The sequence below is a fragment of the Eumetopias jubatus genome, unplaced genomic scaffold (assembly GCF_037043125.1).
Source record: "Eumetopias jubatus isolate StellerSeaLion01/CBP00866 unplaced genomic scaffold, mEumJub1_p1.0 scaffold_7, whole genome shotgun sequence".
Taxonomy (NCBI): domain Eukaryota; kingdom Metazoa; phylum Chordata; class Mammalia; order Carnivora; family Otariidae; genus Eumetopias; species Eumetopias jubatus.
The window spans coordinates 21,322,362-22,475,794 of NW_028274813.1; the positions used below are offsets into that span (position 1 = coordinate 21,322,362).

Here is a 1,153,433-nt window from a genome sequence, read left to right on the forward strand (position 1 = left end):
TTGTTAGTTGTCATTTTGATCTCTGGAGGAAAATAACTGGTTGTACATTTGACAACTAGAAGGCTCCCATTCCTTTGATCCTTATGAGAACTTGTTCAAATTTCCAAATGGAAGCAGAATTAAATGGAAATGTAATACATTATATTTTAGATTTATTCTGGAAATAATGAAAAGGGAATTTTTCATTAGGCTGGGGGTGGGGGAGGAAGGTCTCAGAATCATACTAGAAAAAGCTGAAACATTAGAGAGACTAAAGGTCTAGCTAATTGAAATTGTTAGCCCAGCTGTTGAAGATGAAGCATTAGCCCTGTCACTCTATAAAGAGCCAAATCTCTAGGCCCACCCCTCAGCCCGAAGCAGGGTACTGACTGACAGCCTCACTAGGGCTGTGTGGTTTGAGGGGGAAAGAAAAGGATTTAGGGCGGGCAGAATCAATAGATTCCATTACAAACGCCATATTTATTTTGTGCTCTTAACCCATTTTTTTCCCCAGGCAATCAATAATATTCATTCAAGTGCCCAGAATGTCCAGAGCCTTAAATTAAGGGTTCCAAGTCTTTCTCCCTTGAGGAGTTGACACCCTAGCCAGAGAATAGACACACTAACACACCCACTAGTAAACTTAGAAACTGAGATATGACCAAGTACAATCATATACACTTTAAAAATTTTTTAAAAAAGAAGATATCCAAAACAGAACCTGAAACTATTCAGTTTGTGACCGTCCCTCTGACAGTCTGAGACAAAAAATCTACATCAATGATTCCCATCTTTTCCCAGTAGAAGGAATCCATTTTTTTATTCCAATAACCTTTAAGTAATAGTTGTCATATTTTTGTATATTCAGTTCGTGAACTAGGAAGGCCCACAGACGCCAATTTACCAGTGCCTTGCAGTAACTCTGACTTCCACCAGGAGGCGTCAGCACACGTTTTTAACTACGAGTCTACAGAACGGCACAGTATTTAGATTGATGAGGTGACTTCTCGTAATTCTCTTAATTTGTTGCTAGGTCTCTCTTCACCATTAATGTAAGAATGGATTTTGAACAACTGTCGTGGAGATATCTGTGGGATTAAAAAAAAAAGCATAGGCTCTGAAATCTAAAGATATGATTCTGGTTCCTCCTCTGTGTTTGTGGCTCTGTGATCTACACAAATTATCAACCTCGAGTTGAAACAATGGACATCCTAATAACCCATGCCCTGTCTTCTTCATAGGGTTGTTTTGAAGAGACAACGTATTTAACCTGAACTATTATTCAGCTTAATCCTCTGCAAAAATCTCACCCCTCAGTTAACAATAATGAATGTTAAGTGCTCCTTCAGGGACAAGTACATTGTAGATGCTACACAATTGTTCATTTCCTGCCCCCTTAATATTTCCCCAGTCAAATAAAAGATCTAGATCTGCACTGTCCAGTACAGTAGTCATTTGCCCCATGAGACTGCTGAACACTTGAAATGTGGCTAGTTTCAGGTGAGGTGTGCTGTCAAGGGTAAAACTCACACCAATTTTCAAAGATTTAGCATGAAAAATGTAAAATATTTTATTAATAATTCTCACTCGATTATATGTTGGGATAATACTTTTGATATATCAGATTAAATAAAATATATTACTAAAATGAATGTGGTTACTGAAAATCTTAAATGATGTCTGTGACTCACATTATATTTTCTGTGGTCTTGACCATGCAGGTTTTCAACTTTGTCCTGCTATGAGGTTCCATGTTTCAAACATAAACACTCTGAGATGGGAAAAGAAGTTTCAGGGGAAGCTTGAGATTTAGCTATTCTGCTCCTTGGAAACTATCCTTCAGAAACACACTCATGAGTACCTGTACAGTGCAGCACTATAGTACAGTTTATAGTATTGTGTATAGTTTGAAGAAAATACTGGAAACAGCTTAAATGTTCAACAATTGGGGACTGATAACTAAACAATGGTACATTCTTATATTGGACATATACAACTATTAAAAAGGCAAGACATTTTCCATAAGAACCACCTGAAATGTACCTAAAATTAATACAATGTTATATGTCAATTACATCTCAACTTCTAAAAATTAAAAAAAAATAAGTAATCTTTATACCCGACATGGGGCTCAAACTCATGACCCTGAGATCAAGAGTTCTATGCTCTTCCAACTGAGCCCGCCAGGTGCCCCTAAAAATTAAAAAAAAAAAGAACTACCTAAGACACTTATTAAAAATACAAATCCCTAAAAACTTCTCAGGCCTCCCTCTGAGAAATTCTGACTCAGCGCGTCTGGGGTGAGACTGTATGTTTAAAAAGTGCCCCCAGGAGATTCTGATTCCCAGACAAGTTTGAGACACACTAAAATAATGTGTGTGTGTGTGTGTGTGTGTGTGTGTGTGTGTGTGTGTGTGTGTGTGTGTGTGTATGGAAAAGATATCAAAGATAGTGTTTGGGAAAATGTTACATGGTGACTTTTGTTTATAACACAGTAATTACGTGTCTGTGTACATATACATATTTATGCATAGCAAAAGGTTTGGATGGCTATGAGCCCCACCGAAACTTGTGGTTGCCTCTGGGAAGCGTGAGGGGAAAAGGAGACATCCTTTCCGTTTTCTCTTGGGTACTCCAACGTTTGTTTGTTTATACGTCATTGAAAGGGAGGAGAAGGTGTGATTTCATCAGTTCCCCAGTGCTGGGGAGGGAGGCGCGGGCGAGGCTGCCCCGCCGCGCTCACAGTCTGGCCACCTTGGGTCCCCTGGTGCGGGTGCGGCCAGGTCCTCCGCCGCAGCTCCAGCCTCGCCAGGGGCTCCTCTCCCTCCCCTGCCCGGCCGCGCGGGGGAGCCCGAAGCCGCCCTGAATTCAGGACTGGGGAAGAGGGCTTTCGGGATCGCAGCTTGGCCAGAGGCAGAGCCAGGGCGGTGAGGTCACCAGCACAGCTGCGAACTATTTCAAGGAAACAGGTGGCCGTTCTGGCCTCGTCCTAGGCTGGGAGTTTGCTGAGACAGGCCATTGCAAGGGCGACCTCAGAGCCCAGCCTTAGAGCCTCCGTGTCTGGGAAAGGGGAGCGCAGGGTGATCCCCGAGCCTCAGGAGCCTGCAGAAAGTACTCCCTGCCCCTCAGCGAAGGGCGGTCTGGTGGGCCCCGGAGGCCACCAGCCGTTGAGCAGTCACCGGGGAGTTTCGGCAGTCCTACGCAGAGCTGTACCCTATCATATTGGAATGTCTAGGATGGGGCCTAGACATCAGCATTTTGAAAGCTCCCAGGTGATCCCAATGTGCGGCCAAGGTGGGAGACCACTGGGGTAAGACCAGTGGGTACTTCAGTTAAAGCCCCTGGATCTGTAGCATCCCCTGGAAGCCTGTTAGAGATGCAGAGTCTCATGCCCTATCCTGGACCTAGTAATTCAGAACTTGCATTTCCACCGGCCCCCAGGTCCCAGGAGATCCTGGGCTCTTTAGGATTTGGTGGGGCCAGGAGATAACACACAGGCTCTGGGGGCTTGTAAAATGTGTGGAATTCTAGCAAAGCTTTTGACTCCTGTGTGCTCCTCAGGGGTCCCTCTCAGAGCCTCATTTTCCTCGCTGATAGAATGAAGATAATGAACACTCCTTTCAGAGTGTTGTGATGATTAAATTTGACAACACCTGTAAAGTGCCTGGTCCTCCGCACTCAGGAAATATGAGCTCCTCTTTAGAATTGTTTTTGAGGGGCACCTGGGTGGCTCAGTCGTTAAGCGTCTGCCTTCGGCTCAGGTCATGATCCTCCTGGGATCGAGCCCCGCATCGGACTCCCCGCTCTGCGGGAAGCCTGCTTCTCCCTCTCCTACTCCCCCTGCTTGTGTTCCCTCTCTCACTCTCTGTCAAATAAATAAATAAAATCTTAAAAAAAAAAAAAGAATTGCTTTTGATCCTGAGACAGAACCTGTTCAGTTGGCCAGTCTGGTATGAGCATGTGCCGGCCAGGCTTGTCGTCCAGCCGTCCCCCATCCCACCAGCACTGGGAATGTCTTTTCTCTCCAGGGACTGAGACCAGAAAGTCTGTGGCTCAATCCAAACAGTCGGAGTCCAGAGTTGTTTTTCCTGTTGAAATCATGTGATTGCTCCATCATTGGGAAAAGAAAAACAATAAAAGGGAGTAGGTTCTTGTCATTGCCATGGAAGCTTTTCTGAGCCAGCTGGAGAGGAGAAGGGCTTGGGGAAGGGGTTTGCCAAATCTCCGCCTGCCTGGGCTTCTTGATTGCAGATTAGCCCCAGATTGAGTGTCTGAGAAGCCGCCCCGCCCCGGACGATGTGCGGAACGATATGCTGAGAAGGACAAGTTGTGTACAAGATTAAGCAATGCTGTGCTTTTAAGGGTCATGTAGCTTCAGCCAATAACGGTGCTCTTTTGTTTTGTTTTAAAGCACCATTCATTCACTTAACAGTTCATTAAGCATTTTCTATGTGCCAGGCACTGCACTAACTCATTTCATCATTGAAGTTCCCCCTTGAGGCTGGTATTGCCCTTATTCTATTGGTAAGAAAATAGGCTCAGACGTTTGGTTCGAAGGCCCACCAGCCACTGAATGACAGAATTGGGATTCAGATGAAAACTCTCCTGGACCTACCGCCCACTCTGGTTCACATTACTTGACTGTTGCAGCCATGCAAGCTGGAGCTCTTTCTCGTTAAAGATGGGATGGTTTGTTATTCTTCGCGTGTTTTCCCCCTGGGGTTTAGAGGCACCATCTCCTGAAGGCCTCCGCCTGTCCCTTCATCCTCTGACAGGAAGCGTGTCAGTTCCACGATGAATCACAATTCTGCATTCGCCTGCAAAATACAAGAGTTTAAAATGATGCACCTTACTCTCTTTCAGCTTTCCATTTAAGAAATATTTATCAGGAATGTCAGGAAATACATAGATGACTAAAAAGGAGACATCAGTCCCGTTTGAGAGATGGGAGCAGGAGAGAATGAGCTCTGGCCCCGGGGGGAGTGGAGAATATGTAGTGGTTTTATGGGCCAAAAGGAGGGATTTCAGGCAAAGGGACAGCATAGGCAATGGCACGTAGACATGGGATGTATCTCTGTGCTATTCTTTTTTTCCGGTTGCTAAAATCCAGGCCCCTTGAAATAAAAGCCAATTGGGATTTTTAAGAACAAACTTTATTTTGAATTTTAAATGAATTCAAAATTATAATATTAATAGTACTGAATAATTTCTGGGGTTTTTTTTAGAGAAGGGGCAAGTCAGGGGAGATGCGGAGGGGGAAGGAGACAGAGAACCTTAAGCAGGCTCCTCACCCAGCGTGAGCCCCATATGGGGCTCCATCTCATGACCCTGAGATCATGACGTGAGCTGAAATCAAGAGTCAGATGCGCCACCCAGGCACCCCAGTATTGAATAATTTCTAATACCATGTGCCACCCACCATCCTAAACACTTAATGTACCTTAACTTACCCCTCTCAAGGACCCATTTTACAGGTGAAGAAATTGAGACACAGAGAGGCTAAGCAATTTGCCAAGGGTCTTACAACTATTACATGACTGAGCCAGGATTCAAACCCAAGCCTCTTGGCTCTCAATCTGCTCCCACCCATCTCTCAAATGCCAGATACCCTAACATATCGGTGCAGCCTCTGTCAAACTCATTTTTTTTAAAGATTTTATTTTAGAGAGAGAGAGAGAGTATGCACTTGCAAGTGGGGGGAAGGGCAGGGGGCGAGAATCTCAAGCAGGCTTCATGCTGAGCACGGAGACGACCCTAAGATCATGACCTGAGTCAAATCCAAGAGGTGGACATTTAACTGAGAGTCACCCAGGCGCCCCTCTGTCAATCTCATTTTGAAAATTCTTTCTTGTAATTTACTTCTAGTGCAGAGCAGGGCTGTATCCCAGGAGATGTGTAGCTCTGCTACAAATATCTGTGTAGTAAAATAAGAATAATAGCTAATATTTATCAAGTATCTACTATATGTCAGAAACAGTGCTAAGTTCTTTACAAGCATCTCCTCATTCAACGCTCACCCAAATCCTCCAACGTAGGTATATTGTTATCCCCACTTTATAAAATGGAACCAGGGCTCAGAAACCAAACTAGCATCCCACAGCTGGGAGGAGGCAGAGCTGGGGGTCAATCCCAGGTTGTCTAAAATTACAGGTTTCCCTCCCAAAAATATTCCCATGGTGCCTCTTTATCTTGGGGGGTCATTTCGTTTCCTCCTTCTTAGTTTTCTTATATTTCAAGTAAAACTAATAAAAATAATATCTGTGTGCAGTTGTATATACCACAAAGGATTCTCAGGGGTTCAATCTCATCTGACTCTCACAGCAACCTTATCAAGGTAGAAAACACCTCTTCCAGCCAGGTCTTCTCTTGAACGCCACTTATCTAATCACTGCATTCCTAGAATGCTATCTCTCTCAGTGTTGACCACACCCCTGCTGCACACACTACCCCTAGTGGGGAGGAGAGGATGGATGAGAAGAGCACAAGGAACATCCACCCCTCATCTACATGGCTGAAGACTGACCAGGGAGGGCAAGATGTCACTGCATCGGTCAGAGGCAAGAGAGGACCCCAATCAGAAGGGCCTGCTGGCATTGTGGAGCTGGAAATCCCTGGGACGGATTCACCACCCCTGAAAACCTGGTGGGGAACCCATGGAAAGGATGGGGTAACTGTCCTGGGTGACAGCACAGAGTGAAGACTGCCTGCCCCCACCCCAGCTGCCCTCAGGTAGACCAGAAGCAGCACTGCAGTTGGAATATGGCCAGTCAAGACCAATGCATGGGCCTACACATGAAGTTTAAGCCAACATTTGGCAGAGAACTGTCAGTAACCCAGAGCCCTAAATTCATCCTGTGTATGATGTGAGAGTCACCCCAAATCAGCATGCCAGCACCATTCTGGCAGCCCAATCTTGGGCAGTCCTGCAAAGGAAGAAACATAGAGGCCAGTGAGGCAATCTGTGCTCCAGGTCACTCTCCTAGACGGAGGAGCCAGCCATGGGCTACTAAAGAGATCCCATAGGTATGAATCTAAGAGCTTTTCAGGGCCTCTCATCAATTCCATGTGCAGAATAGAGGGTCCAAGAGTGCCCAAAGCAAGAAATGTAATGAGGGAAGAGGTACATTTGGATATTTGCCTAGGCTCAAGATACCCCACCTAGATAGCACGTTAGCCCTAGCCAGTCTCCAGAACAAATAGGAAAATTGTGGAGAAAGCCAGTGCCCCATTTACCTGTCTAAGGGCGATACTGCGAGCAATACAAGTACTTTTCACAGTTATGGAAAAGTCCTAGACTGCACTAGTTTTGCGAGCCTCTCTTGTAGCTAGGGATGGCCATGCGGCTCAGTTCTAGCCAATGGGATATAAAGGGAAGTTTACCAGATGGAGAGGAAGGGGTGTTTGAGAAAGATTTTCCTCCCTGATAAAGGAAAACTTCTCTCCCAGCTCAGTCCACTTTCTTCCTTTCTTGTATATGCTTTTCTGAAGATGAGCTACCTGGAGTTGTGGCAACCATCTTGCATTCACAAGACAAGCAGCCTAAGATAAAGCCAAAAAGCCAAGGGTGGAACAACAGAAAGAGCCTAGGTCCTTTAGATGTCATGGAACATTGTACCTCGGGGCTTCCAGCATTCAGACTGTTCATGTCAGATAATTACATGTCTTTACTGCTTGAACCATTATAACTGGTTATTCTGATACTTGCAGCTGGAAAGCATTCCTAACTTAAATATAGGCTATAAGCATCCAACTCAAGAGTGGGCTAGACGCTAATGCCCAACATGCCAAGATTGAAAGAGTCTCTTTTGAAAAGGAGCTTCCAGCCTAGAAATGAGATAAATATGCAAACAGATATGACCCCATGATGCCTAGTAACATTCGAAAGGGTGCATAGGTCCAATCAATTACCTAAGAGAATTCAATCTTATTTGGCCAAGTATGATCGCAGATGGACATTCATGGATGGTGGAAAACATTCCTTTATGGACCTGCCTCTCATTCACAGAGATTCAATGACAGATAGGATCCTACAGTTCCTTCTCTCCCAGACCTCCCTTCTTTCTCTGAATCTCCCCTCCGTGTGTTCCTCAGTCTTTTCTGCTGCATATCTAGGTACCATCTCCCCCTTGGTGGTTGCTGTTTATGGGGTGCATTTCTAGTTCCATCCTGGTTGGGCAGCAGAAGAGAGTTCTTGCAGTTGGCAGTTTTTTAAAGTTCTTCTTAGGATTCAACGTGGTTAAAAAAAATTCTTCATAGTGGAACAGCTGAAACTTAAAAGCCCTTTTTTCACTCAATATCGACTTTACTTAGGGCATAGTGTCAATAGGTTGTTATGTTCTAAGTTTCCCTTCCCATCAGGTGGTAAATGGAATAATCAAAACAGGCAAAGAACACCATTTCTCACACAAAAATGTCTAGATGACAAAGATACCTGTTGGAAATTGGGTCCAGTGTTACAAGATGCAGGAAGGCATAAAAGAAGGGGCATCTTTGTTGGCTTGGAAGAGACAGGGAAGGCTTCACAAAAGAGTAGCATTTGTGTTGGGACTTCAAGGATGATTAGGAATGTATTAGGATACTTGGTTATAAATAACAAACTCAACTAAAAATAGTTTAGGAAAAAGACTGAATTGTAAAGATATTGGGTCTCTTTCACAACATAAAAGGAAAAGGTGAATGACCTGAAAGAAGGAGGGGCAAGGAAATAGCTGGTCTGCGGCACAAATGGAGTGGAGAATCCCTTTCTGCTTTGTTTGCCTGTTTCTCTCTGCATCTTAGAGAAAGAGTGATGCCAATTTTTTGCTCTTTATAGGAAATTCTCAGGAACTCTGGCTGGCTCACCTTCGTTCAGTGGACTACCTGTAGACCAACCAGCTGTGATAAGAGGTGTGGAGTCATGTGAGAACTTGTCGGTGCCTGCCAGAGACACATGGGTGAGGCAGTGGATGAAGATCCCCCAGAAAAAAAAGAGGCAGGTGTTTTGGAAGGAATCCTGTTGTGGTTTGGAGCTGATATGTCTTGCTGTGTGCACGTGTGTGTATGTCTGTGTATCTGTAGGGTACTAGGCAGATAAATAGAAATGAGCACAGAAGGGAAATGAAAGATGATAAGATGGGTGTAGCTGGGGAACAGCATGCCATTTTAAAAATTTTAAAAAAAAAGAAGAACTACCTGACACTTATTAAAAATACAAATCCCTAAAAACTTCTCAGGCCTCCCTCTGAGAAATTCTGACTCAGCGGGTCTGGGGTGAGACTGTATGTCTCATGTAGAAAGCATGCCATGTAGAGGGAATAGCACAGAGACATGAGAGTCTATGGTGCACTCTGAGAACTACAAATAGTTCTGTATTGGTGGAATAAAGTTAAAGAGGATAAGAGTTGAAGGTGGAGAAGTAAGCTAAGCCTGATCCAGGAGGATCTTGTAGCCCATGGTAAGGAACTAAGATTTCTTCCCTTAGGTAATGAAGAGCTATTGAAGGATTTTGAATAGGGGAGAGAAATAATCACATTGAGTTGGATCATTCTGATACCTATGAGAGGGATGGATCAGAGCAGTGTTTACAAATATGTGGTACCCAGCGTGAGCAGACTTTATTTGGTGCAGAAGCTGGTTGTAAGTGGAATGGAAAAGGGATATTAAATTTCATTAGCTCATGTAGTGAGAGAGTTATTCTTTTTGCAATTCTTTCAGTCTGTTTGATTTAGCCAAGGAGAAATGATCACTTTGGTGCTGATGTCTTTAATACCTCTGTAAGTCTTGATAATCTTTCTCTTTATGAAAGAAAGAGCAGGGCCTCAAACTCAGAACTTTGGCAGCCAACTAAGCTAAGATTAGATAATGTGGTTTTACTTTCATTGTACTATTTTTGTGGTTAACATTCTATTTATGGCAAGTGATACTTGTTTTTCACGGATGATAATGAGATAAAAATTCCTTTTCAATGAAGCTGAGCTAGAGGAGAGCCAATGTAAAGAAACAAGTACATGATAGTGCAGATGATACATGGATATGGAAAGACTGGTGACAGTGAGACACAAATGACTGAGATTTGGGATACACTGGAAAAGAAGAAAATAAGATTAAACACAAGAGACCAGCAAGAAGGATATTGCAATAGTAGAGGAAGAGAGATTTTGAATTCCTTGAGATCAGAGAGCCTTATATTTATTTTGTTTTGCACTCAGGAATCAGCCTTGAGGGCAGCAAGAATGACCGTCCAGTTAGTACCCTTGTCAGCAATGCAAAACACTGTCACAGATGTTGAGCTGGATCTTGATGTTAATTCATTCTTTCAAACATTGGTCCTCAAAACTTCCAATATACTACCTCAAATGCAATTTTGGAAGGTGGGCAGTATAAATGAATTACATTTTTAAAAATGTTTTAAAAAAACTTACCCATCCTTCAAGTTCCTTTAGTTTAAATGTCAGCTCCTCTGAGAAACCTTCCCTGATTTCTCTGTGTACACCCAGCTGCTCCTTGCCCTCTGCTTTCAGTGAAACTTCCTACACATTTAGGCCAAACTTTGCAGAATAATTTCTTTGTGTGCCTCCTCATTAGGCTCTAAACTTCCCAGTGACCCTATCTTTCTTTTTATCCACAGCTCCTAGGACTGTTCTGGCATAAAAATAAGCAGAGCTCAATAAACATTTGTGCAACAAATGAATCTTGCTGTGGGGACACCACATTAAGGAAGAACACTTAGAAAGTCATTACATTCTATTGATTTCAAATTCAGTGAAAGTTCAAAGAAGAGAAAGATCAACATGAACTCGAAGGTGTATTGAAGGAGTTAAGGATGTTACAAGGCTTGGCTTGGAAACAGGAAATCTAAATATTCTTCAACATCACTTCAGCATCCTAATAGCAATATTTCCCACTCAATAGTGTGTGTGTGTGTGTGTGTGTGTGTGTGTGTGTGTGTGTGTGTGTGTGTGTATGGGGGATACTGGAGGAAAGGGAGTAAGGAGCCAGGTCCTTGTGAGGGATTTCTCTTGTCTCTTCTCCCTGCCTGCCTTCTTGAGACCAGCCCTTTGGAATTTGGCTGACGTTGTCTACAATCCCTCTTCCCAGAATTCCACAGAGTGCGTGGTCCATAAATATTTGTGGAATGGAAGCACCTTGCCATAAAAACAAAACCAAATGCTGTATTATTGACTGAAGTTCATTAAGAGTTCATAGAAGGGAGAAGGGTGGGAGCAGTGAGATCTTACTGAAGGATTTCTAGTGGATACAGGTTGGAGTCAGGCTATGGAACATAAAGACATTGACTCTCCCACTCCGATACCCTCCAGTATTTTTCCGTATGGTCAGTTAAGATGACTTCAGTCCTCTAAACCAGCAAAAGCTATACTTAGAGGAGAGTAGCCAATAGCCAGATGTGGCTATTTAAATTTAAATGCAATTAAAATTCAGTTCTTCAGTGGTACTAACCACATTTCACGTGTCCAATAGCCACATATGCTAGTGGCTTCCAAATTGGAGAGCTCAGCTAAAGAACATTTCCATTAGCATAGAATGTCTGATTGGACAATGTGGATCTATGGAGTAAATCCCCTCTCGGTTGCTGAAGGTGGGAGCACGGAGGTGAAACAAGCCAACTTTTAACTGTGTTTTATAGGCCTTTCTGTTCTTCTACACTTCACACTGTTGGTTACTAACACTTCAGGATTTAACTAACATTTTCTTCATTGATGGTTTCCAAACTCTCTGAATGCCTGCTGTGTACACGTTTTGTTTTGCTTTTTACAACTCAGTGGTTTTCAGTATATTCACAAAGTTTTGCACCCATAACCACTATTTAATTCCAGAACATTTTCATCAACCCAAAAGGAAACCCCATATCCACTCAGCAGTCACTCTCCATTTCTCCTTCCCCTGACCCCTTGGCAACCACAAATCTGCTTTCAGTCTATATAGATTTTGCTTATTCTGGATATTTCATGTAAATGGAAACATACAACATGTGGCCTTTTGTTTCTGGCTTCTTTCACTTAGCATATTTCCCAGGTTCATCCATTTTGTAGCATATATCAGTCTCCATTCCTTTTTATGGTTGAATAATATTCCATTGTATGGATGTACCACATTTTGTTCACCTATTCATCAGCTAGTGGATATTTGGGTTGTTTCAATTTTATAGCTATTATAAATAATGTTGCTAAGAATATTCACGTACAAGTTTGTGCATGGGCATATGTTTTAAATTCTCTTGAGTATGTACCAAGGAGTAGAATTACTGGGCCTCTGTTAAACTCTTTGAGAACCACCAAACCATTTTCTAAATTAGCTGCATCATTTCATCTTGTGTAGATTTCAGACCTTATTCTTCTCTTTACCTGACAGTGCCTAACATATAGAAACTACCTATTCACTATTAGACTGGGCAGATGATCACTTTGACTCACATCAAATATCCAGCCAGCCTGGCACTGGAGGATGCCCTGTTGAATGGCATAGGGGTGTGGCCCCAGTCTCCTTAATGCCACTCTATTACCTGTAAGGAATTTAGGCAATCAGTTCAAGTTTGTTGAATACTCACTCCTGAGTTCCATGTACTAGGCCGGGCATTGGAAATGAGTTGGAATATTGTTGCTTTGTACTGGAATGAGAATATGACAGGGACAAGGGGATCACTACCTTTGCCTGGGAGAGTTAGTGAAAGCCTCACCGAGGACAGGACATTTTCATGGATTCTTGAGTGCTAAATAGGAGTCACCACAGAAATGTGATGCAGGAGGAACAACTAAGCAAACATTTTGTGAGATGAGATAGGGGACAGACAGAGTCATAAACAGTTCCTGCCCACAAGAAGATTCCAGGGTAGACATAGTGGAATCCAGATTCTTCTTTCACTTCTCATCCTTCAGAAGGCTGAGTTTAGTGTGATGCAACCAGGGCTATTGATTTAAGAAATTATCTTGGGTCAACATAGTTCTCCACCTAAAGTAGCCTTTCTTCTTTGGAGTGATAGTGTGACCAATCCAAATGGAACTTCTGCTTTGGCAAAAGCCACAGCTATGAAAAGTGAGCAACTGGAATGATGGGCTGATGTCTCCATGTGCTTCTGAAGCTTGGAGAGGGATGCTGGTATAAGAACCTTCCTCACACAGTCTATTTTGCTCTGGTGTTCCTATCAGGTGAGGCTCCACCCAGGCCAGTCCATCTTTTCAATATAGAGTGAACTGATCGCTCATCCATTGAAATAAACTGGGAAAACTGAGCTAATTTAATTCTAGGGTCCTGGGCTCCTCAAAGTAAATGACGTTAAGCTTACTCTAGGGTAAAAATCAAGCTGTGCAGAGTCAGTCAAGCTGGTTTTCACTCCGGTCTTTCTCTACCAACCCAAATTTCTCCCTCTAGAGTTCTGTCAACATAGGAGAATAGAACTAGAGGAAATACTTGTAGGAAAATGGTTACATATTTGTTTTCAAGGTATTAGTGCAACCAAAGTCAAAGATGCTAAAATATAAACTGTGCTACTTTTTTCTACTCACTGTTACCTGGATGCTTAGAGGGGGCTCCTTTTATGAGTGGTAAAACAAAGTTCTGGCAGAACCCTGAATTTATGTGGTTCTTCTTATTCTTTAGAAAGGCCCAGTTCAGGTGAGACAAAATGTTGGGAGGGCTAAAGAACTATGGGAGAAGAAATGGAAGATAGGAACAATTTTAATTCGCTATGCTCTTTCTCCGTTCTAACTTGTGCCTCTTACCTGCAGTGTGGAATGACTGCTGGTGTGTCTTCCAGATGAAAATCTCTTACACTCCAGGCTGATGTCATTTGGTCACACGTTTCACAGGACATGTGGACATCTTTAGGTCAGCTGTTTATTGTGCTTATGTATTAATATATGCAAAGCACTTAGAAAAGTGCCCGGCAAACAATATGTGCCATAGAAAAGTTAGGGTTATTATTATTATAATTATTATTATTATTACCATTACCATTATCATTTAACCTTATCTCCCTAGCTAAGTATTAAGGTCCTTGTAAATGAAGACCTATCTCACCATCTTTCTCGCTCTTACTAAATTGTTAACGCGATTAGGACCTCGCACAAGTCGCTTCCCTTTTGCGAACTCTGGTTGGACCACACAGAAATAGATTGTGCGTCAAGTCCAACCTAAGTCCACAAACACAATTTGGCGCCCACTGTTTACAAGCCACTGTCCTGTGTCCTACGCCTTTTTTTTTTTTTCAGTAAAAAGTATAAAAATGAACACGAAGTCAAAACCCCATGTAGGAGTGAGGCCGGAGAAGCAAGGATCTCCACCGTCCAGCCTTGGTGTGGGGTGTGGGACAGACTCCAAGGCGATCCCCACTCCCCGCCACCCCCACGCTACTTGCGCTACTTTCCGCTCCAGCCCGTGCCTCCACAACCGGCCTCACTCGGCGCAGAGGGGCAGGATCCCGGTTTCGTGTCTGGATCTCGGTCCGGAGGTGCAGCGGAGACGCGAGGCAGCTGCGCCGGGGGCACCGGGAGCAGATCCAGGCTGCGCCCCGCCCGTCCCACCGCCCCGGCTCCCGGCCACCCAATCAGGGCGCGGCTCGGGCGCGCGCCGCGGCCAATCAGGAGCGGCGGGAGCGGCGCCAGGAGCCGGCGGGCGCGGAGCTAGCCTGGAGAGTCGGGAGCAGGCGGCGGCGCTGCGGCCGCAAGGGAGGGCAGCGAGAGCGGCGGGGCCGGGCGACGATTCCCCGGCCAGCCCTGCTGGCTCTACCGCGGCGGCGTTCCGGCCGACACTTGAGAGCCTGCAGGAGGCGTCGCAGGTAACAGCGCCCGCGTCCCGCGGTGGAGGGCGAGCGTGCCTCGCCGGTGGGGCTCCGCAGGTGGAGCGAGCGAGGGGTGGGGGCGGGGGCGGGCCGCCCGCGAGGTCCTAGCGCCGCGGGTGCTGCCCCTCGCCCCGCGGGCCCCCACACCTCCGCGCGTTCCTCGGTCGGAGCCCCGGGGAGGCGCGACATTTCCACCAGCCGGCGGCGTCGAGGGGTGGGAGGGGGTGAGGTGAGCCCGCCCAAAGTGGGCGAGGTGGGGGGGTTGTCGGGGAAGACACCTGCGAACCCCTCATCCCTACGCGGACACTATTTGCGGACGGGTGTCTTCCCTGAAATGTGAGTCCCCCCGACATCTTTATTGGCCCGAGTGGGGAGGCGACAACAGGTGTCCCTGGGGACGGTGCCTTCCCCCCCCCACCCCCGCGTGAAATCCCGGCCTTGGCGTTCCGCCCCACCTTCGGGGTGTCCGGAGACAGGACCCCTGCCTGGCCTCTCAGGCGCGCTGCCCGCTGGACAGCGCCCAGAGGCGGCCTGGACCCGGCAGACCCGGGCTTTGGATGGAGTTTCGTACGCGCGTTGCCAAGCAATTTGCTGGACACCCGCCTCTTGCTGGGTGAAGAAGAGTTGAAGATGAAAGAGAGAGAGACCGAGAAAGAGGGAAGGAGAGAGAGAGAGAAAGAGAATGTGTTAAGTGCATGTGTTGGCCCTACTGAAAGGAGCTCCCCAAGGGCTGTGGGTGAATCATTAACTGTCGTCTTGTGCAGCTACTTACTGGCCTCTGAAAGGGAGAGACACCCTTTCTCTCAGGCAGATCCTTCATGCTCTATGTGCCTCACTCTCCTCATCTGTAAGATGGTGATAAGTGATTTCACCTGCTCGATAGCTTCCTTTCGAGGATTAAATAAAGCAATGCCCGAAAAACACAGAGGGCGATGCTAAGTACCCAGGAAATGCTGGCTCTTATTTGTTATAGGAAGTGGATGGTCTTTTAAAGAGTAAATCAGATGTGTCCTAACTGGCCCAGTGACCATTTGGAGCTCTGAACAGCTTTCTAAACTCAAAGGGGAAAATGCTATTATTAATGTTTCTGATGGTATCATTTAAAGGTATTCATCCTTTGAGGGATTAAAAAAAAACCTCCATTGGAATGGTGAAAGAGATAAATGGATTCCAATTAGTAACTGAGAAAAGCTTTGTAACCTTGAAAAAATTGTTGTGAGTGTCGTGTGAGAAGAATATCTTGGTACTTTGTTGACTGCTCATCTTTGATTGGTATGGCTGATGGGGGAGGACTTGAAGGTTCTTATACTTTCCAGTCCTCCCTTAGACAAGTTTAAAGAGCGGGAAAGGAGGAGAAAAATAAAAAGCCCAACCGCACAACAAAGAGCCAGCAGCTCATGGAAACCTAAAATTGCCCTTCCCACTTTAGGCAGTTATTCCGGTGTCTGACCGGGGTGGGTTAGTGCATTGCCACTGTGTCACTTTTCTATCCTTGTTCTTTTCCTTGTTCATTCACCGAAAAATATCAATATGTAGCTGACTTACTTGGAATTCTGAACCCTCTGCTCCTTAACATCCTGTCCTGTGACAAACCCAAAAGGACCTTTCCTAAGGTTCCCGAAGGCAATGTCAGTGGAAGTCTGCCTGGCTTAGCACACCACACTACCTGGGAAAGGTACAGACAAAATGCTTCAGTTCTGCAAGCACCCCAGTGCTTTCCCCAGGAGCCTTCGAATACATCCATCCACTTAGAGGAAGTGATTATCTCTCAGGGGTAAGAAGCCCACTTCCAGATGCAAGTCTTTCAAGTGTCAAATTAATTCCACAACCTTTTAAGTTGTTGATAAGTAGACTTTTACTCTCTCCACCAGAATGGGATGATCTGAAAGCTTGCTGATGGAGGAGGGAGGGAGGTATGTGGGGCACGAGAAAGATTGCTGAGCTCAGAGCCAGCCCCACACTCGGTGAAAACTCTGTTTCTGTGGCTGGGAAATGTAGACAAGTTGCCTTGCTTTTCTGAGCCAAAGTCTCCCACTCTGTAAAATGAGGGCTCTTTTTTTTTTTTTTTTTTTTAAGAGGAGTTGTTCTAAAGATGGCGCTAATGAATGCAAAGTTCCAAGGACATCATTACAGGTCTGTAGCATCCAAAGGGGATCCTACAGGTGGGAGTCGATCAGTTATACTTAGGAACGAAAAAAGACTTGATTGAGGGGATAACACCTGAGCTGAGTGTAGAATGATGAGCAAATCTCTTATGTAGATAGGATTGAGGTGGGATTGGAAGGAAAGGTAGAGCAGAGGAGAAAGACATTCTAGACAGAAGGGATATGGGGGATCAAATGTGCTGTAATGGTCAGCTTAAGCAAAATAACAAATAACCCCCAAATCTCAATGAGTTAGGGGGCTTATTTCACACTTATGCTGCAAGTCCAGTGCAGGTCAGTTATGGTTCTGCTCCTTATCTGTTTTCATTCTGAGACACTCCCCCCCCCCGGAGGCTTAAGAAACAGCCTCTTTTTGGGACAATACTGATCTCATTTATGGGAATGGGAAAAAAGAGAACATGATAAAACAAAAGTATGGCACTTAATATCTGCTCAGAAGTAGCAGCAGACATCACTTCAACTCTTGTGCTCTTGGCCAAGATAAGTCACATAGCCAAACCCCATGTCAGTGGGATGGGGAAATATGAGCCTCCTGCAGACAGTGAGGTATGGCTGAGTAGGAGGGAAAGTGCAGAAGGAAACAGCCAGGGAGGTGGCCCAGAGGCAGATGATGAAGGGCCCTGGGTCCTGTGCCAGGGGTTTGGAACTTTATCTTATGGGCAAGGAGCGGCCACTGAAGGGTTTTTAAGTTGGGGTTTGACATGGTCAGATTTTTCAGGCCAAGCACATGTCTCTAGTGGCAATGTGGGGAGAAGACTGAAATAGGTGAGATTAAAAGTGAGAGATGGTAAGGGCCCAAACAAATTCAGCAGCCTTAAATCTCCCTCACTATCTGTCACATGACTTGAGATTCCACTGCTAGAAAATTACTCCCTTCTTTGTAAGTCCTCTCCTAAAATGCACATGCTCTCTCATCCTTTTTTTTTTTAAGGTTTTATTTATTTATTTAACAGAGAGAGAGCGCGCACAAGTAGGGGAGCGGCAGGCAGAGGGAGAGGGAGAAGCAGGCTCCTGATGTGGGGCTCGATCCCAGGACTCTGGGATCATGACCTGAGCCGAAGGCAGACGCTTAACCTACTGAGCCACCCAGGTGCCCCCATGCTCTCTCAATGTCATATAAAGCTGCGGTTCTCAAACTTTAGTGTGCCTCAGAATCACCCGGAGCCCTTGAGAAAACACAGATTTGTGGGTCCCACCCCTAGAGTTTCTTAATCAGTAGGTCTGGGATGGCACCTGGGAATTAGCATTTCTGACAAGCACTCAGGTGATGCTGATGTTGCCAGTCCAAAGGCCACACTTGGAAAACCACAGTGCTAAAGGGAGACATTAAGATGTGGTTGAGGGAAAGGCCTAAATAGCAGGGCCTAATGGAAGGAGGAAGAGCCTCCTTTTGGCAGATTTGCTGAAGGCTGGCAGTGACAGTGGGGTCTGTAATACTGACTTGAGTCTCTAGGTTTATATTACATTGCAGATGTAATTCTCACCCAGAGGAAATGAGAGAAGCTTGGATTCACAGAAGAAGCATATAAGTGCTACTTTATCCCCTCCCTTTGTAATTCTGCCCTGATTACTCCCTGCCCCCCCCACCCGCCATCATTGAGCACACACCCTTTTGTCTGTCTTGAGACCTCTCACTCAAGTCTGTCAGCCTACATCAGTCCTGATCCATCACACTTCTGTTCATCTCAGCTTTAATTTCTTCTGGAACTGGGGTTTGCCCACTGGGTGGACATTTGGCTGAATTTTTAAATAGTCAGACCAAGAAATTTCTTGCTTCACTTGAGGTCATCTTCATGAATAAACATCTGTGCCATATGATCATGCAAAGTGTGATCAACCCTCCCAAGATAAATAACCCCCTGAGAACTCAAGATGTCCATAGTTTAGCTTATACTCATGGGTGGAGCAGGTCGCAACAATTCCTTTAACGGTGACTCACCGCTCCTGTAATGAGAGAGTATTCCAAGAGTGGACGTGAAGAAGAAAATATGTTGGCATGTACAGCATGACACAAGAAATAAAACACAATGAGGGTTTGTTTTCTTTTTTACTCTATTTTTCTCAATTCTGGTTGTCGAAGAAGTCTTAACTCTGCCAGGGTCCTGATAATCAGTGACATGCCTGCCCACACTATGTGAATACATGACATACTTTCAGAGTCAGCCTTCTGAGTGCTGGCCAGCAGGTTACAGTGTTTGTTTCGAGGTGGTATGAGAGTAAAACGGTCCACTGGGGTGTGGATAGACTGTACTAGGAATTACATGAGCATGAAATTTGTATAAAATAAGAAATATCAGGGTGGCCCTGGACTATAAAATGAGATGTGAATAATATTTGAAAAGACCCTTTCCCTAATTGTGATTTGACAAACCACACTTACAAGGTATGCTTTCTGAAACATCAGAATGCCCGAGGATTCTGCATACCTCTAGAGGTGGATGAGAAAGTTTGGAGCCATGACCTGTAGCCAGGAGGCCTGAGGCCATCTCTGCTGGCCTGTTTCCTTGCCAGGTAATTTTGGAAAAGCCAGTTGTTCCACTTCCTCCTGCGGACTTGGCTTCCCCTTGGTCAGCTCTGCCTGAAACTCTGTAGCTCCCTCGATCTCAGGTCTCCAGGAAGCTTGGTCTAAAGTTGCAAAAGATGTAGCAGAGAGTCAGTGAGGGATGAGAGTCAGTGAGGGAAAGGGACACTTAAACTAGCCAGGAGGGATCTAAAATGCTGAACATATTCATTAGAAAGTGTTACTTTCCCCCATGGAATAGCATTTATCTGGCAATTTGATATTTAAGAAAAATACACATTAAACCACGACATAAGTAGTATCCTCTCTCTGTTTATGTTGAATAAATGTTAAATGTGTCATATATATTTTCTCACATCTCTAGCAGTGTCAAGAGGTAGATTTCTGTGCTATCACTGGTTTTCTGAAATGTGATTAATGAGAAACAGTTGGCCAAAAATCTATGGACAGATAATAGAAGGGCAGGATTGAAAACTCAAAGTCCCTTGAATTTTTTTGTTCATTGTGCACACCTCCACCATTGCAGCTGGCCTCAAACTAACCCCAACTTGTGCTCTGAGATAGCTTCGCTAACAGGTAAGGGAAGGATAATGTTCTTTGTGCAGTGTCCTCATAATGAGTGTGAAGCTACTTTGCAGATTGCTAATGGCCCAGTAAAATCTTTGGAAGGCAGCTTCACGGGAATGGCATTGGGCATCTTCTGGGTACGAGGCTCTGGGGAAGATGTTAGGAATTCAGAGAAGTGTAATGCTTATTCTTTCGACACAGCCTCTAATCTGAGGGAGAAAGGGCATAATGTTTATACAGAATTAATAGTAGTCAGATAACAGTGGGATCAGTAGTATCAAAGGGGGTACCACATGCTGTGAACTTAGAGACGAGGAATCTTTCTGAGGTTGTGCTGGGCTGGGGAAGTTCATAGAGGAGCAGTCATGCTGGATTGAAGGTAGAAATAGGGTTTAGGTGGGCACAGTGGGTTTTAGGGAATGGGCCCCAGCGAACTGTGGCTCTGATAGTCTCCACAAGCTTGTCCAGGTCTGTGGCTAGACTTCTGTGTCTGAAGTGAAAGAGTAAAGTAGGAGAGGACAGGGAAGTCTGAGGTAGACCACTTCTTAAAGTCTTCCTTTCTTGACTACCATGTGATCGTCTAATTCTAATGTTCTGATGGCTCGTATTACATCCTGAAAAATGAAGCGATTTGGTGATTTGTGAGCAGATGAGTAACTCTGGACTCTACTTTGAGCTCTTAACATGTTCATTTTATTAATAGGAAAGCACTATGGAGCTAAGGATGTCAAACCTCTTTATAAATAAAATCTAATCCCATCATAAACTCTGTCAGACTGGCACGTGGTTGGTTGCTCTCATTCTGCTTGCAAAATGACCTGGGAAGGTCAAACAACTTGTTTCAAGTCATGCAGGAATCCCCTGGCACGTCTGTGTGCACTGGTCCCACCTCCCCGCATTTTTGGTGGTGTCTCGCTTAAGTTGCTTCACAGATAATCATAAGAATGGGGGCACTAAGCACTCGGAGCCCCTTCCATCTAATTAGGACTTTCTCCATCTTCTCTTATGTCCCATGGAAGCTCTCGGCTGGAACCCCAAAAGACCCTCATTGATTTTAATTTGGGGATGGGATAATTACACACCCTTCTCTTTCAGGCTGAACCCCGGCTCTCACCGAAAGAGGTGCCATTTTCGTGCTGTGGGTCTGCGCACACACACCATCTGAACAAACTGGCATTCTCAGCACTTTCTGGGCCAAATGCCAACCAATATAGCAGGACTATCAGTGGCTTTCAATCTGCCTGAACTTTGAAGTGAGACACCAGACCCTTGCCAGCCTGATAAAACATCACTCCATTGGTTGCCCTTTGAAGTCAGCTAATTGCTTAAAAAAAATAAAGTGAGATGCTTTAAATGAAAACAGATTTTATTCCTCTGTTTGCTTTAGAAACCAAATATATTTGTCTTTCTTGACTTGAGTTTTTAAAGGAGAAAGATTGTAATGTCATAGTTAAGTGGATAAGGCTAGGGTGATCCACAGCCGGTGAGCTTTTTCGTTTGTACATTATTTAAACGTGTGAACCAGAGCTGTCAGAAATACAGTTTTATTTGTGTATTTTCCCACCCTTGGCCAAACATAAAGTATTGATGTTTTTCTACATCACTCCTTGTCCTTACAACTCCCTCCACTTAAGACTCTAAATAGTCAAAGGGTATGAACAACTTTTATTAGTTAAATTATCAAAATCACTCTCAGTAGCCACCATTCATCGAGTTTTGCTATGTTCCAGGTCTTCTGCTAGCATTTTACTCCACATTATCTCACTTAATTTCCACCTCAACTCTGTGAGGTCAGGAATCAGTAGTACCTGGGGTTAAGTAATCGGTCAGAGGTTGTCGTGAAGATAGGGCTTTGACCCCACCGCAACCTCCTAATTCTAGAAGCTGTGCCCTTCGTCACTACTGTATCTGGAAACTAAAGGAAAAGTGCTCTACAGAGTTAACAGGGGCAGTCCATGCACTCTGGGCACACCCACAGAGATCCTGCTAGAAGGAAAACCGTCTTTGTTTTTGCTCTGTCAGTTCACATTGTCAGCAGGGCTGTTGACGCACACTTGCTTCTCTTCTACCTATTTCTTTCTCCTTAATATATTTGGTATTAGAGTCACATCTAAAAGGGGGGTGTTTTAGGAGGATCCATCTGGGTAAATTCAGCACATCCCAGGCACTCACCAGCAGCCTAATTGGCCCAGTAGCCTCCACAGCAGCCCCCCTGCCTCAGCTGCACCATCCATCACACTCAGGGGCCCTGGAGCCCTTGTGCTCCGCTGTTGGTTGGTGTTCAGTTCCTGACCCCTGAGCAGGCCTTGGAGAGGCAGTTCCAAGGAGGCAGAGTCATTTGCTGTCACATGCTAGACTCCGCTGGGTGACCTGGCTGGTCACAGCACAGTGCTGTGGGGAGGGAGGGTGGGCTTTGGTCCCTTGTCATTTGGTTACCACTTTCTAGTGAAGAGGACAGAGAATGCCAGAAACCTGGCAGAGGTAGGCCCCAGCCCTAAGAAAGCAAAGTAGGTTCATTTCTGCACTTCCAGGGGGACAAGTCTATTTCATGGATGGAGCATGGTGAGTGGCTAAGGGCACAGACTCCAGAGCCAGAACTGTGTGGTCTTGGGCAAGCTGTTTAACTTCCCAGTGTCTTAGTTTCCTTATCTATGGAAAGCAGATAATAATGGTGCTTGCTTCAGAGAGTTCTTAGGAGGATTAGATGAATTCATTAATTGTAAAGCACTTTGAGAGCAATGTCTGGGAGATAGGAAGTGTTACATAAGTGTTTTATCAAGTAGTCTATAAAAAGTGGTAGGTGAACATCATTGTACATTGGTAGCCAGTGCTGTGAAGGTTGAAGCTCACCTAACTGCTTTAGGAGAGAGGCTCCTGGCAGGTTGTCCGCAAACGATGTCTTATCCCGTGTATTAGGAGAGCTTGCCGTCTTAAGCATGGGAGAAATCTGTTTGCACAGTGTCTTTTTGTAAAATGAACATGAGAGAAGCCATGTAGGAGGAAGAGGGAGGTCCAGGATGACTTGATGTTTTTGTCCAGGGCCATGGCAAAGATGGAGCTGCCGTCGTGTTGGATGGGGAAGGCTTCTAGAAGAGCAGCTTTGGAGGGAAAGTAGCTATTCAGTTATGGATACATGACTTTTGAGAGGCCTATTGCACATGGAAGTGAAGGTGCTCAGTGGGCTTCAGAGTCAGGGGAGAAGTCAGGGCTGGAAACATCTGTGTGGGGGTCCCTGGCTGGAAATGGGAGCTAAAGCCACAAAAGGATTAAAGCAGACCTAAGAAGAGATGGGGCCATGGGGCTGAACGCAGGGGCATTCTAGCTCCAGTGGAAAAGTCAAGCCAGCTCTCCTTTTCCGGTTTGTTCTTTTCTTCATTCTCTAGTGTGAAATGAACTCTGATTCTGGCGTTTTCCTTTGGAGAGTTCATTGCTTGAGTTCTGTCATGCTTGGACTTCAGAGTCAATAGACCAGGGTCAGATACAACTTGACCTCTTCCTCCCATGTGCCCTTGGGCAAGCACCTTATCATCTGAGTCTCAGTTTCTTTATCTGGAGATGGGAAATGGTAGTAAAAATGCCCATTTCAGAGGTTTGGGGGCTCAGTGAGTGCAGCTGTATCAATGCGATGAAGCTGTTAATCGTTTTATCATAGTAAAATTCTCAGTTCATGCCGGCGTTTTGGAAGTGAGGAGTGGTGACAGCTCACGCATTTTTAAAGCCCTTTGCATTTCCCCTGAACTGAAAACCACATTTCAATTTAACCCATACTGCTATTTTTTTTTTGTTCTTATTAAAAGTAAAAGAGGTCAAGAAGATACTGCGATAAATTCTGCACACATATGTCAGCCATGTATGCTTTCTCTGTAATTGAAACACCGCATCCAGAAATCAAGTCTGGCCTGTGGATGTGGCAGTTGGTATGTGAATCACAGATACACAAGCATTCAGAGACCCGAAAACTGAAACACAGAAAAAATGGATATCCTGGCAATGACTGCTTTTCAGTATTGTATACGCTAACTTCACGTATGCTCTTTGCCACTGCGAGCCAGGTAGGAAGGCTCTCGCTTTTCTCTACTAAACTGACCCTTCCTTACTGTTTTAAATCCCAGTTTTATACTTGGTTGGAAAATGCATCCAAGACCTCGATTTCACTCAGCAAATAATATGATTCTGGATCTGCTTTTTAAAAAGTCTCCCTCTCAGAGCTAAATAAGAATCCAGAGGCAGGGAGAATCAAATTCTGAAGTCTTTCCCTGGATTCTCTAATTAGCATGTCTGCTGTGTTTGCATTTATGGGTTTATATACTTTGAACTTGTGGCTTTTCTGTTTTGCAAGAGTTACCGTCAGTGAGACATCCACCAGAAGACATACAACTATTAGTGGCGACAGGACCAAGTACAAATAACGGTGTGGTTGGTTTCTAAATCCCTGCTAGAATTTTTGAGAAAACTCCTCCAGATGGAGGTGGGTGGTATGAGGACCGAAGCAGAAAAAATAATAGGAAAGAGCTTCCAGTGATTAAATTTTTCTTTCTGGTCTTTCAGGTTGAGGAAGTGAAGAGAATAGGTATAAACGGTGGGAAATTTCCATCAACTTGGAAAAAAAACAATAGAATAAATAATTCTTGGCCACGAGGTGAGAGCCCAGAGAGTCACGAGGTCAAAAGGTCCTGTTCCATTGGTCTGTGGTGACAATGGTGACAACCACCCCCTCCAAAAAAAGGAATGCCTCACCCTTAAACAAGGAAGTGTCCCTGGGAAGCTGAAAAAGGTACATGCAAAGGGAATTTTTATAAATCACATCATTTCAGAAGTTCAGCAGTGGTTATACTTTTTTATATTTCCCAAGTTTTCTTTAGTGAGAGTGTATTCCTTTCATAATAAAATATACATTAGAAAAATAGATGCAAAAAAGGGAAATTCACCAGGAGCGTGGGTGGGTGAGTTGTCACCATTTAAAGGTGCCGAGTTGGTTGCATTTTTATAATGAGGATTATTTTGTCCTAGAAGTTGTAACACGTCCTAACTTATCTGCTCTCTAAATTTACAATCTTCAAACAAGTACGGGGTGTCGACAGTACCTGTCACCCATCGAAACCCAAGACCCTCACTACAAAAGCAGAGCCAGCCCTCAGTCAGCAGAGTTACTCGCCTCTTGCACCGTGCCAAGCCCACCCAGGGTGGCCACCTTCCTGTCCCCTGCCTCCGTCAGCAGTCATGCACTAGGGATGTTTCTCGTTTGTAAGGGGGCCCGCTGCGTGAGGATAATGTCACAGTCAGCCTGGGGCCCTGCAGTAGCTGCTCCCTGAGATGCCTTTTAGCGTTGGGCTGGGTTGTTTTGGTTTATATGCCTGTGGTCTGTTTTGTTGGGGGGAAGCTGGAGGGGAGGGATTCTTAGAAAAGGGAAGGAGATATCCTCTGCATTACCGAAAACGGAAATAAGGAATTATCAGTTCAGGGTCAGTGGAAGCCACAGCGCCTGGCTTCCTTCTGCTGTGCTCTTCTGGAATGATTTGGTTTTGTTTTGAACAGTCTGAAAGTGACAGGAGCTGATAAATTTTTCTAGGGTGGAGCTTTCCACAGTGAGTCCACGGACCCCCTAGGGGATTTGTGGAGGGAACTTGGGCAAAGGTGTCTGTGAAGCACCCGAAATTGTAAATATGTTGCATGTATGTGTATTTACTTGGACATGACGGTCTCTGGCTTAAATGATACTTCAAACAGATCCAGAGATCCATACTCTTTTTTTTTTTTTTTTTTAATTAAGAGCAGTTCTAGGGGGAGACTTTCAAGTTTGAATTGTACATCTTGGCCTTGACCTGAACTAGAGAACTGTTTCTAACAGATGACATGTGTATGTAGTGGGGGTATTGGTGAAAACAACTTAGGCACACCCACAGAAGCCCACACTATGGCAAGGTGAGGAAGGTTTCACTTCTTCAAGTGCTGGAGAGCTGGAAGTCCAGAAATGCATGCTCCCCGCATTTCTATCTAATGCCTCCCTTTCTCCTTTTTCAGCTGTCCTTGAGCTCACGTACAGCTGCCCTAACTCTGTGTCACCTGAAGACTTTGCTTGTTGAAGTGAACACAGTATCTCTTTTACCTGGTCTTCCTCTGGTTCTAAGAAAACCAGGTTGATGTTGCAATGGAAGGTTGGATTTGATGCAGGCCTTCGTGATGGTGACAGGAAGGAGGCATGCTCAGTGACCTCCCCAGTGGTTGTTTATCTCATGCCCTGCGCATGAATGTTGACCTTCACACCCTTGCTTCTTTTTTCTCCTCCCTTTGTACATTCTCTCTAGGTGACCTACTCCAAACCCATGGCTACCAGTGACCTTTCAGTCTGTGTTATTAATACTTATTTTTCTTCTGAGTTCTTGATCTATTTAACAGACCCTAAGACATCTCAGTGTGGTTGTCACACAGGCCCATCAAACTCACTGGGCTTAAAACTGAACTCCTCATATCCACCCCTCAATCATTCCTCCCTATGAAGTCCTTCTGAAGGATGGTGAATGGCCAGAAAAGTATCCAGTTTTCTAAAGATCTTTTTCTTTTCTATTTTGTTTTAAAGATTTTATTTATTTGAGAGAGAGAGAGAGCACAAGCAGGGTGAAGGGCAGAGGGAAAAGCAGACTCCCCACTGAGCAGGGAGCCCAATGCAGGACGCGATCCAGGGTCGCGGGGATCATGACTTGAGCCAAAGCCAGATGCTTAACTGACTGAGCCACCCAGGCGCCCCACTAATCTTTTTCATCCACCTACTACCTCACTACTCCCTCAACCTAGATGAGCTTCAAATAGACTTTATCCCCATGTCTTGATGATCTTTCATTTCAAATGGCTCATAAAAAACATCTTTCCTTTTTATCTCTCATCTTGCCATGCCTCATCACTGTGATTACAAGCTGGTCTTCCCACCCTCCTGTCTGTCTTCCTCATTTTTCCAGAATGATCTTTCTAAAATACGATTGAATCATATCATTTCCTCGTTTAAAATTGTTTAATTGATCTCCATTACCCTATGACAAAACCCAGCCTTCTTGGCATGGCTCACAAGGCCCTGTCTGACCTGACTCCTCATCTTTCCAGCCTTTTGCCTTACTGTTCTCCAGGCTCATTTCTTCAGTCAGACTGAGCTGCTTGTAGTTCAGAAAATACAACATGCTTTCATTCATCTCGTAGACTTTGTATGAACATATCACATTTTATTATAGCCATCTTAAGTGGGGGAACTTATTAAAAACTTATTAAAAAGGTTCTAAGTCATGTACGAAACACTCTAGCTCTGCATCACCCCCATCCTTGCTTCCTGCCCCATTCCTGATACCGCTCCTGAATCTCAGGCAATCCCTGAACATAAAATTCATTTCTTAGACTCATCTTCGCCTCATGCCATGTCTTATTCTTATCTCCAGATCCTACCCCATCTCTGATACATACATACTCCAGGGGTTGGGGTAAGTAATGAGTGACGTTCAAGAATGGAGCTGAGGGGGAAGGTCTCCGGATGAACATAAGAGACAAAGATGTCTGTTGCACATATACTTTTTGGTACCAAACTGGTTTTGTATGGTAACGCCACTGTTTAAACATGACTAAGTCGAACGGCACCCTCTAATTAACCATGATGCATTGTCTTGTTCTGTTGTTATCGATGCCATACTGCTTGGAATCTCCTTTTTCGCTGCCTCCAACTGATTTCTGTTCATCTTTCAAGCCCCTGCCCAGGTACCACCTTCCCTCAGTTTTTCTTCACTGACCCCAAGACTGGGCTAGGTGCCTCTCCTCTGTGTGCTCATGGCACTGTTGGATTCTCCTGGGGGTACCCTGATCACACAGTACTGTGATTATCTGTTTAATTTGCCTATCTCCCTCTTCAAGGCAAGGTCTGAGTCTTACTCCTCTATCTCTAGAATTTCAGTAGAACATGCCTAGCGATAGGAGATGCTGAAGAAATCTTACTAATGAATGAAAAATGTATGAACGGATAATGTCCTGTGGCAGTGAGAATTCTGAGGACCTGCTGAAGCTCCATGAGCACAAATAACCCACAGACCGAGATTTATTAGGTCATCTCTTCCATTTTCTGTGTATGTGGGATTGCATACCAGTACTGGTTCCTAGCGAGGTTTAACCTTCCTTTGTTGGTCACCTCTTGGGCACCACCTCAAATCCTCTTAGCCCCACTTGCCTCTGGGTTTCCTTGGTGACAAGCTCTGCTGGACTATACCATCCTACCATCCAAGGCCATGTTGGGCTTACTCCCACCACTTTTGGACTCAGACGAAGCATCACCCTCTAGGGTATGGGATCTGGCTTTCCCATCTGCTGCTGAAGGAGCCAGACAATACACCCCAAAAGTATGGGGGAAGTTGGGTCACCATGGAATGAACTTTGGCCCAGTGGGGAACAAGAAACAGGCAGGACGTGGCAGATACTTTCCCTCAGAGCACTGCTCCCTTTGATGGAAACTTTTGGGAGGCTGCAGTCTCTACCAGCCTCTCTGGGGGTGTCTAATATGACCAAGTGAGAAGTTTTGTTTCTTGTGAAGGCATGACTGGTCCTGTGCCATTTTAATTTGATTTCATTGTCTCATTTCTTTTTCTAATTCTAGCTTCCCTGGGATTGCCATAAAGCACTGGCCTAGAAGCTTGGTCTCGGACTATGATGTCTAAGGAACCCAGCCTAAGACACATTCAAACTTACCATATTTCCTTAGAGAAACAGGGGCCAGTAGAGGTGGAAGAAGAGGAAGGAGCACTATAGGACAGGTGGTCTGTAGTGTATGGATCTGACAGGGCTTAGCTGGGAGTCTGAGCCTTCAGCCATGCACCCCCTGCCCTCTCTTCCCATGCAGCATTGACTGCCCTCATTTAGGGGAACTGGGCAGATGGGTCCATTAGTAGTAAAAGATCCATCATTTGGAACCTGTGGATCTGGTCCCTCTGTAGGCTGGCCATCTGTTTCATGATTTCCTATTTTTAAAAATCTTTCTATTTAAAAAAAAAAATCATATGTCTTTGTATGTCATTTATATAGCAGAATATTATACAGCTGAGAAAATTGATCCTGTGAGGATGTGTGATATATTCTGGGTTTAAAGCCGAGCTTTACCATTTACTGCTTGTGTAGCTTTGACAAAGTTAGCTGATCCAAGCTTCAGTTTCTTCCTCTGGAAGTGGACGTTAACAATAGCACTCTCATGCAGCGGTTGCAAAGATCAGCTGAGATAATGCACATAAGGCCCTCAGCACAGGGCCATACAGAGTAAGCTGGCAGAAGCTATTTGCTGGAGTTACTACTATTCTGTCTTTAAAGTACAACTTGAGAGTGATAGAGCGTTAATCTCTGTATGGGAAACAAATGTAAGGTGATAATTTTTAGCCCTTGAAAGGTTTGATTGGGTTTCTAAGAGGTACTTTTTTGGTAAATGTCAGACCATTTTTAGTCTTGCTAAAACAGGTGGGAAGGCATGCTGAATAAACCCTTCCACAGAAGCAGTGTTTACCTGCTAGGTATTTAATTTTGTTGAACATGTGAGAGTCACATACGGTTTGAGACTAGTTAAATCTATTTCCTGTCTTTCAAGTATTTTCAAGGTTGCAAATAAATTTGTATCAATTCCAAATTAATAAATATGTGGAAACCAAAGTGGAAAGGTTTTACAACTTTGCTGTGGTCATTCAGAGAATTTGTGGCAGGGGAGATCCCAGGAAATAGCCTCTTGTTCCTTCTCTGAGGTGAGTTTCAGTTTGTGGCAGGTGAAAAGAAAAGTGCTTCCTCCATAGAAACTTGTAATGGGGATTAACAATGTGTGCACTGGTAATTTTTTGCCTTCCTGTACAAAGTTGTATTAAGAGTCATTAAACTTTAAACTGTAATCACAGTATATTAACTCTTTACAATGGGACTTCAAGTCTAGCTGCTTTACTCTGTTCCACAAATGCTTGTTGCTTTCCTTCTGTGTCATTGGCCCTGAGCATTGGGAATATGGTGACAAAGGGCATAGACCGTCCCTCAGGGAGCTAACACTCCAGTTAATTTTCTTAAGGGTCAGCAGTGACCATGCAAGCCCCGTAATGTCTCTCCACAACATGGGACACTAGAGAAACCTACCTTCTTGAGAGTTCTCTTGCTTTCTTGACCCCAGAGGCCTCTGGTTTTCCTCTTAATTCTCTTGCCATCTAGCTCTCTCCCTTTGGGCGTCCCCATTTTTCCTTCTCATTTCCCTGTTTCCCCATAGGTAGGCATGCTACAGGACTCAGCCATCTTCTTTTGTCTTTTTCTTCCTCTGTTGATAACCTGTTCCTTCCCTTGGCTTCATGTATCATCTTTGGGTGTGTGTGTGTGTGTGTGTGTGTGTGTGTGTGTGTCTCAAATCTAACTTTCTACCCCTGATTCTGTGTGTGTGTGTGTGTGTGTGTGTGTGTGTGTGTGTGTGTGTCTCAAATCTAACTTTCTACCCCTGATTCTAGGCCCCAGACCTCCATTTCCTATATCCACCCTTTTGTTTCACAGTCCTTGAATGTCAGGATATCCCCAATTAAAACTCACTCCCCACTTCCACTCCCAATTAACTCCACGTTCCTCCTTTCCTTAGGATATTTCCCGCCCGTCTCTGCCCTCAGTTCGGCTGCCATGCCCCTGATCACCCAGGCATCATTGTATTTCCTTTCCACTATGGTTTCTTTTGTTCTGTTGAATGAAATAAGCTCAAGGATTCTTATGGCTGTAAGCATTACTTCCATCTTCTTTCCCAGTCAGGGTTCTCTCCTGAGCATTTGATATTTCCCTGCTCTTTTTTTAAGTGTGGATGAGTGGCAGAAAGACGTGTCCGGGGCTCCAGGGGCAACATTCCCATAAAGAGGCACTGTTCCTGTTGCTTTGTACGTACGTGAATGGCGCCTCCCAGAGTTGTGCAGCGCGGTGCTTCAGGGGTGTTAGAGTGCCAGGGGATGGAGTGCTGGTGAGGGCTTCTGGGGGTGCGGGGGAGGGATGCTGAAGGGTGGAATGGCAGGGAAAGAGTTAAGGGGAGTTGGCAGTGCAGCCCAGGAGGAAAGTTATTTCTATGAAAGAGGGAAATATTGGGAAATAGTTTTTCTCTCTTCCTCTACCTGACAGAATAAAGCTCTGTGTTTTTCTAGGCAAATCTGCACTGAGCTGACTTTATTTAGAGCTACCCATCAAGCTTGAGATCGGTGGCCTAGACCTTGGCTTTCCTCTCATTCTAGTTCTTCTTGATACGGGGAGCATTGGCAGGAATTTCTAAAATGAAGGTTCCACGTTGCTGCCACTGCACCGATACATTGGGACAATCCCAGATTCTCTTGTGACAACTGGACTCTTTTAGATCTGATTTCCCTGTGACCCAAAGGGATTGGTCACAGTGCTGGTCCCACTGTTGCCCCGTTTGCTGAAACGGCCCAGATGACTGGGCCACACCAGCAGTGGGAGAGATATGGAGCCGTGGTGTCTACCATTTGGAACCTGTGGATCTGGTTCCAGAGGTTCCAAAGGACCCTTGCAGCACCTGTCCAGGCAAGTTGCTGTCTTCAGCTGCATTGGTTGTGCCATGCACCCTCCACGGACACTGCTCACGTAGATGATCATGCACATGGAGTCCCACACTTGTCCTGTGTGACGTCCCTGCCTCCTGTACCTTCTCTCGTTAGGCATTTCTAGGCCAACTCATGCCTCGCAGCCAGCTGGCCGGGCCATTTCCTGTGTCAGACTGAAGCTCACACCACTACTTCCTTTTTTCCCCAAATTTCTAAGGTTTCCCCCTTCCTTCCACTTTCACTTCCTGAATGCCATGACCACAGGCATGAAATCAGCAAGTTCTCGCCTTGACTCTCTGCCAGGCTAACTCCTACTCATCCTTAGTAGAAATAATAATGGTAATAGATAACATTAATGGGATGCTTATTTTTTCTTAAAGATTTATTTTAGAGAGAGTCCATGCATGTTTGCGAGCAAGGGGGGGGAGGGGCCGAGGGAGAGGGAGGGAGAGAATCTTCAGCAGACTCCCTGCTGAGTATGGAGCCCTACTTGGGGCTTGATCTCAAGACCCCAAGATCATGACCTGGGCTGAAATCAAAAGTCGGATGCCCAGTCAACGGGGCCACCCAGTCACCCCAATGGGATGCTTATTATTCCCTGTACTGAAAATCTCACATCCAGCATCTTTTTTCATCCTCATAGGACTCTCTGAAACTATTAGGTAAAATTCAGGTTTAGAGAGTTTGAAACATTCTCATGATTATAATTAACAATGAGGGGCTTGGTCTGCTTGACTACAAACAGAGCTTGTGCTCTGAATCAGTGTGCAATTTATCTTCCTAAAACCCACCTTGGATATAGCCTCTCCTAGGAAGCCTCCCTAGACTCCTCAACCCCTGTGACCTTTGGTCATCCTCCATAGTAACCCATGCTGTCATTCAAGTTCAGGGCCTCTTAGCGGTGGTGGAGGGAGACCTGTGTTCCTTCCTTTTTCTGTGGTTCCCAATATATTAAAGGCTGAGGAAGTTCCAAGACAGAGTCAGAAAATATTATGACTTTTCTTGTGTATTTGCCTTTAACGAAATTAAAGCCTTTAATGCATATTCATACACAGAAACCCACAATGAAATATAGTTTTGCTATACACAGGATAACTATAGGAGTTATAAATCAAGTTCATTGAACTCTTTAGGCAGAGTGGTTTGGTAATGAATTGAAGGCTGGAGGAGGCACCTCTTTCAATCGTTGCAGTATGTTCCCATGACGAAATGTGTGCTTCCATTTTTAATAATATTAAAGTCCTTGGGTCACCTGGGTGGCTCAGTCGGTTAAGCATCCAACTCTTGATTTCAGCTCAGGTCTTGATCTCAGGGTTGTGAATTCAAGCCCTGTATTAGGCTCCACTTAAAAAAAGGATAATATTAAAGTCCTTCACGAGTCTGGGGCTCTTGGCTGATTGGCCTCTCTGGCTTCTGTAATATCTGTTTCTCTATCCCTGAAACTAGCACAGAGTCGGGGCTGACACACTGTAAGCTCTCCATTCTTGTTAGTTGACTGAATGAATGAGCCAATGATCGTTAGAGAACAGTCTGAGAATTTAGAATGATTTGGGTTGGAATCCCAGCACTACCATTTACTAGCACTGTGACCTTGAGCAAGTTACTTAACCTCTCTGTTCTCAGCTTTTGTCCTCTCTAAAGTGTTGATATTACTAATAGCACCTACCTACCTAGGTCAGTTGGAGGAACAAAGGGGATGATGTGCCTCATCTATGGGATGACAGAAGTGAGCTTGTGCATGAAGAGTGCTTGGGGACGGGGTGGGGGAGGTAGGAGATGAGTCTGTGGGCATCATTGTTAATAAAGGGAGAGCCACTACAGCTGCTGCCCTGCGCTGTGCCTCTCCCTCCCCGACTGGCCATGCAGAAGAATGACTGGTGGCCCCAGGGGAGTTGCCAAAGCACCTGACTTTGTTTTCGGGGCCCTCACCCTTTCCCCATTCTGTTGCTTGATTGACAACAATGTGCAGACCTTACTTTTGGAATAATGCTGCAATCTCCTGACTACTCTCACCCACACTGTCTCACTTAATAATTATTCAGAATTGTAAAATTGCCTGTGGTTTCAGGAAATTCCTTCCTTTGTTATAACATGCCTGGTACCTGCCCCTCTCCTGCTGACAGAGTTAGCACTGAGGATATTTGCTCCTGGATTTATTGAGTTCTTTAGCAGCATTTTCATTTTTTTTTTTTTTTTTTTCTCTCCAAGCCTGGGATTCAGAGCATCTCTCATGGAGAACGCTCCGTTCCAAACTCTTTTTCTGTTTCCACGAGGCCAGGTAGAGAATGGCCTGGTTGGTCTGGGACCTCTGCCTCCCACATGTCCGCGTATTGAAGAGCAGAGCATGGCAGCGCTCCCTAACTTGGGCTCCCTCCTCTTTTCTGTCCAGTTGGAGTCACAGGGTCCTGGGCTCTGAGTGGAGCTTCATGGTGTGTCTCCACACTGCCCATGCATCCGAGAACATCAGCCACCCTCCTCTTTGGCTACAGTTTCTCTCTAGATGACCTTTTCCATTCTGTGTAATGATGACTTTCCAATTTCTTTCACTAGCCCTGAGCTCCAGATTTGCATGTTGAAGTACACAGTTGACCTCTCTCTTGGATGTCTAAGAAGCATCCCAGATGCATCGTATTTAAAAAGAAATATTTATTTTACCTGTAGATTCTGACTCCTTCCCTCAACCCAATCAATGGCAGTACCATCCAACCCAGTCCTCAACCAGAATCCAGGAGTTACTCTTCCACCCTTGCTCTCCCTACATATAGTGTCCATCAGAAACTTGGAGACCCTACCTCCAACATCTATCTCAGATATGCTTCGTTCTCTCCATCTTCATTGCCCCCATCCTGATTCTGGCCACTCTAATTTTTTTTTTTTTTTGATAAATGAAACTACTTTTGTTTTCAGTTACAGTGTACTAAGTCACATTCGTTTTATGATATCTTTATTACCCTGTACATTTATAATCAGTAGTAAGAGAGTTCTTAATGCTTTGACAAAAAGTTTTAAAGATCACAGAACAATCTTATTTTTCCCTTTGATTATGAAAATTGCTTTGCATACTTTCAACTTACATGGTCATTTTTTAAGAAAAATTTTTAAAAACTGTGTTCCAATACATAGAAAATTTACTATCTTAACCATTTTTAAGTGTTTTTTAAGTTCAGTGGCATTAAATACATTCACGTTGTTGGGCAACCATCCCTACCATCTATTTCCATAACTCTTTTCGTCTTTTGGAACTGAAATTCTTTACCCATGAAACACTACCTCCCCACTCTCCCCACCCCTACCCACTTCAGCCCCCAGCAGCCACCATTCTGCTGTTTCTGTGAATGTGACTACCCTAGAGACCTCATATAAGTGGAATCATATGGTATTTGTCCTTTTGTGACAGACTTATTTCACTTAGCATATGTCCTCAAGGTTCATCCACATTGTAGCAGAATTTCCTTCCTTTTGAAGGTTGAATAATATTCTTTTGTATGTAGATAGCACATTTGTTTATCCATAACCCCAGGGATAGGCACTTAATTGTTTCAGGCTGCCATACCTACCTACCTACCTACCTTCCTTCCTTCCTTCCTTCCTTCCTTCCTTCCTTCCTTTCTTTTTTAAAGATTTATTTATTTTAGAGAGACAGAGAGAGAGTGTGTGTGTGTGTGAGTGGGGAGAAGGGCAGAGGAAGAGAGAGAATCTCAAGCAGACTCCCCACCGAGTGTGGAGCACAACAACACGGGGCTTGATCTCATGACCCTGAGATCATGACCTGAGCTGAAACCAAGAGTTGGATGCTCAACTGACTGCGCCACCCAGGCGCCCCTTCAGGCTGCCATCATCTTGCATCTCAACTGTATGACAGCTTCCTAATTGTTCTCTCCGCTTCCACTCTCCTCTTCCCATCTGTTCTCCACTCAGCTTCTGAAAAGGCGCATTAAATTTTGTTGTTCTTTAAATCCTTCATTGATTTCTCATTGTGTTTAGCATAAAATCTGAACATCTCAGTTTGGCTTGCAAGATCCTATATTCCCAAAAATGAACTGCCTTTACAACCTTATCTTGGGCTCCTTGCTCACTCTACTCCCAGTTCAAGGTTTTTCTTGTGTGTTTGTTTCTATCTCAGACTCTGCCTTTGGTTCCCTCTACCTTGAATACTTTCTACTTCCCGTCCAGTCGTGGTTGGCTTCTTCTCATCCTTGAGGTAGTCATTACATGTCACCTCTTCAGAGAGATCTTCTTCTGTCACCCTAACAACTAAGATCCCTTGTTATTCATTGTCTTAACCCTGTACTGATTTGTAGGTATTTTCCCTGTTTATAGCTAACTTGTTTCATCCTTGTCTTCCCCTCTTGGATATAAGCCCCTTGAAGGCTTATCTATTTCATATTTATCTCATTTACTTTTTGTATCCTGAACATCTAGCAGGTGTTTGCTAACAATTTAGTGGATGAATTAATAAATATCCCGTTAAAAAGTTTTTGAGAGGTGATTCCACAATCTGTTCTACTTCTCCTTGCCTTCCTTTTTGCTCACTCTCCCCTCATCCAGCCTTTAATACATTCTAAAATGTTAACATCCCTTGTTCTTAGGAAGAGTCATTAGTATGATATCATCATTACTGCACCAGTAAACTGCTTGAATGTTCATTAGCCTCCTGATGTTCAAAGGAAAGGTACCCAAAATTGTTTTCTAATTTTTTACATTAAAATGATCACCCTTCCAGCCTTGCCCCATGTCTCTGGAAAGGCAAGCTAATTTTGTAGTGGTCTAAGTAACTAAGGAAGAAAAGGACATTAAACTTTTTGGAGAGAGAAATCCTATGTAGTATGTTCCAAAATGCTACATGTGTAATTTTGTGTTCTTTTGCTATTTGCATTATTTTTAATTTATTCCCTACTAGGGATGATAGTTGATGTCAGTTGAAGTTCAGTCCCTTACCCATACTGGGAAGTTATTTTTAAAAGACTTGTCCCTCAAGATTTTGAGCTCTAGAATGACTTCTCCCATTTTTAAACTATGAAGCTGGCATGGGATGGGTGGGTTCTCTATCCACAGTATCACAAAGTTGAAATTAAGGATTGGCCCACTGCGTGCTCACTTGGAACTCAGAGTCTTCTCCAAACTTATGCTTGTTGTTGGCAGGATTCACTTCCTTGTGGTTTTAGGATTGTAGTCACCCTGTGGTCATCTCTGTCTCAGTAATGGAGACCTTTCCTCTCACACTTTGAATTTCTCTGACTACTTTTGCTACCACTGAGAGAAAACTCTCTGCTTTTAGTCACCCCAGGATGTGGAGATCCTACGGGGGTCATCTTAAAATTCTTCACAGTTAATCTAGAATTGCATCCATCTTTATGTATCAGAAAAGCTTATTACAGTAGTTTAAAGAAAAATATCTTTTTCACATAATAAATATAGAGATGAATGATTATTGATACTGGCTCAGTGGCTCAGTGACTGTGATTCTCTTGTCCTTTCATTTGTGGTTGCACTGTGATTATCATAGCTCCAGCCATCACAAACATATTCAAGATAGGAAAAAAAGAGAAAGGGAGAAGGATCGGGGCTGCAGGAGCATTATCTGTCTACTTCATGGAGACATGCAATGCAAAGCAAGACAAAACAAAGACCAAAAACACTCTCAGAACTTTAGTTCTCATCATAACTCTATCTGTGTCTCATTGACCAGAAATTGATCAAGTGGCCACCCCTAGGTGCAAGGGAGTGGGAAAGCAGGAATAGAAATTTTTTGTGACTGGCTTAACCAGTAATGACCCATCCCCTGGTGCTGGATGAGGAGGAGAAATGGATATTGGGTATCTAGCTAACATAACTGTTATACCTATTTTCTGAAAGGCAGAATGTGGTGTAATGGAAAGAGTACAGAAGTTAAGAGTCAGGAGGCTTGTGATCCTGTCCCAACTCTGTCATGGTTCACTGTGTGACCTTAGGTTAGTCAAGCAACCTCCCTGAGTCAGTACATGTATCTATCAAATGAGAGAAATATCTGCTTTACTTATTTTAGGATTATTGTAAGAATGAATTGACATAATCCATGAAGTTCTGTGCATCCTGGAAATATATACTACTAGTAATTTTTGGTTTTTGGTATAAAAATAAGAGTATTTCTTTCATTTTAAGAAATGTGTGTGTGTGTGTGTGTATGTACACACACACACACAATATACATATTTAAAAATATTTTATATCTATAAAATGAGATGCATTTTACAATCTATGGCATCTTAGTTTCAGTGAAATATAATAATATTTTGTTTAGCTTCTTGGAAAGTCTTAGGTTTATGCCTAGGAATATGGCCACCATTGGGACCCGCAAGATTCCTATAGACTCCTAGGCAACTGAGAGTCTTATGATGGAACATCTAAAGTGATAGACCTATGGCTCTAAAATACAGATGGAAAGAAATTATCCGTACCAACTCCTTACTTTCATACAGGCAAAATATTAGTATTCCTATTCCAAATATGAAACTAAAGTAAGCTGAGTTTACCAAGATGGAGTAAGTCAGGACCTCCTAAGAGTTTGAGGTACTAGAAAGTCTTCTGCAAACTTTAAAGGGTGACTTCCTGCCAGGGTTATTCATTACATTCTGAATGTAACACACTGTTCAGGCACCTGGGAATGTCCTTCAGGGTCACTGCCTCAGGAATGCACCAAAGATCAGATGCATCCTGTTTTTTAGGCCAAGCATGACTTAGAGACTTGATTCTGAATGTGGAGCCATAGAGTTCTTTAATAACACAGCTATAAGGATTATTTATTTTGAAGAAAAATCACATAATAAAATATTTGTAATTATAACCTTGACATACACATATATGCATGCATGTAAATATATGTATATATATTTATATGTGTATATTTGTGTATGTGTGTATGTGTATATAATACACAAATAATGACTTTAGAGGGGACAAAAACAGACATGTAGGGATGGGGAATTATGGTGTATGTGATTAAAAGAAATAGTGGGGAGTTGGTTCACAGAGAATCATGGATACATACTGATGTTGGTTGAAATATGATATATATTTCTTTTGGAGTTCTTATATATGGTTGACTTGAGGCTAGGGTGTTAATTTGATTCACCAACTTCCAGTGGAAGAGGAGTGATCAGTTTTTTCTTTTTTAGTTTTTAAAGAATAATATATTTAAGTGAAAGAAAAAATGGTAAAAAGATAGTGGAAGCATACAACCAAAGCCACTTACCTTTTCCTTTTGGGAACATCAAAGCACCAGTTAATTAAAATATGTGTGTGTGTGTTTTCTCCAGTGTTCAGATTCTGTTAAAATGAACTCTGTTCTCTCCTAAAGGAAAAGACTTGAGAAGAAGGAAGAGAAGCAGTGTTCCAGGTCTTGAATCTGATAAAGGTCTTTGTCACAGGGCAATTGTGCCTTCCGGGCTTGTGAAACAAGTGGCATGGTTACTTTAACTTCATGATTAAATCTTTGTGATTTCTTTAGCCCACTGTGACAGAGGTCTCAGAGTACAAAACCATGCTGGATATTATTTTGTATCATACATTGCAAATTCTGAGTACATAGTAGATGTTCAGGAAGTTGGTTGAATGTCTTGCTTTAGAAGAAAGCTTTGCAGAAATACATACGATCTATGTGGTCTTAGTTTTTCATTCTTTCTTCCCAGTTTGCTTTTTGATCTTGAGATGCTTGTCTTTGATCAGAAAAAGGCTGAGGCCTCACTTTAGGGTTTGGAATTGGCAGTAGTACCTAGTTTGAGATGTTTCTGCATAAACCCCAAACAGATGGCTGGATAGCGTTTGCCAGTAGCCTCAAAACCCAACAAGTGGATGCAGACATGTCCAAAGTAACCGTCTAGTTGAATACATATGGCAAAGAGATAGAAGAGGGAGCTGGCTAAATCCTCAGGTTTAAATAACCTTTGTGGCTCACTAACCAAACAAGAATTATGTTACAGTATTATAACGCATAGTTAACCTAACAAAACAAAACATTTTCTCAGCTCTGAAGGGATGGAATTAATCCATATAGCTATATGAAACCCTCCTTTCCTTTCCATATGATTTATGAAAGTTTTCTTAAACTTCTAATTAACATTTCCAGGACATCACTATAAAATCACCCTAATTTAGATGATCTGAACTGGACCCTTTTTTTTCTTTTTAAAAATGATTACAACTCAGAAGGAAATATTTCAGGGGAAGACTTCCAATTTTGGCTGTAACTGGTAACAAACTAGTCTTTGTGCAGTGTACAGCCATGAAACTACTGGATAAAATGTACGAGGCAACTGTTTTTAGGTATTGGTCAACAGAAATCACAGTATTTCAATCCTGAGAGAAGGAAAGCTCATGAAGTGAGCCTGATGATTACCTTGGCTCTCTTCCAGGGGAGAGTTTCCTGATGCAGCATCATATGCTGGAGTCTACACTGAGCACAGCAGTCCTGCTGAGCTAATGAAACAGAGATCAGAGTCTGGGGCAGTTGAAGCAGCTGGAATCTGCTGGACAAGGCATTAGAGAAGAGAGAGTAGCATGGGGGAAGGGGGAGAAGAAATGTGTCTGGGTATATCCAGGAAATCCTTGGCCTGGCTGGAGTGCAAATGTACAGACTGAAACCATATGAGATTTACCAAAAGTGGTGGCTCCAAGGTTGAGAATGGGACCGAAATACTAGAGGTCAAGCAATATTGGGAGACGTTGGCAGTTCAGCCCAGCCACACTGGGAAGATCTCCTTAACACATTATTAACATTCTAATTATGCAGAAAAGACACAGAAAGTCTGTGTGTTAGGGGTAAGGAACAAGCTTTCAAGCAGTGTTGGTAAAACTCTTTTAAAGAGTTAGATGGTAATTGTTTCAGGTTCTGTGAACTATACAGCATCTGTTATAACTACTCAAATTTGCTGTTGTAGAGCAAAAGAAGCCATGGACAGTACGTAAATGAATGCACATGGTTTTGTCTCAGTATGACTTTATTTACAAAAAAAGGTAGAGGGCCAGCCTTGGGTCATGGCTATAGTTAGCCTGCTGCTGTTCTAGAGTAAGACCTACTTCAAACCCACCCTAACAAGGCCTAGAGCAAAGTGTTGCTGAAATCTGCCATGGAGATTGAGTTTGGAAGTTGAGGTCTGCAGTTGTTAGAGGAGCTTCAGAGACATCTTTGGCTTTTCACAAATCCATCCAACAAAGTGGAAGCAAGCATTTTGACTTCTGGCAAAAATGAGCTCTGCAGAGGAAGATCAAATCCAGAATGTCTTCCGTATATCATCAACAATTAGTAGGTGTGCAAAAAAAAAAAAAAAAAGTCAATAGAAACTAATCCCCAAATGGCCCAGATGTTGGATATGGCAGACAAAACCTCTAATGCAGCTATTACAAATATGTTCAAAGAACTAAAGGAAAACATTGTCATAATGAGTGAACATATAGGGCATCTCAGGTGAGAAATAGAAACTATAAAAGCATCTAATGAAAATTTTAGAATAGAAAAGTGGAATAACTGAGATGAAAAATTCACAGAATGAACTTAATGGGAAATAAAGATGATAGAAGAAAGAGTCAAGGAACTCGAAGACAGATCAGTAGAGAAGGAGAGAAAGCCAACTCCTCATCAGAAATAGAAACCAAAAGACAAAATACTGAAGGAAAAGAAAAGTCAACCTCTAATTCTAAGTCTACTGAAAAATATCCTTCAAAAAACAAAGATGGAATAAAGAATGGACTATTTTAGAGCCATGCTGTTCAATAGAAATAGAGTATAAACTGTATATGTATTATTTTAAATTTTCTAGTTGCCCCATTTAAAAAATGTTAAAAGAAACAGGTGAAGTTAATTTTAATTGAGCCCCAGCACAGAGAGCTCAGTATACATTCCTGATGATGCTGGTCCCTGACTTTGCCCAAGACACTGAGGTTCTGTTGTGACTGATAGCTTCCATCTCTAAGCTCCTTGTCAGTGCAGTCTGAGGAACGTTAATCTCCCGTAGGCATATTTCTTCAGTCACTCTCTCCTCTTAAACCTTAGGCAGCTTACCATTTCCCACTGAACTCTTCTCCTCAGCTGTTAAGTCTACCAATCCTCTCTCCCCACATTTCCTCAGTAGACACCTTAGCTTTTATCAGACTGACCTCTTCACTGGTCTAGAAACAAGCTCACAAAGTTCTCTTATTCTTCCCTTATGCTGATCCTCTGTCCCGAGGATGTCCTTGGATATCCTTACTCTTCCCTTCTGGTGGTCCAGAACCAGGGATATCCTTCCATTCCAAGAAATCTGCTCAGTTTTTTATGGTTGCAGCCCTTGCAGATCTCTCTCTGGCTAAACAGCATTTCTGGTATGTCCTATAGCAGGATTATTTCCAGATTTGTTGTGTTTGCTCTTCTGTGTCCCCAGCTAGATTGCAAGCTGCTTGAGGGTCACTGGCTCAAAGGGTGCTTAGTATATGTCCAAACACATAGGGCTCATGAATGTATATCAGAGGATTGGCACAAAACAGACCCATTTCTGTGACTCCCATCTTATCCGCCGACCGTGTTTTCCACCCCCAGATTTTAGTGTGTAAGTGATGCTGAGAAAGAAGCTGCTCTCCGAAGTGGCAACCCAGAGACTTCAGTGAAACTTGTAGTGTCTCTTGGTCAGTCCTGCTGCTGATACTGAGTCACTACCCATTTGTGGTGATTTTAAACCTCACTTTATGATTCACATTCTAAAAATGGGGTGAGGTTTTCATAGAGAACCCAAATTCCAGTGTGAACTTAGCCTCACAATTACTGGGTTCCTCTGTGGTTTTAGCTGCTGGTACAGCCACATCTCATGGCTCACTGGGTGTGGCTGTTTCATGGCAAATACCCAGAATCCATTTCACAGGATTATGATAGGTGGTTACCTGTAATAAACTTGTTCTACCAAGCTTTCTTGGGGCTGCTTATTATCCGTAACCAGCCCATGTCTGGATCTGGGATGGACAAGCTAAGGAAGTGTAGATAAACCTTTGGGGCTTCTCTTTCACTCATACTTTCTGAGTCGTGGTCTTGGTTCCTTAGCCAGACCGTGCCTGTATCTGTAAAGAGAAGGTGGAGTGCTTGACTCCAAGTAACATCTGGGAGAACTGGTCTAAAAACGATTGAAAAGAGAAATCCCTAATGCCAGATGTGGAAATGACAGAAACGGCGGGGAGAGGTTTCCATGAAATTTGCATTCTAGTCCCAAGACTTCACTAATGAGCTGTGTGACTTCTGGCAAGTAATTCAACAACAGCAGTGATGGCTATAGCTGACATTCATAAGGAGTTTGGCCTGGAGCCCGGCACGTAGTAAGCCCTCTGTGCAGTCACCTACTGTTACCATCATCATTGATACAGAGGGTTCATTACTCCCACTACTAAGCACTCCGTGTATATTATCTCTCTTAAGCCTTGAAATTATGAAGTGAGACTTGTTATTCCTGCTGTACAGGGGTGAAATGAGGCTTAAAGGCTGTACAGGATTCAAATCCCAGACCCATGCTCTCATTCTCTGTTGCTACATTTGATTTCCTTAGGCCTCAGTTTACTCATCTGTGAACTTGAGAGTTAGACTGTTGGTCTTTAAAACGTTTGAGCTCAAAAATTTCTTGGTATTTGTCCCATTGCCCTCACCCTTTCCCTTCTCCTCTTCCCTTGTCCCCTCTCCCCCCCCCCCCCCACACACACTCATCTGTGAATTTTGCTGGATTCATCATCACGGGGTCGGGAGGATGTTTTCCCCATTGAGCTATGATGCTGCATGTGTCAGCACATGGACTTGTATTGTGGCTTCTTTGTTGTTGTTGGACCTGGCTTACATGCTGCTGTTGGAGGGAGAGGAGGAGTCTTGACTCTTCTCTTTTGCTGTCTTATCTTGCCCTGCAGCCACAAACACACTGAGCGACACTCATGTTTGATAGGGCTTGAGGACAGCTTTTAGGGACAAGCTCGCCAGAGGCAGCTCTAGGGTTTTTGGGCTCTGCGTGGTTCTCTGGTGAGATCTGGTTTTGGAGCTCTGTACTCTCCAGGCTGTTTGCACACGTCTGGTCCCACGGTTGGTAAGAATCTTTGGAGAGGGACTCGGAAGAGAGATTTCCAGGCTTTTCATTCTGTGCACAGCTGGGGTATCCTGGCAGATTTCCACATGGGGAGTTTTCACAGATCGTTTCATTATGGTTCTGTTGTAATTGATGTTTGTAAAGTACTTTAGTTGGGTGATTTTTGCATATATTCTGGTACTTTTTTTTTTTTTTTTGGTGGCTGTAATCCAAAGATCAGAGTGTTTTGGCACCAGAAGACCTAGGTTTCAGGGTTGTATCGATCACTTCCTAGCTTGGTGCATCTAACACACCTGCTTATTATAGCCCTAGTTGATCATTCTGTGGATATCATGGAGAAAAAAGAGTCCATTTGTCACTGTTCTGGGATGTGTGAATTCTTCCAGTTAGAAGCCTGGGGGAAACATCTTAGGGCACCAAACAAGGGCCTGGAAACAATGAAAATGTTGGATAAGCCATTCCTCCCACCCCAAATTTCTTCATCTGTAAAGGAATTATAGTTATATCTGCCTTACTCAACTAAAATGGCTATAGAATCAAATGAAGTTATCATTTGGCTCAGGTCGTGATCTCACAGTTGTGGGGTCAAGCCCCGCATTGGGCTGTGCTCAGTGCAGAGTCTTCAGATTCTTTCTCCCTCTCCCTCTGTCTCTCAAATAAATAAATAAAATATTTCAAAAATATATAAAAAAATGTTTCTGAAAATTATAAATGTATGCGAGCAGTTATTTTTAGGCAGTATTGTACAGCAAAACTGTTTTAGCTACCAAAAAAGACAAAAACTATTACATATTTCTGTTCTGATTAACCCCAGCATAGATTATTTATAGCAGGTAATAATCTGTACTACAATTTCCTCAACATTTTTTTATTATGCACCCGTCAGAAGGCTATGAGTTAAATTTTTCTAGACTAAAATGAATATTGTAAGTATTCCATTAATAAGAACTGATATTGTTCAGGGCAAATAGTAGCTCTTTTGTGGAAACACATTAATTTTGCATTAATTCAGATTTTATTAATTTATCATAAGAGCAAGAGCTAGGTTCAAATTGTAAATGGACATTAATAGTTACAAACAGAATTACGAGTCTATTAAGTATCTTTCTGTATACATAGAACATAATTGTGATGTGAGTAAAGGCTAGACTTTTATGTACTAATTCAAAGTGGCCTAAATTGAAAATATGTTTCTTTAACTCACATTTTTTACTAAAGCAAATATTCCCTTCCCATTTACTCCAAATGAACAAGATGACTCCATTTCTATTTCTCTTGATTGGTAAACCATGCTTGGAGGTACCATCTGGAGGTGGTTGGGTTTCTGCCAAGGATTTAAATCAGGCTTGCAAAGAGCTACCTGCCTAAGGCAAGAAAGTGCTATGATTTAATAGGAAAGAACGTGCTTTTATTTTACAATCTAGTTAAAAGAAACTGAAAATACTTTGAAAAGTTTTAATTTTTGTTTTACAACAATGGCATTGTATTATAAATAAAAGTATTTCCAAAATATAATAAGTGGAGAAATTTAGGATCTGATTGCTAAAATTTGCATGATTATTTACAAGTCTGATATGAAGGCCTATACAGAGATCTTGATGCTAAAGGCAGATATTTCTGTACAAGACGTGGGGACAAGACAGGGCAGAGAGAAGTAATACAAGTTGGAAACCACCCAGACCTCTTCGTGGGCAGTGTTGAAAACCCTGGACCTGTGTGGGTTGGATATAATGTGATAGTTGTCCTTTTTAATTTTTATTATTTTTTTAAACAGATTTCTGCTTGGCAGATTAGCCAAAGGCAAGAGGGGCCAATCTCTCTGCGTTCTGAGTGCCGCCCTCTACAAGATCCTCACAACAGAGCCAAGGCCCAAGTCCACTGTGCTACCATACCCCCACCCCAGACATTACTCTGGGGTCTGTTTGAGGCCATCAGTGTGAAGATGATCAGTGCCTTCCTAGCATGACGACCTTGGACCATGTGATTGCCACCCACCAGTCAGAGTGGGTCTCCTTCAATGAGGAGTCACTGTTTCCTGTCCCTTCCGAGGGTAAGGAGCACTCTCATTTCTCAAGTGAAAAGATCAGCAAAGAACCACAACTGTTTATAATGACTTCTACTTGATCATTCTTCGGGTGGGATCTTAATATGTGAAAAAGAGCCGGTTTGTCACTTTCCTAAGGTGCAGATTCTTCCGCTTAGGAGCCTGGGGGAAGCATTTTTAGGAAACTTCCAGTCCCAAACAGAAGGGCCTGGAAACACCAAAAGTGTTGGGTGCTTTCTTCTAAGGAGCGTAAGCTTCATATTTACAAACTACTTTATACTCGGCCTTTTAGGGTGTTACTCCCAACAGCAGTTTGGATTTCCTCAGTTTTTAAAGCATAGCTGTGAAGAGTAAGAGGCTCTAGAGACAGATTGCTTGGGCTCAGATCCTGGCTCTGTCACAGCTAAGGGATATGCCCTTGGGTAGACAGTCTCTTTAACCTCTCTGTGTAGTCATTTATCTGTGCAGTAGGGGTAATCACAGTACCTTCCTCAGGAGGGCTGTGAGGATTAAATGAATTAATATATGTAAAGTGCTTAGAACAGTGCCTGGCATGTAGGAAGAGCTCAGTTAATTGTCATCCACGATCACGATGACAATGGCTAAATTGACTTCTAGGGACCTGGTGCTCAGGGATGAAGGTCAAGGTAGGGGACGGGAGATATTTGCAGAGCCTTGTCGGCTGGTTCTGTCCTACTGCAGCTACCACTGCCAACTGCTATCAGTCCAGCTTCATTGACAGCACCTGGAAAGTGTGAGTTGACAGGAGAGACGTCCAGGATGGTGGCCATGGGGCTATTGAGTCCTTGAAATGCAGCTAGTCGGAATTGAAATGTGTCTTAAGTATAAAATACCCACACTGAATTTCAAAGACCTAGTGAAAGTAAGATATTTCATTAATAACTTTTATATTAATTACATGTTAGAATTGTAAATTTTCAACATAGGGAGTTGAAATTTATATTAGTAAAAGTAGTTCAGCTCTTTTTACTTTTTTTTAAATGTGTCTACTAAAAAAATTAAAATTACATATGTGGTTCAGCTTTTATTTCTTTAGGCAGCGCTGGTCTAAAGGGTTTGGTTACATGCAGGTAGACTAGGTTGTGTGGCTAAGGATGGCAGAAAAAAATTTTATGTTAGTACTTTGATTTTTAAAAAGTTTTCGTACAGTAAAATTGACCACTTTTGGTATGCAGTTGAGAAACTTCAACAGATGTATAGATTTGTGTAACCACCACCACTATTAGGATATAGTTCTTTAAAAAAAAATACTTTTTGAAGGCTGTTATGTGTTTTAGGACCAATAAAGTGCTAGAAAGTTAGGGGCCTCATATAGCTGGGCCTCATTCAGCTGATTGTTGGTACAGAGTTTGCACCTGGCAGTCTGCAGACACGTGTAGTTTGGACTGCACGGAGTTTGAAGTGTGAATTTGAATGCGTTTAGTCCAGACAGAAGCTCTCCGGTTCAATCAAAGTCTCCGTCAGTCCCTGTTGCCTTTTGCTTTTCTTGTTCGACTCAGTTATATTTCTGTTTGGCTTCTGTAAGCATTGTTGTTTGTGACTGCTGAGGCCTGGAGTAGATGCTAGGATAAGAACAGTGAATAAGATTTCCATTCTCAGCCTGCCTGGATACTGAATGTGGGCATGCTGAGGTTATCCTTCGTACACGTTAGGAAAACACTCCTTTAGCATAGAGGCAGTTGGGCTTGGCTGTTTCTTCACCTGCACCCACCAGAATGGTGAGTCTTGTGATCACCCCTTACATATCCTTGGGATTTTCCTCCGTGAGAGTTTTGAAGGGTGGCCTTCCTCACGTGATTAATGGTGGTGTCTGGTATGTGTTTCAGGGGGCACCGAAGAGCACCTCCCAGCACTCTCGTCTTACTCGGACCAGTCTGAGAGCTCCTCCGGAGAGAACCACGTGGCGGAAAGAGGCTCTCAGGAGCTTTCCCACTCGGAGCAGGATGACTCCTCTGAAAAGCTGGGCCTCATCTCTGAAGCGACCTCCTCTCCTGGGAGCCCTGAGCAGCCCCCACCTGACCTGGCCTTCGCCATCAGCAACTGGGTTCAGTTTGAAGACGACAGCCCCTGGGCCAGCACATCACCATCTCAGAAGGAAACAGGTGAGACAGGTAGGTCCATGCTCACCAGGCGAGCTTTGCCATGAAGAGGTGTGTGAGGACTGCTGGGAATCTGCTTTACCAGAGCCCTCAGGCACCGGCCACACAGGATTGCTGGCAGAGATCTCTTCGGGCTTACTTCTACAACTAGGCTTTGTTATCAAAGCCTATGGAAGGATTTATGTGCTCTGGGCCATTTTTAGCCTTCTATACTTGTCCCTGGCTGTTGACCTGTCTTTGGAAGTATGCATATTTATTTATCTATTAGGTATTGGAATTATGTTTACTCAGCACCTAAATTATAAGCTCCTTACGGGCAGGAATGAATGTCTCTCAGAGCATGAACCACCATCAATTTCTTTTTTTTTTTTTTTAAGATTTTATTTATTTATTTGACAGCGAGAGAGGGAATACAAGCAGGGGGAGTGGGAGACGGAGAAGCAGGCTTCCCGCTGAGCAGGGAGCCCCACATGGGACTCGACCCCAGGACCCTGGGACCATCAATTTCTAATAGAGTCACTAGTTAAACATGGATCTTCTTGTGTCCCAGACCTGTTAGATCTAAATCTTCAGAGGTAGGGACTGTTGTTAATGATAATTCTCTTACTCTGTGGCATTTCAGTAGCCAGAAGCTGCACGGGGGAGCTTAGCGAAGCCAGAGTTGTTGTTAGTCCCCTCCCTGGTGACCTGGCTGCTTATTTTATTGTGCACTAAAGCGTGCCAACACTGACTGGATAGCCTTTGTGACTCTCTTAGTTCTATATTTGCTGTGTCACAAATGACCACAAACTTAGTGGTTTAGACATCATAACTTTATTTTCTTACAATTTCTGTAGTTCAGAAGTCCAAATGTTGGACGTGGTGTCACTGGGCTAATTCAAAGCATTGGCAAGGCTGCATTCCTTCCAGGAGACTCTAGGGAAGAATCTGTTTCCTTGTCCTTTTTAGCTTTTGGATGCTATCCACATTCCGTGGCACGTGGCCCCTTCTTCTGCCTCCAAGGCCAGCAATGCTGCATCTCTCTGTGTCTTTCTTCTGTAATCTCATCTCCCTCTGATTTCTGCCCACCTCTTCCGCTTTTATGGACCCTGTGGTTACATTGAGCCCACCGAGATAAGCCAGGATAATCACCCCATCCCAGGGTCCTTCACTTCATCACATCTGCAGAGTCCCTGCTGCCATGGAAGGTGACCTATTCCCAGGTTCTGGAGATTAGGACATGGGCATTTTTGGGGGGCATTATTTTGTCTACCACAGAGACCTACTAAAGGAAAGTAAGGTTGATAGGTTTTATTTTGTTGGTAGGTTAAATGTTTTGCTAGTTTTAATTTTTAAAAACAATTCTTGTTTTCAAACATGTTTTCAGCACCAATAAAACAATTGTTAAGAAAATATACAACATAATTCTATATAATGGACACTTCCATTTTTACATAATTTACATATTATGTATACTTTTTATATCTTTTTATTTTTTTTTAAGATTTTATTTAACTGAGAGAGAATGAGAGAGAGAGAGCACATGAGAGGGGGGAGGGTCAGAGGGAGAAGCAGACTCCCCGCTGAGCAGGGAGCCCGATGTGGTACTCGATCCCGGGACTCCAGGATCATGACCTGAGCCGAAGGCAGTCACTTAACCAACTGAGCCACCCAGGCGCCCTGTATTTTTTTAAAAAGATTTTATGCATTTATTTGAGAGAGCGAGGGAGACACAGCCTGTGCACGTGCATGAGCTGTGCAGAGGGGAGGGCAGAAGGAGAGGGACAAACAGACTCCCCACTGAGCAGGGAGCCCAACTACACAGGGCTTATCCCCAGGACCCTGAGATCATGACCCGAGCCAAAGTCAAATACGTAACTGACTGAGCCACCCAGGCACCCCTCTACTTGTTCATATTTAAACATCAGATTTGGGGACACCTGGGTGGCTCAGTCGTTAAGCGTCTGCCTTCGGCTCAGGTCATGATCCCAGGGTCCTGGGATAGAGCCCCGCATCGGGCTCCCTGCTTGGCGGGGGGCCTGCTTTTCCCTCTCCCGCTCCCCCTGCTTGTGTTCCCTCTCTCACTGTTTTTTCCTCTCTGTCAGAAAATAAATAAAAATCTTTAAAAAAAAATGTTTGATTCCTGAGATTTTTGATTCCCCAAATTTTGTACCCAAAGGGAGTGTGCCCCACTTGCTTTACCCTAGTCCCAGCGCTGCATTCTAATAAGGTTATGGAATGTATTGATATTACTAGAGAACAAGTAAGAAATGACAATTTTCAAATGTGTTGAAAGCGTTATCGTGGCTTCAAAACTGCTCAAACAGTAATCTATATTTTTCCATATGTGAGTTTAACTCATCCTTCTAGAGGTGGAACCTCTAGGCTGCCTCAGGAGGAGCCTGTAGGCTGGTTTTCTAGCAGACTTGAGGTTTGATGTGTGGGCAAGAAAGCAGGAATAAAGCATGTGTAGGGCCAGCCCCACTTCAGGTAGTGTTCCAGGGACCCAAGAACCGTGCTCAGAGCATCAGGGTGGTAAAGGAAATAGGTAATAAACCCAAGGCTCCAATTCCACCTTTCCTGCCAATACCCAGCCTGACGCATCAATTTCCCTGTTACCCAAACCAGCGCTACCCATGTAGGCTAATTCCCTCATGGGTTTCCTCACACAGATTGGGTTTGACAACAAGGAAGAGTGGTTGATAGAGCTAAGGCCATGTGATAAGGAGAAAGGAGGCTTCGACCCTGTCAACATGGGTAATGCAGACATCCCCCAAGATAGACAGTTCCGTTCTGATGGCTATTGGGCAGCCACAAATTAAATTAAATTTAAATTAAAATCTAAGGTTGGGGTACTGTGCATTGTCAATAATATCATGTATGTAACTGCGGGCACTGGGGTACTGTGCATTGTCAATAATATCATATATGTAACTGCGGGCATTACACCAAAATAACACAGATGTTTAACAGAAGTCTGTTGCAGCAAGTATCCTCATAGTGAGAGAGACAATCTGAGGCTTCTTGCATTCACTGCTGCCTGCTCTGTTCTTTTGGTAATACTGAGTTTTCCTGGTGTGATAGGCAAACTAATGGCCTCCAAAGATACCAGGTCCCACTCCCTGGAACCTGTAAAGGTTCACTTATTTGAAGATAGGGTCTTTGCAGATGTGATTAAGTTAAGGATTTTGATTTTGATTGTTTTTATTTTTTAAAGATTTTATTTATTTATTTGACAGAGAGAGACACAGTGAGAGAGGGAACACAAGCAGGGGGAGTGGGAGAGGGAGAAGCAGGCTTCCCACGGAGCAGGGAGTCCCATGCGGGACTCGATCCCAGGACCCTGGGATCATGACCTGAGCCGAAGGCAGACGCTTAACTGACTGAGCCACCCAGGCTCCCAAGTTATGGATTTTTAGATCGATATTCCTGGATTATCTTGTTTCCTCTACCTTTCATCCACATCCTTGGATTATCTAAGTGCAATCACCTATGTTCTTTTAAAAGGGAGGCAGAGGGAGATTTTGCCCACACAAAGAAGGCAATGCAAAGACAGAACAGAAAGGGATTTGAAGATGTGGCCTGGAAGATTGGAGTGATGAGTCCACAGCCGAGGAATGCTGGCAGCCCTGAGAAGCCCGGAGAGGCGGGGAATCTGTTCTCCCCCAGGGCCTCTGAAGGGAGGGCTGCCAGGCAGACATCTTGATTTCGGCCTAGTGATTCTGACTCCAGACTTCTGACTTCCAGAACTGGGAGGGAAAAAAGTTCTGTTGTTTTAAGCCACAAAGTTTGTGTTAATTTGTTATAGCAGTTCCAATAAACTAATGTACCAAATCTCCAAAATCCTAAAACGGAACCATTTGCATAAGACTGAAAATGAGTCAGTCTGGGCTAGGGGAGCATCTATAATAGTGCAGGTCATTATTAAGCATCTGTGTTATCCAGTATGTTTTATTTCCAAAGTTTATAGCCTTTTATAATTTATTCATTGAGTCACTGAATATTTATTAAGCACCTTCTCTCCGTAGCTGTCTTAGGTGCAGATATTCAAATACAAAACTGGGTAACAGAGTGTTCAGAATTTAACAGAAGTCCGTTGAGCTTCTTCCTGGGTCTTCTAGTAGGAATCCACAGCCAACCTATGCTCCCATGATTCCCCCATCTGCCTCCAGTTGACCATCTTTCAGTTACTGCATGTCTTAAAAAAAAATTTTTTTCCATCTCATGGTAGCTGAAAATTTGAAGGTACTTTGAGGAAGCAAAGGAAGAAGTGGATGTGGGGAGAATTGCTTGCCTAAAAGCTTCATTTTATAACCAGGCCCATCCCTATCATCTCTTCCTGGGAAGGATCAAAGTTTGAATTTAAAGCATTTTCCCTCATGATTTATCATTTGATTATGGGTGTTCCCCAGAGCTCTTGTTCAGTTTTGCCCTGGATCAATGGTTCCCAGTTGGAGAAAACGATGTGTTGGCTGCATGGCCAACTTCTACAAAATGAGTGGCCATCTGGTTCTTTTTAGTCTAATCTGACAATATAGAAATGATTTGTCCAAAAGTTTCTCATTTATCCATTCTAGAAAATGCTTCTCTTAGTGTATTAATTTTTAGCAAGCAGACCCTGGGCCTGTTTTTGGCTATAGCTTCACCCTGTGTATATCAAGTAAACTGTTTTTTAGTATGGACAGCCCATGATTGAAACAGAATCGGGGCAAGAGAGATCCTTGATGTGCTGTATTTAAACATGCAGGAATTGGGGATCTGTTGGTGAACTATGGAATGTATTGGTGTGTCTCAGTGCATGTAGGTGGTGAAGTTCAGCCAGAAATAAGGAAAATCTGTGGAAACTGTTTACAGCTTCAGCTGTCTTTCCAGCCGCATCAGTATCACCAGAGCAAACCAATTCTCGTCCCTATAATGTAGCTGCAGTGTCTTTGTTTCTTCCCACTTTATTCCCGTGTCCTGTTTGCTGCTGTTACGTGCCTAGCACTTTCTGGGCAGACGCCTCTGTGTCAGGAGAAAGGGAAAAATGTGCATTTTGGACTTGGGAGAAGGAAAGTTTCCTCTACCTTTCAAAATTTCTTCTGGCTGGTCTTGAGACTTTAAATTGACATGAGACAGATTCATAGGAGAAAATAAAATATAATTTTGTACTATGGGAACCCCACATAAACAGGAGGTTCATAGGCAGGTAAAATGAGGTACATATGCCATCCTGAGCTAAGGAATGGGAGAGGCCTGAGGCTTCAACGGGGTGGAGGCCTATTCACAGGACAGTAAGAAGAGCAGATGTTTGAGAATTAGGTATTTGCCCTGCCGTGCAGATGAGTCACTCAGATAAAATTTATCTCTACTGGTAATAACCCTTAGTCTGGGAAAGATACTCCGTTTAGATTCTTTAGGTAGTTAAAGGAGGGGCAAAATTTTCTCTCCAGCCCACAGGATCTCAGTTGCCTTCAGCTCAAAATAGTCCACATGCCAAACTGGCACATCTTGAGGAGACCTGTCTTGAACCCCCTCAGCCCCGTCCCATGCAGCCTCTTTGTGAATATTTTTTATGAGATGATCGTGATCTTGACCTAAAAGAAGGAGAATGAGAAAGGAGGATAAATGGAACGGATTAGTGCTATTCCTGGTCTGGATGTTGGGAAGCAAACAGTGGAGGCTTACTAAGCCAGCTGGTCCGTACCCTCACATCCAGGCTGGCAAGAAGTTGGGGAAGAAAGCACACGTGCGCACACATGGAGTCGCTAGGTGGAGAAATGTTACGTGGGACACTCCTTTTCCATTCCCTCCCCCAGTTCCCATTCCTGCACTGTTTACAGTTTTCCTGGCAGACGAAGAGCAAAAAACCAAAAGAATTTATCTTTTAAGCTGTGCCCCCTACAGATAAAACCAAGAGAGCATTGGATTTCAGCCTAGAATGGGATTGTACTACTTGCTCAAATTACAATGCAAGGAGGCTGAAGGCACAGTGGAGTAAGGGACAAAGAGACTGTCACTAGTGGTAAATCTCTTATTTTCGTGGCATATAATTGTCGGAAGCTGCCCTGGGGAACTTAAATAAGCCAGGGAGTTGCTCCTCCCCACCTTGGTGACCTGGCTCCTGATTTTATCTTGCACTGAAGCATACCAAGGTTGACTGGACAATGAGGAGCAACAGCTGATGGGGAAGACAACTCCAGAAATGCTTTAAGTCCATCAGGGGGACGCCTTTGTTTTGGATTTCAACTAGTGCAAGATTTGAAATGAGTAAGTGCCATCATGATTGGTCTGGGAAAACGGAGGCACATCATCTCTCTCAGAAAAAATATGAATAAAATCAGTCAATTGAGTGACAAGCCTTTTGGTAACTACATATGTCAGAAAGATTGCTGGCATCAGTTCTTGGACCTGAGGATGCTAGGACTGAGGAGCATATGAAGTTGTGCCTCCTTTGTAAATATGGGTTCCTCCATTAAAACCTCTGAAATTTGATGGAGGCCGAATGTGGAATTCATATCTCTTTGACTTAACAAGAACACTTTGGCTCAGGCTATGTTGATAAGTATTCTCTTAAAAAAAAAGATTTTTATTAGAACCTTAACTGCCAAACACTTAAACTTAAGACTTAAAGGAGCCACGAGAATACTGTTCACATCTTAGTCTGAAAATGCCATGTGATTGAACTGGGGGTTACCCACTGGAAAATGTCAAGAAATTTAACTGAACACTTATTTGCTGAACCCCGAATCCTAATGCACGGATGTTCTGCTAAACCTTAGAAGAGCAGCAGAACACAGCAGATCCAGTGTTAAACAAGAAGAAACAAAACAACCCACCAAACTTCTGGTGAATCTGTTCAAATCAAAATAGAATCTTTATATTGTTCTCTAAGGAAATATTTTTGAAAATGAACCTAACCGCAGGTGGTATTTTATTCGCATTGGATCCCTTAGCACTAGTGTTTCTGAGTTTCCCTGGTGGCAAATAGTTTTGCTAATTTAGTATTTTGTCTCCTACGTTTTAACACTCCTCCATGTACCAGGAAGAATGTAGCAGTCAGCTTACATATCACCTAAAGTCTTTATAAAGATCCTCTCAGAGCAAAGGCTGATTCCATATATATGCATTTTACAAGTGTATGTGTGTGCTTAGAATATGTTTGCAAATGCATGCAGATAAATGGACTTGAAAGAGCAAAGTTCATTCCCAAAATTAAAAGAAAAAAATTGTGGCACTATTTTCAGCATGAAGCTTCCTGTTCACTCATCGTGTTATGCGCTGACCTTCCTCCACAGACATGGCAATTTTGGGCAAGGCCAAGGCTGAATTGGACCCATTATGCAGATGCTGCAGGATATGCATAATTACAAGCATAAAAAAAATTTTCATTTCCGGAACATTTTTTGCACAGCCCAAGCAAAACACTAATATTCCCTTGTGCTTTGAATGTCTTCCCCAAAAACTTGGGCTAAGGCCTTCCCATTGTGTCTGGGGAAGCTAATTATCTGGGACCAGAGAAAGAACCGCTTGTTTGGGGGAAGACCAGGGATGATGTCAGCCTTTAAGAGGGAGGCAGGGGTGACAGCTGAGAGACTTAATCCTGAAGAAGACTAGCCCAGTGGTTAATTTCTTTTTTTTTTTAAAGATTTTATTTATTTATTCATTTGAGAGAGCGAGAATGAGAGAGAGAGAGAGAGCACATGAGAGGGGGGAGGGTCAGAGGGAGAAGCAGGCTCCCCGCTGAGCAGGGAGCCTGATGTGGGACTCGATCCTGGGACCCCAGGATCATGACCTGAACCAAAGGCAGTCGCTTAACCAACTGAGCCACCCAGGCACCCTAGCCTGGTGGTTAATATCTATTATACTTTTTATTCTGGCTACTGAGGGGGAATTGGTGGGTGGGAGTGGACTAAGATTCCAAACATTTGGTGAACATGTAGCCAAGGCCCATTGCATTTGGCATGCATATGTATTTCCCTCTTCAACAGAGGACGTTTTATTTTCATTTAATACCTTGAATTGTTCTCTGCTTTTAAGAGTAATTAATGACCTTTCCGGAATCCATCTTCGACAGTGATGTACTGAGGAATGGATTCTAACAAAGCCCTTCTTCCTTGGGGCCTGATGCCCCCTGCCTCTCTCCAGTAGGCTCCACTCTGCTCTAATCACTACCTCTCCTGTTGTTCCTGACAAGCTCATTTCTGCTCTTGCTGGTTCCTTGGCCCCCCAGAACTCTTCCCCTACATTTTCACTCAGAGCTCTGCTCAAGCATCATTTCCCCTCGCCCCCACCCCCTTTTTCCTGCATTAAATATCTTTACAGCCCATGTTTCTACCAGAAATTAGGTTATGTTTGTTTGTTTATTGTCTCTCTTCCCCACTAGAGGAGAGAGAGATTGTCTATCTCCTTTACTCTCTATCCCAGAATATGGAGCATGGAACTTAGTAGATACTCACTTAGTATTTGTTGGATTAATGAATGAAAGATGAAAGATGTATATGAAACATCCCGCAGAATGACTGACTCCCATTTATGGGGCAAATGAGCTGTTAGGCAGAACTTGATGCATGGCATCCTCAGTGAAGGTGTTATTATTTTTTTTTTAACAAAATAGGCAGAGAAACTAGGCTGGCCTCTTTCCCATCATGCCATGTGCTTATCAGCTGTGATCAGTTTTGATTGCCCGTTATTATACACAGAATGCACACACAAACATGCGTATACATAGCACACAGATACACATACATATGTATACACACATAGTATATGTGCATAACATGTGCTTACATATACACATGTATATATGGTATATGCATAACATAACTATGATACATATACAAACACATATTTTTCCCTCTGGGAGCTGCCTTAGAAAGCACATTTAAAACTGTCCATTATATTTTTGTCATATTTGAAGCTACCATCATGCCATTTGGGCAGGAGAGAGGATCTTTTGAAAATGACTTCTTCCAGTTATCTAAAAGGGACTTTATTTTACAAAAACGCCAATATTCTCCTCTTCCAGAATGTGCTAACTTCCCCAAGGGGTCCTTGTGGCCTGTCTCACCCTCAGCATGGGACACAAAACACAATAAACTGCCAAGCATGCGTTAATTAACTAATTCATTCATGCAAAAAATATTTAGGTGCTGGGAATGCAATTATGAGAAAATTGGCCATAGTCCCTGCTCTCCCTGTGCGGAGGTTACCTAACGGTTGGGCAATCTGTTACCAGTGAAGCCTTCTGGGTTAAGCAAGAGCTCCTCTGAACCAGTCCTGGGACAGCTGCTTGGTATTGCCAATGATGAGCTAGCAGGGGACCACAAATGAAGAATGGAATTAGATCTATTTTATATTAATGGGTGGGCATGTTTACAGCATTGGAGAAATCATATAGCCCTAGTGAGTAGACATCAAAGTATAAATAAAGAATATGACATCAAAATGTGTATAAGTATTTAAATTTTAGTCTAGGATCCCAAAGGATAAAAAGAAAATATTGTAGTTGCTGTATTGTTTTAGCTGACAGCTTGTCAGTTTATTATTCATTCAACCAATGGTGCTTTGAATTCTCACTATGTGCTAGTCACTGTTCAGGGCACTGGGGTTACAGTGGAATATTCTGGCCCCATGGAGCATACTTTCTGCTGGAAAAGCCGTACCAGAAACACAATAAAGATGTAGATACAGTGTAAGTGTGTTAGACAGTGTGGTTAGCAGGAAGAGAGAAACATGAGGGAAAGAAAGAGAATGGAGTGAGGGAGGATGTGAGGTTTTACATAAGATCAGGGAGTGAGTCTCTGAGCAGTAACTTTTGGGTGAAGACATGGGGGAAGCGAGGAGTGAGCCTTGCAGAAATTGGGGAAGGAGCTGTTCAGGTGAAAGGAACTGCAAATGATGAGCCTCTGAAGGGGTGCAGTGTCGTATTGGTGGTATGTGACTGGAGTGGAGTGACATGGGGAGAAGAGAAGAGTATGAGGTGGGGAGGTGCTTCAAGGGTACAGGGAGGACCTTGGCTTTCGCTGTGGATGGGGTGGGAAGCCATCAGAGTTTGAGCAGTGATGTGGTGAGGTCTGACTTTGATGTGAACAGGTAATTCTGTGAAAGCTGTGTGGCCGTTGCTCTGTGGAGAACAGACTGAGAGGGAGGACACTTGGGGAAGCAGGGTGACTTGGTGGGAGGTCCCTGTCACCATCCAGCAGGGATGGTTTTTCCATGAAAGAGGGATGTGCAAAAATGACCTCCAAAGGCCACAGGAGCCCTAAGGCCAGAGAGAAAGGCCAACAGGTCCACCTTGATAAAAAATGGTTTATTAAAGGGACTTAGGGACAGACGCATGTCTTGGGCAGCTGCAAGCTGAGTAGATCTCTGTGACCCCACCTCCCATAAGACCTGCTTTTGTAGTCCTAGAGGCTGGGGAGTAGTGCGGGTAGACCACCCCAGGGGGAATGTTTGAGAGCAGTTGTATGTCACAGTCATTTCTCCTGCACTGATCGAGGACGTTAAGCTCCAAGGGTGTACTTAAGGGTGAGGTTAGACAAGGAAGAATGTTGGGGGATGGGGCTGTGCTCAAGAAGATGTCAGGTCATCATGCAGATTTGTCCACAGATCTGTTCGGGATGGCCTTAGTCTGGGTCACACAGCAGTGTCTTGGGTCAGGGTGGTAGCTTGGAGATGGTGGGAAGTGATTGGATTCCAGATGTATTTTTAATGGAGGACTAGCAGAAGTTGTGATGGGCCAAATGTGAAAAGAATCAAGGTTGGCTCAGTGGGTTTGTTCTGAGCACCTAGAGGGATGAAGGAGCTGGTGTGGATAACAGAAACTTAGTTTCAGAGAGGTGAGGTTGGAGGCCTAAGTGGAGATTTATTTGGACAAAAGTTTAGGTCTGGAAGTAATAACCCACTTGACCCCTTTTCAGTGCTTCCTTTGTGCAGACACTTTAACAAGTGCTTTGTCAGTATTCACCTAATCCCCCTGTGAAGTGGGTACCGTTTTAAGTCCCATTTTTAAGGTGAAAACTTTACAGCAGAACAGATAAAGTAACTTGCCTCAGGATGCAAGACCAGATGTAGAATGAGACAGGCAGTCTGGATCCAGGGTCCTTATATCTAAGCTCTTAGGAAAGGAGGAGTCACAGATTTCTATCTTTTTTCACTTTATTCTTTGCTGGATGGATGTGGCTGTGAAGAGCCCTGGTGACAGCAGTCTGCTGTCCTCTGGCCCAAGTATCAAAGGCCTGGCCCCTGGGAGAAGAGTCAGCTCCAGGCTCCACACTTCCTCTCAATGGTTCAACTCATCTTGTGGCCTGAGGACATTTACTTCAGAACCTAAATAAAGTGATTCATCTGAGATTTCTTTTCTTTCTTTCTTTTTTTTTTTTTTTTTAAGATTTTAAAAAATTTTTATTTGTTAGAGAAAGCACAAGCAGGAGGAGTAGGCAGGCAGAGGGAAAAGCCAGCTCCCCGCTGAGCAGGGAGTCCAAGGCGGGACTTGATTCCAGGACTCTGAGATCGTGACCTGAGCCAAAGGCAGATGCTTACCCGACTGAGCCATATATCATATCATGTAGATATGATATATGGCAGTATCTCCTACACATGGACGTAGGACAAAGTAGATGGTTTTTCACTCTCTTTATGGTTCCTCTTGTAAAAAGAAGTTCTTAATTTTAATGATACGAAATTTGTTTGTTTTTATGCTTAGTGCTTTCTGTGTCTTGGTAAAGGAAATCTTTCCCTACCCTGAAGTCATGAGCATATTTGGGTATATGTCTTCTAAAATATTTCTTTTTTTTTTTTTTTTTAAAGATTTATGTATTTAAGGGCTCAGATTGTTAAGCATCTGCCTTCGGCTCAGGTCATGATCTCGAGGTCCTGGGATTGAGCCCCACATCGGGCTCCCAGCTCAGCAGGGGGTCTGCTTCTCCCTCTCCCTCTGCCTCTTCCTCTGCTTGTGCTCTCTCTGTTTCTCTTTCTCTCAAATGAATAAATAAAATCATTTTAAAAAAAGATTTATGTATTTATTTGAGAGAGAGAGAGAACACATGTGAGTATGGGGGAGAGGGGCAAAGGGAGAGAGAGAGAGAGTCTCAGGCAGACTCCATGCTGAGCTTGGAGGCTGATACAGAGCTTGATTTCACAACTCTGAGGTCATGACCTGAGCCAAAACCAAGAGTTGGACCTCAACCAGCTGTGCCAACCAGGCACTCCTAAAATATTTCTTGTGGAGCCTTTTGTGCTTTATATTCAATCCACCTAGAATTGATTTTTCCATTTGGTGTAAGTAGGAGTTTAATTTCATTTTTTTCTATATAGTATTTTACTATTATTTCTAATATTTTATTCATTTTTAACCTATGTTATTAAAATTCTACTTTGTTCATATCTAAGAAGTGTGATTCTGCTTATTAATATGAGGAAACATATGCAAGGATTTTGATTGAGAATGTAGTAAATCTATAAAGCAATCTAGGGAGAATTAACATCTTCACAACATTAACTTTCCTGAACCTAATTATATCTCTCCACTTATTTAGATCTTCTGTACAATCTGTTAATAGGCTTTAGGAGTATCTCCTCTGAGGACTTGTGCATCTTTTGTTAGATTTATTACAATATATGCTTGACATTTTTGTTGCTATTATAAATGCTACCTTGTTTTAAGTTTAATTTTCTATATCTTTCTTTAATTTTCAGAAATGCAATTATTTTTATATATTTTTAAAAACACAAGTACTGTGCTAAAATTATTTGATAATTTATTAGGGTTTCCTGGTTATTTTCTGTACACAAAAATATCATCTGCAAAGAATAGGTTTGGTTTTTGTCACTCTTTTTTTTTTTTTTTTTTTTTTTAACTGCCTTACTGTGTAGGTTCTGACCGCAAATAGGATGTTGAATAGAAGTAGGAGTAGCGGGTACCCATCATCTTGATCAGGATCTGCAAGGGAAAGCTCTCCAGCAGTGCATGGTGTTTGCAAAGGGTTTTGGGGTTAGCCTCTCCTGGTTTAGGGAGCTTCTTCTGTTTCTAGTCTGCCAAAAATTACTACCACGAATAAATACTAAAATTTACTCAGTGCTTTCTCTGTATGTATTATGATGATAATATGGTGTTTTACTCCTTTAATATATTATTATGGTGAGTTATATTAATTGATTTAGTAACGTTAACCCACACATTATCAACAGGGTGATATTACCTCTAATGGGGCTAAAAATAGTTCGGGGCGGGGCAAAGAAATCTTATTCTTTTTATGTGTACAGCATAGCTATATATACAATACATGAGAGATATACAGTATATCTGTCTTATTAAAATTTAAAAGGGAATTGATAAACTGGACCTCATCAAAATTAAAACTTTTGCTTTATAAAAGGCCCTGTTAAGAGGATAAAGAAAGAAGCTATAGACTGGGAGAAGATATTTGCAAACCACATATCCAACAAAGGACTGGTATCTAGAATATATAAAGAAAACTCAAAACTCACAGTAAAAAACACCAAGCAATCTAATTAGAAAATGGGCAACAGACATAAACATATGTTTCACTGGAAAGGATATACAGATGGCAAATAAGCACCTGGAAATATGTTCAATATCATTATCAATAGGGAAATGCGAATAAAATGAGTTATCACACACACATATTAGATGACTTAAAATAAAAATAGTGGTAATACTAAATGCTAGTGAGGATGCAGAGAAATTAATTGCATGTTTAGTTTTATAAGGAACTGTCAAACTATTTTCCAAAGTCATTGTTACAGTTTACATTCTCACCAGCAATACATGAATGACCCATTGTATGACCTAGCAGTTGTACTCTGGGGCATTTACCCCAGAGAAATGGAAACCTAGGTTCATATAAAAACCTACACAAAAACCATACATGAATATTCAAAGCACCTTTATTCATAATAGCTAAGAACCAGAAACAGCCCAGATGTTCTATGACAGGTGAATGGTTTAACTAACTGTGGTTAGTCCATACTGTGGAACACTACCCAGCAATCTAAAGGAATGAAGTATTGATACATTCAATACCTTGAATGAATCTCAGAGGCATTAGGATGAATAGTAACAGCCAATCCTAAAAGGTCACATACTGCATGATTCCATTTATATAGCATTCTTGAAATGACAAAATTATAGAAATGAATAACAAATTAGTGGTTGCCCTAGGTTAGGAACAGGGCATGAGGGGAAGAGGTAGAAATGAATATAAAAGTTCAGCATTCCTTGTGGTGATGGCACAGTTCTGCATCCTGACTGTGATGGTAGATACATAACCTACGCACTGATAACATGACATAGGACTAAATACATACCTAAGTACATGTAAAACTGGGGAAATATGAGTGAGATTGGTAGGTTGTATTACTATCCATTTCCTGGTCATGATATTCTCCTGGGGAGGGGGTACTTCAAGGGAGAGGATGATTGGGGAAAAAATTTGTCAGTGGAGCAGTAATGAAAAAAAATTGAGAAATACTGTGTTAAACCGACCTTGCATTCACTGGATAAATCCAATTTAGTCATGATGTAATTCTCCTTTTCATCAGTCTCTAGATTCTCTTTGATAATTTATTTGGGATTCTTGCATCTATGTCCATGATTGAGGCTGACCTGTATTTCTCATTTTGGAGTATATAAGTATAAATAAGATATACTTTGTCAGGTTTTGATGTCAGGAAATCCTTACCTCATAATGTGAGTTGATGAGTGGTCTCTCTTTTTTGTACTCTGCAGGACTGAAATATTTTTTTTTTCTTTAAAGTTTGCTCGTAATGTGAGTTGATGAGTGATCTCTATTTTTTTGTACTCTGAAAGACTGAAATATTTTTTTTTCTTTAAAATTTGATAGAACTTTTCAGTAAAACCACCTGGCCTGACATTTCCTTATGACAGTTTAAGGATTGATTCACTTTATTTGATGATTACTGGACAAGTCAGGTTTTTAACTTTCTTCTTGAATCAGTTTTGAAGTTATAATTTCCTGGAACTTCTACAGTGTTACCTTTTTTTCAAATGTATTGATGTAAAGACATTCATTATTTCTCCTCATTGCCTTCTGCATGTATATAGCATTTGTAATTATGTCTTTTTCATTCTTAAGGTTATTTGTGCCCTCTTTTTTCTAGATTTTTCTTGACAGTTTTTCAATTCTATTACATAGTTTTCTTAACCTTTTATCTATGTACTTTTTAAATTTCAGTAACTTATGCTTTTATGTTTATTATTTCCTTTCTAATATTCTTTATTTTATTTTGCAGCTCCTTTTGTAACTCAATAAGTTGGAAGCATATTGTATTAAATTTCAGTTCTTTTTTTTTTTTAAAGATTTTACTTATTTATTTGAGAGAGAGAGAGAATGAGAGACAGAGAGCACGAGAGGGAAGAGGGTCAGAGGGAGAAACAGATACCCCGCTGAGCAGGGTGCCCGATGTGGGATTCGATCCCGGGACTCCAGGATCATGACCTGAGCTGAAGGCAGTTGCTTAACCAACTGAGCCACCCAGGAGCCCAAATTTCAGTTCTTTTTTAATAGAAGCAATACAACTGTTCCTGATAGTACTGCTTACTTGCATTCTTAAAGTTTTCACATATATACCTATTTTCATTATTGTTTGGTTCTGAATATTTTCTAATCTTCATTAATATTTCTTCTTTGACCAATAAATCATTTAAAAGTATATTTCTTAGTTTCTAAATTTTTCAAATTGTCTTCTCTCTAGTTTAGATAAATAGATGCTAGTTATATCTAGATAAGTGGTTTGCATAACTAGAAACTTCATTGTACTGGACCAGTGTTCATGGTCTGTTTGATACCAGTTTTTGTTATTTGTTAAAATCTGCTTTATGTCATAGCATGTGGTCACTTGCTGTAAGAGTTCTAGGTGTGTGTTATGAAGAATATGTATTCTTCATCTGTTGGTCTGTGTATGACCATTAGATCAGCTTGTTCATTTTGTTGTTTATATCTTCTGTTTCCTTGCTGATTTTTCTGCCTGCTTGATCTACCAATTACTGAGAGAGGTGTGTTTAAAAATCTCCCATTATGATGATGGACATTTCTTGCTTTCTGCAGTTCTGTCGGTTTTTATATTAATAATTTTGAGACTAAGTTATTAAATATATACCAATTTAGGATTGTTATCATATATTTCTGATGAATTAAAACATAATTTTATTGTGACCCTTTCTAGTACTGCTTTTTACTTTAAAGTCTATAGGCTACAATGTATCAGGTTCTTTTCACTAATGTATTGTCTTGTATGACTTTCTCATCCCTTTACTTTCATCGTTGACAAATCTTTGTATTTTAGATGTGTCCTTTGTAAACAGCATATTGGATTTCATTTGTTTTTTCAGCTTGATAGTCTTTTTCTTTTAGCTGGAACTTTTAGTCCATATATGTTTATTATCAAGCACTGATATAGTTTATTTCTGTAATATCATGCTTCTTTTTCTCATCTTTCTTTCCTTCTTTTAAATTAATTGTAGTTTTTGTTTGTCTAAATTGTCTTTATTATTCCGTTGACCTCTGAAGATCTCCTCACTGTGCATATAAATCCTATTTGACAGTTATTTTCTGTCAGCTCATTGAAGTGTGCATTGGCTTCTCTTATTGAGAAGGTGGTAGTCAATCTAATCATCATTCCTTTGAAAGTAATCTTATTTAAGATCTTCTCTTTGTCTTTGGTCTTGTATGGTTTTGATGTCTACTTGCACAGTTATTTTTGGTTACCCTGCTTGAGATACCATGGAACCTCTAATCTGACAAATAAAATCTTTCATAAATTCCGGGAAATTCTCAGTCAGTGGTTTTGTTTTGTTTTGTTTTTTTAAATATTGCCTCTCATTCTCACACTCTTCTCCTTAGGAACTCAGGTTATATAGATACCTACAAGACCTTCCCGCTTTCTCTCCCATGTATTTTGAAGATTTTAATTTTAAGTAAGCTCTGTGCTCAAACATCGGATCTCAGACTCTGAGATCAAGAGTCGCACACTTTATGGACTGAGCCAGCCAGGCACGGTTCCCGTGTGTTTTAGTCTGTCTTTCATGTTTTCCTCTCTGTCTCTATGCCTTCTGGACAATTTTGTATTTATAGTGATATTTTCCTTCTCCAGAAGCTCATTTAGTTCTTTTTCAGTTCTGTGTGTTCTTTTCTAATATTTTCATTTTCTTTTCTTCTTTTCTTGTTTCCTTAAACATAGTGAACATACTTACATTTCCTGCTTAGTAATTCTAGTGTCTGAATTCTTTGCAGGTCTGATTCTGTTTGCTACACCCCTCCCGCCCCATGTGAAACTGAGGAACATTCTGTCTTGGAAGGCTGGCTTTGAGGTATCTTCCTCCAGAAAGGATTAGTATTTGCTTTTCCCAGGTGCCTGAGGCCACTACCAACCTGGAAATACTTCAGCTGTGTTCTCAGATTGGAAGGTTTTCAGACCACACAAGTAGTTTTAGCTGCAAGTCCCTATGTGCGACAGCTTATAGTTATAAATTCTCAGGAGATTTCTTTTCTCTACCCTGCACCCAGGCTTAAGGCCGACAATTTTCTTTGCTATCCTTAGCTTGGGGTGGGACTTATTCCTAATCTACCCTTGAACGGATCCATTTGGGAATTCAAGCTTCATGCATCAAATCTTCCGTTAGATTTCCCATCTTGAGTTAGTCCTAGGTTTTTCCTCCTTTTGCCTTCTTCACAAGACATTTAAAAAAACTCAAGCTCAAGAGTCTCCCTGGTTTGTTCAAAAGCCCCAGAGTATGAAAATCAGGTTGTGTGCTGTTTACCATTCTGGGTTCTGACTTAAACTTGGCCTCTGACAATTCTTTGCTTTCTTGCTCACGCTGTAATGTATTTTAAATAGTGTTACTACATTTTACCTAATATTTTAATTCTGTTTCCCTAATAGCTTAAAGTGTCTAATCCTTTATACTGTAGGAAATAGCTAACAGTCCTATAAAAAGCCATTACAAGTTCAGCTTCGCTTTTGGCTTTTTGGTTGTTTATTTTTTCTTCTTTAGCCTTTTGAGTTTTATAGGTACAAGTTTAAACAGTCTTTACTTAGCATAGACTGTTAGGATTGATTTCTGGTGTTTCTGTTGACATAACCAACAAATATTCATTGAGTACCTATTCACACCAGGCATTATTCTAGGAATGGGGGTGCAGCAGTAAACAAAATGGACCCAAATCCCGGCCTTCCCACCAAGGAGCTTAAATTCTAGTGGGGAAGATACTGGATATGTAGTACATTAGATGGTGATAATGCTAAGGAGAAATGAAGCAGAAAAGAGACTTTGCATCTTTGGAGAGAAGAATTCAGGAATACCTTACTGAGAGGGTAACATTTTTAAGAGAGAGCAGGGGTGAGCCATGAGTACTCCAGACAGAGAAGACCTACATGTCTTGTAACTGTCTAAGAGAATACAGAATGAAAATCCTCTATGGTTTCGTATTTGTCCCATGTCACATATATTGCTATTTATTCTTTTTTCCCAATTTTCTCTTAACCCAAATTTCTCTAAAGCCAACTCTGTAATTTTGATTCTCCAGCTAGGAGAACTGACCCTCCCTCCCCTTTTAAAGATTTCACTTACTTTATTTATTTTCGAGGGAAGGGGGAGGAGCGGAGGGAGAAGAACAAGCAGACTCTGCGCCAAGCACAGAGCCCAACACAGGGCTCGATCCCATGACCCTGAGATCATGACCTGAGCAGAAACTGGACACTCATCTGACTGAGCTCCCCAGATCCCCCAGAGAACTGACCCTTCTTGAACAAGCTATTTAACCTCTCTTGAGTCAGTTTTCCTTTGTGTCAAATAAGACCACTGCCTGTCTCTCAGGATTGGTGGTGAAATGAGGTAACATTTGTAAAAGTGCCTGACATTTCACGAGGACTCAAGAAATGCTAGATCTTTCTCTTTTGTTCTTCCTTCCCTGTCCACACTCCCTTTGGCACTTGTTTTTGGTACTTGTCAATACATTTGCAACAAGATCCTCGTGTAACACTGTGGAGAAACCATGTGGTAGGTTATTCACTGAAGACAAATGAGGAACTTTAGAAAATTTCGTTTAAAAAAAAGAAACTTTCCAGAGTGGTTTTGAAAGGCTGAATTTGGTGCTCAGGGTTCAGGAGAGAGTCAAGCCCTGTGCATTTCCCCCTGGAAGTTCTTGTTCATTGTATTATGAATCAGCAGCCCCAGGAATCTCAATTTGTATATGTAACAGTCTGCAGAATCTCCAGTTATAGTCAGGCTCAAGCAGAGGCATATCACATTCCTAGGCGAATACATACATATTTACCTATCTTCTCTTCTCCCTTAACCTAACCTAGCTCTGATTTTGCAGTGTAATTTGGTGAGTTTTCTTGAGATTGTTGGCATGTCACTAAGAATGGGTAAGGGTAAGGGTGAAAGTTTTGGTTTGAATGAAGCTGAAATCTCAGTTTAGAAAGAGAAGTAGAGCTGAAGATCACTACTTTTCTTTAGTGAGATTTTCTTCAATTTGAGGGTCATGAGACCCCCTTCTTTGTGGTACTGGTTTTGATACTGACTCACCGTGGGCTCTCAGTCCATCATTTCCCCCTGTCTATCATAAGTGATATTGCCATCATTTCCTTGCCTTATATGGCCGTTGTGATTTCATAGGCTCTGAGCACCATCAAGGTAAGACAAGCACTAAAGATAAACAGAGCACAACTATTTATATTGTATGCTTTTGGGTTTTGGTCTGTCCCCAGCCCTACCATTGACCATGCCCTGCTGGACGTGCCCTTCCTTCGGCTCCCTGAGGAGATGCCCTCTGACCTCCGAGAGCAGCTGGACCACACATTCTGAAGATACCAGTAGTCCTAGTTTTGATCCCTCATACACAGACGTGCAGCTCATCAGTGCTGAGGAGCAGAGGAGTGGCAAGGCTTCTCAGGCTGACTCAACTGGTAAGATGGAGCCCAGAAGGCTTTGCATATCAATTTTGGTGACCCTTTGCTGCTCCTAAAATCTCTGCAGCCAGCTTTGTTTGCAGAATGAGTTCAGTGTAGTAGTCACCCAGTCAAAAAGCTAGAATACAGAGTGGTTCAAAATTGCATTAGGAAAAAACACGTACACAGATTGGCGGATTGGTTGGCAGAGTGTTAATCCTGGGAAACCATTTGACATTATATCTTAATATGCTGTTTTCTCATATTCAGTACAAGTACTGTTCCTTGTCAGTTTATTTTCTCCTTGAATGACCAAACTATATATAATACGCACAGGGCTGAATCTTTCATCCACTCACCTGTGCACCTTCCCTTTTCAGCAAGAGGGAGGTAGATTTAAGCAGAGAAAAAGCACATGTTATGTGAAGCAGAATGAGAGTCAGGACTCAGCCACTGTGTCCAGACTACAAATCATTTTGCAGTTATGTTTATTCTCTTGTGCTTGACTCGAGCTATATTTCAGTCTGTAACATCCTGTGGTCTCATTTATTAAATTTCTAGGTGTAAGAAGGATGCTGCCTGGCTTTGCAGGTGGAAAAAGGGCCTGTTAACAAGCACTGTACTTGGATTAGATTTAAGATGGCATTGGATAGATGTAGTGTGTTCTTGGTGTTTTTTTTTATTTGGCCCAAGAGATTATTTTCCTTTGAAAGTGATAGAGTTACTGGTAATTTCTCTGTGGATGAATTTGCCAGGTGTATCCAACAATATTCATTTTTTTCTTCCTCAAAAACATTGGTTAGGTATTTTTTCAAATTTGGGTAACATTTGCCCTTATGCTGTGTGTTATTGGAGGGGCCTACACATGGAGTTCTTACAGACTAAAGGGTTCAGACAGGATTTGGGTTGGTATTTGCTAATACTGCAAAGATTCCTAGTTTATCACAGTCTGTCTTCGCAAGCCACGGTCCCTTAGAGCGTTTGTTTTCACACACTCTCCATTCTGGTTAATCTCTGTGGCTGATGATCATGGTCAGTGGCTGAAATGTGCCCCTACAACCCCGTCTCCACTGTGGGGAGCCTTTCATGGTGGGAAGGCACCATCAGAAGCCGAGGCAGTTAGGAAGAGGCTGTTCTCCACCCTCGGCCTTTGTGTCTCCTCGCTCTCAACCGCCTTTCCCAGCCTTCCCCTGGGGGGACGCAGACAACACACTGGTTAGGAGAGCGCAGACTCGGGTTAGACTGCTCAGCTCCTCCTCCTTCATTTCCCAGCTGTGTGACCTTGGGCAAGATCATTAGTATCTTTATGACTCCGTTTCCTTACCTGAAAAGTGGAGATAGTAGTCGTACTTACAAAGTTGTTGTCCATTCCAAGTGAGACGGTCTGTGTAGGACAACTTACATGATGCCAGACACAGAAGTGATCAGCACGGATGGGGTTTCTCCCCTCTCCTGCCCCGGGGTTCTTATTGCTTCAGAGAGGGGGAGGTGGGCTCCCCACTGTGGAAAAGTCAGGATCTCTAGGCTCAGGCTGTTTTTTTCCAGTAATCTCTCTACTTAGATGAAAATCCCTTCAATTCCTAGAGGTTCCAGGGATGAAAATCAGAGTCCTACTCTGAGCTGGGCATGATTAATCTGTCTCCAAAGCTTATTTTTCAGTGTCTCCCTTTTCTGAAGCCATGTTAACAGTATTACAGTTCCCACTGAGACAACCCCTTCCCTCATTGTTTTGGTCAGGGTCCTGGCAGTAGGCAGATGGCATCCTCGAAAAGTTTATCTGAAGAGGGTGTAATGAAAGGACTGCTTCCAGAGGCGGCATGAGCTAGAATCATGGAAGAGGGACTGCCTGACAGGTGCTGTGGCTGTAGGAAGGACAGAGCCACCTCCAGAGATTTGGCGCAGTGGGGAGTGAGGGGGTACTAAATGCCCAGATCTTGTGCTAGGGCTTCCCCCTAGCAGATCCCAGCTGGAAGTTAGAGGTCATTCCATAGGCTGTAGAGCTGCTGGAGAAGGGGGAGGAGAATGGATTCGGGGTGAGGGTGCGGGTGAAGCAAATGCAGAATAGCCAACACACTTTAGTCTCCACCAGGAGCTCAGTGGCCTGTGACTCTGGGTGACTCTGGAAAAGCAAAGGCAAAACTAGGACTGTAGAATGAGGAGTGATGAGCTTAGCTCTCTCCTTCAGCAGGAGACATTTTCTGTAGTTACAGGAGGCTAGAGGGGGCCTTTTGGCAACCGTCCCTTTTTACAGAAGTAATAATAAATCATAGCCAGCACTTCCTGAGTCTGTGCTATGTGCTAGTATATGATGTGTGTTGTCATCTCCAGCCTTGACAACAGTCCTGCAAGGCAGATATCTTTCTCCCCATTTCCTAGTTGATCCCGAGTCTGGAAGGTTAAGATGCTTGTCTGAGATAATACCACTAAGAAATGGATGAGCCTGGATTTCAGCCAACGGTCCAAAGCCTTTTACCACGATTCCCACACCTGGCAGTGACCCAGAGTCATCATGTTTATCATTTTGCTGTCTTACCTTCCAGGCCTTCTGTACAGATACACGTACTTTGCCATGGGGTTTATCTTTTTTTAAAAATTTTTAAGAGATTTATTTATTTGAGAGCGAGCACGTGCACACACAACTGGGGGAAGGGGCAGAGGTAGAGAATCTTCAAGCAGACTCCCTGCTGAGCGTGGAGCCCCACGCGGGGCTCGCTCTCACAACCCATGAGATCATGACCTGAGCCGAAACCAAGAGGCAGACGCTTAACTGACTGAGCCACGCAGGCGCCCAACTGTGGAGTTTATTTTTGACATAAATAGAATCAAAAGGTTTTTTAAATAAGATGTATAGTAGGTGGAGTCTGAGGAAGAAGTTCATGTTTCCTTAACAGATATGAGCACTTCTAGATAACTGCTGGGTGCCCACAGTATTGTGTTATGGAAACAAGTTTCTAGACACTCCACTTTGAAAAGAAATCTCCTCATTCGTTAGTAATCGGCCAAGGGCCCAGGTTGGCCCAGGGGCATGCCTCCATCTCCTTCCCACCTAACCTGCACCCAATCTTCCAGGCCCAGAAGTGGCAAGCAGCAAGCCTTGGGGGCCTGGAAAAATAAGAGGCAGTGAGGTGAGTGGCCCAGGCTGTGTGGACAGTGTCTGGATGCAACCCCAGATCGAGAAACCCCAGGAGCCTCTTTCTGAATACCCTGACCTGTATAGTCAAGGTGGACTTCGGCTTTGAAAAGCCTTTAACTCATCCTGGGTAAGGAAGAACAAGGTTTAGGAGAATGACCCGATATTTCTAAACCTGTGGCATTTATCTTTCTACTTCATTAGTGGGGAAATTATAAATGCTTTTATTTGAGCGCTTGAGAGCTTCAAAGAAATCCAGACACGTTGGAAAGCCCCCCAGTCAAGTGGCTACCTGTCCGCCACCTGGCACCAGGCCTGCAGCCAACCTCTCTACTAGGAGGCTGGGTGGTTCAGTCAGGGTACACTAAATCCTTGGGAGGGTAAGGAGCAGATTCTGGTCTGTCTCTGGGCACACCCTGTCCCCAGAGCTGCCGTTCCTCATCCGTGAAGTGGGACCGAGTGTCCCTGCCCAGGCTGGGCAACAGGGTGTGTGTGGAGGTGCTTGATGCAGCGCAGAGTACAGCAGGAATTTTTTAAAAATCCTAATTTCACAGCTCTGGGCCTCATTTTCTTTGCCATGGGAAAGAAGAAGAATTACCGTCCCAGAGGACGGTAAACCATACACGTGGTGGGATGAGACCTGAGGAGAGTTTTGCAGTCTTCAGAAGTGAGCTGTGGGGTCATGCAGAGAGGTGCTGCGGGAAGTTCAATGTGGTTGCTTTCTGGACCAAGGGCTTGAGGGTCCTGGGGAGCAGCTGCCTTGGGGGGACTTTTGGTCTTTGCCCCCTGCCCCATGCTTCTTAGCACTGCAGAGGGAGGTATAGAGGGGGAAGAATCGCAGCCTCCATCAGGAGTGCCCTCGGCCCAGCTGGCCCGGGCTTTTCCTGGCAGCTCACTGTGCGAGGCTGCAGCTGGGGCAGAAGCTCTGTGATTCATCTCCTGTGTGCAGAGGGTTACGGGGGCCCAGGCCCAGCCTGTTTTCCTTGGCCCCATTGCTCTGTGCTGGGCTGCAGCAAGCCGCAGACTCCTCCCCGTCATCTGCCGCAGGACTTCTGCATGGGGTTAGCAATCCCAATCCCCAGCCTACTTGTGGGAGGGCAAGACTCTGTGATCAACCTGCACTTTCTTCTCATTTTCTCACCAGGGGGGTAATTCGGAGGAGGAAGGCAAACAAATCCCCTCACCTTGGTTACATCACAGGGTGCGGGGCAGAGCTGGAGAGCATGTTGATATCTGCTCTGGGATTCAGCTCTCCAGAGCAAAAGGCAGGAGAACTGGGAACAGGCAGGATCCTTAATAACACTTGTTTTCTCTCTCACCCCCTGCCTCCCGGGGGCCCCCTTTCCCTGGATGACAGACAAACCCTATCATCTTCACCAGACAGCCTCCCTCTGTAACGCCGATAGTTTTCCATGGGATGATAAACAGGAAGAGTGTCGGGGGGAATAAAAATAAGCCTTTGGAAGCCCGTGGCAAGCAGGAAAGAGAAAACACAGAAATGTCTGCAGGAGCACATGCTGTTGTTAAGTGGCAGACTTCCATTTTGGTTTTCTTTTACATACAAGATAAGTGGAGAGTTCAAGTGTGGGATTAGAATGCTCCTTTTGCGTCAAGCCTGGATGAAGCACACATAGCAGGTGTTTAATAATTGTCCGTTGAATGGATCCTTGAATGAAAGGAGTGAGACTGCAGGTGGGGAGAGTCATCTGCATCCCAGACATCTGTGTCCCATTTGGGTTTAAGAGTCCAGCATTCCCCCCGAGTGTATCCCATGTGGCAGTTCAAGAAAAACCGAGATGCCAAGGGCCAGTATGTTAAGTCATGCTGGGACCCCTCTGTTGGAGATTCATAGCGAGTGTTAAATTATTAAAGACTTCCGAAAGTTCTGAAATTGTATGTAGGTGTGTATATGTGTAATTTCTATGTACACATATATGCACATAATTTCTATGTGTACCTATACACACATATATTTAGGTACATATGAAAATACACTTAGCCTTCCATTAGCTCATACTGCCTCCCTGGTCAGATCTCAGTGTTCAGAAACCCAAACATACATACACTGGCAAATTTGACTTGGATGTTCTTGCCATTGCTAAAGTGTTGGGAAACCAGAGAAACCAGAAAAAAATATTTTGATGCATTGGTCCAGATTTACAAAGTTAGCCCTGCTGTGTCTCAGGCTCTGCTACACCTCCTGGCCTTTCTTTTAAATTCTGGATTCAGCAGACCCAAGACTACATTTTACCAGACTTTCTTTGTACTTCAAACCTCGTGGGTTTTAAAACAAATATAGATCGTATGTTCTTGATTCATTTGCATTGACCTGATCACAGTGGAATTCTCTTAGAACAGTAGGATATCCCCAGGGATCTTGGACTTTTTTTTTTTCCCCCTCAGAAACAAGTATTTATACTAGGTGGAAAACTATGGACTTGAGACCTCAATTTTTGTGACAAGATCTTTTTAGATATTCAGAAAGTTTCTCTGGTCATTGTTAGTTAAGGATGGTGGGAGAGCATTATCAGGACTGTGTGACTCCTTATAAGATGGGACATTTTTCTCTGTTGTTGGTTTTCTCCTAGTCCTGCTGCAGTTGGTAGAGCACTAGACAGGAATCGGGGCTCAGATTCCCAGTAAACAGTAATTATCACTGTGCATGATGGGGTCATAGGGGGAGTTCTTGTTGTTCTCAAGACACATTCGTATTTCATGACTTTTTTTTTTTTTACCTTGACTATATTTCCTTGGAAGACAAAAATAATTTGTTTTTAAAATTCTTTTGCCCAGCTACAAATTTCAGCAATATTAATAGTCTTCCGGAACAGTAGTCTCCTCAAAATCAAAGAACAGTAGAACATTTTTTTAAGAAACAAATTACATCCTTTTTGTCTTTCAGTAATATATGTAAATTTGGCCTCATTTCTGTATTTAGGGTGGCCCAGGATCCTTGATATTCTTGTCTCCATTAAGTTGTGCAATTTGGATTTTAATCAGTGCTAAAAAACAAACAAACGGAAGAACCCCCTCTAATGACTGGTTTCTTTGAAAGTTTCTGCAGAGAGGTTCAAAAGTTTCTCAGAAACACAAATGTTTATTGAATAAAGCTGGTATTTTACCAGTTGTTACAGATACAGAAATGAGTAAGTTATGTGATATCCCAGGACTCCTACAAAGAAATGATAATCTGCAAACAGATTTTTTGCCATTAAAAGGATTTTCATACAGGGGCGCCCAGGTGGTTCAGTTGGTTAAGTGTCAGGCTCTTGGTTTCGGCTCAGGTTATGATCTCAGGGTCATGAGATCCAGTCCCGAATCAGGCTCCACACTCAGCCTGGGATCTGCTTGAGATTGTTTGCCTGTCCTTCTCTCTTTGTACCTGCCCCTGCTTATGCTCTGTCTCTCTCAAATAATTTTTTAAAAAAGGATTTTCATACATAATTTTAATTTTTTTAAAAGATTTTATTTATTTATTTTGAGAGAGAGAGAGCACGATCAGAGGGGACGGGCCAAGAGAGAGGGGGAGAACTCCCCGCTGAGCAGGAAGCCCGACTCAGGGCTCCATCCCAGGACTCCGGCATCATGACCTGAGCTGAAGGCAGATGCTTAAGTGACTGAGCCACCCAGGCATCCATCATACATAATTTTAAAAATAGTTTCTATTTATAGAAAAACTATTATGTGCCAGGAATATGCTACACACACACACACACACACACACACGCATTATCTCATGTAATCTTCACAGTCTTAAAAAAAGTAGATATTGCTACCCCACTTTATGGTTGCAGAAACAGTAGCTAAAGAGATTAAATGGTTTGGCTAAAGCCATACAACTTAAAGGGGTAGTGGAGGGGTTCAGCCCAGCTCTCTCTTCTGGGCTCACCTGCCCGGTGCCTGGTACCGTGAGAGGCGGTGTTTATGACCCAGTGAGCCGTGGGAAGCGGTCACGGAGAGCCTTCCGCACACCTGCTCCTGCCTCCTGTGCGTTCCCAGGGAGCTAAGTACAAACCTGCCTTATGTGCTCATCTCTGGACAGCAATGACTTGTTTAGGGGTCCCACTCGACCAAAGCCTTCTTAGAAGCAGGAACCCCATTATGTTCATTTCATATTTCCAGCATGCTGCCTGGCACATTGAAATTATACAGTGGATCTTTGTGGAAGAAATGAACTATTCTGATATAGGGCTGCAAGACCCTTCTTCCCAAACCTGTTCTCCAGTTACTGAGGCCTAAGGGTATTTGCCAATTGAAATGTGGCTTCATGATGGGACGGAATTAAAAGAGAACAAGTAGGAGCATCTAGTGTGGAAGGATACCTCTTTTCCCATGTTTTCAAATAGTCTCCATTAATTTTGTTTCTCCTGTTCTGTTTTGGGGGATTACTATAACCTTTTGAATGTTTTTTAAAAATTGATGTACATGGATGTGTGTGGGTATGGTGGGGGGAGCGCTCCCTAAGTTGGGAGTCTCAGATTCTCACCAACCTTGTACTTTCTGCATGTCCCTTCCCTACTGAGCCACCTCGGACACTGGAAAGATGGTGAGATGGGGAAGGCTTTTCTGTGGTAGCGAAATGGGGTCTTGTGGCTGTTGAACCAACTGTGTGGAGCAAAATCTGAAAAAGACAGGCAGAGTTTAAGATGTTGTGTCCCAGGGACGCCTGGGTGGCTCAGTCAGTTAAGCGTCTGCCGTCAGCTCAGGGCATGATCCCAGGGTCCTGGCTCTTGGCTCAGTAGGGAGTCTGCTTCTCACTGTCCCTTTGCTCCTCACCCCACTCGTGCATGCATGCTCTCTCTCATTCTCTCAAATAAATAAAATCTTAAGAAAAGATGCTGTGTTCCGATCAGAGAATCTGAACTAGATCTTGTGGGACCACTTAATTAAAAACCTGTGACCTCCAACCAGAGATTCTGCAAGTCCCTTGTAGAATTGCTAAAACACTAATCCTAAAGAGGAGGTGACAGCTGAAATGCCTTTTATTGATTACCTTCTGTGGCGTTCTTTTTGGTCTTATGATCCTCTTTTTATAGATGAGGACACCAATGCCCGGAACCACACATGAGTTAAGTGACAAAATTGGGATTGACTCCCAGACTTGCCAACACTCTGCAGCTCACCCAGTCCCATAGGGCGGGGTTTAAGATGTTGTGTCCTTTCAGTTCCAGACAGATGATCAAAACTGGGTATTTGCAACCATGTAGAATACAGAGGGCCCATGAATTTGGATGATAGGTCTTTATTGTCTCTCACCTGTGGGGGGTTAGTGAAATGAGCATATTCAATGATTATGGATGCAGGCAACAAACCCCAATTGATATTAGCAATACTGCCCACCTGATAATCGAGAGAAATCACAGGTGTTTCCATAGTAGGTTAGAGTTGGGACAGATATCACAAAGGATCACTTATTCCCTTGCTCCTTGGAAAGCATGGTAGTCATTGGTTGTATTACTGGGAGGGTTAACATGTTGCAGTAATCCAGGTAACGTATATGGTGGCCTGGATTAGGTTAGAGGAAACGGAACAGATTCAAAAGACATTTAGTATTTAGAACAGATGGAATCCCAATCATACTGTTTCTCTCATTAGGCTTCAAAATGTTCCACTTCTATGTCTCTACTTACTTTTGCTTTTTACCCTGAATAACTCCTTTTGTTCCCATGTAACAAAGTCCTACAGATTGTTTAAGATGAAATTCAAGTGAGCTTTTCTCATGCAAAGTCCTTACTTTGTGCCTTGTATGGTCCTTAAAGACTGGGCATTCCCGAGTGAGCTACCCAGAGGGAGTTCTTCCCTGGAGCTTTACTCGAGGTCCAGGTCCCTGTTCCACCTCTGTTTCTGGTTGCATGGTCCTTTCATCTCCGGACCAAAGTCAGGTCCTTGAGAGTGACAATGATATTTTCATTCTTGGATTGTCCCAGCAGTCTGGTCTCCAGCACAAATGCCTGGAACTAAGGAGGTGTCCAGTGGATGTTTTTAGTTCCGTCTCTCTTTGCCCCGTTGCATCTTCGGGATACCGTTGCCTCTGACCTCAGAAAAAAAGAAAAGCTTGCCTCCAGACACCTTGGTCCCAGGTACATCTGTCTAGAAAGAGAACTTAGAAAAATAGAAATGAGTTTATCAGGTCATAATTTTGAATTGTTTTACAGAATATTTTAAATGTCTGTCATCAAATTCCCCCCCCCCCGTTAAGGATGTTATCTCCCACTTTAAGTAGCTTTCCCGGTGAGTGATCAACATCACTGATTGAAAGGAGATTAGAAATTGCTCACTAAACCTCTTGTGCAAACCACTTGACACCCAGCGAAGTGGGGCTTCAAGAAGAATTATGAGCTGTGCTTTTTTCAGGTAATAAAATGCTAACTTGAGCACAACAAAATATCAGTGGACATAAAGTGCCCAGACCACAGAGGCCGGTATGCCGTGCCCTTTCAAGCATTCATTGTCATTGTTCCTGAAGCTTTCTGAAAATAGATGTCTTTGTATTTGGTCTAGGTTCATAATGATTGGTTTGGATTCCCTCACTATCACAGACCTTTACAGTTAGAAGAAATTTAAGAGATTACCTAGTAAAATGTCTTCATTTTATGGGGGAGAAAACCAAGACCTAAGTACTGGCAGCAGAGCCAGACCTTATAATTCCTTATCCCTCACCCACCATTTGAATTATTATTATTATTAAAGATATTTATTTATTTATTTATTTTAGAGAGCGAGCAAGTGGTTGGGGGTATTGCAGAGGGAGAGGGAGAGAGAACCTCAAGCAGACTGTGCTCTGAGTGCAGAGTCCGATGCAGGGCTCAATCTCACGACCCTGAGATCATGACCTGAGCCAAAACCAAGTCGGAGGCTTAATCAACTGAGCCACCCAGGTGCCCCCGCTTTGGATTATTTAAAAAGAGATTGGCCAGGCACAACTGGCTCTTTTTCATTTTATTCCTCTCTGAATGTTTCTTCTTTTCTTTTTTCTTTTTTCTGAATTAAGCAATAGATCCTCTTTCATGAGGGTTCAGTTCACTCATGAAAAGGTTTAGAGCTGTGGAGCCAGTGGAGATGCAAGCCCTCAGATCCAAGGAATCATTTTTTTGTTTTTTTTTTCCTTAATAATTTTGACATGAGATGTGACCATGGACTCCCAAGCTAATGTGTTTTAGATCACACAACTCTTTTCCTGGTCCTGAAGTCTGGGTGGGGCAAGGTCTAGGTCTTTGTAATTCTCTTTGGGGGCCCTTGTGCAGTGAGCTGCAGGCCATCTTACGACCCTGAAGAGCTTCTCTTTACAGATCTGTTCTCACCCACCTGACTTTACCGCAGGGGCATCTCTTCCTTCCATTTGCAAATTCCTCAGAGCCTGGAACAGCTCCTTATTAATGTTTTATAAACATAGACTTTCTTGAAAAATGGGAGTTAACTTTTCATGCTTGTTTCAAGGGAGAGAATGAATTCTCAGTTTAAATCATGAAACAGATGTCAAGTGAGGGAACAGATTGTACTATTTCCTATAAAAAGGCAGCTGTCTGTGGTAGAATTCACATCTGCCATGAGCCTCAAGAACAAATTCTTGTCACCACCTTGTGGTTCATCTAGAAACAGAGGGAAGTTACAAACATCAACAAGATGTCAGCCCTTCCCGAAAAATAAAATAAGATGAAAATTGAGAGGGAGGCGATCCATAAGAGATGCCGAACTCCTGGGAACAAACAAGGTTGTTGGACTGGAGGTGGGAAGGAGGGATGGGGTGACAGGGTGATGGACATTAAGGAGGGCACTTGATGTAATGAGCACTAGGTGTTGTATCCAACTGATGAATCACTAAATTCTACCTCTGAAACTAATTAAAGAAAAAAAAAGATGTCAGCTTTCCCCAGTGAGAGCACCAGGTGTTGCTCATTGGCTCTTTTGCTGTGAAATGGACAATTGATTTTTTTTTTTTTAGTTTTATGTAGAGTGTCATGTGTATTAGTTTACCAGGCCTGCCATAACAAAGTACTGTCGACCGGATGGCTTAAACAACAGAAATTTATTTCCTCATAATTCTGGAGGCCAAAATTCTAAGATTAAGGCATCAACAGAGTTGGTTCTTCTGAAGCCTCTGTCCTATTTCTTCATGTGGTACTGTCTCTGGGTGTGTCTGTGTCCTGATCTCTTCTTATAAGGATGGTCATACTGGACTAGGGCCTACTCTCAAGACCTCATGTTAATTTAACTACCTCTTTAAAGATCCTATCTCTAAATACAGTCACATACTGAGGAACTAGGGGTTAAGATTTCAACATATAAATTTGGGGACACACAGTTCAGCCCATAACACTATGCAAACAAAAGTTAGAAGTCTTCTCCCTTCCCTGCTCAAGATACATGGATTGATGCTATAAACCCATTCTCTGTAGTCTTTGTGGGGCCATCATTAACAGTGCCACTTGCTGTAGAAACTGGAGTTTGCATCTGATGCTCAACTACCTCCTTCAGCGGTAGTAAGGAGAAAGGAATTGGTTATGCCTCATAAATCCCTCACAGTTATGCCTCATAAATCCCTCACTGGTTGGCTCAGTTGTTTAAGCATCCAACTCTTGATTTTGGCTCAAGTCATGATCTTCGGGTCATGGGATCGAGCTCAGGGCAGAGTCTGCTTGAGACTTTCTCTCTCTCATAAGTAAATAAATAAAATCTTAAAAAAAAAAAATCCCTCAGTCTTTTCACCTGCTTATCTACAGAATGTCTTGGTGGGTCAGCAAGGAGCAATTTATCCTGCTCGACTGGTTGGCTTCCTTGCCAGTTCAAAAGTAAATATGTTAGTTCACAAAAGAAGAAATGCAAAGAAGTACTATGAAGAGATAATTAGTCTGCATTCAGTCACATGGATTAAACAAGACTGTCTTTCTTGGTAGAGTTTAAATGATTGAAAGCATCTCAATGCTTTGTGTGGGGAGTAGAGAGTTGGGACTTTGCACGCCAGGAGTGCGGAAAGACCTTCCTAGCCCTTGGTGTCAGTTTAAATGTCACACTCTGTAACTCTTAGTTTATCCCTAGGAAATAACTAGACATGTGCCTGGGTGTATCATGCAGCACTACTTACATTAGTAAAAGCAAACGAAACCAAATAGCCAATCAAATAATCAAATAAAATGGAATGCTGTGCAGTCAGAGAAGGTGTCTCAATTATATTTTTAATTGAAAAAGGTAGGTTAGAGAATAGAATGTATAATCATTTTGCTATATTGGCCTATATATAGTTTTGCTGTATTAGTGTGTGTGTACATACATATTTGTGTTTCTGAGTATATACAAAAAAGTTTGATAAGATGTATATCCCAAACTGCTAATATCGGTTATCTCAGGGACTGTAGATTTCTGTGGGATCTATATTATGTATAATATTCATAGATCACTCTAAAAAATCAGAAAAAATAAGAATGAAAATATTTCCATTTAGAAAATTAAATATGTTACTGGAGCTATTTTTAAATTTTATTTTGTGATGGCTTATTTGTCAGGGGTGGGCTGTTGAATGCTGGTCTCTTTGCTTTGGGGTAGGGGGTTAGTATTTCAGATATTGCTGTCATGTACTTGTGTTTCACTTTTCACCAACATAATGTTAGTTGTGTATTCTTGGCAGGAGGTAGATGTAGTGTAATGGAAAGCTACAGTGTTCTGGGTTGGGATAGAGTCAAACACCATCTCTCCTACTCTCCTGCTCTGTGATATTCAGTGAATTATTTAATCACATTGACTTTTAGTTTTCCAACTGCAGAATGGAAATAATAATGGTAATACTGAGCTTACAAGTTTATTCTGAGGGTTAAATGAGACCAGGTATGTAAAGTTCCTGGAATATAATAAGGAGTAGCCATTATGGTGATAGCTGTATAATGTTGTTTTCAGAATTCCCCATATTTAAGAGCTAGGATTCAGTCTGTGGGAAGAAAATGTCTTAAAGTTGTGGAAAAACAGCTAAATCAAACCCAAAATAAGTTCTGTTTTATGTTCATGGCTGTTTTTTATAAACCACCTTTACAGTAGGGCAGTTTCTTTTATTCTCTCAGATCCCATTGATTGAATGGTGGCTCACTCAACATGCTTTGTGAAACCACTTTTGTCTTTGGCTTTTTTTTTTTGTTTTTTTTTTTTGCATGGAAATCCAGAAGAAGAGCTTTCCTGAGAAGAGGTGGGAGGGAAGGTGGGGAGGGGGGCTAGGTTGCAACCACCAGGAGTTGCTCCCCCTGCCCCTTCAGGATTGGCTTGTTTGTACAAATTGGTTGCCTCAAGCAACACGTTATTAGTTTGAGCCAGAATGTATCCCAGGAGACTTACTGCTTTCCCTTTGCCAAGTAATTGTCCTTTTCCTGCAGAGGATGCTGGGATTGTGGGGGCATTTTCCAGTTTGGCATGTTTCAATCCAGTTTCCCCCCTCTTTCACTGAGTGCTATTTGCAAGGCACTGTGTCATTTCACTGCATTCAGAAAGCAACCAGTTGTGAGCTATTAATGTTTATTTTCAACTCCTGGATTTTTTGTCCTTCCTTAAACACCTCAGTACTAGTGTCTAAGGAAAGAAGATTCTATTACTGGTCACAATATTCACAGTCCGTCTCTAGGAGGGAGCCCCCCCGCCCCCAGCAGCATGTTCCTGCCCCACTGACATCAGGCTTGGCCAGTGAAGTGCAGGTGGAAGTGAGACTTCTGGCATCAAGTGCTAGATGCTTCCACCACCAGTCCTTTTCCTTCTGTCAGACTCACCACATGCCACCCTCAGACCCTGTCTTGGACCCTGTTTTGGTGCTCCTCTGGCTTCACTTGTCCCCAGTCCCCATCTTCTAGAACACAGTCTCTATACCCTGGACTCCAGAATCCCCTTCCTAAACAGCCCCGGGCCTGCGTCCCGGCTTCTTCCTGGACCCGTATACCCCCGTGCAGCCTGCACTGCTGGTATGTGCAGCCCCGGGCCCCCAGGGGCTGGGAAAACGCTTGAGAGTGTGGGTAGGCATAGGCTTCATGGTGCAGGCTGGGGGGCTGGACAGGAGGAGAGGGAAGGGAACAGGCTTCAGGCAGGGCCCCTTTCTCCTGCATGGTGATGTTTCTGTGTGGAGCCCCGAGGAGTCTAACAAGTTGCTGTTCTACCTTGGCCTTTCTGGAGTTGTTATGAACATATATTCATCAAGGAGGATAGGACATACTTTATTTAATAGGTTTTTTTTTTTTTAAAGATTTTATTTATTTGAGAGAGAGCACGAGCTGGGGTAGTGGGAGAGGGAGAAGCAGATTCTCCACTGAGTAGGGAGCCCGATGTGGGGCTCGATCCCATGACCTGAGCCAAAGGCAGACGCTTAACTGGCTGAGCCACCCAGGTGCCCCTATTTAACAGTTTTTAACTTGGTCTGTACTTTTAAATACTGAGACATATGTTAGCCAGCATCTGAATTCTTAGGGCAGTGCCCGCCAGTGCTGGGGATGAGTCTGATGTTCTAGACAGGGCCTGCTCTTTCGGCTCGGGCCTTGGAATGATGTGCAGCAGAGCTGCAGCTAATTCTTGATGGATGTAATTGGAGAGAGAAATCCTTGTAGTTGTAAGTCACTGAGATTCTGGGGTTATCTATTCACTGTGGCATAATTTAGATTAAGGTCACTAATTCCAGCATGAAGAGGTGATGTTCGTTGAAGGTGTCTGACTTGACCCACTTTAAATATGATATTGGCACAACTTTTTGTTATTATATGCATGGTAGCACTACCCAGGACAGTCTGGAAGAAATCCCAGGAGTTGACTGGAGTTCTCTGAGTGGGCACATATAGACCCTGTACTTGCCTGATTGCTCTCATTGCTGCTGCGGAATTACTAGCATTTAGTGAAATTCAAGGCCCTTTTTTCCAGTAGTGATGGTTTGTGTTATCAGTACATCTGTCTTGTGTCATTTCCCTTGTGACCCTCCAGATACCAAATTCAGGGCTAGACCTTGGGAAAAAACTTATAAAATGAGAAAATACAAATGAAGCCCCCAACATGAATAGTGGATAGTATTTTTATTTAAAAAAAAAAAGTATCCATTATCTATGAATTTACATTCGAATGTACCTACCTATTTGTCTCCCATCTTGTACCAAAAAGAATGATCCCAGTGAATGGTTTCTAGATGATATCTGCTCAGATCGTATCAAGTATGAGGCACTTTCTAGAGAAGAAGGTCTTTCTGACTCAGAACAAAGAAAAGTCACCTGGACCTCACTAGACAAGTAAAACCATGAACTTGGCCTTAGGAAATCAAATAGAGACATTCATAATAGCAGTTATGGTAATTTTATTGTAGGTGAAAACACTTGGTTTCAAAAAGCTTTCAAATACATAATTTTATTCATTCTTTATCACAGCCTGTGAGATAAGCAGAAAAATCTCCCCTTTTCACAGAGGAGGAAACTAAGGCCTATTAAGTTTTAGTGATTTGCCCTCTGTTCTGCTACCAATATTAATGTTGGTATTAGGAGTATTAAGACACCAATCAATTTATTAATATGTATTATATACACATTATATTAATGTTACACTTTATATTTTATATGTTTAATACACTGCATATTATATATTGATATGTATTAATAACAATTAATTAATTTACATAATTCCTTGTCCAGGAGACTAACTGCTCACACGAGCCCGATTTCAGTGGTTCTACACAGTTCCAAGTTGATTTCTCATTCACGGCACTGTGAACACAGGGTGGGGACAGGGGCTGTACTCCAGAGTTCAGGGACCCAAGCTACTCTGTGTCCTCAGAGTCTCCTGCAGTCGGCTGGAGGGTGGAGGTGCACATTTTGTTGGCAGAACTCAGGGCCTGGCCACACCTTACAGCCAGAGGCTAGAAAATGTGGCCTAACTCTGTGGCTGGAAAGCAGAGAACAGCAACATTCATGAATACAAGAAATCTCTGCCACAAAAGTTACAGAAATGCATATGATTATTGGGCCCTTGTTTAAGATCTATATACCATTCCATTTTTCCCCCGGCTTTACTGAGGAGTAATAGACGTAGACTGCACTAACCATATTTCTAGTGTACAGTGTGAGGAGGATAATGAGCATACCTGCCGTGCCCATTTGCTGCTGGTGTCCATTTGTGACTCTCCCTTCGCACTGTCCCCCCACCTCCCACCCCAGGCGCCCACTCTCTGCTTGTGCAGATTTGTTTGTGCTTTCAGGAATTTTGTAGAATTGGAATCGTACACCTAGGCCCTTTCATTTGGCTTCCTTCACTTAGCATAATTATTTTGGGATTCAGGCATGTTGGACGTATCAGTAATTCATTTTCTCTCGATGAGTAGTGTTCCATTATATTGGTATACGACAACCTGTTTTATTTCCAACAAACAAATGCAACTTTTCAGTGTTAAAGGACCTGTAAGTCATTCCTTCTTGATACTTTGCCTGACAGTCTGAAAAGGCTAAAATGCCCAGCCTTCTCTGGGCAGGTGAGAAGGAACAGCCCCGAGTGTCTCCGACATAACCCTAGTCACAAGAAAAGGAGGAGTAGATGGAACAGGTGTGGTGCTTTTCTTGTTTTTGAACCTTAGATTGGGTAGACTATTAATCAAGTACTGACCACCTAATGTAGACCTAGCACTGTGCCCTGTGGCTTCGGGAACACAAGAGAAACATGACGGCTGATCGGGGATTCGATAGTCTGAGATCGGCACTATCATCTATCTGCTTGTCCCCTGGTCCTGGAGCTGCCATCCACGCTGTGCGCCCGGTTCGTGCCAGCATGGCAGCCCCATGCCCTCCTGTGTCCACAAGCATTCTGTGATTTCCCCTGCCCAAACTTTGCCCTCTTTACCCCAACATCCGTGGCTCACACTGGGGTAGAACGTTTCCTAGCCTCAGTGTCTCACCGATAGCATGAGGCTGATGATGTATATCAGGAACTGTTTACCAAATGAACTGTTTCTTTCACTGAATGAAATAAATTACTATTATTGAAATAAAAATTAAATCTTACAAAGTACTTACCCCATGCCTAGTGGATAGTTCACGTTAAAAAGTTACGTTTCCTTTCCTCCTGCCCTTTCTCCCCGCAAGCCCCTGAACCCCACCTTCTGGCCTTATCTCACCTTACCAGTCTGATTTTTAACCGCTTCCTCTATCAAATGTGCTCTTCATCCAAACCAAACTCGTTTTTTGTTCCCCAGGCATATGCCCTTTGCTTTCCTCCCTTTGGACCTTGGTTTACGGGGTTCCTTTGCCATGGGCACAAATGGTGTTCCTCTGTCAAGGTCCAGCCCAAGCACCTGCACCTCTGGAAAGCCACCTTCAATTCCTCATCATGCTCCCCACACATCCACCAACACCCCAAGGTGGGAGTCACTTCTCCGTCACAGCAGCTCCGCTGTGTCCGTGACCACTTTTTGCTTTACCGTATATTTGCCCCGAACTGGCCCGATTGCTGTTCTGTGCCTTGGGGCTGTTTCTCTTGCTATTGCTTCTGTCTGCAAGAATGTTCAGCAAGACTTGCACACATCTTGCTCCCTTCCTCCATTCAGGTCTCTGCTCGTCTGCCACCTCCCACATCACCCCATCTAATGCAGGGCCTCCTGCTCCCAACTTATGCTCTCCTTACCCTGCTTGTATTTCTCCACAGCACTTAACCCCACCTAATGATAGTTGCTTGTTTCTGATGGTCGTGCCCACGTGAACTCTGTGTGCGCAGGGACTTTGTCATGTCACTGGTGTATCACTAGCACCTGGCACGTAGCAGATGCTTAATAATTACTTGCTGAACAAGTGAATATTCTCACCAGATTACACTGTAGTCTCTGTCAGATGGCCTTGGGGATAAGAGCTATGTCACTCTCTGATTCATTATTAGATCACCTCAAACACATTGCCTATAATAGTATCAGTAAATAAAGACAAAAGTCAACAGTGAGGAGAAAATTCCCCAAGGCCCACATGACTCAAGTTCAGGTTCATCCAAAGCTTATTGAGCATCTACTATTTACCAGGAACCAGATATTTTTATATACATTGTCTCCTCTGAAGCTCATAGCAATTCTAGTTAGAGCCTTGGAACGTTCCATGACTTCTTCAGCAGCTGCCTCCCTTCCTGTCACTGATGGAGCCGCAACCACCTCTTGGCTTGAGGTCTTGCTTAGCCCTGCTGTTGCTTATCATCCATCGGTGGTCAGAGCCCTCTGCCTTCCTCCTTTGGTTTTCATGCATTCACTCACTAATGCATTCACTCACCCTACCCTGAGCCATCTTGTAGCTTTTAGCCTTTGTTGCTGGTAAGGAAATACCTCCTGCCTTCTCTACCTGTCCGGTGTGTTCCTTATAATTCCTTGTCCTGGGGGATTCTGGCTTCCCTGCTCTCTCTGTAGCCCTAATTTCCTGAACCGTGGGAGGACTGACATAATCCCCATTCCCCTGCATTACTTTCATGCCACTGTTGAGCTGCCATCATTCCACACTTTTCGATGAACCTCCAGTGCCTACTTCTACCACTGTCTGTCCGGGTCATGCATGTCACACTCCTGACTTTGGCCCTTGACTTACGTCCTCTCCAAGCCTACTTTTCCCTTAAGGATATTTCCAGTACTCTGGAGTCATGGTGTAGTGAAATGAGCCCCAGACTAGGAGTCAGTAGAGCCCATCTGGAAGCCTTGCCCTGTAAACCTCCCTGTCTTCATCTGGAACATGGCGATAATGATACCCACTCTTTCTGACTACCTCACAGGTTTTATTGAGGAATAAAGTGAACTATGCAATGTCAATTTACCTTATAAGCTGTGAACATTATGGAGATGTCAGCTATTTTTGGCAATTGCCCCCTCTAGCTATTCTGCGGCATGCCAAACGTTGGATCTCATTTGCAGCTGGAACTTCTCTGGGTGACTTTTGGGCTTCACTTGCTTTCCAAACCAGGCTGGACCCCAAGGGCAGTTTTTTCTTCAGTAGTTACCAGTAGCCTTAGAATTCTTTGGCTCCTTGACCTTCCACCATACTCCTTGGACAGTTGTCAGTCCTGGGTAACCCCTACCAGATATTCAGAGTCCCTGTGCTGCTGAGCTCTGCTAAAAACCAAAGTCCTGGATTGATCCTTTTGCCTCATCAAGAACCTTGCTCCTTCAAGTACTACCCCCCTTGCACGTTGTGTATCTCTTTCTCTCCCCCATCCCTAAATTCTCTCTCCCCTAAATATGCTTCATTAATTCTTACTCTTAACAAAAGTTTTTTCAGTCTTGCCTTTGCTCATGTTGACATTTTTTGAAAGACCGTCCTCGATTAAGTGTCAAGTCCTAGTGTAAATTTTGGCAGGACTGACTCCCTAGTAAATCCAAGAATATTATTTCTGAAGCTTGTGGAACCCATAGGCATGGTCTGAAATCCTGGTCTTCCTCTAATTTAGATCTTTTTCCCTCCCTCTAGTCTGTCCTGTTATCTCCCTTTTAGATGCAGGATTTTTCACCCGGCAACGGGACTGACAGTCCAGCTATGTCCACAGAACCAAGAGGAAGAACAGCTCTTAAGAAGGTAAACAGGGTCTGTTCTTCACCCAGCATCTTCCTCCCGTGTCCTCTTTCTCTCTGGACCCTCCCTGCATATCTCGTTAGATGGAAACAACAGGAAGTGTTGGGGTGGGAAGGGGCAGGCATACTTCGTCAGTTTTTAGCGCTTGTACTGAGATCTCTTGCTCCCTAGCTTCTTTTTTCTTTCTTCCCGTTCATTCTCTCTTCTTTTTTTCCTTGCCTTTCTATTACCACAGAGAGTTGGTTTTTGGAGAGTGTCTTGGAGAGTGTCTCTGGTCAGTCTTCATACAGGGAAAGGATCACCATTTTTAGTGCCGACTCTTATAGTTAAAATTGGCAGCAAGTCTTTTTTTGGGGGGGGGAGTGGAGGAAGGCATTCTTTTTTTTCCAGTTTTGTTGAAAAACAGTTGACATACGTCACTATATAAGTTTAAGGTGTACTGCATAATGGTTTGAGATACCTAAATTGTGAAACCCTTACTACAGTTAGTTCAGCGAACATCCATCTTCTTGTATAAAAGAAAAGAAAGAAGAAAACTTTCTCTTTGTGATGAGAACTCATGGGATCTACTCTTAGTAACTTCCCTGTACGTCCTGCAGTGGTGTTAGCTTTCCTCATTGTGTTGTATATTACATCCCTGGTACTTACTTCTTTTAGAAGTGAGGTGGCTTGGCTCTTCCTTCAGAAGAGCAGCCTGGCTCCCCGTGGTGGCACACCCCTTGCTGTCTGTCAGGTGTTTCCAAACTCCTATTGTGTTTGTTCTTCCTCAGTGTTCGCTCGGCTCTCTCTCTGCCTTCTGCCTGTGGTGCTTCCTTGCACCAGCCTCACTTGGGGAACCAACAACAGCCCCTGTGCTTCGGATCCCTAAACGAAGACACGTCCCTCTTTCCTTCCAGATGCCCATGAAAGCCATTTTGGAGGCAGTTGGCAAAGAACTGGAAGCAGAAAGGGAGGAAGCTAGGAAGAGCTTGCTGAAGGCCTAGAGTTCTGGTTGTTGGCCCTCGGAACAATACACGGTGGTTGTTGTCACTATTGTAGAGGTTCTGGAAACTTGGTGAGGATTCTAATCTTAATTCAGAGCTGGGTGATGAACTTAATATGTTATCAAATTCCTTTGTTTTGAAAGCTCTGTATAGTGTGTGGTGGGACTTGAATGGTGTCCTAATATTTAAGTAAATGAAGAGAAGGAAAAAAGGGAGACAATGAGCAATCTTTCAACAGATCTAATACTTCACTTCTGCTTTATAGGTACTTCTTAGATTCAGCACTTCCAACAGAGAGGAAGTGGGCGTTGGTTTGGAGGTGGAGGCTGGAGGTGGCATGGTGGCTTATGGAAGGCTGGTTTAATGGAATCTTAGGCGACCTTTAATTATCAGGATTATCTTTAGCCTAATTGCCATGCTTGAACCTTGACATCCATTCTGACTGGAGCTTTCAGGGGCCATGTAGCGTCTTCCTCACTGCAGAGACTGGCTTTAGAACAGCAACTTGGACAAACACACATTTACCACCTGCTTCCAAGGTGAGGAAAGAGGCAGTTCTGGAACAGGTGTGCGAACCTAAATCTTTTCTTCGGATAGAAATCTGAATATTACCTGTGGTGACAGACTGCTTCTCTGCTTTTTAAGTGACGTACTCTCTGCCAGAGAGGAAAAATCTAAAGAATCTATCCAAAGCTAGAAAATAAAATCATGTGGCTACTACGTAGTGCGACACCGTGGAACATGAAGAACTGAGCCTCACCAGGGACCAGAGAGGGTCATTTGCCAGGGTCCCAAGTGAAGCTGAGGTTCTCACTATGGTGGTCACTGCCCGACACCTCTTGTTTTGAAGGATGCACTCACTCTCTAGAGAGAGAACCCATGCCGTGTTCCTGCAGTGAACAAGGCATCACTTTGCCATCTACCCACTAGTCCTTTGGCAGCTAACTGCCTAATTTGAACGCTACCTTCCCTACTTACTAGCAGTTTGGCCTTGTATAATACACTTCATTTTTCTGAGCTTCAGTTTCTTTGTAGACAAAATTAGAACCTAGTAACAGTTTCAGAGAGTTGTAAAGGTCAATGAAAACACTGTATTTAATACTCCTAGAAAAATGCTTGATAGAGTAGATGTGTTTCATAGATGTTAGCTCTTCCAATAAAATCATAATTATTATTATGGTTGCTATTATCCCCATGTCTTGGATCCATAAAGGACAAATGTATCTTTTTTCCCTATGACAACCTCTTCCCTTTTTGCAAAGAGCTAGACACGATCAGTCCCAGAAACAGTCTACTTGTCAGCCTAGTTCTACGAAGATGACAAAGAAGTTCAAAGCACTGAGGTTGGTTTGATATATTCAGACCCATTCAGAGACCTTAATAGTAAAATATTGTAATATATGAATAATGACGATGTTTTCCCTGGAATTTCTATCCCCAAAAGAGGGAGTTAAAGAGTATTAAAAAAAAAATAACAAGAAAATGATTGGGTTTTCTTTGCTGGATTCAAAGATAATACTTGCTTAATGCTGTATATAAAGTACTTATTCATTCATTCATTCATTCACTCAGTCTGTCATTTATGTGCTAGAATCTTGGACGTTTTAGAGTGTGAATGTGACTTTTTTCAGAATCATCCCAGATCTGCAAAGCAAGCTGGATATTCTCATTTGCTGGTAGGTGGCATTAGGCAGCTAAGCCTGTAGCTTCGAGCCCAAGGAGGTCCTGGCCTACAAAGTGCACCATCTGTATTAGTAGGTGTAGTAAGAGTCATGACCTCCACCAACCTTCCCCCTCGCCCCAGTGGTGACATTGAGAAACTTCCTCAGGAGTTTGGTTTTGACACGCCCAAGGGCTGGGAGAAATCCCGTCACCTCAAAGGGCTTATAACCTCACATGTTTATGACCCATTTTATTGCTGACTTTTGGTTTCAAAGGCGGATCTGCTGTGTTGTTTGAGAATAAAAATCAGTCTCTTTCAGATACCCATGGAGTTTGTTCCCTGGGAAGATGACAGGTCAAATCTTCATTAAGCTGTTGAGGAATGAAGGAGGGAGGAGCTCCTTTTTTCCCTTCCACAGTGGCTGGCAGCAGTTAGGCTAGGCTGTGTGGGCTCCTGGGAGCCTTTTGTTTGGTTTCTATGGCTCTAACCTCAATTAGCTGCTATGCATGCAGAGGGGGGAGGATGCAGCTTTTCAACTTACTTTGGTGGCTACAGCGGGGTTCTCTTTTTCTCCTCTGTCCAAGGCTGGAGATATGCATAGAGGCCAAGTCTGTGGGATCATTTGAGTCTCCAGTCAAAGTTCATTGCTTCACTGGTGAGTGATGGCTTCAGGTTTGGAAGAAAAATGGCTAGGGACTAACGGTTTTGCCTGCTCCTGGTTCTGTGAGCATACCCTGCCATAGTGTTGAACTGTGATCATGCAGAAAGTCTCTGCTGAACTCACCAAGGCATGAGATCCAATCCTGGGCAGTTTCCCAACCACTGAAACAGGTTTAGGGCGACCCAGTGTAGGGCCTCTGAATGGAATAAATAAGCACAGATGTAAAGAACTTAGCACAGTGTCTGGCACGTAATACTCCTACCCACATTTCCAAAAATGTGCAGGGCCGAATCCTCCTTGTTGCTTCCAGCAAGTATCCCAAGCATCCGTGGGCATCACAATGGAACAATAAAAGTCTAAATTCACCGAGAAGGCTTTCATTTGCTTCAGGCTTCAGGTGTGGTACACATGCGCGCACGTATACACACATGCTCACTTCTGTCTCCCCGGCACTGGTGCCTCGTAGGTGGATCCCTTAAGCCCCACTTGCATGTTTTGCTCTATGGTCCCCGGTGGTGCCATTTCAGGACAAACCAATAGGAAATGATTAAGCAGACCCTCACAGTGAGCAGGACGCTTAGTCACAGTCTCTTCTGCCTCTTTCCTTGCCCTAACATAACCACTGGGCAGCTTGTCATGGCTCATTTTCCAGAAAGGTAGCGAGAAGTCAGTTACATAGTTCCATCTGCAAGGCCAGCTAGTCCTGGGGCACGGTGGGCTTTCGAGTAGGTGCGAACAGATGGTGTGAAAAGAGATAATTACTGCCCTGGGGGAGCTAGTCTGGGAAAATAAAACGAGCACATCTGAAATAATTAGCTACCAATTAAGTGTGAAATCGTGTGTTACTGACGCCGTGTTAGTGTGCAGTGTGGGTGGGGGTAAATTGGAGGGCAGCACTGTCTCCCTAGGTCCCTAGGGCATTGCCTTGGCGGAGGATTGAGCAGTGTTGTAAATATATACGCATATATTTGTTAAATAAATAGTAACAAAACAGCTGCCTCTGACAGGTCTTCCCACATCTTTTCAAAAAAAATTAACTCTGAGTTTCAATTTTAAGCATTTTATTATAAAACAGTATTATAACATTAAAAGACATTTTAAGGAAAAAAAAAAGAAGCCATCCCTAATCCTGTATCCCTAATAAAATTAATTTATCAAAGACTTAGTTTCTTTGTTAGTTCTTAGTTTCATTCTTAGTTTCTCCAGTGTCCAGCCCAGTGCTTGGCATACAGAGGGGGCTCAGTGAATGTTTGTGAATGCCCCCCCCCCGCCCCCAGCACTATTTTGTATTACAAATATCCAGACAATGGTTTTGTAAAGGGTGCCAAGTCAGGTTCTCTACCACATCATTGCATTGACTTCTCACAGGGCAAGGGGTGATATACTGCAGCTCAGCATGGTTAGGCGACTAGGGGAGTGCTTGGGAGCATCACCATTAGGCCATAGAGCCTTCCTGAGTTACAGTAAGGAATGAAAGGTGGGTGCCTAGGCTAGCGTGCTCCCCCCACCATGCCTGCCCGGACAGCACTGTTTCCCCTTTCCCCCTGCCAGGCTCCACGGAGAGCGTGCTTATTCCCAAAGTATCCTTGCCAGCAAGTTCCATGACTTCTGCCTACCTGCTTTTCAGGTAAAGCAGGCTTGCCTGTTGGTACTTGCGTAACTTCAGTCATAGATCCAGCTGAAATAAGATGAATTAAAACAGGTCAGGTTCTCTTGTTTAGAATCTCTCCCCTCCTTTGCTCTCTTTCTCACTAGACAGTTGAAGCCAAAGCTAGGCTGATTGGTCCATACCTTTGGTCTCAGTTCACTGGACATATGAGTTTCCTAGGGATGCCACAGTTACTTACTACAAACTGGGTGGCCTAAAACAAGAGAAATTTATTCTCTCATAGTTCTGGGGGCTAGAAATCCTAAACAGTGTGTTAGTAGGGCCATGTTCCCTCAGACAGTCCCCATGAAGTAATGCCTAGACACTGATTCTCAATGGCTGCTAAGTGCACAGAACCGGAGTAATCAACTATTCTATCCAAAAATCAAATATGAGTTTGATCAAGCCCCCAGATCTAACTATGAAGTCACAGGAAATATAGGGGCAGAGGAATATATTATAAATCACACCATCAAATCAAAATGTGATTGTGGGAGAGTCTCTGTGACAAAAGAACCAGCTGCTTTGACAAATAAATTGCAAGGAAAAAATAAAGATGGGAAGAAGAAGCTTTAGATTAAAAAAGACAATACTTATCAATCGATTGCCTAATAGATTTGAACAAAGTACCAAAAAAAAAACACCTTTAATAGAGTTGCAGAAATTTAAATACTGATAAGATATTGGATGTTAAGTAGTTATAGTTCCCTTTTGGATGTAATAATATTTTGGTTATGTTTATACACAGAATCCTTATCTTTTAGAGATACATACAAAAATGTTTATGGATAAAATGATATGATACTGGGAATTTGCTTCAAAATAATCCAGAGTAGGTAGGGAAATAGGTGAAACAAGATTTGAGTGAATTGGTAATTGTTGAAGCTGCTGATGTATGCGTGAAGGTTTGTTATACCTTTGTCTCCACTTTTATATATGTTTGAAATTTTTTATAATAAAAAGTTTAAAAATAGTTTTATAATTATGCTGAAATTAAGTAGTTCAGAAGGTCTGATAAAGCAAGAAGAATGGAGGAAAAGGTCTGTGTTCACATGAAAATAAGCAGGTCCGTTTTCTACTAGAATTGTGCTCACCTTCTAGTTAGTATCCTGATGGACCTACCTTGGGAACTGCAGCTGAGCAGGCCACGAGCTGGGAGATCGTGAACAGCAGAAACAACTTGATTCCACTTTTAAAGTAATTATCACGCTCTCCCACCAACATATTTAGAGAGCCAGAAGCAGTGATGGTCACTACCTGATACTTGTGTTGTGCTGTGCCATTCACAAAATGTTTTACAGTTAATCTTCAGTCACAGCCTTATGAGGTGGATGATGATATTTGCCTCACTCCGGGAAGCTGGAACTCTGACCTGTAACTTGATCAGAACATAAGTAGAACTGGGACCCAAGCCCTGTCTTGGATGCAGTCGAGCACTGTGTTCCTTCCCAACTCCTGATTGCAGAACAGCCAAAGCAAGTGTTTATGTCTTGTAGACGTGTGCATACGTCAGAGCAGGGTTGTGCTATCTGTACCTGGTGCAGACTTCTTTCTGCAAGGGGGTCATTGCTGAGTGTAATTGAGAATAAGAAATAATGCATTGGACATGAAGATTATGCTAACAGGATGGGGGACAGATCCCCCCAAAATGAACAGGCTCCTACCATATTCTCGGCACTGCTGAGAGCTGTGGTCTGAGAGTCTAAGATGGGTATGAGAGTCAGAGCTGGAGGAGGGGAAGAGTTATGTCCCTTTTTTTTTTTTTAACCCTTAGAGTAAAATGCGTAGTATCCACTCAGCTGTAACCCCACCAAAGGAATGTGAGTCTCTCTTCCTCCTCCCTTCTCTCAGGTGGGTGGGGAGGAAAAAAAAAAGAGAGCGAGAGAGAGAGAGGCAGGAGGATCAGGTCAAAGCATGGGCATCCTGAACCAAAGCTAAGGCCTGGAGTGATGTCTCAAACTACAGAGATGCTTCTGCTACCATGTTAATGGGGGAAAGTACCCAGTGGACTAATTTTGAAGGCCTGTGGTTTTTACAGAAAAATAGATTGAGAGAATAAGGTGGTGTCGATTCACACCATTCCTCAAATGACCTCTTAAATTCTAAGGCAGGGAAAGCTATGTCTAATTAAATGTCCAATGCTTGGTCTAACTTGTATATTAATACTACCTCAGATTTGTGATACAATATATTTTGTATATATATATATAGAATATGTTGGAGTCCCTTAAGCGATCATATGGGGGTGAAATGTCTGTACATTTAAAAATTATTTCATGGCTGAGATAGTGTAACAAGGTGTATACCCTTAGAGAAGACCCACATGTTTTATGGATTTGATTTTATTGATCAGTAAAAACAGGGGTTTAAAGGAGCCAATCTCAAAATCTCTGAGCCATGGAACCTCATTTTGTTGTTTTGAATGATTATGAGATTTGTTGTAGCTCTGTTTTTACAGGACTTTATTATGTCTAGAATGTATAGAAAGGCAAGGTGAGGTTTAGGAACAGAACCCTTAATTACAACATTATTCTTTTTTTTTAATCCCCTATTCTTTTTTTGATTAATTTATTTTTTTTGATGTAGTGTTCCATGATTCATTGTTTGCGTATAACATACAGTGCTCCATTCAGTGCATGCCCTCTTTAATACCCATCACCAGGCTAACCCATACCCCCACCCTCCTCCCCTCTAGAACGCTCAGTTTGTTTCTCAGAGTCCATAGTCTCTCATGGTTCGTCTCCCCCTCCAATTCCCGCCCCCCCCGCTTCATTTTTCCCTTCCTACTATCTTCTTTTTTTTTTTTTTTAAGCATATAATGTATTATTTGTTTCAGAGGTACAGGTCTGTGATTTATCAGTCTTACACAATTGACAGTGCTCACCATAGCACATACCCTCCCCAGGACATTATTCTTAAGGGGAAAATGGGATCCACCTCATAGTGCCAACTTGAGAAGTATTGTGGCAAAGATCAGGGTTGCTGACATCACGTTTACTTAACTGATACAACTTGAAGCATTTGTTGTGGACTTGTGTGCTGGATACCACGGCAAGATGGCTCTTTCAGTCTGTAAATGGGCTAATAGTAACACCTACCTCACAGGGTTGTCAAGAGCAAGGTTTAGTCAAAGTAATACATAGAAGGCATTAAGAAAAGTGCCTGGCACAGAGTAACTGCTCAATGAATGGGGTTCTTCTGGGGTGTCATTGTCATCATTGTTATTGATCCTCACAAAAACCTGTGATATGAGGTAGGTTTTAGATCCTTCCTGTCGTAGACATGAGTATACAGTGTGCAGATTACTACACAGAGCTGGCAAGGGAGCATCTGGCTCTGAGTCATGAAGCATACTGTGACCCATACAGGCGTCCCTTTTATAAAGCAGTAATCCCATATTATAGATCGACCTTTTATTTTTCTTGGCTCCAGTTTATCAGTAGCAATTCTCTGTGGTGATACGGAAAATTTCAACTATAAGAAGATTTTTTTTTTAAGTGCCAGATAACACATCACGGGCCTGCTTTAATCCGAATTATCTTAAAAGTATTCATATATGCTTCATATGCATAAAAATTTCTAAAGCAGATTCCTAAGAAATTCCTGACAGTGGTTACCTCTGGGGGATGGGACTAGTGTTTACAAAGAACAGGTCGATTTTTACTTTTTATTTTATACCCTTATATACTGTTTGAAATTTTTTGTCATGAATTTTTTTTATAAATTAAAAAAAAAAAACTTAAAAGATAAGGAAAGTATCTTAGTCCATTTGGGCTGCTATAACAAAGTACCACAGACTGGGTGGCTTATAAACAACAGAAATGTATTTCTCATAGCTCTGGAGGCTGGAAGTCTGAGATGGGGTGAGAGCATGGTCGGGTAAGGGTCCTCTTTTGGGAGGAAAACTTGTTATATCCTCACACGGTGGAGGGGGCTAGGCAACTGTGTGGAATCCCCTTTAGAAGAGTGCCAATCCCATTCATGAGGGTTCCACCCTTGTTATGTAATCATAGGCCCCACCTCCTAACACCGCATTGGGCGTTAGGATTCCACCTGTGAGTTTTGGAAGGACACAAACATTCAGATTGTAGCAAAGGGGGAGAAAAGTACAACAATAACCCATCTCTAGAACAATGTTTCCCAAACCCAAAAGATCCCCTCCTCCCACTCCAAAAGGCTTTGGGAAAGGAAACAGGGCACCCTAGGTCCTGAGCTTGGAGACTCACAATATATGTTAGTAAACTAAAGATTGTGAAAAGCCACCATAAAAAAAAGCTATATAGAATATTCTTCTTAACCCTTGTTATACCTATTAACATCCTGCAGAATCATATTTCGTGGCATATCTGTTTTGGAACTGGTATAAAACTTAAGAAAAGGCAACCTAGCCTTAGGTCAACTGCAGGTGGAAAAAAGGTGACTGGTTCTTCAGGAATTGTGGGTGACATAGCTGGTGGTAGTATGGTGTGATGAGACTGGGTCTTCGATTCAGGCAAACCTGGGTCCAAATCCTGGGTCTTCCATTCCCTAGCTGGCCGAGCCCTCGCCAGGTTACCTAACGTCTGAGTCTCAGTGTGCTCACGGTGAGAGAGGAAGAAGGATACCTCCCTCCTAAAGGCATTTCAGGATTAAATGAGAAAAGTATCCAGTCCGTGGTTGGTACTCCTCACCCTTGGCTCCATCTCTCCATCTCCTTCTCCTGAAATACAGACAGATTGCTGAAGGATCCCTCCATTTTTGAAAGTCTTCACTTCAGGATTTAGCAGAGGCCAGGCTATCAGGTAACAAGTTCTTGCATCTTCAATGGGAATCCATTTCTAAAATCTTGATCTCTGGATACCTATTTCAAGAATGTGTCTCTTATCCAAGGGAAGGTTCACCGACTCTGGGAGACTGTTGAGAATCCTGTTTCTCTAAAAGTTAGAGCCTAAAAAAGAAATTCATTATCTAAATCACACACCCAGGTTTGCCTTGCTACAGGCCTTTCCAGGCCCTGCACCAAGGTTGCCCCTTGCTCTCATTTCCTGTGCTAGTGTTAATGCTCACACACAGTGGAAACCAGTTTGAGTTGAATTTAAAAGTATGTGCACTAAAGCATTGCCTTTTCAAAGTAACCTTTGTACAAAGCTCCTGGAATCTAATTACCCAAGTGTTATTTACCTCCCCTAAAATACTTGCGCCTGTGCAGATTGAGTTTAAAGTTCAGGAAGTATTAACAAAAGGAATCAGAAGCAAGATCTCAGGCACAGCCTCTGAAGAATCTCCCTGTCTGTGCCTGGCCTCTCCCTCCTCCTGGGTGTGCCCGCCTGGGAAGGCCAGTGAGTAACCTGCACATTTTTTTTTTTCCATCTTGGCCCTTCCCACCCAGACGAGAGGACGGAGTGGCAGACAGGCAGGCAGTCGGCGGTGAGCCCTGTTCAAGCATGCACGGAGCATACCTCTACCTGCACCCAGGGCCTGGACCCCTCGCCACCCCTGCCCCACCCCAGGAGGAGTCAGAGCCCCTGCGAGGGTCTGGAGGGGGCCTCTGCTCCCAATGGTAAGGGCTGCCAGCAGCAGGAACGCTTCATTCATTTCATTTGCTTTGGTGTTGCCTTTTCTTTTCAATTGTGTTTAGAGGGGAGAGTTTCTGATGGAGTTAAAGGTGTTTTGTTTGGTTGATTGGTTAGTTCTCAGTGGTCCCAAGACAAAGAAATGTCTTCCCCCAGCAGGGTTTATTAGAACTTGTAACCTGATAGCCTGGCCTTGAAACAAAACTTAACATACTAATTGCTTCTGGTTAGTACAGTTTACCCTTTGGCCCTCTTAAAAAAAAAAAAAAAAACTTAAAAAAAGACTATTTACCAGATAGGTTTTGAAGGAGGAAAAGTGCTAAGGATTGTGGCCATTTTAAGTATTGGGCACCTCTGACTAATTGAAAAGTAGCTTGTTACTACAGTTTTAAAATAGACCAAGATGACGTTTTGTCTCAAAACGAGCAAACAGAAAACCCTTTTAAAAAGATTTCAGTGTTGGATGGAAGATGCTAGCAGAGGGGCTTGAGTAACAGAGTTACAAGATAAGTTGGTCTAATTAAATATATATGAACATGGAAGTATTGAAGCAAATCTGCAGTGCTCTGGGAAGAAGGGAGTCAGATGTTCGATGTGGGATTCCTGTGGTATTTAAGGGAGAAAACTGAGATCTTTGTATAGTGTGCTGAGACTTCTTTGAGTGGAGCGTTGGAAGGCAAATGGAGCAGGCTAGGAAGCAGGTTTTCTGTGCGGGGCTGGTGCCAAGGACTTCTCCCTCAATTGCTGTGGGTGAGAGTAATTCAGAGTAATCAAGTGCTGCATTGTTAACGGGCTTCTGAGTTTCAAATATTTATTCTAAACACAGGCCGTTGATTGCACTGAATGTGAGGGAATAAAGCTGCTGCCCCTGGTTCCTGGCCTAGCCCAAACTTTAATACCTGGGGAGATTTCAGGAAAAAGGTTGTAGGAAAGATAAAGCTATGTGTAATGTGAATTTGATACTACACTATTAGAGTATATTTGAGATGGCCCTATTCCTTGAACAGCCACGAGGAATTATACTGTGGTTACATTAGAGTGTGAAGATGCTGAGCTAAGGGCTTTCATAGGAGAATGGTGCAGAAACTGCAATAGAAATTGTCCAAAGCCAAGACACTCCCCTGACACATGTGAAAGTTTGCCTTGTGCCTGGATGTTCCTGCAAATGCCGCATGGGTTCATCCTTGGCACCACTGTGCGGGCAACGTAGGGATTCTCTAGGAAGGAGCGTGGCTCAGATGGTTAAGCGTCTGTCCTCAGCGCAGGTCATGACCTCCAGGTCCTGGGATCGAGCCCCACATCAGGCTCCCAGCCCAGTGGGAAGTCTGCTTCTCCCTCTCCCTCTGCCTCTCCCCTTGCTTGTGCTCTGTCTCTCTCTCTCAAATGAATAAAGTCTTTAAAAAAAAAAAGAGGATTCTCTAGGAAGAGCAGCTGGTACTTCACATAGCTAGGTTTTTAGAGCAGCATTAAAAAGCACTACTAAAAAGGAGTGTGCCAAGAAGGGTATGAAGTTGTGGTTTGTGTGTGTGTGTGTGTGTGTGTTCAAGTGGGGAGGAGCACAAGGAGGGTAAAGATCCCCTTCTTAGGCTGCATACCCCTCTTCTGACATTCTGTCTTTTTCTGAAAAGAAATCAGTAATTCTTCATCGTTGTCACTGTCAATGTTCCTGTGGTGATAATACCAGTAGCTTACTTTCTTAGAGCTTTGGTTTCCCCTTAGCTAATTAATCAAAAGCATAGTCTGACTGCAGCCCAATCCTCCAGCTCATTAAAAGACCATCCAAGAATGCACTTACTTTTATGCCGAGTGAGCAGAAGATGGGGGGTGGGAACCCTTATGGTGATTTCACCTGGAGATGCACAGTTTCTGTTTTGTGACTCTATTCAGTTGTGATTGAAAAACAAACGGATGCCACTCTGAGCTGCCCATGGAGTGAACAGCACTGGTAGCAGTTCTAGCCTTTGTGAGCGTTTGCAGTTTGGTTACTACGTGCTCAGGTAGAAAACATCACTATCCCGTGGGGTGCCTGGGTGGCACAGTCGGTTAAGCGTCCGACTCTTGGTTTGGGCTCGGGGTCCTGAGATCGAACCCCATGTCGGGCTCCGCACCCAGTGGGGAGTCTGCTAGAGACTTTCCGTCTGCCTCTGCCAACTTGTGCTCTCTCTCAAATAAATAAATCTTTTAAAAACTAAACAAAAGGGGCGCCTGGGTGGCTCAGTCGGTTAAGTGGCTGCCTTTGGCTCACGTCATGATCCCAGGGTCCTGGGATCAAGCCCCACATCGGGCTCCCTGCTCTGTGAGAAGCCTGCTTCTCCCTCTCCCTCTGCCCCTGCTTGTGTTCCCTCTCTCGCTGTGTCTCTCTCTGTCAAATAAATAAATCTTTAAAAAACAAACAAACAAAAGCCTCACTAGTGCTACTGCACCTGCTTGTCTCCTGGATCCCGTGCTCAGTGCTTGGGAGTGGAAGACCGTCTAGGGGAGAATGGGCAGTGTTTCCTCCTATTGATGGCCTGTTTTCAGAACTTTGTAGTTTCTTCTCAAACTAAATTAAATGCAGTATCTTCTTGAATTTGGCTTTTCTGAGGCATCTTCATGGTGAATTTAGCATTTCTTTTCATTTCATTGTGTTTTTCACTCCTCTTGCTTAGCCTTTTGAACAGTGATACCAAGCAGAGTGAAAACCAAATGGGAACCAAATATGCACTTAAGACAACCTTGTGTGTGAGCAGCTCGTGCTTTCTCCTTCCATCCTCCGTGTCGCTTCCGAAGAGCCTCCAGACACTACCCAGCCCTGGCCACTTCTCTGCCATCCTGTGTTTTCTGGTTACTGGAATTCTTTTCCTTACCAAACCTCACAAGTAGTATTTAGAGAAGTTAAGTGAACTAACCCAAAGGTCATAGTAATTTTTCTAAAAAAAAAAAATAACAGAAAGCAACACCTTAGTTGTAGGGATACTGTAATAACTCCTGCTGCATTCCAGCCAGGCTATGTACATCTTCAGGCGTGGGTCAGGTACACAGTTGTGGATTCAGCCACCGTCCTTTTACTGCACTTCCTAAGTGGGCACAGTCAAGCACGGCTGAGTGAAGCAGCTGGTGGCTAGAATATAATTAGCCTCAGCCTGTAATCTTCAGTAAGCGCCAGTTTCCTACTCCTCGGGGTGCTTTGCAAGCCTAGTGTGTTATCTTTTTCCTGTAATGTTTCTTACACTTTGGTGCTCCTCGTGTGAAGGCTGTGGAGTCCTTTGCAGGATGTAGCCTTGGGGGTCCTTTGGTCACATTTATCTGTGGGCACATCCTATGCCAAAAAGAGACATCGCAGAGAGACTCGCCCTGAACAAGTCCTCATAAGGATGACATGTCATCCACATCATCTTTATTTTTTATTTTTTTTTAAGATTTTTATTTATTTGAGAGAGAGAGAATGAGAGAGAGAGAGAGAGAGAGCACATGAGAGGGGGGAGGGTCAGAGGGAGAAGCAGACTCCCCGTCAAGCAGGGAGCCCGATGCGGGACTCGATCCAGGGACTCCAGGACCATGACCTGAGCCAAAGGCAGTCGCCCAACCGACTGAGCCACCCAGGTGCCCTCCACATCATCTTTAAAAACCTCAAAGGATGATATGAAATAATGCTGAGAAGAAATAGATTTCTTTTGCTTTCATTTGAGACTGAGGTCTTGAGGAATAAGGTATGTGTATGCAGGTAGGAATAGAAATGAGGAATATCAGACAAAAGTTCACCTTGAGAAGTGTATAACTTCTTGAGATTAGGTGAAAACTTTGGCCTAGAAATCCTATTTGGCTTAAGGCAACCTTTTCTCCCTTTGGTTGTATAATCGACTTGGAAGCTAGTCTCTTGTGATAATGACTTTGTAGCTCCCCTTATCAAGAGGTAAAGTCTGTTTATCCAGCCCCTGAATCTGAACGAGGCCCTGTAACTTACTCAGGCCAATAGAATACGCAGGAGTGAAAGTGTGCATATATACCAGTCCCCAGTGTAGGTCTTAAGCAGCCTCACACACGTCTACTTGCTCACCTAGAATCTAGCCTGGTCACCCTATGGACGCTCCTGGACTCAGTTGCTGTGGCCCAGAGACCCTTGTCTCCCCGCTGATGGTGATCTTATACCAGATATGTGAATGAGGATATCCTAGACCAGCCAGCTGACCTGATACATGAGCGGGCCCAGCAGAGATCACACAAACTGATCCAGAGATTCAGGAGGAATAATGAGTGCCTATTGTTTTAAGCTACTGAGTTTTGGAATGGTTTGTTATGCTAACAACAACTAATGGATTCATGTAGTCACCTGGAGATGGTACATCTATGTTCACTTTTTGGTCTGTTAACATCATCACAAATGCTTAGCGCAGCTCAGCATAAGAAATTCAGTCAATGCTTGGAAGGGTTCTATTAGATGGGGGGGCATTTCCAGTTCTTGTGATCATTAGCATTACTTTGAGACTTTTTTAACACCACATGTCGGGGTGCCTGGGTGGCTCCATCAGTTAAGCATCTGCCTTCAGCTCAGGTCATGGTTCCAGGGTCCTGGGATCGAGCCCTGCATCGGACTCCCTGCTCAGCGGGGAGCCTGCTTCTCCCTCTCCCTCTGCTGCTCCCCCTGCTTGTGTTCCCTCTCTCTCTCTCTCTCTCAAATAAATAAATCTTTAAAACAAAAAAACCCAACACACGTTTGGGCCTTATATCAGATTATTCAACTAAATATCTGTACGTGGGGACTAGGAATCTGTAATTCCGAAAGCTCTAGTGATTGTCTAGGATTGAAAACCAATAAGCTAGTGATCTTGTTGGTCCCTTCTGTTACTGAAAGATGCCCTGATTGCAGTTCCTCTGTACTTAGGAAAACAACACTCCCGTGGTTCAGAGTTCCTTGATATACTTCAAGCCACATAAGTAAACTTTGTCATCAACTTTGACAATCACACTGACCTGATCTTATATGGGGGAAAATTCACAGGTGCAGACAGATGGCTGTAGTTATCTGTTGTTTACTATTGTATCCCCTGAGATTTACAACGTGGTATAGATTCCATGAATAAGTCTTTAGCATTGGGGATGTAATAGGACCCTGCTTTGAGGACCTTATAGTCCAATGGGGAGGAAATATCAGAAATCTTTTACTTGTTACATATTAAGAGAACAAAGCAAACAAGTTTTTTTTTTTTTTAAAGATTTTATTTATTTGACAGAAAGAGATACAGCAAGAGAGGGAACACAAGCAGGGGGACTGGGAGAGGGAGAAGCAGGCTTCCTGCCAAGCAGGGAGCCCCATGAGGGGCTCAGTCCCAAGACCCTGGGATCATGACCTGAGCCGAAGGCAGGCGCTTAACAGCTGAGCCACCCAGGTCCCCTGCAAACAAGGTTTTGACCCATAGGTGAATTTTTACTATGGTGGGTCTATCAGTTGTTGCAACAATGATGCTACATTGCAAACAACACAAAAATCTCTGTAGCACTTAACGACTGAGCCACCCAGGCGCCCCTAGGTCATGATCCCAGGGTCCTGGGTTCAAGCCCCATATCGGCTCCCTGCTCAGCAGGAAGCCTGCTTCTCACTCTCTCCCTCTCCGAGCTTGTGTTCCCTCTCTCGCTGTGTCTCTCTCTGTCAGATAAATAAAACCTTAAAAAAAAAAATCTCTGTATCATACAACGGTATGTTTTTATTAACCCCTTTTGTCTGCAGGTTAGGGTGGGGAGAATCCACTGATCTTGCCTTGGCTTAGTTGGGGGTGGCTTTATTCAACATGTCCCTCAACCTTTCCCTGGGATCAGCTATTAGCTTGGGCATATTCTTTTCATGGTGATGGCAGATATTAAAAAAAGGCATAAGCCACAATGAGCAAGCTCATTTCAAGCTTCTGGTTATGTCATTAATCTGTTAACATCTGTTGGTCAAAGCAGGTCACATGGCCAAATCCATTGTCAAAGGCCAGGGAAATATAGATTTGCAGAGAGAAACTGCAAAGTCAGGATGAAGTCATTTCTTTAGATCACACATTTGCTACCATCATTTCTTTCTCAGGCTAAAAGAAACCAGTTTTCATGTAGTCGGATCATTTGGGACCTTTTTCTGAATCTTAGCCCAGGGTTGCAGTGGTTAAAAGAGATTTGGGTGAATATCCCTTTCTGATGGCCCATCTCTCCCTGGATTGCTTGGTGAAAGACCTTTAGCCTGTGCCTCTGGTTAAGATAGGAAACTAGTGTTCTTAAATATGATTGAGCTGCTCAAGTGTTCTCCAGGGCAGAAACTATGTTTTACAGTGTTACTAAGAATAGCAACAGAGTACAGTTAGCATTGAACAATTCGGGTTTCAACTGAGCAAGTCCACATAGACATGGGTTTTTTACAGTACCGTAAATGTATTTTCTCTTCCTTATGATTTTTTTTTTTAAGATTTTATTTATTTATTTGAGAGTGAGAGACAGCCACAAGCAGGGGGAGAGGCAAAGGGAGAGGGAGAAGCAGACTCCCCACATGACCCTGGGATCAGGACCCAAGCCGAAGGCAGACACTCAACCTACTGAGCCACCCAGATGCCCCTCTTCCTTATGATTTTCTTAAGGAAAGATTTCTTACTTTTAATGTTATCAGTAAGGCTTCTAGGCAACAGTTGTCTATTAGTGGTCAGGTTTTGGGGAGTCAAAAGTTACATGTGGATTTTCAACTCTGTGGGGTGTTGGCTTCCCTAACTCCCAGGCTCTTCAAGGGTCAGCTGTATTTCAGCTGTATAGGCATTGCTATTGATCATTCTGTGCCTTTGGATCTACAGAGTGTATCAGATTTACCTCTGAGGAAACTGAGGTACAAAAGATTATGGAACTTCCACGAAACCACATCTCCTGGCCATCCGAGATTAGCAACCTGTCTCGTTGGTTTTTCCACTTTTGCTCGGCAGCCTGATCGATGCTGCCTTTTTTCACAAAAAGCGTATGAGGATATCGTTACCTAATGAGTTTAGCTTCCTAAGAAACCCCTCCCTCCTAGTGCTTATGCTCCATGGGAAAAAAAGAAGTCCAGCAGGAAGGTATTCAGTACTGTAAGATGTCTGCACTGCAGTGTTAGGGAAAGTAAGCTGGATTATAAGTCCTTTCTAAATTCTCTTTCCTAAGGTTTCTTTGTTACTGTCTTGACCACAGAAGTAAAATGGAGTGGGGGCTGTTGAGATAGAAGTCCTCGGTGTGGTGCTGCTTCCATGGGTTCTCTGAGCCCTCACCTGTCATTTCTGTTGCGGAGTGACTGACTGTTCAGCAATTGCCTGCAGTGGTTCTGACAAACAGGGCTATTTCTATTTTATGTGGAAAGCTGACTTGATTAAACAACTCATTCAAATTAATGCTTTGTAGAAGGCATGATATGGGAACCGGCATTTCTAGTTGTGTTCTTGTCAGATTAGCACACGCAAACAATCAAATAATGGCAGTGGCCCAGAATATGTAGAGACCGCTACAGTTAATGTGTGAGCTGGTTATCTTGGGTAGGTTGTCTCCATTCTGGCGATGGCTTTGCTGAGAACCTCATGTGTCTCCCATATAATGCTGCATAATATGTTGTTATCTGAGCAGTGATTTAATGTCCTATGTCTCCTCTTGCTCATTGCCAAGGGCCATATCTGCATTGTTTACTGCTAAAAACCTAGGGGTCAGCCCAAGAGAATCTAAATAAATAGATATTGGGTGAGTGCACAAGTGAGTGGATGCTAGGACTACAATATCCAATGCCTAAGACAAATTTAGGGTTCTTTCCAGGTAATTCTGCCCCCAACAAGGGGCAGTGAGGGGTTAATGTTCTCTTTGGGAGTTGGAGGGATTTGGATATGGATCTCAGCAGAGCTGCTTGAATCACATTCTTTCTGCTACTATAGCAACAGGTTGAAAATTCTGCAGGCTTTGTCGACTGCCTCCTGCCTCCTACGTTGGAAATAAGAAATGCCTGTGTGCAGGCGACTTCATTGTCTGGGGGACAACTTTTTTTTTCTATGATGTTTCAATGAAGCAGCTTCTTTGCAGAGACAAAGAGGCCAACACAAAGCAGGGGCTAAGAATCATGGAAAGGCAGAGAGAGATCTTGTTTTGATTGGAGGGACGTTTCTAATCTTTTTCTCTCCTGAAGAGGTATGAAGTGTGGGGAAGGATTTGAGGTTTAGTGGTGGTCGGTAGTATCTCTCCCTCCCTTCTTCATGAGACTTCTCTTCTGAGAGACACCCCCTGGCAGCTTTTGGAAACCTTTCTTACTATCTTTGCTTAACAGGGTGGTGGTGAAGCTCTTGGATTATTGCCCATGTTGTGTTCACTTCTAAGTTTGGAGAAGCCAGAGTGGACCAGAATGTAGGTTTTCCCCTCTGTATTCACTGTGTATCTTTGTTGTGTACTGAGAAGGAAGGGCAAACTAACTGAGACTGAGAAATGGAGGTGTTAGTCTTTACTTGATGTTGTAAAGAGAGGGACGAAGATGGGAAAGCTGCTGAGGAAAGTTGCTTGGGTGGTATTAGCTTGCCAGGAAGTGTCACAGGCCTTTAAAAACTGCCCTGTGAACTCAGGGCTGCTTCTCAGGTGTGGTTAAGCTTAGTGTTTAGGGCTAATTGTAGTTCCTGTTTGGCTAATGGGTGAAGTCAGTAGACCTTAAATACCACTTTGAATTGATTGGATCACATTGCCACAATACCGTTTTCACTTCTACATCTTGTTTTCACTTTGTACATAGACGGCAAAATCCGCCTGGTTCCCTCTTTGTTCCTGGTTCACAAAAACATTTTGGTCAGAAATACCTGAACGTGTCCAGCCGTTCTGCAGAAGCAGCACTGGGTTCTTTTATTAGAAGTTCAATTTTAGGGGCACCTGGGTGGCTCAGTTGGTTAAACACCTGACTCTTGGTTTCTGCTCAGATCAGATCTTGAGGTGGTCAGATCAAGGCATTGGGCTCTGGGCTGAGCTTGGATTCTCCCTCTCCCTCCCCCTCTGCACCTCCCCTTCTCTACCTGCCCACCTACCCCCATCACCCCCATGCTCTCTCTCTCTCTCTCTCTCTCTCAAATAAATAAATAAATCTTAAACAAAAATTTAAAAGTTCACTTTTAAAAATCTTTTATCCCCAACCCACTACATACCATTTGATTATGCGATAAGCCCTATGTCTGTATGTCTCAGAGTTCCCTCAGCTCTGCTTTTTAAGTCTGGTGTGGCCACCAAAACTGCATTCTTGTGGTGTAGTCCTAAGGGCTTTAGGCTGGGAGCCAGCAGCCCCGGGGGTCTAGTCCTAGCCCCAGTGGCCTCGGGCAGCTCATAGGGGGATCTTAATTCCTTTGCATGTGGAATGAAAGATGTGGATGACATTGCTAACATTTCATTCACGTCTCTCCTACGCACACAAAAATTGGTACTGCAGTTATTTGAAAAGTAAAAAAAAAGCCTTTGCTTTATTGAGGATCTTATAATTTGCAGCTCCCTTAACTCCTACTCATACTTCAGGTCTCCACTTCAGTGTCGCTTCCTCAGGGAAGCCTTTCCTGACCCCTACCCCCCGCAACGCCCCCCCCCCCCCCCGGGCTAGAGCAGGGCTCCAGGCTTATGCTCCCTGCTAAGTGTGTTCTTTTATTTCATCACACTTAGCACAGTTTGTAATGATCTATTTCTTGTGTGTGTGTGGGGGGGTGTTTTTTGTTTTTATCAATTTTTTCTCTCATTCTGAGACTGAGGACTCTGGGAGGCAAGCACCCAGTCTGTTTTATTCACCATTAACTCTGCATAGGAACCAATCAGTAAACATTTGTTGAAGGCTCAACAGTGCTGCATTAGGCTTTCTGGAGGGTACAAAGATGATTATATGACAGTCTCTGTCCTTAAGGATCTTCAGGTTTACTTCTCCTGTTTCTCTTCTCTACCATCCCACCCCACACCGAAAATATGCTGCAAGAAGTGAAAACAAAAAACCCTGGGCTCTTGTCATTGACCTGATCATGAGACAGGTTTTAATTTCCTTCATTGGACTGATTAGTGTTTTGTGACAGAATCCATGAACTGAATGAAGCAAGGTCCTGGAAGGAGGTTATAGGAGATAGTATACAGAATGAAAGTGGTGGACAAAAAAAAAGGGGGGGGGGAGAGAGAGGGAGGGAGAAATGAGGAGGACAAGACAGCAAGAACATTGAAATCATTAAATTCTGTCTTTTTAATTAATTTGTAAGTGTCCTTTTTTGACTGTTGGGCTTTATAAGCAAGGGCATGTTTCTTAAACAGACTTCTTACCTTAAGTTTTGAGTAATGGAAACACAAAAAATTTGCAACCACAAGGTGATTATAAGCACACAAAAACTTGACTTGGCTCCAGAAATCTCTTTGCTTTAAAAACCAGAAGGATACCAGTTTTCAAGAGGATTGGCAGGTTACTGGAAACCGGTGGATTTATGATCAATATAAGCATTTGCACTGGGAAACTAGAGCTAGCCATTGCACATCTAAGCAGCAAGCCTAGACTAGATGCTGCCCGGAGGGAAAAGCAAGAATTCCTTAGGTTGGAGGTGTGATGGGTATTCATCAACCAGGTACAGGAGGATTGGAGGGAAGTTGATTGAATTAGAAAGTACAACTCCTTCTAGTCTCACTGAGTTTGCAGTTTATAAGGGGAATGACTTAGGGGAGATTTACTGATTACGTTTCTGTAGAAAGCGTGAAATCTCTAGCTTCAAGAAGCCAAATAGCTTCAGTTTATCTTGAGAACAGGTAGAGGTAGAGAGTATGGACAGTTGAGATAAAGTAAGGTTTCTCTTCTGGCTCCTCTCCTTAGAAAGTTCAGCTTTCACGGCAAAGGACAGCTTTTGCCTGCATAGTTGCCCCAGCTTCCCTTTCTCACCAAAACCCACAGACACAGGGGGTCTCGGTAGCCTGCCTTTATGCTTGGTCCTCTTGGGAGCTTAAACCCCTGCCAGACTATATCCCTCCCAAAGCCATTCCAGGAAGAAAAGAATGACGAAAACAATCACATAATCGCTCTTCTTTATGAGGAGGAAGGAATTTTAGCCAAGAATGCAAGGTGTGCCTGTGGGCTTTGTGCCTGCACTGCACAAATCCTACACACACCCACACCCACACACACGTATGTCCATTCTGCTTTTCACTTAATTGGCAGGGACAGTATGGTATGTTATGTTGGCCAAAGACCAGGAAATATCTCTTTTGGGTTGACAAATAGCCAAGCCATCAGGCTCATGTGTCTCACGAGACAATGTTAATTGGCCCCTCCTTCATTTACAAAAATATACTCAACAAAGATAATATGTGGGAACGTGGTGCTTTCCTATCTGATATCCCCTTCCGAGTTAGTTCCAGAGAAGGTCTGCTCCAAGCTGTCTCTTGGTTTCGTAGGAATTTGCCCCTTTCCAGCACTTTCACACAATTCTTTACAAAGCAAATCCCTTTGTTTTCAGTGGCAAAGCTTCTCTTTAATCTCGGCTCTGCCACTTCCTACCTGTACAGCTTGGGCATGTTATTTAAGCTCTCTGTGCCTCACTTACTTTGTCTTTATATGGAGTCAATAAGAATGTCTCTCTCATAGGAGCCTTGTGGGAAGGAAATAAGATCATCTAAGAAAAATTTTTTTGCGCAGTGTCTGGCACATTGTTATTGTTTTTAGTCCGATAAAGAGATTTCAACCTTTTCTCTTCTTCTTTGCCCCTCCTGAGTTAGAAACACCCCTTGACATTTGGTACTTCTCAATATCAGGGTTCTGTTCCAGTGTGGGGAGAGGAGAGCAGAGCAGAGATGGCTGGGCAGGAATGGGGGTGATGGAGACCTGTGCCCTTGTTCTTTACTTCCTCCTTATCGCATTGCTCTTTCCACCATACGACAGGTTCTGTGCCTGTCGATGGCTGGGTACAAAACTAGGTGCAGTGCAAAAAGGAATGTGGATTCAGCTGTGTCTTCCAGAAGTGGTAATCTAAGTTCCAGGCTCCCTTTTACCTGTTCTCCAAGTCTGTAACACCTCTTGCTGTTTAGCTCAAATCCTGGCTCAAACTACCACGTGAACTAATGTGAACTAATGTCGAATACCCCCTCTGGGGATACCAGTGGTACCAGTATATTTGATCATGGAAGACAGGAGTAGTCATTGAAGCATTTGGCACTTAGAGGAAAACACTTGTAAAAAGTCAAAGAGCAGGTCAGCTAGCAAACTTTCTGAGCTATCCAATCTCTCGGGACTCATGGGCTTGAGAGGAAGGAGTGTGAATCACTGGAGCTGGAAAGAAGTCTCAGGAGAAAGGACACAAGAGCTCCCCTGTCCAGCTCCCCTGTGAAAGAGTGACCATTACAATGCCACTGAGTAGCGTGGCCAGGACCCTGAGGGGCCGTAGCCCTCGTCCCCGGACCCACCCAGTACAGGGGATGATCAAACCTTCCATAACGTATATAAAGCACGTGGCTTTAAGTGCTGGCATAAAGTCAATACTCAAGAAATGTTCGCCATGATTAGCTCATGAATAACACCTGGCTGTTCTGCAATTGTATGCAGAATTCTGCTTCCACATCACCACTTGTTGCTGATGCTGTCTGCAGCTCTGGTTAGTCTTGACAGTTTGTAAGGTGGAATTGAATGAGCCATTTTGAGGGTTCAGAGATACTGTTCTGCCATTACCATAGATGGTGAGAAAGAGCATATGACAAGCAGGCTCATCACACCATGAGCGGGCAGCTCTCTGGGGATGATGGCAGGACTGCACTGTATATATTTTTATCATTAACATGAATTCATATTTTATTGTTTCTTTCATGAGTCTCATCAAGGCAATGTCTTATTCTTAATTCATTCTGCTGAAAGTGGGGTGGTTTTCACTGCTATCTTTCACAATAAAAAAAGTGGAAGAGTGGGTATAAATTATAGAGTTTTAAACACTAGACAAATTCAGGGTTATCTGATCCAACCCCCTCACTTTCCAGATGGGGAAATTGAGGCCCAAGGGTGTTAAATGAATTCTGAGTGGGGCAGAGGAACAGGTCTTCCAGCTCTAATTCAGGGTCCTCTATGTGTGGTCTTTTGGTTTATTGCTCTTCCAAAGTGACCATGGGCATCAAACGATTTGAGAGCCATTGTTTTTGAAATGTAAAGGTGGTCATCTGTGTGGAGGATTCTCAAACAAGATAATGACACCTTTGACCCAGTCTCTTCCTGTCTTTGGCACATTATCCCTGACTTGACACAGGAAATACACATCTATTATGTGAAAGAGGCAGTGATGACAGAATGAACAGTTCCTGTTTTTCCCCTCTGAAGGAGAACTCCTCCACTAACTCTGTGCGCTTAATACACAGTCATGATCAAAACAGATTCAGATTATGGTGAGCGCTGTGAATTGTGCAAGACTGTTGAATCACAGATCTGTACCTCTGAAACAAATAATGCAATATATGTTAAGAAAAAAAAAGAAGATAGCAGGAGGGGAAGAATGAAGGGGGGGAAATCAGAGGCGGAGACGAACCATGAGAGATGATGGACTCTGAAAAACAAACTGAGGGTTCTAGAGGGGAGGGGGTGGGGGAATGGGTTAGCCTGGTGATGGGTATTAAAGAGGGCACGTTCTGTGTGGAGCACTGGGTATTATGCACAAACAATGAATCATGGAACACTACATTAAAAACTAATGATGTAATGTATGGTGATTAACATAACAAAAAATTTTTAAAAAATGGAAAGCAAAAAAAAAACCAAAAAACAAAAAACCAGATTCAGATCTCTGAACTCCATACCTGGTCCAGAGGACTGATTGAAGGACTATTTCATTGTCTATTGAATATCCATCTTCTATGGAACCTCATCTTCTAGCTCTGGTAATTCAAAGAAAAGGTCAGATCTACAGAGCACAAGACCTGGATATTTATGAATAGATTTTCCTCAAAGATGATTCGTTAAGTGATTTTTAATTCTTTTAACTAAGCAAAATTTCAAGATATATGTCGATAAAACAAGAAGGTACAGAGAAAATATTTGGAGAAAATAGCATTCAAGATATAATACCAGTTGTTCAAAACCAAGATTCAAACACTGTAGAATTATCCAGACTAGATTAAGTTTTTCTCTCAATCTATAGATTATCTTCTTAGCAGTTCAGATGCAACATTTGGCATTTCCTTCTTTGTTTAAAGCCAATAATTACTTATTTATCAAGCAACTGCTATGTGTCAGACACTATAATGATACTTTTCATGAGATCTCATTTAATTTGCATAGTACCCTGAGGTAGGTGTGGTTTTTCTCATTTTATTGATAAGGACAATAAGGGGTCAAGGTAACCAGATTTTTTGGGTGTTTGATGACCTATTTCTGTTCCCATGGAAGTAGGGCAGAGTAAGGTTTTAGGCAAATACCAAGGAAAGATTGTTAATCCAGTTGCTGAACCAAATAAAGCTTGACTATCAGAAGACCAGCCTATTCTACCTGGCAAGCACCATCCTAGAAACCCACGCTCTGAATTTTGAAGTTGCAGCCTATTAAAGGAGCCATTCTGCCCCTGATCTTCCCACAGTCCCTTAGCGTATATGTCAACGGGTAAAAGATGTTCTCTCAGTAAATCTGGTTTCTTTTGAGAACTTCTGTTTCATCCATCAGTTCTTTCAGTTTTCCCTGCACCAATAGCTAGATACCCTTTCTTCAGGGGCCCCTTCATGGGCATTGCAAGGGATGGATTCAGAATTAGAGCATGAGTGTCTAGGTCTCCTCTGACACCAAGAGGCACATCTGTGAATAAATACTCCAACTTCGGTACTTGGGACTCTTTGATTGTGTTTTGTTCTTAAAGTCCTTTTAAAAAATAATTTCTGGGTCTGAGCTGGATTGCATAAATCCAGAAACATTGCAGGTCTTGTCACTTACTAATGGTGTAGCCTAAAATCTGTAAACTTTTTTTTGTGAAGTCCTTTCAGAACCAATTTACATTTGACAGACAAAAGCCGTTCTCCTTCCTTAGTCACAATAATAAAAGCTAAAGATATAATAGCTTCAGATACAGTATCTCATTTACCACCCACACCCGTCAGAAAGACTGTTAGTCCATTCTTATGTATAAGGAAATTGAGACTCAAGTAGACGCTCCTGTGTTCAAGATCACATGCTGGGAAGTGTCAGAGTACAGATTTCTCTAACTCTGAAGCCCACACCATGGTGTATTATCCCTTTTTAAAAAAAAAAAAAGGAAATATAGAAATTTACTCACCAGCTTTGACTCTGAGTTTTGAATGTTTTTGAGAAATCAAACCCAGTCAACCTCAAGGAATGAAGATTTGCCACCACTAAGGTCATGTTGAAGAAAACACCATAGTTTCTAAAACACTTCCAGAAGATGTAATCCAGAAATGCCTAATGTTACAATTGCATCAATGCAATATGTGTATGATTTGCCAGCTCAGACTCATTTGGAGGTATAATATCTGTTTGTTTCTTAAAAATCTCTCTTGTTAATGTTGGCCTGTGCGCTTATTTTGTGAAACATGAAGGGCCTGAGCACGTGATTATTGAGATGATTTCCCAAACACCCTTCCAGTTACAACAGTGTTTCTATAGATTGTCACCCCCTTTCCCCCTGCTGCCTATTCAGGATAATTTAATTTTTAGAAGTGCTCCTTATTTAAATAATATTCTACACAACATATTATTTGCTCTTCCACTTAAATTATCAGTACTCATTATTATAGCCATCAGCAAAAAAAAAAAAAAGTAGAATTATCATGCTAAGGCATAGCTGCAGAGCTATCTTTGCTGGATACTTTGTTAAGGGGTTAGTGCTCTCTTGTACCTTTTTATTGTCTGCTTTACTGGAGAATGTGCAGTTTTAGCTAGATTTCCCCTTCTTCATTTCCCTAGGAGCCGATGAGTTGAAAATGCCATTGTTTTTCCTAATGTGAGTGTCTGGCAGAACCAGCCCTGGGATGTCAGAAAGCTCATAGTTTTTAAAAAAAATCGTACTTCAGTCATGAAAGGATGAGGCCTGAGTTTCAAGAACGTGAAATTTCTTGTTTGCAGAGCGTGACTAGTCAAGCTGTACTTTTGTGCTTAGCACCAAATATAAAAATAGGTGATGTCACTACAGAGAGAGTGAATGAAGGAATCGGTGGGATTCTTTGGTTGTAAGCAACAGAAATGGACTCTGGCTAATCTGAAATTTTCTTAGAAGGAGAATGTGTTGGAAGGATATGGAGGAGCAAAGGGAAGAGTGTGCTCACGGAACTGAAGGAAAAACAGAAATCAAGCTGAAAAGCCATACCCAGAAAGGGGGGGTAGAACAGAATTTGGGTCTCTGGCAAGGACTCTCAGATGGTTTCTTCTAGAGCCGTCAACCGTTTCCAGTTTCATTTGCGTTCCCTGTAGAGTAAAATTCCAGAGAAAGAGCTTTGTGGTGACTTACTTAGCGTATTAGCTCATGTGGCTTTGGGGAGGCTTGGGCCTTGTCTGGCAGCCCCACCAGTCAATCTCTAATAAGGCAGCCCCTAAAAAATGCATTTTAAACAAGAGTCAGAAAGTAATAACTATAAAGGAAAAAACTGGTAAATTAGACTACATTAAAATTAGGACTGTTTACCAGTAGATACTATAAACAGAGTTAAAAGCAAGCTACATCATGAGAGGAGATACTTGCAATAGATTTATCTGACTGGAAACTCATATCCAGAATATATAAGGAACTTCTACACATCAACTCCAAAACAGCAGACCACCCAATGGAGAAAAGCCTTGAAAAGGTACTCACAAAAGAGGATATCCAAATGACCAGCAGGTGTACGACTTCATAGCCATCAGGGAAAGCCCAAATAAAGCCACAATTTGACACCACTGTACACCTACCATCATAGCTAGAATGAAAAGGACATGGGGCGCCTGGGTGGCTCAGTTGTTTAAACGTCCAAAGAACCAACCCACTGGTAGCAGGAAGAAGCAAGAGTCTTCTAGGGTCGGGATGCCTGGGTGGCTTAGTCTGTAAGCGTCTGCCTTTGGCTCAGGCCATGATCCCAGGGTCCTAGGATTGAGCCCCGCATCAGGCTCCCTGCTAGGCAGGGAGCCTGCTTCTCCTGCTGCCTGCCACTCCTGCTTGTGCAATCTCTCTCTCTCTCTGACAAAAAAAAAAAAAAGTCTTCTAGGGTCTGGCATTTGATGAGATAGAAACTAAGTTACTGGGCATTTCCATTGTTTTTCCATGGCAGAACATAGAGCAGAGATGTGGGAACATGCATGCCTGAAGCCAGGTTACTCTTATGTGCCATAACTCTGTTGCTTGTAGGGCTGTCGTGGCCACAGTAGTTGGCTGTGCCCCAGACAAATGGGGTGCTGTTCTATTCCCACTGAGCTTTCTCCCAGTCTCCAGTGCAAGGGAGGGGTAAACTGCCTGTGCTCTTAACCAGAGTCTCTTGTCCAAGGTTCCTGGTTTGATTGACAACATCCTGCTCAATACAACTTGTGTCTTCACAGTTTGAGATATGATGACTGATTTTTGGCCCAAGGAAGCTGGTGGTGAGCATTGAAAGAACAAAGTAGCCAATTTGCTTGCAACATCAGGATGATTCTTTCTGCCTTTCATAAAACGATAAGACTGCAGACCCTGATCTGATGGTATTTATCATAGGGGCATTGTAATAGCTTTTCAGGGTCCAGGGAACTGATGTAAGTTTTTTCCATGTTGGAAAGGAAGGAGCTGAATCCAAGTGCTGGGTCGGGCACAGTCTCCCCACATCCAAAGCACATTGAACTTTAAATGTGTGATTTATGTTGTCTTTTTTCTATGTATGTTTTATACTTGAGTAAAAATTTTATAAAAAACAGAATAATGAAAGCCCTCCAATTCATGCATTCCCTGGAGTAACCATTCCTCCTGACTATCCCTCCCTAACTGTATGACTTTGGGCAAGTTACTTCTTTATGCCTCCATTTTGTCATTTATAGAAGGGAGAAAATAGCAGTACCTACCTCACTGGGTTGTTGGAAGGCTTAAATGAGATAATCCAGGTAAAGTGCTTATTACAGTGCCAGACACACAGAAAGCAGAAAGTAACTGTTAGGTTCATATATTGTGGAGTAAGTTCTCCATACTAGGTATGCTAGGGGATGTAAAGAGCACTGTGAATTGTGTAAGACTGTTGAATCACAGACCTATACCTCTGAAACAAGTAATACATTATGTGCTAAAAAAAAAAAAAAGAAGAAGAAGATAGGAGGGGAAGAATGAAGGGGGGGAAATCGGAGGGGGAGATGAACCATGAAAGACTATGGACTCTGAGAAACAAACTGAGGGTTCTAGAGGGGAGGGGGCTGGGGGGGATGGGTTAGCCTGGTGATGGGTATTAAGGAGGGCACGTTCTGCATGGAGCACTGGGTGTTATACACAAACAATGAATCATGGAACACTACATCAAAAACTAGTGATGTAATGTATGGTGATTAACATAACATAATAATAATTAAAAAAGTATAAAACCTGGGCCTCAAAGAGCTTATAACAATCGTAATTAGAAAGACAAGGTATGTAACAGAACAAATCATTGACACTCCAAGAGGGTATTGGGAAATTACAGAGAAGAAAATCCTAAGAATTCAGTGGAAGGAGAAATTACTGTAGGTTGGAGTGTCCCGGGCAAAACTCATAGAGTTGTGAGAAGTCAGAAAAGGGGCTGCCCTCGGAGGGGGCATGACAAGAAAGAAGTACAAGGGGATTTATTTCTTCTTCTGGTACTGGTTACATGAATGTACTCGGTGTGTGAAAACTTTTGATATGTACGCCCTTCTGTATGTGTGTGGTACTATATGATTTTGAAGCCCGGTTGATATCTGATCTGAGGCAAGTTACTTCACCTCTGTGAATTTCATTTTCTTCACCTATAAACTATACTTAATGTTGTCATGAGGATTAATGAACAAAGAGTATGTAGAACGCCTAGTCCAGGACGGGACGGTAAAATAGTTCATGTACCTGATGTGCTAACTGGGTTAGACGGTGACAGACTGGGATAGACCTTTCCCATGTTAAGATTTGGAGCCTTTATCTGGGGCTTATTGCTTTGTCGAGGGAACGACCTCATGCCGTTACTGGTGTTGTGAATGGAACCTGTCACAGTTTGTCAGTGTGATGGCTCAGTGACCCGCTGGGACAAAGGGCACTTCTGCTTATCAGAACCACTGCTCCACAATTGTCCCACACCACCACTGTCCATTTCCTTTTCCTGTTTAGTTAGAGCCACACCTGTGAGTGGGAGTCAGTGCCCGATCCAGGTGTGCATCAGTAAACATTTACCGAGTGTCTGCTGGGTGTCAGGTATTATGTTAGACGCTGATAGAGCTTGTAATAATGAACAAAAACAGGGTAAAATGTACATAAAATAAGACCTGGGCTCCTGGGCTTTGCCTTCCAATAGCTTATAGTCTAGTAACAAGGTATATGTGCTTCTTCTGAAAGCTATTTATTTTCCCCCTCCTCTCCCCTCTTTGTCTCTCCTGTTAGCCTCCGCTCACCCACCCCTTCTCCCTCACACACCAACCCTTCCCTGAACTACACTCCATGTAAGCAGGCTACGAGCCATTTAACATGGCCTCTATCCAACAAAAGCAATCAACTCGTAGCATATGTCTTCTTCTTGGCTCCCCCAAAACTCTAGATGGCCATGCCTTCCATTAATTATGATAACAGAAGCAGCCATTTATTATGTGTCTGGTACATGCAAGGCATTATGCCAGGCCCTTGCCTACATTATTTGTAACTCTCACAACATCCTGCAGGGCATCATTATCCCATTTTATAGGTGAGGGACCTGAGGCTCGGAGAACAGAAATCACTTGCCTGACGTTACCCACAGCCTGTTTGTGGTACAGTGCTCTCTCCCGTGTGCCGTGCTCCTTGTGGAGCTGTTTGCAGTGTTCGCTCTGATGATTAAACATTGTAAACACCCTTCTGCGTCAGTTCATCACTCAGCTGTGCACATATAAACCTGTGTGGTTAGGATAGGCTGGTGCCAGGACCACTCTTGCTGTAATTATTCTAGCTTGACTGGAAATGTCAATAAAGAGCCACTCAGCCTCACAAACAACTTCTGACCTCTTGTTTTCTAAATGCCTTAATATTCAGCAGCACTAACCTGCTGTGCCATCAGGAGGGATACTGAACCTATTTCGTTATCTATATTAAAATCTTGGATGTAGGCGCCTCAGGAAGAGCCTCTGTGTATTGAGAAAATTCTGCCACTTTGGCCCTGCCTTACTAGGCTGTCTCTCTGGGATTAATTTAATACTTGCCACTAGCCTCTGTTTTGGGAACCTGGAGACTAATAGGGCTATGTGATGCAGATTAGAGGGAGCATTGCCATGATCTGGACACAGAGGAGGTACCCGCGATCAGGTGCATGTTCTGGGTGGTTTTGTGTGAAAAGGCACAACGCAGAGTGGCTGTTTTCCCCCCTAGTCCAAGTGTTTTGGGGTCCTGGCCTCTAACCCCATGGAAGCCACTCAAAATGAGATAGCCAACTCTATGTAACACAGTCTCATGGCATATGTTGGGCACAAGTCATGTTCACACAAGGAGGGGGATCAAAAGCCAGCAAATCACTGTGGGTTGCAGGTCTAGTCTTAAGCTTTTCAAGCCTTAGAAAGGTAATCACATTCTTGTTTTGAGAGGTAAGCCTTTCTGGGGATTGACGCACCATCTACAGTAGGAGACATATATTGGCAGTATGACTAACACCAGTGATTTGCTCAAAAATAAAAGCTACTCTAATTTGAGTTTTTTCTGCATGTGCTTAGATTTTTAAGTATAATTTCCAGTTCCCACAACCACCTCTCAAGCTGTTGGATAGTTACTCACATTTCACAAATGTCAATACTGAGCCAGCGTCCCACCCAGGTAGACTTGGTTCCAAATCTTCAGCTCTTTCCACTCTTTCTCAGCACCTGAAAACACTCTGTCTGCTGTTAGATTTCCAGTGGAGATGTCAGCCGCTTTGTCAGTTTGGCTTCAACCAACTCAGACAGAATTATCAAGCATTTCCCTTTTTGGGTTCACACAGTACTTTGCATATACCTATAGGAGCACTTTGTATTGTATTGTAGTTGCACTGATAGCGTCTTACTCATTTTTTTTAATGTAGGGCCTGTTGCAGCACCTGGCAGTGTTGTGTAGTGGAAGGACTGGGTTGAAATGTTGTGTCTGGTTTCGCTAACATTTTATCCTCAGTATGTGACACACCACCTGGTAGCGAACGTATCTGCTCAGTAAATATTGAATGAACTAATGAATGAGTAAATACAATCTTGGCTATTATTTTTCCTCTGTGAATCTTTTTCATTATTAAAAATGAAGAATAATTGTGTCTACTTTATAGGGCTCATATGAGATTAAATGAATCAATGAAACCAGGGTAAGTGATGGTGTGATAGTGACTTTTGAGATTCAGGTAGTGGTTTTAAGATTTGTCATGTTGCTGTATGTCTAAACAGTTCACTTAGGTTTATTGCTACCGTAATACCCTATTATATGAATATGACACAGTTTGCGTAGCCATTCTCCTGTTGATGGATAGTTGGGGGTATTTCCAGTTTTTTACTATAATTAATAAAACTGCTATGAACATTCTTGAACAAATCTATTTGTGGACATATTTTTCACTTCTCTCACATATAAACATGGTAGTGGAATTGCTGGGTCATAAGTTAGGTGAATGTGCAAATTTATTAGAGGCTGCTAAACCATTTTTCAAAGTGATTTTACCGCTTTATACTCTTACCAACAATATAAGAGAGTTCTAGTTGTTTTCCATCCTGTAACATGATATTATCATGCTTTCCAACTTTAGCCTTTCTAGTGGATGTGTCATATCTCACCGTAGTTCAATTTGCACTTCCTTAGTGTCTAATGATGTTGAGCACCTTATCATGTGCTCTATGGCCATTCATATAGCTTCTTTTATGAAGGGCCTGTTTTTTTTTATTGGTTATTCTTCTTTTTATTATTGATTTGTGGGAATTCTTTATGTATTCTGGATATGTCTTTTTTCAGTAGCTTGCCTTTTAACTTTTTAAGTGATATCATGATAAATAAATTGATAAGATGCAATTTATTAAGTTTGTTTTCTTTCATGGTAGTGCTTTTTGTCCTGAGAAATCACTGCAGCCTGCAAGGTCATGAAATGTTTTTTTATGTTTTCCTACAGAAGTGTTACAGTTTTGGCTCTCATATAGATCTATGACATTTCTCACTTTAATTCCTGTGTATATAGAGAGAGAGAGAAGAAAAGGTTAAGGTCTATTTTTTCCCATGTGTGTGTCTAGTTGCTCCAGCACACTTTGTTGAAAAGAACTTCCCTCCCCCATTGAATTCTACGGCACCTTTGTCAAAACCCAAATGAGTATATATGTATGGGTCTACTTCTCGACTCTATTCTCTTCCATTAACTTATTTGTCTTTCCTATTATACTATCTTAGTTACTGAGTCTTTATAGTAAATCCTAAAATTTAGTAATATAAGCCCTCCAACATTTTTCTTCTTCAAGATTATCTTGGCTATTGACAGGCTTTGATAAAAACTGAGTTTATCAGTTTCTACCAAAGGGGAAAAAAAAAAAGTCCAGGGATTTTGTTTGGATTTGCATTGACTCCATAATTCAATTTCAGAAACTTTTTCATCTTAACATTTTGAGTCTTAAAATCCATTAACACGAAATCTCTCCATTGTTTAGGCCTTCTTTAATTTCTCTCATTAATGTTCTGTAGTTTTCAAGTATAGAGGTCTTACATGCTTAATCTGTGTATTTGAAATTTTTATGATGTTGTATTTTTTAAAATTTCATTTTCCAGTTATTTGTTACTAGTATTTATTTTTAAAGATTTTATGTATTTACTTGAGAGAGAGCATGAGAGAGCGAGTAAGAGAGCGCAAGCAGGGGGAGCTGCAAAGGGAGAGGGAGAAGCCAGCAGGGAGCCCAACATGGGGCTGGATCCTAGGACCGTGGGATCACGGCCTGAGCCGAAGGCAGACTCTTTTTTTTTTTTTTTTAATTTCAATTCTATTTTATTTAAATTTGATTGTTTTTCGAATCTCATCCTCTTTTGTATATATTTCAAGGTTATTTTTTATCTGTTTTAAAGAATTAAACATAGTAACTGTAAAGTCTGTGTCTAATAATTCCATTTCTCTGAAATTCTTAAAGGTCTGTTCCTTTTTTTTTTCTCATTCATGGTACCTTGTTTGTGTTATTTATTTTATTTTATTATGTTAATCACCATACATTACATCATTCATTTTTGATGTAGTGTTCCATGATTCATTTTTTGTGTATAACACCCTGTGCTCCTTGCAGTACGTGTGCCCTCTTTAACACCCATCACTGGGCTAACCCATCCCCCCACCCCCTCCCCTCTAGAACCCTCAGCTTCTCAGAGTCCATAGTCTCTCATGGTTCCTCTCCCCCTCTGATTTCCCCCCCTTCAATCTTTCACTTCCTGCTATCTTCTTTTCTTTTTTTTTTAACATATAATGTATTATTTGTTTCAGAGGTACAGGTCTGTGATTCATCAGTCTTACACAATTCACAGCGCTCACCATAGCACATACCCTCCCCAATGTCTTCCACCCAGTCACTCCATCCCTCCCACCCCCCACCGCTCCAGCAACCCTCAGTTTGTTAACTGACTGAGCCACCCAGGCGCCCCTGTTACTAGTGTTTAGATATATAATTAGTTTTTTTAAGTAATGACTTTGTATCCTGACACCTTGCTGCATTCGCTCATTGCTTCTATGATTTTGTTGATATTTTTGGATTTGCTGAGTATACAACATGCCATCTATGAAGAGAGTTTTCTCTCTTTCTTTTGCTTTTCATTCCCTTTCCTTACCTTGTTGCCATGCATATGGACTCCACTACAGTACTGAATAGATGCGATGAGATTGGGGGAAAACATTCACTATTTCACCATTATGATATTAGCTGAGGTGTGTGTGTGTGTGTGTGTACACACACACACACACACACACACGCCCTTTATCAGACTGAGGAAATTGTCCTCCATTTCTACTATGCTGAGAGTTTTTATTACTAATGGGTGTTAAATTTTACTTTTCATCTATTGTAATGGTCTCACAAGGTAGTCTTGTACAACACATTATTCTATGCATGTGTGAATAACTTCTCTAATATTCTGCGGAAGTTCAGAGGAGTTGCGTAAGAGGACACAAGTCCAGGCACTTTTCCAAAGTGACCACCAGATCCTAGTGCTGTGTGCAGTTTCATGTCCCATGAGTCCCTCCTGAGTCCTCCAGTTAATTTGGGAACACTTTTGACTGTTGTAATTTTCCGTTTCTCCTTCATCAGCCTTGATAATAGCACAGATGCCTCTTAATTGTGGCGGTAAACATGGGACTTTGGGTGCTCCCCCCACCTGCTTGCCTGTATCTTCTAAAATTTTTTCAGTGAACGTGGCTTGCTTGTGTTAAAAGAAAGTTTTTAACCTTCTGTGTAATTAATAATTAGACCCAGTCCTATCAGTTCTTTCTGAGAACTTTCTCTCTGTGCTCTAGGTTTTACGACATTCCATGTTCAGGTGGAGAAGAAGCTGTCCCCTTGCAGAACTGTACGATCACCATTTTTTCTTTTTAAAATATTATTATCATAGGACTGATTGTACACAGGGCTTGTAATAAAATGTTAACACTGTGCTGTGCAACCACAATGGTAAATCTCCTTTGAAGGCGACTTCAGAGGCACCCAAAAGTGGAGTGTTACATCTATGACTTTATTTCTTGCTTCCTCAGTACATTAAACCTAATTTTCGCCCTTTCCTTCTGTTTCAGCCTCCTGTATAAAAAGTATACCGTGTTTTCTGCCCATCATACTTTGTCATAAAACTTGAACATGCATAGATCGACTGGAAAAAGAATAATGGTAGATGTCTCAACTCTTCTTTGCTGACCCTTCTATCCCTTAATTTCTGGAGATGTTCCTTTTTTCCTCTTTCCCAACTTTGGGTTCCTAGATGAAGTTCCCAGCACAATTCAGTTCAAAAGGCTGTAATGTAGCGGCCAGAGTGGGAAAATAAACACAGAGATCATGCCTGTGTGTGCTGTGATGGAAGTGTAGATCAAAGACTTCAGCCCTGCTTGGGAGTTTAATGACTTCCAGCAGGTTAGTCTGAGTCCAAGGTGGTTTTGCTCAAAGGTAACTCTAACCTTGGCTTTAAATTCTGGCATTTTTGTCCATCCGATTAACAGTTGAGGATTTGGAGGCCTGGAGTTGGAGAAGCCTCTTTCAGACCAGACTGAGAATGAGAGCTCTAAGATGTGGAATAGGGACCAGAGATAGGCTCTTATTTCCAGCGGCTGTGCTTTGTTTTCGTGGAACAGGAAGTCATTATCTGGAGAGCCACAAATCCTTGAGAATTCATTTCCACTTCCAGAAAGGAAAGTATCCCTAGCCTGCCAGCACTTAGAGCAGGCTTTATCGCCTGGAGCTACAGAGCCCCTCCAGGGAGCCATTCTAAGTCACTGCCTTGTCAAAATAATCACGGGTTTTTTTTTTTTCTTTCTAATCACAGATTCCTGATAGAGGGAATGTTTTCTGCTTTTTCTCAATGCTTAATGTGAATATTGGTTACTTCTATTGCCTGATGTTGATTATTAAAATTAAAATGTTCATATGAAACAGAACAAACCTCAAAATGAAGAAATAAGTGCCCTCTTTCTTTCTCTTAGTTCATCAGTAATAATGAAAGTAATTTAAGATGGATAGCATGCCATATTGTGCAGGTGGCATTCCCATGCATTCCCATGTCTTCTCATTTGGTTGTCACAGCCATGTTGTGGTGGACAGACCAGGTTATTTTTATTATGCTTTTTAAAAGTGAAGGAGCTGAGACTTGAAAATGGAGTCACTTGCTCGAGATTAGGTAGTTACGCAGACACAGAGCGGCGGTCGGCCTTGCGGGAACCCAGAACGGTCAAGCTGAGGGTCGTGAACTCCCAGTTCCTGGGTTCAGACTCTAGCTCCACCACTTATTTGTTTGTGACTTTGGTCACTAATCTCCATGCCTCAGTGTCCCCGAGGTAGGACCTACCTTATGTCGGTGTTCCAGGATCAAATCGAGAGTTTCAGTGCAGTCTGGCGGAGCACCTGGCATCCAGCACATGACTGGTGAGTGTTAGCCCAAGCCACTGCTGTGGTCTTGAACGTGGAGGCAGGTGTGTGTGTGGGGGGGGTATTAACTTTCTCTCCTTCCAGCTCCCTCTCCTGCCCTAAAACCTCAAGTCTACTCCCCAAGTTACCAGAGAACTCCAGACACACTCCAGAAGTCACCAGGGGCTATGTGGGTTTAGACAATCCAATTCCAATTTAAATACTCTGAAGAAAAACTAACACCATAAAGATCTCTCTCCTTGGCTCAATGTTGCCCTGGTTCTGAAGACGGTTTGTGCTTCTCTCCAATGACACATGCCTTACCCCCCTTAATCTTAACCAGAAATCTTAAGGTTTTAGACAGAATAGTTACATTCCTCCTCTCTAAATATTTTTGGGACTCTTTATTCTTTATTTGCTATCAGCCTTTATCAAATGCTGACTGGTGTATTTGCCCCCGTCTGCTCTTGAGGATAGGATAGAAATTCCTATGCTATGTAGTGCGTGTTCTTGAAAAGTCTTTGAGGAAACAAACCTCTGTTTTATGTTGTGCAACTTGCCCTCTAATGTAACTGAGGTTCATGCTTTGAGGTGGGCAGATGATTCCACCTTTATGTCCTTCGCTTGACTTCTCTCACTTAGGCGAAGAAGGGGCAACAAGTAGGCAGACACACCAACCGGCCATGTGTCCAGCTGCAAGAGGAGGTTCTGTCTGACCTTAGGAAATGCCCTCAGTGTAGGAAACAAAGGTTACTATTTTTAAAGAGTGGAAGGCAGCATGTTTGTCAACATTTCAGCATGTCCCAGCCAGGCAAGCTTTCAGTTTGAAAATAGAAATCCTGATCCCATTACCTCATCTCTGTCTGCTGAAGTCCCTGACTTGAAAAGTCAGTGGGATCACATTTACTTCCTGAAACAAATGATCAACATTGATCATCCTTTATCCACGATCACAGTTTCTTACTACTTTTCACATATCCTGTACGTCCCCACTGAGGCAGCCAGACGTTGCATATATGTACTGAAATGAATACCAACTGCCCTCCAGACTCTCTTGGTGTACGTAATGCTCATCCTAACAGCTTGGTCGGATACCGCCAACAGCTGCTGGCCCTTACTGTCTTGCACACTGCTGGTTTGGAATATTGTCCCATGGAAACTCTCATCAATGAATATTAAGCAAATGAAAATGTGGGTTCTAAAACTGTACATGCAGAAGAATCCCTGCTCTGTAGATAGGTATGTGTTCATGAATGTGGATGTGCACAGTGAGACAGCTTGAAGGAAACATTGTCATAGTGACATCAGTAATCTCAGGTGGCAGCAAGATTCAGGTGCTTTGATTTCATCTTAAGAAACCTCCACACCCTGCATGGAGCCTGACCCAGGGCTTGATCTGAGATCATGACCAGAGCTGAAATCAAAAGAGTCAGACGCTTAACTGATGGAGCCACCCAGGCGCCCCAGGTGCTTTTAATTTTATGTGTTTCTGCACCATCCAAATTTTCTAAAATATAACTTGTTCCTTAAAATCATCAAAAAAGTTCATCTTTATATTACAGAAGCAAATAGTTACTTAGTTTAGAACTTGGTGACTGGAACAATTATAAAAAGCAGCGTGCTTTAAAATGAATTCACATTTTGAGTGCATTAGATTCAGTGGGCCTTAAATCCCGAGTTATCCCCAGCTGAGGCAAAGGACACCCAACCCTGGTCGTATGGACAGTTGGGGAACATGTCAGTTAAGTGGCACCTCTCAGCTCAGGATGTAGAAAGGTATGAGTGTGTTCTTGGCCTTCCACTTTCCCCTATTCTCTGGTTACTTGATTTCATTTACTTTCTCAGAAATACTAATGGTCTCTGGGAGACTTTTGAAAAGCCTATGACCTCTTTGATCTGACATGTAACCAAGCCTCTCAACACACAGGTTTTGGTTTAATATATCTGTAAATAAGTCTTTATTCCAAGATTGCTTTTTGCATTTCTCTCTCTCTCTTTCATGCAACAGCTGCCCAGCTAGGACCTACTCAAACAGCATGAGAAATTGTAGGATTTATTTGGAACCTAGAACTACCTCACTATCTGAATAATTACAGACCTTACCAAACAGCAGTAAGCACTTTTGAATGTTTAGAAACATTCCTACATATGTGTTATTTCATATTTGCTTCCAAACTAGAACAGAGGTTATGATTATCCCATGTTACAGGTGGGGAAATGGCACAAAGAGACTTGCCCAAGACCATAGCAAGTTTGTGGCAGAGCCCGGACTAGAAATAAAACCTTCTGTATCATGGGCTCCCACAGTGCCAAATGTCTCTTTACAAGTTGTTCCCCAAGGGTACCTAGACTCTAAGGAATAATCATTATAATAATAACACCAAATATTTATAAAATGTTTGCTATGTAAACTTTACATAAATTAACTCAGTCCTCATCACAACTTAAGAGGTTAATATTAGGGGTGACTTGGGTGGCTCAGTTGGTTAAGGGTCTTGCCTTTGGCTCAGGTCATGATCCCAGGGTCCTGGGATCGAGCCCCGCATCAGGCTCCTGGCTCAGTGGGGAGCCTGCTTCTCCCTCTGCCTCTGCCCCTCCCCCTGCTTGTGCTCTCTCTCTCTCTCTCTCTCTCTGTCAAATAAATAAAATAAAATAAAATAAAATAAAATAAAATAGGTAAGTACTGTTATCTCCATTTTACAGTTGAAGGAACTAAAGCCCTAGTACACTTAAGTAACTTGCCCAAGGTCACAGTGTTAATAAATGAAATAGCCAGGATATGAACCACCCTGGAGCCACAGCCCATTGACCACTTGGCAGTGCAGTCAGAACCTATCCACTTCCCACCTGTTTTTGCCTACGGTGACCCAGACCAACGATGACAACTCTTCAGAGAAGAGTCTTAAATTCCTCCCCTCCAACCTTACCAGAGTTTGAAGTATATGTCTTGTATTGTTTAAGCCAGAGGAATACTGTTCTATTTCCTTGTGAAAAGAATGAAGGAGAATGGAGAGGAGCAACAAAATAGTTTGGCTCAAAGCCGGACACGTTTGGAAGGTTCTAGAAATCTATATCTGCCCATGGTTCCTACAAAGATCTTGTCATCTGTCTCCTGCCTCGCTACTAAATAATTTGGATTGTAAGCAACAGAAGCCCCACTTTACTAACTTTAAGCAAAAGGAATTTATTCTAAGGATATACTAGTTTACAGAATCAGAAGAAAACCTTCATCATGGTCTCCAAGTACAGCAAAAGAGGGCAAGCCCCAGTGCACAAGCACCTTTCAAGTTTCTGCTTGTGATCTATTTGATCCTGACTAAAATAAACCACATGCTCCAGCTCAGAGTCAGTGTGGGAAGGGACTGCCCAAGAGCATGGATAGAAGAAGGAAGAATCTGAGGCCGTTTTGCTCTCTCCCACAGATGGTCATCAGGTACCTTGGCAACTTTAAGCCTCAAGTCAGCAAGAACTAATGTGCAGGCTCTTCAGCGTGCCTCTATCTGAATACCTCAGCTCCCGCTATTTTCCTGTGCTGGCGTCAGTCTATCCAAGACTTCCAAGTATCTGACTTTGCTTGGGTCATATGCATCAGGGGTGGGGCACCTTGATTGCTGAAGGCTTGAATGAGAGGGGGAAAAGGTTTGGTTGTGAAGTGGTTACCCAAAATCATGGGGGAGGGATGCAGGAGAGGCAATAGGCGGTTTCTTCCCTCTGTACTGTTCACTCTATTGAATTTGTCCTTTTGCTCTGAATTATGTGGGTTGAATTTTCCTCTAAAACTTTATTGAAAGCAAAAGTAACAGTTTCAACCTGTTACTTGAACAACAGGACATTTAAAACATTTAATTTAAAGATACTTGCTGAGGGGTGCCTGGGTCACGCAGTTGGTTAAGCTTCCAGCTCTCAGTTTTCACTTGGGTCCTGATCTCAGGGTTGTGAAATGAAGCTCCGCTTTGGGCTCCATGCTCAGCATGGAGTCTGCTTGAGCTTCTCTCTCTCTCTCTCCCTCTGTCCCTCCCACTCGTGCTCTCTCACTTTCTCTAAAATAAATAATAAATCTTTAAAAAATAAATAAAGACACTTACTGTGCTAGTGATGACCCTGGCATGGGTCAGGATCTCACAGGCTCACAGACATCCCTTCTTCCTGTCATTGCTGTGTCTTCACTGGGCACCAAGAGGATAAACCAGAAAGGGAGATGAGACTGGTGGTCTGATACTGAGGTCATACAGTTCTTGACCCTGGCAGCAACTCTGACATTTATTTAGGTTAATTTCATAATTTCTGCAGAATTGGAAGACTGTTCTTAAAACTCTCTAGAAAGCAAGGAGGAGTGGATGAAATCATATTTAGCTAGGTTCTAGCAACAGGGAAAGCCTGAGATAGGTCATTAGCATGATCACAGGGGAGCTGGGGCATTTAGGATTGAATTACTGCCCAAATAAAAGGAGAGTTTAAGGGAATAATAGATTCTTCTTATTTAGCAAGATACTTCTCCCTTTGGACTGATGACCAAGACCATTTTTCTGGTTACAATAGCCCACTTTTACAAAGAACAGGGAAGAGGTGATATCTTTTTGTATATGTGAAGTCATGCTAAGTATTTGAAACATGCCTAATGTACTATATCAGTTTTCTCCGAATGTTTGTTTGGTCATGTTTCTCCAAAGACTTGATCATGAGCCTCTAATATGTGTATGTGTGTATAATATTATTAATTTATTTACAAATTACAAATATACTAGGTATTTTAGTAAATGTTTTATAACATGTAGACAAACATTAGAAATGTTTAAAGGATGGGTTAAAAAGTAAACAGAATTAGAAGTTGTGATATTTTCTTCCCACACCCCAGTAGATCATTCCATGTACATCTTTGGGTGCATTCCCCCACTTTGGGGACTACTTATCTGGAATATGAAAACATCTTACACCTTCCCAACAATTACATAGGCAATTCTTAGTACCAGAGGGATAACAGAAAGTTGGATGTTCTGTCTTGAGCAGAGTGTACTCAAGCCTTAACACTTCTCTTACGTGATAGACTAGTGCTACTTTGTTGTAGTCACAATGACGTTGTGAATGCAGACCCTCCTATCTTGTCATCCCCAAGCCTTTGGGGATTTATCTATGCAATAATTGTGGAAAGATTTGGACACATGGAATCATAATCTGAGACAGTCCTCTCTCCTTCTCCATCGCTCTTTCCCTTCCTTCCATTTTTCTTCCTCCTTTCCCTCTTCAATATGTCCTTCAATCTCCATCAGATCATTAATACAACTTCAAAGGCATTCTCTCTGCTCTCTTCCCCCTCTCTTTTTTTGCTTCCTTGAGAACTCTGAAATAATGGTTACATATTTTTTATTGTGATAGCTAACATTTATTGAGCTGTGGGCCAGTTAAATTCAGTGTCTATTAATGATCTCATTTACCCTCACAACTTTATGTTATTTGCCTTGACAGCTGAGAAATCCTGAGGTTTAGAGAGGGTGAAGTAGTGTGCCCAAGAGCTCGTAGTTTTCTAATGGCAGAGCCAGGTTGATCAGACTCCAGGGCCCAAGCTTTACCCTCTATTGCCTACAGTGGCACAAAACAGGCAGTAGAGACCAGCACGAAGCCAGGAATTCAATCCGTCGTTAGCACAAACCACTTTTAAACTAGCCTTTCCTTTATGAGTCTTGTGTCCACCCAGGAGACACTGGTGTATATATGCCAGACAGTGTGGATGCTATAGCAAGTCAGGAAAAGTACCGAATGGGTGAACCATCTGGAAATAGCATTTCACTGTTTGCCTGCAGATTATCTACCTCATGAGGGCTTCTGAAAAATTTGAGATGTTCAGAAATACAAATCATCTCTACCTGCAAGAATAAATATATGGTCATGCTAGAAATTAGTTGCTGTCCTATTTTACTAAGAAATTATCTTAACTTGGTATGTTTACAGTTTATAAATTTCATCTACCATCAGTCTGTATAAGAGCGTCTCTTGGGCCACCTTGATGGTTCAGTAGGTTAAGTATCCGACTCTTGATTTTGACTCAGGTCATGATCTCAGATCTCATGATCTCCTGAGATCGAGCCCTGTGTCAGGCTCCACACTGAGCATGGAGCTGCTTAAAATTCTCTCCCCTCTCCCCTTGTCCCTCCTCCCACCCTGTGCGTGCATGTGCTCATGCTTTCTCTCTCAAAAAAATAAATAAATAAATATAGAATGTCTCCTTTATCTTGGTAACTAAACAGGAGCTGGATAAGTATTGAAATGAAAACAAATTACCAACTCCAAATTCAATTGAAAAGAAGTGGCTTATTTCATACAGGAGCTGTTGGTTATTTTGTTATTGTCATTGCTGGAAAGTCCATATAGAATAAAGTAATGAGCTTTGGGCAATATAGGTGAAAGGGAATCATTTATAGAGATCTTTTCAGCTAGTGGAAATTGTCCTTAGCCTTTGTATGGGTGATCTTAGACCAGCTGATGGTACCCCTGCCACCAACAGACCTTTTGAATTTCTCCTGGAAGCTATATTATAGCCTAGCAGTTCTCACATAGAAGACAGGCTTGATACAGACTCAGTCCGAATGCCCGCTCTTCTCCTTATCCCCAACAGACATGTACCCAAGCCTATGGAATACTTTGTGAGAGCCCCCAGCTCTATTTCTTTGCCCTTATCACAAGCCCCCTGCTGAATTTACAGAGTCAGCCTTGGAGAAGTAGCAGTTCCTGTTACTAAGGCTCAGACGGGTTGTTGCTGGGCTGTTTCCTCATGTCGTAGCCAGAAGAATAGTGAGTAAGGTTATGGGGGCACACATGGGTGAGACGTCCACTGTGGCAGAGGGACAGGCGGGCCTGATGGGTCACCTGTCCTGATCACAGGAAGGGCATGGACATTGTCCCAGTGCCCCTGCAGACGCTCCTTGTCCTGGTCCCCACCTCTGGCACTTCCTGGGTATAAAAACTCTGCTCAACTCAGAGTCAGAATGGAGACCCTCTTTGCCCCTTGCCCCTTCCATACATTCTCCCTTGCAGTAACTTCTGGATGCTTCTCCTTCTCTTTTAAGCTCCTGAACCAAAAGAACCTTTCCACTTCTCATCACACCAGAGATGAGTTGTTGTTTTTTTTAATTTCTATTTGAGTATAGTCGACACACAATGTTACATTAGTTTCAGGTGCAGAACATAGTGATTCAGCTTCCTCATGCCTTATGCTATGCACACTGCGAGTGTAGCTACCATCTGTCCCCATACAATGCTACTACAATACCATTGACTATGTATTCCCTATGCTGTGTTTTTTATTCTTGTGACATATTCATTCCATAACTGGAAGCCTGTGTCTCTCACTCCCCTTCATTCATTTTGCCCCTCCCCCCACCCCTTTCCCTCTAGCAACTATCAGTTTGTTCCCTGTATTTATAGGTCTCATTCTGCTTTTGTTTCTTCATGTTTTTTAATTCCACATATGAGTGAAATCATATGGTATTTGTCTTTCTCAACCTACTTACTTCACTTACAATAATACCCTCTAGGTCCATCCATGTTATTGCAAATGACATGACTTCATCTTTTTTTATGGCTGCATAATATTCCATTGTGCATATGTGTGTGGTGGTGTGTGTGTGTGGTGTGTGTGTGTGTGTGTGTGGTGTGTGTGTGTGTGTGTGTGGTGTGTGTGTGTGGTGTGTGTGGGGGGGTGTGTGTGTGGTGTGTGTGTGTATGTGGTGTGTGTGTGTGTGGTGTGTGTGTGTATGTGGTATGTGTGTGTGGTGTGTGTGTGTGTGTGTGTATGTGGTATGTGTGTGTGGTGTGTGTGGTGTGTGTGTGTCACATCTTCCTGATCCCTTCATCTATCTATAGACCCCTTAGGTTGCTTCCATATTCAGCTATTGTAAATAATGCTACAATAAACACAGCGGTGTATGTATCTTTTCAAATTAGTGTTTTCATTTTCTTTTGGTAAATACCTAGTAGTGAAATTAATGGATCATATGGTAGTTCTATTTTTAATTTTTTGAGGAACCTCCTTACTGTTTCCCACATTGGCTGTCCCACTTCACATTCCCACCAGCGGTGCACAAAAGGTTGCTTTTTCTCCACATCCTTGTCAACACTTATTACTTGTCTTTTTTATTTTAGCCATTCTGACTGGTGTAAGGTGATAGATATCTCATTGTGGTTTTTAGTTGCATTTTCCTGTTGATTAGTGATGTTGAATATCTTTTCATATGTCTGTTGGCCATTTTTTAAAAGATTTTATTTATTTGAGAGAGAGAGCACAAGTGGAGGGAGGGGCAGAGGGAGAGGGAGAATCTCAAGCAGATTCCCTGCTGAGTGGGCTGCCCCAGGCAGGGCTCGATCCCAGGACTCCGAGGTCATGACCTGAGCCAAAGTCAGATGCTTAACCAACTGAGCCACCCAGGCGCCCCTCTGTTGGCCATTTGTCTTGGGAAAATGTCTATTTAGGACATCAGAGAAGAATGTAATGGTCCATTAAGCAGAGCTTCATTGCCTATCCAAAAAGGCTTACACCCTAGAAAGCCCTTTTTGTTGAACCTTCTTTGGTGTGCTCAAATGGTCAAGGATGAGAGGGAAATACAGGAGCTTTTTGCTATGGCAATAACAAATAAAACACAGGTAAGGTTCTCAGCAGGCCTTATTACTAGTTAAGTCTTTGATACACCCTAATGTATAAAACGTTAAGAGATTAATTTATAAAATGGAATGTTGATTTTTCAATTTGTTATAGATATTGGAATCTGTCCCTGCTCCCTGCCTGTGACCTCTGCTGGGGAACTGGACTTGGTTCCCTCAGACAACAGCAAGGTGTTACAATAAGATCTCTGCCCTGGTGGGAGTTGAAGAATAGTGTCTTCATCTAAGACAACATGAAGAGGTGATATCGGAAAGGCATAGTAAGCCAGGGAACCAGTAAGCCAGTTGAGTGGAGGTTTAATTCTTAGAGGAAGAAGCCAAAAGCTGGGATCCAAAGACTGAGTACTGGCAAAGTGAGCAGGGGCAAAACAGAAGCAAAGGTTTAGAACCAGAGGGAACAGATTCATCAGGAACACACAAGTTCCCGAGACATTCATCAAACTTAAAGTCTGATGCTTGCTTTTCTCAGCAAAAAGGAGATAAAACGTGTTGGGTTAGCTCATCTTGATAAACAGGGAGGGAGTTGGCAGGGAAACTCAATACTGCTTCCTAGGTCCTCTTAGCAAATAGAAACTGAAATGTAGTGTCAAATGCTCCTGCTAGGGATTTGCTCAAATAGTTAAGTGGTAGTTCTATGAATCGGCTTCTTTACTTTGAGGATATCTCTGACCAGCGTCAGTGCATCCATCCTATCTCCTGGAGAATGCTAAGGAGAGATGAATAGACTCAAACCCTCTGGCTCTCTTTATCAGTGTATTGTGATGACTAAGCAGGTCTCAGTTTTGTTTTGTTTTTTTATCCCAGTTAGAAGCTCCCTTGGTAAAGTTCAGACTAATGACTCTTCTCTCACCCTTACACATTCACACATCAGGGGATGACATCACCTGACCTTACGCCCAAAGGCTTCTTTGTATAAATGGATGTAAATCCTTGTTTTAATTTCTTTTCCCCTACTGAACAATGCTCCTGAAAAGGTGTGGGTCAAGGTAACTCTTGCCAATCTCAAAGGCAATGGGATTTTAGCTTTTAACAAACAAGCATTAAGAAAATATCAGAGTTAGTGAACATTAAAAGTAGGACTTTTTTTTTTAAGATTTTATTTATTTGACAAAGAGAGAGAGAGATCACAAGCAGGGGGAGCTGCAGGCAGAGGGAGAGGGAGAAGCAGGCTCCCCACAGAGCAGGGGGTCTGATGTGGGGCTCTATCCCAGGATCATGACCTGAGCCGAAGGCAGTCGCTTAACCAGCTGAGCCACCCAGGCGCCCAAAAGTCAGACTTTTTAAATGTCACCTTGGGCAGTCCACTTAAACTTCCTGAGCCTTGGTCTTCTCAGCAAAATGAAGGGGTCAAGTTTCATTATTTCTAAAATCTCTTCAAGCCCGAAAATTCCATGTTCCTCTTTTCACTCTACAGATCAATCCACAAATATGTAAGGGCCTGCTGTGCATCTGAGGTTTTCAGTATATGCTCTTGTGTAACAGTGACTGTGGTCTCATCTTGAGAAAACTGCAATAATCTCAGAATATGTGTTCTTGCCACTGAAAATAACTTCCAGTGAATAGCTCTCAGTAAGTTTTTTGCATTTGTCATTGAATGCACACATTAGGTTAACAAATGGGGAAAGAAGATGACAGAGTATCTGCTGTATTCAAAATATAGAAACTTAATCTTCCCCCATAGTTCTGACTTCTTCTTCAGATTAGTGACTTTGACTACCATTGTAATCATTTAATTTAATCTTTGGGGAACTTAAAATAGATTGTGGTCTAACATTGAAAGGATCCTCCATTTCTTTTTTTTTTCTTTTCACTTTTTTAATTTAAATTCAATTAATTAACTTACAGTGTAATACAGAGGTAGAGGTTTCAAAGGTAGAAGTCAGTGATTCATCAATCTGATATAACACCCAGTGCTCATTGCATCACGTGCCCTCCTTAATGTCCATCACCCAGTTACCCCGTCCCCCCCGCTTCCCTCCCCTCCAGTAACCCTCAGTTTGTTTCCAGTGATTAAGAGTCTCTTATGGTTTGTCTCCCTCTCTGGTTTCGTCTTGTTTTATTTTTTCCTCCTTACCCTATGATCCTCTGTTTTGTTTCTTAAATTCCACATATGAGTGAGATCATATGTGGAATTATTTATTCCATTACCACATGATAATTGTCTTTCTCTGATTGACTTACTTCGCTTAGCATAATACCCTTTAGTTCCAGCCACACCATTGCAAATGGCAAGATTTCTTTTTTTTTTTTTTTTGATTTTGTGTGTGTGTGTGTGTGTGTATATATATATATTTCACATCTTCTTTATCCATTCATCTGTCGATGGACATCTGGGTTCTTTCCATAATTTGGCTATTGTGGACATTGCTGCTATGAACATTGGGGTGCAGGTGCCCATTCGGATCACTATGTTTGTATCTTTGGGGTAAATACCTAGTAGTGCAATTGTTGGGTAATAGGGTAGCTCTATTTTCTATTTTTTGAGGAACCTCCATACTGTTTTTCAGAGTGGCTGCACCAGCTTGCATGCCCACCAACAGTGTAAGAAGGTTCCCCTTTCTCCACATCCACGCCAACATCTGTCGTTTCCTGACTTGCTAATTTTAGCCGTTCTGACTGGTGTGAGGTGGTATCTCATTGAGGTTTTGATTTGGATTTCCCTGATGCCGAGCGATGTTGAGCACTTTTTCATGTGTCTGTTGGCCATTTGGATGTCTTCTTTGGAAAAATGTCTGTTCATGCCTTCTGCCCATTTCTTGATTGGATCATTTGTTCTTTGGGTGTTGAGTTTGATAAGTTCTTTATAGATTTTGGATACTAGCCCTTTATATGATATATCATTTGCAAATATCTTCTCCCATTCTGTCAGTTGTCTTTTGGTTTTGTTGACTGTTTCCTTTGCTGTGCAGAAGCTTTTTACTTGATGAAGTCCCAATAGTTGATTTTTGCCTTTGTTTCCCTTGCCTTTGGAGACGTGTCTAACAAGAAGTTGCTGTTGCTGAGGTCAGAGAGGTTGCTGACTGTGTTCTCCTCAGGGATTTTGATGGATTCCTTTCTCACATGTAGCCTTCATCCATTTTGAGTCTATTTTTGTGTGTGGTGTAAGGAAATGGTCCAGTTTCATTCTTTTGCATGTGGCTGTCCAATTTTCCCAGCACCATTTGTTGAAGAAACTGTCTTTTTTCCATTGGACATTCTTTCCTGCTTTGTCGAAGATTAGTTGACCATAGAGGTGAGGGTCCATTTCTGGGCTCTCTATTCTGTTCCATTGATCTATGTGTCTGTTTTTGTGCCAGTACCCTACTGTCTTGATGATTACAGCTTTGTAATAGAGCTTGAAATCCAGGATTGTGATGCCACCAACTTTGGTTTTCTTTTTCAACATTCCTTTGGCTATTCAGGGTCTTTCTGGTTCCGAGCAAATTTTAGAGTTGTTTGTTCCAGCTCTGTGAAAAAAGTTGATGGTATTTTGATAGGGATTGCCTTGAATGTATAGACTGTTCTAGGTAGCATAGACATTTTAACACTATTTGTTCTTCCAATCCATGAGCATGGAACGTTTTTCCATTTCTTTATGTCTTCCTCAATTTCTTTCATGAATGTTCTATAGTGTTCTGAGTACAGATCCTTTGCCTCTTTGGTTAGGTTTATTTCTAGGTATCTTATGGTTTTGGGTTACAATTGTAAATGGGATCAACTCCTTAATTTCTCTTTCTTCTGTCTCATTGTTAGTGTACAGAATTGCAACTGATTTCTGTGCATTGATTTTATATCCTGCCACTTTGCTGAATTCTGTATGAGTTCTACCCACCATTTCTTTTTTTGTTTGCACCAGTAAAGACATTAGGAAGCTCTTAGGTACTAGCAGTTCTCCCTGTAGTGTCGAATGAGAACCTGATTTTTATACATGGTTTTTGTTTGGCAGCAGCCCAACTCATAATAAAGTAATTTGGAGGTAGCAAGTGGAAGAGATAGTAATTAAAATTATGCTGGATTTTTGGCTTTGGTTTTATTTTACTAAGTCAATAAAATGGAATTCTGGATGATAGTTAATTTTGTTCTGAAGATAATTAGTTTTTGCCTATTTCTTACTGGAGAAATTTGCCGGCTTCCCCGCTCCCCACCTTCAGTGTTTCCAGTATCAGCCACATCAGTCATAAGTGTCATGGGAAAGATCGAACTACTGCTTTATCAACATGGATTACAGCTAAACTGTTTTCTTTCTCTGAGGTTAATTAGCAGGAGTGCTAAAGATGTGTTTTGACCTTCTGTTATTTCTTTATTTTTGTAAGCAAACAGTATTTTTAATACAGATTTAATATTTTTAAAACTCCTCTTACCTCATAGGAGACATCTGTTTTCACATCAAAATATTATGAACTATTATATTCCAAAGCTTTTTAATACATGTATGCTTTATATCATGAAAATGTACCATTCTAGTAGTAGTAGTAATAACAGCTGACGCCTACTGAACATTTATTACTTGCCAGGCACAATTCTAGCATCTGTATTTACCCAACAACCCCGCCAGGTAGGATTTAATATTTTCTCAGGGAAAACTGAGTTGCAGAGAAATGAAACAACTTGCCCAAAGTCACCTAGCTAACAAGCTGCAGGTACAGAATTGAAACCAAGGCAAGCTGACTCCAGTTTGTAGGTACCCGTTACTATTCACTCAACAATATATATCATGATCAGCTTCCACGTAAATAAACATGCATCAGTAGCATTGTCTTGATAGCTGCATGGGATTCTGTTTTCGGGCTATGAATACTTAATATGACCAGTCTCCCATTATTGGGCATTTAGGTTGTTTCCAATTTTTCTATGATACAAACGTTACTGTGGTAAACATACCACTATTCTTTGCATGCCTGTCTTGTTCTTTTCTTAGATTACACTCCTGTGAATTGGAGTTTTTGGATCACATTTTTTGAGACTTTTATACAAATTTTCAAATTGCCCCTCAGAAAGATTTTTTGAACACTTCCATCAGAGTGTAAATTTCCTTGTGTCACAAATAATGATTATTAGTCATACTAAATTTTTGTCTCTTTGACACAGAGATAATTGTATTTATTGTTTTATAAGGTTAAACTTCTTTCCCAAATAGTTATTAGACATTTATATTTCTTCATTAGCAAATTATCTGTTCTTACCCTATTTTATTTTATTTAATTTTTTGGTGAGGGTGTATCTTTTTTTTAAGAATTTTTTTTTTTTTTTAATTTAAGAGAGAGCAAAACATGAGTGCAGGGGTAGGACAGAGGCAGAGGGAGAAGTAGACTCCCCGCTGAGCAGAGAGCCCACCTTGGGGCTCCATCCCAGGACTTTGGGATCATGACCTGAGCCCAAGGCAGATGCTTAACTGACTGAGGCACCCAGGTGCCCCAGGTGTATCATTTTTATTAAGAATACACTGTCATATTACAAAAAGGATACCAAGTTTTTGTCATGTATGATACAAATATTTTCTTCCAGAAATTTTTACATACAGATAAGTTGTTTTTTTTACATATGAAAGTCTCGAATAATATAATAAGGAAGTTTTAATAAAAAGAGGCTCAGAACTATGGACTCAGAAACAAACTGAGGGTTCTAGAGGGGAGGGGGGTGAGGGGATGGGTTAGCCCAGTGATGGGTATTAATACAGGAGGGCACGTATTGAATGGAGCACTGGGTGTTACACACAAATAATCATGGAACACTACATCAAAAAAATTAATTTAAAAAAAAGAGGCTCAGAAAATATATGACCTAATCTTTGCAAAAACAACTGAAGATGTCTTTCATTCAATGATAAATGCTGGAAAATTAAGAGCTTACAAATAAGGAAGTCAGTGTTAATAAGGGATTATTTTTTAAAGTTGTATTTGTCAGTCCTTGGGTTCACCCCAAGAACTGCTTTATTTTCATGTGAACTAGAGACCACTTTTGCTTTTCATCTGTAAAAGTATCTTTATTAAGACATTTTTTCTTTATAAATGATTTTGTAGAAAGAAAATCTCATTTCCAGAAATTTGACGTATGCCCCACTACTGCCCCAAATGATGGATTTTTAAAATGGATTGTAATCATGGGAGATGAAACTGCCAACAGAGAGACTATTTTGTAACAAAGTCTTTTGATTCTTTTTAATGGCTGTCAAAGAGAATATAGAATCTCTAGAAATTAATTTAATTAAAAATTTTCCCTGCAGATTTAAAGAAACTTCATTTAAATTGTATTCGAAGTCTCATGCTTCAAAACTGTCTAGGACTTGGTGTGATTTTAAATAACTTCACTTAAAAAGGAATTTATTGTAAAAAAAAATTATGTTCACTGGAGACAAAGGCCTTTTTTTCCCCCCTCCTTTCTTTTTTGGCTTCATAGAGGAAAATGAGAAATGCTATTTTGGGGACAAGATTCCCAACAGAAGGGAATCCTTTGGCCGCAAGAATAAACAGCTTTGGCAGAAAAGCACCCTCCAAAGGAAAAGGACTTTGGCTTATTCAAACTAGGGAGTGGTGATGAGCCCCAAGGCAAAAAGGATCTCCCTGGTACAGGGGCTGGGTCGGTACCAAGCTGTTTGGGTGGGAACAGTACTGTTACAAAAGCGCCTTAGAGTGGCTTCATAAAGAATTGATGAGTTTTGAGATGCACTCCTTTTCCAGTTGTCTAGGGAGGATCAGTTACTGTTCCAAGGAAGTGATTATATTTTACTCAGGGCCACATTGTTCCCTTTAGCCTTTGGTACAATCATAATAGTAGTAGTAGCAGAAATGATGGTAATAAAATATAAATCCTAAAAACCTGGGTTGTTTACTGACCCTTTTCCCTTCATTTTCCAGAAAATAAATCACACATCTGCAAAAGTGGATTAATGATTAATTTGAAGGAAAGTCTCATTTTTAATTTTAAAAATGCTTTGAAATCCTTTTGTAGTTGCTGTGCCTACAGAAAACACTTTTTTACCCATTATATTTCTGGGAGGAGTGTGGATATGTGTGTATGCGCGCTCACATACTTAACCTACATTTTCAAAGTGACGTTTTCAGTAGAGGGAATTACTCTTTGTTTGAACAAATACATTCGGAAAGATGAGTAACAAGCGAGCCATCCCATCCACACGTAATTTCACCTGCAATTACGTGTGGCATTGCTAATTTCGTTTGGTTAGATATTCGTGAAGGTTTAGTGAGGTGGTCAGAAAACTCAGCTACTTGACTCAAGCACTGAGCATCGATTTCTCTTTGATGCCAGATTACTGGCAGCAGAAACAGTGGGTGGAATGGTAGCAGAGATCCCCATACACATTCCTCCAGGGACAGAGAAAATAGAGCTGCCCCCATGCAAAGTCTCTTTTCTCACTTCCTCAATTAACAAACCTTTTACCGAGTATCTACTATATGCCAGACACACACTTGTTTTCTGTGCCGTTCCTTCACACAATCCACTCCTTGCTAAAGGCTTCAATTTCTCCCTCCCTTTCCACAGTCCCAGCAGATAACACAGGGTCTTTATGCTACCTGAAAAGTTTGGCTCTTTCCCACATGGAAACTCAAGTCCTGTATCCCCTCCCTTGAAGGCCCTGCTAAGGTGGAGTTTTTATTTATAATAACCCCCCTTTTCCCCCATAAGATAAATAAGCCCCAAGTGGAAGTGGATGGAAAAGTATTTTAGAGAAAAAAGAAGAGATTATATTAGGAGTGTTTTCTCATGTTACTACGTACTTGTAAATGTTTTAATGGCTAGATCTTATTCTATTGTATACCCTAGTTTCTTAACATTTACCCAAAACTTGGTTCACAATTTGGATTTATTTCCCTAGGGCAAAATTACTAAGTTATTGTTTATGCACATTTGTAAAACCCTTAATACAAATTGCCAAATGACTTATAGAGAGTTTATGGCAACTTACAGTTCCATTAAAGGTCTGTTTACTGTTCATATCATGGTACCCTTACCCTCACTGAAGACTAAAAACTTTAAAAATGTTCACTGATTGTTTTTAATTTACATTTTTTTTATTACTAGTGAGATTGGACATTTTTTCACATGCTTATTAGACATTTTTAGTTTCTCTCTCCTGAGCTATCTGTGTATGTCCCTTGTCTATATTTCTGTTGGAGTTTTTATAGTCTTCTTGTTCACTTGTATGAACTTATTTCATCTTAAGGGTGTTGATAATTTGTTTTTAATATTTATTGATCACATTTGGGTGAAAATCCCTCCAATTACATTATTTGCAATCACTTAGAACAGATAATTTGTTTTGCTCAATGAGATGAGATCAGCTTTATATCATCTTATGTAGGAGGTGGTTTTCAATGTCTAAAAATTAATGTATACCTTAGAGCATAGTAAGGACAACATCTATTCTAGAAACTTCTATCAAAGGGAGAATGTATAAGAGTTAAACTACAAGGGACCTTGGTCCTATCGGTGCTCCTATATTGATAGACCCATTTGTATTCTTACTGCATTTGATGTGTGGCCCCTGTGCTGTGCTTATTACAAAATTATAAGATCTGTGCCTAGACTAGCGCTTGACACAGGTAATGAGCTGCTTTGGAATTTCCAGATAAAATTCTAGTCATCCTTCATTCCCATACCTCAGTTTCCCAAACTTCTAAGAGGCCCTGAGTAGCAACCCTCATATGTTCTCCTTTTTCTTTTAGACAGTTCTTCCTCAGTCCAGGAAGATGAAGAGGTAGAGATGGAGGCTATCAGCTGGCAGGCCAGTAGTCCAGCCATGAATGGACATCCTGCCACTCCACTGACCTCTGCTCGTTTCCCCAGCTGGGTCACTTTTGATGACAATGAGGTCAGCTGCCCTTTGCCACCAGTCACCTCTCCCCTGAAGCCAAACCCACCACCTGTTGCATCTGTGATCCCAAATGTGCCTCATCACTCAGCTGGGTCATTTAAGAAGAGGGAACGTCCCAAGAGCACTCTGATGAACTTTTCCAAAGTTCAGAAGCTGGACATCTCATCCTTAAGCCACCCACCTTCCATAACCGAGGCTCCACCTTGGAGGGCAACCAATCCTTTCCTGAATGAGACTCTGCAGGATGTCCAACCCTCTCCTATCAACCCTTTCATTGCTTTCTTTGAGGAGCAGGAGAGGCGCTCCCAAAACAGTTCCATTTCCAGTGCCACAGGCAAGAGCCAAAGAGATTCTCTCATTGTCATCTATCAGGATGCCATCAGTTTTGATGACTCAAGCAAAAACCAGTCCCACTCTGATGCTGTTGAAAAACTCAAACAACTCCAGATTGATGATCCTGATCATTTAGGCAGTGTGACACTACCAGATGATGACCCTATAGCCTGGGTTGAACTAGATGACCACCCACCTGGTTCAGCACTGTCCCAGCCCAGGGATGGGTGGCCAATGATGCTAAGGATCCCTGAGAAGAAAAACATCATGTCATCTAGGCACTGGGGACCCATCTACATCAAACTGACAGACAGTGGTTACCTGCAGCTGTATTATGAGCAGGGTCTAGAAAAACCATTCCGTGAGTTCAAGCTGGAGATCTGCCATGAAATTTCGGAACCCCGGCTCCAAAACTATGACGACAATGGCAGGATCCACAGCTTGCGAATAGACCGTGTCACCTACAAGGAGAAGAAGAAATACCAGCCCAAACCCGCTGTGGCCCACATAGCAGAGAGGGAACAAGTGATTAAGCTGGGCACCACCAATTATGATGACTTCCTGAGTTTCATCCGCGCTGTTCAGGACCGGCTCATGAATCTGCCAGTGTTGTCAATGGACTTGAGCACAGTTGGCTTGAACTACCTTGAAGAGGAGATTACTGTGGATGTCAAGGATGAATTCTCTGGCATTGTGAGCAAAGGAGACAACCAGATTCTCCAGCACCATGTCTTGACACGGATCCACATTCTGAGTTTCCTCTCTGGGCTGGCAGAGTGCCGCCTGGGCCTCAACGATGTCCTCATCAAAGGGAACGAAATAGTTTCCCGGCAAGACATCATGCCCACCACCACCACAAAGTGGATCAAGCTTCATCAGTGCCGTTTTCATGGGTGTGTGGATGAGGATGTATTCAACAACTCACGGGTTATTCTGTTCAACCCTTTGGATGCCTGCCGGTTTGAGCTCATGCGGTTCAGGACAGTATTTGCGGAGAAGACCTTGCCTTTCACACTCAGGACAGCAGCAAGCATCAGCGGGGCAGAGGTGGAGGTGCAGAGCTGGCTTAGGATGTCAGCCGGCTTCTCCTCTAACCGAGACCCACTCACTCAGGTTCCCTGTGAGAATGTGATGGTTCGTTACCCTGTGCCCAGTGAGTGGGTGAAAAACTTCCGCAGGGAAAGCGTCCTGGGGGAAAAGTCTTTAAAAGCCAAAGTGAACCGGGGGGCGAGTTTTGGCTCAGCTAGTATGTCTGGCTCTGAGCCTGTCATGAGAGTCACTCTGGGAACTGCCAAGTATGAACATGCCTTCAACTCCATTGTGTGGAGGATAAACCGACTGCCTGACAAAAATTCAGGTAGGTAGTGGTTTCTCTTCTGTGCAAATTGCCACATGGTCACACGAGAGCTGGGGTCCGAGTTCCGCATTCTGTTCCCCTATGAAGGGCTGGGTTTTGTTGTGTGACAGAAATAAGGTTAACGGAGAGGTGGGACCAGAGAAGCAAAAATACTTGAGCAAAAAGTAAGTAACAAACACGAATGACCTAGTTCACTCCGTTTTCTCACTCCCTTATTATCCTACTTCTAGAAAACTGCGTTATTTTTCTCAGCTGAGCTGCTAAGCAGATTTGCATAGCAATTTATGAATTTGTATTCTTTTTCTGACTCATGTAAGTATTACCTGTGGCGCCGGAAGCTGTGTATTTCTAGATCCTAGAAAGCCTCTGGGTTCTGAAGAGATATCTTTCTCACTGCCTTGAGTAGGTAAAGGGGCGAGTTTATGGCCAGTCATATATACAGTACAGGTGAGGAGTCAGTCTAATGATTCTAGTCCCCCTGTGCGAGACCTGTCGGTCATAACATCTCCAACTCAGAGTTGGGATTTGAGGAGAGGGAAGAGGAAAAAGGGCGTCTGATCAGATCAGACTGAAGATCCAGTCAGGACCAGAAAGTCCAAAAGGGCTGAAATTCTATCAGACAAAAAGTAAAGGAAGGTATGTTTGATTTAAACAAAGAAAGCAAGCTTACCAGCCCTAGCTCGGTTGCTCACAACTATCAGGGATGCTTTTGTGCTTGAGTGAGCGCAGAAGGCAATGACTTTCCTCAGGGGTCCAGTGAATTTAATGAAATGACAAAACTAGAGAGTAATCCAACCAGCTGTAATAGCCTTATTTCTTAGAGTAAGTTTGAGTGACCCCAATGACAGGCAGTAAGCCCATGATCCTATGATCCTTGAAACCACTTCTCTTCTTGTTTATTATAAACTTCGCCCATTTGTTAACGAAAGTGGATATCCTAGCCAAGCAGAAAGGGTAAGGTTTGGAAGGACCCTTGACGGAGATTTCCTTCTCTTATGCAAATACTCCTCTTCCATTCTCACTATTAAACCCTGATAGTATGTTTAGAGTCTTCATTTCCTGTGCTGAGTGTGGAGTGGCTTTGTCATCCCACCCAGCATGGGACATGATGTGACTGCAAGAGGCAGTACGATCTGGTCACCTCCCCAAGCCGTCGAAGCAGTGCACACACACACCGGGGCATTCTGTGCCAGACACTGGGTGTAGTGGTGCAAAATGAAGAGACAATTGGACCTCTGTGTTTGAGGCTGGATTTGCCAGACACCCCCATCCCCACCCCGGTTTCTAAACTGACAGGATTTTTAAAAACAAAGTCTTCCTCTCTGTGCTTGCTTATTCATTTCTCCTGAAATTGGCACTGTATTCGCCTGGTGATAGCACTGTGATTTCTACCTCAGCCACGGAACCCGTCTGAACTGATGGAGGAAAGGAAAAGCCCTGAACTCTCCTTTGGCACAGAAGCCCTTGAGAAGAGAAGTGAGGTGGAAGGGGGCAAGTTACTGTTGAACCTGCTGGAGACTTGACGTCCGAAAAGACAAGGCCTCAGGCTTATGTTTATTGGAATGTTTGGCCCTTCAGTTTGTTAAGCATGGATTCAGATCACTTCATTATGGAATTACTGAGCCTTCAAGGTAGAAGGGGCCTTGGGGATAACTCAGTCAAACCTCTTCCTTCTATAGATGAGAAAATTAAGGACCGGGAGCAACATGACTTGTCTGAAGTCACAAAGCCACATCCAGGGGTCTTTTCTCAATAACCAAGCTGCCTCTTAGTAGAGAACACCAGATAGACACAAACATGAAAGAATTTTCTCTAAGAGAAGAGAGATTTGCAGTTTTCTCAGTATGTATACATCTATCTCATTTGTTTCAAAGTTCTTTCAAATATTTAACAGTACTGTATGAGGGGGTTTTGGTTATAAACAGCAAAGACAACCAAGAAAAAAAAAAGATTGTTGGAGGGTAGCTCAGAGAACTGAAGGAAAGGTTGGAAAGGTTGAGCATGCAGGCTTACAAAGGATAGCTCTTGGAAGCAGAACTGAGATGTCTCCTCAGGCTGCAGCCACTGGGACAAATCATCACAAGCCATTTTCTGTCCTTGTGCCACCTGGCTCAGGAGTCAAGGGGAGGATAGCGCATTTTGACTGACATGACATGCAGTGCTGGGGAAGATTATTTCCCAAAGCAGGGTGGGGGGAAAGATTGTTACCAAAAGAAAGGGGAAAATGGGTGCAAGACAAGGGAAAATGTAGGTCTTCAGCAAACACTTGCCTTAATGCTTCCCAGCAGGTTAGTGTTCAGTAGGCTCAGGGCCAAGGAAATGCAGCTTATGTATTGCAAATGTATTCCCTGATTACTGGAACCTTTATTTGTGAAAGATTTTTTTTTTAAGATTTTTATTTATTTGTTTATTTGACAGAGAGATACACAGCGAGAGAGGGAACACAAGCAGGGGGAGTGGGAGAGAGAGAAACAGGCTTCCCGCAGAGCAGAGAGCCCGATGCGGGGCTCGATCCCAGGACTCCAGGATCATGACCCGAGCTGAAGGCAGATGCTCAACCACCTGAGCCACCCAGGCGCCCCTGTGAAAGATTTTTGAAATACAGGACAGCATAAGGATCTTTGGGAATGTTTCTCACTTAAGCTATCCCCCCCCCCCCACATCACTGCTTTTGCTGTTCATGGTTACACTTTTATTTTATTTTATTTTATTATTTATTTTATTTTATATTTTATTTTATTTTATTTTATTATTTTAATATTTTATTTATTTGTCAGAGAGAGAGAGAAAGAGCACAAGCAGGGAGAGTGGCAGGCAGAGGGAGAAGCAGGCTCCCCGCTGAGCAAGGAGCCCAATGCAGGGACTCGATCCCAGGACCCCGGGATCATTACCGTAGCCGAAGGCAGACATGTAACCGACTGAGCCACCCAGGCATCCTAGTTATACATTTTTAGTAACAACCCCACCCCACCCCACACACACACCCAAAAAGGGCTTCTTATACTCCTCCTGGCCAATGGTATATTTCTGGATAGGTCCCGGAAATTGGTAAGACCCTTTTCCGGAAACCTGAGATGTACAGGATCTGACTTGCAGTTAGATGGCAGGTTCTTAGCATTGCCAGTGCTCCCTGTGACCAGCTCCTATTCTCCCCACCCAGTGTGCCCTCCATTAGTTATCACCCCTTTTCTGAGCTCATCTTGGTCTTCAGACAGCTTTGGGAAGGTGCCTTTTACAGGTGATTTTTCATAATTCTCACACCTCCATTTACAGTAAAGGAGAGCAGGACCTCTGCGTGCTTACTCCTGCCTGCCGTGGCCCTGTACCTCTAGCCCCCAGCAGGCAGGGCAGTCAGACCGTAGGCAGCATGGGACCACTGGTCAGCACCCCGGACTCGCTGCAGCTACAGCAGGCTTGTCCCAGTCCTGCCGCCAAACGATTAACAAGCTGCCACTGGAGTCCAACATGGTTTAAACTGGCAGGTCCAGCCCAGCGGTGTTCATGTACAGCCACCCCTGCCTTCCCACCAGGCTATTCAAGGACCCCTTTCACCCTGACCCCTAGAGCTTTTCTTAATCCTAGAAGGTACCAGAACAAGTCCTACTGCTTGCTCAGATCATCTGCCAGGAAACAAAACATTTTGTCCTGCATAGGTAGCTTTCTTTGCTGGAACTCCAGTTCTCTAATATTAGACCAAGAGAAAACAATTTCAATATAGTTTGCCTTTTATGAAAAATGGAAATCTGAATTTTAATGTTAAATTTTCTCAACTTCATCAAGGAAGATGACAAAACGTGTAGGTTCACTTAGTTCATTACCATAAATTAAACTATACTAGCTCTCAGAATTGCACTTTCCTACCTGTCCACCAGCCCTACACATCCATTAGTTGATGCTGGGAATCACGAAAGAATGCCACATTCATAGAGTTTGCTGTGAATACACTTTGGAGGGGTGAGCAGAGAGGTCAGCTTTATGCAAAGTAATGATTTCTCATTATTCCAACAATGTGCAAATAAGGGTAATTAGGTAATACTGTTGTTCAAGTTGCTATCGAATTAAAGTAAGAAACTCCTCTATGTAATTTGTAGTGATCTAAATCTATAGCAATACACAGAGAGGAGTTTAGGACATAATTCGGTGTCAGATCTGAGTTTTATTCCTAGTGCTGCAATTTAGTAGCTGTGTGACCTCAGGCAATTTACTTAAACCTCTCAAACAAATCTTAATTGTCCTCATTTACAGAGGAGGGTTATTAATACCTAGCTCATTAAGAAAGAAATTAGATAAGCTTTTAAGTGTTCAGGATAGTCTCTGGCCTGTAATAAATGTAAGGGATAGCTATGTAATTACAAATGTAATGTTTTAAAAAAAATCACATGGATTCATTTTTAGATACATGTAATTTTTACTATTATGTGTATCCAATTCAAAATTTCTTTCCTAGAAGCCAGTGCAAATTTCTCAGTTTCCCAGAATATTACTCTTTGGAAATAACCACTGAAAAATGTTATTTGTGAAGTAGAGCAAAACAAATACTTCACTCCGTAATGTTTTCCTTGGAGAGCGGGTGTGTATGTCCTCACTCTCTGAGATTAAAAAGTCCTGCCCAGGCCAATAAAGAAAATTGGAATTGTTTATTTGGGGAAGCTCAGATAACTAAGGGCCGTTGCTATTATATAATGAAGTCAAAGCCACGTCACATTGTTTATCCATGGCAAGTTGCTGTGTGGGGGTTCCTACAGCTCACTTCTCCACTCATGTCACCCTGCAAACCTGGTCTTGAGGTTGGGGACCCTATGGGAGGCTGTGACTCAGAGTGATTAAAACACCTCGGAGTCAGAGTGCTTGGGTTCAGTCCTCAGTCTGCCACTTTCCAGCTTTGACCTTGGCTAGTTTGCTTTTCCTCCCAAAGCCTTTGTTGTGGCCTCATCTGTAGAATGCAATGACTATGACCTCAAGGGATTGTTACGAAGATGCAGGGAGAGGGTATGTGGTCAGCATTTGAGACAGTACAGAGTGTTCAGCAAACCATGCTTTCAGAGGTTATAGCCACAGAACTGATCTCTCTCTTCACTCAGACATCTAATAACAACCCTCAAATGGAAATCCTTAAGTTTTCCATCCAAGTACAGTAGAACTAGCCATAGATGTATAGAATTGAAGAGCAGGAAGGGACTACGCCTGGCACTGTCCTTTACTACCCATTCCCTGTTTCCCCACTTTCCAAATCGGGATTTGAGGCAAGGAGAGAACAAAGGACTTGGGTGCAGGATCTCCGCCACTTAGCAGGAGCGCTAGGAGCCACATGCAGTACCCTGTTAGTCTGTGTCCTACCCAGTGCACCATGCACACCCTTCATGCATCTACGCTGTTTATAAGGGCTTCGTTATTTACATATGCCGTCCACCCACAAAAACGTGCCAAAGCATTTTTGCAAAAACACAAAACGCTAGGTGCCTGGGTTCAGTTGGTTAAGCGACTGCCTTCGGCTCAGGTCATGATCCTGGAGTCCCAGGATCGAGTCCCGCATTGGGCTCCCTGCTCGGCAGGGAGTCTGCTTCTCCCTCTGACCTTCTTCCCTCTCATGCTCTCTCTCTACCATTCTTGCTTTCAATAAATAAATAAAAATCTTTATTAAAAAAAAAACACGAAATGCTGTTGAGAAAACTCATCTTTCAAAGGGAACCCATTCCTTTGCTCCATGTGGCTGTCATTGTTGTTTTATTCGGTGCTAAGTGCTGCTCCCTTTTACTCCTTTCTGCCAGTCTACAGATCTGTGCCTCTGTTTCTGGCATTGGTGCTGGGTTCCCATCTTGCCCTGACCTTAGCAGGCAGAGTGACCCATTTTTCAGGCTGTGGGTTTTATTGCTAGGATATAAGGCTACTGCAATCAGATAGTTCTCTCAAAGGGTCTGAGGGACAGGCAGTGTGATTTCTGTGGAAGTAAATCCTCTGCTCAGCACTGGATGCTCTGAAAGACTGCCTGGTGCTGAGCTGGCAGGCAGTCTTCAGGCCTTCTTGGTAACTGAGGTGGCTCTGTGGTCCTCTCCTTCCATGTCTCTCTGAAGAACCTAATGTCTAGATTCTTTTTCTTTCATAGCTTCTGGTCACCCACACTGTTTCTTCTGCCACCTTGAACTTGGCTCTGACCAGGAAGTGCCTTCCGGATTTGCCAATCACGTGAATGTTGAGTTCAGCATGCCCACAACTTCTGCCTCCAAAGCCACTGTAAGATCCATCTCCGTGGAAGACAAGACTGACGTCAGGAAGTGGGTCAATTATTCCGCACACTACAGCTACAAGGTAACCTCGGGAGGCATCTGGCTAATGTGTCCAAGATCATTTGCTTTCCCCTCTCCCCTCCTCCCGCCCCCCGCCATCTTGTTCCCTTTAGCAGCGCCTGCCATGAATGCAAGGTGTTCTCTTACTGCCTTAGAGAGAGGTATACCACACATGGCTGTGGATGAGTCTGCTCTGATTTGAATGACTAATCTCTTAGTGAGGAAGAGAAAGGTTGGAAAAAAATAAAGAGGTAGATGGAAGAGGAGAGTATAATGTCTTTCAGTCATCATGAACAACATCAAAAGAGTCATGGGGTAAAGGGATGATTATTATATAATATATATTAATTGTACATTATATAATATGAATATTATGAATGAGTATATCATAATATTTTCATTCATAATATATGTTACAGAAGTTGTGAACTTGGAAAGTGAGGGGAGTTCAGGAAAGTGCTAACCCAAAGCATATATTTCAGCCTCAGAGTTAATGAAGTAGATATGAGTAAAGTCAGGACACATATGACCTGGTCACAGGGCTATAACAGGACAAAATTCAAAAGCCAAGGAAGCTTCTGTAATAGTAACAGGATCGGCGCTGTGGAAGGAGGAAACAAAATTGGAGTGTTCTGACATAGTGATTCTATCTTGAGGTGTTAGAAATTCAATAGCAGATTAAATGTCAAAGATAGAAAGTGGGGGTTATTGAAGAACTATTTTGCAAAGTGGTTTAATAATATTTTTTATTCGTAATAATATCCTTAGATTTTTATGGTTATTTATTCTTTAAATGTTTCCTTAGTTGTGTTATCAGAAATCTTAAACTACCACAAAGAGCAAATACTCCATCTTGTGGCCAGGAAAAAAAAAATAGCACTTTCATCAAGCATGACCCTAGTCAACGGTTTTGTTTTCCTTCATCGTAAATATCCAAAGTGGTTAAGAGAGGAACAGCTTTAATTGTGAAACTCTCTTGCTTAATGTATTTCTTTTCTGACTTGTCAAAGGTTTCAGTGTCTCTTTCAAGGCAAGATGAATTTATTAATCCCTTTACAGTTACAGCTACAATATTTTACAGAAAACACAGGTAGAACTGTAAACACTACCGTACATACCAGTTTGGAGACTTTGTAAAGCAATAAAGTAATAGAGAGTATAAACAGCCAGCTGGAAAGGAATCCATTCATTTGGTAAACCTTTGTGCTTGCCTGCTGCCTGCCTGCATTATGGGGATACAGTAGTAAAGGAGGGCCTGCCCCCCTGTCCCGCGGAGCCTGTGGAATGCTGGAGCTGGGCACATGTACCAGGGACGTGGAAATATGCGTAGGAGGAGCGCCGAACTCCCTAATGAGTTGAGAACAGTTTCACAGAAGAGGTGACCTTTGAGCAGCTGTGCAAGGCAAAGAATAAAGATTTTCCAGGTGGACTGTGAGGAAGAGGGAATTCCAGATCAAGCGAAGAGCATGTGCAAAGAGAGAATCATGACGTCCTCAGGGCCAGTAGCTCCAATGCGGCTAAAGCCCAAAACAGTGAGAAAATTACAGGGAATCTCAGAGAACCTGGTGAGGTACTCTCTTTGAGATTATTTCTTATTGGGATGTTTTTCTCCTCTTTCTGATATTTCTTTCCAACTTCTGCTCTCAACAGGTGGAAATTGAGCAAAAGAAGAGTTTGAAGCCGGACTTTGAAGGAGATGAAATGGAGAATCCCAAGGAGTGTGGGGTCCAGTGATGAAGCCCTCTTGCAAGGGTGCCTGACCCAGGCGTCATGATAGGATGTCTTCCTGAGCAGCCAGAGCTCAAGGCAGTACCTACCATGGCTACTCTGTGCTGGGAACAGTATATTGGACCTTCCTGTATGTAGTTACCTGTAATCTAACAGGAAACCTTGAGGTGATTGCATTGGAGAGCCTCTGATGTGCCTGAAGCAGCTGGTTCCCCTGACTTTTGGAGCTTATTGTCTAATTAAGCCTCCTTCTCTTTGCTCTGTTTCTCTTGTAGTACTTGAGTGTGGCTTGTTGTGACTACTGGAGTCAGGAAGAGAACCTTCCACATCAGTGTTGGCAGGATTTCCTTCTGGTGTCCATCTGTCACTTCCATGATTTTCTAGAAAACACAGTCTTGAGAATCCCCCTCTGTTACGCCCTCTAGAAAAAGTTCAGAAGAGGTACAAAACACATTTCCTCTTTGGGTCTCCTAGGCTTGGGTATGTGTCTCCATTCTTTCAATGTTAACACTATGCAACAGAAGTTTTCAAGACATTTCCCTCCCGGTTTTGGATTGTTTTGATGAAAACACTTTCCATCTCTCTAGTCCCAGGGTTCACCACCCTGAGTCACAATACACAATGGAAAAAAGGCACAATAGGATACTTTTTTATTCTGTGATTAGCCCCACATTCTGCAAAGGGTGGCTATGGAAGGGAAAGCAAAATTGAGCTTATTTTTCTTCATTCTGGGGGAAAAGGGACATTAATTGTAAGATTATATTCAATTCAGGAGACATTTTCAATCTCAGTGAATTCTCAAATTCACACTGAAAAATATAGGCCACTTCCGATTCCTGAAACAAATATATACATATATATATATTATACCTCAGGCATTTGTCAGGAATATTTGGGAGCTTTTTTTATACCTCAAGCCTATAGACAGTTGCATGTCTCTTTAACTCAGACTTTACAGGAAATATAAGTGGAAAAGATCATTTTAAAAGCTAGTTTAAAACTGAGCTTATATGAGCTTTTCCCCAAAATTCAGAGTTTGATAATCACAGTATTGTAACAGATCTACAAGGCAGAAGTCTCTAGGGTAGAGATGGGGGAAAGCCATATTTTTCTAATGTTGGGAACATTAAGTTCCAATTCCAAGAGTCTGGGACACTCAGTCTTCTTTCCCTTCCTAGGTTCCCATTTACATTCTGTATCTCCACTTCTTACTTGTATCTTGGTGTTTTCTTACCATAACATGGACCTATATTGGCCATCCCAAGTGGGACACCTGCTCAACAATTTACAGGCACGTTCTTTCTGCCTGTTTCTCCTATGAAGAAGAGAGTAAGGGGACTGAAGGCATGCTTGTCAGATTTGTCAGATGACACAGAGAAATAAACGATATATCCAGTCTCAACTGGCAGATTTAGGATTAATTTATTCAATGAATATTCATTGAATTATAACTATGTACTGACACTAGAATATAGACATCATTACCATTTTTTTTTAACTACCTGAACATAAGACTGAAACTAAAAGGCTGAAATTCGGTAGACATTAATGAGAAACTATATTCTAGCTGCTTAAATGCAGCCCTCTAAATACAGAGAGGTATTACTTACATGTATGTTGATGGGAAGGGTATTGAAAAGTCCTGGCTTCATAGCAGTTCATGTCAAAATAGGAGTTCAGCATTGAATCAGGAGTGCATCATGACCATTCACAAAGTCAGTGCATTCAGCCTGTGGTAGCAGAAGCCCAGGGAGCCCTGCATGCTGCATTGGTCAGTCCACATCTGGATGGAGGGTTGAGTTCAATTCTGGGTACCATATTTTTAAGAGAGACATTAATAAATTGTGTCCAGAGGCAGGTGACCAGGGTTGTGAAGGGTCTGATGATATAAGGAACAGGGGAATGGAATAAGAGAGAATAAAATAATATAGCTGCCTTGAAATTTCTGTTGAGTTATAAAAAAAAAAAAAAGAGGATTTAGACTTACACTGTGTAACTTCAAAGGGCAAAAATAGGAACAAAGAGGAACTTTATAGATGACAGATGTTTGCTTCAACATAAGAAAGAATTTTCTAATAAGAGTGGTTCTAAAGAGGAATAGACTCGAGCAGCAAAATTTCCTGTTGTGGCAAATGCCCAAACGAAGGTTAAAATAACCATCCATCCCAGATGCTCTGAAAGGGACATTGGATTTGGGCTGGATGGCTATCAAGATCCCTTCTGCATATAGGTTCATCTCAGTAGTAATAGGACTCTCTAACTCTAGGTGTTTTTTTCTTTGATAAGTGGTTTTGTATGCTCTTTGAAATACAGTAGGGTTCCCTGGAGGTCTTTGTCAAGTGAGGCATAGCCCTTCCCCTGTTGTACGAAGAGGCACATGAGATTCCTCATAGAAACATCAAGATGGGCTGAAGAGCTGGCTAAGTGAAGGTCGTTCTGGCACCTTCCTTACCCAAGGTTAGCGCTCATGTACCCTCTCAAGATCTCTGCCTCACCTGCTAGGGTCACACGTGTATTGCTTATTGAACTTTTCCCCCCACCTTAGTTAATTCTCATTGCCTTTCTGCTTTTACCTGGACTTTTTTTTTTTTTTTAAAAGAAAGGTTAGGAAAATTCTTCCATGCTATCTACATTCAGCAAGCAAATTATTATTAATTTTTAAATATCTATCACCTTCATTTCATCAAATTTGCTTTCCCACTACTATTTTTGGGAAACTTAATTATGGGTAGCATTTAGGGGCTTGGGGAATATAATACTATATATTTTTAGACCTAGTGTTTTGTTAATAGGCTACATAGAAAACACAGGTAAATTACCTTTTGGGTGTGTAAATTCTAAGTTTGCCTCTCTGGACCTGGATTGTGTGTGTGTGGTCACAAAAAATCCTTGTCTGTGTTATCAATAATGTGAAAATATTAAAAGTAAGTTCATTTTACCAACACATAGTATTACTATTAGAACATAAATTAGATGTCACATGATATTAAGAGCTACGCTTTCGAGTCTGGTGGCTTGCTTTGTGACTATTGTGAAAGAGAATAAGAAATGTACTCATTACGATAGGTCAAACGAGAAGTTAAGATATTTGGGCGGGCATTAAACCCCCTTTGACACTCTTGTAAACATACTAGTTATTTCTTATCAAAATTTTGCATTTCACTTATACTAAATATTATCTGGACAGTTTTGTTTTTTTGTTTTTTTTTTTTTCTATTTGGTTCTTTCCCCACTCTCAGCATTCCTGCATAATTGGCAGGACTCAGAACTCTTGAGAATTTTTTTTTTATGTAATATACTTCTTATTTGAAATGGGAGTAATTTCTGTTCAAATCCAGTGGGTGAGAGCAAGAGTTTATTTCCCTGGAAATTAATACCCCCAAGAAATATGATCCATGATGGCAAAGAATGTATCTTATTCCTTGTTTTCAATACCTAGGACAAAGCTTGGGGGGTATAATACGTTTCAGCCACTTTAAATCCTTGCTGATAGGACAGACATACATTAATGAAATAAAAGGAAATTATTAGGGGGCTCCTGGCTGGTAAAGCATGTAACTCTTGATCTCGGGATTGTGAGTTCAAGCCCCACACTGGGTGTAGAGCTTACTTAAAAAGAAAAAAAAAAAGGAAAGAAATTTTAGGTATTCAGTAAGTGTTTGCTGAACGAACACTGACCCTGAAACTCTAAGATGCTTAACCCTTACTTCTCTATCATCAGATACTTACATTAAAGCAAGCAGTCATGCTTTATTTCCTGGAAGACTTAAATTTCTTTTTATTCCTGCTTCCCCTGTCCACTAATAATAACTGTCGTGCAGCTAAATTTAAACTACAGTTTACCTTACTCATATTGAAAAACAGTTTTGTGCCCAAAATACAATAGCACAGATGCTATCCATAGTGAAGATTATTGACTCAATTTTGTTCCTGCAAGCCCGACAGATCTTGCGCATTTGAATAGCCAGCAGGAGAAGAAAGCACGGCCAGTCTTCGCGTGCGAGGTCCTTGTTTTCCCCAACATTAACCACTGACCAATGTTACTGGGTACTTCTTTTGTCACCCTGAGAGGATGGAGGTTTGAGAGAGTGAGGATGAAACTCGTGAAATGAAATCACGATTTCACAGCTGCTTTCAGTTTCATTATAAGGTTAGTGGTGGGAAAGCACAGGATGATCTGAATTTTTTTTCTTAAAAGCCTTGGGAATATTAAATTAATTTGAGTAAGAAGCACTGCCACCTAGCCTACTTTTAGAGTTCTCCCACTTGGGGCTGGTTAACTTTAGCTCTTCTACAAATGGTGATCGTAGTTAATTCTAGCATTTCTAGAGTTTAGGTCAAGAATGCAATTTATCAGAAAATTTGAACAAAACTGATCCAAAAGATTATATCCACAAAAAAAATATATCACCTAGTATAAGCAAATCGTCTTTAACACCTTATACCAAGTCCCATCCAAACCATGACCACTCTTTATATAAAATTAATCATGGCATTCTTACCAAGTTTTAAAGATGTTTGCTAAACATTACCAATGTTTAAGTGCCAATTCCCTGCAAATCACCATTTCTTCATCATTTCTTAATTGAGGTGTTTGTAAATGAAACTCCTCTTTGGATATTGTGACTTGTATTTATGTATTTAAGGAATTAAAAGTGGACAAGATGTAGAAAATAAATGTATTAGTAATATTTTCCCATGTATTAACTAAAAGAAGGACTATGGAATTGTCACATTTCTTGTATTGTGCCTTAGCAAATCTGCTTGAGAGCCTAGTCTTTTGTTTTCATTTTAAGAATTGGGGGAAAAAAAATTTGGATCTCCCAATTTGCAATCCCAGGTCTGTAAAGACAGAAATTAGCCATGGTAATGTGTTTGGTGCCTGGACAGAGGCAAATAATAACTGTGTATAATGAAAAGCTATAAAGGAACAGACTTAAAAATTAGAATTTCAATATGAAAAGACAAAGTGTAGAGAGGTGACAAATACAGCACTAGCCACCAAACCTCAAAAGACTTGAACTAAAGGGCATCCCCTAAAAGTACGGAGCTCTAGGAAAAATAAAAGGTTATGTAGCAGGGATAATAGTAGAATGATTTCAGTTCAACAAATGTTTATCCAGTGTCTACTCTGGTCTAAGTTCCGTGCTGTCAGCCAGCTTCCCTAAAGGGGGGTAAAGTCAAAGCCAAGGACACTGAACATTGTTGATGTGAAGTCATTGGAGGGAGTGCCCTTTATCAAGGGAAAACCAGGGTTTCTATGAAGCTTTGAAGGACATAGTCTTGGAGACAATCACCATGTGAAGTAACTTGCTATTTTTGCAATTGGGCCTCAGTAACCTCAGCTAAAAAAAATGAGAAAGCTGAACTAATGGTCCCTGCCGGCTCCAGTTTTATGGATTATTTTATAAAAGATCCTTTGGTGCCATTGTCAGTGATACTTCATGTCAGTAGGATTCTTCATATAGTCCTAAGAACCAAGAACCAAGATCAGCTGGCCCATCTTTTTCCTTTTCATGTATCTATCCTTTACCGTCTGCCCAGACAACAAACAACACGGAAAACCCTGCAGTCCTCTGTTTTGTAGTTGGAGGATCAATTGGATGGTGACCATCAGTTAGAACACTGCTCTGTAAGTTACACTGGCGTCACCCAGCACGATAGTGCTGTGAGTGTGAGGAGGAACAGACCAGACAGGGCTCCAAAATGGGTGTTAGGATTTGGGGATCACTTTGAAGCAGAAGTAGGTCTAACCCTCCAAGGTACTGAGGGGCCACATTAGGATGATCTAGGATTTATAGTTACGTCCTTTGACACAAAACACTGCAGACATTGAGGGAGGAAAGAAATGCTCCGTAAACATTCTGGGACTATTTGTCAATCAGTTAAGGCAAAATGAGATGAGATGAGATGAGAGCAAGGGTCAGTTCTCTCTATCCCCAGTGTTTATTAGTAACATGAAAACGTAGATTAAAATTTTTTTTAAACATCCAGAAGCTACAAAATACCATCTCTTTTATGGTATGTGTTAGTATGATTTTAGTTTCTTAGAATGGGGTGAAATGTAATGGCTCGATTTTAACTGAGCAAGGAATTCTAACACCCTCTTCCTGATCAGTCCTCTGTGCCTCAGATCAAACCCTCGATGCTAGTCATGGACATCATCTAGCCACCCTCAGCTTGCCTCCATGTGCTTCAGGACCAGCAACCCCAGGTACTATCCAATGCAAGCAGATCTGGGAAAGCAGATGTGCTGCACAGATCCTGACAGCAACCTGTTGGACCAAAGGGTTTAAGGGTTTTGAAGTATGAGGTAAAAGAAGGGAAGATAATGAGCTCCTCCAACCCTAAGCCAGCATTCATTTGACCTTTGTGTCCACCTGCCAACAGAACCTGAAGAAAACTTTACCATATGCAAGAAAATAAACAGAATCAGTGTTTTAACCAGGGAGTGTGATAAAGGAGCTCTCCTCACCCTCCATTTTTGTAACGTCCATCATTGAATTTCAGTATGTCAGGATGGATTGATCCAAGATCCAATGAGTGATTCAGCTGATCCAAGGCCTTTATTTTCCTTCCTCATTTGATGTAACCTCTTGTACTAGTGTGATTAATTTTATGTAAAACCAGTTTACTTTTCTTAAAAAGAATATGTGCCTATGTAATAAAGTCTACACACTGGCTAACTTTATAAGAGGTGAGGTTTTGTTTGTTCTGCTGATTATCATCTGTAATACCCTTTTTTTGAGCTATGAAAATGAGCTATTAATAAAAATTTTTAAAGAAAATCTGTCACTGTGGAAGATTTAATGAGGTGAGGCATAAGGAAAAATGTTTATTATAAAGAAGACCCATCACCCAGTTAATATGGTTAATGATCATAAGATGACATGTTAACAAGTGACACATTAACAACTTTATCCTAGTTTATCCTATTATAATTTAGTCAATTAAAGAGGTATTTATTGCATTCTTATTTTCTGGCCAATTCTGTCAGAAAACAAAATTATATAATCCTTAAGGTTTTCTTGGCGATAAGTGCATACACATATAAGTAAGAAATATAAAAGTACATGATCAAATACCATATCTGCAATGTGTTCGTGGCATATTGTCAGTGCTCAACAAGTAACTGTTCAATCGATGAATCCAAATGACTAATGTCAACATAAACTCAGATGGGAAAAAAGAATCAATATGGACTAGAATACTTGGAAGGTTTTCACGGAAAAGATGACTTTTAAGTGAGACCTGGAGGTCTCAGTGGCAAGAGGAAGGGTTTAGAACTGGGAAGAGCCATGTCAAAGTGGCATGCTGGATGAGTGGAAGGTGAGCCTGACCTGAGTGAAGGGCTCATGCACATCAGAAGGTACGGTTTGGGGGCACCTGGGTGGCTCAGTGGTTAAGCGACTGCCTTCAGCTCAGGTCATGATCCCAAAGTCCCGGGATCAGTGCTCGCTTTGGCAGCACATATACCAAAGTCCCGGGATTGAGTCCCACATCGGGTTCCCTGCTCGTCAGGGAGTCTGCTTCTCCCTCTGACCCTCTCCCCTCTCATGCTCTCTCTCACTCTCTCTCTCTCTCTCAAATAAATAAATAAAATCTTAAAAAAAAAAAAAAAAAGGTTGGTAGCAAAGCCAAGCTGAGACAGGGCTTGCATTTGCCTGAGGTCGACTGAACCCAGTAAATGCTATGAAGCCATTTTAGAATCTTACTAATAAAGCACTATTCTAGAAAGACTCATCTGTCTACAATGTGCCGGGTATTTTTGGACTAGAGGAAAGCTTAAGGGCAAAGAAAATCCAGGGTTTTTTTGAGTAAACAAGGAAAGAAAGAAATCAAGCTTTGTGTTTTGTTTAGTTCAAATAGGCCATGGACATCTTACTGCAAAATAAAATGATCTATAATTGGCCCCCTGTCGTTGAGAGAACTGTGTCCTCAACAGAACACAGAATTCTATAGCCTAGCCAGTATGAAATTACCTGGTATTAGTAACTGATAGCAGGTGCACAGAAGGATTAATGGCCAAATAACAGCATAAAATTTTCTTAGCTGAAGAATAATATACTCCTTCCCCCTATTCTTCCATCCTTATCTGTCCAGAGTCCTCTTGAGCAAGTTTTGAGACCTGTCTAGGTCCCACATTGACATAAGGTTTCAGCCTGCTAAGGTTCCCCCTGTACTTTAATATTCAAGTGGAATAACTATGCAAGTGGTTCTCTGAAGCCAAGTGTGCTCCCTAGTGTTCTTCAGGATTTGTGGGAAGAGAAGTTGGGAATGAGAGGAAGTGAAGATGAGAATTTAAATGTCCTCTGTGTCATTTGTCAGCTCTTTTCCAAATTCCTCCCACCTTTTTCTTGATCACCTCTAACTATGTCCTCTTTATTTCTCCATGCTGGACAGCGCTTTCTCTATTCCCAAAACATAATATGAGTTAGCTTTTATGTAGTGTTTGTACTGTGGTGCAACCATGTGTACTAAGTATTTTAGATGCATTCATATTTAATGAAGGCAGCCCCTCTCTCCATTCTGCAAGGTACTAATAATTCAAGGCTGATGGTACAACTGACATTTATCAAAGGTTAGCAATTAATAGTGAGTACAGCACAAAACAGGAAAGAACTTAAAACTCAATACCAGACATCCCTGCTCTGAAAGTTCACTGCTCACACCCCACAGAGGGAATCCTTGTTAAACATCTTTCTCCCTCGCCTCTAGCCTGAGTAAATGCGGCCAACATCTCAAGTCCCCAAACGATGGTCTCCCTGACTGCCAAGGGAAAACTGAAAAATTCTTAAAATCTCATGTTAAGTGGGGATTAAGTTCTAAAGTCAACACTCTTGAAAATCAAAGTGCCCATAAAATAAAGTAGACTAAGGCATAAATCTTCTTTAATGAAAGTTGCCCTATGACCCTCAATTAATTTTTCAGCTTCTTCATTGAGAATACTGACAGAGTCATCACCGCCCCAAATCCCAGCCACCTGAACAATGTGTTCCAGTTCACGGTCAATGTGGGGAAGCCATTAAAATGAGTCACAATTATTTCCTGAGTTTTACCAACATGAATTGACTGTTTCAGGCTTGATGGCATCTTTTCTCTGCCTCACAGACCCACTGAGTGGAATGGCAGACTAAATAACTTGAATAGAAGTATAATGAGTCTCCATTATAGTTTACTTTCTTATGCAAAGCAAACTTTAGTTCCACTCCATTGCATCCTGTCATGGACCAATTACACATTGAAGTATCTTTCCAAACCAAAGAGAAGTCTATCCTAGATCTCCAAAAAGAACTTACATAAACTCACATTTTTTTTCTTTAGAGGTCTGAAAAAATTTACAGACACTATTTTTAGAAAAACTCAGCTGAGGGACGCCTGGGTGGCTCAGTCGGTTAAGCATCTGCCTTCGGCTCAGGTCATGATCCCAGGGTCCTGGGATCGAGTCCTGCATTGGGCTCCTTGAGCCTGCTTCTCCCTCTCCCTCTGCCACTCCCCCTGCTTGTGCGTGCTCTCTCGCGCTCGCTCTCTCCCTGACAAATAAATAAAATCTTTAAAAAAAAAACACACAAAAAAAACTCAGAGCTGAAATACATGTACTTTCCTTCCCCACACAGTCTAGGTCAACAGAAGGGAACGAGATAAAATCTCTTCTACACTTGTAGAAAGCAAACCCCAGGGGTTACATTTTTTTTTTATCTTCTTTCCCATCCCTCACCTCTTCCTCTTCTTCTCTTCCTCTCTGTTCTTTTCACTAAACGCTATAAAGCCCCGAGAGCCTGGACTATTGTGGTGGCACTGGCGGAAAAAGGAACATATCTCAGAGACTGAAATGGTCTCCAATTACTTCTTCCCACGTTGAACTCTTTTTGAACCAATTGCACATCTCATTTGCCGCCTGTTAACAGTTGTGTGCTGCCTTTTAGTATTTTTTATTTATTAGGTTTATCCTCCTCATTAGAAAGCAATCATTGAATAAAAGAATTGGTCTTCTGGGCATGCAGCAAAAATGCACCTAAAGCAATGTAGGAATCAGCAGACATAAATCGGCATATTCTGGTCTATGCTACTCTGCCACCTACAGGAAGGTTGTGAGCGGGGCACCCCACTTTCAGGTGACCGCAATGACTGACACATCTGCAAAGTACTCTTTCTTGGCATAATTGCTAATCAATACAGTAGTCATTCAAGAATGTTTTGAAACACCCATTCTGTGTTCTATTAGGTTCGAAGGACGCAGAGGTAAATGAGACATGGTCCACCCCCTCCAGAAATACCTCGTTCAGAAGATGGTTTTGATAGCAAATGCATCATTGGGAGCAAGGGCAGCACGATTGACAACTTCATTTGAGTTACAAAAGGGCATCCCACTTTCTGGGCTGGTAAAGCCCCACATCAGAACATACAGAATACTGTAAGTAGATCAAGCCTGGGGTTTCACCTCCGCCTTCTCAGAAGAGTCCTTCTGTGCAACGTAGAAACTACATAATAGTATGTGGCCTCCTCAGTTCTATAGCTGGTACCCAAATCATGAGCTTATGGATACCTATTTTTTTAAAAATAGACATGAAAGGGGAGCCTGGGTGGCTCAATCGGTTAAGCAGCCGACTCTTGATCTCAGCTCGGGTCTTGATCTTGGGGACATGAGTTCAAGTGCCTTGTGGGGCTCCCTGCTGGGTGTGGAGGCTACTTAAAAAAAAAAAAGTAAAAACAGACATGAAAATATCTGGAGCCTAGTATTTACGAAAACATAAATCCATACATAAGGAAATATAGAAATAGTAACAATGTTTTAATATTTCATTTTAATCCCTGTATCAGTGAACGTAGGAGAGGAGATGAGGCTACGAGAAACAACAAAGATGATGTATAAAGGGTTTGAAGGGAGGTCCGGCCGTGAAGGTGGCAAGAAGAAGCCCCTGAAGCAGTCCAAGAAGCAGGCCGAGGAGATGGACAAGAAAGAAGGCATTCAAGCAGAAACAGGAAGAAGAGCAGAAGAAACTCGAGGAGCTAAAAGCGAGGGCCTCGGGGAAGGGCCCCCTGGCCATAGGTGGAATTAAGAAATCTGGCAAAAAGTAAGCTGTTCCTTGTGCCCGAGGCAATGATGATCCTTAATTCCATTCCTGTTTAAACATCTGGATTCCCTGTCATAGCATCTGTTGCTACCTGTAGCTGGAATGAAGTGTTGTCTTAGATCCTGTTGTACATTTAAGAATAAACTTTTGTAAAAAAAAAAATAAAAAAATTAAGGGTTTGAAGGCAAAAAAGAGGAGCCACAAATGGAAAACCAAAACCAATGAAGAGGGGATGGTTGAAGGATGAATGAGCACACCCTTAATCTTGAAACTTTAGGAAAAGGTCATACGTATATTTTAAACAAGCACATGCAGAAATGTTCCTAAGAATGGCTTTGGGAGGCTGCGCCACATTGACACATGCTATGAAGCAATGAATTTGCGGCAAGTATGTCCCATGCACTTAGAAAGTTGCATTTGTCATGGGACTACAGACTATTCTTGTCCACTCCCTGATATTATCATCATCATCAACAAAAATAATAAACATTTGGGGAATTCTTAAGATTATCAAAATAATTGGTTTTAGGGGCGCCTGGGTGGCTCAGTCAGTTAACCATCTGCCTTCAGCTCAGTCATGATCCCAGGGTCCTAGGATCGAGTCCCGCATGGGACTCCCTGCTCTGCGGGAAGCCTGCTTCTCCCTCTCCCATTCCCCCTGCTTGTGTTCCCTCTCTCGCTGTGTCTCTCTCTGTCAAATAAATAAATAAAATCTTTTTAAAAAATTGGTTTTAGCCAAGTACATTAGAAAGCTTAAATATTGTCATTCTTGCCCTCATAAAGAATTATATATAGCAAGATAATGTATAATGCAAGGTATATACAAAGAGTGCTAAATGATGGATTTTAGAAATTTGGGGAGGAATTCAAATGAATTATCACAATCAGGGAAAAGTTTTGGAGAAGGGATATGTTTCGGGCCAACTCTTGAAGGAAAGGGTACCAGTTCAGAAGGCAAGGTAGGGCATGGCCAGGAGGGCAAGTGCACAAGTAGGGGGAACACCATTATGTAAGTAAAGTACGCAGAACTCAGTATAAATGGGGGATTTAGATATAATCAGTATATCTATTTGATGAGAATAGTAGAAATAAAAATGGCTAAATAGGACAGACTATATTTTCCTCCAAATAAATGCAATAAATAACAGTACTTCCAGTCCCAAATGCTCTTCCAGAACCTTCCTGCCCCATCAAATTGTGGAGTCTATTTCCCCACCCCTGGAATCTGGGCCTTGAATGGTGGGTCTAACGACTGCTCCAACCAATAGAGCACAGTGGATGTGAGGCTATGTGACTTCCAAGGTGAGGTCATAACAGGATGCAGTTTCTCTCTCCCTCTCTCTTATTTCACTCACCTTTCCACCCCGGCTCCATGTTTTGAGGGAGCCCAGACCACGTCCAGTGACCACATGTAGGTATCCCACTCAAAAGTCTTAGCTAAGGTCTCAGCTGACAGCTGGAATCAACCAAGACACATAAGTGCGTAGAGATTCAAATGATTCCAGCCCGCAGATTTTGAGGCTTCCAGCTGAGGCACCTGATGTCACAGAAAAGAGATAAGCCATTCCTGCTGTACTCTGTCCGAATTCCTGATCCTCATAATTCATGAGCATAATAAATAATTGTTTCAGGCCAATAAATTCTGGGGTAATTTGTTACATAGCCATAGTAACTAGAACACTAACATTACTTGAGTAATAACCGAATGCCATGTACTGTGTTTGATGCCTTATATTTTATATCGGTTACCTATTTCTGTATAACAAACCATTCCAAACCTCAGTGGCTTAAAACAATAGTTCTTGCTTATTAAAGCTCACATATCTGTGGTCTACTGTGGACTGACTGACCTAGGCTGGGCTTGCTTATGTGCTTAAGTGTTGCCTGGGTGCCCTGCCCTAGCCTGGGCTTGGCCGGGACATCTTAGTTAGGGCAGATCCACTGTATATGTCTCTTATCCTCCTCTTGGAATTGACAAGTTTGCCTGGGTAGGTCATTTTCATGCAGAGGCAGGAGCACAAGAACAAGAGTGGAAATACTTAGGCTTCTTAGGGCCTGACGTCAGAAATGGCATACCATCACTTCTACCAAATTCTGTTGGCCAAATGGACTCACGTGACCAGACCCAGATTGATAGGGAAAGAGAACAGACTCCATCTGTTTAATATACTGCAAAGTCACAGGCAAAGGGTGTACACATAGGGAGGGGTGAAGAATTGGAGCCATTAATTCAATCTATTGCATAATTACCAAGTAAGTACCATTATCATCCCCCATCTCATTCATGTCATTGAGAAACTGAAGCACAGAGACTTTAAATAATGTGAGTTAACAGAGTTCCTGGAGCTTCCAGTGAGACTGCTGTTCCTGTGGCTTCTCATCACTGCAACTGTCCAAGACACCAAACTCTCATATGTCTTTGATCTTTAGGTGCTAGATCTCAACTGGCTGCAAGACTGCTGGGTCGTCTGTGCTTCCCACCTTAAACCAATTCCTAACCTTCCTCTAACTGGACCTTAGCATCACTATGCCAATATGTGTTTCCATTAGCCTCAGGAACTGCTAGAAATCCCAACTCTTTTCACCCATCACCCCAATTCATCCATGACTACGTCTCCCTCTTACACTCGTCCCTAGCTCCCTCGACACTTGCTGTGCCTCTAAGACTCAAGACCTGTCATCAGTACTCTATCTATGATATCCTCTCAGGACAGCCCCTTCACTCGCAACTGCCTTCATTTCCAACCCAACTGAAACACTGCTATCCCCCTGTTCCAGGCCCATGCTCCCACTGCCCTGAAGTCCTCACAACAGGATGTGGTTTTTTTCTCTTACACCATGTACCTGTGGGCTTGAAGACGAGAGAGAAGAGAGGTATCCTCTTTGCTTCATAAATCATTCTCCTTCCTCTTCAAAACTTGGATCCTATGGAGTTCATGCTATCACACACTACAACCCCAAACATTGCTATCTCCTTGACCTTCATACAAAGCTTAATTTAGCTTATTTTGCAAGACTAACTTGACCTGGGTTATTTCTTGATTGTGTGTCTGGAAATCATAAGCAAAACTTGAACTGGTTCCCAAGGTTAATATGAGGTCACTACAGACCAATTCTCTATCATTTATGAAATTTCTAATATTCTAACAAATCACCATGAAGTATAAATAACCACTGCCTTCCCATTATATAAACTACCCCTTACAGAAGGGGCCTTGCCCTCTAACCATATACCCTGAGCCTCATTCCCTGTTTTGGTTTGAGGGCTCCTGGTTTGCAAACTGTGTTTTGGTGTGTGCACAATAAACTTTTATGAATTACTACTTGGTCATTCGCTGGTTTTCTGTTATTTATGAACTTCTGACAGTAGTTACTTGCTGAGGCCCAAGACACATGGCTTACTCTCTAGGAAGATGTTCCAGGAGTTGCCCACATCACCTCCTATATGCACTGGATCAAATGTAAGCACAGGGTGACAATCAGTTGCAAAGGAAGCTCAAAAATGTAATCTCTTGCTGGGCAAGACCTGCTGACACTCAGGGAATTCTATTCCTAAAGGAAAGGGAAAAATGGATATTTGGGAACAGTTAGTGATCTTTGTCACTTTAGTTATGCCTCTTACCGACCCACTCTATGCCCTCCCACAAGTAGCTGACTGACACCAGAGAAAAGCACCACAGCCATTATGATTCTTATCCTAAATCTGAAGAAAGCAATTGATTCTCCGTAACAACCTTATATACTTTTTAAGATGCCTTTGATGTTCTGCCTGCAAAAAATTACTAATTCATATTTTCTCCTCTTTTCTCAAACCTTCAATGATTCCTTCCCACTTTTTACACTGCATTCTCAGCTGATAACTTACCCTAAAAAAAATTTTTTTAAACAATTACAGGAAGTTCCTTTGCTTCCTACCACCAAATCTATCAACTTAGCTACACATTTCCACTGTCAGTTCTAACTTTCTTCTCATCCTCTCTCCTTTTACAGTATATGGAAGCTTTCTGTTCCCAGCAAAGATGAACACCTCCCTTTTTGCTCTGAAGCCTATCCTCACTGGCCTTTCTCAAAGAGTGATGACTGCAATAATATGCAATTTCTTTTGTATCATTATGATTTTTTTCCTGTTGACTATTCCCAGAAATAGTCTCTAACAAATCCCACCTTCAAAAAAATCGTTTGAGGAAAGGATTCTGGGAAGCTGGTGGAGTAGGAAGCACTAGGAATCCGTCTCCCCACCTAGACATCAATTGCATTGGCAGCATCTGACATAACCATGTTGGAACTCTGGAGTCTGTTGAAGGCTTGCAATGTCCAGGCAAAGGCTTGAATGGTAAATTGCAGTGTTAGGTTCAGTCAATGTCAGCTCTTAGCCACAGGAGCAGCTACCCATCCCCCATCTCCCAGTCCTGTGGCAGGCAGCCCTGCACATACTCCAGAAGCAGCTTGTGTGTGCTTGCAGGAGCCAGAGTAGACACAAAGGACCCTGTCCTCCCAACATGGGGAGTCTGTGCTCTGACTGCTGATTGCTACTTCTGATCAGGGAGATACAGAGAAGCTATATTTGCTCTCAGCCTTTTCTCACTTCATCTTTTCTTCTCAATTCACTCCAATTTGTCTTCCATCTCCATTACTACACTATAATGGCTTTTGTCAATGTCCTCTGACTTGACAAATCTAAGATCTTTCCTATCTTCTCTTATGTGCTTCTTAGCAGCATTTGACAGCTTTAACTACTCTCTTTTTGCAACATTCTCTAACCTTGGTGTCCACACCCACCTCCTACCTTCACTCCTCCCATTCTCCTGATTTTTATGCTACATCATTGCCAACTCCTTCCCAGTCTTGTTTTTTCAGCTCTCTCCTTGGTCCAGTCCCTAAATGTCAGAATGCCTCTACTCTCTCCCCTTACATTCTTCACACAATCTCACACATCCCCATGGCTCTAAGTACCTATATATGCTAAATGATTCCCCAGTATTTATTTCCAGCCCGATGTGGGGCTCGATCCCAGGATTCTGGGATCATGGCCCGAGCCGAAGGCAGACTCTTAGCGACTGAGCCATCCAGGTATCCTGCTCCTGGAAGTTTTAATTCTTGGATTTAATTCAAATTGCTGAATTCTAAACTTGTATTCAACAGTTTATTTGATGTCTTCACCTGAGTGCTCAACAGACATCTAAACCTAACCATAACAGAATTTTTCTCCCCTAAATGTGTCTTTCCCTCAATTTTCCCTAACCTAAATGGCACCAAAGCTTCCCAGTCACCTAAGAGAAGCCTATGTGGCATCTCTGATTGCTCATTTTTCTAAAACCCCATATTGTAGCCAAAGCAAACCTTACTGGGTCCCTTTTCAAAACATATGATGAATCTTTCTATCTCTACTCTTCTCACCTGAATTTCTACAAATGCCTAACATATAATATTCTACTTATTTATCTTGTCTGTTGTCTGTTTCACCAGCCTCCTGAGCTTCATGAATGAAGGGAATTCGGTTTGTTTTGTCTTATGCTGTACCCTCATGGCTTAGAATAGGGCTTGATGTTCAATAAGTATTTGTTGAATGATTGGCAGAAAAGTCTAGTGGGAATCAGACATGCAAAAATTGAATTATAATACATTCTTTTATTTTTTTAATAAACATTTTATTTATTTATTGATAGAGACAGATAGTTACAGAGCTATTAAGAGACAGTACAAGCAGGGAGAACAGCAGAGGGAGAGGAAGAAGCAGGCAGGGAGCCCGATGCGGGGCTTGATGCCAGAATCCTAGGATCACGACCTGAGCCAAAGGCAGACAATTAACCAACTGAGGGCGCCTGGGTGGCTCAGTCATTAAGCGTCTGCCTTCGGCTCAGGTCATGATCCCAGGGTCCTGGGATTGAGTCCCACATCGGGCTCCCTGCTCAGCGGGAAGCCTGCTTCTCCCTCTCACACTCCCCCTGCTTGTGTTCCTGCTCTCGCTGTCTCTCTCTCTGTCGAGTAAATAAATAAAATCTTTAAAAAAAAAATTAACCAACTGAGCCACCCAGGTGCCTTATAATACATTCTTTTAAATGGGAGTATGTACAAAACTTAGGAAGGAGAGTATTTCCAGATCTTGAGAATTAGAGACAGTGTTAGTCTTTCTTTTCGGATAAGAGAAAAATAAGCCAAGAACAAAGAAAATTGTGAAAATATTTGTCTTAATAGTCCCTTTAAAATGTACATTGAAGCCCAATACACAAGTAATTACATCAAATATTATCACTTTCCAAATAATTTACAAAAATAAATATAGAGAAACAATGATGGGGGAAATAATGGAAGGAATTAAAACTTCTAGGAGCAGGACACCTGGGTGGCTCAGTCGCTAAGAGTCTGCCTTTGGCTCAGGTCATGATCCCAGGGTCCTGGGATCGAGCCCCACATCGGGCTCCCTGCTCCATGGGAGGCCTGCTTCTCCCTCTCCTGCTCCCCCTGCTTGTGTTCCTTCTCTCGCTGTGTCTCTCTCTGTCAAATAAATAAAATCTTTAAAAAAAACAAAAAACTTCCAGGAGCTGGGTTTCTCTAGAAAGGAAAAAAGGTAAGTGGAGAAAGACATTGTTAAGTGTGTAATGTGAATAAAGTTACAGAAACAAATTTTTAAAAATTCCTTTTTCTGGAGGAATGAGAATGGAGATTCATCTCAACTTTACAGGACAGCTATGTGGGACCTGTATAAAGTCAGAGAGATAGTGGGGACAACCTATCAGGGGTAGCTTGTGACTATCAATTAGTATCTAAAATGTAGAAATCCTAAGACCCATCAACTCCATTTCTAAGAATCTATCCTACAAATATAATAGCAAAAGTGTATAAAGGTACATTCACAAGGACATTGTTGCAGCAATGTTTAAAGTAGCACAAAAGGAAACAGCCTAACTATTCCTTTGTGTACCTACAGAGGTGTCATCAAAGTCAGCTGAGAATGTGAAATTTACTAGTCTAGAAAGAGGTCTGTGATATACTGGGTCTGTGAAAAAGGCAAAATGGAGCGCCTGGGTGATGCAGCCGGTTAAGCAACCAACTCTTGGTTTTGCCTTGGGTCATAATCTCAGGGTTGTGAGATTGAGCCCCATGTGGGGCTCCAAGCTCAGCATAGAATCTGCTTGAGATTCTCTCTCCCACTCTCTGTCTCTCCGGCTTATTCTCTCTCTCTCTCTCTCTCTCTTTCAAATAAATAAATAAATCTTTATTTTTTTTAAAAAAATCAAGTTGTATATAAAATTTAAGGCGTGATTCCTTCTTTGTAAAAAACAAAGTGTACTCATATTTATCTACATATATATATCCAGAGATGCTTTGTGGGCATAAGAAAAAATACACGTGTGATTGAAAGGTATGACTGGAAAGACAGAAATACATGGGCTTCATCTTTTATTTTATGTAATTTTTTTATTCGATAGCTTTTGGTATTTAATTTTGCTTGTTTTGTTGTTGTTTTTCCTCCCCAATAAAATACTTTTTGAATGTCATGATTGGTTCAGGAAAAAAAAAATCAGAGGGCTAAATATGGAGACTAAGAACAAACTGAGATTTTGAAAATGGTCTGTATCTGATAATCATTATCCAATCACATTTTTATAAAGTCAGACAGAAATTCCAATTTGATTTTTTAAGCCAATATTGGAAGGGTGAAAATACCTTAAGGGCACTGAAAAGAGGCTATGTTTGGTATTCTGTAACTACAGTATTAAAAAGGAGAAAGAAAAGCAAAGGAACAGTAATGGAGACAATGAGAGGCAAGAGAGAGAGGGAAGGAGAAAGGAAGGTAAGTTCAGGGAAGAGGGGAGACAGGAAGAAGGGCTTTGGAATTGATTGTATTGTTCACTAAAATTAGAGAAAATTAAGAAGCGATTATGTAATGAATTCTATCCTTGGAAAATAAAACGATTGTTAGTGATAAATATCCCTAAGGAGGCTACAAAATATACGAAGAAATGAAACACCACCCAGGGACTGTGGTTTCCTAGTTCGGTGTTCTATCTGGGCTCAGGTGTATTTTGTCTTCTTGTGGCCAAATAACAGTATTGATTGCCTTTTATCACACACTACAATATATCTGAAGGCTGGAAAATCTATCATTTCAATTTAACATTTATTGAGGAATGGTAATGCATTCTACACTTGACAAGTGAGCAATTATATCTCTTGACTAGAGATTTATATAAGGCCTCTAGTTTTAAACAGTCTGAGTCATTTCAGGAAATAGATGATTTTCAACAAATTTAGAAACAGAAATCAGTTATTCAAATGATTTAACCTCAAGGAAACTGGTGAAAAATTTACTAATTCAGAGCATAGTATGTGTTTCATCTCACACTTGGAATTGCTTCCTTCTTTGATTCTAATTTTACAGATGGAAAAAAAAAAAAAAAAACCCTTACATGTCCAAAAGAGAGATGGCTTTGCTTAATTGGTGAATTCACTTCAGAAGTATGTTCTAATTCCCATTTGCTCCACTGTTCAACATGATCTAGACAAAGACAAAATGGAACCCATTTAATTTTCTGTACCATCAATATTACTATTGTTGTTGTTATTGTTGTTATGGTCTTCAGTATTTACTGAGGACCTACTTTGTGCCAATCACTGTGCTAAGGGGCTTTACATGGATTAAATCTTAATCGTCACACAACTCGCTAAAGTAGGTAATATTACTAAACTGCCACTTTACAGATGAGGTAACTTGCCCGTGGTCAGAGCGGGGACAAGCATCTTAGTCTACATGACTCAAAGTCCACACACTTGGCTACGTGCTATACCACTATACCTTTCAGTATATACTGCCTCTTCTGATTTATTATTGTGCAATGACATTAGCACATGCCCAATTTAATATATTTTTTAATCTACAGAATCAAAGTTATGCCACTGGTTTATTAGGTAAAATATAAAGAATTCCTCTTCCTAATGTTCTACCACTAAAAACAGTCATCTTTCATTTCTTGTTTTATGAAAGCATCTAAAATGTAATGATAAAGCTAGACATAAATGTTTTGATTATAAAGAATCTTGCTAGAAAATGACTGTTCTTGACAAATTCAGTAATTGAGTAGGTACTACTTAAAATGGGAAATGGATGATTTTCAACTGATGTAAAAACAGAGAAATTAGGTTATGATTTAATAAATGCTTCTTGATGTTGCTTTTATGAAGGCAATTATATTTAATCAGGGCAAAGTCTCGGTTTCAGGTCTCAGTTTTGCATAAGCTACGGAGTTTCTCTTCTCCCAAACGAAGTTTAACACATTATATAATTAACATACATTTGACAAACTTAAGGAGCAACATGATTTGACTCAAAACCTTTGCATTCTCCTGGATTGATAGTTTCTTAATTTCTAAGACAGGTGGAAAGAGCCTTGAACTTGTACCTCTAAAATTTCACAAGTAAACAGCAATATGACCTTGGGCAATCACTGCTGAAGGTGAGTCTCAGTTTCCCATCCACAATGAAGGGATTATATTACTTATCTCATTGGATTGCTACAAGCTTTAAAGGAAGTACCATGTGAAGTCAATCCATTATTATCGTTGCTTCTCATCTTGGCAGGAACACAAAATAGCAAATTCCTTTTTTTTTTAATCTCCATTTTTCCTGTTTAAGCATCTATTATGTTTTGCCTGCTGGCTATCTCATTACTTTGAAGAAGCATCCTACAAAAATAATCCAGAACCTAGTTCACAACAAGGTATTTGAACTGCAACCCCTTGATTTTCTCACAGAAAACTGTTAAACGGATCAGTCCTCCCATTCTGGTCTGGAATCTCTGACTTTCTGCTCCCTCCCTTGTTACAAGCTGTATTACTTCTACTACCAGAGGAAGGTAGATTCTGGGAACTGAAAATGGTCCATCTAGTTCCAGTTTACATAATAATTCTCTAAGATATGGTTTGTAAATAAACTACAGATTTATCTATGTTGTGTTTTATTAGAAAGTTATCTATGTAGAATTATCTGCCATATCAGAAGCCTCTATCAAATTGAAGATGTATGAATAAGAAGATAAAGGTGGCATGTAAATAAAAGATAATTTGGGGGAGCCTGGGTGGCTGAATTGGTTAAGCATCTGCCTTTGGCTCAGGTCATGATCTCAGGGTCTTGGAATTGAGCGAGGCTTCCCGCTCAGTGGAGAGTCTGCTTCTCCCTCTCCCTCTGCCCCTCCCCCTTGGTCATGCGGGTGGCTGAATTGGTTAAGCATCTGCCTTTGGCTCAGGTCATGATCTCAGGGTCTTGGAATTGAGCGAGGCTTCCCGCTCAGTGGAGAGTCTGCTTCTCCCTCTCCCTCTGCCCCTCCCCCTTGGTCATGCATTCATTCTCTCTTTCTCAAATAAACAAAGTCTTTAAATAAAGATAGTTTGTCTGCTAGAAGAATACTTTTATAAAAACATCAGAGTGAGCCCCTTATTTTTCACCATTTTTAACTATCCCAATTACAGCTGTTCAACTTGTGAATCAAGATAAGGTATATGTGGCTGTGAGATCCAAGAACCAGAGAAAGAGGAAACCTACGTAATTAAACAGTGTTTAATATTAATTACATTTAGGGGGCGCCTGGGTGGCTCAGTTGGTTGAGCGTCTGCCTTGGGCTCGGGTTGTGATCCCGGGGTCCTGGGATCGAGCCCCGCATCGGGCTCCCTGCTCAGTGGGGAGCCTGCTTCTCCTCCTTCTGCTCTTGTGCTTTCCCTAAGAAAGAAAGAAAAAAATATTAATTACATTTATAACACAATACCAGGCCTTCTTGGGGATATGAACTGTTTTTCGACTGGAAGACAAGCCGTCTGGAAGAAGAACCATCACTTGTTGTAAAACAAAGCTTCACCGGACCTATTTTTGACATTTTACATGAACAATTTAATGCAGTAATTCTTTAATTTCATCAAATATCCAGTAAGTGTGCAAATTTCCCATTGTGTCAAAATTGTCATTTCTTTTACAGCTATTTGAGTTAGGATCCAAATAAGTTCCACACATTGTGATTGATTGATATATCTCTTAAGTGTCCTTTAATCTATAGGATCCTCCCTCTCCCTGAATTTATTTGTTGAAGAAACTGGACCATTTGTCCTATAGCTTCCCAGCGTCTGGATTTTGCTGATTGCATTCTGGATGTGTAGTTTGCAATGTCCTTGCATCTTCTGTATTTTTTGAAAATTGTTAGTTGGAACTACAAGCCTAGTCAGACTCAGGGTTTATATTTTTGGGTGGTGTCCATGAAGATAAGACTACCTTATTGGTGGTAGCATGTTCTTTATCAGGAACCATATACATCTGGTTGTTTCCCTTTCTGTGATGTTAGCAGATGTCAGTGTTTAATGCCTCTATCTCAATTCATTAGAGGTTGCGAAACGGTGATGTTTTATTCTTTATTCACTTATTAGCTGGACGACTGCTTTAATAAGAAACTTCCTCTCATCTACTGTATTAGTTTCCTGAGGCTGTTGTAATAAATAACCATGAACTTCGTGGCTTAAACACAACAGAAATTTATTCTCTTGAAGTTCCGGAGGCCAGAAGTCTAAGATAAAGGTATTGGCAGGGCCACATTCATCCCAGACGCTCTAGGGGAGACTCTGTTCCTTGCCTCTTCCAATTTCTGGGGGTTGTGGCTGCAACTATCCAGTTTCTACCACTGTGGTTACATTACCTCTTCCTTCTCTTTTGCTCACCTCTATGTATCTCTTATAAGGACACCTGTCATCAGATTTAAGGCCTACCAGGGTAATCCAGGATGATCTCCTCACAAACTCCTTAACATAATTATATCTGAAAGACCCTTTTTCTGGGGTACCTGTGGCTCAGTCGGTTAAGCATCTGCCTTCAGCTCAGGTCATGAGCTCCGGGTCCTGGGATCGAGCCCCGTGTTAGGCTCCTGGCTCAGCAGGGAGTCTGCTTCTCCCTCTCCCTCTGCCTGCTGCTCCCCCTGCTTGTGCTCTCTCTATCTCTCTGTCAAATAAATAAATAAAATCTTAAGAAAAAGCAGACCTTTTTTTTTTTTTACAAGTAAGGTAACATTCACAGGTTCTGAGGATTAGGACATGGACATTTTCTTTTGGGGGTCACATTCAAGCCACGCCATCTACCATTTGGTACTCGGCGGTAGAATTCATGTAGGAAAGGCTAGATAAGTCCTAGGTAAGTCTTCATTCCCCGGCGTCCTCCCAGAGCGACCAATTAGCATTTTCATGTTTTTTTAACCGTATTATAAATAAATGGATTTAAATATTTGATGTACTTCAACTTGCTATTAAGTTCTATCCTACTGGTACTCTAAGTGTCTCACCTTTGGCCAGTAGGGGCCTCTTCATGTTGGCTCCTAAATTCTCTTGACACGATACTGGCAGTCTTCGGTATCTTCTGTTATGGGTTGAATTGTGTCCTCCAAAAAAGCGATGTTGAAATCTGAACCCTAGCATCTCAGAAAGTGACCTTATTTGGAAATAGGGTGGTCATTATGGTAAACCCTAATCCAGTATGACTGGCAACCTTAAGAAGAGGGGAATTTGGGACATAGAGACAGACACGCATAGAGGGAAAACAATGTAAAGACACAGGGAGAATGCCATGTACAGATGGAGGCAGAGATTGGAGTTATGCGACCATAAGCCAAAGAACACCAAGGACTGCAGGCCAACACCAGAAGCTGGGAAGAGGTGAGGAAGGATTCTACTCAGAGGGTCAGATAGAGCATGGTCTCGCTGACATCTTGATTTCAGACTTCCAGCTTCCAGGAGTGTGAGAAAATAAATTTCTATTATTTTAAGTCACCCAGTTTGTGGGACTTTGTTACAATAGCCCAGGGAAACTAATACATCTTCTTTGTGACCTGTATGAAAAGATATTCTAGACTCATTTTGTATTAGGTTGGGCAATAATTGGCAATTTCCTCTGGCTCAAACTGATATTTTTCTTGCTCTAATCCTGGAGTCAGCAATATCTGCAAGGAGCCTTGATTCCTTTTAGTGGAAAATGATATTTCAAGATAATAATCTGAGAGCTAGAGATGCTCACAGTTGCTACATTGGTCAATGCGTTTAGGCTTTTTCAGAGCTATGTATATTTTACAACTAAAACACTGGGTTTGGGTTTTGTTGTTTTTTAGAAAAAAGACATTTCTTGGTCCTGACCTGGACTCAGAATGAGACATTTCTCCAAGGAATACTGGTCTTGAAATGCCACAATTTAGGCATTAGGTGTACTCATCGCTACTGGATTGGTTATTTCTAGGCCTTTTCAGAGGCAGGGTAAAAAATAAGACAATGCATCATGATGCTTCTAGTTCAAATTCGGGATTACAGAATTTTACTTATCTACTTGTATCTTACATCTGCATTTCCTTTCCTCCATGTTGGGAATCCTGGTTTTTAAGAACAATTAAGATGATATAATTAGAACATCACATAATTACTCATTTTATTTATCTCACATTTCACATTTAAAAAACCAGAATACATATACAAACATTATCACATCAATACAGAGAAGAGTGAAAAAAAACTTATATTTCTTCGTTTTTAGAAAATATCTCCCTATAGATGTATAGTCAAATTACTGTTTTTTAAAAATATTTTATTTATTTATTTGAGAGAGCATGAGAGAGAGAGAGAGAGAGAGCACAAGCAGGGGGGAGGGGGAGAGGGAAAGGGAAAAGCAGGCTCCCCATTGAGCAGGGACCCATGACCTGAGCTGAAGGTGGATGCTTAACCTACTGAGCCACCCAGGCACCCCAAATTACTGTGTTTTAAGCTCACTTGAAAAGGTTCCCCTCTGTGTGTTATGAAATGTACTATTAGGTTTATTTGCTTCATTTTATTTCAGTTTTGAGACCAATTACAATTAATTTTATTTTATAAATAAGTTAATTTTATTTTATAATTAAGTGAATAGGTTTCCAGAGTCAAACATAAAAAATACATTTAAATAAGCCTAGTTTCTATTCCTGTCCTCATCATAATATTTTCTCCTTGTCCTTATAGGTAACCTTCCCTTAAAAAAAATTATGGTTTATCTTTCCTTTTTTTTAAATATAAGCAAGTGTATGTACACACAATGTTATAGTTCTTCTTTTCTTAGATGGTAGCATACAAAGAACACTTATCTCTACTTGCTTTTCTCACTTAGCACTGTATCCTGAAGATTAGTCCATAGTGGTATATAGAAATATTCCTCATTCCTTGTTATAGCTGTATAGTATTTCACTGTGTGCAAGGACCATAGTTTATTCAACCAATCCCCTTATCTGGACATATCAGAGTGTTTCCTTTCTTTTGGTGTTGCAAGCAGTCCTATAATTGAATAGTCCTGGGCATATACCTTTTCATATTTCTGCTACTATACCTGTGGGATAGAGTCCTAGAATTGGCATTGCTGGGTCAATGAACAAATTCGTATGTAGTTTTGCTAGGTATAATTGTACACATGTATAATCAAGCAACTTGATGAATTACAATGATAGATCAGCATTTAGCTTAAAGAATCTTTTTTTTTTTTTCAGAGTTATTTGAGAGAGAGAGAGAGAGAGAGGGCGAGCATGCATGAGTGGGGGTGGGGGCAGGGGTAGAGAGAGAAGAAGCAGACTCCTTGATGAATGTGGAGCCCAACACGGGGCTCAATCTCATGACCCTGAAATCATGACCAGAGTCGGAAATCAAGAGTCAGAGGCTTAATCGACTGACCCACCCAGGTGCCCCTTAGCTTAAGGAATCTTATCTCACAACAGCATATATTATATTTACATACAAAAATTACTCTGTATACTCTCACCACTTAAGTTATCAAAATTTAGCCAAACTTTTTGTGGATAAATTAATCATCAACCACTGGCAGCATTATTAAAATCTCATAGGAGTGTTCCTATAATGTGAGTTAAAAAGACCTTTCCCTTGCTTTGATGTTGTTGATGTAACTTACCATTAATAATACAAACATCCACCCAGTACTTACCAAAGCACTTTCTAGTACCTTTGATCTTCCCAACAATCCATAGGTGGTGGTTACTATTTCATCTTATCAAGCACAGAGAAGTTTAGTTACTACAGAAGGTCTCACAGTAAGGTAATGGCATTGTCAAACCTGACTGCACAGATTCTGCACTGTTATTTTTGCTAAGCCACCACTAACTGGCTTATATTTCCATATACAAAAAATAATTGCAAGTTGCTGTTTTAAGTTGCTGTTTTAAGACATGAAGTAGCAATTTTAAACTGTAAGTTAGAAGGAAGAGAACATTAAAAAAAGAGTTAAAAAAATCTCCTCATATGTATAAAAGTAATTGGTATGGCCAGTAATTTCTTTTTATACACTGCATCAAACATCAGCACATGTGGAAATCAACAGGTATTTTTTGTTTTGTTTTGTAAAGGCCTAAAAAATATGTGAATTCTGAATATAATTTTTTGGTAGTACTGAAATACAGTGCTTTTAAAATCTTGAATGAATGCTGTCATTATGCACCATACAATAGGGGCTTTCATTAGGATTGGTAAGCTTGAGTTACAAGAACTTCCCTCTTCACTTCTGTTTTCTCCAAAAGTGCCCAATACTATTGAGTATATAAGGGCTGCATGATTCCTAAATATGCCAGATAATTAGCTTTATTGATCTATCTATCTATCTATTATTTAAGAACATGGAAGCTGAAGGTAAGTTACATAATGAGATTTTAGTTCAAGCTAATTTCCATGAGCAGTCTTTTTAGATTTTTTTTCTTTCTTGGCATTGTTGCTGAAATAGTCATTTGGACAGTAAAACATTTTAATGTTTGGACATATAAAGTTTGGTGTCATTTTGTTTATGGTATATTAAAATTTATGCACTAAAATTTTCCACTGCCTCTTTTGTTTGGCAGTTATCCAGTGTTTAGGCAGAATATTAACATTAAAAGAAAGAAGTAACTTTTTATCATCCAGTACAAAACACTTTGAAGTAAAAAAAAAAAAAGATTCATTACAAAGAAAGAGAGCACTATATGTATCTGTTTAAGTATACGGCTGTTACAAAATATGAGTTCACAGACTGAAAATCCAGTATAAATGTTTCATACATGGTACAAGGAGCTGCTAAAATTGGAAAAGTTATTTAAGCTCCCCTCCCCCAAGAAAAAGTAAAGATAAAAACAATTTAAATATAATGCTAAATCTAGTCTTACATGGGAGGAGCTTTCTATTCACAGATTTCCAGTTTTGTGAATTAAACAGCTGTAGTCTCCAAATTATTCAGACCCAGTATTTTGGTGCAAGATCAGGAAATGTCTCTTTCTGAAACTAAACTGGCTGGCACACATATATAGTGATTGAAGGCATATTACAACTGAATGAGGAATGGAAAACAGTAAATTGGAATGGAATCCATGGTGGTTAGTTAGATGCCAGGCACACTGGAGAGAGAAGGAAAGAGATCTGGGTCAATATTAGTCAAGTGCTTCAGCATTGTTACAATTTAAAGTGTGTAAAAACAGAGGCCATCTCAGAGCCTCTGAGAAGTATGAAGGTCATAAGGCACCCAGAACTGGGTTTTCTTTTTAATCCAATAACTGTATTTTGTTACTTCACAGGTCAGTCTCAATCAGAGCAAAATGGTGACTAATCCCCTTGGGAATAAGTCCATGGCGAATAAGTCTCATAAATTCTAACCCATGTTTTGTATGCAGTGGTCTTTATCTTAACTGATGGCAAAACATTCTATCATTTAGTCAAGAATACCAAGGGGTTAGGGAAGAAAATGAGGTGGAAGGTGAGGGATTCCAAGTGCAAATACTTGGTAGTATGTATACATAAAAAGGTAAAAAGAAGTCCTAATAAGCCAGTATCAGTATTGGTACTGTTTAGTATAACTTTTAGGGCTAATGGTCACCTGAATATTAAATGAATTACAAAAGGTAATGGAACCCTATTTTTACTATCAAGAACACTGATTTCCTAGGACCGTTTTTTAAGTGCCTTCACGCAGGAAGCTGTGCAGGGAACTGAAATGCAAGTGGTAAGGCAAGAATGTAGGATCAGGTGTGTTAAAAGAAATATCAAAATTAATTGATATTCTCTTTGCCTATCACAAACATACCGACAATTTCCCATTTCTGAGTATTAATGGCCTCTGCTTTCTCCTGGCACGTTGCATCTTTTCCTCTCTCTGGTAGTTGTCTTTGATATTTTCCAAATATGCTTTCAGTTGCATACAACTTTGACATTTCTTTTTGGTTTATGAAAATAAACTCCCTCACTTGTCCAGACTACATTCCACGTCTCTCAAAATTCCTAGGGACAAAGAGAATTAGGTACTGTGAGTTCTGCCTTCTAAACAGAGAATTCTCTGTTCTGTGTGAAATGTTGCCATAAAGGCGGGATTTGCCTGAGCAGAGCAGGTCAATGCCTTTTGATTTATACTCCAAGACATGGACTTTTTTTGCCCGCTCTCTCGCAGCAGGAGGCCACGAGAGTTGGTGGGTCAAGGGGAAGTATTTCATATGTTAGTCATTACACGCAGGCCATGTGGTTACAGACTTTTGGCAGTGTTTTAAAAAGGGGGGGGAGGGGTAAACGTTATCGTGCTGTCATAATCCGGTGGCTCGTGTTTCGTTTATTTTTTTCCATTTCCACCACCGTTGTAAGTCACTTAAAGTACTAGTAGGCTAGTAGGTGACCGAACCTTGGGGAAATTTAAGCCCAGAGACTTCTAGCTGTACTGGTGGAGACAACTCAGCCAGTTCAGGGGTTACTAATTCTGAAATGTGTTAACAGTGGGCCCAAATCAGCTTTCTTCCCGTTTAGGAAGACGTACACAATTTTGCAGGCGAAAGGCCCACCCTTCAGGAGAGCACAGAAAACCTCAGAGCTTGAAGTCAAAGACTAGCTCAAGCCCCGAGATGACTCCGCATTTAAAACTCTACCCCGAGTCCAAGCGCTCCCGGGGCCGGAAGCGGGAACACGTGACCGGTCCTCCGCAGCCATTGCTAGCGAGGCAGCCGCCACCACCCCTTCCCTATTTTCTAGCTTCTCCAGCGCCGGGAGACGCAGAAACACTTGACAAGAGTCGGTCCCAGGTAACTTTGGACTGGAATGTCACCAGAACTCATGCCTTTTCTAGCAATGCTTTACAAGTCCCTCACCCTAAAAGAGCTGTAGGACACTTCCGCCTGGGTGGCAACCACGTGATCACGCGAGACTTGGGGAGCGGGCAAACCGACTTGACTACTCCAGTCCCCTGGCTCCGCCCGCCCAGCACCCTCCACGGCGCGTGACGACGCGGCCCACGGCGGCCTCCGCCCCGGCGCGCCTGCGCACGCGGCTCTCGCGGTGTCTCGCGCTCAGCCCCGCCCACTTCTGCCCCCGCCCTTTCCGCCCCTCCCTCCCCCTCCGCCCTGTCTCTCGGCGGCAGCGGCGGCGGCGGTGGCTCGCGCAGCTCGTTGGCTCACTATATAAAGGGGAGAAGCGGGCGGACCGGACGGCTGGAGCTGCAGCCGGTGGCGGCAGCGGCGGCGGCGCGGGGAGCGGCGACCGGTGGTGGTTTCCCTCCTTGGCGCGGGGTGGGGAGCCGGCAACGCCCCCCGGACCCCAGAAGGGTCGTGGCTTTTTTTTTTTTTAAGGGCGATTCTCGAGGTTTTTAGCTCTGGGAGGACTGCCCCCCTCCTCCTCCTCTCACCGCTCCCCTTTACTCTTTCAGGATTCGATTTTGTTTGAAATTTTTACCCCCAATCTTGCGGTGGCTTGGGCCACCCTCCGAGTGTTTTGGTTTTGTTTTCTTTTTTGGTTTTGTTTTTATCTTGTTTTCTTGGGCTTGTCCCCCTCTTGTTTGTGTTGTGTGTGGAAATGGCGAACTCGGCAAATACAAACACCGTGGTAAGGACGTGGTTTGGTGGCCGGCGGGGGCTTCGTCCAGGCGGCAGCAACGGCCGGACCGGGCGGGGGCGGGGACGACGGCGGCGACTCCCGGCCTCTACTCTCCTCAGCCGCCCGCGCGGCCGCCGCCGCCGCCGCTTCCCGCCTCGGGCGGAGCGGGCCGGGGCGGCGGGCGCGGGGGGGCGCCTCGGGCTCGCGGCGGCGGCGGCGGCGGTGGCGGCGGGAGGGCGGGGGCGCCGGCGGGGCCTGGGGCCGCCGCGGGGCGGTCCGGGCCGCGGAGGCCGTTGGGCCGGGGCGAGCGCGCGGCCCTGGCCCCAGACCCCGGCCGCCGGGAGGGTGGGCGGATGGGAAGCTACCGCTTCCTCCCCGAAGCGGGCCCGGCCGCGCTGTCTAGAGAAGGGCACCCCGAGCAGCCTCGAAACAAAAACCGCGTCTAGGGAATTGGGCGAGTCCCTAAGACCCACAGTGGTCCACTTCAATGCAGTGGAAGGTGAACGGCTACTTTAGGGGTTACTTGGGGTGTTTCTGGCGGTTGTGCTTAGGGAACCTTCACTGGGGCCATTTTATATTTCTTAAAAAAAAAAAAAAAAAAGACGAAGGTTGAAAAGCACTTATCTCGGTTCCTTCCGAATCGGTAAAATGGCGAAGGGGAAGCAAAACCCCCATCGTATCTTCCACTAGCAAAAGCACCAAAGCAAACAAAAAAAGCTTACAGTGGTCACAGTGCCCCTGCTTTCGCCTTGAAATTTGCCTACTTCTTCCCATTTGTCCCTTTTTGGTTACTTGCGATCACGTAGGTTTGCAAAAAGCAGTCACATAAATAACCTTGTCCGTCACCAACGCAATGTGATCACTAGTCCACCCCACTCTTATTTTTATTCTGACAATAAAACACGTTTTTGCCCGGTCCCAAACGCCGCAGACAAGCCCGCGGCCGCCCGACTCCGTACCGTTGGCGACTCGGGTCGATCCATCATGGCTGCGGCCGCTTACCCTGCTTTTCAGTCCCTGAGCCTTGTGGTCCTCCTCCCTTTGGCTGCCCTGTTTATATAGAGCCATTGCCGCTCTCTAATATAGACTCTGCCAGGATGGGAAGGTGCTTTTCAGGCCTACGTCACCGCCTCTCCATTTAAACACTAGATCCGGCTTTAAATAGTGAGAGCTGCTGAGAGCGGGGCTGGGAGGTGCGTGCTCCCGAGGCGAGAGGCAGGAGCGTGCAGAGCTCAGTTTATTTCTAGGTCCTTTCCTTACGCTGTAATTTCGCACCCAAAAGGGCAGCTTTCAGAGTCCCAAGTTTTTTGTTGTTTTGATGCAGCAGCTAGGGTTTCCTGTCTTTGTTAGGGGAAAATAGAATTGCTGTACCTTCTTTTTATTTTTATTTTTGCTTTTAAAGAGAATTGTAGCTCAGTTGTCTAATCGTTTTTGTATTGGAGAATGTGTTACTGTCGGGAATTAAAAAAAAAAATGCTTCCTACATTAACTGTTAGCTGCAGGGTACTTTGGTAGTGTTCTGTTCTTCAAGTATTCAGAATATATGTTAGAAATAAAGCTTCTAATATGCCGTTGTTTTTCTATATTAAGTGTTGGATACACGAAGCTTTTTGAAGAAACAGTAAAGTGCCTAAAAGCCTCAACTAGGACCTTATGTCCACAGTACATTTATGTATAGGCGAATTGTGAGTAATGAGAGTAAGGAGGGTTAGTGCAAACTGGATCTCAAAAAAATTATAAGTTGGCAGTGTTTTTATTTCATTGGATATTAATATTCTAGATGGAAGTTAACCTGATTTACTTTCCAGTGTTCCCCCAGGGAACTAACACTTTGGAAAGGAACCTTCTAAATAATCATTAGATAGTGATTGTCATGGCTCTTCAGTTTACCAGTTTGGAATATCTGTGTTTTGAAAACCAGGACAAACGTAAATTACTCTGTATTTTGTAAAAGGCAAAAACTTTGGCTTAAGTAAGGTTTAGTATTTTAAATAATAACTTGGAAATTGCTTATTTTAGGGAGTGCCTATGTACCCCCATGCTTTTAAAAACATGAGTATTACGGGGGCTTACCAATTTATGAACAGTTCTGCTAAATTATTCTTTGTGTATATGTCATGAAGAATACACATTTCCCTTTAGAGCTTTTATGAAATTAAATGGTCAACTTGTAGGTTAACTAAGGCGCATAAGCAAAATCCTAAAACAAGATAAATTCATTAAATAGGGAGCGCCAGAAGAAAGCAAGTTTTGTAGCTGTTAATGTCTGGATCTCCAAGCTGAAGATTTTTAGAGTGATTGACTTCAGAGAACACCAAACATCCAGTTTGCTGAAAAAATAATTTATATCATCAACTTAAGATTCATAGTAACAATTTAAAATTACACTTCCTCTTTATAGTGCATTAAGTAGTAGTATTGGCTTAAAGAAAACCACTTTTTAAATGTTATTTTTGTAATTCATTGGTTAAATCACCATAGATAAAATGATAATCTATAGTCAGTGACAATTTCCTTATATGTTCGATCAGAATGTTAAAATAAGGAGGCCCTATAGAGTTTCACATTTTGCACATGAATAACTTAAAAGTTTACAGAGGCAGATTTGGTAAAATAAAGCAGGTTAGTGAATGGAATAGCAAAGGTGAGAACCCAGATAAATGAATTGTTTTTCTGGTTATGATGAAAAGGAGCAAATTTTAATGGTTGAGGTAAGTTATACAGAGGAACTCATTATTTGTAGTTTTGGCAGTGCAAGAACACATTTTCTTAGAGGGTTCTCCTGTGATAACAATATTGCTGTTAGAGATGCTAGTGAAACATTTCTCTTTGAGGTTTGGTTATGAAAGCAAACCCTTGGTTTTATTGGCTAGTTCTTAAGGTAAGAACCAGTAGTTCTTACCTTAGCGGGCTATAAAACACAAATAATGACAAACATTAAAAGAAAAAGGCTGATAACCTTAACTGTGATAATGGATAGGATTTATAACAAGATAGCTCTAGTTTTATCACACTGACATGCAGACTTCTTGCTTAACATGTGAAAAATAGGTTGTAGGTTGGGCAAATTACTATTACCTTTTGATTTTTAAAAAATACTTTATACTTTTGAAAGTGCTTTCACATTTATTCTCCTTTTATTCTTCTGGCAACCTTCTAGAAACAATCTTCCCCTCCAACCCTTCCCAAGTAATACCAACAATGATAGTAATAATAATTAGAAAAATAAACATTGAGGATGTCCATGATTCTATTTCATGGCATCGTCTGGGCAGTAGTTGAAGGAAAGAAATTCTGAGAAAAGTCGGTGTGCCTTGTTCATCTGGGGCTTTAAGACCTGTTATTGTGGGTATATGAACAGTTTAATGGTGTAGCTTAAAGGCACAGACTGGTTGACAGAAAATAGAAATTACGTGATTTTTAAATTAGATTGCAGATGTTATCAGGCAAATGACTGAAGGACGTAAGTTAAGGCTTAGTGAGGAGGTTGTGAGATCTAACAGAAGTCAAAGGAAAGAATAATAGGAACCAGATATTAGCAACCCATAAGGCTATTTTTTGGGTCACATTAGGTGTTTTGATTATAACAGCATCATAGGAAATTATAACTGGAAATTGTGTGGACCTTGTATATGTAAGGACTTACTGTATATGAATTGCATTAGTCTTTAAGACTTCTTTTAAAATATGCAGTCATAAAATAATCCATTTTAATTGAAGCAAATGATGTTTGTTAGGATGGCCATATCTTTAAAGTTACATCTTCTAAAATAAATTTTGATTAGTTGGAAAAATGACTGTGGTATTATATTTAGTTTGTTTTGAATATGTGAAAAATGATCTTTTCCAAGTTCTTTATTTTTCCTTTAAAGCCTAAATTGTACAGATCTGTGATTGAAGATGTTATTAATGATGTGAGAGACATCTTTTTGGATGATGGAGTTGATGAACAAGTTCTTATGGAACTAAAAACTGTGAGTTTGCCTCTTGTTATTTTAATAGTCATACTTTTTTTTTTTTCTTAAAATACTCTCTTCAGCCAGAGACTGATCCATAATTTTTCCATGGGATGAGCATTCAACTTTGCTGCAGGAGGCAGTATGTGGGTAGGTGAAGGAGGCTAGCTTTAGATAGCTCTACCATCCATCCTTCCTCTGCTCTTAGGCACACTGTATTTCAGTTTCATTATGTGTGATATGGGAATTGGTCAGACTTACCTTACAGGTTTGTTTTGAGGATTAAATATAATAATCATATGAAGTGCTTAAGCACAGTGCCTGGCAATAGCATTCACTATTACTAATGGACTGTTAACATTGTATATTTATGGTCTTAATTATTTGACATACCTATAGTTTTGTTTTTTTCCCCTTTTTTTTTTATGGTCTTAACGTACCTGTATTCTAAAAAGTGTTTATGTTGTGGAGATGAAATAAGTGCTTGATAAAAGAATTTTATGTTCTTAAGTCTGATTTTTTTTATGTGGGCCAAATATTAGGTTTCTGATGTGTTTGACATTGGGACCTGGTTTTCTGTCTCTTGGATTTCTTTGGATTTAAGCAGAAATAATTAGATATTTTTATTTAGCATTTGTGTTTTCTTGGTGTTGTAATGACTCATGAAATTATGGAATATTTTTGCCTTATTGCTCAGAACAGTGGTTCTCAAAATAAGGTCTGTGGAGTCCTGAGGTTTCCCCACAGATTGTTTCAGTAGGTCCATGAGGTTGGCCAGATGCCCAAGTCTGAATAATCATAGTTTGTCATATTTTCAGTAAAAGTTGTATTCTATGAAAAGTGGCCAGTTAAACTTGCTACTCAAATGCATTGAGTATTTTCCCTTGAGATAACTGCTCCATATGCACAGTGCTTTATGTATGCTTCCCATTTTGATGCAGTGAATATTAAAAAGATGTGTACTGAAGAGTCAAGATGAGATCACTGTTAATATTAAGAAATGCTATTATTTGATATTCTTTAATGAAATGTGTTAATATTTGGAATATTGCATAATTCACTGAACTTATATTTTCCAAATGACCACTGCATGATGTTGCAAAATCCCTTCAAAGTGAAAGATAAATTAATGGATTTTAATATAAAAGTATGAAAGTTCATTGGTGTATGGTTTCAGATTCTACATTGTAGCTAACTTTAAAGAAACCATCACTTAAAACACTTCTTTTCCCAACTGTTTTAGGTGTGCGAAGACAGATTTTCTTCATGTATTCAACCAAAGCAATAAGATGGTTGTAGAAGCAGATAGGAGAATCCAGCTATTTTTCCTTTAAGCTATTTGTCATTAAATTTGATTTGGTTATTTTTGTTAAAAAATGTGTTGTTTATGTTAACATGATGGATACATTGCTGTTTTTAAATGAATTTGTAAACAAGAAACCCAACTTAGTTATAATTTCATAAAAGCTCGTAGAGGTTCTCAGTAATTTTTCGAAAGTGATAAAGGATCCTGAGACTCAAAAGTTTTAGAACTGCTGGCTTAGAAATTGGTTATTGAGCTCCTTGAGGACTATGTACAAATAAGTAATCACAGTTAATGTTAAGAACATTTGTTTTGTTATCATTTATCTATTCAGTGGAAGTGTGGAGGCTGTAGTTTAGGAACTTATTTTAAATAAAGTGAACCTCTCCTTTATGGTGATGAAATCTATCTTAAGAGTATTTACGCATCTGTGGGTAACTTCTGTGGAGTTTTTGATAAGAATCTGCTTGTGTGAGGACGGAAAAATACATACATTTAAGTGAAATGAAATTTGTATTTACCTTGAGAGAAATGTAATGGTTATTAAAAGTGACGAGTAGGCATCCAAAAATACAAGTGAAAGAATGCCAACTCTTGAGGCCTGAGTTGGAAGAATGGCAATGTAAACTGCTTAAATAGCATAAAGTATCTATCTCAGGATATGAATAAGAGAATAAGATTCCTTTGTGTTATGTACAGCAAATACTTTGCAGTTTATCTTACACTCATACAATGGTTGTCCTTGAAGTACTTTGACCTTATGTAGAAGATACAACATTTTTAAATGTAGAAAATCAGTTCCAAAGTCTTTAATCTACCCTAAATCAAACTAGTAGTCAATCCAGGTTGTTTGTTATCTACTCTTGTAGATAACAAGTGTGGGGAATTGATTTTTCCTACTGGTCCCAGTAGAATCGAGGGATTCTCTCCAAAGAGAAGGAGATGTCTTTGAGATTATAAATAGATCTACTTGTATTTTTATTACATTTGACAGTTCAAATATATATTAGTGTAATATATATATAATGTATATAATATATGAATATTATATTTATACATTGATTTGTTTGATGGCTAGTTTTTAATGATAAAAATGGCAAATTATTCTACTTTGAATCCCTAGCCTCTGTAGAGCACAGTGCCTCGCATATGTGGTTGGTATTCAGGAAATATTTAATTAAATTAGTGAATAACAAACATGGCTCCAGAATCTAACAGAACAAAGTAGTTTAATATTTTTGCTGTTTTTCAGATGGAGCATACTCTTCTATTGTGGGTTGTAACTGGATTTAAAAATAAACTGTTGGGGTGCCTAGGTGGCTTAGTTGGTAAAGCAGCTGCCTTCAGCTCAGGTTATGATCCCAGGGTTCTGGGATCAAGCCCCACATTGGGCTCCTTGCTCAGCAGGGAGCCTGCTTCTCCCCTCCCTCTAACTACTACTCCACCTGCTTGTGCTCTCTCTCTATGTCAAATAAATAAAAGATCTTTAAAAAAAAATAAACTGTTATACTAAATTGAGTTTATGTTATTTTAATTCTCTGTACTAAATTTCTTCAGGATCCCCTTAGAATTTCCAGAATGTGCCCTATCTGTGGTGATAAATGTTCCATATCTGTGCCCTCCAGTATGGTAACCACTAGTGACAGGTGGCTGTTAAGCACTTGAAATGTAGTTAATGGAACTGAAGAACTGAATTTTTAATTATAATTAATTGCAATTTAAATCACCATGTGTGGCTGGTAGATATTGTATTAGACTCTATAGGTTTAGACATTCTTGCTAACAAAAACTAACATTAATTTTGCGTTTTATGGTTTACAAAGGACTTTGTCATTAGTTCTAGTCCCTTCCTCCCCACTTTTTGGCTGTTTCACAGACTTTTATCAAAAATTTCACCACTGCTGCAAAGGATACAATGGTGAATTAGATGATGAATTAAGATGAGTAATGACTGTGCATGTAATTTGAAGTTTAACTAGATAATGCTGGAAGAGAGGCAATTAAAAAAAAGTCAACCCAATTCTCAGAGGTTATCTTGAAACACTTTGGACCTACTTTAATGTATAAACTATGGGAGATAGAAAAAAACACCTAAAACATAGTCTTGATAGTCTTTAATCTGTATTTGAATGTAAATTGTGTTTTGGATTAGTGAGTAATTATAGGTGGGGATGACAGTCTACAAATCCTGTTCAGGGCGCCTGGGTGGCTCAGTTGGTTAAGTGACTGCCTTCGGCTCAGGTCATGATCCTGGAGTCCTGGGATCGAGTCCCGCATCGGGCTCCCTGCTCAGCGGGGAGTCTGCTTCTCCCTCTGACCCTCTTCCCTCTCATGCTCTTCTGTCTCTCACTCTCTCTCTCTCTCTCAAAAAAAAAAAAAAAATACAAATCCTATTCAAAGTGAATGATAAAATCATCCTCATTTCTACACTTAGACCTATCCATATCTAAACAGCAAGTATATATAAAACATGATCTCTCTTCTGAATAAAATAAAGTGAGAATTTCCTCAATTGGAGACAAATCTGAAACTCAGTTTATTGCTCTCTAGATCAGGTTTGTCAGCTTTGGCACTACTGTCATTTGTTAATTCTTTGTTGCAGAGAGTTGTTCTGTTCATTGTAGAATGTTAACAGCATCCCTGGCCTCTGCCCACTAAATGCCAGTAGTACTGCTCATTTCTGACAATCAAAAATGTCTCCATGCATTGCCAAATGTCCCTGGGTGGCAAAACTACCCCTGATTGAGAACCATTATTCTAAATATACTCTAGTTATATATAAATACTTGGGTCATAACTTGAACAATAATCTATTGTTTTCTACTTCATTTATCCCCAACCCCATTTCAAGGGAGCCCAGAAGTGCAGTTTTCTTGTATTTATTCAGGAGCTAGATGTTTTGTGAAAGTAGAATTCTTCAAATTTCTAGCCTGGCAAACTGCCAGGAAATAGTAGATTTAATCACAAATTTATAGATCAAAAAATAGACTTGGAATATCCTTTGATAAGGTCATTTAGCAAATGGTAGAGACTTGAATGTAGGCCTTTTGTCTCCAGATGACATATACAATACTTACCAGTAAAAAGGAATTGTGACTAGACCTTTTGTGATAGCAGCAATGTAGTGTAGAGATTAAAACTTGGACCAGAGCTGGGATTAGGATGAGGCAAGCGAGGGGTCTAGGGTGTAGAATTTAAAGAACATTCAGTCTTCACTCTCAGCATCCAGGTTCCCTAACTGGGAACACTGGAGTCAGACTGCCTGGATTATTTCCCACTTTTGTCTGCTACTGGTTGGTGGTCTTGGATAAATTATCTAACTTAACTCTTCTTCAGGTTTTTCTCTGTAAAAAGGAGATAATAACAATGTGTTACAGGATTTTGTAAAAATGAGTCTGTACGTGTAAAGTTACTCGCAAAGTGCACAGTAAGAATACAATACAGGATTAATCTAGTTAATATGATCTATAGATGTACATTATAGCCATTTGGGGAACAGAAAATGAATTTTCTCCATGTCTAATTTCAGAGACCTGGCAAAGATTGATGAAACAGGATTGACAGAAATAATAGCTACTGTGTTGGAGGGAAAATAGTATTATAAAAATAGAGTTCTTCTATTTCCTAAGCAAAATAAATAAATATGTAACAATTCAGTATTCTTGATTGTTGTCAGTAGTATTAACATGATTACTGTTTCCAAAAACAGTATTGCATTGTTTATTTTAAATAGCTGATATTTAAAAAACAGCGTATTTTGATAAATACAATTAAAATAAATTGGATTAAAACAAAACAGCCGATTTGAACTTTATATTATTTGATATTATAAGTTTAATGCTAAGTATTTGTACAGTACTATATTTTTATTTTCACTGTTACCTAGGACAGTATTTGGTACTTAGTAAATGTGGCTTCTCAATAGACTACTCCAACACCCCTTTTTCCTCTGCTCCTTACCAAACCCCAGCAGTTGGAAATGTGTGGGGCCATGTTTGCTTGTCTTAATGACTAGTGGGCACCTTTGGCATTTAGTCGGCTACAGCCAGGAATGTTGTTTTTTCTGTACACTTCCTGTGGCACTACCCTATACAATGAAGAATTGTCCTGGCCAAAATGTCAGTAGCATCCTTACAGAGAAACATTATGCTAGAAAACAAGTTTGTTTTCCCTTTTCTTCTTTGAAATTACTAAATGTCTGATAAGTTCTTAGTCATTTTGTTAGCTCCTGAATAAGTCTCTGCCTTGAAGGAGTTCGTACTTCAGTAGAGAAGGTAGACTTAGTGTGAAAAGTATGATAGAAATATTTCTAGGGTTTGGAGGCAGTGAGTGATTTCTCTTGAGGCTGTGTGACAGACGTTACCATTGTTTAGGGAATCGTGAGGGAAGACTGCTAGTCAGGGAATAGTTTACTGAGATTTAGACATGAGCTATGTATGGTATATTCAGGGAACTGCAAGTACTTGGACACTGTTAGGAAAGTAGAATGCAAATTATAGTAGCAGAGAAGTAACATAATTCTGTATTAAGGAGCTTGATCTTTACGTGAGAAAGATTCTCTGGGGTGCTAGTTAAAATGCAGATTTTTGGACCTCTGCTCCAGAGAGTCTGACCTGATAGAGGCACAGTCTGACATTTTCTTTTTAATTCAATAACATATACCAAAAAATAAAAAAAAAATTAAATTGACTTTTAACAACCTACTAATGGGTTGCAATGTGCACTTTGAAAAGCATTGGTTTAGACTTTAATAGCGTGCATTAAAGTGACCTGGGTGGGTTATTAAAACAGATTTTTGGCTCCATCCCTAGAGTTGCTGAGTCAGTAGGTCTGGCGTGGGGCCTGAGAATTAGTATGCCTAACAAGTTCTCAGGTGATGCTGATGACCACATTTTGAGGACCACTGATTTAGAGAGGATAGATTGGAAGAGCAAGTTTTCATTAGAATGTAGACCCTGTGAGGAGGAGGATTTTTGTCAGGTTTGTTCACTGTCTGTTCTCAGTGCCTCTAGTAGTGTCTAGTACATAGATCTCAGGAATTATTTGCAGAATTTATGACTTGATGTGGGGAGCTCAGTGGGCTTAGTCATTACACTTTATGGTAGTACTGGTGGGAGGAAAGGACTTGAACCAGGGCCATACCAGTAAGGATAGATTGGAACAGTGCTTTGCCCTGCTCAGTGGGAAGCCTGCTTCTCCCTCTCCCTCTCCCCCTGTTTGTGTTCCCTCTCTCACTGTCTCTCTCTCTGTCAAATAAATAAATAAAATCTTAAAAAATTTTTTTAAAAATCATGGTTTAAACAGCTGTATCCAATGGTACCTTGATTTTTGGCTTACCAGAGGCTAGGTTTTGTTTTGTTTTAGAACAGACAAAAGAAGTGTAGAAGTTTTGGGTAAATGCAGACTGTTTGGGAGCCTTTGTATATAATATGTTAGTTGGAATGTATTTTATTCAGTGTGTAAGTTTCCGTTTTGTCCTGTGTGCTATGCTAGATGCCCACTCTACAGAGATGAACCAGATACAACTTGAGCTCTTGGAAAATAATTGTTACCTTAGGAGGAACTCTAGCTGTTTTTAATTTGAGATTTTTCAGAGACTTAGATTTCTTAGCTGGAAGTGATTTTAGAAGTAATTCAATTTGTCCTCTTTTTATTTTTTATTTTTTTAAAGATTTTATTTATTTATTTGACAGAGAGAGACACAGCGAGAGAGGGGACACAAGCAGGGGCAGAGGGAGAGGGAGAACTGGACTCCCCGCTGAGCAAGGAGCCCGATGTGGGACTCGATCCCAGGACCCTGGGATCATGACCTAAGCCGAAGGCAGACGCTTAATGACCGAGCCACCCAGGCACCCTGTCCTCTTTTTAGATAAAGAGGAAAATGCCCAAGAAAGATACATAATTTGTCCACAAAGCTGAATAGTGGCCAAACCAGGACTGTGTTTCTTACTTCTGGTGTAATGCTCTATTACACTATTAATAGCACCACAACCGTAATAATGAAAACTAACATTTATTGTTCCCTGAGTTTATGCTAGATTCTGATAAACGTTTTGCACAAATATGTTACTGAGTCCTTACAACAACCCGTGAGAGAGAGATTGTTACTATCTCTATAAGAACAGGCTTCAGGCAAATCTAAATACTGAGCTTGCTAAGGGGAATGGTTGCTTTGGGAGATTGACCTTTAGTTTACTTTTTTAGCAAGCCATTAGCGATATGCTGGAAATGTTATTAGCATGTAGCTACAAATATAGAATTTCTAGAACAGTTGGAAGTGTTGGAAGATGATAAAAATCATTGTGAGTATGGTAAAAGGACCTTTTTGAAGGATCTGATAGAAGTCTCAGGTGTGTTAGGCAGTATTCCATGAGCATATCCTAGGAGAAAAAACAGTGTGTGTAGGTGCTAGGTGCTTGTGTACAAAATGACTGAATTATTATTATTTTTAAAATATTTATTTGAGAGAGAGAGAGACAGTACATGTGTGCTCAAGAGTGGGGGCGGGGAGGGGGAGAGGAGGGGTAAACAGACTGCAGAGCCTAAAGCCAAAATCAAGAGTTGGACGCTTAACTGACTGAGCCACCCAGGTGCCCCCAAAATAACTGAATTACATTTCATTTGTATATTTTAAAAAATAGTTTGTTTCTTTCTTGGGCAATTTATTTTAAGGGTTGAGGTTCTCCAGATTGAACACTAAGTCTGGTAGAGAGGAAATGTGTTAGGGAAAAGTATGAAATAGTCATAAATATTTTATCTTCTGTCTTTTGCCTGTGTCTCATTTTTTTTCTCCATCGTAATAGCTGTCCTAGGGTGAGAGGAGAAACTAGAGAAGTGGCAGAGCAGAAAAGGATTGTTATTCCTTGTGATGATGGAAGATAGGGGAAATTTCAAAAGGTGTGGAGGGTTGAGAGTGCCTCTAAAAGCATTAGGTATTGCTGTTTCTTTTTTTTGTGTAGGATCAGACAGATTGAAAGTTAGGCTTTTCTAACCTGAGGATTGCCTCTGTAATGTTTCTCAATGTTCAGATCAAGAAAGGATGAATTTATGTTTTACATGTATAATTTAAAAATTAGATATTTCATTAAAGGGAGACTTCCATGAAAATAGTTAAGAATTGATTTGATGTTAAAAAAGGATAATCTTTGATTATTAAAAAATTGCTTATATGAAATTCTGCCTGGAATTACTAAGGAATTACTGAAGAAAGTTTGAAGATATAAAAAGAAACAAAATTCTTCATTACTCTAAAATAGCAAAAAATAAATTTGATACTTTAAAAGTTAATTTTCATTATTGTATATACTTGGGTAAGAATTAGAGGTTTATTTTATTAGAGATTGGTTTTATCAGTTTTGAAAATGAAAGAATTTTATAAACAGACTAGTAAAATATGGTTTGTCCATATGTTCAGAGTTATCTTCACTAACATTCACTTAGAATCTTCCTTACTTTTCTTTGCCTTAGTTGTGGGAGAATAAACTAATGCAGTCTAGGGCAGTAGATGGATTTCATTCGGAAGAACAGCAGCTTTTATTGCAAGTTCAGCAGCAGCATCAACCCCAGCAACAGCAACATCACCACCACCACCACCATCAGCAAACTCAGCCACAGCAGACGGTACCTCAGCAAGCGCAGACCCAGCAGGTCCTTATTCCTGCATCACAGCAAGGTGAGACTGGATATATTTTTCTGCTTACAACTTGGAAATGAAATTTGTCATTTTCCAAAGAAGAGAAATACTGTAGGTTTTCCCTTTCTATTGACTCTGTATTTACGTACAAATTTTGTATAAAACATGGATTCTATATTGTAGTAATGATAAACAAGTAGTTAACTAATTGAGAGCCTAAGATGATATAAGTGTATTACTATTTTCTTTTGAGAAGGCTACATAATGGTGGATTTCCTAAAATACATCAGACCTATAAAGATTTATTACTAAGGGTTTCGTTATTTTATATGGTAAAATCGTTGTCTACTTTCTTTATGAAATTGATTTATTTCTTCAGACATTTAAGTTTGGTTTTTATAAATATATCTTAAACACTGGGGGAGTTTTGTAAGTGTGGCAGTCTGAAATTTCAATTCCCTAATACTTTAAGTGTAAATCGACTGAATTAGATTTCTTTTAAGTGAAGAGTATGTATATATAGCATATCTTAATTTATTTACTTAGTTTAGAGGTAAGAAAAACCGAAGTATTTATAGAGTGTGTCCATAGTGCTTTGTACTGTGCAAGTAAATTTATAGATTTGTTTCACTGAAGCTTTATAAAAGGTTTTCATTTCTTCCAACATTTCAGTGCTAAGGAAAATTTGGGCCCTGAGAAGGCTTGGAAGTTTGGTCTGTTACATGTAATAAGTATTTTCTGTCTTGAGACATATGTATTCAGTTATGAAACTTCCCTAGCATTTGAGTTTTGTAAATCTTGTTACTGGAGAGGAGAATGAAGATAAATGAAAAGTTTTATTTTAAGGTAACGGTTTAGTTACCCATTTGCCTCATTTGAGAGTATCTTGAGAATATATAAGACTTAAAATTGACAGTGATATATAGTAAGTAATGCATGGTAGAAATGTCTGTTTGGATTTTTTTTACTGTTTATACCAAATAAGACTTTTAATATTTGGTTTTATTCTATACCTGCATCAAATAATTTTATCCTTTTGATCTGTTTTGATGACTGTTCCTCCTATTGCCTTCAGGCCTGGCACTAGGATTTTAGGTCATCATAAATTAAAATTTGATTTTCTTCACTCAGAGAATATTAGGATAATGGGATTATCTGTTTATTCTCTGAAATTTGCGGAATCAAACACTTAACTCCTTTTATACTTATGTAACATTGCCATTCTTTCTTTCTTTCATTTTTTTTAACATTGCTATTATTTCTGATTTATATTTTTTAAAAAGTTGGTGGAAGTAACTTAAGATTCTGGCAACTGTCAAATGGGAGAAGAGGGCTATGTAGATTAAAGACAACTAGTTAATAGTTTTTTGGGGCTCATTCTTAATGGGTTACTAACTCATTTAACGATAGTAGTGTATCAGCAAAACAATATTGAGTTAACAAGACAATTAAGTTGTGTTTGAAAATTTCCAGTTTAAGAATGCACAGAGCTGTGTGTATGTGTGTGTGTATACATATATATATGTGTATATATATATGTATATATATACACATATATATGTATGTATTAGGTATCTCACTACTTCATGTTACCAAATTCCTTTATATCCTTAGGTGTTGTTATTCAAATCTTTTTTTTTAATTGATGTTTTCCAGTATAAGATGGGTATATCACAGCTGTTATTTGCTGTAGAAATTGATAACAGTCTGAGGTATCAAACAGGTGAATGCATTTGAATGCAGAAAACAGGAAAAAAGTTTTCAGCATTGTATAGTATTCTTAGGATTATGAAACAGCCTCATGGTTCCTTGTTTGCACTTGTACTTTTTTTTTTTTTTAATAGCTGCTGCACCACAAGTTATAGTTCCTGATTCTAAGCTGATACAACATATGAATGCATCAAACATGGTAAGACTCAGAACATAGCATTTTGGCTCTACTTATTCTAACTCAAAATTGTGATTATGCCCAGGTATGTTGTGTGTTAACAACCTGAAGTTTATTCAAAACTTGAACAAAATGGCTGTTTTATTTGGTTTCCTAATTATTGGATTTAGCAGCAGATCTAAAGTTTAACTTGATATTTAGACAGAGAGATTCATAAAATTATGCAGTTTTCTGTTGAAAATACCAAAAGAAGGATGCTTTGTGAGAGCTATTTCATCCCAAGCTATTTTTGGAAAATGGGTTTAGGGGACCTACCAAACATAATGTGCCAATTATAGTTGTTTCAGAAGACCCATTAATTACTAGAGGTCAGGAATGCTAAGAATTATAAACTTTAAAAATGAAAATGAACTGTTTGGATAGTTCAGGGTAACTGTTCTTAAGACCAAACCTTTAAAAATTTTTGCTCTGATTTAACCATAGCATAGCTTAATAAGATTTATTACAATGTGTATATTATTACTTTAAAATACATTTTAACCAGTTGAGTTTATTATGCATTAGTCTTTTGGTATTTCTAAGGGATATTCACTGAACATTTAAGTCCTCAAATTTTCAAATTTCATTTAGGGCATGTAGTATTTCCCATCAAATACAGTACCATATAACTAAAATTAGAAAAATTACTTCAGATTCTTAGAGAATCTTTACCTATATACTTAAAGTTTTTTAAATTAGAATAATTATTTCAGCACTTTTTCATAAATGGCTTCTCTTTGTTTACAATAAATAGACTGTTAGTGGAGTCTCACCTCTGACATTCTTAAATACATCCAAATCTTTCATTTAAAGGCAAGAATCACTTTTTATAAAAATCTCTTACTGCTAGCAATGAGATTTTTTCCAGATCTTTTTTTTAATGAAAAAGCAAAAATATATATTTTTCAAAGATTTATTTATTTTAGAGAGAGAGGGGTGGGGGCGGCGTGGAGAGGGAAAGAGAATCTTTAGCAGACTCCACACAGAACGGCAGAGCCTGATTCAGGGCTTGCTCTCACAATTCTGAGATCATGACCTGAGCCAAAACCAAGAGTTGAACACTTAACCGACTGTGCCACCCAGGTGCCCTGAAAAAGCAGTATTTTAAAAAATCACTTCTGTTTGGTGAGTAATGAGTAGTTTAACCTCAAAGCTCATCTGTGATTGATAAGCCAGATAGGAAACAGGGCTTACGTACTAGACAAATGACTCCTTTTTTAAATATACCAGCCTTACAAATTTATAGCTTTACAGAATTACAAATTTCTACATGATAGTAGAAATTACAGTTTTTAAATTCACAAAAGAATCAAGGATATCTATTTGTCCTTGTAGTTCAGATTGCTGGAATCAGTTCTTCATAAAAATCACAAAATTCCAGCCTATCATGGAATCACAAGAATTCTTATCATTCAGAAAATTCCATTTCAAGTCTAAGGCCCCAAATTTCTTAACCTCCATTCTTAAAAATGAAAGTCTCACTGTAGGATCTATATTGCAGTTTATGCTATTGAGACTGTTTCCTAGGGAATAACTTGTGTCCTTTTGTTTTTTAAGATTTATTTATTCATCTAACAGAGAAGGAAAGAGAGCATGTGCACACACAACACAGGTGGAGGGACAGAGGGAGGGGGAGCAGGCTCCCTGCTGACTACAAAGGCAGACACAGGGCTTGATCCCAGGACCCTGAGATCATGACCTGAGCCGAAATCAAGAATCGGCCACTTAAACCACCAAGCCACCCAGGCGCTCTGACTTTTGTCCTTTTAAAACAGAAAATTTTGTAGAATGACTTGCAGTAGGCCCATATGATTTCTAAGAATTTTAAGTGTTTGAAAGAAAATTTTGAATTAAAATAGTGTTTAAAAGAGACTGGGGCAAAATTAGTGGTCCTTCTCTTACTTGTTATGTCTCCTTGATTTTGAAGAGCATGTATTTAAACAGATCATAGGTCAGAAACATCTATCAATAAAAGGTGTTGGCATTTATGTGTATTTTAGTATTTTAGTTGATGTTTTCAGTGTTTGCTCCATGTATTTTATATGTTCTGAAGTACAGTCACTGTAGGTTCTTTACAAATAAAAGTTTTTTGGTTTTGTTTGTTTTAATTATTATTCCCGAGTCGAAGATACCCATTTGATTGATTGATTGATTTCCATTTTCTTTTTTTTTAATTTAAATTTTAGGTAGTTAACATACAGTGCTATATTGGTTTCTGGAGTAGAATTCAGTGATTCATCATTTACATACAATACCCATTGCTCATCATAACAATTGCCCTCCTTAATACCCATTCCCCTTCAGCCCATTCCCTGTTCACCTTCCTCCATCAACCCTCAGTTTGTTCTCTTTTGTTAAGAGTCTCTTATGGCTTGTTTTTCCTCCCTCCTCTTTTTCTTTTCCCCCTTCCCATATGTTCATCCGTTTTCTTTTTTAAATTCCACATATGAGTGAGATCACACAGTATTTGTCTTTCTCTGACTGACTTATTTCACTTAATGTAATACACTTTAGCTCCATCCATGTCATTGCAGATGGCAAGATTTTATTCCAGTTTTGATTTTTTTAAAAGTTAGGCATGCAAAAAAAAAAAAAAAAGTTAGGCATGCTTTGGAAATGAACATTGAAAAGTTATGTACTTTAATAAGAATGTAGGATAGTGATAATATATTAGGGAGAAAGCTGTTTCAGGGAACCTACAAAAGAGGACCTTATATCAAACCAGTTTTGCAGGTTCTCTTTTGAAATAATTGCTCTAATGCATTATTCATTTTAAGGCTGTTTCATAAAATACAAGAAGAAATTTTCAGTAGGCATTGATAAAAGATGGTTTGTGTATGGTATGTCACTCAACAGATATTTATTGATAACATCTTGAATGTGAAGAGGTGTGCAGGTGATTATTTTGTCATGTATGCTGTGTAGAAACTACAGTTGTCATTTTGCCAGTAGAGGGAGATCTATTAATCTTATAAAATCTGAATATTAATATTTCTGAATAGAATTTCTCAGTAGTAAGTGGTTGTTAATGTGTTCCTTAGACTTAAATTACCTTTCATTTGTCTATACAGACAAGATTTATTTAAAAATGAGAAGAACCTGGTGGGGCTATAGCTGGATTCTGGGGACATAGTGGGAATTTGAGGCTTTAGATGTAGAAACTAGTTAGGTCTATCAAATGGCAACAAGAAGCACATTTTCTTAGAACACTGTATGTGGAGTCTAGACTAGATAGTAGTGTCATGAACCTACTTGCGTATAATTTTCCAAGAATTGTTGACTTCTCTGGCATTAGCATCTTCAGAGCACAGTTAAATTTATTTCTCAGAGCTTACCAAATAGAGGTGTTTCTAAAAACGTATGTGTTAGATTGGTATATGAAGACTTGGTACCTTTCAAAAGATTGAAGGATGAGGGAGAAAAATTACCTCTATATATAGTTACAGTGAGATGCATGGAACTACTTTGAGTATAGAATTAAAAAAACAGTAAAAATGTGGTGTAATTCTTTTGGAGGAAAGGGGGGAGAAATCTCCAGAAGCAGTAAATGAAAAATTTATCCTGGATTTAAAGAGATTCAGAGTACACCCATGTATTTTTTTTTTTTTTGACTTAAATGTCAGATACTATCTCCATTTTAAAATGTAGAAATTAAAGTTGGTGACTTTTAAGATTTTTAGATGTTTTTTGTGTTAATAAAACTATTATTAATGTATGTTTCACCTACATATAGTGCCAATATTGTCATCTTAGGGCATCGTAGAATTGCTAGCTCTACAAGCTCAGCCTTCTGATACAAGGTTTTCCTTAAAGCCCTGTTGATTCTGGTATAAATTAAAAATATTAAGAATTCTAAAATGAAGATACTTAAAGTATATGCTGTTAATATACTTAAAGTATATTACAGTTGACCTTGAACAATTTGGGTTTGAACTGTATGGGTCCATTTATATGCAGATTTTTTGATATAAATATGGTTATTTTCGATAAATAAGGTATATATTTTCTTTCCTCTAGCTTACTTTATTGTAGAATACAATAGATAATATATATATCATACAAAATAGGTGTTGGGCGCCTGGGTGGCTCAGTTGGTTAAGCAACTGCCTTCGGCTCAGGTCATGATCCTGGAGTCCTGGGATCGAGTCCCGCATCGGGCTCCCCGCTCAGTGGGGAGTCTGCTTCTCCCTCTGACCCTCTTCCCTCTCGTGCTATCTCTCATTCTCTCTCTCTCAAATAAATAAATAAAATCTTCAAAATAGGTGTTAATTGACCATTTATGTTATTGGTAAGGCTTCTTGTCAACAGTAGGCTATTTAGTTTTTGGGAAGTCAAAAGTTTATATGTGGATTTTCACTTGTGTGAAGAGTTGGTGCCCTTAGCCCCTGCTTTGCTTAAGGGTCAACTGTAATTGACAACAGGGAATTGGGAGTGAGGATATAGAGTAGGAAAAGAAATAATGGAATGGATATTTTATAATGGTATGGCAGTGTCAGTGTGTATGTGTGAGGTTTCCTTAGAGCGCATTCTCCAGGGGAAAAAACACCCCAATTATATTATTCTACTTCATTGAAGTACTTAAGGAAGGCATTTAGGCTAGATGATCTTCATTGTATCATTTTATAAAATGGGATTTAGTCTTGTTAAAACTTTTCATTTTGGTATATACTAAACGATAAACTTCAAATACTATGAAAATGTGCCAGAGATAAATTGAGGTACCGTTATGCACATATGTGGTTTTGATTGTTTTTCCTTTGTTTTTTTCAGAGTGCTGCTGCTACAGCTGCTACCTTGGCACTCCCTGCAGGTGTGACGCCTGTTCAGCAGATATTAACAAATTCAGGTAATGAGGAGTAACGGAACCATTATTTATATGTATAACTCAGAAAATTGTAACGTCTAGTCTTTGTTTTGGCCTCAGAGAAAGACAAAATCAGTATTTCTTTTATCATTTGACTTAGGTTATTAAAAAATATTGAGTACTGTAGCACATTAAATAATAATTACTGCTGAGGCTGTAGTAGAGAAGATGAAAATTGTGCTTGAGCTTTTGATCTGTGAATGAGAATCCTATTACTGAATAAGTATGATTATATAGAAATATTTACATAGATTTTTGTTAAACACATTTAACCTGCCATATAAGTTAAACTTATTTGAATGAATTTGTGATATCAAACTAAATCCTATAGTATTTTATTGCATTCTGTTTTACATAATATCTCTGCATAGAATGACAAACTTTACTTGTGATTTTTGGCATATTAATGGAAGAATTTATTTACATGGATGTTAAGTATTCTCTCTAATTTTAATTATAGAATTTCTTGTTATTTTGTTAATAAGATTCTAAATTTTTAAAGAACTAGAGGTTTATCTTGCTACATATTTTATTAATATATAATTGTTGCTTTTTAATTAATTGAAGATTCTGTATCATCTAAAACAATAAAGAGAGGGATTCACTTCTCTGTGTTTAAGCCAGGCATACACTCAGTATTATGTGGCAATGATAATTGGTTCAGCAAACTTTTGTTTTAAGCATTTTGAAGCTAAGTATCCTGGTGCTTTGGCTCAAGATATTAATGAACTGTTACACTTTCATGTCTTCAGAGCTTTCAAAAGAAACAGCCCTTGAAACATATGATCTTACTGCTCTTACATGACTCTTAACATGTTAGTAAAGATAATTTAAACTTCTAATCAACTTTCATAATCTGTTAAAACTTTATTGGAAAAGAGCTTTATAGGGATGATGAGTAAGGAAAAACATTTTAAGCAATGTATTTGAACATGGAGGGAACTGAGAGAAGGTGAGGATTATGTTTATTGTGTATGGCAGCCCTTAATTGTTAGACTTCTTGCTTGATCATTTCTAGGGGATTTTGGTGGCTTGACATTCATTATGAATTCATTTTTTTGAGATGGTCACTGCTAAAATGGTAACTTGTAATACATACTTTCTGCTTTAGGCCAGCTTCTTCAAGTAGTCAGAGCAGCCAATGGTGCCCAGTATATCTTTCAGCCTCAGCAATCAGTGGTTCTCCAACAACAAGTTATACCACAAATGCAGCCTGGTGGAGTACAAGCTCCTGTTATACAACAGGTACTAGAATAATAAGTTATGATCATGATGGGGGGTTCTTTTTTCTTCTGTATAAATTCTCTGTGTGGTTCTTGTCCCCTTTCCCATGGCTTTATCTCTACGAATTCTTAGACTATTTTCCAATGTTGTATCCTGTTGTAAATTCCTCCTGTATACCTTACAGCTTAACTTACATTTAATATATTTAAGACTAAATTGTTTCCCTGCTTATCTTTCATCATTCCTCTGAATATGCTTTTCTGCCAGTGGCTCCACCCTCCGTCCAGCCTTCTCAACCTCCGAGTTATCTGGCATTCATTCAACAAGCATTTACTATGTGGCTATGTATCAGAGTCTTTGCAAGGGACTGGAGATTTAGGAGTGAACAAGGCAGACATGAATCCAGTTTCATGAAGCTTATGCATTTTTAATATGCAAAGTATCATGAAATCCTACCAATTTTTAATAGTTCCTTTTTTCCAGACTGCAGTTTTAACATGTTTGCAGTTCCTTAATGTTTGAAACTAGTTTTCTTTTCTCGGACTTTCTCATCATTTCCTTACTTCATGCTTTCCTAATTTCCCACTTAAAATACTATAATTATTCTCTCAATAGTATATATACTATATATACTGTTTGTGTGTGTGTGTCTGTATAAATAAATACTATATATTATCCTCTTAATTAATTTCCCTGACTCTAATCTTAGGCTTCCTAACCCGTTACTCTGTATTTTATAGTTATTGTTCTAAAAATCTTAAAATCTTGGGCGCCTGGGTGGCTCAGTTGGTTAAGCGACTGCCTTCGGCTCAGGCCATGATCCTGGAGTCCCCGGATCGAGTCCCACATCAGGCTCCCTGCTCAGCGGGGAATCTGCTTCTCCCTCTGACCCTCTTCCCTCTTGTGCTATCTCTCATTCTCTCTCTCTCTCAAATAAATAAATAAAATCTTTAAAAAAAAATAAAAAAATAAAAATAAAAATCTTAAAATCTTTTAATGACTTCTCATTGCCTGTTGGAAAAAGTCTAAAACTCCTCATCATGGTTCATAGGATCTTTGTTTTTTTATGGATCTTATTTTTTTGATCTCTTCAGGTTTATTTCTTGCCATGCTTCCAACTATTTGCTTCAGCTGCTGTTTAGATCAAAGTTAGATCTTTGTACCTACTTCTGTGCTGGGTGTTAAAACTCTTGTACCGTGAGGACAAAGAGGAAAGAGAAATGGTTATTTTCTTAAAGAACTTAGGTACCTTAAAAATGAGACACATTACGTAATGTCCATATTATAGTATGATGATAGAGGTAAGGTCAGAGAAGCATTAATCTAGTCGATTTACAGCTGTCCAGATTTTAGGTTGATGCTATTCTTCTACTTAGAATGCCCTTTGACCTTCCTTCTAGCAACTCCCTTTATTGCCCCCAACAAAAAAAAGCAACCAAATGGAAAAGTCTAACTAATCTTCCAAGCACAAAAGAACTCAAGTTTTACCTATTAAGGCTTCCCTGACCATACCTTGTGCCTCAAGCTGAATTTAGTCCTCTCTCTGTGTTCTCTTAACGCCATATACTTCTGTTACACCTATCTTTTGAGTTGTGTTACTGCTTTGTCTATTGCACCATTAACGTAAACTTCTTAAGGGAAATACTGTCTTATTTTGCATTCCTTGAACCTAAAGGCAAGTAATTGCCATTCACTGTTTTTTATTTATCACTAGGTATTCTCTTTTTATTTATTAATACATATAATTATAAATATATTCTAAAAGATATAGTTAATATTTGTTAATATGTTCTTTTTGACTTATGGTTTACTTTAGAATTCTAGACGCAGAAGCAGAAAGGAACTTTAGAAATCATCTGATCTGGTGTGGATGCATGGTTAGAGTCAGCTGGAGAGCTTTTTTTTTTTTTTAAGATTTTATTTATTTATTTGACAGAGACACAGCGAGAGAGGGAACACAAGCAGGGGGAGTGGGAGAGGGAGAAGCAGGCTTCCCACTGAGCAGGGAGCCGGATACGGGGCTGGATCCCAGGACCCTGGGATCATGACCTGAGCCAAAGGCAGATGGTTAACTACTGAGCCACTCAGGCGCCCCAGCTGGAGAGCTTTAAATGATTAGATTTCATCTCACACCAATTAAATCAGAATACTAGGAGTGGGGCCCAAGTACCAGTATTTTTAAGCTACCAGGTGGTTGTAATTTGCAGCCAGGGTTGAGAACCATTGATCCTAGTTTCACAGTGAAGTGACGAAAGCCAAAGGAGGTTCAGTGACATGCCTTTGCTATATCTCAATCTGGGATCTTAAACAAAACTGGGGCCCAAGACTTCACATTTTCAGTGCAGTGTTCTCCACAGGGAGGCAGTGCAACATAATAATTAGGGCAGAATCAGAAAGCCTGGGTTAAAATTTTGCCTCTTAGTGACTACAAGCTTGGCAAGTTACTAAACTTGTCCATACATCAAGCAAATAAATTAATCATACATGTAACTCTTGGTTTGGAATTTGCCATGTACATAGCAGGTGCTCAGTAAATATTTTCAGAAAATCTTTTTTTCCTTCAGAACTTTGAATGGTAAAATGGAAGTGGGATCATTATACTAGTTAAACTCCTTTTATGCTTTGGTGGTTTTTAACCGTATGAGATATGGCCATTTTTGGTGATTCTTCAGCATTTATGCCTATTTCTCTGTACCACAAAATGAAACTGGGCTACTTGGTACTCTTACTGGTTTCTTTAATATGGTTTTCTTTTGGCTTAGGTACTGGCCCCTCTTCCTGGAGGGATTTCACCGCAGACGGGTGTCATCATTCAGCCACAACAAATCTTATTTACAGGAAATAAGACTCAAGTTATACCTACAACGGTGGCTGCACCTACACCCGCGCAAGCACAGATAACTGCAGCTGGCCAGCAGCAGCCACAGGCCCAGCCTGCTCAAGCACAAGCCCCACTGGTGTTACAGGTTGATGGAACTGGGGATACATCATCTGAAGAAGACGAAGATGAAGAAGAAGACTATGATGATGATGAGGAGGAAGACAAAGAGAAAGATGGAGCTGAGGATGGGCAGGTAGAAGAAGTAAGTTTGTAGTAAAAAAATTGAAATGAGAAACCACTCAATCATTTATTTTACTTGGTGCCAAACTGATGAATTATATTCTATTTTTTCAGAGGCTGTTAAGCTGTTACACAATATAGGATTTTAAATATAAAGTTAGATTGTTCTAATAAGGTGTTTAAATGGTTCTGGTTGTATTTATCATCATAAATTACTGTTTCTTATAGCTAGTAATAAAAAATAAATGTATATCATATTGAGTTGTATTTATAAAGGGGGTGGAGAGAGTGCAAGTAATTTTAATTTTCTGGCTTATGCATTCATGATGTGATTTAAGCATAAGACATTGGTAGAACAGATAGAATGAGGTTAATCTTTGCCTCAATAATTAAAAAGGTATGGCAACATCTGGGAAGAGAGGAGACTTGAGGAAAAAGCTAAATGTTACAGACTTATTCATTACTTCCTTTTGGTCTGTATTCTATACTAGGTCCTTACATCATTTTATCTACTCTTAGTGTCTTTCTTGAGTTAAACAAACCATTCTCATTCATCTTTAGTTATATATTTCTAGAAGCATATAAATATATCTTTGCTTTCCTCAGTGTTCCTGCATGGTTACTTGTGTTCAAAATGTCTTTAAAAATTTTTTTTATTTTTTAAGATTTTATTTTTATTTATTTGACAGAGAGAGCACAAGCAGGGGGAGCAGGCAGGCAGAGGGAGAGGAGAAGCAGGCTCCCCGCTGAGAAGGGAGCCCGATGCGGGGCTCGATCCCAGGACCCTGGGATCATGACCTGAGCCAAAGGCGGTTGCTTAACCAACTGTGCCACCTATGCGCCCCTCAAGATGTTTGTTTTCTGTTTTTAATTGCTTTCTTCAACTTAAGATGTAATTTTGTTTATTTTAGGACAAAATTCTTTAATGTTTTTAAAAAATATTGTTTCATTAAATATTGAATAGATACAAATGAATAAAAAATATTTTAACATAAAAACACCCTTATGTCCACATCTAGTTAAAAATAATCCCATTACGGGGTGCCTGGGTTGCTTAGTCAGCTAAGGTCCTCCTCTTGGTTTCCGCTCAGATCATGCATGATCTCAGGGTCATGGGATTGAGTCCAGCATCAAGCTCCACACTCAGCTCAGAGTCTGCTTGAGATTCTCTCTCTCCATCTCCCTCTGCCCCTCCCCCCTGCTCACCAGTGCGCTCTCTAAATAAATAAATCTTTAAAAAACATATAATCCATTATTTTATTAAATTCCCCTGAGTACCTCTCCCCAGCCCCCATCCTCTTCTGTCATCAAAGTAACCGTGCTCATGGATTGTGTGTTTATCATCAACTTGCCTTCATGTTTGCCATCTGTATTTATATTCCTAAAGAGCATAGTGTTTGGTGTTGAATGCCTATTTATAACATAAATGGAGTAATTCTCTACTCTTCTGCAAGTTGATTGCCCTTTTTTTTTCCCCCCCTCAAGGTGGTATTTCTGAGGTTCATCTAAGTTGTACATACTGGTTATTTTCACAATTGAATATACCATAGTTTATTTCTCCATTTCTTTTCTGATGTGATGGGCATTAGGGTTATTTTTATTTGTTTACTCTTAAAGTTATAAAATATTTTGGAATGTGTCTTCTGGGGACACATATGCATGACTTTTTTTAAAGTGTTATACCTAACCATTGAATTACTGGATTCTAAGGCAGGCACGTTTTAAACTTCACAATAAAATGCCAAATTGTACTAATATGTCTTCACCAATACTTAATATCGTCAGACTTCTTAATTTTTGCCAGTCTAATAGGTAGAAAATGGTGTTTCCTTTTGGTTTTAATTTGATTACTGTTGAGATTTAGCATCTTTGAGTCTTTCATGTTTTCTCTATAGACAAATATTAAACATGGAAGTTTTTCTTGCCTCATTGGCTTAGCCCTCTAGAACAATATTAATTAGAAATAGCAGGCAGCCTTATCTTGTTCTTAATTTTAAAAGGAAGCCTTTCTATGGTTCACTATTAAGTATAATGTTTACTATAGGCTTTTTTTTTTTTAAAGATTTTATTTGAGAGAAAGAATGAGAGAGAGAGCATGAGAAAGAGGGGAGGGTGAAAGGGAGAAGCAGACTACTCACTGAACAGGGATCCCCATGTGGGACTTGATCCTGGGACGATCCTGGGACTCCAGGATTATGACCTGAGCTGAAGGCAGTCACTTTTAACCACCTGAGCCTCCCAAATGCCCTACTATAGGCTTTTTATGGACATCTTTTATCAGGTTAAAGAAGTTCCTTTCTGTTCAAATTAACTAAGCTTTGCTTTGTTTTTTAAATTCTAAATGAATGTTGAATTTTGTTAGTTTTTCTGCAACTGTTAGATAATCATAAAATTTCTTATCCTTTAATCTGTTATTTAATAACTAATTGCACTAATCGGTTTTCTACTTATAACCAGTTTTGTATTCGTTGGATTGCACAACTTGATCATTCTGTATTACCCTTTTGATGAATTCCTGAATTCACTTTGTTCAGGACTTTTTCATGTACGTTCAGGTACTGTCTGTGATTTTCTGTTCTCATACTCTTGCTAGGTTTTCAGGTTTGTGATAGCATTATAAAATGAATTCTGGTGAGTGCTCTATCTTCCTTGGATGACTTTTTTTTTTTTTAAAGATATACTTAATTCTGTGAATACTGGAGCATGCTGCTAAAATTATGTGATTCCAGTAATGTCCCTATTCTGTTCAAGTATTTCTTTTTGAGACAGTTTGGATAAATTTTATTTTTGTAGGCTATATATGTAAATTTTTAAGTTAGCATAAAGTTAATGATAATCATCTTTTTGATTCCAGAATCCTTTGTAGTCATTTTCTTTTCTATATTCTCATTTCTGATTTTGTGCCTTCTTGCTCTTTTTTTCTTAGTCTAGCCAGAGGTATGTTGATTTCATTAATGTTTTTTAAGAATCAACTTTTAGCTTTATTCTCTCTAGTGTATTTTTTTCTATTTCATTAATTCTTGTTCTGACTTAACAGTTTTATTTGTAGAGTTATGATCTGTGTAATGTATGAGGGACTACCTTTGAAATTGATTGGGACTTGCTTTATGTGGTCAGTATTTGCATATGCTTCCTGTATATTTGAAAAGACTTTTTGCAGTTGTTGGTTGTCTTCTATATGTACAATTAGAATTAAATTCTTGGGATATTATATATCCTTACTCATATTTTTTGTGTGCTTACACCATCATCCATTAGTGAGTGAGATAGGTTCAAATCTCCTATTATGATGGTATATTTATTTGTTTTGTCATTATGCTTTTTATATTTTGAACCTAAAAATGGATGCACATAAGCTTAAACGTATACTTTCCAGTGAATTGAGCCATTTATGATTATGTAGTTTCCTGCTATTTATCTCTAGTAATTTTTTTTTTTACCCATATAGTCTGTTTTGTGTGATATTAATAGAACCGTACCAACTTTGTTTCAGTTCGAATAGCTCCTTTCATTCTTTTACTTTCACATTTTTTGGATCCCTAAGCTTTAGGTGTGTCTTTTTTTTTTTTTTTAAAGATTTTATTTATTTATTTGACAGAGAGAGACACAGCGAGGGAGGGAACACAAGCAGGGGGAGTGGGAGAGGGAGAAGCAGGCTTCCCATGGAGCAGGGAGTCCGTTACGGGGCTTGATCTCAGGACCCTGGGATCATGACCCAAGCCAAAGGCAGACGCTCAACGACTGAGCCACCCAGGCGCCCCTATGTGTGTCTTTTTTTATGTGGAATACTGTTTGTATGCTGTCATCTTACAAAATTTTTACATGGGCCAAGACCATTCAGTAGGAAAAGAATGGTCTTATTTAATAAACGTAGCTTGGACAACTAAATATCCACATGCAAAACAGTGAAATTAGACCCTTACCTCACACCTTATACAAAATTAACTCAAAATGGATCGAAGACCTAAAAGTAAGACCTAGGGGTGCCTGGGTGGCTCAGTCGTTAAGCGTCTGCCTTTGGCTCAGGTCATGATTCCAGGGTCCTGGGATCAAGCCCCACATCAGGCTCTCTGCCCAGCAGGGAGCCTGCTTCTCCCTCTCCCACTCCCCCTGCTTGTGTTCCCTCTATCGCGGTCTCTCTCTGTCAAATAAATAAATAAAAATCTTAAAAATAAATAAAAGTAAGACCTAAATCTGTAAAATTCTTAGAATAGGGCAGAAGCTTCATAACACTGGGTTTGGAAATAGTTTCTTAAATATGATACCAAAAGCACAAGCAATAAGAAAAATAACAACAGACTTAATAGATTAAAAGCTTTTGTATGTCCAAGGACAATATTCACAAAGTTAAAAGACAGCCTATAAAATAGAAAATATTTGCAAATCCTCTATCTGATAAGGGCTTAATATCCAGAATAGAAAACTTTTATTTATTTTTTTTAAAGATTTTATTTATTTATTTGAGAGCGAGAGAGAGAGAAACAGCATGAGAGGTGAGAGGGTCAGAGGGAGAAGCAGACTCCCTGCTGAGCTGTGAGCCCGATGCGGGACTTCATCCCAGGACTCCGGGTTCATGACCTGAGCCGAAGGCAGTCGCTTAACCAACTGAGCCACCCAGGCGCCCCAGAATAGAAAACTTTTAAATTCAACAGCAAACAACTCTATTCCAAAGTGGGTAAAGGACTTGAATAGGCATTTCTCCAAGGAGGATATACAAGTAGCCAACAAGCATGTGAAAAGATGTTCAACATCACTAGTTATTACAGTAATGTGTATATCAAAACCACAAAGAGATACCACTTCACATTTACGAGGATGACTGTAATCAAAAGAGAGAAAAAAGGAAACAGATGTTGGTGAGGATGTGGAGAAATTGGAACTCTTTTGCATTGCTGGTGGGAATGGAAAATGGTGTAGCTGCTGTGGAGAAGGGTTTGGTGGTTCCTCAAAATGTTAAGCATAAAATTATCATATGACCCAGTAACTCTCCTAAGTATAAGAGAATTGAAAACTGTTATTCAAATTAAAGCTTGTACATGAATGTTCAAAACTGTTTACAAAATCCAAAAGATGTAAATAACCCAAATGTCTATCAATTGATGGATGAATAAATTAAAATGTGATTTATCCATGCAAAGGAGTATTATTTAGCCATGAAAAGGAACAAAGTACTGGTTTATGCTACAACATGGATGAACCTCACACATTGTAAGTTAAAGAAACTATACCACGTTGTTGTATGTGTATATCGTATGTTTGCATTTATATGAACTATCCAGAGGTAAATACATAGTGACCAAAAACAGATTAATGGGGGGGCTGGGGAGAGGTGGGAATGGGGATTGAGTGACTGTTTAATGGTAGAGGTGATGAAATTGTTCTGGAATTAGATAGTGGTGATAATTGCATACATTATTTATGTACTAAGTATGACTGGTTGTACACTCTAAAATGGTTAAAATGGTGAATTTTATGTTACATGAATTTTACCTCAGTAAATTGTTTTTACATTTACATTGGTGATATCTATTTTAAATTAAAGAATACACACACACACACACGTGTGTGAGGTATAAGCCTAGACTTAATATGAAATTGATTATTTTACTTTCCACTTTTATTTTGTCCTATCTTCTCTTTCTCTGTTAACTAGAAATCTGAGTTATATCTTTTATCTTCTCAAATAACTGAGGTCAGATTTAACATAGTTGGTCATTTTATGCTTTAGTTAGATCTTGGTCTTTAATTCTCTTTGGGACTGAGACCCCCTTCCACTTCACCCTTCCCACATATATCCTTTTATTCTGAATGCCTTAGTTATACTACAAGCCTCGACCATTACCATCACAATGGTAGAAATGCTGATATTATAAATAGAGTCTTAGTCCTCCGCATAGAGACAAGTCAGATTCCTAGCCTGTTTTATAGCCTTTTTTTCCTCTTCCAACTTCACCACTGTTTTCCCTTTTACTTTTTACTCTGCTGCTGCTGGTGGTACATAGTACCATTATCTCATTAAACCTTCATATTTTCTTAGGTACCCTTCTAGGCGTCTTAAAGTTATTGGAGAGAGTAATCTTGTGCTGTTCTAAAAGAATGAAGGAAATAAACATCTTTTCAGACTTAAAAGTTATATAGCTTAACTATTTTTGATTTCTTACTGGAATTTGAGTAAAATTGGCAGTCCTAATAAGTTTGTGGTACATATATATGTGTGTGTGTATATGCTTCTGTCTGAACCTTCATTCTCAGAGAACATCAAGGTCATTGTATTTCTTTTCCTTGAATATTAGAAGGGCCTTTTTCTAATAATACATGAAGTATAAATAAGTACTCTTCTTTCTTATTTGTAGGAGCCCCTCAACAGTGAAGATGATGTGAGTGATGAGGAAGGACAGGAACTCTTTGATACAGAAAATGTTGTTGTATGCCAATATGATAAGGTAAGGATTTTATCAGGTTACTGACATTTTTTCTGTTGTAGTTTCTTCCCTAAATATCTTTTCTACCTTTTTCAAACATTTGGGCAGATGATGGATGCCTCTTATATTCAGTATAAACAGGGTGAATGTAGACAGTGTTATAATTTAGTAGATTATTTTAATAAAATGAGAAATTATTTGTGTAGCTTTACATTTGAAAAATGTTATGAATGAAATCATGAGGAGAAATAGGCTTCTTTCAATTTATACTGTCTCCTAACTCACAAAGTTAACAGTCCACTTTGGTATTGTCCTTTAACATTAATAATGCAGTAGAATAACCCTGTTTTCCCTTTAGTTTCAACTACCTCAAAACTAAAAGGCTTTAATTGAATTTTGTCACTTTTTTTATTACTAAGGAGATAACTAGGGCAATAAACAGGACTGCTAACTAACAAAAGATATGTTTTTACTGAAAATCATTTTTAAAATTATTTAGCTTTGCTATATTTTTGGTAGCCTTAGGTATTTTTAAACTAGGCCTGTGAGAATTAGCTATTAAATTCTTGTTTTCCTAATTCTTCAAAAGGAAGCTACTTGCCACATATTTTTGTTATTATTGGCATTGTTGAGATTTTGTTAATTATTGAAACATTTAATTTGGAATAAAATTGTTTTCTATAATCATTAAATTTATAATAAATCCACAAATTACATTGCATTTATAATTTAATTTCAACAGTGGTCTTTACCAAATGATGAAAACCCTAACAAGCAATTGGGCTTTTTGTTTGTGTAAGCATACTCATTCACTAAACAAACACTGAGTGTCTGCCTGTGCCAGGCACTGGAGCTGTAGTTATGATCATGCAAAATTGTGCCTTGCATGAATTTCCTTTACAAATGATGAAAATCTTACATTTGTGTTGCTTTTATAGAAATGCATCTTACAAGTAGTCGTGCTTATTGCATATAAATAGCCATACTTTTTTTTTTTTTAAATAGCCATACTTTTTGGAAACATATCTATAGGGAAATGTCAAAACAATTAATCTTACCATTTTGTAATGAAAAGGTAAAGTCAAGCCAGTTACTTGCAGTGAGATTACAGAATAAAGTCAGTGAAGTCATTCATAAACAGAATTATCAGAGGATCCACTTTTGTACTGTGTGACTTTTGGGTGAGCATTCTTAAAACCTTACACCAGGGACGTTATAATTAATTTTTTGTTACACTTGTGTAATGGAAAGAGTATTAATGTTAAAATAGATACCAATAAATCTTATATTGTCAGGAAATTTCAAAGAAACCTCATGCAACCAAATTAGCCAGAACACAGTTTCATGATGACAAGATGTCAGATTTATCAGGCAAGAGAGACCTTTACCTTAGCTAGATTGAAGAATATCCTAAGTATTTTCATATTGTAAGAATGTATTGTATTCTTGTTTGGTATTCTCCTTTGGCACAAATTGTACACGTAATATTTTAAATGTTAAAATTGGTTTGTTTTGCTCCTAGAGACATTTTAATGTTTTAGACAGAAATTTAAAATAGCTTTAAGTAGTGTGTTGAGTAATAAACAACTTTAAAGTTCACAGAGATCTAATTTTTAGAATCAAATGAGTTCTTGAGGGCTGGGCCTGATGTTTTACTCAATAATAAAGAATGCAGGTGTTCTATGAATGATTACAGTGGGGTTGGATATGGTTTGAGTCAACTTGAATTTAAGGATTTTATTTTTGAAGCCTAAACTTTAGAATTTCAACAATGAGTCAATTTTAGAAACCATTATGGAAAGAATAATGAAGTTTATGTTGCCAGTCAAATCAAAATTGTAGTTAAACCTAATAATGAAGCAGAGTTCTCCCTTATAGATAAGGACTGATGGCTCAGGTGTTGAGGCTTCAGCCTTATTTATTGGTAATTTTACTTAATATGTTTGTCATTAGGAAATTTAAGAGCCCTTTCTTCTGAAGTGCTGAGTATATGGACTATTTGATCCTGAAGTTTTTCTATACTTGCTTTTTGCAAGTTGTCAATACAGGAGAATGCAATCAGTTTCTTTAGTTGTCTGGGGAATTTCTTTTTCCTGGCTACTCATCACTTTCTTGCTTATATAATCCCATTGTCTTTCAAGTTGGAGTCACTTGGTTCATGCTGGAAATAAACTTATGTGTCCACTTTCGGATAGTTACTACTTTCTCTATAGGGAGTCAAAGAAAAAAGGAGACAGAGGTTTTTTCATTCAACAAATAGAGTGTCTGTGATGTACCAGGGTACTGCTCTAGGAGGTTGAGATACACTAGTAAACAAAGTAAAACAATCCCTGCCATTGGGAAGTTTAGTTAAGGGAGACAGATGCTAAAATGTAATAAATAAATAAATTATTATGGTATATTAGAAGCAGATAATTAGTATGGATAATTGGTAGGAAAGGGGACAGGTTACAGTTTTTAAAAGGTTAGTCTTGGGCGCCTGGGTGGCTCAGTTGGTTAAGCGACTGCCTTCAGCTCAGGTCGTGATCCTGGAGTCCCGGGATCGAGTCCCGCATCGGGCTCCCTGCTCAGCGGGGAGTCTGCTTCTCCCTCTGACCCTCTTCCCTCTTGTGCTCTCTATCTCTCATTCTCTCTCTCAAATAAATAAATAAAAAAATCTTAAAAAAAAAAATAAAAGGTTAGTCTTGTTAGATCTTTTGAGACGATGACATTTGAACAAAGCCTTGCCTTGTCATTATCTGGTAACAGAGCCTGCCTGTTTTGTGTGAGGGGTGGCGTGGAGGCTGGAGTGGTTGGACTGGGAATGTAGGGGGAAGGGATATAGTTAGTAGATCAAGTCAGAGGTAAGTGGGGCAGGTGGTATGGAAATTTATGAGGACATGGGCTCTTATGAGCAAATTGGAAAGTTATTGGAAGGTCTCAAATAGACAGTTGTAGTATCACTTACATTTTAATTCTAAAAAGATTACTTTGTCTTCTTTGTTGAGAGTGGGCTGTGTAGAAGAAGCAGAGTTGAAGCAAGGAGACTAACAGAGGGATATTAGAGTAATCCAAGTGAGAGAATGGTGACTTAGGCTAGGGGGATAGTATTGGAAGTGATGAGAAGCAGCTGAATGTTGGGTATGTTTTGAAGGAAGAGTCAGCAGGGTTTTCTGACTCTTCTTGACAAGTCGTAGAAAAGAAAAAGAGGAATCAAGAATGATTCAAGATTTTTTGATGAGGAACCAGAAGGAAGAATGGAGATGCCATCAACTCAGATAGGAAAGGCTGAAGATGGAGCACATTTGGGTGAGGAGAGTAATTAGTTTTGAACATGGTAAGTTTGGTATGTCTGTTGGACATTCAAATTATCTATCTTAAGATGTTATGTTTAACATCTTATCTCATAGTGTATTTTTAGGCCAGAAATATAAGACCACTTAACATAAGAGTTTCTGCCTGCCCTAACTGCTATTTTAACTTTATTTTGCTGTATCTTCTTATGATAAGAAGAAAAATTTGATAAATATTAAACGTGTATATAACTTAACTCAGTGATGTAGAGGAAAAGCACGAGAGTAGTTTTCAAATACATAAAGTGTTGTTTGATTTTTTTTTTTTTTTTTTTAGTTAAGTCCCAGAAGATAGAGCTAGGATCAGTAAGTAGAAGTTTGGAGGAAGAAGATTTCAGTAAGGGGTGAAGTATGAAAGACTTAGAACAGGCCCAGAGTGGAATAACTTAATTTGAATGGATTCTCAGAAAATATCTATACATAGTGAGCATTTCTGGATTATTATATGAAATGGCCTGATTTAGTAAAAAGTGTCTTGGATTTGAGAATCATCTCTGGCACAAAATGCTCCTGGTCAATTCATTGAACCTCTCCAAGCTATGATTATCTTTTTTGAAAATGAAAGCCTTAACTACTTGATTTTGAGGTCCCTTTAGATCAGAGAAGAGGGAGAACCATGGGTCCTTCTTTGAAGATATGGAGCTTAAGCTGAAAATTGAATGAAGCATGGGATTTATTGGGAAAGGGAAGAAAGGTCATTTCAGTTGATTAAGTTGATTAAGTTTTATAACTCCTGTTCTCCTTAAATCTATGAATTGCAAACAAATAAAAACTGTAAATGAAAGAAAAGAGGGTAGTGCCCAGGGTCTGGCCCAATTTGAACACTGCCCTTCCTCCTTTGGCTTAATTGCAGATGCACATAGGTTTTGAAATCTGTAAGTGACTGGATGATCAGCGTTCCCTCAGATGTATTTGTTAAATACTGCCATGTGTAAGCTTCCATGTTAGGTCTTGGAGAAAACTATAAGGGGTTTTACTTTGGTAGAAGAAATTCTTTGTAATTGTATATACTTAGAAATGATACTAGATATGTGTTTGGGAATGACACTGAGAATTATTAGGAGAGACTACTTTTAGCTCATGTGATTAGGGAACACTTTGAGAGAACACAGTATTTTTGAGGTGGGTCTTGAAATCGGAATTGAATTTGTGAAAATGGGAGCAAGGAATGATACTTCTTTTGATTGAAATACAGTTTTTGAGGAATGTGGAAGTAGGAAATAAGCTTGGAAGGTGAGTTAGTACCAGGTCATTTAGAAATAGAAATAGTCAAGCAGAGGGGATGGAAGGAAGGTGAGAGTGAAGACTGGAAATCAGTTGGAAAGTTATTGTAATAAATCAGGTAACAAGAGACTGTTGATGTGGTAAACTAGAGGATAATTGGTGGCCATTGAGAAAACAGTTGCCAGGTGTCCTGTAGATAACTAAAGTAGAATTAGAGATAAAGTAATTAGAGGTTAGAAATATTAATATTAGTATGGATATTAATAGTGTTGGACCATAGTATTAGAAGAGTTAGCAATATCGAAATTGTTACTGTATGTGAGGAAGAGGATGGTTGTAAACATGATCCCGATACTGGGGATGGATAGTGTCCCGGTGGTCTAGATAAGAATGAAAAAAAGCCTAAGGTTAAATAGTGTAGACATAAAAGGAGTTACGGAGAAAAGGCAAAACAGTGGTCTAGAAGCATCAGAGAAAACAAAGGGTATTCCTATTTTAAAAGTTTGCCAGTATAAAATTTCCTGTGAAAAAAGGGACACATGTATATATAAACTTGGCAAAAATAAGATACTTTGCAGAGAAATGTATTATTAATGAGCACAAGTATTAAGAGCTGTAAAATAGTACTAATTGCAGATACATTTATTTCTTTAAAAACTCACCTGAGTGAGGGGCGCCTGGGTGGCTCAGTTGGTTAAGCGACTGCCTTCGGCTCAGGTCATGATCCTGGAGTCCCGGGATCGAGTCCCACATCGGGCTCCCTGCTCAGCAGGGAGTCTGCTTCTCCCTCTGACCCTCTTCCCTCTCGTGCTCTCTATCTCTCATTCTCTCTCTCTCAAATAAATAAGTAAAATCTTTAAAAAAAATAAATAAATAAATAAAATAAAATAAAATTAAAAAAAAAAACTCACCTGAGTGAATAGGATGTTTTGTTTGTTTGTTTTTTTGTCAAATTTAATTTTATTAAGAAACCAGTTTGGGGGCGCCTGGGTGGCTTAATCGGTTAAGTGTCTGCCTTTGGCTCAGGTCATGATCCCAGGGTCCTGGGATGGAGCCCCACATCGGGCTCCCTGTTCTTTGGGGAGCCTACTTCTCCCTCTCCCTCTGCCTGCTGCTCTCCCTGCTTGTGCTCACTTGTGTGCCCTCTGTCTCTCTGTCAAATCAATCAGTCAATCTTGTAGAAAAAAAAGGAAACCAATTTGTCAAAAAAATAAAAAACACAAAAAAACAATTTGGCCAGCCACAATGGTATGAAACTAGAAATCAATTACAAGAAAAAAATTGGAAAATTCACAAATATTTGGACATTAAACAGCGTGCTACTGAACAATCATTGAGTGAAAGAAGAAATCAAAAGAGAAAACAAATCTTGAGACAAATGAAAATGGAAATATAGCATACCAAAACTCACAAGATGTAGTAAAAGCACTCTTAGGAAGGAAGTTAATAGAGATAAATAACTATGTCAAGAAACAAGAAACGTCTCAGCCTAACTTTGTATTTCAAAGAACTAGAAAAAGAACAAATGAAGTCCAAAGTTAGTAGCAAAAGAGGAAATAACAAAGATCAGAGTGGAAATAAATAGAGAGTAAAAAGACACTAGAAAAGATCAATGAAACTAAGAGCTGGTTCTTTGAAAAGATAAATTGATAAACCTTTAGTTAGAATCACCAAGAAAAAAAGGATAAGACTCAAAATCAGAAGTGAAAGGGGAGTTATTATAACAGATACCACAAAAATACAAAGAATCATAAGACTACTGTGAACAATTATATGCTAAGAAATTGGACAGCCTAGAAGAAATGGAAAATTCCTAATCAAAAACATTCCAGCAAACCATCATGAGACCAGATGGCTTTACTGGTGAACTCTACCAGAATAAAGAAGAAATTCTTCAAGAAGAATTAATACCAGTCCTTCTCAAACTTTTCCAAAAAATAGAAGAGAAGGGAACACTTCTAAATTCATTTTACAAGGTCAGTATTACCTGGACACCTAAACCAGACAAGGGCACCACAAGAAAAAAATTATAGGCCAATATTCCTGATGAACACAGATGCCAAAATCCTCAACAAAATATTAGCAAACTGAATTCAACAATATATTAAGATGATCATATACCATGACCATGTACCAAGTGGGATTTATTTCAGGGGATCCAAGGATGATTCAACATACACAAATCAATGTGGTAACTGACCATATTAACAAAATAAGGATAAAAATCTTATGGTCATCACAATAGATGCAGAAAAAGCATGTGGCAGAATTCAACATCTGTTTATGATAAGAATTCAAGAAAATGGGTATTTGAGGGGACGTAACTACCTCAACGTAAGAAAGGACATACATAACCTGCAGGTAACACACTCAAAGGAGAAAAGCTGAAAGCTTTTTCTCTTAAGATCAGGAACAAGACAAGAATGCTTATTCTTGCCATTTTCAACATAGTATTAGAAGCTCTAGCCAGAGCAGTTAGGCAAGAAAAATAAATAAGCACCAAATTAGAAAGGAAGAAGTAAAACTGTCACTATTTACAGAAGACCACGTATTATATATAGAAGACCCTGAAGACTCCACCAAAAAACTGTTAGAAGTAATAAACAAATTCAGTGATGTTGCAAGATACAAAATCAGTATACAAAATATGTTGCATTTCTGTATGCTAATAATAAACTATCAGAAGGGGAAGTTAATTCCATTTATTGCATCAAAAAGAATAAAATCCCTTGGAATAAATTTAACCAAGATGAAATTTGTGCAGTGAAAACTATAAGACGTTGATGAAGGAAATTGAAGAAGAAACATGGAAAAATATTTTGTGTTCATTGATTGAAAGAATTAATATTGTTAAAGTGTCCATACTACTCAAAGTGATGTACGGATTCAACAGTTTTAGTGCAATCCCTATCAAAATGTCAGTGGCATTTTTCACAGAAATGGAACAGATAATTCTAAAATTCAAAAGACCCCGAATAGCCAAAGCAGTCTTAAGAAAGAGAGGCGTTTTGCTTTCTGATTTTATAGTATATTACAAAGCTGTAAGAATCTAAACAGTATGGTATTGGCATAAAATCAGACAAGCAGATCTGTGGAACAGAAAAGAGCCCAGAAGTGAACCCAAACATAATGTATTCAATTGATTTACAACAAAGGAGCTAAAACTATACAATGGGGAAAGGACAATCACTTCAATAAATGGTATTGGGAAAACTGGACAGCCACATGCAAAGGATGAAACCAGACCACTGTGTTACAACATATACAAAAATCAACTCAAAATGGTTAAAATCTTGAATGTAAGATCTGAAACCATGAACCTAGAAGAAAACATAGGAAGTAAGCTCCTTGACGTGGGTCTTGGTTATAATTTTTTAGATTTGGCACCAAAAGCAAAGGCAACAAAAGCAAAAATAAACAGGACTACATTGAACTATAAAGCTTCTTCACAGCAAAGGGAAACCATCAACAAAATGAAAAGGCAACCTACAGAAAAAATATTTGCAAATCATATCTGATAAAGAGTTAATGTCCAAAATGTATGGAGAACTCATACAACTCAGTAGCAAAAAAGCAATTCAGTTTAAAAAATGGGCAGAACTGAATAGACGTTTTTCCAAAGAAGACATAAAATGGCCAACAGGTGCATGAAAAGGTGCTCAGCATCACTATTCATCAGGGAAATACAAATCAAAACCACAGTGAGATATCAGCTCATACTTGTTAGAATAACTGTTATCAAAAAGTTAAATAACAAGTGTTATGTGTGGTTGTGGAAAAATGGGAGCCCATACACACTTTTGGTAGGAATGTAAATTGGTATAGCCACTATGGAAAACTGTGTGGAGGTTCCTTGAAAGTCCAAAATAGAACTACCATATGATTTAGCAATTCTGAATCTAATAGTTATTCAAAGGAAATGAGAACACTAACTCTGAAAGGTTTATGCCCTCCCATGTTCATTGCAGCATTATTTACAATAGCCAAGACAGGGAAGCAACTTAAGTGTCCATCAGTGGATGAATGATAAAATGTGGTATATATTTATATACACATGATATAATATTATTCAGCCATAAGAAAGCAAGCTTGTCATTTATGATAACATGGGTGGACCTTGAGGCATTATGCCAAGTGAAATAAGAAAGAGAAAGACAAATATCATATGATCTCACTTTTGTATGTGGATTCTACAACAATCAAGCAAAAAAACCCAACAACAACAAAAACTGAACTCATAGATACAGAGAACAGATTGGTGGTTGCTAGAGGCCAGAGGGTGGAGATTGGGGCAAATGTATGAAGGGGGTCAAAAGTATAAACTTGAAGTTATAAGATAAATAAGTCATAGGGGTGTGATATACAGCATGATGACTGTAGTTAATGCCATATATACTTGAATATATACTTGAAAGTTGCTAAAAGAGTAGATCTTAAAAATTCTCATCACATGATGAGAGTGAAACCTTGTTAAATAATTGAGGAATTCTTATCAACAGTGACAAGCCTCTGGGTGCAAATCCAAGAATTTTGGAGACTTTGCAGCAGTGCTGCAGTATCATTGAAACAGCTTCATATCTACATTAGGGGAGAATGGCACTTCATTTGGATGCAAGTACATCATAGTCACTGCATGAGAGTCTACAGTGTGTTCGGAACTGCCTAACTGGTGCTATGTGCTCAGAAGATAGTCTTACACATTCCTGCAGAGAAAGATCAAGGAACCATAAATTGCTTTATTTTGTTGTATGTAGGAAAATAAGTGGTGGAATTGAAACATCTACAGTTTTAAGGGGGTCTCTGAAACTGGGCACTTGGAAGATGGCTAGATGTGGGTCTTTTTCTAAATGTGAAATTAGTGCCAATAAAGTACTCTTCTGTTCTCAAAAAAAAAAAAAATCACATGGAAAAAAATTGTAACTATATATGGTGGTGGGTGTTAACTAGACTTATTTATGATCATTTTGTAATATATACAAGTATCGAATCATTATGTTGTGCAGCTATAACTACTGTTACATGTCAATTATCTGTCAATTAAAAGAACAATTTATAAATGGAGTAATGTACAAGACAAAGATTTTTTGGTGTGTGAATGGGTTTTTTGTTTCCTCTGTCTTTTGATTGTATTTCTTACATTCTTTTTTTTGTTTATTAGATACACAGAAGTAAAAACAAATGGAAATTTCACCTCAAGGATGGCATTATGAATCTTAATGGAAGAGATTATATATTTTCCAAAGCCATTGGAGATGCAGAATGGTGAAGAATTGGTTCTTTTCTTTTATAAATAAAACAAACTTAAAAAAAATTTAAAGTGGACAGTTTGAAACTTGGGACATACACCAACCAAAACTTAATTTCTGCATGTCAGAAAAGTGCAGTAGAATCAAAGCTACTGGAACAAAGAGACCTTGACAACAGACACTACTAACTGGCAAGCCATGGAACTGTAGCACCTGGGGTTGTTGGGGTGGGGGAGGTTGGGGTTTTGGAAAACCATAATTGTTGATTTTAAATACAGGTACCTGCCACCAGTAATTAGCATGTAAAGCTTTGTCTATATTCCTTCCTCCAACTTGGGTTCAATCAGAAGATACTTGTTGGAACGAACTGAAGAAAATTCCCTTTTGATAGATTGAACTGAAACTGCTTATTGTATGTGGTTATATTTGGTAAAAATTGCGTGTGAGCTTTTTACAAAAGGGTAAGAATTATGGTGTTGAATTTTAATTCACTTGTATAAGGAAACAATTTAGAACTCTCATTATAGGTCTTAAATATTTTTACTAGCTATTCTCTCTCAGTAATATATACCTCTTCCTTCCCTGCTTTATGAAATATCTGTTTAAGAGTTAAAGGAAGTAATCAGTGAACACAGTTTGGAGGCAAAATTTGACCCAGGAATGATTATTTTAATTAGGTTTTCATACTCATTAAATATAACTTGGGCCTCATTGAGTTGAACAGAATTAAAATGGCAGCTTTTGTTTCCTTACAGAAAAATATTTGTTTCTTTTAGTCCCATACCTTATAAAGAAACCCCAGAGTGGCTCCTCAGGAATACAGTTTTATTTCACAGAGGTACCATCTAGCTGAAATTACATACATAAGAATAGATATAGATTTTTTCCTGGTGGGTTGAAGTATATGCTTATATATGTGTTTAATCTTTAAGCTAAACAGACATTTAGATAACATTCTGTGCATTGACTGAAGCATTGGGCAGGTAGTGAAGACCTGGATTTTTTTTAAACAGTTTAGTAATTATAAAAGTTTCTTGTGTTTACTAGTAAAGAATTTAAAAACTATTCTAATTGAACAAATTTTTTTAATTGCAACTTTGTAATTTGAGGGAGAAATTTGTGGGTTAGAGGGGGTTGGGCCACTAAGTACATATTTACCTCTCTTTCATTTGGTGGCCCTTCCAGGCCATTGATAATGTAGACATGGGCTCCAGTTTGCACATCGAGAAGAAAGCATAGGAAATTTGACTGTATATTAAGAATAATAGAAATGTAATATGTATATTAAGAATGCACAGCTCTGTATTCTATAAGGGGGTCTAAAGAACAATATGGCAGTGCTATGTTCTGTGTGAACTAGTTGCCTGGGAGAACTGTAGGAACATTTGTCTTCATCTATGTTTTCTTATAACTAATTCTTTTTCATGGTCTATCTTCACAAAATTCACATGTGTTTAAGTTACGTGTATATTGGTTTTTTTTTAAGTCTTCCATTTTTGTCTTCTTTTTATTTGCCTTTGTGTTTCCAGAAATAACATATTAACACTTTGCAAAGAAAAACTGTGAGCTATTATATGTTTTTTTAACACAAATCTATAAAAGGCTAATCAATTCTTTTTTTTTTTTTTTTTTGCCTACTTCCCACCCCACGTACCAACTTGGTCCCTTTAACTTATGTTCTCAACTTTGGTGTAAATGATGGTTTCTAGCATGTTAGTAGTTAGGTTTTATTCAGATACCATTAACTGGTAATACGGTTTTAATTTTTACTATATTTAGTTTTTTGGAGGGGAGGTTTATTTGTTTACCCCACTACTCTCAAAGCACACACAGGTTTGTTTTGTTTGTTTGTTTTTGTTAATGAATCTGGGAGAAGAGAAGGGAGAGAGTGAAATCAAAGAAGTCCTGTTGTTCAGTTGTCCTTCAGTATAGTTGCTAATAGGTCTATATTTACCCAGTGAAGAAGTCAGTGACCTGAACTACCTATAAAAGTTTAGCAGTACTGCAATGTTGATTGAAACCCTTTGGCTATATCGTAGTTCTTCTGCTACTGAACCTTGGATTACTATAGGATATACAGCTCATGTTTTGGGCCCTCTATGTAGACAAACATTTGTATTCATAGTAGAATTGTATACTGGCCTGTTTTAATAACATTATTTTCAAATATGAACAACCACTGCTTTCAGAGTGACTCACTAGGGTTATTTTGAAGCAGGAGATAACCATTTGTATTTGCACCTGTGTATTGCATATTAATTATGGCATACTTGGCAAATGCTTTTCTTTTACCTGTGAAAATTCTGAAAGCCAGTCCAAACAACACTGCATACCAAATTGGGCTCTTATGTATTACTGCATCGTGTTCCTTTTTAATCAAATAGAATGTTTTGGTTTTATTATAGTGGCTTGCTGTAAGAATGCCACTTGCTTATCTTTTACTGTACTTGAATTCTTAATCATGCTTTTACATTGTATTTAACAGATCATTTCGTTAGGTTCGTCATTCCTTTGAAAAGGCAAGGATTCCCACTTTCAAGAATTTTAAAATGAAAATAACATGTTTATTCAAAGAGGGAAAATAGTTCAGACTTGGTATTATGAAAATAAGTAAAGGTTTCAGAAGAGGATTTGTTTAGATTTGCACAGATGGTGATGGCACCTTTTACTACAAAAAAAAAAAAAGGAAAATTTACACAAAATTACTAGGTAAAGTGTGGAAATGTGTGCCTTTCAGTATATGTACTCTTTTTTGGTGGTCATTTGGATTATCAGACCATTTGAATTGCCTGAGAGCACATTTAATTTCTGTGGAGAGCCACATTTGGCTAAAACAACTTTAATGTGCAATTAGTTTCTAGAGTAAAATGTCTGTTATATGAGGGGGATCTTTATATTGGGCTTTTATATTTTTTTAAATGTTCACATTTTCTTTATGTTAATTAAATGCCATCATATCACATTTATATTGTTGCCTCTCTTAAAATCAAAGCCACCTTGATGTTATTCTTAGGAATACATCAGGATCTGAGCGGTGTGTATAGTGATTAAAATGTGTTCTTGAAGAGCATATTCTAATAGATTCTGGTTTTAGCAAGAACATAAAAATATAATAGCTTTTGTATAAAGATTTTCTTTTGCTGTATTGAAAGTCAAAGATTTGGTTTTCTCTTTTCTGGCTTTTATGGAGGAATAAAAAAGGGTTGTCTCCTTCTAAGAGTAATTTTTGGTTACCTTACAGCAATAATGTCACCATTCTTTTCAAAAGGTAAATATGCCTTGTACAGGAAAACAGACATAATTTCCTCTTGGGAGTTCCCTTTATAACTTAGCATTTTCTTCCACTTGAGAAAATTCCTATATTTTCAGATTATTTCATCTTGAACTTTTTTGAACTTTTGTGCAATGGAATATTTTATTGATCCATCTTTGTACATTTTCATTTTATTTCATGTCTGTTTCCCATCTATCTGTCTGAGTCAGCTATTTCGGATTTTGAATTCATTGGTTAAAACATAGTTGCTTTAAATAGTTCCTCATGAGTTTATATTAAATAGTTTTGCATTTTAATCTATTATGCTATGGAAATTATTCTGAAGTTTATAATTCCCTTTTTAAGCCTGCCTTAGCCTATCTTTTGTCATTTTTTATGATTTAAGGAAGAACACACCAAACTTAATATTTGTGCTTATTTTGAGGAACAAGAGAAACGTTTTTCTTCTCTTAAGGGAAGGAACTGCATTGAATTAGTAACTACTATTTTAGTCAAGCTTCCTTAAATCGTTCCAGTATGTGTCAGGGCTACAATTTTGGGGGAGGGGCTAATCCTTTTGCTGTTCTGAGCTACTATTGTCAACTGCTGTTGTACATACTGTTATGTGTAAGGGCGTAAATATATTTATTATGTTTGTAAAATTCATTCTGTACAATTGCAGATCAAGGTTGCTCTTCTGTGATATACAGGATATTATGTTTTAAAGACCATCTTGGAATACAATTAGAGAACTTAGTATTTTGATGTACTAAGACCTATTTTAAGTTTAATATTTTACCTTTGCAAAAACTTTAATTAAAGATGTTATTTAAAAAAGAGTAATGTTGCTTGCTTTGCTTACTAGTGTGTAAGATTTTTATGTAGATAACTGACAAACTATACAGTTTAGAAAGGAAAATGCTTACATTGTTATTAAGTTCCATTTATCAAAAGAAAAGGACATCATTAAATTCTATACCTTCAAAATAAGTAGGGTGGGATGTCAATCTGAAATATTAAGCTGTTACAAGTTCTTAGTAGCTTTTAAGAAGAATAGTTGTATTTTCCAGGCACACAGGAATTTATTTTTATTTTTTATTTATTTTTAAAATTTTATGTTATGTTAGTCACCATACAATACATCACCAGTTTTCAGTGCAGTGATCCACGATTCATTGTTTTCGTACAATCCCCAGTGCTCCATGCAGTATGTGCCCTCCTTAATACCCATCACCAGGCTGACCCATCCCCCTCCCTCCTCCCCTTTAACACCCTCAGTTTGTTTCTCAGAGTCCACAGTCTCTCATGGTTCATCTCTCCCTCCGAGCTCCCCCGCTTCATTTTTCCCTTCCTTCTCCTAATGTCCTCCGTGCTGTTCCTTATGTTCCACAAATAAGTGAAACGATATAATTAACTTTCTCTGCTTGATTTACTTCATTTAGCATAATCTCCAGTTCCATCCATGTTGATGTAGAAGTTGGGTATTCATCCTTTCTGATGGCTGAGTAATATCCCATTGTATATATGGACCACATCTTCCTTATCCATTCATCTGTTCAAGGGCATCTCGGCTCTTTCCACAGTTTGACCGTTGCAGACATTGCTCCTATGAACATTGGGGTGCATATGGCCCTTCTTTTCACTACATCTGCGTCTTTGGGGTAAATAACCAGTAGTGCAATTGCTGGGTCATAGGGTGTAGCTCTGTTTTTAACTTTGAGGAACCTCCACACTGTTTTCCAAAGTGGCTGTACCAGCTTGCATTCCCACCTACAATGTGAGAGGGTTTCCCTTTCTCCACAACCTCTCCAACGTTCGTTGTTTCTTGCCTTGTCAATTTATGACCAGGCACACAGGAATTTAAACTGGGCTAAATTCATACCAACAAAATATAACTAAAAATTGATATAATTAACATACTGTAATAAATGAGTAATTCTACTCCAAAGAATAGATTGCTTAGTATAAAATTTGAGGGCATATTTGTTTTTTAATTACTCTGTTAAGCTAAATCTTTTTCTTAGTTCAGAGTTTGTAAATAATTGCATAATAGGAGAACTGGGTTATTGAGGTTTGTATTATGTATATATTTTGTGTTATTTTAGAAGGTATTAAATAATTGGCAGGTATTTTATAGTTAATTCAAATGAATCATTAAGGTTGTGTTTTGTAATTTTTTAATCCTGTTACTAGTTTAGGAAACAAGCAATTTTAACCATTAAAACAATCATTAAGACATTTATTGCCAGCAAATCTTGTATTTTTGCACTTTAAGCTCCTTTGCTGATGACCTTAACCATTTTGGCCTCAGTTTCTTCATCTGTAAAATGATGACTGATTTTGAGGATTGAGGTATAATGCATGTAAAGCTCTTAGAATTGTGCTTGGTAGCAACAAGCACTCAGATGTCACAAATTACAGATTTTGTAATTACATAATTTCATTAGTGGAGCTGCAAAAAGCTTTTTTTTAATGGTGAAAAATAGCAAAAGAGAATGTGATCTGATTAAGCTGAGGCAATGAAAGATTTGGTTACAACTAAACAAATTAAGCCTGGGAGGTTGAGTTAGTGAAGGCAGTGGCTTAGCAGAAAGTGCCTGAGGGAAGAAAAGCAAAGGACAGGTATAGGGGAGGGTAATGAAACATGGTTAGAAGCCTTTAAGCTTTTCCTTTTTTCACCCTAAAGTAAACGTATTCTGAATTATACGTCTAAAATAGGTTGAATTTTCCCAAAGCTACAATTAGATTTGCAGCATTTTTAAAAATTACACAATTTTCCTAAATGTCAATGTGTTCTTCCCAATTCATTTATGGAGAACAACATTGATACTAAAATATTGTTATGGAAAGATTTTGAAGCTCTCATTACCTCACCCTGAGTCTGACCTGAATCCCTCTCCTAGTGACTGTTGTTGGAATTGAAATGATAACAGTTACCTCCTGAGCGCTTCTGGAATAGACCTCTTCCTCAAACACAATGTTACAGAAACAATTTATTCCCATTTCTGTTTCCCTATCCAAACCTCGTTTACCAGTAACTACTGTTTTCCCACTCACTGGGATTTGAAGCTTAGTGTCATCTGAACCTGTTTCTTCCCTAGTCTTATCCAATTTTAGTAAATAGCTCTACTGTCTACCAGGTGCTCAAAACAAAACCCAAGGAGTCATCCCTGAAGCCCCCGCTTCCACTTTGCCACATCCAATCTATCAGCAAGTTTTGCTGTATCTACTGTCAATATATACATTGACAACTTCTATTTTCCCTGGTACCTAGTCTAAGTCACCCCTAAATCAGACTGCCATCAACTAGTCTGACAAAGCTTCTTTGTTGTACTCGATCTTTCACATGAAGGGAGAAACGGTCAGTCTCCCTCAACTGGATCTCAAATGTGTCCATTGGAGGAGGGCCCCACCATGGCCTGTCTGTTATTCTCTTGCTGACCCTGACTTTAGTAGCTATGTCTCACTAAAGCCCATTAACTCATGTCCATGTGGAATTCATTCAAAGTCCTGATGCGTAAGTGGCAATCGCATGGGGACATTGACAACATCTGACAACACAAGCATAAAAAGTTCAATTCCTTTATTTTATTTTATTTATTTGACAGAGAGCGGGAAAGGGAACACAAGCAGGGGGAGTGAGGGAGGGAGAAGCAGGCTTCCTGCTGAGCAGGGAGGCTGATGCCGCGGGGCTCCATCCCAGGACCCCAGGATCATGACCTGAGCCGAAGGAAGACGCCCAACGACTGAGCCACCCAGGTGCCCCCAAAATTCCATTCCCAAACAAGGCATTTGCACCTGATTTTGCCCTTTGCCTGTAACACTCCTCCTTTATTTTTTTTTAATTTTATCATGTTAATCACCATACATTACATCACTAGTTTTTGCTGTAGTGTTCCATGATTCATTGCGCATAACACCCAGTGCTCCGTTCAGTACGTGCCCTCTTTAACACCCATCACCAGGCTACCCCATCCCCCCACCCCCCTCCCTTCTAGAACCCTCAGTTTGCTTCTCAGAGTCCACAGTCTCCCATGGTTTGTCTCCCCCTGTGATTTCCCCCCATTCATTTTACCCCTCCTACTATCTTCTCTCTCTCTCACTTTTTTTTTTAACATATACTGTATTTGTTTCAGAGGTACAGGTCTGTGATTCATCAGTCTTACACAATTCACAGTACTCACCATAGCACATACCCTCCCCAATGTCTATCACCCAGCCACCCCATCCCTCCCACCCCCCCACCACTCCAGCAACCCTCAGTTTGTTTCCGGAGATTAAGAATTCCTCTTATCAGTGAGAGCATATGATACGTGTCTTTCTCTGATTGACTTACTTCACTCAGCATAATACCCTCTAGCCTTGATTTTTTTTTTTAAGATTTTATTTATTTATGCACACAGAGCCCGGGGCCATGACCTGAGTCGGAGGCAGACACTCAACCATCTGAAGCACCCAGGCGCCCCAATGCTCTCCCTTTCGATCTTTATGGTTTCAGAGTCAAGAACATTCCTATTGCTTCTCCTATGCTTTATCTTACATTGAGACCTGATAATGATTTGTCTTTCCTTGTTCCAAATATGTTCTAACTCACTTTAAGACAAACAATTGATATTTTTGATATATAATGGACTCATACAAATTAAGAAGATATTCCACCAGGGAAGGTGGACACATGGAATAAAGAAATCAGTTCTTCAAAGAAGAAGGGCAAATGTCAATTAATTGACCTTTTTCATAATTGAAAGAACAGGAAATAAGACAATAAGAAACCATTTTCCACCTATCCAATGACTAGAAGAAAGAATAACCTGTCACGTCAGGGTGTGGGTAAATGGGCTTTATGATAGATTGCTTGAGGAAGCATAAATCGATATAAATGTTCTGGCAGGCAGAGGGAACAAGAAACACACAATGCTTTGAGTCAGGAAAGGGAGATGGTGTGTAAAGGTGCAGAAATTTACCCAAAGAGCCTTGATTGTGGTGAGCATGGGAGAGGACAGATGTTTGGGGGGAGGAAATAAAAAGATTCATTGAACACTACATCAAAAACTAATGATGTACTATATGGTGGCTAACTGAACATAATAAAAATAAAAATAAAAAATGAAAGAAAATAATAAAAAGATTCATATTTGATATATTTTTAAGTGTGTGGTGCCCATTAAGACATCCCGGTTGAGGTATCACTATGGCAAGTTGGATATAAGTAGATGAGCTCGGCAGGGATGTCTGAGCTAAACAGTATCTTTGGGAATGATTATCAGATGGAGGGCATTTAAAGCCACAGAAATGATTCATCTAAGCCAGAGCACAGAGAAATAATAGAGAAAGGAAGAGGTTCAAGACCAATCCCAAGGCAGAATTTGGGAAGAGGAGTAGTTAACAGGACTGGCTACATAATTTGCAGAACCTAATGCAAAATGACAATGTGGGGCCCATTGTTCGAACCTTCCTAAGAATTTCAAGACCGTGACAGCAGAGCATTAAACCAAGAGCGTGTGTGACTTTTACGTGTCACACACCCTTGAAGCCGTCCCTGAGAATCAGTAGTGTGAATGAGCAAGTAAGGCCCAGTAAAGTAGGAAGAAAGGGGAGAAGCTATCAGTAAGGACAGTATTTTAGGGGGGATTGGGTTCTGGGTGCTTCAGCCATCCTACCTCTCTGGCCGTGGTTACTGATTCAGGGGTGGAGTGTGACCCAAGAAGTCATGCCGTGAACTTCAGGACTCTTGCTTGCAATGCTCAGACAAAAATCTCTCTTTCTCTTGGCAGATTTGAATGAGGAAGCATGTCGCTCAGTTGCACCAGCAGCTATCCCATGACCTTGAGGAGAACCAAGCTTAATACACACATGACATAGGGAGGCAGAGCAGAAGATGGAAAGCAATAGGGTCCTTAATTACACAGTTAAGTAGGTAATTTATTCTATTTCTAGTTATCATAGATTCTGATTTTATAGTTTCTGTTTGCCATTCATTTTCTTTATTTCTATCCCCCCCCCCCCCCCCCCCGCCCCGCACCACGCCAAGCCCTTGCCTTCCTGGAGCTATATATAATTTTTTTGCATTTCCCCCTGTTGATTTGTTGGCTTGGTTTAGGCCTAGTTGATGAGACTGTGTCTTTGCTCTCTTGCTTCCCTAGAGTTGCAGGGGCCTGTAAGCATAGGGGCCTAGGCACATAGTGGAAAATTCTACAGGGTGGAATGGCACAGGCTTTGGAACCAGACTGATCTGAAGTCGAGTGCCAGCTATACCCATATTCTCTGAGCCCCGATTCCTCATCTGAGAAATGGGCACAATAATGGTTATCTTGCATCCTTGTTGTAAAGTACAGTGTGTATAAAGTGTAGGGCACATATTGGACTCTGAAAATATTTTGTTAACCAAAAGGGCTTTAGGGTTCTTCTGGTTTGAGCTTCATATTCTACAGTTGAGACTTTAAAGCCGCAAAAGGGGATGCAAATTGACCAATGTTGTACAACTAATAAAAGTTATGACCAGAAGGTTGGATACCTAGGTAGGTTCCCCTCTCATTTCTTAAGGCAAGCTACCTAAAGAGAGTGATGTTACATGGCCATGTTTTGTTGAATTTGTTTTAACGGTATATAATGGTGGTTATTTATGCTTAGTTGTAATGCAAGGATAGGACTTCTTTTCCTATACCCAGGCTACTTTAAGTATTTATACCAACTGCACCTATTCTTAGGCACTGAGTCTGTGGTCCCATGTGATAACTTGTCAGCTCCCCCTGCTAGTTTTAAGAATAGATGCAAAATGATTTATAAAAATATCCCATTTAAAATATATATGTATATATCCCATTTAATTCAAAGTCAAGTAGTTACCCTCCTAGACCTTTCTGATTTCTCCAGGGCCTATCAGTGAGAAGCTGCTGAAAGCTTTGTGGTCTTTTCAAAATTAAAATAAATTGTATTTTGCCACAGGGCAAGCTATGGGGGGGAAAAAGGGGGGTACCTGGGGACCACCAGAATGTCTGTGTTTGCTTAGCTTTGTACCTCCTTGTGTGAAATATGCCAAACGGTAATTAGGGAAACAGGGCACAGCAGGCTGCTCTGTTGTTTAAATCTCAGGGACCTCAGCTGAAGGGAGTCATTTCCATTCCTTAATAATCGTCTGTTTACATGAATTCTAAAATGTGACAAACCTCAACATCTGAACACTTTATACATCCCACAGGTTGAGGGAAAGTTGAGTGGTCATCGAGGTCATTTTTATTTTTTGAGGGATAGCGTCTTGGAGGCCAGGAAGTTGATCAGAATTTAGGCCATTATTAAAAGCCTCCAGAAAAGAACATCCTATAAGTTTCCTTAGGGGTGAATATTGGGTCACTGGACTATAAATCCCATCAGGGCTGTGACTGTCTTTCCATTTCATAACTGTATTTCTAGGACTGGACTCTGTGCCAGGCACACAGGAGGACACATCTGTTGAATGAATGAGTGATGATAAATAAAAGTGATGGGCTGGTTAATTGGAAGGAAGTCAGAGATCCATCTCCTTCATTTTGGAAAGAGCCCCCTGCCTTTCCTGCCCAGCACGTCCACACTGAGGATACCACAGGTTGGGGTGGCAATGCTGGGCAGGAAAACCAAGAATTCCATCCAGGTTAGTTTCGACAGATGATGAGAATAAAGGCTCCTTATGGTTGTTTAATTTCAATGAGATGGATGAGAGTTATTTGTTGTTTAGGCTTCCCAGAACACTCTGCCTGTTTTGCTTCATGCCGAGCAGGATGGAGGGCAGGGCCAGACCTCTTGTTAGGAAATTGGGTGGGGCAGGTCATCCCTTCCCTGCCTCTTCATCCAGAAACAGGGGCCAAAATCTCAAGGTACCCAGTCTGATGCTTGCCCTCAAGACTATGACCCCCCCTTTTTTTTCAGTTTTTTAAATTGTGGTAAAGGACAGAAAGTAAAAACTTACCATTTCAATCATTTTGAAGTGTGCGGTATTAAATACATTTATAAGGTGCTACCCTCACCACCATGCATCTTTGGAACTCTTTTCATCTTGTAGAACTGAAACTCTATACCCATTATACAGTAACTCCCCGTTCCTCCTTTTCCCCAGCCCCTGACAACCACCATTCTGCTTTCTGTGTGATTTTAACTAAGTACAGTACCTTGGTGGAATCATACAGTATTCGTATTTTTGTGATTGGCTTATATCACTCAGCACGATGTCCTCAGGTTTCACCATGCTGAATGTAGCATGTGTCAGAGTTTCCTTCCTTTTTAAGGCTGAATAATATTATATTGTACGTATACACCACAATTTTCTTATCTGTTTTTCTGTGGATGGACCCTTAGGTTGCTTCCACGTTTTAGTGATTGTGAATAATGCTGCTATGAACATGGGTGTACAAATATCTGTTTGAGACCCTGCTTCCGATATTTAGGGGTATATACCCAGAAGTGGCATTGCTGTATCATATGATAATTCTATGTTTAATTTTTTGAGGAACTGCCATACTGTTTCCAACAGCTGTACCATTTTATATTCCTACCAGCAGTGCACAGGGTTCCAATTTCTCCACATCCTCATCAACACTTGTTGTTCTCTGTTTTTGTTTGTTTGTTTGTTTCTTTGATTGTAGCCATCCTAAAGGGTATGAGATTGTATCTTGTGGTTTTGATTTGCAGTTCTTTAATGATTAATGATGTTGAACATCTTTTCATATACTTATTGATCATCTGTGTGTCTTCTTTGGATAAATGTCTACTCAAGTCCTTTGCCCATTTCTAAGTCAGATTGCTTGGTTTTTTGTTGTTGAGTTTTAGGGGTTCTCTATTCCGGATATAATTCCTTATCAGATAGATGATTTGCAAATATTTTCTCCCATTCTGTGGTTTGCCTTTTTATTTGTTGATCCTATCTTTTGATGTACAAAATTTTGCAATCTTCATGAAGTCCTGTTTGCCATTTTTTCTCTTTTGTTGCCTGTGCCTTTGGTATCATATCCAAGAACTCCCTGCCAAATCCAATGTCATGAAGGTTTTGTCCTGAGTTATCTTCTGTTATTTTATGGTTTTAGGTTAGGTCTTGCCTTTAGGTATGTGATTCACTTTGAGTTAATTTTTGTATATGGTATTAGGTAAAGGTCCAATTTCATTCTTTTGCATTTATAAGTTTTCTTGGCACCATTTGTTGACTAGACTGTCTTTTCCCCACCTAATTACCTTAGAACCCTTCTCAAAAATAATTTGAGCGTGTATGTAAGTGTTTCTTTCTGGGATCTCTATTCCAGGGTCTGTATTTTGCGTTTATACCAGTGCCATACTGTTTTAATTACTGTTGCTTTGTAGTAAGTTTTAAAATCGGAGGATTTTGAATCTCGAGAGCATGAAATGAAGTTTTAGGAGCAGTCAGCGGTCCTACATATGTCCAGGTCCAGTGGTGCGATAGTGACTATCTGGAGCAAGGGTGCCGGTGGCAGCCTTCTAAGCAAATTTTTGCAAGGGCAGGGCTGTGGTTTTGCTACCTCTTTCTTGATCCCTCCCTGAGGCTGATTTTCCAGGCTTCTTGTTAATTCTGCAGACTAGTCTATGCTTCAAATCAATTCCTTTTTCCGCTTCAGTTAATCAGAGTCTATTTCTCTTATTTGCAACCAAGAACCCTGATGGTATAGCTCAGTTCATCTGGAAATGAGCTACCTTATGCATTCAGTTGGCATGAAAAGCTTTATCATGCCAAAGCAGTATATGTTGCGTGGAACTGCCTCCTCAGTTACACATCTATACGGTATTCACATACTTCCACATTTATCTTTTGGTAAGCTAGGGTAAACAGAGTTTGATTCAGCAAAACTGTGCAAATAATGAAACATTCTTAAGAACCACCATCCTTCCCTTGCAGAGAGGCTTCTACCTTTGTATTAACCTTTTCTTTCCATTAAGCATTCAATATCCTATAATCTTCACAAGATACACAAAACAGCAATGTATGGACATTATTATTATTAATATTATTTATTGTTTATCAGTATCAGTTACAGTTGTGGTTGGCTGACTAATTATCCTTGAACATAAAAGAGTTTCAGTTACATTTTAGCCCTTTACTTATTGTTGTATTATTCATGTATTGAGTATCTACTATGTGCACAATGGGAGCTAGACCCCAAATCCAACCCGATGCAGTCTTGGTGGAATGACTGGTTGGGAGATTTGACAGGGTCCGGTCAAGATGCTTCATCCCTCACATAGCTGCTCTCTGGAGGTCAAGCTGGGGCTTGTCTGGATGAGGCCACTGGAGGCCCATTTGTAGGGGATGAAAGAGCACAGACTGTTCCACAGTTATAGACATCTCCTTAAACCTATTGTAGCCCAAGTCTGCCTGCACTGGGTCCCTTGCTCCCAAACTTTCTCTCTTTTCTTGGTGCAAACACGTATCAAGATGCCAGACCCTATCCTGAGATGCCATTTAGTTTATATGTCCTACATTATAAGGAATACGTGTATGACATGTACGTAATGTTATTTTCCTATTCTTAAAATCCTCTTTTTGACATGTTTCGCGTATTCTGGAGCTTTCCCATAGAATTCTACTTCCACAATCATGGAACCTTATATGAGGAGTTCTTGTTCTCAAATAAGGAGGGCATTAAAGATGGAAGGAGAAGGTCATGGAAAGATTTTATATATCTTCCTTCTACAGATGGTTGACTGAGCTTTAGGGAGGTTAAGTAATTTGCCCCAGATCACATGGCAAAACAATAGTGAGGCTGGAGCTGGGGGGTTGAGTGAGGTCAAGATTGTACTTAGGACTAGATAGGTCTCTCCATCCCTCAGTTGGTAGGAACAAATGGTGTTCACTTCAGCTAAACCTGCTGACAAGAGGCTGTGGCTCTTACAGCAGCCTGGTCTCCTGTTTCTGTTCAGAGGACACAGTTCTGTTCTGGGAGCACTGCTCCAGTCTTTATTGTCCCTACCATTCTGAAAAGACAGGGAAACAAATACAACAGCCTGGAACCATGGTGGTGAAGTCACTCTGGAGAGTGCTTCTGTACTGAGCTGGGGATCAGCAAAGTGGTGAGTTATGGCTTTTCCCCTCTACTAATAGTGTCAAGTTAAATGAGTTAAAGGAAAAGAATGTGTTTTTGGGGAAAAAAAACACCAATATTTTTGTTTGCTTGAGGGAGTGTCGTCTGCATTCAGCTCACACCACTTCTCTTCTGGAAGTTTATTTCCAAGAGAACTCCCTAATGCAATCAAAGTGGGCCCTGGCTTCTGAGCGTCTCATAGCAGGGGGCAGCAGGAATATAGAAACCCAGAGGCCGGTGGCCTAGTCATCGAAAAAAACCCACTTTCATTTTTTAATTTAGGCAGGTAAGCATGGTAGCCCTCGTTGTCTGGAGGCTCACACACCCTTACTTGGCATATTTTGCAGCAGCGGCATGCCCAAGGTGGGCAGCAGTCTGTCCCCAGAGCAGGCAAGAAGGGGGTGAACTGTTGGCACAGTTTAAACACGGTAACGGAGCTGATTAAATTCAGTATTTCATTATATTTCATTATAGTCCATGTAGCAGGAATCCTCAGCAGTGTTAATGATGAACACTCCCTATAAGAAACAGTTTTTTGGTATAAGTTTTTTGGTATTTTTGGCCTAAATACCACAGGTACTGATGAGTTTTATTAGTTTCCTTTGTATTATGTATTTTTTCAAAAACACTTTTACATTTTCTACATTTCACTTAAATGAAGTAAGGCAATCACAAAAATTACAAATATTGTATTATTCTACCGATAGGTAACCGAAGGTGTCAGGTACATAGAAACAGAAATTAGAAAGTGGTTGCTGCAGGTCAGAGGGAGGGGGAAATGAGTTGTTGGATGGGTAGTGGGTTTCATTTTTGCAAGATGAAAGCATTCTGGAGATTGATTGCACAACAATGTGAATATATTTAACACTACTAAGCTATATCCTTAAAGATAAGGTTAAGATGATAAATTTTTTAATGTGTTTTTACCACATTTAAAAAAGGTCTATGTATCTTTTAATAAATCTTATATTCAGTATAGAAATTAATTGGACAACTCTCAGTTATACAGTCAGACCCCGACACTCAGGGCACAGCCATGCTCATTTGTTTCAAGAGTAAATTCCCGTGGGTTCAGAATTGTTTGCATTTAGGGCTCAACTCATGCATCCAACTCTTGTGGCATTATATATATCTGTGTTTAGACAGTAGATTAGAAAGACAGTTGGTGTACAACAATTGTAAGAACAGAAATGGAATTTAATTATTTAATTATGTCCTTCAGTGTGACCACTGGGAGTTTTTATGTGTTTAAATGTGAAACAGTGCCAGCTGTGAAACGCAATCATTTTGTTTGGTAAATGCAAATTTTAGTCTATGAGCAAATATATTTGTTTCATTTCATGACTATTACCAAAAATAATTGTGTCCTATAAAGGAAGTGGAGGTGTCAAAAAAAGATGTTCTAGGTGTCAAATATGCTAGAAATTGGGCATCCAGATCAGACCCAATTCTTTAATGATTTGAAAAGAAACACCTGTAGTAACTACAGAAATAGTGGCATGGTGGAGGGAGTCTGGGCTTCAGATTTGGATTCGAATTTGAATTCAGATGCTACCTTTCCTCAGCAGACTTTGGGCAAGGTTTTTAAACTCTTTGTCTGCTTCAGGGGGCTAAATTCCCTCCCTTGTAAGGATGTTTTGCCATGAGTGAAAGAGAAAGTGACCGCAAAGCACCTGGCACAGGTATTGGACAGATGAAGCATGCTATGGGCTGGTGCATTACTCTCCCTGGGATGCCAAAATGATTTTCCACCATCCGGGTGGCTTAAAATAACAGAAATTTATTCTCACAGTTCTAGAGGTCAGAAGATTGAAGTCAAAGGGTCTGCAGGGCTGTGTCCCCTCTGAAAGCTCCAGAAGGGAAGTCCTTTCTTGCTTCCTCGGCTTCTGATGGCCCAGGTGTTTCTTGACTTACATCTTCCTAACTCCAATCTCTGCCTCATTCTTTTTTTTTTTAAATTAATTAATTAATTAATTTTAGAGAGAGTGCATGTACACGAGCAGGGGGAGGGGCCGAGGGAGAGGGAAAGAGGGAAAGAATCCTCAAGTAGACTCCCCACTGAGCACAGAGCCTGCTCGCAGGACCCTGAGATCATGACCTGAGCCAAAATCAAGAGCGGCCCTTTAACAGACTGAGCCACTGTGGCTCACTCTTATAAAGACATTCATCACTGAATTTAGAGCCTACTTGGGTAATTCAGGGTAATCTCATCTTGAGATCCTTAATTAAATTACATCTACAAAGATCTTTTTTCCAAATAAAGTTACCTTTACAAGTTCCAGGACATGGCCCTATCTTTTGGGGGCTGCCAATCAACCTGCTACAGCTAACCATTACTGTGAATATTAAGCACTGTACATACATTGGACTCTGTGCAGAGCATATCCAAGAAACAGTACCAGCCTCTCCCCCAAGTCACAGGCCAAGGCAAATCTGGTTCTTCATTGTCTCTTTTTACTGTGTGGTTCAGAGAATTTGGTAGACCTTAGAAGCTCCTTCATCTCAGTGTTTTCTTGCCCCTAGATCTTGGCGGGTGAAGGGAAGTTCTTGAATAGGAAGGTGAGGAGGTCTTTGTTTCTGATGCACTCATGTTTGTAGCACTCTATTTAGGGGACCAGATCCCTGCCAGGTTATAAATATATTCAAGAAAAGGGAGAATTTGATTGAAAAGTCAAGTGGCCCAGTCAGGTGCTAAGCATAGCAAGATCAGGGCCTTGTTCCTATTGTCTGCTTTTTGCTTTGTGTTTTCTGATGAGATTTCAAGCACCCAGTGTGAATTGCTCAGGCTCTGGTTTTGGCAGGAAAGGTGTTTTGCAACCACCCAGGCATAATCATCCCAACTGGTATCATTGCTTTTGTCTTTCACAGAGTAGAATAATAAGCCAGCCACACTCTGCTTAGGTGTAAGGTTTTGGTTTGCCTCTCATCTGGGCTCTGGCCCCTGGGAAAGGGGGTGGGGTTGGGGGGAAATAGAGATAGGAAAATAACCATGGCCAGTGCTATTGATGGCCAGGTCTGGGGCAAAGGATGCTCTTCGGAGCGGGTGTGGGGTGGGAGAAAAAAGTCACACTCCATTGACCTTAAACCTTGCTCCTTGTTGCTTACTGAGTAGTAAGAGGAAGGGAACATTGGGGCGACCCCTCAAGCAGCTTGCAGTTTTTCTGAATTGTAGGAGTAGACTTGTGACTGCCTTTCTCAAGCTCAGGTTTTAAACAGCACTCAAGGATGGCAGGGCCATATGCCAAGACTATTGCTTGGGGCTGCTGTGCTTGACTGTTTCGTTTGGAAAAGAGGAGTAGAGGGGTTTGGGAGTCAGCTGTTCAAGGTCAGGACTCTTTCAGTTACATGGTACAAAAGTCCAACTCATGCTGGCTTAAGCAAAAATAGAAATTTAATGACTTGGGATATACGGCTTTGAGCAAGACTGGAACACAGGCTCAACTAATGTTATTAAGGCTTTCTCTCTAGCTCTATCTCTTGGTCAGTGTCACCTTAAATTTTAATCTCATTCTGGTCTACGCTTGAAAGACTCTATGTCAGAGGAAGATGGTGGCCACCAGCAGCTTTACCAATATATCCTTAAAGCTCATATATCCCTCTTAACTTCCTATTTTGAAAAGTTTGGAAAAGTGTACCAGTTGGCCTGGCTTGGACTAATCACCAGATCCAAAAGAATGCAGGTCCATAACTGACCCAAGATGGGTCACGTGTCCACCTCTACCCAGGGATGGCAGGGCTGTACCACTATTGACAACTCAATAAGGACCACATGGAGCAGGAAGAATGTCCTCAAGCAAAAGTAGATACAGTTTCTTTCATTCTTTTCTTCCTTCATTCATTCACTCATTCGGTGTATACAATTTATTGAGTGCCTACAGTAGGGCTAGGGATACAACAGGGAGTGTAACGACCAAGTCCCTGCTCTCATTGGAGCTTACCTTCTAACTGGGAAAGACAGATGACTAATGATTAAAATTTAAAAATTAAATATGTAGATGAATAAGTGAACAAGATAATATTGGAAAATAATAAGTACAATTGAAACCAAAGAAGAATGATGAAATAACGCAGTGATCAGGGGAGGGGAAGGCACCACTCCAAAGTGTGGTTGGGGAAGTCTTCTTGGAGGAGGTAACATTTGAACTGAGACATGAAGGATGAGGAAGAGCTGGACCTTGCTAAGCTCTGGGGTAAACATGTTTTAGGAAGAGGAAATAGCAGCTACAATATCTTCTGGGTGAGAAAGCGTTTTCTGTTCTGTTCACTGATAGACCTCAAGTATCTAAAACATTACCTGGGACCCAGTAGATGCTCAATACACGTGTCTTGAATGAAAGCACTGAAGGAAGGCCCGTATACCTGGAGTGTTACAAATAAGAGGAAGAGTTTTTGGAGATGAGGTAGGAGAATAAGGAAGGGCTAGGAAGTAGGACTGTGATAAAGACACTGGATTATATTCTCAGTGCAGTGGGAGTCTATTGGGTAGTTGAAAGCAGAGGGTAATATGATTTATTTCCCTTTTTTTTTTTTAAGATCACTATGTATTTCCAAAAGGGGAGGGTTAGAAAAAATACCAGTCAAAAATCATAGCAACCACATTGCGCTTACACTCAGTACAGGCCTGGCAGTTTGTGTATGCTTGTCCACATGTGTCATCTTCATGCCCACTGGAGAACAGGTGTTACTCCCTGCAGTGGGAAGGGAAACATTGCTATTTAAAACAAAAAAGTGGACTGGCTGGTTCTTCACAGGAGATAACAGGAGGAAGTGGCATAATTCGTTTAAGAGGAAGGATGTGTCTTTATACTGCTCCCTTCTCCTTAAAGACATTGACGTACAAGTTTAGCCACTTCCAGGAATGTGTTTGGGGTTGGGGCTAGGGAATAGGGAAAAATAGATGGCCCTTTATTTTTAATTAATTACTTAACTAATTAATTTATTTTTGAAGCACCTAGATGAGTTTCCCATGTTAACAAGTAGGCTGCAGAAGCTTTACGGTAAGGAGTGAAGAACTGCTGTATGAAAAATGATAAGACATTGTGGGAACCCGAAGGCTGGTTACAGAAGGAAGAGAAGCAGAGAGGGCTAGTCCTGAGCTACATGGGGATCCCTGAGGAGAAAAACAGCCAGGGATAAGTTTCCATAATCGAGGATGGTTGAGGGACTTTTGAGAAGAGCAGTGTCTATAGTTCAAATTTAAGGCTTATGAGAGTATGATGCTGTGATGTGAGGCATTCCCCACCCTCATCACCACATCCCTTTTACTCTGAAGCCTTCAAAAATGGTTTGATACATTCAAAAGGCTTGTCATCATGGTGGCTTTGGGGAATCAAAGGAAAAAGGTGTTGCTTTATTTGTTGGGCTACTGAGAGTGAAGGGAAGATTAAACTGCAGGAGGCAAGTTGTGAGTGGAGTTGAAGATTTAGGGGCTCAGAGAAATCTGAGCAGAAGGTCACCTGGAGCAATGGATACTCTTGGGTGTCTCCAGAGCTATTCAGGGTGGGAGCCCACATGCTGCTTTCTTCTCTGTGTTCGAATGGGAGCTTACACCATTTTAATTTAAATATTAAAGAAATGGTGACCTCTAAGACTGGAGAGTTGGAGTATCATCAGGTGGCTGGCTAACACTTCGGTTGTCCCTCATTTTACAAACAAAGAGGTTTTGAGTGACCTGAATACAGCAGCTCCCAGGTTTGAGCCCTGAATCCAGTCACTGATTCTCAGTGGAGGGCCAACTGTGAGATTCAATCCCACCCCACTTCTGCTGCCACGAACTTCTGTCACCAGCATCTTGGGATGGGAGAATGGAGAGGCACCATGGACTAATTTCACAGGTGGTTCTACCCACTATTGTTTTGCAGCTGCCACAGAAATGGTTTAGAAAATCATAGCAGGTTTTGAGCAGTATTGAAATTTCACCAGTTTAAATTATAGATGGTTAAATTTTATGGATATTGTTTTTTCTTCCCGATAATCTTCTTTATTTCTTCCTACACACAATGGACAATAAAAAGCTGGTTCTATCAGAAAAAGTCTCTGGTTCAACTCATTTCTTTGAAATTTTAAGCAAAATATTTTTGACAAATGAATTGTATTTTTTTCTTCCATTATATGAAATGATTCTAGTGAATCTAGGAAGATTATTTTTGTTTAATGATTAAGATAGGTGATTTTGGGGAAGAGGCTAGGGATTTCAGAGGTGACTCTGGGTAGCCTTTGCACATGTCCTACAGATTAGAAGCACTTTCATTTCAGAGGGAGTGATGTGCTCTGGAAATGGCCATAGGTTGTCTGCGAGCTTTTAGAAAATTAAAGCACTCTCTCCAATGGCATTAGGGAAGAAATGACTTCAGAAGGAAATTTTGGTATTGGAAAATGAGCCCTTTCTAGCAATGGCTTTGAATGGAAAGAGTGTGAAGAATTTGATTGCAGACTTTGGATTCTGTCAGTGTTGCCGACCGTGCTAGTGTGAGCTGCATTCCCCACCACCCACTCCTCATCCCTTACCCCAACCACTCCACCAAGCCTTTTCTGGTACACAAGAAGAAAAAAGATTATATACAGAACTGAGTGTGAAACAATATGCCTGAGGTAGTTCATATGGTAAAACAAAATCTCCCTGTGACTTAGTTTTCCTATCCTAAAAATATAATATTTGTATGTATATAAATTTATATATAATTTATATACAATTAATAATATTGCCTACCTGGTAAGGTTGCTGTAAGGATTAAATGAGTCAATGTAGGTAAAACATTTAGAACAGTGCAGGGCACATGCTATGTGCTGTGCATTAGCTGTGATGGCCATTTTGCTGTGCTGATATGTGGAGTTTTTTGGGGGGGGCGGGTAGAGAGAGAGGGACAGAGAGAATCTTAAGCAGGCTCTATGCTCAGTGCAGAGTCCAACATGGGGCTCAACTTCACAATGCTGAGATCATGACCTGAGCCAAACTCAAGAGGTGGACACTTAACTGACTGAGCCACCCAGGCATCCCAGTATGTGGAGTTTTTCTAATTCCCTTTCATTGGAGGGTTCTAGACACGGAAATTGTCACAGGGTTTTTTGTCTTTTTTTTTTTTTTTTTAGAACATGTCAGAGGTTCAGTGCTAATTACAAAGTCAAGTGAAGATTAAAACCCTAAAGTATTTAGGGTTGGTGCTTTTAGTCTGTATCCTGTATTACCTTTCAAGGAAGCATGCATCATTCTGCCCAGGGCTCTGGTGAGACAAAAAGCTGCCCATGAAAACTCAAGGTTCTAAGCATATGAATAGAATCTAAATTTACCTTAGGCATTGACTCAAGAATCTTGAAGCCAAAAATATAATATAAAAATTGATCCCAGAAATATATGGAGTGCACAGCAGAAGCAATGCAAAATTTCTGTCCACAATGTTGCCACCCCTTGGAGTACATGGAGCTCTCATAGAAAAAGCCAAACCTGGCTAAAGAGTTGCACACAGGGAAGAATGAAAAATTACATGAGGAACTGGTTCACTATTGCGAGAGAATCAGATGATATTACAAACAAGAAGATTAAACTCTAAAATTCAAGATAGGGGCACCTGGGTGGCTCAGTCAGTTAAGTGTCTGCCTTCGGCTCATGTCATGATCCCAGGATCCTGGGATTGAGCCCCGCATCAGGCTCCTTGCTCAGCAGAGAGCCTGCTTCTCTCTCTCCCTCTGCCTGCCACTCTGCCTACTTGTGCTCTCTCTCTGTCAAATAAATAAATAAAATCTTTAAAAAAGTAAAATTCAAGATGAAAATAATATCAAAACTCTATAGTATGTGTAAAATGACTAAATAGATAAACAAAGTTCTATACTCACAAGAAAATACCTGAACACTATGAAAAAGAGCAGGCAAATCTGAAAATAAAACAACTAGAATTCATACACCTGAAAATTTATATCTTTAAAATTAACAAAAAAAGTTAAGCAGCAGATTAGTCATAACTGAAAAGAGTATTAGTGAACTGGGAAAGCAGTCATAAGGAAATCACCTAAAACATGGCACAGAGAAGTAAAGATATTAAAAGCAGGAGAGGGGCATCTGGGTGGCCCAGTTAAGTATCTGACTCTTGACTTTAGCTCAGGTCATGATCGGGCACCACACTGGGCATGGAGCCTGCTTAAGATTCTCTCTCTCCTTCTCCCTCTGCCCCTCCCTCCAAATAAATAAATAAATAAATAAATAAATAAATAAATAAATAAATAAAATAAAAGCAGGAGAGGTTACTAGACATGGAGATGTTAATGAGAAAAGCCAGAAAGCCTAGCATGCATTTATCAGGAGTTCTTATCGGAAAGGGTGGAGGAAAGGCAATATTTGAAGAGATATTGACCAAGACTTCACTAGAAATAATGTAAGGACAATTCACAGATTCAAGAAGACATCTATTGCTATTTGAACATAATAATAAAAAATTAAGTAAATTAATTAAAAAAAAAGAAGATGTCTAGTCCTAGGCAAGATAAGTAAAAATGATACCAGATGCTTTTTATGTTCTAGACACTGGTCATATATGAATCTTAAATAACTCAAAGCAGTATGCTTTAGATTCTACCCCCTGCCCCCCAGTTTACAGATAGGGAAGCTGGATCAGAAAGACTGTGAACCTTGCTCAAAGCCACACAAGTGAAGCCAAGCTTGAACCCAGGCTGACCTTAGAGACCGACTCCTTACCCATTAAGAGCAGATTCGTCCTCAAAAACAAGAGCAATGACCCAGTTAGTACTCAGTGTTCAGAGGGGACAATTCAACCTAGAAGCCTCTATCCAGCTGAAGATCTTATTGAATGTGGAAGAAATAAAGATAAGCTTAGATAAAAATGGAAAGTGATTATTATTTATTAAGGCCAGGGCTGGAAAAAAAAAACTATTAAATAATGAATTTCAGGAAAAAAAGATTGTGGAAGGATTATGGCGGGGTGGGGAGGTTAGGGGAAAAAGGGATGGAAAGCAAGAAAATTGGTGTGGATGGATGAATCTAAATATTAACTATGAGAAAAACACTCATGTGGGAACTTTTAAAAGGAAATGAAATAAGTATAATTAGACCAAAATTCAATTACTCTGTGAACTGTAGACAGTGGAGATCCTCTATATAGATGAGGACAAATTTTAGCTTTGATCTCAGTTTAGTTGTCTCTCCTCAGAGGTGATAGCCCAATAAACCTTTCTTATGTATAAATATGGAACAAAAATTCAAAGATAACAGAATAGTGGTGTCAAGAATATTTTTTTGTGGATGCCACTATCGTTAGCCTCCTAAGTTGATTCTACTGGGAAAATGCACATTTTGGTTATTCCAGTTTTGATATTTTACCTTGGACTGGTGGAGATGTACGGGTGATGAAGACTATGTTCCTCTCTCTTAAGCATTTTGACTTGTGTTCATTCCTGGACACATCCTTGATTTAGTCCAGGTACTTCACATGGTTTTATTGGTCATATAGCCTTACTCCATGTGTCAAAAAAATGCCAAAATTATTCCTTTTAGGAAAACACTTTTTGAAAGTTCCTTGTCGGGGCACCTGGGTGGCTCAGTCATTAAGCATCTGCCTTCGGCTCAGGTCATGATCCCGGGGTCCTGGGATCGAGTCCCGCATCGGGCTCCCTGCTCAGCGGGATGCCTGCTTCTCCCTCTCCCACTCCCCCTGCTTGTGTTCCCTCTCTCGCTGTGTCTCTCTGTCAAAACAAAACAAAAACAACAACAAAAAAGAAAGTTCCTTGTCCTAGATACTGGGACAATAGCAGTGACTTATTTCCTGTGTAATTTGCAGGTATTTGTTGATAGTAATGTATATTAAGGAAAAAAATTACTTTACCATGAAATGACCCTTATAGGATGATTAATAGAGGAATCTAACACTATTTAAAAGATTTTTTTTCCAACTCCTTATGTTTGGATTCTATGCATTTTTATTCTAAATTTAGCATTATGAGTCAACGTGATTGTCGAAAGGGCTGCATAAAAGATGATTGCACAATTCCACATTATTTATCTGCTGTCAAATCATTTTGACATGGAAGGAACTCTAGTAACATCGACAAGAGTTCAAATACATTCTGACTATGGAAAAACTAAACATGTTGTTCCCAGTTCCTGCTTTCTGAAGTAACAGGATAAGAATACAATGTAACAATGTGAATTAGTCAGGGAAGGTGAACTTACATAATGTTCCTTAAACTCCCAAGATTTCGGGGGCTTAACTCAGTAAAGGTTTATTTCTGCATGTCCAGTACGGTTGGCAGGGATGGCTCTGCTCACTGCAGTGATTCAGGAATGTAAGCTCCTCCCGTGGAGTGGTTTTGTCTTTCCCTGGGACTTACTCTCTCCTTCTTTCCAGGATCCTTTGCGTTGGTCTAACAGAGAAGGAAGGTAGAGAGCACAGGGGGATTGTGTGGGAGGTTTTATACACCTGAATGTGTCACCCCTTGCCCCTGCCTGTATTCCATTGGCCAGATTTTAGTCATTGTAAAGGAGGGCCGGGAGATGTGTATGTAAGTGTGCGCCCGGGATGAAGGGACAATGGTGAGCAGATGTCCTGGTGTTTGCTGTAAGATAGCTAATCATGTGTGCAAGTACGAAAAAGATAAGAGGGGGTGCCTGGGTGGCTCAGTTGGTTAGGCAACTGCCTTTGGCTCAGGTCATGATCCCAGGGTCCTGGGATCGAGCCCCACATTGGACTCCCTGCTCAGTGGGAAGCCTGCTTCTCCCTCTGCCTCTGCCTGCCACTCTCCCTGCTTGTGCTCTCTCTCTCTCGTCAAATAAATAAATAACATCTTAAAAAAAAGATAACAGGAATAATTAAAATAAGTAGCGATCATATTTTTCCAAGTTAATTATATTCTATTATTTCCTAATAGCCATCGGCATGAGACCTATAGCCTAAACACTATTTCATCTTCGTGTTTGAACAAATTGTTTCAATACACAGCTTGCTTATTTTATTTGATGAATAGAGTATAAATACTGCATTACTTTAGTTGAAGAAGTTTGTCAACATTTTGTCTTAGAAATTGAATTTACTTATAAATATGCATCATCATCAATTCTGTATTTAAAAACATCACATTCTTCGGGCGCCTGGGTGGCTCAGATGGTTAAGCGTCTGCCTTCGGCTCAGGTCATGATCCCAGGGTTCTGGGATTGAGGCCCGCATCGGGCTCCCTGCTGAGCGGGGAGCCTGCTTCTCCCTCTGCCTCTGCCTCTCTCTCTCTCTCTGACTCTCATGAATAAATAAATAAATAAAAAATAAAAAAAATAAAAAAATAAAAACATCACATTCTTCAACAGAAGCTTAATCATTGACCCTTTCTGGTATTTGCTGCCACAGGCCTCCCTGTGGCTTGGGGAGTGCGCTTTGATGTTGGGCAGCACTAAGCCCTTTTGCTTACAAACTTCATGATTTGTAGGAAATTTGCACCTATCCAGCAAAGCAGAGGTAGAGCGACTCTTCAAGTCTGCCCACTCTCCTTGATAGCACTTGCCGGAATAATATTGCTTTGGATTTGACGACACTTGGGCACAGGAGTTCAGCATACAGATAGGGGGAAAGAGGGGTACGTAAAAGTGTTTGGCTTCACCCAAGGAATATAGTCTGATTCTTGTGGGAAATTTGGTGAGAGGCAGTCCTGTGAGAGTCTAATGCCCAACATGCAAGATGTGAATAATTAGGTTGCAAGAAACATCCCTATCTCATGTGATTCTTTCCTTAGAACAGCTTGCCTCCTGTTCTAAGGTCACAAGGTAACTTGGGATCAGATTGCCTGGATTCCAGTGCCCCACCCTCTATAGAAGGGAAGTTGTTTTCAAACCACCTGAGTAGTTCGCTGCAGGAGGAGGAGGAGGGAGAAGGGAGAATGCTGCAATCTACCTTCATTAGCAAATGGGACAGGCAATCTTGGAGTTTTAACTAAAACAAGAAGGTGCTGAAAGGTCTCATGGAATGTGGGAAAGCTCCTTAATTTCGTGTTTTCTGGTACCAGTGGGGCCATGCTAACATATTTTGTATCTAACTCACGGCCAATATTACAGATGAAGGTGAACAGGTCAAGAAGCAGAGCCGAGTTTCAGGCCCACACACTGTCTGGTTTTGTCCCTGGTCTGTGAATCAGCAGCAGAGCAATTAGTTATTATCATAATATGCTGGTTGAGAGAATGACATCTAAGGGTAAGGGACACAGGAGACATGTCTGTTGGTCACGCCTGGGGACCGCTGAGGGGACATGCCTTCCTTGTGTTCTAGCTGTGCAGCCTTCAGAGGGAGAGAAGGCTCTCCAGGTGAGGATTTGGTGTGTGATACCAGTCAACTGTGAAGACCTGGACAGGCCTTGATTCTCTGGCAAGAGCAGAGGGGAAAAACATATTTCAAGTAGCTCTAAGTAGGAAAGTGTGCCTCATGTCTCAGCTCAAAGCTACTTAACTTTCTTCCTCCTTCTTCTCTTTTTGTTCCATTGGTTGATGATGGCCCTTCAGTGTGGCAAGTTCTTGACCTCACCACTGACCTGACAAACTAGCTGAGTGTCTGTAGAAAGCACACCTAGTGACGCAGGTATGTCTCATTAAGGTTTTCTTTTTTATTACTCACAAAAAGCTCATTCATATTTGGCAAGGAACAGAGGAGCTTTGGTATCAGGTCATGTTAACCTTACCCACATTTGGAAAAGAGTTCATCCCTTATCACATTTTGATGCTGAGGCTGGGTCTGCCAGATCCATTTTAGGATGCTATAAAAGGGTGCATCTATCCAGCAGCTGGATGTACCCAGGACACAGGTGAGAACGTAGATGTATACAAACAAGGCATGTAACTAGTCAAGAGGCCCATTAACCCCGGTGTGAGAGCATGTGCATTTGACTCACAGGAGAAAAACTAAAATTCTCTGTCAATTCCCTACTAAAATCAAGCCTAGATTTAAGATGGCCAAAGAGCAAGACCTTCCACAAAGAGAAGGTACCTGAACTTAAAAGCTTCAACTTCTATTCTTCCTCTCCTTGCCTTCATCTCTTGCCAACTTTGGAAGGCAAGGGATTGATTTTGATAAGCGTGCTGATACTCTGGATTATGTTGCTGGATTAATGGGATGAGCCTAGCTACCGGGTGGCCTAGATGCAGAAGTAGGAGTAGAACCTTAAGAAAGAAGACCTAGACAATGGCCCAACTTATAGAAATCTTGGATGTTATCAAGATAGATCCTAAAGCTCAGCATAAGATGGGAGGATGGAAATACAGTATTTGATATGCAGGTATAGCTTTCATAGAAGGTCAAGCTACCTACGGAAGAGCCATCCAATAGAACCAGACAGTCAACTTCCCAGCTACAAGGGTTGCAAGAACAGAGTGACTGGCAGGAAAGCTAGAAATGTGTCTAGCAAGGTAAGAAGGCAGCCAGCCTTCTTGCGGGCCCCAAGTTGAGTTAAGCATGAGTAAGCAGGTTGGTTATTGAGTCATGTTACTTCTTTATTTCTATAATCCCATGAGTTTTTAAGAAAACCTTAATCAAATATTCTTGATCTCAGCTGGCTGCTGTCACACCCCAGTGCTGGGCAATGTCCATCCAGAACAAGGGTGTCTTTTTCTAATTTGTAGACATGTCCAGTGTGGCCTAGCTGTGGCCCTAGGTGTGCTATGGAGGAAAAAGGGAAGAGTCATGTGACTATGACTGGATCAAATGCTACAGGAGGAGTAGGCCCTGCCTGAGGTCAGTGATGATTCATGAGAGTCCCAAGAGGAAGAGCATCTTCTGCAGACGGAGTTAGCAGTCCTGAGGCAGAGCTGCGTAACTAGAATGTCTGAAATGTGTTGCAAATGTGCCTCAATGTTGAACCACCTAATCCTTAGGGAAGCTACTCTAAACCTATGCTGTCCAATATAATAGCCATTAGCCACATGTGGCCATTGCACACTTGAAATGTGGCTAGTATGACTAAAAAATGGAATTTTAAGTTTTAATTAGAATAATCCCCCCTTATTCATAGAGGATACATTGCAAGACCCCTAGAGGATGCCTAAAACCATGGATAGTACCAAACCCTATGTGTACTATGTTTTTCCTATACACACATACATACATACATACTTATGATAAAGGTTGATTTTTAAATTAGGCACAGTAAGGGATTAACAACAATTACTAATAATGCAATAGAACAATTATAACAATGTACTGTAATAAAAGTTATGTGGATGTGGTCTCTCTCAAAATATCTTACTGTACTATACTTACCCTTCTTCTTGTGATAATGTGAGATGATTAAAGGCCTATGTGATGAGATGAAGGGAGGCAAATGATGTGTTGTGATGTAGCATTAGACTATTATTGACCTTCTGACAATATGTCAGAGGAAGGATTGTGTTTCTGGACTGCAGTTGTCTGTAGGTAACTGAACTTTGGTTAAAGTGGGGGCGGGGGCCGGCTACTGTAATTGAATTTCAAGTTAAAATACCAGTACTCAGTTTGGTTTTGAAGAAATGTTTAAGTCTATTTAGAGCTACTTGGGTATGCAAATCTATTTTTTTCAACTGTAAATTTCATGAACTTTTAAATATGGATCAAGTATTTCTGAAGAATACTTGGTTTTCAAATTGCAGTGTGCCATAAGGATATACTGGCTTTTTTTTTTTGAAGTATGATTAACATACAATGTTATACTAGTTTCAGGTATACAGTTCTATACATTACTCAATGCTCAATGTGATCAGTGTAGTCACCATCTGTCACCATACAATGTTATTGACTATATTCCCTATGCTATACTTTTCATCTCTATCACTTATTTATTTTATAACTGGAAGTTTGTACCTTTAATCTATTTCACCAATCTCCCCACCCACATCTCTTCTGGCAACCACCAGTTTATTCTCTGTATTTAAGAGTCTGTTTTTTGGGGGCACCTGGGTGGTCCAGTCTGTTAAGCATCTGCCTTAGGCCCAGGTCATGATCTCTGGGTCCTGGGATCAAGCCCCATGTCAGGCTCCCTGCTCAGCAGGGAGTCTGCGTCTCTCTCTTCCTCCCCACTGCTCGTGCTCTCTCTCTCTCTCTCTCTCACTCTCTCAAATAAATAAATTTAAAAATCTTTAAAAAAAAGTTTAAAAAGAAGAGTCTGGGTTTTTTGTTGTTGTTTTAGATTCTACATTTAAGTGAAATCATATAGTATTTGTCTTTCTCTGACCTATTTCATTTAGCATAATACCCTCTAGGTCCATCCATACTGTCACAAATGGCAAGATTTCTTTCTTTTTTATGGCTAATATTCCACATCTTCTTTATCAGTTCATTTATCGATTGACACTTGGATTGCTTCCATACCTTGGCTATTGTAAATAATGTAATAAACACAGGTGTGCACATATCTTTTCAAATTAATGTTTTCATTTTCTTTGGGAAAATACTCAATAGTGGAATTACTGGATCATATAGTGTTTCTATTTTTAATTTTTGGGGGATTCTCCGTACTCTTTTCCATAGTGTCGGCACGAATTTACATTCCCACCAATTGTATGCAAGGGTTCCCTTTTCTCCATATCCTTGTCCGTACTTACTAATTTTTCTCTTTTTTGATACTAGCCATTGTGACTGGTATAAGGTGATATGTCATTGTGGTTTTAATTTACGTTTCTCTGTGATTAGTGATGTTGAGCTTCTTTTTATGTGTCTGTTGGCCCTCTGTATGTCTTTGGAAAAAGAAGCTCTTCTGCCCTAAATTTTTAGTTTGTTCTCTGGAGTTAAGAGTCGTTTCTTGATTTGCCTCTTTTTCTTTTTTTCCCTTTGCTCATTTGTTTTGTTTCTTAAATTCCACATATGAGTGAAATCATATGGTATTTATCTTTCTCTGACTGACTTATTTCACTTAGCATAATACTCTCTAGCTCCAGGCATGTCATTGCAAATGGCAAGATTTCATTCTTTTATTTATGGCTGAATAATATTCCATTATATGTATCACTTCCTTACCCATTCATCAGTTGATGGACGTTTGGGCTGTGTCCATACTTTGACTATTGTAGATATTGCTGCTATAAACATTGGGGTGCATGTAATCCTTTGAATTAGTATTTTTGTATTCTTTGGGTAAATATATAGTAGTACAATTCCTGGATCATAGGGTAGTTCTATTTTTAACTTTTTGAGGAACCTCCGTACTGTTTTCCAGAGTGGCTGCACGAGTTTGCATTCCCACCAACAGTGCAAGAGGGTTCCCCTTTCTTCACATCCTCGCCAACACCTGTTATTTCTTGTGTTGTTGATTTTAACCATTCTGGCAGGTGTGAGGTGATATCTCATTGTAGTTTTTTTTTTAAGTTCCACACTCAATGTGAAGCCCAACATAGGGCTTGAACTCATGACCATGAGATCAAGACCTGAGCTGATTATCGAGAGTTGGATGCTTAACCAACTGAGCCACCCATGCCGCCCCACTCTCATTGTAGTTTTTATTTGCATTTCCCTGATGATAAGTGTTGTTGAGCATCTTTTCATGTGTTTGTTGGACATTTTATGTCTTCTTTGGAAAAACATCTATTTAGGTTTTTTGCCCATTTTTTAATTGGACTGTTTGTTTTTTTGGTGTTGAATTGTAAAATTCTTTATGTAGTTTGGATCCATCATTTGCAAATATCTTCTTTCATTCACTAGGTTGACTTTTTGTTTTGTTGATGGATTCCTTTGCTGTGCAAAAGCTTTTTATTTTGACATAGTCCCAATAGTTTATTTTTGCTTTTGTTTCCCTTGCCTGAGGAGACATATCCGTAAATATGTTGCTAAGGCCAATGTCTAAGAGATTACTGCCTATATTTTCTTTTGAAGACTTAGTAAGAAGAAATAGAATGTAAAATATCTCAATAATTTTTATATTGGTTACATGTCCAAATGATCTTATTATATATATATTGGATTAAAGCATATTATTAAAATTAATTTTTCCTGTTCCTTCCCCCTTACCTGTTCTGTTTTACCTTTAATGTGGCTATGAGAAAATTTGCAATGGTATAGTGGCTTGTGTTATATTTCTATTGGACAGCACTCTTCTATACTAACATTTAGAAACCCTTTGTAATCTTCTTTTATATTACAGTGAACACATCAGTCTTTTTCTCTGGATTATAAGTTTCTTAAAGACTGGGATATAGTTAAAAAAATCTTTGACTTACATGTGTTACATGTAATAAGTACTCAAAAGCATAATAAGTTAAGCCAAAAAATGTCCCATTGAAATGCTTTTTCTCGGGTGAGGATAGCTAGTTCTCTGGGTTTTTAAAAGGGAAGTTTTGAAATTCAGGAGTGTCTGGAGCTTTAGGTTAGTAATTGCAAGTACTTCCTTCTGTAAGATTGATGCCTCAATAAATGGGACTTCTTGCCACAGAAAAGGTGTATGGTAGAATCTTTTTCTCATGGTTTTTTAAGATTCATATAAGGCCATCTCTAATTTTTAACCCAGAGGATGCTTAACTATATCATAAAGTAGATAACTACCAAATAGTTGTGCTATACCAGAGATATGGCAATATATTGGGGAGGATATATATTTAAGGGCTCAGGATCAATTAAAAATGATATAGACATGAACAGTAACATATCAGAATTTCAACTCAAACCATCAAATATTTATTGAACATCTATGATGTGCTGAGTATTGGTCTAGGCTCTTGGGATATGCAGAAACCAACAAAAAACGTCTATCCTTGTGGAGCTTATGTCCTATTATGTTTATTATAACATGATAAGTAAAGTATATAGTCTGCTAGGAGCTAATAAGTGCAACAGAAAAAAAAAATAGAGCAGCATGGAACTATTTGCAATTCTAAGTAGAATAGTCACGACAGGACTCACTAAAAAGGTGCCATTTAGCAAAGGCTTGATGGAGGTGAGGGATTTATCCATAGAGTTATCTCAGGCAAAAGTGTTCCAGACAGGGATGAGTCAATGCCAAGGGTCTGGTTAGGGAGTCTCTTGGTGTGATCAAGGAATAGCAGGAAGGCAGAGCAGTTGGAACAAAGTCAACAAAGAGGATTGTAGGAAATGAAAGCAGTGAGATAATTGGGACCAAATCATATGGACTTTGGCTTTTGCTCTGAGAGAACTGGAGAGCCGTGTAAAAGACTGTGCAGAGGAATGACCTGATCTGACTGAAGTTTTAAAAGGACCACTCTATCCTGATCTGTTGAGAATATACCAGAGGTTGGCAAATTGTTCTGTAAAGAGCTGGAGAGTAAATATTTTAGGCTATGTGGGCTATATAGTTTCTCTCACAGCTATTCAACTCTGTTGCTGTAGCATATGTCTACCCCACATGAATGAGCATGGCTGTGTTCCATTAAATCTTTATTTACAGAGACCAAAATTTGAGTCGCATATAATTTTCATATTGCCTTAAAATATTCTTCTCCTTTTGATTTCTTTAAACAATTTTGCTCTCAGGATGTACAAAACCAGGAAGTTTGACCAATTTGGCCAGAAGGCAGTGGTTTGTCAATGTCTTAAATAGACTGTAAAGGGATTACAGGAGAACAATGGATACCATTTAGTAATCTAAGGAAGAGGGATGATAATTTAGACCAAGGCAACAGCAGTTAAGGTGTAAGAAGTGGTCCTATTCTAAATGCATTTTGGAGGTTAAGCCAAAAAGACTTGCTGATGATTTGGATGTGGGGTATGAGAGAATGGGAAGAATCAAGGAAGATCTCAGGATTTTCACCTGATCACCTTGAAGGATGTATTACCATCAAATGAGATAGGGAAGCCTGTAAGTGAAGTGGGTTTTAGGGAGAAGATCAGAAGTTTCATTTGAACATGTTGACTTTGAGATGCCTATTAGATATCAAAGTGGAGATGGCGAGGAGGCAGACCGGATGTACAAGTTTGGAGTTTGGAGAAAAATGTGGTGTGGAGGCATTCTTTGGGGAATCATCACAAATAGTTAGTGTTTAAAGCCTTGTGATTGTGTGAGGTCAGCCAGGGAATAAGCATTGATAGAGAAGACAAAAGAACCAAAACTGAACCCCAGGTTATCACAACATTAAGAGGTTGATGCAAAGAGAGAAAGGAGCAGTCAGTGAATTAAGTAGAAAACCAGAGTAGTATGGTCTCCTGGAAGCAAAGGGATGAAAGGGAATCAGTGAGGAGGAAGTGATCAATATACCAGACACTGCTATAACAATATACTGCTAATAGATCATAAAATTGACCATTGGATTTAGCAAATGGATTCATGGGATCTTAATGAGACCTTAATGAGATCGGTTTCCATGCAGCTGTGGGATTGAAAACCTAGTTAGAGTGGGTTTAACAAGCAATAGGAGGAAAGCAATTTGCAGCAGTGAATAAGGCAACTCTTTTTTTTTTTCTAGCTTTGTGACAGAGGAACCAAAGAAATGATGGGGGAGAAGTGGAGTCAAGAAGAGGTTTTTTTAACATAGGAAAAACAATGTCATGTTTACATGCTGATGGGGATAACAATGGAGGAGGAAAATCCAAAGTATGATAACTTTATTACTTTACAATACCTCAAAGAGGAAACTCTGTACTCCATTTACTAGAACATAGACATCCTTGTCCATAATTATACAAGGTAAATAATATACAGAGATAATAAAAATAATTTAATTTGAATAACTAGCTGTAAAAAGGTTTTGATTTTTAACTGACAATTTTGTTTGCCACCTTAGAATTTCGAAGGACTTTTTCTCTGGGGATAAACTGTGTGACCCAATTCTGTTGAAGAAGCTGAGCTGATACCTTAATTTTCCTCTTTATTAAATTTTCCTATAATAGAGGCATTTGATATCATTCCACTGACCTTAAAGCTATCATCATTAGCCTTATTTAGCAGTAATTTTATTATCAACAAGGTCGATGATGATTTTTCCCTTGAAAAATATTTCTGGGGCACCTGGGTGGCTCAGTCATTAAGCGTCTGCCTTCGGCTCAGGTCATGATCCCAGGGTCCTGGGATCAAGCCCCACATCGGGCTCCATGCTCAGCAGGGAGCCTGCTTCTCCCTCTCCCACTCCCCCTGCTTGTGTTCCCTCTCTTGCTGTGTCTCTCTCTGTCAAATAAATAAATAAATAAAAATCGTAAAAAAATATTTCTGTATGTTAAGGCTAATACCAACTTGTACACTTTGTCCTCCCTTTCTTAGTTAACTCAGAGCAAGCACAATCAGAGGAAATACAGGGAACTAGGAAATAAATCAGTTGTTGTCAACTTCCATGTTCCCATTTAACACTTAGTTGGCAATTCTCAGAAGGCTTTGTAATTGGAAAGCCAAAGTCATAGAAATAGTTATAAGGTTTTAGCAGAGATATTTCAAAGAAGTTTCCAAACCTGTCTGTGGAATTAAGACCAACATTAGATAATCTACTGGTTTTCCAGCATGCTGGTGTCTCTCTAAACTCAGACTTGGAATAAACAAGTTGAGTTTTGTCTTTTAATTAATTATCGTTTAATTTAGGATATCTTTTAATACATAAGACAAAACTGAGGATTGTCTTAGGAACGTTTGAGACGGTTTACTTAATAAAACCTTAAAGCAAATAGGTGGATTAGATGCTTCTGGACATTTTTTCCAAACATTGATTTTTTTGATGGTTGTTGTTAGTATATTAAAAAGTTAAAGAATCTTTCTCTGAAAATGGTGGACAATACTACACAATTTCTGAGGCAGCCATGAAAGTATGAAATCATTAGCCCCTGCATTTCCTTTTCAGCTAACTGGGACAGACAATAAGAAGCACCAGCCACAGGTTTTATTTTTGTTCTATATAATTACCATCTCTAATCCTGAACCATTCAACCATTCCTACTCCTATACTCTGTACTGTTGCTATTACCAGCTTATGATGATTCTTGAAAAGTTTCTGAGTATATCCCAGATGACACATCAACCATCAGGGGCCCCTTCCCCTATTTAATCATGGCATGAGGGGACTAGAAGTGGTATTTTTAGGTCTCAGGGATAGAATAGAATGAGTGGTTGGAGAGAGGGTATTGAGACCAGGATAGATGGAAGAGTTGGTGTAGGTTGAAGGTCTTCCAGATGGTAGATAGAGTGTGGCTGCAGGGTGAGTGGGTTTAGAGAGAACTCATGAGGACCATATAGCTTGGATGGTCAGTTAAAGAAGCAGAAGAAAATACTTCAACTTCCTTCAGTTATTGCTCCCACTAGTGGCTCAACTTGGATGTCTGGGAAGATCAGAGAGTGCCAGAGGTGTGTGCTCACTTTTTCCCTTTCTCCAAAGCCGGCCCACAGATGGTGAAAACAGGCATGATGTCAGGCAGCTCCTTTTTCATCTGGACCATGGCATCGATTGGGCAGGGTATTTCATTTCTCCAACATTTGGTGAAGCTATTAATACTTTCCCTAGTTCTTTTTCTGTCAGAATGCTTAAGGAACACTTGGAGAAATCAGAGAAATATCTGAGAGCAAATAGAGTGAAGTGGTCCTATTTGTTATTAATAACAAATCCTCGGAGTCCCATATTCCCACAGATCCACAAATCTAGTCTGACAATATCTAAATTTGTCCTATCTAATACCAGGAGCCTCTTTCACGTGATGTCCAGAGAACCGAGGTGTAATATAGTAAAATTTAAACCCGGGACTTGCTAAAAAGAAACAGGGACGATACAGTTTTGTTTTTCTCAAACTTTGAGAAAAGTTTAAGTTTCTACTTAATATGGCCCTTGCTGAGAAACTTGAAGAGCCTCCTAGAGAACTGAGGTTCTTTCAGACTTTTTTGAACTCTGGGGTTAGCCCTTCAGATTCAGATGTAGTAAAAGAAAATGGAGTCATGGGAATAAGTTATAAATAGGCTTTTGTCAAAATACCTCCTGCCTGAGGGGCAGATCTGTAGTGCTATTTTCGATTGTAAATTTCCTAATGATTAGAATCCTATGTTTAAATCCTATTATGGTGAATTATTAATACATTATTACGTGGTTTCCTTAATGCCTGACCTATTTCTATAGTGCGTTGTGATTCTCCTACCCCCAAGGAACCATGTTGTCATTTAAGACTGAGAGGCACACGACTGACATACAATTAGACTTTTTTATTGTGTGCTGTCAAACAGCAATTGCCATCAACTTCCCAATCCCCTCCATCTAAAATACATCAATAAATGAAATAAATTATTCCTAAATATTCCCCAAATAGATCCCCAAATTATACTAAATGGGTGATAGAATCCAAGTTGTTTACACAATCTTGATTACTCTACTTTGTTTAAAGCTTTACTTTTTACTTACTAAATTCATATGACAGATAATAAGTAGTTGCTTACTTTTCCTGCAGCAACTTAAACAGCAAGCATTTATAGGAAATGTAAATTCTGATTTAATGTGATTAGGCTGTCCAATAGAATAAATCATAAAGGGGTTTACTTTTCTTAGTTTTTAGCTTGCCAGATATAGCTACCAAATAGGCACTTTATGACTCACTGGCTTAGATTTATCACATCCTAAAAATCTAAATTTTGTAATGGCTAGATTATTGCTCAAGTCACTTTCAGTGTGATATCTGCCTCCCTCTCTGATAATTCTAAAGACATATTAACTCAACTATCTGATGAAATTTTCCATTATGTACCTTTTTTAAATGCCACATTTTTAATGTTAATTATCTCAAAGCATAATACTATTATAACAATTTCCATTCCACTGTCTTTTTAAAAAATATTTTATTTATTTCTTTGAGAGAGACAGAGATAGTGAGAGAGAGCATGAGCGGGAAGGAAGGGGAGAAGCCGTCTCCCTGCTGAGCAGGGAGCCCTGATGCGGGCTCGATCCCAGGGTACTGGGATCATGACCTGAGCGGGAGGCAGACGCTTAACTGACTGAGCCACCCAGGTGCCCCCCATATCACTGTCTTAAAAAAGTATGCACGTGATAAAAAAAAATCAGCAGTACAGAAGAGTTCCAATTGAAAATTTTCCATCTGTATTAGTCTGCTTGGGCTACTGTAACAAAATACCACATTGGTGGCCCAAATAACAGAAATTTACTTTCTCAAAGTTCTGAATCTAGAAGTCCAAGATTCAAGTGCCTACAGATTTAGTTTCTGGTGTGGGCTCTCTTCAGTGGCCACTCTCTGGCTGTGGACCTTTGTGAGTTTTTGTGGCCTTTTCTCTGTGAGTGCATGAGAATGAAAGAGATCTCTGGTGGCTTTTTCTCATAAGGACTCAGTCCCACCCTTATGACCTCATTTAATCTTAATTATCTCCATAAAGGCTGGGCATCCAAATACAGGCACACTGGGGGTTAGGACGGGAGACACAATTCGGTGTATAACACCACTCAAGCCCTAGTCTCAATCTCCAGAGAAAACCACTTTTGGTCAATTTTTTATTTTAATTCTTCTGGTGGTTATTTTCATAATTCTGTTACATACTGAAGTACATTTTTTAGGGTATAGATATTTAGACAATATAACTTTTAGCTGACTATAATAAAGAATAAGAAATCAGTTGACAGCGTTATCTGCTAACTCCCAGCTTTAAAAAAATTTTTGCTAATATTAATTTTAACTTTTTCAATTGGTTGACTTTATAACCTTAAAAAACAGACCTCTATTTCTTTTTTTAAAAAAAGATTTATTTATTTATTGTAGAGAAAGAGAGAGAGAGAGAGAGCACGCACAGAGGGAGGGGCAGAGGGAGAGGGAGAGAGAAATGTCCTATTTGTTCAATTTGGTCTTTTTTGGTGTGCTATTGATGTGCAGTTCATTTTCCTCAAATGTCTGGTAATTCTCCTGGTTCACTTATTTATTTATTTATTTATTTATTTATTTAAGATTTTATTTATTTATCTGACAGAGAGAGACACAGCGAGAGAGAGAACACAGTAGGGGGTGTGGGAGAGGGAGAAGCAGGCTTCCCGCCGAGCAGGGAGCCCGATGCGGGGCTGGATCCCAGGACCCTGGTATCATGACCTGAGCCGAAGGCAGACGTTTAACGACTGAGCCACCTAGGCTCAGTCGTTAAGCGTTTTTGAATGAAAAGATATTTTTGAATGAAAGATAAGGATGGTTAATGTCAGGTTAATAGTGTATATATATTTTCCCCAAGATGCCTTTCCCTGACTGGGAGGCTGATGGTGATGCCTGAGTCAATGTCCAGGCTTCGTTTTATGATGCGAAGGCAGAAGTAGGCAAGTGGGCTGGGTCTGCCCCTGCCCCAGACCAGCAGCTTGGCCCCATCTACACTGATCACTGATTTCCTTTAAGATCACTTTCTTGATTTCAGCCTGGGGCAAACACTGAACTTGTCAGTTGTTCTAACTGATGTAGTGAGAGGTGATGGGAGGGGGGCCGCCACGTGAGACAGATTTGCAATTCATTACTCTAGTTAGCCCCTCAGTCCTGTGACTTTCAGGCTCTGGGACCCTGCAGGGAAGAATACATCCCTCCACATCTGCGGCCTTATCCAGTCACTGTGTTCCAGTCACTGTGTTCCAGCCGCTGCCTTCTCCACTCTGTTATCCATCAGCTCCAGGCCACAGACTCTCCATCTTTCAGAAAGCCACCAGACTGCGGTCTGTTGTTGGTGTCACTCCTCCTGTTCACAGTATGGCTTTGGCTTGGTCCCATTTTATACTCTTTCATGGTCAATTTCAGTGGAATTTGAAAGAAGAAGGTTGGTGGGTGCCAGGACTCAGTTCATCCCTCTGAGCTGGAATTTTTCTATCTTTTAAAACAGAATGCATTACTACCTGGTTTTTCTTGTCCCCTTAGTATTCAGGGTAAAAATCACTATGTTGTGTTACCATACATTTCCCTCCAAAGGCTCCAAGCAGTTAAGAGTATTTCTTCTCAAACTGTTATTGTTTTGAATTCTTGTGATTATAGTTTTCATTTTTTGCCCTCACTTTTGCCTTATTGCCACTCTCACAGTGCTGCTCTGAATTACACTCTTTTCTTCTAATTGGCTACTTCTGATATAAAGTAGATTATCCATAAGGCAGGAATCAGTAAAGTTTGAGGGTGTTTTGAGAGACACTCCTTTGGGCAACCTGTATAAACTTTAGGGCATGAATTTTTGTGATATCTATTGTGATTGGCTTAAGGCCCTTTATCCTTAATGATTTGGGTCTGTCTTCAGATAATTGAAAGCTGCTAGATAAATTTAACTCTGACCAAGTATTATAGATTTATCATCTTCATTAGAGCACTATTTAAATTCCTAATGTCAATACTAATCATATTTTTTCTCTTAGCTATCACTGCCAGTCAATGGATCATAATTCAACTAATCATGAGTAAGTTTTTCACATAAAGACCATTTATAATCAAGATACAATTTTATACTTAAGTTATCGATAGTCAACAATTTATTTACTAATATGAATTCAGTAGCAAATTTGCCAATTGTTTTTTTCCTGTCTTGAGTTGTAACACAGATAAAGGTGACCCTAAAAGAAGCCCACAAATTAGAAAAGCATTACTATCAGACTCAGCACAATCATTTCATAGGAAGAAAATTTATTTCATGTTTGCAAATTTTAGTAATAAAATTGTGTTGAAGTTACTTTTCTAGGACTGCTTCCAAAGTGTTATTTCAACTACTCAAGATAAAACACATTATTTATCAGGATGTACTATTTCAAAAGGTCACAGGTGAGAAACACACGTCAAAAGGTAACACAACTGTTTAGTTTCATTAGTTACAAGTGAATGTAACTTGGTGGATAAGTCATGATTTCAACTGTGTATAATATTTCTATGAAGATGTCCAAGTCTCAGTGATAATCAGAAATGGGTATTGCTATGGGGAGATCCTAGGGGAGTCAGGGGGACCATCTCTGGGGGCCCATTGGGCCCACTAACCGTACTCCACAGACTTAACACAACAAAAGCTTCGAATTCCTTGGTGTGCTTCGTGAGCACTGAGAAGCAAATCCATCTCTGGTTGGGATGAAATTAAGGGACTGTTTTGACAGAAAATCTGGAGAGTTCGTCTATGGATAAAGATTGATCCTAACCATTTTAAGTAAGGGAGCACTGTTGGGGAATAGAAATTATGTCTGATGATCAACAGGTTGGAAAGAGCTAGCAGTGTCAGAGAGAAGAAACTTCTCTTGATAACTTTAGTATTGCTTTCCTTGAGTGTTTGATAGCTTTAGTACCTACTGTGGGTTGGAAACAAATAAGTAAAGAAACAAATCCCTGAAGACAAGTTAAATGTTTTCGAGTGAATCTTCATAGTGAAGTAGTAATTGTAGTAACTCTGAATAACCAGAATTTGCAAAACCACATTTTAATCTCTTATATGAATACCAATCTCTTTTTGGCCTGATAATTGTAGCTGTGTAGATCTAGTAATTCAATGAGTGATTCAGATCCAGCTCAATATGGTTGAGACATCATAACCAGAAAATAAGCAAAGAAGAAATTTCCTGGGTCATATGTCTAGGCTCCAAAGAGAAAAAGATGGCGGTCCTACAAGATAGGAAAAACAGATTCTTCTTTCTTAGTGCTTTACTTTTTGGTCATGGAAACATGTTTTAAGGGAAAGGGATATACATAGAGTTTTAAAACTGGAAGAGGCCATCAAGCTCTTTCATTTCTAGACTTAGAAGTGGCCCCGTGATTTGCCCAAGGGCCAACAGTTACCTTGTGTCCAGCCTGCTTTATTAATCAATGGGTGATTTAGTGTGCTCTGCTCATAATTCCCACTTGCTGCTACTTAGATATCGTTCTAGAGTTCATGTCTTTTCTGCTAAGAGACCAGCCAAGAAGAACAATTCTTAGTTCGCTCAGCCACATAAGCTGAAATCTTGCCAGTTTTTTTTTTCCAGGCAACACATAATAGTGGGGTCACATCAGGTAGATCCTTGTGAAGAGATGATTAATAGTTTCAGAGTCTGAAAAAAACAACTCAAAGCTAAGCCTTTCCCCTCCTTCACCTCATAATAGCTGCTCCATGCATGTATCCTGTTCGACTTTTCAGTTTTGAGGAATTCACATTGTCTTTGGTTGTATCCAGGAACATGAAGGGAGACCACGCCAACATGGGGCTAATTTTATATTGTGGTCACCAACTAAGTTAATAGCATTTGCCATTTGCTGAATCTTTATAGTATGAAACGCTATCTACAAGTGAGAAGCTCAGTGTTGATCTGGTTCAGTTGATCTCTGTTGAGCATCTTATACAATGTTGTCACTGTGGTTAGCGTCAAGCAAGTTTTCTTTAGAAAGTGTCAGTTATTTTGATATCACCTGGGATTCAGACGTGCTGGTAACCTCTCTTCCTTCTGGGAGGTAATGATTAGGTGGCAATGCTATCCCCTCTCCAAAGATGAACTTTTGCCCCATGAAACATCACCTGCACAAGGGTTAGGTCAGCTGTCTTGTGTATGTAATGGGTTTGGAATACATGTTCAAGAAACCAGCCTTTTAAAAGTCCCCCTACCACTGTGAGTAGTGTAGGGTCAGCTTACAAAACTGTTTGGTTATACTCTTTTGGGATTTGGCCCTGCTTATTTGGGGTTAGGTGGGAGTTTTCAAGCAGTTCATAGTCATCCTGCATGTTGGGGAGACTTTGCCTCATGTCCCGGGTAACCTTTTGGACCTGAATGCCAGTGCTGTTCTTTGGAGAAACCCTCTGGCCCCGGTATGCCTGGGCCTGGCGTTTACAGATGCCAAACTTGCTAAGCAGGATAAATACATCCCTCTGAAAGGCCTTCGTGAAAATAGCATAGAGAAATGGATTGGCACAGGAGTTAAGTGGATAGAAGAGAACCAGCAAGATTTTGGAGTTGGTAACGGTGATGAGAGGCTTGTTCATCAGTGCTGACAAAGCATAGAATGAGATTGGGGCCATGCACATGAAGTCAGTGAAGATCAACACAGCCATCCTTTTGGCAATTTTGGTGTCTTTGTCCCCTGGGTTGTACTGGGGATTTCGGACTGTGATGTAGATCTTCACGTAACAGGAGCAGACAATGATAAAGGCAACTATGTTGAGCAATAGAACAAGGATAATATATGCCAGGGCAAGAGGTGTCTCAGTGTCCATGGGCAGGCAGATGCTGACCTTGGCATAGCTGCTTATTCCCACCAAAGGGAGCAGGGCAAGCAGGAAGCAGCAAACCCAGCCCCCAAACATGATGGCATATGCATGCCTGAGGCGGATTTTCCGGTCCAGGCGCATGGCGAAGGTAATGGCATACCAGCGCTCCAGGGTGATGACTGTCAGTGTATACACTGACAATTCACTGGCAAAGACAGTGAAGAAACCAGCTGTGTTGCACCCAGGGCCTGTCTGCCAGTCAATGGCATGGTTGTAGTACTCAGAATGAGTGTAGAGGTCTACGGAGGCGATGAGGAGCAGATACATCCCCATGCAGAAATCTGCAAAGGCCAAGTTGCACATGAGAAAGCGTGGGACAGTGAGTTTGTAGTGGCTGGTGAGGAGGATGATCAGGACAAAGACATTGCCCAGGAGAGCCAGCAGACTAACAAACCACACCACGATTCTCAGGAACTTGTAGCCCATTATGTCTTCACAGGGATTGAACTCATCTGACTTGGGAGTACACACCATGTCTTCATTGCCCCCGCACACAGTGTAGTCATAATGGCTATCAAAGGCCTGTAGGGTCTCTTCCTGTGGGTTTTTTAGCTCCTGGCCAAAACCAAGGATCTCATCTTCTTGTTCTTCAAAGAAGACATAATAATGAGAGTTGCTGTGGGTATCCTGGAACTTGAAGTTGTCCTTGTACCCAGCATGGCTGTCACCCAGATACTCCTCGTACTCCTGGTCAAAGGGGCCATTCAAAACACTCACAGATTTTCTCTGACGTAGGCTCCGAATACTGCTCTCATTACACATTAAGGACTCAAGGATTCTGCAAGGCAACAGAAATAAGTCACTGCTTGCTGAAAACCCCTAACAGTTCCCATAACACTCAGCAAAGTGTATGGAATACTTACTATGATCTACATGATTTGACAAGATTTTACGTGATCTAGTCAGGCCTCTTCTCCTACATCATTTCCTGTACCCCCCCACCCCACTCAAGTGTCCTTTTCTCAGAAAGCCTTCCCTCATCTCCCTAAATAAATTGTCCTACCTTATGTTTATTTCTTTTGTAGTAATATCTGATATCTTCTTATTTGCTTGCTTATTTTCTGACTTCCCCTACTAGAATGTAAACAAAATGCAAGAGGGTTCTTGTCCGACCTAGTCATTGCTATGGGATAGGACAGTGCCAAGCACATAGTAGGTGCTCAGTAAATATTTATCGAACAAATAAATGGATGCTATCATGCAGGCATACTCATGGAAGTGAGATTTAGTTTTCACTAGCACACCGTACTGAAATCACAAAGGATTTTTTGTTGACTTATCTGTTGTGCTCTGATTAAAATGCCCAGTGGACTGCCTATTCCAACCTGTTTGGGGGTTAATGAGAAATCTGGGCCCTGCCCTTGAAGGCCACTCTACCCTCCCACCCATCCCTGGTCCTTTCCTAGCCAGGGCCACATGGCGTCAGTATCAAGCCTGCTATCGCCACCCCCATACCCGATGTCTGGCGTTAGGCCCATACTGGACTTTGCACAGCCATTCAGCTTTCCCTTTTGCTTCTGCCCCACAACTAGATTTCAGTTTATTTCTTCTTTTTTTTTATTTCAGTTTATTTCTGACTGCAAATATGAGTCAGCCAGTAGATATTGATTAGACACTGAGAAGAAGTGAATAAATGAGAAATGAAGGTGGTGTTAGGACAACGGGATTACACGAGACACAAGGGGGGAATAAAGCAGAGTAAAAGTGTAGGTGAAGACAAGATGCAGAGAAAGCATGGAGAGAATAAGTCTGTCCCTCCCTTGCAGCTTGCAAGGGTAATAAAATAATTCACAACACAGCTGATATTTATTGAGAATTTAAAATATTCCAGGTCATTGCAATAGGTATTTTCTATTCAGTTTCTCATTTAATCTTCTCAAAACCTCTGTGAATGATAGCATTACAATCTCCATTCACAGAGGCTCAGGGAAGTCAAGTAAGTAGGCTGGAATAACACAACTAGAAAATGGCAGACCTTGGGTACAAAGCCAGCTGAGTCCAAAGCCCACACACAGGTAACCAGTAAGCTGTGACCTTTGCAAAGTCTTAATTGCTTGTGTTGCTAAATTTGTCCTCATAGTTGTGTCATCTAATATGTGTTGCAGGACCTAATATGTGTTGAATCTGGAGACTAGGAATCACGTAGTATAATCTCTGCAAGATTCTACATGACCTCCACACCTCCCTGCTGTGATCCGGAGACATCAGTCTTCTCATCCGCAGTCACTTTGAGTCTGCAGGGGCATTGTGTCCTATGGAGTTCATGTTTCTTATGGATGCTTCAGCTCTTTCCACCTGGCTTTCAAACCACAAACCTTCCCCAAACCCAGAAATTACTTAAAATTCTACCAACACCTCTTGTCGCTTATTCCAGACATCTGCCATTTACCCTCTGATTTTCTTCTGATTCTTAAAAGCACAGCAGTGGCTCGGATAAGAAAGGTCAGCCCGTGTGAGGTGAAGGAAACTCAAGGAAAGTGGAAGCTTCTTTAGAGTCCACGTGTTTCTTGCTATCAATTCCTTCAGGTGCTCTAGGCCTTTGGATGGCAGGGCAGTGACGCTGGTGTAAGAGACGTCCCTGGAAAGGAGAGAACACAGAGCTGGTGAGCAGCCAGAGCCTTCTACTTCTTGACCAGAAGGTCAAGCGGACCTGAGATTAATAGGGGCTTGCTCCTTTCCACTCTTGAACATAGACTCAGTTCTTTAGATACTGCCACTGGTCTAAGGAGAGATATTTGGCTTCTCAGTTGATATGTTACCAGGGACTCCCCATTTTTATTACTTAGAATTCCAGTATACATCGATACAAATAACAGCAGACATTTTATTTTATTCATTGCAATAAATGCAAACTCTTGGAATCAGAGACAGATATCAATTTTACTCCAGACAATTACACCATATAACTACTAAAGGGTCTCCAGAGGCAAGAGAAATATATTTGAATAGGCTTAAAGGGGACTGAATTGCTCTCAGTCTCTTTGGGGACTAGGGATTTGGGATTAATAAGCTGTTCACTGATATGGACCAAAACTGGTATCATGGAACTCTTCTAATGATGCAGAATTTTGGAGTCATACCAGTTACATGGTGAATTCATGACTGAGAAGAAACTCCCAGAGTTTCTTTAGAAGGCTATATATGTATTTCATGGAAAGAAAACACCAGTATGTATATTAATAATTTAAGATTATTTAGATTAATAATCTGAGAAGTGAGATTCAAGATACTTCCAAAAACAATGAGGAGGGTGGTGAAGCTGGGGACATAGACATTAGTGTTAGTTACTAGGGTAGAATTAATTCACATTTGCAGCGTGACATTTCCTGTTCTTTTCTCAGTCCCAGGGAGTCCAGGTTATTATATGTCTTGCTCCATCATTTTTACTTGCATTGAATAATATAGCTTGAATAAAACCATGAATATTTAACCTAATATCTCTCATTTTATATTTTATAAATTAAAATATTCACTAAATATTCTTATATATTTTATAATGTTTTATAATTTTTTAAAAGATTTTATTTATTTTAGGGGGGAGGGGCAAAGGGAGAGAGAGAGAGAGAGAGAAGCAGACTCCTTGCTGAGCATGGAGCCCAGTGACAATGCAGGCCTCGGTCTCACCACCCTGAGATCATGACCTGAGCCGAAATCAAGAGTCCGATGCTTAACTGACTGTAAAAAATCACATTTTTAAAATAATTACATTTAAAAATGTTTAATATAATTAGTAGTATCTTATTAGCAAGAAAACACCAATATTTACAGCTTCTTCCTCCATATCATTGTAATTTGACTTAGCTGGGATTTACATTCTCAGGGTTCAAGGCTGCTAGAATTTGCTAGTCATTTTTTATAAACATGAAGCTCTCACAGTAACCCCATTCTTACTACAGTGATTCTCAGGGAAGGGTGTCACATTTGCTAGTCTGTTTTGTATGTACTTTAAAAATTCTATAATTTAGCATTTCCCCAACTTGCCTGGTGGGAAGAATTACCCTTGGTGCTTATTACTATGTGAACCCAGGTGATTTTTTAATATTAAGCAAGTATGTTTGGGAAACTGGCATAAATGAACAACTTTGCTGTATTTGCTGAGACCTGAGGGAGTTTGGAACCAGCCATAAATGCAGTTGGGAAGTAAATGAAGCTAAATGTTGCTCTCCTGCCTCCTCTGTCCTTTTGATGCAGCATTTTCTCTTTTAGCCATGCTGTTTTCGAGGGGTTGCCATCTTTCTGCCTTCAGCTTTCTGAAAGCAACTTATGTGTCTCTTTACCCAGTGATGCTTTCATGTCAGTGAAACAAGAGAGCATCTCTTGGCTCATTTTCCCTCCTTTGCTGTCTTTGGGATACGCTGATTGCGTGTGTTCATCCGAAAGAGTTTATCCTTCCAAGTACTGTGTTTGCATTTTAATAGATATTTCTTGAGAGAATACTGTAGGGACCATCCCACTTACTGAATGGCAAAACACCCCAAAACTAAGTGGCATCAAACAACAATCTTTTTATTATTAGCATAGCCTTTGTGGGTCAGGAATTTGAACATGGCATGGCAGGGATGGCTTGTCTCTGCTCTGTGGTGTCTGGGGCTCAGCTGGGGAGACTTGAAGGCTGGGACAAGTCAGTGACTGGGGCTGCTATTATCTGCAGACTCCTTCACTGGCATATCTGGGCCAGAGCTGAGATGACTCAAAGCTCAGCTCAGCTGGGACTATTAATGTGGCTTCCCATGGGGCTTGGGCTTCTCATTCATGGTGGTCAAGTTCTGAGAGGGGGTATTTTGAGAGGAAGCATCTGGGGTGCCCTAAGAGAACTTGTAGATTTAAAGGCAGGGAACATAGAACCTATCTCACAGTGGGAGGAGTGTCAAAGAATTTTGGGCCTTATTTTAAAGCTGCTACAAGTGGTGGGGATAGCATTGAGGCAGATATTTGGTGAAAACTGGGAATTTATCACTCTGCAAATCAGTGTTTCTTGTCCAGGAATTACTTGCAATACAGACTCCTGAGCCACACCCCAAACCAACTGGATTGGACTCTCTGATGGTGGGGCCCAGGAATCTGCATTACTTAAGATACTCTCTAGGTAATTTAGAATCTCACTTCAATTCTCAGAACACTTTTTATGAAGTAAGTGGATGTTAAGGCTAAGACAAAGAAAAGGAGGCATGTTATATCCAAAGGGATTCAGCAAACCAAGGGTGGAGCTATAACTGTAATTTGGATCTCTAGTTAGGTTCAGTACCCTAGGAGCTTTTCTCTACCCCTTATGGTCGGGTCTCTGGAGTCTTTTTTGAACACAGATCCAGGTGTGGCAATACTCTAGGGACTCATTAGGACTCTGGGAGGGAGGAACTGATTCCATGGTTTGTCCGAGTGTCTGTAACATGCATATCTCAGGGGGCCTCCAGTTGGGTCCCAGTGGGGCTGAATTGGGAGGGTGCTTAGACAGGCATGGAGAAAAGCAGGTGTTGGAAAATGTGTGTAAAACTTATGATAAGACATCTGTAACATAATGAGAACTTGGCATATAGTAGGTGTTCAACGAATGTCAATTCCTTTCTTGCCCAATTTGGGGTTTATCTCAGCACAAGTCAGAAGCAAGGAACCCGGAAAATACAGCTCCAGGCCAGATCTTGACTTGTGTATCCAATTGCTTATTTGACATCTCATCCTGGATGCCTCATAGGCAACTCCAACTTAACAGGTCCATCCCAAACTTAGCTTTTGATCTTCCATCCCCACCCAACCTATTCCATTTAATCTAGGGAAAAACAACAACAAAACTTATTTCCCCCCAAATCCCCAAATCCATGTAATTGCATCTCGAGGATAAGCTCTCTAGTCCAAGCTAACATCATCTCTTGGTGCAATAGCTTTCTTGTCTACCCTTCTTCCCTTCCAGTGCATCCTCCACACAGTAGCCAGAGTAGTCAGACGTAATATAGGGGTTGAGTAAGGTCACTCTCCTGCTTAAAACCTTTCAGTGACCTCCCAATGTACCATAAATAACATTTACTCTTCCCACCATGCCCTTTAATGTCCTGAAGATCTGGCCCTTGCCTATACCTCCAAGCTCATCTCAGGGGCCTCAGGCCACTTACAGCCCAAACTGGAATCTCTCTGGAGCCATCTCACTCCCTGTTGGCGCAAGCCACTTGATGTAGCTCTAACTATCCATTAGACCTGCTGTTAACCTAAAGTGCTCCTGAGCTGCTGCCCTTTCCTAATGCAGGCTGCTTCACTCATGCTACTTTGGTACTTTATAGAGTCAGGCAAGGGGAACAATTGCTTTTTGCCCTTTTTTGGGATTTAACCTCTCTTGCAGAGATCTACAATTTTAATCAGACAGTCTGGCTGCTATCAGAAAGGAAGGTAGGAGTTCCTTTACACTTGAAAATGGTTGTAGCACTGCCTCTCCACTCAGAAAATCCCTAATGGAATGATTCTTCCCTCCAAACCTACCGGTGTTTATGTCCTATTTTCTCTCCACCATCTTCTAGGACTTGTGTTCCCATGGAGTCTCTCTTGCTCTTGCCCTACATTTATGCCATGCATATCTATAGTAAGATGCAACTGAACTACACCCTCTAATCAGATGTTAGATTAGCTGTTTATATGTCAGTCTCATGGTTCTCATTGCTACCACCTTAGTTTAGGTCTGAATTACATTTCACCTGAGCTGTGCCAAAACTTCCTTATTGGTCTTAGAACCCACCTTCAGACTTAAGACAGAATGTTCTTTCTAAAACTTGGATCTCATTGTATTGCTTTCCAGCTTGAAGCCATGGTTCCTCCAATGTCTACACAATGTAGTTCAAGCTTCCTAGTGGAGTGTTCCTCGTCCCCAGTGGGGATTTCTTCCTGAATCCTGTGTAATGTTCTTGATTTTTTCCATTTCACTGGAGCACATTTTTGAGTAATTTCTTAGAAAGGCATATATGAGATATTTTCTACAACCTTGCATGTCTGAAAATGACTTTTTTCTACCCTTATATTCAGTTGATACTTTACCTGGCTATAAAATTGTGGGTTGCAAGAGTGTTTCTTCAGAATTCTAAAGGCTTTACTCTATTGAATTCTAGCACTCATTGTTGCTTTTGGTAGGACTGATATGATACAGCTTCTTGTTATTTGGTCATTGACTTGTTTTTACTCACTGGCAGCTTTTATGACACACACTCTCTCTCTCTTTAATTTTCAGCTTTACTGAGATATAATTGATGTATAACACATCTAAGTTTAAGGTGTACAACATGATGATTTGGTACATGTATATTTTGTGAAATGATTATATGGCACTCTCTTTGTTCCCGGTGTGAGATTTCATGAAGGTATGCCTTGGTATGGATCTTTTTGCACTTACTGTGCTGGCCCCTGGGGGTGGGGGTGAAGCCTTCAGTCTGGAGAGCTGTGCTCTTCAGCTTTAGGATAATTTTTGGTATTGTTTCCAGGATAACTTACTCCTCTTATTTTCTTTGTTCCCTTTCTGTAATTCCTAGTAAGTGAAAAAGGAACTTCCTATATTCATCAGACTTATCTTCATTTTCTGCTTGTAATTTTTTCCTGTTATTTTTTATGATTTTATTTTTAAGTAGTTTTTTAAAAACTATTTTATTTATTTGAGAGAGAGAGAGAATGAGAAAGAGAGAGAGAGCATGAGATGGGGGAGGGCCAGAGGGGGAAGCAGACTCCCCGCTGAGCAGGGAGCCCGATATGGGACTCGATCCTGGGACTCCAGGATCATGACCTGAGCCGAAGGCAGTTGCTTAACCAACTGAGCCACCCAAGTGCCCCTTTAAGTCATTTTTATACCCAATGTGGGGCTCAAACTCACAACCTGAGATCAAGAGTCACATGCTCTACTGAGTCAGCCAGGTGCCCCTTCCCTATTATTTGTATTGAGTCTAATGGTAGAATTCCTTGACTGTATCTTCCATCTCTTCTACTGAATTAAAAAAATTAATTAAAAATTTTTGTTTCCAGCTTTATCGAGGTATAACTGACAAATAAAAATTGTATAGATTTATGGTGTCCAATGTGGTGTTTTGATAGATGAGTACATTTTGAAATGATTCCCACAATGAACTTGTGAAACTAATGAACATACCTGTCACCTCACAGAGTTTTTTTTTTTTTTTCTTATGGTGAGAACATTGAAGATCTACTCTCTTAGCAAATTTCAAGTATACAAAATAGTATTTTAACTATAGTCACCATGCTGTACATTAGATCCTCAGACCTTATTCATCCTGCATAACTGAAACTTTGTACCCTTTGACCAATATCCCTCTATTTCCCCATCCCCTCAAGCCTGGCAACAATGAATCTACTCTCTTACAATGAGTTCAGCTGTTTTAGATTCTGCATATAAGTGAGACCATGCAGGATCTGTCTGTGCCTGGCTTTGAATTTTTTAGTTTTAGTTTGATGAAAGCTGGGACTCTGCCTATTCTGTTCACTGCCATATTTTTGGCACCTAGACTGGTGCTTGAAAGACAGAAGGTTCTGAATACATAATTGTCAAATGCATAGATATATTTTAAGAAGAGCTTTCATGTTTTCCTTTTTTTAAAGATTTATTTATTTATTTGAGATGGAGAGAGAGAGAGAGAGCACACACACATGCGCTTGTGGTGGGGGAAGAGGCAGAGGGAGAGAGAGAATCTCAGGCAGACTCTGTGCTGAGCTCAGAGTCCGACATGGGCCTCAATCTCATGACCCTGAGATCAGGACCTAAGCTGAAACCAAAAGTCAGACACTTCGCCGACTGCGCCACCCAAGCACCCCTTCTCTTCCTTTTTTATAGCGTATTTGAGGAAGCACACATAATGTTCGGAAATGCTTTTAAATTCTGACTATCTGGATTTGAATCCTGGCTTCTGCACTTCAGTCACTGAACCCTTTTGTGCATCAGTTTCTTCATCTTGGGCTTGTTGAACAATCGTTGACAGTATGTACTCAATAAATATCTATTGTCATTATTGTCATTATTGCTGTGAGAAATGTCTTCCCAGATTTATCTCGGGTCACTAATGGTGGCTTTGTTAAAAGTTCTCTTCTGTTCTCTGAAATGTGTTTGAGTCCTCCAGGCTTATTTCCATTCCCCTTGTTTATCTTGGTTTCAGTCTTTCATGTTATAAGCATTCTTTGGCTGGTGATCCTAGGTTCAGGCTTAAGAGCAAGACTGAAAATCTGATTGGGAGCTTGTCCACGGGCAGACTCTGCTTTAGGGCAATTGTGTGGGGGAGTTGGCCATTATGCTGTTGGACCCTAAAATGCCAGAATACGGAGCTCTCTTTTGTTTTAGAGTTTTTCAACTTCTTCAGAAAAGAGACTTTAAATCTCTAGCTTAGAGGGGAGGTAATCTTGGCTGCTGGCATTTTGCAGGAACAGGGCAGTGGAGTAACATTTCCAGATGTAGACCTTCAATAAATCCTTCTGTCTTTAGCCCCATGTCTCATTCTTTCCAAATGCCACACCCATCACATCCCTGTCCCATGCCCAGCAGATGTTCTGCAGGACAAGGCAGCTACCTCCAGATATATGCTTCTGGTGACTAGTACTCTTACTCTTACATTCACCTTCCTTCCCCTCTGTTTTGTTTCTTTCAGAATTCTGTAGCTCACCAGACCACCCATGTATCCTCATCTGCTCTCTCTGTCCTTATGGATTTATGTGTATTAAAAATTCCTTTCCCATCTTTTTAGGGGTCTCTTATGAGGGAGAGGAAATAAAACCTTAGGTTTAATGTATCACTCTTAATCATTACTCCATTTAGCATGTATATCTGTGCAAGAGCTTAGAACAAATACTCATTGAGTGCTGAGTCAGCCAGACAACTAGACAGTTTCCCATCTCCGGAGTTGATGGGGAGAAAGAGCCTCAGTCTGACGAAAGCCCCAAACTCAACCAGGCAGGGATCACTTTAAGTTCTTTGAAGCTGTATCTTTCCTCATTCACCCACTTTTTTTTTTGACCACTTTGAATCCAGGATTTATTAATAGTGTACCTTCCTTTCTAAAATAAAACTTTCAAAATATAGTAGAATTAAAAATTTTGTTTTCAGAGTGAGAGAATATGGAGAGTAGCCATAAGCAATAAAAGGATCTGAAATGATTTGTGAGTGCAGGCATACGGAGGGAAACCTACAAGCTGGAGGTCTGCCCTCTTAGTGACTTGAGCACTTTCCACAAAGGGCTCATCAAGTGATGGGCACTGAGCTTCCTGAGAATTTGTCTCTAACAAGTATTTACCTACAAAACAGAATGCAGCTGAGCTCAGCCTGGCAGACAGTTGGAAGCCTAATTGTCTAGGTAATGGGAACCATCTCAAGTTAAGTGTCTAATGAAAGTAACAGGACATGAATTTGGAGAGAGTGAGATCTGCAGGGTTATATACAGGGCAAGAAGATCACTGAGTTTGAATGATGCCAGGAAAACAAAAAAGAGCCAATTGATATTCGATGTCATAGGAAGAACAAATTGCTCCTCCAGCAATTATATACCCTAACATCCCCAAACACTGGAACAATTTCCATTTTTGTGAGATGTGTTGTCATTATTATTTAAGATGAACCTTTGATGAATTCAATTGCAATGAAATAAGCAGTACTTAGCTTGCCAGTGTTTTTCAGCAACAATTGCAGGTCTCTTTTGTGTTTGCTTGTGAATAAATGTGGGTTTTTTTTTTTCCCTAAAGGTCAATAGGCAGAAGCTGACCCATTAAAGATGTGTAGTCACATCTGCAAATTGGTAGATGAAATGCATCTAAAACAGAAAGATTAACTTACTGCTTAAAAAGCAGTTTAATTTATTAATACTGACTCAGAAATACCTTAAGGGCTTAAAAGTTATATGTTCAAGAGAGTGACCCTGATTTATTATAAGAATTTAAAAACATGATATGCATTTATTCAACAAATACTTATTGATTGCTTTCTATGTATCGATCTATGGTCCTAGGAGCTAAGTAAGGTCATAGCAGTAAACTAAACAGGCAGAAATTCCTGCTCTTCTCATGCTTATATTCTAGTGGGGAGAGAGGGACAATTAATAAAAATAAGTAAAACACAGAGTATATTTGATAATAATAATAAATACTATGGGGAAAAGGAATACTGGGGAGAGGAAAAGAAGAGCTCAAAAGTGGAGGTGCAATTGGGGAGGGTGTCAGGAAAGGCCTCATGGAGGAGAGAGTAAAGCAGAGGTCTAAAGGAGGTGAGGGAGAGAAACGTGTTGATATCTGAGGCAAGAACAGTGCAGGCAGAGAGACTGGCTAGTGCCGAGGCCCTGAGGTAAGAGTATAACCTGCTATGTTTGAAGAAGCAAAGAGGCCAGTGTGGCGGGGGTGAGGCAGTGGGGGAGTAGGAAATGTGGGAGAAGTCAGAGACATGATGGGGAGCCAGATCACGTGTGCCTTTTAGGCCATCAGAAGGACTTTGTCATTTTATCAGCGTGAGATCAAGAGTCTTCAGAGGAATGGTGTAATCTGACTTATTTTAAAAGGATCAATCGGGCTATTGCTTTGAAAGTAAATGAAAGAGAGCAAAGGGTGGAAACAAGGAGACCAACAATAGAGAGGATGGTGCCTTGGACCAGAGGGGGATCACCGGAGATGCTGAGAATGGTTGGAGTTTGTATAGATTTAAAAGGTAGAGCCAGTGGAACTTTTTTCATGGATTGGATATGGGTGGGAAAGAGGGGAGTCAAGAACAACTCTGGGATTTCTGGTCTGCAACTAAAAGAATGGAGTTGTTATTTCCCGAGATGGGGAAGACTGCAAGTGAGGCGGGTGTGGAGAGAAATATCAGTTTTGGACAGGTTGAGTTTGAGATGCCTATTAGACATCCAAATGGTGATAATAATAAGCATCATGGAGAAACGCAGAGCAGGGAAGCACGACGAAGAGTGGTGGGCAGCTAGCAAACTTAAATAGGGTGTTCAGGGAAGACCTCAATGAGAAGATAACTTTTAAGCAAAAACTTGAAGGAGGTGAAGGAGCAAACCCCGTGGATATCTGGGGAAAGAGCCTTCTATCTAGAGAAGACAGTGCACAACCCCTAAGTGGACCTGTTCAGTGTGGCTGGAGTGGAGGAAAGTGTGGCTCAGCAGGAGGAAAGAAGTAGGAGATGAAACCAGAGAACAGGTCATGGGTAGGAGGCTCTTACAGCAAGGTCTTTGAGTGCTATTTATGAGGACTTTGGCTTTTTTCTGAGGAAGATGCTAAAGACCTGGAGCAGAAATTTAAGAAAATGATCTAGCAAAGTTGTAGAACAACAGATGCAAAAATAATTGCACGTGAGAGGGCTTAACCTTGTGTGCTAGGAAGAGATGGTGTTTCTGGGTTAGTTACTACTGGGTTTGCTTTCTAGACCCATCACTTATGGCCAGGTGACCTCAGGAACTTACCTAACATCTCTGCACCTCAGTTTCTCATTGATTAAATAGGGATAATAACACTTGCCATTGAATAGTTAAAAAGGCTCAAGGTGATCTACTATCTGTAAAGAACCTAGATCACAGCTGAAGCTCAAAAATGGCTGTCCTTAATAAGAAAAATGCTAGTCCAAAGATTCAGATGATCTTAAATTACTAATCTTTCCTTGAAGTCTTTGTGCTTTGTAACTCAGGTATCATTGTTAGCCTCTTTTTCTCCCTCTCAAGTTTATATAACTACAGTTCTTTTAAGTCTGTAGCTTCCATGACCTACAAAATCTCATGGAGTTTACTATCTTAGTGTAATGGATTCTTCAAAGAAAAACTATCCATATACTGTAATTCAGTAAGGTCGGCTCTCCATCACACAATAAGAGGGAATGATGGCAATTTATTGCCAATAGCCAGATGCTAAACACAAACCTATCCTGGTCCTCAGTGTTGAATCCTCTCTCCCTCCGTAACACACTTACAAAATGACCACCACCATAGTGGCTAAAGGATTGACCTCAGTGCTACCTGCGAGAAATGAAAAGTCTAATTTCTTTTAAGGTGTTTATTTCCTCTAGACTCAGAAGCAGAACATAATTAACAAAATGGATTTCAGTGACTTGGCAGAAATAGTGTGTCAGAATGAAAACCCTTACCTACCTTATTTCCTTCCATCTGTCCCAAGAGTAAAAATCTCAGAAGAGTCAAAGAATTTAGCACTCATCCATACTTACTTGGGGAGAACTGGAGTGCCTCATTGTACACACCAAAAACTGCTTCTTGTGCTTATGTTTGTAGGTTATTTATTGAAAATTTTAATCCTAGGTTGATTCACCCCTCCAATCAGTAAGCCTATTGCCAGAATCTTCTAATTAATTGTAAAATCACAAGTAAAACTTTCTACATAACATTATATTTGCCTCAGCTGTTTGGCCCTATGCAATCTTATTTCTCTTCTTTCACCCCACAAGTAATTGAGACTTGATATGGGTGAAATCGCCAAAAAATATGAGAGAAGTAGTGTTGGAGAGGTCAGAACCCATAGCAACTGATATGAGAAAACAAGGCTAATACTTTAAGTCCCAGCAATCTGTCACAGGTATCCAGGACTAAGACAGTCAGGGCTGAGGGTGGGCAAAGGTGAAAGAAAGAAGGCATGGGGGTGTGTTGAAGAGGGCCACAAACTGTAATGGGTTACATAACTATTACTAATATTTGCATGGTAATTCTTCAGTGAGCCATCCTTAACTTCCCGAGTCAGGCCATGTTCCCTACAATAGGATTTCAACACAACACACTTTTCCAACACTATCCTTTGGTCCAAGTTATGTTTTGTTGTTGTTGTTACTATTCTTTGAACACATCCTATGTTTTTCTATAGACTTGCCTTTGTTCTTTCTCTCATAACTCCATCTCTGTCTGTTGCAATTCTACCCCTCATCTGAAACCCATGTCAAATATCACCTTCTTTAATGAGGCCTTTGCTGGTCACCCTACCTAGAAATGGTATCTTGATTCTCTAAATATCTCTTATGGCTCTTTTTACATTAAACTTATATTATACTTACACGCATTTCTCCTAAATTTGACTGTAACCTCTTTATTTATTTTTAAAGATTTTTATTTATTTATTTGAGAGAGAGAGAGAGCACAAGCAGGGGGAGCAGGAGGGGTAGAGGGAGAGGGAGAAGCAGACTCCACGCTGAGCAGGGAGCCAACATGGGGCCCGATCCCAGGACCCTGGGATTATGACCTGAGCTGAAGGCAGACGCTTAACCAACTGAGCCACCCAGGTGCCCTGACTGTAACTCCTTTAAAAGCATAAGTTGTGTCTTATACTTAACATTCATGGAGTTCAGTAGGTGCTCAGTAAAATGCCTACAGAATAAGTGAGCAAATGAACACTTTGACAAGTATGCTTCAGAGTAGCTATTTCTCCTTAGAAGGGAAAGAGAGGATAAACTATGGATGATGAAGGGCTGGGGGTTAGGACTAAAGCTGATTTCATTTAGGCCTAAAATTCACTCAGGATCACAACTCAATAATAAAAAGACAAGTAACCCAATTAAATAAGGTAAGATATTTGAACAGACACTTGACAAAAGAAAATATACAAATGGTTACTAGGTACATGAAAAGATGCTCAACATCATTAATGATCAGGGAAAAACAGAGTAAGCCACAACAAGATACCACTTTATAGCAACTAGAATGGCTAAATCAAAAAGATTGACAATACAATGGGTTAGTGAGTGTGAAACTTCCATACTCTCTGATTTGATTAGAAAATGGGATTTTTGGGGGGCGGTATTTCCTCCTGTGACCTGACAACTTTACTTCTAGATTTTTACAAAAAAAAAAAAAATAGATCTGTGGCTGTCTGTGGAAGCTGGGGCATGAGGGGAACTTTCTGGGTGATGAAAATGTTCTAAGCCTGGACTAGGATAGGATAACATAATTTTGCCCAAACTCATCAAACTGTGCACTGCATGCTATTGTATGTAAATTATACCTCAATAAAAAATAATTTTGTCCAAGATCAACCTAGAAAATCATGTATTCAGCACACCTGTGGACTTCAGACATGCCAAAAAGAACTCTGCCACCATTTTTCAGCCATCTAATGGTATGATTTTGTGAAGATCATAGGGTAAAAGAAAAGAACATAAAAAGCTTATTCTTCTGTAAACCAAGATGGCGGTGCCGTGACCTTTAGATTTTAAATGATTAATTTGATCAGCTAATAGCAACAAAAGTTTATTTTTGTTGAGGCATGTTCTACAAACTCAAGGATATTGTTACAGAGATGTCCTCTTCTTAGGAGATACTTATAATAGTAAGTGGGACTATTATAGTCATTGTCAATAGTAGGTTAAGTGCTTATTAATGTGGGTTACATAATTTAGACCTTAGAGAACTCTGGTTATTATGGAAGGCATTGCATTTCAGTGTGTTCTTTCCTTTGGGATTATAAACACCAAGAGCTTCTCTTTCAAAATAAGATTAAAAGAAAACAAGATAATCAAAAATGGAAAGCATAAAAATTGAAAATGAGATTGCATATCTTGATTGAAAAAAATCAGTAAATAAAAAATATTAAACTCCTGAACTAAATTTAAAAGGCTTTTTTTTTTTTAAAGAGCAATGATTGGAGAATAGATCTCACTTTAGATGTTGCACCTGTTTTGAATTAGACTCTTTTTTGAGAAGTGACCTTGAAAAAAGATGGTAATGTGAATAGGCAAGTTTGACTGTTTTTGTTGACTGTTAGAAATGACTGTGTTCTTTCTCAAATATCTTTATGAGGCCAGAAATATATATATCATCCATTTCTATTCTCTTTAGTTGGAGGATAAGATTTTCCAAGTTTGGCTTTTATACCAAATCACAGCCAAATCATGGCTATTTGATATGAGGTTACAATTTATCAAATATTTATTGAGTACTCGCCATCTTGTCTTAAGTGGGGGAATTACAAAAAGTGTAAGACATAATTGATTTCCTTAGGATCTTAAAATCTAGTTAATGGGGAGAAGGTTTGTGGGAAATACAGTAACAAAGATTTTGACAAAAGTTCAAGACAAGAATTAAGGTGATGTCATAAAGCCATCCATGGTTAGTTAATACATGCATTTTAAGACAACTGTGCTTGAAATTTGAAGATTGAGATTGAACTCTTTGTCCACTCCATACTTTTCTGCTACTGGCTTTTCCAAATACTGCCATCTCCATTGTCTTCGCTTCCTGTGCTTTGTGGTTTTCTTTTTAAATTAAATTCTAATTTTCATTAAAATAATGCGTGGACCTATTTTTAAAAAGCAAATTACACTGGAAGCTTGGTAATACAAACAACAGGCCCCTGTGCAGTCTGCTTTCTGATGCCCCAGAAACAACTACTTTTAACTTTTAATGGGTATTTCTTTCCACAATTGTAAATATTTCTTGATTTATTGGTTTTTGATTCACCCACTGACTTCCTGCTATGGAAGATGAGGAATTAGGTCTCTTCCATTACCCTATGCACATATTCTCCTGACACCCCCTCTAATCTCCCGAAATAGTTTTAGGACATATTTGGTTAAACCTATATTTAGTATTTTGCTTATTACAACTCTGTATATCTTGATTTCATTTCCTTTCTTGTGTAGCTTTCTTTATGAAATCTCTCTCTGTTTTATTTACACACCTTGGTTTGAGTGGATCTCTTGCTAAGTCTTCCATATGCTCTAAAGTTCTCTAAAACATCTACCAAAACAGTTTTTCCTACAGTCAATCCTGTATGACTATCATAGCCTAGCAATCTATTTTATTTCTAGAACTTTCTCCTGGAGCTCTCCTTCAGCTCTTGGGTAGACTTCTTCGTCTCAAGATTCCCAGGACCTCTGGTCATCCTGGGAATTCCATTTGTTTCTTTCCTGTGTTGATCACTGTTTCTGAATTCCTCATTTTTCTCTTTCTTTTCTTTCCAAGAAAAGGTGAATGGGAAATCAAGTTTTTGAGACTTTTCATGTCTGAAAATGTCTTTATTTTACCTTTTTTCTTGGCAGTTTGGAAATCACTTTCCCTCAGAATTTGGGGGATGTACTCTATCATTTTCTATCTTTCAAAGTTAACTGCTAAGAAGACTGATGGCATTCTGATTCTTCAATCTTCACAGGTAACATGATTTTTCTCCTTAGAAGCTTCTAGGATATTCTCCTTAGTACAGCATTTTCATAACTTATGAAGTACCTCCATGAGCTCTTTTTCATTCATGAGCATTCTTTATGGGTTTTTTTTTTTTATTCTGAAAACTCATTTCCTTCATTTATGAGAAAACATCTCCCGCAATTTCCTTTTTTTGTTTTTATTTCCCCTTCTAAAACATTTTGTTACTTGGGTGTTGGACTACCTAGTTTGAACTTACAATTTTCTTACCTTTTCTCTCTTCTATTCCATATCTTATTTTTGTGTGCTCTCTTTTCTGGGAGATGTTTGCCACTCTATCTTTGAAAACTTAATTTTGTGTGTGTGTTGGCTATCATATTTTCCCCCCACTATACACAAAATCAATTGACAAAAAACAAAATGGGAAAGGGTACTTAAAAATGGTATCATATATAAAGATATAATAACTATGGTCTATAAATAACTATAAACATTTTAGGGCAAGGAAGCATAAAACCTATTAGGAGAAATAAGAACAGATATACTTAACTAGACAAAAAGATAGCAAGATGTCCAACCGCACTCATAATTAGAGAAATGCAAAGTAAAACTATATGGAAATACCATTTCTTACCTATCACCCACAAGAATGTTTGACATTAGAGCATACACAGTACATTTTGGCAAGCCTGTAAAGAAGCAGACACTCTAATAGTTGGTTGGTGGAACTCAGACTGGTAAAACCCTTTGGGGGAATGGGCTGTCAAAATACCCTAAAATTGGGGGCACCTGAGAGGCTCAGTTGGTTGGGTGTCTGCCTTCAGCTTGGGTCAGGATCCTGGAGTTCTGGGATCAAGCCCCAAGCTACCTGCTCAGTGGGGAGTCTGCTTCTCTCTCTCTCTCTCAAATAAATAAATAAAATCTTAAAAAAATATATCCTAAAGTTATATATGCATTTACCTATGATCCTATCATATTTTTTTATTTACCTATGATCCTATCATATTTTTTTATTTCCAAGGACTCTTTCTTTTCCCCCCAGGTTTATTGAGATATAATTGACATATAGCATTGTGTAAGTTTAAAGTATACAATGTGATGATTTGCTATATGTATATATTGTGAAGTGATTAACACAATAAGGTTAGTTAACACATCCATTACCTCACATAGCCAGCATTTCTTTTTGTGAGTATGTGTAGGGAGAACTTTTAAGATCTCTTAGCAACTTTTAAGTGTACAATACAGTATTATTAAAGTATAGTCACCATGCTGTACATTAGATTCCCAGAACTTATTCAGTTTATAACTGGAAATTGTGTATGCTTTGACCAACATTTCCCCATTTCCCCCACCCTCTGCCCCTGGCAACCAATCTACTCTCTGTTTCTATGAGTTTGGCTTTTATAAATTCCACATGTAAGTGAGATCCTATAGTATTTGTTGTTCCCTGTCTGACTTATTTCACTTAGCATAATGGCCTTAAGGTTCGTCTAGTTGTCGCAAATGTCAGGATTTCTCACAACTGAGTCATGTTCCATTATATATATATATATATATAATCTTTTCTTCATTCATTGATGAACACTTAGCTTGTTTCCATGTTTTACTTATTGTAATAATGCTGCAATGAACATGGCAATGCTGATATCTCTTCAATGTAGTGATTTCATTTCCTTTGGATATACACCCAGAAATGGGATTGCTGGATCATATGAGAGTTCTAATTTTAATTTTTTGAGGAACTTCCATACTATTCTTCATAATGGCTATGCAGTTTATATTCCTACCAATAGCACGCAAGTGTTCCTTTTCTTCATTTCCTTGTCAACACTTGTTTTCGTTTCTCTCTTTGATAATAGCCATTCTAACATGTGTGGGGTGACATCTCATGGTTTTGATTTGCATTTTCCTAATGGTTAGTGATGTTGAACACATTTTCATGTACCTATTGGCCATTCTATGTCCCCAAAACTTATTCAACTTGTAACTGGAAATTGCCTTTTACTTGTAGCTTTGGGAAATATGCCTGTTCATGTTCTTTGCCCATTTTTCAATTGGATTATTTATTTATTTTTATTGATTTGTAAGAGTTCCTTATATAAGAGGTTTTAACCTCTTATTAGACATATGATTTGCAAATATTTTTTTCTGTTTTGTAGGTTGCCTTTTAATTTTGCTGAGTGTTTCTTTTGCTGTGCAGAAGCCTCTTGACTTAATGTAGTCCCACTAGATTATTTTTGCTTTTGTTGCTTATGCTTTTGGTGTCATATCTAAAAAATCATTGCTAAGGCCTATGTCAAGAAAGTTCTCCCTATGTTTTATTCTAGGAGTCATAAGCTTCTTGTTGTTTTCAGAATATTACTATATAAGAAGTTAAGTTATGGATGAAAAACTATCTCTCTGAGCATATTTGTTATAATTTTTTATTAAAGTTTTCTGTTTCTTGCTTTATCTCTATTCCTTTAAATTTCCCTTTTCTGTTCTAGTCTCTGTTTTTCATGTCAACAGCTTTCCCCTAAGGTTTGGGGATCCTTGGATACATGTTCATGTTTGTGGGGGAGGCTTATGGAAAGCTCTCTGTGTGTTGGTTTGTTACCTGATGGGCTTCACTTCAGTGTCTTTGGGGAAATATCAATGAGTATTTTTGTAGGTTTTTTCTTTCCTTGGGGTTGTCAGCCTCCTCAGAACTGTAATCTCCTATCTGGAAGGTATTAACTCTGATGACAGTATTGTGTGAGTTGAGTGGGTAAGAAATTTGTTGGTCTTGCATTTTAGTATGTAAACTTTCACATAATCCTGTTTGCAGACAGTGCTTCACTTCTACCCTCTAATGTGCCTATTATTTTCAACTGTGGTGATGACATTTTAACAGAAAGTAAACTCTGGTTTTCTTCTGGGGTCAATAAAATTAGTTGCTCACCCATGCAGGGTGGGAGAGGAGACCTAGGGGAACAGGTGAAGTTCTTTTTTTGTTTGTTTTGTTTTTACTTCCAACTTCAATGTCGCCTAGAACCCCACCTGCAGAATACTTAAGGTTTAACTGATGAAATATTTCCTAGATTTAGTGATTTTTGAATTAGCATAGTTAGCATGCAGTTCTCTCTTGGTTTTTCAAGATACTACTTACTCTCTTGGTTTTTCAAGACCACTTACTCATATGTGACTTATTCCACTCACTTTGTCATTGAGAATTTATGCTTTTTAATTTATGCTTTTTTTTCATAAAGTACTCCCATTTTAATGTTGTTTAAGGAAGGACCAGGGAAAATTACTTTGGTGCAGAGGTTTATCCCAAGTCTCCATTCTATCCATTTGTTAAGATTTCCTCCATACTCACATCTCCCATTACCACCTACATTCCAAAGCATCTCAAATACATCTCGAGCCCTGATCTCTCTTGTTACTTTCACATCTGTAGACATCATTGCTTGGAAGTGTCACAGGTGCCTCATCATGTGACTGCTATTTAAACACTATAGCATTTACAGAAGTGTGATTCAGATATTTATTGTATACGGTATTGATTTTGCAAACATTTATTAAGCTAGCACTGTGTTTCAGGCATTGTAAGATGAAGTAGAACTGTAGAAATAAAACAGAAATAATCCTGCCTTATAGGAGCTCCTGGAGAGATAGACAGAAACATGTTACTGGTGCTTTGAGATGCATACATAGAGGTAGTGGAGTATAGAAGAAGAAATGTTTATCTTTACCTAAGGAGAAGAAGGGTCAAGAATGACTTCAGAGAGGAGATTTTTGCTTGAATGTCAAAGTGGTAGTAAGTGCTCATCAGACAGATAAGGTTGTGATAGGATTTTTCAAGCAGTATGAAAAACAAGAGTTTAACATAGCCACATATGTAGGTTGGAGCGTTAGGGGAGCTAATATGGATGGATCATTGGTCAGGGGTGTATAGGATGTGAGAGACAAACCTGAAGATTATAAAAGAGCCCTGCATGCCACACCAAGGTGTTTATCCTGAAGTATATGGGAGACCAGCATTACATGTTAAGATCCTATGTAGTTTAACACACAGAGGTTTGGGGAGGATAGAATTGAGAAGGACCAACATAGAAGGCAAAGGGAAATTTGGGGGCTCTTGTCATCTAGACTAGTGCTACTCAAAGCATGGTGCCCATTGGCTAACTTATTCTTATGAGTCCTTGACAAAAGTAAGAAGCTTACAGTATAATGCAAGCCAACTACTTCATGAAGCACACTGTTTAGTTGGAGCAACTTTGCTCTCGTGGGAAGATTTTCTCCATAAAGGAAGCTGTAGTTTTTTTATAAAATCTGGGGCCAGCCATTCACCTTGTAGCAGATCCCCAATTTGAATGGTTGTGGTCTTCATCATTGGTCTTTAAATTCTTCCATTGTCACATATTCACAAGTAAAAAATGTTTGAGCATGTGCCTTTAACATATGTACATTTATGAGCTTTACACACATATTACTGTAATACATGTTATATACATTATAAAAAACACTAAACATACATTTTAAAAGGATGAGATAAAAATAAATAAACAATATTTTTAAAAAGTTTCACTAAAGTGAAAGCAGTGTAATTAAATATACTTCACTAATTTCGAAAATTGCTGCTTAACCCTTTCTGATATAGCTATTCCAGAGGTCTGCTTCTGGTTTAGATTATTTTGGCTTTGGTTTAAATGGCTGTCAATGAAAAAGTTGCCTCACAAAGATAGATGGTTCCACATGGAATAAGGCAGACTTGGCTGTACTTACTAAGTTAAGATTCTCATCTGTTAATCCAATTCGGGAATTAAATACATGTTTTTATTGAAATTCATATTCTCAGATGTCAATCAGTTGTCTTTGTACACTAACTTAAAGGTGTTTCATTTTCATATTTTATAAACATGGATTTTAAACTCACTTCAGTTATTAATTTGAAATATTTTTCAACAGGGCAAAATTCACTTACTGGTTTTAACAAAACAATTTTCGTAAGTGACATTCACCATTCTCATCAGGAAAATCATATAAGATGGAAATGTTTTTAAAGGCCCTTTCCAAGGCACAAATTTCTTCAGAAAAACAACATTCATTAGTGAAATATCACCTTTATCTTGAAGGAGCAGTTAAAGTTGCCTTTAAAAGTCTCTTTGAGGTTAAAAAAAAAATTACAGAAAAGGTCAACACATTTTTTTCACTTCTGTTTTTGTGGAAAGAAAAATGCATAATGCTTGTAAGAGTTTTGCCATGAGTTAACAAAGAATCCCCATGTGGTGCAGTAGGTTTTCAGGGTCACTCTGCCCTCTCACATGGAGTCTATCTGTTAAGAAAATAAGACCATGAATTCACTTAACTAGGTGCATTCAATCTGAAAAGGAGGTACAATTGTTAAAAGTGAAAGAGTTGCGGATGTTAAGTCTTTAAACTGTAGATCACCCCCTGTTCCCTGGGGATACCTCCATTCCCTACCGGACACCTGAGGGACTGCAGTCATCTGTGTATAAAATTGTAGCAAAATTTAATTTGTACTTATTTTTAAAAACTTAAGTATAAATAGAACCTCTAATATTTCTTCTTGCCTCTAATGGATTATCTTGTATTTCTCCTGGGGTGCTGTGTTCTGCTTTGGCAAGGACTTGACCAGATAGATGCTCAATGGTGAGATTCTAAACAAAGGTAAAACCAGGGGATGAGGAAGATGGCACTGATAAAGACACTTGAGAGAGACAGAATTGACAGAACTTGATTACCTATTAGCTGTGGGGATGCAAATCAGAGAAATGCACAAGTAGATATCTTTTCATGCTGTTTTAAAAAATAATTATGTCCCATCTTTTCCAGTGATGGTAAACTTTACCAGATAGGAATCAAACTATTTATACTCTTCCTTTTTCATGCCAGGCATTGTGCAATGCACATTCACACACATTTTTCCCTGCATAGAGTGCCTTCCACCTATTTGTAGATCTCGTGTCTCAGAATTCTGGACGTGGCAGCTGCTCAAAAATGTCTGGCTTTTTCCCACAAGAGGGCCTCCATGAATGTCCACACCAAGGTGACTTCCTGATGAAGCACCAGGATGGCATGGTAGAGACCTTCTGAGTCTCAAAGAGCAAGGCCTTTCTTCCAAGCAGTAGCCTTAGGAGGAGCTAAGTCTTTAGCCAAGTCTTTAGCCAAGACATCAACATTCCCTAGCCATGAACATCAGCTGCTCCTCTTAGTGACCTCCTTCATTCCAAATAAAATAAAACAAAGACTGACGTTCTTTTGTATGTCTTACTCACAGCAAGGTTGGTCCACTGTACACTCCTCCAAATGCATCTTTGTCAATAGCTGTCAAGTATTTATTCTTGTTCAGGTAACTAGAGAGAGAGAGAGAGAGAGAGAGAGAATGAATTAGGTGAGATTAAGCAAATTAATATAAATACCAAAATGAAATGTGAGCATAATCTCCCTAGCTATTAACTGCCTTTTTTTTTTAAAGATTTATTTATTTATTTTAGAGCGAGAGAGAGAGAGAGAGAGAGAGAGGGCAAGCAGGGGCAGGGGCAGAGGGGCAGGGAGAGGAGAGAGAGAATCTCAAGCAGACTCCCCACCAAGCATGGAGCCTGATGAGGGTCTCAATTCCATGACCATGAGATCATGATCTGAGCTGAAATCAAGAGTCAGAGGCTTGGGGCACCTGGGTGGCTCAGATGGTTGGGCATCTGCCTTCAGCTCAGGTCATGATCCCAGAGTCCTGGGATCAAGCCCTGCATCGGGCTCCCTGCTTGGCAGGAAGACTGCTTCTCCCTCTCCCACTCCCCCTGCTTGTGTTTCTGCTCTCGCTATCTCTCTCTATGTCAAATAAATAAATAAAATCTTTAAAAAAAAAAAGTCAGAGCCCCAACCCACTGAACAACCCAGGCGCCCCTATTAACTGGTTTTTAAGAATCTCGAAAACACCTTACCTTCTTCTGGCTTAAGCACTCAAAACATTCTAGGTTTTAGTTGTGCAAGGTTTATACATATTAATTATGGCAGATGTCTTTGGAAGTGAGCACGTTTATGATACAGTCTGCATATCTAGATTTTATAAAAGTTGCCTAGTTCCCTATTTACAGGGATACCTCAGAGATATGCAGGTTTGGTTCCAGACCGCCACAATTAAGTGAGTCAAATAAATTTTTTGGTTTCCCAGTGCATAGAAAAGTTATGTTTACACTATGTTGCAGTCTTTTAAGCATACAATAGCATTATGTCTAAAAAAAACCAATGTATATACCTTAATTTAAAAACACTTTATTGCTAAAAAGTGCTAACCATTTTCTGAACTTACAGCAAATCATTATCTCTTTGTTGGTGGAGGATTTTGCCTCAATGTTGACAGCTGCTGACTGATCAGGGTGGTGGCTGCTGAAGGTCAGGGTGGATATGGCAATTTCTTAAAATAAGACAGCAGTGAAGTTTGATACATTGATTGACTCTTCTTTTCAAGAACGATTTCTCTGTAGCATGTGATGCTGTTTGATACCATTTTACCCACAGAACTTTCAAAGTTGGGGTCAGTCCTCTCAAACCTCACCTCTGGTTTATCAACTAAATTTATGTCATATTCTAAATCCTTTGTTGTCATTTCATCAATCTTCACAGCATCTTCTCCAGGTATAGAGTCCATCTCAAGAAACCACTGCTCACCCATAAGAAACCACTCCTCATCCATTCAAGTTTTATGAGGAGATTGCAGGAATTTAAATGTAATAATAGTGAAAGAGTTTGCAATGTTGTGAGAATTACCAAAATGTGACACAGAAACATGAAGCAAGCAAATGCTGTTTGGGAAAATGGCACCAAGAGAGCTGCTTGATCCAGGGTCACCACAAATCTTCAAATTGTAAAATGCAGTATCTGTAATGAAGGCTGTCAGAGACTCAGATCTTTTCTTCAGGGCAGGGTTGCCAGATTTAGCAAGTAAAAAGACAAGATGCCCAGAAAAACAATGACTAATTTTTAGCATAAGTATTCCCCATGTAATTTTGAAACATTCTTGTACTAAAGAGTTATTTGTTGTTTATCTGAAATTCAAATGTAACGGAATGGCCTATATTTTCTCTGACAATCCTATTTTGGGGGGGCAGGTTACACAGATAAGATTACAGAGGATGAATGTGTAAATGAGTGAATAAAAAAATCAGTGTACCTCTCTTCCAAAATAGTGAGGTGGGTGACACATGCGATCGCTTTAAGGAAAAAGTAATAGAGAATGAAAGAAGAGAAGACTCAACATACGATGTGGTGGCCCGTTGACTTTCTTGATGGCAGTGACAAGGCAGCTGATTATGAATGCCACAGGGTATGGCCCAGACATGGCTTTTTCAGGCAGTGACTGGACATTAAGCTTCTGGGAAATTGGTAAGTCTGAAATCGTGGGGTTCCATTAATCCCATATATATACAAAGACCCAACTAAGATGCTACAGGAGCTCATCTGTGCCTTCGGGTTGAATGGCTATCATGTAAGGCTGTCGATCACAGGCTTCTTTGGTCACTATTTGACTGTCCCTCAACCCACAGTGTCCATGGAATTCCTTTGGTCAGTGATAGCTAGAGCGGGCAAAAACCACCTTGGAGAAACAACAGGAGAGAAGATCTTGTACAGCATGATTTTGTAAAAAGAAAACTAAGCTAAGCATAAGTGTGGCACTAGCTTGCATCTCTTTTTGTATTCTTTGGACCATGCAACTTGCAGATCACACTCTGTTCCCAGACTGCTGAAAATCAAGTGAGGATCGGTGAGCTCATCTCACTTTTTCCTCTTCATCTCAGACTGCTGCAAGTGAAAATCGGCTTGCTCTAATCATTAGAAATTATTGTAAAACTAAATAATTGCTTGTCCAATTCTGTAGTGTTTTCATCTGTTATTCAATATGCCCCCAAGGATAAGGAGAATGGTTGATAAGCATTGCAGTTTACCAGAAACACTGCAGAAGATTTCAAACTGAGAAAGCCAGCCAGAGTCCAGGGGGGAGAAAGGATGGAGAGAGGGCGCAGCCAGCTTGAACGGAGATGAACTGGATCCTGGGCGAGGCTGTGTTCTCTAAAACCAGCAGGGTTATTGGGCACTTTACCTCTTAGAGATAATTAGGTGCTCAAAAATGAAACTATCACTCCATGTGTAGCTGTTTGGAGGGCTTGCTTATTATCACAGATGGTGATAATTCCATGAAGCTTTTTACCTTGGGCTCAGATTGCTGATCCTACTTTCCATTTGAAGCTAAGAGGATGGGATGGGGCCATATATCCATAAAATCCTTAATATCCAAGAAGAAAGTGCTTCTGTCATCCCCATTTATCATAAAATGTTACCTGGAATTGTCAGTCTACTTAGACTGATTTCTTCACCATGACTTAAGCTGATTCCCCTAGAATCCACATTCTATAAACCAGCTTGGGTAAATCAATCACAAATCTTGGTAGGATCTATGGGTAAGCTACTCCAGACAATCCTTATTTTATAGGGGTGGGGTATGTGATCATTTAAACTATCTTTTGCAAGGACATGGCAGACATAAATGAACTTAATATACAGTATAAAGTCTTGGAGTCAGAGTTGAAAGGAAAGACTTCTAGAAAGCCAGGATTTCTAAATACAAATATTGTGAAGGGCTTATGAGAAAGAAATAGCATTTCCTTTAAAAATAATATAGACACTGGTACGTGTGTGTTCAGTGCCTTTACACTGTTTGTGCTGTATATCTCGTAGTTAAGGAAGAACCATGTGGTCAGAAAAATGAGGATGGTCAGAACTGAGTTGGGAAAGAATATCCAATGGATGAACTTAGTATGGTAGATACAATATTGTAGCTCACATCCTTCTTCATTGGACTTACTCTTGGCAAATAGCAGCCATTCAGTAAAAACTTGCTAGATGAATAAATGCAAGTCCGGTTGCTGGGTAACTACCTCCTAGCTAGAGGGGCCCTCTGCATTATGTTCAGGTGAGGAAGTGACCGATGTCAGAGGGAGGAGCAGGACATTATGGCAAAGGAAAGTTGTGATTGCTGCCGAGCTTTGCTCTCTGGGTAGTTTTGGGATATATTTCAGCTCCAAGCTGGAATTTCAGCCTGCATTTCCCTAGTCCCTTTGGGGTAAACCTGGGCTGGCACCTGTTTACATTGTGAGACTCATGGGAACACTTCTGTAAGGAACCATGTTTTGCCCTCATAGCATTGGTTATTTGCAAGAATTAAAGGGAACCCCTGCCTATCCCTCATGGCTCCATGGAAATCCCTTTGGTAGCAGAAATCAGGAGACCTGTCTGTAAACAGTAACAGGTGAGAAAATGCTCAAGGTTTCAACAGAGGTAAAAGTCAGCCTTGGAGCATATTCGATAAGCTGTTCAAAAACTCCATGAGGAGTAATAGCCTGCTTCATCCCATAATCTTCTCTCTCATCATCTTGTCCCGTGCTCCACGCTGTGGTGTTTTGCTTCTAATCAGCTAACTTGTGATGCTAATTAGCACATGAATTGTGTTGACTTCTCTGTTCATAATAATTAGGGTTTCGGTATGTTCTTAGCACATCAAAATGGTATTTTTTTCCTGCCCAAATGTTTACTGTCAGATAGTAGCTAGTTACCAGTGTTTGACAACAGAAAATACAATACAGGCAATCAAACATTCTGAGATAAGCAACATCTTCCCATGCCAGATTGTGGGGAAAGACAGGATGGAAAAGAGGTTCCAAGGAATGAAAGTGTGACTTCGCTTACGACTGGGAGCAGTTCAACTTCTGCTGAGCAGGAGGTGCTTGTATTATTATTAATTTCACATCTGAGTGATGACAGTGTGCTTGGTTCCATATGAAATCACAGGACCATGTGCTTTTACACATCTGCCATAATGTTCATGAACTTTTAACTAATTACCCAACTGCTGCTGAGGCATCAGTGCTTGTTCTCAATGTGGAATTTGTCCAACTTGGCTTCAGTTACACTAAAAAAATGTCTAAATGAGGTTACCTCTGCTAATTTCAGTAAATTGACAGGAGGTGGATGGTGGGGAATCATTGCTCTTTTGGAGGATAATACATTGTTTAAATTAGAACCTAAAGATATTTGAACATACTTCTAGAGAATTTACCAAGTTGCTAACATGCTATGTGTAATCTTTGTACACAAACAGAATCATTATAGGATATTGCTGTGTTACATTAGTTTAAGATCACAATTAGCTTTGAGACCAGAGACATTAGCCCTATGTTAAAATCACAAAGTGAATACTATTTCATTATTACTATGGAAACTTGACCTCTGTTTTCTCCATCTGCTACTCAACCCTGATCTTCCTGTGGTCTCAGTCATCCTTAGCACCATCATCATTTTATTTTACCTTGGATTTACATACTTTTTACTGAAGCGCTTAACTCTAAGAAAAAATAAGTTTCCACCAACCAGGAATCAGAAACTTAGGGCAGAATGACAGAACATTGCTTTAGAACAGAGTTTCAAGTTTGGATTCAAAATACTAATTGGAAAAACAAGATCCTTGTTTTCTATTATGATTGGATCTGAACTTTCAAACCCTAAAATATTTTTGTCCAGATACTTATCTTTATCCCATACTTGCCTTTGACCTTTACCAGGAATTGGGAGAAATAGACTACATATTTCATCACACAATGGTCATCCTCACCGAATACCCCCATCGAGAACAGAGGTCCACAAAATATGACCACCTGGTCAAATCTTGCCTGCCACCTGTTTTTGTAAATAAAGTTTTATTGGAACACAGTCACACTTATTTGTTTACCCATTGTCTGTGCCTGCTGTCACATTATAATGGCAGAGCTGAGTAGCTGCAATTGAGATCATATGGCCCACAAGGCCCCACATATTCATCTGGCCCTTTCCAAAAATGCCTGCTGATCTTCGATCTAGACTTCTAAAAGTCAAGAAACAAATGATTCTCACTTAAATATTTCCCGTTTTGTTAAATCCTTCCAAAAACTTTAATGTTTTACATAAAAAGTTCAAGAAAGTATGGAGACTATGGTGCACTAATTTCTTTTCTATGTTTAAAGGGATAGTTACGGTGACTACAAAAGGCTGTGATTCAGGGAACCCGTGAATTAAAATCCATTGTCTCCAGTGGAATAATTCTCTGTCATCTGCCAAGCCTCTCACAGAGCCCATGATATGGTCAGAGGAGAAAGATGGTGGGAAGGTAGAGAGAATCTTAAGTGTGGAAGTGTTCTTAGCTTAGTGGTCTTAGCCCATTCTCCTGGGTTAAGTAGTACGCAGCAGTAGCCAGAGGAATTGGATGTCCAAGCCTTGGTGGTGGCTGCTAAGTCAGCAATGATGAATCCCAGCAGAGCACAGCGAAGAGTCTTGAACGAGGGGATCCCGGTCCTGGCTTTGGCTTGGCCACTAGCTAGTTCTATCAAATTTTAAAAGTCATGTTAAGGAAAAAAAAAAAAAAAAGCCGTGTGTTCACTTTGGGCTTCCTTCCTTCATATGCAAAATGTGACTATTGGACAAGAGTCTTCTTGCTAACTTCTTGATAACTGATACTCCACAGCAGTGGTTCTTGACTTTTTATTTTGTTTGTGTTTTGTTTTTATTAGTTTCAGAGGTAGAATTTAGTGATTTATCAATTGCATATCACACCCAGGGCTCATTACATCAAGTGCCCTCCTTAATGTCCATCACCCAATTATCACTTTCCCCCACCCACCTCTCCTCCAGCAACCCTCAGCTTGTTTTCTAGAGTTCAGGGTCTCTTATGGTTTGCCTCCCTCTCAATTTTCATCTTAGTTTATTTTTCCCTTCCCCTATGGTCATCTGTTTTGTTTCTTAAATTCCACATATGAGTGAAATCATATGGTATTTGTCTTTCTTTGACTTATTTCATTTAGCATAATGCCCTCTAGCTCCATTCATGTCATTGCAAATGGCAAGATTTCATTCTTTTTGATGACTGAGTCATATTCCATTGTGTGTGTATGTGTGTGTATGTGTGTGTGTATGTATACCATATCTTCTTTATCAACTCATCTGTTGATGAACATCTGGGTGGGCTCTTTCCTATTTTGGCTATGGTGGACATTGCTGCTATAAACATTGGGGTGCAAGTGCCCCTTTGAATCACTATTTTTGTATCCTTTGGATAAATACCTAGTAGTGCAATTGCTGGGTTGTAGGTTGTAGGGGATGGTTGGTTTTTGACTTTTGCTTTACACTGACTGCATCGAGGGAGATTTTTTAATCCCCATGCCCTTGCTACACCCAAACCAATTACACCAGAATGTCTGGTGGTAAAACCTAGGCATCAGTGCTTTCAAATCTCTCCAGGTGATTTCAATTTTCAGTCAGTATTGAGAACTATGCTGTGTTGAGAACTATGCTGTGTAGACCTCAAAGATTGAATTATATATCCCATATCGCTGTCCTTAAAAAATGATAACTGAGAGTGATTGAGGGTGAGACCCTCCAATGCAGCATATGCAAATTGTCTTAATTATTTTAAGAAGTCTCAATTCTCTACTTTCTTCACAGAAAATTTGACTTGGGAAGATTATTGCCCTTAAGTCCATGGCTTTACAGGAATAGTTGAATCAAAGAGGAAAATATTTGGTTAGAATCATGTAATATTAAAGTTGAATGTTAGTAATTAAAAAAAAAACATGATAAATCTAGGGGAAATCATGCTTGTGTCTCCAAGTAAGGAGGCCAGTGTTATTGGATATTTAGTGTGTAGTTATTTTCAATCTTAAATGCATATTTTGGATTTGGTTCATTTCTCTCTAATGTACTTTGGCCCTTAATATTGCTGTCCTCAAGTTGACACCACTAGAATGCAAGCTCAGTGTAGGCAGGGAGCACATTGCTCCTGCTCATCTTTGTATCACCAGTGAATAGCACGGTACCTGGCTCATTATAGGTGTTCAATAAAAATGTGGAAAAATGGATGAAGGATTATGAGAGATTTGTATGATAAAGTTAAATAAAACTGATGTATAGGGTGCCTGGGTGGCTCAGTTGGTTAAGCGACTGCCTTCGGCTCAGGTCATGATCCTGGAGTCCCGGGATCAAGTCCCACATCAGGCTCCCTGCTCAGCAGGGAGTCTGCTTCTCCCTCTGACCCTATCCCCTCTCATGTGCTCTCTCTCTCTCAGTCTCTCTCTCAAATAAATAAAATCTTTAAAAAAAAAAACTGATGTATAAGTATTCATGTCATCATTCTGTTGAGTCTTTTCAGATTTCCCCTGTAATTATGCATTTAAAAAAATGACTAATAATCTGAGACAATTTAGAGAAAGGTACTCTAATCTCTATTTGATAAAGACTATGAGGAAACCCAAAAACCTGGCAAAGAATGAGACTGCATTTCAAACAGAACTTGGAAAGCCATGCCGAGGTCTAATGATTTCAAAACTTATTAGCATTTATTCTTTAAAAATGGAATCATACCAGAACCCACCACCTCATTCCCAAATCAGAACAAGACCACTTCATCTACATGTGTTTTGTTTGTTTGCATCCAAGGCCTCTGCATATGGTTGTGCAGGTCATTCACCTCACCCGGCTTTAGTGTGGTCCATGGATCAGCAGCAGCATCATTGCCTGGGATCCTGTTAGAAATGCAGACTCCTGGGGCCACTTCAGATCTACTTAATCAGATTCTGTATTTTTAATAAGATCCCAGATGGCTTTTATGTTCAGTAAATTTTGAGAAGCACTGTACAACACAACAGATCCAGAACCATAGGCCTTCAGATTTTGTGATGACCACTTCCGGAATATAAAATAACTATGTATGAAATGTTTAAAGGGAAAAAAAAAGATGGAATCACAAAAGTGAGTTAGCAATAAGACAGTCAAAAATGAGCATGCAAAGTTTTTGAAAAAGCAAATAGAAATTCTGGAATAAAAAATATAATTGTTAAAAAATATTCAGTGATGTGTTATAAAACAAACACAAAAATCTGTTGTTTGTTGGTCTAGTGGACTCTTACCATGGTGGTTTTTTTCTTCTCCTATGTGTGATTTTTGACTGTGAGCTCATATTTGATTGATCTAGATCTTTAAAAAAGCTAGGGGCCTGCATTGGTATTTTCCCCAAAGTTTTGCATTTATTTCTGCCAGGAATCAGGAGGTACTAGTAGGGTCATCCCACTCCAGCTGTCGTCCAGGTTCCCTGGCTTAATCCAGGAGTCTCAGGTGTATATCACTTCCCTGTCTTCTCACTGCACTAAAGCCTTGTCTTCTGGCATCACTGATGTTGGCAGCTGCCCTTAGCAAACTCAACCTTCTGGAAGTACCCACACTTTAGTTTCAGCTCCTGGTTTGTTAGTTTATTTCCCTCTCTTGGAGCTATGACATAAAATGTAATTTTTTAAAATGGATGATCTAGTTGTTTTATAGTAGGAAGGCCCTACAAATTAACTAGTCCACCACAGTGTGGAAAGCAGACTCTACTAAAGCTATTTTTTCACTTATTAGATATTAGGTTAAAACAAATATTAGTATGGCTGAACCAGTCCACAAGCTCTTAGACACAAAGTATGCCCTGGTGTAGATACTGGGGGCCACAAAGATCTGAGGAAAGTGCAACAAAGACAGGACCTCACATGAGTGACTATCTTTTTGCCAACATCCTATTCTAGGCATTATTTATTTTGGGGGCTGGCAAAAGTTGGATATGACTTTTCAGCTATTTCTGAGTGAATCAAATATAAACTAAATCTTTCTGAAAACATATCAGAAAAACTAAAAAGAAAAACCTTACTTTCTGAACAGCTTTGGATTTAATTAAAGACATGCTTTACTTCATGTACATATACAGTGTACTTCATGAACATTTACGTACACACACATACTCCTACAAGGAAACTGAAGGTGATACCAAGGTTCTCCATTTTATCAGGGATAAAAGCTTTGGGATTTAGAATTGGAGCCATTCTAAGTGTTCGCTAAAGCTGGCTCTTGCCAAGTTCCTTAATATCATCCCCACGTTTTGGGCATACTCATTCTGGGGTTGAGGAATGCTCTGGTAAACCTGTCTGGTAAACCAGAATTCTGGTAAACCAGAATTCTCTAACAGAATTCTGACCCATTGGATGTTCCCTCATTGGATGGGGGTGGGAGTGTGGAGGAAGACAGTGGTTTCCATGGCTACCCTTGACTTACACAGCATCCAGCTTTGTCCCATTGAATGCGTGTCCTTGGATTGAAGTAAAGCCATTGTTGTATAGTTTCCTACAATCAAGAGAGGGAGGAGAAATCAGTGACCCATAAGAGGTGATGGTTGGGCTTCATTTCTGCAGTGTCAGAAATGTGCATGAAGGTTCTCAGGTCCCACAAGAGAACTTTATGGTACTTCCTCCTTGGAACATAGAATATTTCCCAGTTTGAATCCCCTTTTTCCAGACAGCTCCTAGTAATTTCAAGCTGTTTCTCAGAAGCCATTCATTTTGAGAAGGGAAGATTTGCCACCATTAAGAATTTTTAAAAAAATATTCTACCTATACTTAAAAAAGAAGAGTTTCAGTTAATAGTTAACCCAATGTCAATAATGGAGGAATAACTTCAGTTTCTTAAGATGAACATATTTAAAGACATTGCTCATCTGAATGCATAGGTTTTATATTTTTCTGTTTAAAATATTATGTCACACTTGTATTTTATCCAAATTTTTATCCTCAGGGCTATCATAGATTAAATGCTTAATGGTTGTGGGCTGCATTAAGTTGAACTTCAAAGACAAATCTGAGAAAGTAGATAGACCATGGAAATTTTATGGAAATTTTGATGTTTTAAGTTGTTTCTGTGTTTCTGCAACTAATTAATTCATGCAGTGATTCCTGGGGCTGGACTGAAGTGTCATCTCCTCTGTTTCCTAGTCAAGCTCCTGAGAGGTGGTGGTGACTTGCCAAAGAAAGCCACATTGCTGCGGACCTGTCAGGAATCAGGATTTCTGACCTCAAAAGTGATTCTTCCCATCCACCCAAAGGAGAAGGAGCCCTGGTCGTGGGAGCTCTGGTCTCCATGAGGATGCACGGGGGGTACTGGCGTGCGGTAAGAGAAGGCAGCAATGACCACAGTCAAGTACAACTAGGGGCAATTGTAGGGGAACTCTGAAAATGACTGTAGTCCACCACCTGTCAACTCTGGTGACACATTAGGAAGTATACAAGAGATTCTAAATTTGGAATTAGACCTGTCTGTCACTTCATAGTATGTGGATCCTGAGAATTTCTCAACCTCTATTGTCCTCCGTTTTCTTATCTGTAAGAATATGATAATAATACCTAATCAAATAGCTATATATTTATCAGTGTGGGACACTTATAAGATGACCATGTTGAAAGGAATATCCCCAAAACTTGGATTTATTCTCTGTTGTTGTGGAAAACTGAGAGTAATCTTTGTTTGTTATTTTTTATTTTGTTTTAAATCACACAATGAGTTTAATTTCAGCTACTGATGTGTCCTGGGTGAGGACTGCAGTGCACAGGGGTGCTAGACACAGGGCTAAAGAAAGCTCTGAGAGATAAGTTAATTTTTCTGAACTAGAGTTCTTTTATGTATGTGTGAGAATTATACATTTGGGATTTCTGTTTTCCCAAACTTTGTTAAGAGTCCTAGACAATGAAAGTATTCTTTGTTGGAATTACATTTCAGAGATTAAGCAAAACTCTTAATAGACAAATAGGCTTTAGGAAGGGAAAAAAGGGAGGAAGAAAAAAGTAGTGAAGAAGAAGAAAAAAAAAAAGGATTGCAAACTTTGATTGAAACGCTATCCTGCCAGGAATACGTGTACAAATTCATTGTTGGACACATACCCTTTTTGAGCATGAGCTTCAAAGAAGCAAGGACTTTTGCAGGAATGTAAAAATAATCATCTAAAAAGATAATGCCATCCCCAACTCTCGATTTCAGGAAGCATAGGAATTCCCTCATTCAGATGTTTATTAAATACCTACTGTGCCCCGTGCTCAGTGGGACAGGAGCTGCTTTCACTTGAGAGGGCTCCTGGGGACATGGGGTCCTTAGAAAAAAATGCCAGAAGGTGAAAGTAAAGAAACTGAGAAAGGAGTTTACATGCAATGAGTGGTTAAATGGCACAATGGAAACCTTTACAGAGGAGGCAAATGGCTTTGAGGTTGGAGACTGGAGCAGGCTAAGACTCCAGGTTTTTGCTGTGTCGTCAAATGGAATGGTGGCCAAGAAGAGTCTCTCGTCTTTTCAAAAGACCTCTCCCCATGTTTCAAGGAGAGGGATGAACTGAAATGCTCCACTGTGGATAGAGACTCAGAGGTTGAGGCAGTTTCATAGGACCTAGATTGATGGACTTAGAATGGCTTGGAAGCAGCTCCTTGCAAGAGTTGTGGGGATGCTTGGATCAATTTTACTGGGGAATAATCCAATCAAGTTTGTATCTGATAAAGAAACCCTGGACTGTAGTGTGACCAGAGAAAGGGAGCTGGGTAACAATCCAGGCAAAAAAACCACAAGGCCTGAGCTTGGGCAGTGATACTGAAGCTAGAGAGAAGGGATCCTTTGGACAACTCTAGTTTGTGGCTAATTTGATGAGAGAGGGGAGTTCTCTACTGGTTTGGAGAATTAACTTATCTTTTATACCTCTACTAGACTTCTTTATTAGAACATTTTATGAATTTCTCTGATAAACGTCTCCTTTTGAACATCTAAAGAGCAGAACCCATTCGAACTCTGAAAAATAATGATGTAGAGCAACTCTGTTTTCTATTCAATATGGCTTTGTAGGAACTTCATAATAGTTGTGATGACTGAGTTGCTTGTGAGTGCAAAGAGCATGAGAAGCTCTTAGTTGCACCATTTTCTAATTCAGTGACCTTGGAAAAGTCACCGCTCTAACCCCAGGTTCCTCCTCTATACAATGGTGGTACTAGAATACCGTATATTACAAGGTCTGCAGGTCAAATCTGGCCCACTACTTGTTTTTGTAAATTAAATTTGATTGGAAAAACAGGCTCTCTAGTTTATGTATTGCATATGGCTGCCCTTTACCTACAGTGGCAGAGGTAAGCAGTTGCAACAAAGGCCACGTGGTCTGTAAGACTTAATGGTCTTCTCTAGATCAAGTGTGCTGACCATTTCTATAAGGGAATATTTATCTTGTTACTTAAACCATTTTGTCATCGATTAGAGTACCATCCCGTAAGGCAGTCCTCTTATTTAACCCTGTGAAACCTTTAGTAGGCCAGAGAGCACGTCCTGTAGGATGTTTCTTGGAGGGGCTGTGAAAATATGACAGTGGTCCAAATAACACTCCGGTTGTTGGCAGGAGTGCAAGTGGCAGTACTCACAGTGTCAGGGTTTCATTGCACAGCCCCTGGAAAGCGTTGGCAGGGATGGAAGTCATGTAAGGGTTGTCTGTGATTTCCCTGCAAGAGAGGGACAAAAACGCTTGGTGAAAATAAATGATTTCCTTCCGGGATTGGGCTCTTCTTGCTCCACCTCTGCACTCAAATAAATTACCTGACCCAGGGTGCCTGGGTGGCTCAGTCGGTTAAGCAGCTGCCTTTGGCTCGGGTCATGATCTCAGGGTCCTGGGATCGAGCCCTGCGTCAGGCTCCCTGCTCGGTGGGAGTCTGCTTTTCTCTCTCCCTCTGCCCGTCCCCACCACTCGTTCTCTCTCTCTTAAATAAATAAATAAGAATCTTAAAAAAAAAATAACCTGATGCAATTTAGTTTATTTTTTAGTTTATTTTTAAGTTTTGTTGACGCCTTCTTAGCTGCTGGTGGCTCAGAGGTTTGGTGAGGTGGAGAGCTGTCATAGGGGGACATGCACTCACAGCCTCTCAAATGTGCGTAAGCCAGTGAGCTTTGGGTGTGGGCTGAAGTCCCTGACTAAATCCTGATTTGCAAGGGGAGCAGGTGGGTCTTAGAGACTTCTGTAAATCTGTGACAAATACTTGGTCCATAGCAACTAGAGCTTTCTAAGTGTATGGAACCTCCAAAAAGGGCTGGTAGAATGAGATCAGTGGCTTTCTTCTTATGAGTATTACTGAAATGTCCTCTACTTGCAAACCACTGCCAGGCAGATGCTCCTGGAGAACTTTCTGTGCCAGTTACTAGAAAACTGCCTACATTTTGAACTGAGCTCTTCGGCAGCAAAGAAGCATGGTCATTTTTTTTTTTCTGGCAAAATCCTGAGAGTTCAGATCCGATCACTCCACATTCTGCTGACTCTGTGGTGCAAACTCCCCCTGTAATGCCGCCTGAGTCCGTTTACTTCTATACAACTAGGTAAGACACTTGACCGTGTCACAGGTTTTGGAAAAGGGCACATGGCCACTAATCAGAAGCCACAGGAAGTAGTTTGAACACCACTCGTTCCTGCTCCTTGGGACTCTGCTCAGACAAAATCATTTAGGTTTTCTATTCCTCTGTTTCTTCATTTATAGAATGGAAAAAAAATGTTAACTTTTATGCCTTCTAAGTTGGTCGAGAGTAACAAACATGATAATGTATGTGTTTGAAAAGCTATTAAAAATTATGTGGAAAATAAAGTATCATCATTATCATCAAATTTTCCTTCTACTTGATCACTCCCATCAGCAAACAAACATGCCATAATTTGTCCCATCAAACAACAACAAAGAAGAAAAAGAAACCTTTTCTCCTGACCCAGTATCCTCCAACTACTGAGACATTTTCTGCACTTTTTAAATAGTAAAACTTCTCCAATGAGTTTGTAATGGTCACTCTCTCTAAGTCTTCCCTTCTGATTCTTTCTTGAGCCAACTCCAACCAGACTTCACCCTAGAGCTCCATTGGAACTGCTCTTGTCAGAATCATGAAAGCCCCATATTACTAAACCCAATGGTCATTTCTCAGTCTCTGCCTTACTTCATCCACCAGTGCATCTGTCACAGCTGATCAGTGCTTCCCCTTGGGACAATTGCTTCACTTGGTTTCACCCAACCCCTATGGCCGCACCCTACTTCTTGTCAATGACAAAATACTGCCAAATATTGCATGTGTGCATACTTACAGTATAAAGAAGACATCAGTGGAATAAATTTTGGTCAGGTCAGGGAATACTCCAAGTCCAGTGTTGAAAATGCCACTACAGTGCATGAAAAAGAAGAAGAGAGAACAGATATAAGGTGAGAAATCCAACACATAGAAAGTAGAATAATGTACTAGCTGAATTTTTATGGGTTCTGAAGTCAGACTAGAGTCAAATCCTAACTCCTTCATTAAATATCTGAGTGACCAGGGGCAAGTCCTAACCCTTGGATGAGTGGTTGCTCCCTCAAGGTACACGAATCTAATTCAGTCCACCAGTGTCAATACATTTTTTTTTTCTGTTTAGAAGAGTATGAGGATTGTTTCAACCAAGTAGGCTTCCTAGAAATAGGAATTTAGGTTTCTTTCCATGTGTGCGTGTGTGTGTGTGATATTTCCCTGTTTTAATTGGAGGGCATTATGGGGGAGGGGCAGTGGAATAAGGGGAGGATGGGGCAGTAAGACAATATAATACCCAGCTCCAAGCCAGGCTTCCTCTTTCAACCTTCACATTATATTGTGCTCATTATTTTGCCAGGAATCATTTTCCCCTGGCAGTCTCCTAGGAGTAGGACAGCAGCAGTGCCATTTAGAAAATACGTCTAGACAAGGGATAAAGTCTATCAAAGACAATGTCTTCACTTTCCAAAGTTTGTGTCATCAGGGCAAAATGTCAAGACTAAAAGATGTACATCACACAACACAAATATAGCCACTCTCAGGCTCCTGGTTAATTTAACATTTGTTGCAGCTACTAGAAAGTAGGTAGTGGAAATGGGATTTTTTTTTTTTTTTTTTTTTTTTTTGAGAGGCATGGCATGGCATGGGGTGAGACTTAGACACTACCAGTAAAGCTGTAAAGAAAGTCTTCCCACAGAGAACACTCTGATTCCACTGATACACCTTTTTAGGCAAATTCTGACCTGGCTCTTTTTAGAGGGCAAAACGTAAGATTTGAAGAGAAAACGGGAGCCAGAGGTCTCACAAGAGCACATGGGATATCCCAGATAGCAAAGGAGAGCGCCAAATCCTAACCACTAGACCACCAGGGAGCAGATAGCAAAGGAGAGAGTGGAGATTCCATAAAGAATATTCGAAGAACAGGAAACAAACAGTGAACAAACTAGTCGATTGCAAGAGAGGTTCATGTGGAAGTGTGTGCGGTGGGGGGAGGCCCTGGAGTTAAGTGGGGACCATATAGTGGGGCTGGAAATGCCAGATTAAGGACCAGGACCTCTCTTTTCTTGAAAACCCCAAACAAGTCCATCTCCTTTTTGATGTGGCCCCTAATTAACTGTACCCCCAAATAATGTATGTACCTCTTATTTATCCCTTATCATTATTTTCTATTGGGAGAGGAACTTTTTAATTTTATATGTAGTATCTTCCCAACTAGATTTTAAGCTTCTTGAAGGTAAGGACAATGTTTTATTATCTTGCAGGTTCCCCACAGAGCCCCGCGCATACTAAGGGATCATCTTATCAAAGAATTACTGATTGACTGAAACTCAAGGTCCACACAGGAGTGACTGCCTTGTCCCATAAATTTTTATTACTTCCCAGATATCCCTCCAGCAACATTTCCCATCACTCTCCTCTTCTATTCTCTCTGCCATCTCCCACTCCCACCTCTTTAATACTGAACTATTTTTAGGGCCCCAAATGAGCCATATGGTCCCACACCTTTGTATCTTTATCATGCTAGTCCCTCCACCTGTATTTTTCTTCTACCTCTCCCTCTTCTTTTCCTGGATAACTTCTATTCATCCTTAAAAACTTCATTCATAAAATATATATGGATGTCCACTTTTATTTAAAAGCCCTAGGTGGAAACAAACTAATATGTTAATAATGATTATTTCTGGGTCTTGGGATGAAGGTTGATTTTAATTGTTTCCTCTCATAATGTTTTTGTGTTCTAATCTTTTACAATGCCTGTGGGCAGGAAAGAAGGGAAGAAGGGGCGGGTTCTTCCGCTGGTGTCTAGAGGACCTGAGGCCATACATACATATCCATTGACCACGTTTTTATTGAGCACCTACTCTGTACCAGGCTGTACAGATGGAATAGAGAGTCAAGTGCTGTGGTTCCTGCTGTCAGGGAGTTTATAGTTAGCTCATAATGTGTCACCAAAGCAAAGCAATAGTGTTGTCTTTCCCATTTTTGTCCCCCCAACCTCTAAGAGTTTGGATTTTGTCCTTTGTGGCTTTTTTCCTCTGTGTAACAGTCACTTTAATATTGTTGTGAAACCCATTTCCTAATAAAATTAACCAATGGACTGCCAGAGTTTTTTGTTTTGTTGTTACACTGCATTTAAAGACTATGTATACATCATGGTATTTTCTCCATCATGTCTCCCTCAAAGATCAGGTCTTTGGTCCCAGCTGACATTTAAATAGGTTTTTCAAACGTAAATCATTTCACCCGATACCTTTTCTGATGGGAAAGGGTGGGGAGTAAGTCACAGAATGTGATTTGTCTCAGACCATATACCACTAAAATGACCTTGGCCACCCACATCATCCTAGGGAGACTCCTGGCAGACAACAGCATTATAATTCTCTCATAAAAAAAAAAAAAGTGTAGGATGGGACAGGTGTTAATACTTACAGGAACTTCAAGAGGGGGAGCTCTTTTAGGGCATCAGGGTCTATGGAAGTTAAGCTTCTGGTATTCCGAATCTCTCTGTAAGCATTATAGGAAACACATTCACCACAATACCCATTTCTGTTCTTACCAAAGTTAAAATAGTGTGAATCAGGTTTAACAAATGTTCATGATGCGGGGCCCCAGGGACTGTTTCTGCTGGGAATCGGTCCCATCGGCAGGCAGCAAGCTCCTCCCAGGGACACACAGGCTATATTCAGCCCTCCCCATCACTGACTTAGTTCCAGTCCATTTGAAGGTATGGGTGACCTTTCTCTTAATTGTAGTCTCACAGCCTTTCCCACCACCCCCAACTTTTTATATTTAAATAGACAAGAAAAGCCCCTCCAATGGTTCGTTAAGAACAGATATCTCTATTACTAACAACAGCATGTATCCTGGCCCTGGAGTGGGAAGCTGAGCAGACTAAATGATGGATGATAGCAAGGCAGTAAGGGCAGTGAGTTTCCTCTGTCAATCGCTATTTCAGAGGTAGTGGCTGTAGTGAGTCTTAACAGTTCATTTGAGTTGATTTCTCTATACCAGTGGGATATCATGTATGTCGGCAACTTACATACTTAGGGTTATTTACAAGCTGATCAAAATGTACAGTTAGCATTAGTGAAGTTCATGACTGTGAGAAAGAGGTTCTCCTCAGTAAAATGGAAGGTATTCAACATATGTAGATTGGTTGAAAGAGTTTAAAGGCACTCTCTATGCTTATATGTAGAGGACAGAAGAACCCAGTAAGACCTGTATCCTTTCCCCTTAGGGATGGCACCAAGGGCTAAAGGAACCTGCATCCACTCGCTGATAGTAACAACGAGAAGACTTAGAATCTGGCCCTGGACTCTTAAAAATGGTTTTACTGAAGGAGAACGTTCATAAAATTCATGTACTCCTGGTATACAATGAGGTAATTTCTAGTAAATTTATAGAACTGTGCAACCATCATCACACCCCAGTTTTAGAACATTTCTATCAATGACAAAACCCCATTTGCCCATTTGCAGTTAATTCCCACCCCTCCCCCATGCCTAGGAACCATGGACCTGCTTTCTACCTCTGAATTTACCCTATCTAGACATTTCATATAACTGAAATTGCAAATACGTAATCTTCCTCATTTGGCTTCTTTCACTTAGCGTGATGTCTGTGAAGTTCATACACATTGTAGTACTTAGTAGTAGTTTGCTCCTTTTTATTGCTGAACGGTCAGATGGAACTGAGATCCAGTGTTGACTCTGCCTCTTCTTTCTGGCTACATAACCTTGGGCAAGTGTCTTGACCTCTCTGAGCCATCATTCCCTCATCTATAAAATAGGGATAATAATAGCACATCTTTCATAGGACTCTTGTGAAAATGAAATAATGTCTATAAAGGGTATGACATGTAGCCCAGCACACAGTGAAGGCTCTATGAACAATAGTTTTATTATTGTTATTCTCCTCAGTGGAATGAAAGCTAGAACAGACATCAGAGACTTGAGGCTAGGGGTGCTGCAGTGTTCATACAAAATAAAAAAACAAAACAAAACACTGGGAGTGGTGTTTGACTAAGGATGTGGAGTATGAAACAGATCTTGAGAAAGAGAGGATAGAATCAGAAACTATTGGGGCGCCTGGATGGTTCAGTTGGTTAAATGTTGGACTCCTGATTTTGGCTCAGGTCATGATCTCAGGGTTGTGAGATCAAGGCCTGTGTCAGACTCAGCCCTGGGCCTGGAGCCTGCTTAAGATTATCTCTCTCTCGCTCTGCCCCTGCACCCCACCCCCCACCCCCCTGCTCATGCACTTGCTTTCTCAAAAATAACATAATAATAATAATAATAATAATAATAATAAAGGAAACTATCTTGCCTCCACCTCAACTTACTGTCTTATTAATATAAACTTACTGGTCCATTGTCTTCATTAGCATAATTTTTGCCCAGACAGCTAACTTTATTATTCTTTACTGGAACCTCTTGAAAGACAGATCCATGCTTCAACAATTTATATCCCAAGACCCTTAGAATCCCTCACCTCAAAATCAAGCTCCTGCATGGAAAGAACCACTTTAAAGTAGATTTAAAATTTTGTCCTCGTTTGAAACTAAAAGCCCTGTATTTCTGGAGCTCTGTCTGTCCTGGGTAAACTGGGATGGTTGGCTACCTTACTGCACAATCCCATAGCTGTTCCCAACTTGCCCCTCTAAGATACTTTTAGACGCTGCCAAGTTAGGTGCCCTCTCTCTGCATGTTGAGCAATAAACTCCTCACCAGAGCTTTCCATGTGGGGAGAAGGGTTTGAACTGCTGTCCATCAAATATAAACTAGGAGAGTTTGGAAACTGAGTGTGGCTTGCGGTCTGGCAAACTGCTCCATGAACAAGCCGGACTTGAGAGAGTGGCCCAAGAGAATGTCACAGTGAAAGGCAGCCAGCCCAACCAGCTTTAGAGGTAGCGAATAAGAAATGAGAAACTGCTGTGGGTTCCAGCTGACTAACGTAGGCTGCAACCCACATGGTTGAAAGAGGTGGGCGAGGCTTCGGGGAGAAGGGAAACACAAAAGAGGTGGATTTCTTAGGGGAAATCTAAGCTAGGCAAGAGTTTACCACAAGAAAACATCAAGGAAAAGAAGCCGCTTTCTGAGGTAAGAAGATAGTCAGCTGCTCATGCTCACAAGTGACTTAAAAAAGAAATCCCCACTGAGAGAAAGAGAAATACTATATGACCTCACTTATATGTGGAATCTAAAAAAGCCAAGCTCAGAGAAATAGAAAGTAGAGTGGTGGTTTCTAGGGGCTGGGGAGGGATGGGGTCAAAGCATACATCCATTTATAAGATGAACAAATTCTAGGGGTCTGACGGACAGCATGGTGATTATAGCTAATAATATAGTAAAAATACTGCGTTACATCCTTGAAAGTTGCTAAGAAAGATCTTAAGTGTCTTCAACCCCAAAAAAGAAATGTGACAGGATGGAAGTGTTAGCTAATGTTATGGTAGTAATCATTTTGCAGTAATGTGTGTCAAATCAACACCTTGTACGCCTTAACCTTACACAGTGTTACATGTCAATTATATCTCAAACCCAGGAAAACAAAATCTCTGCTGAAGTACAGAAAGGGAGGGGGCATGAACCGCTACCTTAGCTAAATGGAGACAGATGTCAGAAGTGAATGCAGCTGGGATAACCTTTTCAATGACGGAAAGCAGAGAGGAGTAGCACTCACAAACCTCTGAAGGGAGGAAAAGGGTGAAAGAGGGGTCCAAATTTGAGTAAGTTCCAAGCCTGTGTGGGAGGGTGAATTTGAATCGCACAATTTTGAGTTAAGCCATTACAGCCCAAGAGTGCAGGAGGCCAGCTATGTTGCCAGGACACTGGGGACACCGAGAGAAAGAAAACATGTATATAATTCCAGCATGGCGGGTTAGCATAGAGCTGTCCCCCAGAGTGAGTATGAATAAGAGGTGAGGATGGCAGGGCCCCTGGATCCGCAGCCGGGGTCCCTGAGCGACTGCATGGATGAGCACCGACCTGCCCGCCCGCCTACCCCTCTACCCAGGACTGTCCCACGAGTGAGAAATAACCTTCAGTTCCCTTAGGGCTGTTACAGAGTTGTATTTTTGTGTATTTCTGACAGTTACTAGACTACCCAAGCATCGATAAAATTAAGCATCGATAAAATTCTTAAAATACAGAACATAGTGTTCATTGTGGTTGTCTCTGGTAGGTAGGTTTGGAAGCTAGGAATGTGTACTTTTCACTTTTTATTTTATCTTATTTTTTTTAAGATATATTTATTTATTTTAGAGAGAGCGCGCATGCACCCGTGAGCAAGGGAAGGGGCAGAAAAAAGAGGAAGAGAAGCAGACTCCTCTCTGAGCTGAGAAAGGAGCCCAACAGTCACCTGCCCACCTTGCCGGGGCTCAAACCCAGGACCCTGAAATCATTCCCCAAGCCGAAACCATGAGCCACCCAGGTGCCCCTATTTTATCTTGTTTAAAATTTTAAAAAAAATGAAATAAAAGGCATAAAAAATTCCAATTTAAAAAAAACACAAAGGAATATATATTCTATATAAAAATTTTAAAAAATATATAAAGTGCCAGATAGTCCCTTCTATCTTCAAGTATGCTCTTCTATGGAGTGGGGCTATTTAGCTGTGTCAGGGAAATACTTGAGGATCTTGAAGCTTATTGATTAGAAAAGCCCAGCCTTGGAGATTACAGGGTAATCAGGATCTGGTTATACTTATCACTCAGGATGGCTCTACCCATGAGGGGTTGGGAGAACTTACTTAAGTATAGCAGGTAATAATCCTCTTTATTTTGCAGACAAAACAACGAAGACACATTTAGCAAGAGTAAGTGACAATCTCCTGTTACACAGAGGCAACCCTGGGCCTTAACCTAGGACTTCTAACTCCAAATACTGTTTTACTTATTATTTTTTAATGGTGTTTAAAGGAGATCATCCACCAGAACTAAAAAGAAATTTAAATACTCCTTATTGCTTAATTTCCCTTCATTGGATTTCAAATAAAATGGACATTTCAATGACAAATGTAACAGTGATACCAAGTGTGCAGTGTTTTCACAAACCAGCAGATCAATAATTTAGCATACATTAGGTTCATTTAATCCTATGACGAGATTCTGGGCTTTTTCTTTTTCGGGGAAACATTTATCCATTCCTTTTTTTTTTTTTTAAGATCTGTTTACTTATTTGAGAGAGACAGAGAGCAAGCGAGTGTCGGTGGGAAGGGCAGAAGGAGAAGAGAATCTTAAGCAGACTCCACACTGAGCACAGATGACAACGGAGGTGGTAGTGGGGGGGTGGGGGCTTGATCTCATGACCCTGAGATCACAATCTGAGCTGAAACCAAGAGTCCAATGCTTAACCGACTGTGCCACCCAGGTGCCCCCATTTGTCCATTCTTAGTAAGAGCAAAGAACAGAGAAATTGGCTTGTTCAATTCAGCTGGTATTGTGGTGGGTACTTAGCATACCAGCCTGCACCCCACATAGTTTGGGAAATCAGCAAAGTGACAGGAGAGAGCCCCCAGGTCAGGGAGAGAGAGGCAAAGGGAAGAGAAACGAAGGCTTAGATCCTTCTACTATTAAGGAACTTTCCAACTTTTTTCCCCTTCCATTGTCCTGTGCCCCCTTTTCTCTCTTAACTATTCAACTGGCATTAGATCATGGCATTTGACTATGATCCTTAGCCTTAGAGATATTTACCTACACCCTCAATGCCTCCAGTTCATGAGGAGAAAGGATGCCAAGCTGGGTAACAAATTGAGGGCAAGAATGAAACTGACTTGGCTTTTTACCTGCAAAGTAAGATGGGGCCAAAGGACATGAGAAGGTTGGAGGCTTGCACAGGCAAGGATCCTGAACTGGAATAAGATATCTGAAGAGAAGAGAAGCTGCCCCAGTTGGCATAGTTGGAATTTTAAGAAATACAAATGCAATAATGTGTAAGACTACATTGTGTAAAATAAGAAACCGAATGTGAATAAGAGCCCAAAACCTAGATCTTGGCCATCCCCCAGCTTCTTTTCAACTTACTTCAATTTGATTTTTAATTTTTTCTAGTCTGCTTTTAAGTACCATTAGTTAAGAAAAAAAATAGGAGGCAGGCCACTCTGTCTTTGACTAGGTCGGCTCACTCTAGGGGGGAGAGCAGGGAGAGACTGGTTAAAACTAAAGGAATAATTATTGGACATTTATTATGTGCAACTTTACCGTGTGCTCTGGGAGGCAGAGAGAAGTAATGACTAATTAATTAACTACTTTAAAAAGAAGCTATGTTTGTATTGGCAAAGCCATAATTTTGTTACCTTAAATACCTTAAATGCTGCACAGTACTGAGGTGAAAACTGGGACTAAGAATTAAGTACATTAATTTTAAAGGTTTTTTATCACATAATAAGTCACCCATGTAGTATTAATTTACATCAAGTATTAATATTAAGATTGATGTATATTGAAGGAAGCCTTAATTTTTTAAAAAGTTTATTTCACCTGACTATAAAGATAATACCTATACATTGAAAAAGTTTTAAACACATTCACATCAAAAGATGTGAAACCTCTCATTATTCCATGATATAAAGAAAATCAGGTTTTTTTCTGTCTTTAAGTATGTTTTGTGTTTTTAAAACAGCATTATGTCAAAAGTATTTCCTCTGGGATTAAATGGTCTGTGACAACAGATTTCTAATGGTTGCTTAGTGTTTCATATTAGACCCTTCTAGCTGAGCATTTCAATAGTTTACCAGTTATTGCTATTATAAATTAATGATGAGACAAAGGGCTTTTAGGTGACCTCTCACTCCTCTATTTTCTTGGGGAAAATTTATTGAAGTGGAATTACTAGGTCAAAAAGTATAAAGTCTGGGGCGCCTGGGTGGCTCAGTTGGTTGAGCGTCTGCCTTCGGCTCAGGTCATGATCCCAGGGTCCTGGGATCGAGCCCCGCATCGGGCTCCCTGCTTGGCGGTGAGCCTGCTTCTCCTTCTCCCTCTCCTGTTCCCCCTGCTTGTGCCCTCTCGCTCTATCAAATAAATAAATAAAATCTTTAAAGAAAAAGTATAAAGTCTGACAAACCTCTTGGTATATACTAGGTTCTTAGCCTCTAAAGTCCTGATTTTTAGACTAGCAGTAACTTTTCTGCCATAATCTATAAATTCACAGAAGAAATTATTCCCAAATTATTAAGACTTTTCAATGAGAGAAATCTTAATTATTCTACTTTAGTCATTATCAATGAAGTATTTCACCACTAATGTTCCATAACTAAGGGAAAAATAATCTATAACTGAGTGGTGATATTCATGATGTTGATGCATCTTTTAATTTATTGAGGAATTAAAAAAATAATAGATGTTAATTCAAAAAAAGTTTTTATCTTCAGATTTTTAAAGCAGATTGATGAAAATGTAAGTTTACCAGTAGATTTTCCACTTGAAAAAGGACATTATAAAAATGATTTTCCAAATTGCCTGGAAGAGGCATACAGCTAATTGCATGATTATCTAATGATCATGACTAAAACTGGTACTCTTGAAACCCCCAATAAATCCACTTGAATCAATTTAATGAAGCGGTGAATATTAAATCTTATCACACTATCTGCCATAAATCACACTTTTTATCTACCCCGTTACAGAATTTTTATTTACTTGTGATTTTCAAAAAATCCACATAAAAGTAAAAACATCCTTTGAAGGTAGCACTTCCTTTATTTCTGTTTTTAATTGAAGAGATATTATGGTTTTGCATTAGTTTTGGAGGCATTCTTGGTTTCAAATTCTGACTCTGAAAATTCTTAGCTGAGTAAATTTGGGCAAGAGCCCTGTGAGGTATGTATTACCATCTTCATTTTATATAGTGGAAACTGAGGCTTAGTGAGATTAAGTGGGATAGGGTATGTGAAGCCCTTTTAGCAGAGTGCTTGCCCATAAAAGGGATTCAGTAATTGGTAGCTGCTATTAGTAAGAGTAACAATGGCAACAATCCATGTGCTATTGGCTTCTTTATAGAAAACATGAAATAGAAGATGGAAGTAGTCAGTGTTTCATCATTTTACAGGTGTAAGTCTTTAACAAATGTACATTTGGGGGGCACCTGGATGGCACAGTTAGTTGAGCGTCTGACTCTTGGTTTCAGCTCAGGTTGTGATCTCAGGGTTGTGAGATCAAGTCCTGCATCAGGCTTCGTGCTCAGCGCGGAGTCTGCTTGAGATTCTCTCTCCCTTTTTCTCTCTCTCAAATGAATAAATGAATCTTCAGGGGAAAAAAAGTATATTTGGGGGGGACAGACTGTATCCCAGCTGAAGTTTAAAACCCAGGAGAACTGATTTATTTCCACTTAGGACTCTCAATAACTTATAAAGAAACCTGCCATTCTTGTAATTTTCTCTTATAAATCCTCAATGTCTTTTAGCCATTGTTAACTGATATGTAATTGCTACCTCTTTTGGAGAGCTGTTGTTGTATAACAAATCACCCCAAACTAAGTGGCTAAAATAACAACCATTTTATTACAGAGCTCATGATTGTGTGGGTTAGGATTTCAGGCAGTGGTAAATGGGGCTTTTCTTCTGCTTCATGTGGCATCCACTGGGATCACCGGTTGTTTTTTAGTTGGTGTCTGGATCAATATAGAGGGTCTAAGGTAACCGTGCTTCTATGCCTGGCCCTTTGAAGGTGATTGTTAGAAAGCTAGGCTTAGGGGCGCCTGGGTGGCACAGCTGGTTAAGTAACCAACTCTTGTTTCAGCTCAGGTCTGATCTCAGGGTCGTGAGAGTGAGCCTCGCATCGGGCTCTATGCTCAGTGCAGAGTCTGCTTAAGTTTCTTTCTCCCTCTCCCTTTTCCCCTACCCCCTGCTCTCTCTCAAATAAAATAAATAAATAAATAAATCTTAAGACAAAAAAAAGCTCAGCTAAGCCCTTTTCCATTTCCATGTGATAATTCCCAGAAATTATGACAGCTTGTGTGTAGGTCATGGCAGTGAAGAAGAGGGTACATTCTTTGTATATTAGCATAGTAGAATCAACAGGACATGGTGAAGGATTAGAAGGGCGTGATAAGGAAAAAAGGTACAGTGATACCCCTCAGGTATCTGGAATATGCAGTATGATAAATGGATGTGCCATGTACCAGCTCAGCAAATAGTGGAGGAGTGGTAGATCAGAGGGAGAGGCTGATTTCAGTTTGGGGCATTTAAATAGTGAGATATATGTGAGACATCTCAGAAAAGACATCAAGGAGACCGACAGGTAAATGGCCCAATGCTAAAAAGAGAGACCTGGACTAGGTATGTAAACTTGAGAATAGTTAGATAAGGTCACAGGGGGGAGAACTGTAGAGTAAGAAGAAAAGACACAGGCCTGGGTCATATGGAACCCCAATGTTTAAAAGTGAGGAAGGAGCATGGACTAGCAAAGGAGAATGAGAAAGACCAACCAAGATGGTAGAGGATGACCAGGAGTGTGGAATCCCAGAGGTCAAGGGAAGAAGAATAGAATGATCTACTATTTTGAATCCTGTGTCTAGCTGTAAGATATAATGACCACAGTTTCAGCACCGTGTTAAATGTAACTGTATTAATTGACTGAATAGGTAGCTTTTTATCTTTGGAATGCCAGCTCTAGGTCACCAACAATTTTAGCGCATATTTTCTACCATCGCAATTCCTATCAGCACAATCTAAGCAAGAACTGGGAAGCCGGCTCATAGGAAACATATAGTGCATTAGCAGGAGAAGGTTGAAAAAGCAGTGAAGGGATGGTTAGAAGTGGGGGTGATGAGCCCAGAGTCCTTCCATATCCTTAACTCAGCCAATTTACCAATCACACCGATGAAAAAGGGACAGGGAGAGAGGGAAGGCCTCTGAGGAAGAACATCCATGCAACAGAGTAACATTATGTTCTTTAACCGCTAATGTTCTCACTGAGGCTTTTCAGTAAGTGCTAGCAATATACGATGACATTGGCCATCGGCACACCTTAGTTCAGTATCTATGCTTGTAGCAAATCCAACCTGGTGAGGGGCCCTGCTTCATAAATAAATCAGAGGGCGGGCGCCTGGGTGGCTCAGTCGTTAAGTGTCTGCCTTCCGCTCAGGTCATGATCCCGGGGTCCTGGGATCGAGTCCCATGTTGGGCTCCCTGCTGAGCGGGAAGCCTGTTTCTCTTTCTCCCACTCCCCCTGCCTGTGTTCCCTCTCTCGCTGTCTCTCTCTCTCTCTCTCTTTCAAGTGAATAAATAAAATAAAAACAAAAATCAGAGGGCTTAATTCTCTGCTGGGAGTGCCAGGGACGTTGGGCTGACAGTAGATGAGTAGATGAGATAAATCATTCTATATTGATATTTGGTCTCATGCTTTCCAACTATCTCAATTCTTTGAGGGAAGGAGAGGGATTTCTCAGCTCTGTTTCTCTCATGCGAGTAGCATAATGCTTTGTTTATAGTCATTGCTTAATAAGTGATTACAAAATAAAGGTATTAAGCATTTGTGTGGCAGGAGTCCAAAAGTCTTTACTTACCCTTTGTGCCAACTAAAACCATTTGCAGATAATAATGTAGGATATATATTAGGCAAATCTGGAGAATGCAAGATGTGTTATTCTCTTATTTTCTAAGATATTAGACTGAATACCTCATATACATAAGAGAAACATCCTTTTAAAAACCCACTTCCAAACTCATCCTCTTTTTGGTTTTTGTATTTAGTAGTTTTCTTTGCTCTATGAAATTAACTCCTTTGCTCAGAGGGAGAAAATTGATATTTCTAAGAGAAATGTTAACAACTAGAGACTTTATGAAGAAAAGGCCATAATAATAACAAAACAGTTGCTTTTAAGAGCTGCAGGGTGTATATAGAGTTTTGTTACAAATTAGTTTCTTTGATTTTTTTTTGGAGAAAGGGGCAGAGAAAAAAATCTCTGTCTTTTTAAAGCTATGCATTTTCTTCTGAGTGTGACTTTAACTGCATCTCATGGGTTTTGATTTGTCATATTTTTTATTGTCATTTAGCTAAAATTATTTTCTAGTGCCTATTGTGATTTCTTCTTTGACTCATGGTTATTTAGAAGTGCATTGTTTACTAGTCAGAGAACTTGATTTTAATTTTTTGTAAGCTATTGAGACTTGCTTTCATGGCCCTACATATGGTTAATTTTGATAAATGTTCCATGTGTCCTTGAAAAGAATATGTACTCTGCAATTGTTGGATACAATATTTTATATAAGTCAATAGGGTTAAGTTTGCAAATTATGTTGTTCAAACCTTATTAATTTCTTATCAGTATTTTTACTTCTCTTGTATGCATGTTCTATCGGATAAAGCTCTATTGAAACAAATCCCCACTATGATGGTGGGTATCTATTTTATTTTTTCAGTTCTGTCAATTTCTCCTTTACATGGTTTGAAGTTCTCCTACACATATTAAAATTTAGAATCATTGTATCTCTCTGTAGTAATCCTTTTTATCATAGTAAAATTTCCATTTTTATATACAGTAAGACTTCAGGGTTAATATACAGTGGTATATTTATATCTATTTTCTCTTGGTTATTGTTTGCATGTTAACATTTTTATCCTTACACTTTCAGTCTTTCTATATCATTGTGTTTAAAGTATGTCCCTTGTAAGAAGCATACAGCTGAATTTTTTTTATTATTATTAACCTACCTGGAAATCTTTGTATTGTAATTGGAATATTAAATCCTTTTACATTTAATGCAATTAATGTAAATACTGATTATGTGGTGTTAAATCTACTATTTGTTTTAGAAGTTCTTCTTTACTTCTAATTTCTTGCCCTTTTTGTAGTAATTTTTTTTAGATTTTATTTATTTGAGAGAAAGAGAGACAGAGACAGAGAGCAAAGCAGGGGGAGCAGCAGTGGGAAAGTAGATGCCCCACTGAGTGCAGAGCCCAAGACAGGGCTCGAGGCAGGGCTCGATCCCAGGACCCTGAGATCATGACTTGAGCCAAAGTCAGATATTTAACTGACTAACTGAGCCACCTGTGCGCCCTTTGTAGTGATTAATTTTTATTATTCTATTCCTCACTACTATTAGCTTGTTAGTTATCTATTCTTTTACAATTATTTTAGCTGTTGCCCTATGGATTAAAACATGTATTCATTAGGGTGTTGCTGCTGTGAGGAGGGCAGGTGGCAGCGGCAAAGAAAGAAGGAAGACGTGGCAGCAAGCAGGAGTTGGGGACAGTGTCAGCAGTTCAGACTGATGACACTGTCTTGAGGAACACCCCCTACACTCCCATAATTGGTGCGGATTCTTGGGGGAAGGCCCATGTTGTTGACATCTTGCAGGCCTTGATTCTGGATCTTGAGAAGGAGGCAGTGGGACTAGTGATAGCGATGCTTTTTAGGATTTGAGGATATCCCCTTCCCAAAAATTTCCTGGAAAGTTGACTCGTATTAAGTGTGAGTAAAAGGCGTAATAGATTGGAACTCAGGGAAGACACAGAGGTTCCTGTTGAGAGCAACCAGCTAAAGATTGCATTTTAAAGACGATTTCTGTGATTGAGTTGTCTTTTGGAAGAATTAAACCCATTTCAAGAGGACTTGGAGCTGGTCCTCGCCTTCAGGAAGCAGTGACTTGTTTACAAGAAGCCACTTCTGATCTGAGGATCTATCCAGCCTGCCTAATCAAGGAGAATACTGCTTTTTTTATTTTTATGTTTTTCCTATTCTACATGTACCAAAGGTGACAGCTGTCCCTTCTGTCACTGTGAGGTTGCACTAGGAAATGAAACTGTTTGCACAGTATGGCAAGAAGGGCACTGTTTTCAACAGGTGTGCAGGTTTCGGCACATGGAGATTGACCAAAAATGTAGTGAGATTCCTTGTTACTGGGAAAATCAGCCAGTGGGATGTCAGAAACTAAACTGTGCTCTCATTATGTTGATGGCCTTTTCCTACCTCCAAACAACACTGTGTTGTCCACTGTGCCTGAGTCACCAGAAGAGGAAGTGAAGGCTAACCAGCTCACAGTTCAACAGAACAAATTGTCTGTCCAGTCTAATCCCTCCCCTCAGCTGCGAAATGTTATGCAAGTAGACAGTTTAGAAAATGTTCCTAGCCCCACCCATCTACCAGTTGTAATCAATGCTGCAGATGATGATGAAGATGATGATGATCAGTTTTCTGAGGAAGGTGATGAAACCAAAACACCCATCCCGTAACCGCCTCCTGAAGTTCATAATGGATTACGGACAGCCTCTGTCCAAAAACCTGGGGTCAATTTGAAGCAAGGTGAATGTTTGAATTTTTGAATAAAAACTCTTGAGGAAATTAAGTCAAAGAAAATGAAGGAAAAATCCAAGAAGCAAGGTGAAGGTTCTTCTCGAGTTTCATCTTTTACTCCAACCTCAGCCCGTTCCAGGTCCTGAAAAAGAGAATGTCCGGACTGTAGTGAGGACAATAATTCCAGCAAACACGGAGAAGAACCCTTGGTAATACTGAGTCTCACTGAGAGACTGAGAAAATGAAAATTTTCAGTAGGTGAGGACAGCAATCCTCCATTAAAGTGTAGCCTTGCACAGAGGTTAGGGAAGAAAGTAGACGCTACAGAAACTACTAACGCTGATAAAGCACCAAAGAAAGCTCACGTTTCCAAGTCTCTGAAGGGGAGATTAGGCATGTCAGCTGCTCCAAACATTGAGGAGTCAGCAGAGAGTCACTAAAGTTGGTGAGATCCATGTGAAGACATTAGAAGAAATTCTTCTTGAAAAAGCTAGTCAGAAATGTGGAGAATTGCAACCTAAACTCAAGACAGAAGGACCTCCAAAAGTTGAGGATTCTACTTTAGGAACAAGAAGCCCCTCCACCATCTGAATCAAAACCTTCTCTGAGGTCCTGGCTGGAAAGAAATATCGGCAGCAGGAAGCAGAGAGACAAAAAACCAAAAAAGATGTAACTTGCATCAAGCTAAAGACCAATAGTGAAATTAAAAAAACAGTGGTTTTGCCTCCTATAGTTAGTTACCAGCAAAGGACAATCAGAGGAGCCCACAGGTGGAACAAAGTCTATGCAGGAGGTGCACATCAAGATGCTGGAGGAAATTAAACAGGAGGCGGCACCGTGAGCACAGCAGAGCTCTGAGAACAGCCCCAGCTCCCAGGCTCAGCTTGAGGCCACCCCCCCAGGGGCAAGGCAGCTCCTCTGAATCAAAACAAACAAACAAAACAAAACAAACAAACAAAAAACAGGTATAAAAGAAGAGAAGAAACTTAAAGAAGTAAGTGAAGTTGCTTCCCAGAGCAGTGTTCCTAGAACAGAGGCTAAAGAGGCTTCAGTAAAGACCACAGGAGTTGGCATCACTAAAATTCAAGTCAAGAGACGTGAGACCATGAGAGAGAAGCACATGCTGAAACAGCCGGAGAGGGAAACCTCACAGAAGGAAAAATCAATTTTGACACCCCTTTGGGGAGATGTAGACTCTTGGAATACTCAGATAGCAGAGAAGCCGGTGCTCACTACTGGGTGGGCATCACACGGCACCTGACAGAGCGGCTTCCCACAAAGTCGTCCCAAAAGGCAGAGGTAGAAACCTCAGGCACTGGGGACTCAATACTGAATATGAGATGTGCAACACAGACCTTGGAAAAAAGGGGTAAAGCTAAACCCAAAGTCAATGTGAAGCCATCTGTGGTTAAAGTTGTCTCATCCCCCAAACTGGCCTCCAAACGCCAAGGCAGTGGAGGTCCACCTTGCTGTCACTGCAGCTGTGAAGTCACTCAGCTCCAGCGGCATCTTACAGGGAAGTCCCACCAAAAAGTGGCTGTGGCGGTTATCCCACTCCTTTCTGAGGACAAGTCAGTCAATATGCCTGAGGTGGAAATAGCCAGAGACCATCTTGTGCTGCCTCCAACTCAGTGCTCTTCAGATTCCTCCCCACTGGAAGTATCTAGCCCTTCTTCATCCCAGATGGCTGTGAAAATTCACCGACTCAGCTCCACCTCAACAAGAAATCCCCTGCTTTCTGTGTAGGGTGATTTTGAGAAACTAATATGGGAGATTTCAGGAGGCAAATTAGAGGCTGAGATCGACTTGGATCCTGGGAAAGATGAAGATGACCTTCTGCTTGAGCTATCAGAGATGATTAGCTGAAGGCAGTAGAGCATTTAAAAAAATAAAACTGGACTTAGTTTCATCTATTATAACATTTACCCATGACAATCATTTTAGTCTAGAATTTGTCCCAAATCAGAAGTATATCTCTGAATTACCCTTATGTGTCCTGGATTCCTTGGGGTTAGATTTTTACAGTCCCTTGATAACCATTTTGTCCACTTGATGCCATGGTTTAGCATCTATGAGAAAAATGTTCTATCTTACACCGCTTCACAGAAAAACTGAGAGGGAGATCCAAGTCAAAGGCTGCAAGAGAACTTAGTCACTCCTTGAGGTATTTGTCAGTTTGGGCTTTTTTCCCCCTTTGCTGTATTATTTCTTTTATGTATTGTCTTAATGTACTTATTAATGTAACCCGAGTTTGAAAAGGATGAAGACCAGCTGCTGCCACTGCTTTCACACTACCTCTAAACAAAAGATCCACTCCGTCTGCATTACATTGTATGTCTTTTTAAAGATATTTGGAGATTCAACTAAGCTTTAGAGAAGGCTGAGCAGCTCCGGAAGCTTATAATCTGTACATAACTTTTTGAATCTGATTTCCATGCTTCTGCTGCTCTGTAAGCCTCTGGAGAGCAATGGCTAATTTATTATTACTGTAATTTTTTAAGGCTTTAAAGTACCTCAGAGGTCTTCTGAAACTAATTTTTTATTTCTGGGATTCCTTGGATTCTTAATAAGAGATGGTGACATAATGATTAGAGGAATTTTTGTTTTTTAGCATGAAAGTTGTTCTTTCTCGTCTTCAGTACTTGCCTTCTACTGGCATTGAATTATCACAGGGATGAAAATTGGTTAATTTTTTATTTCTAACTCTCTCAGCAAACTCCTCTTGCCCAGTATTTCTTTGGTGCCCTTTAACCACCAGAGGGGAAAAAAATGAACTCCTCTAAGCTGCCAATATTTATCTTTGGACTGTAGCAGTACAATGAATTATACTATAGCAGGGACTGTTGAGGTGCTCTGGGGTGTATTGCATACCTTCCAGTTTTCTTCATTTCTGAATTGAATTTTCTTTTCTTGATATCAGTCTCTTTCATATAACCTCAAGGTTTAGACTTGTGAAGGAATAAGTATGGTGGGGATAAGAGTCTTGAAAGGAGACATTGTACATAATCAGAAGGAAAAGGAAAGAAAGACTTGTCCATTTATGATATTTTGCTATGGGTGGCCAGTTTTGTTTCTCACAGGGAAATCTGATCCACCTGTCATGTTGGCTCCTAAGGAATTGCTTTTGTAAGTGGCTTATCAAGAGTTGAACTTCATGTAGCCTTCTTGGGAATATGGAAAAGGAAGAAAGCCACAGGACTGCCCATTCAGTCTTGGGAAGATCTAGATCATTCTGCACAAGCAAAAATGACTCGAAACTTACGTATAGACACCTCTCTGCCAATCCATCTTCAGCTGACCGCATGTTGTATAATAGCCCTTCTCCAAAGCAGGAGTGGAATGTTCTGGTTTCACCAGATTTTCTACCAGATGGACTTCACAGATATATTCAGAGCTTTCCATCCCAAAGCAATAGAATATACATTCTTCTCGAGTGCACATGGAACATTCTCCAAAATAGATCAGGTCAGGTCTCAACCAGTACCAAAAGACTGGGATCATTCTCTGCGTATTTTTGGATCACAATGCTTTGAAACTTGAACTTAATCACAAGAGGAAGTTTGGAAAGAGCTCAAATACATGGAGGCTAAAGAGCATTCTACTAAAGAATGAATGGATCAACCAGGAAATTAAAGAAGAATTAAAAAAAATTATGGAAACAAATGAAAATGAAAACACAACTGTTAAAACATCTTTGGGATGCATCAAAGGCGGTCCTAAGAGGGAAGTATATAGCAATTCAAGCCTTTCTCAAGAAACAAGAAAGGCCTCCATAAAAGCCATCTATGAAAAACCTACAGCGAATATCATTCTCAATGGGGAAAAACTGAGAGCTTTCCCCCTAAGGTCAGGAACGTGGCAGGGATGTCCACTATCACCACTGCTATTCAACAGAGTATTAGAAGTCCAGCCACAGCAATCAGACAACAAAAAGAAATAAAAGGCATCCAAATCGACAAAGAAGAAGTCAAACTCACTCTTTGCAGATGACATGATACTTTATATGGAAAACCCAAAAGACTCCACCCCAAAACTACTAGAACTCATACAGGAATTCAGTAAGGTGGCAGGATATAAAATCAGTGCACAGAAATCAGTGGCATTCCTATACACCAACAACAAGAAGGAAGAAAGAGAAATTAAGGAGTCGATCCCATTTACAATTGCACCCAAAACCATAAGATACCTAGGAATAAATCTAACCAAAGAGGCAAAGGATCTGTACTCAGAAAACTATAAAATACTCATGAAAGAAATTGAGGAAGACACAAAGAAATGGAAAAACGTTCCATACTCATGGATTGGAAGAACAAACATTGTGAAGATGTCAATGCTACCTACAGCAATCTACACATTCAAAGCAATCCCCATCAAAATACCATCCACTTTTTTCAAATAAATAGAACAAATAATCCTAAAATTTGTATGGAACCAGAAAAGACCCCGAATAGCCAGAGGAATATTGAAAAAGAAAAGCAAAGCTGGAGGCATCACAATTCTGGACTTCCAGTTCTATTATAAAGCTGTCATCATCAAGACAGTATGGTACTGGCACAAAAACAGACACATAGATCAATAGAGAAGAATAGAAAGCCCAGAAATAGACCCTCAACTCTACAGTGAACTAATCTCTGACAAAGCAGGAAGGATGTCCAATGGAAAAAAGACAGTCTCTTCAACAAATGGTGTTGGGAAAATTGGGCAGCCACATGCAGAAGAACGAAACGGGACCATTTCCTTACACCACACACAAAAATAGACTCAAAATGGTTGAAAGACCTAAATGTGAGACAGGAGTCCATCAAAATCCTAAAGGAGAACACAGGCAGCAACCTCTTCAACCTCAGCTGCAGCAACTTCTTCCTAGAAAGATCGCCAAAGGCAAAGGAAGCAAGGGCAAAAATGAACTATTGGGACTTCATCAAAATAAAAAGCTTTTGCATGGCAAAAGAAACAGTCCACAAAACCAAAAGACAACTGACAGAATGGGAGAAGATATTTGCAAATGACATATCAGATAAAGGGCTAGTATCCAAAATCTATACAGAACTTATCAAACTCAACACCCAAAGAACAAATAATCTAATCAAGAAATGGGCAGAAGACATGAACAGACATTTTGCCAAGGAAGACATCCAAATGGCCAACAGACACATGAAAAGGTGCTCAACATCACTCGGCATCAGGGAAAACCAAATCAAAACCTCAATGAGATACCACCTCACACCAGTCAGAATGGCTAAAATTTACAAGTCAGGAAACGACAGATGTTGGGAGGGGTGCGGATAAAGGGGAATCCTCCTACACTGTTGGTGGGAATGCAAGCTGGTGCAGCCACTCTGGAAAACAGTATGGAGGTTCCTCAAACAGTTGAAAATAGAGCTACCATGCGATCCAGCAATTGCGCTACTGGGTATTTACCCCAAAGATACAAATGTAGGTATCCGAAGGGGTACGTGCACCCCGATGTTTATAGCAGCAATGTCCACAATAGCCAAACTGTGGAAAGAGCCAAGATGTCCATCGACAGATGAATGGATAAAGAAGAAGTGGTATATATACACAATGGAATATTATGCGGCCATCAAAAGGAATGAGATCTTGCCATTTACAATGACGTGGATAGAACTGGAGGGTGTTATGCTGAGCGAAATAAGTCAATCAGAGAAAGACATGTATCATACAACCTCACTGATATGAGGAATTCTTAATCTCAGGAAACAAACTGAGGGTTGCTGGAGTGGGGGTGGGTGGAAGGGATGGGGTGGCTGGGTGATGGACATTGGAGAGGGTATGTGCTATGGTGAGCACTGTGAATTGTGCAAGACAGTTGAATCACAGATCTATACCTCTGAAACAAATAATGCAATATATGTTAAGAAAAAAAAAGAAGAAGAAGATAGCAGGAGGGGAAGAACAAAGGGCGGAAATCGGAGGGGGAGATGAACCATGAGAGACGATGGACTCTGAACAACAAACTGAGGATTCTAGAGGGAGGGGGGTGGGAGGATTGGTTAGCCTGGTGATGGGTATTAAAGAGGGCACGTCCTGCATGGAGCGCTGGGTTTTATGCACAAACAATGAATCATGGAACACTACATCAAAAACTAATGATGTAATGTATGGTGATTAACATAACAATAAAAAATTTTTTTTAAAAAGAAACAAGGACTCAAATACACAACCTAACCCTACACCTAAAGGAGCTGGAGGAAGAACAGCAAATAAAGCCTAAATCCAGCAAGAGAAGAGAAATAATAAGGATCAGAGCAGAAATCAATGAAATAGAAACCAAAAGAACAGTAGAACAGATCCACTAAAGTAGGAGCTTGTTCTCTGGAAGAATTAATAGGATTAATAAACCCCTGGCCAGACTTATCAAAAAGAAAAGAGAAAGAACCCAAATAAATAAAATCATGAATGAAAGAAGAGAGTTCATAACCAACACCAAAGAAATACAATTATAACATATTATGAGCAACTATATGCCAACAAATTAGGCAATCTGGAAGAAATGGATGCATTCCTAGAGATGTATAAACTACCAAAACTGAAACAGGAAGAAATTGAAACCCTGCACAGACCCATAACCAGCAACGGAATTGAAGCAGTAATCAAAAATCTCTCAACAAGAGTCCAGGGCTGGATGGCTTCCCAGGGGAATTCTATCAAATATTTAAAGAAGAATTAATACCTATTCTTCTGAAGCTGTTTCAAAAATAGAAATGGAAGGAAAAATTCCCAACTCTTCCTATGAGGCTAGCATTACCTTGATCCCAAACCCAGACAAGGACCCCACCAAAAAGGAGAATTACAGACCAATAACCCGGAGGAACATGGAAGCCAAAATTCTCACCAAGATACTAGCCAATATGATCCACAGTACATTAAAAGGATTTTTCACCACTACCAAGTGGGATTTATTCCTGAGCAGCAAGGGTGGTTCAACATCTGCAAATCAATGTGATACACTATGTTAATAATAATAAAAAAGGACAAGAACCATATGATCCTCTCAATAGATGCAGGAAAAGCATTTGACAAAGTACAGCATCTTTTCTTGATTAAAACTCTTCACAGTGTAGGAGTAGAGAGAACACACCTCAGTATCATAAAGGCCATGTATGAAAAGCCCACAGCAAATATCATTCTCAATGGGGAAAAACTGAGAGCTTTTCCCCGAAGGTCAGGAACATGGCAGGAATGTCCACTATCACCACCGTTGTTCAGCATCGTACTAGAAATCTTAGCCTCAGCAATCAGGCAACAAAAAGAAATAAAAATCATCCAAATCGACAAAGAAGAAGTCAAACTCACTCTTTGCAGATGACATGATACTTTTGGGAAAACCCAAGACTCCACCGCAAAATTGCTAGAACTTATACAGGACTTAAGCAAAATGACAGGATATAAAATCAGTGCACAGAAATCAGTGGCATTTCTATACACTAACAATGAGACAAAAGAAAGAGAAATTAAAAGTTGATCCCATTTACAATTGCACCGAAAACCATAAGATACCTGGCAATAAACCTAACCAAAGGTACTCAGAACACTATAGAACACTCATGAAAGAAATTGAGGAAGACACAAAGAAATGGAAAAACATTCCATGCTCATGGATTGGAAGAGCCAATATTGTTAAAATGTCTATGCTACCTAGAGCAATCTATACATTCAATGAAATCCCTATCAAAATACCACCAACTTTTTTCACAGAGCTGGAAAAAACAATTCTAAAATTTTCATGGAACCAGAAAGACCCCGAACAGCCAAAGGAATGTTGAAAAAGAAAACTAAAATTGGTGGCATCACAATCCCGGATTTCAAGCTCTATTACAAAGCTGTAATCATTAGGACAGTATGGTACTGGCACAAAAACAGACACATAGATCAGTGGAACAGAACAGAGAACCCAGAAATTGACCCTCAACTCTATGGTCAACTAATCTTTGACAAAGCAGGAAAGAATGTCCAATGGAAAAAAGACAGTCTCTTCAACAAATGGTGTTGGGAAAATTGGACAGCCACATGCAGAAGAATGAAACGGGACCATTTCCTTACACCACACACAAAAATAGACTCAAAATGGTTGAAAGACCTAAATGTGAGATAGGAATCCATCAAAATCCTAGAGGAGAACAGAGGCAGCAACCTCTTTGACCTCAGCTGCAGCAACTTCTTCCTAGACACATCTCCAAAGACAAGGGAAACAAAGGCAAAAATGAACTATTGGGACTTCATCCAGATAAAAAGCTTCTGCACAACAAAAGAAACAGTCAACAAAACCAAAAGACAACCTACAGAATAGGAGAAGATATTTGCAAATGTCTTATCAGATAAAGAGCTAGTATCTAAAATATATAAAGAACTTATCAACCTTAGCACCCAAAGGACAAATAATCCAATCAAGAAATGGGCAAAAGACATGAACAGACATTTCTGCGAAGAAGACATCCAAATGGCCAACAGACACATGAAAAAATGCTCAACATCACTTGGCATCAGGGAAAGACAAATCAAAACTGGCATGAGATACCACCTCACGCCAGTCAGCATGGCTAAAATTAAAAAGTCAGGAAACAACAGATGCTGGTGAGGATGCAGAGAAAGGGGAACCCACTTACACTGCTGGTGGGAATGCAAGTTGGTGCGGCCACTCTGGAAAACTGTATGGAAACTCCTCAAAAAGTTGAAAATAGAGTTACCCTATGACCCAGCAATTGCACTACTAGAGATTTACCCCAAAGATACAAATGTAGTAATCTGAAGGAGCACCTGTACCCCAATGTTTATAGCAGCAATGTCCACAACAGCCAAACTATGGGAAAGAGCCCAGATGTCAATTAACAGATGAGTGGATAAAGAAGATATGGTATATATATATATTTATACACACACACAATGGAATACTACTGAGTCATCAAAAAAATGAAATCTTGCCATTTGCAATGATGTGGTTAGAACTCGAGGATATTATGCTAAGCGAAATAAGTCAATCAGAGAAAGATAATTGTCATGTGATTTCATTCAAATGTGGAATTTAAGAAACAAAACAGGATCATAGGAAAAGGGAAGGAAAAATAAAACAAGACAAAATCAGAGAAGGAATGCCTGGATGGTTCAGTTGTTAAGCGTCTGCTTTCGGCTCAGGTCATGGTCCCAGGGTCCTGGGATTGAGCCCCACATTGGGCTCCCTGCTCAGCGGGAAGCCTGCTTCTCCCTCTCCCACTGTGTGTTCCCTCTCTCACTATGTTTCTCTCTGTCAATAAATAAATAAAATCTTTAAAAAAAAAGAAATCAGAGAGGGAGAACAAACTATAAGGGACTCTTAATCATAAGAAACAAACTGAAGGTTGCTGGGTTGGGGGATGGAGTTACTGGGTGATGGACATTAGGGAGGGTGCATGATGTAATGAGGAGTGGGTATTATATGGGACTGATGAATCAATGAACTCTACCTCTGAAACTAATAATACATTATACTTAATTAAATTTAAAAAATAAATACTAAAAAAAGTATTCATTATAAAAATCTAGTATAAGTTACTATGGTTAACATTTCTCAGACAACTCAAAGACTTTAGAACACTTTAGCACCATTTATAACCCTCCCATCCTTTGTTTATTTGTGTATTTTAATTTTGTGGATATAGGTAGTCCTTGCTTTGCATCGTTCCAATATGCATAATATTAAGTTACCATTATTTAGTTAAATTTAAATAATAGCTGGTCTTGGCAACATAGTTCAAGTTGTGGCTACCATAATATATTAACTGTGAATAACTGCACAGACTACAAACTTTGCTGTTAGCTCTTCAGTGTGTGCATCACTATGTAAATAACATGCATATCATGATAGGTGACCAATTATACCACTTCTTTCAAAGTCATTGGTGATTGGTCACTGAGCATCTGTTATTCAGTTCATGCACAAACAGTAAAGCTGTTTGTGCAGCTGTATTGCCTCCTTGTCTTCCAGTGATAAACCCATGTGACATTTTATAGAAGTGGATAATTGAAAGAGGGAACTGACCAGCTAAGATGAAGGAGCAGCAAAGAAACAAAATGTGATAATGCTGGAAGTGAAATTTGAATTATATGTAAATGGAGCCATAGGAGAAATAGCTGACCTCGTGAATGTTGATACTGCCACTGTTTGAGAGACTCTAGATATTCAATCAAAAGAACTTAGTGAAGGCAAATTATTGACATCAATGAGAAAAGTGGTTGCAAATAAAAGGATGAAGATGTCCCAAAAGAAATGATGCTGATAAAAAAAAAAATCACATTAAAAGAACTCTTAGAAATATCTTATGACATTGAAAGAACAGAGAATTAAATTTTGGAAGCTGATCCAGATCTAGAAAGAGGTACAACAATTTGCCAAGACATTGATATGATGCTCTAGCAAGTTACATAGCAAGGAGAAAAAAGGCATGCACTGTTCAAACTACGCTTGATATATTTTTTTTACAATGAAATAAAACATTTTAGTTTTAAAGTGTTTTTAAAGTTTAAAATTACAGTGTGTTGGGGTGCCTGGGTGGCTCAGTTGGTTAAGCGGCTGCCTTCGGCTCAGGTCATTATCCCAGGTCCTAGGATCAAGCCCCCCATCTGGCCCCTGGTCAGCAGAGAGCCTGCTTCTCCCTCTCCCTCTGCCTGCCACTCTGCCTACTTGTGCTCTCTCTCTATCTCTCTGTCAAATAAATAAATAAAATCTTTTCAAAAATAAAATAAATTTACAGTGTGTTAAATAAGTATCAGTTTACTATTTTTCCTTTCCTTATACATTTATAACCAATAGTAAGAGAGGTTTTACTGTTTTGATAAAAACTTTTAAAAGTCACAATCACAATTTTTTTCACTGATTATTAAGATCACTATGCATAGTTTCAGCACGCAGTTTCATGATCCTCCACCATCATGCTGTGCAAGGATCGCCTATATTTTAAGCCCAGTAAGATATTTTTTGTTTTGTTTTATGTAGCCAAGGTTCATTTTTATTTATCTTTTCTATTGTTTTTCATTTCCTTCTGTACTTCTGTGCTACCATTTCGCATTATTTTCCTTTAACCTTAAAATTCCCTTTAGTAGGTTCTTAATATGAACCTAATGGTAATGAATTCTCTTGATTTTTATTTGCTTGAAATGTCTTTCTTTTGCCTTTAATTTCAAAGAATACTTTTGGTGGGTTGGCAGGTATTTACTACTGTTATTTTTCTTGTTCTCATTGTAGGTATCTTTCTATTGATTTTATGGATCCTATCTTTTCTGTTGAATGAATAATCAGCTATCAATCTTGTTGCTACTTCTTTGAAAGTTTGTGTGTATTCCACCCCCCCCCCCCCGGGCTGCTTTTAATAATTTTCACTTTGTCTTTGGGTTGGTTTTTTTTTTTTAAGATTTATTTATTTATTTTAGAGAGCATGCACGGGTGGGGGGAGGGGCAGAGGGGGAGAGAGAGAGAGGAAGCAGACTCCCCGCTGAATAGGGAGCCCAATGTGGGGCTTGATCTCAGGACTCTGAGATCATGACCTGAGCCTAAACTAAGAGTTGGACCCTTAACTGACTGAGCCACCCAGGCACCCCTTGTCTTTAGTTTTTAATACCTTTACCATGATGTACCTTGATGTGGTTCTTTGTACTTATCCTATTGGGGTTTGTAGTACTTCTTATATCTGCAACTTAATTCCCTTATGAGTTTTAGAAACTTCTCTTCAAATATTGCTTCTCTCATTCTTTCTTTCTTCTTTTTTTGGTACCCAATGATAGGTATGCTAGACTTTTTACTATATCATATATTTTAAAGACTTATTTATTTGAGAGAGAGAGAGAGAGAGAGAAAGAGAGAGAGGGAGAGGGAGAGAGAGAGAGAATGCATGCATTCAAGCATGGCGGGAAGAGGGAGAGAGAGAGAATCTCAAGCACACTCCCTGCTGAATGTGGAGCCCAACACGGGGCTCGATCTCATGCCCCATGAGATCATGACCTGAGCTGAAACTAAGAGACACTCAACTGACTGAGCCACGCTGGCACCCCTACTGTGCCATATATTTTTAAATTTTCTTTTTTTTTCCATGCTCCACGCTGGATATATTCTTCTGACTTATCTTCCAGATTACTAATTCTCTTTTGAGCTGTGTTTAATCTGTTGTCAAACTCGTGTGTTTAGATTTTATTTCAGTTACTGAATTTTTAAGTTCTTGTTTCTATTTGATCCTTTTTATAGTTTCTAATTCTATTTTGAAATTCTCTATCTTGTCTTTAAAATTTTGAATATCTTAATTTTAGTTACTTTAAAGTCTGTGCCTGATAACTCCAATACTCCAATATTTGAATCTTTTGTGATCATTTTCTGTTGTTTGTTTTCTTCTCTTGATTTTTTCCCATATATTCTTGTTTTGTTTTGTTTTGTACGCCTGGTTATTTTTATTAATTTAAAGCTAGGCTTTAGCTTTCATGAGGGCTGTTCTATTTCCCATTATTCCATACTTCTGGGATGAAGCTTTTTAGGGATCCAAGTTAAAATCTTGTGATGTTTGTTTACTAAGGAGCCATCCTACTTTGTAAGCCCTGAACTCCAGTTTTTGGTTTGCTAGCCCTATGAGATTTCCTAAACTTCTGTTCAACATCAGTCTCTCAGTTGTCTCTTATAATTCACAGAATTTCCTCAAGAGGAAAACAATCAAATGTTGTTTTGGGGATTGGCTTCTCTCCCCTTAAATCCACTTAGAGATTTTTTTTCCCTATCCATCTTCTGTAGTTGCTTTCAGAGTAATGATTGATCTGATATAAGCTTGCCTACCATATCTGGAAGTAACATTCTGAGCCTCAGTGTTTTTGAAAGCAGTATAATATAGAGAATAGGGTAAGAATTTTTGAGTAAGACATTTAAGGTATAAAAATTCTGCTCTTACCTCCTCATAACTGTGTGACTAAGGAAAACATATATATCCTCTATGAATTTATGTTTTTCTTATATAAATAACAGAAAAAAAATAATCTCTACTTGATAGGTTTGTTTTTTGAGCCTTAAATGAAGGGGTTAAATACAGAAAAAAATGTTTAATATAACATCTAGAACATAGTAAATATTTCTTTTTAAAGATTTATTTGAGAGATAAGAAAGTAGAGGGAGGGGCAAAGGGAGAGAATCTTTCAAGCAGACTCCCCACTGAGTGCAGACCCTGATGAGGGGCTCGATCTCATGACCCATGAGATCAGGACCTGAGCTGAAACCAAGAGTCAGACACTTACCTGACAGCCATCCAGGCACCCCTAGAACATAGATAATATGTATTTTTGTTTCTTCAAGAAAATAATTAATATTTCATAGTATTTCATAAAACTAAATGGCTGCTTAGAAGAATATAATGTGATTATGTACAACTTTTAATTGTAATGTACTAGAGAAATAAAAACAATAATTACTTATGAAGTGCAGTGCTTGGTTTTAATGTGCTAGGCACAGGATCACATGCATTATATCATTCAATATTTATACTAAACATATGAAGTTGAAACTCTTATTACCCTTATTTTACAAATGAAGAATGTGAGGCTAGGAAAGATTACATGATTGTGCAAGGTTAGGTAGTGAATGGGCAGAGAAGCCAGGGTTCAAATCCGATTCTAACCAACTCCAAGGCCAGAGTTCCTAAACCCACTTTTTTTCTAATCCCATGAAACTACATTTCTCTTTCCTAATTGAGAAAAAAATGTTACATTTGCAGAATCTTGCACAGTCCTGGAATCAAGTCAGTAGTGAGTAAATATTTATTGACTCATTGACATCCACACCAATGAAATCTGCTGACAGAGTAGTAATAGAATGAAATGACAATTTAAGAAGAGAACTTCTAGTTTTGTCTTTACCTTTCAACCATGGAAGTGGAATTTTGGATGGATTAACAAACTGTGAGAACCAGTTAAGAATTTAATCATAAACAGAAGTTTTGACCCATGGTCAAAAAGACAGCTGTTACAACCATCTAGAGCCCTAGAATTATCAATCAAGACTGGCTATGGTGGAGTCTATGCTGCACTTTTCATTGTACTTACATGTGGGTCATTTTACTCAAATTGTAGAAGGAATGTGATTCCAGCCGCTGCAGAGTTGCATCTATTGACAAGTAGCTGAATGTCACAAAAATATAAAGCAAAGTAGAAAGTTAGTAGCGTTGTGAATGCCATAAATATCCCAAACATTAATCTTAATAAAACATCTTTGTCCAGGGCTTCCCAAATCAGGCAACATGATTTCTCCCTAATTATGTTAAAATTAGTTATACTTTTTTCAGATCCCGTGATACCTGAAAGCTTCCCAATTCTTTAGGTCCTATTCATCCCTAAGGTTTCACTCAACTGATACTTCCTTCAGAAGCTTTTCCTGAATTTCCTGATTAGGTCAAATTTCCCCTAAGTATACCTCATTACACTGAGAACTCCTTTCACTAATTATCACAGTGCAACTGTCTTATTGTTTGGATAATATTTGATTTATGCTGTCTGGTTAGGCTATATATTCTCTGAAATGGAGAACTGTGTCTGTTTTGGGTGGCCTTTGAATTTTGAGTGCCTTTCATAGTGCAAGGCATGTAGTAGACTCTCAATAAATATGTGTTAAGGTAATGAATGAATGGGTGAATAGATGAGTTACTCAAAATAGCAGAAAATGAAAGACATTAGAAAAGAACATAAGAATTAAAAAAGAGGCATTATTAATGCAGTATGTGATAGCATGGGATTAGAAATAGAGTTTCAGAGAAGATGAGAAATCTATAATTCTCTAGTGGAACATTCCATAGGGTGGTGACTACATATCCACTCAAGACTTCTCTTCTTTATTTTGATGAAGCAGAAAATTCAAGATTTGTCTTGAACTTTGTAAGCAAAAGGTAACTCAAATAAAAGTTTTAAGTATGAAAAGAGAAAAGAGAAATTTCTAAGTACGACTTGTCAAGAATACATAGGGAATATTGTTTCGAAGAGTCTCCACAAATTCTATTCCTGTAATGAGAATGACTAATGCAGCCAAATTCAATGATCGTTTTTTATTGAGAGGCATCTCTGATATTTGGGAAAATTAAGAATTAATAGATGACATCCACTTGTAGTCACAGCAGAGATTCTCAACCCTGGCCATAGAGTTGAACTACCCAGGAAGCTTCTAAAATTTACATATGTTCAAGACATAATCCAGGATAATTAAATCAGAGTTTATGAGGGATGAGGTGCAAATACTTTTATTTTTAAAATGCTTCTTCGATAATTCCAATGTGCAGGCAGGATTGAGGACCACTCATCTATAGTTTGAATTAAGTCTGTCAGTAAAATACTTTCATTAATACAATGTTTATGAGAGGAGTTCTGACTGTTCCATTTGAGTTTCTGCCATGGTCATTGTGAATTTTCTAATGGTCCTGTACTTTCTGTTTTGATTTATCTATTCTCCAAACAATTATCCTTTATCAGGTCTCCCAAGCCATGGCCACTTGTGGATAACATTATGTAAATTATTTTGATCCAAATATATCTTTAACATAGAGGAAACAATGGAAGACATTGAAAAGATTAATTTATTGTGTAGAAATCACAGAGATTTATAATGGATGAAGCTGAGCCATCTGAAGGACAAGATTAATTTTGAAGGCTGAAAACTTGTTTTCCTAACTTTACGTCATACCTATTGCTCTAAATTTTCTCCTGAATTTCTTAGTTTAGAGGTGAAGTTTTCTCAAGGGGTTACTGGGATGGTCATTCTGCCCGTCATAATAACTGAAGTTCCAGTTCTCCAAATGAATTATACATCCTCAAAGGGCTCCTATAGCTCAGTTGTGAAGACAACATTTAGGAACCATTTATTCAGTGGGATGAAAGAAGTGATTCCCTGCTTGCTTATCCCATTTTTATAAACAGGAAAAATCAGACCCATCTCTTTCTCAAATTTCTTCTTTAGCCTATAAGTCTTATGTAATCACTAGGGTGACCATATCATTTATCATCCAAACTAGGATATTTTTGTGAGTTACACAGGCTGCTATTAATAATTATACCTGAATAATAGGTGGAAATTTGTCCTGTCCCAGGCAAACCTACCTAGGATCACCCAAATGATTTCTCTCTTGCCCCCTAGACATACCAGATCTTTAACGATTACTTACGTATATCTGTGTGCTTTCATTCAACAAATATCTGTTGAATATTTACTCTATGTCAGTAAATGGGCATCGACAAAACAGATCTGTTCCCTAGCTTCAAGGAATTCACAGTAGTGGGTAATATAGGTAAGTAAATGGGATTAACATGTAGAGTGATAAGTGCACTAATGTGGTTCAGGGAACACTTAACCAGACTGGAGAATCCAGCATAGTTTCCATGGAGGAAGTCTCAACAGGGCCTTCAAATCTGCCTGGGTGTCCTGGCAGGAGCCAACCCTCCCTCTTTCATTGCCCATCACTTTTATTTCAAACCTCATATTTCTAACTCTTCACCCTCAATATTAGCAGATTATCTTTTAACAATTTGTAAAAAAGACTGAAACCTTGAGATAAGAATTCCTAGAATTCTCCACCACAAAGCCTATTAATTTACCCATACCTGCCTCCTCCCTTACTACTACTTTCTTGTGACAGTATAAAAGATGACAATCTTCCTGTAGCAAGTCAATTGCTCTATTTGGATACCATCCCTTCTTGCTTTCTTAGGGAACTCATGCCTTAAAGTTGTTTGTTCTTCACTCTCCTTAGCCTCTCCCTCTCTACTGAAGCCCTTCCCTGGTCTCAGTTACATCTGCCTGTTTATGACTCTCAGATCTCAAAAAACCCCTACGCGAGTCTTCCCTGAGCATCCCCCATACCCAGCACTTCCAGTCCTCCTTACTCTACATTGCTTTTTTCTTTTTACCATATCCATTATTCCCTTCTAAACTAGTATATAATTATTATGGTTTTGGTTTATTGCCTATTTCCTTCCATTCAAATGTAAACTTCATAGGAGCATCAATCTTTGTCTGTTTGTTCCCTGACGTATCTTCATCTCTTAGAACAGAATAAATAATTGTCAAATGAATGAATAAAAAATTATGTCTGTGTCCTGATGTCTGCTGGACATAGTTTGCTTGATGCCTCAAAGTCATCTCAAATGCCATGTGCCCCAAATTGAACTCCTAACTTGCTCCTTGACCCTCCACAGCAAATCCACAGAAAACTTCTCTAGTGCAGCGAATATGCTCATCAGCTACACACATGTCCTAGTTAGACACTTGGATGAAATTCTTCTCTATCTCCCTCCACCTCCAAATCAATCAACTTTCCAGTTTGTTGGTTCTCTCCTATTTGTTTCTCACACACAGCCACTTTGTTTTCCCTTAACCATCATCACTCAGTTCACAATCCCCTCTTCCCCAGGACACTGCATCAACCTCCTCGCTAGCTTCCCGTCTCCAGTCTTACTCCATCTGACTCCCTTTCCACAGCACAGGGGAATGTTTCTAAAACACCCAATCTGTCACTTCCCTGCTTATAACCACTCAGTGGCTTGGCCCCTAGGGAAGATTTCAAACTGCTTTACATGGTTCACAAGGCCCTGCACTTGTTTATTCCCTGGTTTCATTTTTCTCTACTGCCCTTCTCCCAGCTTAAGCTTCAGCCTCAACAAATTTATTTTAATTTAACGGACAGCCCAGCTTTTCCCTTCTGCTTGGAACTATCTTTCCACCTCCCCCCGCCCATCCCACCACCCAGATAATGCAGATCAAAAGTTAGGTGTCATTTTCTCCAGGAAGCCTTCCCTGACCACACTCTCCATCCAGGTAATATGATTCTTGTATAAGTTCTATAGCACTCTATGACTGACCCTATCATAGCACTATCACTTTCTTAGGAAGCTCTATGAGTATTGTCAGCTGTTGTATGTGAAGCATCTAGCAAAGTGCCAGACACAAAGTAGGGCTCAATAAATATTTGTTGAATGAATGAAGTAATGGTCAAGCTATTGGGACATCCAGGTAGAGGCACCAAGTAGGCAATTATATAGGAATTGAGGGAAAAAGAAGAGCAAAAGGGGAATTTGAGGTGTTTAGCTTATAGGTCACTAAATGGTTATGCCATTAAAGGGAGAAGGAAAAGGAACAGCTTAGCAGGAAGATGATGGGTTTATTTTGGATTTGCTGTTTGAAGTGACTGTGGGACATCAAGATGGTGATACTTGGAAGTAAGCTTTTAAAGCAGGCCTGACTTGTAGGAATAAATCAGAGCTGGAAATGTTCATTTAGGAATTAGTTGTGTTACATAATAGTGAACCCAAAGGAATGGGAGTGTTCCTTCAAGGAGAGGAGGGTATAAAGGAACTGAGACAAAATAAAGAATGAACTGATCTTTAAAGAACTGAATGAAATGAAATAGGAAGCTAGGAAAGGAGACTGAGGAAGAGTAGCTAAGGTAAGATGTTAAAAAGAAGGATGACAGCAATATCCAGGAAATCAGAGAAGACAAGAATTTGAAAAAGGAAAGGCTGGTCAGGAAAATCAAAAACTGCAGAGATGTTTAGCGGGATGGTTTCTCAGCTTCAGCATTGCTGACATTTGAGACTAGAAAATCCTTTGTTGCGGAAGGATATTCTGTGCCCAGTAGGGTGTTTAGCAGATCCTTTGCCTCTACCCAGGAGATGCCAGTAGTCCCCTCCTCTCGTAACAACTAAAAATGTCAAATCCCCCTGAAATGACACAATAGACAATAAATGGTCATGAAAGGAATGAATTTAGCCCAAATCAACACAGGTTGCTCCTGGTTGTACTGTCATTTAGTGTGCCTGAATTATCTTCATTTCTTGTCAGAATCCATTAAACAAAATAAGGCCCTGGTTCTTTTCATATACAGTTGTACTCTTGTCAACTCAATATGGAAGTCCTTTTTATCCTTGCTCTTGAGTGTATAGCAATTCAGTTTTCTAAGGTTTAGAATCATTTTTGTGTGTGTGTTTTTTTTAAGTGAGAGAAGTCTGAAATCATTACCTATGTTTCTGACAAAATGTAAACATTTTCATAGTGGTAAAAAGTAAATCAACTTTTTGGTAACTAGGAGAGATGGACTAGAGATCGATATATAAATCTGTTTATGGGGGAGATTCCTGGCTAAGGTTTTGCCACATCCCAAAATACATTAAAATACATTGAGAATTATTAAATTCTCAAGACCAAATTTGCATTAGAAAGAAAGCATTTAGGAATTTGGGATTAGAGATGTCGCAAAATCAAATAAACATCTTGTACATAAACTTTTCCCATACATTGCAGATGTAGATATTGACTTATACAAGTACAATATATATCAAGTATTTGTCTTGATAGAACACATTTAAAAAATAACATGGCACAGTTGCAAACTTTTATTTATATTTTAAAAAATGACTTACATCCTGGAAATATTGGGCAGATTTGAAAATGCACGACTGGGAATGGTTTTCATATGAGTCTCTGTAAACTTCCTGTGAAAATAACAGTTACACAATTAGAGTTTTAATCATTGGATTTTTATAATAAATCACCTTAATTACAAATAATACATTATTAAAAGCATGCTGGTCCTTATGATATATATTTTATCATACATAATCAAGGAAAAACAAACATACAGTTTTCCCCCAACAAAACAAGAATTGAGAGTGAGATTCAAATGCAGAAAATAAAACTTCAAACATCATTTTTGAATTTGCAATGAACTCGTATGCCTTGTTTGACATCATATTCAAATTATTAACTGGAGGGCAATATAACATATTCATAAGTTTATTAGGACTCCTGAATTCACATCATGCACATGTCAACGGAAATGTCTTAGAATGCCATTGGAATATATATGAAGAGCATATTAAGAGCATTAAAGGCATGTGATATATCTTAAAGATTAAAAATAGTGGTATGGTTACAATCTTTTTGTCCAACCAAAGATCTCTTCAGTCATTACCTTGAGCTTATCATCTACTTGCTACAGTTTTGAAATAACTGACTGACAAGGAGCTAATTCTCTCGTGGCATCTTTATTGCATATGCAACTTAAAGGTTGTAGCTTTTCTTCCAGTTTGCTTTTTTGGATACTTTTCAGAAGGCTGAGATTATTTTCCTTATAGGTAATAAGACATCTTCATGCATTTCAGGATGTCTGTCCACCAAGCTGTTCCTTTTTTTTTAAGATTTTATTTATTTATTTGTCAGAGAGAGAGAGAGAAAGGGAGAGCCCAAGCAGGGGGAGCGGCAGGCAGAGGGAGAAGCTCCCCACTAAGCAAGGAGCCCAATGCAGTACTCCATCCCAGGACCCTGGGATCATGACCTGAGCTGAAGGCAGATGCTTAACCGACTGAGCCACCCAGGCATCCTGAGGTGTTCCATTTTTGACTTCCTTTTGTTGATATTGCAACTGCTTGATAGAATCCTGTAGGGAAGAAGGTGTCCTAACTCACTTTGCAAAAAGACAATGCCTCACTACACTTACCATCTTCTTCATGGGTCTGTTTTTGCCATATAAATATGAGTAATCACATATCATCCATTTACTACCTTATTTAAAGACATTAGACTAAAATTGTGTGTTTCCCTTCTAGGCTGCAGGGTTTTTTTTTCTCAACAATCTATTTCCTTGATCTCTGAATTCTTTGAACTATTAATTTTTGCAGTCATTGAAATGCATTTGGAACTTCTGGTTTCTGGTTCTGGAAGCCTGTAAGTCACTTCTCCCTCTTAACAATAAGTGAAAAGCTGAACAGACTGAACAGACTGAAAACTCAACAACTCTTCTAGGAGAAGGGAAGACACAGGGCAAACTGCTGTTCCCAAGACAGCCAGGCAAATGAAGGTAGTCCCTGACTCCCAGAACAGAGACTGATGTGTGGAAAACACAGGGAGAACCAGGATCAGGGTAGGAAACCTATACTGGGATTGATGAATTGCTGGAGGCACAGTGCTGATAAATTTCCAGGGGGACCTGGTCATAGGGAGACCTCCACAATTTTGTAAGATTTATCTTCAGGAGCTCAAACAGGTTCTAATGGTAAGCATTAGAAAAAAAATATCCCCTTGTGTTTCTGGCAAAGGGAGGGGAAAAGGAAACATTTGGAAATATACCAGAGCACACAGTTCTTACCAAGGGCTGCCCTCAGAGGACACTATTAACCAGAGCCTGACCTGGGAACAGTCCTGTGCTACTAAGGGGAGAGAAAAAAAAAAACTGAGAAACACTGGCAAAGTTCAGAGTCTGGAGGCACAGGCTCACTAAAAGACTGAGACCTAATCACAAGACTATAGAACACTTCCCCTCCCCCAGCACCTCACCTTCACATTACTAACGACCTTATATTTATAGCAGTTCCTTTTACCCAGTACATCATGTCTGTCTATCAAGAAATATATCTGCCTAATCGATGCATCAGCAGGACCAAATTAGTTTATCAAAGGATCTATTAACTTGGGGGAGGGGAGGTGATGTGAACGACAAAAGGGTAAATTGTTGGCTCTAGGTGTTTCAGCATGAAGCCCAATGCTGCCTTAATATTTTCAAAAATTTAAGTCCCGTAAATTATCCACCCTTCCTCATAGGTCTCCCACTTACATTCCCTTAATTGGATTGATTAAAAGCTGTTGGTCCAGATCCAAGATTCTGAAGTTAAAAAAAAAATGAGAACAACAAATCATTCGATTAAAATCTCCCAGGAAAATTGGGCCATGCCAAAGGAAAACAAAGGATAAGATACACACCTGTCGGGTATCACCCAAGGAGATTGAGTTTCTCAAGCTCAAAGGTAGTCCTATGTATAGAGCATGTCCTAAGGCATGGATCTTGAGGGCATACTTATCATAAGGCGCACATACTAGATAATGTGGACCTAATTTGTAACTTTCATTGGCTAAAAATTGAGGGGCTTATTTGTGTTCAAAAGAAAATGGTATTTAGAAAATTAATGTAAGTTTACAATGGTATCTAAGAAGTCTGACTTGGAACAGAAATCCATCTAAATGCAATTTAATAGACTTTGAGTAAAAGATTCAAGATTCAAATAATGTTTATATCCTTTCCCAGTGTATGAATTTCTGAAATATATATTTCATGTTTCTTGAATTCTCTTTGTCACACACATATAAACACATATACACTTTAAGTTTGAACAAAGATCTTTTCCCTACTACTGATTAAGTTACAGTTAATGGAGTTCAGGGTACACTATCCCAAAACATGGTAACTTAGCATATTGAACATTTTAAGCTGGAGGAATTTGAGAAACAGCAGGTGTAGGAAGGATTTTCTGATCCCTCTTCTCCTCCGAAACAAGTCATAAGACCCTCTTGTGAGAGGTGCCCTGACTATAGCCTTATCTCTGAAAATATCAAAGGATAAACAAACCTTGCTAAGCTTCCTTCAGATCATTACCCTTAGTTCATACCCTTTGGTTCTATCACCATGACTTTCCATTCTTCCTCAAACCAGCATAAAAATGCTCAGGTTTAATCACTTCTTTGGGTCTTCATTTCTTTATGAAGGCTTCTGTGACACATGAAAAAATTATATTATGTAAATTTTTATGCTTTTCTCTTGTTAATCTGTCTTTTGTTACAAAGTCCCAGCTGAGGAACTAGAAGGGTAGAAGGAAAAACATATTATTTTCCTCCCCTACAGTTTCTGGTGATGGGGATTGGATAATAAAAGGCTGGGGATATGCCACTCACCTTGGACACTGCAGCAGAGGTCTGGGACAAACGACAGAAAGCCAGTAGAAGGTAAGAATTCTTAACGTGTCCGTTTCCTAGATCTCTGTCTTAGTGCTTAGTCGAGAGAGGAATGTAAATATTTCCCACTGCCCTTTCCTTTCCAAATTCAGGTTAGCAGGAAATAATATTTGTAAGAATTAGTTCTTTGGATTGTAACCTTTGTGAGTTTAGTTTTGAGTACCCATTGTATATTGATCCTTTCCCTCCAGGGACAGGTATTGCCTTCCTGTTTGTTTGGGTTTTTTGTTTTGTTTTGTTTTGTTTTGTGTCCTGAGAGCCTTGCTTGGCTTTTTACCTGCCAGGATATGCAGGTCATTGGTTACCTTTTAAGAAAGTTGCCTAGGAAACAAAGATTCTGTGTTTTATAAAAATAATTTCTTGTGCTTCATGTTGTCTTTATTAAGTCTTTTTATTACTTAAGAAAATCTAACCGTCTTAATATTAGAAGAGTGGAGGGTTTTGTTCACAACTGTGTAACCATCTGTATTTGCCTTTAAAATGCTTTATTGTCACTCTGGCTAAAGAGATGAGCAGGATCTTATTTAATTAAGTGTTCAAATCTTTCGACGTATTTGACAAATTTCCCAAAATCAAATTCTAAATAAAGTCTTTTCTGACTTTGAACTAACTTTGAGCTTTTCCAGATGATCCCTGCAAAGCAGACTTAAAAAGAGCCTATCTATATATCCAATAGTCTTTTCTTGTTGCACTTGCATAAATAATTAGGCCAAGTTTAATAAGACTAGATTTATTTTTGCAAATAAAAGTAGTCTTGGATTGTCTTTGGTAGAAATGGAGGTGACCGTAGAGAAAAATGTTGTTTCAGTGAAAAAGTATTACCCGCCGCTGTGAATGTTCATTATCTTTGAGCTATTTTTCATCTCCTCGTAAATTGGATCCTGCCATTTTTGCATTTTGTCAGTTGTTAACGTATCCAATGTTTTTCTCTGACTTGGCATCACCAGAAATAAAAACTACCTATTTCCCAAAGTCCTATAAGCTGAAACTGGATGATGATAAAAACTTTTAGGGAATCACAATAACAGATCATGTATGGGCACTCTTTGTACCTATGGCTGTTTAGGTCACCCCAAAATTTCACCAGAGTGTCCAATGCTATCACCAGAGATACTCAAACTACGAACCCAAAATTTTATCAATCGTTATTGCCTGTCCTTACTACCTTACCCAACATCTAAAAATCTTGACTAACTGCCCTCTGGATTCAAAAACTGAATTTATAGTTTGTTGGAACCATTAACTTTTGTTTTACTTTTATTTCCTCAGAAATGTCCCTCATTAAATGCCTGATTATTAATACCATTAGCCTAACTTGGGTGGGTACCCTTATTCCGACCCATATCACCACCTTCTGAAATGAAACAACTCTTTAGGACTGACCTATTCCTAGGATTGAGGGACTGGTTCACTGGGATATGGGATGATCTATCAGCTAAGTTTCTGGACTGTCAAACTTCTTGTGGAAAATTTCAGATGGGAGAATAATGGGGTTCAGGATATGCTACCCCAAAATATGACACCTTGGCCTATTTAATATTTTAAGCTGGAGGGATTTGAGAAACAGCAGGTTCAGGAAGAACTCTCTGACCCCCCTCTCCCTGCTGAAGCAGGTCATAAGACTCTCATATGAGAGGTGCCCTCCCTGTATCCAGAGAAAAGGAGCAACCTTATTTCTGAAGACAGAAGGATGCCAAGGGGGAATCTGAACACGTGGGCCTTGCTAAGTTTCCCCGTTTACTATCCTTAGCTCATACCCCTTTTTCCCATGACATTTTACCACCACTTTACATTCTTTATCCAACTTACCATACAAATACATAGGTTTTGTCATTTCTTCAAGTCTGCATTTCTTCATAAAGGCTCCCATGTCATGTAAAACTTACATTAAATAAGTTTGTATGCTTTTCTCTTGTTAATCTGCCTTTGGTTATTGAGCCATAGCTGAGAAGTTAGAAGGGTAGGAAAAGATGTTTTTTCATCCGCTACAAAGCACATCATGTTTTACAAGACAAAAATGTTTGAAATGCTAACATTTCACTCATTCTTTTCAGCTAGATTTCTCACCAAAGAAAGCCTACCAATACAAACAGACCAAGAAGGGTAATGGGTCTCAGAACCACTGTCTTACTAATGATACACTATGCACAATCAGTCCTAAATGAAAGTGAATGGGGAAATGCCAGCCATCCCAGCCTAAGATGAAAATGAATTATCAATTATTGGATGAACTTAGTTAATATCTTGATGATTATAATGTAGCCTGAGACAGAAGACTGATTTCAATAATGTTAAATGAATGAATGATCAGAAGAGTAATTGATCATATAAATTGCCAAATTCAGTTTAGCAGCTTGTACGTTTTGCCTGGATATATTATAGTAATGTATACACTATCTGAAAAAATAAACCCATTAGTGAGTTAAAAAATATAAACTGGTATAAATTATCTTAGTTGCAACTCTAAAATTCACCACATATTAGCTTAAGCTTTCCTTCACTTTCTTCCCTAACTTTTAAAATGTTATTGGTCTGTTAACATTATGAAAACAAGTAGGAAGAGTTTTCTTCTAAAGTACCTATTTCTCTTCAAATAAAGAGCAAAAATAATTGGCTGGAATGTGGCATCTAGCTAATTAAATTATAAAGATAGCATGTTTATTTACAGAGCCTCTCTTCCATTTTCCCCAGTAGTTTTACTATAAGCTGAGGATCCCGGAGAATAAATTATTGTGACAGGTAGATGCCTTGTTGATCCCTAGCTGACCCCAGATGCATGAGCCTTAAAACTTATGGAGGTTCATGGTTGTTTTGTTAGGCAGTAATTTTGTAGCTAGAGCTAACTGATAAGTGGTTATTATCAACCTGTTTCTCTGTCCCTTCCCATAGGAGCAAGCAGCTTGATGGTTCTTTCCATTGTCTGCATTTTCAAAAGCAAAACATTTATTCAAAGAATCTTGTAACATTGTGATTGCTGCTTTAAGAGCAGATGGGAGAGAAAGAAAGCAAATGATTGTGATTATTTGGCTAGAATATTTTATTTTACTTTCAGAATAAATTTTGAATATTTGTGGAAAAGGAAAAATACATATCTAAGTATATATTCTGTTGACAAAAACATCAGGAAAGCTTCAAGTTGTTACACTATTGTCCAAAGAATTAACATCAAAATAGTATTTATTTCATATGAAAATATACTAGGGACTGAAGGGACTCTGTTTTTTATTTGCTTTTGATGTTCAGAACAAGAAGGCAGTGATTATGTGCTCTAATATATAATGAAAAAACTCAGAAAATGAACCTCATACAAATAGTACCCATGTTTACTCTTAATGATGAAGGAATCACACACAACTCATTGGGGAAAAAAGTTTATGGTTTTATATCCTAAGTGAAGTATGTACATGTAGTAGTTAAACAAGTTGGCTTTAGCATATGGAAAGAATAACTATTTAATAATAAATATATACAATAATAAATGTATTTTATAATACATATTTAAGAGATAATCAATATTTAAGCTGTTGATGCAATTTAATTTATTTTTCTATGACTTATTTAACCAAGAATGATCAATGAGGGTATGACTTAGAATCAAATATTTACTTTGGGCCTTGCCAAATATCTGCATTTAGAAGATATAATGCAGAACTAGAAATGCAGGTGAAGTGCCATTGATTGACGAAGATTTGCAGAATAGGATCTAGCTTTAAGGACTGTCTTTTTTGTTCTTGCAGTACTAACGGTGGAGGGAAACCTGGTTAATGCTAGCAAAAAGAACAGATAGTTCTCTATGTTCCAACAAGAACAATTTGTGCTATTACATTTTTCACATGATTATAGCCTCACTTCACTGAAACTTTAGCAACATGTAAATCTAATCAACATTCCAACATTTTGTTTTGTACAAGTTCTCTGGAATCATAAATACATTGTATGTGTGCACATGTGGGTGTGAGTTTTAGTTGATCAATGCTTCATGTTTCCCACTACAGCCCCTATTTATTAAAGAATGTAAAGTATGAATGGATGAACATGACTGAATTCTACTGGGTTGAGAAGCAGGTTGATCTTCTTTGCCATGGCTAAGCTTGTGTGGGCCAGAAACACCAACTTCCCATTTGTGTGTCACGTTTTTGGTCTCTTGGCAATCAGGCTAAGAATATTTTGTGATTCTGCATCAAGCTTGTTTGTTTAATATTCTCATTTGCATTTCAAAGCCCTCCTTTTGTATTAAATACTTGTGTCAATCAACCAATATTTCACTGAGATGTGTCAAGTATGTAACACTGAACTAGTCAACATGACCATAGGATGTACTGGTAATAGAAAAAGAAATTGGCACAAGTAATCCATATACTTAAATATTGTGAAATTGTGGATTATAAAATGGACAATATTAATATGACATTTATCATTTGCCTACTGTTTTTACTTTGCTGAGAAGATTCTCATTGGTGAATTTGTGTAACTACTGTGCATTTTTTTTATATGCTGTGGTGAGTTATGAGGAATGTAGCAAGCACAGGAATTAAAGTCAGGGATGTAGATCCAGAAGGATCATGCAGTCAAACATTTGGGACTCTTTATGTAACATATAGACTGTATTTTTAAATATGAAAAAATTTTAATCTGTGCTACATGTTTTTTGTTTCAGTGGTAGAATGGCATTTTAGTCAGTGTTCCTGCTGAATTATTTACAAATAATACAAAAATACCAGGTGGTGCCCACAATACAAGGTACGATATTAGAATACAACACCAGATTCCAAAGGCAGCCGTGAATCATCATTTTGGGACAGTTAATTTCCATTTGGGCTTTAACTTTGGTGATTTTAAGACTTAGGAACTCAAGCAATGGCTTGACAGGTTTGGCTGTATGGAAATTATCCAGCTTAGGCCATCTGGGATAGAATTTCTATCCACGACACTTGGTTTAGTTCTCCAGATATATATATATATATATATGAAATGAAACCTGAAACATGAAACCAGGAGCTAGTTCTTTGAAAAAATTAATAAAATTGATAAACATCTAGCCAGACTTATCAAAAAGAAGAGAAAGGACTCAAATAAATAAAATCACAAATGAGAGAGGAGAAGTAGCAACCAACACCACAGGAAAAAAAAACAATTATAAGAGAATATTATGAAAAACTATATGCCTACAAATTGAACAACCTAGAAGAAATGGATAAATTCCTGGAAACACATAAACTGCCAAAACTGAAACAGGAAGAAATAGAAAACTTGAACGGACAGATAAGCAGCAAAGAAATTGAATCAGTAATCAAAACACTCCTAACAAACAAAAATCCAGGACCAGATGGTTTCACAGGCAAATTCTACCAAACATTTAAAGAAGAATTAATACCTATTCTTCTCAAACTATTCCAAAAAAAATTGAAAAGAAAAACTTCCAAATTCATTCTATAAGGCCAGTATTATCCTGATACCAAAACTAGATAAAGACACCACTAAAAAAGAGAATTACTGGCCAATATCCCTGATGAACATGAACATAGATACAAAAATCCTCAATAAAATGTTAGCAAACCAAATCCAACACTACATTAAAAAATCACTCACCACAATCAAGTGAGATTTATTCCTGGGTTGAAGGGTGGTTCAATATTTGCAAATTATTCATGATACCTGACATTAATAAAAGAAAGGATAAGAACCATATGATCATTTCAATAGATGCAGAAAAAGCATTTGACAAAGTACAACATCCATTCATGATAAAAACCCTCAACAAAGTAGGTTTAGAGGGAACATACCTCAACATAATAAAGGCCATCTATGAAAAACCCAGAGCTAATATCCTCAATGGGAAAAAACTGAGAGTTTTTACTCTACGGTCAGGAACAAGACAGGGATGTCACTCTCACCACTTTTATTCAACATAGAACTGCAAGTCCTACCCACAGCAATCAGACAACAAGAAGAAATAAAAAGCATCCAAATCAGTAAGTAAGAAGTAAAGCTTTCACTCTTTGCAGATGACATGATACTATATATAGGAAACCTGAAAGACTCCACCGAAAAACTGCTAGAACTGATAAACGAATTAAGTTGTACAAAATCAATATAGAGAAATCTGTTGTATTTCTATACACCAATAATGAAACAGCAGAAAGAGAAATTAAGGATTTTTACAATCCTTATTCAACACAATCCATTTACAATTGCATCAAAACCAATAAGATATCCAGGAATAAACCTAACCGAAGATGTGAAAGACCTGTACTCTGAAAACTACAAAACACTGATGAAAGAAATTGAAGATGAGACAAAGAAATGGAAAGACATTCCATGCTCGTGGATGGGAAGAGCCAATATTGTTAAACTATCTATACTACCCAAGCAATGTACACATTCAAAGCATCCCTTTTAAAATACTAATGGCATTTTTCACAGAGCTAGAACAAATAATCCTAACATTTGTATGTAACCACAAAAGACCCCAAATAGCCAAAGCAACATTTAAAAAGAAAAGCAGAGCTGGAGGCATCACAATTCTGGAATTCAAGTTATATTATAAAACCGTAGTAATCAAAACAGAATGGGACTGGCACAAAAATAGGCACATAGATCAGTGGAACAGAATAGAAAATCCAGAAATGAACCCACAAGAATATGGTCAATTAATCCTTGACAAGGTAGGAAAGACTATCCAATGAGAAAATAAATGTTTCTTCAACAAATTGTGTTGGGAAAACTGGACCACTTTCTTACACCATAAACAAAAATAAATTCAAAATATATTAAAGACCTAAATGTGAGAACTGAAACCATAGAAATCCTAGAAGAGAACACAGGCAGTAACTTCTTTGACATCATAGATAGCAACTTCTTACTAGATATGTCTCCTGAGGCAAGTGAAACAAAATAAAAAATAAACTATTGGTACTACATCAAAATCAAAAGCTTCGGTACAGTGAAGGAAACAATCAACAAAGCTAAAAGGCAACCCACTGAGTGGGAGAAGATATGTGCAAATGACATATCCAATAAAGGATTCATATTCAAAATATGTAAAGAACTCATAAAACTCAACACCCAAAAAATGAATAATCCAGTTAAAAAATGGGCAGAAGACATAAATAGATATTTTTCCAAAGAAGACATACAGATAATCAACATACACATGAAACAATATTCAACATCACTCATCATCAGGAAAATACAAATAAAAACTGCAATAAGATATTACCTCACACCTCTCAGAATGGCTAAAATCAACACAAGAAACAACAGGTGCTGGTGAAGATGTTGGAAAAAGGGGAATGCTCTTACTCTGTTAGTGGGAATGCAAACTGGTGCAACCACTGTGGAAAACAGTATGGGAGTTCCTCAAAAAATTAAAAATAGAACTACCCTAGGATCCAGCAATTGCACTACTTGGTATTTACCCAGAGAATACAAAAATACTAATTCAAAGGGATCCATACCCCCCGATGTTTATCAGCATTATCTATAATGGCCAGATTATGGAAGCAGCTCAAGTGTCCATCGCCTGATGAATGGATAAAGAAGATATACATACATATACATGCATTTACATATACACACATACATATACATCCACATACATTTACACACACACACTGGAATATTAGCCATTAAAGAATGAAATCTTGACCTTTGCAACAATGTGGATGGAGCCAGAGGGTATTATGCTAAACAAAATAAGTCAGTCAGAGAAAGACAAATAGCGTATGATTTCACTCATACGTGGAATTTAAGAAACAAAACAAATGAGCAAAGGGGATTAAAAAAAAAGGGAGAGAGAGAGGCAAACCAGGAAACAGACTCTTAGCTGTAGAGAACAAACTGATGGTTACCAGAGGGGAGGTGGGTGGTGGGGGATGGGTTAAATAGATGATTCGGATTAAGGAGTACACTTGTGATGAGCACTGGGTGGTATTTGGAAGTGTTGAATCACTATATTGTACACCAGAAACTAATAATGACACTGTAGGCTAACTAACTGAAATTTAAATAAAAAATAAAGTGTAACTGCTTTTTCAACAAACTTTTAAAAAATATATAGACTATCTCCATCATCCCAGAAAGTTCCCATGTGCCCCTTTCCAATCACTAACTTTACTCCTCTCAGAAAATAACCGCTGTTCTGAGTTCTGCCACCACAGATTGCTTCCTTATTACCTTCACATAAATGTAATCATACATTAGCCACCCTTTTCTGTCTGGCTTCTTTTGTTCAACGTAATGTTTTTGAGATTTGTCCATGTTGTTGTACCTATCAGTTATTCCTTTTATTGCTAATTATGAATATGTGCACTTTGTTTATTCATTCTCCAGTTGATATTTTTCCAGTTTGGGGCCATTAAGATTAAAGCTTCCATCCCCTCCAGCAACCCTCAATTTGTGTTTCCTATGATAAAGACTTTCTTATGGTTTGTCTCCCTCTCTGATTTCATCTTGTTTTATTTTTCCCTCCCTTCCCCTATGCTCCTCTGTTTTGTTTCTTAAATTCCACATATGAGTGAAATCACATGATAACTGTCTTTCTCCGATTGACTTATTTCGCTTAGCATAATATCCTTGAGTTCCATCCACGTTGTTGCAAATGCAAAATTTCTTTTTTTAATTTAATTTAATTTTATTATGTTATGTTAGTCACCATACAATACATCATTAGTTTTTGATGTGGTGATCCATGACTCATTGTTTTCGTGTAACACCCAGTGCTCCATGCAGCACGTGCCCTCCTTAATACCCATCACCAGGCTCACCCATCCTCCCACCCCCTCCCCTCTAGAACCCTCAGTTTGTTTCTCAGAGTCCATAGTCTCTCATGATTCATCTCTCCCTCCGATTCCCGCCCCCCTTCATTTTTCCCTTCCTTCTCCTAATGTCCTCCCTGCTATTCCTTATGTTCCACAAATAAGTGAAACCATAGGATAATTGACTTTCTCTGCTTGACTTATTTCACTGAGCATAATCTCCTCCAGCCCGTCCATCCATGTTGATGCAAAAGTTGGGTATTCATCCTTTCTGATGGCTGAGAAATATTCCATTGTATATATATGGACCACATCTTCTTTCTCCATTCATCTGTTGAAGGGCATCTCGGCTCTTTCCAGTTTGGCTATTGCAGACATTGCTGCTATGAACATTGGGGTGCATATGGCCCTTCTTTTCACTACATCTGTGTCTTTGGGGGTAAATACCCAGTAGTGCAATTGCTGGGTCATAGGGTACCTCTATTTTTAATTTTTTGAGGAACCTCCACACTGTTTTCCAAAGTGGCTATACCAACTTGCATTCCCACCAACAGTGTAAGAGGGTTCCCCTTTCTCCACAACCTCTCCAGGATTTGTTGTTTCTTGCCTTGTCAATTTTTGCCATTCTAACTGGTGTAAAGTGGTATCTCAATGTGGTTTTGATTTGAATTTCCCTGATGGCTAATGATGATGAACATTTTTTCATGTGTCTGTTAGCCATTTATATGTCTTCTTTTGAGAAGTGTCTGTTCATGTCTTCTGCCCATTTTTTGACTTTGTTTTTTGGGTGTTGAGTTTGCGAAGTTCTTTATAGATCTTGGAAATCAACACTTTGTCTATAGTGTCATTTGCAAATATTTTCTCCCATTCTGTGGGTTGCCTCTTTGTTTTGTTGACTGTTTCCTTTGATGTGCAGAAGCTTTTTATCTTTATGAAGTTCCAAAAGTTCATTTTTGCTTTTGTTTCACTCGCCTTTGGAGATGTATCTTGAAAGAAGTTGCTGTGGCCAATGTCGAAGAGGTTACTGCCTATGTTCTCCTCTAGGATTTTGATGGATTCCTGTCTCACATTGAGGTCTTTCATCCATTTTAAGTTTATCTTTGTGCATGGTGTTAGAGAATGGTCGAGTTTCATTCTTCTGTATATAGCTGTCCAACTTGTATGGAATCAGAGAAGACCCTGAATCACCAAGGAAACGTTGAAAAGGAAAAACAAAGCTGGTGGCATCACGTTGCCCGATTTCAAGCTATATTACAAGGCAGTGATCACCAAGACAGCATGGTACTGGCACAAAAACAAACATATAGACCAATGGAACGGAATAGAGAGCCCAGATATGGACCCTCAACTCTATGGTCAAATAATCTTCGACAAAGCAAGAAAAAATATGCAATGGAAAAAAGACAGTCTCTTTAATAAATGGTGCTGGGAAATTGGACAGCTATACACAAGATTTCTTTTTTTGATGGCTGAATAATATTCCATTGTATCTATATACCACATCTTCTTTATCCATTCATCTGTTGATAGTCATCTGGGCTCTTTCCATAGTTTGGCTTCTGTGGACATTGCTGCTATAAACATTGGGGTGCAGGTCCCCCTTTGGATCACTATGTTTGTATATTTGGGGTAAATACCTAGTAGTGCAATTCCTGGGTCATAGGGTAACTATATTTTTAACTTTTTGAGGAACCTCCATACTGTTTTTCAGAGTGGCTGCACCAGCTTGCATTCCCACCAGCAGAGTAAGAGGTTCCCCTATCTCCTCATCTCCTCAGTCTCAGGCCTTTGGACTCAGACTGGAATGATACCATCAACTCTTCTGTGTTTCCAGCTTTCTGACTGCAGATCTTAGACTTCTCAGCCTCCAGTATCACATGAGCCAATTCCTTATGGTAAAATCAATCTGTCTGTGTCTGTCTGTCTCTGGTCTCATTATATATGTATATATGCCTCTTGATTCTGTTTCTCTGGAGAGCCCAGACTAATAAAACAAGCATCTAAATTGAAAAAATAAACACCTACACAGCACTCACTATGCCAAGCACTATAAAAGTGCATTACATTACTATTCATAACAGCCCTGTGAGTTAGGTAATATTGTTAACCCATTTTACAGATGATCAGAGATAGAGAAAGTTTAAATAACTTGGTGAAAGCCTCACAGTGGTATGAGAGCAGGTTTCAATGACAGGGGAAAAAGACCTCAGATTCTTTAGTGTACTCTACTGCTATTCTGCAAAATATAAAATGTGGATAATAATACCTCCCACATAGGCTTGCTATGAAGATTTAACAAATTATTATTGGAAGCACTTAGAGAACAATGTTGGCCCATAGTGAACACCAGGTAAGTGTTTTTGTTAAAGAAACAAAAAACATACAAATCAGTTGGCCAATTATTAATTGATGATGAGAAATACGACTGTCATATGGACCAGAATATTCATGATGTCTACTTTTTCTTGTGGGCAGTCTACTGTGGGGAACCAAGACAGATTCAGAAGTTTGAAGGGCATGAAATCAATCAAAACAAGGAGATAAAACAGCTTTTTAATGTTCTCAGGCTAAGAGAGCCTAACATCTCCATTTCTTACAAGGAGTGACCTTGCCTGTGGAGTTTGACATCCACTAGTTTAAGCATCCACTGATTTAAATTTCCTTTGTCCTGGACATTGACTAGATGAGAATTTCCACAATTCTCATCTCTGACTCCACTTTTTCTTGCCTTCAGCTGACCAATCCTCTGCCTGATGGATGTTGTCTTCAACTACATTGCAGAGGGTTATTCTATTTTCTCTGTGAGATTTTCTATATCTCTAATATGATCCATTATGTGTCACTTAAGAAATTTACTCTATATGTTTCATTTGTTTCTAATTTTCTAGTGAGCATTACAGTGCAGCCCCAATATCATTGGGAATATTTTATTATAGACCTATCCTTGGACTGTTCTTTAATTTGTGTTGTGTTCCTTTTAAAAGAAAAAAATGGAAATGATTTCCTTTAATACGTTTCTTCAGACCTTGTGGAACCCTTTAGGCTTTGAAGAACACTGTTTAAAACCTATGTGTTTGTCCAAATCTCATTATTTTATGGATGAATAATCTGAAGAAAGTTTGAGTGACTTAAGTTCATACAATTAAGTAATAGCAGTCTGGTTTCCTATAAGCTTTTCAGTATAAAGTATAGATAGATATGGTATTCTGAAGCTACATAACTATAGACAGATTCTTTCCTTTGCTATGAAGTTGTGACCCAGACACATTTCAGAAATCAACATATATTTAGTACTACATATATGTTGAGGGCCCACCATGTTCTGGGCATCATGCATGGTGTGGGGAATGCTATAGTAAGCAAGTAAGAAGGTCCTGCCTTCATGAAGCTGATACCAGTGGGGGAACAAGACACTTGTAAAAACCCACTTAAATAACTATATTATTATCATTGTGTTAATGCTATGAAGGAAGAGTACAGATCTATGCAAGTGTATGACAAGTCTTTTCCAAGGAACTGATTTAAGCTGTGACCTAAGGCTGCAGCTGATAACAGAATCTGAAGGATTGGAAGTGTCAGTGAAGGAAATGGTGATGGATTGGGCTTTTGGAACTTCAACCAAAAAAGGGCAATTTTAAGGTGAGGTGGCTAGGAAAGTGAATTATATATTGCAAAATGCTGAATGAATGTCAGAAATTATAATGTTTGAGGTCTTATGTAAAATGATGCTGTAAATATAGCCGGCATTCAGTATGTACTTCTAGATAAAAGCAGTTTGGTGAACACTTGTCATCTGTCCAGTGTTCCAGAAGTAGTTTTTTGTTTTTGTTTTCTTGTTTTGTTTTACAAATGGCAAATGCAGGCTTTGGCAGAGGGTGACATTTTTTTTTCCTGGTTCTTACATGCCAGTTGGAAGTTCATAAGTTCACTGTCTTTCATTAAAATTTCAAAGTATTGTCCGTGAATTTTATCCAGGGAGAAAATAATTTTTTGGCTTAGGAAACTTTTAAATCAGTTCCCAGTTTCAGATTAGGACAATGAGCTAGACATTCAGGAGATAGTATGCATATATTCATCATCTACATATTCTATTCAGAAATGTTGAATAGTAAGGTCAAATATATATTTGGAGGAGGGGTGTTTGTATGTATATATGTGTTACATGTTGTTTTTGTTGTTGTTCCTGTTATGGAGAAGAAAAATAATTTTATTTGAAAAATGACCAAAATGCAAGTTCTTTCCATTTCTAATTTGCATTTCAGGTGTTAACATTTTTGTATGAGTTAATTCTCCTTTTTGTGTTTGTGTTTCAACTGTTCTACATTGATTTAAACCCGCCTTCTTCCTACCTACCATCTCTTTTGTTCTTCATTCATTTAAATAGATCCAGATTTCCATTTTGTATTGTTATCTTTCTGCCTAAAGAACTTCCTTTAATGTGGTGTGGTTGCTTTTAGTGCAGGTCTGCTGGCAATGACTTCACTCAACTTTTGTTTACCTGGAAAAGTCTTTATTTTGCCTTCAATATGGAAAGATACTTTCACGGGGCATAAAATTATAGGTTAACTGTTTTTTCCTTTCAGTAGTTAAAGATGTCATTCTGTTACATGAGAAACTGTGTAGTTTCTCTTTTTAAAATAGTCTCTATAGCTTATTTTCAGCAATTTGATTATAATGTGCCCTGATATAGTTTTCTTTATGTTTGTTCTTCTTGGGGTTAATTAGAGCTTCTTGGAATTGTAGGTTTAGAGTTTTTATCAAATTTGGAAAACTTTTGGTCATTACTGCTTCAAATATCTTTTTTTTCTGTTCCTTTTCTCTCTCATCTCCTTTTGGAATTCCAATTACATGTATGTTAAATGACTCAATGGTTTCATACAGTTGATTACTATAGTCTTCACTTCTTTATATCTTTTTTTCTCTCTGTGCTCAATTTTGGATAGTTTCTATTGCTAAGTCTTTGAGTTCTTGATTTTTTTCCTTCTGTAGTGTTTAATATTATTAAGCCCATCCAGTTAATTTTTCTTTTTATATGTTATATTTTTAGCCATAAAAGTCTCACTTGGGTCTTCTTTATATCTTCCATTTCTCTCTTCATTATGCTCATGTTTTCTTTTATTTTCTTGAGTTTATTTGGAAGACTTATAACAAATGTTTTAAAGTCATTGCCTGTTAATTCCATCATCTCTGTCACTCTGGGTCTGCTGCTATTAACTGATTTTACTCTTTATTATGGCTCATATTTTCTTTCCTTTTAAAATTTTCATTCCTGTTGCATAGAGAGATAAGAAAATGTAGAAACTGCTACTGCAAAGAAAAAAGATTTACTGAGGTCCACTGTGGTAGTAAAAGTTGGTCACAAATTTCCCTCTCTTTGAATTTGGGCTGGCCTTGGGTGCTTGACCAAAGAATGTGGTAGAAGTAACATTGCTGGATTTTGAGGTTATATTAGAAGTCCTAGAGCTTCTGCCTGGGTCTCCTGGAATAGTCTCCTTGAGAGCCCTGAATTTTCATAAAAGCAGTCTTGACTACCCTGAAATTATCACTTAGAGAAGCCACATGTAGCAGCTGGAGGCAAGTCTCACCTGAGACCAGCATTTAGCCATCTCCTTCAGGGCAGCAGAAATGTGCATGGAGCCAGCCATACCCATTTGTCATTTGAATACCATTGAGTAAACTCTTAGATGCCATAAGAATTATTCAGCTGTATCTTACCCCAATTCCTGACACACAATATTGTTAGATATAATAAAATGTTTTTTTTTAATTGAAGTATAGTTGACACACAATGTTACATTAGTTTCAGGTATACAACACAGTAATTCAACAACTCCATACTTATGCTCTGCTCACCACAGATGTAGCTACCGACTGTCACTATACAGCACTATTACAATACCATTGGCTATATTCCCTGTGCTGTACCTTTTATGCCCATGACTTATTCATTCCATAACTGGAAGCTTGCACTTCCCATTCCCTTTCATCCAGTTTGCCATAAAATGGTTGTTTTAAACCTCAATTTTTTATGCAACAATAAATAACCAAAACACCTACTATATGTTAGATATTGTGCTAGAATTTTTATATATATCACATACTGCTCAGAACAGCAGAGTAACTACATCTGAACATAGTAGCTGAGATAAAATGAGTGGAATTGATATAAGCACCTATAGAATGACGGAAATTAAGCTTTGAGTCCACCGTTCTCTTTTCCTCTATTATTTCTATTCTGGTTGTAATATTATTTGAAAACTTGGATAATAATAGGTTTTAAGAACTTGTAAGAGGCAATCTAGGAATAAGTCTTCTCCATATAGCATGTCAGTGTTTATTCTACCACCTGTGTTCCATCAGTACAATGGAGAAGAGACTCCAGCTGCCTTTTGACTAGACTGGTCTGTCTCAACTCTGCTAATAACTATCCCTGTGACTTTAGGTAAATTATAAACTCTCTGAGCCTCAATGTTTTGTTTGTGTGTGGAGAAGAACATGTTTTTTTTTTTTTTTCATTAATCCACAGGGTTGTAATGAGAATCAGGTAAAATGATCTAATTGAAATTAGATAGAAAATGTTATGATTGTGATTATAATAATCTTAACAATTATTATAATTAACAAGTATTTAACTACTTATCTCAAAATATTTGCCCCCACCCCATCATAGGAATAAAGAAATGGTTTAAAGAGAACAGAGGTCTCTCATTTTCAAATTGAACTTTGTTCTGATTTAGGAAATAGTGAAAGGTAGAAGTTGAAATTAGTTCAAAAAATAACTCAAGGCCCCATGTGATCTAGGCTCACTGTGATGTCATTAAAAAAAAATACTGTTAAGTCAATAAAAGGAATTCCATTAAAGGAGAACCATTTGTAATCCTCACAACACATCTTTAAAAGTTCCTGCCTTCACTTCTCCTTTCAAAGCCACTCTCTGATAAACCTCCAAGACTCTGTCAAATTTCTTCCTACCTTTCTCTTTCTACCTCATTCTTTCTTAAAAATGTTGCATTATGCAAACTGATCTAGACTTACTGGTTATTTCTGCCTATTTATTTATTTTTTAGAGAGGGGGAGGGGCAGAGAGAGAGTGGGGGAAAGACAGAATCTTAAGCAGACTCCATGCCCAGTGTGGAGCCTGATGCAGGGCTCAATCCCGGGACCCTGAGTTCATGACCTGAGCAGAAACCAAGAGACAGAAGCTTGACTACCCCTCTGCCTCTTTTTTAGATACTATCTTACTCTACCCATTTTCCTGATTTTGTATACAAATCATATAAGAAAGTGGCTTACAGAGAGCCTTCCTTGGGGGTAAGGAGGGAGGCAGGAGCCAATAAATATTGTCCCTGCAAACAATTTTGCTTAAAAAATAACATTAAGATGATAACGATGTTTTCTTACAACAGTTTAAAAAATGAACTACCTTTTATAAAGGGGCAAACACTCAGCTCTTGAGAGTTTCATGAGACCCTCTAAGGGGGAGGACAAAAATGAGTCACCTAAAAATGGCCAAAAACTCATTTATTCCCCCATGAGATGATTTATAAGGTTTTGTTGTTACTTCAACCTTACCCACAACTTTTGTTAGTATTATTACTGTAGCCGGTATCCAATTAAGCATACTTGAGTTTGTGTGTGCACAAAAGAAAGTGCTATTAACATTGTCAAGACATCACTACACCTTGGATGAGATCTTCCTCTTTGAAAACAGTCACCGGATTTCCCCATTTTAGTCCATGCTGCCCATAAGCAGGCCCTGAGGCAAGGATTTGTGTGCAAGTGATTTGCTAAGAAAGTGTTCCCCGGAGAAACTGGCCAAGTTGCAACCTCAGCAGGAATCTACAGAGGAGCTCTGGAGTATGGATCAAGCCTTAGAGTTTGTCCTAACTCAGAGTGGGGGCTTTCAGAGTCCTACTTCAGTCCTCTGTAAACTCCCCAAATGAGCTCCAGGTATTCCTCTAAGGGAGCAGGCATGATCTGCCAGAAGAAAAAGCATAATCAAGTTGGGAAGGGATTCATAGAAACAGTAAAAGGGACCTAGACTAATATGGATGGAGTACCACAGTGTCTGCTCTTCTCCTCTAGGTTAATGCGCAGGTAAGTAACATAGGAACGGATACTGGCAGTTCCCGAGGTGCCTGCTGCTAGGCTAAGTGCTTTACATTCATTATTTTATGTAAACCTCACAACACGCCTGTGACCTAGAGTATTCCCATTTCACAGCTAGGGAAACTGAGGTTCAGTAAGATTGAGTTTCTCAAATGAATTGACATAGATTTGAACCTAAGCCCACTGAAAATGTCTTGGAAAAAGGTAAGAGAAACCCTTTTGTGGACTGATGAAGCTCTCTATTCCATTACCTTTTTGCTCAAAGGGCTGATTACTGAAGAAGATGTGAAACAGTTTATACAAGGATCAAGGTCTCCTGAGAAAGAAAGCTTTCACCCTTTCCCTCCTGAGATGTTACTAGAACATTTCTAAAGGATGGAGATGGTTCTCTGTGAAATCTACTGAAAGGAAAGACACCTAGGGGCTCCCTTGATGGACTCAGCTGAATGACAAGGCAATGGAGACTTCTGACCTAGACTCTGCATGAGTTTAAACAATTATGGCACTAATAGGAGTTCTGTGCAGGGTGGATCTTTGGCCGGGTGATCCCTTTTAATCTGGTCATTATGGAAATAATTACTTGTCATGAGAATATGAGCTAAGACATTATAATTTGAGGCACCCAAACATGGACGTTGCTTGGCTGAGTGTAAGATTTTCTTTCTTTGAAGACCCACTTTATCCCATGGAGGCATCTAGAAGAGTAATGGCTTTGTTGCAGCAGTGAGCTATTTCTACCTGCTCTTAGGGAGCAAAACTGACTTTGTGAAGAAAGTCTCTGTGGATTTTCAATAATTTGGGGGCAAGATAGAGGACTAAACCAACTGTCTTCCCTCCTTCCAATACCCTAGAAATGAGACACTTGATGTTGATGTTTTGCATTCATGAAATTACCCTTTAGATTTCTAGCTTCCCGTGCTCGCTTCGGCAGCACATATACTAGATTTCTAGCTTCCCTAACTATTCAGAAAATGAAATGAGTTTGGATTGATGTTTTCATCGAAACAGTAGTGGTGATGAATCAAAAAATAAATTATAACATAAAAGAGATTGTGTTTACCTGTTTTATTTTCTTTCAGACTATCTACTTGGAGAAAAGGAAGAGATTATAATTGTTATACTGTTTTCTTTCATTAGCCTAAAAGCTTTTAAAAAGTATTCAATCTTTAAACACACATATGGTTTTTCTGATTGTTTCATGTGCTCCTTTATGTATGCTAAAGTGAATATTTCAAAGTATCTGGACAAATCAAAAAACTATTATTTAGTTGGCTACAATTTGTAACTAACTCCCAATTCTTTGGATTACCTATAAAACTGTTCCCTGCTGCCTCACTCCAAAAATGAGCAAAACAAACCTAAAGAATAGGCTCATTTGTGATAGCAAAAAAAGAGATAGATGATAGATAGATAGGTAGATAATTGCAATGTCCAAAGACAACAAATTGGTTAAATAAATTATGGTACATCTATGGTACTGTTCTGCCATTAAAATTTATTCAGAAGATGGGGCGCCTGGGTGGCTCAGTTGGTTAAGCATCTGCCTTCAGTTCAGGTCATGATCCCAGGGTCCTAGGATCAACCCCCGTGTCAGGCTCAGACTGCTCAGCAGTCTGCTTGTCCCTCTCTCTGCCCCGTCCCCTGCTTGTGCTCCCTCTTCCTCACTCTCTCTCAAATAATAAAATCTTAAAAAATTTTCACCAAGATGTTGCATGAAAAGAACATGAGAAGGTGTTTAAAAATTTAATATTATGTTAAAATGAACCAGTTACAAAAGAGCACATGCATTATTAAACTTGTTTTATATACGTTACACAAGAAAATTCTAAATAGATGTACAACAAAATCTTAGCAGAAGTTCTCAGGGAATGGGAACAGAGATACTTAAGATTTTCTTTTTGTAATCTATACTTTCTAATTTGTCTACAAAAACATCTATTTCATTTATAATGAAAGTTATTAACCATTTTAAAAAGTATGAACAGGTGGAACAGGGTTGGATCAATATTATTCACAACTATAAGCATGCTTTATAGTTCTAGAAGAGTCATTCCTTCATTAAAAGGTCAAAAGCATGGGGGTTGAAAATTGGGGGTTAAGGATAGTGGAAAGAGGGAAGTACTGATTCTTTCAACCCAATACAGTAGCCATAAGCTCCCTTCATAGTGTAGAACTGCACTGTCCAATACAATAATCATAGCCACATGTGGTTGCTTCTGAGCCCTTAAAATACAGCTAATCTGAATTGAGATGTGCTGTAAGTATAAAATACTGGATTTTGAAAACTTAAAAGTAAAATATCTCATTAATGATATTTTATTTTGATTACATGTTAGAATTACAATTTTGGGATATATCAATTTAATTAAGTACATTGTTAACATTAATTTCACCTGTTTCTTTTTAATTTGTTTAATGTGGCGACTAGAAAATTGTAACTTACATATGTGGCTTGCATGATATTTCTCTTGGACAGCACTGAAGAGTAAGCTCAGCCTTAATGTTCTATGTCTCTTTCTGAATCACAAAGGATTTTTTAGGAAGTTGTTCCAAATACACAAGATACTAAAACAGAATTGAAAGAGAATGAGGCAATTGCAGATTAAAAAAAAAAACCTTTTAGAATCTGAAACAAGATACTCTATTGGTGTTCTATAGTAGCAAAGTATAAATAAATGAGAAACAATGTAGGTAGAATTGTTCTTAAAATATATTTCTCAAGGGGTGCCTGAGTGACTCAGTTGGTTAAGCATCTGCTTTCAGCTCAGGTGGTGATCTTAGGGTCCTGGGATTGAGCTCCATGTCAGGCTCCCCGCTCAGCAGAGAGTCTGCTTCTCCCTCTCCCTCTGCCCCTCCCCACTGCTCATGCTCTCTCTCTCAAAAAAATAAATAAAATCTTTAAAATATAAATATATTTCTCAAAACTGAAGTTTAATGCTTTTCCTACACCACACACTTGATATTTTTACTATAATGCAAATTACTGTTTTATTAAAAAGGTTTTTTGATAAGCATATTCACCAAAATGTTAATGAAGATACTCAGAGCCCATGCCCACTTTGCCTCCTATATGTGGATTTCTGGATTTCCTCCAGAGGTTTGCCTATAACAATGGACACAAACTGGATGATTTGATGCCAAGAACAGAGTGGCAGGGTGGAGGGAACCCATGCTCTTCTGAGTATAAAACTGTGTATGTCACTGACAGGTCAGCTTTCTGCCCCAGTTGTAAGGGTGTGAACAGGTTTGTAAGATCCAGCCAGGGCTTAAGCAGGGCATATCTGGATACAAAAATCTATGGAAGGAAAACCTAGAGATTTCCTGTTTTTGTTTTGCTTTGTTTTGTTTGTTTGTTTGTTTTATCAAGGCAATGAGTCAGAACTTCCTGGTTCCCACTACAGCTTTCACAGACAAGTCTGAAGTTTTATGATGGTATAATTTTATATGAAAAGGGAAGCAAAACATGGTATGTACCCCTGAAAAACCTCCAGTGTTATGATGGAAAAATATTATGACTAAAAAGGCATGTTTGCTCCATGAGTATTGTATACAGAAATCATTTCCTTTTGACAATCCACTTGATTAAAACAAAAAAGATAATAAAACCACATAAGTATTTTTTTCCTGACGATCCTCTCCATTTAAAAAACAATAAAAATGAAACCACATGATTTTCCATCTCGAATGAAACAGCCTAAATGGATGGGAAATCCAAATGCATCTGTATCTGGGAGGTCATATTCAGATAATTCCAATTCTAACCAATGGTTAGAAACATTTTTTAGTGAAGTCCTTTCTTGAGTGATGCTATTGTATTTGCAAAGCTGGCTTCACAAAACAAAAGATCATTGGTGAAAAGGATTTAACATTTATCTTAGCATGATTTTTAAATAGTGCTTCTTATATATCTTAATTCATTGAGACAGAAAGGATTAGTACCAAAATATTTCATCCTGTATCATAATTAAAATAGAATTTACTTGCAGTAAAATTCAGCACAAAAATTTTAGATTTTTAAAGAAAATGTATTTTGATGTGATAACCTGGAGCTTAATGTTTGAGATGAAAAATGAATTTAACCACAAGCAATAGAGTTTTCTTTTTTCTGGAAATTTAGTGAAAGACCATTTTCTGTGGTCTTTTAGCCAAGATACAAAGAAAAAAAATGAATCCGGTCTATTTTGTTTAGACATCAGAGAGCAAGCAATTCAAAGTTCCCTGCGACAGTGATTTTTTTCTTCAAGGGCTCTTGAGGGTTCACGCTGGAACATTAGTATCCTTGTTTTTTCAGAGTTTGTACCGGCCATTCTCAACTGCCTTCTTTGCTGTGATAAATATGCTCCAGTAGTTGTAGGTACTAAGTTTCTAGAACCTATCAACACCATTCCTTAAACATCAAAGAGCCATTCTTTATGACAAAGCAGGCTTTCTGCAGGACTTCCAGTGAACCCAACATAATTCCCAGCACATCCACCCCATATTGTAGTCCGAAGGGCAGTGTTAAGTAATTACACAATATAAAATTATTTGGAGGGAGTTCTAGTGAATTATTTTTATAGTGCTGAGGCTTGGAAATTTCAGACAATGTTGGACAGTCTCAACAAACCATGTGACAGACAACTGGCAGGGATGCAGAGTCCCTGGTATATTTTTTTAAAGAGAGACTAAGTTATTATTTAACCATCTTTTCTTTAGAAAAATGTCAAATGTCGTGATCAACTTATAGGCTTCCAGGTATCCCAACTTAGAAAGTTCCCCAGAATTGCCTTACTCATTTCTACCATTCAGTACAGAAAATTTTTATTCCCATGAAGTAAAATTTTTCATTTATTCATTTTATTAATTTATTTGAGAGAGATTTTATTCATTTATTTGAGTTTTATTCATTTATTTGAGAGAGAGAGAGAGAACATGAATGCGGGTGAGTGGCAGAGGGAGAGGGAGAAGCAGACTCCCAGCTGAGCAGGGAGCTCCATGTGGGACTCGATCCCAGGACCCCGAGATCATGACCCGAGCCGAAGGCAGATGCTTAACTGACTGAGACACCCAGGTGCCCCTCATCAACACACTTTAAAATCTAAAATCAAATCACACATATTTTTATTTTCTTCCCATCATAATCATAAATAATAGCTACTATTCATAGAATTCTTCTGGGCTCCGTGCTAATACTGTTCCATGTATTTTCTCACTAAATCTTTACAATGATATGTGAGAGGTACCATGATGATTTTTATCTTATAGATTAGGAAACTGAAAATTAAAGTGGTTATTTGTCCAAGGACCTTGCTCAAGGGCTGCAAGACTACACACTCATATGCAAACACACACAAATCTTAATCATTTTGTCATATTGCTTCTCTGAATATGTTTTACATTTAATAATATCAGTGACTATTTATGACTATGATGTCAGAAGGCTATAACCAGGCTGCAGAGGATGTGGATGTAGAATTATAATTCAACTCAGAACAGTTGTCTCTTTCCTCCCTTCTTCCATGTCTTTCTCCCATTTTTTCTTCATTCTTATGCCTCACATTCTCCAGTCCTATAGTTTGCAATATAATTGAGAAGCTAATACATATAATCTGCAGAAGTAAATCATGGAAGAGTTTTGATAACATTGAGTAAAGTAAGATGGAAATAGGTATTCATAATGTTTAAATTCCTCAAACATTCCTACAGCCAAAATGAGGAATCCTTTCTCAAAAAGATGAAAATAAAATTTTAAGTAGAAACAAGTGAGTGTAATAACTCTGAGGATATCACAATGTGTATTTGTTATGGTTTTTTAATTCTTTTAAGTTTATCAGATGATTCAAATTTTTTATTTCTTCTTGTGTTAGTTTTGGGAAGTTGTATCTTTTTTTCTAGAAACTTGTCCATTTTATCTAAATTTTCAAATTAGAACCATAGTGTTGTTAATATTTATAAATGATATGATAATTTTAAAAATATCTGTAAGCTCTGTAATGATATATGCCTTTTCATTTCTGATTTTTTTTTTGATGAGCCTCATCAGGGGTTTATCAATTTTATTAGTCTCTTCAAAGAATCAATTTTGTTTTTTTTAAATTCTCTTAAAAATTTTAAAGTTGTACCTGATAATTCACTATCTGAACTCTTGTGCATCCTTTTCTATTGCTATTATTTCTCTTGATTTTTTAATTACATTCTCTTCTTTGGTTATTTTTTACTGTGTGCAAGACATTATGAAGTACATGAAAAAAAGTATTGACATAATCTGAGTCCTAGAATTTTTCTTCTTTCAAAGAGGATTTAGACTTGCCTTTGGCAGGTGGTTAGGAGCACCAGCAATCTTAGATCATCTTAATCCAATTATAGGGACTGGGATAATTTGAAACCACTTCAGTCCCAGGTTTTCCCGGTACTCCCTACTCTTTGGCGGAGCACTTTGAGGACCCAACTCAGTGAATGGGGGTCTAGCAGAGATCCCTTTTTGATAGAACTTGGATTTGAAACTATTTAGCCCTCTGGGGCTGCCAAAACCTCTGCTCAATTCTTCCCTTAACCTCTTCCAGAATCATCAGCCACTCCTAGGAGTCACTGCTCTAGGTTTCCTTTACCTCCTCTTTGTGTCATAATTCTTTGCTACCTTGATTTGCGAAATTAAAAAAAAAAAAGTTATTTTATCATTCTTTGTCAATTTTTCTCAATAGGAGTGGTTTATATTATGTGTACATTTTGTGCAAGTTATTTTGAATATTCTTGGAAACAGAAGTCCTTTATACTTTGTTTTTAATATTTTGCCATTGATTTGTGATTTCTTAGGTTCATCTGACATGTGTATATATTTCTTTTTCATAATGTAGAAGATTTATGGTCCAATTTTAGTTCTTCAAGTAATTTTCTTGTTGCTTAAAACATGACTTTGTATAATATAGTAAGTTCTCTCTCTCTTTAACCAATCTATTAATTCCCTACTCTGAATGATAATATTTTTAGAATCATTTGTTTCTTTCACCTCCTTGCTTTTCTATACTACTACACTTTTGTTTGGTTATGTACTTGATTTTAGATTAGCCTTAAACAATACACATTGAAGATGAGAAAACCAGTGCACTTAAACTACCTCCCATCTTCTTCTCCCTTGGATCCAGAGAGAAGCCCTGAGACAGTAGAAAGATTTTTCAGTTTACAAGGTCCCAAATAATACAAAGGTTTTTCTCTCACTCTGTATGCATATATAAGTATGTTAATGGGATTATTTAACCATAACCTCTCTTTACCCATCCATCTATCTTAAAAATATTGTTATGCACCTACTTGGTGTCAGGTGCAGCTTTAGGTTTTAGGAATATAGCAATAAATAAAATGAAGAAAAAAAACCCTGCCTCCATGGAGTTTACATTTTGTAGATGATAAAGACTGACAGCCTTAGGCTGCTTATTGTTTACAGTTTCTTATCCACTCTGTCAAGCAGAAAGATACCTTGTTGAAGAGTTAGCTTGTCTATAAATGCCCTCATGAATCATCACATCCCCTGCCTCTGCAGGCTATCTTGAGGGATTTCAGGAGCTCCTTGAGCTCAGCCATTTTGCTCTATGCCTGCCTTGCCCCTTGATATATGCCACCTACTTCAGAGAACTCTGCCCTCTCAGCCTATAATCTCCAACAGCCCCCTTATTTCAGTTTACTTCCTTCCTCTGGTCCAATTTTCATTGTATTTGACAGCTGTTCTGCATGTATATTATGGTTAAAGTTAATGAGGATTTTCAATAATTACAAATGAGAGGGCCTGCTGCTAAGTTTTCTTGTTAATTTTGGCTGATTTGCAGAGAGGAGTATAGGCTCTAGATGTCTTTTCTATCCTGAAACTAAATATCCCATTTTTTTCCTTTTAAAGTGAGGGAACTTGAGCCTAGAAAGGTTCAATGATTTGGTCAAGGCCTCACATATAACTTGTAGTTTGAATCCAGTCCTAGAACTCAAGCATCTGGACTCCCAGAGTTCAATGTCCTTTCCATTATACTTTATTTTATATGAAAGATAAATATTAAGTAAACAAATCAATATTCATAAAAACGGCTTCAGATTTGTCCAAACCTAACTTTATACCTCTTCTCACATTAAAAACACAAGTACATATTCCTATTGATTTATCTTATATTAGAGTTTTCCAGATAAACAGAACCAACAGGATGCATATATATATATTTATATTTATATATAGAGAGAGATTATAAGGAATTGCCTTGTGAAGAAATTGCAGAGGCTGGGAAGTCCCAAGATCTGCAGTGGGCAAGCTGGAGCCCTAGGAGATTTGAAGGCATAGTTCTAATTTGAGTCCAAAGGCCTGAGAACCAGGGAGGTGATACTACAAGTTCTAGTCCAAGATGTGGTTCAAGACCCAAAAAGAGCCAATGTTTTCATTCAAGTCTAAAGATAGGAAAAGACTAACATCTCAGCTCAGCAATCAGACAGTTGGAATTTTCTTTTACTGAAAGAGGGTCAGGTCAGCTTTTTTTTCTATTCAGACCCTCAGGTAATTGGATGAGGTGCACCCACACCAGAAAAAGCAATCTGCTTTACTCAGCCTACTTGTTCAAATGTTAATCTCATCTCAAAACCGCCAGAATAATGTTTGATCAAATATCTGGGCAGTCTGTGGTCCAGTCAAATTGACACATAAAATTAACCATTACACCATACTAGTAACTGCAATTTAAGAGTCCAGTTTTAGATCAATGAATGCAATGTACTAGCTTTTGAATAGCATCAGTCATTGAGATAGTGAGGTTGTAAACTTAGAAAAAATAAAAATAAGTCATAATTGAAAGTGCAGCCATATATTTACTGATACTGTTACCTAGAAAATTTCTTCTTTATCATGAGTCACATACCTAGAAGTGTGCTGAGTGGTTTCAATAATCTGCAAAAACATGATAAAAATAAAGACCTGATTCAAAGCATTTTAAAATTACAGATTTATTCTCAGAGTGGTAGAACAATTAATGTCATTCAACACTGTTTACTGAGTCTAAGGTAGAATTGAGGTTTTGATTATCTAACAACCAGGCTACCAGATCTCTCAGCCACCATAATTTCCTTAGATGCAGAGGAGCATGGTTTGTTTCACTGTTTTCCCTGCTTTCTCCCCCCTTACTGTCCTCTCTTCTGTTCCTTACTCCTTTTCTTCCTTTTCTTTTTTCCCCTACTATGATCAGTAGATTTGGAGGAAACAAAGATGGAAAAAACATAGCATATTTTTGCTCTTACCCTAGTGAGAAAGACATGCAGGTAGAATAACTAACCCGGGTTGATGGCATGAGCTGTTCAGTGCAACAGTGATTAATTATGCTGTTTGTAAACTTTTGTGGGGAGGAGACACTTCAGCTGGGCTTCAGGAATTCATCAGCAAAGAGATACATTCTAGGGAATTATTAAATGATATGAGTAACCTCATAGTCTTTTAGTACATTTTTTCGTAAGGCATCCAAACTTGCTTTCTGTGACTGCCAACCAAATTACTCAAATTATGACATCCACCATTTCCTGCTCTCCCAGTCTAGCTCTTTGTTTCCATGGATTCAGACTCCAGCTTCCAGTATCTTTCTCCACCCTTATTATTCTGACAACTTGTTTGGATAGTTCTTCTCAGGCTTCTTGTCCTCACTTCCCTTTATATTTACTTGATTCTCTGCTTGCATATTCTTTTTTTTTAATAATTTGTTGTTGTGATTGGACTATTTTTTAAAGATTTTTATTTATTAGAGAGAGAGAATGAACAGGGGAGAGGCAGAGGGAGAAGCAGACTCCCCGCTGAGCAGGGAGCCTGATGTGGAGCTTGACCCCAGGACACTGGGATGAGGACCTGAGCCAAAGGCAGATGCTTAACCAACTGAGCCACTAGGTGCCTTTGCATATTCTTGTTAACTAAAAAAGTAGCAACCAAACTGAACATTTGTCAATATTCAGATTAGTACTCACATAATTTCATGTTTAATATTTTATATTTTTTGTTTGGGAATTATTAGCAGTTGGATAATTTTAAGACTATGACTGATTGCAATTACTCTTTGTGGAGTTATAGGCAATAGAGAGATTATAGATATTACTAGAAAAATTCTTTCTTATTCATTACATCTGTTTCTGAATGCCAGCATGTCTCTCTCAGCTCTGGATCTATTGACATTATACCAGGTATGTGACAAGGGTAGACTTATATACCACAGGTACTACAGAAGTACTGCAGGTGGACTATAATGTGCAAATTAAATACTGTTCTGTGGAGCCAGACTGCCTGATTTTGCAACCTCAGCTTTGCCACATATTAGCTGTATGACCTTGGGCAAGTTACTTGCCTCATACCTGTCTGATGGGAATTAATATGCATAAGGTACCTAGAACAGTGCTTGGAACATAGTAAATTCTCGATGAGGGTTGGCAGTTAATTGCGTCCCATATTTTTTATTGAAGAAATATTAAACTTAGTAGGTTTTGTATAAACCTGTCATTTTTTTTAAAGATTTTATTTATTTATTTGAGACAGAGAGAATGAGAGAGAGAGAGAGAGAGCACATGAGAGGCGGGAGGGTCAGAGGGAGAAGCAGACTCCCTGCTGAGCAGGGAGCCTGATGCGGGACTCGATCCCGGGACTCCGGGATCATGACCTGAGCCGAAGGCAGTCGCTTAACCAACTGAGCCACCCAGGCGCCCTAAACCTGTCATTTTTAAAGTGTGGTCTCTGAACCAGAAGCATCAGCATTACCTGGGAACTTGAAAGAAATGCAAATTCTTGGGCTCTTACTCTGGGGTTGGGAGTCCAATATGTATTTTAACGAGCCCTTTAGGTGATTCTGATGCATGCTCAAGTTTGACAACCACTAGGGTAGACAAAGAACTACAGGTAGAAATCAGGGAATCTGGGTTCCCAACTAAGCCTTCTTACTTATAAGTTGTGTGACTTTGGGATTTCTGAGCATCACTCTGAGATCAAGGATGTTGGGTTGAGGCAAATTATGATCAACAGAGTAAAACAGTATAAATTCTTGATTCTGCTTATTACATAAACTCATTCAGTGGTTACTCACAGTCCTTTAGAAAGTTCCTGTTGTTCCCCATGTGTTTTGGTGATATCAGCTTCAGACTGTTACGGAATCTACTTCAAGAAGTTCTACACTTCCTGTTCTTTTATATTATAGAAGCTAAATCTCATGAGTGTACCTGTCTGATCTTGTCTTTGCAAATATAAGCAGGTTAATCACTTGTATATACTGATACAGGAATCTGGTTTCGTCTTGTGATCTCCAGGTAGGCCCATGCTTACCTTCAACTCCAATCTTTGTCTTCAGGAGATGGTACTCTGAGATAGATTTCTGGTAATTGAAACCAAAGGAGTCTGATTGATTGCTCTAATCCATAATGTTGTAGTTGATCTCTCCATATTAAATAATAAGGAATTGTGCAACATAGTGTAAAATGAAGGAATTTGAATGCAAATATGATACTTTTTTGAGAGCTCACTCATCATTCATTTTCTTCTTCAGGAGCTGCCCATTTTCATGGTTTCTAGTCCATTCAGATTTCATCTGAGTCATAATCACAGTTCACAACACATATGCACATGCACTTGCACACACACACACACACACACCACCACCACATCCACCACCACAACCACACATTTCTTTTTTTCCCCTTTGCCTCCCTAAAGTGAGCTGTGGTAGTTTTGGTTCTTATCTGCTTAGCCTGTCCTTCCTTCATCGTGTTTTCTAGTTATGGAAGCCCTCTTTTTCATAAATCCATTGCATGTGGTTCAAGTGGGGCTGACCCCTGTCCTCTGCTCACCACCCACCATTCTCTATGCAAAGAAGTGGTCTTCTTGCTGGGATCATTAGCAATGAGGACCATGTAAGCCTAGAGCTATGGGTGGCCATCTTTGCCACCATATTGGCAAGGCTGTCTGAGAATAAAACTTGTGCAGAGGTAACAGATGGGTGGGGCTGTGAGGAGAATGAAAAGACCTGGGTGATACTATTGTTTCAGCTTTAAAATGAGGGATTAGTCTACAGTACTGCCAATACATACCATATATTGAAATCTTACTATGTGTTAGACATTTTGATAAGCACTTTCTATGTATTAATTTCATTTAATATACCTGGCAACTCTATAATGTATATGTTTTTATCCTTTTTCGATCTCCATCACTGAGAAAACTGAGTCCCATAAGAAGAATCCCATGTAGGCTAGTGAGAAATTTTGCTTACTATTTTAAGTTGGCTTCTATTAATATCTGGCTTAATGGTGAAATCTGAAATATAACTTGTCAAATAAATAGATAAACCAAGATCGCTTTGACCTCAAAGTCCATGTCCATAATCACCATCAAAATTGAAACCTTTATTGACTTAACCAACTACCTAAACTCACTGAGTGAGTACCTGAAGTTGTTTCCAGGTCTATCAGTCTATGTTTCTAAGAAATTTGAAATGGCTAAAAATAGAAATAAATATATACTTCCTTCAGATTCAGCAGGAAAATACCTATCTATCCATCCATTCATCCGTCTATCTAGTGAGAATGAAGTTGTTCCATTAACATGAATATCAGAGATTCCTTTTATAGTAACTTTTTTAAAAGTTATCCCTACACCCAACGTGGGGCCTGAACTCATTCTGAGTTCAAGAGTTGCGTGCTCTACTGACAGCCAGCCAGGTACCCCTGAGGTCCCTTTTATTTATATCAGAGACCTCATGGTACTGTTGCAGAATTTTAGGTCAAACCATGTGAAACCCATATGAAACAGCTCATATTCAACCATTTTTGACTCAAAAATGGCAAATCCATATATTTTGGCCTGATAAAAAGATTGGGAAGATATGTATATGTGTGTACATCTGTAGAATAAAAGATATTGTTTTGATCCTAAGTAGATTTTCAAAAGAATTTTACATAGTTAGGGGCACCTGGGTAGCTCAGTCGTTAAGCGTCTGCCTTTGGCTCAGGTCATGATCCCAGGGTCCTGGGATCAAGCCCCGCATCGGGCTCCCTGCTCCGGGGGAAGCCTGCTTCTCCCTCTCCCACTCCCCTGCTTGTGTTCCCTCTCTTGCTGTTTCTCTCTCTGTCAAATAAATAAATAAAATCTTTAAAAAAAAAGAATTTTACATAGTTAAAATTAGCAGTTAAGAATACTCAGCTGAATTATACAAGCCTCTTATGAAACATAATGACTACCGACTTCAAGTAATATCCACACTCTTGAGTCCTTTTAGTTAGCATAAAGTTGACAGGAAGAAAAGAGCTCTGTTAGGCAATCAATTCCATTTCAAATAACAGATTTACTTTTATTTCATAAATGGCTTTTAAAAAAAATAAACATTGCCCTAAGACTTTCATGGCTAATGCTGCATATTTTTAGCAGAATTTTAGCTTCGGTTTAAAGTTTTAGACTACAGATGATGAAGTTTTCTGTGTTTCAATATAACGGATTGAGCTCACAGGTGAACTGATCTTAACTATATCTCAGTATGTTCCAAAGTCATGATATCATCTCCATCCACCCACCCCACTTGCACACTTGCTTTTTCCTCCAGTTTTTGTCATTTCAGTAAATACGCCCATGAGTTGTTCAAGCCAGAAACTTGGCAAAATGTAGGAGTATTTACAACTTTGTCAGCAAGAATTGACTTGCTGTCATTTGCTGTCTACATTCGTAATTGAAGGAAGTGCTGAATTATGGTTAGAAATCTGAAAATAAAGATGTTAATTTTTCCCATCCAAGTTCATGGACTCCAGTTATGAAACCCTAAAAATCTACTTACAGAGATCCAGTGCCCCAAAGGAGAAAGGTACAGAGTAGGTGCCTTTGGGTTCAGGGAGGGAAAAGAGGAGTCCCTCATGCAAAAGAAGGGTTGAAAGGTCTTGGTTCCTAGAGTAGAATCTCCACCTCCCCATCTGTTAGTGTCTTGAGTAGGGGCCAAGACTGGGGAAGGAATGGCTGCTTGGAAAATTTAGGAGGCTCCATCCTAAGCACTGGGGCTCCCAGTTTCAGTAAAGCAACTCTGTGGCCCATTTGCCATGGCTTGGACAACAGGTAGTTAGTGGTTTGGGTGTTTTGCTTTGGGTAGGTGCTGGATCCCTCCATTCATTCTCTAGTTATAAACTCATGGAAAGGGAATTCACAGAGGAGCAGAAGAGTGGCTCAGAGTTCAATTAAAAAAAAACTGTTTTTTTCCATTAAAAACTGTAATTTACTTTTTTAAAAAATTTTAATTCCAGTGTAGTTAACATATGGTGTTATATTAGTTTCAGGTGTACAACATAGTGATTCAACAATCCCATACATCATTATAGAGAACAAACTGATGGTTACCGTAGGGGAGGTGGGTGGAGGGATGAGTAAAAGCAGTGATAGGGATTAAGGAATACATTTGTGATAAGCACTGGGGGATGTAGATAATTTAAATTAATTTAAATAAAGAAATATTTTTTGTACACCTAGGGTTTTCTTTTATTTTAATTTCATACCCACTCACATACTTGACTCTTTTTTTAATCCCCAAACCCAACCAACTGGCCCATGTTTTGACCATAGCCCATATGCTGGACTGTCTCTCCCATCAACTGTGGCTTACCCTACTGCAGCACCCTGCTCAGAGTTCACTCTTGCCACTCTCCAAAACACTCTTCACCCTTCAACCAGGGGTGCTGGTTTTCTTTTCTGAACATAAATTTCAAAACTATAAGTGGTTTCCCTTTCTCTTAGAATAAAGTCCCAAATCCTTAACCTTTTTGGAATAGGCCACTGTCAACTTCTTCCAGCCTCATCCTACTTGACTTTTCCCTTGCCTCTCTACACTTCCTTGATTATATTTACTATACTTCTCCTATATTCCAGGCCATTGCATATACTGTTCCATCCTAGTCTTTCTTCCATGGCCAACTCGTATATGAATGGCACCTCCTAGAGTCGTGCAGTGCACTACCTATACAGCTCTACATTGCAACCCCGTCCCCTGCCTTCTCTCCTTTCCATTCTTCTATAGAGATATTTTATCTAACCCTCTAAATTAAACCCACTTCTATGTGCTCCAATAGAAATGGGTACTCCCTTTTCTGCACATGATACTTTAAGTCTATGTCATTCCACTAGACTGTAATGTCCATGCAAACAAATACCATTTAGGTATTAGGTATTACTCCACTTAGTACTATTCCTCAGTATTAGTACAGCACCTGACACAAAGCGAATGCTCATTCATTCACTCATTCATTCACTAATATTTATTAAACACCTCTTATGTGCCTTAGTGTAACACAAACACAAACAGACTTAATAAATATTTGTTAATGGGTTTTAGAATTTAGATTGGCATGTACTAAACCATCCGTATTTTTAGGGGGTCTGTTCAGTCTTGCTTATATTTTGGCACAGTTTGGATCACCCTCTTTATATATTGATCTTACCATTGGCTCTCTGGAATTTACCAACTCATGTTATATGACATAAAATCATGTGTCTGCTTTCGTGTTCAGAAACTATGGTCATGGAGCGCCTGGGTGGCTTAGTTGGTTAAATGTCTGACTTTGGCTCAGGTCATGATCCCAGGATCCTGAGGTTGAGTGGGGGGCCTGCTTCCCCCTCTCCTTCTGCCCCTCCCCCCGCTCATGTTCTCTCTCTCTCAAATAAATAAAATCTTTTAAAAAAAGAAAATATTGTCATTTTGTTACTATTTGTTTAAGGAGTATACATTTTTTTTTAATGTCTCCTGCTCCTCAGACTGCATCTAGTTTCCATCCCATAAAATGTCTCTTGTTGTGTCTCTAGAGTCCTGACCTTTGTCTTCACAAATATAAACATGCTTTTGTTGCTAAGTTGATTTGCAAGAGAAATGTAATCTAGGCCTTGTTCACGTTCTGAGTTGGTGAGATTCGAAAAGTTTGTTTGTAAATCTGTTTTCTGGGATTTTGAATGCATCTTTCCATAGGGTGGTCACATTCTGAGGCCGAGGCCCCCAAAGCCTATTTCACCTATTCATATAGTGGAACTAGGGCCAGCTCGAGCTTTGTGTTGAACTATGAGGAGGCCATGGCTATCACAGAAGGAGGGTTTTCTCTCTCACATTCTGAGTGCAGGGTTGTTTCTAGGTAAAATTTGGAAATAGGCAGCTTACTCCCCCCACCCCCAACATACATCCTTTCTCACCTCTCTGTGGCTCTCCCTACAACCCCTTCATCCTCAGGCCTTATTCATTGCAGGGCTATATGCAGAACCAACTTAACCCTAAAAATTCTGTGCCAAAATTCCCATGTCCTCTTTTCCCCATTCTCTATGTGTAGTTCCTCTCCCATCTTTGGAAAACCAAAGGTGGAATTAATTCACACTACTAGATAACGGACACATTTCATTAATTAAACCAAAATTCTCAGTTATCCCAAATGGAATCCTAGGTAATGAAAATATTCAGGCTGGCTAAGGGATATGTTTTGGGACATCAAGACATTTGTCATTTACTAATTTAAGGGACATTTATTGAACAGCTTTCATGAATAAGCTCTATGTTGAGTTAAATAAATTCATGAAATAAGCTCTATGTTCAATTTAAGAGATGATCCTGAAGAATATACAGGCCAATGGGAAGGACCAGTAATTCAGTAGAGTGTATTAAATACTATTATAGAAAACTGTAGGGCGCCTGGGTGGCTCAGTTGGTTAGCGACTGCCTTCGGCTCAGGTCATGATCCTGGAGTCCTGGTATCGAGCCCCGCATTGGGCTCCCTGCTCGGCGGGGAGTCTGCTTCTCCCTCGGACCCTCCCCCCGTCTCGTGCTCTCTATCTCTCATTCTCTCTCTCAAATAAATAAATAAAATCTTTAAAAAAAAGAAAACTGTAGAACATGAAATTTGGGGTGCTCAGGCTTCCCCGAGGAAATGACATTGAGGTAAGATGTAAATGACAAATAGAAATCTGCCCTCAGAGTTGGACATTCTAGCCAGAGGAACAACCAATGCAAAAGCATGGAGGCAAAGGAAAGCATGGCCCATTTGGGGAAAAGCAGTCAGCTCAGTATGGACAGACTATAAGGGTTAAAGAGGGGAAACAAAGAGACATGAAACTGGCTCTAGCCATTCTTTTCCAATAAGTGGCATTTATCTCCTTATTTGGCATTTTGCAATTTCTCTCTTCTTCTACTTCTATATGAGAGCTTCTCCAAAAATCTACATTTGAAATTTTCTCAATGACTCTGAAGGCAATTGCAGAGGGGATCTTGGACCTAAGGGCTGTGGAAGCCTGAACACAACCATTTTTATGCATGGTGTTTATAAGTTCCTTTCTTACTCTTGACTTACACTTTGGTGCAGAGATAAAACATGAATAACGTGCTTAAGAACTACCTAGGCTCTTTGTTTGAAACTCACATTCTGAGACCCCATTCCTAGTGTTTTGATTCCACTGATTTGAAGTGACATCTGGAAACAGATTGTTAACAGGCCCACAGTAATGTGGATCCAAGCTGTCCTGGGCTACCTTCTGAGAAATAACAGTGAGTCAGGCAGGGCTTTTAGCTTAAACTCTAAAGTGGGACAGGTGTCCCTTTGCACACTCCCTTCCCTCCGTATGTACTCCTGATGCCCTCAAGCTGCATTTGGATTAGTTAGAACTCTACCAGGGTTCAAGCAGTCATTACCCTGATGTCCAGTCCTGTTCCTCCACCATCCAAACTTACCATCCTATAAAATCACAGAATATTAGCAGAACATTAGATTTGGCTGACACTTGTAATGTGGGTAAAAGCGAGGCACTGCGCACATTCATTTCCCTTCTTAGTTTACCTTTGTAATCCCTAAGTGCCCTTGACATTCCACCAATTATGAGAGCCTATGCTTAATTCTTATTCCTTTGATGTTCCCATCTCTTTTGTTATTAAAATTTAAGGAGGTGACATTCACGCTGGGTTTCTAGTACAAGTCTAACAGTATAACTGTGGTGGGATAAAACAAACTGAAATTTTGCCAGTCTTGAAAACTGTACACTAGAAATTTAATATAAAATTTTAAATTGACTATAATGACTTTCCCCCCTCTTTTTTGTTCTCCTTTACCACAAAACAGAATTCTCTATCATTTTCCCATTCAACTATCCAACTTCTTTGCCAGCATCAGGTTTTCAGAGCTATTTTTTAAAGAAGCTTTTTAGATGCAGCACAGAACTTTATGGCAAGAAAACTCAATGCTTATTTAAAGTTTCTCAAAGGGATTTATGTTGTTTGCAAAGTCCAATTTCTGTGCTTCAAAAAATAACACGTGACTTAGAGAGATTTTGAGTTTATATCAAAACACAGATCATGATCCTAATACTCAGAACCAGACCATTTCTGTATTCATATCACATAAACAGATTTTAAGAACTCTATCTCCAATACTCAAATCACCAGTCTAGGAAACTGAAATGAAAATTAGGATCAGGTGAAGGTTTATTTTTAAGGAACATTTGATCCAAAACAAAGTTAAACTTAAAGCATAAATTCTGTTCTTCCTGACACTTTAGTTTCTCCCTGTCATTACAGTCAGCCAAAACTATCTGTATGAAGAACCAGGTCTTTGGAAGGCATTTAGGAAATAACTTTTTGAGATTGTGTTCCACTAACAGGCCATGACTAATTGCTGCAGGAACTATGACCAGGTATCCAAGTCATTTTATGTGTCCTACTTGGTGTGGGAATTCTATGACAAAGTTTGTTAGCCTTATTTTGATTGCCAAACAAAATGCTTCCATCCAATGAAATTGGGGCAATCAGAACATGTTAAAGAGTCCAGTAGCATTAACTGTATAGTGCCATTGTTCAATCAAACCTTTAGAGCTTGCATAGACAAGTCCAGGGAGTGCTAAGGATAAGATGAAGAGGAGAAGGAGGAAAGTGGAGAAGGAATCTATTAAAGACTATTTTTCAGGGACTCCTACCTGGCTTTTAATATACATTATCTCATTTGTTCTCTTTTATACCCCCAGACACAAAATTCCCACTTCCTAGACTCTGACACCCAACAGAAAGATATTTATTATTTGTCATCTGGCAAACCAGCCAGCGGACCTCTAAAGTCATGGATTGGCTGCTGATACCCAGCTACTTTCTCTGGTCTAACCCTTAAACTCAGCTCATCTGGTTTCCTCCCAGGGAGACAAATAATTGTATAAAGGCAGACCTTCTAAGGGCTCTGAGGACCATTGCTGATGTTGTTTTGACTCCTCTTCAAGGCTGCAAGCAAATGAAAAACAGCTCTTTCTCACAAAGGGGCTGAAAAACCTTGATATAGAACAGATCTCCAATTGGCTTTTGGGCTGAAATAACTGAGCCAACGGGATATTTTAGAAATGTTTATTTCAATTCTCAAATTAAGATGAATTTTATAGACCCATTTCTCATGGATATATCCATTTTAATCCTAAATTAAGGATTAGTACATATTTTTTTCCACAAATCACTCTATGAGTGGAAATAATCCCACCAATATCATGACCCAAAATGTTAATACATGAAAATCCTTTCATCAAGAACTAGGATTATACTCTATCCCAAATCAAGCCAAGTAAATATAGATGATGCCAGACCACTAAACAATGTTTTCTTGGACTCTAAAAGGGCAGAGTAAATATCACTCTTTGGGCCATATGTGTGGTCTTGTATGAAGATTAAGCTGTGAGGTCCAGGCCAGTCACTTAGTCTCCCAAAAAACCAGTGCCCAGTGTCATGAGAATTTGGTTAATAAAGGCCTTAACTTTAACATAACAGAGTATATCAGACAATAAAGAGTGGCTATAAATTTTCATTGGCTTGAAAACTCCTAGAGGGGAGGGTATGTATGTTTATCTTTGTAGCAATGGTGATTATTTAATAAATCCTATATAAACATACGTTCATCAAAAAAAAAATGCCCAAATGTCTCTACAGTCATGTACATCTGTTAAGATTTTCCTCGCAAGAACGACATAGGAAAAAAAACTTAAATCATATTTTCTGGGGACTTTTCAGTGTCATAGAAACGAAGAAATTAACTTCTTCCTAGAACTTTCTACTTATGACTAAAAATTCTAATTACTATTTCTTTTAGGCCATAAATATTATACTACAATTTTTAAAACTTGATAAAGTAATATAAAAGCTAGTTCTTTGAAAAAATCTAATGAAACAGACAAATATCTAACAAGATTGAGCAGGAGAAGGAGAAAGCATAATACATAATTATATTAGGAATGAAGAAGAAGTTATAACTTCAAATACTATATAAATTTATAAAAATAAAAAAGTAGCTTTATCTTTATAAATTTTAAAAATTCAATGAAATTGTTGTCTCTAGGAAAAAAAAAACAAAAATAAAAATAGAAAAACTGAATAGACAAATAAGGATTAAATTGTATCTATCCATCTATCCCCATCCACCCAAAAGGCACCAGCCTGAATGGATTTACAATTTACAAAACTTTCAAGAAACTGATAATCTCCTACTTGTACAAATCATTGCAGAAAAAAAGGAAGAAGGAATGGAAGGGAGGGAAGGAAGGAGAAAGGAAGAAAGAGAAGGAAAGAGAACAAGAGAAAGAGAAAGAAAGGAAGGTGTCTTGACTCACTTGACTCATCTTGACACTAAAAGTAGACCTGAGTACTACAAGAAGAAAAAGCTGAACCCAGTCATGTTTAGTTCCTACCGTTAGGTAACTGGATGCTCTCATTTGGGCCTTTGAATTTTGAGAGAGTGACCACAACATGTAAGAACAGTTGGGAAGTTTTGTTCTGGTAGCCGTGGTAGTGACCATGATGGAACCAGCACTCAGTGTCGAGAGGCAGCGATGGCTGTAATGGTGTCCTTGGCAGTGTCCTTGGAAATGGATGTGTCCAACTTCAGATGAAGTTAGTCAAGGTGAGCTTCTGTGACTTCTAACCCCAAATCCTGACTGATACACCTTATAACAAGGGTCTACCAAAAAGCATAGCAAATGTTATACTTAACAGGGAAATTTTAGTAGCACTGTCTTTAAGGTCAGGAAGAGAAAGTGCTGCTATTCGGCACTGGACTGGAGAGCCTAATCAATGCACTAAGACTAAGACAAAAATTTAGTAATTAATACTGGAAAAGAGAAACAGAATTACTGTATTTATATATCTTTCTGTAGGGAAGATCGAAGTTCAGCAAAATTGGTGCAAACAAGATTAATATAAACAGTCATTGCTAGCACTCTTATATACCCACAGAAATCATTTAAAAATATAACTTTTTAAAAGTCTCATAAAAAATAAAAACAAAAGTACAAGATAGTTAAAAATAAATGAAAGACATTTAAGACCTCAATGGAGGAAATTATTAGATTTGATAGAAAGGAAATTAGAGATATATTCAGCTATACCATAATTTAAATTTAAGCTAATTAAATCTCTAATAAAAGATTGCATAATTAAAGTTAAATAACCAGAATATAATTTCCTAGTGAATACATATATTTAAGTTAAAAGGCAAGTGATGGACTAGGACCAGGCTATATAAAGAACTTCTTGAAGCAATAAAAAGATAAGGCAATAAACAAACAATTCACAGGAGTTAAAATGATGAATAAACATGGAAAATGCTCAACCTTGTTAGTCATCAGGAAAATGAGAGTAAGAATACTATTTATCAGATTGGTAAATGTTTAATATCTGAGGATATGATTAGGATATATAAAAAGAGGAATTTTTACACACTTAGGAATGAATTCTACTACAATCATTCTAAAAAGTAATTTGGTGATGTTTGCTAAAAGTGAAGCTAACTATAACTTACAACCCAACAAATCCTCTTTTCTAGGTATATAGCCCAAAGAAACAGAACAAGGTGACACATACAAGAATGTACAAGGATGTTCACTTCAGCATTCTTTACCAGAGTCAGGAGCCACTTTGAAGTCCATCAATAGGGAAACGGATAAATTCTTGTACAGTTACATGATAAAGTACTATGCAGCAATTAAAATAAACTAGACTATATGCATCAACATTAATTTCTCTCAAACTCACATATAAAGTCAAGAAATAAGCTGCAGAATGATACACAACGTATGATACCATGTAAATAAAATCTTAAATTACAAAACCAGGGGGCGCCTGGGTGGCTATGAGTTAAGCATCTGACTTGATTTTGGCACAGGTCATTATTTCAGGGTTGGGAGATCGAGCCCCATATTGGCTCTGCACTCAGTGCAGAGTCTGCTTGGGATTCTTTCTCCCTCTCCCTCTGCCCCTCCTTCTGCTCTCTCTCTCTCTCTCTCAAATAAAAAAATAAAATCTTTTTAAAAAATTATCTATGGTATCTATGGATATGACACATATGATGAAACTACAAAACAAAGATGATGCACATCAACTGCAACAAAGAGAGACCTAAAGAAGGAAGGAAGGAATGGAAATGGAACCAAGAGGAACTCAACTGTACCATTTCCATTTCTTTTTTCTTTTAAGTAGGCTCCATGCCCAGCATGGAGCCCAATGCAGGGCTTGAACTCACAACCCTGAGATCAAGACTTGAGCTGAGATCAAGAGTTGGATGCTTAACCAACTGAGCCACCCTAACATTTTAATTTTTAACCACAATTGTTAATGGTGTTCCTTGGAGGTGGGTATTTGTTATAGGACACTGTGTATCTTTATGCATTTGAAATATTCCATAATAAAGAACCTATAATTAATATGTAGGGTGCAGCCAGTATATGAATAAATGTGATTTACAAGCCAAATGATGCTATTGGAAAACACTTGGCAACTCAGAAACTTCATCATTTAAAAAAATCTTCCCATATCCAAGACAAGATCCTTTTTTCTCTTTCCCATAAGTTATAAGGACATATGATTATGTTGACATCATTTTAAAATCTGAGAATGTGGAAGCTATTAGTTATAATCACTCTTCTAAATTAATATCATAGAACTCTTTAAAAATGTGGGTATTTTGACCATGTAATCAGGTTTAATGGGGCTTAAACTTGATTCTAATTCATTTGTAAACAACAAAATTATGTTTCCTCTGAGGACTATTTATGGGAAAATACAATCTCATATTGCATACTGCTGTATATCATGGACAGATGTAATTTTATTGTCATTAAAAAAGGAAATCCTCTTAAATAACTAATTAGTGTGCTGATTATTTAAAGAGAAAAATGCCCATTATTCTAGAATAATTTGAGTTTCTAAGAATCTCTTAATGCAAATACCGTTAAAGCTGATGAAAGAAATAGGAAGTTGATATGAAACAGCTGTTCTTCACCTTTTAAGAGTAATTCATGTACGATAAAGATTAAAGACTTTAATTTCCATTCAACATTCGTTTTACCTCATTTTACATATTCATTTAGTTTCAATGCATGCATCATACACTGGGATTAAAAGCATAAACTACATAGAGTTTCTGTTCAAGGTAAAATTTCTAGTAAGTTTCACCCTTCAGTTATAGAAAATGGTGCTAAGAGTTTATGTTTGTCAGATGCAACTATTTGGCAATCAACATAATTGTTGAGTGCCAATTACTAAGAACACTGAGTTGCATCCAATTCTCTGCATCACTGTGAAGAGCAGACGCCCCTGCAGTTTTCAGAGTGAGTCTGAACACCAGGATTAAGTGATCTGTCCAAGTCTGATCAATATTATTAGGGTCAACTTGCAGTGAAGTAGACCATTACATTGCCCTACTTTCACAATGGTTTTTTGTAGTCCCTCAGGTCAGAGAGCTAAGGATGTTGAAATTACAAGTTTGAACCTAAGTGATCCTGCTCTCACCGTGTTCTGTGACTATAGACTTCATATTTAATCACTGATTATAAGGAAAAATAAACCATTGATTTAGAAATCAACTAATCCAGCCCTACTGGTTTACAGATAAAAATGTAAAGTGCCATAACTCCTCACTCCTTAAGTGTGGGCTGCAAATAGTGACTTCCCTTCAAAAACTACAGTATTGAAGGGAGAAAAATAGTAACTTTACAATGGAGAAATCTGAAAAACCTTACCTTAGCCAGGTGATCAAGGTTAATATCAACACTGATAAATCATGTTGATAGTATGTACCCTTGATATGATTTGATAAGAAGGGCATTTACCTCTGTGGTCTTCCAAACACCCTAAACCCTAGTCTAATCATGAGAAAAATATCTGAGAAGTCCCAATTGAGGGACAATATACAAAATACCTGACCAGTACTCTTAAAACCATCAGAGTAATCAAAAACAAGGAAACTTTGAGAATGTCACGGTCAAGAGGAGCCTAAGGGGACATGATGATTATCTTTGTCTGCTCAGGCTGCCACAACAAAATACCATAGACAGAGTGGCTTATGCAGATATTTATTTCTCACAGTTCTGGAGGCTGGGAAGTCCCAGTTCAGGGTGTTGGCAGATTTGGTTCCTGGTGAGGACTCTTCTCCTATCTTGCAGATCGCAGCCTTCTCACTTTATCCTCTCACGGTGAAGAAAGAGAGGGAACACTCGGGTCTCTCTATCTCTTCTTATAAGGGCACTAATCCCACTATGGGGGCCCTACCTTTATGACCTCATCTAAACCTAATTATCTCACAAGGGCCTCTCCTCCAAATACCATCACATTGGGGGTTAGAGTTTTGATATAAGAATATTGGTATTTCATTTTTAGGAAGTGAAGCCCAAAAAGATTAGACAAGGCTGTATATGAGCCAAAAATGCCACAGTGAAGGCCAGTTGTTAAACCTCATCCAACATGGGCAGGTTACTTACCCTCTTTAAGCCTTTGCTCTTTTATCAAATGAAGGTTCCCTACTTATTTCACAAGGTTATTATGACGCCAGTGGGTTTACTACATGCAAACACAATGTCATTAAAGGACTTGTCATTAAGTGTTTTACCCAAGTCCCATGGTTATTTGAGGCAGAGGTCAAATGGCTTAGAGCTCTTGTCAGCTATTAATCCAACCCTCCTCCTATCACTCCAAACTGACCCTATACCCAAAAACTTCCGTAGCCCAGCAGTTCCAAGGGCACATTAGGTCATAATCTGTGGCACGTTATAATCCACTTTGCCATCTCAAGCTGCAAATACTTGTCTTTCACGGTGCCCTGGGGAATGTGACATATACACCAACACTACACCTTGACAAGCAACTCTGAACAAGTATTGACTTCAGATCTATATTATTTCCGTATATGAAGGAAAACATGTCTTTTATTAAGTATGATACGTTACAGGTGGTCTCTAAAGTGCAGTGTTGGGGCGCCTGGGTGGCTCAGTCATTAGGCATCTGCCTTCGGCTCAGGTCATGATCCCGGTCCTGGGATCGAGCCCCGCATCGGGCTCCCTGCTCGGCAGGAGGCCTGCTTCTCCCTCTCCCACTCCCCCTGCTTTTGTGTTCCTTCTCTCGCTGTCTCTCTCTGTCAAATAAATAAATAAAATCTTAAAAATAAATAAATAAATAAAGTGCAGTGTCTAAGGCAATACTTTGTGGTATGGAAAAAATATTAGAACTTTGACTTGTAATTTAAAAAATTCATACTCTGACTTTCGGTTTTTGTGTGTGTTTTACAATTTACATGGTATATTAATACAATAGCACATATCTGTAAGACAAATACACACATAATATTTTAGAGTGCTGATTGGGAACATGCACAAAAAAGGATTTGGAGACCACTTCTTTAGAAGATGGGACAAGTGGACAAGTGGAAAAGTCTTAGTCTTTATTTCCCTTAATACAAAAGCAGAGACAAGTAACATTTTCATCTCTAGGGATATTTTTAAACTATGGGCTCTGGTTTATATACCTTGCACAAATTACTCAATCTTTCTGTGCCCCAGCACCTCTTCCTTAAAGTGGGGATCATCCTAGTACCTCCCTTGTGTTGGAGAGGGATGAGGAGGAAACCCTGAGTTTACTAGGATGGAAACTCTTAATCAGAAAGCCATGTGGTTGTAAAACCTACAAGCCACACCGCTTAGTTTTATCTTTCTCCTTGTTCTTCAACAAACCTTGAGCCTGACTTCCAGTACCTCTGAGTCAGAACAAAATGAGGCTGTTGCATCCAAGCTTTATGGGTGAACTGGAAGGAATGGCAGGACCCAATGCTGGGACCACTCTCACCAGGAAACAGAGTAGCTGGAGAGGCACATAAACTGGGCTTTTACTGAGTTGACTTTGGTAAGCAATAGATTTTTTACATACATGACGAAAGGTAGACATTTGCCTGCTGAAAGGGAGTGTGAAGGGCATTCCAAGCAAGGAGAATAGTATGTGCAAAGCCATGGAAGTGAAAATGCTGGGAGTGTTCAGACCTGTGAGGACTCCAAGTAAATGTGAATATAAAAGGCAAATAAGTAAAGCATGCTTATTGGGGCCACTGCTATCTGCTTTCTGTATAAGCTTAATAAATATTCATTATTGTTTTGATAGCTGAGTAGAACATATGGGAGATATCAGAACCACCTGTGGGGGGCCATTTTCTTCTTCAGATTGCAACTTCTGCTCCTGGAGATTCTGATACACACACAGGAAGTGTTATGTACAGAGCCGCTGTTAGAGACCCAGGAGGGAGTGGGGGGGGTAAGGTGCCATTATTCTAGGTTAGTGCTTTTTAAACTGTAGGTTGTAAGCCATTGGCAGATCATAAAATCAATATATCACATGACTATCATTTTTGAAAAATGAAATAAAATAAAATGGAACACATACATAAATATGTCTGTATCCTGGGGTACAATGTAAAGTATATTTTTTACCATGGGTCATGGTCCAAAGTGTCAAGCCACTGGTTTGCATGGTAGTTGATGGAAGCCCTGATTAAAGCAGTAGATAGATTCTGGTGATGATAGTGACAAAGAATTTATGGGATTTAGTAACTAATTGAATGTGGAAAGAAAGGTGATGACTCAGTTTCAGAACTAGCTTAAGCTAGTACTCGAAGTGTAATGTCCTTAAAACTGAGATTAAGAATGAGGAAGTAAGGGGCGCCTGGGTGGCTCAGTCAATGAAGCCTCCAACTGGTGATCTTGGCTTAGATAAAGATCTCATGGGTCATGAGATCAGGTCCTGAGATTGAGCCCCACATATGGCTCCATGCTCAGTGGGGAGGGGAGTCTGCTTGAGATTCTCTCTCTGCGGGTGCTCTCTCTCTCTCACTCTCTCCGAAATACATAAATAACTCTTCTTACAAAAGGGAGAGAGGAAGTAAAATGTTGTGCGATTCTTTGGGGGTTGGGAGTGGAGACTGAGGGCAGGATGTCAGTGAAAAGATAATGAATTTGGGTGAGATAAGTTGAGTTTGAGATTCCCATAGGTCATCCAAGTGGACATGTCTATGAAGCAATAGGAAACATAGCCTGAAGCATAAGGAAGAGTTCAGTGTTAATGATAGGGTCTGCAGTCATCATTATCCAGGTCATAGCTGACACGTTAAATTGGATGAGATTTTCTTTTTCATTTTTCTTTTTGGTTTACCCGCCAAAAAGAATTTATATCACAAAACTCAACTTCATTTACATTTTAGTACTTAAAACACTTTCTTATGACTCTGTTAGGAAATATTAGTTTAGCACAGAACATTTTAAAATGTCTTTTAAATATGATTAATTGATGATACGATTAACCGTAAACAGAGCCTAAGTAAGTCAATCAGTATAGATACATTTTATGATAAGACTGAAATTTTATAGAATGCATATATGATTCACTGAAGAACACTAAAAGAACAATGTGAAATGAACAAGCAATTTGATAAAGTGGCAAGATAAATAACTGTCTATATTACTTTATTATGATTGTGCCAGAATTGACTTTAAGAGATTAACTCCACTATGTGCTCATTATGTTACTTAACTGCACCATAATTTGTTATATTGTTCAAGAGAACATAAATATCTTGCACAAAAACCATAATATGCTATTTTCATTTTTAAATATGAATATTAGGCATTTGTTTTCCAAAAACTGCTTTTTCTTATAGAAAATGCTAAGAAAAACTTACCCATCTAGTTGTCCATTATGGAAATGCTGGTTTTTATTCTTTCTTTTAAGTATTAGGAGTTATTTTATTTTTATATACTTATTTTTATTTTATTTATTTATTTATTAAATAATTTTTATTGTTATGTTAATCACCATACATTACATCATTAGTTTTTGATGTAGTGTTCCATGATTCATTGTTTGTACATAACACCCAGTGCTCCATGCAGAATGTGCCCCCTTTAATACCCATCACCAGGCCAACCCACCCCCCACCCCCTCCCCCCTAGAACCCTCAGTTTGTTTTTCAGAGTCCATCATCTCTAATGGTTCGTCTCCCCCTCCGACTTACTCCCCTTCATTCTTCCCCTCCTGCTCTCTTCTTCTTTTTTTTTCTTAACATATATTGCATTATTTGTTTCAGAAGTACAGATCCGTGATTCATCAGTCTTGTACAATTCACAGCGCTCACCATAACACATACCCTCCCCAATGCCTATCACCCAGCCACCCCATCCCTCCCACCCCCCACCACTCCAGCAACCCTCAGTTTGTTTCCTGAGATTAAGAATTCCTCATATCAGTGAGGTCATATGATACATGTCTTTCTCTGATTGACTTATTTCACTCAGCTACTTATTTTTATTTTAAAGATTTATTTATTTATTTTTAGAGACAGAGAGAGCAAGCAGGGAGGGGGAGGGGTAGAGAGAGAGGGACAGAATCCTCAAGCAAACTCCTCGCTGAGGGTGGAGGGGGATGCGGGGCTCGATCTCAGGACCCTGAGATCATGACCTGAGTTGAAATCAAGAGTCAGATGCTTCATTGACTGAGCCACCCAGTCACCCCTATTTTTATCTTTTAAATATTAGTTTGTTGTGGTAAGAACATTAGAGATCTACACTCTTAAATTTTTAAGTGTATGACACGTTAAGTGTACAACACAGTATTGTTGACTATAGGTAAAAAATGTGCAGCAGATCTCTAGAGCTTATTCACCTTGCTTCACTGAAACATTATGCCCATTGATTAGAATTCCCCATTTCCCTTCCTGCCAGCCCTTGCCAATCACCATTCCACCCTCTGATTCTATAAATTTGACAGTTTTAGATCTCTCACATAAGTGGAGTCATGCAGAATCTTGAGGACATTATGCTAACTAAAACAAGCCAGACACAGAAAGGCAAACACTGCATGAAATTGTTTAAGGAGCCTGGTAGTGTTCAAAAAGGACAAAGAACGAATCCTCAGGAAGGTCAACCTTTAATGAGCAAGTCTCAGGAGAGTTAGAACAGTGACAAGCTTGGAGAGTCTATTGGTTATAGAAATATCACAAGTTACACAAATACCAAGCAGAATAAAAACTGAACCACAACCTTTTAAATAGGTGGTGGAGTCATTAAGGATCTCTAGGAGAGTAAATAATGGGAAAACTAATGCGTGGTTAGCAGGTCAAAGAGTAAGTAGGAACTAGAAAGTATGATCCCTGAAGAGAAAGTAAGGTTTTTGCTTTATGATGGAGAATGGAAGGAAACTGATAGGGGGTTAACTATGAAGAGGCGGAGTAGAAAAGGAATTTTACGTGCAGAAAGCGGAGGTAGTGGTGAAAGACAAAGGATGATGGTAATAGTAAACATAAGGTGCTTACTGTGTGCCAGGAATTATTCTAAACACTTTACCCAGATCAGCTCATTTTAATCTTCACAACAACACTGAGGTAGGCACTATTATGATCCCTATTTAAATGAGGCAACAGGTACAAAGAGGTTAAGTTAAGCAAATTAAGCAAGTTCACACACAACTATTGGAGACAGGATTTGAATCCATCCTGGGGCACCAGAGTCTATACTCTTAACTTCTACACTTTGCTGGAGGGAGGAAGGTGCAGGAAAATAGGACATAAGGGGCCATAATCCCTTACTCAGAAACTTTTGGGGCCAGATGTATTTTAGAACTCAGAAATTGTCAGCTTTTAGAAAGGGAATATACACATGTTTTATTACAGCCAAGCAGGATCTGGGGCTGTAGCTTAAACACAGTCACATTGGTAATTGATATTTTTATAATAAATGTTATCAATAAGTAAAGACTGAATCATCTCGAATCCGTTTGGGCCAAGTTCTTCTGCCATGAGTTACCAGAAAAGCGTCAAGGGTCTGAGCAGTTTGAATTTTGGACTTTTGGATTAGCCACTGTGCTCCTGTAACACTCAAGCAGGTCTCCAAGGGGGAGGAAGTGGATAAGCTGGTAGTGGGGTCTCGGAAAAGGTTAGGAACACCTGCTCCTTTGTGAAAAGAGAAGCAGGGCAAAAGGAAGACCAACAAGATTAGGCCCCAGCTCCTCTTTCCCAACTCCCACAGAAGCTCTGTTCTACTTTCTTAGCGAAGGTCAAATGCCAGACAGATGTCACTTTTTCACCTTTAAGGTCTAGAATGGTCTGTCCTTGCTTTTCCTGTATTTTACCTGACCCACCAGAGGGGTCAAGGTGATTCTGCCTTCCAGGTACAGGTGAGACTGAGAAGGGGGAGAGAGACTGATGGACAGAGAATGCTGTAAGAGAGATTTTTTTTATATATATATAATTCCTGTTTTCCCTTTGTGACTAGCAATATTCATGCATTCATTCACTTAATTCATTTTGCTACCACCGAGGAAAAATCCTTAGAAAACTGCTAACATCTTGGAGAGTATTTCAGGGGCAAGGGAAGCAAAACTAAGAGATTTCACTTGATGCCCAAGAAGAGAGAAAAAGAGAGAGAGAGATTGAGAATGAATAAGCGACTGTATCAGGCTGACATGGATGAAAAGCATGGGAGTCCAGGTAGAACTGATTAAGACTGAGAAATATACCTGAACGGTATGAGCTTTTTCCAGAAGGTCTGGAGCATCTATCACTGTGGGTCACCTTTCTAGCCACCACCAGGCTCAGGTTGCCAGGAGCCCCAGGGTTACGTGTTCAGCTGGTTGGCGCAGGGAATCCTGAGCTCAACTGGATAGGAGAGGGGAAGCATGAAAACATTCCTGGTATTCCCAGTAGTCCCTTGGACATATTAATCCAGAAAAACATTGTGAAACATAGTGTTGGCTACGAAAGTATTTCTGGTGGTGCAGTGCTTAAAGCACATGTTAAACCAAAAACCTGAGTCTGTGCTCTGGTTTGCAGCTGGTTTCTGGTATGGTATTACAAGGTCAGGCATCTGAGGGGTTAAAAGGTCTTTGGTCGGCTAGCCAGAAAATTTAACATGCATGTAAAATACATTCCAAACAACTGACTTTTGGGAAACAACCCTATAAGTTGGGGACTGCTGTTTTTATATTCCTTTTGTCAAACTTACTAAAATTCAGAGCAAAATAGAAATTTAAAAAATAATATATTCTTGTGACTCAACAACATGGCAAACCCAGAGCATAATTTTAGAGCCAGTATTATTTTATTGGGCATTTTCTAGAACCAAAGAGAATGAAGTGGGAAGTCACCACATCTGACAATATTAATGGAGAATTTCTGCCTTTATTTTTACAATTAAAGTGGATCCTTGCAGTGTAAACAGTGCGAAGGGGGGCACAGGTTGTATGCTGATCAGACCTGTTGATGTTACAAAGCTGAGAGAAACAGTTAAGTATGTTCCATTAGAGACACAAACATTTCACTCCTCTCCCATCTCCTCAGTCCTACATCATCCAAAATGATAGCAGTTTGGAGGGTCACATACATTTAGAATGGAGAAAAAAAAACTGCTGTGTTTAGCCTAGAAAAGACTTGTGGGAGGGAGGAAAAGCATTAAATAGAAGTGAGATTCTTTCTGATTTATTTTATGGGGCTCTGGTAGACACAACTAAGACTAAAGGTGGTAGATTTTTTTTTCCAGTGTAGGAAGGAATAACAGACTTCTTCAGAAATGAAATAGTAAGTTCCCTTTCTCATGTGTATTCAACAGATAAATATGAATCAAGCTCAGGAGAGTCTTACATTGGGTAGAAGTTTAAAGTAGATGGTCTCCAAGTTCCTCTTCCAGTACTAAAACTCTATAAGTCGATAAAAATCATAAGTATTCCCCTTTTCTTCCCCAAGCAATATGATATCTTCAAAATTAGATGCCAGTGAGAAAATTCTAGTTGATGCTAAGAGCCCAGTTGGTCATACAATTGTGCAATCAAGTTTTAAGTGTTCTTGATGGAGCCAGCCAACCTGAGACTGCCCATTTCCTTAGTCATGGAGATGTAGTTTTGGAAACCAAAATCTATAGTAGGCAAAAATCAGTCCAAGCCATGTGGCTTTCCAACAGGGTATGATTATAAAAAAGGCCAAAATTATTATAACCCAGAAGAGGAGAAGTCAGCAGAATTCATTATCCTTATAAAATACATTCTTTGATCCTTCTTTCTACCATATTACCTGCATCGTTTCTTGGGCTATCTGGTGGTCAGCGAGGTCAAGATAGTGTTGTGTATCTCTTGTTTCCTTTACAAGAGGCTTTAGAGAGACTGAGAGCCAAGATTAGCCATTCTAGTTTCTTTTTAGAATAGTTATTATTTAAGAAGTTCAAGTTTTTCATTGTTGGAAGTCATTCGGAATTCTCTAGTATGTGGCAGTAGCTTCCACTTGATCTTTATAAGTAAGAACTTCAAGACTTTGCAGAGTGCTCCCAAATAAAGTTATAATGGAAGTCTGTTTTTCTCTTTTGTAATACCCACTGAACTTGTGATTGTTTGATCAATGTTGGCCGTCCATCTGGAATGTAAATTCCATGAGACTGTGGACAAGCTATCTGTCTTATTCAGCATTCCATTTCCATGACCTAGCACAGTGTCAGCACCCAAAAAATACCGAATAAATAAATCTAGCAATGAAATGAAAACCCCGCTCTCTCCAACAATGTTTATATCTTCCACATCACAACACACACACACACACACACACACACACACACACAATTTTTTTTGAACAATTTCTTAAAAGAATAGAAACAGTCTACCTTTTTGTTTCACAAATTGCAGAAAGAAAGCAGTACTTTCTTCTCCCCAATATCCTGGATCAGTGCAAAGATTCTACTTCTTCCTTTCAAACTGCTTCATTGATCTTTGTTATCAACTATATCAAATGGGCACTGGGACAGTTCGTAGCGGTGTAAGGACACGTCATCCAGCTTTCAAGGCTTCCCTCTAAAGTACAACAAAAGTGGGGCGCCTGGGTGGCTCAGTCATTAGGTTTCTGCCTTCAGCTCAGGTCATAATCCCAGGGTCCTCGGATCCAGCCTTGCATCGGGCTCCCCGCTCAGCGGGAAGCCTTCTTCTCCCTCTTCCACTCCCCCTGCTTGTGTTCCTTCTCTTGCTTTGTCTCTCTCTGTCAAATAAATAAATAAAATCTTAAAAAAAAATAAAGTACAACAAAATCACTTCCATGTCCCATACAGGGGAGAACAAGCTGTGGATGCCTTCCCAAGTAAGTACATAACACCTCACAGGACAGGGGAGAGAAGCAGCCTCATCATAAAATGTAGGCAAATATGGAAGATCTCCTGCTGCTTACATACCTCTGGATGTCTTTTCAGGCAAAATTCCTTTCTGAGAGGCAGAACAAAAGCAGCAGCAGAGTGTGTGCTACCTGGGAATTGGGAGGTGAGGAGATGGGTAGTTCTAAACACTTGCCCTGTCTTGCAATTTGGCAGAAGTTGGACAATCTAGTTTCTAACCTGGGATAGTCCTAATAATAAAATTATCCTGGTTTGGATATAATCTACTCATTCCATAAAAACCTATGTATATTATTTCATTCAATCTTTGTAATAACACTGTGAGATAATTAATGTACTGATTATTACTGTTGTTACTCCCATCTATTTTGCATTTGCAAAAACTGCAGGGTTTAGATGACCATTTTCGAAAGTGCTAGTGAGAAGCAAAGCTGGATCTCCTTACCTCTAGGTTACAAAGAAGTGTGGTGTAGCAGTCACAGGACTAAAGCTCCTTCAGTCTCAACTCCATTTACTATCTATGCGACCTTAGAAAAATCTTTTGCATTTTCTGAGCTTTGGTTTCCTTATTTTTTTTAAAATGGGGGCTAAAGAGTTATAGAGGGATAGGGAGGAGCAGATGTTAAATATTTGTCCTATTTACCTATGGAATTATTCTGGTGGGGATAATAAAGATCAAAGTGCTTTGTAAGGTGTAACTATGAGATGGATTGCTTTTTTTTTTGATGGTTTTAAATTATTTATTTAGTCCCCTGATAAATATTTTTTTTATTTTTCATTATGTTCAGTTGGCCAACATCATAAGTTTTTGTTGTAGTGTTCAATGACTCAGTTGCATATAACACCCAGTGCTCATGCCAACACGTACCCTCCTTAATGCCCATCAACTGGTCACCCCATCCCCCCACGCCCCTCCTTTCTGTAACCCTGTTTGTTTCCCGGAGTCTGGAGTCTCTCACGGTTTGTCTCCCTCTCTGATTTCTTCCCATTCGGTTTTCCTTCCCTTCCCTTGTGGTCCTCTGCTCTATTCCCTATGTTCCACATATGAGTGAAACCATATGATAATTGTCTTTCTCTGATTGACTTATTTCACTTAGCATAATCCCCTCCAGTTTTGCTTTTTATTTTTAAGTTTTAAATTTAATTCCAGTTAAATAACAGTTTTATATTAGTTTCAGGTATACAATATAGCAAATAATCCAATTTAAAAATGGGCAGAAGACATGAACAGACATTTCTCCAAAGAAGACATACAGATGACCAACAGACACATGAAAAGATGCTCATCATTACTTACCATCAGGGAAATGCAAATCAAAACTACAATGAGATATCACTTCACACCTGTCAGAATGGCTAAATCAACAACACAAGAAACAACAGGGGTTGGTAATGATGTAGAGAAAAAGGAACTTTTGTGCGGTGTCAGTGGAATGCAAACTGGTGTAGCCACTGGAGAAAACAGTATGCAGATTCTTCAAAAAGTTAAAAATAAAACTACACTACAATCCAGCAATCGCACTAGTGGGTATTAACCCAAAGAGATGGTATTACTCTTATTCCCAGTAGAGGTGCAGAGCATGGGGCTCTGCAAACAGACAGTTTTCACCCAAGGCCCAAGGCCACTCCTTTCTAGCGATATGATCTTGACTGCATTCATGAATCTCACTAAACCTCAGTTTCCTCATCTGTAAAATGGGAACAATAAAACCTGCCTCAGATTAAATGAGATTAAGTGCAGGAGACAGAATTACCAAATGGATAGTAATAGTAGCACCATAATCATAATATTGTGTCTTCTTTACAGTGGAAGAAACTGATGTTCAGTAACTTACTGATTCGCTATCAGGTCACCCAGAAAGCAGAGCAGGGAGAGACTTGGTGAACCAGTGTTTTGTCTTGTATTACCTCTGGGAAAAATACTTTTGGTGAGTGGAAACTAGACAAGAAGAAACTTTTTTCTTCTTCTTTCTATCCTACCACCCCACCCACCTCAGTCCATAGGGTCTATTTCTTTAGGATTTGAGAAAACAGGAGCCCCTGGAGGCCCAAGGAGGGACTAGTACAAAAGACCTTCCCTCCACTATTACTACGGGAATCCCAAGAAACCTTAGGTAAGAGACTGGATTCTTAGTGGTACCATTGCTTAACACCTGGGTTTTCCCAATTATGAGGACAACACTTCTTTCCAACAAAAACCAAGTCGGAATATGGAAGTTTTCTGGGCCCCTTAGGTAACTGGAAGTAAACTCCTCAGATGAAACCTACTTGTCTCTTGGCAATTCCTCTGCTGGTTCATGACAGAGGAACGTGATTTCACAAATTTCACAATAAACAAATTATAGTCACTCACTAGGTCATAGAAGAAAGTTTCCAAGAATAAAGAGGAATCATGGGAATGTGTAGCATTATATTGCATAACAATTCATTTAAAATAGTTCAAATCTTCCAGGAAAGGGAGAAGATATTGGCGAAGCAGAGAGCATCTAAAAATTCACACAAGGCTGCTGGGTTTATGTTGGGACTTTGGGATTCAATTGAAAGTTTAACAGAAGGAGGAAGAATTAGCAATTCAGTTCCTGCTGATGCAATTAATTTGAATTCCTCATCTCAACAGAACACCACGCAGTTACAATTTTGAAAAATGTATTATATTTATAAGGTAAAACACCTGTTTTTGAGACACAAGATAGAAAAACTGGATCAAAACCATGGATCAAAAACAGGAAACTGACTTTTAAAATTATTATTTTTAAGGCTTACAAAAAACATATACAGAAATTCCAGAAAAATCACTTAACCTTCTTCAAAAAACAAAAGCAAAAGAACCCCACCTAACTAGTTTTGTCTACATGAGAAAAGGGGAATGGAAAAGTTTCAGATTAATTTGTAGATAATTAACACCAGGAAGGGTCCAAAATATCCAAGTATTTGAGACAGAGGTAATTTAAGCTCCTTAATTGTCCACCAGTGCTCTGCAAAATGGGTTGGCTGAATGGAGCTATTTCATATAGAAAAGAAAAAAAACACATTAACGTTTCTTTTTCTTTATCTCACACCTTCACCTTTATATTATATGTGTCTTATAAACATGTATAAGATGTGCTGATTACTACAGTTGTATAGCATGAAATTTAGAAATGAATGTGTATATTAGGAGTACGTGTTCAAAAATTTTACTGATAGGAATACACAACGAATTAGATCTGGAGATCACTACTCTAAATAACTGGCCCAGTTCTAAACTCTACTGGGCAGAGTAGGCACATACTCATAGTTAAATATGATTATTTTCCTTGGCATCAATCTGTGAGAAATATTTGGGGACTATGGATTGTGTGCTCACCACTATGCTGGGCATGGATAGGAGTACAAGAAATATCTAAACCACAGGCGTTCAGCCACAGGCTGAATCCCTGACAGTCCCTCTACCTCATAGAAGAGTCCATTCCATTGTTGAAGAGCTGTTATCATTAGTACATTCCTTCTTACATTGCATCTAAATTTGACATGTGACAACTCGGTTTGGAATTACAATTTTTGGGGGCCTAAGTTTCGCCTACAGAGGCAACACTGGATAGCATTTAAATATCTGAAGACAGCTCAAGTCTATCTTTTATTTTTCTCTTTCCTTGGGCCCTACTTGGGCTCTTTCAACTCCATAATATATACCCTCTTAAATGGCAGTCACCTGAATGTATTCTAGTTTGTCAATTCCCTTTTAAAATGTGATTCAACTTGTACTGAATGCATGAGATTAACATTTTTCTTTATTTGGATGCCATGTATTGTTGACAAAATTAATAATATTATTGGAAATTTCATCTGTCTCTTGGCTCTCTTTATAGTTGACTACAGCTCCCAGAGGTTTTTACTGTGAACTCTGGGCTCAGACTTCACCAGTTGACTTCTACAGTTACCCCTGTAACTGTGCAAGTATTTTTTAGACCTAAACCTAGGGTTTACATTTATCTCAAATATCCTGTGCATTTTGACTTACAGCACAACGTACTGAGATTATTTTTTAATATTGCCTCATTCGACAAAAACTTACTAAGCCCCCATTAAATGCTAATCAGTGTTTTGGGTTGTGAGTTCATATAAAAAAAATAAGTCACAGTCTCTTTTCTTAGTATCTCACATTCCAGTTAGGAAACTGGACATAAACTTTTCCATCATGCAACATGTTAAACTGTGTAACAGAGGCATGTGTAAAGTGCAATACAAAGAGGGAAGATATTTCAATAATTGGTAATATTTTTATATTGATTTAAAATTTGTGATTAACTTGCATATCTTATTTTATTTAATTCTGAAAACAATTCTGGTGGATGATAGGGCTAGTAAATAGTCATCAATTTACAGAAGAACCAGAGGTTCAGAGCAGTTAAGTGACCCAGCAAATAAGAAGTTATCTTTTCCCCTTCTTTAGAAAAGCAGGACAAAGTGATCCTATTTCTCTGGTTCAATGCTTATATTCCAAGATTCCCCAGAAATTCTAGACAGTGCCCTCAGAGATTTATGACTACAGCACTTTAGCACCTAGGGATGTAATCCCTCCAGGTTTGTTGGTGTAAATTCATTTAAAGCAACTTCTCCACCTATAATGTCAGCTGATCTTGGTCTGTAATATCCTTCCCAAAGTTTGAAATCCATGGGAAGACCTTTAGGCTCCTGTTTGTCACTTGTTGCTATTCGCTAACTTTCCAGTGTCCCTGGCAGTCTGCTGAGTCCTTAATTACTCTTCCTCTACTCTCAACGTGGCTTTTATATGCCCCTTTCCACTGAATTTTCTCTTCAATCGCTAGACTCCTTTTCTTTCCTCTTCTCCAATATTTGACAATAAAATCTGGAAAGAGTGGTTGTGTTAATAATAAAATGAAGTAAAAGCCTTGGACCTGTCACCATTAATTGCTTTCAAATTTTGGCCCGTCTTTATGAAATTTGTTTCTTTATTCCCTCTTTGAAAACAAACCTGGGTTACTGAACATCTGGGCTGGAATTTCTGTTGAAGAAAAATATTCAGAGGCTCTTGGAGTGTGTCCAAGCTCTCAAGTCTTTTTTGTAAGTAGGTATAACCACTTGTTTGAAAAAAAGAATTCTTCTCCACACTTAGGTCTTTTTTGTCATGTGCACTGGTGAGCAACTTGCATTAAAAGTATGAAGCACATATGAGGATGGAGTGACAGGTTAAAAGGGTGGACTGTTTTGCACCATGCTGAGTAATTTAATGGGAAGAGGAGTTTATAGGTCTTTTAATTTTGAATCATAACATCATATGAGAAAATACTAATTTTTAGGAGCTATGAATGCATTTGCCAATTATTCTTGATTAAGAGAGAAAAAATCAGGACTTGTTCAATCTGTATGTCAATCTTCTTATTCACGAACATCACTGCTTACTTGTATAAAGCATTTAAAAATTATTCCTGTTTCAGGCCTCTGTCTAAAGAAAACAGCTACCAGGGCACCTGGATGGCTCAGATGGTTAAGCGTCTGCCTTCAGCTCAGGTCATGATCTCAGGGTCCTGGGATCGAGCCCCGCATCGGGTTCCCTGCTCAGTGGGGAGCCTGCTTCTCCCTCTCCCTCTGCCTCTCTCCCTGCTCATGCTCTCTCTTTGTATTTCTGTGTCTCAAATGAATAAATAAAATCTTTTAAAAAAAATAAAGAAAAGAGCCACCAATTTTGTGTTTGTAGCATCAGTGTACTTCAAAAACTAACAAAGTAACAGCTGTAACACGTTAAGGTTTAGGGATATTTGTCAGATTCATATCAGGGTGTCTTCTTCTAGTGTGACTCAAATGAGAAGCCTTTCAGTAGGGCATGGAATCCAGCTTTCCAAGGAGCCTTTGAAGGCCAGAGGTCACAACTAGAAATGTGGGGTAGGAATGGGGGTGGGGAGCAACTCTGATCAATGGGAAACAGGAAGTGGGAGGGAGTGGGTAAGCTCTTTCTTATGAACTGCCCTAAAGCATGGATTTTCCAAATAGCCTACCACAGCTCCCCCAAACGGCTGTGCAGATGCACTTGCCACATAACCTGCTGGGTTCCTTGTGGCTCATTGGGAACAAAGCAGCACCCAGTGCATTTCCAACCCTCCCTGCCTACTTCTCCTTTCCTCATTCTCACATGGGCAAGTAACCTCTGCTTTAGACTCTGTTATCTGGGGAACCCAGAATAGGATGGCTCTTGGTTAAAAATATCTATTAACCAGCACATTAAGGGTTCATTTCAATCCAGGATAATTTTGTGAGCCTCCTGTACGCAAAGCACTAGATTAGGAACTATAAGGGAAGCAAAGCTGAACAGAGTTCAATCTCTGATCTTAAGCATTAATAGTCTAGAAGAGAAGACAGAACATTTGCATAGACGGCATAGCTTTAGTGGATTCAGGAGAGTTACTTTCCAGGTCTGGCTCAGCTAGTCCCTGGCTGACATTTAATTCTGAGTGAGATATTAATTCTCTGTGGACCTCAGTTCTCTTAGATGTAAAACACAAGATTGTGTTAGATAACCTCAAAAGTCCCTTCCACATCTAAAATTCTGCGATTTGAGAAATTTAGTGTAAGAGAAGGAAGACTCTAACCAGTTCTGTATGACAGGTACATTCTCTGAATCCAAGTGCTGTGGTAACCGGGGCGTTAGAGACTTGGGAAGCTTTTATGAAGAAGGAGGTATATGAGCTTGAAGGATTTGTGGGATTTTGATGGGCAGGTAGGAGGTAGATGGGCATTTTAAGCATGAGGAAAAGCAGATACAAAGGAATACAAAAAGAAAAGTGTAATGCACATTCAGGAAGAGCAGTGAATAGTTCAGTCTGGTTGAAGTAAGGGGTAGGTAAGTACCTAAATTTAAGAGACTGGTAAAGTAGAAAATGGAAGATCCCAACTGCACATTAAGTTTGAGCTTTATCATGTTTTCTCTGACTCAACATATTTATAGAACACTTACTATGTTCCAGCCAGGGAGTGAGGTGCAGAAGACACAGAAATAAATAAGATACAGTGTCCCCAACAGGCCTGTGAACAGTGGGCAGAGGAGTGAGAAACACTTAGAAGTGAAGCTAGTGTGCAAAATTCTGTAACATAAATAAAACTGAAGTGCAGAGCACGAAAGTGTGGAATATGTCAGAGGTACAGTAACAGCGGAGAGGCAGAGGCGGAGTCAGTGATGATAGGAGGCTGTAAGGACAATAGGGAAGAGAGAAGGATGAGCAGTTTTGCTGATAAGAAAATAAATTTGTTTTGATGTTGAATGTGAGGCCCTTCCAGACAGCCAGACAGAAATGTCTAAATAGTAGAAGAAATATTGGACTGTGACTAGGTTGAAATGTTGGAGGAAAAGATTGAGGTATGAGTGTATCTTCTAAGTAACTTGTGGGCCTGCGACGGATTGTCAAGGAAGAAAATATAGAAAGAAAAGAAGACCAAAGGGAACACCTGAGGGAATGCCCATGTTTAAGAGTCAGAAAAAGTAAGAAGCATGAAGCAAGATAAGTTAAGACTATCAGAAATGTTGGACAACCAGCATAAAGGATATCAAGGGAAGAAAGAATTTCAAGAAAGATGGGAGGTTGGACAAGATCAAAGTCTCCCCAAACTTGATGTAACAGCTGCATTAAGATCAGTTGAAACATGTATTAAAAACATGGAGTTTGTGTTTTGATGGATCTTCCAGAAACTACTAACAGTAGTTGCCTTACAGGAGGGAACCAAAGAGAACTGTTAAGAGTGACTTATATTTTAGCATTTATCCACCAGTACATATGGTTTAAATTTCTACCAAGTGATGTTTTGCTAACTGAACAGATAAATTGAAATGCAGATTTCCAACCTCTACCTCTACCTCTTACCTCTAATATGTAAGGATTTTCAGGGATCGCTCAGGAGCCAATATTTTTAATAAGTTATTCTGGCAATCTTAATCTGCAGTCAAATTTGAAAACCCCTGAAGTAGCTAACTTCAGATGGAGTTTCCAATTCTTAGAATAAATATGTCATGGGTATATAGGAAAGGAAAGGGCACTATTTTTAAATATCAGAAATCATCCAGAAGATGAAGACTGATGAGACACCCTTGTATCCATGGTACAGCAAGTTTTGGCAGAAGGATGGGGGCAGAAGTCAATCTGAAGAGGGATAAGGAATGAACAAACAGTGGCAGTGAGGAATATGAGAGTGAAAGCAAGATACTAGAAGTTAAGGGGTAACTTCATCAAGCAAAAAGATTAGCATTGTTAATATAAGCTAATTGAAATGCCAGTCTGCCAGCTACCAGGAGGAGACAATAGAGAGCTTCCAGCTGAGTGACCTGGTGGAGGAATCCCAGGTGAGCTTTGCTGTCAATTAAAGAGTGTGGGAAGTTTTTAAAACAAAATGAATACACGAAGATTGAACCAGGGTTGAAGTACCCACACTTGGGTACTCAGAAACGAGCAAGCAAAGGCTTCAGGGGGTCACCAGAAAGTAAGGGAATCAGGCAGAAGTCATAAAATGCAGGCAGAGTACCAGAGTGTTACAGCATATTGCCTCATAGAGGACCAGTATGACTTTGGAAATGGCACATAGGAAGAACCAGGACTGCTTTGCCTGGCTTTTAAGAGAATTTGCAGATGCAAGAATGGCAAGTTGAGTAGTACTTAACTGAAGAAGACAGAAATACTATCTTGAGAGGGTGTAAAGTACTAGGGGAGGTATTACTGTTTTGCTTTGCTCTGTAAGAATAAAGGAGACTTGAGCAAATTTATTTGCAGAGCAGAAAGAACTTAAGATAAAGGAAAGGTTGATAATGTTAGAATTACCTGGAAAATGAAAGGCTGATAATGGAATATACATAAAGACACTGAAATTTTTCAAGTGCTTTCAGAAATAATTGTGTTCAACAATTACATTCTAATTCCTGCAATATGCTGGGCTTTCAAGGTGCTTTGGAATCATTAATTGAGAGGACATTCTTTACCATCTCAGAGCTTATAGTCTAATTTAGAAGATGATGCAAACACTGAAACATGCAATTGAAAGAGTCTGATAGAATGAGGAAATATGCAGTGCTAGATCAGGTCTATGTAATCTAGATTTGAGAAAGGTCCAGGAAATATTCCTGGAGAAACTGATGTCTAATTTATATCATGAAATTGATAACATAGGATCTATTTCTCCTTTTCTTAACATAATGTCTTCAATACCCAACATAGCCACTGAAAAAATAAATATCTGTAGAATCAATAATCTAGGGACTGAAAAGTGGAGACTTCCTAGAGTCTGTCCAGTCCAAAAGCCTCCCCACTGTGGCCACCCATAAACACTGGATAAGACATAATTCTTTCAGTGAATAGCTGAACTCCCTGGAAGGAAGACAACTCCCCAGGTATCCAGAGAGAACTGAAAACAGAATGGTAAACTTTGTGAGTGTTCTAAGAGCAGAAAGGTTGTAATGGGGAAGTTTTCCCCAAACTCAGTAGCCTGGGAGCTTGGCTTTTAATGCTGACATGAGGTCAGAAAAATAGACCTTGGCACATGTGAAAGGCAGAGGTGGAATTAAGATACCGCTATAAACTTGGTAATGTAAAAAGACTACATACTTAGTGAAAATATGAGACAGAAAAGAGCTACTCCCTGACCAAAGTTTGTATATCCCTTGTATATGTTCTGTATTGAAAAAATATTCTTGAGAATCTGGAATCATGCTCCTACCCATGGACTTGGGTGTTTGGGATTGCATTTAAACTACTCCCTGCTTGAGGCATCTCCCAAGCTGAGACAGTAACAGAAAATATGTTTCAACTGAGTGGTGAAATCTCTAATGTTGATATCCTTAATGTTGCTCCTGATGACTCCTGCTCTCAGCCCAGTCTGTACAAAATTCTCAGTGATATAGTCATGCTGAAGATGAGCTCATAATCCAAAATTATAAAATAAGAAGGTAACAATTCACCATGGAAGAGTCAGTAGACCCAAAAATTAACAAATTGAAGTCCCCAAGAATTTCAGAAAATAGAACAATTTCATAGTGACTATAAAGTTTGTTTAAATTAATCCAGAACATAAAAGACATAACTAAAACCACAAAAAAATAAAATATAAAAAACACAATGAAATATAACAGAAATAAACAATACATGCAGTAATACTGGATGGATTAAACAGAAGAGTAGTCTGCTGAAGAATAGTGAACTGGAAGGCAAAAGTATGGAAATTAGATGAAATGCAGCCTGTGGAATGATTCATGATCTAGGATAGGAAAGTATGCATGTCGGGTAGGTTGGGGTAAGAATGAGGGAATTGAAGAAAAGCAATGCATCCATGCAATCAGCTGACTTCAATTAAGTTGTACTGAAGCTACTACAGACAGATAATGAAAAGCTGAGACAACTAACAACTGAAAACCAAATGTGAAAGCCCTTATCTAGTCAGTGGGAAATTAGAAAAAGCTAAGACCAATCTCAGGACCCAGAATTATGCTCTTATTTATCCCTCAGTAGGAAAATAGTCAAATTATAGTTTATTAATTCAGTGGAATACTGTACAAGGATGGCTCTGACCATATTTCAGTTGACATGGAATTCTCCCAGCTTGGAGTAGGGGCTGAGCAGGACTCTGCACTCCACCTTGGGTCATATGATATGGTAAACTCTATTGTGTTGGAGATGTCAACAGAGGAAAAAGCGAGTGTGGTGTGGAGTTTAAGGTAAGCCTTCACAGGAGACTCATAATGCAGTTCCCCCAGAGTTCTGGAGCAAGTCCACACATCTGCAGTGCAGAAGAAAGCTCTTGGTATGCTACTGGGCCGTCAGTCAAATGAGACAGAACATTTGACTATGGAAGTCAAGTGACCATGCATCCTAAATTGCCCATCATGAGCTGAGTTCTCTAGAACCCACTAAGTCATAACATCGAGCAGACTCTGGAGCAATTTATTGGATGGAAAAGCACATCAGGGATCAAAGGTGAGCAGGACTACAAAGCATAAATAAACTGTATGAGCTGGTATCCTAGACCTCCACATCAACTACTAAGATTATATCACTGTCCTTTCCTTGGCTCAGAGCTATGGCTGTATGAAGCGTCCCATATGAGCAGCTACAGGAAAAAGACAAAAGCCAGAGCTTGGTTAGTGGATCATTTGGTTTGGTATATAGAAGTTGGTTAAGTATGTCCACCCAAAATGGACATGAGCTACACGTGGAGGGGGCCTTGAAAAACAGCAGCAAGGGAAAATCTTCCCAATGGGTGGATTTCATCAAAAAGTAGCCTAAGATAAAAATACATATGAACTCACAAGCAAATGGATTGGCGAGCTGGTCAGAGCCTGGGAAGAAAAAGGCTAGAAGATTGTAGAAAAAAGACTCTGGGCTAGATGCATGAGGATGAGTATATGGGAGTGGGCGTGAAATGTGAAGATCTTTGTATAAGATATTAATGACCACCAGAAAGCAGTCACCATAGGATAAGCATTGAATAACTAAGACAAAATGACTTGATAGTCAAGGGTACCTAGTCCTCGTCACTGGCCACCCCAGAACTAGCACAATTGGCACACTAACAGAGTGGAGACTACATGTCAATAGCAAGGACCCCCATTAACCAAGGCTTATCTGTCTACTACCACCAATGAAAGTCCAACCAGTTAGCGACAGAATTCCATGTGGCACTATTACTTGAGGGTACTATATTGTGGCAAATTGACCACATTGAGCCCTTTCTTCCTGGAAGGGCCAGTGGTTTGTTGTCATAGTAGTAGATACTTACTCTTGGTGACTGTTCACCTTTCTTGCCTCTATAACCTCAGGCAAGGACCCCTATCTGGGAGATTTCAAAGTATGTGATCCAGGTATATAATCTCATATAACACAGCATATAACCATGAGACCTATTTCACAGAGAAATCATCATGCAGGTTATATATTAAGTCACAAATCTCTGTTTGGATGTTGTGTCCCATTAGGAAGGATATGAAGGTCTTCATATCCAATGATCCAATTAATTCAGTGGAATACTGTACAAGGATCCCCATGAGGGATTTTGTGTTTCCAATCCCCAATGAGGGATTTTGTGTTTCCAATCCCTATAGTTCTAGGCTCTGCAGGGATCTAGAAGCTATGGCTGCCATCTGGGGATTTTGGAATTTTTATATCCAGGGACCAGTAGACTAAAGGAGGAGTTACTGTCTGGGTAGGAGTAACTGATCCTGGTCAGTGGGAAGAGATAGGTCTGCTGTGATCCAATGACAGTAGGGAGGCATATATGTGGAATTCATGTAATCCACTTGGGCATGCCATAGCACTTGCTCAATTATGACTAAAATGAACAATCCCAGCAATGCCCACCTGCAAAATGTATAGTTACCATGGGTTCAGACCCCTCAGAAATAAGAGCTTGGATCATACCAGATAACTCATCAAGACCAGCAGAGGTAAAAGCTGAGTATGAGGGGAATTTAGAGCGGACAGTGGAGAGAGACATAAGCACCAATTATGGCCCTGACATCAACTAGAGCAATAGGGGCTGGAGTTCATCCCCCTAACCTCTCTTCTGAATTCCTGCAGGAAGACAGACCCACTGGAATCCTGGATGCTCTGCTTTCCAAATGTGTATGGGCAAGTAGATCATAGCACACAGGGTGAGCCGCGGCAGCAATGGAGGTGAGCCCTCTATTCAAGAATGCACTTCCATTGAATTTGTAGGTTGCTTTGGGTAGTATGGACATTTTAGCAATATCGATTCTTTCAGTCCATGAGCATGGAATATCTTTCCATTTGTTTGTGTCATCTTCAATTTCATCAATGTTTTATTGTTTTCAGAGTACAGGTCCTTCATCTCCTCAGTTAAGTTTATTCCTAGGTATTTTATTCTTTTTAGTACAATTGTAAATGGAATTGTTTTCTTAATTTCTCTTTCTGCTACTTCTTTATTAGTGCATAGACATGCTACCAATTTCTAGGTATAACTTTGTATCCTGCAACTTTACTGAATTCAAGAACTATAGGGGCACCTGGGTGGCTTAATCGGTTAAGCCTCTGTCTTCGGCTCAGGTCATGATCCCAGGGTCCTGGGGAGCATGCTTCTCCCTCTCCCTCTGCCACTTCCCCTGCATGTGCTTTCTCTCTCTCTCTCAAATAAATAAAATCTATAAAAGAACTATACTCAACTTTAAAACAAATATTTTTAAAAAGAATGCATTTGATGCTAAATGCAAGGGGTCCAGCCAGCACTCCTAACTGGCTCAGATCTCAGTTATCTGCTCTCATTGTGAAAGAGCAGCCCTACCTCCCAGGCTGATCAGAGATGCACTTTGAGGCACCAGGCAATCAAGGAGTGCAATTGTGGGGGAATCAGATGGAAGTGGTCATCACTACAAAAGCTACCATTGGTTCAATCCAGGAAAGGATCTAAAAATGTCTGCTGAATTCTGCAACAAAGGTTGTTAGTGATTTTGGCAAGACTCTTTTAAATTGAGTAATGAGAGCAGAAGCCAGATTGCAGTAAGTTAAAGAGTGAATGGAAGTAAAAACATCGAGAGCAACTTGAGAAAAGTCTTTATGAACATTCAGCTGCAAAGGAAAGGAGACAGGTAGGGAAGCAGCAGTGGCAGATGGACCAAGATGTGGGAACCATGGAGGAATTTTGTTTTAGCAAGAAGAGACTTGAGTGTGTTTAGACAACAGTGGAAAGAATGTGGGAGAGGAGGGTGAGGGAAGAAGTCAAAGGGGGTGAGGAGAGCAGGGATGCAAGTGGAGGACAGTCCTCTTGCATTGTTGGAAGAGTAGAGGATGAAAGGATGGGTGGAGATGCTTTTAAATTGTTTAGTTTTTGTTGTTTTGTTTGTTTTACAATCGAATTCTCTCAAAATCACTGTGATAAATCTGTGTTCCCCCAAATATTTGATAAAGCATAACCCCCCATATTCTTACTCTGTTGAATGAAAAAGACTGTCCCTGAATAACCAATGTCACCTTGTACACTTGAACAATTACTTCTTTGGTCTTTGCAACAGTTCTCCAAAGTAGGACAGAGTGGTCCTACGGTTTCATTTCACAGATACAAAAGATGAGACACAGAAAGATTTAAGTGCCTTACTAAAATGTTCATCAACAATTTCCTTAAATGGGAAATTTCCATCTTCTACTTAAATTTTTTTTGGGAAAGGGGAGGGGTGGAGGGAGAAGGAGTGAGAGAATCTTAAGCAGGCTCCAAGCCCAACTCAATTTCACAACCCTGAGATCAGGACCTGAGCCGAAATCAAGAGTTGGATGCTTAACAGACTGAGCCACCCAGGTGCCCCCCATCTTCTACTTTTCACCATGACTTTAGCTGACTTAGCTTCATTCAAGATATTTCCCCTCCCTCTGTTGCTATTGGAGATGAAGATACTGGATATGATATGAAAAGGAAGCATAGCCCCTCCAAGCCACCCTGGGTCTTTTTGGTCATGAGATACATTCTTTCTATAAAGTGCCAAGTTTTTTATGAGTAAAAGGAATTCATCATAAGTACATTAGAACTTCTATTGTCACACAAAACTGAATCAGACAGAACCTTAATAGGTTCTTTCATGCTTCATAGCGTACATTTCAGAGCTTCTGGCTTTGTTGTTTTAGATTCCAGGGATTGAGGATGATTGTGAAATGGCAACTTCGTTATGCTACATAAGAAGGCCAGCCAAGCATTAAATAGGGGCATCTGGAGAGTTTGGAAATCCTAACAGGCTTTTCAGCCAAACTCTGACACAGAACAGATAGATCCTTACAGATTTATGGGCCCTATTGGGACAGAGACCGCCCCCCCATCCCCAGCTAGAATTTCAGTCACTTTACCCTACTGACAGTAACTCCCCAGGGATGAACATCTCTGGAAGAAGATAAGCAATCTTACAAATATTTAAAATGTACTTTTTGCACAGTGGACAAGTGTTTGGTCTTAATAAAGCTGCATAGTCCTCAAGCCAAACAGCTGCTGAATGGTCCCTGATAGAAACGTGCTCTCTCCAAATCAATATAATACACACACCGAGGGCTAAATCAGGCTAGGTTTCACAAGTTCTCAGATCTACTACTGCGTTTGTGATCCTAGTTAACTTTGATCAGGCTTTATTCTGGTTTACCAAGTATTTCATGTATACGCTAATAGCATCATCACCTCACATGATCCTCATGACTACTACATGATGTGGGCATAACAGATCTTACTAGTTTGTTCATCCTGTGAGTTGAGCAAACAGATTCTCCCACATAGTGAGTTGGTGGAAAGCTAGAATTTGGCCACTCATCTTCTATCTCCAAGTTCCGGAGTGGGTCGGGAAGAAATAGCTGAGAAGTAAGCTCCAGGAAGCCTCACAGGAAGAATAATCTATTTTTTTTTTCATTTAACCTTTTTTTCGTTATTAGCAAATTTTCTTTATTGGCATACTGGTTAAATTGACAATGGAGCTATAAGATATAGAAGCCAATGTTATTACAATGAACACCATTACAAATGGGATATTGTTTGAGTTCTGCAACTCACCTATAACAGAAAAGCTCTTTGTAAGTATTGGCTCTTAAAAGGGTAAAAGAGTTATAGATAATGGCTCATGCATTGTTATTAAGTCACCTCTTTCTAGAAGTGTTGACTAAGATTGCCATGGATGCAGAAGGGATAAGCACATGGTGTTGGTCAGCCGGCTGGCTAGAAAACACTCTCCTTCATAAGATGGGTACTCTCAAAACCTTTTGACGTGGGAAAGTAGTTTTGTAGCTCTAAGCCTCTGAGAATAACTCTGGGCATTTTTGGCATTCCAATGATTATATCTAAGGTATATGGCATTTAGACACGGAGTGGGACTGCTCTCTACACGAGGATGCTAGAAATGAACCTGTTTGAAAAGTCCTGAAAGTACATAAAGCTTGGCCTGTTTACATCTGTTTTCCCATCAGGCTGCTTGTCTGATGGGCCACCTTCTTTCTAGTCCTGCACTGTGGATGAAACATGAAAACATTATGCTAAGTGAAAGGAGCCAGGCACATAGGTCACATGTTGTATGATTCCATTTATGTAAAATGTCCAGAGAAGGTAAATCCATGAAGATAGAAAGCAGATTAGTTGTTCTCAGGGGGGATGGAGAGAGAGAGAATGGGGAGTGATTGGTTAATCAGTACAGATCTCCTTTAGAGATGATGAAATCTCTGGACCCTTTCTGCCTGTCGAAAGTAGTAATTCATTTTAAAAAGAACTGTTCCTTTGGATTTGGGTTTGCCTTCTCTGATGTCCTTGCCTCCACTGGAGCCACTATTCAAGGGCTTATAGATTGCCTGATCTACCAGTGTGAAATCCTACACAGCACTGCAAGAACCAACTTGTTCCACACACTGCAACAGCACAACACTTAACCAAGAGACCCATTTCTTGGGAGAGAAGGTGCAATAAGGGGCACATGACCATCGTATCCACTAATCTTACTGTGTTCCCAATCATGCAGAAACAGACTGCCTAATAGAATGGCAGAATGACCCATTAAAGGCTCAGGTAAGGTTCCAACTTGGAGAGAAAGCCTGCAGGGTTAGGGATCTGAGCCAGTGAAGTTTACATGCTGAATCAATAGCCAATATAGACTAGAATGCTCATGTAGCTAGAATAGAACCTAGGGGTGTTGGTAGGATTGACCATTCTCACCATCACCACAGTGACCTCTATTCAGGATCTAAACTTCTTGTTTCTATTCCTGCCATATTAGACGTCCTAGTTTCTGGGTGGAAAGATTACTTCCTCCACAGGGAGCCTGATTCTATAATGAGCACTTGGTCCTCTGGGCTCATGATACCATGGGTGAATGGGCAAATAAAGGAGTTTCTCTACTGATAAGAATAAAAGAATCACGAGAAACTAGGGTAGCTGCTGTACATCAGCAGTGAGGAGTATGTCCAGAACATACGTTTCATTGGGACATGTCTTGGTTTTTCTGTGGCCAGTGATAATGGTGAGTGGGAAAGAGGTCAACTATAGCTCATAAGGGTAAGGCAAACAAGGATTTAGAACCCTTGCAGCTGAAAGTCTGAGTCCTTCCACTAGGCAATCACTGGCCAAAGTCAAGCGAAGGGTAAGAGAAATCTAGAATTGGAGTTGAAGGGAGATATGACTATCAATTACAGTCTTGGGATCAGCCACAGCAGAGGACACTTTAGCTTACTTCCTTATGCAAATCCTCTTGCATTAATGTCTTTGCAAAGTTTGCATTTTGGAGGGAGCTCTGTGGCAGATTGGACTTGTGTCCCCCTCTATCTCAGAAAATACATAAGGGCATCTTATTTTTACAAAATATAAAGTCCCATATTTTAATATGAGAGCCAGACATAATGGAAAGCTTGGGAAGATCTGAGTGGTTCAAAGGGCAAACTACATTGGAGACCTCTTAATACATCACCTGAGATCCTCTCAGCCTTACCTGTCCTATTCTAGCCGTGCTGCAGCCACCAGATCTGTGTGAGTGCTGACTAGCTTCATCCAGGTGCAACCTAACAGAGCTGCACTTCAGCCCTGCCGCATGCTCTCCTTACCTTCCACCCTGGGGCATTACTTTAAATTTATTGTTATGTTAATCACCATACATTACATCATTAGTTTTTTTTTTTTAAGATTTATTTATTTATTTGAGAGAGAGAGAGAACGAGAGATAGCAAGCATGAGAGGGAAGAGGGGCAGAGGGAGAACAGACTCCCTGCTGAGCAGGGAGCCCGATGTGGGACTCGATCCCGGGACTCCAGGATCATGACCTGAGCTGAAGGCAGTCACTTAACCAACTGAGCCACCCAGGCGCCCCACATAATTAGTTTTTGATGTAGTGTTCCATGATTCATTGTTTGCATATAACACCCAGTGCTCCATTCAATATGTGCCCTCTTTAATACCCATCACCAGGCTAACCCATCCCCCCACCTCCCTCCCCTCTAAAACCCTGTTTGTTTTTCAGAGTCCATCGTCTCTCATGGTTCATCTCCCCCTCCGATTTCCCCCCTTCATTCTTCCCCTCCTGCTATCTTTTTTTTTTCTTAACATATATTGCATTATTTGTTTCAGAGGTACAGATCTGTGATTCAACTGTCTTGCACAATTCACAGTGCTCACCATAGCACATACCCTACCCAATGTCTATCACCCAGCCACCCCATCCCTCCCACCCCCCCACCACTGCAGCAACCCTCAGTTTGTTTCCTGAGATTAAGAATTCCTCATATCAGTGAGGTCATATGATACATGCCTTTCTCTGATTGACTTATTTCACTCAGCATAACACCCTCCAGTTCTATCCACGTCATTGCAAGTGGCAAGATCTCATTCTTTTTTGATGGCTGCATAATATTCCATTGTATATATATACCACTTCTTCTTTATCCATTCATCTGTCGATGGACATCTTGGCTTTTTCCACAGTTTGGCTATTGTGGACATTGCTGCTATAAACATCGGGGTGCACGTACCCCTTCGGATACCTACATTTGTATCTTTGGGGTAAATACCCAGTAGCGCAATTGCTGGATCCTATGGTAGCTCCATTTTCAACTTTTTGAGGAACCTCCATACTGTTTTCCAGAGTGGTTGCACCAGCTTGCATTCCCACCAACAGTGTAGGAGGATTCCCCTTTATCCGCATCCCTGCCAAACATCTGTTTCCTGACTTGTTAATTTTAGCCATTCTGACTGGTGTGAGGTGGTATCTCATTGAGGTTTTGATTTGGATTTCCCTGATGCCGAGTGATGTTGAGCACTTTTTCATGTGTCTGTTGGCCATTTGGATGTCTTCTTTGGAAAAATGTCTGTTCATGTCTTCCACCCATTTTGTGATTGGATCATTTGTTCTTTGGGTGTTGAGTTTGATAAGTTCTTTATAGATTTTGGATACTAGCCCTTTATCTGATATGTCATTTGCAAATATCTTCTCCCATTCTGTCGGTTGTCTTTTGGTTTTGTTGACTGTTTCTTTTGCCATGCAAAAGCTTTTTATCTTGATGAAATCCCAAAAGTTCATTTTTGCCCTTGCTTCCCTTGCCTTTGGCGATGTTTCTAGGAAGAAGTTGCTGCGGCTGAGGTCGAAGAGGTTGCCGCCTGCGTTCTCCATTAGGATTTTGATGGACTCCTGTCTCACATTTAGGCCTTTCAACCATTTTAAGTCTATTTTTGTGTGTGGTGTAAGGAAATGGTCCAGTTTCATTCTTCTGCATGTGGCTGTCCAATTTTCCCAACACCATTTGTTGAAGAGACTGTCTTTTTTCCATTGGACATTCTTTCCTGCTTTGTCGAAGATGAGTTGATCGTAGAGTTGAGGGTCCATTTGTGGGCTCTCTATTCTCTTCCATGGATCTATGTGTCTGTTTTTGTGCCAGTACCAGACTGTCTTGATGATGACAGCTTTGTAATAGAGCTGGAAGTCCGGAATTGTGATGCCGCCAGCTTTGCTTTTCTTTTTCAACATTCCTCTGGCTATTCGGGGTCTTTTCCGGTTCCATACAAATTTTAGGATTATTTGTTCCATTTGTTTGAAAAAAGTGGATGGTATTTTGATGGGGATTGCATTGAATGTGTAGATTGCTCTAGGTAGCATTGACATCTTCACAATATTTGTTCTTCCAATCCATGAGCATGGAACGTTTTTCCATTTCTTTGTGTCTTCCTCAATTTCTTTCATGAGTATTTTATAGTTTTCTGAGTACAGGTCCTTTGCCTCTTTGGTTAGATTTATTCCTAGGTATCTTATGGTTTTGGGTGCAATTGTAAATGGGATTGACTCCTTAATTTCTCTCTCTTCTGTCTTGTTGTTGGTGTATAGGAATGCCACTGATTTCTGTGCATTGATTTTATATCCTGCCACCTTACTGAATTCCTGTATGAGTTCTAGTAGTTTTGGGGTGGAATCTTTTGGGTTTTCCACATAAAGTATCATATCATCTGCAAACAGTGAGAGTTTGACTTCTTCTTTGCCGATTTGGATGCCTTTGATTTCTTTTTGTTGTCTGATTGCTGTGGCTAGGACTTCTAATACTCTGTTGAATAGCAGTGGTGATAGTGGACATCCCTGCCGCGTTCCTGACCTTAGGGGGAAAGCTCTCAGTTTTTCCCCATTGAGAATGATATTCGCTGTAGGTTTTTCATAGATCGTTTTTATGATATTGAGGTATGTACCCTCTATCCCTATACTCTGAAGAGTTTTGATCAAGAAAGGATGCTGTACTTTGTCAAATGCTTTTTCTGCATATGTTGAGAGGATCATATGATTCTTGTTCTTTCTTTTGTTAATATATTGTATCACGTTGATTGATTTGCAGATGTTGAACCAACCTTGCAGCCCAGGAATAAATCCCACTTGGTCATGGTGAATAATCCTTTTAATGTATTGTTGGATCTTATTTGCTAGTATTTTGGTGAGAATTTTTGCATCCATGTTCATCAAGAATATTGGTCTGTAACTCTCCTTTTTGATGGGGTCTTTGTCTGGCTTTGGGATCAAGGTAATGGTGGTCTCATAAAATGAGTTTGGAAGTTTTCCTTCCATTTCTATTTTTTGGAACAGTTTCAGGAGAATAGGTATTAATTCTTCTTTAAATGTTTGGTAGAATTCCCCTGGGAAGCCATCTGGCCCTGGGCTTTTGTTTGTTGGGAGATTTTTGAGGACTGCTTCAATTTCCTTAGTGGTTATAGGTCTGTTCAGGTTTTCTATTTCTTCCTGGCTCAATTTTGGTAGTTGATACATCTCTAGGAATGCATCCATTTCTTCCAGGTTATCCAATTTGCTGGCATAGAGTTGCTCATAATATGTTCTTATAATTGTTTGTATTTCTTTGGTGTTGGTTGTGATCTGTCCTCTTTCATTCATGATTTTATTGATTTGGGTCATTTCTCTCTCTCTCTCTTTTTTTTTTTTTGATAAGTCTGGCCAGGGGTTTATCAATCTTATTAATTCTTTCAAAGAACCAGCTCCTAGTTTCGTTGATCTGTTCTACTGTTCTTTTGGTTTCTATTTCATTGATTTCTGCTCTGATCTTTATTATTTCTCTTCTCCTGCTGGGTTTAGGCTTTATTTGCTGTTTTTTTCTCTAGCTCCGTTAGGTGTAGGGTTAGGTTGTGTATTTGAGACCTTTCTTGTTTCCTGGGAAAGGCTTGTATTGCTATATACTTTCTCTTAGGACTGTCTTTGCTGCATCCCAAAGATTTTGAACAGTTGTGTTTTCATTTTCATTTGTTTCCACGAATTTTTTTAATTCTTCTTTAATTTCCTGGTTGACCCATTCATTCTTTAGTAGGATGCTCTTTAGCCTCCATGTATTTGAGTTCTTTCCGACTTTCCTCTTGTGATTGAGTTCTAGTTTCAAAGCATTGTGGTCTGAAAATATGCAGGGAATGATCCCAATCTTTTGGTACCAGTTGAGACCTGATTTGTGACCTAGGATGTGATCTATTCTGGAGAATGTTCCATGGGCACTAGAGAAGAACGTGTATTCCGTTGCTTTGGGATGGAATGTTCTGAATATGACTCTGAAGTCCATTTGGTCCAGTGTGTCATTTAAAGTCTTTATTTCCTTGTTGATCTTTTGCTTAGATGACGTGTCCATTTCAGTCAGGGGGATGTTAAAGTCCCCCACTATTATTGTATGGTTGTCAATGTGTTTCTTTGCTTTCATTATTAATTGCCTTATATAATTGGCTGCTCCCATGTTAGGGGCATAGATATTTACAATTGTTAGATCTTCTTGTTGGATAGATCCTTTAAGTAGGATATAGTGTCCTTCCTCATCTCTTATTACAGTCTTTGGTTTAAAATCTAATTTGTCTGATATAAGGATTGCCACCCCAGCTTTCTTTTGGTGTCCATTAGCATGGTAAATGGTTTTCCACCCCCTCACTTTCAATCTCGGGGTGTCTTTGGGTCTAAAATAAGTCTCTTGCAGACAGCATATTGATGGGTCTTGTTTTTTAATCCAATCTGATAGCCTGTGTCTTTTGATTGGGGCATTTAGCCCATTTACAATCAGGGTAACTATTGAAAGATATGAATTTAGTGCCATTGTATTGCCTGTAAGGTGACTGTTACTGTATATTGTCTGTATTCCTTTCTGATCTATGCTGCTTTTAGGCTCTCTCTTTGCTTAGAGGACCCCTTTCAATATTTCTTGTAGGGCTGGTTTCATGTTTACAAATTCCTTTAGTTTCTGTTTGTCTTGGAAGCTTTTTATTTCTCCTTCTATTTTCAATGACAGCCTAGCTGGATATAGTATTCTTGGCTGCATATTTTTCTCGTTTAATGCTCTGAATATATCAGGCCAGTCCTTTCTGGCCTGCCAGGTCTCTGTGGATAGGTCGGTTGCCAATCTAATGTTTCTACCATTATAGGTTACATATCTCTTGTTCAGAGCTGCATTCAGGATTTTCTCTTTGTCTCTGAGACTTGTAAGTTTTACTATTAGATGTTGGGGTGTTGACATATTTTTATTGATTTTGAGAGGGGTTGTCTGTGCCTCCTGGATTTTGATGCCTGTTTCCTTCCCCATATTAGGGAAGTTCTGTGTTATAATTTGCTCCAATATACCTTCTGCCCCTCTCTCTCTTTCTTCTTCTTCTGGGATCCCAATTATTCTAATGTTTCATCTTATCATGTTGCTTATCTCTCGAATTTTGCCCTCATGATGCAGTAGTTGTTTATCTCTCTTTTTCTCAGCTTCTTTATTTTCCATCATTTGGTCTTCTATATTGCTGGTTCTCTCTTCTGCCTCATTTATCCTAGCAGTTAGTGCCATTTTTGATTGCACCTCATTAATAGCCTTTTTGATTTCGACTTGGTTAGATTTTAGACCTTTTATTTCTCCAGAAAGGTTTCTCTAATAAGTTCCATGCTTTTTTCAAGCCCAGCTAGTATCTTTAAAATCATGATTCTTAACTCTAGGTCCGACATCGTACTAAAGTCCATATTGAGTAGGTCCTGGCAGACAGTACTACTTCTTGTTCTTTTTGTTGAGGTGATTTTTTCCATCTTGACATTTTGTCCAGAGGAGAATAGATGAATGAGAGAACAAAATGCTAACAGGGTAACAATGTCCCCAGAAAATATACTCTAAACAAATCAGAAAAGACCTGAAACCAGGGGAAAAGAAAGGGAAAGAAAGAAAAAAGAAAGAGGAAAAAAAAGATAAAAACAAACAAAAACAGAACAAAACAAAAAAAACAGAATATGATCAAATATGATCAGGCTGGTGCATAGATTGGTGCCACACACTAGATTTTGGGTGTATTTTGGTCTGTTAGAAGGAAGTGCCTCCCAAAATTTTAAAGAAATAAAGACTTATATATGTACAAAATTAGGGTACGATGATAGGGTACGATGATACGATGAAGGGATGGAATATGACTGTAAAGATGAAAAATATAAAAAATTTTATGAAAGGAAGGGATGGAATATGACTGTAAAGATGAAAAATATAAAAAATTTTATGAAAGGAATTGATAAGTTGTTTGAAAAAAGAAAGAAGAGGATTTAAAAAAAAAGAACGAAAGAAAAAAGGGGGAGTGAATGTGATTAGGCAGGAGACTGGCACAAAGCATACACTAGAGATTTATGGTATATTTTGATCTGTTAGAAGAAACTGTATCTCAAAATTTTAAAGAGAGAACAACTTATATATATATATGCCAAAAATAAGGGTAACTACTATAAAGGGATAGAATATGACTCTAAAAATGAAAAATAAAAATGTTTTTTTTAAAAAAGGGATTGATAAGATGGTGGTTGAAAAAGGGAAAAAGAAAAATTAAAAAAAAAAGACAGTTAAAAAAATTAACTTTGAAAGACTAAAGAATCATGGGAAAAAAGCCATGAATTCTATGTGCAGTATTCCCCTAGCGCTGGAGTTCTCCCGTTCTCCTTGATCGGTAAACTTGATCTTGGCTTGCTGGCTGTTCGTGCTGATCTTCTGGGGGAGGGGCCTATTGCCGTGGTTCTCAAATGTCTTTGCCAGAGGCGGAGTTGCCCTGCCCTTGTCGGTCTGGGCTAAGTAATCTGCTTGGGGTTTGCTCTCGGGAGCTTTTGTTCCCTGCAAGCTTTCCGTTGGGCTTTGGAGGACGGGAGTCAAAATGGCGGCCTCCCAATCTCTGCCCCGGAGGAGCCGAGAACTCGGGGCCCTGCTCATCAGTGAGCCCCCAGAGAAAAGCAATCAGTCACTCCCGTGTCGCCGGTCTCCGGCCGCTCTCCGTGCTCACCCGGCCTGTGACCGAGTGTTTCTATCTCTGGCACCCGACTCGGTGTGGAGTCTCCAAACCCAGCAGATCCCTGCGGTGCGCTCCCGCGCCACTCCTCCCGGGGGAGGGAGGGGAGTCTCCCCGGCTCTGCCACTTGTTGGGTCCCTGCTGGAGGAGCAGTGGCCTGACTGTGCCGCGGATTACAGTTTATGGCAACCCCGAGCTGAGAGCCCGCGCCTCAGCTCCGTCTCTGCAGCCGGCTTCCCCGCTCCGATACCTGGGAGCTCTGCCGCACTCAGGCACCCCCGGTCTTTCTGTGACCCTGAGGGTCCTGAGACCACACTGTCCCACGAGGGTTCCACCCCCTGCTTAGCCACTGCAGCGACGACCCTCAGCGGAGCCGACTTCTAAAAGTTCTGATTTTGTGCTCCGCGGCTCTAGCACTTGCCAGAAGTGGCCGACGGAGGCCCCCTCCCCCGCCGTCTATCCTCCCGAATATCGCCTCAGATTCACTTCTGCGCACGTCCTACCTTCCAGAAAGTGGTTGCTTTTCTGTTCAGAGAGATGTTGCTATTCTTTTCTTTGATCTCCTGTTGAGTTCGTAGGTGTTCAGAATGGTTTGATCCCTATCCAGCTGAATTCCTGAGACCAGACGAAATCCAGGTCTCCTACTCCTCCGCCATCTTGCTCCCCCCTCCCCGGGGGCATTTCTGTTAATACCCAGGACTCCATCATCCATGCGCAAGAATCCTGGAATGGGAATGGAGTTACCACTCTGATCTATGGGGTGGGGGTGAGTGGACAAGAACTCATGGATAAAAGAGCAAGGGTCCAAGATGCATGTCATTCTCAGGTGGCCCCATGGGATCAGCAACCCTTTGCCTCTAGCAGCAGCAAACTCTCCTTCCCTTCCTGCTTCACTTCCCCAAACTCACCCTTCTGCTCCCTGGAATCACACTCCCCAGTAAGAATTCTCAAACCCACTCTGCTTTCTGGAGAATCCAGGCTGAGACATTACAGACTCCTTTCTTTGACTTGGACCCCACACACTCTGAGGAAATCTTGTTGGCTTTGCCTTCCTCATAAATCCAGGACTCAACCATTTCTCACCACCTTCTCTGGTAGTAAGCTGGCTGGAGCTCTTGTCATTTCTCACCTCATAACAAATTAGCCTGGGTGCTCCTAGTAAAATGTAGGTAGCTTCATGCAATTTTGGGGGCAGGGCTCAACATCCTTAATAGTTCTTCATTCAGAAAAAAAATACATATATAACATATCCTTTTACATTTATATATTTATATTATTTTATATTTATTATATTTATATTTTTTAATGCCTTATAATGATTTACAAAGTACAAATGCTCTGTCCCCCATAACTACTCTGATCTGATTTCCTACAACCCTCTCTTGCTTCAGGCACATTTTTCTCCTTGTCACTTAAACATCCTATGCATGCTCCTCCCATATCCCCCCTGACTCTGGGTCTTTGCATTTATTCAGAATTTTCTCCCCCAATCCCCAGATGTCAGCCCAGCTTAATGTTTTTGGGTCCTTTGGGTCTTTACTCAAATGTCACTTTCTCGGTAAGGCCTTCTCTGACCATCTAAAAGGCAACCCCCAGCCTTCCTTCTCCCTGCCCTTCCTTTGTTTTTCTCCATTATACTTATCACCATCTGACATTCTATGTTTTATTACTAATTTTGTTGGCTATTTCCCCCTGCTAGAATGTAAGATCAAGGTGGTCATTTATTATATCTCTCCAATACCTAGAATATTACTTGCATATATTAGGTGATCAATAAACATTGGTTAAAAAAAAGAAGAAGAAACAAAGGAGCAAATACTAACCACAATAAAATGTCACCTGTCTAGAGTAAGATTTCCTGTCATCGAAAAACCTTTGGATCATGGCCGCCTACTCAGAAATAATTGGAAAGGGTGTTGAGAGGGAAACTGAGCAGGCACAAAGCCCACTAAAGACTTTGTCACAGGAAAGCCCCTCATTTGTGCCCTCCCTCTAGATCCTTTATTTACTGTCATGTACATATCTTTTCCCTAAAGTTAGCCTCTAGTTTCCCAACTCATAGAAAGATGGAAGTAACAAAATATAAAGTGACAGTATCTGGCAATAAGAAAAGACAATTTCAATCCCTCTCTGGAGTTGAGTAATTACGATAATACTCGGGTGTGGGTAAAATTAAGCTAATGCCTGCAAAAATGTTAGCCAAAAGCTCCATGTATCATATAAATACAGAGATCGTGTTTTTGAAAGAAAAACTGGGACACAGGGAGCTCTTTCCAGGTGCAAAAGGGGTGTGGGAAGTTTAGTTAAAATGATGATAATAAAATATTTGAATTTCTGGAATGTTCTGATGGCAAAATATTTTAAATAGAGCTGTACCAGAAAAATCCAGGTTAGATTTACATGTCACTACATGTAAAGAACATTTATAAGATGCTTTAAAAATCACAAATGCCTGCTTTGTAATTCTAAGAAAAGGACTTGCTTTGAAATTTTTTGGAACACCCTACATATTCTTAAGGATTCATACAGAAATGAATCAGAGTAAGGAGAGTCTGACATCAAAATGGAATACTTCAAAATCTAACTTGTAGCTCTGAACAAATGGAACCATTTTTCCCACACTTAAAATTTCCTTCAATCATTTTTAATTGCAGTAATGAAAGGCAAAAGAATAATTAAGCATGCCAGACAGATTCAGTGAGAATAGAAATAGGGTTGGTAGAAAGAATTTAATGACAGCTATGAGGCATTAGACACTTGTAAAATCTGTTTTTATATTACTAACTTGAAGAATAGACACATTTAGTGAATTTCTGTGAGAAGAGCCTATTCATGGGACAGGCTCAGTGTGAGGCATAAAAAAGTAATCATAGTATTGTATTCAGGAGAAAAAAAAAATATCACACTCAAAGGTCAGGAAGTTTTGGGTTATTTTTTTAAATATATGTTTTAGTGTTCTTTGTAATAAAAAGATTAAATCATAATTAATACCAATGTATATTTCTCACACAAAAAAGTCAAATTATTCCAAAAGATAATTTCTTAATTTGGGGGGCAGTCAGGACACCTTTAATAATCTGAGGGAAGTTACAGATTCTCTCAGCAGTGCCCTGATGTACTTGTACACAAATTTTCATTTAATCACAGATTTCCAGGAGGACAACCATGGACCACCAAGGAAGGCCATGCACTTCCGGTTAATGAATCTTAATCTGAAGGGTTGTTTAATTACTAGTGTCTCAGGTAGCAAGAAAAATTATTAAACAAAGGTAGAATTTCATCTACTTTAACAGGGCAATAAAACTCAAGGACTTTGAAAAAGAATGAAAGGGTCTGAAGAACCCAATGGAATGACATAAAAGGACCTCTGGAGACCCTCATCCATGCATTCATTTATTGAACAAATATTTATTGATGACCAGTCATATGCCAGGCTCTTTCTGGGCACTTGGGATACATAATTGAACAAAGCAAACAACAAAACCAAACCAAAACAAAATCTTTGCCCTGTGGGGAAAGACATAAATACAAAACATAAAAACAAACAAATTATGTCATATATGAAAATGTGCCAAGCTCTATGGATTTGTTTTTTAAAGCAGAAGTGCTAAATTTTATTTTTTTTCATTTTATTTATTTATTTGAGAGAGAGAGAATGAGCGGGGGGGGGGGGCGGCGGTGAGAAGGTAACGTTTGAACAAAAACCTGAAGGAGGTGAGAGGATTAGCCATGGGGACAGCTGGGAAAATACGGTTTGAGGCACGGGGAAGAACCTAATATGGAAAGCCTGCCGAGCATGAGGAACAGCAAGGAGGCCAATGGAATAAAAGCTGAATTATGAATGAGAGTAATAAAAAAGAAAAAGAAAAGAAAAAGAAGGTCTGAATCATGTAGGGCCTTTGGGGACACTGAAGGACTCTGTTTATTTTTTCCTTGACATAACTAGGAAGACTGTTGGAAGGTTCTGCCCAAAGGAGGGACATGACCTGACATACATCTTAAAAGATCTGTCTGCTGTGTGAAGACTAGCCTGTGGAGGTCCAGCAAGGGTGGAAGCCGGAGACCTGCTATTCTAGGTGGCTCCTAGAATAAGCCAGAAGGGAAGACACAGGTATTTTAAGAGAGCCAAAGAAATGCGAAATTATCAGCTGACACTGTGAAGGAAGTTCACTACCATCTATGTGGGGGTTGCAGATTTTGAGGCGATACCAAGAGACCAACCCCTGTTTAAGTTATTGACTCCCAGTTATGATAACAATAAACAAAGCTCAGAATGTTCCAGCATGTCCCATGGGCCTCTGGACTCAATGGTCTATTAGTAAGACCTATTAGTAATTTATCCTCCAATTGGAGAAAGCTTTGAGAGTGAAAGGAATGCTATTAAATACAACTAGATAACAGGTGCAAGAGGAAGCTCCTTTTAGATAGGGCAACACTAACTCTAAGGAACCTAGGAAGCCAATGGATGGTACCATCAAGAACTAGAGTTCATAAGTGGTGGGGGAGAGCCCAGCTTGCTTAATGAATAAGCATCTTTTGGCTTGGGAAAATTTAGAATTAAAAACAAAAATGAAAATCTAAATCAGACCCATAATGTTAAATTGTGATGAGTTTAAGAAGAGTCAATAGGGGTGCCTGTGTGGCTCAGTTGGTTAAGCATCTGACTCTTTATTTGCACTCAGGTCATGATCTCAGGGTGGTGAGATCGAACCTTACACTGGGCTCCATGCTCAGCAGGGAGTCTGCTGGAGATTCTCTGTCTCCCTATCTCTGCCCCTCCCCTCCTCTCTAAAATAAATAAATCTTAAAAAAAAAAAACCAGAATAGTCAATATATATTTGGTATTTTGAGTATTTGTGTTATTTAAACTTGGCCTATTGGAATATCTAATAGATCGGCATTGCAATTTCAATTTAAAATGTGTAGTTAAGTAATTTATTTCAACCTGTGATTTAAGTTGAAAAGGAAATTATTTCTCAGTGAGTTTATTTGTAGTGTATTTACTGGCAGCCAGTAACTGTTCTAAGCATTCTGGGAATGTTTAGGGGGAAAAATTGTGCTTCACTGGAAAATTATGCATTGACTAGAGCATATTCTTCCAAGATTCTGAGTCTGATTCTATGGGAACTCTTCTACAATTCTGTAGATTGTAGACTGATAGCAATGCAAAATAATTTTGTCTATAGACATGGCAAATTCTGTCCTGTTTGGTAGAGAGCTTCAAGTGATTCCCTCCCACCCCCTGACCATGAAAGAAGTTACTTTTGCCTCCATTAGCACATTCACTTTAATATTCCTTATCTATAAATGTCCATTTTGTGGATTCTTTTTAAACATAATTGCAACATTTTACCAGTTTCTTCACTGTAGTGGGTTGCATAGTGTCCCCCACCCAAAGTCCATTCACCTGGACCTCAGAATGTGAACTTATTTGGAAATAGGGTCTTTGTAGGTGTAGTTAAGTAGAAATCATCCTCGATTAGGGTGTGCCCTACACCCAATGACTGGTATCCTTATAAGAAGAGGGGATGACACATGGAGACACAGACACACAGAGAAGACTGTGTAAATAAAGAGACAGAGACTGGAGTCATACCGCTACAAGCCAAGGAAAACCAAGGATGGCAGTCAGTCATCAGAAGCTAGGAAGTGACAAGGAAAGATTCTTTCCTTGAGTGTGCGAGGTTGGCATAGCTTTATCAGCACCTTGATTTCAGACTTTAAGCTTCCAGAACGGGGAGAGAATAAATTTCTGATGTTTTAAGCCATCTAGTTGTGGTACTCTGTTATGGCAGCCTTAGGAAACTAAAATGCTTAGAGTTAAATAAAATCTTTAATGTGTTCAATTTATTGCTGTAGGAAAATAATGATTTTACCTTTCTTTGAAAGTTATCCTTTAACACCATTAACTCATTTATACCTCCCGGCAATTGAACTAGGCAGGATAATATTATCCTTATTTTATAGATGAAGAAACTGAGGTTACAAAGCAAGTAGGTAATGTTCCTGATGGGGTCCAGAACATGCTCCCAAAACATGGCATCTTGGCATATTGAATATTTTAAGCTGGAAGAATCTGAGAACTAGCAGGTGCAGAGGACTATCTGACCTTCCCCTAGAGCAGATCATAAGACCTTCACATGCGAGGTGACTTCCCTATACCCAGAAGAAAGGAGCATCCTTATCTCAAAGACAAAAGGAAAACAAGAGGAATCTGAAGGGACAGAACTTGCTGTGTTCCCCAGTTTTCTACACTTAGCTCATCCCCTCTTTTTGCCCTATCACATTATTCCATGACTTCCCACTCTTTAACAAACCTGATGTAAAAACACTCAGGTTTAATCACTTCCTTGGGTCTTCATTTCCTTATAAGGACCTTTGGGTCCTCATTCCATGTCACACAAAACTGATATTAAATACATTTGTATGCTTTTCTCTTGTTAATCTTTTTTGTTGTTGTTGTTATGAGGGGTCCTAGCTAAAAATTTAGAAGAATAGAAGGAAAAATATTTTCCCCTTCTCTACATTCCCAAAAGCATGCCTAGGAAATGGTAGAACAAGGCATTCTACCAAGATGATCTCACTCCAGAAAGAGTACTCTTCACCACTTTACTCTCCTGCTCCTATCAATAGCACTGAGATAGCTAAAAAACTTAGGATTCCTGGTATTTATAAAGCCTAATTTAATAGATTTTCTAGAATTTTCTGAGTACTTGGAAAGCAATTCAAGGGCTTTAAAAAAATATACTAAATTTGTACATAAACTATGTATTATTTTATGAAATTGTTTATTAAAATATTATTACATTATAAAATCTTGAATTATTATCATTAACTAAATTTACAAATAAGATAATAAATATATGGAAAACTGAAAAAAGAACTAGTCTTTACATTCATTACTTTAATGAATCAAATATTTGGTTTTAAAGCCAGTTACCCCCAATAAGTCTTCTTCTTCTTCTTTTTTTTTTTTGGCACAAAAGCTGCCCTTACCGACATAAGAATTCACCTTGACCTGTATTGTGTTACAAAGAAAGTAGTAACATATTTTGTTGCCCATCAATACCTTTGTCCCAAGTGAAGAAATCCAACTCTCACTGTTCAGGTGAGAATTCTTCAAAGCTCTTCAAATGAGCAGTTCCATCCCCTGGAGCACCACTTTCTCACCCTCCACTCCACACCTGCAACTCCTTATGCCCAAATCCTACTGGTTCAGGATGTAGCTCAAAATCTCCCCTGAACCCGAGTTTAAGTCAGTCCCCACCCCTATCCCCACCAAGTATACTCTCAGCATATTTACATAATTCTAATTATATGTTTATGTGATTATTTGATTAATATTCAACTTCCACACTAGATTGCAAGATCCCTGAGGGCAGGGACATGTTGATGTTGATGTAGTTCTCCACCAAATCTAGAGCGTTAGCACAGTGTCTGGAACATAGCCAGTGCTCAATAAATATTTGCAGAATAAAGGAAGTGATGAGCAATGTTGAGGGCATATAGCCCCTCTTTGGTGGAAAATTCCTCATTGTGTGTGTGTACTCTTAGAAGGACCCAGTTCTTCACCTCCCATTACAGACACCAAAAGTCTGGGAAAAGGGACCTCCCCACCTCCTACCCCCTGCCCCCCAGCAGTTAGGACACAGCAGGTAACCTATGGCAGACAATCGGATGCTCCTATCTAGGAAATCACTTCCTGGCTGGTGATTCAAAGTGGCAGGAACAGTTAAGAAATCACTGAAGGCAGTGCACAGACAGTCCAGCGGCTACAGAACAAGGTGCCCAGCACCACAGATGTCCAGTGGCTGTGGTTGTGGTGTTGTCTATGGAGTTGTTCCAACCAGATGGTTGGCTATCGCTCCAACTCCCTGCCTGCCCTGGGCCCTGGCTTCTTTTTGAAAGCCTGGATCTACAATGATTCTGTAAATTACATGTTATTATTTCAGAACATTTATTCCCTCCTTACGCTAGACAGAGTGGGTTTTCTGTTACTTTCCATCAAAAACCTTGAGTTGCACACACAGAGGATAAAAAGAATAAATCATGGAGTCTACACAAGCCTGAAGTGATGCCGTCTTTGTAAGATGCAAAATATTGGGCTGTATTTGGCAAGCACGTGGATGCTAAAGCAGAGGACTTCTCTTTAGGCTGGAAATAAAATGCTATTCAGGTTATGACTACCGATTGTGACTAAAACAGTTGTGAAATAGGGAACAAATCCACATTTCCCTAAGTGAGGAAAACGGGTATGACATGCGATTGTTTTAGGTGGAATCCTCACATGGCATTAAACAATATTGAATCACACAGTGGAAAAGGGATTCCCTTTTCCATGGTTTTTCAATTTGTCTGATACTACCAAGGACAGCAAGTTGAATTGGTGTCTCTTTAATATTTCTCTAACACTTATCACTCTTCCCTTTTAACAACAAAAAAAAAGTCAGCTTCAGGCTTAGAGCATTCACAGGCAATAGTCTTGAGCTAGAATATAATTACATTTGTGTTTTCAACCGTATGTAGCTTTCTGGATTACCTCCTCTTTATAGCAAGTCATGCTGATTTCCCATTTATCGTCACTATAGAAGCTTTCTAAATAATTTTTTTTTCAGTTAAAGAAGTGAGTCACTTAAAGATAATGAGTGAATAATAGCACAGGTAGAACACAGGGAAAAAATCCTGAAGACGGTGAGTGAGTGTCTTCAGTTTAGAAAAAAAAACTGGGCTGATCCATCAATTAGAGCCACAGATGCAAAATGCAAACAATGGAAGCAAAATCCAGAACCTGAAAACAACAATAGCCACAACAGCTCCTTCAGAAACATTTCTGAAGGAACACAAGTGTGTGATGGACAAACCATCACTCCACTGGAGTTGGAGGGTGTTGGAGGGGATGGAGGGAGTGAATGTCACCATCATTAGCCTGAAAGCAGGTAGGTCAAAGGACAAGACAAGGCAAGGCAGCACTTTCTTGAGGAAGAATCCACATAAATCCAGAACGACTGTCTAACCCCATCCTCCTCATTCAGAGAAGGTCCTCTTGTGCACACAGGCAACAAATGGTAAATCTCTGAATGAGGGTCATAGGTCCATCTTGCTATCCTTGGTTATGAGGTAATATGATCTATAACTGTGTGCCAACATTTAAATTTTTAGTTTTATTCTGCTGGCTTAATTTAATTTCCCTTAAATCAGTAATTCTTAATTAGGAGGAGCATTTTTTTCTTCAAACTACCTGTATATCAAAGATTCTAGAATGTTCCCCTGGGAAGTAGGAATAGCAGTTTTCCCTTACTTCCTACCTAGTCAGAACCACTGTTAAAAGAGTGAATCATGCCCCCTTGGAGGGGAGGGTAAGTGGAGAAGAAGATTCAGAACCACTGTTTCGGTGAGAGCCACAAAGAGTGTAACTCTCTCCCATCCATCCACCAGATCACGTGGCAAGTGTATGGGTAATGCAGAAAGGGACAATCTGTTTACCTTTCAGCACCATAACACATGGATAGAAGATAAGGTTTAGGAAAAAATGCTCTCAGCACCATGATAATTTGTAAAACAGCTAGGCAGTGTTTACACAGCATCAGGTTTCAGAAAAGTGGTTACCACCCAGAACAGGTTTTTAATGACAAAGGTCTGGTTTGTTTCAGCAGGAAATGCCCTCTATAACCTAGATATAGTCTTTCTTTTCCTCCCTCCTTCCCCCCATCCTCTCTTTTCCCCTTCCCTCCTTCTTTTTGTTCTGTTTTCTTTCCTCCCCCTAACCTCGTACTCTTCTGAGTTCTTACATTTTTCTCTCCTTTCTCCTTCCTTCCTTCCTCCCTCCTTCCTCTCTCTCTCTCTCTCTCTCTCTCTCTCTCTCTCTCTCTCTCTCTCGACCATACTGGGGAAAAGCTGGGTGAGCCCTGCTTTCATCTGAGAGCAGGGGGTTTCAGAGGCAGCTCTGTGCTATTTCAAATCTTGGCACCACAACTTAAAACTGCATGACATTGAAGAAATTGCTTCACTTTTCATGCCTCGGTTTCCCTATCTATAAAATGAGAGTAGTAAAATTATCTACTCAGTGGGATTTTGTGGGTGAGTTTGTGCAAAGTGCTGAGGACAGGAATAATAAGCACAATATAATTGTTAGCTTTACATACTTGACCTCTCTCATAAGCTTTCCTTTGTCAAAAGAGTTCTACTGCCCCCCAAAGATTTGAAAGTCACTTTGCTACTGTTGCAGATGGCTGTGGCCATTGTCTAAATTGGCATGTCATTTCACCCATGCTTTTCATCAATTTCTCTTCTGTATCTCAGAATAACTTCATTCCGCAGAACACCGTCCCTGCCCTGCCCCCCACTCCCATTGTTTTCAATGTCTCCCCACGACTTCTTACTCTTTGTGATTCAGTGGATCCCCTCACTTGCATCAAAGACATCAGAATGCACCTAATTGAACCCCCTCTTTTACCCAGAAATAATCTTGGGTCTTCCGAAATACATGATCTCACCTAATTCCACAGTTGGTGAGAGAGGGATGAAGAGAATACATCCTGACTCCCAGTCCTTTGCTCTTCCTCCAACATTATCCTTTCTCCTCAACATTGGGTGGAACTATAAACAGGAACTATAAACAGGTGGAACTATAAACATGGTCAGAGCCATTCTGCCCCCTTTAAAGCAGTTTCTGAAGAAGTGATGATGTCTCTGACCTTTTATTCTCCCCATCACACAAAGGACAATCTGAGACTAGCATATGCATTTGTTCATTTATTCATTCAACAAGCTTTTGCTTGAGCACTAAATTAATTCCAGGCCCTGTGCTGGGTACAAGGAATTCAGGGTTGAAAGACAGGGTCCCTGTGTTAGAGGTCAATTCTTGAGTTGCTATCAGTGTTGAAAGTCAGAGTCAGTCAGGCCTAGGCAAATTGGGGAATAGCAGCTCTTTAGAAAGGACAACTCTCATTTTCATCCTGTACCAAAGTTTTGTTACCTTTTCCTGTGTTATGAGTAACTAGTGTGTCAGCAATCCCAGATTTGGGCCATTGAGTTTTTACTTTGCAGACACACACACACACACCTTTGACCTATTCTTAGGCTCTTTTTGTGCACTTCTGTCCACTTTTGCAGCTGCCCTTGGCCCCTTGATCCTACCCCCCTCCTCTCCCAGGTACTCACAGAGTCTGCGTGCTGGGCGGGAGACTGGGGATTCGGTGGATATCCTTGCAGGTGACTCTGAAGTCATCCTCCTGGTGGCACTCGCAGGGGGGAGACGGACACCCTTTCCCCCCCAGGGTCCTGGGCAGGGCGAGAAGCAGCGCCAGCTGCAGCAGGGGCGTCGGCCTCATTTTCCAAGGGTCCCAAGGCTATTTCTTCATTCTCCACGATCCTCTGGGCCCTCTGTGCTTTGGGTTCCCGCAGGCTGAAGGACAGAGGGAGCGTGGGAGGCGAGAGGGCTCGCCGGGGTTGTGACTTCAGCACCCAAGAGGAGGCTGGAGAGGGGAAAAGAAGTGGCTCTTAAGTGTTCTGTTTCCCTAGGCAACTCTCCACCCAAACAAACCTAATTGCTTCACTCTCCGTGCCCCAGCCACGCACCCCGCTCCGTCGGTTCCCGACACTCAGTACCAGTCCGGGCTGTCCCTTCTGCTTTCCAGCCTGCCCCGCGCGCTCCTCCCAGGAGTCCTCTCCAAAGCCTACTTTAGACGCTGCCTTGTCTCTAAACCTAGTGGTCCACCTTTTCCGGTGGGGAGCCGGGACCACCTGCACGCACTCCAACCAGAGTAAGTCCCCGCGGCTGGACTGTCCCAGGGCGGACGGGGTTCCTGCAGAACTTCAGCTTCTCCCGAACCTAAGAAGCCTCTGCCGGGAGTCGGAGGCGGGCGCACCTCGCTGGCCAGCCGGAGTGCGGCCGCAGCCGGGCGCAACACCACGGGCGGGTCCTCGCTGCCCACCAAGTTCAGCGCAAACCGGGATCGCTGGGCGCTAGCCGCCGCAACCACAGCAGTGGCTGCGCGGAGTCGCCTGGAGGCGCGGGACTCCTAAGACAGCGGAGGACTCGGCGAGGCGGGTCAGGAACTGCGCTCTGGGGCCATCTGCTGCGGAGAACAGGGAACTGCAGGAACACTTCCGAGCCCTGATCAGAACTCTGAATCCGGCTTTGCCATAGGATTTGAAGTTGACCAGTCAGTTCTGGTCTGCCCAGGAATTTTATTGAGCCATATTCTGCCACCCCCTCCCCTCCACCATCCCTCAAAGATGGGAAGAAAAAGAATGCGTAAGCGGCACACTATCACCTACTTACCAGTTTTCGCATAGTACCTAAAAAGATAATTTAACATATAAATCAGATTGTCCCAATTTCCCTCTTAGAAGCCTTCAGTTGCTTACTAATTCTTCTTGGAGTAAAGAGAATATCAACGCCTCACATACTGTGTGATTCCATTTATATCTTCTTCTGGGACAGGGACAGGCCATGGAAATCCGAACAATGATTAGAGAGATTGACCAGAAAAAAGACAGGAAAGAACTCACAGCGGTTATGGGAATGTTCTATATCTTAATTAGCCTGGAGGTTAAGTGGATGTATACATTTATTAAAATTCATTGCACTGTACACTTAAAATATTTCGAAGTTTATAAGCTTTTATTAATAATCACCGCAAAATAGAAACAACCCAAAATTCCATTGACAGGTAATGAACAGTGATACCTCCATACAATGGAAATACTCTTCTGCAAAAAAAAGGGGGGAGGGGAATAACAAAATTAAAAAAAAAATTATATATAAATTCTTTAGCCTAAGCACTAAGGCCCTACTTTAGGGGCTGGTAAACTTTTTCTGTAAAGAACTATATAGTAAATATTTTAGGGCTTTGTGGGCCACATACAATCTTTGTCACGTTTTCTCCTCCTCATTCTTTTTTTACACAACCCTCTACAAATATAAAAGCCATTCTTCGCCTGTAAGCTGTACCAAAACAACCCTGGGGCAGGATTTGACCTGAAAGCCAAAGTTTGCTGATCCGTGCCTTTCAAGGTCCAGCACCTGCCATCACTTTGCTGGACCTGGAACAAGACAAGTTTATTATCACCTCCGGGATTTGTTGTCGCTGGAACTCTATGCTGTGAAGGATCTGTCCCCAGATCTTAGCATTATTCAAATCTTGCTTTAAATATCACTGCCTCAGAAAGGTCTCCTCTGACGATCCTGTCTAGTAACGCCCCCATCATATTACCTCATTTCACTGTCACCAAACCTCTTATCATTGGTTATTGTTACTGATTAGTTTACTCATTTATTGCTTATCTCTTTCTGCCCTCCCATCCCCATCAAAATAGAACCTCTAGGTGTGCTAATCAGGAAAGAAAAAGACACAAAGTACCAGTCTCAGGTATGAGAGAGTTGACATTAGAACACAGTACACAGCTGTGAAGAGGCTGTCAAGAGGATATTACGGACACATTTATGCCAATAATTTAAAATTTATTAATGTTCTCAAAGAAGCAGCTTTTTGTGTCATAGATTCTATATTGTTATTCTATGTTCTCTTTCATTGATATATGCTCTGATCTTTATTGCCTTTTTTTTTTTGGCATACATTGGGTTGGATTTGTCCTTCTTAGTTTCTTTCCTCTTTTCTTTTCTTTTTTGTTTTTTAAGTAGGCTCTATGCCCAACATGGAGCCTAACGCAGGGCTTGAACTCAAAACCTGAGATCAAGAGTCAGATGATTAATGGACTGAACCACCTACGTACCCCTGTCCTTCTTAGTTTCTTAAGTTGAAGTCTGGAGGCATTGATTTGAGACATTTTCTCTTTGATAATATTATAGATATATTGAGGTATATATATTCCCTGTAAGTACTGCTTCAGAGACATCTCATAGTTTTGATATCTTGTATATTTATTTTCCTTCAGCTTAAAATACTTTCTAACTTTTAAAAATGTCTTCTTTGATTCATGGATTATTTAGAAGTGTATGAGTTTCCAAATATGTGGGGCTTTTCCTGATATTGTTCTGTTACTAATTTCTAAAAATATTCCATTTAGAGAAAGAATAGTTTTTATGACTTGAGAATGTTTAAATGTAGTGACATTTGTGACTCAGAATGTGGTCTATTTTGATAAATGATCAGTGTACATTTAGAAAAATATGTGCATTCTGCTGTTGTCAAGGCATGTATTCTGTAACTGTCAATAGGTCAAATTGTTGATAATGTTCAAGTCTTATATATTTTTTATGATTTATCTACTTATTATGTCAATTATGAGATGTAGGTACTGAAATTTTTTACTACATTGGGGATTTTTCTTTTTTTCCATTGCATTTCTGTCAGTTTTTGCTTCGTGTATTTTGACATTCTGTTTATTAGCTACATAAATGTTTGAGAACTCTATTATTTTCTTGGCGAATTGATGTCTTTATCATTATTAAATGGACTTCTTTATTTTTTGTGCTATCCTTTGTTCTTTAATCTACTTATTGATAGAGCCAATCCAGCTTTCTTTTGGTTAGCATTACCATGTTATTGTTTTTCTGTACTTTTTTTTCATCCTCTTTATGTCTTTATTTTAAAGTGCATTTCTTACACATACCATAGAGTGAGATTTACTTTCAACCTGACAATCTCTACCTTTTATTTTGGTTGTATAGATTATTTATATATGATGTCATTAGTGATAATAAGTTTAAGTCCATAATCTTGCTACTAGTTTTTTATTTTTCCTCTTGTTTTTTGATCTTTTTCTCCTTTTTTTTTAAACCTCCTTTTGCATCAATCCAGGAACTTGCATCATTTCATTTTATCTTCTTTGTTGTCTCACCTATAACTCTTTGTCCGGTTATTACAGAGTTTTTTTAGGGTTTATAGAATGCATCTTTAAGTTATTCAGTTGATATTATACCACTTTATGTATGCTTTAAGAACCTGACTTCCATTTTTTTCTCTCCTAGAGCCTTTTGCTTCTGTTGCCATGCATTTTACCTACACGTAAGTTATAAGCCCCATAATACATTGTTATTTGTTAAGATAGCCAATTTTCTTAAAGATGTTATTTACTTATTTGAGAGAAAAAGAGAGAGAGCGCACGTGTACTAAGGGGAGGGGGAGGGGCAGAGGGAGAAGCAGATTCCCCGCTGAGCAAGGAGCCCAACAAAGGGGCTCAATCCCTTGATGATGACCTGAACTGAAGGCAGACGCTTAACCACGTAAGGGACTGAGCCACCCACGTGCCCCAATAGCCAATTATCTTTTAAAGGAATTTAAATCATAAGAAAAGATTTTCATTAACATTTCTTATAGTACAGATCTTCTGGTGATGAATGATTTCAGCTTTTGTGTGTCTGAAAAAGTATTAATCTTGCCTTCATTTCTAAAGTATATCATTGCTAAACATAGAATTAAAGATTGACAGTATTTTTCTCTTTTAGTGTTTAAGAAATATTGTTCCATTGTTTTGTTACTTGCATTGTTTCCAATGATGAATATTCTGTTATAATTTTCTTTGTTCTTTTGTAACACACTTTTTTTTTTCCTCCCTCTATCTGCTTTTAAGACTTTCATTATCACCGGTCGATTACCGTGTACCTTGATGTATTTTTCTTCATATTTCTTGTGCAGCATTTTGAGGTCTTTGGATTTGTGTATTTATGGTTTTCATCAGATTTGGAAATTTTTTAGCCATTATTTCTCTGTATTTTTTTCTATCCCCTTGTCTCTCTCCACTCTTTTGAGGATTCTGGTATTATACTTATATTAGGTTGATTAAAGTTGTCTCACAAAGAGCTCATTGATATTTTTTCATTAGAAAATTTCTTTTTTCTCTGTTTTTCATTTTGGGTAGTTTCTTTTGCTGTGTCTTCAAATTCCTTTTTTTTTTTCCTCTCTCTCTGAAATAGTTGATCTGCCACTAATCCCATCAGTATAAATTTCATCTCAGGTGAAGTTTTCATATCTAGAATTTCAAATTAAGCCTTTTTCATATTTTCCCTGTCTCTATGTAACTTCTTGAACATATAAAACACAATAACTATCTTGATGTCTGCATTTGTTTAATGCTGCAACAAAGTATCACAAACTTGATGGCTTACAACAACAGAAAAATAATTCCCTCCTAGTTTTGGAGGGTAGAAGTCCAAAATCAAGGTGTTGTCAGGTACATGCTCTGTGTGAAAGTTCTAGGGGAGGACACTTCCTTACTGCTTCTAGCTTCTGTTGGCTGGCAACGTTCCTTGATGTCCCTTGGCTTCCGTCACTCCAGACTCTCCTCTGTCATTACAAGATGTTCTCTCTGCATGTCCCTATGACCAAAATTCCCTCTTCATATAAGGACAGGTGAGCCCCAATCCAGTATAATAACCTTCAATTTAACTTGAATATCTGCAAAGACGCTATTTCTAAATAAGGTCACATTCACAAGTACCAGGTATTAAAACTTCAAGATATCTTTCTGAGGGACACAATTCAATCCACAAAAATGTCCTTGTTTGGTAATTCTAACATTTTTATTAGTTATGGGTCAGTTTAGATGGGTTTATCTTTCTCCTTAAAAAAAGGTTGCATTTTCCTTCTTCTTGGCATGCCTGATAATCGTTCTTTGGATAGTAGATATTATAAATTTTACTTCTTTTGGTGCTGGATTCTTTGCCTTCATAGAAATATTCTTGATATTTGTTACCAGGTACGGTTAAATTACTTGGAAAACAGTTTGATATTTTGGATCTTGCTTTCAAGGTTTTGTTAGGTGGAAACAGAATAGCATTTGATCTTTCACTAGATATTCCCCATTCCTGACCCAAGACTTTTCTGAGTATTCTACCTAATGGTCCATGAATACTGAAGCGTTTCAGTCCAGCTGTTGGGAGTAGTTACTATTTCTGGTCCTATGTGACAAACAGGCACTTTTCCCTCCAATCTTGTTAGATGCTTCTTTCTCTAGCTTCAGTATCCTCACAAGCATGTGGAGATGCATTCTCTGCAGAATACTCCATGGAGACCCTTTTTGGTTCTCTGGAGTTTTCTCTCTATATAGCTCTCTTCTCTCCAGCTTTTGTCCTGAAGACTCCAGTTACATTGGGCTTTTCAGATTCTCAGCTCTGTTTCTTCAATTCAGAGCATGCAGTGGGCTCTGCCTGGCTTCCTTCTCCTGATACCATGGCCTGGAAATTCAAGGCAGTAACTTCTGTTATTCATAAGGCTAATCTTATTTGTTTCCTGTCTCTCAGGGATCATTGCCCTTTTTTGTCTAATGTTTACTGTCATAAAAAGCATTGCTTTGTATATCTTACCTGCTTTTGTTTGTTTGATTCTGGTGGGAGGGTAAATCCGGTCTCTGCTACTCCATCCCTGCTAGGAGCAGAAGTGGTATGCTGAGACCTGTAACATTTTAATCAGGGTTTTGACTGCGTGAAATTGGCTTGGTGGCAATTATAATGCAGGTAAAATCTCCTATGTCTACTGGTTTCAATTCAGTAAATTTGAACAAGCCTTCAGGATAACCATGTTCTAACAGCCTGCTCAACAAATTGCTATGATAATCAATAAAGCAATTTTCTTTCCTTAGCATAACTTTTAAACTAGGGCAAATGAACACATGAGATGAGAAGGTGAATCACTTTAAGAGAAAAGTGTTAGCATTCAGATCCATTAAAAACACACAAAAATCCTTTTAAATATAACAGATGAATGAGATTGGCTATAGAACATGACATATTTTTTTCTGGTAGAAGAACCATTAACATGGTCCAAATATCAGAAAAGAGTGTTTAGTGTGAATTCCTTTTTTCCAAAGGTGTCTATTAAAGTACAGCCAAGCCTGTATCACTTAGCTTTAATGAAAATGTTTTATAACTTTGGGTTTGTACATTAGTAGTTGTTCATTCATACAAACTGCTGTGCTTTTTATACATGATGCTCCTGACAGTAACTAATGCCTATAATTAGTAAGTGTGTGACTGAAAAGAACATTATGGGATCAACAGTGCTTCCACACAATGAATGGTTGATGATGATTCAGAAGTGGGCATTGCCATCTTTGGAATATCTTCTCTTATTTTGACTCTTCTCAGATTTGCAGTTATCTTAAAAACTTGATTGTAGAAAAGGTCAAGAACCATTTATGATCACTTTGTACTGGCATAAAGAGAGTGACTTTCATCACTGTCTTTGTTTAGAGAGAATTTTGAGTAGTTCCATTCAGTCCTAACAAATCAGGATGTTGGGGATTTCTCCTTTACCTTACCCTAGCATCCCATTTTGGTGTTTCATCTTCCTTCTTATGATTTATAATTGTCCTGTGATATTACAAGGGAGCTTGCCCATCTGTGGTGGCTAGATGGAACCAGGCAAAGTCGAATGGTACTGATGGTCATTACTTGTACTGGACAATCATTAGACAAAATGCAGGCTGTTTTTGAAGGGACATTCTCTCTTAATGCCAATGGGCAGGATGGCTAGGTTCAGGCTATGAATAGTACTTGCTTGAGTCTTGAATGGAGGCTGGGCACTCTATGGACATGAGCTTTCCTTCAACACATTCACATCTGTCCCCCAAGCCCCCATTCAAGGACTCTCTTTTCTGTTTCTTGTCACAGTTCCCCAAGAGGAATAAATTTTATTTTGGGGGACTGTTTTTGTTAGTTTCTGGTGTACAACATAGTGATTCAAGAAGTTTATATCTTATGCTATGTTCACAAGTATAGCTACCATTTGTCACCATATAACACTATTACAGTTTCATTGACTATATTCTTTATGCTGTGCCTTTTATTCTCATGACTTATTCATCCATAGCTGGAAGTCTGTATCTCTCACTCCCTTTCATCCATTTTGCTCATCCTCCCTCTCCCTCACTTCTGGCAATCATCAGTGAAATCATATGGCATTTTTCTTCCTCAATCTGACCTATTTCACTCAGCATAAAACCCTCTAGGTCCTTCCATGCTGTCATACATGACAGATCTTATTATATATATATATATATATATATATATATCTCACATCTTCCTTATCCATTCATCTATTGATGGATACCTAGGTTCCTTCTGTATCTTGGCTATTGTAAATAATGCTGCAATAAACATAGTATTGAATTAGTATTTTAATTTTCTTTGTGTAAAATATCCAGTAATAGAATTATTGGATCATATGGAATTTCTATTTTTAATTTTTGGAAGCAACTCCATATTGTTTTCATAGTGGCTGTACCAATTTACATTCCCACCAACAGTGCAAGAGGGATCCTTTTTTTCCACATCCTCACCCGCACTTGCTATTTCTTGTCTTTTTTTTATTTTAGCCATTCTGACAGGTAAAAGGTGATATCTCATTGCAGTTTTGATTTGCATTTCCCTGATGATTAGTGATGTTGAACATCTTCTCATGTGTCTGTTGGCCATCTGTATATCTTCTTTGGAGAAGTATCTATTCAGGTCTTCTACTCATTTTTTAATCAGATTGTTTTGGGTTTTTGTGGTGTTGAGTTGTATGTTTTTTAAAATATATTTTGTATATTAATCCCTTATCAGATATGTCATTTGCAAATATTTTCTCCCATTCAGTAGGTTGGTTTGTTTTGTTGATGGTTTCCTTCACAGTAAAAAAGCTTTTAATTTTGATGTATTCCCAATAGTTTATTTTTGCTTTTGTTTCCCTTGTCCTACCAGACATATCTAGAGAAATGTTGCAATGGCCAATACCAGAGAAATGCCTGTATTCTCTTCCAGGATGTGTATGGTTTCAGGTCTCACATTTAGGTCTTTAATCTATTTTGAGTTTGTTTTTGGTGTGGTGGTAGAAAGTGGTCCAGTTTCATTCTTTGGCATGTAGCTGTCCAGTTTTTCCAGCACCACTATTGAAAAGACTGTCTTTACCCCATTGTATGTTCTTGCCTCCTTTGGCATGGATTAATTGACCATAATCGTGGGTTTATTTCTGGGCCCTCTATTCTGTTCCATTGGTGATCTGTGCAATTTCACAGGGCCCTGTTCTTGGTTTAAGGCTCTGCTGATACCATTTTGACAAACTGAATCAGTTTTGAACAGGGCCTGACATTTTCATTTTGTGGCCAGTCTTATGTGAGAATCTAGATGCTTACTGCTCACAAGCCAGGGTAAGAATACTTTTTCTTCTTCCACCTTTCTCCTCTTCTTCTCCCTTTCTGCTTCCTGTGGTCACCTTCTCTGAGGCTATAAGCAGAGCAGCTTAGCTGGCTGAAATAGAGGTGAGAGAAGAACCACGTGGGAAAAGAGAATACTTGAGGAAATTTTTGGCTAGTATTCCAATTATATTTTTCTGTCACATGGGAATAACCAATTTGTTGCTGTTGTTTTACGGTAGTATGAGTTTGCAAGGTATTGGCGAAACAAAACTTCTGCTCCTTCTACTTGAAATAGCACTGCCTATGTCTACTGTCCAACAGCCTCTAATAGAGTAGCTGCTTTTCTTGTCTATGCTTATCCATTTTAGATGAGTTAGGGTATGATGATCGTGTCAATGCTTTCAGACTAGCCCCATCCCAGAACCTCCTATTGATTAGCCCAGTTAGATGTTTAATGTTTGGTATGGTTCAAAATCGTTTCTGATGAAACTGCTCAAAAAATTAATGTAATGTTAGGACCTCAGATCTCACAGGCTGGACAGTTAGGCTTCACCAATGTAATCTTAGTCAAGGGTCTTTGGATGTCAATCAACAGAATTTAAGCTTCAAAGGGAAATCTTCAGAAGGCAACAAGGTATATTCTTTGATCTAAGTACCTAGAACAAAACAATAAACTCTCAATGTTCATGGAGCTAACTTTCTGGGATATCATATTATATATCAGTCAACATATATATATATATTTTAATATCTTTTTTAAAATTTTATTTTATTATGTTATGTTAGTCCACCATACATTACATCATTAGTTTTTGGTGTAGTGTTCCATGATTCATTGTTTGCATATAACACCCAGTGCTCCATTCAATATGTGCCCTCTTTAATACCCATCACCAGGCTAACCCATCCCCCCATCCCCCTCCCCTCTAGAACCCTCAGTTTGTTTCTCAGAGTCCATAGTCTCTCATGGTTCATCTCCCCCTCCGATTGCCCCCCCTTTATTTTTCCCTTCCTACTATCTTCTTTCTTTTTAAACATGTAATATATTATTTGTTTCAGAGGTACAGGTCTGTGATTCGTCAGTCTTACACAATTCACAGTGCTCATCATAGCACATACCCTCCCCAATGTCTATCACCCAGCCACCCCATCCCTCCACCCCCTACCACTCCAGCAACCCTCAGTTTGTTTCCTGAGATTAAGAATTCCTCATATCAGTGAGATCATATGATACTTGTCTTCCTCTGATTGACTTATTTCGCTTAACATAATACCCTCTAGGTCCATCCACATCGTTGCAAGTTCAGCCAACATATATTGAGGGCTTACTATAGACTAGGCACTGGGTGAAATGCTTCATATACATTCATTTCTTTCACCCTCAAAACAACTTTACAAAATGTTAGGTACGATTCTTATCAACTCCATTTGGCAGGGGAAGAAATTAAGACACGGAGTGATTAGGTACTTGCTTGAGGTAAGACACCTGAGAGGTATTACAGCTAAGATTTGAACCCAAGTGGTCTGGGTCAAGAATCTGTGCATTTAATCACCTCTGGCTGCTTCTAATGCATCCCAGAACACAAGTATGTGAAATATAGTGGAAATAACAAGAGATTAAAGCCAGGAACTTGGAAATTGTCAGGAGCCAAGTTCTGTCCCCTTAGGCTTATTTCCTCTGGGACTGCACAGTTTACTTTTGCTGATTTACTCATTTCTCTCTTTCTCTGCAGATTAGATTTTTCCATTTCTCCTTGAAGGTTGATGAAGATGATCACCTCACCATGACAACCTCAGTTTGTACCTGTACATCAAGACTCTTCAGACAATCAATTGAATGCTGGAGTCCCAATTTTAAACCTTTAAAGGATAAAGATCCTGAATGGCTCAAATTGTTTCAGCCATTTGCCAATCAGCCATGGTCAGAGAAGGGGCTTTATATAATATAAACAAGACTTTGGGGCCCAACACTGTGGTAGAATCATTTCAAGTTAAGGGGTGATATGGGTGAGGTGTGTCAAAAATATCTGCTACATCTACCACTATCAAGGTATTGTGTTGTGGGAAGATCATTGATGACACTAGTAGTAAATGGGTACAATTTTGAGGATATCGTGTTATAGGCTGAATCAGGTCCGCCTTCCTCCCCAGCCTCATATGTTGAAGCCCTAAGCATTAATATTACCATATTTAAAGAAAGTGCCTTTAAGCAGGTGATTAAGGTTTAATGAGGTTTTTAAGTATGGGGGCCCTAACACAAAATAACTGGTGTCTTCATAAGAAGAGGGAGAGAATTAAGTACCTGCCTGCATGGGGAAAAGGCCATATGAGGACAAAGAGAGAAGGCAACTATCTGCAAGCCAAGGAAAGAGTCTTCAGGAGATCCTAAACCTGGTGATACCTTGCTCTTGGACTTGCAGCTTCCAGAACTGTGAAAAATAAATCTCTGTTTTTTAAAGCCACCCATTCTGTGGTATTTTATTATAACAGCACTAACAATGTAATCTCTCTGTTTCTATTTACTAACAATGTAATTGATGTTTCTATTTACATTGTTTGCAAAAGAAGGGTTCTACAGGTGATAACCTTTAGGGTTTTTCCAACTCTAAAATCAGGTATTTTATTATAACAGCACTAGCAATGTAATCTCTCTCTGTTTCTATTTACTAGCAATGTAATCTATGTTTCTATTTACATTGTTTGCAGCAGAAGGGTTCTGCAGGTGATAATCTTTGTGGGCTTTTCCAACTCTAAAATGAGGTGATTCAACTTGAGTGTGGCTTTGGGGTTGGATAATGTGGGTCTGTCACACTGATTAAAAGCAATAAATGTTTTTAGGAGTTATAAGACACATTTTGTGTAAAATATTTTTTGTTGGCTTTCTTATTTTGTCTATTTTGTTAAGGAGGAGAAAGATTCTCTGATCTGACTTAACTAGATTTTTTCCGGTGTCACATCTGTGGATGGAGAGCACACCATCTGACAAAAAGCTGCTTTAATTTGATAGTGTATTTTAAAATATCTTGGTTATAATGAACTCGAATCTGATTCTCCACCCATTATGTCCCTGTTTTGTCCTCTGATTTTGCTTTATTTTGTTAATATCACTTTAAAAATGGGGACTCCAGAATTTAATCTGTTCTCTAAATATGGTTGGACTAGTGAAGAGAGGTTGTGGACAATTTTTATTAATGCAGCCCAAGATGACATTAGCTTTTTTGTTAGATCCTGCATTTGATCAGATATCACTTCCTCAAAAAGTTTCTCTTTCATGTCTCTCCATGGAAACCTACACAGTTACTTTGTAGAAATTTGTTTAGTAGTACCTTTCTTCACTTGACTCTGAGCAAAATGAAGGCAAAGAAACTTGTTTATCTCTTCATGTTTACTGCATCTTTAGTGTCTAATACAAGTATCTGGATGCTAGAAAGATATTGCATACATTTTCTGAATTAAATGAATGAATATAATTGTTTTGAAAAATTAAAATGTTAACAGATAAATGGAGTTATGTTTCTCCATGCATATAGGAAAACTTTATGGCTGTTCTGAATTATCTTAATCTCTGTATCAGGTGGAGTATATTCTTTTTTTTTTAAAGATTTTATTTATTTATTTGACAGAGAGAGAGATAGCGAGAGCAGGAACACAAGCAGGGGGAGTGAGAGGGAGAAGCAGGCTTCCTGCCGAGCAGGAAGCCTGATGTGGGACTCCATCCCAGGACCCTGGGATCATGACCTGAGCCGAAGGCAGAGGCTTAACGACTGAGCCACCCAGGCGGAGTATAGTCTTGAATACAACTATGAGTAAGCAGCTTGAAGACGGATGAAAATACATAGGTAATTTTTAGAATTATTTTATGTTCAAACTGGTTATGAAATAAACTTTACCCCTCAATGTTGGCCAGAGGAAATAATTGACTTATTCGAATATATCAAATTTGTATGCTAATTATTTATGATTTTGTGCGTGTATGAGAGGGACGGGGGGGGGTGGAAAGAGAGAGAGAGAGAGAGAGAGAGATGAAGGGAGAGTGAGAAGTGAGGAAAGACTGAGAAGAGAGACACTGATTTTTAAAAGATTTGGCCCCTGCCCTTGAAGGGCTGAGTCTGATGGAAGAGACCAACTGGGAAATGGATAATTACAGCACAAAATTATTAGAATAGGGAAACTGTGCTTTTAATGTGATCTAGCTCTTCTTAAGGTAGCCAGGAAAGCTTTCACAGGGAAACTGTGCTTTTAATGTGATCTAGCTCTTCTTAAGGTAGCCAGGAAAGCTTTCACAGATAAAGTAAATTTTGATTTTAGCCTTGAAGAGGAAGCGATCAATGGTCTTTTTGGCAGAGCACGAGGAAATGAGGCTCTACATGACTAATTGATTTTCACATCCTCTGAGCTTTTCCAAAGTTGAATTCTTTGCTGAGGTTTTTATAGACTTTTTTTTTTTTTTTGCGACTGAAACCAACTTCTCTCGGTGGAATGCGTCTCTCATCTTCTAAAATGACTGAGGAGATGACACTGTAGACTGAATGTAGCAGCAATTATGCAGTGACGGCCTTACAGCCTTTGGTTTGCTGTTAATGAGTATGTGATTTTGTGTAAGTCACTCCTTCCAGGCCTAAAGAGTTTGACTAGATAATTTCTGTTCCCTTCCAGTTCTAAGAATTTGTGAGCCTTCGGAAAAAGACACTGGGATCTGGTATTAAGGGGATTTGTACATTTCACTTCTGGAAATTACTCTTCCCTATTTTGAAAGGAGTAAAAGAAACGGAATCTGTTATTATTGCAACTACTTTGAATTTTTCTTATTTTTTTAAAAAAGTAAATATTTTAGACTTTTCTGAATAAATTACAGTCGGGGGCAAGGCAGCTAATTCACCATCAGGTGTTTCCCTCCTATATAAGCTACTGGCCCTTTAACAAAAAAAGAACAGGGCAAGAGGGCGCGGCCTAGGGATTCAGGTGCTAGCTAATCCGGCTTCTTCCGGCAAAGTCGCCCTAAAGCCCGTCATATGGCATCCTGGGATTTGAAGTTTCTCTTCGGGCCTCTCTCTTGACAACTCCCTGCTTTTGAGGCCAAGATGGACTACAACTCCCAGAGGGCTAAGCGGCAGCAGCGGGGGTCTTGTTCTTTCGCTGTGGCTAGGCGGCTAGTTCAAGTTGCCATAGCTGCGAGTCTGGGGAAAGCACAGGCGGTTGTGCCGCAGCGTCAGGTCAGTTGCACCTTCTGGGTCGCTGGCGGCCGTGGGAGCCGGGAGGGGCCTCGGCGATGATCCGGCTTTAAGGACCTGGGGTCCTCTTCTATCTCAGGTACCTGCCCCCAACTGCCTCCTCGCCCTTTCTTTACTACTTCCCTATCCTATCTTAGAAGTTTTAGATCCCACTTTCATTAGTCCCTGAGGTGGGGACGCCAAAGCTGCGCGCAGATCTGGGGTGTGGCCGCGATGGGTGGAGTGTGTGCCAAGGTGGGGGAGCCAGCGTGTCTGGTATCCCGACGCCCCTCCCTCAGCATGAGTGTTCACGGTTAGGTCGTGGTCAGGTTATCCAGGGAATTTGAACTGCGTAGTCCTTTCCTGGGGAGCAGCTAGTATGGCTGCTAGCAGCTGCGAAGCCTAAGCTGTCAAGGATATTGGGCTTATTCTGGTGTTAACTTGCCTGAGATCTAACTTGACGTTTTGTACCTGTTCAATGGTTACAAGTTTGCTGCTCTCGGGAACGCTGTATCAGCGACCTGACTTTCCTAGGCCATCGTGGAAGTTGCCCCAACGTTGGCTAACAGTCCCTTACTTAAGTTATTTGGTAGGAACGCCTGACATTGAATTCCAGCTGCATCCTTTATTGGTTTGATGAAGCTCAGTCACTTAGGCAGATGTCTTGTAAAACCACTTTGCAGCCTTGTTCTAAGGAGGGTGTAGAGTATCCAGCACAGGGCCTCCTGACACAGTGGAAGGGCTCAGTATTTGTTACTTATTTTATTAATTCGGCAGGACCGTGCTGTGTAATAGAAATATAATATGAACCACACAAGTTTTAAATTTTCTAGTGCCCACCTTAAACAAGTAAAAAGAAAATGGTGAAATTAATTTTAAGAATTTAGCACAGTATATCCAGAACATTTTCATTTTAACATGTAGTCAATATGAACCTTTTTGAGATATTTTTCATTTTTAAAACAATTTTTTTAACGGCAGTAAGTCTTCACATTCTGTTATTTATATTTTACGCCTACAACCCTTGTCACTTCAAACCCACCAGGTTTTAAGAGCTCAGTAGCCACATGTGGCTAGTGACTACTGTATTGGCAGCACAGAAGATTAAAACTTCAGCCATTTCACATTAGTACAGAAAAATTTGGTTGTGTAACTCAGCTGGGGAAGTTTGCCTCTTTGTTAGATGAGTGAATTGTGTGTGCATGTTACCTGTGTCCTCTCTGTCATTGTGTGATATGGGTCACTTTGAACTCTCGGACAGTTTATTGTGATTTAATTTTTCCAGAGTACTTTTTTTCTTGAAGTTGTTTATAGATGTATTCCCAGAACTACTTTTTATGTAGACAATGACCAGTTCCCAGATGAACTTTCTGTGGATTCTTAGAGATGGCTTTGAAAGCAGTCACAGAGAATTGAAAATATTTCTGGCCATAGCTCTCTCTTACAGCCAGAGACATTTTACTTTTACTTATTGATTTGCAGTACTAAATGTGGGAAGAGTTGGGCAGCTTATAAAATATTTCCTTTAGGAGTGCTGGCGGATAGTTCATTATTGGCTTAGAAATACAATTGGGCCATTAAATTCAGAAGTAACATGTCAACTTCATTACCTGCCTTAGTGAGTTTACCCACAGATAGACATGCTCAGGGACAGTATTTTTAGCCAGACTTGGGCTACAGTTCACAGTAGCCAGCCCAAGGGGTAACCAGGCATGAGTGGAAGTGACCAGTGAAGGGTATGCTGGCTGGGTACTTGGATGTGAAGAATTCCTGTGAGTTCACTGGGGCTTTTGCATGATCCAAGGAACACTTTCTCTGTTGTCTGTTATGCTGTAAATTGTGCATGGTGAAGGTGAGCTTATTTTTATCCTTTATATATAAAAAAATTAAGGTTGTAGTTGTATTTTACCCCCTTGTTTCATTTATCTGTAGGTGGTTTGGGGAAAGTGTAGGGGCGACCAAAGATCATCTACTTGACTAGGCCTTTTGCCCTGAACCTCATGAAGAAATGATAGGAGGCAAACACATGTGCCTAAGAAGAGCACTGAGGAGAACACAGAGGAGAACAACACGGAGTTTTGGGGGTGTGCTTTGTAAGTATGCTTTCTCCCTAAGTTTCTGAGTTAACAGATTTTCACATATGGCGGGTAAGAATATTTCAACAGATAGACTTTTGGGGAACTCCTTTCTAACATGCAGTATAAAGATAAAATAGGATGGTTGTGAGAAGGGTGTTACAAAAATTCAGATGAACAAAACAGATTTGATGTTACAAAAATTCAGGGCAACAAACTAGATACCTTAACAAAAGCAACAATGATGTAACTTTTTGTTAGACAAGTGTTTGAGAACCTATTTTGTCCCAAGTAATGTATTAGGCACTCTTTACATGTTATCTATATAATACTTTCATTCTTATTTTCATTTTACAGTTGAGGCAGTGGAGGTTCAGATAGATTTTTTTGACTTGCTTGCTATCTGGAGCCAAAACAGTGGTCTTTGTCACCAGATCTTTAGACAAATCCCAGTCCTGCCCATTGCAAAGAAGCCCCATTGCTGTTTATGATTGTTCTCTAATCGGATTTGATTTACAGTTAGCATTTTTAGATTAGATATACCATATAAGCAGTGTTTACTGTTATTTATCTCTTTATATGTTCAAAGGGTTCTATTAGCCTTTTTTTTTTTAAAGATTTATTTTTGGGGGGCAATGCTGAGGGAGAGGGACAGAGAGAATCTCAAGCAGACTCTCTATTAAGCATGGAGCCTTACGCGGGGCTCAATCCCACAACCCTGAGATTATGACCTGAGCTGAAACCAAGAGTGGGATGCTCAATCAACTGAGTCACCCAGGAGCCCCAGTATTTTCATGCTGCATTTCGATAAAGGGCCCTTCAACACAGAGGTGAGACGCATTGGGACCTTGCAATAATACCATGTACAAGATCTGTGTTGTACAAAATTCTTAGAATTAAAGAATTTTAGAGCTGGAGGGGCCTGATAGGATAATCTAGCCCAGAAATTCTGAATTGCAGTCTTGATACATCTGGGAGTAATATGAAAATAATCTAGAGTGCATTGTTATCCGTATAACATTGTCACTGGGGTGATTCTATTATGAAATGTTTTCCTTCTGTTCATACTATTGTATAGTGTTTTTCTTTCTTGTTAGTGTATTACATGTTAGCACATAAATTTCTGCCTTGCCTGTTTTAACTGCTACCAGTATCTCAATGACTAAATTAATAAATTAATAAATTAACAATAAATTAATAAATTAATCCATTTAATCTATCTGTTTTTCTTTTTTTTTTACTAATCTGCAGTGAAATTATATGCACACCTACACACACACACACACACACACACACACACACACACACACGAGGGGTGGGGAGGGGCAGAGAGAGAGAGAGAAGCAGACTCCTTGCTGAGCGGGGAGCCCATGCAGGGCTGGATTCCAGGACCAAGCTCATGACCCAAGCTGAAGGCAGATGCTTTACCATCTGAGCCACCCAGGCACCCTGAAAAATTATTCTAGTTAATACTCTTATAGCAAGGTGTACCTATGCCAAAGCTTTTTTTCCATCTGTACAAAACAGAGAAACAAGAATATGATTTTATTTTATCATTTTAATTTGCAATTATTAGTGAAATAAACTATGTTATATGTTAGGGCTGTATGCACTCTGTGAACAGCCTGTTTACATATCCTTTTGTATCCTTTACTACAGTTTTTTTTTTCTATTTTTTAAAAGAGATGATTAATCCCTTCATTCTCATATATTGCAATTATATTTGAGTTTGTCCTTTAGATTTTTAACCTTGTTTCTGGTGTCTTGTTATTAATGGTTACGAATGATCCTAAGAGACTAATCAGGCCTTTCTTAGATATGTACACCTCCCTGAAATTCTTATAACTCTTAATGTAGATCTGTACAATGCTGGTGCTTGGAGTGTTTGGGAGATGGGAGTATTTGTGGTTACATGAATCCAGCTAGCTGATGAACATTTAGAGTATACCCTATGCATCAGATTTGCCATATAAGTGCTCATGAATGAATGAGTGCTCATGGATGAAAGAATGAGCTTAGAGATGAATGGAGGAGTGAATTAAAGTAAGCCTGAACTAGGCTTTTCTGAATGAAGAGAGATATAATTGAAGAAGTGACCTATGCTTAGTATTTATTTATTTATTTGGTTGGTAGGTTGGTTGGTTGTCAAATGATCCATTATTGAAATATTTTTCTTTGTAGTTCTTAACTAGCTGGGCATTCCACTGCACTGCCTGTTGATGTCATCTATGATGTCATGAGGGTGCCAGCCATCAACATTGCAGCTCATAGATTGGACAATCCCCAGGATCTCTTTAATGGTTCCAGAGAGTTCTCTGGCTAAAGATCCATGACACATCTGTTGGGCAATGTTGACAATCTCACCAAAAGTGATTATTTCCACTGTGCTTAATGTTTTTCTGCTTCTTTCTGTCCCTTGGTGATTCCTTGAGGGTTCTGATAATCAGGGCAGAGGCAGAAAGTACTACTTCAGTCAGACCCAGGGGGCTGATCTTCAGGGACAGGGCAGACATGGCATCGACTTCCCCACCAGTGCACATCAGGTATACGACTTTGATCTTGTTGGGGCCGAACTTAGGTGGCATGGTGGAAATGGCTGGTGTTGGATGAACTCGGATTTGGGATGAATGAAGGCAGTTGCACCTTGCCCTCCTCTGAGCCAAACACCAAAAGCTTCCTTAAAGGAAGAAGAGATAGGCAAGTTTTATAGATCATAGAAAGAAAAAAAAATGCTTGATGGTGGGAGGGTGAAGGCTTTAAAATGGCAAAATAGGTTTTCCTGTGAGCAGCAATTGGTACATCGAAGCAGTACCGAGAATGGACCCAGATGATAAAGAGCCTAAGTAATTGGGAGTTTAGAGCTCCATAGTGCAGATAAATAATAATTGAGGAATGCAGGTAGCTGCAAATGACAATGATCAATTAAAGTGATTTGTAGTAAGTCAAGGAAATCCTCTAGGTTTGATTCAGTTGTAAGTTTTAACACATGTGTTCAAGTCAATTTGAAATGTTTATCCTTGTTTACTCTAGACATATTAAGTATTCATATTTACACTGTTTTTCAGTTCAATCCATATTGTTTGAAGGCTTAAGATAATTAATCTAGGCCATTTACCACTAGAATTATTTCATGCAGCAGTTATTTAATTAGTACATCCTATTTGCAAAGTCTTGTTCTCTGAAATTTATCTCTGGATTAATCAGGATAATAAAGAAAATTTAATTGTAAATTCATTTAAAAATGTTCCATCTACATGCCCAGCACTATGCAAGGTATTGGAACACAACCATGAACAAAATAAATGGAGTCTCTGATGAAATTTAGAGTCTGCTGAGGGAACAGACAAGTAAACAGCCAGTTAGCAGTCTATCGGCTGTGATGAGGTAGTAACCACTATGGGCACTTGACCCAGAGTTGGGTGGGGGCAGTGAAGGAAAACTTTTTAAAGGAAGTTTCCTGTAAATTGAGATTTGAAGGAAAAAGTAAGAATTAGCTAAGGGAAAAGGAGAGAAAGGAATGTTCTATGCTATGAATCTGGCAGTGAAATGAGTATGCTATGTTTGAGGAATTGAAAAAAAAATTCATGGCACAAATAATTACATTTTAAGGACATGTTTAATAAATGTCTTGCTATGATTATAGGGGTGTAAGAATGCAGAGGGAGGCAAGATCACTTCTGGCTGGAGATGGAAGGCTTCACTGGGATTGTAGTATTTGTGTTATGCCTGGAACGATGAGTGGAATTTCAATAAGTGGCAATAGTACCCAGCAGAAGATGTTCTAGACAGAACTAACGATATTAGGGAGGGAGGGAGGTGATGGGAGAATAGCAGGAATCATAACAGCTGAATGCAGGCCTTATGTTTTCTGTGGTTCTTATGCTGGAGAGGAGGGCGGCCAGCTGAGGGGCTTGAATTCCTGATTCAAGAGCCTAGACTCAATCTTACATGGGCAGTGGAGTGTCTGTGAAAGTTGGAATGGCTAGGAAAAGACTCACAGAGAAACCATGTTGGTGGCTAGGACTGAGTTGAGAAAGGTCCTGAATGATGAGTGGTGCCAGTGGCGATGAGAAGGGGTTTAATAGGAAGGTGGGAGAAAGGTTCAAGACTCAGCTGTGCCACTTGGGAGCTGTATAACCTTGGACACTTATACTTAGCTTCTTTAAGCCCTTTATACATATATTGTGATGACAATAGTACTTACTTTGTAGGGTTATTGTACGATAATCTGTTATGTGAAAGTCTTAGTTATTCAGCGTTAATATTATTTCAACTTTTGTTTTTTGAAGGTTTTTGAAATTGAGGTTTTTAACCAGGATCTACTTACATGTACTCCCAGTAATTTAATTTTTCAATGTAATTGGTTTTAAATGATATTGTAGTGCATTTCATTATAATTGGATTCCTTTCTAACCCTTTAGGTTTTAAAATTTTTATTCAAACATTTAAAAACATTCCCAGAAACAGCTCATGGTACAAGTCAAACTTAAGAACTCCAATGACCTTTTTAAAATAAATTTTATAAGTGGTTTTCTTTTTTATATTTTGGAAAGAATATACAAATCATTCTACTTATCCACTTTTAAAAATAAGAATAAATGCCAAACTCTTGAATAAACATATCAGTAAGTACAATAAAAATATATTCCAGTTTTTTATTATAAAAGAGTTAAAGGAAAGATCTAAAGATACAAAGTAAAAGAAGAATGGGGCAAGAAAGAAATACGGGTATTGAGAGTGGTGGAAAAGAGAAATAGAAAATACGTATACATCATGAAGAGAATACCTTTTTTTAAAGTTAAGGCTTTAGGATATGGTTTCTGACAAATAGGGACACTTTTCGGCCTGCAATGGGTTGTAAATATTCTTAACAAGAGAAAGGATTATTTAAAAGATGTCTTAAAATAGCTGTAGTAAGTTGGATTTATAGCACATTTAAGTTTTTAATACTTTATTATCTTATATTCATCATATAAACCTTTAAACAAGTGCATATGGAATATTCTGGCCCTAAATGCATTTCTTGGAGGGGGGGGGATGGATCATAGGAAATATAGTAGGGGAGGACAAAGAAAACATTTCAGTGATTGGGCAGTGTATTTGGAATTTACATAATTCTTTTATGTACAGAGTGAAGTGGAAAAAGCACTAACTTAGAGGCAGAAGATGTGGGTTCCATCTCTGTTATTGCCTCTTTTTAGCAGAGTCATCACAGACAAGTATTTTACTCAAAGCTTTGTTTTTCTTCAGCAAAAGTAAAGGGTTGTAATTGTACCAACTTTACTGGATCAAAAGAGAGAAGTCTAGGGAAAATGCTTTGTAATCCATAAGGCAAGATGCAGATTTAAGGTATAAATAGCAATAAAATATTTTTTTATTATGTTCAGTTAGCGACTGTATAGTACATCATTAGTTTTTGTTGTAGTGTTCAATGATTCATTAGTTATGTATGTAACTATTTTCTTAATTTTTAGTGTTTTGTTCACTAGGAAATTCAAGAGGAGTTTCTTTTTATACTTTTTTATTTTATTATTTTTTAAAGATTTTATTTTATTTGTCAGAGAGCACAAGCAGAGGGAGCGGCAGGCAGAAACAGGCAGAGAGAAGCCGGCTCCTGCTGAGCAGGGAGCCCAATGCAGGACTCAATCCCAGGACCCTGGGATCATGACCTGAGCCGAAGGCAGTTGCTTAACTGACTGAGCCACCCAGATGTCCCTCTTTTTATACTTTAAAAACAAGGAGGAAGAGAACAAGTATATTTCATAATATACTTAAGAAATTGCTTGTTTCTTTAAAAAAAACTTAATGTTATACAGAGAACAGATATCCCCAACTGCCTATTTATGATTGTTTAGATTTTTTTTCTCAAAAACTGCTAGACTTTCACTTGTTTTATCAACTGCTTATGCTTATTTTGAATTTGAATCTGTCCTTTCTTTCTTCCACCAGCCTGAAACTAACCTGTTTTCTCATCGAGTGTAGGCTTGAGAGGAAACTTCAGGAAATTAACCATCTTCTGAACCAAATCAAATGATTTATTAATAAACTATATTTTTTCAGTTAGCTTTTGCTGCGTAACAAACTTTGGAGGCATAAAACAACACATGGTTATTGCTTGTGTGATGGGTTAGCTAAGCTGTCTGCTTATCATCCCTAGGCTGATTTGTCTGTGTTCAGCTGGCTGATCTACTGATCTAAGCTGGAAGCCACTGGGCAACCATGGATCCCATACCATCCAACAGCATAGCCTGGGCACATCCTCATGGTGATGGGAGAGTTGCAGGAAAGCAAGTTCCAGTGCATAATCTTATTTCAAACCCCTGCTTGTGCCAGCTGAGCCCAGTTGCTTGGACCTGGGCTGGTAACTCCATGGGCAGGTAACTCCATCTGTGGTAGGAAGGCAGTGTATGTAGGGAGGGGTGAAGAATGAGAGCCAGATTATGCATTGTAGTACACTTTTCTTCTGAAAGTACTTTCTGATCTATACAATAGGGAAACATTCTAAGTGGGAAAACATTCTAAGTAGTTTTAGTCCTTCTGCTCAGTAGTAGTATATCCTTCTGGTTTTATAGTCTGTAGGGATGGCTAATATCAAAGTTGTATTATCCATTTTTCCTTCTTGTCTATAGAGGAAAGCATTGTCTTTTGAGCATTTAACCTTGATTCATTCTTCATGATTGACTTGCTCATTTTTAACTGGGGAAGGAGACTGGTAAACTTCCTTTGTCTTGGTTCTTTATCTAAAGTAAAGTTGCAAGCTCAGCTGGTAAGTGGGGCCCATCAGGTAACTCACCATGTGAAGCAGGTCCAGTGGGGACTGGGGAAAACAAAGAAGGTATGTGCCTGACTCTAGGGCAGGTACTATAGGTACTGTGTCCATGTTGCCATGGAAAAATTTACCCCCAGTATTGCCAGATCTCTGGATTTTTTTAAGAGAAGTTGGAAATTGAAATTTTTATGTGAAATCTTTGTTTTCAAATTAAAGCTTTAAAGTAACACAGTGAGTGTTATTTTTAAGTACATGTTGGTTGCCTGGATTTGGTATGTAGTCTTCCAGTTTTCATCCCCCAAATTAAACAAAATGGTCTCAGAAACTTGGATGCTAGCGCCATCTTTGTCCATGCTGATACCTTGCCCAGTCTGAAGCAGTTTGGACAGTTAGTAGAGGTCATCTGTACCCCAAGAGGACTTCATTCTTATCAGCTCTTTTGGGAATATTGTAATATGTATTTTTTTGGTTGGCAAATAAATGCAAGAGTGCAAATCTAGGGTTTAATTACAAGTAACAAATCCATCTTGGGTTTTTTAGCATCCTTTTTCTGTTTTTTTCCTTGAGTGTTCATTTGTTTTTGTCTTGACATGTTTTACTTTCAATTTAATTTTGTAAACTTCATTTATTTTAGAAGTGTGTGGGTGTATAAATCTAAAATATCTGTAGCATTCTGTTTGTGAGACAGGGAGGGGGTTATTAAGTAACTTTATTTTCTTTTAAAACAGCCATGATTTTTATCAACTGGTATATATATATATAATTATCTGAGCAGCTACTAGTTTTTTTCTCCATGTCTGAGTAAGCAGTCATTTTGTATGCTGCATGGCCTTTTCCGGAAACACCCCTGCTTCCTGCTGGCTGTGCACTGGTCCCTGTGACTCTGTCCTTGAACTCAGAGGTATTGGGGTAAAGGGAGCAAAATGCAGCCAAGGGGCTGAGCCTGCCTGGCTTCACCCATTGAATAGAGGAGTGTGGGAGTGTGTGTGGGGGAGAGAGGAAATGCATGGGAGCAACAGGAATAAGTGGAATATACAATAAAGAATCAGATTGTGTGTGTGTGTGTGTGTGTGTGTGTGTGTGAGTGTTAATTCTCTAAAAAGTTCTTAGCTGGGGATGATTTAACCAACCCACCCCCTCCTTACCCCTGCCCCAGGGACATTTACCAATATCTGTAGACAGTTAAATTTATGCCCTGGTGAAAGGATGTGAGAGCTTTGCTTATTTGTGCCTTCTTTAGTTCCTTTTTTTAAAAGTATTTTTTAAAAATATTTTTTGTTTATTTGGCAGAGAGCAGAGCGAGTGAGAGAGAGCACGAGTGGAGGGGAGGGGCAGACGGAATGGGAGAAGCAGATTCCTCACTGAACTGGGAGCCCAATGAGGGGCTCGATCCCAGGACCCCAGGATCATGACCTGAGCTGAAGTCAGACGCTTAACCGACTGAGTCACCCAGGCGCCCCATTAGTTCCTTTGAGACAGATGGTTTTTAACTGGATCCCGTTTCCTTGACATCTGTCAAACATTTATTCATCCTTCCAGATGAGTGAAAGGATCCTGACCCGACTCCCCTGGCATTTTGTTATATTGCTTAGCTCACCATGTATAGTACTTTCATAAGCCTTTTTCTCCCATCAAGGACTGATCTTTTAAATTTACTTTCATCTTCCCTTTCTAATATGGTGGCAGTTCAGTAAATGATGAATGCACAAATTTATTGCATCTCTTTGATTCTGTTTCCTATGTCTTACATTATCTACTGACTTAATACAGAACTGGCTGATGGACTATACTGTTAATTTTGATCTTATATTAACTTACCAAAAGCTTTCGAGAGTTTGAAGTTACAGAGGAGCACTGGTAGAAAGAAGACAGGTACAATTGATAATGGTAACCTCAGCTGGCTTGTTAATTTTTTCTCTTGAAGGAGAGAATAAAGCTCTCAAGTCCTACAGCTATTGAAACAGTGAGAAATGCTTTCTAAAATTTGAACTCGGTTAGTGATTAAGCTTAAAATCCACTTCCCACCTCCCCCCCACCCCACACCCTTAAAATATCAACATCATTACCTTGAACAGGGAGGACAGTTGCCTTGGACAGGGACGGCTGAGGCACTTGAAGGCCACAGAAGCAATCACCTACTTAACATGCACTAGTCAGCTTTTGTGAAATATCACCCTTGATGCTGAGTGCTTATCTTTTATGGAACAGCTTGCAAATCCTAATTGTTTTAAACTGGCTCTGAGGAAAAGAGACTTGGAATCAATAAATTATAGCTCTCATACATACAAATGTGCATCATTATAATGAAGACAGTCTGATGGTTCTTTAGGTCAAATAACAAAAGAGGTGGACTTGAGTTTGCAAAGACTCCCCGCCAGTCCTCCTACAGGGTTGAATGCAGTTTTACTCTCTGGTCGGTGTTCAGGTTTGCATATGGACATTTGTTTTTGATGGATCCTCAGTGGGAGTGAACTGTGGAGGGTTCATTTCTTGCTCTGGTGGCTGTCTGCTTTATAAGGTTCATTAAGACAGAAGCAACAATATTTATGCCTTTAAATACTGATGTGTTGGGAACAGCTAACTTAACTACTCTACGAATTGTACCATCTGGTTTCAGACCAAGAACTTTCTCTAAGACTCTGGAGACTTTCACCCAAGGTCACCCATCTTAGTCCTCTTAGTCCTTTCTAGAGTTTTGGAAAAAGCTCAGCATCTGAAAAGCAGACAGCATGAATATTATCGTTTTTCTCATCACTGAGAAACTTTGTTGTGCTAGTAGGTGGTAGTAAGCTGCAGAGAACATTTACTGCTTTTTCTTCAGTTGAAGGAAATGCCTTTCTCACCTTTAGCCAGGATTTAGGTGATTCAGCTTCTTTAAATTGTTCTTAAATAAATAAATAGTTCTTGAAAGAGTTCTTTGGGCATTCTTCAATTTTAGCAACTCTTTTTTCTGTCAACAAATGTCACACTCAAATGTCTTATGATAGAAGAGTTCTAATCCAACTGAATTTTCTTCTTTTAAATCTTTAACCATGATGATAGATTTTTCTTGAGCATACATTGTTTTTCTACTTGTCTTAATAATGTCTCTTTGGGCTTCAAATTGTAATTGTGATTAAATACCATTCTCAAACCATTTTTAGTTTGTTTCCCAAAGCAGATTTTGATTGTGTAAGCTATGTCAGCGCACATTAGTATACTTTCACATAGTCCTTCAACTTTTCCATTTGTTCCGGTATTTAGAATGTTTAAGAGAGTCAGTTTTTTAATCTAATGACTGTCCTTCAGCAAAATTGCAAAGATAGTCATACATGATTAAAAAAATTATTCTTTTAGCTCATAAACTCATGATAAATGGTTTCTTTGGTTAGCCAGTATTCTACAGTATGGAACAGTAGACATTGACATTGTGATCCCATTTCTTTAGCTCATCAGTTGGTGAGGACTAGTGACGTGACCCCACTTAGGTAGGGGTCAGGGGACTGAGTAGTTGATCAAGAAAGTTGCTTGGGAGAAGGAAACAACTATCAAGAAAAAGGGAGTTCTGAATACAGCTTTTATTTAAACACATTTTCCAGGCTGTCATCCTGTTATTAATCTGTTACCTCTAAAAGTTATGTTTATTATTTTTTTCCTTTTAAGTATATATTATATTTTTCTTTCCGATTATACAGTCATTGTGGAAAATTCAGGAAAGATAGGAATGTTTCAAAACACAGAAATTGACTATAAATGCTGGATGGTAAATATACTTTTGGTTTATTTTCTTACCCTTTTGTTGTTGCCTTTTCCTGCTCCTTTAAATTTGTTTACTGATAATTTATATTCACATATAGACAACATGTAATGTTTATTACAAGATGCATACTTTTGTCCTTGTGTTGCTATTAAATGTCTCCAGAAACAGACTTTTTAGTATCTGTATACTGTTTCATTGCATAAGAGGTACTGTATTTTTAACCATTCTTTTATAATTTAAAATTTAAGTTTTTATTTTACCTCTATTATAACTTCTCAGTACATATCCTTACATATATCCTTATGTATAAATTTTGTATGTATTCAGATGATTTTGTTAGGGGAAATTTTTGGAAGTGTAGTTAGTAGGTGATAGGTACAAACTGCCCTTGATACATACTGCCTGCTGATAGCCAGACAAGTTTGTATCTATTTACACATTCCCACTAGGACAGCAGAGGAATGCTCTTTCCCTTAAAACAGGGCTAAGCATAGACATTATTATTTAACAGGAAACAAGTTAATAGGCTAGAAAAGCATCTCATTGTTTAATTTACATTTTAGGTTAATTAGGTAGAACAGTTTTTTTATAGCCATGCATAGTGTTTACTTATGTGACCACTCTCAATAAACTTTTATCAACATGGAATAAATTGGGGCACCTGGGTGGCTCAGTTGTTAAGCGTCTGCCTTCCGCTTGGGTCGTGATCCCAGGGTCCTGGGATCGAGCCCTACATTGGGTTCCCTGCCCCACGGGGAAGCCTGCTTCTCCCTCTCCTTCTCCCCCTGCTTGTGTTCCCTCTCTTGCTATGTCTCTCTCTGTCAAATAAATAAATAAAATCTTAAAAAAAAAAAACCAAAATGGAATAAATCTAGTGTTCTGGGTACAGTTTCACTGGGGAGAAGTTTTCAGAGTCCTGGTCAGTTTTCATTAATGCCACTGATAGTAGGCTATACGGTATTTTTTAAGTTTTTAAAATTGTAATGTAAAATGGAATAAAGTGTGTGTAATTGTCACTGCTTTGTGCTTTTATTTTTTAGTCAGTTATATTAGGGGCTCTTCAGAACTATTTTAATGGATCTCCCTATATTCACTCCAGGTTCTGATTATGTGGCTGGCATTAGCCTCTTGCCAATTCTAGTAGCTGCTCCTTTCTCTTTTGTTTCTCTCTCCCTCCTTCAACTCTGTGTCTGGGGAGTGGTGGTGGCTGATGAGACGTGGCATCTTTTGATAAGGTTGGGTCTCTGCCACCACAGCTGCCTTCTGTGTTGTGACACTTAGGGTTGGTGCTCTCTCAGTTAGCTTTGAGGGTCACATTTGACTTTGTGAGTTGTCAGTAATAGTTGGAGAAAGTGCTCAGTTTTTATCAACAATGAAAATCTAATTTCTGTTTTTATTATGGATTTTTTTAATGTGTCTTCAACATTGATGACACTTATGTGTAATTAAACTGCTTAGATGGTTGCTGAATGTTTCATATTTTGTATTAAAAAAAAAAGCCATGCAGAATTCAATTTCATCTTACATCTTGATATCTTTACAGGAGTTCCATCAGATGCAGGAGTTTGAACATCTTTTATTGCTCAGAGTAATTGAAATTAATAGCCGAAGACTTTGTGTGTGTGTACCAGTGAGATTCATGCTGGAAAGTGTGATTTTTCTCTTATTAAAAATATGTAATCTCTAGTAGGGGTAAGTGAGAGGTCTTTCTTTTTGTATTGTGTGACAATTACACATAGTTCATTTCTTCAATGCTGCTAAGATTTTCTGTTTTAAAGTTAAATTCAGATACCTCATATTTTCACTTGTTAATATTTACCAACTGATTATAATGTGTGTTTCTTAAGAACTTGATTGTGAGGTACATACACCTGCAGTAAAACTATAAAAATATGGCCTGGAGAGTTAAACACAAAATCATGCTAGTGGTTGTCCCTGATGCGAGGCAGGAATACTGCTGAGTGGAGGGTGGGGTGGAAAGGTACTAAGACTTTATTTAAAATGTTCTAAATATTTTATTAAAAATATTAGAAGGATACATGTCAGAATTGGAAATAATAACTATATATATTAATTTTATTAGGTAACATACGGTGCAGTATTGGTTTCTGGAGTAGAGTTCAGTGATTCATCAGTTACATACAACCCCCACTGCTCATCACAAGTGTCCTCTTTAATACCCATCATCCGTCTAGCCCATCCCCCATCCATTTCCTTCCATCAACCCTTAGTTTGTTCTCTATCGTTAAGAATCACTTATGGCGGCTTCTTCCTCTTCTTCTTTTTTTTTTTAAATTAGTTTCAAAGGTAGCATTTAGTGATTCATCATTTGCATATAACACCCAGTGTTCATTACATCATGTGCCCTCCTTAATGCCCATCACGCAATTATCCCTTACCCCCACCCACCTCCCCTCCAGCAGCCCTGTTTGTTTCCTTAAGTTCAGTGTCCCTTATGGTTTGCCTGCCTCTCAATTTTCATCTTATTTTTCCTTCCCTTCCTCTATGTTCATCTATTTTGTTTAAGTTCCACATATGAGCAAATCATATAGTATTTGCCTTTCTCTGACTTACTTTGCTTAGCATAATACCCTCTAGTTCCATTCATGTCATTGCAAATGGCAAGATTTCAGTCTTTTTGATGTCTGAGTAATATTCCTGTGTGTGTGTGTGTGTGTGTGTGTGTATACATATACAAATATATATATGTATACACACGAACACACACACCACATCTTTATCCATTCATCTGTTGATAGACATCGGGGCTCTTTCCATATTTTGGCTATTGTGGACATTGCTGCTATAAACCTTGGGGTGCATGTGCCCCTTTGAATCACTACCTTTGTATCCTTTGGATAAATACCTGATAGTGCAGTTGCTGGGTTGTAGGGTAGTTCTATTTTCAACTTTTTGAGGAACCTCCATACTGTTTTCTAGAGTGGTTGCACCAGCTTGCATTCCCACCAACAGTGTAAGAGGGTTCCCCTTTCCTCCACAAACTTGCCAACATCTGTCATTTCCTGACTTGTTAATTTTAGCCATTCTGACTGGTGTGAGGTGGTATATCATTGTGGTTTTGATTTGTCTTTCCCTGATGCTGACTGAGTAGTTTTTCATGTGTCTGTTGGCCATTTGTATGTTGTCTTTGGAGACATGCCTGTTCATGTCTTCTGCCCATTTCTTGATTGGATTATTTTTCTTTTGGTGTTGAGTTTGGTAAGACATTTGCAAATATCTTCTCCCATTCTATTGGTTGTCTTTTGGTTTTGTTAACTGTTTCCTTTGCTGTGCAAAATGTTTTTATCTTGATGAAGTCCCAATAGTTCATTTTTGCCTTTGGAGACATGTCTAGCAAGAAGTTGCTGTGGCCAAGGTCAAAGAGGTTGCTGCCTGTGTTCTCCTTTAGGATTTTGATGGATTCCTGTCTCACATTTAGGTCTTTCATCCATTTTAAGTTTATTTTTGTGTATGGTGTGAGAAAGTGGTCTAGTTTCATTCTTCTGCATGTGGCTGTCCAATTTTCCCAACACCATTTGTTGAAGAGACTGTCCTTTTTTTCCATTGGACATTCTTTCCTACTATGGTCAAAGATTAGTTGACCATAGAGTTGAGGGTCCATTTCTGGGCTCTGTATTCTGTTTTATTGATCTATGTGTCTGTTTTTGTTGCCAATACCATACTGTCTTGTTGATTGCAGCTTTATAATATAGCTTGAAGTCCGGAATTGTGATGCCACCAACTTTGGTTTTCTTTTTCAATATTACTTTGTCTATTTGGGGTCTTTTCTGGTTCCATACAAATTTTAGGATTGTTTGTTCCTGCTCTATGAAAAATGCTGATGGTATTTTGATAGGAATTGCATTAAATATGTAGATTGCTTTTGTTAGCAAGGACCTTTTAACAATATTTGTTCTTCCAATCCATGAGCATGGAATATTTTTCCATTTCTTTGTGTCTTCCTCAATTTCTTTCATAAGTGTTCTATAGATTTTTTTTTTAAGATTTTATTTATTTGTCAGAGAGCACAGCATGGGGAGCAGTAGGCAGAGGTAGAAGCAGGCTCCCTGCTTAGCAAGGAGCCTGATGCGGGACTCGATCCCAGGACCCTGGGATCATGACCTGAGCTGAAGGCAGACACTTAACCGACTGAGCCACCCAGGCACTCCTGTTCTGTAGTTTTTAAGAGTACAGATCCTTTACTACTTTGGTTAGGTTTATTCCTAGGTATCTTATGGTTTTTGGTGCAATTATAAATGGGATCGATTCCTTGATATCTTTCTTTTGCCTCATTATTAGGGTATAGAAATGCAACTGACTTCTGTGCATTGATTTTATATCCTGTGATTTTGCTGAATTCCTGTATCAGTTCTAGCAGTTTTGGGGTGGAGTCTTTCGGGTTTTCTACATGGAGTATCATGTCATCTGTGAAGAGTGAGAGTTTAACTTCTTTTTTTGCCAATCTGAATGCCTTTTTTTGATGGTGTTGTTTGATTGCTATGGGTATGCGTTGCAGTTCTATGTTGAATAAAAGTGGTGAGAGTGGACTTCCCTGTTGTGTTCCTGACCGTAAGGGAAAAGCTTTCAGTTTTTCCCTGTTGAGGATGATATTCACTGTGAGTTTTTCGTATATGGCTTTTATGATATTGAGGTATGTTCCTTCTATCCCTACACTGCTGAGACTACTCAGTCAGCATCAGGGAAAGACAAATCAAAACCACAATGAAATACCACCTCACACCAGTCAGAATGGCTAAAATTAACAAGTCAGGAAATGACAGATGGTGGCAAGATTGCGGAGGAAGGGGAACCCTCTTAAACTGTTGGTGGGAATGCAAGCTGGTGCAACCACTCTAGAAGACAGTATGGAGGTTTCTCAAAAAGTTGAGAATAGAGCTATCCCTACACTGCTGATGGTTAATCAACAAGAAAATGTTGATTCTTCCTGCTTTCACTAATGGAGAATGCTGGAAAGTACTTTAACTTAGAGTAAACAATTTTAGGTAATGTGGTATCAATTTATGAGATACATACATAGGAAGTGATTTCCTAAGTTTAAAAGGTGAACTTTATATTTAATATTTCTCCTCAAATACATTCTTTTGGACTTAAACAGTTGTGATCCAAGAAAAGCAGAGCTAAATAATTCTGGTTCATGTTTCCTGATGTGGGAGGAAACTACACTATGGGCTCTATATACCTTTGGACTTGTGGGCAGGAGATGGGAGGCACGAAGCAGAGGAAATAGGTGCAGCAGGGTGTTGAGAGACCTGCACAGGGGATAGACAGGAGTCTGACAGTGTAATCTCTGGCCCTTTCTCTGCTGTCAGAAGTTGGATATTCTTTAGATTCTTTCTCTGATGTTACAAAGACAGACTGTATTTCACTTAAAAAAAAAAACAACCCTAAATTTACAGCAAAGATCCTTGCTTGTTTATCTTTTTATTTAGTTTTATTTTATCTAACATTTTAAAAACATAACTGCTTTCATGAATTGCTCTAGGATCTATTTATATTTAGCAGATTCCCTTTATTTTTGTTTTAGATGTATGGTCATGTACTTCCCAGATGTATTGAGAATAAAGATCCAAAAAGTCCAGAATATTCTAGATCATTAATGAAATTTTTCATCACATGGTATATAATAAGCCAGAAAAAATGGCCATATAGATTTTAGGAAGATTATAACAGTGTTAAAGATTGTTAAGCCTCCATTAAGCAAAAAATGAAATTGGAATACTCCGTAAACTTCCACTTTTGATCAGTGAGTGTTCTCTGATGACTTTCTGTTCCAAATATATTTTTTTCCTTCAAATTCCATAAAAGATTCTCTGAAACTTTTGAGGTTGTCCTGCATGAAATAACTTTCTTTTGCATTAAGTCAAATATTGAGGTAAGGATGGGGAGAAAGCATATTTAGAGAATTTTCTACTGATGAAACTATACTCAGGATTTTTGGCTTTCTGTTTTGGTGGAGATGTTCAAGATGCCATCTTCTCACATATTTGTTACTATGGAATTTGTACCTCTGTTATAGCATTTGTTTAATTTTGTATTTTAAATTAGGGTACATGGGGGGCGCCTGGCTGGCTCAGTTTGTAGAGCATGGGACTCTTGATCTCAGGGTTGTGAGTTCAAGTCCCACATTAGATGTACTTAAAATCTTGGGTGCCTGGGTGGCTCAGTTGGTTAAGCAACTGCCTTCAACTCAGGTCATGATCCCGGAGTCTCGGGATCGAGTCCTGCATCGGGCTCCCTGCTCAGCAGGGAGTCTGCTTCTCCCTCTGACCCTCCCCCGTCTCATGCTCTATCTCATTCTCTGTCTCAAATAAATAAATAAATAAAATATATAAAAAAATAAAATCTTAAAAAAAATAAGGTGCATGAGAGTGTTCACTATACACTGAATGGGGTTCTCTTTTTTTAGGTCCATTCTGTGAGTGTTGTATTTTTGTTTAAAGACACACATATTCTTATAGCTTGGCAGAATGGACTTCAGACCAATATTGAGACCTGCAGGTCCTAGCTTAAAGAATAACTTTTTTTTCAATTGTAGAGTTGCCAATCTACCTGTCCCTTCTACCTTGCAGTGTTAGTAAGATTAGGTGAGATACTATACGTGAAAGTGCTTTTAAAATTTCGGAGTATTGCACAAAATTAAGGGATTATTATTATTTGTAACCATCACTAAAATCATATCTGAGGAATTGCTCTCTTATAGCAGAAAAAAACAAAGGAAAGAAAATTACATGGGGAATTGACTTGTGTTTTCAACCTACATGTTTAGAAATTATATGCCAAAGGACTAATGTAATACTTAAAAAGATTAAAATGCAGATGGTTAATCTCATATTTCCATGCTCTTTACTATTTGATTGACCTTGACTTGGCTTCATTTTAAGGATTGTGTACATCAATGGCAGAATCCTCCAGCGATTCAGACCACTTGCGCTCTCGTGATCGATTGAGTCGATGGACTGCCAGGTCAACATACAGGGAATCTCTAAGTCGTCCTACAGTAGGTGTCACCAAGAAGGTCAACACTATAACAAGTACTTTACAGGTTAGTTAAACTATGGTTGTATTTAATAGATTTTAAATAATTTAGGCTGAGAAATAGTTTTGGTCAGCATATTAGTTTTTTTACTGCTGTAACAAATTACCACAAAACTAACTATATAATTAAGTAATTATAATTAAAATAGCAAAGTTATTTTTTACAGTTCTGTACATCAAAACCTGACACTGGTCTTATTGGACCAAAATCAGGGTTCAGTAGGGCTGCATTCCTTTCTGGAAATCCTAGGGGAATGTCTGTTCCTTTGCCTTTCCCACCTTTCAGAGACTGCCCACATTTCTTGAGGCCCTCTTCCTTCATCTTCAGAGCCAGCAAGGGTGGGTTGAGTCCTTCTCACGTCACATCCCTCTGACTACTCTTCTTCTTCTTCCCTCTTCTACTTTTAAGGACACTTGTGATTACCTTGGGTTCACCCAGGAATCCATGATAATCACCCTGTCTCAAGGTCCTTAACTTGAGATAAATATCTTATCTACAAAATCCCTTTGGCATGTAAGGTTACATATACACAAGTTAAGGATTAGGACATCTTTGGCAGCCATTATTCTGCCTAACACAGTCAGTAAAGATATTTGAAATTTATGATAGGTTGTGGAAGTGTTTTGGGATAAGGCAGGATGTCCAAATAAAATGTGTGGGAGTGAAACGAGTAGGGATTACCACAGATTAGTTTCTTGTGGACACGTGCCTTTAGAGAAGTTGCTCATATTTTGGCTAGGCAGATTATTCATGGATGAACAATACTGAGATGTCATTTTTATTCAGAGGCTAACTTTTGACTGCTTTTGGAATTTTGAATGGAGGCAGTTTATATCCTTTCCATAGAAAGGACTTGGGGAAAGATGTGGGGGAAGGGTAACACAACCAAGCTGGGCAAAAGAAAAGAGTTTTTTTCCTACCTGTTAATCTCTTATTTTTGCTTTGCCTGGATAAGCAAATTGCTTTGGATTAGTATGCTTAGATAAGAAGAGGCTAATTGCTGTTGGAGAGGCCATAATTTGACTTAAAACTCATGAAGTCTTTCTTTCTAAGTTTATGTAAACTAACATACCATTGGGTTTTTATTGTACAAATCCTTGTACTTTCCCACCAGTGAGACACATTAGTAAGTATATATTTTTGAAAGAAATGCCTTCATTAATCTTTCAGGTAAAATCTGGTACATTTGGGTAGAAACACTTTTTCTTGTGATTAGAACTAAATTTGTTGTTTATAGCAAAAGGTTTAAAGGCTCTTTTTTTTTTCTTTTTTCCTAATCAAGTTGTGAGGTGAAGTTATATTTGAAATAACATTGATCCTAATGATTTGCTTCTCTTATACATAGTCTACTAGGTTTGTTCTCTCAGGATTCCTTTTCTATAAAAAAGGTGTGAATTAGTTGAGTTGCACGAATTAATAATGAAGAGTTTTTTTGTTGCCAACTGATTATGGAACCTTGGATAAGGATTTAAATTGTGTGCTTCAGTAAATTGTGGATGGATTTGGGTTTTTCTCTCAGTGGTTTTAATATTTGATTTATAAAGTATATTAATATCCAACTTAAGTATGATATTAATTGTACTTTTTACAAATGGTTGTCTTAGCTATTTGACATACTACTAAGGCTGAGAAAAACACTGGAACAATTAATAAAATCCATTTTCTTTTTTAAGGACACCAGTCGGAACCTGCGACAAGTAGACCAGATGCTTGGACGGTATCGAGAATATAGTAATGGACAGGCGGGTGCTATAGAACATGTGAGAAAGTTTACATATGTTTGCATTTTTTCTTACCTACCTTTTTGCAAATCAGTCGTTGAGAAGTAGGGAGGTGAAATAAAGGATAGAACCATTGTGAACAGCTTTAGCTTTTAGATTGCTTTACTATTTTTTAGTAGGTTAGCTTGTCAAAGGGATTGTCAGCTAGCTTATATAGATTAGATTCTATTGAATTTGAAAGTTTAAAGTCAGAGGAGGAAGAATTCAGGACATTAGTTAAACTGAGACTTACTAAATTTGGGCCACTGTTACCCCTCATGGGAGTTAAGAATTTTATGGATGGTTTATTTTAAAGTAATACATGTTCATTGTTTAAATAAATTATAAAACCTCTCTTAGTCCTTCCTAGTTCCACTCCAAAGAGGTAACAATTTGACGGTTTCTTGTATATCTTTCTGAGCATTTTCTATGCATGTATACATATAAATACTTTATTAATAATGAGAATTAATTTTTTGCTTTTTAATTTATCAGTGAAAACTTAAGCAGTATTAGCTAGTAGCAGGCACAAACCTACTTTCTCATGCTGAATATTAAATGCTTAATTTTGGTAGCAGATTTCCTTTGGTTGGAGGAATTGGGAAATGGTATTAGGTAAACTTCTGTATAGATAAACATTTAAAACACAAAATGTATTCTGTGGCAGTAAGCCTCTGTGGTAGGCCTACAGTTGAATAATGATGAACTCTGGGGTGTGGTTTTATATATGGGAAGTAAATAAACTCAACAGGTATTTCATTTCCATCTGAGTTATAAGTATGTAGAAAGCAAAGCTATTCATTAAAAATAAGACATAGGAAGCAAGAGTCTTTCCTTTTGCTTTAGGTTATTCTTTGGTCTACAGTCTCTTCATTTATTTCCCCAAATTCTTGTTCTATTAAAACAATTGGTTCTCAATGATTTTTCCCTGCAGCATACTAGGAGAGTATGTCATTCATTGCCTTATATTATACTTACTCATTAGAGCAATGATTTTTACCCTGCCACCTGTAAATTACCTGTGGGAATATGTGTAAATCAGAAAGAATATTTCTCACACGTGATTCTGATGGGCTCTTTAATGAAAATTGCTTTCTTAGCATTAAACTGCTATGGAATTATCATAACCAAAAATGAGGGTTTTTGTTTTTATTTATTTATTTATTTATTTAAATCAATGTGTGTCCTGTTTAGGGAGACTCTGGAGAGTGATTTTTTTTTTTTTTCTTTTTTGTTTGGTGGCTGTGCTGTAACTCATACCAGTCTTCTTGCTATACAACCTGCTGCTTTGTTTTGTTTTTTTCTCCTAAACATCCTGAAACGAGTTAATCCAGTATTTAACCAGTGTTCAATTGTTAAAAAATTTCTCCATTCTAAATATACATTGCTTTGTTGGAATTAGCATTTATTTTTTTAAAATAGAAGAGATTTCCTAGAAAATGAGCAAATTCTTTTGCTCTAGGGAAGACAAGAATTTTTATTATTAACTTAGATTTTGTAAATGATTCTGTTGCTAAACCTCAGGAAATGGATAAGTGAGGTGTGTGTGCATATATATGCATATTTAGTATCTGTTTTATTGGGATTTAACTTTGTGAACCTCATTTGCAGTGGGTGAGGGGAAATACAAATATTTAATGTAGCGTTTTCCTCCTGGGATGATCTCCCCCAACAAGAGAACTGTGAGAATTACTCCTGTTGGTTTGTAAGGCCTAAGGGTCAAGAGTCATGTGGGGTTACTTTTTTGATGACTTTTCCTTGAACTATAACAATTTCACCTTGTTCCTTTAAATCTTTATAACTGCCAATCCTAAATTTACTTCTTATTATATGTGAAGGCCTCTCTTTGAGGAGTTGAGCAGTGTTAAAACATCGGTGATGCAGTCCATGGGGTCTCAGAAGTAGCACACCTCCCTTTTCATAGGCTGTTCGGGAATGTCTCCATATGCTTACTAGTACATCCCAGGCACTTTTTTATATTACCTAATTTAGTTCTCAACAATCCTATTAGGTAGATACTATTATTATCCTCATTTACATGATAAAAAAATTGGGGCAAAGAATGGTTGCTAACTTGCCCATGGTGTCAGGGCTGGTTAGTGACAGAGGTGTGGATAGGGTATTATCCCGAAGCTTAGCATCAGGATTCATTTACTTCGCTGAGTCATGGTTGCTCACATTTGTGTGATGCTGTGAGTTCATATTTCTGAAAATTGGGATTTTGGATTCAAAGTTTGAAGGCTTATGTACTTTATGTTGATAACCTAGATTTTGGAGATTATGTTAACTGATAGAAAAACAGAAGCCCACTGTCACACAAGTCATTAATGTTATAGCTGATACAGTGTCCAGAATGAGAGTTAGAAGGAACAAATCCAGAAACAGAATTGGGAAGAAATATGGCACTGAGCTAGGATTGACATTGACAGATTGTCAAAGTTGGCGGTTCTAGCTGCCATTTAGGCAATGTGGAAAGTTCTGCAAGTTGCCTGCATCAGCATCAATTTTTCCCTTCCTCCTAAATAACAGCCATTGATTTTTCATGAGCTTTTTTGAAGCTGCTCCAGCCAATGAGCCATATTTAGTTGGATAGTATGTCTTAGGGTCTTTGGGTGCAATGAACTTCATGACTTTATGGATGTGTCATCTTACATTATTTCTCATGCTGTAGATTTCTTTGGAGGTCTGAGAACATTTGGGCAAAAGAGGACCTGTGGGGAAGGTTTTATTTGAAAGCTTACTATGATGATTTGGAACGTATTGTACTCCTGTATTAAGTAGTACAATTGATAAGCTTAGTGTTTAAAATATTTCTAGAACTATGTGTTCCTATTCATGAGAGAATAGGGTCTGTTTTTGTGTTAATATTATAAAAATGGAATGCCCTCAAGGAAGACTGGGAATATTCAACATAAAAAGTTAATACCTTCTGCAGTAGAAATTTGGATTGCAGCTGAGGCTACACTAGTTACTATTGGTTATATGAGAAAAATACAGTTGTCTTACTTCAAATCAGCAGACTGATTAAGTTCATTTTTAAGGTAAAGATTGATGAGAATATAGTAATATCACATTGGAACTTAGAGACTTGCATTAATAGGTAATTTGTCTTCTAATTAAGTACTCTGATTAAAATTTCCCTTTGGAAGTAATAGGATGTTACCATCTGGCATATGGACTTTGAAAGAATTTGAATGTTAAATAATAAAGTTCAGGTTTTTTCTTGTATTCAGTGGATTTCAGTTCTCAAATATAGTGACATCCCAGAAGGATAATGGTAATGGTTTAGGGCCAGGCACAAACCACTTGTAATATCCCAAAGCTGAAGGTTATCTGCCCCTTTTTTTCTGTTTTTCTGGCTGAGTTTTACTAATTGTCCTGAAGGTGAGAATTATTCAGTTTAATGTTAAGTAGTAAGAGTCTATGGGTAAAAAATTATAATCAAGCAGTTAAATTCTGCTACAACCTTCTTTTTGTAAATATATTTTGGATCTTAGGAATTTGGTTCTAAAAGTCTTATATTTAAATTTATATTACCAAGTCCTTCATGAAATTGCTGGAGAGGAGAATAATTTTTATGGAATTTTGCTTTGAGGCTAATGGAAAAATGTAGACTCTGGAGTCAGATTTGAAATTTAATCCTGATTTAATCCTGAAACCATTTTTAGTGACTTTGGACAAGGTATTAAACTTTTCTGAACTTGAATTTCATCATCTGAAAAATGAACATAGTCCTATATCCCTCATTATAACTAACAGTTATTAATGTGGTCACACTATTTAGATGCTTGCTAAACATTCATGTTTTTGTTGTTTCTTTAATTCATCCAATAATCCCTACCTTCAAGCATTGGCTATGTTCTTATTGTAGTACTTGGTATATTCTAGGCACTCAGAACAGGTTACTTTCCTTTCTTTGAATTCATTGGGCCTAAATCCAGTTTCATTTGTGTATCATTGTGACAATAAACAACATAATGTGTTGCAAGACTCACAGGGATATGTATGTCTGATTATTTTGACTTCAAAGTATATGCTAAGTTAAAACATACAAAATACTGCTTTTTGTCTTCTATTCATGAGTAAAATGTCTATTAACACATTCCATGAGGGCTCATTTATTGATACTTATAATATTACATACAAATATTTTTAAAAAATACTTTCAAAATTATTAGAATGTGCATGATATATGGGCTTTGAATATATGATTTCATTTAAAAACAAAATAGTTAAATAAATAAAAATGATGTATCATTTGAAAGGGAATTTCTCAATTTCAGGAATATATTATGGGCTTGTATTTCCATAAATCAGCATATGGAGAGAGGTTAGGCAAAGCACCTGGAGCTAATGATCTTTTGGTAAATAAAAAATAAAATAGTAGCAACCATTTTAAAAATACATTTCAGCAACAGATGGTGGGAGCAGAAAAACATGCAAACCATAAATTTGCACTCTTGTTTAAGTTTTTAAAACTCCTCCTCTTCCTCTTTCTTCTTGTTTTTAATAGTAGAAGACAAATAGACTGTAAGGAACCAAAATAGAGCTGATAAAATTAACTGCTCTACAACCAGTGTGTTTTGAAGTCTGTTGTCAGATAAACTTTGGCATTCTGTAGAGAAATAGGCAGTGAAGGAAAGCCAGGCATAAAAGCACTTAATCAAAGTACCTATGGATGACATCATTATCCTGGACAGAATTTTTAAAATGACCTCTTTTCTGCCTGCACTTTTGCCCTGGAATTTCTCAAGCTGACCTCTATCATTTGTAAATCAAAGTACTTCAATTTCTTTTTACATGTCATTATTGTAGATACATCTAAACTTATAACACAAACTTTCTATGGTCACTGGTGCTATATATATATTGTGAATGTTTGCTAAATACTGACTCTTTAGTGTTAGGTGAAAACAAAACTCAGTCTTTAGGCAGAATGTTTTCCAGTTTCTGCTTAACTATGCAAATTTGCATGCATTTCTGTAGAATCTGTTATGTTAGGATACGTTTTTTCTTGGTATGTAAATAAGAGACAATTTAGAGTAAGAAAAGTATCTGAAGAACCAAATGGGATCTTTACATGGTTTCCAAAATTCAAGCCTACTTTAAGATGTATTTATTTGAGAGAGAGAGAGAGAGAGAGAAAGAGAATGTGCATGCATGCACACATGCACACAAGCAGGGGGAGGGGCAGAGGGAGAGCGAATCCTGAAGCAGATTCTGCGCTGATGCTCAAGATGGGGCTTGATCCCAGGACCCTGAGATCATGACCTGAGCTGAAACCAAGAGTCGGTCATTTAACTGACTGAGCCACCCAGGCACCCCGAAGCCTACTATAAAGTGCAGCACTTATAATTTTTACCAAGGTTATTGCTGGCTTTTTTTTTTTAAGTTGTATTTTTCATTTGTATGGAAGCTAATTATTTGGTAGCTATTATATGTATATGTGAATAATGACTAGTCCTAGTTTATTTCTATTATGGTCTCTGTGGAATAATAGTAAATATCTTTTAAGAATTTTCTAGTGACTATTTTTTGTGTGATTTTTCTTTTTCTCACAATGAGCATAGTCAAGGATGGAATTAATTTTGCTGTGAATGTGAATTTGTGAGATACAATGATTATTAGTGAAGCAGTTACTGTTGCTCTATATTTACCAAGAAAGTTTATACATGTGGTTCCATATCTCATTTTCTCTTATTGAAGCCAAATTTTATTGAATGATTTATTGCTTAGGCATTTCTGATACTGTTTGTGGAGTTGGTGCCTAGTTTCCTACTGTTTACTATTGCTTGGAAACCTTACCTTCCTAGGGACCGGTCAAGAAGTTTGCTATTAAGAATTTTGGAAAGTCAATATTTTTAACTTAAAAGAAACAAACCAGAGTTCCAGGCCCAGGTAGGTAGAGTTAGCATATTGTTCACTGGGTATTCTATAAAACCCCTACTGAATGCACAGAGCAGCTATTTGAGGACTCTGGAAAGTAAATACAGGCAATCCTCGCGGCTTGGTTTTGATATGCGAGTTTCGTTCCGCTGTTTGGTTAAATAACACCAGTTCCCAAACAACACAATTTGAATTTCAGTTAACAAAGTTTATTAACTATGAGTAACTGCAAAAACTACACGCTTTGCTACTAGCTCTTCAGTTCGCATATTACTATGTAAATAAGAGATCACTGCTTTTGAAGTCTGTTGCTGATTGCTCACAGATATAAAACATAATAGTTGTGTTACTTTCTTGCCTTCTAATGATAAACCTATGGTGTGCTCTTTTACAAAAATAAATAATAAGGGATCGGCTGATAGTAAAACAATAAAGTGAAAAGTGATAATGCTGGAAATGAAATGTGAATCATATTATGAAGGAGTTCTTTGTGGAGTTATAAAGAAATAGCTGCCTGGGTGGCTCAGTTGTTAAGTGTCTGCCTTCGGCTCAGGTCATGATCCTGGGACCCTGGGATCGAGGCCCACATCGGGCTCCCTGCTCGCTGGGAAGCCTGCTTCTCCCTCTCCCACTCTCCCTGCCTGTGTTCCCTGTCTTGCTGTGTCTCTGTCAAATAAATAAATAAAATCTTAAAAAAAAAAAAAAAACTGCTGTTAGTGGGAATTTCGATACTGTTGCTATTCAAGAGTCCCTAGATATACAGCTAGAGGAATTTAGTGAATCATTTTTAGGGAATGAAAAATTCTTCTAAAGAAGACAGATTAATCTCCGGATTAAAACATCCTATTTTTTCATTCCATTTATTTTTTGCTCTTCTATGCATTACCTACAGTCATCCTAGTAAAAACTATATACTGAGCAAACTAATCTTCCCCAGGCACTGTTCTAATTATTTTACATACTGTCTTATTGTGCCCTCAAAAACAAAACAAACAAAAAAGACCAAAACAAAACTGAGAATTTTAGCTACTATGGTGTGAACTATGTGGATAAGAACAGAAGCAGAAGCAAAAGTAGCACCTCTGAGGAAATCACTGCTCGGCTTCCCTCCGGTCTTTCTGAATCATGATGTTTTCAGTGGTCACATCTCTTATTTGGACTACCCATTGACGCCTAGATGACTCCCTTTCATAGACTTGCTTTGCACTGTGGTCAGTCCTTTTGAGTTATATACTCTTTTTTCAGTTCATTAAATTTGACTTCTGTTTTGTCTCTAATTAGAGTCTTTCACATAGAGCCACCATAGAACTTTCAGAGTTCTCTGAGAATTTTAAAGTTTTATATTTTTATTTTATTTATTCATTCCTTTATTTTTAAAGATTTTATTTATTTGACAGATTGAGAGAGCACAGGCAGGAGGAGCAGCAGAGGGAGAGGGAGAAGCAGGCTCCCGCTGAGCAGGGAGCCCAATGCGGGGCTCGATCTTAGGACCCTGGGATCATGACCTGAGCTGAAGGCAGACACTTAACTGACTGAGCCACCCAGGCGCCCTGCTACTTTTATTTCAATGTTAATCTAAAAGCTTATGTAGTTTTACACAATTTCATTTATCTGCTAGTTTCCAAAATAATGAGTTGGGGTTTCCTAGCATGCTCTAGTAGTGACCAGTGGTTTTTTTTCTCCTTTGAAGATCATTAACTCACAAATTTATGCAAGTGTTTGAATCCATTGTAGGTAATATTTCCATTAATGTTGAAATTATTTCATCATTGCCTAGAGAGAGACTTCTTTCTTTCTTTCTTTCTTTTTTTTTTTTAGATTTTATTTATTCATTGGAAACACAGAGGTAGAGCACGAGCAGGGGGAGAGGCAGAGGCAGAGGGAGAGGGAGAAGCAGTCTCCCTGCTGAGCCAGGAGTCCGATGATCCCAGGATCCTGGGATCATGATCTGAGCTGAAGGCAGACACTTAACCATCTGAGCCACCAAGGCGCCCCTGCCTAGAGGAAGACTTCTTGACTTCTAAGTTTAAAAGCATGTCTTGACAATTTGGATAAACTATTTTATAATTGCCATTCAGTTTCAGTGCCCAAGTTTTATTTGCATTCGTACCAGTACATAGTAGTAATGTTTCAGTTATTTTAATCCAATATCAAATGAATGAAGGTAAATGAATAGACCTAATATGTAAATAGTACATTCATCTCAAGTTGAGGTGAAAAATATGGCATAACATATTCTATGATGCTGTTTTTACAGTCTTTCAGATAGGGAAAATAGGTGGAAAATGGAATCATCATTTGGTACCTGCACAGGTAGCCATGCTAAACTCTTAGAAATTGTACCATTGGAGTCAGTACCACAGTCTTGTGTGGAGCATTGATTTAGCATTCAGCAAAATAACATCATCCATCATAGTAAGTTAATCTTAAATTGAGTTTTATTAGTGTTTTTTTTTCCCATTTAATTTCAAGTTTTGCTTTGGCACCTAGTTAGGGGTTAAAATCCTAAAGAGTTTAAAACAATTTTTATAATTTTATTATTTCTTTATCTCTTTGTTTTTATGTTTTAGGAGTCATCAGATCGGTTTCATATATCACAATTAGATTTTATGCAGTATCTCTTGTGTTATTGCTACTTTAAATGTAGGTTTTTTAAATTTATTTGAGATAGAGTGAGAGAGAGAGCACAGGCGGGGGTGGGGGGGAGTGTCAGAGGGAGAGGGACAAGCAGTCACCCACTGAACAGGGAGCTGGACACTGGGCTTGATCCCAGGACCCAAGATCATGACCTGAGCCCAAGGCAGATGCTTAACCAACTGAGCCACCCAGGTGCCCCATGAAGTGTAGATTTTAATTCAATTATATTTTCAGTTTTGTATCTTAGGAGGAGGACCTGTTTTTGCCATGATACTTGTAGGAGTAATTAAAAATATTTGTCTCATTTACCTTTTACATTATCGTTTTTGATCTTTATATATCAGCCTGTTCATCTATTCAGTGGTGTATGATAGATCTTTTTAGAATTTTAAAATGAGGTTGCCAAGTAGTTTGTCTAACTTTTTATTTTATTTCTGAAATGATTAAATTTCCAACATTTGTTATTACTTCTAGATTTTGGGGTAATGGATCATTTCTCTTACTCTGTAATATTTTCCATGTGGTTCCATGATGGTTTTTTTTGTTGTTGTTGTTATTAGTAGGGAGTTTGTGTGTGTGTGTAAATTCATTTTATTCATCAGCATTTAGCTACAGTTTAGGATTAGTTAGCAGTAAGCCCACATGAAAAGGATGATGGCAAGTTCTGCTTCTGGCATTGGTAGATAAGATTATTTTAGATAATCTCTCCTATTCAGAACAACTGGAAAGGCAAAAAAAAAAAAAAAAAGTAAAAGCTATTATGAATCTATCAGAGAACAACCAAGCAAGTGAGGGATTTTGTAGTCTAGATCTGGTAAAGATCTGTCAAAAATGGAAGTCCGGAAGGATGAGTTGTGCATTTGTGACTCTTCTTCGTGTAAGGCAGTAGCTGATTTCAAAAGAGATGGCTTAGAAGCAGAGAGGATAGGATCAAAGCTATCCATAGACTGGAGAGGCCAGGGAGACCAAAGCTGGAATTCAGGAATCTTCAGGCTTTCACTGGAGACACCAAAGAATGATAGCCTAGGAAAAATGATGAGCTGAAAATGAGAGAAGTGATGAACTGAAAATAGACCTGTTCTGATAGGAGCAGAAGCCCAGCTTTGAATCATCTTGGTTCCTAACTAGATTAAGGTTATTTGAAGGTTTCCTAGTGACCCTAAGCCTGACTTCCTGCTAGAAGCAAAACCACATCCCTTCTGGAGGAAGATGTCATCATCCAGAGCTTTAAATAATCTCCACAATTTTTCATATACAATGTCTGTTGCATGATAATCAGGCATAAGAAAATATAAGAGGTGACTGAAAGTCAAGCGAAAAAACCAGACAATAGAAACATACGTAAGAATATAAAAAAATTTAAAAAAAATTAAAAAATTCTGATTAACCTGTTCAAGAAATTAAAAGACAAGATTGAGAATTTTGACAAAGAATTGGAAACTCCAAAAAAGAACCAAATGAAAATTACAGAAATGGAATAATATAACTAAAATAAGCAAATAAGTAAACCAATCCTGTTAAAGTATGGATTAAATAGTAGTTGGTATTACATTGAAGAGAGAATTAATGAATTCGGCCAGCATAAGATACCCAAAAAAGAAAAATGGACAAATGAAAGGATGAATAATATAGACAAGAGCATGAATGACATACAGGATTTGGTAACAAGATTACTTGAATATAACCAGATTTTCAGCAAGAGAGGGAGGAGAGAAAGGGCAGAAACAATGTTTGAAGAGATGATGGCTGAGAATTTATAACACAGGAAAGATATCAAGGTAGAGATTTCCATGATCTCTGTGGGTCAAAAATGGGATAGCTACATATAAAACTTCACATTGTTGTATCACAGTAAAACCACTGACAGAGTCAAACAAAATCTTAATGACTAGAGCTAGAAAGGGCAGACTCTCCACAAAAAGCGCAATAACAAGAAATGACCGCCTACTTTGTTTCTAAAAGGACACTGTCATCAGGCCTCACTTGAAAGATGTGAATAATAAAGATAAAAAGTTAATAGAGCTGGTTCTGTCACTAACTTGTGTGATCTAAAGTCATTTTATATTTCTAGTCCCTTTTTCATGTTACGGTTTAGATTTGAGCTCCTTAACATGGTTTAATTTTATTCAGAGCTTATCATAGGTTACTGATACACTATTTCATGTTCACTGTGTAAAATCGTTGGTCTACTTACATGTTAGATTTAATTTTATTTTACTTACGTATAAATGATTCTCAAGGTAGACCTTGTTTTCCTGGGCCTTCTCTTTGTATTTCTCTGGATTAATAGACTGAGTCCTATAGCCAGTGAATGCTCAGGCAGGATGGTATCTTGTATATCCCAAATTAGGGAAGCAGGGGACAGAGAGTGTGGAAATATTAGCCTCCCCCCACCCCTCACCCCCCAGAAATGAGAGCAACATTAGAGGTGCATTCCTGAAATTTTATTTCTTTTAATACAGACTGCTTTATCCTTGGTTCTGCAGAAGAGCTAAATCCAAATAACCAAAGTGAGAAAGGATTTGCTCATTTGTCATTCATACTCTGTTTCATCTGTGCTTTCTCTTCAACTGAGGTTACTTTTTTTCTGCATGGTTCCCCAAGGAAACCAAATTGTTCTCTCCATAAGTGGTGTTCTACTCTTTAATTTTGGCTGAATTTAGGAAACCCTGTCCTGTGGATCATTTTTTATTTATTTATTTGAGAGAGAGAATGAGATAGCATGAGAGGGGAGAGGGTCAGAGGGAGAAGCAGACTCCCTGCTGAGCAGGGAGCCCGATGCGGGACTCGATCCCGGGACTCCAGGATCATGACCTGAGCTGAAGGCAGTCGCTTAACCAACTGAGCCACCCAGGCGCCCCGATCATTTGTTTTGACATTCTCTTTAAAGAGTTATGGGTGATTTGTTCTATGGATCTGTGCATTATTTTTATTATTTTTTATTTATCCTTGGATAAGAGATCTAGACCTGAAGTTGCCCAGCAGTTCAGGGTATGTGGATTTCCCTCAGCTTTACTCTCTGTTACCTTGGGTTTCAGTTGAATCCTCTTTTCAGGTCTGTAGCTGTGTACAGCTCTGAACATTATTCTTTGTATTTAGTGTCTTTTTATTTAATGCGCTCTTTAGGTCTAAAAGTTGTCTTATATCCCCTGCTGGCTGACTCCTTAATAATCTGAAGAGAGCGTTCGGACAACTGTATTCTCTAGTATCTATTAACAGTCTGACATCTGACCACATAGTTTTCTGGTATTTGAAGTCTTTGAATGAATGAAAAAGATGTTCTGATATGCAGTTGGGCAATGCACATTATTTTAATAGCAGCAGTCACTGTGATAACTGGTTAGTTTCCTATTTGTTATAGACCTGGGGCTTCTGAAGGAATATTTAGAAGGAAGGAAGACTCTCTCTCTTCTTTCAGGTATATGGCCTTGTTAGGTTTCTAAGCATGGGTGGCACATCAATTAGACATTTAATCTGGTTTTGTAAGCCCTTAGGTAGTAGACTGGTTTTTCACATTCTGCTAATAGATAGACGGAATAGGTAGCAACAGATGCCTTTTAAAACCAGATGTTAGAATTGGTTCTGAGAATATTTATCTTTACTATGTTTATAGTTCTTAACACACCTTACTTCAAAATTTTTTCTGATATAAATTCTCTTTTGGAACTCAGGTAATTTCAGAGATAGCTTTAAAAATCTCTGTATTTGGAATTTAGAGAGAATAACTTTTCCTTCATTATATTCTGTAATTTAGTTAAAAGAAAGCTTGGAACAGTCAATAGGCCAACTGCGGAGTCAACGTTTATTGAGAAACTCAGGAGGGAGAAGTATTTCTGTTACAAGTCTGAGTCCAAGTGACCTTGATGGTGGCACTGTGACAGGTAAACTCTTCAGATGTTTTGAAAACTTTTTGTTTTACAAATATTTCTGAAGTCCATATTGGATACATTTAGTCTTTGGGGAAATAGGACCCATATACAATATACAAATAAGGTTAAGAAGATGCAGTTGTCAGTGATTTTGTGGTGACTATTTTGAAATATGTTCAGTAGGACTTTGTTATTCTATTATTTTCGTTCTCAGACTCGATAGACTACATAGAGTTACTTGACAAAACTGGATTTAATTGTCTGTCTCTAATCAAAACGAATACACAAATAGGATTTACTGTGTGGTGTACTTTCTAGATGAGAAGTCTTGTCCCAGCTTCATAGTTTTTCAAAGTCTGATTAAGAAATATTCTATGACACTTGTTAAGAACAGGTGAATTTTATCTTTGGTGCCAAGCTAGATTTCAATGGCTAGATTAAAGATGTAACACTTGGTTTGCCTGTAGTTAATCTTAATACTTTCCTATAACACTTAGATCACATTTGAATGGAAAAGACTTAGAAAAGAACAGAAAAGTCTGCAGTGAAGAGAGGTGATTTACATAGAAGTGAACATTAGTAGCCCACATTGTTAATATTGCTGTTGATCATAATAAGGATTAAAAATTGGACACAATTAGCTATTTTTATGTAGTTTTTATTGATTTTTTTAAACAATGTTCAGATTTTAGATTACTTTGAAAAATTGTTTATATTTTAGAAAGACATAAAAGTTATTTTTATTTGCCAATTATTATTTTTAAATAAGGGAAATACTATATTACATCTTTGAAAATTTAGCAAATTAAAACCTTTGATGTTTTCTATCTCCAAGTTATTTCTGTTGCTCATTTTATCTGCTTTAAGATTAGAGCTGATTTTGTGGCCCTAGCAAGATACTTGGGAAATAGTCTGGGTTAGGGCCTGTGTATATATATTTTCTGAACAAAATTTTAGATTGTTTCTTCTCTTGCATGTTTTTATTCTCTTTTTTTCTTTTATCTCTAAAGAGAGCTACCGGTTTCCACCTACCTCACCCCTCAAGGACTATGGGGATCAACAGGGTACTAAGCGAATTAGGTCCAGAACTGGTGTCCGATTTGTTCGGGAGCCTGACGACATGGGCCAGGTACTTTTTTGTATTATTCTGTAATCTCTATTTGATTTTTTTTTTTTTAAACCAAGTAAACTATTTTATTTTCAATAAATAATTATCATTTATTTTGAATTTTGTAATGGAAGATGATGTTTTGTGGAACATTTAAAGGTGAGTTAAGCTGGACATGTTTTGTTTCCTTGTTGGGGTGGCTTACTCTTCTGTAAGCCCTGCTAAGTCAGCTACTTTGTTTCATATAAACAAGTTAGTCTTCTGTGTGTGGTTAACCTATTGATTTTTTTCACTAGAGTTTTTCTGATTGTTGAATCACTGATGGAGCTACTTAATAGAAGCAAGAACTTTTATACTTTTTTCATGTATTTCATGTATTCACTGAAGATTTTGGTTGTATTGGTTCTACAGATATATTTCTTTTTCTACTTTAAACTTCCCTACAAGAGCTGAAAAAATGTTTCTTGTTGCCTTGGGTAGCTAAATTAATCAGATAAGGACTAGAGGTTGTTGCTGACTTTGACATCTATGTTTTGGTTGTTTCAGGATTGTGGGCTCAAAGTTTGTCAGGATACTCAACTGCAGCTTTTACTTGTTATAGCTTAAGATAGAAGTAACAGAACCAAGTGCACAAGAAGATGCGTTGTAGAAACTTTTCCTTTACTGTGTTACTTATTTTTTTGGTAGGTGCAACTTGCTAGAGTGGATTATATAATGAAGCCTGGAGCAGAGAACAATATCCTAACATGATTCATTTACTTTTTCATTCTGTTTATTTAGTGCTAGTGTTCTGGGACAGTGCTTGTGCTTGGAAACAGGAATAAGTAAAACTTGCCTTTTCCTGGAGCTTGTAATCTGTGTGGGGGTGGCTACTTATTAATCAAATAAGTACACAGATACACCCTTAACTGTGAGCTGAGTTGCAAGCTACAACAGAAAGCACAGGGCCATGGGAGTGTGTGGTAGAAGGACTTGCCCCAGTCAGGGAAGGTTTCCTGAAGAAAGGCTGATGGGCTGAGACCTGAAAGTTGAGTGGGTCATTTTAGGTAGAACAAATACTTTGGCAGAAGGAAGCTAACACCTGTGAGCAACCTAAAGAAGGCCATGTGGCTGAAGACATATGAAGGGCTGAAACTGTGCACAGCCTTGTAAGGGGGTGACAGTTATTTTGAAAAGATCACTCCACCTTTAATGTGGAAAAATGGAATCAGTGTGGGCAAACCAATAAAGAGGATATTGCCATGTTGTGGGTGTGAGATGCTAGTTACTTGGATTAGGATAAATGGAGTTGGAGAGAACGGGTTTGGGGGTAGACTTAAAAGCTATTTGGTGGGTAAAATGAAAGGTCTTGAAGATCAGATGACCATTTGGGGAGGGTGGGAATGATTGAAAAGGAGGTATCAAGGTTGAGTCCCAGGGTTCTGGTTTGCAAAACTGGAAAACCATGGCAAAACCGAAGTGAATGGTCTGCTCTTCGTTTACTGTATTACCTCCACTCCTTTCTTTTTAACTGTTCTTCCTGATTTTAAGTCTCTTAAGATGACCTTTAGCTCCACATTGACTGTGTACTTTCTTTTTTTTTTTTTTTAAGATTTTATTTATTTATTTGACAGAGAGAGACACAGCGAGAGAGGGAACACAAGCAGGGGGAGTGGGAAAGGGAGAAGCAGGCTTCCCGCCGAGCAGGGAGCCCGATGCGGGGCTCGATCCCAGGACCCTGGGATCATGACCTGAGCCAAAGGCAAACGTTTAACGACTGAGCCACCCAGGAGCCCCGACCGTGTACTTTTTAATGCCCTGCACATCATTTGTCATTTTGTTTGCATGTCTATCTCCCATGTTAAATTCTGAGCCCCTTGTTTCCTACCATAATTGCCGGCACTGATTAGTTGCTCAATGTGCATTTGTTGAAATTAATGAATTTATTGTTTCTGCAAATCTCTATAACTTAATTTTTTTGTTGTAAATTACAGTATATATGTACATATATGGCATACATATTTACAGTTAAAAGTACAATAATTTAAAGAAAAATCCACGTAACCATCACCTAGGCCAAGAATAAGAGCATTATCATACCCCTAAAGGCTCCTTTACACTCTTCCTTTCCCTAAGGGCTGTCAACTATCCTGACTTTTTTATTAATCATTCTCTTGCTTTAAAAATAAAACAAGATGTTTGCACTACTTAACATCTTGTTTAGTATCCCTTTGTCTAAACTTTATATAAGTGGAATAATACTGTATGTCTTCTTTTGCTTTTTTTCAATTGATGTTACATTTTTGACATTCAGCCTTACTAATGTGTAGGTAGGTTTGAGCATTTCATTTTTACTGCTGTATTATACTCCACGGGGAGAATATATTGCAATTTATTTATATCCATTCTGTTTTGTTTTTTTTTTAAGATTTTATTTATTTGACAGAGAGCACAAGCAGGGGGAATGGCAGGCAGAGAGAGAGGGAGAAGCAGGCTCCCCGCAGAGCAAGGGAAGCCTGATATGGGACTCGATCCCAGGACCCCAGGACCATGACCTGAGCCGAAGGCAGTTGCTTAACCAACTGAGCCACCCAGGCACCTTATCCATTCTGTTCTTTTTTCTTTTTTAAAGATTGTATTTATTTATCTGACAGAGACAGACACAGCGAGAGAGGGAACACAAGCAGGGGGAGTGGGAGAGGGAGAAGCAGGCTTCCTGCAAAGCAGGGAGCCTGATGCAGGGCTCAATCCCAGGACCCTGGGATCATGACCTGAACTGAAGGTAGATGCTTAACGACTGAGACACCCAGGCGCTCCTCCATTCTGTTCTTAATGGACTTTTGATTTTCGGTGTTTTCATTATGAACAGTGTTGCCCCAAACATTATTGTACATGGTTCCTGGTGCACATGGGTAAGAGTTTCTCTGCAGCATGGATTGGCATACTATGGCATATGGTCTAGTTGAATAGAGTTATTGTGTAACACAGCCATCCTAATTTGTTTATGGCTACTTCTGTGCTAAAATGGTAGCATTGAGTAATTTAGACAGCGATTGTATAGCCTGAAAGCCTGAAATATTTGCTGTTGTACTCTTTACAGGAAAAGTTTGCTGACTTTTTTTTTTTAGGTTATCTAAAAGGCCCAGAGTTACTGTACTATAAAGGATGTGATGGTTTATATATAAAAAGTTATATGTAACTTCAAAAATTGCTTTTCTTTGGAAAAATATTTCTTTCAGAATAGACATGTATTTTATTATGTCTTAATAACATTATAAAATTTGGGCATTAGTGCAAAAAATAAGTTCTTACTAACCTTAGTGAATCTTCATGGAAGAATTAAACAGAATCCTAAATGGATAACTGTGTTTTTGTCTTTACCAGCTTCATGCTTTTCATCAGTCCCTCCGAGACCTCAGCAGTGAACAAGTTCGGCTTGGAGATGATTTCAATCGGGAACTTGCCAGAAGAAGCCGGTAAAAGCCGAATATGGTTTTTGTTGGAGGCATGAGTTATTAGAAGAACACAATAAGTTCTGTAATTGACATGTTTACATGAATTTAAAAAACAGGGCTGTTTTTATACCAGTATTTTAAAATTTATTAAAGGAATAGTTTAAAAATCCTTTGAATTTAGAATGTACTATGACTCCTTGTTAGATTAATTTCATATATTTTTAAAGACTTTTACTTATTTATTTGAGAGTGAGAGAGAGCGTGTGCTCTCATACATGAGCAGGGGGAGGAGCAGAGGGAGAGGGGCAAGCTGACTCCCTACTGAGCAGGGAGCCTTCATCGGGGCTTGATCCCAGGACCCTGAGATCATGACCTGAGCTGAAGGCAGGTGCTTAACAGACTGAGCCACCCCTAATTTCATATTTTTAAAAAACATTTTAACTTACCATACTGGAGTGCTGCCATTACGGAGAGATACATTGTGAGACCTTAGCAAAGAGGTCGATTTGCAAATACATTGGAGGGGGTGAGAGGCAGAGGCAGAGACCAGTCTGATACTTTAGCTTTCAGTTGAAATCTTCAAAAGTGAGTGGTTTATATCTGACAAGTCTTTGCAGTTTTATCAGTTCTGGGTAGTCCCCAACAAGTATCACTTTATTTAAAATTTCTTCACTGTCTTTTCATTTTCATCATCAGCAGTGACAGTTGGTTTTCATTTGGAGGCCATATTTTTACAAGGAACCAAACTTTTTATCCCTTCTCAAGAGTCACAATCTATAGACAACAGTGATGAGGGAACAACAAAGCTGAGTGGAAGTTTGTTTACCAAGTTCACTTGCTAACTCCCATTCCAGCTGACAAAATCATTCCACACACCAGCTTTGTGTTGCTATAGCAAAAAGGGGGTCAAAGCTATAAATGTAAATCTGCGATTATTAATTGTAGTCTGTATAACTTACCTGCCTTTAAATGAGGAAGGAAGGAAATTTAGTAATAAGAATTAAATACCTTACTATTACTCCTACTACTAGTAGTTAATATTATTGAACAGTTACTTCATGTCAGATAGATTTAGGTTTAAATTTTACAACAACCCAAATTATTATTATTATCATTTTCATTATTATTTTTTCCAATTTTTGGATATGGAGAGGGGCACAGAGAGATGAAGTAACTCAACTTGCTGGAGTTCAAATGGGGTATGTGGTCTAGACAGGATTCAGATGTAGGCATATGGCCCCAGAGTATTTGCTCTTTACCAGTTATGGAACCACCTGTGGTTCAAGATCATTTTCGTATATAGCTGGTATGAATAAAGAAATTAAGTTCCTGAATTTTGAGCTATACTGTTGAGCTATGTTTATTGTTAATCTTTTAAGCCAGTAAGGGTTAGTTAATTTAAAACTAGGTATTTAGTTTTGACAAGTTAATAAAATTAGTAGAATGGTGTCAGCATTCTAATATAGTATGTTCTTGGATTGCTTTATTATGTAGCTTTTACACATTTGAAGAAAGGTATAAATTAAGCACTAGGAACATGAATTTTAGAAATTTGTCCTATAAGAAGACAAAGGGGAAGTTGTAGGGATGATTTATTTATTTAGTTTAAATGATCATTTGGATGTGCAGTGGTGGACTGGGAATCTTCTGATCCATGGGCTGGTATGGTCTGCTAATAGTTTGTATGACACAGAGGGCATGTGTGAGGCAGAGAAACTTTACTTAAGCCAAATTAGAAGTCAAGTTTCTTGTGAAACCTGGTGACTTAACTTTGTGAATGAGGAAGATTTTAGGATCCCATTCTGCTTTCCTTATAACACGAGAGTAATTCTCAAATCAGCACCATCGGCATCAGCTAGGGATTTGTAGAAATGCATATTCTTGGGCACCATTGCAGATCTGATTCAGCAGTCCGTCTTAATAAGTCCTCCAGGTGTTTCATATGTTGGCTAATGTTTAAGAACCACTGCAGTAGAGTATTATGGAATAACTATTTATGTCGTAAATTTAATTGTGTTTATTTTCTCAGCCAACTTAAAGTATTTTTCTTTGCCTAGGTCGGATGCTGAAACAAAAAGAGCTTTGGAAGAATTGACAGAAAAACTTAATGAAGCCCAAAAACCAGATGTGGTAAGGACTCTTTGTTAATAAATAAATAAATAAATAATTTCATATGCAGATGATAGTGTGGCTGGGCTCATCGTAATCACAGTCAAGTTTAGTAGATTTTAATTTTTTGGGTGATGTGTGCCATTTTGTCTAAAATATATTCTTGTACTTCGTATAAAATATTCATGAATTTTGGGTATTAAAGTTTTAAATGTTTATAGTGGTAATATATTAGAGATAGAATTATTATTTGTTTAATTTTTTAGAGTTTCCTTATGAATATTCAAAAGAGACCCAGTGATTCCATGGCTTGTGTTAAATGATGTTTGAAAAATATGGAATTTCTTGGTAGTGACTCTGTAGCACTCCTCATTGAGTATTTTCAGTATTTTTATTTCACATACATGTGTAATCAGAATTGCTGCAAAGACCTTGCTGTCTGTTGTTTGACATGATGCCAATTGAAAATACCCCGAATTCTCAAGTTTTATTATCTCAAACTCAGACTGTTGACAGTCATTATTCAGTGGTTTCTTTTTATCAAATCACTGTCCTTGTGGAATTAAAGTGAAAAATGAAGTACATACAGTGTCTGTTTCTTTGCATCATCAGTTGTTTCTCTGTTTTTTTTTTAGGAGAAAAAAATCAATAGAAATTGTCAGTTAAACTTGGAAATTTACCAACTTCAGGAGCAATGTGTATTTAGTCATATCCCACAGTACCTTTTGTTTTTTCAAGACCAGGAATGGTAGCAGGCAGAATTTTTTTCTTAACATGTTTTGTTCAAACTGAAAGTTTCTGAATATAGGCAGATATTTTTTTCTGCTGTTTTTATTGTGTTTACAGTTCTTTACATAGATATGTTGAGTTTATTTTGGAGTTTGAATTTATTGGCCACATATGCTAAGAGATGGATATGCTCTGTTTTTAAAGAGATCAACTTAGTTACTCTTCTTGCGGTGAAATTTGCCTGTTTCAAAATTTGAGTAAACGTCTGGTCACATAAAAGCACATTCCTCTTGTGCTTTCGGTGCTGATTTCTTTGTGAAGTGCCCCAGAGAGGTGAAGATATAATGTCTGTCTTTTGTTGAAATAGACAAAATCTTCGCAGTTAGGTGCCTGATGATATGTCAGGTGATGCTGATGTGTGATCAGGAAATGGGATACTTCTTTTTTTTACATAAAGTCCTAGATTTTTCAAAGCATACCAAAACCTTCAGTTTAAGTTGTGCCAGTCTAAAATACTTGAACTATCATACTTCAAAAAAAAAGTATTTTCTGAGATTAACACATTGGAGCCTTTCTTAGTTAATTGCAGTGGTTCACACAGCAAGAAGTCTATGCCATTGTCTGATTTACATACTAGCTAAACAGGAAGTGAAGACGCACTTTGAAGAATGTAGCTTCCAGATCCTATTTTATAACTTACTAAATGATCTTCTGGCTCTTGTCATATATTCTAGAGTGGAACCTGTCAACTTACAGCAGAACCTGCTGAAGCTTTCTTTTTTTTGTTTTTTTTTTTTTTAATTTTTAATTTTCTAAATTTGGAGGTATAATTTACTTACAGAAAAGTGTATAACTCAGTGAATTATTACAAGGTGAACAGGCCCATGTAACCACCACCCAGATCTAGAAATAGAACGTTACCAGTGCACGAGAAGCCTCCTCATTCCCTGTCCCAATCACTAATTACTCCTTCTTTTTCAGAGATGACTATTTTGACTTTTTACCCCTTAGGTTAATTTTGACTGTTTGGAATTTTTATGTAAGTGGAATCCTATAGGGCATGGTTTTTTTGTGTCTGTTTTTTGCTAATCTTTAAGGTTATGATATTCTGGGCGTTGTGTCAAGTACTTCCAGTTCATTTTTACTGCTCTTTGGTATTCCATTGTATGGATTTACTGCAATGTATTTTAACATGATATTTGAATTATTTCAAATTTTGGGCTATTACAAATAAGGCTGCTGTGAGTAATCTTGTTCATGATTTTAGTGCCTATGTACATGCATTTCTGTTGGTATGTAACATGTAGTGCAATTGATAGGTGCCTTCACATTTAGTAGATACTAATAAACAGGTTTCCAAAGTGGTTGCCTTAATTTGCACTCCCACTGGCAATGCAGAATTCATGTTGCTTTTCATCATTTCCAATACTTGGTATTATTAGTCCTTCAATTATAGCCAGTTAGGTGTTTATAGTGTCTCATCATGGTTGTAATTTGCATTTTCATCATTACTAGATGATGAACATTTTTCACATTTTGTCTTTTTTAGAGTTTCTCATCTTTTGGCCTGATATGGGCCTTATTTATCACATCATTGATATTTTTCCCCAATTTCCTACTGAATTGTCTCAGGAATCCACTCCATTCTTTTTGTTTGTTTTTGTTTCCTTTTGTTTTTAATTTAAATTCCGTTAATTAACATATAGTGTATTATTAGTTTCAGAGGTAGAGTTCAGTGATTCATCAGTCCTATATAATACCCAGTGCTCATTACATCATGTGCCCTCCTTAATGCCCATCACCAATTACCCCTTCCCTCCACCCCCCTCCCCTCTGGCAACCCTCAGTTTGTTCCTATGATAAGAGTCTCTTATGGTTTGTCTCCCTCTCTGATTTCATCTTGTTTTATTTTTTCTTCCCTTCCCCTATGATCCTCTGTCTCATTTCTCAAATTCCACATATGACAGTTGTCTTTCTCTGGTTGACTTATTTCACTTAGCATAATACCCTCTAGTTACATCCACATCATTGCAAATGGCAAGATTTCATTTTTCGATGGCTGAGTAGTATTCCGTTGTGTGTATACACACACACACACACACACACACACACACACTACGTCTTCTTTATCCATTCATCTGTCAGTGAACATCTGGGCACTTTCCATAGTTTGGCTATTGTGGACATTGCTTCTTTAAATATTGGGGTGCAGGTGCCCCTTCGGATCACTACATTTGTATCTTTGGGATAAATACCCAGTAGTGTAATTGCTGGGTCATAGGGTAGCTCTAATTTTAACTTTTTGAGGAACCTCCATACTGTTTTCCAGAGTGGCTGTGCCAGTTCGCATTCCTACCAACAGTGTAGGAGGGGTTCCCCTCTCCACATCCTCGCCAGCATCTGTCATTTCCCGACTTGTTAATTTTAGCCATTTTGACTGGTGTGAGGTGGTATCTCATTGAGGTTTTGATTTGTCTTTCCCTGATGCCAAGTAATGTTGAGCATTTTTTCATGTGTCTGTTGGCCACTTGTATATCTTCTTTGGAGAAATACCTGTTCAGGAATTCTGCCCATTTTGATTGGATTATCTGTTCTTTGGGTGTTGAGTTTGTTAAGTTCTTTATAGATTTTGGATACTAGCCCTTTCTCTGATATGTCATTTGCAAATATCTTCTCCCATTCTGTTGTTTGTCTTTTGGTTTTGTCGACTGTTTCCTTTGCTGTGCAAAAGCTTTTTATCTTGATGATAGTTCATTTTTGAACTATCAGTAGTTCAAATAGTTCATTTTTGCCTTTGTTTCCCTTGCCTTTTGAAACGTGTCTAGCAAGAAGTTGCTGCGGCCGAGGTCGAAGAGGTTACTGCCTGTGTTCCCCTCTAGGATTTTGATGGACTCCTGTCTCACATTTAGGTCTTTCATCCATTTTGAGGCTATTTTTGTGTATTGTAAAGAAAGTGGTTCAGTTTCATTCTTCTGCATGTGGCTGTCCAATTTTCCCAACACCATTTGTTGAAGAGACTTCTTTTTTTTTTTTTTTCCATTGGATATTCTTTCCTGCTTTGTCGAAGTTTAGTTGACCATAGAGTTGAGGGTCCATTTCTGGGCTCTCTATTCTGTTCTGTTGATCTATGTGTCTGTTTTTACGCCAATACCCTACTGTCTTGGTGATTACAGCTTTGTAATATAGATTGAAGTCTGGAATTGTGATGCCACCAGCTTTGGTTTTCTTTTTCAAAGTAGGAATCTTCTCCATTCTTTTTAGTGACTATTGGCTATTTTCTTTTTTGAGATGCCAGTTTGCTTCTTTTGCCCACTTTTTTTTTTTAATTGGGTTGCTTGTCTTTTCATTACTGATTTGTGGGAGGTCTTTATTTTGTATATGAGCACTCTGTAAGTTATATGTATTGCAGTGTTGTCTCCAATTGTCTAGAGTTGTTTTGTCTCATTCTTAAAACTCTCTTAATGGGGTCTTCTGTTGAAATTTAATCAAGTTCAGTTTTCTATCTCTTCTTTTGTGGTTAGTGCTTTTTTTGACCTGTTTAAGAAATTGTTCCCTATCCTCAGATGATGAAAATATTTTCTTATGTAGTATTCTAGAAGCTTACTGTTTTGCCTTTTACGTTAAGATCTAATATCTACTTGGAATTTGTGTTTAAGGTATGAAGTAGGGATCATACATTTTAGATGAATATCTAATTGATTCAGTTTCATTTATTGAAAGAACCACCCCTTTGTTACTTTACAGTCCTGTCTTGGTTGGAAGTCAAATGTTCATATATGCAGACATCTGTATCTGGACTTACTCAATCCTCTCGTTCATTTGTCTATTCCAGTGCCCTGGAATAGTCCTGTTGTCTTGGTTGGAAGTCAGATGTTCATATATGCAGACATCTGTATCTGGACTTAATTCAATCCTCTGGTTCATTTGTCTAGTCCAGTGCCCATATTACATTGTCTTGATTACTGTTGTTGTATGATAAGTTGTGAGATGGTAGAGTAAATCCTTCCACTTTGTTCTCCAGGTTTATCCTGTGTATTCTTTACTCTGCATTTCTGCATAATACATTTTAGAATCAACGAGTGAAATTATTAAAAACCTAGGATCTTTGTTAGGTTACATTGTATATATAGGCCAACATGGAGAGAATTGACATTCTTATAATGTTGAATTTTCCTATTCGTGAACAGAGCAAATTCTTCCATTAATATTTTATAGTTTTTTTATCTAGAGATCTTATGTCTTAAAATCTTAATTTTAAGATTTATTTTTTGACTTTGATATTTTTATGCCATTTTATAGAGTATCACTTAACATTGAAAAAATTAACAGTCTTTGTCTTTTTTAATTTTTAAATATTTTTTGGGGAGGGAGGGGCAGAGGACAAGGGGGAGAGAGAATCTTAAGCAGGCTCCATGCTGGGCATGGAGCCTGATCTCACAACCCTGAGATCATGACCTGAGCCAAAATCAAGAGATGGATGCTTAACTGACTGAGCCACCCAGGTGTCCCATCTTGAGCTTTCTTCATTTCTTTCCATGTCTCATTCCTTTTTGCATCCTGAGATTTCTCATCTGCCTTAAGAACATACTTTGAAATTTTCTTCAGAGTGAATCTGCATATGCCTGAACGAATCCCATTTAGAATTTCATTTGGAGTGGGTTCTTTGGTGACAGATACTCTATTTGTCTGAAAATGTCTTTATTTCACTTTCTTTGTTGGAAGAGATTTTCAATGGATATAAAATTCTAGATAGTCCCTTTTTTTTTCCCCTAGTCTGTATTTTGAAGATATTTCATCATTTTCTTAGTTCCATTGTTTCTGTTGGGAAGTCAGCTATTAGTCTTGTTGGTGCTTTTTGTATGGTAATATATATTTTTCTCTAATTTGCTTTTGAGTTTTTCCTCTTACTCTGGTTTTCTGCAATTTTACTGTGATGAGCTTAGTTGTGTTCTTTTGATTTGTGCTTATTCCCTTTGTCTCTTATGTTCATTTTTATAAGTATTAATTCATTGTTTTTTATTCCTTATTTTGAGTATTTTCTTTTGACCTTTTATTTAATTACCTGTTCTTTCTTCAACTGAATCAACTCTTTTAACCCCCCCACTGATTTTGTATTCTCAGTTATCACATATTTCACTTTAGAATTTTGATTTTATTGTTTTTAACTTTGTAGTTCTTTGCCCAAATCCTCAATCTGTGTATCTGTGTGTCATAACTTCATTGTCTAGATCTTATAAAAGTCTGTTTCTATTTCTGTAATCTCTTATTTTTCTTGGATTTTGATCACATTGTTTTTGCCCACTGTTTATTTTTGATTATCTGGTTACTTTTGTTTGACAGAAAATATATTTCATTCTTATTTGATAAGGATAAGTAATTTGATAATTATGTATTAGAATATATATTTACTTTTTGTTATAGGTCAAGGGCCATAGCAATCATGGATTACCTTATTATTTTTGTTGAGCTATTTCAATGTTAAAACTTCAGTGCTGGGTTTCAACTATTTCTAGTTCACCTTATTGCCAGTGGATGACTCTTCAGGAATCTAGCCCAAAGGCTGGGGGTGGGGTTGGGGAAGTTTAACTAGGCACCCCCTTCCCTTGGAAAGGCTCTCAACTCCGGTTTTTCCCCTGTAGCCCCACACATCTGTTAAAAACTCTGTTTGGCTTCTCAGTATCACAACTGCTTTTTCAGAAGTGGGCTGATATTTCAGGGAGAAAAGATGGACTAATGTCTCTGAATTTATTTCTTCTCTTTCATCTTGGTCTCATATATCTTTCCAGGGCTTTAAAACTGCTTTTTGTTTAAAATTTCTAGTTTTTTGAATTATTTTTAGTGAAAAGTTTGGTCTGAATTATCTAGAATGTCATTTTTCGAAATGGAACTCCCTGAATGTTTTCATATATATATATATGGTTCTGTTACTATATTTGATATTTCTAATGCTATTTCTAACAGGGTTTTGTTGTTTTATATCCACTGTATGAGGTTTGTTTAACTTGGTACATAGCTATACAACTTGTGAGCATGCTTTTAACAAAGGCTTTGCTCCAACTCAGATATCCTCAATGTTCTGAGATTTTTGTAGTTTTGAGTAAGCTGTGGACAGTTGTACTGTCATGCTGTTTTTTGATGGTGTTAGTTGGGATAGTTTGAGTTTGGAGTTTGAAAATACTAATTTGCATAGTGCGCATTGCATTTGTTAATGTTTTACCCTTCACTGCTTACAAAGAACCCATAATGAGTTATTTCATTTTTATTTCTTTTATATAGCAAATAAAACTAGCATGTACCATCTACAGTCAAGAGTGTTAATGGGGGTCTGAAACGTAATGACTGAGCTTAGAGTTAACAGCTGAATTCAGAGAAAGTCCAACTTCTTTTATCCTCATTACCATGTATCAAGAATTATTCCACATCAGATAGAGCTATGATTGCACAACTGGACGTTACACCTCACTAGTGCTCAGCTCATTGGTATAATTGGTGGATACAATTCACCAGTTTACCTAGCTGTCCATTGTGCCCAGCTCCTCGGGATGTATCCTTTTATATTGTCTAAACCTGGAAAATTATACACACTTAATTGTGCTCTTGGTTGAATTGTTCAGCTGCTAGTTTCTCCCATCAGGTTGTGTTGCTGTGGTTTGTTTTGTGTTTTCTGTAATTTGCTTTCAAAGTAGGGGTGTCTCCTAATTGAGGGTATCTCATACCTCATGTGTGTGTATGTAATCCTGATTAAGAAACAATTGTCTAATGCAAAACTTAAACATTTTTGAATTTTAGAAGGTCTTCTGAAGGCCACATGATATTTGCTTCCAGTTTATACAAGGCTTAATAATAGGTTTTCTGACTCACTTATTCCAATTGAAGTCAACATTTACATTTTATAACTGTTTGACATATTGTGTTGTATTTGTGAATTCATGATAGCATGCTGTCAGAGAATATGCAGTTTTGTTATTTGAACATTAAAGTTCTCAGAGGCTGCAGCTGTTTCCCCCCTCCAGATTTAAGTTTGAAATAAAATTACCAAAGTGATGCACGTTCACTGTGGAAAACTTTAAAAATGTTGTACAAATATATAAAGAAAAATGAACGACTGCCACTATCTCTCACCAATTTTGGTTTCTGTTGGTACCCATTGTTATTCACATTTATTGTGCATTATTCTGAGCCTACAGTTGTTTATCATGCATTTTCTCAGTAACTAAAATATATCTTGAAAGTTTATAGGACACAGTTTTCTTTGAGAGGCAAAAAGTGTTGGTTCCTATCAGACATGCCAAGATTTGATTTGTTAATCCTTTGTGATTCATAGACTTTTGTTTGTTTGGTTTCCTTTATACTTCCCATTAGAAGGGCATAGTTATTATTTATAACATGTTCTGGAAAATATTTTCAGTTAAGACTTAATTTTGGTAATAAACAGTCAATATTGCGTGGGCCTCATACCACAGGGAAAATTTCAGTTCATTAGTTGTCTAGATTCTACCCATCTGAGTGTGATACGAGTACTTACTAAGTTTGATTACTCATGAAGGAAAAGTCAATTTTATTTTAGTTTTTTATAGGAGGGTCACTGTTAACATGGATCCAATTGTTTCTGGAAGAGTTGGTCATTAATTGAACTCAGACTTCTGTCAACACTGCATTTAGGATAACATGGTTATTGCATATGTTACAGCAACAGAATATATAACATGTTTACTGAAACAGATTTTAAACCAGCAGATATTGTTCAAGGTATGAGGAATCAACATATTCAACAACATAATCAACAAAACCATAACACAATCCCAGAAACAGAATGCTTTTGCCTTCTTTAATTAAATGCTAACATTAAAAGCTATTTTAATTTGTATTTTGCTATTTTGCTATTTTTATAACTGTAGAGATTTAGGACTTTTTCCTATCTTAGTAGTAAATGTAATTGAATCAAATCAATTAAGTAACATGGTTAATATTTTTCCTTTAGGTCTCAGAAATGGAAAAAAAAAGTGAGGAGGCATTAATAATTGTAGTCTTTAATTCTTATTGGGAATTATCTTATTCAAAAGTTGTCAATATATGCTGTGTCATTAGGTATAGAGTCCATGCCCTTCCATTTAGAACTATTTTTACTTGCTCTTCCTTTGGTCTTCCCCATGTCAGGAAATGGCATCACAGCCATCCAGAGGTCATCCAGTATTCACTGTAGATCTTTTCTTCATACCACAGTCCCAACCCATTATAAAAATCTTGTCCTTTTTATTACTGAAGTCCTGCTCAGTTCCTTCTACTTCTCTCTAATACTTCTGTCCAGGCCACTGTCATTTATGCTGACTGTGGTGGCCTGCATAGAACTTGCTCTCTTTCTCTTTACACTTTCCCCATCTGTGCTTCTCACAGTAGCCAAGTGATATTTATTTATTTATTTATCCATTCATTCATTTTAAAATTCCAGTAGAGTTAAAATGCAGTGTTATATTAGTTTCAGGTGTATAACACAGTGATTCAGCAATTCTGTACATTACTCAGTGCTCATCACGTTAAGTTTACTCTTCATCCCCTTTACCTATTTCACCCATCCTGCCACCCACCTGCCCTCTGGCAACCATCAGTTCTCTATAGTCAAGAGTCTCTGTTTTGGTTTGTCCTTTTTTTTTTTTTTTTAATTTGTTTGTTTTTTTTTTTAATTCTTAAATTCCACATATGAGTGAAATCATATGGTATTTGTCTTTCTCTGACAGACTTATTTCACTCAGCATTTTATCTTCTTGAGCATCTATATTGTTGCAAATGGCAAGATTTCATTCTTTTTTATGGATGAATAATATTGTGTATTTATACCACATTTTCTTTATCCATTCATCTATCGATAGACACTGGGTTGCTTGCATAATTTGGCTATTGTAAATAATGTTGCAATAAGCATATTGTAAATAATGTTGCAGTAAACTAATTTTTGAATTAGTGTTTTTATATTATTTGGGTAAATACCCAATAGTGGAATTACTGGATCATATGGTAGTTCTATTTTTTTTTTTTTTAGGAACCTCCATACTGTTTTTCACAGTTAACCGATTTTTAAAAAATCGTCATCACAGTGATTTATATCTCTGCTTTTTAAATTTCTACCTAAGATGTTTCTATTCAGAATTCCTTGTGACGGCTGATAGTACCTGTATTATCTGGACTTCCGTATGTATCTTGAATTTGTCAAACTTATTCCTACATTAGGGTCCTTGCTGTGGCTTCTCTTCTTTCCCAAGGTTTTTGCATGGCTGGCTCCCTCTTGTCATTCAAGTCTCCAGTGAAATGTCACCACCTTGAGAGAGGCCTTGCTCGCCTCTCATTTTTGTTACAGAATTGGTAGCAGGTAGTATACTAAACACACTGTTCTGTATATTGCCTTTTTCATTTAATGTATTTTTGAAATATGAGAATATTCCATATTAGCATCTAATGAGCTTTCTAATTCCTTTTACTAATTTAAAGCATTCCATTGAATGAATGTTCCATGATTTAATCAGTCTCCTATTGATGGACATTTATGTTATTTAAGTCTTTTTCTTTTATACACTACACTGCAATTAGTGATCTTGTACATGTGCCATTTTTCATGTGAAAAAGTAAATTGGTAGAATAAATTTCTAGAAGTGGACTTACAGGAATTAAAATATGTGCATTTGTAATTTGTTACATACAGCTCAGTTTTAAAATTGGTATTTTAAATGCCCTCTTTTAATACTTTCAGTTGAGAATTAGCATTTATCTTCCCCTTTTCCAAGAAGGATGAAAGGTGGCTTACCTTAAAATTACAATATGTGTTATTTTAATTCTAAGTGGCCTCTAATATTGAGTTTCTCCTTCCCTTTGGTATCAGATATCCATACTCTTCCTCTTATCATCCCCTGACCCCAACAGTTTTGTTCAGGCACATGGTTACTCGGGTAGAGATGACATTTCCCCGTTTCCCTGTGCAACTTCTGAGCTTGAAAACAAAGCCATTTGTCCAGTAATTTGTTTTCCTCCTTCTCTTTATGTGGGTTGAAATAAGGATGTAGCACTTAACCAACTCCAACCTTGCAGGTTAGGATAACAACCTAGGGTAAGGTAGAGCAACACATGGGAGGAATCTGGATCTTGGAATGACCTTAGGAAACAGAGTAGCCTCTATCGGTCCTGCTTTCTTCTGGACTGTAATATGAGATAGAAATAAGCTGTTACCTTCCTAAATTATACCTTAACTAATATAGAAATGTAAATAGAATTTGATGAAAAAGAATAGACAAAAAGAAAACAAGAACTATCCAAATGAGTATTTTAGGTCCTTGGTTGTTGTTGACTTAGGTAGAGTTGTGTGACTCAGGGTGTTAGTGGAAGAAAAAGTAACGTATTTTGAGCATATTGATCTGTTTGGATGATTGGGTCTATGAAGACACTTAGGTGGCCTTATACTATGATTATAATTCTACCACTGTTGGAATTCCTAAAATACTTTGTGTTTATTCATTTTCATTCATGCTAGTTTGTGCATAGGTTTTATTTTTCTAAACACTGACTAGCTGTAATGTCTACTCATTTTTGTTACTTACTGTTGTCTTCAGACTTGACTAAAATAGAGGAAGTATATTGTGATTTACCCATGTTCTGATGGTTGTATAAGGCAGTAGTTGTACTTGCTTAGTGTTTTGTAGTTCATTAAGCCCTTCTATCAGTTGAGTTTCAGTCATAAATAACAGAAAGCCTCAAATAACAGTGACTTAGAAAAGACAAAAGTTATTTCTCTCTTATGGGAAAATCTTATGTAGAAAGTTCAGGGTTCCATGTGGTGCTCCCTACAATGTGTAAGGGATTCTGGCTCTTTCTGTCATGTTCTTGTTGTTGCTTTTTCCTGTTACGGCCTCAAATTCGTGATCTAAGATGGCAGTATGTGTGTACTAGGCAGCAAGATGGAGGAAGGAATGAGTATGAGAGCAAAAGGTGCTCATGTGTATCTCTTCTGGATAGTTTCTGGAACTTGTCACTTGACACTTATACCTGTATCCCATTTGCCAGAATTAAGTCACAAGGCCAGAAAATGTTTATATTTGGCAGTCACCTATCTAGTTAAAAATTCCTTTACTGTAGAAGAAATGGGGGTAGGGGAATAGATATTGGAAAACAACTTAATTTCTACCATATAATTTATACTTTTGTCCCATTACTTCTGTACTTTTTGGTCCACACTACCCTATGTGGCTAGCAGGGCAAATTATTATTTCCATTTTATGGAAGATGATGCTGATTTTTTGGAGAGATTAAATTCCTTGAACAGCTCAGTATGTACTTCATTTAGATAGCTAATCACAAGGCCAGTAGGCGGCACAGCTAGGATTAAAGAGGTGCTCATCTATCACTGGATTACAGAGAAGGCTAATACTAGTGAAAAATCATAATATTTTGAAATTGAGAACAAAATTCTATGAAACAGAAATTTTGTGGATGGAGTGGGGAATATGCATGTATTAGGCTCTCTAGCTTATTTCCTGGTTGAGGATTTATTTTAAAACAGATTAAAAAAATTGCATTAGTTATATATGGCTGTTTAACAATTATCCCTGAACTTACTGGCTTAAAACATTTATTATTTGATAGTTTCTCTGGGTTAACAACCCAAGTGTGGCTTAGCTGGGTCCTTTGGCTTAGGGTCTCTCACAGGTTATAGTCATCTCAAGGCTTGACTAATTGATCTGCTTCCTAGCTCCTTCAGTTCCTTGTAGGTTATAGGATTGAAGTGTCAGTTCATCATGATCTGTTGGTCAGAGACTTCTTTGGTTTACTTGACACGTGGCCTCTCCATAGAGCATCTGCAACATGGCAGCTTGCTTCATCAGAGCAAGCAAGAGAGAGGGCTAGCAAGAGAGAATGTGCAACCAAGAATGGAAATCACTATTTTTTGTAACCTAATTATGGAAGTGATATCTCATAACTTTTGCCATATTCTGTTCATTAGAAGGAAGTCACTAGGACCAGTCCACACTCAAGGGGAAGAAATTATGCAGGTAGATGAATACCAGGAAGCAGAAACCATTGAAACCATGTCAGAAGCTACCTAACACAAATATTAATTTTAAAACAGCATCCTCCAAATATGGTAACTCGACATCATCACATGTGCTAGCTATGGTGGTGAAGTAGCTAATGTCTAAATAATTTTGGATTTTTTTTTTTTTTAACTAGAAGTTTGTACTCTTTAATCCCCCTCCCCTGTTTCATCCCCCGCCCCCTCCTCTGGCAACCATCAGATTGTTCTCTGTATCACTAGTCTGTTTTGTTTTGTATTTTTTTAGATTCCACGTGTAAGTGAAATCACAGTATTTATCTTTCTCCGTCTGACTTATTTCACTTAGCATAATACCCTTTAGAATTGTCCATGTTTTCACAAATGGCAAGATTCCATTACATAAAGATGTTTATCCCTTCATCGATTGATGGACATAGGTTGCTTCCATATCTTGGCATTATAAGTAACACTACAGTGGACATAGGAGTGTATATATCTTTTTGAATTAGTGGTTTCATTTTCTTTGGATAAATACCTAGAAGTGGAATTGCTGTATCATATGGTAGTTCTATATTTAATTTTTTGAGGAACCTTCATACTCTTCCAGAGTGGTTGAACCATTTTGCATTCCCACCAAGAGTGCACAAGAGTTCCTTTTCTCTATATGCTTGCCAACACTTGTTATTTCATGTCTTTTTGAGCACATCTATTCTAATAGGTGTGAGGCGATATCTCTTTGTGGTTTTGGTTTGTGTTTCCCTGATGATTAGTGATATTGAGTATCTTTTCATGTGTCTGTTGGCCATTTTATGTCTTCTTTGGAGAAATGTCTATTTAGTTCCTTTGCCCATTTTTAAATTGGATTTTTTGATATTGAATTAGATGAGTTCTTTATACATTTTTGATATTAACCCCTTATTTGTTATATCTTTTGCAGATTATCTTCTCCCATTCAGTAGGTTGCCTTTTCATTTTGTTGATGGTACCCTTTGCTCTGCGAAAGCTTTTTAGTTTGGTGTAGTTACATTTATTTATTTTTGCTTTTGTTGCCCTTGCCTGAGGAGACTGATACAAAAATATATATTGCACAGACTAATTTCCAAGAGCTAACTACCCCTGTTTTCTTCTAGTTTTATGGTTTCCAGTCTTCCATTTAAGTCTTTCATCCATTTTGAGTTTACTTTTGTATATGGTGTAAGAAAGTGGTCCAAAAAAAAAAAACCGTTTCAGTTTAATTCTTTTGTGTATAGTTGCCCAGTTTTCCCAATACCATTTATTGAAGAAACTGTCTTAATAATTTTGGGCTTTTATTTCAGTATTTGGATTTCAGTATTTGGATTTTGCTAAAAAGCACAGCCTTCCTTCCTGAAATACAGAAGTCATTCAACTCATTGAATTTAATGAGAGAAATTCTAACTGCTCATTCAGTGTCAGTCTTCAGTAGCAAGCTCTTTGAAGGCAGGGCATGGATACAACAATGTATTGCTATATTCCTACCTACTAGAACAAATGAGTGTCCATGCATGTTTATTGAATGAATGCATGAAAATGGACCTGGGGGCTTTTAAAATATTGCCGGAAAGGGAGACCTGTGTTAGGCTTATTTTTCTCATTGATTAGTTGTGTGACCCCTGGTTAGTAACTTCATCTCCTCAGTCTTTTAGAGTAAAAGATTTGGATAAAAATCCAAAATACTTCCAAGTTTTATTTTATTTCATGTTTTATTTTTTTGTAGTGATTCATACCTTTTGGTTCAACAGTTCCACTTAAAGATTGTATCTTGAATTTACAAAAATTATATAGGAATATTTGTCATAGCATACAGTAAAAATAAATAATTGTTATCCCATTATCAGGGAATTACTTTAATCAGTTATGGAGAACTATGCATTTATTAAGAAAAAGGATATAGATTTACTTGTTGTCATGGAAAGTTGCCCATGATATGTCAACTGCAAAAAATTTATTCATTTTTATTTAAAGAAGTAGAATGGATATGTGTTTGACTAGTCATGCACATATGCATAGAAAAATTTCTGAAAGTATACAACAATATACTTATCAGTGTTTTTCTCTTCATGGATGGTATTAGCAGATTATATTTATTTCTTTTTATTGTTTTTTATTTTAAATTGTAAAATATAAAATTTACCATATCACTTTTTAAAGATTTTATTGATTTATTTGAGAGAGAGAGAGAGAGAGAGAGAGAGAGAGAGCATGGAGTGGGGGAGGGGCCAAGGGAGAAGGAGAAGCAGACTCCCCACTGAGCAGGGAGCCAGACCCCAGGGCTTGATCTCTCGACTCTGGGATTGTGACCTGAATTGAAAGCAGATGCTTAACTGACTGAGCCACCCAGGTACTCCTCACTTTTTTTTTTTTTTAAAGATTTATTTTATTTTTAAGCTTTAGTTTAAGAGAGAGAGGGGAGGGACTGCACACGGGTTGAGGGGGGGAATGAGAAAGAAGGAGAGTGAGTCTTAAGTATACTCCGCACTGAGCACAAGACCCAACGTGGGGCTCGATCTCACAACCCATGAGATCAGGACCTGAGCCAAGACCAAGAGTCCGATGCTTAAATGACTGCACCACCCAGGGACCCTATCATTGTATCACTTTTAAGTGTTTAGTAGTGTTCTGCACATTCACCGTTTTAGAACTCTTTTTATCTTGCAAAACTGAAACTGTGCCCATTAAGCAACAACTCTCCATGTTACCCCTTTTCCAGTCCCTGGACATCACCTTTCAACTTTCTGTCTCTATGAATTTGACTACTCCAGGTACCTCATATAAGTGGAATGATACAGTATTTGTCTATTTGTGACTGGCTTATTTTACTTAGCATAATGTCTCCAAAGTTTATCCATGTTGTAGCATGGGTAAGAAGTTTCTTCAGACTGGATAATACTCCATTGTATTTGTAACCACATTTGGTTGATCCATTTATCTGTCTGTGGACACTTGGGTTGCTTCTATCTCTTGGCTATTGTGAATAATGCTGCTATAAACACGGGTCTACAAATATCTCTTTAAAACCCTCTTTCAATTCTTTTGGGTATATACCTAGAAATGGAATTGCTGGTAACTTTTTAATTTTTTTAAGGAGCCAGCATATTGTTTTCCATAGGATCTGTACAATTTTATACTCCCACTAACAGTGTACCAGGGTTCCACTTTCTCTCCAACACTTGTTATTTTCTGGTTTTTTGGTTTTGTTTGTTTTTGATAGTAGCCACCCTAATGAGTTTGAGATGATTCTGTATTACTCTTTTTTCTGATGAATTTTGCTATTAATTACTTTTTACATTAAGAGTGAACTGTAAAGGTATTTCCATTTTGTAAAAATTGCATGAATTAACAACCTTTTATTTTTTAGTATTTATCCAGTATTGTTTTCTATTACAGCAGGTACTATGTTTATTTCAGATGCAGTAGTAAATTATTTATTGGGATATTAGGGTTGATTACGATAAATTAGAAGCTTGATGCTGAAGGGTGTTTTGAGTTTTTAGTAAAGCACTGTATCATAGTAAATATCTTAAAATTGTTTTTAAGTAGTAAAAAGTGGAAAACCAAGAATTTTCATTCTTAGTAAATATTAACTGCTAATTTTTTTGATAGAATATTTTTGCTCAGCTTTTATTGACTAAACTTATGTTTACCAGTGTCGTTTTAAAAAACAATTTGATCTATAATTTATCATAAAATTAATCTACTTTATGTGCACAATTCAATGATTTTTAGTAAATGTACTGAGTTGTGCAACCATCCTCATAATCCAGTTTAGAACATTTCTATCGCCCCAGTAAGATTCCTTGTTACCAGGATCCTTCTGGCTATATAGAATTGTTAACAAAAGATTTCTTATAACAGGGCTATATTTATTGCTTCTCTTAAATGAATCCAAATGTCTTTTATCCCGCATAGCCTCCTGCATGAAATACACACATCATCAAATAGGTAAATTTTATTTAGGGGACTATATGATGATACACATGAAATGTATTTGAATTTGTACAACTTTTAGCAAGGAGAATCTTGCATCAGAGAAAAAAAATTCTTTCGTGTTTATTTTAGAGAGTCATAATTAAACATTTTTCAGTTTCACTTTAGTTTTTGATCTTTTACAGCTGGTTTATTTTCAGTAGATCACAGTAGAAAAGATTGACAAGCTAGTGAAAAACCCTTTTAATTATTTGCTGTTCATAGACATCAAAACCTTTCTAGGCAAGTCATGTTTACAGATAATTAAAATGAAAAAGAACTAAATAGAACAGTTTATCATTAATAGAGTAATAAATGCAGTCATTGGCAAACTTGGTATTTTCCTTCTACTTCACCAGAGGGCACTCTTTTCTAGTCTATTTTAACTCTGATCTATTGAATTATTATACTTTGAAAGATTTAAGTCCTTTATTGGGATTCAGGTTTTGATTATTTAAAGACTAATGATTGTTTTCTTTTGTAACTTTCAGTCCTTTTTTTTGCAATCTGTTGTATAATAGTATTAAAAAGGACACTATAAACAAGCCATTCTTAAATGCTGTAGGTGGTAGTATATCTGGCATAAAATATCTCTTCAATATGTTCTCCTTTTGCCTAACAGCTCTGTAATGTCACCATTTCTGTCTGTTTCATGTTAAGGTTTCAGATCGGGTGGAACAACGGCTTCAGGAAATAGAGAGAGAGATGCGCACAGAAAGAGAGCTGGTAGAAAAACGTCAGGATCAGCTGGGACTTATTTCTTTACAGCTACAGGAGGTTTGTGAAAAATACCTTCCAGAATGTAAATCTTGAGTTCGGATAGTTCAGATAGTTATTTAGCCATTGTTAAAATGGTTAGAGTTCCTTGGTCGTTGCATATATGTTTCAGTCCGTCTGAGAAGTATAGCATATAGGTTATCTAGTTCAGTGTGTGAAGACAGCCCTACCTGGATCAAACCCAAAGTCTACTGCTTGCTGGCTGTGTGACCTTGGGCAAGTTCCTTTGCTTTTCTAGGCCCATTTCCTCTGTGAAAAACGGAAATAGTAATAGTATTTACCTAATCATGTTGGTGTGAGGATAAATGAGTTAATGCTTATAAACCACTAAATATAGTATCTGGCATGTGCTCAAAAATGTTAACTGAAAGTGTGATTACTCTGATCAATCTTCCTTGGCATGAACTAGACCAGAGGTCAACAAACTATGGCCACTGGGCCAAATGTGGCCCATTGCCTATTTTTGTAAATAAAGTTTTATTGGAACACAGCCATTCCATTCATTTACTATTTGTGGGTGGTTTTTTGAAACTGGCAGCATTGAGGAGTTGTAAAAGAGACCATATGACCCACAAAGCCTGTCTGGCTCTTTTATAGAAAGTTTGCCAACCCCTGGACTAGACTATGGTCATACCATTCCAAAATTGAGATCACTTACCTTTTAGGTACCTTTTTTATTTTGAAATTTCAGACTTAGGAGGAAGTTGAAAAATTAGAACAAAGGATTTCTGTATGCCCTTTACCTAGATTCCTCCAATATTCACATTTTATATCTATGTTATAATAATAATAATTATAACAGTTATTATATATTACATATATATAATTTTTTTTCAGCTAGTTGCAGATGTGATATAAATACTTTTACACCTAAATAATATGGTGTGTATGTTCTCTTCCATAATCACAGGAAATTAACATTGGATCAGTACTATGATACAATCTATAGTTTTTATTCACATTTTGCCACTAACATCCTTTTCTGGTCCAGGATATAATACAGGGTCCATTTTGGTTTGTTGATGTTGTCTCATGACTAAATTTACATTATAGACTTTTGGCAGGAAACCCAGAGAATTGGTATTGCATTCTTCCCAGGATATCTTATTAGGAGGCCTATCTTATTAGCCATTTGTCCCATTACTGGTGAAAACTGAACATTTGGTTAAGGTGTTGTCTGCTAGGTTTCTCCACTGTAAATTTTACTATTATGCTTTTTTAAATATTTATTTTATGTGGAGATTCTTTGAAACTTGAAAATAGCTTATTATTGTATTTTCACCCACAGATTTTAGCATTTACTAATATTCTTTCATGAAACAATTATTACTATAGGTGATGCTAAATTGTTTTTTTTTTTTTTTTACACATTCCATCACTTTTTCTGCATTTATTAATTGGATTCCTACTGTGAGGAAAGACTTTGCTTTTTCCTTTAAATAATTAATGTTGGTGTAGATTTGTGAATTTCATTGTATTACATTGGTTATATTTTATAGAAAATTAATTTGAATTTCCCTTTAAGTATGTCTTAGATTTATATGTAAAGTATAAAAATGAAAACAAAAAGATTTTAAAAAGGATTTCTTTTTCTTTTACAAAATGATTTTCTCTAAAAGTGGTGTTCTAAAAAGGCACTTATGTGTGCTTGAAGATCATTGACCCTTATAAATTGACGGATTGAAAATTTTTTTTAATTATTAGACACTGCCAATTGAAAATTCGCAAAAATGGCAACCCTGAAATTATAATGTAAGCAATAGAAAATCTTTTGTTTTCTAAAATTCCATTTTCCTCCATTTCACAAAAGGAGGCATACCCTTGTTAGTTGGTAATTACTTTGAAGAGGATACTTTGTTGAATAATTAGATACAGCATGTGGGTAGCCTTTTTTTTTTAAACCTTGATTTTTATACATTTGTTCTCAAAGCAAATTGCATCTGGTGAGCATAAGAATAGACAATTGTTCTTCTTTGCAAGAGAAAATTAGAGAAATTTTCCGTACTTATTTTCTTTCTTTGCAGAATGCACAAAATTACAAAGAGGGAGAGGAAGATTGCTTCCCACCCCTATTCTTGAGAAACCAGAGCCTGAATATTTGCATTGTAATTGTCAATTTGACTAAAAGCTTGAGCTGTGATTTGGAATTCCATCTCTGACAATACAGTAGAGGATCCCTATTGATAAGAAATGTTTAATTTCATATTTTGTCACTTTAATGTAAGTGGTGACCTATACGCTTTTAAAAGGTGGTTTTTGGATTAAACAGTGCAGTGGAAGCTGGAAAGGATTAATTTAGGCTGATACGTTTTCCTACTCCCAAGTTAAGTGGCTTAGGCTGTTCTGGAAAGGTCATGTTTAAGGAGAGGAAACACTTTGCTTTCTTTTCAATATTAAAAAATACTTTTGCAGAGACCTATACTGTATGATGATAGTAATTGATATATTTTGTTTCTGGCTATGGTGAGAAAAATGAATCTATAGGTGAGTAAGGAGATCTGGACTGTTAGCCAGTGTGCTCTTCTGCCTCCCTAAAATGTATAATTCAATATGACATTTAAAAATTGTTAAGAGATTAAGAGTATTCATTAAAAATTCCAATGTCAGAGATTTCTAGGTATAATGTCATGGGGAGGCAATACGTACTTTTGGCTAAAACCCGCTTTTTTTAAATGATCTAATGAGGTCCTTAGGTCCTTGGAGCTTTATCTGTTCCCATTTAATGAAAAACACAGTATTAATCATTGGAAATTAGTTGACGAAGAGCCACTCTCCTCTTCTTGTTTAGAGGTCTTAAGGAATTGTTCACTCTTTAATGTGTTCGTGTGTGTTTTTTACCCCCTCTTGGTCTAAGCAGGAGGGCTGTGGACACTCTGGAATCTGCTTCCTTTATTGAGTCTCAACTATGCATGTGCTACTGATATCACATGAATGTTACATTTTCTTAACTTGGTGAACATCTTCAGCTGGCCTTCAGACTAGATTATATCTTTGTCTTCATTTGAATTACTTAAAATGAAGTACATGAGATAAATGCTGGATGCATATTTGTATATGCCTTTCAGAACATTGCATAGCATATTAAAGTGCTAGTTCTCCCACTTACCCCCCACCAAAAATATTCCATGCTTGCCAGTGATCTAGGGTGAATCAGGTGCCTAAAGGTTTAAAGGTACTTCATGGAGAAGTCTATGGGGAAGGTGAAGAATGGAATCTTAATTGAAGTTGGTGAAGATTAGTGGGGAATTGTTAAGTGTAAGATGGGAGCTCAGCTCAGTGGTTTTCAGTCTGTACATCTATGAGAAACCAGATTATGTGAGCCTCATCAATAATGTTAAAGCCTATACAGAAAAGTTAAAGTGATTGATAGATGTTTTTTCCTATATTTTTCTTCATCTTTTGGCATCTGTACCAATTGTGAAAAACCTAATGAAGAAATAGCTATTTGTTCCTTCCCAGAAATGTCACTGTGGCTCCAGAGATGCTGAGTAATATGGATACTTCACCTAAGAAAAGCCTTGGGTATAGTTTATTAATGTATTTAGTTTGGACTCATTAAGGGAGAAGCTTCTAAGGAAGCCAAGAATGTTTTCCTAATGTCCTCTTAATATAGCATCTCCCTTGAAATTTGTGTGTCAATTCAGAGGAGAATCTAGTCAGGCAAATGTTCTAAAGTGGCCTCATTAACCCCTTCCTGTTAAGACTCTCCTACTTGGTTTGGATTGACAAGGAGACCTTTCTGAGGCTGGTACATTTTTGGACTTCACTTACCTTTCCAAGGCTGAATTGTATAACTTTTGCTTGGCACTTTACCCTCCTGTTTCCATAGTCAGTGCCCCGACATTTTCATGTATTTATTTCATAGTACAAGCATCCCCTTCCCCACTGATGTTACTTGATGCCTTTTATATAAATGCCCATTAAATCACTCTGACATTGACCAGCCCAATAGCTTCCCTGGGCTTTGAGAAAGACCAGTAGAATATACAAGTGAATGGGAGTTTAAAATATAAGCTCCGTGGAAAGCATGAGGAAGGCCCAGAAGATGCACCTTATTTTCCTAATCCTTGGGACATGAGCTCTAGAATGCAGTTCTTTTCAGGCCCAGGTGACCAGGTGGGATGTAGTAAGCACTGAGGATTACAGTAAGGGCGACAGGCAGGACCCTCAGACTACCAACAGCCTGAAAGCAGAGTATCACAACAGGACAACTACATATAAATTATTTTGTAGGAAAATGTGTGTAGCTGGGGAAAATTCTAGAACTCCTGCTCTAGTGTTTATTCTTTATGGGGTGGAGCTATATGTATAGGGTAAGTCTGAGTCTTATTTTAAGTCCTGGTTTTTATTCTTTTCATAAACCCTAATCCCATTGACTATTTTTCTCCTTTTGCAGTGATGGCTTTTTTTCTCCTCACTGTTCTGTTTCTAGTGATCTATTTTACATGAGGTTTTTGTCCCAGGTTATTACTAATTACTGTTTCCTGATATTTAATTGTACTCATTTTGAGCATTTTGCATTTTTAACGTTTGACATAGTATGCACTTAATAAATATTTGTCAAATGCATTAAGTAGTGACCATATTCATACACTGTTTTGATCCACTGTTTTAGTTTTTATTTCTCACATAAAGTATTTAATCATATATAATTTAAATAAATGTATAACTAAATGTGATCATATCATAAATGCTCATACATTCTCTTTTTAATTCAGCTTTTGTTCATTTATTTGCTTGGCCCATTTGTCCCCCCCTTCTCTTATGTATTCTCTGACCATCAACCATTAACCCCACTCTCTAAGAAAAAGGAGCCAGTGTGAACAGCCTGGGAGAGATCCCTTTATATTTTCCTTAATTATTACTCTTAATTATCCTAGACAGATGTATATGGACCATATATACCTTTGCATATATAGGACTCTTTTGGTGTGTTTCATTTTAATAAAATGGGATCACATTTTATACACACATGCGCGCGCGCACACACACACACTTCTGCTTTTTGGTTTTTCCTCTCACCAGTACTTTCTGGAAATTCCTTGAACTAGCTGATATGGTTCAAACTTAATCTTTTATTCCCATGGATGGATTTTTTATTATAATAGGGGCTATCATATTATCTTTACCAAAAGGTTTTAACCTTTTACATTTCTGTTAGTAAAATGGTTGAAAATGGCCCTTTGCCCTACATTCTCTTTAATTTTTGCCAGGCTCACGGGTATAAAGTGTTAACTCATTTTTGTTTATTTGCATTTCTCTATTAGTCAATTTGAACATCTTTTCACATATTTTTTTGGCAGTTTGCATTTGTGCTGGTACAGTAGCTTGTTTATCATTTGCTCATTTGAAAATATTGGATTATTGTGTTTTCCCTCAGGAATTTTACTTTTTTAATGGCACGAGGAAGGAATCTGTTATTTTTTATGTGACTAATGAGTTGCCTCAGCATCATTTTTGAATAATTTGTTCTTTCCCCTCTGATTTAAATGCCACTTCTGTTATATATCTAGTTTCCTGTGTTATCTCTCTGGTTCTATATGCTTTTCTATTGATCTGTTTGTCTACCCCTGAACTGATATCATTTTATCTCCATTATAGCTTTCATTATATTTTGGTAAATGATAATGAAAATCTCTTGTCATGTTCCTTGAAAAATCCTGCTGGCATTTTGATTATAATTGTACTGACTACATAGATTAATTTGAAGAGAGATGGTTTCTAATGTTCTTCAATAATGTTTTTGTAATTATATATAAAGGTCTTTTTTTTTTTAAAAATAAAGGTCTTAACAGCTTTTGTTAGACTTATTCCTAGGTACCTTAGAGTTTTTCTTTCTATTGTGAATAGAATATTTTCTTCTATTACATCTCTGATTGGTTATCTGTAGTATATAGGAGTGCAGTTGGTTTTATATGTGGCTCTTGTATGCAACAATTTTGCTTAATGATCTTATTTTATAATTTGTTAGCAGCTTTCATGTATTACTGTCATGTACTATACACTGTGTAGATAATCATATATTAAATGAAAGGCAATTTAGTCTCTAACTTTATAATTCTTTGTTGTTGCTTCACTGCACTGGCTAGAAACTTAAGTGCAATGTTGAATAGAAACAAAGATAGCAAGAATTCTTGCTTTATTTCTGTTTTTATAGGGATGCTTCTAAAGTGTTAATCTTGTTGCATATTGTTTGCTCCTGGTTTTTTCAGTGCTGTCCTTTTTCAGATTAAGAACATTGCCTTCTATTCCTAGGTTTCCAAGATTTTACTCTAGTTTTTTTTTAGCTTTAGTTTCACTCTATTTTGTGACCGGTTTCATGGATATGAATTAATTACTTGTTGGTCAATTATTTTTTAATCTGTAGTGTTTCTCTTGATATTAGCATTCTTTGAGTTACTGTTTTCTTGACATGATTTTTCTGCTATATTCTAATCCTTCCTTTGTAACTTATTTTTGTATGTTTCTTATAAACACCTTATAGCTGGACTTTAAAAATCTCATTTGATAAATTATGTCTTTTAATGGCTGGGTTAGTCGGTTTATACTTAAAATTATTGATGCATTTGGAAATGTTTTTATCCTTTTCTTTGTCTTTTTAACATCTCTTCTTTTTTTGTTGTTGGTCCCCCCCCCTTTTTTTTGTTTTGTACTGGATTGAAATGTGTGATATATTCATTTTTATACTTCTGACTTTGATTAGATTTTCATTTTTTAGATGGTTATTCTCAAATTTAAAAATTGCATCTATACAAATTGTTCTAAGAAACCTGTGCTCTAAGCACAGTGATTTCCTTTCCATGTCTTATTGGAACACTTTTCTTCTGACCCTCAGCAAACTTATATCTTCTCATCCTTCAGGTTTAATTGTTGCCACCTCTTCAGAGAGAACTGCCCTGCCCCTCCCTTTTCTAAAATAGCTCTTTTCGGGCAACCCTGTTGAGACTCCTCTCACTCTTGAGAGCTTTTTCTGTATCTCCACTTAATAAACTTTTATCTCTTTACTCACACACACAAAAATAGCTCTTTTCTGGAATGCCTGGTGGCTCATTTGGTTGAGTGTTTGACTCTTGATTTTGGCTCAGGTCATGATCTCAGGGTCCTGAGATCAAGCGCCGAGTGGAGCTCCATGCTCACCAGGGAGTCTGCTTGAAATTTTCTCCCTCTGCCTCCCGCCCCCCCAATAAATAAATAAATCTTTGAAGAATAAAGTAGCTTTTTTCTGCCGCATTGTTTTCTGTCATGTCATATTTATCTTTTCATAGCACTTAACACCATCTATAATTGTATATTTGTTTATGTTATTGTATGTCTTCCCCACTAAAATGGGAACTCTGTTGGCAGGAACTTTGTCCATCACACCTGTTTTCTGGGGCATGTAATGCAGTGTTTATCCCACGGCAGGCAGACTGTGAATAGTTGTTGAAGGAATGACCATTGTTTTCACATGTGAGTGACCATTTGGCTGCATGCAACACTCTTGGTTAAAAAAACAAACTTTTTTCTCTCTCAAAGTTTTGTCTGTGTTTTATTATACTACTGCTCTTATTCCTGCAGAGAAGAAAGTGAATGTTAACAAATTTGTTCAACTTTGAAGTTGAATATGTAGCAGTTGAAATGATTTAACTGAAATCCCACAAGCATTCTTCAAGAATTAAGACAATCACAGTTAAATTTTAACTTTTTAGAAAGAATATTTTGATATGGTACTTTACTTTTCTTCATATTATGTTGGGAATTTAGGACAGCTAAATTTCTGATTTCTTGGTGCCTAACAGATGAAGTTAGAAAAAAATTTAGACTAGAACTGCTCAGATATATGAATTCTGAAAGTAAAATCTCTTTAGGATATTAATTATGGATTTCTGAATGTGAGGATGTGAATGAACCAACACCTCATGGGGTTGTTCCCATTATGATGGGAACTGTGAGGATGTGAATGAACCAACACCTCATGGGGTTGTTCCCATTATGGGTCAGTATCAAAGGCTGATTGACTTTGGTTTGGAGACATAGCAAATAATGGACAGGAAAGACTTGAGATAGTTTTTTTCCTTTGTAATTTTCAGAATGTTTGAAAATTCTTTTAATATATGTTTTTCACATGATTTACACTATGTGTTTCAAATTTAGATAAAAGTCTTAGGAGAGTACTCGAAAATAGGGAATGACTACATGTTTTTGACCACTAGTCGTCAGTATTGAACCATCAGTTGTGACCCAGCAGGCATCCTTCATTTAAGTTGCTAAACTTTCTTGGAAAATGATGATAATATATATATATATCTCAACTATTAGGGCTCCCTGAAAGTGTACTTGGCACAAACATTGCAACTGAAAAAGAATATAATTAACTATTGCTATTTGGAAATTTAAATTTGAAACAGTGTTGCTTTCTACAGTTGAAAAATAAAATATGACACATTGAGTATTATATATGAAGACATCTGTTATATTTAACACTAAAACTATCATTTTTATGCCTTTTTGCTGGAGTTTCTTTTATGCTTCCTATTTAGGGTTACAGTTCTTCCTCCTTCCCTCCCTCCCTCTGTGGAAAAAATCTTTTTACATATAGTAAAAGAATTAGAGATTGTAATTTGATATGAGAGTTTCTGTCACTGGAATCATGTATTCCCATGCCCTTGTCCATGGTTCATGTATCTAATCTATACAGGAATGTCCCAAAGATACTTTCTCTACATTTTTATCTTATATAGATCCAAACTCTTTCTCCTAATTATCGTTTTCTTTTCCTTGATCATCACTGCCTTTGTTCCTTGTCCACTCAACCCAGTTACAGTCATTTTCCACTGGTGTTCTAATGTTGTTTGATTTTCCTTTGTGTGATCTTGTTTGTGTTTCTTTCACCTGATACAAAAGCATTTTTTATAGCTGTATGACTCCTTGCATTTCTAGTTAATTTACATTTTTATTCAGTACCCTAGATTTGTGTGTGTGTGTGTGTGTGTGTGTGTGTGTAAATACTGAAGCTGTGGTATTATTACTCAAGAAATGAGAAATTGTTTAGGTTTTTCTATCATCTTTTATGGTCAAGTTAGAACACTATTTACACCTATAACCTTATGTTGTCATTCCATGGGCTTATTTGGCAGTGAGAAAAAGTTTTCAGTTTCCTGTTTTTCATCTGAGATTGAGAACCTGAAGCATTGTTAGGCAATATCAGACTTGGATGGGAATCAAGTCAGAGTGGTGCTGTGATTTAAAGCCACAAAGCCTGGGCAGACTTGGGTTGCTAGAGTTCCATTTCCTGTTCTTTCCCCTCCTGACCTGGGAACTTGAATAGAAGGTGCTAAATTGTGTCTTTCTGTGTGGTTCAGCCTAGTGAGTCGCTCCTATGATTTATTTCTTCTAAAAGGATGGATACTTGTCTTGATGACAAAAGCAATGTTAACTTTATATTTAAAAAATTTTATGTGGTTCCTTTATGTTCTCACCTTTACCATTTCTCTCATCCTTCACATCCTGTCCATCATTAAATTCTGTCAGCTCTATTTATTTTTAAAGATTTTATTCACTTTAGAGAATAGATGGAGGGAGAGAGAAAGCACAGGCAGGAGGAAGAGTAGAGGAAGAGGGGCAAGCGGACTCTGTGCTGAGCGGACACAGGGCTTGATCCTGTGACCCTGACATCATGACCTGAGCCAAAATCAAGAGTCGGACGCTTAATGGACTGAGCCACCCAGGCACAACATCAGTAATATTTAAAAAATATTTTCTGAACTGATGACTCCTCATCCCCTCCATCATCTATCCTCTTGTCTCTGTTTTCTCCTGCTTGGGCTGGGGCAGTAGCCAGCCCCCTTGCTCCCATTCTTACCTTCCTGTAGTCTTTTCCCCACAGAACCAGATAGTGCCACATCATTCTTCAGAACCCTTCAGTGGTTTCTTTATGATATTCAGAATGAAATATAAAGTCCTCAGCCTACAAGACCCCTGTCGTATGGTTCCTGCGTGCCCACTCCCCTAATTCTCTGTCGTTCTTCTTATCCACTCTAGGCCAACTACACTTGCCTTCTTGCTTTTCCACAGACATCCCGGGCACCCTCTTGCTCTTGGACATTTGCACTTTCCATTTCCAGAGCCAGGAATTTTCAACTCTGGAAAGAGTTGCATTGCTGTTTACCATCATGTCATTCAGAGCCCTACTTCAGCAAGACCTTATTAACTATCCTAGATAAACCCATTCTTCACTCCTGAGCCTCTTAAATTGCCATATTTTTTTTTATTAATGCTTTTTATTGTCATCTGTCCGTCCCCTGACCAGAATGCAGGCTTTATGAAGGCAGGCACTTTGTTCACTGCTGTATCTTCAGTACCTAGAGCTATGGCTGGCATGGAATAAGGGCCCAATAAGTGTTTCTTGGAGGAAGGGATGAATAAATATTGTCTACTATGTATTCAGAACTATACATAGTAAAATATTCAGCCTATACTTTCACATAGTTAGTAGATGCCAGGTACTGTGCTGCAGACTAGAGATTTAATGGTACTTAAAGCATTGTCTTGACTTTGACGGACCCCCAGTTTAGCTGAGAAAGAAATGTTAATAATCTCTGTAATTCACTAAGGGTGTTATTTCAGTTTTGAAATAGGCCTCAGAGGAGCCCAGAGGGGAAATAGTTATCTCTTCTTTTTTCAACTTTTTATTTTATTATGTTACGTTAATCATCATACATTACATCATTAGTTTTTGATGTAGTGTTCCATGATTCATTGTTTGTGTATAACACCCAGTGCTCCATGCAGTACGTGCCCTCTTTAATACCCATCACCAGGCTAACCCATCTCCCACCCCCCTCCCCTCTAGAACCAATAGTTATCTCTTCTTGACCCTCTGGGAAAATTTGAGTGGAAGAAGTGGCATTTTTGCTGAGACTTTGTGTTTTCAAATAATTTTAGGCATTTCTTTTATGAATGTGATTCTATCCCATTGCTTATTGCTACACGATAAGCACTTTACCAGTCCATGGCCGAAATACATATTTATAAATTCTGACTCAATATAGTTTTGATTTACAATATTGTTCTTTGTCTTACTATTTTATACCATGTTAATTATTTTCTTCTCTCTTCTGTGTTTGTTACCTGTGAATTACTTATTTTTTTGCAAAGATAAACACTTTTCTGTAAGTTTGTGAAAGAACCATTAATGTTACCATGCTGATAAAAAGGAAATAGATGGAAAAGAATGATTTTCTATTATAGGATTTGTCTTTCAAAGCTGGTTGAACACTATTTGGCATAGCTTGAAATGTGCAGGTCCAAGACATCAGGTTCTCCAGTCTTCTTCCTTAGTCTTAGGGTGCCTCCTGTACCCTACCCCTGCTGATTTAACCTGTAAGTCTGTTTTACTAGGCTTTGATCATTTCAGATGACACTAAAACCCTTTTAATATTTTTTTCTGTGGAAAATATCATTTTCCCCAAAACTCCTTGTAGAAGAGAAGCTGGAAGAGATCTTGTGTGTTGTCTCTTTCAACCTTGTACTCACTCAGTACTTGAATTTCCATTCACAGAGCAAAATTCCCATGTGGTTCATGCATATTATAGACAGTTTCCACAAACCATGTTCCCTCTCTTTTATTGGGTAGTATTGATAGTAATAGCTGGTTGGATTAAAGAATATTCCAGATCATATATTTCAGGAGCCTGCTATTTAATATTGATAAAACAAAAGTTGAAAGTATAGAACTGTATCCTACATCATAAGAGAAGTAAAATGCCAAGTGTTAGGATGCTAGGGAAGGTTTTTTGGGTTCCTTTGAAGGGTGCAGTTTTATGAGATGATGTGTAGATGTCAGTTGTCCTGAGATTCTTAAAATCTCATTTCTGTATATGTCATCTCTTCTTAGGCTTTTTACTTTATTAAGAAAATACTACCTAAGGATGTTAATTATTAAATATTTGCAGTGTACTTTCTATCCCCTTTCACCTCTCCGTTTCAACAACCTTTCTCCAAAATCCTCCAATGTATGTAACTATTTTTTTAATTTATTTTTTTATTATGTTATGTTAATCACCATACATTACATCATTAGTTTTTGATGTAGTGTTCCATGATTCATTGTTTGTGTGTAACACCAGTGCTCCATGCAGAACGTGCCCTCTTTAATACCCATCACCAGGCTAACCCATCCCTCCACCCTCCTGCCCTCTAGAACCCTCAGTTTGTTTTTCAGAGTCCATCGTCTCTCATGGTTCATCTCCCCCTCCGATTCCCCCCCCCTTCATTTTTCCCTTCCTGCTATCATCTTTTTTTTTTTAACATATATTATTTGTGTGTAACTTTTTTATTATTCAAATGTTTTTGAATAAGGTGTGTTTTTCAGGCTATCTTCCTGGGTTGATCAGTTTGCTTGTAGCTTCTTTGTTCCTATCCTCATCGAAGTTAGTCCTCATACAATTTTTCTGTTCTACTTTCTTTTCTTTTTTTTTCCTGATCATTTGCTCTCTAGGTTCTTGAAGAGTCATTTCTTATTTTCTCCAAAATGACCATTATGGCCTCTGACTCCTTTCTTTATTTCACCTATTCTTTAAGCATGTGTATGGATGTTCTTGTAAAGAACCTCAGAATCTGTTTGGAAATAGTTGAGGTTTGCATTATGAATAAATACTCTTATTTCTGCTGTGAGTTGCATTTAAGTCTGACACATCTTATGTTCCTACTGTATATGACGAGATCTTAAAGTGTTGTTTAATCACATTTATTTTGCTGTGTGTACTTACTTGTTCTTGCTAATATTGTCATTGTAAACTCTAACAAATAAGGCTAGCATGAATCTGTGCGAGTCCCTTTGTGTAGCACCATATGCAAATAGACATTTAATGCTGCTAATGTTATGATGATGGTGAAAAATGTCTGTGCTCTTGTTGACTGAACAGCTGCCTGACAATAGCCTGAGATTTTCTCAGTGCAGGATTTGTTTAATTTCTACTTTGTACTTTTCTTGAAGAGTGTAATGTTTCTATCTACATTTTCAGTGAATTTATCCTAGACCATCTGTTTATAAAGCACTTTTCCATCATTATCAATTAATATTTATTGGGTAACTACTGAGTGCATAGCAATGTTGTGTAAACAAAGACCACTCTGCTACAGACAGACTTAGTCATTGACTTGGTACTGTTTTGTTTTGATTAGAAAATAGTGAAAAAAATTCAAAGGATAAAATAACATCCTCTAACTCTAAGCAATGAAAGGTGTTATATATTTACAGGGCATTCTGCTCAAATACATAAAAAACTTGAGAAATTTTATTTTAATTTTTTTTAAACTTGAGAAATTTAAAATTTTTGTAATTATTTATGATCTTCTGTTTGTCAAGAATTCTAACTCAGTGGTCCTGTATTTAGAAAGTCAAATGAAGTATCATATTGCTCTGGGGTTTCTAATAAAACTCTGAGTGTCCTTTTTCAAAGAGGAAACTACTCAGATAAAAACAGATCCTCCACTAAGAGCCTTTGCTTTTTGATTTTGAAGGAAATCCTGGAAAGTGCACTTGTTGGGCTCACATTTAACTTTACTTGCGAGATTATTTGTAAGTAAAAGATTGCATAAAAATAAAATCCGTTCCAGTAAAAGCAGTGCCATTTTAGGGAATAATACTCATTACCATTGTTGCTTTTGAATTAAAGAAGGCAAAAGAGTTGTATGTCTTTTTAAGCAAACCAACTTTGTAGGCAGTAATTAAGGTTTTGTTTTGCAGATTGGCAAATTTAATAACATCTAAAGAATGAAATCCTGACAGTAGTCAATAGGGATTTGACTTTTGAGTTATTTTTATAGTCCTGGTAGATCTTGTTGATTCATCCAGGGTCTCTGCCTAGTTAGTCTTCCATGTGGCCTTTGGCTAAGGTTTAGGGTAAAGACTATGACCATGGAACAGAGCAAAGGGAATTGGCTCTCATGGTGATTGAACCCATGACCTTGGTTGGCTTTGTTGGCAAAGGGTGCCCCAGCCAGTCACAGACTCCATAAATATGGACATAGTAGAAACAGGAAGTTTCCTATTCAATGGGGAAAATAGGTCAGTAATAAGTGACCATCTATCCTACCACAATAATTTCTATAAAAGTTCTTCAGATTCCTGAAAAAATAAACACCTTATCATAAGAAGACAAAAAAGAAAAAAAAATAGACATTTGGGCCATTCTCAAAGAGAAGCTTTGAGTTTTATGTTTCAAAACCTCAGGTATCTTTAAAGAACATCATTAAGGATTACAATTACCATCAGAAGTAATACCAATGTATTTAACTACTGATAAATCTTACTTAACTACATGATACTTGATATTACTCTGCCTTTTGAAAACACACAATGTGCTTACCACTTCCATCTGGAAAATACACATAATTCAACTGGCAGCAGGTTTTTAGAATTTCTCCCTTTGATATCCCAAAAATCTGTATGGTGTTATAATAGTAATGATCACAGTTGGGTTCTCTTTGGACTTTATCATGCAGGTCTACTTTAACTTACTAAACTTTTTTTTTTTTTCTTTTTTTTAGTGGTAGTTGTTAGTATAGAATATTTGTTCCTTGGTTATGGCTGAAAAATAAATTTCTTTGAACAATTTAAGTAAAATCTAACTATTTTTGAGTTAAATATTGGTTCAGGGATTTAGAATATGAATGCATTGTTTTCTGTCTTGAAAAGAAACTTTTTTTTTTGTTTGGTTTTTGTTGGCACAGATAATCCCCAACTGGATGAACTTAAAGGCTAAAATTTTCCATGACTTTAGCTAGTTCTCATGTGGGAGGAATCTCTAACTTGATTTAGGAAAAAACAAAATTTAGAAATTCACAGAGCTTGACAGAAATAAAATCTATGTTAATTTAAGTGAATAGTAGTAGTCCTGAGCAATAAAATCCTGCTGCATTATGCATATATATCCCTTTTCAAAATATGTATTATTCTATTGATATTTGATGGTTTTTAGAGTTGTGATTTAGGTTTTCAAAAGAGAATTTTGGAAATAGACACCAGATTTCCATCTTTTAAAAAAAATCTCAATATGTTTCTTATTACAGTATTTTATACATATTAAGTACTTAATGTTTTTTCTTGATTTGAAATATAACAAATGTTCTTAAAGCTATTTAAAATTTTCAATATACATTAATGTAAACTTTTAACTTTATAGTTCATGTGGTCTACTTTGGATCAGAATTACATTATATTGTGAAGCTTAAAATATTTGCTAACTTTTGTACCTACATGAAGAATTTAATTATAAAAATATAGTCAAATGAGCTATGAAGCAATGCAAAGACATAGAGGAACTTTAAAGGCATATTATTAAGTGAAAGAATAATCTGAAAAGACTATATACTGTATAATTCCAACTATATGACATTCTGGGAAAGAAGAACCATGGAGTCAGTAAAGAGGTCAGTAGTTGCCAGAATTTGGGAGATAAGGGATGAATAGGTAGAGCACAGGATTTTTAGTGAAAATACACTATGAAAATACACTATGATACTGTAATGATGGATACCTGTCATTATATATTTGTTCAAATGCAGAGAGTGTACAGCACCAAAAATGAACCCTAATGTAAATTATGAGTGATTATAATGTATTAGTGTAGGTTCATCATTTGTAACAATGTACTACTCTGTTGAACGATGTTGATAATGGGGAAGTTATGCATGTATGAGGACACTGGTGTATATGGGAACTCCATTTCCCTCTCAGTTTTGCTATGAACCTAAAACTGCTTAAAAAAAAAGTCTTTAATAATATATAGTAAGAGCAGTAGTTTTCTAATTCTCAGTGACATGACCTCATTCTCTGTTACTGGGAAAAAAAAATCTGACTTGGATGTTTGTACCTTTTAAAGGGTAATGTTACTGACCTATTGTTCCATGTGAGCAGATTTGTTTTTCTATAGTTTTTGTTGGTTTACCAGTGAGTCATCTACATGTTCTTGTCCTTGTGACCAAAGGCATGCACTTGGAGCACTGCTGAATGATTAGGATGAGACAGGATAGTTTATGTTCATCATTTTGTTTTTGTTTTTGTTTAAATTTCAGTGGCCTGTGTGGGAGTTAACATAGGACCTACCTCTGTTTCATTCCAGCTCCATCATTCTTACCCAAGCCGGCTGGTCCCTTTTCAGTAGACAAAGGACCTTTAATTCCCTGTTTGTTCTTTATTTTTGAGTGTGTTATTTTTTAGAGCCTCTTGATAAATATGCCTACTGTCAAAGTTGTGGGAGTTTTTATGGTCAGATGAGATGTCTACAAACATCTTCCTTTTCTCCTTTCCTTTACTTTCTAAAAGGAAAGGCTGCTTTTTTAAAAAAAAAATATATATGTAACCATGAGAATTCAGAATCCTCTACCTCTAAAGAACTACAGTAGTATAATACTCAGTATGTTAGTCTTTTTAATGGAAATAGGCATACTTAAGGAAAAGAAGAAAAATTGTTGTTATTAAAGATTTAAATGTGCTCAAGGGATGCACTATTAAGGCTCAGTGTTGTTGCTGTAATCTTAAACGTGTAAAAGACAATCTGAATCCTGGAGCAGGGCATGTGATAGCTTCATAGCTAAACTGCTTTTAAGGAAAAAAAAATGCTTTAAAAAGCAAAATAACATAATAGAAATTCATTGGCATGTGATTTTTTTTTCTCTTTTTATAACTGCTATTGGGTCAGTTTTAATATAATTCTCATTGCTTGATCTAAGTCAAATGGAAAAGAAATATAGTCCAGCCTTATACACTTAAAAAGATAGTAGGTTAAAGTTTATAGGTTTAAAGAAATAGCTTGTGATTTTGATTCAGTTTTTAAAGTCTTTCTCCTTGAGTGTTATTTGTGTTTTCAGAAGTTAAAAGTGCATTAATATGTTTTTACTATGTCTTAAGAGTTAGATTTTCTTTGTCTTTCATTTTAAACTAGCTAATGCAGAAAATATGTTCAGTATTCTGGGCTAGATATTGCATGTGTGTTTACTTGTTTACTGACCGATGGTCTGTAGGAAGCAGAAATAATGTTCAAACTTAATGACATTTCTAGATGATATGGTGGAAATACAGTAATTTGCTTTGGGTTGCTCCTTTAGACCTCACTTTGGCTCCTCTACTGAAAACAATAGAATTTAAGTTCTCATCGACTAAATTTTTCTAAGACTTATATATCCATAGAGTAAAAGGAGAAAAAAAAGGGGGGTATTAAATAAGATTTTGGGCACCAAAGTTCAACTACAGTAGAAAAGTATATTATTTGGAAAAGGGATATTATAAATAAGTGGTCAGATGTTGCAGGTAGAAAGTGATGAGGAAAGGACATTTTTTTTTGCAGATTCCTAGGCATCTAAAAGAATTAGAGGTTCTTTTATTCAGCTAGCTCATATATGAAATTAGGGTTTTAAAAAAAGTTGACTTTCAGAAGAATTATGTTATTATAAGGTATAATTCCATGTTATAAAACACAATTTGTTTAATTAAAGTTCAGCTTATTGATTTCTATTTCTTTAACATCAAGTAAAATTATTAATATTTATACTAATTATAAAAAATGAAGATTAAATATCTATTAGTATGAGCATGAAAATAATTTCTCACATTGCCCTTTTGGGGGAATGAATTCTGGTAACTGATAAGTCTTCACAGGGTCAGGGAAGTAGGGGTGTTGGGTGTGGTTACAAGTATAACTGTTCAAAGCTGAGTACTGGAATAGAGGCAAACTGCTCCGCAGAACCTGGAGAGGGAGACTTAGAAGGCTGTGGGGAAGGTCCAGAAGGTGCAAAGAAAGTAAATAATGAGGATGGACAAGATGTAAGGGGACAGGGAGGTAGCCCAGGAGAATTAAGAGAATAGCCAGTGTTTGGTGGGGCTTTGAGGAGCGTGTTCTGTCGATCTATAATAGCTTTATGTGAATTCCAGATCACGTATTAGTGTTTTGGGGGTAAGCAAGTTATCTTGGGGTAAATGCAAAGAGTTTTAGCGTTCCACGTACTGGTGAGTGCTGACCTCTGAGTTAATTTACTAGAAATCTGGGTGGCATTAGATTATAAGGTTTGGTGGGGGAAAATTTTGTAGGCTAAAAAAGGCCTGATAGTGTTATCTTTGCTCTGGCTTTGAACTAAAATTGGTAGGTGAAACTTTAAGGGTATTTGTATAGTCTCAAAGTATCTACCAAAATAAGTGTTAATTACTTTAGTGGTTTTTAATATAGCACCACACATTTTTTGATATTTTCCCTCCGGGAAGTGGAGCTTAATTCTCCTTTTGAATTGGAGTGGCTTCTGCTCAGGAGTTTGAATCCAGAATCAGAGGCTATGTATAGTTTAATTAAACTTACCAGCTGCCAGAGGAAGTCTTCCTTGTAACAACCCTCCACCCCCACCATGGAAAAAGCCCAGGCTGGTTTTTAGCTCAATGAAAAAATATTGAAAAGATAACCAATTAAGTTTAACTCATTTAAAACAAAGTGGGGGGCGCCTGGGTGGCTCAGTTGGTTAAGTGTCTGCCTTCGGCTCAGGTCATGATCCCAGGGTCCTGGGATCGAGTTCCGCATCGGGCTCCCTGCTCCTTGGGAGCCTGCTTCTCCCTCTGCCTCTCTCTCTCTCTCTCTCTCTCTCTCTCTCTGTCTCTCATGAATAAATAAATAAAATCTTAAAAAAAAACTAATTAAAAAATAAAACAAAATGGGGCTAGGTTGAAATGATGTTGAGAAGTGAAATAGTTCAAAACTTTATGAAATGTTTAAAAAATGTAGCAACAACATCTTTTATCTTTTTATTCTCTTACACACGCATGTTGGCTGGGGAAAGCGTCATGGAAAGAATAAAGATGCCTGCAGTCAGTTTCAGGTTTCTAGGGTAATTTAGTGCAGGCAAAATTTATAAACACATCCCACCTTGAATAGATTATGTAGATAGAATTAAATATTATTACAAATCCACTTACCCTACAAGAAAGGACAAATATCAAATATCAAAATCATTTGATAACTACCTGAAAAGCAGTACGATTCAACTACTTGTACCCCATTTTCCTTCTTAATAAAATTGGCTTAATAATAACTTGTGGATTTATAAATGATGTGGTTTGAAATGTTGGGGTTCAGAGCTGACGGCCAAGAAAGAATTCTTGAGATGTCTTTGGTGCAAAAGGGTGTTTTTTTTTTTTTTTTTGAAGATTTTATTTATTTATTTGATAGAGCACAAGCAGGCGGAGGAGTGGCAGGTAGAGGGAGCGGAAGAAGCATGCTCCCCGCAGAGCAAGGAGCCTGATGCGGGCCGATCCCAGGACCCTGGGATCATGACCGGAGCTGAAGGCAGTCGCCCAACCACCTGAGCCACCCGGGCGCCCCAGAAGGGTGGCTTTATTAAACTACATGGACAGGACCCTGGGCGGAAGGAACTGCACGGGGATCATGAGGCGTGGCCGATTATATACTTTCAAATTGGGAGGGGGTTAGGGATGGCACAAGCCTCCGAGGTATTTTGGAGGCAGTTTCCCGAGCCTTGAGGGGACTACTGTTAGGAAAAGGTAATGTATTACTGTTTAGTAAAAACTCAGTCATGAGACCCCTCAGATGTATATCGGTGGGTCGTATGCTTGGAACATGATTGCTAACATATATCTTGGGGCCTAGAGATAAAGGAAGTTTTCAAAGGAATTTTTATATGTTAAAGTAGACTTACAGGATCTTGGGAGTGAGGATAATGTTAAGCTAAGATGGCATTTTGCCCTTAGCAAACCATTAACATCGAGGCAGCTGAGTCCCTAGAGGAATGTCACTCTGCCTGTTACAAGGACTTGTCAGTGGGCTGTAGGTAGTGAGCAAATCTCATTTTTTCTTTTGCCTTTGTTTCCCACATAATAAAGATTAAGTGTATATGTTCAATATATATAATGTATTTAATATGTAAGAAGAAGAACACCTGGACATAGTGAATGCTGTAAGTGTTGTAATATTATTACTATACTCAAACCAAAACTATTTTTCATTTTGATGATGCCTCTCTGACTTTTCACTCAATTCCTTTTTATTAGAGTTGGAGCCATGGCAGAGGGAGCTGTAATTTCCTGACAGGGGCCCATGGTTATTTTATATGCACGTATATTAGTATTGCCAGCATGGTGCCTGACACATAGTAAATGCACTTAGGAGTTATTTGTTGGATATGTAAGTTAAGGAAGTTGAATATGATTGATAATATTTACATCAAAACAATTTTTTTAAAAGATTTATTTATTTTAGAGAATGCGTGAGAGTGGGGGGGCAGAGGAAGGGGGGAGAGAGAGAATCTGTAGCAGACTCCCTGCTGAGCACAGAGATCCAGGGTAGAGCTGGATCTCACCACCCTGAGGTCATGACTTGAGCCAAAATCAAGAGTCAGATGCTTAACTGACTGAGCCACCCAGGTGCCCCTGCATCAAAATAGTTTTTAACATGTTTTGCTGTTTGTCTAACAATTGTTTTTCTGTTGAGCATGACAGATGTTGTTGGGAGGCCTCTGGCATTTGGCTTTTCTCAATTTGGGTGTCCTCTGCACATATACCTTGCTAAGTCTAAATGCTAGAATTATCAAAATTTTTCTTAAACAAATAGAATGCCTTTCAAATGTCATGGAAGATTGCTCCAAGTATATATATTTTTTCTTAAGTTTAATTTTGTTTTAATGTAGAGCAAACCAAAACACACATTTTTCTGGTTACCTTTTGAAATTCAAATTTTCTTTAAGTTCCTTTTTTCTATTTTATTAAAGAGAGACAAGTGTAGAAAAGAATGCTTTCTTTTCTTTGTGAAGAATGGTTTGAAGAGCCAGTTCTGTGTAACGATAAAATATCATACATGTAATAATGATGCAACAAGCATGTTTCTATCTTAAGATATTTTTTCAGAATTTGAAAAATTAGCTAATTTTTATTATTATGTCTAAATGGTTGAACAGATAATGATTTTTATACCATTATTTCACGCAGTAAGCTTTGTTTCCAAGAGAACTGTTAGCTGTCTACACTTCCTAAATGTGTAATAGAATACCCAAAGATGGGAAAAGTAAAACTAAGTGGAAATTGATTAGGAAGATCAAGGAGTTTTTTATATTTGATATATAAAAATATATATCATTGCTGAAGTGTTCTTAGGACTTCAGTGAATGAGAGGGTTGTAATTCCTTTGTATATATTGTACAACTCATAATCATCTTCTTCCCCCCTTTTCATTAATAAATCATAATGTGTCTTTCAGTTCTTTATGCATTTCGGAATAATACATATTTTTTCGTATCTTTCATTCTAGGCATTGAAGAAACAAGAAGCTAAAGCAGATGAAAAAGAGGGAGTCATGAAAAATAAGCTAAAACAGACTGAAACTGAGAAGAGTCAAGTAAGATTTTGAAAGTTATCTTTCAAAGAGTAATGCTCTTTGAAATGGGGGACCGGTGATACTTGTTGAGTGCCTTGAAAATTGTCCGAGATCATTTGTTAGAACACAGTGAAGCCTTTATGTTTTGATGTGGAGTCACTTGGTTTGATAGCTCTGCTATTCCTGCAGCTTACTCTGGGAAACATGTACAGGTCATTTGCTACCTTGTCACCTGGCTACTCCCTTTCTAGAGGCCAGTTGAACTTTATCATTCCTTGCTGGGGAACACTTAGGAAGCTTGACTTTGTTGCAGGGTTATTTAGGAAAGACCTGTTGTTTAAAGGGTGGGTATTTTGAATATATTCATTTTTATCATAGAAAATCAGCGTAGGCACATTAAATATTAAGGACTTTTGACATGTATTCATGTCTGTGAATCTATAGAGCCTGTTAGCATGTTAGGCATTTAGAGGACAGCCAACTCTCCTCAGTTTGCAAATGAATAGATTTAAGCATGAGCCCAGGGTAACGAATGATAAAATGAATATTTGCCCCTGATGTAATGTTCTTTGCTCTGTATCACTCTGTAAATCTACCGTTACCTCCTTGATTTTTATTTCACCAACCTATGTCGAGTTAAATGATGCATCCATGCTCCCATTACGGTGAGTAAGTCGTGTCAGGCCATCGTGCTTGCTTTTAAGGAGTTGAGGCTGCTGGTATTATCCAGGGAGCATGACCAGTATAGGCCTTGGTAGATTTTGAGAACATTTTGACTGAAGTGTGATTCCTTCTCTCTTGATTTCTCCAGAGAAACTATAGGACAAGTGAGATAATATTTTGTGTGGATTCTGTGATTCTATATATAGTTTACTTTTTTTTTAGAATATGATATTTTCTTGGCCACATGTATAATTTTTTAAAAAAACTTACATAACCAAATTTAAAAAGTATTTTGAAATAGTTGCAGATTCATAAGGTGTTGCAAGACAAAATGTAGAGAGAGGTCATATGTGTACCCTTCACCCACTTTACCTCAGTGGTAACATTTTGCATAATTGAACTTCCATATCCAAACTGAAAAATTGATTTTGGTGCAATCCATAGAATTTATGCAGATTGCATGAACATTATGTGCACTCATTCATGTATGTGGTTCTATGAAGTTGTATCATGTATAGATTCACATTACTGTCACCACTGTGAAGATACAGAACTACAGTGCCCCTTTATGCTACTCCTTGAGAGCCATACCTACCCCATGGACAATATTTAAAGGACTAATATATAGGTAGTAGTTTGGTCAAGTGAAATGCTAACTTAGGATAACTATCACAAATCTAAGCACTAAATAATTACTTAATATAAATTTGTCGTTTCACAAAACAGCCTGTTACAAAATGCAAGCATGTCTAGCATGTGTAATCTCAGGAAAGTTAACAAACACGTGTCTCACCTGTAGGGGTGAAAAAGTAATTTTCCCTTTACTCTTCTATGTTCTTTGGCTGATCTAATAATTAAGTTGACATAAAATAGATTAACAGGAGAAAAACAAATCTGATTCTGTATTTATAGGAGCTGCATAAAAATATGAGCTCAAAGGCAGCCAGGCAGTTGAGGCTTATATACTATCCTGACCTGAGGAAATGGGATAGAGGTCTTGGGCTTCAAAGGGGAGAAAGACAATTCAGAGGAAGAGGAGAGGAGCAAATGTTTGGTAAACAAATGTTTGCCTTGTCTTACAGATAAGTCTTTTATATATAAAAACTTATCTCTTCCTGGTACAGAATCCCTCTCTAAATTCTTTAATGTAATTCAGGGAGAGGTAAAAAGCTTTTCCTGAGTCTGTTGGGTCTTGATTCCCTTCAGCTCAAAAAATCCTTATGCCAAAGAGGCATATTTTGGGCAGGGTGGGGAGGGTGGTGGCATATTCCTCTCCCCTTCACATCCTATTATGTTTTCAACTTGTAAGCTAGGCACATTCAAACTTCTTAGGTATTTTGTCATCTAATTATAATTAGCAGATTTTCTGTGAATATTTATCTTATGATTATATTATTAAGGAAATTTTAAGTGTCTTATTCTGAAATGAGATATTTTTAAATTTTAGGAATGTTATGAATATTGGGAAATATTAGGAATGTTGGAATATTAAGAATATACAAAATCACCAGTTAGATGAAATATACTTTAGTCATTGGGTCCTTCAAATTTTTATTCTAATTCAGCTCAATATGACATTACATGTACTAAAGGAAAAAATTGCTTTGGAATTTAGATTACAATGATTTAGAACTGGAGGAATCTCAGAGATTGTCTAATATAAAGACCTTATCTTAGAGATGACAGAAAGGAGACCTAAGGAAAAGAGTGTCATGGTTGAGATGGGAACTGACCCCCTGAGGACTGGTCTGGTTCACTTTTTGTTATCCAAATAACATTATTTTCATGGAGGCATTGATCTGTTTTGATAGCAAGATATTTTTTCATATTAGCTGTAAATATCTTCTGAAAAGTTCTTGAGTTTTCTCCTCTTAAACTATGCCCATAATAAGTTAGTTATTTCCTGCCTCACTGGACATTTTTCTTTATCCTTTGTTGAAACTCTAGCTTGAACAGGAATTAGAGGTATCCCGAAGGTTATTGAATCAGTCAGAAGGCAGCAGAGAAACACTTCTGCATCAGGTAAGTCTACGCAAGCTATGATAATCTACTTTTAAATTAAATCAGAATTGAGTCTCCTTTTCCATTAAATGTCTTTGTGAAAGGAAAAAAAAAACCCACCTATGTCTAGAATTTTTTTCCCCTAAGGAATGTATATTAAAACACATAAGCAAAAAATGAAATCCTTTCAGGAAGAGTCAGAGAAAGCTGGTACAAAACACTGGACCAAGTTCCCACTGTGATAGTGTGTCTTGCTGATTGCTGCTCCAATTTAGAATTTATCTCTCTTAGCATAACCGGTGTAAAAATGAGAGTGGATGTGTAAGATAAAATTTTCCCAGGGGCTTAATTTTATTCAAGGAGGCATTGGGGAGTGAAGGAAGAAGTAAAATACATGAAACAGACCTTTACATATTCAAGTTACTTTGCATTGTCTTATATTTACGTTTTCAAGGTGCTACCTGCCCCTTTTTAACCAAAGATAAAGCTTAATTTTAAAGCATAACATTTTGCAACCCATTAGCCTGTAATGAGAGTTCGGTACTTCTGCTGTTTAAAGTTCAGTAACTTGAAATAGTGATCTTACGTACATTGGATAAGGGCATATAGGTTTCTTTTTTTTTTTATTTTTAAAATTTTTTTATTATTGTTAATCACCATACATTACATCATTAGTTTTTGATGCAGTGTTCCATGATTCATTATTTGCATATAACACCCAGTGCTCCACGCAGAACGTGCCCTCCTCAACACCCATCACCAGGCCAACCCATCCTCCCATCCCCCTCCCCTCTAGAACCCCCAGTTTGTTCCTCAGAGTCCATCTTCTCTCATGGTTCGTCTCCCCATCCGATTTCCCCCTTTGTTCTTCCCCTCTTGCTATCTTCTTTTTCTTCTTCTTTTTTTTTTTTTTTAACATATAATGTGTTACTTGTTTCAGAGGTGCAGATCTGTGATTCAACAGTCTTACACAATTCACAGCGCTCACCATAGCACATACCCTAACTGCCTCTCTGCTTGTGTTTAATATAAACTGCACTCGTACCTTTCTGTTTTGAGTTGTGGCTTACATAACTTGCTATGTAGTCTGCTAGGTAGGTGAAGATGTCAGGCATCATAGATGCTTAAACATTTTGACAATTAGTGCTGAAAATACACCATAACACCTATTTTACAAAACCTTTAAAAGTGTTCACTGGCTTTGTTCTGCAACCATTCTTAAAATGGAATTAATGTTGGCAGAGTTCAGACCTTTTTTTTCCCCTGAGCTCTGACTTGTGATTTCTGATCTCATCTTTTGAAGTAAGAGATTACTGTGTTCAGGTTGTCATTGTGACTTTAACTGAGTCTTTTTGAGACTCCTATTTTGTTTAATGGTTACGGGGGACATATCTGAAATGTGCTAGGCAATTTGCTAGTCTTTAGAAATACAGATGAATAACATAGTCCCTGACCTCAAGGAGTTTATAGTTTATTCAACAGCATTTATTTCTTATTTTGAACAGTACTTTGATATTAAAATATGCTAAGTTGTGATCTTTTCACTTGAGTTTATCAATCAGTAGACCATATTCATATAAAAGAGAAGGAGTGAAAAGTATAAAAACAGTTATGGGGGTGCTTGGGTTAATAGTAGAGTGGACGGAGTTCACAATAAAGGATTGTGTGTGTGTGTGTGTGTGTGTGTGTGTGTGTGTGTGTCAAATTCTTTGTCCCAGTAGACACAGAGAAGGGGAAAAGACATTCTTTGTGGAAGGAATGGGAGGAGTAAAGAAATAGAGCAAGAGACTATTCCACTGTGCTTGGCATAACAAGGAGGTTAACTTGGCTTCAACTTGTGCTGACAGTAGCCCATTAGAAGTAATATTTTTCCCTAGAAAAATAATTTGAAATAATTAGTAAGTTCAGTTATTCTTTTCCTGCATTTAAAACTGATAAAATTGTCATTTTTGACGATATGTATTTAGGTAGAAGAGCTCCGTACACAACTTATGAAAGCAGAAGGTGATCGAAAGGGTTTACAACATCAAGTATCTCAGATGTCCAAGCAACAGGATGAACAAGGAGATGACTGGAGGTTTAGGAGAGGTATAATTCTGATTTGTAAATATGTGGGGTTTTTTTGATCTTTCTTAAATAGTTCCCATTTTCAGAATTGCATTTCATACACTGTGCTCTCGTCATCTTATTTCTTGATCTACTACAAGGGTTTTCAATAAGCTAATCCTAACTTAGCATCAGTATTTTATCAGACTTTATTTTTTAGTTTTGTGTTTACAGCAATATTGAGCAGAAGGTACAGAGATTATTCTGTATGCCCCCTGTTCCCACACATGCATAGCCTCCCCCATGATCAACTTCCCCACACTGGAAATGTGTTTGTTATAACTGACATACCTACGTTGACACATCGTTGTCATTTTAAGTCCATGGTTTGCATTAGGATTCACTCTTGGTGTTGTGTATTCTATGGGATTAGACAATGTATAAGTGACATTTAGGCACCGTTACAGTATCATAGAGTAATTTCCCTGTCTTAAAAATCCCTTGTGCTCCATCTTTTCATCCCCCTCTCTGCTCTAACCACTGGCAACCAAATCTTTTTACTGTCCCTATATTTTACCTTTTCCAGAATCTAATATAGTTTAATCATACAGCGTTTCACATTAGCTTCTTTCATTTAGTAATATACCTTTAAGTTTCCTCCATGTCTTTTCATGGCTTGGTAGTGCTCTCTCTCGCTCGCTCGCTCTTTTTTTTTTTTTTTTTTAGCATTGTCTGAATGTACCACAGTTTATTTATCTATTCCCCTACTGAAGGTCATTTGGTTGCTTTCAAATTTAGGCAATTATGAGTAAAGCTGTTATAAACCAAACATCTGTATATAGGTTTTTGTATGGACATAAGTTTTCATTTACTTTGGGTAAATACCAAAGAATATGAGTGCTGGATTGTATGTTAAGAGTATATTTAGTTTTGTAAGAATCCTCCAAACCGTCTTTCAAAGTGGCTGTATCATTTCTTCATTCCCACCAGCAATGAATGAGAGTTCCTTTTGTTCCACATTCTTGTCAATATTTGCAGTTGTCAAGTGTTCTGGATTTTGGCTATTCTAATAGGTTTGTAATGGTATCTTGTTGTTTTAATTTACATTTCCCTGATAACATATGATGTGGAGCATCTTTTATTACGCATATTTTCCACCTATATATATTCTTTGATGAGATATTTATTAAGGTCTTTGGCCCATTTTTTAGGCAGGTTGGTTGGCTTCTTGTTGAAGTTTGAGTCCTCTTCATATTTTATTTTATTTTTTATTTTTAAAGATTATTTATTTGACAGAGAGAGACACAGCAAGAGAGAGAACATAAACAGGGGGAATGCGAATGGGAGAAGCAGGCTTCCCTTGGAGCAGGGAGCCCGACAAGGGGCTCGATCCCAGGACCCTAGGATCATGACCTGAGCCAAAGGCAGAGGCTTAACGACTGAGCCACCCAGGCGCCCCTCTCTTGATATTTTAGATAACAATCCTTTATCACCTATGTCTTTGCAAATAATTTCTCTGTCTGTAGCTTGTCTTTTCATTCTCTGGACAGTGTCTTTTGCAGAACTGAAAAGTTTTAATTTTAATGAAGTCCAGCTTATCAGTTCTTTCATGGATCATGATTCTGCTCTTCTATCTAAAAAGTCATCATCAAACCCAAGGTCATCCACAATTTCTCCTATCTTCTAAATTTTTGTAATTTTGTGTTTTATATTTGGGTCTGTGATCCATTTTGAATTAACTCCTGTAAAAGGAATTCTTATTTCCATGCCTAAAAATCTGTATCTAGATTCATTTTTTTGCATGTGGGTGTCCAGTTGTTCAGCACTACACTATTTTTTTTTTTTTTAATTTTATTTATTTGACAGAGACACAGCGAGAGAGGGAACACAAGCAGGGGCAGAGGGAGAAGGAGAAGCAGGCTTCCCACTGAGCAGGGAGCTGGACGCGGGGCTCGATCCCAGGACCCTGGGATCATGACCCGAGCCGAAGGCAGACGCCCAACGACTGAGCCACCCAGGCGCCTCAGCACTACACTATTTGTTGAAAACCACCTTTTCTCCACTGTATTGTCTTTGCTGCTTTGTCAGAGATCAGTTGACTATTTTGATGTGGGTTTATTTCTGGGCCTCTGTTCTGTTTCATTGATGGATTTGTCTTTTTTTTTTGCTAGTACCATACTCTTGATTATTGTAGCTTTATGGTGTGTCTTGAAGTTGGATAGTGTTAGTCTTCCAGCTTTGTTCTTCTCCTTCAATATTGCACTAGCTGTTCTGGATCCTTTGCCTCTCCATATATTTTTAGGATTAGTTTGTTGATATTTACAAAATAACTTGCTGGGATTTTGATTGGGATTGCATTGAATATGTAGATCAGGTTGGGAAGAACTGACATTTGGCAGTATTGCATCTTCCTACCCATGAATATGAACTTTCTCTCCATTTATTTCATTCAACTATGATTTCTTTCATCAGAGTTTTGTAGTTTTCCTCATATAGATTTTGTTAGATTTATATTTAAGTATTTGGATGCAAATTTAAATGGTATTATGTTTTTAATTTCAAATTTCACTTGTTCATTGCTGATATTAGCATCTAATTTTAATCTCTCCTCTGCTTTATTTTTAAACCCATTTCAGACATGCTTATCTCATGGGGCTTTCTCCTAGAAAGAGCCAACAAAGCTAGTAGTGGAATTTTTTCCAGCTTCTTATTTCCATGCCTAAATGTGTATGTGTACTTGTCCTTGTACTTAAATTGGAAATACCCCTATGTTTTCATTTTCTTTTATCCCAATTTGAAAATATGTACAAACAAAATTGAGATCCTATCTTTTTTGTGATTGAGATCCGTGACAAAAATTAATCATTTGGCAGAAGTGGTCATGAACCATATGACTGGCTTTTTGTATGTAGATTAGGAATACTTTGTGTCTGAGAAATGTTAGAATACCTTTTTTAGTGGTGGTGTTGATTTAGGTTGTGGAATTTAATGAGTCTGAATGTATTTCTTTTTGGAAGTTTACTTGTAACAGAAATGGTAATATTGAAATTATATAATGGTTTCTAATAGACTAATCCAGATTGTTCAGCTTGTAAATTATTTCAGTAATGAGGCTTCCTACTCAAATGCCTAAATTATTGGAGAAACTCTTGTAAGCATTTGGTGTACTATCAAATTCAGGGAAGATAAATATTTTCCCAGATTCCCCACACATAACTCAGTATGTTGCCTAAGTTAGAATTTCCACATTGCCAGAAAATCTTCACTAGGCAAATTCTGACATACCTATCCTAACATAGTTGCATGCCATTAAGTTCACTTAAGTTTCATGTGATGTTATAATTGAAATATATTTTGACATCAAATATTTTAAAATTTATTTTTAAAAGTAAAATCCTAAGGGTTTTGATTATTCATCAAATTTTCATAAAGATGCACATAAGAACTCTTATTTTGTTTGGACAAAGACTGTGGTACATTTGTTACATGTTTTCTCACCTTATAAAAAATCTAGTTATTCTTGGTCTAAGTCTTTGAGGACTAGAAGAATGTCACTTTCCTTAACTACTTACCAGGTTTAAAAAAAATCTGAAAGTTCTCATATCAGTATCATAATGAACTTCTTCACCTTCTCTTAATGGTTCTAAAATTTTCATCTTTATAGAATAATTGTATTTTTTTTTTAAATCTGCCTAAGAAATCACACTCATAGTCACACACTGTTGCTGTTTGTTCCTCCATCCATTGCAAAATAACGTCCACATCTGTCTTTAATGCTGGGGCGCCTGGGTGGCTCAGTCGGTTAAGCATCTGCCTTTGGCTTAGGTCATGATCTCAAGGTCCTGGGATCCAGCCCCACATCTGGCTCCCTGCTCCACAGGGAGTCTGCTTCTCCCTCTGCCACTCCCTCTGCTTGTGCTCTCTCTCCGTCAAATAAATAAATCTTTAAAAACATAAAAAATGAAATTGGCTTTGCTTTACTTTACTAGTGGTCTTCTCAGTCAAATTCAGAGGAATCATGGTATTACTTTTCTTACTTGACCCCTGTTTTTCCCTCTTCCTTCTTGGAACTCTTCACTGACTTCAGTGTTTCTACTCTTTTCTGGTTCTTCTGAGTTCCTTGTTTTCATTTGAATCTTTTCCCTTTGTTCACAGCTTGTCTTTTAAATGCTGGGTGTTGTCTAGAATCCTCTTTATGGGGTTTCTCACTTAATGGTTCTCCCTAGAGGTTGTTATTTAAATCTTATACTTTAGCTATCACCTGTAATGATGATCCCTAAGTCTGTTGCCCCAGTCAACAGATTTACAGCTGAGTTCATCCTTTCCTCAAAACCTGTTTTTATTTCCTGTTTCAATTGATGCCACCATCTTTTATCCAAATAGCCAAGGCTAAAATACAAAGAACATCTGAAATTATTCCTTCTCTTCTCCATCTGCTTTGTCCCTGTCTATTTATAGATCTTGGTATTTCTTGAATTTGGCCCATCTTCTTTATTCTCACTATCCCAGTTTAGGCATGCTTTGTCTCATTTGTATTACCCTCTTAACTTATTCTGTTCCTCTGTGATCTGTCTTCTATACTGCTGCTACTAAAGGGATGCTTTCTAAGCCACAAACCATTCATGTTACTCTTGCTTGAAAGCTTTTGTTATATGTTATTGAGTTCTTACTACACATGAGGCATTTTGCTACACATTTTATGTTATCTCCTTTAGTTCTTAGAACTATGCTGTAAGAAGGGTACTAGTCTTATTTCCATTTGAATAAGGAAAAAAAAAAGACTGAAGAATAAAGAAATTGCCTAAGGTCATATTTGTGGGAAGTAACAGACCTGAATCCCTCTCCCCAAACCTGAGCTCTTAACTGCTATGCTGTACTGTTTGTAGCAAGTGGCAGGTGTTCTTCAAAGTGGAACATGTGAGGCAATCCCCTGGGTGTGAGAGGAGACTGTTCATAACATGATTTGCATTTTATACCTTATGTTTTAAGTATTTTAATTTTGCTAAACGTTTAGTTATATATGTATGTATGTGTACCTAGGTATATATTTATATATCCGTATTATTTTATATGTGTCTAGATTATGAAACTTATCAAACTGTTTCCACATTAAATATATGTTTCACAAATTATGTATTTGTATTTATACATGTATTCATATGTATTAATATCTCCATATTTTATATAATATATATTCCTATTACTTTGTATATACACTAATATATATATCCTGAAATGTAGGCCTTATATATTAAGGTAGACCCTCTAGAGATAGGTTATTCGCACACATATGCATATTTATACCTATCTAAATATAAAATTTAAAATATATATTTGTAAAATGAATACATACTTTTACACATAAATATGCATATTTTCAGGTTGGAAACCTAGCAGGGCTGGGCAAAGTATGGCCCAAGGGGCAAATCCAAACTTCTGTAAATAAGTTTTACTGGAATATAGCTATTCCCATTCATTTATTCACTGTCTAGGTTACTTTTGCAATACAGGGGCAGAGTTGAGTAGTTGTGACAGAGATCATAAGCCTAAAATATTTACTCTCTGACCCTTTACAGAAAATGTTTGCTAATCCTCATCTGTAGGATAATTTCTAAGCTCCCTAGCAATGTGTAAACACCCTGCTGACCCTCCCTCTTCCTTCCCTCTTATTGGTAGCCATGTGGAAGTACTGTGTGCAGCTACCTGAATATTAAATCTAGTATTGTACCTCTGTGCTTTAATAATGTCTCTTCCTTTCTCTGAGTTATCACCCCAACTCCCCATCTCTTTTGCTTGGTGAGAGTCTATATTCATTCTTTAACTTAGTTTCTGTTTCTTCCCACCTGAGTTTTTCATCAGGATAGAGTTAATCACTCTATCCTTTGTGCTATTTCTGTATGATAACTGTATCTGTAAAATATCTGTATAGTGTCTGTCATTGCCTTCATCATGCTGTTAAAATGCCTGTGTATCTTCTTCCATCCATGTACATCCAAGATGTACAATTTTGAACACTTTGATATCTCTTAAGTTCAGATGTGTCTTATGAATGATGTATAAACTTAATTTGCTAGTATCCTTCCTTTCCTTTCCTGGAAAGGAAACTACCAGAAAAACAGTTAAATTGGTAATATATGTTCCAATTTTTGGCATCTTAGACTCAAGGAAGTATTTTATATGTCTTGTTTCTATTCTTGGAGTTTAAGGTAATTGAGAAAATGTTTTTGTGTTATTTATGTTTGAAGAAGGTGGCAATAGTGTCCTGTGCATCACAGACCAAGTATGTTGAATTAAATACTAAATCTGTCTATATTGTTCAGTGATATAATTTCAGGTGGTAGTCTCCAGAATTAGTAAGTTAGTTAGTGATCATACACAGAGATTTAACAGTATCATTTGTTTATTTTGCAAGAAAGAATTATTTTGTGTGTCAACTTCAGTAACTTTCAGCTCACGTATAACTCAGTTGAAAATTCTTTCAGTATTTCTGTGTTAGAGTTTGGAGGTAGAGATGTAAGGAAAGTTAAAAAAATATGTAGGATTTCCCTGAGTTCAGTTGTACTAGAAATCTGATAACATTTCAAGTTTTAGTATCAAAATGGAATAATATTGGATAACACATCAGTGTATATATTTTAGAATACTGAGTGAGACCTGAAACAATAGTCTGGCAAATTCTGAAAAGTCTATTGAGTGTTAATAGTGGGTTATGTTAGCTGGAATATTAGAACATCAAGGCTTTGTACTATTTGAAAGTACATTCTCCTGTGAATAAAGAACAACTGTCAAGCCTTACATTTTCTCTTTCAAGGGGTTGAGCAGGAAAAAGAGAATCTGGAGAAGCAGATGTCAGATTTGAGGGTGCAGCTGAACTTCAGTGCAATGGCATCTGAGTTAGAGGAAGCGAAGCGGTGCATGGAGCGAAAAGACAAGGAGAAAGCACAGTTTGCAGCACATATAGAGGTGACTTTGCTATTTTTAAGTTGTATTCAAAGGACTTTAGTTTTGTTTCAGAGAATTGCTTAATGAAGTTTTAATAGAAATTTTGTAGTATTTTATGAACTCTAGTTTGAGTATACGTAATGTAAAGTTATGTAGATGACTACTTTAATTATACATAGAAATGTCAATGGATTCATTTCTCTTTCATCTGGACCTTAAAGCCAGGAACCTGTTAAACTTGAAAACATTTTTGTTATAGTGGCAATTGAACCCGCCCTTCAGAGAGGTGGGGCCTTTCTTTGAAGGAATGGTGAGTTACCATTTATTTTGGGGTGAAACTGGCAGAAGGCACAGCAAAAAAAGGTACCATAAAAATTTTTAAATCTCTCACTCCTCTACATGAGGCAGAATTGGGGTAATTATCCAAAAATATTAAAAATCAAAAGAAAGAACTTCATAAAAAGGAAATGTCTTAATTCTAATATAATTATATAAATTATATCAAACATGGATGACAGATTTGGAAATAGATGTGTATCAGTCCTTTTCTATATCTGTTTTTATTAGTGAAGTTGTATTCTAATTGTAATAAGGTGCCACATTTGAAGAATTTTCTAAATTATAATGAAAGGTAGAAAATTGGTGTTAAAGATACCTAACTTTATATAATCCAAAGGAAATATTTAATGTTACTGCAGTCTGAGTTCCTCTTTCATCTTGTCAGTGCATCAGTGGAAAATGCAGAGTCCATCGTCTCTCATGGTTCATCTACCCCTCCGATTTCTCTCCCTTCATTCTTCCCCTCCTGATATTTTCTTTTTTTTTTTTTTTAACATATATTGTATTATTTGTTTCAGAGGTCCAGATCTGTGATTTAACAAGATTTATATTCTTTTTATAATGTCCTGTTTTCTGCTAGAATTAACTATCTTATGATCTAATTTCTTAACATATTAATAACAAATGTTTTAAAGTTGATTTCTGTCAACTCCAATATCTGAACAGTCTATATGCCTATTACTATTTCTCACTTATATCTTGTTTTTTAGTGCATCAGTGGAAAATGTATTTTAGATTTGGATCAAGATTCAGATTTGTAAAGATAATGAAATATTGACATACTTTTTATAGAGCCCTCTACATGTATAATAAATACTCATCAGAAATATTATCAGAGCAATTGTAATTGTAGGACTTCTAAAGTTTGCTTCATGGTTATTAATTATTTTAGCCCTTGATCCTGCTGACGAAAGTGCTGAGATATTATTTTGCCAAAGTTAAGTATTAAAAATTAGAAAAAGCTATGTTAATAAATATCAAAGTAGAAAATCACTTTGCTAAGCTGTTTATAACCACATATTGGTCTGTCCTCTCTCTTCCTTTCCATTGTTTCACTTCATTTAACACTTGCAGAATCAATCAATGAAAAAAAAACCTCACATTCCTAGGCATTTAAAAAATTATAATAACCTAATAATGCTCTTGTTCAAAGAGCCTGGCTTTCCCCTTGTCCTAACAGTAGTTCTTTTACATTTTCACCTGGGTTAGGGAAAGAGTTGGCATTCTCTTGGGTTAGTTTGGATTGGTTGTATGGATTTGGATGTGAAAGACAGGTGGACAGAGAGGTTGAACATTTACTCACATATCAAATACTTAATGACTGTCTATTGCATGCCAGGCATTATTCTAGGTGGTGGTGACATGACAAAGAACAAAAGCCAGGCAGATTTCCCTGTCTCTGTGTGCATGACATTCTAAAATTGATGCAGAAAGTTCTTTGAATTTGTCTCAAGTCTAACTCAAATTCCTTTTGGAGGATGAAAGATTTTTTTCCCAGTTGCCATTAAAAAGGTATTACAAAAAGACATTGTTTATTCTGGAAGAAATTCCTATTAACCATTTTTATTTCCCCCCCAACTTTATTTTTAACAATAAAATAATTAATTAAATTTTATGTCCATTGTTTTAGATTTTGTGACACTTTTGAGTATGGCTTACTTTCATTCCTTGTGAAGGCCCTTTGAATATCTCCAAGCTGTTCTCTAAATGACATCTAGCGTAGACTTTGTGATGGTATTGGTCATGGATCACTTGATGTGACTTCCGTTGGGTATTTGATTGAAATTTAATTGAAAAGCATTTAGTTTCTGCTTTAATTTTCAAAAATATTTGGTGTTGGGGTCACCTGGGTAGCTGTCAGTTAAGCGTCGACTCTTGGTTTAGGCTCGGGTCATGATCTCAGGGTCGTGAGATAAAGCCCTACATTGGGCTCCATGCTGGGCATGGAGCCTGCTTAAGATTCTCTCCCTCTGCCCTACTTGCACTTGCTCTGTCTCTTTAAAAAAAAAAATTGGTGTTGCCTTAGACATTCTATAATGAAGTTTAATCTTCTTTAGTTGCTTTTTAGAAACCAAATATAAATAAATAAACATGCACAAAATGTGACTAATTGGTCAGGCCCTAAAACATTTGCCATAATACTCTTTCTTGTGGTTTGTTCAATCACTAGTCTCTTTCTCTTTAATCTAACTTCCTAACACCTTTCCTACAAAACCTTATACCCAGTCTTGTCAACTCATTTTTTCTTCTTTTTAAATATGGAAAGCTTCACGAATTTGTGTGTCATCCTTGCGCAGGGGCCATGCTAATCTTCTCTGTATCGTTCCAATTTTAGTATATGTGCTGCCAAAGAGAGCACTCAACTCATTTTTTCTTAAACTTTCCTACTCATTTCCATTTTTTTGTCTTTGTTCCTGTTGTTCACTGTTCCTATAAGGTCCTCTTTTTGTGGAAATCCTAAGCCTTTTCATTCCTGAAGCCTTCTTCGGCTATAGCTTCTACAAGTAATAATCCTTTCTTCTATACCCCATCCTTTTACTCACATCACTAATATTCTTATGGCACCTTTCTCACACTGCCTTAAAGTATATAGGTATATGTCTTTAAAATTTCAAAATGAATTGAAATGAAGGAGATAGGGGACTGCAGAAGAAAGCTGCCCTGTCACTAAGACAAATCTGACCTCGATGTCCTTACCTTGGTGAAGACCTCGTGTTTCAGTCTTGTCCTCACATCTGGAAACTTGAATTTTCTGTGTCCTAGAATTAATGTGGCCCAGGAGACATTCATACTAACAATGAAACCCATCAGAGAACAGTATATAAAAGAGTGCCAGCTCATTGATGTATCCTGTGGGGCTCTATATGGATATTTAAACACTGTTGTATGCAGAGCACCAGTCACCCAATTTTCTATACCTAGGTTTTAGAAAGGTGAATTAGTAACCAAGAAGTTGCTTCGTGAACACAGTCAGAGAATACTGATGTGTAAAGGACTGTTTGTTCCTGGCTATGGTAAGGCTCTCCCACCCTCTACCTCTCTTTAACAGAGTCCTTGTAACCAGGGATCTATTTATTTCACCAGATTCTGTTTTTATTTTTGGAGTGTGTTGAACTGACTTCTTTTGTCTTTCTAACAATCTTCTCTGCTTCCACTCTGATGCTCAACCTTCTGTTTGCATTCTCTTTTGATATGTTGCTATGCACAGATTTTGCTCTGGGCCATTTAACAGTATGCAATGATGTAATTCAAACTTGTGGCATTCTAGAAGCCACTTATGAATTAAATACGTATATCCCTCTTCAAATCATAAATGAGTATGCGCCAAGAACCAGGTCTTATCTCTGTATTTCTTTGTGCCCCTGATAGTGTCTTACCTATATTAGTATTTGTTGACTGAAATAGTGAATTGTAGAACACTTTTATGGTTATTTTTCAAAGCTAACATTTGTTGTCTGGTCATTCTTTAAAAGCACATTAATTTCTGGGAGAGTTGTCGGTCAGTATTCAAGGGGACCTTTGCTCTTTCTCAGGTTTTGTTGATCCAGAGGATATATTTTAAGCAGTTGTTTTACACTGGAGAAAAACAGTGAAAATAGCTTGTAAAAAACCAGAATGAAAGCTGAGTTTGAGTTTGCATAATTTACCTTTCAAATTGTACCTAAAACCCTAAATCTGTATATGCATAGAAAATACTAAGTACATTTTTTTTCTTCTTCTAAACTTGAGTTGAACCTCATTAACCTTGATAGGCTATTTGTATTCATAAGAATTCCAAGTATCCTTGATCAATGATTCCCCCTGATTTAATCTCAGCCTCCATCTTCCATCAACTTACTTTTCTTGAAGAAAAAAATTTGACTTTTAAATTCAGTGAGGAACTTCAAAGAAAGAAAAAAAAACACAAGGTGCTTTACATAATTTAGATTGAATGTTGAAAGTGATAATTGAGTGACAACTGACATGATTATTCATTAGCGGAAACTTGGAACTGTAATGCCATAATTTACTTTTAAAAAAGAGGGTAGTGGAAAACAGAAATGATAATCAATAATAACTTTTCTTTTTGATGATTAGTACATTAGGAACAGAAGGAAGGTTGTTCCTTTTAACATGCTTTTAAGATAAACTCTTTAGATTCTTGCGTTTCTTATATATAAAGCTGGCTACTTTGCTACGTAATAATGCCCCCTTCAATTCAATACTACTTTAAAGCCCTTCTTAGAGACCTACATTGTCCTAATTTTCTATTGTTTTTTTATCTTAATAATTTCTTCCTTATCCAACTGCTTGTTGTAAAATAAGGTACTGAGTACTAAGTAATTTTAATACACAGATTATAAAGAAAACAAATATTGGCAGCAAAACTTTATAGACAGGCTAAAATTGTCAAACCTAGTGCAGATGAGGTCTGCCTCTGTTATTAACCACATTAACTGACACTGAAGCATATTGCTAAGTCCACAAATGCTCTATTCTCCAAGTTCTTCATGAAGCTGACTACTGGCAGAGATGCCCTACAAGTAAAAACTCCAAAACCAAGTGAACTTTTACACTTTGAAGATGATTTAGTTTAATTCTCAAATCTTTCATCTATGGAAAAATCGGAGTTGTGAAGAAAGGCAGCTCTTCTGTTTTCTGTAACTCAGAGTTGCATAATATTTCTGTCAAGCCAGAAAGTAGAAGTGGACCAAATATTTTAAATTTTCCTTTGAGACATCACCAATATTTAATATTTAGTAGGGTCAGTGAAGAAATAATTTAGGAATAAAAGTGTCACCTTTCAAGTTCTTTATTTTCTGAAGTCATAATTTCTGCCTCATGTGTTTTATGTATAAGTTGAACGTGTAGGCCTTTGTGTATGTCTCTGTGATGTGTGTGTGTATGCATGCACATGTGTGTGGACACATGCATGAAGTTGGGGTGGGGGAGAGGGAGAAACATATTCCTCACATAACAGTGAAGTATTGATAATTTATGTTAATTATAGATAGATTTGATGTTAAAATCAATTATAAAGATAACATATACCTTTGGGAATAATTATTGAAGGACTTGGTATGGAAAAATAGGTGATATGTAACAAATGAGGTAATATTTTTTGCAGAATCTTAGCAATTGATAGTTGTTCATTTCTTGACCACTACAAATGCTATTAAAGGGATATAGAGTAGACTTTATAATAAGCATATTTTAATTGTTCATGCATTATTCCCAAAGTCGTTATAGTTAACCTTTAGAGTGATTTTAATTTGATAGCATTATCATTTTAAGTGGAGACTTAAATTGTGTTTTAGAAGTTTGTTTTCAGGCAGCTTTCTACCAGGAGAAATGAGACTACACTCAGCCTTAAACAATGAAAACAGTGGGCCTGTTATACTCTTAAATGTTCGAATGGTATAAATTATCTTTGCAAAAAAACATTTTTAATAAGTAACACATGGCTAACATAAGCAAAGGTCAGTGTTAGCAATTTTTTCAAATGTATTAAACGCATTTAATTTCTAGTACTTTACTTGCATGAAGTATGAGTTTATGTGACACAGTACTTATTTGGGGGGAACCTATAATGGTATTAGGCTATAGTTTGCTCTTTCTTAGTGAAGATTAACAAATTAGGTAAACTTTTGGCAATTCTAGTTAGAGAACAGTTTCTGCCTTTGTTAATGGTGGATTAGCTTGTTGCGGAACAGACTTCCTACTGAGAAAAACTAGAAAAACTGGGTAAGACATATATTTTTAAAAATATGTTTGAAGTTATCAGAGTTATCTGGGTATAAGGACAGGAGGAGTCATGTATTCTGTTGAGGAATGGAATGCAGAGTGATGGATTTGATACTTGGCACGACTTTTCCCCTGAAAAGTTTAAGTCACAAACTGAACAAAGCTTACAGTAGAATTTAGGCCCATTAAAGAAGAAGGACCCTGCTAATCATCCCACACTTTCAGTTGGGATACCCGAAGGGCTAAACCCTAGAGTCTGGGTAAGCTGGAAATGCACCAACAGTCACAAAGACTGTAACATAGCTTTGAATCTGCTGTGATGTTATCTGCCCCTACCCTAACTGCCCATCTAAACAAAAGAAGATCTTTTGAGGAGGAAGGCATTATCATTCAGAGCCCTCATATTATTTCTATAATTTGTTACATAGTGTTTAGTATTTGATCAAAACTTAGCAGTCGTATCAAGAAATAAAACCTCATTACTAAAAAACAAGATATAAGTGAGAAATAGAAATAGGCATATAGACTGTTCAGATACTGGAGTTGACAGAAATCAACTTTAAAACATTTGTTATTAATATGTTAAGAAATTAGATCATAAGATAGTTAATTCTAGCAGAGAACAGGACATTATAAAAAGATTATAAATCTTGTTAAATCACAGATCTGGACCTCTGAAACAAATAATACAATATATGTTAAAAAAAAAAATAGCAGGAGGGGAAGAATGAAGGAGAAATCGGAGGGGGAGATGAACCATGAGAGACGATGGACTCTGAGAAACAAACTGAGGGTTCTAGAGGGGAGGGGGGTGGGGGGATGGGTTAGCCTGGTGATGGGTATTAAAGAGGGCACATATTGCATGGAGCCCTGGGTGTTATACATAAACAAGGAATCATGGAACACTACATCTAAAACTAATGATGTAATGTATGGTGATTAACATAACAACAAAAAATTAAAAAAATATATATAAATCTGAGAACCAAAATATATAGTAACTGAAATTAAGAGCTGGATAGGTAGGTAGGGTTTAACCAAAATTAGATACATTTTTTTCTTACTCCTCTGAAGAACTTTATGAGGCTTCCATCCATATGTATGCTTAGGTTATATAATTTATTATGTGGTTTGGTTTCTGGTTTTTTGATCTGTTTTTCTATCTTCTAACTGGCAAAGAACCCCAATTTATTGTCTTTCATTCAGTAAATTTTGATTAAGAGTCTATTAGGTATCGAGTCTAGTGGTAGAATCTGGGGGTACACAAATGAAAAGAACATTCATTGCCCTCTGTAAAGTCACAATCATTGAACTCACATTTAGCACTGAAGTTTCACTTCACTAGGAAAGACAGGCCCCCTTCAATATGGATGGGCAGAATCATAGTGAGATTTAAAATGAGGAACAAGGGTATGGGGAGTCTGAACCTTAGGAGGTGGGCGTGAGGAGTACCCACCCTTACCGTACCAAGAGGGCCCCCATCCTCCGAGGACAGAACAATAAATGTAAAAGCAAAGAGTCATCAGAAGACAAAAAGCAGAGGAAATACCTTCAAATAGAAATTGGTAATTGGTGATTGAAAATCTGAACAATGGTTTTATAGTTTTACAGGCTTATTATGCCACATCCAGTTATATTTGTTTGTTCCCTCTAGGATACAGGAAACTGGGAAACACTCAAATGGGGGTTTAATGTAGGGAGGCAAGAAACTATCTTGACAGCTGCCCTCCTGGGCTTCATGGAGAAACAATGCTGTCATTGAGACTCTTTAGATTGCAAAGATAAGAAAACTTGAGCCATTGCCATTTTGGGTTTAGCATTAGTTCATTGGTACAGTCATCTGTGACCATGGTGGTGGAGTCACTGGACTCTCTTGGCACTCTTTTTTTGTATGTGTGGATTTGAATTACTATTGAGTATCAGTTGCTTTCAACCTGAAAAACTTCCTCGAATATTTCTTGTAAGGCTTGTTTACTAGCAACACATTTTCTCATTTTTTGTTTATCTGAGAATGTCTTTATTGTACCTCATTTTTTTTTTTTAAGATTTTATTTATTTGACAGAGAGAGAGAGAGACAGCGAGAGAGGGAACACAGTAGGGGGAGCAGGAGAGGGAGAAACAGGTTTCCTGCTGAGCAGGGAGCCCGATGTGGGACTCCATCCCAGCACCCTGGGATCATGACCTGAGCCGAAGGCAGATGCTTAACGACTGAGCCACCCAGGCACCCCTCTTACACCTCATTTTAAAAAGATAATTTTGCTGGATATAAGATTTTAGTTGAATGTCTTTTAGCACTTTGAATACACCAGCCCACTGGTTTTTGTTCTTCCTTGTTTCTCATGATAAGTTTTGATCCTATTGCATTCCTCATTCATGATGAGCCACTTTTCTTTTGCTGCTTTCGAGATTTTCTCATTGTCTTTGCCTTCAGTGTTTGACTCTGATATGTTTGGGTGAGGGTTCCTTGTATTTATCCTACCTGTTCATCAAGCTTCTTGGATATATAGCTTCATGTTTTTCTTCAAATTTGGGAAGTTTTAGCCATTATTTTATATTTTTTGTTTCTTTTTCTCCATTACATCTAGTATTCTATTGCATATATGTTAGTATTCCACATTTCTTTGAGGCTTTGTTCATTTTTATTCATTTTTATTCTTTTTTCTGTCTCTTCTTTAGATGGCATAATCTCCCTTGATTTATCTTTAAGTTTTTGGATTTTGGGGGCACCTGGGTGACTCAGTTGGTTAAGCATCCAACTCTTGATTTCAGCTCAGGTCATGATCTCAGGGTTGTGAGATTGAGCCATGTGTAGGGCTCCATGCTCAGCAGGGAGTCTGCTTGAGATTCTCTCTCCCTCTGCTCCTCCCCCTTGCATGTGCTTGTCCACTCAATCTCTCTCTCTCAAATAATAAATAAATCTTTAAAAAAAAGTTTTTGGATTTTTAAAATTTTTTTATTTTTTTATTTTTTTATTTTTTTTGCCAGCTCAAATCTATTGAGCCTTTCAAGTGAATTTTTCACTAAATTTACTGGACTTTCCAATTTCAGAATTTCCATTTTAAAAAATAATTTCTGTCTTTTTACTGCTATTCTCATTGTCATTGTACACACCCTTAATGTAAAAAAAAATAGTTTCCTTTAGCTCTTCGAACACACTTAGAGTAGCTTTTAAAAAAATCTTTGTTAAGTTCAACATCTGGTCCCCCTCAAAGGTAGTTTCAGTTGTCTTTTTTTTCTTTGAATAGGTCACACTTTTAAAATTTCTTTTCTTGTCTACAGATTTTTGTTGAAATTGGACATTTTATAAAATGTATTTAGTCTGGATACTAACTCTCCACCTTCTGGGGTTTGCTGTTATTTACTTTTTTATTAGTTTAGCAAATTGACTGGAGTAGTTCAGTGAAACTCATTTTCCCTGCAGTGTGCAGTTTCTGATGTTACTTCTCAGAGGGTACAGCCTTGAATATGTGCAGAGTCTCCATGACCACCAGGGATGATTGTGGTTTTCGCTGGGCTCTCTTTGATGCTCTAGTTCCCTGATCTCCCCATTAAACTTCTGTCTAGTCTGACTCTGTTGATATCCACCTAGCTTTTATCCTCTCCATTAGTTGCTAGCTGATTGCTTTTTCTTTTTCTTTTCTCTTTTTTCTTTTTGACAGTGCCCTGGGATATAAATTGTACCACAGTCTGATTCAATTAAAGTTGGGCCTCTTTGTAAGAATATGGTGTTGACAGTCTTTGGGAGTGTTTTCTGATTCCAAGAGTGTGCTTCTTAGCTGTCTTTATTGTTTTTGATATTATCCTTAGACAGTAATTTATGTTCTGTTACAAATAAAGTCAGTCCCCTTAGTCAAAACTGTCCGATTCTCTGTTTATATAACTTCCCTTTTCCTCTCATAGAACCTCTGCATCACAGTACTGTAGCTGAGTTCAGGGACTGTAGCCCACTTCCCTCTGGGGTGAAACCCCAGCTTTTCAGGTGTGGTGCTGGGTGGGGCTGGTAGTCCCTGATCTCTCAGCTGGCCCTTTCTGTGTGGAACCTTCACTGTATGAGAGAACTGGGGCAGGAACAATCTAAGTCTATGATGCCTTCTGCCCTTTGAGTGAGGGTGGGAGGGCTGGTTGGGAAAAGGGAGCCTCAGTCCTTTGGCTGTGTCTTTTTGGAATAGAGCTCACACATTCATCTGGGGGATGATGGCGCCTCTATGGGTCTTTGATTCTAAATGGAGTGTGTTATAAAATTACTAATCTACTTTATATGTTAATAAGTGAAGGATGCATATAGTAATCTCTAGGATAGCTACTAAGAGTAATAGGTATATAACTAATAACAGAGGAAGAAAGTGAAACAGTTAAAAGAATTACTTCAAGGGGCGCCTGGGTGGCTCAGTCATTAAGCGTCTGCCTTCAGCTCAGGTCATGATCCCAGAGTCCTGGGATCGAGCCCTATATCAGGCTCCCTGCTCAGTGGGAAGCCTGCTTCTCCCTCTCCCACTCCCCCTGCCTGTGTTCCCTCTCTCGCTATCTCTCTCTGTCAAATAAAATTAGAAAAAAGAATTACTTCCAGGGGCACCTGGCTGGCTCATTCAGTAGGACATATGACTCTTGATCTCAGGGTCGTGAGTTCAAGCTCCACATTTGGCGTAGAGCTTACTTAAAAAAACAAACAAACAAAAAAACTTCCAAAAAAAGTCTTATTTGACTTACTGTGTACTTACTATGTACTTACTATGTACTGTGACTTCCAACACTGGATAAACAAAGATTTTTTACTAGGACACCAAAAGCATGAATCATAAATGAAACTAATTATAAATCTGACTTGAACAAAATTAAAAATTTCTTCCTTATACTTGGCTGCATTAGGAAAATGAAAAGAACAAGCCACGCTGGGGGAAGATATTCACAGATCATATATGGAACAAAAGACTGGTATCATGTTTATATATCATTCCTATATATTTGGTTCATGATAGCAATGCCTGGTTGTTTTAACACTTGTAATCAGTATAAGAGAAAATCATATTAGTGTCTCAAAGAAAGAGATAAAGCATTTATGAAAGTTCAACATCCATTAATTAGGGAAACTTTTAGTAAAAAGGAAGAGAGGGAAACTTCCTGATACTGAAGAGTATCTACTAAAAACCTATAGTGCACACTGTACTTAATAGTGAAATATTGATTGGAAATGAAGCAAACACTTTCCTTCTATTCACCAATGTAATAGGGCTAATCGTCCAGGCAGTAATTAAGGCAAAAAGAAAGCTATCTGTTTAAAGCAATTAATAATGCTGTCTTTATTTCCAATTGATATTTTAAAAAATCCAAACAGTCTATAAGTAAATTATTAACACTAACAAGTCAGGTTATGTATTTCAGTTAAGACAATAATTAAAACCAAATACCAAAATAAAATGAACTTTGGTCCGATCTAAACTAAAAACAAGCCACTGAATCATGTTCAGTCACATTGTTTCCACAAAACATATTGTCCTAAGTATTGATTTTTGAGAACAAATAGAATTTTTTTCCACTCTTAGGTAAAATTTATGCAATTTATTTTTTTTAAAGAGTATATACATAATCAACATTAAGAACAGGAAAGAATATCTGTACATACAAAGGAGAAGAAAAATTATAAAGACTATCAAGTCATGTTGGTATGAATCAGTGGTTGCTCTAGATTAGCATTGTCCAGTAGCATTTTCAACAATGATGGAGATGTTTTATAGCTGTGCTGTTCAGTTTGTTAGCCATAGGTACTTTTAGAGCACTTGAAATGAGATCAGTGTGACTGAGTTTTTAATTAATAATTTTACTTAAACATAGATGGAACTTAACAGGTGGGAATGTGATTGGATGGTATGAAATTGGATTAGGAGCCATGTCTTGAATTTCTATTGATACAGATAGCACATTGATTTTACTTTGCCTGAGTATGACATGGCTGTATGGTGGGCGCGTGGTAGTCTTGGATTTTATTGAGAGCTGATTAAAGAAACATCCCTCATAGCCAGCCCTTCCTAGAAAATCAACTGGAGTCAAGAAAGGGTTTATTATTTTTCTTTTTTTTTTTTTGTGGTAAAAATATACAAATCATAAAATTACCATCTTAACCATTTTTAAATGTACAGCTTAGTGGTATTAAATAAATTCACACTGTTGTACAACCATCCATCCTCATCCCCACTGAAACTCTCTATCAAATAGTAACTCCCACTCCCCATCCTAAGAACCTCCCTCCCCCCAACTTTCTGGCAACCAGCATTATAACTATTACACTTTGTCTTTATGAGATTGACCACTCTGAGTACCTCATATAAGTGGAATCATACGGTATTTGTCTTTTTGTGCTTGGCTTACTTCACTTAACATAATGTCCTCAAAGTTCATCTGTGTCGTAGCATATTGTAGAATTTCCTTCCTTTTCAAGGCTGAATAATACTCCATTCTATGTATATACCACATTTTGCTTATCCATGCATCAGTTGATGGATACCTGGGTTCCTTCCACATTTTAGCTATTGTAATTAATGCTGTTATAAACATGAGTGTACAAATATCTCTTTGAGACCCTGCTTCCAATTATTGGGGTACATATCCAAAAGTAAATTACTAGATCACGAGGTAATTCTGTGTTTAATCTTTTGAAGAACCACCATACTTTTTTCCACAGTGGCTATACCGTTTTATATTCCTACCAACAGTGCACAAAGGGTTCCAGTTTCTCCACATCCTCATCACTTGTTCTGCTTTTTTTTTCTGTTGTTGTTGTTGTTTGTTTGTTTGTTTTAATAGTAGCCATCCTAATGGGTGTGAGGTGGTATCTCAAGATATCATTATTTTTGTTTGAAACAGTATTTACTTAAAGAAATAGGGCTCTTTTTATCTCATTTAGCCTCCTTAGCTTTGATTTCTCTCAAGAAATAAAAATTGAGAAATCAAGTAAAGTTCATTTCTCTCAAGTGCACAGTGCTATTGTATCATGTAAGATAATGTGTCTGATCTATGTGCTCTGTAATGATGTAGAGCAATAATATTAAGTGTTAGGTTACATTTAAGTTCTCCTCTTTGCTATATATAATGTAACTAGGGATGACATATTTCTTTAGTTGAACTATGAACTTCATCTTGGTCCTCTCAGGTGCCACATCAATACTGGTAAGACACAGGCGTCTGTCTTGTATTGATACCTGCTTTGTCCTATTGCATTTCATAACAAATGTGTTAATCAGAGGCAGTTCCACCTCAATCAAAAGCAGTCCCAAATACCAATCTGCTTTGGTTTTATTCTATTTGTATTCAAATTTTCTTCTCCCAAAGTGCCTACTTTAAACATCAGAGTTGCAGAGTTACAATTATCAGTCTAATAGAGTATGAGAAAAATGAAGAAAACACAAATATACTTGAGATATGTGTGCCAGGGTCAGAATTCCCCCAGTGTGTTGCTGGGGCCTAGATTTTAATTATGTGTCCCCTTGTGTAATAAGTTGAACATTCTGAAGAAATGTGTATTTAAAATGTTCCATGTAGTGAACATCATGGCTAATGAAACAGAAGTTAATATTTTATTTCTTCACAAAGAGATGAATGTATTTAATTAATTGAACATTATTTTCTGTACTTTGCTTAAGCTTAGTATCATGTTTCATTAAAAAGTACAAGGAAGCTGTAGTTGTATGAAGCAGATATGTTCTCATAGGATTTGTGGAGAAATAATTATTTTTAATCACTGAGAAAGACCGAGGAACCTGTTATTTGGGATTAATGTCCTTTTATGTGTCTCTGCTTCATTTGGCAAAAAGAAAATGGTAATAGTATATGTAGACAAATTAGGATAGAAAAGACAGAAGGTTCTATTTGTAAAGGAAGAATTATTTGTGACATTGTTATTATAGTGGCCCCTGATATTTTATGTAGCTGATCCCTAACTAATAAAAGGGTTTGAATCAGTTATTAAAGCTTATTAATATATATTTTGCTTGAGTTAAGAAAAATTGACTCACAGATTTTAAGTATATATTCTACTTTCTACCAATCATGACTTTAAAAAGTTTTAAATAGTGAGATCCCAATGAGTGATGGCCTGGTTTAGCTTCCTGTAGCTATATTTTTGGGCTACCATACTTGTTTTGCTTGGTTTGAGTTCTTTTGTTCAGAGACTTCCCTTAGTTCTCCTGACTCTGGAAAATTGATTAGTTGTCCTCTCACTATCAGTTCATAAAACACCTAAATTATACAGAAATGAATGAGTTTATCAAGACATGCAAGAATATGTCAGGCTAATTTCCCAGTAGAGGTGAGTGGGGCATGGCTTAATTGAGAAGCTGAGAATTTCAGGTGAAATCCTATTAAATGTGTTCTTTTGTTTATACAGTAAAAGCAAAACTTTATAACATCAGTTAGGGGTTAGTGTGGGAAATGGAACTGCTCTAGGTATTTTATGCAATAGTTGTTTATAATAATACTGGCAGATGTGGCCTTGCTTAGGCTTCTAAGAAGGGATAGCGCAAAAGCGGATATTCACTGTGGAACAAAATAAGTTATATCTCTAAGACCTTGCTGGCCAGTAGCAAAAAGCCAAATTAGCAAGTATATTGTCTCTACCTTATTTCCACCTTCTAATTCTCTCTATATTGAGTTTAATTTGCCTCCCCCAACCTAGCTTAAGGGAGTCTGAACATTGAGTTTTGTAGCCTCTATGGAATAGGAGAGTATATTGGAAGGAGGTGGAGATGGGGGCTGACTGCTGTCGGTCAGGTCATAAACCACAGTGCCCTTAACCAGGTTTTCTTTTAGCTGAGAAACATGACTTGCCTTGTATTTTTCATAGCCCTTGAGGCTAGCCTTGTGTCCATAGTTGGCACTCTGAGAATGCTGGTTGAATTCATGTTAATCCTAATATCACATTTACAAATACCTATCCACACATTAGTAATGTTATATTCAATGTGTAGTTTTGTTTTTTTTTTTAAAGATTTATTTATTTGAGAGAGTGAGAGAGCCAGTGAGCGTGGGGAGGAGCGGCAGAGGGAGAGAGTCTTAAGCAGACTCTGTGCTAACCATAGAGCCCAACATGGGGCTCAATCTCATGACCCTGAGATTGCTACCTGAGCCGAAACTAAGTCAGACACTTAACTGACTGCACCACCCAGGCACCACTCAATGTGTAGTTTCTTTGCAGGTTTTGGTTTTTAAAGCTTCCTGTCCATTTTAGGTTAGTTAAAACTAAATCATCTATACATGCAATTAACTGGTCATGTGGAACCTAAAATGTTCCAACATGTTGGAAGAGTTTAATTTCAATAAATACAAAAAATATAAATAAAAATTTAATTTTTTTTTCCTGTGCTTGCATCAGTCCTCTTTCTTACTGAGATATTTACATCTCATTTTGGATATAATATCCATATTCAGTCAGTGTTTTCATCTTGTGTCTGCTTTAAGGAAGTTATATTTTGGGCTGGAATTAGTCTTATCTTTGTTCACAGAGTCAGTATTAAGATAATTAATTTAATTCTGTTTCGAATGGTGTTCTACTTGAGGCTTGTTTGTTACTTACCAACTTTAATGTCACCATTTTTGTCCTGATAAAGAATTGAGCTTTATATTTGCCTATACTTTAAATATCATTTTTGTTTCAATGTATCATTTTGATAAGGCAGTTGCTACTTTTCACTGAGCTCCGTTTCTAGAAACTGTATTGTAGAACAGATCATTCTCTTGTGGTTTGTGTTTATATGAGAAATTTTATAATTAAGAATGGTGCTTCCAACCAAGGAGACTTGGGAACCAGAACATTTATGCTTAAGATTAACTTGTCATCAATGCCAAGATATAAAAACTCTTAATCTTTATAATAATTAAAATTTAAATTTGTTTTTTTAATTTTTGATAAAGTGAGTATAATACAAACACATAAGTTGACAGTATACATGTTTAGTATACTAAAATGTATGTGATGTGTGCGTCTGTGTATCTATGACTGTTGTACCATATATTTGATGTATCTAAAACTCAAAGGCTAGCAATTATAAAAATTAAAAGAAAAATTTATAGTAATTTTTTGTCCTAGAATTTAGAAGAGGCTTTTATCAAACTCTTTGGGAAAATTGACCAAGTGGCTTTGTCTCTCCACTAATTTTTCATTTGTAAATAAAGCCTTTACAAGTGACTGTATTTCCATTTGGCTTACCCCTAATTTGGGATCATTTTTTTTTCAAATATTACAGAATCAAGTTATTTTGAATTCTTACAGAAGACATTTTGGGAGTGGTGTCCAGTTGATCAGATTCTCTTGTTAATCTTTTCCTTCTTCCCCATTCTCCTCTCAACCACATTTCCCCTGCCAACACCCATGTTATGAGCACTTTCATCATGAAAGAAGGCATCAAAGGGAAACAGGACAGGAATGCTATGCACACTCTTGCCCTAGTGGTGTTGACTTCTCAGATTGGCTGGCATAGGCATTCATTTTCTCTCTAGCTGTGTTTCTGCCTCTTTCTTCCCCCTGCCTCCCTTTTTTTGCTCTTTGTCTTTATTACTTTCACTAGCAACTGCAAATTATCTTCTTTTTGTTCCCTTAGCTATCACCTAATGGTGTTAGCTCAGGGCTCTTTTCTTTTTGACAAAGAATCATTGTTAGAAAACATTATATAAAGATAAGGAGAGATGAAGACACTGAAGAATGAAATGTAAGTATAGATTAGGTAGCATAAATGGGGAAGAGAGGCTGAATTTGAAATACAGAAGAAAAAATTGCTTATATATATCATATTTATTAAAAATAACTGTTATGTGTCTGTTGCCTAACCACGCTGTATGGTTCTCTGTAGCAGAAGAATGTGGAACTATGCCGTCTTGTTCGTCTTTGTGTCTCAGCAGCTTGGTTGTTGCTGAGTGCAGTTAATATTTATTGGATTGAATGGAAACACACCTATAGTTTCTTCAGAAAGACTGAGACTGATAAGTGGTGTTTTCTTTTTTTCCCCATAGTCTCTTGAATGCCATAGATGGTTCTTATCTATTATAAGCCAGCTCAATTGAATTTGATTGCTGAAAATTGAATTCAGATGAGAAAAAAGTTGGTTCTAAAAGTCCATTCCTGCTTTAAAAGGAGGATCTTCAATTATTTTTAATGTTGCTATATTTTAATATCCTAATGTTAGCATAATGTCTTTTGGTGATTAATCTTTCTCAAGCACGTATCTGATCATGTTATTCCCTTGCTGAGAAACTTTTGAAAGCTTAAACTGGATTTCAGCATTCTCCCCACCTGGTTTCTGACCTTACTTTTTAATCTCAGCCCTCTTGAACTTTACTCTTCATGAACAGCCCTGACGGCCCAGTCTGTGGCTCTTGACCATGCTACTGTTGGTCTTCAATGCCTGTCCTTTATCAGTGACCCAGTCTTTTCTCTTCTTCACACTTGAGTTTGCTCGTGGTCTCCTTATTTTATGTACCTTTCTTTATGAGTTCGTGCTGATCAGAGCAGTTTCTCTTGAATTTACTAACTTAAATTCTGTTTCTACTAGCTAACATTGATGTCACTTCCCTCCTGCTTGATCTTATTTGTCCCAATCAGTGTGTCTCATACAATACTTTCCTCAGTGTCTAGCCGGTGTCTTGAACATAGAAGGGGATAAGTAGTCTATACCTGATTTTGTTTTAATCAAATCAACTCTATTCTGTGATTCTTTTTTTCTCTCAGTTTTATGACTGTTGACAGAATGTTGCAGAAACATCCCTGCATCAGAGATTGTATAATTCCTATTTCATATTTCCTTCTATCTCAGGAAAGAACATGGTAACTTATTTAATTATTTAAGAGGTTTTTTTTGGCTAGTATCCAAGTCAGTAATACAGTGAAGTGGAATCAATATTAGTTTGAATATTAGGGACCTGTGGCTAGTTCTTTCTCTGCTATAAACTACTTCCTTTATCTTGGATTGATTGCTTTATCTCCTTGTCCCTCAATTTCCTCATCTTTAAAATATAGACATTGGATTACCTCTCCAATTTTTTAAAAAGATTTTATTTATTTGAGAGAGAAAGCATGCACAAGCAGTGGGGAGGGGCAGAGGGAGACAGAGAAGCAGACTCCCACTGGGGGGGAAGCCCAATGCAGGGCTTGATCTCAGGATCCTGGGTCATGACCTGAGCTGAAGGCAGACACTTAACCGCTTAACCTACTGAGCCACCCAGGTGCCTATCTCTCTAATTTTAATGTTGTTTCTAGTTAGTAATAAACCTTTGCCATTGTCGAGTTCCTAAAATGTGCCAGTCAGTCTTCCAGATGTTTATCTAATTGATTTTGTGTAGGTCATCATTCTTCTGATATGGAGATGTTATTGAGTCCTCTTTATAAATTTAGTTACCTTGGCTCACAGATGGTAAGCACTTCTCCTAAGGTCATAGAGTGACAGAGCTGGGATTTGATCTCAAGTCTGTGACTCATGTTCTTTCCATGATACGCTACTGTTTCCCTGGGATGTTGTTTTTGAGTCATTAAAGTGTAGCTGTTTTCTCATTACCCTTACAAGTCTCACACAAAGTACATAATACTGTAGAAGAAAAATGTTTATTTAAAATAAAGAAAACAGTCGTGGATCACTACATCAAAAATTAATGATGTATGGTGACTAACGTAACATAATAAAATAAAATTTAAAAAAATCCACATGAGAGACTATGGACTCTGAGAAACAAACTGAGGGTTTTGGGGGGGGGCTGGGGGGATGGGTTAGCCTGGTGATGGGTATTAAAGAGGGCACGTACTGCATGGAGCACTGGGTGTTATACGCAAACAATGAATCATGGAACACTACATCAAAAACTAATGATGTAATGTATGGTGATTAACATAACATAATAAAAGAAAACATGGGAAAATTTAAAAAAACACAAAAAAATAATAAAAATATTATTCCGAGTACCCTGGCTTATTTGGGGTGTTTTCATTTTTAAATATTCGCTAAAGTGCCCAATCCTTTGTATGCACTGACTATCAAATAAGAGTAGAGAAATTGTGTTATATTTTAGTGATATCAGTGAACAAATAATCATTGTTGTCACCTACATAGTAGTCTACTTTTTGTCCTTTAATGGAAACTGTTTCAGTGTAGTCTTAGTAATTCTTCATGAATATGAGAAATAGCAAGAAGGCAGGTAGGAAGATTCTCATATACTAGACGGAACTGGTTTCTTTATTCTGTAAATTTACTCCATTATTATGCCTAGTCCAATTTTTCCACTTTTGTAATTTCAAGTTGGTCAATATTTTTTTTTGTAATCCACATATGTGAAATTATGATCTTAGATATGTGAACAGTTAAAGCTAGAATTTATGTTGGATCCTATCCATACTACTTTTTTAAAATAGAATATCTCTTTTTAATTTTCTATTTTCATTTTAATGCCTTATTCATATGCCTTATTCATATGAGTAGGCTGTCTGTAGTTATAATTTGAATGCAACCACTGCAGTAATTAAAAAGGGAGCTATTGTAGCCAAAGCCAATCAATCTTAAAGGAAGAGAGTTCTTTTCTACCATCTTCTAAATGCATTGTTATAGTGCATTCTTTAATCCATTCTTTTCCTTTCTGTCTATTCTTTGGCCATTTTACTACTGGGAAGAAAGGAGTTAACGTAGTAGACCAGAGACCATTTCCTTAGGTCTGCTTCCAAAATAGGCCTTGTTTGGCATCTGGGAACTTTAATGATCATCAAGTAAGAAACTTTCTTTAAATGATAAGATGTAGCTCACGGTACCTAGACCTTTTGTACAAAGAATGTGATTTATGCTGAACACCTGCTTTCTTTCTGGGAGTCTGGATTTTGGCACATACTAGGCAGACAGTAGCTAAGTGACTGACTTCTAATTAAAACTTTGGGCACTGAGTCTCTAATGAGTTTCCCTGGTAGACAGTACCTCACACATGTCAGAATTCAGTGCTGGAAGGATTGAGCACATCCTGTGTCACTACAGGGAGAGGATTCTTGGAAGCTTGTGCCCAGGTTCCATGGGACTGCACCCTATGTTCTCTCCCCTTTGCTGATTTTTCCTTGTATCTTTTCAGTCTAATAAGTATTAGCGTGAGTATGGCTATATGCTGAATCCAGTGAATCCTTCTAGTTACCAGCAAACCAGAGACCCTCAACACAACTACTCATTAACATTTTTTCCCACCTGAAGAACGAGAAAGAGATAAAAGAGAAATGTGTAAAGTTTTAGATTGAGTTGGAGTTTTTATAAACCTTTGGTAAGGTGCTGTGAAAGGGATCAGAACATACCACCCCAAAATGTGCCACTTTGGCATATTGATTATTGTGAGCTGAAGGCACTTGAGAAACAGTAGATGCAGGAAGGGTACTCTGACCTCTTTTTCTACCTAAAGGAGGTCATATTATTTCCCATGAGGAAAAGAGCATTTTTTTTTATCATTGGAGATTGGGAACATTTGGGTTCTACCAGGAAGAGAACATTTTTTTATCACTGGAGATTGGGAGTTGATTCCAAAACGGATCTGTATAAAGAAACCTAAAATAACCCTGATCTTCAGTTAGTTTTCTCCATATATTTCCTAGCCACTTTCCCACAGTTTCTTGTCCCTCAAAGATTATTAGATCCCTTTTCCTTTTTCTTGTCATTTTTCCATAAATTCTCTGTTAAAAAGGCTTAGAAGCTCTTGGTCCTAACCACTTTGTTGGGTCTTCGTTTTCCAACAAAGACTCCTATGTGTATATAAAAATATTAAATAAAATTTGTTTGCTTTTCTCATGTTAATCTGTCTTTCCCTTAGAAAAACCTAAAAGTTTTTTCTCCCATATAACTGGAAGGAATTCTTGGAGAAAAGACATTTCTATGTTTTTGGATGGTTCCTGTCTTTGACAGCACTTACATAATGAGAAGTAAATAATAGGCTTGGTTAAATGATATGAAATTTAACTACTCTGCTCTAGTGGCTGAGGTAATTTCACACAATTTAACTATAAAATGTTCTTTAGGATAGAAGAGGATCCAGGAATGTATGATAGTAGTAACAATTGAAAATCATTCTAATGGAATAAATAAGAAAATTGCTTTTCATTTAGCATTTCATGTAGAACATAGGAAGATACTAATATTTAGTATATGTGCCTACCCTAAAAGTATTTATCCATGGATTAATGATGTGTTTGTTTAGTTGTGTGCTCTCTATAGATGTGTGCATATGTGTGAAGGATTGTTAATGAGGGTTCTGTAATATAATCTCTTGATTGATGGCGAAATGTTTATTACAATTAGGTTATTCTGATTGGTTATTTGAGGAAGATGGATTAAAGACAATGTCAAAACAGTGGCCGAATAGGACCTGCCAAGGAATGAATATAGGAAGGAGTTCTATGACAGGTTTTACCTAAAGCATAATAAAGACAGACTGATGGGTGCAAATCAGTAGCAACAGTTTCCAGACTCAGGGCAGTTAGAGGCAGTGTTCATCCAGTTCAAATTCAAACCTACTTTTCCATCAGTAGTAAGAACCACAATTATTTACAATTAGAACTGCATCCTTTTCTATTCATTTATTCATATATACCCAATTAATGCCGTGATGTTTTCAAATATTCTTCTAAGTGAGTTATTGTATGTAATATGTTAATATGAAAGCCTGTAATTTTTAAAATGTGAGAATAATGATATTTATGTGCTTAAGCTCTGGCTGACATATATTAATCATGTGCCTCTATTCTTGTTGTTCTGTAATTACAGAAGAATAAATAGTGCTGAACTTATTTTCCTCCTGGGTTCAAAAGCTTGCTGGGAATATTTGAAGAATTTTGCATATTTGAGTCTATTAAAAATTTGAGACTATCTAACTGTGACCTTATTTCTCTTTGTTAGCTTTTAAACATTTATCTCTTTTTCATTGTCTCTTTTCCTATAGCAGTTATTTTAGACTTTCTCACTATTTAAATATACGATTCCACTCCCATTTCTGTAGTTTCTCAGCAGAGAGAGCCTTTACCACCATTTTATTAGTAGGACTATCTTAATTGTTAGGAGTTGGGCATCAGATAAATTCAGTTTTTTGACATGCTAAAGTTAAGATGCCTATGGGATTCCCAAATATAGGACATCATTATATAATTTGATATTTAAAGGTCTGGAGTTCAGAAAATCAGTTTGGCTTCTGAATTAGAAATCACTTATATCTTTATCTACCTACATGCTTACTTACTGAAGATATTTTATAGATAGAATGGTGCTTAATACTAGAACCTTATACTATTATCTGTATTCAAAAGGTAAATGGTGGAAGAAACCCAGGAAAGGAGATTATTAAAGAACAGGAAGAAAAAAGAGAACTAGTGAAGAGAGAGGTATTATGAAAGTCAGGGAAGAAGAGAGACTTAAAAATCAGAAGCGGCCATTGACAGTGTCACCTGCTACAAGGAAACTCGGGTAGATTTTTAAAGAGTCCATTGTATTTGGCTGTAGGTGATCTTTGAGTATCTTGATGAGAACTATTTTAATTGTATGATGGGGTGGAAACCAAATCCAATGAATGGGGAAATGAATTAGGAACAAAATTGTGGGGTACCAGGTGTAGACTGCTCTTTCCAGGCGTTTGGCTTAATAAGAAAAAGAGTATAGGTTGCTGGTTAGATCATGTTGGATTGATAAAGGTTTTTGTTTGTTTCATTAAAAAAAATTATTTCTGTGATTTTTCAAGTATAATTAACACACTGTGCTACAATAGTTTCAGGTGTAGAACACAACGACTCAACAATTTCACACATTTATCAGTGCTCATCAAGATAAATGTACTATTAATCCGCTTTATCTATTTCCCTCCTCATCCCTCTACCCCCTTCTTCTCTGACAACAGCTAGTTCGTTCTGTGTTTAAGAGTCTGGTTTTTTTTTTTTTTTTTGGTCTCTTTTTTTCTTTGTTTGTTCATTTGTTCTGTTTCTTAAATTCCACATATGAGTGAAATCATATAGCATTTGTGTTTCTATGACTGACTTATTTCACTTAGCATTATACCCTCTAGGTCCATACATGTTGTTGCAAATGGGAAGATTTCATTCTTTTTTATGGCTGAGTAATATTTCATTGCATGTACGTGTGTATGTGTGTGTGTGTATCACATCTTTATTAATCTATGAATGGACATTTGGGTTGCTTCTGTATCTTGGCTATTGTAAATAATGCTGCAGTAAACATAGAGTTGCATGTATCCCTTTGAATTAGTGTTTTCATTTTCTTTGGGTAAATGCCCAGTCGTGGAATTACTGGATCATATGATAATTCTAGTTGTAATTTTTTGAGGGACCTCCATACTGTTTCCCACGGTGGCTGCCCCAGTTTGCATTCCCTCCAACAGTGCACGAAGTTTCCTTTTTCCCCACATCCTTACCAATACCTTGTAATTTCTTGTGTTTTGTATTTTAGCCATTCTGACAGTATAAAGTGATATCTCATTGTGGTTTTAATTTGCATTTCCCTGCTGATAATGATGTTGAGCATTTTTTCATGTGTCTGTTGGCCATCTGTATGTCTTCTTTGGAAAAAGGTCTGTTCAGGTTTTCTGTCCATTTTTTAATTGGATTATTGTTTTTTGGTGTTGTGTAAGTTCTTCATATATTTTTGATATTAACTCCTTTTCGGATATTTCATTTGCAAATACATTCTACCACTCGGTAGGTTGCCTTTTTGTTTTGCTGATGGTTTCCTTCAGTGTACAAAAGCTTTTTATTTTGGTGTAGGTCCAATAGTTTAATTTTGCTTTTTGTTTTCCTTGCCAAAGGAGACGTATTTGGAAAAATTGTTTCTATGATCGATGTCAAAGAAATTATTGCCTATATTTTCTTTTAGGAATTTTATGGTTTCAGATTTCATACCTAGGTCTTTAAGCCATTTTGAGTTTATTTTTGCCTATGGTGTAAAAAAGTGGTCCAGTTTCATTCTTTTGCATGTAGCTGTGCTGTTTTTCCAACATCATTAAAGAGACTCTTTTCCCGTTGTGTATTCCTGCTTCCTTTTTCATTGATTAATTGACCATAAAAGCGTGGGCTTATTGTTGGACTCTCTATTCTGTTCTGTTGGTCTTTGTGCCTATTTCTGTGCCAGTGTCATACTGTTATGATTACTAAGCTTTGTAGTGTATTTTGAAATCTGGGATTATGATACCTCTAGCTTCATTCTTCTTTTTCAGATTGCTTTGACTATTTGGGATCTTTTGTGGTTCCATACAAATTTTAGGATTATTTGTTCTAGTTCTGTGAAAAATGCTTTTGGTATTTCAATAGGGATTGCATGAAAACTGTGGATTGCTTTGGGTAATATGAACATTTTAACAATATTGATTCCTCCAATTCATGAACATGGAATATCTTTCTGTTTGTTTGTATCCTCTCCAATTTGTTTCATTAAGAAAAAATTATTACTGTGATATTTTTTTAAAGATGGGAATAGTAGAGAAGAATGATCCAGTTGGAAAAGAGAGGTTCAGTACAAGGAAGAGAGTACATAACTGGTGTACTGAAGCCCTTGATGGATGTGGAAGGAAATTACAAAGATAGGCTAATTTGTCTAAGAAGGATCGATTCCTTTTCCTCAAAGGCTAGAGAGGAGGATAGACGAGCCATTGGTAAGTTTCAGAATGGTACATTAAGGAAATTTTGGGGATGTCCTGCGTGATGGCTATTATAAATATAAATAAATAAATAAATAAATAAAATAGCTATTTTATTTCTTAAGAAGGAGCTATGTTACATACTAGAAGTGACTGAAAAGATGGTGAGTCTGAGACAGGACGTTTTGGAAGGGCCACTGTGTGGACTGGGAAGAGGCATGCAGTAGAATTTCTGGGTCCCGAGGGGTTGCCTCTCCATGTGCCATCACATCAACTGATACTCCTGTGTGGTTTTCCTTAGAGGATTCAGTAACCTGATACAGGAAAAAGGAGATTTGTTAATTCCCTCAGAGCTGGTGGTTTTGCCATTTAAGTTCAGCTTTAAAAAGGAGTTTGAAATGTGAACAAGAGAATGGTTAAAGTGAAAATTAAGGATGTTAGGTCAAAGAACTTGGATTTAAAGCCAGCAAAAGAAATGTCAAGGCGTGGTCATCTTCCTGACAATGAAGAGCAGATGTATCAGAAGAAAAAGAGTGAGGAAACTGGGCAGATGGGTAGATAAAGCCAAGGCCTGAGGAGTGGGGAGGAGTGGGAGGAGGGATTAGTGGGGAGAAGGGAGTACTGGGACATACCTCTTGCTTGGTGGCAGTTCTGGAAAAAAAAAACCCACTAAGATAGGACTGTGGGAGTAGGTGACAGAGAGGCATGGAGTTAGGGTCATCTGAGAATCTGGCCGCTTAGCAAAGAGTTGAAAACATGGGCTCTGGAGCCAGACAATCTGGGTCTCAGTTCCATTCCCTCACATATTAGGTATGTGATCTTGGGCAAGTTCCAAGAGTTGGTCACACATCACTAAAATTAAGATAGTAATAGTGGGACTGAGTGAGGTCATTCTTATAAAGCATTTGCTCAATCCTTTGTACAACTCAAGTGCTCAGTAAACTTCAGTAGTAATAATAATTATTATTGCTAGCTCCCTCTCATTTAGATCTCAGCTCATATGTCATCTCCCAAGAGAGACCCTCCCCAGCCACACTATAGAATACAGGCCCCTTCAGGTAAACTGTCCATCATTTTAGCATCTAGCATTATCTGCTGTTGTAATCTAGCTGGTAGTATATCTCCCCAATTTATATTATTTATTTATTTTTGGTATCAAAGCCAGGTCTTAGTAACCATTCTTTAAGCTACGTGCTTAACACGTAGGAAGAGTACCCACTCTCTGAAATGTTTGTTGGAAAAAAAAAAAAATACTGGTACATCTCTGCTGATGGAGAAATCGCGTGAATACTGCTGGTTAGTAAAGTTGATTTCTAGCTGCATGGTAAAACTTTTAGATAAAGGCAAAAGGGTAAACCACTACCACTATAGTTGATTTCATTTTAGAATTTTCCACACAAACAAGTGCACAGTTCTCAATTTACTATTTTGTTTGGGTAGATAAAGGAGTGACTCATCTCTTCCAGGCTGCATTGAATTTAGCAAACTGAGCAAATGCAAAACTGTTGCTCTGAAAATGAAACTTGTTTTCAAGGCATTATTTTTATTTTTTTGCCGTAATGTCAAACCATGACTTTAACCATGAAAAAAATTGTATTTAACTTTATTTGAGCCACAGTGCAGGGATAATGGAATCTGGAACTAAACATTCTGCTGTGAGAGTCAGAGGAAGTTGGTAAAGGTTTCCAGTCTTCATTTGTAGGAGCCTTACAACAATGTAGATGATATTTATTGTTTGTCCAGCTCTGGTATCATCTCGGTCCTCTGAGCATGGCCTTTTAATGTTATCTTTGTCACCCATGTATTTGGAAAGTAAGGAGGCGCAGCTTATGGGATACATTATTTCTGAATTTGTTACTTCCTTCCAAAACTCTACAAGAGTGGCTTAATGTTAATGATTACAACATTCTTTTATTTGTATAAAATGTTATATAAAAGCAGTGTCCTCTCATTTTTGAAGTTAAAAATAGATCTTTACCAATTCTCAAATTAAAAATATGTATGAATCATGATGATTTAGTGCAATTTCTTTTTTTTTTTTTAGATTTTATTTATTTGAGAGAGAGAGAGAATGAGAGATAGAGAGCACGAGAGGGAAGAGGGTCAGAGGGAGAAGCAGACTCCCCGCTGAGCAGGGAGCCCGATGCGGGACTCGATCCTGGGACTCCAGGATCATGACCTGAGCCGAAGGCAGTCACTTAACCAACTGAGCCACCCAGGCGCCTGATTTAGTGCAATTTCTAAATATATTGTTGACCCATTCTGGGAAACTAGATTTTAAGAGTTCAGATTTGCTTTTCTTAATTATTATGTATTCCAAATAAATTTAAGTTTGTTTAAAAATCTATCCTACACTGATTTCATGTAAGCTTGAGTTAATTCATCAGCTTATAACATTATATTCAGCTGGAAATAACCCATCTACACTTTATTGAGAATCTTTTTTTTTTTTTTTAAAGATTTTATTTATTTATTTGACAGACAGTGAGAGAGGAAACATAAGCAGGGGGGCAGTGTGAGAGGGAGAAGCAGGCTTCCCGCTGAGCAGGGAGCCTGACGTGGGGCTCCATCTCAGGACCCTGGGATCATGACCTGAGCCAAAGGCAGATGCTTATGACTGAGCCACCCAGGTGCCCCTCCCCCGCCCCCGAGTCTTTTAAGTGGACTTTCGAATATAGTATTATCTATACTGATGTTTCTGTCATCAATGTGCATTTTTATTAGGTATTTTTATTTTATTGTAACAAAATTTTATGTGCTGCCAGAAGGTGAAATATTATGTATGACTGCTGTGATAATCTGACAGTTTTTAAAACACTGACTTTTTTTTCAGTTGGACAAAGACTAGATTCTTACTAAAGTAACTCACATTGTTTTTCTCATCAAAAACCTTCTATTTTGAAGTCCGGAATTGTGATGCCACCAGCTTTGCTTTTCTTTTTCAACATTCCTCTGGCTATTCGGGGTCTTTTCTGGTTCCAGACAAATTTTAGGATTCTTTGTTCCATTTCTTTGAAAAAAGTGGATGGTATTTTGATAGGGATTGCATTAGATGTGTAGATTGCTCTAGGTAGCATTGACATCTTCACAATATTTGTTCTTCCAATCCATGAGCATGGAATGTTTTTCCATTTTTTTTGTGTCTTCCTCAATTTCTTTCATGAGTCTTTTATAGTTTTCTGAGTACAGATTCTTTGCCTCTTTGGTTAGATTTATTCTTAGGTATATTATGGTTTTGGGTGCAATTGTAAATGGGATCAACTCGTTAATTTCTCTTTCTTCTGTCTTGTTCGTGGTGTATAGAAATGCCACTGATTTCTGTGCATTGATTTTATATCCTGCTACTTTACTGAATTCCCGTATGAGTTCTAGCAGTTTTGGGGTGGAGTCTTTTGGATTTTCCACATAAAATATCATATCATCTGCAAACAGTGAGAGTTTGACTACTTCTTTGCCAATTTGGATGCCTTTGATTTCTTTTTGTTGTCTGATTGCTGTGGCTAGGACTTCTAGTACTATGTTGAATAGCAGTGGTGTTAGTGGACATCCCTGCCGTGTTCTTGACCTTAGGGGGAAAGCTCTCAGTTTTTCCCCATTGAGAATGATATTCGCTGTGGGATTTTCATAGATGGCTTTTATGATATTGAGGTATGTACCCTCTATCCCTACACTCTGTAGAGTTTTGATCAAGAAAGCATGCTGTACTTTGTCAATTGCTTTATCTGCATTATTGAGAGGATCATATGGTTCTTTTTCTTTCTTTTATTAATGTATTGTATCACATTGATTGATTTGCGGTTGTTGAACCAACCTTACAGCCCAGGAATAAATCCCACTTGGTCATGGTGAATAATCCTTTTAATGTACTGTTGGATCCTATTGGCTAGTATTTTGGTGAGAATTTTTGCATCCATGTTCATCAAGGATATTGGTCTGTAATTCTCCTTTTTGGTGGGGTCTTTGTCTGGTTTTGGGATCAAGGTAATGGTGGCCTCATAAAATGAGTTTGGAAGTTCGGATGGAACTGGAGGGTATTATGCTGAGTGAAATAAGTCAATCAGAGAAAGACATGTATCATATGACCTCACTGATATGAGGAATTTTTCATCTCAGGAGACAAACTGAGGGTTGCTGGAGTGGTGGGGGGTGGGAGGGATGGGGTGGCTGGGTGATAGACATTGGGGAGGGTATGTGCTATGGTGAGCGCTGTGAATTGTGTAAGGCTGATGAATCACAGACCTGTACCTCTGAAACAATACATTATGTATTTAAAAAAAAAAAGATAGGAAGGGAAAAATGAAGGGGGGAAATCAGCGGGGGGAGACGAACCATGAGAGACTATGGACTCTGAGAAACAAACTGAGGGTTCTAGAGCGGAGGGGGGTGGGGGGATGGGTTAGCCTGGTGATGGGTATTAAAGAGGGCACGTACTGAATGGAGCACTGGGTGTTATACGCAAACAATGAATCATGGAACACTACATCAAAAACTAATGATGTGTAATGTATGATGATTAACATAACATAATAAAAAAAAAGACCTTCTATTTTGGTGACAGTCAATTGGAAAATATGTATTTTCCCTTTTTGGGTAATAGTCTAAAAAGAGAAAATATTTCTATCAAGAATTATTCCTAACTAATGTGCCTATAAAATACATAGAAAGGGACTCATATCTTCTAGACTGACTACTAATGAAATTTGGTACAGATGATTCCCATTTCAGTGACATTAGAGATTCTTGTTTGATGCTGTTAGACATCCAGTTTTGACAAGAACATGTTCCTAATATTTCTTATGCTTTATTCCCAGAATTTAACACATCAGTTGGAGCACAAGGAAAAGGAGCAACTACAGATGTTGGATCAACTGAAGGAGATCCAGAATCACTTTGAGACTTGTGAGGCCAAACATAAGCATGCTGACCTTCAGATCTCAGAGCTGACTCGCCATGCTGAGGAAGCAACCAAGCAGGCCGAGCAGTACCTTCTCGAGTTCCAGCAGTCAGAGGCCCTGAGACAGGAGGCAGAGAAGAGGAGAGAAGAGCTGAAACTGAAAGCTCAGGAGTCTGTCAGGCAGTGGAAACTTAAGCATAAGAAGTTAGAGCGAGCATTGGAGAAACAGTCTGAAACTCTTGATCAACTGACAGACAAGAATAATCAGGTATAAAAGCCAGATTCCTAAGGAATGATTTTTGCTGTGACCATTCATTCATCCATCCTTTGAACAAACACTTGAGTGCCATGCTGTGCATGTAATCTATCAAGATGTCCTTGATAGAAGAGTCTTTATGTTTTGGCTATTGCAAGGTAAAAAGTAATTTAGTTTTTTATCTTTTCATAGTTTAACTTTTTCATAGTTTAACATTCTGTGAGTTTTTAGAGTTGGCCCTTAAAAGAGATCCATCCCTCTCCCCCAGTTTAGCTTTTAGTTCCCTAAGTTGAAATTGTTCTTTAATGTTCAGTTGGAAAAAAAAATCACGAAGTTTTCCATAATATCACCTGACTTTTCCCCCAGTTGCATGTATTTTAAAATCTTATTTTTAGTATATTTCAACTTAAGTAAGTATTGGTTGGAAATGAGCATTTAAAAATGCAGTAGTCACTACTGGACCATTTTCTGGCAGCAGCTATAATGGGTTTCACTGAATGAATGACGTTCACAATCTCACTGCCTGAGCAGTATTACCAAGTCACAAGCCTCTTTAAGATTCTGCTTTTGTGCCTTTTGATCGCAACAAAAAGCATTTCACGGATCCATGTATACATCGCACATCATCTTTTCCCTTGTATAATCAGTTACTTTAAATGGATTTTATGCTCCTGTGTTGATTCTCAACTGTATCTTTGGGTTGAATTAAACCTAGGTGTTTCTAAGATAATAAGCAGGAAAGTCAGGGTTGATTTTTATCCATGTTTAGTCTTGGTTTATCATTTCTGCTTTGTCATTTGTCACTTGTCAAGCATTCTGAACATTCCAGAAGAATAATCATTTGGATAAGTTGACTTGCTTTCAAAGGAAAACACAGTGTAGGGCAATTACGTTTATAAAATCAATTGTCAGCACTTAAGAGTGACAAGTGCTTATTTCAGATGAGCTGTCATGGAAAAGATGCTTTACCATTTAGATATAAATTTCGTGGACATATAGAGGATGGAGGAAGTGATCACCTTGCACTCATTTTGGAGTGCTTTTCCATTTAACCCATCTGGCACACACTGGGTGACTAGTTGCCCTGAGGTAAAGCAGTTCTAAAGCTTTCAGACTTGAGTCTGAACTGATCTGATCCCAGGAAATTGCTCTACCTTGATTATTCTGTTGTCAGTCTGGTCTGGCAACTGGTTCAATGAGCATGACAGTAGGGGAGGTAGCTAGAAAGAAGGGGGTGGGAGGGATTGATTGATTGAAACCCATCTGGGGATTTTACTTAATTAGAGGAAATTTAGAAGGGTCCATGTCATCAGACAGTATCCTAATCCATGGTGCAGAGTTTTCTAGATGGAGCTTTTTAGAATATTCAAAATTGTTGAACAATTATTTCCCAGAATGCTCCTGATATAATTATTTTTATCACTTAGCATTGCTAATGATAAGCAAAGAGTAGTTTTAAAGTGATTGCCACAGTTAGGGTAGTATCACAATTATCACAGCGGGCATTGTAATTTCCACTTTAAAAGCCTTAAAAATGAATGCGGCATGTTGCAGTTAGAGCAGCGGTTAATCAAGGAAGAAAGGGTAACAGCTATTTCATTGCACATGCAAGTGTCCAGTAAATCCATGATGTGGAAATACATTGTAAATAATTTTGGAAACAAGCATCTATATGTTTATGTCTTACTGAATAATACCTCTAAGGAGTATTTAATTCTTAATAAAATCACAAAGCCACCCTAAGGCATTAGGAATACAGCCTACTCTTTTTTTGTTTTGTTTTTGTTTTTTGTTTTTTATGGACTAATTATTTTCAAAAAGTGACTGTAGGGCATATTTGGAAGTATATATTAAAATAAAAATAATACTAATTTCCAAATAAAACACATTATGTTTTGCAGAGTAAATTGTTTAATAAGTAGCCTTGTTGAGCCATTTTCTAGGCTCAAACGATGCAGTTTTTGTGTTTTCTTTGTCTAGTTCCATTTCTCTTTTTCCGGCGTAATTTATTTTCTGCTTTAAGATTTGCTGCTTAAAAATGTAGTAGAAGGCTAAAGAGTTGTATTCTCTTAAAAATTGCTCTGATTTACTTTTCTCCTGGTTTTTTTTTTTTTTACATTTTTGGAAGTTTGGTAAGATTATTAGATATATATCCTATTAGAAAACTACTTTGTTATCGAATGATATGGATAGCATATCACCACAAATAGCCTATTATTGCAGAAAAAACCCAGAAAGATCAGATTGTATACTTTCTTTGATAGAAAATGGCATGGATGTTTACATCAGGGCATCATGATATGATGTTCTTTAGGGATATGTAGATAAACGTATGATGGAAGACCTAAAACTCTGTAGATACAAATAATCTAATCATTAATTGTGATATTTTTGTCTTTATCTTTACTTTTTATTTTTTTGTCTCTTATAAAGTGCTATTTGAAGTTATTGGTTCTTATACCTGTTTTGAAAATGATAAAGGAAAAAATTTTGAACTTGGATTCTGATCCCAATGTATGCTTTTCTGAATATTTCCAAAATCATAGATCTATATTTTAATATGGATAATAGGAATGCTTCTTAGGTTGTTTGTTTTTCTTGCTGAGTTGGCAGAGGAATTGGTTTGCCCTGTATTGAGCTTTTTGCTTGAAAATATTTGACTTCAAGAATCTTAAATTTCCATCTTTTCTTTTTTTGTATTGCCTTCATGCTGAGGAAAAAGGGAGTATGTGTAATATATACTGTCTTTTAAAAGCTGAATTTTTTAATTTAAAGGTTGAAAAATAAGGATCAGTGCTAAAGTACATTTTAAATGTGTATATGGTTCTGTCCTATGCAATTTTAGAAAGGCTAAAGTACTGATATATTAGAATAATCCAGCAGTCCATCTGCATGTACCTTCATATGCAGAAAAATAACTTTTATTTCTTTTTAAAATTTTTGTCTACCTTTTAGTTAATTAAAAAACAAAAACAAGCCCAAAAATCTGTGTGTACTTTGTGGTCAGGCTTTGAGGAGTTGGTTTCTGTTCTTATTATGGTTTTAGACAATATCATTCTCTGGCTTCACATAGCCATTTTCAATCCTCCCTTCATTATCTTCTCTTATAGCTTTTCTTCTTTGGAAGCTGGGTTTGCTTGGTTAGAACATTCTCTTCTCATTGTTCCTGACTTCTACATATTTTTCCATTACGCCTCTATATTTCTCAAGGAGTTTTGCCCCTGGCTTCCCCTCAGCCTGTTTCATTACATGTAATTCTTGTCATCTTTGGTGATTACAAAGCTCAAGCAGCAGCCTTAAACTTCAGCATCCTTAAACTTCACTAATTTCCCATTTTACAGTGACCTTCAAGTCACTCAGCAGCTAATTTCTGTGGCTAAAATTTGTCCTCATCTGTAATTTCTCTATGTGAATTCAAATCTTTAGTTCCAAAATTTTAGTCTCTGATCTTACACATTTCTTTTATTTCCTTTTCCTTTTTTAACCATTACCATCTGATTTTGATCTTTCCACATTCCTCTGGTTGACCAGTCATTTCCTGGAATCCTTTTTTTCCTGTCAGATTGGACTTTGTGAAAAGCTACTCTGATGACATGCTCACCAGCATCTTCGATTTCTTTCTTCCACCTCACACATCTAACTGATCTTCAGTCTGGAATCAACCCAACTCTTATTTTTCTCATTTCTGCTCGTGACTAGTACCAGCAAAACTTACCTAGAAACATCAGTTGGCTTCTATAGTGGTCTTGATTATCCCCATCTACTCCCTGCCCCAATCCATTCCATTCCATTCAGAAACTAATGTAGGCCAGTTACCAAGCACATAACCCTGTTCTGAGCAATGAAGAATGAGTTATGAAGTCTTTTGGGGGCAGCTTATGGTAAACATTTACTCACTCCTGAAGAAGATACGTAAGAGAGATTTTTCTCCTCTGGTTTTGTTGTATTCGGCTGTGATGCTTGCAGTGGCCGAAGTTGGCTGTCTTGCTGTGGTCCTGAGAACGAAGTCTCACACACAAGAAGGTATTGCCGAGAGAAGTGCCGAGAGGTGGACCTAGAGCTTTGACACCATGTCTGGAACAGTTCTGCCTGGAATGATATTAAATTACCCTGTAGTTTAAGTCAGCTTGAATTGGAGTTTTCTCTTACTCTCAGCAGAAGATACTCAAGCTGATATGAAACATCAGTTCTTGGAGTAAGGAGCTTTAAGTAAAAGAGCCTAAAATGTAGGATTAACTAAGTAGAGAAATGAAGTGGGGACAGGAGGATCATACATTTCTAAAGAGAAAGTTGACAAACTGTGCTATTGGCAGTAGTTAGTTGAACCATCAGAGATCGTACCTTGGGGCAGTGATGGTGTGCCTCAGAATGGGGTATTAAGTGAGTGGTACGAAAACTTTAGGATGTTGGCATGTGTTGTGATCTTACTGCCGCCTTCAGAAAAGTTCCACAAGAGAAAGACAAGTATAGGTTGAAGCCTGCCTGTCTAAAAGCAGAGAAAAATAAATAATAAAAGCAGAGCGCAAGATTTCTTGGGGGGGGGGGTGGTAGAGAGACTGAAAATCTGCAGTTTATAATCCAAATATACGGAGTCTGATAATTTGGAGTTTTTCAGTGTTGGAATAGCCAAATGATCTGTCCTTGCTGAAGTTAGTCCAAGCAAGAGAGGGAAGTAGGAAACTTAGCTGAAATAAAAATGAGGTGAAAAACAAGCCTGATTTCTCAGGCCCCTTTCAAGTGCTTCTGCTTAAGCATTCCTGGCCAGACAAAGGGGATCCAAGTCTATTGTTTTGAGTTCCCTCAAGATAAAACCTATTTGACTGAGGGCCCCTGGGAATGTCCAGGATATTGAGGTGGCAGTTAAGACACTGTCATTTTCAGACTCGGAGACAATGTCTAGACAAAATCTTGGGCTGTGGCTGCTAGCCAAGCAATTAACAAAAAGCAAAGAGAACTTAGTTTTTAGTATCTATATTGCCAAAGAAATAGCAAACTTGACTAACATAGTGAGTTAGTCAAGTTAACATAGTGTGACTGTCCACTCTAAGGCTGCCACCTTTGTCATGAATTGATGTGATACTTGTAATACTGAAATCGAGGGCAAAACCTGGAGAATTGTAGAGTAGCAGTGCCTGAGTTTTGAAGGACTCTTCAAGTGCTCCATCTCTGGTGTTCCTGTTATGTCAGAAAAATAAATACCTTTGCTGTTTAAACCAACTTTAGGAAGATAATGTAGTATTTTGCAATCAAAGGTGGTTTACCTGCTATAGCTTCATCTTGAAAATAAAATCTTTATCTTCAGGGCTGCATGGAAGTCTCTTAACTCCTAGCCAGGGGCCTATGTTATTTGTTCCAAACATCAGTCACTGTCTTGAAGCCACCTCTCCTCCTTCTCAGGCCCCTCTTGCATTATCCTTATAGCCAAGACTCGATTCTGTCAGTTTCTTTCTTCTCTAGTATGGTGAGTAGAGTGACCTCCCAGAGATGACTCACCCTAATTCCTGGAGCCTGTGAACATGATGAGATCACTCATGGTTATGTTATATGGCAGAGTTGACCTTAAGATAAGGAGATTATCTGGGTGGGCCTAATCTAATCACAGGAGTCCTTAAAAGCCTAGAAATTTTTCTGGCTGGAGAAGTCAGAGGATTTGGAAACACAGGAAAGATTGATTGTGGTGTTACTGGCTTCAGAATCTGAGGGGTCCATGAGCCAAGGAGTGTGGGTGGCCTTAGAAGCTCAGAGCAAACCCTGCCCAAAGCTAGCTAGGAAATAGACACCAGAGTGTTAAGTGCATGGAACTAAATTTTGCCAACGACATGGATGAACTTGGAAGTGGATTCTCCCCTCAAAGCCTCCAAGTAAGAGCACAGGCCAGCTGATACCTTGACTTTAGCCTTAGGAAACCCTGGGCACAATACCTCTCCTGGACTTGGGATCTGTGGAAACAGGGTAACAATAAATGGTATTGTTTTAAGCCATTAAATTTGTTGGAATTTGTTACACTGCAATAGAAAAATAATACATCTACCCTTAAACTTACCTATATTTCTAGCCATTTTTCCTGCCTTTCCTCTGTGGTCTTTAGTCTTTTCAGTTCAGGGGTATTGCTTTATCAGTTATACCTGCTCTTCACAGATCTGATTACTGTCTTACACGAATGCCTCCCTGGGATCCTGGCTTCTCCTCGAACTTGATCCTCTGCCCATTTTTTTTTTCCCTCTTTCCCACTACTCTTCATCACAACCCTATGATACAGGTGCCATTATTAACTTTATAAAGATAAAAATAATTTTCTTGAGGCTCTAGGGTGACTTATGACTGGACTGAGAATCACATTCAGTTTTCTGTGGTCAGAGCTCAATTGCTTAACCACCTCCTTTTATTATTTCTCATGCTGGCTTCATGCTGTTCTTCCCTGCTAAAACTGACAGGGTTTTGAGGAAACGGTTTCTTTGGAGTGATTGACTCATTGTAGTTTATCTTGAATTGTTTCATACTAAAGTATAAAATATAAAGTGTAAAACTGCCTTGTAAGTATTTGCATTTTTACTCGTTATTTCTAATTCTGAAATGAGAATCTTAATTTTCTTTTTTCCGGGTTCAAGACATGGCAGGCATCCATAAGCAGAGATGGAGATTGTTCTTGGTACCAGTACTGGGGGGAAGGGGGAGTGATTCCAGCTTCCTTAGCTGCTGGCTTTTTCATTGTGTTGGGAGGTGGTGCGGATGAGAGAGGTGGTTCTGGGCCTCCATCCATCCCTCAGTGTCCACCTTCACCCTGCAGAGAGGCTGGCAAAGGGTGATGGATGTCTGGTCCCTTGACTTTGCTCTTGTGTGCCTTTCCCACCTATCCTAATCTTAACCTTATTTCTATGTTTATGGGGCTTCAAGACTCCCAATTACATACTGGTGTATTTCCTGTCCCTACCAACTCTATTAATAATGATTGATTGTACCAAAACCTTTCTTAGATTGTATCTGCATGCTTCCGTATATTGTCTTCCTTCTCTGTTTTGAGGTTTCTCCTTTTTAAAAAGTGTGCAATTGAAATGCAAAGAACTGTTATTTTAAGTAACATATTATTTCAACCTCTGGTAAATTATAATAGGAATCTTTTTCTTTCCACCTTCTTTTGCTAAATTTTATCCTACGTTTAAATAATTATTTATAATCAAGGATTGATATGTGTTGGTGATGAAAATCTGCAACATATTGTTTCAGTGTGGTGCTACATCAGGGTAATTGTATTTTTCTTTTTCTAGCCTAAAAACTATTTTTCATTAAAAAATGGAAAAAATACAAAATACTATTTTATGGATTTTTCTTCTCCTTGTGTATTAAACTTTATTTTCTGACAGTCTCTCTGATGGATATTATAGTTTTTTTTTTTTTAACCTGATAGATTCTAAAAGAAAAGGATGAACTGAAAAGCCAGCTTTATACAGCATTACAACAAATAGAGAATCTTCGAAAGGAATTGAATGATGTCTTAACCAAGCGTGCCCTTCAAGAGGAGGAGCTTCACCGTAAGGAGCAGAAACTAAGTGATGTTAAGGCTCATCAAGCTGACCTTGAACTAGAAGTCAAGGATTCCCTGGACACTATCCAAAGGCTAGAAAGTGAAGTGAAGCATCAGAGTAAGATTCAAAGCCAGATGAAAGCTGAGAAAGCTCACCTGGAAGAAGAAATCACAGAGCTAAAGAAGAGCCAGGGCAGGGACAAAGTCCAACTTCTCGAGATGCAAGAGGCCATCAAGAACTTGAGTGCCATCCGGGCAGATCTCGCTAATAAATTAGCCGAGGAACAGAGAGCCAGGAAAGAGGTGCTTAAGAACCTTGCTGACCTCAAGACACAGGTGAAATCCAGAGATGAAGAAACAGATACAATCATTACACAGTTAAAGCTAGAACGAGACGTTCACCAGAGGGAGCTGGAAGATCTCACATCGTCATTGCAGAGTGTGAAAACGAAACACGAACAGAACATCCAGGAGCTGATGAAGCACTTCAGGAAAGAAAAGAGTGAGGCTGAGAATCATATTAGGACACTGAAGGTACCTGCGCTGAATTATCCTGATGATACTGAAGGAATTTTTCTGGTGGCTCATGAAGTTAATAAAGCGTAAACTTTCAGAGATCATTCTGTATTCCTAAGCACTGAAGGGAAGATAAAACTAACAATAAAGAGGCTTATTCATGCCTGTTCAGCCAGGTTGAAATGAGTTCTAGCAGCCGCCTGGGAGCACCTATTTCAGAGCACTGAAGCTCTTTAAAAAGAACGTTTAGCTATTTTGGGAGTTCAGGAAAGGCAGAGGTGGCAATAAGTCGTGGACCTGAAATGTGCCCTCATTCAACATTTGTGACCTCCTAAAATATAAATGGCAAAGACTTGTTAAGGCCATAGAAGTTACAACCACAGTCCTTACTAGTATGGTAACTAAAGTGGATCAGCTTATGAGCTGTGTAAACCCAAGGGTTTTGAGATTTACCCTTTCTTTTCCAAATCAAAGTTGGCCTGGGTAAATGCATAACTGAGATCTTGCATTTGGGGAAATGTTTCTAGGGTCTAATGGTATTAGCCTTATCCCCATGCAGGGGAATTATTTTATAACATGATTGTCAGGAGTGTGATAAATCTGTCCTTCCTTCCTGCTTTAGTTTTTTTCCATAGTACTTATCATCATATGATATAGATTCCATATTATTTATTTTTTAGTCTCCCTTTTTAGAATGAAAACTCCATGAGGACTGGGATTTGAGTCTGTTTTGTTTACAGCTATATCTCCAGTGCCTAGAATAGTTCCTAACATTGTAGATATCCACTGAATAGGTGAATAAGTAGATAAGTCTTCAAGGGTTAATTTTTTTTTTTCAAAATTCCTTGAAATACAACTACCATAAAAATGCTTATGATGAAAGATGAAATTATAATGAAATAGCTGACATTTGTAGAATGCTTTCAGCTTTTTATGAATTCTCCCCCAGTTCCATATAGCCTACTGGCAATAGTGGATTTGGGGTTATTAATTGGGGTGTGCAGAGCAGAATGGAGACTGGGGGAATAGGTAGGAGGGCCTTACTATATTTCATTCAACCTAAGATACCATCAGTTATAAGGCTCATCATTATGTGCTACTAAGAAAAAAAAATACTTTCTTCTGAAAACTTAACATACTGTCAACTGCAAGACAACATCCCAAGACAGAGGTGGTAAAATGTGGAAAAATATGTCTTAATATTGATGAAATATGGCATAATAGTCTGTCAGAGTTGATGAGGACATAAACAAAAGTAGAATCAGAGATATGGAGAAGAGCTAATCTTAAAATATATGTCACATGTTGATTGATTGGCTGTGACAATAATAATAATGCTACCAGACATTTTTTTTTTCCAGCACTTAGTTCATGCCAGTCATTACTGTAAGAACTTTACATGCATTAACCATTTAATCCTCACATCATCCCTGCAGATGTTTGGTATTTTTGGAATACCAAATTTTGGTATTGGAAATTATTTGGAATACCAAATCAATTTTGGAAATTGAGGCGTGGAAAGTTAACTGCCCAAGGTCTTAGAGCTGGAAAGTAGCAGAGACAGGGTTTGAACCTAGGTAGTCATGTGCCTGTGTTCTTAACTACACTGCTATAGTTGAAAAGGTTTAGAATCGGGGCACCTGGGTGGCTCAGTCCTTAAGTGGCCGCCTTCAGCTTGGGTCGTGATCCCAGGGTCCTGGGATCGAGCCCTGCATTGGGCTCCCTGCTCCGCGGGAAGCCTGCTTCTCCCTCTCCCACTCCCCCTGCTTGTGTTCCCTCTCTCGCTGTCTCTGTCTCTCAAATAAGTAAATAAAATCTTTAAAAAAAAAAGAAAGAAAAGGTTTAGAATCAAGGATAACTAGGCACAGACTAGGGTGACAAGGTGGATAATGAGACTGTCAAGGTAGATAAGGCAGAAAGAAGAGAGATTTGGAGAGAGGAGTCGCAAATCCAGTTTTTGTTTGTTTGTTTGTTTTTTAGCATGTTGAGTTGGTGGAAAGGAACAGAAGCTTAACCATGAAAGGTTTAGGCAGAACAGTTTTTAGTACATAATCGGTTAGACATTGAGGACGAGAGTGAGATTAAAGTTGAATATTTGGGATCCAGTGACCCATTGGTGGTAGTTGAAATCATGGGATTTTAATGAGATCATGTAGGGAGAAAGAAGAGGATGAAATTCTAGAACACCAATGTTTAAGGGAAGTACTAAGAAGGTTCTAGCAGGTAAGAATAAAAGACTATATGAGAGACAGGAGGGAACCAGAAAAAGAATGGTGTCTTGGAAACCTAGGCAGGGCATTTCAAGAAAGGTATAGTCAAGAGTGTTCAAAGTGCGGGGCGCCTGGGTGGCTCACTTGGTTAAGTGTCTGCCTTCAGCTCAGGTCATGATCCCAGGGTCCTGGGATTGAGTCTTGCATCAGGCTCCTTGCTCAGCAGGGAGCCTGCTTCTCCCTCTGCCTGCCACTCCCCCTGCTTGTGCTCTGCCACTCCCCCTGCTTGTGCTCTCTCTCTGACAAATAAAATCTTTTTTTTTTTTTAAAGAGTGTCAAATGTAGCAAGTTAAAAGAAGAACTAAAAACGTGTTCATTCCATTTGTCAGAGATGGCTAGGGAAGGTCCATGAGGAAATGTGAGGAGGGGGTTGGATCAAAACAGAGTGGATAGTATTCAACAGGAGACAGGGCAGTTTCCCCCATCCTTTCTTTAGGAAGTGCTTTGTATTCATGTGTAGTGAAATGACAGTAAAGCTTTGAGAAATTACCTGTATGTAAAGAGTATATAACTTAGAAGTACTCTGTAGATATTTTGAAATTTTTAGGCATTTTTTTTTTTTTTAATTTGGAAGACAGAAATAGAGGAAGGGTATTTCAACCACTCTTTAATATGGTACAAAAGCAGCATAAGAGCTTAAAAGGAGAACCAGAGATTGTGAGCACTTTCATTGTAAACTGAATGAGTTGCCCATAAGGAAAAAACCCCTACCTTATGCTATTTCACTAACATAATCCTACACTTTTTACTTTTTTATATTAATTAGAAGGAGTTGATAATAATGGTCATCACAGATGACTTAGTGTACTGAATTATGTACAAGAGGACTTTGGACAAATAGCTCTATAAATGTTCTATTTCTTTGTCTTTTGGCTTCACTCTTATTACTTTTTTGGGTCTAATAAATGCTGATGCGTTAGCCATATTTTTTTCTCTGCACAAATTATGTTTTCCCCATCTAGGACTACTTACGCCTATTTTTAAATTTAAATGCAAAATACTTTAATGAAATTCTCTAGCTACTATTAATATTTGAAGGATATTGGGTTATTACCTCATTATGATTTCAACAGAAGTCATTTGGTAGAGCCTTTCTTTGGGGGGTGGGGGTCAAAAGACCAAGGATTTGAGCTCTGTACTTTTTCTACTTGCTAGCTATATGATCTTGGTCAAGTTACTTAACCTTTTCCCCCTCATCGATAAAATGGGACTAGTAATGTCTTTATCACAGGGTTTTTGAGAGTACATCACCACTTTGTAAAGCTTAGAGTGAAATGTAAATGTACTAATAAAACCACAAGAAGTAAGTTCTTAGTCAAATTTAGGCATTGACGTGTGGGTAAATGTTTTAAAAAAGGCTCTGGGGGGGGGGTCAAGGAGGAAACCCTGATTTGTAGCATTTGCCCAGTTTAGTGTTGGATATATACCGCATTTGACTTCAGGCTATCACAGAAGACATCACCGGAGAGGGATAGTGTTGGGAAGAACGAAGCACAGCTGCTGCTTAAGGCTCCCAGAGCCAGCTCCAGTTCTCCACAGGCCTTACAGGGAACCTTCAATACCCAAGATTTGCACTAGCCATAAAGAAAAGGCAAAGCGTTCTATTGAAACTTAAAATCGTAACTGAGCAATTATCCTGATGAGAGACTTTATTTTGTAATTTTGTTCTTGGGTTGTGAAAACAGGATTCCTTATTAAAAATCAATTCCTTTGTTAATTTAAAATGGTATCCAGTCTTAGGTGAATTTTATGAGGTGAATATAATACAGATTTTGTCTAAAGCTGACAAAACTTCCTCTCAGGAAATTGATTCCTGTGATTGAATTCCTACATACCTGATTACACACATTCAATATACTTGTAAAAAGAAAAGAAACATGTATTTTAGAAATTAAAACGTGTTTTAAACAGATCATACGTAGTTGCTTACAAGCTGTTAGTAACTGGTAGGTGTGACCAGTTAACATTGCTAAGTTGTGCCCAGCTGGTTTTTTTAAAAAGTGATAAATGTACCTTCCTAAAGGCAGTGTGGTGGAATAGTTGAAAGCCTTGCACATTAGAATTCCTGGGTTCAAATTCTGGCTCTGCAGTTCCTTATTACATATCCTGGGGCAAGCTTATCAGTGTCTCTGGGCTTCCGCTTCAAAAAAGGAAGTGACAGTAATAGTACCTTCCTGGTCGGGTTGTTGTGAGGACACAATGAGGAAAAACTACACAGAGAGGTCTGAGAGCAGTGCCTGACATATAGGAAGTGTTTGCATCGTTGTTATTTTAAAAGTTTTAAAATTCACATACTTGGCCAATCTTTATTGTACACGGAATAGATTATTACTAATTTTTTCTTAAAGTTGATTCTGGTTATATTCGAAAAAAAGATAAAAAACCAGGTACTTTATTAATTACACTGTTGGTACTGAAATAATTACTGATAAACTCTTTTCAGGTCAAGTTACTTGTAGTTTCTTGGCTGCTACAATTCTTAATACTTTCAGCCTCACAGGGTGGGATCAGTAATTTTGTTGTACTGAAAGCACACAGTTCTTTCACAAAACCCAGGAGAGAGGTTGAACAGCAATGTCGTAAAGCTCCTTTTATAGAGGAGGAAACTGATCAGTCAATACTGGGTCATAGTATTTCCCCTTTGGGACACCTCTCACAACCCCTTTCCCTCTCAGCAGAGTTGGGGTGCCCGCTTTAGGTTGGCACAGTATTTGCTTCTGCCTTCGTTAAGCACTTATCATTCATTGTTATAGAATTGGTAGGTGCATCTGGCAATTTACTGTTCATACTTGCTTTCTCAGCACCTAGTACAGTACCTCTCACTGAGTAAGTGCTCATGAGCACCAAGGAGTAATTGAATAAATGCAAGGGGCATTTCCTTTCCTTTGTATGTTATGTACAGATGCTTAGAGCAAAATCTTGAAGTTTTTGCCCACTGATAAAATGTGTAATTTGTTTGGTGTACAATTTAGTTGTGGCCAGTGGACTTTTTCTTTTCTCTTCTTTTTCTCAGGCAGAAAGTATAGAAGATAAGAATACGGCTAAAGTCCATCGTTGTCAGCTAGAGAAGGTGAAATCACAGTGTGACAGGCTGACAGAGGAATTAACCCAGAATGAAAATGAGAACAGAAAACTGAAGCTAAAATATCAGGCTTTGAAGGACCAGCTAGAAGAAAAGGTAAAAATATGAATGAATTCTAATTTTACTTATTCAGATTTCTTCTGGAATATATTTTATATGATTTTTTTTTTAAAGAGAGAATGTGCCTGCAAGTGGGGGTGGGGAGGGGCAGAGGGAGAAGAAGAGAGAGAGAGAGAATCTTAAGCAGCCTCCACGCTCATCACGGAGCCTGACGTGGGGCTCAATCTCAGGACTCTGAGATCATGACCTGAGCCAAAATCAAGAATTGGTCACTTAACCAACCGAGCCACCCAGGTGCCCCCAATGTATGTATTAATAAATGGTAATTGTAGTCTTTTATAGGAAAGTTATATTGGTGCCACAAAAAAAAAATGATAGAATAAAAATCCAGCATTCTAATAAACTTTCAACCAGCTATTAACCTTCTACTACATTTGATTTTTAAATTTCTTCTGGATCTTAAAATAGGAGTTTAGAGGCAAGGTAGCAAAGAAAGGAATTCTGGTTTATTGAGGACCTGCTATATGTCAGGCATTTATGCCAGTTGATTTACATGTGTATGCTTATTCAATTCTCACAGCTCTTTGGGTTAGATTTTATTGATCCCTTTTTACCTATGAGGAAACTGAGGCTAAAAATAAAACCTGTAATAGTTAAGTGCTCACTATGTGCGAGGCACTTTTAATGCTCATGGTAGTTTTATGAAATCGGCACTATTATGCTCATTTTTGCAGTTTCAGAGACTGAAGCTTAAGAAGGTTGGTAACCTTGGAACATCCCTGGCAGGCTTACTGCTTTCCGTTCAGTAGATGTGTGAATTTATTTTGAGTATCTGCTATATATCAGGCATTGGGTAGAATACTAGGGACTTTGAGAGAGTCACTACTTTTGTGGCAAAAGTCAACTAGGAATAGAAGACAGAGTATTTTTCTTCCACCAACTTCCAAAAAGGATTGGTAGTTGAGTATTATAGAAGTCAAATGTAAAGATGACCATTGAAGTACTTACTGATAGTAGGATAAGACAACATAGACAGGGTCAAATGAGTTCCGTACTTGATAAGGTTACATGTATGAGGAAGGTGCCACCACTGGGTGGGGTATCATAAAATGCTTCACACACCTCTAGGAAGAAACTTCCATAACCACTTTACTAATCTTTTCCTCTTTATGTTTTCTGCAAAATTCACTATACTTTACAGGTACATTTTTTTACTTTTCTAGTAGTTGTTAAAATCAAGGAAATAGATACAAGTTTGGTGTTTATGATTAAATGTGCTAAATTAAGTTGCTAAATTTAGGCCTACAATCTTGACAACTGTTGCAGTTTAGTTCTTATGTCATGCTTTGTTTTGAGTGTGTCCAGTGTTCACACATATTTACTGTATCTGTTGCCAGGGTGTAGTTGCTGTGGAGGTAATGCTAAATTTCCCAACTTTTTCATAATTAAAATTCTAGCCAGAAGATTGTGTTAATGTGTTTTATACTTACATATTTGCATTTAAGAAATAGTGGTGAAAATTTCTTGTGTTGGGATGTAAGTTTACCTTGCTCTGCTTAAAATAAATGTTTCTTCACTGATTCTATTTGTGATGTTCTAGATATATATGTGTTATCACATGTTCATATAAATGGAACATTCACCTTACAACAGAGTTTCAAGAGTTAATGATTGTATTCCATTGCTATGTATTGAGCATCCAGGATGTGGCAGGCCTTGTGCTGGGTGCTGAGGATTGGATATATATGTAAGACATGGGTCTGCAACTGAATGCTCATAGACAGATCATGAAAAACAAAATTGCTTTCAGTTGTTAAAACTGTATAGTCGAGTCTTGACAGTGTGTGCTAATGCAGAGAAAAGATGTCTCTGGAGTCTAAACTGGTGAATAATCTTAAAGATATAATAATCTTAAACACACAAATGTAAATATATATATATATATATATATATAGCTTCTATGCTTGCTTTTCTTTTAGATCTATTTTTTGTATACATGATTATTACATACTTTGGATTCACTTAGCTGTTTATGTTGACCTGTGCCATAGTATATGGTTACATATGAATCAAAATTTTGTTGGGTCCCACCATCTATAGATAGGGCTCTTCTCTCTGAGAGGTGGCATAGCATTAGTGGCTATGGGCAGAATGTTGAGTGTAAATCATTTTCTAGCTATATGGCTTTAAGCATATTGCTTAAAACTCAAAGCCTCAGTTTTATCATCTTTAAAAAGGTATGATGATACCTCTACTATAGAATTAAATGTGAAAAAAATATATAAAGTGCCTGGCAGGGTAACTGATATCTAATAAGCTATCAATTAGTAAATGTCACTATTTTGTTATTGTTGTGTTTCCAAATAAATGCTGCTTCATGGTTCAACCAAGCAGTCAGCCAGGCAGCAAGTATTGATTGACTGCCTGTGGTCCATCTAATAATGTTAGGTAGTGAAGGGCCAGGGAACTGGGAGTAGGAATTACTGCCGAACTATGCAGATTGGAAGTTTAGAACCAGGCTGCGTTGAATCACTTGAGACAGATGGCCCACAATGGGGGCTCCCTTGTGAAAAGAGCTGGCAGTTCTATTAGCAAGTGATATTGAAGGCATGTGTGTGTTAAGCAAATCAAACAAGTGGGCAGTTTTATAATTATGTTTTCTATTTGAGGACAGGAACCCAATCTCGATTGTTTTTCCATCTCCAAGATCAGGCACAGAGCCAGATACACAGTAGGTAATTTGTAAGTGAATTGTGGATAAAGAGGGGTGTGTGTGTTTGCATACATACATGCTTGCACATACCTGTAATATGTAGATAAAAAATGTGGATAACCTATGGGTATATGTACATTCATTTTGTGTGTGGGTGGGGGGACCGCAGACTGCAGAAAATAAAAACAAGAAAACAAGATGAAAATATATTTTCGGTGGGAGAAAAAAAAAGCCCCATGACTTGTAGCCCAAAGATTACTATGTAAGCAATGCGTTGAACTTGATAAATGGAGCCTTAGGGCTTGAAGGGGTTTCAAATGTGATTCCGCTGTAATCAAAAGGGACGCCTTTGTTTACCTAATGCAGCATTATTCTCGCATGCCCATCTTAGTGGCCGAAGTGGCACTTCCCCTCTTTTTTAAATGTCTTGCTACTATTTTGACTGCTTACTTTAGGTCTTTGTTTCTTGTCATGTTATTACTTGGTAAGCTAAGAAATGTTAAAATTGCATCACAATTCATATAAAGCCATTAGCATCAGCAGCCTGAATCAGCAGTAGAAGATTGCTGTTAGGATATATGTACAAAATAACTAACTTTGGCATATTTTCCTCATGTATTCAATGCATCAATAAAATGCATTTTGTCCATCTGATTTTGCTTTAACATCAAATGTTACTTTTTCAATTTTACATGACATACAGAACAAGTATTGTGCAAACCACAGAATTTGTACATATGCATTTAAAACTTTATTATGAACTTCTTACTGGGGAAAAAGCTCTCACGAAATGTTAGGTAGAACTTTGTAGTGTCGTTGAAATTTATTATTCCTTTTGCTTAAAATTTTAAAGGAAAATATTTGATTTCTTTTGTTCTAAAAGGATCTTATTAATATTAATCTTTTTATTCTTCTGGCATTTACCTGGAAACTCATAATGCTGTTTGTTTTATCAGAAATATATTTTTATTGGTTTCACTGGAATCTGAATCATCAAAAGAGTAAGCATATAATTAAGCCATTTTTGCTTAGCAAGTCAGCATCAAAGTTTACATAGTGAAGATTTTAAATGTCTTCTCTATACAGACCTGTATCTGAGCCAACTTAAAAAAATTTTGTTAAAGTAGGTATGAGTTTACTAATGATACTGGCCATCTTTGGGGAGCTTTCCAAGTAATTTTGTAGTGTAAGTATTAAACATTGTTTTTAATTTTGAACATGTTTACATGATGTTTTAGACATAAATATGGTGTCTGAAATTAAGAGAATATTATTTTGTAGATTATTCTGTTTATACTGTGTCTATTCTCTGGAGCCTTATGTTTTGGAAGTACGGCTGTTTTATGAAAAAATATATACAATATTTTGTGCAGGTATTTTTATAAGCAGTGAGAAAAATGACATAAAAAATGATAGTAATGTTCTGAAATTGTTTTCCTATGTCCAATGTAGACATACTACATTAATTTTCAGATATTAGAGAAAGAGTAATTTTATTGATTATATTCATTTTTATAAATTCTGAAATTGTTTAGAAAAATATTTTGTTCTTTAAGAGGGAACTTTAAAAATTATAAAACAGATTTTCATTTGGATAATGCAGGGTACTTTATTGGGAAGGTTTAAAAACTCACCTGTGATCTTACCACCTAACTCTCTTGCATTCAAGTTCTGGTGAAATTCTTTTCGGGGTTCTTTTTCTACACACACAGATACACAGATCCCATTTGGGATCATTTGCCACGCACAGCTTTGTGTTCTGAATTTGCCTGTGTCGTTGAACATTTTTCAAAATCAAGTTTATTTGGCACCCAATATTTTATCTGGTGAATGTGGCATTCTCTTGTTGATTACATTACTATGTCTTTTCTATTTTAAAATTATAGATCAAGTAATTTCTCTCCTGTATGATCTAGTACTTTCCATATTTGGAGCTTTCATTTGTATTTGTTACTGATTTAATTCTAAGGAGAGTTATGCAAACGGGCTTCTTGCTAATAGATACCCAAACCTGGAGGAAGCCAGAGGTATCCACTCTCCTCATTTTGCTTTTCTCCTTTAATCCACCCATAATCACAACCATATGTAGAACTCCCCCCGTTATGAGAGATGCTGTCACATGGGTACACATACCTTGTGGTTATAGCTAGCCATGGCAATGTTGGAAGATTCTTCAGTAGTTTGTTTTTCTGCCCCACAAGAAAATCTATGTGCTAGCTTTTATTTTTAAAAAGCAGTGCCTCAGTGTTTACAAGATCGCACTGGAATATTGTGCAAAGGTGGTGTTTCCTAAAACACTTGGCATCAGTTTAATTCTGAAGTATAAAAGACCCTTAAACAATATTAATCCTCTACCACCTTCTTTTATAGATGAGGCAGGTCTGGCTCAAAGAGTTAATTGACTTGCCCAAGTGCTCCAGCTGTCCATTGGTGGAAAGGGAAATAGGAATCAGGCTTACCAATTCTATTATTTTTTTCTGTTGTTCCAGAATCTAAAAGAACCAGTATATAGATTATATAGTTTATCTGGGATTCTTAGCTAGCTCATATAATTATTGCTAATTTATGTAGTATACTGAATTCTCTCAAGAGGACTTATTTTCTATTATTCTTTCAGGAGATGAGAAACTGTGATGACACAATTAGGAGACACTTTAAGGCCACAGATTTTGTGACATCCGAGACTATAGTGGTTTATAGGAACTTAAGTGTTGAGTAGATCAGGATTCAGAGACATGTATTTTTGTTCTTTCCCATGAAGTGCTTTATTCAAATTATTTGTGAAGTGACACCTAGCAACATATTTTAAAGCTACTATTATATTGGATAAAAACACTTAGGGGAGATACTTTTCTTTGGATAAAAACACTTAGGGGAGATATTTTTCGAACACAAAATATGGATCTTTGAAAAACGGTAATTCTCATTTGCAAATGTAATTATGATGCCCATTTTTACAGATGGTGGAAACTGAGGTTGAGAGTATAATACAGTGACTCGCCCAACATTGCACAGCTTGTGATGGAAACAGGATATGAGCACAAATTCCTTTTATTTTTTCCCTTTATTTACTGCCAGTAAAATGACTCACATTTATATCTTTTCATTGAAATCATAGTGTTGAATTTAAATTTAGGGCTATTATATTCAACAGATTACCATATACTCTTATTTTTTTAGTTTGACACCAATTTAGGAAAAGAAGTCATCAGTGATTTTGTTAGAAAAATCTAATTAAAACCTGATATTACCACATAAAATATATCTGTGGTAGGAAAATATGATTCAGTGTTGTTTAATTTTGTGTTTTGGTTCCAATTTGACCATCTGCTTGGGATTGGTACTTTTCATCATGTAGAAAAATATATATGATTGTCAGCTATCTATAAAGTATTCATTACTTTGCAAAATCACAGTTCTGTATTTTTTTTTACTAAGAATTCTTTGTAGCAGGCAGAATTCTCTGATTTTAATTTTTTTTTTTTTTCAGAACAGCAAGAAAGAAATAGAAGCAAATGAGCTGCTGACTTCTTTCATTTACTATAGTGTTTAGTGTTTATACTTTAGGCCATTCTTAGGCAGGACGTATTATTTCTTTGGTGCTTCATCTATTTTAAATTGTGTGACTAGAATAAAGGGAAGAAAGCTGTAGCTACCATATATTAATTTGGAGGCAAATTTAAACCAGATACTCTAAATAAACACTGACTAAGATGTTATGAGTAATTTCCTGTGAAATTGCTGTCATCTTTAAAAAAATGAAGATAAGATGGTCAAATTAAAGGTAAAATTACAAATTTTGTTTTGTATTTATTATTTATAAAGTGCTTGTAATGAATCCCTTGTAGTCATTAAGTCCAGAGTAGTCTTTGACTTTTACAGAGAGTTGGCTGAAATATCAGAGTCCTTACCATGTATGAAACACTATGCCAGATTTTAAGAAACAGGTTTAGAATGCAAAGGTGGGGCGTCTGGGTAGCTCAGTTGTTTAAGTGACTGCCTTCGGCTCAGGCCATGATCCTGGAGTTCCAGGATCGAGTCCCACATTGGGCTCCCTGCTCAGCAGGGAGTCTGCTTCTTCCGCTGACTCTCCCCCCTCTCATGCTCTCTATCATTATCTCTCTCAATAAATAAATAAAAATCTTTCAAATGCAAAGGTGAAGTGACTATGCATTGATTGGGGGGGAGCAGTTATACACACAGCTGTGGCAGAGGATGGGGCAAGAAATAAAGGCTGTATAGAAGTACATGTGGTCTCTACTTTCCAAAATGGAACATAAGTGTGGAGAAGCCATTTTCAAACTCTATTCCATTGGCAGTGACTTTTCTACCAACCATTTACAATTAAAGAGGTTGATTTTAAATGAATATAGTGAGTGAAGTCAAAGTTTGCATCTTTTTCATCCCTGATTTCGACTTGATTTGAGAGGACTGTCATTTAATCCTTAATTCGCTGAGTGGTTGAAAACTACAAGGGCTTGAGAGGAAAGTAGTCTTGTTGGACACTTTTCTTTAAAATCCTGTACTACTATTAGTTTGATTTCATTTAATTTTGAGATTGTGAGTGATACCCGTAGTGTAGGAGTTAGGCTAAATAATGGCACATGCAGCTGGTTGTGATGTGGAAAGCCAAGGGGAATAGGCTGCATGAAGCGTTCTATATTTGTTTCAGTGCTTTGATGGGAGTTAAGCAGTCCTAGCTTGCTTGCTTCAGTAGACCCTAAAAGGGAACATAAATAAAATGAATGTTCAGGTTTGTTTTAAGTGAGGTTTTGGTTTTTTACAACTTAAAGTGACTCTATCCATTTTGTCATTTAATGTCAAATGAGCAATATTCTGTAAATTTTAGGAAAACAACTAAGAGGTGCTCATTGTTCACATAAGTTATATTATTTGGAAATTTGTTCTTAAGCTTTTTTCCCCCCATATTCTTTCATAAGAATAAATGCATGCTTGAGTATCTTTTAAGAAAAAAAAAGAAATCCTGATGGTTTTTTTAAAGACACTGTAAGCTTATAAACATTTCTCTGGTGATGAATGATACATTTTTTTCTTTTGAAAATTAAACAATGTTCGTTCCAGATGCATAATTTGAAACTCTAGTTGTTTGTTTCTTTGTCCATATTTTGTTTCAGAAATAGAAATGCACCAAAGTGGCTGATTTTAAATAACGTTATTTCTGTTTCCTAGCGTTCGACTTAAGAGAAATACGTAATAATTGCAAAATGGTCCTAAAACTTAATGAATGCATAAAATACCGTTTAGCAGTATTTTTGTTTCCAACTTTGAATATTAATTTCTAGGAATGTATCCAATACATATCCTGACACCTTTCTGATTATGCTGCCAGTGATCTTTGTATTGCTCAATATTCTCCTAGAAAAAGATACTAAAAAGCCTGAGGCAAGAGTAATTTCCTTAAGTGGGGTTAGAAGTTTAAATCTGAATTTGCATTTTTTTGGTTTCTGTTTTATGGATAACTTTCCTACGCCTGCCTAAGACTAGGTTATGGATTGGAAAATCTTTCATACCCCAATTTTAATGTGTATCAAATCATATATCCAGTGTTCTAATTATACCTTACTTTTTTTTCTATTAGCTCTACGTTTTACTGATGCTCTCAGTTCTTTTTTTTTGTTATGTTAATCACCATACATGACATCATTAGTTTTTGATGTAGTGTTCCGTGATTCATTATTTGCGTATAACACCCAGTGCTCGATTCAGTATGTGCCCTCTTTAATACCCATCACCAGGCTAACCCATCCCCCCACCGCCCTCCCCTCTAGAACCCTCAGTTTGTTTCTCAGAGTCCGTAGTCTCTCATGGTTCGTCTCCCCCTCCGATTTCCCCCCTTTATCTTTCCCTTCCTACTATCTTCTTCTTTTTTTTTTTTTTTAACATACAATGTATTATTTGTTTCAGAGGTACAGGTCTGTGATTCAACAGTCTTACACAATTCACAGCGCTCTCAGTTCTTATTTTTTGCATACTATTAATTGTAACTTCTTCCCCTCCTTTGAAGAAAATAGCGTAAAGCATCTACTTACAGAGGAGAAAAAAGAGTATATCTAACCTACAAAATAGTAGCACTTTTATTTTAGGAAGCCCATCTTCTACTAGGAATTACAGTGTCCTTTTGTTTGTTAAATACATAAAAGGAAGCATCTCATTCACTCACCCATGGGTCTGTACTTAATTCATTAGCAGATCTTACTGGTTCTATCCTTGAAACTTACTCTGCATCTGATTACTTCTTACTACTGGCAGTGCCCTCGTTTTTGTGACATCAGCTGGCCTTGCCATTTACAGTAACGGGTTGCTGACAAGATGATTGTCCTCAATGAGTTTACAGATTAAATTATTGCAAAAGCAAACTTACAGAAACATAAGTCATTTGAGTTCAGAGACTCTGTTTTTTTCATTGTTGTATAGCTGGGGTCTCTTCCGTTTGGCCCATAGAGCATACACACAAAAAAATGCTCACAGAATGAATGGAACATAAAAGGATATGTATGTTTCAGAAAAATTTATCTATTGACTGCTATGTGAGACACACTACTAGGTACTGGGATGTTTAAAGAATAAGATCTCTACCCCTAGGAATTCACAGTCTGGTAAGGAGACAGACATGAAAGACACACAAAGTAGTAGGAACCCTAGGGGAAACTCCTATAAAGTGCCTTGGGGGCAAGAAAAGGGGCAGATAGTCCTATTATTCTTAAGAGCTCAAGTTTATCTGTTGTTTTGGTATCTGTTTGGGTGAGGAAGGAAATGCATGTTATTGCACTTTTATAACGGGTAAAAAAATTCAGTTCATGACCTTCCCTTGTCCTCTTTATTCCTGAGTAGTGTTGGGTTCACTGAAGGGCAAAGGATATACATAGGTTGGATCCATGGAGACTTTTTCAAACTGATCTGAACTGTTGATTTTGGAAGTGCTGCTTTGTTTTTTTGTTTTGTTTTGTTTACTTTTAAATACCAATCTGAACATTTAACATATAGCCATACTTCGAATTTAAAAAATGCACTGTCATGTAAAATCTTACATTTTTAAGAAATAAGTTTGCAAAAAGTAGTTATGTTGTGGCCAGGACTTAATGTTTTATGTGTTTACTTATTTGCTTCTTGTTTTGCAAGACAATTTGAACTGCAGTGTGGTAATTTTCTAGATGAAACTCTTTTCAGATACCCTGTAATATGCACAGTAGATCCTTCTCTTTTAGTTGTTCTGCAGTTTCTGCCTTGGTTGGCATTTCATTGTAACTTAACTTCCTTGTAGCTGAGTCAACTCTGTTGGCATAAGTAATGTGAGCTTTCTTTAGAGAGTTAGATAAATGGTTTCCAGACAGATCCAATTTTTGTTCAGGATAGTTTCATAATTTGCCTTGTAATGCTAGTGTCCTGGATTTAAGGCTTAGGCGTAGCAGTTATCTTGAGTTACAGAAATATTCTTTCTCAAAACTTTTTTGTGATATGTGCTGGTCTATAGTTTCAACATGCCATGCTTCCAGTAACTTTGAATTATATTACACTTGTTTTAGTTCCAACCGTTAATATGATTTGAGATCTCTCTGCCTCTCACCCTCTCTCTCCCTCACCCACTGCTGATGTATTAAAGATGGCCTTGGGGCTGAAATACTGTCATACTTGCTTATTCAAGTTAGTTTTCAATAAAGGGATAGCAGTAGCTTTGTATTAATGATTTATTTAGTCATGTGAGTGTGCTTTATTTGCTAAACTCTTTCTTTTTAGATATGTGAAGAACTGTTTTCATGTCCTGTAACCACCCGTATTGGAAATAAAGTGGCTCTTCTGAGACTCTTAAGACATTGAAGGAATCTCATAAACTTTTGCCAAGGAGATAACGTTTTGGACATGTTCTAGTTTTATTGAAGTTCTATTTCCGTTAAGATCGTGTCTCCTTATAATCTTTACAGCCTTTGGGAAAATGAATGTTCTGAGTTGTAAAGAATGTGCAACATAAATATATAATTAGAGGAACATTTCTCATCCTTTGAATTACAGGTCCATTGATGAAGCCAGTCAACATTGTATATGCGCACATATGCGTGTTTGATGAGACTGTGAGCAATATTTTTTTTTTTATTTACTTTAGACACAAATGTCAACAGTGTAAGCCTTTCCTGTCCTGATATGGAAGCTTCATAAAATCTTTGCTCTCGTGACAATGGAACTGTACCTTGCTTACTGTGTGATTAGTGTACTTTTTGATTAAAAATGCCAAGAGCAGATTTTATGTGTACATAGGGTACATCTCCAGTTTAGACGGATAGCCCCTAGAAGTTTAGTCTTGTGCATGCTTGATGTTTTCTCCCTCTCTCTCTTTTTTTTTTAATTTGTGGTCTGTTCTGAATTTCCCAATATGTCACATATTTCATTTGTAACTGTGTTCATTCAGAAGTATTTTTTGTTATTCTTTCTACTTTAAGGCGGTATTAGTCCCCACATAACCGGCTGATAACTTCCCTGAGTTTTTCACATTGGCTTTCTAAATTCCAATTTTAAGAACTTATCTGTCATTTTAATAGAGAGCACTTAGGAGCCAGGGGACTCAAGTTATGGGTTATGGCCTTTTTAACTTTAGTCCAGTTATTTAGTCTGTCTGAACTTTGGTTTCCTCATTTGTGGAATTTAGGGATGAGTTTGTTCTCTAAGATTCTTTCTCAAACTTAGTCATGGTCTAGGATATCTTCCTTTTTGGATCATATAGACTGCTATAGTCAGCTCCATCTGTATCTGTCTATTTAACCCCATCCTCTCTCCCACAGAGAAGCTCCTTTTATGTTCCCAAGACATACACATTTGTGTCCATTCATGCTGAAACATTGAAGTTGGACTAACTGTGTCTTCCATGTTTCTAGAAGTCCAATGCCCTATCCATTGTGCCACAAAGCCGCTTTTGCTTCCATATTTCTAAATAGTATCTAAAATACCTTGAGCTATCTCTAGTTCTATAGAAATATGATGGCTTTTGGTTAATCTTGTAGAATTACTTCTTCTGAATTCACTAGAAAACCAGGGAATAGTCATAATAGTGCCTAAATATTATCATCTCCCCTTATTAATCCATATATCCTCAAATCAGACAGGATGATTGGATTAATGTCAGCCAGTTTCCCATTTCTCCCCCAGAATTAGCTGTGCTTGTTCCATTTGTAGAGCTATTTCTGAAACATGAAACCTGGAGAAAAAGCGCTAATTCATTGGGAGCAATTAGTATTCAGGTAGGTATTCTCAAGCCAGAAGAATGAGGCAAAATAAAAGGGATGACATTTCATGGAGATACTTGTTGGCTGTATGAAGACAGGAGTCTTAATTATTCACTCTCTGTAGTACTCAGGAGACTGTCTTACCATAGTAGGCCTTCTATAAAAATTGTTGAATGAGTGAATAAGTCAGTACAGAATGGTACAGAAGTAGAGAATGGAAGAGCTTACTTAACTCCTAAATTTTAGGTTTTGGAGCACACGCAGATGGTGAACAAGTATGGTGCACTGTCTGAAACCTAGTTAAATAAAAGAACATGGATTTACCTGGAATGTGATTAAGTAAGGGTAGGGGATTCATTTATTCACTTTTTAAAAAAATTTTATTTTATTATGTTTTGTTAATCACCATACATTACATCATTAGTTTTAGATGTAGTGTTCCATGATTCATTGTTTATGTATAACACCCAGTGCTCCATTCAATACATGCCCTCTTAAATACCCATCACCAGGCTAACCCATCCCCCCAGGCCCCTCCCCTCTAGAACTCTCAGTTTGTTTCTCAGAGTCCATAGTCTCACATGGTTCGTCTCCCCCTCTGATTCCCCCCCCTTCATTTTTCCCTTCCTACTATGTTTTTTTTTTTTAATATATAATGTATTGTTTCAGAGGTACAGGTCTGTGACTCATCAGTCTTACACAATTCACAGCACTCACCATAGCACATACCTTCCCCAATGTCTATCACCCAGCTGCCCATCCCTCCCACCCCCCACCACTCCAGCAACCTTCAGTTTGTTTTCTAAGATTAAGAATTCCTCATGTCAGTGAGATCATATGATACATGTCTTTCTCTGATTGACTTATTTCGCTTAGCATAGTACCCTCTAGTTTGAACCACGTCGTTGCAAATGGCAAGACTTCATTTTTTGATGGCTGCATAATATTCCATTGTATATATATACCACATCTTCTTTATCCATTCATCTGTCGATGGACATCTTGGCTCTTTCCATAGTTTGGCTATTGTGGACATTGCTGCTATAAACATTGGGGTGCATGTACCCCTTTGGATCACTACATTTATATCTTTGGGGTAAATACCCAGTAGTGCAATTGCTGGGTCGTATGGTAGCTCTATTTTCAACTTTTGAGGAACCTCTGTACTGTTTTCCAGAGTGGCTGCACCAGCTTGCATTCCCACCAACAGTGTAGGAGGGTTCCCTTTTCTCCGCATCCTTGCCAACATCTGTCGTTTCCTGACTTGTTAATTTTAACCATTCTGACTGGTGTGAGGTGGTATCTCATTGAGGTTTTGATTTGGATTTCCCTGATGCCGGGCGATGTTGAGCACTTTTTCATGTGTCTGTTGACCATTTGGATGTCCTCTTTGGAAAAATGTTCATCTCTTTTGCCCATTTTTTGATAGGATTATTTTTTCTTTGGGTGTTGAGTTTGGTAAGTTCTTTATAGATTTTGGATACTAGCCCTTTCTCTGATATATCATTTGCAAATATCTTCTCCCATTCCGTCGGTTGTCTTTGGTTTTGTTGACTGTTTGCTTTGCTGTGAAAAAGCTCTTTATCTTGATGAAGTCCCAGTAGTTCATTTTTGCCCTTGCTTCCCTTGCCTTTGGTGATGTTTCTAGGAAGAAATTGCTGCGGCTGAGGTCAAAGAGGTTGCTGCCTGTGTTCTCCTCTATGATTTTGATGGACTCCTGTCTCACATTTAGGTCTTTCCACCATTTTGAGTCTATTTTTGTGTGTGGTGTAAGGAAATGGTCCAGTTTCTTTCTTCTGCATGTGGCTATCCAATTTTCCCAACACCATTTGTTGAAGAGACTGTCCTTTTTTTCCATTGGACATTCTTTCCTGCTTTGTCGAAAATTAGTTGACCATAGAGTTGAGGGTCCATTTCTGGGCTCTCTATTCTGTTCCATGGATCTATGTGTCTGTTTTTGTGCCAGTACCATACTGTCTTGATGATGACAGCTTTGTAACAGAGCTTGATGTCCAGAATTGTGATGCCACCAGCTTTGCTTTTCTTTTTCAACATTCCTCAGACTATTTGGGGTCTTTTCTGGTTCCATACAAATTTTAGGATTCCTTGTTCCATTTCTTTGAAAAAATTTATGGTATTTTGATGGGGATTGCATTAAATGTGTAGATTGCTCTAGGTAGCATTGACATCTTCACAGTATTCTTCCAATCCGTGAGCATGGAACGTTTTTCCATTTCTTTGCATCTTTCTCAATTTCTTTCATGAGTAGTCTATAGTTTTCTGAGTACAGATTCTTTGCCTCTTTGGTTAGATTTATTCCTAGGTATCTTACGGTTTGGGGTGCAATTGTAAATGGGATTGACTCCTTAATTTCTCTTTCTTCAGTCTTGTTGGTATATAGAAATGCAACTGATTTTTGTTCATTGATTTTATATCTTGCCCACTTTACTGAATTCCTGTATGAGTTCTAGCAGTTTTCAGATGGAGTCTTTTGGGTTTTCCACATAAAGTATCATCTGCAAAGAGTGAGAGTTTGACTTCTTCTTTGCTGATTCGGATGCCTTTTATTTCTTTTTGTTGTCTGATTGCTGTGGCTAGGACTTCTAGTACTATGTTGAATAGCAGTGGTGACAGTGGACATCCCTGCCATGTTCCTGACCTTAGGGGAAAGCTCTCAATTTTTCCCCATTAAGAATGGATACTCGCTGTGGGTTTTTCATAGATGGCTTTTGTGATACTGAGGTATGTACCCTCTATCTCTACACTGTGAAGAGTTTTAATCAGGAAAGGATGCTGTACTTTGTCAAATGCTTTTTCTGCATCTATTGAGAGGATCATATGATTCTTGTTCTTTCTTTTATTAATATATTGTATCACATTGATTGATTTGCAGATGTTGAACCAACCTTGCAGCCCAGGAATAAATCCCACTTGGTCATGGTGAATAATCCTTTTAATGTACTGTTAGATCCTATTGGCTAGTATTTTGGTGAGACTTTTGGCATCCATGTTCATCAGGGATATTGGTCTATAATTCTTCTTTTTGATGGGGTCTTTGTCTGATTTTGAGATCAGGGTAATGCTGGCCTCATAAAATAAATGAGTTTGGAAGTTTTCCTTCCATTTCTATTTTTTGGAACAGTTTCAGAAGAATAGGTATTAATTCCTTAAATGTTTGGTAGAATTCCCCTGGGAAGCCATCTGGCCCTGGGCTCTTGTTTTTGGGAGATTTTTGATTATTCCTTCAATATCCTTAGTGGTTATAGGTCTGTGCAGGTTTTCTATTTCTTCCTGGTTCAGTTTTGGTAGTTCATACATCTCTAGGAATGCATCCATTTCTTCCAGATTATCTAATTTGCTGGCATATAGTTGCTCCTAATATGTTCATATAAGTGTTTGTATTTCTTTGGTGTTGGTTGTGATCTCTCCTCTTTCATTCATGATTTTATTGATTTGGGTCCTTTCTCTTTTCTTTTTGATAAATCTGGTCAGGGGTTTATCAATCTTGTTAATTCTTTCAAAGAACCAGCTCCTAGTAGTTTCATTGATCTGTTCTACTGTTCTTTTGGTTTCTATTTCATTGATTTCTGCTCTGGTCTTTATTATTTCTTTTCTCCTGCTGGGTTTAGGCTCTATTTGCTGTTCTTTCTCCAGCTCCTTTAGGTGTAGGGTTAGGTTGTGTATTTGAGACCTTTCTTGTTTCTTGAGAAAGGCTTGTATTGCTGTATACTTTCCTCTTAGGACTGCCTTTGCTGCATCCCAGAGATTTTGAACAGTTGTGTTTTCATTTTCATTGATTTCCATGAATTTTTTAAATTCTTCTTTAATTTCCTGGTTGACCCATTCATTCTTTAGTAGGATGCTATTTAGCTTCCATGTATTTGATTCTTTCTGACTCTCTTCTTGTGATTGAGTTCTAGTTTCAAAGCATTGTGTTCCAAAAATATGAAGGGAATGAACCAAGTCTTTTGGTACCAGTTGAGACCTGATTTGTGACCTAGGATGTGATCTATTCTGGAGAATGTTCCATGGGCACTAGAGAAGAATGTGTATTCTTTTGCTTTGGGATGGAATGTTTTGAATAGATCTGTGAAGTCCATTTGTTACAGTGTGTCATTTGAAGTCTTTATTTTCTTGTTGATCTTTTGCTTAGATGATCTGTCTATTTCAGTGAGGGGGTGTTAAAGTCCCCTACTATTGTTGTTGATGTGTTTCTTGGCTTTTGTTATTAATTGGCTTATATAATTGGCTGCTCCCATGTTAGGGGCATAGATATTTGCAATTGTTAGATCTTCCTGTTGGATAGACCCTTTAAGTAGGATATAGTGTCCTTCCTCATCTCTTATTATAGTCTTTGGTTTAAAATCTAATTTATCTAATATAAGGATTGCCACCCCAGCTTTCTTTTGGTGTCCATTAGCATGGTAAATGGTTTTCCACCCCCTCGCTTTCAATCTGGGGGTGTCTTTGGGTCTAAAATGAGTCTCTTGCAGACAGCATATCGATGGGTCTTGTTTTTTAATCCAATCTGATAGCCTGTGTCTTGATTGGGGCATTTAGTCCGTTTACATTCAGGGTAACTATTGAAAGATATGAATTTGGTACCATTGTATTGCCTGTAAGGTGACTGTCACTGTATATTGTCTCTGTTCCTTTCTGGTCTATGTTACTTTTAGGCTCTCTCTTTGCTTAGAGGACCCCTTTCAATATTTCTTGTGGGGCTGGTTTCATGTTTGCAAATTCTTTTAGTTTCTGTTTATCCTGGAAACTTTTTATCTCTCCTTCTATTTTCGATGACAGCCTAGCTGGATATAGTATTCTTTGCTGCCTGTTTTTCTCGTTTAGTGTTCTAAATATATCATGCCAGTCCTTTCTCGCTTGCCAGGTGTCTGTGGATAGGTCTGTTGCCAATCTAATGTTTCTGCCATTGTAGGTTACAGACCTCTTGTCCTGAGCTGCTTTCAGCGTTTTCTCTTTGTTAAGACTTGTAAGTTTTACTGTTAGGTGTCGGGGTATTGACCTATTTTTAGTGATTTTTGAGGGGGGTTCTCTGTGCCTCCTGGATTTTGATGCCTGTTTTCTTCCCCACATTAGGGAAGTTCTCTGCTGTAATTTGCTCCAATATACCTTCTGCCCCTCTCTTTCTTCTTCTGGGATCCCAATTATTCTAATATTGTTTCTTCTTATGGTATCTCTTATCTCTTGAATTCTGCCCTTGTGATATAGTAGTTGTTTATTTCTTTTTCTTAGATTCTTTATTCTCCAACATTTGGTCTTCTATATCAATAATTCTCTCTTCTGCCTCATTTATCGTAGTAGTTAGAGCCTCCATTTTTGATTGTACCTCATTAATTGCCTTTTTGATTTTGACTTGGTTAGATTTTAGTTCTTTTATTTCTCCAGAAAGGATTTCTCTAGTATCCTCCATGCTTTTTTCAAGCCCGGCTAGTATCTTTATAATCATCATTCTGAACTCTAGTTGTGACATCTTACTAATGTCCGTATTGATTAGGTCCCTGCAGTCAGTACTGCCACTTGTTCTTTTTATTGAGGTGAGTTTTTCCATCTTGTCATGTTGTCCAAAGGAGAACAGATGAATGAGGGAACAAAATGCTAACAGGGTAACAACTGCCCCAGAAAAATATACACTAACAAATCAGAAGAGATCTGAAACTGGGGAAAAGAAAGGGAAAGAAAGAAAAAAGAAAAAAAAAATATGATCAAATACGATCGGGCTGGTGAATAGATCAGTGTCATGCACTAGATTTTGGGCGTATTTTAGTCCTTTAGAAGAAACTGCCTCCCAGTATTTTAAAGAAAGAAAAATATATGTACAAAAATTAGGGTAAATACGATGGGGGATAGAATATGATTGTAAAGACGAATATTATAAAAGATTTTATAAAAGGAATTGATAAGAAGTTGGTTGAAAAAAGAAAGAAAAGAAATTTTAAAAAGGGGGAGGGGAGAGGATGTGATCAGGTAGGAGCCTAGAACAAATCCATACACTAGAGATTCAGGGTATATTTTGGTCTGTTAGAAGAAACTGTATCCCAGAATTTTAAGGAGAGAAGAACTGATATATATATATATATATACCAAAAATAAGGTTAACTACAATGAAGGGATAGACTATGACTCTAAAAATGAAAAATAAAAATATTTTTTTTAAAAAAGGGATTGATAAGATGCTGAAAAAGGGAAAAAGAAAAATTCCAAAAAAATAGGAAAAGAAGAAAAAGAAATTAAAGAAATTAACTTCGAAAAACTAAAAAATCATGGGAAAAAAGCCATGAATTCTATGTTCTGTATTCCCTTAGTGCTGGAGTTCTGCCATTCTCATTGATCAGTAAGCTTGGTCTTGGCTGGCTGTTCTTGCTGATCTTCTGGGGGAGGGGCCTGTTGCGGTGGTTCTCAAATGTCTTTGCAGAGGCAGAATTGCCCCGCCCTTCCCCGGGGGCAGGCTGAGTAATCTGCTCAGGTTTGCTCTCGGGAGCTTTTGTTCCTTGCAAGCTTTCCATACAGCTTTGGAGGATGGGAGTCAAAATGGCGGCCTCCCAGTATCCACCCCAGAGGAGCCGAGACCTCTGGGCCTCACTCCTCAGTGAGCCCCCCAGAAAAGCAGTCAGTCACTCCTGTCTCCCTGGTCTCCGGCCACACTCTGTGCTCACCCGGCCTGTGACTGAGCATTTCTATCTCTGGCACCCGATTCGGTGTGGAGTCTTCAAACCCAGCAGATCCCTGCGGTGCGCTCCCGCGCCACCTCTCCCAGAAGAGGAAGGGGATTCTCCCCGGATCTGCCACTTGTTTGGTCTCTGCTGGAAGAGCGGTGGCCCGACTGTGCGGGGGATCACGGTTTATGGCAACCCTGAGCTGCGAGCCCACTCCTCAGCTCCATCTCTGCAGCCGGCTTCCCCGCTCCGATACCTGGGAGCTCTGCCGCACTTAGGCACCCCTGGTCTTTCTGTGACCCTGAGGGTCCTGAGACCACATTGTCTCAGCGAGGGTTCCACCCCCTGCCTAGCCACTGTAGCGACCTCCGTCATCGGAGCCGACTTCTAAAAGTTACGATTTTGTGCTCCGCAGCTCTATCACTTGCCAGTAGGGGATGACGGAGGCCCCCTCCCCCGCCGTCTATCCACCCGAATATCGCCTTGGATTCACTTCTGCGCACGTCCTACCTTCCAGAAAGTGTTCGCTTTTCTTTTCAGAGAGTTGCTGCTATTCTTTTCTTTGATCTCCTGTTGAATTTGTAGGTGTTCAGAATGGTTTGATCCCTATTTAGCTGAATTCCTGGGACCAAAGGAAATTTAGGTCTCCTACTACTCTGCCATCTTGCTCCTCCCTCTAGTCACTTTAATTCTTGAGTATAGCACGTGGACAAATGAAAAGATGTTATAGTTTTGTCAAGTGTTTTATTCATTGAAACTAGAGCTGGTCACGTAGGGGGTTGGATGACCATTTGTTGGAAATGTCAAAGAAAGGATTCTTGAAAGAATAATAGGTAGTTAAACCTACTGATCCCAAAAGTCCATGTGCGTTCATAGTTCTGTGAGTTTTACTTCAAAGGGAGGTCAGTTAGACATGGCCTGCAGACTATGCCACAAAAGATAGTGAAGTGGATAATAAGTTTTCAGTCTTTGCTAAAGAGATTGAATTTATAGAGCCTTTTCTGACAATATCAACATCTAAATATTCCTAAAAGAATATCAAAATATAGAAATAGTTTTGTCTTATTATTGATAAGTCAAGTGATAGCACAGAAAACTGATAGTGGATAGAAGAAAGCTAGCTCTGAGGGAAATGGGAAAAGAAAGAACAGTTAGAACATCAGTGTGAATTGCCTGGGTTTAGAATATCATCAGTTGTCCTTAAAATACTTCAGTAACCTCAGTAGAGTATTTATTAATCTCAACAACAGTGAGAATACAGCAGCAGTCTATAGGTCTTTGTATGCATAGAAGGAACATCCAAACACACCTCAGTAGCTTCTGAGTGTATATAGATCTGCATGGTCATTGATGAAATGATCTTTCCAGTGTTGAATTTGAGTCTTTGAAAAACTTTAAGTCACTTATTCAACAAATTTGGGGAGTTTAAAGATGATTATAAGCATGTTTTGCAGGCTCCCGAAATTGTCAGTTTATTGAGGGAGGCTGGTGAAAAACAATTATATCACTGCTTGATATATATATATTTAAAACTGTGATATACACAATATGCTCTGGGAACATTCTGCTTTGGGAAATCATTAAGGGAAGGAGACTAAGTCTTGAAGGATAAATTTTGAAGGATAGGAAGTATAGGTGGTAGGTACATAGCCAACAGTACATACAGGCGAGTATCCTCACCTAGGGACTTGACAGGAAGGTTGCTTTCTAGTAACTAAGCTTTAAAATCATCAAATGTTGTTCAGAGCCAGGATGTTAATTTTTCAGAAAGATTCCTAGATGAGAGTAAGACTCTGTGAAGATATCAGTATCTCTAAAGAGATGCCTTATCAGTCAGGAGGGAGAGTTTGGACAGAAACAATGTGAACAAAGGAGAAAGTTAGGGAGATGTACTTCAGTCTCCATCCAAACACTGCCCAGGAGAATGGAACACTTGTTACTGTGGTTTGTTAATCCCTGATGTGTCAATGGACACACCAGGCTGCCATTAGCGTGATGCCATTTACACATTGTTTCATAAAACAAACTCCCCTCGCTCCAGTTTCCTATTCATTAAGCAACATTCTGATTATAATTTGCCTTCCCATCCAGATTGGTCTGCAGGGAGAAAATGTACTGGTTATGCTGACACGAACATTCTGATCCATATGGCAGTTATGGTTCTCATTGTAAACTGATGTAGTTAATTGAGTGCCATTCTAGTTTGTACATTAGTCTCTTGTGAGCTTAATGTTACTCTTTTGCTGAAAGAGGACTCCACTCAGGGTACCAAAGGGGAAAGAAGATCCAGTTCCTAAGTTTACCAAGCTGAGATTCAGACCGGAAGGATATAGTCATCAAGATAAACGCTGTCTCTTAGCTACCAGCCCCATTTTCAAATGGTGCAGTTTCAGGCAATGTTGTACACATCAGATGTGATTGGAGAGACATATGAAGGCATATTTGAGAAGCTGCAAGTAGTTGACATGACAGAGTGGGAAGGAGGTGGAAGCTGGAGGGAAGGATAGAAGACAGTTTGTGAAAGGGCTCTCTTCTTTTGGGCAGAGGGTGTTTCGTTCATTTTTTAAAGTAATTTGAGTTGAAAGGAAATATCTTGTGTAATTCTGCTAAAATGCTACCTTTCCTTTCATGATTAACTTTAATTGAGTGGATGGATTTCTTTATTATTTTAATTTCAAGGGTAGGTAAAGAATGATCAGATTACTGTGTAATGAGTGAAATCATAGCTAGCCAGCCATTGTGACTTTTGGGGCCATTGTTTATAATTCTAGTGATTCTGTTACTTTCTTTCAGGTCTGTGCTACACCACTAGAATTTCTCTAGTAATGAAATTGTGCAATCATGATTGAGACTGACTTTGCCTAGAGGGGGGCCCCAAGTCTTTGTAATCTCTTAAAGGATTCTTAGAAACCTCTTTTCATTAAATATATTTGCTTACTTGAGACGTACCTCCCTCTTGCTTTTATCAAATTTACATGACTCAAAGCATTTATGCAGTATGACTGCGTTTGAAAACAGACTTTTTAAAACCTATGTTTTGATGAGATAAGTTAGTAATAGGTATTTTTTTCTGAAATGAAGAAACTAACATAATCTTATTTTATATTTTACTTTTTCTAGTGTTTCACTAATATTTATTGAAAGCTCAAAGTCTGTTCGTGGCATCAGCTTTTACCCTCCAGTCCATTAATGGCATTATGTTATTAAAATGTAAAGGATTTTTTAACTTCATTTTCGTTTGGTTACAGAATTACTTTAATTTTCTTTGCCAAGTATCCACTCACTCAGTTCCTTCAGTGCCCTTTTTCCGAATTCTCTGTAACTTGACCTCAGTTGATGAGTGGGCAAAACGTTTTATTTTAGTGAAGTAAGGAGATTGACAGGGTCAGATCTGTTTTCTACTGCACTTCTTTGTGTTGGTTGTACAGATATTACAAGTGTTTCTTGCCTTTACTTAATAATTAACTTCTGTTCTTTTTATCGATGTTTTAGGAAAAGCATATAAGCAATGAGGAAGAGCACTTAAGGAGGATGGAAGAGGCCAGATTGCAGCTCAAGGATCAACTTCTTTGCCTGGAGACTGAACAGGAATCCATTCTTGGTGTCATAGGAAAGGAAATTGATGCAGCTTGTAAAACCTTCTCCAGGGACTCAATGGAGAAATTGAAAGTAATTATGAGTTCTCATTGTGCCTTTCAGTTAGTTTCCTAATATATAATTATAATAAGATTTTAATGCATAGTTACATGGTAGTCACATTTTTATTCTGGAAAGTTTTATGAAACAAAATAACATCTTGCATTGTTTAGAACGGGATACTGTATCTATTGCACGGTCCTGGGAGAGAAAGTGTACCATTAATTCATTGAATTGCCTCTATCTCACTCTGTAAAAGAAAATGTCTTATGAGAGAGGCAGTAGTTCTGACGGAAAAAGTATCCTTGGAGTCAAGAGGCCTGGGTTTTCGTTATCACAGGCCATTTTTGTTGTTGTTAGTGTATTAATGGCTAATATCTATTGAGTACTAATTATATGGGTACTGTGGTAGCTACGGTGTAGGATTCACTCCCTTAACGCCTAAAACTACCCTGTCCTTTAGGTACTCTGATTAAATTCATTTTAGACAAGAGAAAGCAAGACTTGGGGAGATTAAGTGACTTGCCTCTGGCCATGTATCTAGTTAAATGCTAAAACCAGGACTTTAGACCTTGGTAATCTAACTCTGGAGCTTAAACACATGACCCCTATGCTATTTGCCTTCCCTGTTCAGACAGATTATACTCAAGTGAGTTTTTCTATCTTTAAAACAGAATATTGCTATCCAATTTATAGTTCTAATGAAATGAGAAATAAAAACAGAATTGATCAGGAATGTTTTTAATTCCTTGAAGGCAAGCACCTCCTTCAGTCTAGGTTTTGTAGTACTTCTATGTTGCATTGCATTGCTTCGGTACAGTGGGACCATAACACTTAGCCATCATTTACCCTGTATTTATTTCATGTGATGAGATGGCAGGACTCAAATTTTAGTGTTATGCCTAAGGGCTACTTAGTTTTTAATACTTTTCAGGTGTTTCTTCTTTTTATTTTGTCATTTATGTTTTTCCTCATATAAAATGATCTTCTCTTTTTGTTTTTCATGCTGCTTTCTCCTCTTTTTTTCCTGCTCTTCTTTCTTTCTTATTCTTTTCTTTTTTTTTTTTAATGTGGTGTTTTAAAGAAAATAGAACTATATTACTACTCTTGCAGTGCAAGGTATCTTAGGATTCACCTTTAACAGAAATATCTCAATGAGTAGAATTTGGTGAAGGTGATGGAATTTCTACAATGTATTCCTATCTACATTTTTAAAAAGGCTCAGATGTCATTTTGAGAGGACTGTGAGCCAAATATGAGAAGTAACTGGCTTTAGAGGAAAAACTCAGTTTTGTTTTAGGACCTGTTATAATGATGGTTTATTCTTTTTCCTGTCTGCTGCTGCTTTTTTTATTTAAGACTTGTCATGTTTACTTATATTTAAAGGACGTGTGGCCTTAAGATCGTAATTTCATCTAAAAGAAGCATATATTAACAATGAAATCTTTATTCTACATTTAAGTATTTGCCTCAGGATGGCTTATTTTCAATCAGATAGAGACGTAGAAATGGTATCATTTGGATCATGCTATAAGATATATAAACTTTGTTATATAAACTTTGTTATGGGCAGTTACAGGCTAAAATATAGTGGGTAGATAGCAGATTGCTTAAATATTTTATTTCTTTTTGAGGCACAAATTATTCTTCCAACATATTACAAAAAGCACCCTATTTTATAATAGGCTTTCAGGAATGCAGTGACTTTGGTAATGGGTTTTTACACCTCTTCCCCTAGAGAAAGACATTCAATCCAAGTGATGGGTGGAAAGTAAATCTAAAAGAATGGAAATTCTATTAAGGTTTTTTGTTGTTGTTGTTTTGTTTAGAGTACACTTTTTTCATTGTAGGTCTCTTTCTATTAGTAACTTCTGTTGTTAACCTTCCTATAAACTTGGGGGAAAAAAATGAATACCGAAGAATGTAACATTTGCTCTCACCTCAAATAAACCACCCAAGGTGTTGTTAAAACAAAATTGATTCTATGCTTTATAGTTCAGAGATCTAAGGGAGAGTGGTGGTCCTTATAAAATGTTTTAAAAAATGGAATAATTACAATTATTCTTTGTCATTTGTTGATTTTGATATATTGCTGATGAAAGTTTTTAGCCATTTTATGTAGAGAGTGACAGCTATGATATGAATTGGATAATAGATATGTAAGGAATGAGCCTGAGAAAAGTCCCTTGGGAGTATTGATATTGTTTCTAATTACCTTTTTCTTTCTCCAGCTACCATATTTATTACTTATTCCACTTTAGTAAATGCATGTAGTGTTTGAAAACTTAAGGACAAACACTTAATGAGTCACCACTATTATAAAACAATTAGGAAAGTGTCTGAATTAAAGTTACATCATTTTCACAGACCAATCTTTGATAATCGAAGAGCTTTTCGCATAACACTTGGTCTGAGTATTCACTCATTTGTAGAGCTTAATAAAGAGGATAGGCTTGGATCAAGACAGATGTAGGCTCAAATTGCATCTCTCCAAATTGCTGATGTATGACCTTGGACAAGTTATGTAATTTCTCTTCTAAGAATGCATGTTCCATTTATAAGTTGGCTTATTTTGAGGATAAAGTAGAATAAGATAACATAAGGTGCATATTATGGAGTGAAATATCTTGCACTTAGTGAATACTCAACTAATGCTAGCTAACATTATTATGTAGTGTCCTTTTTTTTGGTCATATATTCATATATATTTGTATATGTATATATATCTTTTAACTTTTTTAAAAAAGTATTTTAGGGAGGGAGAGAGAGAGAGAGGACGAGAACAAGTGGTAGGGGAGGGGCAGGGGGAGAAGCAGACTCCCTGCAGAACAGGGAGCAGACATGGGGCTCTATCCCAGGACTCTGGGATCATGACCTGAGCCAAAGGCAGATGCCTAACTGACTGAGCCACCCAGGCGCCCCTGTTTCTTTTAACTTTTTATGACAAATTGTTGTTACAGTGCTCTTGTCACAAGAGACCTTGAAGTCTCTTTCCTGATGATGACATCTTTATATGCAATTAGTAGTAATAATAGTGTTCTATGCGCCAGACATTGTGCTAACCCTCATTTTATTTAATTTATACTTTGGCCTTATGAGGCAGTTTGTCTACTTTATAGATGATAATCTGCAGCTTAGAGAAATTAAGTCACACCACTTGTAAGTGGACAAGGCTGTTCTCTTAAACACTAAACTATATATAAATTTGTAAAAAAAAATCACAAAATATGAACATTACTTATACACCTATCAAATTATTTTAGACTTTAATCTTGAACACTCGATCTTAGGTCACTGAAGTTTTAATTGAAAACTATCACACAGATGAATGGAAAAGAACAATAAAAACATAATCAATCAGTGACAATCATTGACAAATAGATGCTTACAAAAAGCAGAATTTAAAGAGGAAGAAAACACTATGAACTAGAGGCAAGATTTCACTGAAGTCAGGGAGGCATGAGAGTTGGTGAGATTTGGATGGTGAGAAAAGTGGAGGAGAAAAAAGTTGGATATAAGAATATAGCACTCTTGTTTATGGCATATGGTCAGCATCATTATGTATTCATCATGTGTCTAAATGAATTACCTAGTGATATTCCTTGGGGGAGTGATGTGCACACACATCAGGAAGTATGGAAATATTTGAGAATAGAAATAGACATCTCTTGCAAAGGGATAGGGTATTTTTAAGCAGGAAGTTTCTAGAGAGGAGACCTGTAAAAATATCACACGTAGCACCTGTTTCAAAGAAAATAGGAACTGAGAAAAAATTTTGTGTTTGCAATCATAAAGTCAGTGACAATCTTTGAGCACCGTTTTATTAGTAATAAGGCAGAACCAGATGGCAAAGGATTTTATAAATGAGTTGGTGTGAGGAAATCAAGGCAGCTGATATAGACAACCTAATTATTGTAGGGTTTTGTTACCATCATGAAATATAAAGCAATGTTTGCACAAAGTCATGTTGATTAGTTTCTGTCAGTTCTACACAACCATTAATGAGACAAAATGGCCCTCATAGTATGAAATTAAAGAAGGATAAATGAGACAAAGAATTAAGTTTCGTGTAATTACATCTAACCCACTGTGAAATATATTATGTGAAACAAGACTGAGGCAAAGAAACAAAAATGAAGTACACTGGTTTAATTGAGGCTGCTTGCCAGAAATCCTTGGAATCAGCCTTCAGAGATTCTAGCAATGGTAACACTTGGGAGTTGATTCCTGTCTCTGTATTTGTGCTAAATATTTACTGTCAGTGCATACATATATACATACATACATGTGTACTTAAGTAGACATACTAGATAAATGGTGGTTTGGAATTGGTTGGGTACTTGATATGAACTTTTTTCTTTTTAAACCTTTAAATTTAGGGACTAAACTTTTGGATATTATGGTGAAGAATTTCACTTATGTAAATTTATTTCAGAAAAAATTCTACTTCTAATAGACTATTTCCTTTTGTAGGTTTTCTCATCTAGTCCTGATATTAACTATGACCCACATCGCTGGTTAGCAGAAAGCAAGGTAATTTATCTTTAAGTCCTAAAATTACCATAATATTTATGACTTTCAAGGTGTCCTATTTGGGCCAGCCATACATTTTGTTATAGAACAGAACATACGGAGCTGTTTTGAGGAAGATATCATTGTCATGCATTTAAGAAACCTCCATGTTCCTTTAATTTAACATTTAAAAAATTAGCTTAACTATATAGGACTATAGTTCACAGAATGGGAAAATAAAGGAAGGTAAAACTGTTGAAATATCAAAACTAGATTGTCAGACAAATTCTTCTGCCTTTTCCTTGGGATGGGCAATGTCTCGGGAAGTGTATAAAGGTCCAGGCAGATATAACCAACCTTTATTTACACATAGATACTTAATATATTTTAGTTCCTGGAGGTAAGCTCAAAGCCTACCAAATCTCTGTGTGGCTCAAACAAATCCCTTCATTTCTCTGGATATCTTGTTTCTTCACCTGCAAAATGGGAAGGGTAAACTTTATGTTCTGAAGATAACTTTCTTGCTTCGTGGTTCTTTGGTGATTTAAATTTAAAGGGCAGGTAAGCAAATCTAAGTAAAATCGAACAATTTGCTAATTTTAGCAGGAAGATTCCTCTGCACTGTGGGATGATCACCAGCTATTCTCATATATCAGATGAACTTGGAAATTCCTTAATTAAAATATATAGAAAATTATGACCATATAAGATGTAGGTGTCTATCCAAGTATTGACACTTAAGCATTTGTATTCCTTCTTAAACTAGTTTTTTCAGCTTTGAGATGCTAAAGTGAAAAATCTTCTATCCCATTTAAATTCTATAAGAAAACCAACTGTACTATAAACCTGAACAATTGTGGTCCAACTTAGGATTTTATTGTAAGAAAGAACTCTTAAGTTTGTCCCGTATCATAATTTAAAAATACGAGAAAAGTGAGGTTTTTAGAAAAGGTATGTGACTTTTCCAGTGCCGTATAAAGAATGGGAAAATGGATTGCATGTTAGACTCACAATTAATATTCTTACCATTGTGTGTATTACTGTCTAAAGTTTTCATTCAGCCAAGATTTATTGACTGCATACTGTTTTTGTGTATAGACATGAGGGGTATAAGTGTTAGCAAGCCATGGAAATTAATAAGGAAAATGGAAATGTATACAAATTTTTAAAATCCTTAAGGTGTGTTATATTGTTATAAAAATATATAAACATTGACAAGGAAACACAAGAGGAAGAACTGACTGTGACATCTGTGCTAGGAGATAAGAGGGTATGGTGCTACCAGCATGTTACAGAAGGTTTCTGCAAAAATGTATTGAAACTTGATCATACAAAAAATATGCAGAAGTTCTCTAGTTGGCTAATTATAGGTATAATAATGGCAAGAAGTTAAGAATATCTGAGTGAACACAGATAATGCCCTGAGCTTGATGAGTAAGGTACAGGTGGGAGGTGGTGGGGAAAGACAGGGTTCACCTTTGAAGGCCAGCTGTGCATTAAAGAAACCTCTTTAAAAAAATCTTAATAAGAAACGAATAGCGTTATGGTTGACTATTGAAATTTACACAACCTTGTTAAATTTTCCTCCTATGTTAAGCACAGCGATGCTGTTCATTCCTAACCATTTCGATAAAACCAAATGCAAACTTGTATTTATGCCACCTGCATAGGAAATTTAGAAATACATGTTTTGCTGTCTCAGAAATTTTGGGCTAGAAACTTTTGTTGTTCATTAATAAAGCATTTCTCTTTTTTCTTTTTCCCAACTCCTCAATTGTGACAACAAGAGCAATGTACTTGGAATTTTCTTTTAAGTTAAAATCTTTATCATTTCTGAACAGAAAGCTTTCACTGCTGTTGTTCAGTTAAATTGTGAGAGCCAGAGATGACTCTTAATCATAGCTCTTTAATTTGGGAGCTGGTGAGCAGTTTTCCCTTATCATTTAATGGGATTGAACTTGTGATCAGACGAGTTTTAATACTGCATGAGACAAGTGTTCCTCTATAGTGTGAAAGGGTCATGATAAGCAATACCACACTGACCAACTGACTAAGGAGGAATTTAATCTATTTGCTAGAAAGATGGTTTAGGTTATTGATGGGCTACAATACTGTAATTCCCGTGAACTATGACTGGACAGCTCTATAAGTATTGAAGATAAGATCTGAAATCAGAGAACAAAAACTATATGGAAAGTAGAATTGCTATTCAGCTAGTCCATGCTGACATTTTGCAGTATTAGAAGGACCTCTCAGGGCATTTAGTAATTGTTTTCATAAATCTGCCAAATGAATTTCTTCTGTTAGTGTTAACAGAAGAACTAGAAGGATTGAACTGGAAGAACTGGATAGAACTGAAAGAACTAGAGGATTGGGTGAGGATAGTGTCAGTGTTGCTTTGTTGGCATTGGTCACATAATATAAATACGAAGTCCAGCTAAGAGTTGGGCCAGGCTCATAGATAAAATAAGCAAAGAATGGTAAGAACAATACATTAAAGGGAGGAAGAGAATTGAGATAGTCATTAAGGAATACTAGGCAAGCAGTTCCCATAGATCAGGGATTTGTTTTTGTCATAAATCCCAACAAGGCATTTGGAGGCCAAATTTATTCAGTTTAACAGAGAATTTTCTGAGTAGCTACCATGTCCCACACACTATATTACATGCTGTGGGCATAATAATGAATTTGGCATGATCTTTCCTCTTGAGGAATATTTTTTCTCTAAAAAAGCCGACACATACATAATTTCAATATTATCTATAAGAGCTGTGATACAGGGGTGCCTGGGTGGCTCAGGCGGTTAAGTGTCTGCCTTCAGCTCAGGTCGTGATCACAGGGTCCTGGGATTGAGCCCCACATCGGGCTCCCTGCTCAGTGGGGAGTCTGCTTCTCCCTCTCCCTCTCTCTCTCTCCCCAGCTTGTACTCTCTCTCTCAAATAAATAAATAAAATCTTTAGGAAAAAAAAAAGAGCTGTGATACAGGTGTGCAGAAGCTGTCATGGAGTCTGATATCTCAGATGAATATTAAAGCTGGCCAGATAAAGAGGAAAGACCATGTGTGCAGAGTAAACAATTGTAGGAATGGTACGGAAGAGAAACAGCATGATGAATACAAAGAAACCCCAAGTGATTTGGCAGTACTACAGTATGAAAGTGTGAGACAGAGAATGGCAGGGATGAGGCTCTAGAAAGAGGTAGAGAATAGGTCCACCAAGAAGAGCATTGTATGCCATTTAAAAAGGTTAAGTTCAGTTCTACATTTAGGGGGGAACCACAAAGGAGATTTGAACAGGATACTGATTTACTCATTCATATTTCAGAAGCATTACTCTGATAGCGATGTGAAAGGTGGATTAGAGCTGGGAAGACCAAAGACAAGGGAGACCAGTTAAGAGGTCTTTGGATGAGACCAACATCTCTGGGGTGAAAATCCATAAACTAAGGAAATTGTAGAGATTCAGAGGAAGGGACAGACTGAAGTAATGTTTTGGTGACAATACACAAGAGATGCTTAATGTTATGTCAGACGGAGTGATAGAGAAGGGGATGTCTAGGATTTTCAAGACAAACTAGAAGATACTCTCTCAAAGTTTGGTTTCTGAATAGGTGGGCATACAGAGTCCTAGTTAGGCTAACTAGAAGAAGTATTGGAAGAGTTGTCAGCCTGCAATTGATATTTAGAAAGTCCTATTTGGACAGAAAGCCCCAAAGAGAAGCTGGGTCAGAGGCAGAGATCAGAGTTTAGGTTCAAATCATGAAAAGAAACAAGAAGTAGCAAAGACGTTCCTTCCCAGAAAATGTGGACAAATTTCAAATCTAGAGCAGGCAGGCACTCTCAGGATGGAATGACAATAATAGAGAGTATCACTGTTGATCCCAGATCTTAAGGTATCATTTTGTGATACAAATAAAAGAAAAGCTGGTGTCGAACTGCTCTTTAGCACAAGGCAGGATCCTGAGTGCTCTGTTGTTTACAGAACACATTTAATTTGGGAAGTCCAGTATCTATTAATTCCTCAAGATACAAAAAGGTAAATTTATATGCCTCTTTGGCTGTAAAGATCTCTTCCTTCTTCACCTTTATCCCATTTATTCTCCTCTCTTTTTTTTTAATGTGCAAGCTTCATGAGGGAAGACCTGTGTCTAACCTGTTCCTCATTACATCTTGAGCACGTACCATAATACCTACCTAAATGATCAATAAAAATTTTTTTATTTTTTTTATTTTTTAAAGATTTTATTTATTTATTTGAGAGAGAGAATGAGATAGAGAGCACGAGAGGGGGGAGGGTCAGAGGGAGAAGCAGACTCCCTGCCGAGCAGGGAGCCCGATGCGGGACTCGATCCCGGGACTCCAGGATCATGACCTGAGCCGAAGGCAGTCGCTCAACCAACTGAGCCACCCAGGCGCCCAATAAAAATGTTTTTAAAAAAGAGTAATTATATTAGGAATACTACATTTGTCTACTCAAATTACTTCCTCAGTTTGAATATCACCAAAGAATAAATAGCAAGCAGTTTAGATTTCAGTAAATTTATTAACTCTCAAATATTGTTTCATTTGATCAGAACTGTAAACTTTAAAGATTACATAGATAAGAAATACACTTCTAAATTAGTTGGGGATTTTCCTTTATTACTCCATTTGGTATCATCCCGAGGGCTCATACTTTTAATGGTATAATGTGTTCTAGGTGTTGCCTTTCCTTGCCATTTTTGGAATATTGTAACTGAAGTAGCTTTGGAGATCACGTAGTTGAACTTTGAGAAGGCTCTGGGAATTGTGAGATTTACCTGAGGACCTAAAGCTAATTAGTTACTGAGAAGGGTTTAGAACCTGGGTCTCTGAATTCTGTGTCAGTGTTTCTTTCCATTGGCTGTGTAATCTACATTTGAATATAAATCTTACTTTTATGCATATTGTCTTTTTAGTGGTACAGACTTTTTACAACAGTCATTGTGTGAGAAGTATTAGACCCAGTGTATTTAATTCTTATTGAAGGATATGAATAATCATCTAGTATTTTATTCTTCCAGTGTAGACCTCAAAATGAGATACAAAACTCAGGTATCTTGATTCATTTGTTGGAAAGATACTTTAGATTGTGTGCATGGAACACATTCAGTTTAACTGAAAAAAAAAGTATTTTGTATTTTTAAATATGTACTTTTATTATGGAGATATTTTTTCTTTCTTCTTGAATTGTATTCATAACTATGTAGAAAAATGGAGAATATTATTAAAAGAATTATATTTTGAGGTTGCTTCGGGTTTGAATTTCGTACTTCTGGTTTAATTTTTGTTTTGGTGGCCTGGCACATTCTTAAGAATGCCATTCTCTTCTTTACCTTTGGTTCTTCTATAAACATTTCCTCTCAAAATTGTTTTTTGAGTTTTGGCAAAGGAAGTATAGTAGTTAAAAACAGCAAAATTATGGGCTTTAATATAATTGCTAACTCTATCAGCTATAATCTTTTTATTCAAATTTTCTGTTTCTCTAGGTTTTAGCTTTGAGTCATTCCTTAATGATTTTAGTATAATATTACACTAAATCTCGCTAGGGGATTCTTATAGATTAAAAAGATCATTTTGATGGTTTTACTAGATACTTATTCCCACCTAATTGCAAGCTGTCAACTCTGAAGGTAAAAAGTGCCTTATTTAGAAATGCTTTCTCTATTTTAGTTTATTTAGCGGTACTTGATGTAGTTAAATAAATGAGCCTATTATGTAATCTTTAAGATGCTCTTGTGAGTGGTTAATAGAATGGTGTTTGCACTGTGATTAATAGCTTTGTCAGCTAATTATTATTTGGAATTGGTAAAGTTATTCCTATACTGTATTCCAAGCTGTTTCTCTAAGACAATGAAAGATGTTGGGTGTTTCTCTAACAAACACTGATTCTCCTAATTGACTATTGGTTGATTAAATTTCCATAAGTTGATATTTTGTTTTGTAGGATTAATAATATATTCTGCTTACATATTCCATTCATAACAAGCATTTAACTATAACCTATTTTTAACTTTTATATGGTGATGGACTAAAGGCTTTATAGGAATAAACTGAAGCCATAGGTCATATATAAGTCCGCTTGGGCCACCATAATAAAATACCACAAACTGGGAGGCTTAAACAACAGATATTTATTTTCTCACAGTTCTGGAGCCTAGATGTCCAAGGTCTAGGTGCCAGGGTCAGTTTTTGGTGAGGCCTCTTCCTGGCTTGTAGATGGCCACTTTCATGTGGGGGGAGGGGCATTTGGGGGGTTGGGAATATTCCTGGAAGGATTGGGAGTGTCAGGAGACACACTGTCTCTTCCTCTTATAAGGACTCCAGTCCTATAGGATTAGGGCCCCTCTGTGGTAGTAACCTCATTTAACTTTTATTGCTTACCTCCCTAAAGGCACTCTCTCCAGATACAGTCACACTGAGGATTAAGACTTCAACATACAAACTTGAGGGGGACACAGTTAGTCCATAACACATTATCAAACCTTATTAATGCTTTGTTTCAGAGATTATTTTGTGTTATTACTCTTTTGCTTTTACCAGAACCAGTGGGATTATTGTTAGGACAAAACAAATTACTTGTTTCTTTATTATCAACCCTTAGCAGTGGTACTGAGCACAGGCCAAAGATTGAGATGGAGTAAGTAGGAAATCTTTGAGAAAAGGGAAATGTGCAGTTATTTTCTAAATTTGCATTTAAATCACTGGGCAGGAGCAGATTAAACTGGGTGATTGAAACTGGTTATCCCCAGGGACTCACTTTGTTTGGACCACATTGGTTTTAAAAAATAGAATTGGTAATGAACATTTAAAAAAAATTATTCAATTGTATAATTATAGCATGGAATTTGTTTTCCTTTTGAGGTATCAGAAGATCTGATAACATTAGGGTTTCATTCTTATGTGATAGGAAACTGTTGGAGCTGAGAAGAACCATGGACATGATCACATTAGAAGGGGCATCCTTCCAGCCCTTCTTATTGGTTGTATTTTTCTAATCCAGATCAGTGGTATTTAGGTCCTAAATGCGTTATTTTTGAATGACCATTATACTTTCTTAATATAGTGATACTAAAAAAAATCTTGGATATTTTTGTTTTCAAGATATTTTTCTGTTTTATTGCTTAAATGCAAGGCACTACCACTTTGCAAGAACTCCACAGCATCTAATTTTTCATTTAATTGCATGTGTCCTGTCCTCATTATGTGCAGAATGCTGTATTAATTGTAGTGTGTTTGCTCACATACAAACATGAACACACATCCATTCCCAAGGTGCTTTAAATTGAAGAATAATTTAAAATTCTTAAAAACAATCTTGAGGATTTAGTATATCAAATTCTTTGTATTAAAGATAAAGAGGTATACGTGTTTAAGGTGCCAAATAAGCAGCAAAAAGACTTGGTTGAAAATATATCTTTTCCAGAAACTATATATCTAACCTTTACCTTTTATCATGCCAATAATAATATGGAAATTACTAGGGCTTTTTGGTTTATTTTTCTTGAGTAACTGGTTAAGTTTGATGAGGTGAACAAAAGGTATGATCTGTAGATTCAGATTGTTGTTTTAACACAGAAGCAGGCAGCAATAGCATAGACCTCCCCTTATTTTGGCTAGTTACTATCAATTAATGAATGACTTAAGTAGTAATGTTTTAGAAGCATTTTCCTACTGACTTGTATCTAAAATGATTAAATTGTCTGGAATAATTTTTATTACATCATACACTGAACATATTCGCTCATTTTCAAGATTTTAACAATATAGAAGTGTGGAGAATAGAGTATCTATCCTCATTTCCCTGTTTGTACATCTCTCCTTAGTAGGCATGATCATCATAAACAGTTTGGTGTTCATCTTTTCAGTCCTGTTTTGGTTTGGTGGGCTGAGCTGCAGTTGTTTTGACATAGATGTGTATTTTTTTAATTGCCAAATGTACTGGCCCCTTCTTCTTGGAAGTCTTTGACACTTTAAGCATATCCATCTTCTTGTAGTATTTTTATTTTCTTCCTTTGGGGTTCTGTCAACCCAGACTCTTTTAGATTTTCCTTGTGCCTTTCCAATTTCTTCTTCTTAGCTTTATTTTTAGGTTTCTCTTCTGTTCATCTCTTTGAAACTCTCCTCTCTTTCCTTTATAGACATTCCGTGGGCTGTTTTATTTGTTCCTTTGCCTTGAATGTCCTCCATGTTGTTGATTCTTCAGTCTGTATTTCTCGTCCATATCTCTCGAACTTTAGATCTATATATCCAACCATCATTCACACTTCTGTGTCTTAGTCCTAACAACTTCAGCTTATTCCAATCTGATGTTAACTTTTTAACTCCTAAATCTTTGCTTCTAGTTTTCCTCTTTCACAGTTTCTTAAGCTAGAAACTTGAACATCAGTACTGATTCCTTTCTCTCCTTTATCCCTAACATTTAAATCTCAAATACACACACACAGACACACAGACACACACACACACACACACACACAGACACACACACACACACACACATGGGTCCATTCCTTACCATTTTCTCTTGTTTTGAATATTGGTAACCGTTTCTTGAGTTCTAGCCTCCCATATGGGCTTTACTCTATACAAAGAGCAAGCTTTCTAAAGAACAGTCCAATTCACTTTCTTGTGTCTCTTTCATACTGTGGTTAGATGGGGATGGTGGTATATCACTCACCCTCACCGTTAGACCCTGTATTCTGCCTCAGTGCTTTATTGAGAGAAAAGTTTTAGTAGAGTGTGCTCCTTTTATCTGGCAAAGAGTTGACTAAGTTTCCTGGTTTCCTGTCCGAAGGAAGCTTTTTATTTCTTTGTATTTGCATGGGTATTTTAAAGTGGATATTGGGAAATGAAGCAGCCTTCATTAAATTTTTGCAATCATAATTGGAAGTCCACAGCTCAATTTAAGTTGGGGACTTCCTGTATTTGCCTAGCGACATTCAGATAAGACAGGGGCCTATAAATGATGTAACAGGTAATAAAGCCAGGTTTCATCTCTGCAAGGAGGTATAATTTTAGCTTTGTTTTCCTGTCCCCTCTTCTTTTGTTTTTTGTTTTTTGTCAAATAACGGCTGAATTGAGGTATAATTCATATACCATACAATTCACCTATTTAGAGTGTACCATTCAGTAGTTTTTAGTATATTCACAGAAGTGTGAAGCCATAACCACAATGAATTTTAGAACATTCTATCACCCCAAAAAGAAAACGTGGACCCTTTAGCCATCACTTATGGATAGCCATAAATCTATCCATTTCACTCATCCCCGCCCACAACCCTAGTCAACAAATAATCTGCTTTCTATCTTTTTAGATTTGCCAGTTCTGGACATTTCCTATAAATGGAATCATAACAATATGTGGTCCTTTATGAATGACTTCTTCCATTCAGCAGAATGTTTTCAAGGTTCATCTGTATTGTAGCATGTGTCAGTACTTCACTTCCTTGCTAAATAATAGTCCATTGTATGGATTCACCACATTTTATTCATCCATTTATCAGTTGATGTTCCTTTGGGTTATTTCCATTTCTTGGATCTCATGAATAATGCTGATAATGAACATTTGAGTTCAAGTTTTTCATGAACATATGTTTTCATTTCTCTTAAATATATACTTAAGAGTAGAATTGCTGGGTTATATAGGAACTATGTCTAACCTTTTGAAGAATGGCCAGATTTTTTTACAAGTGGCTGCACCATGGTACACTCCTACCACCATTATATAAGAATTCTAATTCCTCCACACACACCAACAGTTGTTATCATCTGTCTTTTTGATTCTAGCTATCCTCCTGAGTGTGAAAGGGAATCTCATTGTGGTTTTGATTTGCATTTCTGTGATGGTTAATGATATTGAGCTTCATTTCATGTGATTATTGGCTATTTGTGTATGTTGGAAGAAATGTCCCTTGCTCAATTCATTATTTTTTTTGTTACTGAGTTCTTTATCTTAAATAGTTCTTTCTCAGATATATGATCTATAAATATTCTCTCCTGTTCAGTGGGTTGTCTTTTCACTGTGTTGATTGTAATCTTTGAAGCACATGTTTTTAATTTTGGTGAAGTCCAGTTTATCAGCTTTTTTTCTTTGGTTGCTTGTGTTTTTGGTGTCGTATCTATGACATCACTGCCAAACCAAGGTTACTAAGACTTGTGCCTGTGCTTTTTTTTAGGAATTTGCTATTTTTAGTTCTTACATTTAGGTCTTTGATTCATTTTGAGTTAATTTTCATATATGGTATGAAGTATGGCTCCAGATCCTTACTTTTTATGTGGATATTCAGTTGCCCCAGAACTGTTGGTTGAAAAGACTAATCTTTCCTCATCAAATTGTTTTGGAAGTCTTGTTGAAAATCAATTGACCATGTATGTATGGGTTTATTTCTGGACTCTCAGTTTAATTCCATTGATCTATGTCTATCCTGATGCCAGTATCACACTGTTTTGATTACTACAGCTTTCTAGTCAGCTTTGAAATCAGTTAAGTGTGACTCCTCCACCTTTGTTCTTTTTCAATACCTGTTTTTGGCTATTCTGGGTCCCTTGAATATCCATATGAAATTTAAGATCACCTTGTCAATTTCTCCAAAGATGCCAGCGGGGATTTTGATAGCATTTTCATTGAATCTGTAGAGCAGTTTGGGGACTGTTTCTATCTTAAAGGTATTAAGTCTTCTGATATATGTACATATGGATCATCTTCTCATTTATTTAGGTCTTTAATTTTTTCAGCAGTGTTTTGTAGTTTTCAGAGTGTAAGTTTTACACTTCTTCAAAAAAGTATGTTATTAAGTATTCTTTTGATGTTATTATAACATGATTGTCTTTTTAACTTTATTTTTGGGTTGATCATTCAAGTGTATAGAAATACAAATAATTTATGTATATTGATATTTTCCTGTATAATTGCCCTTCCAGGACATCCTAATACAATGTTAGAAGTGGTGAGAGGAGACATTCTTTTCTTGTTTCTGATCTTAGGGAGAAAGCATTCAGTCTTTAACCATTAAGGGTCATAATAGTTAAGGGTTGTTCATAGATATGTTTTATCAGGTTGAGAAAGTTCCCTCTATTCTTAGTTTGTTGAATGACTTTATTGTGAATAGGTGCTGAATGTCATCATACACTTTTTCTGAACCTTTTGATATGATCACGTGGCTTTTGCTCTAATTCTTAAAAGACATCTGTGGGGGTGGCATTTTGGGCCCCAGTGTTCTCAGGCTGCTGTGTTTGAGGTAGAGTGGCCACCCTGTCAGCGAGGGGTTGGTGGAGGAGGGAATCCCTAGTGATCTCCACTGCCCTTGCCAGGACTTTAGACTACGCAGATCAGAGCTGTGAAAATGAAAAATCCTAGTGGTCTGCCCTTCCAGTGCAATACCTACTATTATGTTCTGTTTCTACTCATAGCATTTCTTACTCCAACTGTGTGACTTTTCCACATAAGATAATTTCTCCAGTTCTCTGCAGACACCCAACTGGGTGTCCTACAATTTAATTCAGCTCTGACACAAACTACCCAGAGTTAGTAGATACCACAGATTAAGGGCTCAGTCCCATCTGCACTCAGTTCAGATGCCAATCATAAGTAATGGGTCCCCAGGTTACCTAACTTCCATCTGACATGGCTACAAATTAGGGGTTCCCATTGCTCTCTCCTCAGGTTTAGTAATTTGCTGTAATGGCTCACAGATCGAAGGGAAGTACTTTACTTACTATTACCAGTTTATTTATGAAGAACAGAAATAAGCAGCCGGATGAAGAGATTATATAGGGTAAGGTCCCAAAGTACTTTACTTACTATTACCAGTTTATTTATGAAGAACAGAAAGAAGCAGCCGGATGAAGAGATTATATAGGGTAAGGTCCCAAAGTACTTTACTTACTATTACCAGTTTATTTATGAAGAACAGAAAGAAGCAGCCGGATGAAGAGATTATATAGCATAAGGTCCCAAAGAGTCTGCATAGAGTTTGGGGGTATTTCATACTCCTGGCACTCCAGTGATGTGTTCACTGATGTGGAAACTAATCAAATCTCATTGTTCAAGAGTTTTTATAGAACTTAAGCTCCAGTGGACCCTGTATGCCCACTTTCTAGAGTTTGAAGGGTAGGCCTGGAAATTCCAAATCCCTCATCACCAGTCCCATCCTGAGGTTATCCAGTGACCCCACCCTAAACCACCTCATTAGCATGAACTCTGATTGGATCCAAGAGCTTGTTATGAATAACAAAGGACATTGTTATGCTGGAAGTTCCAAGGATTTAGGAGCTCTGTGCCAAGAATTAGGGACAAAGACCAAATATCTTTCTTATTATGCCACAATACCATATAACTTGACTGTGAACTGGGGAAAGAGGGAGCCCTGTCTTTTTAACAATGCCCTTTTGGACTGTGGAGTGGAGCTTTGGTCACACAGGGTGTGTTCCTACACCTAACATTTTCATGTAAGAGCAGCTTCACAGAACTCCTGCCCTCATTCTGGAAGTGGAACTTCTGTGCAGTCCCTGCTTTGTTTTTGATGAGAATTTATAATAAATGTGATCTACGTTTTGCCTTTACAAGCATGATTTCCCTTCACTTAACACATTCACATACTATACATTGTTTGCCTTACAATTTAGGGTATAATTTTTCCACAATTTGACTAGTGATGATAACTTGTTCTATGTCCCAGAGATACTGTCTGCTAGACAGACCTGACCAGATGTCAGTTCTGGGGCTGTTTGAAAGCTGATTTTTGTGGGGAGCCCCCAGTTCAGGGTCCATATCCCAGTCCCACTTTATCATAGGCTGAAGTATCACAGCCAGTTTTAATATACTGTGGCATATCCTGAGAACCTCCTTGATTTCTGGAGGCCTACAACTTTCTTGCTTACTGATGAACACTATTCAGGGAAATTATCCCTTAGCTTAACCTAATTTTCCTGTTTGGTCCACTGCTTCCTTTATTTTGCTTCTTACCGAAATAAAGACTGTTTTAGGTTATTTAAAATCAACTAGAATTTGAAGGGTAGCCTCACTTGGGAAGGTTCCTAAGAGCTGACTGAAATCATGTTCTAGTGAAGGTGAAAGATGTGTTTTTTTTCCTAATCCCTGATTTAAATACCTAAATAATAAAGATGGTGAGGTTAGAGTCTGTGAAAAAGAGTTGCTTCAATTAAATTTCCTAGTCTAAATTTCCTAGTCTTTTAAATGTGGGCAAAAACTGACTTTATCTCCCTCATACTACATAGAATATCTCTACATGATTATCTGGACCTTTGGGGATATGCATTTTTAGCAACGAAACCTAGGAATTTTATCCTTTTTTTTAATTAGTATTATTTTTTAGTTTAAAATTCTTTATTTAAATTCATTGTAGTTAACATCACCCAGTTACCCCATCCCTCCACCCACCTCCCCTCCAGCAACCCTCAGTTTGTTTCCTAGAGTTCAGCATCTCTTATGGTTTGCCTCTCTCTCTATTTTCATCTTATTTTATTGTTCCTTCCCTTTCCTTATGTTCATCTGTCTTGTTTCTTGAATTCCACATATGAGTGAAATCATATGGTATTTGTCTTTCTCTGACTGATTTATTTTGCTTAGCATAATACCCTTTAGTTCCGTCCACATCATTGCAAATGGCAAGATTTCATTCTTTTTGATGTCTTTTTTTGAAGAAAAAAAATCTCTGAATTCAAACTCCGTTTTGTGACAAGTCTGTAGTGTTCTATTCTGGGGTACTTTTTACTTTAAAAATGCTTAAAAATGTACTAGACTGCCTTATATATCACATTAGGGAGCTAGTTGTATTATGATTCCAAGTTCAGTAGGCCAAACTTTTCCATAGTATTGCCTTTCCAAAGATGATAGAGAATATCAAATATTTTATAAAAGTCCAAGAAAATCATGGCTTAATTTCTGTACCAACTTTTAACTAATATAAATCACTATCAAATTAAAATATTATGGGTACTTTTTTATTTTGCTTAAATTTGTTATTGTTTATATTTGTTTGGCTTATCATGACTTTTCCCTCATGTTTTGAAATGTTACTGTTTTCTAGATTTTTAAAAAACAAGATATATAAATGTCTTTTTTAGACTAAACTTCAGTGGCTCTGTGAGGAACTGAAAGAGAGAGAAAACCGAGAAAAAAATCTGCGGCACCAGCTGATACTGTGCAGACAACAGCTGAGGAATATGACGGAAAACAAGGAATCTGAGCTCCAGTGTCTCTTTGAACAGATAGAAAGACAGGAGCAGCTTCTGGAAGAAATACACCAGGAGAAAAGAGGTGTGTTAGCTCTTTGTAATCTTATTTTTCTTTGTTTGTATTTGTGGAATCCTCGGATTTGAAAGAAAAACCTGTTTCTCTTGTCTCTACTTTGAATTATTTCTGAATCCCTCTCCTTTCCTGTCTCTCATCTCCCTATCTTTCCTCATTTCTGGGTCCAGAAGAGAAAACTGTTCGCCCTGAGAGTTTTTCCTTCAGCTTGTGCATCTCTCCTGGGTAGATAGCCCTATGTCTGTTGCCATTTGCAGGTATTAATGTGTTCAGACGTTTGTGCTTCCCTGATAAAATGCTGAAGTTTATATTTTACTTCAGGAGACTATTCATTAATTTATTCAATAAATACTCTGTGCCTATTTTGTCTTGGGCACTATTAAAAGTGCTGAGGCTACATCATGAATAAAGCAAAAAAAAAAATCCTTATTTAGGTTAATTGTATAGAGTGGAGTGACAGATAATAAATATAATGCATAGGTAAATTGTTTAATATATTAGAAGATTATAAGCACAATTGTGCAAACAGTAGAGTAAGGAGTATGGGAGAGCAGGGGGCAGGGATTAATATGTTAAATATGTAGGCAGTACTTTAAAAGTTAGACAAGAACTTTGGAAACTGCTTTTCTTTTTGGTTCTACTAGGGATACATCATGATGGGAAGAAGAAAAACAGCATTATGTATGGAAATCCTGTGTTTCTTATGTTGTGTTGGCCTTAGGTCTTTTCTTTATTGGTGAACTTTATTAAGAACCAGAAAGAGGCTTAATATAGTGTCCCACTAAAAAAAACAAAATATTAACATATGATAGCCCCCTAAAAATTTTTTTTGGTTTTTCATTTCAGTTATCAGGATTATTCCTTCTACAGGTACCAATTAAAAATTATTTTTGCTATATGCAGTGATTCTCAGTTTTGTCTTTTTTTTTTTTTTTTTTTGGTGTCAGGACCACTTTACATTTGTAACATTTTTGAGAACTCAAAGAGCTTTAATCAATGTATGTTATATGCATTAATATCTACCGTATTAAAAATTAAATCTGAGCATTTAAAGATATTCATTCCTTTAAAATAATAATTACAAACATATTATGTTATTAACATAAAAATTAATGACCTTTCACTACTTCCAATACAAAAATATTGATGATGGCATTGTTTTGCACTTTTGTAAATCTCTTTCATTGTTGTCTTAAAAGAAGACAGCTGCATTTTTGTGTTTGCTTCTGTATTCTGTTGTTATATTCCATGCCTAAGCTCTGGAAAAACTGAACTGTGTTTATGAGAACTTGAGTGTGAAAGAGGCAAGTAATAGCTTCATATTATTAATAAGAGGTCTTGGATGATCCCCAAACCATCCATTGCAAACTGCTGCTATAGTACAATTGAAAAATGTGCTAGTAGGAAAAGTCAGAGGATGCCAATAGATAGATAGATAGAAATATATTTATATATTTTAAGGACAGTACAGTACAATAGAATCTAATTATGAACTTTATAGATAAAACATTGTATGATCTCTGTACATGTTATAGACTATTTACAAACACTAGATTGCAACCTGGTTTTTCTTTTAGTAAATATTATCACCCAGTAAATTATTTTTTTGTATAAGAATTAATGCAATAGTATATTATAAATACCTATAACCCTTAGGGGGACAAATCCAAAAGGAAAGAACCGAATATTTGTGCACTGAAATAATTATGTTTAAATGCCCAGCCTTTTCATAAAACCTCAGAAGATAAGTTTTAAAGTTTATGATTTCTCAAGGTGATTCTTTTATTTCTACTATGCAAATTTAATAAAAATTTATTGCTTATTTTGTATCCACAGAGCCTTGAATTCCTTTATGCATCTTAGAATCAGCTTGTCAGTTTTGTTTTTTTAAAGACTCTACTAGTGTTTTGGGGCGCCTGGGTCGCTCAGTCTTTAAGCGTCTGCCTTCAGCTTAGGTCATGATCCCAGGGTCCTGGGATCCAGCCCTGCTTCGGGGCTCCCTGCTCAGTGGGAAGCCTGCTTCTTCCTCTCCCACTTCCCCTGCTTGTATTCCCTCTCTCTCTGTCTCTCTCTCTCTCTCAAATAAATAAATAATCTTTAAAGAATCTACTAGTGTTTTAATAAGACTGTTAAATGTACACATTTAAGAATGGATATCTTGATATTAAATATTCCAATCCATGAACATGGTATATCTGTGCATTTATTTAGGTTTTTAACTTTTGTCATGGATATTTTATACTTTTCAGCAGACAGGTCTTGAACATTTTTTTCAGATTTATTCCTAATTTTTTTCTGATTTATGGTGTTATGTTAAATATTTTAAAAACATGAATTTCCAACATTCTTTTCTAGTATATAGAAGTATAATTGATTTTTTTGTGTGTATTAACCTTATATTCTTTAACTGTGTTAAGCTCATTTATTAGTTGTAGTAGCTGTTTGTTTTTGTTATCATTGTTTTTGATTTCTTAGCACTTAGGGTTTTCTTTATACATAATCATTTCACCTACAAATAAAGACAGTTTTTGCTTCTCCTGGTGGGTTTTTTCTTTTTTCTTTTTTTTTTTTTCTTTCTTTCTTTCTTTTTTTCCTTTTTTTGTCTTAACTGGATTGGACCTCCAGTACATATTAAACTAACCTTATATTCCTGGGATCAACTCTACTTTGTCAAAATGTATTTTCCCATTTACGTATGGCTGGATTTGATTTATTAATAGTTAAGGTATTTTGCATCTGTTTTCATGAGGAATATTGTTCTGTAGCTTCTTGTAATGTCTTTATCTGATTTGAATGTTAATATAACAGTGACCTCTTAAAATAAGTTGTGTTTCCCTTTTACTTTTGGAAACATTTATATAAAGTGTGTTTTATTTCTTTTAAATGCATGATAGAATTCATTAATGAAGCGTCCTTGGCCTGTAGTTTTCATTTGGGTAAGGCTTTAAATTTTAAACTCAAATTCTTTAATAGCTGTATGGCTATTCAGAATTTCTCCTTCTTCTTGAGTCAGTTTTATTAATTGTGCCTTTCAACATATTTGCTCATTTCATCTAACTTGTCAAATTTGTTGGCTTAAAATTTCTCATAATATCCCTTTTTAAATTCTTTTAATTTCTGTAAGATCTGTACTGATGCTTCCTATTATATTCCTAATATTAGTAATTTTCTTTTATCCTTTATAAGTCTTGAGGGTTTTAATTTTATTAATATTTTCAAAGAAACAACATTTGAATTTAATTTCTATTTGTCTTTTTAATGTTGATCTCTACTTTTATTTTTAATTACCCTTATTTTACTTACTTTGTGTATCATTTGCTTTTTTCTCTGGATTCTTAGGTCAGAAGCCTTATTTTAATAACTTTCTTAATATTGTCATTAAAGTTCTAAATTTCTATCTTAGCAATACTTGAAATGTATTCCACAAATGTTTCAATGTCATGTTTTCATTATCATTTAGTTTGAATGAGAAAATATTTCCCATGTGATTTCTTCTTTGACCTGTGGGTATTTTAGAAGAATACTACTTAGCTTCCAATTATGTGGAGAGTTTTCTGCATATTTTATTACTGATTTCTAACTTAATACCCTTGTGGTCATAGAATATACTTTCCATATTTTCTATCCTTTGAAATTTACCAGGACTTGTTTTATGGCCCCAAATGTGATCTGTCCTAGTGAATTTTCCATGTGTACTTAAAAGCAAGTTATGTTATGCATTTATTATGAAATATTTTATAAATATCAGTTATGTCAAATTCTTTCAAAATGTTTTCTGTCCTTAGTGATTTCTGTATCCCTACTGATTTTGTCTTTTTCTATCAATAACTGATAGAGCATGGTTACAATATCCAGCTATTTACTTTGATTGTGTACATGTTTGTCATTTTTTTTTTTTGGCTTTATATATTTTGAGGCTGTTATTAGATCTATTTTAGTTAGTATTGTGTAAATGTGTCTACTCTGAGCCTATTGTAATAGTCTCAATAAAAGCAAAAGAAGACAGGTATGGGTAGTGGCAACAAATGCAAAAGGTATTATGGAGGAATTAGTGCAAGATGGGGCAGTGTAGGTGATAGAACACATATAGGAGAATCTAAGGTCTCAGTGGTTTTGCCACTGGGAGAAATAAGGAAGTTGAGAAGTAGGGGCTGATTTGATGGCAGGGAAAGAGGAATCCTATTTTTTACCTATTCCTTAATGTCATGAAGGAAAAAAAGGTTTTGTTAACAAAGAAATGATATGGTAGTCTCTTGCCTTATGTATGTAAGATGTATTAGGTGTGTCTGTGATTCAGAAATAGTGGGGACTTAATATGAATAATGAAGACTAAGCAAAGGCTGTTACAGTTGGAGACATATAAACATATTTATTAGGAGGTAGAGTGAAATAAATATGTTACTAGAAATACAAGCAACATGTTCTGGTGAAATTGGGAGTATTGATTACTTGAGTAGAGGCCCATATGGGGAGGTTATTTGTAGGGCATGTCCTTTGATTTAGATCTTGAAGAATGTAGCAGGATTTCTATAAGAGAGAAGAGGAAGAAAGATTCTGTGCAGGATTTATCTGCATAGTGATCTCTTCTTGGGTACTTTAGCATTTGCTTACCATGGTGTATATATAGGAGAGGTGACAGGCAGCAAGACTGATGGTTAAATTTATATATTTCTGAAACATCAAAATGAATTGTTGTAGAAATTTATATTTAATTCCTTTCCTAATCTTAGAAATTTACCTGTTAAAACAAGGTTAACCTATTTATAAGGGAAATATGACAGAGAAACTTTCTATTCATTGCAGTTGCCATTCTCTGCACTAATATATTTAGTTTGATTTAATGTCATATTAACTAGCATGTGCCATATTAACTGAAACCCATGTACAAGGAGTTTATCAGTGAGTGCTGCCAGATTTGTTTATCTGAATTGTCTATGCTTCCTGGGCTATTCTAGGCATGTAGGTTTGGCTTGGAGTGTTCAAAAAGGAGAGGAACTTTAATGAGAAGTTAATGTCATGGCCCTCTTAGAAGTTCAGTAATTATTGACTTAGGAATTCATCACTGTTATGAATGGTAACAAAGACCAGAGTAAAGAGATGTAAACTGCAGCTGGGAGTCGTTAGGTATATTTTCACTTGTGTAGGTAGTTATTTTTAATAATTTCTTAATAAACCAACTGCTGTCTACCTTCTTAATATTCTGATAAGCCACTGCTCCTGTATGTGCCCTTATTTCTCTGTAAAAATACTTTGAAACTATGAGGTTTACTAAAAACTAACATTTTATGTGGAAATTGAAAGGATTCCCTTTTTCAAAGAGCGTCAGAAGGGGGGGCATTTGTATAGGATGATTTAAACTCATTCTTGCTATGCTAATGTGAAATGCATATGCATATGAAATGCTAATGATGATGAACAAATATAGCAGGTAATTTTAACATAGTTTTCCTTAAACTGAAATTACAAAGTTTTAGTTAAACAAGGGACCTGTCTTACTTTCCAGGCACTCTGTGGTTGTGACTATGACTATTTAGTGTACATAATTTTTCTTCTTGGCGTAATTAGAAAATGACATGGCCTGTGAAATTCTTTTCCCTTAAAGATGAAATTTGATTTTCTTATCCAGTTTCTAGTTTTGAGTAGTTGTTATATTCATTTGTCTTTGTTGGATTAGGTGGGCTCTTCCCCAAGCCCTACTACCCTGATAATATGATAGGTACAATGCCTAGAAAGATAGTTAATTCTCAGCAGCATGCACTCTAGATTCAGGCTTCCCTAATTTATCTCTTCCTGTCATATATCACTTATTGGGAATGTACATGCAAGGATGAAATAGGCCATTGTCAAGGCCTCTTTGTTAGGGAGTTACCTTTTCTGAATAAAAGGGAAAATACTAAAAGAATGTGGAAGAAGGGAAGTAGTTCTTCAGCCACTTCAGAAGGTAATATTTTTTGCAGCAGAAGAGTAATTGCTCAGATCATTTTTTTTTTTTTTTTTTTTTGGGTAGGAACTATACTTAGCCAAGAAGTAGGCAGTAGAGAAAAAGTAGATAAAAAAAAAAACAAAAAACCCGGAAAAGCAAAAAACAATGTACTCTCTGTAACCAGAATAAGCTCTGCATAACCAAAAGGCAAATCAGCAAATGTTTGGCAGAAGTAAGTAATTTAATCAGAGTGGTTTACATTTTGTTTATGATACTCTGGGATTAGGTCACAATATTTGTCTTTCCTAATATTTCAGTTATGTATTACATTTTACAGTAGAAATATTTAAACCATTTATGTTTTTTTTTTCATTTCATGACAATATTTTCTAAGAGCCTCCTGATTCATTTAGGGGTGCTATAACATTGTTAGTAGTAATTCTAGCCCCATTTTGTACTATGATTTGAGTTAGCTCTCTAGTATAACATCTGAAAAAAATTTAAAAATACCTGAATACCAAAAAAGTAAACAGTATTAAAACTATGCGTATTTCTAAAATAGTTTCAGTCCTTGATAGTAAAGTGACTATAGCTTTTAGATTATAATTTCCTGTTTGCTATTGATGATAAACAAGCTTAAGCATGGTTATAAATGTTGAGTAGAAGGATTCAAGAATGGGAGAGGTTGAACAGGTAAAAGAAGGGTTAATTGGTATTGCAGGATCCCAGAAGGTATGAGAATGGATGGGGTCAAAAGTAATAGTGGAAAAATGAATCTTGGAAAGAATAAGGAAAAGAGTTTTGCTTTTCCTCCTTACCTTTTTAGCTCTTTGAATACACTACTATTTTTGGCAGTTTCACTTATCACAATAATTTATGTAGTGATTTCTTTATTTTGACTGTTCCTCAACATCTGTGATTGGCTTTAATTGATCTTTGCCTTGTCTATGCTCAATACCTGCTTAGAGAAAAGGACAGAAGGAATGAGAGGTAGCTACTGGATTTGCCATGTAAGTCTGAGAGACCTGTTTTAGTAGAAGTCTTGTGCATTTTAAGCCAGATTGTAGCGTGTTTCTCATGACTATATTTTTTGCAAGCTGCTTCCAAAGGTTAACACTTGTTATGTGAAGGATATCCAAGGCATAGAGCCAGCTTAGTGATGAAGCTTGTATACTGTACCCTCATTATTCTAACTTTATAGAATGTCTTTGAGGATGAGCATTTTTACTATGTAACAGAGATATGACTCAGTTTTTTTTTCAGTTTTCTAAAATTGCTCTGCTGTTCAAGGCACTGACTCTAAAAACACTCTGCATTTTCATAGGTTCTCATTTACCTGGTTTGACTCTACCCTTGGTGTCTCAACTTTTAAAAAGTTTTTCCTTTGGTTTCACTATTCCTAGAGTTCTGAGAAAGTCCTTTCAGCTGATTTCTCTGTTTTTCCTTGCTCTTCGTCTGAATCTCTGTACCAGTTCTGCAGTTGGTAGATGGGTGAACAGGATAATTTCTTAGAATTCATTTGTGGGACAGAAATAAGGGAGGGACTTGCAGACTAAGGCATCTTTCTTTCCTTCACTAGATATGGAGTTGCATGGTTTATATTTTGTGTATGACATTTTTTTATTTATTGGTTTAATTTTCCCACCACTCACACATTCATCTATTACTTAGTCCCACATCAAGGCATTTTTTTTTTGACTATTAGAAAGAGTATTTGACAATCATAGCATTTATATAAATACTAGTTATTGTTGTCTAACAACAAGGAGAACCAGTTTTTTTCTATTTCATACTGAAGTGTAATTAAATTAATTTAGGGGATGACCTCTAAGTATAATATATTTATTTGGATTTTGGTTAATTTTAAAAAATCTGTTTAGGACTTTATTTTACATTGTTACCAGTTCAGAAGTTCAGTGATGTTGATTATTAGAGATAATGAAATACTATTTTTGATTGATAATTGAGAAAATTATTTAAACTCATTAAATTGTCATTTTTGTTTGATATGAAATTATACATCTCTTATTTTTGGGTTTTCTTCATAATTATTTTCAAAAACCAATTGAGAAATAGTTTTTTTTTTTTAAATTATGTCCACTATTTGACTCAAACTAGAATTTTGTTTTAATCTCCATCTGTGTTTTTGCTTATATATGTTTCATTATGATAATTTTATTTCTTTTTTAAAATAATTGTATTTGTTTTATGTTTTATTTTATGATTTGAAATCCAGGTAAGTCAACAGGGATTGAAATTGTTTGTTGAATGTTTCTAGGACCAGAATTAAATACATTAATGATATGCCTGGAGCTCCTGATACACAAATCTGTGCAGGTATCAACTTCAATTGAATATGAAATCAACATTCACATTGTTGGTAAATTGGCAACAGAAAGTTTGGCTAATTAGTCTTTAGTTAGCTATAAATATCTCTGCCCACCTGCCCCTTTATGTAATGAGCCTAAAGCTTATGCTCTTATTGGCTAAACTTTATTTTAGAGACAAACATTTTCAGTATCTCCAGTAATATGCTTAGTTGGTAATAGTTAAGTATTGACTGGATGGAGAGTTTCAGATATTTAAAATTTACATTTTTCCCCTTCTAAATTATTGGATATGTGTGTGTGTATTCTGGACTATGTTTTGGAAAATCCACAAATGTTAAATATATGATATGAATGAATTCTTAGATTTTCGTGTTTCATCCTCTGATAGATTATCTACATTATTTTCTGCTGTTTAATAGTACAACAAAGCTGGTCTACTTGAGTTTGAATCATGAGCATACTCAGGGAGAAGAGTAAGATAGAGGTACATGTGCTAAAATAGATTTGAATGAGTTCTTAAGTCAGTAAATAGCTTTATTGAATTCAAAGCTTATCCTTACTGTGTTTGAGTTCTTTTAAGCATTATATCTTTTAAGTGTTATATCTTTTCTATTTTGTTGCATACATAATAGTTATCGATTGTGGCAGGCAGAATAATAAAAACCCACCTTCTCAAAGATATCCACATCCTAGTTCCCAGAACCCGTTAATATCTTACATTCCATAGCAAAAGAGATTTTGTGGTTGTGGTTAAATTAAGGGTTTTGAGAAAGGGAGATCATCCTGGATTATGTGTTTAGGCCCAGTGTAATCATAAGAGTTCTTGAAAGTGAAAGAGGAAGCAGAAAAGGAAGTCAGAGTGATTCAGTGTTAGAAAGACTCAATTTATGGTTGATGGCCTTAAAGATGAAGGAGGAGGATCATAAGCCAAGGAGTATGGGTGGCCTCTAAGAAGCTGGAAAAGGCAAGGAGAAGGATTCTTCCTTGGAACCTCTACAAAGCAATGCACCTCTGCTGACATGATTTTAGCACAGTGCGACCCATATCAGACTTCTAATCTACATAATGAATTTGCATTGTTTTAAGGCACTAAATTTATGGTAATTGGTTAACAGGATACATGGTAAACTAATACACCAATAAAATCATGAAATTAGAGATTTGTGATAGTTTCTCTGACACTTTATTCACGGCCTATCAAGTAATTCTCAAGCCTGCTTAAACCTCTTTGGGTACATGTGTCCATCTTTGGATGTTTGTCAGAAAGTTAGGAATATACATATATTACTTTCAGTCTACTAAAATTAACTTTGAAATGCACTGAGGCCGTTCTTAAAATGTGTGAAATGTGGTATTTTCAAAATGAATATAATTTCCTTATACCTGTCTATACATATTTGGTCCTCTTCACTTAAATATAGCAAGAAAATTCAAAGAAATTACATTGGGTTGTGAATGAACATGAAATATAGATACTTATTGGCTTTGGCTGCTGGGGGGCCTTTGTTCATTATTATAGCCCTCCCCACCTTTACATTTTATTGTTCTTCCACTTTGGCTTAAAGTATAGTATTAACATATACATAGAAGAAAATTAAAAAATAAAATCACAAGACAAAAATACAGAGCAGAGAAACAGTGTCCCTGGCACCTGAAGTGAGTTATTGTAGTTTATCACTTCATTTACTTCCGAGTTTTCTGACATCTAAGAGGGATACTTGTTGGGTCACATGGTTCTTATCATCCTAGGTAAAGGGGGCACGGAAACTCCTATGAGAAACAAACTTATTCTGGAAACTGAATTCAAGGGGAATATATTATATTCATCTTTCTATAAGCAATGTAACAATGTCTCCGGTTATTGTTTAGATAGTAATAAGAGCTAACGTGCATTGCTGTGTGTCAGCTACTAAGCGCTATAAACAATTTATTATTTTGTTAATCCCCAAGTAGGTATTATTCAGATTTCAAAAGATAATGATTGGGGGTTTATTTCTTTGTAGCAATTCTTCAAAATGACTAGGGACACATTATGACTTTTGCAGTCCCCAGGCACCTAACCTTCAGGCCCCTTCCTCCATGAAATAATGAAAATTTGGATTATGGTGATATGAAGATGAATATAATCCAGGCTGGACTTATTATTATATATTAATTATTATATTCATTTTTTCTTCTAGCTTTATAATAAAATGAATACATTTCATTGGCCAGAGACACTGTGCTTGCAGTGCCTAGTGGAGAAGTTGGCCTCAGAAGAATACAGGCTGTGCTATAATGTCATATGGAGGATCTGACTTTACGGAGTAGGGGGTGAGGACAGGATTTCCTTAGAACGTGACGCATATGGGGATCCTGGGTCTGAGTAGGCAGCAGTCCGGTCCAGACGGTTGGCGGTGTTGTCCCAGCAGAGGGAACAGTGTTTGTGAAGGGCTGAAGCGGGAAGGAACTTGGCTGGAGCCAATACTGATATAAGGAGATTGAATGTAAGCACAAAGACTTTAACTGACATAATGCTTTACAGATAGTAGACTTAATGAAATTACCTCTGTGCCTACAGTGGACTCAGTGTTCAGATGACTGGTGTCCTTTGGGTAGATAAAACTTTAATTTATCCTTGAATTCTTGACTAAGTATTTGAAGTTTGATTATTCTTTATTGTGGAGTTAGTTGGAATCCAAAATGCTTTAGATACCAGATATGGTTGCAGAGAATAAACATATGCATGTCATGATATTTAAAATGGAAATATTTTTAAATAGAGGCTGCCAACATATTGTATATAAAGCCTGTATTGACTTATGGCTATGAAATTTGAAACTCCAAGGAAAATTTTCTTATTTTATTAATGTGAAAGATTTCCTGAGAGCATTTAAAACCTATTCTGACACTTATGATTTGGAAGAAAGATTACTTTCTCCCATTTACTTGTCCTCTGCAACTAGTGACTTTACACAGTTTTCCTTGGTTGTGTTTTGTGAATCTACTCCTCCCTCCACTTAGATGACCTCTATCTTACTTCGCTCTGTATTACTTCATCTTCAAGGATTGCAGAAGCTTCTTATTTGCAAGATCTTCTTAACCTTTAGTCTGTTTCACTGGTCTTTACCTATGAGACTGCCAGCTCCCAAGACAGATGACTTTCCCAGGCAGACACACTCCAGTGGATGTGTTCAAGTTCACACCATTCCCTGGGCCCAAGCCATCCTTCATCCATTTCTCTATTTAATAAATAGATTTGGTAAGGATGACATCTTTTATAAATAACCTTGAATGTGCTCAGAGTAATACAAAAAAGTAAATCATTCTCAAACTTTGGTTTTGTATTTTTATAATAAATTACTTGCAACACACCCCAGAATTGACCTCCATTCAGTAGTGTTTCATTGGCGAACACACACACATGTGCGTGCACATACAACTGCTGTTCTAATCAGTTCTGCCTAATGAATCTTCATTAAACACAGCTTTGAGCATGAGATCCTCAGCTCAGAAACCTTCGGTGGCTTTCTCACTGCTGAGCAAATAAAAGTTCAAACTCCTATAGGAGTCTTACCATTTTCCCCTCTTTTATGAAAACTCTACCCTTGTTATTAACCCTTGCTAGCAGACATTTTTCCTTTTACCACCCCATTACTATTAAAACTTTTGGATACAGTTACATGACATTTTACATATATAGCTTTTTATTCTGGGTATCTACATGTGTATTTTTTCATATTAAGTTTTAATCTCATTTATAGACGCTTGTCTTTCCATTGCATCTTGTACCAGTTTTTAATATTTAAACAGGAAATAAACATAATTATTGGATGTTTGGGTAGGAGTGCTGGTGGGTGGATGGATGAATGGGTGGACAGATAAATGGATAGCACAGATCTAGCCTCCTACCTCTTTATCCCATTTATTATGGTATCATCATCAGAAATCATACTCCCAACAATATATACTCTAGATACTTAGGTCTGTTTTACCAATCAAAAAGGAAACAAACATCAATATTGATTTATTCTTCTGCTTCAGGACACAGGAATAAACATGAGGTATTAGACAACAACTCAGAATTACCCCCAAACTATGCTGATGATGTCCTTTATTAGCTTAGCTGTCTTCACTAAATCTTTTGAAACTAGGATAATTGGCAGTAAGAGAATCCTCCTCCTATCTCCCTAATAGTATTTGGGAAGACTTTGACATACATATTCTCCTTTCTAGATTTGATGACAATTCATCACATCAGCAGTGAGAGATTCCAGATTTGATTTCCTATTGAGACTATTGAACTTATACTCTAGTATTTAAAGTTCACTTCTTAATGATGTCACACTTTGAAAAGATTCCTCTTCACAGTTCCTTTCCTGCAGGTGATGTTAAATCTTTATGTTCAACTATTCACTCTCAGCGTCTTTGAGATGTCCTTTAGGGGGAATGAAGGAAGCGATTTCTTGAGGGCTTGCTGTATTCAGGTTTTATATGTATTTTCTCATTTAACCCTTAAAACAACCTTGGGCAATTATGAATCCCATTTTACAGTCAGGCAGCTGAGTCTGGGATGCAAGGAAGGGTAGGTTTTCTTCTCACAAGGTGGGACAGTGAATTATAGATGGGAGAGATCTTTGTGAAACTCCGTTATGTGTTTCTATTGTCATATCACCTATCAGAATGAACCAGTGCTACTTAGTCAAGCTCAGTAGACCTTGCAAATTGGAAAGAACCCATCCTTCCCCACTCTGTTGGGCTTTTTTCTCTAAAGTTGTAAAGAGATCAGGTTTTTGTTAAGAATGTTAGAAATAAAATTGCCCTGTCTAAACCTCCACTCTTTTTGGCTACTAGTTTAGTTGTTAATTAATGAAACTAATTCTAATATTATGGTATAGGACCTTTCTCTCCCATAACCAAGAAACTAATATCAAACCTTTTCTTATGTGCTGCTACCATGAATGTGATATCTATTTCCTAATCAGTTACCCAAGACCACATCTTTCTGTTGTGGTTTTAAAATTCAGAGTGATTAAAGGGCACGATAGTTTTCAGAGCAGCCAATGAGTTTTCATCTCTATGGAGCTTGAGCTCCATGGAACAAGTGTTTCCAAGACCTCCTCTGACTTCTGCTTTTATGGTCATGAGAAATTTGGCTCCCTTCAAAGCTTTCAGAGTTCACTGGAGTCAGGACTGGTGGATTTCCATTTTGTGATCTATGGTTTCTTACTCCCCCCCGCCCCCCCCCCCCGCTTTTAACACAGCCTTATCTGCCACAAGAACCTCAGCTGCGTCTGGCAGTGTTTTAGCAATTACCCTCAGGTTTCACAGTTCTCTACCTTCTTCTGTTCTGAATGGAGAATGACTCAACATAGCTTAACAAAGAAGCACTTTCTTTTTTTTTTTTTTAATTTTTTTATTGTTATGTTAATCACCATATATTACAACATTAGTTTTTGGTGCAGTGTTCCATGATTCATTGTTTGTTCATAACACCCAGTGCTCCATGCAGAACGTGCCCTCCTCAATACCCATCACCAGGCTAACCCATCCCCCTACCCCCTCCCCTCTAGAACCCTCAGTTTGTTTTCAGAGTCCATCATCTCTCATGGTTCGTCTCCCCCTCTGACATACTCCCCTTTTCTTCCTCTCCTGTTATCTTCTTCTTTTTCTTTTTTCTTAAAATATATTGCATTATTTGTTTCAGAAGTACAGATCTGTGATTCAACAGTCTTGCACAATTCACGGCACTCACCGTAGCACATACCCTCCCCAATGTCTATCACCCAGCCTCCCCATCCCTCCCACCCCCAACCACTCCAGTAACACTCAGTTTGTTTCCTGAGATTAAGAATTCCTCATATCAGTGAGGTCATGTGATACATGTCTTTCTCTGATTGACTTATTTCACTCAGCATAACACCCTCCAGTTCCATCCACGTCGTTGCAAATGGCAAGATCTCATTCCTTTTGATGGCTGCATAATATTCCATTGTGTATATATACCACAGCTTAACAAAGAAGCACTTTCATCTGGAGAAAAGAGATGTAAACTGCAGCTGGAAGAATTTAGCTAAGATGTAAGAATACGTTGAAACTAGGAGGTTCCTAGAACTAAAATATCTATGGCAGTTGGACATAGATATTTATAGGACAGGAAGGAGTCCTGTCTTCAAAGATCTTCAGAGGGAGAGACATCTGTGTAGTATGACTTAGTTGCAATGAAGTGCTAATGATTATGAACAAATATAGGAGTTAATTTTCTTATTCCTCTTTAACCGAAATTGTGAACTCTCATTTAAATAAGGGACTGCTCTTGCTTTCCAGGCACTTTGTGGCTCTGGTTATTTAATATGAACACTCTGCAGAGGTATGTATCTAAGTAACACGGTCTCTTGTTCCTCCATATCAGTGAAGTCTCTGATGGGTTTTCTTTAGTATTTGTATCTTTGTTCATGGTGAGGTTAGAAAGTTTTTTAGGACAGTACAGGGAAGAGAAAATGGCTGCTATGTGTAATACAACTTTGCAGGTACTCTCTAAACACATAAATTCTTATAATAATTTATTAAATATGTTAATTAGAATGGGGTTCATGAAGGGAAAAGAGGGAAATGCAATTTCAATGAAATGCTCGATTTCCAAACATTCTTCATGTAAAAGTTGTTCTGAAAAAAATAAACTGTTAAAAGAGGGAAAATATAACTAGTTAATATTTGGTTACATTATTTAGAAATCAAAGTAAAAACTCTGGCCTACTGTATTAATATACTGTTCTACAGTGTTCATTTCTGCATCTATATTCTAATTTTCTATTTCAATCTAAGAATTATCACTTTTTTTTGCCCTTCTTTTTATCCAGGAAGACAAAAAATCTAATCAACTATTAAGAGAGAATAAAAAAGATTTGATTTAAATACCTTAAAAATAAGAGTTAGGAAGGATTTGAAAAGTCTTTCTGCCCTTTGGGTTTGATTTCAGTTCTAATGCTTTTTACAAAGTTCCAATAGACATGTGGACCTGTACTCTTTTTTTTTTTTTTTTTTTGAATCTGTGGAAGAAACATTTGAAATGTACTTTCTGGCAGAGGGTTACTTTAGGATTTGTTCTCTCTGCCTTTGTGTTGCTGGGCTCAGACATCTGCAAGGAGCTGACATGGACATCTGTATTTCCTCCCGAGGCTTCAGCACGCAAAGCTTTTTTATTGATTGATTTTTTTTTTTTACTTTACTGTAAATTGATCTTTATTCCATGTTCAAGTGATATACCCTACTATATAAGTTCTTTACCATCCCGCACTCCCCACATCACATTATAACATTTTTGTGTAAGTCTTGCTGTAAGGTCAATATTAGACAAGCCTTAAATGTTGTTGGGCCTCAGCTGTACAGCGCCATGTAAACCAATCTGCACTCTGTCATGATGGTATTGTAGTGGTCCTTCAGTCTCCATGCCTCCATAATCACATCCAGGTGATGAAGCATCTTACTAGTTTTCCACAGTTCTAGCTCCTAGAACCTCCATCTAAATTTCTAGTTTATTTTTCATTTGCAGTTTCTTTTTTTCTTGTAGTCTCAGATTAGTTTACCTCCCAGAACACCTTGAAAGGCCTCCCTCCTTTTACATTTCTGGTTCTCAAATATTTTACTCAACTTTTCAGCATCTCAATTCCAAAGTCCATTTTGTAAGAAATTGGGATTTAGTCACTATGCTTACTTTTTTTTTTTAATGCTTTCTCTTTGAAATATCCATTTATTCTTATTATTACCTGGGTAGAAGTATTAAATGAGATCCATTGCTGTATAATGCACATTTGGCTGTATAGTTTATATTTTTCTCCTTCAGTTCAATTCATGCTAATGAAAGTACTTGTCTTGCTCAGGCAGGCCATAAAAAAGGCCAAAAATGCCTCGTTTTCAGTGACTGCCTTTTAGTGTCTTTGGAGTATGTGGTGTTCCATTGTGTTCCATATGTGACAGAGACATACTCTTTACTTTCACAGAATTTAAAATTCTAATTCAGATAAGTACACAAACATTTATATAGAAAGCTATGAAAAGGATTATATAGTTGTGGGTGTATGTTCTATAGAAGGGAGAAGTTGTTGATGGAGTGACTCTGGTTGGTTCTAAAGTTGTTTTTTTTTTCATGTAGGTTTGTTGCTTCCAAGGAAACAGCCACTGAAGGGATGACTCTGTCTTCTCTGACTGTGAAATGCTATAAATGCCCTGAGGAAATATAAGCTGTAGATTACTGTAACATTCATAAAGAGAAGTTTGTCTTTGTGATTCTGTTACTAGGAATTTTCTCTGCTAGTCAGATGTTATTAGTACCCATTGCTTGGCTAAATCAGACATATCATAGCTGTTATGGTAGCAGAGAAGGAGAGGTCTGTTGACTTCTTTGTGACAAGTAAGGAAAGAAGCACCTATGCTTTGTAGGATTTGGAGATTGGGAAGGAAAAGGGGAGACATGTGCCAATTACCTGCAAAAAGGATCTTACAGGGTTTTTATTTTTATGCATAGTACCTAATACTACTTCTTCCCTTTTCTTATTCCTGGTGAAGGAACAGAGTAAGTAAGTAAGTAAATGATTTATCGGGGGAGAGTTATTTTGGGGGGATAATAGTTTTTTAGATCTCATCTCCCTCATTTGTAATTTTTGAAGATCTGTAAATGTAGCTGAAAAATACCAATGTCTGATTATTCCATGTAAGTTAATTAATTGGAATTAATACCATTTAAGATTTCCATTTTCTTAAATGATGCATATTTTTTCCAAAAGGAGGTTTTCCTCTTAGATTTTGATTTTGATTGTGAATTACAATATCTTCTGATCAATATGAACTTTCTCTTATACAAAATTCCAGCATATTGGGGTGCCTAGGTGGCTCAGTCGATTAAACGTCTGCCTTTGGCTCAGGTCATAATCCCAGGGTACTGGGATTGAGCCCTGTGTTGGGCTCCCTGCTCAGCTGGGAGCCTGCTTCTCCCTTTCCCTGGGCCCCTCCCCTCCCCTCCCCCTTCTTCGTGCATGCACGCTCGCTCTCTCTCAAATAAATAAGAATTTTTTTTTTAATTCCAGCATGTTATAATTCTTGGATTTATAGAAATTTTCCTCCTTGTATATTCAGTTTTTGTCAGTTGTGGGTCATTCCTCTTGGGGATAATTTGAGTAAGAGGGAACTTGTGTTCTGGAATAGGTAATAGAAGTAAAGGAACAAATTTTCTGCAGTAAAAGGCCTTGGGAAAATAAGAATGAGATATAGCATACCTGAACTTAAGAATTGAATTCCAGTGGTTGATAGGGGGAAAAAAAAAAAAAAAAAGAACAAATAAACAAAACACCTTTGGTATCCAGGAGAGACAGTTGGAGGTAGAACTTAATAATAGGCAGCTTGGTTTTTCTTGTTCTTCATAGCCACATATAGTAAATATTTGTTGAGTGAAGTAATGGGTGAATGAACAGTGGAGCAAACAACTAGGGTATGTAGTCTAGAGTAAATAATCAGAATGTATTAATTGCATGGGGACCAAAAAAAGAATTAAGCCTCTCATTAGATCTTTTTCTAACAGAAAGGATTGAAAGAAACTTACAAGCATCTTATTGAAATTTCAGGAGTGTCTGATGACATATATAAATCAGTAGTAAGGGGCTCCTGGGTGGCTCAGTTGAGCGGCTGCCCTCAGCTCAGGTCATGATCCCAGAGTCCTGGGATCGAGTCCCGCATTGGGCTTCCTGCTCAGCAGAGAGCCTGTTTCTCGGTCTCCCTCTGCCTCTCTCCTCTGCTTGTGCTCTCCTACTCTCTCTGTCAAAGAAATAAATCAAAATCTTTAAAAAAAAAAAAAGAAATCAGTAGTAAGTTCTCACTGTTCTCAAACCTGAAAGTGTATATTGATATCTTTTTATTATGCATCTTTATTGTTAATGTGAAAATAAAATAATTTTAAAGACTTTTATAGGGTAATTCCAGTCTTTTAACTTTTCTTTTTTCATAATCTTGAATTTCACAAATAAAAATTTGTCTTCTCTAGGTTTGTTTTGAGAACTTATCAGTGGTTAGAGTTGATGATAAATGAATTAATTTACTTAAAATTATTCCAAATTGGGTGTTTTTATAATATATGTACGTTGATGAATTGTTAAGTATTATTTTTTAAATGATGAACTGCTTGAGGGCCAAGATAATTTTATTGGATGTCATGTCTTTTATTACATAACAGACAACAAATGTTGGGTGGATGGATGAATGACTGGTCATCTTTGCAAAGGTAGAAGTTGACTACAGGTCCAGTAGTACCAAATAAGCAAAAGTGTTACCAAGTAGTACCCTCTTGAATTATAATCACATGGTTCCTGAGACTTAGAGGTTATGAGAAGATAAAGCCAATTATTTGATATCCACAACACACCACAGAACCAGTCACAGTACTGTTTCTATAAAACTTTCTTGCCTTGTTAGGGTCCTCAATTATTAAATGAAGATAACTCTTTCTGTTTTAGGCTTTGCTCCTATAAGCCATCTTCAACCTTTCTGGGTTCTGTGTTATGATGGATGATTATGTTCCATTCTGTGTAAGATACTATTTGGTAAAACTTCCCAGAACACTGTAAGATTTCAGCAATAGCTTCTAGTTAGCTCTTCATCTGTTCTCAAGTGACCTGGCAATCTTGCCCTTCTCTCTGAAGTGGGCTTTGTATGGTCTCCTATTGCCTCAGCCAATTAAGACCTTAAAATTAGGCTTTGAGGAACCGTGCTCATGCTTCCAGACACATAATAGCACCACTTTTCATTGAAGGAGATGAGAAGTGTTTAAGTTTGGCCAATGAACAAAGCAAGGATAAAAACAAGTGCTAAAATCACAATTAGCCCTGAATATTTTAATGAAATAAGGGTATCAGTTTTTGGACACTATTCCACCATTATGCTAGATTTCCCTCCATAATTTATGGTTCAAAGTTTTGTGCTTCTTATAGAGATAATTATGTAGTAAGGCATTTTGAAAAGGGTACTATACCCTTACTTTTGAGGCAAATAGCTTTGCTACCCTAGATTTAAGCCTGGATTAAAACATTCCTGTTACTTCAAGCCTGAATAAGATTCTAGAATGTAAGTTCTTCAAAGGATCTTTCTTTGATTTGGGTGGGAGAGATGAGCATGCTTGACATTGAGCTATGACATTTTTTATAGATTTCATATATATTTATAAGTTATTTTCAGACAATGAATGTTTTAATTTCTAATTATGGTAGTTTGACTTATTTTTCCTTTAAAGATTCTGGCATTTTGTATTGAGTAGTTACTATCTTTTGCTTACATTATCATTCTGGATTGGCAGTATCCTTTCTAATGGTTAAAAGGAATAGTGATTGCTCCGTTGACAAATGAGAGGTTTCTCTCTCTCTCTCTCTCTCTCTCTCTCTCTCCCCCTCCCCCTCTCCCTCTCTCTCCCTCTCTCTCCCTCCCTCCCCCTCTCTCTCCCTCTCTCTCCCTCTCCCTCCCTCTCCCTCCCTCCCTCTCTCTCTACTTATTTTCCAGTAGGGAGTCTGATAAGAATGGCAAGGTTGGTGTTCCTGTTTCAGTAACAAAAGTATTTGTAAATGGTAAAAATTTTTTAAAAGAAGTTATTTGCTCATATATGGAAATTTTGTTTTATAGCTATTAAATGCTTCAAGTAACTTATTTTTTTTCTTAGACTGAGAATGGCAAAATATGTTATTTTAGACACACACCATATCTGTAAGTGTATATGTTATGTTTATGTGTGTATGTGTATTTATATTTACATACCAAAGAACAGAGGAGGTTTTGTGTAATCTTATGTTGACTGCACTCTTAGAATGGAGTCTCTGAGTGTTCAGGAACCAGCCTCAGAACATAATTGCCATGTCTGTGTTTTGTTTTGCACTTGTGATCGTGTCTACAGCGTGTCATGACACTGAATATTTCTCAGTAGGGGCACTCGGAATATTTTGAACTGGACAGTTCTTTGTGGTCCAGGATGCTGTCACACATTGAAAGGCATCTGATTATCCTGGTCTCCAAACCCTAAATACCAGTAGCACTATCTCTTCTCTGAAAGAAGAAAAATGCTCTCTCCTTCCCCAAATTCTTTTAGAGAACTCTTAGATTCTTTTCTCACAACACCCAAAACATTTTATTGCATTTACTTATTTTCTTATTTATATCCTTCCATAAACCTATGAACCACATAAAAACATAGACCTTGTCTTAAATATATTGGTGTTCCATGACCTATCACAGTGTGTAATCCATAAGCATTTCATTTAATACATGTTTATTAGATAAGCTGTAATATGAACTTTAATATTTACCTAATTACTTAAACTTAGCATTTCCCTCAGTTATTAAGCCATGTTGTGAAATTAACCAGAGATACCATATCAAGAGCTTTATTTATCTGTTTAATTATCCATCTATTTGTTTATATCTTGACTTACGTAACAGATTTATACAGAGCTGTTAGTTGAAAAATGTACTTCATTATAGAGCAGTGCTGTCCAAAAGAAATGAAACACAAATGTGAGCTACATATGTAATTTAAAATTATCTTATAATCACGTTGAGAAAGGTAAAAAGAAAATGTGAAGTTAATTTCAATAATGTGTTTTATATAACCTATCATATTTTAAATATGATCATTTCAGTATGTAATCAATATGAAAAATCACTGAGCTTTTTTCATATGGAACTTTTGAAGTTTGGCAGCTATTTTACCCATATTGCTCATCTCAGGTCCAGCCGTCTGCATTTCATATGCTCAGTAGCATATGTGTGGCTCATGGCTAGTGTATTAGACAGCACAGCCCTAGAAGACCCTCTGTATTGTCTATTATTTCATTTCATCAATCCTGCAATGAGACATTCATCTGTAGTAGGATTGCCAGGGTTGTTGAGGACTCTTTAGGAAGCAGAAGACGGTGACTTTATTATAAATAGAAACTTATATACTCTAATATTCTATTTATGAAACAAATATCTACTAATATTTACTAAATCTAAAAAATGATTTAAGGCATCTTATGATAAATAGTATAGCCACAATACCAAACTATCAGAAGGGAAATTAAAGATATGTAGAAATGATTTGAATAGGCTAGATTCTTTGAATTTTTCAATTGTCTCTACTATTTAAAAGCAGATGGTAGAGAATAGCAGTTATTTTTGCACCTGAGTAGTAAAGGGCACTTTGGCAAATTCGAAGGAAGGACACTTTAGGATTTATTTGCCTTCTTTACCTACATTTTTCTACATTGTATAGTTTGCAGTAAATAATTTGGATATTTATTAAAAACAGAGTTTATTCTTTGCAGCACCCGGGTCATGTTGTCTTTGGTTTAGACTGCAGAGCTTAGTAAATATTTTGCTCTGGTCAAGGTTTTTTCCATTCAGACTATGGAGTCTAAATTGCTTAGGCACTGTTTCGACTGTCTAGACCAAGTTGTTTGGCTCTAGCGTTTTGTTTTTCAAAATTAAGCACCTGCTAATGAATTTGCCAAGGTTTTTATTAGCTACACAGGAAGGAAATGAAAAGGGACCTAATGTTTTCTGAGTACCTACCACATGCCAAGCTCTGCGTTAGACATCTTACATAACTTCTCAGATAATCTTTTATTTAAGGTAGGTATTTTTATTACTGATTTCTTGATGAGAAAATTAAAGCTATGAGAGGTTAAGTGACAAGCTTTTGGATCCATGGATAATGTATAAGAGATTCCTTTGTAAAATGTGGCTGGACTGGAAGTGTAGGAAATGACTGCATTTCTTCTTATTCCCATTAAACTATCATCCACCACTCAGCAGCCTAGAGTAATTACTTTGTAACATAAATTATATCATACCGTACCTCAACCCTTTAGTGACCTGGGGAGACAGGGGGTGGGGGGAACAATCCAAGTTCTTGACCATGATTCGCAACCTCCCTCCTGATTTGGCTCCTCCCTGTGCTCCGGCTTCATCCTTTTCCCGTCTCAACTTGAGCATGAAGTTCTAGACACATTTTATCCTGCCCTTATTTTTGTTCCTCTTACTTGCCGAGCCCATTTTGGCCTCACAGTTTTCACACATGTTGTTTCCCCTCCCGTGTCCTACTGCTGCTTTCCCCCTTCCCCTGCACATACGGCTTTGCTCTCCTGCTGCATGTGGTCTTAGGTCACTTAAGTGTTCTCTCTTCAGGTGGACCTCACTCCACCACCCATTCTGAGTAGGTCCTTTCCTTTATTTCTGTCATTGCAGCCTGTTTATTTACTTTAAAAAGAGCATGCAAAGCTGTAATTTTATTTGGCTATGTTCATGTATTTATATGTCATCTGTCCATATATATATATATATATATATATATATGTATGTATGTATGTATATATGTGTTGAGTATAAACTCCATAAGGCCAGTGACCAAATCTGTTGCCCTTGCTGTGGTGGGTGCACAGTTAATATTTGCTGGGAATAAATATTTGCCTTTTGGTACCTGGTGTGCCATAATTGCGTCCTGAAGTGTCCATCCTGAGTTCATTTTCTCACTTCTCTGTTTCATCTACTAATGTTGCCAAATTGTAATAAATACTAATTGGTTGACTTCCTAGCCTCTTTATTCTAATGGACTGTATTTCCTGACACACATGGATGGTGATAAAACCAGGCTGATCTGCCCTGGTGGCTCACTGGTTCCTCACCACAGGGACTTTTGCAAGAGATGTGATACAGTCTAGGCCATTTTGAATCCTTCCTTGATTGAAAATTTCAAACTCAAAATAGGAGAGCAAACCTCTTTTTATACTTGGGACATGATATTATTAGGTTATAAACCTCTATCAGAGATCGTATTTCATGCAAGGAGAAAAAAAAAAAACTGTAATAGCAGACAAGCCAACACTCAGAAAAGAACTAGAGATGTAGGGCAAATGATAGGCTTGCTGATGTCAAGCCCTTGTCCCCATTTGCCCTCATTTATGCCTGTGCCCTTCTTGATCAGATGCTGCATTTCATTCTTTCCTTTTTGACTTAAACTAGTTAAACTTGTCTCTCCCTCCCTTACAAAGAGTCTTAAAGAGTCTTAAATTAATGTTCGCAGTCCTACCCCTAACCACACATAGCAAGGACTGTCATGATCCATTTTGTTTTCTTATGTTAAATAATACTTCCCAATATCGCCACAAGGTCATGTTGAACTAATTTTATTTAGTTTGGAAATGGTGGTTCCACTTTGTCTGCTACTTTGTATTTTTTGTCCAGAATTCTATTCTTACTATTATTCCATTTCTGAAAACTGAGAGGTAAAATATCTGTGCGATATGATATGACATATATATCATATCACACATACTTACACAATGATTATAACTTATAGCCTATACCATTTTATTGCTAAAATTATTGTATTTTTATGCCATATAAATTTTGGATCCGTTGAACCTAGTTTAATTTTTTCTTAAATCAGCATTTTTTTTTTAACTAGAATTTAGAAGGAAGGCCTGTGAGACTTTGTTGACTATAACTACTAATGTGAAATCATCCCTATACTAAAATTAATGAATTGCCAATAATTTGTACAGTCTTTTATGTCAGTAAAATCATTGCTACTGAATTGTATAAGACTTGTGGATATCTTTCTAGTCTGAGTCACATGTTCAACTATACGGGAAAATTACAGGCTTACCATTTGGGTTTGATTAAGTCATGTGAAAATGAGGATTAGGTGATTCAGGCTTTGAGAAGGATGCATATGAAATGACATACTAGGGGTGCCTGGGTGGCTCAGCCGGTCAGGTCGTGATTCCAGGATCCTGGGATGGAGCCCACATCAGGCTTCCTGCTCAGTGGGGAGCCTGCTTCTCCCTCTGTGTTCCACCTACCTCTGTTCTTGCTTTCTCTCTCTCTCTGTGTCAAATAAATAAAATCTTAAAAAAAAAAAAAGAAATGACATACTAATTTGGATCTATGATCTGTTTGACTCAATGTTTTGGTTCTGACAATGGTACTAAGTGATATTTTGGTAGAAGCTCAATCCTTACATTTTATTTGGTCATTTTCAAATATTAAAAGTATACTATAAATAAAAATTATTGTAAATAAAAATTAACCTTTATGCCTTAAAAAACTTCTTGCATTGCTTTTATATTTTCAAGATATATAAACTTCCGGGGCGCCTGGGTGGCTCAGTTGGTTAAGCGACTGCCTTCGGCTCGGGTCATGATCCTGGAGTCCCAGGATCGAGTCCCACATCGGGCTCCCTGCTCAGCAGGGAGTCTGCTTCTCCCTCCGACCCTCTTCCCTCTCATGCTTTCTATCTCATTCTCTCTCTCTCTCTCAAATAAATAAATAAAATCTTTAAAAAAAAAAAGATATATAAACTTCCTTAGGGATGGTGCCCTACAACACACTGCCACCATTCTCATTTTCTGGTCCTCCTGACAGACCTTAGTAAACTTAGTTTCCTCTGAGTTAGCCATGGCTTAAGTATCCCTCCTGAAACACTGCTTCAGGCAGCCACTGCCCAGCTGATTTAAATTGCTCCATGGAGTGAAATGTAGTTGTTCATATCTGTGGGAAATGCATTCTAAATGTTAGAATCTTCTACCTGAACTGAAGATAATGGCACTTCCTTCTTGTTTCAAGGGCTCTGTTTCCAGTATTTTCATTTATTCTTTAAAATAATTTACATCTGGGCGCCTGGGTGGCTTCGACATTAAGCGTCTGCCTTTGGCTCAGGTCATGATCTCAGGGTTCTGGGATTGAACCCTGCATCGGGCTCCCTGCTCTGCGGGAAGCCTGCTTCTCCCTCTCCCACTCCCCCTGCTTGTGTTCTCTCTCTCGCTGTGTCTCTCTCTGTCAAATAAATAAATAAAATCTTTAAAAAAATAAAATAATTTACATCTGATTCTGCTAGTCACTCTGTAAGGGACAAGTATCCTTCAAAGTGAGTTACGGCAGAGTCTTTGCCTGTAAGCTTACAAATTTTGTGAACTAACATGACATTACTAGATTTGACCATTATTTCTTTCTCAATTAACCTTTGCTTGAAGTATTTTGCTTTGCTCCTACAACTCAATAATGAAATGACTAATAACGCAATTAAAAAATGGGCAAAGGTCTTAATAGACAATTCTCCAAAGAAGATATAAAAATGGTTAATAAGCACATGAAAAGATGCTCAACATCATTAGCCATCAGGGAAATGCAAATCAAAACCACAATGTGATACCATTTCACACCCACCAGGACAGCTATAATCTAAAGGACAGATAACTGTTGGGAGAGGATGTGGAGATATTGGAACCCTTATCTACTGCTGGTAAGAATGTAAAATAGTGCAGCAACTTTGGAAAATAGTCTGGCAATTACTTGAAAATTAAACCATGATACCCAGCAGTATTGCTCCTAGGTATATATACCCAAGAGAAATGAAAACATATTCACACAAAAACTTGTACACAAATATTCATAGCAGCCAAATGTTCATAATAGCCAAAAAGTGAAACAATCCAAATGTCTCTCTACGGGTGATTGGATAAATAAAGGGTGAGATAGCTATACAATGGAATATTATTTACCAATATGAAGAAATGCAGTACTGATAAATTTTAAAACATGAATGAACCTTGAAAACATTATGCAAAGTGAAAGAAAGCTCAGAGAGCCACATATGATTCCATTTATATCAGATGTCCCCAGTAGGCAAATGTATAGAGTCAGAAAAAGTAGCTTAGTGTTGCCTAGAGCTGAACAGGAAGGGTAGACGGGGAGGTGACAACTAAGGGGCCCAGGGTTTTCTCTGGGGGTAATAAAAATGTTCTAGTATTGGTGATGGTCGTATAACTCTGTGAATATACCTAAAGCCATTAAATTATACACATGAAATAGATTAATTATATGGTGTATGAGTTATATCTCAAGCTGTTAATAACTTAGGAGTCTTCTATTTTTTTCCTGCACTTTGCATATTCGATTCGTTAAATGGTCTTATCAGCTTTACTTGTAGACTATACTCCAAATCTGTCCCATGCTGTGATCTTGGCTCAGGATCAACTCTTGCCTGGACATTACTGCAGTGACCTCCTAGCTGGTTTACCTGCCTGCACTCTTCTACTCACACAGTTTTTTGTTTCATCTATCAGCCAGAGTGATTATTTTTAAATTATTGATAATATAGGTAATATTAATGCTAATGAAATAGTGGTTAACTCATTTTACAATTTACAGTGCCAAGCACTATTCTGAGTACTGAAACGTTAAATTGTTTTATCTTTACCACAACTTAATGGGTAGGTGCTGTTACTGTCCCCATTGTGTAGATGGGAAAACTCAGGTACAGAGAAGTAATTTGCCCGAGGTAATACAGCAAGTAAATGGCTGTTAGGTAAAGTAATCGAGGAATCCCTTGGCTTAACATTCTCTAGTGACGTAGTCTCCTTGGCTCCTCTTTTTTTTTTTTTTTTTTTTTTTTACTACTTTCCAGTCTCCCAGGCTCCTTCTTGCCTTGGTCCATTTGTACTCGGTCCCTGTTTTTGGAGTGCTCCTCCTCTAGAGTCTTTTTCCCTTCTCATCATTCTTGAGTGTCCCTTCCACAGAGAAGCTGTCTTCAGTAATTCCAACTTGCTCTTACATTTTCATATATTTTCCTCATTGCCTTTATCAGTGTTTGAAATCAACTTCTTTTTATTTTTTAATTGTAATGTGCTTTGCACCTGCCTAGTAGAACAATGCCTGACAAATAATAGGAGCTCAAAAATTTTTGTTTTCTGGCTTACTGACTTTGGGAGGGTAGGATTTTATATATTTTCCAAATTATGATTGAGGCCAATTTTCAGAGGATTAAGTGCATGAAAACTCTATGCCCTAATGACTCATGTTTTAAGGTGGGAACTGGCCTTTTGATAATATACTTGGCTGATTGGACAATATTGCTGCTCTTAAAATGTTCCATGTTTCTTAAGGTGTTGATCTTCTTCTACATTGTGGTTTTATTATTCTCAGGTGTGGGGTATGGGTAGAGTGTGAAGAGTGGGGAAAGCAATTCTTGGGGGATTTTATGGGGACCTTGAAATGATGTAGCTACAGTCAGCATGGAGGAAAATATGAAAGAGGTTGGGTAATTTTCTAGATCTGTTCTTAGCTGATTCTAAGTTACCACTGAGAAAACCTGCTGTATCAGTCTTCTCTCTTTCAGTTGGACCAACACACATACATGGACTCGTGTGTGTACACATATGCACAGAAACAAACCTTAATGTTCCATTGACATAATGGCCTTTCAGCAATAGGCCTCCTTCTCTTATTCTTCTGTTGCCTTTCCCATCTCAGAATGGTGGTGTTTATATTCCCAATGAGAGAAATAACTGTGTGTGTGTGTGTGTGTGTGTGTGTGTGCGTGTGTGCGCGCGCACGCTGCATGATGCAACCCATGTAGACTTCCAGGGAAATTTTAAAATTCCAATTTTATACATACATCCTAAAGAAAACATGGGCTTGTTTAGGAAGGAGTATATTGTACAATTAAATGTCTGAGATTTACACTTTGATATTTTGCTGGCCTCTGCTGTATTGAGGAAGAATATGATATTTGGTATTGTTACAAGTAGCTTTATTTTTTCAGGATATTAAAATTGCATCCTACGTGCATTAGTAATATTCATTGAATTGAGTTCTCTATTTTCTCACCACTCAGCAGAGCAAGAGAGGTAAACACTAGGTGCTGAAAACAAAATAGGAAACTGCAGCACTGAATGGCCAGGCTCCAGTTGCTTTTACATAGTTTCTAATAACCAAGATTTTCCACGCAGCTGACTCTTGATTCTTTGTGAGGATAGGCTACTTGTAGGAGGATGAATACAATCTCCATAAAATTAGAAACAAAATCACTAACATTACTTTCAACCTTCTCTTTTATCCAGTACTTAAAAGGATGCTGAACAGAAGTTACTGTATTTAAAAACATTTTATGCTTTAAATACATACACAAAAGTAAACCTACTAGGTACCTGAGTGGGAAGAGTCAAAGAATAGCAAGACCACGTCCCTCCGCTAGAGGAGGTTATGGCCCAGTATTCTAGATATTCATGCAATGCACCATCATATATATTGCTGTAGATATTAATAAGGTGCTATATACATGCGTAACCAAGGCACTAGCTCTACCTGAGTGGGTCAGGGAACTGAGAAGTATTTCGTTTGGACTCTGAAGGTTAAACGGGAATTTGCCAGGTGAAGAAGTAGCCAAAGGAAACAGCCTACACAAAGTCTTAGAATTCTGAAAAGGCCACGTTTGCCCAGGAAATAGGACAAAATTCAGGAAGGCACAAATAGAAAACAGCTTCCTTAGATGAGAAGCAGGAGAAAATTTTAGTAGATGAATATAATGGGACAGGAAGAATAAAATAAGATGAAATGTGTGATACTAGATTATGAAGAGTGTTTTTTATCAATGACCAAATGTTTTCTAGTGAGTGAGTGTGATGATTCCTTTTACTTATTTGTAGGCTAATGCTCAGAGCAATGGGGAAACTGCTTTTTACCTATAATGCCTCCCACATAAAGTGCTTTTCTTAATAGCTGCTCTATTATTAGTACTAACAAGGAGCTATGATATTTTTCAACTTGCTAGTATGTCTGTGTCTATCTAAAACTACCCTGTGATATGATTAAATTTAACTTTTGCATTCTTTCCAGGTAGGTCAGGGCAGTGTCTGGCAAAAGATGGAGTTAGTTCAACCTTGTGTTTTCAGGGTATCCTTTCTAGGTTATGTAGGATTTGGAAGTAGTCTCCTGGTCCAGCTGGAGCTGGATCTAACTGGGAATGCAAGGCTCAGGAAAAGTGCACCCTGGCCACTGACTTGGTTGTCATTTTAGAATATTAATGATGGGATAGCTGATGTGTTTCTGACTGAGATAGGTTGATTGGCAGAACTTTAAGAAGGTTTCTAATTTAACAAGTATGTAAGTCTTGATGATTATTGTGTTCTGTTGCTACCCTGTGAGGGTACATCTCAGTACCTGTGTTGGGCCTTGTGCTTTAGAGCACCCTTCTATGGGATGAGGAGTATATGGGGCCATGGAAACAATGACTACCCACTCATTGCCACAGCATCTCCCCTTTCTAGACCATGCTTTGGCTACTAGACTCCAGAATTCCCTGTTCAAACTGCCCGAGCCTGTGTAGAGGAATAGTTCAGGCCTCTTTCCTAGATATCTTCTCCAGGACACTGTGAATAACTCTAGACCCAAGAGGTGGTTGAAAAGTAGCTGTCTGAGGGAACAACAGGGGCTGGGTGTGTACAGTGGTTTCCACATTCATGGCTTAGGCCCCCTGGTGCTAGATGGAGTCTGGGGTGGAACAGGAAGACCACAGGCGACAGGGCCTCCTTTTATATCCCTGACAACGTTAAGGACAGCCTACTTGGATCTGACAGGATCAGTTTGGAATGCGGAAGTTAAAATGATCAAGAGGCTCCAACGTAGAATTGAGACATACCAGCTGAGCTCCTTAGAGAAGACAGACACTACTCCTAAACTTAGCTGTCTCAGACTCTTTGTTGTGTTGGAGATAGAGCTTAACATTAGCGTTTGTATTTTCAAATTTTTCAGTCCTTTTATATTCAGTGTTTTTTAAGTTGTAAATTAAAAAGTTCCTTTCAAAAGAGGATTATGCACAGATTCCTTAGGATGGCCGGTTGTAGTCACTGGACTTAGAATAGAATGCACAAGTTCATTTCATGTACTTATGTTTGTAGGAAAAAAGATAATCAAAAGTGAATTGGTATAAAAATAAATAAATGCAATTAGGTCTGTGGAATTATTCTCACTCTATTAAAAAAATATACTATTACTACAATTTTATTGTTTTTTCTTACTGCTAGCTTGTTGCTTATATTTGAAGAGAAAGTGATGTTTTATGTGTTATTTGATGTTATATAAGAATCCTATTAGAGTGGCAAAACAATAAATATGTAAATATACACACACAGTATACACATACACACACACACTCACTGTATTTGTGTGCATATATATGGCCTAGTCTCATATATCAATCTTCACACCACACTTCAGATCACGCTACAAAAGTAAAAAGGGACTGATTTAGAATAGGAAAGGTGTCCTACATGAATTTGTTGGCTTTATATTGCCTCAATACAGCATTTAACTCAATCTACAGAAACAGTGAAAAACATTTCTGGAGATCAGAAAAACAAAATTAGATAGCTTTTCACTCAAGCCTAAAGGAACGTTTTGGTTCTGGGTGCCATACTTTGTTTTCTGAAGAGGATGGATGTTTGTTATATTTGGTGAGTTATCACGATTTACTTTAATGCTCCAGAGTGTGCAAGTTAATGATTTTAGCCTATAATTTTTATATCATCTTAAAGAAGAAAACTACTAGACAATTTGGATATCAGATGGTTTATTTCCAAAATCATATTATGGTGTTAAAATTGTTCTGTGTAAATGTTTTGTAGTTTGTACATGCCAGTTCTAGTTATTCTAAATCACTTTTGATTTTTTTTATTCCATTCAAGAAAATATCCAATTAAAGTCAATGGATTGTACATGCTCTAAAATTCCTAAGTAGTTGTGGGGAATTCAGGCAGGTTGATGTGTACACCAACCAACAAGGGGTTAATTAGATAATCTTTTCTAGGAGAACTTTAAATTAGAAGTGACTTGCTTTATTTTATATTTACTTTAATACTACTTAATAAAAGTATGTAAATAAAGATATTTATTCCTTTAATATATATAATATTCCAAAATAACTCGTGGAAAGTCCCAAGAAATTAGGCTTTATGATATGAACAAGTTATTGTTACTTTTTACAACAATTTTTTTTACTATTATTATTTTGGTAGGTTTACAGAGATATGTATGAATCCAATAGACTCTGAAGTAGATGTGAATAGGTTTATCTTTTTTTTTTGTGAGTATTTAATCAGAATTTAACTTTTTTTCTATCCTATACTAATAGGATATACTGATTTCACGCTACGATTGTGGGATCTCACATGAGAAAATAAAGTCAATAAGCTCTATTGTCTAGTAAGTAATTATCAAGTAAGGCTGGTAAGAACACAAAAACTGTTCAGCCTGTGTTTTAAAAACCTTTGGTGATGGAGATTATGTGTGTACCATTTTACAAAATGATTTCATTCTGAGATTGTCCATACCTGTCCCTAACAAATAGCTAGATTTTGTAAGTAGCTAAGTAGCTATAGGTTCAGAATATCTGTTTCTTTGACCCAAAGTTCAGGATTCAAAAATAATTATTAGGCTAGAATTAATTGTGCTCACTACTTTTTTTCCCCCCCAAGAGAATACCTGTTTCAGCCGTTATCTTGTTCTTAGTTGGTCGCCCAGTTTTTTAGATTTGCCATATCACTCTATAGTATGTGTTAGAAAGATGACGATCTTATTGTGGTTTTTGTGAGTTGATTATAGAAGCAAATGTGAAATACGTATTGATCCCATTGCAAACTTCTTACAGCTCCAGATTATGCTTTACTTCTTAATGAATTGTCTACAGTTAGAGGATCCTCCATAGATCAGGTATCATCTTTAAGCAAGGCAGATGTTTCTTATGACATTTCATTTGCAGACTATCAAAATTGTTGATAGGAAAAAACAGAACCATTCAGGGGTGCCTGGGTGGCTCTCTTGGTTGAGTGTCCAGCTCTTGATTTTAGCTCATGTCATGATCTTGGGGTTGTGATATTGGGCCCCACGTTGGGCTCCGTGCTCAGCGTGGAGTCTGCTTGAGATTCTCTCTCACTTCCTTCCTTTGCCCCTCCCCCCACTTGCATGTGCTCTTACTTTCTTTATATAAATAAATAAGTAGGAACAGAACCATTCAGAAAAAAATTTGGTCAATAAAATGGAAGTGAAGACCTTATTTATCAAAAAAGAAGATAAAATACCTAGGTATAACTGACCTTAACAAGAAATGTAAAACCCCATATGCAGAAAACTGTAGAACACACCTGAAAGACATAGAAGTATACTGGAAGGAGTGAATACTAGAGGAAAGTATCCATTTTCTTGGGTAGGAAGACTCAAATATCATAAAGATATCATTCTTAATTTATGAATTTAATGCAATTCCATATACATATACTCTCTTTTTTTTTTTTAAATCAGAGCTTGGAAAACTGATTATAAAATTCATTTGGAAGAATAAAAAGAAAACAAAATATCCAGCAAAATCCTGAAAAAGAAGAGCATGGTTAAAGAGTAGTTGTAAATCTTTATAATAATTTTTTTCTTTTAGTGGAACAGAATAGAAAACTCAGGAATAGACCCAAAAGCTTGAATAAGTTTAGTCTAAAATAAAACTGGAATTTTAAATCAGTGGAATGGATAGACTTTTTAATACGTGTGCTGGAATAACTGGATATCTATGTGGAAAAAAGATAAAGTTAGCTCCATTCCTGACACCATCTACCAGATCACATTTAAAATGCACCAGAGATTTCAGTGTAAACAATGAAAGTATACAAATACTAGAAAAAGCATGGGCACTCGCCTCTAGAGTCTGGCAGCAGGCAAAAGTTACCTAACTACTAGCTAAAACGCAGAAGCAATAAGGAATAAAACGATTGATAAATTTGGTTGCATAGAAACTTTTTTAAATGGCTGAATGCCCCCACCATAAGCAAAAGAAAAAGACAAGTTACAGACTCAGAAAAGTATTTTTAAGTCTTACAATAGACAAGAGGTCATATCCCTAATATATAAACAATTTATTAAAAAGTCCAGATGTATGAGAATGTCTGTGAGTCTGGGAACTGAGGCAACAGGCCCTTTCATACATGGTTTGTGGGAATGCAAAATGTTCCAATTCCTTTGAAGGTGACTTTGAATCTAGTTAATTTTCTTAAACATTTATTTACTTTTGATTCCTCATTCCTACTTCTAGGAATCTATTTTAAAGATACCCCCCCCAAAGATACAGTGGCAACAATACAAAAGGCCCATTGCATAACACTACTTATTGCAGTATTACTTTTAATAACAAGACTGGAACTAATGCTGTGTCCATTCGGGGGGAGCTAGTTGAACAAAGAGCGGCGCATTCAGAAAGTAGTAATACGCAGCAATGAAGAGAAATGTCTCTTCGTTGTCTGGTGTTTGGGCTTGGCTGATTTAAAGACCGTAATTACCCATGAGAGAATCTCCACACGGGTCTCCACGTGGCTCCATTTCCTCACAGCAGGGCGGCCTCAGGGCTCCTAGCTTGGGTCCCAGGGCATAGGGATGCAGCAGAAGCTGCATTTAACCTGGCCTTGGAAGTGACACATTCTGTTGGTTACAAGCTCATCACAAGCCTGTCCATATGTCTCTCCTCCATAGCTCTCCCACCCCTCTCACCTCTCAGTAGGGGGATGTATTAAAGATTTTCAGATGTTTTTTAGAACCACTGTGCTCTTTACTCTTCATGAAGTAATCTTGCCCCCCTCTCTCTCTCACACATACACACACAACTGAATCTGATCAAGGTTCTAGATCTAGTTACCAACTTACAGTATATACATAGGAATCATTTCAATCAGCGGAATTCAGACTGTGGGAACTTCACAGGACAAAAGATCTGTTTTCTTCACAAAAATTACAAAGAGAGTAAAAGAGCTGGAGGGAGAATCTGTAGATTAAAAGAGACTGAAGAGGCCCATCTGTCAGTGCCATGAATGAAATTGCATTGCATGATCCCACTTCAAACAAACTTAAAAAAAGTCAGGGAAATATGAACACCAACTGCCTAATAATATTTGAATATACTATTAAATACTAATTTTTTAGGTGTGATAAGAGTTTGGCATTTATCTTCCAAAGTTAAGGATAATTTTATTTTCAAATAACTAAACCCTAAATTTTATTTATGGTACCTCTTAGAAAATTTAATTTGAATATTCTTTTGGCTAAAATGTTAAGTTTTTGGCTGGGATGTTTGCCCTATGGCTTTCTTTATTCTTCAAATGAATACTGGCTTCTTAAATACCAATTTAATCTTTGTAAAATCTTCTAATGCCTGGGACATAATATCAAAGTTATTTCCCAGAGATGCTGTCATTCTAAACTTAATTGTGGTTAAGAAATGAAGGTGTTATTTTTAGTGTGTTCTTCCCATCACAGAGGCCTCTGTCTCAGTAATCTAGTTTCTTAATTTTGTAGTTTAAAGTTTTATCAGTAATCCCTTTGTGGGTTGAAGCTAAATTAAGACACCATTGCCCAAACAATTTTCTTGAGTGTTCTTTTATTTTAAAAGAAAATAGAGAGGGCAGTAACTGTGTCTATAAAAGTGTAGGATGAGGGATCTTTGTGCAGGAACTGTCCTGTGTCTTGACTGTGTTGGTGTTCACACAAATCTGCACATGGGATAAAATGATAAAATTGCATGGAATTAAATACATCACACACACACACAGTATAGGTTAAAAATTGGTAAAATCCGGGTAAAGTTTGTGGGTTGTATCCAAGGTCAACTTCCTGGTGGAGATACTGAGTGTCAGTTATGCGAAATGGTACCATTGGAGGAAACTGGGCAAAGAGTACAAGCACATCATTCTCTATAATTTCTTACAACTGTGTGTGAGTCTATAATTATCTCACAATAAAAACTGAAAAATAGATTACATTGATTTTAATATTTTTGAATGGGAAATTACTGTTCTAAGAAAATCAGACATCAAATCTCGTTAAAATAGTGAACAGTTTTTTCTAATTTCTTAGTTTTTAGCTTTTGATTTTTAAAATTTTAAATTAGAAAGGGACCTGAGTAAATTCTTAAAAACTGATATTATTCAGCAAAAACATTTTTAGATATGCCATGACAAACACAAAGTCCTCTGGAAGTCTTCAGTAACTGAAGGCATGCTCACAGTTGGGATACTACAGAGAATGTAGTCTCCTGGTAGATGCTGGAGAACTTAAGTACACAACTTAATTTGGACTTAGAGATAATCATAGTTTTGAGAACTGGGAGGGTCCCTTAATACCTTATTTTTTTTTAATAAGTGTCTTTATTACAAATGAAAGACTGGACTCTGAAAGGTTAAGTAATTTTTCCCAAGGTTCTGCTATTTTAACAGTTGTGAGTGATTGATTTTGCCTCCCTTTTTATCTCTGACCTTCTTTTTCTTGCTTAATCTGTCAATCTGTATATTTGTACCCTTTATTTTAATAACTTTTCTTTTAGTTCTGTTCTCTCCAAGTTACCATAAGTAACCATAAGAATAGTAAAGACAAATGAACAAACAAATAATCTGTTTACAGTGTACATTTTTAGGCCATGACATATCTGTGATTAAAAACCCTGCTGTGTGTGGATATTTTGGTTAGTGTTTTGCTTTATGTATTTATATTATTGTATCTCTCTTAGACTTTTTTTTTACTTGATTTTAAAGAAGTAGCTTTTAATATAGTATAGTACAAAAAATAAGCAGGTGGTTGCTGCAGGGTATCCAAGCAACCTAGGGACACGCATGAACCATAGGGTGAAGTTAAGAGCATGGGCTCTGAAGTCTCACTGCTCAGCCACATTGTGACCTGGGGAAACTTTCCCAACCTCTCTGTTCCTTAGTCACCTCATTTGTTAAATTGCATTAATAATATTGTCTAACTGGTAGGATTGTTGTATCAAATGTGCTGATATATGAAAAATTGAAACAGTAGCTAGTGGCTAGGAAGTATTCAATACATGTTAGCTGCTATTTTTAAACATGGCTCATAGTTTTGATTTTACTCTTACTAGACATCGCTTAGTCTAGCAGCTACACAGGGGAACGGGGGAAAGGTGACAATAAGAATATGATCAGGAGTATATACACAAGGAGTCAATAAATCACCTTTGAGCACCTGTAATGTCAAGGGCAAATGGATGTATGAGACAAAGGTGATTTCCTTAATTCAGTCCATAATCTGGTTTTCCTCTTGACTCTTGTCCCTTTGGTTAATCATCCATTCAATAAATATTTACTGAGTGCCTCCTTTTAACGCCAGTCACTCTTCTTGGAACTAGAGATACAGCAGTGAATAAAATACACAAAAATCCCCGCAGCTGTATTGGTTTATATTTTATTGGCAGGAGACAGGTGATGGACAAAAACAAGTAAATTTGGAGTACCTTAGAAGATAGTAATTGCCATGGGAAAAGGCATAGAAAGGAGGCTTCGAGGGCTAAGGAACGCTACTAAAGGCAAAGTATAATTTTAAATAAGATCGTCACAGTAGGCTTCATTGAGAAAGTGCTGTTGGAACAAAGAATGAAAGAAAATTCATGTGCGTATCTGGGAGAAGAGCTTCCCAGGCAGAGGGAAGCAGTAGTACAAAGGCCCAGAGGCAGCAGTATGTCCAGCTTATTTGAGACCACAGAGAAGCCAGTGTGGCAGGAGTAGAGTGGGCGGGGTGCGGGGTGTGAATGTAGTTGGGGAATTTGAGAGAAAGAAAGGAGTCAAAGATGATAATGAAGATTTTAGCCTGAACAGCTGAAACCTTGGACTCCCCAATTCTGAGGTGGGAAGGCTGATGGTGGAATGGGAAAGAGTGAACTACCTATAGCTTAAAATTTAAAACAGGCCTTTTCAGCCTGACTTAGGCCAGGAAAGCTAAGTCTCTTGGATAACTTCCTCTACATTCCGGGAGAGGTCAGCTTATGCATCTTTGAGGCAGAAGAGAAGACTCGAGTGGCCTGGTTCCTCTGTTCCCTGAGTGAAGTTTTCCATCCATTTGGTGTCGCTTCCCTGCTGGTGTCGATTTGATGGCTGGAGTCTGTAGCTGGTGTCACTTGTCATCTGCTGCATTTCATCTCGGGCAGCGTTTCCTGTAGCGCTGGCCAGCCTGACCTCCTCTTTCCTCTCGCCGCTGCCCTCAACTCCTCTGAGACCTGGATATGTGCCCACTTTGATTCCACAGAACCCTGTGCCTTGCAGCCTCCCTTCATTATGGCAGCCTCTCAGATAGGGGCCTCAGCCAGACTGTCAGTGGCTTCTGCTTTCTTTTAGACAACACAAGAGCCATAGGCTAATCAGCGGATGAAACCTTGGGTCCCCTTTCTACCTGACGGTGCTCTCCTGCCAGGGCGATGTGGCTTTGCTCTTCGGGGCAGCTTTCAAGGCAGTCACTTTTCACAGTCTTGAAAAAGAACCAAGAAACTAGAGCGCTGCCCTTCCCTCAGTTTTATCCTTGCCGATCTAATAAGCTTCTTCCTCTCTAGGCAGAGAACAGAGAAAGGAAAATCAATTCGTATGTCAGATAGTCTTGTTTGTTTTCCTCTCTCTTCCCTGCCCTCTTTTGAGACAAAAGGAACAGACTCTCTTATTTATCATACCCTACTCCTTTTGGATATCCCTTACATTAAAGCTCTATGGTCAGCTAAACGAGCTTGTCCCTTGGTTTGCTAAACTGGGAGACAGTATTTTCTCTCAAGTTGGTATCTGGCTCCAAAAATCCTATATTGCATGAAAGAAGATGAATGTTAATATTACATTGTTCTTTCTCTTTGAATCCCTCATGCCACAAAATCCTAAATTACTAATTCAAAACAAAACCCTTAGTTACTAATTGTAACCTCCACTTAGGTAGCTGCTTTGGAATGACCAGGACAAAGCCCATATTGCTCAGAAAGACAAGTTAAAAACTATTATATTTTTAAAAGATTTTATTTATTTATTTGGGGGAGAGAGAGAGAAAGCGCATGAGCTGGGGGCAGGGGAGGGGCAGAGGGAGAGGGAGAAGCACACTCCTCACTGAGCAGGGAGCACGACGTGGAGCTCAATCTGAGGACCCCAGGATCATGACCTGAGCTGAAGGCAGACGCTTAACCAACAGAGCCACCCAGGCATCCCTAAAAACTAATAATTTAAAAAAATCTATATAGGCTATATATGGTCTTTGAAATATATATATATATATATTTTTTTTTTTTTTTTCTTTTTGTAAAGGCAAGTACACAGTCCTGTGAAATAGCTTTGGTTATGTCTGATAACATGATATTTCCCCAAATGTTGACGTGTGTCTGATTTTCATCTTTTGCCTTAACCACACTTTGTTCAGTGAATCTTCCTGTGATCGTCCCTAAACTCTTGTTTAATAAAATAAACAAAGCACATTCAAAATCTAATATAACGTATCTTCACATTTTGAGGTAAGGAGATAGAACAGATGTTACAGCATGACTTCCTCTATATTTCTATTTAAAAATGTTAGCCTATTTTCTATTCAGCATTTTCCAAGTTAGCCCAAGTTATTAAAAACAAAATGCAAGCACAGACAAAAAAGAAAATGGCTGTGCCGTTTTATTTTAAGAATAAAATCAATTAAATAAGGTTTTTCAAATGTGATTTTAATAGTAATAAGTTTAGAGAGGGAAAAGTAGATAATTTAGAAAGTATTTCATTAAAATTCCCTAATCTCAGATGTTTCAAAAGATGTGCTTGAAGACATTCAATTGAATGACTTTTAGATACATTTTGGTAGATATAATTATGGCATGAAAATAGAAAATCCATTACCTACCTTTTAGTACCTCTAAATTATTTTTATTGTGTAAGGAGGACAACCATTACACTTCTGGTTCATCAATAAGATCTGTTTTATGGTAAAGCTAAAAATAGAGAAGGAAATCTTGTATCCCTGAAAGGTCAAATTGATTTATAGAGTTCCTTACTTTTGATGTTTGGAAAACTTTTTTATTTCTTAAATTTCAGTCACTGGCATTTGGTAATTTGATATGACCTCAATTCAAATAAACAGCTAATTTCAAGGGGTGGTGTCTTAGGTTTAATCCAGGTATAATATACACAGTCCTCTGACAGGGTTCTACTTGAAAACCAACCTTCTATCTCTGCCCTGAATCATTATCTTCTATGTCAGTTATCTTCACTCTTTTCCATATTTTGTACCCATTTTCTGTAATGTTTCCTTTCCTCCAGTATATTAATGTGCTAAAGTGCTCTGTCCAAACAAACAACCCTCTCTGAATTTAGGCCCCAACTTAATTTTACTCTTGGTTGAAGGTCTGTGAGGAACCATCATGCTCATTGCTTTTTTCAGCTCCCGCATTCTTTCATCAAACTACTGAAATCTGATTTCTCATCCTACTGATTTTATGAAACCACTCTCACGATTAGTGGTGATACTGTAATTGTAAAATCCAAAGGCGGCTTTTCACTGGACTTGGCATTTCATCTCTGTGTAGCACTTGACACTGATGGCTACTCTCTTCTAAGTGAACTCTTGACACCACTCTTCTCTGCTTACTAAGTGCATTACCTTTATTTTTTTTTTAATTTTATTATGTTATGTTAGTCACCATACATTACATCATTAGTTTTTCTGTAGTGTTCCATGATTCATTGTTTGTGTAAACACCCAGTGCTCCATTCAATACGTGCCCTCCTTAATAGCCATCACCAGGCTAACCCATCCCCCCACCCTTCTCCCCTCTAGAACTTTCAGTTTGTTTCTCAGAGCCCATAGTGTCTCATGGTTCGTCTCCCCCTCCGATATCCCCCCCTTCATTTTTCCCTTCCTACTATCTTCTTTTTTTTTTTAAATTAATATATAATGTATTATTTGTTTCAGAGGTACAGGTCTGTGACTCATCAGTCTTACACAATTCACAGCGCTCACCATAGCACATACCCTCCCCAATGAATGTCTATCACCCAGCCACCCCAGCAACCCTGTTTGTTTCCTGAGATTAAGAATACCTCATATCAGTGAGATCATATGATACATGTCTTTCTCTGATTGACTTATTTCACTTAGCGTAATACCCTCCAGTTCCATCCACGTCGTTGCAAATGGCAAGATTTCATTTTTTGATGGCTGCATAATATTCCATCTCTTGTGTGTGTGTGTGTGTGTGTGTGTGTGTGTGTGTGTGTGTGTGTGTGTGTATAACGTCTTCTTTATCCATTCATCCATTGGTGGACATCTTGGCTCTTTCCATAGTTTGGCTATTGTGGACATTGCCTCTATAAACATTGGGGTGCACGTACCCCTTTGGATCACTACATTTGTATCTTTGGGGTAAATACCCAGTAGTGTAATTGTTGGGTCGTAGGGTAGCTCTATTTTGAACTTTTTGAGGAACCTCCATACTGTTTTCCAGAGTGGCTGTACCAGCTTGCATTCCCACCAACAGTGCAGGAGTGTTCCCCTTTCACCCCATCCTTGTCAACATCTGTCGTTTTAGCCATTTTGACTGGTGTGGGGTGGTATCTCATTCAGGTTTTGATTGGATTTCCCTGATGCCGAGTGATGTTGAACACTTTTTCATGTGTCTGTTGGCCATTTGAATGTCTTCTTTGGAAAAATGTCTGTTCATGTGTTCTGCCCATTTCTTGATTGGATCATTTGTTCTTTGGGTGTTGAGTTTGATAAGTTCTTTATAGATTTTGGATACTAGCTCTTTCTCTAATATGTCATTTGCAAGTATCTTCTCCCATTTTGTCAGCTGTCTTTTGGTTTTATTGACTGTTTCCTTCAGCGAATATCATTCTCAATGGGGAAAAACAGAGCTTTCCCCCTAAGGTCAGGAACACGGCAGGGATGTCCACTATCACCACTGCTTTTCAACATAGTATTAGAAGTCCTAGCCACAGCAATCAGACAACAAAAAGAAATAAAAGGCATCTGAATCAGCAAAGAAGAAGTCAAACTCTCACTCTTTGCAGATGATATGATACTTTATGTGGAAAACCCAAAAGACTCCACCCCAAAACTGCTAGAACTCATATGGGAATTCAGTAGAGTGGCAGGATATAAAATCAATGCACAGAAATCAGTTGCATTTCTATACACCAACAACAAGACAGAAGAAAGAGAAATTAAGGAGTCAATCCCATTACAGTTGCACCCAAAACCATAAGATACCTAGGAAATAAATCCAACCAAAGAGGCAAAGAATCTGTACTCAGAAAACTATAGAATACTCATGAAAGAAATTGAGGAAGACACAAAGAAATGGAAATACGTTCCATGCTCATGGATTGGAAGAACAAATATTGTGAAGATGTCAATCCTACCTAGAGCAGTCAACACATATAATGCAATCCCCGTCAAAATACCATAAATTTTTTCCAAGAAATGGAACAAAGAATCCTAAAATTTGTATGGAACCAGAAAAGACCCCGAATAGCCAGAGGACTATTGAAAACCAAAGCTGGTGGCATCACAATTCCGGACTTCAAGCTCTATTACAAAACTGTCATCATCAAGACAGTATGGTACTGGCACAAAAACAGGCACATAGATCAGTGGAACAGAATAGAGAGTCTGGAAATGGACCCTCAACTCTATGGTCAACTAATCTTCGACAAAGCAGGGAAGAATGTCCAATGGAAAAACGACAAGTCTCTTCAACAAATGGTGTTGGGAAAATTGGACAGCCACATGCAGAAGAATGAAACTAGACCATTTCCTTACACCACACACAAAAATAGACTCAAAATGAATGAAAGACCTGAATGTGAGACAGGAATCCATCAAAATCCTAGAGGAGAACGCAGGCAGCAACCTCTTTGGCCTCAGCCGCAGCAACTTCTTCCTAGAAACATCACCAAAAGCAAGGGAAGCAAAGGCAAAAATGAACTATTGGGACTTCATCAAGATACCTTTATTTTTTTTTAAAAATTTATTTTTTGAGAGAGCGCATGCACTCATGTGCATGAATAAGGGGAGGAGCAGAGGACAAGGACAAGCAGACTGCCCTGAGCATGGAGCGCAACTCTGGGCTTGATCCCAGAACCTTGAGATCGTGACCTGAGCCAAAATCGAGCTGAACAGTTAACCAACTGAGCCACCCAGCGGTCCCAGCTAAGTGTATTTCTAAACATTTTCCAAGCTCCTCTGTCAGCTCCTTTTACTCTCTATTCCTTAAATTTTAGTGTTTCCTAAATATTCCAGACTCTCTTATCTTTTCATACCCCATGTGCTCTTGGAAGATTTAGCCCGCTCTTATGGTTTAAATATCCAAATGGTGATGACTTCTAGCTACAACCCCTTTCTCAGTATTCAGACATGGGTATCTTACTATCTTTCAAATACATTTTTGCTTAGATATCCTACAAGTAGCTCAACTGCATTGTGTCTTGAGTATTAACCTACTATGTTCTTTTATATACTACTTGTCTTCCTTTATTCCTTCTCTATCCACTCAGCCAGTCTAGAAACCTCCAGGTCTTTCCAGTATCCTCCCAATACTCCTCCCAAACCAGTAACCAAACTATCACTAAGTGGTCCTCATTTACCTTTCTCATAGCTTGAAAATCCATACACCACACCCCCTCCACCACCACTTTTTGTTGTTATTGTGTTTTCCCAGTTACTACTGAACTGTGGTTCAGCCTTTTGATGTTCTATGCATGGCACCTACTCTGTCTCTAAGTCTTTCCACCATCCGGTCTATTCTCTGTAATACCAGCGTGTTTGATCCATAAAGAAATCTGAAGATGTTTACCCTGCCTAATCCTTTACATAGTATTTTGTTGTATAAGGGGTACATCATATGACCCTTAAAGTTTTTATGGAACCTTTAAGTCTATTACTACTCTTACTCTCCCAGACACTTTGCCCTCCAGTGACACGATTTGACATTATTTGAGCACATCCTCCCATTTCATATCTTGACCCTTTGGAAATGCCTTTTTTTTTTTTTTTTTTTTCCTGTTTAGAAGTCCATCTTCAACTACTGGTTGATCATTGAAAATCAACTGGTATCATTACTTCTGTTTGGAAAAAAATCATCAAATATTTTTTTAATGATTTTATTTATTTATTAGACAGAGACACAGCTTCATCTATTTCTTAAAGCTCAACTTCTGTGTCACCTACTCTCTGAAATATCACCTGGCCTTTTTCCAACCTCTGTCTAGACCAGTGAAGACAGTCTGACCCAATGTTTCCCAAACCCTGTTTTCTCCTTTATGAGGTCATGTATTTGTGTGCTTTCCATTTCTCCTGTCTTACATTTCACATTTCTCTTTCATAGGCACAGATGTAACCTCGAGCAACAAATTTTCTTCTCTTTCTGTTCCAGGGTTTGCCCTCAGAAACAGCTCTACTTCCTTTCCTTTTTACCTCCTCATTCATATACTGCAAATAATGTGATTAGCTTAATAGTTCCAAAAACAGTCCTTAGTTGTGATGAATGTATGGAAACCATGCAAATGAAGTCTTCTGTCTTAAGGGAAAAAATCAAGTCTTGAACTGAAGTCATGTATCTGGAAGAGTTTAAAGCATTTGTGGGAGATACTTAGGAGTCTCTGCTATATCCATGCTCATCCTCAAATTAAACATCCTTTCTGAAACACTAGCATCTAAGCAAAGTAAAAATGATTTCTTATTCATTTGTAGTATTTTTCTTTTATTAATATGTTTTTCAAATGTACATTTATTTTGGCAATGCAAACCAATATTTCAACAAAGTATTACCTTAAGTATGCATTATGATCTATTCTAGGGACAAAACCATTTTTAAGTGAGAAATTATGGTCTAAATTTCAAACAACTGACTTAAAGTTTCAGTTTAACATATTAGTAAGTATGGAGCTGCCTTTTTGTAATATTTTTTATTTTTAGATCTCATAACTTAGTACTGGACACTCTCTCTCTTTTTTAAAAACAAATATGGCCTCTAGTTGTTGTTTTGTAGAGCATCTTTAAAGTATTTGATGATTTGGGGCGCCTGGGTGGCTCAGTCGTTAAGCGTCTGCCTTCAGCTCAGGTCATGATCCCAGGGTCCTGGGCTCGAGCCCCACATTGGGCTCCCTGCTCCGCGGGGAGCCTACTTCTCCCTCTTCCACCCCCCCTGCTTGTGTTCCCTCTCTCACTGTGTCTCTCTCTGTCTAATAAATAAATAAAATCTTAAAAAAATATGAAATATTTGATGATTTTTTTCCAAACAGAAGTAATGATACCAATTGATTTTCAATGATCAAAAATAAATTCCTTATAGAAAAAATTGGATTTCAATTGAGTTTTGAGAGTACTTTATGTGTTATTAAGGGAAAAGTGAATTTTTGTGAATAAACCCTGAGGCCAGTACTATTCCTTCTGACGTAGAACATAGCTGTTTATAACTTGTATTTTCTGACATGCAGATGTAGGTTCCTTTCTAACTGACACCATTAAATTATGGACCTAAAATGAAATATTAGCAGTGGAATGGAAATTATGTCTTTGTTAACAGAGGACTTGAAAATAAGTCGAACTGGTAAATGGGTTTTAGATTTGATCTAGATTATAAATATCTTTTGTTGTTCTGCAGACTTTAAGAAACCTGGTGTAGGCTGTTGCCTTTTTTTTTTTTTTTTTTCTTTTTGAAAACCACTGATACCTCCAGAGTATCTCAGACCTTTGCTACTCACAGTATGGTTCATGGACCAGCAGCATTTACATTACCTGAGGTTTTGTTAGACATGTAGGATCTCATTCCTCATTCTAGATCTCCTGAATTCAAGTCTGCATTTTAAGATCTCTAAGTGATTCATGTACACATTGTATGAGAAGCACTGCCTTAGACTAGTGGAGTATTAGGCTCCCTCAGTGGAGAAAGGTATGAAACCTCCTTGTGAAAATGGTTTGGGGGAGTTTCACAGCACCACACGAACAAACTTTCTGATGTAAAACCAAGGTATTAATGAGTAGACCCACTCAGAATTATATTGTTTTAAATCTAGAAGGAGCCTCAGGAGGTGATCTAGGCCCACCCTGTCTCTTTATAATTAGAAATCTAATTTTCCCAAAAGAAAAGTTAAGTCTTTATTGAATAAAATTTATTGTTGCCTGAAATAATAGTCCACTTAGTATAGTCTAGAATAATTTATACCACTTAATGACTGACTAGGTATAGAGGAGAAGGATATTCCATTCTTTGTGCTTTTATTTTTTTTATTATGTGCACTTAGCCACTGTATAATACATTAGTTTTTGATGTAGTGTTCAATGATTTATTAGTTAAGTATAACACCCAGTGCTCATCACAACATGTGCCCTCCTCAGTACCTATTTTGTACTTTTAATTTTACCCATGAAGTTTCTTTCCACCCAATTCAGTGAACTCTTTACCCTGTCATGGGGACATTCTCCTAAATCTCTTATTTTCATGCTAGTTTTCTTGTGAGTTGTACCTGTTTCTACTTTTAACATTCAGAGTATGCATCCTTTCTTTGGTTACCAACATGAGAGCCACTGCTTTGAATGATTGAGTTCAGTAGATTAATTTTACTTTTTAGGCAGAGAGTTCCTGACATTTGTTAATATAAAGATGACTGATGGAAATTGATTTTTTTATATCATTCAGAACTGTGATTTTCACTCTTTCAAAATTTCTTAGCTGACCAAACTTCTCTATTGTTTAGTCTCCTATATCACCTCGTATAGGTATTGTATTATTTCTTTGCATTTCCTAACAGGTGATGCCTCCTCTTTGCTGGGTCCTGCACCCTGACCTTTCCTGATAACTAGTTACATTTTCTCCTCTTCAGCAATCTGTCAAACCCCCAAGTTCAATTTTCACCTTTTCTCCAAAAGTCCCTCTATATGGTTGATCAATTATAACAGTTAATCTTTTTGGGATTCTTTTGCATGCACTCTGTGGCCATGAGGGGATGGCACTATTTATGTTTCATATTTTATTTGTCTTTAATCCTGTTGAGATTTCTGTATGTTTTTTGATGGCTCTCCTTGATTCACTATAGTTACTAAACTTTATTAAATATTTCTGGATGTGGAATATTTTTAAATTATTACATCTCAGCAATAAATGAAATATGTTAAAGTTTTCATTTAGTTATGATTATCATGTCATAGTTTTTAAAGTTTTTGGAACTTAGATTGAGCTTTTTTGACTTATAAAACTGCAATTCATGTGGTTCAGTGCTAGCGTTATGCAGTTAGTCCACTGGCCCTTTATTTGTGAAGATTTAGTAACTTTTTGTTCCTCTTTTTTTGTATAATATTTTTTAAGTTGAAATTTTATAATGAAGGTCTAGATTGTTTGTGAGAGAATTAAACAGCTTGTTCTCCTCTCTTCCTGCCAGGCAGTCAACCCCACTCACCTGTTTAGTTGCTGAGGCTTATGGATAAGCTGAGCATGTTCTAGGTCCTTCTGTCACTTTGGACGTGGTTAATCCTCCCCTGAGAGTCTGACCCCAGATAAGGGGCAGAAGATTGTGGTTAAATGGTGATTTGGGATTACTATGACATTCTCTTCTCTCTGGGCATCTGCATGACTGCTATTTTTCACTAACCAGAAAGAATTGACATCACGGGTTAATATCATTTGTCTTTGTCAGCTTATAGTAAGTTTTAAAGTAAATTTTGCCCCGTTTACAGAAGAAGGAGGAAAAAAACGTCTTAAGGTATTGGAAAGGCCAGATGTTTAAGATGAATTTGTATCTATATTTATTGGTCTGTGGCGGTTAGTACAAACTTTCTGTGTTAATGGTTTTAAAATGAGATGATACTACATGTAGTTATAGGTCATAGTACTTGTTCTAATTGAACATACAAAAGTTATGGGATTATTCGTTATTCTCCTGTTAGGGTAGATTTGTGCTGTGATGTTGAAATAGGAAAGACATCGCATTATCATTTTTTCACATTACTATCTTAATGGAAATAATATTTTTCACATCTATTAAAAATATGTGTTTTAAAATTCTGTGGCAAATATTTAAACTGAATTTACGTTCCTAACATTGGTTATTTATTTTTAATGAATAAAAAAATGAAAGAAAAATTTCTGACCCACTAATTCATCATATTTAACATCTTTCATTTAATAAGAATGTAGTATTTCAGGGTACTATATCATAAAATTATTTTGAGCTTCAAAGTGGTTTCATGGTAAAGAGACCTCAGTAGTACCATAAAGGGTGCAGGAAAGTCACAAAGTAGTAGTTATATAGTAAGGTATTAAATATATTGATTGTTGGGTTTTGGAATTACACACACATAAAAAGAAATACGTTGTTTTTTTTGTCACCCAGATATATGTCATGATGTAGAGGTTCTTGTTACGCTTGCCTTTAAATATCTTAGACAAGATGTGTTTGCAATGATTTTATCTATACCTGAGCCAACTAATGTGAGAAATTTAATTTCTTGAAGACTGAAGCTACTTAGCATTCAGCTCTCTTCCTGAGTAACTTAACTGAGAATATATGTCTTCCAAACTGTTTTCTTTCAATCATAAATATAAAACAATGAACCTAATTTGCTAATGCAACAGCAGGTGGAAGGGGTTAGAACAGAATGGATGGTTGATATTTTTTTTAAGATTTCCATGCCTAGTCTCCAGTATCACAGACTTGCTGTGTTACTTTGGTATGTTTGTTCCTCTTGTCCTTTTCCTAAAGTTATATGACTTTTTAAAAGGGATATAGTTGAGGAAGTCACTAAAATCAATCTATGATCTTTTGACTCTATCATTATATACATTTTAACTATGAATACATAAGTTGAGAATGCTTCCACTTTAAAATGTTTTAATGTATTATCCATTTTAGAAAAGAACTTCCTTGGCCTCTGATATGTGATTCATAAAGTATATATAAGTATATGTGCGCACACAACCCCCATAGTACCCTAGTATTGTTTAAGCTGCTCAAAACCTAAAGTTTTTAATGTATGTATTCTAAGAATCTAACGTATATTCAGCATGTCTTTGAGCAATTGTGTTATTTAAATGTAGTTGCATCTGCTATATAGATGACTGGAATTTGGGAATAATGCTTAAATATGTAGCAGTTCAAATAACCTAGAAATCTTGCCACTTTCCTGACCCTCTTTAACTCCAGCTCTGCCCTCTCCTACTTAAGATCACGGTAAATTCACTTGCCCATTTCATTTCAGTGATGCCTCCAACTGGTAGCTTAATGTAGTTTAGTCTCCTCCTACTTGGACTGTGAATAACTTGGGGGTAAGAAGCATTTCTTATCCATCATTGTATCTCTAGGACTTGGTGTATTGTGAGGTTTCATAGCAGTTTCTTGATGAATGTTTTGGGATAATTATGTTTGCTGAGAAAATCTCTACCTTATTCCTTTATCTTTAACTCTTGGTCTTTTTTTTTTTCTTGGACCCATCTAATGTCTGCCCTCAAAAGGATTTGATATAATCCAGCTTTGATGGTGAGCAGATGTATAGATGAAATTATAATAAAGTAACAGAGTTCTAATGAATTTACTAAAGCTATCTGATTTAGTTATTCCAAAGCTTTATAAAGCAAGGTCTCCTTTCACTCTCTCCCTCACTCACTCACTTACTCACTCTTTTTATTTATTCATACCAAAATAGAGACAGAATGGTTATTTTTGTTATTATTTCAAACCACCTTTGCGAAATATTTCCAATATTTTGATCCTTTCTATTTCCTGTCATCAACTATTAAGGACAGAGGGCCCTCATGAGCTTTCTATGTGATGCCTTAATCTAATCTTACAGTTGGGGAAACAATATGAAACAAATATGAAAGATTGCTTAGTACAAAAACATTTGTTATCATAGGTTTAAGAACTATTAATAGCAAAGAGCTTCTTGCTAAAGCCGATGCTGTTAAGTCAGTAAATAATGTTGATTTCATTTATTTTTATTACATGGATATAGAACAGGCTAGTGAATAATTGAATTTATACATTCTTCCTATTTGTTGGCGAGGCAACAATGAGGCGAGGTATGTTGGTGAGGTTTTTACAATGAGGACAAAATAGCAGAGAGCTGACAATTAAGGTCATATGGATTCTGGACTAGATCATTGAAACCAGTGAGCATAAGGATTAGAAGAAATTCTGCAGACCTCATGAAGGAGTTACTGATCATCTAGAAACATTTTTTGTTGTTTTAAGTAAAATTAATATAATATTTAATACTTGTTCTAACCAGCCTAGAGTTTAGGGAAGCATGCATTTTGGTAGAGGGTAAATATTTAGTGATGAGCTTAAATTAAACAATGACAAGTCTGTATTTTATAAAAGATCTGATTGGAGAACCAGACATAGATAGTCAGATAGAGACTTAGTCTATTAAGAGTGAAGCTAGATGTAGTATTCCGTGATTCATTGTTTGCATATATCAAAAACTAATGATGTAATGTATGGTGATTAACATAACACAATAAAAAAAAAGTGAAGCTGGAGGGGCGCCATGGTGTTTCGGTTGTTAAGCATCTGCCTTCAGCTCAGATCATGATCCCAGGGTCCTGGGATCGAGCCCCCACATCAGGCTCCCTGCTCAGTGGGAAGCCTGCTTTTCCCTCTCCCCCTCCCCCTGCTTGTGTTCCCTCTCTCGCTGTGTCTCTCTCTGTCAAATAAATAAATAAAATCTTTAAAAAAAAGAAAAGTGAAGCTAGAATAATATAAAGCAATTATCAGAAAGAAAAAGATAAATGATTTAAGACTTCTCATAGAGGTATAAAAATTATTAATTCCTAGGCTATATATATATTTTACCTGTCACATGGAAAAAATCTATTATGTTTTTTAAAAAATAGGGCATGTCATCAGGTAGCAAGCATCTAGTGGTCAAATGTCTATTTTCAAGCATGAGTAGAATCTCATTTCTGGGGAGAGTTTACTCATACCTTTTCAGCTTCTAACGGTTAACCTCATACATATTTAGAGTTTGCTTTTTTCTTTTCTTTAAGGAATGGAGTTAGAACATTTTGGAGTAAGCAGTGTAAAAGCATTTTTGATATTTTTGATAGATGATCTTCTATGTGAAAGTAGCATTTGTGTTTATTTTCTTTCACAGCAGGATTACAGATTATCCTCAATGATTGTATCTAAGAAAAAAGTGATGGAAAGTCTCGATCTACTGTATACATGCTGTTCCATTTCATTTTAATTGAATTGGGGCTCTCAGATCACCTGCAGGAATCTGTGCTTAACTAATGGGCAGTTCTTCATGACTTCAGCTGCTGTGTAATTTTCCCTTGAGCATATATATCTCTTAGTAACTGTCCATGTTGAAAATAGAGGGTGGATAGCAATTGACAAACAGTCCTTTCTTAAGCCAAGAAAATCTGAAAAATATAGTTTATCCTAGCTTTTTATATTACGGACTCTATCTAGTATGTAATTCTAAAACATATGAAAAATGTCACAAACATTTTTGAGCATCCATTTTTCTTGCTATAAAGAAAGCTCCTAAATGATATGTTGTTTTAATACCAATCTAAAATCCTAATTCCAGTGAAGGTTTTGTGGCTTTTATATATTGTGAGATAAATGATATTGTTTTTCTTTAGATATATATCTTTTATTCTTTTAAGATTTTATTTTTAAGTAATCTCTGTACCCAGTGTGGGGCTCGAACTCACAACCCTGAGATCAAGAGTTATATGCTCTACCTACTGAGCCAGTCAGGTGCCCCTAGATATGTATCTTTTAATATCTTTATCTTTTATCTTTTAATTGAGCTCAACACACTTGGGCAAGTTAGGTGTTTCATCAACTCTAGGTTGTTACTTGAGGAATAATACTTTCCTTTAAATATGCAAAAGGTGCTAGTTTTTTTTATAATTAAAACAACTTTCTTAAATTGTTATTTTCTTGACATAAATAACATTAGTTTCTTTTACTCTTCATTGCATATTTTTGGTTAAACTTGCCTTCTTTGGATTTAAACCACCTGGGTTGGAGAATTGCTTTCTAGCTCTTGTTAAGGCTAATGTATCTATAGATAGGAACAGGTTATCAATAGAGGAGAAGCAGACAGATGGATACACACACAAACATATGCATACTCCAAAGTTTAAAGAACTATTGAAATAAACTCTTTATAGGTAATTTAATAATAGAATAAATTTACATATAAATCTGTATTTTAGATGTACACATTTTGATATTAAATCCAGAAAAGCAATATAAGAAAAGAGTGTTTTAGGCATTTCACTCATTTAAATGAATATATTTAATTATTATATAAGAAAGATAATATATAATGGTCAAGTTGGCTCTGTCCCAGAACTGCAAACATAGTTTAATATTAGAAAATCTGTAAATATTATTTACCAAATTAAGGGATTAGATGGAAAAACACATTATCATATCAATAGTTGCAGAAAAAATATATTTGCTTAATTTCTACACAAATACATATTACAAAAATTTCTTAGCAAATCAAGGGCATTTTTAAACCTGATTTAAAAAAAAAATTTACCAAAAAATTCCTTTAAAAACATCATTTTAAATAGGAAGATACTATTTAAAAAAAACAACAGGTATAAGAAACTATACTCATTTTTACTACTTTCATTCAACCTTATACTAGTATGAGATGCTAGCCAGTGCAATAAAATAAGAAAAATAAATTTATGTATAAAGGTGGGAAAGGAGAAAGTAAAACTGCCATGATTTATAGATAAATGTGATTATTAAAAGAAAAAGAATCTGTAGACAAATTATTAGAAATGATATAAGAAGTTAACAAGTGTTTGGATATAAAATTCAATATGTAAAATCAATTCCTACTTATCAACAACAATTAGAAAACATAATTTTTAAGATTCCATTTACAAATATAATACAATAATAATATACTTTGGAAAATATCTATTAAAAGATGTATAAAATGTGCACACACACACATTGTAAAACTTTACTGAAATACTTTAATAGATAATAAATGATTATCTCATGTTTATGAGAAAGAAAACTTTATATCATAAAAATATTCAGTCTTTTCCAAATTAACCTATAGATTTAGTGATATTAATTCCATTTTAATTAGTATTAATTTTAATTCTAATTTAATATATAGAATATATGTATAAAGACTTTGCAATATGACACAGTTTACATGGCATATTAGGGGAAAATGGAGGACCATTTATAGATGGTTAATCTATATAGAAAAAAATTAGAATTTCTTATTCATTAATAGTTTTGACTACCTTTAAGTACTTCTCATCAAAAGATACTTAAAAAAATAATGCAACAAACTACAGATTAAAAGATAGATGTCAGTTGTAAAATTTAACCTACCAAGATTAATCAAGAATAAGTGAACTACAAATCCGTAGGAAAAGGCAACATCTCAATCAAAAATGGGCAAAAGACATGAACAAATATTTAATAGAAGAAAGTCCTGTGGGTCCAGTAAGCATGAAGAAATGAGATAATTGCAGGTTCCTAATTCAATAAATTCCTACTTTCACTCATTTAGCTTAAATTTAAATCTAGCAAGTTCAAGTGTTGGAGGGAATATGGATCACCAGGGTCTTATGAATTGTTGGTGTAATATGAATTGGTATAACCTCTCTTGAAAAAACATTGTACTCTAAAGTTGAATATTCACATATCATCTGTTCCAATAATATTACTCATAAGAGTTTACCCAAGAGAATCTCTTGCCTGTGTCTAACAGGTGGTATGTTCAAGAATGTTCATAGAATCATTGTTTAAAATAGCAAAAAGAACTCAAATGTTCATCATCACACCTTGGATAGCAAGACATTATAAGTATACTCTCCACTTTTGTGTATGTTTGAAATTTTCCGTAAATGAGAAGGAATGAATGAATGATTTAAATAAACCATGTTAAAGGAGCAGGAGAGAGTGAAAAGGAGTGGGAGTGTTTGTGAGATTAAAGCAAAATGGCTGTAATTAATGGTTTCATTAAAGTCGAATGTGGTTTCCATTTGAGCTTTAGAACAGCTCTATTTTTTTTTTTTAAGATTTTTATTTATTTATTTGACAGAGAGAGACACAGCCAGAGAAGGAACACAAGCAGGGGGAGTGGGGGAGGGAGAAGCAGCTCTATTTCTTTAAACAAGAAGTAAGTAATGTGTTACTTGTATATGTAATGTAGTATACTTATGGATTAATAGGGAATTGTATCTGTATATTAATCTTATACAGTGGAGTAAGGTGTTTGGGTCACTTTACAGGGAAAAACATGAAATAAGTTTTCTGGGGGTTAAGCCAGTTGCGACTGTTTTACCTTAATATCTTCTGTTCTCTGAAATAGAGCTAGGTCAGAGGCAGTGGTGGAATAAAATAAAGCAAGTTAGTATGAAAATGGCTCTATTTTCTATCTCATTCTCACATATATTGGTATACATACATATATACATATACACATTTTTGAGACTTTCTTCATTTAAAACTGTAGAGCTTTTCTAAAACTCAGTGAAATATAAGCAGAAAAATAAGCCTTTAAACATTTTCATTTACCTGTTTTAAAATATGTTTTGCATTTAACTTTGAATTATTTTCAGAATTTAGCAGTCCATTTTATGGAAATCATGGGATATGTCACTTTGAAAATTGTAGGATCACTTGTTGGTGGAAAATTTTTATAATGATGTGATTTCCAAAATATCTGTAAGGATGATGATGATAGTGAATAATTGCAGGAACAGTTATTATAATAACATCATTCATGGGCTGCTTACTGAATGCTAAGCATAGTGTTAATTGCTTTTAATAATCATTTCAATTGTCTTTTGATTTAGATATTGTTATCCTCTTACGTTCAGTGGTCACACAGTTGATATGTCTAAAGCTAGGCTTGGAACCCAGGTATTTGGATTAAAATCTTTTAGTTCTTTACCAGTTCTCTACACCAAAAATGTATACATTTTTCAAAGTTGAAAAAAAATAGAATGAGTATTCAAGAAGCTTTTTAAAAGATTCTTTTGTGTAGGAAAAGAAGAGTAAATGGACCTCCTTTTCATAATCCTATTTATGCAATTATTTATTTTATTTTTTTCTGCTGACTTGTTTCAAAATTTGCCAATCAGAAGCACTGTCAATTTCCTATAAAGGACCAGTGATTTAAAATCCTTTATTGTTTTTGCTATGAAGATAGCACATTCTTGGATTTATTAATTAATATCCAGGGGTTTATGGAAGCTTATCTTTTCTGGAGTTCTGATGCTTAAAAGGAAAGTAAAGGCATACATATTTCCGTCAGGAAAACCCAAAGTAGGCCAGGATTATAGGTTGTAAGCAATTTTACTTTTCTGATTGTGATATTCCTTTGCTTTAATGCATTTAAAAAATGCTTATCAGCTCATTAATGAAACAATAGTTTTAGTGAAGCAAGAAATAATATATTTCTTTTAATGAATATTCTGGCTTCCTTTAATTGTGCAAACAAATACCACAAAGAATTCCTTTATGATTTCAGGATGGAGTTGTTTTAAAATGGTTTTAATAATTATGTAAATTTTCTAGTAGAATGGTAAATTTAAATTTTTGCTCAGACTGTAAATTTCCCTTTTATTATTAATCCTGGCCCTAAAATAGATTTCAGGGGAAAAACACCCTAAATATGGAAAGTGCTATTATATAGGTCATACTATACATAGATGTTTACCTCTCTTTTCTAAAAATATTTCTAACCATTGCACTTTTATTTATTTATTTGTTTATTTATTTATTTTAAAGATTTTATTCATTTATTTGTCAGAGAGAGCACAGGCAGGGGGAGCTGCAGGCAGAGGGAGAAGCAGACTCCCTGCTGAGCAAGGAGCCAGATGTGGGGTTCTATCCCAGGATCCTGGGCTCATGACGTGAGCCGAAGGCAGATACTTGACCAGACTGACCCACCCAAGTGTCCCATGCTTCTCTTTTTTTTTTAAACCTCAAATATTTTAGAGACAAAGTTTGGAGCTTTGGGCTTGAGAACAGATTATCTGGAGAGGATGAAGACAGATAAGAATTAGATTGCCACTGATAGTTTTTACTTAATTCACTAATTTCACAAACTTCAGTGGAATTATTATACAGAAAAGTATTATCTTTTGATTTTGCTTAATTTTCATGTGATATATAATATTTTCTCCAGATGCTGTAGTACTTTTAAATTAGAAAAAATGTATTTTTGAATTAGAGAGTATAGGCTGTTCTTATGAAATGAAAAAAATCAATTGATTTAGGGGTCAATGAAATTTTATAAGAAATGTGAAAATAAACCATACTATAGATATGCCTTTAATGGGCATAAATGTCTGTAATTGGCAGTGAAAAAGAGGGAGCCAAGTAAAGTGTTAAAAACAATGGAACTTAGTTCAAAAAAGTTATGGCTCCCCCATCCCTCATCCCCTATATTTTGTAGGTGAACATTTTTCCTAAAAATCTTAGCCATGTTGGATCTGTTAATTCGAATTGTTGGTTATCTTTGTAGTTCCTTTTCATAGAACTTAAATGCAACAAATATTTTAATATCAATTCTATGATATTATTTGTTTTAAAACATTTTTCTCTTTATTTTCAGTACACTTTCTTTTATTACTTATAAGTATCTCAAAATTTGTTTATGCTAATGTCAAGTTAATTTCAGAGAAGAACAAGAGAAGACTTCTATGCTTTTTGTGAAGATTATTTTAAACAATATTTCTAGTTTGAATTTTTAAATTTATAATAAATGTCATAGACTTGTTTATTTTATAGTCAGTAACTAGCTTATGTATTCTATTGGTATTGCCAGGAAAATAAGCTTAGAAATATAAGAAACATAATTGGCAGGCCACCAGGATTCAAGGTCACTTTATATGTGTCATCTGTTTGGTGTAAATCTCTTGTTTTTGCTTTTACTAAATTGGAATTGTGAAAGGTGCTTTTAAACTTCAAGGGCCTGTCAGTGTTGATATGTGAGAATAACTTTGAAGATGTAAAATTCTCCCCAATCTGTCCCCTTTGTTCTTTCCCCAAAAATGCAAGAAGGAGAAAACAGATTACTATATATAGACAATACAGTAAGGAGATCAGTGATTTGTGAACAGTAAACCATAAAGCAACATCCCCTATAATCAATCAGTCCCTCTTCATGGCTCATTAAAATAAAGCATCCAACTTGTCCAGCTTGCAAAAAGAGTGGTGAATTTCAGTTTGAACTCTTCACATACCCAAACTCTTTTTTCGTCTGTTATCAGTCAATTGCCTGCTTAGTTCTATTCATTTCCCATAGCTTGTCTTTGGCACAGAAAGGGGGTTTTTATCTTTTAATTATTTATAAGGTAAAGGAAAGGTCTGTGGGTCCTCTTTTCATTGTAGACACAGTGATTGTGGTGTGTGCTGGTTTGATGTCACACAAAGTTTGAGAATGACTGAATTGATCTTAGATTTAGTTTTGATACTCTTCTCCAGAAGTCTGCCTTGTGCTATCTTTATTATCGATGAGCCAAGCCATCTGTTACCAACTAATGGAGAAGTCTTTCAAAGAACTTGGCATTTGTTAAAGATTGTCTGATATCATCGGTACCTTACCTACGATCCAAGGCAGTTTAACTATAGAGCTGTGGTTTGTAGTTCGCATTCCTTATTTTTAATTCAAGAAGACAGTCAGTTTATTAATAGACTACCTCGAATCTATTTGCTTTTATACCCCTAGTGGAAATATTTAGCCTTCTAACTTTTCAGTGTGTTATATTTGATAGCTTACTATTTGATAAAATGCTAGAAGTTGTTGTCTGTGACAAACTCCTATACTTTTTCTGGGTCTGTGTTTGATCTGATTATCTACAACATCCTAAAAAGTTACCTTATGCTTCTAGTCATTCCTCTGATGACCTATTGATTTAAGTAAGGATTCTCTCATTTAGTAGAAGTTAAAGGTAAGACAGTTAAAAAAAAGGGGCAGCTGAATATGATAGTTCTCTTCTGGCTCAAGATGGCTGTCATTGAGTCAAATGTATATTAAACAGTCAAGTATAGAATTTTTCTCATCGATAAAAATCTTTTTCAATAACAATTTTCAGGTTTATATTATTTTTTAAAAATGGTGTGTTGGATCTTTATAAAAGTGAACTGAAAGTTGGAGGTGAGTGCATGTACCAGTGGCTGATGAATGAAGTATGATGGCTTTAGTTTTTTGAAATATTGATCTGTTATAATACTACTGAATATCTGGGATTTTGGTTTCATTTCACATATGTAGGTTAGACACACTGAAACATTTAGTCCTGTGCCCTTTTAGTAACTTCTTGGTTAAATTGGATAATCATGTGCTATAGCAATGTTCTTCCAAATTTTCTGTATTTTAAAGTACTTTTTATTGATAAAAATCGGAGTACCAGAAAGCAGTCAAAGCAGGAAGACCCTGGGGAGAGAGTAGATCAATGTTATGTTCTCAGAGAGTAGGTCAATGTTATGTTCTCTATTTAAGAGCAGCATCAAGATGATTCTTTTTTCCTCAAAAAACAAAACCAACAATACGATACAGAAACAGTACAATAGCACAGAATAGCAGAATAGTTTCCAGTTTTGCTTCAGTGAGCAAGACTTTTTATAAATATAATAGTATTGACCACATTAGATAGACATTCATTTACAATTGATTGTTTCCAAATTCTTTTCTTTTAAATTTTTCTTAGTCCTTCAGACTTTTTTAAATTTAATTTATTTAAATTCAGTTAATTAACATATAGTCTATTACTAGTTTCAGAGGTAGAGCTCAGTGATTCATCAGTGGCATATAACACCCAGTGCTCATTACATCATGTGCCCTCCTTCATGCCCGTCACCCAGTAACCCCATCCCCCCACTTCCCTCCAGCAACCCTCGAACTTTTAACAGATGTCTAGAAATTGCATGTTCATCTTCCCTTAAACTCCTAGTTGCCATTTTGGAGATAAGTTGTTTTCTTCCCTCAACTATTTGCAACTTGGAGTTCTTACAAATAATAATAATTTGTTGTGATAATTTGTTTTCATCATATTTAGGATACAGTGAGCAGCTGAATTATTTTTTTCTGGATTTGGATGTTTTTATGTTGGAGCTAGTAAAGCTTTAATGCTTAGATTTGTATTATAGTAAAATTGAAACAAATCAATAATTGAATTCAATTCCATTCACGATCTCAGTCTTCACAAAATAAATCTTCAAAAAGCACCAGCTTTTAAATTCACAATAAATGTTATCTCACCAAAGATGTTGGTCAAGCCACGGTTGCAATTCTTTAGAGAAGGAGAGGTTTGAAATAATTATGTGCATTTTGGCATTTTCTTCATATGTAAAGAACATTTGAGCCTCTGAGAAAGTTTTTCTAGTACTTTTCAAAAATAGTATATATTTTGCAAATTAAAATGTATTTGCAGTAAATTAAATGCCCTTTCACAAAAAAGGTGTTACCAAGGTAAAATGACTGAATGTATTAGGATTTGTTAGTGTGGTGAAGTGACAGAAAACCTAATGCACACGGTCTCTTTTAATAAGGGGACTTCCAGACCTGTGTGTATTAGTTTTCTCGGGTTGCCATAGCAGAGTACCACAGCTTGGGTGGCTTAAACAACAGAAATTTATTTGATCACAATTCTGGAAGCTAGTTAGGTGTCAATAGGGTCGGTTATATTCTCTTTCCTTGGTTTGTAGAGGCTGTGTTTTCCCTTTGCCTTCACATAATTTCCCTGTGTGTGTGTGTGTGTGTGTGTGTGTGTGTGTTCAAGTGCACACGTGTGAGCATCCCTCCTAATCTCTTCTTTTAAAGACACCAGTCATATTGGATTAAGGTTCACCCTAGTGACCTCATTTTACCTTAATTCTTTACAGGACCTGTCTCCAAATGCAGTTATATTCCGAGGTACTGAGGGTTGGGACTTCATCGTATGAATTTTAAGGGAATACGGTTTAGCCCATAACAAAAGGTATAGGACTTACACAAAAAATGTAGGTCTTCTATCCTTTTTTTTAAGATTTTTTTAGGGGCCCCTGGGTGGCTCAGATGGTTAAGTGTCTGCCTTCGGCTCAGGTCATGATTCCAGGGTCCTGGGATCGAGCCCCACATCGGGCTCCTGGCTCAGCGGGGAGCCTGCTTCTCCCTCTCCCTTGGCCTCTCCCCCTGCTCATTCTCTCTCTCTCTCTCTATCTCTGTGTCTCAAATGAATAAATAAAATCTTAAAAAAAAAGATTTTTTAAAATGTATTATTGTAAGAGAGAGAGTGTGATGTGTACAAGCAGGGAGAGGGGCAGAGGGAGAAGCAGACTCGCTGCTGAGCAGGGAGCCCGATGCAGTACTCGATCGCAGGACCCTGGGATCATGACCTGAGCTGAAGGCAGACGCTTAACCAACTGAGCCACCCAGGTCTTCTGTCTTTAATGCTGTTCAGTTTGTCCTCTGTTTTTTTTCTTTAATTAGACTTGGCAAATATCTTTCCATTTTGTTGGGCTTTAGAAAAATAAAACAGCTCTGGGTTTTATTGATTTACTCTACTATTATTTTTAAAGAAGTCAGTTGATGCCTCTATAACCAATTACTACTCCTTCCCAATTCCATTATTTTTTCTGAGGAGAGAGAAACCCAGAGGTAACATTATCTTGATTTGGTGTTTGTGGTTCCTGAACGTATTATGTATTTTTATTACTACATATTATTTATCAACAAAATATATATACTACTGATTGTAGGTTTTTAAGCTTTATACAGATGACTTTTTTCCTACAATAATCTGATTTTTAATTTTTACTCTTGACCATAAAGTTTTCATTCATTTTAATTGTAGCTATACTATAATTGGTTTTCCAGTTTTCATTCATAAACATTTAGGTTCCTTCCAGTTTCTTGCTTTTAAAGCAATTTTTGTACTGTGTATCCTTGCATATATATCCTTGTACACATGTGAGATAATTTCTTCAAGATCGATACCTAGGAGTGGAGTTCTTGGATCAAAGCCAAGCTGTAGGTAAAATCCAAATTATTATCAAATTGCTGTCCAAAGTGGTTGGTATATATTTCCATCATTCTCTTGATTTATATTTTTATACAATAATGGCATTTGCAGACTTTTTACTCCCAGGAAATCAGATGGCTGGATAATGATAGCTGACATTGCTTTACCTTGTATTTTACTGATTACCAGTGAAACCACATTTTCATGTGTAAGGGCCATTTTTCTTTCTTTTGCCCATTTTAAAAAATTATATCTTTTGTGTTTATATAACATTGGGACACACACAGTATTTAATTTTGATTATGGCTTCAATTATTTAATAGAAGATTTTTTTTGTTTTTTTTTAATTTTGCTCTGAGTTCATAATGATAATCTTCTATATTTTCTAATAGCAATTTAAAATTTTTGCTTCTCACATTATTATATTTATTTCTTCAAAAATATACATTTATATGTTGTGAAGTAAATTGCCAAATTTTCCATTTTGATGATCTTTAAAAGTTACTTTTGTAAATATTTCATGCATATTTAAAATATATGCACATATTATTTCTGTCTGTAGTATTAAGGATTTTGTATATGTAATAGATTTAACTTACTAATTTTGTTAGAATATTTTCTATTTTTTATTTGCTCCATCTATTTATTTATGATAGAGGTATGTTAAAGCATTCAATAAATTTGTGGATGGGTGTGTTTCTTACTGCATTTCTAACAATTTTGCTTTTAATATTTTGTCTTTTTGTTGCTACGTGCATATAAGGTCATTAATGTATCTTCTTTGTGGCGTGTGTGTGTGTGTGTGTGTATTTTTTTTTTTTGAGAGAGGGAAAGAAAGAGAAGGAAAGAGAGTGTGCGAGTTGGGGGAGCGGGGGGTAGGGGCAGAGGGACAGGGAGTGAGAGAGAATCTTAAGCAGGCTCCATGCCCAGCGCACAGTCCAACCCAGGGCTCCATCTCACCACCCTGAGATCACGACCTGAGCAGAAATCAAGAGTCGGACAGTTAACTGACTGAGCCACCCAGGCACCCCTGTGGCTTATACTTTTTAAAAAATGTTATCTCTTTTTCCATGTAAAAGTTCAGTACAATTTGGTTTTGTTTTTTAAAGATTTGTTTATTTCAGAGAGAGGGAGAGAGAGCAAGCGCGAGTAGTGGGGGGAGGGAGAGGGAGAGAGAGAATCCCAAGCAGATTCCCCACTGAGGGCAGAGCCCAACACAGGGCTCAATCCCAGGACCCTGAGATCATGACCTGAGCTGAAACCAAGAATCGGGCGATTAACCAACTGAGCCACCTAGGCACTCCCAGTACAATTTAGTTTGATATAAAAATGCCACAGTGGCTTTTTTGTGGTTCATTGTTGTCTGCCATATTTTTTCTTACCAATTTAATTTCACGCCTCTGTGTTGCCTTAGGTGAGATTTTTATAAGCAGCAGTTTTTGTTTTTAAATATGTCTTTAATAGGTATGTTGATTCCATCTGTATGTATTGTGATTAATAATATATTGGGACTTCTGCCCTTTTTGGGTGTGATGTTTGTTTATTATTCTTTACTTTTATTTCTTTTGTTTTTGACCTGATTTAACAGCTGATATTTTCTTTTTTTATTATTATTTTTTTAATTTAATTTAATTTAATTTTATTATGTTATGTTAGTCACCATACAGTACATCATTAGTCTTTGATGTGGCGATCCATGGTCCTTTGTTTGCGTATAACACCCAGTGCTGCATGCAGTACGTGCCCTCCTTAATACCCATCACCAGGCTAATCCATCCCCCCACCCCCTCACCTCTAAAACCGTGTTTGTTTCTCAGAGTCCATAGTGTCTCAAGTTCATCTCTTCCTCCGATTTTCCCCCTTCATTTTTCCCTTCCTTCTCCTAATGTCCTCCCTGCTATTCCTTATGTTCCACAAATAAGTGAAACAATACAATAATTGACTTTCCCCGCTTGACTTATTTCACTTAGCATAATCTCCTCCAGTCCCATCCATGTTGATGTAAAAGTTGGGTATTCATCCTTTCTAATGGCTGAGTAGTATTCCATTGTATATACGGACCACATCTTCTTCATCCATTCATCTGTTGAAGGGCATCTCGGCTTTTTCCACAGTTTAGCTATTGCGGACATTGCTGCTATGAACGTTGGGATGCAGATGGCCCTTCTTTTCACTACATCTGTGTTTTGGGGTAAATACCCAGGAGTGCAATTTCTGGGTCATAGGGTATCTCTATTTTTAATTTTTTGAGGAACCTCGACACTGTTTTCCAAAGTGGCTGTACCAACTTGCATTCCCACCAACAGTGTAAGAGGGCTCCCCTTTCTCCACAACCTCTCCAACATTTTCTGTATTTACCTTTTCCCCTCTTTGATGCCTTAGAAGGTATAAATTTTATTCCAGTTTTATCTTTGAAGAAGAATCACACAAAAGGGTTTTTTTTTTTTTTTTAGGACTCAGTAGTTAATTCTAATTCTTTTTCAGTTTTAAGCTACATCTATTTCTGTATCACTTTTCCCTTATTTTCTTTTTCTATGTGCTGAAATAAATATTTTATTCTTTTTTCTCTTTTTAGTAAGAATTTTAGTCTGTGTATATCAGGAAATGTCTTTATTTTGCCTTTCTATTATACTTTAGAATAGCAAAAGCATATTTCCTTCTCATGTTACATGTTCACTATAGGTCAGTGGCTGGTGTTGACTCATTTTGGGAATCAGGCTAGAGCAGCCCTCGCTTGGAATATGTCATTTTTGTAGCAAGGAGGAAAGACTCAGGCAGTTCCAAAGTATGTTTCTTGAAGTTTTACACAGATGGGCACATGTCAGTTCCCCTCCCATTGCATTGCCCAAAGTAAATCTTATGGCCTTGTGTCAATGGGGTGAGGGTGTATAATTCTTTTATGAGAAAGGACAATATATAATATGGATCAATTATTAAAAACTCAGTTGAATACAGAATTCTAATTTAATTTTTCCCTTAATTCTTTTAAATATTACACCATTTTCCCTTGGGGTTATTGTTGTCAAAGAGAAATCTGCTATCAGTCTAGTTGTCTTTTTTTTTCTTCTTCACATCATTTTTCTCTTCTTTGTCGCCTTTCAGATTGTCACTTTTTGTTAATGTTTCATGATTTTACTGTGATAAACCCACCTTGTATTTCTGAGAACTCACATGTTCCTTCACTTCTTAAGATTGTCAGCCAGTATTTTTTTTCACGTTATATTCTTCCTCGGGAATGCCTAGTAACCAATCACTGGAACCTCTCAATCCTTCATGAGACATAATTGCTCTTTCATATTATTTTTAACTATCTCTTGTCTGCATTCTTGTCTCTGCTGTATTCTGAATGAATTCCCCAGCAGTTTTCATTTTCCAGCTCTCTAATTTACTTTGTATGGTCCAGAATTTATCACATGTAATTAATTTTTATTTGAATCGCTATGTGTTCATTTCTTAATATTTCACTTTGGTAATTCTTTATATCCAAAAATTCTTGTTTCATTTCTGCTTCATTATGTTTCATAATCTCTTGTTCTTTATTTTTCTTTTTAAAGATTTTATTTATTTATTTGACAGAGAGAGACACAGCGAGAGAGGGAACACAAGCAGGGGGAGTGGGAGACGGAGAAGCAGGCCTCCCACTGAGCACGAGCCAGATGCAGGGTTTGATCCCAGGACCCCAGGACCATGACCACAACCTGAGCCTAAGGCAGACGCTTAATGACCAAGCCACCCAGGCACCCCTCTCTTGTTCTTTTAAAAGGGGTTTCAGTGCTTTTTATTCCTTCAGGAAAACTGGTATAGTTAAATTCATAGGTTTTGGAGGCAGCCTGCTTGGGTCTGAATTCCAGCTCTTCACATAACAGCTGTGTTTCTTTAGGCAAGTTACTTAACGAGACTATGCCTCAATTTCCCCATCAGTAGAATCAGAATAATATATATTATAAGTTATTTTGAGGGTTTATGGAATTGAAGGGTTACTTTATGTAAGATGTTTAGAACAATGCCTAGCATGTAGTAAGTTTTCAATTACTGTTAGCTCATGATCGGTAGTGACATCATCATCCACTAATCACCATCATAATAAACTTCATCATCAGCATCATTTTCATGATGAGTATCATTAGTTCTTTGAGTATGATAAATGTTACTTTAAAGTCTTTGTCATGATGCACTATAAAATTCATTTTATCTGAAAGAAATTCATATTCTGAGTGTTGATTTTGTTAACCAGCTTTATAGATTTTTTTCAAGTGTTTTAGAATTTGGGTTTGAAAACGCATGTTGATTGGTTAATTATCATTACTGTTGTCTCCCCTCCTCTAGAATCCCCACTCCCTAACAGTTTTATAGTTACCCCTATCCCACATTCCAAAATCCTCCCTATAATTGATTCTGAGTTCTTGCGCTAGGAACATGTGGGCTGAATCTACACCCGATTATTGAGCCTCTCAGCCACCCCATTGTTCCCATTTGCAAGGTGTGTCTGTGTCTTTGCTTCAGTAGCTATGACAGCCTCAGGCAGCATTTTTTCATTAGCTTCCTTTCTAGTGTCTGTAGCCCCAACCCGAAACTTTAGGCTTCAAGCAGAGATCCTGGGCCCATTCCTTGAATGACCACTTTGGGTCACCCTTATCCTTAGGAGCTGAACTCCCCATCTACCACCTGCTTTCTTGATCTGTAGCCAAGCAGGTGTGTGGCTTCAGCCATGTTCATCATTGACCTGTGAGGCTTCATGTTCATGGAGATAGTTGCCTTCTTTTGGGTCCTGGAAATGGCTTACTGATTTCTTGTTTTAATCTGTTACTCAGTATTGGTGTGTTTTTGGAGCAAAGGGGTGCAGAACTTACTGTGTCATTCTGATTGGAAACTTTTTAATGCCTACTTTTATCTATATTATTCTCTTCTATCGTTTGTGAAATTAACTTTATTATTAGTCAGTTGTTACTTCCTGTTTCTCTACCCTACTTTAATTCTCTTGGGACTCATACTATATTGCATTTATACGTTTATTTGGATATTTTTATTCTTCCCCCTAGAACATATGTTCCATGAGCATAGTACTTTGTTTTGTTCCCTACTGTATTTCTATGCTCTTAAGAAATTCCCATTACTTATGTAGTAGGTACTTAAACATTTGTAGAATCAATGAGTAAAAGTTGGTGTTTTTTCTTGAAATGTTTCATCATTAATGGATTTCGGTTTAATGTGTATTGGAACTCTGTTGGATTTCTCAGAGAATAGTGATTCTGATTGGGAGAGAGAAAGATCCTATTACCAGAGGATTATGAATGTTGATGATTTCCTGGAGATTAAGTCTTTCCTGCTTCCTGAGGGACATAAATTACCAAGACCTGTCTTAATGATCCTGCCCCACAATCAAATCTGTGAGACTCATGTCAGAAATAAATTGTGATGGATGTGTGTGTGTGTGTGTGTGTGTGTGTGTGTGTGTGTATCCATTGATGGACACTTAGGTTGTTTCCATATCTTAGCTATTGTAAATAGTGGTGCAATGAACATGGGGGTGCATATCTTTTTGAATTAGTGTTTTTATTTACTTTAGACAAATACCCACAAGTGGATTTGCTGGATCATATGATAGTTCTATTTCTAATTTTTTGAGGAACCCACACAGTGTTTTCCATAGTGGAAAACCCAATTTACATTCCCACCAACAGGGCACAAATGTTCCCTTTTTTCTGCATCCTGGCCAACACTTGTTATTTCTTATCTTTTTGATAGTAACCAGTCTGACAGGTGTGAAGTGATAGCTCATTGTGGTTTTGATTTGCATGTCCCTAATGACTAATGATGTTGAGCATCTTTTCATGTATCTGTTGGCCATCTGTATATCCTCTTTGGAAAAATGTCTATTCAGATCTGCCCATTTTTTTTTAAGATTTTATTTATTTATTTGAGAGAGAGAGAATGAGAGATAGAGAGCATGAGAGGGAAGAGGGTCAGAGGGAGAAGCAGACTCCCTGCTGAGCAGGAAGCCCGATGTGGGACTCGATCGTGGGACTCCAAGATCATGACCTGAGCCGAAGGCAGTCGCTTAACCAACTGAGCCACCCAGGCGCCCATTCTGCCCATTTTTTAATTGAGTTGGTTCTTTTTTTTTTGGCTATTGAGTTATATGAGTTCATTATGTATTTTGAATAGTAGTTCCTTATCAGATACATAATTTGCTGATATTTTCTCCCATTCAGTAGGTTGCCTTTTCATTTTGTTGTGCAAAGCTTTTTAGTTTAATGTAGTCCTCCTTGTTTATTTTTGCTTTTATTGCTTTTGCTTTTGGTGTCAGACTCAAAAAATTATTGCCAAAATCAATTTCAAGGAGCTTACCCCCAATGTTTCCTTTGTCATAAATTAATTGGCCATATATGTGTGGGTTTATTTCTGAGCGTTCTATTGATCTATGTGCCATTTTCATGCCAGTACCATATAGTTTTAATTACTATAATTTTATAATAGAGTCTAAAAGCAGGGAGCTTGATACTTCCAGCTTTCTTTTCCTTCCTTTCTGAGAATTGCTATTGATCTGTTTAAGATGATTACTTAGGGTTTTCTCCTTGGGACATATATCACTCCCCTCTGCTGCTCATTATAAGCGAACTTGATTTGAATCAGTTTAATGGAGTTGTAAAATTAACTAACCTGGTGGTCCTCTCTTGATTCTGCAGTAAATTTTACTCTGATGTTGGAAAAGCCCTGGAATTGCTCCTACCTCAAAGGCGATTTTTCTCCTGTCCTTCTCTGGATAATAATATTTTCTCCTCTCTTCTTTCTCTGGTATTCCATTTCCATCTACTTTAAAATGTTGCAATAATTTCTCATGTTCTAGTCAGTCTGTGGCATACTTTCTTCTTTTAGTACTGGCATAGCTGTTTTTTTTTTTAATTTAATTCCATAACTACCATTTTATGATTTGGGGCCTAGAATGGAGAAATGTGCATTTTCTCAGCTATTGATTCAATTCTCATACTTTTTTTTATTTGTTTAAGAAAAGTATCTTTCTATATCTAGTATAAGTTACCTGCATATGTTAATTTTTTCTGAGGAGAAATTAGGGAACAAAGAATAATCATTTAGACAGTGATTCTAGTTATTAGGAAGACAGGAATTCCTTATACCCTATCATGTTTTCTTCAGGTTTAAACTGTGGATTATCTCCTTTTTATGGAGAACCTTGAAACTTTTTTTAAAAAGATTTTATTTATTTGAGAGAGAAGAGAGGTGGGGAGGAGCAAAGGGGAAGGGAGAGGGAGGAGGGGAAAGCATCTCAAGCAGACTCCCCACTGAGCGTGGAGCTCAACTTGGAACTCAATCTCAGGACCCTGAGATCATGACCTGAGCCAAACTGAGCCACCCAGGTGCCCCTGAAGTTTGAAACTTTTGCTTTTCCACTTGCTACACACACATTAAGTTGATAGCACGAGTTTGATTTTACCCCTATCATAAGCCCATAGTACCTTACAATAAAGGGGTGAGAGGTCAAGCCCAGAGAATCTGTTTTATCTAAAGTACCCTCTTTTCCCCTTTCAGTCTCTGCCTTTTGCCTTTCTCTCAAGTTAATTAACTTCCATGTCTCCTGGCCATCACCAATTAATTAGATTTCCCTTTCCATTTCTTAGTCTTCTCTTGTTAGTTTTGACTATTGGTGCTACTAGGAAATGCTCATTTATTTGTTTTAAAATATGATATGGTTTCAGTGCTGTACCAAATACCCAGCTGACATCCAACTAATTAAAGCAGACTGTCCCTGACCTACCTGCACACTGTAGGTATATTTCATTGACACTTGGAGTTGATTTTTTTTGTGTGCTATAATAGACAATCCAATCTAAAATTGTAGATTCTTACACCGTTTCTCTGGTTTTGAGCCTTTATTGCTGGCAGAGTCATTAGCTCATTGGTTTCTACTTATTAGACTGCTTTAAGGTTCAGCTAAGTCACTGATTAATGAAATACACTGCAATCACACTGCAATCAGATCTCCATCACCTGTGCTCATGGAGGGAAAGTTGAAAATGCAGGTGATGTATTCATCTTTCCAGTCAATTCCAACATCTGAGAAGGGAAATTTGCCCTAGGAAACAATTTCTTAGCATCCAATTGGCTGACCAACTCTATGGTCGTGATTTTAGGCATGCCTAAATTGGCAGTTATTTTTTTTTCTTTCTAAAAATTATACTGACGTTAAAAGTTAAGAACCTCTCCTCCAAGTCAGATAGACCTAGGTTTGAAGTGCATCACTTCCACTTTGTGATGGGGGCAATGAATTTATTCTCTGGTGGCCTTGGTTTCCTCATTTGTAAAATGAAGATAAATAATGCCTATATCCAAGAGCTGTTGCAAGCAGTTGTTTAGCACGTTGTCTGATGGGATCAATAATTAATGTAGTATTTTTACTGCCTCATTTCCTTATTCTGCTTTCTAACTTGTCATGTAGACAGCATCAGCATTACTGGCTACATCCCTCAGATAGCTCTTTCTCTACTTGCTCATTGTTTAAATTGACTAACTTGGTGAATTTTCTGATATTCTTATTTTCCCAGAATCTTAGTTCAGTTATTTTGAGGCCCTGTGAAGGGTGATTTTGACCTGAACTCTTGTCTTTCCCTTCTGTTATGAGGCCTTGGGGCTATCCCCTCACCAGTTTTCCAGAACATCTAGACTGGAGGGCACCTCCAATTTCCAAATGTTAGGTATTATATAGTTGGCCGTCTGTATGTGAAACAGCCCATATTCTGGGTTGAACAGCTAATGAAAGGTGTTAAATAGGCCCTAGAAGTACACATTTTCCAAGAAAGGTGATGGGAAGATTAATTTAGTATCTTCTTGCTAGGGGCAGGTAGGTAGGGGTGATGGTTACATTGGTGGCTGCTTAGAATCTTGGATGTGTGAAGAGGTAGAGTGGATGAGGAGTGCAGGGTAGGGAGTTTCCAGGTACATTTTGCACTGTACCTACCTCTGAATACTGACATTACAGTTAATAAAGATCAACTTTGATACCAGGAATAGGGGTAGCTCAAGAATACGATGAGAAGTCAGTCCTGTCTGAGGCATCTGTAATGTAATTGAGTGAGGCAGTTTCTTAGATCTCTGGCTTTGGGCCTGAGCCTCAGCCTCCTCTCTTATAAGGGGGCTGATGGAAATGATACCAACATCCTGGAGGTGGTGAGAGAATACAGTGAAATCATGTACATTGAGCACTGTGACGGTGCACAGCAGCACGAGGAGGGGCTTGGGAAGTGCTGGTGTTGTTGCTGCTGTTTTTATTGTGATTTTAGTTGTTGTTGTTGTTGTCCTTGGAAGGTGGCTGGAGGAGAGCATTTTATATCCTGACTGTCCGACAAATGGTGTAAACCAAAATGTCTTATAACCTGTATATGTTCACCGACTGAAATAAAAATTTTATTCTTGTGGTAGATTATAATATTGTTGAAGATTTTTGCTACTGCTCCCTGGAAGAGGATTCTGTTGCCTGGCCCCATTGACATTAGCTCTGCCGTGTGACATTAGGCTCCATCCTATTGAAATCAGGAAAGGCCATTGCTAGTTTTGGCCAATAATGCGGGTGGAAGTGACATGAATTACTTTTAAATAGAAACTTTAAAAGCCAGATTGCAGTCTGCAGTCTCCCTTTTCTTCCCTTCTGTCCTGGGGCTGCCCCCTCAGCCTGGAATGTATAGTGAAGATAGCATGGAGCCCAACAAAAAATAATCTTTACTCACTCATAGTATTGAGTTTTTTGTTTTTGCAACAAAGCCTGATAATAGTGATAGAGTTTTCATATTTTGTATTTCAGATATGAGAGTGTCATGGTCAAGGATGGTAACGAAGAGACATATAGAACTATACTGTCCAGTACAGAGCCACTAGCCACATGAGGTGACGTAAAAATAAATAAATTTAAAGTTTAGTTTCTTAATTGCACTGGCCACATTTCCAGTGGCTAGTGGCTTCTGTATTGAACATATCTAGAGCATTTCTATCATCACAGAAAGTTCTTTTGAACAATAGTGGAATAAATATCAGTGTGGTCCCTAAGACCTGAGATTAGCTCAAGGGACATGTCTAATGTTTAACTTTTCCTCTCTCAGTTTTTTTTTTAAATATATTATCCCATTACCTGTCATCTGCTTATTATATATGGGAAAATCGTAGGTACATTGTAAGTTACAGAATATAATTACACAGCCTACCCTTTTATTTTTCCATTTTTCTTTTTTTTTGCAATGTTGCAAATCCTCCATTTAACTACATGCTATCAAATTAAGCCTGGATGAATGGCTTTATATTGGTGGGTGGACAAGGTAGAAATTTTCCTTGATAGTCCATCTGGATTCTATCAAAGACTAAGGTCAGAATGAATAATAATTCCTTAAAGATAATTGATTTAAAGAATTTTTATAATTAGTCATTACTTAAAAATGTGGCAAAATAACCATATCTAGAGATAGCAGTGTTCTATGTTACCTAGATGTAAATTTAGAGTTTCAGATTTAATGTTTGAAAGTATGCTTAATATTTTCTATTCTAAAAAGAAATAATCAGAGTCACCAGTGTGGCACAAATAAGTCAGCCACTGTCCATGGCATGAACTGTTCAGACTCACTTCCTAAACGTTTTAGGGCCCACAAATGATGCACATACCCATCCTTCATTAATTAGTTATGGAATGTTTCAGCAAATGTTGTCCTATGATATTGGGGTCACTTGAAATATTGTCACTGCTGTTTCTCATGCATTCAACACACATCAAGTTGCCCATATCTAAATATCTTGTAGTTCTACCCAAACTGGAAAAAGCATTTATCTAGGCAGCCAGAAATCTGTCTCTGCTGATGGAAGATTTGATAGAAACTGAGTGATATTGTTTCAGCCCAATGTATTCTGTATAATTAAGCAATTGATGTTCTTTAGTCCATTAAGCAATTTCATCTGCCCTCCCTAAAACTACTTGGAATTCATTTTTGTTGGTTATTCTGATCATTTTTAAGTCTCATTAATTAGAGTTGAGAAGCAACATTAGCGAAAAAATTTGAATTATAAAGCTTAAGGCATTCTAGAAAAAAGTACTTAAATTCCTCAATATATATAGTTATTTGAAGTCAAATCACCGAGCAAAAACCTTCTTTAATGAAAAGATAACAATTGTAATTTCACAGTATCTTTTTAAGGAACAATGTTTGCCTGTATTTGCAGTTTATTTATATGTATCTAGGTAACAAGTGCATCTGAAGTTCTTGCAAACAGTTTGGTCTCTCAATTATATAAATACTCCCCTTGACAACAATTTGTACTTTTTTGTTGTTCTTATTCTTAAGAGGGAAACTTCAGTTTCGTCCCTATCACTAGCAGAGACCTATCTTCAATTAAGAAGACTCATGACTTCAGACCATTAGGCAGAACAGCTTCCTCCTTCTGTGCTTGTCCAGGGCCCCTCATATCTTTGAAGCAAAGCATATTGATGGTAACCCTAAGATCTTGGGGTAGTCCTAGGAATAACAACATATTAGCACAGCAGGCCAGTAGACTCTTTAGTTTTAAACACATGGAAATAATGGCATAGCACTGTTAAAAATGAAGCAGAAAAGGAGGAAAGACTGATGTCATTGCTTTGTCTGGTGGGGGAGCACTTTTTATTTAATCCTTTTTTTTTTTTTTATAGTACTTACTAGTTCCATTTCTTAACCTCATATTTTGATTTCACTGGGTGGCCGAGCCTGCATTCAGGCAAATGAACTTTCATTCGACAATTAAGCCTTCATTGAACTTTGCTTGGTGTTCAGCATGGCCCTGGTTTTTATGGGATTCCTAGTACACGCATTAAAGGGTCTGTAGAAGGACAAGGGTAAGTGAGTAGGTAAGAATATGAATTTTATTTTTTCTAAGCAATGATATAACTCAGCTACAGATATTGGGTAGGACTTTTTTTAGGGGATAATTTATATGAAACATCTCTGTATGTTTCAGGGTATATGTATAAGGGAAATGTGGCTAGGGGCACAGAATAAGAGCCAAATGGCTATAAAAACACTGGCTCAGCTTTACCTCTTTCCATGCGACATTGGGAATGTTCTGTAACATTTCTGACCCTCTGTTTCTTCTCATGCATAAAACATGGATAAAAGTAATACTAAATACCTCATAAGATTATTGTGGAGATAACTGTACTTATTAGCGTAGTACCTAAAAATACCAAGTGTTCAGTAAATGTTATTGAACACTGTAGTCAACATGGCAATGATCTGTGAATGCTTTTAAGTTGCTCTTCAGCGTGCATCTGTCTACACCTACATGTGATGCAGGCTAAATTTATGTGAGTTATGGACTCTTCCAGATTTATCACTGCAATTGTAAGATCTGATAGAAGAACTAATTTTATGGTCTGCATAATTGGCAAGCATATCTAATGTGAAAAATGGCACATAACTCACTCAGGTGTGATAGTTATCATGGGGTGTCAATTACTGCATTTGTATCTCTGAACCCATTGATATGGTCAATAAGCAAAGAACATTTTAAGATATGATAAGATGACATGTTAATTCAGGTAATATGTCCAAACTGAAGACTTTTAATTTTATGAAGACCAAATATAGATGATGTATCTGAAGTGCTCTGAGCCCCATCCTGTTATTTGAACGTCTTCCATATCTCAAAGCCAGATCCTCTTCTGTCTTTGAGGATTTAGAGTATGTGGGTAAAGAAGAGGTTGAAAATGCTATAATCTTGATTATTCACAGTATCTTTAGTGTGCTTAAAAGACCCACCCGTCCGTTTATAAGCATTTGCCACCTACCTCACATCTGCTATCTCTGATAAACACAACTTTGAGTACACACTCTCTGATCCTGAGAACATTGCAGTTAAGGGGGCCTTGGTTCTGGGAAAGTTCAGGGTTGTACTTTAGTACAAGGCTACTCAGAACCCATCATAATAGTTGAGGAACCATAAGTACTGCTCATTTGTCATGTAGTTGCACATCTGACTTGGAAAAATGGGTATCATCATTACTTATAATAGTTCCATGGGAATTTTTAAAAAGCCAGTGCCACTAATGAAACACATACCTGATGGAGTCATTTCCAATTGGTACTGGCCTATTCTGTTAGTTAAAATAGAAATGTCACCATCATGTTTCAGTACGAAACCACAGTTATTTAAATCAGCAAGTGCATTTTATTAGTTTAATAATTTCAAAATTTTAAGGTGGTAGAGCTCTCAACTGAGGAAACTGGGGAATTGTAGATATCACTGAGGCTTGTGACTTGCAGGAGAGCCATAAGTGATGGCAGTACTGCTGTGATTTTCTACTTGTGTATGAATGCATGTGTATCCTCATTCACTGAACAAATATTTGTGTTGCCCTTGTTATGTGTCATGACCTCAGGAAGCATACCGTCCAATGGAGCAGATGGAGCCTGAAGCAGGTAATAATAATAAAATGTAACGCATGTTAAGATAATTAGTTTGATGCAGAGAGGGGCATTTGGGGATCTCTGTATTTCTTGACTCCTTTCTTGCTGTGGGGCAAAATTATTACCAAATCTTGCCTCTTTCTCTCTAGAATGTCTTCTTCAAGAAACCTAACTATGCTCTGTTTGTACTTTTATCACTTTTGTCTTTATTAGCAAAGCTTATTTTCATCGAAAAGGTCTGCCATTTTCTTGAAGAGAACAAAGTTCTTCAGTAACTTTGTCCTTTGAAATCATTTTCACACTTGTCACAATACTCTGACCACTGTCTTTCTAAAAATGTCTCTCAGTTCATTTCCGCAAGTATTCACAGGCTACATTTATACTTTATGTTCATGTAAGTCAGTTAACATGGAAACAAAAGTTGTGTTGTGTAGCCTGGTTGTTCCTGTCCCCTGTCAGCAGTCTCATTTATAACTGTAAGCATTACTGTGGGAGCGGAGTCCTCATCTAGGGTGTGGTAGAACATCTTTATAGCTAATAGGATTTTACCCATGGTGTTCCCAAATGAAAATAGCTCTTGATACACCAGGTTCTATCAGTTGCTTGTGCCTATTCTAATTCTCGATCAGCCGTACTTCTCCTCGCAAGTGTACCACATCTTTTGTACCTGTTAACAGCCTTTTAAAGAGGAATCTGCATCATTCTTTTTTAAGGTGTTATAGACAGTCTACATCCATAGAGATATTTAAACAATGGAATTACTACTTGCTTTGAGCATTCAGATTTCAACAGTGATTATCCTACTTTTACAGTATTGTTGGAATATGGTAATAGTTAATTTAAAAATAAATAAATATGTAGGCTGCATGGGTCCAAGGGACACACTGTGAGTATCTTAAAAGGAGGAAGCTGGCAGCTCTTCTAAAAATCAGATCATGTCATGGGGCCCAGAATTGGCTTTGATATATCCTTTATTCACTGGGGACTATGGAGGAACAGCTGCCTTTTGAAAGTAGCCAAGGGAAATTTGCTGACAGGCATAGATATGAATAGGGCAATAAAGCTTGCAAACAACAACAACAACAAAAGAATGTTGATGCAAAACCTAAGAAGACTCAAAACCAATTTCCTCTCTCTGTCATTTTCTATATCCTTTGTCATAATTCTTCTATAGTTGCCATGCCCATAAGCAATGTCAGATCAAAAATGACAAATTACCTTTTTAAAACTTGTACTAGGTGAATTAAAAACCAATTAACTTAATTTTTTCCCATGTTCTTGGAAGGCCTAAATTATCAATCTAAAGTACTCTGCTTTGGTGATAGCTTTTAAAAACTTAAAGTATACACAGTAAGAGGAGACAGGGTGTTCAGTGGGACTTTCAACTTAAACTTTGTTTACTCAAGAGTCCTTATCTTCAAAAAGAGTTTTTAGAGGTACGTTTTATTGTCCTGTTTAATATCAGTACACATCACCTCTTAGTCTTTTGGGTTACAAAAGATTTCTTGCTCAAAACTGACCCTTGTCTACCTTACTAGAAAGAGTTTCAAGTTTCCCTTTACCCCTCCCTTTCTTCCATAAATTTTTTATGTGTTTTTCTCTAGTGTTAATGGGAATTGCATGTATAAAATACATAGTAAGTAGAGCTGCTACTTTATGTCATTTCCCTTGAAGAAACTTAATATCCATTTAATGGCCACATATACAAGGCCAAAATAGATTTCTGCCTTTTAAGGAAAATGAGATGCATCATTAAAAAAAAAAAAAAGTCCAATGTATTCTTAGAAAATGAATGGATTTCCAACTAGTCAAACCTGACTGGGTATTCTATTTGTCTGGTTAAGTTCTATTTACACCACATTAGGGTTAGGCCAGGACAGCTCAGAACAGGAAAGGTCTGTATGAATGAGCTTAAGTGGACCCAGGACCAGTAAAAAGAAATGGGAACTTGGTTATTAGATGATGACCAGAGGAGGGGAATTTAGTAACACACTATAAATATTAATTCTGGTCTCTTTCTTGGTCACCAAAAATTAAATTTAGATTTGGTTTTCTTTTGATTTAAGAATGCTTATTCACAAATTTCCCATTAGATTGAAGTAGAATAGAGCTAAATTTAAGAGTCTTCTGAGGCAACTTAGAACTTGTCACATTTAGTTTCTAAATAATTCCATGATTAAGAAGGGTAAGAAAAAGGAATCCCATCTTTTCAGTCCTAATTATTTTTATCTAGTACTCTAATATTCTATCTTGTGGCATTCCTTTGCTGTCAGTGAAGTTGACTAAGTGCAGTCTATAGCTTCAGCTATAAGAAGGAGAATTTTGAAAGCAGGGAAGCTGTTGTCCTGAATGAGTTTCTTTTTATAAACTTGGATTATTCAAGAAATATTTGAGGATCCTTCACATTAATATTGACCTCCCCACCTCCTGCTTACTCATTAAATCTCATTGGAGAGCTTTATTATAGAAAATTAACTTTGGACTTTGCCAAAGATGTAAAATTTCTTTTGAAGTATTTGATAGGCTCCAGTTTTTGTCTAACTCTGTGACCAGATGCATGATACTTGGAGTGGAGAAACAGCAGCATACGACAGAGAAGAAGGATGAATAAAACAAACTAGATTTAGCAAATGTTCCTTAGAGTAACTCTTATGAGTAGCATACTTTCAGCTGCAACTAAAGGAAGGCTCAAAACTGGCTTAAATGGGGGCAAGGGGAGGACTTCCATTGGTTCATGTGACCCAAAAGCCTAGCATAGATCTGTAGTTAGGAATCTGCCTTCATCTCTTTTCCATTGTCCTCTGTGTTTCTCCCAAGTGGTGGCAAAGATGACCACCAGTATCCCCCATCTGTCTTTCTACCAGCCAAACAACCAGGGTGGCTAGGTACCTCTTCGCTGAAAGTTATAACAAAAGTCCCCTAGAGACACCGCCTTAACTCAGCCTCAATCTGCTGTCTTCCTGGAAACCAATCATTGTGTCCAGGAAGAAGTTGTTCCCTGAATGGCCAGGCCTGGGTCATGTGTTTAGCCCTGGAGCCCCTTAAGAGGATGCTAGGCAGACAAACAAGGGAGATGGGAGGGAGAGAATAGGAGAATCACAAAAGATAGAGATGAGTATAGGGAAAGGCATATGGTGGGTGACTAGGCCCGAGTGGAAACAGTAGCCACATTATGAACAATCTCGTGTTAGCTAAGGATTTTGCACATCATTGTAAGAGCTCTAATTGAAGGATGCACAAGGAATATGATATTATCAGATTCTCAGATAAGATCACTGTGGTGGTAATATGAATAGGATGAATGGATGGAGGGATGGATAAACAGGGATAGAGATATTATAATATTTTATTCCAAAATACAATCTTGTGTATCTCCCACCTGTCTACCTGGATTTGGCAATTAGGGTCTAGCTACGAAATATGAAATATAAGGTCTTAAACAGGGGTAGAAACAATACAGATAGGTTAAGGGATTCGATGTGAGTATATGTGAACAAAGAACCAACAAGAATTGCCAACTCACTGAAGAGGTGAGAGAGGAAAGGGACATTTATTTTGACTGAGACTATGAGAATTGTGACAATGTTTAGAGAGAAAATGATATTGGTTTCAGATGGATAATTATTTATACAAACTGCATTCTCAGGACAATTAGAACCATAGTTAACTCTGTGAAATGGTACTTTGGAGGAGCTGTTGCTGCCTATAGCTATAATGTTAAAGCCCATGAGGATTTAGATCATGCATATAAAGATGTAGTTCACACAATGAGAATGCCAAAAGAAAACGGAGAAAAGAGATGAAGAGAAAAGAAAAAAGGTCAAGAATAAGACCTTGAAAAACAAGTAGGGGTAGAGTGAAGTAGAAAAAAAAAAAAAAGCCAAAAGAGGAAAAGATTGATCAGAGAGATGAGTGAGCCAGGAGAGTAAAAAGTCCACACGAAAAAGATGTTTTGAGAAGGAAAGAGAATAGTTATATAGAATACCTCAAGAAAGTTGAAGATTGAGAAAAAGGAAAGAACATGGCATTTGGCAGGTCACTGTGGATACTTGAGACACCATTTCAAGCCAAATTGCAAGAGTTAAATAGGGGTTAAGAATGTGGAGACATTTGCTGTCTACCCTTTCAAGGAAGTTTTCTAGTGAGAGGTAATTGCCAAAACTGTTTCATTGAACTTCTCCCAGGGGATCTTTTCTGATGATTTTCAAATACTTCATTGTAGCTCACAGTCTAAGTCCAACCTATTACCTATTGCTAAATTAATTTTCTTAGAGTTCTTTCAGACCGTGTCACTTCTCTCTCAGGAATCCTCAGTGTCTCCCCATTACTGATTTTCAAATACTTCACTGTAGCTCACAGTCTAAGTCCAACCTATTACCTATTGCTAAATTAATTTTCTTAGAGTTCTTTCAGATCATGTCACTTCTTTCTCAGGAATCCTCAGTGTCTCCCCATTACTAATGTACAAAGCCTGAGTGCAAAAGCCTGGATTCAAGTCACCCTACCAGAGCTAACCTAACTTTCAAATGTTAATCTCTCACCAATCCCATGGGTGAACATTATGTTTTTCTACATGCTCCCAGTATTCCAGCCAAACTGAAAGTCATGCTGTTTCCTGATCATGTCCTGTGCATTCCTATCTAGCTAGTCTAGAATTTTCAAGTGCTCTCTTCTTAGAAATGTTCATTTTTTTTATTCTCTTGGTCATTTGCACAACTGATACTTAAACGGTAAATGCACACTATTCAAGGTAGGGGATGGGAATAAATGGATGGGTGGTATATAGGAAATCCAAAGATAAATAAGAACAGTCTCTGACTAGATGAGACCTCATGTTCTTCCTTCACTACTATATCTTGCTCTGTAGTCTGGCTTTACAATAAGTTTTGGGAAGGCATCTTCTGTGTTTTCTGTTTAACAGATCGGGATGTAATATCCTCCCCAGAAATACCAATTTATTTCTCTTTCCTTTATTTACAAAAAAAGCTGCTCACTATACCTCCCATTTTATTCATGTATTTATATATGCATTTAGGACACATATACACATATGAAAATACAAATAAACATATAAATATAATGGGAGATATCACTAGTTTTAGATCACTTCATTGGATTGAGTTTCTAAAACAATGTGTACTATTCTGTTATCCCATTCCAGATCGATCTATCTATTTTTAGTGTGACCCTTCTTGCGAGACTTATTTCAAAATAAGCTACCTCTTCTATAAAAGTGACATAAAAATCAGTGATAATTATTTCTTAATTTTGATGTCTTCCTCTTTTTGTATTCTATGAGATGAAGGCAATCAAACTATTGATTGAGAGAAATTTTTGAGATATCTGTTTCCTTATAAAATTATCTTTGTTATACTCATCAAAATCTGGATAGAGAATATACAACCAAATAAATACATAACCAAGCAGGCTGCCTCTTGCTTTCCCTAATTTCCATGCCGAGTCTTTTCTCCTTCCTCTGAGTTTTATCTGCTCTGCAGTTTATCTGCATCTTTTCTGATACTAATCATGTTCTAATTAATATAATTTTATGTGTAAGTTTTCATAAAGTAGAACTTCCTCAGGGGTGACACCTGTTTTTTTCTTACCTAAATAAAAGAAGAGACTGAATGAGTGTCTGTTGAACAAGTGGGCCTCATTGATGATATTTACAACATCAACTTTCTCTCCATGTGTTCAGCTATAAGTTCACAATGACTATCACCCGTGTTCTCCACAATGATATATAGGTGTCCATGGATGTTTGTACAGTTCTTCACTTTCCCTGGGTTACTTTCTCCTATAAAATATGTAGCTCACCTTGAATAGTGATTCACATAGTATCTATTTTCAACTTTTTTTTCCCACTTGTCCACATTTTCAGGTCAAAATCCTCTTTGGCATTTTGATAAAAATCCTATCATTTTTTTTCTTGTAATGATGTGATAAATTTCTTTCCCTGCCAGAAGCCCATTTTGACTTCATATCCTTGGTTCAGAAAACTAACTTCATTTTGTCCTATATCATTTATGCAGTTGTTCTTCGCTTCCCATATTCCCCTTTCTATTTTAATGTCCTGACCTTCAACTAAAAGAAGAAATGAAAACTATATCTCCCAAACCCTTCAGCTTCCTATCTTGGGCTTCAGAGTCACTATACATGTACTCCATTTTTTTCCCAAGTATATTATTCATGGCCAGGTGAATCAGAAATAATAAAGAGCAGCCAGTGGATTTGATAAGCTTTGTCAGGTCATATATCTGATATTTGCTATAGGAAAATAGCACACTTTCTAATTTGTCATGTCAGACCCATATAGCACACAGCAGGAAATCACCAACCGCAAATGCTCATCTCTTCTTCCTGGGCTCAAGAACTGAATGCCAGTTACTGACTGTGAATGTTCCTTATTGTTTGGTAACAGTGTCTTTCCCATTTTTTTGATTCTGCCCCTCCATAAGAAATGCATTCAGTGTCACTACCCACTGCGTATGAGTAGCAGTGGAGACACACACATGCACTGCACACATATTTATGACAAACAAAAGTTTCATGAAACAATACTTTCCTTATGCCAGGATGCGATTTTATTTTTAATACTGTGCTATGCATTCTTTGTCATTACAAAGTGAAAAAAGTTACTAATTGTTGATATAACAGTCCACTAATGGGTCACATCTTACAATGTGAAAAACTTTGGACAAGATTTGGAAGATTGCTTTTAAATCAGGACTAGATTCACCCTCTGGTTCCTTTTGGGAATCAAAAGTTAGTAAGTACTTGGGGAGGCTTTTTTTAAATGTGGGTTTTTGAGACCCACCCCCCAAAAGATTCTGATTTTGTAATTGCAAGGTAGGGCCCTAGAATAGACTGTTTAGCAGGGTCCCCAAATAAGCTCCATACAAGTGGCCTGGAGACCACGCTTTGAAAGGCTTTAGAATCTTTCTTTCTGAGGCTGCAGAGGCTCAGAAGTCCTGCTGCTTCCCCTCCATCTCTTTGTCTCATTCATCTGATCCATTCTTTTCACCAGGCTCACATTTTCTCTATTGCACTAGTGTCTTTATTTCATTTACACTTCATTTTTTCATTATTTCATTCTTTATGCTCTCTACATATGACATCCTTTGTCATAAGCCAAAAATTAGAGACATGCTCTTTAAGCCTTCCCCTCCTCCTGCTTTTTACCTCTATCATAAAGTAGTATCAAGTAGAACGAGTCAGCTTATGGGTGACCTTAGAAGATAGATGTAGTGCCTGCCCTTTGTAAACCTGTTAGTTGCAGAGGAGAGGAGGTGAGGAGGGTAGGAAATTAGGGATGCAATTTGAGCCCTAGTCCTTAGTGTTGTTAGCCTTTAGAGCCCAGCCACCTCACTCACATACCCCATTTCTATCACCCTACCCTTGTACATTTTCAGGAGATAGCTGCAGCATCTTTTCTGTTTGGAGGCCTCTTTTTCCACAAGTTCATGTTAACCTTATAATTAAGCTCCTCTACCTTTTATTTACCTATATATATATATTTATATATGTAAGATATATATACACACACACACATATATATAATATATACACACATACATATACATGTATATATATGTGTGTGTATACATATATATGTATAAACATATATTTAAAGCCTTATAAATCTAAGTATTCTTTGTCCCAGTATTCTACTTCTAAGAAATTGCTCTTAGAAAAAAAAAGTGTGCAAGATTTATGTACATGTATGTTCATCTCAGTGTTAGGATAATAAGTGAAACCAATATAAGCCAAAGTAGAGAGTGTTGAATAAATTCTAGTATATCTAAATAGTGACTGGAGGGCGCCTGGGTGGCTCAGTTGGTTAAGCGACTGCCTTCGGCTCAGGTCATGATCCTGGAGTCCCGGGATCAAGTCCCGCATCAGGCTCCCTGCTCAGCGGGGGTCTGCTTCTCCCTCTGACCCTCTTCCCTCTCGTGCTCTCTGTCTCTCATTCTCTCTCTAAAATAAATAAATAAAATCTTTAAAAAAATAAATAAATAGCGACTGGACACAGTAGGCACTCAGTAATATTTGTTGATTACATTCATGAATCTGTTTAATGGAATATTATACATCCATTTTCAATGATGACATTGATATATATGCATATATATATAAATATCAATATATGTGATAACATATGTATGTATGTATAGTGACATGTTTTCCTCAGTGTATGTGTAGGTTTATATGTTAAATATATATTCATTTAGGAGCAATTATTCATTAAATATAAACTTAATAAAGATCAATTCTATTACTGATTCAGAAGAACTGTATGTTTTGACCAATCTGAACGTCACCTGAACCCTTGATAGCCACTGTGGTTTTCTAACTCCATACTGTTGTTTATATTTTTGTGTTTGCTTAAAATATATTATCTTCCAAGTCTTTCCACCAACTTTTGCTTTTTTAAAAAATAGACTTTATTTTGGGCGCCTGGGTGGCTCAGTTGGTTAAGCGACTGCTTTCGGCTCAGGTCATGATCCTGGAGTCTCAGGATCGAGTCCCGCATCGGGCTCCCTGCTCAGCGGGGAGTCTACTTCTCCCTCTGACCCTTCCCCCTCTCATGTGCGCTCTCTCTCTCTCTCATTCTCTCTCTCTCAAATAAATAAATACATAATTAAAAAAAATAAAATAAAAAATAGACTTTATTTTTAGGGGCACCTGGGTGGTTCAGTCAATTAAGCATCTGCCTTCAGCTCAGGTCATGATCCCGGGGTCCTGGAATCCAGCCCCATTTTGGGCTCTCTCCTCAGTGGGGAGCCTGCTTCTCCCTCTCCCTCTGCTGCTCCCCACTGCTCATGCTCTCCCTTGCTTGTTCTCTCTCTCTTTTTCAGATAAATAAATAAAATCTTTAAAAATAAATAAAACAGGCTTTATTTTTTAGAGCAGTTTTAGGTTCACAGCAAAAGGTGTCATGGAAAGTACATAGAATTCCCATATACCTCCTGCTCCCACACATCCACCACCTCCCCCATTATTAACATCCCCGACCAGAGTGCTACATTTGTTAAAAATTGATGAACCTACATTGACATGGCATAATCACCCTCCATAGTTTACATCAGGGTTCACTCTTGGTGTACATTCTTTAGGTATTAAAAGTGTGTATCGACATGTAGCTACCAGTGTAGAGTTTGATACAGAGTATTTTCACTACCCTAAAAAGCCTCTGTGCTCTGCCTATTTAGCCCTCCCTCTCCCTGACCTGGAAATCACTGATTTTCTTACTGTCTCCACAGTATGCCTTTTTTAGAATGTCATATAGTTGGAATCATAAGAGCATGTAGTCTTTTCAGGTTGGCTTCTTTCACTTTGTAATGTGCCTTTAAGGTTCCTCTGTGTCTTTAATGGTTTGATAGCACATTTCTTTTTGGCGCTGAATAATATCCCATTGTCTGTATGTGTTACAGTTGATCTCTTCACCTAACGTAGGACATCCGGTTGATTCCAAGTTTTGACAATTATGAATAAAACTGCTAGAAACATCCCTTGTGCAGGTTTTTATGTGGACATAAGTTTTCAGTTCATTTGGATAAATACCAAAGAGGACAATCACTGGATCATATGGGAAGAGATGTGTTTAGTTTTGTAAGAAACTGCCAAACTGTCTTCCAAAGTGTCTGCAGAATTTTGCATTTCCATCAGCAGTGGATGAGAATTCCTGTTGCTTCACATCCTTGCCAGCACTTGGTGTTGTCAGTGTTCTTTTCTTATTTTAATTCCTTTCCATCCTAAATGCCCAATTCGAATGCTACAATTTCCATAATACTGCCTTAATCAACCCATTAAGTACCTCCCCACTCCATACTGTAAAATCTTCATTTTTACCTCTCATTTCTCCTATTAGAATATTAACTCTGTGATGACAGCAGCCATTTTTTACGTAAGACGCAGTACTTAATACATTTCTGTAAAATATAAACATTAACATTTATTGAATAGAAGAACCGGGGTTATATTTTTTAGATGAAAATCATTTAAAAAATAAAACCATTTAGAAATGTACCCATAAGGGCGCCTGGGTGGCTCAGACGGTAAAGCGTCTGCCTTCGGCTCAGGTCATGATCTCGGGGTCCTGGGATCAAGCCCCACATCGGGCTCCCTGCTCAGCAGGGAGTCTGCTTCTCCCTCTCTCTCTGCTGTTCCCCCTGCTTGTGCTCTCTCTCTGTCAAAAATAAATAAAATCTTTAAAAAAAAAAAAAAAAAAGAAATGTACCCGTAGTATATCTCAGTTGCTTCATTTTTGTTGAGAAGTGGGTAAAATAGTGTTAGGTTTATATGTAGTTCATAGAATCATAGCTCATTAGAGTGAAAAGTAACCTAGTTAACTTTTTTTTTTTAAGATTTATTTATTTTAGGGAGAGAGTGTGTGCAGCGGGGAAGGGCAGAGGGAGAAGGAGAGAGAAACTCAAGCAGACTTGGCGCTTATGGAGCCCAGCACGACCTGAGTTGAAATCAATAGTCGACTGAGCCACCCAGATGCCCCTAACCTAGTTAACGTTTTAACTTATTTTTGAGGCAGCCAGGATGCAGTGTTGTGATAACCGAATCCATGTCACAGAGGTAGAATTATTATACGTCTCATTTATCACCTTTTGTAGTCTTTCCTCAACACTGTGCTATTGTTCTCCCATTTTTACTGAGTCAGATAGGAATAGTTTTGTTCTATGAAAATCGGTTCTATTCCTAGAAAATGCGAATTTGTGATTTAAGAGCGTGTTATTGAAAATGTCCTATTTTATTAAAATAACAATGTGAATATATATGTTACTGTGCCTCTTTTTTGTACCTTTATTATTTAATTCATTCAAATGAGACATTAAGCAAAGGCCAGTTGTCATGACTCACATCCTTTCACTTTCCAATGAGCTTAATTAACATAAACAGGGTTTATGTTAATACTGTAATGTGTTGTTTCATTGAATTGAATATTTACAAATGAGTCTAACATGAATAATGGTCATTACTAATTGCTGTTCCAGTTTTTGAGTTTTGATTCTCATTATTTTGTTTCAGAGAGATTTCTGAGAAAGTATGCCTTCTTGAAACAACAGAAACAAGTAATGAGAGGGAAATGTAGACAACAAAGTAGAATGTGTTTCTCTTGACAGTATAACACCCCTATTTTACTAGCTTTTGTCCTTACTTGCTTTTGCAGGTCCCACTCCATCAGTAAAGTCTTCTCTCCTAGTGCTACAAGTATTTTGAGGAGTCCTAAGTGTTTGGCTCTGATGTGCATATACCCCTGTCTAATGAGTAACTTGTGTTATATTTGTTTTCCGGGGCTGCCATAACAAGTACAACAAACCAGGTAGCTTAAAACAGCAGAAATCTATTCTCTTACTGTTCGGGAGGCTAGATGTCAGAAATCAAGATGTTGGCAGGGCCCTGCTCCCTACACAGGCTCTGGGAAGGAATCTTTCCTTGCCTCTTCCAGCTTCACGTGGTGACTGGCAGTCTTTGGTGTTCTTGGCTTACAGAGTGAGCACTCCTGTCTCTGTCCCCACATCTCATGGCCTTCTTCCCTAGGTCACTGCATCCATATCTCCTCTCTTTTCTCTTAGAAAGACATTTGTCACTGGATTTAGGACCCACTCTAAATCTAGAATGATTTCTTCTTGAGATCTAACTAACGTTATTTCCAAATAAGGTCACATTCTGAGGTTGCTGCAGGTGGACCTGAATTTTGGGGAGGTCACTGTTCAACCCACGACACTTGGTATGAGCCAAGCACTCTGCCCCCTTTGCTGGGAATATGTTTATTTCTGCCACATGCTGTTGCTTCTGCCAGGCTTTGCTGTCTCTGTTGGATGCCAGTGCTCCTTTGGTAGCGTATTGCTGTGTATTCCACATACCGCCACCATGGGTAAGCCCCATTGCCTGAGCTAGGGTATGTGCCACATTGGTGAGACCTCCCAGCTATCCTTGCTAATTGCTGTGGTGCCTCTGGCCTCCCTTACTGATGGGCATGACTGCCATCCCCCGCTGGGCCCTGTACTCGCCTGTGGCAACCTTGCTGGTGCCTGGGAAACTCGTGGAACCTCACATCATTCTTTTGAATTTATATAAAGTAGGTTCTGAAGCAATATCCTAGTTACACATCCCATGTTGTATTAAGAATTACTTGTTTTCATTAATGCTAAAGCTTTATTACTGGACAAAGCTTCACCCCTTCTTTTTTTAAGATGAGGTCTTTCCAGGAAAGCCCTCTCTTTTTCAAGCAAGCCGGTCCCTGTCAGGCTCCTCTGTACCAACTGTTCAAATATCTCTGGGCTGATATGAATCCTGGCAGTTTGCAGCTTGAGTTCAAGGTAGGACCAGCTCCCTATGTTTTTGTATTTACCGTATCCCACACATGTAGTACTGAGTTGAATTGAATTAGTTTGAAAAGTTGTTCTGACATGGCTATTTTAATTATTTACAGAAGAGTTTTCTTTCACTATTAAGATAAATACTGTTGAGTAGGAAGAAAATATCCTTTTTGACCTTTTAATAGCTATTAACATTAGACCCAGAAAGCACTCTTCAGCAGCCATAAATACTTTAAAATTTGGTTTTAAATTCAGCAAGTATTTTATCCATGCACACTTCACGCCAGCTATTGTATCAGACTCTAGGAAAAGGGTAGGCTCACAGTTCAAAGCTGGAGAAATAATGAAATAATGACAACACAACATCTGTAGTTTGTGATTGAAGCTTAAGGTACTGGGGAAATTGGCACTTGATAAAAATGAAAGGCAAGTGGAAGCCAAGTGGAAAAGGCACTTGGACCCCATGCTGAGCATATGAAATATTAGCTTTTGTACAACACGGAGCCATAGCCTATTTTATATTTAGAGGCATAGTGTAAAGGTTCAATTAGAAGCATGGATATCAGTGGACAATTGCAGTATGGAAGGATGAGGATTTAATCTAAAATGAGAGTAGTTATACAGAAGCGGGCAAATTCTGGAGATTTGCAGATGGTAGACAGTTCATAGTCTATTACTAATTGGTTATAGATGCAGGGAAAAGAGGAGAGGTCCAGAATGGTTCTCAGGTTTCTACCTTGAATGTCTAGGTGGTTGTTGTACCTTCAACTGAGATAGAGACTATAAGGAAATACAACTAACCTTGGAAAGTTACGTTTATTGAGGGCCATTATGTAATACAATTTAGTTCTTATAATAATAGCCCTTCAAAGTAACTAGGAATCAATTATCAAGGAGTGTCAAGAAGTTAACACAAATAACTTTAACCTAGGCAGTGACAGAGCTGGTTTTTTTCTCTAGCTGCAAAACTCATGCTCTTAAATTTTTAGGAGGACAGGTGGGGAATAACAAGTATAGATAGAGGTGTTATGTTTGAGGTACCCTTAAGATATCTAGGTCAAGTCTTCTAAGAGACTGTTGGAATTTGGAACTTAAGCTCCGAAAAATGATGGGTCTTTTGGGAGAGCCAAATTGAGAGTTATTTAAATAATGAGTAAAGGAGAGAACATTGTAGGAGAAAAAAAGAAACATTTGAGGAAATGTCCATAGCATCCAGTGCAACAGATAAGTCAGGTTAGTCACTTGAAATGCCCATTGGCCTAAACATTGGGAGAGAATTGGTAGTGGTTTTGAGAAGAGGTGAGAGTCCCTTTATAAAAGCTTGAGAAATTAATAAATGAGGTAGTAAAAATAATATGAATGCACTATCCTCCATTTATGAAAGTAGCAGTCTTCACCTGTTACTAATAAGTCATGAAACTTGTTTTTTTTAAGATTCATTTGTTTATTTTAGAGAGTGGGGGAGAGGGTGTGAACCTTGGGTGGGGGAGGGGGGAGGGCAAAGGGAGAGTGAGAGAATCCCCAAGCGGACTCCCTGCCAAGTGCGGAGCCTGAGGCGGGGCCCAATCCCAAGACCCTGAGATCATGACCTGAGCCAAAATCAAGAGTGCGACGCTCAACCGACTGAGCCACCCAGGTGCCCCAGGAAATTTGTTTTTTAGCAGTAAGGATAGTGGATAAAAAAGAAAGTTTATCCTCCATCTCTGATTTGATCTCACCTACCACTAAAGACATACTTTATGATCTGGAAAAGAAAGAAGAGGGTACCCTCCGTGTACCTGAATTAGATTTATTTATACTGTGGTCTAGCCATTGAACTGACTAATCACAGAGGGACCTATCCCATTTGAAATAAAAATCTGTTATGGTAAATACCCTTTCAAGGTAAAGTAACAAAGGATGTTTCTGTATTCCAAAGGATGATGGTTAGAAACAATGTGTTGTTATTGAGGTTACTGTAAATGTCATACAGTGAGTGCTTTTTGTTGGTCTTCGTCCATGGAAAAGTCACTTTCTATAAGAGAATTTGATTATGTCTTACTTGCTTTTGTACAAAGTCAGAGAGGCTGAGTTAAACTTTGTTGTTTGTTCTTTGGTCCTGACAGCTTGTGATCACCATCAGCTCTTCTTGCCTATTCCAATCTACGAACATAGTCCTGCATCAAAACAAACCATGGCTCATCATGAGTTTTTAATTCTACTCAAAGGAGCAGGGAAGTTTGCATTATCTCTTCAACTCCTCCTTTTTACCCCACAAGGTAGACTAGTCATTATTGAAAGATGGCAGTCAGTTGTTTCTAAGACATACAAACTAAGAATGTCCACTAATGTGTTAATTTTAGACAAATTATAGTAGAATAAAAAGATTTGGGTGGTCCACATATTTTCATTATAAGGAATCTAACAAATATCAACAATAAACACATTTAAGAAGGGCATACAATACTTTATTGTTTTTCAATTATAATAATACAATGAATTTACTTCAGGCACACATTTCTGGGGACAATTCCAGTTCTCTTGTATTTTACTCTTCTCCCACATTCTTCATTTGAATTTTATGTAAATACTCTTCTTGCTCTCAGTGGAACATATTGGTGTTTTTTTGCTTCAGCAGTTCTTTTTTGGTAACTTATCCCATATGTTTGTTAGCCTTTGCATAAAACTGTTTTGTCTGAACTCAGCTTCTGAACCATATCTTGTATGTAGCTGCCAGAATGAGGATTGTTCTAGTTATTTTTGTACAGTTCACTTTGTAATCAGAAACATTTCAGTCATTTGAAGGTAAAAATTGGTTTAAATCTCATTTGTGGAAATAGATAAAGGAGTTTAATTTCAATATTGATTTGTTTTTTTATTTTAATACCGTTTTCTAACAGAGTTCACTGACAAATGGTCAGTTTGTCATTGCTTGGATGTAGGAAAGATGTTAGGGTTCGAAGCTGGTGGTCAAGAAAGAATTCTTGAGACATCTTTGGTGCAAAAAGGTGGTTTTATTAAAGCACAGGGTCAGGACCTGGGGTCCTGAGGAGGGGCCCATTATACACTTTCAAGTTGGGAGAGGGTTAGGGATAGTGTAAGTCTTTAAGGAATTTTGGAGGCAAGGTTTCCAGGACTTTGAGGGGGCTAGCTATTGTTAGGAAAAGGTCATTTATTACTGTCTAGTAAAACCTTGGTCATGAGATTCTTCAGATGTATATCAGTGGTCATATGCTTAGGGGATGATTGCCAACAGATAAAGGAAGTTTACAAAGGAATTTTTAAATGTTAAAGTAGACTTACAAGATTCTGGGCATCAGGCTAAGATTGCCTTTTGCCCTTAGCAAAATATTAACATCGAGGCAGCTGAGTTCCTAGAGGAATGTCATTCTGCCTGTTTCAAGGATTTGTCAGTGGGCTGTACGTAGTAAGGAAATTTAATTTTTCTTTTGCCTTTGTTTCCCACATCAGCTGGACATTGCATATGGAATATAACCAACCATCTACACATTAGAGAGTTGGGGGGCTGCATTCCATAATTTTTTCTTCACGTCTCAACTTTTAGAGTTTTTGTGTAATGGAACAAAAAGAAGAGAAAAGAAGGGACTGTATTTTTTTAACCTTTAAGTAGTTTTGCAATGGGTCATTGACTCTCAGACATTCAGAAGAAACTGAATAAAGGAGTTATTGGAGTTGAAATTTGGGCCTTGGTTGAATTCAGAGATAGTATTTCAAATATTAGGAGCTACTACTTCAGTCACCTATGTCCAGATTACTTAGTTTCATAAAGCTAATAAGATTAATATTAGGCATTTATTTTTATTCATTCACTCAGTTAATATTTCCTGAGTTCCTACTATGTGCTATGCTCTTGGGGCTCACTGTCTCTTTGTGGAAGGGGAAGAACCATCATAAACAAAAAACATGTCAGGGTATATGAAAAATGTTATAAAGAAAAATAGAGGAAGGAAGTAGAAGGATGGGGGAGAGGTGTTATTTCTAGATTGGGTAGTCAGGTAAGGCCTCTTTGATCAGGTGACAAGGGAGCATCTGAGTGAAGAGAGGCGTGAAACCCTGTGGACATCTGGGAAGAAAACATTTCAGGCCTACACGCCCATAATTGGGCTTTGTGCATAGCCTGAGGGACACCAGGAAAAATTAAACATTGAATTGCTTCTGTGGGTTAATTAGAAAAATATACCAGTGGATATATAAGGCCCAGATTGCAAAACTCTATAGAGTTTATCATCTCTACACACAGATGGAAGAGATTTACATGGCCTTCAATATCCAGAGACTGCTTTATAGAAGAAGTAACACTTGAAGTAACTATAGGATTTAGCTATTTATTGTTATTTAATTGATGAAGGTTTATTAACACATGAAAATAAGAAGACATTTCAGAAAGGACAGGAATATGATCAGAAGTTCAAAAGAGAGTGTATTCTTCTTTTTTTAAGATTTTATTTATTTGAGAGAGAAAGAGCACAAACAGGGAGGGAGAGGCAGAGGGAGAGGGAGGAGCAGACTCCCCGCTGAGCAGGACCCTGAGATCATGACTTGGGCTGAAGGCAGATGTTTAATCTACTGAGCCACCCAGGCGCCCCTCGAGTGTATTCGTTCTTGTGGCTGCTGTAGCAAATTACTACAAACTTGTTGGCTTAAAACAACAGAAATGTATTCTTTCACAATATCAGAAGCCAGAAATCTAAAATTAATTTTACTGAACCAAAATCAAGGTATCAACAGGGCCTCAGTCCCTCTGGAGCCTCTAAGGGAGAACCATTCCTTGCCTCACCAGCTTCTGGTGGCTGCTGGCATTGCTTGGCTTGGGGCTGCATCCCTCCAGCCTTTACCTCTATCGTTGCATTGTCTCCTCCTCTTCTGTATATGTCTCATCTTTCTCTGCCTTTCTCTTATAAAGCCATTGTGATAACATTTAGGGCCCACATGGATAATCTAGGATAATTTCCTCCTCTTAGGATCCTTAATTCAATCACATCTAGATAATCAAGTATAATATCCTTATCTCAATATCTTTAACTTACTACATCTGTAAAAAAATGTTACCTTATAATGTAGCATTCACAGGTTCCAGAGATTAGGTCTTGATATTTTTAGAGGGCCACCATTCAACCCACTATAGAGAAGATAAGCATGTTTAACAATACAGAGCCCGATCTAACAAGAATGTAAGAGTTCCTATCAGGAATATTTCCTTTATGTGCTTAGCAAATATTTAATGATTATGTTCATGCATGTAGAAAATATTTACCAAATGTCTGCAATGGACACTGTGTAGGACACAGTTGTAGACATAGAAGCAAACACACAGACCTTAACCTTATAGAATTTATTGACGTTATAGAATTTATACCTTATAGAGGTGAAAGTGAGGGTAAAGTAGGGACAAAAAACAGAGATCCCATAATACAAGGATTGGGAATTGCAGAGTCATATATCTCTTGTCCAGATCCCTAACTTCTGTGAAATTATTGTGATTTAAGAGTGAAGAACCTGAAGCCCAGAGGGGTTAACTGAATTGTCTAAAGGCACTTAGCAAAGAAGTGGTGAAAGGGGAACTGCAATTTACTTCACTGATGTACATCTCTCTAACTGACCTTGATCCGTGATCGGTTCCTGAGATATGGTCAACCCTTAAATTGAGGAATCATGTGCTTGGTAGTTTAAGAGACTGTATCCAGGATTCGTGTATAGAATGTGTTAGAATAGAGAAACACTGGAGCAATAGTCCACTAATAGTCCACTAGAGGACGGTAGTCAAGAGTTTGATGGTATGTATATGCTTGGCTGCATTCATTCAGCAAATACTTATTAGGTTTACTTTCTGTAGGCTCTGGGTTGGGAGCTTGTGACAAAACAGTGAACAAAAAGGAGACACTGTGTCCACCTACATGGAGTTTTCCATCTAGTTAGGGACATTTATTAATCCAAAGATTATTCAAATAGTTGTAACAAATATTTGCAGGCCCTGTGGCAGCAGAGAGCATGGCTTCTGTAAGGAGGGGCTGAGAGGAGTGTTAGGTGGTATAATAGTTTCCTACTGATGCTAACCCAAATTAACACAAACTTAGATGCTCAAATAATACAAATTTATTTCTATGAATTTCAGTTCTCTGGGTCAGAAGTCCAAAATGGGCTAAAATCAAGGTGTCAGCAGGGCTTTCTGGATGCTGTAGGGGAGAACCTGAAGCTTCCCACTTTCCTTGGCTCATAGTCCTGAGAGTGGACTGAGTCCTCCTTACATCACGTCCCTCTGACAGCCTTGCTTCTCTCCTCTCTGCCCTCACATCTCATCCCCTGACTCTTCTGCTTCCCTCTTTTATGTTTAGGATCCTTCTGGCAATCCAGAATATTCTCCTTACTTTAATGTCATCTGATTAACAACCTAATTCTATCTGCAAACCTGATTCTCCTTTGCCATATAATGTAATATATTCCTAGCTTCCTGGGATTGGGATCAGGGCATCTTTGGAGGCTGTTATTTTGTCTACCACAGGTAACACAGATCATGTTAAGCATTTTAGCTTTATCCTAATAGCACCGATAGTCCATTGCTGGGTTTTAAGCAAGCCGGGGACATATGGTCAGATTTGTATTTTGAAAAGGTAATTCTGACTAAAGGGGGGGAAGAGCTGGAGAGGCCACTTAAGCCATTCCAGTCCCAGAGAAAATATACTTAGCTTGGGGTAGTGGTAATGGAAATGCTGAGTTGCAGCTGACCTTAAGAGAGATTTTAAATCGGAGAGACCCATGGTAGATTAGAGATGAGGGGTGCATTTTTGGCATGCAGAACCAAAAGACTGTGTTGTACTACTCCCTGGAAGAGAGAATATTAGAAGAGGAACAGCTTTTGGGGAAAGAATAACATATTGTTTTTCTGCATAGTTTGGAGGCAACAGTAATAGAAGGGGGGGGAAAGCATGAAAATAGACTTTTGGAGTGAGGATTGGCATGAATTGAGAACTGCATATGAAAAATAGAAAAGAGTGGGATTGTAGCTTTATACTATAAAACATAACCTGTGTTCCTGGAGAATGATAGTTGTGGGCAGTAGGGGTGGAGATGGGTGTTATGTTGGGAGGTGGCATTCTTATTTGAGTATTAGTAACAATAACTTTCGTATGTTCCATGCATGTATCTAGCAAGTGGTCACTGACTACCATACATACATACATACAGCTCCCATACTGTGGAATAACATCATAAAGGTAGAAAACATAGATACAGATATAGAATATTTCAGAAAACAAGAGGACAAATAAGTAGCAATAAGTAGTAGGAATATGAAGATGCACTTTTATTCATTCAGGATGCCTTAGGATTAAGTTGCTTTACTCACTGAAAAATCTGTATTACCTGAACCAATGCTTGACACAGAGTGGGTACTCTGTAAATGGATAGATTGATAATTTATTGAAAACCTAATATTACTTGTTGTATAACATTGTATTCTCTTAATGTAATGATGGGATATTGTTATTGCCTTCAAAATTTTAGTTTTAGGGACTAACAATTTAATACGTGCAATAACAGAGTCATGTTTGGGTGCTGTGAATGATGGTGGAAAAGCCTAATTTGGAGCTGACATTCTGGAGAGGGAAGAGAGAATGCACAGAGGCAGTGATGATGTCAAGTCTTCCTATAATGTATTGTGCATTGGATTCAGTGTGTCATATCTATTCTAGGTCCAAATCAAAGAGAAATTCAATTAGCAAGTGTCTCATCTATAATTGAGTATGGCTCCAAGGAGAACATTGTAATGAATTTTCACTGACAGACTCAGTAAGTGATCAGAGTTGTAAGAAATAAAGCCAGGAACCGTTCTTTAAGGCTATCAAAAGGTAGGTGTATTAAAAGTAGCTGGAATGAGGAAGGCAAATAACGGGATTGATCAGAGGGAATCAGCTTCTAGGAGGAGAGGAGATATTTAGAAAACAATGAGTTATGAATTTGAAGGGCTGGTGCTTTGGAGCCAGGTTCATATGTTAGGGCTCACCAAGAATATTAAGGCAAATGCGGACTGATAAACCAGGCTGTGGGAAGCCAATGGTGGTTCTTATATAAGAGGGAAAATCTTATGAAGTTTGTGAAATTTCAATCTTATGAAAATTGGAGATAATCATCTTGACTGTGTTGGAAATACACTGGAGTTGGGAGAAAATATAGAAAAACTATTTGAAGGCTTTTGTTATAATCCAAGCATCAGGAGATGGACCAAAGTGGTAGCTGTTGGGGCGGGGGTGGGGGAGAAAAAGACACATGAGTGACTTTGTAGAAGATGGAAGAGAGAAAAGAGAAAGAAATAAGAGATCACTGAGAGTATGAGGTTCGCTTCTCTGAACCAGAAGTTAGGAATAAATGATGGCTAGGGTAAAGAGAGAATAGCAACGTTAGTTCTATGTTCTACTCGATAAAATCTGAAGAAAATACCTACCAAGCTTAACTCAACAACTGAGAAAATATAAAATACTGAAAAGTTGCGCAAATGACTACTTTCCATTTCTTTTCTATTTGTGTCTTCATGGAATTTCTATATTGATGTTAGTGCCACTTTCAGATATTTTAAAATAGTCATAAATGTCCTCAGAGATCATTTTCATTGCTTTGAAAATTTCCACCCAGACATGCCCTTCAGGAATCTCTGGTATCAAAATCCAAAAAGTGCTCCCAGGAGGAAAATATTAAGGATTCATTCATCTATGAGAATATAGTCAACATAAAGTAAAAGTTGGCATCATGGACTTCCAGCAAGAAGCCTTGTTTCTCAACAGTTTTTTTTCCTCCATAAAACATCCTAGGAAGTTTATCTGAAATCCGAAATTAGTCATAACTTGCCTAAGCTTAAATCTTAATAGGACGGAATCTGAACTCAGTAATGCGGCATGCAGGACCCATGGTGAACCAGAGTTGTAGCCTCATCTCCTGACCCCTGCATACCTCCAGCCGTGGAAATTGTTGATATTTCAAATATTAAAGAAGATACATGTGGCCCAGGTACTTCTTGTTCTAGACATGCACACCCAGGAAAGACTCCCCTCAGGAGGGCTCTGTCGGTCACACTTAACCTTGATCAATTCATCATGGTCCACCATTTGATACTTAGACTTAAGGATGCAGATTTTTTCACACCAAGAGTAGATGCCTTTCCTAAGGAGCAGATTTATTTTAGCTAGGAACATCTAATCATCCATTTTAATATTTATTGAGGACTTATTGAAGCAATGAAAATACAGTGGTGAATGAGGTAGAGCTCAGCCCCAACTTCACAAAACCTGCAGTCCAGCTGGTGGATGGGAGCACATTGTGGTAAGTCCTGCTTGTCCAACATAGAGGAGCGGGGATGCTGTTAGCAGGAGAGTGATAGGAGTAGATTTGTATCCTAATATCCATATAAGACTTTAGGGTGAAACTTTTAAATTAAGAGAAGTATTAACTACCAACATAGCAGTCCTCTTGTGCTGATATGTATTATCCCTCTGGAGGAAAGTCATAAAAGGAAGACTTTTTTCTTTCTTTTTAGATGAGCAAACTTGAAAAAAAAATTGTAGTAACAAATGTGGTGCAGACTGCCACAATAGAACTTTCATTCATTCTTAGGGCGTACTTATAAAGTGGTAGAAGAACATTGGAAAATAGCTCAGCATTATTTTATAAAGTCGAATGGATGCTTGCCACATGAGTCAGTGATTCCACTCCTAGGCAGCCACCCAAGAGAAACTCTTTGTGCACCTGAACCAGATTATGCACATAAATATTCACTATTTGTAACTGCAAAAAAAAAGAAAACATACTACATGCCCACCCATAGAAGAATTAAAAAAAAAAAACCCGTGGCATATTTATACAACAGGATACTGAAAAACAGTTTAAACAAATGCATTATATATATCAACTCACCACCATGGCAGTCTCAAAATTATAAAATTGAGAATAGCAAGTCACAAAAGAACACTTCTAGTGTAATTATATAATGTCAAAAGACAGTAAAATGAAACATTATTTAGAGATATGTGCACATAGAAAACTATAAAGAACAAATCTGAATAATAGTGGTCATAGTATCAATTCTGGCTATTTTTCTGAATTTTCTGTGTTTATTATTATATAATGTCCTTGCTGTTGTGTTTCAGATATATGATTTTATATATTTTAGAATAAGCCAATTTTTAATCTGTAGTTTGGTGAAGAGTCAAAATACCAGAGGGCTAAATAATGTATTGACTAAGAATATGAACTTTGGAGTCAGGCAAACCATGTTTCAAATTCTGCCTCTCTCTTTTAGTAATTGTGAAATTGTTCTAGGTACTCAAGATATAGTACTGAGTTAAATAATAAAAAATCCCTACCCTCATGCAGGTTTACTCTCTTGCTGTTGGAAGTAAATGTTAATGAATGCTTCTTAAAATAGTGAGCTCCCTGGAATACAGGCTCTGTGTTTTATTCATCTAAGTATATTCAGCATCTAAATCTGGCGCATAATAGGTATGTTTATGGAATTGAGTTGATGAGTATGTTTATAGAATTGAAGTGAGTTGCATGAATAAGTGAACATTGTACTTTGTACTTCTATGGAACAAGAGAAATACAAATTGTTCTAAGCTTTGTCAATCACAGTTGCAATCTCAAATCAGAGATCAGCTTCCTAAAGCTTCACTCATTAATCTTAGCAGCCTCTGAATCATATATAGAATGATATCAGTAGTGTCTTTAAATACGAAAAATAGAGATGAATAAACTTTAATAGTATATGAGCACCTTTGTAGTCTCTAATTTGAATTTTATCTGCTATCTCTCTAAGTTCTTTAGACCAGTCATTTTAATTTCAGTGCCAAAGGAACTGCATTTTTCACTTCTTGAAAACTGCATTCTCTTCCTTCCATAATCCTAAAAGTTACTCTTATACACTATAAAACTGTTACTGACTCCTTTAATAGTTTTCAAAGTTAGATAACGCAGTTTTTATATTATGTTCAGTGTGTATGTGTTATAGAAATAAAGCAAATGTGTATGTTTCTGGAATAAAGAATCCTTAGTGTTCACCAGATTCTCAGAGGAGGTAATAATCTGTTGCCAGATATTAGGTTCTTTAGAAAATGGGGTTATTATAAGTAACAAGAGAATGATAATTTTTACATATATGTAATTCTGTACATTTCTGATTTTTCTTTTAAGTGGAATTGCTGGATCAAAAAAGTATGAATATTTTTAACTCTCTGGTACAAAGATAAAAATTACCCTCTGGTAAGTTGGCATTGTAGATTTTCTTTTACATTGGTCCTTCAGTAAAAAACAGAAGCCCAAATAAAACATCTTATGGAAAATTGTTTGACCCTGTAAGATTATGTCTCTTGTAATCTTAATATTACCTTCTGAATAGAAGATATCGTATTAGATTGTGCCCTGATAGTAAATTTTTGTGATTCTAGATATTACAGACTTAATTCTTTGTCTTTCTGCATCTAGATTGAATAACTTATTTTCTTTATATTGATCAGTCCTTACAAAATAAAAATGTGACTACATTCTGCCATGAAAACAAATCATGTCAATTTAATAGAAATATTTGTTTATTGGTCTAGGACACTGGAGATTTTCATTATCTATATAATTCAGAAGCAATGTGTGTATTGCTTGTAATGAGGCAACCTCTATTGTAACTTGTGTTTTTGCCTTATGACTCAATTTTTTTTCTACAAAGATAGGTTTTGGGGTGCTTCTTAAGAGTCTCATTTTCATATGCTAAAGAATCTTTCCTAACATTAATTGTTAAATTGACTATCCATAAACTATCCTAATGAATTCATCTTACATCTAAGTTTAAACTCGAAAGCCTATAGAAAATTTAAATATTAAATATCATGTCACATTTCCATACTGGTAATTATAGGTATTCAGTTCTAGCTGCTTACAGAATTCTATGATTTCTCCAAAATCACAGGTTAGATAATTACAATGAATTGCTTTGAGCTTATAGAATTAAATTTTTGTTTGTAACTTAATGCCATGTAAGAGAAGTCTCCACCACAGTTTATAAAAATATGTGAGTGTTTAAGAGTAATCGTTGACAATTTTTATCAGCTTTTAAACCACTGATGTTCTGGTATGTTTATATTGACCACTGCTAGAGCAACGTTGAACAGAGTGGATGGGACTCTTCTGTGTCTAATACTACAGATTGTTTTTTCTTTTGAGGGTGAGTAATAGTTATATGAACATATCATCTAGGTTGGGTTTTAAGGATAAAAGAAATATTAAAATATCCTAAACTTACATGACTTTAGAAATTTCAAGTTTGTTGAATTTATTAGAGAGTTTCATGAGTGGGTCAGTGAATAGCAAACCACATGATTAAAACACATTAAATTCACTCTTACATAGATTTGTCTACCTAAAAACCAGTTCAAAATGTTTTTTTCCCAGGATACCTAATTCTCATGTTGTTCTAGAACTATAGTATCCCAGGATTATGTGACTCAAAGTTACACTCGGATTGAGTAAGTCACTGATGAAAAAGAAGCAAAACAAGCCAAAAAGCCTCAAGCCAATTAAAATCAACAAACAATAAAACCACATAGAAAAACTTCTGTGCAGACCATAGGTCTGTCTAGACTATATACCTCATGTTGATGTACATCAATAAGACTTCTGCTTATGTGAAAAAAATTTTTAGTAGATCCTTTATTTTTTACCTATTTCTAGACTTTTGTTTCTTAGTTCTCCAAAACAGGGTTGTCCCTACCTTACACACACACACACACACACACACACACACACACACACACTCTTCTAATATATGTGTTAAGAATTACCTTTGTCTCTTGAACTACAGAACCCTATCTCAGAGGAACCATTTTGTCATTTCACCATGAAATGTAAAAAATATAAAAATAAATATATAAAACCCCTTCTGTTTCTCACAAAAGGAAAAGGAAATGCAATTTACCAAGTGTCCAATCTGCTGGACATTTAGCACACTGTGCATTTACTCTTTAACACAGCCTTGCAAGATACATATAAATACATGTATATAAAGAGATAAACCAGCCTCAGAGGATATAGCTCATCAAAGACCATACAGTGCACATTACTGATCCCAGGATTAGAACCCAAGCCTCACTGGGTAGTCAGAGCCCAGTTCTTTTGATTGTTGATAGATAACAAAATGTCAAAGTCATTTGGAAAGAAATAGTGAATGGTAGGAGCTATTGTAGTAGTAATCTTGGTTGAAATGACATTAAACCTGGTTAAAGGAAGAAAAAAAAAAACTGGCTTAAGAAAAGAAAGGAGAGGCACCTGGGTGGCTCAGTCGGTTAAGTGGCTGCCTTTGGCTCAGGTCATGATCCCAGGGTCCTGGGATGGAGCCTGGCTTCGGGCTCTCTGCTCAACGGGGAGTCTGCTTCTGCTTGTCCCTCTGCCTGCTGTTTCACCTGCTTGTGCTCTCTCTCTGATAAATAAATAAATCTTTAAAAAAAAAAAAAGCTGGGAGTTATTTAGGTTATTTATTGATTTAGGAACAAAAAATAAAAATGTAGTCTAACTGTGGCATGAGAAAATTCGTGTCATCCAAAAATCTTACTCTATTGACCAATCAGCCCTTTTATGTAAAAAAGCTTCCTTTTATGTTAACTTTTAAGGCTCTTTTTTTTTTTTTAAAGATTTTATTTATTTATTTGACAGAGAGAGAGAGAGCGAGAACAGGAACACAAGCAGGGGGAGTGGGAGAGGGAGAAGCAGGCCTCCTGTCAAGCAGGGAGCCCGATGCGGGGCTTGATGCCGGGACCCTGGGATCATGACCTGAGCCAAAGGCAGACACTTAATGACTGAGCCACCCAGGTGCCCCAACTTTTAAGGCTCTTAAGTAGTGACAACATAGTCCTAGTTAGCTGTAGGCTGACATCCTGTCATCTTACTTAGCAAGCAATAGCAAGCAAAGGCTTAATTTTCAGTAGTTCCAGTAAAAGTTTTGGGACTGATGCTCCTTGACTTGATTTACCTAACCATGTATGCTACCCTTAAACTATTTCCAGTTATGGTACTCTTATTGACCAGGTTTCAGCCACTTGTCCAAAGCTAAAACCACATAGTGGGGTTAGCCCTACTAGAACTTTATAGGATAAATGTGGGGAAGGGTGGTTGCCAAAGCAAAATCTGGGCACTCTTTTTAGGGAAAGGGGGAAGATGGACACTGGACGGGCAAAACCAGTAGACATCCATTGTAGCTATATGTTAAGAATTGAGCCTGTTAAATTAAGCCATGTCGGTTCATATTTTGAAATTGTTTAAATATGTTGAAATACCTCTCTTCTCTAGCTTCTACTGCATGTAACCAATTTAGCAGAGTGCTTTTCCTAATTTGATACTTGATACTATGTCTAAAGACATTTAATCAAGCTAAAGAGAATGTACATTATGTTGAAAATGCAAGAGAACACCAATAAACATATCTGTAGTGACCCCAAGAGTAAGAAAGGAAAATCTTTATTGCCAACATTCACTATTTAGGATAGCAAGTGCATTAATGTAGGTTTCTAAATAAAACCTTAAGCACATGTCTATAATCATCTACTTACTATTCAGATGGAAAGGTCCCTTTGGAGGTTAGTTTGATCTGTCAAACTACCATATGGATCTATAGCAGCATAAAGCTCTCTGAATTTTCTGTCCTTGCAGCCTAAGCTTTTTCACTGGTATGCTTACTCCTGAGAATAAACTGCCTCCAACTGAGCACTGCTGAGGAGATTTTGAACATGACTTAAACACACACACAGCCTGAGTGAGGTAAACGTGTTAGGTTACTTGAAAAACTCTTAAGGGAAATTGAATGCAATCCCTGATATGGAACTTTCATTTCATAGCCTGGTGGGGTTATTGCTCTAGTTCTGTTATGTGTCTAACACCAAAAATCTGAGTGAGCAGGCACTAGACTTAACTTTATTAAAGCTTTTAAAAAATAAACTGCAAATTATTTTTCTAAGTATTTTCATTTCTCTTATTTTCTTCTTTTTCCAAAGCTGCTCCTGAACTAGATAATTTCTAAATATTTCTCTTAAATACAACCTAAATATATAATTTATTACACTTATATCAGCATATCTATAATAAGTGATGTTCATTTAATTCACTGTTCATGAATTTACCCATCAAATGGCAGTCGACCATCTACAAAGTTCTGCCAGCAGCATTAGTAGTGCTGTAAATAGATAAATGTTTCAGGTGATTGACGCTTACTTCCTTAAGCATGAATATTTGTTTTAATTGCATCTGAGGCTTTCAATAAGGGCCTTATAGCTCCTTGTTTTCCCTTAACCTTCTTAAGCAGAATATACCAAGCATTTACTTAAACACTTGGGGCAGTTGTTCCCAACTTGATGATTGTACTCTAACAAAATAATTATCCTCAGCATCAACCGAGGGTATAGCCCTACTTGCTTTTCATGCACCATGCTCTGACATTTCCCATGCCGCTTTCCTTCCATATTCTGAGATTTTGCTTCTTCCAGCAGTTGAGAGTACATTCTTCTGTCAGTTTTCCAGAATCTCCTTGTGCCCAAGTAGGATTGTCTTCTTTAAACATCCATTGGTCTAAAAAATACCTGGTCAGGATTTTATGGAATATAAAAGTCCTTATGGTCCGGGGAAGACATTGAGAGTTTTACCTGTGAGTAAAATGTATGTTTTGGATGCATCAATTCTGGGGCATCTGTCTTGACTATTCAGTATCATTCTCCCTGTACCTCAAACTTACGAGCATATATGTGGTGGGAGAAAGGTAAAATGGAATGTCTTTGGAGAGAGGATATTGTTTTCATGACTACACTCTAAAAGTTGAGATTACTAGGTATTTAGAGAAGGCATATGGTATTCTGATAATTTCTTAAATTATTTTGTACGTATTCTCATAATTTCCTTCTTTAAAAAAAGATTTACTTAGAGAGAGTGCATGCGCACGCACAAGGAAGGAGGAGGGGCAGAGGGAGAGGGAGAAGCAGACACCCCCTAAGCAGGGAGTCCAACTCGGGGCTCCATCCCAGGACTCCAGGATCATGACCTGAGCCCAAGGCAGACGTTTAACCGATTGAGCCACCCAGGCGCCCCTGTATTCTGATAATTTCTAAAATTATTTTGTTTTTTAGGTATTTTCAGGATAAAATTGGGACATAACTTATATGAAAGTTCTCAGTTATTCAACAAATTCATCTATAGGATTTGCTTTAGGGAGAGAAAAGTTGGTTGGATTTAGACCCTTTCATTTTGATTGTGTTTTTGTATTTCTCTAGTTGTGAAACACATAAACATAAAATTCAAGATCAAATTGTCCATATCCTCGTTTCCTAGAAACCAGAGATTAAACTCAGTAAAAATTAAGGTGAAAAGGTGCAGGACTAATTATTACCTTCTGGTGGAAGCAGGAATAGAGTTCCTGTATTAGTTTCTTACTGCTGCTGTAACAAATTAACACAAACTGGGTGTCTTTAAACAACACAGCTCTATCCTCTTAGAGTTCTAGAAGTCAGAAGTCCAAAATCACTTTGCAGTGTTAACATTAAGGTGTCCACATGGCTGGTTCCCTCTGAGGGCTCTGACGGGAAAATCCATTTCCTGGCCTTTTTCAGCTTCTCGGGGTTGCCGGTAGCTTGGCTTGTGCGCCTTACTCCATTGTCAGAGTGTATTGCTCCAACCCCTGCTCCATGGTCACATAGCCTTCTCCTCTCCTGCAGTCAGGTCTCCCTCTGCCTCCTTCTTCATAAGGACAATTGTGATTACATTTAAGGCCCAGGTGGATAATCCGGAACAGTATTTTCACCTCAAGATCTTTAAAATCTACGGTTCTTTTTTACCACGTAAAGTCACATATTCACAGCTTCTAGGAAATAGAACCTGGATATCTTCGGGGGGCTATTATTCAGCCAACCACAGTTCCTCTTTAGTATTTCATGGCTTTTAAGAGAAATACAGGCCCGCTTGATTTTGGCATGAATGAGAAAACTAATTCCATACCTTAAAAAGTCATTCTAAAAGGAAATGATTTTTTAAAATTATGTGTTCCATTTAATACTAGTTTGAATATCAAGCTTTTAGGTATTTGCTTTTTTAATGATACTGCTTTTGGATATTGAAGATTCAAAGGAATAGTAATTGGGCCTATTAGCTAATCAATTCCAATCTGCTAGATCATTGGTGTTTGAACCACTGGCCCCTTGAAAACTGATGAAAGCGTCACTGACTCTACATTAAAAATACACATAAAACAAGTATTTACAACTTCAAAAATAAAAAAAATTCAAGGGATCCCTGAAGACTAGCCATTAATTCTAAGTATAGATGTATAGGTCCCAGATTAAGAATTCCTACCTTAGATGTATCCTGAGGTTTGTATTGTTATAAAATTCAACTCAAAGCAGTGCATCTGCATTTTTAAGATGTGTGTTGCTTTCAGCCTACAGAGCCATGAATCAAAGTTACTAGTGTTTTGTGAAGCTACTCAAAAAGAAAAAGACGTGTAATTGTATATACACTTTAAACTACTTTGCTCATCCTTTCAGTTGTTACTCACATTTCTTACTGTTTCTTCAATTTAATCCTTTACATTCCACATGTAATTTTGAAGAATAAGATCAGATGGCTTATGAAAAACTAACCTCTCTTTTAGGGGTTGGCAAACTATGACCCACAGGCCACCTCTGGCTCTCTGCCTGTTTTTGTGTGGCTAGTGAGTAAGAGTAGTTTTTACATTCTTAAAGGCCAAAAAAAAATCAAAAGAATAATATTTTGTGGCACATGAAAATTATATGAAATTCAGATTTCAGTGTCCATAAAGTTTTACTGGAATACAGCCACATTGATTTGTTTATGTATTGTCTAAAGCTGCTTTCCCACTACAATGGTAGAGTTGAGTGTTTGAAAAAGAGACCTATGGCCTACAAACCTAAAATACTTATCTGATCATTTATAGGAAAAGTTTGTTGACCTCGGGTCTAGTTCGTCATTGAATTCACCAAATGTTTATTGAGTGTCTCCTGTGTGCTGAGTCTGTGACCTTCTAGTTTTCCATTTTTCTGCTGCATGACATTGGCAAATATAGTTTGCTTTTATAATATAAGATATGAATGTCAGTTGTAGCAGTTTATATTTCTGACCAGAGCTGATGAAATCTGAAACAGATAGTGCTTTAAATCTTAATAAATGATATTGACAAGGGAGTAGGGCAGCTTAGAGGCCCATTTCACAGAAAAATAAGTATTTTGAAAAGATGCCATTTTTGTCTACAGGCAAAAACAAATAACAAAACAAAAAATCACTCCCATCACAAGTATGTATTTTTAGCTGCATTAATAATGCCCATAAATGGCTTTCTGAAGTCTTTGACCACATCTATGTGCACATGTTTTTCTTTTACCCCATTGTACCTGTCAGCTTTAATTTTAAAAGTGAGGCCACACAATTCCATTTCTCTGACTTCTGCCCTTATGCTGCTGCCTTATAAGGAATGAGCAGCTGGTGGGGGGGAAAGGTCAAAGCGTGCACATACCTGCCCAGGAACAAAGTGGAAGCCAAAAGGTCTAATTTTAGCCTTCTTTCTCTTGGGAATAACCTAACAGTCACTAACAGGAATTGTTTTGGAATTAATAAACAACATACTGTAAGGTATGAGTCATTAAAAAAAAACATGATTTTCATATGATGTTGAGTGGAAATAGCAGAAGGATTGAGTTATCAGTGAAAAATGCTGAGGTTAGAGTCTTTTGAAGCCAAAATAAAAAAATACATCCCAGCAGATTTGGAGCTTGACTTTTGAGAAACAGTAAAACTAATGAATCTCAAACACTAACCTAGAATGCAACCTGTTTTTAGTCTTTCTGATTTTCTTATGTGTATGTTTTAAGCTGGTTAAAATAGTACTATCACCTTTCAAGTAGTTTTACAAGATTTTGGTTCATCTGTAGAATTTGCTTTAAATCCCATTTGATGGCATCTTTTATCCATTCAAATCCTCTGCTAACCACGGATGCATCCATCAGTGGAATAAGAACAACACATTTTGGTGTATATTTTTTTCATTATAAGTTCTTCTGCAATCAGAGAGTCTTATACAAACCAAATAGAAAGAAATTCCAGAGGAAAGAGAATATGTATTAAATATTTTTTAACCTGGTTTTCATGGGCCTGCTACCTAATAACTTTAGCACATTTTGACTTCTTTTGGAAAATAAATCCATGGTAGGTTGTTTACTTTCCAGTTAACCAAGCCTTTCTTATTGAGTTGGATTAGCTAAACCTATTTACTTTCTTAAATTAAAAAATCCATCACAAAATACTTCAACTCGTAGTATACAGACATCAAAATGACGGACGTTCCTGTACCCACAACCTAGATTTAGCAGATGGTAACATTTTGCCATATTTTAATGAAATTGTTGTATATTGTTAGAATCCTAACCATATCCCTTTCCTTCTCACAGTCTTTATTTGTGACCACTATCCTGTATCATTCTTGTGGGTATATTTATACTTTTACTATTTATGTATGCATTCATAACTTGTTTCCGTGTTCTTTACATTTTTCATCTCTACATGTTTGGAAGTGTGCATCCTGTTTCTGTTATTTGGGTACCTACTTTGAAACCATAACGTTTACTTACAGCATACAGTACTAGTATCTCTCTCCTGAGGCATTAAAATCTCACTCTCTTCACTCACCCCGTTTTGCGTGTTAGAATTTATCTAGGTTTAGTTACATATTGTTCTTAAACATTCTTATGCTAATTACTTTTGTTAATCATGATGCTTATTTAGATTTACCCACATATTTACCATTTTCATTGCTCATCATTGTCCTTGTGGCCCAAGGTCTTTTTTTTTTTTTTTTGGTCTGGGCTCAGTTTTTTTCTTACTGGAAAGCATTGTTTGGTAGTTCGTCCAGTGAATGGTAAATTCTCTGTCTTGGAAATGTCTTTTATTTTGTCTTAATTATGAAATGGTTCTTTACTTGAATAGAGAATTGTAGGCGGACAGTTTTTTGCCAGTGTATTTTGCAGTTTTACTATTTTTATATGTTTGTTATAGACTTATTTTTATTTATTCTGCTTGGTTCTCTCTACGATTCTTTAATCCCATAATCCCAGTTCTAAAGAATTTTTGACCATCATATCTTTTAAAATTGCTTCTCTCTATTTTTAGCCAAATAATAAAATGTCCATTAGCCACATGTTGGAATTTTTCATCCTAACCTTAATATACCTTCACTGCTCTTTAGTGTTTTTTTTTTTTTATCTTTTTATCCCATGCTGCATTCTATGTAATTTCTTTAGACAGTTCCTCCAGTTTACCAGTTCTTTTTTAAGCAGTCTCTAATCTAAAACCTAGCTATTGAAATGTTAGTAGTAATGACTTATTTTTCATTTCTACAAGTTCTTTGTTTTGTATTCTATTCCTCGTGTGTGTGTGTCTTTAAATAACTGAAAGCTTATAGGTTCCTTCAGTTATTCTATTACCTTAAATTGTGGGGGTGCCAATCTTCTGGGTTTTTTGGGGGGTTGTTTTTGGGTTTTTTTGGTAGACTCTTACTCATAGTGGACATTTCCTTGTGTGTTTTGTAATTATTGCTTGTGAGTTATCTAAATGGGAATTTTACATAACCTGGCTTGTGAAAGTTTTCCTTAAAGCAGTCTTATGTTTCCTTCTTCATATGCCTGAGAGGAATCCCCAACCCAAGACCGATTTTAAAATGTTAATTTCTTACATGTAGCACTCATATACTGTGCAAGCAGTGTACATTTTTACTCCAAACCAGTGTACAACATAGGAGCCCTGGTCAGATCAGAGATGAGCTTTCTTATCATCTTTTCGGGGCAGGAAAGATCTTTTTTTTTTTTTAAGAGCACATGTGCCAGCAGGGGAGGAGGGGTGGTGATGGGTGGGTGGTGGAGGGGCAGAGGGAGAAAGAGAATCATCAGCAGGCTCCACACCCAGCGTGGAGCCGGTCGTGGAGCTCGATCTCATGACCCTAAGATCATGTCCTGAGATGAAATCAAGAGTCTGATACTTAACCAACTGAGGCACCCAGGTGCCCCAGGAAAGATCATTTGAAGGATCCTATTCACTAATGGTGCAGCCCAGCAGGGTTATTCAGAGTTTTGTATGTGTAGGACCAGCATCATCAGCATTACCTGGGAGCTTGTTAGAGATGCAGATTCCCCGACCTGCTGAGTCAGACTCTCTGGACGTAGATTGAGGAATCTAGGTTTTAATCAGCCCTCTCGGTGATCCTTATGAATGCTAAAGTGTGGGAAGTATAGACTTAGAGATGGTTCCAACTTCATGCAAAAATCTCAGTTCCAGCTTGCTTTCTCATTTAGGCATCAAGACCTTGTTTCCTGTCAGTTAATGGGCATTAAAATCCCAAACTCTAGCTGTTAGGGCCTATCCTCAGGTTTGATAGACCGCCCCCCAATCCTTTCCCCACCACAAGGTCTGCCGCAACAACAACTTGTTTGTCCATCTCAGGTTGTCATTTTACTCTGTGCATTCAGGGACATCTTGTTTTTCTTATGAACTCAACCGTGTTTTATTTAGAATATCAAGGTGTGTTCAGTAAGAAGACTTCTAGCATAGCTAGAGTCCTCTTACTGCCAGAAGACTTAGCTAAATTGTTCATGTTGTATACTGATATTTATCTTGAATAGTGAATACACATTGTGATTTGTTTTAAATTTGGAAACTGAGAATAGATATGTGGCCCTCAATTTTCCTTATATAATTACCTGATGATCCCAGGTTCTTTAAATCTTCACACACACACACACACAAAAGATATGGGAATAAAAACTGAAGCAAAGGTATTGACATAGTATCTTTTATAGAGTCAAAATAGGAGTGTTGAATACTTAAAGGTCTTGCATATTATAAAATGGAATCAAGAGAATTGCTCTTGAGAACATTTAATGTGTCTTGGAATGTAAGCTAAGTGCTTTACATGTGTCATCTAATAAAATCCTTAGAAACAGTCCATTCCCATTTCATAGATGAGAAAGCTAAAGCATGGAGAGTGTAGGTCTCTGGCCCAGATCACATGGCTATTAACTGAAGTGGAATTTGAACCAATGCAGCCCAACTAGAGAGCTGATGCTTAACCAATACACCACACTTCCTTTTAGGAAAGAAAAACAGCATTTTGAACAAACATGGTTTGTCTGTCATGCTAAGCCCTTTCACCCATTTCCTATTTAATGCTTACAACAGTCCTACAAGTAGTTACTCCCAGTCACCCCACCCTTTTATGGTTTTTAAGACATGGTGCTCACCTAAGTTAAGTATTTTGCCCAAGGGAATCAGAGTTGAATTTGAACCTAAGTCTATTTGCTGCCAAACATCCTCCCTATGGTTGGTAGGCTGGCTTACTTAGTTCAAAATTTGTTCTTCTGTGGTTATAATATAGTTTATTGATTGCAAAATTACCAACCCAACTATTGGAAGTTTTGTTTAGGGGACGGAGTAATATCCACTGGGGCCCTGTGATTAACAGAAAACATCATTGGACTAAGAAGTCTGAACAAAATAATCTTTGTTTTATTGACTAGGGTGGTAGGGCTGTTTATTATGTCACCTATTCTTCCTGGCTTTCAGTTTTCTCTTGTTTGTTTTTAAACTACATCCTCTCTAAATGTTTTTATAGCTCTGATACTCCCATTCAGTACTAGTAGTTCATAATAATTTACTTTTTTCTTTTTTTTTTTTAAGATTTTTTTATTTATTTGACAGAGAGAGACACAGCGAGAGAGGGAACACAAGCAGGGGGAGTGGGAGAGGGAGAAGCAGGCTTCCTGCAGAGCGGGGAGCCCCATGCGGGGCTCGATCCCTGGACCCTGGGATCACGACCTGAGCCGAAGGCAGACGCCTAACGACTGAGCCACCCAGCCGCCCTTTTTTCAACTACAGACAGTTGAGTCTTAATGATACAATCTTACTTTCCTGCTCTTTCCTCAGAGAGACTCCATTTAGTATTTTTGTGATGTATAATGATGTAAATTTGAAACATTCATAGCTGATGTCGGGAGAACTAAAGTAAACTTGTCATCTCACATGATGACCTCCGGCTGTTTGCTTCTTAAGAATCTCATTCTCATCAGTCATCATGACTGGAAATGCAAGCACTTGATTGTTAAAATCCTTGTATCAGAGAAAGAAATCATTGAATTTGGGTGATTTAGCATAACAGAGAAAAATGCAGATTGTAAGTCCGTCTTGGATTAGATGTCCAGTTTTGCTAATACCCAGTCATGGAGGTGAGTTTCTCTCCCAGCCTGTTTTCTCCTCTGTAAAATGGGGAAAATAATAGTCTCTACATAATTGGGTGAGGATTAAATGAGCAAATGCATGAACACCTTCAGTGCAGTGTCTCCTTACTTAGTTCAAAATTACTTAGTTCAAAATAAGTAAGCACTCATTAATCTTAGCTCTTATTGTCATTGTCATCATGATGATTCCTGTTAAGCATCTTTCCTTTATATTATAGCTCCCACTGAATGAACTATCAGGGAAGTAAAAATGTGATACTGAAATTGATGCAAATTTTTTAGTTGTGTTAAATAATTTTTTGAGTCTGTTTCCTACGCTGTTCTCATCAGCAAGAGTAAAGTTGAACAGGACACAGGAAAACCGTTCTAAGTGAAGTACATTTGTGGGGTGCCTGGGTGGCTCAGTCGGTTTAGCGTCTGCCTTTGGTTAAGCGTCTGCCTTCGGCTCAGGTCATGATCCAGGGTCCTGGGATGGAGCCTCACGTCGGGCTCCCTGCTCAGTGGGGAGCCTGCTTCTCCCTCTCCTGCTCCCCTGCTTGTGTTCCCTCTCTCACTGTCAAATAATAAATAAAATCTTAAAAAAAAATAAGTGAAGTACATTTGTAGTCAGTCCCATTGGTTAGCAGTTGTTGCTGTTCAAGTTATCCTTGAACAACATGGGTCTACGTATACATGGATTTTTTTTTTTTTTGGTCAGTACAGTACTGTAAATATATTTTCTCTCCCTTATGACTTTCTTAATGTTTTCTTTTCTGTAGCCTACTTTATTATTAGAATACAGTATATCATACATGTAACATACAGAATAGGTGTTGCTCGGCTGTTTATGTTATCTGTTGGGCTTCTGGTCAACAGGGGGAGTCAGAAGTTATATGTGGGTGTTTGACTGTTCAGGGGTCAGTGCTCCCCTAACCCTGGTGTCGTTCAGAGGTCAATGTTCAGGGGTCAGGGTCAGTGCCCCTAACTCTGGTGTCGTTCAGAGGCCAATGTTCAGGGGTCAGTGCCCCTAACCCAGGTGTCGTTCAGAGGTCAATGTTCAGGGGTCAGTGCCCCTAACCCAGGTGTCGTTCAGAGGTCAATGTTCAGGGGTCAGTGCCCCCCTAACCCAGGTGTCGTTCAGAGGTCAGTGTTCAGGGGTCAGTGCCCCTAACCCAGGTGTCTTTCAGAGGTCAACTGTACAGCCTTTCCATATTTAAGCTTGTGCTGTTTAGCCTCCCAGGCTGCGAAGTGTTCTTACATAAATTGAGACAATCTGTCTCTCAGTCCTATACACCAGTGGGCCTGTCTGCTGCTGTCACTTCTAAGCAATTGACTCTTGGAGTTGTGCTTCTGTGTCCCGATAGCATTTCTCCTGGCCGCTTTTCTCAGTTTCCCGCATCTCCTCACCATGGGGCAAATGGGTAGCTGTTCAGTTTTCATCAATCCTTTTGACATGTTCAGTGCTAAGAAGCCAAGCTGTTTGGCTGTTGGCTGATTGCATATCTCTGGGTTTTACTCTTAGAGCTCTTCTATGGCTATCCCTGGGAACTGGCTAGCCCAGAAGAGCGAGCGCTGACAAAAGCAGTATTTGATGGATCCTGGTTGTCCCCTGGATTTTGATGCTAAGCTCTCTACATTTTTAGTTTCGTGGCAACATTATTATTTGACCTCATATTGTTGAATGGCAAGTTTTAGTTCTATGCTGTTGCTAGTTTATGTGACTATAGAGGTTCCCCATTATAAATGATATTTAATCTTTGTATCTAAAATCTGATTTTTGGATCATAGCACTGGGATGATTTCTTGCACATTTCTTGCAAATTTACTCCAAACCTAATTAATGTCATTTATTACTATTTCTCATATATTTATTATTTATTATGCACTAATCCTTGAGGAAGCAAATCCAAGTAAGATATATGATCTTTCTAGGATTAGTTACACAGGTGTACACTTGGTAATAATTCGTTGAACTGTACATTTGATAGCTTTCTTTGTGCACTTTATACTTCTTACTAAAAAAGTTAAAAAAAAAAAAGATGTGGTCTGACCTCAAAGAATTTATAGTCGAGTAGGAAAGCAGACATGTAAATTAGTGATTTTTAAGTAGTGTTGAATGCTATTACATGAGCAGATTTCTGTGGAAGCACAGAGAAAAGTCACCTATACTAAGGATTTATGAGAAAATTCTTTGAAGAGATGACACTATACCAGAGTTTTAAAGGTTAAGTAGTAGTTATCCATGCAAAGAAAGGCATTCAGAAGAGAAGGAGCAGGATTATGAAAACAAGACCTCATGAAGCAGCCTGCCTGGGTGGGACAGGGTGCTCTATGGTTGGAGGTAGTCATGGGAGCTGAAATTAGGCAACTTCTATTGAACAAGATCTGTAGAGACCCTGGATATTAACCTGAAGAGTTTAAGGATAGAACAATTAAATAGTAATAATTAAGGTTTAGTCATGGGAAGGGGAATTCTCAAAAGATACTGAGAGTGAGTGACAAAAGGATAGGAGAGACTTTTGGAGAGCACTGTCACATCAGTCAAGGAAAGGTAAGTCTCCAGGGTGGGAATGTGATCAGGAGTGTCACATGCTGCAAAGATCCCCAATAAGATAGGAATAGAAAGCTATCCATTGGCTTCAGCAATATATGGAGGTGATGTAATGCTGCTATAATTATATAGAACAAAATAAACTATATTACCTCTGAGTAAGTCATTTTGTTACTTGTCCTCTTTTTTCATCCTTTTTTAACTACCTCAGTTTTTTCCTTCCCATTTTATTTATATTTTGTGTATCTTACTCGTTAATTCTTATATCTCTCTTTATCTGTAACTATTCCCCCTATTATTTTGAAACCTTATCTCATTATTATCATGGAAAATTATGTATAAGATTTTTTCTATAACCACTTTTTCTTTATTAAATGAGATTATCTTATTATGTAAACAATTAAATGGTTTCCATTGTACTTGTGATGGTAAAGAGACACCTTTTTTTTTTTTAAAGATTTTATTTATTTATTTGACAAAGAGAGACACAGTGAGAAAGGGAACAGGAGCAGGGGGAGTGGGAGAGGGAGAAGCAGGCTTCCCGCCGAGCAGGGAGCCCGATGCGGGGCTCGATCCCAGGACCCTGGGATCATGACCTGAGCCCAAGGCAGACGCTTAACGACTGAGCCTCCCAGGCGCCCAAGAGGCACCATTTGTATTTGCACATATCTCAGCCTTCCCATCATAAAGAACTCTGTTTCCTGAAAGGTCTTTTTGCTGTCTTCTACCCAGTGTTCTACTGATACATAAACATATTCCTGGGTATGTATGCTATCTTAATTCATAATGACTTTTAATCAAAATATAATGAGCCAGGAGAGATGATGGACTCTGAAAAACAAACTGAGGTTTCTGGAGGGGAGGAGGGTGGGGGGATGGGTTAGCCTGGTGATGGGTATTGAGGAGGGCACATTCTGCATGGAGCACTGGGTGTTATGAACAAACAATGAATCATGGAACACTACACCAAGACAAATTATGTAATATATGGTGATTAACATAACAATAAAAAAATTTAAAAAAATATAATGAAGTCATTTAGAATTTATATTTGGAAATATGTTATACATTACATGCATGCATGTACACACACATACATAGAAAAGCAAGACAGACCGATCATCTCTTGTAAAGGGTCATTTGGATAATGATTTTGGAAAATACTTTTTAAAAATGCTTTCTAGGGAGCCTGGGTGGCTCAGTTGGTTAAGCGACTGCTTTCGGCCCAGGTCGTGATCCTGGTAGACCCGGGATCGAGTCCCGCATCGGGCTCCCTGCTCGGCGGGGAGTCTGCTTCTCCCTCTGACCCTCTTCCCTCTCGCGCTCTCTATCTCTCATTCTCTCTCTCTCAAATAAATAAATAAAATCTTTAAAAAAAAATGCTTTCTATTGTTTCAGAATAGTTTTGAAGCAAATGGCAGTTACTGTATGTAGTTTGTGCTACACATAACTGTAAGATCACAGCCATCATTACCTGGCAGTTATTTTTATTTCTAAGCCTTTAAATTCGAATTCTGGTTAAGCCTCAAATGAAAATTCATGGTACTTTTTTAAGTAGGTAAGAATCATAATGTTCTGATCTAGTAAGATCTAATGTCATCATCAAGAGCACTATACATAACAAGAGAAGTACGTTGATCAAATTAATATGATTATTCTCTTTGTCCGTGCTATTCCTAATCTTAGAATTTTACATTCTTCCTTTTCATTCTTTCACTGTATATGTATACGTAACTCTCTATTTTCTTTGTTTAATCTTGGACTTCTTTCACCAAGTCATTTTGAGATTTTTTGAGATTATTTTAACATAACTTATTTATTTAACATAACTATTTTAACATAATAACATAATTTCATAGAAGTCAATAAGACAACTCTGAAAGCTATCAAGCATATTGGGCAAGAAATGCTTGCCATTTTTTAAAGAATAGTTAAAAGACTACACTTTTGTGGCTTATACCACATAAAACAGCAAGATTATAGCCATTATTTTTTTTTTAAGATTTTATTTATTTATTTGAGATAGAGAGAATGAGAGATAGAGAGCACGAGAGGGAAGAGGGTCAGAGGGAGAAACAGACTCTGTGCCGAGCAGGGAGCCCGATGCGGGACTCGATCCCGGGACTCCAGGATCATGACCTGAGCCGAAGGCAGTCGCTTAACCAACTGAGCCACCCAGACGCCCAAGATTGTAGCCATTATTATGCTAGCAGGTACTTATTTACTGATTTTTCTTATATTTAAGATACTTAATATTTTATCACTTTGAGGCATATTTGAAATTAAGCTGTAATTTTATCAAAATGTTATACTTTAAAAGAACCATAATCTAAGATGCTATGACATTAGTGTTAAACTGAATTATCCATATGTTTTATTGAGGCACTTTTCACTAGAGTTTACTGTTGATTTACTTAGCCATAATTAACAATGTACTTTCTCATTGCAAACTAAAATTTACTTTAGATAGAATTACTTTTTTTTTTTTTTAGTTACCTGATGTTGCTATCCAGTTCTTTTTTTTTCCCCCCAATAATGCATGGCAATGTAAAGTTCTTAATATTTTCTCTTTAGTCTTTTAATATTTAATAAAGATGCATTGAATAATAATGAAAGTGAAAAATCCTTGATTCTTGTAACATACATTCTTGTCACATTCATTAAATACTTCGTTTACCATTGATTCCAAGGTTTAAAACTAAAATGATGCATTAGAAGATTTATTTAAAAGTCTTACCATTTGTTCTGTTCCTTTGCCACACATTTGCACATCCTGTTTTGTTATGTATTCTGCCAGGGATAATTTATGCATTTAAAAGCAAATAAAAATACATATTATTTTTCTATTAATTTTTACCCAGCTGGCGACATGCTATACACTGTTCAGCATGATGCTTTTCACTTAATATGCTTTGGAGATCTTTCCGTATTAATGTATGATGAGCTTCATTCTTTTTAGCAACTGTGTAGAAATTCCATTGGGTGAATATACCATACTTCATTTAGCAAGTTTCCCTGCCGATATGAATTTAATATATTCTATATTCTCAGCTTTTGCTGTAATGCTGCAATGAATAAAAACATATATGTCATTTGCACAAATAAAAGTATGGCTGTGGAATAAATTCCCTAAAGTAGAATTGTTAAGTCAGAGAGTATGTGGATTGATCATTCTGGTAGTGTTTGTATAATTTCTTTCCATAGGGTTATACCGATTTTCACTCCCGCTAGGAATGAATGAAAATATGTATTTCCTCATTCATGCAACAATAATATGTTCATACTTTTTACTTGATTGTTAAACCAAAGATTTTATCCCTATTTTATATGTAAATATTTGAGATTCAGGATTCATGAAAGTACCCCATGAATTATAGTTTTGAGCTTTCATATCATAATGCTACATCTACCACTCTGTCACTTACCACATGATACGTTCTTAGATTCTTATTCCTCTTCTGAGTTATTAAAACATAAAAGCAACATTAAATTAATGGTAGTAGCATATAACTATGCGAACAGATATTAAGAACAGTAGTATTCCTGGATATATGTTCAAATACATATAGAATTTAGTTCCCAGTAAGATTTCATTTCAAACAAGTGGGTAAAATTTTGGTAATTTTTTAAATGCTTTTAAGTCAACTAGCCATTTATGTCAAGAAAAAAAAAGATATTCTGACTGGTGTGAGGTGGTATCTCATTCAGGTTTTGATTTGGATTTCCCTGATGCCGGGCGATGTTGAGCACTTTTTCATGTGTCTGATGGCCATTTGGATGTCTTCTTTGGAAAAATGTCTGTTCATGTCTTCTGCCCATTTCTTGATTGGATCATTTGTTCTTTGGGTGTTGAGTTTACTAAGTTCTTTATAGATTTTGGATACTAGCTCTTGATCTGATATGTCATTTGCAAATATCTTCTCCCATTCTGTCAGTTGTCTTTTGGTTTTGTTGACTGTTTCTTTTGCTGTGCAAAAGCTTTTTATCTTGAGGAAGTCCCAAGAGTTCATTTTTGCCCTTGCTTCCCTTGCCTTTGGCGATGTTTCTAGGAAGAAGTTGCTGTGGCTGAGGTCGAAGAGGTTGCTGCCTGTGTTCTCCTTTAGGATTTTGATGGATTCCTGTCTCACATTTAGGTCTTTCCACCATTTTGAGTCTATTTTTGTGTGTGGTGTAAGGAAATGGTCCAGTTTCATTCTTCTGCATGTGACTGTCCAATTTTCCCAACACCATTTGTTGAAGAGACTGTCTTTTTTTCCATTGGACATTCTTTCCTGCTTTGTCGAAGATTAGTTGACCATAGAGTTGAGGGTCCATTTCTGGGCTCTCGATTCTGTTCCATGGATCTATGTGTCTGTTTTTGTGCCAGTACCATACTGTCTTGATGATGACAGCTTTGTAATAGAGCTTGAAGTCCGGAATTGTGATGCCACCAGCTTTGCTTTTCTTTTTCAACATTCCTCAGGCTATTTGGGGTCTTTTCTGGTTCCATACAAATTTTAGGATTTTTTGTTCCATTTCTTTGAAAACAGTGGATGGTATTTTGATAGGGATTGCATTGAATGCATAGATTGCTAAGTCAGGAAACGACAGATGTTGGCGGGGATGTGGAGAAAGGGGAACCCTCCTACACTGTTGGTGGGAATGCAAGCTGGTGCAACCACTCTGGAAGACAGTATGGAGGTTCCTCAAAAAGTTGAAAATAGAGCTACCATACAATCCAGCAATTGCACTACTGGGTATTTACCCCAAAGATACAAATGTAGGGACCCCGATGTTTATAGCAGCAATGTCCACAATAGCCAAACTGTGGAAAGAGCCAAGATGTCCATCGACAGATGAATGGATAAAGAAGATGTGGTATATATATACAATGGAATTTTGTGCAGGCATCAAAAGGAATGAAATCTTGTCATTTGCAACGACATGGATGGAACTGGAGGGTATTATGCTGAGCGAAATAAATCAATCAGAGAAAGATATGTATCATATGACCTCACTGATATGAGGAATTCTTAATCTCAGGAAACAAACTGAGGGTTGCTGGAGTGGTGGGGGTTGGGAGGGATGGAGTGGCTGGGTGATAGACATTGGGAAGGGTATGTGCTATGGTGAGCCCTGTGAATTGTGTAAGACTGTTGAATCACAGACCTGTACCTCTGAAACAAATAATACATTATATGTTAAAAAAAGAAGAAGATAGCAGGAGGGGAAGAATGAAGGGGGGGAAATTGGAGGGGGAGACGAACCATGAGAGACTATGGACTCTGAGAAACAAACTGAGGGTTCTAGAGGGGAGGAGCGTGAGGGGATGGGTTAGCCTGGTGATGGGTATTGAAGAGGGCATGTTCTGCGTGGAGCACTGGGTGTTATATGCAAACAATGAATCATGGAACACTACATCAAAAAAAATAATAAAATAAAATAAAAATTAAGAAAAAGAATGAAATCTTGCCATTTGCAACAATATGGATAGATCTAGAGGGTATAATGCTAAGCGAAATATATCAGTCAGAGAAAGACAAATACCGTATGATTTCACTCATATGTGGAATTTAAGAAACAAAACAAATGAGTAAAGGGGGGAAAAAGAGACAAACCAAGAGACAGACTCTTAACTATAGAGAACAAACTGATGGTTACCAGAGGGGAGGTTGGTAGGGGGATGAGTGAAATAGGTGATGAGATTAAGGACTGCACTTGTTGTGATGGCACTGGGTGATATACGGAATTGTTGAATCACTATATTTTATACCTGGAACTAATATAACATTGTATGTTAACTATTCTGGAATTAAAAATTCAAAAAAAAGAAAGAAAAAAAAGATAAAGTATGATCTATACCACACTCCTTTCAACAAAATTAATGCCAGATGGGTCAAAGATTTCCATTAAAAAAAAAAAAACACCCAGCAGGTATATAACTTGCAACATTTGTTTAAAAAAACAAAGGAAGAGGGCGCTTGGGTGGCTTAGTTGGTTACTGCCTTCCGCTCAGGTCATGATCCTGGAGTCCCGGTATCAAGTCCTGCATCGGGCTCCCTGCTCAGCGGGGAGTCTGCTTCTCCCTCTGACCCTCCCCCCTCTCGTGCTCTCTCTCTATCATTCTTTCTCTCAAATAAATAAAATCTTTAAAAAAAAAAAGGGAGAGAACTGCACACGTACACACACACATCACATATGCACATGCCAATACAATGAGCTGGAAATGAAATTTAGGAAGTAGTAATAGAAGTTGACTTGGGGTTACCTAAGAGATGAGGAGTCAGTGTTTGAGTAGTGGGGAATGAAGGTTCCTTTTGAAAGAAAAAATTAGGGCAGTTTTAGATTCATAGCGAAAGTGATAGGAAGGTACAGGGATTTCTTATCTCCCTTCTGCCCCCACACAAGCCTCCTACATTATCACCCTCCTCTACCAGAGTCAGACATTTGTTAAATTTCATGAACCTACATTGACACATCATGATCACCCAAAGTCCATAGTTTATATTAGGGTTCTCTCTATGAAGTGTACATTCTATAAGTTTGGACAAATGTATAATAACATGTATCGATTACTATAGTAGCATACAGAGTATTTACACCATGCTAAAAATCCTCTGTGTTCTGACTTTTTTTTTTTTATTCCCACCCCCAATCTGCTAGCACTACTGATCTTTTCACTGTCTCTATAGTTTTGCCTTTTCCAGAATGTCATATAGTTGGAATCATACAGTAGGTAATCTTTTCAGATTGGCTTTTTTCAGTTTTGTAAGTGCGTTTAAGGTTCTACCATGTCTTTCTGTGCCTTGATAGCTCATTTCTTTTTCGTACCGAGTTATATTCCATTGTCTGGATGTGCCACAGTTTATCCATTCACCTACTGAAGGGCATCTTGGTTGCTTCCAAGTTTGGCAGTAATGAATAAAGCTGCTGTAAACATCCATGTGCGTATTTTCGTGTGGCTGTAAGTTCTCAACTCCTTTGGGTCAATACCAAGGCGCGCTATTGCTGATATGTATGGCAAGTTTTATGTTTAGTTTTGTAAGAAACTGCCAAACTGTTGTCAAAAGCTGCTGTACCATTTTGCATTCCCACCAGCAGTTTATTACCATTGCTATTGCTCCACATCCTCTCCAGTATTTGCTGTTTTCAGTGTTCCAGATTTTGGTCATTCCAGTATGTATGCAGCGGAATATCACTGTTTTAATTTGTATTTCCTTGGTGGCATATTAATCGAAGCATCTGTCCATATGTTCTATATCTTCTTTGGTGAGATATCTCTGACGGTTTTTGGCCCATTTTTAAATCATGTTTATTTTCTCATTGTGAGTTTTAAGAATTCTTTGTATATTTTGGGTAACAGTCCTCTATCAGATGTGTCTTTTGCAGATATTTTCTCCCAGTCTGTGGCTTGTCTTCTCATAATCTTGATGTTGTCTGTCACAGAGAAGAAGTTTTTAACTTTAATGAGGTCCATCTTATTGATTACTTATTTCATGGGTCCTGTCTTTGGTGTTGTATCTAAAAAAAAAATCACTGTACCCAAGGTCATCTAGGTTTTCTCCTATTTTATCTTCTAGGAATTTCATAGTTTTGCATTTTACATATAGGTCTGTGATCCATTTTGAGTTAATTTTTGTGAAAGATGTAAGGTCTATGTCTAGATTCACTTTTTTGCATAGGGAAGCCCAGTTGTTCAAGTGCTACTGCTGAAGAAACTATCTTTGCTCCATTTTATTATCTTTGCTCCTTTGCCAAATGACTATATTTATGTGGGTTTTTTCTCTGCTTAATATTTTATTGATCTATTCTTGTACCAATGCCACACTGTCCTCATTACTGTAGTGCTATAGTAAATCTCAAAGTCAGGTAACATCAGTCTTCCCACTTTGTTCTTCTCTTTCAATATTGTGTTGGCTATTCTGGATCTTTTGTTTCTTCATAGAAACTTTAGAATCAGTCTGTCAAAATCCATAAAATAAATCCTCTTGCTGGGATTTTGATTGGGAGTTCACTGAATCTGTAGATCAAGTTGGGAAGAACTGACATCTTGACCATTTGAGTTTTCCTATCTGTGAACATGGAATATCCTCCATTTATCCAATTTTCCTTGACTTTATTCATCAGTTTTGTCATTTTCCTCAAATGGATCTTGTACATCTTTCATTAGATTTGTACCCAAGTATTTCATTTTGGGGATGCTAATGTAAATAGTATTATGTTTTAAGTTTCAAAATCTACTTGTTCATAGATGGTATATAGGAAAGCAATTGACCTTTGTATAATAACCTGTATCCTGCAACTTTGCCTATAGTTATTAGTTCCAGGAAGTAGTTTTTGTTTTTCTTGTCTGTTCTTTCAGATTTTCTATATATAGAAACATGTCATCTGTGAACAAAGACAGTTTTATTCCTTTTTTCCCAATCTGCGTACCTTTCTTTTTCTTGCATTCTTGCATTAGCAAGGATCCAGAATGATGTTGAAAAGGAATGGTAAGAAGGGACATCCTGAGTGGGCAAGCTTCAAGTTTCTCACCATTAAGTATGTGACATTAGCTATAATTTTATGTGTGTGTCAAGTTGAGAAAGTTTCCCTCCATCCTAGTTTACTGAGAATTTTATCATGAGTAGGTATTGGATTTTGTCAAGTGCTTTTTTAATCTGTTGATATGATCATGTGATTCTTTTTTAATCTGTAATGTGATGGCTTACAATAGTTGAATTTTAAATGTTAAACTAGCCTTACATATCTGGTATGAATCCCACTTTGTTGTGAAGTATAATTATTTTTAGACATTGTTGGATTTGTTTTCTGAATATTTTATTGGGAGTTTTTGCATCTAAGCTCATAGGAGATGTTCGTCTGTAGTTTTCTTGTAATATATTTGCCTACCCTGGGCATTAGAGTAATTCTGGTCTCATATTATGAGTTAGGAAGTACTCCCTCTGCTTTTATCCTCTGAAAGAGATTGTAGAAAGTTGGTGTAATTTCTTCCTTATAATTAAGTTCACCTCTGAACTCATCTGGGCCTGTTGCTTTCTGTATTTTTTTTGAGGGGGGATATTCATTATTGATTCAACTTCTTTAGTAGATACAGATTTATATATATTGTCTAGTCTTGTGTGAGTTTGGACAGATTGTATCTTTTAAGGAGTTGGTCTGTTTCACCTAGGCTCTCAGATTTGTGGGCATAGAACTATTCATGGTATTTCTTTATTATTCTTTTAATTTCCATGGGATCTATTGTGATGTCCCCTCTTTCATTTCCAATATTAGTAATTTGTGCCCTCTCTTTCTTTCTTAGTTAACCTGGCTAGAGGCTTATCAATTTAATTGATCTTTATTGAGAACTAGCTTTTGGTTTCATTGATTTTCTCTGTTGAGTCCCGGTTTTCAATTTCACTGATATCTGTTCTATGTCTTATTATTTGTTTTCTTAGGCTTACTTTGGATTTAATTTGTCTTTTTTTCTCTAGATTTCTAAGGTGGAAAGTTAGATTATTGATTTTTTGATCCTTCTTCTTTCCTAATACATTCATTCAGTACTGTATATTTCCCAGTAAGCAATGCTTTCATAGCATCCCAGAAATTTTGATAAGTGCTGTTTTTATTTTCATCCAGTTCAAAATATTTCTTAATTTCTCTTGATATTTCTCCTTTGACCCATGTGTTATTTAGAAGTGTGTTATTTTACAACTACATATTAGGGATTTTCAAGTTATCGTTCTGTTATTGATTTCTAGTTTAATTGCATTGTGGTCTGAGAGCAGACACTGTGTGTTCTATTCTTTTAAACTTGATAAGGTATCTTTTATGGCCTAGAATGTGGTCCATCTTGGTGAATGTTATATGTTAGCTTGAGAAGATTATGTATTCAGCTGTTGTTAGATGAAGTAGTCTATACATGTCAGTTATATCCAGTTCATTGATGGTGTTGAGTTCAACTATCCTTACTGATTTTCTGCCTGCTGGATCTGTCCACCTTTGATAGAGGGTTTTTGAAGTTGCCAGCTATTATGGTGAATGTATCATCTGTCTTTGTAGTTCTATCAGTTTTTGCCTCATGTAGTCTGATGCTCTGCTGTTAGGTACATACATGTTAATGGTTATTATATCTTCTATAATGATTATTATACCTTCTTGGAAAATTGATCCCTTCATCATTATATAATGCCATTCTTTATTCCTAATATCTTTCCTTCCTTTGAAGTCTCCTCCATCTGAAATTAATATAGCTATTCCTGAGTCTTTTGATTACTGTTAGCATGGTTTATTTTTGTCCATCCATTTACTTGGAATCTATATATGTCTTTACATTTAAAGTAGATTCTTTGTAAATAACATATAGTTGGGTCACAGTGTTTTTTTTGATGTACTCTAAAAATCTCTGCATGCTTTTAGACTATTGACATTCAAAATGATTTGATATAATCGAATTAATACCTACCATATTTGTTACTGTTTTCTGTTTGTTGCTCCTGTTCTTTGTTCCTAGTTTTTCTTCCACTTGTTTTCTGCCTTATGTGGTTTTTAGTATTTTATATGATTCTATTTTCTCTCTTTCTTAGTATATTAGCTATACTTCTTTTTTTCTTTTTTGTAGTGTTTGCCCTAGAGTTTGTAATATATATTTACAACTAATACGAGTCCACTTTCAAATAATACTATGCCACTTCACTGGCATCTCACTTATAATCAAAAAATAATCCTAATTTTCCTCCTTCCCATCCTTTATATCATTATTATTTATTTCGCTTATGTGTAAGTATACATAAGCAAAGATATATGTACATGCATATACATACACACATAAGATACATACATAAGCATATGTAATTTAATACATTGTTGCTATTATCATTTTGAAAAAACTGTTATCTGTTAGGCTATTTAAGAATAAAAAAATAAAAGTTTTTATTTTACTGTCACTTGTACCTTCTTGAGTCCTTTTTCTTTATATAGATCATCAAACTTTTCACTGTAAACTTTTTTTCAGCTGCTTTTTTTTTTTTTTTACAACATATAAACTTAAAAAAAAAAATACTTGTGTCTTCTTTTGGTCCAAAAAATATGAGTCCAGGTGTTTCCTACTTATTGCATTCTTTCCAAAGGGACTGATTTCTCCAAAGGATGGAGTGCTGTGCTATTTTTGCCTGGTATTTACATTGAGGTTAACTCTGTTGGTTAGAGTGTACTGGTAATGACACCAATGACATGGGTTTTATTTCCATGTGGTTCAGTTAACTTTGGTTTTCCACTGCCACAGACTGCTTCCATAATTATGTCTAAAATGTGTTCTTGGCCCGAGGGAGACCTGATGAAGCGAAGTGCAAATCCATCACCATGTGGGAAAATGGACACCCAAATGCTCACCCAGCTGATGGAGGGAGGGCGGTGATTGAGGGGTACTATCATAGGGGAATCTCTAAGTTTACATCTTAAGTTTGTATTATTTCTGTTGTAAGTTTCAAGATATGTGATTTAATGTTTCGGTTTTAAAAGTCAGTTACAGGCAAGGAAGTTCAGTTTGTAGGCAAATCTTGAAATATTAACCAAGGTTACATTTTGAAAAAAAAAAATGAGTCATGCCTGGCCCTTCCCAATTACATAATATTTAGTTATCCAAATGCTTTACAAAGTTTAAAATATCTCAGCTGTATATTTGAAATTACATATAACAAATATTTGATTATGTAGTTTATTGAAAATGAAGACTCTAATGTCGAAATTTGTGATCTTAGTCTGTGCAGTATCATAGTACGTCTCCAATATTCTCAGGTCATGGTTCAGCAAGCTCTCAAATCTCAAAGACCAGAATACTTTAGTTTTTAATACAAATTTATAATATGTCTCCATTAGTCAATATTCATTAAGTGTTGACTGGGTTCCAGGTACTATGTTGAATGAATGCAAGGAGACACTTTGCGGTCCCCAAAGAGCCCCTCATGCAATGAGGGAGGTGAAGCAGATAAATAAGGAGACCGTTATTATTTTAAAAAAAATAGTGTGAAAGTAGTGTGTGAAATCAAAGCACAGGGTAGTGATTATGAGAGCAATTATGAAGGGTATCTGACCCCAAATGGACAAGTAAGAGTTAGCCAGGTTAAACGGGGTAGATAGGGCATTCTACATGGAAAAAACAAACTTGGACTTCAAAGTTGAGGGGCGCATACTACATTTTAGATCTTCAAGGAGTTCAGTATGACTAGAATTTAGAATATGAAAAGGGATGGTGAAAAATAAGAATGGAAAATTAAACAGAGTTCAGTTCATAAAGGGGATATGGATGATAGTCTGAAAGCATAGGGAACTGATTGATTATGGTATTTTAAGCAATGTTAGTTTGGTGTTGGAGGAAAATGAAGATGGGAAATGAGATGTAATTTGTGTTGTATAAAGTTCAATTTGCATTAGTAGGAAGGCTAGAATTAGAGTCATTAATTCAACCAGTATTTGCTGAGTACCCTGTTTGTGCCTGGCACTGCTCTAGACTGCACTAGGATACTTAGTGACCTGAACAAACAAAATCTGTGTTTTTACAGCACTTATATTCTGGTGGAGGGTGGAGGGAAAAAGACAATAAACAGTTAAGAGAGATACAGATAATATTCAGCATGTCAGAAAGGACTAAGAAGAAACCAAAGCAGGGTGAGTTGGAAGGGACATGGGTGTATTGTTTTAGATCTTTTTATTTTTTTTATTTAAGATTTTTTATTTATGTGACAGAGAGAGACAGCGAAAGAGGGAACATAGGCAGGGGGAGTGGGAGAGGGAGAAGCAAGCTTCCCTCTGAGCAGGGAGCCCGACACGGGCCTCAATCCCAGGACCCTGGGATCATGACCTGAGCCAAAGGCAGACTTTTAATGATTGAGCCACCCAGGCGTCCCTTAGATCTTTTTAGATCAGGGAAGTTCTTTCCTATATGAACAGAGACCCGAATGGAAAGTTTGTTCTAGGCTGAGGAATCAGTCTTGGCGAAGACCCTGAGGCAGAATAAATGGCATATACCAGGCAGAGAAGCACGCAGGACTGGAGCTGAGACTGTAGGGAGGAGAGCTGTAATAGAGCAGGGAGAGTGCCAGTGGACATATTGAAGGAATGGTTGCATATGTGAGGACAGGACTTAAAAAATGAGATCTACTTGGGGAGAAGGGGGCAATGCTCTAGGAATAGCAGTCCTTCCTATGTAATGTCCTTTGCTCTCATCTCCCTGTCTCCTTCCTCATCCTCTTCCTCCAGTTTTGCACAGTTTTGCTTACCCTGTAACTGGTCATATTTATTATGCAGTTTCAGTCTTTTCTTAGTATATAGTTATTTTCTTTATAGCACCTGTTTATTTTGAAAATGAACTACATGTGTTCGTATTTAAGTATAGCCTTTGATATTAATAAGTATGTATATCAGTATCAAAGCAGGGTAAGGTATAGGGAGTAATGATAGCAAAGACAAATGTAAGTACTATTTTAGATCTTTTTAGATCAGGGGAGTCCTCTCTGATAAGATGGCATTTGAACAGAGATCATACCAACACGTGTACGTGTGTGTGTGTGTGTGTGTGTGTGTGTGTGTGTGTGTATTACATGTGTATACATAACATCGTGTTCAAGAGCCAGGTTCTTCTGGTCTCTACGTATATTCACATATGAAAGTGCTGGGAAAAGAGGTCATTGTGTGAGAATAGAACCCTTGAGTCTGTTACAAACTTGTAGACTTGCCTAAACCGTATGGATGGGACTGCAAGTATAGTACATCTGTTTCTGAAACAAAGATAACAGTTTCTACTTTAGGGAATCTAAACAATGAACATTTTTCTTTCCTTTCCCTGTCTTATAAGCCTAAACTCCCTCTAGCCTGTCAGTTATGATTATATGTACAGTTCCCAGCTAATGCAAATAAGAGAAGCTGCTGATGGAAATAGGAATTTTTAAAGAGACTTCCAGAAGTATGGTGGCAACATGAAATTGATTCAGTCAGTTTGCTGGTGGATTTCACAGGGCCAGGATTCTTTGAATATATCTACAAGTCACCACCGACTAATTTGGGATCCACATCTTTTGCATTTTCTGGTCCTGTTTTTCAGTCAAAATGCTGTAGATCTAGAAGCAAAAAAAGACAAAATGCCTCTGTCACTGTTTCATGATCAACCCTAATGGGAAAAGAAAAGTTAATTAAAATCTATGAAAATGAATCAAGTAACCTTTAAAGAAAGGCAGTACAATGTGGCCAATGTTGATATGACAATTTGTTAATGGACTAGGCAGTTGTAATCTATTTTAAAAATAACTTGAAGCTTTTTTTTTATGTTTAACAAAAGTTACTAATTAAAGGAAGCAATGACCTGTATGTGAGATTATCCATGAAAACTATTTGCCATCTGAACATAACACCAAAAGAAAACACTCATTTAAGACTTTTTTTCATGGTATACTTTTACATTACGGACGGTTTTGGTTCAGTCTTTATTTTACATTACGGACGGTTTTGGTTCAGTCTTTATTTTTTATATTACCAGTTGAGTATTTTTAATCCCTATTTAAATGAGACACACATTTTAAATTCTCATTAATAGTAAAGGACTAAAACCACTAAAACCGCAATCCTACCTATTCATGAACTGGGTTTGGGGTGCTCAAGTGCCCTGTAGAAGGTCTGTCTAATGCCTGTCAAATGCCTTTGAAGACACTCTTGGTCTTTTTGTTTTTTGTTTTTGTTTTTTTACCTTGACATTGACAAGGAAAGAAACTGATCTGGCAAATGAAAATATTTGTGTTATATAATCTTCATTTGTGTAAAAATCCACTTTGTGCTCTTTTTCTACTTCCAGTTAAAACAGTTGATTTAATTTGTTTATTGGAATTTAAAAAGGACTCTGAATAAGAAGATATAAAAGAATTATTGTAATTGTGAAGATTTAAAGAACAAAACAGGAAGATTTGTAATCATCTAAAATGTATTTACCCTGGGTGTAAAAGAAAACAGATAGATATTAGAGGTGAATGAGAATGAATTTGTCACATGTTTATATCTATAAACAGTCCTAACAATATGAATAATTACTTAAACTAAGTAAAGAATCTGTTTGGATTTCTAAAAAGTTTTGGGGAGATGATTGTCATCCATATTAATTCTGAATAATTATTACTCACACAGATTGAGCCACTCAACTAAGAGACAACAACTAGTATGTAGAGACCATGTAGCAATTTACCAAAGTACAGTGCTTAAAGTTTCAGTGCTGGAGGGATCTTTGCAATAACCTAGGTTACTCCCTTTATCTTGTTGATGTAATCACTGTGGCCAAGAAAAATTAAGTCGTCATTCTTACAACTCTATTAACTAATAGCAGAGGAAGAACTAGAACCCGGATCTCCTGATTGTCATTCTGGTATTTTCCACCATGGTGACTAAACCATACCTTCTTTAAATGGGCTTGGTAGAAACTTGGCCATGAACTTGAACATTGCCAATTGGCTTATCATGGGTTTTGCCATTATTATCTTAATTGTCAAGTTATCCCAATTATAGATATGACTAGATTCTTCTCACTTTTGCCAGAGGATAACTATTTTGGGGATAGGAAATCCCAATTGTTTCAGGATTATTAGAAAGGGATAAAATATAGAAGAATAATATAAAATGTAATGAAGTAAATTGTAGTTATAACTTCAGAATAATTATTTTGTAATGCTGATAGTACTTCCCATTTTGTGTCATCTGGTTTGTCATCTGATGTTCCTATCTTGAGGGACATATATCAAGTCTGTGATGTTTCTATATCAGTCCAAGATAGTGAGCCCTTGACCTCTCCAGCTTTCCATATATCATGGTATATAGATGTGAAGACCAGAGTACAGCAAAGTAGGAGTAAATATTTTTTCTCTCTCCCCCACTTACTCTATGAATGTTTGTAAGAAATTCAGCTTTTATTGTTTTCTTAAAAATCCATTTACTCAGTAAATGTTTCTTTAGCTTATACAATATTCTGAGCTAAAACTCCTGAACATGGTACTTACCAAAGAGTTTGAATTTGGTAACAGATCCAAATGTATAGTAATTTACTATAATAGAATAAATAATAAAAGAAATTACTCTGGGAACATAAAAGCCAAAGCATTATTTCCAGGAATATGAGTGGTGTTTGGTCATGGGATGGCTTGTGAAAGTCAACTATGGATATTTGTTAAGCTGGGTTAGATATTTTCTAATTAGTGAAGTTCAGGAAGGACATTATAGATAATGTAAGGAGATATTAAAGTGATGACGAAAGATAATGGTCTTGGAAGTAAACTGTGGAGGGATCCTTTATAAATATTCTACTAAGGAGTTTGGATTTTATCTCAGCATGGGAAATACTAGACCTCTATATTTTACTAACCTCCCCTACCCGTATATCCATGGAAGACATCAAAACTGAATTTAAGACCTTCTTTCCACTGAGCTCAGACATACCCTAGAATACTTGACCATATACACTGTAGGAAGTCATGACCAATCAATCACTTATGGCAGTACAGATGGAATCCAACACTGTAGGTAGTTCAAAGCCCCAGAACATCTTTGAACTAAGAGTGACATGAGCATATCTGTTTTAGATTCATTGCTTGGGGCAGTCTAGGGGAAAGATTGAGTGATGAGACACTGGGGATAGAGAACATAGCTAAGACACTATTGTAGTATTTCAGATGAGAATTTTAGAAGACATTTTTGAAGTGGAATTTATGGAACTTGAAGGTATCACTGCTTTTCTCAAAGTTTTAGTAACAACATTTCCCCCCATAGCATCCATTTGGGATTTAGTAAAAAACTGCATTGCATATTTCACAGAATTCTGCTGTATAGATTCCCATAAATTTAGATCAACAAAGGACTTAATTTCTAGTTTACAAGATATGAGGAGGAGGGAATAATATTGTAGAGTCTCTGTCTTCAGAACAGAATACAGTATCCGAGAAAATACTGATGGTTTTTATCCTATCAGTGTGTGGTTTTACCTAATTATTTTCTCTGTTGCAAAAGTAGAGCTCTCTAATCATCAACACAATTTATATTCATAATTAATAATTATTGTAATACAGGTGTGATGAAATGATACTATTAATTGAAAAGGTTATGTACATTATTTCATATAATTATTCAACAGTTATATAATGTTGGCATTTTTGTATCATTTTAGAGTGAAGGAAAGAGGAGTTGATGGATAAGATTATATACCCAAATGACTCTGACACCAAAGCTCATGTTCTGTATTCCTCAGCATGTCCAAGGTTTTATTTTTATTTTTTATTTCTTTTATTTTAGTAGTAGTTCATTGTCAAGCTATATACTTTGCTTTAGAAATATAGGTAATCATAGTGGTCTAGAAAAGAGAAGATTTGTAGAATAGGGCAGTTGCAATGAGGATAGACAGGAAAGGGCAGATGTTGAGGTACTGACCTCAAAAAGTAATTAATTAATTATCTTTAATATTCATTATCTGTTATTTTGTCTAAAGCCATTATGATTTTTTATTTAAATTCCAGTTAGTTAACATACAGTGTAATAGTAGTTTCAGGTGGACAATATTGTGATTCAGCACTTCCGTACATCACCTGCTGCTCATCACAAGTGTACTCCTTAATCCCCATCACCTATTTCACCCATCCCCCCCACCCACCTCCCTTCTGGGAACCATCAGTTTGTTCTCTAGATTTAAGAGACTGTTTCTTGGTTTGCTTCCCTCTCTCTTTTTTTTCCCCCCTTTGCTTGTTTGTTTTGTTTCTTAAATTCCACATAGGAGCAAAATCATATGGTATTTGTCTTTCTATGACTGACTTATTTTGCTTAGTGTAGTACTCTCTAGTTCCATCCATGTCATTGCAAAGGGCAAAATTTCATTCTTTCCTATGGCTGAGTAATATTCCATTGTGTGTGTGTGTGTGTGTGTGTGTGTGTGTGTGTGTGTATTAGATCTTTATCCATTCATCTATCAGTGGACACTTGGGCTGCTTCCATAATTTGGCTATTGTAAATAATCTGCAGTAAACATAGGGGTACATACTATCTTTTTGAATTAGTGTTTTCATATTCATTGGGTAAATAACAATAATAGAATTACTGCATCATGTGGTAGTTCTATTTTTAATTTTTTGAGGGACCTCCATACTACTTCCCACCATGGCTGCATCAGTTTGTATTCCCACCAGCAGTGCACAGGGGTTCCTTTTTCTCCACATCCTCACCAGCCCTTGTTGTTTCTTGTGTTTTTTGATTTTAGTCATTCTGACAGGTGTAAGATATCTCATTGTGGTTTTGATTTGAATTTCCCTGTTGATCAGTCATGTTGAGCATCTTTTCATGTGTCTATTGGCCATCTGGATGTCTTCTTTGGAAAAATGTCTATTCATGTCTTTTGCCCATTTTTTAATTTGGTTATTTGTTTCTGGATGTTGAATTTTAAAAGTTCTTTATATATTTTGGATACTAACCCTTTATCAGATACATCATTTGCAAATAAATGTCTTCTCCCATTCTCTAGGTTGTTTTTTAGTTTTGTTGATTGTTTCCTATGCTGTGCAGAAGCTTTTTATTTTGATGAAGCCCCAACAGTTTATTTTTGCTTTGTTTCCCTTGCCTTCTGACACATATCTAGAAAGAAGTTGCTACAGCCGATGTTAAAGAAATTACTGCCTGTGCTCTCTTTTAGGATTTTTATAGTGTCAGGTCTCACAGCTAGGTCTTTGATCCATTTTGAATTTATTTTTGTGTATGGTATAAGAAAGTGGCCCAGTTTCATTCATTTGCATGTTGCTGTCCAGTATTCCCAACATCATTTGTTAAAAAGACTGCCTTTTTCCCATTAGGTATTCTTACCTGTTTTGTCAAAGATTAATTGACCATGTAATTGTGAGTTCATTTCTGGGTTTTCTGTTCTGCCCCATTGATCTATGTGTCTATTTTTTTTTTAAGATTTTATTTATTTATTTGACAGAGAGAGAATGAGAGATAGAGAGCACGAGAGAGAAGAGGGTCAGAGGGAGAAGCAGACTCCCTGCTGAGCAGGGAGCCCAATGTGGGACTCGATCCCGGGGCTCCAGGATCATGACCTGAGCTGAAGGCAGTCGCTTAACCAACTGAGCCACCCAGGCGCCCCTATGTGTCTATTTTTGTGCCAGTACCATACTGTTTTGATTACTGCAGCTTTGTAATATAACTTGAAGTCTGGAATTGTTATACCTCCAGCTTTGCTTTTCTTTGTCAAAGTTGCTTTGGCTATTTGGAGTCTTTGTGGTTCCATACAAATTTTAGAATTGTTTGTTCTAGCTCTGTGAAAAATGCTATTGGTATTTTGATAGGGATTGCATTAAATGTATAGATTGTTTTGGGTAATATAGACATTTTAACAGTATTTGTTCTTCTAGTCCTTGAACATGGAATGTTTTTCCATGTCTTTGTGTCACACCATTTCTTTCCTCAGTGTTTTATAGTTTTCAGAGTACAAGTCTTTCACTTCTTTGGGTAAGTTTATTCCTAGGTATCTTATTGTTTGGGGGGCAATTGTAAATGGGGTTAATTCCTTAATTTCTCTTTCTGCTACTTCATTATTGGTGTATAGAAATGCAACAGATTTCTGTATGTTGATTTTTTATCCTGCAACTTTACTGAATTTGCTTATAAGTTTTAGCAGTTTTATGGTGAACTCTTTGGAGTTTTCTATACGGAGTATTATGTCATCTGCAAAGAGTGAAAGTTTTACTTCCTTGCTGATTTGGATGCCTCTTATTTCTTTCTGTTGTCTGATTGCTATGGCTAGGACTTCTGATACTATGTTAAGTAACAGCAGTTTCATTGAAATTTTTATTTTGAGGATAATTTTCTATTCACATGAAGTTGTGAGACTATCAAGAGATCTTATAATATATAAAGATCCCCTTACCCATTTTCTCCCAGTAGAAATATCTTGCAAAACTGTTGTATAATAGCACAACCAGGGTATTGACATTGATACAGTCAAGATAACAACATTTTCATCCACATGAAGATCCCTCATGTTGCCTCTTATAGCCACACTGACTTCCCTTTCACCCTCACTCCATCCTTAACTCCTGGCAACCACTAATTTGTTCTTCATTTTCTGTAATTGGGTTCTCTGTCTGTTCCATTAATCTGTGTGTATATATCTCCACAAAGATCACACAGTCTTGATTACTGTAGCTGTATAATAAACCTAGAAATTGAATAGACTGATTCCTCCCAGTTTACTCTTCTTTTTAAAAACTCTTTTAGCTACTACAGTTACATTTTATTTCCATAGAGAATTTCTGATGGTTTACCTTTTATTTCTTTGTTTTATTGCATTAAGACGTTTTCCCAAACCCTGATGAATAAGAATTGTGAGAAAGAGCATTCTTGCCTTATTTCTGATATTAAAGGGAAAACATTCCATCTTTCATCTTTCTTTAACATTAAGTATAATATTAGTTGTAGGGTTTTTTGTAGGTGCTCTTTATCAGGTTGAGAAAATACCCTTAAATTTTTTTTCCGAGTTTTTAAAAAGTCTTGACTGTGTTATGAATTTTGTCAGGTAGATTTTTATCCATTGTTTGATATGATCATGTGATTTTTCTTCGTTACTCTGTTAAGATGATGGATTATATGGACTGATTTTTGAACGTTGAGCCAATCTTGCATCTTTAAAATAAACCCAACTTAGTCATGAAATAGAATTCTTTTTATATGTTGTTAAATTCTATTTGCTAATATTTGTTATGGATTTCTGCATCTGTATTTAGGAGGGAGCTGCCATTTTTTTCTTTATCTTTTTTTTAACTATATTTTTGGTAGTGAGGCAATACTAGCTTGATAAAATGAATTGGGAAGTATTCCCCTTTTTTCTGTTTTCTGAAGAGATTGTGTAAAATTGGTGCTAATTCTTTTTTAAACGTTTGGTAGAATTCACCAGTGAAACCTTCTGGCCTGGATTATTTCTCTTCTGGGAGTTTTACACTTACAAATCCAATTTTGTTAATACTTACAGGCTATTCAAATTATATATTTTATATTGGGTAAGTTATGCTTTTTAAAGAAGTGGTTCATTTCATCCATGTTCTCACATTTATATATGAAGAGTTGCTCATAGTCTTCCCTTATTATCCTTTTGATATCTGCAGGATATGTAGTGATATCCCCTCTTTCCTTCCTGATACTGGTAATTTCCCTCAATCCTTTCTTTCTGTCTCAATATCTCTTTCTCTTTTTGGTCAATCTTGCTAAAGGTTTGTCAGTTTTCTTCAACTATGTAAAGAACCAGCTCTTTGCTTCGTTAATTTTTTTCTATTGTTTCTCTGTTTTTAATTTCATTGGTTTCTGTTATTTCTTATTTCCTTCCTTCTGCTGCTTGGGATTTATTATGTTCTTTCTCTAGGTGCTTGAGGTATTGAGTATTCATTTAAGACCTTTTTGCTAATGCATGCATTTAGTGCTATAGATTTACTTCTCAACACTGCTTTGGCTATGTCCCACAATTGTTTTATGCAGTTCATGATTTTTTTTTTATCTCCCTTGGGACATTCTCTTTATCTCATAGACTATTTAATATTGTTTAGTTTCCAATGTTTAGAGATTTTTCCTGTTATATTTATGCTTAAATATATCTTTTATATGTGCTTCTATATATCCTTGATGATTTTCTGTCTAGTTGTACAATCACTTGTTGAGAGAGGGATGTTGAATTCTCTAATTTTGAATTTTTCTATTTTCTCTTTCAGTTATATCAGTTTTTCATCAATTTTTTTTGCAGATTTGTTATTTAGTACATACATATATAAATTGTTATATCTTCTTCATAGATTAGCTCTTGTTATCATTATATAATGTCCTATTCTGTTTCCATTAATTTTCTTTGCTCTGGAATCTACTTTGTCTCATATTGATATATCATTCCTGATTTTTTTTCATTAATGTTTGCATGGTGTAATCTTTTTCATTTTTTACTCTCATCCTGCCAAATCAGTATATTTGAAGTGAGTTTCTTATAGACAGCCTATCATGCATGGATCATGTCATAGATTAATGGCAGAGAGGTCATTAATCAAATCTGGCAATTTCTATCTTTTAATGGGTGTATTTAGACCATTTTCATATAAGGTAATTATTGATATGTTAGGAATTTAAGTCTGCTATTTTTGCTTGTTTTCTGTGTTTTTTTATTTCTCTGCTTCCCGCCCCCACCCTCCACCCTTACTGTTGATTATTTGAACAGGGGTTTTTTTAGAATCCCATTTTATCAATTGTGTTTTTGAGTGCATCTCTTTGTGTAGCTCTTTTAGTGTTGCTCTAAGCATTACATTGTACATACACAGCCATCACAGTCTACTGGTATTGTCATTTTACCAGTTTCAAGTGTAGCAAATTTCTTTCACCCTGGCTGGCTTAGTCGGTATAGCATACAATTCTTGATCTCTGGGTCGGGAGTTAAAGCCCCACGTTGGACATGCAGCCTACTTAAAAAAAATAAATAAATTGAAATATATATATAACATATATATATATATATATACACTATATATATATATAATAAATATTTCATCTAAATGCATTTAGAACCATGTCAGATAGTGTTCAATTTTTGTTTCAACATCAAACATAATTTTATTTATTTTTTATTTTTTTTAAAAGATTTTATTTATTTATTTGACAGAGAGATACACAGCGAGAGAGGGAACACAAGCAGGGAGATTGGGAGAGGAGAAGCAGGCTTCCCGTGGAGCAGGGAACCTGATGCGGGGCTTGATCCCAAGGCCCTGGGATCATGACCTGAGCCAAAGGCAGACGCTTAATGACTAAGCCACCCAGGTGCCCCTCAACATCAAACATAATTTTAAAAATCAATAGAAGAAGGAAATTTTATTGGATTTATCTATTTATTTATTTTTATTTTTATTCTTTTTTATTTTATTTTATCACCATACATTACATCATTAGTTTTTGATGTAGTGTTCCATGATTCATTTTTTGCATATAACACCCAGTGCTCCATTCAGTATGTGCCCTCTTTAATACCCATCACCAGGCTAACCCATCTTCCCACACCCCTACTATTGGGACTTCATCAAGATAAAAAGCTTTTGCACAGCAAAGGAAACAGTCAACAAAACCAAAAGACAACCAACAGAATGGGAGAAGATATTTGCGAATGACATATCAGATAAAGGGCTAGTATCCAAAATCTATAAAGAACTTACCAAACTCAACACCCAAAGAACAAATAATCCAATCAAGAAATGGGCAGAAGACATGAACAGACATTTCTGCAAAGAAGACATCCAAAGGGCCAGCAGACACATGTACTATTTATTACTGTGTTCTTTCTTCCTCATCTTCTAAGATTCCTTTTTTTTAAATCATTTCTTCTCTTTTTCAGATAACTTCCATAGCCACTGTTTTAGTGTAGGTCTGCTGACAACAAATTAATTTTTCTTCCTGAGAATGCCTCAATTTCACCTTCGTTCTTGAAGGATATTTTCAATGCTTTGCAGGATTCTGAGTTGTCGGTTCTTTTCTTCCAGCATTTAAAAAAATGTGTTATGATCTGTATGGTTTCTAATGAGAAATTCACTAGCATTCTGATTGTTTTCCCCCTATAACTAAAGTATTGTTTCTCTCTCACTGCTTTCAAGATTTGTTCTTCATATTTGTTTTTCAGAACTTTGTCTGTGATGTTTAGAGTAGATTTAGGGTAGACCCAGGAGTCTGAAATGCCCAGCTGAGTAGTAGGTGCATCAAGAAATCGCACAAACTTTTGTAGCTTCCACAAACAGGAGATGATCGAAGAACAAGTCATAAACCTAGGATTTCTATGAGCCCCAAAATACGTGCTCACTTGCACCTTATGAGTCTAGAGCCAAAACGGGTCTAAGATAAACTGCCTTCCAACCTGAGGAATTTAAATAAAAGCGAAACTTCTATTTCATGAACACTATTTAGAGGTAGTATATGCAGAAAGAAGCATGATTTTATGGCTAGATACGAGCATATGAAACTTATTCTTGGAGTGGTGTTTACAATAGATTATAAACTTCTCTTCCTCATTTTGCTAATTGTGACATGTAGTCCCATTGGCCAAGACAGCCCTCAGACCAATTTAGAACATTGACTTATTTACTAAAGAATATATTCTTTCTCTGTTGTGTTGCTAATAAAAATGATAAAAGTCTTAATGGGTGGCTGAGTCAGAACATTTTTTTCTACATCTTGGTGTTTTTCCAAGCCAGAGCCAAGAATGAGATGGAATGGGATAGATTATTGTGTTGTTTTCTGTAGGGTAGCACTTTTGCGGAGAAGAGGCTTTAAGTCTCTAAAGTTGTCAAGATGGAAAGTTTCACCAAAAGTGAATTGACATCAAATAAAACATGAGTACCTGTATTTGGATGTTTTACCACATACCCAAGACAGACAGTGGATTATAAACCTTTCATTTATTGGACTATTTGGGCTCCATCTGTAGACCAGTATGTTGTTTCAGCGTCTGAGACAAACCACAGAGGATAGCCATACTTTTTTAATGTTGTTCTTCATTTTAATCTGTGTGTTTTCTGTGGTCAGTCCTGATGAGAAAACTCTTAACTCATATCCAGATATGTACCAGTGGGTGGCAGTAGATATGGCAGAGTTCTAAATAAAGTAGGTACCAATCACAGATGAAGTCTAAAAGCTGTATGCTGGAGGGCTTTTTTTGCTTGTTTTAAAATGCAATTGATTATTTTTCACACATTTTCCTGACTTTAGCAGGCATACTGAAGGGTAATTTTTAAAATAATAACAACAGCTAACGTATATATGATTCTTACTATGTACCAGACATGATTTTAAGTGTTTTACATATATTAATTTAAAAATAACACATTTGATTATTTTCAGGGTATTTTGGCTAAGGTACAGTTCTATTATTCGTTTATCCTATTTACCTATAGTAGTGTAACAGAAGAGAACAAACATTTGCTGATAAATATTATATTAAGCAGAGGAATTATTCAGCTGTCAGCCATTGATTTAAACAGATTTTTTGTTGTTGTTTTATCTTGTGAGATATTCTGTACATTTTGTGATGAGCACACCTTGCCAAAAACAACTGCCTTTTCAAATGTTCTAAGTATTTGCTTTTCGTCAAAGCCGCATCTCTTGATGTCCTCTCCCAGGATTGAGGAATTTCATTTTGGACAACAGTTAACTATAGGTTTTCTCCCAGATCGTTGTTATGCAGTTTGCTTTAGCAAAGTTTCCTTTCAGTTTGGGGAGGCATTGGACAATGTATAAGCATTTATGATAGAGTTTGGAATAATATGTCATTTCAGTACATCTTGAAAAGCAAAGGAGGATAGTCAATTTTTTGTGAGAAAAAGTACTGAACCCTGATTCAGTTTAGGAGCCCTGGGCTCAGATTCATGCACTTCTGTTCACTAGCTGTGTGACATTGACAGAGGCTTTTGCCCTTTGGGAACTCAGTCCTCGTCTATAAAATGTGAGGAGGTTGGATTAGATCAGTGGTTTCCAATTAGCATAATTTGGAGTTTTATAGCTCTACCGTGGCACCACAGGGGTTGATCCCAGGATAGGAATGAAGTCCCAGCAGGCTGGCCCCCAGGTCCTCTCTTCTGCTTTCACCTAAGAAGCTTCCTTTTAGCTCTTTAAATTACTATATTTATTTATATACTGTATACACTTGAAAGTGTGTATGATTTCATTCGTAAGACAAAATTCTACTTGTTTTAAAAAATAAAAGATTGAAAACCCTGGGATTAGGTTATTTCAGTGATCCCTTCTGTCCCTAAAACATCAATGATTCCAATAACTGGGGAGCCAAAGAAGAAAAAGAGAAATTGGCCGTGGTCTTTAGCATGTAGCTAGTGTCTCACATATCTAGTATACACCTATGGGAGGCTAGGTCCATCATTTATGACCTCTGAAGGGTTGTAAGGTACTCTTTTATATGATTAATTTTATTATACCACAACTGCCACCCACAAAGAAGAATGACACAAGTTTACTTTTTAAAAAGCTTACATTCTTTTGAGAATTTATACTCTCTGTTGTTTTAGGTAAATATCAGGACATAGAGGAATTCCGAACAGGAGCACTGATTACTAAGTGAGGTATAGGAGCCAGAAGCTAATCTCTGCAGTCATTAATTCACCACATTCTGCTGTCGATGCTCCTCTGTCCAGTGCTGCCGTTATAAATGTTGCTGGGTCTGAAACCCTTGTTTCTATAACTTTCTGTCCATGACCAGCTGGGTGGAGTTATAATATGGATGAGATATTTTATAGTAAAGGTTAAGGAGAAAAGTCTACTCATTTCTAAACTTGATCTCCAACCTTTTTGTGAAGGGTCAAGTTGCTAGATAGATGTGTTGCTCATGTACAGCTGGACATGATTCTCCTTTTAAAAGCAAATAAACAAACAACCTATCTGCTCCCTTGGCTACCAGGAACCAGAATCAACATAAAAAAGTGTCAAAGCTCCTTAAACAGCCAGACCACTAGTTGCAAAAACTATGAAGGAAGTAGTATAAGACCGTCTTAGCCAAAAACATGGTCATGATATATTACTCTGAATGTGCCAGAGAAATGCAAAGTGGAACAAAACAAAACAACACAACCGGATTCTCCAATTCTCATCCATGATGGCCTGCTTTTTTAAATGGGACTTTTTCCCCCTCTAATGACTATATGTCATAATGAGTTAGTATCAACTCATTTAAAAGAGCTGGAGCCAATCCAAGGAAAATACACAGGACTGCTGCCCTTTTCACCAAGAAAAAAAAAATCTTTCATTAACTAATGTTGATGGAAGCACATTTAGCCTCAGCAATTTGCATGGCAGTTGAATTGCTGTTTGTATTGAACAGCAAACCAGAGAATAATAAAGCAAAACAGGAACATGCCAGTGGTGAGCAAGGGAGCAGGGCAGCCCTTCCACTTTTTCCGTGCTGATCGTTCATTCTAAAGCCGGTAAAACCGGACAATAGGATTGCTCATTAGAACGAGGTGCGCTAATCACACTCTGTTGTCACAGCATCTGTCACTTCGGCTGTCCAGAAGTCTCACCTGTATTCTCTCCTCTTGTGGTTGCAGCAGAGTAGTTGCTTCTCAGCCATATTTTATCAGCACAGGTTAATAACCCTGTTCATCATCCCAAATGTGTGTGCTTGAACAAGTGACCTAACAAGTGAGCAATTGCACAGAGCAGTGATGTAGAGGAGGAGACAGTTTTGGGGATCCAAGTTAAGCAGCAAAGGTAGAGAGGTAGTAGTTAGGGAGGATATGGATATGAAGACATCGGAGCCCTGATCGTTGACATCAGGGAATTTCTAAAGGAAATCAGAGGGATACAAACATGTGCATTTTTAAAAATAACAGTATTAAGGAAGGTACAATTAAGTACCAGTGGTACAAATGAGAGCATGATGTGATATATACACGGCAGGAAGATTGCCCCAGGATTGCAAGGAGAGCAGGGCTGTAGCTGTGGCTTTAGACTAACTAAATAATCTCAAGCAGATCATTTGCCTTCTGGGAGCCTCATGTCTTTGTTTATTGTCAAATGAAGTGCTCACTGTAAAATAGAACGTTCTTGCCAATTCTGAGTTCTCCAAGTTTCCGAATAAAGATAAGAAAGGTCAGTACAGCCACACAACCAGAGACTTTTACAACTGACAGCAATCCAACTAAACCTAATTTAAGTACAAGCAAGAAGGAAAGGAAGGGAGGGGAGGTAGAGAAAGATGGAAGGAAATACGAAAGGAAGGAAGAGGGGGAGAGAAAGAGAGATGGAGGGAGGGAGAGAGGAGAGTTAGAAGTTCAAGAGTTACGTGGGCTTCAGGCAAGGGTGGATCTTGTCCTCAGCCTACTCTTTCTCTGTCTCTTGGCTCCGCTTTCTTCTTTACGAGCTTTGCTCTTGTACAGGTTCCTTCGGCATAGTAGAAAACACAGCCTAGAAAGCACCAGGCTAATATCAGCTTGTGGCTTCAGAAGGAGAGAAATTCTACCAATTTTTGCCTGTTGTGGACAGGGTTTGGTCCCTGTGTTGTTAGTGGGCCAGTCTGGAGCTACTTGGGGCTTGAGCTAAAGCCTAGCTGGAGGGGGGCAGCTCCTGTCTGCCGGGCATGCTGTTAGCAATTTAGGTGGCAAGCATTGGCACCTCGCTGGTTCTGACAGGTGTCCGTGTGTGTCCAGGTTGGGGGCTGGGGGAAGGGAAATGGTGCCCACCAGCTCTTTTATTCTTAGAGAGGTCGCCCAGTGACCCCTGCCCCTTCAGCTCACACTCTGTGATTAGTAAACAAATCTCTTTCCCGTGTGTCCCAGGCATTTTTCAGACTGTTGCTTCTGTGCTGTATCTCTGCAAGGCTCTTTGTCGTGCTGTCCCTTTAAGGGTGGAGACTCAGTTCCTCTCACCCTCCTGGCTCTCCCAGAGCCCAGCATGATTATTTTTAAAGTTCCAGGTGTTAAGTGCCACTGATTATGAGAACTCCTGACATTGTGCGCTAGGTTTTCAAAGTCACATGTCACAGGATTCCTCTTCCCTGTGAGCGTTCCCCGTGCCTGGGGTGCACACTGTGAGGCTCAAGCTGTCCCTCCCTCCTGAGGACAGGTGAGGGTCTCTTTAGCTCCCAACAGCATCTCTGCCCTTTTTATCCTTTTCCACGTGGCCTCTTCTCTACATTTAGCTGTGAAATGTCTGTTCTGCCAGTCTTCTGGGTTATTTACACTGATGTGGGCACTATCTAGTTGTAGCCATGGGATGAGGTGAGCTTAGGGTTCTACTCCACCATCTTTCCCAAAAGTCTAGAGGTTCTGTATTTTAAATGCCAACTGTAGGAATCTCTTTGTAGTTTTTGTTGTTGTTGTTGTTTGTTGTTGTTGTTCAGCTGTCCAAAATCAAGCATTCCAATTGGTATTAGCTTTGTTGGAAAAGCAGCATAACCTCTATTATGTATTTGGAGAAAATTGAGAACATAATTTTTAAATTGCAATAATTCTATGAAGTTCTGAGGGTGACTGAATATCTTTACATTTATAATTTTATTAAATCTGTGAGTTGAGTTTGATTATACAAGAGATCCAATACCCATTATTTATCTGCTATGTTTTAGCTAAGGTGTTTGGTGTTTGCTGTACCAAGTGGAGTTTGGAGGAACAAGATCAGTTTTCTTTGGTGGTTGATGGACCCTACTATCCATTACCCCAGGTCCAGTGTACCATTAAACAGTGTAATTCACTACAAGGGGCCTAGCTCAGAGAACCTTCTAATATCCAGAAGTAGTGAATCAAAATGGCCAGGTTCACACAGGGACACAATAGTGATCTTTTATCTTGTGAATATTCAAGAGAGTTGTGTTGAAGACACAACTTACTGAAACTGTTGTTTTTAGCCTGTCTGATACCCAGTCCTCCTTCTTTTATCAGTTCCCTGATCTTTCATTTAGAAACTATCCTTTCTGTTCTTCATCTACTCCCTTTGGGATTATCAGTGGAAGTGCTCCATCCTTTCCCCTAGTGAAGCAGTAGGCAAGAGATCTAAGGCCCATTAACTTTTTTGTTTGTGGAATTTCATCTGGAGTAGAGTCACACAAAGACTAGAGGCACCCAGGGTAAAATGCCCATTAGTTCATGCTCCTTACATCCCTACTGTCCCAGACCAGTTGTTACTCTCTGTAGAGTCTGGATCTTCTTTTCCCTTGCATCTGTTAGTTACTCTTATATCTTTCTAATAAATTCTGAATGCTTCTTGTACAGTTAACAAATGGCTGCTGTAAGTTTGCAAGTGCTGGGTACCAAACCATCCCTCAATTTCATGTCTATAGATCATGATTCTGTGAGTTGGGGTTGCCCCTGGGCTCACTGGGCAGGTTGATCTCTATCGAGCTCCCCTTCTGAGTCATCCATAGTCCTTCTCAGGCTAGTGGACAGCTATGCTTCTGGGCATTTGCTAGCTGCCAGTTAAGGCAAGCAGCAGGGTCTTGCAGGTGGGAAAAGTCCTGGGCCCTTGTCATCCAGCAGGTTGTCCTGGGCTTGTTCTATGGTGGTGAGAGAGTTCCAAGTGGAAAAATGAAAATGTGCAAGGCCTCGAACTCTCAGGGCAGATGGGCACAGATTCTGCTCTATTCTATTTAGCCAATCAAGTCAGGAGGCCTGCCCAGATGTGAGGTGTAGAAAGTAGATGCGTATGACCTCCTCGTGGTAGCAGCTGCAGTGTCCCAATGCACATGAGTAAGCATTCAGGATGAGGAATTTTTGAAGGCACTTAAACAATCTGCCACCCCCTAAGTTGGTTGGTTTCTGTATAGCTAGAGAACCTGCTATGCCAACCAAAGACCCCTTTAAAAATGCCGCCTAATGCCTTGGCTTTCTCCTCACTTTATTGACCTAACTCTGATTAGGGAAGGTTTGGGAGCCAAAGTCAGCACCTCTCTGGGATGCAGAGCAAAAATCACTGTTCTCCTGAATCCCAGTACATTGTGTCTTGAGGGGATTGTTTGCAGCTCCTCTGTAGCTGAATTAGCCATGCAGTCTCCCCATCAGTTATACCAGCTGCCAGGTCTCCTGAAGTTTCAGTGTACTGCCTGCTCATTTGTGACAGCACTGTGACTTGGCTACTCACTATAGTATTGTTTCCTGCTGTATGTAGTACAGCACTTGCTAAAAACATTTGCATTTGCCTTTCTGAGATACATATTGAATTTCTGTAAGTTATATTTTCCTTTTATGCAGCATGGCCTCTTGGTAAGCTATATCAATCACAGAGCAAGGCAAATGCTCATTTTAATGTGCACTGCTGTAGGTGTTTCTTGCCTGTTTTCATCCAACTTCTGACTCAGCCCAGCCCTCTTTCAGTTTGGGAGATCTAATAAGATCATAGCACAGGGTGGTATAGCTGCAGGCAGAAAATTCTGCTTGCAAAATATATTTTCCTTTATAGCGAGTTTGTAAATTAATGTAGAGCACTGAGATACCATGGCTATATGCAGGCATTTAGACAGAACTCTCTTCAGTTGACTGTCTTCCCTTCCAGCCACTCATTTCTCTGAGATAATGCCAAGCGCTTGGTCAGATGTAGCTTCAGTGCTTCCCGCCTTCTCAGAGTGAAATGATAATTAATATGACTTTACAGTTAAGGTGGTGTTCTACTTCCATTAATAACACCCATTATTCCAGAATGTTTTAATTTGGTTATAAAAATTGACTCTGGAGGTGGAACGTGGCTTGGGAGCTTATTTTAAGAGCAAATGGTTTGTTTCTAATTTTTCATTAAAAAGAAAAATAAGCTTTTTTTTTTAAAGAAAATTTTGTGTTACTTAAGAGTTATATAAACAGTGGGCCAAATTCCTGAAATATTGATATGATTTTGGATTTGTAAATTAGTTGGCTTTCTTCTGTGGTACCTCCACCAGAGTCCAGACCTCCCAGGTCTTCTCAGCTAGCTCAGGATTAGCAGAGTCCAGAGCTCTGCCCCATCTCTTCAGTTAGGATCAGAGGGCATTTCTTTTACATTCCTTTTCGCACTTAAACATCAAATTCTCTTTCCAGGCATCAGTTTTCACAAGCTCCTGACTGAATTGGGCTTGACCCTAAGAGGCAACTCATTTTCACATTATCTTGATGGGCATTTTGCTTTCTTCTTACAGATCTCCTGGAGGAGACCCACAGAAAAGATGAAGAAATGGAATCTCTGCAGGTAAAGTAAATTCTCCAATAGGGCAGGTATCCTTGGGATAAAAACATTTGTTTTTACTCTGTTAGCCTTTATTGTTGCCACATTCAGATCACTGACAAATGGAGTGAAAAACATGTCAATTTTAAAGCCCCAAGTTAGAATTTGCTTCCTTTTGGAAGTGTGTGAGAATATTTATAATCTCCTAAAGTGGGAACCAAGTTAGCCCCTGTGCTACTCGTGAAAGGAGCCTTTATACCTTGGTATAGCTTAATAGGAACCACAGCATTAAGAAATGAAAGCAACATCTTTGCAAAGTCATTTCCCCAAAAAACAGGGCTGATGAATGAGGATGAATTCATGGAACCTACATTTCGAGTGAAAGTCAAGAGTATTCTGACTCCATGAATGTCATCTACCAATAACCAACCAAGAATATTAACACATATATGGAGCTTAAGACTTTACCTTGTATGCCTCTTAATTCACTATGGATTTATACATAGTTCTTGGACTGGAAAATTGTGTTTGAAAGATTACTCTAGAATTTTAATTGACAGTTCCATGGTATGAGCAATTGATGTTTACTTGGCATCTGACAGAGGTGGTTCTCTCTACCTTTTACATTGGGCTAACTTGCAGATGGGTAGCTCAAGTATCTATCTTTATTAGCGGAAACATAATCAGTTATACTCACATGACAGAACCAATTCACTTAACGTCATGCTGGGGATTAAGAACAGTAAATACTTTGGACATTTAGAGTTCTTCCTGGGCCTGGAAGCTGTAAGGCACGACTGAAGAGTGATATAATGAGCTGGCTTGAATGCTTTAGAGGTAAAGATGTTTGCTTCTGGCGAAAGAAGAATGGGTCAAGTGAAGCCCAAAGAACAGGGGAAATGTTCTATAATTGGGGGTTCTTCTGTTTAATGGTGTATTTGTTAAAAGAAAATTATTTTATTGATCTAAAAATGAAGAAGAAGAAGATAGTTCTTTTTTGAAGAAGAAGAAGAAGAAGATAGTTCTATATCCCTAATAAAAGTGGCATGTGTTGGCCACAGTTCTGTACAGATTAAATTTTTTTTAACATCTTGAGCTATAGTCAGGTTAAAAAGAAACAGCCCTGGTTGGTCCTGTCTGGGGCTAGGAAAAATCTCAAGTGTATACTCACCCTGTCTGAGAAATTAATATCAGAGTCATGAAAAGCAAAGCTTCCATGTATACTAAATGTATATATTGAAAAGGTAATGAAGTCTTTTTGAGGCACTTTGGTTATGCATTGTATTTGCCAGAATAACACATATAAACAAATTCATTGAGTAGAGAGTACATATATGGCCTTTTGAAATGACAGCACAAACTTTTTGAGTTTACTTCTCTCACAATACAAATGGTGGAATCAGTAATCCTGTTAAATTTAATAGCCTCTGTTGCTTCTCAAATATTTATTACGAACTGGCAGCATTTCCTACCAAAATATCCAGCAAGTGCAATAGAATGCACCAGCCAACTAACTATGGGCATTTATAGATGTAGAGTATCGAGTATGATGTCCAACAGCAGGAAAGTTCAATGCTGGAACTTTGTAGTGACAATTAGTACCTCATAGTAACAGTCTATTAAGAACAAAGAAACTAACACCTCTGAGAGTGCAACAAGAGTGCAGAGACACATCACAGAAAACCTTTCATTTTAACACTAAAGGAAAATTCATTGAAAAGACCTATATTCCTGAATTTGTATATTCATATTATAAATATCGCAGGTGATAGTTTTGAGAAGACTGTTATTTAGGTTGAGGGGCACCTGGGTAGCTCAGTCACTAGGTGTCTGCCTTCGGCTCAGGTCATGGTCCCACGATCAAGCCCCGCATCCAGCTCCCTGCTCAGCGGGAAGCCCGCTTCTCCTTCTCCCTCTGCTCTTCCCCCTGCTTGTGTTCCCTCTCTGTCTCTCTCTCTCTCTCTCTGTCAAGTAAATAAATAAAATCTTTGGAAAAAAAAGTATTTAGGTTGAAGTTCTACAGTCACACAGTAGAACTTTGCGGACGGAGTCAAAGACAAAACAGTTTAAAAAAAATGATAGCAAAAGATTGGAAATTGATGACTTTGGATTTTAATACCGGCTCCACTTCTGGGCAACTTTGAGTAACTCAATTAACTTTGCTGTGCCTATTTTCTCATCTGTAATATAAAATTATAAAACTGTCTTCCAGAAGTGTTTAGTGTGGATTAAATTATCCTAGGAGGGAGAGCTAAATATTTAATTCCAATTTACAATGTTAACAAATCCCCATGTATCCAAATTGGAGTCAGTTTTATTTACTCATTATCATCATATAATTATGTATAACAGACATTCTGTATTTAGTGTCATCCTCCTTGAGGATGTTTCCCCATCCTCCTACGTAAAAAATGTTTCACGTACTCACTGAACAAATACTTGTTGAGCACCATTTCTGTGCAGGGCACTCACCATACCGAGCACTAGGGATACAAAGGCAAGCTGCTTCTACTGATGCCTTCCTGCCCTGGGAAAGTATCTGTTATATAATAATAAGATATTTAAAAACAATATTTTTAAGTCACGTACAAGTCACATAAAATAAGAACACCTGCCTTTATTTGGTGGAGATATAGGGTAGGTTGGGTGGAAGTGTAGGAGGTTGAAGGTGGTGGGTAGGGTGAGCTGGGGTAGAGTGGCAAATCAAGTAGATTTCCCAAAGGAAGCCAATATTTAAATGATAACCAGGAGTTAGCCATGGCAAGTTTGGAGTAATGATCAGTTGTAGGCAATGTGAAGGAGATGGGAAGACCTGAGGTAAAAGAACCTCAGTTTCCTGTTTGAGGAAGTGGAAGAAGCTTGGTATGGTGGAATGTAGCACTGAGAGTGTATTGCCTGCTCATTTGTGACAGGAGTCACAATGAATCACTGCTCACTGAGAGAGGAGAGGCAAGACAGGAGTGTTTGTAAGGTAAACAGAGGACCTCGTAAAAGAGTTAAGGATTTTACCCTTAGTATATGGGAAACCAGTTAAGAGTTTGAAGCAAGAGAACAATATGATCAAATCTTCGTGTTTTTTTTTTAAAGATTCTATTTTTTTATTTGAGAGAGGTGGTGGGGAGGGGCAGAGGGAGAGGGAGAAGCAGGCTCCCCACTGAGCAGGGAGCCCGACACAGCAGCTTAACTGACTGAGCCACTGAGGTGCCCCTCAAATCTTCATTATTTTAAATAGGTAACTAACTGGCTATAAAGTCCAAAATAACTGGGGGCAGGTAAGATTAAAACCGGAGACCATTTAAGCCGACGTTTATGGGAATCTTGATAAGAGATGATAGTGACCTGGATTGGGTGGTAGTGAGAGCATGAAGAGGAGTGGGTGGTTTCTTAATGTATTTTAAGATCTAAGATTCCATGGGACTTCTGAGGTTGGTTGTTAGAAGGTAGGTAGGAAGAGGCTAAGAATGGCTCCTGGGTCTCTTGGTCAGGCCGCTTCGTGGGTGGCTGTGCTAGTCAGTGGGAGAAAGAGAAGTTGATTAGTTCACTTTTTGATATTTTCAGTTTGGGTGCCTTGAAGCATCCGGGTGGCATGTCAAGAGGGGGTTCATGCATGAGTCTAGGGCTCAGAAGGCGTGTGAGTTGGACATGGATTTTGTTGTCTGCAGATTGGTCTCCATATTATATAGATGATACTGGAAGTCATAAGAGTGGGACGCTTGGCTGACTCAGTAGGTGGGGAGTGCAGCTCTTGATCTTGAGGTTGTGAGTTCAAGCCCCGTGTTGGATGTAGAGCTTTCTTTAAAAAAAAAAGAAAAAAAAAAAGTTGTAGGAGCAATGAGGATCCCCCGGGGGGAAGTATGTAGAATAAAGAGATGAAAAGTTAGGCCAGAACCATAGGGAACGCTCACACTTAAGTTTCAAGCTAAGGATGGAAATCCTGCAAAGCCGTCTAAGACGTAGAGAAAATAATGTCAGGAGGACAGAGCATCAGGAAGCATGGCAAAGCATATTTCAAGGGAAAAATAATAAAACTGAGTAAATAAACCCTTGAATCCCCCTAGCTAAGGGGCTTCGGTTTTAAAATTAAAAATTAAATTAAAATTTTAAAATTAAAATTTACCATACAATAAATTTCCTATCATACCTCTCTCTGCAGCCACTCTCATCTTTCACGTTCCCAAAGATCTACTATTTGGCACAGCACATCACCATAATAGGTACTCGGTAAATTTTTGTTGATCAAATAAACAAATGAATACCACCTACCGGCCTCTGATTTGGCACCTATTTCTGGTCTACGCATCAAAAAACAGCACAACCATCCCTGTCCTAGAGTTCGTTTTCTGTTAAAAATTTTTGGTGGGGAGGGCTCCTAAGTTCTAGCATTCCTGTGTATACACACACACACACACACGTACACACACGTGCGCACTTTCACTTTCACTCCCCCTCCTTCTCTCTATCCTGCTGTGTTCCCGCCCCTTCTTTGAATGTAGTATTGAACCAAAAGGTCAATAAGTGAGTGATTTGGCCTGAGCTGTAGTATCAGTGGCAAAGGAAAAGGATATAGTGGTGAGGGAGGCAGGCAGCAGTGGGGAGAGTATTTTCAATCTTTAAGAGGAATCACAAACAGTGGAGACAAACATATTTGCCAGTGATTTCTATAATACAGTTGGTAATTACCAAAATTCTTCACTGGAGCTTAATATTGTCTGGCTGAGGGGTGTGTGTGTGTGTGTGTGTGTGTGTGTGTGTGTGTGTGTGTGACCTTCATTTGCAGTTACACTGTGTGCTGTTCTTCATAAAAACAGTGTTATCTTTGACTCTTAATGTGTGGTAGGGTACCAGAGTCCTATTGGCATATGGGTTTGAGGTACATTGAAACAAGCAAATCCCTTCTTTAATCCGCTCTGAGATCAGGTGCTGAAACATTTTAAATAGACACAAAACGTAATCCATTTTCCTCATTTTAGTTGAAAAGTATTTCAGTGACTGTCACCTTCCTTGTGATAAGTGGTAATGGTAGGTGCTGCTGTTGCTTTTTGTTTTCATTTTCTGAAGCGCCAACCTACCTGGTTCACCTTTCATCAATTTCTTGCTTTGTGAACCCCGGAGTGCAAATCACACCAGAAGAGTATCATGCTTAGTCATGAAAAGCTGCAAAATGCTACCTACGACACTGACTAAGCAGAATATCTGGAAAACACGTATGCCCCCTCCCCACACTTTGCTGACTTACAGCCATCTTGCTTTTCATTTTATTTCAAATAAGATAAAACTTGATTATGAACATGATTTTTTCCTATTCACTTTCCTCTTTTACTAAGCCATATTCAGGTCATTTTGAGGCACTATCCATATCTATAAATTGGGGACAGTAATAATACTTCATAGGACTATTAAGAGGATTAACTGGGATAAGAAATGCAGAAACAAACCTTGGTACCTGGCAGGTCTTTCATAAATATTAATTCTACACACTGTTTATTTGCACCTACTGCACACCAGACATGGCGCTGCATACTGGGATAAAGTGGTAAATGTCCCTGTGCCCTCCCAGAGTCACCCTCTCCCTCTGTCTGACCCTCCTTGCTCCTTTCGTGGGCAACCATGACTTTAAATTCAGATTTTGGCCAGATTATGCTAAAGGAAGTGTTACATCTTTGGATAGCTACTAAATGTAATGAAACAGTGAAAAAAAGGTACATTGTGGCAATAATGAAATTGATTATATGGGTTGAATTTGAACATCAATCTCATTATTTAAGAAGAAAAAAGGAAACATTTTAGTTGTAGGATTTATAAATGTCACCAGTGTTTCTGGACACTTTCTTCATTATCAGTATTTTCATTAGAAATGAACTAAATCCTTCATTTAATTAAAGGCATTGGGTTTGTGGGGTTTTTTTTAAGTAATATAATTTTTTTGAGACATTCCAGAAGGTATAAAAAAAATACACACACACACACACACACACACACACACACACACACACCCTTGAAGGATATTAAAGTGGCATTACTGACATGCTGTTTTTCAGATAACCCATAATTATATTTAATTTCTCTCCCAAGTAGCTTCTGGGACCTTCCATTTGAAGGACTTGATTTATTTTTTAGAAATGTTTTGGGAGTGAGGGCAGGTGTTTGATTTTGTTTTTGTCGCCTCAGTAGTGCTCAGGCAAAAGCATTTGAAATGAGCGGAAGGAGAAGATAATTATTTTCCTCAGTCATTACTTCATTTCAGCTACTTATGGAGTAACCTATGACAGCATGGTGTTTGAGGGAAAAATAGAACGCGAATTTCTTAGTTCTTTTGGAAGTCTAATAAATATTAATATAGGGGTATTATACTACAAGAAAGAATTCCAGTGTAAAGTTGGCAGATACATTTTTGGAAAAAAACTGGGCAAGAGAAACACCAAAGACAAAAAGCTGACATGGGTAAAAAAATTGCCCTCGTTGAGGTTAGCAGGATCGTGCATTAACGTCTCAGTAGTACCCGTAGATGGCCAGTCCTCCTGCTAAACAACCATGTGATAAGCTGGGCTAGTAAGAGACCAGCTGGATAATTTCCGTAATTTTGCTGTCAATCATTTCTTCTTCTTCTAACTGTAGATGCCCAGAGCCTGTATTTTCAAAACACGTAGTGATTTGGGGATTTTAGAGATTATGGGTACAAATGCAGAGATGGGGCTGCTAAAAATCCCAGAGTTAACTTAGAAGGGAAAGTAAGGGTGAAGTTGGGTGCTGTGTTCTAACACTGGTTCTCTAGAGGAACTGAAGGATTCATTAAAGCAATTCTTAAATTGCCCCAGAAATTCTGATTTGCTTGGGAGATACTAAGGTACATTTTTAGAAGTCCCGATTTGAATAAATTAACAAATTATGATTGAACTGTTTATTAAACTAGAAGGTAAATGCAGTATCCTGCTCCTCTCTAGGGTGACCCATGAGAATTAAAATGCAACTTCCATAATTCTAGAAATCAAACATAACGCGTTCCTATGTATTCTTCCCAAGAGGCAAGAATGTAGGCAAATCACATATGTCTCTCTTTCTTTTTCTGATATATGATAAAGAAAATAATAACTGTTGTAAGCAATGACATAAACCAAGCAAAACGTGGGTGATTATGGGGGATGGAGTATTGGGCAACACTGGCCATTTTGAGGACTAGCTGACTTAATGGCCCATTAAAATCTCTTATTTTCTCAAAAGGTAAAGAAGCTTACCAAGCTTAAATTCGGTATGAGGTCTCCACAGAAATAGAACATTAGCAGTCTGTATTAGGGTCAAGCAGGGTCTCAGCCAGTTAGATTTGCACACTTCCATTTACTATGTCAAGAGGCCGCAGGAGAATAGGGAACCAAGCTCAGTAAAATCAATTCCGCTTGAAATTTTAATGACCATTAAATTTTATCACTCTATTTTACCTAAAATTGGCAACTTAATTTTAGTTCCAAATTTATGGCAATAAAACTGGAAAGTAGAAGACCCTGAAAGTGAAGTAGTCACTTCAGTCTCTGTCTGAATGTATGGACGTTGAGTGACTAGATCATTTTCTTTGGAGGATAAAAGAAATATGAATAGGTGGCTGGTTCTGTTTATCCAGAGAGATGCAAAGCATGAGTCTTCAGGATTCAGCAGTCTCCTTTGAGTCAAGCGTCTACAAAAGCCTCAAAAAAAAAAAAAAAAAAAAAGATAGACACCCTTTGGAAACATTTTAAAAATGCAAATATAAAGTCTAATTTTTGAGTTCAAGTGTCCAAATTTTACTCTGTGACAAAGTTTTCTAAAAACTTGGTAGAGTAAATGAGCCAAGTGTGTGTTATAAATTTTGTAAATTATTCCCACAAGGGGGGAATTTGTGTGTCTCCATATACCAACCCCTTTGCAGTTGACTCCATGAAAAGCAACACTTCCAGAAAATATCCCTTAGTGCCTTTGTCAGAGTCTGAATTCTGGGCTCCATGAGCACTGGGGCTGATGAAAGAACAGCTTATGTTTTCTCGTGAAAAATGAAAACCATCTAAGTATGTTATGTTTTGCAGTGTTGAGTTTGGGAGTTTTTGCCACATTTCCAGAGTCAACTGTCACCTTACAGTTCGGGCCAATTTCATTTGGGTCGCAATTTAAGTAATCGCTTCAAGACCACTTTCCTTTATGTGTATCTGCTTATTCTTATCAGTCACACCCCTGGATAGGCCTCAGACTTTGGATAAATAATCGTGTCTTCCATTTGGGCTGCTATAACAAAACTACCGTTGACTGAGTGGCTTAAACTAGAAACATTTATTTCTCCCAGTTCTGGAGACTAGGAAAGTCTAAGATCAAGGCAGATTCAGTACCTGCCTTCAGTATCTGGCCCACTTCCTGGGTCATAGCAGGAGAAGAGCAGATAGGACACTCTTGAATCTCTTCTAAGGGCACCATCCCATTCATGATGGATCTGTCCTCATGCCAATCACCTGCTAAAGGCCCCATCTCCTGATATCACTTTGGGGATTAGGATTTCAACCTGTTAATTTTGGAGGGAGGAACACAAACATTCAGGCCATAACACCCCATTCTCCATCTTGTCTTCTGTCTCCTGATGACAATGGCAGTTGTGAAAACAATATTCTAAGGGATGACTATAGTGTGCAACAGATTTGGGAACAGATGCTCAGCAATAATACATTTCTGGTTGAAACCGTTTACATGGACTGTAAAACAAATCTCTGAGGTTCCAAGTATTAATAGAAGATCATTGAAAGAAACTGTAGTTCTCCCTTCTAGGGCCATCTCCCACTCCCATCTCTGGAAGATTTTCCAGAAGGTAAAGAATCACTGGAGAGGATTTCCCCAGACTGGGATCTTGAAAACTCACAAATACTATGTTTCAATTATTAACAAGTACTGATTTAGTACTTGTTAGTTCCTGTCAAGATTCTGCTAAATCGATCCCAAAGGGTGATGGTCTGTGCATCAAAGGAGAAGAAAATATCACCCCCTGGCTGGTTAACGAATGATCTTAATGGTGCCAGACAACGCTTTTGTGTCAAACACTGTGCCAACACTTCTAAATCTATGTCATTGATGCCTTGCATCATTTCTACAAGATAAATACTGTTATTTTCATTTTACAGATAAAGGAGGCTCATAGCTCATTCAGCCAGCAGTTGGCCAGGCTAGTACTTATACTAGAATCTGCCTGTCTTTTGTGCTGTTGTACTTAAATGTCTCCAGAGCTTATGGAGAAAAGAATTTCCACACTTTTTTGTTTCTTTGGGTTCTTGGCCTATCCTTCTTTGAATTTCTTCCATCTCTTTTTTTCTAGGAGAATGATTCATTAGAAAACATATTTACAAATATTTAAGTACTTATTTAGTGTGGTAAAATACTAACTCACCCCTTACCTTCTCAAGAAAAATACTATAAGAAGCTGAATGATTTGTTGAAAGTGCCTTAAATAAATCAGGCAATACTGGGGACTAATATTAATGAAAGTCCGCACTGCTTTTCTATTAACTTTAAAACTATTTACAAACCCTTAGGCTCTAAGCTTACATATACATGGCAACTGGTGTGTGTGTGTGTGTGTGTGTGTGTGTGTGTGTGTGTGTGTGTGTGTGTGTGTGTGTGTGTGTGTGTGTGTACTTGGCTATTGGCATATGGGGAAGATTTTTAATTCCTGGTGCAAGATTATGAACAATCCAGTAATCTCAATCACTTCTAGGAAGGAGAAGGGCTCATTTTTCTTTTTCCATTCTGCACCTTTTATTTTTGCTTATTCATCATGTTTTAAATAAACAGACCAAAGAAAGTTGTTATTAAAGCCCTCCTTGGGCTTCTTGAATTTCAATTTTAAACCAGGTTCAAAATATTCTGGCAAAAATTAAAGGCAACATTGAAAATGTTTACATAAATTTTAAATTGTGCAAAAAGTGATAAAACTAAAATGAGCTGAAAGAATGAGTAATAAGCATCTCCTCTTATCTTTGTCTTTTTATCATAATCAGTGATGATACGGGTTTTAAAAAAACTAATTCTGAAGTACATTCCCTTTCCAGAGTATCTGCATTACACTTACTCTTCTAAATGTAATTTGTTAGAAGTTTAATGTTTACTTTTAAAAGTATGAAGGCTTATTAGCATGCTAATAAATAACATTTAATGTCTATTAACAGTACTTCTATATTTGCTCATAAAATGGAATAGAAAAATATTACCTACAAGAGATTCCCTGCCTTTACTACATTCTGAGTGTAATTGAAATCCCTAGTTCTCATTTCACTGTTAGAAAAGAACTAATAAATTTGTCACCAGTAAAACAGGGGTCGGGGGGCCAGGCCTTTTATGAGCTCAGTAATGAATCTAACTCACACAGCCCAGACCTGAAAGACTTGGGAGATGAGCACAATAGAGGTGCCAGTTCGCTGTATAGCATCACAGCTAATTAAGTTTAGATCTTTGCTTTTCTTTACTCTTTTTTTCTGATATTTCCCCAGTGATATTGGCTGTATGTGCTTTAGCTGGCCTAATGTCAGACCCAGAAGTCAGAAGCAGTTGCAACTTACTTAAGAAAGGCATATGGCAAAAACATAGTCCCTTTGATTATATGGTAAATAACTATAAGAATGTGTACAAATAATGGTTTTTATTTGAACATGAAATTTTATTGTGATGTAGTATGTGTTTTGTTATACCGTCACCTGACATCTGTTAAAAATAAGGTTCTGGAATGCTGTTCTGGCATGTGTAATTTTGAGCAAGAGGCTCTGAAACAGTTTTCCAGTGTAAACCCTAACCTCCACCACACACAAAATATAGCCTTGGTGGTAATAAAAAAGGTATCGTCTGTATAGATAAATATATAAATATATACATAGTTTTTTTAATGTGAATTTTAATTTGTTTTTGAGAGTATAGATTCCTTTGAGTCATATGGACCTGGATTACAGTCTAAACTCAATCATAATGTGGAATTCAACACATTTAATATCTTTGAGTCTATTTCTCTGACTATAAAATGAATGAAATTAGTAATATTCACCTATTGAGAGTTCGGGGGAGCATTAAATGAAAACATATTTTCAGCGAATAATAAGCTTTTTTTTTTAAGATTTTATTTATTTGAGAGAGAGAATGAGATAGAGAGAGAGTATGAGAGGGGAGAGGGTCAGAGGGAGAAGCAGACTCCCCGCTGAGCAGGGAGCCCAATGCGGGACCCGATCCCGGGACTCCAGGATCATGACCTGAGCCGAAGGCAGTTGCTTAACCAACTGAGCCACCCAGGCGCCCGAATAATAAGCTTTTAATAAATAGTGTTGAGTTTTATGATACTGGTATTTTAAAAGGATGTTTTTATTAACAGCCACAACACGCATACCATTCTCCCTTTTATTCCTGAAATTAAGCAAACCCTTTTCCTGTCCCAGGACCTTTGCATTTGCTACTTCCTCTCTCTGTAATGCTTTTCCCTTAGCTCTTTCAGTGATGAAAGAGTTTCAGCTCAAATGTCACCTTTCATCCTTTGAGTTTCAGCTCAAATGTCACCTCTTCGTGGGAACTTAACCTGACCAACCTGTCTAAAGTAAATCTCTGCCCTCACCCCCCATCACGGTTTTTTGAGTATCTTATTTATGTGTCTTCTCCTTTGGAATGTAAACTCCATGAAGGCAGAGAGAACGTATCTTCCTTGTTGATAACTGTGTACTCAATGCCCAACAAAGTGTCTGCCTCAATAAATGTGAACGAATGGATGAATTAATTAAATGAATAAGTGAGTGGAAGGGACGGAAGGTGGGAGGGAGGAAAGACATTGGAAGGAAAGAAAAAAATGATGGATAAAACGAATAGAGGACCAAAAAAAAAAAAAAAAAAGAAACTTTTATAGCCTGAGGAATGATTTATATTCTGGATATACGTATTTATGCATATACAACTTTTCAATGTTATTTTAAAGTTTAAAAGTTAGGTAAAAATTTTCTGGTTCCCGTTGTCTTTCCTTTCCCCTGGTCAGTGTGTTTTACCTTATCGTCTCCTTCCAGAAACTGACAGGGGTTGTTTTGCTGTAGAGTGACCTCCCTCTGTGAGGCAGGAAGTAATTCCTATAGGCTGCCAACACCTTAGAACAGAGGGTTGCCAAACATTTTGTAAAGGGCCAGATTCTAAATATTTTCAGTTTTACAGGCTATATGCTGTCTCCCAACGACTAACCTCTTACACTACAGACTGAAAGCAGCCATAGACAATATGTAAAGAAATGAGTGGGCTGTGTTCCAATAAAAATTATTTCGGGAAACTGAAATTTGAATTCCATGTAATTTTCACATGTCATAAAATATTATTCTTTGATTTTTCTTGAGCCAAATAAAAGTGTAAAAACCATTTTTAGCTCGTGAGCCTATAAAAACAAGTGGCAGGTTAGAATGGCTTAGTGTCCCACTTTGCTGACCCCTGCCTTAGAATGAACTAGTTTAATGGTTTCCTATCCCATGATTGTTTGCCTTCGAAAAGATGAACTGGAGTGGGAGGAGGCAAAGAATACATTTCTATTGGTAGAATTTTTAATAATTTCGCAAATGGAAGGAAAGCATAATTTTGAACTCCTAAAAGCACATTACATCAGTGCTGTATTATCCACAAGTAAGGTGGTGAGTGTTAAAAGTAGCTTTCATGACTGGTTAAAACTGCCCAGGTGTGTCCATTAGCAAGCTCGCACCTTATTTATTCCTTTGTATCATAGACTTTGGAATTTAGGATTAGTTACTTCTAAGGATGTTTGAAAGCAAGACAGTGTGAGGCTACTTTAGCTCTATAATCCTGAAGAATTTTAGCTCTATAATCCTGAAGAATAAAATGCTTAAAATTTCAAGTAATGATTTCCCTAAAATTTGTGTGTTTAGGTTGGGTAAGGAATTATTTGGGGAAGACATTTTAAGAGCACAGTGTGATATCATTTTCTAAATGCAGAAATTAAAAATTTAGTAGAAATTATTGTAGTCCTATTAGTGTTATTTTTATAGCTATGACTATTTATAGTGCTTTAGAATATTTTAAGACAATGGAGCTTTCCAACTTTTTTCTTTACTCACATCTCTCTTAAACAGCCAAAGCAACTGTTTAAAATTCCACCTTGGGAAGATGCTAGTCAGACTTCAATGAAAAATCAGAATGAAGCTCAATTTGAAGAAAAATCAGTTAAGTATTTCATGGGTAGGAATATTTAGGATATTTGGAACTAAATAGTCAAACCACGTCTACTTAATTTTAGGACATGTAGGGTAAGTCAGCCTTCAGGTATGTATCTCAGCAGTATAAGAAGAAACTAAATTGTTGGGGCTTTTCCTTGGTTTTCTTGGATACTAAGAATAGTGCACCATTGATGGTCCGAGTACCGATAATCTGAGGTTAGTTTTAAATCCTTTAACTATCTTTCCCTCCCCACCTGTGCTTGTATATCAGGAAATGGAGATTCATAATAGTTTTAATCTTAGTCAAACTGGAGAGGAGACAAGAAAAAGCTAACTCATGTCAGCCAAATATATTATTTTAAAACCATCTGCTTATGTCTGATTATCCTTACCAACAGTCTGTCTCTTTAGTATAGAACAGTGAGAGGTAACTATACAGAAGCCCACAGAAGGAATGTGGGAATGAGGGTGAGAGAGCCTCTAAAACTTGTCCCTTGTGCTTTAATTCCTGAAAACACTTGAGTAAATAACTGCATGTAAATTGAGATGTGAATTATTCGAATTGCTCAAAGGTAAGCAATTTAATTCCCAAAGCGGACTGTACCATTTAATGACTCAGCTTGTGACATGCGTGATAGTCAACAACGAAGTGCTGCGATTCAGATATTCAGGAATAAGGAGCTTGGGACAGTGGGTTCCATGGTTATGTGGGTTTCTCTGTGAATATTCTTCACCTACAAGTCTGGAAGATGTGTGTCCTTGAGGGATTCAGAGGAGATGTCAGCCTCAGGGAGTCTCATTAGGCCAGCTGTGCTTGCTGACAGATACACACCCTGAAAAAAACATATCCAATTGTTTTCCACAAGTTCTCCATGACACAAACCTACTCATAAATTATGCCATAATCACTGCTGCACTGTAATTTGCATATGAGTTCAGAGCATATTCAGCTGATATATGACTAACCTCACCACTGGAGACCTGTACTTTATTTTTTAAAATGTAAATCCTTGGGGGAAAAATATATGGTATGTTGGTTCCTGGGTCGTTGGCTTTCTCCCCCAACTATTCAGCTGTTGTGCCTGCATCTCTTTTTGGGGACGGTCAGTCTTTGCAATTACATTGGTTGTCATTTGCATTGCCCCTAACCACCATCATAGCCTTTATGGTATCTGCAAATAATTTTTAGTTGTTCCCCAGTCCAGATGTCATTCACTGAACTCTTGTTACCTGTTACCAGCAGGTTTACCATGGAATTGAGCAGTTCTGGGAGAAAGAAGGTTCATTTGGTTTGTACTCCTATCCTAGTCTAGGCACCTGTGCGCCACATTACATTGTGCATTAAAGAAGGATCTTAACATGATTCTTTATTTTAAAGGGGGGGGGGGAGAAACCTCATTGCTTTGCTCCATTATCTGAAACATAAAGGGTAAATGTGAGATTTTTTTGGTTTTAGTGTTACACAGTTGAAGTCTTTACAGGGATTTCAAGCAAAACCCTACTTTGCCTCTCAGGCTGCATTTTCCAGCATGAAATCCGTTGAAACAAATCAACAGAGCCCCATTTCCCTATCTTTCTCTTCATCTTCCCTGCCCCACCCCCACCCCAACAAACACATGCACACATCCCACTTCAGGGTAAGTGCAATCTCAGACTTCTCTGAACAAGGTCAAACAGAGACACAAACAGTGTCAGAGTAGAAGGGTTGGTGATTGCCTCATAACAAGACTGCAAACCCACAATGCCACCTGGCAGTGTTGCTGAGGAATCCTACAGAAGAACAGCTGGCTGTCTCAGTCTGATCACGACAGTGGTAATGGATGAAAGAACAGAGCAGAAATGTGGAGCACATATTTTGATTCTGTTCGTAAATCCTTCTTCTGATTCTATCAGGGATTTGCCACACCCTGAGTGAAAAGCAGGTAACAAGGAGTGTTACTGGATACTCCCTCTAGGCTAGGAAATGATACGTCCCTTTAAACTGGCTTTTCTTGATAAGTCAAAGTGTTGGGGAGTTGGACTGAGGAGGGTTATTGACAACTTTCTTTTTTTTTTAATTATGTTCATTTAGCCAGCATATAGTACATCGCAAGTTTTTGTTGTAGTGTTCAACGATTCATCAGTTGCATATAACACCCAATGCTCATCCCAACACGTGCCCTCCTTAATACCCATCACCCAGTCACCCCATCCCCCCACTCTTCTCCCTTATGTGAACTTCAGAGTCCGGTCTTGCATGGTTTGTCTCTCTTTCTGATTTTTTCCCATTCAGTTTTATTATTGACAACTTTCTAGACCAAATCTTGATGCCTTGCTGTGGTTTTCTTTTCAGTATTTCTGTGTTGTTACTTTGGATCCTGTAGTAGATTATTTGAAAAGGATACTTAAGCAGCTAGTGAAATGAATGAACAAGGATAGACTACAGGTATCCAGTGACAGGTGAAATGAAATCTGCCTGGTTGGGAAACCACTGCATGCTGCTCTCAGGCCACTCTTTCTAGTTTGTCTTAAGTGTAGAGTAATTTTGTCTGACTTTTAGTAGATAAGGTGCGATTTTACTTACAGATCATTGATTCATTTGGTATATTCAAAGTCAACTTAGGCTATATTTTAAAACTTTTTTTGGTGTTGCAACATTAAGGTGGTTTGCAGTTTTTAGCTCTTTATTTTAATTTATTTTAAATCACTATGTAAAACATTCATTTTTTTTGTGATGACTCAAAGGACTTTTCTTTTTCTTTCATTTTAATATCTTGAATTTTAGAAAAGAATATACTTGGAATTGTTTTGAGCTCTTTTAATTATTAAAAAATGGTGGACAATGTCTTAAATGTAATGGATTGCCTTGTGGAAATTCATAGGGAAAAAAATGCACATAGTTGTATTTCATTTTATATCACTTACATAGGAAATAGCAAGTAAAGTGTGAGTATTGAGTAAACAGAATTAACATTGACAGGAAAAATGCCACACAGTGGTATCTCTGGGTGAAGCCAAGTAGATTTTTCTTTCAGAAGAGAGGCTTTTTGCTTTTGGCACAGTAATGGAGGGAGTCCCCATTGTTGGTCTTTGTTTTTGAAAATTATTTGTCCATCATGGTCTTTCAGTTCCAGAGAAGTTTTCAGAATTTTTCTATAGTCTTAAAGATCCTTAGACTTGGAAGAGTGAGAGACTCTTTTTATATTCTTATACCAGTATTGTGCATTTTCATTTGTCAATGGATATATGTAAAGCATTCTTGGAAAATGCTGTATAATTGTGATAAAGTCACTAGGCCTGTTCAACTATACTACCAGAGGTAAAACTCTGATTATTTAGACTTACAAGGCCTCTAATTCATCTCTTAGGTGGGATGGATGAATGAATGTGTCTCATTGATTGGCTTTGTTAAATCAAACTGTTAATGATCAGGGATTCAGATACCAGCGCTCCATATAGCACTCATTTTCTAATTTGGTCTACAAATATTTGCCCATCTCCAAGGATGCTAATGAATTTGCCTCGGTTCAGTCATAAATTCCAATGTACAACCCACTGTGACCAGGCAGAAAAGGCATATATACAGCTCAAGGCAGGTTACTAACCTGATCATAAAAAGTTAAAATACATCTTTTTATAGTATATATGCTACAGACCTCTTCTAAAATATGCCTCTCCCTTCTTGATCTGCCAAACCCTTTACAGTGTGTTATCTAGCGGCATTATTGACACTCAGAAATTGTGGGTAATACTCACATTATAAAGAATAACTAGCACTTTACTTTGGAACTCAATGGCTATACAGTGACTACATGTATAATCTTCTAGAGTAAACATTCAATAATTGTTGCCATTTTAGGTGTTTCTTGGGCTATTCCGCTCCCTGGATAGAATGAAAGAATAGTCACAAAAAATCAATAGCAACAAAATGGGATTCCCCCCCCCCCAAGAACTTTTTTCTTCAAAACATTGAAGGTATTTTCCCTTTGATTTTGTTTAACCTTCCACTCCCAATTATTTCTTTCTTTGTTATTGGTGTTATTTATCCAGAAATACTTCATATAGGAGAAATCAATAGATTTAACTTAATAAAATGATTTATTTGTATAATATTCTTACAGCTTGTTTCAAGTGTTTTTGTTGGGGATAAAAGTACTTGAAGGCCTCTGAGAGTCTACAGTTATCCTAAAAGTGTATGCAGAATTATGTGTATGTTGTGGATAATGTACATTTTCCTGGGGAGAAGATCAAGTTTCATCAGGCTCTCAAAGTCCCTGACTACAAAAATAAGAACGACTGATGTATTAAAACCACCCGAAATAGCATGACTCTAAGTCATCTTGGCTATTTCTGGAGGCTGTCTTCCCTCTTGGCTCCTCCTACCTTCTAATCCCTCTTTGAATGTCCCAATACTTTTCAGGATCCAAGTATGGGAGTGTGTGTTCATGGTGGGGGAGGGGGTGAGTGTTGAACCTTCAGGTTGAGCTGGAAGATAAAATCTGTTGAAATGAAAATTGGAAATTCAACAACAAAAACAACAAAACACTGTGTACTTCTGGTGAGAAGGGGAGAGGTGAAGAAGCATAGAATTTACTGTGCTGTACTTATGTGTTCATTCTAGGACATATCCTGGCATTTGTTTCATGGACTGTATCAGTGCCACAGTACTGGCTTAAGTTACCTCTATTTTAATAAGAAGAACCAGAAAGGAAGTGTGGACAGCTTGTTTGAGAATAAATATTTGCAGTAGCCTAATTCTTTTATATACAGAATTATAACAGCTAACCTTATCTGCCAAAAAAGAAGTCAACCGTTTACATTTTCAAAGCATTTCTTAACTTTTAAAAGCAAGTTAGTAAGTCCATAAAGATCAGGAGTATTCTTTTTACTGATAGCCTACAATTAAGACCAAACAACTGCACAGTTTAGACGAAGCTCCCTAATTGGCAGTGATGGCTGGTATTCTGTTAGCTGCTGTTGATTGGCAAATGGAATTATTGAAATTCAGGTTAATGAACTGAATTGCCTAATGCCCTAATTTTCTCATTTTGGTAACATATCACATTTTTCATAGAAAGCTATCTCAGTACCAATTTGGAATGAAGTAGCTTATAGATAAAAAGATGTAAGTAAATTGCATTGAAGTAAATCATTTCTTCATCTTTGTATTTTAACAAAATGGAGTTTTCTTGGACCATTTGTGTTCATAGTCTTAAAGACTAGGCACATGTCTTAGCTTGGATTGCTACACCAAATTACCGCAGACTGGGTGGCTTAAACAACCACAAACATTTCTCGCAGGTGTGGAGGCTGAGGAGTCCGAGATCAAGGAGCTGGCAGATTCGGTCCTTGGCGAGGGCCTTCTTCCTGGCTTGTAGATGGCCATCTTTTCTCATTATGTCCTTACATGACAGAGAGCAAAAGGAGAAGCAAACATTCTCTCTCTTCTTAAAGGACACTGATCCCATCATGAAGACAAGGCTCTGTCCTCATGACCTAATTACCTCCCAGAGGTCCCATCTCTAAATGCCATGGCACTGGAGACTAGGGTTTCAATCCATGAATTCTGTGAGGATATGAACATGCAGTCCATGACAGTGTGTATTTCTTTTAAAGTCTTGTAACAAATATTCAAGTAAAATGAAGACACTAATACCTAAATTATATTAGTTTATCTTTGCCAGACATGGAGATCTGAATTAAGACAGACAAAATTTAATTAAATTCTATTATTTTGACATCACATGAAAACTCTGATTTCAAACTAGCTTTATGTGTGCTTTGAAAACTAGCTGTACGTTTGCTTTTAAAATGTGCTAATCCTAAATAATATGAGCCCATAAATATATGGTATGGGGAAAACTTAAGACCCAAATTGTGGCTGTAAATATTTTGAGCCTTCCAAGATGGTTCATATAAATGTGATACTGCCCAAAGGCTATTTCTGTCTTTGTAAGGTATCTAATGAGGTTCTTCTGTTCATTCTGCAAAGGATGATAAAGCATTGCTGAATGGTATTGTCCCAGATGGACTGTGAATAAGATGCCTGGTAACAACAGATCAAAGCCCCCTTGAGGCATTATTATATGCATTTATTATGAAGCATTCAAAAGTGACAGTACACAAGTCACCAACAAAACAGCAGTTATTTCATGAAAATTATGGGGGCGAGGGTGAAGTTCTCTCAAGTATGCCAACAAAATGCAGTTAAACAGATTATATTGCTGAGAACAGTCTGCTTTGGGCTGATTTTGCATAATATATTCATTTCACTTGTACCCACATAACCAAATGTTTAAAGGGTAGAAATGTTCAGCTCAGTTTCCCAATCTGAGAGTGAGAGGTCGGATTGTGGAAGTCCTCAAAGGCAAGGCCTATATGTGTTTGGTAAGGCTGGGAGTGCGGCCATGAGCGCCAAGTTCTTGCTGCTCCTAAGTGTTCTGTGTCCACTTGGGTCCCTTGTAGGTTTACCGAGAGATCTTAGCTGAGTGGCTCTCTGTACCAGTTCCCCACTTTGCTTCTTAGGCAAAATTAATTTGATTAAATGAAAAGGAAATCCAGATGTCACACATCTCCCATTGCTTAAAATGAGAGAAAAGAAGGAAAAGTGGCCTTGATCTTCCCAAAAAAGATGACTATTTTCTTTTTTTTTTCTTACTGATATTTTTTATTTCAAGATGCTGGAACATTCCAGAAGGCAGAATATACAAATCAGATATTTTGTCCTTTCAGAATACTGGAAAAATCCAAAATATAGCTTATTTAAAGGATTTGTCTTAATATCAAGGGAAAAATTATTTTTAGTGTTTTTTTAAATTTTATTATGTTATGTTAATCACCATACATTACATCATTAGTTTTTGATGTAGTGTTCCATGATTCATTGTTTGCGTATAACACCCAGCGCTCCATTCAATACATGCCCTCTTTAATACCCATCACCAGGCTAGCCCATCCCCCCATCCCTCATCACCCACCCCTCTAGAACTCTCAATTTGTTTCTCAGAGTCCATATTCTCTCGTGGTTCGTCTCTCCCTCCGACTTCCCCCACTTCATTTTTCCCTTCCTACTATCTTTTTTTTTTTTTTTAACATATAATGTATTATTTGTTTCAGAGGTACAGGTCTGTGATTCATCAGTCTTGTACAATTCACAGTGCTCACCATAGCACATTCCCTCCCCAATGTCTATCACCCATCCCTCCCACCCCCCACCACTCCAGCAACCCTCAGTTTGTTTCCGGACATTAAGAATTCCTTATATCAGTGAGATCATATGATGCTTGTCTTTCCCTGATTGACTTATTTCACTCAGCATAATACCCTCCAGTTCCATCCACGTCATTGCAAATGGCAAGATTTCGTGTTTTTTTTATGGCCATTTTCTTAAATCTTCAGACTCTCTTCTCTCATATTCAGCCTCTTTTAATTGGTAAAGACTTCCTGTAGGTAGCTGTCAACTCTGAAAAGAGTCGAGAATACAGCTGTCGCTTTGCGAATGCAACCATTTACCTAATCATTTAACTTTGTAGCAATATTGTCTGTAGAACCTTGGAAGATACTATAGATGGAGAAGGCCCATCTGGGTTCAAGATTGCCTGCATGTGACATCTTTCTTATTTATTTTTCCTGCCTTGTTTCAGTTAACAAATTACTTCTTAATTTGAATTGATGAAATTATGTATGAACTTTACTTTCCAAGTCACACTTTGTACTGTGTACCTGAGCGCTGGTATGTGTACCAAAGTCCTTTTTTATATCACTACTATCATCTAGTTGTTCATATATTCAAATGTATGTAATACTTATAAATCCTTAAGTAGATAAATCATTTTGCCAATGCAAAAGTCTTAAGGTTTATCCCATTTGGTCACTGTATATGAGTTTATGATATTTACCGTTAAATAAAACCTTGCGGTCCGAACACTAACTGAGATGAGGAGTACAGTGGTTCTTTCATGACTCTTTCTACTGTAGAAATCATCCTGAGTAGGAGTTTTCATTCTTTGAGATTTTCAAAATTTATTACTAATAGAGGATAAGTAGAAAATCTGAAAATTAAGTAAACTTGAAATGATTTTAATAGCTTTGTTTTTATAATTCTGCATTATGCTTTATTTGCAGGACCGTCTAAATGCATTAGAAACGGTAAGTTGGGGCATTTTCTTTCTCCTTCTGTCAGAATTACTGCGGTGTCCTGAGGTGGATTTCAGAGCACTCCCCAAAAGAAGCAGTTCAAGAAGGCATTTCTAAAACTACATCTAGGATTCAAAGGGGAGAATAAGCTAGACTATACCTGAAAGGTAGGTGGATACAGATTTTTAAAGTGAAAAAAGAGAAAAAACAAAAATGAGCAGTGGTCACTGCTCTCTCAAGACTGATGATACCAAGATGTACTAATCTATGAAAAATGTAATTAGTTTAAATGTAATCAATATCCTATGTATTTGTGTATTTCCCAACCACTAAAAGGACTGGTTGATCAGAAGCTGAGATTGGGGTGCTGTTTATACTTCGAAGTTCAGATATTCAACCTCAATATTTTTGTACATGGTTTTTACCAGTACCCAAATAATGTTAAAAGCTGGTCAGCCTTTTTCTCAATAATCTCACTTGCAGGAATCTAGCATTAGGGAATAACGTGCATGAATGTAAAGACCACATGCTTGCAATATTTATTGTGAAATGATTTATTTTAAATGATTTTAGGAAGAAAGGGGAGACAACTTATTGTTTGACAATATAGTACTGAATGGTTGGATAAAGTGTGGACTTTTCCACCCAGCATACCACTGTGGTTACGGAAGAGGCTTATAATAAAAAACAAACTGAAAAAAGAAATAAAATCATGTGTACTTCAGTGATAACATGTAATGATAGACATATGAATAAAGAATAGAAGAGACTGAGAAAAACTCATAAAAGTGACTTGTTAGATGAGAGTTAGGACTGTGATTTCATTCCTTTCTCTGTTTTTTCAAGTTTTATAAAACATTATATTCCTTTTATAAATAAACCTTTTTGTAATAAAAACCCATATGAATTGGAAGAATGGTAAAATAAATTATGGTTCCACCTTATGATGAAAGACTATTCAGCCATAAAAAGTCATATTTTTCAAAAGTAAATATTGCCATGCTGTTATATAGGGGGAGGGGGGAGTAGAATATACAGGCATATGGAGAGTATGATGCAAATATTAATATTTTGTGTTAAAAAAGACTCTCAGAAAGCAAGCACACAAAATATTAAAAGTGGCTTGGGACTAATGGTGATTTTTATTTTTTTCTTTATATGTTTTTAATGAACAGGAAAAAAATAAGAAATCTTTAAACAATGTGGCCAATAAAGAATAAAATATTTATTTTGTGAGTGTGAGAAATTGAAAGATGCTAATGGAGCACATTTAGTCCTGTGTAAGCAAGTGATTTTGATTGACAGTGTCCAGACCCTCGTGGGTAAATAATCTATTCCTTAGATTTAACTGGGCCATTTGGAAATTACACTGACCTTCTCAGTTTCAGTATGATGACATTGTAGGTGAATAAAATGTTTAGTGTTCTTCCACGTATATTTTACTTACCCTTAGGAGGTGTCTTGCCAACAGGATTTGGCTTGTGAATTAAATGCTTTTTTTAAAAGTATGAACAAAAACAGAAATTTTGAGTCTGTGGACTTGGGTTCAGGATACAAAATGCCACTTATACAACATTCAGCAAATCACTTGTTTCTTGATTCCTTCATCTGTAAAAATGATAATAATTAAACTTTGTCAGGTTGTTGTGAGAATTAAGAGACAGAATACGTGTGAAAATATTTAGGGCCAGACAAATGTTAGGTTATCATTATGTGATTGCTTATTATTTTTTATTCAATCATTTTAATTATGCCAGTATGCCATGCAAAACTGAAAATTATACAAACAACAACCAAAAGCCTATAACTTTTATTAGCATTTCTTAGTCTTTTGTATTTATATAATCTCTTTACTAAAAGTACTATGGAGTATGATCTTAAGTGCCTTATTCTAAGGGTTCCTTTAGGAATAAAGGTAAAAATAAAAAGTCATCCTGAGAAAAATAAAATTGATTAAATGGATGAGGTTTTTTACAGTGGCAGTTTTCTCAAGATGGTTTTAATTTGAAATAATTATCATAAGTAAAACCATAAAAATGAAAATGCTTAGTAATAATGTTAATGCTCAAATATTAAGTTCTTTGACTTCATATGGCATTATAAGCAGCAGATTAATACACTTGGTAGACTATTCAACTGGTAAAGTGTTTTATAGTTCATAAAATCAAATATGCTGAAAGTAATCTCAAGATCATTCATTATTCTCTCACTAACTCAGCACTTAAACTGTAGAAAATGTTGGTGGTCTACATTTGGTTGGGTTGGTATTAACATCAGTGTTGAATGTAGGGTATATGTTATGGTGATACAAATCTGCAAAAGTTTGAAATTTCATTGTTTCATTAGGAGATATGAAAGGTTCAATAGTTACAATACATGAAAATAAGATGGTCTTTTCATCATAATGAGTACCTGGATACGGCTTGTCACCAGTGATCCAAATGCTTAGGTCACAGTCATGTGTCCATCTTTCCCCCTCTTCCTCAACTTTTCCCTCTCCTTCTTCACTAGCAGGTAAGCTTCTTGGATTAGAAATTACATTGTACTTGCAAATGTGTCCCAGAGCCTGTCAAAAACTCCTGATATATATTGGACAATCAGTAAACATTTGTAGAAGGAAAGAATGAAGGTCCAACTGTGCATATATGACCCTCATGTAAGACTGTTCTTATGAATATAGGTATACACAGAACCAGTTCAATAGTTGAGGGAAAAAAATTCCCCAGAAGCACATCAATTTATTTCCCTTCCCTAGCCTTTCTAGTTAGTATTGTACTTTACTTGATGTTTCACGAAGCTCTTATGATTTTCATTAAAGTTTAATGTGAATTTTTTAGGAAGGAACCAACTTTCTGCCAAAATATGGCAGGTTGATTCCCCAAATAAAGCTAAGTAATTATCTGAAAAAAATCTAGATTGATAGCCCCAGTTGGTGGGCCATGGATGAGACATAGCAGTGGGTATTTATTGGCACTGTGTTGACACTGAAGAGGAGAAAAGGAAAAATTGTGATCAGTTCTCTCAAGGAACCTGTACTTTAATTGAGGAGAGAAGTTACATGTAAATAAATTGATGATGTAAGATAAAAACACACTGTCTACACCACATGAGTGAAAAGCAACGTGTTTTGTAGGAGCTCTTATAAAGAAAAAAAATTGTAAAATAAGACATCATCATGGTCTAGGTTCTAGGAAAGCCATGGATTTTGTAATTTGAGGACATGTTGGAGGAAATTAGATTCATCTCTGAAATGCAAAGAATCAGTAGTGTCAGGCAGAAAGAGCCAGAGAAGGCATCCCATGTTGGGGCTGTAATCAAACTTTGAAGAGAGTAAGGAACAAAAAGCGTTTGTTAAAAGAATATTTTTCCAAAAAAGTAAAATTATGAAATCATTTTACTTTTTTGACTGTTACACAAATATAAAATGAAGTCATGACGCCTGAGTTTATGTAACTCATTAATTAATGAGAGAATGAGTAAAATGTTACAGCTGACTTTAAGGAGTAAAGAACCACATAGGTAGGCACTAGAGTGCTAAAGTGAATTTAAATAGATGCAAAACTGGCTTCTTCCAAAGTGAAGGAAGGGAATTAATTGAACCTCCCCAGACAACTTTTATTTGCATATCTATGAACAAGGATCATTTGCATTGCTATCTGTTACCTACCACTCTGAGAGTTAAAGTGGTAGCAGGGCCATAGAGCCAATGGGGAGCCTTGTTTCTTTTTTTCTTTTTTTTTTTTAAAGATTTTATTTATTTATTTGACAGAGAGAGAGAGAGCACAAGAAGGCGGAGCAGCAGGCAGAGGGAGAGGGAGAAGCAGGCTCTCCACTGAGCAGGGAGCCCGATGCGGGACTCGATCCCAGGACCCTGGGATCATGACCTGAGCCGAAGGCAGATGCTTAACCTACTGAGCCGCCCAAGCACCCCCCATTAATGGTTTCTAATCAGGGCTTGTGGCTGGTAAATCTGGTGTGTAGGAATGCAAACGTCGTAGTTCTGTGCAGGGTAGAGTGCAGCGGTGAAAGACTGCACGTAGGAATAGAGAAAGTGCATGTTGGACATAATCCAACTTTAGAAATGTGATTGGAAAATTAGGGATTGGGCACTTGTTGCCAGAAAGACAGGGGTAAATGGATGCCCTTGTTTAGAGATGGGAATTAGTGAACTTAGTAAGTGGGAGGTCAAGGGTGAAGAGGCGATAGAGACAGTACAGTAAGAGTCATTTGAGGAAGTTTAAAAAGAATGAAAGACAGTTCAGCTTGGAGATATAAATTCAGTTTTTCATGTCAACTCTCAAATCTATCTTTAGTTTCATTTCCATTAATATGATATTCACATGCCTTCATAGTAAAGTTAGGCCTGACCTCAGTTATCAGAGAAATCCAAAAGCAATAGTGGGTTAAGCAAGATAGAAATTAATTCCTCTCTTGTGTAACAATCCAAATGTATGGTGTCTGTGGCAGACACCGTGTCAGAAACCCAGACTGCTTCTGTCTTTTTGCTCCACTGTCCTCAAAATACTGCTTCTCATTCCTGATCCAAGATGCCTGTACCACCTCCAGCCCTTATATTTGCTTTGTAACAAGACAAAAGAAAGGAAGGGAGAGCACTTAACTTCCCTTTAGTAGAAACTAGAATTTGCACATATTATTTCTGTCCATTTCCATGAGCCAGAATTCAGTGACATGATTATAACACTGGGATTCAAAAAGAGAACCAGATAAGCCGAAGACTTTTGGAAGTTTCAAAGTAAACTTCTAAACAACTCAAGTTCAGAAAATAAATTATAGTAGAAATTATGAAATATACAGAACTGAATAATAGCAACACTGTGTTATAAAATGTGAATGATATAGCAAAAGTAGTATTAATGAGAAACTTAATGGCTTACATGCTTATATTAGAAAAGAAGATAAAAAATAATGAACATACCATGCAATATAAGAAATCAAAAGCATGGCACAAAAACCTAAAAACAAAAGAAAAAAAAATAGAGAAAAGATTATAATGAATAGAAAACAAACATGCAGCATGCAGGGCCAATAAAGTAAAGCTGGTTGTTTAAAAAGAATAAAACGACCAATATCCAGCATGACTGATGAAGAAAAAAAAGAAGATACAAATGAATAAAATAAGAATGAAAAAGTGGATAGAACTATAGCTATTTGAGAATTTAACCACATACAAGGGTATTGTGAATAATTTTGCAATTATACATTTGCAAATTAGGAGAAATAACTAAATTCCTAGAAAAATATAATTTTCCAGAACTAAGAAGAAATAACATAGTATAAGTAAATTTTTTTAAATAATAAAAAGTTTCATCAACAATTTTTAATCAATTACAATTTTCTCCAGAAAGGGCCACCAAGCCCAAATAAATTTTATAGATAAGTTCTACCAAATGTTATAGGAACAGATGATTTTAATTTTATAAAAACTCTTCCAGAAACTAGAAGAGGAGGGAACATGCCAAACTCATTATGAGTTGGCATAACCTTTGAGACAAAACCAGACGTAGAAAATATAAATAAGGGAAATTAAGGGACTTTTCATGCATTAACATGGATGCAAAAATATTATACAAAAAATATTAGCAAAATAAATCCAGGAATGTATTAAAAGGATAATTCATCATGAACAAGCGAGTTTATTCCAGGAATTCAGAGTTGGTTTAATATTAGAAAATCAATATAATTTACCATGTGACAGATTAAGGAGAAATACATTTAATAAGGTCATCTCAGTAGTTGAATAAGAAGCATTTATTCCCATAATATCATTATCATCATCAAAAACCTTTTAGCAAACTGAGAAGGGAATTGACTTAATCTAAGTCATATGAAAAAACCCAATGACAAACATTACCTTAGCGTTTTGAAAGTCCTCCTTTGAGACCAGGAACAAGGAAAGGATGCACCATTCCTCAGCTTCTGTTAGATGCTGTGCATGCAGACCTGGCCAGAGCAGTGAAGCTAGCATTATTGTCTGAATAGTGTTACTATCTATATAGAAAGCTCTAGGAATTCATAGTTAAATTAAGAAAAAGTTTAATAAGTTTATTCTATAAAAACCAGTTTACAAAAGTCCATTTTCCTTCTAATTCCAGCAACCAGTACAGAGAAAATGTAATTAAAAGTATACCAGTACAGGGCGCCTGGGTGGCTCAGTTGGTTAAGCGACTGCCTTCGGCTCAGGTCATGATCCTGGAGTCCCAGGATCGAGTCCCGCATCGGGCTCCCTGCTCAGCAGGGAGTCTGCTTCTCCCTCTGACTCTCTTCCCTCTCGTGCTCTCTGTCTCTCATTCTCTCTCTCTCAAATAAACAAATAAAATCTTAAAAAAAAAAAAAAAGTATACCAGTACAAAAGTAGCAAAAAATACAAAATACATGGGCGGCGGGGTGGGGAATCTAACAACAGCAATAAAAATACAAGTTCTTCATAGAGAAAACACTCAGGAATAGTCAAGACACTTCTGAAGATGGGCAAGTTGGGGGTAGTTTTCCTACTATGTATCAAACCTTATTAAAGCTGTGAAAATTAAGATAGTGTAGTCTTGGGGTGCCTGGTTGGCTCAGTTGGTTAAGCATCTGCCTTCAGCTCAGGTCATGATCTCAGGGTCCTGGGATCAAGCTCCGCATTGGGCTCCCTGCTCAGTGGGGAGCCTGCTTCTCCCTCTCCTGCTCCCCTGCTTGTGCTCCCTCTCTGTCAAATAAATAAACTCAAAAAAAAAGAAAAAAAAAAAAGATAGTGTAGTCTTGGCACAGGAATATGAAAGTAGGCCAATGTAATCAAATAGACTACCCAGAAACAGAAATATGTGTGCATGGAAACTTGATGTCTCTGATATAACTGGCATCACCTATCGGCGGGGGAGTAAGGAGGGACTTTTCAATAGGTAGTATTAAAAAAAAAATGAAATTGAACTCCTAGCTCAGATGCAAAAACGGATGAAAGCCTAAGTGGGCATGGCAAACCATAAAACTTGAAAACATAGTGTCGTTTAATATCTTCATGATATTGGGGTTTTGAAGGATTTCTGAGGGGGGAAAAAGACACTGAAAACATAGATCCAAAAGGACGTAACTGATGTGACCACATTAAAATTAAGAACTTCTGTAAGTCAAAAGACAACATAAAAACAGTGAAAAGAAAAGCCCACGTAGGATATATTTGTGGCAAAATATATAGCTGAGTAGCAATTTGTATCCAAATTATTTTGGATCCAGATCTTATTGCCAACAAAGCAATTAGAAAAAGATAACCCAGATTTCAAAAAAAAAAAGGGAAAGAAAAAAAGAAAGAGGGTAAAAGACATGAGCAAGCATTTCAATTGAAAAAGAAATATGTGAACATATTCAGGTTCATTAGTAAACAGGGAAATGCTAATTAAAACCACAAAGAATTGTCATTTTCTTCAAACTGCATGTATATATTTTATGTTCTCTTTTGTGCCTGTGACATGTTTTGCCAAAAAACAGAGGGAATGGAAACATGTTAGCAGAACTTTTTTTTTCCTAATTTTATGATTAAATGATTAATGCTGTCCCTGAGGGTAATGTTCAAAGATAGCTGGTGAGTTAGAGTCTTCAAACTGGAGTAGTACACCCCTAGGAGCATGCAGAGATTTTTCAAGGGGTCTTCAGACACAAATAGCTTTAAGAGAACCGATCTTTATATCCTCAGCTTCTACAGCACTTTAAGCGCAGAGTCCTTGACATGACTGCGTGAGGAGGCCATCTTACTTTTCCTATTCAACCTCCCACTTGAAGAGAGAAAGGCCTACCTTTCACCTATCCTGGGTCGCATGATGGCAGATTTCCCCAGGCACTACAAGGTGCCAGACGAGGGGCACTTTATGATTTTGATGCTTTCATATCCTCTTTAATCAAGTCTCCTTGTCCCTGTTAGTCATACATATATTTTTGATAAGACAAAGAGTTCTATTAGATAGATGAGGTATTGGGAAGAGGTGTTCTGAAATCAACATATATTGTTGATTGATGATGAGGGGGAGGAATGACAATTTTATTTGATGACCTCACCTCTTTTATCAGCCTACTATAATCTGAGAACATATAGCTCCAGAAAAGAAAACTGAGTCTTGGAAAGAAATCATTGAAAGTGTCTTACTCATCCAGGTGACAAACTTTGGCCTGGCTCCGTGACTTATTCATTTATCTGTCTTAGGATTATAATTCAAAAGGCCATTGTCACAGGGCACACGAAGTCAGACTTTTTTTTTCCTGCCAGAAAGTAAGCCAGATTGAGCTAATTAGCTTTGCCAATCTGCAGATCTAAGGTTTTAATGAAAATATATTTAATGCTAATATAAAAGTATTAAAAATTTATACTGATAGAATGGTATTAACATTAATAAATTTTTTACTTTTCCCAATACTTTTTGCATATGTAGAACTCATTGAAATGCCTCTAAGTGAAAGAAGAACAGTTGTAGTCATTTGACAAGTCTTGGTAAATAAAGCCTCTTTCATATACCTTCCAAAACAGAAAGTGAGTGACTTTAATAACTACATTACCATCCTTTGGCAAGTCAAGTGGTTTCTAATTCTTTGCTTTCAACAAAATTGAAAGAGGACCTAATCGAGCTGATAGATCATTAAAATTAATTTTTGATGACAGATCTCTGTGTAGTCTTTGCCATAAAATTAAGATGGCATTCAAGAAATTGAGTGACATTGTTATAACCAAACTACTTTAATTCTCATGTACTTTTTTATGTGAACAAAATTTCTCAGTGATTAAATCTATAGAAACAACAACAAAAAAATAGAAATGAAATGGAACCTTGTCTTATTCAAACAAAAGTTAATACTTACCCAATGATACATGAGTTAATTAAGTATAGGAGAAGAGAAAGCAGTATCCGTCCCATTAAGGGATATACTTTTGGAAGTTTTGGGCTTTACATTTAATAATTTTTCTCAAAAATTTTAATAGACCTAATATTGAGATGATAATTCAATCTATAAAAATATATAACACTTGGAGCATTATGGTTACAGGGCACTTTAAAAATCAGTTTTTCCCTCTTGTATATACACATTTTTCTTACAGAGAAGATGAAGTATGGTAGGATAACCAATAAAAAGACTTCCAGGCATAAATACTTTTTATATTAGGATAAAAGTCTGTTGGGGAAAATAGATGGGAAATAAATTCAAAGGGCAAAGGAACAATATAAAATTTCTGTCTTTTAAGGAGGATCTTATTTATTTATTTTGTCAGTGGATAAATGGTGGTAACAAATTACTGAAGTATTTAAAGTTTGCTGGGAAAGTTTATATGAGTAATATGAGAGTTTCATTTGAAAATGTCAGTATTTATAATATTCCAGAAATTTCATCCTTTGCAACTACCTAAATTTATGATGAAAACATTTAGAAAACTTAAAAATGTGTGTGGGGGGTGGGAGGTAAGGGAGATATATAATTTAAAAAATTATTTTAGAGGAGTATCTACTCAAAATTTTGAAAATCATTGACTTGGAGCAAATGTGTAATCATATAGCTGTAATTTGTCAGTGTTTAATCAGCTTCTCAAATCCAAGTGACCTAAGACAATCTAATCTCCCTTGTTTTCAATGTGTACTTAAAGAGATAGTGTAACTTATAGAATAAATCCTAACCTGTAGCCATATGGAGAAATGTATACATAAATTTACATATATTGAGAAAAATTATAAAACACTGGAAAACTCTTTAAAATATGGCTTTTATTTAAAAAAAAAAAACTGGTGGAGCTTTTGGCACACCTCTAAAGGATTCATTCAGCTAATATTAGTGGTAACAGATTTGAACTCTGCACACCAGTAGATCTTCAAGACCTTGGTGTCCAAAAGTACAAGAGAATGCCGGTGTGTGTCTGTGGAAATCACCAGGCAACACTATATACTCTTCCTTCATGTGTCTGCCATTACAGTAGACAATTGCTGTTGGAGTTTTTATTTTTAATTCTTTCCTTCCCACCCTGGAGCCCGCAGTAGTTGTGCTTCATCTTACTACACGTGCGATCCACTCTGCAGGCATATAAGTTGTTGAGGAAGGATCATTATTCTTTGTTAGAACACCAGATTCTGCTTTACGGCACTTAGGGGTATATGGTGCCAATAGAGTTAATGTACTGACTGAAGTGTCCTGGTTAAGCTCAGGAAATAACTGACTTGAGAATGTAAATCTGGCCAAATAACTGTTAATTATTTGCAGTGCTTCTTCTGAGTATTTGTAAGAATCTTAAAGCTAAGTAAAACTTGCCTTTATCTCTTTATAAAGCCAGAACTTGCTGTTTCAAAACCAAAGATCAAGCTAGGTTCATTTTTGGTTTTGCCAAGGCTATGAGCCTCTCATTGAAGTTGCCTGAAAGGTTCAGTCGAATTGGCTTTACACCAAATAAAACGCAGTGTGCTCTGTACAGTTTTGACCCAGAATCAGGTGAATCTCAGCAGTTTTGGCTGAGCTACATTGTAAAATTTTGGATTTGTTCGAACTTGACACTTCCTGGGAACCCATTCAAACTGAAACCGGAAAAAGTTTTTGCACAAACCCTGTCCTAGCCCGTTCTGCCAAGTTTCCCACTGCTCTAATGTTAGTCTACCTTCTGTATATTCGCATTGAGGGCAAACGGAAATATCCTCATGAATCTCTCATGAGGGATCTTGGTTGAAACAATCTAGACATTCTCCTTTCGCCACCTTGTCCCAAAATACAGAGCCTGTTTTCTGCATTCGTCAGTATTAAAGTATGTATGTTTTCCAGTAATGGGGTCATCTTCAAAGGGTTAAATTTCTAAAACATGACTGTGTTTAAGGTCAAGTGAAGAAAATGCTACTCAAACAAATAGACTGTGTGTTCAGAGTTGCAACCTTGTGGCAAAAGGTGATGACCAATTTAAAAATGTAAGACTTCCTTCAGCCTACAAAAATGGTTTCTTACAGCCCTGTCAAATTTCTCATAAGCACAGTGACATAGAGAAAGTGTCATTGAGAAATTACATAATGAATACGGATTCACTGGCAGATGAATTTAATATTATCGAATTGCTCAGTATTTGGAGGTCAGACTGACAGCTTCATATTTGGTGCTGATAAGTAGTCACACCGTCCGTCTAACTGCGATGCTAGACAATGTGTTTCATAGCCCTGCTCTAAATACTATCAATAACAGGGCATTCTCTCTGTAAGAAGCTCTTGCTTTATACTGTGAAGATAATATGAGTGTGTATTACAAAACAGTGGAAGGATCTTTCTGAAAAATATAATACATAGAAGAAATGCTTTCTGCTTTCTCTAAAAGAGCATATATGGGTGAAATCTCAGAGTAATAGTGTATTAAGTCTTTTTTTAAGATCCTAACAACTATAAAACAAAATATTGACATTATACCCTTAATATATGGCTGGTGGGAATAGTGTGTGTTACATTTTTGAAGTAGCCTTTAAATAGAAAGCTGTTTTGGGGGATTTTCACTTTGTGCATCTAGTTTTAACCAGTTACAAGTTTCAGCTGAAAATTGTTACATGCCTAGTTTAAATGATGGTGATATAGTAAAAATACTATTTGATTCAGAGTCAGAAAAGCTAGGTTCTGGTCATATCTCTTTCCATGGCCAGGCACATGATCCTGGACAAGTTGTTTAACCTCTCTAAATTTCAGTTTTCTTATTTTTTGAATGATTGGTCTGGGCTAGGTGGTACCTGAAATGTCCCCTCCCTTTAAGGCTCTGGTCTAGTCTAGGAGGAATTAAAAATTCTGGTCTTCAAAATTTCTGACTTACGAATAGTTGCTATCAAACAGTGTACCTGATTTAATCATATAATATTCTATAACAGGTGCTTGTTGAATCTCTACCATGGTTACATCCCTCAGTGTATAGCAGGTTAGGTCCCTGCTGCCATGAGTCTCACATTTTAGATAACATGACAGCTGGAAGGAGTCTTAGAGATCCTTTTCAAAACCCTTCACCCTACAGAGGAGAAGTGGCCAAAGGAGTTTATGAATTGCCAAGTGTGGCAAAACTAGGGCTAGAATTCAAGTGGCCTGATTAGTGACACAGTGTTCTTTCCATTCCACATGCTCCTCTTGTGCCTGGTAAGAGCAATGAAGACATGAGTAAGGAACACTTTAAAGGGTCTGGTGAATGTGCAAAGTAAAGAGGAAGGAAATCAATAGCCAGATCCTGTATTTACCTTGAGCAGGGCCAGAAGTGGACTTATAAATAGGACATTGACATTCATGGACCATATGTAGGGTTGTCGGAATATGCCCTCCACGTATTGATCAATAAAGTTTTATAAAGCAACTTTAAACTAGTTTTCTGCTGTTTGAATTTTGAAGAAAAGAGTTGGCATGCCCCTAGGTTATATTACTAGTTCTGTCTTGAGCTTGCTCAGTGATACTAAATGCTTCAGTTGATCTGTTTTACTTTATGCATCTGCATACCAACTCTAATTCTACTTACACAAGTGTTTATAAAGTTTGTTTAGGGCTTTTAATAAACTTTGATCTCAGATGAAAGGCTGGAGAGAGCATAAAATTGTCACTATTAGCACTATTAATATAAATATCCAAAGTGGTCTTATGTTAATTATTTAACATTAGTAAATGATTTCAACCTATCATTGCCCCCAATTATATTATATTTGAACATCAAACAGTAAAAGGCCAAACCATCAAAATAGCCCTTCCCTCATTATTCTCTTCAGACTCTGTTCCTAATTATTTTGCATAGCTGGTATTACATAAATGGTTTTCTGGGTCTTTTTCAGTGTTTTTCGCGACTATCATCTCCCTCTCTACCTATCCACAGCAAAGGCCAGTAAAACACATCCTTGGCTTGTTTGTTTCATTGTCATCAGACATTAACCAGATTGTCTACGACACATTAAGTATAGACTCCCTGACAAAACACCTGGAGTCTGAAGGACTCCCTTTACATTTTTTCAGAGAACTTCCTGTCTTCATCATTTGCATTTCTCTATCATTTCTAACTCAGAACTTGTTTTGTGCTCTAATACCTCAAAGCTCCTCATTAGACATTTGTTTAGTCTTGGAGAAGAGTGTATTTGTTCTCAGTTGAGTGAGAGGGAAAGACAAAAGGCAGGTGACCTCCAAATTTCTTAGAGACTGATTACGATTTGGTAGATTGGGAGTTAGAAGATATGGTTGTGAACCGTGGCTCTTTGGCCAGTGGCAAATCTCTAAACTTCTCCGAGCCTAATTTTTCTGTTATCCATAAAATGAGCTTAGTGCTTGTCCTGCTTGTCTCACGGTTTTGCAGAGAAGAGCAAATGAGATAAATGGATGGGAAAATCCTTTCCTAATTTTTAAAAATACTCCTCCCTTATGTGTGCATTTACCTTTACCAGTCACAGAAGCAGTATGAACTAGAAAGTTTGGGCTCGTTGATCAGGACATTTGAATTTTGGTCTGTGTTTCACCACACAGGTTATGTGTCACACTCTGTTATCTGAAGTTTCCCTCCAAAATTTAATTCACTCGTTTCCAATGTTGGCTCTGAGACATACAGATTTATGGATCTTACTAATAATCCTAATAATTTTAGTTCAGCCTCCAGATTTGGTTGACCTGGGGTAAGACCCAGTCTTTTTTAAAGCTCCTCCAGATGATTCTAATGTGCAGTTATGGTTGAGAATCACTGATTTTGGCCATCGTCAACCTGCCCTTTAAGAATATGCCTTATGGTCCATCCCCTAGGGCCTAGTGCTATTCTGCCTTCATGTCTATTGGATTTAGTCCTATTCATTTCCACTGAATTAATTTCATGCCTTTTTGACTGCTAGTATCATGTATTCTGTCTCTAGTATTTCTTCTTTCTAATCTACCAAAACAGTTGTAAGATTCTCTCTCAGACACTGTTTTCCTTAATTTTTCAAGCATCTTACTAAAATTTAAATTTGCGAGGCCTAACTTCAAGGGCAAATTTATCCAATCATGAATTTGCCAAATGACTGATTCTCTGATTTTAACAAATTTTAACAGACCAGGCAGTTTACAAAAACAACACTTTTGGAAACTGTATGAACAGTTCAAAACAAATAAGTTGTTTGTACATCAGTATGTTGGGAATATTGTCTATTTAATCCAGTTGCTTTTGGCATAGTGACTAAGGTTATGATGATTACCTGCCTTCCTGATTTCTTCTTTCTCCTCGTACTACCTTTGTGTTGATCCTCTTGGTAGTATCACGCTCGTTACCTTTCAGCCATTTCTCCATTCAACATGTGACAACCAGATGGATGGTCCATGTGCAAGACTGAGGGGGAAGCAAGTCTTCTCACAAGGCAGTGCCATACACGTGCTTCATGAATTGTCAGACTTTCTATTAGCCACCCACCACCCCCCGCCCCCGCCCAGGAACAGTTTAGGAAGGCTCCAAGGGAAGAGAAATTTGGCACTAAATGGATAAAGAGGAGTCTGAGAGGTGATGATAAAAGGTGGAGAGCTTTAAAAGGGTGATTTAATCGTCACTTTACCAGTTGGACCCAGTCTTGGTCTTTCCATTCTTTTTGGTTAGGATTGATTTTTTTTTTTTTTTTTGGTCATCGTTTTTACCGTTATTCTTTTTAAAATATCTTCCAAAGAATAAAGAGAAATTTCCCTCCCTTTTAAAAGAGAAAAAACTGATTCTGTCTCGCAAATACCACATGGGTCTATTGTACCATGTAAATCCAATATACATAATGGATCTTGGTGAACTTATTTTCTTGAAACATTTTCCTGTTTCACCATCCTAGGAATTATTTTATTGTTATTCATCAATTGTTCCCGACTATGCTAGGAAAAACTAAAATAGTATGAAGTGGAGGAATAATGGAATCACACAGAAGGATTTGCAATAAGTGAACTAAGTCATTACTATTACATAATATTTCAGTCTTCTTACTGTGTTATCCAAAGTCTATCAAGAAATGAAGAGATTTTACCCTACATGCACTTCACCAGGTTATCCTGACACACTTGATGGATGCTGGAAGAGGACACAAGACAAAAGACTTTATTATTCACGGTACAGCAGGCCCAATGAACTACATACGTGTTTGTGTCTTCCCTTTGCTTCTCAGGTCCCATAGGGGCAATGGACATGGGTCTAGATGGTTGTGGCACATGAAGTGAATTTGTGTTATAGCTGAGGAACCCTGAGGTTATGCAACCCCCAGTCTTATAAAAAGAGCTACAAGAAATCTTACCCAACCTTTGTACCAGAGGGAGACACTGTCTCAGTTTGCTATACAAACATCCTTGAAAAGCTGTTCTAGGATAACAGCTATCCCAAGACATGTAGCAGTGTCATGGAGAAGTACCTCCCAAGTGTTCTATTACCTTTCAAGAAGAAGCTTGGTAGTGTTTTTCATTATTATTACTTTTACTGAATGGAGGTTGAGAATTCAGAATTTCTCATTTTCTTCCATAATAACAAAGAGAAGGAAACTGACAGAGGAATACATTTCACAGTTATTAGATGAATCAGAAGATGAATATAAAGAGACAGACAGTGGCACTCTAGAAACTAATGAAGATGGTGAAATTGATTGTATAAGCAAAAAGTCAGATTGAGTCTTCAAATGTTAATATTCTAGATGAATTTTGCAAACTGAAGAATCGATGAATGAGCAATGTATTTCTAAGGACAAAAGGAAATAAGATAGTCTCATCCAGTTAGTTATTCAACAAGAAGGACTTCATCATGCAATATTTTGCAACAAGAACCTGGACCAGCCCATTTTGCTAAAAGAATGTATTCAATACTCTTTCAACTAATGTTTGTTCACCAAAATTTTTTATATGGTTCATAAGTGGGCAAATGTTGAAAGCAGGTTGTATAAAAATGCAATTAGAAGGAGAAGATGATACAGAAAATTTTTTATTGGATTGACCATTCTAGTTGATGCTTATAAATCTAAAAAATGAAAAATTTACAGTTATGTAGTGAAAAGATAGCTTTATCAATTTAAGACAGTTAAGAGTTGTCATATTTTTGCAAGTATTGTGTTTTGAAGATGCAAGTGCAAGAATAATGAGCCAGAAGTAATGGTAAACTAGGACTCATTAGAAATATATTTGAAATCTGAAATCAATATTTATAAGATGGATATTTTCCAGAATTGTGAATGATAGTTCATCAGAAGTCATTTGCATTCGTACCTTTAAAACCAGGGAATATATAATATGCCTAAATTCTTACTAAAATTTCTAACAGTTATTCTTTACTATCATTCTCTAAATTATTTATCACATAACTAAAATATTTTTTTTTAAACTTCACACATTGGACCAGAGTAAATGGTGATGACTAATTTTTCTGAGGCACTAAAGATTAAGCAGAAGTACATTGTTGTGCTCCAGGATCTGGGAGCAAAGTTCCATTCTGTATTCCCTTCTTTTTGTTTGTTTGTTTGTTTGTTTGTTTTTGTTACAAATGAATCTCCTATGGTTCCCACAGGGTGCAAATTGCAACTGACTTCAAATGACTTACAGTAGATTTGATAGACCCAGATTCATTATCAATAGGTATCTTGTTTGCATCTCTAGAAAGTTCCTTTGAATCACTGGATTCCCTCTAAGTTTAAGAGAGAGAGAGCATGTTTATTATATTTAAAGTAGTGTTTTGCATGACTCTGTGATATGTATCTGTCTGGACCATCTTAGAAATAATATAGAATAAACCCCTCACCTTTGGCCTCCAACTAAAGTTGATGATGGGGGTGGGGGGGTAAAGGCAGTGTAAAGCAATATAAAATATTTCAGATTTGGTCCTTCTGACTGGTACTTCTCAAGGGTACCTTGTCCTAGTATTATCCCAAGAAAATGTAGAGAACAAGAATCCGCAAAGAAAAAGCTGAATACTTTTTTCACATAATACGATTTATTGCTGCAACTCCATTATTTCTTTTAGAGTGTATCGCAGAACTCCTGGCACACCCATATTCACTGGAGAGCATATGAGATCATTCCCAAATTGAATATAAATTATCTTTTAATTAGCATATTTTAAAAATATCGTTGCATGTGTGTAGTCACCGGATGGCTGAGAAGCCACTATAGCACCACCTTCAGGAAGTATTTTTTGAGTAGCTGTTATGTATTAACACCATCGATCCAAAGAACAGTAAGGTTTAGTCACTATACTTAAAATTTCCCAGTCTAATGGTGAAAAAAGTCAGTTAATGAAACATTACAGTGCAATCAGGATACATATTTCTCTCTATTGCCCTAATAACTTGTTTTCATTCAGGAACCAAAAGAATATGTTTGAACTAAATCTGGGCAGCTTTAGCAGAATGAAGTCTGATGTAGTGATGTTATATAGTTTGATTTGCACATAGTAAGTGCTTAGTAATTCTTGTTGCATAGAGGGAAGATTGATGTTTCATCTAGTTTCTGTATAGTAAATGCTGTGAAATCCTGCACAATTTCCAGAGTCTTGCATGTTCTCTTGAGTTTTCATAGCATACTTTAAATGTCCAAAGCCATGTGGTTTTGGCCACTTCTGTTTTTTTTTTGTTTTTTTAAATGTGTCCAGTAGAGGCTGCAGAACTTGTTCCTTTTAGTTGAGTATATTAAAATGAAGTGGGGCGGGGGGGGGGGGGCTAAGTTCAAAATTTCAAATTGTTTTGGCAAGACCAACTCCTTTTCACACTAACCACGAGGCCACAAAGCTTCATTGTTGTCCAGTTAAATGAATGCATGGCTTTCATTTGGGGGGAAAAAAAAATTTCTAGCAATTTAAGTTTCAGGAAAACAATTGATTGTGGCAAATGTCAGAGGAATTGGCTCACCAAATCCTATTGTCAGCTGTTTCATGCCCACTGGCTTTGGTAGTCCATCTTTCTCAGCCAATGGCAGAAAATTTAGAAATGGATTGTTTTTAGTTAAAAATACATATTTTTGCTCACATATACTCCACCTATGCCCTCTTGCCCTCTGTTCACCATTCAAGACATTGCTTAACCGAGCATCTCAAATATACTTAAAGTTAACCTTTAACATTAGTTGTTTAGGTAAGCTATCTGCCAAAATGCATTGCTCTAATGTCAGATTATTGGTACTTTGAACTAAGTATGGCCTGGCAGTTGGGATTCCTTACGAGATAGTTCAGTTGAATTTTCAATGGTTTTAAAATATTCTAGATAGTCTCTGCTTCTGTCTGCTTTGGCAGCAGTCGGCCAGGGGAATGCTTTATACAAGATCCAAAAGAGTGTTTCTAAGTGTTGAAAAAAGGATTAATTATGAAAGCAAACTTTAAAAGTATAGGCAGAGTTGATCTCGGTTATTTTTGAATTAAGTCTCAAAGCCACAATGATAAAAATAAAATACCTTGCCTGATTTCTATTTAGATCTGATCTGCCTGTCACCAGAAACTCATCCATATAGGGGATTAACTGTTCACATGCTCTTTCAAAATCCAAGTGCTGTGTGTGGAGTAATAGAAAATGATTAATTTGTTTTGTCATTCTCTTTGAAAACCCAGGACATCTCTTAAAAAGAAAATAACCCTTTATTTTGAAAACAGAGAAGATTAATTATATTCACCTCACCAAGGTGCTTTTAAGTAAATTAGCCTGGACCCTACATCAACCAGAACAATTATCATTCCTTATCAGTGTTCTATATCAGGACCCTCTGTTCCATGTTAAATACAGAAGAGACAACCGTGATTGCCTGCATTAGCGTGTCTTGAGGCCTTGGGATGAGGGCTTTGCAGTATTCAGGGAAATGATTAGCATTTCTCAGTATCTGCCCTGGGTCGGGTGTCCCCACCACAGCCTGGTGTGGCTAAGCCCCCTGCCAGTTCGTCCACAGGAAGACGGTGCTCTCCCCAGCCCAAGCTTCCTGCTCCAGCTTCATAGGTCCACTAGAGGATCTTATTTCTCATCTTCCTGTTTCTAACCCTTGTCTACACCTTTTAACTCAACTTTACGGTCCCTCATCTTTCTTCCAGTTCTGTTTTTTGTTGTTATTCCTTTAATTTTGAGTTTGTTTAGAAACATTCTCTTTACCTCAAAAAGTTGCCTTTTCAATTCTACCTTTAAAAAATAATCTGTAGTGTATTTTTCTTTCCACAACATTTCTGAGTTCTAATTGTGCCTTTATTGATCTTTGTGTTGAGGAGGGTTTTTTTTCCCCCCATAAAACTAAAATCTATTGTGTGTGATGCTAGGTACTTAGCACTAGAAATATAGGGAAAAATACAGTCCTGCCTTTAAGGCATTTGCTGTCTACTAAAAGGGACAAGTAAGCACACAGGACATGATCAGACACAGGACAGGAGACATGTGTGCATAGGAAGCACTGAGGATAGGCACCTAACCCAGACTTTAGGGGAGCCTTTCACAGAATAATAACTAGGATTACCGTTTTAACAATAGCTAGTGCTTACTGAGTGCTTACTAGTGTCCCTCCCTGCTCTAAATACTTTACATGCACCAATATATTTGGTCCTTACAATAATTCTACACTGTGAGTATTATTATCATTCCTATTTATAAATGAGGGTACTGAGTTCCCGTGCAGAGGGATCTGGGAACTTCCCTAGAGACGTATAGCTAGCAGGTGACTAAACCAGGATTTCAGATCAGGCCGACCAGCTTAAGAGCCCACACTTTTAACTGACATGTTAGAGAAGGTAGCGACCAAGCCAAGTCTTAGAGGAGAATCCGTGAGCTAATTTAAGCAGTGTGTGGAGAACATCAGACAGAGGGGCTTCATGTGCAAAGTCATGATTGGACAGAAGCAGAAGTATGGAGTAACGTTCATGATAATAGAACTGGAAGCTGATTAGCAGTATTTAGATGAAGGGATAAAAAATATATATATATTTAAGGGCAGTTATAAAGTGAAAAAAAATGAAAAGCAGTTGTTTGCCTGCTTTTGGAAGTATCTGTTATAAAAATACAAAATGGTAAATATCTGGAGTTTTTTAATGGGGCAAACACCCAAGAAGATCAAAATGTCTTCCTGTTTTTCTTATGTAATCATGAACTTTGCTTTCTGCTATAAAGCAGTGAAGGTTTTTCCACCCCACAGGTATTCTTGGGTATGTATTAACTCCTAAAATCCCATATGTGATTTTCTCCTTATTTTACTTTCTCTTTATAAAACCATTTTTCACATTCTTTCCAACCTCTTAAGCTTAAAAATCAGACCCCCAACCTACTGTGGAAAAGAAGTTAAAGCCACAGTGATTAAAGCTACAGCCAGAAGGTCTCTTAGAGATTTTTAGATCCTACTTTTCCATTTTCCTGATTGGGAAACTGAAGCCCATGGGTTAAATAATTTTCCGGTTCATGCAACTGGTTATGGCAAAGCTGAGATGGAACCTTGTATCTCCTGGTTTCTAATCAGTGATTTTTTTTCCACTGTATCTTGCTGCCTCACCCCAGAAGACTACCACAATAAAAATGTTATCTGATTAATGTAAATAATCTAACATTATTAGAGAAACCATTTGGTGGACATTTAGGACATTTTCAGATGCTTACAGTCAGAAAGTATGTCTTTGGGTAAATCAAGGGCTTTTGATATGGCACCAGTCACTATCTAGGGATTCGGTACATTCTCTCAGTATATTTTTCATGGAGCTCCACCCAGATGGTGCCCATGAGGTTGGGTCTCAGAGTTTCTGCTGCTCAGCAGGAGTCTAACCTGGGAATGAGATGTCTGTCTTGCCTTCTCTCAGTTCCCCAGACTCCAGGAGTTCTCCTGCGTGGGGGTAAGAGACTAGCGATCTGAAAACAACATCAGAGGGTTTACTTTGGGCTGTAAATAAGAGCATATCCCTCCTCTGCTCAAAGTCCTCTGAAGACCTTTGATCTCACTCAGAATTAAATATAAAAAACTTTACTGTGGCCAAAAAGGCCCTCTTAAGATCTTGCTCCAGGGGCATCTTTGGCCTCATCTTGTTGTGTGCTCCCTCAGCTAACTCTAGAAGAACAGTGTCTGATATAAAGGAGGCATTCACTAAATGTTTGCAGATTGAATAAATGAATGAGAACCTTTCCATCACTGAATAAGACCCATTCATTCATTCATTCATTCATTCAGGAAGTAGTTATTGAATACCACCTCTATGGAAGTACGGGGTGGAGTGCTGGGGGTACGGTGGCGAGTGAAGACAGATATGTCCTACCCTTGTGATGCTTATTTCCCAGCATCAACATGACCGTTAATCAAATAATCACAAAAATAAATATTCTGGTAAGTGTTGCAAAGGAAAGGCTCAGGGCACAGTGGAGAGCTTGTTTGATGGGATCAGTGAAGGCAGGGGAGGTTCCCTAAGGAAGTGATAAAAGATAATAAAATTTAACCAGTTTACTTAAGATTTGCGCATTTCATTGAACATAAATTTTACATTTAAAAATTAAAAATCCAAGTGGAGCTAATGATATGCATGCTGAAGTCTATAGGGGAAAGTGTACTAATGTATATAATTTACTTTGTAAGACATCCAAAAAATAAGTTGGGTTAGTGGATACACATAGGGATAGATAGATGGATTAATATGTGATAAATATAATGAAATGTTAATAGTAGAATCTAGATGGTGAGTATATGGGTGATCTCTGTAAATTTCTTTCAGATTTCCAATATGCTTGAAAGTGCTCGTAACGTTGGGGGGAAAAGTTTTAACCAGATAAGGAAACAGGAGGGAACGTTCTCCACTGAGGGCACAGTATGTATAAAAGTATTTATGTGCCATTACACTCCTATTACTTTTGTCTTTTGGATAATGTCTATAGAACAGCAAATGTATTTCTAAATATTGGATATAGTTAATTAAGTTTGCCTTGTTTCTGCATCAAACTCTGACAAATTTTTATTAGCTGTAATTTTAGAGTGTCACTCACCTCCTCTTCTGCATTTGAGAATTACCAGAGTTGACAGTACCTCACAGAATCAGCCTTTTTAAAATACCTGCTGCTTGGAAAGTATTTGACAACTTTCACTGCACTTTTAGATTCACTCTCTTACTTAATAAAAATAGCTGCCCTGTGGGTATGAGATAATAAAGACCATCACTGTTTATCCCCATTTTGCAACTAAAAGACTGAAGCTTAGAAAGGCCGGGAAAAGTGATATTCCCCAAACTACAGAACACAAGTAATATTACTGGAACTATGCATATCCACAAATCAGGTATGCCGATTTCCGGTTCAGCCTGCCTTCCACCTCACCACTGTTCTTCATCTGCCGGCATGAAGCATGTGTCTGGGACCAATAAATGAGAAACATGGTCTCTTTACCTGCCACCGTAGCAGAAATGGCTAAACTCCATCTCTTCCAGGAAGTCTTTGCATATACTCTTTGCCCCTGGTTAACATGCAATCACATCTTGGAGGCAAATGTTCTTAGAATTCTTTGCCTTGGGAATAATTTTTATTTTCAATTTTAAGAAATAAAGTGATGTCATAGAAATCAGATTATGGATCTCAAGACCCTCCTGCCTGTAGACCACTGGTAAGGGCATACAGAGAACATTAAACTAGTCTTCCCTTGTCTTCATATGTGAGTCTTCCCTCACATCAGGGAGTGGCAAGAAAAAGATGGAAAGGGAATCTCAAGAATCTTAAGGGGAAGAGATACGTTTGTTTATTCCTTCTGTCTTCCCTTCAACTCATTCTTCGTATTATTCAAAAAACTCCCCCAATTAATCTAAAATAAGATCATGGGTTGACTCTGACTTATAATTTGGTCATGTCTAAAAATAAGCAGTAATCTGGAATAGCAAATTCTGTAAGTTTCATATAGTGCACTTAAAAATATTATTGTGAATGAGAGTTGGAAAAGATCTAGAAAGCCTTCTTTATTCAAGTTTTTCAATGAAGATATGCCACCTGTTCTCAAATTTTATAGATGGGTACTTTTTAAGGGAGCTCTTCTACTACTTGTGACTAGAATGGTGTTATATGAAGACATGGAATTTGTTGTTGACAAAAATTCTTCTAGATTTTAGCTCAAATATAGTCACTGGTGTCATATTGCCACATGAACTGGTGTTTATATGTAACAAGCCTTATTTACCCTCTACTCCAAGATACACATAAACACTTGTATCTAAGTGGGTGTCTGATTTTTAGAACTCTTTTAAAGTACCCAATCTAGGAATAGAGGACTCTTCTGGTATTCTGAGAAATCCACACAACTCCAAGCACTAAGGCCCTTTGAAGGATGTACATCCACAAAATGACTTGCCGGCCTATTCTCTGCGACTGTTCCATTTGGTTTCAATGAGTGCCTGATACAGTTTGGATCAAAAGAGGGCCCTATGAAGCTGATACAGCTATGCTGGATAGAGTCCCCACAAGTAAAAAGACAGACAATCTGTCCTTTTTATGATTTCACCCTTCCTCCCCTTGAAATTTGTTTACTCAGGTCTTCTTACCACCTTTCAGCCATTTGTCAAGAAAGTTTTGCAGTGGATCTCTTTCCAAATGAAATAGAATTGCATTTTTGAACCCAAATAAACTGCTTCATAACCTTGTTTATTTAACATCTGTATAGTGCCAAAAATGCACACACTTATTTTTAAAATAAAAATATAGCATCTTTATTTATCATCTAAACCTCAAAATGTATGATTGCAATAGCTTTCTCAGAAAATGGTAGTTGTTATATGTTCCGAAGAAAATAAAACACATGTGCATTTTTACAAAGAGAAGGATATTTACCAAAGTATACCCACGGTTAAATCTGTTTCTTTAAGCTTTCTCTACAGGAGACAGGAAACTAACAACTGCAGTAAAGCCCCTTTCTAGTTCCTAATTGCTGCTATTTATGTTGTCATACTACATTCATTATTCAGTTTCCCTGTAGTCTGAAACAAAGGAACAACTAAGGAAAAATAGACCGTTGACTAATACAAACTGCTTAACTACATGGCAGTTTGGTGTGTGTTGAAGATTTGGGAATAGTAAAATTGCCAGCTTATTCTTTGCCCTCTTGGACAGATTGATAGCTAAACCTCCCTGTGGCAAATGCCACAGAGCCGAATGGACACGATTTCTGAATTTCACTGTTGTTTCTACCACTTGATCTTGCCTTAGTCTAGAGAAAATAAATGAAACTGCAAACTTTCGCTTCTCAGTTTTTAATAAAGAAGCCAAGAACCGGTGGGTTGATCAGAGAGTGGTAACTCTGCCTTTGTCTCTAACAGCCAACGTTTACTGAAGCACCTCTTGTGGCCAGATAGTGTGCTATGCTATTGCAAAATGTTACCAAAAAAAAGGGTGTGTTAGTGAGTATCATAAAACTGAATCTCATACCTAACTTCCTCAAGTCAAAAGAAAGAAAATCCTGAGCCCTCCTGTGCTTGCATGTGCTTGGATGCGTGATCTTGAGCACAGACTCTTCAGCACTGACCAGATGAACCTCTTCCTGCATGTGTGTTGAAACTTCTCTTCCATAAATAAGCCCATCAGGGACATATCTCCAAAGTTCTAGATGCCGAAACTTGATAGCTAGAGAGGGATGAGGAATTTACATCGAGCAATGTTACAGCTTCTGGGGCTTTACCATGAAAGTGTTTCTATACTAAGAACACTGCCATTTCTGCATTCTGCTTAGATTTGTATCCCAGATTTGCCACCGCATGACTGACAAGGTTAGTTACACTTTGGTTCTCAGTTGCTTCATCTGTATAATGGGAATAACAATAGTATTTGCAGCATACGATGGTGTGAGGATTAAGAAGTATATTCAAAATTGAGTTACATTTTTATGGTTCAGTCTTTCATCATCCTACTAAACAGAATTAGGAGTAATGTGATCATTTGCTTTGCCACTGCTCTTAGCTCAGGGGAAGTTCAGCTCCTTAAGCCTCTGAGATAAACCAAGTATTCTACATAAAGTATTGGTCCTTTATTAAATGGATTCTTAATTGTGAATTTTTCTTTGTTTTCAATTTTGATATGAAAGTTAGTATCTTACAATATTTTCAAAAGAGAAATCGTCTTTAAACCCTTTTGTGAATGTCTCATTTAGTTCTTCTAGAAAATTGACCTAAGAAAATTAAAGACAGGTTAAGCACCTGTCATTTGCTGGTGCCATTACTGAATAAACTGGAGAAATTATTCCCTTAATTCTAGTAGTAGGGATTTGTCCATGCCCTTTAAAGCGTTAGACTGTGTAAGGCAGAAATAATTAACCACTTAAAAATTAAAAAGTTTCCCTGACTCTGCATGAGGTATTTTGCCCTAGGAACTAACATGCTATATAGGTCCTTATGGCATCTAAAAACCCAAAGGTTCCTTATTTAGATTATTCATCTGCTAATGGTTCTATTTTTCTAGCACTGTTAGCTTTTGGGGAAAAGTGAACTTGAAGTGACATGTAATGTGACCAGACTCTAATCATAGAACCTCAGACAATCTCACGTTATTAAAAGAAAAAAAAAATGTTTGAATGTGAATATGCTACTCTTAAGTCTATATGCTGAAGTGGTGGTTTTAAGCACACTCGCATGCAGAGAGAGATGACAGAAAATAAATATACTGCCCCAAATATCACTTAATCTTGAAATTATGAGATGTGAGATGCCTGCAGGCCTGGACTCATTGTCTTCATTATTTCATATCTTATTGTTGCAGATGCCTTAAAAATCTCAGCATCTGTATATGTAATTTCTTTAAAATAAATGCAGTGAATTTTTTCTTTGTATAATTCTTACATCTATTGCATATGCAAATTTCTCCCCCTCCCCGCCCCCATAATTTAAAAGCTCTTAAAGAACAGGAACTGTGTCATCTCTGTTCTGTGGACCTTTCTGTTATATCTAGATATACATTTGATGTTACCTGATTGACAAGACTGTAAGGATGTAGGGAAAGGCATGTGTACCAGAAACTATTTCTGATATTGAGGAAGATACTTAGAAACAACACATAAAAGGAATATAAAGTAAGCCACAACTAAAATAGATGATGAAAAAGTTTAAAGATATTAATGGAGAGGTAGGGGATGGGGGAGGAGAGTAGAAAAATAACTGTACTTAAGAAAGTAGGAGCCAAGGAGTTTTTTAAGGTTCACTCAAAAAAGGATATATAAGGGGTACGTGCACCCCGATGTTTATAGCAGCAATGTCCACAATAGCCAAACTGTGGAAAGAGCCAAGATGTCCATCAACAGATGAATGGATAAAGAAGAAGTGGTATATATACACAATGGAATATTATGCAGCCATCAAAAGGAATGAGATCTTGCCATTTGCAACGACGTGGATGGAACTGGAGGGTGTTATGCTGAGTGAAATAAGTCAGTCAGAGAAAGACATGTATCATATGACCTCACTGATATGAGGAATTCTTAAACTCAGGAAACAAACTGAGTGTTGCTGGAGTGGTGGGGGGTGGGAGGGATGGGGTGGCTGGGTGATAGACATTGGGGAGGGTGTGTGCTATGGTGAGCACTGTGAATTGTGCAAGACTGTTGAATCACAGATCTGTACCTCTGAAACAAATAATGCAACATATGTTAAGAAAAAAGAAAAAGAAGAAGATAGCAGGAGGGGAAGAATGAAGGGGAGTAAGTCGGAGGGGGAGACGAACCATGAGAGACAATGGACTCTGAAAAACAAACGGAGGGTTCTAGAGGGGAGGAGGGTGGGGGGATGGGTTAGTCTGGTGATGGGTATTAAAGAGGGCACATTCTGCACTGGGTGTTATGCACAAACAATGAATCATGGAACACTACATCAAAAACTAATGATGTATGGTGATTAATATAACAATAAAAAAATTAAAAAATATATATAGCCATTTTGAATATGCATCCAAAAACTATCAAATAGTCAAAATAAACTAGTATGTGAAAATATGCAAGAAAAAAATTTCTTCATGCAGTCACCTGGTTGGTTGAAAATTTTAAACAAAAATATTTGCATATCATGCTGAATTTTACAGTAGGGAAAGAAATCACGTGCTTATTTTAAGAACAAAATGAGTTTAACATACTTCTCCCTAGTTCAGAGGGTCACTTCTGAATGAGAAAATTTGTGGGATTAACAAAAGGGAAATAAAGTTTCCAAACTACAAATCTATTGGAATCATTGTTTATGAAGATTTTTTTTCTGATGCAAAAAAAGTCTGTTTTAAAATCACCATGGTGTGGATTTGTATTTTATTAAAGGGCCAATATAATTCTTGAGGAAATTATTAATTTTACTATTGAAAAGCATATAGCACATATGGTGGCTAAAATTACTTGCTCTCCTAAACCTACATGTTGGGGCCTATATTAAGAACATGTCATTTTGATGAATCTTCCCTACACATGAAAAAATTAAATGAAGCCATTTAGAATCATGGGCATTTAAGTGAGCACAAACAAAACAAAACAAAAAATCCTAACAAGCATATAAATGTTAAGCAGAAGGAAGAAAATACTAAATCCTTTAAATGGAACTGGAAAAGGAAGATTTTATGAACTTGAAGAAACAGCACATATGACTTCCAGTTTCAAAATGGCGAAGTTAGGGTGTTTCTGCTCTCTCAAAAATCACATTAGAAAAATAAGAATATGAACAAAGAGAAACACTGATTTATGCACTGACAACTAGAAGACATGTATAACTCCCAAGCTGGAGAATACTGAAAGAAAAATGGTAAAATGACTCAAAACAGAGAAGGTAAAACGCAAGCGCCTATCAAGGGGATACCAACAGAAAGCAAATATCACTCACCCTGCAGAATTTAGGGAGGCTTTTGAATTGGATGTACCATTTACTCTACTATAGAAGGAGAGGGTGGAAATGAGTATATTGAAAATGTCTGCAAGGAGGAGTTTAGACCCTCAACTCTCTGTCTCCATCCCTACCCCAACACAAACCCTGCAGAGACATACGTGTATATTCTGGAGAAGCTCTAGATTGTAAGACAGCAGTACTAGGGTGAGATAGAGGATTTAAAATAGGAAGATTAAGTGTAAGTGGGTATACCAAATGATGGTAACACCAGTTCCTAACCCTTTCTGGTTCCAGAAAAGCTGAACTCCCTCTGAGGAAAAAATCCTCATATACTCATAATTTGGAGCCTCCTCCCACCAAAAAAAAAGAACCAATTGACCACCTGATTAACTTACAATTTATGTCATTCTCAGGCATTATTTTTAATAATTAAGGCATTTGTATTATGAAATAACTAGCAAACCCTGAAATCTCATGGCTTAACACAACAGAAGTTGATGTCTCACTCACATGAAGTCCAATATGGTCGATAGCTCTCCTCTCATAGCTCTGCAATCTGAAGCATGTGGCCTCCAAGGTGCTCATGGCAGGGGCTGGGATGGAAGCAGGAACACATAAGCTCTTAACTGACTCAGTTCATAAGTGAGACATGTCACTTGCACTTATATAGTGTGTTATTTGGAACCACTCACATGGGAGATGTAGGGGAAGCGGCACATGGAATATTGGGCGGCCACTCACTTCTCAGCAACACTGTGCAAACTTATGTCCAGGTTCTCACAAGGCACTTCACTTTCTTCCCATGCACCAGCCATGGGGTTTGTGGTTAATTTCATTGATAATTGCAATTCATTTTAAATTTAAAAGCTAATATCTGTTGACTAAGAATACAGAGATGTGCTGGTCCTGTGACAGGACTAAGAATGTGGAGATGCCTATGATATAGTCTCTGGTCTCAACGTTATTCTACCACTTCTTAGTTCATATTGCCTTTAAAATAATGTTTAGATCATTCCCTCTTAATGTTTGTATTGGTGGGTGTCAGTCAGTGGCCAGCTAATTAAAAACTAAGTTTTTGATTTATAATCAACGGGATTTTGTGTCCCTGTTGCAAATATTTAATTTCAGATGTTTCTCCCAAGTTTTATGAGAACCTCTTCTTCTTTTTTAAATGAAATAATTGTGGAGAACTCTTTTCTGTATAATGGCAACATGTGAGGATCTCTAATATGCTCCATAGCAAAGTAACTGCAAATTTATCTGTTTCTCAATATTATTTTGTGCTTTATTTCTGATGTTCACTGAAGCAGGTTTATAAATTAATATTGTATGAAATGCCCTGTAGAAAGTTTCGTAGCATATTATGTAATTATCCAGGAAGAGTTTTTATATCTGAGTCAGTTTTGCAAATACATCTCATATACTCTGTGAAAGGAAATAATTCTCCTGACTTAAAAAGATGTATTTATCTTAGAAATACAATGATATCTGTTCTTATTTGACTCTCTAAATCTATAGCTTGAACTGCTTCTAACCATGGTACAAGTGATTTTTAGTACTTGGATTCTGAGAGTATTGATCAATTTTTTATAATGTTTGGTTTCCTTGTTTTCTTTTTCAGAGTACCCGAGTGGCCTTGGACCATCTGGAGTCTGTGCCTGAGAAACTGAGCTTACTAGAAGATTTCAAAGACTTCAGAGTGAGAAAAAGTTGGCTTGTCTCTTTCAGTATTCTTACCTGAGTGAGAACATGTGACATCTTCCTGATGTGCAAAGAAGATTGTAGGGAGGGAAGAAAGACCAAAAAACATTGGAGACTCTTAATACTCCATCTTTTCAGAGTTTATTGACATTCATTAAGTCAGGATTGAAAATACTGGAACTTATATATTACCACAATAGAGGAAAATAGAGACTTTTACCCTCACACTAGAAGGTCATTTGGCTTCCTAAAGCTTTAACTTTAATTTAGAAACACCTAAGATTTAAAAGAGGTTACACTTTACATTGACAATAGATAACTTTTTTGACAAGCAGTTTTAATTTATGGACTATCTTCTTTACAAATTTTCAGAGTACTGTTTGTTTTAGAGATATGACAGTATACAGGTTATCTCTATACTACGATATTTGAATTCAAATCCACAGAGTTTAAGATTTTATATCCCATGCCATTTATTGATAGAACTCTAACCACAAATCATTTCATTTTCAAGGAAATTAATTACAGTGGACTTACCTACTGTAACTTCTTGAAGTTCTCATAGAGGAGCCATGCAAAATAAATAATTCTGCCACCAGTCCTGCCAGACAAGGTTCAGGCCAGAGAATACCTTGCATATCCCTTTAGGGACGCATATATAATGGACAGTTGTAGTGATTTACAATACCTTGGCCCCATGTGGCTGAAGCTAGCAATGGTGAGAGTATTCTTTGAAAACCATGAACGTCTTATTTCACATTGGCTTTAAAATATAACTTATGTTACATTTAGATTTTGTTTAAATCTAACATATTACTTGAGAATCTAATGAGTAGGAAGTACAGCCTGATCATGCCATATTGATTATCAGAGACACTGATAGGATGTGGCTCTCAAGATCTATGCTATCTTAAAGTCACATTTTATTAAGAATATTTTGATAGTTCAGTAACTAAACATTATTGAACAGGATCCAAGGTTGAGCTGACACATCCAGAAATCTAGGCTGTCACAAATAAAACGAAGTGTTTCTAGTACGTTTTGCTAAAGTTTCAATTATTTCTCATGATTTGATTATATATTTGCAGTCTAAATCCCTATCAAAGGATTATGAAACCAGTGTCCAAGGAGATGTAATTTTGACTCACCCTCCTATTACCCAGTGTGGATAGCAGGCAATATGTCACACCCATATCCCTTCCACTTTTTTCTCTGTAGCTAACAGAAGTCATCTAAGGGAAGGAAGGGCAGACAAGAGAAGGTGTTGGAAACAGGTGACATTTGCCAGTGAAAAACAGATGTCTATCATATACCAGCATAAAAAAGAAAAAATTTAACCTCCAGTGACAGCTCACTTTTTCTCCAGGGGTCTACACTGAACAGAATATTCATAAGTACAATTTAAAAGTTCTCTACTATTACCAAAAGGTTTTTTTTTTTTCATCCTATGGGCTAGTGATTATCTAGCTTATATATGCACACACATATGAAGATGCCTATATAGTGAAGTTTTTAGGGAGAGTATTTTTCAAAGTTCATAATTGTACTTTACATTATTAGTCATTAAAATTGAAACCTTTAGCTTTAAATGGAAAGGAGCTCATTAGCAACTATTCGCTACTATGCAGCAGGTAGTAGCTACATTCTAACCTATATTACACTTATTTTCAAATCCTCAGAGACACCCTACACATGGGCATTATTTTCCCCCATCTTACAGCCAAAGAAACAGAAGCTTGGAGTACATAAAGTGATTGGAACTGGGATCTAGTTCCATGTATTAACTACAAAGCCCATTTTCTTTGCCTTAACTGCCTCTATCTTGAAACCCACTCTCTATGTACTTTAAAGTCCCCTCTATGATTAAAAAGAGCTTATTTAGCCAACTTAGTGAAAACAGCTAGACATGGCCTTAAATAAATGCATAAAGCCTTTAGATTATGAGATGTAGTTTATGTTTTCCAAACCCCTAAAACTTTCTAAAAATCAGGATGCTGTCAACAAGAGCCCAAAGATGTAAGCTCTGATCCGAGCTCATGTACCAGACAAAATTATGTACTATCTTGGTATTTCCTCATCTGTAGAATGAGAAGCTTGAGCAATGTTATCTCTATGGCTCCTACTCACACTGGCATTACTAGCATCTCTGTGAAGATATATTTCACATGTATATTTCTTGATAATACTATATGACTAAGTATAAGCTATAGTAAATACAAATCTCATCCTATTAGGTAGTCTTGCCTTTTTTCTTTAAATATGTCGTAGGCCCTCTCATTTTTTTTAACCTTATTTTGAAGGAAGTTGTTCAACTCTACAATTCCACATTTAAACCTTACATATTTGGTATGGTAGAAGGGAAATAGCTTTGGGCTACAAGCCCAATCTGTCACAAATTGCCTAGTCTTGGGCAAATCATTCTTAACTTCCACTGGGCTATAACTTTTTATATATAAAAATGAGAACTTTGGAATTCTAATACCGCTTCCAGCTTGAACACTCAATAAGTTCCTTGGGACTATTTGGGGAACTAAATCCCACAGATAATTTTTCTTACATATGCAGATCAGTTGCTCTCATTTTATTCTAATTTCTCCCTAATTCATAATAGAAATGTCTAAATAACTGGGTATCATGACTGCTACATTCCATCCTCTCCCCAAAAAATGGAGGAAGGGAAGGACAGAAGGGGAAAAGAAGAATGAACAAATGAATGAATGAACGAATGAATGAATGACATTTTTTTCTTAATTTCTTTACTACCTGAATTTCTGTGCTTTTGAGAGCCGATGAAGTATCCTTCAGTTTAAAAATCTATGTGGTGTATTAGTTAACAGGGTAGAATGTTGTTTAAGAATTAATGATGAAAGAGGACTTTAGTTTTAAAGGTAACTTTTTTTTTAAGATTTTGAGGGAGAGAGAGCGTGCATGTGCAAGGGGAGGAGGGGCAGAGGGAGAGGGAGAGAGAGAATCTGGAGCAGACTCCACACTGAGCACAGAGCCTGCCCCACATGGAGCTCGATCCCATGACCATAAGATCATGACCTGATCTGAAACCAAGAGTCGGATGCTTAACCGACTGAGCCATCCAGGCGCCACAGTAACATGTTTTTTTAAACACAGAGTATTTTAATGTCAGGCACTACTCCAAGAGAGAGTACGCAGCATTCAAAAGTGACATGGTGTCATTAATGACCATCTTTGGGCAACTCACTGTTACTTGAACCTGTTTCCCTTCAGCTAACAGGTGTCAGTCGTTTCAGACTGCATAAGAACTAGCTGTGAAAAGAATGCAAATAACCAAACTGTAACCCTGTTTTTATTTTTAAGGTAGCATCCAGAGCAACCATTTCCTTCTTTCTCCTTGGTGACCTATATGGTTCCCCCAGATCTTTCTAACACCTATAATTATCAGTACTTTCTAATTCTTTTTTTTTTTAAGATTTTATTTATTTATTTGACAGAGAGAGATACAGTGAGAGAGGGAACACAAGCAGAGGGAGTGGGAGAGGGAGAAGCAGGCTTCCCGCTGAGCAGGGAGCCTGATGCAGGGCTCCATCCCAGGGCCCTGGGATCATGACCTGAGCCAAAGGCAGACACTTAATGACTGAGCCACCCAGGCGCCCCAGTACTTTCTCATTCTTAATCAAGTACCGGTTTTCCTTTCATCTCCCGGTTTTAATATTGTTTTGTTTTTATTTTTGTTTTCCTCAGGATTCCCACAATTTTTCTGAGAAAATTGATGGGAGATATTCTAAATACAGAGTTCATGGACAGTCTCTTCAGCAGCGCCAAGATGACACCAAGTACAGAGTCAGAGGCTTAAAAGTAATGTCCTTTATATACATTTTCAGTCTTTGAGCATTATCCATGTTTGTGGCTACAGCGTTCTAAGCTGCCTCTGCAGGGTTCATGTAAGGGTGCTTATAAAAGAAAAGATATTTCTTAATTTTCAGTTCTGTGGGAGTAGAGAATAAAATTTCCAGAGATTATACCTATAACTTTTTACTTGGGAACTATCTTTAATTTTATGCCATTGTTGGCATAAAATGTATGCTTAACATGTTATTTGTCTCTTGGCATTGATGTTGCTTAAGAAATCATGTGCCAGGAGACCCCTGGTCTCTTGGTTGGTCAGAGGCTGAGCATAGGTGGTTGCCCGCCTCTGTGCATAGTAAGTCCAGCTACTCTCAGTGCTGAAGTCTCCAGAAGGTCAAGTAATACACAGTACTTTGTAAACTCTAATCTTGGCGTTTATAATTATTCTTTTCCTGAAGATATGAACTCCATACAACTACTTCAGCTTATGGTTCATTAGTGTGGAATCAACACAGGAGACTGGAAAGAGTTGACCATATTGACAAAAAAACCTACCATTCTCTAGAGTCTCCCCAAGATCCACCTGGGGTGTGGATGATTTTAAACCCATTTGGCCCTGAACAGTTATTAGCTTAGAGCAGTGTTTCTCAGCCTTGGCATTAACATTTGGACCAGGTAATTCTTTGTTGTGGAGGCTGTCTTACGCATTATAGAATATTTAGCAGCATCCCTAGATTCTACTCACCAGGTGCCAGTGGCGCCCTCCATCACAAGTTATGGCATCAAAACATGTCTCCAGACACTTGCCAAACATCCCCTAGAGAGCAAAACTGTCCCCCCATTCAGAACACTGACCTAGAGAGGATTCTCTATATTCATCTATATTCAAATGTATACTCCCAAGTCAATTTAGGGGGGGAAAAAAAGGTAAAGGTTCTTCTGTCTTTTTTATATTCTCACAGACCTCATTATGTATGAATATTCATTATACTGTATATATTCACTTATTACAGCCAAATGTAATTATTTCTAAGAAGCTTCTTCCATCCTCTGAATGTAATTGGATAGAATGCTCAGTGGATCTAAAGACGGTGTTCATTTCCATAAGTCCTTCCCTAGCATGCTTAAAATGAGCTCTCCACTTTCCCCATCCCAAATAAAAACAACACAGTTAGGCCACATTATCGGTGCTCTAATTGTGCAAAGGGTGTCCTGTGACTTTGTGCCTCTTTCCCTTTGTTTTTTTATCATTGGGGATTATTAACTATAACAGTGACCTTGTTGTCTTGTATAGCAGATCCTAATTTCACTAAATCATCTTCCAACAGCCTTATCAGGTCCCGTACACTCAAGCATTTCCCCACCACTTACACAGGATGCTGCTAACCTTCAACAGAAGTACGAGGGTTAGGCAGCAATAGCTAAAAATACTACCAACTCATTGTTGAGCCAACCACATGAAGGTGCTCTGTTTGCAGCTGTCACATGCTCTACATGCATTAGCTCATGTAACCCTCGCAGCAACCCTGGCAGGTTGGCACCATTATTTGTCCTCTTTTACCATTGAAGGTTATAGAGCAATTAAATGGTGGAGCCAGGTTTAAGACCTAAATCTGCCTGGCTTCGGTAATCTATATCCTTGACTGCTAAGCTATAAGAGTGTAAATTTGGGCCTCCTATACCTTAATTTTTCTAGAAATCACCAAATGCTCGACCATATTTTTAATATGTGAAAATCCGTTGTCTCCAAAAATACATAAACACAGTACGGGCCTCTTAGTTCAACAGAGGTCTAGATGCAAATGACACCTTTAAAACATTATTTCTCACTACAGATAGATTGGATATCAGGTGAATCAGTACTATCTAGTGACACCCAAATTACTTTAAATCAGTGTAATTTCTGTAACAGCATATGGCAAAGCTATGAATGTTTAACATGTTCAGCAAGTAATCTTGTTGCAGTTCTCTTTAAGATTACATTTGCTGCTGAAGAAGAAACCAGGCCTGGTTTGTAAGTGAGGCCAACACTTAGCAAAATTTTGCAAATAGGTAGTGCAAGTATAAGAAAAGGCCACAAAGCACATTTTATGATGACATTTGTTCTACATTAATATTACTTAAACATTTTAAAACATTGATCCATTTCAGTAATGAATAAGTAGACTCTCGCCATTTGTAACAGATGTCTGGCCCAAAATAATGCATAATCTAACTCAGCACCCATGAGAAGATTATATTTTGGAGAAGAAAATGTGGGAGCATATTTTGGCCAGTTGTAGATACTATGCCTTTTATGAAATAATTTACTGAAAATGTTTCAAAAGAAGCAGGAGCTCAGATGGGCAGGAGACAATTGTTAATCGTTTCTTGGCTTCACGGATGATCAGAAGAGCTACCTTCGGTTAATTGTTGACATCCTGAAGGATATGCTTCAAGTAAGAGGCATTGGTCCTCTATCAAGAGAGAAGGTGCTGCCCTAGTTTTATATGATATTATTTCCACAGCTATTAACTGCCCACATATTCTGCTAGGAGACTTCAAAGAAAAGGCACATTGCAGGGACTTGAATTTATTGGTTCTCCTGACAACTGTGGTTCCAGGAAATCAGTTGCTATAGGATTCAGTTTAATCTGACAAACATACTGAGCTGCTACCACACCACAAAGCCCTGTGCTACCTAATTGAGGTGAGGATGCAGGACATATAAAGATGCCAAAGGCATGGTCTTCGTGGAGGGAATGGTTACCTATTTGTCTTACTGAATAGATTAATTCTTGCCCATTGTGTTAGAACAGGAGTCAACACACTGCCTCCCATGAGGCAAATCCTGCCTGCTGACTGCTTTTGTAAATAAAATTTTATTGAAGTTCAGCCACACATTTATTCACATATCGTCCATGGCTGCTTTCACACTCAGCAGCAGAGTCAAGTAGGTACAGCAGAGAGTGGATGGCTCGAAAAGCCTACTATATGTACAATCTGGCCCTCGAAAGAAAATATTTGCCACCCCCTGGTCTCAAGAAAGGAGAAATTACCAACCTCGTCTTTCTTCCTTTGCGCATGTATACAGTATGTCCTCTTCTTGATTTACCGATCAAATAATTACTTCCCCGGCTCTTTGGAAAGTCCTCATACTTACCGTGCATTCAACATACATTCACTCAGTGTCCCTTATGTGCCAGGAACTTACTAGGTGCATGCGACTCATCAGTGAACAAAACAGATGAAGCCCCCTGCCTCTTTGGAGCTTCCATTTTAATTGCAGGACATTGGTGTTTGTTGTTGTTTAAATACAACATTCAACAAACATTTGAGTTTCTATAACATATAAGCACTCTTGGGGGGGCGGGGGAGGGGGGCTGGAGAGAATGGCAGAAGAAAAGTCATTACCAACCCTTAGGGATTCAAAGCCTTCACACAAACTGTAGTGCAAGAGACAAAGGGCTAAATCCTGTAATAGAGGAGGCCTCAATAAATTGCTGTAGGTGTTCAGAGAAAAGGTAGTCAACACACTACCTCCACCGTTTAATTGCTCCACCATTTATTTGCTCTATAACCTTCAATGGTCAAAGGGGACAAATAATGGTGCCAACCTGCCAGGGTTGCTGCGAGGGTTACATGAGCTAATGCACGTAGAGCATGTGACAGCTGCAAAGATGCTTCAAAGGCTTTTGAAAAGAGGCTTGTGATGACAAGGCACAGGGAAGTTTTATGCACATTGGTTTGGAAGAGGATCACTATTAGCATCACAGTTGTAGAATGGTGACGGCATGACTCTTGACAGACAAGGAACTGTTGGCACATCAGAACCAGATTGGCAACTGGCTTCTCTCATTTTGTTGCTGTTGTAAAAAGGCAGTGAGACATGCAGTATAACCACACTGCTGTGAGCAGGAAGTAGACAAGCCAGGTACTCTCTGTCTGGGCTACAGCAGCCTCCTGCTGTTTACTTCTGTGGAGAGCAGATGGGTTAAGTAGGTGATGGGGATTAAGGAGGGCGATTGTCAGGATGCACACCAGGTGATGTATGGAGGTGTTGAACCACTGGATTGTATGCCTGAAACTAACGTTACACTTTATGCTGACTAACTGGGATTTAAATTAAAACTAAAAAAGGAAAAATTTAGATTTCTACAAAGCTTTCAAGATTTTCAGTGGGATCAATGTCCACAGTTTCTGAGAGCATAATATAAGATTGTACTAAGCTGACCAAGTTAACTGGACAAAGCCTGATCTAAAAGTTTGTTTAGAATGCAATTCAAAGCTGAATCTGACACGACATTTTCTCTCCGTGTGGACACCAGAAGCCTTTCATGGCCTCTCTTTCATCAAATTGGGTTTCTGTAGAACATACAGTCTTCCTTGCTGTCCCAGCTGTTTCAAATAGAACAGAATGTTCAAAAGTCAACATAGCATTCCTAATCTGAATTCACAGAGGAGCATGGTTTTGTCCAAAAAAATCCCCATTTGCTGCCCGCCCTTTTTTGCTCTCTACCCATACTAAATATACAGTTTTAATTAGCAGGGGATTTTATAGTAAAATCACAGAAGGTATGTTTTTTTCCTTCCCTTCATTCCTCCTCCTGAAAGGAAAATCATGATTTTCAATTTCTAGTTGAAGACTTAGTACGTAATGTCTTTTTAAAGAAGCAGATGTTTTGCAGGATAAGATGGGGTAGGTGAGGAAGTGTTGACAATGGTTTTCGGCACAGTTTCTGCAGAGTCTGCCAAAGCCCTTTGTCATATTTGTTCAATGTAAGCATCTGTATGATATAAGTACATGCTTTGCTCCTGGAAGCTGTTTCTCCCTCCTTGAATCTCTCCATGATTTGTTTATACTTTGCTCATGGCAGTTAATGGCTGTTAGCACTTCCTCTCTTAGATCAGCTATTTCTGTACATAGCTTAAATCTTCTCCAGTAGTAGCTGCTGCATGCTATGCCTAATTGCTGGTGCAATTCAAGATTAGAGGTGATGTTCATTTAATAACTCTTAAAATCTATCACCAGTGTGTTGTTAATTGAGGTAATTTTACAGATGTCGCTTAGAAACAATAGCAGCAACCATGGGAGAATTTGAGGAGCTTTAACCCCATAATACTCCAGGTATCTCATTTATAACCGCCTCTCTCCATGCTTAGATGAGAAATCATATATGAACTGCTGTGCAAATACAGCTGCAGGCTTCCCCTATCCCCAACCAGTCTCCCATCCTTTAAGCCTCTCCTATATAGCAATTTACGGTACAAGGCTAATCTTTAAGCTAACATAAAAAAAAAATACTAAGTATAACTATAGGTGATGACTGAAATTTGGGAAATGCTGCCCTACTGATTATATGACTTTTGAGGACACTGTGCCTCATCTTTAACTCCAGCATACACAGTGAGCATACTATACGTGCTAAATTGGTGAATAGTTTTTTCCCCCCCCCTAGCTTCAGCTTTTCTGGAATTCTAACAAAATTTAAATGCTGTTTTTCCAGTAATGCTTAGATGACACATCTGAAACTTTGTAGGCAAACAAATCATGCTGAAGTCTAAAGAGATTTTTATTCTTTTGAAGTGATCAATGCTAACTTGCCAGCTATAATATAACTAGTTGATTTCATCTAGCTCTAAACAAAAGATTGCCCAATGAATTGGAATTTTTCTTTGTTATAAAATTTGAAAATAGCAATGAGTCAAAGGTACTTATTTAGGAATCAACACAGGTACTTAGAGGAGCATATTAATTTTTTAACCTACTAGAGCCCCCCCTCTACCAAACTTAGTTCCCTTGGTAAGCACCATACTTTCACCTTACCTATAATTTACTAAACAAGGACATTAGGAAAGATTGTAGAGAAATTCACCTGTGAAGGTAACACTTTTAATTGCCTTAAATTAAAAATTCTAGAGGCTAAAAAATATAAGGAATATTGATTAAATGTCTTATTAGTCTTAAAAATCTCATAACATATTTATCCAAATAATTATTGTTTCCTTTACAATGGTCACCTTAAGAGAAGAAGCACTGATTCCAGTCAAGCACCATGATTAAAACATCTTTGATTTCTTCCTTTGTTTCCTAAGTCAGTGGCACATTCTTATTTATGGTAAATTTTTATCCACTGTGAGTAGATTTGATTTCTGAAAATGGATGAAAGCTATATGGGTCCAAATCTAAAGTATGTTAAAAAAAATAAGTACAATCTTTTTCATTAGTGAGTCACTAGGAATATTAAATTATATATAATAAAATATCAATTGGATAAAGGTAAATTAATCAAATGGCCTGATCTGGCACAGTATTTTCATGAGTCTCTTCATCTGTGGACAGGTGTGGCTTTGGGTTTATGGTATAACAGTTGTATACATTTGCATTTCCTCTGGTAAAGATAATTTGCATAGTTAGAGTACTGGTTCTTTAGTGGTTCTGTTCAGACAGATTAGAATCATCAAATGTTAGTGCCCAGAAGACTTAGACATGATCTGCTCCAGCGCCCTCATTTTTTAACATGAAGAAACTGGAATGTGAGAGTGGCAGTCTCCTACTTCCCAGCTTCAACCATAGCAGACTTTAATTTCTTCACTTCGGCCCAGAAATGAGCATATGTGACCATTTTTGGGTTCCTTACTGCGAATGGTGCTACGCTAAATTCTGGACTATTTGCATGGGTGGGTGGAAGGACTGAGACAAGGAAAGCCTCACCCTCATTGAGGTTAAAAGCTAAAATTGAAGCCATGCAGGTCAAGATAGGGGGAAGACAGACCTTAAGTAAACTATCTGCCAGGTCGAACTTTCAAATAGGAATAAAATTTACTGAAGAAGAGGTTAAGCTTTTTCGAGCACTGATGGAGAATTGGGAATTAAGAGTGGGGAAGAGATGGAGGTACACTAAGTTGTTAGGCAAGAGACAAATTCAGGAAAACATTGCTGCCACAGATTCAGAAACACATTAAGTGTTTTTTTCCTTCTCTCCAGGGGAAGGGTTAGATAAATTAAAATTTAAAAAAAAAAAAATCACATGTATCATCTGTCTTCCAAACTTTGAACTTATAATATTCCTGAGAGAAAAATACTTGGTGGGCGTCATTAAATATTAATCATTAGAGATCAGTTTAGCAAAGAGATTTAGTCAGGTTGGAACAGCTTTTAAGAAACCAATTACAATGTGGGTTATGAAAGAGAAGTGGAAGAAACCCAGGGAAAATATTAGAAAATGCAAGTCCCTTCACCCAGTGGAATTTTTGCAGGGAATTCTGGCTAACTAGCTTGTTGAGACTTAAGACAGCAATAAAAATAGGTCCTTGTGCTAAGGATATAAGAATTGGTAAAAAGCATAAAGCTAGGATTCCTAAAATTGCAAAGAATCTTCCTTTTTTAACCTGTATTTCCATTTAAATATTTAAGTATTTGATTGAAAGATGGGTAAGAATTCAAAAGAAACATTCATTTTAAGATTACCTTGTAAAATTTAGTTGTATAGAAACTCCACAAATTAAATATCAATATAAAATTGGAGAAAATTGAGGGTTGGTTGGTTGGTTGGTTTTTCCAAATTCTAGTATGTTGATTGTTCAAAGGGATTGTGAGATATTTTTCTTTGGGGGTATTCTTTTACAGTTCATTTCATTAGTTATATTTCAAGGTAATATGAGGGAGTGTGATAGTCTTTTGAAGACCTATAAAATGTTGCAACATAAAACTGAATTAGAGTTAAGCTTCCTCATTTCTATACATGAAAAACAGGCATGTGAGTGGTTTGAAAAAGTCAACAATTTTAAAGGGAAAGGATAACAGTCCTAAATTGTATGTACCTATTAATAGAGTGTCAAAATATATGAAGCAAAACTTGATAGAATCATAAAGAAAAAATTGACAAATCTATACTTATAGCTGAAGATTTCAACATCCCTCTCTCAGTAATTGATAAAACAGTAGGCAGAAAATCAGTAAAGATATAGAAAGCTTGAGCAACACTATCAGCCAACTAGACCTAACTGACATTTATAGGATACTCCACGTAACAACAGCTGATTACATGTAATTTTCAAGTGCACATCTAACATTCTCCAAAATAGACTATATTCTGGGCAATAAAACAAATCTCAATAAGTTTAAGATGATTGAAATTATGCAAAGTATGTCATCTAACCACAGTGGAATGAAGCTAGAAATCAATAACAGATATCTGGACGATTCCTAGATGGAAAATAAACAACATATTTTTAAATAACCCATTGGGGGTTCAAAAGGAAAATTAGATAATATTTTAAGTGTATAAAAATAAAAGTACAGTTTATCAGAATGTGTGGGACTCAGTTAAGATAGTGCTTGGAGAGAAAATTATAACATTAAATGTGTATATTTCAAAAGAAGAAAAGTTGATAATCAATAATCCAAGCTTGAAACTAAAAAACAAATAACAAACCTAAATAAAGTAAAAGGAAGAGAATAATAAAGATAAGAGCAGAAATCAATGAAATAGAAAGAAGGAAAATGGGGAAGGGGCATGAAAACGAAACCAGGTTTTTTGAAAAGATCAGTAAAATTTTTAAAGCTCTACCCAGATTGATTAGGAAAAAGGAGAGAATATACAAATTGCCAATATTAAGAATGAAAGAGGGATATTACTAGAACTCTCATGGACACTAAAAGGATATTTAGGAAATGTTATGAGTATCAGCATACTGACAATAAATTTGACAATTTAGATGAAATGGTTATTAAAAAGCACCCTTAAAATGTGTTACCTCATAATTCTACTTCTAGAAATCTATGTTAATAAATTTAAAATGTGGACCAAGCTTTGCATACCAAGATGTTTATCAAATTATAACAGGAAAAAAAAAAACCTGAAATCGGCCTTGCATTTCCAACAATGGGAGATTAGTCAAATGAACTATGGTATAACCATAATGATAATGATGATGGTAGAGAAAATTCCCATGCTACATGAAAAAGTAGGAAATAAAATTGTCAACAAATGGTAATCTCAAGACAAAAAGGTATTTATAAAGAAGAATCAGAAAACATACCCTTAAATTAGGCTGGTAGGCTACTTTTTAATTTATTGCATTATTTTCTTTGTTTCTTCTGTATTTTCCAAATTTGCTAAGAGTGAAATCTGTCAGTGCCATATTTTAATTGTCCTATGCCAATAAGCTGGTTTTGTCATTGAAAATATAAATTACTCTTTTTCTGTAAACAGAAAACATATAACTCATGTCTTGATACCAGCTGATTTTGTTTTAGAAATTTAAAACCACGCGTTTGGGGAAGGATGAATAGGATTTGAATGTCTTCGGGTGCTGTATCCCTCCTCTGGCAGGCCCATTTTCAGGCTGTCTTTGCACTGTGTTTCATTCAGCACGATGCCCAGACCTACAGCTCCTCTCTTGTTCTCTCCACTGCTTCCCTCATTGTTTCTTTTTCTTACTGGCCCATAATGATCAAAGCATCTTTTAGTGGGAAGCCATTTATTATGCTTTTCCCTTTCATGCTTCATAGAAACCACGCTTAAATGGAGATTTCTAGCACCGGTTGAGGACATAACTCTCCTTTTCATTTGTGCATCTTCCAACTCCATATCCAGGCCTTAAGTGTTTCGTGTCTGAACTGTGATGAGCTAGCTCTGTTGGCCCTGCCTCTGGTTGCCCCATGCCAGCTTATTTAAAGTAGTTATTGGAAAGCGCTGGGGACACGATGTATATCCTTTTCTTTCCAGACATCGTACACTGAATGACTTCTAGTTTCTTATGAAATCCCCATAATTAGTAAAAACCATAAATCACTCAGGGCCTTCATCTTAAATAGACCTAAACTCCCTCTCGGTACATGCAGGCTAATGATCTTGAATTATCTGAGGATAATGTCCATGCTTTTAGCTCAGAGTAAATAGGCCTCTTACCACTATACATAAACTTGTTCTTTTTGGCCTTTCCTTTGCATTTGCATACATACATATGTGACAAAGAAATAAAATATAAACTTGGTACTTGATACGGAGAATGACTGTTTCATCAAATGGCCCTGTGGCATGAGGCCCTATTCTGTGGGGTGAAGTTTGGGAGGAATCCATGGGGGCCACCTAACCTGCAGATGTCTCATCTAGACTCTGGCAGCGTTCTTGATCCCCTCCTCTCCCCCGGCCCCACAGTCGTCCTCAATTACAGTTTTTAAACTGTAATTGGTTTTCCCACTTCAACACTTGTGCTATTTCAATCTCTTCACATAGAGCCCAGAGTATCTTTGAGAAATGTAAATTTTTAAATCTCCTCAAAATTTATTTTTTTCAAAGATTTTATTTATTTATTTGACAGGGAGAGAGAGAAAGTGAGAGCACAAGCACGGGGGAGCGGCAGGCAGAGGGAGAAGCAGGCTTCCCGCTGAGCAGGGCGCCCGATGCGGGACTTAATCCCAGGACCTTGGGATCATGACCTGAGCTGAAGGCAGATGCTTCACTGACTGAGCTACCGAGGTGCCCCTAAATCTCCTTAAAATTTAGATAGAAATCTCCTTAAAACCTTCGAGTCCCTTCTGATTGTACTTAAGAAAAAAAATCCCAAATCCAAATCTCAACTCTGGATCTCATTGTAACCACTTTCCTCAGTTTAGTGTGCCGAAGCCAGGGGACCTTCCTTCAGTTCTTGAAACACACCACACTTTCCCACCTCAGCCCCTCACACAAGTCTGGGACATCATTCCCCGAACACCATCTGCTCCCCCTTGCCTCCCACTTTCTCATCCTCCACCCATAAGCTTTTTCCTGGCTGATTCATACTCAGCATTCAAATATTGCTTTAAGTATCACGTCCCAGAGGGGCCTCCTCTGGACCTCTAATCTAAATTTAACTATTTCCTATTCTTCTTCTAGCACTCATTGTAATTTTTCTTTATATTTTGCATAGTTTATTTATTTGGTGCCTTTCTCTTCTGCAAGCCTGAAGGTTTCATAACTGTATACCTCAGTGTTTTGTTTGCTCTTTGACCAGCACATACTTAGTGCCCAATAAATTATTGTTGCATGAATGAATCAGTGAAAAAAAGAAAAAAGTAAAGGGTAGTGTAAATAATTAGAACACATCCAAGAGAAAAAAAAAGTGCAATTTCACTATTATAGAAAACATATTAAAGCATTTGTTTTTAATCTAATTAATAAATTATTTGTAGTTAAAATTCCCATTTTCAGCTAAGATTTGGGTACAAGAACACATTCATACAGCCCATGAGCAGAGGGCCTTTTTCTATATTCATCTTTGTTTATGTATTAAATATTTGTTGAATGAGTAAGAGGATTGGTATAATCGTTATGGAATGCAGTGTAGCTAAGTGTATTTAAAAACATCAAATTGGTTTTTTTGACCCAGTATTTCCACCTAAGAATTTGTCATAAGGAATAGCCCTAAATATAGAAAAGGTTATATATTTAAAGATATTTTCACATTGTTATTTATAGGAGAAAAACATTGGAAACCACCTAAATGCCCAGTAAATAGCTGAGGAAAGCATGGTTTATCCACTAGATAGTACATGAGTAACACATAAGCTAAAGGTTAAGATAACATAGTGACTTCAAAAGTGCTCAGAGTATTAGTATAAATAAATGAAGAACATGGTTTTATAACAACATTTACAAAACCAAGCCACAGGAAAAAAAAAGACTAGAAAGAAATATGTCATGCTGTTATAGCCATGAGTGATTTCCTTCTCTCTCTCTCTCCTTTCTTTTTTTTTTTTTAATATTTTCTTTAGCGTGCACTTATTTTTTTACCATTAAATTGTTGTATAACATAGCTCATATAGTGAGGTTCAATTTCATTTTTAGCACATTTAAATGAATCCTGATCCTTACATTTTGTAATCATTGAACTGAAGTGCTTTGTTCTTTGTTTTAGGATGACAGACTCTTTCCTGAAAGTTCCCTCGCTCATGGGTTAGAGCACTCATTCTCTTGGCATGATCACAGTCACTTCCTGTCTAGTCCACGATTTTCACACTTGAATTGTAAGTAATGAAGTCCTGTACCAGTTTTTAAATTGGATTTAAGGAAATGCAACTCATAGAAAGATTAAAATGTAGGACAAGTACATGATAGTAATAGTCATGTTAGGAGTTTGAAGAAATTTTTGTTAGGAATTATACAAATAATGCCCCCCAGATACATTTATGTTACCCAATTTACTAAAAACTGTATGCAGTCTCTTTTTTTTTAGACATTACACTTCTCAGAAAAACTTAAAATGAATCACCCAAGGTAGTAATCTTAATTAAGCAAATTTTTTGTGTGGAGGTTTGCTGCTAACTGTGGATGAGTGGGCAAAGGCGGTTAGATGATATTATTATAAAGTTTAAATCATCAAAAAGTAGAAAATCTTTTCATAGAACTGTTCAGAAATATATCATCTTGTGCAAAGAATAAGAACACTAATACTGTTAGTGGTTAGATTTCATTCTGTGAATATACTTTAAATGTTGAAAAATGTTACCAGTGTGAACAAGGTGTGAGTTTGTTGACCCAGGATACACTCCCCCACCATTTACCTCTCTTCTTCCTTATTATACTTACTCTTCAAGTCTCAGTTTGTATGTAATATCCTTAAAGAAGCCTTTGGAACCTACGGTTTTAAATATGGTGTTTGTTATGAGTGCCCATAACACATTACAATTTTCCCTTAAAACCCTTCTTAGAATAATTATGGAGTTATTTTTTATTTGAATGACTTTTTGTTTAGTGATTATTCTCTTCGCCAAAGAATGAATTCCGTGATGAAAGGAACAATGTCCGTTTTGTTCACCATTGTTTCCTCAGCGTCCTGCATAGTACTTGGAACATAGTAAATGCTCAATTAATACTAGATGAATGAATATATGAGTTTTTTTAAGTCCACTTTTATCCAAACCATTGGATCTCAAATATTATTTAATGGATTCTTATTTAAATAATTATTTAGCTCCTCAATTTACCATGGACATAGAGTTTGTATATTAAATCTGACAACTCTGTCATTTAAAAAATGTAGGTTGCTATAAAATAGAATACCAAAATAAGCCACAAAGAAGTAGGTCAGATCCAAAAGTGATAACTCTCATTTTTGCTGATTTATATTCATGGATTCATTGAACAAATATTTATCAGCTTCTGATAAAGGGTTTGGTTTTCATTATATCATGATTATTTTATTCCAAAGGCTGAGCATTTTCTCTTTCTTGTCCTAACCATTTTGCTAAGTGATTTTATATGTCTGCATAAACCCCTGCCATTCTAATCTGGCAGCTGCCCTTCAATGTAGATTGTATCTCAAGCCAATTATGGTACCTCAGAATCTGATATACACATACACAAATGTTTTGTGTTTCATATGAAGAAATGGAAAATTTCCTCAGGTCTGTTGGATGCATGTGAACATGTAGGTGGAGAGTAAGGACAAAACACCATCAAACATCACAGTATCTCCCCCCATTAAGACATTCGGGAGCCTGGAGATAAATAGCACCATGATATGGGCACAGAGGTCATTGTTCCCCTGCTGTTTCACTTTCCCATTATGACTTTCATAAGGCTCCCTAGAAAGGCACCTAGGAAATAGTGGTTAGGAGACATTAGAGGGAAAACATCAAGATTTTTAGAATTTTTTTTTTTTTTACTGTTATTATGACAAGCAGTGAAAGAAATGACATCCAGCTTTATTCTCAGTAGCATTTCATGACCAGCTGTGGTCATCTCTCTAAGATATATTCCTCACAGGAAGCCATAGGTTTCTATATAAATACTGGCTCAAAAGGAAACAAAGTTAAATAAGAATAGGAAAAAATATCATTGAGAACATGACTTGGATATGAAAGTACTTACTATAGTCTACATTGTAAAATCTGACTGAAAAAAATCCAGCTTAAAAACTAAACCTCTTCATTAACTTATTGTTAATTAATTTATTAATTCATAGCTTTATGTTTTACTGTTGCTCTTTTTGACAAGTCTGTTTTATGATTTTCCTCCATACCTACATCCATGCTTTCAAGGATACTTTTAAAAAATTTAATCATAGGTACCTTATTGTTAATCATTTTAAATGATTGAATTAAACTTATTTCTAGAGATCATAGTTATTCTTATTTACTTTTCTGATAAACCTTGAATTTTCTTTTTTTTTTTTAAAGATTTTTATTTATTTATTAGGGAGAGAGAGAGAAAGCACAAGCAGAGGGAGTGGCAGGCAGAGGGAGAAGCGGGCTCCTCGCTGAGCAGGGAGCCCGACATGGGACTCGATCCCAGGGCCCTGGGATCATGACCTGAGCCAAAGGCAGACACTTAACTGACTAAACCACCCAGGCGTCCCGGAACCTTGAATTTTCTATATGTTTTTTCATAATGTGGTATTTTAGAAGTGGATCAGGATCACCCTGAATAGTGCTCCATTTTTGTAGCACAAACAATTTCAGCTTAGTTACAGAAATTATCCTGTAATTTTTCTTTAACCTTCTTTTAAACCTCCAAGATTAAGAAGGAGAAATGTCAAAAAACCAACAAAGAGAAAAATGAACCTACAGTAAATCCATCATACAGGGAACAGAATATGTCTTTTAAAATATCATTAATGTTCTCAGAGATAGAAAATATTACATCCATTAAAAATAAGAACAAGATGCTATGAAAAAGGAACACAGTATAAGAGGTCTCAGAAATGTAAAATATGAAAAACTAGAAAGGTGGAAGACAAAGTTGTGAAAACCACAAGGAAAGTAGAAGAAAAAGTGGGACAATAGAAGAGAAAAGATATTTAGAAAATCCCTTCAAGAGGAATAGTACCTAATTAGCGAGTCTTGAGAGGAGAGAACAAGAGCCAGGAGTGGGCAGGTTAGAAGGGCCCACCCAGCCCGTACCTGTTGCATGGCTGTCATCCTGAGATTTTTCTTCACCCCCTCCTATGTTGGTGCCCAAGTTTCTCAGAACGCATGCCTTCCTATGTTCATCTCAATTCTCTCTTCTGTGGGAGCACATCAAAGAAAGGGAGGTAAATGCTTTCGGTCTTCGTATTTCTGAAAATAGATTTCTTCCACCACTCACACTTGACAAGACTTTGGCTGGCTATAAAAATCTAGGTTGAAAGTGACTTTCCTTCTGAAGTCTTTACACTGTTCTCTTCCAAAATCTAATGTTGCTGTTGAAAAACCTTATGTCTTTTTGTTTTGAGCTCCACTCCCTTGAAGTGATCTTCTCCACCACTACTAACACTCCAACCCCCAGCCCTGGAACATTTAAGGATCTTCTCTTGAACCCCAGTGAGTTTTGTGATGATTTGCCTCCCTGCAGGACTTACTTTATTCACTTTTCTAGCTGTTGGAGGGGTGGGCACTTTTAATCTGGACACTCATGTTTAGTTCTCTCAACCTTATGGAAGAAAGGAAAGATTCCATTAGGAAAATCTTTAGAAAATAAAGATGTCAGGTTATTTGATTCAGCTGAGCATTTAGAATATGGCAGATCTCATTGAGCTATTAGAAATAATTAAGGATAGTCACAGAGAAAGAGCAAATAAAAAACAAAAATAAAAACATGGGTCAATTAATAACTCTAGGGGAAAAAATGGGTAAGAAAAAAAATGTTGTCATAGTATACTTATTAGGTTTGTGTGAGCCATATTTACATAATATTATAAATACTCACTATTGACACAACTAGAAGTTCAAATGTGACTATACAAGGAGGATGGGGTGAGGGGAAGTGGATGGGTGTGAATACGTCTGTAAATGATAAGTCAGAAAATAGCCATATACGCTTCTCTTTCTTACAAAAATTGAAATAAATACAAAAAAGAAAGCTGAAAGGGTTGATTGTGGTTGACTCTGGGGTGCAGGATTGGGGGACTGGACGAGATGGAGTAAGAGGCTGCTGCCTTTCTGTGTAGCCCTTTGGTGCTGTTTGATAGGTGTACGTACACTTTGGCTGAAAAGGCATCTTGTAAAAGTAAAATGCTACTAACAACACCCCAGCTTATATGTCTAACTAGCAAGTGTTCGATTTTCTCATTGCCTTCTGAATGGAACATGAAAGCTGGGGGTTGGAGTTTAGAGCAGTTGAGACCTGTACAGAGACGTGAGGAGTACATAACCATAGGTGCTGAGGCAGACGTGAGTTTATGAGCCCACAGAACAGGCTCCTTTTCACTCAAGTTGGGATCTGTACGGGACGAGGCCCTTTTGTCTGTACCGTAGATGCGAAGGCATTCATTCTGCTGACTTAGGTGCCCTGTCAAACTGTGACCAAATGAAAGCAAAGAATCACTGACCATGGAAAAAACAAAGGAAATGGGAAAATACTGCATAATTTGTGGTCTCTGAAATGATCCAGCATTAATGAAAGTTTGTTTTAAGTTATAATTTGTGTCAGCTTTGTGTAGTTCAGGTCAATTCAAGAAAAGGTAGATTCCTTCTGCCAGGAAGAAGGGAAGAAATGTATAAATTTAAGTTTATATTACCATTGGAAATAGGAACACAGAAATCCATTATTTAGAGCCATGATTACTACCAAATTTATCCTGGCTGGCTAGAAGTGATGGCCGTGATTCAGGACACTCTTTTAGAAGGCTTGGATTCCATTACCTTCAGCCTCTAGACAGTGGGGGCTTAGAAAGAGAGACTTATAATGCCAGCTTTTGAAACTGTCATTTTTACTTTTTATAAGTAGTGACTGACCACTAGTCTCCATGTATAGCTTCTTTTAGGCTAAAGGAACACAACTCCCAAGACAGGGCCCTCACTCTTGGGGCCGGGACCAGACTGGATTTGAGGGAGGGCTGTGGTAATCTGATGACTTCTCGAATCTCGAGTCCTTTGAGATTAAAATGCCAAATGTTTGTGGAGTTGGTATCTCTAAACTAAATTTTAAAAATAAATGCAGATTTCAAATTTTCTAAAATTCTAAAACTGTTGTCAATAATGTTTATTAAAATAAACCAAAAAAGAAAGGACTGTGGTTTTTCAAGGGGTGGGGGGGTGGGAATGTTATCTTCAGATTGTTGTAGGATTTGAATGTGAATCTTACATATTAATTTAACTTGATATTCTTTAAAAAGCAAGTCAATGAAAGTTACTAAAAGGAACTTCCTTTTGCTTTCTTACCTCAGTTTACATTGCTATGAAAAGAAAAGTTACTGTTCTCAGTTTGTTTTGAGGTGCCTTTAGTGGGGGTTTAAGTCCCTCCGATGAAAAATTATTTCTCCACAGCAAGAACAGCACACTCTTTTCCATGTTGTACCTCAGGATCCACTGGCTAACTGAACTGCTTCATATGTAGTTTGTCCTCAGACTTGCAGAATAAAATGCCAAAGATTTATGACAATCAAAATGTAGGGTACTGATAAAGGTAAAAAAAAAAATTGTTTCTTGTCCATTAAGGATTTATTTATTTTATGGAAGCACAACATTTCTCTCTCCATTTTTTATAGGTTCAGTTCATGTGATAGTGACTTTTGTGTGTGTGACGATCTTTGCCCTGACCAGTTAGGTGTCGGATATTTTTAAATAACTGAGTTCTGATTATTTCAATCCACAAGGTATTCTGTAGATATTTTCTAGAAAGCAGCTAGAAAATCCCCAATTGACTATCTCTTAAAAATCCCATAAGTGTATTCACTTCTTCAAACAGTATTTACTAAGAGGTTATGCAGGAGGCTCTCTGGCCTCAGGGAGGATATAGTCAGTGAACAAGACAGAAAACGTCACCTCATCCCATAGAAGAAACAGGCAGTAAGCAAGTAAACAAATAATTTTAAATGGTGTTTGGTGCTATGAAGGTAAAATGATAGAAAGTACCTGGACCAGACTACTTTAGATTAGTGATCAGGAGATTCCTTTCTGAAGAGGTTACAACTGAGCTGAAGCCTGAATGGCAAGAATCAGCTGAGTTAAAACTGGGTGGGAAGAGTTTTCCTGATAGAGCAGAGAAGAATCGGGTATGGTCTTCTAGAGAGATGGAGCTCTGAGTGAGGGGGAAAAAGGGGATACAGAGAGAGAGAGAGGCAGAGAGAGAGAGAGAGAGGGAGAGGAGAGGTAAAATTCCACGGGAGCCTTTTCAGCCACAGTCAGATGTTTGGATTTTATTCTGAGTTTCCTGGGAGGCCACTGGAGGATTGGTGGGGGAGGGGCTATGTGGGAAAGTGACATAATTGGATCTACCTTTTTGAAAGATAATTCTGGTTGTGGTGTGGGAAGGGGACACAGTGAAAACAGGAAGAGAGAAAATGGTGTCTTGGGCTGAGGTGATGGAAATGGAGATGGTATGGAGCCGGAGGCCTGGGGTCAATTTGGGAGGTAAAATCTTCAGAATTTACCCTTAAATGGGATGGGTGGAGCAGATAGGACAAAGGAAGGAGGGAACCAAAGTTTGAGAAACCGGGGCTGCGGGGGATGAGTGTGTCACTTTCTAAGATGGAGAAAGTAAGGGATGGGCAAGCATCAGAGATTAGGTATCAGGCAGGTGGATTTCCCGTAGGTAGTGGGACATGCCCATCCAGAACTCAGAAGACAGGTAAGTGGTTGTAGAAAGACCGTAAACCTAGATTCCGGATCTAGTCTCAGTTTGTGTAACAAAGAAGATTCTGTAAAAAGAAGGCCCTGAAGATTTCTCCCTCCAACACTGTGTGTGTGCTTTATATCATTGTATATTGACCAAACACACATCTTCTGCTCTGAGATACTCTTCAAATCCCTCTCAAATTAAATCCTATGAATAGATGTTTTCCAAAATACTGTAAATGTACTGCATTTATTCCTACATTGAAGGTCTGTTAGTCCATGTAAAGTTTACAGAAAACTAGGTTAGACACAGTGATTACTTGCAATTTTGTCAGCCCCGGGGGTTCTGTTCATCTCGGTTTATTTTTGTCTTTTCTCTCACCTTGCCAGCACTTACCAAAAGAGCAGTTACTTCAGATTCACCTTCAATCAAGGAAGATGCCACAAGTTTACCAACGGATGGAACAGGTCCACCGTCTAAGAAAGAGGACTCTGAAAGCAAACAAAGCAAAATGTAATTCTTTGCTTTCCATGAGTGTTTTACAAATGACAGCGTATCTGTCCCTGTTGCAGTTTGGCCCAGATTATTGTGCAGACGTATCTGCAGCTTCTGCTCTTCAGCATTGCCAAACACTGACTGAAAGAACAATGTATTTGGTCTTTGGGAATGGTAGAAGTTAAATCAATCCCGGTAATATCAGCTCACAAATGGCAACTTATACGAGTAGAGAAAGAGAGATACTTTTCACTTTGCATTTTCATTCTTCAGGTGTGGTCAGTCACATTTTTCCAAACAAAATTTGGATTTGTAATTGGGAGGTTTTTTTACAAATGACTGGCTAAAGAGGGAATCGAGTTCCCCTTGAGGCAGAAGTTGCCAGCACTTTAGATTCAGGGAGTGTTTATATACATTGATTTTCTAAAAAAGCTTTCTCCCTAATAAATTCTCACATGCTATAACATGTCATGGAGATATGCATATATAATATTAAACAGTCCACTTTTTAAATGCTCAGGATTGTTACATCCATCATCTCAGCAGTCTGTTACTACATGCAGTATCTTAAAATTTTATTTCCAATCATCCATTTTTAATAGCAATAAAGAATTTACAAGTGATACCTGAATTGTAGAACACTGTAAAGAATTCATAGCACAATTTACTTATTTATCTTTTTGTGGCCAAATATCTCACTTCAATCACTTCAGTCGTATTCTGGACCGTCTTTCAGTTTACTCTGACCAAATGCACAGTTGCCAAACTCCTGTGTCATGAGATTTGCTCTGCAAGAGTTCTCGTATAATCTGGCGCTATATACTTTCTGTATCTCAGCCTTTCTCAACATCAAAGTGTTTTTAAGAACTTCTGCTTTTTACATGCTAATCTACCAGTGGAGAAAGATTTCTATTAAATGCTAACTAAGAATAAAACATCCAGGAACTGAATCCCACTGGGCCATTAGGGAATGTTCTTCAGAGGGACAAGGGCAATAAAGCAATACCTTCCTAAATACCTTTTGTGTTTGTTAAAGTATACTTGCTTGTTAGATTTCTCACATGCTGTAAAGATGCTTCTATTTCCACAACCGTATGTTTTACTCACTTACTATACTTGAATGTCCAGAAGAAACGGCACTCTTTGTCTCTGAACTTGAATGCCAGTGCTTACTGCAGAAGACAGAGATCTTTGATCTCAAAAAATTACCTAACAGTCTACATAACCTCTGAGAGGACAGCCATGCATTTTATCATTTATCCATTACCGAAATCTTTTATTGAGTTCCTATTAGGAGCCAGTAGTTGTGCTAAGAAGGAAAACAGAGACACAAAACCAGCTGTGCATGACCCATAGTTTGTTTGGCATTAGAGATTCCATGGAAAAAGGAGTGATGTGTTCAGGCTAGCTGGAGAAATTCTGCATTAGACAACATTAAACAAGTTTGGTTTTGTTTTGTCTAACCTCAGGACTTCAAGCCGTTAATGTGCTAATGAGCACTGTGGGGTTCAGTGGGAGTAACCCTTTTTGAAGGAGTGGTTCCCAGTCTCCGTACTTCTCAGAACCTCTGTCACACTGGAGTAATATGGGGGGTAGTGAGAAATTAGGTCAGTATTTTTATTGATGTTTTAACCAACACTATACTGTTTTATCTCCTTGGATCAAAATGACTAACTGGGGAGAAAATAAGGGAGAATAGTAACAGGTTTTATTTAAATCCTACGGATAAAAGTTAGTTAAAAAGCTTTTCCCTTGATGTGTCAGGAGGAACACCATGCAGTCCATTCTTTTCATTAGGGACTGATTTAAACTACTGTTCACACATTATGGCCATTAAAAAAAAAAAAAATTACATCAGGCCAGTTAGGCCTGAAAGTTGAAGGTAACACAGATTATTTACCTGGCAAATCCTTGAAAACATATTAGCTGATGATTTTATAACAGAATGGAGAGGGATCTCATGAAAGACCTTTTTTAATCTGAAAAAATAAAAGCCATTATATCATATTATTGAAGGCCCTGTGCTACTGTTGGATGAATGAAGGTGTCTGACTTTAAATACGGAACACACAAGAACTTCAAAGGCAAAGTCAACTTTTTGTGAGCAACAATTTTGTCAAAATTCCTTGGTCCTCTGTTTATATGGAATTAAATCCAAGGACCTGTCTTTTCTGAGGATTTTTCCTATCTCTTGCAGTCACCGTAAGCTCAAGTTGGAAATCAAAAGGAATGCTAAGGAAACACTAATAGCTTGATTTGTACATTTCAAAGCCAGCAGCTGTTTTTCCTTCACTCACCCCTTCGGCAGGATAACTTGTGATATCAGCCCCATTTGAGTTGTGCCTGATCAGCCATATTGCTTATAGTAATGGGACATTGGAAGGGATTAACCTTATTCTTGCAGTGAGCCTGGTCCAAGACTTAATTTGAGGATTGACCTTTTTGGTTTAATAATTTTGATTCTTCTGGCCATCTTTCTCCCTAAACACACTAAACTTCCACTGAAGTTACTGAAGGCCACAGAGGGGAGAAACGCAGCTGGGAGGAATCTGGCTGGATGTTCTTCCCATTGGCTAACATTATTATTTCCTTGACTAGTGTCTGATTTAAAGGTCGGAAACCAGTTGGTTGTATAATATCTTATGCATCCAGTTTCCCAGAATCACCAGCTTTTCTTATTGTTATAATTTACATATTTGTACTAATAAAAGAGATAAAATCTATAGCTTAACAAAACAGTACATATAAGGCACTTGGATTTAAAGGTTATGTGGGTTAAAAGTGCCTACCTGCTTAGCTAAGAAAACAAGCCTATTTTTTTTTTCCATTTTTATCCCTTCGAGTAAGGTAAATGCATTTTCGATTTTGAGGCTCTGGTCAATGGTATATATGGTGTATTTAGAGTCACAGTAACTGTTATTTTTTCTTTATATTGAATCTTACAGTTAAATAGGAAATAGTTTTTAAATGGGACCCAATTCTTACATATAATTAGGTGGTATATTTACTTAGCAAACCCTTTTTTAGAAGGATTTAGGAATCTCAAACTGTTCTCAGGATTTGTACTATAAACCCAACTCCATAGCCATATAATAGCCAAGAAGAGGAATAATCACTGAGTAAATTATTCCTTTTCTGAGATTCTTACATCCCTCTCCTCAAACTATCCCAGTATTTCCTCTCAATTTAATTTTAAGAAGAAAGAAAGAAAATTTGTGATTTTCATGGCCTTCAAATGAGGAAGCTGCCCTCACGAAGGCATCTGGTTTTCTTGGATCAAAACTAAACCATGAACCGTAAGCTGGAAAGTAAATTTGGGAAAGTTTGTATATAAAGGCATTTCATGCACCAAAGTATGATATAAAAATAGTTACATCTTTCAACTTTTAAGTTCTCAAATGTTTAGCAATAAAAACATCAGCTTATCCCTATTTGAGAAAAGAAATTTAAACCATGAAAGATTCCATTTAGTTCCATTTCCGTACAAAACACGACACATCTAATTTAAGGCTAGGAGAAATGCTTACATCTAGAAACAGAACTTTAGATTCCAAGCCCCCAAACAAACTTCAGAGAAGTCTCCCTTGCTTTTGATTAGTAACAAAGTAAACCAATTTTTCTGCTCTGGTGAGACCAGGCAGACAGACCTTCAAGTTCTAACCTCATCTGCCCCCAGCTTAGCGTCTCCTGCTTTATCCACACCTGGGCCCACATCCTCCCTAAATCCAAACCCCACTCAGGTCACTCAAAGAGTTCACTAGATCAGCCCCAACCATTTACCTCTGAAGTCTAATAACTACGACCTACAGTGAGGGGGGCAGACTGTCAGAGGCTTGTAGCACTTGCCTGTCTTTCGGGGCCGGCCACTTGCAAAAGGATTTAAATGGCAAGTGTCTTTGCCCATGGCTGAAAGCCTAGGAATATTTCTGTGGCTGGGTATCTTCTGTAACACAGTTTGACTCTGACATGGTACAAAGCCATGTGACAGTTGTGGATGAGAACTTGTTGCCTCGCTCTCTGCAGGAAAATACTGAATTTCTTAAACATAGCAGCGTGTTAGTTCCCTTTCAGGAGGATAGTCAAAACAATATGTAATCCGATGAATGACCTCCACCTTTCAAAAGGTAGAGTCTTGTACCAGTGAGCACAGAGACGGGAACATGAAAAAAAAAAAAAAGGTACCATACTCAAAAAAGCCACACCACACCCCTCGCCCGTAATTCAAACAATAACTTATTATGTTTTAAGTCACACAGTTGCCATTCCAGAATGAATGCCCTGTCTTTCTCAGACTGGCAGATGCTGGACATTCATGCCCATTCTGTCATCACTCCATAGATCCCCACGACTTGACATCCTTTCATACATTATTCTTTTGTAAAGCATTTCGACTAACATTATTTAAATTAAAAAAAAGTTAAACTTACCCTTAAATATTGGAGCTCTGTGTCAGTTGTATACTCGACGGGAAATAAAAGATCGGAATACTGGCTTGAAGCAATATTTTCTAAACAAAATTAGTGGATATTAACCTACCAACAGTTCAGATGTTATAATTTAAAAGTAAGAAAAGATCTTATTTTGAGGGAAAGGAGGATTAGATTATATGCTCATTAGTCACTAATGGACGGTCTCCTTTTATTCTGATTTAATATTTTAAAAGGTCTTTTTTTTTTTAAAGGACAAGTCTAAATGTTACAGTATCAGGTTTTCTATCAAATTACAGTTTCCTTTTGTTTTTGCTTTTCTTACAAATTTTTCAATGTAGAGTCAGGTGTATTTTTGAAGCCACTGGGAGTTCAAATGATTTTTTAAAACACTTGGCCAACAAGGTGAACATCTGTACTTTGAGATAGTGCATCTCCCTTTGTTCTTGACATACTCTATTTCAGTTAGAAATATTTCCTCCAAGTGTCTCTCTCTCTCTGTCTCTCTCTCTGTCATTCTCTCATTTCTTTCTCTGCGATCCATAGTAATTTCCTCAAGGATCTTGGTAAGCAGCTTTATATCCTTCACTTGGGCCAGCCTGTGGACCAGAGTCATTCCTGCTTGTGCTGTGCCTACATTTCAAGACATCAGAATAAATGGCAACCATAAGAGTTAGTGAGATGAGTAATTGATTGATTTTTTTTCCCTAGTGATGTAGGCTGGTCTGTTCACCAGGGGTGAAATCCTCCTTTTGGTAAAACAAGATTGTTTCTCTTCACCCTGTGTGATGATTCACAGCTGTTTTTTAGAGCAGTATTTATATGTACTGTATCTATCAGGAGAACCTATTTATGTCACCTTTTTACCTGAAAGCCAAAAGAGCAATTCCCAAAATGTGTGTCACGTTGCACACAAGATTTAAACTTTGTTTCTAATATATCCCCTCTACAAGGTGGTGGTGGTTTTTTTCCCCAGCTCTTGAAGCCAACCATTATCAGATCATACTGCATAACTCGTATCCAGTGTTATCCCCAGGGTAGTGGTAATGCTAGTTTAAATTTTGTTTGTCCATTATTGCTGAGCACTTAGCTGGAGAAGGGAATGAAGGATGGCAGGAGTTCTGTAAAATGATATGAGCACAGAGGAAGCTGGGTTGCCTTCAACAACACACATTTTAAACTATTTACTTGAAAGAAAAAAACTGCGGTAGCACTGCATCCTTTATCTGATGCAGGGTCCTGGAAAGCGGCGTCGTGAGAAGTGCTGTGAACTTGCACACTGTTGAGTCCTCTTTCTGATGCAAGGCGCACTAATCTTTAATGTTCTTTGTGGACTGCTCCCTGGCAGTTTGGATCCAGGTGGAAAGTGGCCTCCTTTCAGATGCTTTTCAGTCTGAGTGCCCTGTGCTTGTCTGTCATTTTGGATTTCCATTTTATTTATGCTATCATTAAGCCCACCGTGAGTGAAGATACAGGCTTGATTGATGGCTTAGCATTTTTGAAAAACTTCCCATCATTCTGAACCTCAAGCTGTCAGTTACCAGAAGTCAGGCAGCCATGGCAGTAAAGCCATCTGATATGGTGGCTTTGGGAGGTTGGGCAGTTTAGAAGAAATTTGGAGAAACCTAGGGAGTTTTGCCTTTTTTTTTTTTTTATTCTGAGCTGAATAAAATAGATGCATCGGTTCTAATGAGGCACTTCCTGCCCAGAGTCACTGGGAGAGCAGCCTCTCAACAGCTGCAAGCTTGAGAGACCTCATGCTGCTGGCCAAGGTTCATTCTGTGCTTTGACTAAGACCACAGCCAATAAAGCCAATGTGTACCGTGGAAAGAGTTTCCCATTTTTTCCATTGGAGAAGTCTTTTGTGAGGTTACTTTGACTGTTGCAAATTAACGGTGGTGGTCATTGCTCATTTTTTAATTTTAACTGCATGTAAACTTACTGATTAGATTCCATTGAGAACAAGTCATAGTTTTCTGTAAGATACGTATCCTTTCGTCCAGTATTCCTTAAACTCCCAGTTCTCAAAGTGTGGTTCCCAGCCCAGCAGCGGCAGCAGCACCTGAGAGCTAGTTAACTACAAATTCTCAGGTCACCCCTAGACCTAGTGATTCAGAAACTCTGGGGGCAGGACCAGCAATGTGTTGTAACAAGTCTTCCAGGGGATTCTGATGAATGCTCAAGTTCAAGAGCCATGCCTTAAAGGTTCATTTGATTATAGCTGCCTTTGAGCTTTAGTTCCTATCCCCAAACAAAACAAGAATGTGGTTTCTTTTGCACATGATATACAAGGGTACCCTTTTCAAATTTGGTTTCCAGTATTCTGTATTCTCCCAGGTGTCTAAGCTATGACTCCAGTCCTCTGGGTCACCCAGATGGAGGGCTTAAAGCAGCTTCCAAAGATGCTTGATTTACCACTCGAGGTTACTTCCCCACCCGCTCTGCCCGGCTGACTTCTATTAACCAGAACTCTTCGCCCATTTATCAGGATCATCACGGCGGCATCCAAGTAAATCAGGGCCTATAGGTGTACACCTCTCTCTGGCTTGGAGTGTAGAGCAGATATTTGATTATCAAAACGGTGTGAACTTCTTCAGAGTTGAGTTCCGATCTTGCTTTTCCTTTCTCCCATGTGCTCGGAAGGAGCCTAATTTGGGACATTGGCTCTGTGTTCTCATTTCACGTGCAGTTTCGTTTTGTCCTATCTATACCAGCAGCACATAGTCATCTATGCTGTGTTTCAGAGTAACATCTCCAGACTCTGACACTGTCAACTTAAGAAAGATTTTGGTTTGATGACCACTGAACAGTTAAATCTCATCCACCTTTCCCTCACAGCAGTCAGGGATTTATTGCATCATTCCATCTCTTTGTCCTTGGAAGACTGATGATTAATGGCCATATATAATTTGTCTTGGCCTTTTATCTTACATGTTGTACCTCTCCCCCCATTATATGTGACTGAGAATTTGAAATATTTGTTTGAAATTAAGTTGCTTCCACTTCTCGTTTGTTTAGGAATGGACTAAATCGAAATCTACACAGAATTCTCCAATTCTAAAGTATCTTAACTAAATCTTTTCAAGAACTTCTCTCAGTTTCTGAACAATTGATTTAAATATTAGACTATGTCATACATTCAAGTAAGTGTGTTTTTCTGGAAGGATGCTTATTTATTGAGCAACTACAGTAATGTGATAGACCCCATTTAGAGTCTTTGTTAAGCACCCCCCCCCCGCCCGCCCCAGCCAATTGCAGCCCATTACAGCAATTGAAATGTACAATCCTTACATAAATAGCAATGTCAAGTGAATTGAGCAAACAGCTTAACCCTTCAAACTGTGTTTAAAATAACCTCAGTTATTTTATGCTTTGGGATTTGTACCAACTAGTTATATAAATAATTTAAAAACAAAAAAAGCCTACATAAGTATACAAATGCAGTTTATTACACCTTTTGTGATCTGCTTTAGAAAAATTTTCCACTGTTGAACAGGGACTATGCCAACCACATACTTACATTCATAAGTTACTTTGCACTGGTGACCTTCCACCCAAGAAATTATTTCCATTAATTCAAATGTCTATCCAAAAGTCTTCTCTATTTATCACCGGTCTTAATCTTGTAATTTTTAAGAATTTAAACATAATTTCTTTATTTGATGCACTGATAAATTTGATTAGCTGGACGTATATATTTAAATATACAAATACTTCAAAATTCCTACTCACCAATTATAATAGTTAATAACACACCATTTGAAATTGATGACAACTAAACCTACATACTAACCCAGACTTGCATATGCTGAACTTTCATTACCCATCAACATTTTGCTATTTATTGCTCTTCTCAGAAATGGGAATGAAATTGAACTTTTAAGAAGTAGGTAAAAAGTTATATGTATTTAGATGATATCAAATAATACAGGAAGACAGCCAAGACCCTTACATTATCCTTGATCTCTTTAGAGTGTAAGCACTAAAGGTGAAGGGTCAGTTTGGACAGAGCCATACAACCCCAGAATGATCCTTCTTGTTTTAATATTTTGCTTTTGGGCAACCTTTACTTTCCAGAAACAAGGATCTTATATATACATAAAAATTTACCATTTGTTGGGTGCTACATGAAGATGAGATCAGATTCTCAAAACCGTTACCGAAGATGGGCTGAGCTTCTCGTAGACAGATCTCATGTGAGAACAATCCCATTCTGGAGCCGCTGAGATCCAGATGTCCAACTGAACAGCTGCCATGCTCTGTCTGCAGTAACCTCGAGATCACTGTTTTTGAGTTGTGACCATATGTGTTATGCATTTCTTATCCTGACGCCCATGATTGAGGTCAGATGTTCTCTACCCTTAATTTTACCCTTTGGGACTCTTTATATTTCTCAGTGGGATGTACAGTCACAGACACTGGTACCACAGAGCAGCTAGAATAAAACTTTCCCATGCCGTGTTCATACAAGTAGATGTTCAGCCTATATTTTCATTACCCTTAAATATTTAGTGTTTATTGCTCTTCTCAGAGAGTGATTACAAATGAACTGGAAACAAAATAGGCATATACAGAAGAGTAAGTTAACATCTTCCAGGGCCTCTAACCTCCCCGCTCCACACCCCAAGTTGCAGGTTGAAAGCATAGATGCAAAAGGAATCTTGTTTTGTCCTTCCTCATGTGCAATCAACTTACCAACTTTACTAATGTTACTTTAACTGAAGCTCATCAAAGTGGCAACTACCTGACAAATCCATGCTTATTTTGATACTGATCTCAACACCACAACTTTATACAATTGCTTGATTGATTTTACAAAGGCAACATTGTCTTTTACCAATAGAATAATTACTTACCTTTTGCTGGTAGCATCAGGAGAGCGAATTCCCAAGTTACCCATAACTTGTGGGAAGAGCCATTTGGAAATGTTTGGAATCCAGGTAGGATCTGGGAAGATCAGACCAAAGTAAATCACCACTTTAATATTGGCAGTTCATTTTTCTAATTATTAGACAAAGGTCTGCCTAGCATCCAAAAAAGTATATGTGATTGGAACCAAGGTTTAGTTTTTTTGTTATTTTGATATCATCATAGATTGAACATCTTGATTCTTTAAATCCATATGGATCCAGAATCAGAATCTTTGAAAGCTATATAGAAAATTGTCCAATCAACCAGTGGTACCCAGAAAGCATCTTTATTTTATGTATTATGTATAAATGCTATCAATATAATTATATTTCTAAATTGCAAGATGCCTTACTAGGTAGTAAGCTCTTTGAAAAAAGGCACTGTGTTTTGCCTAGCATAGGAGCTAACATAGTGCAAGTGTTCAAAATGTATTCACCAACTGAACTAACCACTCTACACTCCCCATCATCTTTCTCTACACTAAGCAAAAGGTGTTTATTAACATCTTGATAGCCAGATTTGCAATGTCTTTCAGCACTTAAAAAACCAGTTGCCTGATTGTATTCATGAAAATTCAAATCATGGTGTTGTTCTTGGAATTTCTGCCTAAGGGTTTCAACCATGCTTTCAGTGCTTTGAATGGCATGAAAACCACACTGATCAGATAACCTCCGTATGTCACCAATATTAGTGACTAATTTACTGAGCATGAAATGTGCTGATTTCCCATAATGGATATCAGTAAAGTATCTGTGTTATCATTGCGTGCACCATCTCCCTTGTGTTTGTGTAAGTGTGCTATTGAGGACCGAGAATGTGTTGGCCATCATATTTGTGGAGTTTTATAGAGATTCCTGTCATCACCACATAGTTCACCAGGACTTTTCCACCAGACGGTTTATATGGAACAAAATCCCTGAGATTGTGATGTTGGTCCCTTAAATCCCAAGGTGATTTTATAACATAGAATTTTACGGAAATAGACACATATGATGAATGAACATCAGTTGCTCCATCATTGTTGACTTTTCAATATCGTCTTCACAGAGTGGGGCTTCGCCCTTTATACAATATGGCAAGTAAATCTTTGCTGGACCCTGTAGGTCTGACAATATCCAGCTAACTTGTGGCTTATTGTGGTTTCCCTGCCTATTCAGTCCCACCAGCATTCCTTTATTTCTGGACATTTGGCCTGAGAAACTTGCTTAGTTCGTATGCCAGTTTCTTGTCAGTTGGCAATTTATTTGCTGACTTGGGCTAAGCGTCTGCTATAAAAACCACTTAGAATTGTGTACTTCCATCCTTTTTTGTCTTTACCTTTACTTTAGTACTTCCTTTCCACATTGCCATTGCAACCCTTTCTATGAAAATGATGTTTGGCACATTTTGAAGTTTAGGTAGAAAAGTTTGAGATTCCCAAGATCTAGCATCTTTAGTTGTTCTGTTATGTTTATAATAAGGCAATTTTTCTGGGGTGCCTGGGTGGCTCAGTCGGTTAAGTGTCTGCCTTCAGCTCAGATCATGATCTTTGGGTTCTGGAATCAAGCCTCGAGTTGGGCTCCCTGCTCAGTGGGGAGCCTGCTTCTCCCCCTCCCTCTGTCCCTCCCCCTGCGTGTGCTTTCTCCCTCCTGCTCTCTCTCTCTCAAATAAATAAAATCTTTTATAAAAATAATGCAATATTTCTGAAGCAGTGGATAATGTGCTTTTCACATTATAACTGTCTTTTATAACTCACATTAACAAAGCTTCCTAGGCTCCATGATAAAGGTTTGTACTATGATATAGCTAGATGGTACAGTTTTTTTTTAGTATACGTACCTTCATACCACCTCATCCATGGCAGCCAGATAAGAAATAGTGCTGTTAATGATAAATTTCTGGTGTAAGCACAATGAAAGAAATTTTAAGCCTTTGGACTTCACAATACTGATGCTGGTATAACTAAGAAAATGCATATCATGCTGCGTGGTTCTAAACAACACACACTGGAATAGTCAAGAGCCATCTCCTTCTACCTCCATAAAAGGACATCAGTAGTAGCTGACATATCTCAGCGTCTAGTGTCCTGAAGCCATCTACTATACTGAACATAGGAAAAGGCACCACCAATCAATGACTATCAAAAACCCACCTCTCTAATGAGTGCTATGAAATACACAAGGAAAGTAGGATTCCTGCTATTATTGTTATTTGGTACTCTAAATATTTGTTGAATGAATGTAATCTAACAAAAAAAAAAGTCTAAAATCCCTTTAATTCCTCTCTGCATGAAGAAAAACACCACCTTCTTTTTAAAAGGCTGTTTTCCCCCCGAGACAGTATTTAGATTTTGTTCTCATTTGACAGCATACAGCAGTACCAGAATTTTGGTCAGGTTTTAAAAATAGAAGCTCCTAGAGATGAACTCTTGTTTTCTACTAGAGAATATTATTATTTATTGTATCTTCCCAAAGAATTTTAAGAATCATCTTAATATTCTTTTTAGGTTTAGATGCTAAAGTAGGAATTGGAATATTTAAAATGAACTAGAATTTACATGCATCTAAATGGATACATTTGAAACTGTGGTGTCCCAGTTGGCTGTTCTACATGCTATAAGGGGAGGAGTGTTGGATCCAGGAGAATCCTGGCTGCTTATGCTGTTAATTGCCTGTATGACATTGAGCCTATCATTTCATCTCTGAAGTCTCTTAACTGTTAACTGAGGAAGTTGGACTAAATGGTCTTCTAAGTGGCTTTCCATCTCTGACCATGTTTGAAGCTACGATTGAAATGTACGATGGATTTCTTCACGGGATTAAAAGTGGATAGTATGTAGTCTGAATATCTACCTCAAGGCTGAGTCTAAGATATACCAAACCATCTTTGATTTATAAACCTTATTTGTCAAATGATCTATTCATAATAACCATTTCATAAAATCACTTCCCTTGTATAACCCATCTTTGTCCTTTTCCTATATTGTTTTTGTTTTGTTTTGTTTTGTTTTTTGCTTAAAAGTGGTGTAGGATTAGAATCCCACCTCCACCACTAATTTACTAGCTGTATGATTTGAGGTAATTTACTGAGGAGTTCTGAGCTCATTGACCTCACCTGCACAATACAACTTATTGCATTGACTTTAAAAGAGCTGTTAAGAGACTTATAAGTAATGGCACATGAAAAGTGCCAAGCTCAGAACATGGCATGTGGTGGTTCTCTGTACATTTCTTTCTTTACTATCTAGGCCTGAGCCCCTTCATCCATACAAGTCTACACTGAACCCTGCGATGCTTGTCTCCATTGATTAACAGCAATGAATCACCCCAAATATAGAACGGTGACAAAGTTAATTATACTCTAGATAATACACTTATTCTGTTAGTTGGTATTAATTCACCAACTATTTGCCGAGTGCCAGTTTATTTATATATATATATATGTATATATATATATATATATAACATATATGTTATATACATAAGTTTGTAAATATTTTATATATAGTTTTATGTATTATGTATATAGTATACATATATATATGCATACATCACACAGTTGACCCTTGAACAACATGACTTTGAACACAGATCCACTTACCGTGGATTTTTTAAGTACAGTACAGTACTGTAAATGTACTTTCTCTTTCTCTTCCTTATGATTTTCTTAATAACATTTTCTTTCCTCCAGCTTACCTTAGTATAAGAATACAGTATATGAATTATATAACATACAAAATATGTGTTAATTGACTGTTTATATTATCAGGCTTACGGTCAACAGTAGGCTATTAGTATTTAAGTTTTGGGGGAGTCAGTAGTTAATATGCAGATTTTTGACTGAATGAGAGGTCAGGGCCCCAAGCCCCCATGTTGTTTAAGGTCAACTGTTGTTCAGAGGTCAAAGTACTCTATTGCTACAAGCATGTCTTCAAGTGTCTGAGAAAGAGATGTAGATACTTTATCCCTAACCCATACTGTGTACCAAATGCTGACACTCTTCTGAAGTACTTTGCATATTTTAACTTATTTAATCCTCACAACAACATCATGAGGTTGATATCACCATTTTCATTCGAGACTATCTCAAATGAGGACACTGAGGCACAGAGAAGTAGAGTAACTTACTCAAGGTCGAGTATGGAGCCCACGTTTGAATGCAGAGAGTGGCTTCAGAGTTCAAGCGCTTTGTCACTCAGCCGCATATACAAATAGCCATTTAAAAATCATTTTAAAAATTCAGTAGCACCAAGGAGTTTCCTTCAGCAAGTCCTTTAAACAGCATTTCTAGGAGAGGAAGGACAGGCAACTGCTGTCAACCCCACTACATTGTTTAAATCTTACTGAGATTTGATGCATGAGGCTTTGAGACTTCCTGCAACCCATGAGGCAGGGCCAGGCAGGGGGGGAACAGGCAGGTGGGGTTAGAGACTAGAGGACTGGACACACATCATTTTCTGTCTTCACACTCTAGCCAGGGCCAAGGAAGTCTCTTTTTTTTTTAACTTAAATACTTTTAATTTTTAATTTAATTTAATTTTTTAATTTAAATACTTTTCTGCCCTAATAAATACAGAGTATACTCTAAAAAACAGCCTCTGCTAGTAAAAGTGGCTTTTGGTTCAGCAGGAAGAACCAAAAAAAAAAAAAACCAAACAAACAAACAAACAAAAAACCAGAAAAGAAACCCAGAGTGGGTGTCAGAAGAAGCTGAGGGGAAGCGTAAAGAGAGGGTAGTAAGCATGGGAGCTTTTCCTTTGACTGTCCTGTTAAAATGTGTGAGTGGAAGTTGGGGGTGGATTTCATGAGTAAATATGGAATTTTGCCACCAAATTCTTTCCTCCAGAGCTAATATTCTCATGGGATATTAATATTAATACAAGGAAAAAGGCGCTGGGTGAAGAAAACTATTTTTCCCTTCAGGGCAGAGTTGTCTCAGGAAGACAGTGAAGTTTAAGAGTTTCAGAAAGTGCTAGCAGAATACTAGGCATTTTATCATTAACAAACAGGAAACCAGGCTACAACCCATAGGATTCTCTTTGGAAAGTGGAGAGAAGAAGCCTGGTAATATCAGCCTCATCAAGGACCCTTTTCTCTACATAAAACCGGGCTTTCCATGGTGTGTGGGACTTTTGACCTTAGTCATTATTCTGGACTAATTAATGTCATCAAAATAGAAATTTGTGGTATGTATGGGTAACGTGAATGCATCATGCTTTAGAGACATAGATAACAGAGTGGGTGTGTGTGGAGGGGTACATTTACATTTTACAATTTCATCATTTCATCATTTTGAATTAATCCTTTTATGATTTCCCTGAATCATTCTTTTGTAGCATTCTAAAGAGCCAGAAAAAAAAAATGAAAGCTTTTCTCAAGCAACTGACTTAATGGATGACTAAATGTCCAGTTTCAAAGGTGTTACTTATAAAAGGCCAAAAAAATGTTAATATAGGGCCATATAACTGTAACATAATTTTTCCAAGGTGGGAAAGGCAATAAATTACAAAATACTATACTAAGGGAATATATGGTCTTTACTAAGAGCAGCTGTTATTTCACTAAGGTGTACAATATTTTAGTCTTGGTTTTCTGTTTTGGAAGGGTGTTAATTAGTTCACTTGTTTTATTTAATTTATTTCCATTCTCCATGCGTTTGTGATTCTTAATTTGTAATGTGTTTTCTATAAACTGCTCTTACATAATGGGAATGGCGCAGTGTGCCGTAGGTCTTTTTATGTTTAAAAAACAAAAAATAATAAACATTAAAATGTAAAATCATGAGAGATGCTCACAAACAGTTGTTACGTCCTTGACTGGATTCTTCAGCCATGTGTGTACATAATGGTTTGCACGTGGGCAGTTATCACTTACTGTGAGATGCTTTGTTGAACTGGACTTAAATTTCAGTTCACTGGATGCAAATGAGCAATATGAAATATATAAACAGTCCCCCAAATGCAGAATCTCCTTTGGGAAATTTTAAGCCAGGACATAAAATCAATTTTAAAATAAGCTTACTTTTCTACTAAGAGTTGCCATACATTGGGAAATAAACACCAGAAAGCTGGTTCCCTCAGGTATATTTTAGGACAAACCCGTAACTCTCCTGGTAATAAGTAAATCTTCAGGTGCTGTGAGTATTTGGGACTTGAGGAGTTGCTATTAATTGCATTTTGGAGTTAAATTAGGTTGAATGAGTAATGCTTTCTGGCCTCAACTCTTCCAGTTGGAAATCTAAAATGTATGAGTAGATTTTTTTTAACCAGCAAGACAATGAATGAATTTTGTCAATTTGTTTTTTATGATTTAGGTCTAGCATGCCTCAGGGACATAATTCTCAATATCAATCATCATTGTACAATATGATAAATTCGTAGAAGATGAAGGAGATGAGATCATCTGTATTATTGAACAGAATAATAAGTAGTCAGTCACTACAGGACTCTATTCCACACCAGCCCTGTGCAAAGTGCTGGAGGGGGTATAAAAATATCATAATTCTTTGTTGTAGGAAGTCATGTGGTGCGTTTTAGGATGCTTAGCAGCCTCCCTGGCCTCTTTTTAGAGGGGCAGGAATAAAAGCCACATTTCCTGAGAGGGTAATAGGAAATCAAAAAATAGAAACAAAGATCAAGGGAAATTTATGGAAGAAGTGGGTTATGAGCAGAATCTTTACGGATGTTTAGTGTTGGCAAGTCAGGCTTGATGACTAAGAGGTTACTGTCTTTTGCCTGAAGAGAGGTCATTGGTAACCTTGATGAGGAAAACTTTAGTGAGCTACATATAACCATTGGATGAATCACGAAGACATTTTAAAGACAAAATTCTTCTTGTGACTCAAGCCTAAGGCATAACCTTAATGTCCACCGTGTAGATAAGAGTGGAATTTAGGGACCATATGTACTTCTCCCCAGTACGATTCACATGTGACCTATAACATTCAGTGAATTATTTCTCTCACTTTTTTTCTGATTCTTCTTTCTTCTCCTCTTCCTGCTCCTGTTCAGTCTTCTATCTCCTGCTTGCCTTCTGGTTTTTTTTTCACTCTTCTTCCTCTTCCTCCACTTCCTTTTTCCCACTTAGGTTCGGCTAACGGACACCTGTGAGAAGAGAAGCCACAGTCATGACCACTGTATTAGTGTCCTGAGGCTGCTAAAACAAATCACCACAACCTGGTGGCTTAAAACAGTAGAGATGTGTTTTCTCACAGTTCTGGAGGCCAAAAGTCCAAAATCATTTTCACTGGACAGAAATCAAGGTATTGGCAGAGCTGCACTTACTTCAGTGGCTCTAGGGGAGAGTCACTTCCTTGCACCTTCCAACTTCTTGTGGCTGTGTTCCTCCAGGCTCTGCCTCCCTGGTCAGATGGCCTCCTCTCTGTGTGTTGGATCTTCCCCTCCCTCCTTCTCACAAGGATACTCCTGATTCCCTTTAAGGCCCAGCCAGATAATCCAAGATAATCTCCCCATCTCAAGAGTCTTAATTTAGTCACATCTGCAAAAAGCTTTTTTTCCAAATAAGGTAACACTTAGAGGCCCTGGGGATTAGGACCTGATACATTTATGCACTGTTATTCAGCCCACTACAATCAGAATGATACAGAGTCCTCCTTTTAAATGGCGGATAGTACTGAGTCCATCCGAAACTCATATGAACCTCTCTGGTGGATCTCACCTGCAAGCATTAGAAAGGATCCTACCTCTTCATGTATCTTCTGTTCATTGGAAAAGCGTTTTGTGTTTGAGCAGTATCTCCCTGCCAAGGACTGGGGAAGAAGAGACCCCATTGTATCTTTCTAGTTCCCTGACTACCAACCATCAGGTCCCAAATAACTAAAGTCAAGACCTAGTGTGCTCCTGATAGAGAGCTTCCTACTTTCTTCCTCGGAGTTTGAAGGCTATTCTTAAGGAAAGGCCTAAAAGAAAGGCCATCCCTTGGACTTACTTAGTTCTGATTAGAGTTGCCAACATGTCCTCTTCAACCCAAGCTAGAGGACATCTAGAGAAAGTCACAGGATTCATAAGGAGTCCTCCTAGCTCAAGATCCTGCTAAATTCACCTGAGACCCTGAGACTGAGAGGAAAGAGATACTTTGAGCACTTCACATCTGGCTTTCTTTAAATAATCTCACTGCCCACAAAGTAAGTAAGGTTGAGGAGGGTGAAGATACAAAGGAGCATGAAAATTCATGCCCATTTTCTTTCCTACCCAGTGTCCATGATACGCAGACCATCTTCTCTTGCTGGATCCCATGGGGGAAGGAATCCCAATAAATTTGCAAGCATTAATTTTTATGGGACCTGCAGGCTCTAAAGCCCTTGAACATCTTTGCTTATCCACCCTCCAAATTCTTATTCAATGGATTTTAGAATAATGATGCCTATAAGAAATAAATATTACTCTTTTAAAAGAATATTTTAACATAACTCTAAGACACACTAAAGTGTTACAGTCCCATATAGCCATTAACCATTTGACTTTTTCCAATATTATCTTACTTGACATTGAATAGGGTACAGTTTCTATACACCTATTTGATTTTCCAGCAATATTTGGTTAGTGACTGTTTATGCCCCCTGGGAAAATATCTCAGGATCTCTGTTGACCAGGGATGGTTTTTCTCAGCTCATTATTTCTAAACTTTGGCACTACTGACATTTGGACTAGATATTTCTTTGTTGTAGGTGCTGTCTTATGTATTTTAGAATGGTTAATAGCGTCCCTGGCCTCTACCCTCTAATGTCGTCCCCTCACTGAGTTGTATCAGTAAAAAAAATCTCCAGACATTGCTAAATGTCCCCTGGGGGGCTAAATCACTCCTGGCTGAGAATTACTATTCTAGCTCCATTATTTGCATGGTTAGTAATAATAGCTAGCATTTATAAAGCACTTACTAAGTGCCATCACTGTACTAATCACTTTACTTGTATTAATGAATTTAAATCTTACAAAATCTCACCAGGTAAGTGCTATTATTATTATTATTCCTATTTTACAGATAAGGAAACTGAGGCCCAGAATTATTGAGCAAATATAGTAAGATATACAACTTTTTAAGAGTAGAGCCAGGATTTAAACCGGCAGTTAGGATTTAGAATTTATACCCTTAGCCATGGTGGTGTAGCTGCTGTCCAGTGATCATTTAAGAATATGTTGCCATAGACTTGAAAAACATCTTCCTTTGCAACTATTTAAAGGTTATAAATAAACTATGACAATGGATGAAAAGAGGACCATCCCTTCCTTTCAAGGGAGGATGAAAGAATGGTTCTTGGGAAGGACCGTTTATTGAGGTCCTACTAGGAGTGGGGACTCATGTTGAGACTTTTATTTAAGTTATCTTCATTGCATCCTCACAGTAGACCAATGGAATTGATATTGTTATATTCATTGTTATATGGAAGAACCTGGCTCCAAACAACTAACTTTACCCAAGGTAAGAGCCAGTATAATAACTGGCAGACCAGTTATTATATAGTTATAATCTGACCCAGTGCTTTCTGACTTCTAAGTCCATGTTTTCTGTTTTACTCTTATACTTTCCTTGGGTTTAAAGAGATGGAAGGAGGGGCATTTTTAGATTCTCCATATGTGTCTTCTGTTCTGAACATCCTTTCATGTACAAATTCCAAATTACTTAGAGCTGATACTTGGAGATTTTGAGCTCTCACTTACACTTCCCCAAAGTCTAGTAAAATGTGCACGCACAGGCAGGTGGGCATGGGCATCCATAGAGCTGGTTTGAATCCTGGCTGGGCTACTTCACTGCTATCTAAACCTGGGCAAATCACAAAACAACTAGGAGCTCCACCTTCCTTATTGATAAACATGGGGTTAATAAGAATAATACCCACTCTGCAGGGTAAATATTAGAAATAGTGTATGGAAATATACAGTGATTAGTTGGTGCAACTTTGTTCATTAAGATTGCAAGCTATGCATTTTGCCACTTTTCTTTTTGCTATCTTCCTTTCAAACACTGGCAATGTTTCCACCCCAATTTCCCCTACGCCCTTTAAGGGTATCTGAAAACATGCCATTTAGAAATTCATTCAGACTCATTTTTGATTAAAGTGAAGATATCTGGGGAATAGACAGAAGTCTGTGTTAGCTAAACACACTTCTGAAGACTGGTTTGAGCACCTGGAGAGGGGAGGTGAAGACAGACAATGATTTCACAAGATATTTTTCAGACAGACCACGTGAAAAAGATTATTGTGAAAGATAGTGTACCCTGATTGGTATCCACAGAGAGCAATAATGAATGTTAAGAGGGTAATGAAAAATTTATTTTATCTAAAGGCCTGACTTGTGAGTTACATAGGTGGGACTTAACCTAAAACTTAAGTTTTTAACTGGATATATGAGTGCACACACATATGTGTAATTAGTGTGCAGGGTGTGAAGAAATTATGAGAAATACTGAGTAATGAAATTCTCTAGGACAATATTGTGAACATTACAACTCAGATATGGGGGGCAATATTAAAGCTCTTGGTCCTTCCAAGTTAAGCAAAACAAACAAAAAGTCCCTACAGTTCATAGGAATATGTATCACGTGTACTCAGCCCAGTGAATTGAAACCTTGCAAGGTGACCAGTTACTCAAGGGAGATGTTGTTAAAAAAAAGTTGGTGGAAAAGAAGGTGTTCATATCTAGTTGCCTTACTAAGAATGTGGGTCACAGTTTAAAGAGATTCCAAAGGTAATGTGATAATATGGAATGTCTACTCAAGGGCAACCAGTGGAAATGTTCTGAATCAAAAATAACTCAACATTTGAGAATTCTGAGAGGACATTCAGTACATCTCCATCCCAGAGAAATTGGGAAGAAGGGGTACATTAGTCCATTTCAAGACCTCAAAAGATTAAACTTAGGTTAAACTTATTGTTGAAAATGTTAAATCTCATTACTAACTGAATGTCACTGGAATAAAAGACTGTAGGGAAAACTGACATTTATCTATTTGGCAGAAATACGTTAAATTCAATTGAACATGATTTAAAAAGATGTTTTTCCAGTCTCTGTGTAGACCAGGACTGTAAAATTCAAGTTACATGTAGGTAATCATGTTATCACATTCTGGTTATCAAAACCTGCATGGTGAAATTCAAAAATGGTATATTGGATATTTGCCATTTCAGCAAATATCATTGAAATAGCAAAGTCTATGCATAGCTGAATGATTTTTTTTTCTTTTAGAGAGAGTGGGGGTTGGGGAGCAGAGAGAGAGAATCTTAAGCAGGCTCCATGGTCAGTTTGGAGCCCAACATGTCACTCAATCTCACGACCCTGAAATCATGACTTGAGCTGAAATCAAGAGTCAGATGCTTAACAAGCTGAGCCACCCAGGTGCCCTGAGCTGAATGATTCTTAAGCTTCTCTTTTGCTTTCACTCAGTAATGAGTATAATAATATTTCACCCCAGGAAAGTAACTTGGAAACTCCCTTGTCTTATTATGGCAGAATCTGACCTGAACATTCATTTGTGCAATCAATAAATGAAGAAGAAATGACAAACAAAATTATTCCAGTTATTGTTCCTTGAAAATCACATATGTTTTCTCTGTAAGATGGTATGGGAAGCTAGGAATAAAAGAATTTTTTCTTTTTTTTCCAGCAAACAACCATAGCTTCACCTGTGTCAGAAGAAACGTTATAAAGAAGAAAAAAGGGGGGAAACCAGATTAAGAAGGGAAATATTGTGAACCTGGGTAGGAAGATGTCAAATAGGAAGGCAATAATAAGCTCATAATTTTTGGAGGTGTTTGATTTGGAAGACAAGGTAGGGGTTCAAATGTAGAGCCTGAGTTTTCTTTTTCGCAGTGATACACTAGTCATGCAGGCCATCCTTCTAAAACAGAGCCACGTTATGGTTTGTCACCTGTGGATGAAGAGAGTAGATAACCTCCCTTAGCCTTTTAGAAGAGCCAAGAGAAGCCATGCAAGGGAGAGACAAGTCTCCAGGAAAAAGAGTTAGAAGAAGCTACCTCCCACTAACTGTCACTTTGGGTCACTGGAAATACACATACACGCCCAGGACATGCGTAGATGCTTTGGGGGAAGTTGGAGACGTTAACCCTGCATGTTGCTGAGCGGAGAACATTTCAAAGGCAAGGAGCAGTGAGAGAACCAGAAGCCAATCGGAGTGAAGAGGATGTTGGAATTGGAACAGAGAGGGGGGATGCCTATAAAGACTAAAGGTTTGGGACTGTCTCTATTCTAGCTGACTTCTGCCAATCTAGGCAGGTATTTACAACTCCAAGAGGACAAGAGGGTTCAGGTGAGTCCCGAATCAATTAGACTATGTTTACTTGCATACATTTTGTCCCTTTGCAGTTGTTTCATGAGACGGATTAAATTCTAATCACAAGGACCAGCATTCCCAATGTATTTTACTTGTTTATTTTGCACCTGCTTAAGGATTCTGTCATTGACATGTGAGCTCACAAATGCACATTCAAGAAATGAGTAGAATATGTGGCTGTCACTGCTTCCTCTCGTTCTCTCTGCATGGAGAGAGGCTGGGATGACACTCAGGCCTCCATTTGTAAAACGAGGCCCATGCTCCCTGTGGCCTCTTTGGCAAGTACACCGTGATGCTAAATGAGACACTGCTTTTGGAGATCTCCTTTATTTATTTTTTTTAAAGATTTTATTTATTCATTTGAGACACAGAGTTAGAGAGAGAGAGAGAGCATGAGCAGGGAGAGAGGCAGAGGGAGAGGGAGAAGCAGAGCTTCTCCTGAGCTTCTGCTGAGCTGAGAGCCTGATGTGGGGCTTGATCCCAGGACCCTGGGATCATGACCTGAGCCGAAGGCAGACACTTAACCACCTGAGCCACCCAGGCGCCCCTGGAGGTCTCCTTTAGAAGAAAGGCACATTATGGTTCTAAGGTGGCAAGCTTTGAATATATTGCTGCAGAATTTTTACTTAGAAACTGTTTGTTTGTTTTTTTTTTTTGGTCAGAAAATAGAAATATTAGTCTGGAGAAGAAACTCCAATTTCTGAAAGACGTATGTCTTAGTTGTGAGCATTGTTTAATGCCTGGAGATGCTCCTGGAGTGATTGCTTTGGTTAAGTAATGAGGCAAACTAACCACAGCAGTAGAATAAAGTACAGAATGGTAGGCAATGATCAGCTCTTGCTCTCTCTTTTCTTGCCTCCTGTGCAGAGATTTCGAACCCATTTTATACATTATCATTTTTTTAAAGTCTGGGAGTGTGGGGGGCTAGGTAACATCACGTAACCATTTTTTGGCTGGTCCTAATTAATCTAGTGATTAATCTGTCAGTTTCAGTTTGAGGTAGATGACCATCAATGCTAATCTGTCCAATAAAAATACAGTATAATATATTTGTTTTTCACACTGAAGACTGAGACCTTAAAATTCAATGCTTTACTCTTGGTTGTTTTAAAATAAAGATCAAAGGGTATTAATGGGATGGTTTCAAAATAGAATGGCATTGTCTGAGCTCACAAATCAAAGGTGTTTGTATTACCCTCCACCTCACAATGAAATTCCTTCCTAATTTATTGATATTTATTTAAAAAGGAGTGTAGCTCACTTAAAATTATTTTAGAAGAGGAGATTATTGGGTCCTCAACAATTATCATGTGGTGTAGGACTGGGTAAGGGAGAATAGCAATTCTCAGGATTGTCATTTTTTTCCCTTGATCTTAGATGATCACGAAGAGAAAAGTTCAAAAGACTGTTACAGTAATAGTCCTACCAACCTCAGGGTACAAGCCTAATGTGTGCCTTGTATTCACTATGGGGACTTGACACTTCCCAGATGTTACTTCCTGAAAACTCTGGCAGAGGTGACCTATTAACTTTATCACCCAGAGAGGGGAGACTTTGGGATAGGATATGGGTGAAACTTTTTGATTAGATATAGGTCATTGCTAAGATTCTAACTTTCATTTGGGGTGGGGGAATTCACAGGTGTCAATAAATTATTGGTAACCTGTTGTTATTACAACAAAACTCCCCTTGTCTGCTTTGCTGTCAACCATCAATGAAGAGCAAAGGGGCTCCACTAACACATACTTCTTAAATGTCATCTACATGGACTTTGTCTTTTTTTAAATTTCTTCATTGCATCTTGGCATTGTGTGTTAATCTATAACTGCCTTGACTCATTTTAGAAGCAGCCAGGACATGAATCCTAAATAGTAAAAGTTTTTAATTTAGTAAATATATGTGTGTATGTATCTTTATGTATATATATACATGTATACATCTGTATATATGTGTTCATATATACATGGGAACAAATATATTTATAGGTGGCTTTCTACCATTGATGATGTTAGTTTTTCTTACATACACATACACACATATATTCACACACATACTATTGCATATTTGTATAAAGCTTTTTATTTTCCAAAATACTTCTTATAGATGATCCTATTCTGAACTTCATAATCACCCTGCACAAAGGTTAAATGACCTGCCCGAATTCACACTTCCTAAGTGGGAAAGCCAAGCCTAGCCATGAAGTTTCCTGATTCCTAGCCAAGAGTTCTTTCCACTACAACAGTTGTCACTGGTTACTTGAGGTGAGGGGAAGAAACTGATTTGACTTTTTTGAAATTGAGAATTATTGAAAGTGACTGAAATATCAGTAGTGCAATTGTTTTCCAAATCAGTTGATCCAAGACAATCCTATGTGTGATTGGGTTAGGTTGTGTAGGTGGCCATATATGTTAACTGTGATATGTTCTGTCCATATTATGCTAATTTCACCATCACCTGATGCTCTAATTCTTTTCTTACCTTTTTTATTGACTTTATTTTTGATAACTAAGCCATCACATAGCTATTCATTACACTAGTAATAAAAATACTGATGCAAATACCCTATGCTGAAGGTATGCAAAACTAGTATCTTGAATCATATTTTAGCTCATTTGCCACAAGAATGGCAAAACAATATAATAGAATTCTACTTCCAATACTGACTGCCCATTAGGAAAAAAAGAAAAAAGAAATGTCTTAATGGAAATCGGTGGTTATGGTGTACAAAATGACACTATTATTTCAAGGTTAAAACTCAGTGAATCATTTTTTTTTTAGACATTCTCTTTTGAGACCCCCCAGTTTCTTATCTAATTTGCGGTTAAGTCTAATTGAAAGGTCTTTAGTTTATTCAAATACTGCTCACTGGCAGAAGATGGTAAAAGAAATGGAAAAATGTCACTTCATTGCAAACAACAGCATAATCATAATCAAAACAGACTAAGTTGACAATTAAGCATTCTCGATTAGAACTCAAAATACTGTTATTAAATAAGGAGCCATAGAAAGCCCTTGGTAATAACCTTGGTGTGGTAATGAATATTCAGAGTTCAGCCTGACACATCAGACCTTTGTCTTTAAAAATCTGTTTGTCCCATAAAGTCCTAGAGGCAATTTTCACAACTGAAATCATTTTTTTTCTTGAAAAATAAGTAAAACCCTGCAATACACAGGGTAGAGATTGAGATGCTATAATAACAACGACAAGAAAACACCCCAAATGTAGTGGCTTACATAGATAGAAATGTATTTCTCACATTACAGTCCTGCTGGTCCAGGTGGTGAAGTAGATTGACTCCTCTAGGTCATTAAAGGACGCAAGTTCCTTCCTTTCTGCTGCATTACCATTCCCTGATGTCATGCTCTTCAGTGTTACCAAACCTGGGTCTCTACCACATCTATGCTATGGCGTACAGAAGAAGGGATAGGGGAGAGTACAGGACAAGTGTTTAAGGAGATGACCCAGAAATGAAAGATATCGATTTCACTCCTCTTCCTTTGCCCGGAAATTTAGCACATGAACTTATCTAGCTTCTAGAGATGCTGGGAAATGTAGTCCATAACTGGGAGGCCATGTTTCTAAAAATGGGATGGAGGAAGAAGGTCAGAGGTTGGAGAGGTGAGTTCCTCTATTAGAAGAAAGTGGAGAAGGTATATTGGGGATCATCTAGCATTATCTGTCACAGCCACAATATACAAAGTGAAATGCATTTATCCAAGCAAGAACAGAATCCAAACAAATCATCAAAGGCATTCAAACAAATAAAAACTGAAATAATGCTGGTCAAACTTGGGTTATTTAAAAAATAATAGTTTTCTCAGTATCAGTTCTATGGAGCAAAAGTTATGCAGGTCATCTACACTCTGCACGAAGATTTAGCTGTTTTTCTTTTAATGAGAAGATATGAAGGTAGTTTCTAATTTTTATAAAACACAAATAGAAAGGTGTGACATTTTTTGACACTGAAAAATAAACTTTTCTAAGCAAGTTAACTTTTCAAACAATGGTTTCTTACAAGTTTAAATTCTGATGTGGAACAGACTCAATGTTCTCTTTTGTGAGTATGTGTCTAAGCATGTATGTAATATTTAGTAAACTGAGGTCATTTTCTACCTCCTTAAACAAGATGTACTGACCACAGTTGAGCTAATTTATATTTTTATTCAATGCACGTTTATTCAGCACTAATTATGTGCCAGTGACTACTAGCTCAGACTCTGCATAGGGTTTCCAATTCAATCTTCCCAACTGGCCAGTGAGATAGGATAAATTTTCCCTATTTCACATGTGAGGAAACCAAATGTAAAGGAGGTTAGGTAACATGCTCAAGGTCACACAACAAAGCCTAGTTTTCAACCCTAGTCTCTGCTATTTATTATTTCTTAATTTGACAAATATTTATCAAGCAACTTCTCCGTCCAGGCAGTAAGCTAGATGTTTTCATGTGTTTTACTCTGTTTATAACCTCTTGACAATCCCATGAAGTAGATAGTATTTTTCAGTTTTGTAGATGACACAGCTGTGGCTCAGGAAAATAAATTACCTTACCTGAATTGCAGAACAATGAGCACACCAGACAGGATTGAAATCTGCAGTAGTGGCCTTTCTACTCAGAATTTGCCTTTTCTCCTATTTTATGACATCACTGCTCCCACTGGGCTCCCAACTTAGACACAACGCAAACTTGGTTTACCTCCCTCTCTATATTTCCCATCCACTGACTTGGCATATCCTGTAAACCCTGTTGCACACATATCTTCAAACCACCCTCCAGCCTCGCTGGGCCTTTATCATTTTGGGACTGGAACTGTTTCCAACCAGCCTTTTTTTTTTTTTTTTTTTTTAAGAGAGGTAGAAAGGGGGAGGGGCAGAGAAAGAGGGAGAGAGAGAATCTTAAGCAGACTGCATGCCCAGCATGGAGCCCGAAGTGAGACTTGATCTCACGGCCCTGAGACCATGACCTGAGCAGAAATCAAGAGTTGGACGCTTAACCCACTGAGCCACCAAGGCAACCTTCCTAACCAGCCTTTCTACAAGCCATCCTTACATATACCAGTCTCCACATTGTCATGGGGTGGTCACTTCCAAATAAATCAAAGCACCCAATGACAATTCTTCCATTCTTAAAATGTTCCATTTGTTCTTTGATCTCCATAGAATAATATCTGGGTTCATTACTTTGGCATACAAAGCTCTCAATTCAGCTGCGGCCTCATCTCTCATCACTCAGCTCCCACCCAACCTCAATTCTATCCATACTTAATGCTTTGCTAATCTCCAAACCCATCTGCTTTTTCATGCCTCTGTACTTTAGTACATGATGTTCTTATGACCTAGAATAGCCTTTCCCACTTTTTTCTGCCTGCAAAACCTTTGCACTTTAAGGATCCTATTATAACATAAGATTATATTTACTTCCCCAAATAAAGTTGGTCACGCTTCTTTGTTTCCATAGTACTCTGGTGTATCTTAAGTACTATCATAATTATGTGTAAACATGCCTGTCTCATCCAGACTACATTCTCCTTGACGGCCAGGACCATCTGGGCCTTGCACAATGCCTGGCACACAATAGCCATTCAGCAAACATTTAATTGGGAACAGTGGGTGAAAGACTCAGCTGCTACACATAGCACAAAGACAGTTATGATGCAGGGACCATGTAACAACAAAACAATCACGTGTTTATTGAACACTTACTCTAGAAAAGCCCTGTAGCTTGGTACTCTAATGGAATCAAGAAAGAAAGAACAAAATAATCCTTGCCCTTCACTCTTTGCCCTAGTTTAAAATTTAATTACATATCTAAGACTGATATTTTAGAAATTAGAGCATTTGTGCCACCTCTTAATTATTACCATGTTGTTTCCATCAGACCATAAAGTCCTTGAAAATGGCTTCTGTTTTCATCATTGTATTCCTAGTGCCTGTCATTGTTCACATGGTAGGTGTTCAAAAAATCTTTGTTGAAAGATGAATGAATAGTTTTCAAAAACAAGCAGAGTGACAATATTTAGAGTACGAAGGAAATAGCATGGGTGCTTTTGAAGATCAGATGGAGCTACAGGCACTGAAGAAAGACTTGGGTCAATCTAAGATAGAGGAAGGTTGAGGGAAAACGATTCCAAGGGTCAGGTCGGAAGATAATTCTTAAAATCGTTAAAAACTTGAAATTCACAGGCATTCAAAATAATGACCGTGATTTTCATCTCACAAGAGTTTAGAAATTTCTGAAATTCACTAGTCATCACTTTTGCAAAGGACTACCATGTAACACAGAGATTCGTACATTGAAGTTGTCCATCTTCTTCCAACAGAGGGTGACCTCTTTTTTTTTTAATTTTTTATGAATACTTGCCCTATTTGCTGCTGCATGTTCCTTCTTGCAGTGGTTGGTCCCTGTTTCCATTATTACTGGAGGCCCCCAGAGAATTGCTTACTAAATTGGAAATGATCTCTCTGATCAGTATAATTTTTTGCCTCCTACAAATGAGAAAACTGAATCCCAGAGAGGTGGTGTAAGTTGCCCAGCTAGTTGGTAGTAGAAATGGTACTAGACAATAGACATGTCAAAGATGAGCAGTCTTTTTCCCTGCCCTGTGACACTCAGGCCAATCCTGGTTTCAAGCTGATCAAACCAGTGCATAGAGTGGTAGGCATCACTTCGTCCGTCTCTGACAACCTTCTGGATGTATCTTGTAGTTTCTCTACTACTATATAAATATTTTCTTTCTTTGTGGCCTTAAAAACTGTCTTTTTCAACATATTACCAAGTTCTCAGAGTCTCTCCCAGGCTATTCTTCTGTACCTTTTTGCACAGATTAGGAGATTATGTTACTCTTTGTGCTGTCTTTCTGCGTACCACTCGGTCATACCCTGCATTTTAGCCTTCCTGCTCTTGCAATAAAGAGTTGCTTCATTAGACTAAAGTCCTAGTAAGAACGGTGGTCTTTTCTTCCAGAACAAGCATCACACGATGGACTACATTTCTTGTTAATTTTCATACAAATTTATCTGGTAGAGAAAGGCATGCTTCAGGATGTTGAACTGTACCTTTATTTTTGGCACTTCCTTCAGAGCAGAATTTTATACTGTAGAATGTCCGGGTGCCAAGGGTCAGTGTAAATACAATGAGGATGTTAGTCTTTCTTCCTCCTTTCCTTCTTCTCTTCTTGCCATTGTCCCTTCTCCCTTGTCTTTCTCTCTCTCTCTCTCTCTCTTTTTTTTTTTTTTTTTTGTATTTTATTTACCTTGAAGGAAACAATTTCCATCTTCTTCAGTAGGAGAAATTACTTTTCCTGTTTGTCTAACCTGTGCCCAAGGGAGTTGCAGCATGGCCCCAAATGGTTAGACTTGTGTGTTTTTACACCTCTAGATGTTTTTACTTAAGATTTCTGGTGCATTTTAGGCAATTATGCCTGGTGTCATTTTGTTATTTTTCTGAAGATCATCTTAGACCTTCATCTTCCTCTACTGTTGGAGGTCTTTTGGTCTGTCTTAATGTTGTTTGATCTTTGTTATTACCAGTTGTTCCAGAATCATATCTGTCTTCTTCACCCTCCCTTCTTTTTTCCTTCCCTTTCTCGCTCTGTGGCTATCTCTCCTTCCTCCTTTCTTTTCTTCCTTCTGATCCTTTTTACTCATTCCCTATTTATTGGTTCAGTAGGTATTTTGGGGTCTATCATTTCTCATCATGACACTGTGATATCAGAGATGAGTACTTTTCCTGCTCATAAAATGGAGAAGAGGAGAACCTAGTTTGAAGTGCTGTTGTGAGAGATGAGATCCTATGTATAAAATGCTTAGAACAAGAATCGGGTAGTCAGTAAGTACTAAAAAATGTTAGCTATGACTACTATTTTAGTGAAAATAACTTCAGGCATCTTACGTGGTAGAAAGAGATTAGAGTTTTCAAGACTGCACAACCTTTAGCAGTGCGTGCCTTATCCTTCTTTTACAATCCAGTCTCAGTCCTGTGGATAACCAGGGTAATCAGGAACCCCTACTCCAAACCCCTGACTTTGGTCCACACAGATGGCTTTATTATCTTCCTCTCTTCTTATGTCTGCCAGGTAAACATTATTTTTCTAAGGTTTTTGTTTGTTTGTTTTTGAAGACTACTGTTGTTAATACATTTTTTCCTGGATCTGTTTATAATCACACTGCTATCCTTGACTTAATGGTAAGCATTTACATAACAATGAAGTCATAGCTCATAAGCTCTGGTCCGGGCTCAACTGTTCAGAAAGACCATTATGAATTTCTTTAAACCAACTTTACTTTTTCCCCTATTACTTGAAGTCCATGAAAATTTTACTTCTTTTCTTCTCTTTCCGACCGCTTACGTGGATGGAAATCTCTGTTTTAAAGCTTTAAATTTACCTCTTCATTGACACCTTCTTCATACATATTTTAAATACAGGTTACAAAGTGCTTACGTCTTGCTCTTCCCTTCATACTACGTGCTGGTATAGCTGACAATTTTTTTCACTCTTGTAAACTAATTTCTAAGCTTTGGAGGACATGATTTCAGCCTCATGGTTGTGTGAACAGAAAAGAAAGTTTTTTCAGTTTCACCTGGCTCCACCTTTTTCGTTGAATATCCGTTCATTTTCCTAATTCACTAACTTTTTCTATGTGTATTCCAAAAAGCATGTCATCCTAATACTATTTAAAGAGGTACTTTTAAAAGGTTGGGCCCCTCCTATGTTTTCATACTTTCTAAATTTTTAGCAGTTTCCTAGAGACAGAGCTCATATCTCTTTCCAATTTTTCATAGTTTTTCCCCAGAAGAAAGGGAGGGAATATGCAATCCCAAACTTTTTGTTTTGATCAGCTACAGTTGAATTTATGACTGAAGGGTCTTCCAGTTTAGATCTCGGGTCCTTTTGATTTCCTGGGCGGGTGGGGCTTACCTCTTCTTGGGACCTGGGCACCATGTCCTCCTCTTCATATTCAGATTTATTGTCATACTAAAGGAACATCCATTGGTTTTTCTTCTCTCAGAGCTAGACCTCTAGCCTTTGGTATTCAGAGCCATTTGTTTTTTATTGCATGTTGCTTTTTGTACTTTTTTCATTTTAATGACCCTCTACAGATTTCTTTTGAATATTTTCCCTATTTCCTTTAATTCCTTTTCTGCATTATCTGTTTATCCCAGGCTGAGTTACTCCTATCCCTACAATGATTCTGCTTTTCATTCATTCGGCAGATACTTATTGTATGCCTGCTATACGCTACCATATACATGGCCTTAGGGATGCAAGGGAAAACAAGGCAGGTGGGCTCTCTGTTCCCATGGAGTTTTCATTTTAGGGTGGAAGACAAACAAATAAGTGAATAATAAAATTTTGGATAGTGACATATGCTACAAAGAAAATAATGAGGTGTGATGGCGTGGAGACCTGGGTTGAGGTGAGTATGCAAGCTATCTTTGTAGTAGGATGATAAAGACCTCTCTGAGAAGGTAGCTTTGAGCTGAGAACAGGACGAAAAGAGAATCGGGTTAAGAACATTCCAGGCTGAGGGAACAGCAAGAATGTAGAGCTGGAGGTGGGAAAGAGCTGTTTAAGGAACAGGAAGAAGGCCATTGTGGCGATAGCAGAACTAGAGAGGGTAAGAAGGATAGAAAAGGGAAAGGGGAAAGTAGAGAAGTCGGAAGAAGTCGGAGCACATAGAATGCTGCGGTCCCTTGTCCTGGAGGCCCCTGTAGATTTGCTTCTAGAAGACTGTAAGCCTTGGTACTGCTTTTGGATTTCATGTTGTGGGTTATAGGAGGCCACCAGGTAATTCTGAGCCAGGCAATAATAAGATATGAGTTGGCTAATGTGTGAGAATACACACGAAGGACAAGAGTAGAAGCAAGAGAACCAGTTGGTGGCTCCCTCTTTTAATTAGAATGGTGTTTTGTTTTGTTGAATCCAAGTGCCCCAAACTGGCTTATACAAGGACACAATTGTATCACATATAAAAGTCCATTAGCAAGGTAGACCCTAGGGTTGGTTACTTCAGCAACTCCGTGATGTTATCAGGTGATGCCCTCTACCATCCCTGGCTTTCATTTCATCCTCATGCTGGTCAAGACAGATGCTGTAGCTCTAAGCATTATGTCCCAAGATGACCAAGTCTGGAGGCAGGAGAGAAATTAGCACAGCATGGGGCAATTTATTAGCAAGTGTCCTGTCTTCTAAACTTGTGCCATACCAGAATTGGGTACTCCTGAACCTATCACTGACAGGTGTGAATTTAGCAGTATTTACTTGAGCCAATGATTTGGGGCTGGATAATGGGGAATTAGCCCCTACTACTATAACCCAGAGAGAAATAAATACCAAATACCTGGCCTCATGTGTGGTATACACCAAGACCGCAAACAAAACTAGACCAAAACCAAACAAACAAAACAACCGCCCCCTGCCCACCTTCTTTTCACACTTCATACAAACCGATATTCTGGAGGCATTTCTGTTTCCAAATAGGTTTTTCCTGTCTGTAACATAATAAGAAGATATTCAACTAACTTTTCAAGTTTGCTTATAAAGAGAGTGGTTATTTGAATTTTTCTTCTATGACAGGTAATACTCTAGGAAGTTTACAATGAGAACTGCATTGGACTTTACAACCAACCTACGAAGTAGATATTTTTAAATCCATTTTGCAGAACAAAAGGCTGGGCCTAATTAAATTGATGAAGGTCACACAGCAATTTTTGCCAGTCTCCAAAGTCTATGTATATTCTTCTATAATTTTGAGAATAAAATAAAAGTATATTTATAGCCATGGTTGAATCTGCATACTTGAGTCTTTCTAGAGGATTCTGGATAGATAGCTTGCCTAGGTCTCAATAGCTGGATCTCATTTTTTAGCTTCCAAGGGCTCACAGGCAATATGAAAAGCAATAATCTTCAAATTGAACAAATAAAGATCAGAAGTGATATATCACCAAGAAGCAGACTCCAGAGGAATATATCTTCTGTTTGACAACTCACATGTAATAAAGACAGTGCCTAATTATTTTAAAAATACTTTGATGGGAGGAGGATGTTGTTTTGTGGATGTTGAGGTGCTAATCTTTTTCAAAAGGGGTATTATGAAAGATAAAATCAACAAAAATACACTGTTTCTACCTGAAGGCAAGTTCTTTATTCCACTCGGTTTGAGGTTTTGTCTTTGTGGTTTTAACCTCTGCCTCAGTGTGTACTTTGCACAGATATTGACCAAACCATAGCTGCTGAGATGTGAAATTAGGTGATTTAAAGATTCACTTCTCATTCCCAAGATATGCTCCAGGGCATACTGTGATGTGCTTTAGGGCATAAAACGATCTCAAGCTGGGACTAAGGGGGGGGGGGTGAAAATAATCTCTGCGGTAACAATAAATATTGCATGGTGGCAAGATGGTTAGAACGTTACGTTCTTAAAAATTTTCTGAAAAACTATACCTTTCATAAAATCAGGTTATAAGACAGGAAACTAAACTATCAATTGTTGACTTTATTATACACTGGAAACTCTAACTTATTCAATATGTTGTAAATTGCTCTCATCTGTTCAAAGATGAAATTCGCTGTTTTTTTTTTTTTTTTTCCCCTAAACTAGTTTTGGATCAATGTGTGGAGCTAAAAATAAATATAAAACCTCTGGGGGATTTTTGGTACACCCAGATTTTAATTTGTCCATGGTAATGAGGGGAAAAGGAGATGGTAGCTCTTGAGTGCCCAGTTCTAAAGAATGGAGTATTGGTATAGAAAACAAGATAATTCTACCAAGGCTTTGATTGATCTGTCATTTGCATAATCAGGAGTAAAGGACAGTCTTAAGAGTATAGTCTTCCAAATAACTTTTATCTGTGTAACCAGAAAACAATGAAACATTGACTCAATGCTTCCTGAACATGTTCCTTTCTACCCTCTGGCAGAGCTTCTAATAAGTGAACTGATCAGAAAACAGTGGAGGAAAGGCAGAAAGAGAAACAAGGAATCTGGGTTAATTTCCAAACTGAATAATCAGCTTCCTACTAAAAAAAAAGAATTGGCAAGGCTGTATGGAAGGTTCCATGATTCCTTCATTCCCATTGTGGCAGAAGTATGTGAGCTGGCAAGAGAGACCAGCAAATACTATGGATAAACCTAATCATTTCTCAAAGGCTCCCATTTAACTCACTATAATTTAAGATTACACAGCCCTACTTGCCCTGCATACATCCCCTTCTGTGTTGAGTCTACAACTTTGCTTGAGAACCTAACAATTCTCACCCTGAATGGTGTGTTAACATGGAGTGCTTTGTAGTTGGTGACACACTTGGGGATTTGCAAGCTTGGCCCAGGGGAAAAAAATCTGTCTTCCCTCCCTGAATCTGGAAAAACTTGGTCACTATCCCAGTGCCCATATCCCCTGATTCCCCCGCTCCAACATTCTTTTTATGATTTTTATATATATATATATATATTCCAGCTCATTTATGTTGCTCCAGATTGGTGCAGAGCAAAAACTTGGTTGAGACTCATGGGCTTGTGTCCCAAACAACCTAGATACTATCCAGCAAAGTGGAGATTATTAGAATCCTTGGAAAAACTACAGAGCTGCTGTTAATATACTGATTTTACATATGAGAAAAGAGAGTTTAAGTGACTTGCCCAACTTCACACAGTTAAGTGTCAGAACCAGGATTTGGACAGTTTGGTTTGAGACTGAAGATCAGGCTCTTTCTACTATACTCTGCTATCTCCCAGACTTATATTTATATAAGGCACCAAGAGGTGAAGTGGAAAGTTGTCTTCAAGTAAAATGGTATGTGGCATGTACTAAGCATTTACTAAATATTTCTTGGATGAAAAAAAAATTAGCAATTGGCTTCTGGATTTTTTTTCTCTTTCATACTTGCTAAATTAAAAAGAAAATGAGCATTCACTACTTTTACAATTACTAAAAGAAGAAGAAAAGGAAAGAAAAAAAAAGTTGCTCTTTTCCACATGCAGAAAATGGCTCCAGAAATAAAAATGCCTGTAAAGAAGTTTTGGATGAGGAATGTTCTTCAAAGGTCAAATCATCACTGTTAGCACTGGGTCAGTTGCTGTTGGTCTAGTGGATTCAGTTCTTAGAATGGTCAATGTCACACAGTGACCTTGTAATTCTCTTTCCCTTTGTCTCTCCATCTGTGAGCAGATTTAATCCCTGTCACCCTTCCAGGAGAATGAGATGTTCTAATGAGTCCAGAGATGTAAAGTACTCTTAGAGGCTTGGATAAAAAGCCCTGAGAGTAGAGAACAGTGTTATAAGTAAGGTTGCAAGCCAGTACACATTCAACAGTTACTGATTTATAGCCCACAAGGCTTTAAACACATCACAGAGAAGTTGAGAAGGGAAAGAAATGATTACCAATGTGCATCCACAAAGCTTGATCTATCATAATTGCATAATAAGAATTATATGCCATGAAAAACCAGTCTTTGCGTTTCTACTGTGAGATGGGAAGCCACGCCTAATTTTTGGATCTCAAGCATAAAGTAAGAGAGATATACATAGATTCTTAAAATTTAGAAAACAGAAGTTTGGAAGACAAATCTCTTCCAGTAATTTCTAAATTTAGAGATGTGTTGTCATGGAAAATACTGGGACCAGAAGCTTAGCTTAACAAATCCCACAGATGACTCAGGGCAAAAATGCTCAATCCCACACCATACCATCAATTGCTTAAAAGAACTGTCCTGTTGTTCAATAGAACTTTTTATGATGATGGACATGACCTATTCTGAGCTGTCCAAAACAGAAGCCACTAGCTATGTGTGGTTACTGAACACTCGAAATGAGGTGAGTGTGAGCAAGGAACTGAAATATTAATCATATTTAACTTTAAATCATTTGAATATAAATAGAGCCACATGTTGCTAATGGCACAGGTCTAGACCCAAGTTAATGTACCAGAGGTTCCTATTTCACGGTCTCTGTTGTAAGCATGTTCAATTCCAATGACCCTGCTAGCTTGTTGCAGTTGATAGCGTCAGAAGAGCCTTCTCAGAAACCAGACTTGAATGAAAGAAGATACTTTCCCCATTATTTCATGACTCTAGAAGTTCAAAAGCCTGGACATTCTCTCGTAATAAGAAACCCAAAAGCTCCTTTAAGCAGTTGTTGGCTTTTTCATCGACTGACTGCTTCTCTGTAGATAATGGCAAGGGACAGACTGACATAGGACTTTTAAAGAACTCTGATTCCATATGAATCCCTCTGGACGCATTGGTATTCATGTACACATTTATTCACTCAAAAAATATTGAGTGTTTATCATGGGCCAGATGCTGTTCTCTCAAAGATAAGTTTCCACTGTTAGCATTTTGTTGTGTTGCGTTGCACCCTATCCCATTGGCAATGGCGGGGGTGGGAGGGCAGCATGGCATGAGGAAGGAGCTTTGGAATCAAACCAACCTAAAATAGCACTGTGGCTTAGAATGGGTTTGAGCAAAATTTTTATTATACAGGGTCACATCATAAATATTTTATGCTCTGTGAGCCATATAATTTCTTTCACAACTCTTCAATCTGTAGTTGTAGTGCCAAATAAACCATGGAGAATACATAATCATATAAGCTTGGCTATATTCCAATAAAACTTTATATATGGGCATTGGAATTTGAATTTTATATATTTTTCTTGTATCACAAGATGTTACTTTGCCTTTGGTATTTTTTCAATCATTAAAAAATGTAAAAATCACTTTTTAGTTCAGAGACCATACAAAGACAAGCAATAGAATATATTTAGCTCATGGGCTATCATAGTTTGCTAACCACTCGCCTAATAAGTGAGAAAATGTCTATGATACAATGTAACTAAAAACTCTTTATGAACATTTTAATAATTATATTCCATCATGTGAGTGTGTGTGTCATGTCTGTATGTTGGTTTTCTTTATTTTTGGATTTTTCCAAATTTCAGTCATTAAAATTAAGATGAACATCTTTGTTCATAAAGATTTCTATTATGGATTATTATGCAAGTTGGAGGGTATAGCTATTTTAAGATTTTTACTACGTTGCTGCCAACTTGCTTTCGAAAAAGTTGTACAAGTTATATTTCACAAGAGCCCTAAGTAGTATTTTTCAAATATCCTGAAATTTAACCCTTCTGTAGGTAGCTCTATAGCTTCATTATTTAGGGTCTTAATCCCATTTTTTAAAAAATTCTTTAAACCTATTTTAGAGACAAGTAGACTGAAATATCCTAGCTGGAATTTTCCCAAACAACTTAAAATTGGGTAAACATTTTTTAATTAAAAAACTCCTGCTAGGAATTATACTTTTCTGCCATCAAAAACAATAGGCATGAGTTTATTTGAAAGTACCTTAAAGGTTAGTCTTATGTGGCATATATAGATTTGGGCATGCCATGAGTCACAGGAGAGTCTGTTTTTGAGACTTAAAGAGTCCAGGCAAGAATTGGTCCTGAATGGGTTAGACACTGAATTGTCTGAAATGATAGCCAAGACCAGGTCTAGGTTTAAGTCCCATTTATGAAATATCTGCTGTAAATGTGGGTCTCCAAATCCAGCCCATAAGCTAGTAATACTCTTGAGATCAGGTTTTCATCCTTCTATAGAGAAATGCGTAACATAAAGCTGAATGTTTCCAATTTTGCTTTAAAGCGTCTTTTAGTAAAATAATGGTGTTCTATAGATTTTTTCATAATGATATTTGACAAAATAAAAGCAACAACATATCCTGTAGGTCTTACCTAAATCAAATATATGTATCTATGAACATACATTATTTTTATATTTTATATTTATACAAATATGTTATATATATGCATATACATAATATATATATGAAATTTCCATGAGATCTACAAGTCCAGGAATTACTGTGCTTGATATTGATCAGTTACTTCACAAATATCATAATTGACTCTTACTCTTCACAGCCATTTGAGTTAGCTATTATTATCTCTTTTACAGATAAAGAAATGGAGGCTAAGAGAGGTTAAATAATCTACCTGAAGTTACACAGCTAGTAGGTGCATAGTCAAGACTCAAAATTTAAAGACTTTTTCTACCTATTTCTTTATATACTGCCATATAAATTACGTTTACAAAATTGGTGATATTTTGAAGTCCCTTCCAACCCCATGATTCCAATCATTAGAAACAAATATGATGTCACTGAAATATTGACGTCTATGATACAGCTATTATTTTTACTGAAGTGTAGTTGACACATAATATATTAGTCTTAGGTATACAACATAGTGATTCAACATTTATATACATTACAAAGTGATCACCATGCTAAATCTAGCCACCATCTGTCACCACACAAAGTTGTTATATATTATTAACTCTATTCCCTATGCTAAATAAGACACCCCATGTTTTATTTATTTTATAACTGAAAGATTGTACATTTTCCCTTCCCCTATATCACCCATCTCCCCATCCCCTTCCCTCTGGTGACCACCACATTGTTCCTCTATACTTATAAGTCTATTTCTGTTTTGTTTTGTTTGGCTTATTTTGTTAGATTTATCATATAAATGAAATCATATGGTGTTTGTCTTTCTCTCTGTGACTTATTTCATTTAACATAATACCCTTGAGATCTGTCCATGTTGTCATAAATGGAAAGATTTCATTCTTTTTTTTGTGACTGAGCAATATTCCATTTATATGTATACAAGTCACTGATATGGCTATTTTTTTCATAAGCTTATTAATGATCTATTTTTATGGGTGTGTTCATAGTCTTATTACACACATTAATTCTACCACTAAGCAAATAATACAAAATTAGAATAAGAAGTTATTGGGTTGTACCATTTTCCCCAGGGTGAATCTCTCTTTCAGTTATTATATAGTCATTCCGGTGGGAATAGGGCTGCCTGGGACAGCGGGAACCCCATGGTTACTCTCTCTCTCATGTACTGGTAATAGTCTGTTAATGTACCAGTTGGGATTGGAAATGGTGGATAATATTCCTTGATACTGATATTAAATAGAAGTTGCAGTTAAGTGCCTCAAAGGAAAAGAACAGGTGCTAAAAGGAAAGTGGCATAACTTAAGATTTTTAACTTTTCGTGAGCTCTGGAAAGAGACGTTTAATCTGAGATTGTGGACTATGTTGGAGTCATCCAGGTGAAAATAGAGGGGAAAAGGGGACCCTCACCTAGAAAAAAAGCAGCATGCTAGGTTTCTGAGATGCCATGATCCAGGAGAGGAATGGCTTAAGTGGAGACTGGCACTGCGGTTGGAATCTAGAGTATGTGAGATACTTAAAAATTTTATCCCAACAGTCATGGGAAACAAAGTGAAGGCTTAATCAGCAGAATCACATGATAAGATTTGCATTTGAATAAGGTCACTTTGGCTGTATCTAGGAGAATGGATTAGAAGACAAAAAGAAAATATGCAAAGCAGTTATTTTTTTTAAAGATTTTATTTATTTATTTGAGAGAGAGAGAGAGAATGAGAGATAGAGAGCACGAGAGGGAAGAGGGTCAGAGGGAGAAGCAGACACCCCGCTGAGCAGGGAGCCTGATGCGGGACTCGATCCCGGGACCCCAGGATCATGACCTGAGCCGAAGGCAGTTGCTTAACCAACTGAGCCGTTATTTTAATAATCTTATTGAGCCATGATGGGGACTTAAAGTGGTGACAATAAAGATGGAGTAAAATGGATGTTTATGAGCATTATCTAGAGGACAAAATCAATGCTTGAGCTTCTGGAGACATAATTCTTTTTCTCTAACCTCTGAGTTTGGAATAAATTGAAGAAAGTTGAGACATGAGACAATTGCATCCTTCAAGGGAAACTTGGGTATGTGACCAGTTCTTTCCTAACGTCTCTGTCCAAGTCTAGAATGTGAAATGGCCCACTAAGGGAGTGTATTAGCCTATAGATCCACTTTGCCAGGATCTCTATCTTATATCTGTGCAGGCCCCATAAGGACAGAGAGACATGGGCTTCCAAACTGCCCCTGGAGGCCAAACCTGGGATCTGACCTAGGAGATGTTCTCCTGGAGGCAGAGGAGCAAAATGTACCCACTCTTTAAAAAAAAAAAAATTAATGAGGTATAATTTACCTACTGTAGTCAGCAAAATAATGGACTCCCAAAGACATCATAATTTAACACTGGAACCTGTGAATATGTTACCTTTCATGATAAAAGTAATTTTGCAGATGTGATTAAGTTTAGGGACCTTGAAATGGGGATAGTATCCTAGGTTATCCAGGTGGGTTCAATCTTATGATGTGAGTATTTTCAAGTGGAAAACCTTTTCTGGTGGGGATAGAAAGAAATATCTGACAGTGTATTAAGGGTCAAAGAGATGTGACTTTGCTAACTTTAAAGATGATAGGAAAGTAATTCACTTACCATAAAATTCACCTGTATAAAGTTCAATATTCAGTGTTTTTTAGCACTATTACACATGCTATAATTGTGTCCCTATAGGTTTTCCTATTCTGGACATTTAACATAAACAAAGTCATAAATATGTGGTTTTTGTGACTAGCTTCTTTCACTTAATCTAATGTTTTTGAAGGTCATCCATGTTGTAGCCCGTATTAGTACTTCATTCCTTTTTATTGCTGAATAGTATTCCACTGGATAGATATACCACATTTTATTTATCCATTCATCAGTTGATGAGCATTTGGATTGTTTCCACTTTGGGGCTATTATGAATAATAATACTGATATGAATATCTGTGTATAAGTTTTTGTGTGGACATTGGTTTTTGTTTCTCTTAGACATGGCTAGGAGTGGAATTTCCAGATTATATGGTAACTCTGTGTTTAACATTTTAGGAGCTGCCAAAGTGGTTTTCCAAACTGGCTGCACTATTTTACATTTCTACCAGCAATGTACAAGGGCTCCAATTTCTCCAAATCCTCATCATCATTTCTTGTCTATTTGTATTATATTCACCCTAGTGGATGTGAAGTAGTTTCTCATTGTGATTTTGATTTTCATCTTCCTGATAACTAATGATGTTTGGTATCTTTTCATGTGTTTATTGGCTATTTGTACACTTTATTTGAAGAACTATTCAGATTCCTAGCCCATTTGTTTGTTGGGTTATTTTTCTTCTTATTGTTTTGTTTTAAGAGATCATTTTTATATGTTCTAGATAAAAGTCCCTTTTAATATATACACTTAGCAAATATTTTCTCCCATTCTTGGGATACCTTGGTGGTATCTTTTGAAGTGCCTCAAAGGCAAAAGTTTTGATTGTGGTGAAGACCAACTTACTCAGTTTTTCTTTTGCTACTTGTGCTTGTGAAGTAATATCTAATAAATTATTGTAAACCCAAGGTCACAGAAGTTTATTCCTTTTTTCTTTCTAAGAGTTTTATAGTTTTTAAAACCTATTTTTATGTTGTCTATTACATTTAGTAATAGACAATGTGATTCAGTTTGGTCTCTGATCCACTTTGAGCTAATTTTTATATATGATGTGAGGCAGATATTCGACTTCATTCTTTTGCATGCGGGTATCCAGTTGTCCCAGAACAATTTGTTGGAAGGACTATTCTTTCCTCTGTTGAACTGTTTGGCATCTTTGTTGAAAATCAGTTGACCATAAATATTTATCTACCGACAGTTTCTAGTTTTACATGAGAAGAGAGCCTAGAACTAAGTTTTGGGGAATTCCATAATTTCCTGGAGAGGTGAGCAGGAGGAGTTCGGGAAGTTGAGAAGAGATAGAGATGTCTATGGTAGGAGGAAACAGGAGATTATAGTGTCCTGAAATCAAGAGTAGAGAATGTTTCCAGCAGAAAGGAGTGTGCTGAATACCATAGAGAAGTCAGATAAATATAGCAAGACCAATTAAATTTGATGACATTTGGTGACCTTGGCAAGAACCATTTCAGGGTATTTGTGGTAGAGTGGAAGACAAGATTCTGAAGAACTAATAAAACAGAGAAAGTTACTAAATTAGAAGTAGTGTTTGGTGAATAAAAACAGAGAGGTATCTGGTGGGGGAAGTTAAAGGAGTTTTTGTCTTTTTAAAAGAAGAGAAAGTTGAGAATGTTTAAATGTTGATAGCAAAGAGGCCACAGAGAGAAAAATGATGATGATGAATTAATGATGTGGGGCAGTCCATATGATTAGGTTCTCAAGAAGGGAGTACTGTTGGGGCACCTGGGTGGCTCAGTCAGTTAATCGTCTCACTCCTGATTTCGGCTCAGGCCATGATCTCAGGGCTGTGAGATCAAGCCCCACATTGAGCCCCATGTTGGGCTCCACGATGGACATAGAGCCTGCTTAGGATTCTCCATCTCCTATACTACCCCCCCCAAAAAAAGAAAGAAAAAAGAAGAGAGGACTATTAAAAGATCCAAAGGAGAGGTAAAAGAATTATCTTCTTAAATAAAGAGATCATCCATTCTTCATTGTGGAAGGATACAACATGTGTTGATGCACTCTTTTAGGTTTGCCGTTTGTGAAGGTTTGGGTTTTCTCTGTGAAGCAGGAGGACGAAGTCACTGACTGAAAAGCCTTTGGTAGGTGAGAGGGTGCTGGAGATTTAAGGAGAGTAGAGAGTTGGGCATACTACTTGTGAAGAATGGAAGAGGGAGTCAACAAAAGAGACATCGCAGTATTGCTGGATGGTATTGAGAGCTTGGTGTTTGTGTGTGCAGGAGGGGATTATTGAGGGAGAGGCAAGCAAGTGATGTGATGGATCCTAAATGCAGATGACTGGGGCAATAAACCTAACGTGAAGAAGGCTAAGGTCACTTCCAACTCCTTCTTGTTTCCAAGAGGAGGCTAAAATTAGTAAAATCATCTTCCATGGAGGTATTTGAGAAGGACTTGGTGGTTATGAGTGACAATTGCCAAATGTTCATCTTTATTTTCCCTCAAGACGAGACAGTGTTTCCAGTTCTGTTCTGTTTATAAAGAAAGAGCCAAGGACAGTTTTGTAGAACAAGGATTCCTACCTTGGTTTCCTCCTCCAGCTGCCTGGTGCTAACAGCTTGGAGTATTTTCTTACAGTCATATGATTGGTAACTACAATTCAGAGTAAGACTCCAGACAGGAATTTGTGCCGACCAATTAGAAAAGGTCATTGCACTAATCCTAAACTGGAATGGGGGTAGGGAGAGATGCAACTGGCAAGGCTAATTTTGTCATGTGGCATGCAAGGGCATGTGGCAAGCCAGTGGTCCCCACCTTATCTTGGCTAAGAGCCTATAATCCTTGGTTATGATCAGATGTATGGGGAAGGAAGCACTCACACTAAAAATCACCATGAAGTTAACTGTATTCAAGACCAAGCCTTCAAGTTTCCCTAGCCATAAAGAATTCCAGAATGCCATGGCAGCCTTGCTGAATTACTCTCCTCCTCATTGCCTGGTGAGACTTTGTGTGTGTGTACCTTGGCAACCTCAGTTACCCTGTGACATGTTGCAGTGGGAACATTTATCACATTATGTGCTGAGAAAAGTAAAAGAAACGGGAGTTGGCTGAACTGAACAAAGTAAAGCAGGGATTGTTGATCAAGGAGTCAAATTGCTAACTCTCAGATAATACCCATGTGTCGAACGCATTTGTCACTAGATTAAAATATTAGGTGTGTTTTTCTCTCTATGTGTGTTAAAGAAAATTATTTGTCTTAAAATGTTGTAAAGAGACTTGCTTAGTGACAGGGTATAAATCAACACATGTGGTAGAAAATCAGAATGTATATTAATTAATATTAATCTCCTGTGCTTTTTAAATGCCCAGTATTTAGAAGTAACACAAGCTCATTTTTGATTAGGAGATTTGGAAACATTTTACTTTCGAGTAATTGACTCAGGGTAATAATAGTTGAAAGCAATTCTACTCCGTCATGGTAATAATAATGATAATGATAATAATTTTTATAGCTACTGTTTATTACTTTCTGTGAGGTACTGTGGTAAGCACTTTAAATACACTGTATCATCTAAGCCACACAACAACCTTATAAGCTGGTACTGTTATTTTATGGTAATTATTTTACAGAAGTCTTGTTTAACCAGCCAGAAAACTGGGCACTACTAAATGTCAGGCTAGAATTCACACCAGGGTATTTTTGTCTCTAGAGTCTATGCTCTGCTATATTCTGCCCTTTCCTCTGTGACCTTATAATCTCTGTGCCTCAGTTTCCTCTGTATAAAATAAGACTAATTAATAGCATTAATCTCTTTGGGATTTAAGGATTGCATGAGACAATACATGTAAAATTCTGATAACAATGCCAAGTATGTAGAAAATACTCAAGCACATGTTAGTTGCATGACTGCACTAAAGTAAATAATGTATCTATTAGAAGTTTTGCTGCTTGTGTTGTCTGTCCTGATAATCTGTCAGTTTGCACTTTGAACTGCTTTTCTTGCAGTAGATTTTCTTGCAGTAAGAGCACTGACCTAGCCACAAACTCTTTCTTGGGATCAAAAGCTCAGATCAACTAGCTGTTGTGTGGGGCTACAGTTATAAAAATAGAATAAAGTAAAGCCTAAATGGCCCATAAGAGAACCACATTCATAGCTGCAGTTTTATAACAATATGCTGTATTCAGCCAAAAAAAAAAAAAGCCTATAAAAAGAATGGTGTTTAGCAACAGGCTCTTTGAGAAGTATCTGGTTAGTTAAAACCACAGCTTTCTAAAGTGGGTTAGCAAAATCAGGGCCATCATAAAAAAACCTGTGAGCATGCATTCCTGGAGGATTTGTAGAATGTGAGGTCATCTGCTTCATCTTTGTTTTACCATGTTTAGGAAGTTACCATTTCAAATCTTACTTGGGAATACTACTCAGCAACAAAGAAGCAGGAATTACTGATACATGCTACAATATGGATGAGTTTTAAAATAATTATGCCCAGGGCAAGAAGTCAGACAAAAATAGGGCAGTCTGTATGATTCCATTTATATACAATTCTAGAAAATGAAAATTAATCTACAGTGACACAAAGTAAATCAGTAGTTGCCTTGATGCAGGGTGGGGGTGGGGGAGCATTATAAAGAGGCGTAAAGAAACTTATGGAGGGTGATGGTTTCACAAGTGTGTCAAACTGGTCAAAACTTACCAAAACTTATCAAACTGTACACTTTGAATATGTGTTTATTATACTTCAACTACACCTCAATAAAGCTGTTTAAAAAATTTCATAGGATACTTTAAAAGATTCTTTTTTAAAATTGTAACTTTATTATTTTTTCCTTAAATCGATTGTCAATTCTTTTTTTTTAAAGATTTTATTTATTTACTTGAGAGAGAGAGAGAGACAGAGATAGTGACAGAGAACACGAGCTGGGTGGAGAGGGAGAAGAAGGCTCTCCGCCGAGCAGGGAGCCCGAAGTGGGGCTCCATCCCAGGACCCTGGGATCATGACCTGAGCTGAAGGCAGATACTTAACTAATTGAGCCACCCAGGCACCCCTATTGTAGATTCTTATTTGAAGAATTTTGTGTTTTCTGGTAACCTCAAACTTCTGCATTGATGTTAGAATTAGCTATCAGATTTCACTTACTCACTTATACACACATTTGTACCCTCCAACCCCCATACACATACACACACAAACCTGTTAACACTTTGATGAACTGCACTGAAAGTATACATTAATTTTGGAAGAAAAGACATTTTTATGATATTGAGTATCCTGAACCATGAATATGGTATATCTCCATTTATTTAGGTCTCCTTTGTCTTTCAACAATTTTACAATTTTTTTCCATAGGTCTTGTATGTTTCTAAATATTTATAATTGTATTACTATTGTATTACTATTGAAAGGATATTATTTTTTTAAAATAATTTTTCTGTTGAAAGTTTATAAAAATGCATTTGGTTTTTATACACTGATTTTTAATCCAGTAATCTTTTATTAATCCTTTTAGAGCCTGTTGATTCTTCCAGGTTATCTATGTAGCCAATGATAGCATCTGTCAATATTAAGAGTATTTACACATTTTTTGCTGATTCTCATGACTTTCATTTCTTTCTCTTGCCTCAATGTTTGGCATGGTTTCTTTAATATAATGATGAATATAAATGGTGATTATTTCTTTTCTTCTTACTCTTATTCCTAATCTTAAAGGAAATTATTTCAGTACTTTATCATTGAGTATGAGTTTACTTTGTAGGAAGATTTTAAATCACAGATTCAATTTTAAAAAAGTTATAGGACTATTAATTTTCTGTTTCTTCATTAGTCAATTTTACTAAGTTACATTTTCCTAGGATTTTTTTTCAAATTTGTTGGCATAAAGTTGGTCATGAAAACCTTTTACTATTTTGAAATATCTGCAGCATTTTAAATTATATCTATTTTATTCCTAATTTTGCTTATGAAAGCATTGTTTTTTCTTGACAAATGAGTTTTTTGTCAATTTTAAAACTTTATCAGAACTTTTGACTTATGTTAAAGTCTTATAAGTTTATAAGAATTAATAAAATCAAGTTTATAAGAATTTTATAATTGTAGAAGTAACTTTTTATTTGCAATTATTTCTATTTTATTTGTGTTCTAAATCTGAACTAATATTTTTTTGCCATCTCTCCTATTGTGGATAAACTGTGCTCAGAGCTAAGTCTGACTTCTTCATTTGTGCATTACATTTTATTCTTTTCTCCTACTCAAAGACACTGGCCTGCCAATGCTCCTCTTTCCCTGCATCATCACATTTCCCCCTTGTTATTGGAACATTTCCATTAATGTAAAATATGCCATTATTTTTGCATCTTACAACAATAACAACAAACAGCATCCTCTTGACTTCACTGTTTTTTTCCACCTGCTGCCCTATTTCTGTTCTTCTGCAGCAAAACTCTTTTAAAAAGCTGTCTGCACTTGCTGTTACCAATGTGTCTTCTCATTTTTTTTTCTTGAACCCAGTCAGATCAGGCTTCTGCACCAATCACTGCTCTGAAACTCCTTTCTTCTGGTCACCACATTGCTGAAATCTTGTTGCCATCTCTTGGTCCTTTTCTTAGTTGCCTGAATAGTAGCATTTGACACAGCTTGCTTATTCTCTCCTTTGAAACACTTTTCTTCCCTTGGCTTCCAGTACACCACATCCAGTTGGAACCCCCACTGTATTTCTGGCTACTGCCTCTCAATCTCTTTTGCTAGTTCCTTCTCCTATCATCACTGTCTAAAATTTTAACCCTTGGATTAAAATGGCTTAATCTTTGGACTTTGGACTTTATTTTATCTACACCACTTTTTGGTGATATCATCTAGTATCTTGTCTCTAAATATCATCTATATTCTAATGACTCCAAATTACATCTCCATCTTACATCTTTCTCCAGCACACCGTGGTTAACTCCACTTTCTATGTGACCACCATGAACCTTCAATATGGCTGGTGGACAAAATGGCATTTAGGGATTTTAGAAGTCAAAACCAGTTCAAAGCCAGTGCCTAATAACTCCTGAAATATCTGGGTATTTATTTTTCCTATAGTACAGTCATACTAATAAATGCCTACAGTGGAAAAGGCTCAAGAAATATTTATAGTATATATACATGGCAGTGTAGCAGGCTGTACCTGCAAATGAAACTAGCTTCTCCCTTTAATGAAGGGGTTCTGGACTTACATATGGAAACTGGGAGAGAGGCATTGTGTCAACTCATGTCTGGTTTCTAACAGCCTGAAAATTATTATTTTATAGATCAAGTAACATTTTAGTGAGCTATCTATGTATTTCATCCCTAGAGATACTGTAATTAATTTGCCACTGCCAAAGATACCTGCAAGATAAAGTATACCAACTACCAGTTTATTCCTTCTCCCCATTATGGTAAACGTATCCACATTGCCTCTCTCAGTTAGGCACTGACACTTGGCCTCTCCAACTGTAGGATCCCATTGAAAATCAGGAGAACATCTCGACAGCAGCATCTTCCATTTTCATAACTTTCCTACAAATAACAGCAATCAGAGGGCTTTCCCAAGATTCTGGTTCTCCCCTCACCAATGTACAGTGAGTGTCCTTTAATCTCTCTCAGTGAATGTAGCACCAGTTGAGGGTAGTAGTGAGGTGGAAATGTAGGTCACATATGATAAATCTGCTCTAACATTCTTATCTCCTCAAGCCTTTTGGATCTGTTCTGCATTTTGCCAGGGATGTTCTGCCATCTCATTAAATGCAGGTTATCAAAAAGTCAAGGGTTACTCAACCAGAATAAGCTATTAGAACCACTTCCAGTCAACACATTAAGTCCATCAACACTTATCGATACATCAAAATCAATAAATTTGGTGCTTTCCAGAATTCTATTCCATCGTCCTTGGTCTAACATCCTTAGAATCCACTTGGAGTATTCCCTATCTTCTCCCTGCAATTGTTCTGATGCACACAGAGAATCCATCTCACCACAGTCCTTGTTACTATAATGCCACAGTAGCTGAAAGGCCATAGCCATTTAGTTTCCCAAGGACCTGCTTCAGTGGGCATCTTACCACAATCAATCACACGTAATGCTTTGATTAATCATATGCCAGTGCGTGTCATGGATCACCAACAATCCATTTCCCATTAGCAAGGAGCTCGACACTCATGCAAACCCACAAAATGACCAAATTGACCCCAATATACTATGTTTGATAGTCTGCTTCACAGGACTCTTCCTAGTGCCAGTATCTTTATGTCAGGGTCCATCAAAAAGAAAACATAGCAGTGTTTTGAGCAGAAATGAATTGATTGAATGAATTAGTAACTATGACTAAAATTAGTATCTATGTGTGAGAAAAAGAAAAAGAGTGAAAAAGAGAGAGATAATGAGGGGGACAGAGAGAACACTAGGGTGTCTCAGAGGTAACAACTGCTGGAAGTGGCCATTCCCTTAGGGTTGGGAGAGAGCAAGAGGGAGATGTTGGAAATTTTAAACACTGGGAGCTGGGAGGAAGGGCCTGTGGTCCTGGAAGACAGGTTTCTGACTAAGTCGCTGTGCTTAGCTGGTGCTGATATCCTTAATGGGGGGAGGTGGGTGATAAGGATGTTTCTACCAATATTGGAATAATTAAAACTAGATTCAGCTGCTGTTACTGAAAGGGTCTGCTGCTACCAAGGTGAAAGCATTGCTAGGGGGATGCTCACAGAAGAACAAACAGGCAGGACGCAAATACGAAACCTACAGCAAACAATTTGTGATAATTTGAGGCTCATTCTTATCTTGCAATCAAACTACACTCCAAAAAGTTATAGCATAGAAAATCACTGGCAGTGGGACGCCTGGGTGGCTCAGTTGGTTAAGCGTCTGCCTTCGGCTGAGGTCATGGCCCTAGGGTCCTGGGATCAAGCCCTGAGTCGGGCTCCCTGCTCAGCGGGAAGCCTGCTTCTCCCTCTCCCTCTGCCTAAGGCTCCCCCGACATGTCCTCTCTCTCTCTCTCTCTCTCTGACAAATAAATAAATAAAATCTTAGGGGAAAAAAATCACTGGTAGGACCTCATAAAGATTAAATTCCTAAAAAAGAAGAGAAAATAGCACACATACAATATAGACACAAGAGAGAATACCTTTCCATCTGTCTCACTTTGTGGGCATGGTGTAAGAGCAAAACATTTGTATGTACACATATGTATACAAGTGAAATGTTTGGGTTCATCCTTATGGTCACACAATTTAAATTTGTTTCCATAATTTCTTTCTTAAGAAGAAACTGTCAAGAAAATTAGTGAGACTATAATGTCAAAATATCATCTTTGATGTGTATTTATTTGGTATATTTTTGAGTGAAAAAGATGTTATTCTGAAAACGAAGGAGCTGTTCAAAATGTGGCTTAATTTTTCAAGAGCTATAATGGTGAAGAGTGGCTGAATGTATAGTTATTATGTAAGATAAATTTTCACTTGAGATTTAAGTGTGACTCCTGGAAAGGAAGAAAAGCTGCCTAATTTTCAGGCCACGAATTGGTTGATCTTGAAAATTTTAAGGGAAGTCCTACAAAATTGTTTACTAATGTGAATTGAGCAGTGTCATAGGATGCCTGGCCAGTGCACAAAAATCAGTGTATTTCTATATGTAAGCAATAAGCAACTGGAGACTGAGATGTAAAAAGTATCATTTGTAATAGCAATAAAAGTCTGAAATACTTATGAATAAATTTATAAAATATGGGCAAGACACACACTTTAAACCATGATGCAGTGTAAATCACAATATTTGCTGAAAAGTAGTAAATATAATGTTAATATTAATTTAGTAATTAATCAAACTCACATTAAATTAATATGTTAATATTTGGTATAACGAATCATATTCTGTAATAGGAAACATTGTGTCTCATGAGAAAATTGTTATCAGAGGAATGTAAAATAAAACCACAAGTAAATACTATACAGGTACAAAACAATGGCTAAAATAAAAAATACTGATAATACCAAGTGCTGACGAGGATGTGGAATAACTGAAACGCTCACACGTTGCTTGTGAGAATGAAAAGTGGTTACAGCCACTTTGGCAAACAACGTTGTAGGTCCCTATACAATTAAACATACACCCACCACATAAACCACCAGTCCCACTCCTAAGGTATCCAAAGAAATGAAAACATATGTCCCCACAATTATTTGTACAGAAATATTCATAGAAACTTTGCCCATAATAGCCAAGAGCTAGAAATAAATCAAATGCCCTCAAAAGCATTATGCTAAATAAAAGAAGCCAAGCACAGAACACTGTATGATTGCACGTATAGGAAATTCTAGAAAACTATAGAAACTATAGTCAAAACTATAGAAAGCAGACCTGTAGGTTTTAGGGTCTGGAGTTGGGAGAGAGGATTAACTGCGACAGGAGAACTTTTTGTTGTGACAGAAATACCCTGTGTTGTGATTATGTGTGGTATTTATACAATTGTGTGCATTTATCCATTCTCATCAGATTGCTCATTTAAGATTTGTGAATGTTATTGTATGTAAATTGCACCCCAAAAAGCTGATTTTTAAGTATTTTCCAAAGGAAAGTAAATTGTCTTTCATGAAAGTGAGAGTAATGTACACTTTCACAAGGAATGCAGCCTCATGTGTCTCTTTACTTTCTGAGGAAGCAAAGTGAGAAAGAAGGGAACTCTCACATTTCCCCTTAGTTTAGGGGAATATAACCATGAAATGTAATTTAATTGTGTTCATTCTCCAAGGAAGTAAGGCTATCTTCAAGCATGATTTTTTTGTGCGCTTTTGGAACATGTCGCAGACTCTTTATTAAAATCTCTTATTAAAAATATTGTTGGTTTTCTTCTCACTTGGTATTTTGTAACTGGATGTCATTTATTAGTGAATATGCAGATATTCTGTGTGTTGTCACTGAGGAAAACATATTCTCTAAAAAAAATGCTCCATTCTATTGCTTCAAAATGCACATGTTGGAAATGAAGAAAGTACACCTTGTTTTATTTTGTTGTTATGATTATGAAGTTTGGGTAAGCCTTTAAATTTATCATATGATCTCTGAGAGGAATGCTTATTTTAAAAGATGAGTGGATTTGCCTAGCTTTATAAGCTATGCTAGAATTTTATATACACCATTTTAATGTAACTTAATCTTGACACTATTCAGAGAGTAGGTATTTTTCCACTTTTTTTTTTTTAAATATGAGAAACTGAGGCTAAGAAAGTCCGACTTGCTCAAGCTCACAAAACCATTTACTGGCAGAGTTAGGATAAAAGCAAAATCTGTGTCTTGGGCTTTGAAGGTCATGCTCTTTTTACCCCAGCCTACACTGCCTCGAAAAATAAGGAAGCAAAGGGTGGAGGGAGGGGGAGAGAAGACTGATGTACTGTTCATTAAATAGTAATTTAATAGTAAACATCTGTGAGATTCAGAACGGTTCTCCTTAGACTGAGAAAACCGAGGGTTTCTTTTTTTTTTTTTTAAAGATTATTTTTTTATTCATGAGAGACAGAGAGAGAGGGAGAGGCAGAGGCAGAGGGAGAAGCAGGCTTCCCGCTGAGCGGGGAGCCCGATGCAGGACTCGATCCCAGGACCCCGGGATCATGACCTGAGCCGAAGGCAGACGCTTAACCATCTGAGCCACCCAGGCGCCCGAAAACCGAGGGTTTCTGAGACATGGCTTGAGCGTTCGGAGTAGCAGGAAACAGTGTGTGTGCAGTGCCAATTAAATCAGGCTCCTTGACTGATACATAGGTATATACGTATGGATCTGTGTATGTAACTGCATATATGTGCACATAAACACCGTGTGAGTCTGCTTAGGCTGTTATAATAAAATACCATACACAGGGTGCCTTGAACAACAGACATTTATTTTTCAGAGTTCTGAAGGCTGGAAGTCAAAGATAAGGGTGCCAGCATGGTCAGGTTCTGGTGAGAACCCTCTTCCTGGCTTGTGACACCTGTCTTCTCTTTGTGTCCTCACATGGTGGACAGAGAGTGAGTCCTGGTCTTTCTGCCTCTTCTTATAAGGATACTGATCTCATCCCAAGGATGGGCTCCACCCTCATGAATTTCAACCAGACCAAATTATCTCCCAGTGACCCCACTTTCAAATATGATCACATTGGGGGTTAGGGCTTCAATATATGAATTGTAGGGGAACACAAACATTCAGCCCATAGGATACACACACACACACACACACACACACACACACACACACACACACACACACACGTGATTCTAATATGCAGCCAGGGGTGCTAACCATTGCTTTAAAACAGTGCCTCTCAAAGCTTCAGCGTGCATTAAAACCACATGGAGAACTTGTTAATAAATGTATTGATGGGCACCATCCCCAGAGTTTCTCACTCCCTAGGTTTCAGGTGGGGCTCCAGAATTTGCATTTCTACCATGTCTCCAGGTCATACTTATGTCAGGATCTTACTCTGAGAACTGTTAAGAAGTTGCTGACCTCTGATGTACACAAGCTGGTAGAAATTAAGTGTAACTATTTCTAATCAACTCCTGAGTTCAGGAATTCTATCCATACAAATTCTCCTCTTTAGTCAACAAGTATTTTTTGAGTGCCTCGTAATGTCTAGGTCCTCTGTTAGGTTCAGGGGATACGCTAGGGAATAAGGCAGACAGAAACCGTGCTCTCTGGGGCTTCTATTCTCTTGGAACCCAAAGACTGCGTGAACGTCTCATTTGCATTTCTAATGCACTACTCACTTTACTTTGTATGTATTTGTCTGTTTATCTCCTCACTTATGGTGGGAGGGACTGCATTGTCATTCATTTATTCTTTCATTAGTTTACCAGTGTGCTTGCTAAGGAGATCCAAGGTAAAACCATAGTCCTCATCCTCAGGAAATTCCCTGGGTAGCAGTGAAGACGACAAATGGAAAACTACAAGCCATAGCCATAAATGTGAGAGAGGCTGTAGAGGATGCTATTACCAAATCGCCTCTCCCTGGCTGGGACACCTTTTCCTCAGCTGCTGCCAATGCTAAGCTAATGCCTTATACCTGCCACCTGTTTAGGAGCATGACCCCTGACTAATGGAAACCACCTGCCCTGGAGATTGCTAAGAGGTTACCACCTACCTATTTACTTCTAGGAGTAAGAATAGACTTTAGCCAGGGGAAGAAGATGGGGCAACAATGAAGTCAAAAGAATCTGAGTAAAGGACCCATATGTGGCTGATGTGACTGAAACATGCTAGGAGGATGTGTGCTCTGGGAGATGAGCCTGGATGGTATGGACGATGAATGTTTTTCAATGACGTAGGCAGCCATTTCATGCTATCTTCAGGATTTTAAATGGGTGAGTGGCATGGTCAGATTTCCATTTTAAAACCATCACTGTGGCTTGAAGGAGGGATTGGGGGTCTGGGGTAGTGAGCTTGGAGGCACCAGGTTAGTGGTTAACTGTCCTGGCTCTGAAGTCAGACTTCCTGGGTTTGAATCCTTGATCTTCCTCTTATTAACTGTGATACATTGGTTAAAATATGTAATTTCTCGGTGCCCTCAGTTTATCTTTACGTTGGGATTAAAGGTAGAATTTACTCTCTAAGGTCGTGAGAAGTAATCAAATCATGTTATATACTTAGAACAGTGCCTGGCTCATAGAAAGTGCTTAGTGCTGGTTTTATGATTTACTGTTTTATTATTACTATTGTTAGTAGTAGCAGAAGTAGCATGAGGAAAACAGCAGTGATGACGGTCGTCTGTTGATGTGAGAAAGGATTGGAAGCTAAACTAGGAAAGCAGCATTGGGGCTGGAGGGGTGGGGAAGAATTTTGTATGTTATGTGGGTTTCAAGTCTTGGTAACAGTTTGAACTTCGAAGTGGGTGAGAATATATAGCTTGGGCTCCTGGTTAGATATGCAGTGGTGCCATTTCCTGAGATGGGGCTCCCAAGAGGAGATGCTGATTTTAATGGGGAAGTTGGAGTTTAGTTTTGTATATTTTGTGTCTGAAATATATTTGCTGCATCCTTGGGGGAAATCTCCATATGTCGTAGCGGAGGCTGTACAGGTCTGACGTCAGGGAGATGGACAGACTTAGCCTTGAGATAACTATTTGATAATCAAGAACATATCTACAACTGCTGTATCTATTGAGTGCCCCAAATGTTTTTAAATTAGTTGAGAAAATAATTAGAAAAAACGAGAGCAAGAAATAGCTTTTAAAAGATTTTAAGCAGAAGACGAGGATGGAGGTTTCAAGACATAGCAAAAAAAAAAGTAAGAAAAAAATGCAGCCTTGAGAAGAATGCATGGTATACCAGAAGTCTTAAAAGAGAACCAATAATGTCCACTAGGTCTGTAAACCTACAAAAGTAGACTCACATCATCTAGGCAATGTTTGCAATTCCCAGACCACAGAGGGAATAGAGAGTATAAAAGGAGGCATTTTTACCTTTGAAGTTACAGGTGACATTCTAGGTGCAAGATGAGGAAAACATCACCTGTTCCCTTTGATGAATTTTCTTTTAACACTGGGGCTCAAGCTAAGGTCATTCCACAGTGTGTAATGCTAGCTCTGTAAGAAAAGCTGACTTGTTTTTAGATGTTTTCTTAAAACAAAACAAAACAAAACAAACAAACAAAAAACTGAGAGCATAACATCATAGAAGGCTACAGTGATCTAGAAATGAACAAGTTAGAAAAAAATCAAAAGGAGGTAAGTAGAATTGTTCTAGGATCAAGAGTTCCCATTTCCCTGCTGGAATTAGATAAAAATGAAAACTATATAAGAGGTTTAAACTGTATTTTACAAGGCTAAGTGGTCAAGATGTATGTTACTTTATTTTTTTGAATCAGATTAAATTTGGTCCTGAGCTTCTATACTTCAGAGATAGTGGCAAATTCACTCTGGGTTCTTACTGGGACTCCCTCCCTATCTATAAATGTAATGCAAGGATGAAATCTTTGGCCATGCAGGCTTTCCAGAGATTTGGGCGTCATTCTGGTTACCCTTGAAAAACCCATGATCCTTTTAAGTCTAGAGGTGCTGTTGCTCTTTCCCATGCAACTCTTGGGGCACAGGAATCTGAATTTCCAACCCCAAATTGCATACCTGAAGAAAACATACTTCAAGAATGAAGGGGGAAATCAAGACATTTTAAAACGAATGGAAACTAAGAGAATTTGTTGCCAGCAGACCTACTATAAATGAGTGACTAAAGGAAGTTCTTTAAGCAGAAGTCATGTTTGATGGTTTAAAAAAATTATCACACTGATAAGGCCTTAAATACGTGTAGAGGAAATGTTTATTTCAAGTGCAGGAGGGTAAAGGGACATAAAGCTAGGTAAAGTTTCTACACATTACTTGAACTGGTAGAATGACAATACTAAGCAGACTCTGATAAGCCATGTATATATAATGTAGTAACCCTAGCAACCACTTAAAAAGCTAAACAAAGAAATTGAAAAATGCTATAAATAAATTAAAATGGAATTCTGTTATGAAAAACCCCACAAGAAGACAGGAAAAAGAAAACAGAAACAAAAAACAGAAGGAACAAACAAAACAAAAAAATTTACAAGTGTCCAATTTATCTATTTTTTATTGTTACTTATGCTTTTGGTGTCCTATTGATGAGATCATTGCCTAGTCTAAGTTCATGCAAATTTGTACTTTGATCCATTTTGAGTTAATTTCTGTATATGACGTGAGGTAGGGGTCTAACCTGTGGCATCTTTATTGAAAATCGATAGGGTTTATGTCAGGGTTCTTAGTTCTATTCCATTTGTCTATACATCTGTGTGTGCTTGTACTAGCACCACATTGTCTCAATTACTGTAGTTTATAGTAGCTCTTGAAATTGGGAAATGTGAGTCCTCCAATTTTGTTTTGCTTTTTCAAAATTGTTTTGGCTGTTCTCATCCCTTGCATTTCCATATGAATTTTAGGATCCGTTTTTTTTCTGCAAAAAGACAGCTGGTGTTTTGGTAGGGATTGCATTGAATTTGCAGATCAATTTGGGGAATATTACCATTGTAACAATATTAAATATTCTGATCCACAAACATGGGCGTTTTTCTATTGAGTTAGGCCTTTAATTTTTTTTCAGTGATGTCTTGTAGTTTTCAGAGTGTAAGTTTTACATTTCTTTAGTTAATTTATTCATAAGTATTTTTGATGCTATTTTCAATGGAATGATTTTCTTGATTTCATTTTTGATTTGGTTATTGCTACTATGAAGATACAATTAGTACTCATATTTTGATATGTCTTGCAACTTGCTGAACTCATTGATTATTTCTAATAGTTTTTTTTGTGGATTCTTAGAGGATTTTCTATGTATAAGGTTATATCATTGGCAAATGGAGACAATTTTACTTATTACTTTCTAATCTAGAGATTTTATTTTTCTCACATAATTGCCCTGGCTAAGACCTCTGCTACTATGTTGCATAGAAATAGCAAAAGTGGACATCCTTATCTAGTTTCCAGTTTTCACCATTAATTATGTTAGTTGTAGGTTTTTTGTAGACAAGCTTTTGTATATATTTTTAACACCAAGGGGATCCTACCAGGTTTGGTAATTTTCAACCTGATTTTTCACTTAATATACCACGAGCATTTCTCCATATCATTAAGTGTTTTTTTTTTTTTCTACATGACTGTAATGGCTATGTACTATTCTATTTTATGTTGCACCTTTTAAAACCAATTCTGTAATTTCTCTAAGGTTAGTTATTCTAAAAATCAATATAAACCCATGTAGATTGTTTATTTAGGCTAAAACCTGGGAAACAGCATATCTGGTTTAAAAGGCATGTACCTGTGATAGATTTTTGTAATTCAATTTAACATTCTACCTTTTGGTAACATTTAAAATATTTGTATATGTTCTTCATTCAACTTGATATTTTTTCTTCTGGGGTATCTGATTATCAAAGATATTGCTAGTTTTTTTTTTCCTTTCTTTTTCTTTCTATTCCAGGCAGAGAAGGGAGCATCAGAAACTTGGCCGTGAAGAATACATTGTTAAAATAATGCGGTGTTTGATGCATTAATATAGTTAGTTTGCAAATAGATAGGCAGGAATTGACTGAGAAATTAGATGTGTTTAGTGGACACTTTGCAGAGGTAGGAGACTATGAGAAACTGAGTTAAAGAATGGGAGGGGAGGAATCCTCCTACAATAATGTGCAGGGTGGGGCGTTGGGCAATGAAAATCTGTGCCTGGTGAATCAAACAGGAAAAGGTAATGGTCATTAACTGTGAATAATCTGAGCTTCCATGCTATTAAAGTTTACTATAATATAAATTTCTATTTTGGGATCACTGTGCCAAAGAACAAATGACATTTTACTTAAAAAAAGAGAAATAGTCCTCACACTGGGCTCTGTTTTACTTTAAAGTTGTTTTCCAAGGAACACTTAAGATCCTTTTCTAAATGTGACATTTCAAAGCCTGGGGTTCGTGCCTATATAAATTTATCTCTCAGCATATATTAAAGGGAAAGATGCTTTTATGAAATTTCATTCAACTGTTAGCAAGTCAATACCTTTAAAGTTTGGAAATTCTAAGTTTCCTTGTCAAGATATCTACATCTGTATCCCCAGCTCCTTAGCAAGGAAATATAAACATTTAAAATATTAGCTTATTCGGGGCACCTGGGTGGCTCAGTCAATTGAGCATCTGACTCTTGATTTCAGCTCAGGTCATGATCTCAGTGTTGTGAGATTGAGCCCCATTTGGGGCTCTGAGCTCAGTGCAGAGTCTGCTTGAGATTCTCTCCCTCCCTCTCCCTCTGCCCTTCCCCCAGCTCATGTGTGCACACTCTCTCTCTCTTAAATAAATAAATATTTAAAAAATATTAGCTCATTTACTAATATTTATTGAGATACAGAATGGCAATGCTATGCTAAACCTCAGCAGGACAAAGTTCCTGTGCTTGGAGATTGTAGATTCCAAGTATAGAGGGGAAAAAAAAATAAAACAAGCTGATGATGATATAGTGTAAAAATCTATGGTGCAGCCTTATATATCTGAACTGCTTAAGACCAGGTATGAACCAATACACTGAGTGTCTATAAAACATATGGTGATGCTTTAGAGGAGGTATGGGGGTAGAGCCTCAAGAAGTCAGGTAAAGCAAGAATATATCCTGCTGTGCAAAGAGCCAAGTGTTTTGGGTGAGATGGGGCTTGCGATCATAGCATGAAGTGGTCAGATAGGATCTCCGATGCCTCTCAATTCCTCAATCCGATCATAAAACAGGGGGCACATTCATTCTCTCAGTGTAGGGGGACAGAAGGGAAGATTTCAGGGGATTAGAGGTGGGTGTAAACAATATGGGAGGAATGCAGTAAAAAAAAAAAAAGAAGCAATGAAAGCTGTGGGTCAGCACGGTCAGCTTGGCACCTAAAAGCCTTCATCACTGCGCTCTGGGGGCAGGGTGCTGTCTTTGTTTAGATCCTTGAGCAATCCACGCAGATGGTTGGGAGGGGACACGCTAAAGGTTGATGGACTGGAAGGGGACCAAGGGTGCTGAAAAATACACTGTCAAAGTGATCAACCACTGGTGTGTAGCTTCCGTGGTGACCTCAATTTCTATAGGCGAGAGCCTTCCTCTTTCCTCTCCTGGCTACTGCTGTAGGAGGACTACTACCTACCTCTGCTGGGGCCACTGTGTAAGACCCTTGTTAGGCAACACTTTCCAGGTCTGCCCTCTTCTTGCTTAACCAATTCTTTATACTAATGCTCAATCTTTGCAAAACCCCACTTTCAGCATGTCTGATCCTGCCGACTTGAAGTTTCTGCTTCAAGTTCACACTTTACTGATCATTTTTCAAGTACTTCCATAAACTGTTATGAACCTCATTTCATAGGGTTTTTTTTTCCCAGATATTTAGCCCTGGTCTCACCTAAGTCAGAATTTTTATTTCTGCTTCTGTGTTTTTTCTCAGCTATTTCCTTGGCCTCACTCCCTTTGGTTTAGATTCTACTGACCCTTCAAGGCCCAGTCTAAATGCTCTAAATGCTATTTTTAACTTGAAACTGTAGGCTACATACGTCAGTTCATGAATGTTTGTTTTCTTTTCTCTTTGCCAGGGATGAGTCTATGAACTAAGATGCTGGGTAAGAAATGACCTCATTTCACATTCTGGTGAATCCAAGAGTTTCCTATATTCCCATTCTGCTTTCCACACCATATAGTAAACATTTTGACAATGGAAGTCATTCTGAGAATCCTGTAGTACCCCAGACAGTGCTAGGCATCAAGCAGTTAACACAGAGGGTGTACTTGTTGACTGAGGAAGCCATGTTGAAAAATGTCATAAGGATGCACAGTATATGAAAGTGATTGAGAATTGAATGGCACTAGTCAGAGTTTCCAAAGAAGGTAATATAATTTTGCAAGGGTTTTGTTTCTTTTCAAAGACCTAGAATAGGGGAAAGAAAAGGAAAAAAATTCCAAATATTATGTGGTCCTCTGTGTTGTTTGGTATAAACATCCTAGGGAAAAATGGAGCCTAGAATATTTGATGGGCCCTCCAACTATGACATGTCAACCTGGAATGTGCTTTTTTATTTTTTTATCACTCAGAATCCTATGATTTTTAAAAGTGGAAATTATCCAAGGGCAAAGAATGTGTGGTCCTTTTGACCAGGAACTAGTTTTCATAAATAAAATAGCTTACTAATTATCATCTCTTCTGTCTCCAGTCCATTTCTGCCACCCATGGCAATGAAGGACTCCATTAAAAAAACATTACTATTTTATTAAAAATGTTAGATTGATTTATTATTCCTTTTAATTTCCCAGTAGATTTTGAAGAGATTATGGAACCATCTGCATATGCCCAGAAGCAGTAATAATAATAATAGGAGAAGAACCTGCCTCAGCTTTAGTGGACTTTTCTTTTTTCAAAAGTGACCCAAATGGGGTCATTGCCTCTACTGATCAGTTAGTTATAGTTCTTGATCTTTCAAACTTATAACGAGGGAGATCACACTTCTCAATACTCTATTAGGGCATAGTAAAAATGAATGTTTGCTGAAGTAAACATTTCCTGCAGGCTACTTAATGGGCATATTCAGTAATCAGAGCTCATGAAAAAGTTGAACCAGTTCATTCTCCACTTGTTTTTCTGTGCTGTCTATCCTTTACTAGCCTGGTGAAGCTTAGGAACCACGTCTATACCAGTTACAAAGCTATTGTTTCTTAGCTGCAAGCTCACTCTAAATTCCACTGTGTGATGCTGAGGATGAGACTTTGCCAACCACATTTCAGCGTGGCCACCTGGTTCCTTGCGAGGCTATGCCAACGGAAGCACTAGAGATAGATGACAAGACTGGGGGACAGAACAGGGAGGATTTTATCCTTCTTGTTTGTTTGGTCTGGGTTTCCTGTTTGTTTCCTGTCTATTTCCTATTACTGTGCAATACTTCTTCCCCTTAGCATCAGCAGTATACTTGCATAACAACAACTGGATTCATTCTGTAGCTTTTCTAACACTTAGAGAGTTGGGTTATGGCACCACCTCAAAGACCTCAGCCCCAGCTTGTACTCCCTTCTGAGTACATCAGGAGTCCAAATTTCAGCTCCACAGGGTCTTTCCTCTAAGTTTAAAAAGTACCAACCTCTTCATTTTTTGTGTTTTTTTTTTTTGCCAGGCCAAGGAGTGTGGTTGCCTCTTGCAATTGATACCTCTGTGATATTTTAATGCAGTGTAGGCAACTACACATACATATTGACTATTGTTCCTTCTGTTCTAGAACAGAAGAGTTGAGTTCTTGTGTTGGAGACCATATGACTATTAAAATATTGGCTATCTGGTCCTTTATACAAAAAGTTTACTGAACCCTGTCTCAGTGTTCTATTCTTGCCTTCTTAGTTAACAAGTTTACACTAGAATCTAAAAATTTCATACTAAATTCTCTCTGTTCAACTAACTCAAATGGTTTTCTTTCCTGCTTGGACCCTGACTGATTAAAAAAAAAAAAAACCGGTTCCACAAGTGGTCCCAGGAAATGGACATCCAAAAATTGGGATTTGGGGATTGATTTGGTCATGTTCTTGGGCTTGAACACAATGCTAAAATTAGGTGCTAATAATCCATGGCATGCAGTAGCATCTTGTTTAATCAAATGATTGTCTGTGATTGATTGTGATAAAGTGAGAGCCTAAGAAGCTACTGACCTTGACCATTATGACAGTAATAATGATGACAAGGACTTTGGCGTGGAATGGATTTTCTGATTGCTCATACAGAAAGAAAATGACAAATTCAAACACTCAAAGAGGCTCTATTGCAGTGCTAGAAGAATATTTTATTTTTTGTAGCTACAGAGCTAGCATTGCTGAAGATCAGATACAAAATTTCAACTGGGCAGGATGGACCATTACAACAAAAGTTAAATTGGTAATTTTTTCAAGTCTCTCATGTATAAGCACTTAGTCTTACTTGGGAAGAAATGCATTCCTATTAGTCTGGTGGAATCTATGAACCCCTCTTAGACTATTGCTTTTAGATGCATAAAATAAGACCTAGAGAATCAAAAGGAATCTAACATTGAAATACAGCAATCAAAATGTTAAACACATTTTTAAGAAATGAGTGCTTTAAAGAACAAGATCTAGCAGTAGGTCTTATTAATGCCATAATTTTGAATACTTTCTTGAGGTATCTGCATCAACTGTAATGTAATAGTTTCATAGTCACAATTTCTATTATTGACAAAGTAATTGGTGATGATAACACTACTGTAGGTTTTTGCCCACATATATTATTGAAGGAAATGCTAAGTTTCACTTAGTAGTTAATACAAATAAAGATGTATTTTTTTCTTCTCCAAGTTGAGTAATCTGAATCACATCCATGTATCCCAAACTAAGAATCTCAGTTTTAGTCATATAGGTATTCTTGAGAAGTTAGCTGAATAAGTCAAAATTAATTAGATAAGAGCCAAAGCTACAGGGCTTATTTAATCTCCTTTGAACTCTTTCTACTTACAACCCATCCTCATATTATTCTCCATTTCTTATCCCAGGAATCTCTTCTCTAGGAGACTGGGTGAGATACATGTTCTATGTGCATCTATATAGTACCCTGGACTTTTGCTATCAAAAATATGCTACTTAAGTACTTTCCTATACTGTGCTTTCTCTGTTAAGGAACCTATGATACTATACTGCCATTTACCTTTATGTATTCTCTCCAACAGACTCTGAGCTCTCTGTTATTAGAGACTACGTCTGACTTGTTGTATCTCTTAACACAGGACCTACTACCTAGTAGATGCTCAGTCTATATTTGTGAATATACAAGTGAATGAATTGATGAATTCCAAGGTGGGAGTAGTTTTTCTCTTACTCATCGCCAAAGTTCTCAGCTAGGTATTTTGTATATATGTTGTCATGAGTGGAGATAGAAGAGAGAATTTGAATGATGCATCCATACAAATCTGCCCACCATTAGAAAAGCAACTCTGTGTTCAGACCCTACTGACAGCGGTGTGGTAGACACGTTATTTACTGGGGTGGACGCTGTTGGTTGCCTACCCAGTAACCACTGTTCTATTTTTTTCTTGCAGATAGAGTTATGATTTGTTTTTTACAGTGTCAATGTGATATGTATGTCAGGGGAGACTGGGTCTCCTATTAGGTGTGAGGATGGGAGATGAGTCTTGTTTAAGCTAATCCAGTCATAGTAATTCCCTTTGGCAGTGTTTGCTTTAGGCATTGGCACGTGATGCCATTATGGGCGATGAGACAAGATGGCAAATCTGCTGAGGGGTGTCTAGGAAAAGACAAAAAGAGATGCGTGGGAGGCAACATTCCTTTTCCTTTCATTTGGAAGTGATTATATGAGGAGGTAATGCCTAGAGCTCAGAAAAGCAAAGTGTGACAAAGAAGGGAGCAGCTGGTATGCTGGGAGTGGCAGTGTGGAAAAAATGGAAAGAAAGTGCACCATTGTTGGTATCATTGCGATGCTGTATTAATCAAATGTTGTACTTGTTATGCAACAGATGTCTTTATTGTTTAAGCCATTTTTTTTGCCTGGCTCTTTGGCCACTTGCGTCCCAAAGTGTCATAACTGCATCATTTTCTTAGATGAAGGACGGCTTTACTAATGCTCCTGGACAAGTGTGATAGGGATTCCTTTCCGCCTGAGATTTCGATCCTTGAGAGTAGCAGAGGTCTGCCATAGGAGGCAGGCATTTTTTTAGAGATCCAAAGCTCTAGCAGACTAATTTAGAGCGTGGGTGGGATGCCAGCCATTTCTGAAGCTCATCAAATGAGAACATTTAAAGCTGAGTGATAAGCCTTTGTAGGTGAACTAATGCCAAAACCCTTTTAAAACCCCAGTATTCTATGGCAAGGCATTCTTGCAGCATGTTATGTGTTACCATGTTATGAAACTGGCTTTGACATTTGGATGTCTACCACTTGGTGAGTGGTTAGTTATAAAATGCTATTGGTTCAACAGATTATACTTCTGGAATAAAGCCTGGACTTCTGGGATCTTTTTAGTGGCTGGTTTATTTGTATTTCCAAGGCCATTTTTCCAATAAGCCAACACAATCAAATTACATGCAGCTTTGAAGACATTCTACCTTACAGTTTGACATTTTAATTAGGACTTTAAAGAGATAATAATCACTGCCCACAACTTCCCTAATGTTACCTAGAAATGGGTCAGTTAATTAGGATCCCAGAAAAACCACTGCATACATTTCTTTTTAATTGTTTTTCCAAACTTCCATCACCACATCTCTTGGCTTCAACTCAGACCAAATCAAACAAACAGCAGGGAAGGGTTCAATCTCTTCAGCCTTCTGAAAAATCTAAGGGTGCAAATAAGGAAGTCAGTCTGAAAACTGTATGTTTCACTCGCATAAGGTATTTTTCTTTCATTTCAAGGTTGCTTTTGAAAGGAGAACCATGCCAGTTCATTTTATTAGAACATTCTCCATGAAAGCCATTAGGATCCTGTTCACCTGGTCCCTTTGATTTTATATCTATCCTTCATTATTCTTTATCTCTTCTAGGGTGAGGTTATTAATGGATGGTCCCACTAAAGAATTTTTTTTTAAAGATTTTATTTATTTATTTGACAGAGAGAGACAAAGCGAGAGCAGAAACACAAGCAGGGGGAGTGGGAGAGGGAGAAGCAGGCTTCCCACTGAGCAGGGAGCCCGATGCGGGGCTCGATCCCAGGACCCTGGGACCATGACCTGAGCTGAAGGCAGACGCTTAACGACTGAGCCACCCAGGCGCCCCCAACTAAGGAATTTTTTAATGCTTTCTGACTGCATTAAATTCCTTCTTATTGGATTTTACAAGGTGGAAGGAAAAATGAGTCCATCTATTGAGAAACAAAGGGGCCCAGGGTGTGATAGCAAGTCAAGAAATAAATTCTGTTCTCTTGGATGGATTATGTGTAACAGGATGCTCACTGCCTCACCAAGACTTGCCCCTCCCTATCTCTTGGGTCAATATACAAGAATGGAAATGTGGTAAATGTCTGAGTTGTTTTCTAATGCTCTGATGTGTTTTGACACATTCAGGAGGGAGAGGTGGTTGCTGCTTCCCAGAAAAGGTTTAAGGAGTGTAACAATATGTCACTCTATCATTCTGCCAGGCAAGTTTAGCCTCACTTTTAAACCTGATTATCTGTGCCTCAGTCTCCGGTTGGATGGTCAGTTGCCATGTTTATCTCAGTTCCTGAGATCTTGTAGTTACAAAGTTCTTTTAGGTAAATAGTTGGGCTGTTGGTGGTTAATTTGAAAGATAACTTCAATTTGCAACTTCACTGATGACTTCTTTAACATCCTGCTTAATATATTCACTTCACTCTTGCTCATTGTCAGAGACAGGGTTACCTTGGATCAAGTGAAGCTCAAGGTTTAAGACCCCTTGCTTGCATGATCCCCTTCCAAGTCTCTAGCAGGAGCTCTTGCAATGCATTCACATGTTGTGCAAAATTGGAAAATACAAGATAATCTAACAAAATCCAGTTATAACCACCATGTACTTTCACAACCAATTTTGTATTCTTTTTCTTAAAGAAGGACCCCTAGATTTCATAAACTTTAAGGCTAACAAATCTCAATCTGTCTCCTTCATTATATGAATATTTTTTAAAAGATTGTAGGCCCTAGATTAGAAAAGTGTGATGTGTCCAGATAGCCACAAGGTTGCTTTCAAAGTAGCTATCTATGCAAAGGAATATCCTTGAAGCAGACAAAAGTTGTTTGGTATACTTTATTTTTCCTGTCTCCATGTTTCTCTGAGATTTCTCCAAATTTGAGATCTTTCTCTGATCTTGGGAGTTTACATCAGTTAAGATATATGTGGTACTTAGGACAGGGAATATGCACAATAAGTTCTCAGTGAATGCTAGCTATAATAATTGTTGTTGTATTTATTTCCTCCAAATTTTGCAGCCTTGTGTATATCTTTTTCTACCACCCTTCACTAGAGAGACCAATTCTACTATCACCCTGAGAAATGCCCCAGGCCCTAGATGGGTCATTTGTTTTTCTTCTCAGCTATTGAAAATATTTCATTATTTTCAGCCATCTGGGAGAATAATATAATAAAATTCTTTGACGGGCCACCAAAATGATGATGGCTTAACACAATGTCCCCAGGTGGCACAGTGGAAGAGTGTGGGAGCTAAATGTTGGCTCCATGACTCACCGGTAAGGTGACCACCCTAACTTCACTTACTTCTGCGGGAAGAAAAAAAGATAATACTTATTTTACAGGGATGTTTTGGGAAATAAGTATGTAAAGCCCTTATCATAGTGTCTGGAATAGACTAGGCACTAATAAATGGGCATCATTATGGTAACCAGACCACTCTTGATGACACAGCATCTGAACCCAAAAGAAGGCACCTTTAATGGAGAAATTCAGATAATTTTTTGTCAGGGAGATATTCAGATGCATGGTGATTTATCTAGTGCTTCTCAAATCTGGTGTAGTTAAAATTCCTATACCTATGAACATCTCTATGTTTCCTAAGATATTGGATGAAGAACAATGAAAAGATAATATTCTGGCATACTTAGGAATGCCGATAAGTTATCTCATAGGCTTGCTTTGCAGGGTTTCATAGTCCTTGGATTAAATTTTAAATCTAACTAATGGACTTTGGAGATTACTAGAATTTGATAAAAATGTTATTAGAATGAAATTTGAATTTATTTGCCTAACTGATATAACCTGATACTGGATTTATGTACAGGTTCAAGGAAAAATTGGTAATGGTTAAGAATTAGAAATAAGTTACTAGCAAATATAGTCCTCAAATCTCATTTGAATCTCATCCCAATTGTCTTCACAATCAGGGATTTGAATTACTGATTTCTACTTTACCTGGAAATTTTAAGAAAGTTATGTATAGTGTTTCCTTAATTCATTTGAATAAGCTGTTTGTTATTGTTTTGTTTTTATACTAAATGTATAGATTGTCTCTTAACCTCTTTGTCTACAGGGCCAAAATTGATCATATGTTCTCCTGAATTTGGAGATGTCTATAGTCTCAAGGGTGCTAGACCAAGTTGAGCATTTCTACACTGACACACATAAAATAGATGATGTGCTACATAAGAGTATATGTAGCCCTCTTAAAAATAAGTATCTACCAAATATGAAATATATAAAATTCTAGACTATGAGGTTCTTAAGGGCAGCATCTAGCAGAATGCCTGGAACATAGTCGATGTTCAATATATATGTGTTAAATGAGTAAATGAATGAATTAACTTGAAATTAATTAGGTGGGGTAGTTTGGACTTCATAGGGAAAGTCCATGAAATATACTGAAAAAAATATGAAACTTTGAGCCTCTTTGAAGATAGAGACTTTGAGGGCTTAGAAAGGAAGTTAGTGACTATTTGGTCAGCTGCCTCATTTTACACCAAGGAGACTGAATAACTTATATAAACTAGGGATGGAATCAGGAGATGGTATGGAGGGCAAATGGGATGTACATAAAAACATTCTTATAAATGCTTTTTTACCAACTAAATCATAACCAGATTTTATGGAATGATATTAAGAAAGCAGTGCTATGTCAATGGCAAGATTTTTTCCCCTCAAATTGTGTTTATTTATAGTTATCAGTTTCTTCAGATGAACTCCCAAGGACTGTCCAGAAAATTTTGTTATAAGAGAAAACTATAGCATTGCATGTTGTCTGAGAAAAAGACATGATCGTGGCTGCGGGGTTTGGAAATGTCTGTCTTTCAAAGGTTTCTATTGTAAGGAGGTGTGACATATATTATGAACATGGTATAAGTGAAAATTTAAGGGGATGTGAAGAGTAGGAAGTAAGTTTTATACAATTGACAAAACCTGAAGCACATTAATCCACATGGCTCCAATTAGTGTCAACCCCCATTTAGTTGATCATGGAAAGAAAGGGGGCAAAACAAGAGAGCCCTGTGCTCCTGAGGTTGAGAAACACCCCACTACAGGCATTTAGGTTCCTAAACTCTGTGCGTGTGTGTGTGTGTGTGTATGAGAGAGAGTTTTTGTTTTGTTTTTAATTTTTTTATTAACATATAATGTATTATTTGTTTCAGGGGTACAGGTCTGTGATTCAACAGCCTTACACAATTCACAGCGCTCACCATAGCACATACCCTCCCCAATGTCCATCACCCAGCCACCCCATCCCTCCCACCCCCCTCCACTCCAGCAACCCTCAGTTTGTTTCCTGAGATTAAGAGTTTCTTATGGTTTATCTCCCTCTCTGGTTTTGTCTTGTTTCATTTTTCCTCTCCCTTCCCCTATGATCCTCTGTCTTGTTTCTCAAATTCCTCATATCAGTGAGATCATACGATACTTGTCTTTCTCTGATTGACTTATATTGCTTAGCCTAATACCCTCTCATTCCATCCACGTCATTGGAGAGATTGAGAATTTTGATTCATTGGATACCTGAGTCCTTTGAGGTATTTGGCTTCCTTAGTCTCAGGCAAAGCTACTTGCCTAGGGAGTGCAAGGAACAGATCACAATAAAACTGACCTGTATCACCTAAAATAACTGGTCAGCTCTTTAAGTCCCAAAGGAAATTTAGCTTCAGCCAAACTTCAGCCAAACTTTGGAATTCCTTTGAGCAACCCTCTGGGCTGGTGCTTCTAAGAGTGGTTCTTCCCCATTTCATAGCCATCATGAGGTCTGAACCCATTCCCTTTCCATCTTAGTTTTGAAGACCGCTGGTGAACAATTTAGGGTTTGGGCTGATGAACTGTAGGATTGGTAAGGCACCCCAGACTAAAACTGCATTGTCCTAAAACAAGAGATAAACAATGAAGGCTATTCTTAGTGGTGAGTAAGAGACAGTAGGAAAAGTTATAAAATTCAGGTGTGTCAAAAGCATTATGTGAGTCTTGCCAGCATGAGACCAGTAAGTACTAAAGGAGAGTTATAGCTACAGGTGGAAAATATTAAATTACTATTTTTGTATTTCCTAGTGCCCTCAAAAGTTTTGGCAGAGTTATGACTATAGGCTGCCGCCTGGCTGTACAAAAAAAAAAAAAAAAAAGAAAAGGGAGAAGAATTTAGTAGAGAAAACTGAATTCTGGATCTGTACTCACAGAATTGGACTTGAATGAGCAAATGTTAGTTTTTCAGTGAAATAATTTCTATAAACTCAAATTAAATTGATTTGATGGCTCTGAAGCTAACACATTTGGGTGTCCTCTTTAAAGAATCTATCTGTTGAAATGTCAATTTGTGATAGAGATAGGAGGCTCACAATCATACCTGGAAGAAAAAGTTAGGCATAGCAAAAAAGAGATTTCATTAGAATATTCCTAGTATTTTCAAAATTAATCTTGCACCACCTGCTATTATAAGGGAACACTGAATAAAATGTTTCTCAAGCACGGCTGGTATACCCAACTTTGAGTGCTAGTTAAGACTTTTGCCAAAATATACATTTACTTTCCTAGCTTGGGGGAATGAAACTAGCAAATGGATAGCACTTTTAGGCACATGAGTGTCTTTTTGGTAGATGCTAAATGAGGGAGTTTAAAAGAAAAAGAAACTTCCATTCACACAAACCTCTTTCTTGTTAATATCCTAGAGCTAAGAGTTGCTTGTAACATTTGGGCGGGTGAGGAAAGTGGAGAAATATCTCTGACATTTAGCTTTAGGTGGGACAAACCACATTAACTCTACACTTTTATTGTAGCACATTTTTCCTTTCCTGAATTTTCAATCCTTTCTACATTACCTTTGACCAGTGACCACTGCCTGGAAGTTTCCTAGGTATATATAATAATTAGAAAGACCATACCATGTAGAATAAAAATAGTCTGCGTTTCTTATCTGTGTGTCATTTGCTTGTACCAACCTAGCCATTCTATGATTAGGGCAGATTGTATTTTTCCAACCTCAGAGAATGTGTTTTACTAATTCCTTTCAAATTCTTCTCACTCAGTGAACGATTCAGAAGGAAAATGTTCAGATTCAGGTGAAGGCAGTCATACCAAATACTTGCCAGGCCACAAAAACTTCACCATCCTGGGCTTAAGGCTGATTTCAGTTACTTAAGAATCTGGGGATGAAAATACTCTTTGTAGGGAACTTGTAGGAATTCTGCAAATGTCACAAAGACGGATCAGGTCTGTCACCCTTCAGTTGAAAAACCACTCAACAATCAATCTTCTTTCATGACTTTCTTCATCTCTTTATCATCATTGTTTTGATTCTTAGACCCTCTGATAATTTCCAGACTCCAGGATTAGAGTTTCTTTCCCTGGAGACAAAGTTCAGCCCTGATAATCCTCCTTTTTGAAAGATGGTTTGCTCCGTGTTGCTTTTCTCTTCCTTGTGCTTTGGTCTTCGTGCCCTAACTCAGTGGTTCTCACATGTGAACATGCATCTGAACCACTGGGATGCTTGCTGAACTATGGATTGCTGTGCACTACACCTCCTTCCACCCCAGAGTCTCTGACTTTGGAGAATTTGGGTTTCTAAATAGTTCCCAGGTATGGCTAATGCTGCTGGCCCCAGGACCACCCTGGAGAACCGCTGCACTAACTAGCCACCAATGCCCATTCCAGAACATTCCACCTTTGTTTTGTTTGCAGGTCATATACTTCTCACTCTTTTCTTCTTTTGAGACCATTTTTTTCCCCACTTGTTTTCAAATATGATACTAAATGTACCTTACCATCTGATGTAATAGCCTTCAAAAGACATGGTTTTCATCTCACGTTGTTCATCTGGGCATTCTAGTGTTGCAACTAGTTACCTAAGAATGGTTGGACGTCTCCAACTATTACAGTCCAGCTCCTGAATTATGTAACTCAAGCAGACAAGGACAAAACAAGGGTCATAGTAAAATTCTGTGCTGTGATGCAAACTTATTTCTGTTTCATGATGGAGTTCTTTGCCCCAGTGATATTGTTTGCTCATCAACCCAGGCTCCAGCTATCAGCGGAGGTGTTCCCTAAATAAATATTTTGGAAAACAGATGGGCTTATGTTTTCATACAGTGATGCATTTGTTGTTTTCAAAGTATTTTTTAAATCAGTTATGCATAAGTTGTTTGGGAGATCTCAAAGTGGATCATGGGAGTTGGTCACCATCAACAGGCAATAACCCTTGCTAAGGGTAATAAAGATGCGAAAGAAGCAGTGTGTCTTGTCAAATTCCACCAAGGGCAAGTGATGCAGCAGAGCAGGCCTGTCCATAGTGGCCTGATGAAGCGGGGGGGGGGGGGGGGGGGCGGTGCATGTCAGTACTTCGAGGATCCTGGCTCTATCCCCATCCATGGGAGAAACTTGCATGTGACCAGAGCCACAATTATAATGGGACTTGACAAAGTAATTGAGAGAGGCAGCAGCTTTTGCAATGTTCAGGACTAGTTCAATGGATTTCTTCCCTGTTTTCAGCAGCATTCAGCAGCTTTGGTGACCAGCTACATCGTTTGGCAGTGGGCTAAGGGGCTCACAATTGCACAGAGCAAGGAGCATGCTGAACAGTGATGTTCCAGTTTAAAAGGACAGAGCTGCAAACAAAGGTAGGCTTTTATTTTGGGTAACAACCTTTCAACTGCACACAATCTCATGCCCAACCACATGCCATTTACCACTGCCATGCTCACAGCACTGGGCATATATCTTCACTCACTTATTCTTGAATCCTGGGCGGGGGAGGGGGACTCAATGTCAGCATCATGTCTTGAATTTCCTATTTCTTTAACTCTCTCTAGGTCTCATTTGCCTCTTTGCTTCTCTTTACCCATTTCAACACCTATCCCCTCCTTCTTTTTGGGCCCATGTTTTATAAAGATGACTATTTTTGGCAGGTAGTTTCGTCCCCCGAATGTAAAATTCAGCATTCTCTTTTGATGGAAGAAAACTCATAGTATTACAGCCATCACATAGAATGCAGAGTCGTAAGCCCAGCTCTGCCTGTCCACAGGTCCATAGGGAAAGTCACTGCCTACAGTGACTTTCTATATATTTGACTATATATTTGAGTGAGTATTTGATCAAAATCTATCCTCCTCACTGGACATGGGCCACTGTGAAGACAACAGCTACCTGTTTGCTATTGAGACTATTTGCTCTCAAGTGCTTATCAGAGTGCCTGGCACAGAGCAGCCCCACAGAAATACTTATAGGGAAGAAAAGAATATACATATCAAGTGTACCAGTTGAATCATGGGAAGTGCTTAGCTGATCTTAAGTCCATTTTGGGAATGCTCTTCTGCTTTGGAAAGGATTATGTAGAAAGATCTAAGTTTCATTGATGAGTTTGTTTTTTTTTGTTCTTTCAGTGTATTTTGAGACCTTCAAAGGATGGTATGTATTGGGTGGAAATTGATGAACAATGTGTCACCCAATAAGGAGAAATACTAACTATGATGAATTATACACACCTTCTTCTAGTCTAGTAACTTGTTACTGGAATAGAGAGATTGTTAGAGCTTTATACATTAAGTTTCTCACAACTTTGGAAGTATGGTCTGTAGTAGCTTTTCTAGGGTTATCATAATAACTATCACAGACCGTGTGTGATAAAATTTATTGTCTCACAGTTTTGGAGGCTTGCAGTTTGAGATCAAGGTGCTGGCAGGGTTGGTTACATCAGAGGACTATGAGGGGGGAATCTGTTCCATGACTCTCTCCTAGTTTCTGGTGGTTCTTGGCAATCACTGGCATCCCGTGGCTTGTAGAAGCATCTCCTTGAGCTCTGCCTTCATGTTCACGTGGTGTTCTCTCTGTGAAGCTGTGTCTTCTTATAAGGACACCAGTCCTCTTGGATTGGGGCCTGCCCCACTCCAGGATGACCTCATCTGAACTAATAACATCTGCAACAACCCTATTTCCAAATAAGGTCACTTTCTGAGGTATTTGGGGTTAGAATTTCAACATACGGTTTTCAGATGGACAGAATTCAACCATAACATGATCCAGGAAGATGTAGCTATTGAACAAAAGATGCAGTTGCTCAGCCAGAAACTCTGCACCCAGATCTACCTCCCCATGTTCCCTGCCACCTCCTTTCAGTGGCGGAGTTTCAGCCTTTTCCAATGCAGGGTAAGGATAATCTTGGCTTGGCTATTAACTTTGATTTAATGAGTTGAACCTGTCTCAGAAAGCCAGCCAGCAGGTGAGTTGCCAGCTGGCCCCTCTCTGTGGGCCATCTCCAGTGGCAGTTAGGGATACTGTGTGAGACAGTCCGAGAAGATTTCTGATGTCTGCAGAAGGCACAAACACTCCTTTCCTCCTTGCTGGCATTTGCAGAACAGTCCCCTCTGCCCCCCTCAGTGTGTGAAGAAGGCAAGGGAAGCTTCTAGAACAGCATGTGGTGTTGGCTACTTAGAACCCTGACATCGGTTGATGAACACCATTGATCCGTACTGACAGAAGAGTTCCTATCAAGGGAAAACTAGGCTGATGAAATAGACTGGAACCATCTGACACAAATATTTTTTCACCATAGTAAAAGGGGAAGGTAATGTTTGACTTCTGGCTGAATGTCCATGAGAAAGACCAATATGTAATCTTGCCTTTGGCTTGTTATCAAAAGAACATGTTACATCACTTGCTTGTAGCTTCCAGGTCCTTAAAAAAGTAACTGGTTGAGATACAAGGGCTTCCCAAATTGTAAAACTCAGAGAATCCATTGTCCCTGTTGATGCTGCCTGGGCTCTAGGGTACAGTCTGCTTTTGTTTTGGGATCAATGAGAGAGAAAGAAGGAGAAGAGAGCGAAAGAGGGAAGGGGGAGGAGAGAAGGAAGGAGGGGAAGAGTGAGAGAAAGAAAGAGAGAGGAGCAAAATTACAGCAAGGGGCCAGCACCATGGTAAATGGTTTGTCCATAGGGAGTTAGTGGCCGAGGTGGAAGTTGAGTATGGATCTCTTGCTGAATGGCACCAAGTGACAAGCCTGAGAAGGGATTGCACACTGTGGCCCTGCTTCAGCTCCTGATTACCTATGTCATCCCAGATGAGGCAACTTAACACAATGGGCCTTATCTTTCCTCACCTGGAGATGAGGGTACGGGGATGGCTCATTTCTAAGGAAGTTTTACAGGAAAACTTCTATAATATTGTTGTTTCAAGCCAATCCAGAGTCTGGATTCAGTATATCTTAGCTACATCTGGCTCCATAGTCTTTTTTTTATTTTTAAATTTTATTTAAATTCAATTAATTAACATATAGTGTATTATTAGTTTCAGAGGTAGAGTTCAGTGTTTTTCATCAGTTGCATATAACACCCAGTACTCATCGCTTCATTGTGCCCTCCTTAATGACCATCACCCATTTACCCCATTCTCTCACCCACCTCCCCTCCAGCAATCCTCAGTTTGTTTCCTAGAGATAAGAGTCTGGTTTGTCTCCCTCTCTGATTACATCTTATTTTATTTTTCTCTCCCTTCCTCTATGATCCTCTGTTTTGTTTCTTAAATTCCACATATGAGTGAAATCATATAATAATTGTCTTTCTCTGATTGACTTATTTCACTTAGCATTTTATTCTCTAGTTCCATCCACATCATTGCAAATGGTAAGATTTCATTTTTTTGGTGACTAATATTCCATTGTATGTATGTGTATGTGTGTGTATATATATGTATATATATACGCACCTATACCACATCTTCTTTATCCATTCATCTGTTGATGGACATCTGGGCTCTTTCCATAGTTTGACTATTGTGAACATTGCTGCTATGAACATTGGGGTGCAGGTGCCCCTTCGGATGACTACATATGTATCTTTTGGGTAAATACCTAGTAGTACAATTGCTGGGTCATAGGGTAGCAGTCCTACCAGTAGTGTAAGAGGGTTCCCCTTTCTCTGCATCTTCGCCAACATTTGTTGTTTCCTGACTTGTTAATTTTAGCCATTCTGACTGGTGTGAGGTGATATCTCATTATGGTTTTGATTTGTATTTCCCCGATGCCATGTCTCCATAGTCTTAAAGTTTTATATATTTAGTTTAAACTTCCATCTGATTGGTTCATGTCGTTTTATATAAAATATTTAAAATTTTCCTTTATGTCCATGGTTTTAGGCTGTCTGTGCCACAAAATATGCCCTAAAACTATTTTATCAGAAACAAGTGGTCCAAAATTTTTTAAAAATTGCCACTTTCAAAGCTAAATACCTCAAAAAGATAATCCTCAATGGCAAAAAGTGAGATCAAATCCCCTCTACCAAACAGTAACTGAAACAAAAAAGAATCTGTGTATTCTAAAGTGGGGTCCTTGTTTTTTTTTTTAAGATTTATATATTTTAGAGAGATTTCAAGAGAGAGAACCAGTGCACAAGCAGTGGGGAGGGGCAGAGGGTGAGAGAGAGGAGCCAACTCGCCACTGAGCAAGGAGCCCCACATGGGGCTCCATCTCATGACCCTGAGATCATGATCTGAGCCAAAATCAAGAGTAACTCAAGCTACCCAGGCACCCCTAAAGTGGGGTCCGTGTAGTACATACACAATCCTGCCTCCAGTTCTTCAAACTATAATTCTGAGGATGGTTGTACACCAATAAACAAGCATATAAGGAGAGAGGAAGTTCCTACTGAAGATAGGCTTTAATCCCTATACTGTGAATTTAAATCCATAGTGTATGGATTTGTTGATATTTGGAAGTACAGTGAGAACATACCCAGTAAATGTCTAGTTGAGTGAAGGCCATTTTGAATTTAGAGTCAAGGTGGCAGGAATTTACCTCAGATGAGAATTTACCTCCACACAGAAGGCCCTCACAGAAGCTCTAGTAAGCAGCATCCATAAAAGCTCTTGTTTCAGCACAACTTTGTGATGCTGTGTTGCTAGATTATATTGGGAAGGTGAGAGGCCATGCTGGGTAGTGGTGAAGAACGTAGGCTTTTCAGAGCCCAGTGGTTGTTTTAAAATCCTATTTTCACTTTTCATAACTGTGTGACCTTGAGTTAGCTATTTGATTTTGATTTTCAAAAGCCTCTGTTTTCTTACTTGTAACCAGGTGATGGATCTTAATACATATCTTAATTTTCTTTTGTGTGTGAGGATTAAATGAGATTATAAATGTAAAGAGGTCAGTAGAGTGGCATAGAGTAAGTGCTTAGTAAATATTAAGTAATAATTATTATTATACTTGTTATGATCTCCTCCTCCTTGGAGAAACTGACTCCCCTACAATAATGGATTCAAAACCTACGGACTTTTCATCACTGTGGATCACTTGATTCTTAATCTGTGACTGATCACAAAGTTCCAAGTGTACCGGAACCTAACATTACCCTGTAGACCCAGATCTGAAAAGAAAGAAAACATCCCTGAGGTAATGCTTGGGTGTGGTGGTGCCGCCGCTGTCTTCGGAGCACCCAGTCCATTACAAGTCTGAACAATGTGATCCCTGCTCTCAGCACAAACACTGCGCAAGGAGATGTCTGTTTTGTAAGAAGACAATTCAGACTTGTTTTTCAGGGCCTTCCATAATCCCAAATTTCTTAGCTGCACCAGCAGCAAGAATTATTGAAGATGGGGCCCGGATGTTGTGAGAAAATTAAAATGAAAAAGGAAAGGTAGTTTGCAACCTCAAGGTAAGTAACTAGAAACCAGAGAGGAAAAGAATACAAAAAAGACATGAAAACAGTGTGAATGAATATAAACATATATCCCTAAGTACAGGGGAATACAGAAAGGACTTTAAAAGGCTACCCCATTTGAGTAAATGTCTGCCCCCTCCTTGACTGTCTTCAATCATAGGGCACTCCATGTCTTCTTAAGCATCCCACCCACTTTCTCTAGCTGGATATAACTTTGTAGAGGCAATAGTGAGGAGAAAAACAACAATAACTACAAATCTTTCTTTAGTCAAACCTTGGTTTCCGTCCATTGCTTAACATTTCTGAACTTTGGATGTAAAATAAGGCCAATGTATAAGCAGGCATCATATTAGTACCTACTTCATGAGGTTGTTGTAGGGATTCATTGAAATAATCCATAATAACTCCTAGAGCACAGTACCTGGCACATGACTAACACTAATGAAACCAACTGAGTGTCCAATTAATTGTATTATGATTGAGCAGGACTGTCTGGTTCCAACATTCCAGTCTTGAACAATTGACTTTATGTCTCTGCACTTCTATTTCCTACTCTGTAATTGGGGATTCTAGGAGCACCTATCTCATGAAATTGTTGAGAGAATTAGATGAGTTAATACAGATAAAGCTCTTAGAATAGTGCCTGGCACATAGCAGGGGTTCATTTGACGTTAGCCGTTATTGATGAAACTGTTCTTCTGACGTCGATACTGGTCACCTGTGCCCTTCCCAGCTTGCTCTCTTCAGGAGAACTCTTCTAGGGTAGAATCTAATTGAAGACAAGGCAGTAGGTTTACACTTCCAGAGGCACTCTCATGTGCCTCCCAGGAATAAGGGTGGATGAGAATAAATTCATTTCCAGGGACAGCTGGAGGAGCAAGCCACAGAGAGGGCCTGAGGGAGAGGTAGGTCAGTAGTTTCAGTGTGGTAGAGAAAGAACACAGAGTACTCTGAGGAGGGGTGGCCCAGGATGGTTGCAAGACAATGTAGTTTGTTTGGGAGTCTGGCCATGTGGCAGATGTGTGAAGGGCTCTGAACATGGAGATCTTGCTCTGCCAAGTGCTGCTCACCTTTCATAAGCATGAAATCCACTTAGGTAATGCTTGGTACATACCCGACTGAATCTGCAGTTTGTTCTTTACAAGTTTTTGGCAAAAAGTGTTGTTCACTGGTCACACCCAACCTATTCTATATTTATTCTGAGTGCACAGGACTAATGAGATAATCATACCCTGGGGCTGAACTGGTTGAAATCTGTAAATCACCTAAAAGTGTGATTACCCATTCATAATCCTTCTTTCCAGTATTGCGTAAATCTCATTAGTACATATTTTTTATTATTCATGTTATGGAAAAAATTGCTTTTTTGCCATTGAAAGAACAGTTGATGCAGGAGATCTAGGTGTTTTGTTTGAGCTATTTGGTTTTACCTCCATGATCAAATCAAGGAGTGCACCTCCAAATGTAGGAGACTCTTAGCAGCCAGTTCTGTTCAGCTTTTTGCTTTTAGGGCAAGGACCCTCTGGGAAGGCACCAATATGAGGCTGGAACACTGTGGACTGAGGACTTGGCTGAAATCGACTCTTATCTAGGAATGGTTCCTAGAAAGACGTGGGCCCATGTACCATCACAGGAACAGGACCCCTGCAGAAAACAAAATTAATTCTGTCACAAGGCTCTACAGACAACCCCAGGGCCCTTTGCTTGAAACCTCTGTCTGGACTGGACAGCAACCACATGAGATTTATATGTTTGCACACTGAGAATTGCAGGTGATTGGAGATTAGAGAAATGTTCAGAAGTTACTTAATCCCATGATTTTTCTAGGCAGAGATGACATGAGCATTAATGGAATTCATGCCATTCCCAGTTTAACTGGTTGTTTGACTCAGAGCACATGGTACACCTTCACAGTATATAAAGTGGTTCTGTAAATTTCTTTGGCTTTTCCAAATTACTACCACAACGACTACTACTGCTCCTTCTCCTCCTCCTCCCTCTCCCTCCCCTCTCTCGCTCCCTCCCCATCCTCCTTCTCCTTCTTTTTTGGTTGCTGCCTAATACCAAATAAAATTGCTTGAAATCATGGCCCCGAACTACTATGTAGAATGGAGCCGGGCAGTGGGGTGTGTCTGTGCATGTGACCCCATACTCCTTCCTACAGTGTAGTGTAGTCAAAATAGCCTTATTAAAGAAGCAGTAGATCACATTCTCCTTCTGTCATTGCCACCAACCTGATTAGTGGGCCACTTCTTTAAACCTCAGAACAGAGGTGTGTAGACCACATGACCTCTGGCTTAGACTTTAGCTGTCTTGGCATGCAGCAAACCATGGCTTCAGCCTTGAAAGGACTCCTAGACATGGTCTATTTGGCTAAGCAGTCAAGGGGGTTGAGAAGCAAGGCAGTGGGGAGGGGGACTTTCTAACAGGGTAAAAAAGAAGGGAAGCTGGGGTATGGAGGCAGGGTTTGTTCTTTGCTTTGGAGGCAGGGTTTGTCCTTTGCTTTCTGAATGTCCTAACCTCCCCGTACTAAGGAGCAGGGATGAGCCTGGAGAAACTGTCTTTGTCTCTCTCCTATTTCTAACCCCATCTCAACTCCTCCAGGAAAGAGTGTGTAAATCCTCCATAATTACCTATTTGATTCACTCTTACAAGGCATTTCTCTAAGGGCCTTTTATGCCAAGGGACCAAATATATTTAGACTGAGTTTGAGTCTACATTTTTTATTTGTGTCCTATCTGTTAGGCATGTAGATAAAGAGTGTAGTTTCCCAAACTTCCAAACTCTGTATGTTTGTAAAACTTGGAGTTATGCAAGCTAAATATCTGGATAATAACTTAAAATTTCACTTTTGACCACTTAGATTTATCGATACAACCTTTTTAGATCCAGCCTTTATTCAGTGACACAAGTCAGGTGACTTAAAATTTTCCCCCATAACACTGTATCTTCAAGTATCTTAATGAGATTTAGACTTTCTACCTTAATGTAATATAACTGCTGATCTCCATCAGATGCAGGCAGAAGGCAACTTCATTTTCTACTCCCTTAATCCTCCTTCATTTCTTTAAACGCATTGTCCCTCTGGGCAGCCTTCTTAGGTAAAGAACCTTAACTGCTCTAGGACAGCTGTTTCCCATGTGCTGTGGACCACATGCAGTACTTAGAAAACATTTATGCATCCTTGTCTCTGCTATTAGGGGAAGCACAATTTGCTGTCAGTGCAGCTTGCTTTTTATTTTTTTAAGATTCTGTTTATTTGAGAGAACGAGAGAGAGCAAGTGATGGGGAAGGAGAGAGAAAGAAAGAGAAGCTGCCTCCCTGCTGAGCAGGAAGCCTGATGGGACTCAATTCCAGGATCCGGAGATCATGACCTGAGCTGGAGGCAGACGCTTAACTGACTGAGCCACCCAGGCGTCCCTCAACACAGCTTTTAAATCACATACTATAGGCCGCCTCAGGCAGCTTCTTGCCTGGAGATTTTTTTCAGATATATGTCTTATATTAGACCCTGTACCCCAAAACTCTAAAGGGAAACAGGCCAGTCCCCCGAAGTGGTTCTTTTGGTATGTCTTTCATTTGGTATCAACTAAGGAGGAAATACTCCCCAACTTTTCCATTGATAGAGTGGGGGGCACATGTAGAGGGAAATGTACAGTATTCCAACAAATCCCTCCAGAGAAATAGTTTCTCTTCTTGCCTCTTTAACTACAATCATTTTATCCCCTTGAAGAGGGTGTTGGGCTAAAACTGTAAGGTTAGTTTTTGTCCATCCACTTTGCAAGTGCTGTTCAGATGCAGCACTTACTTGCAAGATGCCTGACACCTTGAGTTGGGTGTATGTGTGTGTGTGTGTACACACACACATGTGTGTGTGTGTGTATAACAACATATGTAATATATGTGATAAGTATGTATATGTTAATATATACAATGTATTATATATAATGGTTTAATTTCATTTATTACGATTAAGCTAATTATATGTGATTAATATATTATAGTGTATAATAATATTTTATAGGTTTATAAACTCCTTAAAGGAAGAGGCTTTTGTTGTGTATATTTATACTCCTTATAATACCCAGGTCAGTGCCCCACATAGAAGGTGCTCGATGTATGTGTGATGAGTGAATAAGTGAATCATCGATTGTCTGCTCTCTTGAAGAATGACCAGTTTCTGTTAAGCTGTGCACACTTTCAAGTTACCCTCCTGCATTCTGCTTCTCATGTAAGTACTGTTATTAAACTTCTAAATACTTAACAGAAGGCTGTTTTTTGGCAGTGAATGAACTCCTTTTGTCTTCTGTCCCGTGAATATCCTAACTACTTTGTCACTTTGATCTAGGGGGCATTTCATCCTCAGAAATGCAAAAGAGTTGGCGACTGCACAAAATGTGTCCTATTTCCTATTGCCGTAAAATCCACTGCTCTTGAGCCTTTGCCCGCCCCCTTTCATGACAATGTGTAAGCCACTAAATTGCAGTTACTGGCTGTGGCCATGGCCATCAAAAAATCGTGCATGCCATGTAGATTTGAGGCTTGCTCCACTAGAGTCCACAATGGCTTTACTGTAACTGGGTTAACTAGAACTTGGCAAAGAGCTATCCAAGGAGGGTGATACCAAGCCCCCTCCCCCCTTCCAGGATGCTGGCCTGATCTTCTTGTATTTGTGCAACTGGCCCATCCAGAGACCCACGAAAGCTGGGAGGAGGGCCCCGGTGAGGGCAAATCTCTCTGGGTCAGGTTGCCCTTTTGCAGCTCTCTTTCACACAGCTTCTCTTCCTGCAATGTGAAGTAGGTTAGAGGATAGCTTGTTTTCTTTTGCTATTTGAAATACAGCATTAGGGTCATGCTCTGAATAATTTGTGCTTGTTAGAAATGACTGTCGTCCTCTTGAAGCAATAACAAAGGACTACATTTAAATTAAATTCAGCCAAGCAAGAGCCTCTCCACAAAATCAATGGAGCCAGGCATTTTTCAAAGAGTTATTTTGATTTTTTTAATCTGTATATTCTAGGGCATAAATCAGCAAAGATATCCCAGAACCTAAAAAGAGATAGTTCATAAGTCTTTTAAAAGTAGTTGGTAATATTTGGGATGGGAGTGAAAAAGTAAGATAAAGTATTAGATACACTCATGTTTAATATCACCTATTTTTATATTTGTCTTTTTTAATTATGTTAATTACCATACATCATTAGTTTTTGATGTAGTGTTCCATAATTCACTGTGTATAACACCCAGTGCTCCATGCAATACGTGCCCTCTTTAACACCCATCACCAGGCTGACCCATCCCCCCACACCCCTCCCCTCTAAAACCCTCAGTTTGTTTCTCAGAGTCCACAGTCTCTCATGGTTCGTTTCCCCCTTATTTCCCCCTCTTCATTTTTCCCTTCCCACTACCTTCTTTTTTTTTTTTTTAACATATAGTGTATTATTTGTTTCAGAGGTACAGGTCTGTGATTCATCAGTCTTACACAATTCACAGCGCTCACCATAGCACACACCCTCCCCAGTGTCCATCACCCAGCCACCCCATCCCTCCCACCCCCCACCACTCCAGTAACCCTGTTTGTTTCCTGAGATTAAGAATTCCTCATATCAGTGAGATCGTATGATACATGTTTTTCTCTGATTCACTTATTTCGCTTAGCATAATACCTCTAGTTCCATCCACGTCATTGCAAATGGCAAGATTTTGGGTTTTTTTGATGGCTGCATAATATTCCATGGTGTGTGTGTGTGTGGATTTCCCTGATGCCAAGTGATGTTGAGCACTTTTTCATGAGTCTGTTGGCCATTTGGATGTCTTCTTTGGAAAAATGTCTGTTCATGTCTTCTGCCCATTTCTTGATTGGATTATTTGTTCTTTGGGTGTTGAGTTTGATAACTTCTTTATAGATTTTGGATACTAGCCCTTTATCTGATATGTCATTTGCAAATATCTTCTCCCATTCTGTCGGTTGTCTTTTGGTTTTGTTGACTGTTTCCTTTGCTGTGCAGAAGCTTTTTATCTTGATGAAGTCCCAATAGTTCATTTTTGCCCTTGCTTCCCTTGCCTTTGGCGATGTATCTAGGAAGAAGTTGCTGTGGTTGAGGTCAAAGATTGCTGCCTGTGTTGTCCTCTAGGATTTTGATGGACTCCTGTCTCACATTTAAGTCTTTCATCCATTTTGAGTCTATTTTTGTGTGTGTGTAAGGAAATGGTCCAGTTTCATTCTTCTGCATGTGGCTGTCCAATTTTCCCAACACCATTTGTTGAAGAGATTGCCTTTTTGCCATTGGACATTCTTTCCTGCTTTGTCGAAGATTAGTTGACCACAGAGTTGAGGGTCCATTTCTGCGCCCTCTATTCTGTTCCACTGATCTATGTGTCTGTTTTTGTGCCAGTACCATACTGTCTTGATGATTACAACTTTGTAATATAGCTTGAAGTCCGGAATTCTGATGCCACCAGCTTTGCTTTTCTTTTTCAACATTCCTCTGGCTATTTGGGGTCTTTTCTGGTTCCATACAAATTTTAGGATTATTTGATCCATTTCTTTGAAAAAAGTTGGTGGTATTTTGATAGGGATTGCCTTAAATGTGTAGATTGCTCTAGGTAGCATTGACATCTTCACAATATTTGTTCTTCTAATCCACAAGCATGGAACATTTTTCCATTTCTTTGTGTTTTCCTCAATTTCTTTCATGAGTATTTTATAGTTTCTGAGTACAGATTCCTTGCCTCTTTGGTTAGATTTATTCTTAGTTATCTTATGGTTTTGGGTGCAACTGTAAATGGGAATGACTCCTTAATTTCTCTTTCTTCTGTCTTGTTGTTGATGTATAGGAAGGCCACTGATTTCTGTGCATTGATTTTATATCGTGCCACTTTACTGAATTCCTGTATGAGTTCTAGCAGTTTTGGGGTGGAGTCTTTTGGATTTTCCACATAAAGTATCATATCATCTGCAAAGAGTGAGAGTATGACTTCTTCTTTGCTGATTAGGATGCCTTTTATTTCTTTTTGTCGTCTGATTGCTGTGGCTAGGACTTCTAGTACTATGTTGAATAGCAGTGGTGACAGTGGACATCCCTGCCATGTTCCTGACCTTAGGGGAAAGCTCTCAATTTTTCCCCATTAAGAATGATATTCGCTGTGGGTTTTTCATAGATGGCTTTTGTGATACTGAGGCATGTACCCTCTATCTCTACACTGTGAAGAGTTTTAATCAAGAAAGGATGCTGTACTTTGTCAAATGCTTTTTCTGCATCTATTGAGAGGATCATATGATTCTTGTTCTTTCTTTTATTAATATATTGTATCACATCGATTGATTTGCAGATGTTGAACCAACCTTGCAGCCCAGGAATAAATCCCACTTGGTCATGGTGAATAATCCTTTTACTGTACTGTTGGATCCTATTGGCTAGTATTTTGGTGAGAATTTTGCCATCCATGTTCATCAGGGATATTGGTCTGTAATTCTCCTTTTTGATGGGGTCTTTGTCTGGTTTCGGGATCGAGGTAATGCTGGCCTCATAAAACAAGTTTGGAAGTTCTCCTTCCATTTTTATTTTTTGGAACAGTTACAGAAGAATAGGTATTAATTCTTCTTTAAATGTTTGGTAGAATTCCCCTGGGAAGCCATCTGGCCCTGGGCTCTTGTTGGGAGATTTTTGATTATTGTTTCAATTTCCTTGCTGGTTATGGGTCTGTTCAGGTTTTCAATTTCTTCCTGGTTCAGTTTTGGTAGTTTATACATCTCTAGGAATGCACCCATTTCTTCCAGATTATCTAATTTGCTGGCGTAGAGTTGCTCATAATATGTTCTTATAATTGTTTGATTTCTTTGGTGTTGGTTGTGATCTCTCCTCTTTCATTCATGATTTTATTGATTTGGGTCCTTTCTCTTTTCTTTTTGATAAGTCTGGCCAGGGGTTTATCAATCTTATTAATTCTTTCAAAGAACCAGGTCCTAGTTTCGTTGATCAGTTCTACTGTTCTTTTGGTTTCTATTTCATTGATTTCTGCTCTGATCTTTATTATTTCTCTTCTCCTGCTGGGTTTAGGCTTTATTTGCTGTTCTTTCTCCAGCTCTTTTAGGAGTAGGGTTAGGTTGTATATTTGAGACCTTTCTTGTTTCTTGAGAAAGGCTTGTATTGCAATACACTTTCCTCTTAGGACCGCCTTTGCTGCATCCCAAAGATTTTGAACAGTTGTGTTTTCATTTTCATTTGTTTCAATGAATTTTTTAAATTCTTCTTTAATTTCCTGGTTGACCCATTCATTCTTTAGTAGGATGCTCTTTAGCCTCCATGGATTTGAGTTCTTTCCAACTTTCCTCTTGTGATTGAGTTCTAGTTTCAAAGCATTGTGGTCCTAAAATATGCAGGGAATTATCCCAGTCTTTTGGTACTGGTTGAGACCTGATTTGTGACTTAGGATGTGATCTATTCTGGAGAATGTTCCATGGGCACTAGAGAAGAATGTGTATTCTGTTGCTTTGGGATGGAATGTTCTGAATAGATCTGTGAAGTCCATTTGGTCCAGTGTGTCATTTAAAGTCTTTATTTCCTTGTTGATCTTTTTCTTAGATGATCTCTCCATCTCAGTGAGGGGGGTGTTAAAATCCCCTACTATTATTGTATTGTTGTCGATGTGTTTCTTTGATTTTGTTATTAATTGCCTTATATAGTTGGCTGCTCCCATGTTAGGGGCATAGATATTTACAATTGTTAGATCTTCTTGTTGGATAGACCCTTTAAGTGTGATATAGTGTCCTTCCTCATCTCTTATTATAGTCTTTGGTTTAAAAATCTAATTTGTCTGATATAAGGATTGACACCCCAACTTTCTTTTGATGTCCATTAGCATGGTAAATGGTTTTCTACCACCTCACTTTCAATCTGGGGGTGTCTTTGGGTCTAAAATGGGTCTCTTGCCAACAGCATATTGATGGGTCTTGTTGTTCTATCCAATCTGATACCCTGTGTCTTGATTGGGGCGTTTAGCCCCTTTACATTCAGGGTAACTATTGAAAGATATGGATTTAGTGCTGTTGTATTACCTGTAAGGTGACTGTCACTGTATATTGTCTCTGTTCCTTTCTGGTCTATGTTACTTTTAGGCTCTCTCCTTGCTTAGAGGACCCCTTTCAATATTTCTTATTGTGCTGGTTTTGTGTTTGCAAATTCTCTTAGTTTTTGTTTGTCCTGGAAGCTTTTTATCTCTCCATTTTCAGTGACAGCCTAGCTGGATATAGTATTCTTGGCTGCATATTTTTCTCATTTAGTGCTCTGAATATATCATGCCAGTCCTTTCTGGCCTGCCAGGCGTCTGTGGATAGGTCTGTTGCCAATCTAATGTTTCTACCACTGTAGGTTACAGACCTCTTGTCCCAGGCTGCTTTCAGGATTTTCTCTTTGTCTGTGAGACTCGTAAGGTTTACTATTAGATGTTGGGGTGTTGACCTATTCTTATTGATTTTGAGGGAGATTCTCTGTGCCTCCTGGATTTTGATGCTTGTTTCCTTCCCCAAATTAGGGAAGTTCTCTGCTATAATTTGTTCCAATATACGTTCTGCCCCTCTCTATCTTTCTTCTTCTTCTGGGATCCCAATTATTCTGATATTGTTTCATCTTATGATATCACTTATCTCTCAAATTCTGCCCTCATGATCCAGTAGTTGTTTATCTCTCTTTTTCTCAGCTTCTTTGTTCTCCATCATTTGGTCTTCTATATCAATAATTCTCTCTTCTGCCTCATTTATCCTAGCAGTTAGAGTGTCCAGTTTTTTTTTAATTTTTTATTGTTATGTTAATCACCATACATTAATTACATCATTAGTTTTTGATGTCGTGTTCCGTGATTCATTTTTTGTGCATAACACCCAGTGCTCCATGCAGAATGTGCCCTCTTTAATACCCATCCCCAGGCTAACCCATCCTCCCACCCCCTTCCCCTCTAGAACCCTCAGTTTGTTTTTCAGAGTCCATCGTCTCTCATGGTTCGTCTCCCCCTCCAATTTCCCCCCCCTTTATTCTTCCCCCTCCTGGGAGTCTCCAGTTTTGATTGCACCTCATTTAATAGCCTTTTTGATTTCCACTTGGTTAGATCTTAGCTATTTTATTTCTTCAGAAAGGGTTTCTCTAGTATCTTCTATGCCTTTTTCAAGCCCAGCTAGTATCTTTATAATCATCATTCTGAACTCTAGTTCTGACATCTTACTAATGTCCATATTGATTAAGTCCCTGGCAGTCGGTACTGCCTCTTGTTCTTTTCTTTGAGGTCAGTTTTTCCATCTTGTCATTTTGTCCAGAGGAGAATAGATGAATGAGAGAACAAAATGCTAACAGGGTAACAGTGACCCCAGAAAAACATACGCTAAACAAATCAGAAGAGATCTGAAACCAGGGGAAAGGAAAGGGAATGAAAGAAAAAAGAAGGAAAAAAAAAAGAATATGATCAAATATGATCAGGCTGATGAACAGATCAGTGCCACACACTAGATTTTGGGTGTATTTTGGTCTGTTAGAAGAAACTGCCTCCCAAAATTTTAAAGAAAGAAAAACTTATATATGTACAAAAATAAGGGTAAATATGATGAAGGGATGGAATATGACTGTAAAGATGAAAAATAGAAAAGATTTTTTAAAAAGGGATTGATAAGATGTTGGTTGAAAAAGGGAAAAAGAAAAATTCAAAAACAAAAATAGGAAAAGAAAAAGAAAAAAAAGAAAATTAAAAAAATTAACTTTGAAAGACTAAAGAATCATGGGAAAAAAGCCATGAATTCTATGTGCTGTATTCCCTTACTGCTGGAGTTCTGCCGTTCTCATTGATCAGTAAAGTTGGTCTTGGCTGGCTGTTCTTGCTGATTTTCTGGGGGAGGGGCCTGTTGCCGTGGTTCTCAAATGTCTTTGCTGGAGGTGGAATTGCCCCACCTTTGCCGGGATGAGCTAAGTCATCTGCTTGGGTTTGCTCTCGTAGCTTTTGTTCCCTGCAAGCTTTCCATACAGCTTTGGAGGACGAGAGTGAAAATGGTGGCCTCCTAATCTCTGTCCTGGAGGAGCCGAGAACTCAGGGCCCCACTCCTCAGTGCACCCCCAGAGAAAAGCAGTCAGTCACTCCCGTGTCCCCAGTCTCTGGCCACACTCCATGCTCACCTGGCCTGTGACTGAACTTTTCTATCTTTGGCACATGACCCCGTTTGGAGTCTCCAATCCCAGCAGATTCTTGCAGTGCACTCCCATGCCACTCCTCCCAGGGGAGGAAGGGGAATCTACCCAGATCTGCCGCTTGTTGGGTCCCTGCTGAAAAAGCAGTGGCCCGACTGTTCTGTGGATCATGGTTTATGGCAACCCCGAGCTGGGAGCCCACTCCTTGGCTCTGTCTTTGCAGCCGGTTTCTCTGCTCTGGTACTTGGGAGCTCTGCCCCACTCAGGCACCCCCGGTCTTTCTGTGACCCTGAGGGTCCTGAGACCACACTGTCCCACGAGGGTTCCACCCCCTGCTTAGCCACTGGAGCGACGTCCCTCAGTGGAGCAGACTTCTAAAAGTTCTGATTTTGTGCTCTGCCTCTCTATCACTTGCCGGTAGCTGGCTGACGGAGGCCCCCTCCCCCACCATCTGTCTTCCCATATATCACCTCAGATTCACTTCTCTGCAGGTCCCACCTTCCAGAAAGTGGTCGTTTTTCTGTTCAGAGAGTTGCTTCTATTCTTTTCTTCAATCTCCTGTTGAGTTCGTAGGTGTTCAGAATGGTTTGATCCCTATCTGGCTGAATTCCTGGGACCAGATGAAATTTAGGTCTCCTACTCCTCCGCCATCTTGCTCCTCCAATATCACCTATTTTTATATTTGGTAGACTTTATTCTTCCTCAGTTTTCTAGTATAAAATTTCAAGTATGGATTTTTTTGAAAGTGACCTTCATTTATTTATTAAATCTGTAAAAACCTTAGGAGATCAAAGCCATGTCAGATATAGTTTTAATAAATCAATTTGCATATATGTTTTCCTACACACATACACTGCTGTGATCGTCTTAGCAAATGTGGCATCAATGGTGACCAGCCTCATGTGTTGGGTAGAAGACTTGCTTTATCAATACACAGACACATGCCTATATTTTAAGGCTTGCTTGCTTGCTTGCTTCCTTCCTTCCTTCCTTCCTTCCTTCCTTCCTTCCTTCCTTTAGCAGTTTTAGGCTCACAGCAAAACTGGGAAGAAAGTACGAAGACTTCCCATATATTCCCACTCTCACACACACATAGATAGCCTCATGTCAACCTCCCTCCCTACCAGAGAAACATATCTAGGTTTAAAATACTCTCTTTTCACAGTGTCTATATTAAACCCTACTTGAGTACTCAAAGAATCCAATTTGTACTTAAATGTATCACAGCTGGCACACTTTAGAGTTCTTAAGACCAAAAACTCCATTCTTTTCTCACACTGGACATAGAAATATCTGGATCTGCCAAGCTCTATCTTTTAAAGTCAAGAAAGAAAGTTCCATCAGTTATTTTAATAATTTGCCTTGTGGTTGTTCTGTTCTAATTAGGGATTAATCCTGTCTAATAAACCTGATAAGCAGGTTAATTATTAATAAACGCTGAAAAATTAAACTCCTCATATACATTCACCTTGTCTGTATGATAGGTAATATCATTGTTATACAGAAACATGTGTGGCTCTGCTCTAGTTTCTGCTTTTAAAACAGAGGAGATTTTTAAATTTTTGTCAGTGTGACTACTCTAAACAAAATTATTTTACCTGATTTTTGTCTCACCAAGGGCAGAGTATCTTTTTTCTATGCTTGCTATTCTTTATTGCAGAATTCTTTCTCTGTGGCTCTTTGCAGTGGTGTCACATAAACCCACAACACTCCTTAGATATTCACTTATCGGTCACAAAGGCAATGCATCTTACTTTCTATCAGACCATCCCTTTTCCCTTCACTCCTTTTCCATGCCTCCTTTAGCGACTTTGACCTTAAGGAGTCTTGCTCAAAGTCAAGGGTGATATCTCTAGCAACTTATACATTACTTTTTCAGGCCCTGAAGAATGTGCGAGGAAAGACTCCTTTTCATGACTGAAGATGATATACGCTATTATTATTTCCTCTCAGTTCAAACATCAGTTCTTCCTAAATCCTTTCTCCCTGCCAAGGTCAGTTACCTTCTCCCAATACCAGCTCCACCTCTGGAGCTTCCTTCTGTCTTTAGTAAAGTATCTACTATTAATAATTTTCAGACCTTATTATCATTAGAGTCAGCAAGGTTAACTTTCTGAAGCCCATCTTCCAAAAATATAGCTATCATGAATCCATCCTCAGAAATTCTGATTGACTCAGTTGATTTGAGATGGTACTTGAAAACCATTTCACAAACATGATTTTGAAGTGGCCACATTTTGACAAACACTGGTCCAATTAACTTTGTGATTTCAGTCCACTTTCTCTGTGGCAGTGCCACCTTTGTTACATTGGTATGACTTAATACTTCTTGTTGCTTCATCAACACTGTGAAGGGGGAGGGGGGAGTAGATGTAGGAAGGTAAACAAAAGACAAATACTTTCATTTTCTGACAAACATTTGGATGCTGAAGAAGTTTCCCATATTACCATCTTTCAGAAGATGAGTCATTTCCTCCTTTTTTACTAAAAAGACACACTGGTGATAAGATAAAGCTGATTAGCTCATTCTAGACACCTGTCCCCATTCCCCAACCTTTTAATATTCTATCCAGTGTGACTCTAGCATGATCAGGGAGGTTATGATCTGTAGACCCATGTGTGTGCTGTTTTGCTGCAAAAATACCTCAATCCTGACCTCAAAGAATGCTGCCTTTGATTGATGAGACTGCTACTATTGGGGAATTATTACTCTGACATTTGTTAGCATCCTGAATTTAAGAATAACTTCTCTTTTGAATACTATGACATTTATTTAATAAAATACTATTTTTTGCATGTTCAAATGTCCACATTTAATCCAATGGCATAATTAAAATATAGCCATTACTTCTGTGTCATAGTAGAGAGTTCTAATAATTGTCTACTTAGATAATGTTGAATTTGCAGGGCAAAATGTTATAAACTTTGGAAAAGGATCAGTAACTGAGCTTATCTAGGGAATTCTTGAGTTTAGAATGGTAATCCCATCTGATTTTCTGCCTATGCTTGTACGTGTAGGTTGTATTTGAGAAGGAAGTTTTGAGCTCAGGAGTCAGCCTGGCAGCCAGACCAGGAAAGTTAAGCACCAGGAAAATGGACTCACCTCTGAAGTCCCAACCTCTAAAGTCCCATCCACACGGTGAGTGGATGGAGAGGTGGGGAGATGATATTTTAAAAACTATTCTAAACAGTTGAGGAAGAAGTCCAGACAAGCAGGGAACATGCTATTTATAGAACTTAACAATTCAGCTGCTGGTCAGTGTCAGAGTGGTCCAGCAAGGCATGATCTTGGCAACAGGTGTCAGGCACCAGTTGAATGATGAGGATTTAGTTAGCATGACTGCAGCCTTGAATAGGCTAGAAAAATTAAGGAAGGATGCAATATTTAAAAGTACTCCCTGTAGGATCTGAGAATCATATCTTTCTTTGGCCCCCTAATGATCTCTAGACAAATAGCAAAATAGCGTCTCCACTAACTCAATAAATTTTAGAACTTTTTCCCAAGCGAGGTAATGGTAAGATTCATAAATTCTACAAAAGTAATGTTAAACATTTTCTGCTATAAATATCATTTTGCACTCAAGAATGGAATGGGCATTAAATCAGTACAACTTTGAACTTATCCTAAATTTCTTTATACCATTAGCATTTATTATCAGTCATATATTTTCTGGGTGATTCTTTGAACTTTCATATTATCCCCTCCATCACAGTTTTGGAATACCAAGTCATGAAGAGACAAACTAGTTTGTTAGGATACAAGATGTAAGCCTGTATTAGGGTATAAGAGAAAAGCTCATGAACCAAATATAGGATATAAAGTCACAGTAAGGCTAACTAGAAGACCAAATTAGTGCTGAGTTATGGAAATAAGATTCCTTGTATTATATTTATTTTTTTTGTTTACTCCTTCCTTCCTTCCTTCCTTCCTTCCTTCCTTCCTTCCTTCCTTCCTTCCTCCTTCCCTCCTTCCCTCCTTCCCTCCTTCCCTCCTTCCCTCCTTCCCTCCCCTCTTTAAAGATAGGAGGAGCTCCGGGTGTGCCGTGCCTTTTTCATTCTTTATTTTGTTGCTGCTGTTCACTGCTATATCCATATAATGCAAACAAAGTCTAGCACCTGGTAGGTACCCATTAAATATTTGCTAAATGATTAATTGAAAGTGATCCAAACGCTAGTAAAGGAGAATTGTCTGGAAGTGGTGCATGGGATGATAGGAGAAAAGAGGAAGTTAAGGAAAGCAGCTCATAGAAATTTTCAACAATCCAGAATTCTCAGCTATAAAATACATGTGTTAGGACTAATCCATTTTGCAGGATTATGCTGAGGAATCACTTCTTCAAAAATAAGTACTTTGTGGGCACCTGGTTGGCTCAGTTGGTTAAGCGACTGCCTTCAGCTCAGGTCATGATCCTGGAGTCCCGGGGTCGAGTCCCACATCGGGCTCCGTGCTCAGCAGGGAGTCTGCTTCTCCCTCTGACCCTCTTCCTTCCCATGCTCTCTAGCTCTCATTCTCTCTCTCTCAAATAAACAAAATCTTTAAAAAAAAAAAAAACTTTGTAAATTCAAAATTCCTTTGTAAAGAGTGTAAGACTTGATATCCAAAAAGGTGATGGAGGGGATAATTTGGAAGTTTAGAGTATCACCCAAAAATATATAGATGATACTAAATGCTAAATATATAAAGACATTTAAGGTAAGTTCAAAGTTGTAATGGTTAAATGGCCATTCCATTCTTTTTTTTTTAAGGTTTTATTTATTTATTTGAGAGAGAGACAGACAGAGTGACAGAGAGCTGGAGCAGGGAGGGGAAGGAGAAGCAGGTTCCCCACTGAGCTGGGAGCCCAACTCCGGGCTCAAGCCCAAGACCCTGGGATCATGACCCGAGCTGAAGGCAGATGCCCAACCTCCTGAGCCACCCAGGCACCCCTGGCCATTCCATTCTTGAGTACAAGTGATATATACAGCAGAAAATGTTTACCCTTATTTTTACAGAACTGATAAATTTTACCATTTTACCTTGCTTAGATAAAGGGTCTAAAATTTATTGAGTCAGCAGAGACACTAATTTGCTATTTGTCTAGAGATCTTTCAGAGGCCAAAGAAAAGTCCAGTTTCTTTTTTCTTTTTATTCTTTGATTTGGAAATTATAATTCTGTTTTCCTCAAAATATTTATGAAATCACTGTCATATTAAGGAGGTTTCTAATACAAACAGTTCCAGCACATTGAATCTTATAAATGAATGATGTCTACTGATAGATTTCATCCTTTGTATGTTACTAGAATTTTCTTAATTTTCAATTAATTAATTCAACTAATTACTAAATGAATTATGTCTATTGCTAGATTTCATCCTTTGTATGTTACTAGAATTTTATTAATTTTCAATTAAAGACACACACTTAAAACTTACTACAATGTATTTGAACCCATGCATAATTTTAATAATTAAAAAAAAATAACAAACATCAAGAAAGGATATGACAGTTTCCCTTCTCACTTTCCCCTTGTCTCACAGTTATTTTGATTTAGTCTGTAGTCATGAGAGCTTCATGAAAAATTTACTGTATTGTGAGTAAAGCTGGAGCTTCACTTAGTGTCCTACAGTTCAACACTCTCTGGTTTATTGAAAGCTTGGTATGAACAGGATTCTACCTGAGAATACCTAGTTCCTACCACCATGCTATTCTTTGTTTATCAAAAAATATGATCATAAACCTGAGCTTTTATGGTTCATTCCTCAGAATTATAATCAGAGTCAGTTCTTCCCAAGCATCAGACTAGGAATCAGTCCTGGTCATGGCCAAGTGAAAAACAAAAGGACAAGGCAATGAGTTTTCATGAAGCTGTTTTTTCCCCAAATTAAAGAAATCTCCTTTATGTAAAGGTAGTATTTCTCCTATTATTTGGCATATACCATTCTTTCATTATAATTATAATGATAATCATTTTATAATTATAATAGATTTTTAAAAATTTTGTACTTGGCTACCTAAAATATCACTGTTTCTTTCACTAAACCTTAAATATATATATATAAAGTATAACAAACCTGTGTGTGTTCTATAATTCATAAGTCATGGTCAATTCTATTTTGTCTGACTATATCACTGCTCATCCACTTTTCTTTTTTCTTTCTTTCCTTCTTTCTTTTTATTTAGCAAATCCATCTTACATTTTCATCCATAAATATTTCAGCATTTAATTGTAGAAAATAAGGATGAATTCCTTAAATGTATCTTGAAATTTTAGTGATTGTAAAACCCCAAATAGAATTGAAACAGGTTCCAGAGAAGGTATTTAATTCCCTCCAATACTGGTGAAAAAATGGATCTCAGAAAAGGGAAACACATTTACACTATTAATTGGTGGAACTAGTATTTCAACTTTGAAATTTTGATTCTAAGAGCAATGATTATTCATAATAATACATAAAGGAAAATATAGAGGACTCCTACTTCCTATCATATACAAAAATTAATTTGAAATGGAACAGAGACCTAAATGTAAACGCTCAAACTACAGAACTCTTAGAAAACATAGATGTAAATCTTCATGACCTTGGAATAGCCAATAATTTCTTAGATATGACACCAAAAGTACCAAAATATAAATAAATGAAATGAACTTCATTAAAATTAAAAACTTTGGTGCATCAAAGGACATTATCAAGTAAGTGAAAAGGTGACCCACAGAATGGGAGAAAATATTTACAAATCATATATCTGATAAGGGTCTGGTATCCAGATATAATATATATAATTATAATATAATTATATATAATATATAAACAATGATTACAACTCAGCAATAAAAAGACAAATAACTTGATTAAAATGGGCAAAGAATTTGAACAGATATTTCTCTAAAGAAGATTTAGAAATGGCCAATAAACATGTAAAAAGTTATTAAACATTATTAGCCATCAAAGTAATGCAAATCAAAGCCACAGTGAGATACTACTTCATATCCATTAGGTGGTTATAATATAAAAGACAGATCATAAGCATTGGTTAGGATTGTAAAAAAAAAAAAAAAGGGATTCTCATGCATGTCTGCTGTGAATGTAAATGGTGTAGCCACTTTGAAAAATAGTGGCAAGTTCCTCATAATGTTAAATATAGAGTTATCATATAAAACATCAATTCCACTCTGAGGTATATACCCTAGACAAAAGAAAGCATATGTTCACAAAAAAACAAACAACTTGTACAGGAATATTCATAGCAGGACTATTCGTAGTAACCAAAAAATGGGAAGCCAAATGCTCATCAACTGATGAGTGGATGAACAAAATGCGAACTATTAGTACAGTGAGATATTATTCAACCATACAAAGGAATGAAGTACTGATTTATACTATACTACAACATGGGTGAATCTTGAAAAACATTACGCTAAGTGAAAGAAGATGGACACAAAAGGCCAAATATTATATGATTTCAATTATGAAATGTCCAGAATAGGCAAAGATATATATATATATATACACAAAATAGATTAGTGGTTACCAGGGGCTATGGGGAAAAGGGAATGGGAATGACTGCTAATGAGTATGGAGTTTCTTTTTGAGGTGATAAAGAATGTTCTGGAATTGGATAGTGGTAATAGTTGCACAGCTTTGTGAATGCACTAGAAACCAATGCACTGTACATGTTAAAATTGTCAATTTTATGGGATGTGAGTTGTTTCAAATAGATAGAGGTGAGCATGCTTCCATCCCCCAGAGTTATGGCTATCTTCATTTTAGTTATTTTCTTCCTTTGTTTACCTTTTTACTACCCTTTCCTAAAGGAAGATTCTGTAGTGGTAAACTGAAGTTTTAGATGAACAACATGTTAAAGAGCAGAATTATTTTTGCTTTTTAATTTTTAAAACAATCTTTTCAGTTTAGAGTAATTTTAGATTTACAGAAAAGTTGCAAAGATGATACAAAGAAGTCATATATATCCTTCACCCACTTTGCCCTAAGGTCAGCATCTTATACAACTGCAGGACCAAGACCAAAAACTAAGAAAGTAACATTATTACATTACTATTAAATGAACTCCAACTTTATTCAGATTTTACCAGTCTTTCCACTAATGTCCTTTTTCTGTACCAGGATCCTGTCCAGGACACCACTTTGCATTTAGTCGTCACATCTGTTTAGCCTCCTCTGATCTGTGACTGACTCATTCTTTTTCTTTCTTCCTTTTTTTTTTTTTGACCTGACAATATTGAAGAGAATTGTTCAGGTATTTTACAAAATGTTCCTCAGTTTAGGTTTGTCTGATGTTTTTTCTCAAGATTAGTTTGGGCTTATGGGTTTTGGAGAGAAATATTACAAATAGACCTCTCTCATTATATCAGATGAAGGGAGTTCATGGTATCAACATGACTTAGCACTGGAGATATTAAGCTTAATTACTTGCTTAAATAATGTTTACCAGGTTTCTCCACTGTAAGTTTATGATTTTTCCTTTTCATACTGTATTCTTGGGAAGTGAGTCATAAATCCAGCTCATATGCAGAGCAGGGTGTGGGGAGATTAAACCCTACCTTATAGAAGGGTGTCTTAGTCTGTTCAGGCAGCTATAACAGAATACCATAGACTGGGTGGCTTATAAACAACAGAAATTTATTTCTCACAGTTCTGTAGGTTGACAAGTCCAAGATCAAGATGCCAGCAGTTTAGGTGTCTAGTGAGAGCTCACTTCCTATTTCATAGACAGCTATTTTCATGTTGTATCCTCACATGGTGGAGAGCAGGGAGAGCTCTCTCAATATCTCTTTTCTCTTTTATAAGGACACTATCCCATTCATGAGGGTGACACCTGATAACCCACTCATGGCCCATCTCCTGATACCATCCCATTGGGAGCTAAGATTTCAACCTATGAGTTTTGGCAGGGACACAAATAAATATTCAGTCCATAACATGGGAAGTATCTACATAAATTACTTGTAACTTTTCTGTATGAAAGATTTGTCTCTTCTGTGTATTCAATCATTTATATCAATACGGACTCATGTATATTTATTTTATATTTGTGTTATAATCCAATTCTATGTTACTTATTTTGTTCAAATTGCCCCATCTTTGGCCATTGGAGCTCTTTCAGGTAGGTTCCTTTGTTTCTCTGACATGCTCCATCCTTTTTAAAAATAAAATGTTTTTTCATTGAGCACTTTCTAACTTTCTGACACTACAAAATGCTCCAGGCCCATCTTGTATACCCCCTTTGTATGCCAGACTTAGAACCAGTCCCATTTTTTTTTTTTTTTGTTGGAGAATGGTATTAGAAACCAAGATCTAGGTGTTGGGTGTAAAAGCAGTAATGTTTGTATATTAGAAAAATGTCACCTTAAGGCAAAGCAAGGGATCATCTGTCCAGTGGAAGAAAGAAGAGTAAGAACTAAGAATGAAGGGAATGGGTTGGATGATAGCTAAGGTTTGAATGATGTGTTAAAGCTGGAGATAAATCATGATGCCCACCTGGTTACCCACGTGAAACGCTGTACATTAACACGAATGGCAACTCTACCCAGGCATTTTAAATTGATGACGAGTCTATGAGGTAAATATATAACAAGCTGCCTTTGAAATTGAGTGGAATATGCAATTCTAGAAGAAAAATTCCTAGCCGACCTCTAAGACCCAACTTCATTTGGATTCTCAAAACCAAGTACTGCTTGATATTGTTCTGTTTGCACTTTCTCTTTTTTTATGAGGTAAACTCATATAGTCACTTAAAATATAAATGGTATAATAATGATAATGATAACTGGAGAGTGCAGTTGTTTGGGATTCTGAAGCTTCTGTTTGTGTTTTTTTATTATGACTTTTTATTTTGTCCCAGGCAGAGAAAGACTGGATACCAGACAAGCAAATAGCTGTGGTGGAGAGATTGGAAGGAAAAAACAGTGTAAAAGTCATGGTAGAGCAGGCAGAGAAAGCTTTGAAATTCTGTTCTCTCTAAACCTGAAGTGTAGAGGCTGGTTATGTGGGAGATTGTAAAGGGAAATCTGCTTAATAGGAGAGCAACGAGGTGGACAATCTTTGCTGTACTTATACTAACATATGTGCACCTCACAAAATACATTTTGAAAATGCTGGCAGACACTTTTTTTTTTTTTTTTTTTTTTTGTAATAGAAGCTGGAGAGTGCAGTTTTTTTTTTTTTGTTTGTTTGTTTTTTTTTTTTTAGCGGCTGAAGATTCTGGATTGTACTATAGATTAGCTAGAAGTTACAATAAGAACTTCCTGAGTCAGCTAAATAGTGAAATGAAGTTTCCTGAAGTTGGTTTAGTACTGGTGGGTAGCATAATAACTCAGGAACCATTGATTCAATTCATTTAGGGGATAGAACAAATGTTTTGATTTCCCCTCCTTATTTGCCCAGGGTACCTGAGGGGCTGCTATAATTAACAATACATTGTTGTACTTGTAGAGTCCTTTTTATCTCAGAACCCTATGATTCTGGAGGAAATAGATCTTACTAGTTTGCCTTAAACCAAAGGAAATGGGATCTCATTTGATCTATAAAACTGGATTTTCCTACTTACCTCTGTCTGGAGGCAGCGTGGCTATATCACACTAGGCTAGGGCTGAGGATTTATCCTATCTCTACTATTGACTTGCTGCATGGCTGTCTGCTCATCATGCTTGCTATGGGCCACATTGTGCTCCCTCCACAAATTCATATGTTGATGTCCTAGCCCCTAGTGCTTCTGATTGCAACTGTATTTGGAGATGGGATCTTTAAACAAATAATTAAATTAAAATGATGTCATTAGGATGGGCCCTAATCCAATATGACGGCTGTCCTTATACAAAGAGGAAATTTGGACACAGACATGTACAGAGGGAAGATACTGGGAAAATACACAGGAAGATAGCTGTCTATAAGCAGAGAGGCCTGGGACAGATCTTTCTCTCACATCCTCCAAAGGAACCAACGCTGCTACACTTTAATATCAGATTGCGAGCCTCCAGAACTGTGAGAAAATAAATTCCTATCGTTTAAGCCAGTCTGTGATGCTTTGTTAAAGTATCCCTAACAAACCAATGTAGTGCTATATGGAAATATCACAGAAACCTTTTGGGGGAAAGAGAAAACTAGTATTTGTTGATAGTCACTATATAAACAAATAGGAATAAATTAAGATCTCCCTTAATCATCACACTTACCCTTTAGATGGGCATTAACTTCATTATATTGGTGAAGTAATGGGCCCTGGGAGAGAGATAGGGTAATTTGTGTAAAACCAAAGAGCTGCTGGTGGAATATATTTAAATTCATATCTCTTCTACTTCTAGTCCTTGCCCTTTTTACTCTGTGTCATTGAGAAATAAACTACAACAGGTAACCCAAGCCCAACCCTTGGTGTACTTCTACAATGATTTCAATAAAAGATATACTTGCTTACTTAGGAGTTAAGCCCAAGGAAGCTTTAAACTGGAAATAATCCAAACCTCTTGATGAAAGGAGCCCCCAGGATGACAAACAACCTTCTTAATAATCCATGAGTTATTTTGGTCTCCCACTAGATGGTGCTAGAGCCTATTTCTATGTCATGAGGCATTTGGTCTGGGGCTCTCACTCAATCCAGTACTACTTTTGGTGCTTCGGCCATAACCTATTTTGGTTTAACATTTCTTTCCTGTTGTAGTTCATGTTTCTCTACTTATAATTGATAAGGAGTCCTTAAAAGTGCCAAAGTGAAGAGTTGTCCACCATATTGGCATGGCAGGAAATACACACCACAATCGTGGTATGAGTAATACTATATCCAATGAGCATAAGACACTTTTTATTTATGGAAAGGTCTTCAATACACTAATCGTGGTTGAATGCATAGAAAACAAAAGACTTAAACTTCTTCTGTCTCTAGTGATTGATTCACTCTGGGGAGAGGCATACAGCTCCTCACTGCCCTAGTTTTTCTACTTATAAAATAGAAATAAAATATGGGACACTTACTTCAAAGGGCACTCAGGAGATGAATGAGGTAGTGTCTCAAAATACTCTGTGGTTGTTAGAGAAATAGAGTTGTATCCTCTTTGCAAATAGGGCAAAGAATGATGAAGCCTACAACTTGTCTTTGACCTATCAATGCTTATTTGAATCTTTTGACCCCACTCGGTCACAGATTATCCCCAAGTACTTTTGCTGCTCTTTTTCTCAGTAAGATAAAAGGGCATCCACATGATGGAAACTACCATTTGGGGAATGGATTAATAGGTGCCTTTCAGCTTCTCAATGGAGGAATTCATTCTGCCCTCCAGAAGTCATTTCATCTCTATTTTTCTCCAAGCTCAAATGCTTTGGTAAGGGTAACATTTGGGATAAGATTTCTGGATGCTCTCTTCACTATTAGCCAGCAGGGAAGATTTCCACTATACTTTGTTTTTAACCTGTTTCCCAGATGTGTTAGATGCATTGGAAGATACATTGGGAATGAAAGATGATGGCTATTTTTATGGCTAAATCAGATTTTATAGGCTTAAAACATGCTATAGACTGAATTGTATAGATTCATACATTGATGCCCTAACCACACACCCCCCCCCCAGCTGTGTTTGAAGATAGGGCCTATAAGGAGATAATGAAGGTTAAATGAGGTAATGAGGTGGGGCCCTGATAGGATAGGATTAGTGTCCTTAAAGAAGAGTCGTCAAAGAGTTACTGCTCACTCTTCCTGCTCACCTCCAACCCATAATAAAATACACCAGACCAGGTGGCTTAAACAATAGACATTTATCTTCTCACAGTTCTGAAAGTTGTAAGTCAGGGTGCCAGCACACTTGGGTTTTAGTGAGAGCTTTCTTCCTGGCTTATAATCGGCCACCATCTTGTTATGCACTAGCATATTATGGCAGCCCAAGCTGACTAAGATGAAATACTTACCTCTTAGCTCTAAGAAAGAGGTTAGCACACTGTGGCTGTAAAGAGCCACATAGTAAATATTTTAGGCTTTGCAGGTCATAGAGTCTTTTGCAACCACTCAGCTCTGCCATTGTAGCACAGAAGCAGCTATAAGCAGTATGTAAAAAAGCAAATGAGGCTGTGGTGTCATAAAACTTTATTTATAAAAATAGACAATGGGCCAATTTGGTCACAGGCTGTAGTTTGCTGGCCCTTGTGCAAGAAAACACCAAACAAACAAAAACACAAACAACCAAAGCAGATATATTCAGTGTTTTTCCTCAAAGGCAGGTTTTCATTCTTACTAAACAAAGACAAAATGATAATTGTCTCTTCCACTTTTTAAAAGTTCCAATGTATGAATCTCCTTGGTAATAATAATAGAGTTACTTTTAGGCAAGAGGCACATGATGCTAATGCTTCTATGGCTAAACCATACAAATTCTGAATCTCCTAATTTTTTATTTCTCCTACTCCAGTGAAAATCATCTCTCTAATGTCTTATGTTTTCCTGTGTGAAACATTCAGATGGGAGATAATTTATGGCTACAAATATAAGTAGCCTCTCTTTGTGATACTTGCCATGCTTGTTGACGAGCCCTTTTGGGTCTTTATACATGCCAGTTCTGACAGTCACCTCCCTGCCACCACCCCCCCCCCCACTTCCTCCCAGTGCTGTCCAGCACTTAGCTAGGTTTCACCTTTTCCTGTGCATGGGCTACAATTGTTTAAAAGGGCCTCACTGGCCTCCATGACTTTACCATGACTGTCAAAGTTTTCTACTTCATGGTTTAGCTGTAACCACAACCACCATTCCCAGGATGCTTATTTTGTCCCAGGCACTAGGGCAACTATTTTCCAAATATAATCTCATTTAATTATTCTAATATTCCTATAAGACAGGTATTATTATGTCCATTTGGTAGATGAGGACCATGAGGTACAGAGTAGTTAAGTAAAAAGCCCATAAGTGAATAATTGGCAAGTGAGCAGCAGAACTTGGTTTGGAACCCAAGAGTGTCCGAATCCAGAATGTGAATTTTTATTCACTACCCCCTGATAGCTCTCTATGCATACACTTTGAAAATGCTCTTTCTCTTTTCTTCTACCCTCGTAATACCAAAAAAATACAATCTCTATGTAATTAGCAACCCTCCAAAAAAGCTGTGAGTACTGGAGATAGAATATATTATACATCATCTTAACAAAGACAATCTGAGTATTCTTTTGTGAATTCTACAATTTAATTTCTTGTAAAGGATGGATTTTTTAGATCCATGCATGCACCATTTTAGTGCATTGTTCTCCACTGAGTTAAATATGGGTTAGTCAACTCTGCGTCAATATGCTTTTGTCTATGTGTTTTATTAAGACTATCAAGTTATAGAAAATAGGGATGATATAGGGATGATTTAACTTTTCTTATCTGTAAGGGAACATACTACCATCTGGAAAAATGGAAAGACTGTGGACTTATGTGTTAGACAGAAGTTGTGTTAGCCTTTTATTTGCTTCACAAGTTATATAACCTCTTGAAACTTTAATATTTTTGTCTATTAAGTAAATTAATAATACCTCCCTACCAGGGTGATTGAGGTTAGAACTAACATTTGCAAAGCATATAGTCTGGTGCTTGGCACATAATAGTCTCTTAATAAATGTTAAACTGCCAATGGCATTGATCAGATGACAAGTATCCTCAGAAATGATGTAGGTTGATCAGCTGAATGATAGATTATTATTGTATTTCATGAGACATGAGTTAGGGCAATATGTATTTTTGAGATCGAATGTTGTGTGTTTAGGAAAAATGTGATTTTTCTCATTTGGAATAAAGATGACATTCTGGAAGTCCTTGATATGACAGTGAGCTCTTTCAGAACAGTTTGCTGTTAAAGGGAAAAAGTGAGACACATGGCTTAGATTTATCTTTGAAATACACAATTTAACTTTTAAATGAAGGGGGAAAATGCTTGGGGCAAAATGTGTTTTTGTTTTTTTTATAGACTAAACACCATGAACTTCTACCATTCTTTCCCATATGCACTTAGTATATACTTGGGTTAACAGATCAGGGCAGGATTGCATAAATGAACTGAGCCCTTATTTCATTGCATTTATTATTTAAGCCATCACGTTGGGTCAGCAGCTGTTGAGTGCCAGGAGTTGCTGACCTCCAGGCAGTCCTCTGAGACAAGATGAAGAAGATACATCCCTGACTTTCTTACCCAAACTGCTCTTTATGTATCAACCAACCAGCAGCAATTAAATTTAATTATTGCTCCTTATCTGCTTTGTGGATTATTAGAGGAAAAACAAAAATATGAGTCAGTTTCCTCTCTTCTCTCTCATTTCTACTGACTTTATCTGCCATTAATTAGTGTTTGTCTTAGAATACTAAGACATTTTGACCTTATTTGAACTACACGATTAAGGAAGCAAATCTAGGGAAAAAAAAAAACCAATCCTAGACTTCATTGTTAAGACAGATATATATGATTTAGGGTCTGTCAGATATTTAGGGGACTCTTATACCTGTAGAGTACATAAATATTTCTCCATCTGGGTGTCAGGTGGTGGTGACTGGAGAACAGAGTTATGAGCTGACTGCCATACAATGAAGGGTTATGAGTGTTGGGAAAGAGAAAGTCAATCAGGCTATCTGGCCCCTGGGATAGGGTTGTCAGATTTAGCAAAAAACAAATAAGCAAAAATACGGGATACCCAGTTAACACTGAATATCAAATAAACATGAATAACTTTTTAGTGTATTCCAAATATTGAATGGTGCATATCTATACTAAATGAAAATATTGTTTATTAGAAATTCACATTAATTCCAGTATAGTTAACATAGGAAATTCTCATTTAACTGAGCATTCTCAATTTTATTAAATTAATTAATTAATTCTTTTGTGGGGGGGGCATCCTCAATTTTATCTAGCAGCCCTACCACAGGAATTTGACAAAGGCAGATGAAGAGGCAGAGCCATGGGTCCAAGACAGGCAAATTGAGGGGCAAGCAGAAACACACACAATGAATTGGGACAAGGGGATCTTGAAAATGGGGAGAAACCTGTTTCAGGGTAGTGAAGCTGTTAGATCTCCTGGTTTTAACAGGAATTTTGGTTTTCTAGAGTGTGTCCTCAGATCTTACTGACATGCACAGCTAGGCAAGTAAACTAATCTCTGTAAGCTCTAGGATCCTTGTATCTAAAATGGAGAGGTGTTGAACTGGGTCCCTCATTCTTAAAATTGTTACTGGCTGAGTACCTAAAATTCATCAGAATCCTGCTTCTTGTGTCTTCCATCTTTCCCTCTCTTCTTCTTTCTCATTGGTACCCAAGCCTCTTTTAGTCTATCAAATTACCTAAATAAATAACTAAGTGTCTTTAATTTCATATCCTCTGTTCCTCCCACTGGTAACGTATCTCTTTCCTTCTTTTCAGCCAAACATCTTGAAAGAATAATCCCCACTGGTTGTATCTTTGTTCTCTTTGTCCTCTCTACTTCCCAGTATCCCATGATCTGGTTAAGATCACTAACAATTTTATGAAATCAAATGGATGCTTTTCAGGATTTTTCATCCATGACTTTTCTGTAGCATCTGGCATGGCTGGTGCACCCTTTCTCATCTACGCACTCTATATGCTCACTTCCTTTGGCTTTGAAACAGCCTACCAGTGTTTGCAGACTCTTCCTCCTCTGCATGTTCTTTATATGTGTACATTTAGGAGGATTTTCTCCTGGTTCTCTACTCAGTTTGCAAATTGTCCTTTCACTGGCTTATGGATTGTCATGGCTTCAACTGGCATCCTTATGTTCATGAACTACAATTGTAAATCTCCAGCCAGATTTCTCTTCTGAGCTCCATACTGGTATTTCCAACTATGGGATACCTGGAGTTGATATCCTTTGGCCACCTCACTTTCAGTATGGCCTAAGCATCTGTTGCTCCTATACCAGCAGAGTATAAAAAGAATGCCATTTATTTTTTTTCTGACAACAAAGAAGATGGTAAAGGAAGCAAGATTTAATTCCTGTTTTGTTTTTATTTTTTTAAGATTTATTTATCCATTTTAGAGAGAGAGCGCACAAGTGGGAGGGGCAGAGGGAGAGGGAAAGAGAATCTTTAAGCAGACTCTGTGCTAAGCATAGCGCCCGATGCGGGACTCAATCCCATTACCATGAAATCATGACCTGAGCCAAAACCAAGAATTGGACGCTCAACCAACTGAGCCACCCAGGTCCCCTTAACTCCTGTTTAAACTCCTATTACTCAGATAAATGTTTTCTGAGTGCAGTCGCCTTTTGCAATTATAATGACTTTTTTTTTTTTTTAAAGATTTTATTTATTTATTTGACAGATAGAGACACAGTGAGAGAGGGAACACAAGCAGGGGGAGTGGGAGAGGGAGAAGCAGTCTTCCCACTGAGCGGGGAGCCCGATGTGGGACTCGATCCCAGGACCCTGGGATAATGACCTGAGCTGAAGGCAGACACTTAACGACTGAGCCACCCAGGCGCCCCTATAATGACTTGTTTTTGAATGGTAAATATGCTGATTATGGCTGAAGTTATGGAGTATCCTCTTTGTCTGGCCATGTGCCTTTACAAGAGGTATTCCCAAAGTCTCTACTTGTTTATTGATTGTCCCAGAGATGTATCCTGTTGATAATATTCTACATTCTTTTTTGATTATACAGAATTTTGTACATGCTTATTAATTTTATCATATACCAAGTCATTGCTGCGGTTACTATGTTATCAATGTTTAGCATAGTTTGGGCTCATGAGGCCGAGTATCCCAAGAGGCATTTGGTAATGGTACATTCTTCCCTCATACACTTTCTGCCAGCTAAACAAGGACATTTATTAGAGACCTCAGTTAAAGCTACATGCACTGGAATGATTAGGTACATTTTGGGCATACATCAATTTACCAAGGGTTATGCATCTCAAGAATTATTCTGAACACATTTTATAAAGAAAAGTACATTTTATAGTGATTTACATTATAATTTGTACTACAGCAAATTAAAATCATTCTTTAATGTAAAAAACTGCAATAACATATTTATTTTGAAAGAACGGCTTCTGAAAAATTATCCACAAGATATCAGAAATAAGTGAAATGGCCTTGTTGGATCATCTTAATTTCACAAAATTTTAAGATAAGAAGTTACACTAGAAATAAACAACAAAATAATATCTTAATTTCCACAGTTTTGTTTGTATTGTTTTATTTTTGAAAGGAAAAGATTTTCTTAGGGCGGAATGAAGGTCCTAAAAAGGGATTGTCTTAGTCTGCTCAGGCTATAGTAACAAAATATCATAGACTGGGTGGCTTAAACAAAAGACATTTATTTCTCACAGTTCTGAGGGCTGAAAGTCTGAGATCAGGATGTCAGCGTGGTTGAGTTCTGGTGAGAATCCTCTTCCAAGCTTGTAGGTATCTGCCTCCTGCTGTATACTCATATGGCAGAGAGGGCAAGAACAAGCTCTCCGGTCTCTTCTTATAAGGGCACCAATCCCATCATGAGAACCCCACCCTCAAGACCTCATCTAAAACTGATTACCTCTCCAGAGCTCCATCTCCTAATACCATCTACATTGGGGGTTAGGACGTCAACATATGAATTTTAGATGGACATAATTCAGGCTGTAAGGAAAATATTCTCTGTGTCTATAAATTGGTAGCAAATTTTTCTGTTTTGAGATAAAGAGTGTATAGCTGAATACATTTTAGAATAAACAAACTGAGAATCACGTCTTAATAGATTATTATTCTGTTTGTCGCAAGAAATCTATGGCACTGAATAAGTTGGTGCCAATAAGTTTTATTGTATTCTTTAGACTACTCTATACCTGGAAGAAAAAAAGTCTATAACCCCTGATAAAGGCTACCTTATCTAGTATTTTGAGTTGAACTTGTGTCATTTCTCTATATACACTTACCTGGACACAGAACAAAATTGAGAAAGGGTCAGGTAAAGAATTCAGTAGACTGAAATGAATCCAGTCTGGCTTTTCATTCTTTTAAAATCTTGCTGGTGTCGGTATTTTCTGTGGAGTTTAACCACTTCAATGGAGTTTAGAATATGGCACTAAGGAAAAAGAACTAATTTTCATGAAGATAGGATTACTTTGATTTTTAGTGAAAACTTACATCCACACAGAGACAAGACATGTGCATGGATATTCATAGCAACATTATTCATCATAGCCCCAAACTGGAAATAATCCAAATGACCATCAGTTGGTGAATGGACAAACATACAATAGGATACTAGAAGGAATATAGAAGGAGCGTATTACTGATATAAGCTAAAATGTAATTGAACCTTAAAAACATTTTGCTTAGTGAAAAAATCCCAATTCATAAGACTATGTATTCTATAATTTCATGTATATAAAAAACACCGAGACGAAACAAATTTGTCGAGACACAAAGCAGTTCAGTGGTTGTTGGGGGCTGGGATGGAATAAAGACTAACTGCAAACAAGGGCACAAGGGAACTTTTGGAGGTGATAGAAATGTTCTAAAACTCTATTGTGTTGGGGGCACAACTCTATAAATCTTCCAAAAAGCATTGAATTATATACCTACAATGGGTGAATTTATGCTATATCAATTACACTTCAATAAAGCTGTTGAAAAAAAACTAACTGCTCCTAAAGCTTCCTATTCTTCCTGTAAATCTGTTGAAAACTCGTATCTTTGGGAATTGTCTTTGCTCTGGTCCAGCCTACAGTTCTCTTCTTTTAGATTATACTGATCTTAACACCATGATCTTTTCACAAATCCTTTGGAGTCCATTCAGAAGCATTATTAGTCAATTGGACACTTAGTTTCCTTGGAAAGAGGTGAGGAGGGAGATGGGGCTACCCTGACCACAGAAATTATCTGTGACTTTCAGGCACAAGCTGCTTAGTAGAGTGACAGGAATTGTAAACACATTAATTGGGAGGCACTGGATGAGGACCTCTGTCTTTTCTGGCACTGTCAGCCAAAGTGTTGTGGCCTTGGCAAATAAATCTAATAGCTGCACTTGATTCCCATTATGAGCCACAGGGGTGCAGTTCCTGACATCTCGAAATTCTTGAATAATGTCTGTCAGCGCTTTGCTATCAATGTACTGCACATTGAGCATGTTCTCGCTTGAGGAACACTCTGCTCATCTCTACATCAGAATCTTTGGAGAAAATGCAGAGCACTATTGAAAAGCAGATAATAAACAGTAATGGAGCAAGGACGGGGTTGTGTGAGTGCTGTTAGTCACACTAAACGCATCTGATATTCTCCCCGTAATCTCTCACCATTACTCTTTTGTGCAGAGAGCAAATGATGTTTATAAACTTGTCTGGATAGCCAGTCTTTCACGAGGTTTTCCACATGCTAATTCAGTTAATAGAATCAAATGCCTAAGTTTAGTTCACAAAGAGAACATAAAATCAAAATGTAATTCTTGCCGCTTGTTCTGAAGTCATGTAAAAGAAGGAAAATAATGTTTAATTTTCTACGATGACATAAAAGCCCTGTTAATTGGATCATTGTGAACGGTACATGTTGAGGCACTGAGTTATTCTTTGATTTGAGACCTAATAAAAACAGAAGGAACACTGTCACGCAGGAGATCCCATGAAAACATTGCTGTAAGGGGATGGAACTGTGCTCTTCGTAAATAAATATCTTACATGATGTTTCACGTGGGTACTGCTTTCATGGGGTGCGATTAGACTGTAGTACCTTGAAATCTGTAGAAGGCCAAGTCATTCCATAGTGTAAACCTTTAGACAAATAGAATCACAACATTAGGAGTTGTAAAAGTGAAAAATGAAGGCCCCAACTTAAGGAAATTTAATTTGATATCAGAGATAAAATACGTTCACTTTTTAAAACTAAATCATCAAAACAGGAGGGATAAAATAAAATAGTCCATGCTTTCTGAGAGAGTTGAATGTTGGTTGGAAGAGTTAGGGAACAAATTCAGGAGGAGGTAGACAGACTCTGTAGGTCTGTCTTAAATGGGGTAAAACCTGGCCAGCTAGGGAAGAAAATGAGGGTTCGGACTGGGGGAAACATTCCAGGATGTATTGACCATGGAGGTGCAAATGCTAAAGTATGCTTTGTGAACAGTGAGGAGAATGATCTGGCTGTAGCAGAAAATATATTTTGGGGAGTCGTGGGAGATAAAGTTGGAAAGGGTCTTAAACTTTGTGGATTGTCTTGAATACTAGAATGACAGGTTTAGATATTATTACCTAGGTAGTAGTGAACCAAGGATGGTTTTGAACAGAGATGGGACCTTATGCAGATAATATTCTAAAAATAATGTACCACCTTTATAGAGAAGGGATTAGAAGAGAAAGACCCTGAATTCTGAAAGGTTCATTAGAAAAATGAACTGTAAAACAGACATGGAATAAAAGTAGATAAGTGTGGAGTGGAAACTAAAAAATGTCCTCTCTTTGCTTTTCTTCCAATATTCAAGTTAACCCCACAATTACACACCTGGATTAATAGGCGAGTGACTGTAGCTTTCACAGAAAACATTAATCAAGATGGAGAGCTAGTGGAAAGGAAGATGATGAGTTTGAAGCAATGAATGTTGAATGCAGTGTGTTGAGCATATATGTAAGGAGGTCATTGGCAGGCAGCTCCAAAGGCACCTACAGTGACTGCTTTGTGTGCTGTTGAACTGTTTGCTGTATACCAGATGCCTGTGGCAAGACCTGTATAGAGTCAGTGTCCTATACATATTAGGTGAATGACTTGAAGAAGTAAATGTATAATGTGATTTGATTAAACGTCAAGAACACAGATTTGGAATTCCTCTGCACAGAGATCCTAGTTCACATTGTGAGAAATGATAAGGTTTTTGAGTGAGTGTCAGGAGGAAAAGAAGGAAGGGAGATGGGAAGGAGGGAAGGAGGGAGGAGGGAAGGAGGGAGGAAGGGAGGAAAGGAGGTAGAAGAGAGGGAGGGTAGGAGGGAAGATAGGGGAAGAAGAAAGAAAATGACCAAGAGCCAAGTCTTGGGACAGTCTTCTAGTGGGCAAGTGTAACAAGACCGGGACCCCACAAAAGGAATTGTACAGATCAGAAAGAGAATAGCTTCAATGTATAAAGTTTCTGCAATTTCAAATCCGTGAGCAAAAACAGCACTTTAGTGGTAGTTTTAGAAGAAAAAACTATGCTTAATCCTACACTCATTTTTTTAAAAGTTGATTATGTGAGACTTGAATATGCTTGATTGCTATAAAAATTTCTCTGGTAAGCTATGTGGAAAACAAAGGCATAATAGTGTGCTTCAGTATCAAATGTGTTGTACCATTATTTTTCTTGTTTGCTGAAAGTGGAGAAAATGTGTGTCACACGTGTAATTTGATGAACATTGAACAGTAACAAGCAAAGCCTGTTTACTTGCTCTGGGGTGATATTTTACTCCACTTATGATTATACAAAATTTAACTTTGGAAGCTGAATTAAGCATACTTTAAAAAATCTCCATCAAGTGAGTTGTGTCTAGTCCAATCCTAGAACACATTTCTTGTGAGTTTCCAGAAGGGATTTTTAGCCACAGCGTCAAGAAAATACCATCCATATTTTTCTTACAGTAGGAGTAGATGAGACTCAATTTTTTCCTCCTTAAAATAATTTTTAAGACATTGTCCTTGAAATCTTCACCCACTTGAGACAATAATTAGATTTTTTTAGCATTAATATGCAGTACCCATAACTATTGGTTTGGGCTATAAAGGCTTAAAATTTGTTATAATGAGAAAGGTTGGAATTTTTCTCTTGAAATTTCAGATTCAGTATACTCTATGCTTAAAGTATATCTGCCAAACAGCCAAGATCCACTGACAGTTATAATTTTTTCAAGTTTGACACAGTTGGTCTTTTCTCTGGTGTTCCAAAAATAGGTCACTTGGTCTTTCAGCTCATAAATTTTGCCAAGCATATTTCCTTTTGAGACTCAAAGGACCTCAACATGGAACACAAGTATTTTTTGATCCACATACATATCTTCACAAAGCAAAGGAAAAAAACCTGGTGTTTCATATACTGTTATTCTCATATTGATTGTCTTGACAGTGGGATGAGTTCTTCTCTAAGAGAACTTGGCAGCATTTGGAAGTACATTGCTTGGGGACAAAAGGCACAGGGCATCTAAACTGATGATTTTTCTTTCTCTCTAATTTTTTTGCTAGCAATCTAGATGAGCAAACCCAATATTTCTAGACTAGGAAAAGTATATACTATAATCCTTCTCCTCCTTAATTCTACTCCTTTGTTTAGAAAAATCTGATAGAATCAGGAAGATAATAGATCTTTGTGGTACTTGCTAGGGTTTGAAAAAAGAGCATTTTTATTCGATAGAATCTTTAAATGTTCAGAATAAACTAATACTTGAATAGACTCTCCCAGTGATAGAACCATACCAAGTGAACCAAAGAAAACAAAAGGTAAGGATTGATTTTTTTTGCCAAACTTGAGTTATGGTATTTTCTGCTGAGTTATCTGTTTGAAGACTGACTACAGAAATTACACAAAGAAACACCATAATGTTCTTTAATAAGGAATATTACTTCTTCCATTAAAAAAAAACACACCATAGTGTTTGTTTCATAAGAGTTTTGGAAACATTCAGAATACAAGGTTTAATACAAGTCACCAAAGAAGTTAAGGTTTTTACATTTTGCAATTAAAGGGGCTATTTCACATAAAATTTTTACAGTCTTTGAGGATTCTTGGTTATAGGTTTTAGTAATTGCCAACTTCAAGTGTGGGCCAAATTAATAGTTCAGGATTTTTTTTTTTTAGGACTTGTATCATTTTTATTAAAAAATTTTTATTCCAGTGCTGTTCAAGAAGGTCATTTTGTACCATTGCTCTGTATATCTAGGTTTGGACTATACTGAGAAATCTGGACATCATCTTTTTACAATGTTTGTGACTCTTGGTATCAGTCTTATAATATTTTGGAGTTTTCTTTTTGCTAACTTTGACAGTTATGCTACTCTTCCCCCAAAGCAAAAACGCCTCATTCCCCATCACTTAAAGAACTTATAAAAACAGGAGATGGCTGAACAGAGCCTGGTATTACTTTTACAGAGGTCTAGAATCTGAGTTGTGTGAGTGAAGAGGCTTTCTTATTCACCACTCAATCCCTTCAGCTAGAAGAGTTGATGAATCATTGCTCAGAAAATACCTGTTGAGTAAATTTCTTAAATGAATATTTGTTTAATGTCATCAGTGATGTCAAGGGTGGGCAATGGATGGTGGGGCTATTTGAGATATATGTGAGCTCCAATAAGCAGTATTTTAGGTAATTTTCCATGTATAGCTACTCATTTAGACCCATTTAAAGGTTCCTGGAGCCAGATTCAAATGATCTTATTTTATTTATTTATTTATTTTTGTTTTTATTTTTTTTAAGATTTTACTCATTGATTTATTTTAGAGAGAGAGCCTGAGGGGTGTGTGGGGGAGGGGAAGAATAGAGGGGGAGGGAGAGGAAGAAAGGGAGAGAATTTCCAGCAGACTCCCTGCTGAGTGAGGAACCCGAGGCAGGATTCCATCTCAGGATCCTGAGATCATGACCTGAACCAAACCAGGAGTCAGACACATAACTGACTGAGCCGCCCAGGCACCTCTGATTTTATTTTTAAATCTGTATTCTAGCTTGCTTAGTCAGAATGAACCATAGCTCATGGAAAAGGAAGACGCATCATCATAAATAGCTTTCATGACACCCACCACCCCCTTTTTGATATTACAGTAGATTCAAATATTTTAATTTTTAAAACATAAAGCGTTATATTTCAATAAGGAATAAGCTTATCAATAAAAAATACATCACACATGGGGCGCCTGGGTGGCTCAGTTGGTTAAGCGACTGCCTTCGGCTCAGGTCATGATCCTGGAGTCCCGGGATCGAGTCCCACATCGGGCTCCCTGCTCGGCAGGGAATCTGCTTCTCCCTCTGACCCTCTTCCCTCTCATGCTCTCTGTCTCTCATTCTCTCTCTCAAATAAATAAATAAAATCTTAAAAAAATACATCACACATGAATTATATTAAACATAAGTAATTATTAAATGTTGCATTAAGTACAGTACTTATTATGAATGTATTCTCATGCTGTTTCTTGTACACCCAATGTTAGGAGTATTTGTTTTGATATTAATTTTATGTATTTCATATTATGAAAGCTACCTGTATTTTTAAAAAATTTTCCAGGTTTGTAGTTCTATTATTAAATATATTTCTTTGAAGAAAAGATTTCCTGATTTATCTACCAGATTTACATCTGAACTTCTAAGGGGACATATTGTTCTCTGCCTTCTCTTCCCCAGAATGCTGTTAAATGTAAGCAAAGAGAGAAGAGAATTTGGACTTGGTGTTTACCAGTATGCCAAATGCAATTGAGGTCAAGCAGAATGACGAGTACAAGTGAAGTCTTTGTGATTTGGCAAGAAGGTGATTGTTAGATATCCATGGAAAGAACAGTTTTATAGCTAAATGAGGATGGAAACCGGGTTGGAAAGCAATGATAAGATACACTTGAACCCATAGACAGTATAAAATGTAAAAATCTGACAACACCAATTGCTGCAAGCCTGGGGGGAAGCCTCAGACAGTAACAGTGGGAGAACACAACATTGAAACAACTATTTTGGAGAGGCAATTGGTACTATCTACAGTATCTAGTGAAGATGAAAATGCACATGGCCTGAGGTCCAGATATTGTTCATCTGGCTAATTACTTTAGAAGAACTTTTACCCATGCCCACAAAAAGACATGTACTAAAATGTCAACATTATATTTGGTAGTGAACAATTGGAAGCAATGTAAATGTCCATCATAAGGGAAAGATAAATAACTTGTGTCTTATTCATATGATGAATATTACTCATCAGGTACAATGAATAAATTGAAGTTATGTATCAATATGGATAAATCTTAAGTATAGAAATAATATATAAAATATATTTAATGAACAAATTTCAGAATGGAACATAAAGTGTGATATCATGTACTGAAACACTCAAAGGAATCCTATCTATTTTTAAAACTACATATACAAGTAACAAAATGACATAGACCCATACCTATGTAGCAAAAGTATAAACTACTAAATGGGAAGGATTCATCGTGGTGATTACTTGGTGGGGGAGAGACCTGGTAGGAGTGTTAGCTGCAAAGAAAACTTCAGATGCACTTGAATTGTTTTATTTATTTTTATTTTTTTTAAGTCTGAATTAAATAAGATGAAACTCTAATTAGTTCATTTAGATTGTGGATGATTTCTTATTTTGCTCTTTATATTTTTGAAATATTTTACTAAAACATGAAACTGAAATTTGTTTTTCAATTTGGGGAGGCATGATTACATTTGAAGCTTGCAAGAAATAGGGAGACTTTTAAGACTCTGAAGAGATTGGAGATAAAACATGGGCCTCTTGAAAATGAAGCATATAGGGTCTAAGGCACAGAGAGGAGTCAACTCTGAGATCCATTCCACATTTTATGACACCCTCTGTCTCCCACATCTATGTCTTGCTGATCTTTTTGCATCTGGTGCCGAGCACAGGGCCTGATAGCTAATCAGTGTTTGCAGGAAGGAAGGTTGGGAAAAATGAAAGGAAAGAAGAAAAATTGGGGACTGTGAAAGGGAAGAAAAGAAAGAAGGCAGTCAATGACAGCAAAGAAGAGTTGAAGGAGAGAGTAAATCAGAGATGAACTAAAGAAAAGACAAAAGATGTGGCATTTGTTCTGTGTAGCCAAGAAGAAGGTATGTTTTCCTGTTGAGAGTGGAAGGGCTTAAAAAAACCTCAGATTTATTTACTTTTTCAAACACTTGCATCATGTTCTCTTGGTAGTGGAGCTAACTACATCCCTAAAACTTAAATTCAATTGTGAAGGAACAATGACACTTTGGGAAAAGTAATTGCCAGATCTACTGAATTGTAAGAGGTAACTTGCACTGGTGTGTGAAAGGGAAGCAGACATAAAGGGAATTTGGGGAAGCTTCAAATAAGTCACAGAGTTGGTAAAAAGGTGGTTGACTTATTGAGAAAATTGAGCTGGGTTAGAAAACTCTAGCAATCACCTTATTTTGCATTAATATGAAGAATAGGCAGCCATATGCATTGGACAACTTACATATATACAAATAGTGCTGCACCAATAATGACTAGTGTTGCCTTGAACTATGAATCACTCTGTGTGGATAATAGTAAAGCCACATTAAAACTCCCACTAGAGCTGCCCCCAAGATCTGCAATTGGAGTCAGCCTTAACTTGATTCTTTGGCTGTATCCATTTAATACTACTGTTGATGTCAGAGGACTAAGGGCAAGGCAGATGTTGACTATAGGCCATTTGTAATTGTGTTATTGCACATGATAAATCATGAAATTATTCTGAGATAATTGCTTAACCAAATAAATAACACCAAATAATTCTGAGATAATTTCTGTCTGCTGGAAAACAAATCTCAGGGTTTTATGACATTATACAGAATTTCAGTGTCAAAAAAAATTGCACTTGATAGGCAGTCAGATTAGTTGGGACTTTCAGATTTTCTGCATTATATTTTCTTCATGGACTAGAAGATCTAAAAACACCAAGTAAATAGAATTATGATATATTAGAAACGGTGAACATCTATTAATATTTCACAAAATTCAGTAGTGTGCATCTGGTACCCATTGTATATAACTTGAACCAATTTTTAGTATGTTTGTATCATGTGTTCAGTCCTAAAGTATAATCATGGGATGGATTCTGGAAACACATAAAATAGTATAAATATGGAGTGGGCAACTATGGCCCTCCTGGCAGTTCCAGTCTACCACCTGCTTTTGGATGGATGTGTACTAAGAATAGTTTTTACATTTTTAAGTGGCTGAAGGAGATCTAAATAAGAGTAGTATTTTATGACATAAGAAAATTGTAAGAAATACAAATTTTTGTCCATAAATAAAGTTTTATTGGAACGTAGCCACACTCATTCATTTATGTATCCTCTATGGCTACTTTCACACTAACAGCCAGAGTCAAGAAGTTGTGACAAAGATCACATGGTCCACAAATTCTAAAATATTTACTCTATGGGCCTTTACAGAAGTAGTTTGCTGACCCCTGGTCTAAATATGTTATTTTGTAATTATGTAGTACTTTTCCTTCCTGAGATTGGCATAAACAACTCTTTGGGTCACTTGACAGTCTTGGGGTTTGGCTGGTCATCAACCATCACATAATCATCTTCCCAAGGCCACAAGACAGAGAATAGACAATTATATAACAGTCATCCATGTCGGAAATAATGGCAATAATCATGTAGAATTTCCTGAGCACAGCAAGAGGAGCTATTGAAAGCATACTTCCATTAGAGGTCTTTCAGCTCTTGCTGGAAAAAAGATCTTATTTAACCAACTTGTTGAGAATGCTTTACAAGTAATATTGGTAGTCATAGACAAAGAAAATAGAGTTGGTATTTCCTTAGAACCCTGAACAGAAGTTGCTAGATGAATATCTGCTTTCTTATTCCTTATTTGGATGCCAGCTTGTATAGCTGAACTTTGTCCTGTGTATTCAGCTCTCGTTTTTTAGTGTTTAATAGCTCAATTAAAAAAAGAATTCTTACACGAAACTAGCTGTCTGTACACAGAGTTTACTCATTTTTTGGTGCTTGTTGTTTTAATTGCTTGGCCACTTTGGCTCTGTAAAGCTCTTTACTGTAAATTCTACACCCACTTGGTCTTTGTGTTTTTGTTTCAATGCGCTGAGGTTGGTCTGTGTCACTGGGCATTGAACATGGGGTGAAATGTCTCCGCATACTATAAAGGAGCCATAGAACCATTAAGGACACAGGAAAAAATTCTCCTTGGGATTTGACCATGTCAGAGTAATTTCTCTGCCTTCTGAGGAAAAGTCCAGAAATGATGTTTTCCTAATAAAACTTATTTTCAATTACTGAATTTTATTGGAAATGTCTAACATTGCTATTGGCTTACCCGTCTCTTTCAAACAGATGTGATTTTGTGTTTTCATAATTATTGGATTCAGAAATACCTACATGAGGTAAAGACTTTTTTTTTTTTTTTTTAATGTCATGGCTGTGGAGCTTTTGCTCCCTTTGATGGCATTGAAGCCTGTTTAGGCAGCCAGGCAACTCAGTGAAGCTCAAAAAGGCTGAAAGGCAGAATGGAAATGGCAATTCTCTATTGCTTCTGGAGAACTTCAAGAGAAGTGTCTCTGACACATATTCGTTCAATTTTCAATACAGAATTTTATATTGCTCTGAAAACCATTTGTTTTGCAGTTTCCTTCTTTTCTTCCCCTATCCTTTCTCTCTTTCCTTCATCTTCTCTTCTTTCCTTATCTCTTCCTTTCCTCTACTCTTCCTCATGTGCAAAGAGCACAGTTTCCCTTCTACTTTTTTTTTATTAGATTATCGTTTCCTAGATAATATGGGTCAGGATTTCAGTTTTGTTGTCCAAAGTGGTGTGAGTCAGATGCACTGTTACCACTTATGCAAACAGGCAAACAGTTAAAGAAATATAAGCCTGTTTTAACTCTAAGTGGAAATATTTAAGGCAAACTTCATGTATCTTATCTCTTTCTACCTCTATGTCTTCCCTCGCTTCTTTTCTTTGATGGTGCTCCATTATACTCAGTTTTTACTTGGTTTCTTTCTCCACTCCACTCTCTCTTCTCTTTCCTCCTGGTTTCTCTCTTCCTTTTCTCGATATAATGTAGTAATGTATTTGTTTTCTGTTGCTGTGTAACATATTACTTCAAAGTCAGTGGCTTAAAACAATACCCATCTGTAGCTCACAGTTCTATAGCTCAGTGTCCAGGTGAACTTGATTGAGTTCTCTGTTTAGAGTCTCAAAAATTTGGTTAATCTGCAGCCCTCAGACAAGAGTCTGCTTCTAAGCTCATTCAAGTTGGCAGAATTTAGTGCCCTGTGCTTGTAGGACTGAGGCCCCTACTTTCTCACTGGCTGTTGGCCAATACCTCTCCCAGCTGTTCAGGCCACTCTTGGGTCCTTGTCCCCAAAGCCCATCTTTGCAATGGACAACCTCACTTGTAAGAACCCCTCTCATACTTTGAATCTGACTTTCTTTCCCACTACCAGTTGGAAAAAACTGCTTTTAGAGGGCTCGTGTGACTAGGGTAGGTCCACATGGATAATCTCCTTGTGATTACGTCAGCTGACTGGTAATCTTAATTACAACCACAAAATCCTTTTTGCCACGTGAGTTAGCAATCACAAGGCTAATACTAGGAGGTGCAGGTTGAGGGGGTCATTTTAGAATTTTGCTTACCACAAATAACATTTATTTCCTTCTTCTTGGGACAGATTGAGATGTTGGTAGTGATGAAAGTTGACCCTGCCTTTTATATATGAAGAATCTCACTGATATCCTCAATAAGGTTAGTTGAATCAAATGTTATCAGATATGTGAGACTGGAATAGGGCTTTATGACTTCTGCTAAAGTGTTTTCTTTGCTATACCTTGGTGCTTTTCTTTCTTTCTTTTTTTTAAGATTTTATTTATTTATTTGACAGAGAAAGCACAAGCACAAGCAGGCAGAACAGCAGGCAGAGGGAAAGGGAGAAGATCAGCAGAGAGCCCGACGTGGGGCGGGATCCCAGGACCGTGAGATCATGACCTGAGCTGAAGGCGGATGCTTAACTGACTGAGCCAACCAGGCACCCCCTTGGTGCCTTTCTTATAAAAGTTGTAGAATGCAGAATTCCACTTTTTTTTTTCAACTTTGAAACCCCACACTGATCAAAAACAAGTAGTTATTAAGGGCTGGAAGGTGGAGGAGTCTTTGAGAATAACTTTTATTTATTCCTTTATTAAGAGTTGGTATGAGCTGAATTGTGTTCCCCCATTCAGAACGTGACTCCCACATTCCACTCAGAATGTGACCTTATTTGGAAAGAGTGTCATTGCAGATGTAATTGTTAAAATGGGGTCATTCAGAAGTGGGATAGGCTCCTAATCCAACATGACTGGTTGTCTTATATATAAGAAGGGGAAATTACAACACAAACATACACAGGAAGAATGCCACATGAAGAGGAAAGCGGAGGTTAGGATGATGCTTCCACAAGCCAAGGAATGACAAGGGTTGCCAGCAAACCTCTAGGAACTAGGGGAGAGGCATGAAACAGATTCTCCCTCACAGAACTCAAGGGAACCAGCTTTGCTAACACCTTGATTTTGGACTTCTACCTCCAGAACTGTGGGACAATAAATTTCTGTTATTTAAGCTACGCAGTTCATGATAACCTGGTTATGGCAGCCCTAAGAAACTAATAAAAGAGTTCTTTAAAGTGATCCAAATTTTAAACCTGTAGTCTATCATATACAAAAGTTACATTTTGAATAGGTGTCATCTGAGTTCTAACAGATGATTGCAAAGTAGTCCAGTAAAAAACACTTCAGAAATTAAAGATACCTGGCTCTGGTAAAAATATATCCTTTTTTTTTTTCATTTTGAACTCTTATTAAATATTATGATATTGAATAAGAAAAACATAAAAATCTGTTAAGAGCTTGAAGTAAGCAACTAGGGTTCATCTTTGCACCCCAGCCCTGGCTGGGGTTTGTATTTGTAATTCAAAAGCAAATATCTTGAATGCATGGGACCTTCTTAGGAGAAGTCCTAAGTTCATCAAATCACTCATTCAGCAAATATTTATTCTGCATGCGTGACTTGCGAGGTACAGTACTGGGACATGGGGGTAGAGTGGTGAATGAGAGAGACCCAGAGCCGAGCCTCTTGAAGTTGACCGTTGAGTGAAGATTTGAAACAAACACACACTAGCAGATTTTTTAAATTACAAATTCTCTTAAATGCTAGGAAGAAAACAAAGTCTTCCATTCTTGCTCTCTTTGGTTAGAATAAATAATAAAAATTATTGCAACTCTAGCTGCAATAATAAAATATTATAGACTGGGTAGTTTAAACAATAATCTATTTGCTTATACCTTTAGAGGCTGGAAGTCTGAAATCAGGGTGCCAGCCTGGTCCAGTTCTGGCCTCCTTTTCACTGTGTGTTCACATGGCCTTTCCTTGGTGCCTGCATGCAAAGCTCTGGTGTCTCTTCCTCTTTTTATAAGGGTACCAGCTTTATCAGATTAGGGACTCACCCTTATGACCTCATTCAACTTTTATCACCTCCTCACAGGCCCTATCTTCAAGTACAGGTTGGGTTTTAGGGCTTGAAGCCCTAAACCCATATGAATTTTGGGGGGACACAAGACACAAACATTCATTGCATAAGTCCTTCAAATTATTCCCCCAGGGAGCAACTGGGATGATCCTGTTATAATGCAAGGCAGATCATATCACCCTTCACTCAAAAACTTCCAAGGGCTTCCCATTTCAGTCAGAGTAAAAGCCAAGGAACCTGCTATGATGTCCAAGGTCCTGCTCTATCTGACCCTACCATTACTTCTCTAGTGTCATCTCTTAAAACTGTCCTCCACCTTAGTCCCCTTCAGCCGCTCCAGCTCCTTGCCTTCCTCAAACATTCCAGGCACTTTCCTGCCTCAGGGCCTTTGCACTTAATACTCCCTTTGCCTGGAACACTTTCTCCTTGAGTAGTCACAAGGAAACTTGCCCCTCCCCACTGGCTCTCTTCTCACATGTTACCCTCTCAGTAAAACATTCCCTAGCTTTAGTATCTAAATATTTTTTGATACTCATTCACTTACTTATTTTGCTCACTGTATGCTTTTCTGACTAAAATATTATCTTCATGAATGCATGCACTTTTTGGTGTGCTTTGTTCACTGTTGTATCCACAGCACTTAAAACAGTTATTGGCACATACTAAGTACACAAATAAATTTGGTAGGTGAATGAAAAAATGAACAGGGTGTTGTGATAGGGAAGAGTGGGTGAGATCTATCTAGGTTAATAAAGAAAGGTCTGTCTCAGGAGGGACAATAAAGTGCAAACCCGAAAAATAAGATGCCATCATGAGAAGAGTCAGAGGGAGGGCAGTCCTCTGGGAGAGGGGAACAGGTGGGGAGGGGTGTGCTACATGAAGAGGGAAAAGTATATGCTGTGGGTTGGGGAAGGGTTTGGCATGGTTTGGGGAGTTAGAGGAGGTGAGTATTGATGAGATAATGAAGGAGATGAGGGGAAAGGGTTTAAGATGAGGTTGCAGAGGTAGGCAGCAGCCAGCTTATAAAGCACCTTGTCCACCCTACTAAGGAATTTGGACCTTTATCTCTGTGCAAAGGGAAGCCACTGAAAGTTTTAGGTAGGTCCAGGGTAGGACTTGATACGGTATTTGTAAAAACAACCCTAGTCTATGTGAAGAGAAAGGGTTGAGGTGGGCAAGAATGGTGGTAGGGAAGTATTACAGTTGTCAAGGTAAGATATGATGGTAACTTGGATTTAATGTTATCCTACCCTAGCTTTATTTACCCAATGCCAAGTACCTAGCTGGCTCCTGTTATGGGCATACAGCTGGAAGAAGGGCAGCAGACTGTGGACATTCCTCTTGATTAGTTACCACTCCTTGGGTGCAGGATATTCGAAGCTTAATGACAAACATTAAGAGTTCTACAGTGTTTATCTTAATTGGAAATACTCTTCTCAATTTATTTGGTAACCTCAATGGGTTACGATTACTAAGGGTGAGGATTACTTTTGAATTGGCACTCCTTTCATCGCATGGATTCTATCTGTGCTGCATGATTTTCTGGAATATTGATTATGTGAGTAGAGTACAACCAATCAGATGCCCATTTTCTCCATCTGCCAAGTGGGAATGCTCCTTGTTTTCAAGGGCTATCTCCCTTTTGAGATAGAGACAACAGAGAAGATGAATAAGTCAGCAGGGACAGCTCTAGAGATGCAAGGTGATATGCAAAATTAAAAGTATTCTAAGGACTATTTAAGAACTTTTCCACTGAGACTCTCAAAGGAGTTTACCAGTTCTCCGTTACTGGCCATGACTATTCTGGCTGAGGAGAAAGGTAGCTTGCAATGGTAAAGATCCCAGGGGTAACAAAGTTGAGCTCCCCAAAGTCCTTGGCCTGTTTTCCAAATTTTAATAAATATGCAATCCAATCTGCCTGTTCTAGGACAGAACTAACATTTTATTTGGATGCAATACAGCATACAATTGCAATGGTTTTGACATATTCAGTTAGACAAGAGTTACCAAATTCAGCTATTGTACAGAAAATTAACAATGGATGCTATTGCTGAATCTTAGTATCTAGATGCAATAAATCCAAGAGCAACAAGTCAAAGTGGGGAGCTCTATTAATCAGCACATGCACAGATATAAAAATATGTGTGAGTAAAGTTTCTGAGGGCAGTAACTTGGTGTATGACAGCATTGCCAAGACCTACTGGTATACAGGCGCACAGGTCTGGGCCCAGAACACAAACTGAATGGAAGATTCTGTATTCCCCATGTTGGTTACTGTCTTTAATAATTGTTGTCCTTTCTTTTGGTGATTGCCATGCTCAAGTTTATTTTTTGGCAAGATTATCATGAGTGAGTAATTGCTAATGATTTGTAAGTTGCACTAGGAGGTTTTAAGGAGCTCTGGCTATGCCTCATAATTGCCCAGCTGCTATCTGTAGGTCTGCTCCATTGACAGAAAATTTAGAAAGTGAGTTGAAGAGGGCTTCAGTAGCATCCCAGTAGAAACAGGGATTATTGCTAAGTTCTCATGATGGGCCACGTTTCCTTTGAGAATTACATGTTTGAGAACATGGTCAATTTTCGCCTCACTTCCTCAGCTTGGCATGTTGGCCCTTGGCATATTTGTGATCTAAGCAGAATTTGCCCATAAGACACTGTGCCTCTGTCAGCAGATCTCATACCATGTGTAAAGAGCTTCCCCGGGTATACAGGTGTATTTCCACCAATGTGGAAAATTTCTGTAGCTACAATGTAATTTACAAACACTGGTCTGATGGTGCCCGCATTAGGCAGCTGGAGCTAGTGTGTCTTATGGGGCATATGACATAGTGGTTAAAAACTCTGGAGTCTACCTGTCTGGCTTCAAATATACACTGCAGCTCTTGCTACCTCTGTGACCTTTGCCAAGTTATTTGATTCCATGGGCCTCAGTTTCCTCATCTGTAAAATAAAGTTGATTCTGGTAACTTCCACATAGGTAGTACTTAACATCATGAAGTTGTGAGAATTGAATTCATTGATTCGTGTAAAGTACTTAGAAGTGTGCTGAGTGCATAGTAAGCGCTCCATACTGTTACTTTTTATGATGTAGCATGAGGCATAACATGACTGGAATGAGGTCAGTGGCCCCATAAACATCATGTCAACAGGAAAGAAAGAGTACATGTTTCCTAGAACGTGTGGTGACTTTGCTCTACAAGAATTTAAAAGAGCACATACATACTTTACTTAAATAGCTACCCAGGGCTGAAAGATTACCAGCGCATGGTATGGACATTGTGAAACATTGGTATTCTAAATTATTGCTATTTTAGTGCTACTTGGGGACTTTTATTCTATTCAGGTGTCCCACCAAATGTGATGAGTTTTTGAAAATGTGCTGAGAAAAAAGATTGAGGTTAATCGCTTCATGCCCACTTTAGGCACTCCCTACCCAGACCCTTTAAATGTCTCACTATGACAAAGCTCTCACATACTCCTGCTGCTCCCTTGTTAATTCTTAATTTGGGGTTGACCCATTGATTGAGTCATTCATTCATTCAACAAACTTTTTGACTGTATAGTAATAATTACGGTTTTTATTAAGTGCAAACTCCATGCCAAGCATTGTGAAAAGCACTTAAAAGTATATCCTACTTTGTCCTCAAAAGAATATTGGGAGGAAGGAATTACTATACCCATTTTATAGATTAGGCTTAATGAAGTACGATGTCTTATCCAAAGTCATATAACTTGTAATTGGCAAAATCTGAACTCAAAGCCAGGACTGTAAAATCAAAGCACTGTGTTAAACTGCCTCCATGTTATCAGGCCCGATGCCAGGTACTAGTGAAACAAAAATAAATGAGCCAGAGACCCCAATTTTAAGGAGATCAGTTTAGTGATAAATTCTTATCAAAATTTGTCTGTGTCATGTTCCATTAGGTTAGGGCTCTAATCTCAGAGAACTGGTAAATAATTGAGTATATGGCTATAATGTGTTAGAATCCTATATCCCAGATATTTTACAGAGTGCTTCTAGAGATGTCATCTTATTGTAAAAGACTGACATCAGTAAGCATCTCAAGGGAAAAGCGCGAGGTTTATGGTGGGGTAGTCTGAGTCATTACATCGAATCACGAGGGCTGTCATCTATGTGGCAAATATGCATGTGGCCCCTTTATTTGTGCAAAGGAGGATTCATCACCTTCATCCCTTATCTCTTTCCCCAAGCAAAGCTTTCCTGCCTTTGTTTCTTCACTACCTAAGTTCACCTTTGAAAGAAGGGAAGACAAAAGTCTCAATATTTCACAAAATTGGACAATTTGCTTTTGGAGTCAAATCTGGCAATGTGACCAGGAAATCTTTTGGAAAAAAAAAAAAGTTCTTGGTATTTCCTGCTTCTTTGCAGATAATGAATTCAGAAAGGATGACCTCCCCCCACCAAGCTTAAAAAAATGTTTACCTATCCTTCTGTTTTCCAATCCAAACTGGTATGATAACATTCAGGAGGTCAACATTTGAAAATGGGTTTTGAAAAAGAAAACCACCCACACTCAAAAAACTATTTTCCTTCCTAGTAAATGTAATTTTAAATTTCAAAGACAGGATTTAGGTCAGTGGTTTGGGTCATTTTTTATTTTACCCAAACTGGGCCACCCTTCCCTTATTGTGCAATCCAGAGGAATCAGAAAGATGTCAGGTAATAAAAATCCAGCAAGGAAAAAAAAAGTTGGAATACATTCTGCCCAAAGTTGCATGCCCTTAAGTTTTGCTGACTTCAGCAGGATTTGTACATAAGTAACGAAGGGCAGAAACTGGTCCACTGATTTTATTATCATTGAAGAGGAGATTTTTCTGACTGTAAAATGAAAAAAATATATAATTTATGATTCAGACCCAGGCTGACAGGCTGAACAAGAGATGGAAACTTACCTGCTTGTGGCTTTAAATATAAATATATGCAAGTCAGGGGAGACCAGGAGCACCCACACGTGACCAAGAAGCATTCAGGTCCAATATGACCTTTCCATTCCTGGAGCATCCAAGGCATATGGATGTGCTTTCAGACAGGGTCTGCAAGTGAAGTTTATTATGACATGGAGGCAAGATGAGGTGTGCTGGGCTGACTGGACGAGTGACCTTTCCAAGCTGTCAATCTTTGTTATCCTCATATATCATTTCATTGCAAGGCGGGAGCCAAGAGGATGGCTTTTTACCTCATACATAAAGCTTTAGCTTGCTAGTGCTGCTGCTAAACCTGGACTTATTACCTTTGATGGATGGAAAAATACGGATAAGGTGCAAAAATGATGTTCCTTTGAAAACCCTTTACCATTTCCCTTCTTTATTACCCCAACCTGCCGTACTCCTATTTGAACGTGTCCACTTCTTACCTCCCACATTTGCTTGACCTTCTGATTTCATGTGAATGTGCTACTTTCCCGTACTAAATGCTCCAGTGCTGTGGTCCTTTGGCTGACTGGGGACTACCTCTCACATGACTCAAGTGATTCCAGTCAAGTGATCTATGTATTTTTGCTGTTTGCGATGCTATTAATGTATAGACTCTCTAACAAGTCCAGCTTTAATAAGTACATTTTTAAAAATCATGCCTGCTTTCTCTTTATGTAACACTTTCTTTTTAGAAGCTCATATGTTTATTCAACAAACATAACCCAGTACTTGGTACATAGTAGACATTTAATTAATGTTTGCTGAATAGATGAATGGCTTCCTATTCATAGAAGATGTTGTATTTGAACTGGATTTTGAAGGATAGGTAGAATTAAATAAGGGAACGGGGTTGGGGGGAGGATAAAGGCGGAGGTAGGGAAGTAAAAGACATGTATGTGGTGTGGGCTTAATGCCTGGTACTAGATCAGTAATCAACAAATATATGTTGGGACGCCTGGATGGCTCAGTCAGTTAAGCGGCTGCCTTCGGCTCAGGTCATGATCTCCAGGCCCTGGGATCGAGTCCCACATCGGGATCCTTGCTTAGCGGGGAGCCTGCTTCTCCCTCTGCCTGCCGCTACCCCCTGCTTGTACTCTCACTCTCTCTCTCATAAATAAAGAAATAAAATCTTAAAAAAAAACCCACAAATATATGTTGAATGAATGAATGAATGAAAGAAAGATGATGTTAGGCACCAAACAAATAGAAGGGTATGTAAGTTTTACCCCCTTCTAGGAGCTTAGAGTCTAAGCTGTAAATGACTAATGATAAGTCATGTATTCATTCTATAAATATTTACTGAGTACCTGCTGTATTAGAGTTCCCCAGAAAAGAGAATCGGTAGAACCTATCTCTCTCTTTCTCTTGGAAGATGATAGATAGATAGATAGATAGATGATAGATGATAGATGATAGATAGATGATAGATGATAGATGATAGATAGATGATAGATGATAGATGATAGATAGATGATAGATGATAGATGATAGATAGATAGATAGATGATAGATGATAGATGATAGATGATAGATAGATGACAGATAGATAGATAGATAGATGATAGATGATAGATAGATGATAGATGATAGATGATAGATAGATGATAGATGATAGATGATAGATGATAGATAGATGATAGATGATAGATAGATGATAGATGATTGATAGATAGATGATAGATGATAGATGATAGATGATAGATAGATGATAGATGATAGATAGATGATAGATGATAGATGATAGATAGATGATAGATGATAGATGATAGATAGATGATAGATGATAGATGATAGATAGATGATAGATGATAGATGATAGATGATAGATGATAGATGATAGATGATAGATGATAGATAGATGATAGATGATAGATGATAGATGATAGATGATAGATGATAGATAGATGATAGATGATAGATAGATGATAGATGATAGATGATAGATGATAGATGATAGATAGATGATAGATAGATGATAGATGATAGATGATAGATGATAGATAGATGATAGATAGATAGATAGATGATAGATGATAGATAGATGATAGATGATAGATGATAGATGATAGATGATAGATGATAGATGATAGATGATAGATGATAGATAGATGATAGATGATAGATGATAGATGATAGATGATAGATAGATGATAGATGATAGATAGATGATAGATGATAGATGATAGATGATAGATGATAGATGATAGATAGATGATAGATGATAGATAGATGATAGATGATAGATGATAGATGATAGATAGATGATAGATGATAGATAGATGATAGATGATAGATGATAGATGATAGATGATAGATAGATGATAGATGATAGATAGATGATAGATGATAGATGATAGATGATAGATGATAGATGATAGATAGATGATAGATAGATAGATAGATGATAGATGATAGATAGATGATAGATGATAGATGATAGATGATAGATGATAGATAGATGATAGATAGATGATAGATGATAGATGATAGATGATAGATGATAGATGATAGATGATAGATAGATGATAGATGATAGATGATAGATAGATGATAGATGATAGATGATAGATGATAGATAGATGATAGATAGATAGATAGATGATAGATGATAGATAGATGATAGATGATAGATGATAGATGATAGATGATAGATGATAGATAGATGATAGATGATAGATGATAGATGATAGATGATAGATGATAGATAGATGATAGATGATAGATGATAGATAGATGATAGATGATAGATAGATAGATAGATGATAGATGATAGATGATAGATGATAGATGATAGATAGATGACAGATAGATAGATAGATAGATGATAGATGATAGATGATAGATGATAGATAGATGATAGATGATAGATGATAGATAGATGATAGATAGATGATAGATGATAGATGATAGATGATAGATGATAGATGATAGATGATAGAGACAGAGATGGATATAAATATCTATATCCATAGATAGATTTATTTTAAGGAATTGACTCACAAGATTGTGAGCTCTGGAAAGTCTAAAATTGGTGAAGTGGGATAGCAGGCTGGCGATCCAGAAAAGAGTGGATACTACAGCTGGAATGCCAGTCTGAAGGTAGAATTCTTTCTTCTTAGGGGGAGGTCAGGTTTTTTTTCTCTTACGGCCTTCAGCTGATTGAATGAGGCCTACCCACATTATGAAGCCTCATCTACTTTACTCAAAAATCTACTGACTTAAATATTAATCTCATCTAAAAATGCCTTCATAGTGACATCTGGTCTAGTATTTGACCAAATATCTGGTTACCATGGTTTAGCCAAGTTGAGACAAAAAATTGGCCATCACATCTACTAAGTAGTGAGCATTGTTCTTGGTCCTAAGCATACGGCAGTGAATGAGATAAAGATCCCTGTGATCATGGAGTTTACAACACACGGATATGTAAATGTTCCATTATAACACATGGTAAATATTACGGAGAAAATAAAGTGAAAAAGAGAGAAGGGCAGCAACAATTTTAAAGAATGGTGTGCGTAGGCCTCATGGAGAAGATCCCATTTCTATCAAGACTTGAAGAAGTAAGGAAGTGGCCATACAGATACCTGGGAGAGTAGTCCAGGAGAGTGAATAGCAATTGTAAACCTTCAGCAGGAGAGCGCCTAGTGTGTTTGAGGATCAGCTTTTGATCAGTGCTTTATTATACATAAAATATAAGCACAGATGTAACATAGGCAGAGCTTGCTGTTGAATTATTTTGGAATGAGAGATTATTTCCAACGAGCCTTCTTGGAATAGACCCTAGTATCTAGTACTTAGTAGATATTAGTGTTTTCTGGATAAATGAATGACACCTCATCATAGATGATGCTGTATTTGTGCTGGGTATGGAAGGCTAGCTGGACTTAAATGGTGAACACAGAGGAAAGAACAAGATGAGCTGTAAGAAAGTACAAGGTATTTTTGAGTCATGGGTACTAGTCCAGAATGGCTAAGTCATAAACGGTTTGGTGGACTGAGCATGGGGGGTATGAGGAAGACCAGCTCAAAGAGAAGGTTGAAGCCAGACCATGAAAGACCTTGCAGCTAGGCCACAGAACTTGGGTGTCATTTCATAATCTAAACATCAGATTTTTTAAAGGAGGGGAAAAGTGAAGTTTTGTTGTGATTTAGGAAAGTATTTGCTGAAGGATATTCTTTTAAACACTGATTCTTAGATTATTGGTAGGTATTATATGAAGAAAAACCAACAACTTAATTTCCAAACAAATTTGGGACACGTTAGGTTAAGCAAAGTTAAACAGGTTTTTTTTCTTTTTACTGCAATACTTCAAATAATCTTAATATGCTAAGAGGTATTGTAAGGCTCAAAGAGACAGATGTAATAAGCTATGTTTTCCTAGTATTTTTGGTCACAGAAATACTTTGTGATAGTGTATCTAAAAGGATTAACAGATCATTGTGCACACTTCATTTGAAATCCTGTTTTAGGAAGATAACACTTGTTGAGAGACTGGATTGAAGGAGTAAATGAAAGAAGATTGGAAAGCTGATAGAATAGCCACGGGGGAGGTAATAAGAACATGAACTAGGGCTAAGTGGCATTGTGAAATAGAGACTTCTCAGAGGTAGCATCGCAGATCTGTCAACAGATGAGTGTATTTGATAGAGGGGTTGGGGGGTTAAAAAAGAAAAAAGTAGAAAAATTGAATGTCTTAGAGCGTGAGAAGCTGGTAATATCCTCTGAGGCAAAACCCCAAAAACAGACTTAGGCTTAAGGGGAAAAAGGATAAATTTGAGAGATTTAGGAACCCGATTTTGTAATTCTTAAATACTGGGATATTTTCTAGATATCTTTCTGTTATTGCCATAGTTTAATTTCATTGTGGTCAGAAATTATATTTTGTATGATTTAAATTTTTTTAAAAGATTTTTTATTTATTCCTTTGAGAGAGGAGAGACAGAGATAGAGAGCAAGAGCACAAGCAGGGGGGAGAGGCAGAGGGAGTGGGAGAAGCAGACTCCCTGCTGAGTGGGGAGCCTGATGCTGGGCTCGATCCCAGGACCCTGGGATTATGACCTGAGCTGAAGGCAGATGCTTAACCAACTGAGCCACCCAGGTACCCCGTATGATTTCCAACTTTTAAAAAATTTGTTGAGATTCATTTTAAGGCCCAGAGTGTAGTCTATCATGGTGAATGTTCCACACCACTAGAAAATAAAATATGTCATTCTGTTGTTGAATGGAAGAGCCTATAAATATCAGTTTGATGAAGTTAGTTGATAGTGTTGTTCAAGTCTTCCACATCCTCACTGATTTTCTGTTGTTTTATGAATTACTAAGAGAAGATCTTGTAAATATCCAACAACAGTTGTGGATTTGACTTTTTCTTTTAGTTCCCTTAGTTTTGTGTCATGTAGTTTGAAGCTCTGCTTTTGGGTGCAATCACATTTACAGTTGTTATTTCATTATGAAATGTCCCTATATATGCCTGGTAATATTCTTTGTGCTGTGGTCTTTCTGATATGACAACTACTACTCTAACTTTCTTCTGATTTGTGTCTGCAGGGTATATCTTTTCTCAACCTTTTACTATTTATCTGTGTATGTCTTTATAGATAAAGTGGATTCTTAAAATAGAGTTGTATCTTGTTTTTTAAAAAATTCAATCTAACAATCTTTGGCTTTCAATTGGGGTATTAGACCATTTGTACTAATGTAACTACTGACATGCTTAGACTTAACATATTGTTGCTTCTCTTCTACTTGCTCCATCTCTTCTTAGTTCCCCTTTTCTTCTTTTTCCCCCTTTTTTGATTCAATTTTCTCTCCATTATAGGCTTATTAACTATACCTCTTTTAAATTTTTTTCAAGATTGCTCTAAGTTTGAAATATATATCTTTCACTTAAAATAGTTGACAGTGAAATTATATTACACTATTTCACAGATGGTATAAGAAATTATAAAAAAGCAAATAATGTATTATTTGTCTCAGGGGTATAGGTCTGTGTTTCATCAGTCTTACACAATATGCAGCGCTCACCACAACACATATCCTTCCCATCACCCAACCACCCCATCCCTCCCACCTGCCTCCACTCCAGCATCCCTCAGTTTGTCTCCTGAGATTAAGAGTCTCTTATGTTTTGTCTCCCTCTCTGGTTTCATCTTGTTTCATTTTTCCCCTCCCTTCCTCTATGATCCTCTGTCTTGTTTCTCAAATTCCTCATATCAGTGAGATCATATGATACTTGTCTTTCTCTGATTGACTTATTTCACTTACCTTCTAGTTCCATCCACATCATTGCAAATGGCAAGATTTCATTTTTTGATGGCTGCATAATATTCCATTGTGTGTGTGTGTGTGTGTGTGTGTGTGTGTGTGTGTGTGTGTGTATATACATATATATATACACATATATATATATATATATATGTATATATACCACCTCTTCTTTATCCATTCATCTGTCGATGGACATCTAGGCTCTTTCAATAGTTTGGCTATTGTGGACATTGCTGCTATAAACATTGGGGTGCAGGTGCCCCTTTGGATCACTATGTTTGTATCTTTGGGGTAAATACCCAGTAGTACAATTGCTGGGTCATACGGTAACTCTATTTTCAACTTTTTGAGGAACCTCCATACTGTTTTCCAGAGTGGCTGCACCAGCTTGCATTGTGGGAGGGTTCCCCTTTCTCCACATCTTCGCCAACATCTGTCGTTTCCTGACTTGTTAATTTTAGCCATTCTGATTGGTGTGAGGTGGTATCTCATTGTGGTTTTGATTTATCTTTCCCTGATGCCGAGTGATGTTGAACATTTTTTCATGTGTCTGTTGGCCCTTTGGATGTCTTCTTTGGAAAAATGTCTGTTCATGTCTTCTGCCCATTTCTTGATTAGATTATTTATTTTTTGGGTGTTGAGTTTGATAAGTTCTTTATAGATTTTGGATACTAGCCTTTTATCTGATATGTCATTTGCAAATATCTTCTCCCATTCTGTCCGTTGTCTTTTGGTTTTGTTGACTGTTTCCTTTGCTGTGCAGAAGCTTTTTATCTTGATGAAGTCACAATAGTTCATTTTTGCCCTTGCTTCTCTTGCCTTTGGTGATATATCTAGGAAGAAGTTGCTGTGGCTGAGGTCGAAGAGGTTGCTGCCTGTGTTCTCCTCTAGGATTTTGATGGATTCCTGTCTCACATTTAGGTCTTTCATCCAATTTGAGTCTCTTTTTTTGTGTATGGTGAAAGGAAATTGTCCAGTTTCATTCTTCTGCATGTGGCTGTCCAATTTTTCCAATACCATTTGTTGCAGAGACTGTCTTTTTTCCATTGGATATTCTTTCCTGCTTTGTCAAAGATTAGTTGACCATAGAGTTGAGGGTCCATTTCTGAGTTTTCCATACTGTTCCACTGATCTATGTGTCTGTTTTTTATGCCAGTACCATACTTTCCTGATGATTACAGCTTTGTAATATAGCTTGAAGTCCGGAATTGTGATGCCACCAGCTTTGCTTTCTTTTTCAACATTCCTCTGGCTATTTGGGGTTTTTTCTGGTTCCATACAAATTTTAGGATTATTTGATCCATTTCTTTGAAAAAAGTTGATGGTATTTTGATAGGGATTGCCTTAAATGTGTAGATTGCTGTAGGTAGCATTGACATCTTTACAATATTTGTTCTTCTAATCCACGAGCATGGAAATGTTTTTCCATTTCTTTGTGTTTTCCTCAATTTCTTTCATGAGTATTCTATAATTTTCTGAGTACAGATTCCTTGCCTCTTTGGTTAGATTTATTCTTAGGTATCTTATGGTTTTGGGTGCAATTATAAATGGGATCGACTCCTTAATTTCTCTTTCTTCTGTCTTGTTGTTGGTGTATAGAAATGCAACTGCTTTCTGTGCATTGATTTTATATCCTGCCACTTTACTGAATTCTGGTATGAGATCTAACAGTTTTGGGGTAAAGTCTTTTGGGTTTTCCACATAAAGTATCATATCATCTGCAAAGAGTGAGAGTTTTACTTCTCCTGTGCCGATTCAGATGCCTTTTATTTCTTTTTGTTGTCTGATTGCTGAGGTTAGGACTTCTAGTACTATGTTGAATAGCTGTGGTGATAGTGGACATCCCTGCCGTGTTCCTGACCTTAGGGAAAAATCTCTCAGTTTTTCCCCCTTGAGAACGATACTCAGCTGTGGGTTTTTCATAGATGGCTTTTGTGATATTGAGGTATGTACCCTCTATCTCTACACTGTGAAGAGTTTTAATCAAGAAAGGATGCTGTACTTTGTTAAATGCTTTTTCCTGCATCTGTTGAGAGGATCGTATGGTTCTTGTTCTTTCTTCTATTAATGTATTGTATCACATTGATTGATTTGCACATGTTGAATCAACCTTGCAGCCCAGGAATAAATCCCACTTGGTCATGGTGAATAATCCTTTTAATGTACTGTTGGATCCTATTGGCTAGTATTTTGGTGAGAATTTTGCCATCCATGTTCATCAGGGATATTGGTCTGTAATTCTCCTTTTCGATGGGGTCTTTGTCTGGTTTTGGGATCGAGGTAATGCTGGCCTCATAAAATGAGTTTGGAAGATTTTCTTCCATTTCTATTTTTTGGAACAGTTTCAGAAGAATAGGTATTAATTCTTCTTTAAATGTTTGGTAGAATTCCCCTGGGAAGCCATCTGGCCCTGGGCTCCTGTTTGTTGGGAGATTTTTGATTATTGTTTCCATTTCCTTGCTGGTTATGGGTCTGTTCAGGTTTTCAATTTCTTCCTGGTTCAGTTTTGGTAGTTTATACATCTCTAGGAATGCATCATTTCTTTCAGGTTGTCTAATTTGCTGGTATATAGTTGCTCATAATATGTTCTTATAATTGTTTATATTTCTTTGGTGTTGGTTGTGATCTCTCCTCTTTCATTCCTGATTTTATTGATTTGGGTCCTTTCTCTTTTCTTTTTGGTAACCCTGGCCAGGGGTTTATCAATCTTATTAATTCTTTCAAAGAACCAGCTCCTAGTTTCGTTGATCTGTTCTACTGTTATTTCTATTTCATTGATTTCTGCTCTGATCATTATTATTTCTCTTCTCCTGCTGGGTTTAGGCTTTATTTGCTGTTCTTTCTCCAGCTCCTTTAGGTATGGGGTTACGTTGTATATTTGAGACCTTTCTTGTTTCTTGAGAAAGGCTTATAATGCTATATACTTTCCTCTTAGGACCACCTTTGCTGCATCCCAAAGATTTTGAACAGTTGTGTTTTCATTTTCATTTGTTTCCATGAATATTTTAAATCCTTCTTTAATTTCCTGGTTGACCCATACATTCTTTAGTAGGATGCTCTTTAGTCTCCAGGTATTTGAATTCTTTCAAACTTTCTTCTTGTGATTGAGTTTGAGTTTCAAACATTGTGGTCTGAAAATATGCAGAGAATGATCCCAATCTTTTGGCATCAGTTGAGACCTGATTTGTGACCCAGGATGTGATCTATTCTAGAGAATGTTCCATGGGCACTGGAGAAGAATGTGTATTCTGTTGCTTTGGGATGGAATGTTCTGAATATATCTGTGAAGTCAATCTGGTCCAGTGTGTTATTTAAAGTCTTTATTTCCTTGTTGATCTTTTTCTTAGATGATCTGTCCATTTCAGTGAGGGGGGTGTTAAAGTCCCCTACTATTATTGTATTATTGTTGATGTGTTTCTTTGATTTTGTTATTAATTGGCTTATATAATTGGCTGCTCCCATTTTAGTGTCATAAATATTTACAATTGTTAGATTTTCTTGTTGGGAATAGACTCTTTAAGTATGATATAGTGTCCTTCCTCATCTCTTATTACAGTCTTTGGTTTAAAATGTAATTTGTCCGATATAAGGATTGCCACCCCAGCTTTCTTTTGATGTTCATTAGCATGATAAATGGTTTTCCACCCCCTCACTTTAAATTTGGAGGTGTCTTGGGTCTAAAATGAGTCTCTTGCAGACAGCATATTTATGGGTCTTGCTTTTTTATCCAATCTGATACCCTGTGTCTTTTGATTGGGGCATTTAGCCCACTTACATTCAGGGTAACTATTGAAAGATATGAATTTAGTGCCATTGTATTGCCTGTAAGGTCATTGTTACTGTATATTGTCTCTGTTCCTTTCTGGTCTCTGTTACTTTTGGGCTCTCTCTTTGCTTAGAGGACCCCTTTCAATATTTCTTATAGGGCTTGTTTGGTGATTGCAAATTCTTTTAGTTTCTGTTTATCCTGGCAACTTTTTATCACTCCTTCTATTTTCAATGACAACCTAGCTGGATAAATTATTCTTGGCTCCATATATTTCTCGCTTAGTACCTTGAATATATCATGCCAGTTCTTTCTGGCCTGCCAGGTCTCTGTGGATAGGTTTGTTAGAACACTGTATCCTTCTTATAGAACATCCTTTAAAAAAGCCATTTCTCTGCTTTTAATTTTTCTATGTAAGATCCATATTTCTAAATGGTATCATACTTCTTTTTGATGGAAGATTTTTCTTTAAAATTTTTTGAGTACACATCTAACAATTATTTCAGCTTTAAGTTTATGAAAAAGATTTTCTTTCATTATTGAAAGAAATTTTTGTTAAATATACAATTCTGGGTCAGCAGTTTTGTTATTTGTTTTGTTACTGTTTTGTTCCTTTCATTCTTTAAATATGTGAGTCTATTATCTTTGGGCTTGTGTTATCTCTGACAAAATATCTGGTGTAGTCCATGTCTTTGTTTCTCTCTATGTATATTCCTTTTTTCTATCTTGAGGATTTTCTCTTTATCTTTGCTTTTCATCAGTTTGACCATGATGTGTCTGTGTGTTTTTTCATGTTTATCCAGTGTGGGATCCTCTGAGCTTATCAAACCTGTGATGCATTGTCTTTCATTTGTTTGATAAAATTGTTAGCCACTCTCTCTAAATGTTTTGATGTTCTATTCTCTTTCTCTTCTTGGAGTTTAGTAATTTCATGTTAAAACATTGCTGTTGTCTAACATTTTTTGAATGCTTTGTTTTAATCTACTCTTTTTTTTTTCTTTATGTTGAGGTATTTATGAGAGTGATGGTGTTCTTCACATATGATGACATGTTTGTCACCTTAGTCTTTGTGCCACATGCCCATTTGACAAAGGGCCATAATAAGGAGGGAAACTGCTTATCACAACTGAAAACCAGGTCTAAATACCATAAAGAATCCTATTAAAGAATTATTATTATTATTTTTTTTTAGGATCTGGTAAAGGAGAGATTGATTGAGGTGGCAAATATTAAAGGGATTTTCCCAGGCAGGCTTTTCTTTGCTTGTGGGGACTCAGGCTGGTTGGTCCTTCCTTCAGAGTGATATAGACTTGGGACAATTTAATTGTGGGGTTATCAGCAGATACTGGAAGTAGCACACAAAAATCAAACTCAGTAAAATCTCTGAGATGTGTACCTTGAGCTACTGCTATGGTTCTCATAGCTTGTGCTTGATTAAAACAGCCTACTGAATGAAGTAGAGACCCTTCTGAAGTACTTTATTGGGACAGTTATCTCAGTTAAGGAAACAAGATCACATGCCTAGTTAACTTACAGCTGCTGTAGCAAATATGGAAGACAAACTTGCAAACACATTGATGAATCTGTTATGACTATCTTCAACTATCTTTGGAGAAATTATCATAAAACTCATGAAAAATTTAAATAATAATTATAAGAGAAAATATAAGAAATATGAAGAGTAGTCCCAGGCTATTCAATGTAGGAATATGAGAAAAAAGGAAGATAAATAATAAAAGAAATATGAAGAGGAGAAAATTTCCCACAAGTGAACACTTGCAAGCAATTATCAAATTCAGGCAAAATAAAATAAAAAGAAAAAGAAACTGCACCTACACTTAACCTCAACATATTTTAAATTTGAAGAAAAAAGGGAAAAATTCCTACAAATATTAGGCAGAAGATATAAGTCATTTATGAATTCTATCCCTTTCATAATATTAAATGCTATGAGACAACATTTAGATTTTGAGGGAAAAATATGACTTAAGAATTTTATACTCATTCAACCTATTTTTCACATGCATGGCATCAAAAGGAAATTTTCAGAAATTTAATTTTGTTTTTTAAAGGTAAATTCTTTTAAATCTCTGAAGAAAAGATATATCTATGCTCTGAAACAAAGCTTAGTATAAGATGGACATCTTCTCAATTTGTTTTACTAAGGTAGGCTCAACTGAAAAAGAAAATATGTGTATATTGTTTTCTTAGTAGATGCAAAAAATTATTTGGTAAAATGTTGCATCTCTTGGTCTTAAAAATAAGAGTCTTAGTAACCTATGACAGAAAACTTGCTTAAAATACTAAAATTATCAGTCTGAAATAAATACAAAATGTGATATTTAAAGGTGAAAGACTAGAATAATGTCAAAATCAGGAATAAAGTAAATATATCAGTTATTACTAATTTATTTAGCATTGCTTTTTAATAGATGGAATAAGATAAAAATAAATGAGTTATAAATATTAGAAAGGAGGAGACATTATTATTTGCAAATCATATAGAAAGATAAATTTGTAACTAATTTCTAAATTTCTAAACTAGCAAGAGAATTGTTGGGGTTAATGTAGAGCATGAAATCAGCCATAATACCTGGCTTGCTAAAATGTAACATGGAGGTCGCTGAGGGCAGGGAAGGTTTTGGAGAAGGGCGTAGGCCTTTGGAATGCCGAGGCCTGAGTGACCACTGTGCCGTAGGAATGCCGCTAGGAGTTGCCTTCCCTGAAGCTTTCTTAGCCCAAACAGCTGCCCTGTGATCTAAGAGAGGTATGCATTGTCCCTTAGGCTATGTTTAGCAGAACTCATAGAACACACAGATTAGCATATTGTATCTTTCCTGTAATCAGATCCTCCTAGCTCCAATAAGACCCCTTGTCACACATCACGGGCTTGAGAAAGAGTGATAAGGATTTGTGATTATCCTGAAGGACCAATAAAGGGGGTAGCAAAGAAGAGCAAAGGGTCTTCCTCTCTGAGTGTTGACCCCCTTGCCTTCTCCTCTCTTTCACAGCAAAGTTTGGAGTATTCTTTCATCTGTTGGTACAGGGATTGCTGGCCCCGGCGTGGTGCCCCTGGCGTGATCATCTTGCAACAGACACTGAATGAACCACCTGAAAACAAGAAGTCTGGGTGCAGTAAGTTGGCATCTGCCCATGGCCGAGTTTGGGGAAGTTTCAGGCGTGAGTATTTTTATGAAATTAAAAGGTCTCTAAGAACTCCAAATACGGGGAAAAACCTCTCTCTCTGAACAGAGACAATATGTTAAGGTTTTAGAGCAATTTTTATTTTTTAATTTATTTTTAATTTTTATTATTTTTAAAAGATTTTATTTATTTCTGAGAGAGAGAGAGAGAGAGAGAGCGAGCCTGAGGGGGGGCAGGTCAGAGGGAGAAGCAGACTCTCCCCTGAGCAGGGAGCCTGACGTGGGACTCTATCCTGGGACTCCAGGATCATGACCTGAGCTGAAGGCAGTCACCCAACTGACTGAGCCCCCCAGGCACCCCGAGTATTAACTATTTTTGATTAGTCACACAAGTTAGTAATATTAGCAATGGTGCTGAAATCACACTGGCAAGGCTGTTCAACAGGATTAACAGGGAAGAGGACTCATATTTATTGAGTACCTACTTTGTACTAGAAGCCGGATATTCAAACGTGTATATGCACACACACACATACACTGTGAGGTAGGTAATTCTGTTTTCATCTTTTAAAAACTTTATATTATAAAACAAATCACAGGTGTGGAAAATCATACAAATTAAATCTGTAGCTTAGTGATTATTTGGTGGGTAAACATCCTGGTAACCACCACCCAGGTCAAGAAATATAACTTTGCTAGTGACTCCAGGAGCCCCTCTATGTACCCCATCTCAAGCATAGCCCCTCCCCACCAAAAGTAATTCCTAGCCTGACTTTTATAGTAATTATTTCCTTGCTTAATCATTTGAATGTGCATCCCTAGCCATTATAGTTCCATTTTGCCCATAAAAAAAAAAAAAACTTAATATGCGTTTTAAACCATAGACTGCCCCCCCCATATCGCTTTCTTTTCCTTGTAGTTTATCTGTTATGCTGTTTGACCCATAGAGTTTCTCAAAGTCTGGATTTTGTCTACTGCATCCTCCCAGGCCAATTCAACATGGCCTTTGCTAATTCTGCATATTAGCAGCTGAGCCAGCCAGTTTCTATCCCTCTGGCATGATTATAGGTAGTTCTGTGTTTGTTTTTTTTTTTTTTAAAGATTTTATTTATTTGACAGAGAGAGACACAGTGAGAGAGGGAACACAAGCAGGGGGAGTGGGAGAGGGAGAAGCAGACTTCCTGCGGAGCAGGGAGCCCGATGCGGGGCTCAATCCCAAGACCCTGGGATCACAACCGGAGCCAAAGGTAGACACTTAACGACTGAGCCACCCAGGCGCCCCGATTCTGTGTTCTTTTATCAAGAAGAACATACATGGCTAGAGTTTGCTTTTTGATATTAGCTGCTATTGTGTACAATGGCTACATATACTAATTCACGGCAGGTTGCAAAATGGCAATATTGTGTCATTTCGTTTTCTGTATCAATTGTAATAATTTTATAAGAAGATGTTTTTCTTAATCTATTATTTGGTCACTCAGTGGTACAGTTCATATAGGAAAGGTGGAACAAATACTTCATTCTTCTGTTTTATTTACATAGTTTTAAGAATATAATTTGTTTCTATACCATCTTCAGAAGGTGATCAGTTAGTGTTTTTGCTGAATATCATTATGAACTTACCGAAATGTATTTGATGCATTTCAATCGAATGCAATTATAATCTTTGTTGCAGCTGAAATTGTACCAACATTAGGTTGGTTTCTAAGTCTAGTTAGATAGCCTCGATGACTTCCTTGTTACCTGGTAAGACAAGATATTCCAGGCTCATCTTGTATATTTCCTGCCACACCTCTAGAATCATCAATTTCTCCAAGAGGTCCCTCTATTTTCTTAAATAGAAAAGGGCATTTCAAGACTATTAACTGAGTGTTATATATGCTGACTGCTACTAGATTGGTCATTGTTTCTAGCCCTTTTTAGTGAATAGAATTAGGTATTTTATATAAATATAGACATAGATTTTATTATATGTTTATGAATATAGATTATAGAGTTTATATATACCTGGCATATAACTTTGGTTTCCAAGGACAGGAGATGAAAAATTGGAAAGATTCTACAATAACTGATTTGCCACTTTATACATGCCAGGGTCTCAGAATAACAATGGTAAAACTGACGTAACCAACTAGAGTACCAAAAATGGATACAAAAATGTTTGCATCCACTGTGCCCTTTCCCCACCACTTGGACTGTACTATAACTACATTGTTAGAGCATATAGTCACTACAAACTTGTTTCTCTTTTAACTATTTTATAGTGTTACTTCTCCAAGTAAATATATACTGAGTGCTTACCACCAGTTCTCATGGCAATGTCTCTTCAGGCATGTTGTTGGGCTGGAGCTCGTTGTCAGTAGACAACTCAGCAAGGGCTCATGAAAAAAACACTGAGTGTTTGCAAGGCAATAATGGGTCTTTATAGAAGGTCAGTTTTGCTGGATATAAATTCTTGGTTTGTACTTTCTTTGAGTATCTTCCCTATATTATAACATTTCCTTCTGGCTTAAAGCATTGCTGTTGAAGAGCCTGATGAGAATCTCATTTTATTTTTTTGCCTATATGCCTAGGATGCCTAAAGAATTTTTTCTTTCTCTTTAAATACCAGTAATTTTACAAAAGTGTGCCTTGGTATTAGTTGTTCTGGGTCGATGATGTATTCCTTGCCTTTTTTTTTGTTTGTTTGTCATATTTTTCCTTAAAGCAATTTTTAAAGGCTAACAGGGCTACTATAAATGAGAAACAGCTCCTTAAGGGGAGCAGGGCCTCTGTAATGGAGGACCAACTTCAGGGTTTGTTAGAGGTTGTTATTGAACAGAACCCATGGTTCCCTGACTGAGGAACTTTAGATTTAGAAGTATGGGAGAGAATTGGAAAGAACTTGAAATGTTGCCTTAAACAAGGTAAAAAGGTTTCTCTTGCTTCCCTTACTATGTAGGGTCTGGTCAGGTCTGCCCTGGCCCCTTTACATACTGAGGACACCTCAAACATCTTTAAGGAAAAAGGGCAACCTACGACTCCTTTGGCTCCCCAAATTAGCCCTTTAACTTCTCAAGTTAGACCCAACAAAGAGGAAGAGCTCCCTCCTACGCCCAACTAGGAAATTCCATCACCTTCCCCCTTTTGTCCCCCCACTTAGTCGATCCTTACTGGGGGCTACATCTGCAAAGTGATACTTACAGGGGACCGTTTCCTAGGGAAGTTGGCTGTAAGGACTACATGTGTTGGAATGTTGCTTAGACCCATGATGGATTTCTATCTTTACTGTTTTCCATCAATGTCCTCTACTAACTACTTAAGCAAAAAAATTGGGTAATTTCCCCCTTGTAAAGCTTTTCTAGTGTTCTCCATGGGTTAAAAACAGTGGGTTTTTCAAGGCTCAAGGCAAAGTAAAATAAGGCGTGACCTTCACGGTGCGACCTTCAAGCACAGCATCACGGGATTTTGGTCCATACACAAGCACCCATCATAGCCTAGAATGCGATGGGGAAGTGGGGTGGTGGGGAAGGCAGGCCTCTCTCCTACAGTGGCCTGTATCAGTGGCAGTGGTCATAACGATTTAGTTTGGGGGATGCCTCGGGTCGCTTTGATACCAGGAACCTCTGACATATCCCCCGCATGGGACGCCACCTGGGAGTCAGGGGATTTTCTAGGTAATGGACCTCTTTTCTTCAGTCCCCGAGGACTCTCCCTTGAGGTACTTTTTAACCCACTGGAAACAATTCAGATTGCAAAATTTAGGAAAGGATTGGTCTCCTGTAACACTGCATGGCCTCAATGGGCTCTATCAGTTAGATCTTCAGAGCTAAAGATAAATGGACCTAGGGTACCCATTGCTCATACCTAGACCTTCATTGCTCTACACCAGGACCCCAGTCTAAGAGCCTTGCAGAATGGGTTTGCCCGAACATGTTTGGCTAGTAAACTCCCTCCTGACATATTGGATGAGAATTATCTGAATAGTGGTATAAGATTGAAATTCTCTCTGTTCAAAAGACAAAGTTTTCTTGAATTATTGGTCTGCTCTTGATAAGAAAATGTAAACAAAGGTTTTTTTTGTCTGCCCAGAAAACGAGTTTTCATGTTATGTCATTATCAGGTCTTTGATTACTTAGTTAAAACTTCTCAATATTAAAGGAGCTAAGTTTTGCTAACAACTATATAACCTTACATATTTGCCTTTGGAATCTCTTATTGTCACCTTGGTTAAATAAAAAGTGAGTTTTGTAATGATCTGTAATCCTATTTAGGTATGTGCTTTAAAACTTTCTAAGGTTTTAACAAACTTCCCCAAGATTTAAATCATGAACAAAATTTCGTTGACTAATTAGGCTCGTTTGGTATGTTACCCTCTGGTATAAGGTCATCAACACTCGATATTCTGGCTATTGGAAGTGATTCACATGTCACAGAAATAACTGAATTTCCTTGTCAATTGCATCATAAAGAATTCTCAGATCATTAACAATGTCCATTTCTGAGTTTTTGTCATTTATAATTGTTCTTATTCTCTTACAAAATGAGGTTCATCTTCAGTGAAATTCATATAAAGGTCTTAGGACAAATACAGGTTTTGATATCTTTAAAAACCTAGAGATTGAAATGGATAAAAACTTGCAGAACTAACTAAAGCTGAATTCAAATTAAACAAGAATTAGTAACATGGGACTAAATGAACTAAAAGATTATTACAGTTTTGTGACTCTTATTTAAAACATTGCTGACTCTCTAATGTTTGCTCTTCCAGATGAAGGAAACTTTCTCGTAAGATATCAATGACTTACAGAAATGTGATAAAATATTCATTTGTAAACAAAGCATTTATGTAAAACAGTACTTGGGACCCCTCAGTATTCGATCTGGTAAACTGAATATGATGATTTATGTGAACAGCAAGCTCCTCAGTCACTTAGCAGGAGTTCCCATAGTCATTCATGTGCTTCAGGGGAGAGGACCATGTGTAGATGTAGGACAACAACTTCTTAATGGACCCTCGAGTCTTTGAACAATTCTCTTTTTGTGCAAAATGAGCTTGGGAACGGATCCCTGATCAGGGCACTCCTCAAGGCTCTTTTGCCTCTATTAACTGTTTATCGAATTCATCAATAAATTACAGCAAGCTATTCGGAGACAAATCAGTCATAATCAGGCTGTTATTGAGAGAGCACTTTCTACCCTTAAACGCATGATACAAAACAAAAAGGGGGAGATATGGATCCTATAGCACAATTACAGAAAGCATTGCTTACTATAAATCTTTTTAATTTAAATTCTAATTTTGAAACTCTAGCTAAAGAAAAACATTTTAAACCTCACTCCCCGCCAAACACACGAGCCCAAGTACTCTGGAAGGACCCAAACATGGGCATTTGGCAGGGACCAGTAGAACTTATAAAATGGGGGCAAAGTTATACTTGGGTCTCCACTAAAGACTGACAAGTGTGGATCCCGCTAGAAACGTTAAACATGACCATGGCCTGGCACGGCCAGAATCCAGTCCCTCAGATGAGTCACCTGAATCTAGAAGAAAAACAGCCACTCATCATGCGCCTCCCCAGTACCCACAAGGCCAAATTCATGACCTGGGGAGACCTGAAGAAGACGTCCCGGAAAGCCGAGGAGATTCTAGAGGATTCAAGTGCTTCTGGGTCTGCTCATTGCTGGCAATCATGGCTATCTCAATTATTACTGTCACTTGCCTCTCTTTCTCAGTCGGTTCAGACTGCTACCTTTGTTGATCAGCTGGCTATTAATACCACAAGGGAATTTCAACTTCAACAAACTCTCGATCAAAAAATATTAGTACATCTTTAACTAATGGAAGCTGCTATTGAATATCTTGGGGAAAAACAAGAAGACTTAGCCTATCGGCAAGGTCTCTTATGTGACTGGGCTCACAGATCCATCTCTGTTCCCCCCATGCCCTGGAACCAGACCATACATTATTGGGAAAAGATAAAGAAACAAATGTATGGGTCACTCCATGATATTTTAACTTTTGATGCTCGGCAGCTAAAGGACCAGATTGGCGCCTCATTGTTGGTGGTGGAAAATCATACACTTCCTACAGAAGCTTGGCAATCTCTTTCTAACAATCTGCAGTGGCTGAACCCGGCCACATGGTTCTCTTCCACAAAATGGGCATTCTTTGGAGTTGCTACTGTAATAATACTGTTCTTCTCATCACAGTCTGCAAAATTGGAATAAATGCCCGATCCACTGCCAGAGATGTGAAGCATATCCACACAGCGCAACTGTCTCAAGAACTACTTGCTGCTGCTTTAAAGAAACAAGAAAGGGGAGATGTTGGAGCTAATGTAGAGCATGAAATCAGCCATAATACCTGGCTTGCTAAAATGTAACACGGAGGCTGCTGAGGGCAGGCAAGTTTCGGAGAAGGGCGTAGGCCTTTGGAATGCCGAGGCCTGAGTGACCACTGTGCCGTAGGAATGCCGCTAGGAGTTGCCTTCCCTGAAGCTTTCTTAGCCCAAACAGCTGCCCTGTGATCTAAGAGAGGTATGCATTGTCCCTTAGGCTATGTTTAGCAGAACTCATGGAACACACAGATTAGCATATTGTATCTTTCCTGTAATCAGATCCTCCTAGCTCCAATAAGACCCCTTGTCACACATCACGGGCTTGAGAAAGAGTGATAAGGATTTGTGATTATCCTGAAGGACCAATAAAGGGGGTAGCAAAGAAGAGCAAAGGGTCTTCCTCTCTGAGTGTTGACCCCCTTGCCTTCTCCTCTCTTTCACGGCAAAGTTTAGCGTAACCTTTCATCCGTGGATTTTAAAATGTGAAAACATAATAGAAATAATTTCTTTAATAATCACAAAATTTGAAAATATCTAAGAATAAGATTATTACAAAGTATGTAAAATTGACAGAAAGAAAATTCATAAGCTTTACTAAGCAACTTAAAAGAAGACCAATCAAAAGCTACTCCACTTTTGAAGGATTTAATCAGATAGGTAATTGTTTATAATATTTACTTGAAATTGGCAAGACCCAGAGCTTTATATACAGCATGACTTCAAATATTTTTTAGTTCCATTAGGAAACAGATGGGAGAAAACCTACCAAATGTTAACAGTGGTTATCTCTGTATAAAAGAAGGTGGGCTGATTTATTGTTTGTGTGATTTTTTTTTTCTTCAACATGAATAAAATTTTTTAAAATTCAGAATAAACCAAAAATTATTTTTAAAAATGGTAATAACATCATAGCCTTATGGATATGAAAAATGTAGGGATTAAATCAGTTTGTCAAAGTGCAATCTGTAGTCATCTGAGCAGATTTCAGCTGGAGTATTTGTTTAAAAATTCTGACTCTTGGATCTCATGTTGCACCCACCTAATCAGGCTATCTTGTATGAGAGCCCAGGAACTTGTATTTTAAACAAGCATTCCAGGTGGTTCTTTTGCACACTAGAATTTGAGAACAACCAGGTTAGAGGGCTTGCTCAACTTGTGCACAAAGAAAGCATTTTGGAGAGCAGAGAATAGAATGAAGTTGTAGGCCCTCTGTGGTTCTGTTCTTGCTGGCCAGGAATGGGTTTAGATGCAAAGCTAGAAGTCACCTAGAGGGTGAAGTGAGTCTCAGTAGTTACTAAGTCATTTGTCTTCATTCTTGCAGAGCAAAATTCTCTACCAGGTACTCATGAGCTGGGGAGAAGTTCTTACTGTCCTTTTAACTCTCATTGTTGTGTAAACTCGGTAAATTCCAGCTTCTGGGATGGAAGCAAGCCTGTCACATTCATCACTGTATCCCCAGCACCTAGCACAGTGCCTGGAAATATAGAGGCACAATCTGTATTTGCTTAAGGAATGAGTAAATGATAAATTGACCGGCCAAGTAGGTGTGAAACTCTGGTGCTCAAAGGAAATCACCCAGGAGTCAGGCCTGTATTTACCTCTCCTCCCCCATCTCTTATCCTTACAACCTGATGGCAAACCCAAGATATGAGAAATCAAAAGTTGCTAATTGTTAGGAAATTTTGAGGATCTTGTATCTTAGGGACCGATGAAAAATTGTTGAAACTTGAGGTTTCTAGTTCTATGGTTTTGGTTTCAGTACCTAAGAACACTCTTTTAGTTTATTTCTTGGAAAATAGAAGATTAATAAATTCTTTATGTCCTAATAGCATACATCGTTCTGTATAAAGAAAAGTGAGTTCAGGTGTGTCTGGGTGGCTCAGTTGGTTAAGTGTCTGACTTCAGCTCAGGTCCTGATCTCAGGGACCTGGGATAGAGCCCTAAGTCATGCTCCCTGCTCTGCGGGGCATCTCCTTGTCCCTCTGCCCCTCCCTTTCATTCTCTCTCTCTCTCAAATAAATAAAACAGAACCAGTATGATACAAGGGTATCTGTATGTATATGTATATATATATATATATATATATATATATATATATATATATATATATATATATTATTTTGTAGAACTGGCTTGGCTCACAAGATTATGGAGACAAAGAAGTCCCACAATGTACCATCTACACACTGGAGACACAAGAAAGCCCATGGTCTAATTTATTCTGAGTCCTGAGAAAAGGGGAAGCTAAGGGTATAAATCCCAGTCTGAAGGTCAGCAAAAATTAGATGAGTTGTCCCAATTTAGGCAGGCAGGAAGCAAAAGGGGAAAATTACCTCTTCCTCCACCTTTTGTTCTATCCAGGCCCTCAATGGTTTGGATGATGCCTATTTGGGAGGGTCATCTGCTTTACTGAGTCTACGATTCAAGTGTTAATCTCATCAGGAAACACCCTCACAGACAGACCCAGAAATAATGTTTATTCTGGGAACCCCATGGCTAGTCTATCTGACACCTAAAATTAACCATCACAAGGCATTTCTTTTGGTAGGAAAGATGCTAAAAATACCTATTGTAAAGGTGCAATCATATTCCTTGTGAAGCTGAGTTGCCTCTGAACTTGAATATATTTTGTATTTCCTATTGTTGCTGTTACAAATTACTAGTAATTTAGTCGCTTAAAACACACACATTTATTACAGTTCTGCAGGTTGGAAGTGTGACACAGGTGTGATTGGGCTAAAATGTCAAGGTGTTGACATGACTGTATTTCTTTTTGAAGGCGCTAGGGGGGCAGTCTGTTTTCTCGCCTAGTCCAGCTTCTAGAGAGTGTTCCATGTTCCTTAGCTTGTGGTCCCTTCCTCTATCTTCAAAGCTGCTACTGACTCGGGTCCTTGGGCCCTGCAAGTAGTGTAGTCAAACGGGGCCAAGTGAGAATTTCCAGGCAAGGTTTTTTATTGGGGCTTATGCTCGATTCACAAGGGAGGTGGCACAAAGGAAAGGGCCCTTCCTACCGACTCTCAGAACAAAGACCGGGAACTGTATCTAAAGGGGCTAAGGCATGAAAGGAGTGACATCTAAGCATGGAGGGGCAGGGAGAGATACAGGAAGTTGGGCCCATAAACACAGTGGGTAAAACATGTACATGTCTCATTAGCATATTAAATCTTCACTCCTGGACATAATTTTTAGTATTAAAATGAGAGAAAAAGTGGATGAAAGGTCAGCACTGGGGCCCACCTTGATGCAGACTGGTTAGGTCCAATCTTCACCCATCTTTGTCTTTGTCGTTGAGTCCCTCCTTTGGTAAGCATTTGGCTTCTGCATTCCTGCAAGCTACACCACTCAGTAGGCGTAGCGCATAGGGTTTCAGCTGTCAAGGAATGCTGGATTTCATGATCAGGGTGAGGGGACCCAAGTCCAGTCCCTCCTCTGTCTCAAAGCTAGCAACACTGCATGTCTCTGGCCATTCGTCTGTACTCTTATCTCTCTTTCTGATTCTAAACCCAGTTGAGAAAGGTTTTCCTATTTTAAATACCCATGTGATTAATTGTGCCAACCTGAATAATCTAGGATAATTTCATCATCTGAAGATCCTTAACCTTAATCATATCTGCAAAGTCCTTTTTGCCGTATAATTTACATATTCACTGGTTCCTGGGATGAGGATGTGGACATATTTTGGGAGCCATTATTCCACCTACCACAGACTCCATAGGACACCTACATTTTAGGAATGTTTTGGGATATGGGTGAGTGAAGAAATGCTGCTTTTTCCATAACAGAGTACCTTTGTCCTACAACTAAATCAGACAGATGTTCATACTGCAAATGCCAGAAGTTGCAAAGAATTTACTGCTTAGAGAGAAAAAGGACTGAAGGCTTTATTTATAAACATGATGCTTCATTTGGCCTGAAAATGTTGAACTGAGATTCTGTTCTTGCTGTGAGGATTTGACAGAGAAATAACTGTTTTAATGTAAACCAGTGTGCTCTTTACTTCAGTTACCGAATCTGCCACCTCATTCTCTACTAAGATTATGGCATTTGAGTTGATGTTATTTGAAGTTTATGGGCTTTTGGACAGTGGGGGGGTTGGAATCTTGAGATTTTGGCGTTAGACTTTATCTATCATTGGAAATAAATTACTTCTGACTGTAGCAAGGCAAGAAAAGAACTCTGACTGTAATATTATTGATATATATTAATGATGACCCTAAGATAAACCAGATATACAAGACTCTGAACAAGATTGCTAGAATTTAATTAAGACACGGTAAGGGGTTCAGTTGGTATATTTACACACTGTCAATTATTTGCAAAAGAACATTAATAATCTAAGAAGAGCATGACCTATATTTGTCTGAGTATGTGAATAATAAAGTCCTTTTGCCAAAAGTTAAAACTGTTTATAGCCTGTGGAGAATTTCATAGTAACTATTTTTATCCTGTCATTTCTGTGTATCTTATGTAAACATCACTCGAAGAGGATTATCTGCAAGCAGGAATTAGTTAGCATTAAAAATAAGATGTACTCATCAAGCTTTCAACAGAGATACCATTTTCCAAATTGACATGCTGTCAGGAGACTTCATGACTGCAAAGATATAATGAGAAAAAGGGTTTCAGGCCTTAGTGATCCAAGTAAGTGTTCTTGCTTTCTACACAAATCTCTCTTGACAAGTGGAATGAATTCCCATGTATACTCCAAGGATGTATGTATGTGTGTGTGTGTTGTGTGTCTCTTTCTGCAAGTGAACAGCCTGTTTAACTATAAATCATGGAGAATATTCTTTTATATTCCTGAATATTTAGGCAGTGGAACCAGCTGTCGGTGTGGTTTACCCACCCATGATACTAGTCAAGTCAATATCTGGGACCATAAAAAGCAAGAATTAAAGGGTCCTAGATGTGTTTGCTGCCTACCGACATCCTATGGTTTTCTGAATCTCTGCCTGCTAAGTTTGGGAGTGAAAGGCCATGTAGTGTGGTGGTTAAGAGGGAGGCCCCAGATCAAGAAGCCTAGTTTCAAATCCTGACTGCCACTTTCCAGTTGTGTGATGTTGAGAAAGTCATGTAACTGTAAAGTTTCTCAATTTCCTCATCTATAAACATAGAGATAAAAATGGTACCTATTTCATAGGACTATGGAGAGAAGTAAATCATTTGACATACGTAGAATGCTGAGAACAATACCTGACACAAACTGAACACTGTTACCAAATTACTATTCTTGTTTGAAGTCATTTTTCCAGCAAAACATTTTTATGAAGAGTTGTGCAAACAGCTTTTCAGTAAACTGAATTCTTTGTAGAAATACTTTTCAGAGAACTGGATATTTGAAAGAAGGCATAGGAAATGCCTTGAATAGTGAAAACACTTCACCCTTAGGATACTTACAGCTCCCATTCTTTCAGAGTGGGAGGCCACACCTATAATTCCACAATATTTGATCAGTGGGCTATGTAATCAAGGAATAAGCCTCTCTCCCACTTCTTTTATTTACATAAGTGATACAAGGCTGGGCCAAGGATGAGGCACTAGACTTAGGCACCAACCCCTCCCGCATTAATAATATGTTAATATAATATTTTTAAAAATTAAAAATAATGCAAAAAGTCCATGATGAACACAATATCAAAATTTTAAATAAAAACAGGATCAGCCCTTCTGATTTTCCCTTTTTCCTCAACCTCAATATGGCCTGTCATGGCACTGAATAATGTACTTCTAACTTCCAGTGTAAAAATCCAAAGTATTCAGGAATAAATGTAACATCTATGGTTAGGATTAATGACTATGTGCTAGGTCCTATGCCAGGTGCTTTAAATGAAGTGATTGAATTAATATAAGGACTGCCATTTGCATATCATTAAACTGCAATTGACTTGCGCCAAACCAAATCCTTTATATCAGTATCATACATTTTACTTCTACATATAAATCCATACTACATTATTTTTATTTTGTTATAAACAGTGAATTATCTCTCAAAGAAAGAAATTTAACAAATGCAAAAAATGTTTTTTGTATTTACTCACATATTTCTGGCGCTCTTCATGTTTCTGTGGATACGAATTTCTATCTGGTATCATTTTCTCTCTGAAAAATTTCTAGTGATCAATTCTTAAAGTTGAAATGTTGAAAGTCTTTAATGTTGAAAAAGTTTTAAATTCACCTTCAGTTTTTATTTTAAGATTTTATTTATTCCACAGAGAGAGACACAGCAAGAGAGGGGACACAAGCAGGGGCAGAGGGAGAGGGAGAACTGGACTCCCCGCTGAGCAAGGAGCCCAAGGTGGGACTCGATCCCAGGACCCTGGGATCATGACCGGAGCTGAAGGTAGACGCTTAACGACTAAGCCACCCAGGCGCCCAAATTCATCTTCAGTTTTGATATATATTTTTCCTGGGCATAGAATTCATGGTTGAAAGTGTTTTGGTTTCAGTACTTTTAAAGCTGTCACTACATGGTCGTCTTGCTTACATAGTTTCTCAGAGGAAGTCTGCTGTCATTATTACCTTCAGTTTTCTATATGTAATGCATTTTTCATTGAATGTTTTTAAGGTTTTCTCTTTATTACTGGTCTCAGCAATTTAAATATGTGCACTCACTGGTTTTCTTCGTGTTTATTTTCCTTGGGGTGTGGTAAGCTTATAGGATCTGTGAGTTTATAGTTTTTATTAAATTCAGAAAATTTTTGCCATTATATTTTTCAAGTATTTCCCCTCTCCATTTGCATGTTAGATCATTTGATATTGTTCCACATTTATGATCTGTTCATATTTTAGTCTTTTTTTCCTCTTTGTTTTATTTTGGATATTTTCTATTGCTCTGTCTCCAAGTTTACTGATCTTTTCTTCTGCAATGTCTAATCTCAGTCACATTCAGTGCATTTGTTCATGTCAGATTTGGTTCTTTTTGCATATTCCATTTCTCTTTATCATGTTCCTGTTTTTTCCCCTCTGCCTTCTTGGACCTGTTTATAGTAGCTGTTTAATATCTTTGTCTACTAATTTTGTCATATTTTTATCTCTGGACCTATTTCTATTGATAGATTTTTCTCCTAAAAATGGGTCATAGTGTCCCCCTTATTTGCATGCCTGGTAATTTTTGATGGGATGCCAAACTACATGTACTTGAATGATGACTTTTGTTTGGCTTTGTTCTAGTTTGCAGTTAAAGTTCTTGGAATCAGTCTCATCCTTTTAAGCCTTGCTTTTAAGTTTCATTAGGACAGACCCTATCATTAGGATAGGACAGCCTGTAGATTTAGCCCTACTTCTAAGGTAATGCCATACTGAAGACTCAATTCCCCATGTATAAGGAGATCTTTCTAATCAGTGTGGTTGGAATAGAACTATTCTCAGCCCTGTGTGAGTTTCAGGAATTGTTTATCTCGTCTTCCTTAACCCTTGGATAGTTTCCTTTCACATGCATGCACATCAGTATTCAGCCAAAAACTCGAGGGCACCCTGTCTTCAGATTTCTGGGGGCTGCTCTCTGTGTAACTCCTTCTCTGGTACTCTGCCCCACTAATTCTAGCTCTTTTAGCCTTCTTGAACGCCAATCTCTTGTCTCCTCAATTCAGAAAGACCTCTGGTTCTTTTTGGGATCCCCTTTTCCGTACTGCAGCCTGGAAACTCTGTAGGCAGTAGGTGGGGTCAATCAGGGAGATCATTTTGTTTTATTTTTCTCAGGGACCACTGGCCTATGTTGCCCGTTGTATATTTGAATATCATTTTTTCACATCCCTCCATCCCCTGCTAGTTTTTCTGTTTAAGGTAAGGGGATAAATCTAGTCTATGTGATCTCCTCATGACTGGAATTAGAAGTTCCCTTAAGGGTAGCACTATTAAATATTAAGGACATTTTATGTATTATGTAATCATCACAATCTTTACCTTCTCACTGATTAGAGTCAGACTAAATAATACTGAGAAATGGTATAGCATAGAGGTTAAGAACATCACTCAACAGCTAGCACCATGATTTCAAATATTGGCATTTTCAGTAATTAGCCATTTGAAACTGTATTTGTTTCAACATCAGTAAAATAATATCACCTAATTCATACAGCTATCATATAGACTATATTTAATACATGCCAGGTGCTTATAACAGTGCCTGGGAAATACTAATTTCTCAGTAACTGTTATTATTTCCAAAGTCACGTGGCCTGTGGTAGAGCTCCTAAAATGGGGTCTCCATTGCTTTTCAGTTCATGTGCTTTCCTCTATTTCATTCTGCTTCTGAAGAGTTAAGCTTATGAATGTGCTCTTACCAAGAGAGCTGATGGAATCTGGTAAGCAAGTCTTAATAGACTTTCATTAACATCTCTGCATTGAATATATTATTTTAGGTTCCCAACTACTCAAATAGTAGAACTAGCTGTTTATAATGTAAAGTTACCCCAAGTGATAATAAGTCAATTTAGGGCCAGTGACTCAGGTCTGGAAATATAAAAATTGAAGCTAAAGGGCCCTAGCTGCCCCTGATACCTATAGGAGGCCAGTTCTTTGGTAACTTGGCAAGCAAATGGTGCAAACATCTTTGATACATCATTTTTTTTCTCCTCTTCCACATCAGGCCCCTCTTTTGCCTTATACTCACACTGTACTAATGCAACTGATGGCCCCTACAAATATTTTGGATGGTGCCCTTGCCTACATTGCTATGCCCATGAGGCTAGGTTGTTTCTGTAATTTCCTTTCAGGTTCAAAAATGTATGAAGGACTATTCGAATGAAAGATTAATCTGTTTCATCACCACAGTGGTGTGTTTCTGCTTAGCTGTCTTGAGAACATAGTGAAAAAGACATTGGATCTTTTCTCTTTATTCAAAGAAGAGAGAGGGAGAGAAAGCAAGGGGATAGACGATGGGGGGGGGTAAGGGAAAGAGAGAAAGTGCAAACGAATCCTGAAATAAAATTATTGAATAGAAACTTCCATTATATCTAAATGTTTATGGGAGATAGAAAATATTCAGTGTATCTCAAAGTGATTTTACCTTAAACTTATTTGGTAAGACTAAACGTACTTAGTAAACTCAGTGTTGGAAACTCCTGTAAAAGCTTCCAGTGTCCTAAAGAAAGTAAATAATTAGAGGATTGATGAGCTGCCATCCTTCCTTTTTCACCAGCTGATCTGCATTGTTAAGCTATTAAAATGGTATCTGTTCATACCAACAAGGCCTTCTTTTCTCAGAATTCATCTCAATTGATGTGGCTTTCCTATCAAAAGGAAAATTCTTTTAAGGCCAATCTTTTTTTTGTTTGTTTTAATAATCTGGGGTCACTTCAGGCCTTTAAGGTTTTAGTGGGTTTAGTTTTTTTTTTAATTTCTACATTTCTTTTGTGTCTCCGTCATTTCCCTTTATGATTACATCTGAATGGAATTTCTTCACTTTAATTATAAGTCACTAGTGTTCTTCACAACTTGCTCCCCAAGTGATGAGGAGCAGCTGGTGCTTCCATGAGGTAGGGAAGCACCGAGATGGCCTCTCTCCCCTGTGCTGAGAAGTCCTGTTAGGAATGTACCATGTTTAAATATAAGTTCCTCTGTTTGTTTATCTGCAATTGCATGACTGACCTTCTCTAAGTGGAACCTGATGAAAGAGAAGGGAAACTCTCATCACCATCCATTCTTTTGTTTTCTTGGCCCACTGAGTACATTTTCCCAAGTTTCTGGCATTTCATTTTAAAATTTATTTGGAACAATTTTTTCTGTTGCATATTTAAAAACAAATGCATTATAAGCTCATTTGGGTTTTGCAAGCAAAGCTTTGCAAAAATGGTTAACTGTATAAGAATATTTTGTGTTCTTATAACGATTTTCCTTTTGGAATGGTAGAAATGATGGTTTTTAAAGCAATCAAAACTGTAATTTTGAGTGAAAAGTGTACTCCATAAGGATCAGTGGACAATGAAGGGTCTTCTACTGGAACATGGTACCTTATTAGCCATTTAGCCTTGGTTGTTTTAATTCCCTCATGACCCACTCGGAAGTGAAGTAATTCATTTTCCATACACCAATTGATAACTCGTGCAGATGGAGGTAGCCAAATTGAAGCAAAATGTCAAATTATGTAATGTTACCCCCATCACTCCTCAGAACATGACATGCTACATACAGTTATTGCCCCATTCTCAAGGGTGTACTTCTCTGTGCATTTGAAGTAGATGTCATTAAGTTATAAATGTCATTATATGGATAAGGTTAAAATAAGATAAGGATAGGTTAAAACTTGGAGTACATTCTAGAGGAAGGGTTTACTGTGTTTCCATAGTCTTTCTTATAGGGCTTATCTTGATTTTATAGATGGGTATAAACACAGAGGAAGTTAGAGCAAATAGATGCAGAAAATAAAATATTTTGTAACTGTTTCAATCTGATAAAGTTGCAATGTTGAATGTCTATTTCCCCACTGATGTTTTGCATTAATTTAGGGTAGTGGTAGGAGAAGCCTTACATTGCCCAAATGCCCAATTTTATGTAGTGTTTATAACAGCAGTGTACAACCTTGTTTGGGTGTTGGAATACCTGTGGAATCTAAAAAAAAGTACAAACGTCTAAGCCCTGCCCAAGGCCTACTAAAAACAAATTAGGTGGAGGTCAGACCTGGGGATTTGATTTCTTTCAAAAGCTCCACAAGTGATTCTGATTGAGAACAGTGCACTCAAAACTTTTTTTCAGTTTTTATTTTGGGCAGCTTTACCTTTGTATCCATACACCATAGAATTATCAGAATAGTTCAAATAATAATCCATTTAAAAGATCCTGGACTATCCAGATAGAATTTTAGAAATAGAAATTTCTTAAAAATCTGGTTTGAGAATGACATGCCATTCAGTGAGAACATCTTTTCTTTCTCTTTCTTCAATCTTTTACTCTAAAAAAAAAAAAAAAAAAAAGTCACTGCCACCTGTCTTTATTGAGGGTCTGCTCTGTCAAGCACCATGCTGGCTCTTTTCTTGCAAAATCTCATTTAATCTTTACATTTGTCCTACAGTAAATATAACTGTGTCCACTATAGAGATGAGCCAGTTTGGGCAAAGACACATAGCAAAAACCAGAATTTAAATTAATGCCTATCTGATTTCATAACTTGTTCTTTTGGGGGCACCTGGGTGGCTCAGTCAGTTAAGCATCTGACTCTTGGTTCCGGCTCAGGTCATGATCTCAGGGTCCTGAGATAAAGTCCCTTGTCGGGCTCCGTGCTCAGCATGGAATCTGCTTGGGATGCTTTCCCCCTCCCTCTCTCTCCCCCTCTACTCCTGCCCCACAAACTCACACATGTTCTCTCTCCTCTCTCTTTCTCAAATAAATAAATCTTTATTTAAAAAAAAAAACTTGTTCTTTTTTATGCCACCCACCCTCTCTCCTTTTTTTTTCCTTTCAGCACCTGTGTCCTTTAATTCTTGTTTTCTTTAACATCCCATACCATCATATCTGGAAAATGAGGGAGAAGGGTGCATACATCCCACAAAAGTTCTTGGTATTCATGTAAACTTTTCCACTTGGAGAAGTTCCTGCAGTCCCTGATTTGACAAACCTTAGTCTGGTATCCTTTGACTAATGGAAATATTTATATTTTTGACTGCTTCATTTTAAAGAATGTCCTGGGATTTGCTCAAGAGAATATAAAAACCTGCTGTCCCTGTTTCCATTTCCAGACCCAGACATGACCCCAGTACATTAAAGCATCTGCTTTTGATTTCACATCTTTCTATCTTAAGGGCCATCTTTCTGAACTAGGGTTTAAAGTAGCTCAACAAGCAGTAAGTGTGAGATGAAGGTAATAAGGGAAGTGGTTCCGGTTAAAAAGTGGCAGAAATTACAGAACTATCTATGTAACCTGAGCTTTGGTGTAGTCATCTATATTCATGGCCTCCCATTTACACTTGCCATGGGCTCTGGTGCATCTAGCTGCTCATCCACCTGTGTTTCTCAAGTACAGCAGAAGAATTGCAACGTGACTTATCCCTTTCTCCTGTAATCTACTTATGTTTCTCTCTAGGTGGGGGAAGGGGAAAAAGCACTATGGCTAAAAACTATGTGAAATAAGAAAAGAACTAAAAAAATGATATGAGTTATGGAGAAAAGCTTTGACCCTTTCTGAAATGGAGCTGAAATGGACATTTACTTAAGTCAGATTCTGCATGATATTTTATAGTATTTGTTAGAAATTATAGATGAAACTAGTTCTAGATTCAGGGAACACAGAGATAAACAACTTGATCAACTTCAGAACTGAAGAAGTTGACCAATCTGGCAAGGATTGAATACTCCTGCCTATCAGTGGAATATTATTCAGCCATAAGGAATGAAATCTTGCCATTTGCAACAACAGGGATGGAGCTAGAGAGTATTTTCCTAAGTGAAATAAGTCAGAGAAAGGCAAAAACCATATGATTTCACATAGGTGGAATTTAAGAAACAAAACAGAGGAGCGAAGGGGAAAAAATAGGCAAACCAAGAAACAGCCTCTTAACTATAGAGAACAAACTGATGGTTACCAGAGGGGAAGTGAGTGGGGGGATGGGTTGTATAGATGATGGAGATTAAGGAGTGCACTTGTGATGAGCACTGGGTGATTAAAATAAAAATTTAAAATAATAAAATGAGGTTTATGACATCTAACTCACAGACTGTTACAAGGATTAATTGAAATGCTATATGTGAAAAGTACTTTGTATATTATAAACTGTGAATAGTTAAGGAAATAGAATCCCAACATCACAGATTTGGAGCGTGGATTCAATTAAAGCTTTGGTAGAGAGTCATGAAAGGGATATTAGTAGGTGTAAAGCTCCACAGACTAAGTATGTTTTGACCTAAAAGCTATTGCTGTTGTTGAAGACAAAAACTTTGGTTGAAGGTAGATAATTGATTTAGAGCAAGGACCGTGTCTCGTTAATACTTATAGTTCTGATTCTAGCAGGGTCTGCCCTGGAGTAGATGTCTAATGCATGTTAAAAGGGATAGGTGAATGGATGAACAGATGGGTGTGTGGCTTCATAGCTCTGGTTCATTTTTAGGTTCAGAAATGGAAAAGCAGTTTTTAGCTCAGCCTAATACCGTTTTAAAAGAAAACCAGTATCATGACTTACTAAATATTTTGGTAAGACTGTAGTGTTTTACCTCATTTTCTAGAAAGACAGGTGATGGCATGAAATACTGCTGAGAAAACAGTGGTTATCCTGTGTGATTGGAAACCACATTTTCTGAATTAATATGGTTGTCAGCCAATGAGATCAAGCTGACTGTTAACAGATTGTTAAAGCAAAAAAGAGGTATAAAAACAATGCCATCAACCTGTTTTCTCACATGCCACAGAGTGCTGCCTGCTGGCAATGGGAACCAATATACTTATTGGGCATTGGGGTGGAAAGGAGGGAGTGATCTTTGTTGGGGAGCCAGCTTTATACAGAATTAGGGGCAATTATGAATGAGACATTACAGTAAGTTCCAAGACTTATTTGAACCTATCAGAACTTCAAAAGCACCAATGTGGTATATCTCATGATTTGTGTGCTCATTTTGATAAGCTTGACTTTTGTGCCCTTGCATTTTGCCCATTAATATTTTGCACAAATAATTGTGTGTATTTATAGATAGGCAGCCAAGCTCTTGGTGAATCCAACGAAGTTGCTTTTTTGTTGCGCAAACTTGTTTTGATCGTTTGAAATACCCCATAAGGAAGCAAGATTTAAAAAAAATTGACCCCTGGGGGCTAACAAGATAGACATGAAGCTTTATGAAAACAATCCAGTTCCTGTTATTGTTCTCATGAGGAAACTTTCTTGGGATATGTGAATGCATCAAGTTTAAGCCTGCTCAAAAGAAATAGGAGCAGATGTAGACAAAGAGGCACAGTTATCAGGCCCATGTATGTCCATGGGGCAACACACGTCAAAGAAGGATGTTTCCTGATGACTGGACAGCCAGTCTCCAGTAATAAAATCATAATTATAGTGCCTAATGTGTAAAGGAGAGAGAGAGACCTGGGATTATGGGCAGTAAAGGGTGACTGCAGGCAAATAGATATTACTTGCAGCCCACATTAGTGTGTCTGGGTTCAATAGGTAAAGATCCATTCCCTTCCTTTTACCATCTTGAAGACCTTAAAGAATCCTTAGGGTACTAGGAGCAAATAGGTGATCCAGTGGTATTATTAGGTGAAATATTGGTATAGAGAACTCTTCCACTATTTATTTTTCAAGAAATATTTATTGAGCAGACACTATGTGCAGAGTGTTATTGTAGGTGCTTGGGTAACAGTAATGAACACAACAAAACCCCTGCCCGTATAGAGCTTACATTCTCATGGAGAGGACCAATGGTGACCAATCAACCACATGAACACATATATTATAATGCCAGATAGGGGTAAGTATGGTGAAAAAATATGAAGTAGCCTAAAAAGATAGAGTTGACCTATCACAGATTGGGATAGCTATGTTAGAGGAAGTGCTCAAGGAAGCCTTCTCTGAGTTGAGACTGCAGGAGAGAGCTGAATAAAATGAGGGAACAAGTCATATGATGGTCTAGATGTGTATTATAAGAGGGTGGAGCAGCAAGTGTGGAAGCCTGGAGATGATTAAGCTTAGATTTTTAGAGAAGCAGAAAGGAAGTGAGTGTGCTTTAATTTGGAAGGTTCACAGGGAAAAGAATGAAACTGGAGAAACAGGCAGGCAGCAAGAGATTCAGGGAGCCCTGTGTAGGTCATGGTTAGAATTTAGGTATCATTCTTTTGCTGTGCAAAAGCTTTTTATCTTGAGGAAGTCCCAATAGTTCATTTTTGCCCTTGGTTCCCTTGCCTTTGGTGATGTTTCTAGGAAGAAGTTGCTGCGGCTGAGGTCAAAGAGGTTGCTGCCTGTGTTCTCCTTTAGGATTTTGATGGACTCCTGTCTCACATTTAGGTCTTTCAACCATTTTGAGTCTATTTTTGTGTGTGGTGTAAGGAAATGGTCCAGTTTTTCTTCTGCATGTGGCTGTCCAATTTTCCCAACACCATTTGTTGAAGAGACTGTCTTTTATCCATTGAACATTCTTTCCTGCTAATACCCAGTAGTGCGATTGCTGGATCGAATGGTAGCTCTATTTTCAACTTTTTGAGGAAACTCCATACTGTTTCCCAGAGTGGTTGCACCAGCTTGCATTCCCACCAACAGTGTAGGAGGGTTCCCCTTTCTCCACATCCCCGCCAACATCTGTCATTTCCTGACTTGTTAATTTTAGCCATTCTGACTGGTGTGAGGTGGTATCTCATTGAGGTTTTGATTTGGATTTCCCTGATGCCGAGGGATGTTGAGCACTTTTTCATGTGTCTGTTGGCCATTTGGATGTCGTCGTCTTCTTTTTTTTTTTAATGATTTTATTTATTTATTTGACAGAGAGAGACACAGCGAGAGGAAACACAAGCAGGGGCAGTGGGAGAGGGAGAAGCAGGCTTCCCGTGGAGAACGAAGCCCGATGCGGGGCTCGATCCCAGGACCCTGGGACCATGACCTGAGCCGAAGGCAGACGCTTAACGACTGAGCCACCCAGGCGCCCCTGGATGTCTTCTTTGGAAAAAATGTCTGTTCATGTCTCCTGCCCATTTCTTGATTGGATTATTTGTTCTTTGGGTGTTGAGTTTGATAAGTTCTTTATAGGTTTTGGATACTAGCCCTTTATCTGATATGTCATTTGCAAATATCTTCTCCCATTCTGTCGGTTGTCTTTTGGTTTTGTTGACTGTTTCTTTTGTTGTGCAACCACTCTGGAAAACAGTATGGAGGTTCCTCAAAAAGTTGAAAATAGAGCTACCATACAATCCAGCAACTGCACTACTGGGTATTTACCCCAAAGATACAAATGTAGTGATCCGAAGGGGTATGTGTACCCTGATGTTTATAGTAGCAATGTCCACAATAGCCCAACTGTGGAAAGAGCCAAGATGTCCATCGATAGATGAATGGATAAAGAAGAAGTGGTATATATATACAATGGAATATTATGCAGCCATCAAAAGGAATGAGATCTTCCCATTTGCAATGACGTGGATGGAACTGGAGGGTGTTATGCTGAGTGAAATAAGTCAATCAGAGAAAGACATGTATCATATGACCTCACTGATATGAGGAATTCTTAATCTCAGGAGACAAACTGAGGGTTGCTGGAGTGGGGGTGGGAGGAATGGGGTGGCTGGGTGATAGACATTGGGGAGGGTAGGTGCTATGGTGAGCGCTGTGAATTGTGCAAGACTGTTGAATCACAGATCTGTACCTCTGAAACAAATAATGCAATATATGTTAAGAAAAAAAAAAGAAGAAGATAGCAGGAGGGGAAGAATGAAGGGGGGGAAATCGGAGGGGGAGACGAACCGTGAGAGACGGTGGACTCTGAAAAACAAACTGAGGGTTTTAGAGGGGAGGGGGTGGGGGGATGGGTTAGCCTGGTGATGGGTATTAAAGAGGGCACGTTCTGCGTGGAGCACTGGGTGTTATACACAAACAATGAATCATGGAACACGACATCAAAAACTAATGATGTAATGTATGGTGATTAACATAACAATAAAAAATTTAAAGAAAAAGGAAAAAAAGAATTTAGGTATCCTTCTAAATGTGCTGAGAAACTATCAAAGGGGTTTGAGCAAGTGAGCAATATGATCTCATTTGTATTTTAAATTTGTCTTTCTGCTGCCATGTAGATAATAAACTTCTTGGGGCATTCATGGTGTGGAAGCAGGACCAATTATCCCTTCTCATGATCTCTAGCCTACAAAGAATATGAACTCCTCAAGGGCAGAGAGTACATCTTTACATATTGTTCCCAGTGCTTTGCCTTATCCTGGCATTACACAGGTACTTGATAACTACTGTAAAATGCCTGGAAGGGTAGGTGAGGGAAATTTCTTAGACTGGGGCAGAAATAGCCTCTCACAACTTAGGACACTTCTTATAGATGGTTGGTCCTCATGAAGGGTGAATTGGGTTCCTTATGTTTTGTAGAGTTTTCTAAGTGATTTCCTGGGATCATGGGAACATAATTATAATAATGACCATATAGAACTTGCAGTGAGATATGGGGGAACTGTGAAAGTGTCGCATGAAATGGGGACAAGCAGTTTGAGTCATATGGAAGTTTGGCTTGAGACCGAAGAACAAGAACAAGAACATGGGGCAGCTGGTCAATTTGTTGTCATGACTTGAAAGGCACTTTGCAAATTTAAACTATGGAAGCATTAAATTTTTTCTTCCTCCTTGTCAGTATAAAATGTATTTGATAAGGTCAGAGAGTGTTGGATAAGAAATAGGTCTTTCTTCTTTGCTGGGCTTCTCTGGAGACTTGTCTTGACCTGTGTCCATAAAATCACCCTTTCCTAGCTAAATAAAAGAAACAAATCTGTGCAAGCCACCTCATAATTTTGACTTGTGGGTGTCAGACAAGTCTGTGAGCTCTCGCCCTTATTATAAACACCATCTCCAGAAGAGGCAAATGTTCTTAATTTTTACAGTCGTGATCCAGTCATGCTTTGAGATCATCTGAGAAGTGCTGTAGAAGCACAAAGCATTATTACTATCATTAAGGCAGTAATGACTATGATTATAATGCAGTTAGGGGAGGTGAGGAGGAATGGTAGTTAAGGGTGAGTAAGCTTTACCCCCCATATATCTAAGTAAGATTTGCTGTATTAAAAACGTGTGTGTGTGTGTGTATGTGTGTGTGTGTGTGTGTGGTGGGCATAGAAAGGCAGATGATATTGAGATATTACTGGAGGATATTTATTGAAATCCATTTTAGTGAAATTGGGTTCAGAAAACATTCCATTCCATTCTACTTAAAACCTAGAGGACAGCTTTGCTTTGTTTCAGTGATAATGTGTTGGTGTAAAATGTGATTTCCTTGCATATCACTTGGGAAGTGATGGTGATCTCAGAAGCTCTGGATGTAGTACGAGGTTGTGATATGAAGTATGTACTTCAGATATTACTCTAACTGCTCTGGGGAACAAAGGGAAGATGCAGCAGAAAGTCTGTACTTTGGCATCTTTGTCATTTACTGTTTTTATCCCCCCACTTTTTTCCTTGATCTCCATTTTTGGGAATCTGTGATTCTAAAGAACTAACATTTACTCATTCAATAAACATTTGTGAAGTATCTATTAACTGCCATGCCTGGTGTTAGCTTGTGGGATTAATGGGATGAATATGATTTGTTCCTTGCCTTAAAGGTTTTACAGTTTAGTGAGAGAGTCAGACAAGAATATCAATGGGTTTAATGTGTTAAACATAAGCTCTTCCATTGCCTGAGCACCGTGATCAAATCTGCATCTTGGATATCTCCCTTTGGGGTCAGTGTGTAGGATGGATTTAAGTGAGGTGAAATGGCAGTAGGGAGAGCTTGATCAAGGTCATTTCAGAAATATAGGTGAAAGATAATTGCCTAACTGTTAGGTTCTTGAAAGGTTTTTCAACTCTGAAACCCAAAAATTTGGCATTATTTATTATGAGACCAAGTGAAGGGAAGGACTGGTTTGTAGGATTCAGAAGTTCATGTGGTTAGAATACTTAGTTCCTCAATGTTGCCCTGGTCATGAGTGGAAGTGGACAGTGATTGTTTTGCAATAGCGGGAAATGCCTGGATGTTTCCTCTGCATTGGAAAGGTTCTGTGCAATTGAGGAATTGACTTAGAAATGTTTTGTGAGAAGTTCTCACAGAGGGCTAGAGTTGCATGGGATATTTTGGACATGGTCCTAAAGTTTGCCTAAAAGAGCATGCACAATGATAATGACCAAAATTATTACTTCTTTTCTATCAGAGTGGATTGCCAATGGAAATTTCAGAGGCCCTTTTTCAGAATCTGAGAATTATTCTAGTGCAGAGAAAGAAAAGGAATGTGAGCATTGAGACTACATCTGCCTTGCCTCAGGTAGATACAGTGGGTTTTGGGGGAAGATCCCTGGTCATTTATTTCAGGCATAGGGTTCAACAAGTAAACAAACTCATAGGGCTGTATAAGTTGTACTCTGTAAATTCTTCCCTATCCTGAGAGAGCCATAAAACCCATGTCTTTTAAGATTATAAAGAAGCTAATTATTTTATATTTGTAATTTGAGAAGACTGAGTTTGCCTTTGTATCACTGGGAAAACTATAATCACTATGAATTAATGATGCAGAGTATGTTTACAGGGGTCATGTTTTACCCACTTAGAGATGAAACAGCTTTGGGGGGACTTCTGGCACTTTGTTTGTATGCAACTATTTGCTGTTAATTACAAAAGAGGCTTAATTGAAGTCAGTCTAACTTCACACCAGACCTGAGTACTGGAGAATGGTGACCAGGTATTTTCTATTCCCTCTGCAAGAGTGGTAAAACGAATGACTTTAAATTTAACTAGGAAAGATAAAGTCAGCAAGCCTTATTCTTAGTTCAAGTAATATAACAAACAACAGTAGAAGACTGAGATCAAATCAAGAAAAAAATTTTAATGGCCACTGCAGGGTGGCCTAAAAAAGCCAGCCTCAGTGTTGCCGATCCCTTCCTAAGAGTTTTGAAACATGAGTCTTTTAGGGATGCTTTCAGGAATGGTGAAGGGACTGGATAAGCTCTTTAAGTTCTGTATTAACAATATTATGTCTAATTGGAAATCACCTTTGAAGCATTTGCAGAAGTGTGGACTATTTTTGAATTTAAAGGTGATACTTACTTATTGCCTCTAACTAAGAAAAGGCTTTCCAACTTTATTGTCAGAAAGCATCTTTACCAGAGCAGAGATAACATGGGTTGCATATGGACACACTCCATGATATGAAATCACTCCCTCCTATAGTTAAGTAAGCAATTTTCTTTTTATATCTTCAGAATAAGCAGAAGTGGTCCCCCATGAAAACATGTAAGTGTAATTTGCTTGATATTTATTAAGACCTTCTCATTATGATAGGTGTCATGCTAAATGTTTTCATGTGCATGATCTCATTGCATCATGTTTTATTAAATGAAGAAATAGATATAAGGACTGGTGATTTTTTTTTTTTTTTCAGAGACATAGAGCTAAAATGTGGCAGAGAACAAAGTTCCTGAGTTTGAGGTTCGAGATTCTTTCTTGTGCATCTGTGGTCATCTGGTCTCACTGATGTACTGTTGATAACTCCCTGGCTGTCAGGCTGAGCCCCAGGCAACAGCTCTATCCCACCTACCACCTCCCTCCATCCCCTCTAAGTTATCCCCCAAACTAACCTCTGGCCTACTCACTGAAAGTTTCCACGTCTGACTTTAATTCCTCAGCTGTTATCTCCCTCCATACCCAGTGTTGAGACCAGAACTTCTGGATCCACTTTTACCTTCATAAATTTTGATTTCAGAGGTCTTCTTAATTCTACACTGCAACAATGTAAAGAAGCATGCTATAGCAAATCTGGTAGTTCTAACTCCCAGATGTATCTCAAATCTGTCAAATTTCCTCCATTACCACATTTTCCATCCTAACTCAAGCCACCATCTTGAAAGAGACAAAAGTTTAGACCGCGGTAAAAGTATTCTCATACTTTATTATTCAGAGTGTGGTCCGTGGACCAGTAGCATCTGCATCACTTGGGAGCTTGTTAGAAATGCAGAACCTCATGTCCCACCCTGGACTTGGAGAATCAGAATCTGCATTTTAACCAGATCACCAGATATTCCTATGTACTTTAAAGTTAGAGAAACAGTGCTCTAACAGACCTCCCCACACTCTCTGCACCTCCTCCATTACATTCTTCCCCTGTATCCAGTGTGATCTTTAAAAAACGTAAATATGTTTATACCATTTTGCTACTTGAAGATCCTTAATGGCTTCCCATCTCATTTATTATAAAGCCCCAACTCTTCACAATAACCTACAAAGTCCTGCAAGATCTGATTCTTACTGACTACCGGGCACACTGATTTTCCTTTCCTTTCAGTTCTTAAAACACACCAACCTTGGTTTTACCTGTAGGACGTGCCTCATTGTTTCTGTTACTCTGAACACTCTCCTTCTGCTCTTGACATAATCTTAATTTTCTTAAGCTTTCATTTCAGCTTAAACATCACCTCTTGGAGGAACTGTACCTGGCCACTCTAAGGAGGTTCCTCCAGTTTTTCTCTGTTATAACCATACTGGTTTCTCTAGAGCATATATCTCAATTTGTCATTATCTATTTATTTCTCTAACAATTGTCCATTTCCTCTCTTGGACCACGTAAGGGTAAAACCCATGACTACTTCCCTAGTCCTTAACACAGTGAATAGAGAAGGTACTCTATAAATATTTGTTCAACAAATGAATAAATCATACTGTTGTTTTGTTTCTTGTTGAATTTTTTCAAGAATATATAATCAAAGAGAAATTGTAGGTGTTTACAATTCTTTCAGTTGTTGCTAGTTTTTTTTTTTTTTTTTTTGGTCATTTTACCCAAATTATGCTGTCAGCTATACAGATTCTGGAAGGTTTTCCTAATACCAACTTTGAACATTATCAGCATAGTGATTTTTGTCTCCAAGCAATTTGCAAATGTGAGCTAGTTCTCATTTACCTACTATATCCAACAAATATTGTCCTTATATCAAATATCCAGCCATCTCCTTAATGGAAACCAGAAAATGTTGTCTACAAGTATAATTGCTTTGGTCCAGAGTTGATGAGGAAATATATTGAACAAATATTCTTTTTTCTTTTCTTTCTTCAGAGAGTGCTGTAAAGGATGTAGGGGTAATGGGTTCAAGAGCTGTTGTCTTGAAATATTGGGCTGCAACTGATGGTTAACCCAGGGTCAGAAAAAGAAAACTCCCTTGTGATGTATCATTGCACAATTGAATAAAGTACATGTGTAATAGAGACTTATATCTTTCCCTGAAACATCTGGCATTACTCATCATGAGAAGCAGGTGCCTAGGTTGGACGGACCACATGTCCGTTCCAGGATGACACATTTCTGTTGTTTCTGGGTTGCATTTGAATTTTTTTTGGCTCTTGTCAATGCAAGAACATTAATGATCAAAATGATAGTGCAGAGAAGGATTGCCTAAGAATGAGGGTAAACAAGGTAGCTGCTGCTTCTAGCATGATGAGGTTCTAGGTTGCAGAAAATTAGTAAGCCATTCTGTGATTGACAGCCCATGACAGTCCAGATGTAATGCTTGTATACTTGCTGTGACATGTTGAGTTACAGCTTCCATGGATGGGACTTGTCTCCAAAACGAGTGTTTGCCTGCTAGCTAGCCAAAGTCTTTGTTAGGTGTTAGCCAACCAGGGGTCAGGGTGTCATAAAAGTTTACTGAGTTGAACCCTTTTCCCTCACATAAACTATTGTGTCTCATAGGATGAAGGCTTGTGAAAGTACTGGGACAAAGTTTACAAATGTACAGTACTCTAGCCAGGGTACATCTTGTCAAACTTACTAAGAGAACATGGTGAAGTCACCTGTCCTGTTGTGCTGTTCTCCCTTGTTCTACTCTAGCGTGGTATTAAATCATCGATTGTTTGTTTTCCAGGATGAAAACCATCTGGTTATTCAGGTCCATGCACACTGCTTGTATTGTGATCTTTCTGAATCCCATGCAGAGTTTGGCAGGAAATTAAAATTTGAGGTTCTAATAATGGCAGTGTTTCTCAAGGTGTGGTATACTGATTATCTGTTTCAGAATTACCTGGCAAGCTTCGGGAAAGTTTAGATTTCTGGGACGGGCCCTACTGATCTACTGAATCAAGGTCTCTGACATAAAGATGAAAAGTCTATGTAGTCAACAAATGTTCCAGACCATCCTTATGAATTCTAAAGTTAGAGAATTACTAGCTTCTGTTGAAGTTAAGTGTGCTATTTTAAAATTATCTTCTAATAGGCTTTCAGTAGAATTTGGGGTTCAAATAATTGACTTTAAAAATAAGAGTGTCATGGATCAGTAATAACCCTGCAACGCATTCTTGGCTTGTCAGATTTGACACTAATTAAAATTATCCTAAAGTTAGCCCTTAGAAATGTAAGTGTCTGAGTCCTGCTCAATAGTGACTCTTTATAGATCAGAGACTTATTTTCAGGGATGGTTTACCTGGTTTGGAATGCATGCCTGTGTGTGTGTATGTGTGTTAGTGTATTTGTGCATGTGTGCATATGCGTATAAGAAGAAAGGGGAGTTAATTGGGGGCCTGTTGTGTCTGAGGACTTTAGATCACCCCTTCTTATCCCAGGTCAAATACTTATGGAATACTAAGAGGAACTCATCTTTTTTTCTTTAGTGAAATGATTTTATGAGATTTTCTTTTGCCTTTTTCTTTTTCTTTTTTTTTTAAAGATTTATTTATTTGAAAGAGAGAGCGCACACAAGAGGGAGAGAGTGAGCATGAGCGGGGAGAGGGGCAGAGGGAGAGGGAGGAGCAGACTCCCTGCCAAGTAGGGAGCTCGATGTGGGGCTCAATCCCAGGACCCTGGTATCATGACCTGAGCTGAAGGCAGATGCCCAACAAACGGAGCCACCCAGGCGCCTCTATTTTGTCTTTTTCTTTTGCAAGTGAATAGATATCGACTATATAAGCTATTCTCATGACTCTTGTTTGTTTTAATCTATAGTGCAAAGATGCAAAAAAAAATCATTAAAAACCAGTCAGGGTGTTTTTAGTCTTCACTGCTAGACATAATTTCTTAGAAATGTTTATTGAACGGTGATATACAAACAGAAAACACAAACTGAGCATCACATTTAGTCAGCATTGAGATCAAGCAAGAGAACCTCACTGATACCCCAGAAATCCCATTTGTCCCTAATTTCAGACACTAAAACTTTCCAAGAAAAACCATTTTCCCGATGGCTAGAAGTAATTTTATTTCTCAAAAATATTTAATCATTTTACTTATTTTTTTCTGTAAATATTAATCTTGCTGCACATATTTGAATCTTTAGCATCTTGCTGATATATATTAATCCAATCTGAACTTTCCTAACTATGTGCTTTTTAAAAAAACTCTTTTGTTTTGCTAATTTATAATTCTAGAATTTTTCTTTCATTAAGTGACAGTCTCTACATTGAACTGGAATCATTTGTTTGCTCCATGTTTTGTTTCTAACCTGGAATGTACAAATTAAAATTTCAGGGTGGTATTAGGTGTGTAGTTAATATCAATTATGGAACACTTCAGGCAATTGCTTGAACTACATTAGTTTAAAACAAGTAAGTGGTTGATTTTTCTTTCCGTTTTATCTACTGGGAAAACTTGATCAACAAGCAAACCATTTGGTTGGATATAATAGATTCAGTGCAATAATTCATTGGAACTAGGAATAATTCATTAAGAATTGATATTTGGTGTATTAGGGAACTACAAATAAAAAAGCATATAGCGCTCCTAGGGACTGCACATGATTTCCCTTTTTAGTCATAAATCAGACTGGTATTTTCAGCAATAGGCAAGCCTATTGTCTGTAGGATTAAAAAGAAAGGTATTATGGGAATGTGCAAAGAGTACTGTACTTGGGGTCTGAAACCTTGTTGCGTGACCAAAGGCAAATCATATGTTCTCAGTAAGAGCCAGTTTCTAAATCTATGGAATGAGGATGATAATGTTTTCTTTGAAAAATTGGGGTAAGAAGTAAGTAAGATTAATGTTTCTAACCATCTAAGAAAATGCCTGGACATAGTCTTTGCTCAATCAATGTGGCTTTCCTCTCTTTCCGCATGTTCAAATGGGAGGCCTGTTCTATTAGAAATAAGAATGCACTATACTATATCCTTTTCCATACTTTTTCTATTTATTTATTATTCTTATTCTAAAACAAATGCATGCTAATTAGATAAAAATTTGGAGATAGAGTTATGTCGAAGAACTCCCTTAAATCCCACCCTCTCAGAGACAGCCACAGTAAATATTGGTTTCAAACATCTCACTTACCACTGTATTTTCTTAGTACCCCTCCGAATGCTCTGTACATAGTAGGTCTATCAGTGTGTCAAGAATTGAACTTTTCCCAAAAAGATATGAAAGTGGTCGTAAATCCTTTATGACTATTCATTATTGGCTTAGCATGAAACCCAGCAGACCTTCTTGTCAACCTGCTATTTTTCTCAATCCTCAAGGACAGATACTTGTCCTGTTAACTTCTCAAATAGCTCTAGGGACCGAGATTACAGTATCTCTTTTTATAAGAGGGTAGGTCTACAGGGCAGATGTTAATAAAATAAATCATTTAAAAATTATTTTATTAGACTTTCATTGAATTTTAAAATTAAAGCTGGGTTTTTCTTTTCTTTTTAAAGGAGTAGAGCAAAGGGAAGAACTGAATCAGGAATCCCAGGAGCTGAGTCGTAGCCCCTGCTCCTTCATTCATTCGTTTCCCTGCCTTGGGATCTAGGTAAGCAGAGCAACTTCTGTTACCTTGTAAAAGCAAAGGAAATAATGTCTGCCCTGCTTTTCCTTTTATGCCGTGATTGTGGAAATCAATCGTGATAATGTATGTGGTGATGTGTTTCATGTAACAAAGTGCTATAAACCTTCGTGTTGACATGGTATTAATAGGAAAAATAGTGTGCATAACATTAACATAAATATTTCTTTTGGGCTATATGTGCAAACAATAGAATTTACTTTATTTTGATTTTACTTCACAAAGTGGTTATACCTAGGTCCTTAATCATTGTGGATGCGTGTATAGAGGCTGGGAGCAATACCTAGAAGTACAAAATTACCCAACTACCAGGAACTTCTGTGGATTATCATGTCACCTCTGTACTAAGTTCCAGTCTCGAAATTCAGAACACAGAACTAGAAAAAGAGACAATAATACATTTTCCAGCCCTCATCTTACTCAGGGATAGAATTCTATTTATATTACCATTTTTGCTCTTTATAATTGATACAACATGATGATAGTAACTGTTATCCAAAGCATTAAATGGGCTACTTAGCATTTGGGAAAAAATAGCATTAACCATTAAATATTATAATCTTGCATCCCTTAGACATGTTTTACATTTCTGTGTCTTTGTGCAGAAAGAATCTACATTTTGAGGTTAGAACAAGCTGGTTTTGAACCATTGCTCCACGTGACTTGGGGGTAAGTTGTCATCCCTTCTGAATCTCCACTTCATTAGAATTCAATGAAATGGTGTATATAGTGTCCCCAGGACAGTGCATGGCACATTTTCAGCATTCTGTAAGTGTTAGTTCCCTTTTCCTTCTCATCACGACACCAAAATGTTTACTTATTTTAACAGATATGAATGTTTGATAATTTAGAATAACATGAAAAATCTACTCCACTTATTTTTCCTACGCATAGTGTAAAAATCCATGCTTTTATCTGCATGGATTAAGAATCAAAGAATTATATTTTCAAACAAGATGTTTTATTGGGAATTTGTTTGCCTTGCCTAATGTAAACATAAGCTACAATTGGATTAATGACTTAAATGTACAACTAAAGTCACACAGGGAATAGGAGAAAGTATAGGAGGATATTTTAATCATATCAGATTGGAAAAGGTTTCCCTTTACGTGAAAGCAACTCAGGGATCATAAGAGAAAAATATGTCATATTTCATTACACTAAAATTTAAGACTTCTGGCAAAAAAAAAAAAACACCCATAAAACAAAGGGTAAACTGTGGAAATTTATTTAAAATTCAGAAGCAAAGGCTCATATCCTTAATATCCTCAAGGGCCTTTGTAAAGAGCTCCTACAAATCAATAAAAAAAGATAAACAACTTAGTACAGTAAGCAAAGGTCATGAAAGGGCATATGTTTAGGTAACTGCTTCTTTCCACCTAAAGAGTTACCTTGGTAGTCTTGAGTTCAAGTCCTGAAAAGTCATTAAACCATTAATATATTAAACCTTTTTATAAATGAATGGGAAGACAGTGGTCCTATATTTTGGCACTGTGATCAGCTCTGTTTGGAATGAATGAGTTTTCTTGACTGAAACCTCTAAGCTTCCTGAAAAAAATGCTGTTTAAATTTTAGGTTTTTAAAGGGGTTATCTTTCTAAACATGTCTCTTTACTTTGTCTTCTTTGTCAGAGCATTAAAGAACTATACTTTCTTATATACTATACGAACTTAACACTTTCTTGATGACTTTATTCATCATCACGAGCATTGATTATCCTGTGCTATAATGTAGTGCAATGAGCTTAGGAAGAGCTCTTTACCCCTGTGCTCATTAGGTTAAGATTGCCGTGCGGTTTGAATTCTTAGGGAGATATCAACACTAGCAATAAAAGGCAATCCTATAAATTACAGTTACCTTTGAAAATTCCCTAGGGAGTTTCCCTGTGGAGATCGATATATAATCAGTCTCTCAAGAATTCCAGAATAGTCCATTTTTCTTTGGCATTGGAAAGGTTTGCTTTTACTCAGAGGCTCAGATAAGGTAGTTGGTTCACAATGTGGTATCAGGTTCTATGAAAAAATATCTGCATTTAAACTCTAGAGCGCTCGCTTTGTGTTTATACTTTACATCAATGTGCTGATTACATTTTCATACCTATTCTGTGAAATACCCATTTTACAGGTGAGTCAATGGAGGCTTTGAAATATGAAATCCCTCACCAACTAATATATGGGAGAGACTGTGATTTTGAATTAGATTAATAGAATTGTGTGTAAAGTAAAAGTAAAAAGGCTCTAAGTGAGAGTCCAATAAACTTTTCACTGAATGAAATATGGAAGTTTTAGGTATGAGCTTTGGAAGTAAATGCATACTAGCTGTTCAGAGAGATGACCATCTTCTGCTCATCATTAGCATTCTGCCTAGGTGAGGCATACTCATACTCATACTAGAGTATGAGGTGCCATAGTTTATAAAGACATGTTTTTGATCATGTATGTGCTTGCCACTCTGTATTATATAAAACATATTGTGATTGAGCAATGAATTTCATCTTCTCCTGGGTATCTCGCATTTCACACCTCTATACTGTCATTGTCCTCATGAGTCTTTCATTGTGCCTCAGAGTTGGGTAATAGAGTTGAGCATATCAGGGATGGAAGCTTTCCTGGAAGGGATGTCTATAATCAGCTGATGAACTGAATACAATTGGCTATGCATGATGTAACTCCTACCATCTACACCCCACAGGAAAACCCTGAGTAAGGGAAAACAAACCCATCATGGCATGTTTACTTTCTATTCGTGATTGCACAGTCTTGGTTTCCAGTACTCTGGAATCAAAAATGGTGATGTGAATAGCAAGAGTTAAGGTGAGGCTTTGAGAAACAGGAAATTATGTATAAACCTCCCTTGTAATGATTGTGATCAAATTACCTAATGATCTTCTATTCTTTCTAAGAAGACATTAGCTAAAGAATTCTTTTCCAAACCTTATTTCAAGGAGTTAACTCGAATTCTTGCCCAAATGTTTGAGATTTTATGACATTGAAACGTTTTCCTATTCTCTTTTCATTGTTCTCAGCAAGAATTCCTTGCAATACTCTTGGGATACGTCTCTGGTGTCTTTTTTTTTTTTTTTTAAGATTTTATTTATTTATTTGACAGAAAGGGACAGTGAGAGAGGGAACACAAGCAGGGGGAGTGGGAGAGGGAGAACCAGGCTTCCCACTGAGCAGGGAGCCGGATGATGCGGGGTTCGATCCTAGGACCCTGGGATCATGACCTGACCCGAAGGCAGACGCTTAATGCCTGAGCCACGTGTTCACCCCTCTGGTGTCTTTTTAAGTCATGATTCCCCTCCACTCTCCTCCCCTCCCCCCACATAGCGGCTCCACAGGAAGAGCCAGCTTGAACGCATTTGTTAAATTATACATTTTATCTATCTATAGTTTATTCTTTTATTAAGCCCTTGTTGCTACAGAACTTCCTGTTTCTAATGTTTGAGCTGCCATGAATTACTCCTTTTTTTTTTCAACTTCTGAGTTTGAGATTACTCTAATTTCTTTGTTTTATAAATTCATATGGATTGGTAGCTCCACATTTAGATCTTCCCCCTCTCCCCCACCTTCCCTTTTGCCTGAGAGAATGTTGCTGAGAGTGGTCACACTTTGGAAATGGTGGCTAATACCATTCACAGGCTGGTGACTTAGAGTTTTTGCATAACCCCTTCAGGCCTTACTGTCTTGTCTACAAAATGCAGATGATAATAATAAAATACCTTGTGTAATCAATGTGAGGATTAAACAAATGATGCATATAATGTTCTTTGCAAATTGTCATGTGTGAGAGAAATGTTAACTATTGTTATGATTGTCATCATCTCATTTCTTGGACGTTCTTTTGTATTTGTAACTTGATCTACACTTTGCAGTTCATATTCACTTGGTAATACATGTAATATATGTTAAGTTGTCTTGATTTCAGTTTTCCTACCCATTCAGATTGCTCCTTACCTACCTAGCTACCACCCTATTTTTCTCCTTTCAGTAGACATTTTGTGAAGGAATGTTCTATATTTTCAGCTCTGGCTTCAAAATTTTAGAAGCTGTCAGCTCTGAAAACATTGTGGTACCCCAACCCCAGCACCCATCCATTCATAAATCTAAGTAAAGTTGGATTTTTTGAAATAACACAAAATCCTATAATAATAATAATAACCTCTAGTTTACAGATGAAAAATATGAGCTTTAAATGATGAAATTAAAAGCGATTTTACATGTTATGGTTATGAATTTCTGAGTCAATTCACTATACTTGAACTTTTTACTTTTTCAGAGGGGTAACTGTTGAGCTATTAGTCTCTGCATTAAGTAAGTCAGCCTTGTTAAGCCAGTTGCCATTTCTTTGGCACACACAGTCACACACATATACACACTGTCAGCAAGAATTCTTGTCCCCTCAAAGGTCCTTCTAGCAGGACTAAGAATCAGACCAATTAATAGGAGAAAATAAAATTTAATAGCATACGCATGGGGAATCCACAAAGACATGGAAATTCCAAAGATAGTCAGGCAAAATGAGGTATATATGTCATCCTGAATTAAGGAGAAGAGGTAGGGGTCTGGGAATTCAGAAGAATGCAATTCACAGGGCAAAAAGAAGAGCTAATGTTCAGTAATTAGATGTTACCTTGCCATGCAAATGGGTCACTTACATAAAAATTAACTTTGCTAATTACCCTTATTCTGAAGAAGATGCCCAATTTAGATTCTTCTTTGTAGTTAAGGGAGGGGCAAAAGCTTTTCTTGAATCCGCAGGGTCTACATTGCCTTCAGCTCAAAATAATGTTCATGCCAAAGTGACCCATCTTGGCCTTGGCCCCTACAACACATACTACTCTGTGTGTATGTGTGTGTTTATATGGTTACATAGTTAACTATCCTATATAGCTAATATACATAGTTACATAGAGTCATGATAGCATTCAAAGTGCATAGGTCTGGAGGGAGATTATAAGACAGCTGTTATATCTGTCATTTGCTAATAGGTTTTTGTGTAGGTTTCTTAACATCTATGAGTCTCCTTCCCTGGTCTGTGAAAATGGGGTCATAACAATATTTGCTTCTCAATGTTACTGTGAAGATTGGAGAAGATTATGTAGGTGACACCATTTGAGAAGTTATTTAGCACTACATAACTTAAGTGAATTAAATTTAAAAAATGGCATACTTTCTTTGTCCCATTAAATCATTAAGACGTGAGTACTAAGTAATTGTTACCTACCTGTCTGTGCTGTCCTGGCTGCTTGCCGAGCAAACTGTCTCTGTATCACTAATGTGTGAACACCAAGATGAAAGTCTTGTTTCATACAAGGGAAAGGCCAAGGGGAAGATGTGAACATTGATATCTACTTCCTAGACTTCTTGGGAGGTTTAAATTGCTTATTTTTAAAGTGTTTGCCAGACTGCCAAGTGCACAGGAAATGCTAAATAAATGTGGTGTTGCTGATTTTTATTGGTGAACATCTTTGGAAGCAGGGCCCATTCTGATTTTTGGCCAAAGTCAGACTCGAGGTTCAGGATTTGAAATAAGCGAGGGTGAGAGTGAGGTTGAGGTGAGGACATCTAGAATGAGCACGGAGACAGGCAGAGTTTATGTAGAGAATAGCATCAGTCCGCATAATGTTCATGAACAGTGATTCTGGATAAATTTTTATGGACACTGATTCTGGAGAGCCAAGTTTATTTCAGAAAATGCTGTAATTTCTCATTGCCTTTATGGAGGATGAGTGATGTAAATCAGAAGGCCTTTATTTTTCTGCATGTCAAGGGGATTGAGTGCAATTTGGAGGTAGTCCCTGAGGCAGAGCTGAAATTTTCAGCATTCGGAAGGGAGATGTGCTTGAAGATTCTGAGAATTTGGGGTGGAAAGAGAGGAATAAGCAAGGTTGGCTAGCATGTGGAGAAAGAGATGAGGCAAAAAAAAAAAAAAAAGTCTTGGTAGTGATTTGGAAAAGAAAAGAAACATCTAATGGAAGCCTTTAAAGGCTTTGGAGAGATGTGCTATTTAAATCTCCTCCTCCATCTTCCCTACAAAATCTTTAGTAAAATCGGCACTGCTCCTGAGTACTTTGGTGTAGATGGATTCTTTAGAGGAAGAACTAACTGTGAGATAACAGGGGTACCCCCAACACAGAGATAGCACAGAGCTCATGCATTTGAGAACATCTGGGCTACACTCTGCTTTGCTCTGTCTCTTTTACCCTGGCATTTATTGTTCTTGGAGGCTTCTATTATGTGGAACAAGCTTCTTTTTTGTAGCTTTTTAAATATCCAGATTTGAAGTCACCTTCAAGTTAGGCTCTGTTCCCTGGAACCCCCAATTCTACTTTAAATTGCCTGAGAACATGCATACTATTTTGTTGTGAGGGTTTAGATGTATATAGTTCAAGGGATTAGGAGGCAAGAGCATGGTGATGGTGGTATTGAGAATAGCATTAGTTGCTGCTGGCTATAGAGAAAAGCATAATGCAATGGTATAATGAAAAAAGGTCCATGTAATTTTTGAATTAGATCCACTTGAAGTTAAATCAAGTTTCTGTCATTGTTTGCAATGGGACCTCAATCAACTTAATATAACTTCTCTAAAATTTAGGTGTTCTCATCCATAAACCCTTTCTTCACAGAGTTGCAAGTTTGTTACCCACAAAAACATGTAATAGTAGTAGAATGGCAACAGGCTGAAGGAGTCTAGTAGAAATCATCATTGCCTATTAAACCAAAAGATAATTTTTTTCTTGGTTTTAATATTCCTCTTTGCTAAATATTTTGTAGAACACAATTAGTACTATGATATACCAAAAGAAAGATGCACTTTGATAAATGTTTTCTCTTTCATAAGAAAGCAATTGTAATAGTCAACCAAGTCTTCAGGTATTCTTTTATTTTAATTGTAAGTAATCTGATAAGTTTCTAAACATTCAGATTTATAGTAATAGTTAATATTGACTGCCTATGTATAAAACTCAATTAAAAAATTATCATTATTAAACTACCGAGAGGATAAACAACTTGATTTTTTTAGGCACAATCTTTTCGATACTGGTAAATTAAACATTTCCAAAACCAATTATATATATCACCAAATAAAAATGGGGTTATGCTACATTTGCAAATGTATTCTTATCTTAAAATTTGTATTATTCAATTAGCACATAAACTTAAAGTATATTAAAGGGGAGGACTACTGAACCATTTATTGCATCTGGAGCTAGGAAATGCCAACCAATTTGAAAAGGAAATAATCACAATCTCTTTGCCAATATTTTCTGTCTTAATAGAATTAAGGATTATGGCTAACATTTTTCCTTTAGCTGTTGCTGGGCAAAAATTTACCTCCTATAAAGCTTGCTTATGTAACGTGCATAGTGATACTTAAGAAATACAATGGATAATAATGGCTGTTTTGTAGAAATACCTTTATTAAAGAAAATGGTAGTTCCAGTATTTAAACATTTATGGAATAACTAAGGGGGTTTAGAGGGGAGGTTATTTTTAATTAACTGAATTAATTAAAATTAAGAATTAATTCTTAATCATGATACTTGTAGAGCATTGGGAATATTGTTCAACTTTGTTTCTATTAAAGGGATAATCAAAAGCTAAGCATAACTAGTAATCTCTTGAGCAACCAATATGCAATATTTAATAAAAAAAAAGAGACATTAGAAGGATTATACAATAAAGAATTTTTTCCAAGTAAATTTTAAAATCACTTTAATAGGGACTAGTTGATAATTAATAGAATCCATTACTAAGAGTGGATGGCCTGATCTAGTACTTTAACAAGCATACTTATTCATCTTCAAAGCCAGGGGAAAATGCTTTTGAAACTAGGTCAAAGGGAGAAGTGGTTTTTCTTGGACTATTATATATATGATCTAATATTGCTTGACTTCTATACTGTAGGGTAACAGACAGCAACAACAATATCATGTGATTTGTTTACATTTCAAAGAAACACATGAAAGACTTTATTTTATTCTGCAGGGTTGAGAACTTTTGTGATTCCTCTACAGTTGATTTTAGGGCTTTATAAAGATCTTAACAATAGATTTTGTGATTTTTTTTCAGGTCTTATCTGTGCAATCTAATTTCATAATCTTCATCTCCATTTCTATTTCCACTTTATCCCATCTCTATCTGTATCTCTCTCTCTATATAATTCAGTCTATAAAATTACAACACTATAGTAAGATACATCTTAAAATCTGGGTGATATAGCTATGTCTTCCCATGTTTTAATAAATATCAGTTTAGGTTATTTCAGTTTAATGTGCCTCAACTAATAAAACTACTTTCATGTTTATGCTTGATGTTAGCAGATGCACTTGGCATTTATGGATCATGGCTGATGCTGAATAGCTGCAGATGAACTGTTTCTTTCTCAGTCTTGACACTTCTTATTAAAGTCTAAGAAAATTCTGATTATTTTAGGAGATAAGATGAAAGTCATTAACATTATCTCACCTGGGGGAAGAGAGCTCTTTGAGAATCTTCTAGGAGAAAATCTTGAAAAATACTGGCCAGCTAGTCTCCATTTACTCTGAAAAATAGTTTTAAAGCAAGAAGATTTTTGTTAATGTCTAAGGAAGAAATTCCTAAGAATAAGGATTTCAAACAGTGACATGACTTACCAAACATAAGCCTGGCATTTTTCCCCCCTCTCTTCCATAGGGGAAAAAAGCAATCCACAGGAGCCACTGTGGACATAATGGTTAGAGGCAGAGGACTTCCCTGGAATCTAATGAATCAATCAGATACTTTTTTTTTCCCTCAGTAAATATTTTTTTTTTGATTGGGAAAGTTCAGAATGGACTAAATTTTAAATTAGTTTTAATGTGTGTATGTTAGTCTTTTCATGATAAGCAACTTCTAGTGAAATAGACCAGTTGAAATGACAACCTATGCTAGCTTTAGACAAAATTAGGAAGTTGATAGAGTTATTCTTGGTATTTTCTTTCTTTTACTTCTTCTTTCATAAATCCTATCTCTTTCTGGTAGGCAGCATGGTGTAGTAAGAAAGTATTGGACCTGAAAATGAAATCCAGTTTCCCATATAGCAGTTGTTCATCTGGTCCCAGTTGCTGAACGTGAGTCTCTACTTCCTCATTTCCAAGAGGAGCATTATCAGTCCTGCTTTATGGAGCTAATATGAGCATAACATGACACTTCACAGAGTACTTGAAACAGAAGAAATGTTTTCTTTCTTTCCCTCTTAAGATCTCTCCTGTCACAAAAGAAAGCAGTATATCTAAACCATCCTAAGATGTTATTGTCTTAATAAGTTACTCTCGGGCGCCTGGGTGGCTCAGTTGGTTAAGCGACTGCCTTCGGCTCAGGTCATGATCCTGGAGTCCCGGGATCGAGTCCTACATCGGGCTCCCTGCTTGGCGGGGAGTCTGCTTCTCCCTCTGACCCTCCCCCCTCTCATGCTCTCTCTCTCTCTCATTCTCTCTCTCAAATAAATAAATAAATAAAATCTTTAAAAAAAAATAAGTTACTCTCTTCCAGGAATATTTGAGTTTAGAAATAGCCTGTGTAGAATTTTAAATAACATATCACAAGTGAGGAAGGGACACTCTCAGTTCCCTCAGCTAATGCTACAGAAGTGATCACATACATCATTTACATATAATTCTGGCCAAATTGCTCATGGTATTATACAAATTATCAGCTAGTTGGCCAAGGATGTTTGGCTTCATGACTTTGATGTGATCACCATTTATATGACATTTTAAAATGATGACATACTATGAAATATTATTCAGTCCTTAAAAAGTTACACAATTCTAACACATGCAACAAGATGGATGAATCTTGAAAGCATTAAGCTAAGTGAAGTAAGTCAGACACAAAAGGACAAATTTGGAATGATTACAATTATATGAGATACCTAGAATAGTCAAATTCATAGGGATAGAATAGTAGTTTTTGGGGCTGAGGGAAATGGAAAGTTACAGTTTAATGGAGAGAATTTGTTTGGGATGGTGAAAAAGTTCTGGAGATAGGTAGTGGTGATGATTGCATAACAATGTGAATGTACTGAATGCCACTGAACTGTACACTTAAAAATGGTTAAATTCAGTTAATTTTGCATTATGTATATATGCCACAATAACAAAGGTAAACTTCTTAATACAAATAATGATACAATGTAAATGTTGAAAAGTACACAGATTCAAAAACAGTGTCACAAACTGGGAAAAAAATATTTGAAAAGGACTGTTACCACAATATACAAAGAACTCTTATTTTTTTTTAAAGAGTTTATTCATTTATTTGAGAGAGAGAGCTTGAGCAGGGCAGAGGGGTGGGATGGGCAGAAGGAGAGCAAGAAACAGACTCCCTGCTGAGCAGGGAGCCCAATCCCAGATCCCAGGACCCTGAGATCATGACCTGAGCCAAAGGAAGACACTTTACCAACTGAGTCACCCAGGAGCCTCTAAAAAGAACTCTTAAAACTCAAGAATAAGAGAATGAACAATTCAATTAAAAAAATGGGCCAAAGACTTTGAAAGACATCTCACCAAAGAAGAAATACAGATGACAAATAGCATATGAAAAGATGCTCCACAACATATGTCATTAGGGGCATGCAAATTAAAACAAAAATGAGATATCACTACACCCCTATTAGAATGGTCAAAATCCAAAACTCTGACACCAAATGTTAGCAAGGATGTGGATCAACAAGAGCTCTCTTTCATTGCTGGTGTGTATGCAAAGTGGTACAGCCACTATGAAAGACAATTTGACCATTTCTTATAAAGATAAACCTACTCTTGCCGTTATGATCCAGCAACCATGTTTTTTGGTATTTACTCAAAGGAGCTGAAAACTTATATCCACACAAAAACCAGGACACGGATGCATAGAGTACCTATATTCTTAATTGCCAAAACTTAGAAGAAACCAGGATGTCCTTCAGTAGGTGAATGGATAAATTGTATTAAACCTAGACCAAAGAATAGTGTTCACTGCTGAAAAGAAATGAGCTGTTGCGCCACGAAAAGGCAGAGACCTCTTAACCAAAAGTGAACCCTAATGTAAAGTATGGACTTGGGATAACAACGATATGTCAATGTGGGCTCATCAGTTATAACAAATTTACCACTCTGGTGAGGGATATAAATAGGGGAGGCTCTGCAGGGGGATATGTGGGGTCAGGGATTGTATGGTAAATCTCTGTACCTTCCCCTCAATTTTGCTGTGAAACTAAAACTGCTCTAAAAAAAGGTCTATTTTAAAAAATGTACACAGAGCATAATTATATAGTTTGGTGGATTTTAATAAACTTGAACTTAATTTTTGTAACAACACTCAAATCAAGAAATAGAACAATACTGGCATACCAGGAACCCCCATGTAGCTCTTTCTAACCACCTGCCATGACTAACCACTAACTCAACTTCTAACAATATAGATTAGATTCTCCTCTCTTTTTTTTTTTTTTTACTGGATACAAATGGAATAATACAGTATATACTCTTGTATCTGGCTTCTTTCACTAACCTGTGTTGTTTGTAAGAGACCATCGATATAGTTGCCTGTAGTTGTAGATTGTTTATTTTCATTGTCACATAGTATTTCATTGTGAAAATATCCTGTAATTTATTGATTCACTCCACTATTGATGTATTTTTGAGAAGTATCTTGTTTTGGGCAATTATGAAGTGTGCTTATATGAATATTGTACTGTATTTTTTTTTTTTGTGAACATACAGTACATTTCTGTTGAGTATTATACCTGGGAGTAGAATCGCTAAGCCATAAGGTATGTAGATATTGTTAAGCAATTTTCCAAAGCGGTTGTATCCATTTACACACCATGAGCAGTGCATGTGAATTCTGATTTGCTCTTCATCCTTACTTGCCTCACCAATTTTGTTTTTTTCTATCTTTTTATTTTAGCTCTTCTGGAGGATAGCCATATAAATTCATATCATTTTTAAAATGACTTCTTAATTGCCTCTATTATACATACCTAGATGTCTCTGCTTTTGGTTAAGTTGATGCTCTGGTTAAAAAAAACAACAAACTCCTTTTATTCTTTTACCTTACATCTAAATACTTATTTCACATCATTTATTCATAAATAAAACAGTGCACTTTTGGTCTGGGTTCTACTTTTGTTTTCTTGGCAAACACTTCAAAAGGCAACTGGTAGCATCAAGATTCCAGTGTCCTGGTATGAATAAATTAAAACAGTTGTCTCTGCAGAGTTAAAAATCTGGCTTAATGCTTTTGAAATATTTTGACAAGTGTTTTACTGTTGTAAGTAGTTTGGGCAGCCTGTTTTTATGGAGAACAGAAATCAAAATAGTCTGAGATTTCAAATGGATATAATTATTGATATTGACTAATAAAAGTTAATTATTTAGGAGTATCCAGGATATGTAGAAAAATTGGGCCTTTTACCTAACGGCTAAATAGGAATGACATTAAATCTTACTAACTCAGATTAATTGAGACATAGTCATAGAAATATTAAATTTGAGTCACATGTATATTTAGTTGAAGTACATTGATATAAGACATTAATTTCAGGTATGCAACATAGTGATTCAACAATTATAAACATTATGAAATGCTCACCATGATAATGGTAGTCATAATCTGTTACCATCCAAAGATATTATGGTATTATTGACTGTATTCCCTATGCTGTACTTTTCATCTCTATGACTTACTTGTTTTATAATTGGAAGTTTGTACTACTTAATCCCCCAATTGGTAACTAAAGTGTTTGTCAGAGGCCATTGAGGAATTTGCTAAATTCCTAAAAAGTGAACGGATGAGAATTCATAATATATTACTTAAGGATTGATAAAAAATTAGGTACTCAAAATTTTTCTAGTCAGTTAAACATAAACTTTGCAGTACCATATATGTTTGCTATTTCATTAATATACCATTTTTCTTTTAGCCTTTTCCTGATCTATCACAAATTCAAACTGAGTAGATTATGAATTAACTAATAAAGTGTTTTTGTAATACTCTGATCTTCAGGGATTCCCAAGATTAAGATTACATCCAAACAAAGCAATTATTTGTATATCAGATTATTTATATAGATTGATAACATTTGCACACAGTTTCTACAAATCAATGAACCAGCATTATACATTGCTATAACTGCAAAAAAGTATTATACTATTAATAATATATTTCTAGATACTCAAACATGTTACAAAATCCATTCAGGTCTGTCAGTCTTGTGTCTGTCCTCAGCTGTCACTTAAGGGATAAGCAATTTAAAGGCTGAAGATGCATTTTCATGTTTATACTAGAATTCAGCCCCAGATCCACACCATTCTAGGATGGCTGAATCTCTCTGATTTTGAAAGAAGAGCCATCATAGCTCTTCTTATTTAGTTATCCTTGAGGGGCATATAAGGATGCCCTTGAGGTATTAAATTAGATGGGTTCATCCCTATGCTAGGGTTATTGGGGGTTTGCCAAAGGAATATAATACTTAGTTGGTACTTCAAAAGGCTTGTGTGCCAGTTGAAAAATTACACTTTATAGTTTTTAAATAAGCAAGTAGAGTTCCAATGTTCCCTGCCATTCCATTCACCACAAAACTGCCAGAAGTGATCTTCAGTTGCTATTTTTATTGGTTAGTAAGGTCATTCTTTACTGTGATTTTTTTTTGAAACTCCTTCCTATCCTTAACACAATTCTAGGAGATCTGCTCTTTATTCTTTATTTCACTCTCTGTATGTAATTTTCTGATTTCCATATATTATCCATTGGCTTATGTTATACTTGGAGAATGCCATTTCTCTTCCTAGAAGATATGGTATGCTAGAATATAATCTTCACAGGGATAGGGAATTTTGTCTATTTTTTTTTTTTCACGACTATATCCCCAGTGTCTAGAATAATGTTGGGCACATGGTGGGTTCCCATAACGTTTGCTGAGTGAATGAGCGATAAATGGCAATTTAAGCTTCAGGTAAATTGTAGCAATTAAAAAAAAATGGAATCGACGTAATAATTTAAATCCAGTTTTCAGATACCATTGGTAAAGGAATACATTTATCTTACTTAAAACTTCCAGATGATCCCAGAAGGCAAACCTCATGAACTCCTCTCTTCTTTGTTTACAGTAAGTTGCCTCGTCCTCAAGCTGAAAGCCTACATTTCATATCTCCTTTATTGCCAAAGTCTTTGCAGGAACAAACTGTCTCTACTCCTTTGCTGATGGGTCAGCCTTCTTACTTCCTCCTCCCATTTCAGTCTGGCTCCTCTCCTACCATTTTCCTGGAGTTCTCTCACTAATGTCACCAAAGATCTTCCAATTTTGAGATTGGATTGTCTCTTCTAGTCTCTCTCTCATTTGACTCTTTTGGAGGATTGGACCTCTTAGCCTGTCTCCTTTTCTTTGGCTTTTATTCTTCCCTTTCCCCTGGCTCTCTTTCTAAATTATTGCTTATTGATGAGCTCCCTTTTGGACTTCTCTTTGTTTTGTTGCAAGGAGAATTCGTCTTCCTCAGCCCCATTTCTCTTATTATACATCTTTCCTACCATGACCCCATTCATTCCCTTGACTACAATCCTGATCTCCATGCTGCTGATTTTCTAGTCTATATCACCACCCCTAAGTCTCACACCCTTATGCCCCAAAGCTTTCTAAATTTCTCTGGCTGTATGTCTCTTATATTGACATATTCAAATCTAACCTATTCAAAATTTAAGTCAGCGCCAGTTCTTAAAATTGGTACCATCTCCTGTCTGCCTGTTGCTGGTTATAGCATTACCATCTTCTCAGATACTCAAGCAAGGTAAGTAATATTTATTCTTGACTTCTCCTTTCTCCTCCATATCTAGCCAACAGCTGAATCTTATAAAGTCTAAAATAAAATTAATCTTTATTATTCACAGTAGTTATGTTTTATAAAGTCACTTTGAACAATGAATTAGTGAATATGAACTATTGCTCCTAAAGGAAACACAAGACTAGTTTCCTGTGAGCCTCTGGTAACAACATTTTTGTCAACTAAATAATGGATAACCTTATTTATGAGTTTTTGTTTAAAGACACCTTAATTATGATATATTGTTGACTTGTTAACATTGAACACACAGCCAGCAAACAGCATTGTAATTCATGCCTGAATGAAGTTATCTAACACAGGTATTTTCTCCATAAGGCATATTACAATCATCTTGCACTTAAGATCTCTAGACAGCACTGTGCTTGGGGGCCATTTTAAGCCACGAAATAACCAACAAAAAGTACACATTTGTGAAAAACAGGGCACTACATAGACTCTGAAAAGGACATGTGTTTTCAGTATGAAAACTGAAACAGGAAAGCAGAGCATCACCTTCTTTGATCTCAGCTGAGAATATGCACTTTGGGCGACTCAATATTTTCCCCAACCTGTGCAAGTCCACAAATGACTATGAAAGGGACACACGTATTGAGTTAAGGGTTACAGAAAATTTTTAGTAAGTAGGAGTATTTGCAAATATAGACTTTGCGGGTACTTAGGATCCACTTGTACATTTGAATCCCCCTCCTTCATTGTTTACTTCAGGTGCTCATCATTTTTTTCTTGGGTTATATTTGCCTAATTATTATCATTGACTGAGGTCTCTCTTTAATTCTTCCTCCTACTGTTTTTTAGAGCTCATGATTAATCTTGTCACATTTCAGTGTAAAAACTTTCAGTGTTAACCCCAGTAGGGAAGGGTTATATTTAAATGTATCAGCATAGCATATAGATTAGCCCCGGCCTACTTTTCTAGTTCCATCTTTCATACCTGCACATGATACTTTCTTTTTGGACTATTCAGTGTTCAACAAAAACTATATTGCTGTTTTATACCTCTAAGCCTTTTGATATTCTTCACACTCTCAATAATAACCTCATCCTTCTTCATTGCTGGATAAAGATAGGTCTCAAGTGTCATCTCCTCTGAGTAGCCACCTGAATCTTTGTCAGGCAGGTAATTGTCCTCTTACCTTGCTTCCAAAGAGTATTGTAATATACCTAGACTCCGTTATTTAGTTAGACCTCCCCAAACCCTGTTGCCCTCCTTAAATGTAGGAGCCATATTTTATTCATATAATTCTTCTTTTTCTACTCCTATCCAATTAGTTATTACCTTTTATGAATTCAGCTTCTAAAATATTTGAGAGTACCAGGCTTAGCACCTGACCTTTGTTAGCTTAACTAGACATGCTTGTTGAGTACATGGATGAATGGATACATAAACAATTGAGTTTTAGTCAGTTTATGAGAGATTTTTGATTGTTCATGTACTTTTATTAACAGTTCATAAGAGATCATGAAATAATCATCCTCAACTATCTATGTATCTGGGTACTAAAATTAAACTAGAGTATATAAGCATTTACTGGCATTTATTCCTATCTTTTTTCATGGTTACATCATGTTTTCTGTGGCATGGAAACAAGATGACAGCCATTTTGAAATTCACTCTGAGCTGGTGCCATTTATATTCAGTTGGTGTGGGTCAAATACCAATTTTTTTTTGCTAACAGGATTGTTTAGGGAAACAATGAGAGAAGAAATGTGTTAAGATTTGAAGAATATTGAGTCATACACATTATTTTTTAGTTAATTTCTCTGAGGGGAAAATCATAAAACAGAAAGTGATAATATAAGAACAGTTCAGTGAAATCATTTGTAAATGATGGCATGAAAAATTTGACTTTATTTTTCCTTGGTAAGTAATAATATTTGGAATCATGGATGTCGTTCACTGTGATCCATCTTTACATTCTAGAAAAGTCATATGCTGATGAATTTAATACCTTTTGCCCTCATTTTTATATGAACATCATTGGGTTACTTGCATGTTTGCAAGAAAAATTGAACTTCTGAAATACTCCATTCAGGAATAGAAATTGGGTGTTTTATTATATTTTCCTCTAATGTATAAAAAACTACAAAGGATGCATTTTTATCTATGGGAATCTTATTTTTTATATGTAAAATGTTTTTTACTATTGCTTGGAAGCTATAATAAAGATTTTATCTCTCCCTGTGTTCACAAATGCTTGTGTGTATAAATCTGCAGAAAGATAAACACTTCGCAAGACTTATATATGTATGTCTATTAATTTCTTTTTTGTTCTGGGATTGGGATTCACAATCAAGTACTGAGAAGAAGTGGAACCATGTAGTATAATGGAAAGAGCATTTGCTCTTGACCTTGGCTCTAGTCTTACCTCTGTCTTTACCAGTAAAATTATGTTGCCTGGAGCAAGTCACTTAGTACCTGTGAACCTTATTTTTCTTACCTGTATAAATGATTCAGTTGAACAACGTAGTTTCTAAGATCACTTTATTTTTAAAATTCTTTGATGAAAAATGAAAATTTGGTTACTAGAGGGATGTTGATAGGAAGATTTATTTCAAGCGTAGAGTAGGAATTTAACACATTGAGTGTATATTCATTACATGAGGGAATACTGTGTGATGGGTAATTTTAATGTGTCAGTTTGACTGGGCCAAAGAGTGCCCAGACATTTGGTCAAATATTATTCTGAGTGTGTCTTTGAGGGTGTTTCTGGATGAGATTAACATTTGCATTGGTAGACTGCTGTCCCTAATGTGGACATACCTAATCCAATCAGTTGAAGACTTGACTAGAACAAAAAGGCTGAGTAAGAGGGAACGCCTCCTGGCTGACTGCTTGAGCTGGACGTGCGTCTTTTCTGACCCAAAACATCAGCTCTTCTTGGGTTTCCAGCCTGCCAACATTTGGACTGGGGCTTATACCATTGGATCTTCTAATTCTCAAGCTTTTGGAGGCTGGAGTAATGCATTGGCTCTCTAGGGCCTCTAGCTTGCCAACTGCAAAGCTCAGGGCTTCTTAGTCTCCATAATTGCATGACGTAATTCCCTATAATATCTCTTAGTCCATCCATCCATTCACCCATCCATCCATCCTGTTTATTTCTTTGGAGAATTCTAATACATCTTACCTTCCTTCTCCACCTGTATCCAATTACACATCATGGCATACATGGCCAAGCCCAAAGTCAATAGATAAGGAAGAGTGCTCTGCCTTCTAGGCGCATGGCATGAGTGAGAGGCAGATAAATATTCATGAACAAATAGAACAATCTACTACAAGATGTAATACATGGCACAGAGTATAAATATATTGTTTGGTAATTGTACGATAACAGCAATAATAATTACAATGGCTAAATTATACAGAAACAGAGGTAATGGAGTAATTTTATTCTTGCAGGGGAATGTAGGATATCATTACAAAGGGATATTGTGCCATTTGCTCAGGGAAGAAAGAGAGGAAGGGCACTCTAGATGGAAAGAACATAATGGGCAAAGACACAATGATATAGAAAGGGACTAGGCCTTAGCCAGAGGCTAAGTAGATGGGCAGTTTATGACCATTTCTGGAAGTAATGTCTAATGTCTCACCAATTATAACTTATGATAACTTCAGCTGCAAGTAACAAGATATTTAATTAAAAGTAGTTTAAAGAACAAATGAAAACATGCATTGTATCATTACACAAGAAATTTTAAGGCAGTGAATTTTAGGATTCATTCAGTATTAGAAGCATGTGTGCACTGACATAGAGCTTTACTTTTCCATCCTGCCACCCTTGGTGTGATGGTTTTGTTTTTAGGTCACTCCTCTTGTTTCATTGGCTAGAATTAGTTCAGATGTCTACTCCTAAATAATTACTGGTAAAATGAACTGAAATTGGTATGACTAATTTGGAACAATAATGTCTGAGGAGGTTCTTATATTCTCTGGACACATTTCTTTTCCTAGAAGAATAAAAGGAGGGTTTTCATAGCAAAAAAAGAGGGTAACACCAGTGGTGTCTACTACACACAGATACAAGATTTATGTTTTCTATTCAAGACTACACATTTGGGATGGGTGACCATCTCAGTGAATATTGTCTTGATTTTAATCATTTATATAAATTGCATCTTTGGGTAACTTCTGGCACTAAATTATAGTTGAGAATTGAGAAAAATGGACATTCAAATATGGGGGCAATAGATTTTATTATTTTTTTTTAGTAGACTATCTGGATGTGTTGCTAACAATAGAGATATAATATTGGGTCCTGGGTTATGGTATGGCCTCTACTTTTACCTTCAAAACCTCTGTGAGGTTCGGCAAGTCTATGATCTGGTTTATAATATAAAAAACTAAAACAAACTTCGCGGGGAAAATGTTATGTTACCTGTTTCCATTTTCTAATAATCACATAGAATAAATATCTTACCCTATTATTTTTTCTTTTCTTTATTGATGTACTCTGGCAAACTTCACCAATATTGACAACTGTCTTAATCAGTTGAGTCTGCTATCACAAAAATACCATAGACTGGGTGGCTTAAACAACAGACGTTTCTCACAGTGCTAGAGGTTGAGAAGTCTAAGATCAAGACACCAATCAATTCAATGTCTGGCAAGGACCCACTTCCTGGTTCATAGATGTTGTTCCTGGCTGTTTTCTCGCTCTGCACTCCTTTTGTACTCATAGGACACCAATCCCATCATGAAAGCTCCACCCCCATGACCTTATCTACACCTAATTATTTCCTAAAGGCCTCACTTCCCAATATGATCACATTGGGGATTAGGCTTCAACATATAAATGGGGGAAGGGGCAAAAACATTCAGTTTATAGCAACAATTTAATAATTTCCTTTTAAAAATCCCTTCTTTTATATAAACCTAAAGGACAAGCATCCTAGGGCTCCCTGCTCAGTGGGGAGCCTGCTTCTCCCTCTGCTTCTCTCTCTCTCTCTCTCTCTCTGTCTCTCATGAATAAATAAATAAAATCTTTAAAAAATAAAAAAAAGACAAGCATCCTCCTTTGAAATGCACTCATCTTTGTGCCATTACAGAGGCCAGTTTGAACATTTGGTCAATTGTAGCTTTCTTCAATGGGATGCTGATTCTTCCCAAGTGTAACTTTGCAGTGAACATTAAATGCCGACAAGATGACATGCGTCAACACATACACTCACTCTCAGTATTAGAATTTTAAACATATTAAAGTTTAATTTATTCACAATGAAAAAAATAAAATTTCTGGAACAAAAGGTGGAAATTCATCTATTTTCCTCTCTTGATCCATATTCTCATATTCAGACAGCATGGTTCTGTGACTCATTGGGCTAATCCCTTGTTTATGACATATTTTAATGCCCACACATTTTTAGTTATCATGACTTTCTTTTGTTCATATGTTTGAGTCAATTATGTTAGCTATTCATCAGTGTATTAGACAAGTCTCTACCACTTTATTCTTCAGTGTCTCTCATTATAAACTTTTTGGCCCTCCACCCCTCCTGCCTGATAGAATTTAAATCACAAAATGGAGCAGAAAGGAAGAACTCAGGATGCACAGGCTTTATGGGAAAGATTAATCATTAGAGAAGTTGTGGAAAATATATGAAAATAACGAGGAAAAAGAGACCAAAATGGCTGTTTAGTGGGCAGATTCCTTGAGGAAAAGGCCTTCGTAACCACAGAGATGTAACGGAGAAAGAGTCTAGATAACACAATTGGCATTTGCTGCATTTTTCTGGTTTGAATTGGTAAATTTAATTTTAAAAACAATGAATAAAACTTCCTCTTAAATATTTAGGTCAGGATTTATGGCCTCTCTCTTGATATTGCCTGCTGAAAGAAAGCCAATTAACAAACGAATGGGCACAAAAGTTTTTAGATTCATTTCAACAACTTACCAGCATATTCCCATGGTATCAAAAAAATACCACGAATGGAACATGTTTAAAAGAGATGGAGGATTCTCTAGGAGTGAAAACCTGCTAAGAATTAAGCATTATGCTAGGCAGCTTCCATTCATCATGGCCTGCCGTCTTCCCAACAGTCCTGAGAAGTTTGCCTACGCATTTTACATAGGAATGAATTTAACCTCACAGAGTTCCATAACCCACACTTTTTGAATGGAGAACTAGGACTTGAACCCACTTCTCTCTCACTTCAAAGCCTTTCCGAGTCATTCTACACCATGTGTTTAGAAGACTAGATGAGATTTCTTGTTTTTAAGTTTAGAGTATTAAAATGAGTGCCTAAATGAATGTATCAAAGTTTTATACTAACTAATTTAAGAAAACCTATGCTTGTTACTTTTACTTACAACTTTTTGTTTTTGCCATCTTGGTTGGTTCTGCTGGAAGCAGAAATTGTTATGTAGCTTTAACTTCAGGGTTTGTAGTTTGTTTTTTAATCAATGTAGATTATACTCTTAGTGGAAAGGCAAATTGGTACACTTTCATGGCACAAGTTACCATATATATCACATGTCTTAAAAATGATTCTATTCCTTCTGAAAGACAAACTGAGGGTTCTAGAGGGGAGGGGGTGGGGGGATGGGTCAGCCTGGTGATGGGTATTAAGGAGGGCACGTTCTGCATGGAGCACTGGGTGTTACGCGCAAACAATGAATCATGGAACACTACATCAAACACTAATGATGTAATGCATGGTGATTAACATAATAATAAAAAAATTTAAAGGAAAAATGATTATATTCTTCAACCTAATAATTCTTCTTCCATGTACTTAGTATAAAGAAATAATCTGATATATTCCCAAAATTATGTCAAGGATGCTTATTGCAGTATTACTATAATTGCAAGCAATTGAAATGACCAACAAGGATAGGGGCGCCTGGGTGGCTCAGTCGTTAAGCGTCTGCCTTGGGCTCAGGTCATGATCCCAGGGTCCTGGGATCGAGCCCCGCATCGGGCTCCCTGCTCAGTGGGGAAGCCTGCCTCTCCCTCTCCCACTCCCCCTGCTTGTGTTCCCTTTCTTGCTGTGTCTCTCTCTGTCAAATAAAATCTTAAAAAAAAAAAATGACCAACAAGGATGTATTGATTGAATAATTTAGAGTATAACCATAAAAGGAGATTCTATGTAGTTATTAAAAATGATAATTTAGAAGAGTAATAATTTAGGTAAGAGTTAATTAAGTGAAAGTCTTATAAAACAATATATAAAGATAATTCCAATTTTAAGTTTATATAAATATATCCACGAAAAATATAAGCATGCGTGTCAAAAGGTTAGCAGTTATCTAGGTAGACATATTATAGAAGACTTAAAATTTTTCCTTAATTTTGTCTATAGTTCCAAAGTTTATAATATAACTTATATAAGTTTCCCAAAGTTTATAAATTCCCGTTCCTTTGTAGTCTAAATAAGTAATATAAAATGTTAAGATTGCAGATTTTTAAAGAAATGTTTTCTCATTTAAAATCAACAAATGAGGGGTGCCTGGGTGGCTCAGTTGTTAAGCGTCTGCCTTCGGCTCAGGTCATGATCCCAGGGTCCTGGGATCAAGCCCCACATCGGGCTCCCTGCTCGGCGGGAAGCCTGATTCTCCCTCTCCCTCTCCCCCTACTTGTGTTCCCTCTCTCGCTGTCTCTCTCCCTGTCAAATAAATAAATAAATAAATAAAATCTTTAAAAAAAATAAAAATAAATAAAATCAACAAATGAGGGATGCCTGGGTGGCTCAGTCAGTTAAGTGTCTGCCTTCAGCTCAGGTCATGATCCCAGGGTCCTGGGATTGAGCCCCACAGTGGGCTCCATGCTCTGTAGGGAGTCTGCTTCTCTTTCAGGCTCTCCCTCTGTAGCTCCCCCTGCTTGTGCTCTCTCTCTCTCTCAAGTAAATAAATAAAAATCTTTAAAAAAAAAAAAAAGTAAAATCAACAAATGAGTTACACAAGGAATTGAATCCTTGGGCATTTTTCAGCTTATCTTTTCCAACCTGTTTTTGGTTTGGACTAGATATTGTAATACGTATATTCTCATGATTTTTTTTTTTTTTGACTCAATCGTTCTGCCATAATTTGTATCAGATTTCCAAATAAACCATGAAAGGAACTCATTCATTCCTTAGACATGTTTGAAGGAAGCTTCCTGACATAAAGGCACCAGGAAAAATGAGCCAAGGGTACCTTTCTCTAAGAAAACCCCAAGTGTGATTTTTAAAAAGCTTTAAAAAAAAAAATTGTAGGTACTACTCTGTTCGTGGTTGATGCTGTTTGAGGCAGTCCACAAGCACTGTGCTTCTTGACTGTACATCAGACTACTCACTCCCCACCCCCAACCCTACCCTGTATGTTATTATTCTTGGAATTGTAAAGCATCTTCTAACTGATGGGTACATTTCATGTAATAGTTTTGTCATTGTAATTTCATTTTAATTTTCATTTTTGAATAGTTTTGTAAATGTAATTTCATTTCAGCCCTTCTAAAATACTTTTTTATTAGAAAATATTTTAAAAATGCAAAAATATGCACCTACTACCTACTCTACTCATACACCATCAACTAGAAATATATATACAAAATCCCAAGATAGGTGCAATTCTGGCTGCAGTGTCAACATTCCAAATAGGAAGTTGCATTTGTAGAGTTTGAGATATTTAAATAACCATTTAAATAACCAATGGATGCAAAGCCTTTGCATTTCTTCGGTAGAGTAGTAGGATCAGGAAAGCCCTTCCCCACCTCAGTTCTGCATTCTCTCTTGCAGGGATCGGGTATGGAGGCCACTTAGAATATTATTCATGTAATTTGTCTAGAATCTAGTTACAATCTTCTTGATGAATTGTCCCCTTAGTGAAGTATTCAGTCTGATATGGTCTCTAAGGTTTGTTTCTGATACTTATTGGTGGCTGTTGGTTTCATAAGCACCAGAAACAGTTTCAGAAGGTTGCTGGGTAGCTTTCAGATCCTGCCAGCCACTGTGTTTTCAGAAGTGGTGCTGTGAGGGTACACTTTCCACCAGACTCCAGATGGAACAGAGCCCCATTTTACCCGGGCTTTCCTACTTCTCATGTAGGGACAGAAGCACCAAAGTGTTCATGAAGCATCTGGCAATCACAAGCGTAACATATTACAGTAGGGAGGTGAAAGAACATGTCTCTTTGTTTTGGATTCTCCACCTTAAAAGCCCAGTTGATTTATAAACAATGGTTACAAATGAATATATGCATCTTTTTTTTTAAGAAACACCTTATGATGAATGCCTTCATAACTATTGGTAATGATATAACCCAACCAACATGAGTTCATTCACTCCTTGATGAGTCACGGATACACCAGGTGGAGTGGTCACACAAAGTAAACATTGTTTGCGGCAAATATAAGGAGATCACGGGAAGAACTTCCAAAGCCATGACTCCCCAAGCAAGAGTGGATGGGTTCTTTTTATTTAGGGTTAGGATGAATTTTTAGATAGAGAAGCCTTGTCATCTATGTAGAGATGGGCATAAGGCCATGCATGCGCCTTAAGGAAACATGCCTTTACATACATTATATGTTAGGTAAATGAGGCTTGTGCCCCTCCTTGGGTGGAGATTTTAGTATTAAAATGAGGTAAAGATAGTTGTCTGTCATTCTAGAGGTCACTCTAATGGCCCATCTGTGCAGACACGAGTCAAGGGGTTACATTCTAACTGGTTTGGGTGGTCTGGACTGGCTGGAGGTCTTGTCAGGGCAGACACTATCACTTGAGGGGTGGTTTCAGTTTCCATTGGCCTGAGCTAAGAGATAAGCTGGAAAAAAGAGCTTCAGGAAAAATGGGGGACAAAAGTCAGTGAATACTAGTAGGTGGGCAGCAAAGGTCAGGTCTTGGGGTCTAGCTGGTGACAATAACAAATGTCACTTAAGCAGTACTTTTTCTGTGCTAGGTGCTACAGCAAGTGCTTTACATATGTGAGTTCATTTAATCCTCACAACTCTATGAATTAAGTACTATTATTATTATTATCACCATCCCCATTTTATAGATGAGAAAATGGGCTCAGAGTGCTTAGCCCAGGGTTATACAGCTAATAAGTGGTGAAGCCAGATTTGGAGCTTAGGCAATCAGTCTCCATCACCCTATGCCGCCTTTGGTTAGCTAGCTGTATTTCTAGTAAACTGGGATAATGACGGGCCTGATGTTAATAGTAGCAGCACCATCCCAAACACCTTGTTGAACCACAGATGTCATTCTAGGGGATGATCCTGAGTTGAAAGGCACGTAAATTTGCCTCTACTGAAGGCTGATGCCCTTTTTTTAAAAAAATTTTTTATTGTTATGTTAATCACCATATATTACATCATTAGTTTTTGATGTAGTGTTCCATGATTCATTGTTTGTGCATAACACCCAGTGCTCCATGCAGAATGTGCCCTCTTTAATACCCATCACCAGGCTAACCCATCCCCCTACCCTCCTCCCCTCTAGAACCCTCAGTTTGTTTTTCAGAGTCATCGTCTCTCATGGTTCGTCTCCCCCTCTGACTTACTCTCCTTCATTCTTCCCCTCTTGCTATCTTCTTCTTTTTCTTTTTTCTTAACATATGTTGCATTATTTGTTTCAGAGGTACAGATCTGTGATTCAACAGTCTTGCACAATTCACAGCGCTCACCATAGCGCATACCCTCCCCAATGTCTATCACCCAGCCACCCCATCCCTCCCACCCCCCACCACTCCAGCAACACTCAGTTTGTTTCCTGAGATTAAGAATTCCTCATATCAGTGAGGTCATATGATACATGTCTTTCTCTGATTGACTTATTTCACTCAGCATAACACCCTCCAGTTCCATCCACGTCGTTGCAAATGGCAAGATCTCATTCCTTTTGATGGCTGCATAATATTCCATTGTGTATATATACCACTTCTTCTTTATCCATTCGTCTGTCGATGGACATCTTGGCTCTTTCCACAGTTTGGCTATTGTGGACATTGCTGCTATAAACATTGGGGTGCACGTACCCCTTCGATCCCTACATTTGTATCTTTGTGGTAAATACCCAGTAGTGCAATTGCTGGATCGAATGGTATCTCTATTTTCAACTGTTTGAGGAACCTCCATACTGTTTTCCAGAGGGGTTGCACCAGCTTGCATTCCCACCAACAGTGTAGGAGGGTTCCCCTTTCTCCACATCCCCGCCAACATCTGTCGTTTCCTGACTTGCTAATTTTAGCCATTCTGACTGGTGTGAGGTGGTATCTCATGGAGGTTTTGATTTGGATTTCCCTGATGCCGAGCGATGTTGAGCACTTTTTCATGTGTCTGTTGGCCATTTGGATGTCTTCTTTGGAAAAATGTCTGTTCATGTCTTCTGCCCATTTCTTGATTGGATTATTTGTTCTTTGGGTGTTGAGTTTGATAAGTTCTTTATAGATTTTGGATACTAGCCCTTTCTCTGATATGTCATTTGCAAATATCTTCTCCCATTCTGTTGGTTGTCTTTTGGTTTTGTTGACTGTTTCTTTTGCTGTGCAAAAGCTTTTTATCTTATAGTTCATTTTTGCCCTTGCTTCCCTTGCCTGTGGCGATGTTTCTAGGAAGAAGTTGCTGCGGCTGAGGTCCAAGAGGTTGCTACCTGTGTTCTCCTTTAGCATTTTGATGGACTCCTGTCTCACGTTTAGGTCTTTCAACCATTTGGACTCTGTTTTTGTGTGTGGTGTAAAGAAATGGTCCAGTTTCATTCTTCTGCATGTGGCTGTCCACTTTTCCCAACACCATTTGTTGAAGAGACTGTCTTTTTGCCATTGGACATTCTTTCCTGCTTTGTCAAAGGTAAGTTGACCATAGAGTTGAGGGTCCATTTCTGGGCTCTCGATTCTGTTCCATGGATCTATGTGTCTGTTTTTGTGCCAGTACCATACTGTCTTGATGATGACAGCTTTGTAATAGAGCTGGAAGTCCGGAATTGTGATGCCGCCAGCTTTGCTTTTCTTTTTCAATATTCCTCTGGCTATTCGGGGTCTCTTCTGGTTCCATACAAATTTTAGGATTCTTTGTTCCATTTCTTTGAAAAAAGTGGATGGTATTTTGATGGGGATTGCATTGAATGTGTAGATTGCTCTAGGTAGCATTGACATCTTCACAATGTTGGTTCTCCCAATCCATGAGCATGGAACGTTTTTCCATTTCTTTGTGTCTTCTTCAATTTCTTTCATGAGTATTTTATAGTTTTCTGAGTACAGATCCTTTGCCTCTTTGGTTAAATTTATTCCTAGGTATCTTATGGTTTTGGGTGCAGTTGTAAATGGGATCGACTCCTTGATTTGTCTCTCTTCTGTCTTGTTGTTGGTGTATAGGAATGCCACTGATTTCTGTGCATTGATTTTATATCCTGCTACTTTACTGAATTCCTGTATGAGTTCTAGCAGTTTTGGGGTGGAGTCTTTTGGGTTTTCCACATACAGTATCATATCATCTGCAAAGAGTGAGAGTTTGACTTCCTCTTTGCCGATTTGGATGCCTTTGATTTCTTTTTGTTGTCTGATTGCTGTGGCTAGGACTTCTAATACTATGTTGAATAGCAGTGGTGAGAGTGGACATCCCTGCCGCGTTCCTGACCTTAGGGGAAAAGCTCTAAGGCACCCATCACTTGAAGGATAGCCCTAGGGCTTCCTATGGCAAAGGGAAAGTTTCTGTAATTCAAACTATCAGCTAAATCTTTGCATTTGAATAAGAAACATCAGAATCTGAATTGAGACCACCCACACCAAACAAGGGGAAGCCAGATGTTTCAGATTAGGTTTGGACTGAGATTACAAACTTCCTGCAAATGGTAGGCACCAGACCCAGCATTTAATCTTTGGCTCTACCATTTATTAAATGGATGACTTTATTTATTTAGCTTTCCTGATTTGTTTTAAATGTTAGCCTTATATAACTGTGCTGTTTAAAATCCTTCAATCTCTTCTAATTGCTTGGTGAGTAAAATCTAAACTTTTTTTAAAGATTTTATTTTATTTATCATCTATTATCTATCTATCTATCTATCTATCTATCTATCTATCTATCTATCTATCTATCATCTATCTATTTGACAGAGAGAGAGAGAGAGCACAGCACGCTGAGCAACAGGCAGAGGGAGAGGGAGAAGCAGACTCCCTGCTGAGCAGGGAGCCTGGTGGGGCTCTATTTTAGGACCCTGGGATCATGACCTGAGCCGAAGGCAGACGGTTAATCACTTAACCGCTTAACCAGCTGAGCCACCCAGGTGCCCCTAAAATCTAAACTCTTGAACACAGCCCACAGGGACATGCAAAATCTTGTCCTTGCCTACTTTTCCAGTCTCAAGGAGCACCACTTTCCAGTTTGCTTCAACTTCTCCAAACTCACTGGCCCTTCATTAGTTCCTTACACTTCTAACAGACTCTTTCCTTTGCCTCACACATCACTGTTCCTCCTTTCACCTGGGTACTCATTGTTGAAGTCTTAACTAAAGTGTCCCTATCTTAGAAAAGAGGCCTGCTTTCCTGAATTATCGTCCCAATCCTTCTACTTTATGGCCCTTGCTCCAACTTTCTATTATACATTATTTATATTTATATATGTATATCTATTATACATATTTCCCTAATTATATTTTTAATATTTGTCTTTCCCACAATTGTTAGCCCTTGGAAGGGGCAACCTAGAGGCTCTGTTTGGTTCACCATTGCTTATTAGCACCTAGCACAGTGCCTAGCAAATAATAGGTGCTTATTTGATAAATATTTATTAAGTCGTGAATGAGCCTCAGTATGTTCATATATAAAAGGAACTTTTTAGGGTTGTCATGAAGATTAAATGATATTTATTCACAAACACTCACACATCTACAGCTTAGCACAGTTATAATATATGAGTAAATCCTGAATAAATATTAGTATTCTCCCTTCTTTACCCTTTGATGTTAGTGACCTCAGTTTGGGCTCTTTTTAGCTTCTCTTAGGCCATGGTTAAGGGTGATGAATGATGGCTGGTAGAAATGCTTGGTGTGGGGTATGTGGGAATCCCAGGAAGAGAGAGCAGCCTGAATAAAAGCAGAGGGCGGAATAGTGAATGCAAAATTTGAAGAAAAGGGATAATTTTGATTGAGTAAAAATCAGGGGCTATGTGAGAGAGTTATGGTAGGAAAGTAAATAGACTTGATTCAGATTTGGAGAGTGTTATTAAGGAGTTCAGAAGGGAGGTTGACTAATTGATACAGATTTTGGAGTTATTTGCAAGGTTGCTTGAGAGGGTAGGAAATACTAGTGGGATACTTCACTTGTAACAAGAAGGAAAACATGGAATATGACTGCCAGTACAGGTAGGTTTATAGAATCGGCAATCATTTCTTTTTCCTTGCTGACTTTTCTTCTGCTTACCAGTTAAGTGCTGATACTTCCTGGACTCTGGTTTGGTATTATTTTCTCCTTATTCTGTTCTTTCTCTCTGACTCCCTCATCTATTTTCCCATTGTAATCATATAATTGGACTCTCTTATGCTTATAAGTATCAAGTTATATTCCAATCCGAAGCACAAAGTCCAGACCCATCTAGCCAATACTCTCCAGATTCCTCTGAGATATCTCAATCTCATTGTTTCTAAAACCCACCTCACTGTTTCTCCCACCAACATAGACTTCTTCTTATATTGCCTGTCTGTAAGATAAGGCACCAGCAGTATCCTTTCAGAATCCTGGGAGTGATCTTGGTTTCCTTTCTCTCTCTCTCTCCTTTTTATATGGAATTAGGGTCAAATCCTATAGATTTTACCTCTTTGATCCTTCATGCCTGTCCATCTCCCCTTTTCCACCTTCATTGATGCTTAATTAGGTCATGCCTGAATCAGTTCTCACCCAGCCAACAGTTCCAGTAAGTCTCCACTTCTCTAGCTGAGTATTTTCTTCCATTGCTTTCCCTGCTTTCAACAATCTTTCTAAAATGCAAATTGGTGTTACTTCCTGTCTTAAAAATCCTCAGTTTCTCTTCATCCATGGGATAAAGTCTAAGAAGTTTAATCTCTTTATTATCACCTATGAGATTTGTCCTTTCCTAGCAGAGGTCATTCCAGACTCCTCTGCAAGCAGAATCTGCCACTTTCTCCTTTTATGCACTTCACTGTTTTCAGTCCAAAATCAGTGCCTAACACAGTGCTAAATATATAGCAAGTTTTTAAATTAATGTTTGCTGAAATAAAATGGCATGAAGACTGGAAACAGACTTGGAAATGGCTTTTACATGGGGAGTGGAAGGAGAAGGCAGAGCCAGGAAAAGAGTGAGAATGGGTGAAACAAAGAAAGAATAGCCACTGGAATTAGAGAAGAATAACCAGAGTGTTGAGTAATAAAATCCATTTACCTTTGGTTTCTAAAGGAGGAGGAAGATGTATGAAAGTATCAAATATGGCAGAAGGATCAAAGAGAAAGAGTGAGCAAAGATATCATAATTGGGTAATTAGGAAGTCATCAGTGAGGTTTGGGAGAAGAGTTTTAAGGGATTAGTGGGTGGGAGGTAGAAGCCCCATGGTAAACACTGAGAAATGTGTGGCAAGGAGGTTGGGAAGAAGTGCCCCTGAGAATTTTAATCAAGAAAGGAAGAGTGGTATCATGGAGTTCATGTTAGAAGCAGAAATTCTCCCCCAAAATATGTATTAAACTACCCCTTCCACTTAATTTGAGAAAGTTAAAAAATGTGATGGAGTTACGTTTTATGCCTTCCTCTGCACACCAACTGCTTTTGAATCTTGAAAAGATTATTAGGATAAATGTTGAATGTGTAAGGATTTGGATTTGACTTGGGAAAAATGATACATAAGCATATATATGCACAAGTGTTGGAGAGAGAGAGAGAGAGAGCTTTGTATATAAGTTACTTAGTTTTTCAATTTGTCAAGTATTTGTACAGATTTTAAAGAGTAATGCATATTATCATTTAATATAGCCATATAAAGAGAAAAGAAAATCCCATGTAATTCCTCTTCCCAGAGAAAACTATTAGCATATCCATATTGTGTGTGTGTGTGTGTGTGTGTGTGTGTGTGTGTGTGTGTGTATACACCTATTGCATGACTTAATTTTAGCATCCTAACTCAAAATTTTAAAGATTAGTTAGGAGGGTATGGGGTTTGTTTATTGTAGATTTCGTTTGCTATGGCTGCTGGTTGGAACTGCTTATAACTATTTTTTTCCAGTGGAAGCTCCCAGTATACTTTTACATTTAATGATTATGCTGTTTGAATGCAGTCTAACAACAATGAGGAATTTATGAGAGGTTTGTGAGTAGCAAACTAAGGCCAGTATTTCCGAGCTTAATGACCCAAAGAGATATGGTCAATCGATAATATGTTATAAAAATTCTACAGAATAAATAATTCAGTCTTTTCTCTCCTACCAAAATAAACTCACCATCTCAGCAGTTCTTGTTGGGCCTTTGATTCCCTGAATGCTACCCTCCATGACGTCATAGCTCCTTCGTAACCAGTCCAATGACTTTTGGAGCCCTTCGGTCATCCAGTGATTATAACCAGGAGTGTCCTAAAACCTTGAGGGAGAGGCTATCTTCTGGTTTTCTGAGCTAGCACAGGAAGTAGAACCACTGGGACAAAAGCTCTTGCCATTTCTTGCCATTTTTCTAGCTGACTGCTAATGGGATTTAGGATTTGGCTCTCTATTGAGACTTTTGGGGAAACTTAAACTCTGACCTAAAGAGTTCCATTAGGTTTGAAGAAGAAAGAAAGCAATGTTGTTACATCGTGCTGGTCCCTTATGGAAACTATGGTTTCAAGGCTCTACTTTTCAGTGTTTGAAGCCTGCCTTGTCACGTCATCTGCACAGATGAAACTGGCCTGACTTCTCATGCCAGCCACACTCTGATATTGTTCTCTTCCCTTTTACAATGTTCTTTACATGTCATGCCAGAAAAATAATAATTCTGTGAACCTTTTTACCCCGATAAGTGCTCACACAATGAATTTAATTAAAATCCCCTTTATCTATTATGCTGAAAACAAGGAATTAACAATATCCATTAAAATGACTATTACATTCACATCAAATGGATTTCAACACCCGACTCAAATGATATGGAGGAAACCATAATCATATGGGGCCCAATATGGTGTATAATTTTTAAACCTTTCAAAACCCTAAATTGTTTTAATCTTCAAAATGTAATTATCATAAATGTCAGTCAAACTTTCTCAAGGCCTCTTTCTGTTGAACAAAAAGAAACAAATGAGACTGTGAAGTCTTTAAGCTTTACAAACTCATGATTAACTCTTCCATTACCAGTGGACTCTCAGGCTCCAAAGAAACAAGACATTTTTAAGGGTGTCACAGGGCCTTGCAGAAAATATAATCAGGGGATTATAGTCAGTGGGTTATAGCATTCCTTGAATTAATGTTGTTTGGCTGATAATGCCAATAACTTTTTAACAATAGCTATAGATTCTGCTTTTTGCCACAAATTTGTAAAAATGACTATGTAATAATCACTATATGATAATGTTCAACTTTATATAATAGGTGAAGTTGTTCATCTTCTTGGCACCTTCAATGGATAGCATTCCAGAGGCCTATCAGGTTGAGACATGTAGTAAATATAGTGATTGTCTTTCTTATGGCATGGAAGGGTATATTTATCAAAACCAAATTCTATTGCTCAGGTAAAATTTGTACAAGGAAAGGAAGAAGACATATTATTTCTTGAGAAGAGAGAGCCTAGTTTTACTTGAGGGGGTGTATTAAAAGATGATGTCAACAGAAGAGACACAAACCTACTTTAGTTCATTCTTTACCACCATTTCCAATAATATACTTTATCCAAATTATACATTCTAAGGTACTACCAGGAAAGAGTTTTTTAGGTTACATTATCTGCTGGGCTCATAGGCGTCTCCTTCTAAAGAGACAAGTTGTCAACTCTTTGCATGTGCCATCTCCCTTCTGACACCAATCATTACGCAGTCCAAATCCCAAATTTCAATTAGAAACCAAACAAGTAACTCACAAACACCACTTCAATTACACACAGGTTATAAAATTATCTGAAAATTGTTAAACTGTTAGAATTTACCTCATACACTAGAAAAGTCATCTTGTTAAAACCCTCCTCACATCACTTCCACTCCATCACATCAACCCAGGGCTCAATCTTTATTCTTTTTCCCTGATTATTTTATTGCCTTATCTGGTACTTGTTCCTTCTTTATTGTTGGTAAGGTCTGAAAGCCTGTCATATTGAGCCTGCTGCTACTCCATTATTTGCTTTGATATTGCCCTAATAACCACAGCTGTGTAAGCATCTATCAGTCTTTTATTGTGGTATAATTTCTATATATGAAAGCAATTTGCCCTCAGTGTCTGCTGATGGTTTCCATTGTTTGTATTGACACATTGCTCAACCCTCAACCCTTGGCTCTTGTCTACCCCTTCATTCTCTCCCTCCCACTGGAGCAATTTTAGCCTTTATCCTAAAATGCTACTTTAAAATTAATGAAACTAAAGTGGCCTTAGCCCTTCAGTGACCAAAAGGGCAAGATAAAGAAAAGAGACTGGCTTACCAAATTTTGAAAACATCTCAGTTTGATGGCTCCTTTCTGAGACATCATTATCATCTGTGTGTGGATTGCCATGCTGAGAATATTATTACCCTTAAGAGTGCCAAGGATGGAAACTCGAAACTGGAAGCTGTCTTTGGACTCTGTTACAGAGACAGCAAGTGCTCCCAGTGATGTCACTGTAGACAGGAATTGTTCCAAGCTAAAGGTCTTTAGAGCAGAGACAGATTCTGACCTTGGACATGGCTATGAATGTTGAATATGCCATTGATGTCCCTGTTGGTGGTTTTTACCAGTGCTACCTTTACAGCGTTACTTTGATGCCATACTTGGAAAAGACTTTGAATGAGGTCCAGAAGCACAGGAGGCAGAATGGGGATAAATATCTTTGCATCTCTTTAAGTTTGTTAAACATCTGCATTTCACGGATGAGTAAACTAAGGTTCAGAGAGGTTAAGTAAGCAATCCAAGTTTTTCTCACCCAGTTAGGTGACCGAGTTAAGATTCAAACTCCAAGCCTCTCCTCTTTTCATCATATCTCTGAAGTGGAGGTTGGGGTAGCTCAGCCTCTCTGGGCTGACACCAAACCAGGGTTTTGTGATAGTGGAGGGGTAGAAGTAACTCCCATGGGCACACTAATATTCAGGCTCACATAGGGCAATGCATGTGTGAAGTGAATGCTGACAAACTGTTGTTGTAGACTAATCAGCTGGGTAGAGCATCCAGAGGTGGCTAATTTAGAGCAATTTTTCAGCAGTTGTCCTAAGTCACCCATACCATCTGAAAATGGTACCTAAAGCCTCAGATCAGACCAAACCAAGGGCTTCCTGTATTCTGGGTTATTAGCTGTATCTGTTTGATATGTGTGTATTTATGCATATGTGTCTGTGTATGTGTGTGTTGTTAGTATTATAGTTAATCACAGGATTAGCCTGATCCTAATTTACTTTGTAATAAACTTAAAACATAACTTCACAATATTAAGTGCCAAATCCTATTCTCTCTGCCTTCAAAACTGATCTGAAATCTGACTACTTCCCACCACCTCCACTGTGGTCACCTTAGATAAAGTGACCATCATCACTTGCTCAGATTACTCTAAGAACTTCCTTATAATTCTCTGTGTGCACCTACATTCTGATTCTACCTAGCAGCCAGTGTGCTCCATCTAAGATCTATATCAGACTACATCATGTCCCTTATCAAAGCCTTCAAAGGGTGTCCCTTCACAGTTGGATTATATGCATCCCATGTAAAGTCCCTAAGAGGGATGGTCTGAGCTCTTTGTATCTATCTCATTATAACCACCTTTATATCCATCTCTTACCACTCTGCCCTCACTCTCTCTGCTCTAGCCATACTGGCTCCTTGTTCTCCACACATATCAAACATGCTTAAATATTAGAATCCTTGCACTTGCTGCTCCCCTAACTGGAATGCTCTTCTCTCCACGGATAGCTCTCATTCACTCACATTATTTAGGTCAGAAAGGATTTCCCTGAGCTCCCCACCCCCATGACACCCTACCCCACTTTCTATCCCTGGCTCTGAATGCTTTTTCTTCATAGCACTTAACACTAATTGACATTGTATTGTAGATTTACTTGTTTGTTTGTTTGTTTGCTTTGGTTTGCTTGGTAGTATGTCTCCCCCACTATAATACAACTTATGAGAAGAGGGACAATTTTTGGTTTTTTCATCACTCTACCTTCTGCATCTAAAGTGCCAGACACATAACAGTTTCTCAATAAATATCTTTAATGGACTAATGAATGAACGCAATCTGTTAACCACTTTAAAAGATTCACTTTTGTATTCCTGCCAAGTGAGTGGAAAAAGTAGTTTACCAGAGCTTCATTATGCACTTATTAACAAATATTTATTAAACTAGGTGCTGGGACTGCAGGTACAAATAAGGCAGTCTGTATTTAAGGAACTCTCGCTGAAGGGCGAGACACACAGAGGAGTGTTATGACAGAAAGAAGCAAATGTGACTGTGGAAGTTGGGGGAAGTTTCCTAACCTGGTCAAAGGAAAAGAAAGACAATTAGGGTTTCTAGAGATTTCTGGAAGAAGAGATAGTTCAGCTGAGTGCTAAAGGATCCTTAGGACTTAACTAAAAGAGAATGTTGGATAGGTCAACCTAGGCAGCAGGAGGAACCACACATGAAAATGCAGAGAGAGAGAGAGAGAGAGAGAGAGAGAGAGACTTTAGGAGAACTCCAGTTAGTCTCATTCATGATCCATTCATTCTTGCATGGGAAAGGGATGAGAGTAGCAAGAGATGGTGCTTTAAGATAAACAGGGACAGCTAGCAGATTTCTCAGTGAAATAGAAGAAAGTCTCTTTTCCAAAAAGCTTTAAAGAACTTTATATTTACTGAAATTTTTGGAAATTCTTCATGGTTCTATATGAAGTTCAGAGGTGAAAACTTGGCCAATATAGATTCTTCTAGTTCTGTTGTAGGGAGACATTTTTGAAGCACTTTTTTTACTCTAGATATCCAATACCTTTTGATATTTTAAATAAAGAAATATGTCTTTTATTATTAATCTGAGATTACATATATATAGCCAAGTTTTCAATGGCTCCGAAACTTTAGCTGAGTCCCAGAAATTTTGGCTGAGAGCACTAAGACAAGCCTCTCCTGATATCAAAAATGGCTTGGGAATCTCTAAAACCAGAGTTCCATGTACTTTGTATTAATATAAAAGTCTCATTCTGAAGGCTTCTTTAGCAGACAGCATTCTACTCCATGAATGCACCTTGTAGGGAGGGCCGAGTGGGCCTTGTGGGGATTTGGTTTTGTGATATCAGAGCTTCTAAGTATTTTACAGTTGATACGCAGACAACTAAATGATTCCCCTGGGACCTCCCTATTCTACCAGTGGAGGAGGTCAACATAAATAATCTATGGACAAATGCCGGCTCTTTTGGGTGGATTTATTAGAATCCTGTTGAAACTTACACACTTCCAGAGTTGAACTCAAGCCTGCTGAACTGGCCTAAAGCATTAGTGTTGACCCTTCCAAAAAGATCATATTATGTAGCAAAATCTCAGACATTTTTATTATATCCAGTTGGAAAAACAAAAAACAAAACCAAACTCACTGAAAAAAAATTCACTGGGTTGAGTACAGTTTTTTAAACTTCTGGGGAGAAAGCTCCTAGAGCCTTTCCAGCTGCTTATTCCCTCAGAGTTCATTGTGACCAAATTCACAAAGCTGTGTTCTGGCATTAGTGATAATTACATAAGCAGATGTACCACTTAAAGCTTTGATCTTAATGGTTGTGAATTAAACAGGGTTGAGCCTTGTTGCTACTTCAAGGGGAGGTCTACAGGGAATTTTAAAGGTCTGCAGCAGTAAACGTTACTTTTTGATATAGTGGTACTCAAGAGCAACCTGGAGTATAGTGGTTGTCCAAGAAAGCGCTCTGGGTTGTCCAGAAGTTTATTCATGCCGCCATTATCCTTCACATCAATTTTTTAAAAGATGGCGATAACAAATTACAGGATTTTTAATTTAAAAATTTTGGCAAAAAAAAAATGATACCTGGTGTTTAAAAACAGAAATGTTTAAGAAACATAGAGCCTAATCCAAACATTCAACTATCATTTCCATGCAAGTAGCCCCTTTCATTGTCAGCAAAAAAAGAAAACAAAAAAACTTGCAGGTCTGGATCTGCATCTGTTCTTAGTCCTCTGTTTTCAGTTGTCTACGAGAAATACCAGACTCACTGCATGGAGAGAAAACTCATTATTTTCTCTCTTCCTCTAGGCCAACTACTGTTTTCCAACTCAGGTTTCTAACCTAAGAAATAATGAAGCTGTCAGGGTACAACAGACATAAATGAGGTAGTACCTTTGACTCTACAATTTTCTTCACCTCTAAAATCCATGAAGTCATTTTGATGTGTCATTTTCTCCATAAGGTGGCTCTGGAGTCTACCTTTTCCTCTTCATTCCCACTGCCTTGATTCAATTTCTCATTATATTATATGGGATTTGGAGGGCAAGGACCCTCCTAAACCAAATCATTTCCTTCTCTCATTCCTGAATATTGCTAAAATTATAGGCTTCCTTAAATCCTACTTTGTCGTGACATCTTGTCATAAAATTCAAAGTCGGTGCCAGCTTTAGTAGTCCCCCTTTGTTCCTCTATAGCTGTGCCTGCCATTCCCCATTGCTCATTGGCACATACCATTCATTCTCTTCTGAGTCTCTTCTGCCCTCCGTACCATATCATGCTTATTCTGTTGGGACCCTTAGCAAGAGTACTGGACTGGGTGTCAGGAAGTGTGGGTCTTAGCTCTACTTCTGTGAATTATTTGTGAGAACTTGGGCCTGTCATCCAACTCCTCTGGACTTCAAGTCGAATACTAACCCAAAGAAGTTGCCATTATCAATATCAATATCAGTATCATCCAAAGTAAACATGAAGGCAAAAGAATTACTTATGATTTTGAGAAATATAAAAAATGATGAAAGGATAAGTTTAGGAAAAACATTCTCAAGTTTTATGTACACAATTACCTCAAAAATTTGATTTAAAAACTGACAAAATTGCAGGGAGAAATGTACACAAAATCATCGGCATTGGTACTATATCCCTGTCTTTGATAGCACAAGCCAACAAAAATAATTTTATATCTATGTGTATAGAAGATTTGAACAGCAAAATCAGCAAAATTGATCTAATTCACTTATCTGGAATATTGCATCCAACAATTAGATAACAATCATTCTTTTAAAGCACATATAAAACATTTACAAAAACTGATCATGTGCTATATCATAAAGTTAACCACAACAAATTTCAAAGGATTGATAGCATAAATACCACATTATCTAACTGCAATGCCATTAAGACAGAAGTCATTAATTCCCTAAAAATATGAAAAAAATGATTGAAATTTAAAATATGTTACTAAATACACTCATGGGTCAAAGAACAAATCAAAGATTTGGAATATAATTATAATTTAATATTAATGAGGGGCACCTGGGTGGCTCAGTTGGTTAAGCGACTGCCTTCGGCTCTGGGCATGATTCCAGGGTCCTGGGGTCGAGCCCCACATCGGGCTCCTTTCTCATTGGGGAGCCTGCTTCTCCCTCTCCCTCTGCCTGCTATTCCACCTGCTTGTGCTCTCTCTCTCTGTCAAATAAATAAATAAAATCTTTAAAAAAAATTTAATAATAATGAAATTCCTACTGCCAAAATCTTGTTAGGTATTTGAAGTGGTATTAGTAAGCAATTATTAGCCTTAAAGAAAGGCTCACGATTAATAAGTCAAGTACCTTAAGCATTGAACTTAATAAAGTTAGAAGAGCAAGATAATCCTAAAAAAGTGGAAGGAAGAAAATAATAAGAACAGAAAGTAATAAAATAGAAAATGAGGAAACAATGAAAATCCACAAAACTAGAAGTCAGTTCTTTGAAAAATACTAATAAATGAAACACTGACAAGATTAGTCAAGAAAAATTTGATGAAATTACAAATAAGCAATATTAGAAATGAAAAAGGGGAGAGATGTTATGCAAATTAAGAGGATATTATAAATAACCTATGCCAAAATATCTGAAAATCTAGGTGAAGTCAATAAATTATAGAAAAATACAGTTTTTGAAACTGACCCAAGAAGAAATATATGACTAATTATATAATCATTAAGAAAGTTGAGTTGGAGTTTAAAAATATTTCCATAAAGAAAGCACCATGCTCAGATGACTTTGTGGGCAAGTTATACTAAATTGTCAATGATAAAATAATTCTAAACTTATATAAACTCTTGAAGAAGACAAAAAAGATTATTCCCCAGTGTATTTAATAAGGCTAATATTACCTTGATACTGAATATCAGGCAAGACTATTAATAAGAGGTCAATTTTATTATTAAGCATGGACACAATAATAATAGCAAATAAAATCAAGTGACATATATAAAAGAGATAACCATGACTAAGGTAGGTTTATCTGAATGATAGTCTAAGATCAATTAAATAAATTATCACATTAACAGAGATGGGAAATCAAATGTCAAAATACTAAATAGGTTAAAAAAAAGCATTTGGTGGAACTGAATATCCATTTTATTTTTTATTTTTTTATTTTCTTATTTTGTTAAGATTTTATTTATTTATTTGACAGAGAGAGCACAAGTAGGCAGAGTGGCAGGCAGATGGAGAGGGAGAAGCAGGCTCTCCGCTGAGCAGGGAGCCGGACGTGGGGCTCAATCCCAAGACCCCAGGATCATGATCTGAGCCGAAGGCAGCCTCTTAACCGACTAAACCACCCAGGCGCCCTTGAATATCCATTTTAAATAAAACTCCTTGCAAACTGGTAATAAAAGGAACTTGATCTAATGTAAGGATCTGCAAAAATCCTATGGTAAGCATCATATTTAACCATGAAATGTTGAAAGCATTTCTTTTTATATCAAAATGAAGTAAAAAATTGTTCAGATGGAAAATTCTAAAGATTCTATAGGAATTTTATTATAATTAATATGAATTTAGCAACATCATTATATTCAAAAGTCATATACTAAAATTTATTGTTGGGTATGCTAACATAACTGCATAACAGAGTCTGTGAGGAATTAAAGTGGGTAATGTCCATAAAGCACTTATCACCTGAAACTCCAATGGTAGAATTGTTATTGATGTTAAAAAAAAGTCAGTTGCATCCCTGTACATCAGCAACTAGGTAATGTCATTTGAAATTACTGTCTTAGCCTAGGTTTCTTTAGGAGTCTGAAACAAAGGTTTTTGTGCAATCAGGGAAGTAGAAAATGTGATACTGTTTAGCAGTTGTGAAAGATGGGGGAATAAATAAAAAAGAAAAGAAAGTGAAGATAAGTCTGTGTTAGTGATCTGGCCACAAGAACTTCTGAAGATCTTATGCAACACATCTCAGAAACATCCTCCTGTGGTGTGAAAGGGGGAAGCATTTATCCATATGCTCCTGTCCACCAGAGCTCCAGGATGGGCCCAGGAGTGCTAACTCCCTTCCACTTCCAGATTGCCTACAGATGAGTGCCATGAGTGTGTCAGAGAAGCTCAGGGCAGGCGTTAGCCCATGTGAAATATGAACAAAGGCACTGTACTGTGTATAAGGTTGCATGTAATTAAGTGGCCAAATTTGGAGATTATATTGTCATGAGGGTTGGGAATAAGAGATCATGAAATGATGTACAAGAGGTGTTTGATACAAATGTTCTATGAAACACAACGAAAGGTATGAAAGTAAATAAATCTAACGAAAGGTGTTTGAAATTTCTGTGATACAATTTTTGTGTTATTAAAAAACAGTAAAACCAACCAACCAACCTAAATAATGATCTTGGATAGGAAGAGTCAGTGGTCTGAATTGGCAGATCTCTCCAAGTTGATTTATAGGTTAAAAAGAATTCTCTACAAAACCTCAGTAAGATTTCTTGTATTGTTTTGTTTTTATGGTATTGGATAAGCTGGTTTTAAAATAAATACTGTAGAGCATATGTCTAAGAAACTAAGGCCCCATGCTCCTGAAGAGGAAAGCCAGTGTGTGTGTGTGTGTGTGTGTGTGTGTGTGTGTACGTACATCTTCCCCTGCCACATACTTGATATATATGCAGGGAAAGACTCACTGACAAACGTAACAGAAAAGGGAGTTCTTAGACTCATGCATGCATAAAAGTAATTATCAAATGGTGACCTTTTATATCAGTGATTATGTGAAATGATATGATAAATGATAAAATATGAAAATGATAAAATAAATTGAATCCCTACCATATTCCATAATCAACTATCAATTCTAGATTGAATAAAGATGAATAAAGACTTAAATGCCAAAGCGAAAACTAGAGAACACTTCAAGATTCAATAGCGAAGAATATATTATTATTTTTTTAAAAAGTTAGATAAAGGTAAACCATAAAGGAAAAGACTGATAAATGGTACTAAATTAACATTTAAAGGTGTTAAATTAATATTTAAAATTCCATAACCAATACCAAACAGCAAGACACATTCCAGGAGAAGATTAAACAGTCAAAAAAGGATTAGCAGCTAAACATCAGAAAGGAAGATAAGAACTCAGTCGAGAAATAGGAAACCGACCAACAAACAAGCAAACAAAAAACCGTAAAGAGGTTTCCACAGAATATGAAACACAAATGTTTCATAAACACATGAGAGCCACTCAAACCTCATTTGCATTAAGGGAATAACAGATTAAAATCACAATTAGATACATTTCACACACCAGTTGGGCCACTTTAAAAGTCTGAAAATACCAAGGGATGGTGATAACTTGAAGCAATGGAAACTCTCATTGGATGCTGCCAAACAGTCAGCTGGTACAACTGCTTCAGAATTGTCTGGGGTTACCAAGTGAAGTTGAACTTGTGTGTTTCTTCCGTGCTCTGGAACCCAAAGAAACTCCTTACCATGCACCAGGAAACGTATACAAAACAAGCATGTTCTTAGTAGGGTCATGTCTAAGAGCAACTGGGAACAGCTGAGATGCACATATTAATATTAAACATTAATATTAATATTAAATATTTAACATCTTTAAATGTTAATTTAGTACCATTGTGAGATATTCATACAAATGGAGTGCTATTCATTAGCAAAAACAAACCAACCATCACTATGCATCACCATCAGCATGGATGCAAAACTATAAGTTCAGGGGGAAAAACATGAGGCAAAGTAATATATTGGCATGATTAATTCCTACAAAGTTTAATACTAGCAATCTATTATTTAGGGAGACCTACACAGAGGTAGTAAAACTCTAAGAAAAACAAAGATATGATAAATATGAATTCAAGATATTTCTGTCCCACAGGGGCTTCTAAAATACTGCTGATATTTTTTTTCCTTAATCTTAGTGCTAAATACATGGGTTTTTAAATATTATTATTGTTTAAACTATTGAAATTTGTTTAATGTACCACTTTATGAAATGTTTCAACATAATAAAAAAAAGTTTCAGTGACAGATCAATCTCATGAATAACCCATTCTGGTTTGGGACATGTTTACCTTATAATCTCTTTCTTTATGTTAAGCTGAAGCATTCAGCACTTATTCTTCATTTGGTCTATAAAGTTTCATAGAGAATCAAATCCTACTTACACATGACAGCTTTTTAAGTACTCCAAGACAGTTGCCTTGTCCCCTTTTAGGCTTCTTTTTTTTCCAAAAATCAACCTTCCTTAAATCAGGTTTCCAGATACCTCACCGTTTTGGCTACCATCCCCTGGACATGCAGCCAGAACCGAGTGCAACATTCCAGTTTGTTCTGGCCAGCAAAATGTCTGATGGGACTATTAACTTTCTTGTTTGGGACACTACACTTATTGATATAGCCTAAAACTGACCTAGGTTTTTGTAGCCTTGTACACCTCATGAATTTATCTTGGGTTCTGTGTCATTTCAAACCTGAAGTCTTTTCAGTTAAGGTCTATGTAATAAAATTTTCTTTCTCATCCTATACTTGAGAGGTTGATTTTTTAAAAACTGTATTTGGGACTTCACATTTATTCCTACTGTTTTATCTTGGAAATTTGGTTACATTGTTTTAGCCTACTGAGATCTTTTCAGTCCTGATTCTGACATCTGTGTGTTTACTTTTCTTCCTAGATTTGCATTATCAGCAAATTTGGTAAACAAGTATTTCATTAATCAAGCATTTACTTAAAAACTACCATGTATAAGGTAATGTGCTAGGTAATGCAACATTCACCCCAGTAGTAAATAAAAACATTAAAATGGAGATACTCCAGAGTAAAGACTTCTCTCTGAATTGATAATCCACTCATAATCAAAAACTTTTGATATTTGATAAAAATTGGCACACAGATTTACAATCTACATTTCCCTTTGAAAATTTCCCCCATTCTCACAATGAACTGTCACATCTTTGTTGGCAAGACCTAAATCTATACCTTCAGCCTTCACTGATTTTTTATATGTGATTGACTCCTCTATTTTGCTACTTCACCATCCATAAAACTAAGCTATATGCAGGATTTTCTTTTTGCCAAAACCTGCCCTTTTCCCTCTATTATTATCTGTATTGATTAATGACTTTAACATCCTCTCAGTGCTGACAAACTTGAAGTAGTTTTTAATTTAAAAAATCATATTGATTTTTTTCTTAGTATAGAAGAATATTGGATCCTGTTATTTTTAAAAAGAAGAAAATTAGTAGTATAATGGTACAAATAAAAATTAAAATAAATATTCATAACCTCCATCTAGAAATGAGCATTTTATATTGCTATTTATCCTTCTGGCCATTGTTCCATGCATTAGAGAAGCACAATCATTATTCATTTACCTGAATAAGCAAAAATTTTAATATATTGTGAATGTATGTAACTAAAAGAATAATAAGGAAGTATCTATGTGATTATCACCCCTGTCAAGAAATAGGTATGGCAAATACGCAGATAACCCTCATATGCTCTTTCTGTGACTACTTTCCCCCTCTACAAATGTTTGTCATGACTTAGAATATTATAGTTTGTTTTGCTTGGTTTTTAAACATTTATTTAAATGAAGTAATATGTATTCTTTTTGTGTCTGGCAAATTATTTCCCATATTATGTTGGTGAACTCTATCTGCATTGTATGTGGGACAGTAGTTTATTCATTTTCAGTATTGTGTAGTATTCTATTGAATGTGCCACAAAATATTTATCCACTCTAGCATTAATTAACCTCTGGGTGGTTTCCAGTGTGAGGATATCATGAATAGTGCTGCTACGAACATTCTTTTGTATGCACACATGTATTTCTCTTTGAAATATGTCTAAAAATGGAATTGCTAATAGGACATATATATATATATTCAACATTAGCATAGGATGTATGTTTCCAGAGTGGTTCTACTTATTAGAATCCACCAGCTCTCTATGCGAATTTTAGATGTTCCATATTCTCATCAACACTTAGGAATACCAGTTTTATTTTAGCCATTCCAACTGGTGTGTTGATATCTTCTTGCAGTTTTGGTTTACGTTTTCCTAAAGTGTCATAATATTGAGCACATTTTCATCGGATACCTTCTTTTGTGTACTCTCTATAAATATCTTCTCCCAATTAGTGCCTTACCTTTTTGCTCTCTTAAAATATCCTTTGACAAGTGGAAGTTTTTAATTTTAATGTCTTTTCCTTTAGCATTAGTGCTCTGTGTGTCCTGATTAAGACATTTTGGCTTACCTCATATTACTGAGGATATTCTTCCATAGTTTCTTCTGGAGGCTTCACTGTTTTATCTTTCACATTTAGATCACACTATACCTTTAGTTGATTTTTGGGCATAATATGAGAAATATTTTCATTTATGATATGCCTATCTAGATGAGCTAAAATAATTTTTTAGAATGACCATTCTTTCTTCACTGCTTTAGAGTACCACCTTTGTCATGAGCCTATTGTATGTATATGTAAGGATATTAATGGACTGTTTGTTCTGTTCTGCTGGTCTAGGCATCTATTCTGTTGGCAATACCATGCTCCCTTAATTACTGAAACTTTATTTTTTATTTTTTTTAAGATCTTATTTATTGTCAGAGAGAGAGAGAGAGAGAGAGAGAGCACTGCAGGCAGAGGGAGAAGCATCCTCCCTACTGAGCAAGGAGCCCGATGTGGGACTCGATCCCAGGACCCTGGGATCATGACCTGAGCCGAAGGCAGACGCTTAACCAACTGAGCCACCCAGGCATCCCAATTACTGAAACTTTAAAATAAGTCTCAACATCTGTTAAAGTCCTTTAATTCTTGTCCTTCAAGATTGGCAAACTTTTGCCCTTTGTAAATTTACTTCATTTTAGAATTTGGTTGTCACTGTATACCAAAGAGCAACAACAAAAACCCACTTCCTGAATTATGACTGCAAGAAATTTGGATGGAAAGGTCAATTTGGAGAGAATAGATATGTTTATTGTATCTTCATTATATTGTAATATATTTTATTCCTCTGATTATTTAATGACCGCCCATTGGCTAAATATGGTCCTTTGCCTCTTTTTGAAAATGAAGTTTTCCTGGAGCACAGCCATACCCATTTATTGTCTGCATTACAGCAGAGTTCGATGGTTGTAGCAGAGACTGTCTAGCCTGCAAAGGTGAAAATATTTAATATCTGACCCTTTACAAAAAATACTTGCCTCTCATTTGAATATTGCTTATTTCTTTCCATAATGTTTTGTGTTTTTCTGTGTGGGACTCCTAAGATATTTCCTTAGATTAGTTTCTAAACATGTAATACATTTGGATGTTGTTATAGATGATATAATTTAAATTTTCATTTTATGTTCATTGATGTTTAAAAATACTATTGATTTTTATATACTGACTTTGCATCCAATCTGTAGATTCTTTTCATTTTTTTGTGTATAAAATCTTATCAGTTTTTATTTCTTTTTTGCTATTTCTCATATATGTTTATTAAATTGGTAATAATGGGAATCCTTGTTTTATTACTGATAGTAGAGGGAGAATTTTAACATACCACTATTATGTAGGGCATTTGCTGTTTGCTATTTTGTTGAAATAGTTTTCATCAGATTAAAGAAGTTTCTCTACTCCTGGTGTGCTTCTATTATGAATTGTTGAGTTTTATTAACTATTTTCTCTGAATACATTGAGATATTCAGTATGCTTTTACTTCTTTCTCTGTTAATGTGGGAAGTTATGTTAAGTTTTCAAATGATAAACCTCATATTACTGAAGTAAACCCAACTGATTGTGATGAATTATTCTTTTGGTATTTGTTTACAAATAAATTAAATTAGAGTTAAATCTTGCAAATTTTGTTGTTTTGTTTTTGCAATTATAATCCTGAGAGAGATTTGGCTATAATTTACCTTATAAGGTTTGATATCAAGGTTATGCTGCCTCAAAAAATGAGCTGGAGAGTGTTTCTTTTTTTTCGTTCTCTTGAAGAGCTTATTTAAGATTGGTATTAGTGCTTCCTCAAATATTTTGTATAATTTATCAACAAAGTCATGCAGGCATGGAGTTTTCTGAATGGAAAAAATTTTAATTGAATTATATTATAGTTCTAGGAACGTCTATATTCCTTTAAGATATATAAAATAGTGGCAAACATTGCTTTTTTCTGTGACAACTAGAAAAACCTGGATGAATTGAAAAATTATATATACCTATTACTTATATCTCTATCTCTGTATCTATGCCTACAAAAGTCATCAGAAAATAGTGAATGTATAGAGGTCTAGAGGAATTAATTTCCAAGAAGAGACCTACGTGGACAAAGTTTGGCAGCCATGTTCCTCTGGGGGCTTTTACCAAGTCTAGTCATAAGTTGAGGTTTCCACACAGACAGGCAGAAATTGATGAGGGGAAGAGAAATCAGAGGAGCTTTTAATTGAGGGATGGCATAGCCACTTGGAAACTGGATAAGTCCTAAATGCATAGCTATTTTCTCCCACCATACTTCTCCACAAGACTCTTGTCTAGGGTTCTGCAGGAGGGAGATGGGAGACTGGGCTGAAACACTCGATAAAAACTATTTCTAGTCCCAATACTTAGAAGCCAAAGTTCTGTGAGGTGGAAATGTTTATAATAAACACAGAACTGCTCACGCCTTTGTAATTTAGTCTAACTAAAGTGGCAACCCGAAACATTTACCCAGCTTAATTCCTAATTAGTTCAAAAGGGCCAGTTACCCTCCCTGTCTGTCTGACAAAGAAAAATCATGTCTTCTGAGGGAAAATAATATTGACTCCAGTCTCTATTGTCCTTTTTGGCATATGTCAAAATAATTATGCAGCGTATGAAGAAGGGAGAAAATGTGATCCATAATCAAAGAGAAATACATATCCCAGACCCCAGATGATCTAGATGTTGGAATTAGTAGACAAGGACTTTGAAATGACTATTACAATTTGTTATGGAAAAATAGAAAAAAATGGATAAATTTGATAGAAAGATGGTGAATTTTGACAGATAAATACAATTTAAAAAAATTTTCCAAGCAGATACTATGGATCTGAAAACAAAAACAATATCTGCAATTAAGATTTCATGGGAATGGCTTAGTATTAGATTGTACATGTTAGATAAAATTAGTGAACTCAAAAGCAAGTCAATAGGAATTGAAATGAATGAATACGAAGAGTTTAAGAGACTTGCAGGGACAGTCAAACATATAAGTAGAGTCTCAAAAAAGAAGAAAAGCCAAAGAATGATACTCAAGCAATATTTGAAGATATAATGGGCAAGAATCTTCCAAAACAAATGAAAGATAGCACTACAGAGATCTAAGAAGTTCAGCATGCTCCAGTCAAGATAGTATGAGAAAAACTATGAACTTAATCAACTATGGCATTTTCATCATTTTTGGAATGTTCTCTGCTCTTTGTTTCTCTTCTTCTTCTAGTAGTCCTGAAGGTGCAGTAGACCTTCTTAATGTATGTCCTTAGACTCTTATTTTCTTAGTGTTTTTTTTTGTATTTTTCATGCTTTTAAAAATATATGTTTTATTCTGAACCCTTTCCTTCCACCTAATTGTCTTTGAATTCACTAATTCTCTCTTCACTTGCAGCTTAGCTCTTCTTGTTTATCCATTGAGTTATTAATTTTGATTATTGTATTTTTGCTTTCTGAGATTGTGATTTGATTCACTTCTTTTACAATTGCTAGTTTTTTTAAAAAAATACTTCCAATCTTGAATTCTATTTCTTCACACATATTCATCAAATGTTTAAATGTCTATTATTGATACTTGATTCAGCATTTATTTTTGGTAACTCCATTATCTAGATACTTGATTGCTTTGTTTCTTTTACTATCATTCCGGGCCCCCATCACAGTTTTTGTTTTGTGCATATGTGTATATTTATTTTTGACTGAGTGTAAGGCATTGTAAATAAATAATTTGTAAACTGGATAATATTACTTTTCCTCAGCAAGGCTTTACATTTGTTTGATAAGTGGCTAAGGGCACAGACAATCTGGGACAACTTTAGTCTAATTTCAGGGTTTGAGATTATTACCTAGTTCTTTGTGAGGTTTGGTATGTTTGTGATTTATTGTTACTCATGGTGCAGCTTTTTGAGGTCTTTTTTTTTTTTTAAGATTTATTTATTTGAGAGAAAGAATGAGAGAGAGAGAGAGCACATGAGAGGGGGGAGGATCAGAGGGAGAAGCAGACTCCCTGCCAAGCAGGGAGCCTGATGCGGGACTCGATCCAGTATCATGACTTGAGCCGAAGGCAGTCGCTTAACCAACTGAGCCACCCAGGCGCCCGAGGTCTTAATATAAAGCATTGGGGTCTTGGATTTTAATTTTTGTCCCTCTATCCTAAAAGTTTTTCAAAATCTCTTCTTAGGTTCTTAGTCTCTCAGTGGCTTTTCTAGAATCTACAAACACTCTTACAATTAAAGTGGCCTCAAATGTCAGACACACCTCTCTGGGACCTTTTCTCTTAAATCTTTGACCTCTAATTTTCTACTGTCTCCTTAGGTCTCATAGCTTCAGGAAATATAAAAAAAATTTGTCTAACTTTTCTATTTGTTTTCAATGGGAGCTTTTGCTTGAATGACCCATTTTGGCAGTATTGCCAAATACAATTTTAAGATAACTATTGTGTTCATTAAGTTTGGATGCTTATAACAGCAAACACCAGTGGCTTGAATACCAGAAAGGTTTATATCTCTCTTACATTAAAGAAGACCAGAAATAATCCATCTAGTGCTTGTTTGGCATTTCTGTGGCATTTCAGGGACCCGGGATATTTTTATATTTCTGTTCTACTAGACTTAGAATGTGGTTTCCATCCTCAAGTTTGTCACAGAGTCTGAGATGGCTGCCAGGACTCTAGCCACCATGTCATTAGAAGCATAAATGGAAGAATGGGGAAAAAAAACCCCACCAGTTATCTGATCTTTAGAGGAATATTCTCAGAAGTTCCACCTAACATACTTTGCTTTTATCTCATTGGCTAGGATATAGTGTCATGATCACCTGGCTGTAAAGGGGGTTGGTAATGTAGAATTTTATCTGGTAAGTAGTCTCAAATAGAATGGGGTTATGATATTAAGAAATAAGAATAGAGTAGAATGGATATTAGGCAAGTAACTGGTAGTCCCTGATATGGCTCCATAATATTCCTTAATGTGGTGGACTATAATTTATTTATTGTTGCACATTCATGTTTTCCCCACCTTTTCCATTATTATAGGCATGGTGTGATGAACCTCATTCTGTAAAATTTTTCATACATATACGTTCTTATGACCTATTTTAAAATATCTTCACATTATTCTTTGTCTTTTAACTTGGTCAATAATAGTTTGTATGTAGAGTAGTATTTCCTTATCTACAGATTTTCCTTTGTGATTTTTTTCTGTTATATCCTTTAATTATCCATCCTCCAGAAGAGAGGAGTTAAATATTTACCTATCTTTGCTAGTAATTTTTTCATGATTTTATGCATTTTTATATGGGAACATATTTCACACATGTGAATTTGATTACACACATTATTTTTTAAATGACCCCTCAGAGGGCAAGGTCCAGATTGTAGTCTTATTTTTATCTCTAACACTAAGTACAGTACTTGGACCGACAGGTACATCATACCTGTAGTTTAATGAATGTGCACAGAATGAAGTTGTCTTCATGTACTTATTTCTTCAACTACGCCATCTCTATGTCTTTGCTTTACCCTTTCCTGGCATCCTGTGTGTTTAAATCTTCATGCCATCTTCTTTTTACAATTAATATAGTCATTCTAGTGTTAGAAATTTCCCTAATGAAAGCTACATGACTAAGTTTTTTGCCAGTCACTTTGTAGTACAGAGTTGTGAAGTATGTGGGGGAAAATAAGGGAGGGATAGGAATGTGTGGACAGAGAGTACAGCCTTCACAGTTCTCCTCAAGGCAGGTTTATGGTTTGCTAATGAAGCTAAGCCTGATGCCCTTCACTTGCCATGTGTTTATATAGTCGTATATTTTTGCAAAGTTTACGTAAGTGAGGTGTTTTAACCACAATTGGTTAAATCAACTGTCTTTACATCCTGACTTTTATTCTTTCATACTTTTGTGTTCAGTGGTGTTGGAGAGCAGCAAATATTTTTAGTAGAAATGCATTTAGTTCAGGTTTAATGGGATGTATTTATGTTATTTGCAGTCACTTGTGCATAGTTAAGCTCTTGCTAGCTGTCCTGGTACGGAATTGTTTCTAGGAATATTTCCCTCTATAACAAATCACCTGATACTGTGACAGCAAAGTAGAGGAACAAAGGACTAATGATGTGATTGTGGAGGAAAAATAAGGTTGGAAATATATATAAAATCAGAAGCTTACTGCTGGATTATCCAAACGTACATGAAAGAACATTTGACATCCCTCCTAAAACTTTATATTGACTTTAATGAGTTATAAAGTTGAAAGAAAATCTTCTAAATGATCAATAAGAAGAAATTTTATTCCTGTTTGCAATTTTATATAAGACTATTATCTTTTTATTTGATAATATTTATTGTATTATGAAGAGATAATCAAAGAATGTACAGTCACAGAAATTTAAGAAATGTATCCTGTAGTTAATTAATAAAAAAATACTCTGCTATTTTTCTGGATTTTGTGATGTTTGTGGTATTTCTCAGCCTTTAAAAGTTTGTAATTTGTCATGATATCTTTTCAACATTCTGAATAAGTATTTACTTTTGTACCTAATTTTTGTATTTATAACTACATGTTCTTTTTCTTAAAGAGGGCCCTCTCAAACTATAGAAACTTCTGGCCTCATAAAACCTGCATTTATTCCTGTGTTCTCTTTTATGCTACCTTATTCACTACAAAGAACTGGTAAAGTACTCTCCAATTTGCAAGCCGAAGTCCTTGGATCTTCAAAGTCAACAAAACTCAAATCGCATGAAACTTCTATTTTCGGTAACAGTACTGCTCCTCTCTCTTTGGGGGTAGGTAGGATGAGGAAGAGGGAGACCAGAATTTTGGCAGGTGAAACTGCTTACCTGATCCTGATAATGACAAAGATTGCCAGCCTGTCAGGCTGGGACAGTCTCATCAATCTGTGTTTGAACTATTAGCACTGTCAGCTTCCTCCTAAAAGATGACAATTCAAGGGTAGCTTTCCTCACCTGCTGAAACTCCTTCAGTCAAAAGAGCAAAACACTTAATCAGAAGGAGGGGCAGGAATGCATATCTCTGGCAACAGAACTGGCCCCATCTACTTTCAGTCTACAGAGCTTCTTATACTAATTTTTGCATGACTGTGAAAGTGATCCTCAGCAGAAGTCCTCGACTTGCTGGTACAAGAGCTAGGGCAGGGCTTGCGTCCTCTGCCTTGGAAGGGAGTGGTTGTGATGCCAGGAATAGGAGGGTTACAACAACTTTGCCCAAATACTCTCACAAATGATGTCTGATTAAAATAACAACAATAAACACTTGCCCATATTTGTTTATACATGCATTATCTTTGCAGGATGAGCAGAAATGAATGGCTGGCTGAGGGTATTAGAAATGAAAACCAGCTATTAAGCTTTGCCCTCACTTGGTAATAGGAGGAAGACTGTAATTGACTGTCTTTTGGGGTTGTGAGGATTATTTAGATCTGAAAGCAGAGTTGTAATTTTTTGACCCTAATGCAAATAAAGTAGATGTCTAGAGAGTGTCATGTAACCCCTGGTATTATTAAAAATAGTGTATTTACACGATTTGAAGAGAAATCACAGTGCAAGTTGAAACTTCTGGGAGTTCTGGTAGCTCAGATGGTGTTATTTCTATAAACTTTCACAAAAATCCATTCTGTCGATGGATTTAAAACATTTTGGTGCTTTATAGATTTATTCTATTATTTTGAAAATAAAGAGCTGGGGGCACCTAGGTGGCTCAGTAGGTTGTCAACTCTTGATTTCGGCTCAGGTCATGATCTCCGGGTTGTGGGATCGAGCCTTGTATTGAGCTCCGAGCTCAGAGGGGAGTCTGCTTGAGCCTTTCTCTCCCTCTCCCTCTGCCCCTCCCCCTGTGCTCACTTGCTCACTCACTCTCTCTTAGATAAATAAGTAAATCTTTAAAAAAATATAAAGAGCTGAAAATCTGCTTCACAAGTTTCTGTTTCTTTTAAAGGTCATGATAGCTTATCTCTATCAGGAACCCTATCACCCATGTGCCTTAGTTTTATTTTTATCTGCTGTAGAAAGAACAAAGATCCCATTTTGGGGTGAAACAAGGGAAAAGCATCTCAATTGACCCTCTCCTAAGTCCTTTTCTCTTTACCTCCACTTCTAAATCACAGAGAGAATTAAAAATGTGCCTGCTGGCCACTTACATTAATGAAACTGCTAATGTCTGATGCAGGAACATCACCTCCATATGCTCTAGATACATATATGAATAGATGCACATCTGCCCTGAATGTCAGTGTAATCCATGTAAATCAAGGATTGACTTTAAAATCCTCATTCCCAGAAACCTGAGTTAAGAAGTATTGAAGAGATATGGAACATGAACAAGCTGTCCTTTGGCCTCAAGATCAGACACAGAGTTGTCTGATTAAAAATAAACTCTCAATTGTTTTTTTAAAGAAATTTATCCTTACTGTTAAAGGGGGTCCTTATTGGCCTGCTTTACAGTTCTATGATTTCCTTTAAAGTAAGACCACTGTAAAAGAGTCATATTAGTTCCATTCTTTGTTTCTTATCTCATTTCAGCCAATTGGTTATATTCATTAGCATTTATGCTTGCTCTAAAACAGTTGTTTTCAACTAAGGGTAATTTTGTTCTCTGGAACATTTGACAATATCTGGAGACATTTTTGACTGGGGGATCAGGTAAGGTGTTGCAACTAGCATCTAGTAGGTAAAGATTAGGGATGCTGCTAAATATCCTACCATGCACAGGAAAACCATCAAAATGAAGAATTATCTGGCCCAAATTGTCAATAATGCTGAGTTTGAGAAACCCTGGTCTAAAACAGTGAACATAAAGTAGAAAAAGAGAAGTCTTTTTGATGATGATGTGTTGAAAAGTTTTTTAGGCAACCTGAAAATGCATCCCTTCTACCATGAGCTTCCAAGCCTCTTGTGCCATTGTTAATTATGGCTACCACAACTGGTTCAGGTAAAACAGATTCTGATTGCTGAACCCTATGTTCATTTTCACTGAGAAAGAGAAAATGGGTTGGGGTGGACATCTTCACCTCTGCTTGCTCTTCTGTGATGGAGTAATCTAATTGTTGTTTTAGAGGAATCAGGTAGGTATAAAATCTGCCATAGCTTAGGGCAAGTAAATGTATCTGTAATTTTTATAATTTCCATAAGTAAACTAGAGGTCTGATGTCCCTTGAATTTGTTGTTATGCAAAAATTCTTATCTATCACTATTAAGTAAATATTGGTTGTTTCAATTAGTAATACTACCTTATAGATTAAACTCATTATGGAAATAACAGATGACATTATTTAACAATTTTTTTACAGTCCATATGGATGACTAAAAGTAACTTTGTGGAATTGATAGGAATGTTTATGGAATAAATAATCACTGTTAATGTTGGAGGGGTTTTGACTGAATAAATCTAAGTGTTTTTGAGTTAAAGATCCATTATTGATTTGGAAAATCATACAACCATACTCATCCCATTGGCATATGTCTCTCCATTATGCTTAGACCTTGAAGAAAATCTAGTTTATTTGAATTCTGGAACCACTTCTGAATTTCACAACTACAGTGGGATATCAGAGGAAAACTAGAAAGATAATTGTAACACCAGAAATTTGGTCCTGTAATAAAGAGACTAAATAAATGAGCATTATTCATCCTATGTATATAACAGTGATATGAAGTTACTTAGAGTATGGAAGATTTCATAAAGGACAGAAATAAACTAGTATCTTTTCCTTTAGAAAGCAGAGCAAAAGAAAGTGAATGATTCACAAATTAGAAGGGATTATTTCCTGAGAGTGGGATGGTCAAATGTTGTTAACATGTTACTGAAGGAAAAATTGTCTCTTTTTTAGAGTTTTTAAAAACCAGAACACTTAATTTATGTTCAGTAGTTTAGATATTCTTTTAATTGTAGCCTGTGTCAGTTTCCAATGGCTGCCGTAACAGATTAGCACAAACTGGTTGGGTCTAGTCAATGGAAATTATTCTCTCACAGTTCCAGAGTCCAAAAGTCTGGTATCAGTATCTTTGGGCCACAAATCAAGGTATTTGTCAGGTCAAAGGTGGTAGGGAAGAATTCTTACTTTGCCTCCTTCAGCCTAAATTCCTTGGTTTGTGACCACAACACTCCAGTCTTCAAGACCAGCATCTTCAAATCTCTTTTTGCTGTCTTCTCATTGACTTTCGTGTGTGTGTATGTGTGTGTGTGTGTGTGTGTGTGCACACTTGTGTGTGAAATTTCCCTCTGCCTTCCTTTTACAAGAATCTGTGAGATGGCATTTAGGGTCCATCTGAATAATCCAGGATAATTTCCCCATCTAAAAGTCCTTGACATAATCACACCTGCAAAGACCCTTTTTCCAAATAAAGTAATACTTAATGGGTTTAAGGGATTAGGATTTAAGTTCTTTTTTCAGGAGGAGGGTCTTTTTTTTAGCCAGCCACACAAATTGAGGGATAAACTGGTTGCCTGCTTCGTGGGTACCTTCTAGCATTAGGATTTTGTGATCCAAAGATTGTGACCTTTGGAAATTTGCTTCATCCGTCCCTGAGCCTTGGTTTTCTCACTTATGAAATGAGCCTAATAATGGTATTTAGGCCAATAAGATTGTTACAAAGATTAAATGACTCAATACAATTAAAATATTTAGAAAAGTTACTGTTATATAAGAAGTTCTCAGTAAGTGTCAGCTATCAGTACTTGTTGGTGCTGTTTATGTTGATAAAAAAGGATTATGTGAGAAGATAACTGGGTACTTGCTCGGTGGCCTATGATATAATCCATATTTCTTTACTGTTACTTTATTTTGCTTTGACAAATTTAATGAAGGTGAGTCACAGAAGTAAAGTGGTGACTTAGTGTCTACAGTATGTGTTTAATCTGTTTTGTGGAGTTCATTTAAATTTCTACAATAGGGACAGACTAAGTTAACCCCTATATTGAGAGGGCAACTCAGAAACCAAGTCTTATAGAGGTTCCCATTAAGAGCAATAGCTTTAGGAATAGCAGGGATGTAGTATTCTCTCAGAGAATAAATTATTCTATACTCTGAAAATGTTTGAGTCACGTTTTCAACTTTTTATGGACGTAAGTAAAATCTCAGATTTTTAGATTGTAAAAGAAATCCTTTCCTGCTAAATTTGAGTACCATCCTTAATAACTTGGCTTGTTTAATATCATTCTCCCATTCAAGTTAGCCTTTCTACCTGTAACACTTTAGATTGTCCTTTCCGCTCCCCCCATCATTATTGCAGTATAAGAACATCTAATTTGTTAGTAATAAAACAACATATTGTCTACAAAGCCTTTTCTAGCTAAAGGTATTACTGGGCTTTCTAGTGACATTCTATGTTCTCACACACATTAGGTTTCATCATTTTGAAGAAGGAACCACTGGGCGTATTGCATTAACTGGTAGGGGACATAATTTCTTCCAGGGGCTACATTAGGCCACTGACAGACAATGACAGGCCAGACTAAAAAATAATATTAATTTGTTTTCCATTATTAATATGATTTAAAAAAAATAAGATTTCAAATAATGTCAAGGGTGCACCAATGGGAATACTTCCATTTTTCTCTGTGCATTTCACCAAGAAATAACCATATATAAGTTCAAGTGCAGTTGCAATCTGTAGACCTTTTGACATTTGAAATACTATTAGGTTAAACAATATGAAATTGCTGTTTTAGTAGGTCAAAAAAGGTTGAATGTGGTGGTTTCATATAGTACAAAGTAAACAGACAGTACCCCTGTGAAGGAGCTCAATTTTCCAGAGCTATTAAATGAAAGTGGCTAGATGAAACATTCAAGTATATAAGGAAATTTTTGCATTTTCAAGTTACTGATATTTCTCCCAGTAAATATAAACTGGGTCCTGTTTCACATCCTTTACTTTAATGTCAATGATTATGGGAACATGCATTATTAAAGGAAGGGAAGTGAATGAAAGAAATTCATAGTAGGGAAAGCTAGGTAAACAGAAAACAATGAAAACTGCAGATTGTTACAAACTTTGTAATCATTTCTGTTTGACAATGTTTATCTCTTTAAATGTTTATCTTCTTACCCATTTTTATTTCATTTTTATGTGTCTCATAAAGTTGGATATCACTCAATGTTTAGCTCTTTGGTATCTGAACATGGAAAGCAGATTGCCCTGGCATTTTTATATACTGTAGGAAAAGAAAGTCATTTTCATTTATTGAGATTTATTATTTGAATATGTTTTCCAATATAGCAAAGCACACCTACAAAATTTAATGTACATGCATATGCAAGTACACTATTCCAGCATAGCATCAGGTAAAATTTTATACTTTCTGTTGGAGAAGATGCAGGCACTCAAATAGATGCACACACTTCTGCCCTCCCACCCTCTGCACTTTCCCTTAGTGATCAGTGATATAGGGAAAGGTATTATATTTTCCATAAAACCCTCCAAACATTCATCACTTTCTAGGCTGGGAGTTGTTCTGGAATGGTAAGTAGTTGGGAAGATGGAAAAATCTCTAATGGAAGAGATTATTACCTTTGGGGAATGTTTGATGACTCAGTGAAGGAGAATGACTTTAAGGAACAGGCACACAGTCCTATTATTATAGGTTTCACGAAGAAGTTAAGTTTTACATTCATATGATTTTTGTTTTTTATGGCAAATATCATGATTTTCTTGTATTAATGAAGCTTCCCTGTGAGAAATTTCACATTAAGAAACACATCAGCTTGTCATTGATCACTTCCATGAGTTCCTATCAGCTTTTGTTCTCCCATAATCGTCCAATTCTTATGACCTAGTTGGCAATTTCATGCTGTACCTTGTAGCACATTGCATTTGGGGATGGATGTAAATGAGTAAACTGAGACCACCTCATAATTTAAAAAGCAATCTCGCTCTGAGTCAACATGTGTACTGCCTACCATTAAAAATGGGGGAAAAAAAGAAATGACTGGTTCAATAATTTATGAAAAATGTTACAGTTTTATTGTTTATGCATTTTTTTTTTTTACAACACCCATCACTGCAGCACCAGGGTACTCAGACGAAAATTGGATTCAAGCTCAAAAATGATGGGGGAAGAATGTCTGTTTTCCATTTCTTTCTTAGCGGCTTGACATAAATGTCACAGTGAGTAAAAAGGTAGATATAAGAAAATAAATCAATTAGCTAGCTAATTTATATGATACTTTCTGTAGGCAAAGAGACATAACAGATATTTTGGGAAAATCAAAAAAACCTGACCTGAAGTTCCCTCAAAATTACATGGAAAGCAGGGAAGTAGGTGAGGGTGATAGAGATCAAACAAGATTGATCCTGAGTTTATATCTGTTGAAGCTGTTGATGGATACACGGGATTCCTTATTCTTATCACTCTACTTTTGCATATGTTTGAATTTTTCCATAATAAGTTTTTCTAAAATCCCAGGATTTAACTATTTCCCAGCAGGAGTTAATACTCCAAATATGGAAATAAGAATGTTCATTTTTGCATGTATACTGCAGGCTCTATATTTCATAAATATTTACTATTTCCATAAAATCTTGATAACCACATCTTTCTTGCAGGAGCTTAACAAAATTTTCCAACTAGTAAACATATTCAATGTTTCTGACCTGGCATCCTATACACTATCAGGGTGATTTGTCATGAGAAGACAAAAGTAATAAAAATCACAAAGAACCAAGAGGGATACCCTAAGCTATAGACTAAAGAGAACTAGAAGAATGAAAATTTGGATTCTGAGTAACTCAACTTATTTTTCCTCTGTAGCAGCATAAAGGTTCCAAAGGCTACCATATTCGATCATCATTAATTTGGAATCTCAGTACGCTTTATGAGCTTGCCTTTGTGACGTACCTAGAGAACCTAAAAATGAATGGCTTGAAATCATACAAGTGTGGTAATGGAAGACTAGAGTTGACCTCATTACTCTTATCCCCATCACTGATTATTCTTTAACTGGATGTGAACAGCATTATCAAGAAGAACTTCCTACCTTCCATGATATGCCCATAACATTCAGATATTAAGATTGAACTTGTACATACTAACTTTCAATTATACAAGGAGAGAAAAGATATATTTAGGTCCCTGTTCCTGGCTGTTAATCGTAGAACTTGTCAGAACAAAGTTTTAATCAAACTTTTTTTCATTTTGTGTAAACATAACAACTTTATCAAGAAAAGATTATCTATACCTAAATAACTTAGTCCCAAGGTAAAAAAAAAATACTATGTATGTATAACTCTAATAAAGATTATTTTATCAATAGTCTCTATTAGAGTAATACATAAACGTTGTTTTGAACTTGTTCTTTATTATCAAATACCACATTTCTGAATTTGATTTTGCAGTACTATATCTAGTGTGGCTTCATTAACACTTTCTTGACTCTTATCCCACATAGAATTGGCTAATTCTTCTTTTATACCATACTCTACGTGGCAACTTTATTTATTATAGCACCTATACCATGAGTTCCCTTCTTTAGTTTGTCCCTCCCTACTGGACTCCAAATTTGTTTGAGACCAGTAATCCTTTTCATTGCCCAGCAAAATGACAAGCTCTTTGTAGGTTTTAATAAATGTTTGTTGTAAGTAGATTGGCAAATTAAATACATGTCTTCTGGTGGCTGATCTTTTGAGTGAATTTGAGCTTATTTTATTATGTAAGCAGATGATTTTGGCTTTTTCCTATCTCTTTTCTCACATGTCCCATATTCTTTCACTGGGGCTACACACAGAAGAGGAAAATATATTTTACCCACTGACTTCCAATTTCTCATCCTTTCATTGAACTAATCTCTATATTCTTTGTGTTTCTCTGCTTTCCCAGTATTTAATATATTAACTAATAGATCCAGTATCTATTATGATCAGGGAATCAAATGTTATTGAATGTGCACTGCCCCCCCAAACCCTTATTATATTCATTCATCTAAATCCATCCTTGTCTTCTATTTTTCTGCCTATTCCCTTTTCTCCCCCACCCCCATTGCCTCTTAATCCCTTCTATAAGAGTCATTTTGTTTAAAAAAACAAACAAACAACAAATAGCTTTGATAGCTCTTTTAAGACCCATAGTTCTGAGGTCCCATGGTAGGAGAGAAATATTTCTATGTCGGATGAGTAAACATTCTCTTAAATAAGATACAAAGTAGTTGGCAGGCACTGGATTTTGTTGAGGCTTCAGTTTGACAAACACATTGTCCATTAAAATGTCAGTGGTTTTCCTCCTTTGCTATTGAGCGTTTTTCTACCCCATTCTGGTCCAAAAAAGCTTAGGAGAGCAATTGTTTTCTAGGATCAGGGATATTTATGTAGATTTTCTTTCTAGTCTCCCTGGAATCATGGAAGATGCAGGAGTGGTTACATGGTGAATAATTTATAGAGTTAAGGAACATGCCTCTCCAAAGGGCTCTCAAACAGGTTCAGTTCAGGGTTGAGTCTGGTTAAAGATTCGGATTCATTATTATTATTTTTTAGGCACAGTTTGTGCATCCCTAATAACCACCATTACAGGTAATCTTTCCTGTTTCCACTAAGTAAACAAAGATTCCTTAAGGTCATTTAGAACAGGTTGGTAATTCATACTAAAATCAGATCTGGCCTGCTAGGGTTATTTTTTTCCAGAAGTTTTTACTAGAGGGAATCTGCTGATACAAAGAGGTCCAAATAAACTTACCAGCCAGGATTGCTTTTTATTTTGAATATTTTTAGAATGAGACTAAGTTTCTTAAAAACATGAATATATTAGCCACCAACAAGAGATAAGTATGGGAAGACAGCTTTAGCTCCATTTTGTAGGTAGAAGATCAATCCAGAGGTTTGTTTCTGATCCTATGGGCTTATATGGCCCCAGAAATAGATTCTGTCTCTGATTTAGAATAAGATATCTCTTGATAAGAGGTGAATGCCAATTTGCTGAGTGAGCTGGTATTATTTAACATTTATCAAGAAGAAATTGAGATACTAGGGCTAAGGAGTTCAGTGTCTTATATATGTGTATCATTTAGTTCATTACTGATACAAAAATCATGAAGGGTATTGGTTTTATTTTGGGAAAGCAGATTTTGAATGTTTAAATCATGATAGAAAATTCTCCTGAGAAAATAAAATAAGAGTACTCAGGAATTTGTACACATCTATTTTTAAAATAATCATTTAGCTAAGTGGTTGTGTCTTTATAAAAGACTATAAGGGTCCGTCTAATAAATAAGGCTGGATTTTAAAAATAGATTTGAATTTCATGCCTTATATTTTGTATGTAGAAAACAAACAAATGCTTTCCTGTCTACTACCTTTTAGAAAAGCATAAGGTTTTACTTAATTGTACAAAAAAATGTGTCTTCAAAATTGAAATGGAAACAGAGCAATAATTTATGATTATGGTATTCTGCCATTAGCCCTGTTGGATGGTTTTATGTATATGTTACATATTAACTTATTCTAAACTATTATTTTAAGAGCACCATGGGCTTAAAAAGGTTTTGAGAGGTTATTTTATTAGCCTCCCTCCCTCCCTTGGAAATAAGCCCACTGATAACATTTTCATAACCTCCCTTGGTAACATATCCCTTTGTATAGTCATCCTCATTGCAGGTATTTTATCCCCACATCAAATGTGGATTTTTTTTATGCTACAGTAATTCTATTAGTTTCACCATCTCCACTGAGATTAGAATACCTAGCTTATTTTCTCTATGCATTAGTGTCTACCAATTCTTGAGGAGTGGCATCCTTTGCTCTCAGTAGGAACAAGCTACTATTGCCTCTGGAATTGAATGAACCAGCATGAATCTTAATATATTTTGTCATGCTCTGTTCATGTACTCAGTATATGAGTGAGGCAATGTATAAATGATTTTTTAAAAGGCAACTGTAAAACCATTTATAAAAAATGGCCTATTTTATTTTAAAACTTAATGTCAGCTGGTGGTTTCCTATGAGCTATAGAGTGGAACAAAGTAGAAGAAAAGCTGTTCCAAAGATGATGGCTTTTTGACCGTTTTCCTTTGTTTCTTTTGGTCTGCTGCACTGGGTCTAAGTTTTAGGGAGAATGAAGACATTGAGTCAAATTTTAGGAAAAGAAGATGAGTTCAATGTATTCATTTTGAGAGCTCCTTGTCCTGAAGGAATTCATCTTGGGTAATTTTACAGAATGTTCTTTTCTATTCTCCTGCCTTCCCCACCACCAACCTTAGGTGCCTCTAGAGGTTAATAAACTATTCTTGAAACTAACACTCAGAGAGCCTTGTAGCACCAGAGAGGTTTGGGCGGCTGGGGGGTGGGGATTGGCCATCAATTTAGATCTAGACCAGGTCAATAGCAAATGAAGGCTGTTGAAGCAGCTGATCTGTGGCCTCTGTGAAATGAGGTGGTGGCTTCCATCCAGTTTTTGGACAGCTGTCTTCCTCACAGAAAGCATTGCCACAATTGGCATTAATTGGCTCTCTTGCTCACAGCCTCCTGCAGACAGTTCATTGAAACTTCTCTTTTCTCCCTTCCTTTCTCCTCTCCACCCTCATCTTTCTTCTCTTCATTTCTGTTTCCCCTTCCTGTTGTCTTTTCCCTTTTCCTTTCCTTCTCTGTCTTACCAGTAGGTAGCCTGGAAACAAAAGAGTAGCAGCAGTTCCTGAGGGGAAAATGCATTAACACCTCAGCCTATGTTTTCTGCCAGGGCTTGCAAAGGGACCTAAGACCAGCTGTTGGGGTAGAATGCTCATACCTCCCACAGTGTCTGCCTTCTCTGCCCCAGCCCTAAGGTGCCTTGCTCAAGGTGTGTCAGAGTTTATTCTGGGGTTGTCTATTTTATCCACTGAGTTTCTTTCATCACAAGGCAGGGAACACGGCTGCGTTTGTAAAATGGATGGGCCAACAGGGAATTCTGAATGATTCAGTAGTGGTAGTACAAACCCTTCATTATAACTCCCTCTTGGGCACAACCAGGAGTTAGTAGAGATGGAAAGTCATGCAGTTTTTGATTCCCTTCTCTGATAAGGACTGCACTATTTGGGGAGTGATGTATATGGCAGTCATATTCCCAAACCCCAAACCAACACACCTGTCCTGACCAGACATTTTTTGATTTATAATCTATTTATTTGACAAATTTTTAATAAAAGAAGAATTAAACTCCATTTTTAAACTATATTTAACAAATTGTTTGAATTACAAGGAATAAAATTCTGTGAAACAAGACTTCTTAAAAATCCACAGCATGAATTATTAACTCCACAGCATTCTTTGGATGCACTTTGGCTCCTTCATAAAACAATAACGAGATATCAGTGATAGCTTCCACCCCTGAAATGTCCACGTCTGCTCTCAAGTTATCCACCTTCATGTCTCAATTTGAGTCAAAAAGTAGACCAAAGGAAGACTTACCTCTCATACTATTTCTCCAACCAGAAGGAAGCAACGATGGACATGATGCTCTCTTACTATAGAAAGAGAACACAATTAAACAATTTTACAGCATTTCTGAACTTCCTAAAAAACGCAAAGCATTTTGCCCCAAGATGCCTTTGTTTAGAATTTGAAACCTGTGTATAACATTGTATGGGGAAATTCAACCAACATGCCACACATTGGTTTGCAATTAGCTGATTACAATGTTGATTGCTAAGAACGCTTATACGGCCATGAAGATATCCAAACCTTTGAAATGACCATATGAAATCTAAACCAGGAGCTTGAATTGGGGCAATATTAAACAGATGTGAAATCCCAGATATCTTTTGCAAATTAGAAGGTAAAATAATTTAGCACAACTGCTTTTGGCAAGGGTTTTGATTTTCAGAGTATGACCAGGACCCACAAAATAGTTACATAAGAAAAAAAGTGAGATTCAGCTTTAGGGAAAATATCCTAGCATGAGCTCTGACTCTATAGACTTTGTGATCCACTTTGTCTCATCTATATGATGGACAAATCATTCTCTGTCACCGTATGTGTTATTTTTTTTACTTCATGGGTATAAAATTACTTGAAAACCAAAATGCTGAATACTGTTAATAATTATAGCAAGCAAACTGTGTGTAAAAAAATAGCTTTGGAGAAATGTAATTTCTAGAATGGAAAGATTGTCTAACAGGTAAAAGAATGGCTCTCAGTTTTGTGATTCATTTATTCATTTAAAAAAGTGATGGAAGAAATCTGAGAAATGATATGAAGAGGTTGGCTATGTGTCTATTTGTTCTTCTATTTAAAAAAAAAAAAACCTCAAACACATCTGACTTCCAAAGAAAGAAGAGAAAGAAAGAAAGAAGGAAAGAAAGAAAGAGAAAGGAAAATAAAAAGACCAAAAAAAAAAAAAAAGCCATTCTGATTTATAACCATTTGTAGTTTGGATGTGCCTTGAACTTTGCACTTAAAAAGAAAACATTTTTCTGATTTTCTACCAATCCCTCTCCTTAGCTTGCCATTTCTAACCATATCTTTCTCCTTGAAAGCAAAAGACAAGTGAGGAAGAATTGGTTTATAGCTGCTAAAGTCTCTGCCTTAAATGAGCACTGCTTTCATTCAAACAGGTCAAAATGAATGTCTGAGAAGGGGCGAGATTTTAAGGCTTGAACAATGAGTGGAAACATCATTTCCTGACTCCAGGCCTTCTGTCATTGTGGAGCGGGACTTCATCTGGCACTTTAGCTTTCCCTTCTACACTAGTTAAAATGCCATGTTGTCACTTCCCTCTCTTTTTGTCTTTTTTTCTTCAATAGGGACATTGAGAAGATTGAGAGAATGAATAGAGTAAATGGAGATCATGTATATGAATAAAATTCTTTAGCCAACAATGTATACTAGTCACAGGAAAAATATTTTTCTTTATGGTTTATATTCATTTCTCTAAGCTCTGAAATCTCTCAAAATTTAGTCCATGGAATATAAATCCAAGGTTCATAATGGGCTAAACTGATGAGAAAGATGAAAGAATCAGGGTTTTAAGATAATAGGGAATGGCCAGGGTTGTGTCAATGGGAAGGGCCACATCCAAGACCAGCCAGGTGTACAATTCTGGGGCACCGTAGTCATATCATATTGTATGTGAATGGTGCCCCCTAGTGTGGAGCAATGCATGCCCTGCCCATTGGTCCATTCAGTACATCCTCCTTGAATTTACTCCGTGCCAGGCATGGTTCTAACTGGTGGAAGATAGCAATAGAGAAAGCAGATAGGAATCCCCGGTCTCATGAAAACTAAAAGCATTCTGACTGTATTATTATTTTTTTAAAGGCAAAAAGCAATGGGCCAACCAAATAAAATGCATATATATATATATATGCAGAATTTGGCCCATTGGCCTACCAATTAATGACCCCTGCTCTAGGCTTTTAAATTATTTCTGTAATCTTGCAGGTTTAGCCACAGGGACAAAACACAGAAATGTACTGACCACAGGTTTGCATCTCCTGCTTAGCTCATGCTTAATGAGAGCACTGTGTACATAGAAAAGTTGGCTAATTAATTTTCAATTTAAATTCTGTAACCCCACCCCAGTGTCTGTACTTACTACTCCTTCTTCCAAGAAAACATAATTCCTAGAGGTGATCGGTTAGGTAAGTGAGGAAGGAAAACTAGAATGAGGTGGGGGTCATGGCATTCTGCCAAAGCATTGTCTGCCTAGACATCGGTCCTGGAAACTAATGGCAGAGGCGAGCCATTGAGCAATGTTCAGTGTGGCTCTTGAACCAATTCAAAGTCTGCTCCTAAACACCTACAAATTTAATTAAATTTTTTTTTCAAGGCAAAAGGAAGATTCCCTAAAGCTTCAGGTCTCTTAAGGGTTATGTTAACAGAAGCAGGGGAAGTACAGAATTTAAAGAGCTCACTTATAAAGAAATTTATTTCTCAGTATTATGGCATCTTAATGCCACTTGATAGAAAGTTTTAATTTAATCTGCATGTAGGCAAAATGGAACTAAAAGAAGGTCTGGTCACCTAGCTGCTTTCATGGTTGTCTGGAAGATTTTCTTTTTCTTTTTCTTTTCTTTTTTGCATTGGAAATTTCAGTAACACTGAAAAGAAAACTTGTATTAATTTTCTGCAAAAAGCTTTAGAGAAATGCTCTGATGGTACTCAAAGAGTTTAAAAGTTTTCCACCTCACAACTCACTTTGCATTTTCTTAAATAAGATCATGACTCAAAAATATTTAAAGAACCTAGGTCACAAATCTGACGAGAAACTGTCACAGTATAAAGGTATAAAGACCAGATGTAAGCATCCACATCTTCTAAAAAATAGAACAGACCATCCCTGAGTACTCTTTCTCTTTTCTACCTGCCTTCCAGAATGCTTTCTTTCCAAAAACCCCTCATAAATGAACAATAACAATAATCATCATCAGAGGAGAGAGAGTTTCCTATCAATTTACACGTTAAATTAAATTACTTTTCCCAAAGTCTAGAAGCATTTCCTGAAAACCGTCAAAAGTATTAATTTTTTTTCTCTCTCCCTCTCTTTAAATCACAAAGCAAAATTCCACTGTCCCTCTACCCCCCCTCCTTCTAAAAAAAAAAAAAAAAGTTGTCGAGTTTTGCTTTTCTATTCACTGCAGTTCTGGCCAAAGTAAAGCCCTCTTTCTCAGTGACGTCAAGATCTTTACCAAGATTAGGCTTTCATTTCTCTATTGCAGCAATTAGCCAGGGAATGTATAAAAGGCTTCAGGGAGACTCACTGGGCTGCAGAGAGAGAGGCACTTTGCACCACAGACAGATAGCACGAAGGAAAAGCCAGAGGGAGTGAGGAAAAGAGGAGTCAGTCGCTCCTGGGGAAGGGAGAGAGGGAGACAGCTTGGGAGAAGGAGAACAGAAAGTGTGTGTAAAACGGAGTAAAGAAGGGGAAAAACTACCCTTAAAGCACATTTTTTAAAACTCTGGCAATTCAAGAAAGAAACAGGCTACGTTTCTGAACATAGAGACAATGAAAAGCTAAAGAAAATTTTGCAATCTCTGCCACAGTCTCATAGGTGCTTGGAAATGAAAGTAGAACTGCCTGTCTTTAACCGACTCTGAGAGGGGTAACTGGATTAGGAACGGGTACGCCAGTTTGTGTGTGTGGTTTTTTTTTTTTTTTTAACATCTTAAATCCTGAAAAAAAAAAAAAAAAGCAGCAGCTCCGAATTGAATGAATTGATGGGCACACTCCAACTGCTGGGCTGGAGAGACTGGACTTGGTCTTACCATTTCTGCTTCTTTGAAAGAGGAGACAACTTGGGCTTCCTTTTAATTTAGTTTTTCTCCTTCTCCCCCCACCCCCGGCCTTCCCCTTTATCTCCCCCACCCCCTCTATCACCACCCCCCTTTTAAATAAGAGGGTGAAAGGGAACCAGAGCGCACAAGGGAACTGACTGGGAGGCAGAGAAGATGGGCATCCTCAGCGTAGACTTGCTGATCACACTGCAAATTCTGCCAGTTTTTTTCTCCAACTGCCTCTTCCTGGCACTCTATGACTCGGTCATTCTCCTCAAGCACGTGGTGCTGCTGCTGAGCCGCTCCAAGTCCACTCGCGGGGAGTGGAGGCGCATGCTGACCTCAGAGGGAATGCGCTGCATCTGGAAAAGCTTCCTCCTCGATGCCTACAAGCAGGTGAGCTGCTCCGGACAGGGGCTTCTCCCGTGGTCAGCAGGGGTAGGGGTTGGCAAGTTAGGGACAGCAGGCCGTGGGGAGCACTGGGCTGGGGTCATGGAGCTCTCTTTGGGGGCCTGGTGGTTATGCTCAAGGGAGCTCCTTCCTGCACCTTCCACACCTGTCACACAGGTTAGATTTGGGGCTGACAGGTATTAAGCCATAATGACTCGGCGTGACTTAGTAAGGAGGCTTTCTAATAAGGGTCATTCGTGTCTTGCTGCAATTTTGGAGTAGAGGGTGTTTGTGCCGGTTAAATAACTTGGGGAAAAGTCAGAAAATGTTGGGGGAGGGGAGACTGCTGCGTTTAACCTGCTCTTGTCACAAACTGGGATTTTGAGGGTTTGCTTGATGAGAGGTGGAGGTGCATTAGGAAAGACAGTTCAATGGTGGGTACTGAAAAGCAAGGGGAAAAAAAGACAATGCTACTCAGAACCCTCAGAGTTGGCAAGATGTAACAAAATGGTCACAGCCAGTGTGATTTGGCATAATAGCCCCCCTCGTTTCTGGTAGAGGTAAGAGTTAATGAAGGCAGCCCTGTGTGCAGCATCCTCCTCTACATGGACATTTTTGTAATTGAAGGATAGTTGACATACAATGAACAGGTGTACGACATGGGGTTTTGACAATTATATACAATTATATACATTAAGAAATGTTCACCATGATATGTGTGGTTATCATCTGTCACCATACAAAGTTATTACAAAATTATTGACTATATTCCCTATGCTACACTTTTCATCCCCATGACTTCTTTGATTTGAACCCTTTTGAAGTGGTTATCAGGCACCGAGTCCCGGGTTACTGGATACCAATTTGCAAAAAAGAAGGAGCTGAGAACTAGCTGTCAGAAATCAGACTTTGTAGGGGAAATCACATTTGCTTTCTCAAAAGTGAAACAAGTTGTCCTAGAAAGAGCAGATAAGTCCATTATGGTTCGTTATAGTCTCAAACCTGTTATAACACGTGTCTTGAGCACTGGAGCAGTGACCTTACTTAGCTGCAGAACTCATGTCCCAGGGCTGCTTCTCAAGACCAGACTTGATGATCTTTGTTTCTAAGACTTACTGTCATCCCAGCCTTTTGGTAGGACACCCCCAACTCAAATCTCAAGGGGCAAAGGGGAACTGGTCCTTTGTCCATTGTCCTCTCTGCCCATGCCCACATGAGTCCTAAAGATCTCTGGGCTTAATTAAGAAGAATGGACTCATTTGGCAAAAGTTGTGGTCCAAGTAGACAATCTTGGTTTTCCCTAACTGTATTGGGGGACCTTGTCTGAGATGCCAGGGAAGGGAGTTTGAGAGACATATGGAAGCCAGAGAAGTGGTACATTATAGACAAGTGGCACCTCAGAAACAGGATTAAAACTCAGAATCAGAGAAGGGGGAAGGAATGAATCCCCCATCAATAAACTCTAGAAAAATAAATCTGTGCACCAGGAGAGGAACAGAAGTAACTTCTAGTCACAAAGAATCCAGAGTAAGCTTGTTCCACTGAAAATTAAACAAGTGTTCAAGAAGGAAATATTCATCATGAATTAGGGGCATTTTACTATATTGCATGTCTTTGTTATCAAAAGTTACCTGCAGAACATCTGCATATGTTGTCCTTAAGGCCAGAGAATAGTAAGGGCTCTTGTTAGTAAAAGTTCCTTTATAATAATAGGAAACAATGCTTAAGCTTCTAACCATATAATTTCCTTTGTGTTATGTATGTTTGGCAAAGGGGAGTTGAGGGAGAGAGATATCGAGATGACCATTTCATTCCCACAAATGTATCATTGAGTGTGAAAATTTTATGTTTTGATTTGGGAGTAAAGACTTCGGAAGAGGGTGGAGAATGCACACTCATGTATGTCAGGCACATTATTAGCAAGTTCCCTCATCCACATCTGGATTTTGTAGGTATTAGGAAGATAACATGCCAATGCCAGTGGCTTGAACTCAGCATATTAAACTCTTACTTCTTTGAAAGATAATTGACTTTTTGCCTATAAAAGGAAAGTCACCAGTTGGGAGAATTTTATTTATATGCATATATCCTTGTATAAATATCTCACATAAAATATGGGGGCTCTGCTGTTACCCACAAAAGGAGTGTTTCTCCTCTTAAGCAGCTTATTGGAATAAAAAGGCAAAAAAACCCACAAATGCCTCTTCAATAAACTTTATTATTTTTTTTTCACTAATATATAGTGTGTTGCAATATTTTATGTTTTGTAGTCCAAGAAATTGACAAGGACAAGTGATTTTTTTTCTTTTTTCTTTTTTTGCATATGGTTTATGATTCTTCTCCTATATTGTGTCTGTTGATTTGATTAGTGACCAAGTTCACAACTGATGTTATTATGTTTGCTTTTTATGATTTATATAATAGATACCATGAGAAGAAGCAACTCAAGGACCCATATATCCAGAGACAAGACTGGACTGTGTGTCTAATGAATAGAAACGTTGTGAACACAGCTTGCCTTGATTTTAGGTCTCCTTCTGTCTCCCAAGTATGGCAAGGTGGTGGTGGCTGTGGTGGCATTTAAGGGTCACGGTGAATCTCTGAAACAGGTTGAATCACTTCCCCGACTGCTGTTGTCATCTGCGACACTGTCTTTGGGTGTAGCCAATCTGGGGCCACACTGGATGAGGTTCTGTGTGAGACAGCACCACTGTATTTCACAATCCTGACTTGCGTTACTTTGAGGCTGCCACCTGCAGAAGCAGGGTTTTCCCGGCTAAGGGGTTTGCGCACCTGTAATACATTAGGCACGTCCTTTCTAATTCCCTTTGTTGAAGGTCAGATATTTGGGAAGATATTGCTGGCAAAGTGCTATCCCTGTATTTGGCTCCAACAGGAGGCCACAAGGAAATCAACAGAACAAAATAAAACAACTCTTCTTCGTTAAAATATTGACTGGGAGTTAAAATTAACTTCAGAGGGAAACATTTAAAGATAACTTGCGCTTGGTTAGAGGGAGTTCCGTGCAAGGTATTGATGAAAAAGAATGTCTACGGAAACTTGTGACAGAGGTGAACACCAGATGTGTGTTCTTTAAGTTTTCCTAATCTGTGTCATCGCGTCTAACACTGCATCCTTGTGCTGGTGTTCCAAGACTCAAAAATGCAACCAATAAGCAAACTACCCTGTCTGGGAGCCTGGCTCCTACCTAAATGAAGTGTAAAAGTAAACACGCAGTATAGATGCTGACAAGCAGTTTAGCTTCTGCGTGGTAAATACTGCAGTAGCACAGAAAACATATTCATTTGAACATATAATTTTGGTTTTGAAAGGGTTTCTAACATCCTTCTCCTCTTCATTCACCTCAAACCTTTTGACACTAGTTTCTACAATGGAAAATAGCCCTTTTAAGAGAGAAATTGTCCCAAAAGAACACAAAGGAGGCCACAGCCAGAGCTTGTCCATCACTTGGATAAACCACTAGGAAGTGCTAGAGCGCAGGTACAAATCAAGGTTTTCAAGGTACAAATCAAAAAGAGAATGACCAAAAGGAAAGAGTAGGTAGCTCATTCTTCAACTCTGGTTTATTTGGCCAATTTGAATGTAAATGGGTAAATTGCTGCTTAATAATTGTTTGGCCATGTTTGTAAGGCCCGCTGATGTAGTCTGGTCATTATGTCAAAGAATTTGAAAATTCTTGATGGTTAATAAAGCCATTCCAGGGCTTCGGGTAGCAAGAAGGATGTGTAAATATTGTTCTACCACATACCCACCACCATTTTTATCATTTGCTTTACTTCCTACCATGAGATGAGGTGATATTTTGTCCAGAAGCCTTTCTTGGGCTGTGGAAAAGGGGGAAAAAAAACAAGGTTAGTAGTATATGCTCTATTTCCAGCTTCTGCCTGATGAATGGTTCTTTTTTTCCCTTGCCCTGCATTTCACAGTCCACATGCTAAAGAAGTATTATCCTTTTCCCCATGCACTGAACACTGTCAGTAAAAGGAATACCATCATCAAGGGAGTCAATTTATATGCCGTATATTTACACTCTTGTTCATATTTATAAATATGGCTATCACAACATTTGTGCTCTGCCCAGAGATGCCCTGTATTGTAAAAATGCAACCCTTTATTCACCTCCCTTGTTGGTGTTGTGTTGATGTTGATTACACAAACATAAGAAAGGACAACTGTAAGAGCGCAGATGAGAGCGATAAAGTCAGTGATGACGATATTACATTTTACGTATGTCCTTTCTGATCCTTGCAAAATAAAGGGACCCTTTGGGAACATCGGAACTTCAAGACCAATTAGTGGAAATGATGCTTCTTGTGTTTGGGCATTAAATACTGGGCAGGGTTCTCTTTAGAGCAGCTAATGCTGGCAGGGAAAGAGGTACCGACCTAATTACTCTTCCGCAAGAGTAAAAAATGCCTTTTGAATGCCTCTTTGGCAAATATGTCTCATTAAGGACAAAAACCAAACACAAACCCTCTAAGAAGGAGAAATTAAGATGATAGGTAACTTGTGGCCAGGAGACTTTCTGTGCCACTGTGGGAAATTAAACAAAGTTTGGGAGTACCAGGGGATAACTTGTTTTTGTTGAGCTTCTTTCCTGCAGCCTAAATGTTATTATGGGATGAACTTTATTTTCTTCATCATCCTGGCTCTTTGTCAAGGAATGCTTTGCTCCTGGGGAAAGCAAAGAATCTTCCATCATTGAAGACAATGGTGATTCTCCCATTCTGTCTCAGCAGGGAGTATAACTGAGCAAACCAAGAAACTCTTCATTTGAAATTCTGGTCATAATAGGAATTTAATTGTCACAGAGATCAAATGAGAAATGACATTGTTCTCAAATTGCAATTGAGAAAAGACAATAATGTCCTTTTAAAAGATTTATTTTTTAGGTTAAAGGGAACTTTCATTTTTTAAATTTCTGAAGTTTATTTTTTCTTTATCATTGCTAAATTATCATCAGCAGGTTTTAGCAAAATGGACAAACTTTTACAATTAGTTGATGAGGTTTACAAAAGCAGACTACTGGTCTACTCACGTTGGGACTCACAGATAATGGGTGTTTTTTTTTCTTATAGGTTTATTATTATCATTGGTCTTACACGTTTTCTCTAACCTAGTCACCCTCATGAACAGGATGTCCCCTTATGACCTTCCAATCTGCGATAGGGTCCCATGGCTGCTCAGCAAAATAAAGAGGATTGGCTACTATCATTTCATACACAGACCAGCCGAGATAATCAAGAACATATCTGGTGTTGATTATGACAGAACTCTACAATAGGGCTCCAGGATTCACATTTCCAAATTATCTGACTCAGTAGCATATCCATCACCCAAACACAGTTATGTTCTTTGCAAGTCAAGATTATTATTAAGTGTAAAATTCTTCATTGGCCCCTACTCCTAGGATTATAACCGCTATTATTCACTCAGTAATTCATTCAACAAAATCCCCAGCTTAACAAAATGCCAACCCTGCTGCTGGCACTACACACACACACACACACACACACACACACAAGCATGTATTTGGTAACTCTTCTAATTTTTAATTTTAGAGTAAATGTATTATACTTGTTTGAAATTTTCTGACGTGGACTAGTCTGTATTTTGAAAAGAATTATGTGGCTGAGCTATGTGTCACTAAGAAGAAGGAGGAGGTGCTTTAACTTTCCAAGAAAATTAACTACAGGTAATAAGAGAGTCACCTGTGACTGAAGCATCAGATTAGATTGTTCAGTTGAATAATCAAGAATAATGCAAGGATCAGCAGCTCTGCCTGGGTGAGAGTCAGGGGCATCAGAGGTCTTTAAAATGACTCCAACAAGCAGATGGTTGTTTTCACCTACCAAGAACCTATAAGTCTACAGTCCAGAGATGATTTTTCTCCTGTGTATGGGTTGCTCACTTAACAAGAAGTCACTATGACAGTTCATGGATTTAGACTGGTCTGAATGCATTCAGATCTTTATATCACAGTGTATTGAGGAACACAACATAATATCATTGAAAGCAGCCCTCCTATAATTATTACCTGTATTTTAAGTGGGAAAAATCTAACAAGAAGGTAATGGTAATGCTACCCACCACCTAGATCTACAAAGAAGTACAAGAAGTACCCATAGATTAAAAAGTTTATAATACCTTTAAAATGTGTATCTTTAAATTGTAAGTATATTTTAATACCTCAGAGATGAATGAGGTATTATTTTACCTCATATAAAATAACCCAACTGAAAGTGGCTTATTAGATTTCTCCATCTAGTGTAACTTGCAAATTAACCAAGAAAATTAACATAAATAAAGTAACTTTCTCCCTGATAGTAACTGAAAACAAGCATACTTATTTAAATCATACCAACAGCTTCCTTTTCTAAGAAACAAGGTTGTTATTCTAAGATTTTTTAGGAAAACTAATTGTATCATTTCAAATCTGCATTGCTAGGATTTTTCAGAAGGGAGAAAGAACTTCTTTACTTCTTTCTCTACAGTTAAAATGAGTTATGTATTCACATTAGATAGAAGCTTCTGAATAAAAGACCTTGAGTATTTTACATCAGTTTGGATTGTTGAGTTTTTAACAATTTACTTCTAAGTGACTTCAATTACTAGCAGTGTTATGTGTGGCTGTATTTATATGAAGGGAATAAGTCGATCCAGTTGGAAGTGTTTTGTAATATTAAGTATAGTGTATAAAAATCAATTGGGCTGTCGTAAGTTGTCCCTAATGTTATTGGCTTTGATTAAACCATTCTAGGGGAAGATCTGATTGTGTTAATTCAAACTGAGGTAATTGGTTCTTTTATGTTGCCAGCTTTTTATTATCAATTTACAGATCCAAAGGCCAGCAAACTTTCCTTTAGTCTGTGTTCAGCTATTTAAGCCACTTGCAAAGGGGAATGTGGAACAATTTTCTTGCATACCTTCTTCTATACCTGCCTGAATATTTTTTAGTTCAGAGGAGCTCCTTAATAGAATGTATGATAGACTAGTAAATGGTTTGTGATTTCCTAGATAAAAACAAGAAAACAAACCAAACCAAAAACACATGAAAAATGAGGAATTAAAAGAATTCTGGAATAATTGTATGTTTTTGTTATTTCATTTGTTTTATGGAAATGGTGAGGTTCCAGTTGTAGGAACCTGAAAGTAAGTAGCAGCTTGAGAAACCTCCAGGAAGGACATCATATAGAGAAGAGCTCAAATCACTTCTAAGGATAATCTTTTTTTTAAAAATAGAATTTCCCAGAAAGATGATATGCTGTTTCACATGTTTGGGTGACATTTAATGTTGGAACCTATACCCACACAATGATTTGTAGTGTACAAGAGCTCGTTTTCTTATGTTATCACCCTATAACTGTCCAAGGAAGGCACTATTATCACCATTCTACAGATGGAAAACCTGAGGCACTGAAGAGGTGAAGTGGAAGTAGCCCTTCCAGTAAATGGCAGAGCCCAGGTTTTCTAGTTTTGGACAGAAATACACTTCATTGGGATCATTGTCCATTGGTTGAGATTAAATGAATTAGCATCATGGAAGAACATAAAGGTCTTTCCCAAGTATTTTGGAATTCATTAGTGGGAATTCAGAAGGAGGTACCTAACTCCCACAACTCTGATAATTTCTCTTAAACTAGACCATTCACTTTTAACTTTTAAAATGAAGCCAATTAATCATTTGTTATACAATGTGTGTTAACCATTGACAGCAAAGTAAGGGTAGTAAAGAATACCAGCCTCAACGTAATGATGAAGAGAGTTAACTGAGATGCCTTCGATGCTGAAAACAATTAGCCTCAGTGACTCTACAGAATGAAAAAGACTTCTACTCTTTTTAGGGCCTTTTTTTTACATTACCTGCCATGATGCCTCTTTACTTAAATCAATATAGGTTTATTACATCCTATGAAGGAATACCACATTTGATTAGAGCCAGTTGTTTCTGTATAGAGTGAAATGGAGTAACAACGCATTTCATATGGTATTCTCTGCCCCTTTTTTTTTCACCACCAGGTGAAATTGGGTGAAGATGCCCCCAATTCCAGTGTGGTACATGTCTCCAATTCTGAAGGAGGTGACAACAGTAGAAATGGTGCCCAGGTGAAGATGGTTGATGGAGCCGAATGCCACCTTCTTGACTTTGCCAGCCCTGAGCGCCCACTGGTGGTCAACTTTGGCTCAGCCACTTGACCTCCTTTTACTAGCCAGCTGCCAGCCTTCAGCAAACTGGTGGAAGAGTTCTCATCAGTGGCTGACTTCCTGTTGGTCTACATTGATGAGGCTCATCCTTCAGATGGTTGGGCAGTGCCTGGTGATTCTTCTTTGTCTTTTGAAGTGAAGAAGCACAGGAACCAGGAAGACCGATGTGCAGCAGCCCACCAGCTTCTGGAGCGTTTCTCCTTGCCGCCCCAGTGCCGAGTTGTGGCTGACCGCATGGACAATAATGCCAATGTAGCTTATGGGGTAGCCTTTGAACGTGTGTGTATTGTGCAGAGACAGAAAATTGCTTATCTGGGAGGAAAGGGCCCCTTCTGCTACAACCTTCAAGAAGTCCGGCGTTGGCTGGAGAAGAATTTCAGCAAAAGATGAAATCTAGATTAGCTGGTTAAAGGTATGATTGTAAAAGAGTTGTTTTTTTTTTTTTAAATTATGTTAAGGAAAGGAAACTAAGAACTGAATCCACTATTTCAACTGAGTCCCATTGTCTTGCTGAAAGACAGGAATTTACATGTCAGAAGAACATAAACCTCTAACATCTCCATATTCCTTTTACCACTCAAATGGCATTTGGCTAAATAGTACCCCAGCACATCTCTTCCTAGTGAAAAGCCCTGAGTGAAAAGATCCCAAGATGGAGAGGAAGAAACCCTGTTTCAACATGTGTTCATTCTGCCTTGGGAAAGAAGTAATGCAGCTGCTGCATGCTTTGGGACTTGAAGAAAAGACTTACCTGAATAACTACTATGTTGGGGAACTATTGTCCTTATTAGTATAAGGGGTATTGCCTACACTTTATTCAGCATGGATAGAGCCCATCTGGAAAGTTCCCCAATATTTACTTATAACGAGTCCTTGAGCCCAGACCTTGTGGTTAAGACTTGTGTTTAACAGTGTTCGAGTAGTTTCTGCTGTTCTAGTTTCTAGCCTTGTGGTGCTCTATGCCAGTCTAAACATCCCAGAACTCACAGGTATATTTGCAGATATCAAGAATGATCCCTACCTGGAGGATGAGGATGATTATCTGAAATCTTAGGGTTCCTCTCTAGGCAAGTGGGGAAAGCCCTAGAAGAAAATCAAATTGACAAGCTAGGGACAGGAGGCAGAAAGATGAGGAGGCTTCACAGAGTTTCCCCTTGAAGCAATAGAGAGTGGGACTAACTTGTTAGTCACAGAAACATGGAAACATAAAACATATATGGGCCAGAAAAAGAAACAGCTCAACTGAAATTAGCATTGAGAATATACATATGAAATCAATGTATTTATCATATACCCCTCAATTGAGGGAGAAAGGGGGATAGAAAGGGGAAAAAAAGAACCCCACACTTCATTATTTGTAATTATGAGGATTCTTTGGCAGAAATAATTACTTTTTTAAACAGGTCTGTGGTATGTATATTTTCAGTGGGTGAATTATACCCCATGATACTGATTAAATGTAAAACCAGTAGGTCCAGTGATGCTGGTCTGTCCCTCTCCATTCCTACAATTATGATGTGGCCCCACTCATTCTTGGTCTTAGTCTCCATAACAGTGGCTGAGCTGGAGAGTACATTCTTCATAATATAGTCTTTATAATATATATAAATATATTCTCAGCTGCTGTGGGAGGTAGGTGCCCTGGCCATTCAGCTATAGCACTGTTCTCCTCCCAAAGTAGGTGAACTATAATGAATAAGAGGTGCAAATAAGCAAGATTTCTTCAGTTACAAAATAGAGGAATAGAAAGTTTGAGACAATTCTCATTAATAATTTTGGAGGCTTTGATATAAGGCAACCCTCAGTGGCATGGAATTTGGTGAAATGGAATTCCCATTTACATTTAAATTTGGACTGGGTCTTCCTTTGTTCCAGTTAGCTGAGGTCTAGTAATCTAAGGCCTCTTTCATCATTATAATGCTATATATATATATATATATATATATATATATATATATATATATACACACATACATACACACACACACACACATTTCTCTTTAATGATACTATAGTTTTACCTAGAATATAATATCTAAATATCATAATCCCCAAAGAATAGACCAATTAATTTTGTGTTATAAATTTTTTATTGTAAATTTGAGGATGCTGTCAGATCACAGTACATGGTTGTATTGATATGTACAATCAAAGGTTCTTATGACCATTCCATTAATGATTGAATCATAAAATAAAAGTCATAGAAAAAGAAATCTCAAGTTGAAAATATCTTCTGGAACTAGTTGCCTGAAATAAGAAAAAGGTGGAAACTGAGTGTGTAAGAACAAAAAATATATTAAAAAAACAAAACAGAACTGGAACAATGTATCAGTCATATCACTAGTTTACTGTTTAGATATTAATGTACTATTTTAACTGATTTTTTTTACAGCAACATTTAAGCTTTCCAGTGTCTTAAATTTTATAAAATACACCTGCAAAGAAACAAAGCAAATTTTGAAAATGTGGCATCATCTAACAAATTTCTGGAAATTCCCACGGAAAACAGATTATTTCAGAGTTCCCAGTCATTAAACCCTATACTCCAGACTACTCAGTGGGCCCCATTGAATTTTATCTTTAAAAAGGTGTCAAGATTATGTGGTACCCTAGAAAAGTAAAATGAAAACTTGGTTGCAGCACACTCACCCTGTTGTCCTTAAACTTCCCCTTTGTTCTACATGTACAATAATGGAACAGGATGTTAGAGAAGCTGGTGGGGGGATGAGATTTGGCTAAGGCAGTGCTAGTTGTCTGGGAAAAAGGATGATGGAAAAAGCACCCAGTCGTGATATATGTTTAAGGAAAAGAGAAGGTCGTGTGTGTGCAATTCCTCTCCATGAGGATATTCCAATGGAAAAATGAAGCAGTGGAAGTAAATATACAAAGGCATAGGCTGAATATCAGGGAAAAAGATATGTTCAATAGAACATAGAAGACTTTCTGGAAGAAAGGCAGTTAGGGGCCAATGAAGAAAGTGAATTGACAAAGCTCAGGAATCCTACAGTATGTAGAATGGCTTGGTGTTACCAGAGTTATGATAAGCCTGTAATTATGTAACCTATTTATCTCAGCATGATTTTTTATGATTTCCTATGATGTATCTTTTATGAATATAACAAGAACTCATTATTTGAAGTAGAAGAGAATCAATGCTTAGCTGGTATGCTCAGATAAATTATTAGATCGTCAATACCCACCCCACCTATCTTGTCTTTGTAAAGTATGTTCATTTGAACAATTGTTCAAACATACTTTGTAAAGTATGTTCCTTTGAACAATTGAGACTTAAACATCCCCTCCCCCACAGGCTGTGTTTACATGGAGCTATCAGTTTAGCCTTTTAAACTGAATTAGCTTGTCTATTATTGAAATAGTTTCCAAGAGATTTTAGATATTATCATAGCATCTGGATTTACTCAAACATTTAGTGTTTGAAAGATGTATGTCTTGGAACTATTCAAACTTACTTTATTTTATTGCTTAGAGAAAATTTTAGTGGAATCAACAATGACTTTCTTGAATGGGCATGAATGAAATGCCCACACAATAATGTAGAAATGTTTGATATAGATATTAAAATGTAACTGACCTCCTTAGAGGCAGACTAGTAACTGTTCTTTGTATAGCTAAAGTGACAGTCGTTTAACTTATATGACTTTTTATATTCATGTTTTGGATCTCTGGTACTATGTCTTCACCTTGTTTATAGAATGTACCCTTGATTTTTGGTAATATCAAGTTCTAAATGACCTATTGATTTAAATTCTGCCATTAAGCAGAAAATGCCTATTCTATGACCAAGGAAAGAAGAGAAGCCTGCTGTCTTTTATTTTGCCTGAAGTGTATTTCACTATTTGGGCTCTTGAATAAAAAATATGAAATATGGTGAGGTCATGTGTGGGTACTGCCTTGCTGCATAAAATACCAGAGGGCATGTTAAAGACAAAACTATGCCTTTGGGAGAATTCCCAGCTGGATACAAGGTGCTCTTAGCATGCCCTATTGGTTATATCCACAGCAAAAGGAATGCACTGATGTACAGGACTTTCCATTCCGTAAAGCTGACTGATGGTTTGGAAAATTAGCTTAATTAGAATCATATGGCCATTGCAAAGGGGAAAATGTAGACACCAATTTCTGTCCCATTGAAGAGTTAATGGAAACCTCTCCAGCACGTAGAGCTTTCAGAACATGTCCAATGTCATGTCTCTCAGCAGTGGAGATTAACAGTAAGAATTCCAATTCCAGGAACTTAAAATGATATTGCCAAAAATCAGAGCAAAATGTTTTTAGTTATAGCCCAACTTTCTCCCTACTTTCTCCTTTATCTTAAAAATAGAATCCAAACTTAGGTTTCATATGTACATCCAGAATGGGGCACAAGTATGGATCTCTGCTTGGTGATCAGCATTTTCTTGGTAGTATCTTGAGGTCCTCCATGAAAGAAGGAAGTAGGGCCTGGGAGAGTCAGGAAGTTGCTAACTGAGAAGAGCTAGGCCCTGGGAATTTGGTCAACTGATTTGGGAGAATTTGGAAAGAAACTTCTCACCAATGGAAGAGGGCTGCTAGGTGTCAATGAATGACTTTAGGGTGAGGTGAATATTGGGCCACTTCCTAGTGCCTTATGTTGTGGATAGCAGCAGAAGCAAGGTCTCAGACTTAAGAGACCCAGCTCTGTTTTAAGGTGAGTCTGAACCAATAGAAAGCAAACAGGTACAGATGTCCAAACAAGACTGCTCATGCAAGTCAGGGCTTGCTGCCCATCTGAGGCAGTAGCACCAGAGCTCCACGGAGTTTATTTAGTATTTGCTGAGGAGATCTCAAGGACCCAGGAAATGTTAAATGAAGTCACTATTTGGGCTCAAAACTCCCCCCTATCCCCCCAAAGCAATCAGGTAAACACATAAATGAAAGAAACCCACAGAAGGGGGTGGGGAATAAATAGAAATTCTCTCAAGACTTCTCCAGACTACGTCACGGGCCCATGTACTTTTTATGTGTATTAGGATGAGAGACTATGAAGACTTAAGTATCCAGGACTTTGTAACCAAAGCAATTAAAAGATATTGGGTAGGGAATGTTGGCCAGTTTTACTTAGTTTTGCATCACATTATCGCCAGACTCTATCACTAGCCCAAGTAATCGGGCGCCCAGAGAGGGAGACTGGGATGTGCAGAGGTGACTAGTGTGCGAATGATAACTACTGATGAAAGAGTCACCGACTCAGTTAGTGGTTGGATGTAGTCACATTAGTTTTCCTCTGCCTGTCTTTGTCTCCCTGGCAAGGAGACTATTTGGGGCATGATGCTATGGGTACTGGGTAAATGTGGTGAGAATGCACGTGTGTATTTCTCTGCTGCTCAGTTGCAGAAACAGAAATGCTTTGGAGATTATCAGTAGAAAGAGTGCTATTATATTGGTGCTGAGTGGTATGTGTGCTTTTAAAATTTGTTCTTGTATTTTAATAAACTTTGAATAAAAGAATAAAGTTACTCTTTGGTTCTGTTTGTTTATTTTGAAATTACTCTTTAGACCTTGCCCCTGGCTGGAACATATTCATGGTTGACAAGGGAAAGAGAATCCATCATTCTAATATTTATTCCTTGGTATTTGTGGGTAAAGACGCCAGTGATGCCAGGTTATTTTAATCTCATGCTGTGTGCCAGAGTCTTCAAGGAAATCAAGACAAGTTAGAAGAAAATCTTCAGATACTTTCCATTTTCGTGAACAAGTCACACACAGAATTCATGGAAAAGGCCCTATTGAGACTGCAGAGCAAAATTTTACTTTGTTGTATTTATGCCCCAGGTTTTTTAAGTGCAATAAATAAACTTTCCAGGAGTTGTTTAAAACTATATATATACACCTATATAAATATATGTATCTGTATGTATGTAGATATATATACATACAGATATCTGTTATATAAAATATGCTTGGCAGTGTATTAATGTGGAATGAAAAAAATTTTAAACATGTTTATATCAAGTAGTTTGCATTGTGAGAAGGTATAAAGGATATGAATGGTTTATGTAGGCAATGGCCTGTTAATGATAAGAGATATATTTGCAATGGGTTAAATATGTGCATTTTGTTCCTGAAAACAGGTGACTTAACTGATGTACTAATGTATCTTGAGACTATGAACTTGCTCATGATTTCCTGCATATTATAATTTCATTAATACTTGTAGTGTCTTATATAATATGCCAGAATTTTAATGGAAATTTGAGGAATCATGACTCTGACAACTATTGATTGGGATTCTGTTCTTTGCAGGGTAAAACCTATGCAGGGCGCAATGGGAGGTGTTAAAGCCGTGAAACGAAATTCACTCCCCCCCAGGAGCCTGTCATCAATTTGTCAAAGCTCTGCAAGTGACAAATTCAAATTAGTCGACAAAAAAAAAAAATAAAAAGTAGAATTTATTGGCCAAAATAACCAAACCCTAGAAATGATTGGAATGAAACTTACCTCAGGGACAGTTGGATGGATCCAGGGACGTTAGAAACCTTCAGTGCTTGCTAAGTCCTTTGTCTCTGCTCTTTCTGGGTGTCAGCTTTTTCTCTCAGATCAGCTTCTCATGTTGGGTGATCTGATTGCGGGAAGTTCCTTACTTACATTCTTTTTTTTTCTTTTATTGAGATATAATTGACATATAACATCATATTAGTTTCAGGTATACAACATAACAATTTGTATATATTGTGAAATGATTACCACAATAAGTCTAGTTAACACTTGTCACTGTATGCAGTTTGAAAGAACTTCAACCTAAAATGGAACTGGAAGATATAAAATGGGAAAATTCAGAAAAAAATCTTAAGGAATGAGAGATGATTTCCCGTAAAGGCGTGATTTACAGAAAACTGATAATATTGGAATTTTCTTAAATGATAGGGAGTTGTTCAGGGATTGCCTCAAATCAACGTTGGGAAGCTTTGATTATGGTTTCCAGACACATGAACAGGAAATGACCCAGATCAGGTTGGTCTTGCAAGATGAGTTGAATTGAGCTTTGTTTGTATGACTGGACTGGTTTTGTCTGCTTATGGGATTTTCAAAATCGATCTTCATTTGTTTTTTAACAGACCGAACTGAGCTCTCTCCTCTTTATACTCCTGCCCATAATCACAGCTACCCTACCCCAAACCTTCAGTGGACTTGCCTGTAACTTGCTACAGTTCGCTTGTCCCAAATTGCAATTCCTCTGCTGTTCCTGAATAAATACATCTTTTGGACAATTTTGAGCTTGACTGAGTTTATCACGTTGTTTAGTTGCAAAAAAATTGCAACTAAAATTTTTTTTAGTTGCAAAAATTTTTTTTCTTATTATGAGGACTTTATGACTTACTATCTTAGCAACTTTCCAATATGTAATACAGTATTAATGATAGTTACTGTGCTGTACATTACTTACATTGTAACTAAAAGATGCTTCAGATAGAGTTTGACCCTATCGCCAGAGAAGGACTTGAACTGGACCAGTTTGTGTTACATGCCTACTCTGTTGCCATGGTAGCAGGGTCTGCTACCAAAAAAAGGAGAGCAAGAAGTGCTGGGGGTGTCCAAAGGTAACAGAAGTTAACACAGTGGCCATTTCTTTAACTTCCCTAATAATGAGGGTTAAATAAGTGATTGGATATGTACAATCAATAAGAACAAGTTCAGAAGAAGGAAGGAAAGAACGCTGGGTAGAGCTCTCAGAGGAGGCTTTGTGGAGTATAAAAGGAGTTGACCTCAGAGAATGGGTAAGATTTAGAAAGAGAGGAAGATGGACTGTCTTTCATTTAGTAAGTCAATCTGTATTTATAAGTGTCCATTAGATGTGACTAAGAAGGCCAAATCCGTCAAAAAATAAGACATTAAAATGGCCATCATCCTTGGAAGAGAGAATTCAATCCACTTCAGTGAAAGTTGAGAAAACTGATAGAAGCTGTGTTTTTTATTTCTTAGTATTTCTCCCTCTTTCGGGTGAGCAGACATTTAAATATCTAAAATGCAATCACCAATGAATGTTTTAAACATCTACTAAGTCATAAATAAAGGACTAGTCATCAAAACACCACATTTGGTGGGTATATATACAAATGGTATGAAATATGGTTTCCCATACTGTAAGTGTTTACAGTCTTGTTGGTAAATGAAGAATCTAAACATGCAATCTAATGTGCCAGATACAACCTCCAAATGTACTGAGCCTTAAACCCTTGACGTATTGCCATTTCACTCCATCAAGAAGGACCTTCAGAAGAAATTGGAGGGGAAAAATAAAAGAGAAAAGGACACAAAAAATAAAGGAATCTTTTAGCCGGGATTGAGCTCTTAAAGACATTCCAGGAAAATTTGCAATAAAATTCCTTAGTATAATGCCTTTTATTGGGGCATTTTGCAAAGATATTCACAATCTTTTTCCAGTTTTCACATGGGTGAGGATTCACTGTGGCTTAGTCATCTTAGTCAACCGCTGTGGGTTAGATTTGTATAAAGATACAAAAAAGTATACATAAGAGTAAGAGGCATAGAATAAGTAAGAGGCATAGAATAAACCCCCAACATATGCCAGTACAAAAACTGGCAACCTTTAATCAAGAGGGGCAAGGTCCTTTGTTGCAAAGTTAATGCAATGTCCTGGGTGAGCTTTCACACCTAGCCACTGGGAATTAAAGGGATCTACGTACAGGAGCCAAGACCGGCTGGAGCCTTGCTACAGTTCGGCTCCTCATGGGACACATGCTGATACTTGTAGCTTAAATGTCCAGGCGGGAATAGTTCTGGGTCTTGCAGCTACCTACGTCTATAGAGGAGTGATAAAGATTCCAGGTGTCTCTGGATAAACTGTGGCTATTGTAACTGGTCCAAACCGGGGAGATTGGACGGGAGAGAATGCTAGAGATCCAGGAACCCATCCACTCCCACTTCCGCTTCAGAGAAGGGAGTTTAAATTTTCTTTCCTCCCTGGCTTTGCCACCCCCTTTATATTTTTCCCTCTCCCCTGGAAAAAGATAAGGACTTTAGCCTGACTGCAGTGAGTGTGGAGATGGGCTAGGATGGAGTGGATTATATAATTGATAGAGTCCATGCAATTCAGGCAAAAATCTTGACTTATATGTTTTAGACAACACATAGGAGGCAATTTAAGCAATTTATTAGCATGTGCACAGACCACAGGCCTAGGTATCCTCATAGGCCACTCCCATGGGACAGATGGTTAAGTGGCACTTGCACTTAATGCTGCAGGATAGATTCATCAGGGACCTTACTTCAGGTACCACATTTTCATCGCCTTTTGTGTTTCTATTCATCTACACCTTGGTTATGTTTTTTACCTTAATTTTTTAAGGTTTAGGTGCTTTACCAACTCTAAAGGGGGAAGTACTGCCTTGTAAACGCATGACTAGGGAAGTTTCTTTAAAGTGAAAAAAAACACCCTAAAGGGAATTTTAGGAATTCTCACCCCCTGTTGGTGCTAGGTGCAACTAATCCCTCATTTCCTACAGTCATCATGAGGGAGACAAACCTCCCCTGCTTTTGTAATAGGGACAATCTCTTTCATCAAACCCAACCCTCTGTCAACTCACTCCACTACTGACTCTACCCATGTGGGTGTGTTCCCCATTATACTTTGAGGATGTGTAACTATATATATATATATAGGCTCTTCATATGTTGTAATGACTGAAATCCCCTGAATTCATTCCTTACCACTATTTCTTATGGAAAAATTTCTTTTGGCATTTTGTGCAGTAGTTTGTGCAGACTTTTTACAAGTCCCTCCTTCGGGTATATCAAGGAATGCCTACTTCTACTTTGCAGAGTTCAAAGTTCTGGCCTGCATCCACTCCCCTCGCTCTGGCGCTCAGGGCTTCTACGCAGAGATTGGTGAAGGGCATATCTATATCTAAATATTTTAGTTATATCTTTAGAAGATTTGTCATTTTCTATTACAGGTAAACACTTATACACACATCTATAAACATATCAATAATAGTAACCTATATGTTTTATTTAATAGCAAACAAAACAAAACAAAAAAATCCAGTTACTTTCTAAACCTAGAGAAAAAAGAATCCCCTTATACACTGAAAGAGAAAGGTTGAACCCCAATTGAAATGTCAGTCACCATTCTAGTGACCAGATGGAGAGGACCAACCATATTGCTAATGGGTGTGCCATGATTGTGGAAAAGACATCAAGAAATTATCCAGGGTAGGGGCTATTTCTGTTTCTTGATGATTCAGGTACATCTAGTTACACCTGTCACCCAGAAACACCAAACGTGTTTGTATGCTGGTTTTGTGTGGAGCTGGAAGATCTCCAAATAACGTGCAAGTGGCAATAATCCTTTGAGTGCTGTGTTGCTGCACTGGTTTCTTAGTCACTCTTTGGAAACAATCCTCTAAAGTCACCAGTGACCTCCTTCTAATCTAGACAAGTCCAGAGGTAATTTTTTTCAGTCCTCACTTTCTGTATTTCACAGCATTTGGCACTTGGAACTTTTATAGCTTCTCTCTCTATTACCGTTCCTTATTCTCATTTAGTCCATTAAAAGTGGATGTTCCCCATGATTATAATTACTTAAAATAATAATTACTTAAGACAGAAAGCTTATTTTTCTCTCTCATGGAAAATTTCTGAGGTGGGCAATCTGCAGCAGGTATGGAAGCTCTGTTCCATAAAGTCCGTAGGGATCTAGGCTCCTTCCCGCTTCTGCTCCACCCCCATGAGAACGTATAGTCCTTATATACCCCTCCCTCAGGCCGGAGAGTAGATACAGAAAGAGAAGTAAAGGCAAAGCAGGTGTCTACCAGCTTTTAAAAAGGAGATTCTTAGAAACTGCTTTATGGACATTTCCACTTACATCCCTTGGCTGGAACTTCTGCCATAAGACAATCCGACCTGCGAAGACGGTTAGAAAATATAGTCTTCATTCTTGACAGCTATGTGCCCATCTGAAAATTCTAGATTGTAGAAGGCGAAAACATACTTGTAAAGACATTCTACTATATTTTCTTCTAGCAGTTTTGCCTTTCACAAGTATGTGTTTTATCTACCTGGAGCTAATTTTGTTTATGGCATTAGGTAAGAAATATAATTTGACTTTACTTTCCTATCAGGTAATTAATGATTGTAGCATATTTTATTCCTTTGGTCCCGATGATCTATGATGCCAGTTCTGGCAAGTTTCTATGCATGCGTAAGTCTGTCCCTATGCTCTCTGTTCTGGATTTGCCTTGTCTATTTGTCTTTCTGTATGCTACATCTTTATTATTAGGTTGATCCATGAGCAGTTACCAATATTTGGTTTTGACCTATAAAAATGTCAGTTTCATATGAATTAAAACTAACCCTAAAGTTTCATAATAAGCTTTGTTATTACAGGTTCCTCTCCTTATTTTCCCCATACATACTTTTCTTTCTAAGGAGCATCTTCGTTATTTTTGGCACTTTATTCTTTCATATACATTTTAGAATCAGTTTTCCAAGTTCCAAGAAAGAACATTTTTAGCACTTTAGTTGGAATTTTGTTGAATTTATAGATGCTTTTTATGGGATAATTGGTATCTACATGGTATCACATTTTTCTGTCTATGAACATGATATAGCTTTCCATTTATTTAGATACTCTTTAATGTTTTGCAATGAAGATTTGTAATTTTCTCAATAAATTTCTCACACATATTCTGACATGTTGGTGCAATAATCTAGTTCTTTTTCAAATTACTATCATTTAATACACAGACATTATTCATTTATATTTACTTACATATTTGCCAATTTATTTTATTAGTCCTTCTTGAATATCAGGCCTACCTCACGAGATGTTTCTTTCTCCCTAAAGTACATTTTTTAGATATTTTAGTGAGGGTGTGCTGGTGGTAAGTGTTTCCTGCCTTTTGTTTTTTAATTTTTTCTATGGATATCCTTTTTCACTCTTGCTTTTGAATTAAAGTTTAGGCAGGAATATAATTATAGATAACCTTTTGGACATGTTATTCTATTGGTGTTTCCCATATTGCTGTTGAGAATTTGCTGACAGTCTGTTATCCATTTGTTTTTGTTTTTTTTCTCTCTCTGGCTGCATTTTTAGAATGTCCTCTTGTCATTGGTATTTTAAAACTTCACTATCATGTACTGAAATGAGTATATCCTTTTATTTACTCTTATTGGTATTGTTGTGCTTCCAGAATTGAAGATACATGACTTTCAGGGAATCTGAAAAATTCAAAGCCATTAATGCTTTGAATGTCAATTCTCCTCCATTTCTTTATGTTTTTCTTTTGTTAACTCCAAATAGATGTATGTGTATCTTTATTCCGTTCTCCAAATCTCTTAATTTTTTTTTTTATTCCAAAGGCACTGCATTGCTTTTGGTTTTCTCAGATCTCTTTTGTGAGTGCTCTGAACCTCTCAGCTGTGTCTAATCTGTTGTTTAAGCAATCTGCTGAGGTTTGAAGTTCAAAATTTATATTATTTTTTTTTAAAGATTTTATTTATTTATTTGACAGAGAGAGACACAGTGAGAGAGGGAACACAAGCAGGAGGAGTGGGAGAGGGAGAAGCGAAGCAGGCTTCCCGCAGAGCAGGGAGCCCGATGTGGGGCTCGATCCCAAGACCCTGGGATCATGACCTGAGCCGAAGGCAGACGCTTAACGACTGAGCCACCCAGGCGCCCCTCAAAATTTATATTATTAATTTGTGAAAATTCTTTTGAGTTCTTTTTCAAATGTTCCTGGTTATTTCTTGAAAGTGTCAGGTTCTGTGTTCTTATTTTTAATTCTCTCTTATCCCCCAAAACTTTTAAAGTGTATTTTAAGATCATCTGTATCTGATTATTCTAACATCTGAAGACCTTGGGCTGTTTTGCTCTATCTCTTGTTAGTGCCTTGTTTACTTGTGTTTTTGATCATTTTATATTATATTCTTCTTCTTGGCTGATATTAATTTATGGAGATTCTGAGGAATCTAGGTTAAGGGAATTGTTCATCTAAACAAGATCCGTTTTTCTTTCTGCCAGGTGTCCTGGGCCGCTAATAACCTGGAAGCCCTGAAAAATTAATTTTGCTTGCAGTTTATTAGAATGTAAAGATACCAAGTGTTCAAGTCCCTAACCTTTGAGAGGGCAGGGTTGTCATTATGAATTTCCAGGGGAGAGTCATTTTTCCTTTCCACCAAGACCTAAGGCAAACTAGTTCCTCTGTTGCTCTCCTTTCCAGTGGATGAATTTTTTTTCTGGCTTACATTTGTATTGAGGGACTATCTCTTCAAGTAACCCAACTTTCTGTAGGAGTCCCAGATTTGACTTATTACTGTGATCCAGACTGAGGTCTTTCTCACCCTTCCAGGTCTTGACTGTTAAAACCTGAGCATCTAGATTCCCGCTGTCCGGAGATGTCCCCTGAGCAGTCTGTGACTTCAGCACCTGCTTACGCTCAGTTTCATGCTCTTTTAGGTTCCTTCTTCTTTTTTTAACTTGTGAATTTCTCTTACTTTTTTGTTATTCATCTATGTATTTTAAAGTCTATTTTATTTTATCCAGGATTTCTCAGGGTTTATAGTTTCTGGAATATATAGCTGATCCTATTGCTGAAAGCAGAACTTGCTGCTATTCATTCCTATGGAATGTTGTCCATTCTAGTGATTATTAGCATCAATTTTATGCTAACGGACAGTGAATCCCAAATCTAGATCTTCAGACCTACACTGTCATCTGCTTTCTATTTCCCATAAGCATTTGTTGTTTCTGTTTTTAAAGGTTAATTTATTTATTTTAGAGATGGTGGGAGGGGCAATGGGAGAGGGAGAGAGAGAGAATCTTAAGCAGACTCCACACCCCAGCCCAGAGGGGACTCAGGGTTCCATCTCATGACCCTAAGATCATGACCTGAGCCAAAATGGAGAGTTGGATGCTTAACTGACTGAGCTACCCAGGTGCCCCTCCATTAAGTATTTGTTAATATGAACTAGCAACTTGCATATTTCATCAGCTGTTAAAGCTCAAGATGTCCAAAGTGGAATTTATCTTCTTCCAGGAATTGATTCTCCTATCCAATGTTGCTATTTTATTCTTTAACAAATCAACCTCATTCCTAGTTTTAGCCTATAAGCCTTGAAAATACAAGAAACACTTTTATATTCTTTATGCAATCTGTCACTGTCTCCTCTCTTTGTCCCAATATCTGTATTGTAAATATCATTCTTTTTTTTAAATATTTACTTATTTATTTGAGAGAGAGAGAGTGTGCCTGTATATGTGCATATGCACATGCAGTGGGGAGGGGCAGAGGGAGAAGAGAATCTTAAGCAGACTCCATGCTGAATGCAGAGCTGCAGGTGGAGCTCCATCTCAGGACCCTGAGATCACCACCCTGAGATAACTACCTGAGCCCAAACCAAAAGTCGGCTGCTTAACTGACTGTGCCACCATGTGCCCCTACAAATTATCATTCTTAAATCCTACCCGGAATATAAGATCCTAATCACCTCACTTAAGAATAATTTGATATAATTTCAATGTATCTAGTATGTATTGATCATCTTTGTGAAAGGTAATATGCAAGCTGCTACAGTTGCTATAAAAGACATGTTATTTGGCTCTTTCCTCAAGATTCTTGGTTTCAGATGGCTAATAAAAAAGAGTTTATTTACTAAACTCAAATATATTATTTTTCAATTAAGTATTGACTAAACATAATCGATTGCCTAAATGTCTGTATCAGGTAACACATGTTTAGGTGGGGACAAGAAATAAGAGACTCCAATGTTCGTTGGAGCTAGGGAATGACCCTGAAGACACTGAAGACAATGTGAAGAAAGGCAAAGTTGAGAGAGATGTTTTACTGATGACATATGACATCATTTCAGTGCCTGCACCTAATCAAATATCAGCTAGCTAAATAAGTCAATAAATTCCCATCTTCCTTTTCTTTATTGATATTAAGCTTCTTCTTGCTAAATTTTTTTTCACCTTTTAAAAACAAATCTTTTTTTTTTTTTTTTTTTGCCATCCTTCATTTCCCTTTAAGGGTCTAGTTGGGGCTAAATTTCTATAATAAAAAGAATCCTGGTTATCCACCCTCAGTGAGGTTTTGATTTTGCAGTTCCCCAAGATTCCCTATTTTTTCTTGATTATAGTTACTACCTTTTCTTCAAAACTCATTACCCACTTGAAGTGTGCCCTTGATCCTCTAACTCATTGTTTTCTTCCCACTTTTGGATACCTATTGCATTTATTTTCAATTTTTTTGAAAAAAAATAAAACAACATGTAGCTAAGCATTAATTATTTTCTATCTCCCTTAATCTCTTTAATGAATGTTTAATATAGGAAAGTAAATATTTTAGTCATCTTTTATTTTCCTAGTGATAAACATAATCCCTGATTCATAGTTAGTGTTTGATACACTAATTTTTAATTAGACTTTATCTTGTGGAGAGAGGACAGTTCCATGAGAAATGAAAAAAAAATGTTTATTCATTTTACATCTACCACCAACCATAGTCAGATCTCTGACTCAACAAACACCTTTAGAAGATAATTACCCTGTGACTTGGTGGGTGGTTGGGAACCCTTTATTCCAATATAAATATTCTTGCATCATGGGATGCCTTAAAATTCACCTTCAAAGAATCAAGTTATTCATTCAAAATGTGGATTATTATGTTAATATTTTTACCTAGTTCCAGAGCATTTGTCCTATCACTTGATTCATTAATTTACTGCCTTTGTTTGAGATTCCGATTCTAATCTGGCACTAATCATGGATTATATGTGTTATATCGCTATACTCTGTGATCTATAAAGACGTTTAGATCTAGAGAAACACGTATTTAGATAATTCACTGTTGGAGATTCTGTTACAGATGGTACTGCTAATATGACTATAAAGGCAGAGATGTTATTTGTATTGTTCATTCTTTTTATTCTCAGTGAGTGTCCAATACAATTCCTTGAACCTGCTTGATACTTGATACTTGATAAATAGTTGTTAAATAAGTGAACTAAGTATTGCATAATCATAATAAGACTTATACGGGTCCAACACTTTTGTTTATACAATCTGAATCTTGTACACTATCCTATTTTCAGAACTATGTTGATAAATGGTCACTCAAATAATTTGGCATCCCTATCTCAAAAGATTTATTTGTCATTCAGTAAGTCAATGTGCTAGCTAATGCAACTAGAGAAGTGGGCGGCACCAAGGGAACATGAGAACAACAGATAGGGGTTTTAAAATGCATCTCACTTTTTAAGTATTAAATAATGCAATTTAATGAGATGTCCTTATTGCATTATGAAGTTTGTCAATAAACAGATCAGTGGCCTGAGTGGTTAGAATATCTAGATTTTTATTGTAGCATATTGTTAGCCAATTATGTGACCTTGGGTGGTATCACCATCCTGGTTCAGTTTCCTTATTTAAAATGAAAAGCTCTCTTAATTTTATGAAGTTTCCTTCCAGCTCTAACTTCTTATATTTTATATTTATTCCACATGTGTTAAATATTGTAAATTCACTGGTCCACAGTTGGAGGCACCAGCCATCCTGCTGCTACCCAACTGAGTATGTGGTTTTCATGCAGGAATGCAAGCCTGGTGTGATCAGATCTTCATATTTTTAAAAAAGAAACCAGAAATCTGGATTTTTAGGTAAAATTTCAAACTTTTAAATATTAGCCACAAAGTCAAGTAGCTTTAAAACACTGTTAAATCCAAACAAAATACAACAGTGGGTTGGGTTTGGCCCATGGCTGCCAGTTTATCCTTTAAAGGATTTTTTTCTGCTCTTACCATTTTCAATTACTACTTTTCTGGTCAGTGAACAACAGCTGCTGTATATTATTTTTCTCCTGCTTCCACAGAGATAAATCTAGCCCAGTAGAGTGGGATCATAATAGGTGTAGGTTTAGTGTTCCAGGATGACACTGAAATTAAGACATGAGGAAAAACTATACTCTATAAATCTTACTTCAGATTTCCAAGGTATGTATGGCTGGTTACTTTATATAGATCCTAATCAGAGAATTGCCACATTATTTGAGAGAATAAAAGAGAGATCTACAAAGGGCTTCAGAAGTTCAATAGGCAGCAATTCAGTAGAAACCTTGATGTCTATTTCTCATTTTTGATCAAAGAGAGAGGACACAAAGTAGGCTCAGTGAGGGAGGAATGTTGTTACATATCTAACCAAATTATATTCCTTCTGCAAGTTTTATGCCTGGTGAAGTCATCTAAACTTAATTAAAATTTAATTGAATCAGAATGGTGTGGCAGAAAAATCACATGGCCACCAGAGTCAGACTTGGGTGTGAATCTAATTTCAGTCACTAACTGTATAACCTGAATGTTATTAATCCTATATGTGCCTCAGATACCTCTTCTACAAAAAGGGACAATAATACTTACCTCTGACGCTCATTGTGGGGAAGAGAAATAACACATTACTGATATGGAGTGCATAATAAATAATATCTGAACTTAAACTAAATTTAACATACTTCTTTATGGAGCCTTTTTTGTGTGATAATTTCTGTTTGTGTCCTACAGAGGGAATAACATGAGCACAGCATTATTCCTACTCTCAAAGATTAGGTGCTTGTAATTGGGAATAATGTATAACCACAGATAGCTATCATTCATGGTAGACTCTAATGTATATTAACAAATAGCACAAGAACACATAGAAGAGAGAGTTCTATATTATCTCTTTTATGAACACTTTTATTGTGTTCCTCATTGAAATGTTCTTGAGTCTTAGTTATTTTAGTAGGAAGAGATGAATTGAGAAGAGATACCAAGAAAGAGCTTCCAGGAGAAGGTAAGAGCATAAGAAAACACATGTTTTCCAGAAATCATAGGAGATACAGTGCACACATTGATGGAAAATATAATGGGAAGAGAAAAGAAAAAATATTGGAAAGAAAGGTTTTGGAAAGATGGTGGCATTAGCAGAGATATTCAATCCCCTCATTACCAGATTCCAATAGAAATGGCCAAGGTCATGCAAAAATCTGTGAAAACTAGAAACTATGAGATTCATCTTCTAAAAATGTCAAAAAATTTCAGCTACATAAAGTCCAAAAATGACAGATTAAATAAAGCATAGAAGAATGACCTAAAGCTTCCCCTCCTATAAAGAGCAAGTGTTCTCTGCTTGAAAAGTAGAGATTAGCAGAGACTGGTAGAGCATGTTGATGGGCTGCTAATTCAGAAGAATGACAGGCTTGTGGTAAGAAGTCACAAGAAGCAAAAACCAGAAGATCAAGTTTTATCCTGGAGAAATGGAGGAAGTTCTACCTCCTTGGGCTTCTTCTATTCTAGCAAAGGCAGATACAATTGAATTTTTTTCTTTATCTATGAAGGCATGTAAATAGGGAATATCACCAAATACATCAAAATGATATTGTATTCAAAAAGATAAGACCGCCTTTCCATAAGTGGATGAAGAAAAATTTAGCAATGTTCTCATTCCTGTTACTAACATGATTCAAGAAGTTGTCACAGCTATAAAAATTGAGCAAGCTGTTGTGAAAAGGAAATATTTTGAACTCATGAAAGATGGCATGGGAATTTTAAAAAATGCTTAACTAAAAGGAGGCAGTGAAAAAGTTGATTGAATACTTTGAGAACTGAATAATGATGTTTGAAACTTTGAAAATTTCTCCAAGAGCCTGCAGGATAAAAAATGGAATTCTTAAGAGAGAGAACAAAAGAAAATTGAACACAGATTTAGGGGAAAAAATCTACATATGATAGAATGGAAATCAGTAAGGAATAGAAAAAAAAAAGAACAGAAAGAATAAGTAAAGAAATAAAAGAAGAAATTGTGCCAAACTAAAGAAAAACCCAAGTTTTTAGGGTGCCTGGGTGGCTCAGTCAGTTAAGTGTCTGCCTTTGGCTGAGGTAATGATCTCAGGGTCTTGGGATGAAACCCCACATCGGGCTCACTGCTCAGTGGGGAGTCTGCTTCTCCCTCTCCCTTTGCCCTTCTCCCCTGCTTGTGCGCTCTCCCTCTCTCTGTCTCTCTCAAATAAATAAATAAAATCTTAAAAAAAAGTTTTTCACTAAGACAATTCACCAGTTATCAGGCAAATTTAATGGAAATATACCAACACCTAGAAATAACTTGCTGAAATTCTTCAAAATCAAAGATAAAGAAATAAACATAAAAACATAGAAGCTAATTGCAACAAGTTGGGTAAAAAAAGAACTAAGATGAGGCTGGACTCATACTTTTCCCAAATACAAAAGACAATAAGAATGAATGACAAAAAGATTTTGGATTCTGAAACATTGCTACACAAGAATTCTATACTCACAATATGTTTGGCAAATGGATTGTGTTTGGGTAAAGGAGAGATATTTCCTATCTTCAGGGGCTCGGGGAGTCATTAGTGTACCTTTCCTGAAAAAAAGAAATTAGTTGAATACACATCTGTGGAAGACAATTGAAATTAACAGTTAAAATAATAAATTCAAGGATAAGTAAGTTATAGTTAAAAAAATTAATTTTGAGCAATAAAGCCATTTGAATATCAATAATTATTTCTTGGGTAATGAAATATTTTGAACATCAAAAATAATCTTTAAAGTAATGCGTGACAAACAAAGAATAACCTAATAATAATTCAATCTAAAGATTCAAATTAAACCAACAATAACTGGAAACTGATTAAGAATGATAAAGTAATATGTCTTATATACATGGAAAATGTATATTTTTGATTCTTGATATTAGCAACTAGGGAAACTAGATTCTAATGTATTTTAAAAGTAGAATTTAATATTTTTATCACTGCCAGAAAGAAAACACGATGTAAACCTCAAAATCACTAGAGAAAACGAAAAAAAAGATAACCCCAAGTAAATGTCATGATATAATAATTAAATAAAATAAGCAGTAACTATATATGCCAAATGCCAATAATTGTTAGTTTTATGTTACCTAAGTATGGAATAAATTTACCTGTTTACTTATTTATGCTTATCTAAATTTTATACACTTTTACATAAGCACAGATTCATTACATAATTACAACAGATCACTTATATTTGAGTCAGTGTAGCAAATGGTATTAAAACTATTAAAAATTATTTTCAAGCATGAAAAAATGTTACCAATATACTAGCAATGAAAAAAAAAGGGGGATGTTTCCACTTTAATAAAGAAGGACATATGTAGATAGACCAAAATATCTTTGAATGGTAAAATTAAGATTTATATCATTTTCATATTTTTTGCACAAATTTTTACAATTACCTGGAGTTATTTTTATAATAATAAAAAAAAAACTAAAAAACTAAATCAAATGCTATCTAGAGCTTGGCTGGGACTGGGTTGTGGAGCTCCAGGTTAAGGAGTTTGGATGCATTCTTGGTCAATGGGAAGCCACTGAAGCTTTTTAAGAAGGGAAGTGATGTGAACAGATTTGTATCCTGAGATTAAGACAGAATTATTGTTATTGTTTAGGTTGGATTCAAGTGGAAAATTGACTGGAATTTATTGTAATGGTCTAGACAGGAAGTAATAAGGGCCAGGACTACATCCCTGCAGCAAGGATAGGAAAGAGGAGAGGCATTTGATGTAACAGAGAGGAACCGTCAAGGGGACTTGGTGACAGCGTTCAATGTTAGAGAGCAGGGGAGAGAGAGAAACCTAAGAGATATGAAGTCAAAGTTATTGGGAGAACAATAATGCTCTTAGTAGGGCTAAGACAGTGAAGGGAAGCAAGAAGAGGAAAAGCTTTAAGAAAAAGGATGACAAATTTGATTTCATTTATGTTAAATTTCTGGTGTTGAAGAGACATCACATCTTTGGGGTATTACGGAATAATGGCTGAAATCCATCCAGGAAATACTCTCTGGGAGCTATAATGGTCTCACTGAATGATCCTTTTCCTTTCTTGACAGCACATGGGTTAGAAATCCAGAGACTCCCAGCCCCATATGGCCAATGACCTATGCGAGTGCCTGCATCTTTCCCTGACTTGAATTTAGAAGCATAACACTAACCCCAATGCCAAACACCCCACCTGGGTTAGAGTCCCATGAAAAGTCTGTGGAACCCACACCTCCTTCATTTCTATACTGCTTTGGAACCTGAGATACTAAAGCCTGTTCTCAGTGCTTGCTCAGTCTTCTACCCTAATCTGTCTTCCCAAGAGTGAGTCATGTTGGGGCTCAGTTTCTCTTGATCCATAGGGTAGCCAAAGGGTGATTGTTTTGGAAATATAGATTGAGGTGGGTGTATATACTCCATGTGGCTAAGGCTCTTTGTGGTGAAAGATGGAGGCAGGTGTGAGAAAAGGTGAGTGGACCACAGTATCGGGTAGGGCCGTTTGTACTTTTGTCATGAATCATGCTATCTACTTGGCAGAAGGCAAGCAGAAGCAATGCATAGGACAATTAAAGGACACTTAAAATCTAAGAGTAGATTAATATTTTGGTTACTCGTTCTAAGTACTGAGTACAGCTGAGTACACCAATAGGTAGGGGGAAAATCAGGTACAGATTTTTTATAAGGTGTTTTTCCTAAACCACAATTAGAGGCCCACTTGAAGAGTTTCCTTTCTCTTTGTGACTCAGAGAAGACTGAAATCACCATTTCCTACTGAGGGGAAACACAAGAAAAGGAGGAGATGTATCATACTTTTGTCAACCCTGGTTTTCTGCTTTCTTGGACTGGTTCCTAAATAAAGAAAACCATTTTCCTCATGTTCTTTTCAGTCATGTTCCTCTCCTTCCACATCCTCAGCACCATTCATAAGCCCCAAACTGCTCTTAAAGACTAGATTTGGCAACTTATGTGACTTGTAGCCCTGCTTCCAACCTCTTTTTAAAAGCTCAGCCTCGACACCAAGCCCTGTGCCCTCTGCTATCATATGACTCTGTATTTAATGGCCATAACTGATTGGATCAAAGAGGAGGCATCTAGGCCAATGTTCCTGGGTGTTAGAAAGCAGTGATAGTGGATTTCCTAAGATGCCATATTGGACCAGATGCAACCAAAGGGGTCAATCAAGATAAGATACAAAGAAAGGTCAAGATACAGATGTCCCTGCTGCCCAAGAGAAACAAAAAAGTTGCCCCACTCCTGGACTTCCCAGTTCCAGTTCTTGTCCTTGTGTGGCTCTGCTCTTCTTTTTCTTTTCTCAGCTGCCTGTTAAATATCTTGTGCCTCCTTATAGTGCAGATCTTTTGTATAAGCTAGCTAAGTATCCATTCCTTGTCACAGATAATCACAAAGACACTTATGTCAACTACACTAACTTGGGAGAACTTAATCACTTATCCTTAAGATTCAATAGTTGACTCTACTGGATTTGTTTATGTTGACCTCTCATCTCTCATATAAGGATGCTGGGGCACCAGAGGTTAAAACCTTGCCAGGGTCATTCACACAACTAAGCAGATTTGGGTGAGGAATCTTGGCTTTTTTTCTTTCTTTGGCTGTCCTTATACTAAGCTCTGTTCTACAGCTCAGTCCTACTTCATAACTACCGATGATTGAACTGTGATCAGCAACATATAAAAAGTATCTGTAAGCCCCTTGGTGCAATGTGAAAACCCAGTTTTTCCTGGATATCTCATTTTTCCTCTCTTTTTCTTCACAGTCAGTCCTCTTTCTTAGCTTATTCTAAATGCTATGCTGAATTAAGAGGCCAGTGAGCAAAGTTGCTGTATGCATCTCTTTCATTCTTCTGACTTTGCTAGAAACTACTGCCTGGGCAGGCAAGATGATACACTTAACTTCATACACTCCCCAGTCATGTGGTGAAAATATTAAAACACTGGACAGTTGAACAGTATTCAGAGCCCTCCCACTGAACACAGGTCTCAAAGCTTTGTCATTCCTGACTGGACAGAGTCACAGGTGATGAGAGGCATAAAACCATCTTCTTTATCCAATACCTACTCCTCTGTTGCTCTGATTCCTAAGATCCCTGGGCTGGGCTGCCTGGATTGCCCAGAAGGAATTCTTTGCATATTAGCTCTGGATTATATTCAGTCCACTGTGGACCCTGCATTTAGCAGAGAATATGGTTAGCAGGCTCTCTCCAACCTACTTCCCAGATAATTTTGACTCACATGCCAAGATATTGCATTATATTTAAACTGTCATTCATAACAAATATGTAGGTAAAGGGTAAAAGGAAGTTATATCTTCAAATTTTATAAATTTTATAAAATGCTGTCACACACCTAACCTTACTCGCCCTCACAAAGGCCTATGAAATAGATACTATTATTTCCTTTGTTTTACAGATGAGCACACAGCCTCAGAAAAGTTAATGATATTGATAAATGGCAGTGCTAAAACTTATCTCCAAGTCAAGTATTTTTTGTCTACATCCACTACCACTTATTCCTTCACTCAACAAATATTTCTTGAGTGCCTAGGTGGCACTGTGCTCAGAACTAGACACACTTCTCCCTCCATCTTGGGAGATCAGAGAAGACTTTTCTGTAGGAGTGGTATCCAAGCTCAGAAAGGAAGAAGTGGTAGATGTTCTTCAGGCAAAGTGGGAGGGCTGGGAGCCTTCCAGGCAGACCAAATTTTTTATCTCTAAACTATCCCAGTGGACCTGAGACATAGAAATTAGGCAAGGAGTGAGGAACTAAATTTCCACAGTTATGCAACCTCATATTTAAAACATGAAGACATGCATCAATTAGATTTTCTTTTTCCTTTGAGAGTCAAATTAAGTGTCTTGTCACTACCTTCTCAAGACCAAAGAGAGTTTAACACTTCAAAATGGCCTTTGGTTTGTTTTTACTGACTTAATGATAATTGTTTGTCAATCAAATTTCTTGTCACTACCTCAACAGTAATTGAAGATTGAGTTTTGACTGTGTACAATTCACAAGGACTCTGAGGCTGCTTCCTTTTTTGAGGCAACACTTTACAAAGACTGGGACCTACCTTTTCAAAAGCCAGATAATAGAGGTTGGTTACATAGTAACATTTAGGAAAATGGATACTGTTCCTTGGTATTCCATGGCATGTTTATGCAGAAACAGCCCCCCTCCCCCAGTTAAGCAAAGTCATGACTCCTTTTACAACACATAGGACACCTCTATACATGACAAGGACTAACAAAGCAACAGAGAAGACCAAAGTGACAGCCTGGTTGGGATGTGTTAGAAGGCTGACTTATCATTAAGTCTTGGAGCATAGTTTCATCATCTTCCTAATAAATCCCATATTTCACTGGCTTTGAGGAGAGTCAACACCCAAACGCTGTAATAAACAATACATTTGGAAGCAAGAGAGTATTTTCAGGGGTGAGGTAAGGAGATAGTTTACAACAGAACCTTGAGGATAACACTAGAAAGAAAGAGAGCAGGAAACAGTGCAGGAACAGGGGACACATCTGGCTTAGGTGGGATTATGTGTTACATGTATAAAGAGATAAATCCAGGACACCTACATAGGCAATCAAGGGACATGGCTAAAACTCTGTGTTCAGTTATCATAAATATAGTCATTTCTAGGTGAATTCATCAGAAGTAGCTGGGATGGCAAATAATTAGAAGTAGCTGGGATGGCACTTCATCAGAGGAAAACTCACTTCAAGGTCTATAATTACGGGCTATTTGAAGAACAAGGGGTATGGGCAGATCCCTGCTTCTGATTGAATGGCTCAGAAGGCTTGATTTCAGGATGAATAAATAAATTTAAAAATGAGTAAGTCTCAGAAAACACATTTAATATGACTGTTATGGTATTATTATTATTATTATTAAAATCCTTCCTTTGAAGGAGTTCAGAGACATATAAATTAAGGTATATCATGGTATGATTTAGAGTGCTCTGGTAAAGATTTGCATGGAGTGTTGAGACAGCACAGAAGGGACTAACTCTCTCTGCCTGGGAGAATTAGGGAAAGCTTCCTGGTGGAAGAGATATTTGACCTGGATCATGATAGATGAATGAGTTTCCAGAATAAAGAAGGAAACACATTCCAGGACAAGGGATTTACCTGTTCCCCCACATATCTGTCTCCATTAACTCTTTTAAAATCAAGCATATTATTTGAGAAAGCTCACTTTTGTCATTGTCAAGGGTAAATTTACCATATTAGACATAAAAGCCCTGAGGATAGAAAACAGTGTGGTCACAAAAAATATAATGTGAGCCACAAATGCAAGCCGCAAATGTAATCTTAAAATTTATAGTAACCACATTTTAAAAATGAGTAAAGAGAAGCAGTTTAATTTTAATAATATATTTTATTTAACCTAATATATCCAAAATATTTTCATTTCAACATGTAATCAATATAAGAACATTTCGGTGGTATTTTATATTCTTTTTTTGCATGAAGTCTTGAAATCTGTTTATATTTTACATTTCATAGCATATTTCAACGCAAATGAACTACAGTTCAAAAACTCAATAGACACAGGTGGCTAATGGCTACCATTTGGACCGCTTAGAAAACCAGCTTGTAAATTTTGCAGGACGGGGTTCCTCCAGGGAGGGCAAACCTAGAATGGGTCCCGGGGGAAGCCCGGGGAGTGCAGAGACTGAGGGTGCTTTAGCAAGAGCCCAGATGACTCGCTCTACTTATTTCCTGACTTTATCCAAAGATGGCCAGCAAGGTCAGTGCTGGTGTCTGCTGCTCCACCCATAGAAAGTAAGCCAAGTCAAATTTTCCTGGGAAAATTCTCATTTTGCCTTCCCTTTTTAATTTTATTTAAAAAGGCCACAGGCTATTCTTCTCAGTACCTAGTAATGTCTTTTCCAGCTCACTTAGGAAACAGGGCCCTAAAATTTCCCTCATATATTAGCCCCAGTGGATCCTGTCTCTGTTCCACAGAAAACTTGCCCAGAAACGAGCTCACAGACCTTCTCATTATGGCCAGAGGCAAGTAGTACTGTCTGGGGCACCAAGAGCAGAGGTCAGAGGTGAGCTCAACTTCCCTGAAATAATGCACTGCTATTTCCACCCATAGAGGCCAGACAGAGATGGTGCCCAAAACTGATTCAGCTCTGGCCAAGCCGTAAGAGAGAACAGGGCCTTGACGATCCTTGATCCCATTGTCTAGGACTGCAAGGGATCCCATTGTCTAGGACTGCCAAAGAAAGTCATTGTAGACTTTCTTTCTTATGACTTAGCCTCTGCCCCTGACTGATCCCCTGGCTTGCACCTAGACTTCTGGCCCTCATACAGTACCATACTTAAAATGAAACAGTAGATAGGATGTCGCTGCACTTGACCTGGTGGTTTCCTCTAAGAAAAGTTTCCAGTTACACATTTTCCCCTACAAGGTCAGGGGAAGCCATTCAGGATCTGGCCATAGCTGCTGGGTCCATAATTGAGACAATAGAGGCCAAGTGAAATTAATCAGTAGAAGAGGTGTCATTTGGTATGAGTCCTGTGCTAGTCCTTAGTGCTTGTGAGAGTTGCCTGTGTTGTGTATGAATGCCAAAGGTCTATTGGGAGGAAATAAGCCATTTCCATTCATCCATTTTGGCAGTAGATAACTCAGGATCCCCGTGAAACCTGCTGGGAGTGGTTAAAAGGCTTATATTCTGGGAAGATGCCATATATCTTTTGATAGAAAGCCAAGGCAAATGAGAATGAAGTACTAAGTAGTTTTTGTTTGGATTCTATCATCATCACATCAATTTACTATTATTACTACTACTACTACTACTATTACTACAACTACTATTACTACAACTACTATTACTACTACTACTACTACTATTACTACTACTACTACTACTATTACTACTACTACTACTATTACTACTACTACTATTACTACTGCTACCACTACTATTACTACTACTACTATTACTACTACTACTACTACTACTATTACTACTACTACTACTATTACTACTACTACTACTACTACTACTACTACTACTATCATTACCTTCTCCAGGTTTGTGCCTCTATTGAGTTTTATATACTTTAATTACTTAATTATATTTACATTCTCTCTACTAAAAGGCTTTTAGGCAGCCTAGTCCACCAGAAGACAATATATGTACATGTGTGTGTACCTAGTTCAGCCTTTATTTGAGTATAAGTAAATAGATAAGACAAGTCATTACTAAAATCATTACAGTCTGGGTCATTACCCACAATACCATCTGCTGGTATTTTATCAAGCCTCCTTCTATTAAAGAGACATTAAATTACTTCTTGTAGGAAGCTTATAAATCAGCCCACATGACAGATAAGTAGGATACCAAATAACTTTGTTTTAATTGTCTCTGCTACCATCCAGTGTCACTCAGTCTATTTATTTACTGACAGTACTTTAATTAAAGATACTCTAAATCTGATCTTGTCAATGGTGGGGGGTAGGACTGTAATACTGAAGTGAGAGGCTGAATTCCATATGGTTTGATTTATAGAGTGCAATCGATAGCATGATTTTATTTTATTTTATTTTATTTTATTTTATTTTTTTAAAGATTTTATTTATTTATTTGAGAGAGCGAGAATGAGAGAGAGAGAGCACATGAGAGGGGGGAGGGTCAGAGGGAGAAGCAGACTCCCTGCTGAGCAGGGAGCCTGATGCGGGACTCGATCCCGGGACTCCAGGATCATGACCTGAGCCGAAGGCAGTTGCTTAACCAACTGAGCCACCCAGGCGCCCCGATAGCATGATTTTAAATACGTACTTCCCTGTGGTGGAAAATGATTCGTTTGTTAATAATTTGAGGAAGTAAACAGAAGTGGATAGAATTTTGCATCTATATTTGCTTATGATTTTTAATCATAGACTCTCACTTGAAACCCATCTAAACACATTTTTGTCCCAGGGTAAGACACCTATATTGTTTTTGTTATGTATCGATGTATATTATATACATGGAGCTTAATTCTCTTTGCTGTCCAAGCCTTCCCCCATGTGTCATTTGCTATCAGTCCTGCTCTAGTCCTCATTATCTGTGGGAGTTGCCTGAGTTGTGTGTGGATACTTTGGGAATAGTTAGGGCTGTCCAGTCAAGGGCAAATCTAAGGGCTTTGTTCTGTATTGCTGGAATTAGAAAAGTGTTCTGATCCCAGACAACAAAAGATGCTGAGACCATAGGGGTTGGCTCAGTCAAAAACAGTAAGAATAAAGCCAAGGACCAAATTTCAAGTGAGAATGAAAATAAACACTAACTCTAGAGGGGTCAAAGTTAGAGACCAAAGTTGAAAGTGTAGAGTCAAGAATTTGGAACTTGGTGAGTGACATCAAACCACCCAACTAGTAACTGCAGGATTTGGACAATAAGCCCTTGTTTACCATGACTCCAGAGTTCTTCATATTACACCATACTTCCTCCTCTTCTATTAATAACTACATGTTAGACTTTGGTCAAGACACTGAACCTCCTATTTCATAGGTGAAAATGCAACCTCACATGATGGTTATACTTGTGAAGAAGTTCTGAAGACATAATGCAGATGTCAATCATTATCATCAGGTAATTAGTCACTGCCAAGGGATACTCAGAACTTTATCTGAAAAAAACAGGAAAAGAGAAAAGCTGTGTCTTTACATGGTCTACATAGCCATCTGAATAGAAAAAAATCTAGGATATTAGCGGGCTTTTTCATTTTCATATTGCTGAATTTTGATGGAATGTTTTTCATGGAATCAAATTGTTAATTGATTGAATTGACTGGTTGTTAATTAAATCAAAGCAGCTGAACCAACTTTGTATAGACACACCAGAAACATTCCTTTCTGATGATACTGTTTCCTCCAGAGCTTTAGGGCCTGCAGTAGGGAAAATCTTGTGAAAATCAAGTTTGCTTTCGCTCTCCATGAGTGAGCAATTGATTTGTCATGAAGTTCACCAAGGAGACTGAAATGGTTCTACCCACTGGGCAACTTCTGAGATTCACTTATCTTCTGTGGTTCCACTAAAGAGCACACATAAAACTCCTTTGGTGAGTATATTGTTCAATATTTAATACGAAGTTGACAGTTCTTCTGGTAGGTGGAGGCCAAATTTTCCTTTCCATGAAGGATTAGTATAACTTCTTGGATGTCTTCATGGCTATTGAGAATTGTGTAAATGATCATGTTTCTATTTCTGCTTTAATTTCCAGGAAGCTCTGAGACAAAATTTCAGCCGACATAATCAATTATGTTAAATATACATATGCTCATATGCTTATACATTTGTGTTCAATCTCTCCCTTTCTTTAATGCCTCTTTTTATTTGTATTTTTTCCTGATTTTAGTTTACAGAAATAGGTTCCCAACTGTCTCATCCCACATAGCCCGATTCAGGCTCAGAATGGCTTCCAAGATCCTACCATATTGTATTTTTTTACAACATGAATTTCTTAAAAGCCTCATCAAGCCCTCTGTGGTATACCAACATTTAAACAAATAAACACTTAGTACACATTAAAGTAGTGTTAAACTATATAAATAATACCCTAGATCATCTATACAAAAAAATAGAATAGTCAGTCATATAGTATTTCATTTTGCCTGCTAGGTTTTAGAAACATCAAAATAAAAATAATTTCCCCCTCTTTTCTCTTTGTTGACAGAGTCCTCATTGTCTTTCATGACCTAGCTCAAGTTCTGCTTTCTTCATGAAGTCTTCTTGGCTATTCTAAGCAAATGACTCTCTTTTTGGAATTTCCATATCACTTTAAGTTCACAGGGCACAGTTTAACATTTAGTTATGTTACTTTGTATTTTTCATTCATTGTTTCTGCTCCAGCCATACTGAGCCTGTGTACTATTCCCTGAATCTACCTGGTGTTTTCTCAACTGTTACTTTGTTCTTGCTGCTTCCATTTGTCTGGGATGGCCTCTCCTGCCCTCTTCTTATCAGATTCTACCTTTTTACCAGGGTCCAGGTCAAGTAACTTTGCCCCATGAAGGCTGCACAGCCCAGGTCAGCCAGGGACATCTCCAACTTCATAGTGCCTACCATTTACCTTATGGGAATTATTTTAATAGGTATTTTTGGGTATCTTCCATTTGGTCTTTATAACCCAATATTGTAATTATTTACATTTCAAGTTTAACTTGGGGAACGATGGGAAATATAATGTTGTTACTGAGATAAGATTCACATCTATTCCTACACCCTATGACAGAGGTTCTCCAAATTAGTTGTGCATCAGAATTACCTGTGGCATTAAATAAATACAGATATACAGGCTCTAACCTAGATTAATGATTGATGATATCTGGGTTTTGGGCTGGATATCCATGTTATTTTGATGCATGGCCAAATCTAAGAACCTTTGGTTATGAAGAATAACTCAGAAGAGTTTATAAAACCTCTGAATGCTTAAGTTTAGACCTTTTTAGAAAGTGATAAGGAAATCAGTCTCTCTCTAAGACAGGACTGCATGTCAGTGGCTAGAGAAAAAGTTTAATTCTTAACAAAAGGACAATGCCTTAATATTTTGCTGGATATTATGACCTTTTTTTGGTGTATGTTTACTACTTCTTTCATCTCTTACTTTATGTACTGGGTCTTTATTCTTATTTTCTTACAACAAAAATGAACAATGAAATCTATACTGCAATTACCCGAATGTTTACCTGAGAGATTTAGGACTTGTCCTTGTGAAAACTTTATTACTATCTCTATGCCTAAGACCTGTATTAGTCCGTACCTATGGTTGCAAGTGACAAAATACCAAACCAAATAAGTTTAAGCAAAGATAGGCATCTTTTAGATGGGAGAGTTTACTGTTTACCATCAAGACAGGTTGGCTGATTACCAAACCATTGCTTTTCTCCTGTGGGCATTCAGTTGCACTCATCTCCCATCCTCCCTGCAGTTAGGCATGCACATGTAGCTGGTTCTGCCTGTGAAATGTGGGCAGAGGTGATAGGTACCACTTACAGACCTGACCCATGCATCCCTCCCTTGTACAATTCTCCATTTGCTTTTCTCATTTGGTCCCTGTGTAGAGAAGTGGCACACAAAATAGAAGACACCTGAGTCCCAGTCACTGCTCTGAGAAAAGCCACCGAATGGAAATGCACAATATGGACTGTGTGAATGAGATAAAAAAATGTATTGTGTTAAGCCACTCAAATTTTAGAATGGTATTAACTATCAAATATACTGGGAAATCTCACATAATAGAAGGAAAAAAACCCTATCAAATCGTGAGGACTGTTACATAATTGACTCCTTCAGAAGCAACTAGAACCAACATTTAAGTGTCTACAAAGCTGTTTATTTGTTTCTAGAGAGCTATAAAGCCATCTTCTCCCATTTGGTAGGGAGAGTGAGAGATTAAACTATGTACATAAGTTTTAGTCATAGGAGAGGGATTTATCAGGATTTAGAAGCAAGCAGGAAAGAACACAGAACAGGGGCACTCTAGAGGCATTGGTAAGACTCATGGGGATCATAGTGAGGATTGGTGTATTATCTGTTGGTCCCCAAATTAAGGAAGCTTCCCTTGAGGGTAAACGAAAATAACTATTAATATTTTGATAGGGCTTAGGACTCTGAGTCCACTAACAAATGAAAACTGTTGCATTGACTTTTAGATATCCAGACCAAAGAGATGTGTATTTTACTCTTATAAATTATTAATTTTTTACTTATTTGTGCCTTGGCTGCCATAGAGAAAATTAAGTGCCATATGAACTTTCTTTTTTTTTTTTTTTTTAAAGATTTTATTTATTTATTTGACAGAGAGAGACACAGCGAGAGAGGGAACACAAGCAGGGGGAGTGGGAGAGGGAGAAGCAGGCTTCCCGCTGAGCAGGGAGCCCGACGTGGGGCTCGATCCCAGGACCCTGGGATCATGACCTGAGCCGAAGGCAGACGCTTAACCGACTGAGCCACCCAGGCGCCCCGTCATATGAACTTTCTAAAATGCTTGTTTTGGGGGTGCCTGGGTGGCTCAGTTGTTAAGTGTCTGCCTTCGGCTCAGGTCATGATCCCGGGGTCCTGGGATCGAGCCCCACATCAGGCGCCCTGCTCTGCAGGAAGCCTGCTTCTCCCTCTCCCACTCCTCCTGCTTGTTCCTTCTCTTGCTGTGTCTCTGTCAAATAGATAAACAAAATCTTTAAAAAAAAATGAAATGCTTGTTTTGACTCCTCAATCTTATTTCAATAAGTGCCTAATATGTTTTCTCACTGATGGCTGATGGACTTGCCACTTCCTCCTCCCCTCACCCCTAAGTTTTATTGGAATGTATGAATTCAAATTAGAAATATCATTAAGTTACTGAGAGAAGGCACACCACTGTTTTGGAGGAAGCCTTAATTAGGAATGCCTCTCTTTTTTAGACTAGCTCCTACTTTGCTTCTTTTGATTGTATTGAGATGGGAATTTTAAAATACTGATAATCGTATCCTGATCAAAGAGGTTTAAATATCCCTTGTTCTCTATTAAATACTTTACAATGTCAAGGAATACTGGAATATTACCTGGGCTGCTTTTAGCTCTTTTTTGAAAGTGGGATCCTTCCATGGTCCAAACATTCCTCTTACCTGGAATCCAAGATGGAATATAAGCAATAGCAAATAAACTTAATTATATCACAAATGAACCACATAACCACAATAAAGAGAGTGGGAAGGAAAATTACTAAGTAATCTTGGAAAACAATATTTCAACTGGATACTGTAAGGCAAAAGATAGAACTGTACACAAATTTGGGCTCTAGTTAGTAAATTTGTTGTTCTCAGAGATATGGAGTAACAATTCTGCAACTTATTTATTTGTATTCTAGGATTGAATAAATAAGTGAATATAATGATATGGTAATGAAAGCTAGGTTTCTCATTGTCAGAGAAAAAAATAAATAAAAGGGAAAGGCTAAAGAGAACCTTATACTAGTGGATTGGAATCAGAGGTGTCAGTATAAACTCATGGTTCTTAATATACATGGAAATAGATACAGGTGTACATGTGTGTATGAGTCAGAATACATCCATATTTTCTGGCCATGGCACTGAGAAAGCCTAGAAGTAATGACACCCTCATAGCAAAAAGAACACTATGCCCCAGACCTTGTTTTTTAAATACCACTCACCAATTAAAGGATCCAGAATTCTGAAAGAAATGCCTGATTAAAGTCTGGAATCAGGAAAGTACATGATAGGAGTTGGAATATTTTTAGATGCCAGAAAGTAAGGAAGTGCTCAAAAACTAATGGAAGCATCTTGAGGAGTCAACTTGACCTTGAATTCCAAATGACACATCTGAGACAATGTGTGTAATAAAATAGATAATGATGGCAACAGCTTAAAATATGTAGAATAAAATAAATGTCCACGGGTGCATATAGACCTAAATAATTCCTTTAAGTTAAATTCCAGTTAATAAATAAGGAAAGTGTGGTAGAAATAAATGTCTGAGAAACTTTCAAACCAAGAGGGGCCTCAGGAGACATAACTAAATGTAGTGTGGCAACCTGGATGGGATTCTGGAATAGAAAAGGACAGGGGGTAAAACTAAGGAAGTCTGAATAAACTATGGACTTTAGTTAATAATAAAGGAGCAGTGTTGGCTCATTAATTATAACAAGCATATATATATATATTTTAAGATTTTATTTATTTATTTGACAAAGAGAGACACAGTGAGAGAGGGAACACAAGCCGGGGGCTTGGGAGAGGGAGAAGCAGGCTTCCCGCAGAGCAGGGAGTGTGATGCGGGGCTCGATCTCAGGACCCTGGGATCATGACCTGAGCTGAAGGCAGACGCTTAACGACTGAGCCACCCAGGCACCCCAACAAGCATATATTTTTAAAAGATTTATTTATTTGAGAGAGAAAGGCTGCAAACGAGTGGGGGGGTGCAGAGGAAGAGAGAGAATCTCCTGCAGACTCCCCCACTGAGCACGGAGCTGGATGTGGGGCTCGATCTCACAGCCCCGAGATCATGACCTGAGCTGAAATCACAAATCAGACACAACCAACTCACAGAGTCACTCAGGTGCCCCTAACAAGTATATTAACGTAAGATGTTAGTAATGGGGGAAACTAGGTATGGGGGAAATGTATCCTAAAACTGTTTAAAAATAATCTATTAGAATTTTTAAAAAAATCACCACTTGGTCACTACCATAGTAATGATTGTGGCAGTCAAGTATCATTAATAGATCTTAAAATTAGTGGGCACAAATGTGAAGAGAAATAGGATGTTTGTGTGGTTTCAAAGTATCTCAGCATAAAATGCTTATTAATCACAAAGGGAAAATAAGTGATTTTATAGTGGAGAAACCTGCTAAGCACCACCTCATCCAAATGATCAAAGGTAACACCAGTAAAGAAACTTATTGACATCCTGTGCCTCCTAATATGATGCAGCATTTCTATAGGCAGTGCTTCTCAAGTTTTACTATTTATAGAAATCACTGAGGGATCTTGTTAAATGTGAAGATTCTGATTGAGGAGGGATGGGATGTGAGATTCTGAATTTCTAGTAGGATCCTGGTGATCTGATGCTGCTAAGTAGACCACTTTGTGAATCATGGCCTGTAGGTGAAAAACCTGTAACTTTTTCAGCAAAGGGGCAGTTGGGTGGCAGGAGAGTGTTCTTTGTAACCCCCTCCAGACTTTCCTTAACTTACTTGAGATGCAAAGGGATGTACTTCTTTGCCCAGTGTTTTTTTGGCTTCATAAACACCCAAAGCTAAAATAAGTATTATTTCTAAGCAAAAGGCTTTAAGTGAGGAATTTGCATGTGATAAGAGTTTTCCTTTCCCAGAGCAGATATGTAGCCCATCTGTTTTGGAAGAGGCCAGAGAGGTGGTAGGCATACTTTATTTAAAAGCAATAGCTGATAGTCTTGGCCTGTTAATATCATCTGGTATCCATGAGTAGGAAACTTTGTTACACCGTGTGTGGGAAGAGCACATTAAAGCACCATTTAGGTAATGATCCTGAAGGTTCACAACTATTTCAAAAGTCCAAGGAGTGCATCAATATCAAGACTGAAGAGAAACTTCCCAGCAATATGGAGCAGTGCATAATAGAAAACACGGTATCACTGCTCACTCATTTGTTGGTGTTTTGATGGAATTTTGTATCCTTGTAGAATTCTGCATCTTATGGCTGTTCAGGCTTCTCAGTCACCAGCTAGGTTGCTGCTGGCCTGGCCAACATGCCTAACCTTCCCATTTCAGAGATAGCACCTGCCTAATGATGTAGAACTAAAGGGCCCTCTTCAGCAGAACGATTTGAAAGAGCATTTGAGCCAGTTTGCTCTTGGCCTTATTTTCTGGACTGAAAAAGATCCTGAATTCTAGGAAACCGTGAATGGCTTTGCTTCGTGGTATAATTGCATTTTATGTTTTGGGGTTATAGGGAAATTTGTGAGAGGTGAGCTAACCTCATCTAAGAAAATGAAATTGGGATGGGAGAGTGTCCAGGTGTCAACCACTGAAGAGCCTCCCTCTCAGCCAGCTGTTGGCACCAAGTTGAAGGTGATGGGGGATAATTTAGTTTATTTATTTATTTTTTGTCCCAGGATATTTCTTTTTCTGGCTCCATATTATCGGTCTCCACTTCTAATCCTTTTGCTCTCAGCGGGCTTTCCTTCTGTGTTCTGTCATGTTTGAATCAATGATGATTTGGAAAACCTGCCTGACTTTCATTTCAGCCCTGTCCCTTCCCCTATAATGTTGCCTCTCCAATTACCCTTTCCAAAAAAAGTAAATACGATTTCTGATAAAGCATTTCTTGAAAAACTGGGGAAGCTATAATGCACCAAAGTAAGGAATAAACCAAAAATATAAATATCTGGAACCCAAGAAACATGGAAACAAATACAGGAGAAGACCAAAAGGAACAGCCAACATGCTAATAAAGGGACATCACAGGACTTCAAGGATAACAGTCTGGAATGGAACAAGAGGGTTGGAACATGAGAACCTGAGGAGCAATTAAGTTGAACAATCGTGGCGAGTTTGCAGGGAGGTGAAATATGTACGGGGTACAAGAAGGCATGTAAAAAGATCAGTGCTCATCTTCCACATCATAATATGGGGGAAGGTTAAGAAAGAGCACAGCACACATGCTGTTTAAATGTGGAGAAGCAAACTGTAGGGAGGAATAGCTAAAGGAGGGGCAAGTGTTTGCCTCTGAGGACAAGACTGGGAAAGGAGCACAAAGAGATGGTTGATTTTATTGAAAGACTTGGAAAACTGCCTGACATTGTTTTTATTTTCAGATAAGTAGATGGAGTGACTTACTTCAAGGGATAAATAACCCTGATAATGGTTATAAGAGTCAGGTGACTAAATTAATTCAATTCAAAAACTTATTAAGCATGCGTTATGTGACAGATGCTATGGAGACAAAGACAAATAATATTTCTGCCCTCAAGGACCTCATAATCTAGGCCAGATAAGACATGCACACAAATACAGTGATGCAGAATGTGATAAGAAATATTGCAAATAATGCTCTGGGGAGTATGGAGGAAGAGGCAATGGCGTAAAAACAGTTGGATTTGAGAAGGATGCAAGGAGAGTTGCATGTGAATGGCATTGCCCAATACCCTGTGTGAACTGGTTTGTTTTCTAGTTCTTGTTCCTCTTTTGTTTGAATAGAATGTAAATGATAAGGAACGTCTTTCTTAACTTTAAAATATTCTCTCAGTTAGGAGAGATTTGGACCTCTGGAGATAGGAAAAAGGAAAAGCATTACAGATGAAGAAGGAACTATAATATAATTATAGAAATAAGGTGACAAAGGGTGTGTGAGGAGAACGGCAAGTATTATATGTGAGTATAGAGTGCATGGAAAGATTTGGCCTGTGGTCAGAGCAGAGAGTGTTCAGAAAAAATAAATCCATTTACCCAAAATAAATGAACAAGATCCCGAAATTAACTGGTTCATAGAGTGTTCTCCATAAGAGTTGTGGTTGTCCCTGTATTCCCAGTGCCCAGTCAAAGAGGCCAGTCCCTGAAGGATCATACTAATGACACTGCAACTAGTAACAATAATGCTGATGACTCCCATTTATTGAGTATTTAACATGTGTTGCATTAAAGTAAGCACTGCATTGAATCATCCTGTCTTCCTAGGTGGTAGGTATTGTGAGTAAATTCATTTTACAGATAAGTAAAACTAAGGCTTAGAGAAGGTAAGTGGCCTGCAGATTTTGAGACAAGTACTTTTCTTATCTTTCTTTTACATTATGTAGGCATTTAGATCATCCATTTATACAATTGTATAACATTTTTAAAGGATGATGGTGTTGTGATACTGCTTATTTTATTCTACAAAAAGTTCAATTGTTGCATTTCATTTAAAGTTGACCACAAATGTGGTGCCTGGGTGGCTCAGTCGGTTAAGTTGTGCACTCCATTAAGCATCCAGCTCTTGATTTCAGCTCAGATCGTGATCTCAGGGTTGTGAGATTGACCCTGTGTCAGGCTCTGAACTTGGCATGGAGCCCACTTAATATTTTCTCTCTCACTCTTTTTCTCTCTCCTTCTGCCCTTCCCCCCCACCCTGCATGCTCTTTCTTTCCCTCCCTTTCTAAAAAAGATGGCGGGGCCCTGAGTGGTTTTGTCGGTTAAACTTCTGACTGTTGGCTTCAGCTCAGGTTGTGATCTCAGGGTCCTGGGATTGAGCCTGCCCTGGGCTTTGTGCTCACTGGGTAGTCTGCTCAGAATTCTGTCTCTCCCTCTCCCTCTGCCCTTCCCTGTCCCATGTGATCTCTCTCTCTCTAAAATAAATGAATAAATCTTAAAAAAAATAAACTTGGCCACAAAGGTGTATAAACATGATCCAAATTTTGGTTTAAAATAGTATATATATCTGGAAGAAAATATATCAGAGTTTATCAAATCTAGGACAGAATTGGTCATATGATGCACCATTATTTCATATACCAATAAGAAAAAATAATATTCTGCTGATTAAATTATGACGTGCCACCAACTGTAAGACATAACCTGATTTTGGAGATGTTAAAATGTGAGAAATATGTCCATCTTATAATAAATGAAATATACTGTTTATAAGATAGTGGAATTATACATGGTTTAAATTCTTCTTATAATACACATATATGTTTCTAAGTGTTCAGCAATTGATATATATTACTTTGATTCTGAAAAAGTTGATTTTTTTAAGTGTTGGAAATATTCAGGACATCCCCACAACTAGGAATAAAGATACAGAATATAGATAGTAGACATCAGTAACTTATACTACTATTTTTGAATTAAATTTGGCAACAGCTTTATGATTGACATGTATATGATTGACATAAATTCCCTGAAATAGACTGTATTGTCACACAGTTTTAAAAGGGAAGAGGAATGTCCTGTAAAACATGGTGGAATAAAGGCATATTTATTTCAATTCCTACCTCTTTCCATGCCAGAATCCTGAAGAACACAATTTAAATTTGGAAATGTAAAATCTTACCTGAATTAAAACTTGGTTAAAATCCCCAAACACAGTCTATGAATTGCAACCATCCATCAAATATAATGGGACTTGAATTCAATGGAGGAAAGACATGGAAAGCCAATATATACCTCTTGAGCTTAAGCAGACTATAGATTCCTCTCAAAGTAAGTAAGGATCCTAATGGGTCGATCTGATGATTTGTTTTACTTGGAAAAATAAGGGGTGAAGGTGTGGATGGTCATGAGGAAAGTGAAGAATATGATGGTTGGGCATGTACTGTTGACCAAAGCTAAACACTAAATCACTAAATAAAAACATTTGTGTAGGATGCTTCACTGAAAGTAACACACACTGCAGTCATGTAGATCTGCTGCAGGAAGATATCCCCAGAAGAGAAGACAGAGCAGATTTGGTGAAAAGGAGCTCAGAGATGACAAACCAGGTGACGCAGGTCAGACACCTGCCCATTCCCATATTGTTCTTTAGAAAAAAGTAAGCCAGGTTAGAACTGCTGGTTCAAAGATGAATGATAAGCCAAAGAGATCCAAAGTAGGACTTTGGCACAGATGTTACAAAAACAAAAAATACATAATTTATATTAAAGAGCAGATGAAAGTACATTTTAGAAAAACATGAGCTTTCTATGAAATCAGAGATAATTTCAGCCAAACACTTCTTTATATCTTCAGAGAATTAGAAAGAAAAGAGATATTTTAAAAGAAATAATGAGATTTAATAGACAAAATTCTTTTAATCATTTTTATCTGGTTAAATGTTTTATTTAATTTTTAATTAATTAATTTTGCTAATTAATTTTAAATTAAAAATCGATAAGACAGGGCACCTGGGTGGCTCAGTTGGTTAAGCGACTGCGTTCGGCTCGGGTCATGATCCTGGAGTCCCAGGATCAAGTCCCGCGTCGGGCTCCCTGCTCGGCGCGAAGTCTGTTTCTCCCTCTGACCCTCCCCCCTCTCATGTGCTCTCTCTCTCTCATTCTCTCTTTCAAGTAAATAAATAAAAAAAAATCTAAAAAAAAATCGGTAAGACAATATTAGGAGACACAAGGGACACTGGAAAAAATCAGGAAAGAGGTTAAGAAAAAATAACACTATTGTATAAATAAAGACTACATAGAAGAGGTGGCAAAAAATAGAAGGCTTATTACTCAAAACATTTCAGACCTCAAAAGTATCATGTCAGTGACATGGTATTCAGGTTTGAGGATGTCACCAAGGAAAAAATAGCTGTCAGATATGGAAGATAAAGGAGATCAAACAATCATATAATTAGTGTGCCTGAGGTATAGAACATGCTGAAATGGAAATATATTCAAAGATGAAATAGAAGAAAAATCTCCACAAATAAAGGGAGACAAGAGTTTTCCGGAAGAGCAGTTTATCTTTAAGTGTGATCTGGTGTCAGAATTTCCTTATTGCCATCACAGAGTTCTGAAACTATACATATATGATGAAAAAAGTCCTAAGCCAAGATGTTGGTTTTGTATAAATGCCACACAACGATATTTTCAAGCAAGCAAGGATTCATGAACTGTAGTTCTTGTTGGATTAAAAAAAATATATTGAAAACAAAAATGAGAGACCTTCTTGATGATAAAAGTGCTTCTTGAGAAATGAATTGAATAAAAAATTCAGAAAAAGAAAAGCAATGTCTATTGAAAACAAAAATGAGAGACCTTCTTGATGATAAAAGTGCTTCTTGAGAAATGAATTGAATAAAAAATTCAGAAAAAGAAAAGCAATGTCTTATAAGAATTGTTAAGAAACAGAATCAATGTAAATACAGGCCTCAGATTGAACAACATTGGGATTACAATGACAAACTAAATGTAAATATTAAAAACCTTGACAAGATAAAATTAAAATATGATGCATAAATATCTGACAGTGTAGGAAAGGAGTGGGAGAAGGAAATGTAGATGGGGAAGTATTGTCATATTTCATAAGTGGAAATATTACAAAGCATAAATACTGCCTGAAGTTGAAAAAAAATCCAGAAATAGAGCTTTAGTATTCAACATTAAATTATAAGTATAATCATGAAGAAATAAGGAAGAATAAAAGCAAAAGCAAAATAGATAAAGCACCATATGACAATAAATAGAAAACAAAGAAATTTACAAAATACGTATGACACATAAATGGTTTTAAGACCCAATTTACCTATCATGGCTATTGTTAACTTAGCTTTTAAAAGAAAAAAGAATTTTTAGATTGGATTTAAAAGAAACTACAACAAAAACAAACAAATAATCCATATTGTCAATTAATTGGAGGATAGTTAGACATATTTTAGCCTAGCCATACCACAGAATACAGAGATTAAAAGGAAGACTGAGATATTTATCTATCGTTTATCTATCATCTATCTATCATCTATACATCCATCCATCTATCCATCTATACATGTAGACATAGATATAGATCTACAAATATATACACTAATATATATATATATATATATATATATATATAAAATACTCCATTATCTGAAAAGAGTAAGTTGCAGACAATTTATAATAGCATGGAATTTTTTTGATTTAAAGAGCTTATATGTGAATATGAAATTCTGGAGGGATGTCAAGACACTTTATATTAGTTATATCTTAGATAATGAAATCCACTATATCTTTCTGACTGAATTTTAATCATGAGCATATATTACTTTAAAAATTAACTTTAAAAAATAAAAATAGGGGCGCCTGGGTGGCTCAGTCGTTAAGCGTCTGCTTTCGGCTCGGGTCGTGATCCTGGGGTCCTGGGATCGAGCCCCACATTGGGCTCCCTGCTCAGAGGGAAGACTGCTTCTCCCTCTCCCACTCCCCTGCTTGTGTCCCTGCTCTCGCTGTCTCTGTCTCTGTCAAATGAATGAATGAAATCTTTAAAAAAAAAAAAATAAATAAATAAATAAAAATAGCCTTTCCCTTTTAAAAATGTTGCCAGCCTATTTTGCTGAGTCTCCCATTTCACTATAAGACATAATTCTACCATTAGATAATTAATTATAAAACAATGACTAAAAATACTATATCATAAGTTCATTTTCTAGTTAAGCTAGCTAAATTTATGGAATTTTGGAGTGAACATAGCATATGTTCATTATTTTTATATATTTTTCTACCAAAAAGTATAGTCACAATTTAAAGTCAAATGATGAGAGGATATGGAATATGTTTTGTAATTTTTGTTTTGCTTTTTGAATGAACACAATTCTCCAAAAAATAACAAAAAAATTTTTCATACCTTATACAGAAAAGAATTCTCAAAGTATATAGGAAATGCAAAAGACCAAAGAAAAGAGCACTATGAATGGGCAATATTAAGGGGATTATAAGTGATTTTTTTCCTTTAAACAATATATATTAAAAATTCTACTATATTCTACTCTACTTTTCTGCTATAGGAGGCACTGAGAAGCCACCACAGATTTAAAACCAGAAAAACACATAAAGATGAGTTGATTGTGAAGCCAATGAAATTTCACTTTCAGGGCCTAAAGAGGCTCTCCTGGAGTATTGTATATACTTCAGACCCCACAAACCTTGACTATGCCCCTTCTGACCATATCTGTGCTCCATAGGATATCCTGCTTATAATGGATTCAGAGAATGGTGATACTTTATTGAGGAAATTACTTGTTATCTTTCTCTGCTTTTCTCCCTAAACAGTTTGTCTTCACCTTAGTGAACAGGAAAATCAAGAGCAAAGAGTAATATCCCAGGTCAATAATGATCACAGATGTAACTTTCTGGGGCTAAAATTCTCTTCCTTGCCTTTTAACAGTAGCCAGAAGACAGAAGGAGTGGCATGGGTAACACCTGGGCCACTGTCTTCTCCTTTCAGACCCTGTTCTTTTTTTTTTTTTAAAGATTTTATTTATTCATAAGAGACAGAGAGAGAGAGAGAGAGAGAGAGAGAGGCAGAGGGAGAATCAGGCTCCCTGCTGAGCGGGGAGCCCGATGTGGGACTCAATCCCAGGACCCTGGGATCATGACCTGAGCTGAGGGCAGATGCTTAACCATCTGAGCCACCCAGACACCCCTTTCAGACCTTGTTCTAGCTGGAATTCCACAATTTCCTTAAATATTCTGGACTCTTTACCTCTTCGGGTCCTTTGTGCCAGCTATTTCTTCAGTTTATGTTTAAAATTACATTTTATGTTTAAAACCTTTATCTTTACTCTGCGTGGGGCCTGCTCTTTCTTATCTTTGGCATTGGCTTCAATGCCACTATAGTTCCTCAGAAAGACATCTCTTAATCTGACCATTTGCATCATGATTTATAACCCCAAAATCTCAATAGCTTTAAACAACAAAGCTCAAATACCATATGATTTCACTCATGTGGAATCTAAAAAAACAAACAAATAAACGAACAAAAAGCAGAACAGACCCACAAATACAGAGGACAAACTGATGGTTGCCAGAAGTAAGGGAAGAAGGGGGATAGGTAAAATGAGTGAAGGAGAGAGGGAGATACAGACTTCCAATTATGGAATGAATAAAGCCCAGGAATGAAACGTATAGCATAGGGAACATAGAGAATATTAATGATATTATAATAGTATTGTATAGTGACAGACAAACTTGTAAGCATAACATGTAGAGATGTTAAATCACTATATTGTACACCTGAAATTAATGTAACATTGTGTTATATTTTTTTAAAAAAGTTTTTTTATTTTATTTAAAAATTAAATTTTTAATTTTTTTAAAAAGTCATGTTAAATTTTTTTAATTAAATTAATTTTTTTTAGAAAGTCATATTCTACATGTATAGTTCATACATTCTAAGTTAAACTTCTGGTGCAATTTTTGGATCTCCTTCTCTGATAATAAATACGAAACTATGCTAAAAAAAAAAGAAAGAAAATGAACTCATTCTACTGAATTAAAATGTTACAAAACAAAACAAAACAAAAACAACAAAGGTCAATTTCTCATTCACACTTCACACCCAAAGCAGGTCAGCAGGACAGTTCTTATCATAGTCATTCACGGTCTGTGATGGGTGCTTCGTGCTCGCAGAATGACATATTTTACTGCATGTCTCTACAATATTCGTGGTAGAACAGAACGGAGAAGGTAGAGAATGATGTGACACACCAGCTCTTGAATACATCCATGTGGAAATCACACTCATGTCCTCTGCTCTTTGCCCAACACAAAGCGCATGGCCAGACCTTATAGTAACAGACTATAATGTGCAATTGACTCTCATATTTGGAAGAAGAGAAGATCCAGAAACATTGGTGGGCAGCACCCATGTCTGCCACTCACCTTATGTAGAATCAGTCCCTTCTCTCTTCTCTAGGTCAGTGTTGGGTTTAAGGAAACCCAATGAAGAGCAATCTTCTTTACCAGCTGAACTTGGAACAACTTAAGAGATAAGACAAATAATTCAAAGATAATTCTGGAGATAGAAATGTTAGCTTTTTTTTTAGGTTTATTTATTATTTATTTATTTATTTATACCACATTAATCACCATGGATAATGATTTTATTAAATCCCATCCTTATAAGCAAGGCTCACAGTTTTGTTTTCTTTTTAATTGAAGTATAACTGACATACATTATATTATTTTCAGATGTATGATATAATGATTTGATATTTCTATATATTGTAACATGATCACCACAATAAGTCTAATTAATGTTTGTCAGTAATTACAAAATTTTTTGTTGTTGTTCACATAAAATGTATTATTTGTTTCAGGGGTACAGGTCTGTGATTCATCATTCTTACATAACACATAGTGCTCACCATAACATATACCCTCCCCAATGTCCATCACCCAGCCACCCCATCCCTCCCACCCCCCTCCACTCCAGCAACCCTCAGTTTGTTTCCTGAGATTAAGAATTCCTCATATCAGTGAGATCATATGATACATGTCTTTCTCTGATTGACTTATTTTGCTTAGCATAATACCCTCTAGTTCCAACCATGTCGTTGTAAATGGCAAGATTTCATTTTTTGATGGCTGCATAATATTCCATTTTATATATATACCACAACTACTTTATTCATAGAAATGTTAGCTTTATTACCGAATGGGAGGAAATGGCTTAGATGTGTGGCAACAGAGAGCTTCTTAATATCTAATGCTACATTTGGACTGGCATCTTTTGGGAGGGGCTCTCAGAGGGAAGCTGGTGCCTCAGAAGAAGGAAGAATGGAATGGTTGAGATATGCACGCTGAGGACCTACTCCAAGGCTTACCAATCAGATAAGTCACTCCACCTCCCCAGGGGAGGAAAGAATTAGGTAGTAGAAGGAATTTTACTCTAATATTGCTCTTACTATATGAGAATGCAAGTTACATAAGGGCAGGCGCATTTCTGCCTATTCTAAGTTGTGTCTTCAGTTTTTAGCATAGTATAGGGCACACAGAAGACTATTCAATGCCTATTAATTGAGTGAATAAATGAATTAATTAATCAATTAATGGGATACTGGCTACTGCCTGAGTCAGATTTGCTGGGCATCGCAAAGAAATTGAAAAATAACATAAAAGATATTGTGCCTGTAATTGATTACTCGTGTAAGGGAATTAATAATATTAAAATAATATTTAATAACATAAATAATAAAAAAACTATTATACTATTTATCATAGTAATGATTTCCATTCTATTATGTAAATCAGTATTGACATAGTGTTCATATTATTATATATTACAAGTATACAATTATAGAATACATTATTTACTGTAATATTTATACTACTTATATTACACCATTTTTCTGATATTATATTAATAAAAATTCATTATTGTTATGGTATTATTTAATATGAAGACTATATGCTGACCTGAAAAAGCTTAAGTTCATCTGTGGATCTCTGAGTTGAAATTAGAATCTTCCCAAAATAAACTTGGGCTGCATTAACTTTTTTTTTCTGATGAGTTAGCTAAGTGCACATGTCCCTGTCCTTTGTCTTTATTCCATTCTAACAGCATTTGCCTTAAGCAAAAGTTCAGAAACAAGTAGAAAGTATGTTTAAAGGGAAAACAGATGGTAAGTTAAAAAAAAAAAAGGAGGAGACAAGAAAATGATACAGAGACAACCAACTTAGTGGAAAACCCAGAAATGAGATCCATATAAAAATACTTAGCATATTTATGAGTGATGAAGAAAATAGGAAAGAAGAAACAATAAGATTTAAGCTTAGAATAATTCAAACAGCACAGTAACAGCTAACACACACATGTAGTGTAAAAGCGCACCAATTAGAGACAAAAGAGAACCTTGAAGACTCAAAGCCTGTCTAGGTTCAACCTCCAAACTCAATTATTAAACATAGAAAGGGATGGCATGTGAACAGTATAACTTCACTTGGTAGCCAGGGCTTTTCCTGAGACTACCAGGGCATTGAAACCATACTAGGGCTAATTCAATTTACTCAATAACCTAATTAATATCAATTAAATATAGGCCAGTTAGTTCCATTAATGAGTGTAAGCTCCTAATGAAGTCAGGGTCATGAGCTCAATATGGGCCAGGGTCCTGAGCTCTAATTTTACCTATTTTACCTATTAAAGAATATGTGGTGTATTCTTAACCCCAGTTACGCTGGTCATAAGTTTATTTGGTTATAAACAGAATGGAGTGGAGATGGCAGGGGTGGGGGAGCCAGGAAGTCAGAATTTACTCAAAAAGAAGACTATCCATGATTTATGTAATCCATTACTATACTAGAAAAATAATTCAAATACCTGAGTTGTGAAGATAAGTCAGTAGCATCATCTTTATTACAAAGGGCAAGTTATTATTATTGGCTAAACATAAGTAGGTTACTCAATCTTATACTCCCTATAAAATCAAACACCAGTGTTTACCAATATGGAAGTAACTGGATGCTTTCCTACTCTTGGGTGATTTTCATACAAATTTTACCAAGAGATGTTTCGGTACTGTCCAAGTAAACACTGCAAGGCTTGGAAGTGCCTTGAAACATGATTAATGCATTTGGAAATTGATGATGTGGAAATGGTTATGGGAAGGGGATGCTCTTTCTAAAACTTTGATGGGTGGTCCAGATTTAAATATAAAGCACTATGAATTTCAAACAGGTAATAGATTAAGGATATACAGTAAGTATTTAAAAAGCTGTAGGAAAACATTAGAAACATTTGAACATTAGAAAATTTGAGTGAAAATGAGAACATACTTGGCCAATGTTGAGTTCAGGAGAGACTCAGTTAATGTATCATTAAATGTGTTTGAAGGAAGTTACAGACCAATAATATGCCTGTTATACATATAAATGCACATATAAATGTATATGTAGCTACTTAAATGTGTGTGTATGTACTTAGATCTAATTGAGTATCAACGGATAAGAGCCAAGTAAATATCGGTACTTAAAGAATAGTATATATTATATTTTCATTTATTCTTTTGTTAAAAGAATGGCTGCTGAGGCTAATAATTCCCTGTTTAAAGGCCACTCTAATGACCTCTGAGGTTCTGCCCACCTCAGCAATTTTTATAGACTTACAAGAATTGAGTACTTACCAGATACAAGGTCCTTGACATTTATTTTAAATTATTTAATTCCTTACAATAACTCTATGAACTCTGAACTATTGTCTCTCTATTAGAAATGAAAAAATTGAAGCTGGAAGAGAATAAGTAATGTGCTTAAAGCCTCATGATTAATGGAAAGACTAAATTTTGTCTGATTCCAAAACTCATCTTTTAATTCTGTACTGCCTCCTTTTACATCTTTTATCAGAATTGATAGCATATAAAGATATATCCATGGGTTTAGGTTTAAAAAAATTCAAAAACATTTGTGAAATTTAAGACAAAGTAAAAATCATAAACAAAACAATTTTTGTAGGCGATAAGACAAATGAGCTTAAACAAATAAGCAGTCAGTGACAATAAAGGGCTAAATAGAAATAAAAGTGTGATTTTTACTACTTAAGTTAATATCATTAAGGCTAATAGCCGACTTTCTGTCTTAGCCAAAATATGAACTCAGTATGATGAATTATGCATTACTTGAGGTACATCTGATTGTGAAATCCTCTAAAGAATTTACTTGAATCCTGTTTTTCCAGTTAGAGCTTTTACTTGCTTCAGGGAGAATTTGGTAGTGAGGGGAGGTTCACAGAAAAAGAGTAGATAAGAAAGAGATTTCTCCAGCCCACTGTACTAGGGAATATTTGGAAATATAGGGACATACTATCATAGAAATAAAAAGCAACAAGAATAATAACAGCTGGCATTTCTTAAATGCTGCATTACTGTTTGAAGGGCTTTGTGTGTATTAACTTGCTTAATCTTCACAAAACAAAGGCAAGAATAAACCTGATAAGAAACCCTGGCATTATGGCGCTTTTTTCTGGTAAGGATGAACTCTTCTTAATGAAAAAAGTTTAGTATATCAATCATATACATGAGCTGTCAATCATTTATTTGTAGAATTATTATAGAGTTACTTTAAATACCAAACTTTTCGGGTTTGGCTCAGTCGTTAAGCGTCTGCCTTCGGCTCAGGTCATGATCCTGGGACCCTGGGATCGAGGCCCACTTCGGGCTCCCTGCTCGCTGGGAAGCCTGCTTCTCCCTCTCCCACTCTCCCTGCCTGTGTTCCCTGTCTTGCTGTGTCTCTGTCAAATAAATAAATAAAATTTTTTAAAAAAGGTTAAAAAATAAATAAATACCAAACTTTTCTAATACATTTTAGCTGTGATTGGATTTATAAAACATTGATTTAGATCATTTTCAAATTAAAAAATATACACCATGTGTTTCTTACATTTATATGTCTGTCGACCCCAATAAACTTAAAGATGCCTAGCTGAACCTAAGAGAAATGAGATTAACCAGTAAGAGGATTTCTCTTTTATTTTTGTTTTTAGAGATGTTATTAAAGTCATTTACTAGGTCTACATTAAATGAGTGACCTTGAGTTCTCCTATAATACTCATTTCACTTCCTTAGTCCCACTTTATTTTCCTATGGCCATGGACTATGTTAGCACAAAAGTTGCAAAGGATAATACATAATGTACTTCTGGTTGCCTGGTCAAGGTCAGAATTATAGAATGCTTAAATTGGAAGGAATACCCTATCTATCATGTAGTAGTCTACCTTTCTTTGATTTCTTTATAGATGATGAAGGGAAAAAAATTAGAGAGTGGTAAAGCGGCATGACTTTTGTTGAACAACATTTTTTTTTTTTAAGATTTTATTATTTATTTTGACAGAGAGAGAGACAGCGAGAGAGGGAACACAAGCAGGGGGAGTGGGAGAGGGAGAAGCAGGCTTCCCGCCGAGCAGGGAGCCCGATGCGGGCCTCGATCCCAGCACCCTGGGATCATGACCTGAGCCGAAGGCAGACGCTTAACGACTGAGCCACCCAGGCGCCCCATGTTGAACAACATTTTTTACTAATTCATTTTTTCTGCACCTTTTGAATTGTCCACATATTTTAGTACCGTTTAGTCTTGGCTATTATCTCAGATTATGCAGGTAAGTAGGTAAAGGTAAAGAGTATTTTGGTAAACTGGATTCTTGGCTTTATGTAAGTATAATTTATAATTTGATATCTCTTCAGCCTATCTCTTATTAATAATGAACTTATTCTTTCAGAAAGAATAATTTGACCATCATAGTTCATAATCTGAATATCAGAGTCTCTTAGCTGGCATATAGCTTCACATGTGTTCTTGACCTTTGTCCTTTTGCCCAATAATTCACTGAGTACAAAGTAGTGAATATATTGCAGATCACACCCTATAAGATTTCATGGCTCAATTATACTCATGTTGCTTATGACACTCTTTAATAATTCTCAAGAGTGGCACTGGGTCATCTCACTAAGACCGCAGAGAGGGAAGTGTGTGCCTGACTGACAATTTCTTGCCAGGGGACAACCAGGGTAGTTAGTTTTGATAAATACTTAAACTTTACCCACCCTATGGGAAATATAATGCCAGGTCATGTGGGAAATACAAAGGGGCAAAGGATGTAGCCTTTAAGGAGTTTCTGTGGTACTAAGGAGTTTCTGTGGTACTATGAGTCAGGGTGAGGTGTTAGTCTGGGTAAATCAGAAGAGAAATCTAGCAGCAAGTTGAGGTATATGGATAGGGAGAGTGCTGATCTGAGGTGAGGGACCAAGAACTAGTTCCAAGAGAACAGTGCCAATTCTTGTTTTTACTTTGTGCCAGGCACTATTCAAAGTGCTGCACTTATGTCAGTATAATAATATATATTAATATTTATATCATATATAATAATTTATATTAATCTATTTTATAGTAATCCAATGAGGCAGATGTTGCTATTATTCTCATTTTGCAGATGAGGAAAGCTAGACAGAGATGTTAATATGCTTACCTAAGACCTGTTACCTGTAACATGAAGCAAACAGATTTCAAATCCTGGCCATATGTTTCCAGAAGCCAAATGCTAAATCACTAAACCACAGTTGTATAAAGACTATGACTTGAATAGCTGATTAATCCATGATAAACACGATTAATTAACTGGTCCATAGATACAAATGTCTTAAAGGAACCTCAGGAGGCCATCTTGCTTCCTTAAATGCCAGTATGGATTGCAAATACATTGCCATTTTATTTAGTTTTATAAATGCTTTTAAGAGCTCATTCACTTCATTGCAGGAAAATTTGGGAAACCATGGATTTTAAAGTAGGGAATCATTATCCTGTTTTATTAATATTTTAAAGGTATTTAAGAACTATTTTTTATATTTTGTTTTAATACATTTTTATATTTTATGAGACCAGTGCTCTAACTCCTGAGCTATGGAGCCACATTTATATATATATATATATTTTTTTTTATTATTATGTTATGTTAATCACAATACATTACATCATTAGTTCTTGATGTAGTGTTCCATGATTCATTGTTTGTGCATAACACCCAGGGCTCCATGCAGAATGTGCCCTCTTTAATAACCATCACCAGGCTAACCCATCCTCCCACCCCCTCCCCTCTAGAACCCTGACTTTGTTTTTCAGAGTCCATCATCTCTCATGGTTCATCTCACCCTCCAATTTCTCCCCCTTCATTCTTCCCCTTCTGCTATCTTCTGCTTCTTTTTTTTTTTTTTAACATATAATGTATTATTTGTTTCAGAGGTATAGGTCTGTGATTCAACAGTCTTAACAATTCACAGTGCTCACCATAGCCCATACCCTCCCCAATGTCTATCACCCAGCCACCGCATCCCTCCCACCCCCACCACTCCAGCAACCCTCAGTTTGTTTCCTGAGATTAAGAATTCCTCATATCAGTGAGGTCATATGATACATGTCTTTCACTGATTGACTTATTTTGCTCAGCATAACACCCTCCAGTTCTATCCACGTCATTGCATTTAAAAAAAAATCTTTTTTGATTTTATTTATTTGAGAGAGAGAGACAGAGACAGTGAGAGAGAGAGCACAAGTGGGGAGGAGAGGGAGAAGCAGGCTCCCCACAGAGCAGGGAGCCTGATGTGGGACTCGATCCCAGGACCCTGGGATCATGACCTAAGCCGAAGGCAGATGCTTAACCGACTGAGCCACCCAGGTGCCCACATCGTTGCATTTTTATATTTTAGTAAAATATATTTTACACAATATAACTAAGATATATTTAATTATATATTTTTAAAATATATTTTTTGAGAAGTCTATTACAAAGAGAATCAGAATGACTTTGCTCATTCTCATGCTCTAGCCAAGGAGTTTACCTAATCAGAACACCACGCTTTTACTTAGACTTTATGGAAAAGCTAAACTTTCTTGTATCTTTGGAAAAGGGTAAATATACACAGTATTCTTGGAGGAAAACAGCATACTGGTCGAAGGGTAGAATGTAAGGTAGGAAGTCATATGTAGCAATATCAGTTTTGTGGCTGCTACTCATTGAGACAATGGTGAGATTACCATCTAATGTATACATTATTCTCTTTCCTAATAGCTTCATGCTTATGATGATTAGAAGAGACATAAACTAATCTTTTAACTAGATAACCAATCTTCCAGCACCTTATTTTATATCTTCTCCAAGAAATTAGAAAGGAACCACTGTAATGAAATCTATTCATTTCTTCCAACAATCTTAGTCACCTTAGTTAGATGTTAGGCCCCAGTGGTGTCAAAGACTACTGATTGTTGAGATATTGCTCTTCTTTGTCTAGGGTACTTATTTGGGAGAATCACCAAGATAAACAATTACTGTCCAATTCAATCAGAAGTCATTAACTTCTTAAACATGATTGCCTGGTTTATATTCCAAAACGATGAGTCAGTGAAAAGTTTCAAGGACATTTGGGAGAGTCTCAGTGGAGTTTCAAATGTTTTTGTCTTCTAAATCTATCAGAATTCTGTCTACAAATGTGTATCATTTCCTACTTTCAGAGAGATGATCTTATGGAGATCATGGGTAGTTATTCCAGCACAATATGCAAGACACATTACTCTCTTGATCATATAAAAATATCCAAGCCATATAATTTTAGGTATACTTTAATGACAATGCAACACTCAGGGCAAAATCCAAAGTAGGGATTGCTTAATAGTTACTAATAAATATTTCCCAATGTCTTTGGTCTTTACTGTTAAAATTATTATCTTAATCTCATATAGGCATGGCAACACAACGTCTTCTCTCATCAGGAAACTCCAAATGGAGTAATAAGCCATTGGATTTAAGTCATTCGATAAATTTTCATGACCATGCTGCCAAAGCACTGACACCATCATCAGATTTAGTCACTAGAATCTTTCTAAACAGGCTGATTGTGAGTTCATGTTGTCCTTTGACAAACAATTTTGCACACTGACATCATTCTGAATGCCAGGAGAAGTTAAGTTTTGGAAGCTGAGTCTACTTCAGGCTAGGATTGACCATTTGGACTGAATTGGACAATCACTGAAATAATTGATCAACCCATTAAAATTAAAAGTAAATAAATACACTAAACCATAGTTTTAATTCATGAATATGGTTCAGAGTAGGTTGAGAAATAATTTGGCACAGTGAGGCCAAGTAGTATAGGAGAAACCATGTTGGATGCAACAAAGAGGAGCCTGGTTCTAACAAGCCATGCGAATATGCAAGTCACTTCACTGTTCTGAGTCCTAGTTTCCTTATCTATTAACTATTTGAAGTTGTTACTGGATGATTTGTTTAATTAGAAAAGTTCATTGGCAAAACTTATTGGGATGACTAAAAGTTACTTATCTGGAGCTGTTTTAAACTGTTTTGAACATTAGCTATGGTGGTCAAGCAGATCTCCTAGTTCTTCCCTCAAGTTCCTCCTGCTCTACCTTCTCCCCACACAAACTATAAATAAGAGCTACATAGAAAGCTATTTGAAAGAAAAAAAAAACACATTTCGATGATTATTATAGATTGCACTGTATCATATAGTGAAGAGTTTTCAATAAATGTTAATTGAATGGAACTATTTTTTATCCAGATTTGAGGATCAAAGGGCAAATTATCTTTGGAAGTCTTAGAATGATCTAGTAATTCAGCTCCAAAACAAATCTTTTTGGATCTTATTAAGGGGATTGATTGCTTAATTCACTCAGTTTTCCCACTTAAACAGCCTCTTCCTTACTACTGTGCACAAAGAATCCTTTTGTCCCTCCAAGACTATCTGGTATCTCCCTCACTAGAAGAGTTAGCAACTAGGAGAGTTGTCAAGTTCTGTTTCAGTTCAAAAGCTCATCTCTGTCTAGGGTACTTATATGGGAGCATTACCTTTTCTTTACCACATTTTATCAGAATGTTTAATCTCATTTAGTGTTAGAAAGTAACCTAGGTCTTTGTAGGACTCTGAAATGAAACCTTGTTAAGGACTTTTATTTCTCTTTGCAGGAGCTCATAGAACTGTTGTGGTAATTTAATGGGGTTATATATGTCAATCTCCCAGTGCCATGCTTGACACAGGTGGATGTTAAGTAAATGTTACTTTTCTCTCTTTTTTAATTAACCATCAGGAAATACAACTAAGTTCCACTGAAAAATATGTTCTTTGTCAGAAGTTATCATTCCTGAGTTTTTGGTTTATTATCTCATGATGTACTGGGGAAGCATTTCCGGTTTCCTGAAGGGATAAATCTGTAACTTTGAATTTCTGAGGTTAATTAGTGTCTTTGACCCCTTTTGATTAATATTAAGAATGTTCAATACAAAATTTTAGCTAGATTCCAACCTGAAATTCTTTAGGACTGCATTCTTCTTCCTTCATCAACCTGAGGGTTGACATTCAAGAGGCTATTTGTCACTTCCTAGTGTCACCACTGATCCATGATGTTAGCCAGCTGTGAGACAGCTGCCACATTCCACCCCAGAAATGACTGCAGCAAAGGACCCCGGTAAGAGGGCCTTTCAGCTACCTATTGAGTCAGGAACAGAATCCCAATTTGTTGGGTTTGTGTTATTACCCAGGCTTGGCCTACATGCACAAACCAGCTTGGGAATGAAACAGAGATTGAATTTAGTTTATTCCTTTTAAGTGACTGACTGAAACCTTTTTATTAGTTTTCCTTTCCCAATATGACCAGTTTTATTTCCTCTTCAAATTATTGTGTCTAAATAGACAGGGCCTTGGGATGAGATCACCAAGTCAACATTCCATTATGAATCTTTTTTGACTGCAAGGAATAGAAGAGAGAGAGGGGAGGGGAGGGAGGATGAGGTAGGGAATGAAGTGTGAAAACATCCCAGACAAGAGCAAACGATGGATGGTGCCAATGTCAGGACACATTTCCACTTGCAGGTGTCTGGAACAAAGCACTCTCATCATTCAATTGGAGAAATTTAGTAAGGTTCACCTGACTTGTACAAAATGGGTTGTCTTGTGTTCATTCCTACGGTCAGTCTGCCTCTGGGCTTCTTAAAAGGCCTTTCCAGAGACATGAACTAAAAGGCAATTTTTGCAGTTTTCCTTAGAGGAATATCCATACTGGACTCTTCTTTTACTGGTATTAATTTATTGAGGATGGATGGAAATTTCCCTCTTTTTCTTTGTTTGTTTTTCTTTTGAGCCAGTCCTCAACTTAAACTTAATGCTATTATGCAAAGGGAAGGAAAATTTTACTTGAAGAATAACCAAACAAGGTTCAGTTCAAGCCTGTAGTTAAAAGTAACTACTCATTTTTTCTTTCTCATTCTGGTTTTCTTTATGTTTTTACAAATATGCCACTATATAGAGACCTATCCTGATTACAGAGTGACTCCATATTCCAATTAAATGACAGGATGACATGTAATAATCATTCAATTTAATAAGCTTTTGCTTCACTTAATAGGGCCAGTACATTTTCTTTTAGGGTATGTAAACCCTGTGAAGAAGTTGTGTTAGCCAATAGGCACAATTAAGGAAAGTGTTACAGCCAATGGACACATGCATTGAACAGTATCACAAGCATTTTGAATTAATGATACAACCCAGAGCTCAGATTCAAAATACCAGCTGTTGAAAGAGAATTTAAGACCAAATGTTTTATACATTTGTGTCATAGAAAACAACCATCTGCCATACTTTTTTTTCCCCTGCAAGCAGAGTCTCTCCAAGTTAAATAAGGCAATGCCTGAGAAGTGTTCCATGGATTCTACAACCATGTCTTCTTAGCATCAAAAATCCCACTAGTTGTAAAAAAAAAAATGTTATAGTTCCACCTAATTGATTCTCTAACAACCAGTTAAATGACAAAGAAGCTTAAATTCCCTCAAAGGTTTGGTTTCTCAAAAACACTACATCCAATATCTTACCAAAATTTGAAGTAGCCCTCTGTGGGATTAAGATGTGCCAGAAACAGTTTCCCTATTCCTAGGAGGGATCTAGTGTTCCATCAGAGGAGGCTTGTGAAGTATCTGGATTAGTAAGGCATTTTCCAAAGGCTGCTCAAAGGCATCTTCTCATTGACCAAGAGCTTTGGATCAGGCTTCAAGATGAACAGAGCAATTACCAATTTTTTCAACCTAAATGCTACATTGGTATAATACATTGGGGGATGGAAGCCACACAAACTACTCTTCCCTTCATATTTCTTCTCCAATGCATAGATTAGAACAATAGAGAAATCCTCCTCTCTCAAAAGGTTAATTTGTTTTCTTGGTATAAACCTAACTTTATAATGGAATTAACTCTTAACATAAGTGAAGGAGAGCCACATATATCCCCAAAGATGTGTGTCATGAACAATTAAAGGATGTTGTGGAAGGAGATAGTTGATAACATTTATGTAATATGCTAGCAATGCCATACATTATTTAGGAATGCAAACATATGTAGTAAAAGTATTAAACACACACATGAAAATGATAAAATAAATTCAGGTATGTAGTTAGCTCTACTAGTGAGAGAAGGGAATATGATAAAAGACTTAGGAGACATCACTTTTATTTGTGATGTTTTATTTCTTATGCCAGGTGATGACTTAATGGGTTCTATAATTTTTATACTTTTTTGTACATTTGAAACATCTCAGCATTAAAAAAGAACCTCCCAAGTGAGTGGTTAAGAGCTTGGGACTTTGGAATCGCACAGACTTATGTTTAAGTCTCAGTTCTCCTACATAATAGCTGTTTGTTTTTGTTTTGTTGTTGTTGTTTATTTGTTTGAGAAAGTTACTCAACCAAAGATCAATTTCTTCATTCTTGAAGTGGGAATAAAATAGTACCTATCTTATAAGATTGTTTTCTGGATTAAATGAATTAATTCATTTACAGTGTTTAGCATACTGCCTGACATGCTGTACTGAAGACATAGTATGTATATGCTCATACACAAAGTACAGGTCATTTTGTGTACTTGTGTATAGTATAATTATGCCTTTTAAAACTTACTAGCCATAACATCATAGGTAAGTCACTTAAACCTTCTGAGAAACTAATTCCTCATCTTGTAAAATGCAAAAAATTAGATTACCTAACTTCTCTTTGTCACAGGATCTCTAGGAGTATGAAATGCAATAGTGTGTAAAAACACTTTTCCAATATTTAAAGTCATCATAAAAATTAGTGTTTTAGAAAAATTAAAACATTATTTTTAATTTGCCACAATTCACTCTTTCAACAATTGAGAATATTGAAAATCTGTTATGCTAGATACTTTGCTAAATTCTGTGAAAATAGTAATATATTTTTAAAAATATATATTTCCTACCCTCACACCCTCTTGTACAGGCTGGTGAAAGATACCAATAATAATCAGTTATCTTAGTCAGCTTGGGCTACTATAACAAAATACCGTAGACTTGGGGGTTAAAACAACAGACATTTATTTCTCACAGTTCAGGAGTCTGGGAATTCCATGGTCATTGGCAGATTCAGTTCCTGGTGAAAGCCCTTCTCCCGGCTTGCAAATCATTGTTTTCTTGCTGTGTTTTCACGTGGTGTAAAGACAGAGAGATCTGGTCTCTTCCCCTGTTATGTAAGAGCTCTAATAGTATCATGGGGGCCCGACTCTCATGACCTCATCTTAAGCTAATTACTTCCCAAAGGCTCCCACCTCCAAATATCATCACACTGGGGCCTAAGCATTCAATATATGAATTCTGTGGAGACACAAACATTCAGTGGATGAAACCAAGGAAAATGGAGAGAGAGAAAAGCAAACGGGTCAAGGCTATGCAATAGGAAGGGGTAAGGTGAATAATGAGGCCATGAAGAAGGCTCCATGCTACTGTAAGGAGGTAGGGAGTGGATGTTGTGGTGATATGTTGAAGATGTACAAGAGGAGAGACAATAAAGGACTTTGTAGACCATGTTAAGAATTTTGGTCAAAGTCACTGAAGGATTTTAAGCAGGAGCATATGTGGCCAATCCGTTTTACAAGGTCATTCTCAAGGTCATGTAGTGATCATATTAGAAATAAGAAAGAAGGGAATTTAAGAATAGCTTTTGGTAGTCCAAGAAGAGATTCTAGTAGTTTGGAACAGGGTGGAGGTGAGGCGATTTTGGAGAAAGATCTATATACTGAGGATTGAACAATATGGGATTGATTGGATTTGGGTTGGGTGGAGGTGAGATAGGAAGAAAAGTTGCCTGCCTCATTGACTGATGTTATAAGATCTCGGACTTTAAACAAAAGACTGAATTTTAAGCCTTTGGATGGTCTTTTAAAATGTAACACCTTATTGAAAGGAATTAATCCATTCATTCAAGATATGTTTATTGAACTTCTACTAATGGCAAATACTGGTCATATGATGGCAAATAATATAGACAGATTTAATCTCTGACAGTGCTTGCAGAGTAATAAGGGAGAACATAACTGAACAAATAAATAGATAAAATCATCACAAATTATGTCTGAATCATTTTCCTGTGGCTGCCATAACAAATTACCACAAAGTTGGTGGCTTAAACAACAGACATTTATTCTCACGCTTCTGAAGGTCAATTAGTTTCCCTGGGCTGAAATGAAGGTGTCAGCAGGCTGGCAATCTCTAGGGGAGAATCCATTCTTTGCTTCTTGCAGCTTCTAAAGCTGCTGACATTCACTGATGTGGTTTGTGGCCACATCACTCTGATTTTTGCCTCCATGCTCACACTGTCTCTTCCTCTTCTGTGGCAAAATCTTCTTCAGCCTCCCTCTCATAAGGATATTTGTGATGGCATCTAAGGTTCACCTGAAGAACCCAGGATAATCTCCCCATCTCAAGATCTTTAATCTAATCTCATTTACAAAGTCCCTTTTTGCCACATAAAGTAACATTCATAGGTTCCAGTGGTTAGAACATGGGCATCTTGGTGGGGGAGGGGTTTTTTTTTCAGCCTACCACATACCCAATGAAGGAAGTAAACAGGGGACTATGATGAAGAATATTGATGAGTATTTATTTTATGGCTAGAAAGTAAGGATGAGGAAAACTAGAATGAGGTACAATGAAGAGATAAATTGAGATCTGATCATTTAGAGCCTTGCAGGTGTCCAGATTTTATTCTAAATGCATTGGGAATTCATCCAAGGATTGAATTAGAAAGGTAATGTGATTTGATTTACATGTTTAGGAAGATAATTTTAGCTGCTGTAAAGAAAATTGGTAGAAGATGGATGACAAAGGAAACAGGGCGACATGCCAAGAGGCAAAAGAGAATGATGGTTGGAACAGGGTGGTTCAGTGAAGATAGAGCATCATGAACAGAGCTGAGATTCATGTTCAAGATAAAATAATCAGGATTGAGATGGATTAGATGTGGAGGGTGAGAGGGACAAAGAGGAAAAAGGGATGGCACTTGGATTTCTAGCTTTAGCAATTAAATACCTGATGATGTTATTTTCTAACATGAGGAAGTGAGATGCAAAAGGAAATAAGAGCTGTGCCTTGGGAACGTTAATCCTCAGATGACCATGAGGCTATGAAGCTGTAAGCAGTTGGGTGAAGAGGTCTGGAGCTTAGAGAAGAGGTGTGGGCCAAAAATATAAAAGAGGGAGTGTTTAGCACAGAGATAATAATTAAAGCAATCAGAATGGATGAAATCACTCAGAAGCTGCTGTATGAAGAAAAATGAAGAGAGTCCAAGGCAAAACCCCAGGGAATACCAGTACTTAAGTTTAGGTAATGGAGGAAAAACAAGCAAAAGAGAGTTAGAATGAATGGCCAGTAACAGAGAGGGAGAAATACCCAGAAGAGGATATTGTTACAGAAGCCAAGAAAGGAAATGTTTCATCAATGAAAGAAGACAGAATATGTCCCTGTATTTGGCAATGTGGAGGTCACCGCTGATTTTCACAAGAGTGGTTTCAGTGGAGTAATGGGGCTGAAGCCAGGTTGCACTGATGAGCTACTGGGGAAAGCTGAAGGGTGAGTGTAAATGAGGGAATAGTGATAGCACACAATTTTCTGGAGTTTTCTTTTGTGAAGGAGAGCAGAAGGTCGAGATATAACTGGACAGAGATTTTAATTTTTAAAGGAGATCCTATTAAGGTATGTTTGTGTATTTTTGAGGAGGGGTAATGCAACAGAAAGGAATAAATTTGATACAGTGAAAAAAATTTAAATTGGTCCCATAATGACTCCGTGTACTTGAGAAAATTTCCAGCAGGCCCATCAGCTTTTCTCCTCTCTGATTTCACCTTTGTGCTAACCCTCTCCTGGGAAAGAAAGAAAGCTCTTTTAGCAACCAAACTGTCCATGTCTGTCTGAGAGACTCTATCACACTTGGCTTTCTTAGCAGAGTCACTTTCCCTTATTACTTTGTTCTTTCTATTTGAAAAGTCCTGGACTTTCTTTTATGAATTAAGATAAATTTTCTTAAAATCAGTTTTGGTTTCATTCCCATGTCTTGCCAGCAATTATTTAGGTGAGGTGGGATGGAGAGGGTAGTATGAGTCATCGGGTGTTCTTAAATACTTGTAGAATGGGACTAGTCCAAGACACACACCCCATCCCCATTACCCTTTTCCTCTCCTGCACAGGTAAATCCCAACATTATAACACTTCAGGCTTCATTCAATCTAGAATTGGATTATTTTCCCCAGGTAAGTGTAAAAGCAGAGGCAGCGGCTTGGCTGGAGAAGCTTCAAAGCACTGAAAAGACCAGCCCCCAGCCCTCTTCAGTCTTGTGCCTCATGATGGAGGTGTCAGCATTTGAATATCAGCCCAGTCACTTATTGCTTGCAGACACCTTGATCACCAGCTTCCTTGTTTTCTTAGAAAAGGTGAAATTAAAAAGGTGCCTAAAGTATGCGATGTAGCTTTCATTAGTAGGAGATATTGAAGAAGACCTGGATGTTGTGGCTATACTCCTTGAAAAAATGGGATTCATAATTTCAGTCAGGTGTAGTGCTGCTGAGAAGTGAGAATCTGTTAAAGACAGAAGGTGAGCAGAGAAGGGAGGTCTCTTTATTCAGCCCACTCCTTCCTAAGATTTGAATTTGGATAGCCCTGTAATTTGTAGGTACCAATCCCTATGCCCCTAGTTTACCCTGAAAGTTCCTCTTTGCCAGGGAATCTGGTGGTCATCCCATGAGAAGAAGGACATATTTTCTAAGGGTTCAGGAAAAGTAAAGTTCAAAGTAATATCTTACCAAAATTCTATGCCTTGTTCCCAAAAATCTCACCTGGAAAAAACATGAAAGTTAAAATGTAGTAGGTCAAAAGTCAGTCATTGCAGCCACAGGGCAAAAATCAGGCTTGATAATGATGTACATGAAACTGTGACATGGCAGTGCCCCAGAGGAGCCTGATTAAGAATTGCAGTTAAGAGCCAGCTATCCCATTGGGACAAATTCTGACCTGTGTGCACACTGAGGCAGTTTGAAAACACTTCTAATCTCGGGTGAGTTTAGCAACTCAGCCATCCCTAGTGATAAAAAATAACACCAAGGAGAGTACTAATGCCAAACTTAACTACCTTCCTCCCGAAACTGGCCACAAGAGAATCACTTATATTTTAGATATTTGTATTTCAAAGTATAATTTTGGCTCAGGAAAACTAATTCATGATCATAGGGACAGGTTTTTATTTTGTTTTGTTTTTTATAAGCTGCTCTTGCAATGCTTGAATCCCTTTTCTCAATAGTCTGCACTGAGACTAGCCTAGAATATTCTGTGTTCTCCTAAGATATGCTTTTATTTGGTTCTTCTTTTAACTTCAGGGGTGACAAGAGAGGGTGAATAATGTTAAGAACCATAATAAGGATGGGAGACTAAGGTGTAGAGAAGGGAGTGGCTTTCCCCGGTTGAAGAGTGGTCTGAAATGCAGTGCTTGCAGTCTGATTCTGAAGTAAGGAGTACAAATGCTGATTTTAAGTAGAGATATAATATGACTTTCCAACAATTAGTTGGTGAAGCTAAAAGCCCATAGCCATTCCACAACACTTTAGAGGAGATTTTGGATCCACAAGATAATACCAATCTTTACATGTAGCTATAAAGCTACCTCTCATATATTTAAAACCCGTAAATCAGGTTGCATATTCCCCAAGCTCTCTAGTACACCCTTCCTTATGTTGCTTTTCAGTGCTTGGTTAGCGTCTCCTTGGGAAGAAGACCAGATGAGTGGAGCAAGGGAAGTGACATGACAGAGAGAGGACATCCCAATCAGGAACATTGCCCCTAAATGCTCTACTTCAATGGTTTGTTTGTTTGTTGTTGGCTTCTCTTTCATTCCCAGAGAGAGCTCTTCAGAACCTCATCAGATTCAAGTTTCGACTGTGGTTTCACATAGAGAGTGACCTGTCAAAAGCCAGTGGAGTAAATGCAAGTGAAATGGAGCAGATGTTGGAAACTGCCAGAAGAGAGGCTGTACTTTATTACATGACCAGATTCTGACAAGGAAAAGTTAGAAGGCCAGGAATCGGAGCTGCCATGGTGACTTGGCAGCTAGATCTCAGGCCATGAGGCAGGATACCAGAGTTCAGGGCGGACTGCATTTTACTGGAGCTCCAGGTCAATTGAGTCATACTGAAATCTGAGATGAAAAAGACAAAACCAGGTCAGCTGCTCATTTGTCAGCGGCCAGAGAAAGGCTACAGTACTATCTGAGATTTCCTTTCTAGCATTACTCAAGGCCAGATGGCATCTAGAGGGCCCCAAAAGAGTTTCGGTAATCCTCAGAGAGGATAGACCTAGTCCACCAGATTGAAGGTATTACTTGACATTCAGGAGCCAGTTTCCTGGGTCAATTGTACTTCCTCACTTCTATGTCCTTAAATCATGGCCAATGCCTTGCTCTTCCTCCTAGGTGTTTGCACCTTTTAAATATTTACTCTTCTTTATTTTCAAACACTCTCATGACCTGGGTCAAGCCAATAATGAGTGAACAAATGTTCTCTGAAATATATGTTGCTGTGTTAGATACTGGGCAGGAAACACAGAAATTAGGTGGCAGAAGCTCTCTCCACAGAAGCCTTTTCAATGTGTTCTGGTTGGTATAGTCACTATGTTGCCCCTAACCATTACAATATAAGGTAGTTGAGAATAAGTACCAAAAAGGAGGATAGGGTGGTAGTAATTATAGGAGCTCAGCTTACTGGACTGATCAGAGTAAATCACTGTTGACTTATTGAGATGCAATAGGGCTTTCTTTTAACCATTGAACTACCATTTTCCAAGTGAGTATACAAATGCAGAATGACTTTCATTCTTCTCCCTTCTTATGATATCATAAGAACTGGATGAAGAAAATCATCTGTTAAATGATTGTTTGACTAACACGAATCCTAAGAAGTAGCTCGTTTTGGGGGAGTGGGAGTTGTGGAGAGAGTGGGCTGAAGGACTGAGTCAACTCAACTCACCAAACCTAAGGGGTCTTTGGCATATAAATTATGTTTTGCCTTATAACTATTATTGAAACCATCTTATTTGTTAGGTTTTAAGGTATTTGTTTCCTGGAGATGTTTCTTGTCCACATTAATATATCACATTGCCTCTAGGACCTTGTGGGGAACAATCTGCAAATATTGGAAAAAAGGTTTCTGGCCTCTGGGCATACTGTTCCCCTTCCTAAAAACTCCTTCTGGCACTACTGCTCACTTACTCCTGAAATTTTTGTTGAATAACTCGTACTCATCTTTCAGTCTCAGGTTAGACATCACCTCTTCCTCTGGAAGCCTCACCTGATCCTCTCTCCTAATGTTTTGGCTGGGTGTTCCTCTACTGGGCTCCCACAACATCTCCTGATCTTCCTTGTCAAGATGCTTACATCACTGAATTGCCTGTCTTCCCCTCCTGATGCATCGTAAACTTGAGGACAGGTCTTGAGTTCACATGCCCAACACAATGCCTGATCCAGAGTGGAAACTCAATAAATATTCACTGTTTTAATGAATAAAGCCTGAAAGACTGAACGAAAAAAGGTAGGTGTCATGAATTCAACTGTTTTGGCTATGCTTCGAGCTCCTTTCCCATCCCCCAAATTTGCCCTCTTCTTTTGGCAATGGGGTTTCTCTCCTTTGCATCCATGTGGGAGGTTTCATTTGAGTGATTTGCAAGGAAGAGGTGATCATCAGGGTGTTTATTGGACCATCTTCTCCCACTGCTCTGGCTGTTACTTCACAGAAGTGGAAGAATGGGCAGGTTACAACTCACCACAGTCTTCCCACTGTGACTCTCTTTCATTTCAAGCCAATTGACAAATGCATATTGACTTTTCTCAGTGCATGTTCACTGCTGCACTTGGTTAAAAAAAATCTTTACAACCACATTCTGATTGGATTTCTTCTGTTTCCCCAATGCACACGTGAGGGAGTTGAGTTATATAACGTGTAGGAGGTCAGGCCAGGCTGACACAGATTGTTTTTGAACTAGAAGCCTCTGGGTTTACAGGCTGTGGCAGGCTCCTGTTTCCCAGGTTGCCTTAAAGGTCTCAGTTCATTATCTCCTGTCAATAAGGAATGAATGGGGTATCGTGTCTTCAAAGTTTGGGTTCCCATTGCTTTCTTGGAAAATAAACACCAGCTCTTTATAACTTCTGATTTATTAACCAAGCCAGCTTATTGAGTGACTTAGAAAAATTTTAGAACTAACTGCTGCATTAACAGTGGTCATAACAGGAGAAAGTGGAATTATTCACAGTGTCAACCCTGATTTCCTTTCATTTTTTTCTCTACCACCATCTCTATGCCCATCTCCCAATAGGCTCGGCTGTCTCTCAGGGGCTCTCAGGATATTAGACTGCTCTTCTCCCTGAAATATCTTGAATTTAATCTTCCCTTCTGCTAGGCTTTACACTTCAACAGACTAGGCACCTTGCCTCTCAGAACTCCTCATTCATTGTCTCTCCAAGATTTCTGAAATTCCTCTAACCAGGACAAAGCCTTCCTTTAGAAATTAGCAGTGAGTTTTATAATGAAAATACACAGGGACAGGAAGCCAACTGATTCAATTGGATATATATCTAATTTATCCCTGAGGGTAGGTTTTCATAGTAAACAAGGAATCTAGAAGTAGGTATTGGTTATTCTCTCCAGCAGAGAAGAAAGGAATAAAGCTGGAGGCTGGAGGCACCCAGAGAAGTTTTTATCCTCAAGGTTTGCCTGCAGAGAGCTTTCACAAAATAGTGTTCACCCTTGAATTCCCTCTGTCTTCAAAACATTGCTGTGAAGATGGAGGTAATGGGAATAATTATATTCCTTTTGCAGGGACATGTGGGTGTTATGGGAGCTACTATACTAGTGGCCAATCAGCAGTCATACCTACTGATAGTCGAAGTCTTCCCACTTAGGGATTATACAACAGAGGATGCAAAAAGCAGAAACCACACATGCTCTTTATTTTTGACTCATAGTAAGTGTTTTAGGCAGTATTCTTTAGCTGGCTGAAGAGGCCTTCTCCAGGGCAATGGGCTTCTATTCGTCTTTGTCTCCCAGAACTCAGAACTCTGCCTGGTGTTTATTATGTACTAGTAAATATTTGCTAATTTCATGTTTATATTTATTTTCTTCCAAATTCTTTGTATTTAATTTAAATGGGGCCTCTAAAATTTTCATATTGGATTTGTAAAATGTATGGTATTTCTTGAAATCTTTGCAAATTATTTTGCCTCTTTATTTGGAACAGGTCTGTTTTTGTGAGGAATTCTCTTCTCCTCAAGAAAATCAGTTATATAATATATATGAAAGAATCCGAATACCTCCAGAGATAAATGCCATCTTTAAGTTATTATCACCTTATTATTTGATAAAGAATAACAGAGTATTTTGCTTCACTAAATTTAGTATGACTACATGTCTTAGTTCATGGAAGATGATCCCATCTATGCCTGTTATTCTAAGGTAAATATTAATAGATCTCCCTTTCACTCTCAGAAGTGTCCAGTTTGGACAACTTTCCAGAGTTTAGCTCAGCTACTCCATAGTATTGCTGACGTGGCATCCATTTTGTTTGGCCAGGCAGCCTCCAGTCTGCCACCTGTCCCTAATGCAAGTGGATGCCCTCGGTCCCAAGCCTACATGAGTTCCTGATAGGACTTCCCTGACAGATCTTGTGATCAACAGTTTCCCCTGCCTCTGAGCACCTCTATGCCTTTTCCATCCTCTTTTCCAAGACCACCTTGGAGCTGACCATAACCCTGCTCTTTTGGACTAAATTGACAAGTCTGGTTCCAGTCTGGGAACCTCAAAGCACCCCACCCACAGACCCTATTAAATGCATGTGCTCCAGGTCCTGTCTCTCTGTCTGTCTGCACTTTGCCTTCACTTCCCTCTGTGGTTCCTCGTGACAGCCTAGGTATTTCCTCCAGGACCCATGACTGATAAACTTCTCTATTTCAGTTTCTCTTGAGGTCTGTCATTGAACCATGACTCATCACCTGACACCCTGTGCTTCACTTAACAAATGTTAGTTCAACAAAGTCATAACAACAATAAATTATACAGTCACTATAAATCTCATAGAGCCAGAAGACTTAGATGGTAGACCCAGCCTGCCCATCTGTGACCTCAGATTAGCTATTTGCCAACTGATCTCTGATCTCAGAATGGTGAGTCCTATCATTTTAGCTGAAGCAACCTCCCCTTCATTTACCTGAGCACTGGTTATTTCATTTCATCGTCCTTCCCTTCATTGCTTGCCATCATATCATCACTTTATCTTCTTCACAGCACTAATTAGTACACAAAATATGATTATTTGCATGTGTGTTTACCATTTTCTTCTTCACTCTTTGTGAGGAGTAATTTACACTCCTTAAGTGTAAATCATTAAGCAAGGATTTTGTCTTATTCACACTTGTAATCCTAGCACCTAGTACATACTATATATGTACAACAAAAATTTGTGGGTTGACTAAAAGCAAGGCCTTTTTCTAGTGCTAACGAAGAAAGATAATAATAGGAGAAAAGTTTGGTATTCACTTTTATTAGAGTGGTCTTGTACTTCTTCATTGTGATCTATCTTGAGTTAGAACAAATCAAGTGGTTAATATTGAACCCTGTTGCAGAAGAGTTTTCAGATGCAAAGAATAAAACTAGAATAGAAATTATACCCTGTCTTCTACAGAAAATGCCAGTCTTCTCTTCTCCCATGTGGAGATGGGCACTCTTTCTTCTTGACATTTCTCCCTGATGAGAAGTTCTTGGTATCAAGCAGACAACTTTTCTCTGAGGGATGTCTTTGAAACATGTGGTAATATCATCAAATGAGTTGCAGCTTACCTTCCCATCTGATCTGTTAATTAATGAGTTTTGATTTCTTAAAGAGTTTGACCATTGTCACCAGCAACTGGTAGAAGAAATTAATTTTGAGTTTCATTTTATTGGTGAGAATAGTTAAGGGGACAGGACAGATTCTTCTTAGAAAAGTAGGTTTTGAAGCATTGACCAATGAGATGGTTAATTTTATTTGTCAACTTGACTGGGCTAAGGGATGTCCAGATAGCTGGTAAAACATTATTTCTAGGGTGTGTCTGTGAGTGTTTCTGGGTGTGTCTGAGTGTGTCTGTGTCTGGGTGTGTTTCTTTCTTTTTTTAAAAAATATTTTATTTATTTATTTAACAGAGAAAGACACAGCGAGAGAGGGAACACAAACAGGGGGAGTGGGAGAGGGAGAAGCAGGCTTCCCACGGAGCAGGGAGCCCGATGCTGGGCTCAATCCCAGGACCCTGGGATCATGACCTGAGCCAAAGGCAGATGCTTAACAACTTAGCCACCCAGGCACCCCTGTCTGGGTGTGTTTCTGAAAGAGATGAGCATTTGAATCAGTAGACTGAGTAAGCAGATCATCCTCACCAATGCAGGTGGGTTTAATCTAATCCACTGACAGTCTAAATAGAACAAAAAGGCAGGGGAAAGTGAATTTATTCTCTCTGCTTGAGCCTGGATTTTCATCCTTCCTTAAATGTTGTTCTCCTGGTTCCTGGGCTTTCGGACTTATTATTATTAAAGATTATTAAAGATTTTATTTATTTATTTGAGAGAGAGAGAGACAGAGATAGCAAGAGAGCACAAGCAGGGAAGAGAAGGAGAAGTAGGCAAGCAGGGAGCCTGATGTGGGGCTCTATCCCAGGACCCTGGGATCATGACCTGAGCCAAAGTCAGACATTTAACGGACTGAGCCACCCAGGTGCCCTTCAGGCCTTCAGCTTTTGACTGGAACTATCTATACCACTGGCTTTCATGGGCCTCCACCAAGCAGATGGCAGTGTGTAGGACTTCTCAGACTCTATAACTGTGTAAGCCAACCCCTCATAATAAATCTCTTTGCGTATATATATATATATATATATATATATATATATATATATATATATATCTTATCGGTTCTGTTTCTCTGGAGAATCCTGACAACCAACACTGGACTTGTGACAAAGAGATAGAAGATATTTTCTTTGATAAGGTTTAGCATAACTGAGTCCCTGTGGTGGAGGTTGTTATTAGAATTTTTTAAATCACAGGTTAAAGTTTATGCTATCTTATGAAGGAATCTATATTCTATTTGGTTAGTTCACTCTAAAATATTAAAAGAACCACTAGTTGTATATGATTCAAATGTCGTGTGGAGAAACTGGATGAAAGCTAAGAAAATAGTCTAGGTTTTAAAATACCACATAGTTATTGTTGTTCTCATTATTTTCTGTAATTCCTAAGTCCAGACCTTTCCAGAACTTAACCAGAGAGGAAAGTCATATTACTATTTACACCCACATTGCAATGACACCAAGTAAGAACTCAAGTAAGAAATTAGTATCCTTCATGGTATCTTCTAGTTATTTCTCAGAGTGCCCAAGGGAGTGCTTTCCTTGTATCTGCAAGGCACTCTTTCAGCAACAGCAAGGTTTTGGTGGCTGCTATGCTTTTTCTTTCCTGATCTAGTAATTACTACTTACCTATGGTCTCTAAGAAGGAGCTTGAAGAAGACTCATCTTCTTTGTCAGAAATTCAGTGTTCAAGTCTGTAGTAGATTTGATATATTAGTGTTCCTCCTCACAATTGAATCTCATTTTCCAGTATTCAAGTTCTTGCTTTATCCCCTTTCATATTAACTCTGTGGGTTGACTGTGTGACTTGTTTTTGTCAAAAGAGTATCAGAAAACATGATTCAGAGTGTTAATAACCACTTGTACCAATGTTGAATGTTCCATGTCTTATTCTATTGGAATATTCCCTTTGGCAACCCAGTTGTCATGAAAGAAATTTTACTACCTTGAGTGTTCACCATGTTGTGAGGAAGCCCAAGCTAGCCACATACAGAGCCACTTGAAAGTAAACTGAGAAAATTGAGCAATAGCTGGAACCAAGCTTCCTAAGACATGGCCCATGTTCAGCCATCTCTCATATTTGAGCCTTCCAGCTGAGAGCTCCAGACATGAGTGAGCAGAAGTTAGCTATCCCCACTGTGTCTGATAGAATTCCTGACTCAGGGAATCATGAGCAAATAAAATGATTCCTTTGTTAAGCCACTAAGTTTTAGGGGGTGGTGTGTCAGGTAAGAGTAGATAATTAAAACAAAACCACTATTCTCAGAGTTCTAAAATGATGCTGGGCTTTTGTAGAAGTAGATGAAATTGCTTATTTCTGAAGGATGCCCAAGCAGATCTTCTTTCCAGGTCAGATTCTCATTGACCTTAATTTGGTCATATGTTCATCAGTGAACCAATCACTGAGGCCAAAGTGTTTTTCTAGGCTAGGCAATGTTCACCCCTGGAACATCCCCTGAACCACTGAGATGGGGGGTATTACTACAAAAAAGGAAATGGACTTTAAGCAGGCAGAAAAGATGCGTGTCCTCTGTAGAAAACAACAACAAAACAATGACAACAACAACAACAAAAACCCCAAGATGCCAAGTTTTGGTTCATTGTCCAAAATTCCTATGAAAGGCTATCCTAAAGAAAATTCATCTTTCCACTGTAACTTCATGATTCTTTGATCAAAGAGGAGTAGTCAATACAGGCACTGGAATCTCATGTAATACTATTCAGTGGTGTTAACCACTAAGAGTTCTACTGTATTCACTGCTGCTTTTGGATTCCCAGGTGACTTCTGCAGCCAAAAGGGCCTCCTTCCATCTTTGGCCAGGGTCCAGACTCCCTGTCCCTGAGACATTGATTTAGCCAAGATGTTTTATGTGTCCCCCACAGATACTTTGAATGAGTAAGTTGCACTTTCTCGAACTGGGATTTGAATGGAATTTTGCTCTATATGGAGTGCAACAGTTGTGCAGTGAGAAAGACAGAGTCCTGGGGTTTGTACTATCCCAATGTTCTCTTGGTCTCCCCTCCTGATTCCAAGCTGGTTTCATTCAAGATGTTATCTCTTTTCTTTTAGACCTAACTTGGGATGGGGCATGGAATACCCAGTTGGCAGTCTTCTCTGTCCTAGAATGCAGGCCACTTGGCTGCCACACAACAAATAATGCCTTGGCTGGTTGAGCTGAGAGGTTGGGTTTGCTCAGAAAAATCCCCAGCCTTTGTAATCTTCCTTTCCCAAGGTCCAGGATTCTTGTCTATGACCTGAAATTATTTAAAAAAAAAACATTAATTTTCCTACATTAATTATGTAAATCCATATGTGGTGGCTAGAAAGAATGAGAATGTATTGTGGACATCTTTTGGTTTTGCTTGTCAAGAATCCATATCTTTTACTTCTGATAACAACACTTAAAATTTACTTTTGAAAATTACTTGTTTCTCACTCTTAGACTATGTGATATAAGATGGATCCATGCTCCATTCTAAGAATGAGCACCTCAACCAGACCCTACTTTATTGAGTGTATTTTATTTTCTTGCCGTACCTAGTTAGTTCAGAGTTGGACATATGATCTAATTTGTACTAATGACTTCTGTCACAACTCGTTGAAGAAAAAATGTGCTCTTTCTGCTGATCATGGAACTAGGAATATGCAACCCTTAGGTTAATGTAGGGGACTACCCCTTGGAGAAGACCTGACAAAGGTCCATGCCAACACCAGGGAGAGAAGAATTAAGAAATGGAGGGAGAAAGACCTATTCTGATGACAACTTTTGGGTTCCCAGATCTAGATGTGTCTGAAGCTAGTTTTTAGTTACAAAGCCCTACAATTTCTTTGATTTTTTCCCCCAATTTTAAGCCCGAAGATGCATCTCTTTGAGGTTCAAGCAGGAATCTCTTAAATTCTTCATATGAACTGGCTATTGTGGCCCACATACTAGAGAATTCAAGATGAAGGTAATAAATAAGAGGGTCACAGAGGATTTTGATTTGTTTTGGCATCTAACATGCCAATAAACACCCTCATTTTAGCAGAAGAGCTTCTTAATTGGCCCCTGCACCTCTGGTATTCTTTAATCAATTCTTCATGCTACAGTCAGACTGAGCATTTCAATATGCAAATCTAATTAGGTCACTAGCTCTTAGGTGACTCCTCAAAGCTTGCAGGACAAGTCTAAACACCTTAGCATGTTTACAAGGCCCTTTTGTTCTAATGTCTGTTTATCTCACCAGCTGCTGCAGTTCCAGGTCTCTCTCACCTGCCATCTGCCCCGCCTTGCTTCCCTTTGCCCAGACATTTTCTCTTTGATTTATGTCTTAATGCCACTACTTCTCCTAACCCCTTCACAGCTAAGTTTATATGCTCTCTGGTCTATGTTCCCATATCAAAAACTGAGATAATGGAAGATGCCATTATAGCATAGTATGTTGTTCCACTACCTACACTCTACATCCTATTTGGACTGGGACCATGACCACTGTATTTGCAGAACATTGGTGGTGCTTAGTGCACATTGCCGAATAAATGACTAAATGAATGTTTAAATATATCTATATATCAGCCTGGAGATAATTTTCCAAATGTTCTAGATGACTTGTATTACTAGTTCTTCATGCGAATGCTTTTCTTTTTGAAGGCCAGAGTAGAAGACGTTAGTTCAAAAACTCATATTCTACTTTCATAAATTTCTGTAGAGGAGATGACTGCTGCTTTCCTCCCCAGGAGGTGGGAAATGGATTGGCATGAACATCCAGGCTCACCTTCCATATGTTTGTGACTATCCCTTAAGGATGAGGAGTCATGAATCTGATGGGTGAAAACATTATTTCCAGGGGGCCTTATTTCTCAAGGGAGGGTACTACTCATGCATAGAAGTGCCTTTTTGTCTTGATCTCTTGGAGTGGAAAGTGCTCAGACTCATAAGCACCCCTGTCTTCTGGTTTTCTCCTTTTCTTCCAAAATCCAGGCATTAAGCCCACTCAAGTGGAAGTAGGGCCTGCCATTCTCTAGCTTCTGGCATGTGGCTGGGTAGATAAGTCAATTGTGCCAACTATTTTTAATACAGGGTGCAGTGGACTGAAAAGTGGCAAAAAAAAAATGTATGTCCAAGTCCCAACCTCTAGAACATGTAAATGTGGCCCTATTTGGGAAAAGGGCTCTTTGCAGTTGTTACTAGCTTAAGGATTTTGAGATGGAATCATCCTAGATTTAGGATGGGTCTTAAATCCAATCACAGGGCCCTTATATGAGGCAGAGCATGAGATGTGAGACAGAAACACAGATCGGAGGCCATGTAAATATGGAAACAGAGATTGGAGTTGTGTTTCCAGAAGTCATGGAACACCTGCTGCCACCAAAAGCCAAAAGAGGCAAGGGCAGATTCTCACCTAGAAACTTCCAAGGAAGCGTGTCCCTTTCAACACCTTTATTTTGGACTCTGGTTTTCAGAATGGTGAGAGAATATATTTGTAAATTTTTTTAAATCCCCAATTCCATAGTAATTTGTTACAGCCTTCTTAGGAAACTATAAACAAGGCAAAAATTAAAAACGAAACTAAAACTCTGTCCTGTTTCAGCTGAACAGTCATGAAAGAGCCCTGACTTGGCCCATTATGAAGCTGATACTCAGATCCTTATTTAGCTATTTGTCTTTATGTACATCTCCTACTACCCAAGACTCTGAAACCAGAAACGTGAGTGAATTGGGGTCTCAATGTCCACTCTAAATTTCTGGGGGGAGATGCTGGACAAGGGCTATAGAATTCTGGATCCTTCATGGATTCCAGTCATATCTGGCACATTTAAACAACATGGAAATGTTAGCTCCAGAAGAGATGGTGACTCTGCTTACTGAGGTGCTATTTTTTGAGATCTGTCAGTAACGCAGGCTCTATTTCTTCCATGAGCATATTTCAGATTATTTTAGCCCCAATAATGTTGACCCCCTTGAAAAATTCTATGGCATTAATCAGCTACATATCTTATTTAATATTTTTAAGTTGTCATATATGACTCCATTAATGTCCATGGCCCTGTTTCCAAACTATATTTTGAGTCCACTGAGGGAAAAAAACTAGTTAATCTTTTTATCTTGAGTTCCTAGCTCAATGCAAAAGTAATGTTAAGCATGTGTGTAAATTAATGTGTTAGCAATTGTGCATTTTATCTGTGTTGACAGTAGATAGTCCAATGCCTAATACTAAGGAGGTGCTCAGTAAATGATAATAGGAAAGAAAGTTTGATTCCTAGCCTTTGAAATGTACTGTCATAGCATTATTTTTTCCTGCCCAATGAGATCTTGCTTCTTGCTAATGGACTTTGTCAACCTTGGTCACAACAGTCAGCATTTAATTAAGGCAGGAACAATTGGGATCTTTCCCTTGGATTGACACAAGGACATTGGGAAAAAGAAAAGATTTCTTTTTCTGTGCTAAGTTTAAGCTGACAGGTGCTACATTCAGTGCCACATGGGAGAAAGCTTTTCTGTAGTAAGAAATAATTCAACCAACATATAAAGAGAAACAAAGGGAGGCAGAGATGAGATGAATAAAAGAAGAAAGAAATGACAGTATTGTGATCCCAGGTTCCACTTCTAGAACTGAAAGCCCTTGTTCCTGGAGCACTTTCCCTGATTCTTGAAGTACTTTGGTTTACTTGCTGGTGATATGCACCAATAAATTTCATTAAGTATGAATTTAATCTAGTTTTACTTGGCTTTCTGTCACTTGTAACTAAAAGAGCCTTAAAACTATTTGGAAGCCTCGGAAATAAGAATACTTTGTAGTTTCCTATAACTCTTTCCAGGATCCATGAGAATGGTCTATAACCATATGTGATGAACACACCTACACATACAGATACAATCTATTTGCTAAAAGAGATTTGAAGTTTAATATGTGTCCTGTCTCAATTCTGATGCAGAACAGTTTAAGACTGAATCTGAAGAAACCAACATTAAATTTAAAAATGGAAAATTTAAAAATTAAAAATCTACATCATGAGAATTGTTTTTCTGATTATTTTCTTTTTTAAATTTTTTTAAAGATTTTATTTATTTATCAGACAGAGACAGACAGAGGCAGGCAGAGGGAGAAGCAAGCTCCCTGCTGAGCAAGGAGCCCGACGTAGGACTTGATCCCAGGACGCTGGTATCATGACCTGAGCCAAAGGCAGACGCTTAACCGACTGAGCCACCCAGGCGTCCCCTGATTATTTTCTAAAAAGATTACTCAAAAGTTCAATGACACTGTAAAAATAAATCAAAACATTATTTATTGTGTAGCCATTATCTATGTGTGTCATGGCATCACTTTAAGATGATGTAACACAGGATGTTGGAAATAAAAAAAAATAGTAAAGTTGATGAATTAGTATGGATTCAGATATCCCCCAAAGTTCAGGTTCTACATTGATAAAGTCTACTGCTTATTATTTATGGAAACTTAGATATGACCAAAAATTTTTCCTTCTGTCTAGGCTCCTTTATTTTTCACCCTGTTACTAAAAGCAGAGAGTGATTAATGAAGCAAGCATAGTAGGGTATTTTGTTCAAAGGGCTATATAATGGACATATATAATTTTTGCCCAGATTTCCTTCCTTTGGGATACTGGCTTTATAGCACTATGTAGAGATTCATGGAGAGCAACTGGTGATTAATCTTGAGCTTACTGGGCTACTCCACCAAATGGTGTTAAATGATACAATTACCAGATATAGAAAGGTTCACTTACTACATATTCTTGCAGTTATTGTATATATATTTCAAATTTTCATTGAAAGTGCTTAAGTTGCTACGTTTCAACAAATCCATCTCAGTGCCTATCATGTTACAGCCAGCTCTATTCCAGGATGTGCGGCTATCATGGTGAATATGACAATCAAGCCACTTGCCCCCATGTAGTATATACTGCAATGAGGGAGATAGGCAATAAATGGAAAGAAAAAAAAAAAAAACAAGCTTCAGGAGTGTGTCTCTTAATTTTTTATAATTTTTAAAAAATTTTAATTCCAGTACAGTTAACATAGTGTTACATTAGTTTCAGGTGTACAATACAGTGATTCAATAATTCTATACATTAGTCAGCGCTCATCATGATAAATGTACTCTTAATTACCTTCACCTATTTCACCCACATTCCCACCCACCTCCCCTCTGGTAACCACTGGTTTGTTCTCTGTGGTTAAGAGACTGTTTTTCGGGGGTGCCTGGGTGGCTCAGTTGGTTAAGCGACTGCCTCCGGCTCAGGTCATGATCCTGGAGTCCCGGGATCGAGTCCCGCATCGGGCTCCCCGCTCAGCGGGGAGTCTGCCTCTCCCTCTGACCTTCTTCCCTCTCATGCTCTCTCTCTACCATTCTCTCTCTCAAATAAATAAATAAAAATCTTTATAAAAAAAAAGAGACTGTTTTTCAGGTTGTCTCTTTTTTTTTTTCTTTGTTTGTTTTGTTTCTTAAATTCCACATATGAATGAAATCATATGGTATTTGTCTTTCTCTGACTGACTTCTTTCACTTAGCATTATACTCTCTAGATCGATCTATGTTATTGCAAATGGCAAGATTCCATTCTTTTTTTATGGATGAGTAATATTCCTCTGTGTGTGTATGTGTGTGCACACACACGTGCATGTGTGTACCACATCTTTATCCATTCAGCTATTGATGGACACTTGGGCTGCTTCCATAATTTGGCTATTGTAAAGAATGTCACAATAAACATAGGGATGCATATTATCTTTTTGAATTAGTGTTTTCATTTTCATTGGGTAAACACGTAGTAGTGGAATTATTGGATCATATGGTATTTCTATTTTTAATTTTTCAGGAACCTCCATACTGTTTTCCACAGTGGCTGCACCAGTTTACATTCTCACCAGAGTACACAGGGTTTCTTTATCTTCACATCCTTGTGAACACTTGTGTTTTACTTGGATTTTTTATTTTAGTCATTCTGACAAGTGTGAGATGATATCTCATTGTGGTTTTGATTTGCAGGAGTTTACCTCTTTAAATAAAATTGTTAGAAAAGACCTCTCTGAAGAGGTCACATATGGGTTGAGAATCAAATAATAAGAGTGAGCTAATCAGGTCCATGGTGATGGCAGAGGGGGAAGCAAGTATCTAAAGCAAAGGGAAGAGCCTGTGGAATGATCCTAAGGCAGGAATGAACCTGGCATGTAGAGTCTGGATTATCCTAGGTACAAGGGAAACCACAGGGAATTTTAAGTAGATAAATGACATATCTGATTTATCATGCAGATGAATGGCCAAAGCCATTCTGAACCCAATGACCTGATTCATGCTTTCAACAGAAGCAGTTTTTTCCTGTTTATTTTTTGCCATTAAAAATCTGAAATAAATGAACCATCCTTTGCAGAATTATCTTGAACAACTGACTTTATTGGTTCAAAAGCCCTCTGCAAATAAAATCTAGGACCATTGTCACTTCCCTTTATAGACAAACAATCAGTGTGGTGAATTGTGCCTGAAAACAATCAATCTAAAATGTTCTTCTTTGTTCCTCCAAGCTTCTATAAGCCCTGACAGACTGGACACACATTGATGAGGCTGGGATGGAGTCCTGTGAATAGAGTAGCCAGCTGTGAGTTGAGTGGTGGGGGAAGCGCCAGCTTGCTCTTGGCCTCTTCAGTCTGGAAAGCCAAATCACTCAGGGGCCAAGCAATTGTGCTCCATGCATGGTTTGCTACTAATTGTGCGACAGAAGTGGACTGGAGCACCTGGTGCCTGTTTACAATGCATGCTAGAGAATACAAGATAATAAACATTCCTCATAACATTGGTGATGGCACATTTGGGATGAGCACAAGTTCTTTAACCTCTGTGGATTTTACCAGCCAGATGTTCTCATTTTAAACTCTCATGATTTCATCAGGACTGATCCTATGTGAAACGTACCTTATCTGCCAGCTTAGACAAGAGCCCTGGGTACTTCATTTCTCCTCCTTAGTTTCCCCTAGATTTTACTCACTTCACAGAGAGAGAGGCAAATATGGAGAAAAAAATACTGTTGAGTTAAAATTAAGTGAAAAGTGTTTGGTGTTTCGGTTTCTGAAGTTCCCTCCAATAACACCACTCTTGTCCCTGAGGTTTTGAATAATTAGAAATAATTAAACAAAGGAGTGGCAAATGGAGGACAACATATCACCTTATAAAATCAATCCATGTTCATAATGGAGCCAAGTATGAAAGCTCAGATCCCTAGAATATGGCAGACTTTGTTTCTGAGTCTCTTACAACACTGGACATGGGCAAGATCCTGCCCTGCAAGAACAGCAAAAGGCATATCTGATGGGGAGTGGGGGGTAGCAGCATACTCCTCAGAAGAAGACAAGTATGGGGCTGGGTCATGCTGGCCAGGTTTATTATTCAGAGAAGTCCACACTTCTGTGTCCAGTGAGCCAAGCAGTAGAGGCCAAGTGTTACACTAACTTGGATCCTTCCACAGAAAGGAATCATCAGGAGTTAGGAAGAAGGATTACTTCCTAACATTTGGTATTAGCTGTTTGACTGGTTATAACTTTCAAATAGCTAAACCAATGAATAGGAAGGGCATTGTAGATTAAAAGAGATGAATAACAAAAGGAAAGCAGAAAATAGAGATGTTTATGAAAAAAACAGCACACAGAATATGGGTGTGAGAGCAGTTAAATGGAAGGATTGGGGAATTATTGAAGTTTCTGTAAAACAGCATCTGACAGAAAGTAATCTATTTCTCTTGGGCAATGTATTGAGCATTAGATATAACATCCAGTTATTGCCCTAGTAATTTACTAG

The 1,153,433-nt window shown here is 38.0% G+C and overlaps 5 protein-coding genes, 2 long non-coding RNA genes, 2 other non-coding genes and 3 pseudogenes across 15 annotated transcripts; 7 read left to right on the plus strand and 5 right to left on the minus strand.

The window, feature by feature from the left end:
- Positions 1–439: 439 nt before the first annotated feature.
- Positions 440–14,449, minus strand: LOC114207867 (uncharacterized). 2 transcript variants are annotated; one of them, XR_003608933.1, is made up of 4 exons: positions 14,372–14,445; positions 13,695–13,842; positions 3,910–4,796; positions 440–1,067 (listed from the first exon to the last, which is right to left on the minus strand). It is a non-coding gene; the product is annotated as an uncharacterized LOC114207867 (long non-coding RNA). The 2 variants fall into 2 exon arrangements; XR_003608931.2 differs by having other exon boundaries at positions 13,695–14,449.
- A 173-nt stretch (positions 14,450–14,622) lies between these two features.
- Positions 14,623–154,086, plus strand: STON2 (stonin 2). Of its 3 annotated transcripts, XM_028098643.2 has the most exons (8): positions 14,623–14,749; positions 45,406–45,681; positions 47,523–47,807; positions 67,509–67,706; positions 97,659–97,829; positions 141,298–143,136; positions 149,240–149,442; positions 151,071–154,086. In XM_028098643.2, exons 2-8 carry the CDS (start codon positions 45,594–45,596, stop codon positions 151,152–151,154), a joined length of 2,868 nt encoding a protein of 955 aa, XP_027954444.2. In that variant the 5' UTR covers positions 14,623–14,749; positions 45,406–45,593; the 3' UTR covers positions 151,155–154,086. The 3 variants fall into 3 exon arrangements, with proteins under 3 accessions (XP_027954444.2, XP_087880614.1, XP_087880615.1); XM_088024488.1 differs by lacking the exon at positions 97,659–97,829; XM_088024489.1 differs by lacking the exon at positions 97,659–97,829 and having other exon boundaries at positions 47,523–47,798.
- On the minus strand, positions 115,009–115,513 carry LOC114205277 (gametocyte-specific factor 1 pseudogene; annotated as a pseudogene).
- Positions 154,087–162,034: 7,948 nt separating the features above from the next.
- Positions 162,035–162,384, plus strand: LOC114202130 (translation machinery-associated protein 7 pseudogene; annotated as a pseudogene).
- An 8,233-nt stretch (positions 162,385–170,617) lies between these two features.
- Positions 170,618–175,710, minus strand: LOC148163856 (uncharacterized). Its single transcript, XR_015768475.1, has 4 exons — positions 174,535–175,710; positions 174,043–174,197; positions 172,793–172,937; positions 170,618–170,723 (listed from the first exon to the last, which is right to left on the minus strand). It is a non-coding gene; the product is annotated as an uncharacterized LOC148163856 (long non-coding RNA).
- Positions 175,711–180,620: 4,910 nt separating this feature from the next.
- GTF2A1 (general transcription factor IIA subunit 1) lies at positions 180,621–225,336 on the plus strand. The gene is made up of 9 exons (XM_028097829.2): positions 180,621–181,084; positions 184,948–185,049; positions 193,802–194,006; positions 195,812–195,876; positions 200,665–200,740; positions 201,870–202,003; positions 204,745–205,065; positions 211,397–211,486; positions 221,180–225,336. The coding sequence occupies exons 1-9, from the start codon at positions 181,055–181,057 to the stop codon at positions 221,285–221,287; spliced, it is 1,131 nt and encodes a 376-aa protein (XP_027953630.1). The 5' UTR covers positions 180,621–181,054; the 3' UTR covers positions 221,288–225,336.
- Positions 195,015–195,158, plus strand: LOC114208841 (small nucleolar RNA SNORA79). Its single transcript, XR_003609157.1, has one exon. It is a non-coding gene; the product is annotated as a small nucleolar RNA SNORA79 (small nucleolar RNA).
- A 37,676-nt stretch (positions 225,337–263,012) lies between the features above and the next one.
- Positions 263,013–425,769, minus strand: TSHR (thyroid stimulating hormone receptor). The gene is made up of 10 exons (XM_028099463.2): positions 425,600–425,769; positions 336,568–336,639; positions 331,216–331,290; positions 304,349–304,423; positions 301,722–301,796; positions 300,031–300,108; positions 296,870–296,938; positions 286,987–287,064; positions 266,038–266,226; positions 263,013–264,426 (listed from the first exon to the last, which is right to left on the minus strand). The coding sequence occupies exons 1-10, from the start codon at positions 425,767–425,769 to the stop codon at positions 263,013–263,015; spliced, it is 2,295 nt and encodes a 764-aa protein (XP_027955264.1).
- Positions 307,845–319,017, plus strand: LOC148163857 (zinc finger CCCH domain-containing protein 11A pseudogene; annotated as a pseudogene).
- Positions 425,770–439,677: 13,908 nt separating the features above from the next.
- Positions 439,678–832,689, plus strand: CEP128 (centrosomal protein 128). Of its 4 annotated transcripts, XM_088024490.1 has the most exons (28): positions 439,678–439,828; positions 441,661–441,821; positions 453,855–454,003; positions 459,214–459,374; positions 461,042–461,128; positions 473,406–473,532; positions 474,531–474,649; positions 477,992–478,083; positions 480,120–480,192; positions 497,579–497,695; positions 518,980–519,066; positions 521,656–521,730; positions 523,677–523,797; positions 530,567–530,718; positions 560,194–560,544; positions 567,938–568,588; positions 573,854–574,018; positions 596,092–596,268; positions 600,709–600,768; positions 614,852–615,044; positions 758,121–758,170; positions 771,241–771,330; positions 779,428–779,451; positions 801,058–801,150; positions 808,778–808,855; positions 812,572–812,685; positions 824,560–824,668; positions 831,569–832,689. In XM_088024490.1, exons 4-28 carry the CDS (start codon positions 459,228–459,230, stop codon positions 831,694–831,696), a joined length of 3,480 nt encoding a protein of 1,159 aa, XP_087880616.1. In that variant the 5' UTR covers positions 439,678–439,828; positions 441,661–441,821; positions 453,855–454,003; positions 459,214–459,227; the 3' UTR covers positions 831,697–832,689. The 4 variants fall into 4 exon arrangements, with proteins under 4 accessions (XP_087880616.1, XP_027958064.2, XP_087880617.1 ...); XM_028102263.2 differs by lacking the exon at positions 801,058–801,150; XM_088024491.1 differs by lacking the exon at positions 771,241–771,330.
- Positions 533,289–533,395, minus strand: LOC114208891 (U6 spliceosomal RNA). The gene has a single exon (XR_003609174.1). It is a non-coding gene; the product is annotated as a U6 spliceosomal RNA (small nuclear RNA).
- Positions 832,690–1,067,706: 235,017 nt separating the features above from the next.
- On the plus strand, positions 1,067,707–1,076,558 carry DIO2 (iodothyronine deiodinase 2). Its single transcript, XM_028094419.2, is given in 3 exon segments — positions 1,067,707–1,067,928; positions 1,075,963–1,076,533; positions 1,076,536–1,076,558. Coding segments are annotated over 3 exon segments (816 nt in total).
- The last annotated feature ends 76,875 nt before the right edge of the window (positions 1,076,559–1,153,433 follow it).

Excerpts from the sequence above, each read along its gene's own strand:
- STON2 (XM_028098643.2), top strand. The coding sequence starts at position 45,594 with ATGACGACCTTGGACCATGTGATTGCCACCCACCAGTCAGAGTGGGTC. Across the intron at positions 97,830-141,297 it reads GGGGGCCTCTGCTCCCAATG|ACAGTTCTTCCTCAGTCCAG; the intron begins GTAAGGGCTGCC and ends TTTTTCTTTTAG. Across the intron at positions 149,443-151,070 it reads CCGCACACTACAGCTACAAG|GTGGAAATTGAGCAAAAGAA; the intron begins GTAACCTCGGGA and ends TGCTCTCAACAG.
- GTF2A1 (XM_028097829.2), top strand. The coding sequence starts at position 181,055 with ATGGCGAACTCGGCAAATACAAACACCGTG. Across the intron at positions 195,877-200,664 it reads ATATGAATGCATCAAACATG|AGTGCTGCTGCTACAGCTGC; the intron begins GTAAGACTCAGA and ends TGTTTTTTTCAG. Across the intron at positions 202,004-204,744 it reads AAGCTCCTGTTATACAACAG|GTACTGGCCCCTCTTCCTGG; the intron begins GTACTAGAATAA and ends CTTTTGGCTTAG.
- TSHR (XM_028099463.2), bottom strand. The coding sequence starts at position 425,769 with ATGAGGCCGACGCCCCTGCTGCAGCTGGCGCTGCTTCTCGCCCTGCCC. Across the intron at positions 300,109-301,721 it reads ACTGATGTCTTCTTTATACT|GGAAATCACAGACAACCCTT; the intron begins GTAAGTATGCAC and ends CCTCTCTTGCAG. Across the intron at positions 266,227-286,986 it reads TACAGTGGACCAACCTTGCT|GGACGTCTCTTACACCAGCG; the intron begins GTGAGTAAGACA and ends TCTCCTTTCCAG.
- CEP128 (XM_088024490.1), top strand. The coding sequence starts at position 459,228 with ATGGCAGAATCCTCCAGCGATTCAGACCACTTGCGCTCTCGTGATCGA. Across the intron at positions 497,696-518,979 it reads TTTCTTTACAGCTACAGGAG|GCATTGAAGAAACAAGAAGC; the intron begins GTTTGTGAAAAA and ends CTTTCATTCTAG. Across the intron at positions 615,045-758,120 it reads AATACACCAGGAGAAAAGAG|ATCTCCTGGAGGAGACCCAC; the intron begins GTGTGTTAGCTC and ends TTCTTCTTACAG.